The sequence below is a fragment of the Natator depressus genome, chromosome 1 (assembly GCF_965152275.1).
Source record: "Natator depressus isolate rNatDep1 chromosome 1, rNatDep2.hap1, whole genome shotgun sequence".
Taxonomy (NCBI): domain Eukaryota; kingdom Metazoa; phylum Chordata; order Testudines; family Cheloniidae; genus Natator; species Natator depressus.
The window spans coordinates 314,490,417-315,639,561 of record NC_134234.1 but is presented as its reverse complement, the minus strand read 5'-3'; the positions used below and the strand labels follow the sequence as shown (position 1 = coordinate 315,639,561).

Below are 1,149,145 nucleotides of genomic sequence, written 5' to 3'. Positions count from 1 at the left end.
AAGCAAACAGCTGGATCCGAAGGCAGATGGCAGATTGCCAGCAGGGACGAGGCAGCGGGGGCCGTGATAGTCGTAGTAGTGGTGGGGGGGTTGGGGGCACCGGTGGATCTGGGGGTAGCTCCCTGCTACACCTCTGTGCCGCCACAGACGCAGCTGGAACGCAGTCAACTCCCCCCCCCGAGGGTATAATTCAAAGGAAATCCCTCAGTCTTATGGCCTCTCTCCACGATGATTCATAACTGCTCGGGCGAGTTCTCCGGTCTCTGGCATCTGTTGCAGCTGTTGGCTCTGTCCCAAGGCTCTCGGCAGCTAGGAATGTTGTAGTGATAAGAGAAAAGTCCAGGCAAAAAACAAAACGGCTGGGTCTGGGGGCGTTCCACTCCCCCTCTCTGGACAGCGGGTCGGCAGTCCTCCCCCCCTCCTCCGGGGGTTTCAATTAAGCAAAGAGCAAAGTCCAAAAGCAAGCATCTGGGGGGGGGGGGTGCTGGCGACCGGCCAGCACACTGACGCAGCTGAGAAAAGCGGGAGAAAACGAAACCAAAAAAACAAAGCGTCCGGCCCAAACGCGGGGGGGAAACTAAGCGAAAGGAAAAGTGTGAAAAATCTGGGCCAGGGGGCTTCAGGAAGGAAAGGAAAGCAGATAGCTCAGGAGCGAGCGAAGAAACGATTCCGTCTCCTAACAGGGGGCGGTTTTTTTTTTTTTTTTTTTTTTTTTTTTTTTTTTTTTTGAAACAGAAAAGAAATTTATTTGTAACAGTTACAGAGATTACAAAAAGATAAAGAAAAACTTAGCAACAAAACAACGCAATCAGAAGGTATAACACAACAGCTTTCAGGAGGGAGAGGTGTTCAGGCTAGCCCAGGCCCAGAGCGGGGGGGCTTCCTCGACACTCGTGGTCTTCCACCCTCCTGAGTTACCTGGTGGCCTAGAGCGGGGGGGCTTCCTCGACACTCGTGGTCTTCCACCCCCTCGAGTTACCTAGTGCCGCGCCCAGGGTCACCGACCCTCCCTCTCCTGAGAGTGCCCAACAAGATGGGCACGGCTGCGGGGTGGGTGGCTGGGAGGAAGGGGGGCACATCCATGTATTATAAGACCCCTCCTAAATAACAATAATGATGGTATTCACAGCAGCTAACGGCTGTGGCTGGCGTCTCTCGCTCTGTCCCTCAATCAGAGGGTCAGACGGAGGGAACCGGACGGGGTCACCGAGCAGAAGAACCCCGGACAGCGCCCACCGCTCCTCGAAGGTGTCAAGGGGAGTCGGTGGACGCCGCCCAGAGGAACTCCGCCCGGATGCGTGAATGTACTGAGGATCGGAAAACGGCCTACAATCGCAGGACGCCTCATGAGCCAACCTCCGCTCTCTGGTCTTATAAATGGCTGTCTTAGCCAAGGCTAGGAGGAGGCTAACCAGGAGATCCCGCGACTTGGTGGGGCCACGGATGGGGAGTGTATAGATAAAGAGGTGAGGGAAAAATGAAGCCAAAAGCGCAAAAGAATGTTTGTGAGGAGCCGAAAAAGAGGCTGCAATCTGGCACACTCTAAATAGACGTGCGACAGGGTTTCCCTCACATTACAGAAGGGGCAAGTCTCTGGAACGGAGGTAAAACGTGTCAAAAACACGCCCGTGCTCACGGCCCCGTGAAGGAGCCGCCAACTGATGTCCCCGACGGGCCTCGGGACCAAGGTGGAGTACAGGCTGGCCCACCGAGGTTGCTCCCCCTCCAAGGGTGGTAGGAGGTCTCGCCACTTTGTGTCGGGGCGGGACACCAGGGTGCGGGCGTGAGGGTATGGAGCGTGAGTGTATATAAATATTGCCGTGATGCAACTTGAAAACCGACCGGTTGCAAATTCATGCAGCCGGCTTGCAGTGAAAGGATGAGGGGTGTGTTGGGATCGGCAGGGTAGGGGCCCGATGGAAAGGTCCGGTGGGCCTGGGGTAAAGGATGGGCGGGGTGCGCCCTCGCGCAAGGCTCGGCTGACATAAGCCCGAGCAGCGGGGGTCAAAGCGGCCTCCACCTCCTGAAGCACGCGCCGGGGGTGCGAAGGCTGGAGAGCCCCATGCGTCGAGCGAGCGTCAGGGGATCCAGCCAGTCCCCCCGGTCGTAGTCCAGGAGGTCCCCGACCCTCGTAACTCCCGCCAGGACCAACCTCTGGCGCACCGTGCGGGACTCCGCCGCCTGCACACGAAGTTGGGGGTTGTGTAGCAGGGGCTCCGTGAGGAGATCTGCCCCCACGATGGCCGCCACAGACCTGGTGGTTGAAAACAGTTTCCAGGTCCGGAGGAGGTCCTGGTAGAAATCCGGCAGCCCGGAGAGGTCTCGCGGAAAACCTCTCGGACAAAGATAAAAGAGCTGCCGGTCATATCGGAGCCCATGGAAGCGGCGTAGGAAGGCGTGCGCCAACATGCTCCACGTCGAACTACCTGCACCATAAAGGAGCCTCTGCAGGGCCTGGAGGCGGAAAACGCGGACCTGAGTGTACAGACACTTCAGGCCCTGCCCTCCTTCCTTCAGGGGCAAATGAAGAACTCCAACAGGGGCCCAGTGCAATCCTGACCAAAAGAACTCCAGAATCAATCTCCGGAGGTGGGACAGGAAACCCGGGGCCGGGGCTAGGGTGTTGAGCCGGTACCAGAGCGTGGACAGGACTAGTTGGTTAAGCACCAGTGCTCTCCCCCGAAGGGAGAGACATCGGAGTAGCCTCGTCCATTTCCTGATCCGCTCAATCACGCCGCCTTCCAAATTTTGCCAGTTCTCCGGCGGAGAAGGGTGCGTGGCAGAAAGGTAAACGCCGAGATAGAGCAGAGGGCCGGCACTCCACCGGATGGTCTGAAGCGCGGGTGGGAGGGAGCTTACCTGCCGCCAGCCCCCCACCGCCAAGCCAGAGCTCTTGACCCAGTTGACTCGGGCGGAGGAGGCTGCTGAATAAATGGCTTGGCATGCCTCCACTCGCGCCAAGTCGCCCGGGTCCTGGACCACGAGGAGGACGTCATCGGCGTACGCCGACAGGACCAGCCGCAGCTCCGGCTCCCGCAGCACCAACCCCGTCAACCTCCTGCGGAGGAGACAGAGGAAAGGCTCGATCGCCAGAGCGTACAGCTGGCCTGAGAGGGGGCACCCCTGCCGCACCCCTCGCCCGAAGCTGACCGGTTCGGTCAGGGTCCAGTTGAGCCTAACCAAACACTCCGCGGAGGCGTACAGCACCCGGAGAAAACTCACAAACTGAGGTCCGAATCCAAACGCCCGCAGGGTGCTCAGGAGGTACCCATGATCCACTCTATCGAACGCCTTCTCCTGATCGAGAGACAGGAGGGCGAACGACAGACCGTCTCTCCGCCCGAGTTCCAAAAGGTCTCGGACTAGAAAGAGGTTGTCAAAAATGCTGCGACCCGGGACAGTATAGGTCTGGTCTGGGTGGATCACGTCCGCCATCACGGACCCTAGCCGCAGCGAAAGTGCTTTTGCTACGATTTTGTAATCCGTGCTAAGGAGTGAGAGGGGACGCCAGTTTCGTAAGTCGCGGAGGTCCCCCTTCTTCGGCAGCAAGGCAAGCACCGCTCGCCTGCACGACAGAGGGAGGACCCCGCCCTGCAAAGACTCAGCCCAGACAGTGACTAGGTCTGGGCCGAGGATGTCCCAGAACGCGCGGTAAAACTCCACGGTCAGCCCGTCCATGCCCGGAGATTTATTGGTGGGCATGCGGCGGAGGGCTTCCGAGAACTCGGCCAGGGTGAGAGGCAGCTCTAGCCGGTCTCGGTCGCCCACGCTGACCGTGGGGAGTTCCTCCCAGAGCACCCCGCGAGCGCCAGGATCGGTCGGATCCGGGGAGAAAAGGCTTGCGTAGAAGTCACGGGCCCTCCCACACATCTCCTCCGGATCCGTGAGGGGGGTGCCGTCTTCCGCTAGAAGGCAGGTGACGTGTTTTTTGGCCCCCCTCGTTTTCTCCAAGGCATAGAAGAAGCGGGAGCCGCGATCCATCTCCCGAAGGAGGCGGATGCGGGACCGGACAAAGGCACCTCGGGCCCGGTGGTCCTCGAGGGCTCGAAGTTCCTCCCGCTTCTCCCGGCACGCTCCGCAGAGGGACGGGTCCCCGGGGCTGGCGGCCAGACGCCTCTCCAGCTCTAAGACCTCCCGTTCCAACTGCTCTATCGTTGCATTTCTCCGTCGGCTGGCGCCCCGAGTGTAGTTGCGGCAGAAGAGCTTGGCGCGCACCTTCCCTAGATCCCACCAGCGCCGCACCGAGGGAAAGGCACGCCACTGCTCCCGCCAGGCCAGCCAAAACTCCCGGAAGGACATCACAAAGCTCTCGTCCTCCAGCAGGCTGTTATTAAAGTGCCAGTAGGCCGGCCCCGGTCCCTCCGCACGGAGGGAGACCGTGACGGTAACTAAATGATGGTCGGAAAAAGGGGCCGGCCGCACGGTGGAGGAGTGGGCCTGTGAAAGATGGAAACAGGATAGGTAAATACGGTCTAACCGAGAGCGGTGTGACCGATGGGCCTCCACCCGGACAAAGGTAAACGTGGAAGTGTCATCTGGGTGATGGTCACACCAGACGTCCACTAGGGAGTGATAATCAACTATGTCTCGGAGAATGGTCGCGGCGGCCGGGCTCGGCTCGGCCCCCGAGCGGTCCCGCTCCTCGAGGGTAGTGTTAAAGTCCCCTCCCAGGATCAGGCACTCGTGCGAGTCTAGGGTGCCGAGAAAATCGGACACCTGCTGGTAGAATTGTGGCCGCTGTGAACTCACTTGCGGGGCATAGATATTAACAAGATTGACCACGAGCCCCTCCAGACGAACTCGGAGGTGCAACAAGTGGCCCGGTACGACCTCAGTGACCCCTAGCACCTCGGGCCGCAGGGCGGGGGAGAACAGGGTCGCCACTCCAGCTTGCCAGGTCGTGCAATGGCTGAAGTATACCCCGTCCCCCCACTCCAGCCGCCACCTATCCTCGGCGGTTGGGTCCGTGTGGGTCTCCTGCAGGAAAACCACAGAGTACCCCCCCTCCCGAAGGTAGGAGAGCACCTGGGACCTGCGGAGAGCCATCCTACAGCCCCTGGTATTCAGGGTTACAATAATGAGAGGTGTCATGCGGAGGGCCGGGGGGGTGGGGAGTTCTCATTGGTGGGGGTGCTCATGGCCCCCGGCGGGTCGCGTAGCAACCCGTGTCCCATCCCATAAGTAAGTAGCTCCTTCCGGAAGCCGCGGGCCCGCTCGTAGGCCGCAGCACCGCGCCTCCCTTGCCCTCTGCCCTCCTTCATAAGGGCCCTTGCGGCCTGAACAAGTTGATCGAAGTCCCCCCATCGCTGGAGAGCCAGCTGTGCCCTATTGCGGGCACCACGGGTGTGCTCTAAGAACTGCCGTAGTGCATGCCGCAGCTCATGGGGGGATGGGGTTACGGTTTCCGGGGTACTCCCCGATGGGGTTCTTAATACAGCCTCGAGGTCCGCTAAGGCGGGTAGGCAGGGTGCGGACCGCCGACGGGGCGTCTGACAGGCTGGGGTTATTAAATCCATCTCGTGCCTTGGGGTGGACGGGGATGGCAGGGGGAAAAGCGCAACTCCTGATGAGTCGCAACTAGAAAACGTAAAGACTGCTCCCTGGGGGGAATCTGCAAAAGGCGGAAAAGAAATAACCCCAGGGGCGGCAGTAGCCTTGCAGGAGGAGGGAAATTGAACCGGGACAGGGGTGGGGGCAGGGGCAGAGGTAAGGCCCTGGGCTTCAGGAGGCGAGCAGCAAAAAGAAGGTGCCTCCTGAGCAGGGTCGGGGGTTAAGGGGCAAGGGAGGGGGCTCCAAGTAATGCTAGATGCTGGCTCCGGGGTGGTCGTGGCAGCCATGGCATCAGGTGGTAAACCACTTTCCGTGGGGTGCTCACCCGGAAAGGCAGTCAGGGGGAGAGAACATGGGGAAAGGGGGCCTGGGGTGAGATTGCCTAAAACAAGGCTGGCCGGCAGTAAATCATCCCCTCCCTGGGTGACCGGGGTCAAATCTAGGGCCTCAATCTCTGCATACACAGAGGAGAGGCCGACTCCTACTACCCTGGGGGCCTCTCCGCTAGGGCCCGCCTCAACGGTCACGTCGGGGTTCGTAGGGAGTTCAGGTGGTATCCGGTTAGAAGGGGCTTCCTCCGGGGCTTCGGAGGGGAGGGTCCCCCGCGGAGGGGGGATTCCTCCCTCCAATGCCAGTCTATCTTCACCTCCCGACACCAGCGAATGGATCTCACTCGTGGCCGAAGCGGGAGGCTCAAGGTCAGTACCTCCCTTCCTGGTCTTCCGGGGGGCTTCCGCGTCAGATGGATGCAGCGGGGCTCGAGCCCTCCGCTTGCCGCGCTTCCCCTGGACTACAGTCCAGCCCTCCATAGCGTCATCTGGGGGTTGAATAGCAGGGGGCGGAGCGGGGCGCGGAGGCAAAGGTTCAGGGGTTCGGGGGGATAGCGGTGAGGCAGCAGGAGGGGCGGGGGGTTCTCCTTGGGGCGAGCCCTCTCCTGCACCTGGTAATAGCTGTGCCACACTCTCCTCCAGAGGCTCTGCCGAGGTGGTTACAGCAAGAGCGGGACTCCCGTGGTCGCCCGGGCGTTGTTGGAAAGGTACCTCTTGGGCCCGGACGGGGGCAGCGTTGGATCGGGTGGGAGGAGGGGTGGTTTCAGGTGCCGGGTGGCCAGGGGTGTCGGCAACGACAGGGCCGATATCCCGCCGGGTCTCGGGGGTCTCAGGTGCCCCTCTCCCCCGGGCCAAAGGGCAGTCCCTGCGGACATGCCCCGCCGAGCGGCAGAGGTAGCACCGGGCCTCTCCGGTGGAATAAAAGACCCTATAGCGGGCTCCCTGGTAGGGAACTAGGAAGGACCCCTCAAGCGCCTCTCCGTCACGCACCCCCGCCGGCAGTGAAATCTGCACTTGCCGGCGGAACGAAAGGACGTGACGGAGGGCGGGGTCCTTGCAGCCTAACGGGAGAGGGCTGATAGCAGAGACGAGCTTTCCCAGGGCAGAAAGAGCGGGTAACAGGGCAACATTAGGTAAAAAGGGAGGAACGGAGGTGAGGACGAGGCGAACGCCCAGATCTTCTAGCGGTTCTAGGGGGATAAACACCCCTCCTACCACTAGGCCCTTCTCCACCGCCTCCTGGGCGGCAGTCTCCGAAGCCAGAAAGAAAACGACCTTCCCATACATCTTGGAGGCCGCCACAATGGCCATGGGTCCTACCACCTTCGCCAACGCTTGCACGTATGCCTCCACGTGGGGCGAGGCGGGCACCAGGAGGCAACGGACACCGTGCTTCCTGGTCAGGGCAGGAAGAGGGCCCCGGGCGCTAGTGATGGTAGCGGAGGTAGTGGGTGGGCGAGATGAGGAGGCGGCAGGCGAGGGGGAGCCTGCCGCCGCCCGGGCATACGTCCTGGGGGCCGGGGGAGGGACGGTCGCAGAGCTGGTGGAGGGAACAGCTGGGAGGGGTGCCACGATCGATGATGAGGCCACAGTGGTGGGGGCGGCCTCTGCCATGGGGGGCCCAGCGGCATTAGCGGGGCCCTTTCCTTTCGGCCCGCCCCGACCTTTCCGTCGAACTGGGGGGGGGGTTCCTAGAGTCTAATGGGGCAAGCACCAAAGCAGCAGTAGTAATTGCCCCGGTGCCTCCCACTGCCGAGGCCCCAGCGGGGGCGGGGGCAGGGGTACTAACAATGGAGGCGGTGGGGAAATCCTGAGGGGTGGGCAGGGGGGTAGATGGGGAAGGGACAACCAATTTCGTTGGAGGGGCCTTGCGTCTCTCCATCTCTGCCATTGTAAGCAGGGAGAGACAGGGAGACACCGGAAGGAGGGGGGGGGCAAAAATCGGGGTCCGGTAGTAGGGGTAAACTATGGGATAAACAATCTGGGGGGTGGGGGTGGAGGGAGGACGACCCACCACAATTGTCCAAAGAGTCTCGTTTGGTTGGTTGTTATGCCCGGTCCGAAAGGCAAAGTCCAAAGCAAACAGCTGGATCCGAAGGCAGATGGCAGATTGCCAGCAGGGACGAGGCAGCGGGGGCCGTGATAGTCGTAGTAGTGGTGGGGGGGTTGGGGGCACCGGTGGATCTGGGGGTAGCTCCCTGCTACACCTCTGTGCCGCCACAGACGCAGCTGGAACGCAGTCAACTCCCCCCCCCGAGGGTATAATTCAAAGGAAATCCCTCAGTCTTACGGCCTCTCTCCACGATGATTCATAACTGCTCGGGCGAGTTCTCCGGTCTCTGGCATCTGTTGCAGCTGTTGGCTCTGTCCCAAGGCTCTCGGCAGCTAGGAATGTTGTAGTGATAAGAGAAAAGTCCAGGCAAAAAACAAAACGGCTGGGTCTGGGGGCGTCCACTCCCCTCTCTGGACAGCGGGTCGGCAGTCCTCCCCCCCTCCTCCGGGGGTTTCAATTAAGCAAAGAGCAAAGTCCAAAAGCAAGCATCTGGGGGGGGGGGGGTGCTGGCGACCGGCCAGCACACTGACGCAGCTGAGAAAAGCGGGAGAAAACGAAACCAAAAAAACAAAGCGTCCGGCCCAAACGCGGGGGGGGAAACTAAGCGAAAGGAAAAGTGTGAAAAATCTGGGCCAGGGGGCTTCAGGAAGGAAAGGAAAGCAGATAGCTCAGGAGCGAGCGAAGAAACGATTCCGTCTCCTAACAGGGGCGGTTTTTTTTTTTTTTTTTTTTTTTTTTTTTTTTTTTTGAAACAGAAAAGAAATTTATTTGTAACAGTTACAGAGATTACAAAAAGATAAAGAAAAACTTAGCAACAAAACAACGCAATCAGAAGGTATAACACAACAGCTTTCAGGAGGGAGAGGTGTTCAGGCTAGCCCAGGCCCAGAGCGGGGGGGCTTCCTCGACACTCGTGGTCTTCCACCCTCCTGAGTTACCTGGTGGCCTAGAGCGGGGGGGCTTCCTCGACACTCGTGGTCTTCCACCCCCTCGAGTTACCTAGTGCCGCGCCCAGGGTCACCGACCCTCCCTCTCCTGAGAGTGCCCGACAAGATGGGCACGGCTGCGGGGTGGGTGGTTGGGAGGGAGGGGGGCACACCCATGCATTATAAACCCCTACTAAATAACAATAATGATGGTATTCACAGCAGCTAGCGGCTGTGGCTGGCATCTCTCGCTCCGTCCCTCAATCAGAGGGTCAGACGGAGGGAGCCGGACGGGGTCACCGAGCAGAGAACCCCGGACAGCGCCCACCGTTCTTCGAAGGTGTCAAGGGAATCGGTGGACGCCGCCCAGAGGAACTCCGCCCGAATGCGTGAATGTACTGAAGATCGGAAAACGGCCCTACAATCGCAGGACGCCTCATGAGCCAACCTCCGCTCTCTGGTCTTATAAATGGCTGTCTTAGCCAAGGCTAGGAGGAGGCTAACCAGGAGATCCCGCGACTTGGTGGGGCCACGGATGGGGAGTGTATAGATAAAGAGGTGAGGGGAGAAATGAAGCCAAAAGCGCAAGAGAATATTTGTGAGGAGCCGAAAAAGAGGCTGCAATCTGGCACACTCTAAATAGACGTGCGCCAGGGTTTCCCTCACATTACAAAAGGGGCAAGTCTCCGGAACGGAGGTGAAACGTGTCAAAAACACGCCCGTGCTCACGGCCCCGTGAAGGAGCCGCCAACTAATGTCCCCGACGGGCCTCGGGACCAAGGTGGAGTACAGGCTGGCCCACCGAGGTTGCTCCCCCTCCAAGGGTGGCAGGAGATCTCGCCACTTTGTGTCGGGGCGGGACACCAGGGTGCGGGCGTGAAGGGTATGGAGCGTGAGTGTATATAGATATTGCCGCGATGCAACTTGAAAACCGACCGGTTGCAATTCATGCAGCCGGCTTGCAGTGAAAGGATGAGGGGTGTGTTGGGATCGGCAGGGCAGGGGCCCGATGGAAAGGTCCGGCGGGCCTGGGGTATAGGATGGGCGGGGTGCGCCCTCGCGCAAGGCTCGGCTGACATAAGCCCGAGCAGCGGGGGTCAAAGCGGCCTCCACCTCCTGAAGCACGCGCCGGGGGGTGCGAAGGCTGGAGAGCCCCATGCGTCGAGCGAGCGTCAGGGGATCCAGCCAGTCCCCCCGGTCGTAGTCCAGGAGGTCCCCGACCCTCGTAACTCCCGCCAGGACCAACCTCTGGCGCACCGTGCGGGACTCCGCCGCCTGCACACGAAGTTGGGGGTTGTGTAGCAGGGGCTCCGTGAGGAGATCTGCCCCCACGATGGCCGCCACAGACCTGGTGGTTGAAAACAGTTTCCAGGTCCGGAGGAGGTCCTGGTAGAAATCCGGCAGCCCGGAGAGGTCTCGCGGAAAACCTCTCGGACAAAGATAAAAGAGCTGCCGGTCATATCGGAGCCCATGGAAGCGGCGTAGGAAGGCGTGCGCCAATATGCTCCACGTCGAACTACCTGCACTATAAAGGAGCCTCTGCAGGGCCTGGAGGCGGAAAACGCGGACCTGAGTGTACAGACACTTCAGGCCCTGCCCTCCTTCCTTCAGGGGCAAATGAAGAACTCCAACAGGGGCCCAGTGCAATCCTGACCAAAAGAACTCCAGAATCAATCTCCGGAGGTGGGACAGGAAACCCGGGGCCGGGGCTAGGGTGTTGAGCCGGTACCAGAGCGTGGACAGGACTAGTTGGTTAAGCACCAGTGCCCTCCCCCGAAGGGAGAGACAGCGGAGTAGCCTCGTCCATTTCCTGATCCGCTCAATCACGCCGCCTTCCAAATTTTGCCAGTTCTCCGGCGGAGAAGGGTGCGTGGCAGAAAGGTAAACGCCGAGATAGAGCAGAGGGCCGGCACTCCACCGGATGGTCTGAAGCGCGGGTGGGAGGGAGCTTACCTGCCGCCAGCCCCCCACCGCCAAGCCAGAGCTCTTGACCCAGTTGACTCGGGCGGAGGAGGCTGCTGAATAGATGGCTTGGCATGCCTCCACTCGCGCCAAGTCGCCCGGGTCCTGGACCACGAGGAGGACGTCATCGGCGTACGCCGACAGGACCAGCCGCAGCTCCGGCTCCCGCAGCACCAACCCCGTCAACCTCCTGCGGAGGAGACAGAGGAAAGGCTCGATCGCCAGAGCGTACAGCTGGCCTGAGAGGGGGCACCCCTGCCGCACCCCTCGCCCGAAGCTGACCGGTTCGGTCAGGGTCCAGTTGAGCCTAACCAAACACTCCGCGGAGGCGTACAGCACCCGGAGAAAACTCACAAACTGAGGTCCGAATCCAAACGCCCGCAGGGTGCTCAGGAGGTACCCATGATCCACTCTATCGAACGCCTTCTCCTGATCGAGAGACAGGAGGGCGAACGACAGACCGTCTCTCCGCCCGAGTTCCAAAAGGTCTCGGACTAGAAAGAGGTTGTCAAAAATGCTGCGACCCGGGACAGTATAGGTCTGGTCTGGGTGGATCACGTCCGCCATCACGGACCCTAGCCGCAGCGAAATTGCTTTCGCTACGATTTTGTAATCCGTGCTAAGGAGTGAGAGGGGACGCCAATTTCGTAAGTCGCGGAGGTCCCCCTTCTTCGGCAGCAAGGCAAGCACCGCTCGCCTGCACGACAGAGGGAGGACCCCGCCCTGCAAAGACTCAGCCCAGACAGTGACTAGGTCTGGGCCGAGGATGTCCCAGAACGCGCGGTAAAACTCCACGGTCAGCCCGTCCATGCCCGGAGATTTATTGGTGGGCATGCGGCGGAGGGCTTCCGAGAACTCGGCCAGGGTGAGAGGCAGCTCTAGCCGGTCTCGGTCGCCCACGCTGACCGTGGGGAGTTCCTCCCAGAGCACCCCGCGAGCGCCAGGATCGGTCGGATCCGGGGAGAAAAGGCTTGCGTAGAAGTCACGGGCCCTCCCACACATCTCCTCCGGATCCGTGAGGGGGGTGCCGTCTTCCGCTAGAAGGCAGGTGACGTGTTTTTTGGCCCCCCTCGTTTTCTCCAAGGCATAGAAGAAGCGGGAGCCGCGATCCATCTCCCGAAGGAGGCGGATGCGGGACCGGACAAAGGCACCTCGGGCCCGGTGGTCCTCGAGGGCTCGAAGTTCCTCCCGCTTCTCCCGGCACGCTCCGCAGAGGGACGGGTCCCCGGGGCTGGCGGCCAGACGCCTCTCCAGCTCTAAGACCTCCCGTTCCAACTGCTCTATCGCCGCATTTCTCCGTCGGCTGGCGCCCCGAGTGTAGTTGCGGCAGAAGAGCTTGGCGCGCACCTTCCCTAGATCCCACCAGCGCCGCACCGAGGGAAAGGCACGCCACTGCTCCCGCCAGGCCAGCCAAAACTCCCGGAAGGACATCACAAAGCTCTCGTCCTCCAGCAGGCTGTTATTAAAGTGCCAGTAGGCCGGCCCCGGTCCCTCCGCACGGAGGGAGACCGTGACGGTAACTAAATGATGGTCGGAAAAAGGGGCCGGCCGCACGGTGGAGGAGTGGGCCTGTGAAAGATGGAAACAGGATAGGTAAATACGGTCTAACCGAGAGCGGTGTGACCGATGGGCCTCCACCCGGACAAAGGTAAACGTGGAAGTGTCATCTGGGTGATGGTCACGCCAGACGTCCACTAGGGAGTGATAATCAACTATGTCTCGGAGAATGGTCGCGGCGGCCGGGCTCGGCTCGGCCCCCGAGCGGTCCCGCTCCTCGAGGGTAGTGTTAAAGTCCCCTCCCAGGATCAGGCACTCGTGCGAGTCTAGGGTGCCGAGAAAATCGGACACCTGCTGGTAGAATTGTGGCCGCTGTGAACTCACTTGCGGGGCATAGATATTAACAAGATTGACCACGAGCCCCTCCAGACGAACTCGGAGGTGCAACAAGTGGCCCGGTACGACCTCAGTGACCCCTAGCACCTCGGGCCGCAGGGCGGGGGAGAACAGGGTCGCCACTCCAGCTTGCCAGGTCGTGCAATGGCTGAAGTATACCCCGTCCCCCCACTCCAGCCGCCACCTATCCTCGGCGGTTGGGTCCGTGTGGGTCTCCTGCAGGAAAACCACAGAGTACCCCCCCTCCCGAAGGTAGGAGAGCACCTGGGACCTGCGGAGAGCCATCCTACAGCCCCTGGTATTCAGGGTTACAATAATGAGAGGTGTCATGCGGAGGGCCGGGGGGGTGGGGAGTTCTCATTGGTGGGGGTGCTCATGGCCCCCGGCGGGTCGCGTAGCAACCCGTGTCCCATCCCATAAGTAAGTAGCTCCTTCCGGAAGCCGCGGGCCCGCTCGTAGGCCGCAGCACCGCGCCTCCCTTGCCCTCTGCCCTCCTTCATAAGGGCCCTTGCGGCCTGAACAAGTTGATCGAAGTCCCCCCATCGCTGGAGAGCCAGCTGTGCCCTATTGCGGGCACCACGGGTGTGCTCTAAGAACTGCCGTAGTGCATGCCGCAGCTCATGGGGGGATGGGGTTACGGTTTCCGGGGTACTCCCCGATGGGGTTCTTAATACAGCCTCGAGGTCCGCTAAGGCGGGTAGGCAGGGTGCGGACCGCCGACGGGGCGTCTGACAGGCTGGGGTTATTAAATCCATCTCGTGCCTTGGGGTGGACGGGGATGGCAGGGGGAAAAGCGCAACTCCTGATGAGTCGCAACTAGAAAACGTAAAGACTGCTCCCTGGGGGGAATCTGCAAAAGGCGGAAAAGAAATAACCCCAGGGGCGGCAGTAGCCTTGCAGGAGGAGGGAAATTGAACCGGGACAGGGGTGGGGGCAGGGGCAGAGGTAAGGCCCTGGGCTTCAGGAGGCGAGCAGCAAAAAGAAGGTGCCTCCTGAGCAGGGTCGGGGGTTAAGGGGCAAGGGAGGGGGCTCCAAGTAATGCTAGATGCTGGCTCCGGGGTGGTCGTGGTAGCCATGGCATCAGGTGGTAAACCACTTTCCGTGGGGTGCTCACCCGGAAAGGCAGTCAGGGGGAGAGAACATGGGGAAAGGGGGCCTGGGGTGAGATTGCCTAAAACAAGGCTGGCCGGCAGTAAATCATCCCCTCCCTGGGTGACCGGGGTCAAATCTAGGGCCTCAATCTCTGCATACACAGAGGAGAGGCCGACTCCTACTACCCTGGGGGCCTCTCCGCTAGGGCCCGCCTCAACGGTCACGTCGGGGTTCGTAGGGAGTTCAGGTGGTATCCGGTTAGAAGGGGCTTCCTCCGGGGCTTCGGAGGGGAGGGTCCCCCGCGGAGGGGGGATTCCTCCCTCCAATGCCAGTCTATCTTCACCTCCCGACACCAGCGAATGGATCTCACTCGTGGCCGAAGCGGGAGGCTCAAGGTCAGTACCTCCCTTCCTGGTCTTCCGGGGGGCTTCCGCGTCAGATGGATGCAGCGGGGCTCGAGCCCTCCGCTTGCCGCGCTTCCCCTGGACTACAGTCCAGCCCTCCATAGCGTCATCTGGGGGTTGAATAGCAGGGGGCGGAGCGGGGCGCGGAGGCAAAGGTTCAGGGGTTCGGGGGGATAGCGGTGAGGCAGCAGGAGGGGCGGGGGGTTCTCCTTGGGGCGAGCCCTCTCCTGCACCTGGTAATAGCTGTGCCACACTCTCCTCCAGAGGCTCTGCCGAGGTGGTTACAGCAAGAGCGGGACTCCCGTGGTCGCCCGGGCGTTGTTGGAAAGGTACCTCTTGGGCCCGGACGGGGGCAGCGTTGGATCGGGTGGGAGGAGGGGTGGTTTCAGGTGCCGGGTGGCCAGGGGTGTCGGCAACGACAGGGCCGATATCCCGCCGGGTCTCGGGGGTCTCAGGTGCCCCTCTCCCCCGGGCCAAAGGGCAGTCCCTGCGGACATGCCCCGCCGAGCGGCAGAGGTAGCACCGGGCCTCTCCGGTGGAATAAAAGACCCTATAGCGGGCTCCCTGGTAGGGAACTAGGAAGGACCCCTCAAGCGCCTCTCCGTCACGCACCCCCGCCGGCAGTGAAATCTGCACTTGCCGGCGGAACGAAAGGACGTGACGGAGGGCGGGGTCCTTGCAGCCTAACGGGAGAGGGCTGATAGCAGAGACGAGCTTTCCCAGGGCAGAAAGAGCGGGTAACAGGGCAACATTAGGTAAAAAGGGAGGAACGGAGGTGAGGACGAGGCGAACGCCCAGATCTTCTAGCGGTTCTAGGGGGATAAACACCCCTCCTACCACTAGGCCCTTCTCCACCGCCTCCTGGGCGGCAGTCTCCGAAGCCAGAAAGAAAACGACCTTCCCATACATCTTGGAGGCCGCCACAATGGCCATGGGTCCTACCACCTTCGCCAACGCTTGCACGTATGCCTCCACGTGGGGCGAGGCGGGCACCAGGAGGCAACGGACACCGTGCTTCCTGGTCAGGGCAGGAAGAGGGCCCCGGGCGCTAGTGATGGTAGCGGAGGTAGTGGGTGGGCGAGATGAGGAGGCGGCAGGCGAGGGGGAGCCTGCCGCCGCCCGGGCATACGTCCTGGGGGCCGGGGGAGGGACGGTCGCAGAGCTGGTGGAGGGAACAGCTGGGAGGGGTGCCACGATCGATGATGAGGCCACAGTGGTGGGGGCGGCCTCTGCCATGGGGGGCCCAGCGGCATTAGCGGGGCCCTTTCCTTTCGGCCCGCCCCGACCTTTCCGTCGAACTGGGGGGGGGTTCCTAGAGTCTAATGGGGCAAGCACCAAAGCAGCAGTAGTAATTGCCCCGGTGCCTCCCACTGCCGAGGCCCCAGCGGGGGCGGGGGCAGGGGTACTAACAATGGAGGCGGTGGGGAAATCCTGAGGGGTGGGCAGGGGGGTAGATGGGGAAGGGACAACCAATTTCGTTGGAGGGGCCTTGCGTCTCTCCATCTCTGCCATTGTAAGCAGGGAGAGACAGGGAGACACCGGAAGGAGGGGGGGGGCAAAAATCGGGGTCCGGTAGTAGGGGTAAACTATGGGATAAACAATCTGGGGGGTGGGGGTGGAGGGAGGACGACCCACCACAATTGTCCAAAGAGTCTCGTTTGGTTGGTTGTTATGCCCGGTCCGAAAGGCAAAGTCCAAAGCAAACAGCTGGATCCGAAGGCAGATGGCAGATTGCCAGCAGGGACGAGGCAGCGGGGGCCGTGATAGTCGTAGTAGTGGTGGGGGGGTTGGGGGCACCGGTGGATCTGGGGGTAGCTCCCTGCTACACCTCTGTGCCGCCACAGACGCAGCTGGAACGCAGTCAACTCCCCCCCCCGAGGGTATAATTCAAAGGAAATCCCTCAGTCTTACGGCCTCTCTCCACGATGATTCATAACTGCTCGGGCGAGTTCTCCGGTCTCTGGCATCTGTTGCAGCTGTTGGCTCTGTCCCAAGGCTCTCGGCAGCTAGGAATGTTGTAGTGATAAGAGAAAAGTCCAGGCAAAAAACAAAACGGCTGGGTCTGGGGGCGTCCACTCCCCTCTCTGGACAGCGGGTCGGCAGTCCTCCCCCCCTCCTCCGGGGGTTTCAATTAAGCAAAGAGCAAAGTCCAAAAGCAAGCATCTGGGGGGGGGGGGTGCTGGCGACCGGCCAGCACACTGACGCAGCTGAGAAAAGCGGGAGAAAACGAAACCAAAAAAACAAAGCGTCCGGCCCAAACGCGGGGGGGGGGAAACTAAGCGAAAGGAAAAGTGTGAAAAATCTGGGCCAGGGGGCTTCAGGAAGGAAAGGAAAGCAGATAGCTCAGGAGCGAGCGAAGAAACGATTCCGTCTCCTAACAGGGGCGGTTCCAGAACAATCAAGAACTTGCTAGAAGCAATTAAGGTAGACAAGCTAATTAGGACACCTGGAGCCAATTAAGAAGCTGCTAGAATCAATGAAGACAGGCAGGCTAATCAGGGCACCTGGTTTAAAAAGGACCTCACTTCTGCCAGTGGGGGTGCACAAGGAGCTGAGAGTGAGAGGGTGTGCTGCTGGAGGACTGAGGAGTACAAATGCTATCTGGCATCAGGAGGAAGGTCCTGTGGTGAGGATACAGAAGGTGTTAGGAGGAGGCCATGTGGAAGTAGCCCTGGGAGTTGTAGCTATCACACAGGTGTTACACGAAACACTGTGGACAGCTGTGATCCACAGGGCCCTGGGCTGGAACCCGGAGTAGAGGGTGGGCCTGGGTTCCCCCCCATCTCCCTATTGGATTCAGGAGGAGTTGACCTGGACTGTGGGTCCCACGAGAGGGGAAGGTCCCTGGCCTGTTCCCCAACCCACTAGGTGGACCAGCAGAGACTGCGGGGATTGTTCTCCTTCCTTTTCCCCATGCTGGCCAGTGATGAGGTTAGCTGAGTGAATGGCAGGTTTGAGCCACTAGCAAAAGTCGCCAAACTGAGGGCTGCCATGAATCTCTGAGATGAGCAAATTTGCCAATAAGCTCTGGACTCACCAAGGCAGAGGAGGAATTTATCACAATAGTTAAGTACTGGAAATGTTATACCTAGGGTGGTTGTGGAATCCCTGTCACTAGAGGTTTTTAAGAAAAGTTTAGACAAACACCTTTAAGGGATGGTCTGTGTATAGTTTGTCTTACATCAGCATGGGAGGATCAACTAGAACAGGGGTTCTCAAACTTCATTGCACTGCAACCCCCTTCTGACAACAAGCATGACTACACAATCCCAGGAGGGGGGACAAAGCCTGAGCCTGCCCAATCCCCGCCACCCTGGGGTGGGGAGCCAAAGCAAAGCCCTGCTGCCCCAGCAGGGGGGCAAAGCCAAAGCTCAAGGGCTTCAACTCCAGGCAGAGGGCCTGTAATCTCAGCCTCACTGCCCAAGGCTGAAGCCCTCAGGCTTCGGCCCCAGACTGTGGGGCTTAGGCTTCGGCCCCTAGCCCCAGCAAGTCTAAGCCAGCCCTGGCAACCACATTAAAATGGGGTCATGACGCAGTTTGGGGTCTCAAACCACAGTTTGAGAACCACTGAACTAGATGAATCCTTAAGATCCTTTCCAGCCCTACATTTCTATGATAACTATGCAAGGTGTGAGAGGACGAATAAGGAATTTCTAAATTCTAAAGATTAGAGTAATAGATTTTAAAACCAGAAGAGATTATCATGATCTTCTAGTCTGACTTCCTGCATAACACAGACCATAGAATTACACACCAATATTTGCATCTATCCCAATGATTTGTGGTTGAAATAGACACTCTTTGGGAAAGACATCTAATACTGATTTAAACACTTCAAGCACTGGAGAATTATTTGATGAAGTAATGCATGCAGTGTAGTTGTAGCTGCGTTGGACCCAGGATATTAGAGACAAGGTGAGTCAGGTAATTGGACCAATTTCTGTTAGTGAAAGAGACGAGCTTTCAAGCCACACAGAGCTCTCCTTCAGATCTGGGAAAGGCACTCCCAGAGTCACAGGAAAATGCACGGTGGAATAGATTGTTTAGCATCAGGAGTTAGCACATATTCTTAGGGACCATTCAAGGTAGAGTGGCCCGTTAATACCTCTGCAGTCAGAGGACAAGAAAGAGGTGGTTAGAGGGTTACAGCTTGTTGTAATAAACTATAAATCCAATGAAGTAATGACAGGCCAATCCACCATTTCCCCACAGGGTACTAATCTCTCATTTGTTGGTTGTCTTACTACAGAATGTAACTGGATCTTGGTGGATTTGCTTGTGCTGAAACATTGCCATAGGAGGAATTTTTTAATGGAGCTAAATATCCATTTGCTCACAAAAAATCCTAGTCTGCAGATGCAATTTGCATAAGCACTAATGCAGACAAACCTCAGGCATCAGCTTTCTGAATATCATTCTGAAAGTAATCCATAGAACTGCATTTGACCACAGAAAGGATAAGATAAAAGAGCGTATCTTTTGGAGAAAAATACATTGGGAATTTTAATAGGAATTTTTTTAAAGGTAATGACAATACAGAAGATTTGTCATTTTGATCAAACTTCATTTCTAATCAGAGATAATACAAGGTTGGACAAGTTTGGTGTTTTGTATTTTTGTTTTTTTAAGTTCTAATTGAGTGAAGGGAAAAAGGAATGAAATTGAGATTCTAGAGTTTCCATATATGACAGACACTGCAATCACATGCAGTATCTTTGGGGACCATACTGTATTAAATCTATGAATGGTGGATGTAGGATTGTGTTCTACTCCATGGGTGAGGATTACCATAGCTCCTACAGGAACTAACAATAGTGGGAGTTGATAGAGGTCTATAAAATCATGATTGGTGTGGAGAAAGTAAATAAGGAAGTGTTATATACTCATTATCATAACACAAGAACTAGGGGGTCACTAAATGAAATTAATAGGCAGCATGTTTAAAAACAAACAAAAGGAAGTATTTTTTTCCCCACACAATGCACAGTCAAACTGTGGAACTCCTTGCCAGAGGATGCTGTGAAGGCCAAGCCTATAACAGTTCAAAAAAGAACTAGATAAGTTCATGGAGGATAGGCCCATCAATGGCTATTAGCCAGAATGGGTAGGGATGGTGTCTCTAGCTTCTGTTTGCCAGAAGCTGGGAATGGGCAACAGAGGATGGATCACTTGATTACCCGTTCTGTTCATTCCCTCAGGGGCATCTGGCATTGGCCACTGTCAGAAGACAGGATACTGGGCTAGATGGACCTTTGGTCTGAACCAGTATGGCCGTTCTTATTAAGATGGATCACTGAGACTAACAGATCTAGAGAGCAACTATTCTCTGGCATGGTTTGCATATACTGGTTCAAGCTGCATTTTCCAAATAGTAGGAGACAAAGGAAGGACTTTTGATATAAAGGATGAGCTTGATCTGACATAGGGCCTTCTTTCGAATTCAGCAAATGGACAGGACTATTGGACTTCAAATTAAATAAAACAATGTGTTTCTACTGATAGACAAAGTGAGAGGGGCAGTAATCATACCACAGTTGTTGCAAACCTCACAGTCCTTTAAATACCTGTGAAATGTGTGTCACATTCACAGCTGGTACAGTGTCACAGGTGTCAACGTAACTGCAGCTGTATTCCTCCTCCCCTTGTGGAAGAGTTGGAAGGACTTTTTGACCTACTAGAGCAGTGGTGGTCAGCCTGCAGGCCACATGTGGCCCATCAGGGTAAGCTGATTGCAGGCCACAAGACATTTTGCTGATGTTGACCATCCACAGGCACGGCCTCCCCCAGCTCCCAATTGTTGTGGTTTGCCGTTCCCAGCCAATGGGAGCTGCGGTATCTTCTCTATACAATTTATTTTATATACTCCTATGCTGACTTCTCTAAACTCAACAGTCCTAAACTTGAGTCTCTCTTCATAAAGGAGTTTCTCTCCAGCTCTAATTATTTTTGTTCTCCATCTTTGGGTCCTTTCTATTTTTGCTATTTTTTATTTGAGATTCATGGATTCCGAGTCCAGAAGGGACCATTAGTCTGATCTCCTGCATAACACCAGGCTATAGAACTTCCCCAAGGTAATTCCCAGAGCATGTCTTTTAGAAAAACATCCAATCTTGATTCAAAACTTGTCAGTGGTTGAGAACGTACTGCAACCCTCGGTAAATAGTTCCAATGTTTAATTACTCTTATGGTTAAAAATTTGTTTTATTTCCAGTTTCAGTTTGTCTAGCTTCAACTTTCAGCCACTGGATCATGTTAGGTCTCTCTCTGCTAGTTTGAAGAGCCCATTATTAAATATTTGTTCCCCATGTAAATACTTATACACTGTAATCAAGTCATCCCTTAGCCTTCTTTTTGTTAAGCTAAATAGACTGAGTTCCTTGAGTCTATTGCTATAAGGTATGTTTACAAAGCAATCCAGATCTCTCTGAATCAATGAACTGTCTTCTTCATTGTTTACCACACCCCAACTTTTGTATCATATGCAAACTTTATCTGTGATGATTTTGTGTATTCTTCCAGGTCATTGATAAAAATGTTAAATAGTGTAGGGCCAAGAACTGATCCCTGCGGGACCCCATTGGAAACACACCTGATCAATGATGACTCTCCATTCACAGTTGCATTTTGAGACCTATCTTTTAGCCAATTTGTAATCTATTTCATGTATGCCATGTTAATTTTATATTCTAGTTTTTTAAATCAAAATGTCATGTTAAACCAAATGATATAACCATGTAATACTTTGCTTTACAGAAGGCAAAGTATATTACATCAACACTATTAACTTTATCAACCAAACTTGTAATCTCATCAAAAAAAGATAGCAAGTTAGTCTGATTTCCATAAACCTATGTGGATTTGTATTAATTAATTGCCTTTAATTCTTTATTAATCAAGTCCCCTATCAGCTGCTCCATTATCTTGCCTGGGATCTATGTCAGGCTGACAGGCCTATAATTACCTAGGTCATCCCATTTACTCTTTTAAAAATTGGTACAAGAGCAGCAACATGCAGCAACCAGAACTGAATAGAGTATTCCAGACAAGATAATGACATATTTTCATTATTGTTTTCTATTCCATTTTATAATGTTTGAATTTTTGCTCTCTAGTACAGATACCTGCATGTGCAAATCTAAAATAAAGTTCCCAAGAGTAGTCACATTTGTAATTTCACTTTAATATTTTTGCCAGTAAAACCTAATGGTTACAAATGCTGGCAGAAAACAAATTTTAAGATCAGCATGTGCATTGATGAAGGTCTGGTTGTGAACTGCTTACTCACACTAATAAACTGTTACTTCCTTTGACTGCCGTGCAACCTGCTTGTTCCAATGTGAATGAGAGGCTCACAATCTAGCCCTCACCAAACCACTCTTCACAGAAGCAAATTCTCATTGTTCTCTCAGTTCTAATAATTATTGAAATTTGAAAGTTGGCAGGATAAATTAAAATAGCAACGGTATACAGAGCCATGCCATCTGCTACTTCATTCTTTGACGTGTAAAACTATCCGATAAATTAAGGCGAAAAAAGCCTACTAATAGCTCCATAGCCAATGTGAAAATTTGCTGGGAGAGTGGATAATCTTGACTTGTATCCATATAAATTAAAAGGGGGAAATCACATTCCGACTGTCGATGACCATGTCGCATGGAAGTTGCAGTTTATGAATCCATTGGATATAAAAAAAATTGGTTTGAGTTAGGACTGTCGATTAATCGCAGTTAACTTACGTGATTAACTCAAATTAATTGTGATTAAAAAATTGTGATCATAGTTTTAATCTCACTGTTAAATACCATTTGAAATTTATGAAATATTTTGGATGCTTTTCTACATTTTCATATAGATAGTAGTCTGTGTTCTAATTGAAATCAAAATATATATTTTACTTAAATATATTGCACTGTAAAAATATTTAAATAGTATTTTTCAATTCAGCTCATACAAGTATCATATGTAGATTTTTTTGTTACGTAACTGCACTCAAAACCCAAACAATGTAAAACTTCAGAGCCTAGAAGTCCACTCAGTCCTACTTTTTCAGCCAACCCCAAGACAAATAAGTTTGTTTACATTTACAGGAGATAATGCTGCCCTCTTCTTATTTACAATGTCACCAGAAAGTGAGAACAGGCATTTAAATGGCACGTTTATAGCTGGCATTGCAAGGTATTTACTTGCCAGCTATGCTAAGCATTTCTATGCCCCTTCATGCTTCAGCCACCATTCTAGAGGACATGCTTCCATGCTGATGATGCTTGTTAAAAAAAAATGTGTTAATTAAATTTGTGACTGAACTCCTTGGGGGAGAATTGTATGTCCCCGGCTCTGCTTTACCCACATTCTGTCATATGTATCATGTTATAGCAGTCTTGGATGATGACCCAGCACATGCTGTTCATTTTAAGAACACTTTCACTGCCAATTTCATAAAACGCAAAGAAGGTACCAATGTGAGATTTCTAAAAATAAGCTAGAGCACACGACCTATTGTTTAAGAATCTGAAGTGCTTTCCAAAATCTGAAAGGGATGAGGTGTGGAACATGCTTTCAGAAGTCTTAAAAGAGCAACACTTCAATGCAGAAACTACAGAACCCAAACCACCAAAAAAGAAAAATCAGCCTTCTGATGGTGGCATCCGAATAAGATAATGAACATGTTTCAATCCGCACTGCTTTGGACTGCTATCAAGCAGAACCCATCATGAGCATGGGCACATGTCCCCTGGAATGGTGGTTGAAGCATGAAGGGACAAATGAATCTTTAATGCATTTGGCACGTAAAAAAAATCTTGCGACACCAGCAACAGTGCCATGAGAACGCCTGTTCTCACCTTGTTTAGAAGTTTGTTTACATTTGCAGGAGATACTGCTGCCTGCTTTGAAATCTAGAAGCCTCTGTTCATTGGCTGAGACTTAGTCAGGGGGTGGGGCTATCAAGAAGGCTAGGCCTTTATAAAGCAGTGAGCAAGTGACCAGGGAGCTTTGTGAACAGGGAGTTTCGAGAGGGAGTTTAGAAGGGGAGTGGAAAGGGGGCAAGGTACACTTGCCATTCTTTAAAACCTTTAAACTATAATCAAAAACTCCTTGATTTACACAAAAACCCTGTCATTAACCGAGGTAGCTGTAGGAGAGAATGCAGGTAGAAGCCCAGCAGCAGAGTGGGGGACTATCCTGTTTATTGCACTCAGTATAGCATGTATGATTACCTGCCCTCTGGGCGGGTGGTGTATGTGTGCATTCGGTGGAAGGAGCTCCTGGCCCTCAGAGACCATGTACAGGCTTTGGAGGCCATGGTGGCAGAACTGGAGGAGCTAAGGGAGGCAAAGAGGTATGTTGATGAGGCTTTCTGGTTAGACAGCCCTTGCACTGTTAAGGAGGTTGAAAGGCCCAGCGAAGGAGAGCAGTCAACGGGAACAGAGGGAAACCTTCCCATAGTTGGGACCCTCCTTCCAGATGATGTTGGGGTATCCTCTCGCACTGAGGCTTCCTCACTGGGGGAGAAGGAGGACTTGTGGCACCTTAGAGACGAACAAATTTATTTGACCATAAGCTTTCGTGAGCTACAGCTCACTTCATCGGATGCATTCAGTGGAAAATACAGTGGGGAGATTTATATACACACAGAACATGAAACAATAGGTGTTACCATACACACTGTAACGAGTGATCAGGAAAGGTGAGCTATTACCAGCAGGAGAGTGGGGGCGGGGAAGAAACCTTTTGTCGTGATAACCAAGGTGGGCCATTTCCAGCAGTTGACAAGAACGTCTGAGGAACAGCAGGTGGAGTGGGGAGGGTGGAATAAACATGGGGAAAGAGTTTTACTTTGTGTAATGACCCATCCACTCCCAGTCTTTATTCAATCCTAAGTTAATTGTATCTAGTTTGCAAATTAATTCCAATTCAGCAGTCTCTCACTGGAGTCTGTTTTTGAAGTTTTTTTGTTGAAGAATTGCCACTTTTAGGTCTGTAATCGAGTGACCAAAGAGATTGAAGTGTTCTCCAACTGGTTTTTGAATGTAATAATTCTTGATGTCTGATTTGTGTCCATTTATTCTTTTACGTAGAGACTGTCCAGTTTAACCAGTGTACATGGCAGAGGGGCATTGCTGGCACATGATGGCATATCACATTGGTAGATGTGCAGGTGAATGAGCCTCTGATAGGGCCTAATCACATCAGCCAGACTATGATGGTGTCTCCTGAATAGATATGTAGACACAGTTGGCAACAGGCTTTGTTGCAAGGATAGGTTCCTGGGTTAGTGGTTCTGTTGTGTGGTGTGTGGTTGCTGGTGAGTATTTGCTTCAGGTTGGGGGGCTGTCTGTAAGCATGGACTGGCCTGCCTCCCAAGATCTGTGAGAGTGATGGGTTGTCCTTCAGGATAGGTTGTAGATCCTTGATGGTGAGTTGGAGAGGTTTTAGTTGGGGACTGAAGGTGATGGCTAGTGGTGTTCTGTTATTTTCTTTGTTGGGCCTGTCCTGTAGTAAGTGACTTCTGGGTACTCTTCTGGCTCTGTCAATCTGTTTCTTCACTTCAGCAGGTGGATATTGTAGTTGTAAGAATGCTTGAGAGAGATCTTGTCGGTGTTTGTCTCTGTCTGAGGGGTTGGAGCAAATGCAGTTGTATCGTAGAGCTTGGCTGTAGGCAATGGATCGTGTGGTGTGGTCTGGATGAAAGCTGGAGGCATGTAGGTAGGCAAAGTGGTCAGTAGGTTTCCGGTATAGGATGGAGTTTATGTGACCATTGCTTATTAGCACAGTAGTGTCCAGGAAGTGGATCTCTTGTGTGGACTGGTCCAGGCTGAGGTTGATGGTGGGATGGAAATTGTTGAAATCATGGTGGAATTCCTCAAGGGCTTGTTTCCATGGGTCCAGTGATGAAGATGTCATCAATGTTGTGCAAGTAGAGTAGGGGCATTAGGGGACAAGAGCTGAGGACACGTTGTTCTAAGTCAGACATAAAAATGTTGGCATACTGTGGGGCCATGCAGGTACCCATGGTAGTGCCGCTGATTTGAAGGTATACATTGTCCCCAAATGTGAAATAATGATGGGTGAGGACAAAGTCAATATTCAGCCACCAGGTTTTCTGTGACATTATTGGGGATACTGTTCCTGACGGCTTGTAGTCCATCTTTGTGTGGAATGTTGGTGTAGAGGGCTTCTACATCCATAGTGGCTAGGATGGTGTTTTCAGGAAGATCACCGATTGATTGTAGTTTCCTCAGGAAGTCCGTGGTGTCTCGAAGATAGCTGGGAGTGCTAGTAGCATAGGGAGGGAGTCTACATAGCCAGACAGTCCTGCTGACAGGGTGCCAATGCTTGAGATGATGGGGCGTCCAGGATTCCCAGGTTTATGGATCTTGGGTAGCGGATAGAATACCCCTGCTTGGAGTTCCAGGGGTGCATCTGTGCGGATTTGTTCTTGTGCTTTTTCAGGGAGTTTCTTGAGCAAATGCTATAGCTTCTTTTGATAACCCTCAGTGGGATCAGAGAGTAATGGCTTGTAGAAAGTGGTGCTGGAAAGCTGCCTAGCAGCCTCTTGTTCATATTCCGACCTATTCATGATGACGACAGCACCTCCTTTGTCAGCCTTTTTGATTATGATGTCAGAGTTGTTTCCGAGGCTGTGGATGGCATTGTGTTCTGCACGGCTGAGGTTATGGGGCAAATGGCCCACCTTGATTATCACTACAAAAGGTTCCCGCCCCACTCTCCTGCTGGTAATAGCTCACCTTACCTGATCTCTCATTACAGTGTGTATGGTAACACCCATTGTTTCATGTTCTCTGTGTATATAAATCTCCCCACTGTATTATCCATTGAATGCATCCGATGAAGTGAGCTGTAGCTCACGAAAGCTTATGCTCAAATAAATTTGAGAGTCTCTAAGGTGCCACAAGTCCTCCTTTTCTTTTTGCGGATACAGACTAACACGGCTGCTACTCTGAAACCTGTTACCTGGGGAGGGAACTCCAGTCATTAGGAAAAGGCAGGTGTTAATAATGAGAGATTTGATCATTAGAAACATAGATAGCTGGGTTTCTGATGACCAGGAGAACCTTATGGTGACTTGCCTGCCTGGTGTGAAGGTTACCGATCTCTCGAGGCATCTAGATAGACTTACGTGTAGTGCTGGGGAGGAGCAGGTGGTCATGGTACATGTAGGTACCAATGACATAGGATATGGTAGGAAAGACATCCTGGAGGCCAAATTTAGGCTGCTAGGAAAGAGACTGAAATCCAGGACCTCTATGGTGGCATTCTCAGAAATGCTTCCAGTTCCACACACAGGGCCAGGTAGGCAGGCAGAGCTTCAGAGTCTCAATGCATGGATGAGACAATGGTGTAGAAAGGAGGAGTTTAGCTTTATTAGGAATTTTGGGATAGGGGGAGCCTATACAGGAAGGATGGGCTCCACCTAAACCAAAGTGGAGCCAGACTGCTGGCACTAAACATTAAAAAGGTTGCAGAGCAGTTTTTAAACTAAGAGATGGGGGGAAAGCCGATTGCTGCAGAGGTGCACGTGGATCGGACAGAGACTTCTCTTTGAGGAAAGTCTATTGATAGAGATTCTCTAGGTTTTAGTCAGGAGGAGAGGATGGAAGAGGATAAAGTATGGGCCAGATCAGATGAGAAACATTCACATAAAGAATCTGACACATCAGAAAAGGGCAGACAAATAAACAGTGACAAGTTTTTAAAGTGATTGTACACAAATGCTAGAATTCTAAATAATAATATGGGTGAACTAGAGTGCTTCATCTTAAAGGAGGATATTGATATAATAGGCATCACAGAAACCTGGTGGAGTGAGGACAATCAATGGGACACAATCATTTCGGGGTACAAAATATATCGGAAGGACACAACAGGTCGTGGCACTATGTGAAACAAAATGTAGAATCAAATGAAATAATCTTAAATGAATCCACATGTTCCATAGAATCTCTATGGATAGTAATTCCATGCTCTAATAAGAATATAACAATAGGGATCTATTATTGACCACCTGGCCAGGACGGTGATAGTGATGATGAAATGCTAAGGGAGATTAGAGAGGCTATCAAAATAAAGAACTCAATAATAGCGGGGGATTTCAATCATCGCCATATTGACTGGGTACATGTCACCTCAGGACGAAATGCAGAGACAAAATTTCTAGATACTTTAAATGACTGCTTCTTAGAGCAGCTGGTACAGGAACCCACAAGGGGAGAGGCAACTCTCGATCTAGTCCTGAGTGGAGCGCTGGATCTGGTCCAAGAGGTAACTATAACAGGACCGCTTGGAAATAGTGACCATAATATATTAACATTTAACATTCCTGTGGTGGGAAAAACACCTCAACAGCCCAACACTGTGGCACTTAATTTCAGAAAGGGGAACTATGCAAAAATGAGGAGGTTAGTTAAACAGAAATTAAAAGGCACAGTGACTAGAGTGAAATCCCTGCAAGCTGCATGAACACTTTTCAAAGACACCATAATAGAGGCTCAACTTAAACGTATACCCCAAATTAAAAAACACAGTAAAAGAACTAAAAAAGAACCACTGTGGCTTAACAACCATGTAAAAGAAGCAGTGAGAGATAAAAAGGCATCTTTTAAAAAGTGGAAGTAAAATCCTAGTGAGGTAAATAGAAAGGCGCATAAACACTGTCAAATTAAATGTAAAAATGTAGTAAGAAAAGCCAAAAAGGAGTTTTGAAGAACAGTTAGCCAAAAACTCAAAAGGTCATAACAAAATGTTTTTAAAGTACATCAGAAGCAGGAAGCCTGCTAAACAACCAGTGGAGCCCCTGGAAAAGGGAAATACAAAAGGAGCACTTAAAGACGATAGTCATTGCAGAGAAACTAAATGAATTCTTTGCTTCACGGCTGAGGATGTTAGGAAGATTCCCAAACCCGAGCCGTCTTTTGTAGGTGACAAATCTGAGGAATTGTCACAGATCCAAGTGTCACTAAAGGAGGTTTTGGAATTAATTGAGAAACTTAACAGTAACAAGTCACCGGGACCAGATGGCAGTCACCCAAGAGTTCTAAAGAACTCAAATGTGAAATTGCGGAACTATTAACTATAGTTTGTAACCTGTCCTTTAAATCAGCTACTGTACCCAATGACTGGAAGATAGCTAATGTAATGCCAATATTTAAGAAGGGCTCTAGAGGTGATCCTGGCAATTACAGACCGGTAAGTCTCACGTCAGTACCGGGCAAATTAGTTGAGACAATAGTAAAGAATAAAATTGTCAGACACACAGAAGAACATAAATTGTTGTGCAAAAGTCAGCATGGTTTCTGTAAAGGGAGATCATGTTCTACTAATCTATTAGAGTTATTTGAGGGGGTCAACAAACATCTGGATCCCCCTTGTCCACTGGATATAGTGTACTTAAATTTCCAGAAAGCCTTTGACAAAGTCCCTCACCAAAGGCTCTTATGTAAATTAAATTGTAATGGGGTAAGAGGGAAGATCCTTTCATGGATTGAGAACTGGTTAAAAGACAGGGAACAAAGGGTAGGAATAAATGGTACATTTTCAGAATGGAGAGAGGTAACTAGTGTTGTTCCCCAAGGGTCAGTCCTAGGACCAATCCTATTCAACTTATTCATAAATAATCTGGAGAAAGGGGTAAACAGTAAGGTAGCAAAGTTTGCAGATGATACTAAACTGCTCAAGATAGTTAAGACCAAAGCAGACTGTGAAGAACTTCAAAAAGATCTCACAAAACTAAGTGACTGGGCAACAAAATGGCAAATGAAATTTAATGTGGATAAATGTAAAGTAATGCACATTGGAAAAAATAACCCCAACTATACATACAATATGATGGGGGCTAATTTAGCTACAACTAATCAGGAGAAAGATCTTGGAGTCATCGTGGATAGTTCTCTGAAGACGTCCACGCAGTGTGCACCGGAAGTCAAAAAAGCAAACAGGATATGAGGAATCATTAAAAAAGGGACAGAGAATAAGACGGAGAATATTTTATTGCCCTTATAGAAATCCATGGTACGCCCACATCTTGAATACTGCATACAGATGTGGTCCCCTCATCTCAAAAAAATCTACTGGCATTAGAAAAGGTTTAGAAAAGGGCAACTAAAATGATTAGGGGTTTGGAACAGGTCCTATATGAGGAGAGATTAAAGAGGCTAGGACTTTTCAGCTTGGAAAGGAGGAGACTAAGGGGGAAATGACAGAGGTGTGACAAAGTTCCTCCTCTACCTTGGTGAGTCCTGCACTTTTTGGTGGGTTTGCTCACCTCAGAGGTTCATGGCAGCCCTCAGTTTGGCCACTTATGCTAGAGGCTCAAACCTGCCATACACTCAGCTAACCTCATCACTGGCCAGCATGGGGGGAAATGGAGAACAATCTCCACAGTCTCTGTTGTCCCACAGAGTGGGTCAAGGACAGGCCAGATCCCTTTCCAAATAAGACCTTCCCTTCTGGTGTTCATAGAATATCAGGGGTGGAAGGGACCTCAGGAGGTCATCTAGTCCAACCCCCTGCTCAAAGCAGGACCAATCCCCATTTTCCACCGGCTTGGCTCCTGGGGGCCAGGATCCTAACTTTGCCCCTCTCCCTGGCTCTGCACCCAACCCCTGCCTTGCCCTTACTCTGAATCCCCGCCCTGCCCCTGATATCAACCCCGCCCCTTATCCCCCCACCTCCTGTGCTGTCACTGCCGCCCCTAGGGCCGTCATCTCCTCGCTTCTAGAGGATAGCCCCCAGGGAGCGGCTTCTGTATTCCCCAGTCCCGACTCACTAGGGGCTGCTACCTTCCCTCCGCCGCCCCCACTCGAGCCAGGGTTTGAGGGGGGCTGCATGGCGCCAGCCCATCGGGTGCCATGTCGGGGGTCTGCCCCTTGTCTGCCCATTTCGGTGGGCCACGGGGCTGTGTCACTAGTCCCTCCGGAGGACAGCCGGGGGCTAGTGGCCCCGGCCCCCCATTCGCTGCGGGAGGAGCTGCGGGAGTTCCTTGAGGATGTCCGGGGCTCCCGTAATAAGGTGCAGCTCGCCCTGCAGCGATGGGGGGATTTCCATCTCATCCTCCGGGCCATGAGGGCCCTCATGGGGGAGGGTAAAAGGACCGGGAAGCAGGCTGCCACGATTTACCAGCGGGTCTGCCTATTCCGTGACTACCTAATTACCTACGGGGTAGGTCATGAATTGTTGCTTGGCCTGTTGGGAACCGCGAGCGTCCCTGCCGGTAAGGATCCCCCCCCAGCCCTCCTCATGGAACCTCTTACCATCATCACGTTAAACACCCGGGGCTGTAGGATGGGTCTCCGCAGGTGCCAGGTGCTCTCCTTCCTTCGGGGGGGGGGGGGGTACTCTGTGATTTTCCTGCAGGAGACCCATACGGATCCGGCCGCTGAAGCTAGCTGGCGGCTGGAATGGGGGGACAGGGTCTACTTTAGCCATCTCACAGTTTGTACGGCTGGAGTGGTGACCCTGTTCTCCCCTGACCTACGGCCCGAGGTGCTGGGGGTCGCTGAGGCTGTGCCGGGCCGCCTGCTGCACCTCCGGGTCCGTTTGGAGGGGCTCGTGGTCAATCTTGTCAACATCTATGCCCCGACATCGGGCCCGGAGCAGCTACATTTCTTTCAGCAGGCGTCCGCCTTCCTCGGCACTTTGGATCCTCAAGAGTGCCTGGTCCTGGGCGGGGACTTCAATACAACCCTCGAGGAGCGGGACTGCTCGGGGACCGAGCAGTGCCCGGCTGCCGCGGACGTCCTCCAGGAGATAGTCGACCATGACTCCCTGGTGGACGTCTGGCGCGACCACCACCCAGACGACGCCTCGACGTTCACCTTTGTCTGGGTGGAGGCCCGTCGGTCGCGCTACTCCCGGTTGGACCGCATCTATTTATCACGTTTCCATCTTTCACAGGCCCACTCCTCCAGCATCCAGCCGGCCCCATTCTCCGATCATCACCTGGCCACTGTGACAGTCTCTCTCTGTGCAGAGAGGCCGGGGCCGGCCTATTGGCATTTTAATAACAGCTTGTTGGAGGACGTGGGCTTCGTGGCGTCCTTCCAGGAGTTCTGGTTGGCCTGGCGAGGGCAGCGGCGTGCCTTTCCCTCGGCGCAGCGGTGGTGGGACCTAGGGAAGGTGCGCGCCCGGCTCTTCTACCGTGACTACACCCAAGGCGCCAGTCGACGGAGGGATGCGGCGATAGGGCAGTTGGAACGGGAGGTCTTAGAGCTAGAGAGGCGTCTGGCCACCAGTCCTGAGGTTCCATCGCTCTGCGGAGCGTGCCGGGAGAAGCAGGAGGAGCTCCGGGCCCTCGAGGACCATCAGGCCCGGGGTGCTTTTGTTCGATCCCGCATCCGCCTCCTTTGGGAGATGGATCGCGGCTCCCGCTTCTTCTACGCCCTGGAGAAAAAGAGGGGGGCCAAGAAGTACATCACCTGCCTCCTCGCAGAGGACGGCACCCCCCCCCACGGATCCAGTGGAGATGTGCGGGAGGGCCAGGGCCTTCTACGCAGGCCTTTTTTCCCCGGATCCGACCGATCCTAATGTTTGCAGAGTGCTCTGGGACGAACTCCCGACGGTCAGCGTGGGCGACCGAGACCAGCTAGAGCTGCCTCTCACTCTGGCCGAGTTCTCGGAAGCCCTCCTCCGCATGCCCACCGATAAATCTCTGGGCATGGACAAGCTGACCGTGGAGTTCTACCGCGCGTTCTGGGACATCCTCGGCCCAGACTTAGTTACCGTCTGGGCCGAGTCTTTGCAGAGCGGGGTCCTCCCTCTTTCGTGCAGGCGAGCCGTGCTCGCCTTATTGCCAAAGAGGGGGGACCTCCGCAATTAACGAAATTGGCATCCCGTCTCGCTCCTCAGCACGGACTACAAGGTCGTAGCGAAAGCCATCTCACTGCGGCTAGGGTCCGTGCGGGCGGATGTGATCCACCCAGACCAGACCTACACCGTCCCGGGCCACACCATCTTCGACAACCTATATCTGGTCCGGGACCTTTTGGAACTCGGGTGTAGGGACGGTCTGTCGTTCGCCCTCCTGTCCCTGGATCAGGAGAAGGTGTTCGACAGGGTGGATCACGGGTATCTCCTGGGCACTCTGAGAGCGTTTGGCTTGGGTCCCCAGTTTGTGGGTTTTCTCCAGGTGCTGTACGCCTCCGCAGAGTGTCTGGTCAGGCTCAACTGGACCCTGACCGAACCGGTCAGCTTCGGGCGAGGAGTATGGCAGGGGTGCCCCCTCTCGGGCCAGCTGTACGCTCTGGCGATCGAGCCCTTCCTCTCTCTCCTCCGCAGGAGGTTGACAGGGTTGGTGCTGCGGGAGCCGGAGCTGCGGCTGGTCCTGTTGGCATATGCCGACGATGTACTCCTCGTGGTCCAGGACCCGGGCGACTTGGCGCGGGTGGAGGCTTGCCAGGCTCTGTACTCGGCAGCCTCCTCCTCCCGGGTCAACTGGGTCAAGAGCTCTGGCTTGGTGGTAGGGGACTGGCGGCAGGCGAGCTCCCTCCCACCCACGCTTCAAGCCATCCGCTGGAGCGCGGGTCCGCTGCTCTATCTCGGCGTTTACCTTTCTGCCACGCATCCGTCTCCGCCGGAAAACTGGCACGGGTTAGAGGGTAGGATGGTAGAGCTGCTCCGGAGATGGACAGGACTGCTCCGGTGTCTGTCCTTTCGAGGGCGGGCACTGGTGCTCAATCAACTAGTCCTGTCCATGCTCTGGTACCGGCTCAACACCCTGGTTCCGGCCCCGGATTTCCTGGCCAACCTCCGGAAATTGATCCTGGAGTTCTTCTGGTCAGGACTGCACTGGGTCTCTGCAGGGGTTCTCCATCTGCCCCACTGCAGGGCCTGAAGTGTCTCCGCACTCAGGTCCATGTCTTCCGCCTCCAGGCCCTGCAGAGGCTCCTTTATGGTGCAGGTAGTCTGGCGTGGAGCATATTGGCGCACACCTTCCTGCGCCGCCTCCGAGGGCTCCGATATGACCGGCAGCTCCTTTATCTCCATCCGAGGGGTCTTCCGCGAGACCTCTCTGGGCTGCCGGTCTTCTACCAGGACCTCCTTCGGACCTGGAAACTGTTTGCAGCGACCAGGTCCGTGGCGGCCTCCATGGGGGAAGATCTCCTCGCGGACCCCCTGCTACACAACCCCCACCTCCGTGTGCAGGCGGCGGAGTCCCCCTCGGTGCGCCAGAGGTTGGTCCTGGCAGAAGTCACCAAAGTCGGAGACCTCCTGGACTACGACCGGGGAGACTGGCTGGATCCCCTGATGCTCGCTCAGCGTATGGGGCTCTCCAGACCTTGTACTGCCCTGCGCGTACTTCAGGAGGTGAGGGCCGCTTTGCCGCCCGCTGCTCGGGTTTACCTCAACCGGGTCCTGCGAGAGGGCGCGCCCCGCCCACCCTCCACCCCAGGCCTTCCGGACCTTTTCATCGGGCCCCTGCCCCGTGGACCCGACCAACCCCCTCCCCCCTTCACCGTGAGCCAGCTGCGCAAGCTGCAGCCGGTCCGGTTCCAGATCGCGCCAAAACAACATCTCTACACGCTCATGCTCCACACCCTTCATGTCCTCACCCTCGTGTCCCGCCCTGACACAAAGTGGCGGGACCTCTTGCCACCTCCTGAGGGTGAGGAGCCCCGGTGGGCCAGCCTCTATTCCACCTTAGTCCCAAGGCCCGCCAGGGATATCAGTTGGCGGCTCCTTCACGGGGCCGTGAGCATGGGTGTGTACTTGGCGCGGTTCACCCCAATCCTGGACACCTGCCCCTTTTGCGGTGTGAGGGAAACCCTGGCGCACGTCTATCTGGAGTGCACCAGGTTGCAGCCCCTATTCCGGCTCCTCACGAATATTTTGTTGAGGTTTTGGTTGCACTTTTCTCCTCACCTTCTTATCTACGCACTCCCTGTCCGTGGCCCCACTAAGTCGCAGGACCTCCTGGTCAACCTCCTCCTGGCCCTGGCTAAAGTGGCCATCTATAAAACCAGGGTGAGGAGGTTGGCCGATGGAGTCTCCTGTGACTGCGGGGCCTATTTCCAATCCTCCATCCGTTCACGCCTCTGGGCAGAGTTCCTCTGGGTGGCGTCCACTGACTCCCTTGATGCCTTTGAGGAGCGGTGGGCGCTGTCCGGGGTTCTCTGCTCGGTGTCCCCGTCCGGTTCCCTTTGTTTGACCCTTTGACTGCACTCCCGTCCCTGTTGTTCATTAGTTGTCCCCTGTAATTATTTGGCTTCCCAGTTCCTGTGGATCTCCCCCTTAGGCTGGGGGGGATTCTTTACCAGTGGGCGAGCTTTGCCCGCCCACTTCCTGGATCCCAATAAGACCAGACTCCTGTACCCCACTGCTCTGGGTCTCACATCAGTATATAAAATCATGAGTGGTGTGGAAAAAGTGAATAAGAAAAAGTTATTTACTTGTTCCCATAGTATAAGAACTAGGGGCCACCAAATGAAATTAATGGGTAGCAGGTTTAAAACAAATGAAAGGAAGTTCTTCACTCAGCACACATTCAACCTGTGGAACTCCTTGCCTGAAGAGGTTGTGAAGGCTAGGACTATAACAGGGTTTAAAAGAGAACTGGATAAATTTGTGGAGGTTAAGTCCATTAATGGCTATTAGCCAGGATGGGTAAGGAATGGTGTCCGTAGCCTCTGTCTGACAGAGGGTGGGGATGGATGGCAGGAGAGAGATCACTTGATCATTACCTGTTAGGTTCACTCCCTCTGGCGCACCTGGCATTGGCCACTGTCTGTAGACAGGATACTGGGCTGGATGGACCTTTGGTCTGACCCAGTATGGCCATTCTTATGTTCAAACTTGCTTGTCTGAGTGATTGGCTGAACAAGAAGTTGGACTGAGTGGCCTTGCAGGCTCTAAAATTTTACATTGTTTTATTTTTGAATGCAGGTTTTTTTGTACATAATTCTACATTTTTAAGTTCAACTTTCATGATAGAGATTTCACTACAGTAGGTGAATTGAAAAATACTATTTCTTTCATTTATTTGCAAATACTTTTAATCAAAAATAAATATAAAGTGAGCACTATACACTTTGTATTCTGTGTTTTAATTGAAATCAATATATTTGAAAATGTAGAAAAATCCAAAATATTTAAATAAATGGTATTCTGTTATTGTTTAACAGTATGATTAATCACGATTAATTTTTTTTAATCGTGCGATTAATTGCAATTATTTTTTTAATCGCTTGACAGCCCTAGTTTGAATTTATATTGGTGAAAACCAGGAAAATAAATTCTCATGTGTAAACTCAGATACATCATGTACACTGGTCGTGGCATTATCTGAACTACATTTGGCCCAGAAATCAATGAAAGGATAATACCGCTAAGCATGTTTTAAATCTACAAAACACTTTAAAAATACTAACAAACTAATCTCCTAAACATCTTTATGAACTAGTGAGAAGCAAATTTATTTTTATATTTTTGAGCAGGGGTTTGGACTAGATGACCTCCTGAGGTCCCTTCCAACCCTGATAGTCTATGATTCTATGACAGACAAAGTCAGGGACTCTCAAAGAACATATTCCATTTCTGATAGCAATTTGTGCAGGAAAGTATTTTTTCTCTCCTGTTATAAACATATAAGGCATTTCAGAAGATTATTACATTGTCTGGATATGTTTATTCCCTCCAAGTCATTCACATGTGTATTAGCCACTCCTTTTCATTGTTAACAAGTATCTCAAGGCAGGCATTGATCAGCATGTTAATTGGGCAGTTCAGGGTGACAACTTACTCCCAAACATCTACAGTGAAAACCATTGTTCAAATAAATGTAACAGGCAGAATTAAAAGCTGCACAGGCTGGACCTTTGTGGTACAGTGTGGCTGCAGCATGTTGTAATCTGTCATGAATCTGGAAATCCTCTTCTTGTCAGGTTTGTCAGTGTTGCAGTTTCACGTCATGATTCTAGTTGCTCCTGGGAGGGAAGGAGGTACGATAGGGACTTTGAAAAATACAGAAATAAAACACTAGAAAATCCTGTGTACTGTAGGGAATAATTGTGTGCTGGCAGGGGAACAGACAAGATGATACCAGAGGCATTTTCCATTTCTAGTTCTTATTAATGAATATTATCCCTCTTTGACACACAGAGATCAAGGGCTAACTTTGGAAAGTAGACTCCATTTTTTTTTTAACTTCAGTGGGAGCTGTAAATGCTCAGCACCTATGAAAATCAGCTAAAGCTGGGCACTCAGAAACAGAGGTAGCGCAAATTAAGTAAACTAAATTAAGTCATTTTTGATAACTGGGGCCTAAGCGCACAAGGCCACGCATGCAGGCAGCAGCAGAGTTCCTGATTCACAGTCTTGAGGTCCACTGTTTCTGGACTTACCCGATCCAGCTTTGGACCCACCCACTGCCTCATTTTCCCTTCTCACCCCAATCAAAATGCCACACAACAGGGTCCTTCAAAATCAACTCTTCCCTTCCGAGGTCTCCTTTATTAACATTTTAAAAAACCCTCAAAAGCATGTGTCCCAGACCTCTTCTCCAGGCTCCATTCATCTTTATAACTTTTCACATGCTTCAGTATCCCTAGGACCCTTCCCCTCCAGGGCTTCCCAGTCCTTCAGAGCCTTTCCCAGCTAAGGCTTCTCCTCTGGGCCCTGGCTCCCTGCAGGTCTCAGCTGAGGCTCCCCCCTTCCCCAAAAGCAACTGCTCCCTGACGTATAAAGAATCATCTCCACTCTAGTCTTTCTTCCTAACTGAACACAGTCTGCTCTTGTTTTTCCCAAGTGGCCATTTTAGCCACATGGCACCTGATACAGAGCACGACTTAAACCTATTTCCTCACTATGAGAGCCCTAACTAGGATGTTGGAGACTTGGGTTCAAGGCCCTGCTCTTCAACAGGCAGAGAAGTGATTTGAATTTGGGTCTACCTCAGCCTGGGTGAGTGCTCTTACCATGGAGTTACTAGGTATAAGGGGAACTTTCTTGAGAAATGTCAGGCGTGGTTTAGGTGCTTAACTCAAGGACAGGGTTCATGGCTGTGAATCCCAAGTGGAGGAAGTCACCTCCCTCTCCCCTGGATTTAGTCACCTAACTACCTTGGAGGGGCTTAGGCCACACCCCTCTCCTTGGCATGTCCTATGGGCTAGTTTAGGTGGCTCCCTTCTCACCTTTCTGGCTTTTGTGAATCCTTCTTTTTGTGAATCCTTCTTTCTGGCTCTTCCCATGCATTGCTTATGGAACCTCAAGGCTGTGAATTCCACAAGACACCTGAAAGTTAGGTGGTAGAACGCTCAGCCTAAATCCCCCTTGTAAATCTAGCCCATGCTCTCTCAAGTGAAACTACGGTTCCCTCCGACTCACCACATAGGAAGCAACTCCTTTAAAAGGCCTGGCTTAGAATTGGTATACTGTGTATATACCCTGGGACCCATGCCCTGTTAACACCACCAAAGCATGAATACCTCTGCACAAAACTTACAGGCAGGTGGAGTTGCTAGCACAAATATATACATTTTAGGTTAGGACCACTTCTTTCCCAGAAGCACCACCTATTGGAATTTCATTACACAAACTCCATGCTACATTATTTTCTCCAGATTCATTCATCCATCCCTAGTAGTGACCCACAAAACTCCACAGAAACCTTCTTATTTGTCCCCTATGCTACAGGCTCAACCCTGTAATATTTAATGACCTTGTGAACGTTTATAAGAAACTTATTAGCATATTAGGAGGCACATAAAATCTCACTCCTTCTGCAGTGGTCCAATATAGTCTCCCCAAGTTTCTGTGAGATATGAACTCAACCTATGTTACTGTGTGTCTCACAAATGAAAGGTTAATGACTCTCTTAGATAATACGTTCTAATGAACTGTTTTTTCCCTCCATCCAGAAGGCACATAATAAATTCTTTAAGAGGTGAAAAAAACCACCTTGAAATTGAAGAGCAAGGAGAGCACAGAACTTTGAGGCACTGGAGATCTCTATGGGATATGGAAACACTACAGTATGCAAATTTATCTGCCCTGATTTAAATAAGATATTAGCATAGTCGCCTCTCAATGGATCAAAATCAAAGGAAAATTACCCTTTGTTTTATCCTACCATTCTGGAACAATGGAGAAACAAAATCGATGCCCTAGCAATTTTCACTTTCTTCCATCCTTACACACACATACCCTTTTGTAAAAAGATAGGTTTTCATAGAGCAGTTAAATGTGAGAACAGTATTTCAGAGATCAGCTACCTGGGGCTAAGCTCTGCCACATCTGGGAATTAAGCTCATTAAACTGCTTAAAAAAAACCTTTTCCTCTTCTGCTAGCATGATGGTGATGAATGGCTGTGTCTAAGGAGCTGCAGGTGTCTTTGATGGACAGCCTGCTTCAAATGAGCTGGAGTCCCCCACTTTCTCCTCCCTTTTGCTAGAGATATTATAGTACAAAGAAATTGTCCTCGCCTACTGTTTTGTCCCCTTGGTGAAAACTTTTGGAAAGTGCTTTAGGTGGGGTTTTTGTTTTGTTTTGTTGGGGGTTTTTTAAGGCTTTATTCTAAGTGAGACTTTTTGATGCCATTGAGCTGGGCACAACTTTGTAAATAGAAACAAAAAAAAATGGGAAAAAAGACTTTTCTCAGTGTTTTAATAGACATTTTAGAACATCCTATTTGATCCTCTATCTTCAGGGGGAAATTGTCTTGCTAATAAATGTGAATCAGTCAAATCCCTATTCAAAGACAGTAAAACATCCATTGATGTTTTTTAGCAATTTCACTAAATTAGTTTGGATTTGGACAATATTTAATCTGCTATGTTTATACAATATATTTATTTGGCTTGACAAATACTCTGCTTTACTTTTACAGTCATACTGTTGTCTCATTGAAGTGAAACATCCAGGCTATATTCTTGCATCAACATTGCCCCCCTTTACTGAGCAAGATCGTTTCATGAAACTTTCCGAAACAAAAATGTCTGACCACTGAATTCCCAGGCACCCTTCCAGAGTGCCTTACTGCAGTACATTGTAGGATGTCCTGCTGATAATGTATCACAATAAGACATGAAGCAATGACTCTAACACAATGTGATGCTCATCATGAATTTTGAAAGAAAAAATAAACAGGCAGCTTTTTTGGAATCCAGTCTAAAATGATACCAGTGGATGAAGGCATATGGGACAATGAAATATCTGTAGAATCCAAGTACCATCTGGCCATAATTTATTATCCATCTGATTGCAGGTTATTATTGTTTTTCTGCTTTCATTAAACACTTGTTATTTATCTTGTTACACCACTTCTGCTTTTAACATGGAGACCTTCACAGATTTCAGTGCTGTTATTTCCAGTGACCTATAATTTATGTACGTCCTTTGGTGTCCTTAGTTTTGTTCACCAAGCATCTAAAAGTAAGTATTGCTCTCAGCTTAGATTGCTGATTAATTAATTTCTACCTTCCATATCCCTGGGCTGCAGCCTTGGGTTATGAGTTTAAAGTAATAATTCACGATTGGACATCGTTTGTCAAGCTGAACTCTGAAAACATCTGAAAGAGTCCAATTTCCATGCTACATTTAATAGTTGGTCCCTTAGAAATTAATCCCTTTCTATCTGAGATTTATTTTTTCTTCTTCTGCTTGGCAACAAAAATGGATATTTTTTCTTGCTAGGCTGAGATCTGGCTGCCTTTCTGTGCACTGCTCAGTAAAAATGACATGACTCCATCTGCCATTCTTTTCTCCCTTGACTAGTTCTAACCCTGAAGATTATAACGGGAGTTGGAAAGTCACTCCTGTGGGTGGCAGCACCATCTAATGTTCTAAATAGACACTGGCACAAGCCAGTTTGAGTCCAAATCTGAATGTTCCGACAGTTCACGGGTGTTCAGGTATAGGATTCTGATGCACGCTGTTGGGCACATGCTGTTCATGAACCACCTAATAGCTAACCAATGGCACCCTACCCTAGCAGCTGTTCTACATTGGCCAGTTCTATGCCCATCTAACTTTGCCCCTGTACTAGAGCATCCACACTATGTCTCCTATGATGCACCAAAGCCATTCAGCCAGAGGGAAGAGCACAGAACATCAGTGCTCTCTATTGCTCCCAAGTATCTCTTCCTTTCCCTCTGCTCTGAAGACTCAGTGGTCCCACTTCATGCACCACACTTTCACTTATCTCTCTCTCCTCCCAAATCCAGTCCTTCTCCCTCAAGCTTTTCCCACCTTCCCTATAGCTTTCTTTAAGGCCCCAAACCTCTTTGCCCATACTGACCTTCCAGCTCTACCGTCCAACATGCATGATAATTATGCTTCTTCCCAATATCCATCTTTGAACACTATACGTTTCCACACCAAATCCATATTCAGAGGCAAAGAAAACTTCTTACTGAAATGTCCAGCTCAATATTATGATATTTTTTAATGAGGTAGGTATACCAATATTAAGGACCTGCAATATGCAACCTCTCCACAGGTTTGATTTCTTGGGTATATTTTGAACACATAGGGATACATTTTGAAAATTGTGCACTTACATTTCAGAGGCAAAATAAGTAGTTGTCTGCACACACTGGGGAATTGCACATGCATTTAGTAATTAATCAAATAAAAGTTGGAAGGAAGGGGCTTTCAGAAGTCTTAAAAGAGCAACACTCCGATGCAGAAACTATAGAACCCGAACTACCAAAAAAGAAAATCAACCTTCTGCTGGTGGCATCTGACTCAGATGATGAAAGAGGACATGCTTTGATCCATAGTGCTTTGGATTGTTATCGAGCAGAACCCGTCAGCAGCATGGACACATGTCCCCTGGAATGGTGGTTGAAGCATGAAGGGACATATGAATCTTTAGTGCAACTGGCACGTAAATATCTTGCGACGCCGGCAACAACAGTGCCATGAGAATGCCTGTTTTCACTTTCAGGTGACATTGTAAACAGAAACAGACAGCATTATCACCTACAAATGTAAACAAACTTGTTTGTCTGAGCGATTGGCTAAACAAGAAGTAGGACTGAGTGGCCTTGCAGGCTCTAAAATTTTACATTGTTTTATTTTTGAATGCAGGTTTTTTTGTACATAACTCTACATTTGTAAGTTCAACTTTCATGATAGAGATTTTACTACATCCTCTGCACACCATACACCGAGGGCAACACAACCCAGTTGATTACCCGAGCAAAATGTATGACAAAAAATGAAATATGAAATTCATATTTTGGTGATACGCACCATAGAATCGTAGAATCACAGTAGGGTTAGAAGGGACCACAAGGGTCATCTAGTCTAGCCCCCTGCCAAGATGCAGGATTTGTTGTGTCTAAACCATCCAAGACACATGGCCATCCAGCCTCTTTTTGAAAACCTCCAGTGAAGACTTCCCTAGGCAGTTTGTGCATTGCTCTACTGTCTCTACGGTTATGAAGTTTTTCCTGAGATTTAATCAAATGCAGGTTGAACCTATTGCCACTTGTTCTGCCCTCAGTGGCAAGAGAGAACAACTTTTCTCCATCTTTTTTATGGCAGCCTTTCAAGTGTTTGAAGACCAATACCATGTCCCTTCTTAATCTCCTCTTTTTCAAACTAAACCTATCCAGTTCCTTCAGCCTTTGCTCGTAAGACTTGCATTCCATCCTTGTGGTCATCTTTGTCACTCACCTCTGGATCCTTTCCAGTTTCTCTACAACTTTTCTATATAGTGGTGACCAAAACTGGACTCAGAACTCCAGCTGAGGCCTAACGAGTGCCAAGTAGAGCAGTACTATCACTACTCCCATTACTTGCATACCATGGCATTCACCCAAGAGTTCTGAAAGAACTCAAATGTTAAATTGTGGAACTATTAACTATGGTTTGTAACCTGTCCTTTAAATCAGCTACTGTACCCAGTGACTGGAAGATAGCTAATGTAATGCCAATATTTAAGAAGGACTCTAGAGGTGATCCTGGCAATTACAGACCGGTAAGTCTAACGTCAGTACCAGACAAATTAGTTGAGACAATAGTAAAGAATAAAATTGTCAGACACACAGAAGAACATAAATTGTTGCACAAAAGTCAACATGGTTTCTGTAAAGGGAGATCGTCTTACTAATCTATTAGAGTTCTTTGAAGGGGTCAACAAACATGTGGACAAGGAGGATCCAGTGGATATAGTGTACTTAGATTTCCAGAAAGCCTTTGACAAAGTCCCTCACCAAAGGCTCTTACGTAAATTAAATTGTCATGGGGTAAGAGGGAAGATCCTTTCATGGATTGAGAACTGGTTAAAAGAAAGGGAACAAAGGGTAGGAATAAATGGTACATTCTCAGAATGGAGAGGGATAACTAGTGGTGTTCCCTAAGGGTCAGTCCTAGGACCAATCCTATTCAACTTATTCATAAATGATATGGAGAAAGGGATAAACAGTAAGGTGGCAAAGTTTGCAGATGATGCTAAACTGCTCAAGATAGTTAAGACCAAAGCAGACTGTGAAGAACTTCAAAAAGATCTCACAAAACTTTTTGACCTTTTCTGAGAGAGAGAGAGAGAGAAAAAAAAAATTCTAAATGAATCAGAAAAAAAATTTTCATCCTGAAAATGTCAAAACTATTTTGACAATTTAAAAAAAATCAATGTTTTGAATCATAACCAACCCTTTCTCAAAGTTTTTTTTTTCAGTTAATCTGCATTTTCTGACCAAAAAAACCCCACCCCCAAGTCAAAAAATTCCTGACCTTGTCTGATTGCTAGCCCTTTTGTAGACCAATTACTGCAGAAAGACTAGCCATACTTTCCCAGTGGCCTACACAAATACTTGTCAGCAGCAGAATTTTGGTGAGGAGGAATTCTAGATTCTACCCCTGGCTGTGGGAGAGGACGGTGGTTTGCAGTGGGTAGAGATAGGATAACCCAAACTGCTTTAGTTACCTTGACAGGCAGTGTTGTGCACTGTAAATGATAAGTGCTTGGGCAGCATAGAGGCTTGGGTTCTAGGGAGGCATGTTATCTCTACCAACTTATTTTAAAAATGGGCTGAGTTTTCCACAGCTGTTCCCTAAACATCTTCTATGTTGGGGTTCATGGTCTTAGTGAACTACATGGCAATTTAAACAGTGGTCAGAGGTGAAATTTTAAATCCTGGTCTCCTCTTTCCCCTCATAGGAAACTTTTCTCTAGGCTGCAGGCATATTTTGTGGGGGAGTCTCTCTTTCTTGTCCTCCTTTGGCATGCCTGGAAGTGAATGACAGATTTGTTGTTCAAATTAAAATTTGGTGGGTTCAGCTTCGTTACTTACATGCCATTGTGGCTAAAATATTATACAATCCTCTATAGATAAAGGCTACCAACATATATCTGATCTTGTAGGAATCAACACATGAGGAGCAACAATGTGGCCAAAGGACTGGTCCCAATGTGTTTTAGAATTTTTGCAAAAGGAGAACAAAGAAAAGTGAGGCAATCAAACCTGTCAAAATGGGAACTGTTTTTATTATTATTATTCTTTCTGTATCAATTTATTTTTCATCAGACCAGCATGAAAAATTCAAATCACACTCAAAGTTTCCATTCTATGTTTTGCCATTTCAAGGAGATTTTTACAAAATGATAGTTTACAGATCCTTTTACACTGAACTCCAGCAACTCAACCTTTATTTCTGCTGCACCATAATGGGTAATATTTGACTGGTTTAAAATGTACAGAAATGTATTACCATCCTGAATTACTACAGATCATTCTCAACCAAATACTGTAGTGCATTGCATAGTTCTGTAAATTTAATGCTCCAATAAAAAAATTCAGTACTTGCAGAACCCAACTACTGTTCCAGCTGACAATTTAAACTTAAATCCTTTTATCTTTGCTGTATGCCATTATTCAGTTTAGCTCCCTATGTTTCCTTCTTATTTTACAGCTCCACCGTGCAAACGTTATTTAGGTTGGTCAGTACTTACTCACAAGAATAGCCCCATTTGACTGATCCAAGTAGAACCACTGATTTCAATGGGCCCACTCATGTAGTTAAGTGCTCACCAACATACATTCTAGTCCATATGTGAGGTTTCTTTGATTTTAAGATTTCAGCATTTTGTAAAATGGTCTATTTATATTGCTTTAATTGATGTTACTTATTGGTGCATTTCAGCTGTGTATCACTCAGCATCGTATGGGCTCTTTAGTATTAATACCAATTATGCTAATACAGAGTGCTCTGGTGTTTTGAAGGATACATATTCTGCATGCTCTGAACAACAAATGGTGGCCAGGCTGGAGTCTGCTCATGAACAAGATTTGAGCAAATGGTGAAAAATGCTGCATTCTGGAAATAAATTCTAAGCAGGTGGACAAGGCAGCAGGAGGCCATATTGTGGAGAAATGGGTAATTTAGAGCAAGCCAGACTCGGGGAAAGATCTCTCATTACATGTTGGTCACTTCCACCTGCTTAAGTAATGACAAACAGTCAGCATTTAAGTTCTAACAACATGCAAGGAAAAACTTTCCACTGAAACAAAGAGGCTATTTTTATAGGTCAAATTTTATAGGTCAGTTGTAGCAAATAATGAACTGCCATATACCTATAACATGTTCATTTTCATATTAAAAATAATGCATGGATTGCCAGATCTTGTATTTTGCCTCAAATGTAAATATTTACATATTGATACAGTAGCCTGCCATAGCCAGTTGGCAATCCTGGTCCTCGTTGCTCCTGCCCACATCCTGAGTCCCAATTTCTTAGTGGCAGCTTGTCCCCAGCCAGGCATATGCCTCAAAGCTGGGGGAGGGAGGTAATGATAAACCTGACTGCCACTGTTGGTGTGCAAATTGCAATTCAAGCCTTTCCTAATCCTCAAATTCACTGTAGGAGTTGCATGCTGACTGGCACACACCTCTGCAGAGAAGATAAAATGTTAGCCTCCTGAAGGCCAGCATCTTAGATTAGATTTAACTATGAATTATTTATATTTTGAATTATGCTTTATCATTAGTCAATTAAGCAGGCAGAGACAGATTAGTACCTTCTATTTGTGTCAATTGATCAGCACAAGCACAGCCATTTTGTTTGTCAGCTGCTAGATAGTTTATTCCATTGCTCACGTGAGACATCTGCTTTGCCAGTTAGTCAGCCAGTCATTTTGCATTAATTCTTAAGCACCAGTATGTATTTTCAACTTTGGTTAATCCAGGTTGTTTGCTCAAAGATTTTTCTAGGCACAGACCCTAGAGTTCTCTTGGAGATTCATCCTACAGCTAATTAAGGAGCAGCTTTTATGATTCACTTTACCACAGCTGAGACATTATCAGCTCTGCAGCAATGCAAACCTTCTGGGGAGAAGTGATGGCAGTAGGGACCAAATTGCACTGTCTCAGCTAAAGGAATGCTTTAGTTACTAGTGTGGAAGATAAATAAAATGGACTTAATACTCCCAGGGATTGGAATAAAGTGTTTGTTTTTGCTTTAAGGCAGGATATTAATCACCCAAAGTTTTAAAAAGAAAAATATTTCCACTACATTTCTGTATAGTTTGGTTTTAAAATATTTTCTTGCATTTCTGCATCTGTCCTATAGCCTGGACTGAGAGACTTCTAGATGTAATTTGATGTTTTACATTCTTAGCAATACTGTGGCACATTCTAACCCCACATTGTTCCTATCCCATCTCTCCCAAGCGCCCACCATACAGTTCCATCTTTCTGGAAGGTCTTGGCCTTGAAAGAACTACATGACTGAGACAACAAAACTACCCTGTACCATGGATCCACATCCCCTGCATTCTACAGAGCTAAGGGGAGGGCTCTCAGTATGCATCCACAAAAGGAGGCAGAGCCAAAGCCAGGAAAGGGGGCAGGTCCATCAGTCATGGCCTGACAGGAAGGTGGACTCTAGAACAGGCTGGGTTCCTGATGCAACTGCTTACCCTGCAGTAGGTGAGAGGATCCATGCTGTCCCAGACCCCAGCAGAGCTCCTTTGTCAAGGTTATTTATTCAGTGTTTACACAAGGCAGAGAACTGTCACAGTGATAATAGTTTTTGTCTACTGTACCAGTTCTTACCTTTCAGCTAAATTGATCAAATATGCATTTCCTAACAGGCCCAGTTCCTCAATCCTTGCTGACACAGGACTCACTGCAAAGTCAATGGCATTATGCTGAGGAAAATGCGCCACTGGCTGAATCACAAACACCACTTTTCCAGTATCCTGAATTTTTCTTCATAGTCTCCCATCCAAGTGCACAAGTAATGCATCTACTTACATTAGGAAATGTGATATGACCAGAGCCCAGTCATGGTTCACTGAGTATTGCTGAAAGAAGTTATGAGAAGATAGTGTTCAGCAGAAAAATACAGAGATATAGAAGTTGAAGTAAAACTCTTTGGCTACTCAATCCATTAATCAAATAGCATAGAACTCCCATTTCAAGGCAGGTGAAACGATTATAATTGCTGAACAAGATAAACTAATCTGTAGCAAAAGCATTTTATTAAATGTAAAGTTACAATAAATAAAATTAATGCAGATTCATTTTAGAGTAACAGCCGTGTTAGTCTGTATTCGCAAAAAGAAAAGGAGTACTTGTGGCAGCTTAGAGACTAACCAATTTATTTGAGCATAAGCTTTCGTGAGCTACAGCTCACTTCATCGGATGCATACAGATTCATTGGCTCTTATCAATAAACTTGCCAATCTTTTTATAATGAAACCCTTACTCTGTTGCCTTTCATAGATCACTGCCAGGTCTTGACTATGTTGAGGGGGGTGGTGTCTGTAGTGCTTGGCATCAAGTCTCTTACTCCTTTCTAAGTATTTTGCATCCTTTGCTAGCGCTAGGAATTACTTAGTATGTTTGAACTTCCTGTTCCCATACCTATGGTGGATGGGTATATGACTACCAGTTTGATAGACATGAACCATACACACTTAGGGATCAATCCTGAAAATAGGTAATGCTTGCCATTATGCATAGTCCTACTGAATTCCTTAGACTTAGGGGAGCGACCTCAATATTGATGCAAAAATTGTATTGATAAATATTATTATAATTTAGTTTAATAGTCAATCATTGCACATTTTAGGCCTTAATTGAATATTAAGACATAGCCACACATATGTTATATTTTCACACATTCTGGGTATAATAATACATATTATGTTTAGCTAGTTATGTTACAAAATGTTCAAGATAATCAAAGAAATTCCAGGAGGTTCCTGTTTCTGTCTCCCAAGGACAAGCAAATGTCAGGAAAATAACCTCCTTAGCCAATAAACCATGCTTGTTACCCTTAAGAGTGTTATACAAACTCAGAAAAGCATTTTAAACTTTATCCTGCTTTAACTTTTGTATTATTTTCCTTTGTGCTATGTTTAAATGATATATTGGTTATTAAAATTTGTGCTTTGTGCAAAATATTTAAAAGTGTAATTGCTATAACAAACAGGTTGTAGCTTTAAGGACCTTGCCTCAAAATAAAACAAACCATGTAAAATATTAATGTTTTAGGTAAAGACTTGACTGTGAAAAGGAATGTAGAAATGTGTTATCAAAGTAATACATCTAGGTGATAAATGGGGCCTCCACTCACTCCACCATCGTTTTGCACCTCAGTTTGTGTCCTTACAATTCTAGGAAAAACATGTGTAGTTGGAAATGTTTTAAAAACCTTTTGTTTATTTCTTAAAGGCTGAAATGGCAAACACCTTTGTGAAATGTATACTTGCATATATGCTAGCCAAACACAAAGCTCTTAATGTCATTGCTATGTAAATGATAACAATGCTTTCTGAAGGCAGTGAAAAGATGAGAGCAACCAACTTTGAATCTAAACAAGTGTAAGAGAGGTGTGTTTTCATAATTTCCTGGTGTAGAACTTTGGAGTGGGCACTCCTCTCACACACATTCCTTATCAAGAATTCCACACCTCATTCTGTCTTTCTCTACAAGCAAGCGATAAACAGCTAAGAAGAACAAAGAAGACTCAAGAAGAAACCAACATGAGGAAAACCTCCCCAAGACTTCAACATGGATTCATGAGAGAAAGTTATCTAAGACACTGCTAAGGGATTAGATTTAAAACTCTTGTAATTATTTCATTGGGATATGGAAATACTGTTGTAATTTAAGATTAACAGTTTCTCCTGTTAATCACTAAATGGTCAGACTATGTATTTCTGCAGAGGAGACAAGAGCTGCACCTTAATAAAAGAGAAATAGTGGGGCTTAACTGGATTTCAGATATTTAATATTCCTAATTGGCCTGTCTCAAGACAGCTCCTTAAATGGCTTCTTCTGAGTAACTGATTTAAATATTTTCTTTGATTTAATAAGATTTAGTTATGATTGCTTACTTTGTCCTATTTTAACAGTTTAGGTTACGAATGACATACCAAATGGGATCTACCTGCCCTTAATCAAAATTCTTTTGCCCATTTATAAACATTCTGAGGCTATGGCTACACTACAGAGCTTACAGCTGCACCGATGCAGTAGTGCTGCTGTAATGCTGCTCGGGCAGATGCTCTAAGCCAACAGCGCTCTAAGCCCACAGCGAGCAGCGGTAGCCATGTCGGCAGGAGAATGTCTCCCGCCAACAGCACTGTCCACAGCAGCACTTAGGTGGTGTAATTTACGTCACTTGGGGGGTGGCTTATTCAGACCCCAGTGACATAACTTACACCTATGTAAGCTGTAATGTGTACATAGCCTTAATTATCTAAGGATAGACTAAGACTGGCTTCACAATAATTTTGGGAAATAAGACCTTGTTCTCAATTTACCAAGAGAAAAGCGCCCCACTGAAGGCAGGTTCACTATCTATTAAAAGCTCTCTACAGAGTGACATACAGAAGATAGCGTAACAGAAGTAACCAGTGTATTATTTGTGTTGTTGTTTTGTTTAATGTTTTCTTTTCCTTTAATACTAAAATGGCCCTGGCTAATAACTCTGATTATTTTGCTTGGTCTCAATCATGGTGTCCCCTAAGGTGCATTTAACTAAAAGTGGGAATCACACACCTTCGTTAGCAGTAAGAGAACCAATTAGTAAGAGCGGGCCTACCATTTCTGTTTTCTTTAAACTAAATATTTTAGCAGTTTCTAAAATAAAATGACTTGGTGTCCAGCAATTTAAAATTACCACTTTCTAGCCCACAAGGCCCTTAAGCAAGCAGTTGTCACTTCTGGATTTGGCGTGAGAGAGTACATCTTGGATTTAATATTGATGTGTAGGACTGTTAAATATCAATTGTTTACAGCAATCCAAGATGTTGTTAAGTTCACTGCATTCCTGTGCCTTGCAATCTATTAAAATTGCTTGTAAGAAATCAGTCTTTCACATGCAAATATGACATACTTAGACTGATTTACTACTGCTCTGTTCAAAGAATAAACTATTTCATTTCCGGTTTCAGAGTAACAGCCGTGTTAGTCTGTATTCGCAAAAAGAAAAGGAGTACTTGTGGCACCTTAGAGACTAACCAATTTATTTGAGCATAAGCTTTCGTGAGCTACAGCTCACTTCATCGGATGCAACCATGGTTAGTCTCTAAGGTGCCACAAGTACTCCTTTTCTTATTTCATTTCCGTTTCAAGTGGCTTATCTCAGCCTACATTATATCATATCTCATATTTAGACGGTACAAGAGCACTGATGCTTTGTAAAACTTACTTTTCCTCCTAAATCCTACATTAATTCAAGAATTTTTGTTTGGTTTTGTGTTTTACTTTTCATCACTTGAGCAACAGATTTTTTCATTTTATTCTTTATTTCAAAATCATCATCTCTGTGGACATGTTTATCAGTTTCTTGAGAGCATTCTCCAGCTGTGGTTATTCATGTTTTTCCTTAGGATTTTTAAAAGCATTTGATTCTCCTGATTTGTATCTGAAAGACGTATTTTGAACAGAGAGATGCAAAATGTTTGCTATGGAAAGGCAAAAAGCAACTCTGGAAAGATATAATTGTTCCACAGTGCCTATGCCATAATACACATTTAAGTTCTGAACCATTAAGTTCTTGAAGGGTGGCTGGAGGAATCCTGCTTTTCTTTTCTTTTCTTTTTTATTAAACTGTATATAGAAAATTGGGTTTGGGGTCCAAGTCCAGTTTTTTTTTTAACTAAGACCAGCTGTCCAAATATTTTATTATTTTTATTTCTGGCTGCATAAAGGGAAAGCTGACTATAAAGGAGCATTTTGTGAAAGTCCAACAATAACAAGTAAATTCAAAGAGCTTTTGAAACTCTTATTTCTGTTCTAAGAGCATTTTTCAAGCTTGCCTTTTTAATATAAAACTTAGCTTGTGATTTTTTTAAAAGATTTATTATTATAAACACAGGTGAGCCATTTCTGTTCGTCATGCCAGGTATGTTGCGAAGATTTGGGATTTGCACATCATTTTGGGTCAGAACCTCAGCTTCTTTAAGATGGCTTTTGCCACACTCATCACTTTCATGTTCCTCCTAACTCTAAATCTCTGCAATTTCTAATATTGGGATGAGCTATGAGACATAAATTTGCTGCACATTTTTACACTGGTGTTAGCTCTACAAACAAGTTCAATCTCAGCCTTTTCTCTCTTTAGTTCAGAGGAGGAATGGGAGAAGGAGTTTGGGTCCCTTACATTTCTTGATATCATTATGCTTCTCATATGGTCAGTAGCCAATTTGGAGATGAGTAGGAGAGAGAATGATAAAAGTATACAGCATATTAAATAGCATAGGGTACGTAGATCAGGTGCTTCTGTTCTCCTGTTTCATAATGCAAGAACCAGGGGACATTCAATGACACTAAAAGGCAGCAAATTAAAAACTGACCAAAGAAAATACTTTTCCACACAATGGATAATTAGACTGTGGAACTCATTACCACAGAATGTCATTGAGGACAAAGATATGCAACCTCATGGTCCAGGATTTAAGCCAATCTCTCCATGTTAGGGGTTAGGATGTGATTTACCTTTCATAGAATCATAGAATCATAGAATATCAGGGTTGGAAGGGACCCCAGAAGGTCATCTAGTCCAACCCCCTGCTTGAAGCAGGACCAATTCCCAGTTAAATCATCCCAGCCAGGGCTTTGTCAAGCCTGACCTTAAAAACCTCTAAGGAAGGAGATTCTACCACCTCCCTAGGTAACGCATTCCAGTGTTTCACCACCCTCTTAGTGAAAAAGTTTTTCCTAATATCCAATCTAAACCTCCCCCATTGCAACTTGAGACCATTACTCCTCGTTCTGTCATCTGCTACCATTGAGAACAGTCTAGGGCCATCCTCTTTGGAACCCCCTTTCAGGTAGTTGAAAGCAGCTATCAAATCCCCCCTCATTCTTCTCTTCTGCAGACTAAACAATCCCAGCTCCCTCAGCCTCTCTTCATAAGTCATGTGCTCTAGACCCCTAATCATTTTTGTTGCCCTTCGCTGGACTCTCTCCAATTTATCCACATCCTTCTTGTAGTGTGGGGCCCAAAACTGGACACAGTACTCCAGATGAGGCCTCACCAGTGTCGAATAGAGGGGAACGATCACGTCCCTCGATCTGCTCGCTATGCCCCTACTTATACATCCCAAAATGCCATTGGCCTTCTTGGCAACAAGGGCACACTGTTGACTCATATCCAGCTTCTCGTCCACTGTCACCCCTAGGTCCTTTTCCACAGAACTGCTGCCTAGCCATTCGGTCCCTAGTCTGTAGCGGTGCATTGGATTCTTCCATCCTAAGTGCAGGACCCTGCACTTATCCTTATTGAAGCTCATCAGATTTCTTTTGGCCCAATCCTCCAATTTGTCTAGGTCCTTCTGTATCCTATCCCTCCCCTCCAGCGTATCTACCACTCCTCCCAGTTTAGTATCATCTGCAAATTTGCTGAGAGTGCAATCCACACCATCCTCCAGATCATTTATGAAGATATTGAACAAAACCGGCCCCAGGACCGACCCCTGGGGCACTCCACTTGACACCGGCTGCCAACTAGACATGGAGCCATTGATCACTACCCGTTGAGCCCGACAATCTAGCCAGCTTTCTACCCACCTTATAGTGCATTCATCCAGCCCATACTTCCTTAACTTGCTGACAAGAATACTGTGGGAGACCGTGTCAAAAGCTTTGCTAAAGTCAAGAAACAATACATCCACTGCTTTCCCTTCATCCACAGAACCAGTAATCTCATCATAAAAGGCGATTAGATTAGTCAGGCATGACCTTCCCTTGGTGAATCCATGCTGACTGTTCCTGATCACTTTCCTCTCATGTAAGTGAAAGCCTATCCTAAATCTGCCGAATTAAGGGCCCCACATTTCTACTCATCATTCTCTTGCACTTTCCTCTAAGGCATCTACTGCTGGCCACTGCTGGAGACACAATAATAGATGAAGCGTGGTCCTGAGAGTTGATGATTAGTTGCTTGTAGCCAGCTGAAGCTTAAGTCCAGATCTGACCAGGTGGGTCCCATTGCCCTTGCTCACCGTTTACTTGCAGAAATAGCAAATTAGGATAAATAGGTTTGTCTTGTAAAGGTGGAAACATTTCAGCACATCAGACTGCTGACTTTTAGGGACTTTTCCTAACAATTGGAGTGTCCAGCCTCCACATGGTTCAACAGAATAGTCTTTGTATTTGTTAGGGGTTTTTTGTTCAAATGCGTAACTTTGCAACTTTCTATCTCTCCCCTGCTTTGGAAACCTAAAAAGTATGTTCCTTCACTAGCCTATGGCTGGTTCTCCTCTTGTTGATGTATTTAATGGAGTAGAGGAGGAGGAGGAGGAGAGGACATTCTGCCTCAGATGGTTGTTTGTATGACGAGTACTCAGTCTCTCATCTAGTACTGACAACGTGCTGTTGTTTCTTTGATTGTCATCTCAGTGACACTGACCAGATATTATGCTCTTTTAATTCAGCTTTGCTAGGAGAGCTTTTATCTGTCCAGAGATCTAATGTATCTATCACTGGGCACCACTCTGGTGCCTAGTTACTACAGATTATTGACAGTGGTCAATAACTCTATTTTATTTTATTTTTGGCAAGGAGGTGGAGCTTCCTTTTCTCTCCAGATCTACCCACTTTTTTATTGAGCTTCAGTATGAGACTGGTCTTTGTTACATATAGTTCTAGTAGCCTCTGGCAGTGTATTAGAAAGATGAGACTTCACTAGAAAATGTGTGAAAAATTGAAAACTCTAAGGTTGCTGAGGTAGCTTATGGTGCTATAACATATTCAAATTAAATATGGTATGTGTGTAAGAGGCCTGGATAGAGTTTTAATGAATATTTAGGTGCATTCACAGTAAACCATTAGACACCATGCTGGCAGTATATAGGGGTTGCAAAACAGCTGTGACAGATTTCTCCGGAGGAGGAATAGTGTAGGGCTGCTTGCACCAGGACTGTCCCCATTGACAGGCCCCATAGAGGTAGGATGCAGAGCAGGACTGAGGTAAGATTGGATGAGGCTGGAGAAGGGAGGGAGTGTGTGCCCACAGTGCCTAGGGACACAGAGATTCAGGGATGCAATGCAGCCCCATAGGTGAATGTGGCATGGATGCAGTAAATACAAGGAACCCTGAAGGGCTGCTCTAACCTATGCCGGGGCCATTTTGGCCCCTATAGCAGCCCAGAATCTGATAACTTAAAACTACTTTTGCCCTTCCTCCCACTGGACTATGTCTTCTGTGCTGTGGTTCTCCAGAGAAACACAGCATGAAATCACCCCCTTAATACATATTACAGACAAAAACCATATTGAAAGGCCATAAGCATTAAAGAGCCATAAACCACTTGTTCCTGTTAGGAAAAAGTCCTCAAATGGCAGCACAATCTGATGTGCTAGACTTTCTTCATTTTCATGAGACAAATCATGCACACAAACTTTATGACATTAATGTCTGTGTCTCAGTTCCCCATCTTTAAAATGGGAATAATAATAATTCACCTTCCCAAACAGGGTGTTGTGAAGATAAACTTATTAATGTCTGTGAAGCAGCCAGATGCTGCAGTGATGAGTACCATAGAAAAAGCTATGAGGAAATTAATAATTCTGGATTCAGAGCTGTAGATAAGGCAGGGGAGGGGCACATATTGAATGATGAGGATAAATCAAAATATTGCATAGCTGCTCATTAAGCGCGTACAGTCCATCCTGTATACTGAATGAGGCAAGGGGTCCTGTAGAAATAGAAGTATGTGGTCTTGTAATTAACGACTGTGTCACAATGCAGCCGCACAAGAAGGATGAATTAATTTCCACAGACATATTTCTGGCATCTCCTAACTTCTGAGTGCTTGATTTTGAAGCCTTACAGTTCTTTTAATATAGTGTTTTTTTGTGTAAATTACTAGGTTTTCAAAAGAGAAAACTGAAAAAATGGAAATTTCATGTTGTGGATTCATACTGACCGCCATAGGGTTCATCAGCAGGGATAAAACCAGTTAGACGTTTACATCCACAGTGCAGACCTTTGTCACTTGAGCTAACAGAGTAGTTTGATAACAGCAGGAGATTGTGATGTTCTATGAAGCCCAGCCCCTAGAGAGAAATGAACCACACATTTTGCCAGTTGTGTTTTACAGATATTTGCTAGTGCAGAGAAATGTTGAGCCTTGGGAATCCTGGGTTCTAGTTCAGTTACTTTAGGGGACTGTATTTTAGTGGTTAGATACCCTTCTGCTAATGTGTCCCTCCCCCCTGCCTTCCCCCACACCCCACACCCCCAACCTATTTTTCCCATGGCACTCCAGCCTATCATAGTCCCTGTCTCTTTCCCCACCCGCCGCCCAGAGCACTGGTCCCTTATGCCAGTTGCTGCACCCCAACTACTTGTCCCTGTTTCATGAAAGAATCCCATACTTCTAAAACTAAACTGACTCTTTTAACTGACTTTGTTATTATTTATTTATTTATTTAGTTATTTGATATTTATTTACAGAGATGCTGCAACTGCAGTTAGCTTTCCAGCCACAAACGTCAGATTGGGTTCCTGGTGCCTTCCCGAATCTCCCTCCTGCAACCTGTGCTCTTCCTTCTAACTTCCATTCTACAATCCCAGACTCAGATCCTCACCCCTCTGCATTCCAGTCAGGCTGTTTCCTCTTTCTCCTCCTGACTGCTCGGACAATAATAAGGAAAGAACTGAGACAACAGGAGAAAGTCTCTGTGATCTCAGCTCCATCTAAGCACCACAGCAGTATCTGGCCACCAGGAGGAGCAATTTTAGGGAAAGTCATGCTCAACCCCTGTCATAACCATACAGCTAAGGGTAGCCTAGAAGTCCTCCTTACCTGTAAGGGGTTAAGAAGCTCAAATAACCTGGTTGGCACCTGACCAAAAGGACCAATGGGGAAAGAAGATACTTTCAAATCTTGGGCGGGGAAAGGCTTTGTTTTGGTGTGTTCTCTTGGGAAGCAGAGAAGCATCAGGTCAGAAAATTCCTTCTCCTATAAACCATCCTAAAAATATTACAAATTGTAAGTAAAAGCCAGGCAAGGCATGTTAGATTATCTTTTGTTCTGCTTGTAAATTTTTCCTTTGCTGGAGGGAGGTGTATTCCTGTTTTTTGTAATTTTGAAACTAAGGCTAGAGGAAGTTCTGCTGTGTTTTTGAATCTTTTGTTACCCTGTAAAGTTATTTTCCATCCTGATATTTTTACAGAGGTGATTTTTACCTTTTTTTTTAAATAAAATCCTTCTTTTAAGAACCTGACTGATTTCTCTATTGTCCCAAGACCCAGGGGGTTGGGTCTGTGATCACTTTGTAACAAATTGGTTAGGATATTATTCTCAAGCCTCCCCAGGAAAGGGGGTGTAAGGGCTTGGGGGGATATTTTGAGGGAATAGGAACTCCAAGTGGTCCTTTCCCTGATTCTTTGTTAAATCACTTGGTGGTGGCAGTGTACTGTCCAAGGGCAAAGAATTTGTGCCTTGGGGAAGTTTTACCTAAGCTGGTAGAAATAAGCTTAGGGGTTCTTTCATGCAGGTCCCCACATCTGTACCCTAGAGTTCAGAGTGGGGTGGGAACCCTGACAGCCCCTGAATCCCTGGGTTGGAGCATGCTCAGTACAGACAGACTCTTCTGAGAATTTAGCTGCCAATTTCTTAAAAAGTCTCTACTGAATATGCACAAACTAAGATTTTTCAGAGGCTCATAGCTTCACCAAATTTTGGCAGATTTTCACAAGGATGACAAAAGGCACATCACTGAAACCAGGGTGACTATCCTGCTGAATTTGAAGTCCCTGTTCCAAAGCATGGCGGAACTAGTGCTTCTCAACAAAATAGTTTTTTAATAATTTTTTAACATGGTCAAAACAACCAATTTTTCCTTAACTTCACTCTGAACAATGGTCCAACAGTTTTTGACAACATTTTCCAAAATAATTCAGCCTGAGGCAGACAACGAATAGAGAAAAATTCAGTTCAAATAGTTACAGTTTAGTAAAGTTAAAAGCGACTGAACATGGGGTCTTATAATGAAAAGTGTCAGTCAATGTTAATTATAGGCATTGCTACCTGCATCGTCTGTAATATTTAAATCATAGGCACATTTGATCATACTGCTGTATACTGACAAATATGAATTGAAATCAGTGGAATATGAGGACACAATCTACAGCACACGAGGCATGTATCCTATTCACACGTTCAATACATTTGGTAGCAGTGGAGTGGTTATGACTGAAAAGAAATATACCTCTGCAGCCAATGCAGTGCAACATAAACAAATGAGTTGCAGAGTCCAATACTCAGAGTCTACACTCGGTATTATAACACTTATAAACAATAACAGTATTCATGGCAGTCTCTCTCTTTTAAATTCAGAATTAACTTTAAGATTGTTTTATGGCAGTTGAATCAATATAGCAAGTTATGAATGATGAATGAACATTACATGAAAAAGCTTTATCTAACTGACTAGAACCATACAGTCACTACTGTACTGTTATTTAATCCATAGTTTATAGAAATGTGTGCATAGCAAAGTGATAAGCAGCTTAGAAACAACCAGAACAGCATACAAGGCTCAAAATGAGTTTCAGACTGATGTTATTAACATATTTTTGGTGGTTTTCATGCATTTTTTAGAAAGGGTGAATAATTTTATGATCAATAACCAATTGCAATGTCATGAGCTTTTATGTCCTGCTTTGAGTTGATAGCTGCAGGGCTCAGAGTCCATCTCCATTACCAACATGTATTGTATCACACAAAGAACAGATGCATTATGCTGAGTTTTAACTTTCCCGTAACACATCATGCATAGCACACTTTGAGAAGCAAAATGCTAGATGTAATAGACCATTGGTCTAATCAGATATGGCAAATCCTATGGTTCACTCACGTTCTTTGGTCTCTAAGCAGCAAGCTAATTTGTGCTTCGGAACATGGGAATTGGGGTACCAGAATTCACCATGTAGTCTAGTATCCTGTCTCCAGCAGTGACTGGTACCAAATGCTTCAGAGGAAGCTGCAAGAAACCCCATAGTGGGCAGCTTTGGAATAACCTACCCATGGAAGAATTTTATTTTTAACCCCATAAATTTGTGATTGAATTATGACCTGAAGAATGGTGGTTACAGCTTTAAACGCGTGTAAATGGTGGCTTGAAGTCTGTAACTTTAAACCATGATTTGAGGACTTCAGTAACTAAGCCTGATGTTATGGGTCTATTACAGGAGTGGGTGGGTGAGGTTCTGTGGCCTGCAATGTGCAGGAGGTCAGACTAGATGATCACCATGGTCCCTTCTGGCCTTAAAATCTATGAGTCTATGAATAATGCACTTTCTAAAATAATAATTTATATAATAATTTAATTGTGTTATCTATTGTTGTAGTTAATATATATGCAATCAATGTGTGATGAACAGATTTAAACTGTATGTATAAGTATAGGAATAAGTAGGGTAGGGCTATGGGGTAAAAGATTACAAGCATTTATGAGTGATGAGTGTGTATTACACACATAAAGAAAAATAAGGTTGCAATGCAAGGCCTGAAGACTGAGGCCTGTATGCTTTTAGCTTAGTCACATTAAGCCTTAGAACTAAAAAAAGGTTGACATGAGAAGGTGACCTAGGAGTAACCCCATACCAGTAGAATTACTAGATTAGTTTAACATATGTGCTAATAGGTGATGTTCAGGAAAATATACCACAATGTACCCATCAATACTGCAAGATGCCTGATTGTACCATCATGGGAAATTCTGCAGCAATCAGAGATTACCATGAGGACTTGTTGATGTAAATGGTAATGAAAATAAGGGGAACTAAGAGAATAGCCTACAAAAAGCAGTCTCCCTAAATGTTATGGGGAGGTGGAAGTTCAGATAAGGGAAAAGGGGTTGAAACCCTCAGGCATATGCATAAGAATTATGGGCATGAGTATAACACAGGATAAGAAGGATTCTCCAGCATGAATAGGGAGGAAGAATCCATCAGGAGACTCTTCACAGATGACCACTTGTTGAGAGATCCACTGATCTTTATGGTGTCCTTGGGGATGTGAATATGAAAACACTGATGTTGGCCATTTTATGGTATTCCTCCCTCTTTGTTTATGTATCTATAACTGTGACATTGATTATCTGTGTAGTATGGTTTTTAATAAAGGCAAGATTGATAACTTGTGAATGTTGTTATGGTCACTGCTATCATTCCTCAGAGTCTCTAGATGTAATGATATTTCTAATAGATGTCCTCACCATCCTAATTCTGATATTGTAGCTCTTAGGAAGTGCAAACTTCCTTTGGCACAGGTTATTATGCTTTAAGATACCATTGATAATATCAACCCGCCAATATTATAAAGGCTACAGAGGTGTAAATAAAAATGTTTCATTCTCTCTGATTTATGTGTTGCCTTTCCATTTCATTGAATGTCTCACTGCTCTTTCATAAACACGACTTGCCAGTTCACCTTTTCTATTCCACTCATTATTTTGTGTGGCTGTACCTTAGACCTTACTTCCTTCTGTGCCCCCAACACAGTGGACAGTCCAGTTCCTCCATTGATTAAGGTCACTTAAAGTTTTGGTACTTCTTCCAAGGTGTTGCCAGCACATTTAATATTCTGTCACTGTCTTCTGCCATTTCTTCCTTGGCCTTCCTTGCTTTCTATTTCCTGCCTCAGGTATCTAATTCAATGCTTTGCTCAGCACGTCTCGCATCTTCAATACAATGTCCATGGCCCAACTACTTAGGCCTTTCTTTGATGATATTTTCTAATGTCTGGCACTCTCAAGTTCCTTATTCTCACATTTGTTATTTTGTCTTTCCATGAAATGTGCAGTATCTTCCTCAGCCATCTGTGATGGGCCGCCTGAAATCTCTCTTTGTTAGCTATGGTCATCAGCCAAGTTTCTGTTCCATATTGTAACAATTGCATGGTATAATCTGATCTTTAGTTTGATGTGGAGATGTCTGTTTGACTAAATGTTCTTCATCTTTCCAAAAATGGCGTTTGCTTTTCTTAATCTCATCTGAATATCTTTCACCAAAAAACAGAACTCTTCTACCAGTTCAATTTCTTCTGATCCACATACACCTTTGCACTTGTTGTCTAGTTTTCTATCTTCATAATATTGGTTTCTCTCATTTACTTTCAATCCAGTTTTTGCTGCTTCCTGTTCTACCGCTGTAAGAGCAATCGTGTTCCACATCATACATAATAAGGCAATGTCAAGGTTTTGTAACTCATCTCTGCTAACCCATTTTACATTCTTCATGATGCTGTTCATCAGCACCATTTTGGGCAATGCCATGATGAGAACATCTTTCCAGTCTTGTGGACTTATTCTTTCACCCACATTTCATTACAGAGTTTTGTTAACTGCTCAAACTTCCACCTCCTGCCTTTAGTACCTTTGCTTGAATTCTCTCAATCCCAGAAGCTTTTCCTGTTTAAGAGACCAGTGATTAATTTCACTGAATGTTGTTAGTCCCTCTTTTATTTCTAATTTAGCATTGACATTTCACTTGAACTTGTGCATGATTGTCAGCTCTGGATAATTTAATATGGAATGGAAATGTTCTTTCCATCATCTGCATTCCTCTTCATGCTTTTCAACATCTGTTCATTGGAGTTCTTTATGGGCATCTGTCATAAATATAAAGGGAAGGGTAAACCCCTTTAAAATCCCTCCTGGCCAGAGGAAAAATCCTCTCACTGTAAAGGGTTAAGAAGCTAAAGGTAACCTCGCTGGCACCTGACCAAAATGACCAATGAGGAGACAAGATACTTTCAAAAGCTGGGAGGAGGGAGAGAAACAAAGGGTCTGTGTCTGTCTGTATGCTGCTTTTGCCGGGGATAGACCAGGAATGGAGTCTTAGAATTTTAGTAAGTAATCTAGCTAGGTATGTGTTAGATTATGATTTCTTTAAATGGCTGAGAAAAGAACTGTGCTGAATAGAATGACTATTCCTGTCTGTGTGTCTTTTTTGTAACTTAAGGTTTTGCCTAGAGGGATTCTCTGTGTTTTGAATCTAATTACCCTGTAAGATATCTACCATCCTGATTTTACAGAGGTGATTCTTTTACTTCTATTAAAAGTCTTCTTGTAAGAAAACTGAATGTTTTTTCATTGTTCTAAGATCCAAGGGTTTGGGTCTGTGGTCACCTGTGCAAATTGGTGAGGATTTTTACCAAACCTTCCCCGGGAAGTGGGGTGCAAGGGTTGGGAGGATTTTGGGGGGAAAGACGTGTCCAAACTACGTTTCCCAGTAAACCCAGTTAGAGTTTGGTGGTGGCAGTGGATCCAGGGGCAAAGGATAAAATTAATTTGTACCTTGGGGAAGTTTTAACCTAAGCTGGTGAAAGTAAGCTTAGGAGGTTTTCATGCAGGTCCCCACATCTGTACCCTAGAGTTCAGAGTGGGGAAGGAACCTTGACAGCATCATCTGTGACAGTCTGGTGATTCCTGATAGGTCTTCCACTATTCTACTGAACTGCCTGAATTCTCCTTTCTGCAGTCTTCTTCTGAACCCAGGCATTTCTATCTTGCCTGCATCTCTTTTTATTGCTTTGTCCTTTTCTCTGTATCTTGCATCCACCACTAAGAGTTCTGCTGTGTCTCTCATTGTTCCTTTTTTGCCTTCAGAGCTTTCCATTCATCAGTTACTCCCCATGTTCCAGATATAATTCAGGCATCCATAATCCTTTCTGCAACAGAAACAGTTCAATTAAACCAAAAACTGATGATGATAGGTGCAGATGGATCTCAAAACCCAAGTATGACAGATCTCAATGAAAGCCAAAAGGAAACTGAGATCTCAAGACACCAAATCCTGATGACCAAATCTGTGGCAAGAGTAGGCATGTGGAAAGTACATGCTTTGTATAGTACAGGAAAGCTAGCATAGGTTAAATGAGACATGAAAAAATATACCATCTGCACATATTTGGCTTCAGTGAAATGAGATGGACAGGGAATGGTAAAATGATGACCACATGTCTGGTGGTGCTATAATCTTACAGAGAGAAGTAGGAACACACAAAAGAGATGTAGTAATTATGCTGGATAACATAACAGTGAAACCTTACTGACTTGGGAGCCAGAGAACAGCAGAATAACAACAGCAAGGCTGCAAACAAGACATGTCAAGAGAACAATTATCCAAGCAAATGCAGTTCCTAACACAGCAGGTGACAGTGAAAAGGATATAGTCTCTGAGCAGGTGCAAGAAATATTGGATGACATGCCTAACCATGACATCAAGCTGATGATAAGTGACTTCAATGCACAAATTGGCAACAACCATACTGGCTGGGAAGGAGTTATGGGCACAGCAGCAGTAGATATCTGAACTGATAATGGTGAACGGCTCTTGAATTTCTGTGGCAAAAACACCCTCAAGATAGGAGGCAGTCTCTTCCGGCACAAAACAATTCACAAGCTCTCACGTAAATCACCAGACAATGTGACTGTCACCCAGATAAACCACATCTGTATGTGGGCATCTGTCTTGAAGGATGTCAGAGTCTTAAAAACCTCCAGTGCCTTAGATTCCACAACCTTCCTAGGCAATTTGTTCCAGTGCTTAACCCTGACAGTGAGGAAGTTTTTCCTAATGTCCAGCCTAAACCTCCCTTGCTGCAATTTAAGCTCATTGCTTCTTGTCCTATCCTCAGAGGTTAACGAGAAATTTTTTTCACTGATAGTAAGTAATAATTCATTCCTTTCCTCTCTCTCCACCGGGCCCCCAAGAGTGCACTACATGGGCTCTGAGGGACACAAGCTACTTGTGTGAGATGCATGTATATAGCACTTGGCTTCCAGGCAAATTGTTGTCCTATCTGCACCTTGTGCAGTAACCAGGGTAAACCCTCCCTAATTAATTTGCTCCTTGTCTTTTCCCACCATAGTTAAAATAGGGGGTTACTCTGTGCCAGGGTACTCTCTTGAATTAAGTTTTATCTTTACCTATTAGTTAGAAGTGAAGAGTTTTCTTTTTCTTTTGTTTATTTATGTCATTTGTTTAACAGATTGTTCTTTACTTTAGTCCACTAACTAATCTGCCTACTTCCCATCAGTGCCAAATTCCTACTCAGTCCAAATTCCCCAGCAATCATACTGTCAGTGCTTCACTCTGTCTGGGGACTCTCTTGTCTTGAGAATCTATGAGTGCTTTCAAATGAAAGAAATTTTCCCCATAAATAATCATTTCCCTAAGAATATGCATTATTATTCCATAGCATTATTCTTGGAGAGCCAAATCCTCAAGTCTAGCTTGGTGAAAGACAAGAAGTAGCAGCAGGCAAAGGTGGCTTTAAGTTTCTTTTGTGGCCCTGTGGGGCTGAACTGCACCAGCCCAGACCTCCAGTGCAAGTTAGAGCAGTCTGAGTGGCGCTCTAACCTATGCCAGCTGCCTATGGCTTCAAAGGTGCTAGGCATTGCTAAGATATAGGGACACCCTGGTTATGCCCTGTTTTCTCACACATACCTCTTATGCCATGGGCAATGAGGGTAGTTGTGTACGAATAGCTGCACTGACTATATGCCACCACAGGATTCCCCACGGTGTAGGGAAACTTCAAGGTGATGGTACAGCTGGCTCTCAAGCTCATTTGCACCACTAGAACAGCACAAAGCAGCCAGAGTGGGGCAGAAGATCAGATCTGTCAGTTTATGCCTTACTGTATTTTTAGTGAGACTGTACAGGTTTTAGGCTGATGTTTAAATGAATAATAAATGCTATGTCTCTCCACTGCTAACCGAGGTAGCTAATCTGAAGAAGAGATGGTTGGAACATTTTGAACTAAATGAAATGTCATCAAAACCAAAATATTTCCCAGAGACATTTGGGTTTCACTGATATTTTCATCAGGAAGGTTTTGGAGAGTCTCTCTGTCACTCTACAGCCTGGTGGTTAGGGCACTGGCCTGAGATGTCCCTGCTCTACTTGATGCAGAGTGATGATGCAGAGCAGGGACTTGAACCTGGGTCTCCCCGAGCCCAGTACCCTAATCAACAGGCTAACCACACACTTTTCCCAAATCAAAAGCCTCACATTTAGATCCAAAAACAGATATTTCAACACAATTCCACTTTCACAAAAAATGTGTGAAAGATCTTGGTTTTGTTCCAATGCAGAAGGAAAAGAAATTTCAAAGCCTCAAAATTTGCTGCAAAGCAGAATTATTGTTCATGGGAGAGCCTGAATCTGACGTACCTTACTCACTGTATTTGCTGAGGGTGGGTGGCTTTGCAGATATTAATCACAGGGCTCGTATTAACCACCATCTTCATCTGAAGACTTTTCCAAACTGGTTCACACAATAATAAACAATATAAATTCAACCTATTAACAATATACTTGGTCCCACAAGTGACTTTAACTTGAAATCTTCAATCATTTTATAAGCTGTACCACACTCACAATAAAATAGCATTATGACCCTAAGAACCCTTCCATGCCAAGGGAAAAGTTCACTGTTCTATAATAGCAACTCCTATCTGGCTGACCAGCTCATTACATCTCGCACACTACTTTCTTAAACAAGGTCATGTAAGGTGTCTAATAAAAGCTTATATCATAAAGATCTTCATAATCATTGCAAAATGTATGGAGTTGTGTATATGAACTGAAAATATGTTTCAAGACTGTGTCCCAGGCAATACTGACAACCCGGTTTCTTCTATATAGGAGCTGAAGTGTGTCTCTCTCTGTCAGATGTAAATTAAGCATTGTAAGTCAATACACTGGAAGCTCCAACTGCATGCAGAGTAAACAGGAGTACCTAAAGACACCTTGGCGCCTGCACCTAAAGCAAGTAACCACGGGGGATCATCCTGGCTCTGGGACCAAAAACAAAAGACTTTGGGAGTATAACAAGAAGGACTAAGGACACCTTTTAATGCATCACTGAGGGAGCAAAATGGGCAGTGGTTTTTGCTTCCACAAACGGTGGATCCCAGCAAGGTGGGTTGGTGATGCTGGGAGGTTACTTTAGGTGAGAAGTTAATTTATACAAGGATTTTAGCCTGTTAAAGTTAAGTTTACATTCTAAGAAGCCTGTTGTACTTTTTGTTTTACATGCGTGACCACTTCTGTTTCCACTTATTATTCTTACTTGCTATCTCTTGAAACTAAACTTTTGACAATAAACTTTTGATTATTTGACTATGCATATATTTCAGTGCTGTAGTTTTATAAAGGACGTGATCCTGAGTTGTACCTGTCAAGCTGTGTGTACAGTGTCTCTTTGGGGACAACTTACCTGGTAATTTCTGCAAGTGTCCAATGACCAGCGCTGGATATTGCAGGGAGCACTTTGAGGATTCAGGGGTTGGTGTGTGTCTATCACTAGCCTGCACAGAGAGGCTGGAAGTCAGTGCTTGTGTGCGGACAGAGATTGTTGGTTTCAAGAAGCTGACCTAGAGCAGGCCCAACAAGACTGATTCACGCTGAAGGCAGGTAGTGGTTAGGTACCTTATAACCCTGGATACCTCTGGGAAGCATCACAGGTGTGCATACACCTAGGATGGAAAATTCAATTAACTACAAAATATTATTTTTTTGCCCCCTCCATATAAGTAGGTTGCCAAAACTCAAGTTGCTATTCATTTTTAGATTTGGAAACATGCTGCCCTATCTGAATTTGTTGATTGGTGGGTACCATTCATATAGCAGCAGGTTCTACTATGCTACCTGAATCCTATGCCACGTCACATTAAAAAGATTTTGGCTCAGACAGTTCGCAGAGTTTCCATGGATGTAATTTTACAAAATGCTCAGTCCTAGGGACTGAGAAGCAGGACTCCCTCTTCAAGGTTCTTTAGAACCTAGATCCCGTATATAGGCCACCTCTTGGGTTACCCTTTTATTTGCTTCTGGTTTTTGTTTCGGCAAGAGTGCTTCTCATACACCCCCGCCCCTCTGGTTACTCGCTTTTGCTCCAACCCTTCATACCACTTCCCACATACGCCAGCTTCATAGTACTCTTCTTTCTAATTTTGTGGGTGAAACCCTGCCTTGCAACCTAAATATTAATATGACGAACAAGCAAAAGAAGAAAGCTATTAATACCTTTCTTGTATACCATTACCACAAGGCATACCACCTCCACGCATAGTCACTGAATCTCAACACTTAATGTGTCATAACTTAATATACTGAGTTACATTTTCAAAGAGGTTATTACATTTTCTTAACGACTATTAGGTGACTAACTCAAGCAGCCTACCAATGTGACAAATTACAGTTTTAAAAGTGGTCTGTTATGACCTCCCAGTGACAAACATTCTATAGAGTATGAAGTTAATACTTATTCCATGAGCTTTTTTAGTTTAACTTTTCCAAGAAATCTTCCAATTTGTCAACTATTTCCACAATATTTTCCAAAGGATTGTTAACATATTTGTTATTTCTCCTACCATGATCTTGAACATAGTCACAGTCCTCATGTAGTAATAACTCTGAAGCAGGTTGGGATAATACATATTAGTGATGTGAATTATAATGGACAAAATAAACAGACTGAAAAGGGACTCTCAGATCACACTATAGTCAGTATTTACCGACAGGCATACACAGATCTGACACATTCTTTAAAGACTGATGCATCGTGAGACAATGCTATTGACTAACAATCACCTAGGCCAGTAGTTAAAGAATTAATATCATTAGCAACAACTGGAAAAGTAATATTATTGTAACCATACCATCACTTGCATATTACAAGTAAATTATAATATGATAACTTATAATGCACTTGACTAGGGTATTTGCCTCTGTGGAGGTGAAGTAATAACTTGGGAACAAGTGTTGCTGTCACTTTAGCAGACAGGAGGAAGGGCTAGCATATTCACTCTTGATTGGCTCTGTTTCTTTCTTTCTTTCTGAAATATCCCTGACCACAGTATTGAGCTGATTTTCCCTCAGGACTGTCCCACATACAATTCCACAGGGTTCCATTGCAACACCCATGTATATGTGGAGTTATAGGAAGGTTAGTGAGGGGATATGGACTCTAATGTCTTCAATATGCAGCTGACACACAGGTCTGTATCTTTATCCCATCTATATCAGCTGGTGTGACTGACATTTACCCTGTATCTAAAGGAAGTAGTGAAGTTTCTCGCTAATCCCAGGCAGTTAGTGTTTGATCTATACCCTCAGACATGATGTTCTGGATTATGCCCTTTCAACTCTGAGTATGTGTGTTGAATGGTAGCCAGAATGGAAACGGTAAGAGTATCAAGTACCACCTCTTATTGGTCTGTTTTGACTTAAAGAGGCATTTTGCCTTTCAGCAGAGGCACAACTGAGCCCCCAAAGTATGCACTTAGAGTTGGTAATTAAAATAGATTGTTTTAAAGAATAAGTAACAAATTTCCAGGTTCCCAATTCAGATTAAATGAGAGTCTCAGGACTAGAACCCCACACAATGCTTTGAAAATGTAACTTCACATTAAACTTTTCACAGACCAGAAACATGTTAAATATCTGCAGGAAGTAATATTTTTTTACACTATGTTGAAGAAGTTGGGTAATTTATCTCAGCCCAAACCATATTAAATAAACATTATTGCTGAGCTAGATCTTTGCATCTGAATTAGTGTGGTAACTGAGGGGAAGAGACAAACTCTGCATGTCCTGCGCAGAATGAAATACAGCGATTTGTTCCCCCTCCTGGAGACCGAACAGCATGCTATACATAAATGGAAGATACTATTTTCATAAATTCTTTATGCTATTTACTTGGGAAAAGCCTGATTTTATTAAATTGATATTCTTCCAAAAGGTCCTCACATATTTGTCTCTTTAAAATATTTTCTTTTTTCCAACTCAGTATAATTTAAAAATGGGCCTTTAATAACCTTACCAGATTTGCTTGTCTACTTTACATAGCGTTCGTCAAACAGTAACAGCTCCTGAACATGCCAATGGCACAAACACATTCTGATTATCTTAGGAAAGGGAAAGTCATTTGTATCCTTTCTTGTTTTCCTCCCTCTTCAAATCCTCATCACTCTCCCACACAAACAAACAAACAAACTTTTTAAATGTTTAGGTTGGAATTTTCAAAGGGATCTGAGAATTACTGCCCAGTTCCCTTTCAAAGACCATGCAAGTTGGGCCCATAATTCTGCTTTTAAAAATCCAAGCCTAAAATAATTTTATGACCCTCTAAAGGTAACACCATTAGTCTGCTGGCACCACCCCTGGTAGGTAGGTGGATGGAAGAATTCTTCCACCAACCTAGCACTGTCTGCTCTGTGGGTTAAATCCACTTAACAGCATCACTCAAGAGTGTGGATTTTTCACACCTCTGAGAGAGGTAATTGGGTTGACATAATTCTTTAGTGTAGACCAGGCCTAACTCAAGGTAACTGTTGCAGAGAAGACACACCCTTAGTCCTGTTTCTGGTTGTGTTTATTTAGTGCAGCACAGTGACAGGAAAACTAGGCAGGCAAGAAGTAGAAGCAGGAGGGTCAGTGATGAGAGAATTTTATTTTTAAAAATCAGTGGTTGTTGATTCAGAACATAAGAAATTACTGACTTCTCTTCCATCTTCCTTTCTGCACAATACTAATATCAATTAGCTAGTTTATAAGTACCAAGCAGCTAAATTTATGCAGTTAACTCTAAGTGGGTTTATAAATTGTTTCTTGAAGATTAGCAGTGCTGCCCCTTCTACTGGAAACAGGAATGTTACATCAGAATACTTCAAAGTATATTAATGGTCACACATTTCTCTCAGTCCCTGCTCAATTCCCACTCATATCAATGGACTTTCTACTCTATATCAAAAGCAGTCTATGGCCCATATTATTTTGATGCATCTCAAGAAAATCCTGAGGGAACCATGTAGATGTCCTAATTAACCAGCATTTCTTTCTGGCTGAGGAAAGAAAGAAGACATAGGTGCACATGCTCAGCTGGTGTAAATTGTTATCATTCCGTAAAAGTCAATGGAACCATGCCAGTTTATACCAGCTAAGAATCTGATCCCTAATGCTTTCAGAGAGTCAGACCCTGCTTCCCTTACTCACATTGACTAGTACCCTGTTCTGGACAAAATAGTTTATTAATCTACTGTAATTATACAGAAAAGCAGCAGGGAGTAAGGTCCCACATTCTTACGTGGTCATGTTAGCTCATAATGCTGTGAGCAGTGAGTGGGAACCTTACCAGAGATGTTCCACCCATGAATAAGTGTCCTTTGGAGGGGAATAGAAGAAGAGAGCCACAGCTCCACTCTCCTGTGCATCAGTCAGCAGAGCTGGATGGGCAGAAGTATGCTGCAAACTTTTTAATAGCTATAGCATTTTATAGTATTCCACCTCAGCAGAACAGGGGTGTCTCAGGCACAATGTCTCTTTATACTGTCTTTGGTGGCAGTGCACCTATACATTGCTCTTTTCTCAGGGCTGTGCCTAAAGGCAGAATCTTGCCCTGTGGAAGTAGTGCCAATAAGTGAGATACTATAATTTGAGGTCAAGTCTACACTACAAAATTAAGTGAACCTAAGGGTTTGTCTTCACTACCGAGGTAAGTTGACCTAAGTTATGTTACTCCAGCTACGTGAATAATGTAGCTGGAGTCAACATAGCTTAGGTCGACTTACCCCAGTGTCTTCACTGCACTGTGCCGACAAGAGACGCTCTCCAGTCAATTTCCCTTACTCTGCTCAGGAAGCTGGAGTACCGGGGTTGACCAGAGAGTGCTCTGCCATAGATTTAGCAGGTCTTCACTAGACCACTAAATCGATCCCTGCTGTATCGATTGCAGCAGCTTTGATCTCCCCATAGTGAAGACAGCCCTTAGTTATGTCAATGTAAATCCTCCACAGTAATTGGATCATTTTTACACATCCTCACTACACTCCTGGTGTTGACGGGGCACGTCCTCACCAGGAGCTCTTGCCAGTTCCAAATCTATCAAATCTATCTATCTATCATATACATATATTATATCTATATATGTGTGTGTGTATATATATATATAAATAAGCTACTAAATAGGCACTTTTGGAAAACTGCCATTAAAGAAATAAAGGACTTGACATATTTGTACTGTCCAGGAGAGGGCTGGGCATTACAGGACATACATTTCTGGGGGAACATCCAGGACTGGGGTTAACAAACTTAACCCTAACTGGGGTATGTTAGGGTCACCCTGTAGAATATCCAAACTAACAGACTAGGGGTTTAACCCCTGTTTAACCCCTAACAAACTAACAAACTAACCCTGTAGAATATCCAAAGCTGGTAAGAGCCAAGTGGCTGCAGTACACACAGAGACTTACATGCTGGAGGCTGCTTGTGAGCAGTCCAGGCTGAAGTCTACAGCAGCAAGGCATTGTAAAGGGCATCCCAGGTAACAGGGCAGGAGTGACACAGCTACTCATTGGTCCAGATTGTATCCTGGTATGTCACACCCCATAACATTTGCTCTCAGTCACATCAGATAAGAAGTAAACATTACAAAATATATTCTTTCCCTCCAATAAACCTAACTTTAAAAAACACACTAAATGGGGTTTATTTTCTTTAAGATAGAAAGAAATAAAGCACAGAGTTGATTGTCAAAGCGGTGTAGTTGAGTTCGCGATAGAAGTAGCGTTATGAACACCTATTTCCATGTGTATACAATCTGTCATTTCAAGCCAAATTTTCAAATATGGGTAGCTAAGTTTAACTTGTGAAGCATGTTTGTGTGAATGTATGTGTGCACATCCATTCATTCAAAACTCAGATGTGATGGTAACAGACATATTACTACATGGAATGGAGGTATTGCCTTTCCTTAGCAATTAACCCTCTCGTTATCAAAAACACATCTCTTTCTACATTCTGAATTTTCCCTTAAAGTTCTCCAAGACATAGTAAATGCCTCCAGTGTCTATCAGGAGGTCTTTTTAAAAAAGCTGTTTAAATATTAATGTCCCATTCTGCGTATATCCTTAAAGAAAAGGGACCAGACTTTATCTCAGGTAAACCACAGTAAATCCAGACTCCTATAATTCCATTGATTTGATTAACTCCTTTGAATTCTTTGATGTATGCCTGATTCATGACATTTGGGGGGTTTTATGTTCATTTCTTGGCAAAATATGAATTGTGGGGGAGGTAGAGGGTTGTGGGTTTGGTTTTTTTAATTATTCTCTTTTCTAAAGTGTTGATTAGAAGATTAGAAACAAGAATCATTTAATACAGACCCTACATTCCAAATGTAGAGATGGAATGAGTCACTTGGCTCAGCTGTTTGTAGAAGTGGCAGAGAATTGTTGCATTATTTAAGATTTATTTAGATAGCTAGGGTAAAGAGAGAACCACCAGCAACAAAGATACAAATAGGTTAATGTTTTGTCCATATCCAGATCTGCTCTCTCACAAAGCAAACAGGCTGAGGTTGGCTTTTGAAGAAGGAATTATTTTCTAGCGTTATCTCACTGATGGATGAACTCTTTTTCTTGCCCTTAGTAAAAACTAAAATTGACATCAACCCACTTGCCCAAACCCCATGCAAGAGACAAAATTTTGTCTCTGAACGAATATATAGCACAATGTTCCGGTCATAATAATATATATAAAAATAGATGTCAGCCATCCACTGAGCTGGAACAGAAAATACAGTAAAGTCAAATCAAGTTGCAAGTAACAAAAAGTCATCTGGTTTCTTTCCTCCTCGACTCAGAACAAATCATTGTGATAAATTTTTGGTTATTTTTAAAGCAATACTTTCATTATATTATTTGAGGCAGAAAAAGAGATCCAACAGTACATATACAGCCAGAATTTATAGACTGCAAAGGCATTCTAATACAAACATTGAATCAACACTCTTTCAAAGTGCAGACTTTTGTTTTGAATACAGGATCATTCTTCTACATGTCATAATGTTTCAGACTTTGCTCCATCTAGCGAATAAGTCGACATGTATTTTGGAATACTTACACATCTTCTCCTGGTATATTCAAATGGAAGTTTATCTTTAGCTTGCTTGGTAGAATTTCTATCTGTGGACTACAAGAAGCATACTTTAAATTTGTGACAGAAGTGATGTGCCATCCATACACAAAAGTAATCCCACGGCATGAGACACTTTACTGAATGGAACTGACCTTCTATATTCTGAGCCGCCACAACTCACTTTGAACACAAAAGAAGCTGCTGATTCTGAAAAAAAAATCAGTCTAAGTGGGGTCTGACTATCTAGACACCAGTTGGTGGTTAAAACTATTCTAAAAACCCTATTGCGATTTAGATTATAAAAGGGTGTCTTAATCTGCCTGTCTATTACACAATAGGGAGTATTTCAGTATCCGCATATACTGTAGCCCTGTTCTGGCCCACCTCTGACAGACATCCAAATGGCCTGTCTCTTTCCCACACTTTGGCAACACTTATATAGCTTGCCATGCCAATCAAGGCTCTTTGAGTTTCAAATATGAAATTTCTATCTTGAATGCACCCTCTCCTAAAGCACAAAATTATGGCTTCAAGTGCCATGCAGTATATTGAAAGAAAGGAGCACTTTTTAAAACTTATTTTAATGTTTTCCTTTAGTTGCTTCTTGCTTAATAAAATGGGGAAGTTCTTCTGTATTAAATAATCCAAATCACCCTGTATGTGGTGTGTAAGGTGGGCTTGAGTGATATTTTTGAAGTCCATTTAGACGGGACAGTTATGCATTTGAGCCAGTTGTTCAGATAAAAATGTAAAACCTAGAAACTCAACCTATTACACAGAACACAATGACATTTCCATCTCTAATTCTTATTTTTCAAGAAAGATTAATTCAGTTATTACTCATCAGCTTTAATTGCTTGTGTACTTGTTTTTTGTTTTGCTGTTTGATAATTGGGTTTCTGTGGGGTGCATTTAGCTAGTACAGGCAATGTCTCTCTGTAATCAATACATTGTCTGGTTTTGCTTAAGATTCTAGATAGGCCTCAAATTCATTGAGGTTTCTTTTCTTCATTTGCATTCAAGACACTTGTTGCTGAAGACCCTTATCTATGAATTACTCACATCTAAAAATCAATATTTATGGGCTTGGTGAAGTCCTCTGCAATGAAGTTGGATTGGTCTTGCTGGTTGGAGTAGTGTGCTTGTGGTGAGAGGAGCTAGTAGTTAGCTTCTGTGCTGCTGCTGAGGGACTTGACAGGCCATCATTTACCCATTTGTATTCCTCATGCTTCAAATTGCTTTCTATGTTAACCTTTACACAAGTGTATAACCCATTAAAGAAGTGTTATCCAACAGGGTGAAGTTTCTCTATTACCAGTATTGCCTGGACTGGCATTCATAATCATCCAAAGTTTAAAAAAATAACATAGGGGTGCTATTCTTAAATGTATGCAAGACAAAAACTACTGTGCATGCTATGTGCTCTAAAAAGGGGGCGGGGTGAATCAGACATTATCAAGTTCAGTTTCACTTGTTTTCTAGTCAAGATAATAAAATGTTCTGACAGCAAGCTATAGGGAAAAAAGAAAGAATTACTTTTACCAGATAGACCTGGCTCAAAATATCTATTTTTTTCATGGCCTATCATATTTGCCTGAACAAATTTATCAGAAAAGCAGACTGCAGATGACATGTTCTAAAGTACCTTCCATTTTTCCTGCCAGTGGCATTTCATGGCAACGTGGGGAGGGGAAGGAAGGAAAGATGAAAAACAAGACTTTCATTACTTTATTACCCTGAGCCGAACTGCACTAAAATTATTTTTAAACCAGTCAGCTCCATTCCCCAGTGGTGTCATGCAAACTATATCAGCAACAATTTTTGCCTTCATAAGTTTTGTTTCCTACTCTTAAGAGAGCCATTTTCCCACAGCAACAAGAAGAAAGTGGATATGAATACAAAAACCCAAGAAGTGGACCTTGGCACAATTCCTGTTGAGACTGAATAGTTGCTGGGTCTGCAGAGTGAGGACTGCAGAGTCAGGCCTAGTCTACACTTAAAATTTAGATCAGCATAGCTACAGTGCTCGGGGGTATGAAAAATCCACACCACTCAGTGCTGTAGCTATTGCCAACCTAACCCCCGATGTAGGTGCAGCTAGGTTGATGGAAGCATTCTTCCATCAATCAGCTACCTTTGCTGAGAGAAGTGGTGTTCCTCTAGTGATGGAAAACCTTTGCTGTAGACAACATCTATAGGATGTGGTTACGTCAGTTTAGCTATGGCACAGGAGGTATGCTACTATGGTCCCCAAAGTGTACACATGTCCTCAGGGTTGCCAAGAATAAATTTCATTAATGCACAATCATCAGTTTCATTATTAGGTATAATCAGTTGTGTGGCGCTCCGTAACTCAAAGGACCATGGCTAGGGTATTTCAGTACTTTGCATTCCTCTATCTTGCTGGCTCTTTAGCATTGTTTCTCTGGTGACATTCTTTTACTAAATACTGGCTATTTTATACAAGATCTACCTGTTGCCTCTGTCTCGCTGAGTCTTTAAGAGACTTGGTTGAATACTGCTAGCAGAAACTTCCCCAAATAATTGCTCAGATTTTTAAATGCAATCACTCAGCCATGTTTGAGCCTCTTTTGTGTTTGATTTCTGTGAATTTTGAGCAATTTAATTTTACTCTTGTGAATGTTCCCATAATGCCAAATTTAAGGCTGCAATCTCAAACACTTGTGAACAGCAGTTTTAAACTCATAGAAAACAAGTATTTGCCACAATAGTGATATATTTTATATCTAATGCTGCTTGATGTAGCAGTGCAACAGGATTCCCAAAACCCTTCACCAGACCTTGGTACAGAGGCAATTAAACAAGCCAGACCAGGATCTAACCACTCGTATGCCCCTCATTACCACAGTAGCTGAGTCCTACATACAACAAGACTGCACATGCACAGTATAGTTACTTTAGGTGACAAGATAAAATTCATAGAGGAGCCTAGGAATGTTACCTTGGGCAAGACCTTTGTGGCCCAGAAAGGAAATGTTTTAATTTTTTCTAAAATGCCATAATCTGCCTTATCCATTACTTCTCTTCAAATTACTACCTCGCTGTGATCGATTCAAAGCCCCAACAAAATTACAAGGTTACCAGCAAGTTGCCCACCTAATCAATTAAGACATTTCATGCAACCCAACAATAACAATGGATGATAGTGGCATAGACTGTTAGGTGAAACTCTCATAAAGAATCATGTCAATGATGTGAAAAAATAGACACACTCTGGGTTTTCTTTGCTTGTGAATAAAGAGAGTAAAAATTACAATAACAAATAAACTACTACTAAGCAGGAAACTTCAGCATGTTCTCTTCAGTCTACTTGGACTGAGCTCTTTTTTAATGGTACATGAATTTACAGTATGTACAAGAAAGGGGCTTGCTTAATGCATAACCAAGGCTATGGCATTAAGGTACATTTAACCCAGAGCCTTGCTATGTAAACTCTGGATTTCATCATATGACACATTGCAGAATCATTAGTGGGTCAGATTTCCTGGGAAATCTTTTGATTTTTCTTGCACTATATGCATTACTTAAATTTCAAACTGATAGAATGGTGCTACAAGGTTCACTGAAAGAATGAATTATAAATAATATATTTCAGTTACTAGAAATGTAATATAAAAACCAAGGTTTCCAAGTTTACAGATGCTAAACTGGCAGGCAGAGAGAAAATAACAATGAATGATTCAGACTGGCACAGTATAATTTAGATCATAAAAATATGTGGGTAATACATGATGAAAGCAGTTTGAAGTAAATAAGTGTAGGTGAATTAGACTTCAAACAGTGAAGCAAAAGATAAAACAGATACAGATAGAAAGATCCTACAGCAGAATGACCAGAAAAAGAAGGCAAATTACTGCTAAAAGCAGGAAGCCAGAAAAGAGAGGACTGGGGTAAATCTAAACTGAAGAACAGAGACAAAAATAGCTTTAGTGGATAACATTTGTTTCTTTTTTCCATGTTCATTATTAAAAGAAAGTGATTGTGTAATTCTTTACCATTGTCACATGAGAGCCACTGAAATTAAAAAAGGTGAATGAGATTCTAGTTTGAAATGCGAGGATCTTTATTGTAAATCCAAAGGATGTGAAATTGGATGTACCTCTTCTTGAGGAATGGACATTAAGAAAAGAAAGCCCTTGCAGTGTCCAGCCAGAAGCAATCAGAATGACAAAAAACATTCTCCATGACTGAAGATCTCCAGCTGATCTCAGGAGAAGATTTTATATTAAACTTATTACATTTGTAATGAAATGCTGAAAGGAAGTGATAACTTGTGCAAAGTCATCACACAGACAAAGGAGACTAAATGGAGGGTGTATCCATACAGTCTAAAAACTATAATCCATTATGAATCATCCTGTGATACCCTGGTATGAACAAAGCCATACAAAGAATATTTGATTGAATGACAAAAAAAGGAAAGCAGGCTATAACGTATTGCAAAAGTTTTCACGTTAAGGCTACCAGACATGTGGCTGCTGAATATAGTCTTAAAAGGGTCCAACAAGCAGGGAACTATAATGCGCTCAGAGAAAATGAAATGTGTTATCTGTGAACAAAGAAACAAAATGAAAAGGAAGCTGGAAGAAAAAGGACAATAGAGAAAGGGAAAATAGGACCAGTGAGTTATCCAAGAAATGCATAATGTGGTAAATCCTGTCTCCAAACCCCAGCCTGAGTGGAAAGGGCAGCAGCAGAGTGGGGAGGAATCTGTGGCGGGAACAAGTTGTTCAGCCAATCTGTGGAAGCTACTCCATCTTCCCAGGAAAGGATTTGAAGATCTTCTAGCCCCAGCCAACCTCCAGATTTGCACCTCCCACCTCCTTACAACTTCTACTCATTGTTGCACAGAGGACTTATGCAGAATGGAGTTCTATACTGTGCAATGGGAGCACACTGCTTTCATGCCTCCCCTCCATCCTCCCTGGCATCTATCCCCTTCCCCTCCCCATCTTCATACTGGTTCTGCTACCAAAATGCCCTCTACGGTCACAGAGGAAAGGCTTGTGTTTGCTACTCTCAGAACTGTCCAGATTCTATTTATAATCAGAGTATTTTGCAAATAATGTCTTCAATAATTTATGGGGAAAATATTAAAAATACATTATTCAACAATCTATAGAGTTTGCATTTTTTAATACAATAGACCAATGATTGACAGAAACAAATCCATGCATAGTATATTTGGCCACAATTTTCCTACAGTTTACAAATGTTCTGGTGACTCTGGGCTTCATTTGGAATTACCTGAGCCAGGTTGCAAGTGTCAGGAAAAGATGGAATGGAAACTAGGCAAAACTCAGGGAGCCTGATTTTCTGCTCTACTACAATAAAGTCATCGAAACTACACTGGCATAAATCCAAAGTAGCAAAATGGAGAATCTCTACTTGTGACTTTAGCTTGGAAATTTGTTTGATCAAATCCCAAATGCAAAGTGAAATTCAGTGTGGTAGAGAGTGAGTCCATGCAAGTGAAAAAAAAAATTCACATGAAACCCCTAGGAACTTAAACTACTGGGTTTTGTACAGCTTTCTTGCTGAGCTGGAGCTACTCACTTTATTATTGAAAAAAAATTGAAATTTCTTGATTGAATATACGCACACACATGGAAATGTGTAGACTTTGCAAGAAACCATGTGTGCCTGTGACTTTTATCCATTTGGATCGATTGTGGGGCTTTTCATCCTTAATAGTGTCCCTTTCATATTTATTTTAAAAGTAGTTCGTTAAACAAACATGATTTAGATGAGAGCTATATTCAATCTTTCAGTATCAGAATTAGGGAGATTAGAAAGCAGTTACAAATTGCAATACAAGACTTATTTCAAACTGAGTAGATAATATGCCTGCAAAAATCAAAATGTTAAGTTCTGTTCAACTGTAAAATACATAAATGAAGCTCTGGTACAGATTTAAGTGTATACTAATATTCTTTAAAGTTGTATGATTCTTTTATCCATCTCAGAATGGAAAATATAGTAATAAAATAAATGCTCTTTGTTTTTAGGTTAAATGTAAACTAGCATTATCTAACAGACTGGCCTACAGCTATTCTTTTCTAGACCATTGATTTGCAAAATACAGCTCATGAATCCAGAAAACTTGCAGGTAATCATAGGTGCTGGCTCTCCCTTTTGTTTCCAGGAGCTTAATTACATTAAAAATGGTAGAAAAAAAAACATCTGCAGTTTTGCTTTTCTATGTAAGCAATTGCTGTAGTCCTATAGGGATGTTATTTGATCACCAATCTGAAGTGAAGACATTCATGTGACTGAGAGGGGGAAGGGAGTGTTCCATGAGACAATCTCTACTGGATTGGGGTCTTCACTATAAAAAAGTCTGAGTCCCTGTTCTACAACTTTTTTCAACTGGCATATTGAAGGTACTTTTCTATCCACTGTATTGTATTGCCGCATCTTAACACAATATATATTTTAATGACAAGGCACACACAGACAAATTTTTCAACATAATTTGTAGTTTTCAAAAGGTTTCGGTCACTTATTATCCTGAATTTCATATTGAAAATACTTAAGATGCCCGTAGACAATTTCTGCTTTAAGAAAATAATTCACACCTTTGAATACTCTCATAATTTGCAACCAGAATGTTTTAAAACAGCATGGCACTGCGACATTTTTTTGAAAAAGAGAGAAAAGCCAGTAATTTAAAGTTAGCTCTGCATGCAAAGTAGAAATGCTTTGAAACGGTTTGTTTTCTATTTTATGATGAACAGATTTTTGCAGTTGCTACCCTCTGACTTCTGGTCATCGGATCTATTCGCTTCTGTTGTTGACACAAAAGTAAACGATCACACAAATCTCTCCTCTTTTAAATAGATGCATCTGTCAAAACTAGAGCTGTCAACTAACAGCAGTTGAACGCATGCAATTAACGGAAAACAAAATAATGTTTTTTAAAAAATGAGCGTTAATCGTACATCTCTGAAGATAGGACTCGGTGACAGCCAGGTGGGGAGGGAAGCACCGGCTGTGGCACTAATTGATCGTGAGCTTGTCCTGTAGTCTACGGGCAATTTGGGAGAGCTGGTTAAAGACCTTCCAGGCATGAGAGAGGAGCCCATCCCCCCACCACCAGCACCATACCTACTCCACTGGACAGGACCAGCCTTAAGCCTGGGTGAGGGGGGCCACCGCCCACCGCGCTGAGCTCAAGGGGCAGCGCTGCATGCCTCTGGGGCAGGGTGCTCCAGACCAGGAGCTTGCCGTCTGTCTGCCCATGTACCCTATCGCCTAGGAGCTGGAGTCAGGGAACAGGGGGAGCTGCTGCTGCTGGCTCAGGAGTGAGTGCTGCCTACACTCCTCCTGAGTGCTCCCCTTAAAGAGCCCCAGCACCTCTTTCAGTACAAATTAAGCACTGAGGGGAGACAGCAGGGACCGGAGATGGAGGGGAGTTAGGTGACCCAGGGAGCCCATGGGAGCCAATGGGGGGGAAGCCCGTGGGGGGAGCCCATGGTTGCTGGGGCAATGGTATTCTGTTATTGTTTAATAGTGTGATTAAAACTGTGATTAATAGTGACTATTTTTTTTAATCTCATGATTAATCATGATTAATTTTTTAATCATTTGACAGCCCTAGTTGAAACACTAAGAAGTTATGTATTACTGAGGAACTTTTCTAATCAACGTTTTAGAACACTTGCTCCTCTTAGGCTATTATACATTTCCGAACCTATGGGTTTGTGTTTCTTACCTGTCCTCCTCCCCCATCTTTGAATCTTCCAGGTTGGATTGGCTTCATGACCTTCTGAAATATTAATGTTCAAAATATTGCTTGTGACAGTCCTTGTGACAGTCAGTTTCAGTAAGTAACTTCTACATCCTCTGTTGGTGATGTCACTATAAACACTCAGTGGATGAAGCAAAGATTACAGCCTTGAACATCACATTCTAACTTGAAAACAACTACCTGTTATTGCTCAAAAGAGTGGTCCCAAACTATCCCAACTGCTAGTTGTTGGCCCTGCCGTGGAAATCTGAAAAGGGGAAAACCAAAATATCTATCTATAATGATGCCCTGCGCTACCAGTGTCTATAAATATAGAAGGAGAAAAGTCAAAAATAAAAGGAGAATAGGATATTAGTAAAAATGGTTGGAAATTTTCCTTTTTCTTCTTTCGTTTCCTCATCTGGATTGGTTTTTGTTGGCTCAGCTAAAAGGTAAATATTGGTTACAATTTTTTTGTGCAGCAAAAAAGAATTGGGGAAATAGTTATTTCATCCTCCACCTCAAACAGAAGTCACTAAATTTCCAAGATACAAAACAAATCTCTCTCAGATTAGGACCACAACATTTAAAAATGCAAAGCACATCAATATTCTAACAATATTGTTAGTTTATTAAGATAAGAAATCTCTCCCGTTTATATTTGAATATTCCTAAACTCATGACTTTGCATATTTCTATGAACATAGTGCAATCATCATTTCAAAGCTTTTCTTATTATGCTGCCAATATGAACCATTTTGATTGACAGAAAAAGTGCTCCAGGGTTAGCAACCTAACAAAGAAGACAAATAGAAAAATATTTGGAAAATGAAACCTATCCCTATAATAATCAAAATAGCATCTTGAAGATCAAGTTTGTGGAACACACAGCTGCTAATTTTATTATGCATTGAACTTTAAAATGCTTCCTCTTAATCCTTGCTTGCTGACTGAAGATATTTTACTCTTTCTTACTTTCTTTCTCACCTAAGCTGCACGATTGGTGTGCGTCCCAGTCCAGTGCTTAGAGCAGTGGTGGGCAACCTGCGGCCCATCAGGGTAATCTAATTGCGGGCCGCGAGACATTTTCCTGACGTTGACCGTCTGCAGGCCTGGCTTCCTGCAGCTCCCAGTGGCCGCGGTTAACCGTTCCTGACCAAGGAGAGCTGCGGGAAGTGGCGGGCTTCAGGGACGTGCTGGCTGCCACTTCCCACAGCTCCCATTGTCTGGGAACGGTGAACCACGGCCACTGGGAGCTACAGGGGGCTGTGCCTGCAGACAGTTAAAGTCAGCAAAATGTCTCGCAGCCTGCAGTCAGATTACCCTGATGGGCAGCATGCGGCCCCTGGGCCACAGGTTGCCCACCACTGGCTTAGAGCATTACTCATGTAGCACCTGGGAGATCTGGGTTCAAACCCCCGAGCTAAATTAGGCTGAGCAGGGATTTGAAAAGAGGACTCCTACATCCCAGGTAAATACCCTAACTACTGACTAACTGTGTCTATGTGGGTTCTGGCTGCTAGGACATGGGCTATAGAAGTGGCTGACCTGGCTTAGGTGCCTAACTCCAGAACCTCTCCTGGCTGAGCATCCCAAGCAGAGGGAAGTGTTTCCCGCTGGCCTGGAGTTAGACACCTAACTACCTTTGAGGGACAGGGCTTAGGTCCTGCCCTTCTCCTTGTCATTTCCTACTGGCCAGTTTAAGAGACTACCCCTCAGTTTGCTGGCTTCTGTGAATCTCTTTTTTAGGCTCCTAACTCTCCCCGTACAATGTATAGAAGCCTTAGCACCTAACTCCAATCTGCAAATTCCACTCGGTGTCAGGGTGGAATAGAGCTTGGTTGTGAACTATTGATATCTACTTTCTGGGTATGTTTTTCCAACCAGAGCTGGAATATTTCTCTAATTTGTTTATGAAAATTAATGTGAGACAGTATCAAAAGACTTACTGGAGCTAAAATATATCACAACTACTGCTTACCCTTATCCACCAGGCTTGTTATCCTGTCAGAGAAGGATATTAGATTGGTTGGACATGATTTGTTCTTGACAAATCCATGCTGACAGTTATTTATCACCTTATTTTCTTCTAGGTGCTTACAAATTTATTGTTTGATTATTCGCGCTTTTCCAGTGCTGAAGTTATGCTAGCAGGTCTATAATTCCCCTTGTTGTCCTTATTTCCCTTTTTATAGCTAAGTACTATATTTTCTCTTTTCCAGTCCTCTGGGATCTCCCTCATCCTCCATGAGTTCTCAAAAATGATCACAAATGTTTGAGAGATCTCTTCAGCTATTTCCTTAAGTATTCTAGGATATATTTTATCAGTCCCTGCTGACTTGAAGACAGGGTCCATTAGGAGTCTTTTGTTTTAAGTGATCACTAGAGCTGAAATCACTTATTGTGAAACAGCGTTTCTGCCCAGCCTGCTTCTGCAATGAAGTTCCCCCACTAAAAACTGAAAATCACTGAGAACTGGACAGAACCTCAAAATACCGAACAGCAGAGGTCACAGTAGAGAAGCAGGTGGCTGCAGAAGGTGATGGTGTGCAGCAGCAAGCAGTGGCAGGTCAACCAGCAAAACCGTGAGCATGTGGCAGGGTGGCCGGCGGAGCAGAGCAGTGGCTGGCTGGCAAGGCAACGATGCCAGAGCAAGCACTTGGATGGTGGAGCAAGCAAGGTGCCTTATCTCCCCCCTCATCCAGTGTAGGAGATGAACTCACATACAGGCACCTCTGAACTCTGGCACTAACCAAGGACAACCACTGAGAGTGGGTATGTGGTGAGGGAGCAGAGAGGGCCACATTAAAGGAACATTTGGTTGTAGGACTCAAGAACCTGAGACAAAAGACACTGCCCAGACACTGGGGTCATTACACAAAGTAAAACTATTTCCCCATGTCCCCCCCACCCCCCGCCCACTGTTCCTCAGACATTCTTGTCATCTGCTGGAAATGGCCCACCTTGATTATCACTACAAAAGGTTCCCCCCTCCCCCCCCCGCTGTCCTGCTGGTATTAGCTCACCTTATCTGATCACTCTCCTTACAGTGTGTATGGTAACACCCATTGTTTCATGTTCTCTGTGTATATAAACCTCCCCACTGTATTTTCCACTGAATGCATCCGATGAAGTGAGCTGTAGCTCACGAAAGCTTATGCTCAAATAAATTTCTTAGTCTCTAAGTCTCTAAGGTTTACTCCTTTTCTTTTTGTGGATACAGACTAACACGGCTGCTACTCTGAAACCTTCTAACACTGACCTCTACTCCAGCACCCATGATGGATACACCTCTCAAAATTTCAATACATGAAAGTTAAAAACACAGAAAGGATAAAAACATATGACTCAGTGTCCAGATCCTCAGCTAAGTGAAGGAGGTCACATTTTCTTGAACAATTAAAGGAGGAAGAAAGGGTTCCCACCAAAAGCCACATAAAGAGTAATTGGAGAGATTGCTGAACCGTCTCTGGTAACACAACATGAAGTCCACTGATGTACATAGTGAGGAAAGAACTGTCATTTGCTACTTCTCATTGGCACATCTGTCTCCTGTCTCCCTTTTCCCTATCCAACACAAGCCTGGCTAACTGTGATATCTGATAAACAGTACAGAATATGTCAGTTGAATTCAACTGCTGTTCATGGCAGAGGCAGTGAAGTACAATAGACTGAATTACTGGAAATCTTAATATTCTTTTTATTTAATTTCAAGCAGATTCATAAAGAACTTTTCAGATTTGTAAAAGTACTCCATACATCACTTGGCAACATTGATTTAAAAATTGATAATGGACTCTTCCTGGCATCTGCCAATTTTGTTTTTCCAGTCTATGTGTTTTGTATCATAAAGAAGTTTCTGCATGCTGGGTGTTTTAGAAAATAGACTAACATGAAATAAAACTAAAATGATATTAAGGCCCTTATTTTCAATACAAGCCTACATCCAAGACTCAGAATTGTTTCCAAAAAGTATCCAGGAGCTTGCTTCATGTTAAAATATTACCACTGTAAGTTTTGTACTATTTTAATTTCCTGGTGACAAACGAATTTGAAAGAACAGATGTTGCCATGCATAAACAAATGGTGTAAAAATTATTTCATATAGCATAGTTTAAAGTTCCAAAAAGAGTTTGATGCACTCAAACATCATAATCTGCCAATCTGCTGATTGGAATATCTTTCCTATGTGCCAGTGTGCCAATATTCTAATCATTGACATGGTTAGTTACAGATCTTCCTTTTTAATTCTTTCAATTGCAATCACAATCAACAACTTCACCTTTCTTCCAGACACCCTGACTTGCAAATACCTTTTTGGTGTCATCATCTCCTCTCTCTCCTTTTCCCCCACATCAACTCTATTGATAAATGCTCTGGGTTTTCTCTCTATTCAAAAGATCCATTCCTACTTCCAAAAAGTTGGCCCTTGCTATGCCTTTACTTTTGATATTACAACCTCCTCTTTTCAGGCCTGGTACCTCTCATATTGTGCCTCTCAAGTCTATTCAACACAGTGCTGCTAAAACTGACTTCCTCATTGTGTCTCAGCCTCATCTTCTGTATCACTTCCAAGGCATTGCAAAGATCAAGACTTAGCAACATCTCTAGTTGCCCTTTACTGCATGAAATTTAAGCTCTAGCAATGTGGTTTCCTTTTCTCCCTCCCACAAGTGTCGCTGCTCCCTTTCTTGTGCCACCCTCCAACAGTCATCACCAAACTCCCCTTCTCAAACGGCATTTATTTCAGTTAGTCTTCTACTGGTGTCCTCCATTCCAGCCCTCACACATGCCAGTGTCCTCAAATTTTAACAAATTTTAAAATTAAATGCAAAGAGGAATCGTAAGATGTGTACATAAGAATCACATACCATTAACTCACACTGTTGTAACTCACATTCTTCTTACTCCCTACACCCAACCTGTTTGGGCCAGTATCCCTTCCTGTGTTAAGTTAATTCCTGTGTTAAATTAAAATTATGTAGGTATAGTACTGACTCCAGAGTTAAGTTTGCACTGAGAGTTCTGTTATGAGACTTACTTAGGAAGTTAGAGTTCACTTCTTCTAGCTCCCTTACAGCAACTGCAGATATGATTCCAGTTGCAAGACATACATTTGATATATTCCCTCGTCGACAGAAAATAAAATAAAACATCCTTATTTGGGGAGCAATTTGTATTCTATGTTGGAAATGGCATTGGTCAAAGAAGGCAAAGTATACAAAGAATAGCAACTATTCTCACAACTCACATGACAAATAACCAGGTGAAAACAACGACTACTATCAGCTAGTAGCACTAATATATCAAAAGGACTAGGAAGGATAATTTTATGGTAAGACACTGACAAACAGGAGTTCTAGATTTTATTCCTGACTCTGCCCCAAACTTTCTATGTGACATTCATATATTCCAAAGTCAGAGGGATCCTTGTGATCATCAAGTTTGACCTCTTGTATAAAAAAGTTCATAGAACTTCCCCCAAATGACTCCTAGAGTATATCTTTAAGAAAAACATCCAATCTTGATTTTAAAAATTGTCAGTGATGAAGACTCCACCACAATCTTTGGTAAATTGTTCCGGTGGTTACTAATTCTCACTGTTAAAAATTTACATCTTATTTCCAGTCTCAGTTTATCTAGCATCAACTTCTAATAGTTGGATCTCTCATAGACTGAAGAGTCCATTATTAAATATTTGCTCCCCACACAGGTATTTATAGACTGTAATCAAGTCAACCTTTAATCTTCTCTTTGTTAAGCTGAAAAGACTGAGCTCCGTGAGCCTATCACTATAAGGCATGTTTTCTACTCCTTTAATCATTCTCGTTGCTCTTTTCTGAACCCTCTCTGATTTATCAGCAACCTCTGTGAATTGTTGTCACTGGTGTTGGGAAAAGTATTCCAGCAGTGGTTGCATCAGTGCCAAATGCAGAGATTGCCAAATGTCAATGCCAAACAACCTATCTACTCCTACTCAAGATTCCCTTGTTTATACATCCAAGGATTTGCATTAGCCCTTTTGTCCTGCACTCCAAGGTCATGTTCAGCTCATTATCCACCATGATCCCCAAATCTTTTTCAGAATTACTGCTTCCCAGAATAGAGTCCCCTATCCAATAAATATGGCCTATGTTCATTGTTCCTAAATGAATACATTTACATTTAGCCATGTTAAAACACATGTTGTTTGCTTGTGTCCAGCTTACAACTCGATCCAGATTGCTCTGTATCAGTGACTTGTCCTCTTCATTATTTACCTTTACTCCAATTTTTATATCATCTGCAAACTTTATCAGTGATTATTTTAGCATTTTCTTCCACACCATAGATAAAAAATGTTAAATAGTATAGAGCCAAGAACCAGTCCCTGCAGGACCCATCTCAAAATACATCTGTTCAGTGATGGTTCCCGGGTTGCAATTACATTTTCAGATCTGTCATTTAGCCGGTTTAGAATCCTTTTTATGTGTGTAATGTTAATTTTATATCATTCTAGTTTTTTAATCAAAATATCATGCAGTGCCAAGTCAAATGCCTTACAGAAGTCTAAGTGTATTACAACAATACTATTACCTTTATCAAACTAACTTGTAATATCATAAACATAGAGATCAAGTTAGTTTGACAGGATTCATTTTCCATAAACCCATATTGATTGGCATTAATTATATTACCCTTCTTTAAATCTTTATTAAATAAGTCCCATATCAGCCACTCCATTATCATGTCTGGGATTGATGTCAGATTGACAGGCCTATAATTAACGAGGCCATCCCATTTAGCTGGGAGTGTAATGTTGGCACATTAGCTTTCTTCCAGCCTCTGGAACATCACCGGTGTTCCAAGAGAGGTCACTTCCTTAGGGAAATCACTTGTGGTAGGCTGACATTTTCAAACTTGGTTGTATAAACTGAGCACTTACATCCATATTTAGGTCTCTAAATAAAACGTGGCCTGATTTTCAGAGATGCTAAGTACCCACAGCTGCTATTGACTTCAATGGTAGTTGAAGATGCAAAGCACCATTGAAAAAAAATCAGACCACTTTTATACAAGTATCTAAAGAATGGAGATGGATGCACCCAAGTTTGAGAATGTGGGCTTTCACCACTAGGCCTGGGCAAATAATTGATTCTTCAGTTCCCAAAATATTTGGAATTTATCAGCAAATTGGAAGAGTCCATTTCAGGCCAGCAAAGTGAGAGAGAGAGAGTGTGTGCCCTTTAGCCCATTGGTTAGGGCACTTCCCCAAAATATACAATGTCCAGGTTTGAATTCCTGCACTGGAGTAGGGACTTGAACTCAGGTCTCTCCCTTCTAAGTGAGCATTTTAACCATCAGGGTAAAGGCAATTCTGGGAATGGGATGCTCTCAGTCTCTCCTGTTGAAGCTGTTACATTTTTTATAAGCACTTAAAGGTTATTAAGGGATTAATGGACACACAGTTTTCTGAAGCTGACCCTGAAAAGCTTTTCCCCAGCCAAAACTAGTGGGTCAAATTTGGGAATAGTTTTAGGTCAACCAAAACTGCATTTTTCAGCAAATAAACTATTCAGGCGATAAATTTCACCTAGCTCTATTCACCATTCTGCTTCAGTTCCTTGTATGTAAAGTGGGGATAGTAAAAACCGCACTAGTGGGGAAAGTTCAAACAAAGCCAGGCCCCTTTACAAATTATTTGATTGGGCTCCCAGTACAAGAGAAAGATTATTTTTATACCTTCTCTTCACCCTTTGTCCCAGTCTTCTCTTCCCTAAATACTGGATGTTGGAGGGGGACACAATAGGATATATATCCCCAGAAATGGTGCATTTCTGTAAAGAACTAGAACAGTGGATGAAAGTTGCATGCTGAACGTGAGGAGGGGAGAAATCTGCTATATGTTCCTCAGAGAGCCAAAGAGACAGGGGAAAAGTCCCGATTCCTTTGGCGGCAAAATTTATCACCACTTGCCTCTGTCAGTACAAATTCACTTCTACTCAAAAAACCATACCCACAGCTGTACTCGCCACACTTGAATTTCAATTTGTCATTGATTGTGTGGGACCCTCCAGGTCTTGTGTAATTCACCTGAGGAGACTCCAGGTTTGGCAACTCTGGATAGACTCTGTACAAAAGAGTTGCTAGGCTAAATTCATTAATGTGTGTGAGTCACTTGGATACCATGGCAATGAACATCTATCAATACACAAGTAAGAGCAGAGAGGCTGTGGAGGAAGGAGGGGGAGACACTGAAAAACACAAGTCCAACTGGAAGGTGTACATAAACAGGTTGCACAACGTCAGCAGTCATCTAGCAACAATTTTTTAACTAGCAGTTATCCCTGCCAATACGATAATGTATATACAAACTGGCCAAGAAATGGTAGACACCACCACTAAAGAAAAATTACATAGATAACAAAATAATAGTTCCAGTCCCACTACTTCCATGTTAAAAGAATAAATGGCCAAATGCAGATGGTGGGTACCTTTGGCACTACTGCGTGCTTGAAGACTTCCTTTTGTGTTTGACTAAATTATGCTTTCAGCCACCTCTGTGCAATGGGGAATGCATGAAATATAAATATGGTGGCTGCAAATAGCATGAAAGGACTATTTTAAACTCACACTGGAAATAGATAATGTTAGGAATGAAATTCTGATAAAAAAACATTCCTTGGTGTTATCTGAAACTACTTTTTCATAAGAACATAAGAATGGCCATACTGAGTCAGATGAATGGTCCATCTAGCCTAGCATCCCATCTTCCTATAGTGGTCAATGCCAGGTACTTTAAAGGGAATAAGCAGAACAGTTAATCATCAAGTGATCCATCCCCTGTCACCCATTTCAGGCATCTGGCAAACAGAGGCTAGGTACACTTCAGAGTACACTTGGTTTTGCATCCATGCCCATCCTGGCTAATAGCCAATGATGGACCTATCCTCCATGAATTTATCTAGTTCCTTTTTTAACCCTATTATAGTCTTGACCTTCACAACATCCTCTGGCAAAGAGTTCCACAGGTTGACTGTGTGTTGTGTGAAGAAATACTTCCTGCTGCCTATTAATTTCATTTGGTGACCCCTTAATTCTTGTCTTATGAGAAGGAGTAAATTAAACTTCCTTATTTACTTTTTCCACACCAGTCATGATTTTATAGACCTCTACCATATCCCCCCTTAGATGTCTCTTTTCTAAGCTGAAAAGTCCCAGTTTTATTAATCTCTCCTCATATGGAAGCTGTTCCATACCCCTAATCATTTTTGTTGCACTTTTCTGGACCTTTTCCAATTCCAATATATATTTTTGAGATGGGGGAACTACATCTGCACATAGTATTCAAGATGTGAGCATACCATAGATTTATATAGAGGCAATATGATATTTTCTGTCTTATTATCCATCCCTTTCCTAATGATTCCCAACATTCTGGTCGCTTTTTTGACTGCCGCTGCACATAGAGTGGATGTTTTCAGAGAACTATGCACATTGATGCCAAGATCTCTTTCTTGAGTGGTAACAACTAATTTAGGCCCCATCATTTTGTATGTATAGTTGGGATTATGTTGTCATAATTGGGACTATGGGTCGTAGTTGAGGCATGCTGCTGAATTTATTTTCAGTATGATTTCAGCATAACTATCTGATTTGTCTCTGGTGTTTTCAAAGTAGATGTAGGGAGTTAGGCACCCTACTCTTGTGGAATTTGTTAGGTTCCACTGAAAAACCCAGACAAAATGGCTTGTATATTATGTTTTGTGGAAGACCATCCAGTTTCAAAGATGTTCAGACTCCAATTGCAATAGATCATTTTTCTAATTTACACAACATTTTCAGTTATGCTGTGAAATACTCTTTAAGGAAGACTCTTCATTTCAGTTATCTTTTTCTTTATTTTTTACTGCAGTTTTCCATTCTTTTCAATGACCAAAGAGTCCACGGCAAATAAGCATAGCTAATGCATCGCTTATTCACACAGGCATAATATGCCAATTATAAGTATTGATTGACAGATTAACTAGTCTTACATGTAGAATCTGAAATGGAGAAGGATATTTTCTTTTCTTTATGTAAAAGCAAGATCTTGCCAGTGGTGCTGGAACAATTTGTATAGTGGGGGGGAGCTGAGAGCCTTTGAACCAAACTGTATATCCTGTATATGATGCCACTTCAAGCCATGGGGTGTGAGGGCAGAAGCAATGGCATGACCACCTGTTTAGGGAATCTAGCCTTTAAAAATAACCAGAAAGAAAACATTTATTTCAACCTGACATGAACTTTGTTGATTTGCCAAAACATATGGAACGTTTAATTCAGCCTGCACAGTAACTTTTTCCCCCTGATTTTTCAGAACCATCAGCAAACAAGAAAATCAGTTAGCTGCCCAACTCTAACACTCACCCCCTTTTGAAACAAGAGGCTCATTTGGGGCCAAATCCTCCTCCCCTTACTCATGTAAGCAGCCCAGCCAACTTCCTGTGAGTAAAATGTACAAGATTTGACTCTAGTTGTGTATTCTCATTTTATCTGATTAGGTTCTAGGAGAGAGAAGGGTGCCAGCCTTAGAATCAGGACAATTTTGAATTGTCTGTCACTGGATAAACTATTCTCCTTGTGTTCTTAAGCATTCTAGGCTACACCTTGTTTTCCATTTGTTACCACTTGTCTCCAGTACAAGAGCTGAGAGAATTTGTTGACTAGCTTCTTAGTTCATGAAGCAGGAGGAAGGAAGCTAGCAGTTTTATTAATAATCAATGAATATTAGCCAACTATAGCAGACCATGCTATGGTGATGATGGTTGACAATGGCTAACTGGGGAGACTTCTTTGGGTTTGGTAGACTTTCTGCTGTACATGGGGATTATTTACAAAAACACAGAAATAGCATGTTAGCTAGCCTGTCTCTCCTTGGAAGCAACAAAAATATTAATGATATAAGCAAAAGTAAAGAGAATGGTCTAGATTCTGAGCTCACTTACAATGGCATAAATCAGGAATAATTCAATTTAAATTAATTAAATTATATTGATGAAACAAGTCCAATGGGCCAAACTCTGCTCTCAGTAACTCCACCAGCATAATTCAGCATATATCCAATGAAGTCAGTGGAATTATTCTGGATTTACATCACTGTAGCAAAGAGCAGAATTTGGCCTACAGGCTTATTATATAACCTTAGTTTATTATACTATGCTTTTCCTTTTGAATGATCCTGATCCCACTGAAGCTAATGTCAGAATTCCTAATGACTTCACTAGAAGCAGCTAACAAATTAGTAGAGATAACACAATACACCTTTGCACAAAGGAGTATTCCACTTTTCATTTGGGGCATCTTTTTTTCTTTTTACAAAAATAGAAAATTAATTTTCCACCTTTATTTTCATTGTGTCAATGTACACAGCCCACTCTGCTAACTGGTGCAGTTGCAAATATGTAGCAAAATCACCACTAAAGACAGAAAAGAAAATTCAAAAGATAAAAAATGATGGGGATTTAAGATATTTTTATGAACATCAAACAGAAGATGAGAATAGATGAAGCTTTTTTAACTCAGAAATAAAATGTCTTCTCTGAAAATCTTGGTTTAAAATTATTTCAATACGTACTGTAATTAGTATTCCTATCTAGCCGTGAAGTCAAAGTCAAAATCTACATTTAAATGAAGATATTCAAAAAGAGTAACACAGAGCGTTCTGTCAGCGTTAATTTAACTCAGTGAGTAGGTACAGACTTGCATTTCTTGTGTGTACACATTTCAGTTCTCCATATGGATTCAGTTATGTTCATTTTTCATGTTGTTGAGGAAGCTCTTGCAGTGTGACTTAAAAAAAGGGTGTTTAATATTATATTCCTCCAGTATGAGTTTGCAGGTTTCACTAGTGTTTAAGTATGGAGGTACCTTCGTCTACATGATTCTCATACACAATTTACAAATTAATTTCAAATACAGATGGACGAGCACTGCATAGGATTAACAAATTGCCAGCTTCTAGTCTGCAAACATGTCATTACTATAAGATTCAGACATCATAATGTTTGCTTTCTCTTGTTTTGTTTTCCTGCGCATCATAAATGAATTACATCATAGCATTGCTTTTATATTCCCTAGAGTTTATTCCTCTTATGGCAAATATCCATTTTGTCCTACATTTGTCCCTTGGAGTGAACAGCCTACCTGTGAAGAATACAGTCACTGTTTGAAAATGTAAAAATTGATTTAATTCAAAGGTATTGAAAGTTTATATAGAGAAGGGAGCAAAGTTCACCTATAACTGCAAATTTGTATGCTTCTTTGCCATTCTGAACAACTCTGATTAGAGCTGGAAGAAATAGCTGAATTTAGAACAGAGCAATTTCACTGAATCTGGATGACAAAGGAACTGATGTAGCATGTAACTCTGCTTTCAAAAATCTCTCTCCTAATTTTTGGAGTGAACTGTATATGATAAAAACTGTTGGAAGAAAAGAAGGGTGCCTGGTGGGGGAAGGAAAGGTATATTGATACTGATCCTCAACTGATGTAAATCAGCATAATTCCATTGAAGTTAATTCTGTCACATTTTTGCTTCATTGGAGAGAGCCCAGTTGACTTAAAATGGCTCTGCAAATTTACACTGGCTGAAGATTGGTCCCCCAATCTCCAGTATATGCTTATTTTGCATGAAGCTTTCTCAGGCAGATTTAATACCCTCACTTACACTTGAGTAGTACTTTCCTCCTTGAGCAGGTCTATTGATTTCATTAGCTTACTGTGTTTGCCAATTACAATACCTTTCAAAATTATGTCCTCTGAAAAAGAAAAAGAAAACAATTTATTGCACTTTTTCTCTTTTTCTCCCCCTCCAGCAATTTATTGTGTTGGGAGGGAAAGCTTTCTAGCATGTCTCAAATGCACCACATTTATACAGATAACTAGAACGAAAAGAAAATATTTTTTAGAAATAATACTGACAATAAAATAAAAAAGCTTCGAAGTGCAACTACATAGGGTCCAAATATATTTAAACCCATTGATTACTTGAAAACCCCTTAAATAAATAGCTCTCTCAAAACCTGGATGTAAAAGCATATTAAACCCAACTGTAAAAAAAAATCAGGACTTCACTCCTGTCATTCTGGGGGATAAAACCAGACACCTTATTGTTTCTTAAACGAGAAAGAACATTTGGTTTTATAGTTTTGTAGATTTTTCTTTGTTGTTATTCAGCATTGCTGTCTACTATCTGTGTATAATGGCAACATTAGCAACAAACAAGTAGTTTTTCAATCCAAATAGTGCAAGATTGGCAGCACTCCCAAAAACTCAATTCCCCACTGCCCCCTAACCAGGGTGGCAATGGGCTGCTTATGTGTTTACATGAGATGAAAGAGTCAATAAGTGAGTTTTTCAGATCTGTGAGCAGGGCCATTTGTCATTTAAACAGGAAGTTCTGTGCCTGCAGCAGAACTCAGTTTGATCTGCTTAGGAAAAAATCCATTTGGTTAAATATGCTGCTGAGGATGTACATTGCCTCAGCAGAGGGAATAGATTAAGAGCAGATATACTCCTTAGCTCATCTAAAAATATCAGAAAACATTATGACATATTTTCTATCAAAATATAGTTTTTATGACATTTCTAGGGAAAACATTACAGAATTCAGCATTAACATGCACCAAACACATCCCTTAAAATGAAAACAGAATGGGCCTCTTTTTTTTTTTTTTGATGAGCATATTGTCTTGAGCATTATATTTAAGAAGATTCCGTGTTGCTTACAAAGAAGCCAGTACTGAATCCCCAGCTAAGAAAAGCCAGCTGCAGATTTGATTAGCACAATAAATATTGTTGTGATACATTATAAATAAAGTAATGTGTTGGTTTAAACAGTTTAAACAGTGCAATGGAGACTGAGTGGAGAAACTAAAGCAATGCAAATGTATTTTTTTCTGCACAATGTAGCTTTAGTTTTTATATGGATTTTGCTCACACAATAAAGCCCCAGTCCTGCAAGCTAGTCCGCGCAAGCTGGTCCACACAGAGAGCTCATTGCCTTCATGGGGTCCACACATATGGGGGCTCATTATAGGACAGAAACCTACATCTCTGTCTTTTATTTGTGCATTCAGAGTCAGTTGAAGAGAATGTTGGGCTTTACCTGTGGTGGTGTGGCAGTAACTGATCTTGCAGTGAAGCTTTGCTTCTCTAAATCTTCAGGAGATATGGGAGTAAAGCCCAGCAAAAAAAATTAACAAATATTTTTTTTAAAGTGTAGGGAAAAAACAAAACAAATACAGCTGCGAAGAACATCATTTTCATCACTCAGTTTTCAGAGGGTACGGGCAGCACAAGTAGAATGGGAAGGGCCAAATTCTCCCTTCCGCTGAGAATTTAAACTGAAGCGTCTATGTTACACTAACCAGATTTGCAGATCTCTCACAAGGGTTGGCAAATTAAAGACAGCTCTCTTCAGACTGAAATTTGATTTCCACAGTTTAGTGTGAGAGCCTTGTGCAGCTTCCCTGACTTTGGTCATGTAGAGCTCAATACTCAAGAGTAGGAAATAGTTCAGAACTCATGTTGCAGAACCTACTCTGGGTACTGGTAATAACTAGGGAGATCTTAACACTTCACATCCCAACATGAACAAATAAATAAAAGGGCCCAGACTAGTTACAGACTGAGTTAATGATCACAGAATATTACAACTACACAAGGCATAGAGGTCCCAGAATATAGAATGCATTTCTCCATAGATGTTGAACATACTTTATAGGTGCAAGCATCCTAATAGTTTGACTCTGTGGGCCTGAATCTTAGGTCCTGGCAATTTTCTGCTTCCCCAATCCAGGACTGGTCAGGGACTGGTCCAGCCCACAGAATAACTTCTGCTTTTGCCAGGAGCACCAAACTGACCTACGGGACACAATCACTCATGCTATGGTACATTCTGCTCTGTGGTCTGCATATGTGATTGGGGGAGAATGGGAGGGAATGCTATGTTGACTTGATATGCACTGAGGATACTTCCCCCTCATGTCATATACATAGGGAACAGAAAAATAGCTAGAGATGCCACTTGCAGAGAACTGTTCAGCCATCCCTTCTTTCTAGACATATAGCTCTCTACAACATGTGCAATGAGTCTACAGACAGCTTAACTTCCAGTTGTTTAAGTGGATGATGCCAGCTCCCATTATGGCAGAATGTTGGTAGAGCGTGAGCTTCAGTGGAGCATGACAAGGAGGGCTCTCCCTGATGAACTGAAAGATCTTCATGTCACTCTGCAGTGTGGACTGGACTAATATGAAAAAAATAATTGCATCAACTTTCTGAGAAGTTAAACAGCACCTGTGACACTACCTCTAATCAGGCACTGCCCTATACCCATGCCAGGCAGCAGCAGCAGACAGGCGTGACTACGGTGACAGTGCATTCCAACTGTGTACACAGAAAAACCATCTTAACGTCAGTAAACGTCTTATTTGGAAAGTACTCTCTGCTTCCCCCGTTAGATGCTGCTATGTGTCATTTATATAACTAATGAGAAGGGGAAAGAGAGTGACTGGGAGAAGCAGGGATCCCTTTTTGGTTGCACAAATCAAAGTGGTGGGGGTGGTGATACTTTGGCAAGCCTGAACTCTCTTCTTGGTAACACACACCTCATTAATATGGGGATTGTTGATCTCTAGGCTTCTGACAAATATTAACTGGTCTCCTACCGTGGCATGGATGCTCTGCCTTACCAATTGAACAGCCTGGCAGTGTTTCATTTTCCCCCAACCCATGATCAGCCATAATGTTTGACGTCTCTTGAGTGGTTAATCACTCCCTGTTAGTGTAGGGGTAGAGCTAAGCAGGAAGACTTAGTATAGAAGCCAGCTGCCAGGTGAACAGGAAGTGGTAAACTGAAGAGTTTTGGAGAGAATATGTGAGGCTTTCTTTCTAGGTATAGTTCTATGTTCAGCACCATGATCGCCAGCAACGGAACAGTGGTTGACCTGCAGCAGATGTGCCATGAAGCCAGAAGGGACTTTTTCTGCATGAAGTATAAGATGGTGGCTTTGCTGAAATAAAATATTTGTGGTTTGGAAAGACAAGCATTGACAGTGCAGCACATCAGAGAGGTGAAGGAGTACTTGGACAAACAGATTTGGGAAGTATCACAACCCCAGATTCAAGAACAAATGAACTGGTGACCAAGGAATCAAGGAAAGTGGCAACCAGAAAGGAGGATTGGCAGTTCATAATCAGCAGCGGCAAGAGGACTAGGCAGCACTCTACACAGCAGGAGTCAGGGTAGGTGATCGGTATGCCATGACTACCAGAGAGAAGAGGACAAGGAGACATTCCACATCACTAGAAGTATCCAATTGTTATCACATCTTCAGTGTGGAAACTGTAGAAAATCTTTGAAGATCCAGTCGGTCTAATCCAGTCGATCCTAAACAGTGAGCTGTGAAGGATATACCTGAAGATGGCTGCTCTGTCCAAGATGAAGGATTATCAAGCATGCCCATGAAGAGCTCTCCAACCATCCAAAAAAGGCAGATTACCCTTGCTGGGGGTCTAAGTTAAGAAGAATGGAAAGAATGTTTTGCAAGGAAGAGGAAGACAACTGGGCTGTGTGTTATCTTCCCAGAATCAAGATGTGAGATGTGAAACTTCAAGACTAAATAGGCTTCTGAAGTCATTTGGCAAAAATCCATTGGTGATGGCTGCATATCGGCAATAATACTGCTTCAAGGGTTACCTCACAGGTTATAGACAACTTCAGAGAATTCGGAAGAGTGCTGAAGGAGAAGAATGTTCAACTGATCTCGGTGATCCTTCCTGTCCTGCAAATGAAGGAAGACAGAAGGCAGAAGATTCTAGAAGAGAACAACTAGCAAAGTAAGTGGTACAGGGTGGAACATTTGTCCACCTTCTATGGGGAATGGGGGCTGTATCATTTGGATGGCCTCCATCTCAGTAGAATGGGAACCAATCTGCTAGGGGACAGGCTGGCTAGATAAGTCAGCAGGATGTTCAACAAAAACAAAAGGGAGTGACGGACAAATGATCGTTCATTTAACAAAAAATCTAGGTATCAAGAATAAAATTAGTCAAGGCATCAAGGGACATTGAAGAGAATGCATTCTTTAATTGCATATATAGACTCAATGCCAGGAGTCTGTGTAATAAATAAGTGGAACTGGAATTGCTAATTTGTGAGCATAAATTTGATCTAGTTGATATTACTAAGCCTAGTGGGAAGATTCACATGGTTGGAATGTTATGAAGGGTCAAGTGGCCAGAAGTGGAGGTGGAGTGGCACTCCATGTCAAAAATGACATTACCTGTTTCCGAGTCACTTATGACTCAGAAGCAAATGATCCTGAATATTTATGGATCAATGTTATAATAGATAAAGCCCAAGATAGGAGTCTAGTAGGGAACAGGATGAATGGCTCTTTAAGCATCAATATATAAAGTGCAGAGGGAAAAACTGCATTTTTCTAAAGGACTTCAATCTGAGTGACATATGCTGAAGGTGTCATCTTTTGAGCAGGAGCACAGTCACGAGTGGGCCTAGGTGGGCCATGGCCCACCCACTTAGCATCCAGGCCCACTCAAAGCTGAGCAGGGGTGTAGTGCTGCCAAAGTGGCCCAGAGCATCACTCGGGCACCTGAAATCCAGGACAGAGCTATGTGCCTGCCCTTCAGAAAGTTATGCTCCAGCAGCTCTGCCTTGCCATTCTCTGAGCCGCCCCATCCGCGTGCCCAGCTTGGCAGGTGAAGCCCTGTTCTGGGGCATCGGGCTAGGGAGAGGGTGTGGTGTTGAGGGAGAAGCTGAGCTAGTACAGTCTGTCATTGCCCATCCATCCAAAAGACAGGACCCACCCAAATTTCCACTCCTAGCTACGTCACTGCCTTTGAATACTAAAATATACCTGGAATCCCTAAAAATTCTAGATGACAATGTCCTAACACAAAAGGTTATTGCAAATTCTATATTAGACCTCATCTTGACACATAAACCGGAACTGATCACAGAACTAAAAATTAGTGGTTGCTTAGTGCACGTGATCATAATTCGATTGCATTTATAATTTGCAATAAATTCCCAACCAGTAATACACACACCCACACCCCTGCCCACATGCCCAGCCCTTAGGTGCAATGCTGACTCCTTAGACACCCCTGCATTTCAAAACATCCTCTCCCAGAACTCAACTTGAGAATCTTCTTGTTTACAGTTTAACTCTCTCAGTGAACAATGTGGTAATTGTATAGCACATAACACATACAAATTTGTTGCCCAAAGTCTAACATATTATTGCTCATTTACGTAATTATGTAAAACACAAGAGAATACAGCTCAACCAAAGCAATAATCCCTATGTGTTTCCCTGCCTCAGTTTTCTCAGCACTTCAGGGCATGCTTTGGGTTGAGATCAGGGTCCCTTGGATTGTCTAGAGCAGTGGTTCTCAAACTTTTTTGTTGCGGACTACTTGAAAATTGCTGAGTGTCTCGGCGGACCATTTAATGATCTTTCCAAATGTTGTTTGTACCATTAGCTAACTATTGTAAAGCACTTTGGATAAAAGCACTATTAAAAAAAACCTTAATAATAATTAAGTGTTTTATTCGTTCTACAAATAAAAGCACACAACTCATAGTTTAATATCAGTAGTCTTATCTTTCTAATGTGATGGATGTGCCCTCTCTCCTCCACGGTGACGGGGCTACGAAGGTAGCGGGGTCTCTCCCTCTCTTCCCCGCCACAGCAGCCCACGAGCTGGGACTGGGAAGGAGGGGGATCTCTCCCCCGCCACAGCAGCCACTGAGCTGAAGCTGGGAAGGAGGGCTGTCTCTCCCCGGCAGCTGCAGTCCTGGAGCTGGGAAAAGTTGCCTCTTTCTCTGGCCGCCGCAGCCCTGCACATCCCAAATTCTCCCCACCCCCTCTTCTCATCCCACTTACCCCTCCCACCTATCCCCTATTCCCTCCAAGGCCACCATCTCACCTTCCAAGTGCGTCTTCTCCAGGGTCCAGGCACCTAAGTAGTGGAGCTACGCCTGCACAGCTCCATTAATTAGCTGGGTGGCCCTTCATTCTCTCATGTGTGGCCACCCAGGTGTGCATCTTAGAGGGAACTATCCACGGACCACCTGAATGGAGTTCACAAACCACTGGTGGTCCACGGACCACAGTTTGGGAACCTCTGGACGAGAGTCCTTGGAGCTATCTGGGCTCAGGAAAGCTGGAAGGAATTTCTTGCTTCATAAGACTGCTACATGCTGGGTTGCTTCTCCCCTCGGAGGCTCCTTCCCCTGCTTCTGTGACCTCTCTCTCCTGCCCAAAATTTTCTCTTATTGTCTACCCCCTTATTTAAATCCCTACTGGCCACCTGGGTGCTTTTGTTCTGTCTTTTGGATCATTTTCCCATTGCTCTCCCCTTCCCTGTCCCTTCAAAGGATACAGCTATTTTTCAGCATAACTTTTGTGTGGACAAAGCAGCATCATTAACCTTAGCTACCTTCCTTTGTCCTCACCCTGGAGTGTAGCTGGCACATGTTCTGTCAGCAGTGATGGATCCACATACAGAGAGGCATTCATGACACAACAGTTTTTCATAGTAACATTTCATAACAACTCCACAATATCAACCAGAATTTATAAGTTTGTCACAGTCCATTACTAGTTGGAAACAGTAGAATTGCCAATGTGAAAAAAGCAGACGGGTACAATAAATATATCTGTACTGTATTTGGGAAAAAAGGCAGATGATGAATTCATTCTGGATAATGAAACACTTTCCTTTCCAACAGTAATTAAGGAGGATGTTAAACCACTCTATTTAAGTTAAACATTTTTAAAAGCAGCAGGTCCAAATAACTTGCATCCAGGATTTTTAAGAAATGTAGCCAAAGAGCTCTCTGGACCATTAATGTTGAGTTTTCACAGCTATAGACAATGGGGAGTTTGTGTGGCTTTAGCTTTCCCCCCAAAATAGGAATTGCTTTCATAAATAAAAAACACTGAGTTTAACTCGCTTTATTAAAAGTGGACAAATTTAGTAATGGTACAAAACTACTCATTAAAGCATTGCTTATAAAATATGAGTAAAAACAATGACTTTCAAATTTGGAAGAGTTCCCAACAGTGATCTTCACCTACGGTTGCTTGAAATGAAATTTTCTGAAACATCTGTAAGCTGCAAGTTATCTGTTTTGTTATGGTGCATATATAAAGTCATACACCAAGTGAGCTATGATTGTTCCATTGTGGATTGAAGCCATATTTAATACAACTTAAAGTACTGAAACTACACTCGCAGCATTGGTTGCCTGTTCCACCAAAATAGTTTTTATCATCTTCACCACTTTGGAGAATAAGTTGGCATTCGAGTTGCCTGAGCAAAACTGAGACATTTCTGAAATGACTTCAACAATGTTTCTGTAAGCTGACTGTTGGCTTGTGACAGATGATTACTCAATCATCAGGTTTAAGTTGGACATTAGGAAAAACTTCCTAACTGTCAGGGTGAGTAAGCACTGGAATAAATGTCCTAGGGCGGTTGTGGACTCTCCATCATTGGAGATTTTTAAGAGCAAGTTAGACAAACACCTTTCAGGAAAGGTCTACATAATACTTAGTCCTGCCATGAGTGCAGGGGACTGGACTAGGGATCTCTTGAGGTCCCTTCCAGTCCTATGATTCTATGATTCAGTCATGGCTGAAATAAGAACCACACTCCTGAAACACTTCTTCAACTGGCATTTGTTATATTTGCAGTTATGAGATTTTCAAGATTTTGAATAATTTTGTAGCCTCTGTTCAAATCTGGACATTATAAAATGAATTACTTCAAAGTAGCTCTACTTATAAAATTCCTTTGCTGAATTTGGGTAACTGGTTTCCCCTGTCCACATTTGCATTTTCTTGGCAATTTTTCTCTTACTCGGATGCTCAGGCATTCTATCTCTAACTTTAAACTTTCCTGGTGGGTTTACTCCCAGAATAAATTCTAGCTTTCATCTGATCAGATGGATTGAAATGAATTAAAAGTCATTTTCATATGAGATCGGCTTTCTATTGCTCAAACATCCCACCCTTGCAGAGTTTTGAACAGATTATCTGCAACTTTTAGGACTTTTCAAGCTAGTTGAATACCAAAAGAGGAAGTTAAACTTTTCCATTTGAGGTCCTATGCCACCATTTCAAACCCCTCACTCAAATCTATAAACCCCGTGATGGAACTGGGGTACCACTGAGCCCTCTGACCCACCAGCCTGGGCTCCCTCTCACATTGTGCTGCTGTGACAATTCGCAAACCCCTCCAGCCTTCACTTTCACTAGCAATCACAGAGGTAGGGATGCACCCAGCTGCAGTTACATGCAGGCTCTCTAACCACCAGCTTCCCATCCTAGGACCCCAGAGCAGTACAGTCCCGCCCTGGTCAAATCTGGCCAGTATATGGGTTAAATACCTGGTCCACTTCTCCCTCAATATGAACAGAAAAATGCACACTTGTGGTAACCAAGCAGAGATTTTCCCCAACCACTCCAGTCAAAGCTCACTGGTTTAGATTAAAATGTAAAATAAGTTTATTAACACAAAAGACAGATTTTAAGTGATTATAAGTGATAGCGAACAGATCAAAGCAGATTATCTAGTAAATAAACAAAACACAAACTAAGTCTAAGATACCAGAAAGATAGGATAAGAACTAGCAAATTCTCACCCTGGCTGATGACACAGGAGGGCTGCAGTTTCTTATGGCACAAGCTGCACTTGCTTTACAGCTTGGAATCCCCATGTCTTTCATACACAGAAATCCCTTTAGCCTGGGTCCAGCACTTCCCCCAGTTCAGTCTATGTTCCTCTGGTGTTTCCAGGAATCTTCTTGTGTGGGGAGTGAAGAACCACAGATGATGTCACTCCCTGCCTTATATAGCTTTAGCATATGGCAGGAACCCTTTATTTCAAAACTTGATTCCCAGACCAGTTTGTGGAAAAATACTGACATCCCAAGATGGAATCCAGAGTCATGTGGCCTTGTTGAGTCATAGCAGCCCTTACTTACAGGTTGTCTGGAGCGTTCCCAGCAAGGCTCACCAATGGGAGATAAGCTTCTCCTAAGGCCTATTGTTTTTCCTAATGGCACATTACCATGAATAGGCCCTTCCCAGCCAGCTATTTAGGCTGAAAGCATCTTGTCTAGTGGGTGCTACCCAGATGTAACTATATTTGAAATACAGATACATAGTTAATAGTCATAACTTCAGATACAAAAACGATACATGCATGCAATTAGGATAATCATATTTAGCAAATCATAACTTTTCCAATGACACCTCACATGACTTATCTTGTACAAAATGCATCATAATTATGCCATAATCAGATCATAATAAAACTATGAAGAATATGGGGTACAGTGTCACACCCCTGCTCCCAGACACATAGTCATGTATTACTGAAAGCACAATAGAATGTTTTTCACTTCTCCACTGTATACATCTGGACTGACCAAAAAAATGAAAGTTCATTACAGCCTGAGACAACTGCCTTTGGCATGTGCACAAGCCCTCAACAGCACATTGATCTTTCCGGTCTGCCAGACACAATGACCATATATTGGCAGTTGCCAGGCTGCTCACAGCCTGCTTGTCATTTCAGCTATACACTATAAAAGCTAATGTTGTCTAGGTACCATCACGGCGTTGGGTAACTGGTACGGCAGCTATTATAACAGAAAAAAATTAAAGTCCACCTCAAGAAACCTATTGCTAGAAACAGACAGGAGAGGAGGAGCTTTGTCACTACCCTAAATTCCAGAGGTGTAGCGGGAACATGATGATGATGATGATGATGATGATGAAGAAACCTAAACCTAGGCCAAGATTTTCAAAAGTAGCAGCCTGAAGTTAATCTCATAAATCCCTATTTAAGATACCTAAGTAAATTCTGATTTTCAAAAATGCTCAGTATTTGGCAATTCCCACTGAAGTTAGTGGGAGTTGCTAGATGCTTAGCATTTTGGAAATTTAAGCCACTTATTTAGGTGCCATTACCACCTAAATTAATACTGAAGGAAACAAAGAATTGGCAACCAAGTACAGATATAGTCATCCAGCCCTGCTCGAGCTATATTCATCAACCAGTAGATTTGTCTTACATGTCTGACTTTATCTCCTACTATTGCTTATCCTTTTCTCTTCACTCATCTCATCCATCACCAGACCATCTACACCCTCCCACTCACAACTGGAAATGCCCTTCAAAGGCCATGTAAAGTGCTATGGCTCACAAAACATAAAGCAAACCAAAAATAACATCAGCATAGATTTAGCATGAGGCAGTCACCATTTTAGATCTGTCTAAGAAGTGGAAATGTATGGCATAATTGTATCACAAATGAATGAACAGAGTGCCCATCAGTCAAACATTCCCGTCTCCACCACAATCAGTCTTCTGAGAAACGTGCTGAATTCCTTAAACAAAGATTGTTTTCTGCTATGAGGATTTATGCGTGAGAGTTGATAATTTATGACATAATTCACTATATGAAAAAAACTGTAACATAATAATATCTTGCACTCACATGGCACTTTTCATGTTCAAAGGACTATTACAAAAATTAATTAGCCCTCATAACAGTCCTATGAGGTAGGGAAGTATTGTTATCTATCACCACCTTAAAAATGGGGAAACCAATGCAGAAAGTTTAAGTGATTTTATTAGTGCCACACAGGGACTTCCAGTTAGAGAATTTGAACCCCAGTGTTCCTGATTCTCAGTCCTATGCTTAAATCAACTGGCCACACCTCTTTCTCCTGCATAGGAAGAAAGGAAGGAAGAGACACGTGGTTGAAACTCAGGAATATGGATCTGCCAAAGTGGGCTCTGTTATGTGCTTATGGCCTGACCTCAAGCAAGTTACTGAAGGCCATTTTTAGAATGCTCAGCACTCACAACTGGGGCCAGATTTTCAAGGCACCTCAGCTCCCATTTAGACACCTAAATAAGGATGAAATTTTCAAAATTGTACAGCAACCAGCAGTTCCCATGATACTTATGGCTCAGATTCACTGTATGTGTGCTGAGCTCTTTTGAAGTTCTGGCCACTTAATTTGGTACCTAAGGCCTCATCCAAAGACCACTGAATTCAAAGGGGGTGTTGCGGTAAAAATTGAGAACCTGAGTCACAAGTCCACCCATGCTGTTTGCCAGAATGGCTACCCTGTTGTTTTTCTATAACAACATTTTTATGATGATTGGTTGCTGGTCTATTGTCCAACCTCAAGGGCCAGTGAACTGTTTTTTTTCCATCTGGTCCCTACTCCTTGATGAGTCTGGCATGGGTGGACTTCCCAGCGTTTCGCGCTTGGTGGCAATTCGGGGGGGGGACGCGACTCTTCTTCAGTCGCCTGGTGGCTATTCGGCAGCCGCACCATCACTACGCCTCCACGTTCGGTGGCAAGGCTTTTTGTTTGGGTTTTTTTGCCACTTGGGGTGGCAAAAATGCTGGAGCCGGCCCTGCTTCCCAGTGTGGTGATCAGTAATTGCTCACTCACTGTTTAAACTGCTTGCCTGAGATCTGCTTTATTCTGTGTCTGGTTCCAACTTTCTGTGCACAACAAGAGCTTCACAATGCCCTACCCAGACTCTCTGCCTCGAAAACTCAACCCTTACAGACACTCTCCCAACTACCACAACCAGAAGTTTAAACCACCACCAACATAGCTTTTAGGATCATTAGAATACAAGTCTTCATGTTGCAACTAGGTAACCAGGGAAGGCAAGTGGGAGCTGAGCTCTTCTGAAATTGAGCCCTGGTACTCTCTGATAATTCTGGTTTTACAGGCCAAATACTTTTTTGCATTCAAGTAAAGGATGTGAAGATGATCCGGACAGTATGGACAACAGCCTGGAGCAACTCTGAAGCTGCTCCATGGTCAGGACCTAGGGGAGCTGATGGGGGTCAAGGAAATTTGCAAATGAAATACCAACTGCTAGCCTCTTGTGGATCTCACCCTTCTCTCTTCTATGTGGAATCCTCTAGAGCTGCAGTAGAGGCCAGACATGAGGAGGGACATTTGCTGGAAATGAAGCATCTTCCGTCTTCTCCTCTCGCTTCCTACATGATTTCTCTCAGCTACTCCTATGGCTGTGGCTCTAAGCCAAGTGCAGAGCTACTGTAGTCACCTGCAAAACCACAGAAAAGGTTCTTTTCAGTGCAGCTCTGAATAATCTATTTTCTATGGAGGAATCCTACTGAAATGACAAGAAAATATTATTACTCTCTTGGAAGATTCCCCTCACATACCAGGTTGTGAAATGAATAATGTGCCCTGGGCTCTAATTACTGACAAATATTTATTATATCCTGCTAAGCATGTTTATTCAGAATGAATTGCTCACATGAAGGACTGGCATACACACTTTAATTCTGGGAATATAAGACCAGTGATAGTTAGTTTTACCCATGTAGAAATCTCCTATACAACGTAATAAAAATAGATACACTTATTATGGAATTTTTAATCTAAACCACTGGGATAGCAAGAATAAAATTCTAAATTTAATGGTTGATAGCATGATTTACATTTTCCATAGAAAAATTATCACTTTTAATTAAATTCTACAGGTTTCCAGTGTCATTTCTGCAGAAGACTTTCTGATTTCTATGGGACTCTATTGGATTCATCCCAGTTAAATTCTTTGGAGGGGTAAAGATGTAATATTTTCTTCCAGAAAGATGCTGCTGCTACTAATACCGATATAGCTTTTGACACTGACAGTGATGAGTGGTTTGTAATGTCAGTTCAAGATGAGAGGCTACAAAGTCAAAAGAAATCCTCTGAACATGAATCCCATGGCACTACAGAAGCACTTAAAAGCCCTGATTTTCCAGACAGGAAGATGACTAAAAGGTAAAGGTATGCCATTAACGAATTGCTGAGTTGCTAAAAGTAAAAAGAATAAATAACGAGGACCCACAGTTCTTGTCAGGGTTACAGGCAAAAATCCTGTGCTCTTACATCAGCAAAGTTTCTCTGAAGTCACTGGGAGATTTGCCTGAATAAAAACTATATTACTGGGCTCATAGTCTGCTTACTTCATTAAAACTGACTGCGAAAGTCAATCTGACTTCCATGGCAGCTGGTTGGGTGCAGTATTTATCGTTTCTCAAAATTTCCATAAAATGTGATCAGCTTACAAGTTAAGCCCAGATCAGTTTACAAATTAAAAACACCATGTGTCGGTGTTTCTGAAACAAAAAAAAATGTTTTTAGAATATCTAGTTCATGGAAAATTTCAAAAAATTTGGTATTGTTCTGAAATTTGTTCAAAAGTTTCTTGCAAAACAAATCTCAAGTTTCAGCCACCTCTAACTTATAAGCTATTACAGAATGTAGTTCATTCACCTATAGCATTACTGGCTTTGTAATGTCAGCAACACGGAAAACTTGTTTTGGAAAGTAAAAAGATGTCACTCAAAACTAAACAGAGAGCAAATATGTTGAGTAAGATTGTATCATTTCTACACTGTCACTTTTCAGATCATAATCATGCCTTAAAAAATCTGCCACTGACAAGCTATCTCTGATTAGTTTCTTTCGCTCTATGACAGAAGTTATTCTGCAGAGAATAAAGCCCATGTCACAGACCTAGTCAAGCTGCCTCCCACTCTTGGGCAATCAGACTGCTGTGATGGGATCCAGCTGCTGGGTCCTGTGTGTTTTAAACCTCTGGAGCTGGAATGGTGTCCAGGCACTTCCCCTGTCGTGGTACCTCTAAGAACACTCTCGGAACACAGACCCTCTGTTTAGCAACCCTTCCTGAGAGCTGCAACCAGCTCCTGGAACCAGTGCTGACCCCCTCAAACTCTCCCAGTAGCTTAAACACATTCTCTCCCAGAAGTCCAGTGGTTAAGGTTGCCACCTGGCCAGGTTTTCTCAGGATCATCTCTTTTTTGAGGTAAGTATTTTGAGAAATCTGTAAAAGTGTTCAGTACGCTCTCTCAGCTGTCCAGTTTTATGGGCTCAGGATCATCCAAGATATCCCATATTTTTGCACCTCAGGAGGTGGTAACCTTAGCAGTTGTGTGAGTGTTCTGGGTCCACAGGTCCGCTCTTCAGGGGCTTATCATAATGTAACACATAACACACACACGCACACACACTTTGCACAGAATTATAAATTTACCTTTTCTCTTTATCACACAAGAAATACATAGATGTATACAAAAATTATAAACCCTGTATGGTCTGCCTCCATTTCCTCATCACTTCAGAGCATTCTTTGAGCTGGGGTTGGAATCCTCTAATAGCATCCAGGGTCTTTCTGTGGCAGCACATGGCTTGTCTGCTGAAACATGGAGCTTTCTTTCCCAGATAGCCTTCTCTGAACTTGGCTGGTCCATGCCCTTCCTCTCTCCCACCCAAAGCTTCCTGTGTGACTCAGAGTCTTACTAGTTTCATAGATTCCAAGGCCAGAAGGGACCATTGTGAATGTCTAGTCTGACCTTCCATATAACACAGACCATAGAACTTCCCCAAAACGAGTCTTAGAGCATATATTTTAGAAAAAACATCCAATCTTGATATAAAAATAATATATCAAAAATAATATGTCAATAATAGAGAATCCAACACAGCCCTTGGGAAATTGTTCCAATGCTTAATTACTCTCACTATTAAAATTTATGCCTTATATCCAGTCTCAATTTGTCTAGCTTCAATTTCCAGCCCTTGGATTGTGTTATACCTTTCTCTACCAGACAAATTATGGGCACAGGAACTGGACACATTATCCAAGCACCAGTGCCAAATATAAAGCTAAAATAATCTCTCTAACTCCTGCCTGAGATTTTGCATTAGCTCTTTTGGTCACAGCACGACACTGGGAGCTTGTGTTCAGCAGATTATCCACCACAACCCCCAAATCTTTTCCAGTAACTGTTTCCCAGGACAGAGACCCCCATCCTTTAGGGTTGGTTGACATTCTTTATTTCCATTTACTCTTATAATCCCCCTTTACAATTACATTTTGAGACCTATCAGTTAGCCTGTTTTTAATCCATTTAATGTGTGCCATGTTAATTTTGTATTGTTCTCACTTTTAAGAACCACCTGGTTCTTTTTTTTACCTTCTGATAATTTTCCACTCTCTCCACTTAGCCAGACTCCTGAAGGAAATTGAAGAAACTAGCTTCAGTCAATCTCCTTAGCACACTCATTGTTTGGTCAAAGAACAGTCCATGAGGTTAACATCTCTCTATTGTCCTTGAACTGGCAGAGATACAATACAGCCCTTATCAGCATGGGTGGAATCCTCATACACAGAGGTAGTCAATGACACAGTAATTTTCATAGTACCAATATCATATCAACCAGAATTCATAAGTTGCACTGACAGATTCCCTAAATCATCACATTTCTTTCTATGTCTGTGACAAAAGGTTTTCCTGAACAGTATCACTCCATCCTGCAAACAGAGACATACTTGATCATTTTACTACTCACAGCATAAAAGTTTGTGTATATCAGTGATGTTGACTCTTACCAGTTTATCATGATTTTGGCCCCTGCTTCAGGCAATCTCACAATGATACAAAAAAAGCTCCACCCCTCACATGGTTTACTCTCACCTAGCTTCCGCACCTCCACGCAATGGCCTGTACCCTAGTGGAAGGTGTGCTAAACTTAAAGCCCAGAGACCGCTAGTTCCACTCCTGCTCCTCTACTGACTGATGTTAATATTTCTGTGTCCTTCTTATAAGTCTAGGTCTTATACCTTGCCAAGTAACTAATATTTACTGAATTCACACCTAAGGTAAGAGCTTTCACAAATTCACTTCATGCAGAGATGGGAAGAGACTGCAGTTCTCTAATATAACAGAGCTCCGACTCTGCCACACAGCCTTGCAGAAGGAGCATGCCAGATTAAGTTTCTCGTAACACAAACTGTCACAGTATGGCGGTGTCACCCTAGATTGTAGACAACATATATATAGACTTCGGCCTGGTCTACACAATGGGGGGCGGGGAGCGATCTAAGTTACACAACTTCAGCTGTGAATATCGTAGCTGAAGTCGACGTACTTAGATTGACTTACGTGGTGTCTTCACAGAGTCAAATGTGTAGTATTATGTAATAGCATGTGAGTTACATTAAGACCATGGAATAATTGCTGGAGGCACTTTATATTGTAAAACAGCATATATAGAAGTGAAATTGGACATTGTGCAATTATTCAAGTGTTCCATTTTTTATTATTTGTCTGGGGTTAATTGGAGCTGTCCCTTTAAGCGTGGGGTGCAGCAGTCAGAGTTCTTCAATCTGAGAGCCACGTGTGGGAGACTTTGCCTAGAGAGTGTGTCTAGAGAGTGGAAGACCTTGCCTAGCTCTGAAAAGTTCAGAACTTGATCTAATAAACTTATCTTTCCAGGCAGAAGGACTTATTCTGGAAAGGAATAATATTAGCATTTCTGGGGGATTGGATACTTCAGGGTACTATTAGTAAGCTAGTCACCTGTAGCTCACCAGTTTGGATCCTGTTGAGCACAGCAGGGATTAAAAATTGTTGTAATCTAAAGGATGTTTGGTAGGATGAGTCTGGCACATCCGAGTTCCAGCTGCTACTCCCATAGCACAAACTCATCATCCTGCTTTGCACTGGACGAGGCAGACTGTTTCTTAAGATGTGATTGTATGGTGCCTAACACAATGGGGCCCAGTTTTCAGTTAGATCATCTAGTGAGAGCTCCTGAAGAAGGATCAAAAACTGGCCTACTCATCATAACTTTATGAGTTGGCAACACTGCAAACAGTTCAAGTCAGAAGGACAGACTAAGAACTATAATTTAATTTTTTCAAATCTCATTTTGGGGCCAATGTGATGGGTTTTTTAGGCCTAACTCATGATTTTTTAATTTGGGGGCAAGACTGAATGTTTGTAGGATAAGGGTCTACGAGCAGAGGATAATTATGGAATTCTCCTTCCCCCAAAGGACTCATCTTTACTCTTAGCTAAAATTAGTTTTCTGTGGGCACAGGATTGGACCTCTAATACCTCTCAGACCAAGCCAAAAACAGCTTTTGCTTGAAGAGTGCCTCACACTAGAGGAATCAGCTAAGATATGTTATTCAGACAGGGAATCGTTACAGGTCTGCCTAGAATCTAAACCCTCCAAAGAACTGTAGTGGCATTCACTGGCCAATTCACAGTATTTGAACTGCAATATTATTATTACCTGTGGGGTAAAACCTACTCGCCTGATACAGATGAGTAGTTCATTGATCAGTGGGACACCTTACCTGCATAAAGCAAACAGGATTTGGGCCCTGATCTTTAGAAAGATCTTTAGAAAGATCTTCATAACTCCCTGCTGAAGAGTCATTTTCTGTAAATGAGGAGATGCCCTTTCCTTGTTTAGTTAAGAGGTGTTACCCTTTTCTTGGCTACCCTCTTTTTATACAAAGAAACCTTTCAATTGTACATATCGAAGGTACTTTTCCAAAAGCAGCCACAGTCAAAAAAGGGTCTGAGCCAGCTCTGACTCATAAACTGCACACGGAGTACCCGATCCTCCCATCTGAATTCAACTGTAGAAAGGATGAAAGAACAGAAAATCAGGTGAAAATGACGAAGTATCTATCAAGGCATAGAAATAGTAGGGTTGGTGGGCAGCCACTATGTGTGGCACCATGTGTTGGACAATCCAAAATTAAACACCTGTTGTTGCTGACCCTGCCATCCCCCACTAAAGTGACTTTTGGAAGGGATCAAGGTGGGTGAGGTGTTATGTTTTATCTGACCTACTTCTGTCGGTGAGAAGGACAAACTTTTGAGCTTGCAGAAAGCTCTTCTTCAGGAGGGATCAGCTATAGGGGATGAAAGAGATCCTGAATGTCTTTTCCTCTCTGATGTGTGTGCTAACAATGGTATCAATTAAGGTAAGTTAGCATAGTGTTCATGATGAGACCTTCTATTCATTTCACATAAGCTAAACAATTTTCATATGGTAACAACTTTTTACTGCTACCAAATGACATTATCTTTGTTTCAAGCCAACAAGGCTTTTCCTACTATCAATTCCTGAAAGTATTTTTAAACCCAGACCAGAAGACAAGCCTTGCGCCCTTCAAACTACATCACACTGAGCTGCACAAGAGCATTGTCACGGTCCAGAGCTTTTGCTGCTAGTCAGGTAAAAGGTTCTGAGAATCAGGAAGAGTGCACTTTCAGAAGAGAGGATCTTATCTGTATGTGCTGTCCTCTTTTCAGTTGGCTTCTCAGCTTGACATTGCAGAGCTACTATTGATTTTGGTTTGGAAACTCTGCAGCCTTTCTACTGAATATATTAGTCAGGTTAAGAAACTTTTATGGAGTAAAAGCAACTATTGATATTGTTATGTGAATTGACTCCTCTGATGTATAGTGTCTGTAGGCAGTGCTTGCTTTATATGCTGGGGAGCAGACATGAAGGTGGGAGACAAATAAGACAGGGAATTATGTGAGGCATGAATATAAGAACAACAAAAGCTATTTAAAAGTTTTGCTTAACATAATCACAGGCTTGTGTTGTTCTTCTCTATGACCCAGAATTGAATGTATTAAATTTAGGAGGCATCAAAGTAAAGTTAAAGAGAGTGGATAATTATTTGCTCTGAGACAGTTTAAGTAGCAGAAACAGGGGGGAGGTTTTCAAAGAAACTCTATGTTAAGACTACCTACCTTCTTGAAATCAATGCAACAGCTAGTCTCTAATTATTTTGATTATGAACACAGCAAGCACCATTTAAAAAACTCTCAATCTTCTTATAAAAGGTTAAAATATTAAAAGGAAAGAGAACTGTATGGCTGTGCCAATTTTCTTTTGCTAAGGGAACGATATCTCCTCGTATTAAAGGAATCCTATTTCTCTTTGACTAACATGCTTTCCTGTTTTGTAGCAGGTAAAGTCACTCATATGCTATTGCTTTGTGTTCTTCCAAAAGCTTGATTTCTAGATAGCATTGCTACCTGGTTTCAGAGGAGTTGGTTTTGTAGGAACGTTGGTGCTGACAGAATTAGTTGAAGCAGGCTGCAATAACAATATAAGAACAAACCTAAATGTTTGAGCTGTTTAAGAGAGGCATTAACTTAGTTTGATAATTCAGTGAGAAATGTCCTGGTTCAAATGTTAGGAAATAACATGAATTAAAATGAGGAAAATAAACTTGATATTCTGTTTGCTGTCATATACAAAGAAATACAATTACATCAATCTGCTAATTATTAATCAGACCCCATGCTGCTTTAATAAATTAATCTACCAAGGTTGTTCTGTCAATATTTAATTCATGGGTCTTGATATAACTGTTCCTATTAACATCTGCTCATAACAAATGACATTTTGCAACTTAACATTGCTTTCCTTCACAAGAATGCACCATCCAAGAGTGATTTTAATAAATGTTTGCATTTCCATGGCAAATAGCATCTAAGACAGCCAACTGTTTAGAAATAACATCAGTTTTGATGCTACAGCATGTATATAACAGTTTACAAATCATAGCATTTGTTGCTTTAATTTGAATCATTGACTTATACCTTAAGTTTTTGCAAAGGCTGTGTAAGACAGACTAAACAAGATATGTCAGGGAAGAAATGCTGCTAGCTAATAACTTATGGACATTATTCAATTAAAATGAGAATGCAAGTGATTTGGAATTTAGCCTGTGTGGTACTCATCACAGTTTAAATACTCCTAATACAAATAGCAAGGAAAAGTAAACTTTGTATTGCAAAGTTAATTGATGTTGGATTTGCTGGAATTCAGGGAGATAAAATGTTACTTTTAATTAAGTCTTACAGTTTTCTTCATTGTCTGCCTTTTAAAGTGAAAGTATACAATATCTAATACTCCAAAAGTTCGTACGTATATTTGCATATTGACCACATTAGTTCTCCTCCATATTTTAGATCTTTAGGATTTTATTCATTATAATGCAAATTGACTGGAAAGTCATCAGCTAAAAGCATCAAACGTACTTCATTTAAAGCATATAAATGCAATTAATAGCACTTTATTCACTCAAAAGATAAGTGACTGTCGTAAATCTTAAGGAATAATCATGGGTTGGTTCCATTAAAAGTTTAACAATTGAAGAACTTATCGTAGCTTCTGTTCTTCTGTTTGCCAGAAACTGGGAATGGATGACAGAGCATGGATCATTTGATGATTACTGTTCTGTCTATTCCCTCTGGGGCACCTAGCATTGGCCACTGTCAGAAGACAGGATATTAAGCTGGATGGACGTTTGGTCTGACCCAGTGTGGCCATTCTTATGTTCTTAACTAGCAGATTCAGCAGTTATTTCTGTTCAGAGTGGAAAAAGAATGTTTCACAAGGAGTAAAAAAAGTAAATAATTTGTGATGGCTCATTAGACCTAAATGACCAGTTTTTCCATCGAGCAATTTAATTTTAAAAGTTATCAGTTGTACACCACTGTGAAATTAATGAGAAAGTATGGACCCTGAAGCAGAGACTTACCCACTCTGGCTTCTGGCCCATCTATTATCTCAGTTTGCCTTCTTCCTCACTTCCTGCTGTGAGTGTTTTCTCAATAATTCTCCCCTTTTGGGAGTCTCATTTGTTAGCATAAGTTTCAAAACAACACAAATCTTTCACCCAGCCTTCCTAGCTGGCTCACCATAATCGGTGCAGGGTTCTTAACAGTGTTGCCAACGCTCATAATTTAATCATACATTTTTTTAGCCCCTCATAGACTCAGTCTCTTGATAGCATGAAAACCTCCAGTCCTCATGGGATTTTCAGTGCCTAGTGGAAATCTGACTGGTCGCCTTCTTCACTCTCAGGCTCCAGGGGAAGAGCAGCCAATCAAAGCTGCCTGCAGGGATAGGCAGAGCTCTCCCTGCATTCCTCAGGAGCCCAGAGGAGTTTTTAGGTAAGGAAGTGGGGAGTAGGGAGTAGAAAGTGTCCAGCAGGATAGTTGGTCAGAAAATTGAGGCAGGGGTCCAGGGAAAATGTCAATGAAAAAAAATCTTGGTGAAAATTTTGCACAGAAATTTTCAAGATTTTGGTGAAATGTTTCTTTTTTTAAAATGCTGCCAGGATACCTCATGCTCCCATTGTTTTTCATAGGCCGAGTTCCCTGGTTGGATTGCATCTCCCATGATACACCATGGTCTCACTGCTTGGTTGCAGGGGGTGCATCTTACAGCCACAAAGGAACCTTGGTGTAAATGATAATCAGGCCCACAATTTTGAAAAAGAAATGTAATACTATATATTTTAAAAACTTGTTATTTATGTATGAACCTGGTAAAAGGAAGGAGTCAGTCATTCTTCCATGTCATAAAATAAATAATTATGAATTAATATGTGCTGTAGTGACTAAATACAGTTAGATTTTTTATAAAAACCTAGATGAGTTTACATTATTGTGACACAGTGTACATTATGTGCTTTTATCTAGAAATTTGTTTGTGACAGATATTTGTTACAAAAATTTCAGTGCCCACTGAAGTAAATAGGATTACACTAATAAGGCCACAAACCATTTTCTAGAATTGTATGGGCTGTTTCACATATCTCAAACATTTTACTATGATTCTTATTTTGAGATTTCTCAAGTGGTTGTCCATGTTTAAAGGCCAATAGATAGGTAGATAACCGAATGTAAATATTAGAGATGGTCCAAAATCAAAATTTCTGTCCTGTAGGAAATTCTGATATTTTGACATTTACTTTCATCCTAAATTGAGACAAAAAGTTGAAATATCAAAATAATTCTCAGAACAAAGGTTCTGGAAATTTTTTAAACAAAATGTTAACATTCCTGCATTGAAATGTTTCACTTTAATTTGGCAAATCACATTGAAAAAACTTTTTATTTTGGAATATTTCAGTATTGAACGGTGTCAGCCTGAGATGCTGTAGTGCCTTATGGGAGTTGTAGTTTGGGTGTACGATGTCCCCATTCTTCTTTATGAATTGGATGCCCTAACCAAACTAAAAGTGTCCCATGTGTGTTCCTAGATTCATATTCAGTTCAGCACATTCATTCGTCTCCAGAATGTTTTGTATAGACACTCAAGCCTGTCTTAAGAGCTGACAAGTCTATTTTGAGTCATCAGCAGAAACTGGACAATTTCTTGCTTGTCTACAGGAATATACCACATGTTACTATTCAGGAGTCACCTGCAAGTCTTCTATTGAAGCAATCTTTGCATACCTGTTTGGATCTTCTACATACTGGTGTTGCCTCATGGGTAGCCAAATCTCAGTCTTTGCAAATTGTTCCACAATACACTTGTCAGCATTCTATTCAAGTAGCAGAACTTAGTGTGGACTCGCAACTGTGGTTGAGGAGTGAAATGGGTACTTGGAGACCTTGTAAAAGGCACAGGACTTGTTTTGTTCACAGTGAAACTATCCAATGGTACTTTATGTAATCAACATATGGATGAGTTGCAGCCTCAACAAGTACCAGGGTCTGGGGATGTTGGTTGGATTTTCTGTTCCTCTTCCTGTTACAACTCCTAATGTCAATGACTTGTTGGAAGAAACTTTCTTATCAGAACCAGCTGATTCCTTACCACCAACTGCTCCTCTTGTCCACAACAATGCCACGCCACCATCACCATGTCATCCTAAGAGAGTGTGGAGACCAGTGGTGCACCTAAACTTATAAGATGTTTAGGTAGTGAGTTGCCATTAGCAGGGCAGAATGATCCCAGAATGAAAGTCTGTGGTAGTCCATCTGCAAGTTTTAGTTAGATTATATAGTGTAAGCCATGTAAATGATAATGTGTGTATATATTTGGAAAATGCTTTAAAGTAGGATGGAAGACTGTGCTGTCCTGCTCCTTAAAAGATTAGGCACTCTGTACACAGAGCAGAGCCTCATTTCCGTTTGTTCCTGTTTGTTGCCAGAACAATAAAGCCACCACAGCAGAAGGCTGTTTGAATCCAGCTCCTCCTGTGTCTGTCTCCTTCACTGGTGGGTCCAAATGTACTCCTTCCCCTTTGTATTTCATTACTTTTGAGTTCATCAGTCTGCAGCCTTAACATTCCATTTGCAGTAAGCTTTTTTCCTTTAGTTTCTTTTTTTACTTTATTATCAATATCTGAGGGTAGAATTTTTTTAAAAAACTAATGGGAGTTAGGAAATTCAATGGGAGTTGAATGCTGCCATTGACTTCTGTGAAGGATCAGAGCTCCAACTCCCTCAGGCACTTTTGATATTTTCACCCTAAATGCTTTGGACCATAATTTTGGAGTACAAGTTGCACCAGAAAAATTTGTGTCCCCACAAATTTAACTACTTGATACTCTAATTGCACAAATCAGGAAGCTAGAGGTCTAAGTATTGAGATTTACACCAACAATTTATTTGGCAGTCCCAAATTTTTGTTCACAGAAAAGGAGATTGGACCTCAACCCTTCTGAAAATGTACCCATTTATATTATTGTCACTTTTCCCGCAATCCAATCATAAAATATGCCAATCATATTTTTTAAATTATGACTCTTTCCTTATAGCTTTTTATCATGTAGAACAAATTTCAGATCAAAGTTAAATTTCTTCAGCCAAATCAGAGGGATAAATAATGGAAATAATATCATACTGTTAACTTAATCAGTGTTATTGCAATTTTAAATAACTTTTAATGGGTCAGATCTTCAGCTGGTGTAAATCACCAGAGCTCTATATCCTTCAATAGACAGAGGGCTATATATTAGCATTTAACTAAATGTACCCAAATTTTTAGAATTCAAAAGGATATGAAGCTCCTTTAAATGCTGTCTCTATTGATATTTTATTATCAATACCAATATGAATACCAATATGATTTTCAAAGTTAGGGCCTGAGCTGGCCCCCACTGCAGTCAATGACAATACTCTGACTGAATCCTAAAGATACAGGATGAGGCCCCCAATCTGAAATATAAACTCTGCACAAGAATCACTTCATCTATGTCTGAAAAGTAGGCAGCTTTGTGGTGAACAGGAACCCTTAAACAGTGCTGAACAACCTTACACAGTATTTTAGAATCATAAAATCATATAAGATTAGGGTTGGAAGAGACCTCAGGAGGTCATCTAGTCCAACCCCCTGTTCAAAGTAGGACCAACCCCAACTAAATCACCCCAGCCAGGGCTTTGTCAAGCCTCTAAGGATGGAGATTCCACCACCTCCCTAGGTAAACCATTCCAGTGCTTCATCACCCTCCTAGTGAAATAGTTTTTGCTAATATCCAACCTAGACATCCCTACTGCAACTTGAGACCATTGCTCCTGGTTCTGTCATCTGCCACCACTGAGAACACCCTAGTTCCATCCTCTTTAGAACCCCCCCTTCAGGTAGTTGAAGGCTGCTTTCAAATCCCCCCTCACTCTTCTCTTCTGCAGACTAAATAAGCCCAGTTCCTTCAACCTCTCCTCATAAGTCATGTGCCCCAGCCCCCTGATCATTTCCGTTGCCCTCCGCTGGACTCTTTCCAATTTGTCCACATCCTTACTGTAGTGGGGGGCCCAAAACTGGATGCAGTATTCCAGATGTGGCCTCACCAGTGCCAAAGAGAGGGGAATAATCACTTCCTTCGATCTGCTGTCAATGCTCCTACTAATGCAGCCCAATATGCCGTTAGCCTTCTTGGCAACAAGGGCACAGTCTTGAATATCAGCATACTACTGACTTAAACAGAGCATTTACAGAATAGGGCAGGAATAGGAAATATGATCCAAGTAAAGAAAGCCATTTCATTTTTTTCCTCTTCTCTTAAGCTCCAGAAATCTTACCTGCTTCTTTGGACATGCAGAAGACATAGAAAAGTTTCATCCTGCACAGCCACAGCATAAGATATATGAAGAAGAAGCAGTTATGTTGATGAGGCTCAGAATGAAAACTTTCCCTTTTGGCACTCTAGCTATTTTCCTTCCCACTTTATCTGTTGCAGGCCATCTGAACAGTATGGTAACCTATGAGGACAAAAAATGGGAAGAGGTCATTTAGGAAACACTTTTCTATTAGTGAATTAAAAAAAAGATGTGTACAGTGTCCTCCCAGGTCATCAACTGAATCAGCGAATGTGCTGACAAAATTGTAACAAGAGATTCCTTCAGAAGTGTTCCACCTCCATCAGAAATACGTGTAACATACCCTGCCTAAAATACTCTTCCCTCAAAGAAATTGATCAGTCCTATCCTTTTCTTCCCTCACCCTCGCATGCCCCAAAAATCCACCAGTTCCATACTCTTCTCTGTCCCAACTCCACCAGTCCTGGCACCCTAACCCCAACTGTGGTGATCTGTATGTCTAGGTGTAGCATGGAGAACAGAGAGGCTTCATATCACAATGATGAATCTATAGTTTGTGCCCTCAGCCTGCACTGGTGAGGTAAGAGTGTTGGCAATTTCCTCACAATGTGTTCATTTGCCTTCTCTGATTTTTCTTTTATTCAGGATATCAGGGAAGCTCCACAAGACCGTGATAATCAAACCTATCACTTTTCCTGTTGGTGAAGCATATCACAAGGGAAGCCTTGTAGATACACTGATGGTCATGGGCAACCTGAAAAGTTATATTTTCTCACTGTAATTATAACTCCTCAAGGACTGTGTATAGATGAAAAGGACAACTTGTTCCTGTCTGCTCTTCCTGACACCCAATGGGTGTACAAAGACATTTGGCTTTGTGTGAGGTGAAATGACTGCATAACCTCAATACTTTTCTCATTTACATACTGTTACCAGTGAAAAAGCTGTCAGGCACTTTAAAGTGAGTCTTCTGAGATAGTGGCAGTCGATAATGCAAATTGAGGTTCCCATATACTTTTCTTCTGTGACCTGTTCGCCTTTTTTATCTACAAGACTTATCAGGACTGATTTTTCAAAATGTGTTTTCCTATGGCTTTTGACAATAATGAAAGCTCATAACTTAAAGGAGAGAGGGAAAGAAATGCACAGAGGGCAAGATTCTTAGGCAACCTAGTATGTTAATGACAGATTTAAGCAGTCTTTATAACTGGAGATCTTTGAGCTGATATATGACCTTGCAAAAGAGCAATGTATTACAGTTCTTGCCATGGCAGCTTCAAAAAATGTCATCAATAACTACTTGGCAGTTAATACAAAAGAGTTAGCAGAGAAGGCAAAAATCATACTCCTACAGCCAGTGAAACAATGAACAACATTTTCAAGTTTCTGCAGGGAATGGTTTTTCAGTTGTGAACCAATTACCCTAAAAAAGATAATTGAACAATAGATTAAAATCATTGAATTAAACTTCATATTCAACTAAAAGACTAACTGGTTTCTTTGATGTTATTTCTGTATTACATTTGTTATACTGCATACTTTATTTGTAGAATAAAATACAATGATCTCCATTTAAATGGAATGCACTTAATTGAAGAAGCTGCTTAATTGGGACATCTCCCAGGGAAACAATTTAGCCAAATGACAGTGTGTTCTTGTTAATCAGGGATATCATTATTTCCCAGAACCTCCTTTTTCTCCCATAGAAATTAAAGGCAAAACTCACATTGATTTCAGTTATATCAGGAACATACCCATTTGGCCAGCACAACATCAAATGAGTGTTAAAATGTTTCTAAAATTGGTAAAGAGGAGTTGGTAAAGAAAGACTGAAAGAAGAAATACAGATATAACAAATATGAAAAATGGGGAATATTATTTTTCTTCTTGAACTTTATTAACTACAATCTTTTAGCTCATTTTCAGTCTTTTCCATATTTTCTTTATTTTAATTGGCCTCTTTCCTTAGGGACAGATTCTTATCACAGTTACACCAATGTAAATTTGCTTCAATAGAATTACTCAGATATACATTTGCTTCAATAGAATTACTCAGATATACATGGGAGCAATTAAAATAAGAATCTAGACATTAGCACACTTATTTATTTGGAACAATAGGCTGTCAACAGAGGGACCATGAAATACTCAGATATTGAAAACTTCTTCTAGCCTTTGTCCCATCTTTCAGTCCTCCTTCTCCATTGCAGTCTGTTTTGGAAACTGCAACTAATCAAATCCTTTTGGATGACATCTCTCAATCTAGTTTTGTGACTTCCAAACCATCTCTTAACTTCCTCCACTTCTAAGTTTAACACCTTCATACTTCCTCTATTTCATTTGCTCCTAACATGGTCCATCCTTGTAATGCCAAGCATTCATCTTAATACTTTCATTTCCACTGTATTCAAGATCTGCTCCTGTGTCTTCTTCAGTGCCCAGCTTTCAGGGCCATACAAAAGTGCAGGCCTAATTACTGTCTTGTAAATCTTACTTTTCAATTTGTATTATCCTATCGCTTGTCTCTATTTAGTCCATACCTTTTCTGTTCTGCTTATAAGTTCATCATTGAGTTCATTGTTATCCTGTACTATTTGAACCTTGGTATATGAACTTTGTAGCTTTGATAATGGCTGCCCCCACAGACTTACAGTCTCAGGTACTACAGTGAGGAGTCAATATAGAGAAAGAGTCCCAATTAACAGGATTCTACTGTGTACCAATAAACCAGTAATTATACTGTTTCTCTGTACATGTCTCAACTGTTAGGCTTTCAAAGTAGCTGAATATTTCTACTTCATGACTGGTTTATTTCCTTATTGGGAGATAAAATACTTAATAATCACAGGATATTCTATCTGAGCCTATATTTAGATATATTTAGATATTCAGATATGTTCACTTTTGAACAGAGATGTTAGACAGAGCCAAAGCACTGCCTATAACTGACACAGACAGAACTCAAGAAAACATCTCTGAATCTCCAGCCAGGCTCCAACCAGCCAGTTTCTTGGGTATGATTTTCCTTCACTTTATACCAATCTGACTCCAATGAAGTAATGACAATCATTGCAACTGTAGGAGCCAATGATGTAAAACTGGTGTATTTAAGTGGAAGGTCAGACCCAAATATCAAACTGCAGTAGCACTCTTTGGACCAAATTCATTTCTGGTATGTTTTTATTGACTTCAATAGAACAAGAATTTGGCTCTGTGAGTCAGTGTACACTGTAATAAAACATGTGCAGTAGCCATGTCAGCTCACTTGGGCTCAGGATGTGGGGCTATAAAATTGCAGTGTAGACATTCAGACTCAGGCTGCAGTCCAAGCTTTGGAAAAAAAAAAAACCTCTTGCAGGGTCCCAGAACCCAGGCTCCAGCCCAAGTACAGACATTTACAGTGCAATTTCTGGGACATGCTAAGTTGTTTTATCCTGACTCCTTTTACTAAGAGAGTTGTGGTAGATGAAAAGATAGGCTTTTGCAGCTAGATCCACAAAGGGAACTTTAGATTCAGTATTGCAACACATAACTTTAGGCAGCTTGCCACCCAGTGAAATCGACAGCCATGAGAAAGGCACCCAGGTTCCCTATTCAACAACTGGAGAGAGTTAGGTGACTAAGAATGGGATTCACAAAAAAACAGCCTGCTGAGTAAGGAACTGCCTAAGCTAGCCAATAGCAAAATGCCAGGGAGAGGGGTGTGGCCCCACCCCTCAAAGGGAGTTAAGCACTCTAGGCCAGAGGAAGGGACTTCTTTCCACTTGATGTTCTCAGCCATCAACTCTCTTCTGGAGTTGGGTGCTTATCCCATGTCAGGTTTCAGAGTAGCAGCCATGTTAGTCTGTATCCGCAAAAAGAACAGGAGTAATTGTGGCACCCTAGAGACTAACAAATTTATTTGAGCATAAGCTTTCATGGGCTACAGCCCACTTCATCAGATGCATAGAATAGAACATATAATAAGAAGATATAGATATAGATATATATACACACACAGAGAACATGAAAAGGTGAAAGTTGTCATACCAACTCTAAGAGGCTAATTAATTAAGATGAGCCATTATCAGTAGGAGAAAAAAAACTTTTGTAGTGATAATCAAGATGGCCCATTTCAGACAGTTGACAAGAAGGTGTGAGGATACTTAACATGATCTGGAGGATGGCGTGGACTGCACCCTCAGCAAGTTTGCAGATGACACTAAACTGGGAGGAGAATAAATGGACACAAATCTGACATCAGGAATCATAACATTAAAAAACCGGTAGGAGAACAGTTCAACCTCTCTGGCCACTCAGTAAAAGACTTAAGGGTAGCAATGTTGCAACAGAAAAGCTTCAAAAACAGATGCCAACGAGAAACTGCTGAGCTTGAATTAATATGCAAACTAGATACCATTAACTTGGGTTTGAATAGAGACATATTGAATCTATTTCCCTAAGTTAAGTATCCTCACACCTTCTTGTCAACTGTCTAAATGGACCATCTTGATTATCACTACAAAAGTTTTTTTCTCCTGCATATAGCTCTTCTTACTATATGTTCCATTCTATGCATCCGATGAAGTGGGCTGTAGCCCATGAAAGCTTATGCTCTAATACATTTGTTAGTCTTTAAGGTACCACAAATACTCCTGTTCTTTTTGCGGATACAGATTAACACGGCTGCTACTCTGAAATCTCTCTGTATAAGTATATTTAATATGCCCATTGTCATGATAGATATAGCTGAGTGCTAATAAAATTACATAAGCATATTAGCAATAAAAGAACTACATTCTCCATCTCCTCCTCATAAGTGCTGTTGTGATGTATGCTTGTCGTTTCTTCTTCCTATTTGCACACTGTTGGCACTAGGCACCAGCAGAGAATACACAGTCAATCACAACTAAGTTAGGTTTCTGTCCTTTTCTTCAGGGCTCTATTTATTGTCTTCACAAACAAAGATAGTGAAGTGTGCTAAAGGTAACACAAACAGCAGTCTGGTAGGGTTCAGACTGGGGTCCTCTGGCCTCCAGTAGGCACCAGGTAGAGCCCTTTTTGACCTTGTGGGGAGGAGGATCCACAGGGTCTGCCTGCTTGCAGCCTCCTGCTCTGATTACCAGAAGTATCCTCTCTCTTGGCTCACCCCCAAAGGAGCTGAGTTCTCCTTTATATTGTCCAGGCTGAGAGTGTGGGATAATCCATGAAGTGCTGATCAGGTGTGTCAGCTGACTCCCAGCACCTGTCTGCTGGGCCTCTCTCTGGGGCAGGGTTTGTAGCTCCCCTGCCTCCCACTACCCCCCCACCCCCAGCCTATTAAAGGGGCAGGTCACCCGTTACACTACTTTTCGTTCATCTTCTGTCAGTCTATCTACACCCAATTATTCTTGGGATTATTCGTGAGGGAAAGCTATGCAAAAGGATATGCCTGTCCTCTCACTCTGAATGTGATGAGGTCAGTCTGATGTCTTAAACTCACTCAGTGAGGAACAAGAAGATGGTTAACTCCATCCTACTTTAACTTATACTTTCTTCTGGCTCTTTCGCATCTAGTGCCAATCTTGACTGAGAGCTACTTGTAAAACAAATACTAACAACTTTAAAACTCCCTGACAAACAGGTTGAGGGGATGTAAGCAGGCCTAAGAGAGTCTAACAGAGTATAAGGGAATCTAAGTTAGCTTAGGGGGTCCAGTTTATACACCTATATGAATCACCTCTGAGTTTAGCCCCAAGAGATTCCTGATTGTATGAAAAAATTTATTCTGTATACGGATAGTAGGCAGAGTGGCTGTGATCCAATTTGAATTACTCTCCTACAGACATTTCAGCACCCAGTCTCCAGTCTCACTATTTCCCCCCATGAAAATGAACTCTTGTTATTGTTATAGGATTTAACTTTATGTATTACAAAATATATAATGCTCTACTTTTTCTGAGCTATTTCTATGAATTTTATAGCCGTACAGTGTATAATAAAGATATCATGCTAGTTTTTACAATACTTATGTCCCTTTACAGATTTTTTGATTGCCTCTTGACTATGCAAACTCCTGATTATCTGAACAATCCAAAGTGGTTTGTATAAACAGTATCTTATTCTAAATCAAATCACAGTACTAAGCCAGGCTTTTTTTAAAAAATCATGAAAAGGCAAATTCCAACCATTCTGATATATTTGTTAATTTTTGTGCCAACTTTTTTAATAAGCACAGATAAAGAATTTATTACTATAATTGGTATGAAAACCTGAGTAATTGGTATTAGATTTTTTTTGTCCACTAATTCTAGACACCACAAAATAATAATAAACACTAGTAAACATATGATGTGTAATTAGATTATAAATAAAATAATCATTATCTACAATGCGTACTATAACCACCCTTTCAGTTTAATTAGAAAATGCCTATTGAGTCTTCTGTTAGCGAGCTGGTATTTAGATTAGTTTTATACATATTTGCATATCATTGACTGCTTGTATTTGTTGATGTGGTAAAATAATAGATGATGGATTTTCATTTTTAAACTATAATATTCTAGGGCTGTCAAATGATTAAAAAATAATCGTGATTAATCACCGTTTTAATCCCACTGTGAAACAATAATAGAATACCATTTAAACAAACATTTTTGGATGTTTTCTACATTTTCAAATAGATTGATTTAAATTACAACACACAATACAAAGTGTACAGTACTCACTTTATATTAATATTTTTGATTACGAATATTTGCATTTGTGTGTGTTGGGGGAAGTGTGTGTGTGTGTGTGTGTGTGTGTGTGTGTGTGTGTGTGTGTGTGTGTGTTTGTGTTGCGGGAGCACTGTCTCTTTAGGCAGAGCACTCAGGAGCCTGAACGCTTTTTCAGCCAGCAACAACTGCTGTCGGCAGCACTCACTCCTGAGCCAGCAGCAGACAGGCTCCCCCTATTCACCGCTGAGCTGGGGTTGGGGGATACACAGACATCAACCCCCACCATGCTCCTGCTCTCCACAGCAGACAGGAGGCAGGCTCCTGGTTCAGAACAGTTTGGCCAGGGGCAGCTCCATGGCAGAGGAGGAGGCAGGAGAAGCAGTGAACCAGGGCAGTGGGAGAAGGAACACCTTGCCCTGGAGGCACGCAGAGGTGCCCCCCTGAGCACAGTGCCCAGGCAGTGGCCCTCCTCACCCACCCCTAAAGCCATCCGTGTCCAGCAGAAAGGGGATGGTGCAGGCCGTAGGGGATCGGGCTCCTCTCTCCCCCCGGAAGGTGTTTAACCGGCTTTCCCAAATTGCCCACAGTCACTTGTCCCTGGCCACCTCCTACTCACTGCCACAGCTAATACCTACCTCCCCACCCAGTCGCCGCCGAGTTCTGTCTCCAGAGGTGTGCGATTAAGACTTGTTTAAAAAAAAATGCATTACTTTGTTTTGAGTTAATTACATGTGTTAACTGCAATTAATTGACAGTCCTATAATAGTCACATTAATTGTCATAATCAGGAAATCTCTTTCACTTGTCACCTCAAGATCCTGCTCTGCTACCCCAGAAATGGCTATTCAAATAAGATGATTTTCTCCACAAAATATTTTGAAATTTCTCACAGCAGAAGGAACTCAAAGCAGTTGTTGTATGGGGACAGCTTGGATCAGTCATGCTAATATCACTATAAACTAATCTGTTGACCTCTATTCTATAGAACCTGTAGTACGGGCAAAGAAATGTCTCTTTATGATACAACTGGTCACATTCAACCCTAAACTTCTGCCACCAGTGCTTAGTTGTCTTGCTTCTTGCTTCATATGTCACAGGGCAGATGAAAACAAAAGTGACCTGTGAGAATGAAGCTTTGGAAGAGGATGGCTGCGGAAAAAGTGATTGATAATACAAGGCAAAATGTTGTGATACAGTCTTAGTAAACGTCAGTTAACTGGGTTTTCAGAGAGCTATGATGGACCTACAGCTATATTAGACTCCATGAGAGGACCATCAAAACAGGTTCTTCTCCTCAACAGGAGAACTGGTTCTGTTTAAGGGAGACAGAGACTGATAGCTGACATATTATTATGGGTTATTCCATAATCAATAGTGACAATTTGATGGTGAGGCAAGGGCTTTTACACTAGTTGGTCAGTAATTCTCAGAAAGTATCTTGAATGGTGGTCATTATTATTGTATTACTGTATTATTTTAATAAGTGATTTATTGTACATTTTGCTATATATGTGGCATTTATAGAGAACTCATGACCAGTAAATTAATCCATCAGCTTGCTTGCAACATCTCTCTATATTCCATGCCTTCTCTTGTTGCCAGACAGAATTTGTGCAATTTACAGCAATTTACTATTTTCTTCTTCTCTTTACCTGATATTTTCAGTTTCATTTCCGATAATCTTTAGTGAGAAAATGTCAGGGAAGTTAGAGATGAAACTTGGCAGATGCTGGAGATTCACTCTGATGGTTAATAGTAGAACCTTACAAAGGTGAGGACAGCTGTTCAATCTATCAGCCTGTGGCCAAAAGAAAATAATCATATTCCCCAGAAAAAGAAAAACTGGAAGAGGGACATAGAGGTGAGGACAAATAATTCTCATAATCCCCTTTAGTATTAGGATATGTTATATCAGACCTACATTTCAAAAAGAAAAAAATAGACCTGAAAGGAGGAATCCTATTCTGACCTATAAAATGACCATACTAAGACTGCTCAGCCAATTCAGCTGCCTTGATAATAATTATGGTAGGGGCCCGGTCCTCTGAGGTGCTGCATTCAGGATATTCAACATCTCTCAGGAGATATTTCATATCTCACAGGACTGCATTCCTAATGGCGGCTGATTGTGATATGGTCCAATGAATGTAAAATGAATACTTGTTGCATTCATTATCTCATCATGAAGGTAGATTAGGTACCTATGCTCTTCCACATCAGAATAAATAAATGGGAGTACCATTTTAACACAAACTTTAAAATATATTACTGAATATTTGTATTATAGCAACCACCTCAGGGCCCTATAACAATAATGAATAGCCAATTCTTATAAATCTCAAAGCATTTTAGAAAAGGAGGTCAGTATAATTATTGACATTTTACAGACCGTGAAACTAAGGTACTGAGAGAGAAAGTGACTTGTCCAAGGTCACCCAACAAAGTAGTGGCAGAGCTGGGAATAGAACCAGGTGTCCTGAGCCCCAAGCTACTGCCCTACCCACTGGAACACACCACCTCTAGTGCTTGGTACCATACTATCACAGAAGTAGCTGCAGCTCTGTCCCAAAGAGATTTTGGTCTCTGAAGACATACTGCATATGAAAGGTGGGGTGAGGAAGACAATTCATAAATCATAAGGCCAGAAGGGTCCACTAATCTAACCTCCTGCATGGCACAGGCCATAGAACTTGAAAATGCCTACAATCCCATCTTTCCCCACACCACACACAAACACACTTTAAAAACACTTATGCTATTAAGATTGCAATGTCGAGCAATAAAAAGTTAGGAGACATCCCTTTCTGTGTATGAACTATGATACAATCTAATTATATAATCACATACTATTTTTCCAAAGTATCCCTGCCTCTTTCGGGGCACAGAATGGAGGAGCTCCCTTAATAAGCATCTATTCAATACTTCATTTTTTCTTCATTGTTCAATGCCTTGCCCTGCAGGAACACTGTTCAAACCCTGCTCTGAAGAGAGAATTATGAATTTCCTCTGGGGCTTTTCTATGGGGCTCATCACAAGAGCATCCGAGTGCTTCACAAATATTATTCACTTATTTTCACATCATCTCTCTTGAGATGAGTGAGAATTATCCCCATTTTACAGATGGGGAACTGAGGCCCAAAGAGATTAAAGGTCAAAAGTATCCACTAATTTTGGCTACACAATTTGACATACCTAGGACCTGATTTTTCAGAGTACTTAGCATTACATAGCACTTTTTATATTTAAAGCACAGATCCTATTGATTTCAGTTACAGCTGGTAGTGCTGAGGGTCTATTTTGGTAATTGGGCCTACAAAATTAACCTAATTGTGAGTTTAAGTTAATGTTACAATAATCTATAGCAATAATTGTTGATGAGAGAAGGTACAAAAGAGAGACAGACTGAAATAGCCCAAATAAAAAGGACTACTGATATAATTAAAGGACTGTGTTAAGATTATGCTTGGTAAATAAAAAAAATGTGACTCCAGAAATCAGATGGTAAATTAAAAATTAGGCCTAATTAGTGGACAAAATAATGAGGCTATCTTAATCCACCACTTCCTTTTTGAGTCCTTGAAAAAAGACATTGGGAGAAAAATTGGCTACTGGAGCAAACTTCACCATCACGGCTATCACCTCCATGGTCTCCTGGAACCCAATATCTTCATCCTAATTCTGAGAGATGAGAGAGTGACACCACCACCTCCACCAGTTTCAGCTAAATCCCAAACACTACCTGGGATGTGAGATTTTGTTTGAGGTCCTCCAGGGTGTCCTTTTCCTCCCCTATCTTATTTCTTTTCTTTCCTATCTCTCTTCATTTTATTTCTGTTTAATAACAGTCTGGCTTAGTTTGCCAAGTCTATATATTATTGCAACACTGCCATAAAAGACGAGAAAGAGGCAGCTAAGTGCAATGTCTTACATAGCCTAATGCTGGTACAAGTCTGCCAGGTCTCAGAGTGGCTGAGAAGACTGTGTGCTGTGCCTGTGTTTTTTTCTGCAGAGAGGTTCCAAGTGAAAGTCAACACCAGAGTCAGAAACTGCATTTTCTATCTCTGATGTTCTTTTCTCTTCCCTCTTGTGTGTGTTTGTCTTGCTTTTTCTTCTAGGAAATGGGACCATACTTTAGCAACAGCAGCAGCAACAGTTTCAGCCCATTTCAGCTATTTTTTCTCTTTTCCCCCCAAAAGTTATTTTTAATACCATGTAAGAAACTGTTGAACCAGGGTTTTTTTCTTTAAAGACTATCCCCAGCTAAAGTGAAAGGGGTGTTGTTAAAATGAAAGCCTTACTTAATACTGTACACATTTAAAATGCTTTGGCTATTTTCCTTCTTTTCTGTATCTTCAATAAAAGGTTACAGGGATTTTTTAATGGTGTGTTTGCCATGGTATTAAACAGGCTGAGGTCTCTGTGTACCAAACCCTGAACCTTGTTTAAAATTGTTTAATGTTGGACAGTGACTGTGTTATCTTAACACCTTTGACTCTTCAGGCACATCTAAATTAATACAACTGGTCTCAAGTCAGGCACCCAGAAAATAAGAACACAGTTAGAGACCACCTGCGAAAAGTTTGGTTTAAATGACTTGCCTAGCATCACAAAGAAACCCTGTGATACAGGCCAAATTTTAAGTCCCTGCTCCAAAGCATGTGGGAGCACTAGAGCTTTTCAAAGTAAAGGTTAACAGGATTTTTTCACCTGGGCAAAACAATGTATTTTTCCCTACCCTCATTCCTGGAAATTTTGGCTTAAAATTTCCAGAAAAATTCAACCTGAAGCAGACACCCAACTATGAAATTGTCAGCCTGAATTGTTGCAGTTTGGTGAAGTTATAAGCAACTGAAAACAAAGTCATATAATGGGAAGTTCTACCAGCCCTGCCTGTAATTGACTTATATATAGAGAGAGAGAATAATTAAGGTACTTACTGCACATAAATTCTCTTTTATTTTGTTTTATATTACATAAATATGTAAATACGTATCCATTTTTCCAGTTGACAATCAGCCCTGCTAGCTAAAAGGTGGGAAATACCTGGTTTAGCTGAAGTAAGTAAATTTTACTACTGATAATGGAGTTTTTATGCAGGGCCGCTAATAGAAAACAATTGTGGTATTGGTTTCCTGTGTAAGGAATGTTTATTGATTAGAGTTCTATCCAATCCCCATTCACCCTTTCCCTCTGTGACAGGACCCCTGGCGTACAACCCAAAACTGTGGGACCACTGTTCCCCCTAACCCTCCAACCTGGGCTGACTCTCACAGTGCTTTGCCAGTGACAAGCAGTGAAGCCCTGTAGGCGCTGTTATCCCTCAGCCAGCAGCATGCAGAGGCACACCCAGCTAAGTTTCATGAAGGCTCCCTAAACCACTCATGACCATACAGAGGGAAAAACCTACACATCTCCCAAGCCCCCTGCCTTACACCCCAGCTGTCTAACAGAGCTCAAGACCTTCTCTTGAACAGTGCACTTATTAATTATTTCACCACTTTGTCAAAGGAAACTGGACAAATACCAGCCTTTGTAACCTGAGCAGATTTCCGAAGCACTTTAGACAAACTCACTGGTAAGGATAAAACATTAAATAAATGTATTAACTACAGAAAGATAGATTGTAAGTGATTATAAATGGAAGGCATAAAGGTCAGAAATAGTTACCAAAGAAAATAAAAAGTCAGCATGCCATCTAAATCCTAAACCTTATTAGACCAAGCAGTATTTGTATCAAGCAGTTTTTCTCACCCCTCTGGATGTTGCGGTCATGTTACAGGTCTTAATACACAGGCTGACTTTCCTTCTCAGCCCAGGACCAGTCTCCTCAGTTCAAGTCTTTGTCTTCCCAGCATTGTTCAGTGTAGGAGGGAGAGGAGAGAGGTAATTGCATGATACCACTGTCCCTTATTTTATACCCTCAGTCAGAGTGCCAGGAAAATACTAGCCCAGACATGTCATGGTGGGCCTTGCTGAGTCACAGAGTTGAGCAATCTGCCTGGTGTGGGCTTGTGCAGCTGAGTCATAGAGTTGAGCAACCCCCATTGTGTGGTGCTTGCGCAACTCTCTTACAGAATTGTAAATCCCTTGTTTACAACTCTGCTGCTGATTAGTGGTCATTTAATGTCCACCTGGGTGTGGGTCACCTCCTTTGCTGTTACTGGAGAACTAGCAGTGGGCAACTCACAACATATTTCAATAACAACCATACAGCAAAATCTCATAACTTCATACACAATAACAATATACATATTTTGACAGAACAATGGGTTTTAGCAGATCATGACCTTTCCTATGATATTTTACATGGCCTGCTTTGTATGAAATATCACAACCACATATGAATGATGAATATGGGGGTTACAGGGCACTACTTTGAGGTACAATGCTCCTGGCCCTTGGAACCTTCATGGGCTTCTGAGACTATGAATCATTGGGTAATTTTGCCTCCGTAGTTTCATCATAATCCTGTTACCCAAGTCTGTTCCCTTCCCAAGTATGGCATTATAGTTCACATTGCAACCCAGGTGATGTTAGGACATGCAGTTAGTGCATTCAATATCATAACACTAATTGAAGGTGAAGTCCTTCCTTGGATGATTGCTACAAGGGATATCCATCACCTTCTCTACCAGTAATCAAAGGAACAGATCCTTTTACCTTCATCAATGTTCCCTCTCCAGTAATTGGGTTTGGAAATCCTACACACCTCAAACAAGAGGATTTTGTTAGTTTGGTCAGGCCCTGGATCCATCTGTCCCTTCCCTTTGTAGGATTAAGGGACAAATGGATTACATGATGATTACATAAGCACTAGGGCTGAAATAGCTTCAGTGGGCTCTGTGTCTTCATGAGAAAGATATACATTGGCCCAAAACAGGAAGAAGCAGTACATGAGAAGGTCATTTCCCTAGCTTCCCACTGGCTCCCCACACCTTGACCAACTACAGAACATCCAGCTTCAGCTGGAGACTTGGATAGTTTTAGGGGGCAGGCATGGCTGTCCTTTTGGCATTGTATTTCTCCTGAATATGTTGGCCCACTGCATACGTTTTATCTTTGTGAATTTGGACTTTACTCTAATATCTGGTGCTGCTAGTTAGGTCCCCAAAATATTAGGATCAGTGAATTAGTCCTCAAGTACCACTGATATTAATAGTCTATGTTCAGAGAGATTCACTGTGCAATGTGAACTATAACTGTGCACTTAACAATTGACACCACAAACCTCCAGCAACAAGAAGCCTTCTGAATTAAAACAAAAAAAAATCTGGCATGCCATATACATAAAGAAAACAAACAAAAATATAATCTTCAATCACTTTTCATAAAGGCATTCACATGGATTTGGAGACTGATATTTGCATATCATTAAGGCACCACTCAGTGGCATAGGTTATCATCAGTCTACTATTATTAGGCTTCTGTATTGGGAGGATTGTGCATGCTGCTTGAACTGTCAGTGCACAACAAAAATACTTGCTGAGATGGAATTCAATAAGGCATCTCACAGTTCTCTTCATGTCAGGCTTCAGTGACTGTCTTCCTTGGAATTTGGAGTTAATGATAATGTTAAGATCAGTTTTAAACCATAATGAAAAACTGTACATTTTCTACAGCTCTAGTGGTAGGACACCTGTGGGAGACATTAATAATACCATTTGTTAGCTCACTTTTGCAAGTGGTGTCAAATATGCAGCTGAAATTAGCCTCATAAAAATGTGTTTGAAGGAGCAGAGATGAAAAAAGCTGAAAAATTGCAACTAGTTTCCATTTAGAGAGCGCTATGCTATTGGGAAAGTAAAATAGAAAACCAAGTACTTTTCTATTAGAAATAAAATGGATGAGGACATGTAATGAAAGCTAAGGCTTGTATTTATTTACACTAGTGCCAGTTGGTTACATGCAGAATGTCTCTTTAATGGATTACACAGTGCCCTTAGCTAATTTGAATTATATTAAGGCAATCAAGTCTAAAATGTGACATATAAGCAATAAAGTCAATAAGGTCTCCAGAGCTGTATTTATTCCCACTGACCTGAGAAGTCTGCTTCTGAGATATGCAGTTCTTCTAAAGGTTTGGAGATTTTGTGTGTCTATGACTTGGCTGCTATCTTGTCAAATTATTGTATATCTAAAAGCATCAGCCCAGTTTAGAATAGTAGCTCAAAATTTGCATATTGAACTGAGTCTTGACTGTGTAAATTCTATGATTTGTGTGCACTACTATTAATACAAAATAAAAATGTTCCTATCAAATAAATCATTTGACACATAGAGGCCTTCTTTTTAAAATTCTCTCTTACTGCCATAGGTATTCAGAACCCTGCTTTTACACTCCTTCTGAAAGACGATAACTCCAGTATAATGCCACTCAACACCATGCGGGTGTACTGATTCAGCACTGAGTCAGAAAGAAGATGGGCACCTCATGCCTCACCAATGCCACTTTTTCCAGCAAACTGAGTTTTCACAGGAGCACTTGCATCCATCCCTGGGCAATCGGACTAGATCACAGTACAAGAGATGATAGAAGATAAAGGAAACCAACAAAAAGAGTTCCAGAATTAAGCAAGATCTCTAAGCAAGCTCTGTAGTAGATAAACAAATGGTGGATAATTTCAAAATAATAGCATGGCTTTCAGTGAAAAGATAGGTGGCACTAGAGGCAAAATTCTTTGCACAAATGTTTCACTGTTTGAACCCCTGTGATGAGAGATCAAGCCTTCACTACCCCTTTAGTCACTGAAAACTTTAATGTGTACATTTTAGTAAATCTGAAGATTAGTTTGGCAATGACAACAATAAACAGGCTGCTCAAGGCCCTTTCAGTGTTGTTAAATCTGTTCTATTTGCCAAAATGAAGATATATTATATTTTGGAATGAGAAGTTAGAAGAGCATGTTGCATATCTTTTAACAAATGATGAGGTCAGGAACTGTGTGAGCACAAGAGCTATCAATGGAACAAGAAACATGATTCATAGCAGTGGTAAGAAAATGAAAGTTGTTTAGTTATGTGTGAAGAATGGAGATGGAACTTTGCCAAAGGCAGTGCTTCAGTGAACATGAAAGGAAGAAACACAAGCAGCTGACAGCAAAGGAAATGGTGGGATGGTCAGACCCATTAGCAGGTACACTGGCGTGGGATTCTCAGAAGTTAGAGCAGAAGCAAAAAGAAAATGAATTCATGTTATTTATTTTTGAAAGAGTGTTCCATAAAATGTATTCCTAACTGCACTACAGCTTTAATAGCAATGCAATAGTGCCCTAACTACAAAACTGGGAGTCCAGGGCAAAATCCTGAGTTAGTTGAAGTCAATGGGAGTTTCACCGTTGTTTTCAATAGAGGCAGCATTTAACCCCAGGAATTTAGGGGTCTCTTTTTCCAGCTCTGCTACTGGCTACAGTGCTACTTATGGCAAGAGGCAAGCCAACATTGTCATAAGTCATTCCTAATTTTTATTGCCCTAGTCTCTATGGATACCCAATGAGAGACATATTTGGCCTGATTTTCAGAGGCGCTGAGTATTCACAGTCCCTATTGACTTCTGCAGAAACTTTGACTGCTTAGCCCCTCTAAGGTTGGGGCCACTAAGATTCTGAGCACCTGCAACTTCCACTGACTTCAGTTGAAGATGTAGAGGCTCAGCACTTCTGAAAATTAGGCCTCAAGTTGAGCACCCAAAATTACTGAAATTGGCCCATTGTATTTCCAGAACTGGATTATTAGTACACATCCAAGTCATCTTCCATAAAAAACAAAAAGAAAAATGCTGGAACTGAGGAGAGAGTTAAGGAATTCCTGCTTCAAGATAAATGCTACTTCACAGAGTAACAAATATAATTCATTAGAATTCTAGGTAATTTATATGCACTACACCATATTTTGTGTTTGTATTGTTTTATGATTTTGACTGAGGGCAAGAATACGAAAGAGATGATATTTGGTTGGGCTAAATACAGTTCTGACATTTGGTGTCGATTATATCACTTGGAAAGTAGAAATTAATGACTATATATATATCATATCTGTATATTTTATTTCCATATTCTACATTTAGTAAGTTTAAGACTACCCATTATTTAAAAACTACTATTTATATCACTCTTTGTATCCATCGGTCTTGTTCTTTAAGCAGTTTAGATATGTTTTGACTTTGGAACCCACTCCTTGAAATATCTTGATTTGACCATCAGTGCCTCAGTAACATCAAAATAATGATCATCATATATTTTACATTTCATTGAACACCGTATCAAAATAATATTCATATGGGTCTCACCATTAAAAATTATTGAGAGTAAAAGTTGTAATTTTGAATATATTGAACCAGAACAGCTATATACTTCCCCACAAAAGACCATGCAAAGGGAGAATTTCATTTTTATTACATTGCTTTTCTGTCTAGAGGGAGTTCTATTTCTATTTTATATATTTTCAGAATCTCTGCTGTTTACTAAATTTATGTGCTAAAGAGAATAGTACAACCTGTATATCCAGATTTATTGCCATCAGAGTTTTACAGTACACCAGACAAAGAAAGTATGTCGCTTCTGTGCATTAGAAATGCAATATATGTGAGGAAAAAATACTTCACTATAAATTACCAAATGAGGCTTTCTGATTTATAGGCTTTCTTCTTCCAAGCCATTGTGATTAATGTCACCTTCACCCCATGCTTTGGTCACACATCATGCACAAACTTTAATGATATAAGTAAAATAATTTATATTGTTAATTATGTAACTGTAGTAAGAAAGGGAGGTGATATAGAACCTTGGGAAACAGTGTACTTAGAAATCAAAAAGCAAAATAATTTTTAATGAGGCAGGAGTAGGCAAGAAAAAATGTCTGGTTCAAATATATTATTTATTTAAATGTAACAAGACACATATCCCCAGCTCTAGCCTGAGTGCCACCAGTGACCATAGTTGTGGCGGTATCACCTGGGGTAGACATTTCTCAAGCCGTTTAGGGATTAAAACCGTAGGCCAAAACCAATACTCTAAACTTTGCCCAGAAACCAATAAGCAAAGCAACTAGTGCTGATCACAGGGCACTGATGACATGTCCACTTCATAACACACAGGCCTTTGGAACTAGCTTCAGTTTCCAGATAGATTTAAAGTAATGCCATGTTGAGTGTATCGTATTAATGAATCTTGAAATAACAAAGGGTAGGGATAATTGTAATGAGGTCTGCATCTAGTAGAGAAGGTTGCAACCTCATGGGTAGGAACAAATGGAAAATGGTTATCCTAGTCATTGCAACAGCAAGCCTTCTAAGTTGTGAACTTGAATAACAGACAAACAACTCTAACAAAAAGGGAATAATTGGGCCCACTGAATATAAAAACGCAGAGGACAATAGTGGATATGCATGCAGGAAATATGCATGAAGGCACAATGTGGCCACTTGCCTTTTAATTAGTTTGTAAACCACTATACTTTTCCTGACAGAAAATGTTCAAGGGACAAGAAAGGTTTTATATTTCTAAAGATGATGCTAGAATAATAAATTTGGGCTAAATTTGGGCTTTCCCACAAATCCCTCATAAGCTCCAGTGCATGGTTGTCCTGCCCTAGGAGCAGCTCAAAGTCAAAGTCCAAAGGAAAATAACATGTGCCAGCCCTATACCATATGTGTCTTACTTCCCCCTCTGCACTGGCTCAGCTGCATTGACCAGGGAACTGTGGGGTGGACAACTCTATTCACTCCCTACTCCTGTCTGCCCACTCCCTACCCACCTAAGTGGGAGGGAGTGTAGTGGCCCCATGGAGGCTTCTCCATCTCCTGCTCTACAAGCCATGGTGTGGGTAGCTCATGCAGAGGAATACATACATCGCCTTACTCCACTGCATGGATGTGTAAGGTCCATGACAGTCTTTCCCTTTATTTATAAACCATTCTGTTCCCAAACCTTTACTACTAAATAAACAAGTGAAAAACAAAATCAAATTAGAACCATAAAGCAAATATGAAAAACAGATAAGGGGCTGTAGTCTGGTCTCAAGAATACCAGTGGGAATCTGGATTAGCTGCACTGGCTTCACTGGAAATTGAGGATACTCAGCACTATACAGAATCAGGCTCTGTGTGCAGAAATGAGTTCAAAATATTCAAGAAACCAAGTTATGATACATCATTAAAATAAAGAGTAGTATAAGATTTTTTCTTCAGCAAAAAAATATTAAAGGCTATTATCCCAGGGAAGGAATATGCTATGTTATGAGATGTTAGCAAACATTCTAGAAATCACTAATCATAAACTGTAAGACTATTCAAATGATGTAAGACAACAATTGCAATGGACTTTAAAAAAAAAGAGGAGGTAAACTAACTGAACTGCAAAATGCACAGGTGAAAATGAAAGACACTGAGGGAACATGTAATGATGATGGATTCTACTGTATGTGCATTTCAGTAAACACTGTACTGTCAGAAAAAAATAACAATGGACACTAATTACATTAAGCATAGATGAAGATGTGATTCAAAATTTTAGTGAGCGTATTTCCATGTTTAATTGGGAACTATAAGAAAAAAATTATGACAAAAATACTTATGGGAGTCAAAATGAAAATGAGGATAAAATAGTATATTTATGATATAAAAATATATATCACCAAGAGCAATAGGATAAAGGTAACAAATCAGCAGGAAAAATATCAGCCCTCTGAAGAGCAATAGAGGGGAATTATATTTTTGGAAACCATCTGACAAAGTTCCACATGGAGATTAATGTCTAAAGTGAAGTGTCATTGGAGGTGGGAAAAGTTGGGTCACTGATTAAAAACAAAATAATAAAACTGGCTGGAGGGCAGATAAGAAAAAACATTAATAAACACAGACTTTTTAGGCTAGAAACAACAAACTATATCCTTTTATGAGTGGGGGGACAAGTTTGGTTTTCCATTGTTTAATTTGTAATCTGGAACTGGTCCAAACACAGAGAAGTTTGGAGTCTGTTGTTGATCACAAAGCTTGTGGAACTTGAAGAATCTGAATGTGGCCTCCTCCTCCTCCATGATCTGGGAGTTGGGTCCAAAAGCAAATGATTCTTCTAAGGCTTACTTGTGGGATCAGGAGGCCTTCCTACTCTATGTGGATGTGCTCCCAGAGTGCAATTTCTTCCTATTTGGCTATGTGCACGGTCCCCTCTTGCTGCACTCACTGGGATGATGGGGTCTCATAGTGACAAATTCTTCTTGATTTTGGTAATAAGAGTGGCTGGGTTAAGAGGACTTTGATTTCCACTTGAGCCATTCATGCAGCTCTACTATAAATGTTCTGGGTGATGGGATAGGAAGCAAGATTTCCAAGTTTGCTGGGGACAATATATAATTAATATTTCCATCAAGTGCATAGCACAGCTAGTTAGACACCCCCTGCCCCGTGTACTCTGTGCCAAAATGGAACCAAATTACAGAGCTACAACCCCTAAATTCCTGTGTAACAACGTATCATACTACCACAAAGTACCCTTCATTCCTATGCTACCATCACCCCCATAGGCAGGCACAACTATGGCTCATACTTGAAAATACTCTATTGTAGAACTCATTGTTGACTATTTTAGAAGATGGTCTCTTTTTGTGTTGTTTAGGTGGCCTGACTGTACCCCTCTGGGCCTTCACTCTTGTGATATTCTACCTCAAAATCTTCTTCCCTGCATATGTTCCAGGAAAGAGGAGATCTTGAGTTTACTTGAGTGGCTCGTCTCCCCACCTCCTGAAGCCTCAGTTGTTGCACTATTTTCCACAGTCCAGTTTTCCAGCCTATGCTTCTGGCTCCCCTTGGCTGCATGTTGGAATCCAGCTCTGGCTCCATGAAACACTGCAGACACCAAGCAGTGTATTTCAACTGACTCCTCATTGTGGGGAAAGCAGAAGTCAGGGGCAGGCAAGTCTCAGTAGGACAAGGAGACAGAAAACAAAATGTTGGGCACCTGGCTGTAGCCATATTGCAGATTCCATACCAAAACTACTGCATTTTACAGCATGTTGTAAACATGCCAAATTCTGTGGCAATGGAACTGAGAAGTACATGGGCTCTGGCTCAGTTGAATGGGGCAGAAGGGTTAGAAACATAATTTTTAGTAAGTGAAAGAGATTCTGGAGCCCAATTCTGAGGAATGGGATGAATTCTGCAGTAAATTCTGTGGCTGCGGAATCACCCCTTTTTTGATTCCTCAGAAAGAACACGCTAATGCCAGTTCAGAATGGATGAATTGTGACAAAAAGGGAACATATGACACATACCTTTCTTGGGTCTGGTCTTTTTAAAAAAATTATCAGGCACTTGTTATAGAAATGATACATGTAAATTCTTCAAATGGCATTTTCAAGAAGCACAAAAGCAACAGTATATTATGGAAAACTGGAAAACCTAACATATGGAATAATATACCAAGAGAGGCCATTAAAGCAGTGGAGCAAGAAACATCAATATGTTCAGAAGACAAGTAGATGAGTACCAAACAAGAGAAGATGGAACTGCCTGGGGAGTACATAGACAATTGAGGAAAGTCAATAGAGATCAAGTGGATTTTTCTTGTTCCTGTGATTTTATGTTGATTGTTTATATCTCACAAGTCCTCAGCTATGCAGTGGATAATATGCTTTGATGGGTAGCAATTTTGCATTAATTCCACTGGCTTTATACATTATGTTAAATTTAAAGTCATTGACTATCATGCTGACCAATATTGACTCATTGTTTTCTTGTACTCCCCGGTCACTCTGTCTCTATCCGTCTGTTGTCTCTTATCATATACTTAAATTGTAAGCTCTTTGGGGCAGAGGCCACCTTTTTATTTGGTGTTTGTACTGTACCTGGCATAATGGGGTCCCAGTCCATAACTGGGGCTCCTAAGTACCTTGATAATACAAATTATAAATAATAAAAATCAAAACAAAATGCAAATTACCAAATGGTATGTCTACCATGAATTAGGTTTTTTTAAAAAGGAAACATTTCAATTTCATATAATGTTTGTGAACAGATACAGAATGTTTGTTCTGGGAGATGACACTAACAAATAGGAAAGGAGTGTATTCTCCTGATATGTAGATAAATGTACAAAGGTGTATGTGTTATGTTCAATAATAATGGGAATAATTATTCCCAAGTAATGAGAATTTTAAAAAAGAGTCTATGGTAAAATTCTCTATAAGTGTTTCACATTTCAAAGAACAGAAAACAAACACCAGCTCTTAGGTAAACTAATTTATGCAGGAACCGGGGTGGAAAACTATCCCTATTATTCTCTGAGAGATTACACCAAATTATATTAATTTAATTAAGACCTGAAATCAGGTTTATGTAATTAATTTATGCTGTCTGTAATCAGGATGATTGAGTAGCTTCTTTAGCTCATAGACTAAACCTAGTTTGAGGTTAGGCTCTGAATTCAACTAGTGAGCAGGAGTGAACAGGATGGATGTTAATATTTTATTATATAACCTTGTTTCTGGATACAGTTAGAGCTGACAGTGAGCTAGATTTCTTTATCTCTAGGGAAATTTCTTTTTCAAAAGGAAGACAAAAGAGAAAGTACATGTTTCTCAATATTTAATACAGTCTTTACACTATTATTCCATAGGGTATCTTCATTAAATAAAGAGCATGATCGTCACTGAGAATTCTCATTGACAACAATATGATTTCCAAAGCCAGAACAATGGAAGAATTGGTCCCATAGTCTATAGGGTTAAGAATGCTTGTTGGTACTAAAGATGATGTCAGTCATCTTTAAAAGGATCAAAACAGGCTAGAAGAATGGGCACAAGACTGGAATATGGAATCCAATGATAGCAACAGAGAAACACAGAGAAAAGCATTCTATAATTTAGATGGTATTTTGCCCACTAATGACAGCAGAAAAAAAAGACTTTTGGGGTAGCAGTAATAATGAGAAAGTTGGAGCTCTGGTGGCACCCAAAAAGGGAAAATGGAAACATAAATAATATAAACAAAGGAATGTAACTACATGTCAGAGGTAATTATTTTTTTGTATAAGGACTTTGTTAAAGTGTGTTTATAGTATCATGTGCAGAACTGGGCACTGAGTCCAAAAAAAAAAATAATCTGACCCTGGAAAGGGTAAAGAAGATGACAAAAAGGTTTAATTCTGCCGGGAATGAATTTCTTAGGAAACATTTCCCTGAACTGAACAGGTTCACCCTTGAAAAAATGTGTCTGAGAAGGGGGATTATCACACTATATCTAACTAGAAGTTATAATAACTATCATACACTTTGGAGAAGGTGTTTTAGCTTCTCAGCAGGGAGAATGACCAGTGGCTATTATGAAGTTAAGGAGGTGTGATACTCTGTACACACACGTGTCATTTCTCCATGGTCTCAGCTAGGCTGCACCAGTCTATGGTGGGATCAACCCACCTGACACCATAAAAACTATAACGTGTTTGTGGGTAGAACATCTCACAATCACTTCCTGTTTAATAATCCTTGTTTCCATGCGAAATTCAGATTCTCAATCATGAGCTCATGAAAGAGCATCTGAAATTAGGAGTATATAAACCAGGTGCCTCATGTTGGCAACAAACGGGGAGTACACAGTTATGATGAGTCTTTATCCAGGGATTTGCCTTGACATACCCAGACAGGCCTATTTCTCCTGTGACTGCCCTCTTCACAATATTTCACTGAAGAGGGCTGTGTGTGGTCTTTGCCTAAAACTAAGAACTCAGTGGTTGTTACAGTTATAGCAGGATGCATGTATGGAAAATATTTTTTAAATTATGTAACATAGAATATTGTGTTCCAAAGTTGCTGGAGGTGAAACTGGTCACCTGGTGCGGGGTGGATTTCCCACCCATTCCGACTTCAGCCCACCTATTGTTTGCCCCTCCTCACTTGTGCATTCATACAGTCTACATGAAATCTGAGGAAGGGTGGGGGGACACCAGGAAGCCACATATGCCGCTGCATCCCCTTTCCACAGAAGAGGAAGAGATACAGGTGTGAAAGTTTCCCTTTAAGCACAGTTCTGGGGAACACAATCTGACCTTGCACTTTTTTTTAATACAAAACTCTTAATTTCATTTCAATTTTTTTATATTGCATTTTAGAGCCTTTACAGAGAGAAAGTCTCATTTCAATACAATTCAGAATTCCACTCTTTCCCCCTTTTGCTTATCTTTATCTCACAAAGAATAATGGTATTATCTTAATTCAATTGCAATCATTTGAAGCGAAAAACTTCTCATCATTAATCTTATAGTGACAGGCCTTTTTGCAATTAAACTCCAAAGATATGTAATTCCTTATTAAAAGAGATTCATTTAATGCTCAAATCTCAAGTCAAATTTATCTGTTCTCATATACTTTGCCACTTGAGGGTAATAAGTTTGTATCTCACTTTAAATGTGTTGATTGCATTTGTGTATGTCACATGTATATAAGCTGAAGTGGAGAAATTATTTCATTTATCTAGAAGTCAATTTTAATTTATCAAAAAGTTACATATTTGTTATATTTGTAAAAATTCCAACAAGTAATGCCATGTACTCTGAAGTATATGTTTAGAAAATGGATTTTTATTAGTTGGATTTTAAAGATGTGTTCTAATAACTGTCACACCAATTAGATGTAGTCTGTCTTTTTTGCCACTGTATAATATTATTTCAGAAAAGAACAGTATTTCTGGAGCAATGAACTTCTGAAAGAAAAGGTAAGGAACAGATAATTCACAGGGCAACACATCCCATTATTTTAAGCAATTTGCAATACAATTCATGAACAGCAGAACTCCATATTGAAAGGAAAAGGTGATTATTGGAATCTAGAATACAGAGATAAGAAATAACTATAATATTCACACTTTTGAAGTTACCAGCAGCTATAAAAAGTGCATCATTCTAAAACAACTATGCTTGTTTGCTAAAGGAAAGTATCATGTATGTTCTCTTCCCCTTTTTCTCTGATCTAATATAGGAGAGGTTGAAAAAAGGCCTCTCAAAATCACATTTCTTTCATAGATTCCATGGCCAGAAAGGACCATTGTGATTATCTAGACTGACCTCCAGTATAATACAGATTAAAGAACTTCCCCACAGTAATTCTGATAGCATCTCTTTCAGAAAGAAAGACATCCAATCTTGGTGGACAATCCACTACAACCCTTGGTAAACTGGTCCAATGACTAATTACTCACACTCTTAAAAATGTACACCTTCTGTCCAGTCTGAATTTGTCCTTCTTCAAGTTCCCTGGAGATTTGTTATGCCTTTCCCCGCTAGATTGAAGAGCCCATTATCAAACATTTGTTTCCCAGATAGGTACTTATACACTGTAATCAGGTAACCCCTTAACCTTCTTTTAGTTAAGCTAAATAGAGCTCCTTGAGTCTATCACTACGAGACACATTTTCTAATCCTTTAATCATTCTTGTGGCTCTTCTCTGAACCTTCTCCAATTTATCACTTGAATAGTGCACACCAGACCTGGACAAAGTATTTGACCAGTGGTCACACCGGTGCCAAACAGAGAGGTAAAATAACCTCTGTACTTCCATTTGAGGTTCCTCCTTTATAAATCCAAGGCTCCCATTAGCCCTTTTGATTATAGTGGCAGACTGGAAGCTCATGTTCAGCTGATTATCCCCTCCCCCCCAAAAAAAGTCTTTTTCAGAGTCACTTGTTCCCAGGATAGGGTCCTTCATCCTGTTGGTATAGAATACATTGTGTTGCTAGATGTATAATTTCACATTTACCCATACTAAAAATGCATATTGTTTGTTTTTGTCCATCTTCCCAGAAAATCCAGATCCCTCGGTTTCAGTGAATGGGCCTCTTCATTATTTAACATTCCCTCATTTTTTGGGTCATCTCCCAACTTTATCAGTGCTGATTTTATGTTTTCTTCCAGGTCATTGATAAAAATGTAAAATAGCATACAGCCAAGAACCAATCCCTGGTGGACCCCACTAGAATCACACCTGCTTGGTGATTCCCCATTTAGTTAGATTTTGAGACCTATCAGTTAGCACACATTAAATAGATTAAAAGCTAGTTATTTTAATTTCACAACATTCTAATTTTTTAATCAAAATGTTGTGTGGTACTAACTCAAATGACTTGCAGAACTCTAAGTATGTTACATCAACCCTATTACCTTTATCAACCCAACTTGTAATCTCATCAAAAAATCAGGTTAGTTTGACAGGATCTATTTTCAATAAACCCATGTTAACTGGCATTAATAACATTCTCCTCCTTTAATTATTTTTTAATCAAGTCCCATATCAGTCACTCCATTATACTGCCTGGGATCAACATGAGACTGACAGGCCTATAATTACACATAAGTTTACCTGTTTTAAATATTGGCACAATATTAGCTTTATCTCAGTCTTCTGGAACTTCACTGGTGTTCCAAGAATTCTTGAAAATCAACATTAGTGGTCCATTGAGCTCCTCAGACAGCTCTTTTAAAACCCTTGAAGCAAGTTATCCATACCTGCTGATTTTTAAAATATCTAACATTATTATCTGCTGGTAAACATCCTCCTGAGATACAGGTGGAATGGAAAGAATGTTATCATATGATATGACTACTTCTGTTTTTCCCCAAATAGAAAGCAAATATTAATTGAACATTTCTGCATGTTCTGCATTATTGATAATTATACCATTTCCATCTAGTAATAGACCAATAAAATTGTTAGGGTTCTTTTTGTTCTTAATATAATTAAGCTCCTTCTTGTGGTCCTTAACTCTGCCAACCATAGATTTCTCCTTGTGTCCCTTTGCTTCCCTTATCAATTTTCTACAGTTCCTAGCTTTTGATTTATATTCATTACTATTAACTTCCCATTTGTTCTACTTCATAATTTTATATATATATACATACAGAGAGAGAGAGAGAGAGAGAGAGAGAGAGAGAGAGAGAGAGAGAGAGAGAGAGAGAGAGAGAGAGAGAGAGAGAGAGCTACATTCATTTCTTTGGTTTTACTTGATTAGTTCCATCTTTGTGAAAATAATGTAAAAGCAAGGGTCATCAGCCCAAAGGATCAGGAACCATGGTAGCTATACATTCTCTTTGATAAAGGGGAAATGATGCATTACACTGTAATTATGAGTCATCCATCTATGCATGCAATTGCCCATCTCATGAAGGTTCATGTTCCCACCTTTTCCACAAAACTAAAGTCCTCAAAGCAAAGATTTCAATCAACTCACCTACATAAACTGCTGTTCTCAACCTCAGTTATTTCCATGCAATGTAATAAGAGGCTCACACCAATGGAGGAGTAGGAAGAACTATTTATATCCATTAGTTACTTAGCAAAAGACCCAGATAAAGCAACACAGCTGCCTAACACCTAGTTCACAGACTGCTTTCATTCACGCCTTCTCTGGCTCCTTGGCTTGTAAATTATACCTACTTAGAGTCCCTTACATATCAGTAGAGTGGGTTTAGGAGTCAAAGGGAGCAAAAGAGGGTCTAACACCACCTTACACAAAATTTGGCCTTCAGTCTGTAAAGGAAATGGATTAAAGTTTTCTGAAGCTAACCCTGGAACAACATGGGCTGTGTCATGTCTTGGTTTGGCTTCCAGCAAGTCTAAGTTGTTCCTCTCCTAGGCTTATTCTGGAAATATTCAAACTGTATGTGTGTCAGTCAGGGAGTTAGGTGACATCTGGATAAATTCCCTTGTATTCCCAGGTGAAGTATCTTGATCTGGAACACTGTGTCCATCGTTTTTACTTTTGGCTCTTCACCAGTTATGATAGTTCAGGCTTAAGGTACAAACTTACTCATTGAAAACTGTTTTTATTAACAAAGGGTAAATGTGAACCTTCAGCAAATCCTAAACCAGAAATAGGTGTGTAGTCATGATCCCAGGCAAAATAATAGAATGACTGATATGGGACTCAATAAATAATTAAAGGAGGGTAATATAATTAATGCCCATTGTCATGGGTTTATGGAAAACAGATTTTGTAAAACTAACTTTTTTAAAGGAGCTTACAAGTTGGTTGATGAAGGTAACAAGTTGATGTAATAGACTTCTCTAAGGCATTTGACTTGGTACCACATGACATTTTGATTTAAAAAAATAAGAATACCACAAAATTAAAATGATACACATTAAATGGATTAAAAACTGACTGACTGATCTCAAAATGAAATTGTAGATGGGGAATCATCACTGGGTAGGTGTGTTCATAGTAGGGTCCAACAGAGATGAGATCTTGGCCCTGTGCTATTTAACGTTGTTATCAGTGACCTGGAAGAAAATCATCACTGATAAAGTTTGCTGTCAACACAAAAATGGAGGACTGGTAATTAAGGAAGAAGTCTGGTTACTGATACAGAGCAATCTGAATTGCTTAGTAAACTGGACATTAGCAAATTATATGCATTTTAGTACAGCCAAATGTGAAGTTATACATCTAGAATAAAGTATGCAGTCCATACTTACATGATGACAAACTCTATCCTGAGAAGAAGTGACTATGAATGAGATTTGGGAGTCATGGGGGATAGTCAGCTGAACACGAGTCCCCAAATTCAACACTGTGGCCACAAAGGCTTATGTGATCCTTAGATGCATAAACAAGGGAATCAAGTAGGAGTAGAAAGGTTATTTCACCTCTCTATTGAGCACTAGTGTGACCACTGCTGGAATACTGTGTCCAGTTCTGATCTCTACAATTCAAGATAACTGATAAATTAGAGAGGGTTTAAAGGAGATCTATGAGAATGATTAAAATGTTAAAAAATATGCCTTCTAGTGATAGATTCGAGGAGCTCAATCTATTTAGCTTAAAAAGAAAAGGTTAAGGGGTGACTTGAGTTGTCTATTCATTTACATGGGAACAAACACTTGATAATAGGCTCTTCAATCTAGCAGAGAAAGGGTTGCGGTGTATTCTTTATCACAGGCAATTTTTAAATCAAGATTGGATTTTTTAAAAAAGATATGCTCTAGTTCAAAAGGAAATCGTTTGGACAAATTCAATATATTATACAGGAGATCAGACTAGATGTTCACAATGGTTCATTGGGCCTTGGAATCTAAGAATTTGCTGGAGTAAGCACTTGTGCAATTTTTCACGCCAACCTCACCTCTACTATAGGAAACTCCTATCCTCTGTGATCACCATTGGCCATGCCTTATAATTTAAAGGAGAGATTCAACATAACATTATGGCTAGATAGATGGAACCATACAGTGTAGAGTCCCATTATTCCAGTGCAGAGGAAGAAGGCAGACCCAGTCAATTGATGAAACAATTACATACAAGTTCAGCTAATAATTAGCCCTTCACAGTTTGGATTAGGAACTGAAGCCAAAGGAAAGGGTGGTCAAAAGCCTCAAGGCTTATCTACCACTTGAAGACCAGTTTTATAGGCCTTTGACCACTCTTTCCTTTCACTTCAGTTAATTAGCCTTCTCCATCTTTACATGCTTTGTATTTCATATCTTTTAAAAATAACCTCAACCTCATTGTTTGATAATCATTCAGACAACTTTCCCTGTTAGCCTCCTCTGGCCAGCAGGAACCAAAGTTATACCAGCATCACCCATGAAGAGGAGATAGGCAAGAAACCAGAAGAACTATATTGGAATAGCGCAACTTTAAACTTTGTGCCTGCCCATTTGTCGGTGGGGTGGGATGAAATACTACATTTTGGCCACTGTGTGGTGCTGCTCTATGCGGATCAATCAGCAACACTGGATTTTTCCCAAAATAAGTAGATATTGCAGGCTGATCCTTTGTGCCTGACTCCAGAATATTCCCAGAAGATGAGAGGATTAATTTTTAAGAGAATTCTTCCCTAGAACAAGACTATAACCTCATCGTTATTTTAGTTGTGTAGTGAGCAGGAGAATGGAGGAGACTAGCTATGCAGGGTGCATCCTGCAGTAGTTTCTCCCTATATACACCTTTTTCTCAAGGCTTCATATTAGGCTTCAGAAAAGGGTTTAGTACTTTTCTGGATTAACCATTCAGTCGCTGTTCCCTGCTAGATTTTCTCTTTCTTAGTTTAGGATTGCTCTCGAATGCCAATCTTTTGAGGTTTTGATATATTGAATTTTTTAAAAATAATTTTTGCACACAGCATTTACACTTCCAGATTTCAGCTGAAACAAGAACCTGAAATTCTCCAAGAAACCCTATTTGCATAAGATTGCTACCCATAGTTTGCGGACTCAAGAAACCTGAATAATTCAGGTAATCATTTGATTTAAGTCCAAAAGCTAAACCTTTTGATGTTCAGTCATCACTAGGGGTCAAATTCTCAGCTTGTAGACAAAGCCTGACTAAAATGTCTTTTGCTTGCAGGAAGGTCGGTGGCAGTTGAGAGCAAAGGCAGCCTGAGAATTTTGGGATATGCCTGAAAAACAGAGGTGTGGGTCCCCCGCCCATACCTTTAAACAATATCTCACGAAAATTATTCTCTTTGCCCTTCCCTACTCCCAATTTATCTGACTTATTTTATATGGTTATTCTGAAAAATGCAAGAGGCTGCCAGCAGGGGGAGGGTCACTGATCCTCAGACAATCACAGACCAATGAGTAGGCCAAGCACTTTCTTTTAGGCTCAATGGAAGGAGAAATTAAGCCCCTTTATGTAGTCAAAAATCTGCAGACATGTGGAAGCTACCACTCCAGGCACTCAGCTGCATGGCCAGGCCTAAGCAGAGCTAGCCCAGGTAGATAAAGGGGTGTTTCCATGATTGCAAATGCACTGGCTAGGATATCAGATGCCTCCTGTATATGTTGGAAAGAGAGAGCCTGGAGGAGGAGAGGTAAGTGTGACCCTGAGAAGAAGCAGAGAGAGATCACTTCCTGGGGACAAAGCTCACTGGAACAGCAAGCACAGGCATTTCAGAGGAAGGAAACTGCCTGCTGTGTGTCTGTACTGGGCTCAGAAAAACAGGACTTTGTGTATATTTTTATAAGTACACAAGTTTACACCCAAGAATATACCCAACTCATATCACTGATTTTTCCTCCTAATGGAAACAATCCTGCAAGGCTCCAAATATTGGCTACTTGCTTATCCAAAGGAGAAACAATATAAATGAGAGGAAGTCGCTAGGCTACTTCCAGCCTCTTTACTACAGGAGATGCTGAGCCTAGCAGCTTATGCTTAGGTCCATGTACAAAGAGACAACATTTAACAAATCAGACAAAGGGATCAGTATTAAGATGGGATCCTAAACACTGTTAGGGCTGCGTCCTCAAGAGGGGTGTGTCGTTGTTTTCTCGCTCATTTTTCTACAATTATTTAACTCTAGTATCAAGAGTGGCTACTAGTATTAATATAACGTAAGTGATCCAAATAGTGATCCAATGTCTTCCCTCCCCCCTCAAAAAAAAATACCTCTTAATGATGTAGGGTGAGCTCCTGGCCCTATGGAAGTCCATGGGATTCTTGCCATTGACTGTGATAGAGCCAGGATTTCACACATAGGCTGTCTGTCATGGGAAGTATGAAATAAAGGAGTTTAAATTACACTCATTAACCTAAAAATTCTCTTTTTGCTTTCACCTGTTGTCATCATTTCTTTATCCCCTCTTCTCTCTTTCCAGAGCTAATAGAGTCTACTCCATTACATAACACTCTCTCTTTTTTGTCTGTTTTGTTTCTTATGCTTCTTTCTCACCGCTTGATTCTGACATCTTTGTTTTAAATAAGACTTCAAGAGTTCTTACACTGTTTCATAGTGGGAAGCTCTGCTTGACAGAGGCAGTCCCACAGTGGCCACCACCTCCATTTGTTATTGTACAACAATAACAGCAATAGCACAGCTGGAAAAAATATCTGGAAAGTTACATATGTAATTGTTGTGTAGGTGGCTCCTGTTTCATCACTCCATCCTCTCACATAGCAACTGCTACTGTTAGAGTCAGATAGATTCCATCCTCCTTCCAGCTGCTTTTGGGATCATCCAGGCTCTTCTTCACAGTGAAAAGCATGGACACATGCAGAAGGAGCTGGAAAGAAAGAGTGGGGTGCCAGAACCATGTGCTCCACCAGTTCTCTGCCTACCACTTATGGTCTACAGACTATTGTGGACAGCTGGTGCATTAGATGATTCTTCTGTTGGGAGCTTTGGCATATAGTGAGCCTTCTGGTATGAATAACTGGTTATTTGCATGTGTAGATGTGGGTTCAAAATGTGAGTAAGTAACATGAAGAACCCTCTTTTGAACTATTGGCTCATGAAGTTAGCATTTAAAGTTGAGTATTGCAGAACTAGAATATCAAAGCAGGTTTTAATGGTGTGTTTGCTATTTTGTTACACAAGAAAATGAGCATCTTACAATACAACCTCTATTATAAAATCCTATTTAGAAATTAAATGCTGTGTGTCTCTGGGTCATTTCTTTCTCTCTCATTTGTGCATTTTCCAAGACAGCTACTGCGCCTGTCGCTTCTTTGTCAGCATTGACACAAGCTGTGGTATGCCAGTACCCTGCAGCTTCCTATTCAGTTCATTGTATAATAGCAGTGGGCCATTTGCTGCCACCCTTGGTGTCACAAACAAAGTCAAAGGCAAACACTATGTTTCTAACATATGAGACAGTAGTGAATGTCATATTGGAACAGTGAAGACGACTGAAAAGTGAAATCCCTTCAGAGATGGATTTTTGTGACTGCAGAAAATCGAGGCAAACTTTTTAGTATAATCACCAGTTTTCTTTGGCAATGGTGTCACAACCTCACCCAGATGCACTCTGATTGGACAGCTGTTTGTTTTGACGGGTTCCCATCATGACTCCCATGTGCTTCGAAGGTTATGTCTACTCTGCAATTAAAAACCTGTAGCTGGCCCATGTCATCTGACTTGTGCTCATGGGCCTTGGGCTGCAGGGTGGTTTAATTACAGTGTAGACATCTGGGTATAGGCTAGAGGCCGGGTTCTAGGACCTTACATGGTGGGAGGGTTCCCATAGCTTGGGCTGCAGCCTGAGCCAGAATGTCTGCATCACAATTAAAAAGCCCCCAGCCTGAGCCTGATTCAGCCTGATGGGCAAGCTGTGAGTGATTTATTGTATTGTAGACATACCCTAAGACCCCTAGGTCTCGGTCATTACTGGTCAGTGTTCCTAGCTCTGGGAATCTCAGGATACATTTACCCTGCAATAAAAGAGCCAAAGCATGGCCACAGCTGGCCCAGGCTCACACTGCAGGACTATAAAATTGCAATATAGATGTTAGGGTTTGGGCTGGAGCCTGGGCTCTGAGACCTGTCGAGGTGGAGTGTCTCACAGCCCCAGCTCCAGATCGAGCCTGAACATCTACATCTCCCCCACCAGTCAGGGGTGCTTAAACTAGCCTTTTAGGGCTGGGGCGCACACTCACTAAAATCAGTAGAAGTCTTTCTATTGTGTTAAGTGGGAACTAGGTCAGGCCCTTAGTTTGAGCCTGTCACAGGGAATTTCTTCAGCTTCCCAGCAAGCAGCCCATTTTTGTGGTCTCTTGGTCAAACACCCTCAGGCTGTTTCCCTTTTACCCTTTGTCATGGAGTCACCGGGCAATGCTCTGGAACTACTCCATACGAAGCCAGTCAGGACTCTGAGGGAGCATGCCTCCTCTCTGTGAGCGTACTGTCTCCAGGGCAAGAAGCTTACACAGCTTTGACCTTCCTGGGTCTGACCTCGGAGCATTCAGCATCCCCTTCTCACACCGTGCGCTTCCCACAGCAAGTCCACACAGGCAGGGCTCCTGGGGAAGCGGGTGGGCCCTGCACCCCAGTTCCGCAGTCAGACGTGATTCTCAGCCAGCCAGTAAAACAGAAGGTTTTATTAGACAACAGGAACACAGTTTAAAACAGAGCTTGTAAGTACAGAAACAGGACCATAAGTCAGGTCCATCTTGGGGGGCAGGGAGGCCAGACCCTGGGTCTCGGCCTCCCTCTCTTTCCCCTGCCAGCTCCAAACTGAAACTCTCCAGCCCCTCCTCTGGCCTTTGTATCTTTCCTGGGCCAGGAGGCCACCTGATCTCTTTGTTCTCCAATACCTTCAATTGGCACTTGCAAGGGAGGGCACCAGGCCATCAGTTGCCAGGAGACAGGGTGTCAGCCATTCTCTGTGCAGACAGCATCACACTGGCCCTCTAGGGCTCTGCAACAATCACACACCCTTATCCCACCACCTAGATACTTAAGAAATGCATAGGGGAAACTGAGGCACCCGCACAGTATTCAGAGAAAACATTAAGAACCTTCCCACTTCGTCACAACCCCATGTGTATTTAATCTTCCGTTTCAACACATAACAGAGGATATACATATTATACACACATAGACAACAGGAGGAGACTTCCACACACCTTCTCTGCCCTCCCCAACTCGCCATCTGATCTCCTTATACTTCCTGTTCCTCCCAAGTATATCTCCTCCCAGTTATTGAGCCAATTAGCTCATTAGCCCAAGAATTACAACCAAATGTCAGTACTGCCCACTAGAAACAGGCTAACTGGTTCCAGTTAAGTCTGCAGCCTTCTCTGTGCTGCAGCAACTTTACTTCAGTAACCAAAGTGCTCCAGCTAGCACTCTGTCACAGAGCCCATTGCTAATTTTTAAGCCCCAAAGATGATTTCTTTTTCTTGAGATGGGCTAAAAGTCAACTATCATAGAAAGAAAAATAAACACAAAAATTGAATCAGGACACAGAAGGGACCCTGCCAAAATTGACAACTATCCACATTGCTCATGCAATTGCTGTAACTATGTATGAAAATAATAGTGTTCCATGGCACATGCATACAGATTTGCAACACAAGTGCTATTAGCATTTTAAATATCAAGGTGAAAGGTGCCTTATATTAAACAAAGGTAGATACAAGTGAGGTTTGCTATTAAACTTAGCCCTTACATTCAAAATGGGTATTTGTTTTGTTGTATAACTAGGTACACCAAGAAACCATACAAATCAGTACAAATAGAAGGCAGAGATGGTTTAAACTAAAGTGTTTTAACATCATAATCTGGGAGAGATTTCAGTAGCATGTAGTAGATTTTGAGACCTTGTGTTGATTTTTATTTATGACGTGAATAGATTCTTTTGAAATGAGATCTACAGCTAGGGAAAACAAATGATTATGAATGAATTTACAACCTAATAAGCCTAGTAATGGGCTAGATGATGGGCATAGTCATTTTCCTTACCATTAATGCATACCTAGGTCAGTACAATTACTGACCTAAAATTATTCTACAGTGCCTGTTTGAATAACATATACGAAATAACATGCATGAGCCCTGACCAGCCCCAAATAACCTTTTTGCTAAATCAGAGCAAAATGTTTGCATTAAATGTCAAACTTAGCCTTGGGCTCAAGGTTTGATGCCTACATGACACTTGGTTCATGCTCACTGTGATGAGATGTACAGGACTTTGCTTCCCCCTGCTAAGGAGCTCTTGGAATCAAAAAGCATGGGAGCTGCTCCCATTCCATAGGAGAAAGTTCTACTCCCATAGCAGCTACAGAATTTCAGTCTATGCATTCTGTGGATTTCAGAGACCTTGGCTCATCCATCTATTTACCATCTATGCAAACTGGGCTATGCAAGTGATGTCAGGGGACTAACCACAAGTTGCCTCTGTCACAGGCATAGTGAGTGCTTTAAGGGTTGGACTCTCACTGGGCTGCTGTGTTTGGACCCACAAGCTGGGCCCATGTACTTCTGAACATGGTGCTCCTGGGATGCTAAAGATGGCTCATGCATTCGATGAGATTCAAAACTCTACTGTAGAGTATGCATCAGAGAAGTCCCTACTGGTGATGGCTAGCACCTTATTGAGGAACCCTTCAAGGTTATAAGACACGGCCAGCTCAGTTATTTTCAGAGGTCTCATATCAAGCCTGTAACATCTATGCAGTGAGAAGGGAATTCTGGGAAACTGAAGATCTAATTATATTTGGCAACCGTTTGAAATCCCACCATCCTTACTAGACAACATGGGGAAGATATATGAGGAACACCAGGACCTCATAAAATACTAGGAGTGAGCCCAAATGTCAGTGTAGTGGTCCAGCATATGGCAGGATTTAATCTGTAAAATGGAATCACACAAGTCATGAAGAATGACCAGATAAAGACAATTCAAAGAACCTCTCATATCCACAGTATTGCCTATTGTGGTTTGAAAAAAATTATGCTAGACCTGGCAACCATTTTATTTTTCTAGACTTGTAAAATTCTGTGTCTATTACTTGTTGATATGTGCATTTGGTGAGAATATTTTTAAAGGCACTTTTAATCTTCTCTGCAATCTGGAAGAAATTGCCTCTGACAATTGGGTTACCGTTTGCCAGCTCTGAATTCTAGGCAGTTTAGATACAGTATGATTTAAAGCATATTATGATTTCCAGTTCTTTTTAGCCATAAATTGACTGGTAAAAAAGCAATGTTGATTACCATGACAAAAAGACACCCCATCAGCTCTGCTGAATTACAGAGTAACTCCCATATTCATTATCCCAGTAAGTTCAGTTCAGCTGCTTATAGGTTGAGATCAGAACAACACTGGAAACCTTAGAAGTCAATCTGCATCCAAAGTGGCTCTGTTTTAAAGAGGTGAGGCTGAGAGGTAACCAGTCTAAGGAGTCTGGCATTTTCCTTTGACTTTTGGAATACAGCCTGAAAGTTAAACAAACAGACCCAGTCCTGATAAAACTGGACAAAGCCAACTGCTGTCCTTCTTTGCTCCCCTACAGCTGTAGAGAGAAGGAGTGTTGTCGGAGTAGCCAGGCAAGGTACTAACAAACTTCAACAGGACTTTATTTTTTAAAGTGGAAACCTCTTTTCCAAGCTGCTGCTGCACCCTCAGTAGCTCTCCCTCAGCCTCTTCAACTCCTCCCCCTCCTTCCTGTTTCCTGTCCTTTCAGACTCCCAACAGCCAGTGCTCCCAATTCTAATAATTACAAACAACATCTAAAAACCACATTCCCTCCTCCCTTAAGAAACTCTCCCAATTACAATAAACATTGTTGTTCTAACCACAGGAACAAATAGGAAACAAGGCACTATATTGTTGACAGAAATATTACACTAAAAACACTATATACTACATAACATAGTCTCTAGTCCAGACAGGTGGTCGTCTAGGTCTGACAGGCCGTCTCTCCAGCCCCAGTTCCAGTACAATGTCTTGTTGTGTTGATACTACGGTGAAGTCATCCAATGCAGACGGGGTGTTGGCATAATCTCCTCTTGGTGCCTAGGCAGGTGCAAGATAAGAAGCATTCCATACCCGCCCATCAGAAAGTCGATAGGTGTTAGGTCCCTTCTCTATGATTTTAAGAGGAGCTGTGATTTTTGTCCCCTTTGCATAAAATTCCAGGTTTTCGTATTCTAACGAAGGAACCACACTGAAACTTTGGTTTCTTAGCACCCCACCACTTGTCTGTGGTGGCTTTATACTTTATACTTTGCTTGGTTCTGTTCAACTGTTTTTCTCACATCATCCTCAGTTGGGGCCTCAGGTCGTGCCTTTAACAATCCAGCAATGTTCAGTTTAGTATTCATCTGTTTCCCATGTTTCACCCATCTCTGTGGGTGACCTTTGCATTGTGGCATGTCGTGTAGCCCAGTATGCTTGCAAGAAATCAGTAGTGAAGGTTATCCACAATTGCCCTTCCAGTTTAGCCATTTGCAAACTCTCTTTCAAACTTCTGTTAAAGCGTTCCCCATTGGCTTGAGGTTAGTATAGGGATAACCTTCTGTGTAAAATGTTCCTCTGTGCTAGAAAAGTTTCAAAATCCAGGGAAGTAAATTGACTACTGTTAAGGTTCCTTCCCCACTCTGAACTCTAGGGTACAGATGTGGGGACCTGCATGAAAGACCCCCTAAGCTTATTCTTACCAGCTTAGGTTAAACGCTGCCACCACCAAAGTGTTATACAAAGAACAGAGGAAGCGCCCACTTGGAAACGCCCCCCCCAAAAGCCCCCCAAGCACTACACCCCCTTTCCTGGGGAAGGCTTGATAAAAATCCTCACCAATTTCCATAGGTGAACACAGACGCAAACCCTTGGATCTTAACAACAATGAAAAGCAATCAGGTTCTGAAAAGAAGAATTTTAATTAAAGAAAAAGTAAAAGAATCACCTCTGTAAAATCAGGATGGTAAATACCTTACAGGGTAATCAGATTCAAAACATAGAGAATCCCTTTAGGCAAAACCTTAAGTTACAAAAAGATACAAAAACAGGAATATACATTCCATTCAGCACAACTTATTTTATCAGCCATTTAAACAAAACAGAATGTAACGCATATCTAACTAGATAGCTTACTGACTTTTTACAGGAGTTCTGACCTGCATTCCTGCTCTGGTCCCGGCAAAAGCATCACACAGACAGAGAGAACCTTGTTTCTCCCCCCCACCTCCCTGCTCCAGCTTTGAAAGTATCTTGTCTCCTCATTGGTCATTTTGGTCAGGTGCCAGCGAGGTTATCTTAGCTTCTTAACCCTTTACAGGTGAAAGGGTTTTTCCTCTGGCCAGGAGGGATTTAAAGGTGTTTACCCTTCCCTTTATATTTATGACAACTACCATTATCTGAAACCAGTTCTTTGGGGTTACCTTCCCTGCTAAAAACTGAAGAAAGGAACTCAATTACTGTAGCAGAAGAGATTTGCGATGTAAACGCTACCTCAGGCCGTTTACTGAAATAGTCTATTAAGGTGATGGCATAACGACAGTCAATTGGAGCAGTATCAAAGGGTCCTACAGTGTCAATTGCCACTTTTTCCCATGCAGATTCAGGAAGAGGAACAGGCTGTAATGGAGGGGTACATGTCACTGCTGTTTTATCATGCATTTGGCAAGTGACACAGGATTTTATGAGTGCTTCAGTTTGAGAGTCCATTCCTGGCCACCAATACAGATCCCGTAGTCGTTGTTTGGTTCTGACAATTCCTTGATGAGTATCGTGTGCCAGGTGTATGAGTTTTGACTGTAATTCTTCTGGCACAAGTAGCCGGTCTGTACCTAGTAGCACACAGCCATAAAGCAAAGAAAGTTCATCCCGAACTCTAAAATAAGGCAGCAAAACTGGGTCAAGGTTTTTAGGGTTACTGGGTCATCTCTTCGTCAGAAATTCCCATAGTTTTTGTTGAATTGAACACGCTGAACAAGCAGCTTGAAATTGTTCTCTTGTAACTGCAGGAAGAGTGCTTGTAATAAGCGCAACTACTACATCCTCATCCTCTAGTGGACCATCTGGTGAAGGCAAAGGCAGGTGAGAAAGGCAATCAGCTACCATATTTTGGTTTCCAGGCTTATATTACAGTTCATAATTGAAAGAGAGTAGTCTTGCAGACCATCTAGCAATATGATATCCTGCTCTTCCCAGTCCTTTTGTGGTGAGCAACGTTGTCAAAGGGCTGTTGTCTGTGCGCAGCTTGAACGTGCGGCCCCACAGGTAAGCTCTCCATTTTTCAGTATCATAGAATATCAGGGTTGGAAGGGACCTCAGGAGGTCATCTAGTCCAACCCCCAAACACAAGTAAGTAGCCCAGACACAAGCAAGTGCTTCTTTTTCGACTGTAGAATATTTTCTCTCAGCATTACTTAGTGTCCTTGAAGCAAATGCAAAAGTCCTCTATGTGTTGTCCTCATGAAGTTGTGTGAGGACAGCCCCAAGTCCATAATCAGAAGCATCAGTAGTTACAATTGTGGGCAATGCAGGACTGAATAGTGCAAATACTGGACTATGTACGATCAAGTCTTTCACCATTTCGAAACTAGTTTATGCATCCGTTGTCCACACTAAGGTTGAACTTCCCCATAGTAATTCTTGTAACGGCTCAATGACAGAAGCATAATTGGGAATGAATTTTGCATACCAGGAGGTAAGACCCAAGAAGGAATGTAAGGTTTGCAAATCTGTTGGAGGAGGAACATTTGAAATTGCCAGGATATGAGCCAGATCAGGTTTTAGTCCAGCCTGTGAAATTGTATGCCCCAGGAAGGAGAGTTCAGTTTGTCTAAATTTGCATTTGGACCTATTGAGCTTGAGGCCTGCTTTGCTGATGCAGTTTAGTACAGACTACAGGTTATTGTCATGCTCCTCCGAAGTATTTCCAAACACGATAATATCATCCAAATAGCACTGAACTCCATGTTGATTCTTCAAAATCAATTATATCATTTTTTGGAAGGCACCTGGGGCTGATGCGAGACCATATGGAACACGTTTAAAACGGAATAGTCCCTCATGTGTAATAAATGCTGTGAGGTCTCTGCTATCTTCACGCAACATAACCTGGTGGTATGCGCTCTGCAAATCAAGAGTAGAAAACATCTTTGCTCCATGGAGTTCTGCAAATACTTCTCCTATGTGAGGAAGAGGATGGCTGTCAATCACAATAGCCTCCACCCATCTTCTGCATCACTACTATAGGTGAAACCCATTCCAAGTAGTTAATCTGTTCAATAATGTCCTCTTGAACAAGTTTTCTAAGTTCCTCTGAAACAGCTTCCCTGACTGAAAATGGTAAGCGCCATAATTTCTGTTGTACAGGCATCACATTATTCCGCATTTTAACTTTATGCAGAAACCCACAAGCACAGCCTAGTTTCTCCTCAACCTGGTGTTGGGTCCCAGCTGAAACTGGTGTGTGTACTGCAAGAGTGCTTTGCTGAGGAAGATCAATTCATCCATTAATTACCCTGAGATTTAAAGCAGCCAATAAATCTCTTCCAAGGATAGGAGTGCCTTTGTGGACCATGTAGAACTCTGCAGTTAGACAGCAATCACCAAAAGTAACTATTGCTGGCAGGCAGCCACATACTGGAATACGTTTTTTTCAAATAGTATACCAAGTGAAGCTTGGGTTCAGCAAGAGGCACATCTTTAAAGTAATGCAAATAGATGGAATCAGGTAGTATAGATACTGCTGAGACAGTGTCCAACATTAGCTGAATAGAGTGTGATTGGCCTGAGGGTATGACAGAAACGTTTACTATGCACTTTATTTGTTCTGGAATATGTGTAGTAGTGATTTTGTCCACGCTCAGCACAGTAACATCTGGTATTGTAACTGCATGCCTGTTGATTGAACTGGCTGCTGCGCTATACCTTAGCAAAATACCCAATCTTTTTGCAATGATTACACTGAGCTACTTTTGCCAGACATCCTGTGTAGCTTGCAAGGTGTTGTGGGGATCCTCAGCGAAAGCATGCTTTTACTGTATTTTGAATTTGCTGATTTGGTGGTTTTTCATTAGTTTTCCTCTTGTAATTGTTTGTCTGCAGCAATAGTGAACTTTTCTGCAAAGGAGTCACAGCCTGGACTGTGCCTCCTGTATCCATGCTCATTATTTTGGCTTCAGCTGTAGCTGACTCAATCTGGTTATTGGTTATTGCTTTTTCTAGTGTAAGTTGTGGTTCTAGAAGTAAACGTTCTCTTACACGAAGCATGGTTGTTTTCTCAATGAGCTGGTCTCTAATCATCTCATCTGCCATATTCCCAAAGTCACAAGTTACAGACTCCTCAGAGAAGCAATATACTGCATTATAGCCTCCCCTGGTTTCTGCTCACGCTGGCAAAATCTGTAGCGATTAGCTACTACATTCACTTTTGGTACAAAAAAGTTCTTTAATGTAGTGAGTGCAGTCTCATATTTATCATCTGCAAGGGGAAAAGTGTAAAATATACACTGCCCTGCTGCTCCAAGGCAGTGGATTAGCGGAGCAGGCTTTCTTACTTCAGAAATCTCTGTATCACTGATTGCAAGCAGATAAGTCTCAAACATATGGATCCAGGAAGTAAAAGCAATTGGAGGCTCACCTGGGCTTTGTAGAAAGGGTGCAGGTGGGTTCAGAGGCAGAAGATCCATCCTCGTCACCAAAATGTTGTAGTAGCCAGGCAAGTTACTAACAAACTTCAACAGGACTTTATTTTTTAAAGTGGAAACCTCTTTTCCAAGCTGCTGCTGCACCCTCAGTAGCTCTCTCTCAGCCTCTTCAACTCCTCCCCGCTCCTTCCTGTTTCCTCTCCTTTCAGACTCCTAACAGCCAGTGTTCCCAATTCTAATAATTACAAGCAACATCTGAACACCACAAGAGTTAAACTGAGGGCATGGCTACACTTGCAGATGTAGAATGCTGTCAGTTAAACCCGCCTGCGTACAGCGCAGTAGGGAAAGCGCTGCAGTCTGTCCACACTGACAGCTCCAAGCACATTGGTGTGGCCACATTTGCGGCACTTGCAGTGGCATTGGGAGCAGTGCATTGTTGGCAGCTATCCCACAGAGCACCTCTTCCCATTCTGGCACTGTGGCTTGTGGGAAGGGGACGGGGAGTGCGGGGCATTCTGGGTCCTGTCCCAATGCACTGTGGTGCCTCAGTTTGCATCCCAGCATTCCCTTTTCTTCTGTCCACATTTGGTGCCATCTTTCAATGTTTTTTGTACTGCATGCTCTGTCTTTCCTTTCAGTCTGCAGGAATGGAGCCTGAACTGCGAGGAATATGCTGGCGAGTCTCACCAGCGCGTCACGTTTGACAGTCGAGTTATTCCTTAAGATCCGAAGTGAAAGTGAGGACTCCGACGATGATATCGACTCAAGGAACTCAAATGACATGAGTTTGCTTGTGGCATTCATGGACATGCTCACCATCATGGAATGCCACTTTGGGGCTCGGGAAACAAGCACTGAGTGGTGGGATCACATCATCATGCAAGTCTGGGATGACGAGTAATGGCTGCATAACTTTCAGATGAGAAAAGTTCATGGGACTGTGTGAGGAGCTCGCCCCCACCCTGCGGCGCAAGGACACGAGATTGAGAGCTGCCCTGACAGTGGAGAAGCGGGTGGCTATTGCAATCTGGACGCTGTCAACTCCAGACAGCTACCGATTGGTCGCTAATCAGTTTGGAGTGGGGAAATTGACCGTTGGAATCGTGTTGATGCAAGTTTGCAGGACCATTAATCACATACTACTCAGAAGAACCGTGACTCCGGGTAACGTGCATGACATTGTGGTTGGCTTTGCACAAATGGGTTTCCCTAACTATGGAGGGGTGATAGATGGGACGCATATTCCAATTCTGGCACCAGCTCACCTAGCCTCCGAGTATGTTAATCGGAAGGGCTATTTCTCTATGGTTCTCCAGGTGCTTGTGGATCACCGTGGGCATTTCATTGACATTAACGCAGGCTGGCCTGGAAAGGTGCATGATGCACACATGTTTCATAACACTGGACTGTTCAGGAAGCTTGTAGCCGGGACTTTTCCCCCAGACCAGAAGATCACCGTAGGGGAAGTGGAAATGCCCATTGTGATCCTTGGAGACCCTGCTTACCCTTTGACACTGTGGCTCATGAAACTCTATACAGGGAGCCTTGACAGCAGCAAGGAGCGGTTCAACAACAGGCTGAGCCAGTGCAGAATGACTGTGGAGTGTGCTTTTAGCCATTTAAAGGGTCGCTGGTGCTCTCTGTATGGGAAGCTGGACCTGGCCGATAACAGCATCCCCGTGGTTATATCTGCGTGCTGTACCCTCCATAACATTTGTGAATGGAAGGGTGAAAGATTCACTCGGGCATGGGACTTGGAGGTTCAACACCTGGAAGCTGAATTTGAACAACCAGAGAGTAGGGCTATTAGAGGGGCCCAGCGCGGGGCTGCAAGGATTAGGGATGCCTTGAGGGAGCAATCTGAGGCTGAAAGCCAACAGTAATGTCTGGTGTGGTGCCCTGCACGGGAGTAAAGTGCAGTAGGAATCTGTGTTTGCTACATATGATACACTGACTTGCTGTGCCTGTTGCTTTTCTGGGCTAAGGTTTCTTTTACGTTATGCAATAATATAGAATGTTTTCAAAGCCAAAAAATCAATTTATTGAAAAGAAACACAACACAATTTCTTGGGAAACACAAAGGGCTAAGGGGTGGGGTGGGGAATGGTACAATCACAGATTTGTGTATGTCCTGTCTGGAGTGCTGTGCAATGCATGCTGCACTTCAGGATGGCTATACTGCATGGTGATGGGGGTTAAGTGCAGTGGGTAAGGGTCATAGTTTGCAGGGCGGGTGGTGAAGCTACAGGTGTTGGAGGCAGTGGGTGGCGGTAAGAACCCAGAGGTTGTGGAAAGTGGTTTGGAGGTGACATGGTGGCACAAGGGAAAGAGTTTTGGGACAAGGGCTGCAGGGGGCGGAGGGGAGCGGGCACAGTAGTGCTCCGCCTGCATGGCTACAAGCACCTGGATCGAATCCACTTGGCGCTCCATGATGCTTATCAGCCACTCTGTGCTTTGGTGCCGGTGATCTGCATTCCGCCTGTGGACCCTCCTTGCACTCTCCCGCCACTCCTGCACTTTTTTATTTTCATTAGTTGAATGCTGCATGACTTCTGCAGCATGTCCTCTTTGCTTCTACATGGCCTCTTCCTGATTCTTTGCAGTCTCTCGGCCGTTGATAACACGGACGGCTGAGATCTCAAGGTTGCATCTGCAAAGGCAAAATGCAACACTTAACAGAGGCAGCATTGTTCACACCAGACAGAGCAATGATTCTCCCTTACTCAAGGACAAGCACAGTCTACACAATAGCATAATTTGCTTGTCCCAAAGCGAGCGCACATAACCCACGGGAGCCCCAAATTGGTGAGTAAGCACAGGGTCAAGCGTGACTGATTGTTTCATGGCTGTAATGTCCTCTGGGTTTCTGTGCCTTGGGGAGAGCCAACAGCGGCAGGGGGCCCCTGAACACTGAACACTGTCCCCACATTTTCCACAGGGGTTCATCCTGGAGGATATCTCGCTGCTGAGGGTGACCAGGGAAACAAGGGACGGTCTTCTACAGCAATGTGACTTCTGCCCTGGCCCATATGCAGCTTGCCTATGTGCAGCAATGGTCCCCCCGCCCCTCATGACACAGTGGCGTGGACAAGTTAGCTTTACTGGGACGAGAATAACAGTGGCTCTCCCAAAAAACCTGTGCAAGTGCATTGCCCAAGTTCTGGCTGAGACCTTTGAAGAGATCACTGAGGCCGATTACTGCGATGTGAGAGAGCACATCAACGCCCTATTCCACATCTAGGCATGCATGTGGCCCTAACCCTCCTCACCCCAAGAGCCAGCACTGAATAACTTCCTTCCCAAAATAAAAGCCGCTTACCGGGAACCTCCTCTGGTGTTTGTCCTTCCCCAAGCACCAGCCGCCACGACTGGCTACCTTCCTCCTGGCTTGAGAACAGCTCCTGGCTGCATGCATCTAGGGATTCTGGGGTATCTGCCTCTGCCGGAGCACCCTCGCTCCCACTTTGCTGTTCCTCCTCCTCCTGCCTTGTTACACTGGCTTTGAGGTGTCCATGGTGGTACTCGGCATGGAGGTGGGGTCGCCCCCAAGTATTGCATCCAGCTCTTTGTAAAAACGGCAGTCGTGGGGGCAGCACCAGAGTGGCCATTTGCCTCTTGGGCCTTGTGGTAGGTATTCCGCAGCTCCTTCACTTTAACCCTGCACTGCAGTGCGTCCCGGTCATGGCCCCTTTCCAGCATGGCCCTTGATATCTGCCCGAAGATATCATAATTCCTGCTGCTGGAGCGCAGCTGGGTCTGGACAGCTTCCTCCCCCCAAACACTGATGAGGTCCAGCACCTCACCATTGCTCCATAATGGGGATCGCTGGACACGTGGAGGCATGGTCATCTGGAAAGATTCACTGAGAGCACTCCATGCCTGGCTGAGCAAACAGGAAGGGGATTTTCAAAATTCCCACAGAATTTAAAGGGCGGGCCTGATGGTTGGTCACCTGAGGGCAGGGCAGTAGAGTTCAAAGTGATGACCAGAGTGGCTAGAACAGGCATTGTGGGATACTTCTGGAGGCCGATCACAGCGCAATAACAAACAAAGCGTCCACACTGGTGCCGCAGCGCTCCAGCGGTGGCGCAGCAAACATTATTCCACTCGCCGAGGTGGAGTACCAGCAGCGCTGTAGCTGCGGAGTCCAGGCGCTCTACATGCCTTGCCAGTGCGGACGGGTAGTTAGCTAGGGCACCCACAGCTCCTTTATTGTGCTGTAACTCACAAGTGTAGCCAAGCCCTGAGCCTCACTGTTTAAGCTTGCACGTATTTTTAACATTGCATTTTTCCCCTCAGAACCTAACATTTGACAAACTGACTGTGTAACTCACTCTGTTCTAACTGAAGAAGAGTTCTGTTCAATTGAAGATAATATTGTCAATTGCAGGATACAGGCATGATTGAGGCAATCAGGTTCTCTAGGGTAGCAGTGAAGGGAAGTCTCCAAGAGCTGGGCAAGATCAATACAGCCTGCAAGCAGGAATGAGCCAACATGTTTGCTAGTGTGGCCGGCAGGAGACAGAGCCAAGCCTGCTCCCAGGAAAGGAGCAGTTCCAGTGTACTGAGCAGCCAGCTGCAGTTAGAGGGCTGCTACTCTGAAACCTAGGGAATTAACTCCTTAGAGTCAAGTGAATCAGCTGTGGCTGTTCTGGTAGTTTGTGTGTAGGGGTAAACTTGTATAACCGAGCTATATTATCCTCCTACTGACACTGGGGCAACAGCATTGACATTATTGTACATAAGATACAATACTGAATTACTGACTTCTGCAGGCATGTAACAGTGGGAATGTTTCTACAAGTAGGTACAGAATACGTGCATTCACACATACCACAAACACAACACCTAATCCGCACACTGAGTTACACAATTCCATCCAAATAGTATCAATTCATTAGGATTCTAGTGGGGTTATGCAGGTGTAGCTGAGGAGAATTTGACTCACTGTACAAATTAAACTTCCAAAGACTGAAAGGACAAAAACAGGGGAAGTGTGGCAGGGTAACACAAGGAAGCTTTGCACAAAGTAGAATTGATTTCTGTAAGGTAATTCCCATTTTCCGTAACCTCACTTTCCTATTTAAACCTCATTGATAAAGGGAGATAAATTTGGTTTGAGTGGTTTGAGAAATTTGGTTTGAGAAAAATGTGAGTAAAGTGAGGGAAGGTTGAGAGGAGAGAATAATACTGCGGTATTAATTGTTACATGCCTTTGATCTTGTCAGAATTATACTGTTGTGAATATTAATGTATCAAATTATTTTGTTTAATGAAATCTGTCCTAGATATGACTACACTGAAAAATTAGCACTGCTTGGTAGGAAAGTGATTCATTAGACACACAAATCATGGGTTTATGCAAGATCATACCAAATTGCTCATGAAAATTACACATTCAAGCTAGGCAATATCTAATTCACAGGCAAAAGGTAGACACAAAGACCAACTGAAAGACAGTTTCTAGAAACCTATGTTCCTTACTGGCCTCTCTTTTTCAAATATGAGCACATGAACAACTTATCTGACTGAGTCTACTACCATTTTTTGCCAAACCAGGCCCAATATACAAGCATAGAGAACATGGTGTTCAATCTCATCCTCCTGCATATGAATGCAACTTCTAGTGACATGAATAGGAGATGCACCTGAAGGGCAAAATTGGTCCCATGGCATATGAATAAATGCCCCTTCCAAAGTATGGTGTAAGGGACTAAGTAGTCTTGTCTAGCAGTTACAGCTGGGCTGTGCTCTGCATGTCAGGGACAGTAGTTGCAGAGCAGAAGTCAGAGGAATTGCAAGGGCCAGCTTCAGTAAGTAAGAATCTGGGTCAGAGTCAGGCAAGGGTCAAAGGTACAGTAGTACCAGACTGGAATCAGGGTCAGAGTCAGACCAGAGACAAGGCTGGAATCACAGCAGACCAAAGTCTGTGTTGTTGCCCAGACAATTTCCTGGAGCAACCCCTCGACTTAAATAGGAGTGGTTGGCCAGTGGGCCGCAGGGTATTGTCATGCTGCTCCTTTGGATGGTATTTCCTGCAGCACCTACTTTCCACAGTGCTCCCAGAATATTACTTGGCAGGGCTTTTTGGAAAAATCAAGGCAAACTAATAATGTAGCTGCAAAGTTCTATAATGATTCAATAGCTCCATATTTTGGAGCTCCACAGAGTATATCTAGGGGATTCCATCTTCTGTCCTCATTATTGTGCTTTTCACTAACTCTACTTTTCAATATTCAATCTCTTTTTCTACTACTTACAGCTAGCCCTTGTTTTGGAAGAAGTGAGAAAGAGCATTTTATGATGATGGGTTTATCTGTATTCTAGAGGATCGGAGAAGCCTTTGGAAACTCCCAAGTCTTCGTCTGAACTACAATTTCCAGAAAATGTCACTTAAAGACAAATGGTTCACAGTTACAGCAGAAGACTTTTAGGCCCATAGGCCACCACTAGTTCACTGTGATTTACTGTAAGTTAATGGTTTTCAAAGTAGTTTACAGTTAGAAAAAGATGGATTCATAGTTTGTGGACTTACTGGTTGGTTACCACATACTATCTTTTTAATGTTGGATAGCAATACTGATCCCAAGAACCAGTTTCTGCCTAAGTGAAGGGAAACCACCCACCACAAAGGCTGAAAGAGAACTGGGTGAAGTAAAAATGCCTCTTCATGACTGTAAACATGCTTGTATTTAACTGCTCTGAAAAGCAGGGAAGACTTAAAAAAAGGGGACATCAGGTCAGACTGACAATAGGATGGAAATTACCAATGTTCTTTATTTTGCTTGGTATAAATATGCTGGCTTTAAGATGTTAAATGGCTAATGTCTATATATCAAATGCAGCTGATTACTGAGTAATGTGTTAAAATTCAGAGCTAGATACTTAATTGGTTACTTCTTTCAGTTCAATATCTTAAGCAGGCTACTGGAAATTAGACCTAAAATACCAGGAATTTGATGTAGATAATCTTCAAGATAAAAGTTTGCCCTCATTTTGCTAAGTCTTTTATATCCTCATCAGTCCTTATTCATTCAATGATATGAAGACATTTTACTGTATTATAATTTATTTCAGTCTTGTTTGCTGTTTCTTAGTCTGTGAAGACTTAATTGTTTCCTAATCTTAGGAAAAAGCTCACCTTTCTAAATCATCAGTGTATCCGAGCTAGTTATTTTTGTTCTTGCTGTCAAATCTAGTATATTTTATCATACTACCTGAGGTGATGACTCACTTCTGAATGAGTTGGTAATTTGCTAAACTTGAGGCACTTTCATCATAGCATTCCACATACAAAAAAACTTCATTTCCCAAATAGTTAAGATTGCTAAGTGACAAAAACATACTTTCCTACCACATCACTTACAAATTCCATGCACATTAGTACAAAGAAATGCAAAATTATTGCTATTCTAAATTTTGCACTACCACATCATAAAAATGAATATGTTGCTTATATCTGCCACAAAGAGAAGCAAAGTGCATTACAACACCACCTTAACTCTGACCCGTAGAGCAGTTTATTTTTATGAATTACGATTTGTCTTGATTTTTGGCATCTGAATATTTTCTTTTTAAGGATTGCTCTTCAGTGAGGAGTGTCATTTAACACTTATAAACTGACAGTTGAAATTCTTGGTAATGTATTTATAATGACTTTCTTGAGAACAATATTGCATATGCATTTTAACAAGAACAATGTATATCACTGTCAATTTCTAGTAAAACTATGCTTGTATGCGGACTTGTATTTGACACTAATAAGCAGCATTAGTATGTATGCATATAAAACTTTTATTTCTCTTTCAGATGGATTTTTGTATTGTTTTATAAATAGCATTGGGTAAGAGTTATGTTAAGCAGTGTTGTGATGACACATTGATTATGCATACCAATGCGTGTGGGCAGTGTAAGATTTTTTTTCCTTCACGTATCATTTCCTTTCCTTTAAGTGTCTGAATTTTGCAAACAATTGGATAGGTTAGTACATTGCTGTTGGTTAGCAACATCAAGTGTGTAGGTCATTTTTGTTTGTTTTGGAGGAGCTTTTTCCTTTCAAGTAGTCAATTCATTGAAAATCAAGTTTTTGAAACAGGAAAGAGACTATTACTAGATAAGTAAAATAAAGGAATGAGCAACACTCACCAAGTTAATAATGGCTAGAAAAAAAACCCACACTACCCTAGTAATTTTGAAATTGTAATGGAAAGAATGTCAATGAAAATGCACTGCCTGAAAGTAATCCATCATAACTATATATCTGTCATGCCCATGAAAAGCACTCATAAGTGAGAGCACCTACAAGAAGTATAAAGCCATGCCATGCCATGCTTTGTGTTGGTCATTGAAATAATTAACTGTCAACAGCCTCTCTCAGAATTTGTCTGCTTTTGTCTTTTCTCCATCTTAAGTGTTAGAGAATCCTACTAGTTCTTGAACAACTTTACTGTTCCTTGAAAAAATACCTTTTCCATGAACCAGTGTCAAAATCTGTTTCCAGGCAGGTATACTTTTATAAATAAATGCATCTATAAAATACAGGGTAGGAAGTAAAGGCTCAGCATTGGGGTGCTTAATTTTTAGGCACCCTTCCATCCTGCTGGAATCCACGCCTCTGAGTTAGGGACCCAGTTTTTCTAAACAATGTATGGTGAGGGCTGGGCACTTCAAAGTCAACAAGCTGAATGGGGAGTTGCCTAAATTAGCCAATAGGAAATGCTGAGGAGAGGGGTGAGTCCTAAGCCCTGCCCCTCAAAGGGATTTAATCTAATGGAGGCACCTCTCTCTGTTGGGGATTCATATGAGTGAATCCTCTCATGGAGTTAGGACTGAGGTGACATAGGGGGCCTTTGTGGAGAAAAACTGGGGAGGAGCTGCCACTTTTGCCAGCTAGGAGTCCAATGGCAAGAGCACTCACCCATGCTGTATGAGCCCCACATTCAGATTCCTCCTTTGCCAGAAGTGAGGCAGCTATATGAACCCAGGTCTGGCATTTCTTAGGTTAGTGTTCTAGCCAGGTGGGTACTGGGTTTCATTAGATGTCTCTCTCTTAATTAGGAGAGGGATGAAATTTTTCAGTCCTATAGTACATTGGCCAAAAATGCAGTTTTGGGGCACCCAAACCTATTCACAAATTTGGGCTGAATTCAGTGAATGATTTCAACCAAATAGCAAAAGAAGAAGACATTACTGGAAAGTCCACATTTCATTTCAAAACTAACCATTTTGTTTTGAAAAGTAATTTCAAAATGACACTTGAAATGTTTCATTTGCCCCAAATGATTTTATTTATTTATTTATTGGTTTTTCATTTTGGTGAAACCTCTCTTCTGGGAGAACCAAGGCAACTGCAGCCCACCTGCATTTTTCCTGATGTTTATCTGGCACAAAGAAAATAAACCCTGCAGATCATTGAAGAGCCTTGTTAATGCAAAATATTTTAGATGTAAATATTTATATAATATTAACATTACTTAACATTTTAGTATTAAGTTTCACAACTCTTCCCCTTTTGGAATCTGGCTGGTATGACATCAGGAGATGAAGTTACACAGCCTTCATTGCAATTACTTCAGTGGGTATTTTTTAAAGTTGTCTTTTAAGAAAACCAATTTTTATCAGTAATAAAACTGTAACAGTGTCACACCAGCTCAGGTCAGAGCCATAGACCAATTCACTTCTGTCTGAATATCAAAGACACGTTAAGTGTATTAGTGTGTATTCAAGCTAATTCACTTGTATGCTAATAGAGATAAAAAAAGATACTAATGTTATTGTATTCACTTATCTGTAATTGGTTGTTTGATATTCTGTATGTATGTATACCCAGTAATTAGATAACTAGATCAAAGTGTGTGTTAGTTTAAGATGAGAAGATGTTTGTTGTATAAACTTCATGAAAACTAATGAAACATTGTTTGCTGTTGCATTACATTTACATTGCATATACCCCCATACTTACATTTACATTGCGTATATCCCTCTAACTAAATTACCCATCAAAAGCGATTGGAGCCTTGGAAATGTAAAGAAAAAACAGTGCTAACTGCAAAAGTGAGGGCCATTGTATTCAACAATGGGAATTCACAGACTCAGTCTGCATTTCCTACTCATTAAAATCAAAGGAAAAGTCCAAGTGGGTAAAGACTCTGTTCAGATTGTTTTCTGGAGAAGAAGCTATAAATATTGATTCAAGGAATTATCTTGTATCTCTGGACTGTTTGAATTCTAACAGGGTGGAATAACTGAACCAGAAGACGGAGATCCCCCAAGTTATTCTGGGTAACCCTGAGGGAGTATGGGGAAACTGGCAGATTACTACATCTCTGCTGATATTTTGTATTTACAATCTTTGACTTGCCTGTAAATGTATTTTACTGCTTTAACCTCTCAATAAGTCCAATTTATTTTTCTTAGCTAATAAATCTTTAGTTTATTTTCTAGAGGATTGTCTGCCAGCATTGTCTTTAGTGTGAGATTAGGGTGACCATATGTCCCATTTTGGGAGAGTCCCCTTTTTAAGCCCTGTCCTGGCCGTCCTGACTTTTTGGCAAAAGTGGGCATTTGTCCTGTTTGCTCTTGCCCACTTGATCAGTAGGCAAGAGCAAACAGGACAAATGCCCACTTTTGTCAAAAAGTAGGGTGTGGTGCGGAAGAATGTGCGGAAGGGCAAGTGGCGATGCCAGGCCCATTCAGGGTGGGGGTGTGGAGAGAGGCAGAGCTCAAGCGGCGGCAGGCAGGGCTTGAGCATCAACAGCCTCACGTGGGGGCAGGCAGGGCTCAGGTGAACAGTGACCCCAGCCTTGTGCAGGGGGCAGGCAGAGCTTGAGCAAGTGGCTTGGGCTAGCCCCATGGGAGTGAGTGGAGGAGGAGGGGTCCCATTTTTCCTTTGCGAAATATGGTCACCCTATGTAAGATGCAGAGTACCAATTGATCTGGAGTAAGTGACTGATCCATTGGGATTGGAAGTAACCAGATGTGGTGTGATTTTTGGTTTATGTGACCATTATCACTAAGTCCAGTTTGTGTGGATAGCAGGATAGGCTTGAGAGCCTAAGGGGACTGTCTGTGACTCCATGGTAAGATTGGTATAGTGATCCAGGAGTGCACATTTGTTACTGGCATGGTGAACTCTAATTATAGAATATATCACCAGTTTGGAGTATCTGCCTTGTTTTCTGACAATCTGACCTGAGACTGGCATTCTCAGTTGAGAACCACTCCAGAAAGTGTGACAAAAACGTTATTTAATTTGCCTTTGATTGTACCTTAAACAGAACTATGTTAACACATGACATATTCCTGCTTACCCCAATACGCTCCTGTCTCTTTAAAGCCACGATTTAACATTGTAGTACCTAAGAAACCACAGTATTTCAGTTTGCCTAGAATAGAAAAATAACTCTAGTGCCTCCGATATTTCTGGTTGGCAACCAGTGCAACTGCGCTTGTATTTGTGCGGTCTAATTTATGCCTGAGACTTCTCTTGGCAGTCAATGGCAAAAGTTCCAATAAATTCAATAGTAGTGGGAGCTCACATTGTAAGTTTAAAAATAGGATATACATCTTGCACTGCATACATTTATGGCACTATATAAGAAATAAGGTTTAACCTTTGTAGGCTACACCTATAGTAGAGGGCAATGTTGTCATACATACTTAACAGGTCTGAAAGTCTAGTGAAGAGTAGTGGTGTATGTACGTATTGTAGAAGAACTATCTGACACATAGATACAGCATACAATGGGACTGATCCAACGTCTGTGCCTAGCCAGTGGCAATTTTCTCAGTGACTTCAATGGGAGCAGTAGCAGACCTTATATTAATAAACAGTTTAGCTGTTAGTTTAATTTCCTTGTTGACATCTTCACTGCCAGCAGCAGATGTGGAACAAGAGATATGTGTCCTGGATTACTTGTGGCACCTTAGAGACTAACCAATTAATTTGAGCATAAGCTTTCGTGAGCTCTAAGGTTAATCTCTAAGGTGCCACAAGTACTCCTTTTCTTTTTGCGAATACAGACTAACACGGCTGCTACTCTGAAACGTGTCCTGGATTGTATGAGAATAAATCTGGTTACTGACAAGCTTATTTTGTCCCGATATACAGACTTTTGCTTGGTTCCTATTCACAACATATTCTCTTGCAGACACCGAGCAGTGGATTTCATTGTTGTCTCCCCTTTTGGGGAGCTCATGCTACTCAAAGATAGCAAAAGAAACTTATAATTGGAATGGGGGAGGGGACTAGAAAAAACATTTAGGGCCAGATTTTGCCACCCTTACTCACACTGAGCAGGATCTCACTTTGTGAGTAGTCTCACTGAAATCAATAGGACTTTTTGTGGAGTAAGGTCCAGATCCACAAAGAGACTGGCATTGCAATTCCTAATTTTTAGACACCTTGAAAATCCACAAACCCAGATCGAGGCACTTTGGCTTTGTATGCATTGTGAGACAAAGGGGACTGGCAATGGGGTCCATAGGAGGTGTGCGTGGGGGGGTGCATGAGTTAGCCAATAGATGATGACACTCAGAGGGGTATGTCCTAGGCCCCACCCCTCTCAGGAATTTAGGTCATTAAGTCTGGGCTGTAAGGAGGCACCTATCTCTGCTTGTGATCCACAGCTGGGAACCCCTGTCCTGGAGTCAGGTGCCTAAACCATTCTTTCAAGAAAGGTGGATGCCTAAACCAAAATCCACCTAAAACAGTTGAGGTGGTAACATCTCCCTCCCTTCTAACTTTTAGCCTAGATTCAAGGCTGGATTCTTTAAGAGAGATGCTCTGGTTGAACAAAAATTACTAGACAATTTGCAGCAATTGCCAGGTGAAATTCTGTGTCCTGTTATATATTAGGACAGACTGGATGGTATAATGGTTCCTTCTAGCCTTAAATCATATCTGTACATATACCAAACTCTCTGTATCTGTTACAGAGTTGCTAACTTGAGGGTGTTTGTGTCTGCAAATGTGTGCTAATAAATTTCTCAATGCTGTGTTCAATGGGTCCAGGTGTAATGGAGATCAGATTTCATTGCATATTCACAGGGACCTGTTTAATTTACATGTTGGCACTGGAATTACATAAACAGCGTACCATGTGGAGACATTTGTTTCCTAATAGTTATGTAGAGTTGTTCTGTGAATGGAAAACTTGAAAGGCCCAGTATTTTTTTTAAGAAACTGATTATGCAGTAATGCTTTAAAATAGTATATTTCAATGAATGCCAAAGGAACTGTGGAATTTATACTGATTTATAAAGAAGATGTGGAGTCTCAGTGATTAGGAGGGTTCACAAAGATTTAGTCACTAAAATTAAATAATGAGAATTAAATGCTCCTTTTCACAATGAGGGGAAGAAACGCTTAGCCCATTGCTTTAATGGTAGATTTGCTTTATAGTCTATTCTCAGACATAACAGAAAGGACTTTAGCACTGAAAAATGAGGCAAAGGGAAATGGCATCTTGGAAGGAAAGGTTGTAAATAAACCATTATAATATGACAGCTCTAGAGCCAGCTGTGTAGTACAACTGAGCACATAATCTTATTGCCCTAGCAGCTCAGGGTGCTAAATACTGTTAGAAGAGTAGATTTCAAGTCAAGGAATCTGAATCAACCTTATCTTCATGGTGCAAATGTATGCACGTTGTTGCTGCATGAGGCAAATCAAGCCAACAAAGTACTTTAACTATGCGTATTTGTATGAAAATTTCCTCCAAAACCCTTTAGTGAAAATAATATATGTCCCATTTATAATGATCAGTTTTTAGGTATGTTAAGTGACTGAGAAGGAAGGAAAGCAACCTTGAAGTATACTGTGCTGTGTGTTTTCACAATATTTGCATAGCGTGAGCAGAGATCCTCTTGTAGTCCTTTCCAGCCTGCCAATCCTGATTCAACACTTTCCTCAGAGTTGCACAGAGCTTGGTTACTTAATGTAGAATCTAAAAATTTAATCTGAGCATATTGCTAAGGAGACACCAAATGGAAAACTCTGCTGCAAGGAACCTTTTAAAGTGTTTAGTTTGATCAAAAATTCTCCTGGAGCCTGCGTGAATCCTAAACTGGCCTCTGTTAGCATGTTGGAATGTCACCACTTGAAGGCGGACATGTTTCACTACAGTGACAGAAATAGTCTGCTGTACCTTCAAGTAGTCTGGCTATTGACCACACTTTGATACAGAAAGGATGTTTCCATTAACCTGCTTGTAAACTGGCCTACAATGAAGGTCACACCTTGCAGGATATTTACAGTGGGTGGCCAGGCCAAGAGATGCCTAGAGGAGAGGAATCCCCAAGCTACTTTTCTTTAGCTCCTTTAAATAGAGCATAACTTTTATGCACAAAAAATAATGAAAGCCTCTCATAAAAGAGTGAGAACAATTGGGAAAGAGTCCCCCTCACTGACGTTGCTGGTGTGGCTACCTGTCCTACTCACCCGGCTCAGCAGGGCAGCGCATTTTGTTAACAGGGAGAATCTGTGTTAGAAAAAAAGCTCTCAGTTCTAGACAAGCCTCTCAAGGAGAGGGACCAGTTTGCCCCGGAGTTCCCTGGAGCAGGTGCGCTGCTCTGCATCCATCAGCAGGTGGGAAGGTGGCGGGGGGCGGATCCCTCCCGGCTGTAAGCCCAGTGGAGACAACCTGACTTTGCTCGGAGATGGGCAGGCAGGAGCCCGCGCTGCTTCCATAGAGCCAGGCGGCCGGAGGGAGGGAGGGCTCGCCCCCCCTGCTCCTGTCCGCTCACCCCACGCACCTGCTGCCCGAGATGCAGCCCGGCTCAGGCGTCCTCTAGCGGGAAGCGGCCGCCCTGGAGCCTGGATTCCGTGAGACGCTCCCACCCGCAGGGGGTTAAACGCTTCCGACGTGGTTTCGGTGTCAAAACGAGCGCGGAGCGGAGGAGGGAAAGCCGGGAAGCCGGGACCTGCAAGAAGCTGCGGTGCCAGGCAGCCAGAGGCGCACACGGAGCCGCCGTGCGCCCCGGAGCCGGCATGGGCCAGCCGGGGGAAAGCGCCCTGCGCGCCCAACCGCTGTAACGGCCGCCGGGCGTGGCGCGCCCAGGGCTTGGCCGGGGCAGCTCCGGAGCGCCCTTCACCTGTGGGCGTGACCCGCTTCTCCCCCCCCCTGCCCCCCTTTTATTGCCAGGGCCGCCGCCGCAGCTGCAGCAGCAGAGGCGCCAAGGGGCCGAGAGCGGAGCCGGCGCTTGGAGCGGAGCGGCTGAGGGAACTGCTGCTGCGGCGGCGGCCTCAGAGCCGCCTCTGTGTAAAGTGTCCCGTGAGCCGGGGATTCTTGCTGCCCCGCCCCCGCACCGCCCGCCAGCGCGCCCCTTCGCCATCCACGCCCCGAGGATCCGACGGGAGGGGAGACCTGGCTCGGCTAGCACCTCCTGCTGTGGGGCTCCCCGGCCGCCGTGTCTGCCTGGCTCTGTCGCCATCCCCAGCTGTTGGCAGGCGTAGCTCCCGCCGGGCTCCCTCCCAGCCCGCGCCCCGCCGGCATTTGGAGCGGATCTGCCTGGGTTCCCTGCCTCTGTGGAGTTACCGGCTGTCACCTGGCCAGCCGGGGGCGGCGCGTGAATCGGGTCCCGACACCCACCCGCCACCCCCCGGGCGCTGCGCATTGACGGCTGGATTGGACTGTGCAGTGGTTGCAGTTGGCCAGGGGGTTACCCTAAAGCTGCCTTTGGGTCGTGGGGGTGGGGAAGTTCCATCTGAGTCTCCGCACGACTGTAACTGATTTGATTTAAGAAAATTTAGGGGGGGGGGGGTTCCCTCCGCGCGGGGAGGGGGCGGAAACAAGCAAACCAACAACAACAACAACAAAAACTCTCTCAAATAAAAAGCCTCATTTGTGGCTCAGTAGCATCTTAAGCTCAGCAACATCCAAAACGCTAGTGAATTGGTGCCAAGGTACAGGAGGAAACCCATCGAAGCCCCCCCCTGCACAGAGGTTTTTCTATGTTTTAGAATTATTTTGCTTTCTCGCTGAAAGATGCTTCCTGCAGCATGACAGGGTTGCCGATGCTCAACCCTTGGGTCTTGTGAAGATGGGTTTTTTTGGGATTACACGTGGAGAAAGGCGATCCGTCAAGGGGAGAACTGGCTGGTGAAACTAACTGACATTTTTGCTCCGGGAAAGTGGCTTCAATGGCTCCATCTCCCAGGACAAACAGTAGAAAAGATGCCAACGCCTTGCCAAGCATGTCCTCAACTTTCTGGGCAATTATGATCCTGGCTAGTCTTCTAATCGCCTACTGCAGTAAGTACATTTGTTCTGATGCTTCCACTGGACACAAATCCACGCCCTTTCCAGCCGAGGTAATGCATATCTTAAAGGCCAAGGTTTCAAACCAACACAGTAGTCTATGCTCTAGATTCTCTCTCTTCCCCTCCATCCAAATTAAAAAGCATATAAGACCTGAAGCTTTAATATTACTATTACAGAAGAACCCTTGAGATACTCCTAGATTGTAGTTGTGGTGTTTCAAACATCGATAGAGTATTTCTCTTTGATTTTAAGAACAAACTTTAGTTTTACTAAGCATAATCCAAGTGAATATTCCATAGTGATTAGTTCCAATGTTTATTAAATGTAATCAACTTTGAGTAGGAGTGCTTTCCCCCCACAGTCTTTCACTCACATACTTCATGAACAAGAGTTATTTTCTCAGGTTGATTTTTCTTAGGGAGAGCACATGCTTAGTCTATGACAGATGTCTTAATGTTGCCAGGATCATATGTGATTCTGACTGTGAAATTGCATTGGAACAAACCCCAGAATTTCCTTAGCACTACCTCAGCAGTATAGTAAAGCCACATCAGGAGTTTACAGCTGTTTGATAGATAATCACTTGATGATTGTATATTAGTTTCTTGCAGGGTTGACATTCTGGGATTAAAGTACTGAAGGGCAGAAATGTAATTGCACAGATTTGAGGGGTATACGTTGTTGTTAGGAATGGATACCCTAATTATTACAATTTTTTTAAAAAATGTGCTTATTTTTGGCTGAAAAATCAAATATTAACACTGATAATGCCAATCAGTGTTATTGCTCCCAGTAACTTTAGTTCTCAAACAGTTATGTAATGTAAGTATAGTTTGACCATCTTCTTGCAAAAAGACAAAATTGTCCACAGTACTAGACTGAGCATTCAACAGCAAAAGTAAAAAAATTAAAAATAGTTTCTGTGTTTATAATAAACCATATCAATATAGGGACAAGTATATGTACAACTTTAACTGTCAACAATCCATTTTAACCCATGCTGTATTCTCCATATATTGGTCACTCGACTTGGCTGGGATCTGTAATTTATGTGACATGGATATTCCTTTAATAAATGTAAAGTAGACATTCTGGGGAAAGCTTGTCACGATGAGCTGTAGTGGTATGATGTATATGATGGAAAAGAAATGGATTCTCGTTTTAAAGAGTGTGCCTAAGGCATTTCGTTACCCTCCATTCTATTCTCTCAAACCCTTATCAAATTTACCATCCCCCAGCATTCTCTGAAATGAGATTGCAACTAGCCATCAGCACCTTTCCTTCACTGCTTTACACGTTATAGCAGCTCATGACACTGACAATCTTCATTCACTGCTTTGTGTGACAGAGGCTCATGATGCTTTCTAAAAGATAATTCCAGTGTAATGTAGAATTATTTTGTAAGCACTTATTTTAATTTAATATATTCTGAATTAAATAGCTCATTAAAATAATGTAAAATATGCTTCCCTTTTAATCAGTTCTATTTTGTACATGATGTAGTATTCAGTTTGCTCATAAACACTGAGGATATCCTAAACAACTTATTAAGATTTAACAGAATTTAGTGCATTGGGAGATGTGTTCTGCTAATCAATGCATATTAGAGGGTAATTAGCTAAAGTGTAATGAGGATTAAACTGTATTTTATTTTATTTATTTTATTAAATCTGTATTAACTCCTATAAAGATTTTCTCTAGAAAGTGCGTATCTCGAGGGTCACAGGTTTCCCAGATGAAAATGGCAAGGGTTCTCCTCTGAATATACCTTCAGTAGTTACAGTCCAGTAATGGGTTAACTGTAAACACCAACAACTATCAGAAGGAGTCTTTTTAGAATTTTTTTTATAATATATATACTAGTGTTTAAGGATGAGAGAGTTGGTATTGTTCTGTGAAAGGAGAGGATTTTTTGCCTTCAATTCTATTGTTAATTATTGTTCAGTATATTTTTAGCATTGCTTATGGGTGCTGAATAATTAAATGTTAACTGGCATATGCAGACAATGCCTTGGTGTGTTTAAATGAGCAACCACTAATTTATTTTGCCAGTAAATTTTATACTAGATGGTGTTGATCAAACATACCATATTCTTTGTACCATATAGTGCTGAATAAACACCAGGCAGCCTAAAACATGTAGTGTCCTGTCACTTCACCATTTATGAGGAGTTTCACTGAGTTAATGACTGAAGGTGCAATTCCAAATGTTAATGAAGTATTATTTACATACTATCTGAGTGCTATAGTACTTGAAGAATTGTTAATAACATTCCTTCCCTGAAGGAAAGAGTAAAGATGCCTAAAAATCTTAGGAAGAAGAGTATAGATACTAGCTCATAGTTTATAGTATTACACCAATTCTCTTCAGATTCATATAGGTCTAGTCTTCCATTCATCATATGATGTATTGTTCATTAAGGGGGGAGTCTTTTTCCTTTCTTTAACGAGAAATAAGAGTCTTGAATTACTTTTATCAAAATATTTTAAAAATACTCACCAAAACATAACCTATTAGCCAACATTTTCACACACTTATGGCTTCAAGTAATGGAAATTACACTAAGACGTTAGATCTCTCTCTCACACACACACACACACACACACACACACACACACACACACACACACACACACACACACACACACACACACACACACACACACACAGCTTTGCTAAATATAAAGTAGCAAATGTTTATATGTTATACTCATTAAAACAATAAAAAATATCCAGTAAGGATTTATATCCCTAACTGTATCCTTTTTATATAACTGTGTGTGAAACCCTGGAGCTGTGGTTCCAGTGAAGACAGAACTTTTATAGTATTGTAAAAGCAAATGAAAAATGCAAATTAAACTGTTCTGTCTGTATTGCTCATTTGCTTTATCAGTCTGTTCATGCTGACAGCGTATTCACAATGCAGTTGTATGACGGCTGCTTGTTTCCCTTCCCTATTACTTTAGATTTTTATTATTAGGAGTATGTTTCTGTTGTGTAGGACAGCTCTGTTAGTAAGAGCAACTGATGTTATACTTTGAATTGAATTTAGCACATTTGTGGAAATTTAGAGAGAGCTTTCAGGAGATGCATGTACAGTCAACAAGATTTTTATTTATTCTTTATTTTATAAAGCACTAGTATTTTCTTTTTGTAGTGGTAAAGATGGTAACCTGGCCATTTTTCTTCCCTAAATGTTTAGATTATATTTAAGGATAGTGGCTCCATCCTATGGTTGAAGACAGACCTGCACTGTACCAATTAGTTAGTTGCTATAGTGATAAAGTCTTGTCATTCTTTCATCCTGAGGAAAATATTCTGAATTATGATTATAGGCCCTTAATAGGGAGGGAAAAGTGAGACAAATATGGGATGGTTAAAAAGTAGACTGTTTAAGACTGTGTGATTATGATTACCAAGGAGCTTACTTATTTACAAGAAATAAAGTAAATGTAAAGAAATCTTGAATATCTCTATCCTCCCTGCTGCTGAGCACCCGCAGTTGTCATTGAAGGGATCAGAGTTGGGTAGTGCTCTCAAACCCTAATTTTATAAACTTGGTTAATGAATAGTAAGAGACTGGAGAGAACTATTTGTCCCAAGTTTAACATTGTGTTCTGTGAAGGTGTATTGAAAGCAGTCAGTAAAAAAGTACAGATAGGTGTTAGAAGGCTGGATCTTCTTTTTCCTGTGTTTTAGGAAGTTCAGATGGATGATTTTACCTATGACTTTAAAACAGAATGCCACATTAGAAATGCAGGAGGCATATTCTTGAGGACTATAGCATGAATTCTGTATGGATTTACTTCAGTTCACTTCATTGTAAATATTAAGGTATTTGTTTGGTGTGATTCTTATACTTAAATAATAGCTGTTGAAACAAAGTGCACTTCAGCATTAGCTATGATGGTGCAGTTAAGACTCTTTGACTTCCCCTGTTCAGTACTATTATGTAAGCAAAAGGAAAATAGCGGCATGTCCCCTTTTAGGTTTTTTCTTTTTCTTTATTGAAGTAATAATCTGAAGTGCATTAGATATGGATCTTTTAAAAAGCACTACCAAAATTGAGTTCTATTTTGAAAGTTCACCTTTCTAGTTTATATAGCATGGTTTGAAGAGGTATCATAAGCCAGACTTCATATCACTGACTTGGAACACAAAATCCTGTAGTCATGTATGTTTACTGTAAGTGCACAATCCTTTTGTGTTGTAAATATAAGTACAATTTTTTTCAGACTAAGGACAAGTGAAAAGTGGAAACATTTCTTCTGGCTCATTATTTTTCCTTTGCTGAATGCAATATATATATATATATATATATATATATATATATAAATAAAATAGTGATAGAATAGTTAGAAGTTAGGCATACATTAAGGGCCTGATCCTGAAGCCCCTCCATTTAAGTCAATGGAAGGTGTGTGCAGCGGCAGTGAAGGATCAGACCTTTAATTTTTCCTTGTTTTATTTTTAGTTATGTTTTGAATAACATTACATATGTACACGACATAAACAATTTCAATAACCGCACAAAACAACTTTCAGAGCTAAAGTTAAAGCAGGAGAGTTTCAGATATATTTCCAAATGCCAACTATTTTAAAAGGGAAAAAAATTACATTAATGCTCATGAAAGGTGCCAGATTGACCTCACTTGAAACTCAAGTCCTCTGTTTATGCACAGAATAGATGCTGCCACCACCCATCAAATATGAGTTTCTTGCTATCCTGTCAATCCTGCTCTGGAGGTATCATCTTTCTAGGAGGGAGAGGGAAGTATGGCTTTTAGGCCTAGCCATTCCTTGGCATGTCTTCTGAAACTGCCAGCAAAGATACCAATTAGTTCTAACTGAACAACTCCACTAAGCAGTGGACTGAGACTACCAACTCATTTCACACAGGCCACTGAACAATTGTCAGATGAGAAAGGTCACCTCTGACCTACATCAAACGTAAACAAGTGACCTATGAATGTAGGGCTTCCATCTCATATTACCAAACCCTTGTCATCCAGTTCTCTCTCCATCTAATAAAATCAGACTTTTTTCTTTTGTTAATCTATGGAATCAATCTGTAAAATCATTGTTTACTATAAGCATTACTGTGCTTGTGTTTCTTTCCCAAACTCTGAATTTTGAATAAATGCAAAATGTAGATCAACTTGCATTACTCAACCTGCTCTCTGTCATGTTTATGTATAGAAATGAGAAATTATTATGATGATTTTGTGACATTAAAACATGAAAAGCAAAACATTAAAATTTCCATCTCTTTATATGGCATCCCAGCTGCTCCTCATTTTTGAATTAAAAAATGGTACTTTAAAGTTAATGACCTCTACAAAATACCACCTGTCAGCCAGAGCACCAGAATTGACACTGAGAATGTCATATGACCAATTATCTGGAGAAAGTACAAGGTGATCTGTTACATGGATTTTATTGGTGGGTACTAGCATCAGAATCTTCTGCAACCAGGATCTGCAAATGTATATTTTTCTCTTTCCTTTTTTCTGATTTTTGTGTGCTTCTTGTGACCATTTAAATGTCTCCAAATGACTTTAAACAAACATAACTTGAATTCTGTTATTTAGAACTTCTGTGGGATGGCTGACATTGGCTTCATAGGAAAACAATCCATTAAAAGGGGCATAAAGGTCTTCTACTGACCTGCTCCTATTATCCATTGCATGCCTATTGTAAATAGAAGGGAGTGGAAGGGTAGTCGTGATGATTCTTAGGGATTATTGAACTCATAATATTTTTAATCATTAAGTCTTGTCCATATGGGCCAAAGAAACAGGATAAAATGTTTCCAATATGGCTGCGGGAAAGCCAGCTCATGGTACAGTTTGGCAAGCATTTATGGACCAAAGTTAAATGTTCAATGCTAGTATTCAATCTAGTATTCAGCTCTGTTAAATGTGTTTTATGCACTTTGTGGCACAAGGTTGGCTTAAGCAGCCGGTTGAACATTTCTGCTAGCCCAGGGGAAATATTTCAGTGGCATGACCTAGGTGTAGCCAACTCTGTACTGTTCTTCCCAGCATCAGGGCCCGAGGCAAAGCGGTTGTGGCTGGACTATTACTGAGCTCCAGCAACCTCCAGCTGCCACAATGTCCCATTGTAGCCAGTCACAATTTAGAGCAGTGGTTTTCAAGCTGTGGGTTGCGACCCGGTACGGGGTCACGGAATGTAAGGCACTTGGTCACGGTGGCTCTGGTCAGCACTGCTGACCGGGCTGTTAAAAGTCCTGTTGGCGGTGCTGTCTGGCTAAGGCAGGCTAGTCCCTACGCACTGCGCCCCGGAAGCGGTCAACAGCAGGTCTAGCTCCTAGGTGGGGGGGCATGTGTGCAGCCTCCACTGCCCCGGCCAATGGGAGCTGGGGAGGTGGTGCCTGCGGGCGAGAGCCGTACAGAGGTGCTTGTGCGCCTCTGCCTAGGAGCCGGACCTGCTGCTGGCTGCTTCCAGGGCACAGCGCGATCCGTGGTGCCAGGACAGATGGGAAGCCTGCCTCTGCACCCTGGCTGCGCCTCTGACCTGGAGCCGCCGGAGGTAAGTCCCTGCCCCAGCCCTGAGCTCACCCCTCAAACCCGGAGCCCCTTCCTGCACCCCCGAACCCCTCATCCTTGGCCCCACCCCAGAGCCTGCAACCCCAGCCCAGAGCCTTGACCCCCTCCCACACCCCAACCCCCTACCCTAGCCCATAGCCCCCTCCCACACCCTGAACCCCTCATTCCTGGCTCCACCCCACAGCCCTCACCCCCACACCCCAACCATCTGCCCTAGCCCTGAGCCCCTCCCACACCCCAAAAACCTCATCCCCAACTCCGTTGGGTCGTGGGCATCAACGATTTTTTTTAACTGGGTCGCCAGAAAAAAAGTTTTAAAACCACTGATTTAGAGACACCAAAATTAAGCAGGAAATAGAGTTTGCCCCAGGATTGAAGAGGTGGCAACACATAAGGTATTTCACAGCCAGACAAAAGGACTCCCCCCTCTCCTGCCCCCTTGTATTATGCATTCAGGATCAGACCTTTCCCAACTATTTGTCAAATTCAACAGGAATTTTTCTCTTGGATCACTAACTCATTTTGTAAAGGATTACTGTGAAGGTTGGGGGAGACTTAAAAGTCACCAACCTTGACAGCTGTTTAATAATGAAGGATTTTCTGCTCAGTATGAGACTAAAAGTCAGTCATGCCTGCCTGTAGAATTACATATAAGTTAGATAGGTATCGTGTGCATTTGTTTCTCTATCTCATGGTCTCATATAGCCACATTATCATAGAATCTGACACATCGCAGCCTTTATCTTCACAAACATCCCTGTGAAGTAGAGAAGTAGTATCTCCATTTTACATGTGGGGAATTAAGGCACAGTGAGGGTAAGTGACTTGCCCAAGGTCTCACAGGAAGTCTGTGGCACAGCATGAACTTGAACCCAGTCTCCCAAGTCTCAGGCTAGTGCCCTAATCACTGGACCCTCCTTCCTCTCAGTGCTGAAGTAAGTTCTTCAACAATTTGTGCTGTCAGTTTGGTTGATCCACTGTGGTGAAACAGCTTTCAGTTCCTGGACATGGAGTTCCTAAGAGTATCCTGTCTGTAGAAATGCTCCAATAACTGACTGCTACTGCCTGAGTTTCATGAGCTGAAGAGATGGAGTGAGGCTTTTTTTTCCAGTCAGGCATATTACTGATGTCTGTGCTAAGGAGTAGTTTCTCTAAATGACTGAAGGACGGTGATGCTCTGTTTGATCATCTACATGTGTGTGTGAAATTTGTTGTGGGATGACACAGTAACTAGTGCTGTGTGTGTATTAAAAATTGATTAATCAGATTGATTTTAGTTTGGTTTTTTTTCAGGTGGTTCAGGTTCACACTTAAAGCAACTCATTCTGTTTTCAGCATCACTGGGAGCTATATATTTTTCTCTGTGCTGATATTAATATGCTGTGACTGCTTTCATATATGCATTTATTTGAATAGATAAAAATACAATAATGAAGGCAAGAGGACATTTCTATACCTCTTACAAACTTCTTCCTAATTTTCAAACTTAGTGAATAAAGAAGAGCTTGCAGTAGCTTCTTCACTGTTTCTTAGTTTCTCCATCTTTCAGAGCTCAAATTGTATTGCCAACAGTAATAAAATCAGCTGATGGGGAAGTGGGACTAGTTCATGCAAATCTGGTGACTCCTGCAGCGCTGTTCCATTAGATGACCTTTCTTCAAGACCCAAAAATCATTGTGAGAGCTTCTCTATTCCACCAGCTAGTCCATGCACTGATTATAGAAGCTGAAGAGGTTCTGGAGAATGTAATGGGGGACAGAGGGAATATAGCCATCATTTATTCATGTACTTGTATAAGTAGTTAAAGGTGTTGGGGGGATGGAGGGAATGAATGGATGCTATATAGGAGGGGGGGGGGAATCAGTGAAGCACTCCAGCCAGGGTGTGAGAAAGGGGAGGCTCTTGAGCTGCCATCTCTTCTTCTCAACCTGTGGGCTCAATCTAGTATCACCAAAGAGCTGCAAGACTTGTATTACACACCATGCAGCACGAGAGCATGATCAGGAAATACAATGGTAGCACTTAAACCTGTCCAGTGTGAGGTGAGTCCCCTAGTGTCCAGCAACCACATGCACTGAAAATTTGATGGCATAATCTCAATTGGCCTGGGGGAAATCAAACTTTAAAAACAAAAATTTCCCTTAAGTGGACCTCTTCATACCATGGAACCTCTGGCTTGTCTCCTTTTCCAGCAGCCTACTAGAGTCTTTGCTGTTGCCAATCTAATTAACACAAGCATTTGGATACTATGGGTGATGTACAGAAGTAGAAAACCTGTGAACAGATATAGATAATCCAAGAGACTAGGATTCTTGGTCAATCTCTCTCTTTTTTTAATATCTATATCTATATATAGTTATATATTGCTGAATTCAAAAGAGATGGTTAAATCAAATTTTCAGGCTTAGGTTCATATCACCAAATTCTACAATTATTTGTCAAGCTTTTCTGGTTGGCAGGGTTGTTCCAAAGGTTTCATGATATTTCTTTTAATAAATGGACTTGGAAGAAGTAGTGACTATCTATTGTCCAATACACAGCTTTTTATGCACTATTTTGCTTTTTTAAAATGGGAAATTTTATAGTCTATCTAATGAAACGTGGATTTAATGCTATTGTGCATAGAATATAAATAAAATGTTTAGCTAATATAGTGTAGTAGTGCAATGTATTACTCTTGGCTGTTTTTTCTAATTTGCATTGCCTATCTTGACAGGTAGTCCCAATGGGCCTAGTACTGCAATTGGGTATGTGAAAGTGAAGTCTTCTGTCCATGTGGAAATTCATTCACTTTAACAGAGTTCTGCTTGGGCACAAAGCTTCCACTCTGGCTTAAATTACAGAATTGGATCTGTTAGAAAAGACTTGATTTTATTATCCGTGGTTGGAATGGAAACTATACGTAGATAAGGGCACAATATTGGCTTGTGCAGATCCCTAAATTCACCTTAATTAAGAGAAGGTGACTCCTTCACAGCATCATTATCAAATCTTTCTACATGCATTATGTGCTTTCCAGATAGAATTAAACCAAATGCCCAGATCAAAACACCCAAGAAATTTGTGAATTTTTAAATATGTACTTTGTGGTTTGGGTCTACCTGTTATTTTCATGTGTTTGGAATATGGTTACGTTGACTAGATGAACTATGTGAAGGGGGAGGATGGACATCTAGTTTCATAAACTACTAAAGTAATATCCATTTAGAGAAACCAACATTATTTTTTCAAACTTGCAAAAATGCAGAATTGACAGATCTAAAATTAACAATATTTCACTTGATTTGTAAATTCTGTAGCTACTTCATGAAACTAGTGAAGTCATGCTGAGCTGAACTCTGAGTTCAATCTGCAACCACTAACTGGAACATTACCATATTATACAGTAGATAATTTTTGTTAATCACATTTGGTTTTCAAAATGACTTTAACTTTAGCCTCTTTTCTTTAATGCTATCTCTCAATAACTTTAAATGGCAGAGTGTAGGAATTACTGGGCAAGGTAAATGGTCAAATTGCATGATGTTCAGGATTGGTGCTAAGTGACAATCGTCCCTTACTACTATTCAGCATCACCAGGCTAGTGAACATCAGTTACTATTTTTTATAAATACAGATGTGACTGTCTCTTCTTCCTGGCCCTTTTGTTAATCTTCCAGCAGAAATCAGCAAATATATGTTTAACAGATATGAGAGATCACTTGGTGCTGATAGCATTCTCTAGTGCCACTAAAGGTGCTGACAGGTTGCTCTTCTCAAAACAAAATATTCTTTGTATTGTGTTAGAGCTTGAACAGCCAGTTTTCCTTTGCCACTGTTGATAGAAGAGTGACTTTGCTGAATTTCTTTAAGGCATTATATTATCTTTTCATTCATTACTATCTTTTTTGTCTATAATACTAAGTGGCTTTACCCACTGTAGTTGCATACTGCATTGGTTTAATTTCAGTTATAGATTTTTACAGAGTTAATCTTGACAAAGATTATTTTGTTGTAAGGACAGTTTGTAGTGTTCCAGTGCTTTTCCAACCTACACAGATTAATTTAAGGCTGTACTAAAGTAAAAAATGCTGCATTGAAAATTTATTTTGGGAAAGAAATGGCTTTTTTATGTGTGCATTCAGTAAAAGAGTTAAAGGTTCCAGAAACCTCAGTTCTCCCCCTGATTTTTGTTTAGAATGATTTGACCACATCTTCTTGCTTGTCTTGTAAGTTAGTTACAAAGATAACGCCTCTAACATGGTCATAGAATAACAAGAATAAATCTTGTGTAATCGCTTAATTCTGTGCTGATCTGGTAGAATTTTACACCCACTTCTAAATCTAAAACTACTACACAAAGTGCAAGGCCGTGGAGAACTGGACCCAAACTGTTTACAACTACTGCTGTTACTTCGGTTTCATTTTCTTCTTCTTCTTGTGGTCTTTAGCTAATGCCCATCCAGTAAAGCTGAGAATAGTTTTTGTCTAATGTTGGTCTGTTTAATAGAACTGTAGATGACTGTTCAGAAGATTTTCTGACTATGAATTTGGAGTAGTTTCAGTACAATGTTTTGGTAAATACATTTGTTTTGCACTTTCAGTCCTCCACCCATAATAAAAATTATATTCTCAGAATATAATTTCTGACCGAACGAAACCGAACACCATTGTCCCACCCCTTCTCCAAGGCCTCGCCCCATTCACTCCATCCCTCCTTCCTTAGCTCGCTCTCCCCAACCCTCCCTCACTCACTCATTTTCACAGGGCTGGGAAGGATCCCTTTTTGACTGGGTGTTCAGTTGAAAACTGGACACCTGGCAACCCTATGTACCTTTTACATCAATACTTCCCTTTTTCTTACCACTCCTTGTCCACCCCTAGCTCCTCATTCTAAAGGGGAATGACAGTTACAACACACTGAGAATTATCTCAACAAATTTAAAACAGAATTTCTCACCTTGTGCATAAGACTAGATGTCTTGACCATAATTTATTTTTCTTATGAGCTGATTTTCAGCTCAGGCATCCAAAGATGATCAGTAATCCTTATAGTTATTTAGCTGTTTGTCATCAACTCCAGCAGGAGGAACCACCCCCACCCCCACATCCACCCCCTACCTTGAACCCACACCTGGCAGGTAAGAAGAAAAACACACACACCACTCATTCTCTCTCTCTCTCTCTCTCTCTCTCTCTTTCCCCTCCCACACCTGGCAGGTAAGAAGAAATGATTTTCATGTAGTTTTACAAAAACAATCCAGTTTTTCCATGACAGGATCTTAAATAGCTTTGTATTTTATTTTCAAGCCTTTCATTTAGCCTTTCAGTGATCTCATGTAAAATAAAATGATTAACACTCACCTTCTGAACCATTCATCTGATGGTGCTCAGCTATATAAGAACGCTTAAGGTTAAGACTAACAGTGTAAGTCAAGATGCAAAACAGGCACTTTAGTGGCAAGTGTTATTGTTGATCAACAATGCAAGATTCTTGACAAAGTTGTCAAGACATATCAAACCATTACAGCAAATATATATAGACAGGAGGCTGTTTTTGGCATAAATGTTGATCAACTGACAGCAACATTTTGCAATTGACTTTCAGTCTGAAGCTTCTTGTACTACTTTTTGTTTTTTAATGGCAAGTCTCCACTTGCCTCACCACTGTTTTCACCAGGCTTTATCACTACATAGATGTTACTTTTCCCCAAAAAAAGGGTGGGGGGGCCAAGGTGAGTTTTAGAACAGTGGTCCTCATGGTTATCTCTTTCCTTACCTCCATGAGGTCTTTTCTGGAGAAAACAAGAAAATTACATAGTGTCACAGAATCTCACATTTCTGCCACACACTCTGTCATTGTATTCCATCTTCACTGAAGTTAAGTTACTTTGTGTAATCAGTGGGTAACTTGTGGAGAGGCAGGGTGAAAGTGCTCTACTAAATATAGTATTACATGAAGCACTTGTGGAGAAAAAGGGGTTGGAAACATCTACCTTACTTGTTCAGATATTCAGGAGTTGAATTTCTCCCAGGAAATTTGAAGTATTATATAAATGCTGCTGCTCTCACAATCCTTTTTCTTAGAGATACTTCGCTGTCTTCCTACCCCCCATTCCTTTATCGGTATATTCTCCAAAGTTTTGGCTCTACAAAGATGATAGTGATAGACTACATCCAACATATTCTTATGTGATGGCTCTCCTTATTACTGATTGCTTATTCGTGGATGTTTCACTCCCAACAGCTGCCTAGTCAAATTTGGTTGTGCTGCGTATACAGTGAGGCCCCCCATGTGTTAATCTTGTCTGAATGTTGTTCTGTAATTTTATTAGTTTTTAAAAGGTTCTTTTTAGAACATATTACTCAATATGCTTTTTTAAATATGTATAATATTATATGGGCTTCTCTTCCTGTGCTTTTAGGCAAGTATAAAGTGCTCTTGTGAGCTGTAAAATTGCTATCAAGTATTGTGAACTGCAACAGAGCAATTCAGGCATTGCTACTTTTATAATTACAGTAACTACTTTTCAAGTATTGTGGAAAAAAATTATAGGGATTAGCTTGAAAATTCTGAGTCAGTGGCATTTCAGAAGCAACTCTTACGATATGGCTAAATACTTGGCTTTTTTTCATTTTCAATAGATCGTAATTATGTACAAAATTTGATAGGAATACATGTAACCAAATGTAAAGTATAGAGTTTGATGAAACTAAACAAAAGGGGCTAAAACTATATTAATGTATGTAAAATTAAGAATCATCATTTAATGTGTCTTTTTTCATAAAAGGCTGTCTTTACAAAAAAAATACAGGCTTTAGAATCTTTAATTGAACAGAGCCAAAATAATATGTTTTAGTCTTGGTGTTTAATGATAGACTTATCACTCTGTCATTCTCAGACTTTATCAGTGAGATTTTCCATTCTGACAGAAACCATAAGGAACGTTAAAGAAAAATGTTTCATACATCCAGCTTTTTAAAACAGCACTCTGAATAAAAACAGTGAAAGCTACTCAACTACTTATAATAATTTGAAGTCCATTTTGTTACTAAGGGCTGCTTCTAAAAAAATTATGCAACTGGGACAGACTCCCAATAATAATAAAGTGGGTCAAATGTTTTCACTTTTTGTTGGTGTGTGTTTTCTTGCTAAGGTCAAGTGACTTGGACCTGCTCTGTTTCTGCCACTCTTTAAAAGTACTTTGTCTGCTATTCTCTCTGGCAAGCAGAGCTGCATAGAACATGTTTGTTTGCCAGTGATTTCCAGGACAAATGTGGTTGGCATTTATGTGGAGAGAGGGGACTTCTCCCCTATCCCTCACGTCCCAGTCTCAAATTGAGAACTGAGAGTCAGACTGAGTTGTCTTGTCTTCCTTCTTGTGCATCAGTACTAAAGATTTTGCAGACCAAATTCTGCCCTGCTGTGTCTGTGCAAATGTCGCACGAAGGCTTTGCATGGCTGCAACTGACTGAAACGCTGTAAACCATTCAGTTGATAATGCACATAGAAGAGAATTCAGCTTCTTCTCCCATAGCTAGCAGGAGTTAAAATCACTAAAAACATATTAAAGCAGCAGATAGGACTCTGAGCAGACACTTGAAGTAGAGCTATTTGGAGTACACTGGTGCTTTAAATTGCCAGGTTTATCATTGCTCTACTAATGAGGGAATATCTCTGAAATACGCTTTCTGTCCCTTTTTATATTCCTGTCCCGTTTCCTGACTTTTCCTCTGACTTTCTCTTCCTTCTCTGGAGGTTTCTTTTTTAGCTCTACTCTTCTCTCCTGTTCACATTCTCAACTCAGGGTTCCCTTGACTGCCATTCTCTCTTTCCCCTTCCTAACTTCAGGTGCAAGGCAGTGGTAATGCCCATAGTGCTTCCTTCAGGGACAATGCACATTGTTGTTGCATATTTACAGCTTTATTCTCAGAATATAGGATTTTACCCGGCAATAAAATGATTACCAGAATATTGTTTCCTTTTTTAAACTCAGATTTGTTTTGTTCAAGGGCTGAGATGCTGCTCTAGTTTTTGGCTTTGTAGGTGGAAGGGGGAATCATGAAAATACTTGCATTTCAGAAAAGCATCCACATATAACTGGTGTGATCTTTTTGCATGTCAGTTGAAATGGTGTTGGGAATCGGAAAGTGGGTTAAATTTTGGATTTACCAAACTTCACGGTAGCTCTTAACTTTAAGAAGTTGGCAAACACCTCTTTAAATAATGTGTAGCTATCTGTGTGATGAATTACCAGAGGAGAAAATCCCACATATTGACACTAAATCTTCATTCTTAGGGATGTCAGGGAAATCTAAGTCAAACCAACTGGCATTTGGACTTGAGTGTGTCAGTGAATGACCATGTACTGGTCATTAATTTCCTCTATATGGAAATGCTGTTTTTTCCTTTGTATGTAAGCAAATCCTCAATACCCCACTTTGTCATCAGCTCTGCCTGTTCAGATTCACTTTTGCTTCCATGGAAACTGATATACTGGATTTTTAAAATGCTAGTGTGTATGTTTGTGTGCGCGCACGCATGAGGGGGTTTATGAGGTTGATTGACTTTTTTTTTAAAGGTAGCATTTTCTCTTCTGTGATCCTCCTCATTGTTGTATCTGACCACCTGCTTAATCTTTAGAAGTGGGATAATATTAATTTTGTCTCCCCCTTTCCCAGCTGTGGGAGAAATAGCTTAATGGGTTTTTATAAGGTTTTGGAATGTGTCTGGAGAGAATCATAGAATATCAGATTTGGAAGGGACTTCAAGAGGTCATCTAGTCTAACCCCCTGCTCAAAGCATGTCCAATCCCCAACTAAATCAAGAATTATTGTGAGAAAGCTGAGAAAGGAGTTCAGCACTTGTTTTGAAAGCTGTGTGTTCTGTGGCCATTCTTATCTCCTCTGGGGGGGTGTGTGTGTGTGTGTGTGTGTGTGTGTCTTTTTTTTCTCTCTCTCTCTCCCCTGTACCCCTCCCCTCCCCCCCGAAGTGGATAGTCCGGAGGCAATGTGTGGGTGAAACTGAGAACTCCCACTTGTTGCTCTCTGGAGACAGCCTACAGCTGAAAAACCAGTTAAAGATTTTAAAAACTTTTGGCTCCTAGCATCTGTAGTATTTCACATTTGAGGAAGACGGTAGGAAAAAATCATTATGTCTGTCCAAGGATTTCTTGGAAGGCCTAGACTAGCTAGTTTAGTTATAGCATAGACTTGCATAGCTGGAACCTCTGATAAAATAGTTTGCTCTATAAAAATACAACCATGGCAATAACAAAAATCCTGCATTTTCTTCCACAGCAAAAGGAGATTTGCTGCTGCTAGGTATATGAAACAACTTACAAAGCAAATAATAATATCGCTAGATATGTTTAAAATCTTTATATAATTTTATTTGCCTTTGATTGCACAAAAATGGGCATAATGCTAATTTTCTAAGAAAGAACAATACCTTTTGAAAGGCTTTAAATCCCCAAGATGAAGCATGATGAATTCTCTGTAAACAATTGAATAGGCTCCCTTTAACTCAATTACAGATAATGAAAGACACTTAATAGTGAAGAGAGAATACATTCAGTTTTGTTTCTGAACACTGATTTATGATGACTAATGGTGAAGCCACACATTTGAGATTTGTGTGAGTATATTCATCTGCAAAGATAATAAAGGTAAAACAACATCAGAACGTGAATTCTTTGCACACTCTGCCAAAATATCACATGAAGATATTGGAAAGTGTGTGGTGGGTTGTTGTTGTTTTTTTGGACTACTACAAGCTTTAACCAATTTGGGGCAAAATACCTCCCTTAGGCAAGGATTTATACTCTGATGTTCCTAAGAGTTGGTCAGAGGTTCTGATTATTCTGGGATTAATCTTGTCTTCTCTTTCTTTTTTCAGTGAATTTGTATTATTCAATCTTTCCCATCCATTCTGCACCCTGCCTACTTTGCAAAAGTCTCTGTTCAATCCATTTTTATATAATGCTTGACAACTAGATCTGCTGTGCAGCTTAGAATTTTGTTTACAAGTGATAATATTTACGCTGGTAATTCCAGGGTATCACTTTTAAAATGTGCTTCTGTTTGTTTGGCAATTTCAGTGCCATTCATGTAATTTTTTTAACCAGTATTTTATATGGTGACAGTTTGGGCAATCGGTCTGTATAATTTATGAATTCTGGTTGATATTGTGAAGTAGTTCTTATGAAAACTGTGGTATCCTGGAAAGCCTCTGTGTCTATGTGTATCCACCATGGGCTGACAGGGCTTTAAGCATGTTCCTCCCAGAACAGGTATGAGGTAGATCATTCAGAACTCAACAACCATCAATTCAGGGTGAAGTGCCTTGGACAGTGGGTTAGCTGGAACTGAGGGGAAACCCGTTCTTCCCAACTTCCCTCTCAGGGGCTGGGGAAGTGTGAGAGCAGAAAATCACCAGAAGAAGAACAAAGGAACCAGATGTTAAGAACATAAGAACGGCCATACTGGGCCAGACCAAAGGTCCATTTAGCCCAGTGTCCTGTCTTCCGACAGTGGCCAATGCCAGGTGCCCCAGAGGGAATGAACAGAACAGGCAATCATCAAGTGATCCATCCCCTGTCACCCATTCCGAGCTTCTGGCAAACAGAGGCTAGGGACACCATCCCTGTCCATCCCGGCTAATAGCCATTGAGGGACCTATCCTCCATGAACTTATCTAGTTCTTTTTTGAACCCTGGTATAGGCTTGGCCTTCACAACATCCTCTGGCAAAGAGTTCCACAGGTTGACTCTGCGTTGAGTGAATAAATACTTCCTTTTGTTTGTTTTAAACCTGCTGTGTATTAATTTCATTTGGAGACCCCAAATGAAACCTTGTGTTATGAGAAGGAGTAAATAACACTTCCTTACTTGCTTTCTTCACACCAGTCATGATTTTATAGATCTCTATCATACACCCCCCCCTTAGTCGTCTCGTCATGTTGTTGTTGGGACATATAAACAAGAGGGTACATCTACACTGCATACTCCTTAGGGTGGTGTGTAGAGTACAAACACTGCGCACCCCCTAGCATGGGTATAAATAGCAGTGTTGACAGTGAGACACAGCTTAGGTGAGTAGTGTACAGACACATCTTCACTCATAGGATATGTATCTTACACGTCTCTCTACATGCCCAAGTAGTGCCTCCCTCATCTACACTGCTATTTTTAGGAGTTCAGTGTCAAGATGACTCCCCGCTGCCAGAATCTTCCCTCGCCACAAGGAGCTGCCACAGTCTTTTTCTGTTGCCTCCACCTGCCAGAGCCTTTCACTAACCTGTGTAGTGCAATTGTGGTCTGTAGTGTAGACCAAGCCATAGAGTTACATGGGATGCTTTGGACAGGACAGAGGAAGGGCACGGATGAGCCAAGATCAGAGAAGGCTAGTGGCCTAGAGAGACTCCATGGTTGAGAAGACAAACCATGGCTTATAGCAGAAGGACCCTGGATCGCCCCCGTGGATTCTGATCCCAGCTTAAAAAAGGCTCTGGAGTGTTGAGGAAGTTCAGGCAGGGAAATGCATATACATTTTATTAGCTTTGTATTGATCTGTGTATTTCTCATGCTAGCAAATAAAAAGCAGGGATGGTTTAGAATCCTCTGCTATGTCTGTCTGTCTGTTTTATGTTACAGTGACCTCTCCCCTACAGCTGAGGTACTATGGGAGCTGCTAGCAGGGGCTTTGCAGGTGAAGAAGTAATTGCTCATAATTTTTCCCTTTGAGTCGGGTCTGAGAGGAATGACCTGAGCCATTTGAAGTCATTACTGTTCATATCTTGCAACTATCTTTGAGGTGGGAACAGGAGTATTTGGTAATCAAAGCTTCTAAAGGGAGCATTAGAATGAGAATGAACCATTGCTTATAAACAGGAGATCATCCACGAGAGTAATATATGCTGTCTCAGAATTGTGTGCTCACCTGACGGATTGATGCTGGACTTCATTTAGGGCTGGACCTTTTTTTTTTTAAGCTAGCGTCTCAAATAGCTTGCTTAGAAAAAGGAGTTTAGACACCAGGCAGCAGAATATGGGAAGTCTCCAGCACTGGTCACACTAGTGCATATTATAAGGTGGCTGATAGATTCCTGCCAACAAAGGAGGTGTTGACAGCCTCATTAGTAGAGGGGTCTGAGCCATTCTCTACTGTTGCCCTTTATTCAGGAAGGACAAGAATTGGAGTTCCAAGTGTTGGTGCAAACTGTCACCAATACATCTATGCTACATTGAAGGAAATGTTCAGAAGAAGTGAGGTTATCTGTCTTCGTGGGTCTGTGTGTTTTATTTATTTTATTGCTAGGGAGTTATAGTTCTGATACATTGGTCCAGACCAGAATTTTTCATCTCTCCCTAATGTGTGACCAGAGCTTGATGTTTAGTCTCTGTCTTTTCATGAAAATATGAGAATTATAGTACTGGCTTAAGCCAAATGGCATTGGTGTGTGCCCTTCCTCGCTTTGCAGGTCCTTTTTTTGTGCTGAGTTAAAGGTTCAAAGGGGAAAAAAATGAACTGCTTGTATTGGTCAATTCAGGTTTACCAACGTAATGGATTTGATTTTGGCAGATTATAATGTTCTGAAGTCTTAAAATACTGATAGTGTGAAGTACTCTTGTTTTAAAAATATTCTGTGAAGACACTTGTGTTGCAATATTTTGATAGCTAGAAGACCCAACCCACTGATCACTGGGTGACAGGAGGCAAGGAAAGCAGCTGGCAAGAAGAGTGCTGTTACCTGTATTCTATCACCCATAAGAACATAAGAATGGCCATACTGGGTCAGACCAAAGGTCCATCCAGCCCAGCATCCTGTCTACTGACAGTGGACAATGCCAGGTGCTCCAGAGGGAGTGAACCTAACAGGTAATGATCACGTGATCTCTCTCCTGCCATCCATCTCCACCCTCTGATAACAGAGGCTAGGGGCCCCATTCCTTACCCAGTGTGAGTTGTGTCATTTCCTTGACATTTTCAGTGGATGATCTCAGTGCCATTACACTGATGTTTGCAGTGAAACCCCAAGCCAGAAAACACATCCTTACCCATACTACTGACCTGCAACACTCTTGCTGTTTTAGTACAGAGTCTCTTCGTCCATCAGTTCTAAGGGCCTGATGACTTCCATTGAAGTCAAAGATACTGGATGAGGCTTTTAGTGTGCCAAATTGGATGGAAGCTTTTGGTTGTGGACACTAAGTGCTAGTTTTCAAACTGCTCTGTAATGAGCTAAACCAAATATGAATGTGTGTCTCTGTAGATGAATACTCAGTACATTAAAACTCTGCATTAGGTTTTTTTTTAAATGCAATGTTAGCAAAGGATTGTCTGAAAATATTAGGGTCAGATTCTCTAAAGTAATGCCATTTAGAGGTGCCATTTTTAAGTACCATGTTTTTTTTAAAATGGGGGGAACTGTTAATATTTTGTTTTACCTGACTGAGTGGGGAGAAATGCCTCAACTATATTTAGTAAATCTGTTGTTCTTTGGGCATGTTCTGTAGATCTACCTACAAAAGGACAGAAAAAGCTTAGCAGCTATTGAATTCTGAAAGTGTTTCCATGGTTCTGTCAGTAGATCTTGCAAGGAGAGAACTGCCTGGTTTCCACTGTCACTTTGAGGTTCTATTTCTCTAAGCTCTATTTATAAATTTAGCTAGCTGCCCAAGTTTGAGGGGCCAGAGAGCTAGTTCTGACATTATATTATGCATTTCTTGGTGGCAAATATCTGTGAGCAGCCTGATTATTTTTATATTAGAATATTTTCTTCACTTTCAAATTGATAAATTATATTAAACTTTAGAGGATTTTAAATATCTTATTTCAACAGTTGATTAGAAATTTTCCAACAACTTATTAGCAACAGCAATTATTCCCATAGTAGAAACAATAATTCACTAAAAATGGTATGCTTTTTAAAACTGCTACTCTTCGTCTTGCTTTCCAAATAGTAAATCTAGGAGTGCAGCTGTTTCCTACAAATGAAAAGCACTAATAATTTACTTTTAAATATGAAATCAAAATAGGTGCTGCAATTGGTTTGTGTAGGTTGTTTTTGTTTGTTTTTTATCAAAACACATAATTACTGCATTAATTGGTACAACCTGAATCTTGTATAGCATGTCTCAGAATCAGATATACAAGCTGGTGATGAATGTCAAACAGTGGATATTCCATCAAAAGGGATTTGCTTGGGATGTGTTGTAAATATGCCACTTCACTTGTGCCACACTGACTCATATGGTAAAGCAATGGGATGAAGTGTAACGTGGCAAGGTTGCTGTTACAGAACTGGACAAAATGTGCACTGACGTTATCACTAGATACCCATGATCTGGTGGTGTCCAATTATATACAGTAACTTTTCAACAAACCACTTCATTTGTGTGGCTCAATTACAATGCTTGTCTGAGGATGTACTGCACTATTGGAGCTACAGTCATTTCGGCAGAGACTTGAAATTGAGGACTAAGCAAACTCAGTTCATGCATGTGTGTATGCTTGATGACAATCTGAATATTGAATACCACATAGCTGTAATATAACTTTTACAGTGTTCTCTGGCTATATTCAGAAATGTATGCTATTCTGAAATGGACCATACAAAGTTCAAGAAGCTCCTAATGTACTCCTACACACACAAAAATATCTGGTATTTTGGCATCCATACTATTTCTGATATTTGACAGCACTGCTATTCTTCTTCTTCTTGCACTTCATAAGTATCAATAGTAAAAACCAGTACTTTTTAATTAACAGGGCAGGCCTCTGTTTTATTATTTTATGTGGAGTATATGGAAGTTGGATATTCTTGGAAGAGATACAGAAAGTGAGTCTGAATAATTTCTAAACCTTCTGCATTAAAAGGTCCATCTTGGAATGGAAGTTTTGTTTTTTCTTTCAATTCCATTTCCACAACAAACTTTACAGATATTCATTTCCTGCTCAGATCTCAATTAATTTGGTATTTTTCTATCGAGTGATTAAAAAGTCCAATTCCTCAAGACCATGTGGTAGAATTCTGTTTTATTAATATAGTGGCCTTGTTAGGAGTGCTAGTGATGACAATGTAGGATTCGGGCCTATATTTTCTTCTGAGATAGAATTTTGGGTCTTGCTTGCCCATTTGATTCTTGATACACTTATATTCTTAACTAATATGTGTGAACAAAAGGATCCTTACAGTGTCTTTGTCCTTTGTTTACACATATTAGTATGTTGCTTCTGCCTCGCCAGATGGGTTTGTTGGTATAATAGGAACAGATAAGAACAGTTACTGTTCCTGGGCATGGGAGGAGTACAATTATGAGTGCAAACTTTAAGACTGCCTCAACTCCTATCTCAAGGCAGGGTCAAGCATCCAGTCGGGAGGGGCAAGTGGGGATTGGGGGAAGGTATAAAACACTAAAAGGCCAGAGACATGCCTATCCCTGACCAGAGCACAACCTCCTCCTTACCCTTCCTATGGGGTACAAAAGAAGTGGGATGGAGACCCCAGACCTATGACCCCCCAAAATGGAACATGACCATAAGTTGTGAGGGGGCGTGCATTTCATAGAATCATAGAATATCAGGGTTGGAAGGGACCTCAGGAGGTCATCTAGTCCAACCCCCTGCTCAAAGCAGGACCGATCCCCAATTAAATCATCCTAGCCAGGGCTTTGTCAAGCCTGACCTTAAAAACTTCTAAGAAAGGAGATTCCACCACCTCCCTAGGTAACGCATTCCAGTGTTTCACCACCCTCCTAGTGAAAAAGTTTTTCCTGATATCCAACCTAAATTTCCCTCACTGCAACTTGAGACCATTACTCCTTGTCCTGTCATCCGCTACCACTGAAGGTAATCTAGATCCATCCTCTTTGGAACCCCCTTTCAGGTAGTTGAAAGCAGCTATCAAATCCCCCCTCATTCTTCTCTTCTGCAGACTAAACAATCCCAGTTCCCTCAGCCTCTCCTCATAAGTCATGTGTTCCAGTCCTCTAATCATTTTTGTTGCCCTCCGCTGGACTCTCTCCAATTTTTCCACATCCTTCTTGTAGTGTGGGGCCCAAAACTGGACACAGTACTCCAGAGGAGGCCTCACCAATGTCGAATAGAGGGGAACGATCACGTCCCTCCATCTGCTGGCAATGCCCCTACTTATACATCCCAAAATGCCATTGGCCTTCTTGGCAACAAGGGCACACTTATGACTCATATCTAGCTTCTCGCCCACTGTAACCCCTAGGTCCTTTTCTGCAGAACTGCTGCCTAGCCATTCGGTCCCTAGTCTGTGGCGGTGCATGGGATTCTTCCGTCCTAAGTGCAGGACTCTGCACTTGTCCTTGTTGAACCTCCTCAGATTTCTTTTGGCGCAATCCTCTAATTTGTCTAGGGCCCTCTGTATTCTATCCTTACCCTCCAGCGTATCTACCACTCCTCCCAGTTTAGTGTCGTCTGCAAACTTGCTGAGGGTGCAATCCACACCATCCTCCAGATCATTTATGAAGATATTGAACAAAACCGGCCCCAGGACCGACCCTTGGGGCACTCCGCTTGATACTGGCTGCCAACTAGACATGGAGCCATTGATCACTACCCGTTGAGCCCGACAATCTAGCCAACTTTCTACCCACCTTATAGTGCATTCATCCAGCCCATAGTTCTTTAACTTGCTGGCAAGAATACTGTGGGAGACCATGTCAAAAGCTTTGCTAAAGTCAAGGAACAACACGTCCACTGCTTTCCCTTCATCCACAGAACCAGTAATCTCATCATAGAAGGTGATTAGATTAGTCAGGCATGACTTGCCCTTAGTGAATCCATGCTGACTGTTCCTGATCACTTTCCTCTCTTCTAAGTGTTTCAGAATTGATTCCTTGAGGACTTGCTCCATGATTTTTCTGGGAACTGAGGTGAGGCTGACTGGCCTGTATTTCCCAGGATCCTCCTTCTTCCCTTTTTTATAGATGGGCACTACGTTAGCATTTTTCCAGTCATCCGGGACTTCCCCGGATCGCCATGAGTTTTCAAAGATAATGGACAATGGCTCCGCAATCACATCTGCCAACTCCTTTAGCGCTCTCGGATGCAATGCATCTGGCCCCATGGACTTGTGCACGTCCAGGTATAATTATGCCTGCTGAGGATGTAGGGAGGGGACACTGGGAAACAAGGCTCTGTGGCATCAGAAATATGGTATACATGCTTGCTGGAAACTAACCCCAATAAACATTGCATTGCCTGCACTTCGGACTTCTAGTCTTCTGCTTTCTGTTGGTGTGAGAATCAGGGGAGAGGGTGAAGGGAAAGCCCTCTAACAGGCCTCAAAGCTAAAGAACAGTTACAGTAGTTTTAAGCTAGGCTTTTCAAAAGTCAGAGTTATGGAGTTAAGGCCAGAAGAGACCATCAGATCATCCAGTGTAACTTCCTGTATAGCACAGGCTACCACCACCACCCAGAATCCGCTCACTAAACCCAACACTTGAAATTAGACCAAAGTATTACATCCCACAGGAGTTGAGACTATTATGTGCCAAAAACAAAAGGTAGGAAAGTCCGAGGTGCACCAGTGCCCAAGGCCCCTGCAATAGCAGGGAAATGATTAGGTGAAATATATCCAGATAATCCTCGCAAGTGACCACATGCTGCAGAGCAAGGTGAAAACCATCTATGCTCACTGCAAATCTGACCTGGGGAAAAAAAATCTTTCCTAACTCCACACATGATGACCAGTTATGTCTTGAGTATGTGAGCAAGAACTAGTCAGCCATGTGCCTGCAAGAGAGAATGCTTGGTGCCAGCTCAGACCACTGATCCTTCCAGTCCAATATTCCGTCTCTAGCTGTGAACATCCCTGAGGCTTCAAAGGGCGGGGGTCCCTTCCTGATGCATGCAGGTGTCCAGCTGAAACTCTGAAGCATGTGCTTTTAGTAACATACAATATAAACTGGAAGTGAGCTCTGGGGTTGCTGAGCCCTTCCCCCTACCATCACAAGGAAACCCATGTGACAGAGGCCCATTGGTGGCTCACTATTCTGTGTCAGCAATTCTTGTCAGGCCTGACCTACTACACCTAACATGTTGTCATGACATTTGTCCAAAAGGTAGCACATAATATATCACTGGAAAACTAATAGTTGGCTGATCATTAATATTCTTGCATGATGAATGTATGGTAAACCCACAAAGGGGTTTATAAATATATGCTGGAAATATGTGACTAACATGTTTAAACTTGATATGTCAGGAGAGTTAATAAACAGGGTCTCTCCAGACAAAGGAAGAGGCCAACACCTCAAACCAGGTATGGCAACATCCAATGGGCTATTCTTTTGTATTGGAGGTTACAGGAAGAGACCACTTTCATTGTAAAAATCACCAGAAGGAGCGAAAGCAGCAGGGAGCCTGCACCAGACGCCATGGCATCCACAGCCAGCATGGAAGAGAAGCTTTGTCTGGGCTTACTTTTCAAATAATTAATTGTCAAGGTTTGCTGGACAATAAAAAGAAAGGGGAGAGAACCTCATAGTTGTCCATTACTGGGTAGATAAAAGAGGCCAGGGCTCTTGTGCATCTGAGAAAAGTTGATCCTTCAACCAAAGGGGTTGAAGTCTCGGGGAACTGGATATAGGTGAGAAACCTGTTTAGGCTAAGATTGTAACTTGCTGAAGTTAAGATTGTTTGAGAAGCATATATTTTTTTATTCTTGTTTGTAACCATTTTTATCCTTACTACTTGTACTTGGTACCACTTAAGCCTATGCATTTTTGTTTAATAAACTTGTTTTACTTTTACTATAAACCAATTCAGTGCTGTGATTGAAATGAGTGTTTGTCAAACACCAGTTAAATTAGTGAGCTGCAGTCTATTGACTCTTTAAAGGAGCAAATGAACTTAACTTCTGAGTGTTCAGGAGAGGGCTGAATGCTACACAAGCAGATGGTTTTGGGGGAATTTGGGACTGAGAGGATATTGTTGGAGGGAGGGTCACTGTAAAAAGTAACTGGAAACCAGGTTCTGACTTGTATGCTGGCTGTTGGTGTTCAGGCTCAGAGTCACAATAACGTAGCATTGAAGACACCCAGAGTTGCATGGTAGGTGGTGACACACCCCATCACTGGTTAGGGTTGAACCCAAAAAGGTCACATCCTGTAATACAGTCACACTTATAAATTTGTTTAGTTCTGCTGGACAACTCTAATTGAAAGTCAATGGTAATTGAGTGCATGGCTCTCTTACACTTCATTTAGGACTGGGATTTTAGTGACTTCTTGAGAAATACGATGTTTTGAAGAGTCCAGACTAAACCCCTGTATATACTTCAACTGTACAGTGAGTACCTACTCATTGCCACTGGTAATATTTCCACTAGTTGTGTTGATCAAAATTAGTGAAATTCAGGAGTCTCATTGGGCTAAATTCTCCCTTGGTGAATTAAAAAGGCCAAGATATGCTTTGGTTTTCTAACTACATAAAAATGGCTGTGCTGGGTCAGACCATAGGTCCAGGTAGCCCAGTGTCCTGTCTTCTGACAGTGGCCAGTGCTCGATGCCCTTTTCTGTTAATTTCCTCTGAAACAGTTATCAAGTAATCCATCCCCTGTTGTCCCGTCCAGCTTCTGACAGTTGAAGGTTTATGGACACCTGGAAAAGGGGTTGCTTCCTTGACCATCCTGGCTAATAGACCATTGACCTATCCTCCATGAACTTATCTATTCCTTTTTTGAACTCAGTTATACTTTCGGCTTTCACAACATCTTCTTGCAATGAGTTCTACAGGTTGACTATGCATTGTGTGAAGAAGTAGTTCCTTATGTTTATTTAAAATCTGCTGCCTTTTAATTTCATGGGTGAACCCTGATTCTTGTGTTATGTGCGGGGGTAGATAACCCTTTTTCTCTACACCATTCATAATTTTATAGATTTGTCATATCCCCCCTGAACTGCATCTTTTCTAAGATGAACTGCCTCATATGGAAGCTGTTACATACGCCTAATATTTTTTTGTTTCCCTTCTCTGTACTTTCTCCAATTCTAATATCTATTTTGAGATGGAGTGACCAGAACTGCATGCAGTATTCAAGGTGTGGGTGTATGATGGCTTTATTTAGTGACGTTGTGCTATTTTCTGTTGTCTTACCGATCCCTTTCCAAATGGTTTTGAGCACTCTGTTAGCTTTTTTTTTTTTTGACTGCCACTGCACACTGAGGATATGTTTTAAGAGAACTATCTATGATGACTCCAAGATCTTTCTTGAATGATAGCAACTAATTTAGACCCCATCATTTTGTTTGTATAGTTCGGATTATGTTTTCCATTACTTTGCACTTATGACCATTGAATTTCATCTGCCATTTTATTGCACAGTCACCCAGTTTTGTGAGATCCTTGTGTAACTGTTCATAGCTTAGAATTTAACAGTCTAGAGTAATTTAGTATCCCCTGCAATTTTTTCCACATCACTATTTAATTGATTTTTCCAGATCACTTATGAATATATTTTGGGGGTTGGGGGGAAGGATAGCTCAGTGGTTTGAGCATTGGCCTGCTAAACCCAGGGTTGTGAGTTCAATCCTTAAGGGGGCCATTTAGGGATCTGGGGCAAAAATAGGGAAGGTACTTCATCTTGCTGTGAAGGCAGGGGACTGGACTCAATGACCTTTCAAGGTCCCTTCCAGTTCTATGAGCTAGATAGGTATGTTGAATAGCACACATCCGAGTACAGAACCTTAGGGGACCCAGCTATTTACCTCTCTCCATTCTGAAAGCTGACTGTTTATTCCTACCCTTTGTTTCCTGGTTTTTAACCAGTTACTAATCCAGGAGAAGACCTTCCCTCTTATCCCATGATTGCTTACTTTGCTTAAGAGCCTTTGGTGAGGGACTTTGTGAAAGGCTTTCTGAAAGACCAAGTACACTATATCCACTGAATCACCTTTGTCCTCATGTTTGTTGACACCCTCAAAGAATTCTAATAGATTGGTGAGGCATGATTTCCCTTTACAAAGCTATGTTGACTCTACCCCAAAATATCATGTTAATTTTTGTGTCTGATAATTCTTTTCTTTACTATAGTTTCAAGCAATTTGCCTGATACTGAAGTTAAGCTTACTGGTGTATAATTGCCAGGATCACCTCTGGAGCCTTTAACTATCCGATGAAGGGAGCTGTAGCTCGCGAAAGCTTATGCTCAAATAAATTGGTTAGTCTCTAGGGTGCCACAAGTACTCCTTTTCTTTTTGCGAATACAGACTAACACGGCTGCTACTCTGAAACCTAGCATTACATTAGTTATCATACAGTCCTACATTACAGAGCCTGATTTAAGTGATAGGTTACATGCCACCATTAGCAGTTCTTCAATTTCATATTTGAGTTCCGTCAGAACTCTTGGATGAATACCATCTGGTCCCGGTGACATATTACTGTTTAATTTATCAGTTTATTCCAAAACCTTCTCTAGTGACACCTCAATCTGAGACAGTTCCTCAGACTTCTCACCTAAAAAACAATGGCTCTAGTGTTGGAACCTTCCTCACATCTTCAATGAAGAGTGATGCAAAGAATTCATTTAACGTCTCTGCGATGGCCCGTCTTTCTTGAGTGCTCCTTTAGCACCTTGATCATCCAATGGTCCCACTGATTGTTTGGCAGGCTTCCTGCTTCTGATGTAATTAAAAAATGCTGTTAGTTTTTGTGTCTTCTGTTTGTTGCTCTTCAGATTCTTTAATTCTTTACGCAACATGCAAGTTTTTGAATACAATCGATTTTTCTCTTTAAAATACTTTCCTATAAAATTTGGATTTTTTTTTGTCACCAGTTTGTCATCACCTCTATAGATCCAAAATTATTCATAAGGCATTTTAAGATTAAAGTGCTTTATATAGTATTTCTGTAGGTTCACTGCAATGCTGTAATGTAGCATGCTGCTGTATATGAAGGTGCTAAATTCATTTCATGGATAGGCAGAACATTTTATTCAATACCTAGGTGGCAATTCCAAGCTAACATCTGCTAAGTACTACTAGTAATATAACACTTATGCACAAGCTTATTACATTGACCCGACTGTTAGCAGGTTTAAGAGAAACATCCTCAGTGAAAAATCACAATGGAAATGTTCTTACTGATTGACTTAGCGATACTGTTACTATTAACTTTATAGCACACTACCTAGGGAATAATTAAACCAGATGGTGTGTTAAACTCAACTGAAAGAATATAGACATTTTTGCTTTTATTTTTATCAAAATTAGGTAAAACAGCATATGTTCATGCAAATTAAGATTCCTTTAACTACTCATTAACTGCTTTCCTTAATATTCTTCCTGATGATCTGAGAACTATGCTTTCTTTAATTTACCAAAAAAACCCTCCGCAACCCCAACCTCTTTAAATTCTTCCTTTCCACTTCTTTAGTCACTTGTGCCACTCTGTTGCTCTGCTCTTCATGTAATTTAACAAGCGGGATGCTCACTGCAGCTTTCTCAAATTACATGAAATTAAAATGTGGGCCATTTTGGGCCACATTCAAATTAAACAAATTGGGGCAGGTGCATCCAAAAAGGGATTTAGAGATTGCCTCTAAAGGAGTGCAGCTTGCACAAAGGAGTAAATTACATTTTATGCAACAGATGTTGAAAAGGGAATTACAAATATGCTATTTCCTGTTACATTAGTACCTAATTTGTTACCATTTCTCTTTTGCAGTGCCATGCAGGGTTAATAGTACAGAATAACAAAGCACACCACATACATTATAACTTAAGTCTTTCTGCTCTCCATGATCTAGAGCAATGTAGCATCATAGAAGTATAGAGCTGAAAAGAACCTGAAGAGGTCATCTAGTCTATCTCCTCCAGGGAGAGGCAAGATTAAGTATATCTAGAACACCCTGATGGGTATTTTCTAACCTGTTCTTAAAAATTTCCAATTTTAGGAATTCCACAACCTCACTTGGTAAACTATTCCAATGCTAACTATCCTTTATAGGTTTTTTCCCCTAATAGCTAACGTAAATCTTGCTTGCTGCAATGTAAACTGATAACTACTTCTCCTAAATGCAGTGGACATCAAATGGAGAGCAATTGATCACCATCCTCATTATGACAACCTCTGATATATTTGGAGATTTTTTTATCAGGTTCCCCGTCAGTCATTTTAAGATTAAACATGCCAATTCTTTCAACCTTTCCTCATAGCTCAGAAAAATGGCTTCCTGTGTCTTACAAACGACATTCCTATTAAAAGGCTAATATCATTTGGAGGGTACACTATCAAATGCACATTCTTGGTTCATGTTCAATTTGTGATCCACTATAATCCCCAGATCCTTTTCTGCAGTACTGCTGGATAGCTGGTTATTTCCCATTTTGTAACTGCATTTGATTTTTTTTTCCTTCTTAAGTGTGGTCTTGGCACTTGTCTTTACTGAATTTAATCTTACTGTTTTCAGACCAGTTCTCCAATTTGTCAAGATCATTTGGAGGTCTAATCCTGGCCTCCAAAGTGCTTACAATCCATTCCAGCTTGGTGTTGTCTGCAAATTTTATAAGCATACTCTCTATGCCATCATATTCCTTACTAAATATTATCCTGCAGTAGAGGTGATACCATTTACATAGTGCCAACATGAGGCCATGCACCACATAAGTCCCGTTAAACTTTCATGGAGAGATGTAAGTGGTGGATGAGCCTTCTGCACAGGGATGGGTTTCATCTTCCTAGGTGAATTAAATGGTGTATACATTCTGTTCGTTTTGCTTGTATCTGCCACAAGACCTAGAGCATGATAGACTAAAACGAGATGCACAAGGTATTGAGTACAAATTCAAATTTTGGAAGTGCCTATCTCTAGGTTGTGCAGTAAGCAGTATGTTAGTGCAGTGCCCTAAATAAATGACTACAGGTTACTTGAAATTTGGAAATTAACGTTAAATCAAAAGAGACAGAGTAATTTTTCATTCAACTTGGAAGGCTATTTACTTTCTGTCTTGATGCTTAGTATACTGGTGTATAATGCCAAAAGGTAAATGATTTTGAGCTAGATTGAATTTAAATTTCATTACGTATTTGCTGGGAATAGAAGGTTTGATGTTCCCTTTTTTCCTTCACTTTGAGGATCTTTTAATAATTCTGTTGCCTAATGCCCTAATCTATTTATTGTGCTATAACTTTACATGAATAATGCTGCTTCTGTTAAAATAAACAGATTTGGTATGTCTGTGAAATAGACTTAAGCATAGTATGATGCTTTAGCATCTACAAAAGCTCTCTCTGAGGTTTCTGAATGCTTAAGAAATGATAATGCCAATGGATTTAGCATTTGTATATCTTCAGGCTTGTGCTTATTCAGTTGTACTAAGGCAGCTTAAGCTAATATCTAATCTTCTTACAGAGTAGTTCTCCTTTTAACAACAGGATTGCACATAACAGGCTTGAAAAACCAGTTGGCTCCAACTGTAGTGTGGAAGGAAGGATGGGGGGGTTGCATAACTTCCCTTCCCACTTAAAATGTCTAATTACGGTCATCCTCGCATGCACAGGATAATCCGTGAATCGTGGTGTGAGGCAATGTGCTCAACACTCCTAGGACCTAGGAAGACATGAATGAGTTATGAAGTTAAATATTGTCTACCCTGATGCCCCATTGATAATATTTCTTCTTCAAACGGGAGGAGGGGAAAATAGAGTGCTTTGAATACTGCATAGTTTCATAATGGAATAATGATTGTGAAACCTGTTTCACCCTTGGTAACAAGGCAAGCTAGTCAAACACCTAGTCAAATTACTACATTAAACTATTAGCATATTCAAAATCCTAATTATCCTAAGGATGTTTTAATGAGAAATATTACATTAATCATCGCAAGTTTATTGGAGAAAATTATTTTAAATACAATGCAAATGCAAATATATGAATTATGAAACAGATATTTAAATTCTGTTAAACATCTTATTTTAAATTTTCACAAAACTATGGGGTGGCTTGGTCATGTATCACAATGACCCTAAAGCTGAAAACTCATCTCACTCAGGGCCTAACCCTGCTCCGAGTGAAGTCATTGGCAAAATCCCTTTTGGCTTCAGTGGGCGTTCAGGCCCTCTGTGTTATAGTGGAAAATGCGGGACATCAATGAGAAGAGTTGCCAGTTTCTCAAAAATGTAAGAGGTAAGTGGGTTTTGTGTGTGTTTCAATGATGAACCGCAAAGTAGATATAAAATATGCTTCTTATGATAATATAGTAAAAATCAGTGTCTAATTCCCTGTGCATTTCAGTGATGCCAGTTGCCAAACATAACAGCAACAAAATAGTCCATGCCAAATCTACCTTGTGGCTGCCAAACACTTCTCCCACTTGATGAACAATCCAGCCCAGTCCGTACCTTTTTAGTTACCAATCCTAACCAGACCAGCTCGTCCCACTGAATTACTGAAAATGTCACAATCACCTCTAAAATGGCCTAACCTGAATTCCCTTCTCCCACTTGTTCCTCTTCCTTCCTTATCTACAACTTCCAAACCCACAACATTTTGCCGTAAAACATGGAGAGGTAGCAAATAGATGTTTATAACAATGTGATGTTAATCAGACTCTAAAGATGATACAAAAATGGTTGTCTGGGGAAAGAACCTAGGAGTTAGAATCCAGCATGAAGTTTCAAGCCATCTTCCTCAGAACCATGTTGACAGGAAATCCTAGGGTTAAGATTAAGATGTAAATGCTTTATGTTTTTGAAATGATTGGTTATTGCAGAGCAAGGTATAGTGTAATAAATAGAATACATTTTCTGGTGTCATGCCCAGATTTTTAAAAAAATAAAAGTTCAGAGTTTTTATTAAAGACTTAAATAGTTGTATTTGGCATATTCTTGGATGAAAAATTGAGAAATTAGCTTTTCTGTTTGCCCTAGAAATGCAAACTAATGTTTAAATTAAAAACACTTCTTATAGTGGGAGAAAATATTTGTATTTGGCTTGTTGAAAAGCATGATGAGAAAAACTTGAGTTTTTGATTTAATATCTATCTAGGTGAAAGACTGGTTATACAAAAGATCTCTCTCTCTCTCTGTTACTGGTTACAAAATATGTACCTTTGTGCTGGCATCCTTATGAATCCACTCATACTTGCCCTTTAAATTCAGGCTTCTTCTAGTCTCCGTTAGGTCTCTGACCACCTAGAACAATAATAAAGTGAGAAAATCCTAGTCAGTGTACAGGAGGAGCTTCTAACAGGTAGTTGTACAATACACATCTGTTATTGCAAACTAATTGAGCTTAATTTTGCTAATGCAGTCACCTGAAAAAAGATACAGTTTAACCTTAGTACACCAAAGGATGGACATACTTTCTTCATAAGTGGCTGCCTTTCCTGTTGATCCAGATCTCCATATTCTAGATTCCCTAAAACAGTTTGGATAGATGGACTTGTACTTTAATAGGAATAATACAAAAGAGCCAGATCTTTCTTAAATGGCCTTTATATAAACCTCCAATAAATATATCTATACTGATGGTATATTAAGATATATTGTGAAAAACCCTGACTTAAAAAAAAGACTTAGATGTACAAAAATCAAGTTGTCTTTGGTTCTAATAACAAAATAAGTATTAGAGGTTTGGATAACAGGTTTAGGATATTGCAAGTTTATTAATAAACACTATGCCCATAATAAACACTAGTGCTCATCAAATCAGTATGTTTTGGGCTACTGTCTGTTGACAAGCCAACTGCAATTTATCTGGCAATTCTTTTACCTCGCTCTTTTTTTACTTTAGTTTTTATTCATTTATTTCCTGTACCCTTTGATATTTTTTGTTCCCAGTGCCACATTAAAAAGCAGAGGATTATCTGGATCCATTAGACCTCATTAAACTGCTGATTAAAAGCAAAATTTGTAAAAACTACTTACGGGATGAACACACTGTCCAGCATGAATAGGTTCTATTTAAAATGTGGTTTCTTGGATCTGTCATATGCTAATATATCTTCGGAGCTGCAACCAAATAGCAGCCACAAATGGTATCTAATCTATTAAATACGAGGCAAGGATTAAATTGTCTATTAAAATTGTAGTCAGATTTATTGTACGTCATTAAAACAACACATTACTTTGGGTTGTGCATCCTTAATAGTAAACGCTAGTTTCCATTGGATTGTTCTTATTTCTGTGAATTTACATTTTGTACTCAGATATTTGTTGGAATTGTATAGCTATAAGACCAAGCCCAAATTTGATTGCTCACTTCAGAACTTCGTTTTTCTAAGTGACTCTTAAAAATACTTGGTGCTGGTCATGTTGTCCTTTTCAAATAAAGATGGAAAAGAAATAGAACGGGAACAGAGAAGGGCAACACACTGATCAGTCATGGAAAGACCTCCATATGGAGTGGGACTGAGAAGATTGGGACTCAGGTTAGAAACAAGACAAGAGAAAGCATGATAGGGATATAAAGACAATGAATAGTATAGAAAAGGTAAATTGGACCCTTCTACTTACCCATTTCTCATAATGCAAGAACAAGGGGATATTTAATTAAAGTGAAAGAAAACCAACTTAAAATTGATAAAAATGCTTTTTTCTTCTTCAGCGCATAATTAATTCAGGCAATTTATTGCCCCAACATACCATTTGAGGGCAAAAGTTTAGTAGGATTAAAAAAGGGCTGGTCATTTTTATGAACAATGAGAACCCAGTCAATTTAGATGGATTAAAAATAAAACTAGGAACATAAAACCTCATATTTCAGGACAGAAGACAATTAGATGAAGAAACTTCCCCTTCTGTAATTGTCCACTATGGGGTTTCGTACAGGGGATTTCCTCTGACACAGATGGAACTGACCTTTGTCAGAGGTAGGAAACTACTAGATGGACCACTGGTCTCATCTGATGTGCTAATGTTCTTTCTTGTGCTACAGACATCCATGATGTCTGCATTTTTCCTAGGACACTTCAAACATCTTGTGATGGTAGGGTGGGAGGGATTAGGAGGACTTAATTAGGAATCTTTGTGGTCTGTGGGAGTGTCGGGGCTGGGTGCTTCCAAGTCCGGCTGTGTCATCCAGTGGCAAGAGCCTGCAGCTGTGTCACCCAGTGGCAAGAGTCTGTGGGGTTGGCAGTAGTGGATCTTGGGCCCTCTCTGCTCCACCAGGTCCTGACTCAGGGCCCTATGACTGGCAGGTCTGGTATGCAGCCAGGGGGCACATGCCACCAAGCCTTCTCCCTGAGACTTCTCCTACCACAGCCTCCGCTCTTCCAAAGTCACAATAGGTTCTTCTTATGGACTAATGGGTAGTGGAGGGATGAGAATTCTCCTTGGCAGTGATCCAGATGCTCCTCTTCTTCAATGACAGCCTGCCATTCGCAATCTCCACGGGGGCCTTCAGTGGCTCAGCAGAGAGGTCCAGGCATGAGGCGTTCCTGCAGGAACTAACAGCAAAGGACTGCTCCCTTACTCTGTCCACCTTGACCAAGATGGGCATTCCCTTTTGAGCTATGCCTCCATTATGAGCGTGCCCAGAAGGCTGAGTGAGGCCTTCTGGGCCCAGAGCTCCTCATTAACTCTTGGTTCCTCAGTGTGTTCCCTATCACAGGGAGTCACTTGGCTTAAATCCCTTCTCATCATCTTGGTGTTACCCCAAAATATGGGACATGCACATGAGGGTATAACAGTGAGTCCCAGAAGAAATAGGCAGGTATCAAATTATTGCTGAATTTCTACAATAAAGTTCTGTAAAATGTAGGTCTTCTTCAAGTGCTTGTTCATGTCCATTCCAATCAGGTGTGTGCACATGCATGGTGGCCAGAAGATTTTTGCCCTAGCAGCATCCATCGGGCCGGCCTGGGTGCCCCCTGGAGATGCGCCTTCCTGCCGACCTGCTACCTCTTCAGTTCCTTCTTACCGCCCATGACGGTTGGAACATCCCTTAGCCCTTGTTTAGCAAGCGCGTTCTATAATTGTTGTATATAGTTGCTATATCCGTTCTTAGTACTAAAGTTCTTAGTATAGAGTTGTTGGGGGTTCACTCCAATTCTGCCTCCCCAGAGCTGTGGTATGCTGCAGTCACTGCAGTTTAAAAACTGTGTGGCCTGTGCGAAGCACATGCTGAAGAGCAATCCACACTCTTCGTGTTTACGATGCCTAGGGGAGGGCCACCAAAAGGATCGCTGTAAGATCTGCCACGAGTTTTGCCCTAGAACTCTTAAAGGAACAGTGGCTTAAGATGATCCTCGTGGAGGCAGCCCTATGCCCCCATTCTGACTCGGGCTCAGGGGACCCGCTCCTAACACTTCGTCCTCGATGCGGAGCACCCTGGCACCATCGACAAACTCGGTGCTGAGAAAGGACTGGGCCAAAAGAAATCTGATGAGGTTCAACAAGGACAAGTGCAGAGTCCTGCACTTAGGACGGAAGAATCCCATGCACTGCTACAGACTAGGGACTGAATGGCTCGGCAGCAGTTCTGCAGAAAAGGACCTAGGGGTTACAGTGGACGAGAAGCTAGATATGAGTCAACAGTGTGCCCTTGTTGCCAAGAAGGCCAATGGCATTTTGGGATGTATAAGTAGGGGCATTGCCAGCAGATGGAGGGACGTGATCATTCCCCTCTATTCGACATTGGTGAGGCCTCATCTGGAGTACTGTGTCCAGTTTTGGGCCCCACACTACAAGAAGGATGTGGAAAAATTGGAGAGAGTCCAGCGGAGGGCAACAAAACTGATTAGAGGACTGGAACACATGACTTATGAGGAGAGGCTGAGGGAACTGGGGATGTTTAGTCTACAGAAGTGAAGAATGAGGGGGGATTTGATAGCTGCTTTCAACTACCTGAAAGGGGGTTCCAAAGAGGATGGCTCTAGGCTGTTGTCAGTGGTAGCAGATGACAGAACAAGGAGTAATGGTCTCAAGTTGCAGTGGGGGAGATTTAGGTTGGATATTAGGAAAAACTTTTTCACTAGGAGGGTGGTGAAACACTGGAATGCGTTACCTAGGGAGGTGGTGGAATCTCCTTCCTTAGAAGTTTTTAAGGTCAGGCTTGACAAAGCCCTGGCTGGGATGATTTAATTGGGGATTGGTCCTGCTTTGAGCAGGGGACTGGACTAGATGACCTCCTGAGGTCCCTTCCAACCCTGATATTCTATGATTCATCCCAGGACACTTGGCACTGACACTGCACCTCATGAGGCCCAGTTGAGAGTAGGCACTGATCCCACTAGCCAGTGCATCAGAAGAAAAAGAAGCCAGACAGCCATTCACCTTTGGCTAAATCCAGAGAAGTGAGACTCCAGGCAGGCCACAGCTCCAGATCCCCTACTGGGGCCGCGTCGACTCCTGCCCAGACGAGGCAGTTGAGTCCGGGCCCCCCTCTTGGTTGCCAGTCCCTACACAGCAGCTACAACTTCCTTCGGCGCCGGAAGATTACCAAGCCGCTCGGGACCTCCTGTACCTTACGGCGCCATTCTCACCTGCAAGGATGGAAGAACCTCCAACGTGGCAGACCCACCCCACCCCCCCGGTGCAGTCAAGAGGGAAGCCAGCTATGAAGTTCAGGTGCTCCCCCTCTCCATGTCCCTTGGCACGGGCCCTCTCGGACAGAGAGACTATCCACTCCCCGAGCTCTTGATGCTTGAGGAACCAAGGCTCGGCTCCTTGGTGGTCTTCAGTCTCGGAGACCTTGGAGTCAGAATCCGACTCCTATCACTCCAGGACAAGCAGGAGCTGAAGATCGAGGTCCAGGAGAGACAGGAGGGTGCCCCAGGCATGACCTCCACGGTGGCAGAACCCACCACAGTGGCCCTTCTGGACCTCCCTGGGCCTTTCACCAAGGACAGGGAGGGACCGAAGGTCACCACTCTGTGGTGTCTTCTGTGGCCTCAGCCACCTTTATCTCGCCATCAGCCATGCAACTTCCCTCGGCGCCTGCCCACACACCAATGTCTCTGACAGCAGCACCGTCATCGACTCCAGTACCTGATTTGGCACCAACCCCAGCACCGCTCTCGGCAATGTTCTCAGCACCACTGATGTGCCTGACTTACATGCCGGCACCGTTGCCAGCGTTGACTATGGCGCAGGCGCCAACAGCCTGGCGCTGATGCTGGCGATGGGCCCTCTGTCTTTGTTGGCGCAGACAAGCGGATCGGCACCAATTCCATCAACGGTTCTTCCCATTGCACTAATGATGGCGCCAACACTTGGTCTGGCGTCTGCAGCCCTGGCACTGTCGAGCGCTCCACTGGCACCGACATTGCCCCGAGAGTCTAGGGACCCCCTAGGGTCGGATGGCAGGAAGCATCCGCTCCTCATAAGCGCTTCCTCCTCTTTGTTACCTGATGAAGCATTGGCGGGTAAAGCTGTAGCCCCAGCACTCGAGGACAACAGGGTCCTGCAGCAGTTGCTGCACAGGGCTGCTCAGGGTCTGGGCATTAAGGCAGAGGAGGTAGTCGAGGAGTTGATCCCATGGTGGACATCCTAGCCCCCTCAGGGGACCTTCCCGTATTGCCCTTCCACTCATTAAAACCATTGTGGACACCACGAAGACCCTGTGGCAGACCCCAGCTTTCTTGCCGCCCACTGCCAAGCGCAATGAGAGGTGTTATTTTGTGCCCTCCAGAGGGTTCGAACATTTATACTCACAGCAAACCAACTACCTAACTATTGTTTTGCAAGCATCACAACAAAGAAGAATGTTAAGGAGGGCTGTGAATGATAACGAAGTGGCTTTGCAGATGTTAACAGTGAGATCGGCAATGATTTCCAGTTTCTTTCCTGGTGCAATCCAAGCTACTGGTTTTCATTTGAATTCCTAAAATGGTTTGGAGCAAGTCTACCTAGAAAATGCTTCTCTGTTTGTGATAATGTATACCAGGTATCTGTACCCATGTCATTCCCGGGATATTTGACAAGGTGGGTGAGGTATTACCATTTATTGAACCAACTTCTGTTGTTGAGAGAGACAAAAAAAAAGAGCTCTGTGTGGCTTGAAAGCTTGTCTCTCACCAACAGAAGTCGGTTCAATAAAAGATATTACCTCACCTGCTATATGATAATGTGACAGTTGCGAACAGCTGAGGCAATCAAACTAGCATCTATTTGTTTTGTGTGGTGGAGCTAGTGGCAGGATGTTTTCAGTGAGGGATATTGTACACTGGAATCTGCATTCCCTAGCCTTGGTCCAACAAAGTGGAGTCTGTTAGCCTTCAGAAAGAAAAGGAGTACTTGTGGCACTTAGAGACTAACCAATTTATCTGAGCATAAGCTTTCGTGAGCTACAGCTCACTTCATCGGATGCATACTGTGGAAAGTACAGAAGACATTTTTATACACACAAACCATGAAAAAATGGGTGATTATCACTACAAAAGGTTTTCTCTCCCCCCACCCCACTCTCCTGCTGGTAATAGCTTATGTAAAGTGATCACTCTCTTTACAATGTGTATGATAATCAAGGTGGGCCAGGCTTCAGAGCTTCAATGCAATGTGTACTTATGTTTCTTAGTGTTCAGAGCAGAGTTAGTTGAAATGAGTTAAGAAGGGAAGTTATCAGTTGTGATGGGAGCACTGGCTAGATAAGGTTCTGTATGGCATTGATGCAATTCATTTCTGATTCTGGTACATGCATTTATTTATTTATTTTGTATAAAGCTGCTGTGTTTGCACCTAGAGTATAGAACACACACCTTTATAAATCTAAAGAAATAAAATACAGTTTCCAACTGGAGGTACATATGTTGCCAGAGGCCTCGAGAAATGCACTTACCATGAATAAAAGAGGTAGAATTGAACCTCCTGCAGAAGGCAGATAAATGCGTTGGATGCATCGCCAAAGTTTAGAATACATCTTACGCACCAGTCCTGCATGGTGATGACTACTCTCTAGCTTCTAGTGAAGTCAGTGGAGGATTAGGGGGCTCAGCATCTTATAGGATTAGTCCCTAGATGTTATCTCTCTTCTTCTCTCTGTTCATTAATTTCATTGGAAGCTTTGAGAGTATCAGTTTTACGAAACTGATCCATACCAGGTGGTGAATAGGCTTCTCATTGTTACAGCTTTCCTGGTCTTTACAAGATTAGACAATGTCTTGTGAATTCATTTCAATGTTGATTACACTGTCATTGTGTTTGCTCTGGGTTTTATGCAGGAGAAGAATGAGCTGATCAAGTTGGTATACTCTGAATAGACTTAAAAGATTGCAAGGTGGCACTTTTATTGGAGGAGTGGAATTAGTATAAAAATATACTGTCAAAACATGTTGTTCTAAATGCTGAGCTGATGATTCTTTTATTTTGCTTTGTTTCGTGAATGTGTCATTTAGAAAAATTAAGAGAGCCGCCTTTTGCTGGAATTAGTTTCTGACACTGTGAAGTGTTTGAGGAGTTGTAGTGATTTTTTTTTATCTTTCATCACGATTTTGTTTCAATGTTTACGTTGGTACTTTGTATCTTGAATATTTAACTTTCATAAAACATCTATTTTATGAAATTAAAGTTGGCGTTAAGTGGGTATGAGTTCTGTGAAAAGCAATTTGTGCCTGATTATGAATAGATATTCATTAAAAAACCTCAGGATCCAATATCCAATCCAGTTGGATTAAATAGTGGTCAATTTTCTGTAGTTGTCATACAGTGCCAAATCTAAGGACCAGACTGTGACACTTCAGACTGCAGCCACTCTGTTCTAGGGTTGAAAAAAAAAAGCTCTCTGTACAACACCTTTAGTAGTACTTAGTTACAATGCAGATGGAGGAAGAACCTTTTCATAGACCATATGTTTCCCTCAAAATAGGGAAGCTCATCTTTGAGAAGCATAGATAAAGAACACTATTCAGTGTACCTATTTATACAGCAGATTAACAAAATAGATTGGCTGGATGATGTCTGTCATAGCTCCTGAAAAAGTAGAGGCTTTTTTTCATCTCTCCCAAATTATTGCATATATTTTGGAATATATCTAGATCTATAGATTAGATCAGTGGTGGGCCACATGCAGCCCTTCAGGGTAAGTCGCTGGTGGGCCACCAGTTAGTTTACATTTGCATGTCTGCCAGCAGCCACCAGTGGCCACGGTTTGCCATTCCCGTCCAAGGGGAGCTGTGGGAAGCAGTGGCCAGCACATCTCTGCGGCCCGCGCCACTTCCCCTAGCTCCTTTTGGCTGGGAACGGTGAACCGCGGTCACTGGGAGCTGCAGATGGCCGTGCAAATGTAAACAAACTGTCTGGTGGCCCTCCAGCAGATTACCCTGATGGGGCGCAGGTTACCCACCACGAATTAGATGGTTTGGCTTAATTTAGAAGCTATTTCCACCTCTTTTTGACAAGGCTAAAATGATGAAGACAATAACTAAGTCAGCAAGCAAATTTAATCATTATTGGTCAAATTTTTAGAAGATCTTGGAATATCAAGTGCTAATCTCGCTTTAAAATCTGGCCATAAATGCCACAAGGAGAACTATTGTGAAAAGCACTTCTGAAAATCTGTCCATATATGCCATCATTAGACAATACTGGGTAGAGTTTGCATTTACTTTGGAAAATGGTTGAAAATTTGGATATATAACTACAGGAACAAAATCTTTGAGCCTGCTCTCTCTAACTTTATGATAGGTTATGTCTAAAGCAGGGGTTCTCAAACTTCATTGCGCTGTGACCCCCTTCTGACTATAGGACCCCGGGCGGAGACCAAAGGCTGAGCTCGCCCAAGGCCTGCCACCCAAGGCTTGGGCTTTGTCCCTGGGCCCCAGAAAGCTTAAGACAGCCCTGATAAGCCCATTAAAATGGGGTCATGACCCACTTTTGGTTCCCGACCCATAGTTTGAGAACTGCTGGTCTAAAGTATGGTTAGCAATATGTTGACTGTTGCTTTATATAAAGCGCCTTATTGTGTTAATTAGCTCTGTAGCAGGCTAGTAGAAATGACCCACCTCAGTTTATTTCTAACTAGAGTAAGACCCCAAGTGCAGCCTATGAACTCTACAGAAGGACCAGTTACAGTGTTAGCATTCTAGAAGGTCTACTCAGTGCAGTCCTTTCACTTATGTCAGGACGATAAAGTGAAGAGATATTATGTTCTGGAAGTTGCTGATATTGTTGGTTTCACTCTGTTTGAGATGTTGTATATCTCCTAAGCCTCTCCTATGACATGAAAGGTCTGTTCTCTGTTTATCACCTGTTGTCTAAAATCAGCACTTACCCTGTGGAAGAGACTTGATCACCTCTATCTAGCTGGTACTTAATGACAGTTATAATATGTAATTGTCTCTAACCACATACACTCAATGCGAGTGTGTGTGAGAGAGGAGCCATTGCAACAGTTCTGCTTCAGAATGCATGTTTCCTCAAAACATCAAGACCCAAATTGAACCTGTGTACTGAGAAGACAGCCTTCATAGTGGAAACAATGGGGCGTTCACTTGGATGACTGAGAGCAGAGTTTGACACTATGGTTTTGTTTGCAAGGCTATTTATCTTTTTTTGGTTTTTTTGTTTTGTTTTGTATTTGTTTGTATTATGGTAGCAGCTAGAGGCTCCAATCGAGATTCAGCATGCTGTGGCACCAGGTACTATATAAAATAGAAAATCCCTGCCTGAAACAGCTTAAAATGAATATGCAAGTAATATTATCCATGTTTCAGAGAAACGGAGGCAAAGAAGGATTAAATGACTGGCCCAAGGCCACAAAGGAAGTCTGTGGCAGAGGTGGGAAATTGACACCAGATATCCTGATTAACTGTCTATTATCTCAACCATCTTTCTCCTAGGTTAGAAAACTTATAAATTTTATATGGGAGTGTTTCCCCAGACCTCATCTTCTTTTTCCGTCATTTGGATTTCTCTTTACAATTTGGGATATTTCATTTGCATGTTCACTTCTCATTCTATTAGTTTCTTTTATACAATGAACTTTTCAGCCATAACCTTTCATCAGAAAAAGCCTAGTCACTTAGAATATTTTTAGAATTCTAGAAAATGTAACATACCATGGGTATGAATACCAAAGAATAATTAAATAAACTAGGGAAGAGGAACTGAACTACAGAGCAGTGCATATGACAGGGATTTGTGAGTAATCATTGGGTTTATTCTGCAAATGTTTAGGAAATGAAACTCTTTGTACAATGCTGGAAAACACATGCAGTAGAATATCAATGTCGCAGAAATTGAGATGAGATTATATCTTTCACGGAGCAAGTGAAACCATCTGTGTTTAGATCTAAACAAAGCCATTTCAACTCTCCTTTTAAAATGGGGGAAAAGCAGGAAGTATTGATGTTAGTATTACTTCATTTATTAATTCATAAATATTTGGGAAGGTTCATTTGTGGTCAGAGCAACACTTTAATGTCATGAGTTGGTCAGTCAGCTGCTGATCAGCATTCCAGCAGGAGATATGGGCTTTGAGTTTAATTACTGTATCCAGGTTGCCAGAGTGGCAATTGCAAATGGAATATTACAGTTTGAGATTTCTTTGGTTAAGGTGCATTTTTGAATAAGATTATTCTCTTGCTGTTATTCATTGTCCAATCTCCTGTGCTTGTTTAAGCACTGAACAAGGGTCAACAGGCTCAGCTTTTGGAAGATGGAGGAGAAATGATCAGTCTTACAAAATACATTGAACAAAATCTAAACTGTAGTATATTTTGAACATTTAGTTTAGGTGAAAACCAGCCTTACTGAATGTTCTTAACCCATCAGTGTTTACCATGTGAATCAATAATAGAAGAATATTCAGAGATGCTTCTGACATTTGTAGGGGGCATTTTTTTTTCCTTTTACTGATAGTTGGGGAGTGAGTTTGACCTACAGATATAGGAAGCAAAAGGCTTGTCCTGCAAAGCTTGGTATATTTCTTCGATTGGAAAATTTCCCATGAACTAAATCTTTTCCAATTCAAATATCAACTATGAATTAATCTGTATTTGTCTATATTAAGAGAGTTCTATGTATCTGAAGGAAAACAATTTTTCTACATAGAGATATATTGCTGCTTATTTTCCCTCTCCATCAGTTGGTATTTCTTGACCCTCAGAGTTTTTTCCTTAGATATTTTTTCTTATTCTGTTCAGCAACAGAGTCTAACCACTGTTTTGAGTTGTTTAAATAGTTCTTCTAGATCACAGCAGTCATTGCAGATCTGGATAACTTGCATCCAATAATTTTAACAGAACTGGCTGAGGACCTTGTACAACTGTTAATGGTGATTTCCAATAAGTCTAGAACCACATGCAGAAGTTCCAGAAAACTTGAACAAAGCTAATGTTGTGCCAATATTTTAAAAGGGTAAACAGGATGACCTGGGTAACTGTACGCTCTCAGACACTGAATCTGGGCAAGATAATCGAGCAGCTTATACAGGACACGATTAATCAAGATTTAAAGGAGAGTAAAATAATTAATGACAATCAACATGGGTTTATGGAAAATAGAGCCTGTCAGACTAATTAGATCTCTCTCTGTCTTTGTCTCTGTCTCTCTCTCTCTCTCTCTCTTTTTAATGAGATTAGCAGTTTGGTTGATATAATACACTTAGACTTCTGTAAGGCGTTTGACTTGGTACTGCATGACATTTTGATTAAAAAAACTAAAATAATATAAAATTAACATGGCACACTTAAATGGAGTAAAAGCTGGCTACCTGATAGGTCTTAAAATGTGATTGTAAATGTGGAATCATCATTAAGTGAAAAGAAAAGGAGTACTTGTGGCACCTTAGAGACTAACCAATTTATTTGAGCATAAGCTTTCGTGAGCTACAGCTCACTTCATCGGATGCATTTCACATTTCACGTCCGATGAAGTGAGCTGTAGCTCACGAAAGCTTATGCTCAAATAAATTGGTTAGTCTCTAAGGTGCCACAAGTATTCCTTTTCTTTTTGCGAATACAGACTAACACAGCTGTTACTCTGAAACCTATCATTAAGTGAGTGTGTTTCCAGGGGGTTCCTGCAGGGATTGGTTTTTTGGCCTATTTTACTTAACATTTTTATCAGTGACCTGGAAGAAAACATAAAATCATCAATGATAAAGTTTGAAGATGACACAAAAAATTGTGGGAATGGTAAATAATGAAAAGTCCTGGTCACTGATACAGAGCAATCTGGATTGCTTGGTAAGATGGGCTCAAGCAAACAACATGTGTTTTAATACATCTAAATGTAAATGTATACATCTAGGAACAAAAACTGTAAGCCATACTTACAGGATGGGGGACTCTATCCACCCCCACCTAATGCATCTTTTTCAGCACCACTGCTTTCCGCGTTAATCAGCTAAACATGAGATCCCAGTGTGACACTGTGGCCAAAGGCATTAAAGGGATCCTTGGAACATCGAGTTGGAGTAGTGAGGTTATTTTACCTCTATATTTGGCCCTGGTGTGTCAGTGATTGCTGGAACACTGTGTCCAGTTCTGGTGTCCACAATTCAAGAAAGGTAAATTGGAGAGGGTTCAGAGAAGAGCCATGAGAATGATTAAAGGATTAGAAAACATGCCTTATAGTGATTGAGCTCCTGGTCTCTGTCTATTTAGTTTAAGGGGTGACTTGATCACAGCCTATAAATATCTACATATGGATCAAATATTTTTATAATGGGTTCTTCACTCTAGCACACTCATAGACTCATCGATATTAAGGTCAGAAGGGACCATTATGATCATCTAGTCTGACCTCCTGCACAATGCAGGCCACAGAATCTCACCCACCCACTCCTGCAATAAACCTCTCACCTATGTGTGAGCTATTGAAGTCCTCAAATCATGATTTAAAGATTTCAGGGTGCAGAGAATCCTTCAGAGAATGGTATAACATGATCCAATGTCTGGAATTTGAAGCTAGACCAATTCTGACTGGAAATAATGCATACTTTTTTTTAACTGTGAGAGTAATTAACAATTGATCAAGGTTTATGCGGGATTTTCCATCACTGGTAATTTTTAAATCAAAATTGGATGTTTTTTCCTAAGAGAGATGCTCTAGGAATTATTTTGGGGAAGTTCTAAGTTGTATGTAGTAGAGAGAGAGAGAGAGAGAGAGACTGGAGCAGTTGACCTGGTACAAGGTCTGAAGCCTGAACCAGAGGCAGTGAACTGAAGTCGGGCCATGTATTAAATCAGATTCTTACAAATTCTTTGCCCAGTACATGAACTTGGCAACGTTGTTGCTAGTGTACTAGGCACTAGATAGTTATGTAAATATATTTCAGCTAGCATAGATAAGATGGTTTGACAAAATAATTAATAGGGATGTTGTGTCCGAGATATCAGGAACAAGGCAAGGTACCAAACAGATGTCACAAAACATGTAAGGTGGTACATAAGTTGTTTATCCCAGTTGTTTGTCTTAGTCTATAAACATCGGGGTGCTTTGACTTAACCCTTTGTGTGGCCTAGGGGACAGCAGAGACTCCTGCTGCTGACTGAGCCACTCTTTGCCATTGGGCACCCACGTGTTAATGTACCTGTAACCATGGAGCCAGGACACCAGGACTGTGCCTTGAGGGCAATAAACCTGGTTGTGTGCCTTTGTCACCAAACCATGCCTCTGGTCTTTCTTTATGAGTAACATCAAGGTCTGCCAATTTAGGAAGCTGTATTATTTGCTATTAGTACTGATAACTCTGGAGCTCCAAGGACAGAAGCACTGAGCAGCCTGAACAGCATTACTGAGGCAACAACATTACAGCTTTCAACACTTAACATTGTGCACATGGTCCCTTTTAGCCTTGAAATTTATAATGGATTCTGTTCCTCCAAACTGATCTTTGTCTTTCTACACCACAGAAGCCCTTGGCAGCTGTGGATGGTAAAGAAAAATATTGAGTCAGCGTTTCTGGACAGAGCTAGTGTGAAAGTCAGTTTTTAAAAAAACTCCCTAAAACACTCCAAAGTTTCCAACTTTTAATATGTGCCTTTCATCTTGTGGAGTCATTTACACCTGTGCACAGTTGCTATAAAATACTCTATTCAAATTTGATAGCATTTTACAGCCACCTTGCACAGATGTAAATTGCTCTAAGTGCAAAGTAGTGGGCACTCAGGCCTAAAGTGTTCAGTTTATCTTTTAAAATCCTCTAGAGACCCAGTGTTCAATAGCTGTTTAGAAGGGAAATATATAGCTCTTACATAAAAATCTTGGGTACAAAGAAGAAATGCTTGTGCTCCATCTTCAGAAACCACAAAGTAATCCACTGCAGAAAAATTAAAAGATCTAGATGGAGCAGAAGTGGTAATGTGGAATGAAAGGGAATATCAAAGCCCTCTGTAGGTCAGTAATCAGATATAAGAGATTGTAAATGCCCTGTGATTTGAGGCACGTATTGTGTAGCTGGACTAATCAGTTTTTGTGTCCAAGCCATGAACAGCTTTTTGCCAACATGTCAACATAGTTGGCAGCACTTAATATCTCAATAAGGAAGGCTGATCACAAAAGTGTTATTTTATGGAAAAAATATTTGAATTAATTTCCTTTTTGTTCAATTAAAAAAATCAAAAGTCAATATAGTTTTAAACAAAATCTGAAAATTTTTGATTGAAAACAAAAATAATAATTTTTATTTCGTTGCAAAACATTTTTTTGCAAAAATGTAGTTCTATGAATTTTTTTTTCACCAGCTCTGCTCAATAGTTTTTCCAAAGCATAAGAAGCAGAGGCCATTTACAAGAGCTTCGGAGTGAAGGCTGTGGTAATAAGGCACAAGGAGCAATCTAGTCATATTAATATTGTCTCTACTCCTGCAAGTTTAGGTCCATGCAAGTCTTAATATTGAATATCTATCTAGCAACTTATTAATGTCTATAGAACAGTTAAAATGATATTAACAAAATCTGATATAATTTTTTTATATTTTTTAACAGAACACTTTGCTCATTAAATAATGCAGTCTAGTTTCTATTTGTCTCTTAAAATTTTGTAACTTTGTGTACTATATCACTTTATTGGGAGCAGAAAGAAAATACTTAACAGAATTTTACATTTGGACAAGAATAACTGCTGTTCTTCATATGCATTGTTTTGCCTTGTACTTGATTAAATTTCAGTTGATTCTGCACGTATATCAGTGCTTCATTTGGTATTTTAAAGAAGTAATGATACATACATCAGTACCATGTACTGCCTCTGGCTGCATCTTAAAAAAAAAAAAAAAGCACAGTAGAATTCCAGATCTCACAATGTCAACTTAACAGTGCATAGCTTGTCTTCTCTTCAGAATGTAAACTGCATCACCTGGATTTATTCCAATTTGGGAATTGCGACATTTTCCTCAGGGTACCTAAGACTGTGGGTCAATGTGTTACCCCCTGCCTCCAGCAAGGAATCTGCTCTGTGACACTGCCAGCCTTTCAGACACTCAAGCACTCTCCTCTGGTCTTATGCTAGCCCTGAGTTCACCTTGAAGGTTAACACTAGGTACGCCCCAGTTTCCAAGTTCTCTTGAAGTGTCCCCCTGTAGTGTCCAGCCCCAATTTACTGAACACACTCAGAAATTACCAGGTAAGCTGTCCGCAAAAGGACCATACACACACAAGCAACAGGTTACAAATAAAAGATATAACTTGCTTTTTATAACCTAAACTTAACTTTAACCAACTAAGCCCTTGTCTAAAGAAGTCTGTTGTAATGTCTATCCAAATGTCCTTTATAGTGCTCTCAACAAAACCCTGGTTGAGATCCCTTTTTCATGAATGTTTGATTACTCCCTAGGTGCAGGGTAAAACGGGTTCTTTGGCATTCCTCCTATACCCCAAAGTTCGTTGTTGTTGCACTTCAGGGCCAGGACAACCTGCTGTGGTTGAATCTCCAGCGTCTTGCCATGTTGACTTCACATCCTCCAGCATCTTCCCATGCTGACTTGGAATGCACACATAGCTCCCATTATGTTTGACTTACAAAGTGTAATTTACATCAAAGATGGGAATGGACGAATACACAGCTTTGTCTGGCAGAAAACCTGTTTGTCAACTCTTGCTGGTTATATAGTTTAAAATATTATTAGTAGGTACACTTAATGCTGAACACACCATCCATACATGCATCTCTCAATTAAATGAATGACCAGTGTGACACCAGCCTTCATTTTTATTCCATACAAGACCTTATTCATGGTTAATTACCATGAAAGCAGTATGTTAACTGTAGGGAGTTTCTCAGGCCTGTTAGGAGTTGCTGACGTAGAGTACTGAATCCTTTGCCACTTGGCACCAATGGGCCTTTGTGTCACAGGAATATCGGCTCTTCAGATTTGTGCCACACTACCAAAACAGCATATGTAACTAAGAAATAGACAATTGTTTTGCAGGGACCACCTGGGTATATGTCACCTTCACCATGGTACATAAATTAGCCTGAAAGAACAGATCAGATATCAGTCTCTGAAGAAACCTTCAGAGCCCAAACCCTCAATTTGCACATGAATACTTATTGTTTGAAGGCTTCAGATTCGTGCATGGTTCTCCAGTTCCTACATCTTATTCTGTAGGGCTTTATCTTTTATCATAATTGAAACTATAGCCTCCTGACCTGGAGAAGAGGATTTCAGCACAGAAACTCTTAAGTCCTCTTCCTGCCTTCCTAATATTTGTACTTTCATATTTTCTCCCATTGTGAGTAGAGAGTCCTGTTTACTGTCTAAACACTTCTATTTTATTTATTTATTTATTTTTACAATAAATCCATGCTGGCAGACACTGCAGTTTTCAGTTCAGCAGTGCTTGTCTCTATCTGCTTTCCCTGTGAAATAATTGCTGAAGGAGTGTCAGAGGACATGGTGCCATCTTGATCAGTTGAAAGGAGTCTTCATTCAACACAAGATTCACTCCCTTGAGTACTTTATCTTGCCCCAAGCACTGCAAGTTAATTACCTCATCTAGATTTTGAGCAACAAGCTAGATTGGTGCATCAAGACTTAATTTAAGCTAAGCACTGCTGTGCAGTGATGCCGCCCTGAATAGAGTTTTGTAGAAATTATTTTAAAAAATAGAAGGATCAATTATAAAAATGAGAACTGGAAAAAACATGTATAATGAGTCCAGTAGCCTTAACACTTTCCAAAAATCCTTATATTATAGAAGGCAGTATATCTTAGTGAGTAGCGCACTGGACTGAGAGACAGGAGACTTGGGTTCTATTACTGGCATTGGCCTGCTGGGTGATCTTGGGCAAGTCAGTTTGCTGCTCTGTGTCTCAGTTTCCCCATCTGTAACATGTCTGCTGACCACCTTTGTAAAGTGCTTTGAGATCTATTGGTGAAAAGTGCTAAGTATTACTAATTCATTCTCTTTTGTGTGAACTTTTAACCATGGTGATCAACTGAGGCTGATATTTCCAGTCTGGCAGAGGTGGCAAGATGGGGTAACATAAATGCAAATTAGTGGACAAAAGTTCTCTATGGTTGTCAGGAAACATTTTGATGCTCAGAAGTATATGTAAATAGATATATAATGTATGAAAAATCACCATCCAGGTAAGAATTCTGAGGATAAGCTCTCTTTCCAGTTTAGCATTTAACTCTGGAGCATAAGATTGGAATTTGCTTTAAATATTCACTTCATAAGAAACCAACCATCATAGTCAGTATAACTGATACTCTTTATCTTGCCTCTGTTGTTACTTATTGATCTTTTGAGCAGAGATGGGCCGAAATAGTGGGATTTAGACCCTGATTGGGATCCCTTCTACATTATAATTTGGAGTTTGGATTTTTGTCCACCCCTGAAAGAACTTTGGACCAGACCATGCAAACAAATGGTGCAAATCTTACAAGAATAATTGTCTTCATGATGCCTCTATGCCTCCCTCTCACTTGAACTACAGAGCTCCATCATTCCCCTGCCCCAGTCTCTCATTAGAAATCTTCTGTATGTGTGAAGTTTCAAGCTTCTAGGCCTTCCTCTCTTCTTGGCATCTTCATAGGACACTGGCTGCCTTTCCTCCACCCCACTGGCTCAAAGATACTGTCAGGTTAGTCGCTCGTTCTAAGTGTCGTGTGAGGGATCTTCAGAAACTACTGTAGTACAGTTGACAATAGAGACTGCAGTAAGGAACAGATTGTGACTCTCCTCTGTGCTGTATGTGATGGAAAGTGCCAGGCACATTACCAACCCCAGCAAGATACCCTGCTATTGGCAAGGGATGGGGTGGCAGAAATATAAGGCTTGGGCGCAGATTTTTAAAGGCATTTAGGTGTTGCTCCACACAGTTTTGCAATGTTTAACTGATTTAGGAGTCTAAGTCTCACTGACTGACTTATCTCATTGACTTTCAGTGAGACTTAAGCTCTTAAGTCAAGTCAGTTAGGCGTTGCATTGTTGACTGGAGCAATGCCTAACTGTCTTTAAAAATCTTGGGCCTTAGCTCGCTCTTAGGCAAAACTGAGGAGAGTAATAATAGTTATTACACACTTCCTTCATTCATGGCCCCCAAAGTGCTTTACAAAGGTATTATCCCCATTTTGCAAATGTGGAAACTCAGATGCTAAGAAATTTAAGTAACTTTCTCCAAGGTCAAAGTTAATGGCAGACCTAAGAACTGAACATAAAATCAGGTGTTCAGGTTCTGATTCTGGTGCACTGTCCTATGTATGCCAAAGAGTTCAGTGGGAGTTTTCTCTGAATGAGGCTTGAGTGAGTACTTTAGAACTTCTCCCATTTTTTTTTCTCTTAACATATGATATGTACTTCAGTGCAACATGCCCTCTATACTGTCAAGTGTTGGTGATTGTACATGGTCCTTCTTTCTACCTTTTAATACTTTCTTGTTAGTTTAATTATTGCTAACAAAATGGTAATATTTCTAGATTAACTTTTAAAAGTAAAGATATAATACGTCCTTTTAGCATTTTTTTTTAACAACGCTATCAAATGAAACAAGATTGTTTGCATGGACTTTGGGTTTTTTTGTTTTTGTCAGGAATATTCTGCATTTAGTGCTGAAGATTTCTCTGTGGAGATTTGCTAAAGTGCTGTCCCAGAAGTGATCACTTGCTGGTTAAAGTTTTATGTGAGATCAGATAAAAGTAGACTTTAATTGGTTGAGCTAATCTAAATCATTTAGCCTATTTTGCTTACAAAAAGCTTTTAGAGAATACAGTAAAGATGCTGGAAAATTGTTTGTGAAGTCTCTTCTGGATTATGCTGGAGATTGGGACCTGTCATAATTTAAAGATACTGGCACTGACTTTTCTGTGCAGAGTCCTCTCCTTTTTACCCTGTCTCCTTATCATTTTGCCTAGCAAAGAACTAGCTGTGTCCTTTCAGTTATCTTTAGTCATGTTTCACCATTTTAAATTCTCTCTCATTCTTAACAGAGAAGATAAATAAACTAAGATCTATAGATTTATTGAAAATTAAGCTAAGGTGACATGATAGTTCTCCTGCTCACAACCAAGAGAATTAAATGACACAGAAAAGTTTTTGGTGAGCTTATCTCCATTCTCATGGGCTAAGTGCCTTGCAGTTCACTGATGTGGCATCTCCTTTTCTAATGATTCCCATTGCATACATGATCATTCCTCCCTGTCTCACTTTTCTGTAGTTGCCCCTCCAGCTTGTTTTGCCAATATGCAGGAAGCAGAATCTTACACTCACATGTCCCACTTTCATAGTAGCATGCAACCAGCTTTCTAAACAGTTATCGTTGTTTTAGTACAGTAAGCAGAGTTTAAAGAGCCAATATATTTAGTTTATCATCATACCAGCATCAAGGTGTCATAAACAGTATAATCTTCAACAAAGATATATGTTAGAGTGACATTTCTTTTGGACAGCATTATAATTCAGGATACTTTTAAAAAAATATTATCAACTGATTTCGCTTTAGTGGAGTAGTATCACATCTTTATATGTATGTTGATAAACATACATCTCTGCTCTCCCAATATATGATCCCTTTCCTAATTTTATTATGAGAATATTTCATGTTTCTCATACAATGAGTGCTGGATTTCTTAAAATGGACTCTTCCCTCCCGAAAACTTTCATTTTGCAAGCTTCAATAATGTCTGAGGAGACTACTGCTGTGGGCCAAATTTATCGCTGATATAAATGGAAGCAACTTCACTGACATCAGTGAAGTTTTGCTTGCTTTTTCTAGCATTATAAACCTAGCTTTGTGTTTGGATAATTATCATATTTTTAAATGGGCAACACCAAATTACTGTATAATTTTAGTGTTGTGAGGTCTTTTGGGGTGTTTGCCTTACCACAGTGAACGGCTCAGTGTGAGATCTGAGCTCCTAAACAGGACATTGCCAAGTTTGATTGCTGTATATTTTATCTACTATGATTTTTTTTCTGGGCTGCACAATCATCATGAGACGTGCATGTGACGGGTTGGATCACAGAAGTGCCAAGTCTATTTCTGCCCCTGCTTTCCCTGCCAGCTTGGGACTCCAGCACCCTGTCTTGTGGAGCCAGACACGCCAGTCTGCTCCAACACAGTCCGAGGATCTGAACCATGTGCCCCAAAGCTGCAGACTTAACTGAAAGCAACTTAAGAAGTGTTCCTGTCTTTAACACTCAGATGCCCAACTCCCAATGGGGTCCAAACCCCAAATAAATCCGTTTTACCCTGTATAAAACTTATACAGGGTAAGCTCATAAATTGTTTGCACTCTATAACACTGATAGAGAGAGATGCACAGCTGTTTGCCCCCCCCCCCCGCCCCAGGTATTAATACATACTCTGGGTTAATTAATACATAAAACGTGATTTTATTAAATACAGAAAGTAGGATTTAAGTGGTTCCAAGTAATAACAGACAGAGCAAAGTGAATTACCCAGCAAAATAAATAGAACATGCAAGTCTATGTCTAAGAAAACTGAATACAGACAAAATCTCACCCTCAGTGGTGTTCCAGTAAGCTTCCTTTTACAGACTAGTCTCCTTCTAGTCTGGGTCCAGCAATCATTCTCACCCCCTGTAGTTACTGTCCTTTGTTCCAGTTTCTTTCAGGTATCCTTGGGGGTGGAGAGGCTATCTCTTGAGCCAGCTGAAGACCAAATGGTGGGGTGTCCCAGGGGTTTAAATAGACTTTCTCTTGTGAGTGGACACCCCTCTCTCCGCCTATGTAGAATCCAGCTACAAAATGGAGTTTTGGAGTCACATGTCCATGCATGACTCAGTTTTTACAGACAGCAGCCATTGCCCACATGCTATCTTGAATGTCTCCAGGAAGACTTCTTATGTGGATTGAAGCCTTCCAAGATCCATTGTGCGTTAAGTGCTTCTTGATTGCGCACTTAATTTGCACATTCCTTTCTCAAGAAACTGACCAAGCTTTACTAAGGCTACTTAAAAATCAAGCAAGTACAGAGCCAGTATTCATAAATTCGAATACAAAAATGATACATGCATACAAATAGGATGAATAGATTCAGTAGATCATAACCTTTACAGAGATCTGTTACATGGCAAATGTAGCATAAAACATATTCCAGTTATGTCATATATACATTCATAAGCATATTTCCATAAAGCCTTATGGGGGGCACCGTCACAGTGTACTTGTCACTGGCACCACAGTGGTGATTCATACACACTTTTATGTAAGAAGTGGTGGTAGAAGTAGTGTCACATTGATCTTCCAATCTTTCAACATAAGCTCTGTTGGAGGGGGAGGATTAGATAGTTCATGTATTACATATGGACCAAAACTTCAGCTGTTGTAAACCAGAATAGCCCTCTTGACATCAGTGGAGCCCTGCTGATTTAGCACCAACTGAGGATCTGGCCCAATTATTTTTTCTTTTTGGGGAAAACGTATTGCAGTGCTCTTCTTTTAAATAAAGATGAGAAATTCCAGCAGCCTAGTACTTATTAGCAAGCTTTCAATAACAAACTCACATGCACTGCAAAATAGGAAAACTTCACTATTATATGGCTTTCAGTTTTCAGAGTTAATATTCATAGCAGAAAAAAATAGACTTTAAAAATAAAATATGTTGACAGTCATTTTAATTGTATACTAATGTTTAATGTAATTTCATATAGTTGTGGTGACATTTTATTCTTCTGTAAAGACAAGATCTATTTTGGGAACACTACATTTAAATGTGAAATGTCCAGGCTAACACAAAATGATCCTTCCTTCCTAGAGTAAAAGATCTGTTGTAACAACTGAGGAGTCTATTTTCTCCTAATAATAGAACACATGCATTTCTTCTATTGATTGAATTACATGTTCATTTGAAGAAAAAAATAAAATCCTACGGGAGCATGAAGAAATTTGTTCTAAAATAGCTTCCTGATGTGATTTCAGATTAGAACAGGAATTACTCACCAGCCTTTGTCAATAGATTTCAATTGTCCTTAGTTATAAGTATGAGAATACATGGACCTTGAGCTGGAAAGATAAGGATTGTTCTGATGTTGTTTACATTAAGTGCTGAATTCAGAGTAGCAGCCGTGTTAGTCTGTATTCGCAAAAAGAAAAGGAGTACTTGTGGCACCTTAGAGACTAACAAATTTATTTGAGCATAAGCTTTCGTGAGCTACAGCTCACTTCATCGGATGCATTGAGTGGAAAATACAGTGGGGATTGTTTTCTCTTTGTCTGGTCCCAAAAAAGAAAATGATTGGTAGTACCGCCTTTGCTAGAGATTGAGACTGAAAAAGAAATATTACAGTTCAATTACAGTATCACAGTACTGTTCATGAACTTAGCCTGGGGGAAGAGATCGCTATGAGGAATGTTGACTTCTACAGCTAGTGCCTACACACCAAGTTTTACTGTACAGTTGGCAGTCTCCAGACTTCCCAGTTCTAGAATATGCTTGGACTCTGCTTCCCCAATCCTAAAGTCAGTTTCCTTACTCATGCCACTCTTACTCATGTTGATCTCCATGGAACTATTTGCAGAATAAAGTACTACTCTATGTGAATAAGGGTGGTACGCTCTTGGTCTTACTGAAGAAAACTGTCCCTACCCTCCCTGAGTCTGACAGCCTGGACTCTTAAGCCATAAGCCACCATAAGGACCATTATTCAACCAGTGGGTTTAGGGGAGCTTCCTGTGTTTTGTGTCATAACAAACAGAGCTATTCTTCCAGTAATCAGTGTCTCCCACTGTACAAACAACTTTGAGGACTCAGGGACTGAAATAAAACTGGGGGTAACCAGCCAGAATTGAAATAATCTGTTAATGTAAATTCTGGAGCCTTATTCCAGTTTCTGAAAAGCAACAATATTTTAAGTTTGCCTTTTCATATTAGACAAAGCTGCCAAATTTGCAGCTGCAGAAGGCCCCCATCCCTCCTTCTGCTAGATCACTGGGGTTCCATTCCACCAGGGACAGTGATAGTGGGATGACTACCACATATGATCTAGTGCCAGCTCGTATAGAGTTCAATCTACTTCATGCTGACTTCTCTGTGGATATAACGGAGGAAGGTACAAGCACTACCTTCATGTGAAACTACATGTTTCTTCCTGGCCCCTATCTTTGGAATCTAAATAATTCTCTATTTTTGGCATGACAGAGCTGTTCACGGTAGGTGGGTAGGAAGTACTAGATTGAATCTTGTAGACGGGCTGTGTTGAATAGTTTCACAGGAAACCCTAGATTTGTTTGAATTGGCCCTGGAGAACTACGAAAGCAGGTGAAGTAGCTGAACGCAATAGAAGACTATTTGATACAGTGCTGGCTGGCTATTTAGAACTCCCCCTTCATTTTTTTTCTCTTGAAATCTCAAAATACTGGCACATCTTGATGTAGAGGTGCTTGAATGCTGTTTTTTCCCAGTTAGTCAAGGCCTCAAAACATACAATCACTGCTTGTTAGAAAATATTGCAAATAGTGCAAAGTTTCACCGCTAAGGATGTTACATTGAAATATGTTAATAATGGTCATTATTGTACATGCAAACCAAGAGATGAATGTAATTTATGTGTCAGCACTCTGTGGCAAAATGAGCTTCTGCAAGAGGCAAATGAACAAAACACCCTTTTCTAAAATAACAGGATATCCAGAAATGTGAGTCTTGTAAATAATGTTGATTTTTTTTCTGTATGCAGTCCAAAGAACTTGTGTAACTTGTGCATTTCTACTGTAATGCAGTGTAGACGTACAATTTTGTTCAAGTATTGAAGATGATGTGTTGTCAAAATTTCATGCCAGCACTTGTTTTGCCAAACATTTTACTAGGAGGAACAAGGAATCCAACCTGGTTATCAAAATTTGACAGTTTGAGTCCGCATGAGGAATTTGTAGGTTTCCATGTCAACAGTTTCGTCTCCCACCATTTACAGTTATGTCTCCATGATTTCTCTTCTCCCCCCCCCATGCCAAATTATATATCAGATTGGCTTGTGTTTAGCAATTAATAGATATATTTATAATCAAGTGAATTTTCTGCAGTGAAGATGAGACCTTTATTGGTCTGCATAAATTGCATAGCACATAAATTGTCTTGAACTAGTGTCCACTGTATGTAATCTGATGTAATCAGCATGAGTAAATGATAATTGAGCTTCAGTTAACAAATTAATAAAGATTGAATCCTGTGCTGGATTCAAACACAAGCATTGGGAGCAGGAGATCAAGGTTCTGTTCTCTATTGTGCATGTCTTCCTGTGCAGTCCTAACTAAGTAGCTTTTTCTCAGGTTTTCAGAAGTGATCTATATTTCTGGGTGCCTCAGTTTTTTGACAGGTTTCAGAGTAGCAGCTGTGTTAGTCTGTATCCATAAAAAGAAAAAGAGTACTTGTGGCACCTTAGAGACAAATTTATTAGAGCATAAGTTGTATGCATCCGATGAAGTGAGCTGTAGCTCACGAAAGCTTATGCTCTAATAAATTTGTCTCTAAGGTGCCACAAGTACTCTTCTGCTTTTTTCAGTTTTTTGCATGCCCAACTTCAGACACTGAAGCTGTCCGAAAGATCTTTTGGGTGCTGAACACTTTCAAGTGCCTTTCACTTCAGGTGGTATGTGCATGCGCGCACATACGTATGTGTGTACACACACACACTCTCTCGCTAAACAAATCAATCTGTTTCGTCTTCAGCCTGGGAAGGAAGGAAAATAGAGAAAGAATGTGTCATTATTTCTCACTTCAGTCGCAACTGTAGCCTCAGGGCTGCGGTAGATTCTAGGTGTATTGCACTCTTCTCTGAGAGAGGGAATCTGATGGATTTGTATAGCTAGGTATTCAATACCCAGCCCTCAACCACTTATCTCTTGCAGAGTAGTATGTAGAGGATTAATCTGTAGCGCAGCCACCCCATATCAGCTTTGCAGAAACACACCAGAGCACTTCTACTGAGTTCAAAACCTTCCACACGGGGAAACTTGAGGGTGAACATAAGAATGGCCATACTGAGTCAGACCAAAGGTCCATCTAGCCCAGTATCCTATCTTCCAAAAGGGGGCAATGCCTGGTGTTTCAGAGGGAATGAACAGAACAGGCAATCATCAAGTGATCCATCCCCAGTCACCCATTCCCAGCTTCTGACAAACAGAGGCTAGGGACACCATCCCTGCCCATACTGGCTAATAGACATTGAGGGACCTATTCTCCATGAACTTGTCTAGTTCTTTTTTGAACCCTGTTATTGTCTAGGCCTTCACAACATCCTCAGGCAAAGAGTTCCATTGGTTGACTGTGCATTGTGTGAAGAAATACTTCCTTTTGTTTTAAACCTGTTGCCTATTAATTTCATTTGGTGACCCCTAGTTTTTGTGTTATGAGGAGGAGTAAATAACACTTCCTTACTTACTTTCTCCACACGAATCATGATTTTATAGACCTCTATCATATATCCCCCCTTAGCTGTCTCTAATCAAGCTGAAAAGTCCCAGTCTTATTAATCTTTCCTCATATGGAAGCTGTTCCATTCCCCGAATATTTTTGTTGCTCTTTTCTGTACCTTTTCCAATTCCAGTGTATCTTGTTTGAGGTGGATATCAGATCTGCACACAGTATTCAAGATGTGGACATACTATGATGGATTTATATAGAGGCAATATGATATTTTCTGTCTTATTATCTTTCTCTTTCCTAATGATTTCCAACATTTTGTTAGCCTTTTTTGACTGCTGCTGCACATTGACTGGATGTTTTCAGAGAACTATCCACAATGACTCCAAGATCTTTCTTGAAAGATGATGGAAAGAAGTAGTTGTCCTTTGCAGTATGTATGAACTTCATATTTAGATATCTTTACATTTTAAAATACTGGAAAATCTTTTTCTTCATTACTATTTGTCAAGACTGGAGATTAGAAGATTTTTTTTTACTACAACTAATAAAATTACAAAGAGTATGCATTACTATATAATTGTACAGAATGCAGTTCCCTGTGTCTATTTTTTTGTAGTGAAGTTGCCCCTGCAGAATTAACTCAAAATAATGAATTCAGGTCCTGGTAGGTAAAAAGCCATTAGTAGCAATTTCCTTTAGAGGAATCTCTCTGCAATTGGTTTGTGGAAGATTGAGAAAGATTAATAGCCATTGATCAGGCCTGATTCTGCTCTTGCTTACATCAGTCTAAATTAGCAATCGCTCCATTGAAGTCAGTGGAGTTGCAGTATAACTTCAGTATACTGTCAGTATAGCTCCAGTGTATAGTATAAGTCAGCAGAGTCTGTATAAAACTGGTATGAGAATTGGGCTCTCTATTCTGAATGGAGCATTGACCTATGAATGTCTGATTTTACACACAATTTAAACAGAGAATTGTCAGAAGATGTGGCAGGTCTTGTGCTGAAACCCGCCACACACATCCAGTTATATAAAACATATGGGGTGTTAGCAAGAAAGATTTGAACATGTACACTGAGTTGGAAAGACAGAAATGAGCCTGTCTTTTTGTAACCTCAACGTTATACAAATGTGGTTTTTGATTTAAAAAAAAATCAATTACATGGTGTGCCAAAGAGTCTTTATTGAAAATCTCTTAATTAAATACCCAATTTAGTTATTTTTGCAAAAAAACAAACAACCCCCTTCTTTTTCTGAACCTTAATTTATCACTTGCTGTTGCATTTTTTAAATTTAAAGTACAAATGATTAAAAACCCACTAAAATGCCACAACCATAATCTCTGGGTAAAGGCACTTGTTAGCATTCTTTTAACTGTTTCGACCAACCGTAGCATTTATGAATCTGCTATAACTTGCACTGTGACATCCACATTACAGCTGTTAATTTAACTGGATTCTTTCCTGAGAGGGAAATATGTTTCATATGAGACTGATCTTCTGAGCTATCCTTTATGTAATTGGATTGTTTTGTTTTATTTTTAACTCTGATAGGTATAATATCAGACTTCTCTTACGCTGATTAAAGGCCAAGGATCTCTTCAACAAAACAGTTCTTACACAGATCAAATACTTTCTTTCCTTGACTTTGTTCTTCTCTGTAAGGGGAAAACATTCCACATGAGTGACTTGAAAGTGGGTAGGGTGGGAGGTATGTGCGCTAAGAAATAGTCCTTGAATTTACACACAATTCAGATGTGGTCACAAGTCTTTGAATATGTGTAGAAAGGTATGCTGCCTCATTCAAGAACAAATAATCACACCAAATTTATTTGCTAGGCTACTTTATTCTAAAAGATCTAAAGCAACAGATTTGCCCAAGGCACTTCAGAGGGAAGATGGATGTATGCAAGTTTTGACAAGACGTGTCTACCTAAATTATACACATAAAATAGCTCCTCAGAGCAAATTAGTTTTTTTTTCCTTCTTGCGAAAATGTATATTCTTCCTGAGATGGCATCCATCTATTTATTGCTGTTTTTCTTAGATAAAAGGTATGATGATATTTAGAGTCCCATCTGACATTGAAGAATGTAGTGCACACACTGCTGTGCATGATGCATCAAATTTTTTAATATTGAATAAAACTGGAGACAGATGAGGGATAAAGCCATGTACTGGTCTTAGTCCTTGTGTTTGAAAATTTCAGCACTTTGGAGGATTTAGTGAGATGGATGGAATCTGTAAAGTGTACAGACAACAAAAAAATAATAAAATACTAGTGTATAGTTTGGAGAGGATAAAGGTAATCAGAACATTAGGAGCTTGAGTCAACTCACACTAGGGGAAACTGGGAGCATCTCTTTTGAAATATTGAAGTTACCCTAGTGCTTGTCTACACAGGGAAATTAACAAGGATAAGCTATTCCACTCTTGCTATTCCAGAATAGTTCCCTATTTGGACACTGTATTCTGCAATAAAAGTGACTTCATCAGGAATAATTACTCAGCTTTATGAGCTTATTCTGCTATGGTCAGTTTCCCCATACAGACAAGACCTTAGTGAGGTCAGACTTGGTTTCTAAGTGTTAGGAGACTGCATGTCTCAAGAGATTAGTAATGAGATATACAGCTTTTGACCTCTACATCAGTGATTTGATTCTAGTTTACATGCGGTAAGCAGGTGTTTGATGCCCATTCTGAAACAAATTTGTTGGCTCAGTCAAGTTCCTGTGTCCAAATCACAAATACCACCAACACATTTAGGGGTTGCAGATGAACTGTTCATGTAGGCAGCAAACTGGGGTATGAATCTTGGCCACAATTAGCCTGCTGTGCACTGAGTGTTGGTGTGGACACTACTAAAATGCATTAGTGGTTCCTTAGTGCACTTGGATTTACCCCAATTTGAAAAGATTAAAGCTCAGTAAGGAACTGTTAATGCATATCAGCAGTGTCGATACTTAGTGCACAGCAGGCTGGTTGTGGGGTAGATTCATATCTCAGCTCCACTTGGGCTAACTGTCTGAGTAGACACTTCCTTAGCATACTTGTTGGCAGTTTGTTTCAAGAGGGCAATAAAAGACTCAAGTTTCGTCTTCACTGCCAAAGAAGGGATTTTTTTTACTGCAGGATAACTAACACGTATTAGCTAACCTGCTGTAAAATCCTAATGGAGACAAAACACTGTAGTTTTTACCAAAAAGTAAACGGGCAAATTCAACCGTATGGTAAAAATAATACCTTTTATTTGGCAGAGAAGACTTATTCGAAGTGACACCGCATTTACAGCCCAGAGGGAGGAGGAGGCGTAAAGCCACCTTTTGTGCCCTCCCAATCCTGGGCTGCTTTTGCGGCTGAAGGGGACACTGGTGCAACTTAACTTTGGGGCCATCTGAGATACAGCAGCCTCCCTATGCTGCCCTATAGGCTGAAGCACTGTCTGGAATCTCCACATCACTGCAGGATGTTCTGCCTGCAACATGAGCCGCCTACCCCAGCTCTGTCCCTGGTACGTCTGCTATGCCCAGTTTGTGAGGAGGTCCTAAGGAGATAGTGTTAGCTCTGTCTTCTGTTGCACCTGCTGTGGGGGAACTGACTCTGGGTGGATGGGCATCCTTTGCTTTGCTCCAGCACTTTTATGTGGCATAATGGGGCCAGAAAAGGTGTGAGGATCTTGCCCTAAAAGAATGTGAGGAATAATGTGTAATAACTGCCTGAAAATATTCTTTTTATAAACAGAAATGTCTTCTCTGTGTTGTCATGCCCCTTTTACATGAATTTAAAGCTAAGTTCTGCCCTCATGTACATCTGTGCATCTTCCACTGATCCACTGAATTGTGTGCACATATCTGGGTAGGATTTGTTTAGTAGTTTTAATGGAAAAAGGCTTTTTGAGAAGAACCTCTTCTATTTTTGAATTTCATAACAATTTGAGATTGTCAAATAACTGGCTCAAATAGAATTATTTAATCAAAGAGTAATACAGCACTGTATAGAATACAGAAAGAAAAAACATACTTTACCACCCCTTGCAGATGGTGATGGGAAGGTAGGTTGGTCCCTTTCTCTCAACTTGATGGAATGATGACGGTGTTCCCAATCTAACTTCCAAACCCTCTGTCTTTTTATAGGGGATGAGACAAAGACATTCCTTTTTTGGAGGGAATATTGCTTTCCCACAATTAATTTCACTGTATTCTGTTTTAGGCATTCTTCTTCAAGTGCTTGTTCATGTCAATTCCAATCAGGTGTGTGTGCACGCACGTGCACAGTAGCTGGAAGATTATTCCTCTAGCTGCAGCCGTAGGGTCGGCCTGGGCGCCCCCTGGAGTTGTGCCTTCATGGTGTCCAATATAGAGCCCTGCTGACCCGCCACCCCCTCAGTTCCTTCTTACCACCAGTGACAGTAGCTGGAACTTCCCTGGCTCTTGCTTCAGCAAGTGGAATAGCAGCTATTTGTATTCTTCTTGTTTAGTCAGTTAGTATAGTTTGTTACCTAGTTAATTAGTCGTGGGTTCCATTATGGGGTTTTCCACCCTCCGCTTTCCCCTTCCCTTCCTTGCTGTCTCTGGGGCATGCTATGATCCCCAGGTTTCAAGGATTGCGCGAAGTGCATGCCTAAAAGTGACCCCCACTCCTCTTATTTACGGTGTCTGGGCAAAGGTCACCAAAAAGATTGCTGTAAAAACTGTTGAGAATTCTGACCAAGAACCCTGAAAGAGAGAGCAGCGGCTTAAAATCCTCCTCATGGAGGTAGCTCTTCGACCACAGTTGGACCTGTACCGCCAGCACGTTGTCTTCAGTGCAGAGCGGGCCGTCGCCCTCTTCGAGGGATCAGGTGCTGAAGAAAGATGCGCCCAAGGAGCCTCAGCACTGGCATGGAGCATCTCGAGGACACTCCAGCCTTCGGCACCTGTCTCAGTCACTGGTGCAGAAGAAGAAGAGGGTCGAAAGGGGTTGATCCCCAATACCTCGACCCAGAGACCAGCCATCAGTGGCACCACAGTCGGGCCACAGCTTTGAGATGCGAGGGTTAGCCTCGTTGACTCCTGCCCAGGAGAGGCAGTCGAATTCAGGCCAGTTGCATTCGCTGAACCCCTCTGAGAGCCTGCTTTTTCTGTCTACTCCTGAAGCATTTGGGGCAGCACAGGACCTGCTCAGACTCATGGCGCTGTTCTCCCCACCCCCCCAGCAAGAGATGACATCGGCACTGCAGGCTACATCCCATCCTGTGCTGTCTAAAGGAAAGCCGGCTATGATATTGCGCCGCTCCCAGTCGCCTCGGAAACTACAGATGCCAGCGCTTCCATCTAGGAAACAAAGTTGGTCCCAGGACTCACGACACTCCACATCAAGAGGTGCAGCACTGCTTTGGTCCTCGTATTCCAAAGCTTCTGAGTCGGACTCAGACCGCTCCAACTATAGCAGGAGCAGAAGGTCATCCTCCAGGCACTGTAGGAGGTCCTGACTGAGGCAGTGGGCCCCTCAGTGGCAGAACCCAGCTCAGTGGCCCTTCTAGACTCCATAGGCTTTCCACCAAGCCCAGGGTTGGAGCCAAGGCTCTTGTTCAGGTGCCGCTTCAGTCGTGTCTGCTACCTTTGTCCCACCATGTTGAGTGGCCGAGCATTTATCTCTTGTGTCGATGCCGACATCTGCATCAACATTGCTGACGTCGGCACCAACAGTAGCGCCCCCTTCAGCAGTGTCCTTGGTACCAGAGGTGCCAGTGGCTCAGGCCACAACTCCAATAGTGCCCTTGGCACCAATTGCGGCACTGGCTCCTGTGATGGCATCAGCACTGGCACTAATGCCGTCATCAGCACTGCCTGCCCTGACATTGATGATCACCACGGCGCAGACACACCACCTGACAATGTCTCCAGCACCGATGTGGGGGGTGATGTCGATGCCAGGGCCAGCACTCTTCTCAGCACCAAGACCAGCCTAGCCCATCACTGTCCCCACCAGCTCGCGTGATCCCTCTGGCGGGGATGGAAGGGAACAACCACCTCCCTTAGTGGCCTCCTCATCTTTCCCGGATGAGACGCTTGCAGGAGCTAACATTGCCTCAGCCCTGGAAGACTCCAGGGTGTTGCATCAGTTGCTATGCCGGGCCACATAGGGTCTGGGCATTAAGGCAGAAGAAGTTACCGATGATGCAGACCCTATGGTAGACATCCTGTCTCCTTCGGACCCTTCCCATATCACCTTACCACTAATTAAAACCATCACGGACATGACCAAGACCCTGTGGCAGACCCCTGCCTCCCTGCTGCCTACTGCCAAGCACAATGAGCGGCAGTAGTTTGTGCCCTCCAAGTGCTATGAACATTTATACACCCACCCACAACCTGACTCTCTGGTGGTGGATGCTGCAAACCAGAGAGAGAGAGACAGGATTTCCAAGGCCCTTCCCCCAAGAATAGGGAAGCTTGACCTATTCGGGCAGAAGATATACTCCACGGGAGGACTACAACTCCACATTTCCAACCAACAGGCCGTTGTCAGCAGGTACGCCTACAATACCTGCTCGGCAATGGCTAAGTTTACGGAGTTGCTTCCCTCGGACTCCCGGGCTGAGTTCTTGGCTTTGGTCAATGACGGGAGGTTCTTCTCCAGGGTATCCCTGCAAGCAGCACTGGTCTCAGCAGATGCTGCTACTAGACTCATGGCCATGGGTGTAGCTATGAGAAGAAGCTCATGGCTCCAGGTATCGGGTGTCCCCTTTGAGGTCCAACAAAAGATACAGGACCTGCCTTTCAAGGGTGAGAGTATTTTCTGAGAAAACAGACAAAAGGCTAAATAGCCTGAAGCACTCCACAGCCACCCTCAGGTCCCTGGGCCTCTATACACCCTCTAATCAGTGGAGACACTTCCACCCTCAGCCTACCCAGAGGTTTGGTCAGCAGAACCACCAAGATGGCTTCAGAAGACCTAACAGAAGTGGCAGGAGACATCCGCATCAATTTTCTGGCCAGATTTTGGGACAACCAAAGCCGTCTTCGGGCACCAAGACTGCCTTTTGAAGGTACAGTCAAGGACGGTGTACCACACCTGGCAATGGATCCACCCCACCTTACCTTCTCATCCCGACTATCCTCTTTCTACCGTGCATGGTCCTGTATCACCTTGGACCGATGGGTGCTCTGCATGGTAGAGAGGGGATACTCCATCCAATTCTGTGCCCTCCTGCCCTTCCACCCCCCCTTCGCTGTCCCTCTTCAGGGACCCTTCTCACGAGCAGCTCCTTATCCAGGAGGTGCAGTCGCTCCTATCTTTAGGGGCTGTGGAGGAGGTTCCTCAGGAGCACAGGGGCGAGGGCTTTTATTCCTGGTATTTTCTCATACTGAAAGCCAAAGGTGGCCTCAGGCCCATCCTGGACCTGTGGGGACTCAAGAAGTTTATAAAGAAAATCAGGTTCCGCATGGTTTTTCTGGCCTCCATCATTCCCTCATTGGATCCAGCAGACTGGTGTGCTGCCCTCAACTTGAAGGATGTGTACTTTCATATCACGATTACTCAGCCCCAAAGGAAGTACTTCAGTTTCACAGAGAATAACACCCACTACAAATTTACAGTCCTCCCATTTGGTCTTCTGTGCAGGTTCAGGTGTTTCCTTACCTCGATGACTGGCTGATCAAGGGCCACTCCAAGACCCAAGTGGAGGCTCAGGTCAAGTTGATCAGAGCCACCTTTGTCAACTTGGGTCTCCTTTTAAATGAAGCAAAGTCCACTCTGTCCTGTCCAGAGGATAGAATTTATAGGGGCAGTATTGGACTTGACCCAGGCCATGGCATACCTGCCACAAGTGAGGTTTCGAGTCCTCACTGATACCATTCAAGGCCTGAGGCAGTTTTCCAGCACAACAGCAAGAAACTGCCTGAAGCTTCTGGGACACATGGCAGCTTGTACCTATGTGGTGCAGCATGCCAGGCTCAGACTACAACCTCTTCAATTGTGGCTGGCATCAGTGTACTGCCCGGCCAGAGACAGCCTGGACAGAATTGTGACCCTACCTTGCCCAGTCCTCGACTCCCTCCTGTGGTGGCTCAGGGGTCACCTTCACCAGTCTGCAGCCGTCCATGTCTCTAGTGATGGATGCATCAGAAGTGGACTGGAGAGCACATCTAGGAGACCACAGGACTCAAGGTCTTTGGTCTTAGGCGGATCTGGCTCTCCACATCAACATCAGAGAGCTGAGAGCGGTGCACCTGGTGTGCCAGGCCTTCCAGGCATACTTAGTGGGACAATGTGTATCAGTCATGATGGACAACACCACCGCAATGTTCTATATCAACAAACGGGGGGTGCACGCTTCTCTCCCGTGTGCCAGGAAGTCCTCATGCTGCAGGACCTCGGTGTAGAGCATTCAATATACTTGCAAGCATCGTACCTCCCCGGGGAACAGAACCAGCTGGCAGATCACCTCTGCAGATGTTTTCAGGGCCCCAAGTGGTCCCTTCACCTGAACATCTCAATTTCAATCTTCCAGAGGTGGGACTTTCCCCAGATAGACCTAGTCGCCATGCGACACAACACGAAGTGCCAATAGTTCTGCTTTTTCCAGAACCACAGCCCGGGTTCCAGAGCAGACCTGTTCCTCCTCCACTAGGGAGATTGTCTCCTTTCCACCCATACCATTCGTTCACAAGGTGGCTCCTCAAGATTTGGAGGGAATGAGCTCAAGTTATATTGATAGCTCCAGCATGGCCCTGACAGCACTAGTACACATCTCTCATAGACATGTCCATGGAAGCCCCAGTCACTCTGCCGCTCTTCCCGGACCTTCTGACTCAAGATCATGGTCGCCTTCAACATCCGAGCCTCGACTCGCTTCACCTCACGGCATGGAAGCTCCATGGTTGAACCCGATGGAGCTTTCCTGTTCAGAACAGGTTAGACAAGTCCTCCTTGGCAATAGAAAACCCTCCACGAGAGCCACCTACCTTGCCAAGTGGACGAGATTTTCAATCTGGTTGGTGCAGCGCCATTCGTCACTGACTCTGGCCCCAGTGCCGCTTATTCTGGACTACCTCCTCCATCTGAAGCAGCAGGGGCTTTTGTTGTCATCAATAAGGGTGCACTTACCTGCCATCTTGGCTTTCACCTGGGCGAGGAGGGCCGCTTGGTGTTTGCTAACCCTATGGTAAGCCGGTTTTTAAAAGGGCTCGACAGGCCATATCTTCACATCTGACAGCCTGTCCTAGCCTGTGACCTCAACCTGGTCCTTTCTAGACTAATGGGACCATCCTTTGAGCCTTTGGCAATGTGCTCCCTACTCTATCTCTCTTACAAGGTGGCGCTCCTGGTGGCGATAACCTCGGACCAGAGGGTTTCTGAACTCAGGGCCTTATCCTCGGAGCCCCTTTATACTGTGTTCTGTAAGGACAAGGTACAGCTCAGACCTCATCCTGCTTTTCTTCTGAAGGTGGTGTCGCAGTTTCACATCAACCAGGACATCTTTCTCCCAGTATTCTACCCTAAACCGCATTCTAGTGGCAGGGAGTAGAGTAGTGCCCTGTGGACATCCACTCTCTGGATGTCCACAGGGCACTAGCCTTTTATATCGAGAGAACGAAGCCATTCAGAAAATCAGCCCAGTTTTCGAGGCAGTGGCAGACAGAATGAAAAGTCTGCTTGTGTCATCACACTGCATTTCGTCATGGATCACATCCTGCATCCAGGAATGCTACAACCTGGCGGGAGTTCCCGCACGCCCGCTCACTGCGCATTCCACCAGGGAACAGGCTTAGTCAACAGCATTCCTGGTGCAGGTCCCCACTCAGGAAATCTGCAGAGCAGCGACATGGTCCTCTATCCACACTTTCACCATGCACTATGCGATTACTCAGCAGGCCAGAGACGATGTGGCCTTTGAGCGAGCAGTGCTCCAATCAGTGGATAACTCCAACCCCCGCCTCCTGAACTTGAGCTTGTGAGTCACCTCATTGGAATCGACGTGAACAAGCACTCGAAGAAGAAAGAAAGGTTGCTCATATTCTCATAACTGTTGTTCTTTGAGATGTGTTGTTCATGTCCATTCCAATACCCACCCTCCTTTCCCTCTGTCGGAGTAGCTGGCAAGAAGGAACTGAGAGGGTGGCGGGTCCGCAGGGCCCTATATTGGGCACCAGGAAGGCGTGACTCCAGAGGGCGCCTAGGCTGACTATATGGCTGCTGCTGGGGAAAAATGTTCCTGCTACTGTGTGCGTGCACACACCTGACTGGAATGGACATGAACAACACTTCTCGAAGAACAAGTTATGAGAAGGTGAGTAACAGTTCTTTTTCATTTTACCTAATTACTTACAGAATTTTTTTTGTGATGTCTTTAGGTTACATGATTGATAAGCTAAATGGAATTCTAATCTGGTCATTATTACTCAACCGGCAGTTCTTAATGAGTTAAAAATCATCTCTGAATGGATCCTTATTTCTGACATTACAGAAGATCTCTACAATAAAAAGTGTCTCTTATCAATCACAGAACATAATTTGATCATAGGCATCCCTTATCAATCACCCAGTCTTGATTACAACACACTTTCTATTAGTTTGAAGAGTCTTTCCCATAGACATCTAGATTCCCACAGACATGGAGGCACCAGCAATAGTGAGGTACAACCCAATACTCAATCACATGAGATTCCTGAATACAGGTCAGTCACAGGTTAAGAACCAACACTCTGGCCTTAGAATTCAAACACACTCTTTGCTAACATCCTAAAGATTCTAGGAGAAGAGTTAATATGCAAATGAATTTAATATACAAGAAAAAGAGGACTATAAGGGTTAACATTTACTAACAAACCCACACTAGGTGGGTTTGATTCCATGAAACTGATTTTCATTTAAATGGGCATGCATCCCACTTTGATCTCTTAATAGCTTTTATTAAAAGAGAGAATCTCATTCCAAAAATAGGAATATTTTACCTATGATAATCCTAAATCTTGTGTACACCACAAGGAGAATTACAACACTGTGACAAATTATCTTATTGTATTTTTGATGTGTTACAGGAGCTGAATACCTCTGGCCCTATATTTCCTAATTTGTGGAGGGAACTGGAAAGGTGGGGTGAATCTGCTTTATTAAAAAAGAATCTATCAGAGGCAAGATGTAGAGAGGAAACCACACCTTTTTTGGCTATACTAAATGTGCCACCAAGGACAATGAAGACAACCATTAAAGCACAATAGCAGAGCCATCACACAAAGCAATCTGATAGTTCTAGCTTTTCCCTGGGTTTGAGCAAACAAGTTTGAAGGAGGGAGGAAGTGAACCTCCAGGAGATGCTAATAAATCTCATAATATGGGATTGATAAGCCTAAAAGACATGGTTGGGGAAATTCAGATAGGGGCTTGTTCCTCCAGAATTTGGACCTAAGGCACTCCAATACTGGCTTGCCTGTAACCCTAAATTGATCCTCAATTTACTCTGCCCAAATGAGGAGAGAGGTGGTGGCCTGCCCTAGAGGAATTGCCAGGGTATTACCAGAGGTTTATTTCCAGCCTACAGAGGACTGCCCAAAGCAGGCTAATCCTGCTAACCCTTGGTAGACAGATACAGCCCTCTGCTCAAAGGATTGACATTCAAGCGATAATTTCTCCCAAAACAAAATATTATTTATTTAAAAGGAAAGAAGCAGTGACAATACATTCAATAAATTGATGGGTTACAGGACACAATAGTGTCAATACATTCAATCATTACAGTATATAATATATAGTAAGGCACAATAATAATGCACTTGGAGATGATACATTAAAGCAGCTTAGTAACATAAACACAGATCTTATGGCTGTCACAATGTTAACTTGATATTATAAAGCAGTACTATGCTTATTACAATGTAATAAACAAAGCCTTTGTATATACATAGAAAAGAGCCTTACAATGCACTATCACAGAATGGGTGTGGTGGGTCTCACACAAACACAGGCATCCAGCTTTATTGACAGGCACACCCAGTCTCTCCTTAAAATTAGACAGAAATTCAAACTTACACTTCTTCCTCCCTTTGTTTTTGTTTTTTTGTTTTTTTTTGCTCCTATTCTGTTTAAAAAGAGGTTGGTCCTGATTTTTTTAGGTTCACTGCTATTGCTGCTGCTGGGGCTGCTGCGGTGGCTACCTGGGTCCATTGCCTCAGAGGCTTCCATTGTTAGTGTGTTCTAAAGCTGCTGCCTCTGGAAGCTTAGGTACCATGCACACCCACACTTAAGCCTGCTGGCTGTCAGCCTTATATACTGGTTGCTCTCTCAAGTCCAACTCATTAACGTAGGTCTTCCCCGCCCAATTAGACTGGCTTAGCCAATCAGCTTCCAGTTATTAACATAGACCAGGCATGGGCAAACTAAGGGCCGCGGACTGGATCCGGTCCCTCAGGGCTTTGGATCTGGCCCGCGGCATTGCCCCCTGTGGTGCCGCAGGCCCTGCACCACTCTCAGAAGCGGCCAGCACCACGACCCTGGGGCCCCAGGGTAGGGGGGCAGAGGGCTCCGTGCGTTGCCCTTTCCTCCAGGCACCACCCCCTGCAGCTCCCATTGGCCAGGAATGGGGAACTTCGGCCAATGGGAGCTTCGGGGGAGGTACCTGGAGGCGTGGCAAGGGCAGCGCATGGAGCCCTGTGCCTCCACCCTCCCACAGGGTCTGCGCAGGGACATGGTTCCGGCTGCTTCCCGGAGCAGCGCACGTGGGGCCAGGGCGGGCAGGCAGGCAGGCTGGGAGCCTGCCCTCGCCTCGGTGCATGCTGCCGCCACCCTGGAGCTGCTTTAGGTAAGCAGCGCTGGGCCGGAGTCCTAACCCCACCTGCACCTTGCCCCCCAACTCCCTGCCTGCACCTTGCATCTCTCTTGCACCCCAACTCCCTGCCCTGAGCCCCTGCTGCACCCTGCCCCCCTGTGCACCCAACTCCCTGCCCTGAGCTCCCGTCGCACCCTGTACCCCTCCTGCACCCCAACCCCCTGCCCTGAGCTTCCTCCCGCAGTCTGCACCCCTCCTGCATCCCTGCCCTGAGCCCCCTCCTGCACTCCACACCCCTCCTGCAGCCCAACCCCTTCCCTGAGCCCCCTCATACACCCTTCACCCTTCCTCTGCCCCAATCCCTTGTCCTGAGCCTGTTCCTGCACACCGCACCCCCTCCCACACCCCACACTCCCTCTCGTACCCATCCCGCTGTCTCGGCCCTGCATACAATTTCCCCACCCAGATGTGGCCCTCGGCCCAAAAAGTTTGCCCACCCCTGACAGAATTAGCGTAGATCCTCCCTTTGAGGTCTTGGGAGACATGCTCAGTCATTCCCCATTGAACTCCATCTAAACCTGTGTCCTCTCCAGAGAATCATTCCAGCTGCCATTTTGGATTTCTGACTCTAAGCTATCATTAATTCCTACTTATCTAAAGCCTTAATCTTAAAACTAACTATTGTTTTATGCAAGCCAAAGCATTATGGTATTGTCACCACCATTGTTATGCCAATCTGGAGAGGTGCAATTTTACAATGTTTAAACCCCTTTTTCAGGTTTTCTCTGCAAGTCTCTATCCAAGGTGCTGCAAGGTTTTTCAGAGCAGCTAAGAGCAAAATCTTTTGTTACAGGCTGACTTACTTTCCAACATCGGGCTGAATACTAACAGGAAGGTCAGACTCTAAAATCTGCTCTCTTAATAATAAATAACAAATAATAAAAATTTTAAAAGTTATTTTTTTATCTTAGACTAAGAGAGCTTTATCTAGCTTAGTGTTGGGGAAAAATTTAAATATAGGTATGTTAAGACAATTGTGATGGATCTACTAAGCAAGGGATTACAACTCTGCTCCCCACTGCACATCCCCTTCCTCCTGGACGGATAAAGGGAAAGGTCCTGAACAAGGAAGTGACTGGGCTTGGTTGGGAGGCAGCAGCCACATGGCAAGCCAGGAGCTGAAAAGAAGCTAGCAGAATTCCCAGGAACTATATGCAGAGTCACGTGACTGCCATATGTTACAGCTGGGTATAAAGTTTTATTGGGGAGCAGCTATTGCTCACTTTGAACTGTAACAGTTTAAGCCTTTGTATCTAGGGTATTTGCCAACTTTCCCTTTTCTGACTGACCTAGTAAAATATCCCTTCACTTAGCCATGAGTCTTAGCCCCATCAGGACTAGCTCCTACAAGGCCTAGTTGCTGAAGTACCTACAGTGCTTGCCTCCAAGTCACAGGAAACCTGGCATGCTACTGGCACCTAGGGGGTTGGTATGTTTTGGCACTGAGCAGCTTCAATAACTACATCATAATTTTATTTTATTTCAAATCCTTTCGTTCTAAATCCTTTTCTCTCTCATTTAATAAAACTTATTTTATAAAATAATATGGTTGTTTGGGTGGGATGTTCATGCAGTTCCATCTTTGAAGGCAAAAACATCCAGGTTACTTTTAAAAGGGGGTTGTAAGTAAAAGAATTCTGAAACTTGGGGCACCCCATTCTTGTCTTTGTCCAAGGACACAGACAGAAGAGTTGTCTTCCAGTGAATTGTGTGGTAAAAGGTCAAAGGGAGGCAAATCATAAGGACAGACCCAATAGGAGAATGAGGTGGAAGCAAGCTGTAGGTAATGAACATATTTTGAACTTGATAATTTTACTTTTTGAGGGTGGACATTTTTTTAGGTGCATGCTATATTCCTCTGGGGGTATGGAAAAATGGTTTTAATAGTTTATAAAAGTATAGTTTAGGCAAAAAAATACCCTCTAGTTGTAAATATTCCAAGCAATTACAATGTAGGTAGATTGAAAAATATTGTAGAGAATACAAAGAAAAACCATGTATCATCTAGCTAAAGTCGTTCTATACTTCTACATTTGTTAGTGTAATTGGTGAAAGAAAAGGCTAACTCTTGAAGCCAGAAGGAGGAAATGACAGATAAGAGAATGGATTTCTTTTTCCTTTAGTCATTGAACAATTAATATGCGTAGTTCAGAAATTTCCATTGACTGATGCCTCATAATTGGCAACTGATTTTCACCAAAAACAAGGAATTGGTGACTGCTTGTCAAGCTCTGTTCTCCACTACAGCCGAACCTGACAACACATGTTCTTGGTGGTGCTTTGATGGCTATGTGATGGTAATATTTTCTGTCCTAAGGTTGCAAACTATGGTATAACTGATGTATTGTTAACATAGATGAGTCATGGAGCACAACCATGCTTTTCCTTTTCAAATTAGATTTTCCAGAATGAAGAAGCTTGTATGATTGTTCAAAGTTGTTGGCAGACAATTGTATTTAAAGCACACAGATGGGCAGCTCGGTTCCATTTAGCTCTGGTGTGCATTCTGTCATTGGCAGCTGATATGAGGAAGCCATAGGGACACATCTGCATACAAATGTGATTTTAAAAAGGCAATTTTCATTTTTTACAGTAGGCTTTACAGCGTTTTCATGAAATTTAATGTGCAGATGACTTGCTATAGCATATTGAAAGTCAAAGGGCCTTGTTCAACTTTTGTGCACTAAAGACATTGCAAGATCTCGCAAAATTAAGATATTTAAAATTGTTATTTTCTATGGTTATGGTGTATAGTTTGACAGAATGATGTCAGTTTTGCATGCAACATGCTTATCAGTAAGTCCTTGAAAAGTGGTTGGGCCATTAAAAACGGTTTTCAACATTTGCAGTATAATTACTGATTAAATACTTGCTAAAGTTTTACATTTTACATTGTTGTCCAATATTATCATCACAATAGATGAAGTCCATATGTTGTGACAAAATTATGATTTTTTATTTATAATTATGTTTCACATTTTCTTTTTCGTTAGTGCTAAATAATATGCAGAAATGAAGACAGCCTCTACCTAAAATAAATTACAGACTGTCAAGTTTCCTTCCCCACTCTGCACGCTAGGGTACAGATGTGGGGACCTGCATGAAAACATCCTAAGCTTATCTTTACCAGCTTAGGTCAAAAACTTCCCCAAGGTACAAAATATTCCACTCTTTGTCCTTGGATTGGCCGCTACCACCACCAAACAAATACTGGTTACTGGGGAAGAGCTGTTTGGAAACGTCTTTCCACCCAAAATACTTCCCAAAACCTTGTACCCCACTTCCTGGACAAGGTTTGGTAAAAAGCCTCACCAATTTGCCTAGGTGACTACAGACCCAGACCCTTGGATCTTAAGAACAATGAACAATCCTCCCAACACTTGCACCCCCCCCTTTCCTGGGAAATGTTGGATAAAAAGCCTCACCAATTTGCATAGGTGACCACAGACCCAAACCCTTGGATCTGAGAACAATGAAAAAGCATTCAGTTTTCTTACAAGAAGACTTTTAATAGAAATGGAAGTAAACAGAAGTAAAGAAATCCCCTCTGTAAAATCAGGATGGTAGATACCTTACAGGGTAATTAGATTCAAAACATAGAGAATCCCTCTAGGCAAAACCTTAAGTTACAAAAAAGATACACAGACAGAAATAGTCATTCTATTCAGCACAACTCTTTTCTCAGCCATTTAAAGAAATCATAATCTAACGCATACCTAGCTAGATTACTTACTAAAAGTTCTAAGACTCCATTCCTGTTCTATCCCCGACAAAAGCAGCATATAGACAGACAGAGACCCTTTGTTTCTCTCCCTCCTCCCAGCTTTTGAAACTATCTTGTTTCCTCATTGGTCATTTTGGTCAGGTGCCAGCGAGGTTACCTTTAGCTTCTTAACCCTTTACAGGTGAGAGGAGTTTTCCTCTGGCCAGAAGGGATTTTAAAGGGGTTTTTACCCTTCCCTTTATATTTATGAAACAGACCAATAGATGGAAATATCAAGAACTGGTTGCGTGGGGAAAAATCAGTGACTGGAAGGAGACTTTTATTGCTATTTTTAAAAAATATTAATAAATTCACTTTAAGAAATTTTAAAAGTGTTCATAAATATGAATTGCAAAAAGAATTTTAAATGTCCAAGAAGTCATAAAATTAATTGACATGGGAGCTACTGTATTATCTATTAACTTTTAAATATATAAGTGCTGACAGAGTGCTCAGCTCTGGATAAGACCCAAAATAGAGAGTCCCTGGCTCAAAGAGCTTACAGGGGAAGTGCCCTGTCTTGCAATCGCTTTCTACCAGGTCTAATGTTTAATATTGTGGGTAATGGTATTGACGTCAATGATAAAGCTCACAGTAGGAAACACTATGCTTGGTAGTAAGTATCTGAAGAATTGGTTCTGAAGATGGGATGTATTGGGCAACCCAAAGAAGAGAATAATTTTTAAAAAGAGTTCTCAATTCATGTAGGCATGATGGAATATGAGAATCTTTGGGGGGGGTTGAGTGATGACAAGGTGCTGGCTCAACGAACCAGATGCTAAATATTTTCCCATGCAAAAAATTCCCAATAAAATAAAATAATCTTCTGATATTACTGTAAATATATAACTTCTGAATTGCCTCTTTCACATCAACTGTTCCCCAAAATATCAGGCATTGCCTTATTTTTAATATTTCCAGCTTGTGAGATGTGGTTTACATGCAGTTTTTGTACTGATTTACCTTTTGGTTAGACCTGTGATTTTCTACCAAAATAGTTAAATTGGTACAACTTCTAATGTGGATCCAGTTATACCTGTATAAAAGAGCCTTCTTCCTTATTACTGTTCCCTTACAGGAAGAAGCTATACTTTTTATAAACCCCTTTTATATTGTTATAACCATGTCCACACTACTGGGATTTTATAGTTAAAGCAGACAAGACCTTAAAGATACATATTGTGAATGATGATTAAATATATCCGACGCAGGAAATAAATGGTTTCTGTATCTCGGAAATATTCAGCTAGATTTGGTTTTCTTGATGTTCTCTTGAGATGACAAGTATTGCAGACTCCTCGCTCATACAACCTTCATTTTATTTTGTACTTTCAATTTTCTGTATTGCATTAGGGAAGGCATGTTTGAAAGGGTGTCTTTCCGTATCTTTTATTGAAGATCCATCACATTAAGATAAGCACAAGGTTCATTCACTCCCCCAAGGTTTTGTCACTAACTTTGGGATCTTCCAAATAGTGCTTAATTTCATCCCAAATGTGCTATTACCCCATTATGTTTGCCTATGAAAATTGGCTCAACAAGCTTTTGATGATACTTCAAACCTTCCTTGGCTCAGTTGGATGCAGAGGTAAATACACTGGTTCAGATTTATTAGGCAAATGGAACAGTCCAAAAAATTTCTCTGAGCTTCTATATCACGCTGGTCAAATACTGATATAAATCACTATGTAATGGGTTCTCCAAATCTGCCACAGGAGGATGAGGCTGATTATGTGTATTCCTTCTAAACAAATACAGTTTCAGTCCTGGGTTTATAATCCTTATAGCTCAATCTCTGTTTAACTCTCTCTTTTGTAACCTAGTTTTAATGCAGTGCTCAAGGATACTTTAGTTGAACTGATCTCTTTTAACTGGTTCTTCAATTTGTCCAACAATCTTGATGTTCCAAAGGAACACTGGATATCTTATGTTGCTATATTTCTGGTTTTAAGGTTATAGCTTCTGCTATGTTTATGCCTGCCACTTGGTTTTCATTCACAGTTACCCAAGAAGGCAATGCAAGCCAATTTTGCATCACTTTTGAATGGTGGCTGTGTTTTCTCTGATGGAGAGGACGCATCCTGACCAGGCAACTGTGACCAATGTTAGTTAAACAGAGTTATGGTTGGTCACTTTAAAGGAACAGCAACTGTGACAGATATGGAGTACTTGTGGCACCTTAGAGACTAACCAATTTATTTGAGCATAAGCTTTCGTGAGCTACAGCTCACTTCATCGGATACAGACTAACACGGCTGTTACTCTGAAACCTGTGACAGATATGACAATTTTATTATTGTATTAAATTTATGTATCCTTGTGGGCCAGGATATCACCTCTCTAGGAGGAGACGTGGCAGATGTAAGACCTGGGAGTTCGAAAGACTATATTGAAAATGTGCCAGTTAAGAATAGACTCTTTGGGACAATAGGTGTTAAGTTGATTTCCTTGGGGAATCCCTAGGGAGAGGTTAATGTGAATTACCCAATTCCTGTTGTGCAAAAACACAGCCTTTTGAAGCTTTGCCCTGAGCAGGTAGTCACTAGCTGCTGATTACCTGTTATAGAAGGCTACAATCCAAGGCTCAAGTTATATAAGGAAATGGCTGATCTGCCCAGTATCCTTTCTGGTTGTGGATCTAAGATGGATGAACTTGTAACTGTGGGGACAACCCAGTTGTGGGTTTTGAAGGACTGTAGCCTACTAGAGCCCTTGGGGGCGATCTCTGGTAAGCTTTTTAACATGTGTGTAGATTCTTTTATTGTTTTAATATTTTTTCTCTTTAATGCTTTTATCTTAAGAATAAATGAGCTTGTTTAGAAGGATGTGGTAACATATAATGGCGGGCAATACATGGGTCATAGCCCTCAGAGAGAAAGCCAAGCACAAGTGCTGGCCTTTTAGGCAGTCTGACTTGCTGGGAATATCACAGTGGAAGCCAGGATGCTGTGCAGCCTTAAAACCCCTGGTCAGGAGGGAGTGAGACATAAATCTCTGCCCAAGAGGAGTGATGGCTGGGATCCAGAAATCTAAAGTCAGTGCCCTTGCTGGACCATGGAAGGGAATACAGGTGCAGTTGCCCTGAAGCTGTGACAGTGACCGTCCATTCTCTCACACTTCAGTGGTGCTCTTTTCCTAAAGGTCTGATCCAGAGTTCCTTGAAGTCAATAGGAGTCTTTGAATCTGAACCCTTGTACTTCCCAGTGGTCTGGTTTGAAACTATATGTGGCAAGTTAAAATGGGAGATTAAAAAACCATTAATTTTAATATAGTCTTATACCTGCTGATAGGATTAGGGTCTTGTCATACTCTATGAAAATTCATACCAATACTAAAAATATGGCTTCATTATCCCATTGTCCTGGATGCATATTGTTTGACAACTCTTGTGTTGACCTCTACTTTATTTATTGTAAATCCAGCTTTGGCAAATCAGAAGTGACTTGTGGCTTTGGTCCCGTTTGACCTTGTATTCTGTCACTCTAGCTGTTTGGGTTTCAGTTGCTACTGTGCAAGCTCAAATGACCGTCCATATCCTGTATTATACAAAGAAACAAAACAAAACTGGAACAAGGTTTGAGTTGTGTGGTCATCCAAGCACTTCAAGGTATGGTCTATTTGAACTAACCTTTGACATTCACAACACCTTCTTGAAAGGATATTATTTTAATAAAGAAGATGCGAGGAGGGGGGAGCTTTTCAAGCTTGGCCATCCTTAGCCATAGTTTTAAATACTTAAATTAATGCAATCAACTTCCCAGCACCTGCTCAGCTATTTGATCAGGCCTGATTCTCTACTGCTTTGCCTTTTGTGTTGTCATTTACACTCAAGCAAAGCAACTGAAAAATGCTACCAAATCTGGATGGTAGCATGACACCACTTTGCATAGGTGAATGTAACAAGACAAGGTGCAAGGTGGCTGAAAATCAGGCAAATTGACATCGGGGGAATTACTCCACAAGGCTGCCAAGTGTTTCACATCTTGCATGATATTCATGCATTTAGCACAGGGGTGGGCAAACTTTTTGGGCCGAGGGCCACACCCGGGTGGGGAAATTGTATGCATGGCCGGGGCAGGGGGTTGGGTTGCAGGAGGGAGTGTGGGCTGTGGGAGGGGGTGCGGTGTGCAGGAATGGGCTCAGGGCAAGGGACTGGGGCAGAGGAAGGGTGCTGGGTGTATGAGGGGGCTCAGGGAAGAGGGTTGGGCTGCAGGAGGGGTGCGGAGTGCAGGAGGGGGCTCAGGGCAGGGATGCAGGAGGGGTTCAGACTGTGGGAGGGAGCTCAGGGCAGGGGTTGGGTGCAGGAGGAGTGCGGGGTGTGACAGGGGGCTTAGGGCAGGGAGTTGGGGTGCAGGACGGGTGCGAGGTGCAGGCAGGGAGTTGGGAGGGGTGGGGTGCAGGAGGGGTTCGTGCTCCGGCCTGGCGCTGCTTACCTAAAGTGGCTCCGGGGTGGCAGCAACATGCACCGGGGCCAGGGCAGGCTCCCTTCCTGCCTGCCTGCCCTGGCCCCACGCCTTGCTGCTCCGGGAAGCAGCCGGAACCACGATCCTGCACGACCCCTGGGGAATGTGGGGGGCACAGGGCTCCGTGCGTTGCCCTTGCCTCCAGGCATCACCCCCCCACAGCTCCCACTGGCCGGGAATGGCATGGCCAATGGGAGCTTCGGGGGAGGTACCTGGAGGCATGGCAAGGGCACTGTGCGGAGCCCTGTGCCCCCCACATTCCCCAGGGGTCGTGCAGGAATGTGGCCCCAGGGACATGGTGCTGGCCGCTTCTGAGAGTGGCATGGGGACTGCGGCACCATGGGGGGCAATCTTGCGGGCTGGATCCAAAGCCCTGGGGGGCTGGATCTGGCCCATGGGCCGTAGTTTGCCCAGCCCTGATTTAGCAGCACTGTCAAGCTTGCCTGCTGCTGAATGTCACTCCTCCAGAGATGGGCAGAAGCTGCAGTTCCTCCAGCTGATCACTAGATGTCTGCCTTGAACCTGGATTCAGATAGCCTGTACACCTCTCTTCTGCTGACTCCCCCTATTGGCTCTGGATGGGGAAAGAAGTGGCAGGAATGAAAGCAGCAGCAGGTGGGATGGCTGGCAGAGACAAAAGCTGAGGCAGATTGTTACTAGTCTAGCCTCCTTCAGCCACATCCCCAGACAAACCACCCACTCCTAGATACCACAGATCCTCAAAGATATTACAGCCCCCCAGAGAGACTGCAGGCAGATCCCAGCTACCAGTTCCCCGAAGCCAAGTGCTCCCAGACGTCCCAGTCCCCAGCCAACCCAGACAGCATCCAGCATTCATATCCCAGCAACCCCTAGACACCACCCACATCCGTCCGCAACTCTATATACCCGACAGCACTTACTCTAGTACTCTGAGACATCCCACTACACTACCTGCCCCAGTCATAGATGCCAGGTTTCGATCAATTCCCTGTCCCATCCTGTCCCTCCTGTTGCCTGCAGAAGGGTGTGTTGACCAGAAACTGAAGTTTAGGACTATTTGCCAGTATATAAATCATATAATTTAAATGGCATAAAATGGTGTATATGGAACTGGGAAAACCTTGGCAGCTATGGCTAGATTTACACCATTTAAGTCAAAGCAAAATCTGTCCATAAGTAAGGTGTTTTCAACCAAACTGCAATCACAACAGTTCAGCTATCACATGTCAGATGGATTAAACAGGCCTAAAACAGGCCAATTTTTCACTTGAAATCCAATTAATGATGACAAGTATATAAAAATTTGAGTATATAAAAATTAGGGCTGTCAAGTGATTAAAAAAATTAATCGTGCCATTAAAACAAATTAATTGTGCAATTAATCGCACTGTTAAACAGTAATATAATAAAATTTATTTAAATACTTTTGGATGTTTTCTATGTTTTCTACAATGTCAAACGTTAGAGCCTACAAGTCCAATCAGTCCTACTTATTGTTTAGCCAATCGCTCAGACAAGCAAGTTTGTTTACATTTGCAGGAGATAATGCTGCCCACTTCTTATTTACAATGTCACCTGAAAGTGAGAATAGGCATTCGCATGACACTGTTGTAGCTGGCATCGCAAGATATTTACATGCCAGATCCGCTAAAGATTTATATGTCCCTTGATACTTCAACTACCATTCCAGAGGACATGTGTCCATGCTGATGACAGGTGCTGCTTGATAATGATCCAAAGCAGTGTGGATTAACGCATGTTCATTTTCATAATCTGAATCAGATGCCACCTGCAGAAGGTTGATTTTCTTTTTTGGTGGTTAGGGTTCTGTGGTTTCTGCGTCGGAGTGTTGGTCTTTTAAGACTTCTGAAATCATGTTCCACACCTCATCCCTCTCAGATTTTGGAAGGCACTTCAGATTCTAAAACCTTGGGTCAAGTGCTGTAGCTATCTGTAGAAATTTCACATTGGTATCTTCTTTGCATTTTGTCAGATTTGCAGTGAAAGTGTTCTTAAAATGAACAACATGTGCTGGGTCATCATCTGAGACTGCTATAACATGAAATATATGGCAGAATGAGGGTAAAACAGAGCAGGAGACATACTGTTCTCCCCCAAGGAGTTCACTCACAAATTTAATTAACATGGTATTTTTTTAATGAGCGTCATCAGCATGGAAGCATGTCCTCTGGAATGATGGCTGAAGCGTGAAGAGACATATGAATATTTAGCGCATCTGGCATGTAAATATCTTGCAATGCCAGCTACAACAGTGTCATGTGAATGCCTGTTTTCACTTTCAGGTGACGTAAATAAGAAGTGGGCAGCATTATCTCCTGCAAATGTAAACAAACTTGTTTCTCTTAGCGATTAGCTGAACAAGAAGTAGAACTGAGTGGACTTATAGGCGCTGAAGTTTTACATTGTTTTGTTTTTGAGTGCAGTTATGTAACAAAAAAAATTCTACATTTTTAAGTTGCACTATCATGATAAAGAGATTGCATGACATTACTTGTATGAGGTGAATTGAAAAATACTATTTCTTTTTATCATTTTTGCAGTGCAAATATTTGTAATCAAAATAATATCGAGTGAGCACTGTACATTTTGTATTCTGTGACGTAACTGAAATTGATATATTTGAAAATGTAGAAAAACATCCAAAAAATATTTAGTACATTTCAATTGGTATTCTATTGTTTAACAGTGCAATTAATCGCGATTGATTTTTTTGAGTTGATCGCGTGAGTTAACTATGATTAATTGACAGCCCAAATAAAAATCTGTCTTTGTGGCTTAGCTAGTCAAACCTATTGATTACTCTCCTCCCCCAAATCTTTCTTAATATATGTCTCATAGAAACCTGGTAATTCAGTAATTATTGCTGATTTAGCAACTGATGTGTTTTCAAATGTCACCTAGAGTTTGATTTATAGACCTACGTTTTTAGCAAAGTGCTGTGATGTTGGAATGATGTAGACACTTTAATTTGGGCTTTTATTAATTTTACATATTTTATTCTTCAAGGATGGATGAGGACAGGCAGTTTGTGATGCTGCTACTCTTGTTTGTTAGAACACTGATTTTGATATGTGCCAACAAATTCTGTACGATTACAGTTGTCTCTTAGGAAACTTTCCCACAAATACCTTATAACAATGGAAGCTGGAGTTAAGTTTACATAAATTTTGAGATTCATGTTGTTCTTCACTCTACATGGATTACTAAGGCTGTCACTTCTAGAGGTGCTTTCCAGAACAATATTTTATTTCTTAGATTTCTGCTGTTTAATTCCATTTCTAAAATATTATTTTAAGGGAGAAATTGCATTCATGGTATTTTGTGACTTTGGTGCATATGCTTTATTATATTTTAAATTTAGTGTGTATCTGTGTGCATTTTCTTTAAGCAATTATATTTAAATTCAAATACAATTATATAGAACATAGAAATATTATTTTTCTACATTTTCCATAGTTCACATATTGCAATATAAATCAAATTAATAGATAAATTGAGATAATAGTGAGTGCTATGGGCTTTGCCTCTAAAGTTAACATGTTTTTATAAAAAGAAAAAGAGTACTTGTGGCACCTTAGAGACTAACAAATTTATTTGAGCATAAGCTTTTGTGAGCTAAAGCTCACTTCATAGGATGCATTCAGTGGAAAATATAGTGAGGAGATTTATATACACAGAGAACATGAAACAATGGGTGTTACCATACACATTGTAAGGAGAGTGATCAGGTACCGTGAGCTATTACCAGCAGGAGAGCTGGGGTGGGGGTGGGGGGATTTGTAGTGATAATCAAGGTGGGCCATTTCCAGCAGTTGACAAGAAAGTCTGAGGAACAGTGGGGGGAGGGGAGGGGGAATAAACATGGGGAAATAATTTTACTTTGTGTAATGACCCATCCACTCCCAGTTTTTATTCAAGCCTAAGTTAATTGTATCCAGTTTGAAAATTAATTCCAATTCAGCAGTCTCTCCTTGGAGTCTGTTTCTGAAGTTTTTTTGTTGAAGAATTGCCACTTTTAGGTCTGTAATCGAGTGACCAAAGAGATTGAAGTGTTCTCCGACTGGTTTTTGAATGTTATAATTCTTGACGTCTGAATGCATCCGATGAAGTGAGCTGTAGCTCATGGAAGCTTATGCTCAAATAAATTGGTTAGTCTCTAAGGTGCCACAAGTACTCCTTTTCTTTTTGTGGATACAGACTAACACGGCTGCTACTCTGAAACATGTTTTTATAGAGTTTCATCTTCAAATGCTTTTGTTTTGTGTGTAATATCACTTGAAAATTCTGACCTTTTTCATTTCCCCAAAGTGACTTGTTTTGCGAGGCAGCCTCAAGTACTGTGTTTAGGTAAATCTGTTTTATCTAAGAGGCCAGTGCAATTGACTCTCTCTTGTTCTTGTATAGTTATAGGCACTTACTGGCATTTGCAGAACTTCAACACTGTCCAGTCTCCCTGCCGTAGAACGTTTATTTCCACAGGCATGTGTGGGATCAGTAATGCAGTCAGCCCAATCCTTTTCATTTGGTTTAACGTTTTCTGGCAATGCCAGCGGGATTGCAGAGAGAGAACCTGTTAATTGCTGTTTTAGAATGCTTTACAGGGCTAGCAGAGTGAGGAAATTTAAATTTCATTTTTATTATACTTTTGTCTGCATTAGTTTACTTATTATTTGAGCCAGACTGACCCAAATAAAAGAAATGGAATGCATTATTCAATCAGAAAATTGTCTATGCCAGTAGCTTTTCATTAACTTTTACCTTTTGCTATCGAATATATTTTAAATCACTCTTAGGCTAGGTCAGTATTTTTCACACACACACTTAAGCATTATGTCTGCTAGTTTCAGCAGGATATTAAGGTTAAAAACTGTTTCAAAAGCAGCTATGGCTGCAGATCATAATAGAAAGCTTCCTTGGTGTTCAGACCAATAAATAAATTAGAAGAAGGGCTTTAAGCTCTGCATGATAAAAGGAACTGAAAGTAGGGCAGAGAAAGAACAACCTTTGTAATGAGCCTTGCCTGGGGCTAAGGAGAATCAGAAGTTCATTGTGTATTTCTGTGCATGGTGCAACAGCAGTACAAAGAGTTGGTGACTGAGGTTTTCCATTGCCTCAGGATACCAGTGATTCTGCTGTATATAATGATAGTGAATGCCAGGAATGCACTAAATAAATCTTGTCTCTGCAACTCATATTTTCAAGTTGCAACTCTTGGTAGGATGGAGACTTGACATGATGAGTTTGTAGCCAGCAGGATGTGATATGGCCCTGTTCCCTGTACTTATCAGATCACTAGGAACATGGAGTGTATTTTATTACTGTGACTACATAAAAAAGCTGAAATAAAAATGATTGAAATGAGTCACACACTAATAGCGTATAAAATATTTACTTGTGGACTAAGAAAAGCACCATATTTGAAACTGGTAGCATATGTCCTTTTGGAGATAAGGAAAGGAAAAGCTAAACAAATCATTGGCTGCCTAGGTCATAACCACCATTACTCTGGTCATAAATTCTCCAACATTTCAGATGTCATTATCTCTGAAGTGCATACACCAGGAGAGATTGTGTTTTTTATCCCCATCTTCCCACCACATATGTTTGTGTTTTCCTCATGAAAACAACCACGCTTATTTGCATAAGATGATTTGAAAATTATGGAGCCTTGTACTTGAAGCTTGTTTAAATGTTTGTAATCTTCATGGAGTGTGACACTTCTTAACTATCTGATTATAATCCTTCATAATTTTGTAACCTTTTACATCCTTCTGTGTACATCTTCCAGCTGTTTAGATTCTGCTTGGTATAGCTATAATGCTTTCTTGAACGTCTCTAACTTGGCAGGCCCTAAAATGAACATACTTTAATGATTTCCTTTGAATGTGAAGATTGTGCTGGGTGTTGATATCTGAATTTTGAATTGTGAGGACCTGGAAAATTCCATTTGCTTAATATGCCCTTTCTGGGGGGAAAAATCCCAAGAAAGCTGCTGAACTCAAAAGTCTTAGGTGTATAATTCACATTAGTGACTTTTACTTTAAAATATAACCACTTGTATATTAATGCTTCTCAGAGATCCTTTTGCTTCAAGGCTGCATGAAAGCAGCCTCAAAGAGTGAGTAGGTACATCTTAGTGACATATCTAAAAAACATAAACTGCCTCCCTGCCCTAGCAGCAAATCCCCCAATGATTAACACATTCATTTAAAATGAAAATGGCCCCATCTGGTCCTATCATAATGAAGAACTGACTTATTTAAAATGAAATCAATGTTTATTTATCCTCCCACTTCAGTAATCCCAACCCCAATTTCTTTTTTTGCTGCAGTCCATAGCAATATTTCACCCAGCAATATCAAATCTTAATCTTATGAGGCACTTCTTCCAACCTGGCTGCCACACCTTAGCACCAATTTCATCAACTGCTTTAATGCAAGAGACCAGACTGCTCAGGGAGGTTGCTTTAGGCAGGTGTTGTGGTGAATTTAGCCAAAATAAATGAGTTTAGGTATCATGAGGGAGCAAGGTAAGTAGCCATAAATCTAACAGGAGCTCTGCAATGGATTTGCAAATCTTGGAGCTTATCAGCTCAAAGTAAAGTTTTCCAGAGTGTCTAAGTGACTTAGCCCCCTATGTCCCATTTTGGCCCACTTAGCCATTTAGGAGACCATGTCTCATTGACTTACAATGAGACTTGGGGCTTATCTATGTGGAGAGTTACTGTGTGACCAGCTGTGGTGTCAATCTACAGCACTCTTTTGTGTTGCTCACTAACTGACCCTGCTGCTTTACACTGAAAGTTCCATAGTGCACTATGCATACTGCTGTTTCAAACAGCAGTGGAAGAGGTATACTTAAAGAAGGGGATGACATAGTCTACCAGGCATGCTGATCTAACTACTTTTAGCAGCAGCATTTTGAATGGACTCATACAGTGGGGAAGGCATCTGAAGATGCAGGCATCAGTGTCAGTAATGAGCAAGTTTCAGAGTGGTAGCCGTGTTACTCTGTATCAGCAAAAACAACGAGGAGTCCTTGTGGCACCTTAGAGTCTAACAAATATATTTGGGCATAGTGAAAGCTTATGCCCAAATAAATTTGTTAGTTTCTAAGGTGCCATAAGGACTCCTCGTTGTTTTTGGTAATGAGCGAATGATCACGGATTGGACATTAATCCATTGTGGGTAGAAAGGAAAGGTCAAAAGACATGGCAAGACAGAGATACTATCTAGATATATGGCTCAACAGAGAGCCATGTCACAGGAGAAGCCAAGATTATAGGCTTGAGCAACAGTAAGGTTGGTGGTACTGTCCACCATGATAGAGAAATGGGGAGGAAAGATCAAGACCTGGTTTAGGCATGTTATGTTTTAGTTAATGGTTGGACATTCATGAGGATATCCAAGAAAGATCAACTGAGGTTTTTTTAGTTTGTGAATCCTTAGTATAAAGATGGGAGTCAAAGCCAAAACTGGTAAGATCCCTTAGAGATAGGGTTTAGAGGAAGAAGGAAAAAATGGGTCAAAGACTGAACTATAGAGAGGCTTTCCAGAAGATGGAGAGGGGAAGAGGAGGAGGATGCACTGACGGGGTTGATTTGAGAAGTAGGTGGAGAACCAAGAGAAGATGGTTCATAAGAGCCAAGGAATTAAAGTTTTTGAGAATGGTAGATGGTTGAAGGGTAGCTGATTGGATATGGAAGATGAAGATGAAATATAGGCATTGTCATGGTCTCTTGGTGTGATCCTTCGAGAGGCCTCAGCGTCTATTGGCTGACCTTCCTTAACTTGTCTTCAATCAGGTCAATACCTAGACTTTCACCTCTAATTAAGTTGAGTAGTTCTTTAATTTTAGGGCTTGCACTCTGCTTCAGTCTCTTAGTTACCTTCTTGGAGGCAGCCTGGTGCAGGGCTGTCTCCCCTTTACTGTCCCAGGTCCGTCTTCATCCTCTTCCTTCTCTGTACTCCCTCCTTTATAGCTGACCTTATTTCCTCGATTGGTTGCAGCTGTGTGTTCCTGTCTCCATGATTGGCAGCTCTGGCAGCTGAATGGGGGTGTAAGCTGCTTGCTTATAAACAGGAGAGGTTCTCTTTCCCCCTCTGTCTAAGGTCAGTATGGAGTCTGTAGACCCCATTAAGGCCCTGAGGTATGTAGTCATCATTTTCAAAAAAATATGCTGTCGTTAAAATAGCAATTAATTCAGGGAAGTTCTATGGCCTATGTTATACAGAAAGTCAGATTAGTCAGACAGTGGTCCCTTCTGGCCTGATAATCTATGAATCATTAGTGATCTTGGGAAGAACAGTCTTAGAAGAGTGTAGGGGCTGTAAATCAGGTTCTAGAACAAAATTAGAGGAGGGGTCCTTAAAATAGCAGTTGTACACAAGTTCAGTGCATTTGAGATGATGGAGCAATGGTTAGAGATGGAAAGAAGAGTCAAACAATGTGGCTAGTTCAAACAACAAAAAAATAAACCTCCCAGGTGCCCTAACAACTATGCAGAATGTTAGAGAGCTACTTGCTATTACAGAGCCAACTGCAGAGGGGAGGTGAAGGATTTCTATCTTCCATTGCCCTCTGTGTATCATGGGTCAAGCCAATTCCTGAAGTCACCCAAATGTTCATGAGAACCTGGAGGAGGCGGTGTCCCTGCCTACTACACTCCCTCCTAATATGGAATTTCACAAGCCTAGAAGAGGCCACCCAGGAGGCAACAGGAAGATGGCAGAGTCCACTGATAGCACTGTAAGGACTCATAATATATACCTGAAGAATTCTCATTACATCCAGTAGAGAGCAGTGATTAACTTAGTGGTACTGTTTGTGCCAGCCAGTTAATTACAATAGTCCATATAAAATTATCATGGCTAATTATGCGGTCATTAATATCCCCCAAAGCAGGACTCTGTGTTTCAGTACACAAATTGCTGCAGAGAATAATTCCCTTTTCATTACAATTAACACTAAAGCAAGAAAGAAAGTGTTAGTTATATTTAACACCATGTCACTTTCTTTGTATTTATCTTGAAAGGGCATTGAACGCCAAATATTCTGTAAAAACAACAAGGAGTCCGGTGGCTCCTTAAAGACTAACAGATTTATTTGGGCATAAGCTTTCGTGGGTAAAAAAACACTTCCTCAGATGCATGGAGTGAAAATTACAGATGCAGGCATTATATAATGACACATGAAGAGAAGGGAGTTACCTCACAAGTGAAGAACCAGTGTTGACAGGGCCAATTCGATCAGGGTGGATGTAGTCCACTCCCAATTATAGATGAGGAGGTGTCAATTCCAGGAGAGGCAAAGCTGATTTTATAATCAGCCAGGCACTCCCAGTCCTTATTCAAACCCAAATTAATGGTGTTAAATTTGCAAATGAATTTTAGTTCTGCTGTTTCTCTTTGAAGTCTGTTTCTGAAGTTTTTTTGTTCAAGTATAGCTACTTTTAAATCTGTTATAGAATGTCCAGGAAGATTGAAGTGTTCTCCTACTGGCTTTTGTATGTTACCATTCCTGATGTCCGATTTGTGTCCATTTATTCTTTTACGTAGGGACTTTCTGGTTTGGCCAATGCACATGGCAGAGGGGCATTGCTGGCACATATAACATTAGTAGACGTGCAGGTGAATGAGCCTCTGATGGTGTGGCTAATGTGGTTGGGTCCTCTGATGGTGTCACTAGAGTAGATATGGGGACAGAGTAGGCAACGAGATTTGCTAAAGGGATTGGTTCCTGAGTTAGTGTTTCCCTGGTGTGGTGTGTAGTTGCTGGTGAGTATCTGATTCAGGTTGGGGGGCTGTCTGTAAGTGAGGACTGGCCTGCCTCCCAAGGTCTGTGAGAGTGAGGGATTGTTTTCCAGGATAGGTTGTAGATTGTTGATAATGTGCTGCAGAGGTTTTAGCTGGGGGCTGTACGTGATGTCCAGTGGTGTTCTGTTGTTTTCCTTGTTGGGCCTGTCCTGTAGTAGGTGATTTCTGGGTACCCGTCTCGCTCTATCAATCTGTTTCCTCACTTCCTCAGGTGAGTATTGTAGTTCTAAGAATGCTTGATAGAGATCTTGTAGGTGTTTGTCTCTGTCTGAGGTATTGGAGCAAATGCGGTTGTATCTTAGGTCTTGGCTGTAGACAATGGATCGTGTGATGTGTCCTGGATGGAAGCTGGAGGCATGTAGGTAGTACAGCAGTTGGTAGGTTTCCAATAGGGGTGGTGTTTATGTGACCATTGCTTATTTGCACTGTAGTGTCCAGGAAGTGGATCTCTTGTGTGGACTGGTCCAGGCTGAGGTTGATGGTGGGATGGAAATTGTTGAAATCCAGGTGGAATTCTTCAAGGGCCTCCTTCCCATGGGTCCATATGATGAAGATGTCATCAGTGTAGCACAAGTAGAGGGTGGGCGCTAAGGGACGAGAGCTGAGGAAGCGTTGTTCTAAGTCAGCCATAAAAATGTTGGCATACTGTGGGGCCATGCGGGTACACATAGCAGTGCCACTGACTTGAAGGTATAAGTTGTCCCCAAATCTGAAATGATTGTGGGTGAGGACAAAGTCACAAAGCTCAGCCACCAGGTGTGCCATGGCCTCATCAGGGATACTGTTCTTGACAGCTTGTAGTTCATCCTCATGTGGAATGGAGAAGAATTGAACCCTAAACCTAACCCTAACCTTGAAAAATTCCACCTGGATTCCTTTCTCTTCATGTGTCATTATATAATGCCTACATCTGTAATTTTCACTCCATGCATCTGAAGAAGTGGGTTTTTACCCACGAAAAAGTATGCCTTTCTGTTAGTCTTTAAGGTGCCACCAGACCCCTTGTTGTTTTTGTGGATACAGACTAACACGGCTTCCCCCCAATACTTGACACAAATATACTGTATGTTTTATTCATAGAATCATAGATTCATAGGACTGGAAGCGACCCCAAGAGGTCTTCTATTCCAGTTCCCTGCACTCATGGCAGGACTAAGTATTATTTAGACCATCCCTGACAGGGATGCTTAAAAATCTCCAATGATAGAGATTCCACAACCTCATTAGGCAATTTATTCCAGTGCTTAATCACCCTGACAATTAGGAAGTTTTTCCTAATGTCCAACTTGCTGCACTTTAAGCCCATTGCTTCTTGTCCTATCCTCAGAGGTTAACTAGAACAATTTTTCTCCCTCCTCCTTGTAACAACCTTTTATGTACATGAAAACTTATGTCCCCCATCCGTCTTCTCTTCTCCAGACTAAACAAACAAATTTTTTCAATCTTCCCTCATAGGACATGTTTTTTAGACTTTTAATAATTTCTGTTGCTCTTCTCTGGACTTTCTCCAGTTTGTCCACATCTTTCGTGAAATATGGCATCCAGAAATAGACAAAATACTTCAGTTTGGTATCGTTCACAAACTTTACAAGTATATTCTGTATGCCATTATCTAAATTGCTGACGGAGATGTTGAACAGAACTGGACCCAGAACTGATCCATGTGGGAGCCTAGCTGATATGCCCTTCCAGCTTGACTGTGAACCGCTGATAACTACTCTCTGGGCATGGGTTTCCAACTAGTCATGCGCCCACCTTATAGTAGTCCATCTAGGTTGTATTTCCCTAGCTTGTTTATGAGAAGGTCTTGCAAGACAGTATTAAAAGCCTTATTGAAGTCACCACCACTTCCTCCTCAAATCTTCCCCCCCAATCCATAAGGCTTGTTGCCCTGTCAAAGAAAGCTATTAGGTTGGTTGGACATGATTTGTTCTTGACAAATCCATGCTCACTATTACTTATCACCTTATCTTCTAGGTGTCTGCAAAGTGATTTCTTCATTATTTGCTCCATTATCTTTCCAGGTACTGAAGTTAAGCTGACTGGTCAGTAATTCCCTGGGTTGTCCTTATTCTTCTTTTTATAGATAGGCACTATATTTGCCCTTTTCAAATCCTCTGGAATCTCTCCCCCTTCCATGACTTTTCAAAGATAGTCGTTAATGGCTCAGATATCTCCTTAATCAACTCCTTGAGCATTCTAGGATGTATTTCATCAGGCCCCAGTGACTTGAAGACATCTAACTTGGGGGACAGGATAGCTCAGTGCAGGGGAGGGATAGCTCAGTGGTTTGAGCATTTGCCTGCTAAACCCAGGTTTGTGAGCTCAATCCTTGAGGGGGCCATTTAGGGATCTGGGGCAAAAAAATTGGGGATTGGTCCTGCTTTGAGCAGGGGGTTGGACTAGACGACCTCCTGAGGTCCCTTCCAACCCTGATATTCTAGGATTCTAAGTAATTTTTAACTTGTTCTTTCCCAGTTTTAGCCTCTGATCCTACCTCATTTTCACTGGCACTCATTAAGTTAGATGTCCAATTGCTGCCAAACTTTTTGGTGAAAATTGAAACAAAAAAGTCATTTGGCACTTCTGCCATTTCCACATTTTCTGTTAATGTTTCCCTTCCCACTCCCATTGAGTAATGGGCCTACCCTGTCCATGGTCTTCCTCTTGCTTCTAATGTATTTGTAGAATGTTTCTTGCTACCCTTTAAGTCTCTTGCTAGTTTAATCTCATTTTGTGCCTTGGCCTTTCTAATTTTGTCCCTACATACTTGTGTTATTTGATTATATTCATCCTTTGTAATTTGACCTAGATTCCACATTTCTGTGGGACTTTTTTTTTTTTTTGCTTCAGATCATTGATGATCTCCTGGTTAAGCCAGGGCGGTCTCTTGCCGTACTTTCTATCTTTCCTACACAGTGGGAAAGTTTGCTCTTGTGCCCTTAATGTCTCTTTGAAAAACTGCCAACTCTCTTGAACTGTTTTTCCCCTTAGACTGCTTCCCATGGGATCTTACCTACCAATTCCCTGAGTTTGCTAAAGTCTGCCTTCCTGAAATCCATTATCTTCATTTTACCCTCCCTCCCCACACAATTGCTAAGGTTTGTACTGATTTTTAGTGCTACAGACAGAAATATCCTTTCCATATTTGCCAGCAAGTTAAAGAAGTATGGGCTGGATGAATGAACTATAAGGTGGATAGAAAGTTGGCTAGATTGTCGGGCTCAACAGGTAGTGATCAATGGCTCCATGTCTAGTTGGCAGCCGGTATCAAGTGGAGTGCCCCAAGGGTCGGTCCTCGGGCCGGTTTTGTTCAATATCTTCATAAATGATCTGGAGGATGGTGTGGATTGCACCCTCAGCAAGTTTGCAGATGACACTAAACTGGGAGGAGAGGTAGATACGCTGGAGGGTAGGGATAGGATACAGAGGGCCCTAGACAAATTGGAGGATTGGGCCAAAAGAAATCTGATGAGGTTCAACAAGGACAAGTGCAGAATCCTGCACTTAGGACGGAAGAATCCCATGCACCACTACAGACTAGGGAACAAATGGCTTGGCAGCAGTTCTGCAGAAAAGGACCTACGGGTTACAGTGGACGAGAAGCTGGATATGAGTCAACAGTGTGCCCTTGTTGCCAAGAAGGCCAATGGCGTTTTGGGATGTATATGTAGGGGCATTGCCAGCAGATCGAGGGACGTGATCGTTCCCCTCTATTAGACATTGGTGAGGCCTCATCTGGAGTACTGTGTCCAGTTTTGGGCCCCACACTACAAGAACGATGTGGAAAAATTGGAAAGAGTCCAGCAGAGGGCAACAAAAATGATTAGGGGACTGGAACACATGACTTATGAGGAGAGGCTGAGGGAACTGGGATTGTTTAATCTGCGGAAGAGAAGAATGAGGGGGGATTTGATAGCTGCTTTCAACTACTTGAAAGGGGGTTCCAAAGAGGATGGCTCTAGACTGTTCTCAGTGGTAGCTGATGACAGAACAAGGAGTAATGGTCTTAAGTTGCAATGGGGGAGGTTTAGGTTGGATATTAGGAAACACTTTTTCACTAGGAGGGTGGTGAAACACTGGAATGCGTTACCTAGGGAGGTGGTGGAATCTCCTTCCTTAGAAGTTTTTAAGGTCAGGCTTGACAAAGCCCTGGCTGGGATGATTTAGTTGGGGATTGGTCCTGCTTTGAGCAGGGGGTTGGACTAGATGACCTCCTGAGGTCCCTTCCAACCCTGATATTCTATGATTCTATGAATTGCTGGAAATGAGCTTAGTTTCAACTTTTTTTTTAAACGTTATTTTAAAGAAGACCATATTAATTGCTATATTTCTCTTTCTACATTTATTAAAATAAGGAAAATTCAAATTACTATAATGCATCTAAATAAAGTTAATATTCAACAGAAGTATATAAGCAAAGTGGCCTTTCAAAATATTCAGTGGTAGTCAAATCTTTCATAACAATTAGGTTTGGGCTGAGAAGATGATAGTGTAGCCGTTGTGACAAAGTTCCTCCTTTACCTTGGTGGGTCTTGTGCTTATTGGCGGATTTGCTCTCCTTGGAGCTTCACGGTAGCCCTCAGTTTGGCCGTTTTTGTGAACGCACAGTCCAGGTCAACTCCTCCTGTGTCTGATAATGCTTGTACCCAGTTTGGGGGGAACCCGGGCCTGCCCTCTACTCCGGGTTCCAGCCCAGGACCCTGTGGAATGCAGCTGTCTAGAGTGCCTACTGGAACAGCTGTGAGACAGCTACAACTCCCTGGTCTACTTCCCCATGGCCTCCTCCCAACACCTTCTTTATCCTCACCATAGGACCTTCCTCCTGGTGTCTGATAATGCTTGTACTCCTCAGTTCTCCAACAGTATGCACTCTCAGCTCCTAGCGCCTCTTGCTCCCAGCTCCTTACACGTGCACCACAAACTGAAGTGAGCTCCTTTTTAAAACCCAGGTGTCCTGATTAGTCTGCCTTAATTGATTCTAGCAGCTTCTTGATTGGCTGCAGGTGTTCTAATTAGCCTGTCTGTCTTAATTTTCTCCAGAAGGTTCCTGACTGTTCTGGAACCTTCCCGGTTACCTTACCGAGGAAAAAGGGACGTACTTAACCTGGGGCTAATATATCTGCCTTCTATTACTCTCCTATAGCCATCTGGCCCGACCCTGTCACACTGCCTTTAGACCCAAGCAACTAGTAAAATTTCATGGACCTGCTGATGTTCTATTTGGAAGTAGAAATTGATGGAGTCTGGTATATTCCCTGATGCAATCTTGTTTGTTTACAGGGAATGTACAATGTCCTGCTTATTCTGAAGGCAGGAGGAACTAAAAAACAATAGGAGCAGTTTCGTAACGTAGAACCCCAAGCCTCTTTAGCCAACAGACCCAAATGCACTTTCTCTAGCACGCTCTCTCTCTCTCTCTCTCTCATCTGTTTTCAGTTTCTGTGTGTGTTCTCACACACACACACACACACACACACACACACACACCACCAACCCCTAGGCACAATACCTAGTGGACCCTCCCACCCAAATGGTGCTAATTTCTGTGCAAACTATTAGGACTTGTTCTAGGTGTGGCCCCTAAAGTGTTTCTTACAACTATCTTGGATTACAAGTGCTTTCAACCCATAACAATGTTTTACCCACCTCAGAACAATATTTACACTGACATTAGATTTAGGGTTTGACATTCAATCAAATCCAGTGATTGTCTTCAGGTTAGACAATACTGAAATCTTGGTAGATGTTCTCATGAGATTTCTACTGACTGAATGAACAGACATTAGGAAGTTATACTCTTAGGATTTGGGAGTAACATAGAACCAAAATTAAAGGGACTGGTTTGGTTCAAGAGATCTTATTTCTAATATGTCTCTCCCTCACTGTTTAGATTTAAAATTCCCATTCTGAACCTTCTCTAATAAGAATTTTTTACAGAAATTACTTTAAATAAGCTTCTTAGAGTATGATAACTGTTAGTAGGCAATTAAATGAATTAAATAAATATTAATGACATTTTCCAACTACTGGATTAGGTACACTAATGCATAGTGTATTTGAGGAAGTTCAGGATTAAACTAGATCACTGCAATTTCTATTATGATTATGTATTTATTTATTTCCTCATAAAGTGAAATGTCCTTAAGTGTCAAGGTCTGTCTTTGAGGATGACACAGACAGGGGATACCTAAGTGTTGCACGACCAACATGCTTGTGCTATGTGAAGTGTGCCCAAACAGTTCTTAAGCAGAAAATGAGCCTTTGGTACTTTGGGTCATTGGCTACTATGCTGTTTTCCACAGGCCATTAAAACTCAGCCCTGAGTCAAAAAATATTCGAAGAATATATTGAAGCAGTTTTGGGGATCATTAAATCCAGCCAGATAAATCTATTCAGTGGCAGTATAGATGTATTATGTAAAAACAATAATTACTTTATAAGCTTTAGTTTCACTTTTGCCAACATGTTGGTTGATTTATTAACTATAGTCATTACTTTTTCCTCAGTATAACAAAGACTTAGTATGATTACTAAGGATCTGCTGACTCCTAATCCTTTCCTCTAAAAACTTTCCCCTCCTGTGAAAGTTGTTTGGCTTCCTTAGTAAATTCTCTTTCCTGTAATACTCTCTGCCATGCTGGTTTAGACTTCAGTGGAATTACTCCTGACTTCCACTGACTATGAGAGCAGGGAGAATTGGGCTCACCCCCAGAATGTCTGGTGGGCCTTTAACCGTTGATCCTGCAATGTGCTGAGTGCTCCTATGAGGTGCAGAGTACCCTTAACTCTCCAGAAAGTGTGTGGAAGTTGAGGATGCCCCATATCTCTTAAGTGCTCAGAAGCAGGCAGCCTCAAAATATTTTATATTATATAGCTTTGTCTACTGTGCCCATCACTGTAGTATCTGTGTGCCTTCCTGTAGTAGTTCATTAAGCAACATGACGATGCCTCTGACATGTATTCTCGTATCCTCTCTGCTGAGGGAGAAGCATGTGCAGTGGAATCCCTTGTTTTTGGTAGGGATTTTATTTTATTTTTTTACGTTAAAATACTTCTTGCTATGTGTGTGTTAGAGAAGGCAGGGTCAAAGAAACGTGCCTTGCACTTGGGACAGAAAGTGGCAAGGTTTGTGATGATCCTTAGCTCCTCAGGGAGTACATTCCACAGTCCCTGACCGGCCCTGGAGCAAATTCTGTCTCTCACAGATGAGCTTTACTCTTATTGTTGAGGGTTCCATTGTGCCAGAGGATTGTAGCTGTCGACCACTGTCTTTGTCTTTGAGCATTAGACAAGTCTTTTAAATATTCTGGGCCCAGACCGCAGAAGTCTTTGAAGATGAGAACCAAGACCTTGAATTTCATTCAACGTTCAATGGGAACTCAGTGTAGAGAGTGGAGGACAGGTGTGATGTGCTTGCATTAGCCTGTATAGCTGAGGAGCGACTATGTAGCCATTCAGCTGACAAAGGTTACCTGGGTATAAGTGAGCATGCTATTTATCTCAACATTTTAATTTTAAAATATGACATTGTGTAGCATGCACAGGAGGAAACTAATTGTTGTAGACTAGTAAACTCAATAATTTTAGGCTTGAAATTAGACTACGGTTTCTAATCATCAGAGGAGTGAAGTTCTGGAGTGGAGCAGAAAAAATCTAACTGTGTTCAAGACTGATCTTGATAAGGTTATGGAGGGGATGGTATGATGAGACTGCCTACAATGGCATGTAGCTGATCTGTCACTGCTAGCAGCAAATATCTCCAATGGCAGGTGATAGGGCACTAGATGGGGAGGGCTCTGAGTTACTACAGAGAAATCTTTCCCAGGTGTCTGACTGCTGGGTCTTATCGATGTGCTCAGGGGCTAACTGATCACCATATTTGGGGTTGGGAAGGAATTTTCCCCCAATTCAGATTGGCAGAGACCCTGTTTTTTTTGTTTGTTTGTTTTGTTGCCTTCCTCTTCAGCTTGGGGTATGGGTCACTTGCAGGTTTAAACTGTTGTAAATGGTGGATTGTCTGTAACTTGAAGTCTTTATACTATGATTTCAGGATGTCAATAAAAGAGGTTATGGGTCTATTACAGGAGTGGGTGGGTGAAGTTTTGTGGCCTTCAATGTGCAGGAGGTCAGACCAAATTATCATGATGGTCCCTTCTGATTTAAAGTCTGAGTCTGAGTTTTTCTTTGAATGAAAATGTTATTCTACAGTTATTACACTCAATTCACTTTTCTGAGTGGGTGTATATATACTTTGTGGGTATTGTGGACAGATTCCCACCAATTATTTGTGCAAGTTTATTTTTGTCTTTTTCCGAAGACTACTTGCCTGGAAGTCTCTAATCCGGAAGTATTCCCACCTTTGAGCTCGCACTCAGTGTTGGTGATCTCAGAAAATACCTGCTCATATAACAGTTTTGTCCTTAGCGGTTTTAATGATGTAAATTATTTCCCAAAGCAATAAATACTATTAAAAAAATGTAGACTGCAAAGCTGTCAACAAAATGCAATTTAGAGCTGCATATTTATGCATAACAAAACATTTGTTACAGATCCATGATACATTTCCCCCAACTATTCTATAGCATGATAAGTTTTGTGAAGGGTTGAGTCATTGCTAGAGTGCCTCCTCTTGGCCAGGTATGACATAGAAGTTCTGTCCTCATCTGGCACCCTTTGTCAACAGCCACTCTAATCCTCTAGTGGGCCATCTCTTCCTGTAATTTGGCCTTCCAGCCAGGTCACAATTTAAGTCCACCCCTTCAGAGTAACAGAAAGTCCAACAAATCAAAGTCCAAGACCTCGCCTCAAGTCTTTGCGCCCACCTTTGAGCCCGATATGTGCTCTCTCCCTTTACTCAGGACTCTGTCATCTTTGTCCCATTCCCCAACCTCATGCTGCCAAATCAGTGGCTGGTAGGGGAACCCAGAAATTCCTATTACACTGGGTCCCAGCCCAGGGACCTATAAACAGCAGCTAAGGACTACTTCATCCAGCTCCTTGCTGCTGCCTCTCTGGGTTTTCTTCCTATTCAGCCTTTCTGAGGCCTTTTTCCCTGCAGCCTCTCTAGGTTCACCCTTCCCTAGAATCCCCTAACAGACCCAAATTGAAGATACAAACTTAAACCAACTTCTGCCCTCTTCAGGTTGGCTTTTCATGACTCTTAAACAACCCTTGCTGTTCCTCCGCTGAACACCTCTTAGGGTTCTCTATCTGGAAGTCCGGATCGTGCCCTTTTATCAGGGCTTACCACTGGAGCCAGCTCCATTCCCTGTGGCTACTTTGCGTCTCTCTGGTCAGTCTCTGTCCAGGGCTTACGCTCCCCCCTGGGATTCCTCTGCTGTCTTTCCCTAGTTCCAGAAAGTGACTGCAAATTTTCTCTCTTTTTTTCTAAACTTACTTGATTTATAGTCCTTTCCCAATGCCCTCAAACTGGGCTTACTCTTCAATTAAACCAGGCTGTTCCCCCCCTCCTCCCAGATGCAGATGGGTGTTTTAATTGGCTTCTCAGGCCCACACTAACTCTTTTGGAGCATGTGTGGGGTACACACCACATCACAGTATATATTTGAGCAGAGAAATCTTATTTTAAAATTTTATTCTGTATTCAACACATTGCTACTACTGCAATCTTTTGTATAACAAATTAATTTTTAAAAAATGAAGCTCTCCTACCAAATATTAAACATGAGCTTGTGAAACATTGAAAATTAAATGCTCATTTTAATTTATAAACCTCGCTAAATGCATCTGTCAACATAATACATGTTCTAACAATTTAAAAATAATTCAAAATAGAAGTGTATCCCTACTGAGTACAAACAAATGTTATTTGGGAAGGCTGAAACTTCAACTGAAACTTAAACAGGATAGCTCCAAGAGCAGTAGGAGACAGAGATGTAATGGTAGCTCTTTAATGTTAGTTCTCTCTCTCTCCATTTAGTACTAATTCAACAGCAGGGTTATAACTGGATTATGGCCTGAACAGGAATGCAATTCCACTCAGTCTGCTAGCTGGGATTCTATAGCATATGCACTCCCACAGACTAATGTTCCCACCTTATCGGCATAGGGTATTGGGTGGGTTGATGTCTAATCTACAGGATGTTACATAACCTCAATCTCCCAACAACCCTGTGGGTAGAATGCAAACTTTACCCTTCCTTCCACACTGATTTTACCCTTAATCAACAGTGGAGTGGGGCTGATTTGCTCTTGTTGCCAGAGTAACCTTGTTTGGTCCACCACCAAAACTCACAATTATGTTATTCAAAGGAATCAAAAGTGTGACCCAAATAACTGTGTGGTAAAACTTCACCCATGCAGTTAGCCAATGGTGTCTCCTTTGCAGGCCTGGCACCAGCTCTTAAAGGTGGCACTTCTGAGCAACTTCATAAGAATGAACATAATATAAAAATTATGTCAGAACTGAGAAACAGCTGATAGAGTTTCTGGATTTTGTATTTTTATGAATTAGTAGCTGAGTAAAACCCACTTGTTGAGAATTTGAAAGCAGCTAGATTTAAAATGAGAGAATAGCCCTGCCTACAGAATTCTACCTTTTGGGAGGGAAAATGTGGAAATTGACACTGCATGATTAAAGGCTGTCAACAGTTTTTGAGTGAAGGAAATAATTCAGCAATTTTCAGCAGAAGCTATACTAGGAAGCATCTGAAATACATAAATACCAAATTGTACAGCCAATTTTTTTACAAAACCATGAGGTGATTGCCAAGTAGGAAAAAAATAACTGAATTTCAGCAATAACATGTGTGTACTCGAGCCCAGCAAGTCTCCAAGACTTACTGTCCATGGATAGTTGACTGTGCAAATCAGAAAAGGCAGAATTGCAGTAACAGCTCTATGTAGACAGATATCAAAATTTTAACTGTAACATTGATACATTTTGAATAATGTTTTAGTGTATAGGCATATGTTTTAAACATTCTGCATATGGTGTGGCATAAACTTTCAGGGGGAAAAAATGTTTTCTGTGGATTTTCATCCAAAACTCAGAATTAGGTAGTCATGTGATTGTGAATTTTAAATCTTTTTTAAAATCTGGGTCTAGGTTTCCTTGGACATCTTGGTCATGTGTCTGCAGAGTCTTTTGCTCAGAACCGTGGACTTATGTGGAGTGCATCGTGTCCCTGTGTATTGCTGAAGGTGGATGCACATAGCTGGTCTTTATTCTGCTGAGAGGAAGCATATTCTCCAGATTGTGGCTCTGCTTCACCCATACAGTTGCACTGGTTTGTGTGCCATACCTTCCTCATCAAAAAGGCCTTAGAAACTTGGTCCCTGAATCAGATATCTGATCAACCATCTGGCAGTGAAGGGCCTGAGCCAACAGCCTTTGGTTTCAAAGACAGGAACTCTTTCAGGAAGACGGAGGTTGATGCTTGTGATGCCTAGATCTTCTATGGGCCTTGAGGCCTCACTGTCATAAAGAACATCTGCTTTGAGGAGTGAGCCTTCTGGTCCCACAGTTTCAGTAATGTCTAGGGTAATTGCCTCTAAGGAACCATCAGTTCTGGGAACTCCATAGACTTCTAAGAAATCTGCTTCTACATGTGATGGTGTGTCTGCCCCACATTGGCCCATAAGGGGTTAACAGAGCCCTAGGGAGGCTGCGCAGGAGGCAGCCAGTTAGAGAGGGGCTGCAAAGAGCAGCCAATCAGGGCCAGGCTTGCCCATGTAAGAAGGGCTGGGGAACAAAGCAGCTTCAGTCAGTCCCTGGAGCTTGAGGAAGGAGGAGGACTGGCTGCCTTGCAGATGGAGGGCAGCAAGCACCTTGGACATAACAGTGCTGCAGGCTGAGACCCAGGGAGCTGAAGGCAGCTCCTGGTGAGCTACAGGGATCTGCAGGCTGAGGCCCTGAGGCAAGGGCAAAGAGGCTGCTTGGGCCGTGGGGAAGATCTACAGAAGAGTTGAAGGGGACGCAGCAAGTGGTGGCCATCTACAGGGTCCCTGGGCTGGGATCCGGAGTAGTGGGTGGGACCAGGTCCCCCCCGCCCCACTCACCATTGAGGAAGTGGCTGGACTGAGGGACAGATTGTAGCATATCTGTCAACAGACAGTGTTCTGATTTCAGTCAGCCCGCCATTCCATTACTTGGAGGCCCAGTTAACATCTCACCAGTCAGAAAACCAATTCCATCACGAGACCTTAATCTAGTGCTGATCAAGTTAATGGACTCTCTGCTTGAGTCCTTGGAGGGTGCTTCATATTCCCCCTGTTGCTAAGGGTAGCACTTTAAATTACAATTATATCTGCAAGAAGAGTGAAGGAATTGCAAACTTTAATGGCTGATCCTCCTTTTACTGTATTCCATAGGGACAGAATTATCCTGTATCTTCATCCCAACCAAACTAGTGTCTTAGTTCCACCTGAGTCAGACCATTAATCTCCCTGTGTTCTTTCCAAATCTAAATTCTCCTCTGGCAGAAAACTAGATTTTGTACTCTAGATATCAAGAGGACTTTGAGGTTTTTATTTTCGTAATATTAACGTGTTTAGGAGGTTAATAAGACTTTTTGTAGCCTTTGGGGATCAGTGTAAAGGAAATGTCCTTGCCTTTCAGTGTTTCTCTAATTGGATTAGGCTGTGCATTGAGCCATGTTTTATGATATATTAGCTTGGGTGTCGGGGTCTTGGAGCTCACACTAATAGGCCTAGGGCATGTCTTCATGAAGTTTCCATCATAGAAACTGGCAGAACTACTGCCTGGTGTTTATGTACAATCATTTATCCAATGCTACTCTCTATTTGGAATCGAGATCTGATGCTTACCTTGAGAAAGTAGTCTTTGTTTAATGAGCTTATCAGCCCACCTTCTCACAGGTTCTACTGCTTGCTAGACTGCTCCAAGTGCAAATGTGTAAAGGCTACCTAGAAGAAGAAATTGTTACCATAGTAACTGGTTCTTCGAGAGTTGTGCATCTGCATATTTGTCTCATAGGACTCTTGGGTTTAGCAGAAGGAACAGAGGCATTTTGGGTCATAAGTGCCTTTTATAACATCTGCTCCAAACTTTCAGTTCCACAAGGAAGCAACAGACACTGCTTTCCAGAATGCTACTGAAATGCTGGAGCTGGGAAGTGTATCCCACAAGGGTGAATATGCAGAGGCAATACAGTCACTGCTACCGTGAAAAGTATTTATTTATCTTTTTCTCAAGGTCAAAATAACTGCATTAATTACCATACTATTTATACCAGTTAAACTAGTATTCATACCAGGTTAAAAATGATGAATATTTTCATTCTGAAGACGATCCAAAATACAAGCAAAAAGCTATTACCTACCAGATTTCATGAAATTTTGCCTACCCTTATACACTATGATTACTTGGGATGCATAAAGGAATACTTGTAACAGACAACACTAATAAAATCAATCTCTTTATATATTAAAATCTGATGACAGATTGTGCTACAATTTCCCTAGCAGTGAAGGATAGAAAAAAAGCACATTATAGGGTTGAGTGGTCCTATTCACTCACTATATTAAAAAATTGTACAAGCCTTTTTCAAATAAATGACTGTTATATTATTTACTATTAGCATCTGTAATAACAAAATGGACTAACGTCTAACTTACTTCATCTAGGCAGAAACATGAGACAAAGATGCTCCCGGTCCCCCTATTTAAGTGGTCATTAGAACCATTTAGTATTCTTAATAAGCAACGTCCTGTCATAGCAGTCCTAAATATTTACTACATGTAAAGTAAGACCTCTTCTAACTTATGGCAGCATATAGAGTACAGGCACTACATGTGTAGCTACACACTGCAGTGAAAGCAGGCTGTGTCCACACTTATCACTGCCATGTATAGCTACACACCACAGTGAAAGGCTTCAGCAGCAGGAAATGATTCTTGAAGTGGGGAGCTGCCAGAGCCTTTCCCTGCTGCCAGAGCCTTTCCCCGCAGCTGGACCATTTCACTGCAGTGGGCAGGCTGCGAGACCTTACACTGTTAAAATTAGCAGTGTAGACATGAGAGGCACTGCTTGGGCATGTAAAGAACTGTGTAGGGTACATATCTTAGGTCTCGGGCTTGTAAAGCTCTCTACTCACCTCACTGTCTACCCTGCTACCCATGCTAGCTGTGCACGCACTGTCTGTACTATATGCGCCACCATGAGTAGAGACATACCTTAAATGCATAGGCACTTGATGATCAAAATCTCTGCCACATTCATACCTATGCTTCCAAACCTAATCATTAAATATAAAGGGGTTTGTGGCAGCGCAGGGGTAAACCCCTTTAAGGCTCTGCCAAAAATGCTGGCTGCAGCCTGCTCTCTGGCCAGGAGGCCAGGGGTAGAGACACAAGTATTCAGCAGAGAGCCCAGCTGCGAGCCCTAATGAGGGCTGGCTCAGAGGATTATGCTGAGTTAAGTGCTGACAGCTGGGCTGAGGCATGAGAGGGCTATAAAAGCCCTGGGCAAACCTCAGTGGGGAGGCTGGCCTGGGAGGAGACAGGAGGGTTGTATCGCTGTCTCCTTACCAAAGAAGGAAGCCTCAAAAGCCAGGAGACCCTGGGGAGGGTCTGTGGGTCACTAGCTGTTGGGGGTCTGGGAACTGCATGAACACTGTAAATAAAAGAAAAGGAGTACTTGTGGCACCATAGAGACTAACCAATTTATTTGAGCATAAGCTTTCGTGAGCTACAGCTCACTTCATCAGATGCATGCAGTGGAAAATACAGTGAGGAGATTTTATATACACAGAGAACATGAAACAATGGGTGTTATCATACACACTGTAAGAAGAGTGATCAAGTAAGGTGAGCTATTACCAGCAGGAGAGGGAAAAAAACCTTTTGTAGTGATAATCAAGGTGGGCCATTTCCAGCAGTTGAGTGTGAGGAACAAGGGGGGGGAAATAAACATGGGGAAATAGTTTTACTTTGTATAATGACACATCCACTCAGACTAACACAGCTGCTACTCTGAAAACTCTAAATAAAGACACTTGGGTGATCCAGCAAAAGAAGGTGTGGAAGATTCTTTATTATACCAGCCTAAACACAGGCCGCAGGCTCAAAAGGGAGAAAGCCTGCCGGCACCATGTGACAGGGTTCAAAATAAAACATTCACTGGACTGAATCTAATCTCATGGATGTATTCAAAGGACTGTGTCCTGAGACTGTGATTCAGGACAGCACTTAAACACATGCTTAACTTCAGTCCCATGTGACTTATACATGTGATTAATGTTCTGTCCTTTTCTGAATTAAGATCATCCCCTATACATATATCATCATTCTAACATGCACAGCAGTTCCATATTTAGGAGTAAAGGTATATGCCAACCTAACATGGCTTGTCTAGATACAGCAACTACTGATATTCACCATGGTAATTTCAATTCTGTGACCCACATTTATACGTTTAATGGGAATATTATCAATGAAGGTCCCTTCCACTACCTGTGAACACTTAAATAAAAGCACTATGAATGTAGTTCAGGATATCTCTTGCACAGACTCATTTTTCCAACTTGCCTTTAGTATTATCAGCCCTCTGCTTATACTAACTTAAATGGAACAGGAGTACTTGTGGCAACTTAGAGACTAACAAATTTATTTGCGCATAAGCTTCCGTGGGCTAAAACCCACTTCATTGGATGCATGCAGTGGAAAATACAGTAGGAAGATTTTATATACACAGAGAACATGAAACAATGGGTGTTACCATACACACTGTAACGAGAGTGATCAGTTAAGGTGAGCTATTACCAGCAAGAGAGAAAAAAAACCTTTTGTAGTGATAATCAAGATGGGCCATTTCCAGCAGTTAACAAGAACGTGTGAGGAACAGTAGGTGGGAAAAATAAACATGGGGAAATAGTTTTACTTTGTGTAATGACACATCCACTCCCAGTCTTTATTCAAGCCTAATTTAATGGTGTCCAGTTTGCAAATTAATTCCAATTCATCAGTCTCTTGTTGGAGTCTGTTTTTGAAGTTGTTTTGTTGTAATATTCCCACTTTTAGGTCTGTAATTGAGTTACCAGAGAGATTGAAGTGTTCTCTGACTGGTTTTGGAATGTTATAATTCTTGACATCTGATTTGTGTCCATTTCTTCTTTTACATAGAGACTGTCCAGTTTGTCCAATGTACATGGCAGAGGAGCATTGCTGGCACATGATGGCATATATCACATTAGTAGATGTGCAGGTATATGAACAAGAGGCTGCTAGACAGCTCTCCAACACCACATTCTACAAGCCATTACCTTCTGATCCCACTGAGGGTTACCAAAAGAAACTACGCCATCTGCTCAAGAAACTCCCTGAAAAAGCACAAGAGCAAATCCGCACAGACACACCCCTAGAACTCCAAGCGGGGGTATTCTATCTGCTACCCAAGATCCGTAAACCTGGGAATCCTGGACGCCCCATCATCTCAGGCATTGGCACCCTGACAGCAGGATTGTCTGGCTATGTAGACTCCCTCCTCAGGCCCTACGCTACCAGCACCCCTAGCTATCTCCAAGACACCACTGACTTCCTGAGGAAACTACAATCCATCAGTGATCTTCCTGAAAACACCATCCTAGCCACTATGGATGTAGAAGCCCTGTACACCAACATTCCACACAAAGCTAAATGTTCCTGACAGCTTTAGCTAAATACTAAAGCCATCAGGAACAGTATCCCCGATAATGTCACGGCAAACCTGATGGCTGAACTTTGTGACTTTGTACTCACCATAACTATTTAACGTTGGGGACAATGTATACCTTCAAATCAGCTGCAGTGCTATGGGTACCCACATGGCCCCACAGTATGCCAACATTTTTATGGCTGACTTAGAACAACGCTTCCTCAGCTCTCGTCCCCTAATACCCTTACTCTACTTGCGCTACACTGATCACATCTTCAGTGCCTGGCCCCATGGAAAAGAAGCCCTTGAGGAATTTCACCATGATTTCAACAATTTCCACCCCACCATCAACCTCAGCCTGGACCAGTTCACACAAGAGATCCACTTCCTGGACTCTACAGTGCTAATAAGAGACGGTTACATAAACACCACCCTATACCGGAACCCCACTGATCGCTATACTTACCTACATGCCTCCAGCTTTCATCCAGACCACACCACACGATCCATTGTCTATAGCCAAGCTCTAAGATACAACGCATTTGCTCCAACCCCTCAGACAGAGACAAACACCGACAAGAGCTCTATCAAGCATTCTTACACCTGCTGAAGTGAAGAAACAGATTGACAGAGCCAGAAGAGTACCCAGAAGTCACCTACTACAGGACAGGCCCAACAAAGAAAGTAACAGAACGCCACTAGCCATCACCTTCAGCACCCAACTAAAACCTCTCCAACACATCATCAAGGATCTACTACCTATCCTGAAGGACGACCCATCACTCTCACAGATCTTGGGAGACAGGCCAGTCCTTGCTTACAGACAGCCCCCCAACCTGAAGGAAATACTCACCAGCAACCACACGCCACACAACAAAAACATTAACCCAGGAACCTATCCTTGCAACAAAGCCCGTTGCCAGCTGTGTCCACATATCTATTCAGGGGACACCATCATAGGGCCTAATCACATCAGCCACACTATCAGAGGCTCATTCACCTGCACATCTACCAATGTGATATATGCCATCATGTGCCAACAATGCCCCTCTGCCATGTACATTGGACAAACTGGACAGTCTCTATGTAAAAGAAGAAATGGACACAAATCAGACGTCAAGAATTATAACATTCCAAAACCAGTCGGAGAACACTTCAATCTCTCTGGTAACTCAATTACAGACCTAAAAGTGGGAATATTACAACAAAACAACAAAGGTTTTTTTTCTCTCTTGCTGGTAATAGCTTACCTTAACTGATAACTCTTGTTATAGTGTGTATGGTAATACCCATTGTTTTATGTTCTCTGTGTATATAAAATCTTCCTACTGTATTTTCCACTGCATGCATCCAATGAAGTGGGTTTTAGCCCACGGAAGCTTATGCTCAAATCAATTTGTTAGTTTCTAAGGTGCCACAAGTACTTATGTTCTTTTTGCGGATACAGACGAACACGGCTGCTACTCTGTAACTTAAATGGCTTACTTTCATTAAAGGTAATCGATTATGTAGCATCATGGCTATACGGATATATATCAAAAGCATGTGATTGTAGAACATTTAGTTTCTGCCACCAAAGTAGATTTCTTAATCTCTTCCGGAAAAGGTATAATTTTGCCTTTCTCAATTGGCACTTTCTTATTGACACCTACAACTTGAAGTTCAGTGGTATTATAAATATCACACTCATGTTTGTACAGAAACTAGGAGCCTAACTTTGAGTATCCAGTCTGAGAAATATAAAATCTGACTCCACAGCTGGTCAGAATTCAACTCCCATTGAATTCACTTGGACTGGTGGGTCCTCAGCACTTCTGAAAAAACAAGTTAGGCAACCTAATATGAAGCACACAAAGCAAGTAGGAAACTTAGGAAACATTATCAACATCTATCTCTCATTTAGCATTTTTGTTTTCTAAGATAATGTACAAAATATTTGTTATTTCACGTTATTATCATGATGTAATTTTTATGAAGTGTGAAGTCAATGCACACAAATGGAATAAAAATAGTAAGATATATACCTTTCCACTGCCCATGCTAATTGACAAAGAGATACATTGAATTAAAACTCATCTAATCTGGCAAACACATTTCCCACAGGTCAGACTAAAAACAAGGTTATTTAGCCAAGGTGAATGTGTTACTTAAAATATAACATGGGTAATGACCTAAATATTAAGATGTCTTATTTCCATATTGGAGAACAATCATTCGTTCATAACCAAAATGACTACACTCAATTTTGTATTAAAATTATCCTTGTAACAGAGCTTTATGTTTAAAAGATTTTGGCTGTGACATTAGGAACACACTTTAATATTAATACCATTTGGAAATTTTCCACCTCAGAAAAATATGCCTGAATAAGACTGTGGAAGTTTCTTGGCACGGGAAATGTATTATGTTTGTAGAGCATCAAACACCCTGGTGGTGATCAATAAATAATATTTAAGGCAAAGATGCTTAGTATTCTGAGAAATTGATGTTTTCTTCTGGAAGTTTTGAAAGGGGAAGCTGAAGTATAGAAGTGCATTCCTTGAGGTCAGGCTGGAAAAATATGTCTATTAGAATCATTTGCTTCTAAATCTGCTCATGTTGATGGCTCCCCTACATCTCAGAGATGTTCTTGTCAACTAGAGTAGAAGGTTTTCATTTAACTAACTTAAGGCCAGGCAGTCCCTAGCTGCCTCACAGGTGCTCATGACACATGTGGGACGGACACATTTACAGTGCATTGGCAAGTGAGAAGTAGATTCCATTTGTAGTTTGCAGAATATATTGGCTTCATGCACAGCTATATTAAAAAAGAACAAACACTTCAAACAAACAAAAGGATATAAAATTCAACACATGCAGTTGATGGAAATGTACCCAGTTTCATGTATGTTCTCATTGGGAGGGAGGAGTGACAAAACTTTTTTTATGCTTAGGTGCTTAAGAAGCACTTTGACCACTAATTCGTATTGTTTCATTAACTTTTATGGAACTTTTATGGAATTTCTGGAAAGATCTGTTCACTATGCAGGGTGACTTGCAGCAGTTAGAAGAAAGTGGCCTGTAGTGGTGTTCTGATTACCCAAAGCTTCAATACTTTTTGTTGTTGTTGTTTTATACTAAGCTCTGAAGAAAATGGCATGTTTTGTTACAGCCCCAGATTCTGTAGCATATTTTAATTCTTTGGATGCAAGTTTTTCAAAATTTTATTTTAATTTTCAACCCAAAGCCTGCTCTGTCATATGGCTAGGAAGATTAAGCTTACACAAGTCTAATAGGTGCCACCCCTGCAGCTCACATTGGCTGTGATTTCTGGCCAATGGGAGATGTGGAGCTGACACTTGGGGCGGGGGCAGCGCACAGAGCCACCTGGCTGCCCCATGCGTAGGAGACGGAGGGGGGACATGCCACTATTTCTGGGAGCTGCGTGGAGTCACAGCAGGCAGGGAGCCTGCCAGCCCCACTGAGCCACCGACTGGACTTTTGACAGCCCGGTCAGCGGTGGTGGCCGGAGTCACCAGGGTCCCTTTTTGACTGGATATTCTGGTCGAAAACTGGACACTCAGGAACCCTAAGTTTGGGGTTTACAAACCTCTTATATCCTATTAGCCATTCATTCTCATTTCCCTTCTTCCCTGTACATACATCCCATAGACCGTAGGTGTGAAAGAGTGCTCATCTAAACAGAAGGGAAAAAATAGGAATATGGAGAGTACTTGGATACCTCAGTGTTGGGTCTGATATTAATGGCTAGATAGTTAGTTCTGTATGTGGAAATGTAAATCTGTTCTTAACAAAACCTTGTAGGCATCTAAAATGTATCACCTTGATGGTGTTCTGGGCCTTACCATAAGGATAGCAAACATAGGCACTTAAAAAAATCATCCTTTCTATAGGAGGTATTTGATTGAAATATAGCAAATGTTTGACTTCTAGTGCATGTGTTCAACCTGTGCTAAGAAAGTGGGACTGCTCAGAAAGACACAATGGGTTAACTTTGGTAGGAGAAGCTAGTGAAAAATCCCTAGGTGTCTGGGGAGATATTCCAATGCAGACTGTGCGTTGGTGCAATTGAAGTCAACTGGAGAAAAGTTGTGGGTGTCAGCTGGAGGGAGTGAGGAGCTGGCCTGTTGTTTCCTGTTTCACTAGACTCTGAGATGGTACATCTCCACAGATAACCATTTGTATTGTTAACAAAACAAGATTGTTTGCCTGCAGCAAAGGAATAAACAGAAGGAATAAACAGAAGTCTGTACCTAATTGGAAACAATGAGTTTGTATTTGCCATCCATCAGCTATTTTGGTTCTTAAGAAAACTAAAACTGAGAATTGCACTCAATGCTGATGTATAGTGCGTGTGCATGCATGGAGCTCTGTTTAAAGTGAATCACGCAAAAGAGTTGGGAATTTACTGGTTTCATTTCCTTCTGCAACAAATACTGGTTGGTTGGGGAAAATTAGGCCAATGCTTGTTTTGGCATTATACAAAACCACTCAGGAAGAAGCTTCTCCCAAAAATTTTCTCAGCTACTCCCCTTGGCCTGACACTTCTCCAAACTTCCTCTTCTTCCACCAGCTGCCATGCAGCTTCTTCCAGCTTGCTTGTATATGTGCTCTCAAGCTCCTACTCTCCACGACTGGCACACAGTTAGAGCTGCTCCCAGCTGGCCTGTGTTCCTCCAATGCAGGTTCAGCTATTGTATCTTTCCCACAAGATCCTCATCTGTTCTTCCTCTAGCTTCTTCTCTGCTCTCCACTGCCTGGCTATACAGATCTAGCTAATTCCTGTCTACCCACTTCTGCCCCATTAGTCCTGCTCTCTCCCTTTCCTCCATTCTCTAACTCTCCAGCTCCCAACTGTTACTCCTTCCATTGCTGCTTGGTAACTCTGATGCGAAGAATCACTGTCCAGCTGTCTCACATTGTACCTCTTCTTATCTGGCAATTGAGTAAGAGTGTCAAAGAAGATCAGTGTTTAAGCCTAATGACCGTTCTCACAGTGATCTTTTATTAGCTGTAAGAAAATATTTTTCAGTGCACTCCAATTCTGTTACCACTTACATACACTTTTCCATTGCATGGATCATATAGCTTTCCACTTTCCCTTTCCCCAGCCTTGGATCATGTACTAGGATTTATTGAGTATGTGTAATATGTGCTTAATTGGGTCAATCATTTTAAACACTCTATCAGCACTTTTACATTACAGAGTCTGCTTAAAATCGTTGCAGGATGTTCTGGTATATATTAACTGATCTTGGTTTATTGATTTTTGTCAGTGTTCAGTTTATCACAAGAATTGACAGCTAGAATAAAAAAATCTTAAGTAGATTTTTATTGTCAGCTGACTCTTCTTGTGGTAATATAAGAATCAGTTTAAACATGTGGGGTTTAGGTATATTTAAGTATTTACAAATTTATAGAAAGAAACCTCTGGATTACTCACTGCATAAAAAAAAGAATATGAAAAAAAAATCTGGCAAACAGCTTCTACTTGAGAGTACCTCCAAAATAATGGCACTGGATTTATCATATGGCTGATTTTCTGTCATTCCCTTTGGAAATAATATCACAGTATCAGAAATCAGAATATCAGCATTTTGACTTCACCAGAGATAATCTAGGTGCCTTCTACCAAAGAAATAGCGTCACACTGGTAATGAAGTATGTATCTTGGGGGAACACCCTACACCCCCATGCTCATCTTTATTAAACTCCAATGCAAAGTTTGTCATGTTGAGTGTCTTTGGAAGGCTCACGATACACTGAGGATGGTTGTTATAGTGATGTTATAGTAATTGTTACAGTAATGTTATAGGTTATAATTTCATGTATATAGTTATGAGGCTGAAAATGTATCCTCGTGGCTTAAAGCAAACCCAGGAAAAAGCTCTCCAAGAACAGAGAGGCAGTTCAACCTCATCAGCGCATGTATGGGACAAACCCAGCCCAGCCTCACAGGAACAAAGGACAGTGGGGTAGGCAACAACAAAAGGATCTGTTAACTCTCCAGTGAGTCAACCCCCTTCCTTTGGTCAGTTTGGGACTGCGAAGAGGTAATGGTCACCTGACTCTGAGGGGGGGGGCAAAGCCAAGAGGGGAGAAAGGACATGATAAAAGGGAGAGTTGTTTGCCATGCTCTTTCTCTCTCTTCCACCTACATCTACAGACACTACACCAAGCGACTGATCAAAGGGGAGAGCCTGGCTGAAGGGCAACCAGCGAGCCTGTGGTGAGAAGCATCTAAGTTTGTGAGGGCATTGAAAGTATTAAGATGAGCTTGGAATGTGTTTTGCTTTTATTTCATTTGACCAAATCTGACTTGTTGTGCTTTGACTTATAATCACTTAAAATCTATCTTTTGTAGTTAAGAAATCTGTTGTTTATTCTACTTGAAGCAGTGTATTTTGTTTGAAGTGTGTCAGAGACTCCCCTTGGGATAACAAGCTTGGTACATATCAATTTCTTTGTTAAAGTGATGAACTCATATAAGCTTGCAGTGTCGAGTGGGCATAACTGGACACTGCAAGACAGAGGTTCGTAGGGTTGTGTCTGGGACCGGAGATATTGGCTAATGTCATTCGGTTGCACAATCCAAGGAGCAGCTTACATGCCAGAGGCTGTGCGTGAACAGCCTGGGAGTGGGGGTTCTCACAGCAGAGCAGGGTAAGGCTGGCTCCCAGAGTCAAGGAGTGGAGTGACCTAGCAGATCACTGGTCTGGATAACACCAGAGGGGAAAGTCACAAGCAGGCATCAGGGCAGCAGTATTTTTTAAAAAGATTTGGCATAGGTCAGATAGGCTTGGGAATGATTAATGTACATTGAGAGGCCTGGGACAGGAAATGACTGAGAATGTAAGGATGGAGATGGGAGATGTGTGCTCCTTTTTGAAAATATTTTCTTTCCTCTAAAAATGGTTGCAGCGTGTTGCAATAGATTTATTTAGAAAATGTGTCTTTATGCATACTCGTTCTGGATTTTGATACTAGATTTCTAAATGACACAAAGATCTTGTTCAGACTCCAAAAGTGATCACATGGACACGTGACAATGTACTTTTTATTTAAGCTTTTGGAGTTACGTTACACTCGCAGAACAGGGAATGTTTTTAAAACTGGAGCTGTATTAAACTCAGTATCTTAAAACCAAACCAGTGCAGCTTGCACAATTCCTACCACTGCTGAGTATCTCAGCAGCACTCCACATTCTTCTAGGACTGCCCCTGCTCACCAGAGCTGTCTTCCCTTTGATCTCTTGAGGAGAGCTCCAAGCCTTTCACCTTAACAGGACAGGGCGTAATAAAGAACCCTGATATGCCATCCAGTTTTTAAATAAATTCAAGTTCATGTTAAAATACTCTAACATTCATACATATTAACCTAAGAGTGCTGCAGTTTGAGAAAGTTTGCTGAAAAGCTTCCAGGCATCCCTAACAGTAATGAAATCATCACCATCCTATGTTTTATGAGATTTTCCCATTAATTCCTTTTGGCTTACAACAAAATTCTTTATCAAAATGTTATATTATTAATACCACATATATTATACATTTTAATCTGGTACCTCCATGATGTAAAATGTTTTCTTTAATAAGAATAAATATAAAACACACCTTTTTAATGACATGAATTAATTGCTCTTGAAAGAGGCTTTTTCAAGACATGCTAAAATGGTATTATAGATTTGAAAATATGAGACCAAAACTACAGTTTTAATGAGAATGCAAATGAGAATTGCTAAGGTTCAGTGAAGGTCATAGCAGCTTCATCATCAATTTATGTCAGCAACTTCTCACAAGTAAAAAAATGAGTATTAATGAAAACGGTTATCCTAACAGATTAGACCACACCATTGTGACTGCTCTAGAGTTTGCCCACATGTCTAAAACATATCACTTAAGTTTATAAAGGCTAACAAGCATTGCCTTTCACCCCCAATGTACCCCTTGAACACTTTTTAATTGAATTGCTATGCCATGGTACATTTTCTGTCTTTGCCCAGATACTGAGGTATGTTGTGCCATATTCATAGAGTATTTCTATGACCCATGCAAGGGTGCTACTATATATATTTCTGCTATACAAGGTTATTGTATGGTAATGCAGCTTTATGCATTGTGATTCAGTTTAAGCTGACTTTTTTCTTATCTACAGATCCAGTGGTTATCTATGTGGATATTGTTTATATTGTTATCTTCTTTCATTTGAAATTTATGTAAATTCCATTTTAGATTATTTTTGTGTGGGTTATCCATGGTGATTCCAATAATCTGTTGTAGCCTTAAGGTAATTGTAATTTTTTTTGGTAGTTCTTACAAATAAGGTGCAAGTTTATTTAATCTTTCCATTTTCTTTCACCACCTCCTTCCCTCCTTTAAATATTTTGAGCTGCACTTGTCAGTTTCCTTAGTATCTGTCCCCAACCCTCACAACACACACCTACACACACCCCAGTTGGACAGCCTGGATTGCAATCAACAATTCCCAAAGACACTATGACAGATCTGATCAGAATGTCAGCAGTTCTTGAAGCTTCCTCCTACTCACATGTTTGAGCTGGAGAAAGCGAGCCTGTGATCCTCACTGCATTGTGCAGAAATGAACACAGTAACACCAAGTAAAATATTAGATTTATTTAAACAAGCTTTATCACTTATATTCATCATTATCTATATGGTAGGCATTCTCGTGGTCTGTTTTAAAAATAAATTTTTAATAAGTAACATATCTGTGCGCAATACTTGCAGAAAACTCTTTATACATAATTTTCTAATAATAGAGAAATAATATAGTTCTCTGTACTGTAACATGGACATTTTAATATAGCTCTTTAATTAAACTTTACCAGAGGAAAAAAATAAGATTTTCAAATGCCTTGAACAAACATTCAGTCACAGCAAATTTTAGAAGCATTTTACATTTACATCTGACATTGTTACACGTAAGTCACATGGTAATGTGAAAAAATTACATTTTTTTCATATGCACACATTTATACAGGCCAGATCATTGGGGGTAAACTACAAAATGTAGATCTGTCTGTAGCAACAGTAGTAAGTACAGTTTTCCATTTCTCATTTCCCGTTAGAAAAACCTCTGTAATGAATCTAGAGAAACATCCAAAATACCACATAATACAATTATTGACATTGTTTGCTCATCTAGAAATAATTTTCTGTGAAAGAAAATTCTTCACATATATATCTTTACAATACACATTTACTGTAAGTGCAGTATATTGCATCAAACATATCTTTGTTCTGATTTCAGTAAACAACATTTACATCATGTTGAATTCCACCAATACTGAAAGCATACTGTCTGAAGTACTGGAACTGTTATTTTAATGCAGTACATTTGCTTCAGTCACAAACTTAGTTTTGTCCTTATAAAAACCTCAAAGGTATTTTAATATATTGGAAATGGTATACACATTTTAATTTCAGAAGTTGTGTTTTTAAAGGACTACAAACAGTCCTTTTAAAGTCAAGTGTGGTACAAACAGCATGTTGAATTTGAAACACCTTAGATACAGTATCAACGGTCAGCTAACTTTTGACTATTCCAGACTCACATTGCATTGAACAGGAGTACTAAAAACAATGACAGGTTTCAGAGTAGCAGCCGTGTTAGTCTGTATCTGCAAAAAGAAAAGAAATATTTGTGGCACCTTAGAGACTAACAAATTTATTTGAGCATAAGCTTTTGTGGGCTATAGCCCACTTCATCGGATGCATAGAATGGAACACATAGTAAGACGATATATATATATATATATATATATATACACACACATACAGAGTGGACAGAGTTGGCATGGGACTTTGTTGAAAGGAAATGTTCCTGGGTTAGTGTTTTTGGAAAAGAAGCCCTTGAGGAATTCCACCATGATTTCAACGATTTCCATCCCACCATCAACCTCAGCCTAGACCAATCCACACAAGCGGTCCATTTCCTGGACACTACTGTGCTAATAAGTGATGGTCACATAAACGCCACCCTATACCGGAAACCTACTGACCGCTATACTTACCTACATGCCTCCTGCTTCCATCCAGGACACACCACACGATCCATTGTCTACAGCCAAGCTCTAAGATGCAATTGCATTTGTTCCAACCCCTCAGACAGAGACAAACACCTACAAGATCTCTATCAAGCATTCTTAAAACTACAATACTCACCTGCTGAAGTGAAGAAACAGATTGACAGAGCCAGAAGAATACCGAGAAGTCACCTACACATTCTTCTAGGACCACCCCTGCTCACCAGAGCTTTCTTCCCTTTGATCTCTTGAGTGAGGAGAGCACCAAGCCTTTCACCTTCACCCAAAAAAGAAAATAACAGAACGCCACTAGCTGTCACCTTCAGCCCCCAACTAAAACCCCTCCAGTGCATCATCAAAGATCTACAACCTATCCTGAAAAAGATCCCTCACTCTCACAGATCTTGGGAGATAGACCAGTCCTCGCTTACAGATAGCCCCCAAGCTGAAGCAAATACTCTCCAGCAACCACACACCACACAACAAAAACACTAACCCAGTAACTTATCCTTGCAACAAAGCCCGATGCCAACTCTGTCCACATATTTATTCAAGTGACACCATCATAGAACCTAATCACATTAGCCATCACATGCCATCAGGGGCTCGTTCACCTGCACATCTACCAATGTGATATATGCCATCATGTGCCAGCAATGCCTCTCTGCCATGTACATTGGCCAAACTGGACAGTCTCTGTGCAGAAGAATAAATGGACACAAATTTGACATCAGGAATCATAACATTCAAAAACCAGTAGGAGAACACTTCAACCTCTCTGGCCACTCAGTAACAGATTTAAAGGTGGCAATTTTGCAACAGAAAAGCTTCAAAAACAGACTCCAGCAAGAAACTGCTGAGCTTGAATTAACATGCAAACTAGATGCCCTTAACTTGGGTTTGAATAGAGACTGGGAGTGGCTGCGTCTATACACATATTAAATCTATTTCCCCATATTAAGTATCCTCACACCTTCTTGTCAACTGTCTAAATGGGCCATCTTGATTATCACTACAAAAGTTTTTTTTCTCCTGCTGATAATAGCTCATCTTAATTAATTAGCCTCTTACTATATCTTTACTATATCTTTTCGTGTTCTCTGTATGTATGTATGTATGCATATATCTATATCTCTATATATATCTTCTTACTATATGTTCCATTCTATGCATCCGATGAAGTGGGCTGTAGCCCACGAAAACTTATGCTCAAATAAATTTGTAAGTCTCTAAGGTGCCACAAGTACTGTTCTTTTTACTACAAATAAGTTTCTCTTGGTGAGTATATGGTGAGTGAAAACATTTTTCTTTCCTCGGAAAGGTACAATTAAATTCAAGGAAAGCTGAGAAAAAAGAATGTAGGTAATCCGCCTATCTAGTTGCAAAAGTAACATTGTTTAAAGAGCTGATTTTCCACAGAAGAGCCTTCTTTCTGTAGAGATGAAAATAGAGAAGAGACAACAAATCAGAGAAAGGACACCTGCAATATTAAACATTGTAATTTTGCAATGTTTTGTACCTCTAATTATTTGACAACTATTTCTCTAGCTGCTGCAGAACTGTTTTGCAAGCTTTTTTATTCTGAAATACACAACACTCATTTAGAAATGCACATACAGTTACACTACAATCACAGCCACAAGTCCTTTGTATAAATAGAAGTAAATATAATTTACAATGGTGTCTACGTTCCAGTGGTCTGGCACCAGGTTATCATAAGGTCTCTCTTAATCTTTTCCATCTTATTGTCAAAAAAGTGGAAGTGGTAGTGGGGGAAATTGGCTTGGGTGTTGTGGTGTATTGAAAACTGTGTGAAAATTACAAGCTATCACTTTAAATTTCAGGGGGTCTCCTACTCTTGCTTGAAGGTTAGAGGTTCTGTAGGGAAGCATGAGATCTGGGTATAGCAGCAGTGAGTTGTGGTCTCTCTGTTTTAGGGAGCAGCCTGCTTTGTATTTCTCTGTTTTGGGGTTCTTGTAAGTTTATCATTCTGCATTCTAAGAAATAAAGTAGTATTCTATTGCAGCCTTCCAACAAGAGTTCTTCATGTTTGTATGCTGTGAACATAACAAATGGCGGATACCCAGATTCCTTTCTAATGAGGCGTTTACTGCAAAAGACCACAAAACAGATAAACCATTTGATTTAGGAACCACCCAAAGTGAAGAGCCAGCTCCTCCCAAACCATTTCACATTGAGGACAATGTGGTTTAGTTCAGGTTGACACCAGGGCCTCATTTGAGCACCTACAGTAAAAAGGGTTGGGGGGAATACTCATGTAAATCAGTGATTTGCCTCCTGGACATATGTGACTCTGGTTCTCTGGTCTTCATCTGGGAACTCATCAGGTGATAAAGCACACTATTACTATTCATCTTCAGTCATTGCTGATGCCTTCACAACAGATTTTGAAATGGCATGCACGCTATCCTACTGGATGTTCTGAACATTGTGTAGACTGAACCACTGGTGATATAGTGAATACAGTGCCAATTGTACTATACACTGTGTTACAGTGGAATATTTTTGGCCTATCCTAACTTGCATTGAGATTGTATGCCCCTAAAGATGGAGGCCATACAAGAACATAGATGGTTAGGTAGATACTCTATTTAAATTGAGTATACTGCATAGGAACTGCTGAAATGATGTTTTTCATGTGTGTTGTGCCATGCATGTGCATAAGGCAATAGATATTTTTCCAACAAGAAATTTTGTTTTGCATGACTTAATTATACTTCCTGTTTAGTGTCTTAAACTGACAGTAAATTCAGTAGGGTGGAAGGAAATTGTTTGTCTTTATTCATTTGCCATGATTTCTCATTAATGGTCTAAAACATTTGGCAACATCATCCACGATAATAACCCATGGGTGGATGTTGTTGTTTGTATTATCATAGCACCTAGGAGCCCTAATCATGGACCAGGATCCCAGTAGGGTATTCTTTTTTATTTTATTTTATTCCTTGTGATCCATAATTCCACCAAGGTCCTCCACAAACTAAGGGAATGGGAGATGGTGGTGGTCAGAAGTGCCTTCAATATGCTAGCAAAATATTTTCCTGGTTGCTTTTTGCATAACAGCTGGAGGTGTTATCCCAAAAATTGATTTATGGGCATTCCTAAAATGACCTGCCTATTGCTCCCTTAAGTTGTACTTTTTGAGGTATAAGTTTCTGAAGTTGTTAAGGAAGCACTAAATGAAACAGATATGACCTGATAAAATGATTGACACAGACAGTATTTTTTTTCCAAAACAAAATAATTTTTTATTAATGTAACTAATAATCCATAGTACAGTAAAAATGAAAAGTAAAAATCAGACACAAATCCCTTACTGCAAGTTAAAGAGATCCAAACCACAACAGTGTTCAATTTAAATGATTCTAAGCAATGCGCTTTGCTCCAGGTGGCCAACCTGTAAAGCACTGACAGCAATTCTTAACTTGTACTTTAAATTCTGCGTAGGTAAAATATGATTAAAACATACACATTTCAGGCATACACATCTCTACTGTACTATACAATAGTACACGGTAAACTTATAGTTTAAAAACTGACATGCTCATGCTATCCATTGATTCAGGGAGTTTTTACAAATGTTGGGGCTTGCTGCTGCTACTGTAGCTTTTCATTCCCAGTCTGCTCCCTTTCTCTGTTTGTTGTTACAGTTGCAGCTCACTTCTGGCAGTTTCTCTTGCTCTTTCCTTTTGTTTCAATGTTTCAAATGTTGTGGCTGCTGTGGATATTACTTTGTCTGAAGCTGCTATAGCTGCTTTCTTCAGCAGCACTCTCTTCGGAATCTTTCCAGTAGCTTTTCTATCTTCTTAGCCAGCCTTCCGATCTCTCCCCAGCAGTTCTTCCAGCAACTCTTCTTTCTGACTCCTGACTGACTTCTGCCTGCTGGCAGCTGACCTTTATACTGTCCTATTGGGACTTCCTTATATACCTGTAAGCAATTACCTCATTCACACATGCTCAGTACCAACCATTACCTCAGAAGTATGCTTGACAGCTCTGACCTTTAGAACAAGTTGTAACCAGTATGGATGAGCTGTGGCCAACCAGCTAGTCAGCTAGCTGACCTTTCTCTCACCCCGTACTGCACATGCTCAGTAGCTATCTACTGGTATCCATGTACATGCTCACTGCTGTTGTTTACCTCAGAGCCATGATTCCCTTCACTCTCCCTACAGCTCATGCTCCAGATTTGGACCCTTTCATGGCCATACCTTATTTTTATATTATTTTCACTGTTGGGTTTGCTCAGCCCAGAGATTTCTCAGCTCTGGTCATGTGACCTATATCATCCATTGGCAAATGACCTGCAGCTTTCAGTTGGTGAAATGACTCCTGCTTATTCAAGAGAGAAGCCAGAGACACAAAATGGCTGTTAAGAATTTCTTTGGTATCAGAGGTGCTTCTTGCAAACTACACTGAGGGGATTCAGTGAAATATTTGTCAGGTTGTAGTCTCCAGTGTTTGCACCGCTGGGACTAGTAGTCACTAATCCATACCTTGCAGATTAATCAGCATCCACTGGATTGTGCTCCTGTCTATAGGCAATGGCGATACAGGTACATCAGCAACATCCTCAGTGATAATGCACTTCCATTGTTAGGGCAAATATCTGTGAGCTCATTGGAAGCTGACATAACATTTCTTTACACCTCTAGTATCACCTTGACCTATTGGTATAATTGCTTTGGAAAGGCCTCGGATGGAGAACTCTAAATTTTGACTAGGTGCCGCCATGGTAGATATGCTACTCAGCAAACCTTCTGCTATACTTCAGCAAGCTGTGTTCATTGACAGCTGCGATTACATGACATGGAGCCTATATCAGTCTGCAAGTGCAAAGAGTGAACAGTTGCACCTGGCACGTATACCTAACTAACGGTTCTTTCTTGAGTCAAAAGGGTCTTTGATCAGCATTGCCACTGAGATGAACTCAACAGCTGCCACATGCACCAAGCGTTCCTGAGATGAATCAAGCTCCATAAATGGCACTGGCAGATTAACTTCTAGTGATATTTCCAGCTTCAGTTTAGGGGTCATGACTTGATCTTCTTCACTGTGGAAGAAATATCTCCCAGATGGTTTCACCTGCAGAGGTGAAAATAAAATATTAATACAAGAAACTGTACTCTAGGCATATTAGTAGACAGAGCATGTATTTCTCACATTTGTGACAAACTGCTTACTGTCCTGATTACTGAAGGTGAAAGTAATACATACTATCAGAGGTTTTTCTGCTTTTTTCAGAATGGTTCCTTTGTGAGATGCAGCGCTCAGAATAGTTTCCTTCATTTTTAGCCGTGGCTTAGTTGGATGCTGTTCCTGTGCTCTTTCTTAGGAACCTATCTGTGTTGCTCAAACACCATTTTGTCACCTATCAATTAATTAGAAATTTCATGGTGCTAGGTTACTTTTAAAGATCTTTGGGAATGCTCTTAATTATGTGTTACTATTACAAATTTGATGTATGAATTTGATGTGCCTCCCTAGATCTCTATCTTTACCGTTATGGATTATTAGGGGATATGCCTTGTTTGGAATAGCTTCTCCACAGTCAAATAAATCTCTAGCCAATAATTCTCTCCTGACATTGTTCACAAACTCTCTGAAAGATATGAAAGAAACAAGGGCTCTATGGAGGTTATGAATGAGTCTATGTGGGAACATAATCAAATTACGAATGAGCAGTTCAACTTGAAGGCTAGTTTCGAGAGTCATTTCTGGGAAACTTCACTATGCAGAGACTTTTTATTTGTGTTGACGCTAATGAAAATTTTCATTTGATTGGACATTGATGGTTAGTTTATATCAACTATGACCTTCACAAGATGTCTCTTGCATTAGCCATCTAACTCCTACAACGATCAAGATTTCAACCAAGCAGTGCTACTCAGAATAGCAGCCCCAACACCACCAAATCCTCAATATTCTGGAAGGAATTGGTATTTATTTGACTGTCAAGACTGAGATCTCTGCTTGCTTGGGCTCTATTTGACAGACCTGGATATAGAAATTCCCTTAGTTACCACATGAAGGGAAATAACTTCAAGTGCCAATACCTCTGTATATGAGCAGAGTTCCTTCATCATGGGGAATGGCTTCAAATGCCAATGACTCACTAACTAACTTGTTGACTCCCTCTGCTTGTGAGCTGATGTCAAACTTCAGCAAAGTGGAAATGTAAATCCTGTTATGGTATATGGCATACACCAAATCAAGCAGCTCATTTTAATAATTAAAGTACAATTAATTGCCATTGGTACAATTGTTGTTGATTCCTCTCTGCTATATCAGTAGATGGTCAGGAAAATAAAGATTGTCTGTAAAGTTTATCTCATTAATATACTGTTCTAAACAATAGGCTGGGGACAGGGATGTAGGGCAGGGAAGCAATTTCACAGGCACTGACATATAATACTCCACTTTCTCCTGGAGTGTTAGCATGGTATAACACTGTAGAAGGAATTTTGGAGGAAGACTGACATGTTTTGTCCACAGCAGTGGCTACTGGATGTGCCATGGGATGTCAGTACTATTAAAGCTCCTGAGTGATACAGGCTGCTGCTTTTTTACTTATAATTGAGATACGATTTGAAATGTTGGCTATGAACTTGTTACCAATCAGAAGATACTTAGTGGGTACATATATTTTGTGAATCACAGAAGCACAGTATTTTGCTAGTAGCATAGTTTCTCTTGCTGTCTGCTTTTGCAGATAACTTCAACATGGAAGAATTCTGCACCCACACACCACTAGCAACTAGGGAAGTTAGACTGGGTCTATTTTTCTATTTCTGCTGCTGAACATATATGGAGTGTTGCTATCTGTTTTGAACCATGAGCCAAGTTAGGAATAGTTGTCTTGCTTGCTTCATGTCTTTAGAAACCCTGGATGTAACCACCTTTGGGGGATACATTGTTATGCCTCATTATTTTTACTGCAGAGAAAATCATATGCAGCAAATCTTGGCTGGTTTTAGAAGTAGGATGATAGAATGTTGGGGGAAAAATTTTTGGAAAATTATAGAAATTTGTCCCACTTATTTTTTAAAAAATGCAGAGAAGTCAGTAGATAGCTTTTCAGATACAGATTTTCTATTCATTAAATTGAGCATAGTTGACTTTTTTTTGCATTTCCCTTAATTATAATAACTATACATACCACAACTGGCACTATGCTTTCCCAGAAAAATTTCCAATGATTCTCCCCACCCCACTGCCTCTTCTTTCTTTGAAGTAATTTCATTTTTCATGCATTAGATGTCTTAAAGCATTTTCATCTTTAAAATTTTGAGATACAGGAGGGCATGAGGGTGTACTGTCAATGGTTTTCAGGTTTCCAACTAAGCTCAGTATTTTTCTGTCACTCAATGCATTTTAATTCATACTGACACTTTCTCATGCCTGTTATTTTTCAATGATATATATTAAACCAAACCAATAGGTATACACAAAAACCAATGTATTTTATTGAAACAAGTGAAATTATGTTGAAACCTATATAATGTTCTTCAAAACAATTTGTTTAAATTTATATTAACAAATACAGTGTAAGTCCAATTAGTGCTTTTAATTTGTAATGACCAAAGGATATCAGTCACAAGCAAAATATTGTCTCTAAAACAAATAAGCATTTTCTAAAATTATTTTTGACCTATACCTTGTTATCAAAAGCTTTATCAAAGGAGTAATCTGATTCTCAGATTAGGATTCAGATTGCATTCAATCTGACATTGATTCAAGAGCCTGTCCCTCAACTGTATTTGTGTATAATTTAGATCACTAATTTTAGACCAAAATTTACTGCTGTTCTGATTACACAAACCTGGTGTCATCGCATGGTTTATGACTATTAGTTATTGACATCACAAATGCAGATTCATGGAATTTATGTTAAAGAAAGCTTTATGTTAAATTAGATGTCCATATATGTAATGATCAAAAGAGGCATACAGGTGGTTTTGAAATAATACAAAGATTAGAATTTTTATTAACCAGTCTTTTGGTTTCTCTAGTCTGTGTAATGATATACAAATAAGATTCTGGTAGTGAAACAATGATTTAAAAGCTGTCATGCATACACAGGAGTACTTTTTGCCATGATGGATTGATTTAAATCACCTTTTAATCATGATTTAAAAGAGCAAGCAAGGAAACCTTGATTTAAATAATTAATTTTTATTATATTTTGTATTTGTACTTTTTGGTGATTTTCCTTAAGAGAAGGTGATTCTCATTAGCTGGTAACCATGAAAAATATATCTATTTGTAATTAAATATAGGCTTTACACTACATTTGGTAATTCTTTTTGCTAACCAGGATAATACACTGTATCTATACACATTTATTTAAGCAACTGTATATATTAATTTAATTTTATTCAGATTCTTAATTTTTACATTTTTGTTACATAGAAAATAACAAATGATGCATTTCTTATTTACTAGATGATGACTGATTTTTTTTCTTGTGATTTGTGTCAAGTTTTATTTGGATGAAAGTTCAAATTCAGTTAAAATGGGCAAAACAGCACTTAATTCTTTTGTTATTAAATAAACTACCCTTAAGTGCTGGATACGTAAACATTTTGATAAACTTTTTTTTCTATCAAAATATTCTTTCCATTTAAAACTGAATGATTTATTACACAAATGAAGTATTATCTGTGATTAATGAATTGAACTGATAGTTTTTGGTCACCATGTCCTTCAAGATTGTAAAATTAATATATCTTATTCTCTCACACCTAGTTTTTATTCATAGACTAGAAGAGGAAAACAAGCTTTCCTGCTTCTTCAGCTCTCAGTTGGTTTTTTACATGGTGGTGTATCTTCAGTGGAAACACCTGGGGCTCATGGCAATGTGATGCAAGCCCAGTTGTGTAGTAGGTGGACAGTTGAGACAGTAGTTGGATCCACCACATCCTGCAATCATTGTGCTGCTCATAAATGAGAAGAACTCATGGTGACTGTGCCACTGGAGAAATTTTGTCAAAGAACCTGCTTAACAGAGCCTGTCACCATCCTCAAAGCCTCCTGTAACATGGTTTTAAATTAAGGTATCCAATATATGTACACGTGTTTTACATATGCACATATGTCCTTCTGGACTGAAAGCTGAAGAGTCAAGGACTCAGTATTGCTGTCATTGCTACCTATGCACACGAGCATTTTCACTCTTTGTGCATCAGTTTCCTTCCACAATCAACTTATTTTAAATCAAGTAATCTTTGGCAAAACCAGTGGTAAGGAAAAGTTAGCACATGTGACTCCATTTTGGTTTGGGGCCCACCATTGTTTAAATGCCAGCACATCATACACCAGGAGGAGTGATCCTTAGATACTGAATCCCTGTGAAAATCCTCCTCCTTGTCTCCAGCCTGCCTTGACTCCCAGTATCTGGTTTTTGTCAGTCTCTAACTTCCTGTCTTTTGGCCTTGATGTGAGGCCTCCCATCCCGATAATAAAAGTTACTGATGCGTGGCTTTAGGACCATGCTGTGTAATTAACATACTGGTATAGCACGAGGAATGCACCAAGCAGGGATAGGTGGTAGATAAGACAAGGGTTTGTTTATTGGCTAAGGTTTCCGATGCACGAGGGCAACATGCTTTGCTAAAAAGTATATAACCTTTGTATAATCTGTATTCAGGGTCCCCTCCTGGCTAGCAGGGGGGCACCACGTTTGAGCGTAATAAACTTAGTGTCTTTTGGGAACTCTGCAGTTGTGGACTTTGTTTCTGTGCCTCAGCCTAGATTCGAACTGTGCGTGACCTATCAGGTATAATTCGCAGCATTGGTGTGCGTGTCCTATCAGGTGTAATTCGTAGCATTTGTGTGCGTGTCCTATCAGGTATAATTCGCAGCATTTGTGTGCGTGTCCTACCAGGTGTAATTTGTAGCATTTGTGTGCGTGTCCTACAAGGTATAATTTGCAGCAGTTGTGTGCGTGTCCTCTCAGGTGTAATTCGTAACACCAGCTTATTGTGGATTCACAATGGCTTTCTTTTCCTGACTGCTAAAAGATCAGATACTCAGTCTTATTGTCCTCTTCGTGCTGCTCTAGTGGTACCCCGGGACAAAAACCTAGCAAAAGGAGGTAGCTGAGGATTTACCTTGCACAAAGGAAACCTAGGTGACAAAGCTGGGGTGGCTGGCAATTTGCCACTAGCTCCTGGTCCACCAGATAGGCGTGTGGGGGTTGGAGCCTGGCCAGACCACACTGTACTCCAACAATCCGAGGTTAGCAGAATGGCCCCTAGCAGCGTTTACTGCTGTTGGAAACTGGATAGCCCTGAAGCTGCTCTGATTTGTGCTTGGGCTGAAGTGACTTTCAGCCACCAGAATTGGAGGGGAGGTGATGGAAAGCTACCCAACTTCACACCACTGTCCCCCCACAGGTGCACATTATGCTGCTCTGATACCCTTGAGGATTTGTTCCAAAATAAGCAAATATCCTTCAGGCTAGATTGCCATCAAAATTCTACAGTGGATTTGCAACCTTTTCCAAGGTAGCGTTGATGGGCTTTTTTCATCACATATCAGATTTCAGATGTCTGCAGTTTTCCTGAGCACAACCGGGTAAAATCAACCCTTTCTCTCCTATTGTTTCCTATAGAAGGCTAAAATTATCACCACAAGAGGGAGTTCTGATATTTCCAGTATATATATTTCTTTTGTAATATCAAAAGGGGGCAAATATAAGTTCTTTTTAGCTATTATTTTTCAGTTACATGAAATCTTTACATTTCACAAGGGTGCTGGTCAACATAAACATTCAATAAGACAAGTGGACAGTAACTTCTGGACCATTTTTAAAGGTCAGCCTAGAGTCTTACACATATTTAGCCTTGGCACTAAGCCTGGACTTTTCATCTTTCTCTTGTCAAGTGTGGGCCTGGCCAAGCTAAAAAAGCAGAGTAGATTTTGATTTAGTTTTGCTCCCTAGGTATCATTCCTGCATTTGCTTCTATTCCCTAGCACATTTAAGCCGAGGCACTGCAGTGCATCAGGCATTCTGCTGCAGACCTTCCTTTACAGTGCACATAGAGAGGAAATGTTCAAACACAGAGAAATTTAAAGTTTTGAGTGAAAATGCTGAGCAACACGTACTGCCTATTTAAACAGTACCCTCTCTCTATAACATTAGTTTAATTAGCTGACTTGTGCAAAATAAGCTTGTTTTGCACGCACAAACAAATTGTAAGAACTCTTTTAGTTTTTAGTTTAGCAATAGAACTGACAGCCTTTATGACTTACAGTTTCAAAAACTTGAAGCACCTGAATACCAATCTAACAATTGTATTTTTGTAAAAGAAAATCTGTTTTCACTTCCATATAAACAGAAAATTTAATAATACCATCAGTATTTTCATTCCATTGTAAAGTACTACTTTATTACATGTCCATACATGCATAACCTGAATTTGAATAATTTTGCTTTTGCATCCTTAAATCTATTATGAATTTTAGATACTGAAAATGAACTCTCTGAGTTGTTTAATCAACTACTTAACTATTGGTCAAGGATTTAGAAATAGCTCTTTTCCATGGTTATAGCTAGACTTGCATCATTGTGGTGCTGAAAGGACAGCTCACAGCAGAACTAATATCAAACTAGTGTCTCCTAAGAATTTATTATTTTACTATAAAGTGTAATCGCTTAAGTGCTTGAGATATTGAATTTATCATATTTTACCTATTTATCCTTGTATTCAAGTATTAAAAATAAATTAATAAGAAATCTTAAGTGATTACTTGCAATTTTTCTGATTAAATCTTGTGAAACATATTACAACATCTAAGATCTTACAACAGTAGACTTCATGGAGACAGTGAGTTTTTCTGAAAGGGATTCCTGCTTTGGTGTTTTAGTCCAGTGAGCAAATTAAAACACTAGAAAATCTCCTTCTTTCAGCTGTAGCATCAATTAATGGCTTGGCAGGTCACTGTCACTCAGTTTCCCTTCAAATCAGTTATTTAGGGTCATCATATAAAAAGATCTTATCCTGTCATGTCACTCAATGATGAGAAGTCCAAACTAACTAATCTTGAATAGGACAAAATAAGGTTAGCTGAATTACAGTGAGGCAATTAATACTTTGACATACTTTTCTCAAAATCTTTAACTAGTGAGTAAGAATTTCAGCTTGTAGCCCTGGTATTTTAAAAAACCTTGAAAAAAGACTGTTCATATATTCATTTTTCATATCTTATACCCTTTATGTTCCAAAACATTAGTCCCCCAGTGCAGCAAAGAATTTAAACATGAGTTTTTAACTGTAAGCACGTAAGCAGTATTGAGAGCAAGCATTTTCTTCAATGGGACTACTTTGCTTAAAGTTTAACAGATGATTTAAGTGCTTTGCTAGATTGGGGTCCTAATGCTTCAGAACAAAAAGGGTGTGGAAAAGTTTTTCTTTTACTATAATCTTAGATGTTAACCTAACTAATGACAAGGTATGATATCTAGTACCTGGAGCAAGGGAGCTGAGAATTAGGACTCCTGAGTTCTATTCCTAGTGCTCCCACTGACTTACTGTATGACTTTAGGTAACTCACTGAACCTTTTGGTGCCTCAGTTTAACATATTTATTGAAAATGTTTAAAATATTATGTATGTACTGTACTTTTTGTGATGAAATTCAGACCTTAGATACATGGACACAATTCCAATAGGAGCTGGCATAAGTGCATATCTGTGAGCAGAGTTTGACCTTGTAGGTTTATAAAGTGCTTTGAAGTCCCTGAATGAAAGTTGCAATACTATTAACTTCGCTTCTTATTAAGGTTTAATTATTGAAATGTCTATAATAGCTTGTTGTCTCTCATGTACCATAGTTATAACCTTCTAAGTTGAAGAGCTTAATTGCTTTCTCTTTCCAAATTTAAATTATACCGCAAGTTCATGTCTTAACCCTCCCCCCTTTGCCACCCCCCCCACACTATTGGGTTACTTATAGAAATGCACTAATTTTGTGACCATTTTGTAGATTTATATATTTGTACTCTAATTTAAACTCTCAGTGGTGTGACATTAAAAGAACACATCTTGCTGAGCTAAACTTGCACTTATTTACTAATTACGCTTTTTACTGTTTCTTTGAAATCTAAATGATTTCATGTAACTACAAAGTTCTAGTAACTAGATCAGGTTTCTAAAACTCCTGACACTTGAGAAATTTCTGAGGTTTTTTCCCCCGGAAGAAGGATTATTTGTTAAAGATCTCTGTGCTCTGAGGAATTGTTATCATTTCATCACATCTCTAGGTTCATTAAAATGTTGGCTCTGTTAAGGACTGAAAATGTGTCCATTACATATAAGCACTATTCAGGATCGTCTAATGCTTTTCAATTAATATATGTCAGCATGATGATAAATTTCAGTTTGAGCCAAATTCTGCTCTCTGAAATACAAAGATAAACCTATTGATTACAATTGAGTTCTCTCAGTTTAACTGAGAGCTTAGTTTGTCCTTCATTAAATTACACTATTATTCTTAATAAATCATGAAGGACAAACAGCCAGCCTCTTGCTGTAAAGACAAAAATCAGGAGGTACATCACAGTACATGCTAATAGGGCATTTTTCTGTAGAATTTAAAAATGTGCCAGCGGGAGAAAAATATCCTGCTATTGGAAATCATTCAGAGCCCCAATGAGACATAAGCACATGTGTGCATCCTCATCTTCTGTGTATGATGAACAACAAGCTCCTCCATTGCTGCCCCCATATTCAGTACGAGGTGTCCCCCATTTCAGGAGCCATTGTTTCAGTGACCTGTGGCCCTACAATTAGTGTTGCCACATTGTGCTATCACAAAGAGTCTCAGAACTGAATAGGTTAACAAAGATTTTTTCTCAGTCATTAAGTCAGCAGTCTGATCTTCAGCACAGCGGGCATTCACATTACACAAGGAGATGAGAGTGGGGATTCTTCATCTGGAGCCTATTTTATTTTTTTTTGTTAAGAGAAGAAGAATAGAGGTGCGGTTAAGGCAGTGGACTGACACTCAGGGGTTTGGGTCTTGGCTGTGCCACAGACTTGCAGCGTGACTTAGGACAAGTCACTTAATATCTTTGTGTATTAGCTAGTAATACATCTCTACCACCCGGGTGTTGTGAGACTATATTCATTAATGTTTGTGACGCGGTCTTTTTTGTGATGGAGTCCATATAAGCACTTAGAAAGTAATGCAATCCATTTTTGTATTCATGTGCATCTCTCTAAGTAAACCTTTATTTCTGGAAGTTTTTCATAGCTGCTTGTGAATAAATCTCTTTTATAATGATAGAGTGAGGTTAAACTTCCTTTTGGAGTGCAGTTTGGCTTTAGTATTCAGAATACGTGTAAACAGATATGAGTTCAAGTGCAATTTCAAAAGCAAAGGAAAATTAGTTCCACATTTACAGTTTTGAATGGAGAAGACCTCCTGGGCCATCTAATTCAAAACATGGAAGAGGATTTACATCTGTATTTGTCTCCCCAATGTTATATCTACCCTACTTTTAAACACTTCTCATAACATTGCCTCCGCTACCTCCTTAGGCAAATTATTCCGTTGCCTAATTGCCTGCACAACTAAACAGTTTGTTCAAATATCTCGCCTACATTTTTTTCCATTTTTAGTTTTATGCTGTGAGTTCTTGCGCTGCGGTTACAAACCCCTCTATTTTTCTGTCTCTTAACTTTGAATTATTTGTAAACCTTTATCATTGTCATAAGGACACAGCAGCTAGATATGGAAAAGATCTTTAAATTTCAGAGTAACAGCCGTGTTAGTCTCACAAGTACTCCTTATCTTTAAATTTGTCTCCCAGCAAGGGCAGGATACAGTCCCTTGACCAATGATGGGTCATGACACCAGAAAAGTGATAAGCAAACTTCTTACAAAATGATATACTCAAATACTTCTCTACTATATGTTTACATATAATCTATTTCATATTAGTTCTCATTTTGGAGTAAACATTCTATAAAATAAACATAAACATGGTATGTGTCATGGAATATCTTGAGATAAAAAGGGGTAGAGTAGGTGTGTTGGGGTAGGGATTGTGATGAAGAGGCAAACTGGTGGTTCACTAATCTGTGTCAGCAACTCCTTTCAGGCCTCACAAACTCACTACACCTAACACATGGTTTTCATGGTGCTTATCCAAAAACTGTCTTGTAAGGTATCGAATGAAAGCCAGTGACACACTGGTCACTAATATTGTGAAATGAATATGTTAATGGAATTATTAATACTTACTGATATTATGCTTTAAAGGCTGTAACCAAATGTAGGGAGAAACAGGTTTTCTTCCAGACAGGAGGGAAGCTAGTTATCTCTCTGCCTTTAATGTAAATTAAATATTCGGAAACCAACACAAAGGAAGCTGCATTTTCATGTGAGTCAACAGGAAAGGCCAGGACAATCTAAAATCAGCATGGGAAGACACCAGAGACGAAAGCCACGGGAGGTTCTCGTATCTCTGGGGTCAAAACATTGAGTTTTGGGAAAATAGAAGGAGAATGAAAAAGACATTTTGAAATCCATCACTGAGGAACACTCTTGGTGGAGGGGAGTGATTCATGAAAAATCTGGATCCTGATTTGACTGAAAATCAGCAAACTCTGCAAAAGGACTCTGAGGGTGAGAAACTGTGTGTTAGTCAAAGGATTGTAGCTTGCTAAAGTTATGTTTAGTCTCTTAGAAGTGTTATATTTTTGTTTCATTTGTAACCATATTATTACCCGCACTTTCTAGGGCACCTTACATTTACCTTTCCATGGGTTTAAGGCATAGCCCAGTTAATTTAGGCACCTCCACCTGTTCCCAATTCCTAGGGCTCCAGGCATAATCTTCTCTGGATTTGCGGGGCCTTTTACCAGTGAAAGAGCTTTATGCAGTAATATCCTTAACCATTGTTTATTAATGGTTACCAAAACAGAATACACACACAATGCTTGCCACTCCCAATAAGGCAGACAAACTTTTCCTGGTGACCAGTCAGGATCACGTCATCTGGGGCTCAAGCTTCTGCACGATATAGTTGGCAGGGTGTTGAGGTCTGGCAGCTCTGATCTTGGGCTGTGTCCTGGAGTTATGTTCCAAAGAACTTCCTTTTGGACCCCAGTTTATATAGTTAAACTTGAGTCCTGTTTAGCTGTACCTTAACCAATTATTTTAAACTAAAGTATTACAAAACAGTATTTTTCACCAATCCAATTCCATTACAAACCAGTTCTTTAATCAATCATACCCCACCATCTTAGTTGATTTAAATCTTGCAAAATTAGTTATGCGACAGACAGAAACAATCAAAGAATCAGAGAAAAACCATACAGATAAACAATAAAAAAGTAAGGATCATAAAGGCAAACCAATAGATTTCACAATCACAACTGTTGATAAGTGATTCTTTGCTATACAGAATGCTATCAAACAAAGTTTCCTTAAAACATCTTAAGATCTGTTTCTTTATCTGGTGATGGTGGGTACTATTAGGACAGGAGCGTCTCCTTAACATCCCAATATTATGTTGTTTTGATTCAGTTTAGATGGAATGTGAGGGTGTGATTCTCTGCTTCTTAGCTTATGGCTGCTGCTTCTTACTGCAGAAAAAGGCCTCAGACCGTACAATATCTACTTCTACTATCCTTACGCAGTATCACTTGAATCTTTCTTTGTTAATACACGTCTCTTTGTTTTATCATAAATAGACCTTTGCTGTGATGTAATATCCAGCAAAATGTGAATTTTTAGTTTAATCAAACAAGCTGGTGTGTACACTGCCTCTTTGGAGATAGTAAACTCAGTAATTTCTCCAAGTGCCCAGTGAGAGGCCCTGAACACTCCAGGGGAATGCTCTTCCACGGGGCTCAGGATCTGGGATGCACAAAGCCTTACCTGCAAGGTAAAGTGAGGACTGGCAGTGTCCTGAGAAGTTTGTCTGGGTTGACTAACAGAATGGGGTGACTGGGAGCTGCCACTCAGTGTAACACCTCTCTCGCGCGTCAGGGAGGCTGCACAGTGACCTACAGTTTTGGGTTCCCTCAGAAAGCATCAAGGGGTCACAGATATTGGGAGCAGTGTGGTGCTTCTGCTGGGGCAGGGTTGCAAGGAGGTGGTGCTGCTTGGGGAGTTGGGAGGGGAACACTTAGCTGGAAGGAAAGAACTGGAAAAGAAAGAACAGTAATCTTATCCATCCTCTCTGCATTTATACATGGCTGAATGCACCAGCAAGGTCTGGTGCAGTTCAGTATTGAGCTGTGCATATGGAATCAGCACCTGCCAGCCCATCAGCTCCAATCACAAGCAAAAGAGGAAGGTGTATTGTCTCCAAGGCCATTTTAGGGACAATGGGGACTCTGGAGGTTGCTGGTCACAGTCCCTCAGGACTAGCTGCTACAGAGCCCCTTAGAAAGGTCCTTTCCTATGTACCAGCCAATGGCAGCAGCTAAACTTTTGGAAGTAAGGGATTTGGAAGGATGTGGAGGATGGCAGGAATCCCAGATAAAAACGTTGCTTGTGAGAAGGGCTTTGAATCGTTGGAAAGCTGGGGAAATAAGGGAGGCTGAGGTGGCACGTAGAATGAAAGCTGGTAAATTCTGTCGTCCCAGCCAAATAAACAGAAGGCAGTTACTGACCTTACTGTACCCAAACAGCCCATAGTCTTTTTGCTGCTGTCAGCCACCTGCAGAAGGGAGAAGATGGAAGAGGTGATTTGAACAGGGTAGGTATGCTGGCTCAGGCAGTTCCAATGGGTGGTTGTGCTAGCTCAGAGGCTACATCGTTGAATTCACAGGAGTAACACTAGGATAAATTTGGCCCTTTACCATCTGCAACCCAAAATGGTATTTGTGTTTTGTTTGTTTGCGGATGTACGTATTAGAATCATATAATTGTAGGCCAGTAAGGGACCTCAAGAAGTCATCTAGTCCAGTCCCCTGCACTCCTGGCAGGACTAAGTATTATCTAGACCAACCATGACAGGTGTTTGTCTAACCTGCTCTTAAAAATCTCCAATGATGGAGATTTCACAACCTCCCTAGGGAATTTATTCCAGTGCTTAACCACCCTAACAGTTAAGAAGTTTTTCCTAATGTCCAACCTAAACCATCCTTGCTGCGATTTAAGCCTGTTTCTTCTTGTCCTATCCTCAGAGGTTAAGGAGAACAATTTTTCTTTCCCCTCCTTGTAGCCACCTTTTATGTACTTGAAAATTGTAATCATGTCCCTTCTGTCTTCTCTTTTCTAGACTAAACAAACCCAGTTTTTCAATATTCCCTCATAGCACATGTTTTCTAGACCTTTAATCATTTTTGTTGCTCTTCTCTGGATTTTCTCCGATTTGTGCACATCTTTCCTGAAATGTGATACCCAGAACTGGACACTATAGTCCAGTTGAGACCTAATCAGCGTGGAATAGAGCAGAATTATTTCTTGTGTCTTGCTTACAACAATCCTGTGAATACATCCCATAATGACGTTTGATTTTTTTGCAACAGTGTTATTCTGTTGAGTCATATTTAGCTTGTGATGCACTATGACCCCCAAATCCCTTTCTGCAGTACTCCTTCCTAGACAGTCATTGCCCATTTCGTATGTGTACAGGTGATTGTGCCTTCCTAAGCGGAATACTTTGCATTTGTCCTTATTGAATTTCATCCTGTTAACTTCAAACCATTTCTCCAGTTTGTCCAAGTCATTTTGAATTTTAATCCTATCCTCCAAAGCACTCGCAATCCCTCCCATCTTGGTATCATCCACAAACTTTATAAGTTACTCTTTATGCCATTATCTAACTCATTGATGAAGATATTGAACAGAACCAGACCCAGGACTGATCCCTGTGGGACCCCACTTGATATGCCCTTGCAGCTTGACTGTGAGCTACTGATAAGTACTCTCTTGGAACATTTTCCAAACCAGTTATGCACTCACTTTATTTTGAGCTTTCATCCAGTTTGTTATTCAAGTCTATTCCTGCTGCTACTGTTAAAGCAGCATACTCTCACCTTGTACTTTTTTTTTACAGGGTATTTTCCCCCTCTAGCCCACAAGTATGCAATGGTACACTCTTTTCTAAATTAAAACTGATTCTCTTTAAGTGCACCCATCTCACTACATCCTCCAGGTTGTTCTGCAATTGCAGTCATCTGTGGACTTCCTCTGAAATCCCTTGTATTTCGTATTTTGTGCAGATGTGCATTTAAGTGAATCCTAGACATCATTAATAATACTATTTATTTAATAGTATTGGTCCTAACACTGACCCCTGTTGAATTCACTGGATATATCTTCCCAGACTGATGATATACCAGTAATTATCTCTGTGGGCTATATTTTTGGTTTCCTTGGCTGAGCAGTGAAATAAGGGGGAAAAAGTCCCCCATGTCCTTGTTTGACCTACTGGTATCTTTGGGTCCAGCTCTAGTGTGGAACATAACCCCTGCTTTCTAGACATACCCATCTTCAGCAAGTGGGAGGAGAGGAGTGGAGAGTGAATGTATGACCGCCCCTGCCTCCCCCCTCCGCCCCCATGTGCTCTGGATAGAGTAGCTGGTCAAGTGCAAGAAGGAAGGAAGTTACACCTGTTCAAGGCTGCAGTAACTTACTTGGACCGGAGGGGAGGGGAAGAGTAATAAAAGAGCAGAGAAGGAATGCACTTTCTCTGTTTCACAATCCCTTCCTCAGGCTGCTCCTGGGAGAAAATGTAGATGCTACCCTATAGCCGGGGTTGACCCTAAAGGCTCAATCAAGCCATCTTTTTTACATTCTGTCAACCAATTTGGTATCTACATTACAGAAGATGCAATTTCTGTAGTAGTTTTGATGCAGAGCTGTATAGAAAGCCCTATTAAAGTCTAAGATAATTTGAATCTTAAATTAATTGTGTAGGAAACACAATTAACAATAATTATCTATTCACTAATAAACGTTTACTCTAAAACAGTAATTTTAAAAAAATAAAACTCCCAGAATCTGTGCTTCTGCCAACTTTCTAGGTAATCATTTTCTCTTTTTACTATGTAATAATTTAATCCTCCTGTAAAAAAAAAAAAGATTTTTTTTCCCCAAGGAATATATTTCATGGCAAAATAACAGCAAACTACACAAAAACATTCAAACCAACAATAATGTATCTTCCCTGGTTATTTTTATCTTTTTCAAAGATGGTAGATATTTCACATTTTGTGGCAGGGTAATCCTCTTTGATAACATTGTATTCGTTCACAGAAATAGATAATGATATAAACCGAAGATTAATGTAGTTTGAACAAGCAGTTTACCAGAGAGCAACCTGTCTATAAAATTCAGCTCAGATAATCAGCCAGTCAGGAGAGAGAACCACCACAAAGAAATGCAAATATAAACTTCTGTTTCTAAAGTTTTGAGCATAAATTTCATCTGCAAAGGGAAAAAGTTAATCCCACTCAGAATTTTACATATTATTATTTTGATGGCTGCTGTATCAAATTCAGATGACTTCTTGGTGCCATCTTTATGTGAGAAGCAGCAGAGAAAATACATCCGATATTTACCAAAAGGAAGAGAACAATTTCCTTATGGCAAAGTACATTGCAATAACTTTCCATAGTAGGAGGGCCAAGGGCTCAAATACTGATCTCATCCTCTTACTCTGATAGGAAAACATTATCAATAAGCACCTAGTTCCCATGGCTTCAGTTTGATGCCAGTCGTACATTCTTACATCAACAAAACAAAACAACAAAACATTAGCTTCTCCCTTGCTCATCTCCTGACTAACCTTAACTCTCAGGCAATAGTCTTCGATGTCCAATTAATCATAGCCATGCCAATACTATCTAATATTTCAATTTACTACCTGACATACACACCCACTCCAGTAACTTTTCTGTATTCTTGAAAGATAAAATCAGAGCAAAAGAAAAGTGAAATCCCAGATAAACGTCAGATTGAAAGATCTAATAGTAAGGGAAGTGTGTGTGTGGAGGGTGAGAGTGAGAAAGAAAGAGAGAGAAACAACTTTTTTGCATGATGTCTAAGGGAAAAAATAGAACAATCTAAAAGGTGGTTGATATTTAAAATCTTGGTAATTAAATTTTAATATTTAAAATATTCCCTTTCTTCAGCTGGAACAGAAAATTGATCCTGGTTAGATGATTTTTGGCATACCCTCTTCTCTAAATGCTAGGAGTAACTTGCCATTACTGATAGCAGTTTAATTGATGTTTTCTCTTTTTTAAAGAATTCCTTGGTGTTCTATTAATATTTAGTGAAATGATATTTTCCTCTCATTGTTTCCTCATGGTAACAAACCAAAGTTGTTGATGGAGCTCACTTTTCCTGGCACTACAGATTTAGTTTTTACTTTTACAGGTTAAATATTACTAGAAAGGCAATAACTAGACCAGGGGTCGGCAACCTTTCAGAAGTGGTGTGCTGAGTCTTCATTTATTCACTTTAATTTAAGGTTTTGCGTGCCAGTAAAACATTTTAACGTTTTTTAGAAGGTCTCTCTCTATAAGTCTGTATATTATATAACTAAACTATTGTATGTAATGTAAACAAGGTTTTCAAAATGTTTAAGAAGCTTCATTTAAAATTAAATTAAAATGCTGATCTTACGCCGCCAGCCCGTTCAGCCCGCTGCCAGCCTGGGGTTCCATTCACCTAGGCTGGCAGCAGGCTGAGCAGGGCCTGTGGCCAGGACCCTGGATGGCAAGGGGCCGGCAGCCAGAACCCCAGACTGGCAGTGGGCTGAGCGGGGCCAGCGGCCGGGACACCAAACTGGCAGTGGGCTGAGCAGCTCAGCCCGCTGCTGGTCTGGGGTTCCATCCGCGGGCTCCTGCCACCAGAGTCCGGGCTGCCGGCCCCACTCAGCCCGCTGCCGGTCTGGGATCCCGACCCTGCCCACATAGAGTGGGTACCTACCTTCTCCCTGGTTCTAGCCCATTCTCTTCCTCTCTCTCTCTCTGCACTGAGCTGAGGGTGGGAGTGCAGGGGATGAAGGAACAGGCTGGGGGTTGGGGTGTAGGGTCTGGCCAGAAGCTAGAATGAGGGATTGGGGCAGGAGGTTGGGTGTGGAGTGCTTACCTGGGCAGCTCCCATTTGGTGCGAGGGTGCAGGTGGGAATGTTGGGGTGTGTGTGCAGGAGCTCCTGTTTGGTGCTCACGGTGGGGGTGGGAATGTGGGGAGTGCAAGAGTAGAGCATGGGGTGTGAGGGGGCTGGGTATGTGTGGGGGGTGCAGGAGCCAGGGCAGGGGGTGTGGGGGTGTGAGGAGGGTGCAGGAGTCAGGGCAGGGGGCTGGGGTGTGTGTGGGGGGGTGAAGGGGAGAGGGTTGGGGGCATGTGAGGGGGTGTAGGGGTCAGGGCAGAGGGCTGGGGGTGTGGCCTAGGGTCGTGGGGGTGGGACCCAGCCCCCTCCCCAGAGTGGCTCACGGCAGGGGGCTGGAGGGGATATGCCCTGATTCCACCCCCCTTCCCCAAGACCCCATCCCCACCTCTTCTCCGCCTCCTCCCCAGAGCAGCGAGCGCACTCCGGCGCCGCTTCTCCCCCTCCCTCGCAAGGGCCATCAGGTGATCGACGGCAGGGAGGGAGAGGAGGAGGGGCAGGAACCCAGCACGCTGGGGGAAGAGGCAGGGGAGGGCGGGCCTTGCCTGCCCTGCAGCAGCAGCCACCAGGACCAAGCTTCTTCACCCTGCCCCCACGTGGGGGGCGGAGAAGAGCGGGCCAGGGCGGGCAGGATTTGTAATGGCACGCTGCTGCCTGCTGGGGTCCCGGCCGCCAGCCCCAGTCAGCCTGCTGCTGGCCTGGGTTGGGCAGTGGGCTGAGCGGGGCGGGCGGCTGGGACCTGGCAGGCAGCAGCGTGCCATTAAAAATTGGCTCGCGTGCCGTCTTTGGCACGCATGCCATAGGTTGCCGACCCCTGAACTAGACAGTTAATTTGTACTGTCTGTTGACCTTTTGAGACAGATGTGAATAGTTAGCCCTTTCTGAAAAGAAATCGAGAACCTTCTCCTAGTTTCAGTTGTACTAGGTATAAATGTGAGTGTGTATTTTATTAAATTAAAGTGATCACAAAAACACCCTTAAAAATCAGAAAGAGTTTATACACACTATTCCCAGCCTCTTGCAACACACACACACACATGGATTATATAAGGAAAGACTGTTCAAATCTTATTTCTAAATGTTCAGATATGTAGGTTGTTAGATCCCTAATATTATTTGAACATAATTTATTTTGTTTCATTTCCTTTTGCACTTTCAGAAGTGATTTCAATTGAATCATTTATAGATCTTCCATTCAGATTGTAACAGCTATTTTTGAATGGATAAATCTCAATGGGTTGTATATGAGATATTGCCTGAGGTGTTTCCAAGATGCTTTTGAGCTGGGTAAGGAATACATTGAGCCTTGACACATCCTCAAAGCACTGTGGCTTGGATTTAAAATATACAGTTTAAAAATCTACTCGATAACCCCATTATCTATGGATCATTCAGGCTATAACTTGGCGCTCTAAAGGAATCTTAATCAACACATTATTTAGGCTGAAACCCACATGAAATATTTACATAAAAATATGGTATACTTGCAAAAATAAAATTAATAATCTAATCCACATGCTGCAATGGATGCATGGAAACTATGATGTATTATTTGAATACTTTAATATTTATTTCTTTTGTATAAAGCCATTAAAGTATAATATTACTGTTACTGGGAAATATGAAAATCATTTTGCAATGGCTCATAAAACTGCAATGCTAACAGTCTCTGTGGGGCATTCTGTTTCTGTCCCTGCATGGGTATACAAGTGAGGTGAAGAAGACCCAAGAAGCTTCCTCTCCCTTGCTCAGCGGCCAGCCAAAATCTCTGCTGTTGAGTACAAAACTCCAGAGAGTCTAGGTTAGATAGCATGATACTAGACTTCCAAAAAGGGTGGAATAAAAGTGGGGCCATGATTCTGCCTCCTGACTTCTGCCCTGTTTAGAGTTGAGCAATCCCAGCATGTTGCACCTTGTTAAGGGTTTTCTTAGCCTTTATTTTGGGATATGCTTTCTCACCAATAATCTGACTCAGTGAACCAGAATGCCTTGTGGAACTTTCACTGGTGTTGATTCCTTCCTGCTCATCAATGCAGGCTGTGGCTTAATAAACACAATATTGCTTTAACTGTGGTGGGTATTACCATTTCAGTAACTGGTATTTGTTGTTGTTGTTGTTGTTGTTTCTTAAATGTTGGTAACTTGGATGCTTCATTTCTTGTTGTAATTAAAGTTTGCTATTTAAAATAGTGTATGCATGCATAAAAAATGCTCCTGTTAGAACTGTAAAATCCAAAACTAAATGTAAGAGGACGATGGATCTTCATTAACTCTAGTGATTTATCTTTCACTATGCTAGTACTGTGATACATACAAAAACTGACTGTATGGGGAAAAGGGGTGGTTGGGAAAGGGAAAAGTGTGTGTGTGTGTGTGTGTGTGTGTGTGTGTGTGTGTGTGTAGTGATGCTAACCTCCAAATTCTGACATTACCCCCACTACAAATATACATGTATGGGCCTTCATTTAATTAATTCCTCATAGCATCAAGTCCCAAATTGAACCCCAGATTATTTTATGACAGGTTTCAGACAGGTTTCAGCCGTGTTAGTCTGTATCCGCAAAAAGAACAGGAGTACTTGTGGCACCTTAGAGACTAACAAATTTATTAGAGCATAAGCTTTCGTGGGCTACAGCCCACTTCATCGGATGCATAGAATGGAACATATAGTAAGACGATATATATACACATATATACAGAGAAGGTGGAAGTTGCCATACAAACTGTAAGAGGCTAATTAATTAAGATGATTAATTAGCCTCTTACAGTTTGTATGGCAACTTCCACCTTCTCTGTATGTATATAGATATCTTCTTACTATATGTTCCATTCTATGCATCCGATGAAGTGGGCTGTAGCCCACGAAAGCTTATGCTCTAATAAATGCTTATGCTCTAATAAATTTGTTAGTCTCTAAGGTGCCACAAGTACTCCTGTTCTTTTTGCAGATTATTTTATAGTAATCTATTTTATCCTGCTTGACAAAAGAAGTCTCATACTACTTGGTAATATTTATCCAGTGAGACTGGATTAATGCTTTACTTTTTTAATATCCCAAAGATAGATTACATTTTACAAGCCATTCATGTATAATATAATGTTTTACATTACGGAACTACAAATAAATTTGCATTTTAAAATGAGATACTTGAAAACCACTCCCTCCTTTTCTTATTTAAGATTGTGGAATAGAATGAACCCAGGCCCAACAGTAATTTAATATTTTAAAACTTCTGGGCCTCATTTACTGCTGTATTTCTCCATTTTTATGCAGGTGTAGCACTTCTGAGACCAGTAAAATTGCACAGGCATAAACCTGGAGTAATACAGTGGTAAATCAGGTCTTTTTTTTTGTTAAATTTTAATTATTGTAAATTTTTGGGTCTATAGCTATTTTTAACTGTTTATTTGGGATTTTAACCAACTCTTTTTTAAAGCTTTGCACTTAACATTTTAATCAAAGTGTTTCTGAAAACATTTGTATTTTCCCTTTTAGTTTACAAGAATCCAAAGAAATTTTAAACTGCTTTTTGGTGGTGGAAGAGTGCGGGGGAGCATTGTTTGGGATCTATTTTTTGTTTGTTCCTAAGTGATTTGTATAAGAGATTTCCTCACCCAGCATTAATACCATCTAGCATGCTTCACATTTTACCAGGACAGCCACTCCCACATCTGCAGCTGTGCACAGCACACCCTTGTTGCAGTAGGACAGTAGCAGTCCATCTGGGGTTTGTCCTAGGTATGCCATATTTGTGCAACAGCTCCCTTTCCCACACAGCAGAGTATGAAGAGCTGGGAGAAGGAGTCAAATGAATCTATAGGGGTTGGACAGCTGTCCCTCATCATCAACCCTTGTGGTGTTCAGGGGAGTCAGTGGTTTGAACATAGTCACAAGGTTTTAGTCACAGACCCTGCAGTTTCTTCATCACAGTTTTACCATCCTGTGGCATGCCGGGGCATATAAGGAGCATTCTCATGTGGCACCATGCTTTTCCTGCTCTCTCCACTTTACTTTCCCTAGCTACCCTTGGACCTTTCCTATGCTGTGCTGCTTTATTGTGTGTCTATCAGTAGGCACTGTTGGCACCTTAAAACTTTGCCATCTCTTATTTTTTCTCATTGCTTATTCTGCATGGCATTCCTCACTGACCTCTGTCTTCAGACACAAAGGACTCATTTTGTCTGGGATAAATGGCCAATATTTCTGTCCACTTGCTGTCATTACCAAACTGTACTATAAGTAGATGCCAGCATTCAGGCCAGGTGCATCAACAAGAAGTGATGTTGAAAAATGTGTCTGCCCCAAATGTAGGTTCCTTAATTTCTTCTGTTATTAACACAAGTTATAACTTAGTTTCAAATACCATTTTAATCAGTAATACTTTTGGTGTGATGGAATTCTCAGCACATGTTGGACTAATATAAATTAAACCATTATATTTTAATTCTGGAGAAGACTTAAAACTATTTATCTTAACTTACGCAGACAAGTCAGTTGAAATAGTGGAAACTACTCTTTTTTTTTTTTTTGGACTATTGAGACCTAGCATTGGATTTATTTTCTACACCTCTGATTGCTCAGTTGTTGACTATTATTATTATTGGCACCCTAAAGGATTGCTGTGTACCAGTAAAGATATGGGTTGAAATTTTTCAAAGCTAGTTAGATTTACCCACTCAACTTCCTTTAATTTCAAATGGGATTTGTGTGGCTAACTCCCCTTAGTCAGCCCTGAAAATCTCAATCATGGCCTCTTCCCTGAAGAGCTGATTGGTAATTATTGTCTACCCTGAATACAATCATAGAATCATAGAATATCAGGGTTGGAAGGGACCTCAGGAGGTCATCTAGTCCAACCCCCTGCTCAAAGCAGGACCAATCCCCAACTAAATCATCCCAGCCAGGGCTTTGTCAAGCCTGACCTTAAAACTATCTAAGGAAGGAGATTCCACCACCTCCCTAGGTAACGCATTCCAGTGTTTCACCACCCTCCTAGTGAAAAAGCTTTTCCTAATATCCAACCTAAACCTCCCCCACTGCAACTTGAGACCATTACTCCTTGTTCTGTCATCAGCTACCACTAAGAACAGTCTAGATCCATCCTCTTTGGAGCCCCCTTTCAGGTAGTTGAAAGCAGCTATCAAATCCCCCCTCATTCTTCTCTTCCGCAGACTAAACAATCCCAGTTCCCTCAGCCTCTCCTCATAAGTCATGTGTTCCAGTCCCCTAATCATTTTTGTTGCCCTCCGCTGGACGTTTTCCAATTTTTCCACATCCTTCTTGTAGTGTGGGGCCCAAAACTGGACACACAACTCCAGATGAGGCCTCACCAAAGTCGAATAGAGGGGAACGATCACGTCTCTCGATCTGCTGGCAATGCCCCTACATATACATCCCAAAATGCCATTGGCCTTCTTGGCAACAAGGGCACACTGTTGACTCATATCCAGCTTCTCATCCACTCTAACCCCTAGGTCCTTTTCTGCAGAACTGCTGCCGAGCCATTCGGTCCCTAGTCTGTAGCGGTGCATGGGATTCTTCCGTCCTAAGTGCAGGACTCTGCACTTGTCCTTGTTGAACCTCATCGTATTTCTTTTGGCCCAATCCTCCAATTTGACTAGGGCCCTCTGTATCCTATCCCTAACCTCCAGCGTATCTACCTCTCCTCCCAGTTTAGTGTCATCTGCGAACTTGCTGAGGGTGCAATCCACACCATCCTCCAGATCATTTATGAAGATATTGAACAAAACCGGCACGAGGACCAACCCTTGGGGCACTCCACTTGATATCGGCTGCCAACTAGACATGGAGCCATTGATCACTACCCGTTGAGCCCGACAATCCAGCCAACTTTCTATCCACCTTATAGTCCATTCATCTAGCCCATACTTCTTTAACTTGCTGGCAAGAATACTGTGGGAGACCGTGTCAAAAGCTTTGCTAAAGTCAAGGAACAACACATCCACTGCTTTCCCCTCATCCACAGAGCCAGTTATCTCGTCATAGAAGGCAGTTAGATTAGTTAGCCATGACTTGCTCTTGGTGAATCCATGCTGACTGTTCCTGATCACTTTCCTCTCCTCTAAGTGCTTCAGAATTGATTCCTTGATTCTCAAACTAGGCCCAGATCTTGCAACTGGAGCCACCTAGGCAGCCTCTTGCACCCTCCCAGCCCCGCTTTGGCTTCAGTAGGCTCCTCCTGGATGTAAGAGATCACCCATCACATGACATAAGTGACGGTCATAAACAAACCAAGAAAAAAGGGGAGGGGAGAGGAAGGACAAAAGGTCACTGTAATATCACAAATCACTCAGTAAGGGACGCATTTGGATGGTTCTATCAAATTAATATTTTTTTATTTCTTCAAACGTACACAGGTATCTACAGGGAGCCATTTGATGGTTTTCGACCTAGCCCATAAATTAAAACATGTCATATAAAGAACTGCCCATAAATATCCATCAACCACTTTCTCCTCAGTCCTCAGACCACCCCTTCCTCAAAAGCCTGAGTGGAAAATGGGTTTTGTGGCATGCCCCAAAAGTTAACAAATCTGCCATCTGGTGTACAAGGCACAGGGGAATGAGTTCCAAAGTCAAGGAGCAGCTCGCTACCTATAGACTCCCTGGTTACAGGGTTCATCTTTCAGGGATTATGACACCATGCTTTTGGATCTGAACTGGCTGCCTTTTAAGTATTGGCTAAAATGTAAGGTGTTTGTGTTGCTGATGTATAAAGCCCTAAAGGGGTGAGGTGGCTTACCTTAAATATTGCATCTCTTGCTATGTCGTAGTGCCACCTTAAAATCAGAGGGTAGCCTAAGTTGGAGCCCAACTTGTATAAGAGATGGGACAGTTGGTGGGTATGGTTTGTGAGAGCCCCTTAGCTGTGCAATTCATTCCCCATCCCTTCACAGTCTGAAATATTCCTAGTTCATCAACCTTCACTGCCTTCTGTGAGGCCCATTTGTTTCCCCTAGTTGGGAGGGATGTGGAGGACTCCTGTGGGAAACTGTAAATATCTAAGTATGTCTTCAGCTGCTAGGTTATTATATATGTCTATTAGGCATGAGGCCTAGTAATACGTTTTTATAACTGTGTTTTTAAGTGGGTTGCAGAGTACTTAGTGGAAAGGGTAGAATAAGCATAAAATATTACAAAATAATAATAAAAATAAATAGGCAACATGACAGAAATGAGGAATTAAGGATGTAAATGATTGTAAGAGAGGTGGCAGGGTGGAAGGTGTTCTATGCTTACAGCATAGAAGAGGAAGGCATATGGTAGTGTAGTTCTACTGCAACATCATAGTAAGTTTGCCTGGCATCGTGTTCATGTCCCAGTTTTCATTGCTTTGTAATTTAATGCATGTCTCAAGGGCTCATTATGGGCTATAGACCCTTTCACTTATTCTTAGCCAGCTCAAATACAGCCTGCATCAATAGTGGACAAAAATTATTACCAACTGATGGCTGTTATGTGTGAAAAAGTCAAATGAGATCCTAGTGGGCAACTGTCCACCTGACAAAAAACTACTGGCACAGTTATTTCCCTATAAACAAAGAAAAGGAATGAGATTTAACCCAGAATAGAAAGTCAGTTAAATACTGTAGGGACAAGAGAAGAGCAGCAAAACAGCACAATGAGTTCATGCTATCCAAAAGATGTAAGAAGAATAAGAGATTTTACAAATGTATCAGAAAGAATTAACATTAGATAAAAAATTGGCTCATTAATAAAGGAGTAGGGGATTATATTAACTATTCTAGAATATGAACTACAGAATCCCTTTTAAGAATCTGTACTTTGCAAGGACAAATAAATACAAGTGGTCTGGACTGTCAGGAAATAACAAGAGTTTATTAATGTAGCACCCACTTAAGTAAGGGAAGTGAAGGGAGAATGGAGGAATATTTAGGAAGCCACAGAGAAAGAAAATTGTCAGAAAGACATAGAGTGGTGAAACAGATGTGAACTTTTAATCTGACATGGTAGCTGTATGTATATCATGTCACAGAACAGGGAAATCTGACAGAGCTTCTTTAAGGTATTTTTTACTTCACTGAAACTACCTTGATATTCTTCTTCATCTTCTTAGAATAGGCGCAATGTGCCTCAGGTGGCATGTGACTAGGATTCATCACCGAATTTGGTCTGCTGGTTGGATCATTAGCTTCCCTGACTTGGGCCAGGTACTGATGGGGAATGCAATGTGAATGCTGATCCATGCCCCCACACCTTGATATTCACTAGCTGGAGATCTGGCCCAATATTTAGATCACCCTATACAGTTCTGAGTATTTCAGTAGCAGAGGGATGTTTAAAAATTGTACGGGATTCTGAGAACAGAAACAAAAATTACTAAAGGGGTGGAGGAATTAATTTGTGCAGGGTAATTAGAAGAATTTTCACACACACTCTCTCTCTCCATTTTTTATACTATGATATCCAAATTGGCCAGATTACAATAAAAGGTGGGAAAGGATAATCTAATGCTCATACAGATGTATGTGAAGGGTTTACCCATGATGAAAGGATAAATAGGAGTAACAAGATGAAGCTGGGCAAAGTAATCTGTTAAACTGAATATCAGAGACATCCCAACTCAGAGATGACATGTAACTGTTGATGGGGGTTGGGGGTAAAGGGACAGTTTAACAGTTCTGATGGTATGCAGCAGGGTTAAGGGCAGGGCATATAAACTGTGGCAGAAATCTGGGGAGGAGTGGCCCCTCCACATGCCACCTCTGTCCCAACTGGTAGGCCTGCCATCAATTACTTGGGAGATTATTCCATCCTAACCCATCCATCAACTGAGTAACGGAAAAGTAAACTAAATAAAGTTCAGTCAGAAACAATCAGAGACTGGCAAAAGTTTTGTCCTAGATAACCTAAGAAAAGATCTTTTACTAGCTCTAACTGGTATGGTTCCAAGAAAGCAGCGGATTCAAAATGCGTACATGCATATGGGGTAAAGTCATCCCTGCCATAACTGCATTAAAATTTGCAGTTACACCAGGCATGAATTTGGACTATATTGAACAACCAGGAATTAAACCCCCAAATCTATTGTCCCCCAAAAGACAGTCAATGCAACTGAAATTAAGGGTTTGATTACAGGTATGAGTAGGGGGATCTTAAAATGGCTCTGCAGTAATTTCAAAGAACTTAAACACCTTTTAAAATACAAAATATCACAGTTCTTCTTTGAGTGGTGATCCTGATGGGTGTTCCCTGTGCGTGCGCATGCACTCCATGTACCTGAGACCAGAAGATTCTTCAACGTGCACCACAATGTGCTGCGGACCAACTACGCTTCCAGTTCCTTTCAACCACTCTGGTTGAAGATGTATCGCCTCAGTGTTCACAGCTTTGCTAGCATTGATTTTCCTGCTATAAAAATAGTTGATTTTTCCCCTTTTAAACTTAGACACTAAAACTAATTAGTTAGTTGATAGTGTTTTGGGGGCTAAAGAGTCCCCCCCTCACACTTTCCGCTCTTCCCCGGCCAGGCATTTAGTATGCCTAAGATCCTGGACTTCAATTCCTGAGTGGCCTGACCCATGGTCTTTCTGATTAGCCATCTACACTACTTCTGCTTGTATTGTCTCAGGGAGTCTCACTTTCCTTCTAAGTGAGAGATCTGTTGTGCCTACCCTTCTCAAATGCAGCAATCCCATGAGTTGTAGCTCTGAAGACACCTCATGGAACTCTCCACAAGGCCCCAACCCATTCCTGAGCCCTCTGACCCCCTGTACACCAATGTTGAAGTCACCAATCAGGTGATTGGTACGCAGCTCTTGATTTGAAAGATTCCTACTTGCATATAGACATTCACCCAGTGCACAGGAAATTCCTGAGCTTCATGGTGGACCTAAAACATTACCAGCATGGAGTTCTCCCTTTTGATCTCTCAATGGCCACAAGTGTTTTCACAAAGGTGCTCTCCATAGTAGCAAAGTAGTTCTGTTGCCATGGCAGCCCAATGTTTCCTTACCTTGACGACTGCCTGCTGACATTGAGGTCATCTTGGGAAGTTCAATAGAGAATTCTCACCCTCCTCAGCCTACTGTAATCTTTAGGATTCCAGGTAAACCCAGAAAAATCCACTTTAATCCTCCCCTCTCCCCAAATTATAGATTTTATTGGAGCAACTCTAGATTCTCCTTCAGCCAGAGCTTTCTTACCTCAGGGCAGATTCCTCACAGACCTCAACATCCAACTTTTCCTCAGCACTCAGACAACAGCGTGGTCATGCCTGGACATCTTTAGAGTCTTCAGGAATTGATTAAAGACAGTCTACACCCAAAATTGAAATTCTCTAGGCAAAAGCGTCTCAATTCCCTAGACCATCCTGACAGCTCTCACCTGGTGGGAAAACCTGTAAGTATAGGAGTTTCCTTTGTTTCTCCTCATCTACAATAATTACAGATACCTCTCCTGGGGTATGGGAAAGGGACACCTGGACAACCACATGGTTCAGGGCTCTTGGACCCATCAAGAATCCAGACTACGTATCAACCTCCTTCAAATGTGAGGAGAATACAAAGCTTGCAAAAAGCTTTTTCCTTTTGTACACAATCTACATGTTCTGGTCATGTTGGACAACATAAATAAGTAAAGGGGTATGAGGTCCACCCTTCTTAGCATAGAAGTGGTCAAACGCTTGAATTGATGCATCTGATTAGGCTTTAAGCGGTGCACCTTCCAGGGATAACAAACATCTCATCGGACAATCTCAGCAGACACTTCCACAGAGACCACGACTGGGAACTCCACAACTCAGTGGTACTGAGTATCTTCTGACAGTGGGACTTCTTAGTATCACAAATAAACAAGTATCTAGCCTTCTGCTCACGTGCAGCTTAAGAGGACACATTCTTGGTGCAGTGGTTGGAACCACTAATGTTTGCATTCCCACCCATCCCCTTCTTACTTGGGTCCACAATAAGATGAAGAAAGACAAAATGACATTAATTCTAGGGGTGACTTGGTGGCCAAGTTCGCTTTTGTTCACCTCCATCCTCCAGCTGACCCCTCCCTGCCCCCTACAGAATACATTTACAACTGCTGCCAAATCTTCTGACCCAGGATAAGAGAATGACCATCCATCCAACCCAGTGCTCTTTCATCTCAGGTTGGTATTTGGATGGATGACTAATGTAGAGAAGTCATGCTCAGGAGATCCAGTCCATCCACAATAACAACAGGAAATTGTTTGTCAATAAATATTAAATGGCCAAATGGAAATGGTTCTCTATCTGGTGCAAGCACCATCATGTACCTCCAGGGGAGGAAGACTTCCCTGTCATCCTGGAGCATCTGTTAACATTAACGACATCTGGTTTATCTATCGGTTCACTGCGTGTATATCTGGCAGTGATTAATGCCTTTCTTCCTCCAATAGAAAATTGCTCATTTACCCATCCTATGACTATGAGGTTTTTGAAAGATCTTCTCAGAAACTTTCTTCCAGTATCAACTGCATCACTGAATTGTGACCTTAGTCTGCTCCTGTCAAAGCTTATGAATCCACCATTTGAGCTGTTAGCTTCATGCTCTCTTCTACATCTTTCCATAAAGGTAGATTTCCTGACAGCAATTATCTCTACTAGACAGCCTTGGTCACTTATGGCATCCCCTCCATACTGTATGTTCCACAAATATAAGATGACTTTGAATTTACACCCCACGTTCACCTTAGGATATTTCTGATTTTGATTTGAATCAACCCCTTCATCTTCCCATTTTCCATCTTAAACTTCACACTACTAGAGAAGACAAGAAGCTCCATTCTCTGGATACCTGTAGAACACTGGCGTTTTACCTGCAGAAGACAAAGTCCTCCTTTAGGAAAACCCCAAGCATTTCCATCTCTGAGCAGAAGAAAGGAGAGGCAATCTCCTCACAAAAAATTGTTGTAAGGGATTTTGAGCTGCATTCTGCTTTGATGTGAACAAAGAGGAAGTTCCCCTCTTCTTGGAGTTAGGGCCCATTCTACCAGAGCTCAAGCTACCTCTTTCACTTCTCTTAAGGGTGTACCACCTAGACATCTGTAAAGAATCTATATGGAAGTCCTTTCATACATGTATTAACGAGGCGTTACACCGGGGTATAGCTGATAAATGGGAGAGGTTCAAAGAAGAGCCATGAGAATGATTAAAGGATTAGAAAACATGCCTTAGTGTTTGAGCTCATTAAGTGTATCTAATTAACAAAGAGACGGTTAAGGGCTGACATGATCACAGTCTATAAGTACCTACAGGGGGAATAAATATTTACTCTTCAGTCTAGCAGACAAAACTATAACAAGATCCAATGGCTGGAAGTTGAAGACAAATAGAGACTGGAAATAAAGTACACATTTTAAACATTAACCACTGGAACAAGTTACCAAGGGTTGTGGTAGATTCTCCATCACTGGCAATTTCAAAATTAAGACTGGATATTTTTCTAAAAGACATTAGACATTTTTCTAAAAGACATACTGTAGTTCAAATAGAAATTAGTTCAGGGAAATCCTATGGCCTGTGTTTTTGGAGGAGGTCAGACTAGAAAATCACAGTGGTCCCTTCTAGCCTCACAGCTAAGGCAGTGTGTCTGTCACGGAGGTCACAGAATCCGTGATTTTCCGTGACCTCTGTGACTTCTGCAGTGGCGGTACGGCTGGCTCCGGGGCTGCCCAAGCAGCTCAGGCAGCCCCTGGGCCAGTTGCACTGGCCGCTGCCGGGGCAATCTCGGGACGCCGCCCCCCCCCACAGCAGTAGGAGGAGTTAGGGTGGGGGGTTCAGGGCGTGGGGTTGGGGCGTGGGAGGGGGTGAGACCTCTGGGAAGCGCTTATCTTAGGTGAGTTCCCCGGAAGTGGCAACATGTTTCTCCCTCCCTCAGCTCCTAGCTCCACGTGCTGCCTCTGCCCACAAGCACTTCCCCCACAGCTCCCATTGTCGGCTGTTCCCAGGCAATGGGAGCTGCAGAGCTGGCAGTGCACAGAGCTAGGAGCTTAGGCAGGGACATGTCACCACTTCCGAGAAGCTGGGTAGGGAGCCTGCCAGCCCTGCCAATCCCCCCCCTCCCCCAGCATTCACTGTGCCCCCAGGTCACCCCTCTCCCCAGCACTTGCGGCATTCCCATGAGCACTCACAGCACTCCCAAGATTTATTCAGGGGTATAGTACAAGCCATGGACAGGTCATGGGCCGTGAATTTTTGTTTACTGCCCATGACCTGTCCATGACTTTTACTTAAAATACCTGTCTCTAAAACATAGCCTTACTCATAGTCAATGAACCTAGAGAATTAAACAGAAAAATATATATTTGCTCCTGAGTTTCTTACAGCGGTTTTATAATACTATATTGAGACGATCACTACCAAATTGTGTGGGACGTTTCAGTAAGAGAAAAACAATGAGTTGATCTAGATACAATTTTTACAAGGCCTTTGTGTTCCTTAAAAAAGGGAAAAGAAAAATTGGAAATTTTATATGGTTCTCCTATTATCTTCCACGCAGCTGGATAAGCACACACATCAAATACTCAGTGGAATTGCTCCCGGGGGAAACATTTCCACCCCCACCAGCTGTGTGGTTAGAGAGTACTTTCTGCATGGGGATCTCTCACTTCTACAAAAGTGCAGTTGAGATGTTTCTACAACACTATCTCCTTCGCTCATCTTTGTAGGGGAGGGGATTGGGATTCATCATCTCCCCGTAAACTCTGTAGAGTTTAATTGGAAAAGAAAATACAGGCTGAGGTTAGGGTCCCTGGTAGTAGCCACAGCTTGGGCATATCCCCAGAAAACATTGCTCCCTTGCATCTGGGCTACTGGGGAACACCTGGGGCTGAGCTACCACAGAGGCTTCGGACATCTGCACAGATAGCTCTGCATATCCCTCAGGATCTGTGAGGCTTGGAAGTAGGTCTCATGGCCTATTCCATTGGGGTGACATACCAAATCTTGCCCCCCACTTTCTCCCTGCCTTTGATAGACCTCAATAGGGAAATTTCTAAAAGGGGCATTTATTCGTATTCCGCTACACTGGGCATTTGCAATATTGTTATTTGAGTTATCTATACTATGCAGCTGACAAGTTGAAAGGTCAGGGCTATTTTTGAGTAGGACTCACTCTGCTTGAAAGGTCTAAGATATTCAGAAAATATATAAACTTGCTGAACCATATTTAGTACAGCATGCCAGATACCACTTTCCTCCACTTTCCTATGGAAACCCTTGTTGCTATGAAACTGAATAGCTTTCTACAATGTGAGCCCTGTACCAAATTTTGCTCTCACAATGTTGTACACTGAGTTTGAATTCTGATCTCTTAATAATGTAAGGATATACTCCAAAGTTCACTGAAGTACATGGAAGTCTCTTTACAATCTTCAGTGGACTTTGGATTAAACCCTAAATGAGGAGTAGCCCCTAAATAGTCACACCAGTTTAAACCAGTGTAAATGCAAGATTAATTAGGCCCATTGATTTCAGTGGGTTTACACAAGTGCAACTAGGAGGACATTTTGGAGTATGTCCTTGAATAAACTTGCCAATAAGGAAATAAATGTATTGCACAAGATTTTTCAAAACTTTTCTCTCCAAGCCCATTATTTTCAAATATGTGGACCATATTGCTCATTTTTGACCTCATACATTCCAAGCTTCATGCATTTTAAAAAACCATTTCTGAGCTATTTTTAATCTGATGACTAAAAATCACAAGTTATTTCAATTTTTTTCAAACTGTTACAACTCAAATTCATGGATTTTCTTCATACATTTAAAAAAAAACAAACCCACCAACTGTGGACTGAAAGCAGATTTGGTATATTTCAGATCTGTAGGTACAGTTCTGAATGAAAGGTTTTACAAATGGAACATCTCAAACTTAACTATAATGTTGCTACTGTGAAACTACAATATTCAAATATCTTAAATGAAGGCAGCAAATGGATTTATAGGGATAGAGCAGTTGTATTTAGTGAAAACAATGAAAAGATAGACATTTTTAATGTTTCTCCACTCTTTGTCGCTGAAGAACCAAAAAGCTTAGAGAACAGACTATATCCCAAGCAGGGTCAACAAGAGACAGCTGCCCACCAACATTTAATTTAACTCTAAGATGGAGTAAATCTTTCTTTCCAGTGGGGTGTAAATATATGGAAGCACCTACTACAAGCTACATTTTAAGCATTTAACAAAAAGATATCAAAACACCACTGACTAATTTTGAGGATTATTTTCTTAGTTTAATTCTGCTTTAAGAATCATTGGATGAGCTTTATTCTCAATCCTCACTAAATCCCTGTGAAAATATTAATCACTGACATATTAGTATAAAACTGTACAAAAGTAGAGACAAATAGTCTAACTAAAATAACTGTTGCTTATTGAATTGGCATGACATTCTAGTGGTAATTAAAGAGTCAGTTTCATCCACGGAGTTATACCAGAGATGAGGACTCACGTTGCTTATATGTTTGCAGGGTTTAGGTTGTTTTATACAATGCGGATTCCTATTAGTGCAGCCTTTAGCTGGTGCTTTCACAGTACATTACAGGTGTCAAATAATGAGACTGAATCACAGGCTCTCTAACGGGCAAAGGGTGACTAGTGAAAGGGCAATGCGGCCTCTTTTCCCCGACTGCCCAGCACAAACAGGGCGATCTAGAATTAGTACTTGAAATAAGCGGTCCGTCCTTCCTCCCGCCCCCAGAAAAAAGAGTTGAGGATGGGCTTGCCCTCTGCTTCAAAAAAGTAGTGGGTTGGAGGATTATCTCCACCGGCAAGGAAGCGACGTGGGGAGGAGGAAAAGGGAAAGGACAAGTGTGATCATAATAGATCCAACCCTTCTCCTCCATGTTTACTCCTCTGATCCCCTCCCTAGTTTCTGCTCCCTCCTCCCATTCTTGCTCAGCCGTTCCGCTTCTGCACCCACTTTCCCCCCTGGCACCCCGGTGTTTGCTCCTCTGGCCTTTTCCTCTCCCACATTTCGCTTCTCTCCCCCTGCTTTGGCCCCTTTGCCCCCAGGTTTGCTCCTTGCCCGCCCGGTCCTCTCGACACCTCCCTACCCCTTCCTGCTTGACCTTGCCCCTCTTCTGCCCAGCGGGGAGCAGATCCGGACGGCAAGCGGCGGCTGAGCGCTGCGCAGGCTCAGCTCTCGGGCATGCTCACTACCACCCGGGGAGCAAAATCGGGGAAAGTTGCGAGAGGAAGCCGGCAGGGTTTAAATGCGACGGAGCGGGGCTGGGACTGAGCGTGTTGAGGCGTTACCCGCCGCCGATCTCCCCTGGCCGAAGTACCACTGGGGAGCTTGCATGCAGGCAGGCGCCCGGTTCACAGCCCCAGCACAGGCTGGCAGCTTGCAGCTCTACCAGCACCAGCCTGTAGCAACCCAAATACACCCAGAAAGGGGGATCTTCAGCGAGCGGCCGTCCGGCCACGCAGATACAGCCTGGGAGGTTGCACCATCCAGGCACCCAGCCCTCCGCTCCCCGCGCACCCGGAGAGACACCGAGATCCGCTGTGTGCGCCGAGCCAGACTGAGCCGACAAGCCCCGATAGTCCCTGGGAGCTTGTCTCCACGAAGACGCCTAGCCTAGAGGTCTAACGCGACCCCGAAAGGAAGCTCTCTTGCGAGCGAGCGAGCCCCAGGTTGTGCCTACAGCCCAACTCCAGCCGAGACTGAGTGGAAGATCTACAGCGTTCAGCCAATCCAGACACCCAGCCCACAGCTCCAACCTTTCTGAGCGCCGATCGGGCAGAGCCTCACAAATTAGCTCCTCTCTGCTGCCAGCCAGCAGCTACCCAACCCTCCTCCTCCCTTTTTTCCTCCAGAAAGCCTCCCAAAACCGACGGCCCGGGAGCTGCTCCTCGCCAACGACTCGCAGCGATCATTCAGCACCCGCTCGTTTCCTCTCGGCGGCGGCAGCACCCCAAGCTTGGGAATTGTGTTGCTGGAGTGTGTGTATGTGTGCGCGAGAGAGATTGCTACGGAGGCATCAACCTGTAGGCTGAGATTTCTTTTATGGCAGCTACCTGTTTGGAAAGCGCTTTGCGGGTGCAGCAGGAAAAGCGCACAAAGACTTATGCAACCCCTCCTCAATCTGGAGGCGGGCAAGTGAACTAGCTCTCCGGCCCCGGCTCAGTGCAGCCTTTCCGGGAGAGGGCTCCCCATCCCGGCTGCTGTCTGGATCCGGACGAAGAGGGAATAAGGCAGCGGGAGGTGAGAGCCCAAGTGAAGGCAAGCGGCTTTGCAAGGCAAGGCACGCCAGGAGCTGCACTGTGGCCCGCTGGTACCGACACTTCCCCAGGATATCAGGATACATTGAGTTGCTCTGAATGGGAGAAGCTCTCCAAGCTTGGTGGGTGGCTCAGATTGTGATAATCGGTTTAGAGGAGTTGCAATAAAGAGAGATTTCCCCTCCCATTCCCACGCTCCCCCTTCTCCACAGATTGTGGCGGCGGACACCGTACAGGTAACCCAGCAAGCCGGGCGATGGTGCACTGGCTTCCCCGGAGCCCCAGAAAGATAACCCCGGCTCCCGCATTCCTAGCACTGCTGAGCCCGAGCAGTCACTGAACCACCACCAGCAGCAGCAGCAGCAAAAACAACCCCCACCGGAGCAGTGTAGGAGCTATTGCGCAATTCTGCCCAGATTTGCTTCCTTCCCTCCCTCCTCCCCAACCGTCAATGCTGCTCAACTCACGAGGAAACAGAAAGCTGATTCATGGATCCCAGACCCAGCTTCCTCTGTGCTGCTGTCCATAAGAAGATCATGGTGCTGCTGCTGCTTGAGACTTTGTTGTAAATCCCCTCACCCTCCTCCCCAAACCTTGAGCGCTCGCTCTCTCTCGGAAGTGTGGTTACTGCTTGGGGAGCAGCCGAGCCTGGCGCAAAAGGGGAAACGTTGATGCATCGCTGTGGAAATTAATTGTGTGACTTTCTGGGTATTTACTGAGTTTCAGACCGAGATGCAGCTCTTGAAAGCTTTATGGGCATTAGCAGGAGCAGCTATCTGCTGTTTTCTTATATTTGTCATCCACTCACAGTTCCTTAAAGAAGGTAATTATATCTGCATGTCTACATACCCTGTTCTTTCAACGCGAAGGTCTTTTACTAGGTGCCTTAATTTTTTGTATTGTTTCCAGTATGTTCTATCTACAGTATTGGCTCGACTGTATTCTCTCTCTCTCTCCCCCCACACACGCTTTAAAACCGTTCATCTTTATTTAGAAGGTAGCTAGATGTAGGTTGGGTTCCTGATTTTTCTGTATATACACACATAATGTGTGCAGTCTCAGAACGTTAACGTCTCATTACTTTAATGAGATATTTTAGTGCGTGGACAAGATTTTCTGCTATTAGGAAGACCGAGGATCACTAGTCATCGTTTGAGTATTAATAAACCAAAAAAACCCCCAAGTAAATGTCTTATTTGTATATCAAATCAATAGGCGGCTTATTTTTTTTCTTTTTAAATTCAATATATTTTCAATAGATGGCACTAAAGTTCTATGGAAAGGGCAGGGCAGAGCAAATTCTGGGCATTCGGCTCCTTCCTTTTCCTCCTCGCTGCCCTAAAACTGGTAGAGGCCTTTTGCATGGTTTCAGGGTTCCTATTTTTTCCATCGCTGTGTTCAGAAAATCACCATCACAAATCAGCGGAGAAAATGTTTTGTTTCCTTAAGGAAACAAAAAAATGTAAGATGCATTCTGGTTAAGTGGATACAGGATGTTTCTAGGCGAAGGAAATCTTAGGTTCAGTTTCTTTCTTTTCTCCCCCCCCCCCGCGTTCTCCTCCTCAAGGAAACTAACCCATTTTCTCTGCGGAAATAATGATTGAATTGGTTATTCGTGATACAAACGCAGTGTGAAGATGGGAGCTTAATGAGTTAGGGGTGCATACGACGGTTTTTTTGGGGGGGGGGGCAAGGAGAATGAGATCTGCTGCTGCTTTGTAAACCACGCAGCGTTGTCAAAACGCTTGCAATTTACTTGGTTGTGTTTTGGGATCCGAGCTGGGTATTTTTTAGTGCATGTTACTAAATATCTCAGCAGTTGACTGAACAGTGAACACCAGCGTAGGTTAGGGTGTTTGCTGCACCAAATGTGAAGCAAGTTTTGTGTGATTGGGACAAAGTTTCACTCAAGATTGGTCAGAGTGACAATGTTCCAGCTGCTAGAAGATCTCTACTGGTGTGTAATTTACATGAGTCGGTCCAGGAAGTACTGTACATTTGGTAAAGAATTTGTAAACCAAGAAAGCATCAGGGTTGATTTGGTTAGTTGTGGGAGAAGAGCTATTTAGATAGCTAGCTACACTAAGAAGTTAGCCAAAGATTTCTGTTTTAAGAGGTCTGCAGATGCTTTAATTGTGTTGTGTGTAAATGCCTCCCAGATATTCATTAATTTAATAATCATACAAATTAGCATAATAGCAAGGTTCATATATTTTCTGCCTAATTAGGTGACTCTTTTAAAGACGTATTGTGGAAAAAAGAATATATTACCATTCATTTCAAGCTAATTTTGTTAGTATTTGCCTTCATGTTTTGCAATTTTATGCTATCTTTCACTACTACATTTTGACACCTTCGTTACTGTAAATAATCCAGTAAGAAGGAGGGCTTTATAACTGTTTAAAAGAAAGTATTCTTTAGCATTGTTAGCCAAAAAGATTAACAACCAACTGCATTTTCTTTTTCTTTTTTTAATTAAGGGATCAGTGACCACCCAATCAAGCGTTTTAGCACATTTTGCATTATTTTTTCCAACAATATTTATGGTCATTCTGTTGTGAAATGACTATATGAAACCGATGTGCTTCCGAGCCTGTAGGGTAATTTATTAACTGTGCCTGTCTGTGTATTTCTGTGGACAAGAGTATTTTCATCCCATTTTTCAAATAGACACACACAAAGAGCTGTATAAAGAGTGTAAGTCTGGATTGTTTGTATCATATTAGCTCTCGGCCTGAATGCATTTTTTTTTGGTTAATCTTAATATTAGCATTTTGACTTTTTTTATAACATTCACATTCAGCACTCCATGTGTTCTGCACTGCAGTTTGAGTGATAACATTGTACAGTTTAATAGGGTTGGGTAAAACTCCATATAGTTTCTCCATGTCTTGCACAGCTTTCCCCCCCCCCCCCCCCAATCACTAATCGATCTGTTTTTATGTGTAGCTGTATTGAGATGAATTTATTTATTTCGGGAAGAAGAAACGTTAGGTAGCGTTCTGGGTTTCTATTAAAAAAACAAAACAAAACACCTACATGTTTTGTTCATTGTGCCTAAAGGAATTAAAATTCCCTTTTCTTTTTTAATTGGAAAATTAACTTCTTTTCTCCCACCCATTTAAAAAAAAAGACATTTATTAGCATGGAAAAAGTGAGGAAAACAAACAACTCCCCCTTCAGAACATTCATCTTTTTCCTACCATAACAGTATATTTGTTTACTGAACATACATAAATAGCATACATGTGACAGATTACTTCTGCCTGTCTTCAGAATATCTGAGACTTGGTTTTGATAGGGCAGTGTTTTGGGGTTTTTTTTTTTTTTTAAGTCTGTGAGATGTTACACAATAGAATGTCTGAATTCAAATAATAATATTGCAACACTGATTTATTGGCAACAGGTGAATTTAAGTTTATTGCACGTTGGAGCTCTGTGGACAGCTCGGGTCCATTGTTTGTGGTTCAGGTGTGTAGCCAAAATCCTCAGTTAAATGCTAAGGTACCTTCATTTGATGATTTCTTATGGGCTGTCAAATTAATCTCTCCTCAGAACAGCAACCAAGTGGGTTGCCAGTTTGTCTAGCCTGATCAAGCTACTTGATAGCATATCTCTGAAACAGTCTGACAGTACAAATGACACATACTCCAGTTCTCTATATTGTGTGTAAGAAACCTGAATTACAAAAAAGTTATGTAAAATTAAGTAAAGGTCTAATTTTTATTTTCTTATATGGTACATGTATGTTGTGTACAAGTTATATTTAGTTTTTATTGTCATTTCTAGAGACCATTGGTGATGGAACTGATCATAAAATTTATGTATAACAGTCCCTTGAAAATGCTGCATAGGATCATAGAAATAGAGGGCTGGAAAGGACATCAAGAGGTCCTCAGGTCTAGCCTCCAGTGCTGAGGCAGGACCAAGTAAACCTAGATTGTCCCTGATGGGTGCTTGTCCAAAATGTTCTTAAAAACCTTCAATAATGGGAATTCCACAACATCCCTTGGAAGCCTATTCCAGAACTTAAGTACCATTATAGTTAGACATTTTTTCCTAATATCTAACCTAAATCTCCTTTGCTGCAGATGAAGACCGCTTCTTATTGTCTTACTGTCAGTTGACATAGAGAACAATTGATCACCATTCCTTTTATAACAGCCCATCACATATTTGAAAACTGTTATCAGGTTGTCTCTCAGTCTTTTCTTCTCAAGATGAAACATGCCCAGTTTTTACAATCATCACATCTTTTTCTGTATTTATCTTCCTGCTACTCACTTTGGATTAGTGATTTTACTGATTCATGGTAACCATATATTACATATTAGTATCAAATATTTTTATAATTTCAATTTGAAAACATAACATATAGACTTGAGAACTTTGATTAAAATAAACGGATAGTATGCAGCTAAGACTATTTTTAAAAGCAAATAAACATTCAGTCATATTGATAGATAGTTGAAATATAGCACCCTCCTATGTATTGTAGAGTTTGTAAACTAAATTTTCTGTTGTAGTGCTTTGCTGAACTCATGCCACTTAAAATATCTCATTTCAGTTTAAAATACATTTTTTAATCCTTAAATTATTTTTACACAATTAAGGCAACTTAATACATTGTTCTACACTCAACATGATGTAAAAAAACAATGAACATTTTGTTCTGAGATGAGTGGGAAAGAGCTCTTTAAATGGCCATTTTCATGAATATGTTTTTTTCAGGAAGTGAAGAATGGGTAACACAGGGTGCCATTTTTCCACACTTAGGCTTTTGTGTGGAAATGCAGGTCATCCTGTGGCTAATCCGTTCCCCTGTGTCCAATATGTCTTTCAGTGTTTCAAAAAGATGAATAGAGCTGTGAACCAAGAAAAGGGTATTGTGATATATAATTGCAGTCCCATGCCTGTCTGCTCTTCGTACAAATCAGTTTAACATATTCTAGTCAGTTTGAAGAGGAGTTAAAATTTAAAACATTGTACAGTCAGTATAGGGGATTAAAAGTAGGAAATGGTATTGACTACCTGTGTCTAAATTTTAAATGGTTAATCTTCTGTTTATAATCACTTAAGATTTTTTTTTAATAAGAAGCAAAGCTACATAATGTCATAAGTTGAGGAATATTGTATGAATGAATTGGGGAGAATCTGCCCCCTCCAAAAACAAATAACCCTTTTATTTAGTAATGAATTTTAACTATTCCCAATTATGATGGTAATTATGAGAAAAGGTAGAGAATACATTTTCACAATGTGCCTTGGTATAATTTATAAAAAGTAGCCTAATTAGTGGGTAACTACAGTGATCTGCACAAAGCAGTATGTGTTTGCACAGCAATTTCTTTATTTTGATGTTTTTGCTTAACCTAAGAATATCAGATCTAATTAAGTCCTAGATTTATAAAATATTGTTTCCTATATTAAGGATTGAGAATGGTTTGACAGATTAGAATGGCATGACACTGTTTTGGGCGCTTAAACTGCGCAGAAGCAACATTCATATAGTGTCACTTACTTAAACCACAAAAAGCAAAGGAATTCAGAGTCTGAAACTCCAAATCTTAACCTGTTGTGCTCAGATACTATAGGAATCTGTATAGAATGAAGTGATTTTGCATATATGCTGCAGCACCTAAACAGAACAAGGAAAGTTAAGGAAGACATTTTAGTGACCAGTTACTGTTTTTGTGGATATAATACAGAATTGTAGTGTCAGTTGGACATAATTGTTTCATTATGTTTCATAATTGTTTCATTATATACTGTAAATGTACCCCATTTGTACATGTAAAAAAATCTTGTTTTCAGCATTTCTTCTGTGATTATTACCACTTTCTTTTTCCTTATGAAGTGGTAACCATTATTGGTTAAACTGGTGTAGACATTTTTCTGTCAAATACAAACTGAATTTTAATAATAAATGCCGTTGTGTTTAAGGGACTGTTAGCATTTACATTATGTTGCAATTGTCTGTGTTTATAACTGCCATAATAACTTGCTTTGGGCAGAAGTTTGAGATATATGTCCTAATTTGATCCCTTTTTACATACAGTGTTTAACATTTGAAGTTATAGAGCTATGCAAAAATGCTTTATTTATTTTATTTTGTGTTCTTATAACTTAATTTTTTTTGCAAACTTCTCAAAAATTAAGACAATGCCTTGTTGTTTTGAGAGATTTAAAAATATACATTTTAACAGTTAAAATATCTACACACTTTAGATTTTTCATAGCCTTTTTTTTTTAATTGCAGCTCATCTAAACCCATAGTCTTATACAGTAGGTGAGACTGGTAAATATTATAAAAAATATTGTAATAGTTTTAGGGAATTGTTTTAGGGAAAAGATCTATGTATCAATTTCCAAAGAGCTTTGGCTATATTAACCCCAAAAGTTTGTTGGAACAAGTTGAAATGTGTATTATATGACAGATTGTAATTTCAGGTGCTATTATAATGGGATAAGTAACACACATTTAAGATTGTATGTATACATCATATAGCTGCTACAATGACAAGCAATTATATAAATTAAAAATTACCCAATAGACTATATATACTATGAACAAGCCATTGTGGTCCATTGTGTCAACTATCTTGCCCTTTTCTGAGAGTTGTTTTTTCTTTAGTCTTTGAAAATTAACATATACATGTTTGTAAACAACTGAAGAAAAGGGATATGAAAGAAATTTGGATTTGCTGTGGAAACTTTCTTCAGCTTCCCCTTTTGTGCTTGGGAGGTACCTGGGTCTCCAAACAGTAAGGTATCTTCTATACCAGATGTGTTGCCTATGTTACATATGTATAATGAACCTGAGTTAAGGACATGTCTTAACTATACATTTTCTTGCTTTTCTGGGTTTTGTCACATTTAACGTACTGAATTATAATTGCTTGTGGTATAATTGCTCTTGTCATGCTTGTGTGTATACAAATACTGCATTGCATGCAGAGAAGCACAGATGAACCTGAATGTCACCAGATTACAGTGGGACATGTAAAGTAAGAGAGAAGTATTTAGCTTCTTAGGCAGGCAACAGACTTCATCCTTCGAACAAATTGAGCTTGAATGAGTGTTAGAGTAGGAAAGAAATTTTGAAAAGTAATCAAAATAGCTTTTTCCCTTAAGATTTACTATGGTTACATGTATGACAAATTAGCTAAATAAAACTAACAGAAACCCAATCACTTGAATGTTTGATAGTTAGCCCAGAATGACTGAAAATAGAAGAGCCTGCTTAGAAACAAGATACAATTTTCAGTATAGTGTCCAAGTTTCTAAATAACAAAAACAAGGAAGAAAAGGAAAATGTACAGCTGTTAAAAGATGCTACCCAGATAAGGCACTATATAATGTCCTTTGATTTCCTTTCACCATGGATTTTACACTTGATGTAGGTGTGCCAGAATATACCAATAGGGGGAGTCTGTCTTTTCTTTACCCCAAAAATAATTATCTGTTGAAACAGTAATGAAACACAGTCTTGTAATATTGTTAATAGAATATTTAAAATGAAAAGGTATTTGTGTCTAGACACAGAAGAAGCACTATAGATCACGGATCGGCAACCTTTAGATCAGGGAAATCTGCTGGTGGGCCGGGAAAGTTTGTTTACCTGCAGCATCCGCAGGTTCGGCTGATTGCAGCTCCCACTGGCTGCGATTCACCATTCCCGGCCAATGGGGGCTGCGGGAAGCGACGGCCAGCACATCCCTTGGCCCACGCTGCTTCCCACAGCCCCCATTGGCCCTGCTATAGATGGAGCAAAGGGCTACTTCTTTCCTGATGGAGCTAGATCACAAGGGGTTGGTAACAGATTTCTACTATCCCCTACACCTACTGTCTGATTTCCTCCTAATAATATTATGTTGCACAAATCTAGGAAGAAGAATATTATTTGATTCTTGGGGTACACATTTGATCATGACTTTGATTATTAAAAGGATGAAGTTGGAAGACAATTACGGTTTATGCTTATTGATACCTTTAATGTAATATAAAAGGGGACATCAAGAAAATGCCATCCATACACTTTAGACCTATAGCAGCTAAGAAAATATTTGCAAAAATGCTTGGTGGTTTCAGAGCTAAAAACTAAAACCTTTGGGATTCATTCTGCTTTTTTGATGGCTCATATGCTTAATATTAAAATTTCATACCTCTGTGAACAAAAGGGCGGCACAATGTGGGGGTGGTTGTTATTATTAATAATGTAGTACCTATACACCCAGTTAGAGTTAGGACCCCATTGTGCTAGGCACCGTACAAATGCAGAATAAAAAGTCTCACTTGCTTGAAGAGCTTAGTTTAATGAGATAGTTAAAATACATGAAAATGCTGCAAAATGCAAGTCTTGTTAGCTATATTTACAAAAGAAGAGTGCATCTTAATGTCCCTTCTCTCCTTCCCACCCTATTGTCCAGTAAGCCCAGCCCATGTGTTCCACTATGGTTGAGTAAATGTGCTACTATCCTTATGCCACCCTGCCCTCTCCAATCTAAAGGGTGGAGAAAATTACAGACAAACAAGTCCGAGTACACTGGTGTAACTGAAACTTGTTAGGACAGTGCCCTTTATTTACTGTAGAACTGAGGTGGTGGGTCTTGTTGTGGGGCATTGCTTGCAACTCCATGTTTTTGGTTAATGAAGTGCAATGTGGTGAGTATTTTAACTAAGGCTGTCAATTAATCGCTGTTAACTCGTGATTAAAAAAAAATAATCGTGATAAAAAAATCACGATTAATCACAGTATAAATCACACTGTTAAACAATAGAATACCAATTGAAAATTATTAAATATATTGGAAGTTTTTCTACATTTTAATATATATTGTATTCTGTGTTGTAATTGTAATCAAAGTTTATATTATTTTGATTAAAAATATTTGCACTGTAAAAATGATAAAAGAAATAGTATTTTTCAATTCACCTAATACAAGTACTGTAGTGGAATCTCTTTGTTGTGAAAGTACAACTTACAAATATAGATTGTTTCTTTTTGTTTTGTTCCATAACTGCACTCAAACAAACCAATGTAAAACTTCAGAGCCTACAAGTCCACCCAGTCCTACTTCTTGTTCAGCCAATCGCTAAGAAAAACAAGTTTGTTTACATTTGCAGGAGATAATGCTGCCCTCTTCTTATTTACAGTGTCACCAGAAAGTGAGAACAGGCATTTACATGGCACTTTTGTAGCCGGCATTGCAAGGTATTTATGTACCAGATATACTAAACATTCATATGTCCCTTCATGCTTCGGCCACCATTCCAGAGGACATGCTTCCATGCTGAGGAAGCTCATTAAAAAAATAACGTGTTAATTACATTTGGGACTGAACTCCTTGGGGGAGAATTGCATGTCCCTTGCTCTGTTTTACCTGCATTCTGCCATATATTTCATGTTACAGACGCTCCCTGGGTTATGCAAGAACCAATTTACACAAATCCGCACTTACGGAAAAAGTTCTATAAGCTGGAAAAAGTTCCATAAGCTAGAAATAGGAGGTGTGGAGGTTTTTATGGTTTTTTTTTTTTTTTTTTTTGCATAATTGTCGGGTATATGTTTCTGACTTACACAAAATTCGAGTTATGCAAGGCGTTCCGGAATGGAATGATTGTGTAAGTCGGGGAGCGTCTGTATAGCAATCTTTGATGATGGCCCAACGCATTCATTTTTAAGAACACTTTTTCACTGCAGATTTAACAAAACGTAAAGAAGGTACCAATGTGAGGTTTCTAAAGGTAGCTACAGCACTTGACCCAAGGTTTAAAAATCTGAAGTGCCTTTCAGAATTTGAGAGGGACAAGGTATGCAGCATGCTTTCAGAAGTCTTAAAAGAGCAACGCTCCGATGCGGAAACTACAGAACCACTAAAAAAGAAAATCAATCTTTGCTGGTGGCATCTGACTCAGAAATGAAAATAAACATGCGTCGGTTTGCACTGCTTTGGATTGTTATTGAGCAGAACCCGTCATCAGCATGGACACATGTCCCCTGGAATGATGGTTGAAGCATGAAGGGACATATTAATCTTTAGTGCATCTGTCACTTAAATATCTTGCAATGCCAGCAACAACAGTGCTACGAGAACACCTGTTCTCACTTTCTGGTGACATTGTAAATAAGAAAAGGGCAGCATTATCTCCTGCAAATGAAAACAAACTTGTTTGTCTGAATAAGAAGTAGGACTGAGTGGACTCGTAGGCTCTAAAATTTTACATTTCCTTAAAAACCTTTTTTTTTTTTTTTTTTACATTTGTAAGTTCAACTTTCATGATAAAGAGATTGCACTACAGTACTTCTATTGGGTAAATTGAAAAATACTATTTCTTTTACAGTGCAAATACTCGTAATCAAAAATATAAATTGAGCACTGTACACTTTGTATTTTGTGTTGTAATTGAAATCAATATATTTGAAAAAGTAGAAAACATTCGGAAATATTTAAATGGTATTCAATTATTTTTAACAGTGCAATTAATTTTTTTAATCGCTTGACAGCCCTAATCTTAACTGTACATCTACATAGGATTTTCTATACAGGATCAGACCAGTGATCCCTCTAGTCTGGTACGTTGCCTGCCTCTGGCAGGAAGACAAAAATCCATCTTGCTTAAAAAGCAACCTTGTGCTCTGAAGGTTTTGGTGATTCTAAGATACCATTTACAATGCAAAATCATATTATTTGTCTAAATATGGATTTCTGTATAAGCATGTTTGTGTCTATCCTGTGTCTTTTCCTGGAAAGCCAACACAGAATGGTCTGCCTATTCATTTCATATTATCTTTGGCATTGTATAAATATATAACTAATTTCATTACTGGACACAACATAGATCTTCATAGTAATTCTTGTTAACATTCTGAAGAGGGCTGAACAATGCTTGTTTGAAGTGGCAACATCGAACAGCTAATCCCACATATGTATAATGGAAAAAGTAATATGGATGTATTGAAATGTTGTCCTGCTGATATGTGCTCTTGTGTGCGTTTTGAATTTTTTATCATAAAGTGAAAGGTGTATGATCAAGATAGTATTTGTCAGATGAAAACATTGTACTGAGAATGGATCAGTTCTTTCTGTGATTCATTCCATCTGAAGTCCATTCTTAATTAATTTTTATTTTGCCAAAACGGAGTCCAGAGCTGTTTAGGAGAGAGCATATCATATAAGAACATACAAAACATCTTTAATATTTTGTTATAAATAACTTCTCGGCCTAATCATACTACTTTTGGGGTCTCTGGGATAACAGGCAGAGGAAGTGCATATCTGGTGATTTGTGCTTTTTTTTTTAGTATGTCAGAATACAAGATAGGTTTCAGAGTAACAGCCGTGTTAGTCTGTATTCGTAAAAAGAAAAAAGAAAAGGAGTACTTGTGGCACCTTAGAGACTAACCAGTTTATTTGAGCATGAGCTTTCGTGAGCTACAGCTCACTTCATCGGATGCATAGCATATCGTGGAAACTGCAGAAGACATTATATACACACAGAGACCATGAAACAAAACTTCCTCCCACCCCACTCTCCTGCTGGTAACAGCTTATCTAAAGTGATCATCAAGGAGGGCCATTTCCAGCACAAATCCAGGTTTTCTCACCCTTCCCCCCCCCCCCACAGACACACATACAAACACGAGTTTGATGATCACTTTAGATAAGCTGTTACCAGCAGGAGAGTGGGGTGGGAGGAAGTTTTGTTTCATGGTCTCTGTGTGTATATAATGTCTTCTGCAGTTTCCATGATATGCTATGCATCCGATGAAGTGAGCTGTAGCTCACGAAAGCTCATGCTCAGATAAACTGGTTAGTCTCTAAGGTGCCACAAGTACTCCTTTTCTTTTTTCTTTTTAAGAATACAAGATAATGCACCTTGTCTTAAGAACCGTTTATTTTGTTCACTCTTTGGGATAGAGACTTTAGCACATATCCTCAACCTTGCTCCATCCCCTTTTCTTTTCATGTATTGGAATCAGAAAAAGTGTAATTGACTGGGATTTTTTACTGCCAGGGAGGAAGGCTGCATTTTGGCAATCCCTATCTGGCATACCAGCTCTTTGAGGCCATAGCCAGCCTACTTTAGAGTAGCCCTAGCAGCACCAAAGTCCACTGCAAATCCTTGCAACAAGAGAAAAGCTGAAATAATCTAGAACCCTTTCCTCAGTGAAGGCCACGCACCCATTTCTGTTTTTGGTATATTTAAATGTGCTAAAGTCAGGGATTGATATAATTGTACTTCAAGAGGTGGAGGTGGCTGGGTGCTAGTTACTTGCTTCCTTGAGGCAGCAGCAACTTTCTTTTTTTAAATACAGGAAAATTTGTAATGCTTTTAAAAGTGAATGAGTAATATTTTGTTCCTGTTGCCTTCCACTTTATCAAAGACTGTACCCACATTTCAGAGTCCTGTTGCTCTCCTGAAGGTAGTGATAAATCAGGACACTGATGTTGTATGATATAGTCCCTGTGTAGTCCCTTTTTGTTTTGTGCTAGAGTTTTTACAGTTGTAAATTATCACAATCTAATACTCTCTGCACCATGCTTGCTGTGGAAACTTACAGCCCTAAAGGAAGAACGTGTTAACCCTTCAGTTTAACTTAATATACATTTTAAAGATGTCTGTAGTGGATCTGAGAATACAGTATGACCACAAGAATACGGAACAGTTGTTTTGAAATGGCTGCTGCTTGAATATCCTTTTGTTTACACCTATTATCTAGATGATGTTGGACTCAAATAATTGTGGGGGTATTTTCTCTTGCTGTGCATCTTCATCTCCCATTAATTATCCATTCATGCTTAACATTTTATGCCATCTCTAGGAGGAAAAATGGACTGAGCCTTTTGGTTTTTTGTTTTTGTTTTTTTTAAAGTAGATGTTGGTAGATAAAGTGAAGGCTTTTTGGCGTCATGTATTATGTAAAGATCCTGTAATTGTTGTGGTAAACATTTTTGCATGCTTGGCTATATATATATATATATAGTACCAGAGACCACTAACTTATTTTATGAAATGATGATGGATTCTTATGAATATTAAGGCAAGCCAGTTTTTGAAAGATAGCAATTACTTTACTGTGTATTGATTTTCATTTGTTTTCTGTTGTTGTATAGAATAGTATGCCTGCTTTTTCTGCATCTTATTTGCCTTTTTGTGATTTACTGGCAGAGTATAAATTTATCAATTATGATAAAACCCAAATAATGAAAAAATATGCTGTTATTGTTAATAACTGTTAAGCATCTTCATTGGAAGGAGAAAAAGGCACCGTGCAAATCTAGACGAGGTTATTGCTCCAAAGAGTTTACAGTTTAAAAGAAAAGACAGACAAACAGAAATAGATAAACAAGTAAACAAATAGAACAACAGAAATTGTGAATTACAATTTCTGCCCAGTTTCACTTCCACATAAGCTTCACCCCTACCCTCTTCCCTCTGTCCAGCTACCACAATCCAACTCTTTCACAGCCCTTGCCCACTTGAAGTGCTCTCCTTCTTCTGCCCTACATCACCTGCATAGGAGAACATGCAACCTCATAATGCTGGGAAGCGGGGAGACTCAGAGCAAATGAAGTCCCTGACGTTATGCTTACTACTTTTTCTTCCCTGCCCCCCAATCTCTTGCAGAGATGGAGAGAAGTCCCTGCTGAGCCTTGGAGATAGGGAGCAGGCACACCACATACCAGTGTCTATTCTTCCTCTCTTATGCCTCTCTATTCCATTGGAACATTGGGCCTTCACCACTAGCTTCCATCTTTGCTGGTCTTCTGCTGCATTCTTGGCTTCTTCTGGTGTCATTTTGATAGCTTTCAATTCTGCTTCTGTGGTGTGTTTCCATGTTATCCTTGGTCTTCCTTATTGCCTCTTTCTCTGGGGGTTCCAGTCTGCTATGTTGTTCGGGTCTTTTCTCCATATATTTCTTAGCCATCTCAATTTTTTTCTGTAATTTCCTGTCCTATTGGTTTCTCTTTTGTCCTTCAGAGTTCTTCACTGGTGTGTTTTTTTTTTTCCTCCTCCAGCCATCTGATATTGAGGATTTGTTTAAGACAATTGTTCATGAAAGCTTGGAGTTCAGATAGTAAAGTCTTAAATCTCCAAGTTTCAGCACCATGTAGTAAGATTGATTTTTACAATGGTGTTAAATATTCAAAGTTTGGTTTGGAGGGCAAGATTTCTGTTTCACCACTGGGCTTTAGAGTTGCAAAGGTTTGTCTGGCTTTTTCAGTTCCGGTCTTACAGTCTTTTTCTGTTCCACCTGTTGGCAGGCAGCACTGTAAGTATGAGATACGTGAAAGATCAGACCTCTTCAATGACAGCCCCAGAGAGTTTTAGGAAGGTTTTTTGTTGTTGTTGTCTGCTGATATTCATGGTTTTATTTTTCTTGGTGTTGATTTTCAACTCTAATTGTGCATAGGCCTGTAGATTATTTGTTTTGGTTTGCAAGTCTCTGTGGGTGTGGTTGATGTCACCTGCACAGTCAAGCTCCTCTTACTTCTGTGTGAAAGTTCATCATTGTATTCTCCTTGATTGTTCTGTGGCCTCTCTCATTATCCAATCTACTACCAGTAAAATATCATGGCATTTCTATGATGATACGTAGGGTTACTATGTGATCCAAACATGTTTTCTCCTGACTGAACCTTGCCTGTTCTTGTTGTAACTTTGAAACTACCTGTTTCTTGTTCTGTCTAGAAAAATATCTGTAAATACCTTACTTGGTATAGACAGCAACTGAATGCCCCTACAGTTTTTACACTGACTGAGGTCTCCTTTCTTTAGCAGTTTCACTATATAACCCTTTTCTCACTCATGTAGCATTTTTGCTTGTTAAGATTGTCTGGTTCCTGGAGCTTTTCCACCTTTTAACTGATTGACTGCCCTCTCTACTTGTGTGCTGGTTTTAGATCCTAGTTCAACATTTAGATTTTTCTGCTTCCTCTATATCTGGGGAATTTTTTGTTAAGTTACCCTTGTTGTCTTGAACTGGCTGGTTGATATTTGTTTTTTTTTTCCTGACAATTCTCTAATGATGCTGTACAGTGTCTTCATATCATTTTGTACTGCAGGGGTCTGTGTATCTGTTGCCATTCTATCTATAAAGTCTTGTTTGTCTTTCCTAGCACTCTTTTTGGCCTCATCGTTCTTTTATGACATGTTCTTCCTGGAGACTCTGTGTTCTTGTTCTTGCTTACTTGAGTTTCAGTTTAATTGTGTGTCTCTTCTGTTTTCTGCCATGTAGCCACAGATAACCATTTGTTGTGATGTTTCTTTCTGAATGCTAGCCCTTCTTCACCGATCCCTCCAGCTTAGTATAAACCAACTACCATTCTGATTTGGTGGTAGAACATTGGAGGCAGCAGGGTCCAGTGGATAGGGTGCTGAGCTTGGCTTGGTTCTATCCAACTCTTCTGATTACTTGGTGTGTGACTTGGGCAAGTCACTTCCCCTTTCTGTGCCTCAGTTTGTCCATCTGCAAAACAAGGATAATGATAATTACCAGCAGGCTAGGGAGGGTTTAATATTGAAGTTGACTAATGGTCATTAATGCTCTTTTATCTCTACTTTATAAAATTGTTTTGTCCATCATATTAGTACATGACCCACCAGTTCTCTATTTTGACTCAGACTTTTAGTAGTGGCAGGGTACAATCTCAAGTCTACAAGTTTCCAGTGTGAACTCAGCATATGAACAGACAGAATCAAAATATCTGAGAGAAGCTTAGCTTTGAATTTGCTCCCTTTTGTGCAATTAAATTATCATTTCTAACAGGGAATTAAACCTTTAGAATGCTCCTTGCAGTGTTTTTTGTAGCCATGTTGGTAGTGTTTCTTGGATGCAGCCACTAGGGGGTTTCCCTGTGGCCACAACAGCTTCCTGAGTGGTGATGGGGGGGAGGGGGTGTAGGGGAATGGAAGCATTGGCTCCTCCCCCCCCCGGAGACAGGTGGAGCGCAATGCTGCAGGAGCACAGTGAGTTCTCTACCTGGTGTGTGGGGGGTGGGGTGGGGTAGGGGGAATGAGGTTTGGGCTTCAGCCCTGGGGTGTTTGGGAGGCGGGCTTCAGTGGTGGGACTTAGGGAGCCTGGCTGCACAGACCAGGGCTCCAGCCATGGGGCTTCAGGAGCCAACACCCAGCTCCGGCTGCAGGGTTTTGGGTGCTGACTTCCAGTTCTGGCCACAGCCCTGGCCTTTGGCCATGGGGCTTCAGTTCAGGCTCCAACCCCGGCCATGCAGCTGCAGGCTCCAATCCCCATCTCCAGCCACGTGGCCCTGGGCACCAACCCCCGATCCTGGGCGGCAGCCGCTGGCCTTAGGCACCAGTGCCCTTCCTGGGCGGCAGCCGCTGGCCCCAGGCACCAGTCCTGGCTGCTGACCCCAGGCGCTGACCTGTAGTCCCAGCCAGGTGGCAGTGGGTGCTGGCTCCGGGTGCCAATCCCTGGCCCCGGCACGCAGTAGCAGGCGCCGATCCCCAACTCCAGGTGTGTGCCGATCCCCGGGCATGCAGCAGCAGTTGCTGGCTTTGGCCTTGTGGCACAGACGCTGACCCCTGGATCCGGGCACATGGCCCCAGGCTCCAGCACCCAGTTCCGGGCTCTGGCCATGTGGTGGTGGGCACTGGCCTGGGCTCCAACTCCCTGCCCCAGTTGTGTAGCCCCTGTTCCAGGCACAGGCACTGATCCCTCCCTTACCATGCAGCTCCTGCCCCCACCTCCAGTCTCTGGCGGCGGGCACTGACCCCTGGCCATATGGCAGTGGGCGCCAATCCCTGCCTATAGCCATGCAGCTGTGGGGCTCACCACCACTCTCCTCTCTTTTGGCCCCAAATCCATGCCCCCCTCCCCATTGCCCCTGGATTTCACTGCCTTCCTGGCCCTGCATCCACCCCTCCATTGCCTCCCATGGCCTACATACATACTACCATGTCCCCTACTGCCTCCGTTTCCCACCTTCCCCCCCCTATCCAGGGCTTAATTTGCCCTGGGACTTGCTGAGAAAAGTGATATTAACAAACCTACAAATATCACTTTTTACAGTAATATTTTTATTACTGAGTCTGAAAAAAACCCCTACCATAAATAAATTACAATGATGTGGATAGTATATGTGGTATTTATTTGTTTTTCCTAAAGTTAATCAGGTATTTTAGGGAAAACACCAGCAAGAGTTGGTGGCTGATCTCTGAGGCCACCAAAAAATTTGTTGCGAGAACCTCTGTGCTAGGATATTAGAGATACCTGAAGAAGAGCTCTGTGTTAGCTCAAAACCTTGTCTCTTTCACCGACAGAAGTTGGTCCAATAAAAGATATTACCTTACCCACCTTGTCTCTTTAGAATGCTGACATTTTGCAGGTTACCAGACATCTGGCTGCTTAGGAGAATGGTATATATGTGCTGTCTCCCAAGGGCTTGGGCGAAATTAGTACCAGCCACATGAGAATAGTCAGTTTGGAGAGCTCCCAGAAGCATTGTGAAGCAGCCACAGTAACCACTGGGGGAACATGGCTGCTGCCATCTTCTTTAAAAAGATGCTGTGCAGCATGTGTGTTGGGTCATCTTTCTTGGCTGGTGTACGCAGGGTGGTGGGGGTGACATGTCCATGGTCTGCTTTCCTCCACATCTTCATCCCTCCCTTTTTCGGCTTTCTAGCACTACCATTGGAACCCTTGCACTCAGGGCTTGCTCCGGCCCTATTGAAATTGGTGGGAATTTTTGCTATTGATTTAAATAGGAGCAGTGTCTGTCCCAGAAATTGTAAAGCCTGGGATTGTGCCTGTTCCTTGCACAGGCAAGCAAGAAGGGAAAAGCTCCTTGTGCCTTTTTTCCCTTTCCTTATGAATCCAGACAGGGCCAAACACAATCCTGCATTTTATTTTTCATGTAGTCTTACTATGTTGTATTTGTTTTATTGGCTTCTGTCAAGGTTCCTCCCCCACTCTGAACTCTAAGGTACAGATGTGGGGACCTGCATGAAAACCTCCTAAGCTTACTTTTACCAGCTTAGGTTAAAACTTCCCCAAGGTCCAAATTAATTTTATCCTTTGTCCTTGGAATATCCACTGCCACCACCAAACTCTAACTGGGTTGACTGGGAAACTTAGTTTGGACACGTCTTTCCCCCCAAAATCCTCCCAACCCTTGCACCCCACTTCCTGGGAAAGGTTTGGTAAAAATCCTCACCAATTTGCATAGGTGACCACAGACCCAAACCCTTGGATCTGAGAACAATGAAAAAGCATTCAGTTTTCTTACAAGAAGACTGTTAATAGAAATAAAAGTAGATAGAAGTAAAGGAATCACCCCTGTAAAATCAGGATGGTAGATACCTTACAGGGTAATTAGATTCAAAGCATAGAGAATCCCTCTAGGCAAAACCTTAAGTTACAAAAAAGACACACAGACAGAAATAGTCATTCTATTCAGCACAACTCTTTTCTCAGCCATTTAAAGAAATCATAATCTAACACGTACCTAGCTAGATTACTTACTAAAAGTTCTAAGACTCCATTCCTGTTCTATCCCCAGCAAAAGCAGCATACCAACAGACACACAGACCCTTTGTTTTTCTCCCTCCTCCCAGCTTTTGAAAGTGTCTTGTCTCCTCATTGGTCATTTTGGTCAGGTGCCAGCAAGGTTACCTTTAGCTTCTTAACCCTTTACAGGTGAGAGGATTTTTCCTCTGGCCAGGAGGGATTTTAAAGGGGTTTACCCTTCCCTTTATATTTATGACACGCCCCCCAAATCTCAGCTAGGGTGAAACACTGACTGGGATTTCTTCCTGGAGCTCTAGGAAAAACAGAGTTAATAAGACACATGCATCTCTAAATATACTACCAGTTACATAAAGACTAACAATATTTTCCACATCTCAAGGCCGATTTTAACCAGTTGATTCTGGGAAACTTTCACGGGAGAGTGCATCAGCCACTTTGTTAGAAGCTTCTGAGATGTGTTGGATGTCGAAATCAAAATCTTGGAGAGCTAAACTCCACCGAAGAAGGTTTTTGTTAGTTTCTTTGACGGTGTGAAGCCACTTCAGTGCAGCATGGTCGGTTTGCAGGTGGAAACGTCGTCCCCAAACATATGGGCGTAGCTTTTCCAGAGCATAGACAATGGCGTAACATTCTTTTTCACTGACTGACCAGTTGCTTTCCCTCTCAGACAGTTTTTTGCTGAGAAACACTTCAGGGTGGAATTCTTGATCAGGTCCTTTCTGCATTAAAACTGCTCCCACACCACGTTCGGATGCATCTGTGGTTACTAGGAACGGTTTGTCAAAGTCTGGGGCCCTTAGTACAGGGTCAGACATGAGAGAAGGTCTTTAACAAGCTTAAAGCGACAGACACTTTTCGGTCCACTGAACGGCGTTTAGCTGTTTCTTTTTGGTTAGGTCTGTCAGTGGGGCGGCAATTTGGCTGTATTGCTGTACAAATAGTCTGTAATAACTGGCCAAGCCTAAGAAGGATTGAACCTGTTTCTTTGACTTTGGGACAGTCCACTTTTGGATAGCATCCACTTTGGCCTGTAAGGGGCTGATAGTTCCTTGACTTACCTGGTGTCCAAGGTAAGTCACTCTGTTTAGGCCTATTTGACACTTCTTAGCCTTAACAGTTAGCCCTGCCTCCCTTATGCGCTCAAGGACTTTTTGTAGATGTTCCAGGTGGTCTGCCCAGGAATCCGAAAATATGGCCACATCGTCAAGGTAGGCGACTGCATATTCTCCTAATCCCGCTAGGAGACCATCTGCAAGTCTTTGGAAGGTGGCGGGTGCATTTTGCAGCCCGAAAGGGAGTACATTAAATTCATACAGCCCGAGATGTGTGGTGAAGGCTGACCTTTCCTTGGCAGATTCATCTAGCGGTACCCCTTGGTTAAGTCCAAGGTAGAGATGAACTGGGCCCGTCCCAGTTTCTCTAATAGTTCATCTGTGCGTGGCATTGGATAGTTGTCTGGGCGAGTTACAGCATTTAGCTTACGGTAGTCCACGCAAAAACGTATTTCCCCATCTGGTTTGGGAACTAGAACCACTGGAGATGCCCATGCACTTCCAGAGGGGCGGATTACACCCATCTGTAACATATCCTGGATCTCCCGTTCTATAGCAGTTTTAGCTTGAGGACACATGCGAAGGTTAGACTTTAATTGGGTGAGCATTACCTGTGTCAATGGAGTGGTATGCCCGTTCAGTCAGTCCTGGGGTGGCTGAGAACGTTGGCGCGTAGCTAGTGCACAGCTCCTGGATCTGCTGTCGCTGCATACGCCTAAGGGTCATGGAGAGGTTCACCTCTTCCACAGCACCTGCACTTTTCCCTTCGTAGTAGACACCTTCAGGCCACTCAGCGTCGTCTCCTCCCTGGGCTGTAAACTGACAAACCTTTAATTCTCTGGAATAAAAGGGCTTTAGAGAATTAATATGGTACACCTTAGGCTTTCAGTTGGAGGTGGGGAATGCTATGAGATAATTAACAGCTCCCAGGCACTCCTGGACCGTGAATGGCCCTTCCCACGATGCTTCCATTTTGTGGGCCTGGAGCGCCTTTAAGACCATGACCTGGTCCCCTACTTTGAAGGAACGCTGTCTGGCAAGTTTATCATACCAGGTTTTTTGCTCTTTTTGAGCATCCTGTAAGTTTTCTTTAGCAAGGGCTAAAGAGGTTCGGAGGGTGTTTTGTAGGTTGGTTACAAAGTCCAGAATGTTAGTTCCTGGAGAAGGTGTAAATCCCTCCCATTGCTGCTTCACCAACTGTAATGGCCCCTTAACCTCACGGCCATATACAAGTTCAAATGGGGAAAACCCTAAACTGGGGTGTGGTACAGCTCTGTAGGCAGAGAGCAACTGCTGCAACACTAGGTCCCAATCATTGGAGTGCTCATTTACGAATTTACGTATCATGGCCCCCAAAGTTCCATTAAACTTCTCCACCATGCCATTTGTTTGATGGTGGTAAGGAGTGGCAACCAAGTGATTTACCCCATGAGCTTCCTAAAGGTTTTCCATAGTTCCTGCCAGGAAATTAGTCCCTGCATCTGTGAGGATGTCGGAGGGCCAACCTACCCTGGCAAAAATGTCTGCTAGTGCCTGGCACACACTTTTAGCCCTGGTGTTGCTTAGAGCTACTGCTTCCGGCCATCGGGTGGCAAAATCCATGAAAGTCAGTATGTACTGCTTTCCTCTGGGTGTCTTTTTTGGAAGAGGACCCAGAATATCCGCAGCTACTCGCTGAAATGGAACTTCAATGATGGGGAGTGGCTGGAGAGGGGCTTTGACCTGGTCTTGGGGTTTTCCCACTCTTTGGCATACTTCACAAGACCGGTCATAGGTAGAAACATCCTTGCACATTCCCTCCCAGTGGAATGACCCCCCAAAACGGTCTTTGGTCCTGTTCACCCCAGCATGGCCACTAGGATGATCATGGGCTAAGCTCAAGAGCTTGGCCCGGTATTTAGTTGGAACTACCAACTGTCTCTGAGGATGCCAGTCTTCCTGGTGTCCACCAGAAAGAGTTTCCTTGTATAAAAGTCCTTTTTCTACAACAAACCTGGATCGATTAGAAGAGCTGAGAGGCGGTGGGTTGCTCCGTGCCGCCGTCCAAGCTCTCTGGAGGCTTTCATCTGCTTCCTGTTCGGTCTGGAACTGTTCCCTTGATGCTGGAGACATCAGTTCCTCATTGGGTTGTGAACCTAGGCTTGGTCCCTCTGGAAGCGATGTAGGGGATGGGGCTGTTTCCATTGACTGTGAACCGCTTTCCGCTGGGACACTATGTTGGGGTTCAGGCTCCGGCTGAGCCTCTTATGTAGGGTTATGGGCTGCTGCCGGTTCAGGTTCGGTGGGGCCCTCTGGTGTTGAGGTTGCAAATACTGGATTCAGTGCTGGCAAATGGTCTGGTGCTGGTTGTTCCGCTGGTTCCGATTCTGGGTCTCTGGGACTGGATCCTCTACTGCTGTTGCAGACATTGGCCTGGGATCCGGGTCCATCACCTCTGACTGGGTCCTGATAGAAGTTTCCAGAACAGAGCTAGGCCTCACGGCTTGTTTAGCCTGGCTACGGGTGACCAGTCCCACCCTCTTGGCCCGCTTCACATGATTGGCCAAGTCTTCCCCCAACAGCATGGGGATGGGATAATCATCATAGACTGCAAAAGTCCATGTTCCTGACCAGCCCTGGTACTGGACAGGCTACTTGGCTGTAGGCAAATTGAAAGAGTTGGACTTGAAGGGTTGAATCGTCACTGGGATCTCTGGGTTGATTAAATTGGGGTCCACTAAGGAAGCATGGATAGCTGACACTTGTGCTCCGGTGTCCCTCCACGCGGTGACCTTCTTCCCGCCCACACTCACAGTTTCCCTCCGCTTCAAGGGTATCTGGGAGGTATCTGGGCCTGCGGACCTCTGGTGTGATTCCGGTGCAATGAACTGTAATCTGTTGGGGTTCTTGGGGCAGTTGGCCTTTACATGCCCCAGCTCGTTACATTTAAAACATCGTCCAGCTGACGGGTCACTGGGGCGAGGTGGGTTGCTGGAGAACGGGGTGGTGGGATGATAAGGGGTCTGGAGGGTTCTTTGGGAGGTAGGTGGGGCTTTGGGCGGCCCCCGGTAATAGGGTGTGGTCTGGGGTTGTCCCTTCTGGTCTCCGCTCCGACTGCGACCAGCTTTCTTCTTCTCTGCCACCTCCACCCATCTGGCTCCAATCTCTCCTGCCTCGATTACAGTTTTGGGCTTCCCATCTAGGATGTATCTTTCTATTTCCTCAGGAACACCCTCTAAGAATTGTTCCATTTGTATTAGGAAGGGCAAATTTACTGGAGATTCAACACTTGCTCCTGATATCCAGGCATCCCAATGTTTCACAATGTGGTAGGCATGTCAGGTAAATGACACGTCTGGTTTCCACCTTAGGGCTCTGAACCTCCGACGAGACTGCTCGGGTGTTATCCCCATTTTGGCTCTCGCCTTGGATTTAAACAGTTCATACTTGTTCATGTGTTCTTTAGGCATTTCAGCTGCCACCTCAGCTAAGGGTCCACTGAGCTGCGGCCTCAGCTCTACCATGTATTGGTCAGTAGAGATGTTGTACCCAAGGCAGGCCCTTTCGAAGTTTTCTAGGAAGGCCTCAGTATCATCGACTGCCTTGTAGGATGGGGAATGGTACCTGGAGAAGGATTGCTAGGGTTTGTTGGTATATTCTGCTGAGCCTTTACCTTCTCTACCTCCTCCACATGCTTCCTCTCTTTTTCCTTCTCCTCGTTCTCCAGCCGCATGAGTTCTGTCTTTCATGTTCTCTTTGTTTTTCCTCAGCCTGAAATCTGGCTAATTCCAGCTTTTGTCGAGCCGTGCATTTTGTCATCCTAACCTCTCTGTTTTTTAACTAACTTTACACCCGAGGTTTAGAAATAAACAAACAAAACTTGGCTGTAAAATTTTGCTGTGCTGGAATAGAATACCTATTCTCTGATAGTGATTGTCAGCCTACAGAAAAAGACAATTCTCTTTGTCTCTTCTCTGGCCCCAAATCAAAGCAAAAAACCTCCAACTACTTGGAAACCTGCTTACCAGCAGCCCAAAGGAAAAAAAAAATCCTTTTCAAACTTGTGCTCCTTGTTAAAAAAAATCAAAATCCTAAAAAAAAAAAAGCCCCTGCCACTTTTGTCTCCAGGCAAATGGGTAGAACACCCCCCCATTTACTTTTAGGGAAAAAAAAACTTCTGGTTTGGAAGACTGTGAATTTCCCTGCAGGAGTTAAGTACCCTGCCTCCAGGCAAAGAAAACCTGCAATTCACAAAGATAATCCTCTTTTGTCTCTGCTTGGTCCCAAAGCAGAGAAAAAACAAGCTGCTTTCAGTTTCAGCTGCTTTCTGGACCTCCTTTCCAGCAGCCCCAAAGGAAAAAAAAAATCCTTTTTAAAATCTGTATTTCTAGTTCAAAAAATCTCAACTGGATCTCAAAATGATTTCAGGTTAATCCCACCACTCTGCCACCATGTCAAGGTTCCTCCCCCACTCTGAACGTTAGGGTACAGATGTGGGGACCTGCATGAAAACCTCCTAAGCTTACTTTTACCAGCTTAGGTTAAAACTTCCCCAAGGTCCAAATTAATTTTATCCTTTGTCCTTGGAATATCCACTGCCACCACCAAACTCTAACTGGGTTGACTGGGAAACGTAGTTTGGACACGTCTTTCCCCCCAAAATCCTCCCAACCCTTGCACCCCACTTCCTGGGAAAGGTTTGGTAAAAATCCTCACCAATTTGCATAGGTGACCACAGACCCAAACCCTTGGATCTGAGAACAATGAAAAAGCATTCAGTTTTCTTACAAGAAGACTTTTAATGGAAATAAAAGTAGATAGAAGTAAAGGAATCACCCCTGTAAAATCGGGATGGTAGATACCTTACAGGGTAATTATATTCAAAACATAGAGAATCCCTCTAGGCAAAACCTTAAGTTAGAAAAAAGACACACAGACAGAAATAGTCATTCTATTCAGCACAATTCTTTTCTCAGCCATTTAAAGAAATCATAATCTAATGAATACCTAGCTAGATTACTTACTAAAAGGTCTAAGACTCCATTCCTGTTCTATCCCCAGCAAAAGCAGCATACCAACAGACACACAGGCCCTTTGTTTCTCTCCCTCCTCCCAGCTTTTGAAAATGTCTTGTCTCCTCATTGGTCATTTTGGTCAGGTGCCAGCGAGGTTACCTTAGCTTCTTAACCCTTTACAGGTGAGAGGATTTTTCCTCTGGCCAGGAGGGATTTTAAAGGGGTTTACCCTTCCCTTTATATTTATGACAGCTTCTTTATTGGCTTTGCTGAACTCTCACCGGCAATCTCTTCAAGATGAAGATTGATAATTGTTCAGAAAATTAATTGCATCCCCTAAAATTGTGTATATTTTAACAATTATGGTGTAAAAATTAGTGGAAAAAAATCAGCATTTGGTATGGTTATTTTAACAAGTAGTTTGAAAAATGATTTTAGTTTCATGAGAGGATGGGGTTTGTAAGTCTCTCCTCTTCAACGCTCATTAAGATGATGAAAGTCAAATTAGAAAATATATCATGTCTGTAAGATTAGTTCTAATGTTATCACTTACTAATATGTGGCCTAAGGTGTCTGTTCTGCTGTCTGCAGGCACATAATGCCTATTAACTGTAATGGGAGCTGCTGGCGCACATGTATCTGTGGGAAAGTAGACCCCTTAACTAAACGAAAGCGATCCCATAGTAGATTGAGACCTGATAGCATGTATCAAAATACAGAAAATATATTTTTGTTCTCTGAAATTATTTTAGAATAACAGAAAAGAACACTGTAAAATTTTAATAGAATTAACAACAATTTTGTACTATACAACATATTTTTATATTTATTTTGTTAAATAGCTTAGCAATTATCAAGCCAAACTATGAACTCCTACCCAATAGAAGTATTTGCATGATAAATTGCTCATTACTGGGCCTCTTTGTACTAGCACAGAGATGGAGGTTAGGTGGGGGTATGCTAACTAACTATAATATCACTGTGACCTTTTCCTTAGTGTGAATGTGGTTAACACTTTAATCCTATTGCAGACCTTGACTAGCTGAACAGAAAAAAAAGGCATCTAATGGTAGGGAAAAGATTGTGGTGAGCAACACAACCCAACCTCTTTTCTAGTGTGGACAAACCCACCATGAGTAAGAAGTTTACAGCATGGTCCCACAATTCATTTAAATTGGGGTAAACAAAGAATTGCCATATTAACATTTATTTACGCTACAGAGTTAGGTTGACGTAACTCCGTAAGCATCTACACTAAAATGTCGCTTCCGCCAGTGTAAATCACCCACTACACTAACTTAATAATTCCACTTCTGTGAGAGCTGTAGCACTAAAGTCAATCTAGTTAGGCTGAAGCAGTGTCCATGTAGACACTGCATTGCTTACCTTGCCTGTCGCCACCCATGTCTGACAGCTGGAGCCCCACCGCCCGGGGCTGACCTCTGGAGCCCCGCCGCTGCCTCCCGGTGAAGGTTTGGGGGAGGAGGAGAGCCCAGGCGATGGGACTCCGTCTGTCAGCCCCAGGGGGGCAGGGCTCCAGCTGTCAGTGCCCCACACTGTCAGTTAAATCGGTGCAAGCACTCCTGATGAGGACGAACAGTGCTGACAGAAGGAGTGTAATGTGGATGTTAAAAATTGAATTAATTACTGCGGTGGCTGCATGTCAACTTAAGTCGACTTAATTATTAGTTTAGACATGCCCTTAGTTACCATATTGAAAGACCAGTATTAACACATACAAGTTACTGTGAAGACTACAATTTCTGGTCCCAATCCAGCATATGGCTTCGTGTAGACAACCCTCTGTACTCATGTGAAGCATGACTGAAGTCAGTAAGCCTCCATGTATTGAGCAGTTTGCCGGATCAAGGCCTCATTTGATAATGAAACAGTCAACATACTGCATTTAACATGTGCCCCAACTACCAATAAACAGCCTGGCCATCAACACATGGTATTCTTGTTTAAGTGACTGGGAGCAGCATGCATAATTTATTTGTTTCTTTTACATATTTCTTTACTATAAAAGTGTACTATCCAATATTTTATAAATATCATTATATTACAGTCTCTAATTTTGCTGACATCCATGGCCTTCCGAGCCATGATGTGTCTGAGCTCTTAAGGGTCAGCTTGGGCTGCCATAGATGTCTCAAGAGAAAACATTTCCCAACCCTTTAGTAGGTTAGAGTATTTTAGGCTTGAGTGTACACTAGCACTTTTGCCAGTGCATAATTAAAACATAATTAATTAATAGCGCAGCTGCAGTGGTACAGCTGTGCCACTGTAAGGCCTGTAGTGTAGACACAGCCTAACTCTCTTCCATATATGTGTTTAAGAGTGATGGGACTGTTCTTGTTACTAGGTATTTTAACAGTAATAAAATAAATTATACACAGGAGCTTGTCACCTAATTGCCAGAGAACAATTATTAGGCTTTTAGAATCTCCCTCCTCTAGTTGTAGGTGTACTGCAGGGTTTCCTCTCCCAACCCAGTTTTAGTTATTAAATAGTTTTGATGGTAACTCTTCTGTTCTACAGAGTTTCTTATACTCTGCTAACTACCGCAGTATCTGAATACCTAGTAATGTATTAAGTGACATGACTAACATTTGTCCTGTGTTTGTACTCTCATCTTGTCCCGAGAGGGAGAAGTGTGTGCAGTGGAGTGGTTTCATTTGGTATGATTTTTTTTTAAAAAGTCGCTCTCTGTTTGTGCTAGAGAAGATATGGTGAAAGAAACACACTTTGCATTTGGAGTGGAAAGTGGTAGGGTTTGTGATGCTTCTTAGTTTCTGAGGGTGGAGTAGGGTGGATGGAGTTCACTGTACAGATTCTATTCTTGCTTTTTCTGGCCAGCCTTTGCAATGGTTCCAACATTCAGAGAAGAACTCAGTGGCCAAAATTTTCAAAAGGAGGAGCCAAAAGTTAGGTTCCAAGTCCATTTCCAGGCACCTGGCCTATTTTTAAAGCACAGAGCATGCAACAGATTTCATTGTGGTCCGTGCTCAGCACTTTTGAAATTCAGCCAGGTGTCTAATACAGACTTTAGAGCCTAACTTTACGCATTCATTTTTTAAAGGCTTGGCCAGTGTCTTTTGCAGCTCCCTTAAATTTCTTCCCTAGATTACATCACAAGAAGATCTCTGAGTAGGAAGCCTGAATCAAGGAGACATTTTACTGCACTTTGCTGTATGACAGACATGAGTGGTTAAACTGTTAATTAAAATATAAAATATAACTTTTTGTTACGCATTTCGACATAATGGAAATCCAGCTTCTGTGTACATGTGGCTGCCCCTATGCTAGGAAAAACATTTAAAATACAGTACATCAAATAAGTGAGCCATTTTCAAGAAATAGCCTCCCTTGGTATATGCACAATTTTGTATGCACAAGGTTTTGCATATGTAAAGTTTTTCAACTGCCGGTATGGAAAAGTGCACATGAACATTTGCGTACCAGGTTATGGATTATTTGAAAACGTGACTCAAGATTATTCACATTGCTAGGCATATTGTACAAGCTAAGTGCAGTTGGGCTGCCTCAGTATTTGTACGCAAGACTTTTAAGGAGCACATGGATACTTCAGAAAGTGGTGTTGGCTTACTTCATACCATGGCTTAGTTGATGGCAATGGGAACTGCTGGAGATGCCATCTTTCAGCCAAGCTGAAAAACAGATACTAGCTAGTAGGAGTATGGGTGCTAGCTAAATTGCAACATAGACAGTTACATTCATTCTATTTAAATCATCTCTGCTGTTTCAATTAATAATCCTGGGGGAATTCTGCACCAAAAAAATAAAAATTCTGCTCACAATATTTTAAAATTCTGCAGATTTTATTTCTCAAAATAACGCTACATAATCATGCCAGTTTCAATTATTTTGGTAATTTTATTTCAAAATAACTATCAGCAACTATTCCTGTAACAATACAGACAGACACACACATTTTTCCTCAGGAGTAGAGAGTTAAAGAAACACCTATGACAACCCAGTTCCTGTTTCTCTGCTGCCTCCTGCCAAGAGCCCAGCTGCACACCCTCCCCCAGCCAATACACCCAAACACCCTATCCCCGAGAGCCCAGCCGCAGGACCCCCCTGCCCCTCTTTGCTCGCCAGAGCACAGCCCTGCCCCTCAGAGCCCAGGGATCCAGAGGGATAAACAGCCTGATGCTTGGTCCCAGCCTTGTGTGGAGTTTCCTGTGCACTGCCATCTCCTTCCCCCAGGGCATGCTGAGAACTGCAGCTGCTGGGAACCCTCTGGTACATCTCCGTCCCCCGGGCAGTTTCTTGGTCTCTGTCAGGTCCAGTGGCCCCAGTGGTCCTTTCTGTGGGGGAAAGGAAATTCTGCAAAATTCTGCATTGCGCAGTGGCACAGAATTTCTCCAGGAGTAAATTAGATATGTTAGCCCTCATCATTTCCTGTCCTAAACTGTTATGGAAAAAAGTTGTTCATTTTTGAATTCCAGTGATGGCAGGACATTTTCAAAGTGGGTGAAGTGCTCCCTCAGTCCAGTTTGTATATCATTTTCATGAATTTGCAAAGCACTTTAGGATCCTTCTGGGTGAAAGAGCTATTATATGAATGTAAAATACTTCTAAACAAGTGTGTTTTTTGTCTCCTTTCCAATCTTGTTTCTCCTACTTGACCCTGCAGTGAAGCCATAATTCTGAATTTGATGGCAGTAAACTGTGATACCAAAGACATGGAATTCTAATTTCACTGCCACACACAATAGAAGAAGAATCTGAATAGTGAGTGAGCTCTCTTGTTCAAACAAAATTTAATATAAGCAGTGAAAAGGTAGCAGAATTTTTTTATCTAAACACTTCTCCCCTCTCCCCAATTTATACTGTGTACAAGTCCCTCTTCCAAGTGTTGTTCAAACATTACTTGTTTTTCCACATGAATGAAAATACATGTGAATGTGATAAGGTAGTGTATTTAAAATGTTTGCATGAGATCACTCATCAATTCAGATATAAACTAATACAAAAGTGGGCCCTTTCATACATTGTAACATACATACATAGATAATCCAAACAGAAAAGATAAGCTGAGAAACACACATGACCTTTCCACAAGGGTAGTTTCCCTAGTTTACAATTATGCTTTGACTTTTACGTTAACAGTCAATAGCATGGTTGGTGTGCTCACTGATATATACCAGTACCTAGAATTCTTTTCCAGCTAGCACAGCTGTGTTAGGCTGTACTAGTTTTTACATTTTGTCAGTAACTTAAAGCCTATGCGCACAGATATGCGGGAGAAACAGTGGTTGTCTTTCCGTCGCTCTTCAGTTACTAGACTTTATTTTGTATTTCAATTGGATCACAATCCCCGCTGTACTAAAGCTTTGCTAAGCTTATATATAATTTTGCGCCCTGACAGACTTAAATACGTATCCAGGTAGCCTGCCTGAATTTTGTTCTAGCTTGAAAAATTACTACTACTAGAAATGAAGTGGTATTGCATGTGCGTGTGTTTGCATCTCAATATCCAGAATGCCATTTTGGTTTGTGTAGATGTATGATGGGGGTATGTATTTGATTTCTGGGTGAAAATAGAAAAGCTTGTAACCATATAAATGGTATGTTTGTTGTAACTTCAGTTTGCTGCTGAAATGATGGAAGGCACTTGCATTTTAGCTAAACATTTTACCATGGTTATTTTTTTCCTGTCAATAGTCTAAAATATTCTTAACTTTATTGTCCTCTAGTTTCATGAATTTGATATGAATTTACACATTTGAAATGTGAATTTACAAAATGCAAAACACATGTTTGGGCAACATTAAGATTGAATTCTTAACCCTACATCTTCTCTCATGTGTATAGGTATTTCAGTACAAGCCCAAATTCACCACTGCTGCAAGTCATAACTATAGTTCAGTTATTTAAATCAATGAAATGTAAAATACCATAATAGAAATGTGTACTCGGATCTTAAATACATGTGCATCTACTGTGACTATGAATGTAAAACGTGTCTCATAATGCCTAAGTGCAAGGCAGAAAAGCTAAAGTTGCATATTCAACTTTTACTTTGACTGCTTAGCTGAGCAGCCCATGTCATGCATTTAATTTCTTTATTTTCTAAAGAAGGCTTCAAACAGGTGGTGGGAGGATGAAAAGTAATCTTTTAACTGTCAAGTATCAGTCAGCCAAAGACAACTGTTGCCTGTCAGTCTCAACAGTAAGCCGTGCACTTGTAGACTTAGACCCCTCTTGGCAATTGAACACTGAATGTGTATGTACAAACGTGAGACATTAGACATTCTTATGGCAGCATATGTACTAACTAACTCTTGGTCAGCCCTTCAACCATTTTGTTGTCTCCTGTCAACCTCTCCTCCTCTTCTGTTTGTTTTTCAAGTTTAAACTAATAAAAAGTCACACATTTATATTTTAAAAGGGCTCTTCTTCACAGTATATTGTAAAACCTATACAGGCCCTTATTGCACAGTGTGTGTTCATTTTCTTTCACTGTAACTATTTATGTATGTGCACAATAAGAGGAAGGCAGCTAGTACAAATTTTAAGATGGCTCTTATAAGAACACCGTTATTAACAAAATTAGCAGCAACATCGTATTTTCCATATAAATAGTAAACTTTGGGCTACAGAGGCAGTGTTCAGTCCTGGTTTAGCCTTAGGCTAGGATTTGGATTCAAGGACCAGTCAGGCCTTGGGGTTAGAAATTGTGACAGTGTCTATGAAGCATTTGGTCCGAAATGATGTGAAATTCACTGTACTTGAAAGTTGTCTTGTCTTCTACCTTGTGAGTACACCCATTCAAGAAAATGTAACTTACAGTAATTCAGGGGAACAGAACCTTGCCCTTCTTCTTCCTCAGTATTCTCACTCAGAAAATCTGGTCTGACTTTTTGGTTTTTTAGCTAGTTTACTAAGTAAATAGATTAAATTTGATTCCCAAATACATGGTACTTCCAGGTGTGTGTGGCTCCGAAAGACTCTGCTCTTTCGTCAATGAAAGAGCCTTCCCAGCTTGGCTATCTCTAGGGCTCTATCAAATTAATGGCCATGAAAAATGTGTCACAGACTGTGAAATCTGGTCTCTCCCGTGAAATATGGGCTATTGTAGGGGAGGTTATGGTATTGCCACCCTTATTTCTGCGCAGGGGTCAGAGCTGGGTGGCCAGAGAGCAGTGGCTGCTGGCTGGGCATGCAGCTCTGAAGGCAGCAGCAGTGTGGCATAGTACGGGGGGGTCATAACTTTTGGGGGCGGTAGGGCTGGTTTATATGTGGCCCTATGGTTGGGGGCGGGCACTGTGATCACCCCAACCACAGCCAGCCCAAGGCCCCTTTAACGCACGAGTGCTCAGGGCTGGGGGCGCCGTGACTGGGGGCTCCTTCTGTGCCCTGAGCTTTAGCAGCTAGTTCCTGTGGAGGGACAGAACTTCATCTTTTCCTGGCTACTCCTGGGACTGGGTCAGACCCATCTTGCTGTCAGTGCAGAAGAAAGGGTGGTAATACCATACCATGAGATCCTCACTTCTGCACTTCTGCTGGCAGAGGCCCTGCCTTCAGAGGTGGGTCCTCAGCCAGCAGCTGCCCTTCTCCATCCACCCATCTCTGAAGGCAATGCCACCACCAGCAGCAGCACAGAAGTAAGGGAAGCAATGACATGACACTCCCCCCGCCCCCCCCCCACACACAATAGCCTTGCGGACAACCCCCCCACATAACCCCTTTTTGGGTCGGGACCCCCACAATTACAACACTGTGAATTTCAGATTTAAATATCTGAAACCATGAAATTTAAGATTTGTTTTTTTTTTAAATCCTATGAAATTGAAATTTACTAAAATGGACTGTGAATTTGGTAGGGCCTAGCTATCTCACAATGGCTTGAGTGGCTGGGAAAATAACTTACAAGTTTAAAAATGGAAGGCTTGTACAGTTATGTCATGTGAAACTTATGAACCACAAACCTGACCCAGATTCACTGAAAGGTTAACAGAAGTTCGTGAACTTTTAAAGCAAACCACATCTCAGCTTTGAAGCATGCCGTGCACTGGGGAAGTATTTTTGATTTCATCCAAAACCAAGATAAATGTGGTAGTTTGAGATCTTGGAATACCTAATCCTAAACTCACTGCAGAATTTAGGGCTGTGAACTGAAAGAAAGAAAAATTGTGTTCCTATGTTGTAAGCTATTTTTCAGCTTTATTTTTAATCTCTTGTGTGGCATGTCCTTCATGCCATGGGCTGCTCTCAAAATTCTGTCCTGGTCTCTTGTGTCAGAGAGAGTGATTAAATATGGTATCTCCTGCTTGCCCTTTATTGGTAGTATTTGCCCTCAAGGGGATCTCATAGGTGTGCTCTATCTAAATGACATCTATCTTCTTTCAAAAATTGTTAATATGCTTTCAAAAGGAACAGTCTTAACACATTTACAGTGCAGTGCAAAGCATAAACTAGATAAATATGGAAGTACATATTTTCCTGCAGCAGACTGTGCACCCCAGCTGCTTATAATCTGACTATAAATTCACAGGAGTTTTTAATAGTACAAACAAACCTAGAATTTGGAGATTCTGAAAATGAAGGCTTTTGTCTGAGCCATATGACCTCTTTTCAGCTGAAATACATCAGTGTTTACATCGCTTCACAATAATTGATGGTTAAATATTCTATTTTAGATTATGATTTTGACCATGTGTGTTTTGCAAACAGTGAAGCAAGACAGATGTTACCAGTTTACTTTGATGTTTCTCAATAGCAAGTCTTTTCTACTCTTTCTAGCCCTTTCCAGAAAAAAGTAAAATTATGGAACTAAAAACCTGAATGTATGAATGTTATGTAACATGGTTTGTACTTTTTTTTGCTAACTTGAGTTGCTATAATTCTTATCCTTTAAACTAAAATTATTTTGTTCCATCAGTGCAGCAGCAGCGCTTAGACAGCTAGTAGTAAATTCAGCTAACATTTTGGCTCGTGTTTCTGTGATACAAAAACAGCTCCTGGAAAATGGATAGATTTCATAGATAGGTTAACACTGGATGCAGTATTGAGATCTTTACAGCTTAAAGGTACAGTCAGTCTGATCTGGCCAGCAAAGACAGAACTTTACAAGGGTTGGAGAGCTGTACAGCCGATCTGAATGCTGCACATTTGATTTGCAATGCAGGCTGGGTTAAATATCCTTGAATGTAAATATGATTTATCAGTTTCAGCAACGAAACCTGGACAATTTGATAAATCTATGTACAAAAGACATTTAGAAGGATAGCTAGAAAGCTTTCTTAACCTGAAATTCAACCAGCTTTGAACTTATCTCTATACTGTTTAATTAATGTCTTTGTGGTGCAACATTAAAATAATACTATCCTCTAATCCTTTAAGAAGTAAGAATGTCTCAAACTACAGTTGAATTACATGCTGCATAAATTAAAACTTGTGGTACATGGTATCTTTCTCAGAGCCTTATTAAGTGGCACAATTATGCAAGAATAGTTAAGTATGAAAATAGGAATGTCTGTATAATTTGTTACTGTGCGGTTCTCTTCTATTTTTCTTTATTTAAGTCCCAGTTCCACTTAGAATTAGTGGTATTACTGTTAAAATCTCTTGCCTATTCTTTGTTAAGAAAAGCATGTTCCACAGCTTGTGTAATACATCTTGAAAGCATTTTTTGAATTTAGCAAGCTTAACAAGGGGAAAAACCTGAAATTTCAATGTGTAATTAATCTTCAGAATTCACTCTAGTCATAGGTTAGTAGAATTATTCTTTACCCATCAAAGGTATTGGCTGAAAATAATTCCAGTGTAGGATAGGACAATATTAGCTCATGTGGTATATGATGAAATAATTACATTATTATTATTATTATTATTATTTAAAATTTAAATACCTCTTTATACACTCATCGTTTATACATCTACCTTTTATATACAGAAACTGCATATGCATAGTTATTACAACTTCTCCACGCTGTTCTTTTGTTAATTATTAGCTACCACTGTCTACGTGGTGCAAGACCATAAGAAAACATTGTCGTGCTGCCCCTGGAGCAGACCAGCAGGGATATTGTGACACACAGTCACATAGCAGTTCTGGGGAAGAAGTAAACCATACCTGATGCAGTGTATGCTGCCTGACACACCTCAGTGCTTCTCACCATCTGGCTCATTGAAAGGCTGGAGCTAAGGCGCGACCCATTTCCCCACTCTGCTCTGCCCCCCTCCAGCTCATCTATGGTGGGGCAGAAGATTTTCAGAGGTTGCTTCCATTCCTGCACTGCCACACCTCTCTTCCTCCTCCCCCAGAGTCTCTACAAATTACGGGTTGTATAGTAGGAGCCCTGTAGCCCCCACACTGGAACCAGTTAAATGCCTGGTGTAGGAGAGTATGGGTGATGGGTGGGTAGTGCCCCCTCCTCTGTGTTTAATTTTAATAAAAGTTGTGGCCACCCACTTAAAATCCATTCATGCATCTGTCCTCATTTCACAGCTGTGTCTGCATCAATAGTCCATGGCCATTCGATTCCAGTTGGCAGGTCTCCTGCTCTGTGCCTGCCTGGCTGGCTGTGGTAGCTTTCAGGGACCTGGGCGAGACTGTGGACGTGAAAAGTGGATCCATGAAAAAGTCGGAGGGTGGGGGACAGTATTACAGAGTCACTCAAGCGCCCCTTCACTCCATGGAGGAGGGAGATATGTGGAGGGTCTCCCCACATGTGGGGCTCAAGGGGAATGATCTAGGCCTGCTGTCTACATTTTCTTCAAGGAAAGGAGTTCAGAGAGGCCCAGCCCAGAAGAACTTTTTGGTGAGGACTGTGTATTGTTGTTGTGATAACGTCTGCTTGGATATCTGTGATCACAACAGTAGAATGTCACCAGCACTAACAGCTGTTTTCAGGCTACAGCTATGCATGCCCAGACCTTTAATCCATGATGATTGCACTGAACTTTAATTAGTATTATAGTGCCACACGTGCACAAAGTATGGTGATCAGTGCAAGTGTGTTGCAGGACTGTCAGGAAGATAGACATTAACTTTATTTTAGTTCCCCTTCCCTTGTCAGTTATTGTAAACAAGGATATTCAATGTCAGAAAGTATATAGAAGATATTAATATTATCTGTCAGCAAGATGTAATTGGTTACTATTGTTTCTGAATACTAATAGGTATAATTCTGTCCTAATTTAAACCCTGTGTGATTCAATGGAGAAAGCATGGGCAGAATTCATCCTCATTTCTTCCAAATGAGGTGTAAGAGTCACCTTCTCTTCGTGTACCCATGATATGATGGGATTTAAACTTGTGGTGGAATTGAAGCAAGAACAAGTGTTTGTTTATAGTGGTCTCATATTTGTTAGGATTTAATTTAAAAACAAACCAACCAATCCTTACTTTTAAACGGTTAAAAATCTTGAAGATTCTGAAGCTTTAAAGATTTGCTTCACATGTGCACAACTTTGAGCATATGAGTAAATGTAAATATGCTTTCAAGTCTTTGTAGGATTGGTGCCTGAAGGATAAGTTATATTTACAAGGCCCTTTGGGGAAAACAGATTATTTTATGGAAAATTTGTTGGGCTGGAAGAAGTAAGATGGGCTTTACTGAGTATTAAAAACATATCTGAAATATTATTATTACTACTGAGACGCATTCTTGAGGCTAGAATAATAGAGAAGATAACAGCCCGCAATGTGAGCTACATCTCCTGAGTGGCACATCTCAGGAGATAGCCCAGTAGGGCTGTGGGTGTAATTTGAGTAATTAAGGGCTGCAAACACTTAATGTGACCAACTTTATGAATTTCAGTCATTGTTTTGAAATCAATAGGACTACTCACAGTGGTAAAGTTATATGCATAAATATCTGCAGGGTTGCTCCCTGACTTACAAGACAAGGGAAGACAGTGAAACTAACCATACACAAAATGCTGTCAAATGCAAAAAGTAAAGAAACTGGGGGGAAAAAGAGGGACGATATGCTTTTCTCTGTTTTAGGAATCAAATGTGTTTCAAAGATACTAAGGTCAGAAGGGACCATTATGATCATCCAGTCCGACCTCCTGCACAATGCAGGCCACAGAATCTCACCCACCCACTCCTGCGATAAACCTCTCACCTATGTCTGAGCTATTGAAGTCCTCAAATCGTGGTTTAAAGACTTCAAGGAGCAGAGAATCCTCCAGCAAGTGACCCGGGCCCCATGCTGCAGAGGAAGGTGAAAAACCTCCAGGGCCTCTTCCAATCTGCCCTGGAGAAAAATTCCTTCCCGACCCCAAATATGGTGATCAGATAAACCCTGAGCATATGGGCAAGATTCACACAGAAGTCTGATTTTAATTGATGATGCCTTTAAGGGTTGAGTAAATTCCCCAGACTTTGGTCATAAATAATATGATGTCCACTAAAGAAAGAGAAACTATTAGGTGGCAGGTTCTTTGGGATAAGGACAATCTTTTTGCTATATGTTTATATAAAAAGAAAAGGAGGACTTGTGGCACCTTAGAGACTAACCAATTTATTTGAGCATGAGCTTTCGTGAGCTACAGCTCACTTCATCGGATGCATACTGTGGAAATTGCAGAAGACATTATATACACAGATACCATGAAACAATACCTCCTCCCACCCCACTCTCCTGCTGGTAATAGCTTATCTAAAGTGATCATCAAGTTGGGCCATTTCCAGCACAAATCCAGGTTTTCTCACCCTCCGCCCCCCCACAGACAAACTCACTCTCTTGCTGGTAATAGCCCATCCAAAGTGACCACTCTCTTCACAATGTGTATGATAATCAAGGTGGGCCATTTCCTGCACAAATCCAGGTTCTCTCATCCCCTCACCCCCCTCCAAAAACCACACACACAAACTCAGTCTCCTGCTGGTAATAGCTCATCCAAAGTGACCACTCTCCCTACAATGTGCATGATAATCAAGGTGGGCCATTTCCAGCACAAATCCAAGTTTAACCAGAACGTCTGGGGGCGGGGGGAAGGAAAAAACAAGGGGAAATAGGCTACCTTGCATAATGACTTAGCCACTCCCAGTCTCTATTTAAGCCTAAATTAATAGTATCCAATTTGCAAATGAATTCCAATTCAGCAGTTTCTCGCTGGACTCTGGATTTGAAGTTTTTTTGTTGTAAGATAGCGACCTTCATGTCTCTGATTGCGTGACCAGAGAGATTGAAGTGTTCTCCGACTGGTTTATGAATGTTATTATTCTTGACATCTGATTTGTGTCCATTTATTCTTTTACGTAGAGACTGTCCAGTTTGACCAATGTACATGGCAGAGGGGCATTGCTGGCACATGATGGCATATATCACATTGGTGGATGTGCAGGTGAACGAGCCTCTGATAGTGTGGCTGATGTTATTAGGCCCTGTGATGGTGTTCCCTGAATAGATATGTGGCACAGTTGGCAACGGGCTTTGTTGCAAGGATAGGTTCCTGGGTTAGTGGTTCTGTTGTGTGGTATGTGGTTGTTGGTGAGTATTTGCTTCAGGTTGGGGGGCTGTCTGTAGGCAAGGACTGGCCTGTCTCCCAAGATTTGTGAGAGTGTTGGGTCATCCTTCAGGATGGGTTGTAGATCCTTAATAATGCGTTGGAGGGGTTTTAGTTGGGGGCTGAAGGTGACGGCTAGTGGCGTTCTGTTATTTTCTTTGTTAGGCCTGTCCTGTAGTAGGTGACTTCTGGGAACTCTTCTGGCTCTATCAATCTGTTTCTTCACTTCCGCAGGTGGGTATTGTAGTTGTAAGAATGCTTGATAGAGATCTTGTAGGTGTTTGTCTCTGTCTGAGGGGTTGGAGCAAATGCGGTTGTATCGCAGAGCTTGGCTGTAGACGATGGATCGTGTGGTGTGGTCAGGGTGAAAGCTGGAGGCATGTAGGTAGGAATAGAGGTCAGTAGGTTTCCGGTATAGGGTGGTGTTTATGTGACCATTGTTTATTAGCACTGTAGTGTCCAGGAAGTGGATCTCTTGTGTGGACTGGACCAGGCTGAGGTTGATGGTGGGATGGAAATTGTTGAAATCATGGTGGAATTCCTCAAGGGCTTCTTTTCCATGGGTCCAGATGATGAAGATGTCATCAATATAGCGCAAGTAGAGTAGGGGCGTTAGGGGACGAGAGCTGAGGAAGCGTTGTTCTAAATCAGCCATAAAAATGTTGGCATACTGTGGGGCCATGCGGGTACCCATAGCAGTGCCGCTGATCTGAAGGTATACATTGTCCCCAAATGTAAAACAGTTATGGGTAAGGACAAAGAAACCTATGTTTATATAGTACCTAGTGCAGTGGGGTTGGGGCAGGGACACTAGGTGCTACTGAAATAAGAAATAATATATACACTTCCACATGTTTTTCAGCGTCTCAGTGGTCCAATGTGCTGTTTCAGGGCATTTAAGAGAATAAATCAAACAGACTGGCAATGTCATAACAATATTGCTATTACCAGACCAGCAGGACATGTATATTAATAATTTGCTCTGATGGGTGCATGTATAATCATAGTAACTTGCAATCACTGCTATTTATTTCAAATGTCTTAAGAAATATTGGAGTCTGAGCAATGGGCTGGCTATCTACAATTGAGACGTGTATATTTGTTTTACAATTCCTGTTATTTATAGCCCAACAAGTACGTAAGGAACCCCACAGTATTGTTGCACAAGGTCCCTCCCTTGAGGAGCTTACAAATTAATTTTACTCAGGACCCCATGAAAGGACAACAGAACAGAGAGGGGAGTGGAAAGATAGTGGTTTCAGCAATGCGGTACACTTTTAATTACTAATAATTTTGCCTCATATGTCTAGGAAGAAAACCAGGGAAAATAATACTTTTAGTTAGGAAGAACACTTAATTTTAAACTGTTGGGTAAAATTTTGCCCTTAATTACATCAGTGAAGTTTCTGTGCCTCTTACCTGAATGGGAATTGACTCCTCTTGAGATAATACTTTTGCCATTCTTCACAAGGATGAAAAACTGACTCTGATAATTCAGTCTAAAACTTACTGTGCTAAATCTTCAACTATGCAGGAACTCTGAGCGACCTTTTTGCCACACCTTCCAACCTTTGGTCCATGCTGCCCTCCTGCATGTTAGTGGCTGGGTGGCTGCCCTGACTTGCACCAGCTTGTAAAGGCCCCCAAAGGATGCATTAGGTTTGTGAAAGTCATCAGGGCACAGGACATGCAGGTCCTACCTCCTTCTGCCTGAATGTATTTGCATGCCACTATGCTGGAGGAAAGATGGGAGTTGGGTGGCCTAGAGCAGGCTAGAGCTAGGGAGTCCCCTATGTAAGTAGGAAGAACAATAAAACAGGTTTAGATAGCTCAGTTCATTAATGGCTCTAAGGTATTCAGACACCGTAGCCACAAGGTCCATAGAAATATCTATAGATGAAAAAAATTCTTTAGTAGGAGGTTACAATCCTGTGTTTGCATAGTCAATATTTGTCCTTGTCAAGGTTCCTTCCCCACTCTGAACTCTAGGGTACAGATGTGGGGACCTGCATGAAAACCTCCTAAGCTTACTTTTACCAGCTTAGGTTAAAACTCCCCCAAGGTACAAAATTATTTTACTCTTGGATTTCCACTGCCACCACCAAACTTTATCTGGGTTTACTGGGAAACGTGGTTTGAATACATCTTTCCCCCCAAAATCCTCCCAACCCTTGCACCCCACTTCCTGGGGAAGGTTTGGTAAAAATCCTCACCAATTTGCATAGGTGACCACAGACCCAAACCCTTGGATCTTAGAACAATGAAAAAGCATTCAGTTTTCTTACAAGAAGACTTTTAATAGAAGTAAAGGAATCACCTCTGTAAACTCAGGATGGTAGATACCTTACAGGGTAATTATATTCAAAACATAGAGAATCCCTCTAGGCAAAACCTTAAGTTACAAAAAAGACACACAGACAGGAATAGTCATTCTATTCAGCACAGCTCTTTTCTCAGCCTTTTAAAGAAATCATAATCTATCACATACCTAGCTAGATTACTTACTAAAAGTTCTAAGACTCCATTCCTGTTCTGTCCCTGGCAAAAGCAGCATACAGACAGACACAGACCCTTTGTTTTTCTCCCTCCTCCCAGCTTTTGAAAGTATCTTGTCTCCTCATTGGTCATTTTGGTCAGGTGCCAGCGAGGTTACCTTTAGCTTCTTAACCCTTTGCAGGTGAGAGGATTTTTCCTCTGGCCAGGAGGGATTTTAAAGGGGTTTACCCTTCCCTTTATATTTATGACAGTCCTATTATGATTTCAGATCAATGTAGCACATTTCCATAGTACCTCACATTTGGAGAACTCAAAATTCTTTCCATACATTGATTAACCAATCCTCCAAACACTCCTGTGAGGTCGGTGCATATTATTATCCTCATTTTACAAGCCGAGAGACCAAAGCTCTGCATATGTAAATTAGTTTCCTCTAGGAGGTTTGTGGGCGGAGCTATGAATAGAACTAAGGCCTCCTAACTCCCAGCCCAGTGCTTTAACTACAAGACAGTCATTCCTTGCTCAACAGACTTCTGTTAAGATGCAGTAGCAGACTCCTAATGTACAAAGAGTCTGTTAAGAGCGGACCATCACATGGAGAAGAAGGATTAGAGAAGGAACCATGAACAAGAGGGGTCTAAACCTGGGATGTTCAGTGAGGAAAGAAGTGAAGTAGGGGTTAATACGATAGGGAAAAAGTTAAGGGATAGAATTAGGGAGATGATGTTTGTGCTTGGTATTCAAGGCTTTGTCAATCATGTTTATTTCTGTGGCACTTGAGAGTAAAAAGCACCATCATTAATGTAAAGAGTGTTTTATAACAGACTGTCCTTCACATTTTTCATGCGGCATCATGTGCTTTTAAATAGTGGCATATTGGTAACATTTTAATGTGATTATAGAGGAGGGCATAAACTGCTTTATTAAATATGTAAATACACATCTGCAGGTATCTGATGCCTTGCTCTTGTTGGTTTGTGCATATGTAACCTTTGGGTGGGCTAGGGTTCACTCCGTTGCCCTTTTCCAATGCCTAAAAATAACCCAACTCCAACAGAAAAGCACTTGGAGACCCAGGATTTAGTCTCTAAGGATTTTCAGCAAGGATTACACAGGGTCAACCTCCCCACATTCAAGTCCCAAAGAGAACAAAAGGAATGAATTTAATTAACAACTTTATAAAATCTTCACAGTTATATATAAACATAAATAAAGAAAATAAATTAAACAGTTCAGTCCCCACAGAAACCAGTCAGAAGGAACTCAGAGTTCCCAAAAGCTTAGGTTGTGTTCACCTGAGTCTCAGTGAGAGTCTTTTGATCAACAAATCTATACAGTTTGCTGAGTCAAAAGCAACATCTTCTGCCACTTGCTTGTAGGAATCTTCAGTTGGAATCCATGCAGACTCTTCCTCTTCCTCTGCTGAACTCACTGCCAGTCAGTCAGCTAAGTGATTAACCAGCCATTCAGTTAAGTATATTGATTAAAAAAAAATTGTTAGACAAATACAAAAACTGTAAATAGCATAATGACTCTTTCCCCATCATCACATTTAAATAAAAGAAAAGTTGGTAAATCATATTAGTTGAGACAATTTAATTGGCTAAAATCAACCAACATTCAAAGTATACAATTTAAAATAAAATAAATTATTTTCCCCTTTCTATAATTAACATTGCCAGGGCTTCCCTGTTGGAGGGTTAACAATATCACTAACCTGCTGCAAAATGCTTCAGAGTTAGGGAAAACAGCTTGCTTTCTCCTCCTGGGCTCAGCTTCTCCCAGCCCACACAATGCACATGGCCTTTTGTAGAGCAGCTGCCCTGATTGCTTTGCCCTCATGGAGGCTGACCCCAGCAACGGGGAACGTCCTGGAGCATACCCAAAACTACCATACCCAATTTCAAAAACTTCTGGAAGTGGAGTGCTAAATATGCCTTGCAGCAATGACCCAGACACAACTTATTCCTACCCACCACTCATTAGATCTCGTAAAGAGAGAACTCCCTATTAGATAGATAGGTTAGCCCCTAGCACAGAGCCTATGTGTAACTTGGTCTGTAGTGTTGGTGTAATGATGTAAACCTGATCAGTGCACTGTGTAGTGTGTATCTGCATCCATTCAGGATCTATGATTTTTTTTCTCTGTATTCAGTGAAGTCTAAACGGGAAAAGACATGAAAGCTCTCTGAAGAACATGAAAATGATATACTCTATATTGGCTCTTCAGTTTTCAAATACAGAATTTGAAAGTAACTAACTTTTTAGGAACTGGATTAAAATGAACTCAAGTAAATGACTTGTTCTACTCTTAAAAAGAAAAGGAGTACTTGTGGCACGTTAGAGACTAACCAATTTATTTGAGCATAAGCTTTCGTGAGCTACAGCTTACTTATGCATCCGATGATTAGTCTCTAAGGTGCCACAAGTACTCCTTTTCTTTTTGCGAATACAGACTAACATGGCTGTTACTCTGAAACCTGTTCTACTCTTGTGGTTGCTTGGGCTACTATTTTCATGTAAGTATAGTCTCTTTATCTCCCATTTAAATTAACACTCATTTTGTGGAGGATGTTTGCTGTTGTTTGGATTTGGGGAATAACAAGTAATGCAGGTATCATTTTGGCTTCAGGAAAATAACCTTTTTTTTTTCACAGTCACGTTTTACTTGAAACACTCACAATGTACTAATGAGTCATAATAAATAGTTGTGGGTCACCAGGCTAGCTTCTAAATGTAGGACTTAGTACCTTTCTTCAGAAGGATATATCTAACTCTCTGTGTGAACAGGCAATGATATAATTTTTAAAGCAAAATATGAGATTATGTGGGGAAGCAAATTACGTTTGTTTGCATTTAATTAGAAAATTTAATTTTGAAGTATAACTAATACATTGCCAATATCCTTCAGACCTTTCATTAATCTGTAAAGAGTTTTTGATCTATCTGGATGCTGTTTCCTAGATACAGCGTTGGCAAACTTCCACTGCATGCTAGTTTATGATGCTATTCATTAGTTGGCTTATCAAAACAGTATAATCAATGCCTGTCACAACATAAATAGATGACCCTGGTGAGCAGCCGAAGTGGCTACGTTTGCATCTCTGTGAAAGAAGTACAATATCCATAAAGGAAACAGAAGGTCAAATTAACATTGGCAACCTTTGCTTCCATCATTTTGTCTATATATTTTAAAAACATTGAACTTTTTTGTAGAAACTCATTTTTCATAATTTTTCTTGTAAGGCATCCAGGGACGTATGTATTCTTCTGCTGATAATGCATTACTGAAAAGTTATTAGGTTCTACTGAGACAAAAATACAGTATGGTTTATGAATACATAACAATCAATAGATATTATTGAGTGAGGTCCACAACTTAATGTTATAGAAATTTGAAATTATCAACTTAAACTCCATATGTGTCTGAACAGTAAATGGAAGGAAGCTGAACTTCCAGGAAGAAACATTAAACAATTGGTAGAAGGTTATGTTGTTAAGGAGACTACACAGTTACTTTTAAAACAAAAGATCTAATTGCTGTTTTGTTTAGTTGCAATCCTCAAGTGATGGGGAGAAGGACTAGATGCCTCATATCTGCAATTGCTGTAATTCTTTGATTAGACAGGCTTCTTTGCCATCTAACAATGCCATCTATTTGTTTCTCACCCCCACCCCCATTTTTCAAAGTGCTTTCTATAACTTGCCTGCATTGCTTCAGTATGTGGGAATCAAGTTTCAAGATCTCATAAGCTGTCCAGTAAAACATTACAGACTTTGTATCCTGTTTTTTATAACTGTATTTGATTTTCACTATAACTCTGTTTCAATGTCAGTGTATTTTAGGACAGATTCAGCAGGAGATATAATGGATTGTATACACGTGCATGTTTTTAAATAACAAGCATATCAACTATTGTAACAGTAGAAATATAGTGACAGTTATTGAATTTTGGAGACCATGTATGAAAAATGTTCTCCTCATTACATGTGATATATTATAGAGTTGATGTTTCTTCTTCGTTGCCAAAACACAGTGTTGAATTCTTCAGTTTCAAAGCCTTTTTCATGAGATACTTAACAGTACTTGCCTGATGGAAATCTTGGAAACATGTGTACTGGTAAAGTCTTAAAGATTTTGGGTTTTGAATATTGGGGTTAAACCATTTGAAGTGGAATTCCAGAATGTTGTTCTTCCCAAATTAACTAAATCGAATTATTCTTTATTATATATTAACTTTTCTTAGTTGACAGTAATAACCAGAAGGTTAGGATTGTGTGTGTGTGGGGGTGGGAGGGAAGCTTCTGTACTGAGAAATTTCATTGCTAATTTTATTTATCACGGCTAGTAAATGCTCAAACTTGAACCACTATTGTGAGAGTTAAATAATGCTGTTTCTAACAGTAATAATGTTTTTTTACTAATCTCAGAACTTCCACATGATTTTTTTAAAATATTTGTTACAAAAAAAAAAGCCCCCGACTCATAACTTTATGAAACAAACTGGTTTTTTTTCATATTTTTAAAAGCTACTATTAAGATTTTGGAATGATACATAATTAAAGTAGCTGAGATATAATGAACTATATGCAGTGGTATTGAAAAAGCAAAGCATGAGTCACTGGCGTGTAAGCCCTTTCAGAATCCCAGCAGTGAGAAAAAAGTGGGTTCCAAAGAAAGATACACATTCTCTCCAGGGAGCTAAGTAAAAAAAGTGAGAGATCTCTGTGGAGAAAACTAACATTTATCCTGTGACTCTCTTTACATAACTAATATTTCAGAGCTGTATTTTTTTTAAACTACTGGAGAAAATGCTGTCCTGTTTGACACCCTTGTCTTTCTCATTGGCATAATCATAACAAAAAGACTTTCCTTGAATAGTTCCGGATAATCCTCATTCTAACTTACTGCCTTTCATTCTCAGACCAAGATCTGTGTGTAAACTGGGCAAGGCAGCTAGCAGAAATCAGTTCTTGCTGTTTTTACTTGCCTTCTATCTTTCTTTTTTGTTAGGCACAATGGCATAGAGCAGCAGATTAAAGTTTTAGTGTGGTATGATGTGAGCACTTGATTCTCATTTGTTGCAGTTGCATAGACATTACATTGCTAAAATGAAATATGTATTTATAAAGTCAGAATCCATTTGGGAGGGCTTGTCAGATATTCAGCAACTTATCATATCTGTGCTTTGCTAACAAGTGTATGTGTATGGAATAAGTGAACCTCTTTTTCTCTTACTGCTATGAGCGCTGTTTGTGTTGTAAGAGGAAATCACACTAACATATAGGACTGTCACAGTATGACTGGTCCCTTTAAGGAAAGATGGGGTCAGCTACACCCATATCATAATTAATTAGCTGCTTCCTACTCTTAGGGGGCAAGGTTAAGGGTTCAAAGTTACAGCTTAATGGACCTTAATTGCCTTGTAAAAGGTCTAAGAGAGATAGGTGTGGACCAGTAGGGAGTGGGTAGACTCCTGTGGAAGGCTGTGATCCAAGGTCTGCAGGAGGCCCGGTATTTCTGGGGAACTAGCCTGGGGGATGAGTGCTCTATCCCAGAGCCAGAAAGATTCTCAAAGGTAGCCCAGAAGGGGGCTGCACATAGGGCCCGCAGAGTGTGCTGAAGGGAAGCCCCTGCAGAGCAGAAGAACCTATGTTTTTGTTTGGGCTTTTTAGATGAACTTTTGCTACCCCAGAAGGGGTGCAGTTCTGCTTCTGACTTGACTGAGTGGGGAAGCTAAGCCATCTCTCCAACACAGATCAGTGTGTGGAGAGCTGAGAAGACTCATCTTGGGGAAGGAAACAATGCCAGTTAATGCTAGCAGTTCCACACTTGGCCAGCGGGGCATGTTACAGGGCAGGGCTGCCCTATGACATGGATAACTGCACTGAAACTTACGAATACTTTTGCAAAAGATCTCCCTGGATATCATTCATTTGAACTGTAATTGACTTAGGTGGAGCTTTATAATCCACACACATCTAATATTGACAAAATGTACTATAGAGGGAAGGGAATATCATTAGGAGTCTGAGCTCGGATTTTGAGACTTACCATGTTGTTATTATATCATAATACTTTGTCAAAAGAAAGAAAATCAGGAAATCAAAGAAGACACATTATGTTATGGAGAATCATAGGCCAGTTAAACTAATACCTTTACTAAAATCAGCAAAGAAATTAATTAACTAGGCCATCATGAAGAGTTTCCTTCTCAACCTGTTTGTTCTTTAAAAACAAAAACATCATAATAGTGGATCATAATAGTATCTTTGTGTAAGGCAAAGCTCTGTCTTGTTTCTAAATAACTTTTTTTTAAAAATGGATAGTTCATTGTACAAAAGAAAAAAAATATATAATGGCTGTTTTGTTGTTCCACACTGTGAAATGTGTGAGCTTTCCATCTTGCTCAACAGCAACAGATAGATAACAGACTCTTGGCTGGGTCCTGGGAATGACTGAGCACATGAAATTGCTTTTCAGGATTAGGCCCTCTGTTCCCAGAACTTTGCTCTCTGGTTATGGTGATGATGGATAGATAGGGAAATATACAGACGGATTATGAGATGTATTTGCTCATGTAACTTTAAAGACTGTAAAATATGTCTGACGAATAAAGGACAAAAGAGGTAGGGGATTTATTCTTAGAAATTTGACAGCTTCTTATACAGAATAAAAGGTAAAATTATCTGTAAAATAAAATTTTGTTTATTGGTGTGAATAAAGACTTGAAAAATCCATTCACTTCATCTGGTTTGACGTTTGTCCTGCTGAGTGTCTGGGACCAAAAGTTTCTGAAGATTGACTCATAGACTTTAAGGTCAGAATGGACCATCGAGATCATCTAGTCCAGGGATATCAAACTCAAAACACTATGAGGGCCACATTAGGACTAGTACGTTGGCCCGAGGGCTGCCTCACTGAAACTTTCCATGAGGCCCCACCCCTGCCCTGCCTCTTCCCACCCCTTTCCCGCCCCCATTCCAACTCCTTCCCCAAAGTCCCTGCCTCAACTCCACCCCCTCCCTGCTCCTATTCAAACCTCTTCCCCAAAACCCGGCCCAGACCCTGCCTCTTCTCTGCCTCCTCCTCTGAGCGCACCACGTTCCCGCTCCTCCCCTTCCCCCACCCCAGAGTGTGCAAACAGCTGTTTGGTGGCGGGTGGGTGGGAAGCGCTGGGAGGCAGGCGGAGGACAGGGGATGTGGCGCGCTCGGGGGGCAGGAGGAGGAGGTGGGGCAGGTGGAGGAGGGGAGCTTGGCTGCTGGTGGGTGCAGAGCACCCACTAATTTTTCCCCATGGGTGCTCCAGCCCTGGAGTCTGCTAGTGTAAGGCAGAATGCAGGCAATATTTTTGAAGAGTATGCTTGCAACTTTTTTTTTTTTTGCGGGTGGGAAGGGCTCTACCACTTAGCTAGCACTAATGAAAAAAGTCACTTGAGATCAATTTACTTTTCCAAAAACAACAAGCTTTAAAGTCAGCTGATTGCAACTGGGTCAAGATTCATAAAAATAATATAGTGAGATATTTTTAATTGACACATGTGCATCATTTTCTTATGTTGTCTTTCCAACACACAGATCTGGTGACAATTACCACAATGTTATATGTGTAAGACTATGACATATGTACAGTTGATATAATTACACAATTTCATATTAATAAGTGATGGTTTTCCTAGTAGTACAGAAATTTGGTAACTTATAATTAGAACTATTAGTTTACTTTCAAAAAGTATAGAAACATTGAATCAGGTTACCATCTATTTGTTGAACAAAATTAATAGCCTATAATTATGATCAGTGGAGTCTGATAGTACCATGCCTGGGTTACTTCACAGAAAAATGTGTTAATCCATTGAGTTACCAACTGATAGTTAAAATTATTATTCCCCTAATACTATCAGTTTACTTTGAGCTATAGATTCTCCCTATCTAAAATAAGTATAAACTTGACCAAGTTATCCATCTTCTGACTCTTGGTAAATTATGCATTATGCTGAACATTATTCATATGCTGCATGTGCAGTTTTCACTGCCTCAATTACAGAGATATAAAAAAATTTAATAAGCTTCAGATATCAGGTGTCTGTCAACAAAACCAGTTGAGTGACCCCATCATTTGTTCCTAGTTAAATCCTTAACAGACACACAAGTCAGTAAATCATAGACGCAGATTTATCCATCACTTTCATTTATACTCTCTAATTGGGAATTGGTTGTACAAGCCAAATCTGTACCGATGCAAGAGCTGTCTCAATGCGGCTCTGCAAATCCCACTATAATAAGGCGCTGAAGTGCAGATGTGACAGCATAAACTATTTCCTTATGCCTGCAAGAACAGAGCAACTTTGGGGAAAAAAGTTTTTGTTTAGAACCAACTCATACCATTAAAATCCAAAACTGCCCGTCTCCCTTTCTGTCAGATACATAGCATTATTGCCAGTTAGCTAGCTAATTGAAAAGTTAGCATGCCTTGTTGGCATGTTAGTTAGTTAGTTATGCTTTGTTGGCATAAAGTACTTAGTTTTGATTGTCTAAGCTCTCAACAATCTTTACATCATACAATTTGTACCTTTTTGAATTTTACTGTCACTGTGTGTGCTAGTAAATTGAAATTCCATGTTCAGATTTTTTTAAAATTGATTCCCAGAAACCTTGTTAATCTGGACAGGCTTTTTGAATTCTCACTTCTTGTGAAGAATGGTTTGACCTAGTGAAGTTAGTTTTAAAGTTAATTTCTTGATTTATTTTATTTCATTATGAATTTTTACTGTGTGCACAAAATTATGACCAAAGTTCTCACAAGTGAATACTTAAAGAGACAGGGGTCTCTGTCAAAGAGGTGGAATAACAGAAACTCACTCCCTGCATCTTGATTGAAGTTTTTAAAAAAAAAAGTCTAGGAGAGGGGCAGAGAATTGGAGACTCCTTTTTAGTAGCTAAGAGGCCCTGGAGTAGGGGGAAGAAGATTCAGAAAGCTCCCTTTCCCTTCCACAGAGAGAGACTGGGTATTCAAATAGTCGTAAAGAGACACAAATCTCACAAATGATGGCCAAAGTTCTCACAAGTGGGTTCTTAAAAAGACCACTAAATCCATAAATAGATGCCTAATCTAAGGGCCTTATTTTTATAGGTACTGAAGACATGCAACTCTCATTGATTTCAAAGACTTCATTGGAGGATGTGGGTATTCAGACCCTCTGAAAATCATGCCACTACATTTAGGCATCTAAACTTAAAAATGTTGGTAAATTTCACAAGAAACAAGTATTGTGCCTTTTTATGAGTAGTTAATTTGGCATCTTGTCTCTTGGTTGTGCGTTTTATCTTGAAATTGCACTCTGACTTTTCTCCTCTTCCCAATTTCCCACCTCTAGCCTGTTGTGCTGTCTCCCCTAGGTAGTTAGCTCTTACGATCTGAGTCTGGTAGACAGGAGAGTGGTGTGAAGAGTGAGGACAGGAGGTGAGGTTCAGGGGAAGCTGTTTCAAGCACAAAAAAAAGTCTAATGATGGGGTTAATGGGATCTATATCTGAAACCTTTGTGTGTGGGAGTTTCTTAGAGGTAACTTCTACTGAAAGTTGTCAGATTGGTAACCTATGGGTTTTCCTCTCTAACTTTGGAGAGAAGCAACCCACCTAGGTCATGACCTGCACCCGCATAATCATCAAATGTATGAAAGGTATATTACACAATGGTGTGTGGCCAGGTATCGGGGCACATACCAGGGTGGATTTGATTTAAATCAAAATGATTTAAATCACTAGTCAGGAAGACTCTATTTAATCATGGATTTCTACATAAAAGTGCATTCTTGTTGGTTGTTATAACCTTAATACATATTCTTCACAACTCAGAGATAGATGTAGGTTTCATTTTAGAAGATACACACTATACATTTTAAAAGTGATTTATTTTGAAAACTTTTCAGATTAGTTTTACAGCTATATCAGAAAATGAATGATTGTTTGCTTCACTTACCTTTGGTAAGTGAAATAACCAGATATTTATGAAGCCACTGGGAGGTGAAGTATCTCCAATTCAATAGGTTGATCATTAATATTTGGAGGATTTTCTTGCCATGCTATATTAGGAGGAGGAGATCACCAGACAGACACTTCAGTTGTTTTATTTAACTAAAACAGTGTTATATATTCTGGATTTTTTTCTTCAACAGCAAACATAAAATATTTTAACAAAACACGCATATGAATTTTTTAATTTAGTTAAATATTTACGTTTTTTAAAATCAGGTTTATTTTTGTTAAAATTGTTTTAACTAAAATAGTTAAATGAAATATATTAAAAAAACCAAAAAACAAAAATTAAATCGAATATGTCAGCTAGGTCAACATGAGAAACTCAAAATATTGGCTTCTGCAGCTAACTCAGTCATCTTCACCTTCATTTTCATAAATGGTTGGTTCATAATCTGGAAAAGAAAAAACAAGCTTTCCTCCTTCTTCAGGTCCCAAACGATTTCTCAGTTTGGAATGAATTAGTCCAAAGGAAGAAAATTCTTTCTACAACGGCAGAAGAAGCTACTGCTGTTAAAAGTGAGATGATCACTTCAACAGTCTCTGAATCCAAGTGCTTAAGTGACTTCCACCAGTTCACTGGTATGACTTTCTTTAAAACATCATCAGCAAACATATATTTCTTGAATGGTTCTTATTCCCAAACTGGGTCGCTTTTACGGCCTGCTGCCATTATAGGTTTTCCCTTCTAGTGAGAGAATGGTATGGTAGATCTCAAATCAATAAAGGCTACACTCAGAAAGACCTCAAGACTTCTGGAATATGTAGCTCAAACAAGTTTCACTTTTGTTTCTAGTGCCTGTCCCTCCCTTCTCACATTTATCTCCAGGCTTCTTCTCCTTGTCCAGATCTATTCCTCCCCCAACAATCTTCTATTCATTGAACTTTTTGAAACTTTGCACTTTTAGAGTGAGGTAAGGGATTGACTCTGTACACAAATTTGCAGAGGGACAATAGGGTTGAAGTCTGTTATTTCTCACCTCTATATATTATTTATTTATTTATTTAAAAACATTTTTGCTGTTAACAAGCATGTTATCTCTGGAGACACAAATCCACAGTTTGAGAACTGCAAAACTAAGCGTCTCTGACAGTATCCTCTAGACTGAGCACTGAGTCCCATTGGTTAGATAGAAAGATTAACCTAAATAATCTATCGAGAAGCCCCTGGAACCCCATAAGATTGGGTCCCTAATCCATGAACTATTGGAACTCATTTACAAAACTTTTGTTAAAAACATTACATGAATATATTGTTTCCTGCTATAGAATTAGAATTTATAATCCCTATTCCATGATGAGATATCTTTGAGCGATAATGTATCTTAATTAAAATTATGTTTAGATAAGTTTTTTTCTCAAAAAGCATTTTATCAAAAAAATCCAATTTAAATAAAAAAAAAAATCCAATTTTTATTTATTTATTTATTTATTTAAATCATTGATTTTTATCCACCCTGGCACATACACGTAACTGGTCACACTCTACTTCTGTTGTGTAGAACAAGGTGCATTGTCCGTTTTGTGGCTCTAATTAATGCTTCCGCTGAGGCAGAGAACCACAGGCTGGTAGTATTTTCAGAGAGAGATTACTAAGGCTAAGATTTTGTCACAGTTATTTTTAGTAAAAGTCAGGGACAGGTCATGGGCAATAAACAAAAATTAATGGAAGCCCCTGACCTGTCCCTGACTTTTACTAAAAATAACTGACAGAATGTGGGGTCCAGCATGCACCACTCTGGGTCTCCAGGGTCCCCATCACCACACGCTGCGGGGTGGCTCATCTGCGGCAGCTGGGAGGTCCAGCCCCACCTGCTGCAGCTGAAGAGGAAAATGTCATGGAGGTCTCTGGAAGTCACGGATTCCATTACTTCCATGACCTTTGTGACATAATCTTAGCCTTAGATATTACCCATTGGATGATAAATTATTATTTGTTCAGCATCCAAAAGTGTGGTAGGTGTCTCCCAGGTTATAGTGAAGACATGGGTGAAATCTCTGCCCTGTTGAAGTCAGTGGGAGTTTTTCCATTGATTACAAAGGGGTCAGAATCCCACCCATGATTGTTGCCTTAGAGAATTTACAATCTAGAAGGAGCTGCCAGACAATAGGGGATGGGAAGACAAAGGTGACACAAATTAGAGTGTGTGCTTACTCTGGTAGTGTGTGCAAGCTTATTTGCAGTTGGTTTCCATTTATTCATTGTATTTATCTTGGGGGTGGGGAGTTTGATGAATGGGATATGAGATGTAGAAAGCAAACTGTGGAAAGGCAGAGGGGTTGAAGTCCCAGGAACAAGGTTGGGGAGTGAGAGGAAGCAGAAGAAAGAGGGTTAAGGATGGATGCAAGGAGGAAGAGGAAGAGGGTAACATTGGCAACAGGGAGCAAGGAAGGGCCTGTTTTTAACATCATATTGCAGCAAATTATTACAGGTCTGTCTGTGTTCAGAATATTTGCACAGTTTGTTTGCATGAGCACAGTAGTAAACTCTTCAAGCTGTGTTTATAAAGTGTGCTCCAGCAGAACAACTAAAACCAGGTGTGCTTCTACGTGTGATTTATTTTAAGGATTCTCTTGGTAATAATTGTTTAGTGCACATGTTGTGTCAGATAATAAGACAGCTTATTGGAAATCATGATTTTTTAAGTTTCTGGTGTTTTTAATATGACAGTTTCCTAACCTAAATTTATGCTGCACCAAGTGAACTGAAAAGTACGGCAGCTGTATATAATATTCTGTAACTGTTTCATTCTATCCTCTTCTTCTTTTATTGAATAAACTAATTTGTTTAACTTTCTCCCTCCCTTTCCTCCTTTCCATCTGTGTTCTACAGACACATAATCTGGGTTATTAATCAGGAGAAGATTTATAAACAAGAGATAGGCAAGAGTAAGTAATTGATTGTGACCAATTAATTTAAATAGATGTAAGTCTTCCTTTGCTAACTAATACAAAGTATCAGAAGATTTAGTCGGGGATCGGTCCTGCTTTGAGCAGGGGGTTGGACTAGATGACCTCCTGAGGTCACCTCCAACCCTGATATTCTATGATTCTATGATTCTAAGCAATGATGAATTATGGTATGGGATGTTTGCATTTATTGTTCCTGTGCTATCTTTGTATGTTGTTTGAATGATAGTGTCACCTAGAGGCCCAGCCAGTAATGGGACCCCATTGTGCTCAGTTCTGTATTAGGGATCGGCAGCCTTTGGCACACGGCCCATCAGGGAAATCCGCTGGCGGGCCGGGCCAGTTTGTTTACCTGCAGCGTCCGCAGGTTCAGCCGATCGCAGCTCCCACTGGCTGCGGTCCGCCGTTCCAGGCCAATGGGGGCTGCGGGAAGTGGCGCGGGGCCGAGGGATGTGCTGGCCGCCGTTTCCCGCAGCCCCCATTGGCCTGGAACAGCGAACTGTGGCCAGTGGGAGCTGCGATCGGCCGAACATGCAGACGCTGCAGGTAAACAAACCATCCCATCCCGCCAGCAGGTTTCCCTGACGGGCCGCGTGCCAAAGGTTGCTGATCCCTGTTCCATACAAATACAGAATAAGATGAAGTCTTTGCACTAAAAACTCAAAATACAAGTAGATGAGAGAGTCAAAGGATGGTAGATTGAAAGTATTCCCATTTTACAGATGGAAAATTAAAATGCAACAATTTTTTTCATAAGAACATTGTCCAGGTTAGATTTTTTTTTTAATTCTTTGTCAATTTCGGGGTATTATTTTAAATAACAAAAAGAAACCTGTCCTTACTACTTTTTTTAAAAAAAATCAGTTTCAGTGTTACACTCCAGCACATTCACTTGTGATTATATGATTGCTCATGAGTGCAAGGTTGCTGTTTTTTTTTCCCCTGAAGAAAAATATTGACTCATTTGTTTTGAACTCCTACTCCACCCACACACACGCGTATAGAATTATGTAAACTTTGTAAATGGGGAAAATAAGACCAGTTCTGCTAACCTTAACAATGCTCATTTAAATTGAGGTTACTCTTTAAATTAAACTTGACTACTGTTATGAAAAAGGTGATTAAATTACATGCTTGCAAATTATAGGTGTTGATCCGTAATAATACTGCCCATTTAAGATACTATCCTGTAGGTTTATTTTACCTAGTTGGGAACCTGTAATTCAAGAGAGTGTAACCAGTAAGTCTTCTGCCAGTTGTGATTATGCATGTCTAGTCTTATTTCCACTTATTAGTGTTCAGACTGCTAGTGATTGTGTATGTTTCTGTGGCTGTTGCACTTTTCCACCTTCTCAGTTCAAATTTAAGAATAGTTATTCCTGAGTCGTAAAAAGAAATCACATTCTCTTTGTTCCCACCAGAGAAAGAAAATGGAGTGAGTGAATAGACCAAAGACAGTATTAGCCATCATTTGTTCCTTTGATAAAGAAATTCCTGCTCAAGAAAGCTGTTGGAGCTAAGTGTCTTCACAGTAATAAATCTACAGGACAAATTATGCCAGGTGATCACCAGATGAGTATTTTTTTTGAAAAACTAAAGTCACTTCTGACTCCTTCAGTTCTTGAGCTTTCAGTGGTATGTCTAGTAGGAAAACACAACTTGATATCAAGATGCACACAAATCTGTTGAAAAGTTTGTTTCTATTTGTGTTGCAGGAGGTGTTGAAACCTTTTCCAAGTAAATTGTAAACTTTCTCCAAAGCTTTGTTTTGTTGTTTTTGTTTTCAAACTAAGTGTGTAATTGTGAAGCTTTTCCCAAGCTTGTAGAGATAAAGAGGTGTTGTGAAAGTTCTCCTTTAGCTCTTACATAGTTAAAAAGTTTTTTCTTTTATCCCAGGAAATGTCAACCTGATATATGGTTATAAAGCCTGAAGGGAATCAGCAGGTATGAATCACCACAGGTGACAGTGGTGTGATGGAGAAGATTGAAACAGTGATTAGAGTTCTTAATTAGCAAGAATCTACAGGCTATAAATTAGTGCCAACAGAACTGATTAAAGTTTCTTCTTTTTGAATGTGGTGACAAGCAAAGGGCATAATACTAAGAGATTGTTTTAGTGCAAAGAGTAAAATAATAATAAGATGAAATACAGTTTTATGATTAGTTTATGAAATGAAAAACAAATGAGCTTACAGATATAGTGAGTCTGTCAGGCTCATATTAAATTCATTATGGGGTGAACTTTTGTGTTAGAACTCTTCACTTTATAAAATGCTAATTTTATGTTTGATAGAGATACTTTCCACCAGATTCCCTTTGATCTTTACTGTGTGTTATTTATTTTTGATTGACAGTAAAAAAAAGTACTGGTAAGTTAGTGACGGTAGTTGTGATTGCATTGCTTTATATATGTACTGTGTTTGCTTTATTCCTAAGCTTAAAGGCAGCTGTACCTGCGAGGGAGTCACCCTCGGGGTAGAGTCACTGGAAATAACACCTCCACTACAGGGAAGTAGCTTTAAACTCTGGACAGAGATTCAGAGGTGCCCCAAAAGCAGGATGTCCCTGGGAAATATTTTGTATCAAAGGAACCTGTGGTTAGAATCATAGAATCATAGAATATCAGGGTTGGAAGGGACCTCAGGAGGTCATCTAGTCCAACCCCCTGCTCAAAGCAGGACCAATCCCCAATTAAATCATCCCAGCCAGGGCTTTGTCAAGCCTGACCTTAAAAACTTCTAAGGAAGGAGATTCTACCACCTCCCTAGGTAACGCATTCCAGTGTTTCACCACCCTCCTAGTGAAAAAGTTTTTCCTAATATCCAACCTAAACCTCCCCCACCGCAACTTGAGACCATTACTCCTTGTCCTGTCATCTTCTACCACTGAGAATAGTCTAGAACCATCTTCTTTGGAACCACCTCTCAGGTAGTTGAAAGCAGCTATCAAATCCCCCTCATTCTTCTCTTCTGCAGACTAAACAATCCCAGTTCCCTCAGCCTCTCCTCATAAGTCATGTGTTCCCGTTCCCTAATCATTTTTGTTGCCCTTCGCTGGACTCTCTCCAATTTATCCACATCCTTCTTGTAGTGTGGGGCCCAAAACTGGACACAGTACCCCAGATCAGGCCTCACCAATGTCGAATAGAGGGGAATGATCACGTCCCTCAATATGCTGGCTATGCCCCTACTTATACATCCCAAAATGCCATTGGCCTTCTTGGCAACAAGGGCACACTGTTGACTCATATCCAGCTTCTTGTCCACTGTCACCCCTAGGTCCTTTTCCGCAGAACTGCTGCCTAGCCATTCTGTCCCTAGTCTGTAGCGGTGCATGGGATTCTTCCGTCCTAAGTGCAGGACTCTGCACTTATCCTTGTTGAACCTCCTCAGATTTCTTTTGGCCCAATCCTCCAATTTGTCTAGGTCCCTCTGTATCCTATCCCTACCTGCCACCATATCTACCACTCCTCCTAGTTTAGTATCATCCGCAAATTTCCTGAGAGTGCAATCCACACCATCCTCCAGATCATTTATGAAGATATTGAACAAAACCGGCCCGAGGACCGACCCTTGGGGCACTCCACTTGATACCGGCTGCCAACTAGACATGGAGCCATTGATCACTACCCGTTGAGCCCGACAATCTAGCCAACTTTCTACCCACCTTATAGTGCATTCATCCAGCCCATACTTCTTTAACTTGCTGACAAGAATACTGTGGGAGACCATGTCAAAAGCTTTGCTAAAGTCAAGAAACAATACATCCACTGCTTTCCCTTCATCCACAGAACCAGTAATCTCATCATAGAAGGCGATTAGATTAGTCAGGCATGACCTTCCCTTGGTGAATCCATGCTGACTGTTCCTGATCACTTTCCTCTCGTGTAAGTACTTCAGGATTGATTCCTTGAGGACCTGCTCCATGATTTTTCCGGGGACTGAGGTGAGGCTGACTGGCTTGTAGTTCCCAGGATCCTCCTTCTTCCCTTTTTTAAAGATGGGCACTACATTAGCCTTTTTCCAGTCGTCCGGGACTTCCCCCGATCGCCATGAGTTTTCAAAGATAATGGCCACAGCCGCCAATTCCTTTAGCACTCTTGGATACAACGCATCGGGCCCCATGGACTTGTGCACGTCCAGCTTTTCTAAATAGTCCCTAACCACTTCTTTCTCCACAGAGGGCTGACCACTTACTCCCCATGCTGTGTTGCCCAGCGCAGCAGTCTGGGAGCTGACCTTGTTCGTGAAGACAGAGGGAAAAAAAGCATTGAGTACATTAGCTTTTTCCACATCCTCTGTCACTAGGTTGCCTCCCTCATTCAGTAAGGGGCCCACACTTCCCTTGGCTTTCTTCTTGTTGCCAACATACCTGAAGAAACCCTTCTTGTTACTCTTAACATCTCTTGCTAGCTGCAGCTCCAGGTGTGATTTGCCCTCCTGATTTCATTTCATGGTTGTCCTAGCCCAGTCCCTTTCCTAACCTGATTCATTAGTTTGCTTTAGCTGACTGTGGGGCTTCTGAGCAGAGCGCAGGTTGCCCCACTGTGTCCCAGCTTCTGCCAGGCTACTGGCAGTTAGGGGCCTCAAACCACTTTCAGGTCTTTTTGATTAGTATTGAGATCTGATCTCCTTCCCTTCATAGCACAATGTTAGCCAGCAGAGTCCCGCTGCTGTAGAATGTGGCTGCCAGCTCACACTAGAATCATTCCTGGATATTGCCAGGTACGACATTTCTTCACAATACTAAGTTGCTGGTAGAGAGAATGGAAGACTTCTTTTTTCCTGTCTGTTAAACTTTCCTCCCCTGATGGACCACAAACCACAATTTTCAACAACATCCCCTCTTTTCTTTGCAGTCGTTCACAGAATGTACCTGCTGACTGAGCTGCCATATTTACCCTGCATCTCCAGACACATCAAAGTGACAGATGTAGGTGTGGCTTTTCTTAGCAGCCCAGTGCTTTTAAGAGTCCTGGGTCCAACCCCCTCATTCAGATTTGTGCTTTTTTCCTTTAAAGACTCCTCGGGCAGCATCTTCTATTCACATCCCTTGAGTACAGGCTGCTTTCAGGAGAATATCAGGAGTTTGTCGATTGTAACACAGGATGAGTCAGTTTCACTGTCCCCTCCTCCTCTTGACATTTCTGCCTTAGAAGCAGTAATGTTCTCTGACTCATTTTTTTAGACATCAAAGGGAAATCAGTCTGAAGAACACGTATCAAACAGGAAGCTTTGAGACTATTACTACAACCTGTGAAAACTTTTGTGGGCCCTTATGTCTTGGCTTCCGAAGTCTTCCTAGGAACCTTTTTATTTTTTCTCTCTTTTGATTCAGTAATTGGTATATCTGATAAATAGATGCTAAGGAGACAGGACTTTGAAAAATAAGTAAATATATCTGCTGTAGTTTCAAAGATGGAACAACTTGTAACTGTTGGCAGGCTTACCTAAAGCAGAGCTACCCACCTGGAAGGGGGCATAGCATAATGGGAGTGGTGGATAAGAAGAAACAAGACACTCTTAACAAATACTGAAAGGCTTTTGATGTTACTGTAAACAGCCAGCTATGCTAATTACTTTCCTTTTGGACACGGTCCAGCGACTGCAGCAACTGAACAAGTCATTTGCAGTTTCAGATGATTTTGAAGCTGGACAATTTTTTTTTTTTGGCTGCTTCAATTTCTCCTTTCTGGTACACTTTGCGTATGACTTCATATGTCCAATGCCAGGAGTATGGCATCATTGTTCTCAGTACTCTCTGGCAGAGGCAATTGTTTCTGGAATGTGCCATAAAGAGTGACTCCCTTAAGTTACCATCTTGAGGTCAACTCTTATGTTGCCAAAGGAGACTTGAGCATATTCCCCAATACACTCAGGGAAACTACCTGATCAGACTTCCCGCAAGATCAAAGTTGTAGAGGGAGGTTCTCCGCCTGTTTGTATTCCATTTGCACTGCTCTTGTGCAGTGAGAATGGAAAACCACCCACAAATTCCTGACAGGATATTCTCGTAGTCTGGGGATGTCTCCAGTAGTTGTAGAGCTGGCAGAATCAGTACCTGTATTTCTGTCTCCAGAGGGCATGTTGGAGCAGAAGAGTAGCTGGTGCGCAATGGACTCTGGCTATCCCAGCTGGCGTATGAGAGAGGAGTGGGGCTCATAGTCAGATAATGCGAGTTAGAGCACTTCCGATGCTGCTCTAATCTGCACCAAAGGTGGATCAGAGAAAACTCCATGACTTCACCTTCATCCCAGCTGTGCTGCATCCAGCAGACATTGGGCTCAGCAGAGAACCTGGCCTTCTGTATACAGTTTCACATATTCCATATTAACTCGTAAGGTCTAAAATCTAGCATGTGTGAAAGAAGCTATACACTGAAGCAAACCATTTGCCCACCGGTTACTTGCTCTAGTGCTTCCTATCATTAGAGACAAAGAGAAATTGAAAGTTCCCAAAGCACCTTGAAAGCACGCTGTTTACCCATTGAAATCAGGGAAGGGTGCATCTTAGCGATTTTTCTAGGAAAGCTAAACAGCTTTCGTTCAGCAAATAGTTTCTCAAAGATACTCAACTAAATTCTGGGAGGCACTTCACAGAAAAGAGTCAACACTAGTACAGTAGAACCTCAGAGTTACAAACACCAGAGTTATGAACTGAACAATCAACCACACGCCTCATTTGGAACCAGAAGTACACAATTAGGTAGGAGAGAGATTGGGGGGAAAAATACAGCACAGTACTATCTTCAATGCAAACTATGAAAAAAATAAAGGGAAAACAGCATTTTTCTTCTGCATAGTAAAGTTTCAAAGTGGTATTAAGTCAATGTTCAGTTGTAGACTTTTGAAAGAACAACCATAACTAAGGCTGTAAGTCTGTCACAGGGATCACGGATTCTGTTACTTTCCAGGACCTCTGGGACTTCTGCAGTAGCTGGTGCAGCTGGCCCAGGGGCCGCCTGAGCAACTTAGGCCGCCCCTGAGCCAGCTGCACTGACCACTGCTGGGGCAGTCTGGGGCAACCGCGCCTCCTCCCACAGCAGCAGCAGGAGTTTGGGTGTAGGAGGGGGCTCAGGCTGAGGCAGGGTGTGGAGGTGCAGTAGGTGGTGAGGACTCTGGGCAGTGCTTACCTTGGGGGAGGCTCCTTGGAAGTGGTGACATGACTCTCCCTCAGCTTCCAGGCAGAGGCACAGCCAGGCGGCTCTGCACGCTGCCTCCACCTGCAGACACCGCCCCCGCAGCTCCCATTGGCCATGGCTCTTGGCTAATGAGAGCTGCAGAGTGGGCATTCAGGGTGGGGGCAGTGCGTGGAGGCCCCTGGCTGCGCCTCCGCCTGGGGGCTGCAGGGACATGGTGTCTGCTTCTAGGAGCTGTGCGAAGCTGGGTAGCGAGCGTGCCATCCACCCTTCCCCCTCCCCCCGGCACCAGCGGGGGTTCTGGGCTGCCCCCCCCCCCAGCACCTGCAGCACCCGTGGGCCATCCCCTACCCCAGAGCACCAAGTTTTAGTCAGGGGTATATAGTACAAGTCATGTACAGGTCACAGGTTGAGAATTTTTGTTTACTGCCCATAACCTGTCCATGATTTTTACTAAAAATACGCGTGACTAAAACATAGCCTTAACCATAACGTTTTGTTCAGAGTTACGACCATTTCAGAGTTCTGAATGACCTCCATTCCTGAGGTGTTCGTAACTCTGAGGTTCTACTGTAAATCTTGATACAGGATTATGGTCTACATTTGTAAAATTCATCTTATGCTGGATGTAGCAGGGATCTCATGTACTTATTTAAGTGTACATTAAAATACAAATAAAGTACATTCCATAGCTTTTTTCCTTTCTTGTTTATTGGCTTTTTATAAGTTAGATCAACTTTTTTGTTTTTAGTATCTGTATGCTGTACTAGTTTGTTGCCTGGCACAAGGAGAAACAGGACTATAATAGAGTTCTTGGTGGGCCAGTTGACCTAGTGGTTAGCACACCTGATTTTCAGTCTTTCACCTCCCAGCAGAAATGGCCTTCAGTCCAGTTCCTAACCCTTGTATATGGCTTATCCTTGCCTCATGACTTTCAATGTTCTTACCCTCTCCTTACTGGAGGAGAACATGGTGATGGAAATGAGGATTATGGCCCTTCTGCAACAAGGGCAGTTGGTAGGGGAACCTGAACCATTCCACTCCACAGGGCTTTGACCCATGGCCCAATGAGAGACAATAATGTCAGGCACTCTGGAGTGCCCCATAGCTGCCTTCTGGATCACTTCCTACCATCTGTCTCCCCAAAGTTTCCAAATGCAATATGATAGCAAAAGAAAAGACAACTAAACCTTAACCCCCAACTGGGCTCAGCTGGTAGTCCTCCTGTTCCTCACGGGGGGCTTCTTTGGCGCCCTTGTTAAGGTGTCCTCAGAGTACGTCGTCTTCCTTCCTCCTTTTGAGTTGAATGGCTCCCTTTTAAGCTTTCTCTCCAGTGGGAGCATACTCTGCAGACACGGAGTAGGGTTCCCTGGGCCCAGTACTGTATTTCCTTTAACCCCTTCAGACCCACTGTGGGGTTTGTACACTCCATCACACTGACATAAATAAAATGGCTCACTTCCTGCTAGTAGAAGATTCCACTGAGGAATTCTGCTTGCAAGTTGCTAGCAGGATTTGGCCCAATATAAATATAGATAACTTAGGAAAATAAGGGGACCAGTCTAGCTTTTTTGAATTTGACTCTTCATGACATTAAAAGTTAAAAGAATGAGGAGTTCTAAGAAAGGGAGGCCTGGTCTTGGAATAGACCTACATTTCTTATGGCCTTGAAAAAAACTTTTTGATAATATAAAGGACAATCTCATAAGTGTTATCTTAGTCACCCCAAGAATTTTGTGGGTTTTTTTTTCTTTTTTTGAGTTTTACATATTGTACAAACCTTCCTGCAAAATTACCCCTTGAGACACCATTGTTTTTGCTTGATGTGTACAGGGCTGTATCTTGTTGGAAAATAGGAATTCTTTTGGCTCTTACTATTCTTGCATGAGTAAACTGTTACTGTGTATGTGGAAGATCACTAACAAAATAATGTGTTGCACTGTCCAACTTACAAACTGCATTAGGGGAGAAGTGATGTGCTCTAGTTCAGGACTTTAAGCTTAAGACCCATTGGGATAATTTTCTGAATCTGGGTTTTTCATACCAAAAAATCCTTTTCATAGAATATCAGAGTTGGAAGGGACCTCAGGAGGTCATCTAGTCCAACCCCCTGCTCAAAGCAGGACCAATCCCCAACTAAATCATCCCAGCCAGGGCTTTGTCAAGCCTGACCTTAAAAACTTCCAAGGAAGGAGATTCCACTACCTCCCTAGGTAACGCATTCCAGTGTTTCACCACCCTCCTAGTGAAAAAGTTTTTCCTAATATCCAACCTAAACCTCCCGCACTGCAACTTGAGACCATTACTCCGCATTCTGTCCTCTGCTACCACTAAGAACAGTCTAGATCCATCCTCTTTGGAACCCCTTTCAGGTAGTTGAAAGCAGCTATCAAATCCCCCCTCATTCTTCTCTTCCGCAGACTAAACAATCCCAGTTCCCTCAGCCTCTCCTCATAAGTCATGTGTTCCAGTCCCCTAATCATTTTTGTTGCCCTCCGCTGGACGCTTTCCAATTTTTTCACATCCTTCTTGTAGTGTGGGGCCCCAAACTGGACACAGTACTCCAGATGAGGCCTCACCAATGTCGAATAGAGGGGAACGATCATGTCCCTCGATCTGCTGGCAATGCCCCTACTTATACATCCCAAAATGCCATTGGCCTTCTTGGCAACAAGGGCACACTGTTGACTCATATCCAGCTTCTCATCTACTCTAACCCCTAGGTCCTTTTCTGCAGAACTGCTGCCTAGCCATTCGGTCCCTAGTCTGTAGCGGTGCATGGGATTCTTCCGTCCTAAGTGCAGGACTCTGCACTTGTCCTTGTTGAACCTCCTCAGATTTCTTTTGGCCCAATCCTCTAATTTGTCTAGGTCCCTCTGTATTCTATCCCTACCCTCCAGCGTATCTACCTCTCCTCCCAGTTTAGTGTCATCTGCAAACTTGCTGAGGGTGTGATCCACGTCATCCTCCAGATCATTAATGAAGATATTAAACAAAACCGGCCCGAGGACTGACCCTTGGGGCACTCCGCTTGATACCAGCTGCCAACTAGACATGGAGCCATTGATCACTACCCATTGAGCCCGACAATCTAGCCAGCTTTCTATCCGCTTTATAGTCCATTCATCCAGCCCATACATCTTTAATTTGCTGGCAAATTAATTTTGATCCTTTTGTCACTGGGATTAGTCCACTTAAGGTATGTCTGCACTACATTCTACTTTTGGCAGCAGGAAGGGTATGTGTAGCTGCATGCTGCAGTGAAAGGCAAGCTGTGTCCATGTGTCAGTGTGTAATTATCTGTCAGTGAAAGATCCTGGCAGGGGAGAGATTCTGCCAGTGGGGAAAGGCTCTGCCAGCTCCCCACTGCTGAAGGCCTTCCCCGCTGCAGCGAAAGACTCCAGTAGCTCCCCAGCTGGAGCCCCAGGGAAAAAGACTAATGCAGCCAGGAAAGGCTCTGGCAGTGAAGCCTTTCCCCAGTCACGGAGCCTTTCCTTGCTACCGGAGCCTTTCCCTGCTGCTTGCCCCCTGCCAGAGCCTTTTCTTGCAGTGGGGAGAGACTACAGCAGCAGCAGGGAGGCAGTGGTATGCTGTGTGGCTAAAAATAGCCGTGTAGATGGGAAGGCATGGCTTGGGCAAATTGAGAGCCGTATAGGGTGTGTGCCTGTGTACACACCGCACCCTTCTGACATGTCTGTTCTCTACTTGTGTATGTCATGCGTCACTGTCTACACTGTTGCTTAAACTTGTGCTGGGGGTGTGTGTGGGGGAAGGTGGGGGCTATCCAAGTACATACTGTACATACCCTCAAAAGAAGCGTGCAGTGTAGGCATAGCCTTGACCTCAAACACAGCTAGAGACTTCTTTTGTGATGCCTGAGTTCTTCAGTAGTGCTAGAATTCTTGATTGCAGACTGACAATTACATCTTTGCTGCCGTCTGGAATGTGTCATAGATACTTTGTTTCACTGGCAGCAAAGATTGCTCTGCTGATGACAGAGCAGTGCTTTGTCCTCTAGGTGATAGTGAAGGTGTGGGTTCTCAGAGGACACAGTCTCTGGCAGCAAGCTCAGAATGAAGATCCAATTTCCAAACTTTCAGAAAAGTACTGTGTCCTTGTGGAGATTTGGTTTCTTAGCTGGTGTAGCATTACTGTGCCCTCTAGCTGATAGCAAAGAGTAAAGATCTGGTTTCCTAACTGGCAGAACATTACTGTGTCTTACAGCTGATAGTCAAGGTCTGGTTTTGTAACTAGCCATATAGCATTGTGTCATTTTAACTAAAAACATTTGGTTTAGGAACTGGCAAGGAATACTGTGTCCTCAAACTGATAGCGACAATGTGGTTTTAACTGCGTTGGGGGCAAAATTTAGTGTTTAGGCTTGCACTGAAGCACTTAATTTGTAGGTAGGCAGGTGATAGTTCCTGTTGTGGAAAAAGTGATGAATAACACAGATAAAATAAATTATTAATTTCAGTTGAATGAGTTATGGCTGAGCTTTTCTGTAATACTGAAAGGAAAATTAAAACCTGTCTAATATACCTTTCCCCAAAAGACACATTTTGTTCCTTATCTGCTGTAAACAGCTGTTTTGATGTGATTTCTTTTTAACATAATTTAGTTTCCCAATATATCTTGTGTCCTGTTATTCATGGGATGTCTGAAGCCTCATTGAATAGTAAACTTAAAGTTGCTGAAAAGAACAAAAAAAACCCTGTCTGGAAAATTATCAATCATTTAGAACAGTTACATACTTTCCTTCATGACCAATGATAGCTATGACTTGCATTGACATAGTATCTCATATGGAGTTAAAATGTCACTTCAATTTACTTTGCACAAGGTGCTGAAACATTTTCATAACTGTGAGTTACCTTGGCATAATTCTAATAATTAGAAAATAATACTATACTCCATTTTTTGTTCTGCCTCAAAATAAATGGATAGAAAATGACTGTCAATAAACAGAACCTGCTATTGTTAGAGAATTGTTTAAAAACTGACATATTGTGCCTTCAACGTTAGGAGAATTTGAAATAGAAAAAAGTTAATTGGGTTTGCATTTCATAAGTAACTATAAAGATAATGTAATATTTCTGAATTTAGTACTCACATGTTTCCTTTCTGTAGATCCTTTTGGGTGGATTTGCTAGTCACCTTGAATTATGATTGTCATGTTCTCAGTAACACTTTATTTTGATGTACATGTTTGTGGCTTAGACAGAGTATACACTTCTTGATGTTTAAAATATTCTGTTAAAAAAACCACCAAGTTTAATATGTGTTTCCTATTAAATGGGTGTGGTACATGGATGTCATACTTGTCATGAGGTATTGAGACTGGCTTTCTCTGCCAGAAGACACATCATTTTTGGATAAAATGGTCTCTGGTAGGGTAAAGTATCAATAGTCTTAATTATCAAAGAAGACGGAAAGAGAGGCTAATCTTTGTTCCACTGTAAATTAATTGTTTGTGTTAATCTAAGACCCAGCAGTCTAGATATGAGGGGTCATCTGTCATGTATCTTTTTGATAGTCCAGTAAACACCAGTGAAAATATATAACCTTTTAATTTTCAGACTCTGTTGGATCTGTTTACTGTCAGACCACATCAATATCTGTTTAGAATCTTGACAAGGTAGATGAAGAAATATATTTTATTGGACCAAATTCTGTTGGTGAAAGAGATGAGCTTTCAAGCTTGTACAGAGCTCTTCAGGTCTGGGAAAGGTACACAGAGTGTCACAGCTAAATACAAGGTGGAACATGTTGTTTGGCATAAGTAGTTAACACATTGTAAGAAACTACTGAAGTTGAAGTGAGCTAGTTAACAACACCTTTGCAGTCATAGGACAAAAAATGGAGGGAGGGAGGGTTAATAAATTACAGATTGTTATAATAAGCCATAAATCCAGTGATTTTTACAAAGTCCATGATATCTGTGTCTAGAAAAATTATGAATTTAAGCATCCAACCTCGTCTTTTGAAGGTATTGGGCTGGTTTTCTCTCAGGATGAGAACTTGAAATATGGAGCGGCCAGAGGGGGGGAAAACAAATCTCTCTGACTGCATACTCCTATTGTCACTTACTTCCCCACACTGGAACTGATATGGAGTATAATTAAACAATTATAGCCCATGCTCAATGGGGACCACATCCTGAAAGAAATCTTTCCTGAACCCCCTCTCCTGGCCTTCAAACAACCACCCAACCTCTCCAAGCTCATCAGCAGAACCAAGCTCCCCACAGATCAGAACACACCAACTCAAAGTGGCACCAGGCCTTGCCAGAAAGACAGATGCAAAACCTGTAGATGTATCTTCACTGCTGTAGTGATCAATAACCACCCCGCAACACACCTTTCAAGATCCGTGGGTCCTACATGTGCCTATCACAATCTGTAGTTTACCTCAACCAGTGTACAAAATGTCTGAGTAACAACTCTGTGGGTGAAATGAGACAGTCACTATGCTCTCAAATGAACTCATACGGAAATATGATAAATGACGAGAAGAACTTCTTGTATTTAGCTGTGACACTCTGAGTACCTTTCCCAGACTTGAAGAAGTGCTCTGTGAAGGCTTGTCTCTTTCACCTACAGAAGTTGGTCCAATAAAAGATATTGCCTCACTGACCTTGTCTCTCTAATATTCTGGGACCAACATAGCAACAACACTGCAAACAATGGAATCTTGACAGTCAGTCACACATCAAAGGGACACGGTCACCTTGATTCAGACCCCAAATGTAATTCTTTTTATACAACTGAGGTTTTAGAAATGTTGCCATAATTCTTTAATTCAAACATGTACAGTTTTTTACTTTGGATTTAAAAATTTACCTGCCAATATTCAGTATATTGGGATAGTGTCTGACAGTAACGATGTAAAACTGACTAGAAACAAAAGTAAAATTTACTAGCCTAATTTCATTATTTAAACTGAGTGAAATGAAAAAAGGTAATCACAATTTAATTTTCACCATTAATTCCTATATCTTTTAAACACTTTTTTCATAGTCTGATATTTTAATGACAAAAATTTTGAAAATGAATGATCTTTAACTTATTGTTCAAAATATCTATTTCCACAACCCCAATTCTTGGCAAAAGACCTAAGGCCCCAAACCTTGGTGTCTACCTCATTCTTCTTACAAGACTATGTATGGAACAAAACTGAACTACTCTTATTTTTACCTTACGTGAAATAGGTGGTGTGATTTCCCACCTCAAAGTAAGGTGACCAGATAGCAAGTGTGAAACATTGGAACACTTTTCTTTCGGGGGTGGGATACAGTTACCGTATAAGACAAAGCCCCTAATATTGGGAATTCTGGTCACCCTACCTCACCCTACCATACACCATTTGAAATGTGCACTAACCCCTGACTCTTGAATCTGGAGTTGAGGCTGATCTTAATCCATCTTCTATTTAACTGTTTTTTAATTTATTTCCCCTTCTCTGTTCAAGTATAAGTTGTGCCAGTAAAATTCTTTTCCCCATCCCAGGAAGTTGAACTTTGCCACTAACTTTTAATTTCCTCTTTTTCCTACCCATGAGAAACCCTCCAAAGCTTTGCACAAAAGCTGCTAACTCCTTACTGCTTGCCTCTTGGGTTTAAACTGGAGATGAAATGCAGTTATTTCCAAATGCCACTCAGTAGCATCCTATGCTGTCCTCTCATGTGGTGCTCTCTCTTTGCCAGCAAATTCCTTAGTGAAACTTGTTGTGAATAGTCACCAGGAATAAACATACTTATTTTTAACCACCCTCTTTTCCAATATGAGGATGAGGAACTGTTCTACCAGCTTGAAGTCTGGTTTGAATGCATTTATTATTTCCTATCAGGAGATCAATTTTCTGTGACTCATATACACCATAGGAGAATCTCTTTGGTTATATGGAAGAAAGAAATCAAGTTTAATAGGAAGAACCAAAAGTTCTGCAATGCTATTGGTACTTCTTATGACCCTGCTCTAGGAAAGCACTTAAGCACATGCTTAAGTCAGTCCCTATTCAGAACAGACCATGCTTCAAGTTAAGAATGTACTTAAATGTTGTCCTGAAGGAGGATTATTTTTGAACTGGGGCCTATGTGAGGCATAGAAGATCTGTCACATCTCAGTTGCTGGATTTGTGTGTCACTCCATCCTTTGTTTCACCGGGGGGGGGGGGGGGGGCGGGGGATGTTTTGTGAAAAGAGAGTACTTTCTCTGCCCTCCAGAAAAGATGATGAGAGAGAGCATGAATCTCACTTGACAGATGGTAGTCCTGTCACTTACTGCACTGCTTGAAGGTGCTCAGATACTACAGTGATGAGGGTGGGATGAGAACCTATATAGAAAAAGGTATTCTCTGGGATCCCCAGTTTTTTCTCCTTTGCAGTCACCATCTTCAAAAGCCCTCTGATATGACAACCTGCTTTGCTGCTCTGAAATGACTGAACACAGCTGACCTCAGGCTTTTTACAAGGTCAGGAACAACTCTCTTGGGAGCTTGTCAATTCTACTGAGAGCTGGCCAGTCTTTCTTGGTTGTGGCACAAGGTAACCTTTTCTCCACTCCGACTTCTGGGAATGAGCATGCTATTTCCATAAAGCTCTCTGTCCCTTGAAGATATGATCTCTGAAAAATCTGTAACAAATATAATACATTTTACAATGATTAGGTTATTTAAATTCAAAACAAACTGTGGTAGATAGATATTTTAAAGAATGATCAACAGCTTGATGTCTAGTTGGCAGCGGGTATCAAGGAGAGTGTCACAGGGGTTGGTCCTGGGGCCGGTTTTGTTCATCATCTTTATTAATGATCTGGATGATGGGATAGATAGTGTCATCCGCAAACTTGCTGAGGGTGCAAAGATGGGGGGAGAGGTAGATACGCTGGAGGGCAGGGACAGGGTGCAGAGTGACTTAGAGAAATTGGAGGATTGGAGAGAGTCCAGCCAAGGGCAACAAAAATGATTAGGGGGCTGGGGCATGACTTATGAGGAGAGGCTGAGGGAACTGGGATTGTTTAGTCTGCAGAAAAGAAGAATGAGGGGGGATTTGATAGCTGCTTTCAACTACCTGAGAGGTGGTTCCAAAGAAGATGGTTCTAGTGGTAGAAGATGACAGGTAGAAGATGACAGGACAAGGAGTAATGGTCTCAAGTTGCGGTGGGGGAGGTTTAGGTTGGGTATTAGGAAACACTGTTTCACTAGGAGGGTGGTGAAGCACTGGAATGGGTGCTTCACCACCCTCCACCACACTTGGCTCCAAGTGTGCCCTTGGAGCCAAGAAGGCTACCGGTATATTGGGCTGCATTAGCAGGAGCATTGCCAGCAGATCGAGGGAAATGATTATTCCCCTCTCTTCAGCACTGGTGAGGCCTCATCTGGAATATTGTGTCCAGTTTTGGGCCCCCCACTACAGAAAGGATGTGGACAAATTGGAGAGAGTCCAGCCAAGGGCAACAAAAATGATTAAGGGGCTGGGGCATGACTTATGAGGAGAGGCTGAGGGAACTGGGATTGTTTAGTCTGCAGAAAAGAAGAATGAGGGGGGATTTGATAGCTGCTTTCAACTACCTGAGAGGTGGTTCCAAAGAAGATGGTTCTAGTGGTAGAAGATGACAGGTAGAAGATGACAGGACAAGGAGTAATGGTCTCAAGTTGCGGTGGGGGAGGTTTAGGTTGGGTATTAGGAAACACTGTTTCACTAGGAGGGTGGTGAAGCACTGGAATGGGTTACCTAGGGAGGTGGTGGAATCTCCATCCTTAGAGGTTTTTAAGGCCTGGCTTGACAAATCACTATCTGGGATGATTTAGTTGGTGTTGGTCCTACTTTGAGCAGGGGATTGAACTAGATGACTTCCTGAGGTCTCTTCCAACCCTAATCTTCTATGATTCTATGAATGTATTAATATGTTTGTTCCTGGTCCTGTACTGATATCAAAAGGAATTTAATTGATGCTTTATCTATGAGGCACAGCAGCTTGACTCTCAAGGAATGAGAGATTCCAATTGGTAAGGTAAAAAATAGTGTCAAGTTAAAAAATGACCACTCTGTGGCATTTTGACCTTTTCAGTATTTTTGGATAGATTTTAGAGGGCCAGGTTAAGACTGAGTGAGCACGGTAAGGCTACGTCTACACTAGGAGCTAGGAGTGGCAAGTCCCAGCTTGCATAGCCATCCTCACATTAGCTCTCATCTGAGCTAGCACACTGAAAATAGTTTTGTAGCTGTAGTAGCATGGGCAGCAGTGGCACAGGCTTGCTACCTTGCCTACAAACCCATCTGAACCCTGGGGGTATGTTTTCGGGGAGGCTAGCCCATTCCACCACTACATGTCTACACTACTATTTTTAGCATGCTGGCTCAGATGATTGCTAGGATGGGTATATCTATACCACAAGCTGGGACTCACACCCTTAGTGTAGACATAGGCTGTATTGTGTGATGGATTGTATTGTATTGTATTGGAGAACAGGCTGGATCCTTTCCCAGACACTTTACTGTTTGGGGTAGAGATTTGCAGTGCAGCTTAATAGAGTAGGGGCCCCATTCTCATTAATTTTATTGAGAATTATATATCCATAGTCCTTAGATGGCTGTGGAAGATTTCAGCCTGGGTGTGTGGTGGTTTTTTGTTTTTTGTTTAAACAGGGAGTGTAGTGCTCTTGCAAAGAAAATCGTAATATTGTTTACAGGTGGTAGTGCTTGTCAATGAATTCCAACTTTCAACCTCAACTTTTTTTGTTGCTGAATTTTTATTAAAGATAAACAACTGTTGACAGTATAAGTAATTTTCTTACACAAGTATAAGCATGGCAGATATAAAACATAAGGCAACAGAGTACAGTTGAGGCAGTGCAAGTTATATTTATGATATAAGATGAAATTATCTATATAACTTCAAAGTTCCTCCCATTTGACACATTCTTCTCAAATTATTCAAATAATACAGACAGTAAGTCATTCAGTTTCTCTATATTATTTTATCCTGGTCATGTACATTTCTATAGATAGTATATTTTTTGTAACCATAGAGATGAAATACGTCTATCAGTTGTATTCACTGGAATTTTAAAAAGGCATCTGACTTTAATAGAAAAAATATATGACCTACATTTGAAAACATATACAGTAACTCAGAATATTATATATGTCATTGCATGAGAACATAACCAAAAATGGATCCTCACAAGAGTAGTGGAAGAGTGTGAGGCAGAAAGACAGGAGCTAGTTAGCCTGGGACCTTGGGCCACAATAGGAAATGCTGCCACATCTTTGCTTTCTTCAATGGTTCTTTCTTCCCTGTCACCGCTCTCTCTAAGGAAGGCATCTGCCAAGGGACTAGTGGCCTGAAAATGATGGCTCACAGAAATATAAGATGACCCTCTATGCAAGTATGCTGGAGCAGCGTAGACGTACAGAACAATCCACAACTTTCAACTCTCAGATAGAGAGATGAGCAAGACTCCACCCAGTTAGCTCAGACGTCTATCATGAAGATTGGTCACCCCAACATCTCCAACAACCTGTTAGGACAGGGTGGTTGCGTAATCACTTATCTGTAAGCAATTATATGGATTTACCTTTGTCAAAGGTAACCAATTTTTTAAAAGCAAAAATCCTACTTATGAGCAAGGGGGCCAACTTATGGTTCTCATTTGAATTTACAGACTTTTCATTCTCACTCCTGACACTTCATTCAGCATGTTGCATTCTTTTTTTATACCAAATCATTATTTGAATTAATTACAATGTTATATTTAAAACCTCTGCATACTCCTAGTTATAGCAGAAGCCTTTTGCAGTTAGGTAGTACTGAGGTTAAACCAGATCCCTTTCTAAGAAAATCCCATTTAAAAAAAATGATATGGGAAAGAGGGGTTATTGCTTCAGTAAGAGGTACCGAGCACTGCTCAGTCATAAGGACCAAGGTCCAGGCAGCATTTGCTCTCCACTCCCTTGTGCCTAGAATAATGTTGAACTTATGGCATCCCATTTTGCTCCTTGCTGAAGCAGCAAGGAAGGTAATGTAGAGTGCATTGGTAGTACATACTTTTTAAATGTCTGTGGCTTTATGTCCAAAACCCTTGATTCAGAACGCATTGCATGCTAAGCTTCAAGTTTTAAAATAAAACCTTCTTTATAGTCTGATTTTTAGTAAATTCAAATAAGTAATCTCTAAAGACCTGTTCTATCCTCTGGAAGCCTATGCTATGAATTGAAATTGCATAAAATAATCAAATGACACTGTCTATAGAATCCTGGAAGATTAGGGTTGGGAGAGACCTCAGGAGGTCATCTAGTCCAACCCTGTGCTCAAAGCAGGACTAACCACAACTAAATCATCCCAGCTAGAACTTTGTCAAGCCAGGCCTTAAAAACCTCTAAGGATGGAGATTCCACCACCTCCTTAGGTAACCCATTCCAGTGCTTCATCACCCTCCTAGTGAAATAGTTTTTCCTAATACCTAACCTAGACCTCTCCCACTGCCACTTGAGACCATTACTCCTTGTTCTGTCATCTGCCACCATTAAGAACAGCTGAGCTCCATCCTCTTTGGAACCCCCTTTCAGGTAGTTGAAGGCTGCTATCAAATCCCCCCCTCACTCTTCTCTTCTGTCGACTAAATAACCCCAGTTCCCTCAGCCTCTCCTCATAAGTCATGCCCCAGCCCCCTAATCATTTTTGTTGTCCTTGGCTGGACTCTCTCCAATTTGTCCACATCCTTTCTGTAGTGGGGGGCCCAAAACTGGACACAATATTCCAGATGAGGCCTCACCAGTGCTGAAGAGAGGGGAATAATCATTTCCCTCGATCTGCTGGCAATGCTCCTGCTAATGCAGCCCAATATACCGGTAGCCTTCTTGGCTCCAAGGGCACACTTGGCTCATATCCAGCTTCTCGTTCACTGTAATCCCCAGGTCCTTTTTTGCAGAACTGCCACTTAAGCTGTTGATCCCCAGCCTGTAGCAGTGCATTGGATTCTTCCGTCCTAAGTGCAGGACCCTGCACTTATCCTTGTTGAACCTCATCAGATTTCTTTTGGCCCAATCCTCCAATTTGTCTAAGTCACTCTGGACCCTGTCCCTACCCTCCAGCATATCTATCTTTCCCCCCATCATAGTGTCATCCACAAACTTGCTGAAGGTGCAATCCATCCCATCATCCAGATCATTAATGAAGATGTTGAACAAAACCTCTGGGGCACTGTGCTTGATACTGGCTGCCAGCTAGGTATCAAGCCGTTGATCACTACCCATTGAGCCCGACAATCTAGCCAGCTTTCTATGCACCTTATAGTCCATTCATCCAATCCATACTTCTTTAACTTGCTGGCAAGAATACTGTGGGAGTCCGTATCAAAAGCTTTCCTAAAGTCAAGGTAAATCACGTCCACCGCTTTCCCCATATGCACAGAGCCAGTTACGCGTCATAGAAGGTAATTCCATTGGTGAGGCACGACTTCCCTTGGTGAATACGTGTTGACTGTTCCGATCACCTTCCTCTTCTCCAAGTGCTTCAAAATGGATCCTTGAGGACCTCCTCCATGCTTTTCCCAGGACTGAGGTGAGGCTGACGGTCTGTAGTTCCCCAGATTCTCCTTCCCTTTTTTAAGCCTTTTTTAAGCCTCCCCTCTTCTCAGTAACCTGAGCAAAGAGATGGGTAAGGCAACTAGTGGGAGGGACAGAAAGGGGGAACCAGCTAAAGGGGATCATGTGACCCCCCCCACGTGACTCATCCCAGCCTGGCAGCCCTGTGGTCTCCCTGTCCCCTCCCCATGCCACGTTACCTGGTGGGGGGAACTCTGCTCCAGTCCCCTGGCATGTGTGGCACCACTAATGCACTCTCCCAAGCAGCCTTTGACCATGCTGCCTGACTGGGACACTACTTGGTGCGGTACACAGCGGCTGCCTGAGAGAGCGCAGCCGCTGCGAGCCGTACCAGGCAACGTGGCCATAAGAGGAGGCCGGAAGAGGAGAAGCTCTGGTCCTGCCTCTTCCCTTCCTTCTCTGGCCCTGCCCATTCATCGTCCTGGCTGCCAGCCTTGCCCCCCGCTGCCCCTTTGGCGTTTTGGGGAGAGTCATGTGACCCTTGGTCATTCCCCCCCACCACGGGTCGCCATTGGCATTTTGGATCTTTTTGCTTCACCTGACCTTCATTCAGAAGGTTAACACATTTTGACCTACCCACAAGCAAAAGATTCTGAAGCTTTCCTCCATTTGCCATGCTGAGGAAACTCAAAAATGCCCAAATGGATTATTTTTTTGGAAAATATTTTTTTAAAAAAGAATCTGGATCGGGTCCAACCATGAGATTTCAGTCCAAAGGAGAGAACTTGAAAGTTATTATTCAAATTTGGGTTTAGAATGGAAGTGCAACCGCAGTCTTAATTTACCACACTGTTTCTTTGACATTCCATTTCTAGTTGTGTCCCATGGTCACAAATGTTTGATAATGTATTTAAATTCTAAAAAAAATCCTGTGATATGTTATAATAGAATGGAAAACTACTTTGTACTGCTCAGAAATCTGACCCTGTGTTGATCTTACTACTGAAAAAAAAATCCACTGTTGAATAATGAGCATACTTTTTTACAAATACTAGGAAAGCAGAACAATTTCTAAAATTAAGTAACCATGGAAACATTACTAGGGAAGACCATTCAGGAGAACATTTACAGTTAATGATTTAATCAAAAATATGTCTTGTAATCAGTTTCTTTAAAAAAAAAATCTCAAATCAATTATACTGTGCAAGCTGATCTCCTTTTTATAAAAGAAATACATAAGACCTTTCAAAGAAAGCATAAAGCTGAAATAAATAAATCTCTTCTTTTTGCTACAACTTTTTCTTAGAGGGGTGGGAATTGTTTTGGTTTTACTAAATTCTGTCCTTCCTAGAATATTGTTCTTGAACCTTGGTCTAGTGTAACTTTTGGCTTGGGAGAGGAAAGGAGTTAGGGTGGGAGAATTTTTTTCTCTATTTATTTTTTTAAAGGCATGTTTTGCTAGCTGCTTGCCATTCTGAAATAGTAGAAGTAGAAGAGATGGATTAGTGGTTAGAGTTCTGGAGAAATGGCCAAAACCGCAAGGTGAAGGTAATTTTTATCATTAATATACACACACCATATATAAATTGTGATAAATTGCAAACCATGTGCTCTACACATTTTGTGTGTACCATGCCTTCATTTTTGCTTGTATGACACCTGGCACATACCAGAAATACATATTTCTTTCCCTCTTTACATTTCACCCCAATTTGGATTGGAAAAAATAGATACATTTCCAGCAAAACACAGACAGTGGGCCTATAAGCTATAGCATTCATGAAATGACCTGCAGACTCTCATTTTTACTTTCTTTCTTTGGGTCATGGTCTGCCTCATTTTTTTTTGTTGTCGCTTAATATCCTCACATAGATTTAAAAATGTTGAGCATGGTAAGTGTTTCATGTGCATTGTTGGGGTTGACATTCTTAGGAGTTAGCCGTACTGATTTTTAACATAGTCTTGCTCTATGCTCTTCACTAGAAGCCATAATAATATCAAGTAAATTAAGTAGTAAGAGCAGAAAAGCAGAAGATTTCTGCCTTTTCCCCCTTTATGCTTTTCGCGGGTTGAGTCTATGGATTTCTTTTCCTTTTCTGGTTCAGCACTGGGGACAAAAAGAGCCTGTTTGAATCTTTTTTTTTTTTCCCCAGTGTTTCTGCTACTTAGCTCCTGTGTCACAGAAGAAATGAAAGAGAAAACTCAGGACCAAAAATGTTTTCTGGATTGGTGCAACCACTAAAATGCATCAACTGTCAGGCTATGCCCACTGTGAGAAATTCATGAAGAAACTGCCTCAACATTTTGATCACAGTCAGTTTATTATAAAAGTAGCTGGCATAGAAAGGCACCCTGACAAGTGGGAAAACAAGCAAAACAATAAAATAAGTGATAAAATTGAGCATAGCATTTGCACAGTTTAACATCTGGCCCTGACAGTAGCTGCTGTCTTCAGTCATACTAGGATTGACTGGAAAATCCTATCCCCTTTATTTCTCATTGTCTAGCTTTCATTTTAATATCAGATATCATCTCTGACCAAAATTCCAAATGTAAGCCCTCCTGAACTTCAGAATTTTTTAATTCCTATTGAAGACTCCTCCTTACTAAGGCCATCTATATTTAAGACTTAATTTCTCAGGATACTCCTTCCCTTACCTGGCTCACATTTCTCTAAGGGTGAAGGAATCTCTACAAACAGGCACCTTCCAAAACAGATACATATTCTCAGATCTACAAATAAGAGAGGAATAAAATGGAATCGCTAGTAATCCACACTGGAGGAATTAGCATCACTCCTTGCTTTGTTTGGATAGGGAGACCTTTCTCTCTAATTTTATAGAGTACACCTCTACGCCGATATAACACGGTCCGCGGGAGCCAAAAAATCTTACCTCGTTATATGTGAAACCACGTTATATTGAACTTGCTTTGCCCCCCCGCTCCTTGTCCCCTGACCGTCCCCTCCAGAGACCCCCCGTCCCTAATCACCCCCAAGACCCCACCCCCTACCCGACCTCCCTGCTCCCTGTCCCCTGACTACCCCGACCCCTATCCACAACCCCGCCCCCTGACAGGCACTCACTGGCCGCAGCGGGAAGTGGAGTGCTGCAGCCCCAGCCCGCTCCACTCCACCAGCTCCCAGCCGCGGTGCTCCACTTCCTGCTGCCAATGAGTGTGGGGAGGTTGGGGAAAGGACGTCCCCCGCACTCACCGGTGGCAGGAAGCGGAGGGCCGCGGCTGGGAGTTGTTGGAGTGGAGCAGGCTGGGGCCAGACCGCTCCGCTTCCACCGCTACCGGTGAGTGCAGGGGGGTGGGGATCCCTTTCCCCAAGCTCCCTCACCTGAGCGACCCGACTGGAGCCGGGGCAAGGAAAGCAGAGCGGGCTGCTCCCGGCCCCCCGCTAATCACTCGGGCCACTCTGGGCCTGCGGGGCCCCCAAAAGTGCCCCCCCAGCTCCTGCCTCCCAGACCCTGGGCGGGGGGAGGCCTACTTTACGTCATTGTATGTGAACCCATGTTATATCAGGTCGTGTTATATCGGGGTAGAGGTGTATTTGCAATTTGGCTATACAGAAGCAGAAAAACTGACTCAGTACCTGTAAAATTTTCTCAGGAAGGGGTTTATATCCTCACACCTACACAGAACCTTCCTCCAGCTAAAGAATGGGCTTAAGTCAAACAGAAGTCTTATTTTTTTCTGTAGTTTTCCAAAGCTCTCTCACGTACCTACAGAGGCAATAACTCTTTAAGTATCAACTTTGAAACCAGGCCCATGTGTTTGTAGAGTATGAAGAAAATGGTAGCCAGACTGACATATTATGGATATAAAAGTAGATACCTCCTTTAAACCTGAGTGTTGTTCAAAACTGGAAGTTACGGTGGGCCAGATTCTCCACTGCCTGGCACCTTGTGTAGTCATTTATACCTGTGCACAAAAGGTGTAAAACACCACTGTGGTTTGACAGTATTTTATACCCAACATGCACAAGTGTCAAAATCGCTATGTACACCAGATACAAGACAGGGGAGACTCAGGCAATAGATGTTTGCAATAACAAATCTTCCTTGCTCTAGAGAACCCTGGAGGTAGCTGAAAATGGGAATCTATTGAAAGAACCAATTAGAACCTCTCTTCCAATTATCTTAGGGCTTGTTTATATTACCTGCTGGATCGACGGGTAGCGAGCGATCCAGCGGGGGTTGATTTATCTGGTCTAGTGTAGCGCTCTCCCATCGACTCTGGTACTCCACCAGGGCAGAGTCAACGGGAGAACATCAGCCATTGACTTACTGCAGTGAAGACACCGCGGTAAGTAGATCTCAGTACGTCGACTTCAGCTATGTTATTCACGTAGCTGAAGTTGCATAATGTAGATCGACCCCTTCTCTCCCCCGCAGTGTAGACCATGCCTTAGAGTTTTCTTTTAATGGGTTGGCAGACTCTGAGTGTGGGGTGCTTTTGGGGTCTATCTTTTAATTAGAAGTTTAATCCAAAATATCAGGACACTTCATAGTGGTGTCATTAGAACGTCCAAGAGTTAGGACACCTTCATTACAAGGAGTTTGAACTTAGACCTATGTTAATGAAGACACTAACTTTAGCTATAATATCAGCATTGTTTTTTTATTTGACCTTGGTATTATGTTTCTCATGGCTCTTTGTTCTACCGAAAGGTCCAGCAAGTCTAATGATTTTGAATGTGTCTCTCCTTTTACGGAAGATTTTTTTAAATCCAGACTGCACCCAGTTTTTCACCAAAAGTAATATGAAATTTCCTGTAAGAACAGAAATTCTTTATTCTGTGTACTTTAACCTTTCCAATTATCTAGAAGTCTATTTCTTAAGTTTTATAGATATTTATGATATGCTTTATAGCCCAGATTTCAAGAATTCTGAAATATTTTGAATTAGAAAAGGAATCCCATTAGAAATGCTCTTAATATGGGTCAGATCTTTTTTTATTGTTAATGAATTACACAGTATAGGAGATGTTATCTTCACTAATTTTGATTGGAGCACATTCTGCCAAGTAGTAATCAGGATTTGCAAGTTACCTGTTTGCCAAGCTGAAACATAGCTATGTCTTGAGCCAAGCCACCTTCTGCCCAGTCTTCTCCTGGTTAGGTAGCCCCCACTTCTTGTATTTAAAGACCCTAGAAATCTGGCTGAAATCTGAAGACTCACCACACACATCACAGATTAATTAATATTGAGCCCAAGTAATTCCTCCCCATTATCCTCCCCCCCAAAAACAAAAAAAAGTTTACGATGGCCCCACAAACAGGACCCTGTGTTGTGGTAGCAGCGGCCTGAGAGACTAGACTAGTTGCTGGCTCAGCCAAGAAAAGTGCACAGGACTGAGGAGCAGGAAGGCCTCACCAGCCTGAAGACCAGAGGTTTCAAGAGCCTGGCATGTCACCCAGGCTGTGGTTGTATAGGGGGCCACACTCGACATCACCTCACAAAGCAGTGAGCTCTGTGGAGTGGCTCCTCCTGCCGTCTCAGCAGAAAGGTATGCAGGGAGGTCAGGGAGGGTGCTGCAGAGCCATCTGCTGGGGTGGAAAGGTAGTGATGATTGGCGCCTCTGAACACTTGCTGAGCCCTCTGCTGGGTGGTTCTCCCCTGCCACCCCAGCAGAGCCAGATAAAGGCACTCCAGGGATTTAATTGCACCCGAGCTGGAGTTAGGGTCAGTGTTCCCTCTAAGCTGTGCACCGTGGACGGTCACACAACAGTCCATCAAGTGCCACATACTTGATTATTATAGCCGCGCATATCCTCAGTGACAACAACTTGTGTTCAGGTGCTCCTCCCCCCCTGCTCTGCTGCCACACTGCTCCTGGTCTCTGCCTTGGAGTCCCAGGCCAGCTGCTCCCGGGACCCTCCTGTTTTCTGTGCAGAATGAGGGGAAGGGGGCACTGATGTCAGGATGTTCCACTTCCCCCACCCATGTACCCCATCTCAGCAGAGCAGTGGGAGGAGGGGGGACAGGGCTCTAAAGTGCTGCTGTGTCTGAACACAGTGTTTGGTCTCTCACACATACACATAATCTCTCTCTTTCTGTTTGTCTCTTTCACACTTACCTCCCAACACATACTTGTATTGTTTTTGTTACTTCTTGGTACTTCATGCAATGCACATATATTCTCTGTAATTTTATTATTTCAAAGTGTTGTTATTTTAGTTTTTTTGAACGCATTTCATGATTTTATTTCTCTCTTATGCTTAAATTTAATTCTTCGAGTAGTGAGTTCTAAAATGTCTAACCTGTCCTGGCGGGAGTAATTATGTCTATGGTAACCCTTTAAAAATATATATTATATCTTGTTTTTTTGTTTCTACTGGTGGCACGCATCTGCACATTACCTCACTATTGGTGCACATAACAAAATTCATTCCACATATAGATGGAAATAGAGGGAACATTGGTTAGGATTATCACCTTTGAAATGCAAAAAATCTGGCACCCCCTTCTCAAGGCAAGTCCGCCGCAACCCCAACCTCTAAGCACAAGGCAACTCTGCAACCCCCTCCTCACTCTGGGAACTCTGTAGCATCTTTAGCTGGACACAGAAACTTTTAACATTAGATATCCCAGTGTATTATGATAATAATGCAAATCTTTAGATCCATGTAAAAAAATGGCATATTAAATTATTTTTCTGCCAACTGGCAAATCCATAAAAAAAGCAAACGGCCAGGTCAGTCAAATACCAGGCAAGAGGTAATCCTCACTGGGGTTCAACATGGTCCTAGCTGGTAATTGGGTGACAGGGGCCACCCAACCAAGCCAGACCTGTCTGGACCACCTCTCCCTGTCCTCAGACCAGGGTTGGTGTTGCCTGAGGGAAAGAAGATCTGTCAGAAGTGGGGAAGTTCTGTTGATACCAACCTAGGAGTACTATATTAGAAAGCAGCAGTAAGCTTCTCCCTCCTGTTTCCTCCACAAGTGTTCTGTGCAGGGATGATCCTGCTGTTCCCCCTCCCTGAAAAATGGTTTTAGGATTAAGAGGAATAAGTCTCATTTCTTGGAACAGCTGCTTCAGGCTGTGTGCAGTCTTAGGCTGACAGTGCTTCATCCATTACATTAAGTTAACATTTTCCTTTGCAACCGTGAAGACTAGAATACACTTTTTAAAATGAAAACTGAGACTGTTCCCATCATGTGACTCTGGGCGCTGGAGCCTAGCCGTGGGAGTGTCTTGTCTTAATCCTGTCCTGCCTGCAGGATATGGAAGTGGCAGTCTCCCTCTAGGGAACTCTAATGCTTTATCTACACTGACAAAAGAACACAAAACTTTTGTCCTTCAGAGGTGTTAAAAAAACACACATACCCCCGAAAGACTAAAGTTTTGTAGATGACAGGCACTGGTGTGAACAGCACTTTGTCACCAGGAGTGCTCTCCTTCTGACAACGCTAAGCCGCTTGTTGGGGGTGGAAGGTTTTTGTCGGCAGAAGAGCTCTCTCCTGTAACAAACAGTGGCTACACTGCATGCCTTTTAGCGGCACGGCTGTAGCGGCACAGCTGTGTCCTGTAGACATAGCCTAACAGTAGTGGCAACCGGACTCCCGACCGCTGCTGACCCATGGCCTTTGTACAGTGGCAGTGGTGGCACTGGGACAGCATTACACTACACAGGAATAAATGACTACTGTCACTAGATTCCTTCACCAGGACGCCCCCAAGGCCATTGGTTTCTTCTCTGCAATGTCTGGATGTTCCAAAGCACCAGTCTGGTCATAAGAGGCTCAGAACTCTGGCTGAGCCCCAGACAGTCCACACCTTACAGGGTTGTCAAATGCAAAAAGAGACACAAATGAATTGTCCCACAGGTGTGGTAAAGCTCTCTTCCCAATAGGCTCACTAGCTAATGTGGCAAAATAGTCCCCTCAGAAGGTGAATATGGATCTGGAACTGGACCAAGTCCATCTGTCCTCCATCCTCCCTTCATGGTGGTTCACTTGGTATCAGCCATCCAAGAAGCAGTTGCCTTCAGTCATCCCTCTGTCCAAAAGCTGAGTGCAGATTAACGGTCTGCTCTGCTACAACTGTACTGGTTTCCCCATTGTGAGTGCCTCCCTGCAGGTCTGTCATGTCTCCCAGGTGTGGCAAGGTAGGACCAGCTGAGCCCACATTAGCTATTAACCTTGTGTTGCTCTGTGTGGGGTTTGAATCACAACTACACATGGTGCAAGGCAATGGAGAATCAAACCCCTTCTCAGTAGCAAAAGTCAGGAGCGGAACCAGTGTGTCTAATTCCCAGACCTAAGGCTAATCCCCTAGACTTTATGAGTGAGTGCTGTGCTATGAACAGGCATTCAGAATAGGCAGTCCATCAAACAAAGGATCTCCATTTCACAGAAAATTCTCTTTGGCTCTGCAACTGATATATTTCTCTGTATTGAAGCTTTACAATATTCAGCTGTTTTAGAGTCACCTAATGTACAATGAAGTTCATGGCTTTCTTTATTTTGAAAATCAAATACAAAAACATGAACCAGCTTCTATTCTGTAGTTGTTAATACACAGATGAATTGCATTTAAATACTTCTTTTACAAGTGTTCATTCGATGATTACGGAAAGCATGATTTACCATCAACTTTGAAGTGCTGAGTTTATGAACCCAGGACTTTCTGTACTTCAGGTTAGCAAGGAAATCAACTTGGAGCTAGCTGGAGAAAGTGTTTGAAGATGACTGCCACGGATCAGGGTAGATCAAGTGTTTCTCAATCTGGGGGTAGGAATTTCGGAATGGATTTAAGGGGGTCGCAAGCAGGGCTGGCGTTAGGGGGCAAGAAGCAGGACAGTTGCCTGGGGCCCCACGCCACAAGAGGCCCCGCAAAACTAATTTACATGTTTCAGCGCTGGGCGGCTGGGCTTAGGTTTTGGCTTGAGCCCCACCACTTGGGCTGAAGCCTGAGTCCCGTGGCCTGGAGCCCAAGTCCAAGCCCAAGCCCCGCCGCCTGGGACTGAAGCCAAAGGTAGGGGGAGGGTCACATTTTTTTCAAGTCAGGGGGTCACGGGTTTTTTTTAAGTCCAAAGGGAATCACCAGCATTAAAAGGTTGAGAAACAGTGGCATAGATGATCTGCTTTTAAACAATTCATTCTGCTGCTGAATGAGTGAAATGGTGCATTGCTGTGAATGTAAGCTCTAGTTTGGTAATCTCTGAATGCCTTTTCTCAGCATGGCTTTTATCTGAAAAGAGATGGTTTGCATCATTCTGTTTGCATTTCTAATTACACAGTTAAAATTTTCATTGTGATATATGTTGTGAGAAATTGTAGGAAATATTTTTCCTGCAATATGTGCAGGGCTGTTAGTAGTGCTGCACATTAGGGAACATTTGATGAAGAAGTAGGGAGGGAGGGTGATATTGCAGATGCGATACAGGACTGGGAATCTCACTAGTTTCTTCATTCCTAGCTCCTCCACACACATCCTGTGGGAGTGTGAACAAGCCACACTCCTACTGTGCCTCTGTTAACCCATCTGTAAAATGGTGAAAATAATACCTACCTTACAGAGGTTTAGTGTAGTCAAATGAATTCATCTTTGTAAAGTGTTTGGAGAGATTTGGATAGAAGGTGGCTATGCTTTATTTTAAACTAGGATTTTCTGGAGGATTTAGTTATAATACACTGTAAATATCACACCTCCCCCAGGAACAAAGCATTTGTGATTGTATCTGTGTCTTCTTTTATTGCCCCATCTATACATCTGCTCTCCCTCCTGCTTCCTCACCTCTTCCAAAGCCTCTTACACTACATCTCCTTTCCCACTCTATTTTCTTTGTATCCTGCCCACATGCATGGAACAGTATCCTTTTTCTCATCTGTGCTGTACTCTCTCTCCCTCCTGTTTCAGATCCCTTTCTCATACCGATCCTGCCTCAGGGTTAGGAAAATTGTTTTTTGTTTGTTTGACTTTCCAGGAGAGGAAAAAAATCCTACCTAGCTCAGTGGCTATTTTTTAAGGGTTTTTTTCTGGCTTAGCCAGTTGTCTTCAAGGATGGGTGTTTGTGATTCTTTTATTTATTTATTTATTTTTAACATCTGTCACTTTTGTGTACTCACATGAACTAGCTTGGAAGTGTTTTGTGTCAAGAAACTTTGAACTTTAATTTCTTTTAAATCCTGCATTTTGGCAGGGGTTAGACTAGATAACCCTTGTGGTCCCCTCCTAACCCTATGGTTCTATGAATCTGTCTCTAAGATATGTCTACACTACAAAATTAGGTTGAGTTTACAGAAGTCGATTTTTTTAGGAAGTGATTTTATACAGTCAATTGTGTGTGCCCCACTAAGCGCATTAAGTCAGCAGAGTGCGTCCACAGTACCAAGGCTAGCGTCGATTTTTGGAGCATTCCACTGTGGGTAGCTATCCCACAGTTCCCGCGGTCTCCGCCACCCACTGGAATTCTGGGTTCAGCTCCAAATGTCTGATGGGGCAAAAACATTGTCACGGGTGGTTTTGGGTACATGTCATCAGTCGCCCCTCCCTCCATGAGAGCAACGGCAGACAATAGTTTCGCACCTTTTTTTCCGTGCAGATGCCATACCACGGCAAGTGTGCAGCCCGCTCAGCTCAGTCACCGCTGTTGTGTCCTGGGTGCTGCTGGCAGCAGATGGTGCAGTAGGGCTGCAAACCATAGTCACCGAACGACTGCTTTCGCTGCCACTCTGCTCTCCTGCAAATGCCATACCACGGCAAGCATGGAGCCCACTTAGATCACCGTGGCAGCTATGAGCACTGTAAACACCTTGCACATTATCCTGCAGTATATGCAGCACTAGAACCTGCAAAAGCAGATGAGAAAGTGACGGCAGCACGGTGACGAGAGTGACGAGGACATGAACACAGACTTCTCTCAAAGCAGGGGCCCTGGCAATTTGGACATCATGGTAGTAATGCAGCAGGTTCATGCCGTTGAACGCCGATTCTGGGCCTGGGAAACAAGCACAGACTGGTGGGACCGCGTAGTGTTGCAGGTCTGGGACGATTCTTAGTGGCTGCGAAACTTTTGCATGCGTAAGGGCACTTTCATGGAACTTTGTGACTTGATTTCCCCTGCCCTGAAGCACAAGAATACCAAGATCAGAACAGCCCTCACAGTTCACAAGCGAGTGGGTATAGCCCTCTGGATGCTTGCAACGCCAGACAGCTACCGGTCAGTTGGGAATCAATTTGGAGTGGGCAAATCTACTGTGTGGGCTGCTGTGATGCAAGTAGCCAACACTATCACTGAGCTGCTGATATCAAGTGTAGTGACTCTGGGAAATGTGCAGGTCCTAGTGGATGGCTTTGCTGCAATGGGATTCCCTAACTGTGGTGGGGCCATAGACGGAACCCATATCCCTATCTTGGCACCGGAGCACCAAGCTGGAGAGTACATAAACCGAAAGGGGTACTTTTCAATGGTGCTGCAAGCACTGGTGGATCACAAGGGATGTTTCATCACCATCAACGTGGGATGGCCGGGAAGGGTACATGACACTCGCATCTTCAGGAACTCCGGTCTGTTTGAACAGCTGCAGCAAGGGACTTACTTTCCAGACCAGAAAATAACCGTTGGGGATGTTGAAATGCCTATAGTTATCCTTGGGGACCCAGCCTACCCCTTAATGCCATGGCTCATGAAGCCATACAGAGGCACCCTGGACAGTAGTCAGGAACTGTTCAACGATAGGCTGAGCAAGTGCAGAATGGTGGTAGAATGTGCATTTGGACGTTGAAAAGCGCGCCGGCACAGTTTACTGACTCGGTTAGACTTCAGCGAAACCATATTCCCAAACAGACTCCAAGGAGAGACTGCTGAATTGGAATTAATTTGCAAACTGGATGCAATTAACTTAGGCTTGAATAGAGACTGGGTGTGGATGGGTCATTATACAAAGTAAAACTATTTCCCCATGTTTATTCCCCCCCTCCACCCTCACCGTTCCTCAGATGTTCTTGTCAACTGCTGGAAATGGCCCACCTTGATTATCACTACAAAAGGTGTCGTCCCCCCCAGCTCTCCTGGTGGTAATAGCTCACCTTAAGTGATCTCTCTCGTTACAGTGTGTATGGTAACACCCATTGTTTCATGTTCTCTATGTATATAAATCTCCCCACTGTATTTTCCACTGAATGCATCCGATGAAGTGAGTTGTAGCTCACAAAAGCTTATGCTCAAATAAATTTGTTAGTCTCTAAGGTGCCACAAGTACTCCTTTTCTTTTTGCGAATACAGACTAACATGGCTGCTACTCTGAAAAATATTCCCGTTGCTATTACTGCTTGCTGTGTGCTCCACAATATCTGTGAGAGTAAGAGAGAGACATTTATGGCGGGGTGGGAGGTTGAGGCAAATCGCTTGGCCGGTGATTATGCACAGCCCGACACCAGAGTGGTTAGAAGAGCACAGCTAGGCGTGCTGCACATCAGAGAAGCTTTGAAAACCAGTTTCATGACTGGCCAGGCTACGGTGTGAGAGTTCTGTTTGTTTCTCCTTGATGAAAGACCGACCCCTTGGTTCACTCTACTTCCCTGTTAGCCAACCGCCCTCCCCTCCCCTCCCCCCTTCGATCGCCGCTTGCAGAGGCAATAAAGTCATTTGTTTTTTGAAATTCATGCATTCTTTATTAATTTGTCTCACAAATAGGGGGATAACTGCCAAGGTAGCCCCAGAGGGGTGGGGAGGAGGGAACGACAAGGCCACGCTGCACTTCAAAACTTACTGAATGCCAGCCTTCTGTTGCTTGGGCAGTCCTCTGGGGTGGAGTGGTTCAGTGTCCGGAGGGCTCCCTCCTGCCCCCCACGTTTTTGGTCGTCTGGGTGAGGAGGCTATGGAACTTGGGGAGGAGGGCGGTTAGTTACACAGGGGCTTCAGCGGCAGTCTGTGCTCCTGCTGCCTTTCCTGCACCTCAACCATATGCCGGAGCATATCAGTTTGATCCTCCAGTAGCCTCAGCATTGCTTCCTGCCTCCTCTCATCACGCTGTCACCACCGCTCCTCTTGCGTGTCCCTCTATCTATCCTCTCGCGCATCCCTCCTGTCCTTGCGTTTATTTTGTGCTTTCCTGGACTCTGACATTGTCTGCCTCCACGCATTCTGCTGGGCTCTTTCAGTGCGGGAGGACTGCATGAGTTCAGAGAACATTTCATTGCGAGTGCGTTTTTTTTTTTTTTCACCTTCTTGTCTGCGCTAGCTTCTGGGATGGAGATGATAGGGGGAGTGTTGAAACATTTGCAGGTGCGGGAGGAAAAAAGGGATAGTAGTATTTAAAAAGACACATTTTAGAAAAAAATGGGTAGACTCTTTCACGGTGAACCAAGCTGTTAACATTACATAGCATGTGCTTTCTTTACAAGGTTGCATTTTGCCTCTTATATTGAGGGCCTGCCGGTTTGGCGTGAGAGATCACATATGCAGGGGCGGGCAACAGACTTTGGCTTGCAGGCAGCCATGGTAAGCCACAGTCTTTTGGCTTCTTTAACCTTCATAACATGTGGGAATGGTTTCAAACAGCAGCACACTCACTTCCCATACCAAGCACCCCTTGGGTGGGCCATTTAAAATGGGTTGGCCATTTAAAAGGAGGGCCTGCAGTTTTCGGGTTAACGTGCAGCACAAACCCAACTAACCCCCCCCCCACACCCAATTCTCTGGGATGATCGCTTCACCCCTCCCCCCACCGCATGGCTAACAGTGGGGATGATTTCTTTTCAGCCACAGGCACACAGCCCAGCAGGAACGGCCACCTCTGAATGTCCACTTAGTAAAATTCCCCTATTTCAACCTGGTGACCATGAATGATATCACTCTCCTGAGGATAACACAGAGAGATAAAGAACAGATGTTGCTTGATTGCCAGCAAACACCGGGACCACATGCTGCCATGCTTTCTTATGCAATGATTCCAGACTACGTGCTACTGGCCTGGCGTGGTAAAGTGTCCTACCATGGAGGAGGCACGTACAGGGGTGAGGTAGTTGTAGGGGCACCCCCTAGAATTGCATGCAGCTCATCATAGAAGTGGCATGTCTGGCTGTCTGACCTGGAGCGACTGTTTGCCTCTTTGTTTTTTTGGTAGGCTTGCCTGAGCTCCTTAAGTTTCACGCGGCACTGCTGCGGGTCCCTGTTATAGCCTCTGTCCTTCATGCCCTTGGAGATTTTTTCAAATATTTGGCATTTCGTCTTTTGGAACAGAGTTCTGATAGCACGGATTCGCCTCCCCATACAGCGATCAGATCCAGTACCTCCCGTTTGGTACATGCTGAAGCTCTTTTGCGATTCTGGGACTCCATGGTCACCTGTGCTGATGAGCTCTGCTTGGTCACCTCTGCTGATCAGCTTGCCATGCTGGCCAAACAGGAAATGAAATTCAAAAGCCTGCAGGGCTTTTCCTGTCTACCTGGCCAGTGCATCTGAGTTGAGAGCGCTGTCCAGAGCGGTCACAATGGAGCACTCTGGATAGCTCCTGGAGGCCAATACCGTCGAATTACATCCACACTACCCCAAATTTGACCCAGCAATGTCGATTTGAACACTAATCCCCTCGTCGGGGAGGAGTACAGAAATAGATTTTAAGAGTCCTTTAAGTCGACAAAAATGGCTTCGTCATGTGGACGGGTGCAGGGTTAAATCGATCTAACGCTGCTAAATTCAACCTAAACTCGTAGTGTAGACCACAGCTAAATGAAAATGTTACTGTTTTAAAAAGTCATTTTGGGTATCAGGATCCTTGTTATATCCACTGGGAAGTTGTTTTTCATTCAGTAGATGATTGTTTCTCATTCCAATGGTAGTAAATGTGAAATCTGCTGATCAATACTGTGCATGGTGACTAGTGTTTGATGATCATCAATGATTTTGTCTGAGTCAACATACTTCTCCCTCCTGTCCTCCCACAGTGAAAGTGAATATTATTGTTTCGGGGATGGAGAGAGAAAGAGGAGAGAATGGAAGCTACAAGGTAGAGGAGACTGAGTGATGGAGAGGCAATGATAATGAATAAGGGGTATAGAATGAATGAGGAATTGTAGAGGATGGAGGGAGAGGAAATGAATGAATGAAGGGGTTGACTGAATGAGTGGGGTGGATGAGACTACACTTACAGTTCTTAAACTTGAGCACTGGCAGTCACCTTTTTTGCTCACACTAATACAAAATGGAACATTGAATTCAATCCTAAAACTGAGTTCAATTTTTTTCTCTAACAACTATTAGCTTAGTAGTTGATAACTTGAAATTATCAACTCCTCCAGGACACTCAGTGGAATTAAATTAGAGATGGACCCTTTACACTTGCATCTGACTACCATAAGCATACTGAAATTCACACTGAGTACAAGGAGACTTTGATTGGAACATATTCCAAATGGGACTCTTGTGAGAGGCACCAACCTTGGAAAAACAATTGAAGGAGGTTTCAGAGAATTTGACAGATTAGAGGCTGATTTTACTACTGTCACGATCTGATGGGACAATCAGTCTTGCTCTAATAAAGAACTGGATTTGCACAAGGAAAACATTGAAAGAAAAATAATTCAGAGATGATGTGGAACCTTTTCACTACTTAACCAACATGGCTAATCTCCTATGGAAAAGTTGTATTATTGAGCCCAGAACTGTAAGTAGGGGATGAAATGTGGGTGATGGAATGTAATCCTGGAAATTACTTTGTTCTAGCATTTAAAAGATCCAGCTGTCTATTCCCCACCTATGTTTGTGCAGGGGGCTATGTCACAGTTTGTTGCCTCTGAATGGTGGAAAAGAGGAAATAAAATCATGGATGACAGGAAGCAGAATTAAGGGTTTTTTTTTTTTCTGTTTTGAAAAGACCCATTGTAGCAGGGTGCTGCTGCAAAAGCACCTAATTAGCCCCTGCTCAGCCAGCTGCAATCAAGAGAAATAGATTGGGGCTGGTGTAACAGGCATGATGCCTGGCCTGGGGATTGGCTCCACCTGTGAGCCTGACAAGTCAGCAGTTATAAGGGCTGGGACCCAGCATAAAGGGGGGCTGCCAGGAGAACGGGCAGTCTCCTGGCTGTGGGCTGACTGCTTGGGAAGGAGGGAACTAACCCTGTAAGCCTTGTACATAGCTCAACATTGGTGGTGGGACAACTGTGTGTGTAAATAAAGCCATGGGTGCTGCATAACAGGAAGCCTCTCTGAGCTTTATTGGGGCAGTCAGCGGGCCCCAGGAAGAGGGGCGGGCAGAGGACCCTGTTACACCGGTACTTATGTCAACCAGCTCGGCATTTAACACATTGAGATTGGTCTGGCCAAAATTTTGCAATCGATTAGATGCTGTAAATGCAAATGAGTTGATAATAGTGTAATTGTACCTAAAGGCAGCTATAGAAGAGTGGTAGGGGATGCTAGTTTTAGAACCTGATTATTATGGCTTGCTTATAAAGTTGGATGCTGTTTCTTTTGGACAATGTGCGCCTTTTAATGTTTGAAGATCTAAATATATTCACAAAGTAAACAGAATATGTGTTTTTTGTCTTATTTTACAAAATCTTTAATGGTTATTTTTGTAGGAGCGGGGTTCAGGTTGAGAAAATGGCACCCATCCTGCACTTAGTCATTGATATACGTCATTGCCATGCATCTCCTGGAGTATTGCTCTCTGTTTTGCTTTCTAGTTGTTTGTCTTGTCTGTGATGCAGTGACATGTCTTTATTTGTAAAGCATTTTACTTTTGTGTACTTTTACAGTGCTGTGTAAACATTTTCAGTTATGTGCTACACGTCCAGTGTGTCAGTCTGTGTAGCTGTACTCAAAGCTAAATATATCCTATGAACTTTGTATTGTGATGCATAAATTCAATAATTTTTGATAACTACATATTCTAGACTTGACCTACTAGTTTAAGCACATGCCACTAATGAACATTGAGCTGGGTGCATCTTCTGTCACTCCTTACTCCCTTAATTAAATGGCTAGTGTTTAGGGGATGAAACGTCTGCAGTAAAGATGAGTTGTGTTGTTTTTTTTTTGTTTGTTTTTTAGTGACTTAAGAACATAAGATCCATTGACTTTCAACTTCCCCTTTGAAATTCTCATCCTTAAGCCACAGACAGGAAATCTTTAAATCAATATTAGTGGTTATTAGAAGACATCTGTAGTAATTATCACCGTGATTTAAGTAAATAAATCTGTTTAATCCTTTTCATCTTCTAAAATAATATGCCAGTTTTAACAGTTGTATGAATGAACAAATGATGATTTTTCCAAAATGGCAAATATAAAACTGATCCTAGATTTACAGGTTTGAACAAACTGCAACAGCCTGTTGTGTTCCTCTTCTATTCATAGTGTAAGAGTTTAATCTGGGGAATGGCCAACGAGTGTCATGGGGCTGTCACTTTCCTGGTCCTCTCATTACTAACTGGGAGGGAGGTGCTGGCTAGATGGGAGGAACATGATGGTTTTAAACCACTAAAAACCACTTCACCTTTTTTATGAGAAGTTCTGCTAAGTGAGTTGTATCACACAGAAGTGCTCTGTTTTTGTGATGAATGTGTGGATGCTCGGAAATTCATCTGTTCCCAAAAATGAGGGTTTTTTGTTGCCTTGCTCCCAAGTGCCATTATTCCAGTCCTAATACCTCCTTGCATACTACTCAGAACCTCACTCCTTGTGTTCTCCTAGATATTGAGAAATATTTTAGCTGTTATTAATAGGAGCATAAAATGCACATAGAAAATGGACAGGAGATTGCCTAGTGCCTATTTAGCACATTTGGTAATTAAATAGAGATATCCGTTTCAGATCTTCAGAGGATCACATTTTCATGTCTTCATAATTAAAAAAAAAAAGTCATAAAAGAAATAAATCATGGAACATTATCACTGCTGTACTGCAAAGGCTTTGCATGCAGTCTATTAGTATTTGCCTTGCCAAACCAACTGGTTTGTGATAATTAGCAAAATAGCTGTTCCTATATAATTTATTAGATAAGCAATGCATTCCAAAAAACGTATTTACATAAATAAGACACGGGGTTCTCTAGATAAGTGGGTACACAAACTCTGGGGGTACTCAGAGGTCTTCCAGGGGGCACAGCAACTCATGTAGATATTTGCCTAGTTTTACAACAGGCAAAGCACTAGCAAAGTCAGTATAAACTAAAATTTCATACATACAATGAATGATTTGTTTATACTGCTCTATATACTATACACTGAAATGTAAGTACAATATTTATATTCCATTTGATTTATTTTATAATAAAAATGAGAGTCACCAATTTTTCAATGGTGGTATGTTGTGACACCTTTGTGTTTTTATGTCTGATTTTGTAAGCAAGTAGTTTTTAAGTAAGGCAAATTTTGGTGGTGCACAAGACAAATCAAACTCCTGAAAGGGGTACGGTATTCTGGAAAGGTTGAGAGCCACTGGTCTAGATATTAAGAGGAAAGAGAACACAAGGAAAGAGTTTGTGTATTTGTGGGTTGTGAGGGGGACAGCCGTCACTGAACATAAACATGTGTAATATGTACGTGACTAGATAAAATAGGTGTTTCTAATGAAAACATGGATTTTTGAGGGATTGGTGACTCTTTTGAAATTACACTCCACTGTTCCTCATCGGCTGGATGCTGTGGCAGTTGATTCCCAAAATAGGTGGTGGGGCAGCAGTTATTAATCTGTTCGTAGAATCTCAGGTGGGTCATATTTTTAAACTGAAACAATGTGGTCAGGGATGTCCCAGGGAAGTATTTTCATGAGGCAAAGAGATATTGGTGGAAAAATCACGTTTATAGTAACCGGGGCAGCATCATAATTCCTCTCCATATTTTGGAATATACACCTCAATAAACACCTTCAATTACATCCACAATTACATACACAACAGTTTATTGCCTTTTGGCAGCAGACAGTGCAGTATGACTGGTAGCCGTCGTCGATGTAGTCCAGAGTGCTCTTTTAACCAACCTCGATGAGGTCAGGGGCGCCTGGACAAACATGGGAGTGATTCAGCCAAGTCATTTCCCTTTTAAGTTTCGTTTCATGGCGATTGAGTCCTACCGGCAGTGCACTGTCTTTTAATCTGTAACCAGTAGAAGACAATGGCCAGCAGTCATACTGCACCGTTTTCTGCCGAGCACCCAGGAGATGACGATGGCTAGTGGTCGTACTGCACAGTCTGCTGCCAGCAAGATGTATAAAGATAGATGAAGTGGATCAAAACAAGAAATAGACCAGATTTGTTTTGTATTCATTTTCTTCTTCCTCCCTCTGTGAAATCAATGGCCTGCTAAACCCAGTTTTGAGTTCTGTCCTTGAGGGGGCCATTCTGTTTCTCACAAAGCCATCCCCTTTATTGATTTTAATTACCTGTAAGCCATGTCGTCAGTCACCCTTCCCTCCGTCAGAGCAACAGCAGACAATCGTTCCGTGCCTTTTTTCTGTGCAGACGCCATACCATGGCAAGCATGTAGCCTGCTCAGATCACTTTTGCAATTAGGAGCACATTAAACACCACACGCATTATCCAGCAGTATATGCAGCACCAAAACCTGGCAAAGCGAAACCGAGCAAGTAGGTGACATCAGTGCGGTGATGAGAGTGATGGGGACATGGACACAGACTTCTCTCAAAGCACGGGCCCTGGCAATGTGGGCATCATGGTGCTAATGGGCAGGTTCATGCAGTGGAACACCGATTCTGGGCTTGGGAAACAAGCACAGACTGGTGGGACCGCATAGTGTTGCAGGTCTGGGACGATTCCCAGTGGCTGCGAAACTTTCGCATGCGTAAGGGCACTTCCTTGGAACTTTGTGACTTACTTTCCCCTGCCCTGAAGCGCAATAATACCAAGGTGAGACCAGCCCTCACAATTGAGAAGCGAGTGGCAATAGCCCTGTGGAAGCTTACAACACCAGACTGCTACCGGTCAGTCGGGAATCAATTTGGAGTGGGCAAATCTACTGTGAGGGCTGCTGTGATGCAAGTAGCCAACACTATCACTGAGCTGCTGATATCAAGGGTAGTGACTTTGGGAAATGTGCAGGTCCTAGTGGATGGCTTTGCTGCAATGGGATTCCCTAACTGTGGTGGGGCCATAGATGGAACCCATATCCCTATCTTGGCACCGGAGCACCAAGCCGCCGAGTACATGAACTGCAAGGGGTACTTTTCAATGGTGCTGCAAGCACTGGTGGATCACAAGGGACATTTCACCACCATCCAACGTGGGATGGCCGGGAAAGGTACATGACACTCACATCTTCAGGAACTCTGGTCTGTTTCAACAGCTGCAGCAAGGGACTTTATTACCAGACCAGAAAATAACCGTTGGGGATGTTGAAATGCCTACAGTTATCCTTGGGTACCCAGCCTACCCCTTAATGCCATGGCTCATGAAGCCATACAGAGGCACCCTGGACAGTAGTCAGGAGCTGTTCAACGATAGGCTGAGCAAGTGCAGAATGGTGGTAGAATGTGCATTTGGACGTTTAAAAGCGCGCTGGCGCAGTTTACTGACTCGCTTAGACCTCAGCGAAACCAATATTCCCACTGTTATTACTGCTTGCTGTGTGCTCCGCAATATCTGTAAGAGTAAGGGGGAGACGTTTATGGCGGGGTGGGAGGTTGAGGCAAATCGCCTGGCCGCTGGTTACACACAGCCAGACACCAGGGCGGTTAGAAGAGCACAGGAGGGCGCACTGCGCATCGGAGAAGCTTTGAAAACCAGTTTCATGACTGGCCAGGTGTAAAAGTTCTGTTTGTTTCTCCTTGATGAAACCCCCCACCCCTTGCTTTACTCTACTTCCCTGTAAGCTAACCACCCTCCCCTCCTGCCTTCGATCACTGCTTGCAGAGGCAATAAAGTCATTGTTGCTTCACATTCATGCATTCTTTATTCATTCATCTCACAAATAGGGGAATAACTACCAAGGTAGCCCAGGAGGGGTGGTGGAGGAGAGAAGTACCAGGAGGGGTGGTGGAGGAGGGAAGGACAAGGCCACACAGCACTTTAAAAGTTTAAAACTTATTAAATGCCAGCCTTCTGTTGCTTGGGCAATCCTCTGGGGTGGAGTGGCTGGGTGGCCTGAGGCCCCCCACCGCGTTTTTGGGTGTCTGGGTGAAGAGGCTATGGAACTTGGGGAGGAGGGTGGTTGGTTACACAGGGGCTGTAGCGGCGGTCTGTGCTCCAGCTGCCTTTCCTGCAGCTCAACCATATGCTGGAGAATATTAGTTTGATCCTCCAGCAGCCTCAGCATTGAATCCTGCCTCCTCTCATCAAGCTGCCGCCACACTTGAGCTTCAGCCCTGTCTTCAGCCCGCCACTTACTCTCTTCAGCCGGCCACCTCTCCTCCCGGTCATTTTGTGCTTTCCTGCACTCTGATATTGTCTGCCTCCACGCATTCGTCTGTGCTCTGTCAGTGTGGGAGGACAGCATAAGCTCAGAGAACATTTTATCACAAGTGCGTTTTTTTCACCTTCTAATCTTCGCTAGCCTCTGGGAAGGAGAAGATCCTGTGATCCTTGAAACACATGCAGCTGGTGGAGAAAAAAAAAAAGGGACAGTGGTATTTAAAAAGACACATTTTACAGAACAATGGGTACAGTCTTTCACGGTAAACCTTGCTGTTAACATTACATACATAGCACATGTGCTTTCGTTCCAAGGTCGCATTTTGCCTCCCCCCACTGCGTGGGTAGCCCCTCATCCCTCCCCCCTCCCCGTGGCTAATAGCGGGGAACATTTCTGTTCAACAACAGTCAAAGAGCCCAGCAGGAACAGGCACCTCTGAATGTCCCCTTAAGAAAAGCACCCTAATTTAACCAGGTGACCATGAATGATATCACTCTCCTGAGGATAACACAGTGAGATAAAGAACGGATGTTGTTTGAATGCCAGCAAACATACACTGCAATTCTTTGTTCTACAGTGATTCCCGAGTATGTGCTACTGGCCTGGAGTGGTAGTGTGTCCTACCATGGTGGATGGAATAAGGCTGCCCTCCCAAGAAACCTTTTGCAAAGGCTTTGGGAGTGCATACAGGAGAGCCGCGAATGCCAGGGCAAATTAATCATTAAACATGCTTGCTTTTAAACCATGTATAGTATTTTAAAAGGTTCACTCACCAGAGGTCCCTTCTCCGTCTGGCGGGTCCAGGAGGCAGCCTTGGGTGGGTTCGGGGGGTACTGGCTCCAGGTCCAGGGTAAGAAACAGTTCCTGGCTGTTGGGAAAACTGGTTTCTCCACTTGCTTGCTGTGAGCTATCTTCCTCGACCCCAAAACCTGCTTCCATGTTGCCTCCATCTCCATTGAAGGAGTCAAACAACACGGCTGGGGTAGTGGTGGCTGAACCCCCTAAAATGGCATGCAGCTCATCATAGATGCGGCATGTTTTGGGCTCTGACCTGGAGCGGCCGTTTGCCTCTCTGGTTTTCTGGTAGGCTTGACTCAGCTCCTTAAGTTTCACGCGGCACTGCTTCGGGTCCCTGTTATGGCCTCTGTCCTTCATGCCCTGGGAGATTTTGACAAATGTTTTGGCATTTCGAAAACTGGAACGTAGTTCTGATAGGACAGATTCCTCTCCCCATACAGCGAGCAGATCCCGTACCTCCCGTTCGGTTGATGCTGGAGCTCTTTTGCGATTCTGGGACTCCATCATGGTCACCTCTGCTGATGAGCTCTGCATGGTCACCTGCAGCTTGCCATGCTGGCCAAACAGGAAATTGAAATTCAAAAGTTCGTGGGCCTTTTCCTGTCTACCTGGCCAGTGCATCTGAGTTGAGAGTGTTGTCCAGAGCGGTCACAATGGAGTACTCTGGGATAGCTCCCGGATGCCAATACCGTCTAATTGTGGCCACAGCACCCCAAATTCGACCCAGCAAGGCCGATTTCAGTGCTAATCCCCTTATCGGGGGTGGAGTAAGGAAATCGATTTTAAGAGCCCTTCAAGTCAAAAAAAGGGCTTCGTCGTGTGGACGGGTGCAGGATTAAATCGATTTAATGCTGCTAAATTCGACCACAACTCCTAGTGTAGACCAAGGTTGTAGGTTACAAATACGTCAATGGCAGAGCCAAGAACCGAACCCAGGTCTGCTGAGTCCTAGTCCAGTGTCTTCCCTACTCGGGCACATCACATCTTCTAGCTATTTAATGCTTCTGAGCTTTTTACAAAAATCAATCCCTTTAATTTTTTCATTATTTTAGTTGCTATTCTCCAAATTGCTCCCAATTTCTCACCATCTTTTTTTTTTTGAGGTGTTCTGATTGAGTGCAGTGTTCTTGATAGGATTACACCTATACTTAGACCACAGATGGACTATCACTTAGGTGTCTGATTTGCTGCCTTTAGTAATGGTACTAATAATCATCTTGGTTTTGTCATCATGTTACATAGAATATTCATATTGAATGCATGTTCTGCTGTTACCCCGTGACTTTTTTCCCCAATATTGCTGTTGAGTGTAAGGGAGTCACTTGTAAATCTGTGTTCCAGATTATTTTATCTTTAGATGTATGAACTTGAATTTTTCCAGTTGTGTATCTCATTACATCACTTGCTGCACAAGAATGATCTAAATTGTCCAGATCAGGGGTTCTCAAACTTCATTGCATCGCGACCCCCTTCTGACAACAAAAATTACTACAGGACCCCAGGAGTGGGGACCAAAGCCTGAGCCTGTCCGAGCCCCACCATGCTGGTGGGCCAAAGCCGAAGCCCAAGGGCTTCAGCCGCAGGCAGGGAGTCCTGGGTGGTGGGGCTCAGGCTTTGGCTTCAGCCCCAGGCCCCAGCAAGTCTAATACCAGCCCTGGCAACCCCATTAAAATGGAGTCACGACCCACATTGGGGTCCTGACCCACAGTTTGAGGACTGCTTGTCTAGATCATTCTTGTATTAATTTTGCTTTTAGAGATGTTTACAATACTCGTCATGTATGAATGTATTGGCCTTTTTCTTTCATTTTGATTCATATTGAGTAGTACCGCAGTCCCTGTAGAGAACACAATTAGAGACAACAGGGTGCTGGCCTTAGGACATCCAGATGTAAGTTATATTGCTGCTTAAGTTTACCAAAATATTATCTGTTTAATAATCTGCATTGAAAAACTGCTTTAGACAGTCACCAGTTTTATATTCAATGCAAAGTATTCTATTTGTGTGGAAGAGGAAGCGTAAACGTGTACGACAAATGATATGATAAAGATGATTATTTTACTTTAGAAATTTTGCCTTCCCCATGATGAGATTCTTGCTACTAATAAAGGACTAATGTAAACAATTATAGTAAGTGGCCTGATACTTTTAAAAGTGGATGGAATTAATACTTAATACAGCTTTGAAACTTTACTATGCTGAAGAAAAATGCTGCTTTTAACCATCTTAGTTTAAATGAAAAAAGCACAGAAACCGTTTCCTTACCTTGTCAACTCTTTTTTTTTTTAAACTTTGCCTTTTATTTGTTTGGGTTTTTAGTAGTACTGTACTGTTTTTTAATTATTATTAATAATAAATAATAATAATAATTTTGGTCTCTGCTTCTGCCTGACTGCCTACTTCCGGTTCCAAATGAGGAGTGTGGTTCGTAACTCTGGTGTTCCTAACTCAAGACGTTCTACCGTATGTACAAATGTTAATAGGGTTCACTTACATATTAGGGAAGAATAATTCACCCCACTGCAGGAATTGCTGGGTGAAATTTTCTATTCTGTGTTATGCAGGAAGTTAGAGCTGGCAGGAAAATGTAAATCCCTTCTGGTGAAAATCTTTGCCTTTTTTTGTTTGTTTGATTGATTGTCCTGAATTGTGAGGGAAAAATAATAATTTTCTTGGGAAGAGATTTCCTGAAAAAATTCAGTTTTGGAAGAACTGAAATGGAATCTTTTCTGGCTTCCTGGGTTACCTTGGAGCCTGGGGAGACACTGAGCCTGGGAAGCCCAGTAGCTGGCTGTCCGGGAAGCTGGCTAGGTAGGCTACTGGGGAGTTGACCATCTAAGGAGCTGGGTGCCCAGCTCCCTGAGTAGCCTGGGGATCCAGCTAGCAGGTGGCCCACCTTTCCATGTAGCAATCAGAGCTGGGAAGCTGTCTGCCCGCCCACGCAGTTGGCCATCCAAGGAGTCTGGAAGCCCTAGTTGCCTGGGTCTGTGGCAACCCACCTGGCGAGCTGCTGGAGGAGCTTGGAGACCTGGGGAACTGCAGAGCCTGGCTGCTTTGGAAGCCACGCAAGCTGGCAGGAAACCACCCTCTTTTCTATCAAAAGTTTGACAGAATCCACACATTCCCATAGAACACTTCAATTCTGTTGATTCAGCATTTTCCAGTGGAAAACTGTTCTGTCAGAAAATTTCCAATCACCTGACTTTTGTGCACCATGGGAATTCAAGCAAATATGCCAGAGAGGAAGTGCTTTTCTTTTTTCCAAACTGTATTGTGATTTATATGAGGATTGGAGAAATCTTAGGAGAACCTATAACGTTCATTTGTAATGAAAGATCTGCAGTCAGTGATGTGGAAGCAAATACATATAAATACAGGAGGAATCTGTTAGGTGGAAATGTATATAAATGGAATTAGTAAAACAATCTTTCAACAGAAATGGGAATGATTGAATTAGATTGAAATACATTTCATGATCAGCTGATTAAATTGAATTTAATGACAGTATCCAAAGTATACCACCTTTGAATCGTGTGTGTGTATTAGGGCTGTCAAACAATTTTTTAAAAAATCACAATTGTGAGATTAAAAAAATAGTTGCGATTAATCACAGTTTTAATCGCACTGTTAAACAATAATTGAATACTAATGTAAATGTATTATAAATAATTTTGGATGTTTTTCTACATTTTGAAATATTGATTTCAGTTACAACACAGAATACAAAGTGCTCAATTTATATTTTTGATTACAAATACTGCAGTGTAATATCTGTATTGTGAAAGTGCAACTTACAAATGTAGGGTTATTTTTTAACATAACTGTATTCAAAAACAAAACAAAATAAAACTTTAGAGCCTATAAGTCTAAGCATGAAGGGGCATACAAATGTTTAACATATCTGGCGCGTAAATACCTTGCAATGCCGGCTACACCAGTGCCTTGGGAATGCCTGTTCTCGCTTTCAGGTGACATTGTAAATGGGAAGAGGGCAGCATTATCTCCCGAAAATGTAAACAAACTTCTTTCTCTTACTGAGTAACTGAAGAAGAAGTAGGACTGAGTGGACTTGTATGAGGTGAATTGAAAAATACTATTAGTTTTGTTTATCTTTTTTATAGTGCAAATATTTGTAATGAAAAATAATATGAAATGAGCACTGTACACTTTGTGGTTGAAATATATTTGAAAATGTAGAAAAAACATCCAAAATATTTATAATAAATTGGTATTCTGTTATTAGCAGCATGATTAAAACTGTGATTAATCATGGCTATTTTTAATATAGTTAATTTGTTTTATGTTAATCACATGTATTAACACTGATTAATTGACAGCCTGTGTGTGTGTGTATTTTTAAAGAGCTTTCCACAGTTCTCTGAATCCATTCACATATTTGAATTCTGGGTGTGAGTATTCACATAGTATAGCTCAATACATAGTGCTATATGTTCCATTAATAGAATTAATTTTGAAAGTAGTATGGGCATAGATTTGAAAAACAGGAGACCTAGCTGTCAGTGAGGGGGAAAATGTATGCTGGCAAAAGTGATAAAGTCACACGTTTTGTTTTGTTGTTTCTTGACTTTTTGTGAGCAAGAGAAACTCTGAAGCATATTGCACTGATTAAATGTAGTACATGGGAGCACAAAATGTCACAAAACATATGGAATACCAGGAACATTCATAACTGTTGCAAGAGGCTGTCTAAATCCTTGATAGGCTGGTCTAACAATTGTGCCAATAAAATAGCAAGTGAGTGAAATGAAGATCTAGAAGCTTGAAAAAGATGGGAAACAAAAATGGAAAAACAACAAACAACCAAAAAAAACCCCTTGGGGTTGCTATGGAGATAGTTGTTGTTTTTTCCCTCTGAAGGAAGAAAGAAGATTGCCCTGAGGAAAAGCCATGCAGAGACCATTAGTTGTGTTCTGCTTATATGCAAGCCTTGACCAAAGTGAACTGGTTTGCATGTATGGTTGGGATTTTAAAAAGTAACTTTTTTTAAAACAGTGGGTGCTGCTACAAATTTTATTTCAACAAGTGCAAGCCTATAGTTGTGGATTTCATTATTAAGTCAAATTCCTTTTGTTCAAATGAAGCTAAGGACCTAAGTGATCCATACTGTTGTTTCTTTGGGAAATAAGTTACTTTAAATTTTATTTTAAAAACCTCTAAGACTGTGCTCAGAGGGGAAAATAGTCTGCATAATAATGGATGGTTCACTTACTTACCAAATAGCATTTTGAATACATCATAGGCACAAAGGAAACAGTGTTTAACGTTCTTATCAAATACTTGAGGGCTTTGCAAAAATATTTTTAGGTAGTTTGTGAAAAATCTCCCGACTCCCTTACTTGCCATTATCACACATCTCAGCTTTTTCATACAGGTTGCATTTTTGTTCTATACTAGCGGAGGTAGAGCTTTTGTTATGCTATCTTGTTCTATAAAAATAGACTTTTTAAGCATGGCATTATGTAGACTGACTTTTTAAATCAATATCTATTTGGGTAACTAAAAGGCTCTTATCACAGATTCTGTATTGATATATAATATAGTATTTATAGAGCATGAATTATTTGATATTTTACAATGTTTTATTTTTCACCAATATAGTGATAGTATTTCATTAGGGCTGTTGATTAATCGCAGTTAATACATGTGATTAACTAAAAAAATCACAGTTAAAAAAATTAATCGTGATTAATTGCAGTTTTAGTCACACTGTTAAACAGTAGAATACCAATTGAAATGTATTAAATATTTTTGATGTTTTTCTACATTTTCAGATATATTGATTTCTATTACAACACAGAATACAAAGTGTACACTGATCGCTTTATTTTGATTACAAATATTTGCACTGTAAAAATGATAAAAATTGGCATTTGTCAATTCACCTCATGCAAGTATTGCAGTGCAATCTCTTTATCGTGAAAGTGCAAATGTCAATTTTTTTTGTTACATAACTGCTCTCAAAAACAAAACAATGTTAAACTTACAAGTCCACTCAGTCCAACTTCTTGTTCAGCCAATTGCTCAGACAAACACATTTGTTTACATTTAGGGGAGATAATGCTGCCCACTTAGTTACAATATCACCAGAAAGTGAGAACAGGCGTTCGCTCGGGACTTTTGTAGCCGGCATTGCAAGGTATTTATGTGCCAGATATGCTAAACATTCATAAGGCCCTTCATGCTTCAGCCACCATTCCAGAGGACATGCTTCCATGCTGATGACACTTGTTAAAAAATAATGTGTTAATTACATTTGTGACTGAACTCCTTGGGGAGAATTGTATGTCTCCAGCTCTGTGTTACCCTCTTTCTGCCATATATTTCATGTTATAAGCAGTCTCTGATGATGACTCAGCACATGTTGTTGGTTTTGTCAAGCTTCCACTACAGATTTGACAAAATGCAAAGAAGGTACCAATGTGAGATTTCTAAAGATAGCTGCAGCACTCAACCCAAGATTTAAAAATCTGAAGTGCCCTCCAAAATTTGAGAGGGATGAGGTGTGGAGCATGCTTTCAGAAGTCTTAAAAGAGCAACACTGCAACGTGGAAACTACAGAACCTGAACCACCAAAAAAGAAAATCAACCTTCTGATGGTGGCATCTGACTTAGAGGATGAAAATGAACATGCATCGGTCCACACTGTTTTGGATCATTATCGAGGAGACCCTGTCATCAGCATGGATGCATTTCCTCTGGAATACTGGTTGAAGTATCAAGGGACGTATGAATCTTTAGTGCGTCTGGCATGTAAATATCTTGTGACACTGGCTACAACAGTGCCATGTGAATGCTTGTTTTCACTTTCAGATGACATTGTGAACAAGAAGCGAGCAGCATTATCTCCTGCAAATGTAAACAAACTTTCTTGTCTGAGCGATTGGCTGAACAAAAAATAGGACTGAGTGGACTTGTAGGCTCTAAAGTTTTACGCTGTTTTATTTTTGAATGCAGTTATTTTTGTACATAATTCTACATTTGTAAGTTCAACTTTCATGATAAAGAGATTGCACTACAGTACTTGAAAAATACTATTTTGCTTTTACAGTGCAAATATTTGTAATCAGAAATAAATATAAAGTGATCACTGTACACTTTGTATTCTGTGTTGTAAATAAAATCAATATATTTGAAAATGTAGAAAACATCCAAAAATATTTAAATAAAATGGTATTCTATTATTGTTTAACAGTGCAATTACACATGATTAATTTTTTTAATCACTTGAGAGCCCTACATTTCATATCTTTTCTAGTATTGTAAAGAGGGAAAAAGTACAAAGATTTGTTTCTTACGTTCACATCAAATGCATCTTTTTCTTAAACATAATGCATCATTTCAAAAGGGGATAACAAATCATTGTTCCACATTAGGAGAGAGCAAGTAGTACTTTCCAGTTACTTACATATGATTTTCTCCTCCTACCCCTCCATGGAATTGTAACGTTCAGATGGCTGTTTTTTCACTACAAAAATCCATTAAATCAACCCCTTCCATATCCTACCATAAACAATAAAAGCCCCAAAACTGAGCTTCAGACTTAAACTTTTGGAGAGCCCAAACTGTAAAGTGAACACATGAGTATAAACACAACAACATACGTTTGGCTAGCTATGTAGAGAACAAAATTCTCTACTGTCCTGGCATTGCTTGTGCTTTAGAAGAGGGAACAGAGAAGATTGAGATCACACACACTTTTTATATTATCTAAACTCTGACCACTTTGTGCCTTGAGAAGGTGATTTTGTAACTGCAATGGACATTGCTTTTTCAGAAGGTTCCCAAAGTTCAGCAGCACTGCGGGTACACATCCCATATACAAAGGCAATTTTCAGAGGCAAAGCAATTTTATGTCATTAACTGATTTCTCAATATCTAAAAATTTTTATGTACTACATCTAGATTGCAAAGCAGTTGACACTGTTGTTTTCATAAGCTTATAACTTTCCAAGCCATTCACATTTAGCACTGAAATTGCCAATGCTTGATTTCTGTGCCTAGGAGATTTGAAGTTGGAGCAAACCCTTTAAGCTATTTTAGAGTTCTGATTCTGTAGTTAAAGAACTACAGCAAAATGGCTGAAAGTTTGAAACTCAGCAGGACAGTCTCCATTGAAGAGCGTGTGATTTGCTGGACTTCGAAAATTGTTTTAACCAATTCAAAAATCACTCCTGAGGGTTCTCAGTGGACCTCTGCCAAGATTTTTACCAGGGTTTGAGGCTATGTCTTAACTCCCCAAAAGGTGAGTCAAGTTAGCTCTCTTGATGTGAAATCCTAGTGGAGACAAGGCACAAATAGTTTTTACCTCAGTGCAACTAGTTGAAGTCAACCTAATATCACCCCGAGGTTTACCTTTACTGTTCCTGCCAGGGTGCCACCTGGAACTGGGGTACCACTGAGCTCTGTGAGTCACCAGCTTGGACTCCCTCTCACACTATTCTGCTGTGACAAGCTGTAGATTGCTCCTGGTCCTACATTCTCACCAACATTCACACACTCAGGAACACACCCAGTGGCATGCAAGCTTTGGCATGCACAATAGAGATGCTGCAGCCAAAATAAGCCCCAGCTCCCCAGCCTAAGACTCCAGTGCTATATGGTCCTGCCCTGGTCAAAACCCCGACCAGCATGAATTTATTACTCAGTTCACCTCTCCCTCAGTGCGGAGAGGAATATGCAACAAACTTGTGTTAACCAAGCTGAGATTTTTCCCCCAGACACTTCACTCAAAGATACACTGATTTAGATAAAGCAAAAACAAGTTTATTAACTACAAAAAGATTATGTGATTATAAGTAATAGCAAACAGATTAAAGCAGATTACCAAGTCAATAAACAAAACCGCAAACTAAACCTAAGATACTAGAAAGACTGGATATGAATTAGCAATTTCTCACCTTGACTGATGATACAATCAGGCTTTCAGATTGTCAAGACACAAGCTGTACTTCTTTGCAGCTTGGGCTCCCCACCCCCGTTCCAAGTCCTTTTCTTTTGGAGCTTCTCTCAGGTGTTGAGTTGTGGGGGAGAGAACAACAACAGATGATGCCACTCCCTCCCTTATATAGCTTTTCCATAGGGTGAGAACCCTTTGTTTCTAACTTGGTTCCCAGACCAGTTTGTGGAAAAATATAGCTACCCAAAAAGGAGGTCAGTCATGTGGTCTGGTCACATGCCCTTGCAGAGTCATAGCAGCTATTACTTACAGGCTGGCCCAAAGGTTTAGAGGAAGGCTAAGCTCTTTCACAACCCATTGTCTTTGTTGATGAGCCATTAGCACTGTCTGGCTTCTTCATTGTTGTATTTGAAAGGCTGGCTCTGGGTGTTTTCCGGAGTAAGCTCATTTGAAATACATATCCAAAATAAAGTTTATAACTTTAGATACAAAAATAATACATGCATACAAATAGGATAATCATGTTCAACAAATCATAACTTTTCCAATGACACCTTACTGACCTATCTTGTAGAAGATTCATCATAATTATGCCATAATCATATATATCATCATAATATCACTGTGATGAAAATGGGGTGTAGTGTCACAATGAAATCCTAGTGGAGCAAGGCACAAATAGTTTTTACCTCAGTGCAACTAATTGAGGTCAACCTTCTATCACCCCAAGGTTTATCTTTACTACCTCCATTGAGAGAAGAATTAAAGGGCTTTGTTACAACTAGAATTTCACAATGAGATAGTTAATTAAAGATACCTATTTCAATGTAAAAAGACACCTATTCTTTGCAGTGAAGACAGCCTAAGAAGCCCCACCTGCCTCATAACCTCCTTTCTGTCCATTCTGCCAACCTGGTCTAGAAGAGAGCCATTGTTCTATGGCTGACGCTGGGACAATTTAATATTAAGAATATTGTCTAGTTGACGAACACTGCAAAATTCTCCACTAAGCTACCTTAATAGCAAAACCATAGCAAACAAACAAAAAGCCATGAAGCCTGTAGTTTTAGTGTTTGCAATTTTGGTTGTATTCTACAGTACTGGCCAAATTCTGAGCTTTCATGTATTTAAAAAAAAAAAAAGTTTCTCTATTTCTCGGTTGTGAGGACACAGTGATAAAGTGAAGTGTTATTCTGCTTGTCCTGTTAAGCCAACCTTGAAGAAAACTCTTTCCAACCAAAACAGTGGCAAAGGTGGGAAGTCCCCTTCCTCTAGTCTCATTCATATTAGCGAGGTGCGAAATTCAAAGGTGAGTTGGAACCCTTTAAATACTAACTTCATTAAATAATAGCAGTTTTAATGTAAAGGGAGAAAAACTATAATTGAGAATTAATGATATGTGAATAAAATGATAGACATCAGGGGGTCCAAAAGATTACGATCAATAAGCAGTGCTAATTTGGATCCATTGTGCATATGTAACATATATATATATTTGTATATACTGTTTTTTAAAATGAATACTATATGTTGTTAGTGCTGGAGCTTCTGTGTATTCTGCACCAGGAGAGTGTGCAGCTTGTTGATTCAGCAGACCTCGATTTGATTCATAAAGAAAGACCACATTCTTGGTTCAGTGACAAAAGCTCAGCCAGATTTGTTGTCAAAGCATGGTAGCAGTGTCCTGACTGTCCAGTTATAGGTACGCTAACACATATATGCCCATAACCAGGTAGTGGTGTTACCCCAAGAACAGACCTGGGGTCCCATAGTAGCCTGTTGCTTACTTCCAGGTTCCCCAAACGTTAACCTAATAATCTGTTCCTGTAAGGCAGAGGTGGGCAAACTTTTTGGTCCAAGGGCCACATCTGGGAATAGAAATTGTATGGCGGGCCATGAATGCTCACAAAATTGGGGTTGGGGTGCGGGAGGGGGTGAGGGTCCTGGTTGAGGGTGTGAGTTCCAGGGTGGGGCCAGAAATGAGGAGTTCAGGGTACAGGACGGGGGCCGGACCAGGGGAGTGGGGTGCGGGGGGTGGGGGGAGAGGGCTCCGGCTGGGGGTGTGGGCTCTGGGGTGAGGCTGGGGATGAGGAGTTTGGGATGCAGGAGGGTGCTCCAGGCTGGGATTGAGGGGTTCAGAGGGTAGGAGGGGGATCGGGGTTGGGGTGCGAGGAGAGGCTCAGGGGTGCAGGCTCCAGGCAGCACTTACCGCAAGTGGCTCTTGGAAGCAGCAGCATATCCCTTCTCTTGCTCCTACGCGGAGGCACGACCAGGTGGCTCTGCACGCTGCCCTGTCCACAGGCACTGCCCATGCAGCTCCCATTTGGCTGCAATTCTGGGCCAATGGGAACTGCGGGGACGGCACTTGGGGTGTGGGAAGTGTGCAGAGTAGGGCCCCCTAGCTGCCCCTACATATAGGAGCCAGAGCGGGGCCATGCCGCTGCTTCCGTGAGCGACGTGGAGCGCCCCCATACCCCTGCCACTGCTTCCAGGAGCTGCATGGCACAGCCACCGACCCTGCTCCCCGGCTGGAGCACCGGAGGGGGGCAAGCCCCCGACTCTGCTCCCCTGCGGGAGCTCCATGGCCGGATTAAAACGGCTGGCGAGCTGCATCCTGCCCACAGGCCGTAGTTTGCCCACCCCTGCTGTAAGGTGAAAGAAGGTGCCTATCCTAGTAGAATTGCCAGGGTTTACCCAGGATTTCCCTTTGCCCTTCAGGAAATTTCCCCAGAACAGACTAAATCTGTTCACCCTCGGAGGATACGGATACAGCTTTAGCCCAAAGGATTGACACCCAGACAGCACTTTTCCAAAACAAAGTATTTTTCTTTAATGAAACTAACCTTTCCTAATACAATTAATCTAAACCTGGATTAAAAACATGAACATAAATCCCTTAGAACAGGCATACACCCTAAAGTACCCAATACTGTAATGCCATACAGTTAGAATGGATTAAGTGATTGATCACCATGTGCATAACAATCATATGGAGGACACTGACAACAATCAAACTCTAAACTTTATATATAGTAATATAGACACACACACACACAAACACACACCACAGATATCCAACTATATTATCCCAAGCATACACATTCATTAACCCTACTTCTATTCTATATCCTGTACTATAGCTAGCATGCTTACTCTCTCTAGTCTTCCTTCCCTCTGCTCTGTTCCAGCAGTCCACTGCTATTGCTGCTATTCTGCAGTTGCTTCTTCTGCTGCTTCCTTCTACTCCTGCTCCTAACTTGACTGACTTTTGCCTGCTTGCTGTCTTTCATACAATTTTTGGCCTGTTCTGATTGGCTTGTTTCCCAATCCTAGCATTAGCATACCAAATCTCCAATCACCTTTACCCCCTCTCTGATTGGTCCATACTTATAGACCAATCACAACTGCTAAATCTGACTGTCAATCAAAGCTGTTACCCAACAAGTTTTACCACGATGGGGTGTTTACTATTATGGTTTGGGGACCCTCACCTGGTTTTGGACTGAGTATAACTGACTGATGCCTCCCTTCAGTTTTGGAGTGACCTTTACCTGACCTCACTCCACATCTACCTACCAACACACTAGCCATAGACCAAACCGCTTGAAACTGCCATGTCACTGTCCTTGTGCCAACATTGTACACAGACTTAAATTACCAAACTTTTAAACTATAAACCAAGGGTTCTCAAACTGGGGGTCCTGACCCCTCAGGGGGTCAGAAGGTTACTATGTGGGGGTCATGAGCTGTCAGCCTCCACCCCAAACTCATTTCACCTCACTAGCATTTATAACGGTGTTAAATATCAAAAAATGTGTTTTTAATTTTTAAGGGGGGAGGTCGCACTGAGAGACTTGCTGCGTGAAAGGGGTCACGAATACAAAAGTTTGAGAATCCCTGCAAAACAATTACTTGATTTCTTTCATATATACTTATTTGTTAACTTATGCATCTTAATGTTAAGGTCTACTGTTGCCACCCCATTTCTTATCAATTTGTTAATTGTATTTCGGTTCAGTTCAGTTGGTGGCAAAGCAATGTTTTCAGTGCTGTGCTTAAGAAACAAAACGGAGCAGCTAAAATTTTTTTCATATCAGTGGCTCACTTGACCTAGTGTTGTTCCCTAGGCCATTACAAAGAGGCTCCTCCTTCCACTGTCATTTTATAGATTGATAACAAACAAATTACGTATTACATTCCATATGTCTGTTTCCACCCTTGTAACTTTTACTTCAGAAGAAAACATCCCAATCCATTATCCTGTCATCCCATCCTTATCTTGACAAGTGATCTGTGTGTTACTGTATCACCCTCTTAGGAATATACTTATGTCGTTACTTGAGAACTTTGTTTGTTCCTGTACCAACCTGTCAGGGCAGGAATGTGTGACTTGGTTAGCTGATACCTAGTGTTACTATTCTGCCAAGGGCAACTTTGGTTTAGAGCCTTACTTTGGTTGATACTTTCAGCTATGCCTAGGGCTCCAGCACTGTAAAATATAGAAAAATAAGCAACACGATCAAATTGTTGGAGAGTTTTAAATTTTCTGCTTTTTGTGAATTTAACAGTGCAATTCTAATGATGTATTTACATTATTTTTCCCATTGAATTAATATATGTTTTAGCTGTCTCATTAATTAAACAATGTTTGGTTTTTTTTTTAACCTGAGTGACCTTAAAACTTGGAATAGGTATGCAGGGATGTGTGCAAGTTTTGCTGCCACTCTGTTCTGTTCTTCAGAGAAGGCAATGCAGAATATATAAGCATCTGGTTTTCTGTGTGCTCCAGAGCTCAGGATTCTTATGTATGTTTATATCCTGTCTACTTAGAGCAATTTAACAGACAAACAGAGTAGAGCAATTTGTATATGTGCATCCAGGATTGTAAAGAACCCACACCAAGCTTTTGTTCTTTTCCGGTCATTCAGCAGAGAAGTTTAAATTTCATCTGTGTTGCAAGCTTCATTTTGGAAGAATATATATAAAAAACATTTTTTTCTGGTTTGAGCAGATAGTTAAAAAAATGGGTAACCTGGCAACCTTGACAGTATCTCTTTAGTATACTAAAATTAGAATAATTTTTCTGAAGGTGAAGATCATTTCCTGTGTAAAATGAAGTCTGTTGTAGTTATGATAGAAATATGGTTATGAAGAAACTGGGGGAAAAATAGTACATAATTTTCATGATAATATGCCCAATTGTATAATTGCATAATCTGAACTAAACAAAAATAGTAGGTTTCTGTTGCTAAATCAAAATGTTGTACTACCATCTGCTCAGAACTTATAGCTTCTGCCCAGACCTCAGCAAGTTTTGAACTCCATGGGACTGATTCACACCAGTTCAAGTCAAAAGAATCAGAAGCAACTCCAATGGTATTTGACTGGTCTAAAACCAGTTCAAGTGAAAGGCAACTGAAGCATTTTGAGCATAGCAGAATGTTTCCTCAGGATGGAACAGGCAGCTATGCTCAACAGCCTGGTCTCCACCTTATCCCTGGCGTCATGGCTGCTCAAGTCCCTGTGCTGCTGTTGGTTAATTTTCTCTGACCTGTGACCTGGAGGTAGGACTTATCAATGGGGCCTTACTGCTGAACAGAGTAGAGTGGAGCATGTGGTGCTAAAATCTGTTCCCTGGTTCTGTCCCCTCTTATAGCTCCATATATGGTCCAAAGTCACGGAGCTTTGACTGCATGTCTTCCATGCATAGTGGTCCTTGGAGCCATGGAGGGGACTGCTGCAGGGGCATCATTTTCCAGGCCCTTTGTGTTTGCGGGCTGTCTTTCCACATCATTTCCTCTCCAGAACATAGTATTTTGTATGTGTATATGCAGCAGCGTGCAGGAGTGTTTCTGTTGGAGGCAGCATGTTTGTGACAACTGCTTGAATATCACTATTAACAAACTGGATACTTTTCTTACTATTGGTCATTAACATTTTTAACGTTTTTAGTTTACACATTTTTTTACCTCAAAAAAATATCACCCTTGTGAATGCTCATCTCCAGAATAGAATTGTTGTTTAGCTTGGGTAACATAAGATGTTGCAAGTTGCTTTTATTGAACTCTGTTTGAATAGTAATCAACTGCAACATAATTACAAAGTGTTTATTATATTATGCTAACAAAGTACCAATCATAAGCTAAAGACTGACACTGGAGCGGGTAGTTTGTGATTACTACTGTATGTCAGGATCTTCATTAATATGCACATTAACTGAACTTAATTGACTGTAAGCCAGCTGGACAGTGGTAAAATACTTAATAATGAACCTCTTCAGTGCAGCATTTGCTGCCTCGAGGAGAACAATAAAAGTGTCCATATTTCCTTTAATATCCTTCAATAAAATACTGGCATATTAGCAAGCAAAATTATACTATCATGTGAGGCCTTTACAGATTCTGCTTCTCCAAATCATTGAGGAAATAAATTCTAAGGCTGTGAGAGCTTATGAGGTAAGAGAGCAAACTGTCAAGGCTGTTGTCTCTTGACTCTACCCACCTTTTTTCCTGTAACCCAAACTGAAAAAAAAAAACATAGCAAAACTAACTTCCCTCCTTCAGAAATTTGGGCTCAAACAACAGTTTCCAGTTAACTGAGTAATGATGTATATTTTTAAGATATAAGTGCTTGTAAATAAATAAATTAGTCATGTCAGCATAATTGGAAAACCATGATACAGAATCACAGGGACTATATCTTATAATATTTTTATTTCGTTTTATTTAAATATTACAAACACAGTTGGATGGCATACTAACATTTTAGCCATTTTCTGATGGTATTCTGTCTTAGTTTCCCCTCTTTAATACAACTAGGATACTGTTTTCCTTAACTGTGACTTTATGTAAGCTGCTCACCACATCATATTTCATAGATCATAGCTGTGGAATGTATTAAATTAGGCAGAGGTAACAAATCTATACTTAGTGGCATTTGGATTATATAAGAATTAAACCTCTTTGCAACAAAGCATTGAAGAGCTCAGTTTTCTCTGAAAATCATAATTACATAATTGCACATAAAAAGTCTGTTGTAACAAATGGGAAACAGCATAATAGTGTTGTGTTTATTATGGCCAATTTCCACCATAATCTCCCTTATGTACTTTTATTATACAGTTTTATCTACATAATATAGTAAAGTATCAGAGCAGTCATATTCTCTTAAAGTATTTGATGTTATTGCCTTTTAAGTTCTCATTATACAGAACTATTGAGGCCTTTGTTTCACACAGGTCTGTAACATTTCTGTGTTACATACAGAACAAATTAATTTCATTGTAGTGTTTTAGAAGCAAATACTTCAATACTGTGCACTCGATGGAATCTGTGCTTTAAAACTTGGTCAGCAAATTTATTCTTGGAGATACAGCAAACTGTCAACATTAATGTATTTTTTATTCTTTGAGCTATGTTGTAAAGCTACAGAAAAGAGTTGTTGCTTCTTTTAAGTTTAGATTTCTCAGAGTTTGTACTGGGAATAATCTCCTGAAAATGATCTGCCCTGAGGGTGCATGCAATCTGATGTAAATAGTCCACATCAGGAAAAAAATAATAGGAACAACAAATATACAAAAAAAAGTTCCATGTAGAACTGCCTGGTTCATTCACCCAGCTAGCTTTGGCTCAGATGCAGCATCTGGTTTTCTGTGGGATTCTCTGTTTTACTCAATTTTACAGCTGGGTTTAGGTGTAAAAGGTCAGGTGATTTGCCCCAGGTCACACAGTGAGTCAGTGGCATTAAACCCACAATCCTCTGGGTTCCTTTGTGTTGATACTTAGACTGCACAGACTCCTGTCTCTTTGACATTAACATATTTAAAGAACATCTTCATACTTTACTGTATGTATTTTTCCCATGATTGTTTTGTATTGTAGGACTGCTCCATTATTATTTGTATTATGCCATGAACAAAAACAATGCTTTTTACAGAGGGTAACAAGATCTTTGTCCCAACACGTATACTCTCTAAATGGATAATGTAATGGATATTGACAAAAGACCATGATGGGTAGAGAGGGAAGGAAGAGGAGGAAAAATAATAAACATAAAATGTACAATATTAAATATTACTTATTATTATATAAATACAACACATGGACTATTTAAAATCAATGGTTTCTTAGCAAGCCTTTTACTAAGGAATGGGTATTTTTGTCACTGTTCTGGCGAGGTGATTGGCTATTGTGTGTGGTTGGCTTTTTCTCCTTGGTCCTCCGTTTTTAAGTGCTCTGCAGAGGGGCTTCCCTTTTGACATCAAGTCATGCAAGGGTTTAGCTGTCTGAGAGAACTTCTATGTGTAACTACCACAGTGTTACATAAACCCCATGAACCCAAGGCCTTACTAATTGAAAGACAGATGTATAATTGAAAGAAAAGGAGTACTTGAGGCACCTTAGAGACTAACAAATTTACTTGAGCATAAGCTTTCGTGAGCTTCATGCATCCGATGAAGTGAGCTGTAGTCACGAAAGCTCATGCTCAAATAAATTGGTTAGTCTCTAAGGTGCCACAAGTACTCCTTTTCTTTTTGCGAATACAGACTAACACGGCTGCTACTCTGAAAGATGTATAATTGAGCACTGGCGAAACAACACCACTGGTAGTAACTGTGGAAGCTTGATGGTTTAGTGTAGACATGGTGGAGGCATTTTATCATCAGCTGCCTAACCCAGTAGGGTTGACCACTGTTGCTATCTTCAGTGTATGTTTATCAGTGGAGAATTACAATCCAACAGAAAATTCCCAAGCTTGCTAGTGTAGATTCAGCCCTAGAGCTCCCATGCTGTTAGGGGTTTCCTTTGTTTCAGTGCTTGTACTAGTGCAACTTGTGCAACTATGGCTTATCTGTCATGAATCAACTCTTTGCTCAAGAATCATACTTTTCTTTTGAGCAGGTTACACTGTGGTGTGCTTAATTTTACCCCTATTCTGGGTATCAACAGTCAATCTATGGCAGAAATACCCAAGGGAAAAGAGAAACAAATCTTTAGGTTTTTTTTTTTTTACGGTTCCCCCCTGCCACTTACCTCCTCCCACCCCCAACTCAACTATCTAAAATCTAATGTTGAAAAAGATTGCTCTTTCTCTCCTCAGCAAAAAAATCACCCTGTCCCCCCACAAAGAAAACCAAATAAATGACGGCCATCCTCCAAAACTCCCCAAAGAAAACTGGTGTGATGTGGCTATGCAGTAATGTTTAGGAGCTGTTCATAGGGTGTTAAGGTTCCTTCCCCACTCTGAACTCTAGGGTACAGATGTGGGGACCTGCATGAAAGACCCCCTAAACTTATTCTTACCAGTTTAGGTTAAAAACTTCCTCAAGGTACAAACTTTGCCTTGTCCTTGAACCCTATGCTGCCACCACCAAGCGTGTTAAACAAAGAACAGGGAAAGAGCCCACTTGGAGACGTCTTCTCCACAGAATATTCCCCCAAGCCCTAAATCCCCTTTCCTGGGGAAGGCTTGATAAAAATCCTCACCAATTTGCATAGGTGAACACAGACCCAAACACTTGGATCTTAAGAACAATGAAAAAGCAATCAGGATCTTAAAAGAAGAATTTTAAGTAAAGAAAAAGTAAAAGAATCACCTCTGTAAAATCAGGATGGTAAATACCTTACAGGATAATCAGATTCAAAACATAGAGAATCCCTCTAGGCAAAACCTTAAGTTACAAAAAGACACAAAAACAGGAATATACATTCCATTCAGCACAGCTTATTTACCAGCCATTTAAACAAAAAAAAATCTAATGTATTTCTAGCTAGATTGTTTACTAACTTTTTACAGGAGTTATGAAGAGCATTCCTGATCTGTTCCCAGCAAAAGCATCACACAGACAGACAGACCCTTTGTTTCCCCCCCACTCCAGCTTTGAAAGTATCTTGTCTCCTCATTGATCATTTTGGTCAGGTGCCAGGGAGGTTATCTTAGCTTCTTAACCCTTTACAGGTGAAAGGGTTTTGCCTCTGGCCAGGAGAGATTTTATAGTTCTGTATACAGAAAGGTGGTTATCCTTCCCTTTATATTTATGACATAGGGTTAGTACACTATTAAGGCATTGCACATAATTTCAAATGTTTGCATAGCACCTGTGTTGTAATAACAGTCCTCTAAGGCTACATCTACACTTGTAGCTAGGGGTGTGATTCCCAGTTCACACAGACATACTCATGGTAGCTCTCACTGAGCTACAACACTGAAATTAGTAGCATGGGTACACGCTCTGGGGGGCTAGCCCAGGCCACCACTCACCACCCTACTGCTACTCGGTTCACTACTATTTTTAGCATGTCAGCTCAGATGGGTGCGAGCTGGGAATCACACTCCTAGCTACAAGTGTAGATATACCCTAAATGCTTGAATCTGAATGACTTGATTTTCAAAAGTACTGAGCATTTAGTCACTCACAGTGAAGAAAATCAGACCAGAAATCTTTTTGCCATGTTATTTTGTTAGGTTTGTCTGTCTGTCTACCACACACTTCTGCCTGCCCCCTCAGCCCCGCACCCTCCCTCATACACACTTATTTGCTGTTAGTGGGTTTCAGGGCTACTCCTGAGCCTTGCATTGATGGTTTTTGTTCCTTTTTATAATTATTTATTATTACTGTTTATTTATTCATTCATTCATTCATTATTTTATGTATTAATAAAGAACACTGAAAGATTTGTTTTGGAAAAAATAAAACAGCCTATGGACAAATATTCAGTCTATCAACCTAGAAAATCTGTTTAAAGACTGCTGTTGCTCGTACAAAATTCTTGTTGATTTAAAGGTGTCCAGGATCACTCCCAACATGGTATAAAATGCACACACAAAAATAAGAGCTTGGGACATTCCAGGCTAATAAAAGGAACCTAAAAATGAATCTTGTTTCATATCACTAAAACCTTCTTCGTAGAAGAACCCTCCTAAACAGAACTTATGAAAGAAGAAATATATGTATGCGTTATACTTGTGTGTAGGTATATATTATATAGACATATTTTAATAATGTGATTTTTATTTTGTATTTTAATAGTGTAGTTTCAAGTTAAATAGCAATTTTCTGAAATGTAGGCTATTCAACAATCTCTGCGTCTGTTAATAGTAAATTTGATAAGACCTCCTTTATAAGAAGAGAGGACTTCATATTGCTGGGATTCACAGGAGAAGTCTATTACAAATGGTCTTACAAGTTCTGTTTAAATGAGTATATAGACAGATATTGGGAAAATGCTATTTGTTAGTTGTGGTGTAGTTTTCTGAGAAGCTGTGAAACTCCTCAATCAAGTTGATTCATTGCTTGAGAATTCTTCTGATGTGAATTATTTATCAGGTACAGAGCTGCTGCCTCTAGGATATAACCACACAAGCAAGCAAATAAATAACATATCATGACAAAACATTACACAGTTATACATAGAATCCCTTTATGAAGTGTGTGGTTTCTTTGTGCATGTTTTTCTGCTATTGCCATCATTACCAATGAATTTATATGATACAACACACATCACTGAGTGTACCAATGCAGTGGCACTCTTTTAACCACCTTCTAGCTACACCGACAGTCCACACGACCAGTTAAACCAACAAATAAAAAAACATTCCTACTTGCCTAAAATTGTAGACACTTTTGTCTAACAAAGAAAACCTTTTTGTCATTGGAAAATTAATTTCACCTGAGTTCCTTATACCTGTTCTTTGCACTCTCTGTGGTTCTGTAAGCCAGAGTTTATAGAGGAAGCAGCCTTTTTTCTTGTCATAGGTAGTATGTGTCAAAGACCTCCATGAATAATCAAAGTAATTATGACTGGATCCAACTTTAACTGGCAGAGTGGTAAATAGTGAAGAGGAGAGGTCACTTATTCAGGGTATCTGGGCCAAGCAAATAATGTGCATTTTAATACAGCAAATTGTAAATGCCTACATTCTTTTTTTCTAAATGTATGCCATACTTAGAGGATGGGGGATGCTCTTCTTGGAAGCAGTGACTCTGAAAAAAAAATTGGGGGTCATGGTGGATAATCAGCTGAATATGAGCTTTCAGTACAATTATGTGGCTAAAAAAGCTAATGTGATCCTTGGATGCATAAACAGGAATCTCAAGTAGGAACAGAGAGGTTAATTTATTGCTATATTTGGCACTGGTGTGACAACTGCTGGAATACTTTGTCCAGTTCTGGTGTCCACAATTCAAGAAGCATGCTGGAGAGGATTTAGAGAAGAGCCATGAGAATGATTAAAGAATTAGAAAACATGCCTTATAATAGCCTCAGAGAGCTCAATCTATTTAGCTTAACAAAAAGAAGGCTGAGTGACTCAATTACAGTCTTATAAGTACCTATATGGAGGGGGGGAGTATTTAATCATGGGCCCTTCAGTTTAAGAGAGAAAGGTATAACACAATCCAACAGCTGACGGCTGAAGCTAGACAAACTCAGACTGTAAAGGAGGCATATATTTTTAACAGTGAGAGTAATTAGCCATAGCACCCAGCTTTAATTTATTGGATCGTGTTGAGAATTTTTAAATAAAGATTAGATATTTTTCTAAATTCTACGCTCTAGGAATTATTTTGGGGAAGTTCTATGGCCTGTGTTGTATAGGAGATCAGATTAGATTATCATAGTGGTTCTTTCTGTACTTGGAATCTATGATCTGTGAATTAATTATTGTATAATTTCTTTTCTACTCTCTTTCCCTATAAAATGAGCACAACTGCTCTGTACAATGTAACAAATCTAGATGAAGCAATCAGATTAATGTGTGGCTGACATTATAATCATGAACACTAAAATAAGTTTAACATTCTATTTCTTTTTCTTTTCTTTGTTTAAAATTATATATTTTACTGTACGACAACAAATGCATTTTATAGACTAATTAAGTCTTCCAAAAATACTATCCTCCTGAAAATTTTTGTGATCATAAAAATTACCAGGGACTATGTGGAACTCCTCCTTCAGTTTGCAAACAGAAGTGTTTAGTTTATCCAGATGCTGTCTTTGTGTGAAAATATTTGTTCATATTTTTAATTGAGTTCTTCCAAACCATTAGGTTACAAAGAAAATAAACTAATCGTTGATTGCAGACAATCCTAGAAAATATAACATCAGAAATAATAAACAAATCACCACATTTGTTTTTCCCCTTTGGCTGTTTACTCTTATTCTTTTCAACATCAAATTTTAATTCAATAGAAACACTCATAGGTAGTACGTATTTTTACAGTATAGGTGCAAAAATTCCACTTTTTCAATATAAACAAGGTTTCAATATGGAATACTGCAAGGTGCATGCACAGATTTAAATAGACAACAATTTCACTGGCATGAAGCCTTAAAATTAAATAAAAAGGATCATATATCGATCTGGCATAAGCAGCTGCAATTCTATTGAAGTCATTGGTATTGCACCTGCTTATACCAAACATTTGACTGAATGTCTAGCTAAATGGAAGAGAAAAAGCCTAATACCTGTTGTTCAAGTGTGTTCTTTCCCTTGGTCTTCAATCTTATTACTCTGTGTTTGTATGGATGAATATCGTACACCCTTTGCCCCCATATGGGGTCTCAGAGCTCTGATGTTGCATACTCATAGATTCCAAAGCCAAAAGGCACCATTGCGATTGTCTAGTCCAGCAGTTCTCAACCAGGGCTTCATGGCCCACTGGTGGAGGCACAAGCCGGTTTCAGAGGGAGTGGGGTGCAAATCCCAGCGCCCTGTGGGACAGAAACCTGGAGCCCATGAATGGAGTTGGAGGGAGGCACAGGGGATGTTGTCCCCCCTAAAAAACCCTGCAGTGCCTTAACTAGAGTGGGGCAGTCCTATGGGCAGCTCCACTTCCCACCCCCTCGCCAGGTTGTAGTCCAGAAGCCAGAGTCGGGCAGTGTGGGGCGGTTGCCACTCTGGTTGGTGTCATGGAGCGGTTGGCCATTGTACTCTCCTGTGTGCTGCTGGTGCTCGGGGGCCCCAGGGCAGTAGGTGCTTCTGAGCTCCCTTTGACTGCTTGCACAGCCAGTAAGAGCCCTTGGGGAGCAGTGACCACAGGGGGGGTCCTCCCTCAGCACATAGCCCCTAGCTACCCCTCTCCCTGCATCTTGAGCTATTCCCCTCTGCCTGCACACAGTTCCTAGCTATCTTTGTCCCTGCACCCTGAGTGGTTTTCAAACTTTTTGAGCTGAGCCTTCCACCCCTCCCCACCCTTTGAGTTATAATTTTTGGTTGCACACACCCCTCCTTCCCCCAAACCTAGATAGGCTGGGTGGCCTGCTGATGTGGGTCAGGGGGTGGAGGTTTTGCTCCCTCCCTGGGCCCCCAAAAATAGAAGTCAAACTATACCTATGGAGGGCCCCCCCTGCTCGGTGCCCTGCAGGGATAAAGCCCTGATCACCTCCTTCCCCGACCTGGCAGCTGAAGTCCAGAGGCTTGAGGCGCCCCCAACCTCTGACTGGGCCCTGGAATTTTTCTAGTGTGTTGGGGGGCGGGGGGTCAGAAAGAAAAAAGCTGAGAACCCCTGATCCAATCCAATCTCTTGTATAACACAGGCCATAGAACTTCCCCAGCATAATTCCGAGATCATAGATTTTAGAATAACATCCATTCGTGATTTAAAAGTTGTCAGTGATGGAGACTCCGCCATGACCCATAGTAAATTGTTCCAATAGTTAATTACTCTCACCATTAAAAATGTACGGCTTATTTCCAGTCTGAATTTGTCTAGCTTCACCTTCAAGCCGTTGCATCATGTTACACCTTCTTCTGCTAGACTTGAGAGCACATTTTTCATTTAAAAAAAATTACCTGTTAGTTTTATTTCATATTCTGCCCTAGGTTGGTTTGAACTCACAGGTCCTCCTCAGATCTTTGTGTCTCAGCTAGCTGAGAGAGAGTTTAAATTACAAAATTTGGTTTCAAATATAGTGGGGTAGAGTATATATGATGAAATGCATACACATACCACTCCTAGCCTAAGGAAGCATATCTGTTTAATAACTTTGCAAACAGCTTATTCAGGCAGAGCTAACATGTATGACTTTACCTTCATACAGAACCGGCACTAGGCATAAGCAGACTAAGCAATTGCTTAGCACCCCAAGCAGCTCCAGTCCCCACTATTATTAGTATGTATTGTGTGGGGGAAACCCCCAGAATATTACCACTTAGGGCCCCCAATGGGCTAGCACTGGCACTGCTTCAGACATGCAACTATTGTGGTCACATAGCTTTTCAGAGACCCCGATGAATCATAGAATATGCAAAATGCCATACCAGATCAGACCAGTGGTCCATCCCGTCCAGTATCCTTTCTGACAGTGTTGTTTAATCCTCTCCTTGTATCTGGCTAAGTTTTGAGCCTCAATATCTTGAGGCAATGAATTCCATGTGTCAGATATGCAATGTGTATTTTAAAAAAAAGAGATTTATTTTTATCAGTTTTAAATTGATTGCCTTTCAATTTAATTATAGTCCTAGAATAATTTCATCCCTACTTAAGGCTAATGGATCTGGAGTCCTATGTGAAGTGGGAAATTTTGCTTCACTTCTGCTCAGCCTTTCTACCAATTGCTGGCTTGATGCAGCATTGGGAGAAGAAATAGCTTCAATACTCCACATGTACTGGGACCCAAGACCTGTGTGGGCTGTGTAATGGAATGGCCCTTATTCAGTTATGCTCCTTCGGGTGGGTGGGTGATTCAAGTATGAGTAGCCTAGAGTGAATCTGCAATGTTTCTCACCCCCTATAAATTTGTTGTTTTAAACTCTGTGTGGTAAAGAAGCATGGTTAAGGACTGGTTGCCTTAAAGGCATATGCACCCACATGTTGTTTTTCATTGCTTATTTATAAAATATGTTTTTTTTTAAAAACACATGCTGATTTCAAATCCTAAAGTCCAACAGAATGGAAGTTTCAACAATACTGGGTCTGATCCAGGTGCTCAGCACTGTTTTTGGGTCAGATACACAGTGAGAACACTTGTTCAACTGCATCAGTAATGATAACATAAGCAGGGTCTAAATGAGCTCTTCTCTGACATCTAGTGACACACTGGGGAAAAATTTCAGAAGCAGACTGTGTTTGCATAGACGTGCCTACTCTGCCTTGATGTGCAGCATGAGGAGCTGTTTTGTCAAAATGATTAATTTTGGCTGGTTTTAGGTTACAAATCACTCAGTATTTGAATGGAGGGGTAATGAAATATTGTTATCTTTATTGTACAAGTAAAGGGAAACACAGCTGTGCCTAACATACCCTGATTGAGAGGGTCACCCTAAACTGAACCTCACTTGCTAAGCAGGGAGTGAGGATGCCAAATCTCAATGAAAATGAGAGTGGGTGGGGACAGGCATTTCTACCTGTTGGTGCAGACTGCCTGAAGAGTCCTAGACAACATCTGACCTGCCCTTCTCCAGTGTTTAAAGACAGAGTTGATTAGACTCAAGTGAGAGTCTTTGATTCCTGGAGCTGACATCACTGCTGAGCAGGTCTAGGGGCTCAGCCTTAGACTTTGTTTGGGGACAGTGTACAGTGAAAGGCAACATAGAAAGTGCACTGGCAGTGAGGTTCCCCACTACTTGTTGACATCAATAAGAGCTAGATTAAGTGGTGGAACCTCAGAACATAACATGCAGAGAAACAGTGGCAACAGTGAGCCAGTTATGGAGGCGGTAGCAGCGGAGGCTTTGCTCAGTGCACCTCTCTCAAGGGTGGGAGGTGAATCCCATGACACACCTCTGAACTCTCGGTCTTTGCTAACCAAGGACTGGCAAGTATGAGTGGGGTGCAGCAGAGCGAATGGGGAGTGATGTGCTAAAGGGACATTCAGTCATCGGACTTTCCCACCGTCAGATGGGAAACTGAGGCAACAGACACTGCTCAAAGCAATGTGAGGATGGCTTTGCTTATGGTCACATGGTTTTGAATGTGGTTGTGGTGTTTTCCCAAATTAATGCTGGGTTCCCTTTCCTGTTTACTGAAAGTTCTCTTTTGTTATACACAGACTCAGTGTTTGCGAGTGGGGAAGTATTGTCTCTTACAGATGCCCAGGTGTGGTGTTAAGTTTTCCCAGGTTACTGGGTGTGGGATCTGCTTTGTATTTTTAAGAGGAACCCTTGGGTATTGAACCCAGCCCTTGTTGCTGCCAGTTCCACCTGGCTTAGAAGGTTTACAGTAAGAAAAAATAGTTTGGAAGGATAGCTATGATGTTATTAGTATGGGAGTGACTGTACTAATGAGATGTACTAATTAGCATGGCAGCCCCAGATTTAGGATCCTAACTATCTTTGAAAATCTGGCCTGAAGTGACTATGCTGTTGACTGGTTTTAAGCCATTGTGCATGCCCACTGTGAACGAGGGGCCTGAATCTGAAATCACATATCCAGGTTTTACACCAACGTAATTCCATTGGCTGAACTGGGGCTGTTCTTGATTAGCATCCATGTAAGTGACTGCAGAATCAGGCCTTGGAAAAGCCCATCTTGGTTCAATGGTGAAGTAATAATAATAAGTTTTTAAAGTATATTAGAAACGAAGGAAATTTCTAATAATAGTGTAGGCCCATTACTAGATGGTGCTGGTTTATAATCATTGAATGCTGTCTGGTTGAACCGATGCTACCGACGGCCTTTGGAACATTAATTACTGGTGATGATGGGTGAGATGCCTTTCATTTTGTTGCCCAAGCTGAATTGGCAGGGCAGGGAAATAGGAAAACATCTTTTACTGGCAAACTAAGCACACTCTGGGCACTACTTCTAGTACAAAAATGCTTGATACAGAAGTCATTGTGAGACAATGAGCATGAAAACCTTATAATGCCATTTGTATAGTCCTTTTTCAGAGTATAACTGCACTTAAGGGATGATCATTGTATAAAAATATGTGGAAAAAATTAAATGACTATGTATCTTAGGTATCTAAAACTAATGATGAACTCACTGAGGCAGAATGCCTAAAATTCATGAGAAAATCTGAGTTAATGGGAGGTGATATTGCATTGATACTGACATGGGGAGATTCAGAATTGAGTAGGTTTGTTTCTGGTCATAAAAGCGAGATTGAGGGCTTGTCTACACTTACTAAGCCACAGTAGCACTAGTGAAAACACTATCTATGTTGACAGGAGCTTTTCCTGTTGCTATAGGTACTCCACCTCCCCAAGATGTGGTAGTTATGTTGACAGGAGAAGCCCTCCCATCGACCTAGCCTGGTCTACTCTGCAAGTTAGGTCGGTATAACTATGTTGCTCAGGGGTGTGGATTTTCCACACCCCTGAGTGATGTCATTATACTGATAGAAGTTGGTAGTGTCAACCAAGCCTTAGTAAATGCCTTATGCTTGCACCCCTGTTGACTTTAGCAGGAGTGCCATGCATGGAGCAGCTACAGCATCAGGTTCTTAAAGATGCTCAGTTGACAATGTAAAACTGGAAAACCCTGAATTGATTTGAAGTTTCATAGCAAGGGCTTTTTATAGCAATGGCTTCAATTCACATTAGGGGTTATTTCAGGAGTTCAGCCACCTAAAACTCATGCAGCATTTCAAATACAATTTTTACATGTTTTGGGGATGAAGTATTACCACATCGTGTTGAAGAGAAACATAAAAGTCATGCAAAGTGAATTGCATTCTAGTCTGCTGGCTTTTAGGCGTTAGCAGTTACACATCTGTGCTTTCCAAGCTGTTCAAAACTATTAATAATCTCACTCCTTGAATTAATGGATGTGTTTGCAGGACACCATCAGACATAAATTTTGAAGCTGAATGATATTTATATTGCTATTTGTACTGTAAAATTAACAAAGGTTATTAATTCTATCTGGTCTTGGTCTTAAAGCTTTACACCATAATTACATGCACACACACACAACCTCTTGAAAGAAGTGATGAAATTAAGGCACTTAGTGGTACGCCAAGGGCTGAAGCAAGTGTGCAGAAGCTATCCTATCTGTCAGTTTTAGTGATTTTACCCTTGCCTTTTGGTGATACTGCTCATCTCAGTGATGAGAGATGGAATCTCAACATTTGCCATGATTATACACTCGAAGAGTAAGAACTATCCTTTAGGTTGTTTTAAGGATATAATACTTCATTGATGGGGCCTGTTGGGGTCACTCTCACTATCTGTAGTATCACAGAGAGACAGATCACCACTACAGAGAGTTTCTAGACTTTTTGCTCCTTTATTCAAAGATGTTTCAAATATTGCTGTGGTCTTAGCTTTATAAAGTGGTACTTCCCAATGATGGTAATAATTCTGGACAGAAATGCCTGCTGTAGTCATGACTACCAACTCCTCCAATTTATTTGTTAGAAATTATCAGTTATACAGAAATGGGGAAAAAAGGGAACAGAATTTCAAATTAAAAACTTCTGTTAGCTTTTTGTAAATACAGTAAGTCCTCGCTTAATGTTGTAGTTATGTTCCTGAAAAATGCGACTTTAAATGAAACAATGTTAAGCAAATCCAATTTCCCTGTAAGAATTAATGTAAATGTGGGCATTAGGTTCCAGGGAATTTTTTTTTGCCAGACAAGATTTTATATATATATATATATATATAGACACATACAGACAGTATAAGTTGTAAACAAACACTTTAATACTGTACACAGCAATTATGATTGTGAAGCTTGGTTGAGGTGGTGAAGTTAGAGGGTGGGATATTTCCCGGGGAAATGATGAATTAGCACTTGGCTGAGCCCTCAAGGGTTAACATGTTGTTAATGTAGCCTCACACTCTACAAGGCAGCAGGAATGGAGGGAGGGGAGACAGCATGGCAGAGAGAGAAAAGACACACACCGTGTGTGTGTGTGAGAGAGAGACGTGCATTGCCCCTTTAAGTATGCTGACCCTACTAAGTGCACTACCTTTTTAAGTAAATCAGCATGTTGAGACAGCAGCTGCTGCCAGCAAGCTCCCTCTGTTCTGAGCCCTGTTGTATCCCTCCCCCCACTCTGTGGAGATAAGGTACAGTACAGCAGCAGGGGGAGGGGGACACCCTGACATTAGACACCCTCTTCTACCCCCACACAGCAAGCAGGAGGCTCCCTGGAGCAGCTCCAAGGCAGAGGGCAGGAGCAGAACACGGCAGTGGGGAGAGGGCATCTGAACTGCCGGCAATTGAGAGCCTGCTGGGCAGCTGCCGCACAGGGAACTTAGGAGAGCAGGGAGCTGATAGGGGTGCTGCTGGTCCACCCTGGTTCCAAGCCCCCACCAGCTTGCTCCAATGGGCTGCTCTTTCTGCAAGAAGTGGACAAAGCAGGCAGCTGCCAAACAATGTTATAAGGGAGCATTGCACAACTTTAAATGAGCATGTTCTCTATTTGATCAGCAACGTAACAACAAAACAATGTTAACAGGGAAGACTTTAAGTGAGGAGTTATTGTACACTGGTTAATATAATACAGTTCAGTTATGGAAGTGACTTTTCTGAACTATTCACCACCTGATGCATGTTGTTGGTGTGTTTGGTAGTTTTTTCCTCTATATGTAGGGCAGATGTCCTATAATGTGCAGGTTTAGTTATCAGAACCCCTTCCTGGCCCTTCTATGGAATGAGAGCAAAATCTGCTGCCTCCTACTCCCCTCCAGAAGATTTCCAGGAAAGCTCTGGCATTTTAAATTTGTGGAGTTTCAACCCCTTGTTAGAAAATGACCTGCCAAAAGATATTAGTTGTTCAAGAGAGAACCTATTCATAGCTAACTGACCAATGGGAGAGAGCAGGGAACTATATGTAGCTTTTTTTAAACTTCATAGCTAAAATAGTGACTTAATTGCATCAGTGTTGCCATAAGTTTATGAAAGATTATTAATTTTAGTATTATCATGGACCCATATTCTGCTCTGTTACACTGGTGTAAATATGAAAGAACTCCTCACATCTTGGGGGTATCTGCTCTCTGCAAAGAGGCAAGAGACAGTAAAAATGCCTACGATGCTATTTACAAAAGATGGTAATAATACTTTTTATTAGTTGGGATGGGTGCTATTTATTTAGCATCATAAGTGGTCTGTATTACATTAACCAGTGTACGTAAGATCTAACTGAAGATTTGAATTTGCAATTCTGCGTCCTCCTTTTGGGATTTACACTGGTGTAACTGAGCCCAGATTTTCCCCTATAGAAATTAGAGATGGAAAAGTGCACTTCCTACAACATATTTTCTAGTTTTAAATCTCCTCAGAGTTGGTTTCATTAATTCTCTCATCAAACTAAAACACAGTCTTTATCAGAGGTTCACTGATGTTTGAAAATGGGTTGTATATTCATTGCATTTTCCCCAAACCTTTATCCTGTTATTATTTATTTGTTTTCCAGTAGGACCCATTGTCTGTTGCGTTAGGCAGTGTACATACAAATATATGTAAAAATTAAAAGATGATCCCTGCCCTCCAAAACTTTGACAAGAGACCAATAGATATGAGAAATAGATATGTTTTTTCAAGTCACGTTATTGACAAAAAGAATATCACTCTTCATGTGAACCTCAGCAGTCAAAGGAAAACCAGTAGTTACCTTACGTTTCCCTTAGAGCATTTATTTTTCATCATTATTAACAGCAAAAAATGACTTACAGGTTAATGACAGGTTTTGGTATAAAGGGTCTCTCAACTCTTTAAAGTGGTCATTAACTACCAGAAAATGCCCTGCATTCTCAACCAGTCATGATTGCTTAAATATAGTACAAAATAAATGCTAAAATGACCTTCATGACAGATTTCAAACAGAACATATTATTCAAAATGTATATTAGAAAACCAGTTTCAATGCCATTTTTAGGATTATTCCAGTGACATGCAGTCACAATCAATGATGATGAGAGTGGGGCAGAAACTCAGAATCCTAAAGGTGTTTAATATGGGAACTATTACACTGACATCTATAGTTGAAAAGCATAGAGCAGTTTACAAAGTGGGGCAATTTATTCACATATTTTGAATGGAGATGAAGCACAATGATTCTGAAAAGATGATTATTTATCGTGCCAATGAATTCCGAGTGTCCTTATCCAGTGGCTCCCCAATACTTTTTATTAGTTAGTTATTATTATTATTTTATTAGTTATTTTATTAGTTAAATAAATGGCTACTATTTATTTAGCATCATAAGTGTGACTGTTGCATTATAGACCATTTTAAAAGAGTCATTTTCTCAAATGTACAGTTAAAGGATCTGTCTAGAGTAGATTTTGGTAGTGTTGTAATTTGAGTTAATTGATTACCCATTAGCGTGAATAAGCTAACATGACTGTAAATACTAAGGTAGACATTACACTTATGTTTATATCAGTACACTGTTTGTTCCTGCATGTGGTTCATCCTAGGCTGAAGGGGGATACAGAGGAAGGAAGGGGAGAAGCAGAAGGAGAGGGAGAATAAGAGCAAGATGCTTGGTAAAAGTGAGGCTGAGAAACAGTGAGATTAGGGTGGCTGAAGACTGGTGGCAGGATGTTAGAACCAATATCCAGTGAACTAGCAAACTAGCAGAATTGAAAGTTCATTCTAATTATGCCAAGCTGAGTCAGTGAAGAATCTTGCCACTTAGTCTTGTTGCTCTTGCCTGGCTGCTGCTGTGATGTGGCTGGCTCAAGGTCCCAGGGTTGTTCAAGTAGAGATTACCTCTGTGTGCATCTCTGAGAAGAGATGTCCTTGATTGGCTGCTGGATGCACCTAGGTAGGTGCAGGGGTGATGTCAAGTCTGATTCTCACCCTTTCACCCCAATTCTGCTTTCCTCTGCTCCAGTAATAGAGACAGAAAAGAGACATGGATAGCCATCCAATAGCCCATCGTAGAAGGAGTCCTGTGGCTATTGTAGACTGTATGTTGTCATCAGCATAAAGGGTATGCTGGAGCTCAGGTGAGAGTGGAGGACACAGGAGGGGGCTGGGCCACCATGCACAGTGTTCCAACTATTAGTTGCTCTCATAATGACCCACAGAGGACTGTTATGAGGCAGTACAGTTTAAAGCATCCCTGGTGTTGCTGTAAATTACTCTGTAGGCTCGGTAGGCCCCTGACAGCCCAGAATTGGGCTTTAAACCACTTTTTGCTGCTCTGCTCCTGCTTGTGGTCCAGGCATGGTGCAATGCAGAATTGAGGCTTCTGTCTTTGCTGGAGGGTGCTGCTGTATTTTGTTAAAGACCCTGAATCAGCTTGTCATTGAGACAATTTCTGGGCCATTATATTTGCTTGAATCAATGCAAATGCAGGGTCCTGCATACACAGATTAATGACACTAATAATCCATGATGATATGGTGTGTCTAAAGCAATAGATTCCTTTCAGAATAGATTATTCAAATGCAAGAGAAGGGACAAGATTATTTCCCTTCTCATTACTCTCCTCCGTCCCTGCCACACAAATTTAGAAAAGCCTCAGTTGGGAAGGTAAAGTGCATGGAGCTCTATGTAGGAAATATAAAATAGAATGGGTTTGATCTCCAGTTTACTGTAAATTGCAGTAACTTCTCATGTTGCAGGAATGTTCATACAGCATTCAAAACCTCCACACTTTTGTTTTATCAATATAAATGAAACCATTTAAAATCCATTTTGGGAGGGAAAAAAAGAAATTTTGCTTTTTAAGTGAAAACCTTCCACATAGACTTTCAGTCTGTAGATATTTTCTCATGGATACATTGCACGCTGTTGATCATTAAACATTTATAATGGGAATGCTGACAAATTCTCAACTCTGACTCTAGATAAATAATAATAATTGTGGAACAGTCATATTCTTACAGTTTTATGCTCGGCTGATGGGATTATTGTATTAGGAGTATGGAGTTGACAACATTTCATATGGAGAAGACTGATTCACTTTTTAGTGTTGCCTTTTTAGCTTGAATGACTTAGTGACAGAGTTCCCAGGTGAGTTCAGAGAGCTCTTACAGGCTTAAATAGACTCATGTTTCCTGCTGATTTAGATTTGGTGTACAGCAACAAACCAATGCTGAAAACTCTTTGAATGCAGAAATGTATTGCTTGTTATGGAGAATTAAGAAGTTATGCATTTTATTTTTTGTTATAAATATCGTATGTGCCTAAGTTTACCTGTATGATGTTATCCTGCCTGACTGCATAGAGTTTAAATCAAAGGAGGCTGTTCTGGGGGAAGCTGAAATGAAATGAACTAATGGCAAAGATGAGGAGTATATCAAGAGTCCTTAAGGAACTAAAGGGGAAACAGTTAGTTGACGGAATGCACCCTATGTGGTTTGACCTAGTCTGGTGAGGGGTAGTCTTCCCAGACCAAAACCTAGGATTAAAGCCTTAAAGATGCTAGCATAGGCAGGAAGAGGGAGAATGGATTGTCAGCAAGCTGACAGAGAGAACAGGAACTGCAGCAAACCGTTCTCCCTACCCAGAAATGGGAATAAGCTGGACCTACCTGTGCTATGGATAAAGAAGGTATGCTTAGGTAAGGAAATGGGACTCTGTGGTTTTCACCCATTTCCCTAGATTCTTTCCCGTTTGGCAAATAAATACAGCTTTCTTTTGAAGAAACCGTTTTTGAGTTACTTTATTCAGCTACTGTATCAGTTCCCCTAAGATAAAGGGTTCAGAGGTGACAAACCCAACTGAGACTGTTGGGTTAACATACTTGGTATGTACCTCAGAGGTCCAGTCTCAGAGCGGTAGGACTGTGTGGGAAGGTAGTGAACCCTGTTCCCAAAGGGGTGCGCACTTGAGAGAGACAAAAGGGATGTAAGGCGCAGCTAACCTAGTAATCATGACACTTGCATTAATCAGTATTTGATTATGTCCATGAATTCTTTAACTTAACATTGACTCACTAGTTGGCACTAAAATCCTACCTTGGGAATTATTCAGTCAGGCAGAAAAAAATGTAAATCGTCTTAATTCTCAAAGCAAGACTGAATGTAGAACAGCGCAGCTACTAGGAGACATTTATTCATCATGACAGGTTTCAGAGTAACAGCCGTGTTAGTCTGTATTCGCAAAAAGAAAAGGAGGACTTGTGGCACCTTAGAGACTAACCAATTTATTTGAGCATGAGCTTTCGTGAGCTACAGCTCACTTCATCGGATGCATACTGTGGAAATTGCAGAAGACATTATATACACAGACACCATGGAACAATACCTCCTCCCACCCCACTCTCCTGCTGGTAATAGCTTATCTAAAGTGATCATCAAGTTGGGCCATTTCCAGCACAAATACAGGTTTTCTCACTCCACCACCCCCATACACACACAAACTCACTCTCCTGCTGGTAATAGCTCATCCAAAGTGACCACTCTCCCTACAATGTGCATGATAATCAAGGTGGGCCATTTCCAGCACAAATCCAGGTTTTCTCACCCCCCCGCCCCAACACACACACACAAACTCACTCTCCTGCTGGCAATAGCTCATCCAAACTGACCACTCTCCCCACAATGTGCATGACAATCAAGGTGGGCCACTTCCAGCATAAATCCAAGTTTAACCAGAACGTCTGGGGGCGGGGGAAGGAAAAAACAAGGGGAAATAGGCTACCTTGCATAATGACTTAGCCACTCCCAGTCTCTATTTAAGCCTAAATTAATAGTATCCAATTTGCAAATGAATTCCAATTCAGCAGTTTCTCGCTGGACTCTGGATTTGAAGTTTTTTTGTTGTAAGATAGCGACCTTCATGTCTCTGATTGCGTGACCAGAGAGATTGAAGTGTTCTCCGACTGGTTTATGAATGTTATAATTCTTGACATCTGATTTGTGTCCATTTATTCTTTTACGTAGAGACTGTCCAGTTTGACCAATGTACATGGCAGAGGGGCATTGCTGGCACATGATGGCATATATCACATTGGTGGATGTGCAGGTGAACGAGCCTCTGATAGTGTGGCTGATCTTAATAAGCCCTGTGATGGTGTCCCCTGAATAGATATGTGGGCACAGTTGGCAACGGGCTTTGTTGCAAGGATAGGTTCCTGGGTTAGTGGTTCTGTTGTGTGGTATGTGGTTGTTGGTGAGTATTTGCTTCAGGTTGGGGGGCCGTCTGTAGGCAAGGACTGGCCTGTCTCCCAAGATTTGTGAGAGTGTTGGGTCATCCTTCAGGATAGGTTGTAGATCCTTAATAATGCGTTGGAGGGGTTTTAGTTGGGGGCTGAAGGTGACGGCTAGTGGCGTTCTGTTATTTTCTTTGTTAGGCCTGTCCTGTAGTAGGTGACTTCTGGAAACTCTTCTGGCTCTATCAGTCTGTTTCTTCACTTCCGCAGGTGGGTATTGTAGTTGTAAGAATGCTTGATAGAGATCTTGTAGGTGTTTGTCTCTGTCTGAGGGGTTGGAGCAAATGCGGTTGTATCGCAGAGCTTGGCTGTAGACCTTTTCTCACCCCCTCCCCCCCCCAGACGTTCTGGTTAAACTTGGATTTATGCTGGAAGTGGCCCACCTTGATTGTCATGCACATTGTGGGGAGAGTGGTCAGTTTGGATGAGCTATTACCAGCAGGAGAGTGAGTTTGTGTGTGTATGGGTGTGGGGGAGTGAGAAAACCTGTATTTGTGCTGGAAATGGCCCACCTTGATTTTCATGCAGGTTGTAAGGAGAGCGGTCACTTTGGATAGGCTATTACCAGCAGGAGAGTGAGTTTGTGTGTGTGGTTTTTGGAGGGGGGTGAGGGGGTGAGAGAACCTGGATTTGTGCAGGAAATGGCCCACCTTGATTATCATACACATTGTGAAGAGAGTGATCACTTTGGATGGGCTATTACCAGCAAGAGAGTGAGTTTGTCTGTGGGGGGGCGGAGGGTGAGAAAACCTGGATTTGTGCTGGAAATGGCCCAACTTGATGATCACTTTAGATAAGCTATTACCAGCAGGAGAGTGGGGTGGGAGGAGGTATTGTTCCATGGTGTCTGTGTATATAATGTCTTCTGCAATTTCCACAGTATGCATCCGATGAAGTGAGCTGTAGCTCACGAAAGCTCATGCTCAAATAAATTGGTTAGTCTCCAAGGTGCCACAAGTCCTCCTTTTCTTTATTCATCATGGTTACCATATCAGTAGTAAATTGGTAGTCAGAATGTTTCCTTTCCACTTTCTTTTTTTGGCCTGGTCAACACAGAAGAACAATGAAAGCCCAGAGGAATTTTTAAAATTTAATGAAGTGATACAAATCACACTCTTTAAGGAGATATGAGCCTCTGTTCCTTCATTTGCAAATGTTCAAATAAGTGAATGAGAGGGACTAAAAAGTAAAAAAGTAAGCAGCATCCCAGCATCCTAGGGGATGCATTAAAGTGATGTAAAATAACAAAAAGCAAACATGGTCAAGGCAAATTAGAGAACCAAATCTCATAATAAATGCTCTAGAGTCTTCAAAGAAAACATCAGCAGAAACAAGAATACTGGGCACAACAGAGAAAAGTAAGCAAAGGAATAGAAGAAAAAAAGAAAATAAGATGCTAGTTTGAATTATTTCTTTCAAAGAATTAAATTTATTATTAGAACATTATGACAGTATAACACAATAGCCATTATCCAGGGGGAGTTGGGGAGACATTCTTATTTTCAGTGGAATTAATTGATGTGTTGAAGTTTGGTTATTGCTAGTCAAAAAGTAATTGACACTGTAAATGTGTTGAATTGGGGAAGAAGGTGCCCCAGCATATATAGAGAAAACCTGTGGGATTGATGCTTTAGAACATTCTGTTTTTTGTCAGAGGATTGCAAGATACTACAATCAAAGTGCCTGTGATGTTCCCTTGGTGTTATCTGGACTAGTGATGTTATAGGTTACCCCAATCCTTGACTCTGGGAGCCAGCCCTACCCTGCTCTGCTGTGAGAACCCGCACTTCCGGGCTGTTCACACACAGCCTCTGGCATGTAAGCTGCTCCTTGGATTGTGCAACCAAATGACACTACCCAATATCTCCAGTCCCAGACACAACCCTAGGAACCTTCATCTTGTAGTGTCCAGTTATTCCCGCTGGATGCTGTAAGCTTATATGAGTTCATCAATTTAACAAAGAAATTGATATGTACTAGGCTTGCTCTCCCAAGTGGTGTCTCTGACACGCTTCAAACCAAACACACTGCTTCAGATAGAATAAACAAACAAATTTATTAACTACAAAAGATAGATTTTAAGTGATTATAAATCAAAGCACAAGAAGTCAGATTTAGTCAAATGAAATAAAAGCAAAACACATTCTAAGCTGATCTTAACACTTTCAGTGCCCTTACAAATTTAGATGCTTCTCACTACAGGCTGGCTGGTTGCCCTTCAGCCAGGCTCTCCCCTTTGATCAGCGCTTCAGTTGCTTGTTCGTGGTGTCTGTAAATGTAGGTGGAAGAGAGACCGAGCATGGCAAACGTCTCTCCCTTTTATCATGTCCTTTCTTCCCTCTTGGCTTTGCCCCCCCACCGCCCTTCAGAGTCAGGGGTGAGTATTATCTCATCATAGTCCCAAACTGACCAAGGGAAGGGGGTCACTCAAGAGTCCAACAGATCCTTTGTTGTTGCCTAGGCCGGTGTCCTTTGTTCCTGTGAGGCTGGGCTGGGTTTGTCCCATACGTGCCCTGATGAGGTATGAACTGCCCTTCTGCTCCTGGAAAGTTTTTGCCTGGGCTTGTTTTAAGCCGTGAGGACACATTTTCAGCCTCATAACTATATACATGAAATTACAACCTATAACATTACTATAACAATGTTCAGAGCATCGTGAGCCTTCTGAAGACACCCAACATGACAAACGTTGCATTGGATACCACACAGTCATATTATAAGGATGAACATGGAGGTGCAGAGTGTTCCCCCGAGGTACAGAGTGTCACAGGGCCATCTTCTCAGGTGTTGTAAATCACTGTAGCTCCTTTGACTTCAGTGAAACTATGCTGATTTACACTACATGAGTGTCTGCCCCAGAGTGTTGGAAGTATCTTCAGATCCCATTGCAAAACCCACGTATTCACATAAACCTTCTCACAATAACAAAGCTGTGGAAAAGCAAGGAGAGGCATATTGTTTTTAAAAAATCCTTGTGTAAGTTGCAGCTCCAGGGAAGAAAGATCAGTTAGTAAAGTACATGATACAATACGTTTCTGTATCCACACATTACATATTTTGATACTCTGGGGACAAGTACCTTTATAAATGCCTTATACAGAGGGATTAGATGAACATAGCACATTTTCATTTGAATTGTTTTATTAAAAAAGTGCTTTAGATTTTGTTTAATAAAGTAATAAGGGAGAGATCTAGGTTCCTTCTGAGACCTGTGAATTAATGCTTAATGCTGGGGTGCGATAAAAAGAGACCAGAGTTGGGATTAGATTAATTTAGTTTAGATTATGTCTCAAATATAACTTGAATAGAGCCCTCAGAGGACTAGGTAGTCTAGTGGGCAGTTCACCCAGTATCCCCTCTCAGCAGGAATGCCTTTCTGTCCAATTCCTCACCGAAGGACAGGCTTAGCTTCCCTTGGGTTGCAATGTCCTGGCTCTCTTCTTATCAGAGGAGGAGTGAGAGGGGAATGTGGGTTATGCCTTACCTGCAGAAGAGGCAGCTGGTAGAGGAGTCCGGGCCCTCCCAATCCACTGTGTTCTGACTCAGGACCCTATGAGATTCAACAGTCTCTGGCACCCTGAGGTGCCCTCTGAGTTACTCTCCCTGTGCCACTTCCTACCATCTGTCTCTCTCCATGTCTCCAAGTCCAATGTAAGGTAACAAAAGAAAGAGAAAAGATAACTAAACCTTAAGCCCCTACGGGGCTCAGCATGAAGTCCTACTCCCCACAGGGAAGCTTCTTCAGTATCCATGTCCAAGAACCCTCAGGGTAGGTTTGTCTTCCTCCCCCTTACTGAGCTGAGTGGCTCCATTTTAAGCTTCCTCTCCAGTTGAAGTATGCTCTCCATGTGTGGAGGGACAGGGCTACTGGGGCCCGGTATTGTCATTTAACCCCTTCAGGCCCAGTGTGGGATTTTTACACCCAATCACAGTGACCTGAATGCCAACATCTGTTTTTCTGTGAGCTTGGCTAAGACTCAAAAGAATAAAACCTACTTACATTTGACATATTTCTGTTTTCTGTATTTGAACTATACAGCAGCAACAGACAGAGACCTGTACCCTAAGGGCCATTGAAAAATGTCTCTAAGATGCTGTTGGGAAGAAAAAGTGGCTAAGCCAAAAAGGTCACAGTTCTCAGCGTGTTATAAGAACAGCAAATTTTCTACTAGACTGTTCACTTTCTTATCCTTTGTATCTGGCTTTGCAAGAGCTTTACTGAGCTGCACTTCAGGAACACATGGTCAGCATTAAGCAAATAGCTGAGCTTTTACCTGTGGCTTTGTTTATGCATTTCTCTAAAATTGAAGGTTTTTTTTCCTGGTCTCAAAGCATACTGGGGCTCTGACATGGGGTATGCCTGTCCCCTAGCACCCCCTGATGGCTGAGTGTGGTGTATCAGGCACTCCCCACTTCAGTAAGCCCCACCCCTAGGTTTTCTGTCTCTCAGGGGTTCACAGGGTTTCTGGCTGAGTCACTCCAATTTCAATCCCCTTTCAGGATAATGAGTCCAACCAAAAGTCCAAAACCAATAAAAAGTACTTTCTCCCCTCTTATAGTTCTCTTCAGTCTGCCTTGACCCAGTTCTCAGTTCCTTCTGGGTTATCTATCAGTCTCTGGCTTTGGGATATCCTTAACCCCAGGCTCCTTCCCTTCTCATAGGGTATGTCTACACTGCAAAGAAAAACCTATCGTACTGAGTCTCAGAGCCCAAATCAGTCAGTTCAGGCTGCAGGGCTAAAAACAGCAATGTAACTTTTCCCGCTCGGGCTGAAGCCCAAGCTCCGAGACCCTCCCTGGTCACCAGGTTTCAGAGCTCGGGCTCCAACCCAAGTGGGAACATCTATTTTTAGCCCCAAAGCCTGAGCCAGTTGACCCAGGCCTGAGACTCAGTGCCACCATTTTTTCTTTTCAGTATAGATATACCCTCAGTCTCCAGCAGCAACTTCCACAGAAACCAGTCTGCTCTCTGTGTTTCCTCTCAAACTGAGTTTTCTCAGCCATTTTATAAGAAATCACCCAGCTGATCAGTGCCAGTTTGGGAGGGAGGGTATCTAATCTGGCACTACCTTGAAAGGGCCAGCCGACCTATGGTGCTTAGTAATTTTCTTGGGTAGCGGTACTGCATATTGATGATATTTAGTGTAAGAAAGATGATCATTCTGTAGCACATATGTGTTTGTGCTAGAAAGCGAGTCTCACTGTATTATTTGAACAATAGTTCAATGATTCTTGACAGTATTTAGTAGGAACAAAATCTATCACAAATATGGGCCAACGATGTATAATAGCAAGGCTGCCTATGGCAGCATGTTATTAGAGGCATTACATGTTTTACGTATGTCATGGTTACCAGGGGAATTGTGCCTTAGACCCTTTTTAGTCCTTCTCTAATGTGCTCCTTAGGTGACAGGTCTGATTCCTTTTACCTCACTTTGTGTGGAACCAGGTAGTCCAACTAATATCAGACTGGATCTCTGGGCTGCAGGCCCTGGTTCCCAGCTGTGTTAACAGGACAGGCCCAAGTGGATTTGGCACCTGTAAGCCCTTTAAATCCCAGAACCTGTGACAGGGGCTGATTAAAACGACTGAGAAATAGCTTCTTCCACACAGAACAGTATTTATTCATTCCTCAAATATACAAAGAACATAGAGCAAAGGGGGCAAAGAACATAGAGCAAAAGAGCATGCATGGATATTACCTAAACCTTTGTAAATTTCTCTCAGCCCAGCTAACTCTATCTCTGAGTTGGGTGAGGCTGACTGCACCTGCTCTCACAGCATCAGTCTTTCTGTCCCTCTGAGTAACCTCTTCCCAGCCCATCAGCTTATCACTGACACACACTGGGCAACCTTTCCTACTTCACCTAACCTGCTCCCCACCCCCATTCCTTTTCTAGGGTCTCTGAGGAATTAGATATCCTTTGGTCCCAGGCTTAGTCCAAGCTCTGAGACTAATTGTGTTTGTTTTGCTTTTTGTTTTATTGCTGTGGAGAAATACCCACAGAGGCCTACACCATATTCCCTAAAATTAATACAGATTTTTCCCTGTTCATCACATCATACTTATGGCTTTAAGAAGCTTGTACTAATGCTGTCGTGTTATCAGTCCATTGTCTCATCAATTTTTTCAACATCAGATAATTTGTATTCCTATGAACACCAAAAATGACAACTTAGCAATACAATATACTTGATTGTTAATGTGCTGAAGCAGTATGCAGTAGGCGTGGCATAACATTGTGTGGCCTGTGGCGTGAATGACATTAAAATAAGAGGCATGTTTCATATATCCTTATGGTTGTGATAAATCACATAAGCTATGCCACAGAACTGGTAGGACACGCAGGTGTGCTGTGTTCTAAGAAATCAGCTGTAAAAACCAGGTATATGTGTTGTTTTCCATTTCATTGTCACACATGCCGTGTACCACAGAATACTGGAACATTGTCTCATATTTTGGGTAAAACGTTTCCATAGTTTGGTGTTCATGCATACATGATGCCATAAAATAATGAAGGCCACAGCACCTATTTTCAGTTATGAAGTTCTGAAAAGTAGTCCCACTTTGCCACATGGCTCAGTTTATTGATGCCTACCAGCCATTCTTTCCTTTGGACATTTCAGAGTGCTGATTTGAGGCCAGTGGATAGAGTTTGGCTTTACATGACTTAAACAAGAGTAGAGCAATCTAGACAGATACCTGAGACATAAATATAGTAAAATTCCAGTCATCTGAAGGGTTTTAAAAGAAGAGATTTTTCAGATAAACAGGATATTCGTGGTATGCATTGATGTTAGGTGACTTGACTTATCTTCAGTTAATGAGAGTCAGTTAAACAAGTTTATACTATACTATATTTATGATTCCATGAAACGTAGCCATTGATTTTCAGACCTGAAGTCTTCCAAGGGGTGTCACAAATCCACTCCGTACTCTTGGATCTCTGATTTAGCTGACAGATGTTGAAAAGTGTATGCTGCCAGAGAACTCTCAAGAGACCAGCTGTGAATGCTAAAGAACACAAATTACTCTAGCTAAGTTTGGTATTAACTTATGTTCAAGAGTTCCTCTCCTGGAATAGCTTTTTAATGTGTACTTGCAGAATAGATTAGTGTAGTAATTTTATTTTTTTGTTCCATACACTTTTTGATCAGGCTATGAATCATTTTGGGTACTATTCAAACAATTGTAGAACTGGATTCTGCATTTTTTTTTTTTGGCAATTGTATCATACCAGTTGGGCACAAATCTGTTGCTGTCATATCCTTAAATGCGTACATTAATGCAATGTGAAGATATGGTACAGGATGAAGTTAACATCTGATGTAAGCAGGCATATCTTAACTGACTTTAGTAGAAGTCACAGAATTTGAACTCATATACAATAATGATGAAATTGGGCCATTCAGGGTCCCATCCAGATTCACTGAAGTCAGTGGAAAAACTCCCATTGGCTTTAACAGATGCTGGATCAAGCCCACAATGCATATCTCAATGGCATTGCCTATGCTAAAAATTCTGTTATTCCTCTGATGCTCAGGAGAATTGCTCACAAACTCTGATTAATACATATGACACTTCCATCAGTAATTTTGGCATACACTCTCTTAAAAGTCCAGTTCAGTCCTCTGAAATACAGGCAGGCATGTTGCTGAATATCTTGTAAAATTACTTAGCTGCACAGGTAAACGTAGCAAGTGAATTTGCAACATACATGGCAACATATATCTTCTTCCCTGACATCTAGATTGAGCTCTAAGGAATAGACATTTTTGTGGATGTGTATGCATATAGATAGATAGATATAGATATAAAGAATTAAATTCCAAGAAGCTGATTCCCCACAGTATCTTGTATCTTCTGTAGTCATTTACACCTGTGCAAAGTGCAGATTGGTAGCACTCCTCACCCATGTTGCACGGGTGTAAATGGCACAAGGTGCAAGGCAGTGGAGAATAGGGCCCTGTGTCTGATTTTAGAAAAGTTACAAGAACACACTGCAGACATTTTTAGTTTTATTTGTAAAGGCCTTTGAAGTCACATTGGAATACAGTGAGAAGCCACTAGTAAATAAAATACAGCAGAGCCCACCGAATACATTTTTTAAAAAAATCATATTTAGTTGGATTTGTCAGTGGAGCGTTAGGAAACCTTTCCAACCAAAACCGGAATAAATGCCTCAGACAAGTGTGAACACAGAGTGCCACTGAAGGTTGATAACTTAGAACTTAAGTTTAAACACATTTATTTTGGCTTATTATTTTGTTATCTTGACATATTACTTTTAGAGACAAGAAAACCACTGGGATGAAATACTGCAGATGAAAGGAATAACAAGCCATTCAAGCAATTATTTTCATTAACTCTTCTGATGTATCAGACTGGAAGTGGCTGGCACAAAATGCTGCACGTAATTTGTTCCATGCTGCCTTTAAAAGCACAACACAAAATTTCGAGGCAATTACATTTTTATTCAATATACACCTCCAGGGCCATTTCTTCAAATCCCCATTAAACTTATTCCAAAGTGGATTTCTTTTTAAGCAAGGTCAGTATAGTTGTCTTGCATATTTGAGGACACCATGAGTGGGAATTCATAAATCCTGGCATTAGCACCAAGGTTACTCTTGATGAGTTCCAGAGTATCCCAGTACATTTAATGAGGACTTAAAAAACAAACCAAAAAAAGAGCGCTGCTAGAGATGTTGGGATCAAAGAAAGAAGACTAATTTTTTAAAGCAGGTCACGAAGCACTGGTGCTATCCCCTATAATATTTGTTATATATGCAGTCAGTTGGTTCTGTTACGTACAGTCACTTGTCAGCCTCCCTTTCCTATAGTTTGTTAGTTTTAGATGCCCACCAGTTGAAATACGTTTTAAATTATTTCCAACAATAAATAAATAAATTAAATGATATAAATGTGTAATTGAACAGAGTATTGTAGGACATGGATGCTTTATAGACAGAGCATCACAACTCTCACAGTTAAGTATATCTGGTCATCTGGTGTATTGTACTGCTGCAGCTGTTTTGCCAGTGCATTTAGAAGCTAAATGAGAAACTCCCATCTTAAAGGCTTACCTTGAATTAAGCCACATAGAAATCTCTGGAATCTAGGAGTATGAGTGTGCTGGAGTGGGCTGTGGAACCTACAGTGTTTTTGTGGTGTTGTCATGGGTATGTGCAATGAACAAAAAAAAAAATGGTTGGGATGTTGTGGCCACAAAATTCAATGCTGGTGACCAGCTACCACTAGTAAACTGTCTTAAGGTGGTTCCAAAGAACACAGAACTGATTATAGGCTGGGGAATTCATGTAGAAGAATAACAGTGCCTACATCTTTAGCTGATAGTCTAGTGCATTTGCATTACGGTACAGAAGATGCAGAGAGTAATCATGGCCTGTCACTCTTTTTCCCTCTGCCACTGACCAGGAGATTTTGATTTCCTTTCTCAGATGCAGACCTCATAGAACTTTTTTTGGTCCAGATCACCTTGCGAGTAATATGGCTCCTTAGTAGCCCATATTATGTGATGGTGATTGGAAGTGGGAGGTGCTAGAGGATTTGCTGCTATCCCAGGCCACAAAACCTCAAAAGAAATCATTTTCTCGTCTTCCCACTTTTCAGTTTTTGACTTTTGTAACAGACAGATCAGAGAATGTTTCAGGTGCTCAGGGAGTTCAATGGAGGTTACTATAATCTACATGTGTGTCAAATGAGGAGAATAGATCGTGTAGGATTCATTTTGTTCTCTGAAGACAATTTATTTAATTCCCTTTTGTTGAGGTGGTACTATAGTTGGTTCAGTTGAGTAGTTTTTCCTAACCATTTTCTTCCATCCATCCATCTTCTCTGATCTTTTAGAGAGACGGTCTGACCATTATTTCCACTTCTTTACGTCTCCCACCCTCTGTGCTCCATGTTGCGACCATCAGAGGTCTGTTCAGTCTACCATGATGCTCCTTACTTGTCTGAAGGAGACAATGTTGAATGCTATTTGAGTAGGGCAGTGTTTTTGTTGCTGTGGCTTTCAGTAAAATCAGAGATGAGTCATGACCACTTAGTAAAAAATCATGGAAGAGTGGTGGCATCTTAATGCCACTAGGAAGTCTGGCTCCTTTAAAAACCAACCAGTTGCCTAGGTGGCTGTTACTTATCACTGAACTTCAGATGGAGCCGGTGTGGGCTCCTGTGCTAAGTCAGCCAGTTTTCCTATAAACATGGGCAACTATCAGGGCTGGGAATATTATGCGCAGTTCTGTGCATTGCACGAGTAAGTTTTAGATTGGCTGCTGTCATTGATTCATAGATGAGAAACCCAGAACGGCTATTGTGATCATCTTGTCTGAATTTCCCACCTTGCACAGTGCATAGACTTCCCTGAATTAATATCTGTTTGAACTAGAGCATATCTTTTAGGAAAACATCCAATCTTGATTTAAACATTTCGAGAAATGGAGAATTCACCACTGCCCTTTGTAAGGTGTTCCAAAAATAATCTTTACTGCATTTCAGGGATGCATTGGGCAAGCAGCATTGTCTTCACTGCACTCTGTGGGTGGGAAGCTGAGACACAGTTCATTGCAGTGGGCTGATGGCCTCTGAGATTGGATGGCTGGCACTGTGTCCATGCACTCTGGGGTTGGGAACCTGGAGAGTTATCCCCTGGGAGCAGCCAGCCGGGACTGACAAAAAGTATTTTTGTTAAGACAAGGGAGTGAGAGGATGGAATAGAACTTTATGTTTTTTGGCACAAAAGTCACCGCTGTGACACAAGCAGTACTCTCATCATTACACTAACACTTGCGAAGGCTGCTTCTTATCGATTTTGTAACTCTGTTGACTTGTATGGAATTACTCTCGTTTTGCATTAGAGTGTTTAAGCAGTCAATCAGGCCCAGTACTTTGCTGTATCCTTAGCCCCTGCCAGCCTGAAAAGTGACAACACACAGGGGAGTGAATCTGGGTCTGCCAAACGGAAGTGCACAGTGGTTCTGCTAGGCCAACAAGCTAACGTGGTTTTCATTTAAAATAAATAAAATTGAATACCCAGTGTTGAAACACTGAATAAATGACTTATAAGTGATAGGGTCTGCTTTTTTTTTTTTTTAAAGAATACATCCTTGCTATACAATTGCAGAATAGTTAGGGTTTATGTATAATAAACATATACATTTGCTGACTATGACTGCACCATATATTTGGAGTATTGCACACATGGGAATATAAAACAAAGCATAGTGTTAGCTTTAAATTTATCTTCTCTGTTTTAAGGCATATGCAAAGGCAAAATGAAAGTTGCTTGGTTTTTACTTTATTCATATAAAGATGCCTTTGAATTATTATTAATAAAATTGTCATGTTATCTTTGTCTAAATCATTTTGCACTGTTTTTATAAATTTCTTCCCCTCCCCTCCCCCATGTGCCCCCTGTCACCACTGCCACCCTTAAATACGTAACAAACACATGAACACAATCATGGGATTCCAGGGGAGGGTGGGCAAGAAAGAATGTCAGTGTTTATCATACAGCTGTGCCAAAAGTAAAGGCTGAATGAATGAGATGGAGATTAAAGCCAGTTGTCTGAGCCTGTATTCAATCACTGCAGTCACTCTGTTTGCCTCCTGCATGCTGATGAAGTATCATGAATGGTCCCATGTACTTTCATTCCAATATATTTCAGGCAGTAGTGATTATTGCTTGTACTCGGCTAAAGCTTGAAATAAATAGCAAAGTCTTGCTTAGCAACAGAAGGCCTAGTCTTATCTCTCTTGGGACTGCTAACTCAAAATGGGTTACTTCTTATAGAAGTTAACCGTAGGAAGGAGATATAGTTTATATTCATTGCTTTCCTTGATAATTTAAAATAATGAACAATAAACTAAAACCCACAAACAATGCTGTTTCATAAATAATTATCTTGTTTGTAAAGTCCAAACCTCATGGTTTTTATCATACAGTAAACTGTCCTTCAGCTGACTAGGGACCAGAGGTTGCCTTTCTCTGTACTGAGAGACTACAAGTAGCATTCCACCTCCTAGAAAAGTTCTTATAGCATATTTTGGTTTATATAAAATGTTAGAAATATATTTATGGAATATTAAGTCATTTTACATTCATGTATATTTTAAATGCTTAGATATTAGTTTGTGCTTTTCATTGGGCCCAATCTTAAAAATAAATAAATTTTACATTTTAAAAATAAATGACAAAACACAAGTATGATTCAGGTTGTAGATCTTCAGTATATGCACAGAGGAATTCATTAAAAAATGCAACAGCATAATTCTACTGTGAATTATAAGCTGCTATGTAGCTTTCTATTTTTGGTCACCACAAGGTGGCAAAAGCAATGAGCACACAAACACAAGGCAGAATGGGTCCCATAATAATGCACTCTGCATTCACACTTTATGCACATCAAGATAGAATCCAAGCACAGCAGGGGTGACAATCACTCCAACAGTCTTTTGAAATCAAAGTACTTCCTTGAGAATGTTTTTCCAGTGCTAATTACACTCTTTTATTGTGGTTCATGTATTGTGCAAAGTAAAATGTTTACACTGTCACTGAATACAACTCCATCTTTGGGGAAAAAATATAACTAAATCTGTTCAATAACCTGATTTTTCGGGTGGGGGGGTTGTTTACCTATTTGTTTTGGAGTCTAAACCAAAGTGTGGGTTCTTCTTCAGCAAACTGACTTTGAGAAGGGTGCTAATGTCCACAAATGCCCAGGGCTACTCTCAGCTCAAGACAGTGAATATACTGTAGAAGTGACTGGTTGCTTGGAGATCCCAGTTCTCTTCTTAATCTGAGCCATGGTGTCCTCTGTTTAATAATCTCATAGTAGCTACCGTCACTAATTCCCTCACTGAGTGGGAAGGCAAGTACGCACCAAAGAAGCTGTAGTTCTACTGATTAGTGTGTCTGTGTATGTAAAATCACAATAAACAGTCACCCTCTGGGGCAAGGTGCAGAGTGATATTTCCATAGTCCCATGTAAAACAAGAGGAGAAAGGATGCTAATTCTAAATATCTAGCTCTCAGCTAACAGTGCAAAGGTTTACCCAGCTGGCTGATGAGCTAGCCCATTCTTGACCTTTTCTTTTAGTTTTTATATTAAACTGATTCAAAGGATAATTGATAGAGTGGCTAGTCAGATTTATTTCAGAGTAACAGCCGTGTTAGTCTGTATTCGCAAAAAGAAAAGGAGTACTTGTGGCACCTTAGAGACTAACCAATTTATTTGAGCATGAGCTTTCATGAGCTACAGCTCACTTCATTGGATGCATACTGTGGAGTATACAGTATGCATCCGATGAAGTGAGCTGTAGCTCACGAAAGCTCATGCTCAAATAAATTGGTTAGTCTCTAAGGTGCCACAAGTACTCCTTTTCTTTTTAGTCAGATTTAAACGCAACTAGGAAGCTATTTAACATACACTACTGAAGACAGGGGACCAAATGTCTTGAAGCATATGGGTGTGAGTCTCCATTGCATTGTGTTTGTGTAGTCATTTACATCTGTGCCAAGTGGATGTAAAATATTACCACTGATATGAGTAGAAAATTTCTGATTTGGTAGCATTTTATACCTATTTTATACCATTTAGAGGACTATGTAAGGTGTGAGATTATAGAGGATCAGACCAATGGTATTCATTTTATACACATCAAAGCAGATCTCTCTTGTGAATATTTTATATTTAATATAATGTATAAGTTGCTTTGTTTCTGGATTTGACCTTTTATTTATTTTTTTCTTATTTTGTCATCTGTTTGCCATGCATGTTCTAATTAGGTACCACTGGAGACCTCACTTATGATATCAGACAATTTTAGGCTATCTCTGCAATTTTTGAGAGTGTTAAAAACCCTTAACACAATTGTTTGTGTGTAAAATACACACACCTATTTTACATTCAGTTAAAGGATTTTACAGACTCAAAAATAACACACACATACACTTTACTGTTAATGAATTCTTGGGAACTTATATGTCTGCTTTTGCTTTCCTAGTGTAGTTCTGAAAGCGATCAGTCCTGTTTGATTAAAGATGTCAGAATTCAAGTATTAAATGGAATGGAGATGGAATAAGCTTATCTCACATCAGCAGAATAGTTCTGTTATGTCAAACTTATATTAATATAAGAACTCCGGAGTAGTAATAAACAGGAACTGCCTACCTGAAATTGCAAAGGAAGAGAGGGAGAACGAAGCTCCAATGCTTAAAAAATCCAACATCAGCAATAATGAAGAGGTATGTCTATATATGAAGGCTAAATTCCAATTTGAAAAGTGAATGTTTATGAAATTTGGAGCTTGATCCGGTAACGTTTACATATGATACTACTATTTACACTTGCAAATCTTACTGTAGTAATGGTTGTGGAATTGGATCCTTAATATGGTGTTTGTAAAGGGAAAAAATACACAAGCCCCAATCCTTGGATGCAGTCAGAAAGCAGATAGCACAGTGCAGCTCAGAGGGATGTGCCCAAAGGTGGCTTTGTGCTCCCCAATCCTTGGCCACCTTTGCTCTGGACTAATCCTGTGGCATACAGCAGTCTGATTGGTGTTCTAACTTACTCTAGCTGTCAGTGGTCCCAAAGGGCTAATACCACACCTGGGGATTGCTTAGGCATAGAGTTGAGGTTCCACCACTTTTTCTAGCCATACCCCATACACCAGCAGAAATTAAGTGAGTTTTGATTTAAGAGCTTCAGTGGTGGCATTTTGTGTTAGGATGGATCTGTCATGGCTGGTTAAGCTGGCGCCATTTTGCTCCAGTGGCACAGCATAAAGTGACTGTACCACAGCTGAAGATCTGGGTGAGTCTTACTGTTTGATAAGTGATACTGTATAGTTGTACATAGTGCCCTCCACCTGAAGATCTTAGAGTTCTTTGCTAATAATGATGAGTAAAGCTTCACAGCACCATGAGGAGGCAGATGACTATTATTGTCCCCCATTTAACAGAGAAATCAGGAAGTTAAGTGACTTGTCAAAGGTCACTCAGGAAACCTGTAGCAGTACTGGGAATAGAACTAGAGTTGCCTGACTCCCAATCCCGGGCCTTAACAACAGTGCCATTCTTTCTTAATTCTCTATATTATGTAACAAATAAAGATATTATTAAATATGCATATTATGTCTACATGCCTACATTAGTGTCTACATGCCTCAATCAACCCGATGTATTGGGTGTTGTATAAATCTAAAAGAGAGACAGTCCCTGCACTGAATAGCTTAAAATCTAAGTAAACAATGTAAACATATAGAAAGTATCAAACATTTCCACAATTCTCACAGAATACTGTACATTCTGTAGGCTCTCTTCAGCCTTTTATTCACTTTTATGAGCTTTCAGTTCATTGTAACACTGTATGAGCACAGTCTTGGAAACTGATGCAGTGGAATATAAACATTTAAACAAATCTCTAAATTTTAGAAGTGATGGCCCAGTCGCTTCAGATAAAATGAATGGCTCTTGGACTAGAGCTCCCACTTTGATAAGACTTTATTTGACAAATGTCCTTGGTTAGAATTACAGCTATTGAAGATACAATACAAATTTACTAAAGGGATAATTCTGGAGATTTTCTCATTATAGTGTCAAATATTCTCCCTGGGAAATCCGTGCCAAAACTTCTTTTAATGGGAGCAGCATTGGACACTATATATTATACAACAGATAGTACAACTGATCTTCAAAAGAGCTGGAGCCATCTTCACTAAAGACGAGTGAAGGGCTAGATTTGTTTAATCCATTTGTTTCAGCAGAATGGAAGACCAGACTACATTTGATAAGTATTTTTAAAGACTCAGAATCTTATTTGCTGCTGAGTCATTCCAGTTTTACGCTGGTATAATTCTGTTAAAATCAGTGACAAATCAAACTCTGAAAGTTAACTACTGGGCCACCAGTTATTTTCTGTTGTTATTGATATTATATATTAGATTAGGGCTGACCTGCAACCTTTACTCATCAGCAGTCCATTAATTTCAGTAGGACAATTCACATGAGTAATAGCTTCTCAGGTTAGCAAGGTTGCCAGCAATATTTAAAACTGGATATCAAAAAAGTTAAACATTCATGCAAGATTTTGAGAAAGTAGAAAGAACCGAAAAAATTGAAACTGAAACTATTTTTTCTTTTAGAGTAGCTGCCGTGTTAGTCTGTATCCGCAAAAAGAAAAGGAGTACTTGTGGCAGTTTAGAGACTAACAAATTTATTTGAGCATAAGTTTTCGTGAGCTACAGCTCACTTTCATCGGATGCATGCAGTGGAAAATACAGTGGGGAGATTTTATATACACAGAGAACATGAAACAATGGAGTTTCAGGAGTGATCAGGTAAGGTGAGCTGATCTCTACCAGCAGGAGAGAAAAAAAAAACCTTTTGTAGTGATAATCAAGGTGGGCCATTTCCAGCAGTTGACAAGAATGTGTGAGGAACTGTGTGTGTGTGGAGGGGGAGAATAAACATGGGGAAATAGTTTTACTTAGTCTGGCTATGTAGACTCCCTCCCCAAGCCCTATGCTACCAGCACTCCCAGCTATCTTCGAGACCCCACTGACTTCCTGAGGAAACTACAATCAATCGGTGATATTCCTGAAAACACCATCCTAGCCACTATGGATGTAGAAGCCCTCTACGCCAACATTCCACACAAAGATGGACTACAAGCCATCAGGAACAGTATCCCCGATAATGTCATGGCTAACCTGGTGGTTGAACTTTGTGACTTTGTCCTCACCCACAACTATTTCACATTTGGGGACAATGTATACCTTCAAATCAGCTGCAGTGCTATGGGTACCCGCATGGCCCCACAGTATGCCAACATTTTTATGGCTGACTTAGAACAACGCTTCCTCAGCTCTCGTCCCCTAATGCCCCTACTCTACTTGCGCTACATTGATGACATCTTCATCATCTGGACCCATGGAAAAGAAGCCCTTGAGGTATTCTACCATGATTTCAACAGTTTCCATCCCACCATCAACCTCAGCTTGGACAAGTCCACACAAAAGATCCACTTCCTGGACACTACAGTGCTAATAAGTGATGGTCACATAAACACCACCCTATACCGGAAACTTAGTGACCGCTATACTTACCTACATGCCTCCAGCTTTCATCCAGACCACACCACATAATCCATTGTTTACAGCCAAGCTCTACGATACAATCGCATTTGCTCCAACCCCTCAGACAGAGACAAACACCTACAAGATCTCTAACAAGCATTCTTACAACTACAATACCCACCTGCTGAAGTGAAGAAACGGATTGACAGAGCCAGAAGAGTACCCAGAAGTTACATACTACAGGACAGGCTCAACAAAGAAAATAACAGAACGCCACTAGCCGTCACCTTCATCCCCCAACTAAAACCTCTCCAGCGCATCATCAAGGATCTACAACCTATCCTGAAGGACGACCCATCACTCTTACAGATCTTGGGGGACAAGCCAGTCCTTGCTTACAGACAGCCCCCAACCTGAAGCAAATACTCACCAGCAACCACACAAGAGAACCACTAACCCAGGAACCTATGCTTGCAACAAAGCCCGTTGCAAATTCTGTCCACATATCTATTCAGGGGACACCATCGTAGGGCCTAATCACATCAGCCACACCATCAGAGGCTCATTCACCTGTACATCGATCAATCTAATATATGCCATCATGTGCCAGTAATGCCCCTCTGCCATGTACATTGGTCAAACTGGACAGTCTCTACGTAAAAGAATAAATGGACACAAATCAGACATCAAGAATTATTACATTCAAAAACTAGTTGGAGAACACTTCAATCTCTCTGGTCACTCGATTACAGACCTAAAAGTGGCAATTCTTCAACAAAAAAACTTCAAAACAGACTCCAACGAGAGACTTCTGAATGGGAATTAATTTGCAAACTGGACACCATTAACTTAGCCTTAAATAAAGACTGGGAGTGGATGTGTCATTATACAAAGTAAAACTATTTCCCCATGTTTATTTTCCCCCCACACTGTTCCTCAGACATTCTTGTCAACTGCTGGAAATGGCCCACCTTGGTTATCACTACAAAAGGGTTTTTTTCCCTCTCCTGCTGGTAATAGCTCACCTTACCTGATCGCTCTTCTTACAGTGTGTATGGTAACACCCATTGTTCTCTGTGTATATAAAATCTCCCCACTGTATTTTCCACTGCATGCATCCGATGAAGTGAGCTGTAGCTCACAAAAGTTTATGCTCAAATATATTTGTTAGTCTCTATAGTGCCACAAGTCCTCCTTTTATTTTTTTCTTAGAAATATTATTTATAATAGTCATATAGAACAGCATCAGAATGTGTAGGGGGAGAAACTTATCTTTCTGACTCATTTTTAGCAGATCACTAGACTGGATCCTGACAGAGTGTTACAATGTTTATTTAATATCTGCTAACACTTAAACCGAGAAGTAGTCCAGTTTAGGCCTATCCTTAAAGTTACTAATGTGCTTAAGTGTTTCCTGTATCTGGACTATATTGTGCCAAATCCTGCTCCCTTCACTCATGAAAGTAGTCCTGCTAATTACTGCAGCAACTGCGTAGCAGAGTCGGGAATAAAATGCAAACCTTTTCACTTTCAGTCCTGTATATTTACAATAGATTATGATTCTCATGTAATAAATTTCTGCCTGTTTAATAATTATCTTCCTTTCTTATTTCTATAAAATAAACTGGTTTCCTTGAATAGTATTTTTCCAACTTTAAGATTAAATGAGATTCAGTTTTTTATTTCAAAATCTGTTTCCTTCCCTTCTTCCCAACCCTCCCAAATTAAAGACAAAACTATACACATACACATAAAATGGAGAAATGGCATGATGCATGAGAACAATTTGCAGTGGTGATTAATCATTTAGTTCACATCTCTTCGCTGTCTTTTAGGTAATATATACTTGCGTCTGGCCATTTTGTCCAGAGGTACTTAACCCAAGCTCTTGAATGATTGGATTTATCCCAGTGTCATAATAAATACAGATTAAATTTAAAACCTCATTAAAATCTTCTTGTTAAAAACTTATACGTTTTGGATTCAGAGCAGTTAGATTAAAGATTGTATGGCCTTTTGGAGAAAAGCCTTTTTAATGCAACATTTATTTCCAGCTTTTCACCTCTGATATCAGCTTATCCTCAATTTTCATTCAACCTATTTTATGGCTACAGATAGAATTAAGTTATTTTAATAAGAAAGGCAGGTCGGCTTTTGGTAAATGTGGCGATGTACATCTGATACACATATGTAGAGTCTGTGATATCCATGTGTACCTGACCTTAAGTTTGATGGGTTATGCATCTACCAACTCAGACATCTTTCTTGCTGTCTTTGTTGCCTTCCCATCTGCCTCTGTGCACTCCAACTCCCGGTCTGTGTATTTTGTACTGTCTTGTGCACATGTCTCGTATTCATACTTTTGAAAGCTAGGTTGAGAACCACTGAAACCAGATTGATCTGTTCTTCTGCACTCAAGCAGAGATTTATCCCAAAGAATAGCAGGTAGTAATAGAGCCATCCTCCTCCTAGGATTTCCAGTGGGGTAATAACTTTCAGTTAAAAACTTTATAACCAGGCTGCTGATAGAAAATGATGAATTGGCACATCATAGCTTCCCTGGCCTTCCACCACTTACTTTTGGGGCTGTACTTGCTCCTAATGAGCCCTTGTCCAAAGTGTCCATTGCCACAACCTCCAGCCTGGGCAGACATTCCTCCTTGGTGACTATCCACCAGGGTCTATGCTGACAGAGCTGTCCTATATACATGCGTTTAGCTTGGGTCAGAGTGTGACTGGGGAGGCTTTGTAGCAAAGTACCACTAATCAGAAACACTTACCCCGCATACTGAAATTTTGATCACAGCCAATATTCTGTCATTAAATCTGAAAGATCTATAAATTAGGTGAAAAAAGGAGACACAAAATGTTGCCAACTCAGGACACAATCCTGTGGATCTTCTGGTTGTAGGGGTCCCATTGAAGTCAATGGGAGTTCTTCATACAGGGTAGATTAGGTCCTTATATAGTGCTATTTTTCATAGGGTTTGATTAAGGGATTCGTAGTATCAGGCTTAAATTGACTTCATCCAGTTTATATGGGGTTTGCAAAGAATATGGTGACTGATTCATTCTTTGTTACTAGTATAACGGTAACTAGAAGGGGACTTCACAAGTTGCTTATTTCTAAACATTCTATAGGAGAAGTTTGCTTTGAAGTATCTTCGGTTTTAGTGTCATACAGTACAACCGATAATTTTTTATCTTTTAAAATATATAGTCTCTTTACAAGAAGTGATACTACTTCATGCCCTGGGTAGCATCTTTCTCACTGGTAATTCATGAGTACTGGTAAGCATATTTCTTCAAATAGCTGAGCAAAAGAATAAGTCTTCATTTTAGTTCCTTTGTTACTAAGGAGCTTGGTCTGAACAGTATTATGTATTAGGTGAGGAAATTGATAGCACAGTTTAAGTTTTAATTGGGTACCAAAATTGATTAGTACATTTAAAGATGGCCCTCATTAGAGAGGAAATAGTTAAAAATAAAAATGTTAATTTAAACTTTTAAACACAATGTCATTAATTTAATGACTTAACATTATTTTCACTAACGTAAATGGATAACTTGAAGTCTTGCTTCTTTCATACCTATGGGTGAGACTTTTTTTTGTTTGCTTCTATCTTACAGATGTAAGGTTGAGTGGATTTGTGCCATGTATCTCTCCTACTGTAGACTGAAAAGGCTTTTAGTTTTTCAGTAACTTGAGACTAATTTTAATTCTGGGTGAGTGTATGTAGTCTTTCTCTTGATGTAGAAACATATTCTTATTTAATGAATGTTACACAGAGTCAATGGGAGTTGTGAGTATGCAAAGATTGGGCTCTTTGAACAGAAAAGAGATGCTTTGGTGTGCAGACTGAAAAATGAGACAGACTGACACCGAGTACAGATTTTTACCGCAAATCCTTGTGCACCAAGCTGTATTATCCTACCTCCTGAGTGCTCAAAAAGGGGGTTGGATTTCTGGGACTAGATACTGGCCCTCCACTGGAGCCCCTTTTTTTTGCTAAGAGGCTAGACCACTGCGCTGACTGCCCTCCATGGCTGGCATAGAGTCAGATATGTATGCCATTGCTTCTAACACCTCAGGTATAGGGGCTGTGCCAGTGTGGAAGGAGGCATGACTGGAGTGCAGTACATTCCATCAAACTCTGTTTAGGATCTTACAAGCCAGTGCAACTTAGAGCAATCTAGAGGCCTCTAAGTTTCTTTAATGACTAAACTGTGCCCTGGTGGCCTTGAGCATAGGAGGAGAACAAAGGTAGATTTTGGATAGGCGTCACTGGGATGAATCTGACTCATGGCAACATACCACCAACCAGAAACGCTTATCCTGTGTACTCTGGAGGCTTTATCACATGGACATTATGCCTCTGTCCTCTGCCATGGTGGTGCACAAGTTTCTTCCTCAATACAGTACTCCAAACTGTTACTTTTCCCTTCACGGAGAATATAATGTACTGCCAAATGTGTTAATTTGGACATGTGACTGTGCAGGCGTCTGAGAATGAACACTGCTATGTCCTGTATTTGTTCACCATTGTGAATCACTTTTGGAAATAAAGTACTGAACAGGAAGCAAATTGAAAATGGTAAATATCATAAGGTATGCAATGTTTCTACATTCCTTTTTTATGCATTAATGTCTTGATTTTTGAGCCTCTCCTGGCTGTGAGCTCATTTTCGGCATCAGCAAAAGTTCAGGCTTTGGAATGACTACAGAATCAGGTCTTTTGACCTGAAGTTTTTGGTGGAGACACTATCTGCATTTATTTTCCTTTTAATTGTATTTTTGAAGGCAGTGAACAGAAGACAATACAATATATATTTATACAAAAATAAATAGAGTTGAGTTTCAAAGCTGTGACACTAAGCAAATAATGTAAACTGGCAACACCATGTTCAGTGTTAGCATAATTTTACATTTACTTTAAAAATAATTCCGCAAGAGGATAAACTAATGTATTGAATGAACCTTGAAGGCCTATTACACTATAGACTTTTTTTTTTGCCTATACCTTTTTTTACCTAGCTGTGGAGGCTTATTCCTTTCATTAAAATTGATTGCTTATTTCAGAATGAAAAGGATGACTGTTTTTTTCCTATCCACCTAGCATCCATACTGCTTTTATGTGTGAAGTGGTTAAGAAGTAGTAGTCTGAAAATGACAACAAGATTAGTGGTTACTTTAGGGACATACTGTACTGTTTCATGGCTGCATTACTCTGAAAATATTTCAACCAGACTCTTAAAAAGAGCAGACCTTCATCAGATTTTTCACTTTTTAATTCATAACATTTACTTATGAATCATAGAAGGCTTTTAGCTGAAAAGCTTCTTAATGTAGGTTTCAGAGTAACAGCCGTGTTAGTCTGTATTCGCAAAAAGAAAAGGAGTACTTGTGGCACCTTAGAGACTAACCAATTTATTTGAGCATAAGCTTTCATGTAAGGAGAGTGATCACTTTAGATAAGCTATTACCAGGAGGAGAGTGGGGTGGGGGAGAGAAAACCTTTTGTAGTGATAAACACCCATTTTTTCATGGTTTGTGTGTATAAAAACATCTTCTGTATTTTCCACAGTATGCATCCGATGAAGTGAGCTGTAGCTCACAAAAGCTTATGCTCAAATAAATTGGTTAGTCTCTAAGATGCCACAAGTACTCCTTTTCTTCTTAATGTAGATACTGCAAAATATGGGCCAAATTATGCTCTTTTACACTAGTGTAAATCCAGAATAATTTTGTTGAAGTTGGAGTTACTCCAGTTTTACACTGATGTAAATGAGAGCACAGTTTGGCCCTGTAAATGTAACTCAACAAAGATCCTACAGAAGACCCTGCAAGAGTCCACAAATTTCCCAAAACTGAGTCACAGGCATCCCGTGCTTTTTAGCTTTTGGTACCTCTGCAGGATAAATTTGTAATGAAGGAATTATCCAAAGTAATTCCTTTTTCTTTCAGTAACAGTGACAGATTAATTCTTAGGTTCTTTGATCATCAGCACAGTCATCCCCAGTTGGAACCAGTTAAGGACATTTAAAGAGAGTTGCTGTCCTAGAGTAGTACGTCTGAAGAATCCCAGTTTGCACTGCTTTACCTAAACAACCACAGCATTTATATGTTTTAATAAAAGATTTGGATTCTAGATGATCCTCAATAACAGATTGAATGTCTTTGAGACAAATGCTTTCAGAATTAGATATTTTAGTGATGGAAAAGGGATTTAGTTCATTTTAGTGTATATGTTTCTTGAGAAATTGGAATGCATTTGTTGCATAAATTAGGTTTGAAATAGTACTCTCAGTTGAGAGCTATCTTGAAATCATGATGTTTCAGTGAATGTCCTTTTCCTATATTCAGTTATAGAGTATGAACCAAATTCTGCTCTGTGACAGTAATTATAAAGTTGTTTCACTGACTTCTCAATTGCACCAATGTAAATTTGGAGTTACACTGAATTTACACTGTTGTAATGCTGAGAATATAATTTGTTACTCTAGGTTAAATTAATTTCCTCCAGTTGCCTAGTGCTATTGTTTTCAACTATATTTTAAAATAAAAGCTTAAAGGGCTGTGTCCAAAAGTAGACATTTTAAATGTAATCATAATATTCAGGTCATTGTCAAGGAAAGACCTATTGTTCTGGAATATTTCATTGCAAGAAAGAAATATGGAATTAATATTTTCAAGCTTTGCCTAAAACAGTCATTTTTCTTCTAAGCAAAATATGTGTAAACTTATTGGACACTTACGGGTTAATAGCTGTTGCAAATCCTGAGAAATGCTAAGCCACTTAGAACTCCCACTTATTTCAGTGGGTGCTCAGCGTCACTCAGGATTTGGCCTGTCAAGAATACTTCAGTATTTGAGTAACAAAATGCAGAATTTATTATGATGACCTAATATGAAACAACTGCTGGCATTGTGTTCAATCACAAACAGAGCCTGAATCTAGCCAAGATTTTTAATAACATCTACCTTTATGCATTTTGAACTAAAAAGAGCTTGTGTTGCTAGGCATCAAATTCGTGGTGCATGGAAAATTATTCAGTGAAACTACAATATAAGCCTGCATGTGCAATTCAGAATTAAAGTTCCTGGATGAATATGGAAGCTAAAACCCTTAGCAAAACCATCCCTTTAGATCAGATTCTGTTTGTATTGTATTAGAAGATGGAGAACATGTTGTCTCCATCTGAATTTCTGTGTTAAGGAAAAATGAAGTCTTCTGCTTTTCAGTATGTGTAAGAGAGAAATTCATAACTGTATCACATTTGTTATAATCACAGCAGACTTTCTTTTAAATAGATTATTTTATTCTGTGGCAGAGAACAGAAATGTTATTTCCTACAGAGAACTAACATTAAATAGATCATCATGCAGACCCTCCTTCATGAGTAATTACTATACTGCATGTTGGGGATGTGGTATGAAGGGCATCACACATCTTACAAAAAGTGGTCTCTTTCTCATATGACATGCAGTTTAAATTTCAAGGTTCTTTGGAATACATTTCTGTCTTGATGAGATTGCAAACCAGTATGCCTAAAAATAACCTGGGAAAAATCTTTGTTTCATTAGCAAACTGGCCTTTAATTTTATTTTTTCAAGAATATAGACTCTATTGTAAGATGCATTTTAGGATTTGATCATTTCACCTGGAGCCTCATTTTTCCTCCCTGCTATACAGCATGTATTCACGAAACTGTCATTGACCTTGATAGGATTCTCACACACGGAACAGTTACAGAACTGAACGATAAATATTATTTTTCTCCTTTTAAAAAAAAGGTGTTGAGTGCCCACAATTCCCATTGCCTAAAGAAAGTTGTGGGTATTTATGATTTCTGTGGCCCCAAATTTAAAATAATAATTACAGAAGTACTGCCATTTTTTAGAGTTTTATCAGTTTTGGATTTTGATATCTGTGCATTTCTAGCTCAGAAATAGGTCCAAAGGGAGAATTGATTCAATTAATGAGCTGGCTTTTTGAAGGCAAGTACCCCTATTTATCATACTCTGTGCTTAGTCTAGAAAAACAGGTAGCCATCTGCACCTTGGTAGCAAACTTGTCCCTTTCCTTCCATATGAGGTTTTGGCCACAGTGATTCATACTGTCATCCCCCAGGCTGGATTACTGTTACTTACTGCATTTTGGACTGATGGTGGCAAGCATGGAAAAACTCCAGCTTGTCTAGAATACAGCAGCCCACCTCCTGAGTGGGAAAGGCCACTGTGAGCTCATCATCTCTGTGCTTCTATCCCTTCACTGGTTTCCATTCTATTTCTGTTACCACTCTAAGGTCTCGGTCATGATATTTAAATTCATCAAGTGTCAAGAACTAGCCACATCAATGACTGCATCTCCACACATGACTCATTAATGTATTTACATTTTTTTGGGAAAATGCAGCTCCCAAAGCGCAGGACAAGATGTATGGCAGATGTGGATAAACCTTCTTTCTTTCTTTCTTTCTTTCTTTCTTTCTTTCTCCTTCAATTTAAGGGGTGTCAACTTTGGAATAATTTTCTAAGGGAGATCAGGCAAATACAGAGGCTGGGCAAGCTGCAAAGCCCTCCTCTTTGAAAAGCTTCCCCACCATAACCAGATTAATGGGAGAGAGAAAGAAGAGAGATGAAGCAAACAAATAAAATAATTAAAAATAAATAGTCCCTGCTTAAGATAAACACATCTTAAACAGGGAATGCAGAAGAGAAGAAGGTTCATGAAGTTCTATAAAAATCTCACTGTGCAAATCTAATTTAACTATGAGGCACTAGATAACATGGTGATGGGTGCTTTGGAAAACCTTTAAATAGATTAATGTAGATATGTAAATATGTGTAGTAGTCTGTAGAATGCTATGCTCCTGATTCATCATTGTGTTATTCCAGTTTTACCCTGGTATAATTCACTGATATCATGGAATTTCACCAACATATAATTAGAGCAACTCATTGGTGAATCAATCCCAGTGGCTGGATGAGACCCATCAATATTTTGCTCCTCTGACAATTCCAGAAATCTTATTCACATTTCCCAGGGCAACATGAAACATAAGCCGAGAAAAGGGCAATAATCTTCAAGGTAAAAATTGTATTACATCTAGAAAACAATGGCAATATTATTTTAATCATTTAGACTTCACTTCATTTGAATTTATCTTTGATTTTAGGTAGCTTTTTGTGAAATAAGAGGGTTTATTTTTATGGAACTGTGGTAGTAAAAGATCAGATATCAAAGTCTTTAACTGCTTGTTCAAATGTGCACCTTACATCATAAGACCCACCTGACAAGAAACATTAAGGTTTTCAATAGACCTGAAACCATTTACTAGAAATATTGTTGAAATTGCACAGCCCGGTTTGTCATCTCCAGATTGGCATTTATTCCATCTCAAGTATTCTGAGAACTAGATGTATTTAGCTTATGAATTTCAGGCACATTTTTGCACATGTTCACATAAATAGTTGTAATTGATTGCATGCAAGTACAAGACCAAATAAAAGTGCTATCTTGCACTGTAACATGAAATCTAGAAGAGATAAATAACAGATCTACCCAGTGAAAAGTGATAGTCTGTTTTTCAACCTTATTAACCACTGTATTATCTATAATGTATCTGTCTTGCTTGCAAAAGTTAACATTTGCCTTTACTAGTGTTATGTTATCAACATCTTCAAAAGGAACGTGACATTTCAAACTTTCAGGATGCACAACTTCCACCAAAAAACATTTTCTATTACTTTCTGTATCTATCATAGAGCAGGTATGAAAACCAGAATCAAACTGGATGGATTTTCTTAATATTTCTGGAGAAAACAACATAGGTCAGGGGAACTTAATACATATATAAGCTTGGCCATTAAATAATGTCATCTTGATATGGTTTGCAAATTGATGGCATGATTAGTATATAAAATGATCACAGGCTAGTATCTAATAGGAAATATGTATGTAAGTGCTTTTGTATTTTATTGTGATGGGATGGAAGCTAAATTAAGGGATTGAAAAAAATCTGCTCAAACTTTTAAATGCTTTGTTATAAAACTAGATTTTCAAAGAAAAATCCTGTAATTAAGATTTATATTCATGGAAAGGGCACTGTTTGCAGATATTTTCTGAAATTTGCCTTTGGTATTTTCAAACATTTTCAAACATTTGTTTTCAACACATGTATAGACAGTGCCACATTTAATTTCATTGCTGCAAAAATGGATTGTTCCTTTACGCCAACTAACATAAAAGTAATCTGTTTGACCCTAGCTTTCCTGCTTTTATAGAAAAATAACCATTTTCTGACCAAACCAGTTTGCGAGGTTTTCACATGTCCACCACAAAGAAAAATTGTATGGCATCTCCGTTTTATTATATTCATCCGCAGGCTTCCCATTTGTTGTGGAATGTCTGTCATGACATTGGGCCATGACTCTATTCAGCTGTAATAGATTGCCTGTAGTGCATTCAGTGACTCTGGTACCTGTTGCTGGTTCTTTTTCCAGGTCAACTGGCTGCAGGTACATGTGAGATTGTTACTTTGGACAGAGATAGCAGTCAGCCCCGAAGGACTATAGCCCGACAAACAGCTCGCTGTGCATGTAAAAAAGGACAGATTGCCGGTACAACAAGAGCAAGGCCAGCCTGCGTGGATGGTAAGAGGCAAAGATCCATTCAATCAGTATCTACCAGCACAAAAGTCATCACGTTTAATTGTTTATTCAAACAAAAAAGGTTATGTGTATCTGACATTATTATATCTGTGAGCTAACCTACTAATCGGTTAGTTTTGTGGTGATATGATTGAAATCCTCAAAACCAAGAATTACTCATTAATAGCATATTTTCCCCAAAGGACAATGAATCAGTGGTATTTTTCTTCTTTAGCATCTTCATTTCTGATTTAGTTTGGTAATGCAGGTGAGATGTTAATAGCATTGGACTAATATAGTCTGTATTTTAATTTGAATGATGCTGAAACCCATGAGCTCTCTAGAGTGGGATTTTTGTTTGTTTGTTTGTTTAAGTTCTGTGTGAAACCAAAAATGCATTTACTATAATCTAGAGTCAAAGGTTTAATACCACTGAGGCTAAAGTGACCACTCCTGCATGAAAGTTAGTGTTCTTGAAAAAAGCGTTAGTGATGTTATTGGAAAAGAAAATATGTATGTACCTTACATGCATAGTATTTCTTCTTTCATTAAAATGATCATTATATATGATTCACTGCGGATGCAGTGGCTGAGTAGAGCCTGCAGCCTGCAAAAATGCTGATGTAGAGGGAGGTATGAAAATATTTCACTTTGAAATCATTTTGTGAAGGAAATGAACTGCTATGTTACAGCTAAGTAAAACATTAGCAGTGGTGCAGTCTTCATTGTAAGTTTGCTGAGGTAACCTTATTAGAAAGCATTCATATTGCAATTAGAAGAAATAAAATATGATGTTAAGTATATGTTAAAAATAGTTGACATAAAATGGCATATTTTGATCTAGACTCTAACAACAACAAAAGAAGATGCTTCTATATGGATACAATAAAGATTGCCTTTGAAAAATGACTCACATACCAGCTTGAGTCCTTAAATAAAATTATTGCATGCCATTACATAAGAATTTGATCTCACCCATTGACTGTCAAAGAAGACAGCTCAAATGGGGATTTCAGTACCTACCCACAGAGCTAAGCATAGAACATCATATACATTCTATTTCCATGTTTCAGAGTAGCAGCTGTGTTAGTCTGTATTCGCAAAAAGAAAAGGAGTACTTGTGGCACCTTAGAGACTAACAAATTTATTTGAGCATAAGCTTTCATGAGCTACAGCTCACTTCATCCATAGTTTGCTTTCACTACTGTTGGTACTCGGTAGATCAGTTCATTTTCTCTGCTATCTCCATCATGGATTGTGGGACTCCATCTCCAATAATTTTCTTCCTCCCTGTTTGCAGTAACATAATATTGTTTCATTGGGTACCTAAGGGATGAATTTTTAGTGGGCCACCTTATCTATTCGTGCAAATTTTGCAAGCCCGTTTGTTAGCAAATTGGGTAATTCAACATTATGTGCAAATACCCAGTGTGATAGTAAGAAGGTAGCTTTTGTGAGGGCAAATATGGATTTTGCATGTACAAACCAGATGCACTCACAAATTTCGCTAAGCAGTTAAGGAGGTCATATGTTAACTGGGCTCCACGTTCAGTCTGGGGGAGGTCCCATCTCATTTTTATATGATGAAAAGAAAAATGTCTCCAGTTATCTGTGGAATGGGTGGGAGGGGTTAGTATGACTCCTGGTTTTGCTGCCAACATCCTTGGTAATCATCTTTATACAACTAAAGAGAGTAGATTATTGTAAATAAATCTATTTCGGGGGAGGGATAGCTCAGTGGTTTGAGCATTGGCCTGCTAAACCCAGGGTTGTGAGTTCAATCCTTGAGGGGGCCATTTAGGGATCTGGGGCAAAAATTGGGGATTGGTCCTGCTTTGAGCAGGGGTTTGGACTAGATGACCTCCTGAAGTCCCTTCCAACCCTGATATTCTATGATTCTATGTCTGCATAGCAATTATATCAGCAGAATGTTCAGAAGCCTTCATGATCCATCGCTGTCTTCAAGCACTCAGCATCTGACCTTCCAGTGACTTGCTGCACCATCCATTTCTCTCCTCACTGATCAGTCCCTACTATGATGACCCTCCACCATTCTTTCCATAATAACTTTCTGAAGGTTATTTCCTATGCCTAAAGTGACCAAAGACATAAGTTTGCTTCTATTGATTTTTGACATCAGGGTCTGCTTCTCTCCAATATTTTTTTTCTAACATAGGCATTCATCTTTTTTTTCTGTCCATGAGATATGCAAGAGTCTTTGCCAGAAGCACATTACAAAAGCTTCAACTTTCTTCTTGTTAGCAGCATTAACTTTATTCACATCCATAAATCTGTATGGAAAAAAAATTAGGCTTTTCACTAGCTGCCCCTTTTGAGACAGAATGTTTTTTCCACACTTTCTTAAGGGAGGCAATACCTGAGCAAGCCATCCCTTGTCTTTTCTAATTTTTTGACACAACTTCATTGATTGGCTATATGTGATCCCAGATAATTAAATTAATCTGCTGCCTCTCTAGCTTGTCTGTTAATTATGATTTCTGCTTGCATGCTGTTTTTGTTATCTGAGTCAACGTATGTGCATTTTGTTCTCATCACATTCAGGAATAGTCCATATTCCTCACTAACTGTTTTTTACAGACTCCAAAATTTGCATTATAGTTGTTACAAAGCATGTCATATTATCAGCATTTGTGACGTCGGTTAGGTGTCCACCAATGGAAATCCAAGCTTGTTCTACTTTGTCAAAACCTTCCAAGCCTTTTTTCATCATAAATTCTGTGTATGTGTTAGAGGCTTGCAACAAAATACACTCTTGTCTCATAGACTGCCCGGTGGAAAACCACTGACTGTCAGCTGCTACTGTTTGCACCATGGCTGATGTTGGTGGAAGAGACTTGCAATGAGTTCATGCTTTGGACACCCCATATCTGCCAATATCCTCCAAAGATGGCCATGTCAGACAGTATCAAATGCTTTTGAGTAGTCAGTGAAGCATGTGATCAGTGGATGATTGTACTCTCTGCATTTTTCCAGTGACTAATATTTGCCATTTGGTCACATGTGCATTGAAAACAGATTGTTGTGGTGGTAGCTCTGCTTCTATCCTTTGTTTCATGCTATTCTGAATTATGCAGAGAAGAACTTTCCTCGCATGCAATACCAGGGTGATGGTATGATAGTTACTACAACTGTCATGTCTGCCTTCTTTGAGAAAGGCAGAAAAATTTCCTTCGTCCAGTCCTCCAGCCATTTTTTAGTCATATATACAGTTTTTCCACATAATTTCAGTATTGTGATTGCCAATCCCTTTTAACAATTCTGCAGGCATGTTATCTACTCCCGGTGATTTCCCAGTCTTCATTTTCATAATAGCATACACCACTTCCTTTCACAGGATTGATGGCTCTGGTTCCGTACTCTCTCTTCTGTCATCCTATATTATGAGTGTCTCTGGTGAGACATACAGAGTAGCACAATAATCTGTCCACCTGATTACTGTATGAAGTTGCAGGTTTCAGAGTAACAGCCATGTTAGTCTGTGTTCGCAAAAAGAAAAGGAGTACTTGTGGCACCTTAGAGACTAACCAATTTATTTGAGCATAAGCTTTCGTGAGCTACAGCTCACTTCATCGGATGCATACTGTGGAAAGTGTAGAAGATCTTTTTATACACATAAAGCATGAAAAAATACCTCCTCCCACCCCACTCTCCTGCTGGTAATAGCTTATCTAAAGTGATCACTCTCCTTACAATGTGTATGATAATCAAGTTGGGCCATTTCCAGCACAAATCCAGGTTTTCTCACCCCCCCTGCCCCCCCCAACACACAAACCCACTCTCCTGCTGGTAATAGCTTATCTAAAGTGACCACTCTCCTTACAATAAGAAAAGGAGTACTTGTGGCACCTTAGAGACTAACCAATTTATTTGAGCATAAGCTTTCGTGAGCTACAAGTACTCCTTTTCTTTTTGCGAATACAGACTAACACGGCTGTTACTCTGAAACCTCTCCTTACAATGTGTATGATAATCAAGGTGGGCCATTTCCAGCACAAATCCAGGGTTTAACAAGAACGTCTGGGGGGGGGTAGGAAAAAACAAGGGGAAAGAGGTTACCTTGCATAATGACTTAGCCACTCCCAGTCTCTATTCAAGCCTAAGTTAATTGTATCCAATTTGTAAATGAATTCCAATTCAACAGTTTCTCGCTGGAGTCTGGATTTGAAGTTTTTTTGTTGTAATATAGCAACTTTCATGTCTGTAATCGAGTGACCAGAGAGATTGAAGTGTTCTCCGACTGGTGGGGTGGGAGAAGGTATTTTTCATGCTTTATGTGTATAAAAAGATCTTCTACACTTTCCACAGTATGCATCTGATGAAGTGAGCTGTAGCTCATGAAAGCTTATGCTCAAATAAATTGGTTAGTCTCTAAGGTGCCACAAGTACTCCTTTTCTTTGTATGAAGTTGGAAATTTTCAGATAACCAAAGATGGTGCATACATTCTGTAATCCCTCACATTTGAAATAAGTGGTGAAATCATCAGCTAAAAGCAAAAGCTACAAGCAGACTACTGTGACTATGGATTACTCTGCAGTTTGTGCTTTGTCTTACAATTCCTGTTATTTCATAGACTTTAAGGCAAGAAGAGACCATCTTGATCACCTACTCTGACCTCCTGCATGTTACATGCCACAAAACCTCACCCACCTACTCCTGTAATAAACCCATAACCTCTGGCTGAGTTACTGAAGTCCTCAAATAATGATTTTAAGACTTCACGTTACAGAAAATCTACCATTTACACTAGTGTTAACCCATATCCCATACAGCAGCGGCAGGTGAAAACCCCCAGGGTCTGTGCCAGTCTGACCAGTGGGAAAATTCCTTCCCGACCCCAAATATGGCAATCAATCAGACCCAGACATCGTGGGAAAGGCGCACCAGCCAGACATCTGGGAAAGAGTTCTCTGTAGTAACTCGGAGCCCTCCCCATCTGGTGTCCCATCACTGGCCATTGGTGATATTTGCTGCTAGTAATCACATATCGGCTACATGCCATTGTAGGCAGTCTCATCATACGATCCCCTCCATAAACTTATCAAGCTCAGCCTTGAAGCCAGTTAGGTTTTTTGCCTCCACAGCTCCTCTTGGAATGCTGTTCCTATGTAGCACTAATGGATTCAATTAGCACAGATTATCCTAAAAGGTATAAACTGGAAACTTTATGCCCTTTATTAAGTGCTGCACTTGCAAACACTTTTAAGATACATTTATTTTGTTTCCAGCATGTAGTTAGGGACATTGAACTTCCACAGGTGCTTTGGAATCAGGGTTCAAGTAGATTCATAACCTGCTAGTACCAGGTAACAAATTCTAAATAATTTATCATAAAAGAAAGAGAATACGGTTTCTACAATGCTCATTCAGACATGGTCTCATGAAAACAGAGAGAAGACTTCCCCAGCACTATGACAGACAGTGTCCATCTGGTTTCAACATAAGTATAATTTCCCCTTAAAGTAGAAAAATATGAAGGTAATCCAAGCATTGTCTCCTGTCCATAATCTCCTGCATATGAATATATTTAATGCTGACAACTAATACCAAAAATAAATGGTTCTGTGAGTTGGTGAGATGGCTCAATCTCAAGAACACAAACAATTCTTGCTGCCTGGGCAGGCAGAGGTAGAATTTTCTAAAGGTGCTAGCAAATTTAGTTTCTAGGAAAAGTGTTGGGGAAGTTGCTATTGAATGCTTTCTGCTGGCCAGTTCAGAGAAGTAATCTTCACAGAGAGCTGTACATCCTTCTGGTTTTTAGCAAAGTACCATTGTTTTAGGAATGTGACAACCAAACACAGGGTAGGATATTTTTTTCTTATACTGAGAGAGAACATCTGCAGTTATTGATTTTTGTGTGTGTGTTTTTTTGTCTATTAGAGACTTCTGTTCACTCTTAGTCACGTCGTCCTCAATGCCAAAATTAAAAACAAACCCAGCTTTCTCACTAAGGACACACAAAACATCTTTTTGACACTTGTGTTACTGGAATATTCGGCCTTCATAGCTGATCTTGAGTCATCTGCTTGACTCTTTGCCTGTGAAGTGTAATGTATTCACCACCCATTGCACCTCTTTATGTCAGGGTGCGATGCTACAAGATGTCCTTGTCTTCGGTACCTCCTGCAGGCCATCTGCCTCTCACCGGGTCTTCCATGGCTTGGGTTTGCTGCCAAGTCATATCTGGTTCGGTCCCCTTCTGGGGTAACAAGGAGGTTGAAGAGAAAGTTCATAAACATCCCATCACCAAAAAAGCCTCCCCTCCCAACCCCCACCCTTTGGGCTATTCCTCAGCTTGTCCTTTCAGATCAGTCTTCATCCCCACCTTAGGCTCAAGATTCCTTCCTTTGGGCTTGGATGCCTCTTCCTCAGAGGCTGGTGGGGGAACCCATACCTTCCCTCAACTCTGTATTCTGACCCAGGGACCCTCCATTAAGCAGCTCGGTCTGCTTCTTCACACATGCTGCTATTTCCCTAGGTCCCTTCCTACCTCTAAGTCCCTTTGTGGTGCTGCACTGCAGCTATGGTTTACATAGCCTCCCTTTGGTTCTCAGGCCTCTGGGTTCTCCCTAGGTCCTCCCAACTTTTGCTTCCTCTGCTGAACCATAGACTCTGACTTCTATTTTTCCCCGGGAGTGCTCCACCACCCCTCCACCACTTCCCCTGAGGCCCCGCCCTTGCTCTGCCTCTTTCCTCCCCCAGACCCCACCCACCTGCCAAACAGCTGATTGGTGGCCCCACCAATCAATTGTTTGGGCGGGGCCCTGCTGAACAGCTGAGACTGGTGGGTGCTTAGCACCCACTATTTTTTTTCCATGGGCGCTCCAGCCCAGAGTACCCACGGAGTTGGTGCCTATGTGCTGAACTAAACACTCTCCTCCCCTCTTGGGCTCCACTGAAGTGCTTTCAGTAATCCTATTTCAGGGCTCCCTCCCTACAGGAGCCTGGCTTGTTCTCTGTGAGTTTCTGTCCGCACCTTCTCTTCAGTCTCTCTCCTACTGAGTTCACTCAGGTTCCTGTAAGGCCCGGGTGCCTAATGATCCTTATCTAGCTCCACTCCCTCTGATCAGGATTCAATCAATCACAGCTGCACTAATTTGGCTCTTAACCCCTTGTTTAACAGGTGATGGGAGTAAGCCCCATCACAGTCTCCTACTCCAGAATGAAGATACCCTAATGGAAAGATTTTTTGAATCAAGAATATCATTTAGTAGATAATCTGCTGTGAACTAATGTCCTGATTCTCCCATTTTATACTCTGTGCATAGTCCCATTGGTTTTCACTGGGACTGCTTGTGGAGTAAAGGTTCCCTCTATGCTTTGTGAGTCTGAATGGCAGAATTGTATCCCAGATCTTTAATAATTAGAACAAAAGCACTGAAGATGAAGACTAAGCAAAAGCAGTAGTTAAGAAAACACTAGTTAGTACTATGTGAACCTGTGATAGAGGAGCACTCTTTGGCTTTGTGATGGTGTCTACAAACACAGCAGGAAGGAGTTAAGAACCCTTTATGCCTGCAAACAGCAAAACCAGCCTCCCCAACTGTGAGAAGTGTCAGTTATGGACAGACACACCCCTCCCCAGCTGCTGCAGGGAATGAAAGCAGGCACAAGTGTAAAGAGAGACAGGAAGAGATGGGTTGAAAGAACTTGGAACGTCAGTGCCAGCAACTCCCTGCCAGTCTGCCTCTAAAAGACTTAGAACCTTCTGAAATACAAGGGAGGGAGCTGTAGATGGAAACCCTGTGGGCCAAGGGCTTTTTGATTTGTGTAAGTTTCTGAACACTGATTTTTCTTGATTTGATTTAAGCAACCGCTGCCTGAGCCAAGGACCAACCCAGAATGCTCAAATTAGGACTTTGCATGAGGCAGTGTCCAGAAGTCTGCTGACAGACTTCTGTATCAAATTTAGAAAAATACATTCAGAACACATTCTGGTAGTGGTATTAGACTACCATTTACTCATTGTTTTGTGTTGAATGTTATTCTAGCGTGTATTCTGTTATGCTGTATATTTTCTAAAGGACTGAATTCTGATGTCAGTTATATGGCAAGGAGAATAGGAAATTTAAGGGCTCTTATACTTCAAAAGCACTTGTACCAAGAGCAATCTCTACAAGTTCTGAGTTGATTACCAAAGTCAGTTCTGATTTCTACTAGTATATTAACTAGTGTCGTTTCCTAAGAAATGAAAGTGTGTGCTTCAGATCCTAGAAAACTGGAAGCAGTCTTAAATATAAACAGGCACAACTCTGCACTATGTCTCAGTAAAGTATAAAGAACAAAGCTTTACTTTTAGATATTTGGCTAGCATGAGGAGCTCTGATGTACTCATTTCCAATCATTCTTCTCTAAATATGGTAGAGTACTAATGTAGCTTGAAAGGGGCCTCAGTGTTCTCTCTGTAGCTTGAGTTGATGTGTATTACTTCTCTGCTGAAAGAGACAATGATGTAACTGTATGTAATGGCTATGGCTTAATTTCATACCTATAATGTAGGAGTAGTGGTGGTATAACTTAATATCTGCCTCATAATTTTCTGTTTTTACCATTCTGGAGATCTATAGACCCTCCTTTTAGATCAAATTCTGTAATGAGATGTTTATTAGCATTGCTTTAATATATGGCAATTCAGTATAGCCATTTGGATTGTCCACAGAGTAACTTGTCCGTGTATGACCCATTCTTCAGCACCATTTTAAGTTGGAGGATATAGGAGATTGATTAGAGGAAAGAGGTTGACTGGATATATATGTACAATATTGTAATGAATTTAGTTCTTGTTCTAAAAGCAATCTTGACTAGTACAGTCTTACTCAAATAATGCTGTGTGTGTTTGCAGGTGCTCACTTGAGAGAGCGAAACCTACTCACATACACACACATGATTGTATTAGAATTCTTCCACAAGTGCAGTATCAATCTGGATAAATTTGCAGAGCCATGATGCTTAACAGATTAGTACTGAGTCATGTGAGATGCTACGATGGCTCTCTCATTGATTTACATTAATGTTTTCCTCTCTTCTCTTGGTGCTCCACTCAGTGATGTGTGGTAAGGACAGGTATATTAATCAGACACAGGGCTATTCATCATTTAAATGCAGATGTTCTGCCCAGTTGACATTCATACTGTGCAGCAATGAACTCTGCTCTAAGTGGGCAAAATAGCAGAAATACTTGGGGTATATTTTTGCTGCTCACAATCGTGTCCTAGAATACCAGTTGCAAAAAGAGACATAGGGATTCTGTGATATGAACCTGGGAGTTACCATAAAGGGTCAGACCTGTGGTCCACCTAGTCCACTATTCTGTCTCCAGCATTGGCCAGTACCACGTCTCAGAAGAAGGTACAAGAATTTCCACTGTGAGAAGATGTGGGACGTCACCTTCTAGCCTCAATAGCAGGAGACTGGTTTAAGCTCTGAAGGATGAGGTTTTAGATCTTCTTCAAAAAACAGTGTCATAGTAGTCTCTTGCTGAGCTCACCAGAGTGTCAGGAGGCATTCTTCTTGGCTCAGCACTCCACAGACAGCAACTCCTAGCACTGAAATTCTGTGCCCTGTCCCACTACAATCTAATCCTGTGACTCTAAAGGCTTGTGTACACAAAAGGTTGCACAAGCTGTGTTGTGAATCTACTCCGCACTAACCTGACACAAACTAACTGTCCATGTGCACCCTGCCGCGGGGCATTAAGATTGATGATGATCTAATCCCGTTTCAAAGAGGACAGTTGCAGTAAGAGTTGGATTGCCCTCTTGCTGTTGAATGCAGCTAAGAACAAATCAAAATATCCTTGGTTTTAATTTCCATTTAGAAGATGGATGGATATCTGTGGGCATTGTTAAGTCAATAATTGAAGTTAAGATTATGTATGTGTTTACATCTACAATATGATCTATATTGCCATATGTTACACTGCAGTACTGAAATATGATTCCAATCTTGAAATTTTGTTTAAAGGCATGATCTTCTGCATTATAATACTGCAGGGGTTCCCAAACTTTGTTCATGGCTTGTTCAGGGTAAGCCCCTGGCAGGCCGTGAGACACTTTGTTTATCTGAGTGTCTGCAGGTACAGCCACTCGCAGCTCCCACTGGCCGTGGTTCGCTGTTCCCGGCCAATGGGAGCCGTGGGAAGCATCACGGGGCGGGCCATCGCTACCCGCAGCTCCCATTGGCCAGGAATGGCAAACCGCGGCCACTGGGAGCTGTGAGTGGCTGTACCTGCAGACGCTCAGGTAAACAAAGCGTCTCTCGGCCCACCGGGGCTCACCCTGAACAAGCTGTGAACCAAGTTTGGGAACCCCTATACTACTGTGTATTATTATTTTGACTACTTTAAAAACACTGAAAATAAAACACTAATATTTGGTATTTCGATACTTGATTTCCTCTCTTTTTTCCTCCATTCCTATTAGATTTTTTCCTCCTACTTTTTAAAGAGCTCCTTGACATAATCTCCAGGTATAGACATACTTTAGGATAATTAAATTCTAGTACCTTTTTTGCAATAATTATTCCTAATTGTATTATTCTCTACTGCATCTTTATGTGACACAAAGTTCATATATGATATTTAACATGCTTTTCAGTTGGAAGTGATTGATTTTGTTTAACACAGAAAATCAGGATCTCTGAGGAGGCTGTATTAGACTCATTTAATAATTTCCTGCTCTTCTCTCCTCATTAACTTTGAGAGCCGATAGGGAGATTTGGGGTCAAAATTGATTACTAATTGTCTCCGAACTTACCCACCTGAAACAGAACTCTATTCAATATCTAAGGGGCTTCAGGCTTCTTAAGATATCCCAATTTACACAACCAAAAATATTGCAAATATTACAATCTCCAGAAATGTAATATGAGTCTTTCATGTTTAAGTTGCATATACTCTTATTGTTGTAGTGCCATTTAAGGTATAAGGTTTCTTATCATTGTAAATGCAGCACATGGAGTAAGTTTAGTTGCATTTATGATAAGTAAATCTGATGCAAGCGAAACAAAACTGCAGCATTGGATAGATTTGACGCTAATAGGAGATTGAATAAAATTGGGTAGACAGGTGTTGGGTTGCTGGAACACAAACAGTGGTCTGTTTAGTCATGCAGGAGATCTAGGTTTAGGAGGTGACCAGGGCTATTTGGTTCTAGACAGGTGGAACTAATTATATAGCAGTGGTAACAGTGGTAGAAGGGCAGCTGCCTATCCTGGAGGCTAGTTAGAGAATTAAATAGGTGGGAGCATGTTCTTAAAGCTGCTTGCCTTTTTTATCCTTTTGGGTAGGTTGGCAAGGAGTTCTGAAAACGATGATATGAAACTGAAGAAAATGATGGCTGAGCTGGAAATACTAGCTCTGCTCTAATGCTCTGCATGCTCTCTGAGGGAAGAAGTACAATAGGAGTATCTTTTTCTTCCTTTCATCAAAATACAGGTGGATCACATTGGCCAGATTGGCGCCTCCCAGAATTCAGTAGACATTAAGATCCTTCACTCCTCATACTGGAAAAGTATATTCAAATAACAGGTCTGCTATATGGATGCTAATGCAGTTTGGCAACCTGTGATTAGTGGGGATTTATCCTAGCTGAGCAGAAAATTTTACTTGGATGCCATGATACTTTTTTATTTTCAGTATGATGAGAGCCCAGATATCATGAAATATGTTCAAGACCAACATTTCAGTTGTGGAGCTGAGAGAGATTCATTAGTTTGATCAAGGCTTCAATATTTCTACTTCTTTCAAAGATGCAGTTTCACAAAATGTTTAAAGCCTGATTCTAGGGGGTGATGAGCACCCTCAGCTCCCAGTGAAGTAAATGAGAGTTGAAGGTTTTCAGCACCTCTTAGACTGTGCTCAGCACCTTGCAGGATCAGACCGTTAACTTTTAAATTACCTGATACTAAGACTGTGTTATAAGCCATGTGGGAAAATAAAAGGAATGTATATATATAAGATGGGTTGAATAATGAGTGGTTTGAATATTTGCAGGTGTGTAGGCTGTCATAGATCATACCATTTTAATTTCCCAAGAGTAGTTTTCCACTTCATCATCAGGCCTTTTAAACACTACAAGAACTCGCCAACTGCACGCACAATGTGAATGATCACTTCTTGTGCCCTGATGCCTATGCTAGGAGAGGGAAAGCATACTGTGTGCAGGGGAGGGGATGTCTTTTGAAGAATGAAAGGAAGTATTAATGTTTTGGCCATTGCATATGCAAACTTTTTAAATTGCTAGCTTGGCTGTTAGCTTGTCTAGCTTTTGGTGAGGCGAATGTATCTGACATTTACTACTACTTTGGATGTTCATGATGTTAATGCCCTTCCCTACCCCACACTGCAACTTAGAACATTAGCTGCTTCTATTCAGTTTTACGTGCAAACAAGTTATGATTTTTTTAAAAAGTTTTCTTACAATAAACCTGCTTTCACGCCTGTGTGAAAAAATTTATCCAAGGCCCAGCACCTCCTACCCCAAACCTCTCTCTCAACTCTACCCCACCTAAAACACAATTTCTTTGGAAGATCTTTTGCCTTCAGAGTAAACTTTACATCAGAGTCACATGCATAGCACTTAATTTTCTTGCACATGCCAGTATAATCTGAATTGTAGATATCCCTGATAACTGAAATCTGAGGTGGGTAGGTTACTGTGACTCACCAAGACCCCATTACTATGCACAAATGTCTGATCCTGGCACATTATGACAGTTTCCAACTGGAGAATCACAGTTCATTTAGAAGTACATCAAAAGCAGATTTTTTACTATGCTTCTGTTTTGCTGCCTGAAATGGACTATTAGGGAAATTATTTGGAATTTTAACTGTATTTTAGCAATAATATCTTAGCCAAACAGCTTGACCAAACTAAAGGTTGGTAAATTCTTGTAAAATGTAGCCTCAAGTAGAATCACGGGAAACAATAATGTATTTATTCTGTTTGGTTATGAAATGAAAAGGTGGGTTAGAGCTGGAATGTAAGCATGCAAGAAGTCGGCATAATTGGCCAAAATCTAGTGAAGAAAGTAAACAGCGCAAAGTCAGTAGCTGTAGCACCCACAGCAACATCAATTTATATGCAGTCTAGTGAAGCAAGAATACCACTCTTGATTTTAAATACACACAGGAATAAATGCAGAAATGAAAGAAAGTGAAAATGTGCAAAGAGGAGAACAAACAGTTCTGTAAACAGAACTGTAATTGCCCCTGGGAAATTCTTTCTCAGGGGCAAGAAGTAAGGGCTATAGTTTTTCTGGAAGTGTGTGAATGTATAAACACAAAGAACAAAGAGGAATTGTTTATGATGGAGTTACCTAAATTCACATAATGGAACCATGCATAAAGAGGCAGGCCAAAATTTTCCAAAGCAACTAGTGATTTAAGTGGCTGGAATTTGGGATAGTCAACTTGACACCTTAAATGGAGCCAGAGTGTCAGACTGTGAGTCCTCAGCATTTTCTGAAAACCAGAACTTGTTAAAGTGTATCAGGTTGAGCACCCAAAAAAAGAGACACTGAAAATCACTAATCACTTTGGCAAACTATCCGGAAAAAATAAGGACAGTGATATTTATTGAATGCTAGAAAGCTTTCTTTTACAGAATACTTTCATCCTGAAGGATCCTAAGAGGCTCTACAGATGTATTCCTATAACTGGGAATTACTTAATCTCTCACTGTTTGCACTGTTGTTGGAGCTGTGTCAGTCTTTTATTGGACCAACTTCTGTTGGTGAAAGAGATAAGCTTTCTAGCTTACAGGAGAGCTCTTCTTCTGTCTGGGAAGACAGGTACTGAGGTCTGGGAAAGGTACTCAGAGTGTCACAGCTATGTACGAGATGGAACAGATTGTTTAGCATAAGTAGTTAACACAAATTCTAAGGTAAAAAAGAATTAGGAGTACTTGTGGCACCTTAGAGACTAACAAATTTATTTGGGCATAAGCTTTCGTGGGCTAAAACCCACTTCATCGGATGCATGCAGAGGAAAATACAGTAGGAAGATATATATAGAACATGAAAAAATGGGTGTTGCCATACACACTATAATGAGAGTGATCAATTAAGGTGAGCTATTATCAGCAGGAGAAAAAAACCTTTTTGTAGTGGGACTATTCAAGATGAAGTGGCCTGTTAATACCCCTGTGGTCATAGTCATTTCTCACTGGCATGCAGCCTCCTTTGGCCTCAAACCTGGAAAAAGCTCATCCTTGTATGATAGGAAAGTTTTCAAATTGACAGTGCAGGGAAATATTTAGGAAAGCAGAATTTGGTTATCTGATTTGGTGGTTGGCCAGGAACCAGGGGTTAACACTGTTACCGATGTGGAAGAGTATAGGAACTTTAATTACCTCAAATGTTAGTACCTTGCTTTTACATCTCATTTGAAAGATGACACCTTGAGAAGCTCAGTGCCTCAATGTTCACTATCAGTGAACTCATTAGTATACTATTTACATAGTGCCACCAGCTTTGCTTCCTTTATTTGCTGGATAGTCCTTAGTAGTCACCTATGGAATCTAATCCTATCTTGGCTATGAGTTCTGATAGGAATTTCAGCACAAGGTGCTATGAGCAGAGGCTATGTGGTATTGGACTGTGGACTAGTTTTCCAAGGAAATGGCTAGAAACCTCATCACTGAGGACATTTAAAAGTGAAATGGACAAAGGCTAGACAATCTATTCTGGGAAACAAAATCCTGCATTAGCAGAGGGATGTACTACATGACCTTGCAGTTTTTCTACCTTTGATTTCTATGACTTTCTAATGCTAGTTGGGTTACAGTATTAGCAATCACCACAAAGTTGTCTGGTGACTCTTTGGGGGTGATGAAATTAGTTAGAAAGACCCAGTTTACATTAAATATTTTTCATCCTTACCAAGTAGACTGACTAAGTATGAAAAGAAAATTGCTTCAGTATGTGGAAGTGAATGGGGGGGGGGGGAGAACTATGGTTAGAAATAGCATCACTAGAGATACAGTATTAGAGCTTCATTTTTAACTTCTTTTATGTCTAGTGTGTGATGATGGATGATGTGTCAGAATAAACCTAAATAAACTCTAAAATTGAGTGCTAAACAAATTACTGACAGCATTAGTAATGTCACTACATTCAGCATCCACAGTGGCAGCACAGTTATTGCTGTACATCTTCGCTTTCCCCTGTCATGGTTCTCTGCACAGGGCTGACTCAGAAAAGATGTCCTCTTTGAAGGAGAACCCTCAAAAAGCTGCATTCTTAGGGCTGACTCAGAGGAGATAAGAAGTCCTCTGTCCCTAGAGATTGGGATGGCATCACAGTGGGACGAAGATGCTGTTGCATTAACATAGTTGTTTTCATCCATAAATAAACATCATGGTAAGGGCTCTTATTAATTTTCTGGCTCATTCAGTTTGAGTTGCATGTTTAGCAGAGGACTTAGTTGCCTGTGCTGTTGTCACATTTTGGGGTGCAATCCAGACCAGTGAGGGGTTGTGTCACCACTTGCCCTGCTACCTTGGGTGCTTTATAATACTTTGTTGTTGTAGCTCCTGACCTGGGCTGCTCACAAACAGCCAGACAGCGTACAGATCACACCCTGAGCCCTCTCCTGGGCAGTTCAGATATTAGCGGTCCATTGCCCCTGTAAGAGATCAATATGCAACAGTTTGCTAATTTAAGTTACCCAAACACTTTAAACACAGCACTGGATTTGTTTATGTTAAAAATAAAACGTTTATTTAACTACCGAGAGAGACTTTTAATACAAATATAAGGTATTAAAATTAGAAATGGTTACAAGAAAAATAAGATAACTAAAACTTAACTTAACAAACTAGACTTGGTTTGACATAAAATCTTACCACATGTTTGCAGCAACATTGCTGACTAAATTTTCCAGTCAGGATTCCTCCCAAATTCAAAAGGCTGGTTCCTTTGTCTTCTTAGGTGAAAGAGAGAGAACCTGGGGTGTTGTTGCCCCTCACTTGTATAGTCTAGTCACCCTTTGAAATGCATGTTCCTGAGAGTTACCCCTAGATAAAGTTCCTTCCCGCTGTGATGATGGAGACATGGAGTTTCGTGGTGAAAGAGGTTCCATGTTATTGTTTGCTAAAATGCCGCTCGATCTGTTCCTCCCGCCTTGGTTGTCAAAGAATAGCAACTTGACCAGCATTAACTTTGATGATACCTGGGTAATCTTTTGTCCTTGAGAAACTGGTTTACCCCACCTTGCTGTCCCAAGGACCCTGTTTACTACTTATATGTAAATTGAGGTGAAGATACATTTCTTGGTTTAGGATAGACCAGTTTAACAACTTCTGCCTAGTCAGGCTATGTGGAATTGAACATGTGCTAACAACATCACACCCGGGGAATTCATAACTTTGCATGTTGCTATATACATTTCACCATGATATTACTGATCAGTGAGTTATTTGTTTTTGAATGATACTTCACAAGGCACACCAGTAAGACACAATCCCCATCCCAAAGGCAAGCCCCAGTCTAAGGGCAAGATTATAGGATGGTTTGTGCAGTGGTGCAAGGGAGTAAGGGTGTCTAAGATGCTTCTTTGCATAGGTCATTATGACAGCACAGGGAAGAGAGCAGTTTCGATGGAGCAAGTCCATACCCTCTCTGGTGAAAGTGGACAGAGTGATGCAGGGAGTGGATGGACTCTGAACCCTCCCCCAGCCCCTGATGCACTGTTTAACATTGCTACGCAGGAGGAAGTATTCTGTGCCAGGTATAGACCAAATGCAGTCACATTCTACCTTCCGGTCTGCTCTAAAGAAGGGCAGCGGTCTTCTGCCCTTTGTTCGAGTCTGGTGGTAAGGTCAAGACTGAGCCCTAAATGAGATGTGACAGGAGATGTGATAGTGGACAGGGTAGGTGGGACTCTAAGGGGAGTGATGGGAAACAGGAGCTAATGTGTAGACGGATCAGATTGGTGCAGGGCCTTGAAGGGGAACTGAGTAGTTTAAATTTAATACAGAAGGAGATGTGGTGTCATAGAATGGACTTGGAATTGTGGGGATGGTGATGTGGGGGAGAGAGATTTAACAACAACATTTTGGATAGAGATTAGACGTGCAAGACAGGAGTTAGGTAATCTAGAAAGTAGCAGTGCTTTTAATTATTATTGTTTCCATTTATTATTCCATTTACACAAAAGTGTGTAATTATATTTGGTTCTTGTTCTGTGCCCATCACTCTAAACTCCTTTAATACAAAACTCCCCATCGCCACGCAAACCTCAGATGGGAGTCTTGATTGCTTACCAGGATGTGAAGAAAGGTTTTCTCAGTAGGAATAGAGAAGAAGGGATGGATTTTGGAGATGTTGTAGTGGAAGAAAGTACCAATGTTTTGTTAAATTTTCAACAGATGGCAAAGAGGAGAAACAATAGTCCTGGAAATGTATTGTTTTGGAAGAGTTGGGATTAGAGCCAGGCAAAGTTTTTTTCATATTAATTATTTATTTGACAAAAAATTCAGTTTCAGTTGATCCAAAACTCTTCGCAAATTTGATACAAATCGCTTTGGCCATTCACAAAACAGCCAGAGGACAAGGAGCTGGAGGTGAGAGTGGTGGTGCTGCAACCTTTAGTCCAGTGGTTAGGATACTCCCCTGGGATGTTCAAATGCCTGCTCTGGGTTAGACCCACAATTGACTTTTTTTATTCACTGAAAATTCAAAAACAATTCAGATTTGATTCAACCTGAGCTGAACTGTGTTTTGATTTTCCCCAACTCTTATTTTCCTTGCTTATCCTTTTCCTTCCTCTTGAGTTTTGCTGTTGTTTACACTTTCCTTCATAAACAGTCCCACGTAATTCCCCATACACGCCTACTAACCATGACAAAATAATCTTTTTCCCCCTTTTTAAAAAACATTAGTTTTTAATTTCACTACTCAGGGATACGCAATGCAAAGTGCAAGATTTTAAAAACAGATGGTCTGTACTGAAAACCACATAGTGTCTTTCAAGTGAAAACCACATTCTGCAGCAAGCACAATTGAAACTTTGTCCTTCGCAGAATTTTTAGTTTTGCAAAGTATAAAGCAGTGATTGCTGGCTGGATATCATGATCGACCCTTATATCCCACAAATCTTGTTTTATATAAACAGATTCAGTTACCTCAGTATTTGTACTATTCCTTAAACATCCCTATAGGTGTCGTAGGGAATGCTTACAATATTGCAACTACTGAGCTACAATCACTGAGTTACCTGAGTTAAATGGCTTTTTTTTTTAAGACTGACCAGTGTCTTATTATGATGCTGTCCAGGAGGAGACGTTTAACAATTCTACCACCACAGTGAAGGGAAGATTGTGGTATTTTCCTGTAGCTGGAGCATACTTTCCTCCTGTGTACTAGTAAATCACCCCTATAAGAGAGGACATACACCCATGGTTCTTACAAATGGTTTTCATGAGCACGTATTTTGCCTTTGGATTGCACCAGGATTGAAACCGAGTAACAGGTTCTAACAAGGTGAGTATTTTCTGTAATATTTTTATGAATGCTATGCATGGGAATTTCTTTCTTGACTAGGGATTGATGCCCAGTTAGTGGAAAAGGGTTAAAAAGTTGCTCTTGGGGCAGAGCAGGAGACTAAAGGTGTTTGTGTCTGGGGTGATATGAATAAGTCATCAAAGGTCTTGCTGAATCTGACCCATATCAATGGAGGATCTGGAAAAACAATGGGATCCCCAATGACTGAACAGCTGACACCTGTCCAGGAAAAACCCCAACAGGTAGAACGTGTGAACTCAGCATGGTCAGTAGGAGGAGGACGATGAATCAAGAGGTAACAGGAGGCTAGGTTAAGAGTTGGCCTTTGGAAAGACAAAGGGGCTCACCTGGGACTGGGAGACACAGGCACAGAGAGGAAACCAAGATGATTCCACAACACTGTTGCTCCAGGTAGCCATGGGTTGGTCAGTTTGAAAGATGTCTTAACCTTTGCTTCTCTGTGCTAATATAAGTACTTCCTAATACAACATTCCAGTTGACTAATAAACCCTAGTCTGTTTTGGAAAGGCTGCCTGGTGTCACCGCAAATAGTTGCGGAGGTGCATGGATGACTGAAGAGGTCAAAAAGGAGTCTCTTCAACTAGAAATGGTGGGTGTATCTCACAGTGTGAAACAGGAGTTCTGGAGCTCAGAGGCTCAGTCTCAGAGGCATTGTGACCACATGGCCTATCCTTAAGGAAGAGTGGGACCCCATGAGGGTCTGGCACACTGAAGGGGTTGCTCCAAGACACTGTTTAAGAGCTGGGGTATAGCAGAGATTCTGTGGGTCCATAAATAAATATGTCCTGGGGAAAGTGGGGCAGTGCCTAGACTTCCATACAATATCTTTATCCCTGCTCCCTATTTTAAAATATGTCAGTTGAACACCATGGTATCCTAATCTCTTTGTCAGGAGCAAACTATAACATCAATTCCACTTTAAATTTAGTTTGCAGCTCCTCCCTCACCTTATGAGTAAATGTTTCAATGGGAATGAAAATAAATACTCCTCTCCAATCAGCACATTCATTCCTCATATTTTATGCAGCGTTTATCCCACCCATGCGAGATGGATTTTTATTTTGTTTTTATGGGAGTCCTTCATTGCAGTGTCAGCAGCACATCACTTCAATCTATTTACAATAAGGGCAAAAAAAAAGATTTCACTGGAATCATTTGTGTGTGAAATATTTTGTAGAGCTCTACATAGATCCTTATATCCATTATGATTTTCCACTGCACTGTAGTGACACAATGCAAAATCTAATAAGAAATGCCAGTAACTAGAGGCCAGTAAGTCTCAGCCTCAGGCTTTCACAGTTCTAAATGGAGTCAAGATGAAACAGAAATCATAACATTTCCTTAGTTTATCTTGCTCAAAGATAATGCAAAAGTAATACCTTGTTTCACCCCATCTAAATCGGTGGAAATCTGAATTTGGTGATAATTTTGCTTGCTATAACAGTAATAGTAATAATAATGTTTTGTATGCGCTTTTTGTAGAATCCTAGAAATAGAGAGATGAAAGGGACCTTAAAGGTCATCTAATTTAGCCCTCTGTGGTGAGGCAGGACCACGTAAACCATGATTTAGTTGCGGATTGGTCCTGCTTTGAGCAGGGGGTTGGACTAGATGACCTCCTGAGGTCCCTTCCAACCCTGATATTCTATGATTCTATGACCATCCCTAACAGGTGTTTTGTCTAACATGTTCATAAAAGCCTCCAATGATGGGGGTTCCACAACCTCCACAAATGGAAGTTTATTCTAGAGTTTTACTTATAGTTAGAAAGTTTTTCCTAGTATCTAACCTTAATCTCCCTTAGAATCATAGAATCATAGAATATCAGAGTTGGAAGGGACCTCAGGAGGTCATCTAGTCCAACCCCCTGCTCAAAGCAGGACCAATCCCCACTTAAATCATCCCAGCCAGGGCTCTGTCAAACCTGACCTTAAAAACTTCTAAGGAAGGAGATTCCATCACCTCCCTAGGTAATGCATTCCAGTGTTTCACCACCCTCCTAGTGAAAAAGTTTTTTTTAATATCCAACCCAAACCTCCCCCACTGCAACTTGAGACCATTACACCTTGTCCTGTCATCTTCTACCACTGAGAATAGTCTAGAACCATCCTCTTTGGAACCACCTCTCAGGTAGTTGAAAGCAGCTATCAAATCCCCCCTCATTCTTCTCTTCTGCAGACTAAACAATCCCAGTTCCCTCAGCCTCTCCTCAAAAGTCATGTGTTCCCGTTCCCTAATCATTTTTGTTGCCCTCCGCTGGATGCTTTCCAATTTATCCACATCCTTCTTGTAGTGTGGGACCCAAAACTGGACACAGGACTCCAGATGAGGCCTCACTAATGTCGAATAGAGGGGAACAATCACATCCCTCGATTTGCTGGCAGTGCCCCTACTTATATGTCCCAAAATGCCATTGGCCTTCTTGGCAACAAGGGCACAATGTTGACTCATATCCAGCTTCTCGTCCACTGTCACCCCAGGTCCTTTTCCGCAGAACTGCTGCCTAGCCATTCGGTCCCTAGTCTGTAGTGGTGCATTGGGTTCTTCCGTCCTAAGTGCAGGACCCTGCACTTATCCTTGTTGAACCTCATCAGATTTCTTTTGGCCAATCCTCCAATTTGTCTAGGTCCCTCTGTATCCTATCCCTACCCTCCACCGTATCTACCACTCCTCCTAGTTTAGTATCATCCGCAAATTTGCTGAGAGTGCAATCCACACCATCCTCCAGATGATTTATGAAGATATTGAACAAAACCGGCCCGAGGACCGACCCTTGGGGCACTCCACTTGATACCGGCTGCCATCTAGACATGGAGCCATTGATCACTACCCGTTGAGCCCGACATTCTAGCCAACTTTCTTCCCACCTTATAGTGCATTCATCCAGCCCATACTTCTTTAACTTGCTGACAAGAATACTGTAGGAAACCATGTCAAAAGCTTTGCTAAAGTCAAGAAACAATACATCCACTGCTTTCCCTTCATCCACAGAACCAGTAATCTCATCATAGAAGGCGATTAGATTAGTCAGGCATGACCTTCCCTTGGTGACTCCATGCTGACTGTTCCTGATCACTTTCCTCTCGTGTAAGTGCTTCAGGATAGATTCCTTGAGGACCTGCTCCATGATTTTTCTGGGGACTGAGGTGAGGCTGATTGGCCTGTAGTTCCCAGGATCCTCCTTCTTCCCTTTTTTAAAGATTGGCACTACATTAGCCTTTTTCCAGTCATCCAGGACTTCCCCCGTTCGCCATGAGTTTTCAAAGATAATGGCCAATGGCTCTGCAATCACAGCCACCAATTCCTTTAGCACTCTCGGGTGCAATGCATCCGGCCCCATGGACTTGTGCACATCCAGCTTTTCTAAATAGTCCCTAACCACCTCTTTCTCCACAGAGGGCTGGCCACCTACTCCCCATGCTGTTTTGCCCAGCGCAGCAGTCTGGGAGCTGACCTTGTTCGTGAAGACAGAGGCAAAGAAAGCATTGAGTACATTAGCTTTTTCCACATCCTCTGTCACTAGGTTGCCTCCCTCAGTAAGGGGCCCACACTTTCCTTGGCTTTCTTCTTGTTGCCAACATACCTGAAGAAACCCTTCTTGTTACTCTTAACATCTCTTGCTAGCTGCAGCTCCAGGTGTGATTTGACCCTCCTGATTTCATTCCTACATGCCCGAGCAATATTTTTATACTCTTCCCTGGTCATTTGTCCAATATTCCACTTCTTGTAAGCTTCTTTTTTATGTTTAAGATCCACAAGGATTTCACCGTTAAGCCAAGCTGGTCGCCTGCCATATTTACTATTCTTTCGACACGTCGGGATGGTTTGTCCCTGTAACCTCAATAGGGATTCCTTGAAATACAGCCAGCTCTCCTGGACTCCTTTCCCCCTCATGTTATTCCCCCAGGGGATCCTACCCATCAGTTCCCTGAGGGAGTCAAAGTCTGCTTTCCTGAAGTCCAGGGTCCGTATTCTGCTGCTTACCTTTCTTCCCTGTGTCAGGATCCTGAACTCGACCAACTCATGGTCACTGCCTTCCAGATTCCTATCCACTTTTGCTTCCCCTACTAATTCTTCCCGGTTTGTGAGCAGCAGGTCAAGAAAAGCTCCCCCCCAGTTGGCTCCTCCAGCACTTGCACCAGGAAATTGTCCCCTACATTTTCCAAAAACTTCCTGGATTGTCTATGCACCGCTGTAGTGCTCTCCCAGCAGATATCAGGATGATTAAAGTCGCCCATGAGAACCAGGGCATGCGATCTAGTAGCTTCTGCGAGTTGCCGGAAGAAAGCCTCATCCACCTCATCCCCCTGGTCCGGTGGTCTATAGCAGACTCCCACCACTACAAATTGTTGCTCACACTTCTAAACTTAATCCAGAGACACTCAGGTTTTTCTGCAGTTTCATACCGGAGCTCTGAGCAGTCATACTGCTCCCTTACATACAGTGCTACTCCCCCACCTTTTCTGCCCTGCCTGTCCTTCCTGAACAGTTTATAACCATCCATGACAGTACTCCAGTCATGTGAGTTATCCCACCAAGTCTCTGTTATTCCAATCCCTTGCTGCAGTTTAAGAAGATTACTTCTTTTCCTACCTTCCGTGGACATAAGGAGAATTGATCACTGTCCCCTTTATAACAGCATTAACATATCTGAAGATGTTATGACGTCCCCCGCTCTCAGTCTTTATTTCTCAAAACTAAACATGCCCTGCTTATTTTTTAACATTTCCTCATAAATCAGGTTTTCTAATCCTTTCAAGTGTGTAGATGGAAGATTTGGGGGGTAGAATAATGGGACTGACATTATTATTAGGAAAAGTGTTATTGTGCTTTTAATGCCAGTTTTTTCTAAAAGTTCCCCTAGATTCTGTATGCAAAACTGCATATGCAACTGTGCACTTGTATGGGTTGGTGGACACCTCAGCCCATATGAATGTTGTGGATAAGTATCTGAACTTTTGTCTTTTTACTCAAAACAAACTCCAAGCCTCTTAAGGTTTCAGCATCACGTAGCATAATATTTTTACTATGTTGGTGCTCATTTCCTGTGCAGATGCCAAAGACTGATACTCTGTGTTTGCAGGATCAGGCCCTTTGCTGGACAGAAAGAGCACAGTAGACAGTGTAAATATTTTTGTTCCCCAGTGCACAAAGTGATGCAATCAATGAAGTATCATTGACTGGCTTCATGGAAGAAGTGCATTTTGAGGAGGGATCTGAACACATTCCTAATATACATAGTTTTAAATACAGCACAGTGCAGTTATTTTTGTAGTGTTCAAGTTTTGCAGTCAATAACTTTTCATGATAGTTGATGTTTTCCACTTAATAGAAATAATCAATTGTAGCTATTTATTTGAAACTGGAATTGGGAAGCTTCTTTAAATGTTAAATATTTTCATACCCGTTAAACATTGGCATCAGTTTTACATCTGTTATTTGTTCATAATAGCCAGCTCATTTACCCCATTCTCCAACGAATTTTAGGATTTAATAGCTAATTTAAAAACTACACAGTTGAAAGTGCAAGAGCCCAAGAGTTAGCTTCAGACTCTTTCTTGCACGGCCAGGTTCACATAGAAGATTTTCTAGTAGTTATAAATATTAAATGCAACCCTCCGCAAAAACATACATTAACATGATGTTAAAGGGATGTTATTAATATGAAATCTAATCAGCTAAAAAAATCAGTCAAAATAGTTTAAGGAACTATTTCCTGTCCAACTTCCCAGGCCAATTCTATTGTTTTTTACTATCATATTTTCATTTCAAATGAAGTCAGAGCACTTCCTTCTTGCTCTGTAAAACCAGACAAATAACAGGCTTAACTAACTACGGTTCCAGTTGTGCAAGCTGCACATGGGTGGACCCTAACTGGAATCAGTAGGTATGTCTACAAAGAAACTAGACACCCATGGCTGGCCTGTGCCAACCAACTTGGGCTTGTGGGGCTTAGGCTGCAGGGCTGTTTCATTGTTGTGTAGACTTCCAGGTTCAGACTGAAGCCTGGGCTCTAGGACCCTGCAGTCTGAGAGCTTGCATTTTTCTTTGCTATGTAGACATACCCAGTGAGGCCCCATATGACACTGGGATTGATCTATATTTTGTAGTTAGGTATAAAAAAGAAACCTAGATAAGTGTTAACTATTTCTCTTTAAAACTATGCAGTTAAAATCACTGCTAAAAGTCAAGAAATGCTAAAGCTAATGTTTCAAGAGCAATAATTACTCTGCTTTGTTCCACATCTTGTATGTTTACGTTCATATTAAACTCAGCATTGTACTAAGTATTTAACCACAAAAATGCTACAAGATCCAGTTCTGCAAAGACTTATACACATGCTTAACTACAAATTCCTGAGTAGTTTCACTGAGGTCAATGAAGACTGTTCACGGTGCATGAAGTAAGCATGTAGTTTTGTAGGATCAGGGCCATAGCATGTGCGATACACTTGAGGTTTAGTTGCTGTTGTAATCTTAACTTTTGCATATGTGATTTTTACTGTGAAACCTTAATATTATATTAATGTTCTTTTTATATTTTTAAACAATAAAATTAAAATGCAAGAGTGAAAAATACATTGCCTGATATTTTTATGACCTAACTGGCCTTTGATGTTCGCATTGTATCATGATCAATAATATGGGAATGAAGTGATAGTTTATCTTTGGTGCTGCTTTTTCATTTTCAATCACTACAACCTTTATTTATTTTCCCATATCTAAGAAATGCCCTAGCCCTTGTTGAGGACTGAGTCCATGTAATGTTTCGAGTTTTCAAATTTCCATGATTCAGAAAAGTGTGTTTAGAATTTAGTTTTACCATGGAAAAAGTTATTTTTTTAATTTGTCCATATTGTAAAGAAACCTAAAGTGATTTTACTCACTTTAAAAAGAAATCACCTTTTGAAAACACAGAAGACATAATATTTCAGCCCAAAAGATAAATGTGCTAAAAAGTTAAAATCAAACTTAATTATAATAATGTTGGTAAATACCTACTATAAATGATTATATAAGTGTATCTATATAGATACACAATAGTGTAGTGTAATGATTTTAATAGGCATGAATATGGGGTGGCCATATTGTTTATGAATATACAACGGTTGTATGAGAAAATTAATATTCATGTGTGTGTGTGTGTGTATATATATATATATATATATATATATAATATAGGTTAATATAATATAAATAAAACCTATGTTGCTATGGCACACATTTTCAGCAGTAAAGTCATTTCTTTGTTCATACTCTCCTCATAGGAAATCACCATAAAATGTTTTACAAAAGAATCTTAAATTACTTTTTGAAATTACAGTTATTTCACAAATCATTTTCTTAACTGGCTGTGAAGCAAAAGTAGTATCTAATTGGCAACAGAAACTGAGATGCTTTTTTTCCCTGTAGACTCTTTGTTCTGTACAGAGACTTCTGTGGAATGCTAGATCAGACGTTCCAAATCTTTTTTTTTTGTATGTCCCAGATTTGTTGAGTCTAAATAATGTATAACAGTTGGAAAATGGGCCCTAATATTCAGCAACCTATAGTTTGATAACTGTCTGTGGCCACAATACCTCCATTAGTAGGACTTTCAACAGTCGTGCAAGAATTTCATTATACTACATAGACAGACTGACTGACTAAGTACAGATAACTAGTAGCTTATAAGAATTCCATTAACAGTAGCTTTACACATGTCAAGGAAAATAAGCTATAACTATCTTCGAAGACCTTTCCTATTTCCTATGAGATATTCAGTAGCTATTGAATCCAATTCTTTGTTTTATGTTTGATAAGGGTTGTTGTTTTTTTAATCTACCAGAGCCTTTTATCATTGGCTTCAGTCTTGCAGTGCAATATCGATTTCTATTTCAGGTGTAGAATACATAGTTGCCGTTATATGGTAGCCTTGATTGGTGCAAGTGCAAGTCTAATTGCGAATACAAGACTGATTGGAAATTGGAGCTTTTGCATCCTGTTAATGCAACAAACTAATTATACTTTCAGACCTTAAAATATACTCCTGTGTCTTTAATCAGAAAAACATGGAGCTTTGGACTAGAACACTGATTGCTTTTAACACTGCAATAAAAGTATTGGTCAGCTGCAGGCTTCCAGTCCCATTAAAACAAATTGTTTACCTGTATTCTAATAGCATGTCGCACTAGTAGTTTGGTTTATTTTATTTTTTTTAATTTCACAACATCCAGTGTGTGCTAGGTGCTTTACAAACAAATGAGACCTAGACTCTGTCTTGAAGGGTTTAGAGTCTTAGTTTAGATGGGTAAAATGAGTGAGACAAGTAAGAAAACAGAGGGTATGGATAAGAAATGGAAGACAAAGGATACAAGGGTAAGATTGTGTTAGTTTTGAATTATGATTATATGCTGCTAGATGCTCCCACTGTGCTTTCTTTCCTTCTTCCTTTGCTTCTGGTCTTCTGTTCTTTTTGCTAACTTTTTTGAGAGGTGTCTGGGTATTGAGGAGGTGGGAGAAAAGGAGAGAAAGGGGGATTGTGGAGACTGGGGAAAGGGTGGAGACTAGGAACAAAAAAGATGAGCACAGGTGTCCCGGTTAAATAGAATCAGTGGGTGGTTAATAAGGTGAATCTAAACGGAATACAGAGGAACTGAATAATTGCAATATTAATAGTATAAAGTTCCAGGAGAGTAAAAGCAGTTCAGCAATAAGCCTTGTATCTTTCCAGTTAAAGTAAAAAGAACCAACATTGGTTCACCTGTAGGTAGAAATTACCATTCATTTCAGTTCATTCAGATTCTGAGTTTGTGGTTGGTATGAGGCTGTTAACCAACAAGGTGAAACAGTGGAAATCTAGCACTGCCTATTGTATTGTACCTTTCTCTGAGTATATCCTTTATTTTTCCTTATGACAATATATTTTTTTCATATTGAATTAACCATGTCTGGTACCTATCATGTAGGTCTCTGGTCATTAGTTGGACTAACTACTTCTCCTAAGCTAATTTATAAGCTTCCTGGTCTTATGCTAGCTTAGTTTGACTCCAGACCTTCAGTGATTGACTGGTACTACTGCTACAGGACTAGAATTTTTATGACCGTTTTCTAGACCAATTACGAAGTGCTTTCATGACTTTCTTTTTACATATGTTTACATGGTATCATATTTTACGAAGATGGCCAAGGGTAATTCTGAATTTCCTATAGCTATTTGACTAGTGATTCAGAGCTTACATTTGAAAAACATATTTAATGCACAACAAATACATGTTTATATATAGAGAGAGAGATGATTTCCACTGTGCGACTACATACAGTATTTGATGAGACACTAATCTCTTTTTTACCCGCTTTTCCTATTTAATCTTTTCATTAGGATGGAACTGCTGTAGATGGGTTCCTTTCACATTCTCCCTTTATTTTATATGACTGGAATTTATTTAACTGGTACACTTCTCAGGGCAAAGGACTTTTCCCCCTTCCTTTATAGTAAAGCACTCAGCATGCTATATAAATAATAATAGTGCTGATAAGGGAGGTTCTGTGAATGAATCTCCTCCTTCCCATTCCATGGTTATTCATTTCAGTAGGATGGGGATGTTGCAAATGATCCAAAATGGCTTCCTGCAGTCCCTTCACCCTTTCCCATCCGCAAAAGATTTTACTTGGGCAGTGGGGGTGAGAAGGGAAGGTTGTAGGTAGAGCTGGTAAAAAAAATCAAGGGGATTCCTGCCCTCCTCCCAAAGAAATAGTGTGGCTTTATCCCTGTTTGTTTGGGGCGGGGGGTCGAAATAATAAGTATTTTAAAAAATACACTTTCAACTAGTATTACGTGTGGACACTCTGAAAAAATGCCCCCCTTTTGTTTTAGCACAGGCATGTTTGCATATGAACAGACTACTCTCTTAATCTGAGCTTTTTTCGGATTGATGGTAGTGGGTGCTACTAGTTGTGCGTGCCCCAGGTAAGTCGGACTGAGGCTTGGCATGCTGTAGTTACTCGTTCTCTCTTTGTTCCCCTTTGTTTCCCAGTCCCTTTGAAGTATTTTTTAGTGAGACTGGAAGCCTGCAATTGGCTAATAACCAAGAACAGCTCTTTTCCACTCTTAGATCCTTCAACATTAAACTGTATTTTCCTGTGGTGGTGCATTGTTTTGTGGGAGTTGAAGTTCAGATTCCTGATGGCCCCATTCTCTCCTAGGGGTTTGTCTCCCTGACCAGACTATCTTGTCCATGAACAGTGTGGATCAACTTGGGAGTCATATGGCTGCATGTGCATCATGGGAGTTGTAGGGAGCTCAAACCATAGACGAAAATGGGGTCAAGAGATCCTCAAACTACAGCTGCCATAAAGCACTGCAGTACCATAGGTCAGTGTAATTTAATGTTGAACTGACTTGAAATAAAGCATTTTGGGTCAGTTCAGCAATCCATAATGAAGTATTTTGATTTGGGAACATGAAATGTCTCATTTCAATCGAAAATGCCAAAACAAAAAGTTTTACCATTTCCAGATGTGTTTATTATTATTTGGAACTTTCCATGTTATGGAAAAAACCCCATATATTTCCATTTTTTTGGCTTGATTTAGGATGAAACTAAAGGGCAGAAATTCCAGTTTCTGTTTCATTGTACTTCTTAACCTTCTCTTTGGTAAGAAAAATCAAACTCTATAAACCTCTCATTGTAGGGCACTCTTGCCAGACCTCAATTCATTTTTGTAATTCTTTTCTCAAACCTTTATAACCTTTATAACTTTGTTTTTGATGTTTGAACCCCCAAGCTGGACAAAGTATTCTAGTTATGGTCTTGCCAGTGCTATATCCAGAGGTAATATCAGCGCCCTTTGATTGAATGGGGATAGATTTGCTCGTATTTTTGTCAGGATCTCATCCTTAACTCTAGCATCGGGCCTCATGCTCTCTCTCTTTTTCCCAATTCTGGCATCCTGTTTCTATTTGGGGGAACAGAAGAGTAGCCAGTAATTATAAGACAATACCAAGATATAGAATTAACAGTTGCACATTCTGATTTTTGTTTTATCTGTTTGCTTTTCGCAGTAGGATCTCTTCAGTAAGGCTTTAAATGGTTGTAAGCCTTAAGAGGTTTGCAGGTGGTCTGGAAAAATATATCAGACTGTCTGTGAGGCATCACAATAGTACACGTGATAGCAAGTTAACATGAGATTGTGACCAGTTTGGCTATCAGGATCCAGACCCGTTATCCAAGAATTTGGTATCTGATATTTCCTCAAAAAGTGGAATCATCGTAGCTCTGGTATTTTCAAGCAGGGAGTATTTCTTATGTTTTAAATCATACTAGAATAGGCTAATAATATAGGATTTTCAGCCAGCGGCAGAGGTGTATAGCACCTCTCAGTCTTGGAAGCCTGTGTAAATTATAGACTCTGTACATCTGTGCTCCGAGCCTGAATGATTTCAGATCTAAGCTCTCTAATGTGGCACGCTGTCATATCTCAGGCAAGCTGATGGGAATAAAAAGGAATTAATGTGGGTTTTTTTTTTATGGAGGGGTTTAAAACGACACTCCAGAGACTGTGTGGGACTAAAGAAATGAGGCTTTTGGAAACATATTCTGCAACAAAAGATGGCTAGTTGTTGGAGTTCTTTACAAAACCTTCATTTCCTTAGATCCTATGGCATTTTCATTTTTTTTACCATTAATTATCTTGCTTCACTAACTTTATTTTAAAGACACAGTATTGTGATTCTAAGAGCAAGAGAAAGAAATGCCTTTGTGTAGGCATTATGTTTTTCCTTGACTTTAGCAAAGCTTTTGACACTGTCTCCCACAGTATTCTTGCCAGCAAGTTAAAGAAGTATGGGCGGGATGAATCGACTATAAGGTGGATAGAAAGCTGGCGAGATTGTCGGGCTCAACGGGTAGTGATCAATGGCTCCATGTCTAGTTGGCAGCCGGTATCAAATGGAGTGCCCCAAGGGTCGGTCCTGGGGCTGGTTTTGTTCAATATCTTCATAAATGATCTGAAGGATGGTGTGGATTGCACCCTCAGCAAGTTTGCAGATGACACTAAACTGGGAGGAGAGGTAGATACGCTGGAGGGTAGGGATCGGATACAGAGGGACCTAGAGAAATTGGAGGATTGGGCCAAAAGAAATCTGATGAGGTTCAACAAGGACAAGTGCAGAGTCCTGCACTTAGGATGGAAGAATCCCATGCACCACTACAGACTAGGGACCGAATGGCTCGGCAGCAGTTCTGCAGAAAAGGACCTAGGTGTTAGAGTGGATGACAAGCTGGATATAGTCAACAGTGTGGCCTTGAAGGCTAATGGCATTTTGGGCTGTATAAGTAGGGGCATTGCCAGCAGATCGAGGGACGTGATCGTCCCCCTCTATTTGACACTGGTGAGGCCTCATCTGGAGTACTGTGTCCAGTTTTGGGCCTCACACTACAAGAAGGCTGTGGAAAAATTGGAGTCCAGCGGAGGGCAACAAAAATGATTAGGGGACTGGAACACATGAGTTATGAGGAGAGGCTGAGGGAACTGGGGATGTTTAGTCTACAGAAGTGAAGAATGAGGGGGGATTTGATAGCTGCTTTCAACTACCTGAAAGGGGGTTCCAAAGAGGATAGCTCTAGACTGTTCTCAGTGGTAGCAGATGACAGAACAAGGAGTAATGGTCTCAAGTTGCAGTGGGGGAGATTTAGGTTGGCTATTAGGAAAAACATTTTCACTCGGAGGGTGGTGAAACACTGGAATGCGTTACCTAGAGAGGTGGTGGAATCTCCTTCCTTAGAAGTTTTTAAGGTCAGGCTTGACAAAGCCCTGGCTGGGATGATTTAATTGGGGATCAGTCCTGCTTTGAGCCCCGGGGGTTGGACTAGATGACCTCCTGAGGTCCCTTCCAACCCTGATATTCTCTGATTCTATGATTATAGATGTCGCCATATCCCATTACTGCTGGAACTGTTATGGCACTCATATTTTTCATTTTATTTTTATGCCTAAGGGCTTGTTTTACTGAATTAGTGGTACAATAAGGTGGTTTGGTACAAATTCTTTGAAACTTTGAAAGGTGATATCAGAACTGTTAATTTGCTATGAACATCAGTTGCGGCTGCTGATTAGCAGAGAACAAGATGAGAGACTCAAATAAAATGATATGTGGAAAATATGGGGTTAAATATTATGTAAAGTATACATTTAATCAAATTAAATTCCAAATTGTTCTCATTATGTTGTAGTCTTGCCACCTTTACAGTAACTATCAGCAACAATTCTTGAAATAGTTGGATTTGCAACATATATAATGTCTCTGTCTTTAGGCATAGCCTAGGGGTGTGGGCATTTTTAGCAAGTGGAGCTCCGATAGAATTCATTTTCATAAATAAAAACAGAATTAAAATTACCCTTGCTGGGAATTAGCTCTCTGGGACTATTCAGCAGTCTATTTATATTAGTATTAATTTCCTTAGCATGCTAATTTGATTTATTTCACATTTGTATGCCCAAGTACAAACTCCTTCAGGAGAAGAATCATTGGTATGTCAATCATCATATGTCGTTACTTTGCTTCAATGATGTTCAAGTTGCTCTTAGGAAGAGTTCAGAGAGATAGGTATGTAAAATATATCTAAGGGATTTCATTTGCCAGTAGATAACTTTAGATTGTCTACACATATTAACAAAGCAAAGTAATTGTGAATTTGGATAAGTTGATCTTAATTTTACATGTGATATTAGAGCATATGGGTGTCAAATCATTACCAAATTTACTTTGTGAAGCTGAAGATGGGCCCCCTGAGGCAGCTTCAAGTACAGTGTGCTGTTTGTGAGATGGTGATTAGTTGGCTGAATGTGTGTGAGTGTGGAAGAAAGAAAGGTTGAGACTGGAGAGAACTTTTGAGAGATGCCTGGTTTTGAGAGATGCAGATTTTGGAGGATAACTGGGAGAAGAAAGGAGAGAGGAAGCGTAGGGGAGGTGGCAGAGAAGACAATGTAGGGAAAGATGTAGAGAGAACATAGGACAAGGAGCAGAGGAAACATACACTGTAAACAGTGCAGGAAAAGAGGTGCCGTGATCTATTTTAGGAAAGAAAAGAATGAGTCACTGAAGGCAGGAAAGGAAGTGTTATCATAAAAGCAAGAGAAATGTAGTAAACATTTTGGAAAAAAATTTATAGAAAGCTGAAACCTAATGTTCAGAGGCTCTGAGCACCTGCTGCACCCAATAACTTCAATTGGGCATGTGGGTACTCAGCATATCTAAAAATAAGACATTGACAATGTCAATCAATACTCAGGATATGTTGCATATGTTCTGTTGCTTTAATTGTACAGTGTGTGTTTTGGAGGTGTGGCCACAGGGGATTGATAGATCCATTATTTGCACCTTTGACTGGTTTTTTAGTTCTCTGATGATTAGATAGTGGATAAATATTTCAAGCCCTGTCTCTATTACACAACAATCTCTTGTTTCCTAAGAAAACCTCCCTGTAAGAATCTGTGCCATCCTGTTTGTGCTTCAGGCCTGCGTTCCTAAATTGACGCTATTACATCATTCAGTCCCCTTCTGACTGTATAGCTGGATAACTAATTGGATTTCAGTCTATTTGACCGAGGCCTGTACTCCCAGATTTATGTCACTACCTTAGTGCTTCTGTCTTTTAAGAAAACATGCTGAAAGACAATCAGGAGTACTTTGCAATTTTCAGGATTGGTGACAACAGTTCTGTGATCTCTCCCAGATCCCCAAGTCTTTGCCTTCCACACTTCAGACCTGGGACAAAGATATGCATCAGATGTCTGGTCTATGTCAAAATGTAACCATCAGGACAACATTCTGGTGCAACAGCTGCTCCTTCCATTTCTTTATTGCTCATCCCACCTAGCACCTGGAAGGTTGTCTCTATCAATATTATTGTTGTATTTTTTTTTATTTAGGAAGGGAAAAAGAGATAAAGAACCAAACTCCATTTCATCTATTAAAATTCAAAAAAAGAAGAAGAGATTTTTAAAGACATTTCCAATTTAAAAATAAAAATCCAGTAAGCTTCCCCAAGACCAGAAAATTATCTCACAATGGGATGGACTTGTGTCTGCCACTGAATAGAGAGAGCTTGCATTAACCAGGTTGTTCACTACTGAAACAAAAATCCATGTTTGAGATTTGTTTGGGTGCTTGTGTCAGAGGAAAAAAACCCAAAACATTTTTTTTGCCTCCCACACACAACCATGTCTTGAGATTTGAAAAAACAGAGTCAGCTGTAGACTTCTGCTACCATTGCTCCATCTCTTTCTTTCCACTTCTGTTCTCGCAGTTAATCTGTAAACCATGATGAACTCTGAGGACAAAGCTGGGAAAGAGGATTTTTAATGGTCACTTCATTTGTACTCTACCTAGCACCAGGGCTATAACCAGGGCTAATATGCACCGCAATAATATAAATAAATAAATATGATAATGAATAGCTGAGGAGAAACAATCATGTTGAAGTACTACCAACCAATTGATGGAGTGGTCTGTCAGAACATTATTGTTTCTCAGTTCCGTATGGAAGTGATAGTCTTCCATTAACATTTGAGGGAAAAAAAACATGTCCCTTGCCCCAACAGGATAAGCGGAACTTCACTTCAGTCTTGTATCTCTAGAGGTAATGACTAGTTTGTGGAATGATACAAAATTTTCACTTATGCTACTTCCAGTTCTAACCCAAACATTAGATAAAGCATGTGACCAACCTTATGGCTAGTCCCATGGTTGATCATGGTGAACTTGGAATCTTGGGCTGCCTCCATAAAACAGTCATCAATGTTAATGTTGATGAAGTTACTGAACAGTAACTCTAAATATGTGATAGGCTGTGATTACAGGCCAGATATTACTCCCACTGAACTCAATGGGAGTTTGCCATTGACTTTGAAAACAGGAGTAGGCCCTTTATATGATTAGATCTACACTGAGGGGACCTGTTGTGCACACATCTTTCCTTTCCAGGCAGAGCGGTGGGAGGAGAAGGCATGGATGTTGTCCTTTCAGGTCCCCAGATCCTCTGTGGGATACTAAATCCATGTGTGGGAAGAAGAAGGGTCTCGCTACCTAATTCCTTTTCATGCTCTTTGCTGCAGGATGGAGTGATTTGGCCCATGACTGTGTTGATAGACTTTGCTGGTTGTTGAGAGGGCTACCTCTCTTCCTCTTATGAGTGTTAAAAAAAATAAGCAAAACACCACAGCAAAGGGAAATTATTCAAACATATGTGAAAATGTCACCCATAAAATAAACATTTGAAGTCTCTCAGCATTTTTTTTCAGTTTGTAGAGCTTTCCTGATGGAAGCGGTCATTATAGTGTTGTTAATGATGGATAAATGGCGTGTCCTTTGAAAAAAATGGAATGATCTGCATAGCTATTAGTTGCTAGAATATTATCATATTGCCATAAATCTAGGCATAGAATGATTATTTGAAGTTGTGATTTGCTGATAATATTGATTATTACTGCAATCATATTACTGCAGTTCACTACTTGGGAGATTATAGCCATTTATCAATGAGTTATCAGTGTTCGGCAGTCAAAACGAGCAGGAGTTTTTGATGGATGAGGTTATACCGTTACCTGTGTTATTTTATTTGAAAGTGAAAAAAACAGACCACTTAGTAGTATTTTCTTATTTCTTTTGTTTTCCACTGTTTTTAAAGCCTTTTTACTTTCTTGATTATTTGTGTGAAGAATTAATTATACGTTTAATATAGAGCACAACTATTACTCATACATTTTATTTCCCCCCTGGATATGTGTGCTCAGCGCCTATTCATGCTAATTAGAATAGAACATATGCATCAGTTGCATCATATTCTTAAAATGTTTTATTATAGGTTTTTTTAGTGTTTGGCAATGTAGTGTAGGACATGAGAAAGTAAGAAAATTAATATTATTTAATTGTGATATAGATGTGCAGAGCAGGAGGTTGCACTTCTACCAAAACATGGGAATAAAAACTGTGCAACCACATGCTGATGTATTAACAGAAGTATTGTATGTAAGACACAGGAGGTAATTGTTCCACTCTATGTGGCACTGGTGAGGCCCCAGCTGAAGCACTGTGTCCAGTTCTGGGCACCACAATTTAGGAAGGATGTGGACAAATTGGAAAAATTCTAGAGGAGAGCAACAAAAGTGATAAAAGGTTTAGAAAACGTGACCTATGAGGAAAGGTTAAAAAAACTGGGCATGTTTAGTCTTGAGAGGAGACAAAAGGGTGACCTGATAGCACTCTTCCAATATTTGAAGGGCTGTTATCAAGAGGCTGATGATCAATTGTTCTCCATGTTCACTGAAGGTAGGACAAAAAGCACTGGGCTCAATCTGCAACAGGGGAGATTTAGGTTAGATATTAGGGAAAACTTTCTAACTATAAGGGAGTTAAGTTCTGAAATAGGCTTCCAAAGGAGGTAATGGAGTCCCCATCGTTGAAAAGAAGTTAGACAAACACCTGTCAGGGATGGTCTAGGTTTACTTTGTCCTTCCACAGCACAAGGGGCTGGACTTAATGACTTTTGGGGGTCTTGTCCAGCCCTACATTTCTATGATTTAATAATATATTGTATTTAAGGACAGAAATCCATAAAGCAACATATAACCATTAGAACTGATCACCATTTACTGCAATATGCTACTGTAGATGATTGCCATTATAGTTCCTGTCTATCTTTAGTTGATTACAACTGTATCTTTATCAGGATTCTATTGGGATGCAGCTGGGTTTCCTGTCCCATTCACATTCTTGTAGCATTACTGGTATTGATAACATGATACTGGTGCACAGTCAAGAACTCAACAAAACCAGACATTTTGCTTCTGAAGCATGAGAAGGAAGGAACAGTAAAATAAAACACTTGATAAATGTCATACATTTCATTTTAAATCCTCTAAGGTGTTATAACAAACCAAGAAGGGTGAGGAAATAAAAATTATGAATAGAATTATGAATAGAATTGTCAGTGCCATTGTAAAACAAAGACATGTAGACCTGACTAATTTTGAAAATGCAGTGGCAGTATATACAGCACCTGTTCTCAATAGCGCTCTAGCACACTTTCTGCCTGCACTACTCATTTTTAAACCCCATGGAAAACATCTCTGTTTCATGTCCAGCCATGCTGTATTTAGTTTTCTAAAGTCCATTTAAAGCATCTACACTCACTATGCTTGTGAAAGCAGGTGGCTGCAAGCACAGTGAACTTTAAATTGTCACAGCCAGTCAGTCAGGAGTGAATAAAAATGGCTTCTTAAGGTTTAATACATTTGATAACAGGGCTGGATTTTATTAATGATTTGGGAAGAATTTACTTAGTCAAATGAATCATCGGTCAGAGTGAAGTGTCACTCTGAAACTGCAATGATTTTCAGAAATGTCACTCGGGTTATTTAAGAAAGGACTCTGGGGAGTTCAGAAAGGGAGGAAGGAATTTGCTATAAATCCAGCATAAGGAAGTCCCTCTCCACAACATAGTATTGCCCCCTTAGCATTGTCCAGATTAACACACATGTAACCTCTTATTTATGCTTGAATGTGATATGGAATGCACCCTGCTTCTTTTATTGTCAAGGGCTGTAACACAAACAAAGTCAGCAAAGCAGCTGGAGCCATTTAATCAAATCTACGTCTCATCTAACCTTTGCCAGAGGTGCCACATAAATGGAGTTGAATTGTGAGGAAAAAAGAGAGAGTACAAAATCCTATTTAACCAATTTCTTTTTGAAGTCTGCAGAAATGCTATTATTTTTACCACAACACTGATGACACTTGCTACAAGGCATGAATGTTAACATTTCTGAGCTTCTCATTGAGGACGAGATTATTATGCATTGTGTCAGAAAGCAGCAATTTCACTGGACTTGATACAATACCATCTTTACTCATTCTGATACTGAGTCTATTTAATTTAATGCAGATGCCTAAAATCTGAACCATCTGATTGAAAACAAAACCGTCTGAACTGTTTTCTTGTGTAATACAAATTCCATAATATGGCTATTCAAACTCTTTTAATCAGATACACCATACACCTAAAGTTAGAATTTCTGTTATTAGAATCTGAACTATGTGCTGTAATGTCCCACAAAGTGGAAGTGGCACAGATAATTTTCATTCAGTATTTTTGTGTGGAAAACAGATCAGATTATTACAATTTTCATTCCCTCCACGTTTGTGAAGCTGGCTACAGTAAAATCAAAGTGAGCTGTGGCTTGGTGTATGGTGTGGCGCCACTGCATTCACTTTGAGGAGAACAGACACGCTCATGAGCCAGAGAAGTGACAAAAGAGGAAAGAAATGGCACAACAGTCGAGCCAACAACTATGTCTCCTCCAAGATTATACCTGTCACTTCTGTGGGAAAATCTGTAGGGCATGAATTGGGCTCCTCAGCCACTTAAAAACCCACCAATGATCCCCCTTGGCAGATACCATACTTGCATCGAGGGATAACTGAAGAAGAGACAATGAAATATTTATATTAATGCTCTCTTTACATATTCTCCATTGAATCAGCTGCCCTTATCATAATGCCAATGTTTTTTTCTTAACCAGATAATTACAGAAAAGTTGCACAGAGCTCAGCTTTTATTTTAAGTGATTCATCTTGAATCTCTTAACTCCCTAACAATTTGAAAATCACCTCTTAGCAAAGTTGCATTAATAGGTTTCTCAACTGAGTAGAATTTCATGGTTTGAGCAGGTATTCAATAGTGGATTAAATCTAGTTACATTACCCACTTCTGTGGGCGGGAAGCCTGATTAAGGTTCATTGTGAAAATGTGTATTTGAATCATTGCTAGGTCGGCCTGACTTGCTGGAGCTGAAGTATGACACTGAGTATTTGGAAGCAGGAGTCCCTGAAAAGCTCAAAAATTTATGATAAGGCTGAGTATTCTTTGAAAGATGTAAGGCTAGAAATGAGAGGAAGAGGTAGTGAATTAAGCTTCTGTTGACGCTGTTAAAGTTGTCCAATCAGGATCATTCCTACAACACCACAGGTGAAACATTTTATCATGGAGATTGACTGGACACTATCTCACCTATTGGCATTTATTAAAATGATGCAGAGTTCAACTGATGTGTCCAATATTTGTAGGATATTCTATGAGCATCCTTTGGCTGTTTCTAAACTGTCCCTCTGGCAGTGTTTTGAAAGTGGAGAGGGCAGGATGAGGAGAGGAGAAAAGGGAGTAGTGAAGAAGTGAGGGATGACAAATGTAGGTAAGGGAAGGGGAAATTGGAAAGAAAAGTAGAAAAAGGAAGCAGCAGAGACAGGAGGGAAAGGGTGAGAAAACCTGTGGAACAAGAACAGCGAATGGGAGTAACTGTAAAAGTGGATGTGAACAGAAGAAAAAATGAGATAACTGAGAAGAGTGTAACTGTGAAGAGTGTAAAGAGATGATCAGCGAGAAAAGAAAGAGGAAAATATAGTAGCAATATATTTTGCAGTAATATAGCACTGGCAATAAGGAAATTCATCAGGGTTTTTTGTGTCTTAAAATCAAAATTTCTGGCACAGTTGTTCACCGTGAAACGGAGGGAAAAAAGGCTTATTCACTTGGATCTTGTAACTCAGCAAAAGGCTCAGCCAGTCTCATATTAGGGGCAGGATAGTCCCAAAATCTCTTAAACTGCAATCACAGGATAACAATAAACGTTTATGTAGTCAACAAGCTTTGCCCAAGAAAATCTGATATTAATTGAATGTATTGTGCTCCTACCAAAAAAAGGAGCTCTTTGATAATTGCCACTTGTGAACCACTAATGTTGACAGTGCTCCTGATAGAGCTATCAGAATGGTTGTGGAAAAGCTCACTCTTCCCCAGAAGGCGCGTGGTTGATCCCAGACAGTGTAGTATATCACCCATGATTAAAGTGTTTGTCGTTATTTTTTCTTTAATATTGCACCACATTATGGTAGATGACATTAACTCTGACAGGTGTAAAGTCAAACAGTGATAAAAAGTGTGCTGTCAAACACCAGTTTATTATAGAGCCAAAGAAAACAAAAATAGATTGAACACTCAGTACAGTGATCTAAAGTATGCTCTTCTTAATATCTTTTTATGTCGCATAAAAATATTCTTGAGGAGGAAATGTGGAGACAGATGTTTAATCCTTGATTGCTGTATATCTAATTAACTAATCATATCTTGTTTTTTAATCAGTTAAAACTTTGGATCTGAGAACACAAAAGAAATATATAGAATGGATTTTTGAACATGGAAGCCTTTTAAATAGTACATGGTATTTCTATTATTTATTATAATTTTCTTTTGCATTTTAAAAAGGAAAAAGTTGTAAGGACAGAGTTACAAAACTGGGCACAGAGGTTGTCCTGCAAGAACTCTGCATGCTTCTGTTTCACCAGCAAAATCCTGTATTTGGGTCTGATCCAATGACCACTGAAGTCAATGGAAGAAGTTAGGAGCCTAAATACTTTTGTGGATCTGGACCAAACATGGCTTGTCCAAAGTCATACAAGAAGTCTGTGGCAGAGTATGGAATGTGTCTCCAAAGTCACAGCCTACCACCTTAAACACTGAGTTATTCAGTCCTGTCTACACTGATATTCCTGGTGACATTACACTACTCCACCTTACCACATACACTCATTGCCAAATGTAACCATGTACAAAAGACTCCAGTTGTCTGGGACACCAAAAGTTGTAATACAACAAAAAAGAAGATTGCATAAGCATATAGAGCAATAATTCACTAAGAATCAGATCTAATTGTCAGCCAAGATAGGTCATTGCCCCAGTCTTTTGGCCTGTAACTAATCTTCATATTCATTTCAGTCCTATGAAAGGGTTTGACAAGTTTAGTAAAGTTTAATGCAACCACACTAGACAAATACCATAATGTGAGTTAAAGTAGGATTTGTTCATTCCAAGTGGGTTACAAAATTCCTTGATCCTCCTCCTCTCACCTTTAACTTTACTTCCTCTTCCTGAAAAGATTGAAATAAAAAAACCCTCCTCAATTTCACATTCATTGACTCTCACCAGTTCCATCTGAGCTGTCTTACCTTCAGACTCAGCTCCACATGAATACCAACATCTTTTGTTACCAGCTGGGTTTGATGCTCATTTGGATTGTGGAGTAAAATCATTTATTTTTCTTCTGTTGGCTCACATTTTGAGTCTAATTTCTGGATGTAAGAAAAATGAGTCTGCTTGTCTCTTGTGGACAATAGCCCACATCATAAAGCATCATGAATTATTCAGCTAAACTGGCAGACTTTTGGCAGGAGAGGCTAGGTCCCAGCCAGCAGACAGGCTGATTTATTTTACAGGTGCATTCAGGACACCTATAGGGTAATGATATTAAGTGTACTGAGAGAGCTCACCCTTTCCCATATACAGAGGTAGAATACAGATAAACAGGGAGTTGCAGTTTCCAGTATTCTGAGTTCTTTAACCTTCATAAAATGTAAAGCTAAATAGTTCATTGGGTGTCTTCTCCTCTGCATGGTAAATGATCACTTCTCATTTATAGCACTAATACTACAAAGATGTGCAACTCCTGTAGGGGTGAAGTCTATTTTAAAACACTCAGGCGGAGTCAAAGATATAGTTCATCCAGTAGCTGTGACAAAATATATCATTAAAAACAGGTATGGTTTAAAAATAAACAGTTGTATTCCTAGATCTCTTTAAAAAATTGATCTTTTATTAATACCTTCTGCTATTCTTAGCCTTTTTTCTTTCTTTATCCTTTGCTCTTAAACTGTGAACTATCGAGAATAGATTATAGCCTATAATAGGTCTTGATCAACTCACTGCCATAAAGTCCACAGTTTAGAAGAGATGCAAAGGAGTAAAGAAAATACCATAAGACTTATCATAAGACTTCCAGATAAATAATTGTATGTATAATAACATTTGTCAAGAAATCCATAGGCTCAGGGAAATTTCAATCTTTTTAAGCAATCACTTATTTTTCATAGTCTAAAAATAATATTTATTATAAACCAGGTTCCCCAAGGCCTAACCCCAATCCCATAAGCATTGTGAAATGAGAATCTGAAGAGTAATAAATATGTAATATAGGGTCCAAACCTGCAAACCTTTACTCATAAGGACAGGCTTTGGGACTCCTTGCTACTCCTGAGAGTAAGGATTTGCAGGATCAGGTTTCCATTAAGCATGCTGGAGTGGTGTTTCTTAAGTGTCTGGTAGAATCATTTCCATTGTTTCCATCAGATTGTGTTAGATAAAAGTATTGGGGATATTTAACAAACTTCTGGAACTAGACAAATACAACAGAGATCAAATAAATTAGATTAAAAATGGTGACATTCCTTGATTTATGTATTTGTTGAATACTATTCAGCCAACACTACTAACTCAATTAAACTAGCCTAGCACATTTTCCATTCTCACTTAATGTCCCCCTATGATGGCCAACCCCATGCATGTATTATTTTCACCTGCTTAGCAGAACTGTGCTTGGGAAGCACTGTCTCTTTTCCGTAGCTCAGCAGTGTCAGCAGAGGAACCAGGCATCCCTATTTTAGAATTCTGTATGAGGGTTAAAAACCTATAGAAATGATATTCCCTGCTAAATGCCATAGGGTTTTTTAATGATTTCTATAGAACCATATTAAATTCCTATTGAGCCCTGTTGGTTTCATCCTTATTTCTATGAATAGAATTTTTCTGGAACAGCTTACACTCGAGCTAATGGAGAATTTCCAATTGTTGTAGCACTCTGCGGGTCGCGAGCCTCTTTGTGTCTCAAACACTAGAAAGCAACACTGGAGCAGGTTTGATATTCCATCTAGTAGCATGCAGTCATACACATGTAATACTAATGTAGTCCGGCCTGGAGGATCTCAGTTTTACTCCTAATACTAACTGATACTGAAGATTTGATTTTTCCAACAAGAGACACATGGTCTAGTGGACAGAATATGTTGGGAGCTGATTATAAAACATCTTTGTCTCTGATTTCGGGTTTTTCTCATCATTAAGAGGTTTTCTTTTCTTTCTCCCATTCTCCCTCCCCAACCTTGCAATCCCATCTGCATAGGGAGACACTTGGACCAAAACCATTAAGACTTAAACAGGACGCTGTACTGGGATCCAGTCACACGGATCTGAATTCGGGATCAGGACTTTTTGTTTTTCTGTTTTACAATTACACGGTGTGAGCCAAACATAATAGGAGCTACATGTGCATTCCAGATTAACCTGGGAAGACACCTGGAAACTAAACCTGTCCTGTCTGTGGGGTGCAAAGACAATAAACTTTGGAGTATAAAAGGGAGGCAAAAGGACCTCTGTTTTATCCTGCACTTGAGGAAGTCAACAATTATATTAATGAAAGTAGGATCCTAAACTGCCCTGATTAGAAATACTGCAATGAAGTGAGAAACTGCTTTAGACAAGAATTTTAGCCTATTACAGTGTGAACTCTAAGGAGCATGTTATACCTTTTGTTTCACATGTAACCATTTCTGTTTCCATTATTCTTTCTCAGTATCTCTTAAATCTTTATCTTTGATAATAAATGCATGATTGTTTCACTATCAATACATCTCTGTGCTGTGGTGTTTTAAAGAACCTGAGTTGTACCATCAAGCTGTGTATATGCTGTTTCCTTGGGAATAGCGAACATGGTAATTACTGTGAGTGTTCAGTGACAGGGGCTGGACACTACAGGTGATGCTGTGGAGAAGCTTGGGAACTGGGGTGCTAAGGTTCACTGCAAGGAAAAGTAGGGGTTGGCTACAATGAGGATATTGTTTGGATGGCTAATGGGCTTGGGGTGACTAGGGAGCAGACAGCCAGTGTAGCACCAGCAAGTCTGTCTCTTGCTGAGGCAAAGTGGGTCACATAGTGAATCATAGTACATGCCTGTGTTAGTAAAATGTGGATCTTAGGTTGTTTCTTACTGTAGGTAAAGTGCCTAGGGGTAGATTGTGCAGGGGCACAGCTGAAAGTAAGGACTTGTCCCTTCATACCTCCACCTCTTCTGTGACCTACTTTAGGGTACCACGAATGATGTCTCCAGGGCTGAAACCAAGATGCTTCCTCCCACACACACACACAGGATGAAGTAGGCAGAGAGGTGTAATGGCTCAGGCCCCACATGCATTGGACTGGGGTGGGGGGGAAATGGAGGGCAATATAAAGGTGTTTAACAAAATGACCCCTTCAGTATAATCCAGGAACTTTTTGAGACACATAGTACTTTTTGGGACTCCCCCAGAGGCAGGGGAGAAATGTCAGCCCACCAGCCCTAACTCCGAGCTATACTGTAAAGGCCTAATGTAGCCCCAAAATATTCAGAGATCTTAGTTAATTTAATTAAAGTAATTATTCACTGGACTCTATCTGCTGAGAAGAGACTTCATCCTGCCATTCGTGGAAGCATAAATTCTCTTAAATTGTACATCATAAAAATGGACTATATCCAGTGATCAGTAATAAAATCTTTTCAGTATTTTGCTGGAATAGCTGTTGATATCAATATATCTAAATGTTTTCTAGTGTTCTTATCTATTGACTCTTTTATAGTGACTCATGTGCATATTAATAACAACACATTTAATGCTTGTTTAGCATGTGTGATCTTTTTTTTTTTTAGCTGTTTGTTTGCTCCCAGAACACGCAGATGAATAATCATGAGTTTTAATCCTGGTTTTGCTACTAGTTTAGGGGCTGTCAACATCAATGAAAAGACACAACTGACTTCAGTGGAAGTTGGATCAGGCTCTCAGTATGTGGCCTTGGGCAGCCTCTCTATGATTGAGCTTTCTTGTCTTTAAAGCAATAGTAATTAAAAAAAATTACATATGCAGATATTTTATATAGGGACAGTATTTACTCACCTACCACACAGAGGTTTAATTATGTAGATATAGCCAAATTCTTACACCCTTGTTCACAATGAGCTGTATCTTACTTTTTGAATAGATGTGTCAACGAGTGAGGTATTACTCACTATGAGTAAGGATAGCAGAAGCTAGCCCTCAGTGTGTATTGTGGTTACCCTTTACACTAGTGTACCATCTGAGAAGGAAATAGGGAACCTTTTCTCCTCCTGAACGGCCAGCATAAGGGCTGCCCATAGGTGTAGCCCCTGCAGAGAGTTCTACCAAGATGCTCACCATGGGTAGCATTTCACTCCGGATGGGCCAGGATGAAGTGATCCCCGCCCACCTCACCCACACATACATGATGCAGCAGTTCAGGGGGAGTATGTGTAAAGGGGAATAGCAGTTTATGCAAATTATTTGCACACGGCCCCAACACAGTACTATGCCTAAATCTATACACAGTGGTTTGAATATGTTAAGTACAACCCCATATGAGAGTCTGTTATTATTTAAATTGTGTGTGTTTTTTGTTTTTTATTATCACTACAGACCATAATTTATTTTCTCTTTCAGTCATTTATCTACTAAATCCAGTGACTTGCCTTTAGTTAATTGCCACCAATGTTGAGTTATTTTGTGGGAAACTATACTTTCCTCTTCCTCTGCAATCACAGAACGCAGAATTGAGGATGGTTTTTGGCGGCTTTTTTTCCCTTCCTGCAAGCTAAAATCTGATTCTGGGGGAAAAAAGCCAGAGTCTTTTTCAATTTTTTTTTTGTTCTTTTATGGCATTGCTGTAAAGTAATCAGGTATTATGATGAGGGTGGCCATACAAGAAGATGAAAGTATTTTGATTCTTGATACGTCTTCTGGGCTAACAATCACTAACTTAAAAAACAAAAAAGAATTAAATTGGGGAGAGGAAGTACTTTTCTTTGCAGATTGAAAGAGATCAGTATTAAAGCCAAGACCTCTAAACTTCATTGTTGCCTATCCTTCAGCTTGAGTAAAGACCCACTTAAGTTACCTGTTCACTCTTAACTTCTTAGGTAAACAAAAAGAAAATGCCAAGTAAGGATGTGGTGAGTGGAAAGCTTAGTCTTCACTCAAGGTCCTTATATGGATATGAAGAACCAAAATTAAAGGGAATTCTGAGATAAATGCTGGCACTGTGTGGAGGATCATGGTGAGCTTACCTTCATCACAGATCAACGCTTTAAAGGGAAATGTTGCATTTAGGGAAAATGTGTACATCACTAGAGCTCAGGGATACTAGTAATCAGTTGTATGGTATGTGCTAGTGGTATAGCACAAGTGAGCTTTAAATGCTTCCTTGTCATAAAAGAATGTGGTACTCTCTATAGGGACTTTATTAAAACCAACAAACCTTCACATACATCAACATTGTTCATACATATTTCTGTGCCTTCCAGGCTTTTCAGGAAAAATATGTTTATAAATAAATATTCAACTTTCTAAGTTTGGTAAGTATCTTATTAAAATGCTATTTTAGATATTTTCCCATAACTTGGTTTATTCTTTCTTTCATTGACCCTTTTTGCTGTGAAAGAGTGTAAACTCATAGGGGCAAGGACTGCCTGAGGTGCCTGTCACACTTTTGGATGCTTGATAAATAGTTAGGTTATAACTGCTATTACAGATCAGGTCTCACTCTGCTGAGCTTTGTGAGATCTGACAGGAGACTAGAGACTATTACTAGAGACTATTACTGTTCTATCACTTAGGGAGAGCTGGACATGTAATTTTTTTATTTGCCAAATGAATATCTGTAATTGCAAATCTGATATATTTACATAATCCCAAAATATCAGACCACTTTAAGAGCTCTTCTAGATTAAGCAGATCTTAAAAGAGACAAGGTGATTTACAATTAAAAGAATCTACTTTTGTCAACAGAAAAGGAAACAAAAGGAGGTGGTATGATACGTGTTCACTGGATGACAAACCACTACTGCCACCATTCCCTTTAGAGGTAGCCTTAAAAGAATGGGGAGATGGGAGAGTCCAAAAAGCAGATGGCTGGTGGTTATGAACAAAGACTCTAGAGAGGTTGACCATACTGTGGATGACTTGCAACACCTGCTAAACAACCCGAGATCTATCTGACAGGTACATGCTGTGTGTGTTCCCAGAGAAAGGACAGAGTGTGAAGTGCAGTTATTCATAAAAATATTGAGCTATAGATACACTGTATAAACTCAGTTATATACATTTTCCTGATATATAAGATATGGCAGATTGAGCATGGTCAGATTATTCCTGTGCAGGGCGGCGGGGAGGAGGAAGAATGGGAGTAGCTCTCTCCTCCTTTTGTGCTCCTTCAATATGTGGGCACTATCCTTGACTTTGCCCCTTTGAACCACACATTGCAAAGAGGGTGGGAAGGGGCAAGGACATAGTTTCTGATCTACATATAGCCAGCTGAGCAGTATGTCACACTCACCGAATAAGTGTTACAATGTGGCCATGCTCACTCAGCTCTTTATTACCTCCAGCACAATAATTTGGCCCATAAAAGATTGCCCAGCATTTTCCAAAGTTACCTGCAACTTCAGGTATCCAACCAGAAGCGTTGGTCACCCAAGCCTGATTTTCAGAAATTGCTGAATGCCCACACTCTGAAAATTGGGACCCTTTATGGTGACTCATATTGGGTACCCAGAATCACTAGTTGAAAATGTTGGCCATTATTTTTAGCAAGATTCAAGTCCTAAATATTATTTTGTTTTATTTATTATCTGTTTTGTGGTAGCTTCTAGGAGCCCAAGTCATGGATGAGGGCCCCATTGTGCAAGACACTGTACAATCAGAGAACAAAACAATGGTCCCTTCAATAGCTTTAATTCATTGTGAACTTTTTTTTTCTATATGATGGGCACAAACCAGAAAACATTCCTTTGGTGAGTCCTGTTACGTAAATCTCTCTGCGAAGAGAACAACAAAGGCTCAGTTCTACTGGCATACAATAGATCTAATAAGAGGAAGCAGAAAATGTATCGCATGAAGTACACTATTTCACTTCTAAATGAGCTGTGTTGCATTGCAGGCTATTGTTTTTTCTTCACAATTTTTCACATCAGTTACTTATTGCTTATATATGCCACAATAGGTATGCATGACTGTTACAAAACAGGTAATGGCAAAGGACCTGATTTTCAGTGATACTGTGCACAGTAGCTCTAGAATGTCCCTTGTGTTGCAAGACGTCACTCATTTTGGTCCCATTGCCACCTAGAAATTTGCTGTCCCTTCACTTTTATTCCTGAAAATTGTGTTAATCACAAATAGAGAATCATTAAACCGAGAAAGAGCTGTTTACACTAAAGGAATGGGCCCCTCTCATTTTAAGTTTCCTCCATGATTAACTTTTTGATGTCCTTATTTTGGGTGTTTGTCAGATATGTCCCCTAACTGGTGCCTTGTATGTTGAGCCTCTTCAGCCCTCATTGACTTCAGTTGTAGTCAGGGTGCTCAGCACCTCTGAAAATCAGAACCAAAATCCTTGCCTGTATGGCAGCTTATACATGTTTTTGGGTCATAAATTAAAGGCAATTAATAAATAAACCATTTCATGTGGCTGCAGGACTGTGTTCCTAGCCTAGCAGGATCAGGGCCTTAGACCCCAAATCTGCAAAGTCATGTGCAACTTTACTCATGCTAACAGGATTGGGTCCTAAAATAAGACAAGAAAGGCAAGAGGAGATAACAGAAAAAGGATGGGACGAGAAGGATGACAGACAGATATTTTGTGGGTCACAAAAGCTGATGTTTGATCCATTAAGCAATATGTACTACTGGCTACAAATGTGTACTACAATCCATATGTATTGGCACAGCCCAGCATGGAAATCGGTATAGCAGATAAGAAAATTTTAACCTGAAATGTTTATAAAATGACTCTTAATTCCAGAGCACCAATTGAATATTTACCAGCGAAAACATAATTTGTTCCAACTTATACAGGTAAAATGCTTTTGCCATTCAGGGTCCCTAGTTTAAGTCCTTTATTTTCTTTCTGATCTTCGAGACAAATAAGCTTTCAAAACAGAGATATCCACAGCAGTGTTAAAAAAAAAAGTTTCAATTTAAGGAGACACTGACATGCACCTGATTTGATCCATCTTGTTTTCTTTCCTTAATTCCTTTTGTATTACTATTTCAAAACAAATGTGTCCTTGTTCTCTCATGTTAAATAGATAAAGGACAACTTTAACATAATAAATCTGTGCATATGATGGAAAGGGCAGGAGGGGAGAAATGATTTAGGTTTTAAGCTTTGAAGAGCACATTTGAAAGAAAGAAAATGTATTTAAGATTAAACTCGATAAGTTTATGGAAGAGATGGTATGATGGGATAATATGATTTTGGCAATTAATTAATCTTTAAATATTCATGGTAAATAGGCCCAATGGCCTGTGATGGATGTTAGATGGGGTGGGATCTGAGTTACTACAGAGAATTCTTTCCTGGGTATCTGGCTGGTGAATCTTGCCCATATGCTCAGGGTACAGCTGATCGCCATATTTGGGGTCGGGAAGGAATTTTCCTCCAGGGAAGATTGGAAGAGGCCCTGGAGGTTTTTCGCCTTCCTCTGTAGCCTGGGGCATGGGTCACTTGCTGGAGGATTCTCTGCTCCTTGAAGTCTTTAAACCATGATTTGAGGACTTCAATAGCTCAGACATAGGTGAGAGGTTTATCGCAGGAGTGGGTGGGTGAGATTCTGTGGCCTGCATTGTGCAGGAGGTCAGACTAGATGATCATAATGGTCCCTTCTGACCTTAATATCTATGAATCTATTTCCAGAATCATTGAGAATACCCTGGCTTTAGCTATTTCCCTTTAAAAGATAAGCTATTTGAAAGTTAGAATTTTATTTTTTTAAATGTTCTCCATAAAAGAAAAATATAAACTGTCTTTGTTGATCATGCAACTGCAGTAAATAAACATAAAATACCAATGAGGCACACAGAGATGAGTTTACTACTACTCTTTTGTATCAAACCACTTCAGATATGTGAACAAGTACTTGCGAAGTTTTTCAGTCATTGTTATTCTCAGTCAGTCCTGTAGCCACGTGAAAAGGTTTATTTATTAATTGTCTTCAGGTTATGATCCAAAAGCATGCATAGGTTCCTAGAAATGTTATTTATAAAACTTTGGTATATTTCTGACTGAAAATTCAGAAGAGCCAGTGCTTTGCAAGGGAAGTAATAGAATATTTTCCAAATAACTTGGGCTGTGTGACAGTTTCTTTTTGCATTGGGTTTCTTCAATATAGCCTATATCTTGTTTCTCTCCTCTCCTCAAAATCCTTTTCTTTACCTCTTTGATTTCTCAACTATATTCCTAAGATTTTGCTGGAGCTCGGCTGGTGATTTTTCATTTAATGGTCTTTAAGTTGGTTCTTTAGCTGACCTTTCCAGTACATGTTTTGTAACCACGTGTTCGTTTGGCTTGCCAACTACAGAATGCAGATAATAACAGCAATTTAGTATGAAATTCACTACATGTCCCTACGTGAAATGAAACTTCTGTGGCACCCTATATCTTTATACATTATAGATATTGTGCTAGTGGCTATGAACCCCAGTCTTGAACCTTGTGCTAGGCACTATGCAAGCACATAGGAAAAAGACCGTCCATGCCCCAAAGAGCTTTGAAATGCAAACACTTTTTGGTGATAGAAGGCAACAGCCATTACATGCCAGCTAGAGTGCACAATAGTTATGTTAACTTTGTTTACATGGCTTGAGTGGAGTGGGGTGGGTGGGCTGGGGCAGGAGTTAACAACACTTTTTCCTCACTCCACCCATTTGAGATGCAAGGAGATGCCAACGCTGTGTACTGATGTTCAAAATAAATGATAATGTGGGTTCCTCGGGCATAGGTCCTCCTCAGTAGGATTTTATTACACTGATAGTTTCTGTGCTTTACTCTTCCTTGATGGGGGAAAAAATAAGTGGTGCTACCACTTGTGGTGGTACTTGGTGGTAGGGATAAAAGTTTCCATTTTTATAAACTTTTTCAGACTTTATAAAATTTCATCTGTGATATTTTACTCCAAGCTCCTATGGTATTCAGTTTTACAGTTTGCCTTCACACTGTGTGATGAAGAATGCCTTTTCACTTGTTCTGAATGTATACTTGTGACAGGTTCCTCCCCGCCCCCGGATGCAACCTGGAACTGGGGTACCACTGAGCCCTCTGACTCACCAGCCTTGGCTCCCTCTCACTCTGTTGCTGTGACAAGCTGCAGACCACTCCCAATCCTGCACTCCAACCAGCATTCACACAGGCAGGGACACACCCAACTGCAGCTACATGAAAGCTTCTTCTCTGCCACTCATGAACTAACAATAGAGAGGCTCCAGCCAAAATACCCCCAGCTCCCCAGCCTAGGACACTGGAGCTATACCATCCTGCCCTTGTCAAAAGCCTGACCAGTAAAGGAGTTATTACTCAGCCCACCATTTCTACAAAGGAAAGTGGATGTGCACCAAGTCTTGCTCCTGAGCTGAGATTTTTCCCCAAGCACTTCACTCAAACAACACAGTTTCAGGTAAAATATATAACAGATTGATTAACTACAGAAAGATGATTTTAAGTGACTATAAGTGATAGCAAACAGATCAAAGTAGATTACCTAGCAAATAAACAAAAATACAATCTAAGCGTAATATATTAGATAGGATTTGAATTAAGCAGTGTTTCACCCTGTTAGATAGTATAAACAGTCCACCAAGGTTTCATACACAGGCAGGCTTCCTTCTTTCCTGCCTGGGACCAGCACTTCCCCCCTTTCAGTCTTTTTTCCTCAGATGTTTCCAGGTGTTCTCTTGTGTGGGAAGTTAGGCCAATTGGTGATGTCACATTCCCCTTTTATAGCTTCTTCCATATGACCCGAATCCCTTTGTTTCAAGCCAAGTTCTGTGCCCAGTTTGTGGAAAAATACAGGTACCAAAATGGAGTTCCATATCATGTGGTCTAGTCACATGCCTTTCCCTGCTTCCATGAGTCATGACAGCCATTATCCATAGGCTGATGACGCGTTCCCAGGACAGTTCATCATGCGAAGATAAGCTTTCCCCATGGCCCATTGTCATTATTGATGGGCCATTCAATTTGAATAGGCCATTCACAGTGTGCCAGCAGACTCTATGTAAGGGTGGGTGTTACCTCGGCTATGTCTACACTACGCACCTTTTAGTGACACAGCTGTGCCGCTAAAAGGTACGCAGTGTAGCCACTGTTTGTTGGCAAGAGTGCCTGAGTTAATGCCTAAGGGCTTGTCTATACTTGAAATGCTACAGCTGTGCCACTGGAGCATTTCAATGTAGACACTCAATATAACAATGAGAGGGATTCTCCCATCAGTGTAGTTAATCCACTTCTCTGAGAGTTGGTAGCTAGGTCGACAGAATAATTTTTCAGTTGACCTAGCATGGTCTACACCAGGGGTTATGACGGCTTAACTGTGTTGCTCAGGGGTGTGGATTTTTCGCATGCCAGAACGACATAGCTGGATTGACTAACTTTTGAGTGTAGACCTGGCCTAAGTGAGATGAATGGGGGAGTTCACAAGTGTCAGAGCTATTGTTTCATGTTCTCTGCAGACTCAGGGCTTGTCTTTGTGCGGACATGCAGAAAAATTAATCTGAATTAACTAAAGATGTGAATTTGAAGTGAATTAGTTAAACAACATTAAATTCCTTTGTGGACATTGTTATTCAGAATTATAGTGGCCTTACTGCAGTTTAGTTTTTTTTCACTCTTGAAATGAATTAAACTAAACTGAACCAAGGGCAGGTCTACACTTAAAATGCTGTATCGGCACAGCTGCCACCACTGCGGCAATTAGGTGAAGATGCTTCTACGCTGACGGGAGAGCTTCTTTTCCACATGCAGACAGTGTTATGTGGACAGGAGAACTTCTCCTGTCGTCATAATAAATCCACCTCTCCAAGAGGCGGTGGCTATGTCGACAAGAGAAGCTCTCTCGTCGTCATAGTGCTGTCTACATGGGGGGCTAGGTTGGTATAACAGTGTCACTCAGGGGTGCGCTGAGCCACGGAGTTATACCAGTACAGGTCTGTAGTATAGACTTGGCCTAAGACCATCCACTTTAACTCTGGATGAAGGTGTTCATACAGGGGTTTAATGAGGTTTAACTACTCTACTTTAAATTCATACATTTAGTTAATTTGGATTAATTTTCCTGGCTGTCTCAGTGTAGTCAAGCCCTCAGACAGACGTTTCATCAATTACACTTGGTTCACACCATAAGGATTAGAGACTTGATTTTTTTTAACGAAAGCAGAAATTCTGGAGCACAAGAAGGCACCTTGGAATAGATGAGGAAAGCTATATCCCAGAACAAATGCCCATTCCGCCACATCTCACCTCCCAATTTGAGTCTTGTGTAGTTTTTGATTGAACTGCCAGATCTTCAAAGAGGGGTGTATTTTGACATAAAATAGTTGGAATTGCCCAAATATTGACATTTGTCCTATATTAATGCATTTCTCAAACATATTTAGTGCAATTTCCTGCCTCTAAGTCTACTAGTATTTTTACCTTAAATTTTGTTTATCAAAAGTATGTGATAATGTAATGCTGTCCTTTTTATGGGGCAATCCTGGTTTATTCATGGGACTGCAGATTGTAACGCAGACAATGAAAGCTGAACACATAGTCCATATTGCAAGATATGTCTCACGGCCATACAGTGAAAAATAAGATACATTTTTTTGAAATATGTAATGGAGTTATAATATAATTTCAGCAATATTTATAGAATCCATTTTCTTTATAGAGCTAGTGGATAATAGACTCAGCATTTTCTCTCACTTGTTTAATGCAGTTGTGTTCACCTGTGCTACAATGAAATTCTTTTAGCTGGTTTAGGGATCCAGATGTTGAATATAGCATTTGGAATGATCAGTGTAGATTTATCACATTTAACTTCATGGTCCTCTAAGTGAATTGCACTGTTCCATTAATTTGGCGGTTTTATCTGTGAAATATTTAATCTTGACATTCAATTCTCCATTTTCTGTAAAAAATTTTGAGTACAGGAACATAGTATTTGTCCTATCTGATCAAACCATTGCTCCTCTAGTCCACTTTCTTGCCTCTGGTAGTGCCAGAATACCTGGTGCTCAAAAGGGTGGCAAATAATGCACTAACTCAATTATTCATTATTATATATGTGAGCAGTGGTATGAATTCTTTCCTTACCTCTACAGTGATCATCCTATGGTCTCTAGCTTGAAATTCAGTTAAAATTTATCTTAACATATGTAGGTATAAAAGTTTCCATTTTTCATAAACTTTTCCAGACTTTATAAAATTTCATCTGTGATATTTTACTCCAAGCTCCTATGGTATTCAGTTTTACAGTTTGCCTTCACACTGTGTGATGAAGAATGCCTTTTTGCTTGTTCTGAATGTATATGCTATTAATTGTACTTGTACCATATTAGTAGATACTGTAAAAATAAATAAGCTAAAAGGTAAGGATTGATCAGTTTTAACTAGTTTTCATGATCTTAAACACTTCAATCACGTCTCCTCTCTCTCTTCTCCTTTCTATGATAATATGTCTTAGTTCATATGTAAATCCTGCTACACCACTAACCATTTTTGCTTTTGCTTTTAGTAATACGGTTGCTAAAACAGTATGTTGGATAGGGTACAAAGGCACCTCAACACATAAGGGATTATCTCTGTGCAAAGTGTCTGGAACAAATAACTGGGGTTGGTGGGGATACTGAGATTGAATGAGGAGCCTGAGAGATTGGGACTGGGGGGCCAGTGGAAATGGGGAATGTGGGTGGATGGGGGAACTGGAGGCCAGGATGGTGGAGAGATATCAAATAAGGAGACAGAAGGGGAACAACTGGGTCTGGGTCTGGTTGGGTAAGGAGACTAGGAGGGGGAGTCCAGAGGACTGAGTTCAGGATTTATGGGAAAGGAGACCAGGACTAGGAAGAGAAGACAGAGGTGTAGACACTGGTACTGGCTCGGTGAGGATCTAGGGACTGGGACAAGGAGCCAGGGATGAGGAAAAGATGGGACGAGGATAAAGACAATCTGGAGGGAATGGAAGAGAAAGGAGTCATACATGTGGGGCGGGGAATGCACAGAAGAGTTGGTGCCTAATAGAACATATTCACATCCACAGCCTGGAATGAAACCCAAGATTCCTGACTCTCACCCTTGCTCTGCTGTCAGCAATCAGCAAATAGCTGTGAAATCTACTGTTAGTGCTGTCACTTATTCCATTAGCTCAAGTGGCAGAGGTCTGTGTGGTGGAAATAAAGATTCTAACCCTGTTGATGAACCAGGTGGGTGTCAGTCGATATGATGCCATATGATGGAATTTCGGGGGGGGGGGGTTCAGTTTGCTTTTTTAAAAACTTAGGAAGTTACACATACAAAAACTGAACTGAAAGAACATAATTAAGGTTACAAAGTCAGGCACCGAGAATTAGAAAATGCTGATATTAATGCTAATTTGTCAGAGCCTTTAATTTCATGATCACTGTTTTTTTCCACAGGACCCCTACCTCATTCAGTGCACAGGGTCGACCATGCTCTGTGGCTGAATCAAGGTTGTGTAGTAAAGGAGGCTGTTAGATTGTCTTCCTAGCTCCTTCTGCTTCATTTGTTGCAAAGGTTAGAAGGCAGGTAGTGAAGGAAGCAGGGGATTACAGAAAGAGAAAGGATGTCTCATGGTTAAGCAATTGAATGCTGCTCTGAGTAACTGGATTATCTGCCTGCCTCTGCCACAAAGTTCCTATGTGATTCTAGGCAAGTCACTTAATAAACCAGTCTTCTGTGGAGGTGGTTACTTATTGTATTCATTCTTTTGAGTGAGCCTAAGGTGTGTGTGCAAGTGGTTGTTCACAATAAGTCTATCAAGGTACATAGAGGATACTGTAGCCCCAAAAGTACCAAGCCTAATGGGGGCTTAGGAATAGCCCCAGATAAGCCTCATAAACCATAAGGAAGATAAGCTAAACAGTTGTGGGGAGGCGGATCCAACTGAGCCTCCTAAGGCTTTCTAGTTGAGAAATTCCGAAGAGTCTTTGGGGGGTTCTTCCCTCCTACAGACCTCAGTAGGTCTAGAGGAAGGGGACTTTCTCCCTTAGTCTTCTCATCTGCCTCTCCCCATCTGCTTTAAGGGGCTGTTTTCATTGCAGATTTAACTCGGGCTCTTACTTCAGTGTTGTCCTTAACCCAGGTCCTGTCCCCATACACAAGCCTCTTGCCTGGGTGTGATGGTACTTTACACCCAAGCTAATTGACCTGTGCAGGGTTATGGGCTAAAGTCTGAGTGCGGCTTACACTTGGGCTGATAACCTGCCACTTTGCAGTGGCTAACCCATTCCATTTTTGATAGTCCTCCAGTGCCTTCCCATGATTCCCCTACCCAGAAGAACAGACAGGTTCTCCCACAATTCACTGGGAAAGAATTATAGGGTGGATCAGTTTACTGCAGCACAAAGAACTGTAGGGTATGACCCCAGAAAAACTAGCTCCTCACATGACTGAGTGCAGCACCAGTGTGGTACAGTTCACTGTACACATTCAAATAGGGCTTTGCAGTTTGGCCACTCACAACTGAGGTAGGCTAACCTGGGAGCTCAGACCCTACTGTTGATCACCTGAATTAACTCTTTAGTGAAGACATACCCTGAGTGACAGCAGAGAGCTTGCAGGGGAGGAAATGTACCCTGAGGCCTGCAGGAGGGGAGAATCTTTTGATGGCAAAAGATCTCTTGTTCTCATTGATAATTCGCCGTAGCAGTTGAGCTACTACCTGAGCTCTAGCACTTCTGGGAAGAGGTCTAGACACTTAATTTTTTATTTATTTTTCCCCCCAAAAAAGAAAGCTTAAGTCTCTGTCATTCTGTCTGGAGCAGCTCATGATGGTGAGCGCCTGCCTCAGGGCAGACTGTCAAAAACAGGGCAGATATCTCAAACTGGTGGTATAGTCTATAATAAGATTTCACCAAGCCAGTGGCAAATGTAAACTCCTGGATCACTATAAGAGTCTTAAATTGCAGTCACAGACAGTCTATCTTTCCATCCAGGGTAATTGGAATTTGTGATAAATGGTCACTTACACCAAAAATAACAAAATATTCAGGTTGCTTCCAATCCCAAGAGACCAATCACTTACCCCAGATCAGTTGTACCCTAGATCTTACACCAATCTTGTACTAAACTATCTAAAGGTTTACTAACTGAGAGAATAAGAGAGTTATTTACAGGTTAAGCAAGCAAGTATATACATCCAGATGAGTTGTAATCTAAGTCTAAGAGAGGCAGAGTTGTAGAGATCTGTCAATTCAAAAAGTCTTTTAGGACAGACCCAAGGGTAACCCCTGGGGATTTCTGGCTTCAGTTTAGTGTCCCTGGCCCTGTGAGAGTTCAAACAAGAAAGAGATGACAAATTTTCCTCTGTTTTATTTCCTTCATTCAGCCTCCAAGTGCATAGGACAAGCTTCCTTATACATACCATTTCCAAGGTGTGATAGGGCCATTCACCAATCTTTTGTATTTATGAAGTTCCTTGATGGCCTATCTGATTTTGATAGTTCTTCTGGACAGGTGGGGAGAAACATCTTCCCATCTAAGTTCACAAGTTGAGAGCAAACATTTTTAAAGTGATAAAGCAAAATATACATATTTCCTTACAGCATGAAATTTAGACATTACAAATAAGATTAATGCATGCAGCAATTTACAAACATTCTGTAGAGTCTGAACACTAAATGCATTCTTATAAGACTAATACCTAACACTAACACATAAGTGAACTGGTCTGGTCTCCAACTATGACTTTCGGTTCTTAGCTAATGCCTATAGCCTTGGCAAAAGCTGGCCCTTGGTTTACCAGCATCACAGTATCCACCAGTCCTTTGATGTGCTGCACTAAGGTCACAGGAGTCTACATTGCCTGGAGACATGGCTAAATTAGATGCCATTAGCACTGCAATCAGTCTCTAATCAACTTAATTTTGGTCCTGGTCTCAGCCAGGAGATGCTGATGAGCTGGCTTTATTTCTCTCCCGCTTTCTTTTATTTTTGCTACAAAGTGGCAAAAAAAAAGTTTTAAAAGTTTTTGAAACTGTTTCCCAGCTGTGTTTGTTTTTATGGTGTCATACTCAAAAATTCCATATTTAATTCACTTCAAATTTTGTACCAAAATTAACCACAGCCCCAGAACTAACCTATCAATTTTGAGTCCAATATGACTTTTGATTTTGGTTGAATGGTTTCATTTCTTTCTTTCCTTCTTTTTTTTTTGGGGGGGGGAAGAGGGAGCTAAAAAAAAGACTAATAACATGTCCTTAACTCTGGAACTAGTACCGAATTAAGAAGTCTCACCTATTATCCCATACCATCACAGGAAACAATCCTGCTCCAGTGAAGTAAATGGGAGTTTCAGAGTAGCAGCCGTGTTAGTCTGTATCCACAAAAAGAAAAGGAGTGTTTTTGGCACCTTAGAGACTAACTTTCGTGAGCTACAGCATCCGATGAAGTGAGCTGTAGCTCACAAAAGCTTATGCTCAAATAAATTTGTTAGTCTCTAAGGTGCCACAAGTACTCCTTTTTTTTTTTTGTAAATGGGAGTGTTTCCCTCAGCTTAAATGGGAGCAGGATCAATCCCTAACTTTTCAGAGGTTAGCTGTGAAATCCTAGATACGTTGAAGTCAATGGGAGTCTTGCTGTTGACTTCAGTGGGAACAGGATTTTACCCTAAATGTTTTTAATGTTAAAAATTGTTAAATTCCTTCACCTTCTGAATGTTGCCTAGATGCAATAACTTGTTCCCTTTGTTAGTACTTCAGTCTGTCAGTTCATATTTGCATACGGATACAATGTAAATTCATATTTTCTCCTTTATTCAGAGATAAAGATACAGCGTTCTAATAAAAAACACAGATACGTTATGTACATTTGGGTGTCTCTGTAATGAGAGCTTCTTGAGATTTCTTCAAGTGTTATGTGTCAACAATGGGTAAAGAAAACATTGTATACGCTTTCTAAAGTAATCCGTTTGTGAGAATTTGAAGAATCTGCCTTTTCCGTGTTGTACCTTTGAGATTAGCATTTGTTAGCAAGTTACATGTTTGTACATATTTATTCAAACCACTGTTTTCTCCTGGAAAGGCTGGGTGAGGAAATAAAAATTGCCTGTCAGGGAATAGAAAGACCTAAAAGGAGGTCTGCATAAGCTTGAAAGTTTGTCTCTCTCACCAACAAAAGCTGGTCCAATAAAAGATATTATCTCACCCACCTTGTCTCTCGGGGAGTAGTAAACAACTGTGTGCATCGCTGGTTTTGTAAGGGTGGGAATGGGCAGTGTTTCCCAGGAACTTGAAATATTCGCTTGAAATAGCTACTTATAAAAGTGTGGGGCCTGTTTTCAGTTGAGGGCTCTCTAGAGGCTAAATGCAATGTGCTTCTTGGTTCACTAAATTAAAAAAGCTATTTGTTCAAGAAAGAGGATGCACCAGCCTTTGTCAGATATGTACAGATGGTTTCTGTGTTGCGACAGCCCCCCAGATAACAAACAAATTGACTACATTTTAACTAATGATTACACCTTCTATATTTAATTACAATCGCCTAATTACTTAATTATCTGCCATTTTATCTTTCATTCAATAGAAGAAACCATAGTGAGGTACTAAATAGCTGTTTACATGAGTAGCAGAGGCGTGTGCAGAAAGAGAGGGGAAGGAACATTTCCAGGAGTAACCAAAACTGTGGTCCTGATGTATTTGCAGTCTTATTTGTTTTGATGTGGGTATTGCATATTAGTAAAAGTCTTCAACATTAATACTCCTCTCTGTCTGTGTACTTGCCATATCCCATTGATATATATTTATCTTACAGTGTTTACTTGAATATTGATGGTCTTCAGCAGTCTCTGCACTGCATTAAAATTTGTCACTCATTTAATTCAATTTCTTTTATATTCTGACTTTGCTGACAAAAGTAATCTATTTCTGGCAGTTGGTAATGCAAAGTTTAAATTGTAAATTCAGATCTTTAGTTTTAAAAATAATTCCCTAACATATTAGATCCACTCATCAAGTTATCAGAATGGAGATTTCCTACACTGTGATGTGGCATCACCTTGTTTTCATGATTAACTTACCTTTCCAGGTTTTCAAGGAGATTCTGCTGCAAATGAGGTCTGAAGCATTAACTTTAATGGATTAATCAAGATGAAAGAGAGAGACTGATCTGTCCAAATGTGCATTGATTCATCTCCAAAACACTTAAAAATGAGAATGCTACCAAAAGCCCAGCAGATGTAGACTTTTCAGTATATAAAACCTGAGACCAATTCATTCTAAAAATACATTTATAGATTAGTGGATCAGAAGCCATTTTCAAACCCAATTAGATGTATTCCTCAAACAAGTGGAAAGTCATTTCTCTAAGGACAGATTTTATCAAGTTCATCTCAGTAGTTTCTAGGATTAGTGCTAAGCATTAAGTAAATTTATCACATTATTAACATACCAATACTGTATCAAACGAGTGTCACTTTCCCCTGCCCAAAGTCTGATGCCATGGTTGGTTTTGTTAAATAAATTAATTAAAGCACCACATGTAACAGAAGAGAGATTGTTGTGGGTTTTAAACATTTCTTAACCCTAGGATAAATTTCTTGGTTTTTTTAATCTATATTTTCCTTAATATTCTAGAAGGATGTTCTCATCTCTGATTGCCATGATTTTTAAACATACATCGTTTGTGTGGACAGGTGGTTATCCTTCACTGGTTATCAATCCCATGCTTCAGAGCATAAACGGATGATCCTTCAGGGTCAGGAAGAAAGGTCTTTCCTTGATAAAATGTACATTTGCCCAAGTGCATTATAAGTGGTATAGGGAAATAGGATTTTGTTTCCTTTGTAGCACTGGTGGATGGGCGGGGGGAGGGGAGGAGGGCAGTGTCAGAGCCAGGCTGTGGACACTGCATGTCTTAATCAGCAGCCCCTGCTTGGGAAGTATATAGGCTATGGATCTTTTAAACTGTTTGTAACCCAGCCTAACAGCTTTCACAGAGTGTCTCAGGTTTGTATTTATATGAATTGCTTTTTATAGGAAGATGAAGAGCCAAACTGTGTAACAAGGGATGCCAAATAGGATATTTAAGTATAGCATTAAATTCGTTAATAAATCATTGGTAGCACAGTGGAGACTTTGTAAATGAATATTGTGGGTGTAGTGTAAATGTGTATCCCTTTGCCTGACTTAGTCCTGATTTCTGTATCCATCTAAGAGTTTTTCCCGTTTTGTTGTTATAGCCTCCGTAGCCATTAGCTTGACCAATATTAGGTCCTGATCTGTTAGACATTTAGTATTTAAAATAAACCAGTCTTTTAATTTACTAACATCCATTGCTTGTTGACAAAATTAGGGTATCTAAACATGCTTATAGAATGAACCAAGGATTTAGGAGTGGTCATGTCAATTACTAGAGCATGAAGCTGAACCGAAGATTATTCTATTAGTAAAGGAGGGGGAAACAGAACATTTGAAGTGTCAAACTCAAGTTTGGCACTCTTCTGCGACAGTGAGAAAGGGTTAGAATCTTATATTTAGTGACTGAGCAGTTTTGCCAGCTCATCAGGAAATAGAAAAATGCTGGGTCTACATTTTAAGTATAGGAGGCCTACTAAAGACCTCCTCTGCTGGATAAGGGTAATTTTACATGGTGGAAAGGAACATTAACAATAACCTGTTTTGTATGCTGTCCATACTGCAGTAAGACAGACCTGATAAACTGGAGAAAATAGCTATTTAGTTGCCAACCTTTTTAAGTCAGTGTCCTTTCTGCAATTATCTGTTCAGTTGTCTAATTAGACATTTAAAGGCCAGATTTTAACTCCCTTCCTTGTGCTGAGTAGTGTAACAATCTTGGGGTTCATTAAATAACAAACCAGTGAATGAGAAAGGAATACAACTTTAATAAAACAAACTGGGGAGCATTTCTGGTGACCTGCTGTACACAGCCATGCGGCCCCATATCCAGGGCACATCTCCAAATTCCTATGCTCATAATATTGTCCCTTATGAGGGAGCATCTCTAAATTATAATCTTCTACAAACATATCCCTACTTCTTCCCTCTTGAAGAAAAACAAATGAACTCTTATGTACCTTAACAGCTATCTAATAAGACATGCATTAAATTCTCAAGCCTTGTAGTACATTTCCATAAACCCATTGTGTCACCTACCTAGAGAGGCGGGGTTATCAGAACATCACTCTCGAGTGCTTCTTTATCACTCACTTTCCTAAAGTACCCCTTCGCCAAGCAGGTTAGCAAGTCTCTATGAGTCTTTCAGGACGTTTAATCTCCTGCTCTGATCTTCTCAGTATCAGCCTTTCATTAGAGTATGAGTTGTTCTCTTGTTCCTTGACACTTTCTCCTTTGTGCGTTGATGATAAGGGATCAGTCAGATGGGAAATGCCAGAATCCACATCTACTGTCAATGTGTTGAAACTTTCTGGAATTACTCATAGATCCTTTCAGTTACATCTAAATGTGTTTCCCTGGTCTGTCTGGACTACATAAGATGGATGCAGCTGTTCTTTAATGGCACCCCATTTCCCCCAAGTATTAGGGTTCCACAGGCACACTCTATCACCTGGGTTAAGAAATGGGAGATCCTGGGCCCTTTTTTCAAAATAATATTTCTGCTTCCACTTCTGATTTTCTTTCATCTTCCGTATGGTTGCATTGTGATGAGATTTCAGCAAGTTATCAGTAATTGGTAAATTAGATCTGATCCTTCTTCCTATTAACAGCTGAGCTGGAGAAAAGCCATTCTCTAAGGATGTACCAGTAACGCCTTCTACAAATCACCCCCACTGTCAAAAGTCTTTTTCATAAGGTTATTTATGGTCTGTGTAGACCTTTCACAAATTCATTTGATTGGGGGTAATTTGGGCTTGATGTTTTGTGATGAAAATCGCAATCAATGGCAAATTGCCAGAATCTGCATTGGAAAATTGTGGTCCATTGTCGCTGAAAAATTCATGTGGAATTCCATGTCTAGAGAAGATTCCCTTCATACTGGCTATCACTAACTTACTATTAGTACTGTGCAGTGTACACATTTCTGGATACAGAGAATCATAATCTGTGACTATTAAATAATTCTTTGGTTGCCAGGTAAATAAGTCAGTGCCAACCTTCTCCTAAGGCCTTTGTGGAACTGGATGAAGTCTCAATGGCTCTGCCTGTTGGCATGACTTGTATTTCAAGCATGAAAAGAAGTTTCTTACCATGTAATGTCGTGATTGATCCACAGCCAATGCAGCACCTCTCATGTTTGCACTTCTCAATTCCCAAATTACCCTCATGGACTTCTGTAGCATTTCTTTTCAGAGGCTCATTGGAATTACCACCTTACTGCCCTTGAAAATCACCCCCTCTATCACTGTAAGTTTGTATCTGCAGTTCCAATAGGCTCTTATACTTGGACAACAACTGCTTATTTTTTCAGGCCACCCTTTAAATTATCACTTCTTTAAGGATTCCCAATTATTCATCTGTCTCTGTTTCCTCTTTTATTTGTTGCAGTTTCCTGTTAGCTCTGGGAATTGACATTACAATCAAATCTACTTAGCCTTGCATCTCTGTCTCTAAAGTCTTTTCTGGTTTTGTGGAGCCACTGCTCTGGAAAGTGCATCTTCAGTGCACATGAATTAACTGGGCATGTAGGTCACAACCAAGTCATACTTTTGTAGCTTTATCATCATTCTTTGAATCCTTAAAGTACAGTAATCTAGCAGTTTGCTAAATAACGCTATCAAGGGACTTGTGGTCTGCTTCAAGTTCCACTGTCTGTCTGTCCATAAATATACTGATTGAATCTCTCACAGACAAACACTAGTTCTAAAAGCTCCTTTTCAATCTGTGTGTACCTGGTTTCTGCTTCAGTCAGTGATTTGGATGTATATGCCACTAGTTGCCAACAACAATGCTTCTGTAAAATCACTGCACCTAACCCAGACTGTGAAGCATCTGCTGAAATTTTAATAATCCTTTCTGGTGCATAGAGCTTCAACACGTATTAGTTGTTCTTTTAAACCTTCCCATGATTCCTCCTGTTCTGCACCCCAATACCATTCATTTTTATTCTATAGGAGTTTTCTTAAACCCACTGCTTTGGTAAATAGGTTAAGTATGAATTTTCCAAGATAAGTAACCATTCCTAGGAACCGTTGGACATCTTTCTTTGACTGGGTACATGACATCATTTCAATTGCTGAACATAAGAACGGCCATACTGGGTCAGACCAAAGGTCCATCCAGCCCAGTATCCTGTCTACCGACAGTGGCCAATGGCAGGTGCCCCAGAGGGAGTGAACCTAACAGGTAATGATCAAGTTATCTCTCTACTGCCATCCATCTCCACCCTCTGACAAACAGAGGCTAGGGACACCATTCCTTACCCATCCTGGCTAATAGCCATTAATTGATTTAACCACCATGAATTTATCCAGTTCTCTTTTAAACCCTGTTATAGTCCTAGCCTTCACAACCTCCTCAGGCAAGGAGTTCCACAGGTTGACTGTACACTGTGTGAAGAAGAACTTCCTTGTATTTGTTTTAAACCTTCTGCCCATTAGGTTTAAATCTTCCTCTTATCGAGTTTTACATCTTCATTGGAAATAATGTCCCCAACAAAAGTCAGTTCTGTAATCCCTAAAACACATTTCTCCCTATTTAGTTTGAGCTTTGCAGCTCTAGTTGCATCCAGGACTCCCCAAAGTCTACAATCATGCTCCTCTTTCATTGAGCCCCAGATGATGATGTCACCCATTGAGGTGTCAGCACCTTCAATATGTTCATAGATCATATGTATGGTTCTGTGGTACACTTCTGGTGCTGAAGCTATGTCCAAGGGTTAGTGTAAGAATCTGTATCTTCCAAATGGGGTATTAAATGTGCATAGCTTTGAGCTTTCTTCGGTTAATTTTAGCTGCCAAAAACCTGAGGATGCATCCAATTTACTGAAATATTGAGTGTTTGCAAATTGAGCCATAATCTCTTCTCTGGTTGGTAGTTTGAAATGTTCTCTATTTATAGTCTTATTGAGATCTCTGTGATCTAAGCATATGTGTAGATGTCCATTACTTTTCTCCACGATGACAAGCGAGCTCACCCATTCTGTTGGCTCCTGGAATTTTTGTATTACTTGCATTGCTTCCATCCTTGCACGCTCAGCCTTGAGTTTATCACACAGAGCAAATGGCACCTTCTACATGGATGGATAACTGTAGGGACCTGCTTTTTTATCCAGATTGTATGTTCATCCTGCAAGCAACTCAACCCTTGAAACGGGTCATGATATTCCCAGAAGAGTGCCTCATAGCCAGGTTCAGTATGATCTTATATTGAGAGCACCCATTTTACCAGATTGAGTTTCTCACATGCAACCAGGCCTAAAATTAGTGTCCCCTCCTTTGTCACTACAATGAATGGGAGCCTGTATGTGGTGTTTTTAGGGTTGATCCTAGCAATGCACCTCTCCTTCACTGGTATATTTGTTCCAGAATAACCAGTTACTTTTGTTGGTCCCAGTTTGGTCTTATCAGTCTCTCATTTTCTTGTTCAGACAGAATATTAATCTGAGCTCCTGCATCCAGTTTCAGAGAAATAATTGTTCCATCCACTGTCATAGGCAGTATCCGGTCACTCTCATCAGGCTTGCTAGATCCAGTATGTCTATTAAAAACTCCTCAACCAGGTTGTCTTTAACTGAATGCACTTGACTATTCTGCATTTGGGATCTGTAGCATTTTGCAAAATGATTATTTCCCCCACATTTATGGCAGTTTCTTAAAGGCAACACACTGTTAGGGGCCATGTTGTGATCCATACCTTCCACATGACTGTCTGTACCCAGTCTTCCCTCTTGTTTTCATAGCGAATGGTTCCACTCTTTGATTTGACCTATTCTGGCTATATTGTTTTGTACTTAGTGCATGGATAACCCCTTTTAGTGAATTTAGCTCTTTGGTTTATGCTTTCACAGTTCTGCTGCCCTGCATATTTGGCGAGCTTTTTCTAAAGTTAAGTCTTCTTCACAGAGCAATCTCTCTCTTAACATATTGTCTTTAATGACACAAATGATTCTCAAAAAGAAAAGGAGTACTTGTGGCACCTTAGAGACTAACCAATTTATTTGAGCATAAGCTTTCGTGAGCTACAGCTCACTTCATCGGATGCATTCTGTGGAAAGTGTAGATGATCTTTTTATACACACAAAGCATGAAAAAATACCTCCCCCCATCCCACTCTCCTGCTGGTAATAGCTTATCTAAAGTGATCACTCTCCTTACAATGTGTATGATAATCAAGTTGGGCCATTTCCAGCACAAATCCAGGACCTGGATTTGTGCTGGAAATGGCCCAACTTGATTATCATACACATTGTAAGGAGAGTGATCACTTTAGATAAGCTATTACCAGCAGGAGAGTGGGATGGGGGGAGGTATTTAAAAAAATGTATTTTATAAAATACAAAGTATTATAAAAGTATTTTATAAAAATGTTGGCATACTGTGGGGCCATGCGGGTACCCATAGCAGTGCTGATTTGAAGGTATACATTGTCCCCAAATGTAAAATAGTTATGGGTAAGGACAAAGTCACAAAGTTCAGCATGGCCCCACAGTATGCCAACATTTTTATGTCTGACTTAGAACAACGCTTCCTCAGCTCTCGTCCCCTAACCCCCCTACTCTACTTGCTCTATATTGATGACATCTTCATCATCTGGACCCATGGAAAAGAAGCCCTTGAGGAACTCCACCATGATTTCAACAATTTCCATCCCACCATCAACCTCAGCCTGGTCCAGTCCACACAAGAGATCCACTTCCTGGACACTACAGTGCTAATAAACAATGGTCACATAAACACCATCCTATACCGGAAACCTACTGACCGCTCTTCCTACCTACATGCCTCCAGCTTTCACCCTGACCACACCACATGAATCATTGTCTACAACCAAGCTCTGCGATACAACCGCATTTGCTCCAACCCCTCAGACAGAGACAAACACCTACAAGATCTCTATCAAGCATTCTTACAACTACAATACCCACCTGCGGAAGTGAAGAAACAGATTGATAGAGCCAGAAGAGTTCCCAGAAGTCACCTACTACAGGACAGGCCTAACAAAGAAAATAACAGAATGCCACTAGCCGTCACCTTCAGCCCCCAACTAAAACCTCTCCAACGCATTATCAAGGATCTACAACCTATCCTGAAGGACGACCCAACACTCTCACAAATCTTGGGAGACAGGCCAGTCCTTGCCTACAGACAGCCCCCCAACCTGAAGCGAATACTCACCAGCAACCACATACCACACAACAGAACCACTAACCCAGGAACCTATCCTTGCAACAAAGCCCGTTGCCAACTGTGCCCACATATCTATTCAGGGGACACCATCACAGGGCCTAATAACAACAGCCACACTATCAGAGGCTCGTTCACCTGCACATCTACCAATGTGATATATGCCATCATGTGCCAGCAATGCCCCTCTGCCATGGACATTGGGCAAACTGGACAGTCTCTACGTAAAAGAATAAATGGACACAAATCAGATGTCAAGAATTATAACATTCATAAACCAGTCGGAGAATACTTCAATCTCTCTGGTCACTCGATTTCTGATCTCAAAGTGACTATCCTTCAACAAAAAAACTTCGAAAACAGACTCCAACGAGAGACTGCTGAATTGGAATTAATTTGCAAATTGGATACAATTAACTTAGGCTTGAATAGAGACTGGGAATGGTTGATTCATTATAAAAAGTAATCTATTTCCCCTTGTTTATTCCTCCCTTCCCCCCCCCACCGTACCTCAGACGTTCTTGTTAAAAGCTGGATTTGTGCTGGAAATGGCCCACCTTGATTATCATACACATTGTAAGGAGAGTGATCACTTTAGATAAGCTATTACCAACAGGAGAGTGGGGTAGTGGGGGTGGGGAGAAAACCTGGATTTGTGCTGGAAATGGCCCAACTTGATTATCATACACATTGTAAGGAGAGTGATCACTTTAGATAAGCTATTACCAGCAAGAGAGTGGGTTTGTGGGGAGAGAAAACCTTTTTTAGTGATAAACATCCATTTTTTCATGGTAGGTGTGTATAAAAACATCTTCTGTATTTTCTACAGAATGCATCCTATGAAGTGAGCTGTAGCTCACGAAAGCTTATGCTCAAATAATTTGGTTAGTCTCTAAGGTGCCACAAGTACTCCTTTTCTTTTTACTTTATCTGAGACTTTTTAATACATGAAGGCTGTACATTATTGGCCTGATTTTCAAAATTTCTGAGCAGCTAAGAGCTCTTTGGAAATTCAGGTCCTATGGAGCCTCATAATTAAGAACATAATTCTTATATGAAGAATGTGTTACTCTCCAACTCTTTTGTTAAACATCTCTGTACAGCATTGTAAGCCATTTTGTTCTGTTGTGGAGTGATGCTGTAAATTTTTATGCCTTTGTAGTTTTGAGCCATTTTTATTTGAATTAATTTTGGTTTTAATCTACAAAATCTTAGTGTTTGATGCTGGAAATGCATGATTTTGTTTAGTCTCCCGCAGTCTGAGAGTTTATTCTGTTTATTAATAGAAACTGTTGCCTTCAATTTTTCTGTGTGAGGTGAAAAAGCTTCATTCTTTGACTCCAGTATGGGTTACCAGACATTGTGGTATTATCGGGACTGTCCCAATATTAGGGGCTTTGTCTTATATAGGGAACTATTTCCCCCCCCCCCCCAAAAAAAAAGTGTCCTGATTTTTCACACTTGCTATCTGGTCACCCTACTCCAACAGCACTAATCTGCAAACATGATTGAGCCAAAGAAAGATAATTGTCATTCCTTTCTACAAACTCAGACTGAGAAAATATAGATATTAATATTTGAAGATAAAAATACTTAAGATGAGTCTATATCTTGTTTTCTGAGGGAAGTAAAAGCATCTTATATTATGCAGCATTTATGGTTTTGCATTTTTATTTATTGCCATGCCATTAACTGTAATAATAAACTAAAGGTCAATAAATCAAAAGCTCTTACCTTTTCTTGCTTAGTTTATGGCAATGCTGCCATCTCAAATGCTGTGAAAATATGGAGAGAATGAAGAGTATTTGTATGCAGTTTTTATTTCCGGCACCATATTCTGTTAGCCTTACTATGAAAGAACACACAGAGAACTGTGCATACATGGGGAACTTTTCATTCATTTTCCAAAAGGGAAAATTATGGAGTCATTGATTTCTATTTTAAAGAAAGAAATTGCTCCATATCATAGACTATGAGCCAAATGCAGAAGTCCTTATGTAACCCAGTAGTAAGTGTGTGTTACTCAGTGGTAACTCAGGCAAACCCCCATGAGTAAGACATTGGGTGTGGGAGGGGGCACAAAGAGTAAAGGTCACAGTATTGGGGGCTAAATTAATATTTTGGTATTGAAAGGTACATGACCAAGTCCTTTATGAAAACCACACTAATTTTAGACACATAATTTCTCACCAAGTAGACAATCAGGGTTTCTTTTATCTTTCCCTCAAATCTCATTTTCTTCCAGACTATCGATGTGACAGCTTCTTTGCTGACTCTGTGGTCTATTGCTATGGACTGCTAGTCCATTTTTGAATTACCTTATTTTAGCTAATTCATATTGTATAGTGCTCCTTTTCACCTTTGCCTTTATGTAAGGTGTCATCTCCGGAAATCAGTGCCCATATACGGAAGAATGCAATGTCAGAAAAGTAACAAAATATAGCTCACCATATGTTAGTATAGTGAGGAATTATCACAAGGGGGCAGCCCCATCTATAGATGTGCCTTCTTACAAAAATAACCTCTGTTACCCCATTATGCATGGCAATTAAATGGCAATATTGAAGAGGCCCCTTCTGGTAGTTGAACTGTCCTGTTACCAGGACACTGTATTTATTTTATTGACTTACTTACACATTTTGCAAGTCTGCATTTGCTTGAGCATTGATATTTGTGCTAATCCATTTTAATGAAATTGTATACTGCAACGTGTAACTTAATTACATGGTAGGCAGGAATGATGCATTACAAAGTCATCTTAATGTACTTGCAGGTGCTCAGAGAGTATTGGCATCATCTATTAATGTACCTTCCATTATATTAGTAGTGATTGGCACTTACTGTAGAGCCGTAACTTGGAAGCAGTTGTAATTCAGTACTGTGGTTTACTTTACACCTGGAAAAAAGGTATTAGATGGAAGTCCACAGTATGTATGTAGTTCAGTGCTGAACTTTGAGGCAAAGTTGTAACCAAATTTTTGTGTATTGTAAGGACATAATCCTCTTTTTTTTTGACATGACTATTGGAAAGTCAATAATTCAGAGTAAAAGAAATCAGGTTTAATTAATACACTTCATAGTACTTCAAAAATAGCAGAATAATTGGGAACTTCTTGTTCTTGTTACAGCTTTTACAATGCTTTTTTTTTTATATCTAGAAATGGAAATGTGGGGTTCATAGACCATAAGCATTTGCAATAATGCCAGGCATTTACCATTTTGGATGCTGTTATTAACAGAATCTCTACTCTGGCTTTGCCTCTCTTCTGTGTACTTAGTGTTAACTACATGAGTCAGATCATGGACCAGCTGGGCCATGTCTAAGGACCAGATTTAATCACCAAACTTGGTTCAGAGATTTATTAAATCAGATTTGAACCTAAATTAAGCCTACAGTGAAAGACCAGTGCAGTGATGTTACTTTATATGCAGTTGCAACACTTGACTACATTAAAAAAAAAAGAGCAAAAACAATTTTAAATAAAACATATGATTGAGCTGAATATTCTTGATACTGTACTGTCTACGAAAACAATATGGGTAAAGGGCATTCTGTACAGGCTAATACTCCTGTCCTCCATGTTTGGCACATTTCTACTCAGTTACTTTATTTGGACACATGGGGTGGGATGTTTAAAACTACCTACGTGATTTAGGAGCGTAAGTCCCATTGAAAATTAATGGTACTTGTTCTCTCAAATCATTTATGTGCTTTTGAAAAGCCTGTCCATAGTGACCAACCCTGCACCCTTTACAATAGTTCTTCCCAGTGTGACTACTCCCATATGACTTGTCTAGATTAGATTCCCCTCTCCCTCCCCAGATTTCCCACCATAGTTACCACTGGTTCTGCGTCGCTAGTGACAGCAGCAGTAGCTATGCTGATGTAGGCAAGATGCCTTTCAGCTGGTGGCATTTTAGGCACCCTGTTGTGCAGGCTCTCTCTGAGCAAGATTTGATTGTATGATGCTTTAAAATCCTGGTGGCTGCCTGGAGCTTTGTGTACACAAGTTCTCCCAGCATTGCTACAACCAGTGGAAGAAAAGTGGTGATAGCAACAATGGGAAAGTTTAAGCAAAAAATCCTAATATAAACATTCCCAGAGGCGTGGCAGGATCAGACATCTAGTTTCCATTCCTCTTCCTCGGAGGCTCATAAGCTAGTGTTTTATTTGTCTGCATTCTCAAGAGAAAGAGAGAAGGTAAGAATGTTTTTAATCTCACTGGGCATGCATGACCCACTTTTAGATAGCATGTCATAGAGTGAGGCAAACATACACCCTTTCCCCCAAGAATGCTTAACATACTCACTTAACTAACTCTGTCAACTTCTATACATGTCAGCAACATGGAGTTCTGTAGCACTACATCCATTCAGTCTATTACTGAGTGCTCTGGTAACAAACAGCTCCTTTCACTCATTTTAATGTATTCAGCTTCTCTTTAATGACTAGCAAACATAATTAAATTAAGGGGAAAATTCATGAATAATAGAGTAATATAATAATAAGTTTGAATCTGTATGGGTGGCCATGGGTGAAGCCGCTGGGTGCCTTGATTTAAAAACCAGTACAATAAAAATCTATAAATATAATAAGCCCTAAACAGTCAACAATACTAGCTTTGTGCATATGGATAAGTGCAGGATGTTGATAACTAGTTATTTGTTTAAAAAAAAAACAACCAAAAAATGAGGACCCTGCTACCAGCTAAATGATCTCTCTGTCAGCTCAAGCAGCAAAAGCCTTTACTCTCAGAGCTGGCGGGCCATTTTAGTCTGAGACATTTGAAGTCCTCACACCAGAGCAAGAGTTAAAGCTTATAAACCTTAATGTGCTATCCAAATGTGAAGAGTCTTCTAATCTCAGATTTCGTCACATAGGATGCTGTGATCCAGTATGGTAGTTCATCATCATACCAATGAACATACCAACTCAGTCTCATGTATGGAAAAGTCAGGGCAGGTAAAACTTTGTTCATGAAAACCCTGGGTTCAAACCTGTCTTGATTGGACGAGGGAGAGGAAAAACAGAAGGAAAATCTGCATGCTCCTGCCAGAGCTACAGTCATTTTAGCTGAATATTCATTCTCAGAATTATTTTTGGGGGGGGGGGGGAACGGGCTGGGGGGGAAGAAGGGGTAAAAGGGTGGCAGTATAAAGGAGGGGAAAGGTTTACATTTCCATTTTAGGTAAGGAATTATAGAAATAGTTTTAAAGTCCTAGTTTATTATCCATCTTCCTGAAATATTAAAAATAATACATGCACACATTTTTATCTTGTCAAAGCAACCAGAAAATTAAAGTTTAGCTTTTCCATTTCAGGCAGAGGTTTTTGTTTATGGAACTTTGTAGTAGTTCTCAACCTATTTACCATTGTGGGCCACATATGCAGCTCTGTAGGTGTTATGTAGGCTGCATCCACACAATGTGTATACTACCTGTATGACCCTGAGGATGTCACATGGGCTTCAACTAGGTGCTGACTGGGCCGCAAGCGGCCTGCAGGTTTGAGAATCACTGTGTTCAGTGTACACAGTGTCTAATGTTTGTAAATGTATTTCTTGACCTGCTCCTTTTGTGCTTTTAATCCTTGTAAAGGACTGCTATAAATTGTAGTCTTCAGAGTGAGTCTGAGAGTGAATCAAAATGAATGAGATGAAGAGGATGCTTCTGATGGGTGTTCAACTTGTGTTGAAGTGAGTGTGCATACAAGTTTACAGGCTTGTCTACATTGGCAATGTTAAAGCGCTGTCTAGAATGGCTGCTAGAGCTTCCCCTGCTCGGGGTGGCTGCATATCAGCTTCTACTCAGGGTTGGAATAATCTGGCCCTTAATATTAAATGAAGCACATTGTTCAAATAACAGAATTATTGAACTTGGAACAAAATCCACTTTGATCTTCCCATGGGAACCAATTTCTACCCCGATTTATATCCCCTAGGCAATCCCATTCAAGTAGATTATGTTTCAGGAGATGTAAAACTTTTCCCCAGATGTCCATATTCTGCTTTCATTGCATGTGTCTAAATCCCAGTCATAACAATGGAAGTTCTATGCTTGGAAGAGGGTTGAAAAGAGATCAACGGTGCTGACAACAAGAGATCCTCTGTGTGGGTCAGAGAGGAAGAGTAACCGTCCCTACCTCTCCATTCTAGGACCTTGCCAGAGCAGGCTGAGAAAGTGGCTAAACTGTGAGAGGTGGTGGGTTGTTTGCTTGTTTGTTTTTTATGATATTGTTGTTGTTATTTATTTGTTTTTGCCTAATAGGAACCAGGCTGACATCACAAATTTAACTGCTAAGTGAAGGGGGATTATTTTAATCCAGATGTGAAGATGAAGTAGGTTTCCAGTGAGTCAAGTTGGCAAAATAGTTGAACAGATGATTCTTCAATGTCAAAATTAAACAGTAATAATAAGGAGGCCTCCTAATGAGAGAGGCAAGTGCTGTAGTTCGATGTGGCATTTTGTATTTAGTCACAAACTTAAATCTACACATTTAAAATAAAATATATTTTACTGTAAAACTTTACCCAACTCTTCAATCTTCAGTATTTGCTTTTTAATGTTTATTACTCTCCCAGAAAAAATTATATGTTACAGTTTGGCATCTTTCTATTATTTTTTCTTATGTGGATACTTAATACAGAAGAGATAATTTTGTTCTTGGAGCTGAAACGCCAGTTCTACCCCATGATGAATTTGGCACTAATAGGAATTCAGTTCCTAACTGATAATATGTGCTGTGATATCTGGTATGGATTCAACACCTCAACATAATAGGGTAGATTAAACGAGGAATATCGACCATGCTTTTTGTTCACTTGTAGGTTTCTCTCTTTTCATCTATTCTTTGGTGCTTTCATGTGTACAATTTGACTTATTTTCAAAGGATCAGAGCACAGATTTAAATGGAGACCCCCTAAAAACTTTAATAATAATAAGTCCTTAACTCCATTACAGTGTATCATACTAGCACTTAGTATGGAACTATTAACATGCAGAGTATTTTTTGCAGGGGGAGGGGGTGTTACATAATACATAATTACATGAGTCATTAAACTATGTAGTATTCAAAAAGTAGTGAAAAGTCTGACGTAGCTATGCATATAGAGCTTGATCCAAAGCCTTTGATGGTCCATTGGCTCCAATGACCTTTAGATTCAGCTTTTAAAATTCAGTGGATAATAGGAACATTCAGATAGTCATAACTTGACTGTTTCATATTGTATATATTTAAGCTAACAAAGGGCTGTAAAATGTAAGAGAGATCTAAGGATCTACAAAACTTAGTTTCTGTTTTGTTAGCAGAGGATTTAATTTTTTAACAATTCTGAAGCAATAGCAAACTATATTTCTTTCAAAATCCCAAACTAATTTATATTAAATGTGATTCCAAAGACAGGGTCTTTTTTGCCCCTCTGAATTATAACATCCATGAGCTTGAAACTTGTAAGTCATATGAATATTGATACACCCAATGAATCTTTTTCATTTGTTAGATGAAACACAGCTCTTTTATCTTCTCTGTCTCTTGGATGTTCCAGTGCTTAAGTCACTAATTTAGCACCTGAGAGCCATGGGTTCAAGTCTCTGCTCCACCCAGACTTCCTTTATGACATTGAGCATGCTGTACCTCAGTTCCCCATTTTACAGATAGGGACAATAACACTTCCCTGCCTCAGTGGTGTTGGGAACATAAATACATTAAAGATTGTGAGGCATGCAGATATTACAATATTGGGTTCCATAGGAGTACCTTAGATAGATAAAATAAATAATAGCAATAGTGACTAAACCTAGATAATCTATCATCCTCAAGGATTGATGTATGCCTCCTTGTGAACTTGGTCTATATTTGATTAGCTTACTATAGATTAATACAGTTCATATATATTTTAATGTGATAAGGGCCTATTTCTCTCTTATATTTTTACCTCAAAATACTAAATAAAGGAAAGGCCAGAACTGCTAAGACCCTCAGTGGGTTTAGAACGTCAACAAAGGATGAAGATGCCTAGAAAGAGCATCAACACTGGATCAGGACAGAAGGGAAGGAGTGGAAAATGAGAAAAAGAATCGCTGAATCTACATCATGAGATCTGTCAAGGTTCCTTCCCCACTCTGAACTCTAGGGTACAGATGTGGGGACCTGCATGAAAACCCCCTGAGCTTATTTTTACCAGCTTAGCTTAAAACTTCCCCAAGGTACAAACTATTTTATCTTTTGCCCTTGGACTTTATTGCTGCCATCACCAAGCGTCTAACAAATATATAACAGGGAAAGAGCCCGCTTGGAAACGTCTTTCCACCCAAAATCCTCCCCCCAAAGCCTATACCCCCTTCCTGGGGAAGGCTTGATAAAAATCCTCACCAATTTGCATAAGTGAACACAGACCCAAAACCCTTGGATCTTAAGAACAATGAAAAAGCAATCAGGTTCTTAAAAGAAGAATTTTAATTGAAGTAAAAAAAATCACCTCTGTAAAATCAGGATGGTAAATACCTTACAGGGTAATCAGATTCAAAACATAGAGAATCCCTCTAGGCAAAACCTTAAGTTACAAAAAGACACAAAAACAGGAATATACATTCCATTCAGCACAGCTTATTTTATCAGCCATTTAAAGAAAACGGAATCTAACGTATATCTAGCTAGATTACTTACTAAGTTCTAAGATTCCATTCCTTTTCTGTTCCTGGCAAAAACAACACACAGACAGAGAGAACCTTTGTTTCTTCCCCACCCCCCTCCAGCTTTGAAAGTATCTTGTCTCCTCATTGGTCATTTTGGTCAGGTGCCAGCGAGGTTATCCTAGCTTCCTTTACAGGTGAAAGGGTTTTTCCTCTGGCCAGGAGGGATTTTAAAGGTGTTTACCTTTCCCTTTATATTTATGACAGGATCAATCTAAAGATCTGATGCATTTGGCAATAGCATAGCAGGATGGGGGAGCTGGGAAAATGAGGAGGCCCCATACTAATGGAGAAAGATTATGTTGGATTAAAAGGAGGGATGGCATGTATGTGAAGAAGTGTCATCAAAAGAGTAAAATAAGCATTCATGATTTGGAGGGTTTATCCAAACAGATTTTATCATCTGAATCTAATAAGCCTGGTCTGATACTAAAACAGAGGGAATTAGATAGGTTGGGCTCATTTTTACTTCCCCCTCCCCAATTTCATGTCAAAGAAAGAATTAATCTCTCAGATAATGGTACTGTAATTCTCAATACATATACGAATCACAGCATTCAACAGGCACTGTAAGATCCAGTGTCCATCAATGATGATTGTTCCTGACTGCTTGACATTGATTATATTCTCAATTTGAAGGCATTCTCTTATAAAACTGCTTTACCTGCTACATTCATTCTCATTACAGGCACCCTCTGTATAGCATTCAACCAAATATGTCATTTAAAAGATTAGCTTCTGAAGATAATTCTTTGTGTGACGAGTTAGAAGGTATTATTCTTGTGAACAGCACATGGTTGCAAGGTATTGTTTTCTTACATGTTTTTAAATGATGAAATAGAGCAACCAGAAAATAAAGTGATAGGGTTAAATTGTCAGAGGGCCTGATGAAAGGCAGCCCAAAGTCTGCATTTTAACACCATTGTTTCTATATCTATAATTATATATCTAGATCAATTTTATCTATAACAAATTGATCAATATAAACACTGAACATAGTTTAAAGAACTGAACTGTGTTACTGCATTTGAATATGTTATCAAGAGCTGGTATATTATCCAGACTTTCTCATCATATATCTGTATTGGCACAAAACTGGAATACATTATGTCACTTAGTGTCCTCAGTTTTAAATTCCATTGTCACTCATGAGAGTTCTCCTATGCATGAAAGCAGGGGGACTACTGAGAGGCCTTGTGAGAAGGGAAGAAGAGCAGAGTCGCAACGTGACGTGTGTGTGTATGTTTTTGGTGCTAGCCATACACCAGCTCAGCTGGTGAGCAGTTGACCGATTTTCAGGGGTTTCTAAAACCACAGAGAGAACAGTAGTTTTTGTCAAAACCTAGAGGGATTCAGGCTCTGAAAAAAGGACATTCTGGGCTTTCAGGGACACATGGTAAACCTAGTCTCTAGAATACGGTTTCTCAACTGGTGGGTTGCGACCACCAGGGAGGTCACAAAAGGTAATGGGGAGGGGCCCATGAGGCACTGAAAATTATAGTACAATCTAAAGCTCAGAAAATCTCACTTCCTGAATCTCTTTACCCTTCAAGGTCAAATATTCTCTGTCAACTTCTTGAAACACACACACAAATAAACTATATAGGGTTATGATTGGTATCATTGAATCATTTACTCTTTTATGAGAAATGGAAGGGCAGTGTGTGAAAATTTTTGACATTCAGTAATGGGTTGCCAACCTGAAATGTTTGTGAGAAATTGCTATTGAAGCGCAAGACAAAAGCTAACGTCCAAGAATGTACCGAGAAGAATGCAAGGACTATTTTTCTTTTCCTCTTCAAAAACTCATGTAACTCCTCTAATCAATGGCTGATTATGCTTTCTCTGACATTGATTGACTGACTCTGTCCTAGTTGGTTGGTTGTGTTTCAAGACTAATACTGAAACTAGAATAGTGATCGTATGAATTAGATCTATACTCAATGAGCTGAGGTTTAAAATATAATAGGTGTGAAGATGCTTCTGTGGATTAATCTCTATATGCATTTGTGCATTTAAACGAAATGATTTATTTTGATTCACAAATTAATAAATAGATTATCAGATTAACACTTTTTTCTCCTTCAAGACTATACAAGGGGAAAATTAATAAGGGACAGTCAAGTGAAAGGGCTATTGAGATTATGAGTAAAATCCAACAGTTAGTTTTTAAAGTGCTGGTAAAAGGTGCCAGATTAACAGAGTTGGAAATTTAATAACTACTTTTATCCAAAATGCCCAAAGTGAAATCCTGACCCCACTGAAGCCAATCAGAGTTTTCCCAATGATTTCAACGGGGCCAACATTTCACTCTTGAGAAAGCATGGATGTTGGTAGTTCAGTACTCCACAGGTTTGCTTTCCCTACCAGTGAGTTTCTACCTTGACCTGATGCTCATACAATCTTGGATTTATTTTCTCTGTCTGCCAACAGGCTGACAACTGTCATGGTGGGTTTGTTGCATGTCCATAGACAGAGCAGGATTCATATTGGTGGGATTGTTGCTAGTTCTGGTTTCATCTAGAGTTAAACTTATTTATGTATTTCAGTGGTTTAAAACTGTTTATTCCAAGCTGTAAGCACTTTTTCTAAAACTTGGAACACAGCATACTAATGCAAATCAGCATTGTTATTTCTTGGTAGCATGTAGCCAGTGTATTGGTAGCAAAATATCACCTCTGCTTGCAAACACATTTGGCGATTTAATGTTGTCAGACACCTGATTTTTTCCATATTGTTGCAGCTTATTTTTGATGAAAAGAGAGTAAATTCTGTGTATTTATGCAAAGCTAAAGGCATTTTAGGATAATTTTATACATATATACAATACCTGCAGTAAATGTGATTATCCACCCCTCATAGTGCTCACCACTCACTTAAGCAAATAGCCTCTAGCCATCATTCTGAAACTAGATGTGGAGAAGATTACACTTCCGTAATTAAAAAAAAGTAAATCCCTTATCTGTCTTCATTTTTAAATGGCCACTGTCATATTGTACAAATGTTCCAAAGAAAATGATCAAAGGTTTGGGGTCCCCCACCCCATTTATAACAGGTAGCAAATTACAAAGTGTTGTTTCTTCATTCTAATGTGATTACACAAATCTTTAGTGTTTTACATGGTTATGTTATGCTGTAGCAATTCTAAATTCTGTACATTCCTACACTTAAGCACATGCAGGCTTAGTGGTAAGCAACACGTGAATCAATCTAATGACACAACTGAATCTTGAAAATTAATACATTTTCACTGTAGTTGCTTAACAGAAAAGTAATTATTTGAATTGTTCTCATTAAATGAAGCTGTCTTGTCTTGTTAAGATGGAATCTGACTGTGTGCAGCGATATTTCTCTTTCCTGTATCCTTGTTGGACTGAAGAGATTTTTCTGTGTATGTTTAATTTTTACTTACAGTATTTCCGTTGACTTCCAATTAACATTTTTTGAATGCACCAGAGCTTTCTGATGTTTGCTTAATAACAATTGTAAATTTAATAGGACATGGGGTTTACAAATGAAAACAATTTTATACACAGAGCAGTGATTTCAAACAATGTAGCATCAATATTGTCCTTAAGTGATTAAAAAAAAGGGTGTATCCTTTCTTTATTTTGGGCACTTTGTGATATGATGATAAGATATTACGGATTTCTTTTTTCACTGCATACTGCATTTCAGGGTATGCAGAAAGAAATCTTGGATAATATCCATTCTTAAAGAAATAAAGGGCAGATCCTCAGCAGGTGTAAATCGTCATATCTCCATTGGAGTCAGTGGAGCTACGCTGATTTGTACCAGCTGAGACTCTGGCTCAATGTGCCTTGCATGAAACTGCATTCTCTTTCTTTATAGCTTGCTGGGCTTAATTGTTTAGTGCTACATAAAACATAAAGCATTTGGATTTAATGTTGAATACTGTAACAGTCCAGCAGTGATATAATGATTGACGGATATGGTTACTGCCACCCCCACAAATGCTGTTCCAAGCTCAGATAAGCATTCATCTGTAAGCATGTGCAAAATGGAAAAAACCTAAGTTTGAAATAAACATACATGTAGCATTAAAATAAAACCCTTCCCATTAGAAGTTTGAAAGTGATTTACTTAATTCTATTCTATTTACAGTAAAATCCTTTGAATTTGGGGTTTTAAGTAAGAGATTTACTGTGAAAACTATAAAAAAATCTTCAAGAATTGCATCCTGCCATCCATGTTTGTGCCATTTGTTTAACTTTATTTCCATTAAATTCTTTGTTCAGTGTACTATAAATATCCATGGAAAGACTGTGATAGATAGGCAGAGATGGAAGCAAGGTACAGAGATCTCACAGGCATCTAAAATAGAGATAAAAATTATGGTTTTGGGAAGCGTGCCCTGGAGGTGTCCACTAGGGCATCCAGCTGTGACAGTTTCACCCCTTGAATGGCCACTGTCACCTGCAGATATGAAAACCCTGGGAAAATTTGTTGCTGCAGGTTGAGTCATTTGATTCCTTTTATAGTGGGCAGAATAACAGTAAGGGCTTGTCTACATGGGGAAATTTACTGGCATTATTTGGAATAACAGTGGCCTTTTTTGGTTTAAGTGACATATGCTAAACTGAAAAAATTGGACTGTCATTCCAAATAAGGATGTCTATGCAAGGAGTTATGGCAGTATTACCATAGGGGTATAATTATACTGGTATAGTAATGCCAATAAATCTCACCATGTAGCAAGTCTTAAGTACAAAGGGACCATTTTTGACGTGTAAACCTTATGTTCAGAACTTATTATCTGGAAACAGAATCTCACTGTGAAGATGTCCTGATTTTAAATGACACATCCTTCCATCAAGCATGTTCCAGTGCAAGAAACTGAAATGGTTGTGGGTCCATTCAGACTCCTCCTGTCCATTCTGCCTATGTTAGCAAGTAACCCATGACATTAAGAAACATCAAAGATGTCTAAATAAATCTCCAATCCATCAGGCAAAATATATTTTAGGGTCTCCTGCTTCAGTTTCCTCTAGAATGCTACAGCATGAAGATCATACATAGCCTCTCCCTGAGGAATATATTCCCCCTGTATAAGAAGAACATTTATAGAATGGGAGAGGAGGAATGCCAGAGAGAGTCACCCCCCCCTTCTCTGCCCCACTGTTCTATATATTACATATATACATTGTACATTGTGTGGGTGGCTTGCGGCCTAGTTGGGGACAGGAGTTCCTTTCATATGTATTTCGTCTCTTGTTCCCATTTTCTTCTCTGAGGTATATCCTCACACGACAAGATGATGCAATATTGTTTATGACTAAGACCTCTCACAAGCCCTTCTCCCTTTCTTATCTTGATTGGTTTCAATGCTTGACCCCAGAACTCCCCCTTCTTTACCTTTCCCTTAACTCCCACTCCTCCTTCGCCTAGCCTTATCTCCAACCTCCTCAGAACTTAGGACAGTCCCTGCAGGGAATTGTCAGTAATTATGGAGTAAGTGACAAAATTCTTAAAGATATGGAGTTATATTAAGGATATTATTCATTCCTGGAGTGTAGGCCAGCCCTAAAGACATCTCCAGTGGACACTGGAGAAAATTCTGCATTTACACTGAGGCAGAAGTTTTCTAATATCTTTGTATAACTCAGTGCATAATGGATCCTGAACCTGTTGGGACCTGTGGATGCTACTGTAATATTGCTATTAAATAATGAAAGTAAACCTCCAGTGGTGGAGAGCCAATATAGTGGCTCCAGCACCACTGCCTATCCCTTCTTGGGCTGCAGGAGCATGACTAGGAAAAGGAGGCATTTTGAATGCATACCTATTCCTAGGCAATCCCTAGTAGTTGGAATAGCCCCTGTGGCAAAGTACCTTGTTCTTCTCAGCAGACTCAGTCCTTTTTAGCCTTGGAGACAACAGCCTCGGCAAGGCAAATCCTTACAGGCAGCACAGGGTCCGGTTATTCCTTTCCCTGATCAGACCCTTGTGTTTGTTTTCATTCCCTTCTGGGGTGGAGGAGTGTAGCCTCCCTGTCTTGCTTCAGTGTCTTGCTACCCTTAGCCTACTAGCAGCTTTCCTTTTTCTTTTTCTTTTTCTTTTTCTTTTTCTTTCTCTCTCTCTCTCTCTCTCTCTCTCTTTCCAAGCTGGGGAGGGTTTAAAAAGGTTTCCACCAGTAGTAGCCAGCTGAACCTTATTAGCTCCCCAGAAACCCCTTTTCCAGCTGAACCTTATTTCCCCTGGTTATCCTCAGTGGACAGGGAGAGATCTTTTAATCCCCTGGGACTAATTACTACCCCTCCCTTTTTTGTAGCTGTTTGTACTGGGTTTACCACACTGTTTGTCCTGGGTTTACCACACCTCCTAAGGCCACTGGCAACCAGCTTAGATGAGAGTCACCTTGAGTCTGTTCTGATATATATTAGGGATCAACCTGGAGATGGACACTCCGAGAATGGGTGGGATGTGCAAAGGTGACTTCTTTTTTTGCATCTGCACACACACCAAACTGCTCTGAGCACAACTTGGCCACTTTCCAGGTTCTGGGCCAGTACATCAGTTCCAGGCAATGTTTGCTGAACATTATCCAGTTGTGTTTTAGGAATGTCATCATCACACCACATGTGTCAGGTCTTTAATGTCCTCTGAGATAGAAAAGCTGTGATAAACCCAGAGCTTTGGCCAGTAAAAGTTCTTTAGCACCTGCCACTTCCCCTTTTTTCTCTAGGCATGTTGTTGCAGTCTCTGTGTTAGGCACAACAGCAGCAAAACAGAATTAAACAGCTAGTGTTATCATCATTTAACAGTAATATTACACTAGCATTCAGAGGTGCCGATAGTGTTCAAGTCCCACCATATAGCATTTTATGTGCTAGATTCTGTACAAAAATGTTTTATGGAGTTTGCAATCTGAGAAAGTAAGTAACATGAAAAGGGGAGAGGAAGAGAGACAATCGGAGATACACAGTTTTTCTACAGAAAGATATATTTGTATGTTTTTTCCTGATTGTCTACGTTTGTAACGATCCCTAACTGCCCATCAAACCATTATTAATTAATTTCTTATAGGCACTAGGGCAGATGTGGGTCCTGAAGAGAGGGTAGTTGCCTTACAGTAGAGCACTGCATGAGACTATTCTTTAATCCTGCTCCCATTATTATGTCAGCCTGCGGGATCCCAGTCCTGCTGCTGGGCGCTACGCTCGTCCTGCGCAGGGCTCTACCTTACTTACTAATACAGTGTGGGTATTCCATACATACAACAGGACGGAGTCAGGCACAAATAAGTTTGTGGGAACACTCACAGATGTGCAGTCAAGGATGGCATCTTTGGCAGAGAGGGGAAGGCTGGAGAGTGACCCAATAAATATATATTTATTTGATTGTAGAGTCCTAGATGTGGGGGAGAGGGACTATAGAAATAGCTAAGATAGAGATCAGTCCTAACCTTTACTGTGTTAACCCAAACCTATTACATTGCCCCTAACCATTGCTATTGTGAGTTATGCCATGGAGAGGGGAGAGCAGTGGCTCTTTGCCTGATACCCTCCTTTCTTACACCCCTTTGAACAATGAGACAATAAATGTGATATTTAGATATGCCTCCCTATTCACCAGCCAGGTAAAGTTTTCAGGCATAGGAAGGGAAGCAAGTAATTTGCTCCCATCCCTAACTCAGAGGCACAGTTCCTTCCAGTATCTCCCTCTGAATCGTACGGTGTCTTACTTTGGGCTGATACTAATGGTTAAACCCCATCACTCACTTTCTATGAGAGGAGGCGGGGAAGCAGAACAGCATTGTTAGGATATAGATATTCAGGCCTGTCTGTAAAGGCCTATACTCTAATTTAGGTGTATTCTTATCACTTAGCTAGTTATAGAGGTATAAAAGAAAGAATCAAATCACTGTCTGCTGGTGTATGGGCCTTCTCTTACTGTGACAGTCTGAGGCCCTGTTCTTATGCTAAGGCCTTTGGCTAAGCAGAAAAGGCAGCCCTAAGATGGGAAGCAAATGGTCACATTCTCACATTCCAAACTAGTCACATTGAAATAAGGTGCTCTTGGGCTGTTAGGAATACAATCCTGTCCTGATAGCGCCTATCACTTCCAGAGAAAGGGAAGTGTCTGTCTTCATCTTGGTTTTCTTTTACTTATTACCAGCACGCTGCATTTCCGATATTTCTTTTCTTATTGTAGCAGAATTCCCATGAGGTAATCCTGAGCCTCTTTCACAGTTGTTTAAATATTTTTCATAACCTTCTACAATTCAGATCAGTTCATCTCTCTGGGTGCAGTTATTTAAAACCTAAACTTTAAAAGTTTTGGATGTCTGCTGAAAAATTTCAAATAAAGTGCTGTAACCCACATCAAAATCCCAGCACTAAAGCTGTATACTTCTAACTGACAAGCTGGTAATGACAGGTTTCAGAGTAACAGCCGTGTTAGTGTGTATTCGCAAAAAGAAAAGGAGTACTTGTGGCACCTTAGAGACTAACCAATTTATTTGAGCATGAGCTTTGTAATGATTTCTCAGAGGTACATCTTGGCCCTTCCCTGTCTCCTTTCACATATTTTTTTTTTCTGATAGTCACACTGGAATAGGTATTAAAATGAGCCAAACTAGCCAAAACAATACTTTATTGCAATGCCAGAATGCTGCTGAGCCACAGTATCTTCAGTACACAGTGTCAGATGATAGCCTCAGCATAATAGGTAGTCTTTATGTTGTACTTGCAGGTTTTCAATGATCTTGTCATACCAATTAATTTTACTTAGACAAAAGGGTCTAATTTCAGAGGGAAATAATGGACAGTTTAATAATACTTTGCATTTCTATAGCTCCATTCCACCCAATAATCTCTCCATACTTTACACACATTAATGAATTAAACTTGCTATAACCCTGTGAGAAAGTATTATACCTTTATTTCTCAGACAGGGAAACAGAGGCACAGAGAAATTAAATGATTTGTCAAGGTCAGACAAGATATTATGGGCAGGAAAGGGAATAGACCCCATCATACCTTATTCCTAGTCCAGTGCTTTAACCATTAGACTAGTACTCCTTGGCCATTGGTGTGCAATCTAAAAATAAGTCATAGTGAGCAACTACTGGATTAGACTCAGGAATTAAAGTGAGGGGGAGTCAATGGTGCTGGAACAATTTTTATACTGGGGGTGTTGAGACCCATTGAACCAAACAATAAAAGCTGCATATGATGGAAACCACTTCAAGAAGGGGTACAGCAGCACCCCCACCACCCCTGGTTCCAGCACCTTTGTGGGGAGAGGAGGAGCACAGCACCCCATCTTCTTCAAAAGCATTGGGAGAGCCACCCACAGCTCCTGCGTTTCAGTGGCTGGACTTCCCCTTGTATATCAATCTGCTGTAATCACTGGGTCAGATAAGAAAAACCCTAAACAATTAAAACCAGAAAGCCCACTGGTACTAAGCCAGCAAGAGCAAGGCCAGGAAAAGAGCAACTCACTCTTTCCTCTAAAATCCACTTGCTGGGAGGGGGGAGCAGAAGCCAGGGAGCAGAAGCCATGATAAGTGATCCTTAGACAATGCATGCAATTTAGAAAGTGTTAGGGAAACTTCAGGAAGAAAGAGGTCATATAAATGCAAATCATCATCATCTGTTGTCATTGTCTACCAATTCATTGTGTGAGTAACATTTCCTTTATGTGGTTTGTTTTGTTTTTCAATGTTTTCTTGGGAGGTTGGGGCCGGGGGTGAGTGACTACGGGGATTGGGAATGGGGAATAAAGCCTTTCAAGTTTAGTGGGTGAGTTGTGTTGAGAGTTTTGTGAAGTTCATAGAATCATAGAATATCAGGGTTGGAAGGGACCTCAGGAGGTCATCTAGTCCAACCCCCTGCTCAAAGCAGGACCAATCCCCAACTAAATCATCCCAGCCAGGCCTTTGTCAAGCCTGACCTTAAAAATATCTAAGGAAGGAGATTCCACCACCTCCCTAGGTAACGCATTCCAGTGTTTCACCACCCTCCTAGTGCAAAAGTTTTTCCTAGTATCCAACTTAAATCTCCCCCACTGCAACTTGAGACCATTACTCCTTGTTCTGTCATCAGCTACCACTGAGAACGGTCTAGATCCATCTTCTTTGGAACCCCCTTTCAGGTAGTTGAAAGCAGCTATGAAATCCCCCCTCATTCTTCTCTTCCACAGACTAAACAGTCCCAGTTCCCTCAGCCTCTCCTCATAAGTCACGCGTTCCAGGCCCCTAATCATTTTTGTTGCCCTCCGCTGGACTCTTTCCAATTTTTCCACATCCTTCTTGTAGCGTGAGGCCCAAAACTGGACACAGGACTCCAGATGAGGCCTCACCAATGTCGAATAGAGGGAAACGAACACGTCCCTCGATCTGCTGGCAATGCCCCTACATATACATCCCAAAATGCCATTGGCCTTCTTGGCAACAAGGGCACACTGTTGACTCATATCCAGCTTCTCGTCCACTGTAGCCCCTAGGTCCTTTTCTGCAGAACTGCTGCCGAGCCATTCAGTCCCTAGTCTGTGGCGGTGCATGGGATTCTTCCGTCCTAAGTGCAGGACTCTGCACTTGTCCTTGTTGAACCTCATCAGATTTCTTTTGGCCCAATCCTCCAATTTGTCTAGGTCCCTCTGTATCCTATCCCTACCCTCCAGCATATCTACCTCTCTTCCCAGTTTAGTGTCATCTGCAGACTTGCTCAGGGTGCAGTCCACACCATCCTCCAGATCATTAATGAAGATATTGAACAAAACCGGCCCGAGGACCGACCCTTGGGGCACTCCACTTGATACCGGCTGCCAACTAGACATGGAGCCATTGATTACTACCCGTTGAGCCCGACAATCTAGCCAACTTTCTATCCACCTTATAGTCCATTCATCCACCCCATACTTCTTTAACTTGCTGGCAAGAATACTGTGGGAGACCGTGTCAAAAGCTTTGCTAAAGTCAAGGACAACATGTCCACCGCTTTCCCCTCATCCACAGAGCCAGTTATCTCGTCATAGAAGGCAATTAGATTAGTCAGGCATGACTTGCCCTTGGTGAATCCATGCTGACTGTTCCTGATCACTTTCCTCTCCTCTAAGTGCTTCAGAATTGATTACTTGAGGACCTGCTCCACGATTTTTCCAGGGACTGAGGTGAGGCTGACTGGCCTGTAGTTCCCAGGATCCTCCTTCTTCCCCTTTTTAAAGATGGGCACTACCTTAGCCTTTTTCCAGTCATCCGGGACTTCCCCCGATCGCCATGAGTTTTTAAAGATAATGGCCAATGGCTCTGCAATCACATCCACCAACTCCTTTAGCATTCTCGGATGCAGCGCATCCGGCCCCATGGACTTGTGCTCGTCCAGCTTTTCTAAGTAGTCCCGAACCACTTCTTTCTCCACAGAGGGCTGGTCACCTCCTCCCCATGCTGTGCTGCCCCAGTGCAGTAGTCTGGGAGCTGACCTTGTTCCTGAAGGCAGAGGCAAAAAAAACATTGAGTACATTAGCTTTTTCCACATCCTCTGTCACTAGGTTGCCTCCTTCATTCAGTAAGGGGCCCACACTTTCCTTGACTTTCTTCTTGTTGCTAACATACCTGAAGAAACCCTTCTTGTTACTCAGTTCCTGCAGTTCCCAATAGACAGGTGTCCATTTCACACAAACACAGCGCCCGTTAACCTATCAGCGAGGTTGCCAGTTAGTGCTAAGTGTTAAATGGGTGTTCAGACTAAACTTCCCATTCACCACTTGAGGTGATCTCTCTGGATCAGAGATGAAGAAACCTGTTGTGTCTAGACAGGAGAGTAGGAACACCCGGACATGGAACTCTTCTTTTCATAAACAGAAGACCCATGATGTATTAAAGGAGGGGAAAAAACCATGACAGCAGGCTCTGTGACTCTGCAGATCCACACTCTACTTTGCTCTGAAAACACAAATGTGACCCAACTAATGTCACCATCTCTCCCTCTGTACCTGCTTCTTACCTTCTTGTGATCAGACTACTATTTGAATTAGCTAGGACTGCTACTTTTCACTTCACAACTTGTCCACAGGGTGGAGAAGACAAGTGAACTGGGAAAGAGCATGTGAGTAAGCCAGCAAGTAAGGGACATCATCAAGTTGCTCTAAATATGCTGAGACACAGTAATTAGATATATAGATTACATTAGTGATACAGTGAAAATACTGTAATACTGAAGTGTGTTTGCTCAGAAAAGTGACCCTAACCCCACATTATCAGTTTTGCAGTCACTTTTCAGAGTACAAATACTTTATAATATCAGTGTTTTTCTATATACCACTTCAATATAACCTTTAAACTCAATTGCAATTGCTTATCTCTTAATATTTTTGTAATCAAATGTACTCATTTTACAAGTAAAACAGATATTTTTTCTAGTTGCCAGCCTTGCAAACTCAGCCTGGGCTCTGAGAGTCAAGCTGGGTTCTTTACATCTCACTCATCATCACTAGCAATAAATGTTCTGTAGCCTTCAGTGACACATGTGCAATTCCATTGCCTTCAATTTATTATGCCAGTGTCACCTGTGCAACTCCTGCTGCCTTCAATGGATTTTCACAGGTGTCAATGATTGGTACTTAGTAAATATTCCTGTCAGTGGTACACCAGATGGAAAAGAATGTATCTCACTCAGTCATAGCAGCAGGAGCTTTCCAGTGCTGGAAGGAGTAAAGGTCACTGCAAACTGATTTTAGTTACCAGAGTAGATGTATAAGATTGAACACATACAGGGTAAGGAGGTGCTATTTTTACATAGCCAGAGCACTTTAAAATAAATTTTAAAAAAGAGAGTCTTTGCCTAGAGTTCCCAGTTAAAGTGGGTTAGAAATTCTATGAAACTAAAATCTTTCGCTTTTTGAATTCTATTACTTTTCTGCGATAACAAATTTAACTTTTTTAAATTGCATAGACACAATTGCTCTATAAATACATATAATTACATCTTTTTAATTATTTGATTTATGATTTTGAGACCCAAGTAGAATTGGAATTAGAAGTATATCTGAGATAGAGTCTACTTTTAAAAATTGCTTTGTTTCTTTTAATGGAAATTATGATCATTAAGTATAACATAGAAGATGACGATGGAAATGGATTTTCTACCATTCTAATCTTCAGCCTCAAAAGACTAGTGTCCTGTATGTGTTTATGAAGATAATGTGGAATCTGAACATCCCTTCACGGAAGAAAAATCATCAGATCATATAAACTTCTAACAGACCTTATAAACTGTAATCAAGCCACCTCTTAGCCTTCTCTTTGTTAAGCAAAATAACCTGAGCTCCTTGAATCTATCACTTGAGGCATGTCATTCTTGTGGCTCTTCTCTGAACCCTCTCCAATTTATCAACATCTTTGTTGAATTATGGGAAGCAGAACTAGACAAAGTGTTCCAGAAGCAGTGACTCCGGTATCAAATATAAAGGTAAAATAACCTCTCATAAAATAACCTTTAATCCATTTAATGTGTGCCCCGTTAATTTTATATCATTCTAATTTTTTAACCAAAATGCTGTGTGGTACCAAGTGAAACACCTTACAGACATCTAAGTACATTATGTCAACACTGTTATCTTTATCAACCAAACTTGCAATCTCCTCAAAAAAAAATCTAGTTAGTTTGACAGGATCTATTTTCCATAAACCCATGTTCATTTGCATTAATTACATTACTCCCCATATAATTCTTTAATAATCAAGTCCCGTATTAGCCACTCGATTATCTTGCCCAAAATTGATATCAGGCCTATAACTACCCCGATCATCCCATTTAGGCTTTTTAAATATTGGCACAACATTAACTGTCTTATAGTCTGCTGGAACTTCCCCGTGCTCCACAACTTATTGAAAATCAACATTAATGGTCCAGCAAGCTCCTCAGCCAACTCTTTTAAATCTCCTGGATGCTGATTATCTGGACCTGCTGATTTTAAAATATTTAACTGTAGTTACTTCTGTTTCCGTTCTCCAGAAATAGAAGTGGAACGGAAAGAGTGTTACCCCAAATGATGAGACCCCAAATACAGAACAGAAATATTTATTGAACACTTCTGCCTTTTCTTCTTATTGTTATTAGTTCTACTATTCCTGTCTATTAAAGGACCGATACCATTGTCAGGAATTAATTCATAATTTCTGGTTTACATTCATTACTATCAACTTCCTTTTTTCTTCTTGTGTGTGTATATATACACACAATTATGAGCCAAACCAACAGGGAAGAAGAATTTAATCAAAAAATGGGAATGATAATTGGGAATTGTTTAAGAACACTTTACTAGATACCTAAAAAGCCACAATCAAGGAAGGAGGACATATTGGTAAAAAAAAAAAATTAACCTGGTTTAAAGGAGAAGTGAAGACTACTGTAAATATTGATATGCTAGCTTTTGGGGCCTATAGTAAATTGTTCTTGAACAATTTCTGATTATCATTCACATTTTTCCTGATTAAATTCTTCCTTCTAGCTGATTTGGCTCATAATTGTTTACAGTTTTGTGAAAACAACTAGGAGTCTGGTGGCACCTTAAAGACTAACAGATTTATTTGGGCATAAGCTTTCGTGGGTAAAAACACACTTCTTTAGATGCATGGAGTGAAAACTACAGATACAGGCATAAATATACTGGCACTTGAAGAGAAGGGAGTTACCTTACAAGTGGAGAACCGGTGTTGACAAGGCCCATTCAGTCAGCGTGGATGGGGTTCACTCCCAATAATTGATGAGGAGGCGTCAATACCAAGAGAGGGAAAATTGCTTTTGTAGTGAGCCAGCCACTCCCGGTCCCAATCCCAGTAACAAACCACGTTGCCTACTCTGTCCCCATATCTACTCTAGTGATGCCATTAGAGGACCCAACCACATCAGCCACACCATCAGGAGCTCATTCACCTGCACATCTACTAATGTGATATATGCCATCATGTGCCAGCAATGCCCCTTCTCAATGTACATTGGCCAAACCGGACAGTCTCTACATAAAAGAATAAATGGACACAAATCAGACATCAGGAATGGTAACATACAGAAGCCAGTAGGAGAACACTTCAATCTCCCTGGACATTCAATAACAGATTTAAAAGTAGCCATCCTTCAATAACAAAACTTCAAAAACAGACTTCAAAGAGAAATGGCAGAGCTACAATTCATCTGCAAACTTAACACCATTAATTTGGGCTTGAATAGGGACTGGGAGTGGCTGGCTCACTACAAAAGCAATTTTTCCTCTCTTGGTATTGACGCCTCCTCATCAATTATTGGGAGTGGACCCCATCCACGCTGATTGAATGGGCCTTGTCAACACTGGTTCTCTACTTGTAAGGTAACTCCCTTCTTTTCAAGTGCCAGTATAGTTATGCCTGTATCTGTAGTTTTCACTCCATGCATCTGAAGAAGTGGGTTTTTTACCCACAAAAGTTTATGCCCAAATAAATCTGTTAGTCTTTAAAGTGCCAGCGGACTCCTCATTGTTTCTGTGGATACAGACTAACACGGCTACCCCTCTGATACTTGGCAGTTTTGTGAAATTGATCCGATTAAAGCACCAAGTATCCACATTACTGACCTGGATTTTATTGTGTTTGTTCATTATAAATGTGATCAAGATATGATCACTTGTACCTAAGCTACCATTATTTTTTTAGTTCTGTGATCAGTTCCTCTTTATCTGTTAGGCCAAGGTCTAATATAGAATTCCTCTGTACTGGCAGTAATACTTTTTGAATTAGGAAATTGTAATCCATAATATTTAGAAATTACAAGGATGTTTTATGACACCAACTATTTCCCCATCTTTTGCTTTATCTGTAAGGACATTAACGAATAAGCATTCAAGATCATTATGGTCTGATTTATCCATGATTCAAAAATAGGTAATGCCATTTTTGACATAGAGTGCCACTCCCTCTCCCCTTTTGCCTACTCGATTGTTTCTAAACAAGTTATAGCCATTGGTTTTAACATTCCAGTAGTGTGAATCATGCCATCAAGTTTCCATAATAACAACTAGATTGAATTTATGTTTGTAAATGAGCAATGACAATTCCTCTTATTTACTACCCAGGCCTCTACAATAGGTGTATAGACAGTTAAATAATTTCTTCTCTTTGTGCCCTTTGATTCCTTGATTATTTTTATTTTCCACATCTCGATTTTGTGCTGAGTGATCATATCTTCCCTCTATTTACCTTTTGCTTTTAGTTTAATCCCTTCCTGACTACTCTAGCTCATCTGTCCCCAAGGAGATTACTTCCCCCCCTGCTACTGAGATGGAGGCATCCAAACTATACAGCCTCCTTTCCCCATGGGCCAATGTTCCACAAAACCAAAACCCTACAACACTTACCTAGCCAGTGATTCACTCCCAGAATCTTCTGCCTTCTGTCTTTGCTCATGGGACAGAAAGGATCTCAGAAAAGATGCATTGGACATGCTTCTTAGCACACTTTGAGTTCCCTGAAGTCATTTACTATCTCTGATATATCCCACAATGCACTGCATTAGTGATAATGTGAACCATCACCAATGAATCCTTTGACGTCCACTTCAGAAGCCTAGCCAATCTGAAAGTGACATCTCACGTCTTGGCTCTAGGAAGGCAGCATACCATCCTGTAATCTACCTGTCCCTTGCAAAATGTTCTTTTGATTCATCTGAATATTGACTCTCCAACAAAGATTGTCTGTCTTCCTTGGACAGTTGGAGAACTCTTTATGGGCAAGCATGGGCTGAGCTGCCATCTACATGTGTGTCCCACATATCTCTCCTTTCCCTTGTAGCAGCTGGATTGTTAGAGGTATCATCCATAGTTTTCACGTTATGGGCTGGGTATTGGCTTGAAACTTCTAGCTGTGGAATTCCTTGTGGTCATCTTCTTTCTGGTGTCCACAGCCTGCCTATCCCCATGTGTCTCCAGCCACACAGAATGCCTCTGTGACCTCCTGTCTCTTATCACTGTGAGCCATCAAGCCTTGTTTTAGACTTCTCTCTCTGATTCCTTGGTGGCAAGCTCCATTCTTCTTGAGCCTGGATTATTGGTGTTTCCTAAACTGCATGTCTCGGAACTCTTCAACATTTCTGATTCTGAGTAGCATCTCTGCTTGCCTCTCCAATCCAAGAATTATCTCCTGAAGCAAAACCACCAACTTGCACTTCATGCACATGAAATCCCTTTGTCTTCAGTCAGGAAAGAAAACATGTCACATTCATTGCCGATCACCATCACATGTGCTGGCCGCCGCTTCCCGCAGCCCCCATTGGCCTGGAGCGGCAAACCATGGCCAGTAGGAGCTGTGATCGGCCAAACCTGCGGACACGGCAGGTAAACAAACCGATCCCTGCCATACACAGAGGTCAAACACACAGTCAACCAAACAATCCACACATGGACCAAATGCAGCACTCGCCAAGTCCCACTTCCTCCAGGCACGAAGTATGCAGCTGCTCCCTCCAAAACTCCCATGTTAGTAGCCTTTGTTCACAACTCTATGTGAACTGGATACTAGAATAGCTTCTGGACTATACAATTCTAATAAATGAGTAGCTTTCATAGTTTCAACTGATACACTGCCTAGTTTATTTGTAATCACACTTTTTTTTTCTTTTCCTTTTGTAGTTTCTCTGTGCATTGTATTTTTGGTGAGTTCTCTAAAAAAAAGTCTGTGAAATGCCTCACTTTTACTTCTTTATTTTTAAAAACAAAGAGATTACTGCATTTCCCCGCCTTTAATTTGAGTGAGAGGTGTGGCGGGTGCAGTTCTCAGTTCTCTGTCTGTTAAATCTTCCCCCCAGACCTCCCCCCTGCTCCCTCCAGAGAAGCAGTTACACCCCCGGAATCCCCCAGAACACCCAGGATTTAGTCAGGTGTATATAGTACACATCATGGACGGGTCATGGGACTGTGAATTTTTACTTATTGCCTGTGACTTGTCCATGACTTTTACTAAAATTACCCATGACTAAATCTTAGTCTTAGCTATAGATTCTTCTGACCCAATCCTCCCTGCCAAGCCTGTTTCTGTTCCTATATTCCCTTCCCCATGTCCTCGAGCCTGTTCCTATTCCCTGGGTATCAGCTAGGGTTGCCAACTTTCTAATCGCACAAAACCGAAGACCCCTGTCCCGCCCCTTCCCCAAGGCCTCATCCATGCCCCACCCCTTCTCTGAGGCCCTGCCCTTGCTTGCTCCATACCCTATCCTTCCGTTGCTTGCTCTCCCCCACCCTCACTCACTTTCACCAGGCAGGGGCAGGGGGTTGGGGTGTGAGAGGAGGGTGAGGGCTCTCACTGGAGGGGCGGGCTCTGGGGTGGGGCAAGGAATGAGGGGTTTGGTGTGCAGGAAGGGGCTCCAGGCAGGGACCGAGGGGTTTGGAGTGCAGGAGGAGGTGTGGGCTTGGTCTTGGGGTGTGGGCTCTGGGGTGGGGCCGGGGATGAGGGGTTTGGAGTGAAGGAGGGTGTTTCAGGCTGGGGCAAGGGGTTGGGTTGCATGGAGGGGGTGAGGTCTCTGGCTGGGGGTGTGGGTTCTGGGGTGGAGTCAGGGACAAAGGGTTTGGGGTGCAGGAGGGGGCTGGGGATGGGGGGTTGGGGTGCGGGATCCCAGCAGCGCTTTCCGCGGCTCCCAGGAAGCTGCCTCCAGGTCCTTTCAGCCCAATGGTGCATAGGCAGCCAGGGAGGCTCCGCGTGTTGCCTTCGGGCTCACAGGCACTGCCCCCACAGCTCCCACTGGTTGTGATTCCCACTGGTTGTGTGCACCATAGGGCTGCAGGGACCTGGTGGCCGCTTCCAGGAGCTGTGTGCAGCTAGGGCAGGCAGGGAGCTTGCCTTAGCCTCGGGCCCCCGCTGCGCTGCTGACCGGACTTTTGACAGCCCGGTTGGTTGTGCTGACCAGAGCTGCCAAGGTCCCTTTTTGACTGGGCATTCAGGTCAAAAACCGGACACCTGGCAATCCTAGCATCAGCAGAGGGAGCATTGAGCGCACACAAGAGAGTGTCTACCTGATCTCAGTTACTAAAGTTACTAAATCGGTGTTCACAGTGGCTCGCAGAGGCTTGGAGGAGCAGTTGCAGAATTCCCACTCAGTCCCAACAGGGCTGGGTTGGGGCATACTCAATGCAGATTTAATCTTTGGAGAATTTTGTAGCCCAACTCTAACAAAACTTTACTGCACATGTGAAAATTGTTATTTTTGGTCATTTATAACTTGGCCAAAACTGGACAGTTTTTCATAGAGATAGAAAAAGGCACACACCTTCCTCCAGGGACATTCCACTCCAAATTTTAAGACCCTGTGTCAAAGCATGGGGATGCTAGAGCTTCTCAGCTAAACACTTGTAGGAATCTTTTAACATGGGGGAACCCCAGGCCTACCCCACTCAAAAAAATATTTTCTTCTAATCTCATACTCTGAAACAGCTGAACTGTTCTAGCTGAAACTTTCCAAAAGAAATCAGTGTGAGGCTGATATCTGGCATGGAAAATTTCTGCCCAAACAGTTTGACAAAGTTATAAGAAACTGAAAAGAGTGTCTTATAATGAAAAGAATTGGGCAACCTTAACTAGAGGTTGTGCAATATGGAACATACACTGTAATCTATTAATCTTGTGCATTAATTATATCAATTTCTTATAGCCAGTAAAATGCTAAAATAACCCTATGATCCCAGAACAAAATAGTAGTCTTGTGCAGAACACGTATGCCAGTGATGTCAGCTGATTTTCTTTTCTTTTTTTCAATTTTTTTTTCAAAATAGGCTCTGGACATTTTTTTACTCTCTCACCTGATTGGTTGTTTGCTCCTGCCTGCCTGCTTCCTGGCTCCATCTATCCCTCTTCTTCCTATCAGAGTCCCTTTTCCCCTTCCTTTTAGTTTCGTAATCCCTTGATCAGATTAAAATTCCACTCTTCTCCTCTTCCCCCCACTCTTCAAGGAAACAATTTTGAGGTACTTGAAGTAGTGAGAAAGAGATCTCCAGCACAGAGACTAGGCTGAATGAGGAGAGGATGGAGGCAGGAAGCAGGGAGAGTAGGAAATGAAGAACAATTTTGATGGATGGCCTCAACTGTCTGTCTTAAAAATTCAGTGAGATACTAGGCAGAGATGGAAAGGGAGTTTAAAAGCAGAGAACAGTTGTTCAGAGTTCCACTCTCCTACAAATCTATAAGTAACATTTATTATCTTGAATTTTAGTGGTGCATGCGCACACATGCTCAATCAGTTATACTGTTTTTAATATCTTGGCACCACATTTCTTCCCCCAGTCATGTCAAGTAGACAAAACATTCAATGCAGAGTGTGGAAAGTGAATGCTCATTACTTAGCTTTTTTCCCCCTCCTCCCAATTTCTTTCCAAGTGAGTTGCTTTTGATCAAAGAGATATAATTAAAGAATTAAGTGAGTTTACCTCTAATAGACTGCCTGCAGTTTTCCACTGCATTTTTTACCAAGCAACAGTCTACTTTACATGATTGTCTATTACGCTCATTAGGAAACTAAGCAAGCTAATTGTGTTTCTCTGGGAGAAAAATAAATGAAAGGTAGAAAAGGTGTGTAATGCTTTGATGAGATGAATGTGGGTGCATGCTCATAAGCTGCTTGTTTTCATTTAGTACATGCATCAGCTTGTAAAGTATCTTTAGCTTTCATGTGGTATGTATGATGAACTTTTGTCATTTTGATTGTGCCTTACCCAGTGGCTGGTAGATCAGGGAGGTGGCTGGCGTTCTGGAAGAGGCTTCATTCTCTTTGACAAGAAAAATAATAGTGATTAGTTCAGCTTTTTAGTTGCGGCTCTACACTGCAACCTAGATTGATTTCATAAAGGCAACAGTTTGGGGGTTATTCCTTTTTGTCTGTTCCTCCCTACCCCCCTTTCCAGAATGCTTTCTGAGTAAATTCTTTGCTTGCAGAGCAAAGACACATTCCCTTGCTCTGGATGATAAATATTTATGCCCAGGAAGAGCAGAAAGCTCACTTTTGGATGCTTTCCCATTTTACAGTGTGCTGGCTTTTGGCCTGATCTCTGTATTTAGAAAACATTGTGTATACCTGCATGCTTTCTTGACTCAATTTTCTATTGCTAATGGGTCCACAGTCACTGCTGCATGAGAGCCGTAGTACACACTGCAATATTTTCAATGAGCAGTCACAATACTTAATGAAAGCAAGCTGAAAATGTGTAGCTATTTTTCTGTGTGTAATCTTATTTTATGGAGAAATTCATAGCTGACCTCAGGAAAGCGTGCGGCACTCAAACTGTAAACATGACTTGCAAAGCACTTTGCAAATATAGTGTTAAGACTGTACAGTTTAAAAACATGCAAAAATTACAATTACTACAGCAATATTCAATTGCTTGATTTCACAAATATAGCCTTTTATAGTCCTGTTTTTCTTATTAACTGAGTAATTATCACATTTCTGGGTTTAGATTTCCCCCCACTTTTATATATTATTATTTTTAAAAATCCAGAATACATCCAATGGTAATTTTTTAATTAAGGAAGTTGTTTAGGTTAGGAAGGAATATGTTTTCCACCTTAGCTGCTAGTGCTGTTATTTTGCTAGAATTTAACTAGGCTGACCCAATTGCCTAAGCTCAGTGGCTTTTGGAAGGTTAGGTTAACAGGGCAACAGCTTATTATTTTACATTGTCATAGCTGTATCTTTGCAACAGAAAGAAAGAGGAACTAAATTCAAAAAGGCGAGGGGAAGCTTAGAATTTGGAAAAAAAAAATTCTGAATGCAACAAAAATTGGGAAATACCTTAATATCATTAGGTCTAATTGACTTTTTTTCACCATTGCAATTTCTGTTTCTCTGATGCTGAGGCAGAGCTGGTTGGTTTGTTTTTTGGAGGCTATTGCTTTGTGTTTCAATGAGTCAATTAAAATTTCCCTCATGCAGATTGTTCCAGGAACAGATGTGCCTGCCAAGCTGGGCCAAGAAAATGTGCAGTGAGGTTACAAAGAAGGTGGGCCTTCATTATGCCCAGCTAAAATCTTAGCAGATGCTGACTGAGCATACCTAGAAGTGATATTTCAGTCACTTGTTACTTTACTTATTTATTTTTTATTATTAATTTTCTCCATTCCCAACATTATGAAAGGGTGAAAGCAGCACTCCTCCTTAAGGATAACAGTGCAGAGTGTCAAGTTTCCAACTACTGTTGTTTTTGCTGAGGTCTTGTCTGAAAAGGGGTGTGTGTGTGTGTGTGTTAAATGGGAAAAGGGTGTTTTATCAACAATGTCAAATTAAAAAGGGTCAGAAAACCATTTCTGATTTTTTTTTTTCAAGTGCTGTTTGGCTGAAAATGAACAGGGACAGTTTCATCACAAAATTATCTTTTCAGTCATGAACAGCTGAAAACACATGGAAACCCTTTAGCAATTTTCAAAAGTCATCTGTGACTTAAAATCATTCTCTTTGAAAAATATTTTAGCTGCTGTTCTTATAAGTAATGCCTAAGACTACTCTAACTGCAAGAGATCAGAGTAAAAGGTCTGTTTCTTCGGTGTGTTTACTTTGGATATCTGACAACATTTTGTGTAATACCACTTTCTTTCCCCTTTTGTTTTTGTGGGACCAACCTTCCCACAGCAACAAGGGAGAGAAAAACATATACGCATATAGGAGTGTGTGCTTGTAAAACCACATGGCATGGGAACTCAGGAGCAGATACTTTATCTGCAATTCCTGTTAATACAGTTTTTAAAATTCACTAGTTTTCAAGTTTTAACTATAGCTTTCACTATCACCAACAGCTACTGTAAGTAAAAAAAACTATACGGGGGAAATATTATTCATATGTCATTTCCCTTCATCTCATCAAATGGTTCTGGAGGCTTACAACCTAAAGCCAAAGAAATAACACACACACAGCCATAGAGGCTCCCACCAAAGAATTGGTGTGTTTTAATGTGGCTGGAAAGAGAAAACAAATTTAAGTTGTTACATTGGAGAGTCTACCCACTTGTGTTAAGAAGGATGAAAATAACACTAAGCATTTGTCATCTTCAAATGTTAGACAGATACAATGAGCTGATTTAAGAATTTAATATCTCTCCTTTTAAACTCAAATTAGTGTAGATGTGAGAGAGCAATAGTTGGAATGATTTCATATAGACTTTTAGAGAAATGAAGGAGACTGGGCCAAAACCTATACTTATTTACACTGGTATACACCAGGAGTAACTAATTTGAAGTTGATAGGGTAAAACAGATTTAAATGAGTAGAGAATCAGGTCTGTAGTTTCCCAACTTTTGTTCTGTTGATTGTTCAGATTGTTTAAGATTTGATACCTTTTTTAGCTTCAGAATTGGCTGGGATGCTTTTTATCTTGATCAAATGAATTCCTAGTGAAAACAGCAGTGCCGCTGGCAGGATCTCTTTTGGTAGCTACAGTTTCAGCAGATTAAGAAAAATGGTTCTTGTGTCTGTTAGATAAGGAAGCAGACTTAGTGCTCCTTTGTGTTTCTAATATAGCTGTATCCTGGCCGATTACTTCTTCATTAACTTGTTCAAACAGAAAAGCATCTATGAGGTGATTTTTCCTTCCTTAAACATCTATGGGTGACCAGATCCCAAGAGTCAAATATCAGGACACATTGGGCGATTGGGGGGTGAGAGAGAGGAATGCAGAGAGCCACAGGTGCACAGCCCTGACTGGAGCCATGAGAGGGGGCGCATAGCCCTAGGAAGCTGCAAGAGGGGTGTACAGCCCCTGCTTCAGCCCACACCACAAGCTATGGGGCAAGGACTCAAGGACTTATGGCCCCAGCTCTAGCCCCCAGCAGAAGCCACGGGGCCAGGGGCACAAGGCTCCAGCCCCAGCCCCCAGCTGAAGCCGCAAGACATGGACGCATGATCCTGATTGCAAAGTCAGACCCAGTTGCAGAGCAGGGGAGCGAAGGGTCCCAGTTCTAGCCCTGGCTCCAGCCCCAGTCACAGAGGGAAGGCCCACAGTCCTTCCTTCAGCCCCAGCTTCAGCGTTACACCTGAAAACAACCTGAAAAACCAAAATTGCCAGTAGAAAACAGATCACAATCAGGATTAATGGGACATTCCCAATCGACTAATTTTCTATTTCACTACCAAATTTAAAATTTTACCAGAATATCGGGACAAATGGCGTCCCGATTGTACATCAAGCAGATGTACGCTGCCAGGTGCAATCCCTGCTTGCCATTGTGGGTAAGTGAACTGGGCATCAGCTTAGCAGTGAGCAGCCCCGGCCTGCCCTGGGTGGAAACAGCATGTGCAGAGGCAGGTGCCTCCTTTCCTTGGCTCTGCCATGAGCTAGGTGCACCAGTCTGCACGCACTTTGCTGGGGGGAGCCCGGGCCACACTGCTGGCTCAGCCCAGCTGACACTCACCTCGGGGACCTGCTGGCCACTTCCCAGGAGCCGCCCCAGGTAAGCACTGCCAGGACCCACCCCTGCACCACCTACTCCCGCCTTCAGTTGAGGAGGTGAGCAGCGGGAAGGGCGGAGCTGGCCAGGGGCAATGTGGTACTCTGGTCCACCTGGCCCTGTGCTACCAGCGTGCCCCTTCCTGTTGGGGGTGGGCCCATGCTGCACCACACAGCTCCCCTGCCCAGCACCCCCTGAACCCACTATGCCCAGAGCCCCCCCAAAACCCTACCACATTTCCACCACAAATGCACACTGCTGTGCACATCACCACCCCTGCCCACCATCCCCCCGCCCACAGCCCCACCACAGCTGCCCAGCACCCCACACAGAACCCACCACTCGCTAGTTTCCCAATACACACAGATTTCTCCATCCCTCCTCCCAGTGCCCTTCCCCACAGCCCCACCACCACAACTAAACAATGCCACACACAGACCCCCGGTGCCCTGACACCCACAGATCTCCCCCACTGCCCAGCACCCCAAAACACACAAACCTCCCCCACTGCCCCACGCCCTCCACACCCTCACAGTCCAGCACCTCACACACACCTCCCAGACACTCACTCCATCACACCCTACCCCCTTCCCTGGCCGCATTCTCCAGCCCTGCTGGGAGGTCTCTGGCTCCTAGGTCAGTGCGACAAGGGGGGTCTCCAGACTCTCTACGTGCTGTGCCCGCTACAAGTGTGAGTTCCATGGCTCCCATTGGCCAGAAAAAGCGCCAGTGGGAGCTGCCAGAGGCACGGAGCGGGGCTTGCAGGCGGGAGCAGCCAGCAGAGCTCCCTACCCTAAGATCCAGAGGGACCTGCCAGGGGGCGAGGTGGGGAGTCCCGGCGGTGCTTACCTGGGGTGGCTCCCAGGAAGCATCCAGCAGGTCCCTCTGGCTCCTAGGGTCGGGTCGATGGGGGCGCGGAGGGCTCTCTGCCGGCTGCCGGTGCCTGCAAGCCCCACCCCCGCAGCTCTAATTCGGCAGGAGGGAGCCAGTGCAGCGTACGGAGACCCCCTCCACCTCTGTGCCTAGGGGCCGCCTGCACTGTAGATTCCTGCCAGCGGGCGGGCGCCAGGAGTTGCCCCAGGAAGCGCTGCCAGCTCTGGGACTTTGGTGCTTGCGGTAACTCATGGTGAGTGGTCCCTGATATCGGGACAAAGGGCATCCCGACCGATGTGTGGTCGGGACGCAGGACAAATGTTTTAAAATCGGGACTGTCCCGATAATATCGGGACGTCTGGTCACCCTAGCACAAAGTGAGTGTGAGCCAAAACCAGGTGAAAGTACCAATTTGCGGGGGAGGGGAACAACACACTAAACACTTAGGATAAATTGTGAAATCTGGCTATAGAATATCAATATTTTTGTATTTCCTCTTTGCCATCAGAATCCAGATTGACTTTGTCAGATCTGAGATGAACTGGCACCTAAGCAAGGTTCATTTAAGGAAAAAACAGGCAATTAACAAAACGCACTAGAAGTTACTGTGGAATCGCTCCTCAGGGTTTCCTGATGAAATGAAGCAAGATAATCTTATATTATATAAAGAATATTAGATCAAGGCTTTTGGGTCAGATATGTTAAGAGACTTATTAAATTTTTTTCCCTATATGATTGTGGGATGTATGACAGATCACCTTTTTTAACATATAGTGGGCTGGAAGCTCAGATGATTTTAAGAAAGGCTCTAAGAGCTATTGAGCTGTTTCTGTTTTTGACAGTCATGGGCTAGATTCCCTCATTTATATTTAACTGTAATCATCAGCTTTGAGAACAGTTTCTAATTTTAAACACATGCTGCTTTTTTTTTCGCTTCAGAAAAACTTTAATTTGCTTGGGTGCATCTCTAATTTAACTGCCAACACACTTCAGCCCTGGAGTGGGCTTTGTACATGAAAACTGTGCGGCCAAAAACTGCTGCCTTTTTCTTTGGAGAGTAAAGATGGACTTCTGGTTGAAACCCAGGCCTTGGGTGTCAGATGAACTGTGTGTTATTCCCAGCTCTATGGCTATCTTGCTGTGCAATCCTGAATAAATATCACGTCTCTGTGCTTCATATAATAACTATCTCACAGGGATGTCATAAAGCTAAGTTAATCAGTACCTGGAAAGAGCAAATAGAAGTTTAAAGTAGTAGTATTGTTTCTTGTCACACTACCCAAATTCAGTGTCTCTTTTCTGAAATATGTGGAGATGTTTATAAATCCTGCCTTTCCTGCCATCACTTCCAGTAGTGTTTCTTTGCAAGTTGATGTCAGAGGCCTACATTTCAGTTAATACACCATTTCAGTAAAAGATTGTGTTTAGACAGTGCACTTTACAGCAAAATTGTGACACTTGCCTAGATTTCCGTATTTAATCATCACAACGCTTCATGAACTGCTTGCCTTTACTGTAGGGCAATGCTAAACCCAGGGGAAGAAATTGTGTTGGCCACCAGGGTATGTCATTGTTTTTACAGAATGTTGTCCATTTAACAAAGATGAATATGAAACATAAAAATCTATATGCTTGAATTTGTTGATGTGTTATTAATTATGCAAAGATCATAACATAACACAATGAGAAATAATTTAAGATGATACAGAAAAATATAAATCTCAGGATTTAGAGTGTAATTCTTTGGTGAGAAACACCAGAATCCTAATCTCTACTCCTGCGAGAAACAGTCAGTGTGAAATACCACTCATGAGTCTGTGGCTTAGTGTTAGATTCATCACAGAGTTTAAAAATATATGGCAGAATAACAGGGATGGGATCCAGAAGACTTTGACTCTCTTCCTGGCTTTGCAAACAGAGTTAATGTGTGTGATCTTGGGCAAACACTTAGGCCAAGCATGTAAATTCATGATTAGACATCTGAATAAGATACACACAGTTTTTGTTGATATCAGATCCTTTGAAAATTAGGTTACTTATTGAACTGTCTAAATGTTGATATATGTGTCTAGCTTTAATGAACTCATTGACAGCTATAGGTACTCAGTACCTCTGCAAAATCAGGCTACTTACTTAAGTGCCCAAATGTGAAATGAGCTGACTAACTTCAAGTACCCAAGTACCCACAATCTTCTTTAGTTTCCCCTTTATGTGAATGGAGTTTGTTTCCCAGTCCTTCAAGGATGTGAGATTTACTTAACTGAGCATTTGGAGGGGCCAAATAGTAGTAGTATATTACAGTGAAAGATGTCTATAATTACCCATTTGAAACAATAACAAAATATCTGTATACAAAGATAACAGAAACTTCAGATGGCTGTAGCAAGTGTCCTTGAGGTTTTTTCAGTAATCAGAGTGTTGCTTGCATATGTTAGTGGAGAGAACTCACAACATACATCATTAACCCTCATCATCTATCTAACCACAGAGATCACTTGAGCATACAGAAAGTGTTCAGCTTCCTAGCTGTTACCATGGGCAATTTTTATTGGAACCATAATAGGGTGCCCACATGGATGAGAAATTCATTTTGCTGTCAAACAGCATGTGTAAGTGAAGTAGCATTCTCTTGAAAAGATTATTGCAAATTGTTATAAATTAAGGTCTGCTTTCTGTGAAGGAGGAAGTTAATTGAAGTAGGATTCAAGCTATAGGTTGCTTTCATTCTGTAGAGGTGCTTCACTAATTTGTTAAATAATGGATTATTTGATGTACTGTACTGGGACTGATGTAGGTCATTTTCATCTTGGACTGCTCCAGATTTAAGGAAAAAGAGGAAAACATTGATGCATTGTAATTTGCCAAATTCCAGGTTAGAATCAATATAATGAGCAAATAAATCCTTCTAACGCTTGGTTCTTTTACCGTATGTTAGGATGTAAACTTCTTTTGGATCCTTATTTTATTTCCCAGCCCCTCAAACCAATTAAATAAATATTTCAGTGACATGTCTTTTAATTACTATCCTACAGAAATAAATACTAATGCCTCTTTTTAATAAAAGATTTGTCTTCAGCAAATGCCAGGATCTAATAGTTCTCAAGAAATTGAATCGGATTTCTTTTGACATTGTAAGGAGCGGTTAAAGGGATGCTTGACCTTACTTGTTTTTTACCCTTCTCTGTTTTAAAATTACATGTAATTCTGTATAATTTTCCAGTCTCCAAACAGGTGCTTTTGGTACTTGTAAAAGAAAAAAATGCCATCAAGGACTGGATGACTTAGATATTCTGTTCCTAAAAGATAATTAACATTAATAGAGCCTTGCAGAAGTCACTAGGTTCAATTCAAATATAGTTCATTATGGATATAACTCAAAAGCCATTACATTATAAAAGCTGTTCAGTATCTTACATATTATGATTGGGGGCTGGGGGTTCAGTCCAGCTCTTAATAAAAGCCAACATCACAAAAATCCACCACTGTTGACACACACTGGCACACTTGCTGCAAAGTCCTGAATGGGCAATTGGAGACCAAACTTCGCTTTCATCTGTATAAGTGGTCACTCTGAGATCAAGGTGGAGATACATTGGTCTGACATATGGGGAATCACAGAAGATTAGAGTTGGAAGAGACCTCAGGAGGTCATCTAGTTCAACCCCCTGCTCAAAGCAGGACCAACCCCAACTAAATCATCCCAGACAGGGATTTGTCAAGCCAGGCCTTAAAAACCTCTAAGGATGGAGATTCCACCACCGCCCTAGGTAACCCATTCCAGTGCTTCACCACCCTTCTAGTGAAATAGCGTTTCCTAATATCCAACTTTGATCTCCCCCACTGCAACTTGAGACCATGACTCCTTGTTCTGTCATTTGCCACCACTGAGAACAGCCGAGCTCCATCCTCTTTGGACCCAACCCTTCAGGTAGTTGAAGACCGCTATCAAATCCCCCCTCACTCTTCTCTTCTGAAGACTAAATAAGCCCAGTTCCCTCAGCCTCTCCTTGTAAATCATGTGCCTCAGCCCCCTGATCATTTTCATTGCCCTCCGCTGGACTCTCTCCAATTTGTCCACATCCTTTCTGTAGTGGAGGGCCCAAAACTGGATGCAATACTCCAGATATGACCTCATCAGTGCCGAATAGAGGGGAATAATCACTTCCCTCAATCTGCGCGCAATGCTCCTACTAATGCAGCCCAATATGCCATCCCAGGCCAATGGGGGCTGCGGGAAGCGGCGCGGGCCGAGGGATGTGCTGGCTGCCTTCCCACAGCCCCTATTGGCCTGGGACGGCAAACTGCGTCCAGTGGGAGCTGCGATCAGCCGAACCTGCGGATGCTACAGGTAAAGAAAGCTTCCCGATCTGTCAGTGGCTTTTCCTGGTGGACCGCAAGCCAAAGGTTGCCGATCACTGAGGTAGGGGATTGCAGGAAGAGAAAATACAGTGTAGTAGGTAAGGCATGTCACTGGAGTTCTTATGTAATGATGGGCAAGTCACTTAAACAACTTTTTTCACAGGTGCTTGAGCTAATGGAGTAGGGTGTCATCCTGTGTGTGGACTAGCCAGTAGTGGTGGTTGAGACACACATTTTCATAACCTCTGATGAACTGTGGTGCATAGTATTTTGCTAACTGCAGAGGAATAGGAAGGTTCTGGGGTTCCATTCCAGGTTCTGGAGGGGAGTGTACTTTAGTGGTCACAGACCTTCCGACCCCTTTGGACCCTGTCCCCCTATCCTGTTCTGTGCCACTTCTGTCTCTTGTGGCCTGCAGTCTCCAGTAGCTGCAATGGCAGGGAAAATTCTGCTCAACCCCTGCAGCCTCATGATGGAACATGTTCAGTCTGTTTGTGAGCGATACATGTGCAGTCCACTTGGCATGTAGGAGTTGTGAGGGGACGGAGTATGGTCAGTCCATATGGACTTTTAGGAGAATTTAGCTGCCAAACTTCTGCTGAGCACGAAGTAATATATTTTATTGGACCAGCTTCTGTTGGTGAAAGAGACAAGCTTTAGAGTCACACAGAGCTCATCTTCAGGTCTGGTAAAGGTACTCCCAGCATCACTGCTAAATGCAAGGTGGCACGGATTGCTTAGCATACGTAGTGAGGATATATTCTAAGGTAGAATACCTTAGGCCTAGGTAGAGTGGCCCTTTAACACCTGTGCGTCATAGGACAAAAACAGGGTGTTAGTGAGTAACAAATTGTTGTAATAAGCCATAAATCCAGGATCTCTGTTCAGTCCATGATTTTTAGTGTCTAGCAGAGTTATGAATTTAAGCTGCCATGCTCGTCTTTTGAAAGTATTATTCAGGTTTCCTTTAAGGATCAGGACTGATAAGTCAGATATGGTGTTACCGCGTTGTGAAAGTGTTCACTCACAGATGTTAGGTGTTTTTGATTTTAATCATTTTCCTGTGTGAGTTCATTTGAGAGTGTAGTGATTGTCTCATTTCACCCACATAGTTGTTATTGTGGCACTTAGTGGACTGGAGGAGGTACACCACATGTTGAGATAGGCATGCGTAGGACTCATGAATCTTGAAAGGTGCTTTGTGAGGGGCGTTGATCATTTTAGCAGTGGAGATACATCTGCAGGTTTTGGATTTGTTGTTCTGGCAGGGTCTGGTGTCTCTTTGAGTTGGTGTGTCCTGGTCTGTGGGGAGTTTGCTTCTGATGATAAGTTTGGAGAGGTCGGGGCATTGTTCAAAGGCCTGAAGAGAGGATTCAGGAAAGATGTATTTCAGGACGAGATCCCCATCGAATATGGATTGTAGTTTGATGATGTAGGGCTACAACTACACTGAATACATCTCCTGAGCATGGGCAGTCCCAGATTTTTCAAAGCTTGTAACTTGGCCACGTTTGGGCATTTTCCCTCTCCAAATTTCAAGTTCCTGCCCCAAAGCACAAAGATATAAAAGGTGGTGGGAGCTTCCTCTGAAGCAGGTGTCAGGTCTGGGATAGAATGGGTCCTCCAGGGAAAACCGCAAGAAGAGGCATACTTGTGGGGGAAAGCTTAGGCTGATGTTTGTTTTATATATTTTTTTCAATTTAACTATAAAGGTAAATCTCAGGAATGGGGTAAATTTTAAGAGTATCCAATGTTTCTATCGTCTGTCCAGAGTAAGGCAGAAATCAGGGCTGTGAGAACAGGCATTTGCATGGCACTGTTGTAGCCCGCGTCACAAGATCATTACATGCCAGATGCGCTACAGATTCATATGTTCCTTCATCTTCAACCACCATTTCAGAGGACATGTGTCCATGCTGATGACAGGTTCCGCTTGATAACTATCCAAAGCAGTGAAGACTGAGACATGTTCATTTTCATCATCTGAGTCAGATGCCACCAGCAGAAGATTTTCTTTTTTGGTGGTTCAGGTTCTGCAGTTTCCACATCAGAGTGTTGCTCTTTTAAGATTTCTGAAAGCATGCTCCAAACCTCGTCCCTCTCAGATTTTGGAAGGCACTTCCGGTTCTTAACCCTGGGGTTGAGTGCTGTATCTATCTTTAGAAATCCCACATTGATACCTTCTTTGCGTTTTGTCAAATCTGCAGTGAAAGTGTTCTTAAAAAGAACAACATCGTTGTTGTTGGGTCATCATCCAAGAGTGCTATAATATGACATACAAGGCAGAATGCGAGTAAAATAGAGCAGGAGACATACTATTCTCCCCCAAGGAGTTCAGTCAAAATATAATTAACGCATTATTTTTTAACGAGTGTCATCAGCATGAAAGCATGTCCTCTGGAATGGTGGCCCAAGCATGAAGGGGCATATGAATGTTTAGCATATCTGGCACATAAATACATTGCAATGCTGGCTACAAAAGTCCCCATGCAAACACCTGTTCTCAACTTCAGGTGACACTGTAAATAGGAAGCCGGCAGCATATAAATGTAAACAGTAAACAGTTTTATAAATGTAAACAAACTTGTTTGTCTAAGTGACTGGCTGAACAAGAAGTAGGACTGAGTAGACTTGTAGACTCTAAAGTTTTAAATTGTTTTGGTTTTGAGTGCAGTTATTTTTTATACATAATTCTACATTCGTAAGTTCAACTTTCAAGATAAAGAGATTGCATTACAGTACTTGTATGAGGTGAATTGAAAAATACAAATGCAAATATTTGTAATAAAATGACAATATAAAGTTAGTACTGTACACTTTGTATTCTATGTTGTAATTGAAATCAATATATTTGAAAATATAGAAAAATATCCAAAAATATTTAATACATTTCAATTGTTATTCTATTGTTTAACAGTGCGATTAAAACTGTGATTAATCACGATTAATTTTTTTAATCACCATTAATTTTTTGAGTTAATTGCTTGAATTAACTGTGATTAATCGACAGCCCTAGTAGAAATACCATCTGCTTACACAGGAATTTTATTTCACTATTTGTAGAACTCCTCTTCTGCCTTATATTTTCCTCAGTTCTTTAATCATATATAGGGCCTGATACATGCAGTGGGGATGGAAAGTCTAAATTATCGATGGGACTAATGTTGTTCCTACCACAGGCAACTCTTGCTGCCACTTCTTTACATTCTATCGTATCTTTTCTTGATCTATTAATAGTTTCTTCTATATTTATAGGTATGTGTAGGTTGATACTAGAGTTGTTGAGTAGTATCACTGGATTTTGTACAGTTAACATTGATTTTCCCCCTCCTTCTTTACCAAATTCAGGAGTATGTAGTCTTAATGTTTGCACAAGGCTTTGAAGTTCTTAGGAGTCTTATTATTATTGGTGTTTTTTACCAACATATGTATGTCTGTAAAAACCCTAGTGTAGACACTTTTTACATCATACGCATTTTTTTATTGCTATAATTGCACGCACGCTGGAGGATTTTGTTTGTCTAACTATATGAGCAAAACTCACTTAGTGTGTACCAGGTTTATGTCAATGGGACAACTTGTATAAAGCCAAGCAAATGCTTACAGGATGGGAGCTTAAGTGGTGATTATTGTTATTGCTTTTCTGGATATTTAAACACACTTAATTACTGCTGTCTATCTGATATTACAGACAGATACCATATATCCCCTACCAGTAATATTAAAGAGATGTGGAACATGGCAGAAAAGGTGGGGGAGTAGCACTGTATGTAAGGGAGCAGTATGACTGCTCAGAGCTCCGGTACGAAACTGCAGAAAAACCTGAGTGTCTCTGGATTAAGTTTAGAAGTGTGAGTAACAAGAGTGATGTAGTGGTGGGAGTCTGCTATAGACCACCGGACCAGGGGAATGAGGTGGATGAGGCTTTCTTCCGGCAACTCGCAGAAGCTACTAGATCGCACGCCCTGGTTCTCATGGGTGACTTTAATTTTCCTGATATTTGCTGGGAGAGCAATACAGCGGTGCATAGACAATCCAGGAAGTTTTTGGAAAGCGTAGGGGACAATTTCCTGGTGCAAGTGCTAGACGAGCCAACTAGGGGGGGAGCTTTTCTTGACCTGCTGCTCACAAACAGGGAAGAATTAGTGGGGGAAGCAAAAGTGGATGGGAATCTGGGAGGCAGTGACCATGAGTTGGTTGAGTTCAGGATCCTGACACAGGGAAGAAAGGTAAGCAGCAGGATACGGACCCTGGACTTCAGGAAAGCAGACTTCGACTCCCTCAGGGAGCGGATGGGTAGGATCCCCTGGGGGACTAACATGAAGGGGAAAGGAGTCCAGGAGAGCTGGCTGTATTTCAAGGAATCCCTGTTGAGGTTACAGGAACAAACCATCCCGATGAGTTGAAAGAATAGTAAATATGGCAGGCGACCAGCTTGGCTTAATGGTGAAATCCTAGCGGATCTTAAACATAAAAAAGAAGCTTACAAGAAGTGGAAGGTTGGACATATGACCAGGGAAGAGTATAAAAATATTGCTCGGGCATGTAGGAATGAAATCAGGAGGGCCAAATCGCACCTGGAGCTGCAGGTAGCAAGAGATGTCAAGAGTAACAAGAAGGGTTTCTTCAGGTATGTTGGCAACAAGAAGAAAGCCAAGGAAAGTGTGGGCCCCTTACTGAATGAGGGAGGCAACCTAGTGACAGAGGATGTGGAAAAAGCTAATGTGCTCAATGCTTTTTTTGCCTCTGTCTTCACTAACAAGGACAGCTCCCAGACTGCTGCGCTGGGCATCGCAACATGGGGAGTAGATGGCCAGCCCTCTGTGGAGAAAGAGGTGGTTAGGGACTATTTAGAAAAGCTGGACGTGCACAAGTCCATGGGGCCGGACGAGTTGCATCCGAGAGTGCTAAAGGAATTGGCGGATGTGATTGCAGAGCCCTTGGCCATTATCTTTGAAAACTCGTGGCGAATGGGGGAAGTCCCGGATGACTGGAAAAAGGCTAACGTAGTGCCAATCTTTAAAAAAGGGAAGAAGGAGGATCCTGGGAACTACATGCCAGTCAGCCTCACCTCAGTCCCCGGAAAAATCATGGAGCAGGTCCTCAAGGAATCAATCCTGAAGCACTTACACGAGAGGAAAGTGATCAGGAACAGTCAGCATGGATTCACCAAGGGAAGGTCATGCCTGACTAATCTAATCGCCTTCTATGATGAGATTACTGATTCTGTGGATGAAGGGAAAGCAGTGGATGTATTGTTTCTTGACTTTAGCAAAGCTTTTGACACGGTCTCCCACAGTATTCTTGTCAGCAAGTTAAAGAAGTATGGGCTGGATGAATGTACTATAAGGTGGGTAGAAAGTTGGCTAGATTGTCGGGCTCAACGGGTAGTGATCAATGGCTCCATGTCTAGTTGGCAGCCGGTGTCAAGTGGAGTGCCCCAGGGGTCGGTCCTGGGGCCGGTTTTGTTCAATATCTTCATAAATGATCTGGAGGATGGTGTGGATTGCACTCTCAGCAAATTTGCGGATGATACTAAACTGGGAGGAGTGGTAGATACGCTGGAGGGCAGAGATAGGATACAGAGGGACCTAGACAAATTGGAGGATTGGGCCAAAAGAAACCTGATGAGGTTCAATAAGGATAAGTGCAGGGTCCTGCACTTTGGACGGAAGAACCCAATGCACAGCTACAGACTAGGGACCGAATGGCTAGGCAGCAGTTCTGCGGAAAAGGACCTAGGGGTTACAGTGGACGAGAAGCTGGATATGAGTCAGCAGTGTGCCCTTGTTGCCAAGAAGGCCAATGGCATTTTGGGATGTATAAGTAGGGGCATAGCGAGCAGATCAAGGGACGTGATCTTTCCCCTCTATTCGACATTGGTGAGGCCTCATCTGGAGTACTGTGTCCAGTTTTGGGCCCCACACTACAAGAAGGCTGTGGAAAAATTGGAGAGAGTCCAGCGAAGGGCAACAAAAATGATTAGGGGACTGGAACACATGACTTCTGAGGAGAGGCTGAGGGAACTGGGATTGTTTAGTCTGCAGAAGAGAAGAATGAGGGGGGATTTGATAGCTGCTTTCAACTACCTGAGAGGTGGTTCCAGAGAGGATGGTTCTAGACTATTCTCAGTGGTAGAAGAGGACAGGACAAGGAGTAATGGTCTCAAGTTGCAGTGGGGGAGGTTTAGGTTGGATATTAGGAAAAACTTTTTCACTAGAAGGGTGGTGAAACACTGGAATGCGTTACCTAGGGAGGTGGTAGAATCTCCTTCCTTGGAAGTTTTTAAGGTCAGGCTTGACAAAGCCTTGGCTGGCATGATTTGATTGGGGATTGGTCCTGCTTTGAGCAGGGGGTTGGACTAGATGACCTCCTGAGGTCCCTTCCAACCCTGATATTCTATGATTCTATGTACAAAAGAAAATCAGTAGGGTTTTCTCTGGGTCTTTTTAATCATATATATTTTTTAAAACCATACACACTGAAGACCTAATGCACAAGGAAATGGGCCAAAGTAATTCCTAATGTAATGCCATTATACTAGGAGTGAATCTGGACTCATTCTGTTTCAGCATGGTTGAATTCCTTCTCCTTTAATGTGCCCTGTTTGGGAAACCTGAATTATTATTTTTTTAAAGAGTATGTGGGTCTAAATGCACTGGGTGCTAACTTGAATCAATTTTAATTTTCTTTTGTCCAATAACTTAGTGCTGTATTTTCATATCACAGTTCTGGTAAGGAGATAATAGTTCAGCTGGTGTGTCCGATATTATATTCTTTACTTTCTGGGTAAAATCCTACCCCCACTGAAGTCAATAGGAATTTTGCCCTTGTCTTCAGTGAGGCTAGGCTTATCATCTGTATTTCTTCAAAAGCAATTGCAGGCGGGGTGGTTAAAGTGAACAAGATCTCATATAATGCCTGTGTTCTCTAACTTGGGAAGCATTCTTACATTTCAGACAATATCATAGATTAAAATATATTTGTGACTTGAATGTAATAGAATTGAATAATAAAATTTAACATCTCATTGGGATTTTATTATAATTTCATTATCAGTTATTTTGGTAATAAACTAGAATTTTTTTTTGTTATAAATAACCATGAACAAATAATAAAGGGGGATGGTAAATGTCTTTGTAGACTTGTGTGTTGACTACAAAGGATTTAGAATGAATTGCTTCATAGATGAAAGTATGCATGGTTTTCCAAGCAGATTATAAATTATCCAATTACCTTAGCCATGTGTAAGAGCATCCTTCATACTTTAAAGGGAAGTTATCTTTTGAAAAATACTGAGGATTTGTCATCTTCCATTTAGCTTTCATAAAATGTAATCATAGTTATTTCCTTTAGTTCTTATCTATAGAACCCAAATACAAATGAACATGTGATGAGGAACATTTATATGTGCGTTTGGAAACTTTGGTCACTTTGGATCAAATATTAAAATATAAACAACAAAATCTGTCAAAGTAAACCTTTCTTTCATAATCAAACAGTTCAAATAACTCATTGCCTTCATCTAAATAACCTCTTTTCACCAAAGAGAGCACCTTCCCTTTCCTTATGTCATTTGTTCCTGTGTGGGTGTTGGACTGAAAATGTTATCTAATTAGTTTCAGGTATGTTTTGGAGTTTTGCTATCTTGTTGCAGTTCTAGCAATTGGACGGTCAAGAGTAATGGTAACAACACCTTGCTCCTACATAGCACCTTTTAACAGTAGTTTTCAAAGTGCTTTACAAAAGTGCTTTACACTATCCCTATTTTACAGATGGGAAAATTGAGGCAAAAGGAGGGAAGTGACTTGTCTGAGGTTACCCAGCAGGCCAGTGGTGGAGCCTGGAATAGAACCCAGGTCTCTTGATTCCTAGTCTAGTGTTTCTGACTGAACATTTTTTTCTCAAAAAGCGCTCATTTGCCAAAAATATAAATGTTTTGTGGGAATGTATCAGTTGCATTATAATCTTGACAGGAAATTGAAATGTTTTGTTACAGTAAGGTCAAACTGTTTCATTTTGACTTATAAATAATAGAATGTAAAATATAAATATCCAAATATTGACTCTCATATTATAAATAATAATTAATGAAAGTTAAAAGAAAATGTGTCTTCTGGAGTTACTCCAACGATAGGCAGAAGGACACCAGGCAATAGATGGAGGGGATAGCTTTTACTCCATCGCCACTTAGATTAGGATGATTTGGTTACATAAGAAGTGCAAACCAGGACCAATTTATTCTCAGCCATTTGCTAGGACAAGCAGATGTTTCAAATGAGCTGAGCTTTTCTCATTCCTTTACATCTCGTATATGAAAGCCTACATTCCCAAAATCCTAGGGAAATTTTTGATTGTGAACAAGGTTGGTCTCTAGCTAATGAGCCAGCTTTTCAAAAGTGACAAACCCAGACTCTTGGTAAATTAAATATGTACCAAATACTCACTATGCAATAGAAATATGGCACTGCTTGCTCAGCCTTCAGAAAAGGCTGCCTTTTGTAGGGCTCTTTCATCAGCCAAAATGAGAGCTAATACTTGGTGAACAAAATTATTGTATCTGGCATTTTCAGAACATTGACTTCAGATATATTTAAAAAGGCTTTGAGAGAAAATTGGACGGTGATAAAGGTTGTGTCTTTCAACAAAAAGTAGGGAAAACCCTGACCCTAAATTCTTGAGATATGTAGACCATCTCTTAGCTGAAAAAGGTAATAAATATTTGTAAGAAATAAAGTCCTTAACTTTGGCAACAAATCTAGCAAAATGTTGGCCACTTCACATAAAGCCCAGCACTAGCTCTTATGTATAATTCAAGGATGACATATTAAGCTAAACTACTTATCATGTTATTATTAAAAGATTCCTGAATTTCTATAACAGCTGTATAATCTTGAGGAGCAACAGACTCCAGCTGACATCAAAATGCTCCTGCAGAAGTTAAAATTTTCCTAATTAACAGGAAATACATTGCACAATAGAGGATGACATTACTTTAACTAAACCCAATAAATTATTAAATTTCAGAAAGTAAAGTTACAGGCCCTGATAGATACTCCATTAATTGGTATAAAAAATTCTCTAATACCATCCCTCTTTGTTTGCACAAATGTGTAGTCATTTCAACTAATAAAAACCCTACCGTTGGCTCTTACTGAAGCTACATATAATCATAGGGTTAGAAGGAAGGCTGTGTCCACTTTTGAGGAGTGGCATGTGAGGTCTCTGCAAGAGAATCATAGAATCGTAGGATTGGAAGAGGTCATCTAGTCCAGTCCCCTGCACTTATGGCAGGACTAAGTATTATCTAGACCAGTGGTTCCCAAACTTGTTCCGCCGCTTGTGCAGGGAAAGCCCCTGGCGGGCTGGGCCGGTTTGTTTAGCTGCCGCATCCGCAGGTTCGGCAGCCGCAATCGGCTGAACCTGCGGATGCAGCCGGTAGGCAAACTGGCCTGGCCCTCCAGGGGCTTTCGCTGCACAAGCGGCGGAGCAAGTTTGGGAACCATTGATCTATACCATCCCTGACAGGTGTTTGTCTAACTTGCTCTTAAAAATTTCCAATGATGGAGATTCCACAACCTCCCTGCGTAATTTATTCCAGTGCTTAATCACCCTGAAAGTTAGGAATTTTTTCTAATGTCCAACCTAAACCACCCCTGCTGCAATTTAAGCCCATTGCTTCTTGTCCTATCCCCAGAGGTTAGGCAGAATAATTTTTCTCCCTCCTCCTTGAAAAATGTTATTGTGTCCACACTCTAACAAACAATTTTTTGTCAATCTTCCCTCACAGGTCATGTTTTCCAGACCTTTAATCATTTTTATTGATCTTCTCTGGATTTTCTCCAATGTCTGCACATCTTTCCTGAAATGTGGTGCCCAGAACTGGACACAATACTCCAGTTGAGGCCTAATCAGCATGGAATAGAGCAGAAGAATTACTTGTCAGGTCTTGCTTACAACACTCCTGCTAATTCATTCTAGAATGATGTTTGCTTTTTTTTTTTTTTTTTTTTTTTTTTTTTTGCAACAGTTTTACACTGTTGACTCATATTTAGCTTGTGACCCACTATGACCCCCAAATCTTTCTGCAGTACTCCTTCCTAGGCAGTCATTTTCCACTTTGTATGTATGCAACTGACTGTTCCTTCCTAAGTGGATTACTTTGCATTGTTCCTATTGAATTTCATCTTGTTTACTTAAAACCATTTGTCCAGTTTGTCCAGATCATTTTGAATTGTAATGCTATAATCCAAAGCACTTGCAACCTCTCCCAGATTGGTATCATTTGCAAACTTTATAAGTTTACTCTATGCCATTATCTAAACCATTGATGAAGATTTTGAATAGAACTGGACCCAAAAGTGATCCAGGTGGGATCTCACTTGATATGCCCTTCCAGCTTGACTGTGAACCATTGGCAATTACTGTCTAGAAACAGTTTTCCAACCAGTTATGCACACACCTTAGAGTAGCTCCATCTAGGTGGATTGCCCTTATTTGTTTATGAGAAGGTCTTGTGAGATCATATCAAAAGCCTCACTAAAGTCAAGATATACCACATCTACCACTTCCTCCCCCACCCACAAGGCTTGTTAACCTGTCAAAGAAAGCTATTCTGTTGGTTTGATACGATATGTTCTTGACAAATCTGTGCTGACTGTTACTTAGCACCTTATTATCTTCTAGGTGTTTGCAAATTGATTGCTTTTTTTGAATTTCAGATCATTGAAGATCTCCTGGTTAAGCTAGGGTGGTCTCTTGCCCTACTTCCGCTCTTTCCTACGTAGGTGGGATAGTTTGCTCTTGTGCCCTTAATAATGCCTTTTCGAAAAATTGCCAACTCTCTTTAACTGTTTTTCCCCTTAGACTTGCTTCCAGTGGGATCTTACCTACAAACTCCCTGAGTTCGCTAAAGTTTGCTTTCTTGAAATCCATTATTTTTATTGTGCTGTTTTCTCTCCTACTATGCCTTAGAATCATGAACTCTACCATTTCATGATCACTTACACTTAAGCTGCCTTCCACTTTCAAATTCTCAACCAGTTCCTCTCTGTTTATCAAAATCAAACCTAGAACAACCTCTCCCCTAGTAAAAAGAAAAGGCGTACTTGTGGCACCTTAGAGACTAACAAATTTATTTGAGCATAAGCTTTCATGAGCTACAGCTCACTTCATCAGATGCATTCAGTGGAAAATACAGTGGGGAGATTTATATACACAGAGAATATGAAACAATGGGTGTTACCAGACACACTGTAACGAGAGTGATCAGGTAAGGTGAGCTATTACCAGCAGGAGAGCGGGGGGAAAAACCTTTTGTAGTGATAATCAAGGTGGGCCATTTCCACCAGTTGACAAGAACGTCTGAGAAACAGTGAGGTGGGGGAGAGGGGATAAACATGGGGAAATAGTTTTACTTTGTGTAATGACCCATCCACTCCCAGTCTTTATTCAAGCCTAAGTTAATTGTATCCAGCTTGCAAATTAATTCCAATTCAGAAGTCTCTCGGAGTCTGTTTTTGAAGTTTTTTTGTTGAAGAATTGCCACTTTTAGGTCTGTAATCGAGTGACCAAAGAGATTGAAGTGTTCTCCGACTGGGTTTTTGAATGTTATAATTCTTGACATCTGATTTGTGTCCATTTATTCTTTTACGTAGAGACTGTCCGGTTTGGCCAATGTGCACGGCAGAGGGGCATTGCTGGCACATGATGGCATATATCACATTGGTAGATGTGCAGGTGAACGAGCCTCTGATAGTGTGGCTGATGTGATTAGGGCCTATGGTGATGTCCCCTGAATAGATACGTGGACACAGTTGGCAACGGGCTTTGTTGCAAGGATAGGTTCCTGGGTTAGTGGTTCTGTTGTGTGATGTGTGGTTGCTGGTGAGTATTTGCTTCAGGTTGGGGGGCTGTCTGTAAGCAAGGACTGGCCTGTCTCCCAAGATCTGTGACAGTGATGGGTCGTCCTTCAGGATAGGTTGAAGATCCTTGATGATGCGTTGGAGAGGTTTTAGTTGAGGGCTGAAGGTGATGCCTAGTGGCATTCTGTTATTTTCTTTGTTGGGTCTGTCCTGTAGTAGGTGACTTTTGGGTACTCTTCTGACTCCGTCAATCTGTTTCTTCACTTCAGCAGATGGGTATTGTAGTTGTAAGAACGCTTGATAGATATCTTGTAGGTGTTTGTCTCTGTCTGAGGGGTTGGAGCAAATGCGGTTGTATCGTAGAGCTTGGCTGTAGACAATAGATCGTGTGGTATGGTCTGGATGAAAGCTGGAGACAGGTAGGTAGGCATAGCGGTCAGTTGGTTTCTGGTATAGGGTGGTGTTTATGAGACCATCGCTTATTAGCACCGTAGTGTCCAGGAAGTGGATCTCTTGTGTGGACTGGTCCAGATGTAAATATGTAATTGGGAATCTTGTAGGAAATGTGTTACCCACTTAATAACTATTAACCTTTTATTCCTGGTTCTTACACATTTCACATATATTCATGTATTTTACATACCCTTCATATTCATAAGAAGTAGTAGTGGTAATTATATACGTATGCACCTATGCATACTCTGAGAAAGAGATGTTTTGACTGTATGTCAGATCTGTGTAAATGCAAATTAGATCTGTGTACATGTCTGCCTTTATTGTGTTATGGAATTTTTTAGTGGAAATGAGCCAGATGTGGAAAAGGAGCTATGATATTCTCTGTCTGCAATGTTATTAGATAAAATGATTGCAGGTTACGCTGTTAGTGGTATCTCAGCCCATTGAGGCTCAAGAAATTTGGCAAAAGGAGCAGTGATTTATGCTGTAGACTGCATGAAGGTTATTCTAATGTGCCTGGTGGTTCTGCCCTGTGAGTCAAGAATTTTGTCCCCATTTAAAAATTCCCTTGTCTAGTAAAAATGATTAGATAAGAGCACTGCTGTTGGGACTCACTGGGAACAGCTGCCAGTTTTCAACTTACAGAATCCTTATTTAATATTTACTTGTATCTGGGAATTGACTGTTGGCTTTCTATTGGAAGGAGAGAGGGTTCCTCACCACAACTGTGGTCTTCTGGTGTAGTAAAGTCAGGGAAGTGGTGTAAATGGTGAACCAATAAAAAAACATACAAATATCTTGAGGTCTAACTTCCATTTGTTAAATAAAAAGCCTTCCCATGCAGTCAAACCAAAACATTTGTGGTCTTTTATATAGTAATTTAAGAGGCTGGAGTTCAGCTTTGATGTGATATAATATACTGATGGATTACAGGGGACAAAAAGTCAGTTAACGGGAGTCTGAGAGACAAGTTAGGAAGTGCTATTGTTTAGCAAGGTGCTTATAAGCCAAGACACATTCTTTTGCTCTCGTCCTTGTGTTTTTGCTTGACATGACTACTGCCAGATGAGATCCATAGGCTGTCCCAGGATATAACCACCCCTTCCTTGGAAAGGAACCATGTTATAGTACATACTTCATGCTGTATTATATAATTCAGCTTGCTCATATTATCTGTTGAATGTATTTGCTCAAAATATCTAGGTTTTTTGTGTGTTGCTTTATTCTATAAACCTATAAAAAGCAGTTACAACAAAAAGTGTCTTTGTTGTTAGGCTTCAGAACTGACTATCTTATTGTAGCTCTTAAGTCCCGTATTTGCCCTGATATGCTTCTTTAGAACTGATCCTTGCAGTGGTGAGACACAAGAAGGCCTTAACTCTCATTTACACTAAGGCCCCTTTATACTACTTGGCAGTGTAAAGTTATTTTAAAGTGCGCATAAACTGCACCCACTCTGAGGAATCTATGGACTGCTTGAGTGGTATAGAGAGGCCTTAGTGTAAATGAGAAGCAGGCCAAAAGCGTGAGAATATAATAAATGCTAAGTGGTCTGTGGATGACATCTCACGGAGCCTGATCAGGTCTTGAACAGTGGAGAGCTAGCTGCCTGTGTGGTAAACAGCAGTAGAGTGAAATCTAACCTGAATGATCAGGAACACACTGAATAGAGCTGGTTTGAAAAATTCAGCGAAATTGGAATGTTTGACGGATATGGACTGATTTGGCCTAAGTAATCATAAAGCTCACCAGTTCACCTGCCCTGCTCCTCAGCCGTCCTCCCGGTGAACTTCTGGGGAGCCTGTGTTTCCAGGATCTATAATCCTGGACCAGCCAGCTATGTGGATTATTTTCCAGGGTGTGTGGCTCCAAGGCAGCCCTGCACACCGGTATCCCTGGGTTCCTTCCGTTTTGGAGAGTTGTTACTAATCAGAAAAAAAAAAGAATTTCTAAATAGCAAAATCCTCAGCAAATCAGAATTACCTTTCTCTGCACGGATCTAACACAGAATGCTCCTGTGAAACTAGGGAGCACTCTTACTTGCAGGAGTTGTTATACTTTTAAAAGGAGTAGCTTGCATACCCTTCTTGCACTAGCTGATGTGTACAGTTGGCAATGGGGCATACCTGGACATTGGCTACTTAGTGGTAATGCTGGCTACTACCCACTCTGTCCCCAGTTCATTACATTCTGGGAATGTAAACAGCCTAACTATGGCTTCTGCTTGTGGGGTAATGTAAGAAGCCTTCCCCAATAGAGCTGATTGGAAATGTTACAACAAAACTATGTTTAGCTGGAAAGTGCTGATTTCACTCAAGCGAACTGTTAGGCAGAATCTGTTACAGATTCAATGAAACTTATGTCAAAACACAGGCAGGTTTTCATTGGAAACCTGCTGGTGTTCCAGGGTTGTCAGCTCCACCAGGGAGCCCTGGCACCCCAGCTCGAAAGAATAAGAAGGAAAACAAATAGCAAAATACTGAAATTTCTTGTGAACCATAACTCTGAAGTTTGGGGAAGCTCTATTGCTGAACCCTCTCTCCTGTCAAACAAACATTTGTTTATAGACCCAGGTACAATGTGATGCCCTGAATCAAATGAATTTTCAGAGTTTCAGCAGTCTGCTTCTTGATCGAACATCTCGTTGACTGGACTACCTGTGTGTAAGCCTGGATTTGTTTCAAGACACTACAGAGATCACTTTAGAGAAAGAAAAAGCTTGGAAGACTGAAATTTCAGTTAAATAGAAGCCATTGGTCACTACTAGTTGTAACCAGGCTATGTAAAGAAAGAAAGAGCTGAAATGTCTGGCAACTTTGGAGCAACAATCCCAGAAATCACAGATCATATTGCACTTATTACACCATCTCAGTTTTATTTTTTGTTTGTCTAACATCCTGGGGAGAGTAATCAGGTTATGCTGTGTACTCTTATCCTGTGGATTGTGGATGGTTTGAAGTATGGATAATGAATGCTCCACACTTACACATTATCCTTTTCTAAGAAAAAAAAATCAAATGTTAAAAAAGAAAAATATTTGCATATATCTGAACTACACACAGAACAAAATAGTGTAGGACAGGGAGAACCTGTTTTCTGTGCATTATGCTTCCTGTTTTTTAGACAATAAATAATTGTAATGTTGTGTGATCTCCTGCAGTTCATGGATTTGATGAAATTATGATTGTGTGATAATACGGGCAGGGCTTTAACATGGAAACCCATGGATCTTGTTCTAGATGATTCATCTTTTCCAGCTGTTGTTTAAAGTAAGCCGATCCATGTGTTCATGGAAATTAAGAGACAGCAAACTCCAAGGGAGACTATTGCATTTGTAAACATCAGTGAAGTATGGCATTAGGTTGAAAGGTATAAGTCTTCAAAATTCAGGAGGATTTTATCTTTCCATCTCTCCAGACTCTAATCATTTTATTGTAAACAACTGTTTTCTTTTGGTTCAAAATGTCTGCCATGTTCTGATGCTTTTAAGGCATGCATTTGGTTAGCTGTGTTGGATATACAGTGCGTAAAAAGATTTTCAAAAGAGTATAAACCCTTCAGCACTGGAGTTTTAAAAATTGGAATGGTGGTAGAGTTAGTGGCAATTGGATGGGAAGGGTTGATAAAAGGATGTTGTGTTGTAACTGTGGTGGGAGAAGTGGAGTCTAAGCGAGAGGGGTGGAGCAGGAATAGGAAAGGCAGGCAGGCGCCACAAAGTTGCAGGTGATCTGGTAATCTGTGGGAGAGGAGCTTCCTCTGTACAGTGGAGCAGTGTCATGCTACCTAGCGGAATAGGGTGAGGGTGAAGAAGAAGGCTGTGATGAGAAGCTGCAGCATCACATACTTTGGCTGAGCTGCTTCTCCCTGGAATAAATATGTGACATACGGAAGTGCTCGTAAGAGACTGACTGGTCTTTAGTTCTTGGTCCCACGCACATGACATTCTGCTTCCTTTCCTGGTTGTCGATTTCACACCTGAGTAGTGCCTCTTCAATGGTAGCAGTTGTGCCTGGACAGTATAGGTAATTTTGGGGTCTGACCTTTCACTTCTCAAGACCCAAATAGGCACTGTTAATTATTTCTACTCTATGTCACTGTGATAAAAACTCACTGTATGATAATAAAAGATCATAGTGCAAATTATGAGACAAAGAATGTAAGATTTAGTGGATTTTTCTTGAAGAAGACAAGATCTTTAAGAACAGTCTGGAAAAAAAAATGGTTTTGAGTCCCTGATAATTATGCTAGTCCCTTAAAATTAATCTAAAACTTGGGAGCTCCCAGACTGCCTGAATAGTTCAATTATTGCCCCTTGTGAGAAACATAAACTGTTGCTAGCGATATCATGAAAGACATTTACCCCCATCCTACAAAAAGACAGGTGGATCTGTCTAAATATACTGATTGGATAAATAAAGGAAGTTGGAAAGGGGCACTGCATCATCGAAGGAGAGAGGACTACTGAAATCTGATCCTGGTTCACTCATGGGTGTTCAGCATGTCACTTAACATCGCTGCCTTTCAGTAAAATGGTGTAAAATATTTTTGTTCTCACAGGAGTGCTATGCATATTAACTAAAGAGATGCTGTTAAAACAATGTTTTAATGGATTGTCATAATACTGCAGTGTTTGAAATGCAAACACTTAAAGGGAATGTTTATATTAAGAAAGAGAACTTTTCACTGAAATTAAAACAACAACAACAGACTACTTCTGATTATGTTATAAATTTTGGCCGTAAACCAACCTAATGTGGGGTTACTTTAATGTTTGCAAGATGTGTGGAAATAGAAAAGCACGCCATGTTGGTATTTACAGGATATTATTATAATAAAAAATGAGAGAACAAATATTCAAGAGACCTGCACACTACTGAAATTGTATTGCTTATTTTAGTAGTGAATTAAGTGTAGCATTCCCTAATGAATCCAGTGTATTTCAAGGGAGAGTTTTCTGCTAAATTGAATTAATCAGAAAAGCTGGCTTTTCACAAAGGAGAGTAGACATCTACTTCCCCCATTTAAGGAAGCAGGGACTACTTCAACTGATAAAAGCATTGAAATGCTATACATGTTTTTTCTCAATGGCAATATAACTTTTAATCTATTAGGCTTATAATAAAGATTTTGAAAGAAACATTCTAAATTCCACCAAACTCTGAAGCCCAGTACAAATATGGGTTTCCATTGAAAGGAATGGCTGTGCCATGTACATTTAGGATGAATTTGAATTTGGATGAAAAGCTGTAAATCGATTCAGCAACAGACCTTTTTTTAATATTTGGTGGGAGTAGGAAATGGGCACCCCATTTTAAAGCTTTATCATCAGTTTTATTACTTGGATAGCTGTCCTCCTTGGGTTGCAGAAGTAATTAATTGAAATCATATTATGGTTTCAGCAATTTTTTGGTGTGTGAGCATGCAGAGAGAAAGATCAGATGTTTTCACTCACAGGTCAGGTGTACGCTGCAAAATGTATCCACTAGAGACCCAGTAGTTTCAGAAGGGCTGGGAAACTGACAATTTGTGTTTGCAAACCATTAAGTAAATTAACAGTGCTTCATAGATTTATTTTAAGCATAACAATGGCAACGTTCTAAGTAAACAAAAGAGCAATGTCCTACTACAATGCACAGACAATTGTGCCTACTCCATTCCCCATGGGATCTATGTTGCAATTTAGATCAGGGAAGCTACAAAAGAAAAACATGAATAGCCTCAATTTCATAAAGCGAGGCACCACAATCTCTATTTATTATTTGGATTTCTGCAGTAGTAATAAAAAGAAGCACCTGTCAAAGACTCCAGACAAGAACAATAAAACTAAAATTGCAGCTTAACCCCTGACAGACAGCAGAACTCAACACCCTACAAAACGCAATGCTCCCCTCCCTCATGAAGATCAAACCCTGCCTTCTAGAGCAGTCTGCACAAATAAATACATCTTGCATCATAGCATAAAGGTCAACAAACCTCAGCTATTTCAAACCAGGAAGGGGGAGCCTGTTCTAGAGATGAGGGCTTCCACAGAAAACCCTTTACTGCCAGACCCTTATCTCTTATATGGAGAGGGCTCCCCTCAAGCACCTCTCTTGATCAGAACTGTGACAGTGAAGTATGAGGAGAGAGGTGGAAGGTCCCAGGCCATTCAGAGATTTATAGATTAAAAATGGCCCTTAAATTAAAACCAGAAGCCATTGCAGATCCAGGGACACAATGATCATAAATTGTCACCACACAGCATCAGCGTACTGCATCCTGTGCTGGTTTCATTTTCAGATTGTCCGAAGGTTGAGTGCACTGAAGTAATTCAATCTTGAGGTGACAAAGGCTATATTTTCACTGCAAATTAGTGTGGTTTTACATCTAGGTAGCTAACTCAAGATATGTCTTGATGTAAAATCCAGCTGGAGCCAAGACACACGTAGCTTTTAACCGGAAGGTAGCTAGCCAAGGCCAACACTATACTCTGCACCAGAGGTTTGCCTCCACTAGTTACAGTGTCTCCACTAGGCTTTTATATTGAGATAGCCATCTCTTTTTTGCCGTGAAGATGTAGCCTAAGTCATAGATCACAGAAGCAACGTCCGCATCTGGAAGAAATAGATTCACTCACCCAGTGAGGTGTACGTATTAAGATGTGTTCCTGAGCACTGCCTTTGTTTCTGATCATCTAATAACAACTGGGCATCCAACACACGTCCAGGTTGCAAATGGTGGGCAAACATATTCAATCAAAGGGGGAGGGATCCTGGCTATATCTTTCATTCTCTTCTTCACATTTATGAGCATCTCCTGAGCCTTACCCAGATTGAGCACCCGTCAGCTCACTCTTGTCCACATCCTTGTCTCATTCAGACATTGAGGCAACAAACAAATCAGTGGTACCATTGGATAATCCTGACCATCCAGTAATGCTATTTGTAAATCTTTTAAAAAACAAAACAAAAACCTTTCAACTGTGATAAAACAGTTTTAGTGGTAATGAGAAAGTGCATTCATTTCTCTACATTCACTGGTTTTTATATACGATGCCACCCCTCCCCCTTTTTTGTATCAGTAGGGACTTCACTCTTTATTGCATTCTTTTCAACACTTGATCTTTTGTTCCCTTGTTAATATAATCCTCTGTTCCCCAATCTGCTATGAGCCTGCTATACTAAAGATTATCAATCTTTTTAAGCAACTCCCCCCCCAGAGCTTTGTTCTGTTGCTGTCAAGGAATGAGATAAATTATTACTTCACTAGTTTGAAAAAGTACTTTGTTGATTAATTTGAAAGTAAAATTATATTGAACAATAATCAAGTAAAATCCTTCTGGTAATCTCAGAGTTTTACAAAGGTTTATCTCGGAGACTGAGATAGAAGATTTGCATGCACTGAACTGCTTGATTCCATATAAAAGAAAAAAAAATTGTTTACAGAACCTTCTTCAAAGGCACATATTAGCTGGGTTATGAGACTTTTTTGTCTTTCATTTTTGCTCCATGTGTTGATTAGTACTATAAAATTTGCACATACAGCAGCAAAGAATGACAGATAAATAAGTTGCTTTGTGGTCATATACAAATGGTATTTGGGCACTTATCACTGTTCTTGGTCAAGTTGTCTTCACTTTGAGTTTATCTTAAGTCTTCACAAATTAGACTTGTAAATTATAACAGCTATGTCAATAGCAATATGCATTTTCAGAGTATTTGTTGTGATTTTAGCAGCTATTTCTGCTTCATAAAATTTATTTTCTTTCAACAAATATTTCTGTTCTGTGTTTGGGAAAAATACAGATGATATATTCATATCAGAAAATGAAATACTTTCTATTCCAGCAGTAACTAAGAAGAATGTTAAACAATAAGTACGAAAGTTGGACATTTTTAAATCTGCAGGTCTGGATCCCAGGTTGCAGCCGTGTATTTAAAAAGAGTTAGCTGAGGAGCATTCTGGGCTATTAATGTTGATTTTTAATAAATCTTAGAACACGGTGAAAGCTCCAGAGGAGTGGAAGAAAGCTAATATTGTGCCAATATTTAAAAAGGGTAAATGGGATGGCCCAGGTAATTATACGGCTGTCAGCCTGATATCTATCCTGGGCAAAATAATAGAACGGCTAATACAAGACTCAAATAATAAACAATTAAAGGAGAGTAATATAATTAATGCCGGTTGACATAGGTTTATAGAAAATAGATCATATTAAAATAACTTGATATGTTTTTGTATGAAATTAAAGTTTGGTTGATAAAGGAAATAGAGTTTATACAATAAACTTGGACTTCTGGAAGGCATTTGACTTGGTATCGTCTGATATTTTGACTGACAAATTATAACAATAGAATATCAATGTGTCACATATTAAAAGGATTAAAAACTGGCTAACTGATAGGTCTCAAAGTATAACTGTAAACTGGGAATAATCATTGAGTGTGTGTGTGTTTCTAGTGGGGTCCCTGTGGTAATATAGTATCTGGTTTGGGTATCCACCATTCAAGAAGGAGGTTGATAAATGAAAAGGTTCATGAGAATGATTAAAGAATTGGAAAACATATCTTTAGGTGATCAATTCAAAGAACTCCATGGATTTAGCTTATCACAGAGAAGATTATAGGGTGACTTGATCACAATCTGTAAGTACCAGCATGGAGAACAGAAATTCGATAACATGGAGCCCTTCAATTTAAGAGACAAAAATATAATAAGATCCAATGTCTTGAATTTGAAGCTGGACATATTCTGATTAGAAATAAGGTGCAGTTTTTTTAACAGTGAAGGTAATTCATCACTGGAACATTTTACAAAGGATTGTTGTGGATTCTCCATAACTGAACGAAAGCACATAAGAATGGCCAATGGTCCAGTCTAGCCCAATATCCTGTCTTCTGACAGTGGCCAATGCTAGGTGCACCAGAGGGAATGAACAGAACAGGTAATTATCAAGTGATCCATCCACTATCGCCCATTCCCAGCTTCTGACAAAAAACTGGAAATGTTGTTGTCCAGACTGGTTGTTTTTTTCTAAAAGATGTGCTCTAAGTCAGCCACAGCTATTGGACTTGGAGCAGGGAAGTCTTATTGCCTGTGTTATGCAGGACATCAGACTAGATGATCAATTTATCATGTCCCTTTTGGCCTGAAAATCTGAGTGTCTTCTCTGCTCTTTGTGCTGTAGTATATTGTACACATGCTCTCCTTCGATTTTCCATTAGCTTCATCTCTTTTGTTTTTGGATAGTTAGAGACCTATTGAGTGCACAAATTTAATAACTGCGTTTTTATTTACATAGATTTGGGGGCAATTTACTTCTCTTTGTATTTGCTGGATTTGTATTGACTGTGGCAGTTAAAAATGTGATCTTCAGGTATTGCATTTCCCCTCAAGTCACGCACACATATTTTGACTATTTTGTCATTTCTGAGAATTATTTGCAATTTTGTTAATTTTAAGGGGGTGTGTTTGTGTGTTTAAAACATATAAAATCTTACTGAATGAAAAAAATCACATCATAATTAAACATAAAAAGCTCTAGGCCAGCACCAGATTCATAGGTGATGTAAACTGGTGTCATTGCATTGGTCTTAGTGGAGATATGCCTGTTTACACCAGCTCAGGACATGACCCTTAATCCTTATATGTGTAATGTTATATGTTAAAGTTGCATCGTGTTTTTCTGATGACTTGTTAGAAGAAATCATAGGGAGAGTACAAAATCTGAGACCTTAAAAATGTTTTGGAAAGTCTAGAATTACACTTTTATGATCACTACCATGGGATAGTCCTAAAATTATGTTTGGGTTACACATTTGATATTAAATAAGACGAAGTAAGAACATGAACAGATTGTTGCTAATCTGGTTAATTTTTATATGGTGTGATATTCAGGTGCTTCACCTTAAATTGTACTATAGTTCCTCTTTCAAGGTCTTCCCTCCACTTTACCTCTGAATCACTACTTTTAACAGCAATTTTTGTAATCTAGACCTCCTAATTCTACTTGATCTAGGCCCACATCTTAGTCGTGTGGCTACAGTGCTATCTCTTTCGACTGAAGCTCCCCACTCACATCTGGTCAATTTATTCTGTAATTTAAGAGTGCTCCTGGATTATTCGCTGAATCTAAATTCTCACATAGGAGCATCCACGAATAACGCATTCTACAATCTCCAGTTGGCTAGGCCACTCCATCCTATCCTGAAAAACAATGACTTGGCGTCAGTTATCCACACCTTTTTTCAGCTGGACTATAGCATGAACACATCAGCAATTAGGAAGCTCCAACTGGTACAGAGTGCTGCAGCATGTCTCCTCACCTCAGCAACATGGGCTGTCATGATGTCATCACACCCGTCCTCTGCTCTCTACACTGACATCCTGTAGAATATCAAATCAAGTTCAGCGTCTCAGTCCTTATCTTCATGGCACTCAGTGACCTGGGGTCAGTGTAGCTAAAGGATTACCTAAAGTTCCATGATGAAGGCTGTCAACAACTTCACTCCTTTGTCTCAGTGGAACTTTCTACCACAGCTTGTCTCTGTAGGAAACAGAACTTTCTTGGGGGCTGGCCCAAGACTGTGGAATGAACTCCCCAAAGAACTAAAGGTGATTACAATCCTCATCACCTTCTGCCCTAAGTACAAGGTGCATTTCATTGATCTTGCCTTCTCTAGCAAACATTTAGCTCTGTGTGTGTGTGTGTATCTAATATGTTTATATCCCAAACCAAATACTCCACTGCACACACACGTCTTTCCCTGGAGAGATGATGAGAGAACAGACACGTGAATGATGTTAGTCATGTTGCTTAATGACCCACAGAAAGGTGCTCAGAAACTATGGTGATGGCCATGATAGAAGAATCTGAACAGAATAAGAAAGAATGTTAGGAATTCGCGATTAAAGATTATTATTGATTTTGTATTTCATGGAAAAAGATGTGATTCATGTGTTTCTTAAGCATGCAGACTTACTTGCAACTAATTCGCTTTCAAATGACAGATATTTTTACTTTTTAAAAATTAGTACAGTACCCTTCTTTCAGAGTTTGCATGCATAAAAGGAAAACTAAGGCCTGGTCTATACTGCAGGGGGCGGGGTGGTGATGGTGGTGGTGGTGGTTGAGAGAACTCAGGAATCAGTCGATACTAACAAGAGAAGGAAACAGGATCAGAGGGCTGAGCTCCAGCCAGAAAGAGCAGGGGATGGTGGCTTCAGGTGGAGCAGACTGACAAAGACAGACTTCTGGATGTGACTGAAGAACCAGAGCTAAGTATGAACTGATGAATTATGAATTTGGTCTTTATGGTGAGGATTCATTGAGAATTGCTTGCATTTATTTTGTGGATAAGAACTCTAGGGTCTGGGTTAACTTTATTTGATATTGAACCGGAAAAGATTTCTGTTCACCACAACAGAAACTGACTGGGGTGTTTAACAGGCCCACAGATGGGTGCCTACAAAGTGACCTCTGACCACAAGGGAGTGCACAATAAGTGGCAACATCCCTACAGGTACCTTTAAATAAGGAACAGTCGATAGTATGCATGTTTTTCATATAATATACTGAGGGGACTAGGAAAAACTAAATGCTATATTTTTTTTCTTATAACCTTCTTTAGGTAAGGGATGTCTTTACATATTTAAATGAAGTGCTAGTCACATACAGATATATTTTACTTTTAATGATGTGAACAGTATTGGTTTTGAATTATAACTGGGACAAAGAAAAATATAATTTATAATTTTCATTTATATATGAATTCCTCCTCCCCATGTTCCATGTATAATTCAGTGCCAATACTTTCCACATTATTTAAAGAAAAAATATATCCATTGTCCTCAAATCAGTATTACAAAGTACCAGAAGAAAAGAAGCACCACTAATTTCAAATACATGTTCATTTTTTAAATTATTCATTTATATTCATTCTGACATTCACACTGGGCTAATCTGTGGCTTTGCCACAAACCCTGTGTATTGGGACACTGGGTAGCTGTACCGTCCCAAGAGCAACTCAAGGAAGGAATAACTCAGAGAGGCACAATTTCTTCTCTGCTTGTCCCCCATCAGCATAATAATTGGCCACATGGCACAATGGGACAAAATTTAGAGAAACAAATTCTTGACACTTTTTAAGTGATTGCTTCTTAGAACAGCTAGTTCTAGAGCACACAAGAAGAGAGGCTATTCTTGATTTATTCTGAAATAACATGCAGGCGCTAATTCAAGAAGTGACAGTAGCTGAGCCAATAAGTAATAGTGACCACAACAGAATTTTGTTCAACAACATCTAAGTCTCAAGCAGGGTACCTAAAAGTGACACTTAACTTTAGAAAGCAAGATTTCAGTAAAATGAGAAGACTGGCCAAAAAACCCTAAAGCTAAAAGTAAAGGAAGTAAAATCTTAAGAGGTGGCACGGACGTTACTTAAAAAATAAACACACAACCAATAATAGAGTCTCAGAAGACATTCATGCTGCTGAACCAAGACAAGGAGTAAATCAATATAGCTAAATGGAAAAGTTCTGGAGGCTATTTGAGTCAAACAGAAATCCTTCAAAGTTTGGAAATCTTTCCCTAGTGAAGCCAACAATAAGAACATAAATTAAAGCAGGTGTTAACTAAGAGAACTTAGAAAGGCCAAAATAGATTTTGACCAACAAATAGATAAGGATATAAAAACAAACAAAAAGAGATTACTTAAGTATATCAGAATCAGATAGCATGTGAAAGAATCAGTTGGCCTGCTGGGTCATCAAGGGTTGAGAAGCTAAATGATTTCTTTGCATCACCACCAAGGCTACTGGGGGGATATCTACCCCCAAAGTGTTCTTCTCTGGAAACAAAGGCAAGGTGCTATCAGAGATGGAGAACTCAGAATAAGAATTGCTAGAGGAAACTGATAATTTAAGATGCAGTAAATTACTGGGTCCAGATGGCACAGCCAAGAGATGTGGAGGAGTTTAAGTATGAACTGGCTGAGCTGCTACTAAAAATTTGTAGTTTCCCATTAAAAGCAGACCCTGTTCCAGAGGATTGGAGGGTGGCAAATGTTGTACTAATATTTTAAAAATTCTCAAGGGGTGATCTGGGGAATTATTAATCTGGAATTACCATAATTAATGAAAACTAAAATTTTGTGGAAGGGGTATTAATCCTCATGCATAAGAGTTTAAGCAAATTTCTAACCATGAGAGATTGGTATGAGACCTGTATGGCAGACAGATTATCCTACATCTGCCTCTTGTGAGGTTCTTATACCTTCCTCTGAAGCCAGTGATGCTGGCCACTGTCAGAGATGGGATCCTGGATTAGATTGGCCTCAGTCTGATGCAGTATAGCAATTCCTATCACCCTTACACCAGTTGCAAATTACAATGGATCTCCAGGACAGCTGGCCAGCATTTTGGAGCCAAGGCTCCCTCCACTCCTCACCCACCTGCTGGGAAGGATGTAGCAGTGGGTTGCCCTGGGCCCAAAGTCCAGGGAGGCCACAGAGGAACATAAGGAAGAAGGAGGTCTTACTTCCATTTCATGTTACTAGCACACATAACACATTCTAGACAATGCTGTAGCTTGTAGTGAATAATCTTACAATGCATAGAAGACATGTACAGTAAAAGTGGTGTTACCTGGCACTTTACCAGCCGGAAAGCTCTGTAACCTGGCATTTCTGATCTTCAATTGGGTCCAGTTGGCACGGGGCTGGCAGGCTCCTTACCTGCGGACATGTCCCTGCTGCTCCCAGGCGAAGGAATGGCCACAGGGGCTGTGTATGGTGCCCCACCCCACCCAACCCTGAGTGCTGGCTCTGCAGCTCCCATTGGCTGGGAACCGCGGCCAATAAGAGCTGCGGGGGAGCTCCTGGGGGCAGAGGCAGCATGCAGAGCCGCCTGGCTGGGCCTCCGCCTAGGAGCAGCAGAGACATGTCACCGCTTCCAGGGAGCCGCCCGAGGTCAGCTCTGCCTGGATCCAGCACCCCAAAACCCCTCCCATGCCACAACCCCCTGCCCTGAACCCCCTTCCTGCACCCAAACTCCCTCCCAGAGCCCCTGTCCTGCACCCCCTCCCATACCCCAACCCCCAGCCCTGAGCCCCCCCCCCTCACCCCAAATCCCTCCCTCTTAGTTAACCGGAATTTTTGACTTACCTGTACCCCCTGTTCTCCCAGTGTGTTGGATACAAAGCTTTTACTGTATATTATCATACTAAAAGGTTGTAAAATTCAAGCATTTGGAAACATTTTAATTATCTGACACTGAAGATATTGATGAGGCACTAGGATGCTTTTGGGACAGGATCTGGCCAACTCTTTTATGGCAGCCCAGATGCACAGTGTTTTGATGCTGCTAATATTATACTGCCGTAAGCAACCTTCCTAAATTTTGCCCATATTTGTGCTAAGTTATATTTTGGCTAAATATTGTCCAGCAGAGTGCATTGCAAAACCACCTTTCAAATTATCCACTGGTAGAAGTGTACACTGGATGTGCTTAAAAACATACCTAGCTTTGCCTTAGATAACTGGATAATATTACCTTAGTAACTGCAGTATTCCTCATAGTTCCCTGTACTTAACAGATGCTGAGGCGATGTTATTTAGTTATTGACCGTTGTAACCACTGTGCTTTTATTTTAAGAGCATTACTGGAAGACTTATTTTATGAACTAAGACTGTGACAAGACCAAATAATTTCTACCCTTTAGAGTAAACAGAAAAATTCACCAAAATTTTCAGTTCAGGCACTCATTGCAATGTAAAGGCCAGTATCTGGCCCCTAATATGAAGTTCCTCATATTGTAAACTCCCATAGATGTCAGAACTGTAAAAGACTGCTCGGGTCACCTAGTCTAACCCTCAGTTGTACATACAATTGATTCTCTTTTCAGAGTAGCAGCCATGTTAGTCTGTATCCACAAAAAGAAAAGGAGTACTTGTGGCACCTTAGAGACTCTGTCATTCATGCACAGCACAATCATGTAACATCTGCACAGAAAGAGGGAATTCTTTTCACAAAGCATGAGTGCTTCACTGATATTGGGAATGAGAGAAAAGATCTTTTCCTGGAAAGAGACTGTGTGAAATGAAGTTGTAACACGTTTGCTTAAAAGGCTCTTTTGTTAATTGCCATTGTGCTAATGGTGCTTTGAATATGAATTGTTTGCAAGCAGGAAGCAGGCAATAGTTCAGCTAAGCAGAACATTATGAAAACTTAAACCTGGATGAGAGCAAAAAAAAAAAAAAAAACCATTGGGTTCCTGTTCAGTAATCCATGCTAGGATGGTCTGTGCAGATTCAATAGTCAAAATATTACGTATAATAAACACAATGCTTAAGCTATAGTGTCCATTAGAAAGTTGGCATCATTTCATCTGCACCACAGAAGAATTGTTGAAGAATTTGCTGGCAGAAAGTTTGTTCTGTCTATTTATTCATGGCCCTCCTTCCCAGTGTGTGTGCCTTTTATGTGAAAAAAGGAGACATGTTTTCTCAGCAGGCTGACACACTTTGAATCATGTTTTCCATGACATGGGGTAAAGACTCCCTGCTAGTCTGCCTGGTAGAGAATAAGTATTCATGAAATCTCCAAGAGGGTACAGAGATATCAAACTATTATCTATGTTTCCTTAATTAGGATTCTTCAGTGAATCTTGTTTATATTATGGTCAGTGAACTTAAAAATCTCAAAAATGTTACATATTTCTAAAACGTATCTAATACTAACTTTCTGCATGAGACTCTCCAGTTGAAAAAAATCTTTCACTAGTCATAGATAATACAGTGGTCAAGCCAATTGCTATTTCTTTAATTAAGTATAGCTACTGTACTGTTTTTACATGCTTATAACTTCCAACAGACTCATAACTTGGACTGAAATTTCCCATTTGTCCTTGCCCAGAGGAGGCTGGCTTTTTAAATTTTCAAGTGAAATAGCTTCATCCACTTTATGGAGTGATGAGAGTCTTGTTTGTTTGTTTGTTTGTTTGTTTGTTTTTCTTTTTGTTTGAGAATGTGAGAGGGTAAACAAAGTTTTTTTTCCTCCTCACTGCAAAAAAGAAAGAAAGAAAGAAAGAAAAAGAAAAATTCTCTCTCTTCACCTGCCCTCCTCTCTGGTTGGCTGAGGAGTGCTCTTGCCTCCTTTCCCCCTCTAAAATGTGTCACTATCACTGCTTCCATCTTCCACTTTCTTACTTGCCTGCTTTCTATGAATTCAGGGTTCTCTTTGCTGGTTAGCTGCAACAGCGAGTGCTTGTTTTCAGGGATAGAACATGGTTCAGGTCCTTTTGTGCAGCTCCCAGGTCTCCCTTTAAAGCTGTGCTGTGGCTTTCTCCTGCTTCTCACCTGGAAGGCGCCTGCAGCTTTAGAGGCTAAGCAGAGAAGAGAGAACATGGACATTATCCCTCCCCTGTGGATGCAAGGAAGCATTCACCTTTGAGGTTTAGTAGCAGTACAAATCCTCTCTGACACTTCTTGTGTCTTCTTTCAAATGCTCTGCCAGCCAGCAGGCAGGACACTGGGGAGTGTGTTGTGCGTGTCCCAGCTTTACAGGTAGACGATATTTGCTGTAGCTCATAGCCACAGCTGAGTATATTTGGCCTGGTCTATACACACAGTTGTACCAGTTTAACCAGTGCTGTGATTTTATATGAATTGAGTTAAACTGGTGCAACTTTGCACATGGATTCTCTCTCCATTTAAGCTTGGCTTATATGAGTTAGGCTTGCACCCGTAAATCTACTGACACAAGCTGAACTGATTTAAGCCAGTTTTAAACTGATAGTCCACACACAAATTGGCATTGTTATACAAGTGCAACTTTAAGTTAAACTAGTGCAATTTCTGTGTGTAGACAAGCCCTTATTGACTAGCAATTGACCATTTTCACATGAGGTAATATACAAGCTGACATACAAGAATTACTTTAAATTGTAGAAAATGTTTTTATTATTGGCTGAGAAGAATTGTTCAGGCTAACTTTAATTTGCTGTGTCAGGTTTCAATACAGTTTGCATACATAGAAATTTCAGCATTATTGCAAAGAGAAATAGAGTAGCACTTTTAGGCTTCTTCATCAGCACAAGGGCCACTTCCGGTCTGTGAGCTCAATCCTTAGTCAAGTAGAAGTCCCACTGAAGTCACTGGAAATTTTATCTGAGTCAGCACAGCAAGCTTAAGTACTGTCTGCTTTGCTGGACAACATAAATCCTTAGTGTGGCTTCTCCTGTGCTTATGTGGAGCAGGAGTTTGTTGAAAACGCTCTTTTTGGGTATTCCCTCATTATATATATTAAAAGAAAATGATGCATTTTGGGCAGCTGGAGTATTCCAATTTTTTTAAATCTCTACTTGCGCCAATCAGCATTTTTGAGAAGCAAAGTAGGGGATTGATTCAAAGTTACAGTTAATTTAAAATAGATTAAGTTGGGGGGAGGGGTTTAAGGACTGTTGTAACCTAAGAGGTTGCAGGGTTTTTTAATACTGCATTGTTTGAAATTTGTCTGAAAGAGGGAGCTAAAGAAAGAGATTTAAATGTTACAGGTGAGCAGTTTTGAGGAGGAACCAGTGCTTTTTTGGCTACTAATAGAAAGTCACATAACCTTATCTCATCCAATAGCAGACCTGTCTCCTGCAGCTCTTTGCAGCACAAGATATTAAAACACTGTGTGATTTTAATTATTAAACAATCTAAGTTATTAACCAATCAGGATGCTTTTACTATGTTATTAACCAATTGCAGTTGATAAAATAATGATACTTGGTCAGTCCTTTTGCTGTGAGAATCATGTATATATGTGTAGTAAATGAAACAATGAACTCACACGACTGCGGCTCTTTTGTTCGCTAATTTGGCTCCTGAACCACTGAGGTCTGAGTATCACTGAGCTAGAGGAAAAGCCACTGTGCTATGTGTGCTCCCTTGAAAATGCACAAGGTGTGAATAAGCTAAGACTTCCAGATGTAGCTTTAAACAGTTAAAGGATGTCTGATATCTGTACATCAGGTGCTCAAAGCCCCAGGGTTCCAATCGCCACTCCTGCTTCACTTAGTGGATGTGGTGTCGTCATGTCAAAATGTGCCCTTTTTGCTAGCGAGCCTACGCATTCTTCTCTTCACATACCTAATGAGCACATGCAGGATGTGGGCATGTGCACTGCAAGACTGATATTTCAGTGAGGATCCTGCCTTTTCCCTCAGTTTCATTATGTGTTTTGCTCTCCCAAGTACACTGAATCAGTGCAGGGATTCTGCAATGATTTGTGACATTTGAGTTCTTCTGGGTGGAATAGTGAAACCTCCAGGAAGCTCCTCTCAGGCAGATCCCATTGTGTCCATACCATGAAACAAAGACTGTATCTGGGCACTTGCTATGAAAGGGTGATTATACAAAATGGGAGGTACATAGGAAGACACATTTTGACTGGTATGGGGAGCTCATCAAAATGTAACCCACCCACCCCCAACTTTTCACCCATATCCCTGAGGATGGTGCATTTTGATGGTCTCCTCCCCACCCATTATATACTACACTGCAGAAGTTAACATGGAAGACGGGTACATTTTGATGCATATTTCAACATGACACAGTGCTTTGTTGCATTGATAATTCTTATGCTTTTCCTCTTATCCAAAAATATCTCATATCCTCCTTCCCTGACCTTTCCCTATGGCACTGATCATGCCATAGGTACTGACTTTTATTTTTCCCTGGGGGTGCTCCACTCCCACTCTGCCCTTTCCTCAAAGGTCGCACCCTTGCTCCACCTCTTCCCGCTGCCGCTCTTCCCGCAAGGCCCTGCCCTCACCCTGCCCCCTCCCTCAAGGGCCACCCTTGCACCACCTCTTCCAGCTAGACTCTGCCCCCTCCCCTGAGCCCCCACCACTGTTCCACCCCATCCCCCAAGGCCCCGCCCACCCACCGCTCACTGTTCTCTGCCCTCCCCCAACCTGTTCCCCTAGACAGCAAATAGCTGTGGCTTGTGGGTGCTGAGCACCCACAAATTTTTTCCCCTGGGTGCTCCAGCCCCCGAGCACCCATGGAGTCAGCACCTATGTATCATGCCCTAGAATGGTAACTAGAATATGCTGTTTTCTTCACTGTGATTGTCTCCTTCAACCATATGGCTTGCTACCTTTGCAACGGTTAGCTCAATACACCTATATACTTATGGGCATGATGGGCCTGGTGGTTGGCCTTCCCCCAGGTTTGCCTAAACACTAGTCTACTGGCATGCTTTCCAAGAGGGATTGGCATGAGTATTTGCACCTCCCCTTCCCTGCACATTGTAACTAAGCTAGCTATTCTGCTCACATCAGGAGTAGAACTGGTTGGGAATTTTCTGGGGAACTTTTATGTGGGGAAAATACTTGTTTGTTGAAACAGAGACATACCTCTTTGGACAAAACTTTCAGAAATGTTGAGGAGAGGCAAGAGATCCCAGAATAGCCAATAGCTGTAGCCTGGTGGTCGCCAATCCAACAGCCTTCCAACAGCCCCACAATTAACAACCCCATTTGACCCCTCCTCAGTCCTTTGTTCTCCAGCTGATCACACCTGAATGGCTTCCTGCAGAGAGGTGGGCTGTCTGTGGTTATTAGTTGCTAGGGACGAAATGCCCAGACAATTGGAATGACCCTTGTCTTCTCAGGCTCTCCATGGGCATGGGCCCCCAGACTCCCAGCAGCTGGGCATCCGTCACTCCTGTATCTCTGGGTCTCTGCAAAAAGTAAACAATCCTTTTCATGCCACCTACTTAACCACACACCACAAAGGGGTAATTCAGGCACAATAGTCATCTGAAATATTATGAAAAATTCCAACTTTGTTACATCTCTTCCACACTCTAGACTGAATCAAGCGGGATTACTTAAGCCGATTACCAGGGGAAGTTCAAACTCACCAATGTTATCCATAGATGCCACTGCATCTTTTCCATTTTCTTGGCAGTTGTTCTAACAGGCACTTTCGCGATTCTTTTAGCACCGTTGCTAATCCATCACAATTACAATTTTTACAATATACCATTCAAAGCAGTTTCACATCCTCCCTTAGGTTTGATCTGTTTGATGACAGTCACAGGACGCAGATGAGAAGCTTTCATGTGACCCCCAGCCCTTTTAGCCACCCCAAAACCTTTGGCTTTGAAACTGGGATAGGGTCCTGCTGCTACCTCCTTCCCCTCACCTGCCAGGGAGTGAGGAGGGCCACAACCTGGGGTGTTGTTACCACTAGATTGGAACAGGGAGTGATCCCTTCTGCATTGGTTTTTAACCCAACCACATCTCTGGGGCTCTGGTGTCCCAGCCCAGGGGCTGGTGAGGCGGGCATGCAATGTGCTTCTGCACATTGGCAGGCCCTTTCTGGAGTTGTGTCCCATCGCCAGGGCTGTGCATATGCAAGGAGCCCATCTCCCCTCTTGGGGACCACCTATTGACCTCAACCCCAGGACTGAGTCCTCTCCCAGCCCCCTTTCTGGAGGGCTGTTATTTGGTCTCTCTTGGTTAAGAAACTCTACAATGGCCATGGCCACCCTCTGACCAGGTGTCTCTGTTACCAGCAGCATTCTTCCAGCTGCTTTCCCCTTCCCTGGGAACTCTTTCACCCCTGGACAAGGCAAACATGTTTGGCAGTTGTCCTTCCTTGTCTGTCTCTCCCCACGCTCAGCTGGGGTCTCAGCTACCAACACGCTCAGCATTTCCTTTGCCTTCCCAGTTAAGGTAGACAGTGAGCTCGCTGCCTTGGTCCCAGCATTAGAGCCAGTGAGAGTCACATATCCTGTGTGGAGATGGGCAGGGACCATCCCGCTGTCCCACTCCGATCCACAGGTCCGATTACAGACTGGAAGGTATCAAGCTTATCAGCTCTTCCTTTGTGCTACCAGCCAGGGGGAAAATCCCCTCCTCCTTCCAGGCTATTTGCATGTTCACTGACACCTGCATTCTCAGCCTTTTGGCTCCCTGGATTCAAATCCTTGGTTGTTACAGAAGCAGGGCCTGCATCCTGCCTTAAAGAGAGAATCACTTCCCAAAAGGACCTCAAAGCTGATATCTTGGAGAACCCCAACTACCAGCCACCTCTATCCTTCCTGTGTCTGCACAGGGATCTGAGCCATGGGCAGGTCGAATGTCTACATGTTTGGGACCTTCACCCAAGTTACACGGCCCTTTAGCATTTGATGGGGTTGCATCACCCAGGGTTTGACAAGAATTCTCTCTGTCAAAGAATTTCTCCACCTCATGAATGTCTTCCCATTAACCACCACCTTCTGTTTCCACTGGGGATCATATGTGCCTGAGCCCAGGAGAGTATGAGAGGACATGTACACTGGGACCTGGAGTGGGAACCCACCTGCCATCACTCCCTGTGCTCCCCAAAGAGCTGGCAGTGTGATTGCTTTCCTCCAAAAGTTCAGTCACATAGTGCACTCTCTGAGTCTGAATTACAGGCTGCCTTCCTGTGCAGACAGAGGCTGAATTTGCCCTTCTGTCCTGGACATTTGCAGGTTAACCCTTTGAGCATTCTGTTTGGCCACCATTTCATTGATTTTTGAGCATTGTGCACTTATGCCCTTTTTGTCCTCAGTAATTAAATCAGGTATTTGAGGTCCCTTGGAGGAGGTTTGCCCCCACCCTCTGGCCATGCCCCCAACTCTGGGTTTGCCTGAGTCCCACTTCTGGGATGCCTCCGTGGGTTCCCTTTCCTCAGACCTATACTTAGGCCAGTAGGTTCTCTTTTCATACCTGGACCTACTGTCCATAAACTCATCGGCCAACCTGCCTGTACTCCGCAGGTCCTGTCCACTAACCACATTTTAAAGTCTTGAGGACAGACCTTGTACAGCTGCTCCAACCCAGCTAGGTTATACAATCCTCCAGGGTAGTAACCCCTGCACCCTTACCCCATTTGCAGAGATATTCTCCCGTCAGGGTGGTGACTTCCATTTGGTCACACCAAAGGTCTTGTTTACACCCCAAAACCTTTTGCTCTATGCCTTAGGGGTCCATTCAAATTTAAGCAGCAAAACTTTTTCAAACAGTTCATAGTCCCCAGTATCCACTCCGTCCATCTGGCTCTATGCATTGGGACTGAGTAAGCAGGTGAGATAGCTGAGCCAATCCACAGAGTCTTGCTGTAAGTGATTTTTGGAGCAGAGACTTGAAGCTTGGTCTCCCAGATTCCAGGGGAGTGTCCCAACCACCAACCAACTGGTTATTCTGGGGTAGGTCTCTCTATTTGTGTTTTTTCACGACAAATTTTGAAAGATCGGTTTTCTTACACACTGGAATGAAAACAAATCCCAAAACCTCAGGTTTTTTTTCCACAAAATGAAAGTGTTGTTTTCCAGCTAGCCATTACTCATTCACATTGTCCTTTTGACTCAGGTGAGAAAGTACTGCAGAACTGGGTTCCGTCTAATTACCTCAGTCACTGTCCTACACCTATAGCCCTGGTACTTGAGCAACTTTCTTTCCTTCCTCTTTCCCTCCCACTCTTAAATTACTCTTCACTACTCTGTTTTCTTGTTATTTCCTTCTTCTCTTCACTCTTCCCATGTTTCTGCATCTCTGCTCTCGGTATTGTCTTCACATCCTCTCTCCTGTGGTCTAGTGTTGCTCTCCATCTCCAGTTAAATCTGCTGTGCTCGGCTTATTGGCAGCAAAGTGAAATGTGCTCAAAACCTGATCTCTGAAGTGTTTTGTGCTGGCACGTCAGAGATCAGGGTTTTTTTAAAATAAATTTTACTTTGCTTCCAGCACACTAATTGAATACAACAGAGCAGAAAGCAGCAGGGGACAGAAACAGAAGACAGTGAGTCCTGACAAAGACTTTCTCTAGGGGAAAGTGTTCAATTAACATCTCTTGTTATACAGCAAAAAGTAACTATCCCCAGACAATAGGACTCTGGATCATTCACACACTGAAAACTGTTGGATATCCATAACTTTGGGTATTCGGTTTAGGGTCAAACTCCTCTCCTGGATGAGCTATTGTGCGTTAGGTTGTTCATATTAAGCAATTAGCTGTTTTGGCATATAGATAGGAACTCCAGGTTCCTCAGCTGTCGCTTCTTTTGGGTTGAGGTCTGTGATTCTCTCCCTCCTGACTGGGCTTTTCCCAGGCTGCACAGCTCCTTGCCTACATTGCGAATTTCCCAGCAAGTCAGACTGCCTAAGCAGTTTGTTTCTTTATGTTTGGGATTTAATAAGGAAGCTGTAATATAGTTTGGAGACAAAATGGAAAAGAAGAACAAAACAAAGTTAATAGATCTATAGATTCCAAGGCCAGAAGAGACCATTGTGGTCCTCTAGACTGAACATAGTGCAGGACAGAGAAATTCCCAGAATTAATTCCTAGAGCATATCTTTTTAGAAACACATCTAGTTTTGAGATAAAAAGTGCCAGTGATGGAGAATCCACCATGACCCTTGGTAAATTGTTCCAATGGTTAATTGCCCTTGCTGTTATACCTTTCTCTGCTAGTCTGAAGAATCCATTATGAAACATTTGTTTCCCATGTAGGTACTTATAGACTGTGATTAATCAAGTCACCCTTTAACCTCCTCTTTTTACAATAAAAGGATTAAGTTCCTTGACTTCATTACTGTAAGATATGTTGTCCAATCCTTTAATCATTCTCATGATTCTTCCCTGAACCCTCTCCAATATATCAACATCCTTTATGAATTTTGGACACCATAGCTGGACACAATATTCCTGCAGAGGTTGCACCAGAACAAAATAGAGAGATAATAGAACCTCCCTACACTTGCTGGATACTCCTCTGGTTATGCATCCAAAGATCGCATTAACTCTTTTGGCCACAGTGTCACACTGGGAGCTCATGTTCAGCTAATTATGCACCATGACTCCCAAATCTTTTTAGTACCAATGCTTCTGAAGATAGAGACCCCCATTCTGTAAGTATGGCCTGCATTCATAGATGTACCCAGTTACATTCAGTCATATTAAACACATATTGTTTGTTTGCACCTAGCTTACCACGTGATCTAGAAGATTGTTCCTTATCAGTAACCCTTCCTCTTCTTTCTTCATGATTGCCCCAATTTTAGTGTCATGTGTAAACTTTATAAAGATATAGAGTTTAAGGCATGAAAGAACTACCAGATCATCTAGTGTGTATCCACCAATGCCACCCTGCACCCGCACACTAAAGGCAACAGCCAAAATTAGACTATAGTATTACAGCCCACAGGAGACTAGACTATTCACGGGCAGAGAATAGAAGGAACTAAGATCACTAGTGATGATTTTGTTTTCTTTCAGGACATTTATAAAAATAAGAAATAGTGTAGGGCCAAGGTCTGATACCTATGGGTCACCAATAAAAACACACCTGCTAGATGACCATTCCCCAACGACAATTACATTTAAAGACCTGTCAGCCAGTTTTTAATCAACTGAATGTGTGCCTTGTTAATTTTATATCTTTCTAGTTTTTTTTTAATCAGAATGTCATATGGTACCAAATCCTATATCAGCTGCTCCATTATCTTTCCTAAGATCAATGTCAGACTTACAGGCCTATAATTATCCAAACATTTCAATTTACCCTTTTTAAATATTGGCCATAAATTAGCTTTCTTCCAGCTTCTGGAAATTCTCCAGTCTTCCAAGAGTTATTTAATATCAACATTAATGGTCCAGAGAGCTCCTCAGCCAGCTCTTTTAAAACTCTTGGGTACAAGGTATCTAGACCTGCTCATTTATAAATGTCTAACTTTAGTAGCTGCTGCTTAGCATCATTGCTAGTTCTACTGGAGTATAAGGTATTTCATTGTCATCATTATCATCATCTTTTGCTATCACTATATCTGTTTTTTCCCCAAAACAGAACAAAAATATTAATTGGACTCACCTGCCTTTTTTACATCAATAGTAATAATTCTCCTATTTCCATCTAGTGATGCAATACCATTGTGATTATTTTTGTTCCTGTTATACTTTAAAAACTCTGTATTCTCCTTAGAAATACATTGCTGATCATAGATTTCGCCTTATGTGTTTTTGTTTCTCTTATCAATTTTCTACAATTCCTAGCTTCTGATTTATTTTCAGTAATATCAGCTTCTCCTTTTTTCCTTGTTAGTTTGTATATCTGCCTTCATTTCCCCTCTAAACTAGGCCATTTTTTCAACCAGTAAGGCCTTTTTTCTTGATTGTGGGATTGTGGCTTATGGGGTGTCTAGGAAAGTGTTCTTACATAATTACCAATTATCATTTACATTTTTTAGCTAAATTCTTCCTCCCAGGTGCTTTGGCTCATGTTTGGTTTCAGCTTTGTGAAATTGACTCTAATATATATATATATATATATAAAACTGGTTTTGACTTTATTCTGTTTGCATAGTATAAATGCTTCTCCAAGCTTCAACAGAGATTTCTGGACTACATGTTGTCAGAAACTTTCTGGAAGGGTATTGAAAGTTTTCATCATCCCAACTTGCTCTGTGACTCTTCATCAAACCTTGAGTTCCAGTCATGCTGCATAGCTATTTCATTCAGTCAGGCTTTCACATGAATATTATTTTTCCTTAGTTTTCTGTTGCTAGGTTTTTCTGTATTATTATCATCTGTCATTGTGGTTTGCAGAGTGTCTCTGGTTTTGCTCCTCTCTAAACTGTCAGTACATCTTTATTTAAAGAGCTCTATGAAGATGGATGTAAAGTTAAGTGTGTGCTTATGGGCTTTGCTGAATAGTGTCTCATCTCTATAGCGATGACCTTGCAAACACTTAAGTACGTGAGTTGACTTCTAAGGAACTACTCATGAATCAAGTTACTCACGTGCTCAAGTGTTTGCAGGAGCAAGTCTTTAGCTGCTAAAAGGTAAATCCTGTCCATTCCTCTGTGGCTGAGGAGATTCTCCTGGCATGGGGACTGGTATGATTCTGCTATCTGGATGGGGAGGTTAGGGTTTGGGTTCCCACACAAGGTGTACGTGTGTGTGTGGGACAGAGGAGGGGGAGTTGGATTAAGGGCAGTGCCTCTGCATAGATCATGCAGCCCTCCACCCTGCATCAGGGCTGCCCAAGGAGCATCTCAGCCAATATGCAGCCACTCCACAGCCTACTGGAGAGGATTCTTTCCCCCAACTCTTCTGTATATCTGCCCACCTCAACTCCAGGATCAGGTCCAACCTCGCGATGACAACAAGAGCAAAATGCTAAAACAGGGATGCTAGACATTGCTATAGTAAATATAGCAATGTTCCTTGGATTAATTTAAATAGTCTCTGGCTAACTCTTCATGAATTAGCCATTTCTAATTTTCTGCCTGGAACAGAATGACCGTCCGCTGGAAAGGTAGCCAAGGCTTCTGCTGTTTCCTTGTTTCATAGTAAAGTGGATTAATGCTTGGGGCTTATGAGCTAGCACAACCAAATTACTGCTCTGAAGACACTCATGACTGCAGTGGCTTATTAAACCACTGTGATCCATTTTGTGTTCTTTTATCAGCCTCTTTACTGCTACTGCAGTTTAACCAATATATATTTTAAAAGTCTATTACTTTGCACACATTTTTTTTGGTTTAATTTCTCGTTTTTTTTAGAAGCACATAGGAGCTTATTATGTATAGACATATTTCCATAAGGGAAAAATGGGAAGAGGAGATATCTTATGGGTAAGGTACAAGACTGGAAATCAGGCGACCTGGAGGTTTTATTCCCAGCTCTGCTACAAACTTCCTGTGTGACCTTGGGCATGTCAATTAACCTCTATACAAAATGGGGACCATAAAAGTTGCCTACCACTCATGGGTGTTGTAAGGCTAGCTAAATGCTTTGAAGTTTGCACAGTGTTCTGAGATTCTTGGTAAGCAGATATTATATAAATGCGAAGTGGTCTGGGTATCTTGTCAGTGAATTGTAACCTTTTCGTTAGTTCAAGGTTTATAATTTTTTTGTATTTTTTTTTATTTATACTATAAAACATTTGGTTATTTATATTATCCAAAAGGACTGAGGAGGAATTGGTGGGAACAGGCTGTGAAAATAGAAAAAGGGAAGTGGTTAAAAGGAGAATGAAATGGAGGGAGATAGAAGAAGAAAGAGGAAAGAAGTGAGACAAACACAAAGGATGAGGAAAGAGAGACCGGGTAAGAGGGGTTGAGAAGATGATGGAATTTATCATTAGGAATTTATCAAGTCACAAAATTATCAAGTCACAAAATTTATCAAGCATGTCTGATGAGCTGAGCCAGACTCTCCAGGACCAATGGGGAAGACAGGGTCCTCAGAGGCACTGATGTAATCCTCCTCCCTGCACTTTTAGCTACTTTGAGAAAGGAAACAGTAGGATAGCCTTAGCGTGCCCTTTGCAAACTTTTTGTGGCTGTTGATCCTGCTTCTGCCATGTTGGTAGGGGGAGGGGAAGAATCCTAGCCTCAATAAAAAATGCAGATACTTAGCAATACTTGGCTCATGATTGTTAATCATTATTTATCACTCTTACTATTAACCTATTTACACTTTTTCCAAAGGTCAAGGACAATGACACCAAGAAGTAGCAATTGGAAAACTGATCAAAGGAAATACTTTTTACACAATTTATAATTAACCTAATTAATTGCCACAAATTATCATTGAAACCATGAGGATCAGACATGTAAGGGGATAATGGCAACCTCCACAGTAACTTTACATTGGATAAGAAGTATGAGTGATATAAACACTGATACTTCAGGGCATAAGCCAACCACTTACTACCTGGAGTTATCAAGAAGCTTTTCCTGTGGGTGGGTTTTTCCGTTATTGTCCATTGCAGGGATTTTTGCAGCCTCCTCTAAAGCACGTAGTATTGGTGACTCTGAGATAGGATACTGGACAGCCTTATCTTCTACTAACTATGTTGGGTTCTGACACCATGCCTCTCATTGTGGAGTCTGAATACTCATTGCACATACCACTTACTTCTTGTCTAGGGCCACTGCTGTGATCTGGAATGGCAATCTCTATATCCCAGTGTTATTTTCATTATTTGTTACTGATATTCTTATTTGAGGAAAAAGTAAAAGTGTTTTTTCTTCTCTTTATTTCTAAGTTCCTTCTTCACACATTGTAAATAAAATTTCAGCAGACGTGTGTATTTCAATCCTACATCTTCTAAGACGGATATAACTTTTTGTATTTATTGCTGTTGGACAAGGTTTATCTCACTTTTTTTTGCTGTCACAAAAAGATGATGCTTTCTGTTTGGGAGATTTACCAGAGATGCAGCAGTGGGTAACTGTCTGAATGAATAACGAACCCATGTGAAAAGGAAATACAGAAAACAACACTGCTGTTCTACTGAGAAATACAGATATCCTGTTAAGGTAGTTTATAAGGTTAATTATGAGTAAAAAGTCATTACATGCACTTAGTTTCAATATTTAGAAGGAAATCAACCATAAAAAATTTAAAAACACTTTTGTTCAAGCTACCTTATCCAAGCTACAGTTGATCAATATTAACCTTTCTCATTAATAACTGGAAGACCCACTGAAAACTACTGAATGTTGCAGATCAGTTAAGAATATTTTACTAGAGAGCTTGGCATCCTGTTGGTTGTAACCACTGCCTGCCTGGAACAGTTCTGAATTATCTTCTTGAACGCTGTTGGTTGGACACACTCATGTTCTCTAATTGAAATGCTCATTATCTAAAAACACAATTCTACTAGGTGCTGTGTGTGCACCATCCCCATTGACTTCAATGCAGTTGAAGGGGCTCGTCACTTGTTAGAACGTGCAAAGCAGTTCACAGGATCAGGCCCTTAGGATGAAATTTGCAGAGAGCTATCCAAAAGTCTATGCACCATATAAGTCCTCAAAACTGGGCCTGAGAGATTTCAGAGGGTCATAGGCTTTCTGCTGGCTCTCTGCATGGGGCTGAATTTCACCCTCAGTGAATAAACACAATAAAATGCAAAGATATTGTATCAGGAAATACACTTTATTTGTTCTGACAACTGTAATTCAATTTTAATTATTGATAGTACTTGATATTATGCGGGTAAACATACTGTGAAAGTAATGAAGTCTTAGTAATATGAGACCTCCCCGCAGCACTCTGCTGTAACGGGGAATGGCAAAGTAAAAGAGGATACTAAGTTCATACCATAGATATGTGCTAAGGCCCTGATCCTGCAAACTCTAACACATATGCTCCATGGGACAATTTGTATGCCTAAAGTTAAATATGTTTGTAATCATTTTCAGCATCAGGGCCTAAATGATCCTGCTAACTATGTGTGTTTAGCACAATAATCTGTTTTAACAAACCATTTGTTTTTCTTTCCATTCTGTGAAATATTTCTGGTATGTTTCAATTTGCTGCCACTGTCATAGAATATGACATCACTAATACCTAGGCTGCCAATCCATAGTATTGGTAATATTACAGATTGATGCATTCTGAGATCCCACCAACAAACACAAAGAGAAATTAGCAGATGGGGTAAACAAATTTAAAAAAATAAACTACAAACATATTTGTTTCCTGACACCCCTTGACAGCCCCATGAATGGAGACAATGTAGCATATATTTCTAGTTGTAACTCAGTGTTACATGGAACTCTTCTTCAGAGATTGGCATACATTCAAAAGCTTGTCTCTTTCGCCCATGGAAGTTGGACCAATAAAAGATATTATCTCACCCACGTTGATTCTCTAATATCCTAATATCCTGGGATGCCACTAGCCATCACCTTCAGCCCCCAACTAAAACCTCTCCAGCGCATCATCAAGGATCTACAACCTATCCTGAAGGACGATCCCTCACTCTCACAGATCTTGGGAGACAGGCCAGACCATGCTTACAGAAAGCCCCCAAGCCTGAAGAAAATACTCACCAGCAACCACATACCACACAACAAAAACACTAACCCAGGAACCTACCCTTGCAACAAAGCCCGATGCCAACTCTGTCCACATATCTATTCAGGGGACACCATCATAGGACCTAATCACATCAGCCACACTGTCAGAGGCTCATTCACCTGCACATCTACCAATGTGATATATGCCATCATGTGCCAGCAATGCCCCTCTGCCATGTACATTGGCCAAACCGGACAGTCTCTAGATAAAAGAATAAATGGACACAAATCAGACGTAAAGAATTATAACATTCAAAAACCAGTCGGAGAACACTTCAATCTCCCTGGTCACTCAGTTACAGACCTAAAAGTGGCAATTCTTCAACAAAAAAACTTCAAAAACAGACTCCAAAAAGAAACTGCTGAATTGGAATTAAATTGCAAACCGGACACCATTAAATTAGGCTTCAATAAAGACTGGGAGTGGATGGGTCATTACACAAAGTAAAACTATTTCCCCATGCTTATTTTTCCCCCTACTGTTACTCACACCTTCTTGTCAACTGTTGGAAATGGGCCATCCTGATTATCACTACAAAAGATTTTTTTTTCTCCTGCTGATAATAGCTCACCTTAACTGATTATAGCGGGTATGGCAACACCCATTTTTTCATGTTCTCTGTGTGTCTGTGTATATATATATATAGATATATATATAGATATATATATATATATCTTCCTACTGTATTTTCCACTGCATGCATCCGATGAAGTGGGTTTTAGCCCACAAAAGCTTATGCTCAAATAAATTTGTTAGTCTCTAAGGTGCCACAAGTACTCCTCGTTCTTTTTGCTGATACAGACTAACACGGCTACCACTCTGGAAACTGCAAACAACGTTACTATGAATTTTAACCATTGCTCCTCCCATTATATTTCATATACTCCTGGAATTCATGTCATTGAAAACTTACCTCTGCCTATTCTTTTTTTTTCTTTTGTTAAACCAGTACTCTGTCTTGTTTTATTGTTATTTAAATTTTGTTTTTATTATATAATTGGTTGGCACAGCAGGTGATGTAAATAATTTTGTAAATTGCTCGGGCTATCTATGGCGTAGCCTGTGGTTGCATTATCAGATCATGAACATTGGTACCTCTAATAGTGAGAGTTCAGAGGGAAGTGAAACACAAACCCACCTGCCAACTGTTTTTGTTTTTTTCTCTTCCACAGCACGAATTATCAAAACAAAACAGTGGTGTGAAATGCTTCCATGTTTAGAAGGAGAAGGCTGTGATTTGCTAATCAATAAGTCAGGCTGGACCTGTACACAACCGGGTGGGCGAATAAAGACAACCACGGTAAGCTAATTCCCTTTTGTTCCTCCTCATCTGTAACTTCCAAAGAGCAAAGGGTAAGACTTCAAATTTAAATGCAGCATAGGTTTTTAAAATTAGATGCCAGTTAGTAGCCCATGCTCACAAAGACCCATACTGAGACACACACATGTACTTTCACACCTGTGATCACAGACAAGGAAAGTGTGGCAGATTACTAAAAGGATGTAAAATGTCAAACTTTGACTTAAAAGGGTCTATAAATTCAGCCAGTAAAGTAAAGCCAGTCTTCACCTTTATTTCACCCTGGTGTGTATTCTGAACTGTTGGTAGAGCAAGGATATAAAACTTCATACTACTGATCTAATAGGGGGGAAATTAGTTTGTATTTTTTTTAATAAAAGTAGTTTTGACTTTTTCACTATAATAAAAAGTCAGTTTTCAAAGACAAATCTCCATCGTCCCAGAGGAAAATTTATGAGGCCTAAAGAAAACAAAACAATAAAACCCTTTTTGGGGGTAATCAGAACTTTGGCTCTAACTTGTCCATACTGTACTTTTCAACTCCTTGGTGTCGTCTCCTGTAGTGTTTTGGATTTGTTTGAAGATTTTATATTGAGGTTGAATATGCCTACAACAGTGATGGCTCCTGGGACTTGTAGCATCAAGTATCAGTCTGTGGGACATTCTTCAAACCAACTGAAGATTCTTGTGCTTCAAAAATTTAAAACGTCCCAAGAGATGTGGTAGAATAATACCCTGATAGGTTGCTATACCAGCAGGGATATTTTTTTTCTATAGGTTTACAGGACTCTCAAGCTACATTTAAATAACTGACATTTCAAGAATGTTTCATCATAAAGATTTACTTCAAAACCTGCCTTATACGTTAACCCCAGTGAGCTTCAAATTAGTGATGTTTAGCAGGGTTTGGGCACAGACCTATCAAGCAGGATCCCCTGCATAGATTCTCTCGAGAGAGAGAGGTGAGGAGACACTATTGCATATTTTTTAGTATTTTTACAGTGTCAGTATTTTGACACCAAATCATCATGACCTTCACTTTTTAATTATTTTTTTTACCAATCTTTGAGAATAACATTTATTGTCAACTGACATTTACAAGCACAACCTATGAATTTGTTATTGTTCTAATGTAAGATCCCATGCTGTCCTGACAACCCTGTAGTTGATAGACATAGCAAGGTACATTATGGACAGTGTTGCAAATTTACCTCTCAGTCTCCAAATCAGAGCTTTAATTTTCATTTCCTTAGGTCATATGAGTGTAATTTATGTAATGGTGATATAAAAATATAATAGAGGGAAACAATATCATCAGCTCCCAAGGGCAGGCAGACCTGGCAGGGTATGTTTGGAACGCTCACAATATTATTCAAAATCTCATTAGTTCAGTGATATTTTCTGTACCTCAGGTAAAGCAAATTACCTGTGTACCCTGAGACATTTGCATCTATCATTATTATTGTTTGTTTTATCAGGATGCACCAGTAATAAGCTTGGTGCTATGAAAGATAAAAAGTAAGCACAGTGCCTACCCTGAGGAATTCATGTTAGCTATCTATCAGATTGGTTCAGTGGATCTTTTAGATTTGACACCCTGGCCTGATTCTGATCTCACAACCTCTTTACAACTGTTTAACTCTACTGACCTAAACAGAACTACTCTTGTTTTCAACCACCATAAATGAGATCAGAATCAGGCCACATCCTGGGGAAATTATGGCAATGCTGAGCAAAGTCTTATTAAGAAGATTCTCTTCTGCAACAAGATACACTCAACAGAGGAGAGAAAAGGATTTCTGTCCAACCCTGTCACAGCCCAGGCCTTTACCTAATTTAGAACAGTCTACAACAGCTGGCTCAGATCCCTAAGAGACCATACAACAATGGAGAATTGTCAGAGGAGAGTGTAATTTCACTCTAGCCCTTCTGCACACCTCTCACTACATCTCCTCCCAGCACCTTTGTGACCTCTAAGCTGAAGTGTAATGGACAGGTGGGTGGGTGTGCACACATACATTAATAGTTCAGGATGTTCCAAGAAACACTGGGTCCAGCATAAATGACCAACAGAAAAAAATAGTACTAAAAAAAAGTCTATTTGCTCGTAGGGCTCTTGATTTGGTGTGCGGGGGAGGGGTCAGAAAATAGCAAAAGAGCTGGGAACTTGGTTCATATGGGGTTCATAATGACTAATATAAACCCCTAAGAAAAGAGGATTTATAATGGAAGCATGAACACTCTTCTTTGTAGCAATACTGCTTGAAGGTGTAAAGTCAGTAATATTTCTGTTTTACTTGCTAGACCCATACTGCTCCTTGTTGAAAAATATAAGTACAGCAAAGTGCAGCCCGAGATGGGGTGATCAGGAACATTGTGGAATTAGCCTCGAAATACACAGTGAATGTACAGCCCATTGTGGAAATAAGTGAATATTCTGCCATATATTCTAATGGGAACAGGATTGGGGCCTAAACTAGTTAACTTATAATAATTTATGCAGGCGTTTGCAGGTAATATTAGGTTGTATCTGAAAGTGAAAGAGGTACTAGTACTGTACCTTTCACTACTATAGCAGGGATACATTTCTGTAACGCGGGATATCATATTCCTGATATCATATCAGTAATTATGTGCTGCACCATATGTACTAAAACTGGTAAGCAGGAATAGTATTGAACACGGGAGAACTTAGATTAGCACTTACGTTTGTAGTGACTCTTGCACTGATGCCTGTTGTTAGTGTTTGTGTATATGGCATTATAGGCACTTGTGTAAATAATATGATGTCAGGGCTTGGGCATAGAAGAAGTGTGTGAAACGTGAAGCTAAGTGGAGGTAGGTGATAACTTTCCTCCCACTTTTTTCCCATGAAAATGAGGCAGAAATAGAACTCTTGCCTGAATGAGTTTTACTCATGTGAACAGCATCACATTATGTAACAATACTTAATATTTTATGTGCCAAATATCCAGGAAACTGCAAGCTTATCTAGTAAATACACTTTGCACCCACATGTTTCAGTGAATTGTGTTTCTAGGAAGGGCTTTGGCTGGTGTCAAAATAGTGGTTTGTGTCAAAATGGTTTAAGCTAGATAGTCAAGGCCTGATTTTTTCATTGCCTGCCTGCACTTTGTGTAAGCATTTATGTCTGTGCAAAGTAATGCAACCAAATCGTAATTTTCTACTCACACTGGTGGCAGCCTTTTATTCCCCTTTTTGCACTCACTTTGCACAGCTGTAAATGACTACACAAGGTGCCAGGGAAGGGAGAATCAGACCCAACATATATTCTAAATGGATCTGGATGTCACTTATGCCCTGTCATCATTTCTACAAGGTGTGAATGAACCAAGGATTTTTCATCTGGTAAGAGGCTTTTAGCGTTGAAGATTGACTGGGCCAACTGCCAATCTATGTACTAAGCATTGTCAATACAAGGAAACAATATGGCAGCTTGCTGGAGGAGATGCTGTAGGAACAGAATACTTTGTAGTTAGTTGTTAACACTTTTAACAAAGTGATTCATGCTAAGTAGTTTTATTTTAAAAATGCCTCTATTTAAAAATGCCTCAGTGGTTATCTTCAAATCACCTACCATGCAAAATGTTGTGCTTTTAATATTTTTATTAATCTCCCAAATCTGATTTTTACAAGGAATTTACCTGACTCTCTCATGTGAGAAAGACTGTATAATCTCATCAATGCCCGAAGATATGTCATGATTTCACAAGATACTGCTTAGAACCATGACCCTTTTATATTTCAAGCTTGAAACTTGCCAGTGTATAAATGAGGAGATACACAATTCTATTGGCTTTACAGGGGAGATTAATTTTAGCACCAAAGTGTATATATGTTGTCAATGATCCATCACTACTTAATTGTTACTTAATTAATTCCTTCTTTTACATGATGTGATTTCAATGCATGGAGCTTAACAGAACATTCATGCGCCAGTAGCTAACCTTTTAAAACCTCTGTGATTTTACTGCTAAATTAGCTGAAGTGGGAAATTAAGGAGTCTGAAGAAGCTAAAAGAGAGCTCGCAGTGGATAAAAGGTGTAATTACTTTGACATGGAGCTCACTGCTTAGCTAGTAAAATTTACTAAGGATCTAGCTTCGCCAAGGGACGTGACTTTCTTAATAGAGTTTTCTTACGCACAGAGCAACTTAGCATTACTCACCGTTAATATAAATGACATGCTGGCTGGCTTGGAAAGGTAATTTGTTCCTTACCCTGAGAAATACTAAAGTTGTTTGTATTGACTGGAATTTAAATGAAAATTTTTCTACAAATCTTTATCATACACAAATGTATGATTAAGGTAAATTGGACAAAATGTACTGGCTTGTTTTCATCAACGATTTACCAGCAATGTGGTGTTACTCATACCATTACATTCTATCTTCAAAGTAAAAATATAAATACATATTGCATATTGGATTTGAGAATTTACTTTTTTTTAGACTGAAGACCAGCTGGAAATGTCCTGAGGCCATGGTCTAGTGGTCTGAGCATGGGACTGGGAGCCAGAAACTCCTGAGCTCTAATCCCGGCTCTGACAGTCACTGCCTCTGTGGCCTTGGGTAAGTCACTGAACCTCTCTGCCTCAATTTCCCTAGCTATGCAGTAGGAGTAATAATACTTACCTACCTACATCACAAAGGTGGGTTGTGAGGTTTCATTAGATAATGCCTGTAATTGATTAGGAAATTCAGGGTGCTATACAAGTATTATTAATATAGGCTCTGGAATTATACTAATTTCTCTGGCATTCATATAGCAAGGATAGATCAGGTTCCAGTTCTGAGTATTGCTAAACACAGCTTTCACATTTCCACAAGGCAGCTGATATATATTTTTGTCACCCTCCCAGCTCCATCTCTGCATGTGTTTCACATGTGATTTTAGGATGTAATGCAAGGCCCCATGAAGGTAATTACTGGCTGTACACCACAGTTTGGGAGTTCCCTGCAATGCTGTCTGAACACACTAGCCCTGGCCACCTCTCCCTTTTCGTAGTGGTGATGTTAAGTGGACCTCCCACAGAGACGGGGCACGGCATGAGGCTCTCATCTTCCCATAGGAGTTGCAGCAGGGTCCTCCTCCTTAGGAGCTTAAGGTGGCAGTAGGAAGCCCTGTCACAAACCCTGGAGAGGCAGAAGGGGTACCAGAGGGGCCTCCAATACTTATTCCAACAGCCAAGGATGTACCTGCTTGTATGTATAGGCTGGGATCACTGTAATCCCCTTCTCTGTGCTGCTACATACACAGTCATCTGTTATTGGCAGGGTCCCCCAGAGCTGTGGGTCTGGTTGGTAATGCCCTCTTGAGATGTGTGATGCAGTCTAAGCCTGTCACAGATATTATTTCAGGCAGCCTACAGACTCATGCAGATATTTGCACAACCATTAGGGCTCGAAGCTTACTTAAGTTTTTAATGAAAGCTGAGATTCTGGTGTAACTGCACTATGCCAAGAACTGGGCCAATGGCTTAAACATGCCCTTACAGCAAGAAAAGTAAGGCAGAGATAGAAATCCTGATTGTTTCTGCCATTCTTTCTATATGCACTAAAATTAGAAAGAAAGGTATCACTTGACACTGATTTTCTGAATTGGTGGGTGTTTGTTTATTAGGGGGAAAAGCTTTTCTCTTGATGGGTAGCATGTGTTTCAGTTTTGTATACTCTGTAGATTCATGCTGTTGGTGCTTGTGAATTCGAGCTGTTATTCCTTTCCAAGGTCTCATAAGATTCACCTCTCTCAGCAGAGTTCCCATTGTTCACATTGAGTGTTTCACGTAATGAATTTGTTGTATCTTGATTTCTCTGTCCTGGGGCTTGCTTCTTTTCTGTATGTGATTGGTGGCTGCCACTATGCATAGTTGGGTCAGACATCATGGGTCAAATTACAGAGCTCAGAAGGTGATTGAAGAGATGGCCTTTGCTCTCTCCATATACTGAATCAGGTGTACATTGGTCTGGTTCCCCAGGTGTAACTTAAAGCAGCTCTAAAGCTCACTCTAATTTATACTGGATGCTAATAGTCCTGAGGATCCAAACCAGTATGCAGATATCTGAGGGGCATACAGAATCTGCAGACTTGTCTATTTTCTCCTGAACACTCTTCTGCACTGACACAGGCTAGGATCTACCATGCTAGCTCTGTGCCACTGAAGGATTCTCTACACTGAGGTGATCCAGCTAGGGCTGGATGCATAGTTTTAGGGCTTCTTTATACCACCAGTGCAGTGCTAACCAGCCACACTGCATTTGAAAGAGGACCTGGGTCTCAACACAGGGCAATAAAAATAAAAATCAGATCTCCCTATCTGTGTTACAGATAACACCTCTGATTATTAAACATGAAGTGATACGCTTCACCATTTAGTATGATGTTTCCTTTTTGCATTACCTTCAGGCTAGGTTGAGTCCATTTTACCTTTAGGATTTAATGCACTAATAGCAACACTTGAGGGTTCAGACTCTGCAGAACATTTGCTTTTGATAACTTGGCCAAATCCTGGATTTCTTAATTGGACAAAACTCACTGGAATCTCAGTTATTGAAGCTAATAAGACTTTTGCTTAAGTAAAGGTTGAATGATTTACTCCATGTTTCCATAAGAAATAATATAATATATTTTTTAAAGCTTATTTTCTAAAACCTAAATTTTCAACTAAATTTGACTCAATTGTCCTGTAAAATATTATTGGAACTCAGTATTTGCAGAAAATGAAGATCTCTAATCCCCAAATCCAGAATGCTAGCAAAGATTGGGAGTTTTTCCCAGACCCCAAGGGCTCCAAGTTGAAGAGGGATGACAGTGAGGAGTTTTCTGTTGAGAAAATTTAAATTGCTTAGGGAGTATTTTAAGAGGATTAGCTCTTCTCTTTGAGTGCCAAATCCAGGTTCCATTTCAACTGATGACAAAACTCCCATTGTTTTAAATGAGCACACGTTTTGCCCCTATGAGTGTGCATCACTTGGAGTGAAGTGTCTGATTTTAAAATGTGGACTGTCAGCATTTCAAACACTTCCTTGCAAGAATATAGGGAACAATTAGCATCATTGTTCCCTTTCAGAGGAAGTATTCTCAGATATTAATGGAGAACCATGCTAGTCACATATTCATGTCTCATAGCCAACCTCAAAGAAAATGTAAAAGGGGTGCTCATTTCTGCATGTAATATTGTAAAGATCATTACAATTTCTATTCAAATGAAATCAGTTTTCAGGATATAAGATTTTAAAAGATGTCTATTCTCTCTGAATTCTTACTTGTAACTGCCATTTATGATAGAGGCTACATTCTTTAAATAGTAGGTCCTGAATCTGATCTCACTACACTGCTGTAAGTGAGAAAAGAATTAGGCTTAGGCTACTAAAATCTACATAACAATTGGTTTTTGTAATTTGCTCATCTACTGGTTCTTAGGAATTAGTGATTTACTACTGTTGTGTTGATTTACTCATGAAACCAGCTAGTTTAATGTAAAATAAGCTACACGTATCTGATTCATTTCAGGTCTGCACTGTCCTTTTAAATAAAGTAAATAAAAAAAAACAGATTTTATCCTAGGCACCAGTGGCTGGATTCCCAGCTAGTCATCTATTTCATGTTTGTGTAGAATAGACTTTGCTTCTGCTAAAAGGAAATAACCCAAATAGTTATTTTGTTTTTTCTTTTTTTGTACTTTGAAAGCAGAATTCTGAAACGTACATAAAACACATCTGTAACTTTGGCTAGTCACTGACACTAATGTAATGTGGCATACTATCAACCCAACCAATAAGTTGTGATGTCTGAAATTGTTCACTTGCATGAACAACCTTAATAGCTGGTCTTGTGGGAGTGCGTACATTGTTAAATTGGCCCTAATGAAAATTACTTCAGTTTGATGTTCTTTCCAGGGTTCATGCTTCTGTAAGAATAAAACAACTTAAAAATATATATAATCATGTGGAGGTGAGGTTCACATCCATCCCCAAAACCAAAGGAAAACATTTTTTAAGAATCGAGTGCCGAGGATACAGATGCTTCAGATCAGTAATGGGTGATTCTGTCTCATGAATTTTTAGGAAAATATAGGCCCAGCAGGAAGATGAGATTAAGTTGTATCATTATTATTAATTATTTATGTATGTTATGTGTGTATGTAGTAGGATCACTACAAACACTCAGATACAGTTTCTACTCCAAAGAATTTATAATTAAAAGACAGATACATAAGTAGGTAGGGATTAGTAGAAGAAAAACAACAAGAGACAATTTAGGTTCGTAATAATCTATGTTACTCTAGCACCTACAGGCTTCACCTGTCAGGGACCACAGGTCTCAAACCCTGGGCCATGGGGCTATTAGGGGCTTGTAAATGCTAACCAACCACCCAGTAACCTGCTAACAGTTGCCAGGACTGGAAGCTGAATTCCAGAATTGCCAGAACTCTGGGAGGCCTGATTGGTTCCCTGCTTGTTTTTAAACTGAACACAGGAACAGGAAGTTGTCCATGCAACTGAGTTTCCCTTGCTGAGGGCTGCTTCCCCATGTTCTTCCTGCGCCTACTGTCGGACTGTGATCTCCCAGACACCTGACCTTGCCTGCCTCCTGCCACCTGACTCTCCAGCTGCCCTCTGGCATAGCTCAGACCCTGATCTCCTGCTATTTGAGCCAGCCTGGCTCCCATGTCAACCCCTGGGTGAGACCGTCCATATCCTGGTTGTGACACCAGCTGATATCGGGGTCATGTTGTGTTTGTACAGTGACGAACACATAATGAGAGACAGTCCCAAAGTGTTTACAATCTAAGTAGACAAGACAGATACAGGATAGGAGAAGAAACAGTCACAGAGCAGTAAAGACACTTGCCCAAGGTCTTTTTTCACTGTAAGTAGCGCTGTAACACTAGGTCTTTAAGAGGGGCTGGAATAGAGAAGGGCTACTAGGATGATCCAACGAATTGAAAACCGGTCTTACGAAAGGAGACTCAAGGAACTTGGCTTGTTTAACCTAACCAAAAGAAAGCTGAGGGGAGATATGATTGCTCTCTGTAAATATATCAGAGGGATAAATACCAGGGAGGGAGAGGAATTATTTAAGTTCAGTACCAATGTGGACACAAGAACAAATGGATATAAACTGGCCATCAGGAAGTTTAGACTTGAAATTAAACAAAGATTTCTAACCATCAGAGGAGTTTCAGAGTAGCAGCCGTGTTAGTCTGTATTCGCAAAAAGAAAAGGAGTACTTGTGGCACCTTAGAGACTAACAAATTTATTTGAGCATAAGCTTTCGTGAGCTACAGCTCACTTCATCAGACATCCGATGAAGTGAGCTGTAGCTCACGAAAGGTTATGCTCAAATAAATTTGTTAGTCCCTAAGGTGCCACAGGTACTTCTTTTCATCAGAGGAGTGAAGTTCTGGAACAGCCTTCCAAGGGAAGCAGTGGGGGCAAAAGACCTATCTGTCTTCAAGATTAAACTCAATAAGTTTATGGAGGGGATGGTATGATGGGATAACATGATTTTGGCAATTAATTGATCTTTAACTATTCATGGTAAATAGGCCCAATGGCCTGTGATGGGATGTTAGCTGGGGTGGGATCTGAGTTACTACAGAGAATTCTTTCCTGGGTATCTGGCTGGTGAATCTTGTCCACATGCTCAGGGTTCAGCTGATCGCCATATTTGGGGTCAGGAAGGAATTTTCCTCCAGGGCAGATTGGTATAGGCCCTGGGGTTTTTCGCCTTCCTCTGGAGCATGGGGCACGGGTCACTTGCTGGAGGATTCTCTGCACCTTGATGTCTTTAAACGATGATTTGAGGACTTCAATAGCTCAGACATAGGTGAGAAGTTTATTGTAGGAATGGGTGGGTGAGATTCTGTGGCCTGCATTGTGCAGGAGGTCAGATGAGATGATCATAATGGTCCCTTCTGACCTTAATGTCTATGAGTCTACATGGACAGGATACAGTTATTATAGATGAGAACTGTATCCTGTCCATATGTTTACATCGTGTACTAGCTAGTGCATGTGGAATAAAGCGTGGAGGTGATTGTGCAAGAAATTGACAAATGGATGAACAAAGATGGGGAAATGTAGTGGAACAGAGGAGACCGAGCCAACACAAAGCTTGACAAAAAAGGAAGATTTGCGTCTTGATTTTGTTTTCTAGCATTGTGGGCAATTGATATGGCCAAGTTCTTGATCCACCATTGAACATCTTACAGACTCTTATGGGGGAGCAGCTGACTACAGCTGAAGTTCAAGATCAAACACAAACACTTTGTGGGATTCGTATCTGTGACCCTAGGACAAATGGATTGCAGATTTTCTTTCTTTCCTTTATAGAATTAAAGTTTTCATGTCTGATCTTGACCTTTAGAGTAGGAAAAAAGCAAGTGAAACCCTAAGAAAAGAAATAACCCTGTGGTATGTTGTTTTTGACACTGTATAAATCAAAGTGGGGCACATATTTTTGTTTTTGTTTTATTTTGGGGGGGGGGTGTGGAATACAAAAGTACAAAGCGTGTGCTAAAATATTACACTCTCATTTCACAGAGAGGAGGTCTTCATGGTAAAAATGTTATGACATGAAGCCATTACACATGCATATCTGGTTTGAATCATTTTTTTTTCTATTTTCTGAATCCAAAACAAATCAAAAGTTTATTAAATCATGTGAGGTAACCTAGACCACTTCTTGAACTCAGTGACAAAATTACTACATATAAAGAGGAAATGCAGTAGGTGTCATAGTACAGTGATTTTAGTAATGTATTAGACAAAGCGTCTGTCAAAACATTACTTGAAAAATTAATCCTAATTGGCTCATCATGTGGAGCACTGTCATTTCAACTGGAAGCCTGAGAAACCATAAACAATAATTAATGGAATACATTGAACTAGGGTAAGATAGACTAGGGGGTGACAGATGTGTGAAAGGCCCAGTTATACTTTATTAGTGATATTTTCAAAGTCACAGGAGGCTGTAAGCTCCTAACTTCCATATTCATAGATTCCAAGGCCAGAAGGGACTACTGTAATCATCCAGTCTGACGTGTAAACCACAGATCATAGAACTTTCCAAAATTAATTCCTAGAGCATATCTTTTAGAAAAACATCCAATCTTGATTTAAAATTTGTCAGTGATGCGACTCCACCATGACTCTTGGTAACTTGTTCCAAAAGTTAAATATTCTCACCGTTAAAAGTGTACACCTTATTTCCAATCTGAATTTATCTAGCTTCACCTTGCAATCATTAGATCATGTTATATCTGTCTCCACCGGATTGAGCCTGTAAGTATGGCCTGCATTCTTTGTTCCTAGATATATGCCTTGACATTTAGCTATTTTAAAATTCATATTGTTTGCTTACACCCAGCTTACCAAGAGATCCAGATCACTGTGTGTCAGTGACGTCTCCTTTTCATTATTTATCACTCCCCCAATTTTTGTGTCATCAGGAAATCTGAGTGATGATTTTTTTTCCAGGTCATTAATAAAAATGTTTAGTAGTATAGGGCCAGGAACCAACCCCTGTGGAGCCCCACAAGAAAAACACCTGTGGTGATTCCCAGCTTACAATTACATTTTAAGACCTTTCAGTTAGCCAGCAGTTAGTCCATGTAATGTGTGCCATTTTAATTTTATATCTTTTTAGTTTTTAAATCAAAATATCATGTGATACTAAGTCAAATGCCTATAGCAGTCTAGGTATGATACATCACTACTTATCTTTATCAACCAAACATTGAATTGCCTCAAAAAAAAAAGATAGCAATTTAATTTTCCATATACTTATGTTGACTGGCATTAATTTGTATTACTTTCTTTTAGTTCTTTATTAATTGAGTACCATATCAGCCATTCCATTATTGATCCTAGGCAAGATATCAGGCTGAAAGGCCTATAACTACCCAGATCATTCTGTTCCCCCTTTTAACTGTTGGCACAACCTTAGCTTTCTTCCAGTTTTCTGGAAAATCCCCATTGCCCCAAGACTTATTGAAATTCAAAATTAAGTTCCAATGAGCTCCTCAGCAAGCTCTTTTATATTTCTCACAACCTATCTGGACATGCTGATTTAAAATCGTAGTTGCTGTTGAACATCCTCATAGGCTTTATGACCAGAAGGGACTGTCGTTATTATCTAGTCTGACTTCCTACATGTCACAGGCCACAACCTCACCCACCCACTCCTGTAATAGATCCATAACCACTGAAGACTACTGAAGACCTAAAATCATGATTTAAAGACTTCAAGTTACAGAAAATCCACCATTTACTTCAGTTTAAACAACAAGTGACCTGTGCCCCATGCTGCAGAGCAGGTGAAAACCCCACCAGGGTCTCTGCCAACCTGATCAAGGGGGCAATTCCTTCCCAATCCAAAATATGGTAGTCAGTTAGACCCTGAGCATGTCATCAAGACCCACAAGCCAGACACCTGGGAAAGAATTCACTTTACTAACTCAGAGACCTCTCCATCTAGTATCCCATCTCTGGCTGTTGGGGATATTTGCTATCATCAGTCACAGATGAGCCACATGCCATTATAGTCAATCTCATTGTATTATCCCCTCCATAAATTTATCTCAGTCTTGAAGCCAGTTAGGTGTTTTGCCTCAACTACGCCCCTTGGGAGGCTGTTGCACAACTTCACTCCTGTGCTGGTTAGAATCTTTCATCTAATTTCAAGTCTAAACTTGTTGATGGCCTGCTTATATTCATTTGTTCTTATGTAAACACTGGTGCTTAACTTAAATAACTCCTCTCCCGCCCTGGTATTTACCCATCTCCCCTCAGCCTTCATTTTCTGAGGCTAAACAAGCCAAACTCCTTAAATCTTCTCCCATAAGGTAGATTCTCAGTTCTTCTGATTATTCTAGTAGCCATTCTCTGCACCTGTTGCAGTTTGAGTTTATCTTTCTTAAACATTGTAGATCAGAATTGCACACACTATTCCAAATGAGGTCTCACCAGTGCTTTTTATAATGGTAACACTTCCCTCTCTCTACTGGTAATACCTTGCTGGACGCATCCTAGGGTTGCATTAGACTTTTTCATGGCTGCATCACTTTGGCAGCTCAGTCATCCTGTGATCAACCAATACTTCCACTTCTTTCTCCACCTCTGTCACTTCCAATTGCTACATTCCCAGCTTATTGCAAAAATTCTTGTTGTTAGTTCCAAAGTGCATAACCTTGAGCTTTGCATTTTAAATTGTCCCATTTCTATTGCTCCATTTTTGGGTATGATATTATAGTCCTTCTATATTGACAATTCCTCCCAAATTTGTGTCATCCACAAATTTTATTAGTACACTCCCACTTTTTGTGCCAAGGTCATGAAAGAAAATGTTAAATAAGATTCGTCCCAAGACTGGTCCCTGAGAAACTCTGGTAGAAACTTTCCTCCAGTTTGACAGTTCACCTTTCAGTATGACCTGTTGTAGTCTCCCCTTAAACCAATTCCTTATTCACCTTTCAATTCTTGTATTAATCCGCATCTTGTCCTGTTCAACTAATAATTTTCCATGGGGAACTGTATCAAATGCCTTACTGAAATCCACATAGATTAGATGTATTGCATTTTCTTTGTCTAGAAAATCAGTTATATTCTTAAAGAACCCTTTACTATTGATTTTAATTTCCTGCATAGGACCCCACTCTGCTTCGCCTTTGGCAGTTATCAATTTTTCCCTACACTTTCTAACCGCCAAAAGGTAGCTTTCCTTGCTGATTCATCCCATCTTCCATTCTTTGTAGGCTTTTTTCTTTCTCTTAATAATCTATTTGGGATGCTTATCCAGTTTGCTCTGCAACCCTTTTCCTATGATTTTTTTCCCTCTTGCTTGGGATGCAGGCTTTAGATAACTTCTGCAACTTTGACTTAAAGTATTTCCAAGTCTCCTCCGCGTTCAGATCTTTGAGTTCAGTTCCTAACTAATTCCCTTATTTTTTTTAAGTTTTCACTTTTGAATCAATGACCCTAGTTACAGACCTACTTTTGTTTATCCTTCCATTTAGTTTACACTAAATTAGCTCATGACCACTGGAACTTCTATGAGGTCCTCGCTACTTACCAATACTAAATCTAAAATGGCATCACCTCTTTGTTTGTTTGGTGACTATTTGTTGAAGAAATCTGTTGGTTCTCTCATTCAGGAATATCTGGGTCTTACCATGATTATTATACAGTACAGACTCATTTACGCGCGGATGTCGGGAGTCAAGCCTTCATGACCGCGTGTTAATGGACCACAGGTTAAGAGGGCCATGCTGAAAAAAGCGTTTATGATTCACTTAGAAAAAAACTCCGTTATTTTCTGCTCTTTCTGGCTCACATTTTTTTCTTTCTTATGAAGTCTGTCATTTGCCGCAGATGAATGATTTCAATATTTTCTGCATTGTGCTCCTCCATAAATCTTACAACAGTTTCTACAGCACTAAGGGCTGCTGTGGCCAAAATTTTGACCTTTTCAGCAATATCCTGGCCATCACTTTTGCGGTCCGATGTAGCCTCACAGCCCATTAATATTTCTTCCTTGGACAGAAATTCTGAAGTCGGGCAATCTTCATCCATCTCCAGCCACACAGTAATGATTTCTGGCGACGTATCCAAACTAAAATCTTTTATCATTTGAAAGAGAAGTTTACCTTTATCCTCTTTTGTCTGTGTGCATGTTTGTTGGACGTTTTCTTCCGAAAATCCTTCAAATTCTGACTCTGAATCAGTGCCACTGCTGGAGTTTTCCGAGTCTGAGCCGTCTTTGACAGAAAAGGCATCACCGAGAGCCTTCATCCAGCAGTTTTCAATGGACTTTTGTTTTACTCCGTCCCAAGCTTTTTTAACTAAATAACTAATTTCCTTCATGTTGAACTGTTTCAGGAATTCAGAAATGCCTGAAGATGTGCATGACATGATTGCCGAAATCAGCTCCCATCGATAATTGGTTTTAAAATTCTGAATAATGCCCTGGTCTAAAGGTTGCATTTTTGATGTTGTGTTGAATGGTAGGTATAGCACTTGAATTTTTCCATTGCTTGATACCAGTGATTCAGCTGGATGATGGGCTGGACAATTGTCAAGTAGCAAAAGTGCTTTGGCTTCGAGTTTCTTCGACCGCAGATGCTTACAAACAGATGGAACAAAGCTGTTGTGGAACCAGTTGTTGAAAATGTGTCTTGTCATCCAAGCATTTTTGCTGTTACCATATATTACTGGCAGTTTGGCTCTACTGAGGTGATTAAAGCAGCGAGGGTTATGAAAGCAGCCAACGAGAAGAGAGGCAAGCTTATGGCTGCCCGTCTTATTACTACAAAAAAAGAAGAGTTACACGATGTTTTATCTTTTTAAATCCAGCTGTTTTCTGTGTCTCATAATTAAAGGCTAAAGGCTTCTCAGGTAGCAGTTTTGCAAATAAAGCTGTTTCATCACAATTATAAAGTTGTTCTTCGTGGTAGTCTTCATTTTGTAAAATAGATTTTAACTCGGTGGGAAACGTGTTTGCAGCTGATTCATCGGCTGATCGGCTTTCTCCAGAAATCGACACCTGCGCTATGCCATGACGCTTTTTAAAATGACTTATAAACCCCTTGCTGGCTTGGAATGATTCATCCCCCATTAAATTTCCAATTTTTGTCGCTTGGGTTTGAAGAATTAGCCCACTTAGCAGCATTCCTTTCAGCCTTTCCTGAGCAAACCATGTGCGCATGGCTTTGTCTGTTGTGTGTTTTGCTGAATACTGCACACGTTTTTACTTAAGCCCCACAGCAGAATCAATATTTTGTACAAAGCCATTCAGTTTACATTAGTTTTTTAGCCATCCTCAGAGAGTAGATTCGGCAATCCCAATATCTTTTGAAACTTTGGCCTGGGTTTCTCCACTATTTACTCGATCTATTGCAGCTAGCTTTTCTTCTACAGTGTAGGAACACTGACGCTTGCCCTCTGCCATTATACAGTATTAGGCCTATGGTTAAAGTTTTCTAATGTAGTATATATATTACTATATAACTACTATATATTATATATCTCTCTAGCGTGACAATGACTAAGCATGAGTGATACGTCTTTACCAATATCAGTAAAGACGTACAACACATTTCCGCTCTTCACTTCCTGTCAATTTCTATGTCAGTGAGTTAGTGAGCAAATCTGTAGCGCTACATAGCAAGTTCCTGTTAACGAGTCTTGCTTGTTAAATAGGTAGCACTGGGAGGCATGGCACTACCACGCGTTAAGCGGATTCACGCGTAAACGGGTCTGTACTGTACTTGTCCACGAATCTATATGTAGGAAATTAAAGTCTCCCATAATCACAGAATTCCCAGTAATATTTATTTCATTAAAAATATTAGAGGTCTCTGTCTGTATCCTGACTGAATCCTCGGGGTCTGTAGCATACCCGAAGCACTACCTCAGTGGTAGTGGTAACTATCTGTTACCTTCTTTCCCAAAGTGATTTTTGACCGAAAAAAATTGAAGTGATGGAATGGATAAAACCTTTTTTTTTTTTTTTTTTTTACAGTCTTCCTCATCATTAATATACAATGCTACTCCACCACCTTTACCTTTATTTCTGGCTTTTCTTGAACAGCACATACCCTTCAATACCTGTACTCCAGTCATGACTACCATTCCACCATGTTTCTATTATTCCTATAATATCTGATTTCACTTCCTGCACCAGGTCTAGTTCCTCCATTTTGTTATCCAGGCTCCTTGCACTGGTGTACAGGCATCTTACATGTTTCTGCTTGGATTCACCCAGATTCCTTGCCCAATTAGGTTCACTCATTCTGCTGCCAGTATCACCTACCTGACTGTTAATGTCATTGCATTGGCACTCTTTCTTCTTGTGGTCCATTCTCCTTCCCTCTATTGTTCTTTTCTCCATTGCTGTTTCCTCTCTTACTTGATTTTCAATATTGAAATCAGGCATGGAGATTACATGAGCATCTCACAGCTGTCTCCTCCAAATCATCCTCTTGAGATACTTGTGGAATAGAAAAATGTTATCATATCATATTAGTTTTATCACATGATATGACTACATCATCTATTTTTCCAAATCCAGAACAGAAATATTTATTGAACACTTCTTCTTTTTCTGCATTATTATTGCTAGTTCTACCATTTCCATCTAGTAACGGACCAATAGCGTTGTTGTTGTTTTTCTTCCTGTTCTTAAAAAACTCTTAATTGTCCTCTGACTCTGCTGGCAGTAGATTTTGCCTCGTCTTTCTTTGCTTCCCTTATCAGTTTTCTAAAATGTTTAACTTCTGATTTATATTCATTACTATCAACTTCCTCTTTCTTCCACTTGTTATATATTATTTTTATAGCTACCTTCACTCACCCTCTAAACTAGGTCATTTTTTTAACCTGTATTGCCTCCTTCATCAGCTGTGGGATTGTGGCTTTTTAGGCATCTAGTAAAGTGTTCTTAAACAATTCCTAATTATCATTCACATTTTTCTGATTAATTTTTTTACTCCCAGCTGATCAGGTTCATAATTGTATTCAACTTTGTGAAATTGGCTCTTTCATAGCACCAAGTGTGTGTGTGTGTGTATATATATATATATATATATATATATATAGCACTGATCTGGCCTTTATTCTGTTTGCACATTATAAATGTTATCAAATCACGATTACCTGTATGTAAGTTACCATTAATTTTTAGTTGTATGATCAGTTCCTCTTTATTTGACGAAATGAGGTCTACTTGTTGGTTGGAGCACTTTTTGAGTTAGGAAATTGTCATATATAACATTTACAAATTCCAAGGATGTTTTAGTACTGGCAGCTTGAGACTCTCAGCATGTTACTTAAATGAAATCCCCCATAATCACACACTTCTCCCCCCGCCCCTACATATTATACATAGGTATGTAAGGAAACAGTCATCCTGTTCCCTACTGTGATTTGTTTATCTGTAGCAGACCCCAAGTAATGCCCCATCAGATGCTTTATCTGTTAAGGCATTGTTCCATAAACATTCAAGTTCATTTTCTTGCAAGTTGTCAGTGAGTCAGAAAGAGGCATTGCCATTTTTGACAACATACGACTCCCCCTCCCCTTTTGCCTACTCAATCTTTCCTGAATAGGTTATAACTATTGATTTTAATGTTCCAGTCACAGGAACCATCCCACCATTAATAACAGCTAGATCAAATTTATGCTAATAAATAACAGCTAGATCAAATTTATGCTAATAAATGAGCAATTACAATTCCTTTTGTTTGTTACACCAGTGCTAGGAGCCTGGGTATAGGCATTTAAATTATTTATTCTCTTCATGTCGTTGGTTCCTTGATTAATTCTGTTCTTGTGCTGAATGCTCATATCTTCCCTCTTTTAACCCATCCCTTTTGTTATTAGTTTAATGCCCTCCTGACTATTCTAGTCAGTTTGTTCCCAAGAAGACTGGTCCCCCTTCTACTGAGATGAAGGCTATTCAAATCATACAACCCTCTCTCCCCATAGAAGGTGGATCAATGGTCTACAAAACCAAAACCCTCCACCACCTACCTAACCAGCAGTTCACTTTCAGAATTTTCTGCCTTCTCTCTCTCTCTCTCTCTCTCTCTCTCTCTCTCTCTTTTTGGCTCATGGGACAAGAAGGATCTCCATGAAGATTGCTTGGACATTCTTCTTCAGCACATTTCCGAGTTCTCCAAAGTCATCGGCTATCTGTGAGATATCCTGTGATACAGTGTTATTAGTGCCAGTATGAACTATCACCAGTGGATCCATTGCATCCACTTCAAATGTCTATCTAATTTTAGTCTGATGTCTTGTGTCTTGACTCCAGAAACACAGCACACCATCCTGTTGTCTGCCTGAATCTTTCAGAATGTTCTTTCAGTTCTTCTGTGTATTGAATCCCAGCAAAGATCATATATCTTTCTTGGATTACTGGAGAACTCTTTGTGGACAAGCTTGATTTTTTTGCTGGCTGGGCCAAGCTGCCATCCACAAGTATGTCCTGTATCCCTCTCTGTTCCTGTGGACCAGCTGTATCTATATTCCACACTTTTCATATTGAGGACCTGGGTATCAGTTGGAAACTTCTAGCTGTGTGCAATTCCTCCCCTGCCTCTTTTCTCTGGTGGCCATAGCCTGCCCGTCCTTGTCTATCTCCAGCTGACTAGAATGCCACTGTGACCTCCTGCCTCTGGTGGTTACAAACTTCCAGGCCTCCTCTCTGACTGCCTCTCTCTCCGACTCCTTGATGACCAGCTTCTTCCTTCCTGGAATGTGGAGTACTGATGTTTCCTGAATCTGACTTTTAGGAACTCATCAGTTCCTCTAATTCTCAGTGTCAGCTTTACTTGCCCCTCCAGTGAAAGTATCTTCTGCTCCAGCACAGCAACCAACTTGCATTTCATGCACATGAAATCCCTTCAGTCTTCAGGCAGGAAAGAGAACTTGGCACACCAATTGCAGGTCACCACCACTGTTCCATCCCTGGCCATCTTGAAATTCCATGTGAAGCTGAACCTGGAAGGAAAGCCTCTCATACTGCCTCTCTGAACTCCCTCTCAAACCTTACTGTTAGTTGCCTCTGTTGTGGCTCTCTTGTCGCCTTGCAAGTCAGTGGAAGTTAGGTACCTAACTGCCATTTGTACCTTTGAAAATCTCCCTCAATATATTAATTAATTATCTGGAATAGGGTTGGGATAGTTAGCAACTTTATTTCTGCCCTTATGTTTTCTCTTCTCCGAGAGGACCAAAAATGGTAATATCAGGTGATACTGATCTGCCCCAGGTGGTCTCTGTTGTGGGGAATTATACAGTTCTTTTCTTCTGCCCCACCTGTTCAATGTGCCTAGGAAGCCACTTGGGTGGATGGCAAGACAGGTTGGCTTGCAACATAACAAATTTGTTGGTTGAATCTCAGGTCTGTACCTCTTTCATGAAATTCAGCTGGCCAGTCCCATTATCTGGCTGAGACTGGAGCTTGGAAGAGAGGCAGCTGGTTTACGGCTCATTCTAAATAACACTAAGGTGATGGTGGTGGGACAGAGTAATCAGCTTAAGAGAATAACAGAAATAGAATCTATCCCTTCAACTGTGGGGCCATTTCCCCCTTTGTTTATGGAGCACTCCTAGATTGTGGAATTATTAGGCCTTGGACTTGGACTGCTGCTGTATGTCCATATAACTGTTGCAGCCAAGAGTTCTTTTTCCTTCATGTGCACTTATCACATAGGTTGCAAATTTTCCTGTTGGATACAGACTTTACAATAATTATCCATGACTTTCCCACTCTCATATTGAAATACTTCAATGTACTCTACCTGGGGGATTGAAAAGCCCATGTCTTAGGCTATGGCTGAGGAACATACAGTGCAGTTCTGGAGCAGGGGGCCTCTTGCTCCCTAATTTTGGTCCAGTTGTGTGCTGGGCTCCCTTAGCTAAGTTACATTAGCCTAAGTGTTGCTTATGAATACCTAGTTTATTAAGTATACAATTTATAATTTCATATTACACTTCTGAACCTTTCTGTAATTTCTGGGAAAGAACTTTTACTCTTGGGATTGTCAACAAACTGATCCCAAAGATGGCCTAGCTAAATTTGTACAGACTTGTATTCCCACTGCTGGATATTGACATCATTAGAGAGAACAGGGATACTTGGGTATCACATAAAGCATAAAGAAACTCCCTTGGAAAGAAGGACATGATACAAAATCTCCCAAAGAGCGAGAGGTTGGTATGTTGAAAGACAGACAGCATGCTGCTATGGTGAGAGACTTCCTTGGAAAAACATCCTTGAGACCTGGCTGGGATTGTAGCCTTGAGTTGAACAGCTGAGAGATAATTTGGCTAAGGACGCCTAGAATGAAGAGAGACAGCTTTTGAGCAATGAGTCACACACAAAAATGTAACCTTAAAGGGAAATGGAAGCAGGAATAATGAATCAGTCAGAAAACCCTGTCACCTATGGATTGTAGTTTCCTCAGGAAGTCAGTGGTGTCTCAAAGATAGCTAGGAGTGCTGGTAGCATAGGACCTGAGGAGGGAGTCGACATAGCCAGACAATCCTGCTGTCAGGGTGCCAATGCCTGTGATGATGTTGTTTCAGCTGACTGGACTTCTACATTGAGTGCTTCCGCTGATGTGCACGGGCTGAAATTGTGGAAAAGCAGCATCACTTGCCCCATGACCTCAGCCGTGCAGAACACAATGCCATCCGCTGCCTCAGAAACAACTCTGACATCATAATCAAAAAGGTTGACAAAGGAGGTGTTGTCATCATCATGAATAGGTCGGACTATGAACAAGAGGCTGCTAGGCAGCTCTCCAACACCACATCTACAAGCCATTATCCTCTGGTCCCACTGAGGGTTACCAAAAGAAACTACACCATCTGCTCAAGAAACTCCCTGAAAAAACACAAGAGCAAATCCACACAGACACACCCCTAGAACCCCAAGCAGGGGTATTCTATCTGCTACCCAAGATCCATAAACCTGGGAATCCTGGATGCCCCATCATCTCAGGCATTGGCACCCTGACAGCAGGACTGTCTGGCTATGTAGACTCCCTCCTCAGGCCCTACGCTACCAGCACTCCTAGCTATCTTCAAGACACCACTGACTTTCTGAGGAAACTACAATCCATCAGTGATCTTCCTGAAAACACCATCCTAGCCACTATGGATGTAGAAGCCCTCTACACCAACATTTCACACAAAGATGGACTACAAGTCATCAGGAACAGTATCCCCGATAATGTCACGGCAAACCTGATGGCTGAACTTTGTGACTTTGTCCTCACCCATAACTATTTCACATTTGGGGACAATGTATACCTTTAAAACGGCGGCACTGCTATGGGTACCTGCATGGCCCCACAGTATGCCAACATTTTTATGGCTGACTTAGAACAATGCTTTCTCAGCTCTTGTCCCCTAATGCCCTTACTCTACTTGTGCTACACTGATGACATCTTCATCATCTGGACCCATGGAAAAGAAGCCCTTGAGGAATTCCACCATGATTTCAACAGTTTCCATCCCACCATCAACCTCAGCTTGGACCAGTCCACGCAAGAGATCCACTTCCTGGACACTACAGTGCTAATAAGCGATGGTCACATAAACACCACCCTATACCGGAAACCTACTGACTGCTGTACTTACCTACATGCCTCCAGCTTTCATCCAGACCACACCACACGATCCATTGTCTACAGCCAATCTCTACGATACAACCACATTTGCTCCAACCCCTCAGACAGAGACAAACACCTACAAGATCTCTATCAAGCATTCTTACAACTACAATATCCACCTGCGGAAGTGAAGAAACAGATTGACAAAGACAGAAGAGTTCCCAGAAGTTACCTACTACAGGACAGGCCCAACAAAGAAAATAACAGAACGCCACTAGCCATCACCTTCAGCCCCCAACTAAAACCTCTCCAACACATCATCAAGGATCTACAACCTATCCTGAAGGACAACCCATCACTCTCACAGATCTTGGGAGACAGGCCAGTCCTTGCTTACAGATAGCCCCCCAACCTGAAGCAAATACTCACCAGCAACCACACACCACACAACAAAAACACTAACCCAGGAACCTATCTTTGCAACAAAGCCTAATGCCAACTCTGTCCACATATCTACTCAGGGGACACTATCATAGGGCCTAATCACATCAGTCACACTATCAGAGGCTTGTTCACCTGCACATCTACCAATGTGATATATGCCATCATGTGCCAGCAATGCCCCTCTGCCATGTACATTGGCCAAACCGGACAGTCTCTACATAAAAGAATAAATGGACACAAATCAGATGTCAAAAATTATAACATTCAAAAATCAGTCGGAGAACACTTCAGTCTCTCTGGTCACTCAATTACAGACCTAAAAGTGGCAATTCTTTAACAAAAAAACTTCAAAAACAGACTCCAACGAGAGACTTCTGAATTGGAATTAATTTGCAAACTGGACACAATTACATTAGGCTTGAATAAAGATTGGGAGTGAATGTGTCATTACACAAAGTAAAACTATTTCCCCATGTTTATTCCCTCCCCCCCCACTGTTCCTCAAACATTCTTGTCAACTGCTGGTAATGGCCCACCTTGATTATCACTACAAAAGGACACTCCCACTAAAATTGCCCCAGCCTTGCTATATTCCCAAAATACAGAAGTTGCAATTACTTTACCTAAAGAGAAAGAGAGAGAAATCATCCCGTGTTAGAAAACAGACTCTGACTCAAGTTGAATAAGATTGAAATGAGTTGTTTATTATGCTGATTGGTTGCTGAATTTCTATTGTGAATGTTTTTGAAGGGGTGGGTTGAGGAGGACTAAATTATGTGATCTGTTTACAAATGTCAAAGATTATTTCACGGAGCCATTAATGTGGCTGATATTGTGTTGCTTGTCCAGCACTGAAGGACTCTTTCTTTGCTTAGGCCTTTGGACTATCTTTATAATAGTTTTCCTGTCCCACTGTATGGTTTGTGGGTTGCCTAGAAGGGCTGGAATCCATTAGTGAGAATGGACACTCACTTCCCACATGGTACTCTCTCAAATACACCTTCTTGGACCTCCACTGACCCTTTGTTTACCATTTCTTTTTTTTTTTAAGTCACTGTCATCCCCAGGTGCTCACATCCCAGGGAGCAATTTGGCCTTGGGGAGAACAGCCTCAGTTCTGCCTTAATTCATTTGATTGATTGGTTAGTCCTAGTAGCGCTTGTGTACCTTCACTTTTAAGGTGTGGGAGTCTTATTTTTCATTAGTTTGTGTTACATTAAGCATAATTGCCTTCAGTTCTGTTCTGTTCCTTCCTGAAGTGCTCTGCTTCTCCTCCTAGATTAACTCCCATGCTTCCTACGCATATCAGATCTTCTCCAGGTTTGTATGTCTATAACACTGCATCCCATTCCTCCTCCTTATCTTGCCTCTCTTCTCAGGAGATGGCAAGTACATTAAAGACAAGATTAGTGCTATCCACTTTTCCTTTCACGGCTCCTTCCCCTGCCTTCAGCTCTGTCCTCCTTTTCCAGAGATTTCAAAACCCCACAGCCTGCACCCTTGACCCTTTCCATTCCAGTCTCCATGTCCTCCCTTTTCTTCAACTGTTCTCTCTCTCTTTTCTGCCTGTTTCCCCACTGCCTTCAGGCACATTCTTCTTTTCCTATGCTAAAGAAATTGTCCCTCAAAGCCACCTGTTTCTCCAACTACACCCCCTCTTCCTTCTCCCACTTACCCTCAGGCATCCTCAAGCATGCTTTAGACTCCCTCTACATCTGATTTTTCTTTTCCTGCTATCTGTTTTTCTGCTTTAATTCAGCTTTACTGACAGTGCCCTCACCACAGTCACTGGCAACCCTCTCCACATCCAGCTCTTTAGCTGTGTTCCAGAAAAATGGTTTTGGCCCTCTCAGTAGGGTTGGCAACTTTCTATTTCCAGAAAACCGAAGACCCTTGCCGTACCCCACCGTGCCCCTGCCCCTGCCCCGATACCTGCCACGCTCTTGCCCCAGAGGCTACGTGCCTGACCCGCTCTTTCTCCAAGGCCCCATCCTTGCTCACTCCATTCCCCCTCCCTCCGTCGCTCGCTCTTCCCCACCCTCACTCACTTTCCCTGGGCTGGGGCAGGGTGTTGGGGTACAATAAGGAATGAGGGTACTGACTGGGGATGCGGGCTCTGGGGTGGGGCCAGAGATGAGGGGTTTGGGTGAAAGAGGGGGCTCAGGGATGGGGCAAGGGATTGGGGTGTGGGGGATGTGTGAAGTGCGGGCTCCAGAAAGCAGTTTGGGTGCAGGAGGGGGTACAGGACTGGGGCAGGGGGTTGGGATGTGGGAGAGGGTTCGGGGTACGAGCTGTGGGTGGCACCTCCCTCAGACAGCTTCCAGGAAGTGGCCAGCATTTCTCTCTGACTCCTAGGCAGAGGCGCGGCCAGGCAGCTCTGCACACTGCCCCTGCCTGCAGGCGCCGCCACCGCAGCTCCCATTGGCTGTGGTTCCTGGCCAATGGGAGCTGCAGAGCCAGCACTCGGGGCGGGGGCAGTGCACAGAGCCCCCGTGGCCGCCCCTGCACCTAGGAGCCAGCGGGAGATACTGGCAGCTTCCCAGGAGCTGCACAGAGCTGGACAGGCAACCTGCCTGCCCCGCTGCTGGCGGAAACCAGACTTTTAACAGCCCAGTCAGTGGTGCTTACCAGAGCTACCAGGGTCTCTTTTCAAGTTGGCAGTCTGGTCAAAAACTGGATGCCTGGCAACCCTACCTGTCAGATGGCACTTTGCCACTATATTGTGGTTTTGTGACTTATTTTTAGCTGTAGTGTGCATGGGCTCCAACAGTCCAGTCATACATCTGCAAAAGTCTCTCCAGCATCTCCTTCTGGGTGTCCCAACTCTATCCCAAACTCATTGTGTCACAATCCACATTTGTTTTCTCCTAATCTTTCTTTTCTCCTCTTTTCCCTATCATTACCAATAATGGCCCTGTCCTCCCATCACCCTCACTCACAACCTCACGGTTCTCTTCAGCTTCTCTGTCGTTCACTTACTACAGCCCATCACTGTTCTTTCTCCTTCTATAATAGCTCTAAAATCCATCCTTTCCTTGCTGTCCAGACTACAGTAGCCTCCTTTCCACACACACCCCAACACTTATTTTCCCATCTAATCAAACCATCATAGCAAAAATCACCTTAATTGCTGTTTCCCAATACATGTCACCCCCATGATTTGAATTCCCTCCCTGGAATCCTGTTGTCCTCTTCATCAGATGTACAACTGTCTGCTCCTAGTCACATACTTCTTATTTTGTATTGTATTAATTCAAAATGGACTGGATTTTTACTAATTGTTTGTAGCTCACCGTACACAGTTTATATACCGTACTTAATATGAGTTTGTAACACTAATGTCAATATAATAAATTTACCTTGTTAATTAATCTTAATTCTGGCATTTCCTAACTCTTGTTTAACTTTGCAACCTTAGTGTTTGTAATGTAGTTACACACAGACACACATGTATATACACAGACATATAGACTTCTCTCTCTGTAGGTGTACACATTTTATATCTAAAATAATTATGGCCAACTACATCCCTGGTATAACTTATGTTTAAAATGTTTAAAATTAGTGCTAGTGAGGCAAGCTAAGAGAATGTTGGTTGCACACTGTCCAGCTGTTATATTCTAAGGGGTGTGAAAATATCCTTACCTCCCACGTTCAGAGTGTCATGCTGTTCTAATACATTGCTATCTTGATGCAGTGAGATTGGTACCGTGGCTAAGTAATGCAGAAAACCATTGCTTGGTTTCCTGTATCCAGGTAATATTTTAATTTTATTTTAGGGGGATCAGAAGAAGTCTGGAGCAAAATTTCCTCCCTTTTTATTCCTTGTGCCTTACAAGTTCTGACTGGGTAGTTGACAAACAAAATTAATATATAACTTTAAGAAATGAGCAGTTGTGTTATCTCCTCCTTTTTAATTGCAGCAAGAAGTGGAAAGAGAAATGAAGAGTAAAATTGCATTCCCTTTATTTTAGCACTTTTAAAGGCACAGAAGTCTTTGAAGTCTACGAATATATCATAGGGTTTGGGGCGGGGGTTGGTCAAATAAATGAGCTTTAAAATCAAGACATGTCCCTTTTAATTCAGAGTTTTCTATAAAATTGTGGTAATCACTGAAATGTCAATGTGCATTTGAGAGTAATCACTATCTGAAGATATAGCACTGAGCACACAGTTAGTCCTTAGCAGATAATAATAATAAACCATAAAGTATTGAATTTGTGTAATAAAAACACGATTTACTGAAAAAACAAAACAGACCTATCCATAGATTGCTATAGACAGGACCGTATTCATAACACTGAAGAATTTCATGATGATACCAAGTACTGTATACAACATGGCACAATCTCTTGAGAGAATTACACCTACGGGTTCTGAAAAGTGAAGTACCTGCAAATTAGGGTTTATAGGATTCTGCAAGATTTTATGAGGAATTAAGGAAATCTGCATTATGATGCTGTATAATTTTAACCTTCATAGTGAGATCTTCTCAGAATCCAACAGAAAAACTGCACTTCTTTGCAGTCGCCACCTGGAAAATAATTTTGTCATGCAGAATTGGTTTAACAACCTGATAATGTAAATTGGTTTAGTTTGTGTCATCATAAACGTTTGTCAGAAGATGTAATTGATTAAACTGATTTACAGATACAGTAATACACATTTTTGAAATCCCAAGTTGTCATTGCTAGGTCAAGAAAAGGGTCTAGTAATTTCTATTAGGATGTATAATCAGTGCTTAATTTGTGCCAGGGCTAAGCCAGGGCTGAGCCTTGGCACTTCTAGGCTTGGCCATTCATAGTTCTGGCACCTCCAGGCTTGCCTCATCAGTTATGAAAGTAAAAAAAAAAATTGCTTGAGCCCCGGCGGCTAAGTGCTTAAGCCCCAGCATCTCTTACAAATAAAGCACTGTATATCATGGGACTCAAAGGATCATTATAAAATATTCCTACATTGGAGGCTTTTTATACTCAGACTACTCACAGATCACACATAGGTTGTGAGATTTTTTTGCCAGCATCAACAGGACTTGAACTGTATTGAGTACAATACCAAATACGGGTGCTCAGGGCAGATTTCTAAATTGTTGGCAACCTGCATTAATAGAATTGCAGTGAGTTCTGTATGCATTAGTCTAGGACTAGCCTTAAATACGTGTCCAGAACAAGATTATTCCTTCCTAACCTCTCCCATAAGACATAGTTTCCTTTCTAACCTTTATTTAGTGCTTATTCAACAAAGATATAGGGACATCCCATTGTTTTACCAGGCGCGAAGGACTGTAACTAGTTTATGACTTCATAATGTATCCAGTTATGAAGGAAAAATCTAGGAATTTCACTGGCCAGTGGTATTACTGCACCACTAACCAATCACCAGTGACTATTTCTGACACTGTCTCATGTTCTCTTCTTTCATGCTCCTGTTGTGACTTCCAGGTTTGTTTTTTCTTGGTGCATATGTACCAAACGTACACTGTTAATGGTTCATTAAACACAACATAAGAACTTTAAGAACATAAGAACAGCCAAAGGTCCATCTAGCCCAGTATCTTGTCTTCTGACAGTTGCCAATGCCAGGTGTTTCAGAGGGAATGAACAGAACAGGCAATCATCAAGTGATCCATCCCCTGTTGCCCATTCCCAACTTCTGGCAAACAGAAGCTAGGGGCACCATCTCTGCCCATCCTGGCTAATAGCCATTGATGGCCCTATCCTCCATGAATTTATATAGTTCTTTTTTGAACCCTGTTATACTCTTGGCCTTCACAACATCCTCTGGCAAAGAGTTCCACAGGTTGACTGTGCATTGTGTGAAAAAATACTGCATTTTGTTTGTTTTAAACCTGCTGCCTAGTGCTTGTATTATGAGAACACTTCATTATTTACTTTCTCCACATCAGTCATGATTTTATAGAGTTCTATCATATCCCCCCTTAGTAGTCTCTTTTCCAACATGAAAAGTCCCAGTCTTATTAATCTCTCCACATATGGAAGCTGTTTCCTACCTGTAATCACTTTTGTTGCTCTTTTCTGAACCTTTTCCAATTCCAATATATCTTTTTTGAGATGGGACAACCACATCTGCACGCAGTATTCAAGATGTGGGCATACTGTGGATTTATATACAGGCAATATGATATTTTTGTCTTATTATCTATTCCTTTCCTCATGATTCCCAACATTCTGTTCGCTTTTGTTGATTGCCGTTGCACACTGAGTGAGTATTTTCAGAGAACTATCCACAGTGACTCCAAGATCTCTCTCTCTTGAGTGGAAACAGCTAATATAGACGCCATCATTTTATATATATATATATATAGTTGGGATTATGTTTTCAATGTGCATTACTTTGCATTTATCAATACTGAATTTCATCTCCCATTTTGTTGCCCAGTCACCCAATTTTGTGAGATCCCTTTGTAACGTTTTGCAGTCAGCTTTGGACTTAACTATCTTGAGTAGTTTTGTATCATCTGCAAATTTTGGCAACTTTAACCTTTTCAGTAAACGAACAATGTCCATAAAAATAAAATGAAGTGCTGTAAGAGATATACTATGAGAAAGAGTCAACCCAGCTCACAAGTTCTTTCAAAGTATGTTATTTGGAAGTGGTTTAATACCGGCGCAACATGATAACTAGTAACTTATATTTCTGCATTCTCTATTACACCATCTCTGAGTGGCTGTGATCTTTATAGCAATCCCTTATAAAAAATAGTATACAGAGGGGGAGGGGGAAATGAGAAAGAATGAAAAAGATGAGTTGTAGATCATAAGAGCAGAAAGTACCAACAAAACCAGTAGTACAGGACTAGTAAAGTCTAGGTTTGCAGAGCCATTTGAGTCTAGTTGTCTCAGATCCTCAGGGGGATCTGTACATGGATTTTATCACACCATTGGCTTGGCAGATGGGTATCCATAGCATTGTATCCCCAATCCTGATCCTTGAAGAGAGCCCTCCATGCAGTTTGACAACAGGTAGTTGGACAAGGGAGTAAATGGTAAGAGGAGGTTCAAAATGTATTCCTGCTACACTGACCCTGAAGTTCCATTGAGAATCTGTTGAAAAAAATCTCACATTACAATTACATTTCTGTGCCCTCTGCCATGTACATACTTCATGTAGAGTTCCAGGCGTAGTTTGTGGTGGAGTGAACTCCAGTGGAGCTTCAGTTCTGGCCCTGCACCAGTTCCTGGCAGTGGTGTGGAGGTTAGGGAGCATCTGTGGTGATGGCCATAGTTTCACATGGAACACCAGAGATCTGTGGCTCCTGGGGGGCAAGAACCCTTTTTTCATTTTGTGAGATACCAAACTCCACCTCACAAAGGAATTAATTGGAGAAAACTGCACACACAGAACTTTTCAGAGATTTCCTCCTAGAACCACACTCCATTGTTTGTTTGTTTTTTCCACATAAAGGCAACGAGGCCCATTATTTCATTTTTATTTCTTATTAATTGCTGTCTTTATAGCACCAACAGTGTGCTAGACATAGCCAAAGTACCTGCCCGAAGAGCTTTGTCTACATAGAAACTTTAGTCTGTAGTCTTTTGAAAAAGCATGTAGGGAAAACCAAATAGCTGTCCTACACTCAAAGGCTTCTTCAGCCCAGGACGTCACCACAACTCTTCTGTGTGTTTTGATTCCTAGAGGTGATGGGAAGTTCAGTTGTCTAGTATGCCTTAAGAGTGTATGTTTAAATTCTCTTGGACAAGTAGTGTATTTTGCTGGACCCTTTATATAGAAAGCACATTGGTTCTAACTGCCAAAATTCTGTGTAGGTAGAAGGTTAGAAGCCAATAGACATCAAGCTGGTGTCATTTTCTTTCCAAATCAGATTGGGGAAAGGGACAGAAAGTAGAAACCCAGAAACATTAATTCATCCCCTTTAGAAACTAGGCTGACAGCACTAGGGCCTTGGAGCCTGGGTAAAGGCAATGTCCCTGGAGAAAGAGGCTCTTGCTCTGTGGTAGAGGTGAACTGGTCTTTTCACTGACTTAATGCTCAATGTGTCCATGCAGAGACATGATTTAGATTTTATAAGAAGATGCTAAGAAAGGAGCAGTTATCTTGATGAGCTCCCCAGGCTGAGATCCTGGCATCATGTGTTAGCATTCTTGCTTTGGCTCTCCTAGATCTTCTCCCCTGTGCCTGTTGACACCCTGGACCAACTATTGTAGGGAGTTGTTCACCTTTCTGGGAGACTGATTTATCTTTGTAAGTTCTCTAGAAACTGAGCCCCTGTTACAGTAAAAGGGGCTTGAAGAATGCAGGAGATGCAAGGAATAGATTCCAGACAAGAAACCAAAAGGCCAAAGAGACTCAAATCTTTCTTAAGGGAAGAAATCTCTTCTATTTATGTTTGCTGTCTGCAAACATGCATACTTTCCCCTGGCTGTATTGAAGTTTTATTGAAGCCATCATTACCTTGCCTTGTGATAAGAGAACTGTCTAAGTTGTTGATCACATCTCAATTGCTGAAATATGCTGTGGACAGCTTGTATGGCTACTAATGCCGCTGGACAGGAAAAGCCCAAATTAATCAGACATATGAGGGTTCTATCGCCTCCATCATCTTGATAAAAGTCCTTGGTGAGGTAGGAACCCAAGAGCATTGTTGGTGACATTCAGTGATTAGAATAATTAAACAGTCGTCCCTGGACATGCATCAATGTAGGGAACTCACATGGATTTATCTATGTGAAGAATGACAATCCATTTTGAAATACCACATACACATTTCCTCTGTGTCCCTAAAAAAAATGGATGAGACACTTGAGACATTATTTGAAACTTTGTCTTCTAGAGAAGGAAGTTCTTGATTATCAAGGATTAGCAGTCTTTTTGGCTTTTTCTTGAAGATAATTGTTCAGACTGTCCCAGAATAAGAAGAGTTGAGTAATGAGCTATGCTTTCAGAGAGACCTGGGGACCAGACTGTTAGCCTGTGGGTCACTGTGATTTATAGCCCTCATCCATTTCCTTTTTTTTAGGGTCCTAAAACAGTAAGGGGATTGAAAATCCTCACACTTTCAGGACCAACGAAATCTTTGCTAGATGGCAACATGTTACTGAAATGTCCCCAGTAAAAGAAAGCTGAATACATTTATAATGGTAAATGGAATGGAAATGTACAAATGCTGCACTTGGAGGTTCTGTCAGAGTGAGAACTTCTGACTCCATAGTGACCAGCTTTAGAGCAACTGCAATGACAGTGCTACAGTAATGGAGGGCACATTAGCTATGGCCTGAAGAAGAGCTATCACATAAAAGCCTTGTGCAAAGCTACAGGCAGTTAAGGCAGCACTACAGAGACAAAGGCCTAAACAGAACTCTGGGCCACTGAAAGACTGTCTGCCAGACTGGCTATTAGCACTTGCTTGGGTGGGTGTGATGTGGAATGTCTACTTGATTTTCTTGTTTTGTCAAAACTGGCTTACTAAGCAAGATGGTAACTGAAGTTCCTAGCTACTCTGCTGCTGACCCCCTCAAGCGGACAAATCGCTTTTGGCACAGTTGAAGCATATGGGCCCCACTATTATTGGAAGCCTTCAAATGGATAAGTATTTGCCCTTATTTCTTATTTAGCTTGGTATGGAATGGTGTGTGAGGGGTATCTTTTCTTGTCCTAAATGCCAACAGGAATGGCTGTAACTATCTTTATTGAAAAGCAGAAAAACATCTGGGGCAAAGGACATCATTAAGAGAGGAGACTATATGAAGAGGCAAAACAATTCTTAATTGATGATAGGTTACTGCTGCAGCAAGTCTATGAAGAGAGAGTGAACAACAACTTTGACTTGACTTAGAGAGGGTGTCAAGAATTATGTGCCTCTTAAACTACTCAAAGTAATAAGGCTTATATAGTTTGGCATTTTGTTGGCTTCAACTTCTGCTAACCTAAAATGGGTCTTAGTTGTCTCCTGTAAAGGCCTTCCAATGGATACCTCTTGTTCTCTAGTTCAAATGATATCTAAGAACTCAAATCTGTTATTGTTAACTTCTGTGTGCTCTACACTCTCAGTAGGCTAAATCCTTAGGTCCTCATTCAGCCTGAGGAAGGACCTCAGTTTCTGGCGTATTCACTTTAACGGGAATTGAAACCACTCAACACCTCGTACATGTAGAGTGAAATCCTGGCTCCATTGAAGTCAACGGCAAAAATCCCAGTGTCTTCAGTGGAGCCAGGATTTCACTCTTAGCTCTAATGACCTAAAATGGATGATTCATACATTTTATTAGTTGCACCTTCGTGGTGCAGGCAAAGTTGTAAATATAATTATAATATAATTATATTTTACCTTCGTAGTTAGCATCTTTAAAATTCACAACTGCTGTAGATTGATTTTAGATCTTCTTAATACTTCTGGAAGTTTACAATTTTGTCATATAATTTCCAAAATAATTTCTTGCATCAATCAATCAATCAAATAAACAAAAACCCTAATGTGTCATAGTAGATTTGGATTTAACATGAAAAACTGATCCACAGCAGTGATAGCTAGTTTTCTTGTAACCTTCTGAATTCCATTTTTCATAGCTTTGTTTTCTTCCAGCTTTACTATATTGTTTCTTATTTGAATTTCCACAGTATGGGTTTGGGTGATGGAAATCAGGAGACATGAAAAACCCCAAGGGAGATGATTCTATATCCCTAGTTATTTATCTTGGAGCCTCCCAGACCACAGAATTACTGTCTGATAGAGGTAATATGTTCTTCTGGGCATTGTGTTAGAGAAGACTTTAACTTTTTAATTTCATATTCCCCAGCTTTTCTCCTTTGAATGTTTTGTATTAGGAAATTGTAATGACATTCGGTGAATTGTTATTGAATGGGAAATAAAAGAAAACCCACTGTTTTGTTTATTGTACCAAGGAAAAAACCAAGCAGGGTGTTTTTCATTTTAACAGTGTGAAAAATGCTTTTTAATCACTGCAGATGTTAGCAGATTTATGCTATGTAAATTGTGTATGTTAATGATATTCCAAAATGTTGTAATAAGTGTTTATTCTGTTACATTTTATTTATGTCTGTGGTTCGAGATGTATGGAATATACAGAAAACTACGAAATCATAAACCAGCCAGATTTAAATATAGTTTTCAAACTATTGAGATGCATTTTAATTAAAACAGTTGATAAATATATATTATAACTACTCTAAGGGGTTCTGGATATTTGTTTACTGATATAATTGTCTAGTAAAATGTTTCCATGTAGACAAAGTCTAAGAGAAATATTTCAGAACAAATGAGTGCATTCTTAGGACTGTGGGATTTATGCCTAATTTTAGTGGTATAAGTAGAGTACTTTTTGATCCACTGTCTCACCTTTCCCTCAACACTGATAAGGCCCCTCTAAGTAAACAGAAATAACATTAATTGAAGAACGATTTTCTGAAAAATTATGATTTTCTGCACATTATTGCATGATGGATCATCCCTTTGATTCTCTTCCACAAACCTCATCATGATATCACAGTTAGGATACCATGTGTGAAACCCTGGTCCCAGTGAAGTCAATGGGAATTTTGCCATTGTCTTCACTGGAGCCATGATTTCACCTCATTTTAGAAAGCATCACAATCCACGTGATGTGAAAGAGCGCTAGATTTGGCATTTGTCTCTATGAGTTACCTGAAAGTGTGGTACTAATATGAAAAGTGCTTGTGAAGAAATGACTCTATGTATACAGAGTCATCTGAGCAGGCTTGTGGTTCCTGTTTATTCCATTGTATGTATGGAATAACTTATGTTCAAGATATTTATCCCCTGTATGCCTGTCTGAGACAATAAGACAACTCAGACAGGGCTAAGTCCTCCCACTTTTACTCAAACCATGCACTATTTTAGAGGTGGTTCAATCCAGTTGTAGAAATCATATAGAGCTTGCTTAGTGTAAAATTCTTACTGACAAAAACTAACACATGGTCTGGTGTGAGCCCCTGTCACAGGGTGCTCAACTTGTCGCTGGAGTGCCTCCTTCTGGCCACATCTGGGAGTTAGCTCTGCCAGGCCAACGCACCTTCCTGTGGTTACACTCCATCACTCATTCTGGTCTCACTCTCTCACAACTCAACTGCTCCCCTCTTCATGGCTTGGCCCTCTGGTCAGGTCACTGTAGTCCTCCCTTTCCAGGGTATCAAAGTCTCTCAGGAACCACTGTCCCAGGCAGTCTTCCCATTCACTGCTCCGGAACAGTGGCTGGTAGGGGAGCCCAGGCCCACCCTCTACAATAGGATGCAGCCCAGGAATCCTACAACAAGCAGTCAAAGTCTGCACAGTCCCGAACCTTACTGCTGTGTCCCTGTGCTACTTCCTACCTGAGAGCAACTGCAGTTGTACTCTTTGCAGCCTCTAGCTGCTGTCAGCTACTGGGCTTTATACAGGCCCTTCCTGTTCCTGTCTAGCTGAGCCTCATCTCTAATTAGTCCTCGTACCCTGGCTCCTCCTCCAGGTGAAGCCTAGGCAGTTAATTGACCCTCCTGGCCACTTTATTTGAGGCTTTGTGTGGGGTGAACACCTCACACAGCCCCTCAAATGTTCCCTGCCTTTGGGTGATATGCATATGTTTATCTGTATATTGTGTTCCAGAGTAACAGCCGTGTTAGTCTGTATTCGCAAAAAGAAAAGGAGTACTTGTGGCACCTTAGAGACTAACCAATTTATTTGAGCATAAGCTTTCGTGAGCTACAGCTCACTTCATCGGATGCATACTGTGGAAAGTGTAGAAGATCTTTTTATATACACACAAAGCATGAAAAAATACCTCCTCCCACCCCACTCTCCTGCTGGTAATAGCTTATCTAAAGTGATCACTCTCCTTACAATGTGTATGATAATCAAGTTGGGCCATTTCCAGCACAAATCCAATTTGTGTGTATATAAAAAGATCTTCTACACTTTCCACAGTATGCATCCGATGAAGTGAGCTGTAGCTCACGAAAGCTTATGCTCAAATAAATTGGTTAGTCTCTAAGGTGCCACAAGTACTCCTTTTCTTTTTGTATATTGTGTGTGAATTTCCTTTCTGCCTTTTTCTTTTTTCGTAATTCATTTTTATCACATTAATAGATCCATTCTGAATCTACATTCCCCACTCCATGTAGGTTATATGGGAAAACAGGCTTGTCACAAAAATAAGTATATCTCACCTTGGTCATTTGATGAATATGGTCATGGGCTGTGCACATCCTTTTTCTGAAAGGCTTTAGAGAAAATAAGGCAAGGGGGAGCCAGCAGAACAAACGAGTTAGTTACCGTACATTGACTGGTGCAGGCAAAGCTTATATCCCTTCTTTTAAAAAGTTTGATGCCAAAGTTAAAGCTGCCTTTGGATACTTACTGTACGAACGCTACAGGCACTTGCTCAGCAGACAACCCATGCAGATAGTGACCTTGACAGCATTTCAGGGATAATATTTGCACAAGGATGTACTGTTCTTGAACAATTTCTTCAATGGATTAGGCACAAACAAGCTTTCTGTCAGCATCAGGCATGAATGTCTTCTCGTTTCTACTCTTTTGTCTGGAACAAAGGTGTTCTTGTGCTCAACTAAAGAAAAATCCCATGCTCCACTTACATAAGTGCTCTCTGTCCTTCTCCACTCCTCATGTATATCAGTTCCCCAAGTCCTGCTTTCACTGTTGAAGGAAGAAGTATGGGGTTTTTACTTATTTCTTTGGCATTTTTCGCAATAGCATAAAATTATTAATCAATCAAAAACACAAAAACTACAGCCTTTCTTCTTACACTGGAGGATGGTGCATAATACTTTATGATATGTGGGAATTGCTTTAAAGCATGTCATTTTGAGGGGGGATATAGATATGAAAACTATTAGGCTGGTGGTGTAAAGGCTACTTACCTTCCCTGTTCCGTCTCCTATATTCTAAGACATTGGAATATAATCACATCATTTTTGTAGGATTCCTCTGTCAATATTCCAGATCCTAAGAGAAAGACTAGTAGTATCATAGAAATGTAGGGCTTGAAGGGACCTTGAGAAGTCATCAAGGCCAGCCCCCGGCACTGTGGCAGGACAAGTAAACCTAGACCATCCGTGACAGGTGTTTGTCTAACTTCTTTTTAAGTGCTTCCAATAATGAAGACTCCATGACAACCCTTGCAAGCCTATTCCAGAGCTTAACTACCCTTATAGTCAGAAAGTATCTAGAGATCTGCCTTATTATTTTTTAACTTTGTGGAATAAGATTGATTTTCCTCACCTGGCATCTCACTCTGCAGGGAGAAGCCATTTGCCACTGTATCCAAACCTGGTTACTCACCCGATCTGGTTTTAGAGAGATTCACAATTTTTAGAGCATGTACAATTATGTACACGTCTCTAATTATTATTTATTCTTTTGCATTTTTGAGTGCTACTGGAATACAATCGGGATCAGGGCTTCATAGGCATTGTTACAACATCCATCTGAATAAAAAAAACAGGCACTGTCCAATGGAGTTTACAATGTAAAGAGTCAAAAAAGACAAAAGAGGGATGGAATGCAACAAAGAACCAGAAATCAAAGTTATTCTACATTATGGTCCTGATGTTATGCCTGTGCTTAACTTTACTGTCATATGTAGTTGAACTGATTTCATGGTAGTAAAGTTAAGTATGTGTTTGCAGGATCAGAGCCCAAGTTATGAAACCAGCCTTTGCATTCTGCTATGCTATGCTCTGTATAGGAATATATTGTCCTGTAAAGTGCAATATATAGATATTTTTAATAATTACATTTCTAGCCAATAGCAGAAGAATCTTCTCCCCCATGTTTACTTGGCAACTTGGTCAGTTTACCTTCTTCCTGGACCTGTAGCCAGTACTGCAACTGGGTAAGATTTCATAAATATTTGCAGCAGGAATAGTGAGCCGACCAGTAGAGTAGGGTGTATGTATATTAATACTCAGATGGCCCGCTCATTTCCCCTGCTGCAAAGAGAAATCAAATAAGCAAGGAACTGAAGCCCCCATAAGTAAATTATGGCTCTATAGTTGAGAACAGTAACCTGAGCATTTGTATTTAACAACCCTAACTTTCAGCAAATCATCACAAACTTATTTTTTCACTGCAATGTTGCAGAATTTGTACATTAAGTATAAAGAAATTTCATTTTCTAAAATATTTAGCGTTCCAGTTTATCTTTCTTTCTATGTATCAAGCTGGAGTTGTACCACTGACTCAGAGTTGAGTTTCTGCTTCACTAGGGTAGCACAATGGGAAAGACAATATCAGTGTTTTAGTGTATTGTAATTGTCTTACTGCAGAGCACAATATTGGGGCAATTGATCATTTTTCATCTCTTCCCTTTGTGAGTTAGCTGTTGACAGGTCACCTTGCTTCATACAGAGACTGATTGATCTCTCACCACATGGAAGTGGCAAGTGCTTGTTAAACCCCCAGTGGGGGCTTACTTCAATCTGCAGTGCTTTTGCCATTTAAGCATCTTGCCCTATAGTATTTTTAAAGACTGTCTCTTGGTCTTGATGTTTAACCAGCAAAAGAAATGAAATCTATGAAATATACCCAGCGTTCAATGTTTTAATTTATGCTACTTTACTATACTGTTGCGTGACCTCACGGTCTCATTCTTCCCTTTCTTTTGGGTTAGCACAGCAGGCAAAGTCGCTGGCATGAAGACACTGGCACTTGCTCAATAATAACAGAATGTGTATTTATTATTAGAAGAGGGTTCAGAGGCAGCTCCCCTCCTGCTCTGGTGGTACTTCTGACTCTACCTCCCCAGGCAGGCAGCAACTCCTTCATTTGATCTTCCTCCCAGGGTTACTCCCTGGATCACAAGTGTCCTTCTCCTTGGGTGCCGCTTGACCCTGTAGGTGTGCCAGACACTGAGACCCAGCCAGTACAGTAACCCTGTTACAATAATATTACAAACATAGTGTTGAAAAGTGAACTAAGTGCTTGCCTGGGGATAATTTTTTTGTTGTTGTCTATATTAGACTGTCTGTAAACCTGCATTACATTACATAGTATTCAAAATAAAACCTAAAAAGACAGCAGTGCAACTTAAAATCTTACAAAACCTCTTAGATGAAAGCTCAAAAATATTGCTTTCCCAGAGGATGAAATTAAAGTTTGTGCCATTTTCTTTAACCAATTATGCATTCGTGGGTATAAAGAATATATTTTCTGCTGAAAAAAATCTTCAGTCTTGGCTGTTGGGTTGGGTTTTTTTCTTTTTTTTCCAAAATATGGTTTTAAATCATAGATCTGTATATTAGCCAAAATGTTTTGTGCTTCAGGCTGCTAGCACAGGATATTTTATGAACATTAGGTTACTGCAGCTCCTGTCTTTTACTTCATTTTCTCTAGATCTATACAAGAATTACTCATTCTTCTATAACAGCAAAAATGCTAATTAACTGACAGTTTATTTCTCAAGTAAGCACAGCTTGGAAGCTAATACTAGTCTGTGTCCAATTTAGAATATGCAGCGTTATTATAGCCGTGTTAGTCCCAAGATGTTAGAGAGACACCTTGTTATACCTTGTCTCTCTAGTTTTGCATGGCTTTCTTATACATCAGAGACATTGCCTTTTATTTTCATAGAGAAAATCCAAATACTATGTGTTAAAGCATATACTGTGGATTTTTCTGTTGTGATGCTCTGGTTTAAGATATGGCCTGATAGAGGCACAATGCAAAAAAGCCTAACTCTTTATGCTACATTGCAAATCTTTTGCCTTCTGCTTTTTCAGAGGCCATAGAAGGAAGGTTTTTTTTTCCTTTATAAAAGTAAAAAATACTATAATTCCAGGTGTCTAAGAACTTTGAGAGAATGAGATTTAAATACCAGCTGCTGCTAATTAGATTTTTCTCTTTTTCTCTCTCACTTTATCATCTGAAATATATACAGTGCAGTCCCATTTATCTGAAGGGCCTGGAGAACATCTGAAAGTTTTGGAGAACTGGCCGTTGGGATAAATGGAAGTGCTATTAAATAAGAAAGGGCTATGTGGGGGACACATTGTGGCTTCATATAACTAGAATTTTTGGATAAAGGCAATTCAGATAACTGGAATTATACTCTGTGTGTCTATATACATATATTCAGATTGTTTCTGAAAATAGATTATTCTAAAAAAAAACCCTCATTTTTACTTTGCTAAATTATTGAGGCTATTTATTTATTTATTTTAAATTTACAAACTGATTTATAGACCTCCGTTGTAAACTCTGCTGAATCACTTAAGATTTACTTTTACTGTTAAAGTATGTCATGGCTGAGGGATAATATTCCAATTTAGCAGACTATTTATGTGGATGAGAGTAGAACAGTACATAAAGAGACTATTCCCATGAAAGTTGTGCAGGAGGTCACACGAGATGATCATCATAGTCCCTTCTGACCTTAAAGTCAATGAGTCGAGTCATCTACTTGCTTAAGTCTTTGCAGGACTGGGTCCAAGGGCAGCATAGACCAGACTCTGGGATAAACCCCTGTGTGCCAAGTATCTCCATGAGGCAGATGGGAAGGAATCCTCCCCCCAGCAGTGAAACTGCCCCAGGAAGGGCTACTTCAGCACAATAGAGAAATGTTTGGAGAAAATTAATCAATTTTTATGTTTTTAACCATCTGTGAAAACACTTAATTTTTTTGAATAGTTTTTCATTTTATTATGAAAATGTTCACAACCTTTAGCCACCACCTGATGCGTATGGGGAAGACAATAACAATGACAACATAATCCATCTAATCACACACCAGATCCTATGTACTCAGTGTACAGTTAAATTAATGGGAATTGAGGGTGCTCAGCATCTCCAGCCTCCCTGGTGTAATGATCTAGAAACACAGAGGATTCTTTCCTGATCCTGTTGACTATTTACAGCTCAAAGTATGACATTTGCTTTATGTGTTTATCTATCTAGATTCTGATATTTTTCTGATCAGCAGAGCTTTGAAGCACCTCTCAAGTACCATTACAGTGGCTACCAGTCATATTCATCTGGCCCACTTCTAAATAAAGCTACAGTATTTGATTCTTGTCTCCTGCGATCATGAAAGTGGCGGGAATTCACCACTCTGTTCCTGAACTGTAACACAAAAACCCACCACCATCGCTAGCCACTGTTTATGTAGGACATACGTTGGGTTTGCTCTGGTTACTGCAAAAGGATTCCAACCCTGTTCTCACTGCTGTGCTGACATTATTGATCCTCATATGCAAGCCAGGAAGTAAGTGAAAGAGGGAGGCTGGACAGAACTTCAGTTTAACATGTGCAGGGACGGAGAAGGAATCTATCTTTTTTCAAGTAAAAAAGATTAAAGTCATTGGTGGATAACATTAATCTATACATTCTAAACATATATGAAAAAATAATAATTTAAAAAACTGTACAAAGTATGTGGCAGTTTTCTTTTTTAAAAAAGTTGCCAAATGAAGCAAGCACCGTGAGCAACAGAATTAGCATTCTACTTAGTCATTGTAGAGTATCCCACTACAAAGAGACTAAGATGTTCAGATAGACAGACAGAAAGAAATTCCTCCTACAAATGGACTTCTCTGACAAAAAGCTGATTTCTATTATAAATTATTCTAAGTCAAATCCAAATGTGTTTTACTTAATTTAACTCATGCTTTGAAATCCATGAGAACTGTCCTACATAAGGTCTAAGTAAAAACAGTAAACTCCTCAGGATTTGTTCCTCACTAAATGAATTAAATTAGATGAATGAACTTATACCATCTTCATTATAGTTTGAAGTAATTTTGTCCAGATTCTTATGCATGGTCCTTGCTCCTAATGTGATTTCCCTTCCCCTTTCCCCGCCGCCCTCCCACCTCCTGACTTCCCAGTGTTCCTGCCCCCAGTGAACAGACGTAAGGTAATGTAGAAACATAATAGTGGGGTTATAGCACCACTACATTTAAGGTTGAGTCAAACGTACTCTTTAACAACCAATTTTTCTAAGTGCTATAAAATCTTTTATCTTTGCTCAGTGAGTCTTCCTTAACTGACCTTAACTGTATTTGGAATGTAAACATGATATCTACTGTTTACAGGCAATTTATTATATCGATGATAATATGATATTATAATGGAGCATTTAAAACAAAAACACAGTATTCTTGTCATGCCAAAAAGTGCTGCTAAAACATGTCCAGAAGTCCTGGTTTAAAAAAAGCTGGGATATCCATATCATCTACAAGTAATAGCCATATATGAGGATGTGATATAATATCATTGTTCTCACATTTGACAATTGGAAATACTGTATAATTATTTTTGTCTTTCTTCCTGAAGCTCATATTTCTATGTCTGTGTGTTCTTTTGATGTTGTCATTCTTTACTGTATAAGCAGCATGAATGTGTTAATTTCTTCTGTAGTAAATAAATTATTATATATCTATATTACAGTATCAGAGCATTGAGGACTTTAAAAACATGGATTTACCTTTTAGGCTGAAATAAAATATAAAAATTGTATTGACCAAATTCACATTTGTTCTGGCAGTAATCTGGAATCATGCAGTCGTAGAAAACATTGCCATTACATTCCCAAGGGTTATTTACAGTAATTGTAGAATATTAGTCTCAATTTTCCTTAAGGCAGTATTTCATAGAATCATTTTAAATACATAAATGGCAAATAATTGAAATAAATGAAGACTTACATAACTGTTCATTCACCAACTGACTTTTTAAATACAAGCCATTTTATTTTATGCTAGACAAAGCAATGCCCATGAAGTGCTTAACTCAGTAAATAAAGAGGGATGATCTTCTACAAGAAAGTAAATCTTGCTTGAAGGTATAATCAGTACTATACTATTAGTGCAAATCCAGCTTATGTACAACAATATAGAAATCAATGCATCTCGTTGATGCCTTCAGATGCAAGACTGTTTTCAGTGGTGAAAAGGCACTGGATTTAATAATTTTAACTGTCTAACTCTTAACTCTGCCCCAGAAATGATAGATACATCCCTGTTTTAACAAAATATGCTGGCTGTCAGACAGTAAGCATACTTAACATACTGCACAATATGAAGTGTCATTAGGACACATCTGTTGCTGGAGAACACACATGTTATTTATTGTATACTATATAATGAGAGAATATTCTGAGCTCACTTGAGGCTGCACCCTGGATGCAAAATTTCAGTCTAAAGCCACATATATTGTATCCCTTTGGTGCCATGTTCCACCAGGGCACATCAGTGGTGTTATTCATTTTAAAAGTGAAAAACAATACTAAGTGCTGCTATTGTCAAATATCTAATGCTGGGAGTGCTTCAGTAGTTAGATTCTCGGGACCTGATTCTAATCTCACGTGTGGCAGTGTAAAACCAGAGTTGCACCACTGAAATTAATAGAGCTACACGATTTTAAATATTATGTGAAGGAATGTTTTCAGGATCAGGCCCTTTGATGCTTAATGTTTAACTCCTGATTAAATACTTCTCACCTATTTTAACACTATTAGCATTACTGTATATATAAAGAGACTACGGATAGAGTCCTAAAATGTATGTTTCTTACTGTCCAGAGTAGTTACCATTAAAAGGTCAACATTTGCCAACATTTTGAAACATGATCGTGCACCATAGTTCTTTCATATGGAGGGTACAGAATTGGGCTATAACTATTGGCAAATGAAGACTCTTTAATGGTGACCACTTTTAAGTACCAGCTTTTCAATTATTTGCAGTAGGCCAAAGCTGCTAATACCCTATTCCTACAATCCAGGTATAAAAGAGCATTTTAAAGTGTCACATGAAAGTGTGATGAATAATAAGCTAGAAAATATGCTTAAGGAATCACTTTACTATCTCTACAATGTACAAATTGTACAGGAAGAGTTGAGGGATGACATCTGTATTTTAGCTCACTTCTGTGCACTACAAGCTTAGTATTGTTGTTCGCCTACAGCAATTTTTGCACTTATTAAGAATAAGTCAATCATGCAGCTCCTAAACAAAAGGAAATTATTTGGCTGCTGAACATACTTAGATAAGGCTTTAAAGGTCCAAATTATGGTTTTTATATACAAGATGGATAAAATGAAACTGTCCATATTTCTAGTAATTACGCGGATTGAAGTACCCAACCTGACTGCATGCCAATAATACCCACATTTAACTTGATAAACTGACTCATGAAAAGAGCAGGTCAGCTGTTGGGAAACCAGAGACATTTCTTAGAAGGAACTACCTGATGATATACCAAGTGTTGTTTCAACAGTATTCCTGCAAGGTTATTTTCTCTGGGCTAGTATTCACACAAGACATGTCTTCATAGAGTTTGTTTTAGTTTTCTGAGAATTTTTGTTCTTGCATGATTTTTTTCCCCCTTCCTAGAATAGACTCAAAAGCATTAAAAGGTGCTGTCATTGTTCAGCTGTTTTGGTTGGGATATCATTCATCTGGCAGTGCTAGTATGTGCTTATTGGGCAGAGAACTACAGGCTAGTTGCCCTGCTTGAGAAGAACAATGAGCCATAAGAACTTCACGGGGAGAAATTTCCACATGTGCAGTAAAGCTACATGCTGCGTGGGGAATTCAGTTACATCAGCGCGAGTTTCTTGTGAGAGTTGAGAGTAGAACACAGTGCATAGTGTGTGACGTTTCTTATTCCCCCAAATTGCACTAATTACTGTATTGATACAGACACTTCTAAAAGGCATTAAAGTTGGACCCAAATAATAAATCCAGGTCCAAAACATCTGAGCTTCATAATTTGCACTGTAATTAGTATGTCTATAATGTGTTTGCCACCATTTTGATCTTTCTGTTCAAGAAATCCTAAAAATAGTTCCCACAATACATCTTCAAAACAGGAGCTCTCTACATTTTTTTATTGGGTCAAAGCACAGGGGTGAGAAAGTTTAACTACTTGTTCCGGAGATCATGGATATTAATGATTCTAAGCCTTTAAGGGTACGTCGACGCAGCATTTTGGAGAGAGCCTCCCACCCTGGGGTGACAGACTCAGGCTAGTGGGGCTCATGCTAGAGTTGTAAATACATCTGTATAGCCAGTGCTTTGAAATTGCAGCTCAAACTGAAGCTTGGGCTCTAAAGCCAATTCCCCTTCCTCCTTAAGCTTCAGAACCTGAGCTCCAGCTGGAGCCACAGCTTCAAAGTGCTGTGTATACAGCTATTTTTGGAGCTGTAGCATGAGCCCTGTTAGCCTGAATATGGGAGTCTTGCTCCAAAATGTGTAGACATACTGTGACGCTCTGGGGTTCAACCCTGACCAGTAAGGGGTTGGGTCACCCCCTGCCCTGAAACTCTGGGTGTCTTTAATGCTGCATTGCTGTGGCTCAAGGCCCTGATACCAACAAGCATGCAGGTCACATCGGGGCTTCCCCCACCCAGTTACTTTTTGCAGAGTGACCCCAATTCCCTCCCAGTCCTGAATTTTCCCCAGATCATCTGCCAATGTGACAATCTGCTGAGGTTCCCAGAATTGTCAGTTACTGTGTTACCACTTTTAGCATCAGCCTGTGAGAGTTTTGCTACTGCTAAGCTGCATGAAAACTCCCTGATATACCTGCTTGTCTGCCATGCCAGCAAACTCTTCAGGACTCTGCCAGTCCAAACCCTGCCTTGCAGATAATAAATAGTGAACCCCAACTCCTGAGTTCTACAGAGACAGCTCTTTGCAGTGTCCAGCCTTTCCTGGAACACTCGCAGAAATTGTTAAATTTGTTGCTCCTTTAAAGAGACATACTACCACTCATTAATTTAACTGGAATTTGTTCTTATTTCAACCACAGCACTGGACTGGTTTATAGTAAAGATAAAACAAGTTTATTAAACAAAAATCAGAGGTTTAAGTGATACCAAGTATAAGGAATAAAGATAGAAAGGGTAACAAACAAAGTACAAATACTCATCTAAGACTAAAACTTAAACTTTAGCAAGTTACAACCTTTGCTGAAGCAGGTTTCTCACATACATTCAGTTCCCAGACACTTCAGCCCCCTAGGTTGAAGGATCCAACAGCCTGATTTCAAGAGCTCTGGCCCCTTGAATCCCCCAAGTGATAGATAATTCAAATGTCTTTTTGCTCCTCTTATATCACCCCAAAGTTCATTGTCTCTGTTTCAGAATCCAAGAAGGGTTCTTTCTGTTCTTCCATTTCTTTGGAGTTCCCATCCCCCTGCTGATTTGCGTGTAAATGGAGCTTCCATTGCTTTGATTCCATACTGCTTAATTTGCATTGGAAATAGGTAGATAGCTGACTTCTCTCATGCCTGGGAGAAATGCCTGTCACAGACTTCTCTCATGCCTCTCATGCCTGTCACAGACTTTAAAGCTGTTATAATATCAGTCAGTATCCATAATTCCTCATATGGTGTTAATGAATACATTTCCCAATATTAATTACCAGTGTGTCATAGGTTTTCATAAAAGACCTTATTCAATACACTTTTATAATACAATAATATTGTATACAATAAGTTGATTCAATTGCTTGTCATTTGAGGTTCAGAGCCCCGTCTTTATAGCCCAATAAACCTTTGAAATCTATTCTTCTAAGTTTCAGAGTAGCAGCCGTGTTAGTCTGTATTCGCAAAAAGAAAAGGAGTACTAGTGGCACCTTAGAGACTAACCAATTTATTTGAGCATAAGCTTTCATGAGCTATAGCTCACTTAAAGTTTCTCTCTCCCACTAGGGTCTTCTCTCTCATGCGTTAGCTTTGTTTACCTTATATGTAAATGTACCTTCATTGTTTCTGCCTGGTGATAAGGCTCGTCAGACAAACAAATACACAGTCCTTTCTATAAGGTGGAATGTGCTTATGCATTGCTTGCTAAATACATTTTAAGAACATGATTCTAGCACATATTTATAACTCTTTTACACACCCCATACATGCATCAGACAAGAATATTAACGATCAGTGAGTTATTAGTTTTTCAGAGATACGTTATATGCCACCTTTTGGGTATATATCATTATCAACAGTATGTTAGGCAGTGTGAGTGTCAGGCCTGACAATTTGCTGATACAGAGTAGTGAACCACCAGTGGGCCTCTGACCTACTGACCGCTATGCTTATCTACATGCCTCCAGCTTTCATCCAGACCATGCCACATGATCCATTGTCTACAGCCAAGCTCTACGATACAACCGCATTTGCTCCAGCCCCTCAGACAGAGACAAACACCTACAAGATCTCTATCAAGCGTTCTTACAACTACAATACCCACCTGCTGAAGTGAAGAAACAGATTGATAGAGCCAGATGAGTACCCAGAAGTTACCTACTACAGGACAGGTCCAACAAAGAAAATAACAGAAGGCCACTAGCCATCACCTTCAGCCCCCAACTAAAACCTCTCCAACGCATCATCAAGGATCTACAACTTATCCTGAAGGACGACCCATCACTCTCACGGATCTTGGGAGACAGGCCAGTCCTTGCTTACAGATAGCCCCCCCCACCTGAAGCAAATACTCACCAGCAACCACACACCACACAACAAAAACACTAACCCAGGAACCTATCCTTGCAACAAAGCCTGTTGCCAACTCTGTCCACATATCTATGCAGGGGACACCATCATAGGGCCGAATCACATCAGCCACACTATCAGAGGCTCGTTCACCTGCACATCTACCAATGTGATATAGCCATCATGTGCCAGCAATGCCCCTCTGCCATGTACATTAGCCAAACCGGACAGTCTCTACGTAAAAGAATAAATGGACACAAATCAGAAGTCAAGAATTATAGCATTCAAAAACCAGTCGGAGAACACTTCAATCTCTTTGGTCACTCGATTACAGACCTAAAAGTGGCAATTTTTCAACAAAAAAACTTCAAAAACAGACTCCAATGAGAGACTGCTGAATCGGAATTAATTTGCAAACTGGACACAATTAACTTAGGCTTGAATAAAGACTGGGAGTGGATGTGTCATTACACAAAGTAAAACTATTTCCCCATGTTTATTTCCCCCCTACTGTTCCTCACACGTTCTTGTCAACTGCTGGAAATGGCCCACCTTGATTATCAATACAAAAGGTTTTTTTTGTTTGTTTGTTTTTTTCCCCACCCGCTCCTGCTGGTAATAGCTCACCTCACCTGATCACTCTCATTACAGTGTGTATGGTAACACCCATTGTTTCATGTTCTCTGTGTATATAAAATCTCCCCACTGTATTTTCCACTGCATGCATCTGATGAAGTGAGCTGTAGCTCACGAAAGCTTATGCTGAAATAAATTTGTTAATGTCTAAGGTGCCACAAGTACTCCTTTTCTTTTTGCGGATACAGACTAACACGGCTGCTACTCTGAAACCTGTCAGTGGGCCTCTGTGTCACACATACCTTAGGGGACTTTGATCTTAATAAACTCAAGGATCTACCAGATTCTACCATGTAGAGAATCAGTGTTAAATAGCCAGATAGTGTAAAAATACCTACATTCCTCCGATGTCACAAAGAACTTGCAACATCTGCTACATTGTGTGTTTAAAAGAAACTGGACCCTATTCTTTTTCTTCTTCAACGTTAAGATGAACAGTCAGCCGTAGCGATTTGGTCCGTTCTTGAGTGGCTGCAAGGGCTCGATGGGCCGAGAGTTTGATGTTGGAACATACTTGATGCACCCACATAATAAGGGTCTGTCTCTGGGCTTCTCCCACACCCCAGTTGGTGGATTTTTATCCCAGATGTTACAGTCCACCCGGAGAACAGCATTTGCTGGAACGTCTTCTGGCATTCTCGTGACATCTCCAAAAAGCATAAGATGCCGTCTGCGGACAATGGCCCCAGTGTTCTGTCGACCGGAATGACCATAAACATCTGCATTACAAATGAAATCGTTCCACTTTATGCCCAATATACAACGTTGGCATTTTCTGTAGAAAGCCTCCATCTTTGCCCAATCTGAGAGCAGCATAGTGTCCATGTTTCACAACTTTACAGCAACTCCTCGCAAAGTCGTCCCAGTTAATGTTGTTTCATTGTTACGTTGCTGATCAGTTTGGGAACATGCTCATTTAAAGTTGTGCAATGCTCCCTTATAACATCGTTTGGCAGCCGCCTGCTTTGTCCACTGCCTGCAGGAAGAGCAGCCCATTGCAGCTAGCTGGTGGGGGCTTGGAACCAGGGTGGACTGGCAGCCCCCCTATCAGATCCCCATTCCCCTAAGTTCCCTTTGCGGCAGCTGCCCAGCAGGCTATCAATTGCCAGCAGTTCAGCTGTCCCTCCCTCCACTGCCATGTGCTGCTCTTGCCCTCTGCCTTGGAGCTGCTCCTCGGAGACTCCTGTTTGCTGTGCGGGGGAGGGAGAAGAGGGGGGCTAATGTCAGGGTGTCCCCCTCCTTCTTGCTCCTGCACACCACTTACCCCATCTTCCACAGAGCAGGGTGGGGGACACATGACAGGGGTCAGGACAGAGGGAGCTTCCTGGCAGCAGCTGCCGTCTCAGCCTGCTGATTAACTTTAAAAGGCAGTGTACTTAGAGTGGGGTCAGTGTACTTAAAGGAGCAATACGCATCTCTCTCTCTCTCACAGACACGGTATGTGTGTCTTTTCTCTCTCTGCCATGCTGTCTCCCCTTCCTCCATTCCTGCTGCCTTGTAGAGTGTGAGGCTACATTAACAACAGTGTGTTAACTCTTGAGGGCTCAGCTGAGTGCTAAGTCATCATTTAGCAGTAACGCATTCCCTGGGAATATCCCACCCTCTGATGTCACCACCTCAACCAAGCTTCACAGTCATCATCACTGTGTACCAGTATTAAGTTGTTTGTTTAAAACTTATACTCTGTGTGTGTGTGTGTGTGTGTATATATATATGTATATATATATATATACAGTAACTCCACACTTAACGTTGCAGTTATGTTCCTGAAAAATACGACTTTAACTGAAATGATTTTAGGCGAATCCAATTTCCCCATAAGAATGAATGTAAATGGGCAGGGGTTAGGTTCCAGGGAATTTTTTTTTGCCATACAGTACAATACGGTACTATAGTTGGGAGGTGCCCCCACCTTATCCCACACAGGCACAGCCCACTGGCACTGGAGACAATGAGGCAGGCAAGGAGGCTGAAGGTGCTGTAGGCTAGGAGAAGCACATTGTGCAGCAGCAGCTTCCCCTGCTCTGCAAGCACCAGCGGCGGGGGACTCAACCCTTGGCCCACCCACTCTCCCCTTTTCCCCCAAACCCCCACCCTTAACCCGCCTCTTCTTCCCCCCTCCTCCCCCTTTACATGCCGCATCCTCACTCCTCTCCCCTCCCTCCCCTGCCTCCTGCCCGCGGCAATCAGCTGGCTTGTGGCATTCAGGAGGGAGGGGAGAGGAGCGAGGACACAGCGCACAGGCTCCCCCTCCCTCCCCTGCCTCCTGCAAGCTAACACCACAAGCGAGCTGATTGCTGCGGGCAGGAGGCAGGGGAGGGAGGGAGGAGGCTGTGTGCTGCATCCTCGTTCCTCCCCCCTCCCTCTTGCCCACAGCAATCAGCTGGCTTGCAACATTCAGGGGGCAGAGGGGAGTGGGGAAGAGCGAGGACACAGTGCGCAGCCTCCCCCCTCCCTCCCCTGCCTTCTGCCCATGGCAATCAGCTTGCGGCATTCAAGAGGCAGGGAAGGGAGGGGGAGCCTGCACTCCACGTCCTCGCTTCTCCCCCCTCCCTCCTGAATGCCTCAAGACAGCTGATTGCCACAGGCAGGAGGCGGGGGAGGAGTGGGAGGGCGCTGATCCGCGAGGTCTGCCGGTGGGCAGGAGGCTCTGGGGGAGGGGTGTAGGGGGGCTGCCAGCTGTGGACAAAGCAGGCAGCCAAACGACGTTATAGCAAAGCATTGCACAACGTTAAATGGAGCATGTTCTGTAATTGAGCAGGGACGTAAGATTGAAACAACATTAAGCAAGAGGATGTTAAGTGGGGAGTTACTGTATATATATATATATATATATATATATATATATATATATATATATATATATATATATATATAGTCTTTTGTCTGGTGAAAAAAAATTCCCTGGAACCTAACCCCCACTATTTAAATTAATTATTATGGGGAAATTGGATTCACGTAACATCGTTTCACTTAAAGTTGCATTTTTCAGTAACATAACTACAGCGTGAAGAGAGGAGTTATTGTACAGCAGTACAGAGAGGATACAGACTGAATAGGTCCTGAACTTGGTTGCCATGCCAAAACAAGGATTCCATATTCGTTGTAAATGACCTATGGCAGATGCTGTGATGCCAATCCGGTGGAGAACCTCCATGTGAGAGTTGGAGGAACTGGTGAGTATAGAACCCAAATAGCAAAAGCTGGAGTCTGCTTTGATAGTTTCATTATTCAAAGAGATTGGGGTCATGGGTGGACCTGATCCTAGATTTTGCAGCTTTGTCTTTGACCATGAAACATGGAGGTCAGCCTAAGCTGACTCTTCCCCCATTTGCTGGAGTGCCTTGTAAAACCTGTCACTACTCTGTATTAGAAGAACAATGTCATCTGCATAGTCAAGGTCTGAGAGTGAGAGATCACCAATCTTAATGCCTATGGATCTGACGGAATGCTACATTATGAAATGCGCTGCCTGACAAAAGAATGCTGGGGCCAAGACACAGCCCTCCCTGACACCAGATACTGATGTAAAAGGTGCCAACATCTGTTTCCCAAGATGTACAAGGGCAATGGTTCCATTATGCAGTTCGCTAACGAAGTCCAGCAGAGTGGTTGGGACACTTGTGCCCTTTAAGGCCTTCCATACTATGACTCCGACAACTGAATCAAATGCAGCCTTAAGACTGACATACACCATGTGCAGGGGCTTCTTGAACTTGTGATGTACCTCCAGCCACAAGCAGGGGGCCAAAATGGCATCTAACATGGTGTAGCAAGGCATGCACTCACTGCTGTGGCGCCTCCTGCTGGTCATCCAGGAATTAGCTTATCCCAGCCTCAAAGCACCTCCTGCTGGCCGATGTCTCCCTAACAGGTACCTGTTTCCTGGTCAATCTCCACCACTTATCATACTTCTGACCCCGTGTCCCTCACCAGCCTGTGGTGGCCCTTCTCCTGGGGAGTGCCCGTGGCAGTACCCCCACACTCCGGGGTCCTCCCCTCCCTAGGGAACCCCTAATCCCCTAATCCCACCTCACCTGCTGCCAGTCTTCATCTAGCCCCTTCCCCCAGAGGTGAATTGCAGTCTGAAATAGCCACTCATCATTGGCCAGGGGGTTGGACCTGCTGCCTCTTTCTTCCCTGGCTGCCTCCCCACAGCCCTAGTACTTCCTCTGGCCCTGACAGCAAGGCCTCTGCCTGGGGGTTTGCCAGGCTGGAGCTCCCCCAGTTCCTCCTGCCCTTCCCCTGCCCTTCCCCTGCCCTTCCCCTGCACTGCACTGCACTGCACTGCACTGTCCAAGGTACCCTTTTCACTTTCAGGTAGTCAGGTCTATCTCTCTCCAAGGTTGGAGAGAGACTGACTACCCCTTCTGATCTGCTCTCTTTTATACCAGCTAGGCAAGCCCTGATTGGCTGCCTCCTGCCTCTTCCTAATTGGCTGTCAGCCTCAGCCCCCTCCAAGGGCTGGCTTTGAACCCTTTCTGAACCGGAGTGGGGGGACCGCCCCGCCACACGTGGACCTGTTCCTCATAAATCCTGACTGTTGGAGGCAACACTTCCGATGTAGCAGGGGCTCCAAACACACCAGCAGAACATGCGCAAACACCTATCCTGGCATGGACAGCAAGGCGATCGGCCTGTAGTTCTTTCATTCCAATTCTCACTCAGCATACACTACCATTGAAACCAAGGGGAGATTTTCCTGAATGAGAATTTAACCCCAGATCATACTATGTAAAAAGACATCTAGTAAAGTCCAAAAAGCAATTAAAAGTAGTGTACAGTATGACACTTCTACTTGAAGTCTCCTGCCAGTTTTTCAGGTTTACGAACATAGTTTCTCCTTTTCATAATGTTTCCCATTCCATTCTTGTCATATAAAAGACCCACACAAACAAAACTAGGAAGTGACTGACTGATTATACAATGACACTGACTGTAGAGAAAGCACTGTCAAATATCAAAAATAAACTCTGAAAATCTAGAATAAAATATGTCTTCAAATCTTTTTCGGTTTAATAATCTTAAGTGTTCCTTGTAACAATAGGTAAAAAGTGTTCAGGCAGAAGTGTGATTTTTTTAAAAAAGAATTGTCCCTTTAAATGATTATTTGTTAACAGACCAGCTGATAGAAAACTACAGTATAGTGATTTCCAGCAGGAGGCTAGAAATGGAAGCTAATATGACTTCTTTCATGCAGAATCTTTTTACAGCTTTTGGTGCATTTTTCAGTGGCAGCTTTGATTTAGTGAGGGAAATCTCACTGCCAATAAATGGTTCTGACAGACTGCTGTAGAAACGCTATGTTAGGCAGAGAACGAACAACCTTAAAAAAACCTGTAGGATTGCAGCTACAAGGGGAGGCATCTGAAAAACGTCTTGTTGATGAGCCTGTAACATATATTGCAAGGAAAGAAAGTGTGATGTAGGGAGAGAGTTGCTATTTTCAAGCAGGGATTTACAGTGCTAGCATTTCTGACTATGTCATTTTATCTGTGTCTGCTGGTTTGTATGGGTGCTGGATGGCCTGCCTCAGCATGCAACATGGCAGTCATGCCCCAGGATATTGATCAGTAGTAAAAGTGTGAACATAAATCTGATGTTTTCTCTAAAGGGGGTCATAACACTCAATTTTGATCTCAGTAGAAATATGTACTGTACCATGCTCTCTCATCAAAGGATTGTTGCAATAGTAAATGTCAGGAACCTTTCTCTTGTGTGGGAAATACAATTTTTATTATGTGCAAGAATACAGAAAAGGAGTGGACTACTTAATGCACATACTGTTGGTGCTCAATAGATGTAAATATGGCATACAATTGCACTAGTGTATTGCTTATTGTCAAGCTTATAAGAAGAGTGTTATTGGGATTCTGACCCGGAAAAGAATGTGAGAAGCTGCTTCTACGAAAAAGTTGTTTAGTATAAAGATTATGGGTGCTTCAGTGACTTGAAATCAATTGGAGCCTAGGTGCATCTTTAGGTGCCTAAATACCTATACAAATCTGGCCCTAAATATCTAAGTCACTTTTGAAAATGGGACTTTAGTCCCATGTCACTTAGGATCTTCTGAGATTTTTACCCAAGGAGCTGTTGTGAATATGGGAGTATGGGCATATGCTCATAGCAGAAATATTGTTGTGTGTATGGTAACCTCTTCATATACAGTAAATCCAAATATTATATTTTGTCCAGTTAATTTAATCTATTTAATTTTTCCATTATAGATGGAATCATTTTTAATTGTGAATTTATAACCATTTATTTTCTCAACTTGATTCCAAAAAAGCAGATTAAAGGCCTCATACAAGTTCAGTGATACAACGTGGCATTTGTCATCTGGTCTACTTTGTCCTTTTGTAATACAGGTGGAGTTTGTTTCAGTAACTGGGTATAAAAGATATTTCTGTACTAGTTAAAGGCACACCTGGGAAAACTGGAAAAGAATTATATAGAAAAACTAGAGTTTGGAACTAGCCTGCTCTTGAATCCATTACTCATTCAAGTCCCATATTACTCATGTCAATACAGGGTTTTTAGGATTGAGTCCTATAAGTTTTGGTCTGATTACAGAGTCCTTACTCATGCGAGAGGTCATTACACGGTAGTTCCATTGGGCTGAATAGTGAGGTTCTCACTCATTTTTACATGGATACTCATCATATAAGCATCCATTGACTTTAATGGGAACTGTCTGAGAGATGACAAAAAATCAGAGTGAGTCCCTCAGTAGCCACATGTAGGGAGATCATGTGCTCCTGAAAACCAGGAATGTCACTGGGCAAGTCTACACGACAGTGCTACATCAGCGCAGCTGCATCCATGCACTGTAACGTGTCTGGTGAAGACGTGCTATTCCGAGGGGAGAACGCTCTCCCATCAGCATAATTACTCCACCTTGGCGAGAAGTGGAAGTGTGCACAGCGTAAAACCTGCGTCACTCAGTGGGGATGGGGGGCTTTTTCACACCCCTGAGCGACGTAAGTTATATCGACTTAGGCTGTAGTGTAGACCTTCTGACTGTTTCAGAGCTGTGTCTGTGTCCTTCTCATGGTTCAAAGCCCTGCTTACCTCAGCTGGGGTGGAGACAGTGCAACAGGTTTAGTTAAGGAGTTTGTTCCAAAGTATCTCCAAGTATACAGAGTTCAGTTCTGCTCTGCCATTGTTAAAAGGCCCTGTTGGAAGGGGAAATTTTGGAATTGGGCCATAATTCCCCTTTGTGCCATTGCAAATCTTCCCTCTGTCAAGGTCTGAGTTTGTCCACCCTCTGAGTAGTCATTTGTAACCTTTTTATTGTAGTTATTGTATAAGAAAAATAATATTTCCCCCTGCAAAGATATGTCAGGCTATAAATAATTCTTTTTTAAAAGTTCATTGCTTGACATTTGAAAGTAATAAAAACATTTTCATTAATATTAGATTTTGTAAAACCTTTTCTTTTACACAACCTAAATAACCACCTTTTGGAAAAGATTAGTCATATTTCTGGTAGTACCAAAGAAAAATATTCTATTTCTCTGTCTAAACTTTTCAATTCTATTGTCTGAAACAACTTACCTCCATCACTGATCATTTCTAAATCAAGTTTGGGTGTTTTTCTAAAATATATGTACTAGGAATTATTCTGGGGAAGTTTTATGGTCTGTGTTATATGGAGGTCTGACTAAATTACACAGTGGTCCTTTCTGGCCTTGGAATCTATGAACCTCTGAGTCTGCTGCCCAGCATATCAGGTACTGTATATTTAGTAGACTGTACGGCCCAGTGTATGTCCTGTACAGATGTGCCCCAAGTAATTTTTAATAAAAAAGTAAACTGCAATAGAACAACAGCTGGAGTGAGGCACTAGCAATGAAGCAGTTACAAAACATTGTCAATCTGTTGATCCAGAATTACTCTTGTGAAGTTTGCATAAAGTCATGGTGAGGCATGTTCTCTTAGTTTAATCAGGCATAAAGGGACAACATTTTCTGTTGTAAGCAACAACAGGCCATCAGAAATGAAGGTGCCTCTTTTGCACACATGCACATTTCTGTGCACAAACAGGATTTGCATGTACACCTATGGAATTGCAAGTACACAGTTACTCTGTTTTACCTATGTTGTAATGTTACCCGCACAATTTAGGACTCCACCCCTACACTACCTCATGGGTACTCAGGTCATAATGTCGGGCTGCCACCCCTACCTGTCCTCATGGGAACTCAGAGCATAAGGGACTCAACTTTAGCTCTCTGTGGGCTCATGGCTCTATCCCTTTGTGGGCTCAGGACTAACATCCACTCCCATTAGACTCAGGGCTCAATGGGTCTGTGAGGTCTTTCTCCAGTGAAAGAGCCTTCACACAGTGAATATCTTTAAACATGTACAAATATTTATTAACAATTAGCAGCCAATCAAGAGAATACACATGCCAAGCATCTTCTGCTCACCACTCCTGATTAAGACAGATGTCTCCCAAAGGCCAGTCAGGGTCATGTCGTCTGGTCTCTGGCTTCTGCACAGTCTAGTCATGCAGGGGTTAAAAATCCTAGTAGCTTTGTCTTGAGCTATATCCCGGGATAAAGTTCCAGAGCTTGTTTTCTGATCCTCATTATATAGTTAAAATGAGGCTCTCTCTTATCTATGCCTGAGCCAGTTATTTTACTTAAAACATGGCTATGCAAAAAATACTAACCAATTATTTTCACTATACAGGGGTTCACATGCCTAAGACCCCCTCGTCATTAGCTTTTGTATTTTTCAAAGGTAGTAAAAAGTTCTCAAGGTCTACTTATCTTTATGGTTCATTAGTGGGATACACTGGCAACAGCAAAACCTCATATTTTTTATTATGAGAACGAAGCTGCAGAAACTCAAGGTTAGCTTGTCCATTCTCTCTCATTCTCATGACTTTGTGAATATATATCTATCCCTATTAGTAATGCTGCAGCTGCTACTTTTCTATCTGTCTGCCTACATCAAGGCCAAATTTTTATGACTCTGTAGTTTTTGTTTCCAACTTATGGTTGCTGAGCATACAAGATGGCTGCAGGTTATGCTAAGTCTGTACACAAGGCTGTGGTCATGTCAAGTCAAGGCCTCTCATTACAGGAAGGACACAAAGAAGGGCTATGCAGCAGTGGAATTCTCCAGAGAATTCTGTCTGATATATCCATCGCATGCTGAACCCTTTTAAAGGGTGTCTGAACTTGTGAAGAGCACATTCTGGAGAAGGCGCTCGGCCACACCTTGAAAGGGCTTGGTGTGGATTCATCCCTGTACCAGGCCAGCTCTACTGACGTTGCTAACCAGGAGCTTCGACTGCCCTCTTCATTGTGATTGTGGCTGTCCCTGCATTAGGATTTTGAGAGGAGGTGTGACTTATGCCTTTTCAGCCATTTTGCACACTCATGCATAGCCAGCCATGATTTGGCCCTATGTTTGAAATGTTGTTTATATTGGACATACTGGAACAAATTAATCCCTGGTGTAATACCATTGACTTCAGTAGAGGCATCAGTTTGGCCCACTCTCTCTTGTCAACATCAGTAGGGAGTAACATTTAAAAACAATTAAATAGGTACTGTTTCCGGAGGGCTTAGACATAATCTCTGTTTTATGCTCTGCTGGTGCACACCAAGCAGAGGAAACCCATTTTAACCAAACCCAGTTCCAGTGCTGCACTGACTTAAAGAGCAGTATGCAAAGGAGTAAATAGAAAAGTGACATTAATGTCAAGCATCATTAGAAATGAAAGCCAACAAAAAAAAATACATGTTTGCCAACTGGAAAATAAAATGTATTTTAAAACATCTAAGAGGTTATTGCAGGCAATGGAGAGTAGAAAAAAATTAAAACTATTAAAATGCAATTCACAGTGTAATTTAAATGTAGTGTTGCAATCTACAAGTATCAAATTGAGCAATTTAACTAAAGAAGCACGTAAATGTTACATTATTGTGATTTTTTTTGGTGTGATTTGCTAAAACTAATACAGCCTAATACTGCTGTCAATTATCCTGGTGTAAATCTGGAGTAACTGAATTCAGTAAAATTAGAGTGGTGTAAAACCCAGATAAAAGACAGCAGAATCAGACCTATAATGGGGACATCATTCTCAGATAATATATGTTTTGATTTGCATTTTATTTTTCTCTGAAGTCCAATTTCTTTGAATTCACCCTCACTGGAAAAGGTTGACAATGGCTTATGCTTGTGTCATCATCATACATGTCTTTCCAATGTTTCATGTATGTTTATAGTGACAAAGGTAGATGAATAAAGAAAATAATACATTTTCTGTATGCATCATAATCACATGCCTTAAATGCACCCTATGTCACCTGGAATCCTGGGTTTCATTTCTGCAACACAGTAAACGGATATGTCTACAAGATTTCCCATTACCATTTAAAAAACATTTGTTCATTATGAGCCTGAGTAGGAAAAAAAGAAAGTATTACTTCCCCTCCCCCTTAGGCAAGAACTATCTTTGAACTGTTCTTATTCAAAGAACAAGTTTGTACTTTTGGCGCCGTTCCCAGAGCATTGCATACTTGGTGATGTGTCAGGCACTGCCCCTTGGGGAAGAGGGGGACTGAATCACAGCATTTAATTCTTAATGATTGTTCTGCATGGTCAAGAGGACACAGAGGCAGCCAATGCTCTTTATTTATTGCTTACTGTTATAGCTATTGGCAACCAGCCTTTTTAATTTAGTCATCAATACTCAATGCCTTTAATCTATTACTTTAAATCCAGTACAAAATTAAGTACTAGCAAATGAGCATCTGCTAAACAGAAACAGTGAAAGGTAGATGTGGTTTGAAGCAATATAGTTGAATGAATATAGTTACTTGCAGAATGGACTTCTGAGTAAGGATTGCAGGGTGAATGCTCTCTTTACCAGGTTTGCTACTTTATTGGGAGGGCATTTCTCAGAGCCTCTGACAAAATGTCTAGCCTAATGTTTGTATAGACCCACAGGAGTTTGAGATAGATGAGTCCTTTTAGATAATCCCATCCTTTTCCCTGTCAATGCAAGATAGTTCTCTAAAGTACATATTCTAGTGCTTTGTCCATTATGGATGTAAGAGTCACATGCAATGGGGTTTCCACGACTCCTCGGGAGGCTGTTTCAGGCCTGGTGCATCTCACTCTTCCTCCTGATTATTTCCGTTTTACTTTTCACTCAGTGGCTGCCAATTATACCCTAATGCACAAAATAATTCTTCTCCATTCTTGGTGGTGTTCAAATATTTGTAGCTGGTTATCACTTTACCCCCTTAGTCATCGCTTAGCCACACTGTATCTATTCAGCTCTTTCAATCATGTCTCAGCGTCAGTCATTCCAGATCCTTGATCAGTTTTGCTCTTTGCTGAACTCCTTCCAGTTTGTCAATGGAATGCAATATTCCAAGTGTAGTGTCACCAGAGCTGTAATGACTGGGACCATTAGCTCCCTGCTCCATAAGGTGGTATCTAGCAGACTCTAAACTACTTTCTTTAGAAGGTCACTATGTTGGCAGGAAGATAATTTTTCATTTTAGAATTACAGTCACTAGGGTCAAGACTGTGTCCAGCCACTTCATAGATATGCAAAGGAGAAAGAGGGCACCTGCGGGGAAGAGTACAGTGGCAGTCCTTGCACTCACAGTACTGTTATCAACCCTATCTTCTCCAGTGGAGGCAGGAAGGGGCAGGCCCATAGCCACAATCCTCCTACCCTTCTGCAGCACTCAGAAGAGCTGACTGTTCAGCATAGAGGGAGCATATTTTGTATGCTGTTCAAGGGAGACACAACAGCTGCACTCCACATTTGATATTCACAGATCCTGATGGGGCTGGGCCCCTCACCACTGTTCTTCACTTGAAGCTGGAGTTATAAGAACAGGTCGATCCTCTCTAGTCCAGCACCCTCGGGACCTGACCAGGGCCAAACCAGAGAATTTGCCAAACCACAGGAGGCACTATTGTAGGGAGTGGGTTTCTTTTTATTTTATCTCGCCAAGGCGAATAAACTGAACAATGCTTGCTGCTTAGCCAAGGCTTACCAGCTCTCTTCATAACAAAGTGTTAATGTTGTTACACAATTTTACAGTATTGGCACAAGGAAATAAGTAGATACAGCATAAAAAACATAAAATAAAGTCATGCCAGACCATGGATGTTGCTGGACCAGAGAGTGCTGGACTAGAGAGGTTCACCCTGTGCCACTCCAGAGCTAGATTTTATACTATTACTACTAGTAGTAGTAGTAACTCCTAGCTCTTACATAGTGCTTTTCATCCATAGATCTCAAAGTTACAGATGAGTACCACTGTCCTCATTTTACAGATGGGGATATGTATTCCAAGTAATTGCATAAATATATTTTTGCTGGGATTTCATCTAACAGTATTGGCTTGTTAAAAATAGTGCCCATCTACACATTGTTTAAAGTAAGGTTGTTACAACTCAGTATGGTCATCTCCATGTGGATGGGATCAAAGTGTGTTACAACTAGGTTAAAAACAACATGTTTGATGCTAATTATTTACTACAAAGGTCAGTCCCTGGCTTTTAAGTCAGTAGGTGGAGTGCATAAAAACAGATAACATATTTCCCCACCTGTGTTAGAATATCTTGTAGACACAGACTGAAGCAAGCTTCTTCTAGTTCTGTATCTGTTCAACTAAATGAGTATGCAATTTGTATTGTGTCACTATTCCTTTGCCACAACACACATTAAAATGTGACCACCTCTGCCTGACATTTAGTACATCTACTAGGGTTTTACATATTATATTATAAAAGTGAAGTGGGATCAAATACAACAGCTGTGCATGTGTAAAAGTGTTATCTCTTGGAATCTGGATCACAATTGCTATCACCTTGTCTTCTCTTTGCTCTTGTCAAAATCTTGTCCTGACATTGAAAGAGCTTCTCTATTAAATGAGAGCTGCACTTTTTGCAGCACTTCAAATAACATTATTGCAAATCCTTTTTCTCTAGTTTTCATCAGTATATTTATTTTGAATGGGTCCTCTTTTGTATGCAAATATGGTATTATAAAGTCTTTCACATGATTGCAATGAAGCCATTGTTTTCCCAATATCCCTTCTTGCTGTAGTGAATTCAGATATCTCAGTTTGGAGCCCTTAAGAAAAGTATAGCAGCTTAATTCAAAATACATTATGATCAGTAAAAGCAGTATTGACTACAATACGGGAGATTTAGTGTTTCTCATAAAAATCAAAACTGAAAAGATTTAACAAAATATATGTGCTTTTTAAAAGTTCCAAAACATACCTTCAATTCCTCCTGGAGCTTTTTGCCTGCAGATTAAGAAGAGATCCCTGCATCAGTTTGCATATGGTTAACATCTGGAAAGTTATCTCCAAAACACAGAGATTAAAAATGAATTGGGTTTTTTAATGAAAGTTAAGGTTCTACAGAAGCTGATAGCTGTCACTTGGGAAGGTTTCCCAGTCTCCTTGGTTGAGCAGAATTTTCAGTTCATGTTGTGTACATTTCTCTTTTCTTAGATTTCGTAGAAATATCCAGTCCATTGAAGGTTTGCAAGATACTGTCTGTATTTCTCTCTTTTAAAATAGTTTCCTTTGCCATGAATCAGAGGAAGAGCATCAGAATGTGGTGAGGCCAGCTGTCCAATCCAGTTGCAGACCTTGAGTTCTGTTTACTCACTCCATGTCAGTGTTCACACCTTCCAGTGGTCTAGCATTTCTGGAAGCACTTCAGCCATGAATTTTACCTTATTGCCCAATTTCACATACTTGGGCATCTCCACAATGCAGATATTCTGTGTGCCCAGCTTACTAAATTGCTGATCAAGGCCCTGATTCAGGAAAATATTTGCTTAAGTTCATCCCTAGTTAACACAGCCCTTAAGCACATGCTTAAAGCTTAAAGTGTTTAAACTTCCTTAACACATGTCCTGCAATGTCACTTGCTTAAGTGGACCTTAACTGCATTCCTACGTGCTGTCCTGAATAGGGGTGCTTCCCTGAATCAGGTTCCAACACATGTAAGTCTTTCATTTTACATTCTAGGACTGTTACTTTATGTTGGTGAGAGATGGAGGGGTTTGAAGTAATTTACTCTTGCTGGAAGCATACCCACTTTTCCATTTCACTCACCCCCTTTGTCCTATCTTCTACACTTCTCTTCTTACAGACCTAAATTCTTTTTATACAACATCAGATATGACCTCCAGGAAAACTTCTGTCAGGGAGTATCATGTGCTGTTACTTCCCATCAGCAGGAGACTAGCTAACTGAGTCCATGCATGTCACAGAATGACCCTTTGTCCATCTTCTTCAGGAAGCCTGCAGTACTTCCTTTTGTTCTTAATGTGTTTCTCAGATAGTTTGCTCTTTCCATTACTTCTCTGACTTGGAATGTTCATGGATGGTTTATTTAACAGCTCTTCCTGGGCTGTTAAACATTCCAGAAGCTGCAACACTGTTAAGCTGAGGCGATACACAGAGTTTTATTTATTTAGCAGTTTTATACTCTTTTTGTTACCTTTATATCAAAGATGGAAATGTAAAATTAGGCTACAACTATGTCACAGTTTATTCATCTATCCTATTAGTAGTTTCTTTATTATTTATGTCTCTGTACATTTGCCTGGCACGCTATAAAGGGTAAAAAAAGGATAGCAATGCTAAAGGAAAGTTGAGTGTTTGTTAATAGGTAAGTGAAACTGAAGGTATTCCTTAGGAAAATTAAATAATTTCAGACTTCTTAAAAAAGTCAATTGAATGAATAGAATGCTGGTCACTATAAAATGTAGTAAGGTTGTGAGCTGTCAGTCTGAATCTCTGTGTCCTTGATTGCCCTGAATGAAATAACTTAATGTACACACTGCTGCAACCAGCGATGCCTTGGGAATCTCAGGGCTACCACAGAGAGTGCTTGTAAATAACAGCTCCAAAGGCTGACATTTATAACAAACAAGAATTGGTAGGCACTCTGCAGCCAGGCAAATAGTTCAGTATGGTCTGATCACAACATTTAGGGTCAGCTTTCTTCCCAGATGAGGAAAGGGGCAGCTATTCATCTTGCCACATGAACTCTGCTAAATATAGCCTCACAAAAACATGATCAGGCTGCTAACAAACCATCATAACTTTTCCCCCAATCCACTGCCTTCCTCTCTTTGACAGGTTCCCCTCTCACAATTTCTGATCCAAAATTGCCTACATTTTAAATTCAGCAGTCTTTCAATGTAATTTTTAAATGCATCTTGACTTTGCAAATCAGACTGTAAAGATATTTAGTTTCAACAAAAATAATCCTCTTTAAAATTTGGGCTGTATTTGAATCCATTTTTGCCCTATATTTATCTTTGTAACAAAATCACTCCAGGGTTAAGGATATGGTATTTGGTATGCCACTTTTATTTTGTTCTTTCCTCCTATTCCCTTTTAAAAAATGAAGTAAACCTTCCTTGGCATTTCGCTGTCTAACACTACAACTGTAGCCAATTAAATTAAGTTCCCTGAGTACCTACAAGGTCCCAGGTAGATGCTGTTTCACAAAATACATTGGTTTAAATGAGACTGAGTCAGATAGATTTCAAGAACTTACCAAATTTGCAAGAAAAACAAGTGTCTTGATAAATGTTATATTGGCTCATATGCAAGGTTTAGTTTGCCTGCAATATTTTCCCTATTGCATTCATAAAGCTGGGATGAAATGCACAGAGTAAATACATCGTTCCATATGTCTGCCATAAAATCCCAATAGAAGGAAAATGCTTACATGAGTTCTGCTAAAGGTTTTAGAAGTCCTGAATTATTAAGAGCTTGAGTGGTAATTAAAACATACAGTACATAGTCTGCTATAAACATGTGAAAAATATTACAGAAGCTACTTGAATCCATCTACGCATGCATAAGAAACAAATTTCTCCAAATATCCTCAATATTATTAGATGTGAACACCTATGTTTTTGTAATTGGGTCTGAGCTTCTCATGCACGTAATAGTTATGTAGCACAGGGATGGGCATATTGTAAGTATCAAGAAGTGCTAAACTAAACAGAAATTATAATGAAATCAGAGATGTCAATGACAATTAGCTGTGTCATGAATATTCATTTCATATTCACTCTGTACAATGAATATTAGTATATGATTGAATAGTGTTGCAAGAAATGGAGAGATAACTAACAGTCAAGTGGTAATTAATGCGATCTTTCCTGAGTAATACAGCACTTGTCAAGTGGCATGTGGGCAAGAGCAGTGACTGGAAAGTTAACATTCAAAGACAACTAGTCATACTGTGTTTGGCAGCAGGCCTCTATTACAAAAGTCTGCAGGAATGCTATTTTTAAAAAAGGAGAAACAAATCAAAGCTTCATACAAGTGTTTTTTACCATGTGCAGTAATAATTCTAGAAAAGCTCACTTGACAGGTTCAGGCTACATTACAGCCACCATGATGTACCACATGTAATTCAAGCAAGCCAAGGTCTGCTGTTACCCCAAGAACAGTCTCAGGGATTCCAGAGTAGCCCTCCTATTGCTTACTTCCCAAGATGTTGACCTATTAAAGTGTTCCTGCAAGGTGAAAGGAGGGGGCTCGCCCTAATAGAATTGTCAGGGTTTACCAAGGATCTCCCTATGCCCTTCAGGAAAGTCCCCAGAACAGAATAGATCTGTTCACCCTGGGAGGAAACGGATACAGCCTTCTGCTCAAAGGACTGACACCCAGGCAGTACTTTCCCAAAACAAAATGTTTTCTTTATTTAGTGTAACCAATCTTTCCTAATACAATTAATCTAAACCTAAATTAAAACATAAATCCCTTATCACAGGTATACAAGTTAAAGTGATTATGTTCTGCACATGGTGATCAGTCATATGCAGAACACTGACAGCAATCTTAATAAACTCTAAACTTTATGCATAGTAACATAAACCTACACACCACTGCTGCTGCTGTTACCCTGTGGTTGTTTCTGGTACTTCTTCTGATTCCTTTGCTCTGTTAGGTGTCTTCTGATCTTCTTCTAGTTCTCCTTCTTCTTCTCCTGCTCCTGACTTTTGCTTGCTTGCTCTCTGTCTTTTATACAATTTTTGGCCTGTTCTGATTGGCTTGGTTAGTATACCTATCCTCCAATCACCGTCACACCCTCTCCTTTTGGTCCATACTTATAGATTTATCATGTATGATTAGTCTAACTGTCAATCAAAACTGTTACACAACAAGTCTTAGTATTATGAAATGCTTACTATGACGATCTGGGGACCCTCAGCTACTATTGGACTCAGTATGCCTGACTGACCCTTCCTTTCAGTTTTGGAGTGACCTTTACCTAACCTCAGTCCATACTCTGCCTACCAACACACTAGCCATAGCCTAACCTTCTTAAACTACTAATTCACTGCACTGAGCTGTGTGCCAACATTGTATGCATACTTAAATTACCAAACTTTTAAACTATAAACAATTGCCTTATTTCTTTAGTATATTCTTAATTGTTAATGTATGCACCTTAATGTTATGGTCTATCGTGGACACCCCATTTCTTAACAATTTAGTTAATTTTATTTCAGTTCTTTCTCTATTTTCAGCAGTGTTTTCAGTGTTGTGCTTAAAAATCAAAATAGAGCAGCTCAAAATCCTTTTGTATCACTACCATGAACCCAAACAGTGGGGGAGAAAGAAATGTGTTCACATGAAATAACTCCCCCAACACACAGATGTTTCTATGTGTCTATGATTTCCAACAAACTTTGGACAAATGTACTGTTTCAGGAAAAGCATGCATATTCAGGATAGCACTTACGCACATGCTTATGTCCCATTGAAGTCAATGGAACTGAAGGAAATGGCAGCTGGTTTAAAACAAACAAAAGAAGTACTTCTTCACACAGTGCACAAACTGTGGAACTCATTGCTAGGTGATGTTGTGAAGGCCAAAAGTATAACTGGGTTCAAAAAAGAATTAGATAAGTTCAGGGAGAATAGGTCCATCAATGGCTATTAGCCAAGATGATCAGGGATGCAATTCCATGCTCTGGTTGTTTCTAAGCCTAATTGCCAGATGTTGGGATGGGACAATAGGGAACGGATTACTTGATAATTTTGATGAACTTGATGATTGCCCTGTACTATTCATTCCCTGTGAAGCATCTGGCATTGGCCATTCTCAGATGACACAATACTGGGCTAGATGGAGCATTGGTCTGACCCATCATGGCCATTCTTATGTTCTTATGTTTCCTGATTCAGGCCATACACTGGAGAGGCATCCATGACCATGAAGGTACACAGCACTCCTTGCAAGTTGTATGCTTTATTTAAGTGACTTTATTCTATTTTGGAGGCCCCCTATGATTGATAGTATTCCCCAGCAACTTTATAAGTGCCCTCCCAAAAGTTTAACACTCAGTCATTGTTAACATCTTGACAAACATGCATCAGTAGACATTAATATTAATAAGCATGTGCTAAGTATATAATTCACTGCTGAAACCCACAGAACCCTACCACAGTACAATAACATGGTCTTTCCTGGGTGTGAGTGCGTATTTACCATGATTTTAAAAGAAGCACCACAGAGTTAACCTTGAAGTCTTCTGCAGAAGGAGCTTCATATGGAATCTTCTATTCAGATCACAGAACAAAACAGAAAAATATGGAGAAATCTGGAAGTTATTTCTAGAGGCAGTACATTTTTAATAAATAATATATGAAAACAGATGAGGCAAATGTATTCCGACTAGCTCTCCCATCCCTCACTAATACATGTCTAATACCCCTCTTCACAGGTACTGATTCAACCAGTATGTGAAGGAATTAAAATAACATTAACTTTAATATATGTGGTTTAATGGAAAGAGAATACTATAATGTAATTATGTTTTGATTGTAATAAAACAATTCTTTCTACTAAAGAAACTTCTGTAATTATGAGTCAAATCTTCATTAAGTCTATATTAATTAAAACCAAGTTTATTCTTTATAATTTGCTCATACTCTGTTCTGGAAATATATGTTTAAAATTATAATCAATCAAGGAAAAAAAAAGTCCTGGTGCATCGTGAGTCTGTGTGTTAGGTCGGAGCTCACCAGACAATGGTCTCACAGTACAGTGTTAATATGTACCTGGTTTGGGGCCAATCAGAAAAGTTTTAGAATTTGGCCCTTTATTTTGTCACCTTCTCTTTGTACAACATTACAAGATTAATATTGTATGAGAACACAGGAGGAGTGCTAGGAGAGAATGCAAAGGGATAGGGATAAGAAATATTAAAGCACATCTCTCATGGACTCTTGAAGGGAGCCCCTACACTTCTTCCTTTCCCCCTGTCTATGTTGTTTCCTCTTATTGTACTTATCTCACAGTCAGTACAGATAAAGGTGTGGGCTTTTAAAAACTTTTTTTTGCCAGTAAGTGTACTATTAATTTCATTCTTGCTGAGGGAAAAGGTGAAAGGAAAGTAATTGCACCCACTCGGATTTAGACTGAACACTTTTGGACAGGGAGTCTATCTTCATTTGTTAGGAAACATGCCATGACTGTATCATGATATAAGAAGCTATAAGAGAGAAACCAGCTTGAGTTCATTTTAGAAGGCATTTAGAAAATTAATTATCACACAGGAAACCAGGGCTAAGGAAATTTGATCAATTTGTCATTGATCTGATGATTTATTTGGGCAGAGGGCCTCTATTCTGGTTTTCACAGCCAGAGTCTGTATTTGGGGGGCTTGTGGACAACAGCACCAGCAGACATTATGACTGACCTAGAATGTATCTGGGAGCACTGAAATAACACAGGCCTGAGCAGCAGCTGCCACCCTCTTTGAAAGGGTGAAATTTCCAGTCCCCAGGGCCAGCCTATCTCTGCTGACTAATATAGAAGGTCATGGTATAGCTCCTTTTTGGTGCTGAGTGTTGCTGTAAATACTAAACATTCAAATCCATGCACACTCAGAGTTTAAGTGAACCAAGATTGCATCTGCTTCTTGCTCAGATGCTCAAGGAGAGGGGGAAAGGGCATTTTGAACCCTTTTCTTCAACCTCTTGCAAGCCCATGCAAGGATAGCCTGAATCTAGCTCTTGATTTATCATCTGTCCTTCAAGTATGAAGGACCAACACTAAGTACGTATATCAAATGTAGCCATGTGTACAGCAGAAATTGAGAAATAACTGGAAAACAGACATGTTTTAAGCTTAACCTTAAAATTCTGAGAGAATCACTTGAGTAGCTATCAGTTGGGAGGACATTCAACCCTTGGAGATAAGTGGAAAAAAATGTTCTGTACATGGAGATTGCATGTGATACAGATGGTACAAGAAGCAAACAGTCTGACCCGGAGTGCAAAGCCTGAATAGGAACATAATCCTGCTTCAAAATGCTTACAATACAACCCTACGAAGCCATGTAATGTACAAAGAATGTGTGGAGATGAGTAGTTTGCATTAGAGCCCAGAAGTGCTGCATGTAAAAAATGAGCACAAAGAAATGTTTGATTGCCAGATACCTGTCTTTCTCTGCCCACCCATAAATGATAGGCAAACCACTGCTTTTAGATAATATTGAAATAATAGATATAGGTGTGACTTGGAACCTTCAATGGGTTCACAGTTGTAGGAGAGGACTTAAAGAGTCTTTTCTGAACTTGTGTGGCCCCATCAACAGCAAATTGCAGTCCCTATACTCTTTGGAGCTCAGGGACATCTCCGTTCTTATTCCACTGTAGTACCTGACACCCCAAAGGGGATGGGCATGAGTTGTGGCCAGGACTCTGCTCCCCATACACTGGTCAGAATCACTAGCATCACAGCAGCTATCAGAAAGGCAGTCCACCCAGTCTGCATGATGAAAAACAACCAGTAAAACAGCAAGGGCTGATGTAGTGAAACAGCATCTCAGTTATTGCATGTCCAACCATGGCCACTGCTAAAGTTCACCATCTGACAATAGGTAACAAAGAACATGCCAATGGATAGACCTGTTAGGTGCCTCATCTGCAGGGGCACAGAGATAGTTGGCCAAAGAAAGAAGCATTAGGGTACCGTGTGCAACAATGCACGGCCACAAACTCAGTAGGTTGCCATGGAACAGTGTAATAAGAAAAAGACAGTTGCATGATCAAAATCTCAGTGCAGTGTTGTCAGGGTTTCCTCCCCACTCTGAACCCTGGGGTACAGATGTGGGGACCTGCATGAAAGACCCCTTAAGCTTATTTCTACCAGCTTAGGTTAAAACTTCCCCAAGGCACAAATCCTTTCCTTGTTCTTGGATGGTATTGCTGCCACCACCAAGTGATTTAGACAAAAAATCAGGAAAAAGGGCCATGTGGAGTCTCTGTTTCCCCAAAATATTACCCCAAGCTCCTTCACCACCTTTCCTGGGGAGGCTTGAGAATAATTTAATAACCAATTGGTTACAATGTGAGCACACACCAAACTCCTTGGTTTTTAGGACACTGGAAATCAATCAGGTTCTTAAAAGAAGAATTTTATTTTAAAAAAAAGTAAAAGAATCACACCTGCCAAATCAGGATGGAAGGTAACTTTAGAGGGTAAATAAAAAGATTTAAAACACAGAGGATTCCTCTCCGATTCTGCTTCCTAGTTACAAAACAGAAATTAAATTACCTCTTAGCATAGGGAAAATTCACAAGCTAAAACAAAAGATAATCTAACCCATTTCCTTGCCTTACTTACAATTTTTGTAATCTTAGATGCTCATTTCAGGTAAGTTTTCAGGAGATGTTTTTCCAGAGAGGGAACAAACAAAGAGAGCACAAACAAAACCTCTCCCCTCCCCCCACAGATTTGAAAGTATCTTCTTTCCCCATTGGTCCTTCTGGTCAGGTGCCAACTAGGTTAATTGAATGGATTAACCCCTTACAGGTAAGGCAATTCAGTACAGCTGCCCTGTGTATATTTATGACAACTGTACATACACCTCTGTCCCCAACAGCCAGCATTAGCAAATTGGCAAGCCAAAAGTTGGCAAGAAAATCATAAATGGTCATTGTGGAAATGTAATAATCACACGCCCTGCATCAGGGACAGCTCCAATATTGCCTATTGCTTTGTGCCACCATCATTGCCAAAGCATGACGTAAGATTTCAGAAATGTCTACACTCTTTTCTTAACTGCCACATTTACAGGCATTCCCTACCTTTCCTTTGAAGAACTGCAATTCCAGTCATCTTTGTCAGCCTGTCTTGGATTGACTGCCCTTTTCATAAATCTTGCTAGCTAGTCACAGCCACTATTTTGAATTACAGCTACTACCCAGTGCTGTTTACATTTGCAACAATGCAAGTACCCTCTTCCACTTTACTTGCTTCGTGATGCCAGTTCAGCACTCTGCTTTTTTTGCACTTTTATATGGGATTATTCATTTTTCCTTGCTACTTTGGGAGTACAAGACTACGTCAGAATGATGATAGTCCAGTAAGTCATGCGTGTGTGGGAGGGGATTGCTCTGCAAAGTTCCAAAAGAAACTCAGAATCTGATGTAAAGAAAATGTATGGTTAGAAACTTCCAGTTCATTTAACTCCCTTTTCTGTGTATGATTTGCTAGGATTTTATGCAAACTTTGGGGAAACTATTAACAAATAAGGATGTGTTAAACAACTTGTATTCTTCTAGTTGGAAAGATATCCTGAAATTCCCAAGGGAAAAGAGCAGTGCAGAATGAGGGCTATCATCAGCAATGGAAGCGATTAGAAAGTAAAGGTTTGTTTCAGAGAATGGTGATGGTTAACATATACTGTGTCATGCTCTCTTACAAGCAGAAAAAAATAACTCCAATGTAGTATGAGAGTCAGGCATATTTTTGATTATAAGTTTTTACAGTTTTTCCCAAACCTTACACAGTTCGCTGAAATAATGGTCAAAGAAAATAAAATATCAAAAATTAAGGCTTGCTAAGAAAAGATGTAGGGTTTGTGGCATTTTAACCATGGATAAGTCTGTTTCAGTTCTGAGCAGAACACTCTTAGCACAGCTGGAGATAATTCTGAAAGTGCAAGTGAGTCTTTGTCAGTTGTCCTTTTTCAATATAGTGTCACATCCCCAAAGGGCTTCAGGAAACTGCAACACCTCAGCTTTCTAACAAAAGGTCTTGAGCATGAAAGTAAAGGAGCCCATGCTCTCCTCTGCTTCCATGGTCAAGAAAGAGGGAGGTGCAGAAAGAGGAGAGCCAGCTCTGTATTATGCTACTGAGTTGTAGCTGTAAGTTCTAGCTTTGTAGCTGGGTAGAGAGTGAAGCTAGAGATACTACCCACCCTCCACTGAGCACAGTGGCATAATTTATTCAAGAGATAGTAGTTTTCCTTTCATATTATGGAATACCCCTGTATGAGACTATGGGATTCAAAAGAGAGGTAGCCCTTAGAATTATAGAATATCATAGAATCATAGAATATCAGGGTTGGGAGGGACCTCAGGAGGCCATCTAGTCCAACCCCCTGCTCAAAAGCAGGATCTCCAACTAAATCATCCCAGCCAGGGCTTTATCAAGCCTGACCTTAAAAACCTCTAAGGAAGGAGATTCTACCACCTCCCTAGGTAACCCAATCCAGTGCTTCACCACCCTCCTAGTGAAAAAGTTTTTCCTAATATCCAACCTAAACCTCTCCCACTGCAACTTGAGACCATTACTCCTTGTTCTGCCATGTGGTACCACTGAGAACAGTCTAGATCCATCCTTTTTGGAACCCCCTTTCAGGTAGTTGAAAGCAGCTATCAAATCCCCCCTCAGTCTTCTCTTCCGCAGACTAAAATAATCCCAGTTCCCTCAGCTTCTCCTCATAAGTCATGTTCTCCAGCCCCCAATCATTTTTGTTGCCCTCCACTGGACTCTTTCCAATTTTTCCACATCCTTCTTGTAGTGTGGGGCCCAAAACTGGACACAGGATTCCAGATGAGGCCTCACCAATGCCGAATAGAGGGAAATGATCACATCCCTCAATCTGCTGGCAATGCTCCTACTTATATAGCCCAAAATGCCCTTAGCCTTCTTGGCAACAAGGGCACACTGTTGACTCATATCCAGCTTCTCATTCACTGTAACCCCTAGGTCCTTTTCTGCAGAACTGCTGCCTAGCCACTCAGTCCCTAGTCTGTAGCAGTACATGGGATTCTGCCATCCTAAGTACAGGACTCTGCCCTTGTCCTTGTTGAACCTCATCAGATTTCTTTTGGCCCAATCCTCTAATTTGTCTAGGTCCCTCTGTATCGGATCCCTACCCTCCAGCATATCTACCACTCCTCCCAGTTTAGTGTCATCCCTTGTTCATAGAAGGGATGACATCACATGCTGAAGGAATCACAGTATAAAGGAAAAGAATGATTCCAGCTTGGGGAGTCCCATCTTCCTATTCCTCCTGTAGCATTTGTGATTACATCTAAAATAAAAAAAAATAATTAAATTTAAAAAAAATAACAAAAGATTAGTACAGAGATCCAGATAGGGCCATTCCATAATAATGTTTTAAAAAGCTACAAGAAGCACTGGAAGAAGTTTCACAGATAACTGCAATGGACACTTTGCCCAGCACCTGCCCAGGAGGCAGCAGCTCCTGAGGCAGAATAAGCTCACAGAGGAAATGGAAATTGCTTCTCTTGACAGAAATGGGGATCTTTGAAACAAGACACTACCCCGCCTTGATGCTTGGAACAAATAGACCTAGTACCCTAGATTATTGAAAAGAAGCAAGTATTTTTCTGTTTGAATGACTTTGTTCTGTTAGGTTCTTGCATTTGAGACCCTCCAACAGCGTGGGGACGGTTGTTCTACATCAAATAGGGGAAACTAGGGACTATAACAGGGTTCAAAAAAGAACTAGATAAGTTAATGGAAGATAGGTCCTTCAATGGCTATTAGCCGGGATGGGCAGGGATGGTATCCCTAGCCTCTGTTTGCCAGAAGCTGGGAGTGGACAACAGGGAGTGGATCACTTGATGATTACCTGTTCTGTTCATTCCCTCTGGGGCACCTGGCATTGGCCATTGTCGGAAGACAGGATACTGGGCTAGAGGGACCTTTGGTCTGACCCAGTATGGCCGTTCTTATGTTCTGATGGTATTCTTAACTGTCTTAAAAGTGATATATAATTATACAATTTATTAGATACAGATCTATGTGGCCTAAGGGAGGGTATCCCTTAATCAACGAGTCTGCCAGTGGTGGCACAAAAAGTGTAGAATGTATGTACAGATATTAAGTAAATTTGAAATGATAAAAACTGGATACATAACATAAACTCTGTAATTGTATGCTTTTGACATTGCCATATTGTAACCTGAGATCCTCAAATAGGGGTTAAATGTAGAATGTATGATGTGGAGGAGGAATGCAACAGTGTGATCCTTTAAGGCTACTATATTATTGTAAATTGAGAATGCCTGCTTTTTGATTTAGTGAAATTCAGCAAAATAATAGTTTAATGCATGAAATAATGTATGGAATTAGTGTGTAGAGAAGAATTAACATGTAGTGTGTTTTAGACTCCCTGCTAATAAAACAATATTAAATCTTCTTCTGTGAATATGCTTGGGAATGCCTTAACAAAAAGTAATACAAAGCACATTAAAATATTTATTAGGTATAGCAAACTACAAGTACCCATGTACCATGTTAAACATATCATTGAATTAAAATGCCATAAGTGTCCACTGTAAACTCCAGCACCCAAAGGCGCTTACTGCTGCATCTCTCATGACCACGTTGCATGTGTCTTTCAGTCTTTTTGGCAGCTCCTTCTGTTCAAGGGGTGATTTGGAAAGAGATTGTTTTGGGAAGAGGACAATAACAAATTGTTCCAGTGATGATTTAGAAAGGAAAACAACAATAACTCTGAAGAAATATGACAACAAATATGATGATTGGTTTTGTGTCAGTCAATTTAAAACCATATGAAGTGTGTTCTGAACTTCTAGCTGCTGAAAGCACAGAGACTTCAAAGTTGCCACACTCTGAAGCTAGACATCTGGCATGGAAAGGAAAACTCCAGGATTTTGAAGCCTTGATAGATCAACAAGATTTGAATGATCAAACTGAAACTGTAGCATCCACATGACCGCCTTTAAGGTATTTTGTTGAAGACTTTACAAATCACACAAGTGGAAGGTGTGTACCACTGCAGAAATTCATATCCTTCCCTGCGCTAGAGAGGCTTTCAAAAGTTATAATGTCTGAGGCAACTCTCCAACTGAAATCATTGTCAGATAACACTGTTTTGTGTCATATTGGTAGAATATAGCTGAGAATGGCTGAGAGTAATTGCTTCCAAAATTTAGAAAACCTGACTAATTAGCAATTCAACTCAATGAATCAACTGGGTGTGCTGTGAAGGTGTGTTTCCGCTGCCTCTGTTGAAGAAGACTTGTTCTTCAGTAAGGCTGTGCCAGAATGCAGAATAGGACGATGGTTACTTAAGATGCAGCAGGAAGCAGTCAAAGATTATCACACTGCATCAATGTGTTGTATTGTGATCCACACAGACAATACCAATGTGATGAGAGATGAAAACAATAGTTTGGTTACATATATTCAAACCATCATACTTAGTGCCTTATGGCATTTATGTTTAACACTCCCAATCTCTTGCTGCTAAGAAAATCCAGGGAGACCTGAACCAAGTCCTTCATAATGCAGATAAACTAATAATAATGCTAATATTTGGCTCTTTAGTAGAAAACTTCACTGAAGGCTGTATTCACAACCTTTTGCATTGCTTTGTGGTGACACAAGTTCTCTTCCACAGTAATTCCTCTTTCACAGTGACTGGTAAAGTGATAACTAGACTCTTTGAATTTTCTTCAATAATCAGCAGTCTCCCCTTGCTAATGCAATCAGTCTTGGGTGGCATGCTTAGCCTGCCTTTCTGACAACTTTGGGTGCCTGACCAAGCTGAATTCTTTTGTCCCAAGTGGAATATATATGTTCTGTTCGTGCCTCTGAAAAAGATTTGGGGGTCGTGGTAGATAATAAGCTGAATATGACCTCCAAGTGTGATGCTGCAGCCAAAAGAGCTCCAATGATCCTGGAATGCATAAACAGAAGAATCTCGTATTGAAGAAGAGAGGTTGTTTTACATCTGTATTTGGTGCTGGTGTGACTACTGCTGGAATATTGTGTCCATTGCTGGCACTCACAATTCAAAAAAGTTGTTGATAAAATGGAGAGGGGTGAGAGAAGAGCCACAAGAATGATTAAAGGATTAGAAAACATGCTTTGTAGTGATAGACTCAAATAGCTCAATCATTTAGATTAACAAAGAGAAGGTTAAATGGTGACTTAATTACAGTCTATAAGTATATATGTGGAAGAAAGACTTAACAATCAGTTCTTCAATCTAGCAGAGAAACATATAATACAATCCAATGGCTGGACATTGAAGAGGGACAAATTCAGACTGGAAATAAGGCATATATTTTTAATGGTGAGAATAATTAACCATGGAAAAATTTACCACCATCATTGACAAATGTTAAATCAAGATTGGCTGTTTTTCTAAAATACATGCTCTATTTTGGGGAAGTTTTATGGCCTGTGTTATACATGAGGTCTGACTAGAAGATGACTGTTGTTTTTTTTCCACATCTTGCACGCTGACCTGGCCAAGATGGCAGACTACTGTAGTAGTTGGCGCCTCAAACCAAGTGTGACCAAGATGGTTTTCAACATCTTTCACCTCCACAATGCAAGTGCTAAGTGGGAGTTAGACATCTTCCTCAGTGGCAAACAACTGAAACGTGAAGCAAAACCATCATGCCACACTGGACTGCTCTTTGACTTACTGTGACCATCTAAAACACACGGCTACCAAACTCAGGACCAGGAATAAGTAATCAGCATATTAGCTGGTTCGATATGGGGCGCAGGTGCACAGACACATCACACATCGGCTCTGGCATTGCGCTATTCCTCAGCAGAATATCTGCCCATGTGTGGTGTCGTTCGCCTCACACTAAATTGCTCAACATCAGATTGAACGACCATCTGCATCATCACAGACACCTAGCGCCACACGCTTATTCCATGACCACCAGTTCTTAGCAACATAGCTCCTCCACACGTTAGTTGCAGAGAATTTACAGACAGGTGAAAAAACGACATGCCAATTCAGGTCTCCCATGGTACATAGACATCTTCAGTCACCCCAGAGTGTGACTTATGTTGAAGCGTCCAATCTGTCAGCAGCAACCCTATGGCATGATGAGTTGTCGACTAGACATTTAGAATAGTTTCCTTGTCACTGATCCAACCATTTGACCTCCTGGATTTGACTTGCCACCTCACCTTTGGGCTCTGCTGAATAGGTTAAGAACTGGTCAAGGAATATGTGCCCAGCCAACCTCTACACATGGGGTCTGCGCAATGACCCACTTTTTCAGTGTGATCTCCATCAGTCAGTGGAACATGTTGTCGATGAGTGTCAACTAACCAGAGTTCATAATGGCCCTAGGTCCCTTCATTCTGTTGATGAAGCTGCTGTCAGGTGGCTTGGCAAGCACTGCAAATGCTAGAAGAACTGGAAGATCTTGGCCTTGGAATTTATGAACAGCAGGGTAGAAACATCCATCAGAAAACCTGGAAATTCCTGAGTGTAGAGGAAATTTGGAGTCATTTCCTCTTGCTTCAGACTTCTTCAAGGGAACAGAGGAGTAACTCAAGAGCCATCAGGAACTCATAAATCAGAATTTGAGAGAACTTCAGACCCATCTGAGGGTCTGTTTTGCTAATGATCCACATGTGACTTACTAATTGTTTCATCCAAGATGGTATTGACTCTGCAGCACTGGTTGAGCTACTACAAGAAGAACTGAAAGGCCTGTCTTCTGATAAGACCATACATCTTTTTTTCCCTCTGTTTTCACTAACAAGGTCAGCTCCCAGACTGCTGCGCTGGGCATCACAAAATGGGGAAGAGATGGCCAGCCCTCTGTGGAGATAGAGGTGGTTAGGGACTATTTAGAAAAGCTGGACGTGCACAAGTCCATGGGGCCGGACGAGTTGCATCCGAGAGTGCTGAAGGAATTGGCGGCTGTGATTACAGAGCCCTTGGCCATTATCTTTGAAAACTCGTGGCGAACGGGGGAAGTCCCGGATGACTGGAAAAAGGCTAATGTAGTGCCAATCTTTAAAAAAGGGAAGAAGGAGGATCCTGGGAACTACAGGCCAGTCAGCCTCACCTCAGTCCCTGGAAAAATCATGGAGCAGGTCCTCAAAGAATCAATCCTGAAGCACTTACATGAGAGGAAAGTGATCAGGAACAGTCAGCATGGATTCACCAAGGGAAGGTCATGCCTGACTAATCTAATCGCCTTTTATGATGAGATTACTGGTTCTGTGGATGAAGGGAAAGCAGTGGATGTATTGTTTCTTGACTTTAGCAAAGCTTTTGACATGGTCTCCCACAGTATTCTTGTCAGCAAGTTAAGGAAGTATGGGCTGGATGAATGCACTATAAGGTGGGTAGAAAGCTGGCTAGATTGTCGGGCTCAACGGGTAGTGATCAATGGCTCCATGTCTAGTTGGCAGCCGGTGTCAAGTGGAGTGCCCCAGGGGTCAGTCCTGGGGCCGGTTTTGTTCAATATCTTCATAAATGATCTGGAGGATGGTGTGGATTGCACTCTCAGCAAATTTGCGGATGATACTAAACTGGGAGGAGTGGTAGATACGCTGGAGGGGAGGGATAGGATACAGAAGGACCTAGACAAATTGGAGGATTGGGCCAAAAGAAATCTGATGAGGTTCAATAAGGATAAGTGCAGGGTCCTACACTTAGGATGGAAGAATCCAATGCACCGCTACAGACTAGGGACCGAATGGCTAGGCAGCAGTTCTGCGGAAAAGGACCTAGGGGTGACAGTGGACGAGAAGTTGGATATGAGTCAGCAGTGTGCCCTTGTTGCCAAGAAGGCCAATGGCATTTTGGGATGTATAAGTAGGGGCATAGCGAGCAGATCGAGGGACGTGATCGTTCCCCTCTATTCGACACTGGTGAGGCCTCATCTAGAGTACTGTGTCCAGTTTTGGGCCCCACACTACAAGAAGGATGTGGATAAATTGGAGAGAGTCCAGCGAAGGGCAACAAAAATGATTAGGGGTCTAGAGCACATGACTTAAGAGGAGAGGCTGAGGGAGCTGGGATTGTTTAGTCTGCAGAAGAGAAGAATGAGGGGGGATTTGATAGCTGCTTTCAACTACCTGAAAGGGGGTTCCAAAGAGGATGGCTCTAGACTGTTCTCAATGGTAGCAGATGACAGAACGAGGAGTAATGGTCTCAAGTTGCAATGGGGGAGGTTTAGATTGGATATTAGGAAAAACTTTTTCACTAAGAGGGTGGTGAAACACTGGAATGCGTTACCTAGGGAGGTGGTAGAATCTCCTTCCTTAGAGGTTTTTAAGGTCAGGCTTGACAAAGCCCTGGCTGGGATGATTTAACTGGGAATTGGTCCTGCTTCGAGCAGGGGGTTGGACTAGATGACCTTCTGGGGTCCCTTCCAACCCTGATATTCTATGATTCTATGATCCAACTTTGTCTAACCAGACTAACGCGGCTGCTACTCTGAAACCTGTCAATAGACTTTGTTTCTGAAAGAGGGCTGCCAAACTAGAGCTTTAAAAGCCTTTAAATGTCTCTTCCTATTTTCATCCTCGTATCTCTGTGAATCAAGTTGCTTTCAGTGGCACCATTATACGGCTTTTGGAATGAAAAGGACTTGAGACTCTGTTCCCCCGAATTCAACCTTATCTGGGACATCATTCATCAGCAAATCAAGCCTCATCCCATCAACCAGAAATGTGGGAGTATGTTGTACCTCTTTTAGAATTAAATTTTCATTTTTGAAACTTCATAATTAGATTTTACTTATTGTGTTGAATTGGGCTATATCTGTACAATTTACAAATTCTGATTGACATTGTGAAGTTATATTATGAAAATGCTGTATTGTTAATGCCTATATGTACGTGAGTCCACTATTGCCGACTAGGCCAATAGCATGTACTCCTTAGACAAATACAAAAGGAAGTACTGAAGGTTAATGATGGTACTTAAATCTCATAAAAATATTTTAAAAAGAAGTTACACCCATAAGGGGGAAAAATAAGTTTTGCTGATACCTCTGAAGCGAGGAGGAAGGTTGGAGCAGTAGAAAGTTACCAGAAGGAGAACAAAAAAAGGCCAGGTGACTAGGAGGGGCTTACAAAAAGAAGAAACACCCAGGGACAGGGGCCAGACAGGAAAAGAAAGTGTGGGGCAAGAGAGAGAAAAGTCACAGAAAACTGGGTAAGAGACTCCATGAGGAAGAAGTCACCCAACATGTAGTAGCTTCATGGGACAGGAAGACCCTGCCTGCTTTTCTGAGTCCATATACTGCAAGGACTCTGGACTACCGTAGGGAATCAGAACCCATCCCAAAGAATACCTCACAGTGGTGAGGAAACAGAGACAGAGACGTGCATTTGGTGTTTATCATTTTGTATGATCTGAACTCTCCTGCGCCTTACGTTATTAAGTATAAAAGAGCGTAAATGCACTAGATTCTGAGCCAAGTATGTTCCTATATATTAATTGCTTCACAATTGCTGTGTGCCCCTGAGATTGTTAAGCTATAACCAGAAGCTTCACGTGTTTAGGATGGAGTTGTGGGAGCGGGATGTGTTTAAGTGCCAGTGAATCTGCCAGGTCAGTGCTGGACCAAGATGGACTAGGGAGCTGGTCAGTGGGTCCCAAAACTTGGAGGGGGGTGCTAGATAGATAGATCTGTGCCCTGAGAGTGTGTCTAGGAATGCTGAGATTGGGGCAGTGGCTGGGATTCTTGTCAGGCTCCAGAAGCTTGAAACACTGAGGGGATCCAGAGCAGCAGAGGCTTGGATTCCCCTCACAGCACTCCCAGTGGGTGCTAGCTAGGATTTTTATTTATTTATTTGTGTTGTGATGGCATCTAGGGACTGTAGCCCAAGAGCAACAACAACAACAATATGCTGAGACAGTAGCGCTGAATGCCCCTGGCCACATTGTATGGCTTTATTCCAGGCGTCTGAGAGTTCTGCAGGGTTATTACTGATCTGGTGCAGCCAGGTTAATTGCAGATGATCACATGGTCACTGCTAGTCCATGGCCAGGCAATGTCCCCTCCTCACCTCAAGTCCGATATGCTGGGACTTTATCTCAGAGGTCAGTTTTCCATAATACGCCCCTATTACTGATAAAATCAAACCATCTTATGCATAATAGTCACTGCTGGCAATGCATATGAAATGCCTCCAGTCTTCTGATGTCTTGTTTAGGCAATGTCCATGTTTCAGATCTATATAAAAGGATTGGGAGTACACAGGTTTGATAAATCCATATTTTTGTATTTAATTTCACCTTCTTTAGGCTCCAGATTCTGTGCATATTCTTCGTGGCTGAGGTTGCTAAATTGATTCTCCTTAGGATGTCGGGCTGGCTACATCCATTTGATGACAGTGTTGCTGCCCAGATAGCTGAAATCGTCCACCAGTTCCACACTTTGTCCAGCAGCACAGATGTCTTGTATCACAACATTTGCACCAACACTCTGGATTTTTGTCTTTGCCCAAGAGCAGCTGCCACATGCTGGAAGCTCTCTAGTGTGTCTTTTGTGTCTAGGTCATTTGGGTCCTGGCTTAAGAGGACATCATCATCCCCATAATCCAGGTTGGTAAAAGGAGTTAAACTGACAGTTATACTGGTATTTGCAGAGATATGTTCATGGACCCAATCCACTGCACAGCAGAACAAGGCAGGGGCCAAGGCACATCCCTGCTTCACCCAGATTTAGTGTAAAACCTGTAAGATCTATGGGTCCCCCATCCTACCTGTGCTCTGGAGTCATTATGTAGATATTGAATTAACCTCAAGAGGATGTTGGGAATGCCAGTGCTTCATAGAGCCTTCCCCAGGGCAGCTCTGTCAACAGAATTGAAGGCTGCCTTTAGGTCTACATATGCCACTGTCAAAAGATGGTTGAATTTGCATCAGATAAAAGATGAAGAGCAAGTTTAGTGTCCATTGTAGATTGCCCAGTAGTGAAACCCAGTTCCTCTGGATGATGGCGTTTGACAAGGAGAGGCCGGGGCCCAGTGAATAGGATGTGCGTAGAAACTTTTTGGGGAACAGAAAGCAGAGTTATTGGCCTGCAGCTTCTGCACTCAGTCTATGGGCCTTCCCCTTATAAAGCAGGATGTTGATCCCTTGCTTCTACTCCACTTTTATCTTCCCAGTAGTCCAAGCTCAGAGAAAAAATTGGTGTAATTCTGCACTTATGGGCTCTATGGTACGTCTGAGAAGTTTGGGTGCTATGCCGTTAGGTCCAGCAGCATGCCTGCATCACAGTTTCTTTATATCAGAGTGAACCTCTTCCAAAGTAGGTACATCTACACAGGTTTTGGGGTCAGGAATTGCATCTACCTCTAACACACTCAAATCTGGGCATGGAATTGCTTCAGGATGGTTAAATACTGTCTCATAATATTCTTTCTACCTTTACAGGACTTTTTGCATTAAGCATGTTTTACCATCGGCCATATTTATGGACATAAACTCCTCATGAAGTCCAGTTTTGGATCAAAGTGACTGAACAGCTTTGAATGAGGGTCATAATTTATTAGATCTTATTCCCTCTTCTGCCTCTTTTGCCAAATTCTAAAAATAAACTTCACGATCCACTTTTGCTCTCACCCAAAACATACTTATAAAAGTTTATGTTCAACAGTATCATGGCACTGTCTGGCCTTAGATTTCCCTTGCAGAATTTGAAGCATCTCATCAAATAGCCAAGGATGTCACTTGTAGCATTTCAGTTTTGGATGACTGTGCTTATGGCCATCCAAGCTGTTTCTACATCATCAGGGAGAGCGTCAAATGCATTGATTTTGTGATGCATTGTGACAGAGGACTTGTTAGCAAGTACTGAATTTTCGTAGATGCGTTGTGCTTTATGTGTTATAACAAGCACACTCTTGTGTTGAAATCAGGGGGTAATTGCCGTTTTAGTAACAAAGAGAAATGATCAATATTTGCTGGGGATTCTGCACCTCTGTAGGCCTAATGTGACCTTACTAAACTACAATTCCAGACCAATATATGATCCAGCTCCTTGCTTGGCTGGCCATCACTGGATATCCAGGTTTCCTGATGGATATCTAAGTGCTTGAACCGACTGCCAGGGTGATACTATTATGAGAAGTGCAAAAGGAGAGCAAAATGGCCTGAGAATAGTCTCAAAGCCATTTCTGGGACACCTTGGTGTGGCATTCATATGTCCAAGTATAATAAAATTTGTCATGCAGCAGAACAGATTGTGTCACTGCTGCTAGAATTGATCTTTATTAACATCTATAGCTCCCTCAGTGGGAGCATAGGCTACAATGATGGACAGCTGCCCATGACAATTAATCAGCCTGGCATATAGCAGTTGATCAGAAACAGGGTGCCACATTGTGAGTGATTTATTAAAGGGTGAATGGAGGACAAGTTCCACCCTGTTTACATGGCTGGTTCCTCCAGAATGCAGTAAACTTGCATCTTCCACCGAAGGTTGAACATTTTTCACGAGGGTCGCCTCAGTTATCCCAGCAACTGTACTAGGTTTTATTACACTGAGAGTTGAAAAGATACAACAGTATCTGTTGTATCTTTTCAACTCTCAGTGTAATAAAACCTAGTGCCTGATCTCATTTAGGGTTAGTGCATTCCAGGTGGAAATCTGGATTTTCTCTAGTTAATCATGGACACCATAGGCCTTATGGAGTTCAGCCTAAAGTATGGACCATGTATCCCAACATTAGGGCCCTATTATTCTAGCCACTTCCCATATACATAACAAGATGACCCGTGTTCTGGAGAGCTTACAATCAAAATGTATGACAAGTAGGACCAGGTGGATAAAAAAAAAAGAGCCAGAAAGAGCCCAAGGTAGCAATGAGACAATAATGAACTGCTTCTGGTATGATTATAGTTACAAAATTTCAGCTGTATATCATTAGGTTTAGAGCTCTCCAGGGATGGTGTGTTCTTTGTCTGGAAGTGGCTCATTAGCTCCAAAAACTTAGAAAACCTAAGGAAGACGGTATCTCTTATCATTCTTAGCAGAGGGGATGACCAGTGATAAAGACTTTGTATTTTTATCTTGATAAAAATTTTAAATCTTTTAAACTTCTGATTAAGTTTATGGTTTAAAGAAAAGCCAATTCTCAAATGTGATACCTTTGGTTATAGAGAAGTGCTCTAAGTCCCAATCCTGCAGCCTATTTGTTTAATTTCTGTTCAAAGCAGCGGAAAGTTTTCTTGTGTAAAGACTGTGGGACTAAGCCCACAATTATTAGGCCAATGTAAGCAGGTATTTTGAGCACTCATTTTTGCTAGCACCTTGTTAGCTGATCTTTCCCTTTTATTTCTCCATTTCATATCTGGTGTATTTGATGGAAGCGGTTCAGGCTTATGCTGGCTTTGCTATTTAACCCAAACATCCTGATCTTTTTGACACACTCTTTCCTTTTCCTAAAGAAGAGATGGCAAACTAATATCTCTCGGACCTACAGAACCATGATCACAATATCACTCTATTTAGTATATATGCTTATGTGTGACATCAAGCTGGTTAAAAGAACAGGAGTACTTGTGGTACCTTAGAGTCTGACAGATTTATTAGAGCATAAGCTTTCGTGTGCTACAGCCCACTTCATCGGATGCATAGAATGGAACATATAGTAAGAAGATAATACTGGAGAGCCTGTTCAGTCCAGTATGATGGAGCATTCCATATTTGTATCTGTACATGAAATTCCAAGCACATCCGGATAAGGGCACCTTACAGGGTACATATTATGTCGGAGGCTCGCACACAAATCATATTATTTGTGCACCACTGTTAACATTTGGCCTGTGTAACAAAGAGCAGTGTTTCCCCCATGCTGCTACCAGTTTGTCTCATAAATGTGCTGCAGATTTCATTCTGTCCATATCACTATACACAAGTGGCCCTGAGTTTGTTCTCTAAATCAGAAATAAAATTTGCTGGCTTTCTGCCAGGCAAGAAAAAGACACCTCATTTAAACTCACATAAACCACTTTATGGTGAATCAGGCTCATGATGAGTTTGATTATCTGAAAACCATGGGTTCCAACCTGGAAACGCCAGTCAGCTGTTCATGAGGAGACAAAAATATACCCTGTTTTCTTCCACATTCTTTAAAAGGCTTAGTGGTTAGGAATCACTAAAATTTTACAGTTGTCATTGCATTGGTAATAGTATTAAAACAAGCTGCTATGATATACTACTGAATCAGGGAACTGACTTCGTAATAATCTGGGCAGTCACTGGTATCAGAGTTTCCTATATATTTGTGCATGAAACTATTTAGGTTTGATAGATCACTAAAGACTGGATGTTCAGTGGAAGTGTACTGAGCCTTTTACCTTTAGGTCAATAGTTTAAAACAGCTCAGTAGTGTCCGTATTGCTGTTATTGTTCAACTGCATTTTGGTGGCTTCTGTGAAAATGGTTGTGATCTGACTTCCGTTTGCTGGAGAGTAATATCCACATCACAAAATGATTGTTATCATTTACACAAATGACGGACTTTTTTTAGCAGTCTCTGCAGAGGGGTCAGGGAGTGAGTAGATAGGGAGACTGAACTTGTTGCTCTGGTTCCTCCAGAAGAGTCACATTAGGAAAGCAATGTGGGGAAGTTTGTACTCACACTGCTCATTTGACCATGTTATGAGTCAGAGCTAAATCCCGTCCTAAATTATACCTGTGTCAGAAAAGTTGATGTCACCTGCGTATTTGAGAGGGAAATTTGCCTATAATTTCCAGTGCTGTTGTAACACCAACAGACCGTGGTTGTCATTGGGCTCGAACCTGGGACCTCTAGAGCTAAATGCCAAGGCTGTAGAAGACTCATCAATCTCTAGCTGGGCTAGGTGACACTAGAGGGGGACAGAGCGCCACACCAAGTAGGCATGGGTTATACTATCAATCAGGCAACTTTCAAAAGTATTAAGTAGACTTTTAATGGATTTTAAATACCTTATTATACATAGTGTTCAATTAGAAGAAGAGGACCAGTTAGCTACCCCAATTTTATGTCTCTGCAGCCTTATCCAAGGGCCATATTACATTTTATACTAGGTAGTGGCTACCCAATTTTACTGATCCTGGTGCAATTATATCTCTTTTGTTTTATTCAAAGTTTAGGGGTTTGGGTATGAATTGTGTCTGAAGAGTCAAGCCTTAATTTTGAATTGTTTAGCAATTTTATCACAAGTTTAACATTCTTCCAAGAGACTTTTGCGTGTGTGTGTGTGTTTGTTTTTGCAACAGACAACACCGAGGCAGATTACTGATTTAATCATCTTTTGTTCTAAAAATGGTGGCAACATTTGGGAATATATTAAAGGAGGAAAAAGGTTAGGAACAGCAAATATTGAAAAATCTATTAAATGTATTCCCTTGAGGAGATATAATATTAATTTATCTGATTAATTTCCAAGCATCTCAGGAATTCACCAAAACCCATCTTGAACTTCTTTATTTGATTTATTTCATTTTGTTGCAGTGTGATTTATGCAATAAAGCAAATAAATGAGTGGTTGATTTATCTCACTGTTCCACTTGTGCAACAAAGCATACAACTGAAGGGAGTGAGACAGATGGAGTCAACTGATGTAAAGTGATTAACTGATTGTATGCTAATGACATTTAGATCTACAAAGATACTCATTTTCAATTTTTGATCATTTTCAAACATTTTATGAACATGAGATGCAAGGAGTCCAATTAAGGGCTTTCATTCCAAACTTAAACTTATATAAGTAATATACAGTTCAATTGTATTACGGAATTTTTTTTAAAGTGACTTACTTATTTGTGAAAGGTGTCAGACTGCCTTGGAGCCTGACATCCTCTGTTTAGCTACAGAATAAGTACATCATAGGCAGCTGCACTGCAGACTTCCCCAATATTGTCCCTCCAAAGTGCTTCAAAGTTCTGGTAACACTGTTGCTAGGAGCAAGAGGGTCTTTGTATCTATTAAGTCTTTGTATCTATTCTGTCCTTACCCTCTCTGCTGAGCAAGAGTGAGAATTAGTGCCAGTGGCAATGATGCTTGTCTGAGACAAGGGAAAATATGAGATTGAAGCTCAATCCAGGCAAAAGGTGTTTCTGGGGTGGGAGGTAATATCTTTTGGACCAGCTTCTATTGGTGAAAGAGACAAGCTTTCAGGATACATACATCTCTTCCTCAGGTCTGGTAAAGGTACTCAGAGTGTCACAGCTAAATACAAGATCTAACAGATAGTTTAGCATAAGTAGTTAGCACGTATTCTAAGGGACCATTCAAGGTGAAGTGGCCATTTAGAATATGTACTTACTAATCTGTTTGATCTTGTATTTAGCTGTGACACTTGGAGTACTTTTCCCAGGCATGAAGAATTCTCTGTAACTTGAAAGCTTGTCTTTCTTACCAAGGGAAGCTGGTTTAATAAAAGATATGACCTCACCCAACTTGTCTCTCTACTATCCTGGGACCGACACTGCTACAACAACACTGCATACCTAGAAGATGTGGCAGTTTTAGTCTCTGCTTGTCTTTTATCAATGAGTTTCACAATTTGAGGGGAGGGACACTTCTCAATCCCCTCCCCCCCTCCTGAATTTTCAGTTAGCTTCCTGCCCAGAAGCACCTTTATCTGGTATGCTTGGTTGACAGCTATAGCTGTGTTTTCCTGAAGCAGACATCAGCCCAGCCCACTGCAGAGTCCAGACTATTCTTTTGTGAACTCCAAATTGCATGTCAGTGGAAATTACTGAAGATCACTTAGGCCCCAATCCTACAATGTGTAGCATGTAGGTGGACTGTTCTGCTGGCACAGAGCCCCTTTGAAGTCAGTGGCGGCCCTACATAGGCACAGCGATCTACCCACACACTACGCGTTGCAGGATCAGGGCCTTAGAAGCTACAGCAAGTATAAAATTGCAATTGTCACTGTATTGTGAACCAGTGTCCTCCGGATATTTTCCTGGCTTCTCATTTGCTTCTGCTGGTGTAGTATTGTTTTGTAAACTATGTGGTTTGGGTCCCAGCTATCAGAAATATTGCTCCTCTCCCTTTGTGCTGTCACAATCATTGCGATCATCTGGGATGCTTTTCCTATTAGCCCAAAGATATGAACAGTTGGGCACTGCAGTCATACCAGAAATAGGGCTGGTTTAGGCAGAGTATAGATTCATATTAAGCTATTGTGGCTGTTGTGATTAGGAGAGGGGAGTTATGTCATTTTCCCTGCATTAGCCTGCATTATTACCTAATAATCAGCATTAAACAATGTTACTATTACTTGTAATAATCGTTAATGATGCAGTTTTAAAATACAACTAATATTCAACAGGATACAGTATGTGTCCTAAAGTTTCTAGTGGGGGTTTTATCCCCTCACTGAAAGACCTTTATATCTTTTATGAAACACTAAAAAATCTGCCATTGTTTCCCCCCTGATTTATTCCACTTCCCTTTGAGACAGCATGTGGCAATCACCATCCATCTGTCTGAGGAGGACCAGGGGTTCCCTTGAGAACCAATCAGCATGCTCCTTAATAGGCTTCAAGGGTTTGTACTGGCCAATGCCAAACATCTCCTTACCCCTGGGAAATCCTGTCAAGTCCTGCCTTACTTGTGAATGAGAGGTTTAGAGCAGAAAATTAACCTGCCTCCCACATGGCAGCGCAGAGCATTTACCACTAAACCACTGGACTCTGTCTAGTTGGTTTTAAAAATAACAATAATTAATTAATAATTTCTGGGTCTTCCCTATCGTCTCTGCCATCAGCATAACCACAGCTCTCACCAAAAATTGAAACCTGCAGCTCGGATGCTTTTAACTTTCTTCTTTAATTAAATAAGATACATGAGGAAAATGAAATGCCACCAGATTTGGGATTTTTTTTAATACAGCAAGAAAGTTAAAAAACAGCGGTGCTGTGGATGAAGTGCTTTTGAAAGCCACAGTGAAATTGGTGGTCATGCTGCTACACTTGATAGCTCCTTGCCCATGTCTGAATTGTTTGAAATTCCACTTTTTCCAAAAGGAAACAAAACTGAAAGATCTGAGTCATCTGACATCTCCTGCATTAGGGAAGAGGGGAAGAGTGTTTTTAAGATCTGAGCTTTCTCTTCTTGCCACTTTAAAGACCTCAGCCCAAGGAAGAATATACAAGCATTGGCTGGAGTCTTGCACTGCTCCTCCCTGAGTTAGGCAACTCTTTGTGTCCTCAGAGGTGGACTGTAGAGTATCATCAGTTGCCCTTTTCTCCCTAAGGCTCTGATTCAAGATATCACCTGATCTTCCCATTCACCATCCCCATTCAGGACAGTACTGTAGCATATGCATAACTTTAAGCAGGTACTTAGTTCCCATTGATTTCACCAGGATTAAAGAATGAGGCTGAGTTGGACATTTCTGCACAGCCCTCCCATCCACTGCCAGCCTAGTGTGTGAAAGCCTTACATTCTCTGTCACTAGATTGCCAGGCTGGTTGGACTCCCAAATTAGCTTTCAATAAAAAGTGGTAATCTGGGGCTGGAATGTGCCCTAGATGAGACGTAGCCCTCAATGTTAGCTGCAGAACTCCAGCAGGAGCCCTAGGAGGCATTGTGCCACAAACAACACTCCAATGCCCCTCTGGTGCAATAGGCGGAGGGAGTAATGTGCTACAGCTTTTTACAGGGCAAAGCACGCTTGCCTCCTTGTGCACAGTGAACTGACTTCTTGGTTAATGCGGGGAGAGAGGAGCAAGCAGAACCATGGCTCCATCTCTCCCCATTTATTTTTTGTGGGAGTGAAACTGTATGCAGAGCTGCTCCCCATACCTGGAGCTGCGATATGAGAAACTCTTCCAGGGCCACATACATGTGAGAGGGCCTTATTCCGGGGCACATACAACCTGGACTCAATATAGCCATTTTGAAGCAGCACTACTGTGAAAACCATGTTGAAAGCCACACATGCCAAGTAAATGGTCCAGTCCTACGCAGAAAAAGGAAAATAAATGTTAGTTGGTGGTGATTTCAAAATTAAATTAGTTTAAAAGTCAGAACAAAATTTCTGTAAAAAGGGTTACTAGCTCCTTTCTTACCAATTCTTTCTCATGTATTCATAACTTAATTATTTTTCATAAATGCAGGGAATATTCACTAAAGCCCACAAAAATATAGTGTTCTTAAATCAGAAAAAAATCTATATTATACCAGCAATAAAACTGCTCAGGGATGTGCATTAGTGGGTCATGTGTGCATTCATAAAATCATAGAATATCAGGGTTGGAAGGGACCTCAGGAGGTCATCTAGTCCAACCCCCTGCTCAAAGCAGGACCAATCCCCAATTTTTGCCCCAGATCCCTAAATGGCCCCCTCAAGGATTGAACTCGTAACCCTGGGTTTAGCAGGCCAATGCTCAAACCACTGATCTCTCTCTCTTCCCCGCTGCAGTCCTCCGGGTATGGAGGTAACCTACTGTGCCTTTTACCTTCTGCTGTCCTGTATGTTCCACTGAAACTTAAAGCATGTGTCATATCTGATTATTCAGTTGGACTATATTGTGGAATTAATTATTGTACTTGTGAAATATCACTCTTGGTATCAGTCATTTTTTGAGTTCAATATATGCCATAAACACTTCAAGCGGTAAGTTAAAAAAATTAGAAAACACAAAGTAAGAGGGCAGAACCCCTGAAAATATTATACAGTATATTTTTCAAAAAATAAAGCCCAGGTTATCAACCTACAAGATACTCTGTATTGGCAGAATTCATTAATTCTTTCATCAAGTTACTTACATAGATGCTTCAAATATGGTTTTTGATTTTTTTAATGATCTTTCTTTGTTTCTATGAAACTGAACCTGAACTCCTGGAATAAGGCAAGAATTTCTTATAACCCCTTGTGTTTATTGTGTCTTGCTAATTCCATATCAGATTAGGTCAGGTCACAAATAAAAGGATGATTTTCCAACTTCCAGTTCTGGAAAATGCAGCCTTTTATATGGAGCTCTTTGAGACAAAACACGGGTGATTTCATCCTTACCATCACTTTCAGAGTAGACCTGCCCTGTAATGCACCTGAGTAATATTTACACAGTAATTACTCCATTATGGGAACAATTTTCAAAAGGCCCTATGTGCCTCAAGTGCTTCAGTTCCATTTTCAAAAGTGACATAGACACCTAACTGCCACTTTAGGTGCCTGTGTCCACAATTTAGATGATCAGAACCCATGTCCAGCTGCTGCCTAACCTGATAGGAGCCTAAAATCCTCAGGCACCTTTGTTTCTGCCAGTGAAGTCCCCTGAGTTTCTGCTGGTGGACATGTGCAAAGCTGTCTGAGTCCTGACACCACTGAGCTGCTTCGCACCTGACTCATGCCTAAGTCCCAGTGGGAGTTCACAAAGGAGGCATTCCCCTGCCTCTCTTGCCTGTGAGGTCCAACCCAGTAAATGTGCTTTGAGAACACCCAAAACCACATCTACCAGTACAGGACCCACACAATATAATGGTTGTGATGGTTCCCTTATTTCTTAGAGCCAGGTGGTTGGAGCATTCACCCAGACTATGGAGACCCAGGTTCAAATCCTTAAAGCAAGGACTTGAACCCAGGTCTACCATCTTAGTGCCCTAACTATTGGGTTGTGGGGTAGTCTGGGTTGGGGCTTTCTCAATTTTTCCTTTTGAAGCTCTCCTACTTTGTATGACATACTTAAATATTTTTGGGAGCTGAGATTTGAATCTGCCTCTCCCACAACCTAGCAGAGCACTTTAACCACTGGGCTATAGAGTTGTTCTCTCATTCACTCTCGCTAGCTTAGGTGGGTTCCCACTCAGCTTGCTGGCTTCTGTGAATCCCATTCTCACATGTCTAACTTTCCCCAGGATTATATAGGGAGCCTGGGTACCTAACTCTCCCCATGCACTGTATAGGGACCCTAGACTCCAAATATGGAGCTGAGGGATTTCACTGGACCAAAAGAAAGGTGCTGCAGTACTGAGCCTAAGATCCCTTTGTGGATGTTGCCTTTAGCAGCTTAAATCTCGCTGAAAGTCAGCGAGACTTAGGGCAAGTCTACACTATGGAGCTAGGTCGACCTAAGTTACGCAACTCCAGCTCCGTTAATTATGTAGCTGGAGTCGACGTATCTTAAGTCTATTTATTGTGGTGTCTAAATCGCGCAGGGTCGATGGGAGAAACTGTCCCATCAAGTTACCTTATGCTTCTCGTTCCAGTGGAGTACTGGAGTCGACAGGAGAGTGATCAGCGGTCGATTGAGCTCGTCTTCACTAGACCCACTAAATCAACCCTGTGGATCGAGCGCCACACATCGATCCCCTGGCAAGTGGAGAAAAGCCCTTAGGCTACCTTTTCTGGATGCCAGGAAACTTCAGACACTTTGGCACCTGTTCGTTCTGAGGTTGTTGAATTCTGAGTGGCAGTTCAAACACACATTCTTTCAAAAGACCATTTATTATGTTTGGTGTGGGGTTAGAACATAATAGAGCAAACGGGAACAGAATCTTGGAAGGAGCACACAGGGAAATAGGTAGGCCTGAGACCTTAGATGCAGAGCTATGTTTTGCTGAAGTCCTGTTGATGGCTCCTTTTGTGTACACATTGCTACTGTTTTATTCCACTTTGTTCAATGTAATAAAAGGAACTATGTGCATAATCTAGATAAAAATAAACTTGAATCTGTGTTCATTTATTTCTCACCCACCAAGGATTTAATCTGCTCCAGAAATTCAAACCTTTTTGACCCCCAAGCGCAGGACACCAGCAATAAATTTACTTTTGGTCAACTTTGAGAAACTATTTCTTTTAAGACTCAGTCTTTATTTTAAGACTCAATGGGCCTGATTTGGCCTTTTGCCTATACTTTGGACACCCTTCACTAGACCAGTTAGCCAACGTCCAGTACATAGTTAATTGTGAGAGCGAGAGCTGTACTTTACACAGATGAATAATCGTGGGTTATGACACAGAAAAATACATTAAATAGTGGAAACTTCAATCAACAAATGGATAACTTCATTTCAAAATGACAAAAGACTCAAAGGACATTTAATCGCAGTTATCTCTGTAATATTGTTCTTAAGAGCTTAGTTGGGAATATAATTTGAGATAGCAGTACATTTTCCCCAAACTCATAAACATGGGAGGCCCTGGCCCTTTTTCTACCTTTACATTTTATGATACTCTTGTGTCTCTGTGTGTATATTGTGATAGACCCAGGCCAGTTGGGTACAGCAGAGTAGTCCTTTTGGTATCCAGGAGGTGAGCGGGCTTCTGTCCCCGCACTACTAAAGGACCTCCCCCCAGCATAAGGGGAGGATCCACAAGTCCAGGATTCCAAATAAGTTTGGGGACAACTAATGAGATAACAGGAACAGGAGTGAGGTCATAGGGCTAAACGAAGGGAACCTGATGGGGACACTGAGCAGAGAACCCCGGACGGCGCCCACTGCTCCTCAAAGACATCCAGGGAGCCAGCGGACGCCGCCCAGAGGAACTCTGCCTGGATGCGTGAATGGACCGAGGAGCGGAAATAGGCCCCATAGTCGCAGGAAATCCCGTCAGCCAACCTCCTCTCCCTGGTTTTGTAGATGGCCATTTTGGCCAGGGCTAGGAGGAGGTTGACAAGGAGGTCCCACAACTTTGTGGGGCCACGGATAGGGAGTGCACAGATGAACAGGTGAGGGCAAAAGTGCAACCAAAACCATAATAAAATATCTAGGAGGAGCCAGAATAGGGTCTGCAACCTGGCGCACTCTAGGTACACGTGCGCCAAGGTCTCCCTCATGCCGCAAAAGGGGCAGGTGTCCGGGAGGGGAGTGAACCGCGCCAAGTACACGCCCGTGCTCATGCTTCCCTGAAGGAGCCGCCAGCTGATGTCCCTGGTGGGCCTCGGGACCAGGATGGAATATAGGCTGGCCCATCGGGGCTCCTCACCCTCCAGAGGCGGCAAGAGGTCCTGCTACTTCATGTCGGGGCGGGACATGTGGGTGATGAAGTGAAGGGTATGGAGCACGAGCGTGTATAGATGTTTCCTTGGCACAGTCTGGAAACAAACTGGCTGCAAGTCGTGCAGCCAGCTCACAGTGAAGGGGTGGGGGGGGTGGTTGGGTCCACGAGGCAGGGACCCCTGCAGAGACCCGTGCACTCCTGGCCAAAAGAACTCCAGAATTGCCATCCAGAGGTTGGCCAAGAAGCCCGGGGCCAGGACTGGGGTGTTGAGCCAGTACCAGAGCATGGACAGGACTAATTGATTGAGCACCAGTGCCCTCCCTCGAAGGGAGAGGCACCGGAGTAGTCCTGTCCATTTCCAGAGCCGCTCTGTCACCCTGCCCTCTAAACCGTGCCAGTTTTCCGGCAGAGATGGATGCGTGGCAGAAAGGTGAATGCCCAGATAGAGCAGCGGACCCGGGCTCTATCGGATGGCCTGAAGCGCGGGGGGGAGGGAGCTCACCTGCCACCCGTCCCAGACCACCAGGCCAGAGCTCTTGACCCAGCTGACCCGGGTGGAGGAGGCTGCCGAGTAGACTGCCTGGCAAACCTTCACCCACACCAAGTCGCCCGGATCCTGGACCACGAGGAGCACGTTGGCGGCATACACCGATAGGACCAGCCGCAGTTCCGGCTTTCGCAGCCTCCACGTGGGCACCAATGATACTGCCAAGAATGACCTTGAGCGGATCACTGCGGACTATGTGGCTCTGGGAAGAAGGATAAAGGAGTTTGAGGCGCAAGTGGTGTTCTCGTCCATCCTCCCCGTGGAAGGAAAAGGCCAGGGCAGGGACCGTTGAATCGTGGAAGTCAACGAATGGCTATGCAGGTGGTGTCGGAGAGAAGGCTTTGGATTCTTTGACCATGGGATGGTGTTCCATGAAGGAGGAGTGCTGGGCAGAGACGGGCTCCATCTTACGAAGAGAGGGAAGAGCATCTTTGCGAGCAGGCTGGCTAACCGAGTAAGGAGGGCTTTAAACTAGGTTCACCGGGGGAAGGAGACCAAAGCCCTGAGGTAAGTGGGAAAACGGGATACCGGGAGGAAGCACAGGCAGGAACGTCTGTGATGGGAGGGCTCCTGCCTCGTACTGACAATGAGGGGCAATCAGCAGGTTCTCTCAAGTGCTTATATACGAATGCACAAAGCCTTGGAAACAAGCAGGGAGAACTGGCGGTCCTGGTGATGTCAGGGAATTATGACGTGATTGGAATAACAGAGACTTGGTGGGATAACTCACATGACTGGAGTACTGTCATGGATGGTTATAAACTGTTCAGGAAGGACAGGCAGGGCAGAAAAGGTGGGGGAGTAGCACTGTATGTAAGGGAGCAGTATGACTGCTCAGAGCTCCGGTACGAAACTGCAGAAAAATCTGAGTGTCTCTGGATTAAGTTTAGAAGTGTGAGTAATAAGAGTGATGTAGTGGTGGGAGTCTGCTATAGACCACCGGACCAGGGGGATGAGGTGGATGAGGCTTTCTTCCGGCAACTCGCAGAAGCTACTAGATCGCACGCCCTGGTTCTCATGGGTGACTTTAATTTTCCTGATATTTGCTGGGAGAGCAATACAGCGGTGCATAGACAATCCAGGAAGTTTTTGGAAAGTGTAGGGGACAATTTCCTGGTGCAAGTGCTAGATGAGCCAACTAGGGGGAGGAGCTTTTCTTGACCTGCTGCTCACAAACAGGGAAGAATTAGTGGGGGAAGCAAAAGTGGATGGGAATCTGGGAGGCAGTGACCATGAGATGGTCGAGTTCAGGATCCTGACACAGGGAAGAAAGGTAAGCAGCAGGATACGGACCCTGGACTTCAGGAAAGCAGACTTCGACTCCCTCAGGGAGCAGATGGGTAGGATCCCCTGGGGGACTAACATGAAGGGGAAAGGAGTCCAGGAGAGCTGGCTGTATTTCAAGGAATCCCTGTTGAGGTTACAGGGACAAACCATCCCGATGAGTCGAAAGAATAGTAAATATGGCAGGCGACCAGCTTGGCTTAATGGTGAAATCCTAGCAGATCTTAAACATAAAAAAGAAGCTCACAAGAAGTGGAAGGTTGGACATATGACCAGGGAAGAGTATAAAAATATTGCTCGGGCATGTAGGAATGAAATCAGGAGGGCCAAATCGCACCTGGAGCTGCAGCTAGCAAGAGATGTCAAGAGTAACAAGAAGGGTTTCTTCAGATATGTTGGCAACAAGAAGAAAGCCAAGGAAAGTGTGGGCCCCTTACTGAATGAGGGAGGCAACCTAGTGACAGAGGATGTGGAAAAAGCTAATGTGCTCAATGCTTTTTTTGCCTCTGTCTTCACTAACAGGGACAGCTCCCAGACTGCTGCGCTGGGCATCGCAACATGGGGAGCAGATGGCCAGCCCTCTGTGGAGAAAGAGGTGGTTAGGGACTATTTAGAAAAGCTGGACGTGCACAAGTCCATGGGGCCGGACGAGTTGCATCCAAGGGTGCTAAAGGAATTGGCGGATGTAATTGCAGAGCCATTGGCCATTATCTTTGAAAACTCGTGGCGAACGGGGGAAGTCCCAGATGACTGGAAAAAGGCTAATGTAGTGCCAATCTTTTAAAAAGGGAAGAAGGAGGATCCTGGGAACTACAGGCCAGTCAGCCTCACCTCACTCCCCGGAAAAATCATGGAGCAGGTCCTCAAGGAATCAATCCTGAAACACTTACACGAGAGTAAAGTGATCAGGAACAGTCAGCATGGATTCACCAAGGGAAGGTCATGCCTGACTAATCTAATCGCCTTCTATGATGAGATTACTGATTCTGTGGATGAAGGGAAAGCAGTGGATGTATTGTTTCTTGACTTTAGCAAAGCTTTTGACACGGTCTCCCACAGTATTCTTGTCAGCAAGTTAAAGAAGTATGGGCTGGATGAATGTACTATAAGGTGGGTAGAAAGTTGGCTAGATTGTCGGGCTCAACGGGTAGTGATCAATGGCTCCATGTCTGGTTGGCAGCCGGTGTCAAGTGGAGTGCCCCAGGGGTCGGTCCTGGGGCCGGTTTTGTTCAATATCTTCATAAATGATCTGGAGGATGGTGTGGATTGCACTCTCAGCAAATTTGCGGATGATACTAAACTGGGAGGAGTGGTAGATACGTTGGAGGGCAGAGATAGGATACAGAGGGACCTAGACAAATTGGAGGATTGGGCCAAAAGAAACCTGATGAGGTTCAATAAGGATAAGTGCAGGGTCCTGCACTTAGGACGGAAGAACCCAATGCACAGCTACAGACTAGGGACCGAATGGCTAGGCAGCAGTTCTGCGGAAAAGGACCTAGGGGTGACAGTGGACGAGAAGCTGGATATGAGTCAGCAGTGTGCCTTGTTGCCAAGAAGGCCAATGGCATTTTGGGATGTATAAGTAGGGGCATAGCGAGCAGATCGAGAGACGTGATCGTTCCCCTCTATTCGACATTGGTGAGGCCTCATCTGGAGTACTGTGTCCAGTTTTGGGCCCCACACTACAAGAAGGATGTGAATAAATTGGAGAGAGTCCAGCGGAGGGCAACAAAAATGATTAGGGGTCTGGAACACATGACTTATGAGGAGAGGCTGAGGGAACTGGGATTGTTTAGTCTGCAGAAGAGAAGAATGAGGGGTGATTTGATAGCTGCTTTCAACTACCTGAGAGGTGGTTCCAAAGAGGATGGTTCTAGACTATTCTCAGTGGTAGAAGATGACAGGACAAGGAGTAATGGTCTCAAGTTGCAGTGGGGGAGGTTTAGGTTGGATATTAGGAAAAACTTTTTCACTAGGAGGGTGGTGAAACACTGGAATGCGTTACCTAGGGAGGTGGTAGAATCTCCTTCCTTAGAAGTTTTTAAGGTCAGGCTTGACAAAGCCCTGGCTGGGATGATTTAATTGGGGATTGGTCCTGCTTTGAGCAGGGGGTTGGACTAGATGACCTCCTGAGGTCCCTTCCAACCCTGATATTCTATGATTCTATGATAACCCCGTCAACCTCCGACGGAGGGGACAGAGGAAGGGCTCAATCGCCAGAGCGTACAGCTGGCCCAAGAGGGGGCACCCCTGCCGTACTCCCTACCCGAAGCTGACTGGCTCAGTCAAGGTCCTGTTGAGCCTGACCAGACACTCTGCGGAGGCGTACAGCACCTTGAGAAAGTCCACAAACTGGGGTCGGAAGCCTAAGGCTCGCAGAGTGCCCAGGAGATACCGGTGGTCCACCTTGTCGAATGCCTTCTCCTGATCCAGGGACAGGAGGGCGAACGACAGATCATCCCTACACCCAAGCTCCAAGAGATCCTGGACCAGGATCCATGTAGTCCATGCTGAGGTACAGCAGAGTAGTCCTATTGGGATCCAGGAAGTGGGCGGGCAAGCTCGCCCACTGCTAAAGGATCCCCCCCAGCCTAAGGGGGAGATCCACAGGACCTGGAAGCCAAGTAATTACGGGGGACAACTAATTAAGAACAGGGACAGGAGTGCAGTCAAAGGGTCAAAAGAAGGGAACCGGACGGGGACACCGAGCAGAGGACCCCGGACAGCGCCCACCGCTCCTCAAAGGCGTCAAGGGAGTCGGTGGACACCGCCCAGAGGAACTCTGCCCAAAGGCGTGAACGGACGGAGGATCGGAAATAGGCCCCGCAGTTGCAGGAGACTCCATCGGCCAACCTCCTCACCCTGGTTTTATAGATGGCCACTTTAGCCAGGGCCAAGAGGAGGTTGACCAGGAGGTCCCGCGACTTAGTGGGGCCATGGACAGGGAGTGCGTAAATAAGAAGGTGAGGAGAAAAGTGCAGCCAAAACTTTAACAAAATATTGTCGAGGAGCCGGAATAGGCGCTGCAATCTGGCGCACTCCAGGTAGACGTGCGCCAGGGTTTCCCTCACGCCGCAAAAGGGGCAGGTGTCCGGGATTGGGGTAAACCGCGCCAAGTACACGCCCGTGCTCACGGCCCCGTGAAGGAGCCGCCAACTGATATCCCCGGCGGGCCTCGGGACTAAGGTGGAATAGAGGCTGGCCCACCGGGGCTCCTCACCCTCTAGAGGTGGCAGGAGATCCTGCCACTTTGTGTCAGGGCGGGACGCGAGGGTGACGACATGAAGGGTGTGGAGCACGAGCATGTAGAGATGTTGTTTTGGCGCGGTCTGGAACCGGATCGGCTGCAGCTCGTGCAGCCGGCTCACGGTGAAGGGGCGGGGGGTCGGTCGGGTCCACGGGGCAGGGGCCCGATGAAAAGGTCCGGAGGGCCTGGGGTGGAGGGTGGGCGGGGCACGCCCTCTCGCAGGACCCGGTCGAGGTAAACCCGAACAGCGGGCGGCAAAGCGGCCCTCACCTCCTGGAGTACGCGCAGGGCGGTACTAGGTCTGGAGAACCCCATGCGCTGAGTGAGCATCAGGGGATCCAGCCAGTCTCCCCGGTCGTAGTCCAGGAGGTCTCCGACTTTGGTGACTTCTGCCAGGACCAACCTCTGGCGCACCAAGGGGGACTCCGCCGCTTGCACACGGAGGTAGGGGTTGTGTAGCAGGGGCTCCGCGAGGAGATCTTCCCCCACGGAGGCCGCCACGGACCTGGTCGCTGCAAAGAGTTTCCAGGTCCGGAGGAGGTCCTGGTAGAAGACCGGCAGCCCGGAGAGGTCTCGCGGAAGACCCCTCGGATGGAGATAAAGGAGCTGCCGGTCATATCAGAGCCCTCGGAGGCAGCGCAGGAAGGCGTGCGCCAATATGCTCCACGCCGGACTACCTGCACCATAAAGGAGCCTCTGCAGGGCCTGGAGGCGAAAGACATGGACCTGAGTGCGGAGACACTTCAGGCCCTGCCCTCCCTCCTCCAGGGGCAGATGGAGAACCCCTGCAGAGACCCAGTGCAGTCCTGACCAGAAGAACTCCAGAATCAATTTCCAGAGGTTGGCCAGGAAATCTGGGGCCGGGACCAGGGTGTTGAGCCGGTACCAGAGCATGGACAGGACTAGCTGATTGAGCACCAGTGCCCGCCCTCGAAAGGACAGACACCGGAGCAGTCCTGTCCATCTCCGGAGCCACTCTACCACCCTGCCCTCTAAACCTTGCCAGTTCTCTGGCGGAGATGGATGCGTGGCAGAAAGGTAAACGCCGAGATAGAGCAGCGGACCCGCACTCCACCGGATGGCTTGAAGCGCGGGTGGGAGGGAGCTCGCCTGCCGCCAGTCCCCTACCACCAAGCCAGAGCTCTTGACCCAGTTGACCTGGGCGGAGGAGGCTGCTGAGTACACAGCCTGGCAAGCCTCCACCCGTGCCAAGTCACCCGGGTCCTGGACCACGAGGAGTACATCGTCAGCGTATGCTGACAGGACCAGCCGCAGCTCCGGCTCCCGTAGCGCCAACCCTGTCAACCTCCTGCGGAGGAGAGAGAGGAAGGGCTCGATCGCCAGAGCGTACAGTTGGCCCGAGAGGGGGCACCCCTGCCATACTCCTCGCCTGAAGCTGACCGGTTCGGTCAGGGTCCAGTTGAGCCTGACCAGACACTCTGCGGAGGCGTACAGCACCTGGAGAAAACCCACAAACTGGGGACCCAAGCCAAACGCTCGCAGAGTGCCCAGGAGATACCCGTGATCCACCCTGTCGAACGCCTTCTCCTGGTCCAGGGACAGGAGGACGAACGACAGACCATCCCTACACCCAAGCTCCAAGAGATCCTGGACCAGGATCCATGTAGTCCATGCTGAGGTACAGCAGAGTAGTAGAAGGCAGGTATACTGGCCACTGGATAAGCAGTTTTCTGTTCCCTGACTGACCAGAGCAGGAGCTGCTCCAGGCTAGGGTGAACACATGACTCCAGTTAGCCTGCAAAGAGTCAGTTGAAGCTGTTAGGCTAATGAGAACACCTGACTCCAATCAACCTGCAAAGCGTCAGTTGAGGCTGTTAAGCTAACGTGAACACCTGACTCTAATTAAGGCCCCCCTGATACTATAAAAGGGCTCACTCCAGTCAGGCCAAAGAGAGCCAGGGAGCCAGAGGAGAGGAAGTGTGGCTGAAGGGCGGGGTAATGAAGACACCCTTAAGCCACTGGAAAGATAGCCCTAAGGTAAGGGTGAAGAAGGCAATAAGAGAGAGAAGCGGGAGAGCTATGGGGAAGTAGCCCAGGGAAATGTAGCAACTCTGGCGGTGAAAGGTCGGCTGCCAACAGCTGCTGCCATTGGAGTCCCTGGGCCGGAACCCAGAGTAGATGGCGGGCCCGGGTTCCTCCCAACTTGCCACTACAGAAACACCTCCTGGGAGGGGAAGACAGGCCCCTGTCAGGACAGGAGGCTGAACTGTTCTAGAATAACCCCACAGGAAAAACAGAGACTGTGGGGGTTCTCTCACCAACCTTCTTGCTGGCTTATGATGAAAAGGGTTCAGTAGACTGTAACCCTGGCTCTAGAGAGAAAAGGGCTATGTGGAGGGTTGCAGTGAGCCTCTGAGGCTCGCATAAACTGCCTGGAAGCATGAGACAAGGTTGGAGCTCTGCCACTATATATATATATATATAAAAATTCCGGATGAGGATTTGCTAACAAGGAGATGTCTGGGAAATAAGCCAGCTTCAGTGGTTTCAGGAGAATTTTCAGAATTACAGAGTGGCATAGGAATATACTTATATTTAAATACACAAATGTCTCAAATTATCACAGCAAATGGCAATTGACAGCTTATGATGCATCTTGGCACTGATTTCAGATCAAACCACATATCAGGCTTTAAATCAAAATATATTTATCTTCTTGTTGACATGAATATCAATCTCAAGCTTCAGCTTCTGGATTATGTTTACTTATGATCCATAAAGGAGCCATCTTAATTTTTTCACATTTAAATGTTGTTTGTGCTGCTTTTGGCCTGCTAGACAACAGTATATCCCATATGTGAATATGACATTGCCATCGCTAGGAATGTTACGATCATTTTCAGGATACTGTCTTTCTGAATTTGGATAGCAAACTGCTTGGCTGCAGTCTGTGTTTTTGGCCATAGACACCTGGCCCATCCTAGAGAAAGATGACCTCTGGCAAAATATTGGGATTATTGTTTCCCATCTGGAGGAAGCCCAGGAAGTTCCAGGTGTCAGAGTTCTGGCTTATCAAAGTGCCAGTTTTTGAACAAAGGTTCCCAGGATCAGAGTGGGTTTTATTGGTGGAATATCTACCTCACGTTGCCATTTAGGAGAGGGACAGTTTAATATTATTTTGGCAAAAGCTCACCTTAAAATGGAGATATCATTTTGGAAATATTTGGCATTAACCACTGATGTGACTGTTCTGCTTTTTGGCATTTGTGTATGAACGATGGATGAAGAATGCAGTCACTTTGTAGGGTGTTATATATTGTCTCCCTATGGCTCAGTTTCACCAGCCATAAAATGGCACTAATGATGCTTAACTCCCTTTGTAAAGCTTCTTGAGCTATTCTGATGAAAAGCACTATATAAGAGCTATGTAATATTGTTATACTTGCATAGTAGTTAGATAAGTGGACATACTGTAATAATATGAAAAACACTTTGGGTCAGATCGTGTCTGGCCCTGGCAGTTGCACAAGGTAGGAGAGAAGGTACAAGGAGCCTTCCAAACTACCTATGTAGAAGCCAGAATAAGCAGTATGTGTAATGACTGCTTGAGGGCAGCACCAACATCAGCCCTATCATCTCCACAAGGTGAGCAGAGCGGGCCCCGCATGAGGAGGGGAGAATTCATGCTGGATGCTGTAAATAAGTAAGTTTAACATGGACCTCAAGCGCAAATGCCTTGAGGAGCTTCTACTCAGTCTGCAGCAGTCTTTCCCTCAGCTTCACAGTAGGGCTGTGCCTTAAGGTACAATCTAGCCTCTCGAATCATTTACTGTACACAGAGTGGTGCTTGTAAGAATCCTGAAATCGCACCCAAGTTGTCTTCCACTCTCAAGACTCTTGCATCATTTCTCCCTTTTTTCACATCTCTCCTCTACTTGAATGAGGCTCCTTTCTGTACCTTTCACACTAATCAGCTAGACGCGTCAGTGGTAAGCAACACCAGACACTCCCTCCCCATGAGCCCTGATATCATCCACAGTAATCCCAGCCTGTGCCAGTTTTTTGGACTGAGAGCCTGGGAATGAGAATCAAATACAGATCTGAGGCCCCAGGCATCTGAGCATGTGTTTTCTCACAAGGCAAAAATGTAGCACTGAAGGGTGATTGTAATGGTGAGATGTTGAGTTTTCACCAATCATGTCATCTGGGCTATTATAAAATCTTCAGGACCTATCTCTTTATTTGGCTGCATTCTCTTGTAATTGCTAAGACACAGTGCTAGCTATCTCTCCCTTCTACTTTAAGATCCTCCTACAATTTTTCTTATAGTCCCAAGAAGTCCAAGGAATCAATATATTTGAAATTGCCACTAAAGTCTTTCAAATCCCTTGTATTTTTCCTTTAATTTGATAAGAACAGTGGCGGAGGGGTTCAGTACTAAAGCTCCCATTAAAAAGAAAATTTTAAATTCTAAAGAAGAGAACAAGTTTCATGTTAAATGGGTTCTTGGGGTTGAGTGTTTGCATTTGATTAGGAACTCAGAAATAGCACTGTGATAAATAGCAGAGAGTGTACCACACCAGATTTGACTAATGAGATTGTCACTACAATATCCTGGTTCCTGTCTTCACCTGAAGCTCATTTGCTTCTGAGGTTCATTACATTTCATCTGTGTAGCTGTGTCATAAGCTGTGTCATAAGGTCAGTTCCATACCTACCATTAGGACAAGTAAAGTGCAGCGTATAGTACTCTGATTTAACACCAATATATTTTTGAATACCTCAGTAATTTTTACTTTATTCTCTACTTTTTACTGGTTTTTTCAGTTTCTTAATATGAAAACCAGTTGTTTCTAAAAATCAAACTGGCAGTACCTACTATAACACAAATGTAATGAAACTGTTTGTTGTGTGATGCCTACTTGTGATCAGGGCTTATTGACTCCTGGGATTTTATTGTCACAGAAATAGCAGTGGAATTTCCTCCTTGATGAGGGACCCACAGAAACTGTTACCTGTTCTGTTAGGTAGTCACACCTGGCTGAACCGTGGTAGTGTGCTGTATTGGTCAGAAGAACAGGAGGGCACCAGTCACAAAAACTGTTTCTCATTCCTTTCTCCCTGTGGCTTATTCCTGAGATAATGTTCAGCCAGAGGATGATGCTTTTCACAATGATGCATATGGAGTGACAGTGGGAATTAGTATGCAACTGATGGTAGCATGGGACTTGCTGTGTCCCACTGAGAAGAGGTGCACCTACTTGGACTTCTCCTCCGAAAAAAAGCCTGAGGAAAAAAAAGCCTGAGAAAGGTTATCAAAGAAACTGTTCTATGAGGAGCCAGAGGAGTCCCTTGGAAGATATGCTGGGGAGAGGGAGGGAGTGTGGATTCCCACACTTTGCAGAGAGAGAATTACCTTGAGAGGGGGAAGGCAAGACTCTCATCCCATTTCAACTATGATACAGATGGAACTAAACAAAAGAGATGTGACTCTTCAAACACCAAATAGTTCTGTGTGTAGGGGGATGGAGGTCACTTCTCTTCCCCCCTGCCCTCCAAAGTTGTACTGTGTTTGCTTTCTTACAGTCTTCTCCCTCATATGTGTAGTGTTCGTGTAAAATTTGTTATGAATTATAGAGTTAACATTTCCTTGCAGTTTGCCAGTTTGTTTTATTTATTTATTTTTTACTGTTTTTCTATTTGTTTCCATTCTGCTGCAGAAATCTGATCACCACAGAACTCCTTGCCAAAATTCCACAGAAACCAGGGGGTATTGGGGATCTTGCCAAAGAATTTAGATCCAATATGCTGCACAATACACAGGGCTCTGCCTCTGATAGACAGCGACACACTGGTTGGTTTTTGAACTACTGTACTGTATGCGTCCCAAATTTGTGTTTAGGTTTAAATGTAATTAAAATGTTAAACAGAAGTTTCCATGGACTGTAATCCTTCCATGTGTCTGCTTTGCTGTTGGGAGACTAAAAATGTTTTCACTGGCTAATTTTGGGGATGAATGTATAATTTCTCCTCCTATGCTCAGCCCTGCATGTCTTGTCCCCATCCCCTTCCATTCTTTTCATTCAGACCCAAGTCAGAACTCTATGACATGACTATATATAGATATTGCAAAAGAGGAATCATCTATGTGATTATAGGAATATAACACAAAGAATGCATAAGGGCCAAATACTCCCTGTAGATACAGATGTGTATGCCATTGTATTGAACAGGAGCTGAACATACATGTCTCAGGGCAGAATTTGGCCCTCTGTGTTTACGTATTCTTTAGTTTAGAGAAACCTAATATTTCTATTAATATCCTAATATTGGTTTCTTTGCTATGTCCCTCACTATCCCATATAATATGATGATTCTTTGTAGATGACAGTTATTATTCCAATGCAAATTAGGGGAGGTGAACTTTTTTTCAAAAAAGCATGGGATTAGATGTCACTGTATTCAAATAATTCCATTATTGAGGGGATGGGGTCTCAATGTGCACACAACTGGTGTACTTGCCCAAAGTTCCAAAGCCTCTGGAACCAGGATCTAAACATTATTAAAATGTTAACTGGAAGATCCCTTTGTTAGACTGGAGAGTTTTGTGATTGGGCTGCTATCCAGAAAAATGGATAGCAGCCCTAAATGGAACCAAGGGTTAGCTGCTGAACTAATTTGTGCTGACACTGAGCTGTTCTGGAAATCTGCGCTGGAGACTGGCCCATCAAACAAAGGACACTGCTGCTTTAGCAGACTTTCCTGCCAGTCTCTGCATTAAGTGTGAGGATTATGATCAGCAGCAAGCAATCTTCTAGAATGGTAAGAGAGTGTTTCCTCTCATGTGCACATTTGTATCTGTTCACATCTTCATGAACTTCATTCAAGGCCACTATCTGGCTTTTCTGTGTATGCTTTGGGTGGCTGTATATTCCCACTTCATGTCAGTGCAGAGCATGCTCTTTCTCTTGCCTTCAATCAGAGCTATAAAAATTAATTAATAGAAGAAATATTTTGCATTCCTCTTTATCTAATATATATGCATTCTTCTTCCCCTGTCCCCATAACCTCTCAGACTCCATCCTCAAAGCATAGGCAAAAATTCTGCACATTGAATTATGAATGCCAGTGATTCTTTCCTATATCTGGCATGCTAGTAGATTGCTGATTTCAAGTCACCTACTGTACCACACTGTATCTTTGGAATGAGGCCAAACAAGACTTTTTTTTCTTAAAGGAATTGCCACATGGAATACATAAAGCAGACATAATATCTCACTGGCAAGCACTGATCATTCAATTTCTTCCCTGGCAGGAAAGCATCCTATCTAAAGCTCACGTATTATGAGGCTGAATTCTCTCTTTTAATGTGTGAAATCGCCTAAATATCCCACCTAATAGAACACTACTGTTTTTCTGATGTATTATTCATTAAAGTTTAACTGTTTTCACAATCAATCTCAGGACATTGCTTTTCCCATTTTTTTTTTACTGCAAGTGTGAGCCCAACCTTGCTCCAGACCAGCTGCTTGTCAATCAGATGTCAGTCTGTGAATGCCCCTGCACAATTCTCCTCTAATTAGAGAAGGAAAAGTAGCTGTTTAAGACTGTCTGTTGAGTTCAGTTGATGCCAGATCTGTGTATGTGTTTTCTTGAGCAGCTCAGTTTACTTTATAATACCTGAGATTGTTTTTAAACCTTACAATTAAATCTCATCTCACCCTCCATGCAATGCTTTCTTTGATAATGATGCAGTGTTGCAGCAATGGAAGCTTTACTTTATCTCCATAAAAGACTGTTATCTTTAATAAATACTTCACTGTTAACACACTATTCCTCCAAGATGTTTTTTTTTGGGGGAGAAGATGTGATATAGTTACAGGTTAAATCTGAGGTAGATCTTGTCAGAGATAAGCAACAGTCCTTACAATATATAGATCTGGATATTTAGATGTCTGTGTATAGATAGATAGATAATAAACTATACTAAAAGTAACTCTTAGACACATTGTTAACTTGATCTTGCCTCCTCAAAAAAAAAGTAATCACAATAATTATAATCACTGATAATTTTTTTACTACCCGGGGAAAGCTTCTGGCTACTCTTATGTTTTCAGTCACATTAATATCAGAATTGCTTGTATCTGAGCAGTAAGAAAAGCAGAGAAGTGGTCGTTTTTCATACTTCAAATCACATACCAGTGACATATCTTCCTTATTTTCACTTTCCATAAAGCTTCATGCCTAATACAGTTGTGAAGACCAAGAGGAAATAGATACAATCCAGTTACTTACTCTAGGCCTTTAGGGAGAGGTTACTTTTAATGTATTTGATTCTTACCCAGATCATTAGAGTGGCCTCTAGGAGAAACGTAGCTACACCATTTCCCATTGCTGCTCCATTTTAGATTACAAGTGATTTTTATTTATCCCAGCTATTTGATGCTGATGTCTCAATGTGGCACATTGATAAGTGCCAATTTACCCGCTTTGGTACCTAAATTTCACCCTTCCATCTGTTGATGCTCCTAATCTTAGTGATCTTCTCTAGGCTTCAGATAAGACAAAAATAATTTGTATCCCACAGGTCATCAGAGCCTTTCTAAAACAGAGTTGTTTTGACCCCAAGAGGCTGATTTGGACTCTAAACCTTTAGGTCCTTTCTGAGATGTCTGTGTCTTTTCAGCCTGATTTTCTAATGAAAGACACTCATTACCAAGGTGCTTTTTTTAAGCAAACCAGTAAAATGCAGAATGTGTTTTATCAGGTACCTGCTAAAAAGCCCTTTGCTTTTTAGGATAGCTTGATAAATTCCTTACAAAGTAGAGCTGTGGGTGAGAATATAGTTTACAATAATACAAGAACTTGTGCCGATTTTCCTGGCAAGGAGCTCAACATGCTTTACAATGCAACATCCCTATTAGGTAGGTAAGTAGTAGTGTCTCTGTTTTACATATGGAGAATCAGAGGCACAGAGAGATTAAGTGACTTGATCAGTGACTTGCAGGAAATCAGTGGCAAAGCCAGGGGTCCAAAACAAAGGTCTCTCAGTTCCATTTCTGTGTCTTAATCACAAGACCATTTTCCCACTCAAAACAACTTCCACTTGGTTAGCCACTCTATGGAGCAAATATTATAGGGAATTACATTGTGACTGTTTCAGGCAGAACCACCAAGGAAGCAGTATTTGTATTGCAAAAACTACAATACTCACCTGCTGAAGTGAAAAAACAGATTCACAGAGCCAGAAGAGTACCCAGAAGTCACCTACTACAGGACAGGCCCAACAAAGAAAATAACAGAACACCACTAGCTGTCACCTTCAGCCCCCAACTAAAACCTCTCCAGCGCATCATCAAAGATCTACAACCTACCCTGAAAAATGATCCCTCACTCTCACAGATCTTGGGAGACAGACCCCCAACCTGAAGCAAATACTCTCCAGCAACCCCACACCACACAACAAAAACACTAACCCAGGAACCTATCCTTGCAACAAAGCCCAGTGCCAACTCTGTCCACATATTTATTCAAGTGACACCTTCATAGGACATAATCACATTAGCCACACCATCAGGGGCTCGTTCACCTGCACATCTACCAATGTGATATAGAATCATAGAATATCAGGGTTGGAAGGGACCTCAGGAGGTCATCTAGTCCAACCCCCTGCTCAAAGCAGGACCGATCCCCAATTAAATCATCCCAGCCAGGGCTTTGTCAAGCCTGACCTTAAAAACTTCTAAGGAAGGAGATTCCACCACCTCCCTAGGTAACGCATTCCAGTGTTTCACCACCCTCCTAGTGAAAAAGTTTTTCCTAATATCCAACCTAAATCTCCCCCCACTGCAACTTGAGACCATTACTCCTTGTTCTGTCATCAGCTACCACTGAGAACAGTCTAGATCCATCCTCTTTGGAACCCCCTTTCAGGTAGTTGAAAGCAGCTATCAAATCCCCCCTCATTCTTCTCTTCCGCAGACTAAACAATCCCAGTTCCCTCAGCCTCTCCTCGTAAGTCATGTGTTCCAGTCCCCTAATCATTTTTGTTGCCCTCCGCTGGACTCTTTCCAATTTTTCCACATCCTTCTTGTAGTGTGGGGCCCAAAACTGGACACAGTACTCCAGATGAGGTCTCGCCAGTGTCAAATAGAGGGGAACAATCACGTCCCTCTATCTGCTGGCAATGCCCCTACTTATACAGCCCAAAATGCCATTGGCCTTCTTGGCAACAAGGGCACACTGTTGACTCATATCCAGCTTCTCGTCCACTGTAACCCCTAGGTCCTTTTCTGCAGAACTGCTGCCGAGCCATTCGGTCCCTTGTCTGTAGCAGTGCATTGGATTCTTCCGTCCTAAGTGCAGGACTCTGCACTTGTCCTTGTTGAACCTCATCAGATTTCTTTTGGCCCAATCCTCCAATTTGTCTAGGTCCCTCTGTATCCTGTCCCTACCCTCCAGCATATCTACCTCTCCTCCCAGTTTAGTGTCATCTGAAAACTTGCTGAGGGTGCAATCCACACCATCCTCCAGATCATTTATGAAGATATTGAACAAAACTGGCCCCAGGACCGACCCTTGGGGCACTCCACTTGATACCGGCTGCCAACTAGACATATATGCCATCATGTGCCAGCAATGCCCCTGTGCCATGTACATTGGCCAAACCGGACAGTGTCTACGCAAAAGAATAAATGGACACAAATCTGACATCAGGAATCATAACATTCAAAACCTGTAGGAGAACACTTCAGCCTCTCTGGCCACTCAGTAAAAGACTTAAGGGTGGCAATTTTGCAACAGAAAAGCTTCCAAAACAGATGCCAACGAGAAACTGCTGAGCTTGAATTAATATGCAAACTAGATACCATTAACTTGGGTTTAAATAGATACTGGGAGTGGCTGGGTCATTATACGTATTGAATCTATTTTTGCATGTTAAGTATCCTCAGACCTTCTTGTCAACTGTCTAAATGGGCCATCTTGATTATCACTACAAAAGTTTTTTTTCTCCTACTGATAATAGCTCATCTTAATTAATTAGCTTCTTACAGTTTGTATGGCAACTTCCACCTTCTCTGTATGTATATATAGATATATATAAAATCTTCTTATTATATGTTCCATTCTATACATCCGATGAAGTGGGCTATAGCCCATGAAAGCTCATGCTCTAATAAATTTGTTAGTCTCTAAAATGCCACAAGTCCTCCTGTTTTTTAATCCAGATTGTGTTCAGGCAAAGGTATAGGGTTTGGATTTGATGTTTAATCGGGGCTATGATTCAAGTTCAGCTACATCTTATGAGAAATTCTCATGAGATTTCAGCCACATTTTAGGTAACATTAATGTTATTAGCTATTTAGCACTCCAGAGTGAACTAGTGCTTTACAGGATAGAATAGATCGCTGACCTAAAGAACTTCCAATCTAAGCAGACCACACAGTGAGAGCTGGATGGTGGGTTTTAATTCAAACACTACCTCCTTTGAGTTGAAAAGGGTTCAGATTCAAGTTTCCAGTTTGGGTTTCTCTCCACTGCTGAGTATCATTATGTGATTAAACAAGAGGCTCTTTATGTACAAAATCAGTGAAATATTATTCTACTATTGTAGATAATTTTTCCATTTAAAGGGACATGATCAACTTGCAAATCACATAGTGCCTGAAAATTCTATACCCAATATAGTTACAAGTGAAAATAAGATTACTGTAACTGAAGGAAGAAAGTAGGAGAATATTCCTAATTTTCCCCCCAGTCTACTCTCTGCATTTGACAGCACTACTTAGAAAGTTCCACTGAAATTGAAGAATGTACCAGTTCTCTATCCTTAAAATAGGGAAATTTATTCTAATCTTTCAGATGAGTGGAATTCTTTGGGTGCCTGCTGAATGTTCCCTATAGCTTAGTAAAAGACACTTTTACACATCAGCAGAGAAGCAGGAAACCTCTTATTAAAATGCCCTTTAGGGATTTTAAAAATAAATTCAGGTTGCACTGCTTAAAGGGTGTTGTCTTAGAACAGTGGTTCTTAACCTTTACTGCAGCCTGCACCCCTTTAGTTCTCAAAATATGTTCACGCACCCCTTTTCAAAAATCATTGAAGTAGGTCAGTTCTTTAAACCTAGATATATTTTTGTTTGTATATTACAGTAATCATTAAAAAATGTATAATGTTAATAAATACATAGGTTTGATGAAACAAAGTAGTTGTACTTACGTGTCTGTGCTTAATTTGTGTTTTCGATGATTTACCTTCTAAAAAAATCTGGCATGTCTCACACCCCCAGAAAGGGCATCTCACACCCGCAGGGGGTACATGCCCCCCCAGGTTAAGAACCACTGTCTTAGAAGCTAGAGTCATTATTTTAAATTAGTCAGTTTAAAAGAACTTCTCATGTTGATAATGTCTGTTTAAGTTGTTTTTTCTGAGGCAGGGTTTTTTTGTCATTGACCAGGAGGGCCAAAGAGTATGTTAGAGGGAAGCTGTTTGGGAATCTTTTTTATCAGAACCCTCATGACTCTGTACTGAGCCAGCCCTGTACCTCATGTACAGCCCCACAAATCCTTCCCCTGTTTTTTCCCCAATTAGACCTCACTTCTTCTCCTGAAATATTATTACAGCTTTTCACATCCACACCCATGAAGAACATTCAGTGAATAGATATTCACATTCAGTAGTCTTAATAACACCATCTATTAATGCTGCTTCATTATCTGGCTATCCTATGGAGTCATGTAGTGTGAAATATCACCTGCCTCTTTCCCCTTTTATCTATAGGAAATATGATATAGCATCACCATGACATGGCTAAGTCAGGAATATCAAAGTGTGTTCTAAATCTAGGGTTCCTGCACTAGCACTTGGTTGTGTCAGCTACGCCACCAATCAACTATGGGGCAGGTTCTAATAACCTTACACATGCTGCGGAGTTGGTTCTAGTGCCCTTGTTCACCTTATTCTGTGAGTAGTCCCACTGATTTCAAAGAGTAAGGTCCAATACAGCCTGAGTAAAGGCATCAGACTCTGACTCCCAAAACATTTAAAGTTTTCATAAGAACAAATCCCCAAAAGGTGAAGAGAAATATAACCATAACTTTTATACAAAAGGAAGAAAAAAATATGACAGGGGAAGCAGGAGTGATGTTTAGGAAAAATATTGGGCACATCTATTATTTGAATTCTGGTAAAATTATTGATATGAGGACAATGGTTGTGGGGGGAAATATATGTCCTAAGAGCGATAGGAGCCACAGCCAATTGTTATTAACACATTAGTTTCCTATTCCCACAGGCAAATCATTTTTCCTTTCTGTCGCTGATTTGAATGGGGGATGTAGAATAAGCAAACAATCCATGCTAAAGAAAAGTCGTCTTGGAAGAATACTAACAGATATAGATATCTCCAGATTTCTAACTTATTGAAAAGCAATATATATGTATGGAAAGCATGGCTGGGTATGGACTACATAATGTGTGAGGCTGATCTTTATAAACATTCATCCACAAACACATTCAATAGGTATGACCTACCCTATTACACTTTGAATACAGTGGGAGCGAAAAGCTGTTGAACTTTTTAAAATGGCCTGCCTGGTGGCTAGTTCAGTGACATATAATAAATATACATCTTTTCCAAATAAACCACTTCATGCTGGGTTGCTTTTTGTTGTTGTTGGTTTTATTTGTTCTAATAGCTATAGTCACTTTAAAGTTAGATTAACTTGTCCTTTTGTGAACGTTGAAAAATCAATTTGCATAAATGAATAGCATGGGAGAAAGTGGAGGGAAGGAGCAATACTGAATAAATTGTCACACAGGGACTGTGGCAGTTCAGGTAAATGCAACAGGCTGGTATTGCTGCTAAGATCATCACAAGAAATTTACATTTTTATTCCTGTGAAGAGTGAGGTGCCTTACAGAGCAGTGTCAGGTTTTTCTTGGGAGTTTTAATGGTTTCCATCTCTGTTGTGGTATTATTCATGCATGGTTATTCAGAGTCCTAGAACAGACAGCTGCAGCAGCAGAGGGCAAAGACATGCTATTTATCTGTCTTGCAGTCAATTGCTGCAAAGCACTGGGACTGTTTCCGTTATGAATACATTTTCTGAGGCAGATACTGGCCAGATACCTGTATTCATCTTTGTAAATTATCTTTTTATTAGGGTTTTTTTTTCAGACTGTAGTCCAGGCAAGAAACAAAAGGAGCCAGTGCTTAGATACTACGGTGATGAGCGCTGTATAAAATCCTAAAATAGGTAGATGGAGCAAGACTGTTTTAAAAGGCAATTGAAAGTGTAAAACATGTGGGCAGGACAAGCCTTTTAGCTGTTACCTAACACAAACCCCTCAATGGCCACTTATAACTGTTTGGACTGTGGAGAAGGTCCAAAAAGTAGTGTTGGACAAATAGTAGACAGTTTAGATGTGGCATTGTGGAATGCAAAGACAACAGGGGAGGTGGATCAGTCCTTACTTCCGCTAGCCATCTGTTGGTCTCATGTAAATTAGGCTCTTGGCTGTCACAGTAGAAAACTACAGCTTTGGTTCACGTTCCCTGACTTTCACTTTCTTTCTGAAAACTGAGAGTGCAACCCATGTGAAATTGCCAAACCTTTGCCAAGATTTGGGTGGAATTTTTGGCATGTTTATGGATTCCAAGTGAAATAAAAGCTCAGTCCACACATGCTCGAAAACTCAGCCCTGGCTCGTAGATCTCTTGCGAACCTCGTTTGCTGGTTTGTAATCAGAGTCCCAGATATGTTGTCATTAGTTCAGAGCCTAGTTACTATTGTGGGAGATAGATACTTTGTCATCTTGTTACTTTAGGTAAGGAATGCACCACACATTTCCAACCTCTGTTGATAACTCATTTTCCTTTAATATCTGTCTTTGCTATCAAGAATGAACCATTAACTTTTCTTAGTTTTATACTTTATTTAGTCATGCATTTCCCCCCACTCTTCCCTCCTCCCCATGGAAGTATGTCAGAAGAATCAAGTTCATATGTTAGAATTGCTTTAATAAACAAAAATGGTTAAACCATCTAAGAACTATAATAACACTTCTGTCGCTATGTGAAAGATTTGGTTTGGTTTTTCTTATATTGTAAATAATGTTTTAATAGACATTCAGGAAAAAGGCTGCTAAGTTATTCACTACTTTCTCTCTGACATGTCATGGGACATACTGTAGATGAGGGTTGTCACAGTTCATGGCAACTACAAGCTGTATTTCCCCTGAGTGGCACAAAAGGGCACCCACTCTCAGCTTACAGCTCCCCAAATGTTGCCTCTTTTGGGTGGAGACATGTCTCTTTCTCTCTTGACTGGGGTATTTCCAGGCTGGACAGTTGCCTTTCCTTCGCTGCATCATTCCCAGCACAGACAGGTTGCCCTAGGACACCTGCTTGCTTTCTCTTCAGAGACGGATAACAGTGTAATGTAATTGCTACAGATATAAATTACTACACAACTCTTTCTAAGCAAGCTTACAAGCATCACAGAGAAAACATATTAATAACAATAAAAGCACTTGGACACATGCTAATAAGCTTACCAGAGTTCATCCCAATACTTACATGGGCTCTGGCAAATGCACTCTTTTAATACCCACCCTAGGGACATCATCATGGTTGCAAGTTCATCAGAGCTTCAGCTCAGAACAAGCACACAGTCTTATGAGGCCCCAGCTGGTCAATTTCTTCCAATACTCCCCTAACAATTGGGGCCCTCTGTGGATCAGGGGTCCTGTCTGTTTGCTGGAACAGGAAGAAGCCCCTGGGGCAGGTTAACCCCCGTCTTTTATCCAAAAGTATTTTCTTTGTCTGATGGTCTCTGAAGAATCCAGTTTGAACTCTGCATTTCTCCCAGAGGGGGGTGACTTCAGAGGGTTGATAACGGAGGAAGTTTGTTAGCATCCCTCCTCCTCACTAGAGAAGGTACATACAGTGCCACAACAACACATACACACATGTGTTTTTAATGCTATGTACCTCAAAGATATTAATGTTAATTCAGTAAAGTTTAACTTAACTCACTAAACTTATCTTAATTGCATAAGGTTTGCTTATGGGATATTGTCAAGTCTGCTACCAGGGTGATTTGGATCTAGCTACATGTAAACACACAGAGCTTAAATACACTACTGTGGTGGTTAGATTTGATTAAAAAATGATAGACATTTGTCAGTTCAATGTATCTGACTGACAAGTGCAAGATTCCCCAAATTATGATCCTCTTACTATAAGTAGTATAGAGACAGATGTGCTGGGCCATTTTTTTTAAATAGCCTCTAATTTTGTGCCCACTGTAGTGTCAGTTACTTGCAAGTGCAGATGGTGCCTGATCCAAAGCCCATTAAATCTATCTAAAAACTTACTTTAATTTCAGTGGAAAAACTCCCATTAACGTCAGTGGATTTGGGATCAGGCTGTAGGTATCTAAATATTATTAGATAATTGCCCCCTCAGTTGACTGCAGAAACAAAATGTGGTCCCTTTATGTGTTCTGGAGTTTACATACATGCACACGCACATAAATACATAGTTATGTAAGACAATAAAAAACCCATTGGGAAGAACACTGCTTCAATAATCTGTGGAGGGGTATCTGTTGGGGCAACCTGCTAGTATCAGTTAATCGGCTAAAACCCAAATGTAAGGTAGGGTGGAGTAAAGACTCATAGTAGAGGACACGTGAGAAGTAATATTGCAGGAACTGGACAGTTATGTGGAAGTAACTACTGTAGCTTACATTGCATTGAGAGTTTCATAATTTTGCACTGATTTTGTAAGTCACAGTGCTAACAATGGGATAAGATTGTCTTTTGTGTAGCATAGGAAAAGGTGTAAAATTTAGGGATTCCCTGGTGGTGGGGAAGAGGTGAGACAACTCTTGACAAATCCATTCAACTACTTGCATTTTACAATTTAAATCAAGGATGGTGAGTGCTCTGGCGGAGAAGTATTTACAAAGCACAGGAACTCAGGCTCAGCCCTTGTGAGGAGTGTAAGTACTGCGGTAGCTCTGCCTCAACTGGGGAGGGAGCTTGGAAACTCTGCAGGAGGCTGAGATGTAAGGGAGGAGGAAGACAGGAGGAAGACTTGGCAGAGGAGGGGGAGAAAACCTTCCCATATTCCTTTCACTTTATATTCTACATATTGGTTGGGAGTGGGATCCTTCTGTCTAGTGGGCTGCTGGGTGATGGTTTATCAAGAGTTGGTTGGGAAGTATGCTGCTAATGCAGATTATAATCATTTTATCAATACCCTAAGCAGTGGGTGCAAATATTTCCAGTATGCCATTCAGAAAATGTGATCTCTGCAGCAACACAGAAAAACTATATTAGGGAAAGCAAACAACAGAAATGTAGGATTCTCCTTGCCAGCATGCACTGGCTGAAGTGTATCAAGCAAAACAGAACAGTTCTTTTTAGAAGGACTTAAAACCTACTTTGTGAAAACTTGGGGTGAATTCTTGTTCCATTGAAGTCACTGCAAAATTCCCACTGACTTCACCAGGGTCAGGATTTCATCCTGTATTCCTAACTTGGACCTGTGAACACATAAACAGATCCAGGGTTGAAGCTTGAGCCAGGGAATTGGAGCCCAGGATTTTATTACCTCAGCTGCAAGGTTTCAGATTAGAAAACCAAAAGCATTCTCTAATGCTAAAAGCTTTTACATTCTTATTTACTTATTTTATAACTTGTATTGCAATCTGTGTCAAACTAATTAGTAGCTGTATGAGGAATTGAAGATTAGTCAGGGTGGGTATTCTGAATAGCTTTAAAGTGTCTCTTTTTTCCTTTAAATTCATTTTCCAACACCAGGGGTCTGGTTGCAGGGTTCAGCTACCAGGGTATATGGTATAAGAATTCCGTTTATTCCAGTCATTCTGGGGCCTACTTTTTTCTCTTTATTAATTTGTATGGGGTGTGGTGATTATTTGTAGATCATGAAGAATGAAGAGAAGGGAGGATAGCACGGAGATGAGAAGCAAGTTTGCAATCTCTCTTCTCCTCCTCATGCTCTCTCCATCCTTTTAATTTACTGTCTCCACTGTTCCCTAGCGTTTTACAATGTAGAATCCTTCCCACTCCTCTCATTTTATCTCTTAAAGCATTGATACCATATTCACACAGAAAATCTGAATGTTCAAAGTGGAGGCAGGGATAGCAAGGCAGGAGACTTTTAGATCCGTGAAATGACAAAGCAATAGATTTCTGCAAATGAGTGTGGTTGGATCTGAATGTATCTCCATACTGGGACCCACAGTGCAGTTTATGCTGTTGCTTTTAATTTTGGGCTATTCCAGCATGATTCAGAAATCATGAGCTAGGTCAGCCTAATCCTTCACAGAATAGTAGCTTACTTTCACCCTAATAAGTCAGAGAACTCCAGCTTCATGTGCTATCCTGCATAAAAATTATTCCTAGACTTCAGAATTTTGTACTGATGCTAAACCTTTGCAATGGGAGAATATGGGAAGACCAGAAGGAAGGAATGTAAATGGGAAACAAAACATTTAACTGAAGCAGAACTTTAACATAATTTCTTCTTGCTGAATGTATATATAAAACAAGAGAATATACCTCAATAATCATCCAGGTTTTTTGCCTTCAGCCTGTCTGAGGCCATGTGGTTTGGAGATCTGATCACTAGTCCGAAAAGAAAAGGCTGTTTTCAAGATTTCTGGGGTGTTTTTTCCTGGAAAAGGTGAGAGGATAAAAGCAGAAATCTGTGAAATACACTTTATGCCTTATAGGGCAAATATATACAGAGAGAGAGAGAGAAATGTTTCAAGCTGTTGCTAAACTGATTTGGAGGCAGGTATTTCTTTCATTTACCTCTCCAAGGGGTAGGTTAAAAAATAAATCTAAATTTCATACACGACTTGAACCAAGGAAATTGGATTTTCTTATTTATTTTGCTCTTTCGCATACACTTTTAGTATTTTCTGGAGTTATGCTTGGTATTTCTATCAACAATGAGAATTTTAACTACTGAGAAATGTCCGAAAACAAAGAAGGCAGCGTTTGAACATTCAAACAGCATTTTGTAGTAATCATGTTTCCTCAATACACCTCAAAACATTTTTCTCTGAACAATGCCTGTGTACTTTAGAAACAATTTATAAACTGGTATTTTTGGTGAGTTTGTCCAACAGGCTTCTTGTCATATAAACACTCCATTTCTTTATCTTTATGTTTATTCTGTCTTTCATTGTTCTCATTTTATCTTTAGTGGGCACTTTTTTGTTCTGTTTTTTCTCTTTCAAACTACTATCTCTTTTCTTTCCTTTCATTTTATAAGGTTTTCTATTCCATTTTTCTTTCCTGAGGTTCCTGAGGCAATGATTTTTGCAATTTCATTTTTTTTGTTTTTAAATCTCTATAATTAAAACAAGTTTCTAACTACATTGATCATAAATATACTTTTGTATTAATTTGTACTTGTAATGGCATCACTAGAGGGCAGTATTGAATAAATTAGTGTGCTGAACAATGCTATGAGAAATTAGAAGCAGAAAAGCCCCTAGTAGAAACATACTTGCATTTTTTATTAAATATAAATACTTTTGGATTTCAGTTTTTATCAAATCCCATTTGTACAGGATAGAAAGAATCATAAACTTCATAATAAAGCATTTATTGGATCATTTTATATGTAACTTAATACAAAAGAAAGAGAATTCTGTAAAGTTATGTAAAGTCTGTAAAAATGGATGGGCAGGGGGCGTAGTAGACAGTAACAGTTAAGCTGTTGTAAACTATTAATTCATAACATTGTCATAGAACTTTAATTTTTAACTAGACGTCATGGTTAAAATTTCATACAACAAATAACGTATATAGATTATATCAGTGTTGTTTCCCAGAGAAAATGTTTGAGGTAACAAATAAATATTTTCCAAATCATTAACTTCTTCCTTGGAATCTCTGTACAGTATATTTTGAAATAATGGACAGCAAAGATAACCAAAAGTGGAGAGTAAGATGTTGACTCATTTGTTCTTATTGATTTACAGGTCTCCTGACAAATGCAGCAGCAAAGAATCCTCGTATGAGTGGTCTAGGTTCTGTGTGAGCTACTTACCTTAGTCAAGTTTCACTGCTGTGGATCATCATCCATTATATGTCATCAATTCAACTGTCTGTTTCTCTATATCTCATAAAAGACAGCATAATTCCTCTACATTATGAGCTAAAAGTCTGTTCTACCATACTAAGGAGCATTGGACTAAGGAATATAGATATAAGAGATACGCTTGGGCATTAGCAATACAAAAAGTTCATGGTTAATGTTTCATCTGCGTTATACACCACTGCTGGACTCGATGTTACCTACATGTTTTGATCTGAAGAGTCTACTGCACTGAAGAGTATTCATCCCAATCAGCCTTAGAGAAGACTGTTTTGTCTATGGGAGGACACTGAGGTGCAAAAGAGAATCTCTTCTTGTGCCCTGGACTGTCTGAATTGCTTTTATTTTCTTATACTTTCAGTATATACAATAGACCAAAGAGCAAAATCTATTTTAAAGTGGACACAATCTTACTCTTAACAGAGCTATTTGGGTTAAATTGTAGGGTGGTCTCCACAAAGACATGATTTCAACTCTCACAAAGCTGAGATGTTCCTGTACAGCAGAAGTCTTTATGGAACACTGCAGTAAAAACTAAACTAGAAAATTACTCTTGAAAAACCACATTATAAACAACGAAATGGAGCATGGAGAGAAAATGGCGTATGTTTGAAAAACTTTGATGAAACAGCTACAAACTGTCTACATGGCACCTTTATTCCTCTGTACTTAGATTGACTTTCTCGTACTAAAATCATTTTCAGTTTTAACCAGTTAAACATGCCTCTTCTACAGTTCCATTTTTGATAGTTAAAATTGGATAATACATTTATTTGCAAAGAGCATGTTTGGTCATCCGTGGCCTATGTCTCATCTGATACACCATTTAGCACCAGAAAGCAAATTAAAGAAAAAAAAAAGTAACACTTGTTTGAAAGAGATCATTAAATGTATTTTGAAAAGCCTAAAGTTATATATTTAACAGTTTTTATATGTTGTATATTTGTAGAAAATCCTATTTAACAATTAACGTGGTAACTCTGACGGTCATGACAAATAGTTCAGAGTTAAGTTGTGTTTTATTACTTCAGTTGTCTCTGAAGTGACAGGTGTCATTTGCTTTCTTCCATTAGGGCATTCTGGATGTAAAGCATGACCAGAGAGGATTCTGTAGAAAAAGCAAAGAATAATGTTGTTTATATTACATAAATGCATTCAGCCATTGCACTGTTGGAAGGCATTTTTTTGGTCTTTATGTACTGGTAAAAATAGAGTGTAAAATATTTTAATCATGGCTTTCCATACCAAGTCATTTCTCTCTCTCTCTCTCTCTCTCTCTCTCTCTCTCTCCTTCTCCCCACCCTTCTCTAGATAATACAGTATAAAAGTCAATTTGCAGCCTGTTCCTTGACCCAGATTCAATGTTTTACCTCATCGTTAGAAAGCCCACTTTTTCGGCATTATCAGGTAGTGAAAAGTTAATGCAAAGACAGCATAGAAAAGAAGGGAAATGAAGATAAAAAGATCCCTCACTCCCTATTACTGTACCTTTCTATATATGTTTGGTACATACTGATATGATGAAATCAACAAATGAGCTTAACTTCTTCCTGGCAAATGTATTCCAGTTTTAACGATTCTCCAAGTTTCCACTATATTAGTATACTACCTAATACTCCAATTAACTTTTAGTACTATGCTAGTTCTATGCTACTAAAGAAAAATATATAGAGACTGTTCAAGCAGCCATAGATAAAAAATACAAAAACAAAAAGTTATTTTTTTTGTAAGGCCTGTTCCACTATTCAGGCTTATTTAATACACAGGTTGCAGAAACCATGAATTATAGGTGACTGTGTCTTTTGAGTAAAATAAATATATAAGAATTTCTTATTTAATCTTAAGTTTTTTGACCAGTATCAAAGTAGCAATTCCAGGCCGGCCACTTGAAAAGTGTTATGGACTGACTGCACTATAAATGACCAATGTCTGGTTTGAAATGTCATGCAATAAACGATGGTAAATACATTTACTGTACTACTAGAACTCAAGAGCCAGATCCCTCACTCCACCAATTTTCTGTTTTGTTTCAGTTTATTTTTAAGGGAGTGTAGTAGCCTTATTTAGTAAACACAGAAAAACTAAAGATGTTACATTTTTGTTGCTTTACAGTATTCAGTTTTGTGTTGGTTCAGCTAAATTATGGAAATAAAGAAAATCCTTTTATAAGTGAGACTTTTGTTCCCTGATCGTGATGTCACACAGAGAATTTCAGTAGAGGGTGCTTGCGGATAGGGGAACAGAGAAGTAGATTCTCACAATGAAATAGGTGAAAATGTTCAGTACTGGAAATTGAAATAATACCCTACATTTGCAAAATTCCTAACAGTTTTGGGCACTGACATTTTTGGGTGCCCAGTCTGAGACAAGCACCGAGTACCCATTCTCTGGAAATTAGGCCCCTTTAACATGTCCTCAGATTGGACACCCAAAATCACTGGTCACTTTTGAAAATTTATTCTAATATCTCTTTTTCATTACTTTGAATGCTCAGCAAAAAGAGAAAGATGTCCTGGTTTTTAAGGTCTGCTCAGGAGAAGTAACAAAGCAAGAAAAGTTTAGATTACTGGTCAGAGACATGTGTACATTCTAGCTAGAAATGGGCCTAGTTTGTGTGACAGCAGTCTCAAGCCACTTCAAAAGAGAACTTTTCAGAATGTACATTTTCAAATGAACAAAATATACTGACTGGTTTTGTAAATGTAAATTAGTGTCCTCAGTGCTATACTGAAACCTTTATCTTTCAGTGACATTACACTTTTACAGTATTGTGGGCTTCAAACCTTACGGAACTTGATTTCACAAAGAATTTTGATTTGTTTATGTGGGTATTTTATGTGCCTCTTCCACAAAGAAATTCAAAGCATAGGAGAGGCATGTCGGATTTGAATGCTGTTAAATATCCTCCTTTTCTCAGTTTTCAAATGGGTAACTTTCCAAAACACATGGAAAGGACGATAAAATATGAAAAGGGTAGAGTTAGAGAAAAAGGTCACCCCACAGTCTAACAAAATCAGAAATACAGAAAAATATAGAAAACCTTTCATATAATTTTCAAAAAAGCTTTTATTGTGAACAAAACTTTTTCTTTTTATTACTGTACAGGTTTTATGCACACAATGTTCTTTGGTCCGCTGCTTGTTTACTGAAAGTGTACCCACATGTTTTTGTGTAAATCTTTAACCCTCACATTTTTTATGTAATATGGCCTAGTAATCATCGTCTTGAGTATTAATTAGAGTTCCATAAGAAAATAAAGAATGCAGTACCATGGCTGAAGAATTGTACAAGCAGAATTAGCTATGTCTGAACCAAAAGGGAATACATGAGTTGGCTTAAAGCAGTGGTTCCCAAACTTGTTCTGCCGCTTGTGCAGGGAAAGCCCCTGGCTGGCCGGGCCGGTTTGTTAACCTGCCGCGTCCGCAGGTTCGGCTGATCGCGGCTCCCAGGGGCCACGGTTCACTGCTCCAGGCCAATGGGGGCCGCTGGAAGCAATGGCCAGTATGTCCCTTGGCCCGCGCCTCTTCCAGCAGCTCCCATTGGCCTGGAGCAGCGAACCGCGGCCACTGGGAGCCGCGATCAGGCGAACCTGCGGACGCGTCAGGTAAACAAACCGGCCCGGCCCGCCAGGGGCTTTCCCTGCACAAGCGGCGGAACAAGTTTGGGAACCACTGGCTTAAAGGATAAACACAGCTCTGATAGTCTAAACTAATGAACAGGTGGACAGAACAAGACAAGGCAAAATTGGATACCGGTACCTAGGAAGGGAAGACAGAAGCATTTTCAACTAAAATTCAAGGAGAAAAATAGCACTGTATTTCACAGTGAATGTCTAGCATGGTAACGCTTGAGGTCAAGAACCTCCTCCCTCCACATATCAGAAAAAAAATATCAGAAAGAGAGTATTTGGGGCTAGCTGAAAGGGTATTCTTAAATGTCTGTATGTCACAAATGCAAAGAAAGTTCCATTAAAAAGTGGACTTGAAAGTGTGAGCATAAATATCCATTTAAGGGATGAACTGAAATTTGGCAGAGAAATAGAAGTCATTGGCGTTTGTGATTAAGCACTGTGTCAAGGGAAATGTTGAATCAGTAAGATGTACAATAGCTTTCTCCTTTAGAAAGGTTTGGAATGGACCTTTGGAAAATTAGGTAGAATTGCCTGGAAATTGCAAGAAGGAGCCCCAATTCCTGCTCTGTAATGCAGTCCAAAACACAACAGGTGCAGCCAGGGGAAGATTCCTGCATGCAGGGGAATCCTCAGGAAGTGCAGAGTTCCTGTACCATCATCCTCGCTCCTAAACACTGATATTGGGAGCATGGGAAGTAGCTTATACCTGCTAGCATTTAAAGGGCCTTTGGTAACCAATGAAAATTAGAGCAGTCTTCAGGCTGCTCTGATTTATGCAGTGGACCAGTTTGGCACCCAGGTGGCCTCAGGATTGAGTCAGTGCAAAGGTGATTTATAGCCACCTTTTCACCCTCCCCTGCAGACTGATGCTGAAATGTACTTGACTATACCAAGGAATAGTAGTAAATAATGGCAGTAAGCTGATAGTAGGAATTTAGAAAAGATTGCTTATAGGAAAGAATAATTACAGATGAAGATGACAGCAAAAATCATAGAGGTTAATGAAAAGTGATGAGTTAGTAGTATGTAGTATGTGCATATGATGATGGATATAACTCGGGCACTAATTTTGTTGGCATGTTACATGAATGCTTCTTTACACAAGGCCATTTTTAGAGGACTGACACCAGTGGAATGCAGGCATCGCCATATCAGATCAGATGAGTGGTCCATCTAGTCCACTATCCTGCAGATAATTCCTGCTAGAATCTCCTAATGACCGCGTATGGAATAACCCATCCAAGTTGCTTCTGAACTTCAATCAGTTAGAGCTTGACTTATGCCCTAAAGCATCAGGGGGTTATTCCTTATATATTTTTTTCTGCCTGATGTAACTGTTGGTGTTATGATTATCCATACAATTGTATTATCCATTTTTGTTTTGTTTTTGTTTTTAATTCTACTAAGGTCTCAGCCTCGATGATATATTGTGGCAATGAATTCCACAGGTTAAATTTGCTTTGTGTAAAAAAGGAGGTATGCCTCCTAAAGATACATGGCACAATCCAGGCCAAGTCATGGACACAAAAAGGGGGACAATTCTGACTGTTTAGGGAGAAACATTACAGGATTTGAGATGGGAATGTGAGTGTAAATCTAAACTGAAGAGACTTTAGGGATTGTCTTCACTGCATTGTTAGCTTGAGCCATAATTCAAGTGTTAGCCCTAACTAGACTTCTGTGCACACACACATATCTCTGGATCGAGTTAAGTGATCCTAGCTTTAAGCTTGAACTAGCTGGCCTGCCAAAGGGGGCCGGTTGAAGCAGTAATGCTCCAAATGCTCAGGCTAGTAATGCAGTGAGGATGCAGCAGCCTGAGTTACAACTGCTAATCCAATCTCTCTGTGTTGCTCCACTGTTGTTTTGCAATGTTGTCACACTCACTAAAGCTAGGCTAGCTCGAAAACAGTAAGTCCAGTATACTAACTCGAGCACTGAGCAATAAAGACAAGCCTTTAGGCCAATTAGATTTCCCACTGGAATTATTAAAAGAAGAACAAAAGAGTCAGGAAAACTATAGCAGGGATTCTCCATTTCAGCTAGCTAATTGTTGATGTCTAAGTGCTAGGGGAGCCAAAAGAGTAAAAACAGAAAAGGGAAATAGAAAGTGAAAAGGATGCCATTTCATCTGCCTTCTGTACTGCTGCTAATAAGGTATATTCGTCTCTTGATTCATGTGTATAAGCCCCATGAAACTCGACAGCCATCAGGTGAGCGATAAAGTCCCATCATGGACTAAAACCTGGTTAACGATAGAAAATAAGTAGAAATAAATGGCCAATATTCACCATAGACAGAGATTAATGAGGGGCTGCTTCGGGGGTGGATCAACACAAGGGCCATTGCTGTTCAGTATATGTATTAACATCCTGGATGAGAGGGTGACCACTGTGATTATGTGGTTTGCTGGCACTACTAAATTATATAGGTTAGTAAAAACTAGGGATGAGTGTGAGGAACAGCAGAGGAGAAACTGTGTAACACAATGGCAAATGAAATTGATTATAAACAAGTGCAAGGTGGTGGAATGCAAGGAACAATTCAAACTACCTGTTTATTCAACTGGGTTCTCAGTTACTTGTGACCTCAAGGCATCATTATGGACTGCTCAGTGAATGTGTTTGCCCACTTTGTGGGTCAACCAGGTCAATAAGATGTTAAGCTGTTTTAAGAAGAGAATAGTGACTGCTCTTCGAAATGTGGTGCACATTGATATCTGTGTTGTCAAGCTGACTGTTGCACAGGTATGATCACTGCACCTGCAGTGAAGCATCTGTACTAGGGTTTGTATGCACGCATAAGGAGTCTCCAGCTGGCCTCAGGCAGGCCAGGGGGAGAAGCAATGAGATCCATATTTATGTGAATCCAATGGCATCAACTTGTGCAACTGGCATGGAGGGATTGCAGCTATTAGTACATAGACTTGGAACAGCAGGTGAAGCATGGAGGGAAGATTACAGAGGACTATGCAGCAACCCTATGTCCTGGCCCTGGTTGAGGGCTGGATGTCATTTCCCCAGTCCCTCAGCATTTTGCCCACATAGAGCCTGATTACTTTGGCTCTATGCAGCTGGATCAGATTTCACCCATAGTGAAACACATCCACATGTCAGAAGGCAGCACTGTGCCAAAAGGAGCAATACAGATGAACAAGGAAATGTAAAGTGTAATCAGACAGAAGAAAATGCATATAAGAAATATTGAAAGGCCAGGTTCAAAGAAATACGAATGCAAACGAGGTAAGAAAAACAAAAGTAGAAAGTAAAATGGAGTAAAAGAAATAAAGGCAAATGATAAGAAATGTATTAATTGTAAAAGATGGAAGGCATCTTCTAAGCCACTATGACAGAGGTGGGCAAACAACAGCCCACGGGCCACATCCGGCCTGCGGGACCCTCCTGCCCAGCCCCTGAGCACCTGGCACAGGAGGCTAGCCCCTGACCCCTGCCCCACAGCCTCAGCTCACTGCGCCACCAGTGCAATGCTCTGGGTGGCGAGGCTGCGAGCTCCTGGGGCAGCGCAGCTGCAGAGCTCAGCCTGACTCAGTGCTCTGTGCTGCACGGTGGTGTGGCTGTCTGTCCTGGTGTCGTGGGCAGCGCGGCTGGATAGAGGGCAGGGGAGTTCAAGGTGGTGGTCAGGGGCCGGGGGTGTGGATAGGGAGTGAGGCGGTCAGAGGGTGGGGAACAGTGGGGTTGAATGGGGGCAGGAGTACCAGGGGGGCAGTCAGGAAGGAGGGAGGGTTGGATGGGGCGGTGGGGGTTAGTCAGGGGCAGGGGTTCCGGAGGTGGTCAGGGGACAGGGAGAAGGGGTAGTTGGATGGGGCAGGGGTCCCGGGGGGGCCGTCAGGAATAAGCGGAGGGGTTGGATGGGGCTGCGGGGGGCAGTCAGAGCGGAAGTTCCAGGGGCAGTCAGGGGACAGGAGCCGGGGGGGGGAGGGGATGGGGCTGATAGTAGCAGTTTAAGGCCATGATTTGAGAATGGATTTAAGCTATGCCAAAAAGAAGGTATAGTGATAGTGTACACAAATTCATAGATTTCAAAGCTGGAAGGGACCATTATGATCATCTAATCTGATCTTCTGTATAACACAGGCTATAGAACATCCCCAAAATAAGTCCTAGAGGATGTCTTTTAGAAAAAAAAAACTTATTTAAAAATTGCCAGTGATTGAAAATTCATCATGACAATTGATAAATTGGTCTAACAGTTAATTACCCTCATTGTTAAGAACTGATGTCTTATCTCCAGTGTGAATTTGACTAGCTTCAACTTCTAGCCAGTGGATTCTGTTACGCCTTTGTCCGCTAGATTGAAGAGCCCATTATCAAATATTTGTTCCCCAAGTAGGTGCTTACAGACTAGTATCAAGTCACACCTTAACCCTCTCTTTGTTAACCTAATAGATTGAGCTTCTTGAGTCTATCACTGTAAGGCACATTTGCTAATCCGTTAATCATTCTCATGGCTCTTCTCTGAACCCTCTCCAATTTAACAACATCCTTCTTGAATTGCAAGCACGAGAACTCGACCCAGTATAACTCATAACTTCTAACACATGCAAAACAAGGCACGTGAGGATGACCTGTGCCAGAGCAGTTGTCCCTGGAGGAATTTTAGCTGAGTTAACAATGAGTAAATAGTGGTAACCTCACTTTACAGACTGGTAAACTGAAGCATAAAGAACCAGCAATGGGCCACATATTTTCTTATTCCCTTTTTCCTGCTCTAACCACTCAAATCTTTGGAACCTGTACTATAATATAATATCATAGGCTAACAACATCCATAACTCAGTGGTTCCAAAACATTTGATCATGTGTTTGTTTATAGTATTTTAAATACCCTATCAAATCCTAATGGTTTGGGCTCCCTCTATATTTGCCTCTCCCTCAAACTCCCAGAAAAATTCACCATTGGTTCACCACATATTATTTTTATATCACTGCACTGATGGATTTGTTTTTCCTCCTTTCTTATATAGACTATCACCAGCAACCCCACTTCTACCATGAGTTCAATTTTAAAGTGTAAACCATCCCCCTAACTCAGAAGATCAGGCACTTCCCTGTATGAAGGCATAAATCCTCTGAAGTCTATGCCTCACCAAGGGCTTGTTCACTCTCACTGCTGCTGTTCAGAAGCAAGATTGGGTCCCAGCAGCTTTCAGGTGTAAGATAGCAGAAAATCCATTGATCTGTTATGAAGTGTACACTCATGGCCTGGAAGTCCAGAGCCAGGGATGTGTCACTAGGGCATGCCTCTTATGTAACCCACTACTCAGTAACTTACCCCCATCCTGGAGTCACTCTCCCAATGAATTCCTGGAGATTTCATCACATGACATAATCTTTAATTCCTGGAGACTCCAGGACAATCCTGGAGGGTTGGCAAGCCTGTCAACCTCACAGAATAGCTCACAGGATCTGCTGACATCACCAGAGCATCTGAGCCTGTAAAAATACAGTTCCCAGTGCTCCTGGGAGGACAACAGAGAGGGGAGACCACTGCAGCCATATTTCTCTGAAGTCAACATTCTGTAGAGGTCAGAGGGGACTTGGCTATCTTCTTGCGCTGACCCCTGCAGTGGTTGCCGCTACCACTATGTCTTTCCTGCCTGGAGAATTGTGGGTCTTCTTTAAAGGGCCTCACCCCTTAAAAATGACATTCCTCAAATCTTTATTGTACTATAGTGTTCCCCTATGCCGAGGGTTAACATGAGTCTGGGGCCTTGCAGATGGAGAAGAATCAGTGGTGTGGAGTCTGGGTATGGTCTATGTGAAAGTTGTTTAATCTACACATGTATGTGTCAGTCCTGGAATACAGGTAGTCACCATAGGTTGCAGGACTATCTCTTCTTTCAGGAAGCTTCGCCCAACACCACAGTCTGCTTCACAGAGAGCAAGTCTGCCTCAAGAACTGAGGCTAAGCAGAGCCCATGGCAGAGGACAAAATTCTCCTTCCCTCACCCCTGAACCTTGTACACTAACGAAAGCACACAGTTCTCCCAGGACTGACGGTTTGCTCAGATGCTCAGAATAGAACCTGGAAGGCTGTGTGATACAACAGCACTTGATGACATCTGCAATACCAGTATATAGTTTAAGATGTTAATTTTACAATCAGACTTTTAAAATGATATCACAATAAATTGCAATCACTGTTTCATTAGGTGTTTCTTTCCCTAGCAAGAAATTACTGGGGGCCCATTTAAGGAAACCAGTATTGGTGTATTACAGTCTGATAAGATTCTGTGCATGTGTAGGTCTCCTACTGTTAATAGGAAAAATATTTACACCTTAAAGGCTCACACTGCATTACTCATACCCTCCAAACTGCCTTAGTTCCAAGGGGAGTTTTAGGTGTGTCAGGAATAGATCAGTTCCTTAGTAGGTGAATAGAGAATATATTGCACACTAAGCCATCTCTCATCTTTAGAATATATCAGATTTCGAGACAATATCAAGTTAGTCGCACTGAATATTTTCCAGATTTTACAATCCAACATTTCAGCCACCTGGATGATTTCAAACCGTGCTTTTGGCTGGAGTAATTAAAACAAAGTTTGTGAGTTGAGAGGCTAAAAACCAGAACACCAGTGTGCCTACATTTAATTACTAGCGACTCCAAAAGAATACACACTCACAGTGACAAATGACATTTACCCTCTCTGACTTTGTAACCTACATGATGATAAAATGGGGTTACATTTTTTGAATTAAATTGATAACACGACCAAATCGATTTCATTAGTGTATCTGTCATATTTGCTGTTAATGATGGCTAACAGTGGAATAGAACCTGACAACAATCCCTGAAAAACTGTGCAGAACAAAATTATATTATGCTGGCATTCATGAATTTTAATACCCTTTTTATCATGAGTTTTTTTAACTCCCTTTTTAAATTCTAAGCTCACAAGAAGAGAATTAAACTTTCTGCACCTGTCTCAGCTGCTATTATTTCTATTGTTACAAGTTAATAGGCTTGAGAATGGAAGACATTTCCACTAACTAAAACAAAAAAAGGCCTTGTTGAGAGTCTCTTGTGAGTGCTTTGGGGGGAACCGATGAATCTGTGCTGCTCAATTGTTGACATCAGAGTAATTTCTCCTGAATGACTTGAGAGCTTCAGGACACTCAAATTGCTGTTTAGAAGACTGTTTGTGGAAGACGCCATTTGTATTAATAGACTGTGGGGTATATTTTCCTCTTGTCACTTGCGCATAACTCCCTTTAATGCTAATGGGGTGCTGCAAGATGCAAAAGGAGAATATACCTATTTGCCTGTCATGAGTCATCATAGAGCTATAATCCCATTATAAGAGCTTAAATGTATGTGAATTAGAATTGTATAAGTAAGGAACTACTCAGCTTATAGCTACAACTGAGAACACCAAACTACCCCTAGGTAATGAGATAACTTGACCTGCCTGGTACTTAAAAATGTGGTAAGATTTTATTAACATATCATACTGAGCTGAAAGACCATTATCCTCTCCTACTTCAAATCCCTCATTAAGACCCACTTCTTTGGTAACACCTACAGGAAGCTGGCTGATTAATAATGGATAGGTGGAAGGGCAATCTGGCACTGTTAATGTATATTTATATATATTTCAGACTAGAAGACTAGAAGAAACTAACGTTGTATCAGTGTTTAAAAAGTGTAAATGTGATGACCTGGGTAATATAGGCCTGTCAGCTTGCCATCAATCCCAGGAAAAATAATGGAATTAAAGAAGGGAAATACAATTAATGCCAATCAAGGTGAGTTTATGGAAAATAGATCCTGTGAAACTAATTTGGTGCCTTTTTTAATGACATTACAAGTTTGGTTGATAAAGGTAACAGTGTTGATGTCATAGACTTAAACTCCTGAAAGGCATTTGACTTTGTGCCACACAACTTTCTGATTAAGTATCTAGAATGATACTATATCAACATGGCACACATTAAATGGATTAAATTAGCTAACTGACGGGTCACAAAATGTCATTGTAAATAGGTATTCATTAAGGATATGATTCTGTCATGGGGGTCACAGATTCCATTACTTTCTGGGACCTTCATGATGTTTTCTGGGGCAGGGCGGAGCAGCTGTCAGCCTTGGGGCTGCTGAACAGCTGACTGGCGGCCAGCCATGGGGCTGAAAAGCAGTACCCACCAGAACAGTGACCCCAGTCAGTCCTGGGGCAGCCAGAGCAGTAGCCAGCTTTGGAGCAGCAGTCCCTGGAACAGCTGGCCTGCAGCTGCCCTGGGACCACTGGAACAGCAGCCAACTCTGGAGCAGCAGCAATCAGAACAGCTGACCAGCGGTCAGTCCCAGGGCCATCGAACAGCTGACCGGCAGCCAGCCCTGGGTCAGCCAGAGCTGTGCTCCCTGGCCTACCAGAGAAGTGGCCGGGGCTGGGTCAGCCTCACCTGGGGCTGGTGCGCTGCAACCCCCGGCAGCTCTCTGTTTGTCCCCCTCCCCCAGGATAGTTTTAGTAAAAGTCAGGGCTAGATCATGGGCATCCATGAATTTTTGTTTATTGCCCATGATCTGTCCCTGACTTTAACTAAAAATACTAGTGACAGAATCATAACCTTAGTAATCACCATAGAGCAGACGTGTTTCTAGTGGGATCCTGCAGGGTACAGTTCTTGGTCATATGCTGTTTAACATTTTTATCAATGGCCTGTAAGAAAATATAAAATCAAAGTCTGCAGATGACATAAAGTTCGGGGCAATGGCAAAGAAAAAGGATAGGTCACTGATACAAAGTGATCTGGATCATTTAGTAAACTGGATGCAAGCAAACAATATGCTTTTCCATATGGCCAAATTTAAGGGCAGACATCCAGGAACAAAGAATACAGGCCATTTTTACACAATGAGGGGACTTTATCCTGGGAAGCAGTGACTCTGAAAAGGACTTGGGGGTTTATGGCAGATAATTTGATGAACATGGGCTCCAGTACAGTGCTGTGGCAAAATGGAAAACTCAAGTAGGAGTAGGGAGGTTATGTTACCTCTGAATATGGTTCAGAGAAGAGCCATGAGAATGATTTAAAATTAGCTTACTCAAGTGAATGTTAATGGCTCACTTCATCAGTTTATAAGTACCTACATGGGGGACAAAACTTTGAAAATGATATCTTCAATCTAATAGGCAAAGATATAACAAGATCCAACAGGTAGAAGTTCACACTGCAAATAGGGCGCAAATTTTTACCAGTGATGGTTATTAATCATTGGAAAAACTTACCAGGGTTGTGGTGGATTCTCCATCGCTAGCAATTTTAAATCTAGAGTGGATGTTTTTCTAAAAGTTGTGCTTTAGTTCAAACAGAAATTAATTCAGGAAAGTTCTGTGGCCTGTGATATTCTGGAGCTCAGGCTAGATGATTACAATGGCCCTTCCAGCCTTATAACCTATTAATTTTAAAATGGCATATATACAGATATAATGTATATAATGTGGTTTCTGTTCTGCTTGTATCCTTTTTCCTTCTCTTCCCTACATTTCTTGTCTTAAACTTCAAATTGTTCAGCCAAGGACCATGTCTTCCTATATGTCTGGCTAATGCCTAGTACATTGTGGATGGCAATGATATACAAATAATAATACTCACATTTTAAAGGGCTTACCCTAAGCATTGTTCCATTGGGATTCAGCACCACAGTGACAGCATGAAGTAGGGAAAAGAAAAGAAACATAAGGGAAGGAGATAAAAGGACAACAGTAGGAAGAAAATAAGGTTTCAGAGAGCAGCAGTGATGCAAACATCCAGCTGTGCACGTTTAACAGGGAAGTTATTTGATTTTGTAATTTTCAGACAATGTAGATTTCTTCCCCGAGTGGGCATGGTGGACAATATCACCCATGAAGGCAGAAACTATTCCACCCACTGGGAGTAACAGAGAACAATTTTGCCTATTAACTCCTATAGAAATAATGAAATGGTATTAGGTTTCAAATATTTGCAATTCTTCCTGCTCCTGCTTTTGCACTGTTCCATTTTTTCATTGTAAAACTTAGTCTCAGATCCACTCCCAAAGTAGGCAATTGCATTGAATGAAATTGATGAAATGAAGCAGTCTAAAAAATATAGAGAGAAAATGTTAGTGACATGCATAGTCATTTGTTTGGTACCAACCTGGTAGATGTTGTGGTAGGAAAGATAAACTGGTGGCCATGGAATAACAAAAGAGTAACTCATGGAATATAACTGTGCATTATTAGTTCATGGACACAGACAACATTGATCTGCAGCATAGACATTAAATTTTATCATTATTCTCCAATGCATTCTCCCTGCCTTCCTTTCTTAGAAGATATGCTAGTAGATTTCCATCCTCTTTAATTCTGTAGGGGTTTTAAGCAAAAGAAGTGATACACTGGGCCACTTTAAAGAACTTTACAGCATGATTACATATATATATATGACACACAAACACCAACAATTCTGTTCAACTAACATTTAGAAATATACACAGATATTGTGGTAAGATACAGAAGCATTGTTTACTGTCTAAATCTAATTAAAGAGTATTCAGGAATGAAAAGGAAATCAATGTCTAATATTTATCCAGTTGTTTTCCTCATCACTGTTAATACATCAGAGAAAATGCCAATACACTGAACTCATATATGTCCTTTTTTGCATTTACAAAGATAGTGACAAGGTCAGTTGTGACAGAATATGCTGCAAATCACCAACAAGTTCTTCAACGAATAACTGGGTTACCAAACAGCTTAGTCAAAGTCTGCAGACAAATATCAGTGAATAACAAAAGCTAACTGCAGGATCTCTTTGATCATAAATATGGCTTTGATTTTAACCATAGAGCCATCATTTGATTATCTTGACAGTTCACAGGTTAAATAATTGTTGGATGTTTTTTGTGGTGAAAGAGCTATCTAAATACAGTACTATTTTATAAATAATTTTGTTGATGTGATTTTGCAATAAATCAAGGGAGTTTCTAGTAGCAAGCATCTCTCCATAAACCAGGCAATTGACTGAAAATATAAGGATGCAATTTTCGTTGTAACAAAGCTGGGAGAGAAGAATCTCGAAAAAGCTGGTAAACCTTTTCCTGGCATGCCTTTCCATTGTGCTCACACTAGATCCAATTTTTTCCTCCATCCCACACCAATCTGATATTATTACAGTAGATTATTAACACTAAGAAACACTGACTCATGAAGTGAAGATTACAGAAAGTGATATTTTACATTACATTCTCACATTGGGTCTCTAGCTCAAATTGTGTTCTACCTTTGGACTTTGTCAAGTGGAAAGATATATTTTTTACTTTTAGGCTATTAATTTTGAATTATTATTAAGTCAATTTTTTTAGTATCCATAGAATTAGAAAAAGGATTATCCAGAACTAGTGGTTTCAATGAATCCTTGGCAAGCAGCACATTATTAAAAGAAATACTACCCTGTTTGCTTTTTTAGCCTGGACTATAATTATTTAAATGCGTATTAAGTGTTGTTAGATGTCTATAGATGATTATAGCATAATGTTAAAGAGGAAAACTGATGGGTCTCATTTACTCATTTTGAAGGTATTTCTGCACCAAAAGCTGCAGATATGTGCCTAGTGAGATTTTTCAAAAGTGCTCTGATTTTTAAAGGTATTTAGGCACTTAAATTCCATGGTACTTAGGTGCCTAAATACCTTTAAAAATCTGGCCTCAAGTGCCTAGATGCTTTTGAAAATACTTCTAGACATCTATCTGCATCTTTAGGTGCAGAAATACTTTTCAAAATCTGGCCCATACTTCTTATTTACACTCAGGTAAGTTAATGAACTGTATAGTAGAAGGAGGTGTATTAAACTGAATACCTCCACAGTGTTAGAAAAGGTGGAAAGGACTTTGGGTGAAATCTTGGTTTCTCTGAAGTCAGTGGGAGCTTTGCTGTTGACTTCAATGAAGCCAAAATTTCAACCCTTATATCGAACCATCTTGCAAAGACATCAGACAGTGACTAAAGACCACAGGGACTGGACTTTGCTATGTCTGTGCTGCCCAGCATTCACAATCTGACCCCACTGGTAACTTTCCTTGTGGGAAACAGTCCATGAAAGGCAAAAGTGCTAAAATAAGGTAACGATCAATCAAAAGGATATAAAATGTTGGGAGCGTGTGGAAAATTAATCAGTCTATTTCCATAGGAAGGATACCATTTTCTCATTGTAACTCATGTGAAATAATAAAATGGCTCATTTGACTTTATTTTCTTGTAATTTTGGACTTCAATAAAAATCTTTTAGCAACTTATTTGGAAACTTAGGTGATCATCAGAAAGTATTCTAATGAATTATTAGTTGACTTTTCACTATTTTCTCTCTATCAAATATTGTCACATACTGTGATGTCCAAGTCAAGCATATTATCTGGGAGACGAAAAAGGGATAAACTGCTTCTGCTTTTTCAGTAACTTCTCTATTCCCATCTGCTCTAAAGTAGGTGAGTACTTCTGTCTCTGAAATAAGTGTATACACATATCCCAACCTGAGGAATGCTAAACTTCTTAGCAGCATTTTATAATTCAAAATAAGTCATGTTATGTTTTAATTTATTGAGCCAGATCCTCAAGGGTGTGATTGGATTCAGCTCCATGCACTATAATGAGCGGAAAAGTAATTTTTACCATTTTACTGAAGTCTGTGAAGTTGTATCTTTTTACACCAGCCCAGTGTCTTGCTTTTTAACCAACTTTGACGCATAAAATATGTTGCAGGGTAAAAGCCTGCATGCTGTGCCATGATGTCATACTTAGAGGACCACAGTTTGCTATACCATATTTTTTTTTTCCACTGAATGCATCCGATGAAGTGAGCTGTAGCTCACGAAAGCTTATGCTCAAATAAATGTGTTAGTCTCTAAGGCACCACAAGTACTCCTTTTCTTTATACCATATACTATATGTTTAGTAACCTGACACATTGTACAAAGAAGATACTCTGGGGTTGATTCACCACTGGGGTTGATTCACCACCCGAACTTTAGTCCGGTTTTATGTCAGTATAATTTTACTGATTTCTGTGGAGTTATACTGGCATGAAACTAAAGAAACACAATAGTTGCTATCACTCATAACTCACAAAAGGTGCAGTTATGTGGGAGAACGTATTCAAAATTATTGGCAGAGGAAGGGCTAACCAAAATGAGCAATAAACAGTATGTCTTGACAAACTATTATAATTACATAGACTATCAGTATGAATGTAATTGAGATAATTTGAACAACTGACATTTTAAAAGTCATAAAAGCGAAACAGGCCAAGACTGAGCAGGTTCTTGGGATTCCCACCGAGACCTTTTCCACTCAGCTTCTCCATCACACCATGTCCAGTTCTGGGACAATACTTCATCCAGTTCACTGGGATCCAAAAACTCAGTTTGACTCCAGCTCATCATTTAGGTTACTTTATTCGGCATGTAACAGCTCTATGCCCACACTGGCCAGGCCCAGAGACAAGGGGTTTAGGCACCGGGTGATACCACAATTCCAAATCATGTTACACATACATGGTTTATATACATTTTTCCTTGCTATTAACATCTATACTTCTTGAATCTAATTGGTTTGGACATCATACAGCTCACGTAAGGACCAATCACTTATGTCCTTCATTTATCTACATTTCAAGGTTATCAGTTCATGGTGCTCCCACTTGTCTCACTAGCCTGAAAACACCATCTCCAGCACACAGCCTTTCACACCCTTGTTTCACACCCTGGTACTCAAATCAATCTATATGCAAGTTTATTCATGCCCAGTGAGATCTATGCCTACACCGATGAGATCAATTTCTGGACTACTGGGTATGGTATGACAGTAGGGTTAAGGGAAAAAAGAATAAATGAAGTCTCAGTGGTAGAAGAGGACAGGACAAGGAGTAATGGTCTCAAGTTGCAGTGGGGGAGGTTTAGGTTGGATATTAGGAAAAACTTTTTCACTAGGAGGGTGGTGAAACACTGGAATGCGTTACCTAGGGAGGTGGTAGAATCTCCTTTCTTAGAAGTTTTTAAGGTCAGGCTTGACAAAGCCCTGGCTGGGATGATTTAATTGGGGATTGGTCCTGCTTTGAGCAGGGGATTGGACTAGATGACCTCCTGAGGTCCCTTCCAACCCTGATATTCTATGATTCTATGATTCTATGAACTCAGCCATCTACAGCTGCAAAGCTATGTCTGGATGTAAAGGAAGGGTTTATTGTATTTAGTATTTATTTGTCATCCTTGGTTTTTAGTAATTTCCAACTCTCATTTTTCTGTTCATTACAGACAGAAATTCTTTCTGCTTTCAGTTATTTTATCCATCATGATTATTTATATTTGAGTGTTTCAAGGTGCATGTGCACATAAAAGTAAGACAATTCTCTTTTGCTTTAATTTGTAGTATCTCAATGCCTGTAGGTTTATTCTTTGCTTCACAAACTAAATCACTGTGATTTTATATTTGATTTTCTTGATGGCCCTCCCCTGCATTGGCATATGGATAATATATTTCCTGTAAAATATGGAAAGCAACCTGGGATTGTTAATTTCTACATTTAAGAAAAGGCTGTGAGATAAAATATACTTTTCCATTCATCAAATTCATGAGGCATCTGAAGAGATGGGTTTCCTAACTACTCATTTTATCTATCAAGCAAATAAGCTGATGGAGAAAGAAAGTTAATTTTCTATCTGGAGTGGATGCTTCAAGTGAATCTTCTCCTACTGTTCCTCCTAGTGTCTTTCTATTTCATTAGCATTTAAGTACATCAGAAGGACTCCGCTGTTTATTCAGTTATTGTGGGCCATCCATTTGGGCCAGATTCTCAGATGGTATAATTTGACATAGCTGCATTGAAGTCATTGTCTGAGCAGAGAAACTGACCAAACTCCAGAGCACTTCCATTATTTTTTTTATTAAATAGGATGTCACTATTCTCAGGATCCTTCATGCTTACCTACTCATTCACATTTCCCAGTACAAAACACCATTATCTAGGGTGGCTGTTCATTGGTGCATCGAAATATGAATCAGTTATTACTACTGAGACCACAACCTAGGGTTAATTTGTTTGAAAACTTTCAGTTATACTTAGCCATTAGCAGGTGTGTTTATTTAATGTTCATGTACGTCACCAAACTTGCTTGAGCAAATGTGACATAGCATAATATACCGTGATCCTCTTAAGAAGACCTTTCAGAATAGTATGCAAGCATTTTACCCTACCGCATGCTGTATTTGTCATCCTCTCTTTTTGATAACTTTTCTCAGTGTATTTTATAAAATCTTTCTAGTGGTCTTGCTTTTGCTTCTTCAGCTACTCTTCTGTATTGATACATTTGCACTATTGTGACCCAGGGACCTCTTTGGTGCCAACTGGCAGAGGGCAAGAGGTGCATAGGGTGAGAGGTAACTTCTGGGTCTGGTCTCTACATAATAGCTCATGAAAAGGGAGGTCTATATTGAAAGCCTGTGTCACACTGATTATCATAATTTTTATGAAATGTATGGAGGATAATATGAAAGGCATTATGTATATAAACTGAAAATTATGTTCTTAAGATCTGTGAAGTTTGGCTGGTTACCAAAAGGTGATGAACAAGTTTGTTTCAGTTATGCAATGTTTATCTGTCTGTCTATATATGTAAATTGAGTATTGTATGGGTCACACTGGATGCCCATTTACAGTCTGAACCAAATGCTAATGAAGGGATAGTAGAATCTTCCAGAGAGGAAATGGACAGGAAGAAATAGACTAGCAAGTGGGAGTCCTGTTTACAATTGAAGACAATGTTTTTTTGGACTATAACTGTAAGTACAGGAACTCGCTCTGCATCCTTCACCTAGTAAGAAAGCTGACAGTGTGTTTGATTGAAAAATAGATCACAGCCAGGCTTGGCTGAAAAACATTGCAATGACTTTGGGGTCAGATAAACTTTGTTAGGCCAGTGGGTGTATAGTTAAGTAAGTCTAGGTTCTAGAATATGTGTTATGATGTTATTTTACATGTAACTGTGACAGGGCATACATGCCCCGCACTGGGGACTGCAGGGGTTAGTTCCTCTCTTTGGGACAAGGAGGCCACACCCTCTTTACCCTGCTGGACATGATCTGGCTGGAGCCCAGCTCATTCAGGGCTCAATCTGTCAGAGGGAAAGGAGGTGTGCTGCAGGATCCTGATGAAGGTCAGCCAGATGGCAGTGACCCATGCTCCCCAGGCTCTGGATACCACAGAGGAAGGAGAGCCTGGGGGAACCCCAACACCACAAGCTGTGGACAAGCAGGTAGGAAGCAACCCAGGGAGTCTTTGCTGGACGGTGGTTGGAGAATCAGAGACTAGCGCAACGTGTTTTGGCTGGATCCCACCAAGCTGGTGGCCATGGGTTGGGACCCAGTGGAGAGGCAGGGCCCAGGTCCTCTTATCCTGGCTGCTGCCCATCCTGAGGTGGCGGCCCACCTCACTAACCCTGTTGACGCTGGCCTCTAGGCCGCCCAGCCCTGATCATGAGGGCATTCCTACTGGCTGGCCGCTAGGCCGCACGGCCCTGATGGAGAGGGCAACTTTCAATGTTCCCTCTATTTTTTTCCATCCATGTGCAGAATGAATTTTGTTATGGGCACCAATATCAAGATAATGTGTGGATGTGCACCCCGAGTAGAAAGAAAAAACCTAAATATAATATATATTTTAAAGGGTTACCATATGGATAATTACTCCAGCCAGGACAGGTTAGGCATTTTAGAACTCGCTACTCAAAGAATTAAATTTAAGCATTAGAGAGAAATAAAATTGTGAAATGCATAGACCAGTCAAAAAATAAAATAACAGCACTTTGAAAGAATAAAATGACAGAGAATATATGTGCACTGCAGGAAGTATCAAGGAGTAACAGTAGCAACACAAGTATGTGTTGGGAGGAGAGTGTGAAAGAGACAGAGTGTGCGTGAGAGAGAGAGAGAGAGACAGTGTGTATGTATGTGTGTGTGAGCAGCTCCGCCGACAGGAATTCTGGGCCCCAGGGCCAGGGCCATCCTTAGGGGGGGCAGGGCCCGGGCCCAGGGAAGAAGTGACAAATCCGTCACTTCCGGGACTGACCCCGTGCCAGCCCGCGGAGACGCCCAAAGTGTGATGCCCAGCCCCGGAGGGGCCACGCATACCTAGGAGCCCTGCGGCCTGCCCTGGCAATATAAAAGGGTCAAGGGCTCTCAGTTGCCGTTACTGCAGCAGTAGCAGCGGCCAGGGGCCCCTGGGCCCTTTTAAATCACCTGGGCCCCTGGGCAATTGCCCCTTTTGCCCCCCATTGTTGGTGGGCCTGTGTGTGAGACAGAGACAGTGTGTGTGTGACAGAGAGACAGAGACAGTGTGTGTGTGAGAAAGACAGAGTGTGTGCGTGTGTGTGTGTGCATGAGAGAGACAGAGAAGTGTATGTGTGTGTGTGTGAGACAGAGATAAAGTGTGTGTGTGTGAGAGAGACAGAAACAGTGTGTGTGTGTATGTGTGTGTGAGGCTGAGACTGTGTGTGAGAGAGAGACAGGAACAGAGTGTGTGTTTGCTGGCTGCGGGGGAAGTGCATGAAAGATTGTACTCTTTCTCTTTAAGCAGAGAGGCACTCACCAGTCTGAAGGCTCGTTCAGACAGCAGCAACCACCAGCAGCTCCCTCTAACTCCCAAGCCCTGTCCCCACTCCCGTGCTCTGCGGAGATGGGGTTTCAAGGGAGGGAGGGAGGAGGGGGACACCCTGACATCACTGCCCTCCCTCCCCACCGTTCTGCACAGCAAGTAGGAGGATCCTGGGAGCAGCTGTCCAGGGGCTCCAAGGCAGAGGGCAGGACCAGCAGGGCAGCAGAGCAGGGGGAGAGGGGCACCTGAACACAAGTCACCGGATGTGTGTGGCTCTACTAAGCAAGGGCACGGCACTTGACTGACTCTTGTGTGGCCACACAGGTGTGCAGCTTAGAGGGAACACTGGCAACTATATGGACTCTGACTAATAGGCCACCCCGCCCTTATAGAGAGGGCGAATATATTGACTTTGGCTGTTAGGCCACACTACTCCGGGACCCAGAGGAGTCGTGCAGACTTGGCCTGGGGTCTATAATAACCCTTGCCCCATCCCAAACTGGGACGGAGCATGCATGACCTGCGACAGTAACCCTTTGTTTTCAATATTTCAACTTGCTATCATTTGAATCTTTATTCTTTGTTAAATAAACTTCTTGTGTTTACTATAAACATATCTAAATGCTGTGTGTTGAGCATGTAGGTATAACTGCTAAGCTGGCATGTTCTGTTCCTTTGGGAGCACAGGATCTGGGAATTCTGCGATTGTCCAGTGGATTAAGGGTTGGGCACTCTAGGGTGATACTCGGAGGACTTGGGAGTTGGAGTGTGCTTATCATCAACCTGCAAAGAGAGCACGGGACCTGTGGAAGGCAGTGGAAAGCAGTACTTCTGTTTTCACAGGGTGGTGGAGTTGGGGAACTGACACTTGGCAGGTGGTAGTGAGGTTCCTTGCAATTCTGGGTATACCCAGGAAGGGTCTGCTTTCTCAGAGAGCAATACTGAGGTGCTCAATAGATCTCATAGAACCAAATTCTCTGTAAATGATTAAAGAAAGTGAGGAAATCCAGTCATACAAACCTTTCTTCTAGAAAGTCACAAATAAATTAACAAGGAGTAGGGCTATTTGGAAAAATATGGTCCATGGTGTATATTGGACCTCCATCTGCTCATTCACCACAGGTTAAAGTTTGCATATGGCCACTGCATACTAATTTACATATATTATTATGAGCTCTTTGAGGGACCTTGCCATGCTTTCATGAAAGCATTGCTGCGCAGCCACCAAGTTACTTTTACTCAAGAAATCCTGAGAAGACAGCAAATTATCTCATTACTATAATGGGGATTGCATTTAAATCAATTGCATTTATGGCCCTTCTCTGCCTTGCCCTGTCTCTTTGTTACCCTCCACATTTCTGATAAGAGAATGGGAGCTCACAGATTAATACCTCACAGAGGGGAGGATAACACCTGGGAGCCTTATTTACATGTGGAAGGCCTGGGCTCCCTATTCTGTGGCAGCCTGCCAGGTGAGCTGTGAAGGCTCAGAAGAGTCTGGGAGCTTAGGAGTTTGGGAGATGGGGCTTCCAGGCTTTTAGCTCCCCACCAGCCTGCAGGTGGGATGCTGACGTGTTGGACAGGTGAACTAGGAGGTTTCCAAGGAAGGCTGCCTGTGCATAGCAACTGTGTCAAAATCGAGCCAGCTCCATGAAGCAACTCAATTTTAACAAATCAGCATTCCCCAATAGAAAAAATATTCCACCAGAGAATGTCCAGCAATTCCAAATAGCAACAAGACTTTGGAGAGTTAAGGCAAATTGTTTGGATGCCCAGGATCATTATGAACAATGATTTATATGCATTTCTTTTGGGGTAACATTATTTCTCTACATCTCATCAATCGGTGGGAAAAGGAAAGATCCAAAGCTGCTGCTAAATGAATCATTCTGATCCACTGGAAATGCAAGCCAACCATCCCTGTGTGGAAGCATGAATTAATGTTTTACCAGACATTGCTAAATGTGGAAGGTTTCTTTTATGCCAGGATAAGATGGATTGCTACAATCTCAACTCAACTGAAGTTGATTTCTGTAAGTAATTAACTTCTTGATGGCCCACATAACTACACATAATAGGCCTAATTCTGCTCTCAGTTACACTAGAATAATTCAATTGAAGACAATTATTCAACAGAGTAATGTGATGGAGTAAGGTCAGGTTTTGGAGACAACTAAAATGGCCATTAATTGTATACTTATGATGGGAATGGAGCTTCTATCCTCCCTTTGCCTCTTTTCTTATTTGTTTTATCATTTGGTATTTGTGGGTTTATCTATTATAATTTTGAAGCACCAGTTTTATAATTCACTACTGGTGACTTCACATTTTGCTCTTTTTCATAGAGGTTTTGTTTAGGAGAACTGTTGGAAAATTTGAATCTTCCTTTCAATGGATATTTTCATTAGTAAAATATTTCTCAAATGTTTGACACATACCAACTCTAGTGGTTACAATGTATAAGCAATGTTATTATGGTTACAATGTATAAGCATTTTCCATGCTAGTTCACCTGTCATAACAGGACAATTCCCAGATTGCTAATTCCATGTACTTTAATGAATCTATAAAAGCTGTTGAGTTGCTTGGCACTCAGTGCACATGGGGAAAGATTTTTGTAATTGTTTGGAAGTTAGGAGAGCACACCATGCTAGATCATGTGAAAGGACTATAAGCAAAATAACAGCCACCAGGCAAATGTGTTGGGGAGAGATGTGTCTCCAGCTCACAACCAGGAGCAAGGCCCCTGTGACACTCACAGCCAGAACCAGGTGAAAGGGCCAATTAATCCTTTCAGTAACGGGAAAGAGATTAGACTTGAAATAGTTGGTGAAGTACTTCGCTGGATCAGAGCCTCAGTTCTACAGCTGGTTGTAAAATTTTAAGAGGAAAAAAAGAGAAAAAAAATTTAAAACAAAAATTTCACGAACTTCTCCCCTTTTCCAACAGCCTCTGTTTAGCCCATAACATATGCAGCTGATCGCCAACCAGCCAGGAACTTTTACTATTGAATTTTAACGGGCATTTACTCTAATCAAGTCAACTTGTAGTCTTTGGACCTCATCCTGAAAGCCTTCCATGGATAAAATCCTGGCCCCATTGAACTCAATGACAAAGCTTCTATTAACTTCAATAGGATCAGTATTTTACTCCGTATGCTGAACTCTCATTGGCTTCATTCAGATATCTGTGTGCAGAGGTATGGTAGGATTGGGTCCATAAACTGTGATCTAAACAAACTGTATCTAATGCAGTCACCCCTCCCTCCATTCAATAACAATATAAATCACAGGCTTTTCAGTCCAATCGTTCATACACCTTCTCTACACATTCAGATAGATGCAGATGAAGTCTAAAGATGCACTGAGGTCTTGCAGTTAAACATAATTTATTTCATAGGAGGATGTCCAGTCAAACCATGTTAGTTATAACCCTCCCAATGCTTAAATCAAAATAATTTAGAAGTGATGTGAAAGATATTAAACACCTCTTAGAAGGAAAAATGCTGCAGGCAGTTTTCTTAATAAGTCTAGTTTGGTTAATTATTGCCCAAAGCATTTCTGAACTAATTATTTACCCCCAAAGGGGACTCCACATTTTTGGCAGAAAAGTGCCAGATATTGATTTTCTTTAATTGACAGGCTGTGGTACTACACAGACCACACAGAGCTGAAGGTTAAGCCATTTAGAGAAAGCAACAGCCAGGCCCTACAGAGTCTCACACAATGTGCCAATGTGAAAGGGAGATCCAGGGCCTGAAACTCTTCACTTTCAGGGAAGAGCATTATTTGTCTCTGTCATCTGGCCTTTATGGTTCATTTAACATCTTAAATAGCCTGTATAAATTAACTGTGTTTAATAGTTGCACATCTCTGCAGTAAAGGGCCGCTTTCCTATTCGGCAGAGGAATGGGAGTATATTTTAAGTACCATTTTTTTAACAAGACCTATATCATACAGTGAGTAATAAAAATTGTACAATTTTGTCATTGTATTTGAAATGTTGATATTCTTACAACCTGTTATAAATAGCCTCTTAAATTTTGTACTCAACTTGCTGTTGTGTTTTTTAAAGTAATTTTTAATACATACAGTTCACAAAATTCATGTATGCTGTGTATGTGTGTGTGTGTCACCATTTCTGGTATGTGCATATCTATGTAAATAAATGAATTTGTACACACACCCACACAGGGTGCCTGTCTAGGTGCATGATACACACACACACAAACCAAACAATCAAACCATGTACACGTATATACAAAGGGTGAAATTCTGATCCCAGTGAAATCAATGGCAGGATTTCACCCTGATGAGCTTAAAGAAAATTTTTAATTGCATGGACTGTTATGAAGGTTTTTAATGGCATGAGTTTGTGATGGCTGTATTACTTATGAATGACAAATCCCCAAAAGATATGCATCCTGAACTTTATATTAGGCCATAAGACATATAGCTGTATATACAGACGCTTGTCAGGTTAAGCCTTTGGTGCTAGTACAATAGAAATGATAAACATTATCAACAATAATGCATGCCCCTTTAGTGTATTAATCTGTACTGTTAAAACTAGCTCCGCTCATTTAAATTTTTAAAATCTTCCTTGTTCTGAGTCCTACATTATTTCCTGCTCTTTACTTCTGTCCTGTTCTCCCACCTGTTGGATTGCCTGTCCTATGGAGTGTATGGCAGAACAGGGGTCGGTTGTTTCTATAATCTTATTAATTGTAATCACTTTAAACTCTGCTTGTTCCCCTTTTATTTCTCTCCACACTCTATTCCTCTTTTTTCCATCCCCACTCTCCTTTTGTACCTCCTTCACATCTATCATTTATTTATTCTGTCTCATACTAATTCATCCTATCTCTCTCGCATCCCCACACCATCCCACATTCCCACTCACTTGTTAAATGTTTGCACTCTCTCCCTTGCCTGGACACTGTCTCTTGTCATCTTACTTATTCATTCATTGTCTCTTTCACCCACACTCTATCAACCCCACCAAACTAACCTCACACACACGGCCACAGGCAGCCTAACCACCAGCTACCCACACACTCAATCACCAAGTCAAACAAATTGGCCAGCTTAGGATGTATTCAAATGAAAAACCCAGAGGAAAGAAAATGTATGTCATTCTCCATCATCTGAGTTATTTAGTGCCCCTGTTTCTTAAGAGAAAACAAATAACGTATGTTAAATATAGCACTCAGATATAGAATGAGAAGCATGATCAAAATGTCTACAAATAGACAAAGCGAAGTAAATACATAATCGATAATGTATTTTAATTACTAAGTATATTGAATTTAAAGTGGCATATTATGACAAATTTCAGAGAATATATTTTTAAAAGAATGATTAAGCCATTAATCATCATTGTCTTTTTTTCTGCTTTATGAAGTTGTTCAATTATTTGTTTTTCCCTTCATGTAAGAGTGAAGTCTATTGAAGAGAGCATATCTCAAGTTATTCACTACACCAATGGCATATTTTCCCCCAGAAATTTCTGACTTTCATTGTAATGTCTACAGTAATTGAATCACAGGCATTCTTTGATCTGGAAAGGAATGTTGAACTGTATATAGAAGATGTACCTTAAACAGAAAGATGGTCCTGAATCAGAATATCAATTCTGAGGTTCTTCCTACCCTTCAAAACTAGGGACACTCAGACAGAGTTCCAAATTTTAAGTTTTGGACCTATCTCCCTTTCATGACTATTTTGGGCCTAGTCTCCCTTTCATGATTATTTTGCAACCCGGGTCCATCTTTACCTAACGTACATACATTCCTGTACACAGAGACTACAGCATCTTCGAAAATGTTGCAACATCAAAAGTTGAGCCTCTTTAATGATACACACTTGTGTCTTTGAAATGTGCTTCACTGCTTTTTGAAGACTAAATTAAAAACAATAAAATAGCTATTAAGCATCTCTTACACGTTTACCGGCTTGTGGAGAATCTACAGTGTTTTAGAGGACCATTGGTGCCATAACAAAATAAACCTTCAAGTCTCTGATTTGCTCTCTAAATAGTATGAATTTCCTTTTAAGCTGCTTGAATTCAATGAAAGTTCATGTTTTTTTAAAGCTATTCAAGCCTGTTGATTGCCATTCTTTTTCAATGAGGTGCCCACTGTATTCACTTACAATACCAGGATTAAGGATTCGACACACTCTATTAGTAAGTGGCCATATAATTGCAAAGAGATTACTCTCATACAAAGGATTATTCACATAGCACTGGAGTAAAGGTGTTTTATATGGTTCTCAATTAATAAAAACACTTCAAGTAGCCTTGTGATCCTTAGTAAGAAATTGACCCATCAAGATCCCACGTTGAGTTGTATCTGTTTTCTAAATACTTCTTTTTAAAGTTACCCATTACAGTATTTGCTGCATAACCCAGTTGTCAACAGCTTTGGTAAAGGATTCAAGTTCTCAAATGTTGGTATATTCTACTACAGTGAATTCAAAGTTGAATATTTGTATGTTTAACAATGGTTCCAGAATCTTTTACTACAAATATATCTATAGTAAAAGTTAGTTTGTCCATTTTATGTGGTATAAAATGAGGGATTCAGGTGATGCTTCCTGAGCTTTGGCTGCTCATTTTGGGAAATCCATTGTAAGAAACAAACAATTCTTTATTAGGCCGTCAGCAGTACAGGGAGAGAGGTTGGAAAAGAGCTAATCTGTGTGTGTAGCTAGGCAATTTACGAACAAAGTCTGCCATCATAGTTTGTCTCTGTTGAATTGCAATAAACAGTGATGTTTGGAATTGTAGAAGGAAGTTAAAAGAGAAAAAGTTGGCAGATGTGTGGTAGAAATTGCCATTGAGAGGATGTATGTTGGAGCACTGCGTAATATGCAAAGCCATCTGGGTTCTATTCTTTGTTCTGACATTGACTTGCTGAGTGGTCAAGTAAAACAGCTTTTATTTAGTAAACTCAACAGTGACAAAATTTTCATGAACAACCACAGGACCAAGCATTAGTAGCAGCCATTATTCAGCAAATAATTTTGGAATAATAAATTAAATTGAGGAAATTATGAGCTGCCCATGCACAATTTGCAAGCAGAAAAAGAGAAAAAGTTTGTTTAAAAAATTATCTATCACAATTAATCTCACAGCTCTGCTTGAGTGTGTGAGGGCATAACTTTTTCCTAAAGATTCTGTTTTTCTGAAATATGAAGGACCATATTCACAGCTCATATTACTAAAATCAGCATTGCTCCACTGAAGTCAATGGAGCTATGCTGGTTTACACCAGCCAAAGATCTGTCTTGAAAAATCTCCTTTTCTGAGATATGTCTGTGCTGTCTTCCAAATTTTCTAAAGCTTGTCATTTTATATCAGCCTTTCAAATGGACTCATCTCATGCTTTTTTTCACAACAGTCTTTCTTTTCCTTTCTTGCTATCTCTAGCGGCCTCCAAACAACCTATCCTCTAATATGGGTGTTTTCTTCTTGTTTACAATTTAAATAATATGAAAGGCTCCTAAGAGACCTTTTTCCCCCTAGTTGGTTAAAAAGTTTCTTCTCCTCCTGTCAATTCTCTTCTTGATGGAACCTTTTCATGTAAATGGTTAAATTCCTTAAAAAAGCATGAAATGTTTGGAAATTTCATGTGTTCTAGAAGTTGCATTTCTTTGGGATCATCAACATGCTGGAGCATCACTATAAGACATTAAGTCAAAGCCAAATAAAAGCCATGTTTATTCAAATCAATAATCTATAGGACTCATGGCTGAGTTTCTTCACTATTTCTGGTTCAGACTTGTCCTTAGAACAATAATGTCCTTTTAAGGAGACACTTGGTTTATCCTTTGATTAGGTGATACTTTGAAGAATGACTTTAAAGTAAACTTCTGACTCTCATAAGACTTACTTATTTTTAAGTCTGGAATTTGTTTTCTTTAAGATCCAATAAAAACAAAACTAAGATACTAATGATTTTTTCTTTCAATAAAGGGTGCGGGATGCGGTGGTATATCAACTCTATAAAGTCTTAAGTCATGTATTTTCTAGTCTCTTTCTCAATCTTATCTTGGGGTTAGGAGTTTCCAAGGATGTACTAAGCCAAGAAGCAGAGTTTCTCTCTCTTGGTATGCCCGCATGATGTAAGATGGAAGGTGCTCACTATGGGCCTGATCTGTCACTCTTATTCACATTCATCAGTCCTCTACTCAGTCCCATTTAAACAATTGGGGCTACTTGCAGAGGAAGATATTATTAAGTCAATGAGTATATAGTCATGTTTCCTCCCACAGCTTTGCCCTTTAAACCTGTTTCCTAAAAATCTGCATGATACAGCAGAATCCTTTCATGCAGCTCTAATTTTAGTATAATTCAGTTCCAAAACGATAACCTTTATAACTAAAATCAACCAGTACCTATCAGAAGGATAAGAGTAAAAGAGCTGAATCAAAAGCCCAGAGTGAGCATTGCTTTGTATTGATTTAGGACTTGGCATTCAAGTACTATGCCTCTGCTTATGTAAGGTTAGACCCTCTCCTGAGCCCCTACAATGATATTTGAGGCAGGCTCTCTTTACTGGGAGGATCACAGCGAACTCTGGGTTTTTATTCAAGTTCTCATGTTTTTAAGCCTTTATTTGATTATTATTTCTTTATTCAAATATCATCCTGAACCAGAAACCTATATCTGACCACCCCAACAATATGACCACCCACACCCTTATCCTTATATGGGGCTTAGTGAACAACCCAGTGTTAACTGTTGCCAAACTTTGGGGAAATTCAGATCCTATTGTATTCTGTGTAGGTTTTTATACTGCCCTCATCACTGTAGTATGTGAGTGCCTTACAAGACTACTTTGGGTGAGGTGACTAATATTTCTCATGTGTTTCTTGCTCTTTCACCCGCTCCCCACGGGGAGAATTATGTGCACGGGAGTGTTTTGTTTTGGTGGGATATATATATTTTTCAATATATATATTTATACACATGTTGCTATGTGCTTGTCTTAGTGCTTATATTCCTCCTCAGGGACCGTCACCTTGTTGTGGTGAAGCGGCTTGTGTGTTCCAATGATCCTCAGAGCTTTATGTTCCTGGTAGGGTATCCCAAGGTGAACAGGTCTGAGGGGAGGTCCCAGACAAAGCACGGTCCAATCCCCTAAGTCCTCAACGGTGGATCAGGAGGAAGAGGGTCCTTAGATCTCAGTGGCTGTGAAAGCGGATGAGGGCTGCAGCAAGTGGGGATCTTCAGTCATCTCAGACTTTCCCTGCCACTGGGCCCCAGACAGCTTGTCATGATTGTGTGGTCACTGTAGGAGCACCAGCTTCCTCACGTTAAAAGAAATCATGCGGTGGCTTCTACTATGGGAAATAACATCTTTCCAACCTTCCAAGTCCTGCAGTGACAGACTAGTGGTGACAGGGACAAGATTAGTGAATCTGGCAGTCCCTAGCCATGAATCTGCATGTAGGTGGCGGTAGTTAGGTGGTCATCTGGCACCTGGCCTGAGACGGGGTGCAATTTGGCAGCTACTATAGTGACTGAGCAGTCCTCTTTCGGATACCTGCTGCTCACCCTGTATGGGGAGAGGGATAGAAAAGGTGCCCTAAATCTAGGCTGTCTCATACACTCCTGGCTGGATTAAAGAAAACTGATGTGGACATCACAAGCTAGGAGAAGCAAGCCACCAACCGATCCCAATGTTGCCATATCCTCCATCAGGCAGTGGCCCGCTTCAAGGAGAAGCGCCTTGCCCTCAAAGCTGAAAAGAGAGAGAGAAGGAAGGAAAAAGAAAGAACATTCTCCCAGCAAGAAATGCGCCTTGCATTGGAATGGAGGGCGGTGAAGTTTCTGATGATCCTTCGTTCCTGGGAGAGTCCATTCCACAAACTGTTTGTGGAATGGACTCTCCCAGGAACGAAGGATCATCAGAAACTTCACCACCAGCTACCCCCCTCAAAAGCTAGACCCTGAACTTGATTCAATATTTTATGGGAAGCTGTTGTAGGGAGCGGAGGACAACTTTGGTGTGCTCAACGTAGCCCATGTTGCTGAGGAGACATGCTGCAGTGTTCTAGATGAGAAGGAGTTCCTGAGATCTCTCTTATAACCTTTAGCCCAGTGGTTTGGGTAATCACATGCAATGTGGGAAACCCCCAGTTCAAGTTCCCCCTCTACCTGATGAGAAGGGATTTGAACAGGGATCTGCCATCTCTCACATGATGGGCTATAGGATATGCTGATGTAGGGCTCCCTCACTCTTCCCTGTTGAAGCTGTTGCACTTTGGATAATAATTAGAGTGTGTCTGGAACAGGGGCACTGGACCCTGGCTCTCCTACCTCCTATGTGAGTGCAGTAACCATTAGGCTATTGAGTCATTCTCATTCTTGAGTACTTTCTCACTCTCTTTCTGGGCCAAATGACTCTTTAATTATTTACCCACAATGGAACAGCTCCAACAGGAGAGATGAGTTCACCTCCCCCATCAGAATAGCTCATAGCCCAGTGGTTAGGGCACTCACCTGAGCAGAACTTTTTTCTGTAAAAACTTAGGCACTGAGTGATTTTAATGAGTTTTGTGTATCACAGTGGAGTCTAAAACTGGGATTCAGGTGACTAAACCCAGATATAGGTTCCTAAATCTGGGGCTCTGGCACCTAAGTACTTTCGTGAATCTAGGCCTTATTTTCTCTGTACCTCAGTTCTGCATCTTTAAAATGGGTATTAGAGTTCTTCCCTGACTCACAGGACTGAGACTGTGAGATGCTGAGATACTCCAGTAACGGTGGCCAGATAAGTCCCATAGACAGACAGACTCCTTGAATACTTGCCAAAAGCAAATTTCAGAGAGTATATTTGATTACAATGTTCTAATTCATGCTGTGCTGGCATGAAGTTTTGCAAAAAGAATGGTGTGGGTGGATGACTTATGCAGAGCCCCACTGACTTCAATAGGCTCCAAGTATAGGGCAGCAGGGGATGGGTGCACAATTCTCTTTGCAGGAGCAGGGCCTTAGTTAGTTATATAACTCACGTTTTGTTCCTTCTAATCCCTGGCTGGACATCTTATTTAATTAACTAGCAAAACAAATGATTTATATTATAATGCAATATGGAATTCAACATTTGTGATGTAATAATTGAAGGAATTAGTAAAACTAAAGTATAATTTATCATTTCTACATCAATTATAATATTTTAATTAGTAAATGGAATGATCTGCAGACCAAGAAATATTGACTGACGAAATTTGTAAATAATTTTGAACAACAAATAAATTGGAAGCTTTTTTCATTGCTTATGGATAATTGCAGGTCAGAAAGAGAGGGGGAAATACTTGAAAATATTCTTTATTGTAAATTATTTTATACAGTACATGCTTAACAATATTGTATTCCAGCAATGTGCTCATTAATTCAGTACTCTTATTTCTTCTTTCCAAACTTTCTTATCCACTATACTTTTATTACTTTTTAAATGTGTCACAGATACAGTTATCACGCCTGATTCTCCTTTCACTTACACCTGTAGTACACTCAGCTACTCCCATTGACTTCACTGGAGTAACTCTTGAGTTAGTCTAAAGTAAGTGAGGCAAGAATCAAGCAGGGAAAAATAACTTCGTAATTCTTCTGTTGGAGTCAGTAAAGTACTGTTAAAAAAACTTTCTCTGGACTTTATACAATAAAATGTATGTTGCTAAATGTGTATAGCTGATTCAGATGCCATCATGTGGGATTTTGGGTGAGTCCTAAGACTGAATCAACACTTCCTAAGTATTATGCAGTTAAATTTATTCTGGATTTAGATGACTTTCCAAATGCAACACTGCTTTTTCAATCAGATAACTAATTTTGAATAAAATAACTGTTCAGTTGTAACTGCATTACAATGTATTCACTTATTTTTAAGAAGATCAGTATCTTTGCTACTTATCTGATCATGTCAACCATGTTTGTCATTGTGGCATCTCTCACTGAAGTAAGTTACAAACCCCTTCCCCTGCAGAACAAGCAAACAAAAAAGAACAACCAAGAAGCCTTACCAAGATTTGTTTTTCTCTCCCAGCTTCCAGGAACATGACTGATCTTTATAATCTGGTTTATTTTTTCATCTTTCTCCTTCCCTTTCCCTTATCCTTCTCTTCATCAGGTGAGTACTGTGCTTATGAAGTACTAGAATGCAAGTACCGGAAGTGCTATAAGACACTGTTCCAGCTCTCCTAAAAAGTGCCAGAATGGCATCCTGGAGGTTTACTGCAGGATTTAAGAACCACTTCTTTTCCTGCTTTCCCATCCTGCCCTTTCATGCTCACTGACTGAGACTTATTCTGCTCTCTGGGGGATGGGTGCTCTTGTAGGGAAATGAAAGGTATTGTGAAGTGATGAATGTTATGATATGTACTTAGACATGTGCCTTATTTTAAAGAAGATGGATAGTGCCATTGACCAACCAACTTGTTGAACTGAGACCTTAGTCTTGAATTCTGTGAAATTCATGGTTGAGCTAGTCTCTCCTGGGAGACAGGTCCATAGCTTTTGGCCACCCAGTTCCTGAGGATGTTCTGACCCAACTCCAATGAGTCGCAGACCATTTTTAGATAATTCCAGGGATCCCAAGGAGCTCACCTGTTCTATGTCATGGTTGCAGCAGAGTTGGCCCTTGAGCATAGCCTGGGTGTCTCTCAGAGAAATTCTTGAAAATCAGTACCAGGATCTCAGATTTGATCCAATGTTGGATAGGAGTCCATACAGGGAGTGAATCACCAACGTTTGTTTGTGTTGAGTTGCTTGGCAATTCTGCTGTAGCATACTGAATCAGCTGGTGCTTCTTTGAGGATGAGTTCATTCTTGGGTGCAATGTGTTGCAGCACACACCTGATATTAGCACAGATGCAATTATCTTTATTTGTGTGAATTACTAAAATAAATACTACAAGAGAACAATAGAAAGCTTAATGTGCACCCAGAAATTGAAGACAACTGTGGCTGAGATAACAACAGATATTCACTCAAATGACAATAAGTTAATGATATCAAACATTTAGACAACATGCAGAGAATACACAAACTTCTCTGGTGACTTGGGGAGACAGTGTGGCCTAGTGGATGGGAGACAGGAGACAAGGGTTCACTTCCTGGCACTACTACTCACCTGCTGTATGACCTTTAGCAAGCCACTTCATCTTTCTGTAACTCAGTTTTCCTTCCTGCCCTTTGTCTGTCCTGTCTCTAGAATGTAAGTTCTTCGAGACACAATCATTTGTAGAATGCCAGGCTGTGACAATTTGGGGAATCTGTCTGTATAACTTATGAATTCTGATTGATATTGTGAAGTTGTTCTTATGAAAATTACTGGAATGTCTCTATGTCTATGTGTAGCTACCATTGCTGGTGAGGCTGTAGCATGTATAAATCAGACTAGGGACAATGGAGAGTAATTAACCTTAACAACTGTCCTTTTACCAGTCAACAGGTATGCTAAGGAGGTTGCCTGAAGCTGGGTGAAGCCACTTCCTTCAGCTTATCTGTAGAGGGCTGGGGTTTGAAAAGTGGAAAATCATCAGCAGGAGAACAAAGGAACGAAGTGTTGTTGGTGGGACATATAAACTAGAAAGACTCACTGAGACAGAAACATGAAATTGTGGGTAGGAGAAAGGAAGAGTATAGGCCAGTCAAGATCGGAGAAGGTTAGCTGGGGATGAGAAGCTCCATTTTTCCGAAGACAAATCATGAACAACGGCAGAAGGCTCCTGGATATCCCCTGTCATGTTGCACCCCATAATGCTTTATAGAAATATGCTTATGAGTGTAAATATGACATAACCTTTTCAAATATATGTTACATGGCATATCTAGCATAAAACATATTCCAGTTATGTTCTGCTGAATGTATTCATCCTATTTGTATGCATGTATCATTTTAATATCTGAAGTTATGAGCGTTGGCTCTATGCTTGTATTTAAAGTGTTTGTTGTAGAATGCACCTAAGGCAGATTTAGTCAACATTGTGGGAAGGGGTTATTCAAGTAAATGGAAGTACTTGGCTAACAATGGACCTTGATAGACGCTAATCCACATCTGAGCTGTCCTGGGAACGTTCAGGCCAATATGTGGGCAATGGCTTGACCTATAGGGAACTGAGTCATACATGGACATGTGACTTGTCCATGTGACTCCAAAACTCCATCTTGTAGCTGTGATTCTACACAAGGGGAAAGAGGGGTTTCCACCCACAAGAGAGAGACTATATAAGCCCCTCCATTTTGTCTTCAGCTGGCACAAAAGATAGCCTCTCCACCCCAAAGAGATGCCTGACAGAAACTGGAACAAAGGACAGTAACTACAGGGGTGTAAGTGATTGCGGGACCCAGACTAGAAGGAAGTCTAGTCTGTAAAAGAGGGTTATTGGACCATCTCTGAGGGTGAGATTTACCTGCATTCAGTATCATACTGTATTAGGCTTAGACTTGCGTGTTTTATTTTATTTTGCTTGATAACTTATTTCATTCTGTCTGTTATTACCTGGAACCACTTAAATCCTACTTTTTATATTTAATAAAATCACTTTTTACTTATTGATTAACCCAGAGTAAGTAATTAATTCCTGGGTGAGCAAACAGCTGTGCTATCTCTCTATCAGTGTTATAGAGGGCAAACAATTTATGAGTTTACCCTGTATAAGCTTTATACAGAGTAAAATGGATTTATTTGGGGTTTGGATTCCATTGGGAACTGGGTATCTGGGTGTTGGAGACAGGAGCACTTCTTAAGCTGTTTTCAGTTAAGCCTGCAGCTTTTGGGGGACATGGTTCAGTGGGTTCAGTGGGACATGGGTCTATGTTTGTAGCAGGCTAGCATAGCTGGCACAACCAGGCAGGATCCTGAAGTCCCAAACTGCCAGGGTAAATGGGCTCATTGGTAGCCCCAGCACATCAGGTGGCAGTTTCCAAGGGGGTTTCTGTGACCCAACCCATTATCCCTTCCCCCTTCCCCCTACCCCAGCCAGGCAACTCTGGCCCTGGGGGAAACAAAGCTCTTGAATGGTGAGGAAATGGAGGCAGGGAAATGAATATAGGGTTTCTAATTTTGTATACATCTGGGTATTTGTCATGTGATTAAGTAAAGAGCAGGGTTGTTTAGAATCCTGTGAAAAGTGTCTGTGCTTTTATGTGTTTCACCTACCATATGCCCTTGAAGAGTTAACCTGTGGACCCAGAACTTCCACATGGCTGGAGTTCTGGAAAAGGGTGTATTTAAGCTATGAGGAAGTTTGAGGGTTCACCACTGGTTCCAGGGTCTAGGCAGTGAGCTGTGTGGACACAGAACTCAGGAGGAGGTTCTACACAAAAGGTCTGCACCCCAGGAGTGTACCTAGAGGTCCCAAGACAGCTGCAATACCTGGGCATTGTTGAGGCCGCAGAAGGTTAAAACTCATGTTTTCTAGTGGTTGTATCCCCTCACAGCAGTCTGGTGAGTGGCCAATGGAAAGGCTTCCCTAGACAGACAAAGGCATAAGAAATGTCTGCATTTTCTATAATATTAGAAAAGTTACTTGTTAGTAGCACTCTTGTGCACACAACAGGAGGGACTGGAGATCTATGAGTCTCATGTCTTCATTCTATAAAGTTTTTGGCTTGTAACTGAAAAATCAACAATAGAGCTGGACTCCAACCAACCACAGAAAAGGCAGACTTTTAATCAGGCATCCCCACAATGGAACACGTCCATTTGATAAATGAACTAATTAAGCAGATGAACAACTATAGCCTACCACTGTGAATGACATTTATCAACTATGAAAAACCTTATTAAGAGTTCTATGAAGCTAGAGAATATGGGGGAAAATACAAGTTCAGTTCATGAGACACATTTATGTAAATGAAATTTAACAACGGATGTGTGGTCCAGCATAATGTATGCTAAGCATGTGTAAAGATGATAAGGGAGGAGGGGTAAAGTGAAAAGACTTCTACTTAAGAATTTCTCATAGCATCAGCCATTTCAGAGACTCTAGAAAATGGCAGTGGCTCCTGCACTCTGCCAATACAAGCTTCTGCTAAATGTGGTGTGATACCATAAAACTTGTATTCTCTGTCTTTCCTTTACTCACACAAATACGGGTTTGCTCTCTCCGGCTCCACAGGCTGTGTGCTGCAGAATGGATCTGAAATTAAAAGGACTCAACATCAAGAGAAAGGGACTATGCATCCATGGCTATGCATTTGTAGTTTCCTTTAGTCAGTGTCTAGGCGCATGACCTGATTCCTTTGGAAGTCAATGGAAGTCTTCTCTTTGCTTTCAGGGGGAGTTGGACTAGACTTTAATGCTGTGATGCTGCAGTGGTCTCTGGGTGGGTGCGTGGGTGTGAAACTCACGGCAGGACTGGTGTCTTAATTACCAGATTCAATTATTTTCCCACAAAGTACAACCTCAATGCTACAGAAACCTTGACAATGTGGGTTTTTTTAAATTATGCTCCAAACTAATCAATGGTGCAACGTGCGGGTGATAGCCACAATAGAGAGAAAAAATGTTTTAAGAAAAATGAAGATTATGTTCATGAGTCACAGCAAGCAAAAGAAAAATCATCATAGCAGGGGACATTCATAGATATACAGAAAAATGTGGTGTACCTGAGACATGATAGTCAAGAAGAAACAATCAATCAGGTAACTGCACTCATACAGGGAGATAAGGGTTTGTTACTGGAATTGAAAAATGGAATTAATTTGTATTGCTGTAAACCCGTTCTGTATATTAATCATGGTTGCATAATCCTCTAGGTGCTAAAAGAACCCCAGGCCTTTCTTTTCCTTTAACTGTAGCACTGTTGCTCTTTCTAACTTAATCAGCATAGCTCAACAAATTGCTGTAAAAATGAGTCCTCTGGCTTTAGGAAAAACACGGAGGCCTGTGGCTTTGTGTTCCCAGCAGTACTTCTCTCTTTTGCTGACTGGGTTGTGACCTGCTAGCAAGTTATCAGTCAACCTCATTAGCATATGGAGTGAGAGCTTCCATGTGCAGACAGCTCTGTGCAGGGCTAGTTGGAAAATTTCCATCAAAATGGAATTTTGACCCAAAAAGAGAGTAAAAAAATCATGAATATGTTCACAATATTTACCCCTGTTTTCCAGCCAGTTGTGAAGATTTCTGCAAAGAACAGATCCAGCCACTATTAAGTTCTATATGTCCTATGCTCATCTTCGACTCCCTCAGGGAACGGATGGGTAGGATCCCCTGGGGGACTATCATGAAGGGGAAGGGAGTCCAGGAGAGCTGGCTGTATTTCAAGGAATCCCTGTTGAGGTTACAGGGACAAACCATCCCGATGAGTCGAAAGAATAGTAAACATGGCAAGCGACCAGCTTGGCTTAATGGTGAAATCCTAGCGGATCTTAAACATAAAAAAGAAGCTTACAAGAAGTGGAAGGTTGGACATATGACCAGGGAAGAGTATAAAAATATTGCTCGGGCATGTAGGAAAGATATAAGGAGGGCCAAATCGCACCTGGAGCTGCAGCTAGCAAGAGATGTCAAGAGTAACAAGAAGGGTTTCTTCAGGTATGTTGGCAACAAGAAGAAAGCCAAGGAAAGTGTGGGCCCCTTACTGAATGAGGGAGGCAACCTAGTGACAGAGGATGTGGAAAAAGCTAATGTACTCAATGCTTTTTTTGCCTCTGTTTTCACTAACAAGGTCAGCTCCCAGACTGCTGCGCTGGGCATCACAGAATGGGGAAGAGATGGCCAGCCCTCTGTGGAGATAGAGGTGGTTAGGGACTATTTAGAAAAGCTGGACGTGCACAAGTCCATGGGGCCGGACGAGTTACATCCGAGAGTGCTGAAGGAATTGGCGGCTGTGATTGCAGAGCCCTTGGCCATTATCTTTGAAAACTCGTGGCGAACGGGGGAAGTCCCGGATGACTGGAAAAAGGCTAATGTAGTGCCAATCTTTAAAAAAGGGAAGAAGGAGGATCCTGGGAACTACAGGCCAGTCAGCCTCACCTCAGTCCCTGGAAAAATCATGGAGCAGGTCCTCAAAGAATCAATCCTGAAGCACTTACATGAGAGGAAAGTGATCAGGAACAGTCAGCATGGATTCACCAAGGGAAGGTCATGCCTGACTAATCTAATCGCCTTTTATGATGAGATTACTGGTTCTGTGGATGAAGGGAAAGCAGTGGATGTATTGTTTCTTGACTTTAGCAAAGCTTTTGACACGGTCTCCCACAGTATTCTTGTCAGCAAGTTAAGGAAGTATGGGCTAGATGAATGCACTATAAGGTGGGTAGAAAGCTGGCTAGATTGTCGGGCTCAACGGGTAGTGATAAATGGCTCCATGTCTAGTTGGCAGCCGGTGTCAAGTGGAGTGCCCCAGGGGTCGGTCCTGGGGCCGGTTTTGTTCAATATCTTCATAAATGATCTGGAGGATGGTGTGGATTGCACTCTCAGCAAATTTGCAGATGATACTAAACTGGGAGGAGTGGTAGATACGCTGGAGGGGAGGGATAGGATACAGAAGGACCTAGACAAATTGGAGGATTGGGCCAAAAGAAATCTGATGAGGTTCAATAAGGATAAGTGCAGGGTCCTGCACTTAGGATGGAAGAATCCAATGCACCGCTACAGACTAGGGACCGAATGGCTAGGCAGCAGTTCTGCGGAAAAGGACCTACGGGTGACAGTGGACGAGAAGCTGGATATGAGTCAACAGTGTGCCCTTGTTGCCAAGAAGGCCAATGGCATTTTGGGATGTATAAATAGGGGCATAGCGAGCAGATCGAGGGATGTGATCGTTCCCCTCTATTCGACACTGGTGAGGCCTCATCTGGAGTACTGTGTCCAGTTTTGGGCCCCACACTATAAGAAGGATGTGGATAAATTGGAGAGAGTCCAGCGAAGGGCAACAAAAATGATTAGGGGTCTAGAGCACATGACTTATGAAGAGAGGCTGAGGGAGCTGGGATTGTTTAGTCTGCAGAAGAGAAGAATGAGGGGGGATTTGATAGCTGCTTTCAACTACCTGAAAGGGGGTTCCAAAGAGGATGGCTCTAGACTGTTCTCAATGGTAGCAGATGACAGAACGAGGAGTAATGGTCTCAAGTTGCAATGGGGGAGGTTTAGATTGGATATTAGGAAAAACTTTTTCACTAAGAGGGTGGTGAAACACTGGAATGCGTTACCTAGGGAGGTGGTAGAATCTCCTTCCTTAGAGGTTTTTAAGGTCAGGCTTGACAAAGCCCTGGCTGGGATGATTTAACTGGGAATTGGTCCTGCTTCGAGCAGGGGGTTGGACTAGATGACCTTCTGGGGTCCCTTCCAACCCTGATATTCTATGATTCTATGATCTGAGGCAAGCAAATAGTCTTAGGCTTGGGGAAATATGCAAAAAAGAGGGTGTAGGGAATACTGCAAATACCCTTATCTGTTTTTCTAAGGCAAGAAGTCTAAAGTGTCATGTCCCTAAGGGTGACCATTGAAGTGTGTGGATTTGGGTGGGAACTGTAATAAAGAAAGATTTAAAAAAGAACCCCCAAATGTCCCTTTCTTTGTATACCACATTCAAGCAACAGATTCTTTGTAACTCAGTCTGATTATTATAAATGGTATTTATTTTCAAACTGGCTTGAGGAAAAACGGATGCCTATAGTTATTAATAATCTGTGGCATTATGAATACACAAATTCAAAATAATCAGAGACGATTGTGTATTGAATTCTTCTTGACATTTGTGGTAGCACACAGTGCATCAGTTTATATAATAATTTTGTCAGTTCTATATCTATATAATCTAATCTATCTATATATGATGACAATTCTCAATTTGTCATGATAGTACCTGTGGGATGTAAAACTTGGAGGAGTTTCCTTGCTCTTTTGCCATCCCCTGTCCATCTTGTACATTTCACCACAGGACAGGATGCTCAAACTTTGTTATATAGTAGTGGTTGTCAATAAAGTGTGAAGATTCCTTCACTCTCATCACATGTCAAATCTTTTTCCCCACTAACTAACATCTATTGACAATGTTCAATACAGAGTTCAATACAGAGTTACCTGTTGAAACAATTGCTGACAGTGGAGCTTGTTGTAAGATTGGCAAATTTTAAACAAGTTATAGGGACTGTTAAAATGCTTTATGGATTATAAACTACACTGAGTGTAGCGTGGGAAATGAAAAACTGTCCTGGTTAAAGTCACTTGCTAAGAATGGAATTATAATGATTTTCTGTACTTATCTTGCAGAACACTGTATAAAGTAATAATAATAATTTATAAAGTCATGTACTAAACTAATTTTAATTATGATAATTTGTAACGATATAGACAGGATCCCTGGAACAGTTACAAGTTTTCAGAGAAACTAAGGATTAGAATATTGAAATATTTTACAATACATTTTAAAGAATGTTTACCAGTTTCATAATATGAGTATTGTGTTGAAACATAAATAATGCATAGAGGAAATGCAGGAAATGGTTTTATCATCTCATGAAACTTTTTAGGATCGTAACATTTTTCACATTTTACATTGGGATGAAACTGAGACTTTTCAAAGATTGCAATGAAAAATGAGAGAAAGCAACACCCTAGAATAGCATGCTCACTCTCTCTCTCTCTCTCTCTCTCTCTCTCGGTCTCTGGTTTTGATGAAAATTCTATCCTGGACCTGAGGAACATTTCCTGTTGAAAGTTGTGTTGAAACTAGCACTTTCCCACAGAAAGTTTTGATGATGACAAATCTCTTTTTTCCAAAAGACAAAGCAAAACAAACAAACAACAACAAAATGTTTTGTCAAAAATGTCCTGACCAGGTTTACCTAAGTGCTCTCATCTCTAGTAAATGAATGTGCTATAGTTAGAATTTGTCACCATTCACTCTGATATAAACCTGATGCTCAAACTGGAACCTGCTTCAGATTTACATTCCATTCTTAGTAAGCACCTTCTTTTTGCGGATACAGACTAACACTGCTGCTACTCTGAAACCTTTCTTAGAAGGTGTCTCTTGAGATTAAAAGAGGAAACATGGTAGGTGACATCTACATGAATTTCTGGGTGACTTAGTCCTCAAACTCTTTGGGACTATTTTTCCCCCCAAAAACTCTTGTAGTTATTGATAACAGACCTGGACAGTGTTTACAGAGCTATTTTGGGGCCAAATTCTTCCTTATTCAAGTAGTTCTATTAACTTCAATGGACTATTCACATAAGTAAAACAAGCAGGATTCAGCTCTTTAAGAATGAACTTTCCCCCTCCCCAGGGGAGCATTTTGACCTTTTTCTTTTGTACCAGCTGTATTGTAGTCACTGAAGTCAGTGCAGTTCTGACCTCTTCATGTGGCAGTGGATTAGCCTTTTGCAATCCTGACCCATATCAGGTGACTGAGGTCGAGGAAGTGTTAGTACCTGTTAATAACTATTAACCCTACTAGTCCTTCACTTTCTGTACACTTGATTTATATATCAACTTTTCTTTAGAATCTTAACAAAATTCATGTTGAATTCTAAGGCACAGAACTCTGGCCCTTGACTGATAAGTAACCCTATTCAGGAATTCTATGTGTTACTGTATTTATTGATCTTGGGCACCTCTATGTCCATAGAATGCCAGATAGTCTGGGAAACCATGCCTTTTTTATATATAGCATACATAAGCATATGTAAACCTGGGAAATTGAGAAGGGATAATTGTTACAGCAGATGGGAAAGAATAATTATGTGCGAAGAAAGACCCAGTGAAATATATTACCTTGTTTCTCCTCTCAGCCGTAAATAACTGTGCTTTTGCACATAAATCAGGTAAACTGTGAATGTATAGAAATGACAGCAAAACATGTTTCTTTTGGCAAAAGAGGTTTTCTTTGTTTGAAACCCCTATATAATGAAACTGGTATGGGAACTTAGTTGAGAATGAAATCTGCCATGTCCCTCCAGATACAGTGAAGGAGAGAGCCAGAGCCAGCTCTTGTTCTGACAACAAAGGGCTTTAATGCATCTATTCTTCCTGCACTCTGTATCATGATGCACTAATATCTGACTGATATTTTGATAAAATAATTCCAATTGAGTCATAATTAACTCAGACACACAACAGAAGTAAAGGTCAGTCCTTTACCTGGACTTTTGTGTGTCACATCTTTATTACAAGATGATAGAAGAACATGAAATCTGTGGCAGAAATGGAGCAAATGAAGCCACCTGAATCCCTCACATTCCTGGAAGGGAGCTTCACAGGGGGTTAGAGTAAGTGGGAGTAAATGGTATTGAGGAGAAACCAGAGAGGCTGAAATCCTCCACAATGTTATATGTGACAGATCCAGAGCCATTGGAGGACTACTATACTCTCCAGTGGGAACATAAAGGGGACTGAAAACTGCCATACAAAGTCACTTGAAAATTTTGAAGAAAACCATGAAGGAATGACAATGGGGAAGGCACAATTTCCTTAAAAGAAACAAGCTGCCAGGTGAGACTATTAGCCATTCTGTTACAGACCTAAGCTAAATAATATAAATCTGAACAGTTAACAGATGGATTAACAAGAGACACATTCTGTATGATATAACTGATATGATACACAGCTGAAAGCAAGTTTGTTTGAGAAATTGACTTGACTTTAAAAGACCAGTAGATATGTGCAACATTAGTTTAAAGTCCACTTCCCAAATGGAAGTTTTAGCTAGCAGACAAAGAACTGAAATACATCTCATTATGAACGCACACTGAGTCGAAAAGACAAAATGCAAGGGTAAATGAATGACAGAGAACAGATTCGTTTGTAATAAATTTGGAGGCAAACTCAAACAATGCAATTGTCCAGTGCAAGGGGCGTAGTGTCATGATTACAATAAAAGTAACCACTTTTCAGAAATCTTGTCATTTTCAAGGTTAATGAATATACATACAGCTGGAGAATGAAGCGCTGATGATGGGTCTCTTAGTAAAAGTAATAAGCAAGTTGCTTCACTGAAAATAAATGAACTAGAAGTGAATAGTGGAGCAGAGTATTCACAGCAAGGGTATAAAGAAAATGACCGTCCAATGTTAAAATCGAAAACCATGTTTATTTATTTCATATAGTGAGTACAATTAATAGTCTGTAGTTGTAGCTTCTATTTGATATATATTATATATGCATTTGTTTTGGGAAGATGTAACACTAGCTGCTAGCATACTGACTTCTGTAATGTGACAGGGGTATTAGCTGTTTGTAACCCTGATCTAGGCGAAGAAAGAAAGTTTAGTCTCATTATAGCTCTCTTGTGTGTCACACTTTTATTACAGCAATATTTTCTAAAGGATGAAATTTTTGGGAAAGAGCCAAAAGGGAGACTTACGGTTTTTTCACTGTAAGAGCAGATTGTTCTGAAGTCTGCCAATTTTCTTTCTTTCTTTCTTCTTCCCACCCCCTGTTTTTTATTGAGCCAACTCTTATTCTAGAGTGATTTTTTACTCAGAGTATCCCAAAAACCTCACTCAAACCAATAATCATGTGTTGATAGGTGAAATTAGTTTCAGAATTCTAATGAAGCTCAGCAGCTGGGAGATAGACAGCTCATCTAAAGATTAAATGAGAAAAATTGCCACTTTTGCTGGTTCCTTTAGAAACTCATTTACATTCTGTCAGCTTCCATTAGGAATAGGAACTGCGAATATTGAGGAAAATATGCATGAATTCTGCAGTGAGCTGGCCAATCAGAATCAGTTCCTTCTTGCTCACAAAGCTGCCAGAAGACTTTATGTAAGTTATACCTTCTGGAAATGGTAGCTGATAATCTGCTTGCCTTGAATTGTCACCTAACATTCTGAATTTAATACAATCCAAAGAACTTCTACACAATACAAGGCAAACAGAGGATAATATTTAATCTCCAAGGTACAGGGATGATGTTGTTGAGGCCCTGGACAGAATTCTCTGTCCCATGTCAGGAAAATAGGCGTATATGTGTGCACACAAACACACAGACATACACACAATTAAAACCTCTGCCAAAAACTGTGTTCATGCAATAAATTAAGGTTTCAGTTTAAAATTTAAAATAACACAAAGTCATGAAAGGAAAAAATTCCAGTTCCAGCAACAGCTTTAATTCAACTGTGTTGCACATCCTCCATGCATTATGGTATATTTTTTAGGCCCTGATCCTGCAAATCGCTGTCTCTGAGGTCTGCCCGCCTGCTGTTATTTGTAGGATTGCAGTTTAAATAGTTCAGAGGCTAATTCAATTCCCATTGACTTCTTTGGAATCCTTTCTGTTGACTTCAGGCAGAGTTGAATCAAGCAGATGAGAGCAATTTGTTAAGTAGAACCAGGTGAATTTTTTTAACAAATTTTTTTTTGCCCCCAAAAAGTGCATTTTGGGGGATCTGTAACTATTTGCTGGATTTCAATTTGGCAGATTGCTTCAGGTAGAAAAAAGGTTTAAAAAGAGTCAAAATATTTTATTTTTACTTTTCTATTCAAAATGGCATGTTGATTTTAAATTTGGCCCATTTAATGCCCTCCTCCCCACCCAACTCGGTCAAAAGGGTGAAAACACCTGAAACAGCCTAACTGAAATTAAAAACTTTTTATTCTAACATAGAAAGACATAATAAGATCCAATGGCTGGAAGCTGAAGCTAGATGAATTCAGGTTAGAGAGAAGATGCATATTTTAAAAAGTGAAGTTAATTAAACATTGAAACAATATACCAAAGGTAGTAGTGGATTCTTCATCATCTGAAGTCTTTAAATCAAGACTGGATGAATCTTTGTAAAAAAATACACTCTATTTCAATCACCAGATATGGGCTTGACTCAAGAATTACTGTTTGAAATTTTATGGCCTGTGTTATACAGGATGTCAGTTCAGATGAACCTCACGATCTTTTCTGGCCTTAAGGTTTATAAATTTGTTTAAAGAAAATAAATGCCAATAAATGTTTGAACACACACTAAAATATTTCTATTTTGTGGGGGGAGGGGGTGTAAATATGTGGCATTAATACATAGGATGGCACCGTGTGATTTGAAAATTGTATTGGTATTGGTTTGGGATGAACTGAATGAGTCATTCATGACTCGCAAGTCAAGAGCAGTGTGATGCTCCCAAATTCACGCTGATAAAAAGTCACATATTCTATATCCATACATATGTGTTTATGCATAACGTAACTTTAAATAATTTGATAAAATAATCAATCTATAGTTCAAAAAGTTAGATTGCTTATATCGAATTTGGTCTTTCCATTTGTTTTTAACTTGTTACTGTTTTTCTCTCTGTTTAGATGTAGTAAGGAAAGACATAATTAAGTTGGTCACCAGAGTTAAGAGCTGACACTGGTGCTAATTATTCTTTAAAATTAGCATAGAAATGTTCTTTTAGAAGATTAAAGTCATTGGTAGGTCTTCAGTTTTTGAATGTCACCCCAAGCGATGGGTAATAAATAACACCAATAGGCTTTTTTTGTTTGTTTGCTTTCTTGTTTGACACATGTAATGGGGTGCTTGAGACGCAAAAGTTGTAAATTCATTGATTTTTGCTTGTCTTTGATTTATAAAGAAGGCATTTACATAGATAAACATGATCTATTTGCATTGTTGGCACGTCTCACTTTTCGCTGGCACTCCTATGCTATAAAGCTTTCTTCATAAATTTCCATATAGGTCAGTGACCTATATAACAGCTCTGTACTGTAAGCACTTTTACAGTCTATAAAATGCATTACATATTAGAAATATTATCTCTACACAGCAAACTATCTGTTAATGAATAGTTGAGTAAGTAAAATGCATGCTGAAAAATGAATGAAGATTTCATAAAGCAATTAAACTCAACATTATGTTTGTATTTCTCCATGATATTTGCATTACAAAAGAGTGTCGTGTGGTCAGAAAAGTGATATGAAGACAGATGTGTGATTATTTCAATGCATTGTTAAGAATAAACATTTATAAATGTATTATCCATCTACAAAAGAGGCCAATAAGAATGTGAAAGTTAAAAGATCATTTGCACAATATAACCATTATACAGGAGAAAAATTCAGTCTGTCATAGCACAGACAGATACATTATGCTCTCTCAAATGACAACTCAGACCTGAGCTGACATAACTGCATTTCATATGGAATTATTGTTATTTAACATTTATATCAAGGTAGCGCCTGGGCCTCATTTTGCCAGGTGCTGCATTGAGATATAGAAAATTCCAAGTATTCACTTCTGTGAAAAGAGTGAAAGAGAGGAACAGAGAGATGGAGGAAAGAAAGGCTGTAAGAAGACTGTGCAACAGAAAATGATTATAGCCCTAGGGCAACTGGCATGATTCGTATGGGTCAGGTGTAGAACTATTTGGAAAAATCCCAGTGAATCATCGTTTTGTCAGAATTTGCCAATTTGGCAAAAATCAGAATGTTTTGTGGAGATGGCCTGATTCCACCGAAGTTCTGATGGAACACCTGTTGGCCTGGCCCTGATCCTTGGCCTCCAGGGTTCATGGCTCTGGGGCAGATCTGCTACATGGACTGCCCTGCGGCCAGGGACAAGAGGGATTCCAGGGTCCAGGGCATGAGCAAGGCAGACTGCCCCAGAGTTGGGCCTGCATTCCATTTCATGGACAATTTTGAAACTTTTACTTTACATTCCTAATAGGAATTAACCAAATTCTGAAATATAAAAATCCTCTGTGAAGCTGAATTACCTTTCTCTGCACAGCTATAGGTAGGTGTGAAGGATGAAGTGGCAGGAGCAGCAATGATGTATGCTCACTATCTCAAGGGCCTTCTACAATTGTTGTGATAGTTCTGGTCTCAGTTCAAACAATGAGGAATAGAATGAGAATCTTGGCAATTGGAAAAGAAGCTATAAAGGTAGTATAAATGATAGTTTCCCTAGAACAGTGGTTCTCAACTTTTTCAGGATGGTGATCCCTTATTCACAGGACCCTGTATAAAGCTCAATTTTTTATTTTATTTTTTTTAAGAAAATTCAGAACAGTGTAAACAGTACTGAATTTCTCAGAGTTTGCCTGGAATGAATTTTACAACTAACTTTAGTCAGTCTCAAGGACAGAATGAATTTCACAAGTAATGTTATTCGTTTTAAAGGATGGAATTAACTTTACTACTAAGCATAATCAATTTTGACTAATACTTGTAAAACTCATTCCACCCTTGAAATGGATTAAATTTCCTTGTAAAATTCATTCTGTCCTGGAAATTGACAAGCTAAGGTAATATTTGTATTAAAGACTTTGTTGTAGACATTTTCCTTTAAAATAAAAATATTTTTAAAATGACAGTTTGGGAGCATTTTCATGATTTTTGCACTCTCCATGAAGTCATGATTTACACAGGGTCAAAACTTTTGTGAGTTCAATCTATTTGCTATAAAAGAAAGCGTTAAAAATTGATAAAAATGATCATATCACATAATTTATTTGTCTGTGTGTGTTTTGAAAAGTTGATAGAGAATATTTGAGCTTGAATGGTAAGCGTGTGCAGGAAAAGGGGGAACAAGATTTTCTTTAATTTAGATTGTAGTAAAATTTGCAATGCCATGAAACTCCTCTGATAGCCTTTTGTGACCCCCCCATAAAGGTTGTGACCCATCAGTTGAGAAACACCACCCTATAGAGAAGGGGTGAGTACCTCTCTGCAATAGCATTTCTTAGAAGGTATAGAGAGAATCCTCATTTGGATGGCTGAGGTGATAAAAAATATAAAATGGTATTAGCATGGGCAGTATAGGAACACCATTCCTCTTCCCACTGTTTTCTAAGACTTGTAATAGGATTGAGAGGTTTGTGTTTGCAGAAGCCATACTGATTAAACCCTACTGAGCTATAGTTATACAAGGGTTGTACTGCTCAGTCCTTAATTAGATTCTCAACTAGTTTCCCTGGAGCAGCAGTGAAGCTCACTGGTCTGTAATTCCCAGGATCATCTATGGCTTTTTTTTTTTAGACCAAAGATAGCAACTTTCCAATCTTTGGGAACGGTGTCTGGTTGATTGCATATCTTCATCGTTATCTCTGCTATTTCACACTTCATTTCCTTCAGAACTCTCGCATCAGCACCATCTGGTCCTAGTGATTTACTGCCCTTGAGTTTCTCAAGTTGCTCAATAACATCATTCTTAGAGACTTCAGCCTTTCTTAAGGCCACATGTTAATTTCTCATGAAAGTTATCTTTGGATCAAGAATTTTCCCATCGTCCTTCATGGTAAAAATGGATGCACAAAGTTGTATTTATTTTTTTGACTCCCTAAATTATCCTCTCTAATTGCTCTCTTCATTACTTGGTGTCAGGATTCCTTCCCCACTCTGAACTCTAGGGTACAGATGTGGGGACCCGCATGAAAGACCTCTTAAGCTTATTCTTACCAGATTAGGTTAAAAACTTCCCCAAGATACAAACTTTGCCTTGTCCTTGAACAGTATGCTGCCACCACCAAGCATTTTAAATACAGAACAGACCACTTGGAGACGTCTTCCCCCAAAAATATCCCTGCAAGCCCTACACACCCCCTTTCCTGGGGAGGCTTGAGAATTATATCCTAACCAATTGGTTACAAAATCATCAAAGACCCAAACCCCTGGATCTTGGAACAATGCAAAAATCAGTCAGGTTCTTAAAAGAAGGGTTTTATTAAAAAAAAGAAAGGTTAAAAATCATCTCTGTAAAATCAGGATGGAAAATACTTTACAGGGTATTCAGATTCAAAACACAGAGGATCCCCCTCTGGGCAAAACCTTAAAGTTACAGAAAACAGGAATAAACCTCCCTCTTAACACACGGAAAATTCACATAAAATAAAAGATAAATTAATCCGCCTTGCCTGGCTTACCTATACTGGTTGCAATATTGGAGACTTGGATTAGGATGGGTTGGAGAAGATGTATTTCTGTCTGGCCTCTCTCAGTCCCAAGACAGAACAGCCACGTAAACAAAGAGCACAAACAAAAGCCTTCCCCTTGCTCCCCCACAAGATTTGACAGTATCTTGTCCCCTTATTAGTCCTTTGGGTCAGGTGCCAGCCAGGTTAGCTGAGCTTCTTAACCCTTTACAGGTAACAGGATGTTGTCTCTGGCCAGGAGGGATTTTTATAGCACTGTATACAGAAAGGTGGTTACCCTTCCCTTTATATTTATGACGCTTGGTGATCTAAAGTGTCTACAACTTGAACTGTTGCATATTCTCTCTCCTAAAAAAATGCCTTACGTGTTTCCCAGACCTCAAAGATGTTTTGATGATTTGACTCAGAGCTATCCCCCTGTTTATTATCTTTCCCAGCATCACTTACTGCTCATCACAGAGTTTGTTTTATTCATTGTGAAATTTAAGGGGAAGTTTGTAAAGTTAAGTTTATAGTAATGTTTGGTTGTGTTACATTGGTCAGCAGCCAAAGAGCCTCAGTGAGGGGAGTGACACTCCAGAAATATAATTAAGAAAAATAATATTCATAGGCCCTGTTTTCCCCTTGAGATCCATGCTCTTAGCATGCCTCTATGTATGTATGTCACACTTCCCTCTCAGGGGTCAGCTACCACTGGCCCCGGATCTTACACACGGTGCCAGCATGGGGCATGAAGTGCGCATTGTTGTGCCCTCCCATACTACAAACTCCTGTGGTAAATCCTCCAAAAAAACCACAATCCCAAACTGTATTAACTTTGTGCTGAACACCTCTCTTCTGCAGAACCCAATTAGGTTCTAGGACAATGCCTCTATGACACTTTATGGCAATGTGGTTCCATTGGAAGGGATGGCAGGGGCATCAGAATGGATCTCCGATAGACCCCCAAAATCTGTGAGAAACTTGGTGGAGCCCTAGGATTTTAGCGGGATAGAAACCTAGATTCTTTCTTCATGTGTACGTGGGGAAAACCACGTCCCCTCAATAAAAGAATCACAGACTTGTCTCTGTGAAGGGTAATCCACTCCCATGTATTTAACAGCATACTGTCTATTTGACAATGACTTGGAAACTAGCTACTTCAGAGCTTTGCATTAAGCTTTTCAAAATATTTATTCTGACATCTGATCACACATGGAAAAAATACAGTTGGCTTGATTTAGTCTTGGTGAAGGTAAGGGAGATAGTCATCATGTGCACAAAAACAATTTACCATGGAAAGCTAGCTTCCGTGTTAAACATGGACAGGCTAGCATTTCTCCATATGTTCCTATTATCTGATTGATTTTTTTACTCTTTTATTCACTGTTGTGTTACTGTCTTTAATAAGTAACTGTGGACTAGGTAAGGGGTGGGCAAACTTTTTGGCCCGAGGGCCACATTGGGGTTGCAAAACTGTATGGAGGGCTGGGTAGGGAAGGCTGTGACCCCCTCAAACAACCTGGCCCCCTCCCACTATCCATCCCCTCCCACTTCCTGCCCTCTGACTGCCCCCCTCAGAACCACTGACTCATCCAAACCTCCTGCTCCTTGTCCCCTGACCGTCCCCTCCTGGGGCCCCCTGCCCCTAACTGCCCCCCAGGACCCCACCTTCTATCCAACCCCCCCGCTCCCTGTCCCCTGACTGCCCTCCTGAGACCCCCTGCTCCTTATCCAATCCCCCGCTCCCCGCTCCCTTACCATGCTGCCCAGAGCGACAGGAGTTCACAGCCCCGCCTCCCGGCCGGAGCCACACACGCTGCTGTGCTGCCCGGCAAGAGCGGCAGGCCAGAGCACTGGTGACACGGCATGGCGTGGCAAGCTGAGGCTGCGGGGGAGGGGCTGGGGGCAAGCCTCCCTGGCTGGGAGCTCAAGGGCCGGACAGGATGGTCCCGCGGGCCGGATGTGGCCCGCGGGCCGTAGTTTGCCCACCTCTGGACTAGATCCTGCAAATACTTACATACACAAGTGACTTTATACACATGCAGAGTCCTATTCAAATTAAAAGGACTACTGAAATGTGTGTAAGGTTATTCATTTAGACATGTATTAGAATAAAGCCTAAGATGCCTACTCATGCACTAGGACCCCATTGAGCCAGGGACTATACAAATACAGAGCAAAACCATGGTCCCTGTGCCAAGAAATTACAATCTAAGTGCAGGACAAGAGAACAGATGAAGACAGACAGACAGATGTGTGAGTACAAGGAAACAATGAGACAATATTTGTGAGCATATAAGGCAGCTGCCTTATGTTTGGGGGACTGAGGGTCTATGTATGCATTGATCAGCTGAGTTTGAATTTTAATAGAGGAATGGCATGCAAAAATGAATCAATTTCTTAAATGGAATTGGAGTCAGTATTGAGTATTTCCATATTTTTGAAAATGTAATTTTACGTGGTAATACAAGGTAACCAATGAAGAATTGTAAATATATTCTTGCTTTTTATAACTTGAAGAATCATATTTTTACAATAAAATTATTTAAAAAGTCAGTTAATATTACTGACTTATTGTTATTTATTAAAATGTACCTACATTGGTTTTTAAGTATACACTGAGATAATCTTCACTGTACAGACAGGTGTGAACTAAAAGGTCCTAGTTCACCTTAATGTAGTTCTCTTTAAACAGGACCACACTAATGTGAATTAGGTACCTGTTACTTTGTGCTTGCAGTGTCCACACACAGGGGAGTTACAACGCAGGACTTTGGACCACACTGCTATTCGTACTCCCATAGTCTGCACTGTGAGGCAGTGTAGACATAGCCATAGATTCATAGGGCCTGATCCTAATTCTACTGATGTCAATAGGAGTAAAGCTGTAGACTTAAATGGGAGCAGGTACAAGCCTGTAGAAAGTGTAGATGGAAAATACCTTTTAGGTTAGTTCATCCTTCTGCCTGTATGGAATTGTTCCCTGCAGACTTGAATGATTTCAATAATTGGAACATGTAAAGTGCAGTTCCAGTTAGTGAATCATTGCTTATTCTATTCTGTATAGGTTCTTCCACTGCCCTCATTACTGTAGCATCTGAATGCCTTCTGGTAGTACATTAAGCAACTTGACTAATATCTGTCATATGTGATTCATTCTCTCTCTCTCTCCCCAGGGTGAAAATTTTGTGTGCAGTGGACTGTTTTATTTTTGTAAGGTGTTTTAAATGTATTTACTGCTGTATGTTTATATTGGAGAAGGTAGGTCAAAGACGTATGCCTTGCACTTGGAATGGAAGGTGATAAGGTTTGGGATGGTCCTTACATCCTGAGGGAGTTAATTTCATACTCTCAAAGCAGCTCTCAAAAAGCTGTGTCTCCTGAACAGACATGCTTTATCTTTGAGGTAGAAAGTCCTGCAGAATAAAGTTGTTGACCATAGTCTTCATGCTGGAGCTTTAGGTGATCTTTTAGATACGCTGGGTACTGACCATTGAACACCTTGAACTTGACTCTCTAGTCTGTGGAAAGACAGCATAGAGTGTGGAGGACAGCTTAAATGTGCTCACAGTATCCCATGTTTCCAAGTAGACACACTGTATTGTTTGGAGTTAGTTGGAGTTTCCTAAGGGCTGATGATATAGTGCCCCGATATATTGCACTGCTCTAGTTCAGACAGAAGGTGATGAAGGTGTATAAAACCAAGGCCAGGTCATGTGTACCTTCAGCCAAAGGCAAGAGCATTGTGGCTGGTAACCCCTCAAAGTATTTTCCTCTGCCCATCAGCATCACCTCTATCTTACCTTGAAATTGTTCTATAAAAAAAAAGGTATGTCTATAAAAGACATCCCCTATATTTATAATATCTGGTGGGGATTATATGTTTTTAAATCTTGCCCCTGCTTCCATGGCCAGATGGAATACCTAGGCAGTGGAGCCAGGGTGGTGCTGTCATGCAGGGAATTGTAGTATATCTCACTGCTCAGTGTATGTTATGTGCTTCTCTCTTTGCCCGATCAACAAAGGATGTGAATATGTTACAGGAATCAGCTCCCAATCCTGGTTCTTCAGCTGAAGCTGTGGAGACAGATTCTTTTATTTCTAGAGGTCCCCAGTTGAATCCATGATGTATCAGTTAAGATAGCCACCATGACAGAAGCAAGGATTTTGCCAGGACTCATGGTGAGGGCGGACTCTGGACACCATACAGAGCGCTTCTCCTTGAGTGTTTCCTACGTGAAACTGCACAGGGGAGCAGAGAGGGCTGGGCAAGGACTGGAGTTGGATGGAGATGGAAGATTTTCTAGATCACCTGTTTCTCTCCCTGTGGGGAGACACATGCGGGGCTGAAAGGCTACTACTCTGTCGTGCCACTGTGACAGAAAGCACCTTGTCCACACCCTACACACTATTGTAATAATCTTTGTATAAGATAAGGTTGTAAGGTATCATTTGAAAACTCATAATCTGCTCATCCTTACTATCCTGATAAAATGTGTGTGGCAACAATGTATGTGAAATGATAAGATTCCACTGTATGGTGTTAGTAATATATGTTCCAAACTGAGGTTGGCAAACAGGTGACTATCTCAAACAAAGGAATGTATGCTCTGCTTAATTTGCATCAAAGCAATAAAGAGAGTAATCAAGTAGGAAGGGTAGACAAAGAAACCTCAAACAGGTAAGGAAAAGCATCAGGGAACATCCTTTCCTACAGACTCTCTGTCTTCTGAATCTCAGCTGGAAATGTTTTTCAAGACACTAAAAAATGAGGGACAACACCCCAAGGCACTCCTCCTCTCTCTCTCTCTTTCTCTCTCTGCCCATCAGTACACTGCACCAGAAGGAACAAATGAAGCAGCCAGTGAACTGAGGAAGAAGTCCTCACATAAGATGTTTGGTCAGTAAGACTGCTGAGAGCATGAGTTGAGAAAACCTTTGCTTGAATCTGATAGTTTGTTAAGCTAGGCTCCAGTAGCGTTTTAACTTTATTTTCTTGCGGCCATTTCTGACTTTTATGCCTCATTACTTGTACTCGCTTAAAATATGTCTTTATAGTTAATACATTAATTTTATTGTTTTATCTAATCCAGTGTGTTTAAACTGATGAGTCTGTGAAACTCCATTTGGGGTAACCAGGTATATGTATATTATTTCTGTTAAGGAAATACAGAAATTATATGAATTTGTATTGTCTCGGAGAGAGCTGGGCAATACAAGACATACATTTCTGGGGGGAAATCTAAGGTTGGGAGTGTGTTGGAGTCACCCTGCAGTATAACCTAAGAGCCAAGGTGTGGCTGGGTGGCTGTAGCAAACACACAGACGTAGCTGGGAGTGTCTTGCCTATTGGAGGCTGTTTGTGACCAGTCCAGGCTGGTGGCTACATCAGCGAGGCATTGTAAAGGGGAGGGGTGACACAATTATTAACTAGTCTGGATTGTACCCTGGGTATATCACAGCCACCAAAGGTCACCAGACAGACAGTGCTGCAGCCATGAGAGCTGCTGATCACAGAGCAGGTGAAAGCCAGTGCTGTCACATCGAAGCAGAGACGTGGATTGTAGACTAAGATTCATGATGGGAAGACAGCAGCTGCTGGTAACCAACAGGGGTGGTCCAGAGCTAGGCAAGGCTGAAGAAATTATAGGAATATAGAACATAGAAAATTTAGTGACATCTGTTCCTTCTTCCTGCAGTTGTCCTGAGCCTGCCTTGTCAGGAGCTGCTCCGTCTCACCGAACTTAGAAGAGAACTGCAGGAAGTTCAGGACTGCTTCCTTCCAGTACATCACTGGTTTGGCTAGGTGAATAACAGATTCTTGTTGGTTCAATGGCTATTTTGAAAAGTAAAACAGGCTATTTTGAAAAGTAAAAAAGAATTACAGTGAATTGAAAACTAAAAAGAAATAAACTATAAAAATAATTAATTTTTCTTTTGTCAATATGAAATAAAATATTTCATATTGACAAAATTGAAATGTTTTGTTTTCGACCATTTAAAAATATTTATGATTTTTAAAAGTAAAATTCAAAATATCAACGTTTCATTTCAAAATGTTGAAATGAAACATTTAGATTTTTTTTCTGATTTTTTACTTGAAATGAACAATTCAGTGAAGTTGACTCAAATTCACAAAGTGTTTAAAAGTCCCTAAACCTGCATTACTTATTGAAAAAAGTTTCAGACAAAAAATTTTGCCGAGCTCTAGCTAGCGTTAAGAGCTAAATAAGAAAGTGCCACATTCACCATAATTATAGCATTAATAGTATGAGATTATGTACTGTTCAATAAACTACCTACTTCTGTTGATTTCCTTCTTTAAGGAAAAAAAGCCACCCAAAAACTTTAAAGAAATAATTTTAGTAATTCTGATCAACAAGGAATATAGCAAAGTGTCAGTGCAAACTGTAACAGTCTTTTGTTTTTTTATTATATTACCTTAATGTTTATTTCCATGTTGTTACAATACACACTTATTTTATTTACAATGTATTATTAGTTATTATATTCTTTCAGCCATTTGGATTTGGTGTCTAGTAAATTTTTTACTCTGTGTGTCACCAACATCGTTGTTAGTGTTAATCACAGAACCCTTCATCATTTTAGTAATCCCATGAGGCCATATTGTGCCATCAGTTTTATACAGGAGGCACCTTTGATTTCAGTGAGTTCAGTCAAAAAAATAATGGCACGACGGATTACAGATTTGCAAGATCACACCCTTCTTCTGCAAAGATTTTAATGGAGGCAAGATTGAGAGGCAGACTAAAACGCTGATATTTTATGATACCTCATCATAACCCTGATTAAGACAAGGGCATCACAAACGTTGACCAACATGTTTGCATTGTTTGTGTTTGTTCAAGTCTCAGCATGAGTGTCAGGAACTCCACAGAACAACACTGAAAATATTGTTCAGCCAAGCATTGTACACAGTCTGAATTAATTGACTCGCTGAACCTGGTAAAATCTGCTGAGGGGTACAAATTAATTCTTTAAAAGAAGTTGTTTCCAGTGTACAGTAACTCCTATGCCCCACAAAAGGAAAGGGGTTAGGGTTTGATGGTACTATGACTGGGCCACTAGAATGGAGAATCCTGATCTCTAGCTTCCACATTTTGAACTGAATTTGCATTTACAAATTTGTGAATGATGTTCAAGGGAACTTGGATTGTTTTCTAAACCTTTAATCCTGCTCTAATCATGACCCAGTAAAAATGTGTCTGCATCCCCTGTGCATATAAATGAAGTGTTTTGTGTTTTTTGTTAGTTGAGAAGATTTGCTAGTTCACCAGCATAACTGTAACTATTATTTTTGAACTGTATAAATCTTTTCTATTCCTTTTAATCAGAAACACCCCTTTCATTTTCTAGCATTATTTGTAAGTGGAAAGTGAATCATAGCATCATAGAAATTAAAGATTAAATTATTTTATCGTCTCCATACTGCACCTTTGCCAGTGAATGATTTTCTCTCTTGTATATTCTCAAGTGAATCATTCAGTCCAGTTTTCTATGATTTAATTGGTGTCAGTCTATTATTTCAAATGGGAGACTGAACTCTAGTTCAGTCTCAAAATTCATGAATTTTCTTCTTATTCATCCTCTTATCTTTGTATGATTTCATGTCATAATTAGTGATAGCCTCTTAGACTATCCTAAACAGTTCCATTCTCTCCTCAGAATTTATATCTTTCAGCTATTTGTAGATAGTTGTCCTTTCTCTGTTTAGTTGTTATTTACTCAACTGCTATATGTTTGGTTTTTTGCCCTTTCCTCATACCCTTTAGCTCCTGAAGAATTTTTGATGCTTTGAGAATTTTTGATGCTTTGAGAATTTGAGAATTCTGGTTGGTGTTGCAAAGTCATTATGAAGAGTTAATACAAAAACTGCTGTAATATGGATGCTTCTATATGTGTATCTTTACCACACTGAAAAGCATTTTTTTCCCTTAGACTGAAGACAATGAGAAGGTACTCAACATTCACCATGGTGTTCTGAATGGACAATAGTGGGTTTTCTTAATCTGGGAAGAGATTCTTCCTCCTCTGGTCTGAAGAGAGGATGGAAATTTGGAGCAATGGCATGTTACCAAAAACAGGACAAAGACAGCCAGATGACCAGTCAGGTGTTTAAATAAGAAGCCACATAGGGAAACTGGGGGAGATCCACTCAGGAATAGGAAGCATTGGGCAGCAGACAGGAAAGTCTCAGGAGATGGGGAAGAAGCCTCCATGAGGGAAAAACTACCCAGCATATAGCGGGCTCCGGAGGCAGGCAATTCTGCTCACCTTCCTGGAAACAGATGGTCCCCCAAGGACACATAGAAGGGCGAATTAATGAGGGGCATTGCATTCAGGATGTTTTTTATGTTTTGTATGATCTGTACTCTCTTGTGCTGTACTTGGTTAAATGGAAGAGCCATTGTATTAGACTCTGAGCAAAGAGGTTCTCTGTATGTGTTGTGTATGTCATAAATATGTCTATTGGGACTTAGTGCCACTTGAGGTACCATTATCTCCCTTGGGCCATTTGCCATCGATCATCTGCAGGGGATTTAAAAAAAGGAAGTACTGCCTCTGTAGAGAGTCATGCTGCTAAGGAAGAGGGGGGATAGAAGAGGCAAGAGTCATTTGTGTGGATGGTTCCTGCCTCTGTGGGTTACTGGATTCCCTTCCCTGTGGATCCCAAGGATCTGTAGGTGTGCAAATCTCTGTTGGGCCACAGACTCCTCCCTTTTGATGAGGCAATTTGTAGGTAGCTCTCCAAGGGAAATATAGCAGAAATTTTCCTGACCCTCTAGCCCGATCTCCACGTTTATTCATGAGACAGGCAACCTAGCCCTAGGTGTGTGTAATCACTATTATACCGTGCAGTGTACTATAATCTTAAACTAGTATTGTTAATTGTATTGAGTTAATGCCCAGAGACCACAATGAAAACTGGGACCCTCTTGTGCTAGGCACTGTACAAACACCTTGGAAGACATAGTCCATGATCCACAAAGGTAACCGAAGAATTTAAGATATAGCCTGCCATTCAATGGTATGCCATACAGAGTAATTAATACCATTCATACTGTAAATACCAAGGTCATGCTATTTAGGCAAAAGGCCAGACTGTAACCATTTTCAATTGTGACTAGCCAGTAAGGCTCCAATTATAAGTTTTTCATAAGAAACAAAACATTACACATTCCTAAAGGAATTAACATATTTCATTAACTTTATCATCCACTCAGCTTTCCTCCGCAGTTGCTAATGCAGCATTTCTTTAACACTACCGTACTTTAATACAAAAGGCAGCCTGAATTTCAATCAGATCCAGGCTATCTCCCCAAATATTGCAAATCCTCCAGAATTTGCATCAGTAATTCTTTAATAAAATAGATATTTTATGAAACCTGACAACATTACTGGAGGTTTTTTACAATTGTAGATTAAGCCTTTCACAGGGAATCACTGATGACAGTCAGGTTCAATAGAACAAAGATTTCATCTAATATTAGTTTCTGGCAAGTCAATTTGCAAGGTTATTTTTGCAGATTAAATCAGCTATATTGGGAGGTCACCCTCTTGCTTCTAAATCAAGAAAGAAAGAGAGATACATAATAGCATAACACTATAGATGTATTATTAACCAATCTTTCACAATAAGGAAATTAGCCATTCATCCAAGAGGGTGAATGAAATAAAAAGATATTTTGTAACACAATAAATACCTTTAAGAGGAAGTGGGTCAAAGGCCATCTGAATATCACCAACTGTACAAGTTGCCTATATGTTACTATTCAGGCACTGGGAAAAAAATCTCAATTATTGTTAAAACGGGGATTGAGGGAAACAAAATACTATGTTTTAAAGAGGGGAGAGAGAAGCTCAGTGTCTATATATGCTGTGCCACTTGATGCAATCATTCTGTTTTCATAGCAATGTGCCGTGAAGTTCTACGATGCTGCTGTAGTTAAATATTAGTTTATGCTGTGAACCCCTCAGTTCCATTCAGTATTTTACACACATTCTATTACTTACAATTTCTAGTAAAAAAATACATATGCATTTGCGGGCTGCTAAATGTCACAAAATTCAGCCATGCTGAAGCATTCAGACAGAAATCTAACCTCTTCCTTCTGCCCATATTTTGGGTATGAGATTTCAAATGTTCCCAGACCTGCCATGGTCATGAACAAGCTACATCTCATAAGATTTACACCAGAGTTGCAACAAAGTATCTTAGAAAAAATCTGAAACTTCAGTCCAAATATTGAACCAAGCAACCCTCCACCTCTCCCCCCAAAAAACTTTTTGCTGGATCAGAAAAAGTTCTCTGAACTACAAGGACTTAAAGTCTGCTTAAAAACAATGAGGAATCTGGTGGCACCTTAAAGACTAACAGATTTATTTGGGAATAAGCTTTTTTGGGTAAAAACCCCACTTCTTCAGATGCATGGAGACTTAGGCTGCTTAGACACCCAAGACATTGAAATAGCACTGAGTCTGTACCTTGGGGAAATGAGAAACCAAAGACCAGATCCTCAGATGGCATAAATCCATGTAGCTTCACTGGCTTCAGTGGAGCTACACTGAAGTACAACAGCTGAGGTTCCGACCCTGTTTTCTTCCATGTTAAATACCACTCTAATCTGTGGAATGAATAAGGCCCAGTGAAGGGTAACTTCCAATGTCAATGATCATTCAGTGCAGCAAAATTGACTCAAAGGCAAATGTAAGTGCTTTTCTGGGCTTGTCACAAAAGTGAGAGTGTTATTGTTACATGCAGCTTTTTGTGATGCTAATTATCTATGCCTTTTGTCCATAAAGGGGATGAAAAACACTTGAAGTGTAATAATCTGCTCCAGAAGATTTTTAGTTCATTTTGAGATCAGGATTAACCATCTCAGTGGTGACGGTCTATTAGACATCTAATGAACCCTCCCACCATCTAGAACTAGGTACTATATGTCTTCTGAAAATTAAGGATAATCAGATTACATTTGTGAGTCCTGTACACATTCAGCAAGTAGCTAAATATACCTAATCTAACATTTTATAGACTCTCAGATAAAGTATATTTAGCTTTCTGGCAAAAATGAATAGAATGCACAGCTGCTATTACTATTTTATTTGTTTGTATTATAGTAGCAAGTTGAAGCCTCAACTGAGTTCAGGGCACAGACATTTTACAGACTAAGTAAACAAAGAGAAATTAAGCAAGCATTATCCCCACTTTACTGGTGCGTACCTGAAGCACAAAGAGATTGTGATTTGCCAAAGGTCAGAATGTACCTACATCTCCTGACTCCCAGGCCAGTGTTTTAACCACAAAACCCTCTTTCCTTCCAAGATGTAATTTGATTCTCCTATTGATGCTCCCTAATTTCGGTTGAGGCATGCAGTATTTTATCCTATGTAACAGGCTGGGGAGCTGGGGGCAGATGATTATGAAATATTAGGCTTGGCCTGGAAGGACACACACTCCATTTATGTTTACCAATAAGTTAAATTCACATTTCAGATCTTTATCAACAATCTGTAGTATTTTTCTTGTAACTGTTTATTTAGATTTAACAATAAAAAGCACTCATATTTCCTCACAGTATGCAATGCTTTTTTCCTCTCCCTAAAATGAGCATTGAAAGCATAATGCATACACATTATAGAAAGTTATTCCCTTTTATAATAATGAGTAGTTGGTGATATTTTACTTTTCTCCCTCTCTATGCAATGTCCTGCTGTGGGTACCTCTCTTCTCCTTTCACCTGGCTTATTTGGAAGACATTACCTCTGGGATATTTGCAAACTTTGCCAGCTGATTAATTGACCCATGGCATATTAAGTTGCTTGTTACACCTAGCATCTAGATAGCTCATCTGAGACTATCTTAAGACTATAGGGTGATGATGGCTGCAGGAAAGCATCAATTTGTTGGAAAGCAGCAGAAAAATAAATATTAGGAAAAAGCTGTAGTAATGGTAATGAAGAAGCAGGAGGTCTTTAAAAAGCATTTAGCCTTTAGACTCTTCGTCCTTCCCAGTTTTCTTTCAGTTTTTGTATTTCTGTTTAAAAAGCAATTTTCTCTTTACTGCTTCCAGCTAATTTTCATATTGTTCCCTTTATTGGCTATGAGTCTCACATTCTTCAGCTCTTCTTTCCTTTCATTATCTCCTTGTTCATTAAGCTATCATCCTTATTAAATTAATTATCTGATTTCTCTTTCCTTCCATTCAGTTTTTATCTTTGTACTTTTCTTTATACTGGTTTGTCATGTCACATTCATGCTATTTAATTATTTCTCTTCTGTTGAAGGCAATGGAGCTGTTTTCACTCAGTTCAATGGGTTTTGAATCAGGCCCTTAGCCTTTATTAATGATCTTTTGATGGCTGAATGTTTCCATTTTATATTAGTAAACGTACAAATTGAATGCTTTAAGAACTACTCCATTTCTGTGAATGTTAGTGCTGAAGTGGGCAGAGCACCTTCCCCTCGAATCTATGGAAATGCCTTAGCAACTCTGTAGGGATCTAAATTTGTGGGTGGAGGGTGATGGGGAGGGTTGCCAGGCAGCCTCTGCCAAGACACCCCCCCAAAAAACCCAGGGGGCCAACTGGAGCCAGCTACTACATACTCTACAAGACCTCCCCCTGCATCACTGAACATTCCTGCAGGAACATACTATTCAGGGACTGACAAGTCCCTGGTGGCTATCAGTGGAAGCACGTGTATGGCTTCTGCTACAATCAAATCTTCTGAAACCTGTGGGAATTAGTTGAAGGAGCTGGACCTCTAACCTCTTCCTTGACTATGACAAACTCTGCCCTTCCAACAGAAGAATCAGGAGGAAATGCCATGAGTGCAAACTCACAGAGACCCACTCTCCTCTGGGTTATATATATATATACACATACAGCAGAATGGGCCCTATATATTATTCTCCAAGCAGATTAACATATTTATGTCATTGTCATTTCTTCCTCTGTAATATTATTTAGTTTTCTTTGGCAAGTAAATACAGATGAAGTTGCTGCTTCAGGAAGTCTCAAAAATTATTATTAATAATAAAAATACCAAGCTATCAGCACTTTCAGTCAGTAGGTCTCAAAAGCTCTTTACACAGGAGGTTAGTATCATTATCCCTATTTTAAAGATGAGGAAATAGAAGCACAGAGAGGGGATGTGATTTGCCCAAGGTCACTCAGAAGGCCAGTGGCAGAGCTGGGAATAGAAAGTTCATGGAGGAGAGGAGAGGTCCATCAATGGCTACTGGCCAATATGATCAGGGATGCAAACCCATGCTCCAGGTGTCCCTAAATCTCCAACTGCCAGAATATGAGACTGGATGCCAGGGGAGATCACTCAGAATTGCCCTGTTTTGTTCATTCCCTCTGAAGTCAATAATATCATGATGAAAAGTATGTAGCAACATTGTATGCAAATTTATGAACATAAGGTGAAATCATGACTGAAGTTTGTTTACCAGACAAGTCTGGGAAGTGGGTAAACCTGTTTCTCAAAGGCAAAGGACAAGCTGACACTGCTAGCTAGGTGTCATCAAAGCTGATGGGCAATCACGTATCAAGTGGCAAGGAAGTGGGGCAGGAACAGACAGATCTGCATCTTAGTAAACAACAGCATGGACACCAGGCTCTTGGACTCCAACCTCACAGTAGGAATGAACTTTATCTAGGGGCAACCCTTGGGAAAATGCATTTCAAAAAGTGACTGATCTATAATAGTGAGGGGCAAAAACTCCCCAAGTTCTCTCTCCCTATCCATCTCTCTCCTTTTCACCGAAGAATACAAAAGAAACAGCTATTGGCCTTTGGGAGCAGATCTTGGCCTCAGTGTTTGGTCAGCAATATTACTGGAAACATGTGGTAAGGGACTATATCTTGAACCAAGTCTAGTTTGTTAAGTTTAGTACTATGAAGCGTTTTATCTTTATTTCTCTTGTAACCATTTGTGACTTTAATGCTTTATACTTGTGCTCACTTAAAACCTCCCTCATTATAGTTAAGTTTTATTCTTTAATTAAAACTAATCCAGTGTTGTGAATTGTTTTAGTAACTTCATTTACGGTAGCAGACGGTTGTATATTGATTGTCTTAGAGAGGCAACGGACCTAATATATCTGGACTGTCCAGGAGAGGGCTGGACAGTGCAGAACACAAGTTTTGGGGGAAAATTCTGGACAGGGAGTGTGTTGGGGTCACCCTGCAAGTGGTAATCCAGGCTGGTGGAATCTTAACTTATGCTTGGACAAATATCAAAGGCTAATCATTATTTTACTACTGTAACAGATTCTTCAAAGCAGTACAAAAAGTGGCCCAAAGATTAATGGAATTTAAATTTTGATTAACTAATAACATGCTTTAGATTCACAGCAACCTTCACTGTTTACAGATAAAACAACAAATTGTGTGATACCTCTGGTTAAATAATGGAATCTTGAATAAATACTGCAATGATAGGCCCTGATCTTAAGGACACTTATGCACATATTTCAATTTAAACATATGAGCACTCCCACTGAAGTCAACGGGACCACTCGTGCGTAAAGCTAACAACGTACATAAGTATTTGCAGGATCAGCACCAAAAATCTGAACGTGTTGCAGTGGTTTTTTAGCTCTTTAAAATATTTAGCTAGTCAAATAATATTATCAAACAATTTGTTTTACAAATTCCATTATATTATTAGACTAAATTACTCTATGACTTTGTTTACATAATCCATCTATGATCAGGAGCTTGGAGGGCTGGGCAACCTAGTGGTTAGTCCACAAGAATTCCAGTCAATTGACTCTCTATCAGGACAGTATGGGTACTTTTTCCTGACCTTAAGTGGGGATCATTTGGGTGTAGCCATTTAGGGGGTGTTGTAGGGGAACTCAGACCCACCCTCTCCTCCATGTCCTAGCCCAGGGTACTGTGGGAAGCATCACCAGCAGGGTCCTCCCTGCAGTAAGTCTAAGTTGCTTCTCTGAGCTACTTTTTACCTATAGATCCCTTCAGTTTGGGGCATACCCCTATAGTCCAAACAGTCAATCACCTCACAACAAAAGAACCTAAAGGAGCAGGGTCCTGCCAGACCTGTGAGTTCTCAAAGGGGATGGTGGCTAGCAAAGGCTTTGACTGAGAGCCTTATCTGCTCTGTGGTCCCCTCACAGGCTCCCTTGTTGAACAAATCACTTGTGAATATATACAAAGTTAAATTTTTGAATCAAAGAGCCACAAGCCATTGTTTAATTTATTCTCTCAGTGGTGGTGTTTAGCAACATGTGTTTAAGTTTATTGGTTCAAGTGCCTGTGGTACGGGGAGATTGGTTCAAGTGCCTGAAACCACTATTGCTTATTGTTAAAAGCAGCCAAGTCAGCAGGCTGTAAATTGGCCATGCAGCAGCCTCAGCTTAACCAAGGCAGGAGGGGAGGGGGTTTTGGGTGCCACGGAAAGGGCAGCTTGATCCTGCATCCTTCCTGATAAGAATTGTGTTGAAGTTGCTGATACACACATTTTAAAAGAGTAGGATGTGCCCTCAGGAATGTCTATTAGGACCTCAAGGCTGCAAACTCTGGGAAAAACCCTCACCTGGTTAATCAATAATCAGAAGGAAACCTCTTGCTTGACCATTGAAACTGCTTGCTTAACAAGGTTTCTTTCAGGGACATGTCATTCTATTACTTATGTATAAATAAGGGGGGGAAGTTTGAGGTAGTGGGCCTCTTCAGGACTGGACTCTCCCTCTGGATACATCTTGCGGTCCCCACAGCAGACGGAAGATTTGGCCACTGGAAGGCTGCCGCTGTGCCACTCAAGAGCCACACTCAGCTTCGGTAATTATCGAGGGTTGGGGGTGTTTTACTAACCTGTTGTAGACGTGTGTAAGTGCTTGAGATTAAGTAAAGTTTAGCTTTAAGTGAAAGCACTCTTGTGTTGTCCTGTTTGTGCAGCCATCTATCGGTCAGACGGCTGTGTCTCCCCTGATTTCTTTTCTGACACCATCTCACACCGAGTAAAAGTTACGAAGAACTTTGGGTTAAAGAAACCCCCGGTAACACCTGTTTATTTTACTAGTGTGGATGAAATGCCTGTAGAATAGATTGGCTTTAATTTATCTACAGATGTGATAAGAATGAGAAAAGGTTGAGAGAATTATAAGGGGAAATTATTATTATTATTATTAGTGGTAGTAGTAGCATCATAGTACTAAGAAGCCCTGGTCATAGACCATGACCCTATTGTGCTAGTTGCTGCTGTATAAACCCAGAAAAAATGACAGTCCCTGCTCCAAAGAGCTTACAATCCAAGTATAAGACAAGAGATAAAAGATGGATGAGTAGAAGGAGACAATGAGACAATATTGATCAACATGATAGGAATGTCTATTTAGTTACTATTTTTTAAAGATAAACAGAATTGTTGACTATCATTTGCATATCTTCTGGGATTTCTTGAACTGAAGAACTTCTGTTCTCATAGAACATTATCTCTTTAAAGACAAAACAAACTGGATTCAGTATGATACCTCCAGCCAAAGTCATTAATGTGCAAAAGCATGGAGTCATCCTTGGAGTGAGGGACTTTGCCAGGAGTATACTATTTGGTAGTGGTCACATAGTAATATAATGGTAACATTACCATGAATTCCTGGTATAGTTCTAAACACCATGAATGCATTCTCACATCTGTTTAAACATGCAGAAAGGACTTGGATACAATGAATCTCTGGTTTCAGAGTAGCAGCCATGCTAGTCTGTATTCACAAAAAGAAAAGGAGTACTTGTGGCACCTTAGAGACTAACCAATTTATTTGAGCATAAGCTTTCATGAGCTACAGCTCACTTCATCGGATGCATAAAGTGGAAAATGCAGTGAGGATGTTTTATACACACAGACCATGAAAAAATGGGTGTTTATCACTTCAAAGGGTTTTCTCTCCCCCGACCCCACTCTCCTGCTGGTAATAGCTTAGCTAAAGTGATCACTGTCCTTACAATGTGTATGATAATCAAGGTGGGCCATTTCCAGCACAAATCCAGGGTTTAACCAGAACGTCTGAGGAACAGTGGTGGGGGGGGTAGGAAAAAACAAGGGGAAATAGGTTACCTTGCATAATGACTTAGCCACTCCCAGTCTCTATTCAAGCCTAAGTTAATTGTATCCAATTTGCAAATGAATTCCAATTCAGCAGTCTCTCACTGGAGTCTGGTTTTGAAGTTTTTCTGTTGTAATATCGCAACTTTCATGTCTGTAATCACGTGACCAGAGAGATTGAAGTGTTTTCCGACTGGTTTATGAATGTTATAATTCTTGGCATCTGAGTTGTAAGAATGCTTGATAGAGTTCTTGTAGGTGTTTGTCTCTGTCTGAGGGGTTGGAGCAAATGCGGTTGTATCAAAGAGCTTGGCTGTAGACAATGGACCGTGTGGTGTGGTCTGGGTGAAAGCTGGAGGCATGTAGGTAGGAATAGCAGTCAGTAGGTTTCCGGTATAGGGTGGTGTTTATGTGACCATCGCATATTAGCACCGTAGTGTCCAGGAAGTGGATCTCTTGCGTGGACTGGTCCAGGCTGAGGTTGATGGTGGGATGGAAATTGTTGAAATCATGGTGGAATTCCTCAAGGGCTTCTTTTCCATGGGTCCAGATGATGAAGATGTCATCAATATAGCGCAAGTAGAGTAGGGGCATTAGGGGACGAGAGCTGAGGAAGCGTTGTTCTAAGTCAGCCATAAAAACGTTGGCATACTGTGGGGCCATGCGGGTACCCATAGCAGTGCCACTGATTTGAAGATATACATTGTCCCCAAATGTGAAATAGTTATGGGTGAGGACAAAGTCACAAAGTTCAGCCACCAGGTTTGCCGTGACATTATCGGGGATAGTGTTCCTGACGGCTTGTAGTCCATCTTTGTGTGGAATGTTGGTGTAGAGGGCTTCTTCATCCATAGTGGCCAGGATGGTATTTTCATGAAGATCACCGATGGATTGTAGTTTCCTTAGGAAGTCAGTTGTGTCTCGAAGATAGCTGGGAGTGCTGGTGGCATAGGGCCTGAGGAGGGAGTCTACATAGCCAGACAATCCTGCTGTCAGGGTGCCAATGCCTGAGATGATGGGGCGCCCAGGATTTCCATGTTTATGGATCTTGGGTAGTAGATAGAATATCCCAGGTCGGGGTTCCAGGGGTGTGTCTGCGCGGATTTGATCTTGTGCTTTTTCAGGGAGTTTCTTGAGCAAATTCTGTAGTTTCTTTTGGTAACCCTCAGTGGGATCAGAGGGTACTGGCTTGTAGAAAGTGGTGTTGGAGAGCTGCCGAGTAGCCTCTTGTTCATATTCCGACCTATTCATGATGACAACAGCACCTCCTTTGTCAGCCTTTTTGATTATGATGTCAGATTTGTTTCTGAAGCTGTGGATGGCATTGTGTTCTGCACGGCTGAGGTTGTGGGGCAAGTGATGCTGCTTTTCTGCAATTTCAGCCCATGCACGTCGGTGGAAGCACTCTATGTAGACGTTCTGGTTAAACCCTGGATTTGTGCTGGAAATGGCCCCCACCTTGATTATCATACACATTGTAAGGAGAGTGATCACTTTAGATAAGCTATTACCAGCAGGAGAGTGGGGTGGGGGGAGAGAAGTGATAAACGCCTATTTTTTCATCGTCTGTGTGTATAAAACATCCTCACTGCATTTTCCCCTTTATGCATCCGATGAAGTGAGCTGTAGCTCACGAAAGCTTATGCTCAAATAAATTGGTTAGTCTCTAAGGTGCCACAAGTACTCCTTTTCTTTTAATGAATCTCTGGGGACAAAGTTGAACTGGGGACAAAGTTGGCTTTGTGGCAGCATCATCCCCCATGGGACCCTGCTGAAGCTGATCTATGGAATGGGGAGTCTGTGGTAAGGCCAGAGACAGCAGAACCCCCATTCCACAGAAAAGAGTTAACCAGGGGACCCACAGTGTCATCATCTGCTGACAAAGTAGATTCCAAGGAAGAAATCTGAACTGGAGTTAATTCTGCATTTGTATCCACATAAGGGCTGGTCTCACACTTACTGCAAAGCTAAGACTGTTGCATTTTAATTGCATTGACACTTTTAATGGTAATACAGTGTGTGCTATATTTTAAAGTCATGTCAGTGAAAGAACTAGCATTTCCTCAAGCCACATTTCTATTCAGTAGGAAAATGTGCAGGGATCTAACTTTCTTGAAAGGTAGAACTGTGGCTGCATATAGCAAGGCGCATGTTAGGATGGACTACACAAGTTACAGGTGCAGAGATGAACTCCTGCATAAGCTGATATCTACAGTAAATGAAATTTTAAAAAGTATGGGAATAGACCTTCATTTCATTCCAAAGTGCACTGATATTAGCCCACTCTAAGGCAGGGTGTGCATTCTATTATACATGGACACATTAACTGCAACAGTAATATTTAGCCCTTTCATCACACTTTTCAGGCTCAAATCACTGTATACACATTATCTAGTTAATCATTGTAGCATCTTATTGAGACAAGCAGAGAATAATTTTTATCAAAGCGTTACTGAGGGGGAAACTGAGGCAGAACTGTAGCGCTGGGTAGAGAAAGGTAACTCCATTTCAATGAGGATTTTGATATTTCAAAATTTGGTTTCATTCCAATTCAAATTGAAAAGCAAGAATTTAGAAATTCTACTTGAAAGGGAATGGATCCCCAACTCTGAGGCAATCTGAGGCAGTCTATCCCAGACTTGCAGGCTCTGGGAGCCCTGGGGTCCCCGATTCTGAAGCAGTCTGCCTGGAGGCCTGTCCCAGAAGCCCTCCAGGAAGGCTGCAGACGAGCTGGGTGAGCAAGTTGACAGGAAACCAGACAACATTCCTGCCTGGGTTCCATTGCAATTTCATTGAAACTAAACCACCTTCAAGGAACACTTCAATGAATCAGCAATTTTTGATAAAAATATGTTTATGTCAAGGTTCCTCCCCCACTCTGAACTCTAGGGTACAGATGTGGGGACCTGCATGAAAAACCTCCTAAGCTTATCTTTACCAGCTTAGGTCAAAACTTCCCCAAGGTACAAAATATTCCACCCTTTTGTCCTTGGATTGGCCGCTACCACCACCAAACAAATACTGGTTACTGGGGAAGAGCTGTTTGGACACGTCTTTCCCCCCAAAATACTTCCCAAAACCTTGCACCCCACTTCCTGGACAAGGTTTGGTAAAAAGCCTCACCAATTTGCCTAGGTGACTACAGACCCAGACCCTTGGATCTTAAGAACAATGAACAATCCTCCCAACACTTGCACCCCCCCTTTCCTGGGAAATGTTGGATAAAAAGCCTCACCAATTTGCATAGGTGACCACAGACCCAAACCCTTGGATCTGAGAACAATGAAAAAGCATTCAGTTTTCTTACAAAAAGACTTTTAATAGAAATAGAAGTAAATAGAAATAATAAAAAAAAATCCCCCCTGTAAAGTCAGGATGGTAGATACCTTACAGGGTAATTAGATTCAAAACATAGAGAACCCCTCTAGGCAAAAACCTTAAGTTACAAAAAAGATACACAGACAGAAATAGTTATTCTATTCAGCACAATTCTTTTCTCAGCCATTTAAAGAAATCATAATCTAACACGTACCTAGCTAGATTACTTACTAAAAGTTCTAAGGCTTCATTCCTGGTCTATCCCCGGCAAAGACAAAATATAGACAGACACACATACCCTTTGTTTCTCTCCCTCGTCCCAGCTTTTGAAAGTATCTTGTCTCTTCATTGGTCATTTTGGTCAGGTGCCAGCGAGGTTACCTTTAGATTCTTAACCCTTTACAGGTGAGAGGAGATTTCCTCTGGCCAGGAGGGATTTTAAAGGGGTTTACCCTTCCCTTTATATTTATGACAGTTTAGTTGGCATTTTTCCTACCAGCCCTACAGAACACTTAAGTGACTTCCCCAGAGCCAGAGTTAGATTTTGGGGTCCATTCAAAAGTGTCTGGAGGTCTGGATTTGTCCCACGATCTGCCTATTGACTACCCCTGTACTAGAACATACCCAATCACTACTGAACTATGGAAACCCCTGACAGCAGAAAGTGGAACCAATATAGTTCTGCAGTAAGGGGATAGATAGGAGTGGGACAGCCTCATAGAGGGTTTCTGCACTCATTGGGTGCTATAAAAAGCAGCTCAGGAAAGATCCATAGAGGAAATCTCAATCTGGGGGAATGGAGCCATGGCTAGGGGATAAACAACTATGCAGAACCACTGGCCAAACTCCTCATGTTGATTAAGGAACACCGCAGCTGCTGAGGCCACTTCAACTTATAGGCTGAAGTAGTGGCCACAGAAAAGTTGGAATTGGGCAGATAATTCTGTCTCTTCCCCCCATGCCACTCAGGAGCGCTCCTGTGCAAACCACAGGGATTTTCCATAGGGGATAAGATTGGGCCTAACACAATATTTCCATCAGGAAAGGACACAAACTGCAAAACTACCTGTACCTGCTCATGCAAATAAAGTAATATCATACTTCCCTCCTTGAAATGTATCAATCCTGATTTGACCTTCTGTTTCCATTTCTCACTTTGAACTGTATCAACTTTTCAGTTAATTCTACCCCAGGTTGTCACTTTCAGTCTTCCCTTTAAATCACATCAGCTTTTCAGCCACACCTATTTTAGCTCTCCTCTTCCAGTTCTTATTTTAAATCACTTCAAGTTTTACATCGATCTCATTTGAGCTCACCATTTCCATTGTTCACTTAGAACTGCATTGGTTTTTTGAATTGCTTTTATTTTTCCTTTCTGCTTCAATTTCTGGGCTTAAATCACATCAGTTTTACATCAACTTTTCAATCACTCTTATCTCAGACACCTATTTTTATTTCTCACTTGAAATCACATCAACTTTCATGCTGATGTAATTTATGTAAGCATCTTCCAGACCCCAGTCTTCGCATGTTGACTTAAAAAGGATTTCCAATTTGTGTGAATCTATGTGTATTAGCTGTATTCGCAATACCCCTATAGGATATACTGAATTCAAAATAACTTGAACATTATTATTTTCTACATGGCAACAGTTTAACTGGGGCAATAGAATTCTGACGTAAAACAAATATTCCTTACCAAGGGGCTTGATCCAAAGCCAACTGAAGTCAATGGAAAGAGTAGTTCCCCTACCCTGGCTCTAATTAGCAACATTTAGGGAAAGACAGCTTTTTAAAGAACTTTCGCCTCCCACCCCGCCTCAAATTAAATGAAGAGACACCTCTTCACAGAAAGATCAAATAGAAGATAACTTAAGGGGGAAGGATAAACTTTATAATGGGCATAAATTATATGCTGGGGCTATTTTAGTAACACACCTTTCTAAGTGACAAGACAAGTAAATGAAACAAATGCAGCTTACCTGTTACATGGAGTTGAACTGAACTAAGGCAGGATGGTGCTTGGCCTTGCATAAGTTTACATGGGAAGAAAGAGTGTGCAAAGGGCCTTTCCACTTTGACTCCCTCTACCAGAAACAGGCACAGTTGCAGCCTTTGTATTCCCCTGAATGCAAGGATTCCAGGTGCAAAATCCTATCCCCACTGAGATTAGTGGCAAAACTTCCATTGATTTCAGAGGGAGGCCAGGATTTCACTCACTGCACCAGTTTAAATTCACTCTTTTTGTTATTTCAGTGTACATCTCTCTGTGGGCACTTTTATTTCAGAATAAGAGCATCTAGGCCAAGGCATGCTCCAAATTAATAAAAGATGTGAATTAAACTTGATGAAGTTATTCATGTGCAAGTTGGCATGGAGCTAAAATCTTGGTTTCTTAAAATTAAGCAGACATTGTTTTCATAGAATCATAGAAGCATAGAAGATTAGGGTTGGAAGAGACCTCAGGAGGTCATCTAGTCCAACCCCCTGCTGAAAGCAGGACCAACCCCAACCAAACCATCCAAGCCAGGGCTTTGTCAAGCGGGCCATAAAAACCTCTAAGGATGGAGATTTCACTACCTCCCTAGGTAACCCATTCCAGTGTTTCACCACCCTTCTAGTGAAATAGGTTTTCCTAATATCCAACCTAGACTTCCCACACTGCAACTTGAGACCATTGCTCCTTGTTCTGTCATCTGCCACCACTGAGAAGAGCTGAGCTCAATCCTCCCTGGAACTGCCCTTCAGGTAGTTGAAGACTGCTATCAAATCCCCCCCTCACTCTTTTCTTCTGCAGACTAAATAACCCCTGTTCCCTCAGCCTCTCCTTGAAAGTCATGTGCCCCGTAATCATTTTCGTTGCCCTCTGCTGGACTCTCTCCAATTTGTCCACATCCTTTCTGTAAACTGTTGCCCAGAGTATATATATTTTCAGTGTACTGCAGTATTGCTAACTCCTGCAATTTCTTTGGGAATCACATGAGGTTAGCTAGAGCTGGGGCCAGAACCAGAGCACAAGCCCAGCGTGTGATGAGATGACAGAAACTCCAGCCCTCTCACAAATCTCAGTCCTGTCTGGGGGAAAACCCCTCTGATTGGCTATGTTCCTCACTGCCCTTTCTACTAGAGATGAGCAGCCAATCGGAGCTACTGCAGGAATCAGGCATAGCTCTCTCATGGCCCCCACCCCCACCAGGAGCTCACACCGTTCTCACAGGAGACTGCGGGGCGGGGCGGACGGGGAGAGAGAGGGATCAATTCAGTTTAGGATCACTCCTCCCCACTCTGTAATTCCCTCTTCTCCTTTTCCTTCCTGCAACACCTGGCCTGGGAAGAGAGATGAGGGGGGTGGAGGGAGTATGAAGAACCCCTGGAGCTGCCCCTACAGCCTGGATGGGAGAGAGGGGAGGCTCCCACTGAGCCTTGGTGAGGGGGGTGAAGAAGCCCTAGGAACTGCAGGAGGAGCAGAGTTGAGACAGAGTGTGCATGTACAGATCATATAGGCAGTGCTAGGGAGGCTGGGCAGATATGGGTGCAAAATTGATGGGGTGCAGGACTGATACAGAGGCTGGCAGGGGACAGAATTAATTGCTGGGCAGGAGGATGAGCAGATGTGTGGGTGAGAGCACCTGCAACAGAGAAAAAAACTCCTTAATACATTTGGAAGATCAGGCAACATTCATTGTCTCTCTCACTCACACTGGGGCAGGGCAGGGAGAGTTAAAAAATTAAAATACAGACCAAAGCACAATCTAATGTATTAGAATGACCTCCACAGGGATTTTACTGTTTCTCCCGTACGGGGGTGGAAGGCCTCCAGCTGTGGGATTTACATGAGACTGCTGTTTTGATGGACGTCTTCCCTCAGCCAATCAGATCACTTTGAGGCGGAGCTAGAGATGGGAGTCATCTTGTAAGGCTGGTGGGGGAAAGCAGCACCTTTGTGATTATGGGAGGATCAGGGAAACCACCAACAATTTGGCACAGTCAAGAAAAGGAGTGAGGTAGGTGCTTCTGACATGGGAGATAGGGAGCTCTGACTGGATGTAAGAATCCGTGGTTGAGAAGGATTTGTCTCAGGGTGTATTTGCTCCTGAGTCACATGGGAGTCAGGGACATTTGCACTAGCCCAGAACACAAGGTCTCATTGTTATTGACTATTATTATGTTCTGTTCATTTTGTTTATGTCTGACTTATTTAATTCTGTTTATTGTTACTTTGTTGAACTAACTTCCAGCCTTATTGGAAGTAAAGTTCCTTGTTTATTTTTTTGACCTCTGCATGTGATTGTCAGTCCTCGGTGAACCTGCGAAGGGTTACGTACCCATGAGGCTCTAATACTTGGATTTCCTACAAAACTCACCTTCAGGGTGTATGACATAGTTGTCATGGCTACAGTGTTACTGAGCCTAACCAATTTCTCCAAACAGCTGTTCAGACCTCGCTGTGATGTACAGATTTCAGGGACCAGATTCTGATATCCTTACTTTGAATAGCACCTACCACCGCAAATAGTCCCATGGATTTCAGTGGGACTATTCATAGAATAAGGAACTACTTGATATAAGCAATGGTGGCAGAATCTGGCCCAGAGTAACTTTCCTGATTAAACTGAGCCAGGTTGAAGCATCAATTCTTGTTAAGTTTTTTTATATTCCTTTAAAAAAAAAGTGCAATGACAACATTTTCAGTGGACCCTAGGAAATGAACAATTCAAACCTGATAGGTGAACAGCTTTTTGACATTAATGTTCTGCATGAAGCAACACCTGTTTGGAGACATTTGAAACTAAACTGCAGAAAATGCTAGAAAAAAAGCACTGTATTGAACAATATTATATTTGCAGAGATGGAACAAATGACAAAATATATTGATCCCACCTTTAACTTTTGTGATTCATTTGTATAGAAATGTTTTAGTCATGATGTATGGGAGAGCTAATTTTACATAGCTCCTTTTGCAATCTGGAGATAGCTTTTACCTCTTGTTATTTTTAATCACATATCAGCATCTCTTGTTAGGTTACACTTTAGAATCCATCATCCAGAAATCCCTGAAGCTTATTATGTTTCTTAGTCTTCTGGAAATACTTCTGACTTTGGCTGCCCTTAGTGTCAAAGCTAGAGGAGCACAGATGAGTATGCCAGGGACTTGAACAGTGATAAAGACAGGTCTTCTGGGTTTATCTTTGGAACTCCCCCGCCCCCCAAAGGTAGGCTGAGGATCATTAGATTTTGTAGGAAATTCAGCCATTTTATGTTTAAGTGCCATGCTCTGTCTCTGAGAATTATATACCTGATTGTTCTATTAATAATTAACAGGCTTATTTTTTTCTTCTTTTTCTTAAAAACATAAGTTGTGATAGCTCTATTGTTTAGGAAATCCTGGTAGTATTTTTATTTCTGTAGGAACGCCCGTAGCATGGTAGGTTTCCTCAACAAGCCTTAAATACCATCCTGAATCTCTCCATCACTTTTTCTTCTTGATTCGGAACTCAGCAGCAAAACATCTCTTAATTACAGTCAAGTCTTAAGGTTCATAACAGAAATCCCATAAAATATTTTTCTCCACATCAAGATGATGAGGAATAATTATATGTATTATATATATATATGTGTGTAGTGCATCCACGTATTATTGGTTATTTATCTAGTTCTATAAGGTATGCTAGTTGGTTTACAGAACAAATGTGTTGTCTTCCTGAAGAACTTTGGGCCAAATCCACAAAGGGCCTTAGATGCCTAAGCTGCAGTTTTAGGCATAACTGGGATCCACAAAATTCCCACTTGGTTGCTATCTAACCCTGTAGGTGCCTAAATTCACTTAGTACCTAAATTTCTGCTTTAAAATTTCCCTAGGTTATAAGAGAGTGCCTCTTCCTCCGTGCCCCACCCCCCATTTTGTGTGGAGTTAGGCAGCTGCCTAACTCATGCTCGCAACAAACAACTTAGATGTCTAAGCCCACTAACTCCATGAGAGAGTGTCCTGAATGTACATTGAACGAAGACATAGACACCAAACTCCATGAAAGGGGTTGGGCTTAGAAGAAACCCCTTTTGGTGGTATCTTCTGTACTAGCTTATGTAGCTCCCTGCCTAAAGTGCTGGCTTTTTGTCTATCCCATTCGTAAGCCCCTATCCCGCCCCATGCATTGTATAGAGAGCCTAGGCATCTAACTCAGGCTTTGTGGATCCCACTGTTGTTCCAGTGATTTTCTAGGCACCTAAAAAATAGGCATTGAAACACTTTTGTGGATCCAGGCCTTACTATCTAACCTTAGATGTGACACAATGCATAGGAGAATAGCAAACCCTAATGAGGGGATGATGAAGAACGAGGGAAACTCAATTCATGCCTGTTCACATCTTGGTACCAGTGATGGCTAAGTATAATGATTTAAATAGACAAATAATAATGGACAACATTCTGAAGTCCTTACTCTCGGAAAAACTCCTGTGAACATAAAAATTGAGCAATATTATGGGGCTATTCCTGTCAGCTTTAAGGAGCTGTTAAGATGTCAAACTTGGTACTTCAAATTAGGCACCTAATTCTATATTTAGAATGTTAAAGAAGAGAGGCTGGATTTTCAGAGTTGCTAGGCCTCCACAGCTCCCACTGAACAGAGTGTCTTTCTGCTTGCTGAGGAGCCTCAAAACTAAGATTTTTCTGAGGTGCTGAGTACCCACTCCTCCCACCAAGTTAAATGAGGCCATTGTCCTTTTGGGTCCTAAATATGGATTTAAGTGTCTAACATTAAGCACAGAGGTTTGTGAATTTTGGCCATATCCATTAAGGTTTGTGCTAAATGCTCCACCTGTGTAATGGCATGAAATTGGCAGCTATCAGCATGATTAGTGCAAGTTCTGAGCACAAACTGGGAAGTGCTGAGTCCTCTCAACTCCCACTGAAGTTATTTGGCACGAATGCTACTGAGTAGGATATAGCCAAGTTATCCACAAATGGAAGAGGGAGAATGACAATAAACTCAGCAATAGCAAACTGCTCGTATGAACAAAGAATACTGAATAGAAAGGGCAGCCACTCACAATCACTATTTGTTCAGAGATCCCTGCAATACTAAAGATGAAATGGAGGGATGAAGAGGGATACTTTATTAGGCTGAGGACTTCAGTGTGATGTAAGTGAGGCAGAGATTGTATGCTGGCCCTCTACAGATAGATGAATGTCACCTGTAAAGGAAAAGAGATTGGTTAAATCAGCATTTCAGCACTAACAATGAATTTCCTGGTCTTAACTATTTCAAATTAGACTTTTGGGGATACATTTCTGTATTGGTATGTGTGCTGCACTTTCAAAATTTGTTCGTGTGCCCCTGATATCTACCCACCTGTGTTTGCATGTACCAACATATTATTATAGGTACAATTAAGACAGCCGCCCATTAATATTGGCCCCTTACTGAGTGTAGCTTGAATTGTATGAATATACTGTTAAATAAGCATGCATTTGCAATAGGACAGGGAACTCGATTTCTAAAATTAAAGTCTTAGGACAGAAGAGATGCCATATTTTTTAAAGAATGAGAATTGAACGCCAGAAAAAAATCATTTGTACTTCATGTGAATTAGGTAATGACAGACTAATATTTATTTTAAATGATCTAGAATATGATCTATATATTTAAATCGCATGGTTTGTTGAGCTAGAAGTAATAAGCTCAATGAATCACTGTCTTTATTTCATTTGCAGCCTTGAGATGAATTAATCATCATCCAAAATAAATTTGAATAGATGGGTCAGAGTCAATTGCTGAACTCTGAGTACCCTGAACATATAAATGTTTAAAGGTTTGGGGAAAAGTTAGTAATCTTGATTACCTTTAATGATGTCATTCTTGAATGTGTCTTATCTCAAACTGTTCCTTTCTGGGTACCATGATCAGTCTTGGGAATGAATGAAACTTAAAGGCAAGTTAGTATGGAGCATATTGCTGAAAGTTGCATAAGCTGGCTGGGTTAACCTATAGAATATTGTAATTTTCCATATTTCATGCTTATAAGCATCTGTTTTACTATCTATCTATATTCAGACATCTATTTAAGCATCAATTTCCATCAGCCACTGACAATATGAATCAAGTGACTTATTTTGTATTTAGACAACACATTAATATTTATTTGTGTGTATTTTAAATGATTCTGGATGGGAACATTTGTAGTTTGCCAGTATTATCACTAGACCTTCCTTGATCACTCTAACAAAAACCATCAATACTTCTAACATTTTGGTTTCTGTGACTCTGGGGATTTGGAACCTTTGTGGACACTTTCAGTGAAGTAGAACACAAAAATCATAATGCTATAACAAAATAATTAAAATAAAGGACTAGCAGCACATAAAACAATAATGAATATCACACTGATTGATGAAATCCATATTGCAGGCTTGTTTCTCAATGTAAAAATGCACTGTACTGTCACATTTCCTTATACAATGTGTGAAACAATTTTCTCCTATTGTGAAGAGTCCTGATTGGCTTTCTTACTCATTTCAGTGGAGCTCTGCAATATCCTTAGGTGTATGACCAATGAAAATTCACAAATACATTTTTCCTTATTTACTCTTCTGATTATTCTCTTTACACAAACATAAAAGACAACCAAATCAGCTGTATTTAAGTCTCCCTTCAGTTTACTGAATTGTTAAGTGTATTATGTGCTTGGACTAGAAATGCTGGTAATTAGAGTTACTGAATCTGACTGGAAACAATTATATTCACTTCCTCTGGTTTTACACAATGATGGATTCATCCTTGGGTAACTCCTTTGAAGTCAGGGGAAATATACCATGAATGGGTTTGCCCCAGAGGGTTTAAGAGTCATTTATTTTAAATGAGGTCCATACATATTTTAAAATGAGAGTTGCCCTTCAGAATGCAGAAGTAGTGAGTATGAAAGGGAAGGCATCCTGAAAAATAAAAGAAGATGTGTCTTATAAGGAAGTATTTGAGGCTAGAAAGTCAAACAGTTTAACTGTTTTCCCCATCTCATTCATCTGGTTTGCTAGGCTGCTTGAGTAATAGTCGTGAATTAAACACCGAGGTTTTAAAATAGGATAGACCAAGACATGTAACCTTGATCATAACACACTTTATTAACTGGCTTGGATCCCTTCCTAGGAGACTGTAAGACTCGTGTCAGGTGGATTGCCATGATTGGTCAGGAGGAAGAAAACAGATTCACTAAAGAGGACTGGTGTGGTTCAGAGAAGAGGTTAAAATCCTCAGTGCAATTATGATCATATAGTCTTCTCTCAAGAGGTAAGAGCCCCTTTGGCCACATGAGGGGAACACAAAGATCCTGATGTAGTATTTTACCCCATTCCAGATGAGGCCCTAATCAGCGCTATCTCTAACATGTCTTGTTCCTACAGCTCTCCTGGTAGCCACCCCCAATCTGGCTGCTCCTCCCTCCCTGCCTCCCTGCTGCCTGTGTTCATGAGGTTCAGCACACTCTGTACTCTAACATGGACCAGGAGGTGGAGCAAGGAGCAAACCTTCCCAGACAGGAAGCAAAGAAAGGCAGTGAGGGAGGCAACTGGCGAATCCAGGGTCTGACTAGCAATTCAGGGGGCAGGTGTCTGTGTGTGAGGAAAGGAGGGGACATGCTGGTCTTTTGCACAAGTGGGAAGGAAAAGTACGTAGGGACTCACCTTCCTTCCACCCAGTGAGCAGGGAAGGTTCTTTCCATAGCACATCTGAGTGCTCTATGAGCTGATCAGACCAATGCAGCAGCTCATATGCTGCACTCAACAGGAAGTATGCTCTGTTAGTTAGGCAGCATAAGCAGCCTTCCAAGCCAATCAGTACATATGCTGCCAGCAGAGGGGTGGAAGAGCATGTTGCCATTGCTTAGAGAATGCAGCAAAATGAACTCTATGTCTGGAATATCCTGAGTGGCATAATCTCAGTGACAGAAGACAAATCTCTGGTCCCCATTGCTGGGCTGAACAGGGTTGGATTTTGCTTTATATGTAAAGGACCATCATTTATAAATAATGCACCTTTTACAAATAAATACATTAAAATAATTTAAAAATAAAAAAATAAAAAAATATTATGAGAAGTGCAGTTCCCAGCTCTGATCGATCAGCTAGTAATCAACAGTGACAGGAGAAATACAGAACTTTAACTGGTACTGGCAGACTCAAAGTCTGTCAGTTCACCTTCAACGCAGACCATGAATCCTTACCTTGCCTCACTGTGCCTATTTGAGGCAGCATAAGTGGCACAAGGAGTTACACACTGATCCAAGAAATGTATGAGATCTGATGAGATAGACCAACAGAACTTTTTTAGAGGCAATTGAGAGGAATTAATTAAACATAATGGCTAGATATTTTCATTTGTGGAATTATAATGAATATACACCATTCCTCATCCATCATGTCTTTAACTAATAGTTTGTTTATAGAGAATATATTTAATAAAATAACAGAAAAAATAAAAGAATACAATAACCAAAAAGTAGAAATCATCAGTTTTATAAATCATTGAAGTGTGTCCAGAACAGGTAATCATGTGACTAGTTTGAGATTTCTAATCCTCTAATTCTGAAGACATTCGGATCCTGTGGGTAACAATGGACTGTTCCATTATGCGGTAGATACTGTGCAGGATCTTGATATCAGTGATAAAAGCTCTAGAAATATGTGTAGTAGTGCCCGAGGCTGCAGGCAGGCACACCCTAAGGAGCACCCCCTTCCTCGCTGCTGCAGAATCAGAGAGGGCCCTAGCTGGTAGCTACCAGAGGACCGTAGTCTGAACCCCTAAACAGACTGTTGTTTTTGTTACTTTTTGCACACTTTTCTTTTTTGTGAAGACAATGAATAGAGCCTTGAAAAAAGGGACAGAAAACTAACCTGGACATGTTTGATTGTCTATTTCCAGCTGGTGACTAGGGCCACTAACATTTTGACCCAAAATGATTTTTTTTTCCAGATTTTTCCTTCATGGAGAATTTCAGAAACTTCAGTTTTTGGTTCAGTTTGGAATGAAGCTATATTTAGAAATTTCAAAATTCTTCATGACATGGAATTTGCACCCTATGTATAGCTCTAATAATGTTAATACTTACCTCCTGTGTAAAGTACTTTCAGGTCTGCAGATGAAAAGTGCTATGTAAGAGCTAACTATTATTATTGCTAATATGAATAAGTTCTACTCCACATGAGTAAGGACTGCAGAATCTGGCCTTCTTAGTTTAGTATTCAGAGGATATTAATAGCATCCGTGACTTTGCCCTCTTTCACCTGCAGTTGAAATCTTGAAATGCAGCTTCTGTTTATTTTCAGTTGTACTAAAACCAGAGCTGTTTATAAATATCAGCTAGATTGTGCCACCCTTACTTAGGCTGAATCCTAGATTATCCTATTGAAACCAATGGAACTACTCAGAGAGTAAGATAAATCTGAGTCCAAACTTTCCCAGGTTATGTGGTGTTTTGATTCTGCATTTGGATTTGGTTCATCATAGAAATAAGGTCAAACTGTGAACTCAGATCCAAACCCAGATCTGGTTACTGTCTCTATCCAAGGTTTTGCTTTGGGCTTGGCTGTAGTTTAGATCTTTTGGAAACTAAGAATCTCTTGGAATTGTCATCAAATTTTGAGTTTTCCTTTTCCCAAGTATATGGACTGTCACAATAAGTTCAGCTCTTATTTTCTTTTTAACCTAAAAATGTGTCTCTCTAAAGCTGATCGAAATCCTATAGCCATGCTTCATGAGTAGTAGACTTGATTATAACAATGCCCTGCATTCTGACCTTTCTGATGATGCCCCATATGTCCTTTTCACTGAACCTAGGATACGGTAATCAGACTCCTGACACAAGCTGCAATTTATTGATCACATTATCCCTGAAATGCTTTTGTTGCACTGGCTCAGCTCTTTGGTCATCATGCTGATTTTAAAATGTTATTCCATACCAAGTACAGCATTTCATGAGTTGGCATCATTTTATGTGTTTATACCCAAATTGAAAAGTTCTCAGGGGCTCCAATTCTTATGACAGAGCCCCTTTGCACTTCTCTGATAGTGTAAAGTGGCTGCAGAGGAGGCATAAATGGCAGAATACCCTTTACTGGGTGGTGTAAAGCTGTGGTAAAAGTGTTATACTGCCCCCTCCTTTCTCCTGCTGTAGAGGGTATGGTGTGGCCAAGCCAAGAGTTGGAGGGAAAATGAGAGAAGGTCAGAGAACACTACACTGTCTTGGCTCTGGGACTGGGGCTAGAATTCAGGAGGCTCAAATGAGACTTAGAACCACTTCTTTGCCCTTTCCTCCATTTCATTTCTGGGCTGGGAGCAGAGAAAAACTGGCTCATTCTCTCTTAGAATTTTGTTGAATCACAAATACCAGACTTTTTGTTATATTGGTGATTTGGCATCTTATACATTATGTTCCTACCTCCTTTGCTATATCTTGGGAACTCCCTCTCACAGGCTTAAGCTACATGGCTCTTGTTGACTTCGGCTACAGCCATGTGCATCTCTGTTAAAATTTGCAGACTGGTGTTTCTGAGTATTTTTTCTTCCTTTCTTTTCATGTATTATTTTCTCATCTCCTGTTATTGTTCAGTCTTATCTGTTAGGTTCTGAGTACCTGAAATGTATATTGAACTTTATGTGTGTTAGATACTGTATTTTGAAGAATTATGTTTTATCTATTTATTTTAAAATGTAATACAATTATGTATACTAGAAAATAAGAACAAAATTAAATAATAATAATTATTATTTATGCATATGACAGAATTGCATTAGATTGTTCTTTGCATAAGACATAGAGTAGAGGTTTGTGGTTCAGATGTCATTGAAATGCCCTCCCCTCCCCCCCGCCCATATCAACATATGGAAAGGCCAGCCCTCTGTCCCCAGCCTGGTTGCCCAGTTGGGCTTTTTTTAGCTATAAGTTGCCGGGGTCTTTCAGCAGTAGCGGGTTGTGGTATTTTGGGCTATTTTGCTGCCCTGAGGTCCGCCTGGGGTGCCGGGCATGGAGGGTGCCAGGCTTGGGGTGTTTTTGGTGTTAGCGACAATAGTTTCAAGTAACATGTTACAGGTATTCCATATATGGATTCATTTTTCATTAACCTCTTAGAATGTTCTGGACCTTTCTAGAACCTTGTGGAACCTTCCAGACTTTTTGAGAACTACATTTTCCTTGCACCTCCTAGAATGTTGTCATGAATAAATACAAATTTACAGATCCTAGAGTGAGAATTTATCATCTTATATGACAGATATAAATCATGCATGCAAATCATGCATCAAAGTTATGAAATGGGCTACAAAATAAAATAAAAAATAAGGTATTCAAAAGTTTAACAAATGGGGGAAAAAGGGGAAGGGCGCTATTTGGTCTGGGGCCGGCCCTGGCTGTAGAAAGGTTCTTCACCTGTAGACAACAGTGAGAGTTTGGAACTAACTACCACAGGGAGAAGCTCAGTCCATATATGTTACTTCGATCTCAATCCTGCAAACACTTATATGTTTGACCTTTCACACATGAGGTTTTGCAGGATCGGGGCTTGGGTTAATAATTCTAGACAGTTTAGCTAAAATATACCCACTATTCTGAATTTTTAGGCAAGATAAATTCCTTGCAGTGCCATCATATATTGCAGCAGTCTGCATTACTGAGATCTTATGTAAAGTAGAGGTGGTCCAAAACCAGAACCCGGAGTTAGAATATCTTTGAAGTTTCAAGGACATGGGGAAGGTTCAGGTCCAAATCTCTGGATTTTAATCTATGATTATAGGTTAGATCCATAACCTGGAAGGAAGCTTTTTTTACATCTATGATGATCTGTTCATGGAAAGTTCCTGCTGACTTCAATAAGTGTAAGATTGGCCCCTTGATAAAAGCCAGTTGCTCTTAATAACAATAATTTTTGGAAGATTTTGTCATAAGATAGTGGAAGTCACACAAAGAGAATGTATCTTGTGGATTTCCATCATATGGGGCTGAAGTTTGACAAGAACAACTCACAAGATTGTGGTACCACTAATACCAAACTCAAACTCCGTTACTGACTTGATCTTGAAATCAGAATATGAACCTTACACTTGGGTTGTGTCTACTTTAAATTCATAGAAATTATTTTTCTATTTATTTTAAACACACACAATGGAAGCATTCTTATTTTAAGAAGAAATTGTTACTTTGATTTACTGGTAATTTTGAAGAAAAGTCACGACACTGGTTTTGTTTCTCAGTCTGTGAATCCTACAGTTATTTTGTTTGTCTCCTCTCATGTTATTACAGCTATTAAAGTCATGACTAGAATTGTTAATGATTTGCCACTTGCAAAGAGGGGTTTACCACTTTATATTTTAGTGAAGAATCAGTATGTTACCACTGGGGAAAGTCACATCATTGTGATGCATATCATAACACAATACAGTGAACTGGCACACACACATCTATAATGTTCTGTGCATAATAACTATTGTTTGAGAACGAATAAAAGCAAGAGAGGAGGATATAATGCCAGTTTTAACTTAATACATGAGCTTAATTCTCTCCCATCTTTTAGTAGGTTTCTATTTAATAGAAACTAAATGGTGAGTATTTCAGCATCCTTGACATTTATAGATTCTGTTAATAAAACTTCTATTGAATTGTAGACATTCAAGCATAAAGAAAAGCATATGAGTGCAGTCTGGTAGACTGTGCAAGCACTTGTTATTCAAACATAGAAAGGAAATTCTGTATTACAAAGTGCACATTACATACAACTAGATGATACTCTTCATTGGAAGGTAAGTACAACCTGACAAGAGAATGAAAGTAAAAAAATGTAAAAGATGCAAATCAGGAAGATAGGGCAGGGGGAAACAAAAAGAGGAAGTGGTATTGATAGAGATATCTATTTATGAAACTCATTTGAGTTAGCCTGCCCATATCTAGGGCAGAATACTGTGTAACTGGAGGAGCATCATAATTGGAGAAGAAGAAGCTAGTAAGGTTTTCAGGCAGTTTGTTTGATAAATCCTCCAAATGCTGTGACAAATGAGAGGTGGGGTAGCTTCCTTTTATGGTCACCCAGCCAGCCAGTTAGCTATAAAATCCCTCTTGGTGCTGTTCTCTACTTGCTTTACCTGTAAAGGGTTAACAAGCCCACAGGTAAAAGGAAAGGGAGTGGGCACCTGACCAAAAGAGCCAATGGGAAGGCTAGAACTTTTTAAAATTGGGAAAAAAGCTTTCCCTTTGTGTGATGTTGTTGTTCTCCGGAGAGAGGGGACCGAGCAGGACAGGACTAAAGCTATGCTGTAAAAAGCTTTAAAACCAGGTATGAAAAAGCATCAAATCATACCTCAACCCTACTTATCTGAACCCCAAATATTTAAGTAATCAGGGAATGTCTAGGAAGATGCGATTAGGGTTATTTCTTTTATTTCTTATTGGCTTGTGTACTCCTCTGTGCTAACCCCAGATGCTTTTGTTTTGCTTGTAACCTTTAAGGTGTACCTCAAGAGAGCTATCCTGATGCTTAATTTTGTAATTGTCTCTTTTAAGATCTAGTAGAAAGTCTAAGTTCCAAATGTATTTCCTTTCTTTTTGGGTTGAATAAAATTTACCTTTTTTAAGAACAGGATTGGATTTTTGTGTCCCTAAGAGGTTTGTGCATATGTTGTTTAATTGGCAGGTGGCAACAGCTGATTTCCTTTGTTTTTTTCTCAGCTCTTCCCAGGAAGGGGGCATGAAAGGGCTTGAGGATAACCCACAGGAATAAATTCCCAAGTGTTCCTTTCTGGGTCCTTTCTCAAAGGGCGGGGGTTGTAGTTGGGTGGTGGAAGCATCTACCCATCCAAGGTCAGAGAGAAGCTGTGACCTTGGGAGTTTAAAACCAGCCTGGAGTGGCCAGTATTAATTTTTAAAATCCTTGCAGGCCCCCACCTTCTGCACCCGAAGTGCCAGAGTGGGGTATCAGCTTTGACAAATGCCATCGTTCTTTCTCATGCGTGCAAACTGTTGAATAGTCCTCTTGAAGCCTAGCCAAACTTTACAGCCATTATTGGACAAAGACCCCAGTAAACCCATATCATATGTAGGCTAAAACTGTGCTCTCAATTATATCTAAAATCACTGAAATTTGGAGACAGGGCAGTCTAGGCACTGTCTCAAGAGCAGATTTTGATTTTAGTTATACCAGTGTTAAACACATGTAAGCTCAGTTTTGGGCAAAGCCCCTAGAAATAATTAATTTAACTGAAAATCCTGAAATAGCTCCTTGCACCTTTGCTTGCATTTTGGGTAATACCTCAGCTCTCTAAGCTTTCTAAGAGTTTATTTTCAAAGCTACTTCTTTGGTCAGTAAAAAACCCCAACAACCTGTTTTTTCAGCTCAGAAAAAGGATTCAACTCCTTCCTGGAGTTATGAACACTTGAAAAACATTGTCTTGGCAAAAGTTATCAGAAAAATTTCATGACCAAATCAGTTGCATTTCTTAGGTCTGTATATCAACTAAAGCTTACCAAGGACGTGATGGGGTCACATAACTTAAAAAATCCGTCATCATTCAGATTAGTGCCTACTCTAAATGTACTGGCACACAAGATGGGCTCCCTGTGCCCCAAATCAGCGAAGTGGAATTGCCATTTTTTCTTCTCCTTTCCCCAGATTGTCCCCTCAACCCATCCCTTTCTCTCTGTCCCTTGTTTAACTTCTCTATCATTTTTTCCTAACCTCATTTCCCTTCTTCTCACCCCTAAGTCTGGGACTGAGGCTTCATCTTCTCACTGCCTGTTTCAACAGCTTGAACTTTTGAACCAGAGACTCCTCTGTCCACATAGCTTTTTTCTATGTGAAACTACTCCTGGAACCACAATGCATGTCTTCAGGAAGTACCCGTGGTGGCTGACTATCCTGCCTATGAATAAAGTTGTTCCTGCTTCACTTTTCTATCATAGTGACAGCAACAGTGATGAGAGATAGCATGCATAGTTTACCCCTCCTTCATGGGTGTAAGGGAACATTTACAAAATGTCTGAACAGTTCATTTTCTGAATTTGGTTTCAGGCCAGACAGAAAAGGAGATTTGCAAAATGAGTCTAACTTTAAGTACTATGACATCCTAGGAACAGTTTTCAGCATTGAGTGTCAAACTATACTGTAGGTACATAGATTGATAATTAGGCAGATATGTACTGTCTAAATAGGTAATTTGATGCATTAAACCAGTACTTAGCAGGGAGATTATCAAAGGCACTAAGGGAAGTTAGATGCCCATCCCGCATTGAAAGATGATGGAGTTGAAGGCCTAAGTCCCATTTGTGCCTTTGGCTTAGATGCCAGTAATGGATATTTACATGGCTAACTTTAGGCACTCAAGTTTGAAAATTGATGTTTGTCTTCAAAGAAAGATGGATTTGTAAAGATTACAAATGTGCAAAAATAAATGAGATTACATTTTAGATTGCAAACTTTAAAGCGAAGTGCAAAAGAAAAAATAGCCCAGAGAAATTAAACTATTCTGGTTTTATATTTTATATTTCAATAGGAGCATAAGGGTCTTATTTCCAACTTGGTATTGAGTATTTACATGCATAACTCACTGTACATCAAGATAAGAACACAATATTTATTTTTAAAGAACTTTAACACTCAGCAAAATATATTTTCATGTGGATAATTTTTAGAATGATTCAGATTTTGAAATACTGATATTTTTGTAAAGGAATTTAATATGCTAATTAGCCATTAACACCGAGAGATTGTGGATTAAGTATCAGAGAAATTAAATCTTGTAAAACACCACAGTAATAGCCCTTTTAGCAAATTTCTATCCCGAAGCATCATGTTGCTTTAGGTCCTATGAGGTTACATTAGTCACATTGCATAACATCATGTCATATCTGAAGTGCCAAGGAAATAAAATAAGAAAGTCACCAAAAGTGACACATTACAATATGGCACAGTGTAAAGCAATACATCAGAATGTTGCATGGTTAGAAACAATGTAGCCTTTTCTTCTGTAATCCTTCAGAAGAACAATTTATTTAAGTGATTGTTTTTTCCTTCTGAAAAATGTTTTAAAGGATTTTTTAAAAGGATCACACCAGAGACATGGATTGTATACTAAATTTATACTACTCAAAAGTGTTTGGCCCAAATTCAGGTTCACTTTTGGGGAAGTGGTTCCAATCTTACTAGTAAGGTGCAAACATGTGTTGTGAAGAGAACATTAAGCCAGAAACAGATTGCGACTGACCACATCCTGAAGATTGCCAAGTGGGTAATGTCTAGAAAATCTGCTCTTCAGATCCACGGTGGACCTTATATTTCAGTGTTTATTGAAACTGTGCCAAGAGTGAAGATTCCTGAAGGATTTCTGCTGATCTACATCTATATACACCATAGGGCCAGTAAGTTACCATACAGCACCCATGAGACCTGCAGATGCAGGTACCCTGGGCCCAATAGTGTATCTTAATTCTCCTCTGAAATGAAATAAGTTACATGGGGCTAGATTCACAAAGGGTCTTTGATGCTGATGTCCCAGATTTAGGTGCCAATGGCATTCACAACCCCTCCCCCCGCACTGCTGCCTAACATTGTAGACGCCTAAATTCCTTCAGTCCTGATATTTTTGCAGTAAAAGTTCCCTAGGCACCTAAGTTTCTGCCTTTGGGCTTGTGTGCTGCTGCCACACTGTGGAAGGAGTCCAAAGACCTAAGCCCCTGTGCAAGAGGGGCTCTCCTCCACCCAACTCATCTATGGGATCCTATCTGGTAGGTGTGCTCAGCAGCTCCACATGAAAGAATGGGGAGGGGAGGACCTCCCTTGTAACTTTTAGCCTAGTGGTTAGGATATTCACCTGGAGTGTAGGACAGCTCCCATTCAAATCTCCCATCTGCCTGTGTAGGACAAGGGATTTGAACAGGGATCTGCCAGCTCTTAGGTGAATGCCCTATCTAGTGGACTATGAGATAGTCTCTTAAGGGGGCGTTCTCTCAATCCTTCCTTTTCAAGAAGTTCTACTTTGGATAAATAATTAAAGAGTCATTGGGCCAGAGAGCAAGACAGAGAATGACTCTATAGCCTGCTGGTCAGGGCACACCCCGTAGACAGTGAGAGATCCACGATCCAATCCCTCTACTCCAACAAGCAGCAGTAGTACTAGCAAACATCTTAGCTGTGTGATTACAGGAGAGGGTTCCTGGCTGTAAATCCTAAGCAGAGATAAGGGCCTCCTTGGAGCCTGGATGGATGGGCCCACCTCCAGCAGAGAGGAAGAGCTTAGGACACACCCCAATCTTGGCATCTCCCTTTGGCTAGCTTAGGTGGCCCCTTGCTCAGTGTGTTGGCTTTTGTGAATCTCATTGTTAGGTGTTTGTCTTTCCCCATTAATTGTGTAGCGATCCTGAGCACTTCATTCAGGATTTATGAATCCCAATAATTTTCTATGCACCTAAGTTCCTTTGTGAACCTAGCTCTCAATGACTCTATGGCTATTCAAAAAGAATAATTAATAAGGTAGTGGAAAAGGTGTTCTAAAATGAGAACCCAAGTGCATTTTATTGTTATGCCAAAATAGTAAATATATAAATATAATTTGAAATAGGTTATAGTTCTGTTGTCCCTCTACCTAGGAAAAGGGTTAAAAGGCTCTGCTAACCTCCAAATACATTAATAAGTAATTTGCATAGGGTAACTTAAGTAAGAGACTTTAGACAATATTTGCTAAGTGTCTTAGCCAATAAGGAGTTTACAACACTAGTGGAGAAGGGATGCCTCAGCAAGATGATGGCACAAGAGCAAGTGTAATTTACACATGTGGAAGATTGGGCATAGCAGAGTTCTGCTTTATAATATCCCTTTCCCACTAATCCTGCCCATACTCTGCCCTGACAGCTCCCAACACTCCTTTCCTTATGGTAGAGGTGAGAGGCAGTTGGCAGAAGAGATGGTAGAGCTACTTCCATTAGTTTTGTGTCAGCAGACTGCTGCCCTGGAGGGGCAATTCTCCACCACCTATCTTTGGACTATTTAAGGCCACTTTGCACTGTTTATATTGGGAAAATTGACCTTACTAGACTGGCGACTCTGGCCTTTATGTCTTAAGAGCTGAATTTCGAAGCTGAAACTTGACACATAGTCTTCATGGAGGACTAGGTCCTTGGCTTGATTTGAAAACATTTGTTAGTTTTTACCAAAGTTATGACTCCATGTAGAAAATTCCTTTATCCAGGACCGCACTTCGCATAAGATCTGGTCAAAATTTTTCTTTCTAATTTTTTTTCTAATGAAATATTGGGTTACTTGAAAATCATTGTTTTCTTGAAATTAATTTTTCAAAATTTTTTGATTTTTTTCTGAAAAAACGAAAACTGAAAGCATGAAAATTTTTCATTTTTTGAAATTAGCATGTTTTCAGTTTTTTCCCCCCATTTGTCTCCTTTTTTCTCTTCCCCCAAAGAAAATGTTAATTTTTGCAGCCAAACATATTTACCATCTTTCAGCAAGCTCTACTTATCACATATATTTTGCTGACATTAAATGATTGCAACTTTCATATTTACTGAACTAATTTTCTTCTAACTTGAATTGTTTTCTAGTTATTGTTCTGATGTAAAAATGCAGCTAAATTTGAAGGAAATCAGTTTTAAACTGATGATCATATCAAACTGAGAAAGGCTAGAATCAGGCTAACTGATACACTAGTATAAAGTTGTATTGCACACAAAAAACTATGTTAAAATAATATTAAGGTTGCAAAGTCAGGCACTCAAAAGTTAGGAAATGCCAGAATTAAGGTGGTCTTTGCAACTATAATTCAGCCCCTAGTCTCCTTACCCCAGCAATTCCATCTTCAATGCTCACCCAGCTTCTAGTTCCAGTTTCTCTCCCCTCCTCCAGTCCCAGTCTCATCAAAACCCTTTTCCCTCCCTCTGGTCTAGCTTTTGTCTCTTCTTTCTCAAATTCAATGACTTCTTCCTTGCTGCCTGGATGGCTGCAGGGATCATTGAGAGTATAGAACAGAGATTGGCAACAATTGGCATGCACCCATCAGGGTAATCTTCTGGCAGGCCGTGAGACATTTTGCTGATGTTGACTGTCCTCAGGCACTGTCCCCTGCAGCTTCCAGTGGCCGCGGTTTGCCGTTCCCAGCTAATGGGAGCTGTGGGAAGCGGTGGCCAGCTCGTCCCTGCGGCCTGCTGCTTCCACAGCTCCCATTGGCCGGGAACGGCGAACCGCGGCCACTGGGAGCTGCAGGGGGCTGTGCCTGCGGATGGTCAATGTAAACAAAATGTCTTGCGGCCTGCCAGCAGGTTACTGATATAGATATACTGATACAGATATACTGATATAGAAGAACACAGGTTCCCTACTATAGAATAAAAAGGTTCTCTACTCGTAGTTCTGATGCCTCGTCCAAAGCAGCTGAAAGCAGCTCTTACAAAGAAAGTCCTTCTGAACCTCAATAGCTGTGTCTGGAGCATGTTCAGTTTCTCTGCGGAGATGGCAGAGGTACAGAACAAAGACACATAGTAGCTATGAAGGATCATACTTAGTCATTCTGTGTGAATGGTGCATGTACAGTCTGATCAGCACTGGGAGCAATGAGAGATTTAATGTGCTCTGTGAGGACAGAATCTTCAGAGATTTTAGTGTTAAAAATCAAAGACGTGTCCACTGAACATGTGTGAACTGTGATTTTTTAAGGCTTATAATTCAGCCAAATTTGGGTGAATTAGCAGGGGGGTGGTAAAAAACCACATTCCTTACATAAATGCCAAGTCACCCCTTTGCGAAGTTGAAACCCCTGATTCAAAGAGCCTACTACTTTTCCAAGAAAAAAATCTTTGCTCTTCTTTTAATCTGGGCAAAAGAGTTCCGTTTGCCCTAGCCTTGATCTTGGAAATGGCTGAGTTATATTGGCTGACATTTTCCAAATAAATGGTAGACACCTGGGATCGACACCTAGCATAGAAAATTTCAAAGTTTAAAGTTTCACAGAGTTACAAGCAATTGAAAACAGGGTATTATAGTGAGATTTGTTGAACAACCTTAATAATAGGCAGTACTACCATCTTTATCTGTAATATTTTACCATTACATTTAAAGGCATGAAAATGCAAGTTAACATGTTACTAACAGACACTTTTGTCTGACTGGAATCTGGTAAGTGTAAAAGTAGATAACTAATTAATCATAATTAATATATGGTCCTTCTCTTTGCTGACTCATGTCTGTTAATTGTAGAACTGGGACCTTCTTTTTTCGTTATTTTTTAGAAAGAAACCACAACTAATAAAAGATAATCAAAGGCTTAACAGTTTTTTAAAGTGGTATCTTTCTACAAGACAATACCTATTTGTAATATATAAAATCCTGGCAAAAGAGATAGAAATAATCTCCAGTGAAATAGCTTGGGGAAAGTTTGCAACTGTGATTTTGTTGGAGGGTTTGGAAATTGGGTCACAAAGGAAAACTTTTCTCCAGAGATCCAAAACAAGAGACCTAAAACAAAATGTGAGGGTACAATGAGAAAAAGTAGGGTTTGACCTGAAAGGGCATTGTAAATTATACACAACACCAAAAGAAAAAGCACAACAGAGCAAGCATGAGAGAAGACTGAGGAAAATATCAAGCCAAGGAACCAAAGAGGTAGTTTTGCAGAAAATAAGAGATGAAATGCAAATCAAGATATCTGACAGGTTTTTTGACATTGTAAATTCCAAAGGTAGGGAAACATTTCCTATAGAGATTCAGTATGCAGGATTATTATTTAGATTCTGATTCATTAACAAACATTTAAATACAATCTATTTTTAATGGAACTATCCACATGTTTCTTCTTGAGTACCTTTCCTCAGACCAAAAATAAGAAAATGTCAATAAATATCCTAAGATAGAAAGGGCATGAAAACTTTTCAAGCCTCTTAAATGATATTTTTACAGGAAAACAATTCCTATATTTTAAAATGCTTTGTATTAACTGAATCATATAGACAAATAATGGGATTTTCATATGCAGTGGGCTGTTTGTGAACTGTTCATTGTGACTATTTGCTCTTTATCATTCATGATTTGTAACTGATCATCTAAATCATATAATATTTTTCTGCCCCCGATAGGATAACAAACATTTTAATGAGGAGAATAACCACTGAAACAACTTACTAATGGATGCGGTAGATACTCCATCACCTGAAGACTTTAACCCAAGATTGGATATCTCCCTAAAAGATAGGGGTTGAAATCCAGTATCCATTTAAGTTAATGGGAGTTTTGCCATTGATTTCAATGGCACCAGGATTCCATAGGCTTGAAGCAGGAATTACTAGATGAAATTCTCTGGTCTCTGTTATGCAGGAGGTCAGACTAGATGCTTATGAAGGTTTTACAATCTAGTAATCTGTTGCCCCAATTCTACAGTGGGATATGCCTTTGTGGGCATTAAATATCCACTGCTGAATTTCTTTTGAGTATAAGGACCTATGAGTTTTGTGCTGCATGAGATCAGCATAAAAATAACATTTTGCATGACACCCATAACAGGGAAACAGTTGAAGAAAAATACCATTTCTGAGGTTCTATATTTAGCACCTATAAACATGTTTTCCAGTATTTCATGTGACCAGTCAGGAAATGTGAATCCAGTTTCTGCTACAGACTTTTCTTCTTTCTTTTCCCCATCCAAAGTGAAAATTAAAACACTCAACAGGAAATGATCATTTTTTTCTAATAATTTTGTAGGATGACAAATGCCATGTATTGCAGGATATAAGCGATCACACCCACTATGACAGCTAAAACTGTTATTGAAATCACACCAGCAGATTCTGTAGTCATTTTGCATTCTTTCCCACTTAAACACCATATCAGAGCTTTGGGATCTGACCAACTAATCCACTTAATACTTATTTAATTATCTCAGCACTCTGTTTTATAATTCTCCATGAGCTACTTAGATGTGAACTGTATACCTTCTCATCACAGAGCTTATCATAGCACTTGCACAAAATTTAATCAAGGGGAAAATTAAGTAAAACATTGTAAGTCAAATTATGTTGGCTATACATTAGCAATTTTCTTCATTTACAGTTATTCATGTAATGTATATGAACAACATTTTTATATCATGAGCTCATATTTGCATTATAATTATCAGTGGAATAAAGGCTTTTAAATAATTAAAACCCTCAGGCATAACTGCACTTGAATGATAAGTGCAATCATGCTCTCAGTCACTCGCATATTGTTAATGTACTTGACAGCATGGATACATTTACTTACAAATATATTATATCATCAGGATTTTGTCCTAATACAATGGTGACCATTGAAAGATCAACATTGAGCAAGTGTAGCCAGACCACTTCATAGGAGGTACTAAAGTTATTAACTATTCCATGTATAGGGGTACAATGGGGGTAACTTGGATACCACAATGTGGTAATCTTTGGTCATTTAATTTAATTTAATGGCAATTTCTGTAACATGTATAAAAATTGCATTGAAATAAACATAACATCTATAAAAAACCCAGCTGAGCATGTAATAAGAAACAGTGATTTCCAATATGAAGGACGTGAAAATCTACCACAACAATTACAATACTTAAATGTAAAAACACTATGGCCCTGGTCTTTACAGCATGTCCTGTCAGTGTGCTTCTAGTTATTACTTGACTGTAAGTACAAATAAGCTATTTCATATATACAATGAAATACACAAAGATGAAGACCTCATGCAGAATCAACATTTATGGAATCTTTTTTTTCCTTCTGTATCATCTCAGTGCATCAGTGGTTAGGCCAGCAGTGAGCATGAACTTCCAAATATTTAGCCATATTTTGGGGGGCTTTTGTTTTATGTTTTTTCCTTGACTCATTGCAATCCAGCTTAATCCTTGTATAATATTGGATGCCAAACAGAGGGCTTCTAACTTGTACTTATAAATGATGCTAATATGACAATTGTTCTTAAAAAGTAAAAGGTACTATGTAACGCTAGCCACAAGTACCACAAACTTCACGGGCATGATTCTGATCTCACATCAATTTACCCTTATTTACCAAGCAGATTTCTGCCAGGGTTTATAAGCCGTGCCGTGCTATATACCACCAGAACTTGTACATTGCTCCCTCTCTCAACAGTTACACATAATCTCTGTTACCAAGAGTTATGTGAGTGTTAAATTAGTGTAAATAATTTAAGAATCAGTCCCTACAGCTTCATCTCCACCACTCTTATGGTGACTGTTAAAGCTACAAGAGGATGGGGGTTAATAGGCTATTGGTACACTCCTTAGGTACTTTGGTGCATGCCTCAAACCACTTAAGAAGTGCACTACTTAAATGTATTGAACTTTTACCCCTCCCTAACTATTTTCCCTAACCAATATTTGTTTATTTCCAAACCAACATCCCACCCATGATGGGTCAAATTCAGTGCATACACACATGAATGGAAATCTTACTGACTTCAGTCCTTCTCATGCTACAACTAAATTTGGTTCTATGAGATTAGGAATGTTTGTTTCTTTTTTTCTGGTGTTGGGTCCCAACTGTGCACCACTGGGGGTTCACACCCAGCTCTGCCATCATCAAAATGATCCAATCAGAATATGCCTTTGAATAATTAGCATACAAAGCCATACTCTAATTTGGAATACAAATGTGAACAGGTATGAGAGGCTTATGACACTAATGGGTCACTGCTGTCATACAGTAGGGGCTTCTTTTGGAAGAGATGACACTTGCCACATTCTGCAGGCTTCTCATCTACAACCATTCTTGACTGGCTCCTAACCCTAATGAAATTATCACCCCTTGAATGGGCACAGGTGTAGTGTAACAGATGAGGATTAATTTAGATGGCCAAAATACCAATTATGAGCATCTGAAGTATTTGTTATGGGAATAATTCCCAGCCAGAAATGCCAAAGTGAAAGTCCATTATATTTCCCTGCAGGCTTAGTTACAGAGTTGCCATTATTTTAACTCAGATCTAGCTCAACTTCAGAAGAAACATTTCCTTAATAAAATCTTTACAGAATAGTGTTCTGCTACTGATCATCTAAAGAGAAATTCACCCCACCATCTTACTTTGCCATCTGTCCTTATTTCCCTTTAGATTAGTCACCATGTACCTGGTAACATCCATCACATGTTTTATCTTTCTTCACCATACAGAAGCTGTTGTCCTTTATTTCTATGCCCAATCTCTTTTCTCATCTTGCTACATGAATTGCTAATTCTCCCTTGTGTCATTTACACATCTGTATAGATGAGACTAAACTTTACAGCACTTTAGGTGAGTGTTCATGACACTGTTTCATAGGTTCTACATTTTAGATAACAGCTTTGATTGATCATTACCAGAATGTCCCATATAGGCGAAGGAGTCCACTTTTCATAGACTAAAGTCTTCTTAGCATTTAACTGTTTTGCCTTTGTGGTGGTACTCAACATCTTGTCACTGTGAACTTCACCAAATATTACCAAACCCTCCCTTGGTCTCAGTGGTTTTTTAATAGGAATATGTCATAAATCCCAAAATTCCAAGCCTGGTGTTAGCTTGTTTTCCATTTGAGCCCAATATTAATGTCCTCTTGAGGGCTTAGGAGACATGTCAGTGACAGACAGAATGAATAAAAGAACAAAACTTAGTCTAACTATCTTAGTAATTTTAAATCTTTCTGTGCACTCACGCTCTCTATTATTACACAGCATTTGGTATCTTTATAAAGAGTCTTTGATAATATTCATAGTGTTCAATAAAATGCCATTTATTTTATAGGACATTCCAGTGAGAAGCTGTGTGAATGCTGTCCATAGGGAATTCCAGTGAGAGATCTTATGAATGCTCTTGAAAGCTTTTGAACGTCTACAAAATTCAGAATCAATATCTTCCAAAATTCAAGAGAGTGTACCTCTTAATTATCTACAGGGTGAAGAGCTCATTAAAGGAAAGTATTCAGGGGTCAAATCTGCACTGTTCTTCGCACAGAGTGAGTCTCTGATGAAAGAAACACTTTCACACATCTATTAAATTCTTGATTCTTCTTAATAAAAAGCATGCAACACATCCCATGAAACTGATAGAAAGCTCATACCATTCTGCTTGAAACAATTAGCAACAACATGCTGCATATTATCCCCCTTCTGCGAGGAGTGGTACTGGAACAATTTATATAGTGGGGGTGCTGAGAGACATTGAACTAAACTGTAAACCCTTTATATAATGGAAACCACTTCAAGCCAAGGGGTGTGGCAGCACCCCTAGTTCCAGCACCAATGTGTGTGGGTGTGAGTGAGTAAGTGAATGAGAGTTTATGTCAAAATTTCTGCAATGTAAAGTCTGTTGCCCTGATATCTATTAATATAATTGATATAGAGCTTAATATGTCCCTATGGTTTGAATAGCTTCTTACTTGTGAGTAAGCCAGCTAAATGATTTTTTTAGTATAATAAAATATCCTAATTATAACTTTTAATACCTGTTAACATCAGTGTGAACCAAATAATTTAGGATGAAATAGAATGAGTTTGCATTCAGTAGAGCAATCTGATTGGGAAAAAGTGTATATTCTATACATCTCCCAAGTGGTATACAACACCAATAAGCACAATCAATTATTTTCTCTCATTGTGAGAAGGAATAATGGCCAAAGTATGAGGGCAAATGCTGTTCTTTAAAATCATCATGGTGAAAGCCTCACAACTTCACAGTCATTATTAGTTTAATCTGCCCCATTGTCATGACTATTTGGCATTGCCCTAAGTTTGATTTTCAGCTTTCAGAATATTCTAGGAACTCAGAAGCCTCTGTATAAATCCATAGCACACCCACATCTTGAATACTGCATAGAGATGTGGTCTGGACTGGGAGATGTGACTCCCAGATGTGGACTGGGACTTTTCAGCTGGAAAAGAGACATCTAAGGGTGGATATGATAGAGGTCTATAAAATCATGACTGATGTGGAGAAAATAAATAAGGAAGTGTTATTTACTCCTTCTCATAACACAAGAACTAGGAGCCACCAAATTGAATTAATAGGCAGTAGGTTTAAAACAAACAAAAGGAAGTATTTTTTCACACTATGCAAAGTCAACCTGTGGAACTCCTTGCCAGAGGATATTGTGAAGGCCAAGATTATAACAGGGTTCAAAAAAGAACTAGATAAATTCATGGAGGATAGGTCCATCAATGGTGATTAGCCAGGCAGGGATGGTGTCCCTAGCCTCTGTTTGCCAGAATCTGGGAATGGGTGACAGGGGATGGATCACTTGATGATTACCTGTTCTGTTCATTCCCTCTGGGGCACCTGGCATTGGCCACTGTCGGAAGAAAGGATACTGGGCTAGATGGACCTTTGGTCTGACCTAGTATGGCCATTCTTATGTTAAGCACATGCTGGTTTTATCATGCCTTTGAGATTTTTGGAGTGTTATGACCACAGATACACTGGGGAGGCAATAGTTCCTTTATATCTTTTGTTTTTCCAAAAGCTGGTTGGTTGGGTTTTGGTTTTACAAAACCAAAAGCAGAGGTTATTTAGATTCGTGTCCCACTATATCCAAATCACTAGAATGAAAGTGGGGTGAGCATAAAAGGTTTCAATTATGAACCATTGATCAGGACAATTTTAGGATATTCAGTAGTACGTTAGGTGCCATCTCCGTGGATATATCGGGCATATTTTGCAATAACAGGCAGTTAAAGTGTGTCATGAAAGAGAAAATAGCATATCCATAGATCAAATTACCCCAAAACTGTGATATCAAAGCATTTTTTAAAAAAGAGTAAGTATGCATTTATTTTGTGTTGCAACAAATTGATGTAAGGGGAAAACATTTTTCTTGATATCCACCTAGATATTATTTAATATCTAGTCTAGCTTTAAACCTGGAACTATTGTATTTTGGTACCATGCTTAATTTTTTTAAATGTCAGAATTGATAATTTATCATGAAATAGCATTTTCAGTTCAGACATGCAGATGCCTTAGATTAATCATCTGCTTTTGCACACAGGCCTTCCTGCTGGAAGCACTTGCACACGGCAGAGCAGAGTGTCCAGTGCTGTTGAACTGCAGTAGAAATGTGAGTAGAAGCTATGCATGGGCCCTGATAAGTTAAATCACCAAGCTTTGTCTTTTGACCTATCAGTAGTAAGTCTGAAGCCCTGTGTATCCAGATATGTACTGTAAAAGTGGAGTGTGCCATGGTGGAGAATGACCACTGAATTAAATTCAATCTTCATCATGATAATGAGAATGCTACACATTCCCTGATCTCCTTCTTCACTACTAGACAGGAATAAGTTAGTGACCTCAGCAGCACTCTCCAGAATGCAATATTCAGTTTTCCTTCACCACCTTTCAGGTTCTCTATTGTTCTTATAAATGCAGTATTCCATACTATGATGGGCAGGATCAGGCCAAAGATGGTGTATGATGTGGACACGCTGTAGGAATGAAATACTATCCATTGTGCTTATGGCATACTAGGATTTAACACCAAGGGGACAGCAAGCACACAGTTCAGAGGGATCACAGTTTTATACGCCTCATGATTTTAATTAGCCTGGTTGGAATTCTTTATACTTTTGTACAAAACCTACATAACGTGCATTATTTGCCCCGACTCTCCTCCCCCCCTCCGCATATACTATTTTACAGTATGTGATTTTTTGTTGGTGTTAAAGATAATTTTTCCAAATCATGAGAGGGCAATGATATCTAAGTGAGCCATGAGGCTTGTTGTCAGGCCAAGAGAATAGGAGAACATGATCCATTAAGAAATCCTCTAGATAATTGGCTGAGATTCAAGGCAGTGCAGCAGAACAACAGGGCCATCCTAGATGTTTTTCCATTATGTTTAATTAGAGAAAGGCCCAAATCAGAAATCTGGATTTTAAATGCCTGAGCACTGGGAGTGTCTAAACAGGGATGCTGAAGCAACATCCATCTTTGATCTCAGACTTGGTAAAAATCTTATTGAGAACAGCTAGGTGCTGAGCACTTATGAACATATGGCGTACTGCATATAACTAATCAAATATTATCCTTTGAACACCCTTGCTTTTCGTGAAAACCTACGGTAACTGGTGTAGGCAGCTAAATGCAGTAGCCTTTTATTTCTAGAGACCTGAATTCTAATCCTGATGATTAGGGTCACTAATATAAATGAATATAAGTGTGCTATCCTGCAAGGTTCAGCCCCAGAGTAGTGGAGGTGTTGCAGGATCTGACCTCATTAGCAGAATTGTGGGGTAAATCTGCACAGAATATGCAATTTTTTATGGTATTATTTCTTGACTTTCATGAGAACTGTGCTTGGAAGCCCTTCAGTGTCAAATGGAAAAGGACTTACTGTTTCATAAATACAATTGTTACCAGTCCTGATAAATTCACTAACATACTGTTGTCATAGTATTTATCCAAAAAGTATCTTGTAAGATATCAAATAAAAATTGGTGCCCATCTTGTCATTAATATTATTGCATGACATGTGTTTGGTTAGTGTGTAAAAAATTATGTATGTGTGCTGGAAATATGTTCCTAAAATATATTCAGACAAAACAATCTGAATAGAGAGGATACACAGGCTGGTCCTCGACAAAGAAATGTGGATTTACCAGTCTGCCTGGGTCAAACTCTGTAAATCAGGGACAATGAAAGTACATTTGCATCTAGGGTGAACAAATTAATTAAACCAATAGGAGGAGCTAATTAAGAAGAGGGTGAAAAAGAGACATGGCACATATGCCCTAAGGAACAAGTAACAGGGGAGAAGAACTTTAGGGTTACTTTAAAAAATACATGTAAAAGGTTTCTGAACTATGGGGGAAAAGAGACATTGTGGTTCTCCATCACTTAAAAGACAAAGAGACTAGCACTCTTGGAATCTCTGAAAGGTGAAACCCTAGCCATGTGCATTGAGGATGCTCAGAACTGACTGTAAGTAAGAAATTCATTCCTGGTTTCAGGCAATCTGTTAAACATTATACAATAAAAGCATTTTACTTTGTTTTATTTGTAACCATTTTCTGTGTACATTATCCTTGCTTACTATCTCTTAAATCTGTTTGTTATTAATACACTTATTTTTGGTTTTACAATTAAATCATCACAGTGCTGTGTAGTAAAGTGTGGGTTTTCAGCTAAACTAACAGGCTGGTGTGTGCATTGACTCTTTGCAAGCAGTGAACTTGGTCATTTCTGTGACTGTTAAGTGATACGGGCTGGATAGTGCAGAGGAACACTTTTCCAGGTGGTTCGGGAACTGGACTTCACAGAATATTATTTTCAAGGCAAGGTTAAGAGTGGCAGAGTCTTGAGAAGTTGGTGAGGTAGACAGACTGGCGTGGCAGGGAGCTGACACACAGTTTAAACTCCAACAACTCTCTCTCTTGCGCGCACTGAGGTAGAGGGTAAAACAGTGGTTTATGGTTCCAACTACTCTGAGAAAGTGTCACAAGAACTAAAGTTAAAAAAAAAAACACAGACAAAGCCCATGTTCCAGAGAGTTCAGGGACTAGTCCTGCAAACATCCATATGAGTAACTTTATGGTCATGACTAGTCACATTGGCCCAAGTTAAGATGCAACACCATGACTGTAACTAACTGTAGGGACTGAATAGCGTAAAGAAGGAAATGGGCACAGCAAGGCAAACATGTGAGACTCTGTTAAGGTTAGAGCACTTGTTGGTTCATAGATTGTGCTATTGTTTCATATGTATATAAAGTTATGACTGTTGACTCACTTAGTGTGGGTTTTGTGAAGAAGTGAGTAAAGGAAGGTCTTGAATCATGACAAACTGTTAGCTTGGTGGACCAGGAAGTCATTCCTTATGTAGCGGGCAGATGCCAGATATGTTTGTTAATGAAATATGTGACTGGTATATTGAGGGTAATATCAGAACATAGAGGGTAAGGTTTGGGGCAGAAACCAGAAGCCTCATTCATAAACTGCTTCTGTAGGCTATGGGTTGTCAGGGTTCCCTCCCTACTCTGAACTCTAGGGTACAGACGTGGGGACCTGCATGAGAGACCCCCTAAGCATATTTCTACCAGCTTAGGTTGAAAACTCCCCAAGGCACAAATTCTCCCTTGCACCTTGGATTAGGTAATGCTGCCACAAACAAGTGATTTAGACAAACTCAGGGAAAGGATCACTTGGAGTTCCTACTTCCCCCTAATATCCCCCCAAGCCCCAACTTCCCCTTTCCTGGGGAAGGTTGAGAATGAACAAGATGAGCACAGACCAACCTTGGGTTTTTTTAGGACATTAAAAAAACCCCAATCAGATTCTAAAAAAAACATAACTTTATTAGAAAGAAAAAAGGTAAAAGAAGCACCTCTGTAAAATTAGAATGCAAGGTAATCTTACAGGGCAATCAGATTAAAAAACACAGAGGATTTCCCTCTGGGCCAAACTTTAAAGTTACAAAAAGAAAACCAGGAATACACCTTCCTCTCAGCACAGAGAAAATCACAAGCCAAAACAAAAATAAGCTAACACATTCCCTTGCTAGTACTTACTGATTCTAATGGAGTTGGATTGCTTGCTGCCTTGATCTGTGTCTGGCAAGCACACAGAACAGACATACCAAAACCTTTTCCCGTCCCTTCCCCCCCGCCCAGATTTGAAAGTATATTGTCCCCTTATTAGTCCTTTTGGTCAGGTGCCAGCCAGGTTACCTGAGCTTCTTAACCCTTTACAGATAAAAGGATTTTGTGCCTCCGGCCAGGAGGGATTTTATAGTACTGTATACAGGAAGGTTGTTACCCTTCCCTTTATATTTATGACATGGGTCAAGCACTATGGGGGAGATTTTTTAAAAGGTATTTAGGGCACAGATTCACAAAGGTATTTAGGTGTCTAACTCCCATTGATTTAAATGGGAAAAAGGTGCCTAAATACCTTTGTGAATCTGAACTTGCAGTGCCTAAAGATGCAGATGGTGCTAATTCAAATGGGAGTTAGGTGCCTATGTGCTTTTGAAAATCCCACTAGGCACTTATTTCCATCTTTAGCAAGCTAAATGCTTTTAAAAGTCTGGCCCTAAGTTGGTAAGTAGGTGTACCTGTAGAGCGGGCTGAAAACTAGAATTCCTGGTCTGTGGGAAATTCCAAATTTCCAAAGAAGAAAAGTTGTTCTGAAATGAAATGAAAAATGGAATTTTGAAGTTTCCCATGGACCAGGAATTCAAAAAGTTCATTAGAAATGTTTCCAAGGCTCCCTAAGATCCCAGAGCCCCATGGAATACAGGGGGCAACATGAAGCCTAGAAATCCTGGATCCGCTTTAGAGCCAGGGACCCTGGAAACTCCAGGAGCCTCAATTCCATGGTAGCCTACCCTGGAACTGGGGACCTGGTAGCTAAGGTCAGAGGCTGGGAAACTCCAGGACCCCACACTTCTGAGAAACTGCAAGCTTGGGTGTTTGGGAGCTGGAACTGAAATCAACACATTCCCAGGGAACAGTTGGATTTTGATGAATTGGTATTTTCCAACAGAAAAATGTTATGTTGACAAATTTCCAAAGAGGTTGACTTAACTTATTTTTAATCACTGGGCCAGAGTCTTCTAATTCTCTGGGGTCTATAGAGAGGAGTGTCAGGGGCTGCTCTGTACATCCTACCTTGCAACTTTGTTTCATTTAGAGATTCCATTCATCCCTGGTGTAATGGTTTTGAAATCAATGGAGTTGTATCCTGGGCCAATTTGGCCCATTCTATTTAAGTGGCTCCTAAAAGTAGTTATGAAAACACAATGAAATACAGAAATGAGGCCACAAACTGCAGATGCAATCCTGCATCTCACTTCTTTGAAGAATAATTATTCTTGCAGCCATGATATGTTACCTATCTTATCATAGTATTCTAGGAATTCCCAAGCAAATCTTCTGTCCCCTTTGACAATGAAATCAATAAATAAAATAATTCTTCCATAAAATAAGCAGGATGAATTTTAAAAATAAATGTTTCCAATATAATATAACAAAATTAGCTTTAGGGGTGAGTTAATTATATTTTACAGATGCAATTACATATTTTGTGAGAAATATTAAGATGCAAATCTTAGAAAAAACAAAGAAATAAATTGCCAAATAAGACAATAAAGTAAAATCAATACTGATAAATAGCAGCAAAAGGCCATAATTGAGGCAGCAAATTTTTTAAGATGTAAGCAAAAATACTCAGGTACAACTATAATAAATTACATTGGTTTAATCACTTGGTAAATAACTGGAAGATTTGTATGAAATTTATCCAGTCACTTGAGCAGCATTTCTCTAAAAACACCACATTAGAGAACTAACTGTGGCAGTTTACTATAGAGATGGTACCTCCATCATGTCCCTTGGGCAGTATATTTTTAAAAGTAATAGCTCATTATTCTGTTTATAGTTCAGTTTAAAAAAAATACTTTCCTACTATTGGTCACAAAGATTCTTCTTCACTTAGGGTGTGCCATTGACATACACACAAGGAAGAGAACTCTAAAGGCATGGTTGTGGCTTTAGACATAGGTCTAAGCAAGGAGTGATGCTGAAGCTGCACCCAGCCAGGAAGCACAGCTATAGAAAGCACCAGGACTCAAACTCAGTGAGGTATGTACTTATATGTTCCAGATCACCATAGCACCTGAGCAACTCACAATCAATCAGTAATTAATTTTAGCCTCACAATACTATTGGGGTATGGGTGGAGTTATTTCACTGTGCAAATATGTAGCCTGAATCACAATTTGACCCAAAATTAATAATCAATAATTTATTCTATAAAGAAGTTAATCAAAAACATTGTGTTTCTTAGTCACACTCAGCATCTGTGGTTTATCTCTTGTGGAGAGCTTCTGATAAAGACTGTGTCCCCATTTCCTGTAGAGGACACACTTCTCTAGGCAAACAAGCAGAAATTAGTTACAGCCTAAAACTCATAGGTGGGTCCTGTCTAATTATCCTGAAGAAGTTTGGTTGAAGGTAGTTTAGTCCTGCATTATATGCTGTATAACGTTAATGCTGATGAAAGATGCCCTATTGTCTTAAAATTCCTCTGAAGTTAACCGTTTTACAGGTAAACAGTTATAGCATGAGTACAAGCTTCCAACAAGACCTCCCCAGCTGTGAGCTACTCCAGGCCATTTTTTACAATGAAGGAACCAGTCATCCTCAAAACCATTTAATTAAAGGCTTTTCTACTGAGAAAGTCCATCAACAGGCAGAATTGTTGGCTAAGACCATCAATTCATTTTACATGGACCAGTGAACAACCGCCGTATGGTAATATGTTTCTCACTGCTGACCCTGGCCACATTCAGACCAGTGACTTTAAGTGAAGAGGAAAGGCACCACTAATACTTTGAGGTATCCAGTTCCCCAACATTTTGTAGTAATGCTGCCCATTCCTTGATATTTAGGTTCAACATGAAAACACTTTTCCCAATTTCATTTACAAATATATTAAGAAAAAAGTCAACTAATTTCAGTAACCTTGGCCAGTTTCCAAAGTAACAAAATAAAACAACATGGAGATTTTACCATTACATGACCAATATTAAGACAGTTTTCCAGCTAACCACCTTAACTACCTTAGTTATTATCCTATCACAGGAGAAAGTTAAGATCCAAAACAAAATTTCAAACTAAATTAAAATGAGTTCACTCCAGGCTAACTTTAACAGTGTTTCCAGAATTATAATTCAGCATCTGACTGTCCAAAACCCATACTAAGCATTCTTGCTTGGGGATATCAAGTTAAAGATGCCCATAAAGGCCACCTACACTCATTTGCAACTGCGGTTGCCTGAAGAACCAGGTACTTTTTTCCTTCAGCCTCCCAACCCTTGAGCAATTTGGCGTTAATTGGGTTTAGTGACAGAAGAACAGATGATTTCAACTGTGGCTGTATGGAAACAACTTGAAATACTGGGCTTGTGCTGTATCATAAGTTACAGCTTTCAAACGGATAGGATGCTTTTTATTGCTAGCTAGGAGTTCCAGCACGGAACGATGGTATGCTCAATTTCAAAGGAAACTGTCAGTTCACCTTGAACATGCAACTTTGTATAAACTGATTAGAGCTGAACTAGAGCTTGTAGTAAAGGTCCATGACTGTGCACAATTCAAGGAGTATTTTCACATCTGGACTGGTGCACTTCAGTTTGTGTCTTTTATTTAATGCTAGTCTCGTCTGTATCAGTTTTATCCAGCAACTTGCTAAGATTGTGCAAAGTGCTAGCAGGACAGCTGATTCACTGCCTCCTTCCTATTCTGAGTGTCAATAAGAAAACCCAACTCTTTCACAAGTGACAGGCATAGGGCACAATTTTCTGCTCATTTAAGACTCAGACAGGCTGTTTTGGCAAATTGCGTCTAAAATGCCTCCAACATTTTTCTGGTAAGAGATTCTAGAGATCCTCTTTTAAATTGTCTTATGGTTTTACAGTTTCCATTGATATTCCTTGCTGATAATGTTGTCTCCATTTGTGATGTTACTAATCTCTGTTGACATTCCCATAAAGTGCTAAATGTGGACACAGTCTGTCTATATCTGACAGTGAGTAGCTCCCCAAAGACAGATATAAACAGTGCCCAAACTTGGATTTCTCTTCCACTGCATAATACTTACTGCTTTGACAAGTAAGTATTATGCAGTGGAATAATACTGCATCATCAGTCATGCCTACCTTTAACAATTGTTCCCTCCCCTTCTTTCACAAGGCATGTTGGGTAACAGTGATCAAATACATAGAATAATGGGTTTTAGGCTTATAAAATGCGTGAAGGGAACAATACACCATTTAAAACAGTTGTGTGGCTTAGGGCTTGTCTTCACTATGGGGAGATCAACGCTGCTGCGATTGATGCAGCGGGTGTTGATTTAGCGGGTCTAGTGAAGACCCACTAAATCATCGGCAGAGCACTCTCCGGTTGACTCTGGTACTCCAGCTCCGCAGGAAGAGTAAGGTAAGTCGACTGAAGAGCTTCTCCCATTGACGCAGCGCAGTGAAGACACTGGGGTAAGTCGACCTTAGCTATGTCGACTGAATAGTGTAGCTGGATTAGTTTAACTTAGGTCGACTTACCCGGTAGTGAAGATAAGCCCTTAGTGTCCTGTCTATGGCCAGACTGAAAACTCCTTCAGATATTCACTTATCACATGAATGTCATAAGTTTTGTCTGGAAAATTTTAGAGTTTGACACTTTACCTTTACAAATGGCTTCATTTATTCAGACACCATGATTTTGGAGGGATCAAACTAGCGATCTTCAGCAACAATACAATGCACCACTGTCTCATGAGGTAAAGAAGTAAGGTCTCAATGCACCAAAGGTGTTAAGTGCCAAGAACAACACTGCTATTCACAAAGCCTGAGTTAGTCATAAGCTTCCATACAATGAATGGGGAGAGACAGGCACCTTAAAGTACAATTCAAAAAAGCCAACATACTAGGCAGGGAGCCACCTAAGCTAGTCAATGTGAGATGGCAACAAGCGAGTACTAACCCCGATCCCTGTCTCAGAGATCAATGTCTATGTCTGGGTTGGAGGGAAGTGCCTATTTCTGTTTGCAATTAAACCCCCTCTTGCAGGTAGGTGCCTATGATGTTACAGTAACTAAAACTGGGGGGAAGGAGAAGGTAGACTTCCCTCATAACTTTTAGCCCCCTAGTTACAATACTTTCCTAGGATGTAGGAGATTCCCCCTTTCAAGATCCCGCTGCATATGATGGGGGGCGGGGGAAGGATTTGAACAGGTTTGTATCATCTTTCAGATGTGTGCACTACCCAGCAGGCTGTAGCGTCATTCTCATGGTTGTGCACCCTCTCTCTGGCCAAAATAACATTTTAAGAGAGAAAGCACATGTGTGTGAAAGAGAGCACAAGCATGAGGGACTCTAACGTGATAGTCTGAGCACTCACCTGGGAGGTGCGAGACCCTGTCTCCCTGCTCCAATAATGCTTTACTTATTTATCCATGTGCAAAGCATCAACAGGAGAGAATGAGAGAGTCCCACATCAGACTATCCTGTAGCCCAATGGTTAGAGCACTCAGTGAAAGGTGGCAGAACCCTGTTCAAATCCCTTCTCACCCTCTGGTGGAGGGGTCAGAACTTGAACCAGGGGGTCTCCCACATCCCACGTGAGTATCATAACTACTGGGGAAAAAGTTGAGGGAGCGTCTTCTTCTGGCTGTTTTGTGTTCATGGACCTGTGGGGCTCCATCTGGTAGGTGCCCCCGAGCACACCTACCGGATTGGGCCCCACATGCAATTTAGGCAGCTGAATGCCTGTCTTCTCCCAGTTTGTGAGCTCTGGGGCTTAGGTGCTTGGGTGCCTACAGTGAGACACGTGCTCAGAGGAAGAAAAATAGGTACCTAGAGAACTTTTATGGCAAAAACGTAGGTGTTGAGTAAGTTTAGGCCCCTACAGGTTCAACAGAAGTTTTGTGCATCACAGGGGTCCCAGAACTGGGACTTAGGCACCTAACTCCTTTTGTGCATTTAGCTCTGAGTAAGTAGCAGGCTATTATAATTACTGGGATCAGCCATTACACAGGATCATGTACAAGAATCCAGCTATTACATGAGTGCGTCGTTTATTTTATACTTTATTACCATGGTAGTGGATGTCCTAGAAATACCTCAGACATGCAATTTACCTACAGGGATTTTACTGCTTCTTGTCAGTTAATAGCAAAGATCAGGCATTTTCAGCTTGTTACAGAGTGTTCTTAGTGAACTCTTAACACTGGCATTGTATTTTTGGAAAGCTCTGTTGTATGCAGAGCTACACTTTTCAGGAGAGAAGTGCTCAGATGTATTTCAAAGATGGGTTTCTAATATGTTTCTAATACACATTTTCTCAAAATAAAATTCTGTGAGTCATTCTCTTTCAAGGATGTTTATTCCCAACTCAGAAGACCACAACCTATTTGTACATGTGTCTGATTTTGTCTCATATTATTTGCAATGTGGTAGTATTGGTGATAAGATGCCAAGGTAGAGATGTTACCAACCTCAGTCTTCAAAATGCTTTTAAACTTTTTTTTTTGAAAGATTGAGTCAATTGGAATGTCAAGTTTGCCATTCTTTTCAAAAGAGAAGAAGCAGCTGAACACTTCAGTGCTGAAATAAACAACTCTTCAAGTACTCTTTTGTCTGCTTCTCAGAAGAGTACTGACTTAATTAGCATGATATAATTATGTCTTTTCTTGATGACATCACTTTTAAGGCCCTGTCTAGCATGGTATTGAATTCAATAGGAACAGAGATGTTCAGCACCAACCAAGAACAAACCCTAAGGGCCTAATCACTCACTCCTGACTCTCACAAACCGCCTTGTAGGAAAGATGGGAGCAATCAAACAATCCTACATTATACTGCAGACTAACAGTTTAATAGTCTAAACAAAACCCCAGTGGACTAACAAAATAGACTACTGCATAATCAATAGGATCAAATGGAAGCATTTCAATGCATGAATTCTTGAAACATACATTTAAAAGAGAAGCTTATGTTTGATAATCCTGAGAAGAAATCTGATGAATTCTAGAAATTACAACAAAGATCTGGGGGCAGGTTCTAATCCTCCCAAAATTGCTAACTCACTGCAGGTTGAATTGTACCCAAGCAATCTAGACCATGAAAGGGGCAGACCATATCTACACTCCGCAGGAGCAGAACAGGAACCAGATTGTGATTTTAAGAGTCATGATCTGGTTCCTGCTTCACCCTTGCTCCAGGGAAGGAATCTGTACCATCCCTTTTGCTGTTGCAGATTTTCCTCTTTCTGTCATCCTTGATTCACAAGGAAAATGGGAGAGATTTGGGTGTCGTAGCTAAGATTCCACTCCGTCTCCACCCACCTGTGTGAGAAGAGGAATAGCAGCTGGAGGATGACAGCTGCCTCTCCATTGTGCAAGCTTTTGTGATGTGGGTGGCTCACACGGGGCAAAAGAGATTTTCTACAGTCCCTTATATCTCTAGCTGGCACACAGGAAGGCTCACATCTGAACAATTTTGTGACTTAGGGTGAGTTGCCTCAGATGGAGAACTGAGTTACAAGCAAACCTCTGTGTCAGTGGTGAGGGTCCCCCCGGCTTCCCCACTGTGAGGGCCTGCAGGTTCCCTGGTAGTGCTCAGAAACATGACTGTCTTCATAGATCTTGTTATCTGTAGAGGTGTCACAACTGTGAGTGGGCAATGCCCTCTGGAGCAGGCCTTTATTGACTCAGGTGCATCAGACACTTTTTTGGATTCAGAGGATGCCTGGGCACTACCAATTCTCCTGCAGCCCAAACCCATTCCAAACCTTGTAGAGACAATTGATGGGTCCTTCTCATCCTTTGGCCCAGTGGCTATGGAAACTTAATCTTGAAGATACTATCCAAGGCCACTGAGACACTCTACAGTTCAGTACAATCTGTTCCCCACACTTCCTTCTGATCCTATCTCATGGCTGGCCCTCCACAACCCCTTTATCAGCTGGCATGAATTAAAAGTTGAATTTCTTTTAGAATTCTGGCAGCAGCACTACTTCACCCAAAGAAATCCACACAGTAATTCCACAGAAGTCACATGCTGGGGTATCTGGCCCAGCAGTTCCTTCCAATTACAGCGACTACAAAGATATCTCTGAAAAAAAAATGCAGATACCTTTCCCCCATGCAGGAACTAAGATTGCCCAATTGAGCTACAACCAAGGGCAAACATTCCATTTTGGCATATATATACGTGGTCGGAGCCCAAACTAGCTGTGCTATGCATCTACCTGCAGAAGTACCTAGCCAAGGGCTTTATTAATAAATCCACTTTGCTTACCGGGGCAACAGTCATCTTTGTTAAAAAAAAATAAAAAGGATGGAAGCTCTGACTATGTTTGGATTATCAGGCCCTAAATCAGGTCACCATTGGAAACTGATACCCTTTACCACTAATCCACAAACTAATGGATGATGTGAGCACTGCTCGGGTATACACTTTCGGGTTCCATACAACCGAGTATGTGTTAGAGCTGGGCATGAATACAAGATCAAGACTGCCTTTTGAACACGTTAGAATCACTTCGAATATTTTGTGATGCCATTTGGTTTGACAAGTGAGCCTGGGATATTCCAGCATTTTATTAATAATGTACTTTGGGACATTCTGGACCAGTATTTGGTAGTATACCTGGATGACACTTATTTTTTCAGACAACACTGAACAACACACCATGCACTTCAGTTCTGTCCTGAAGAGACTACGCCAACATGGCCTCTATGCTAAGATAGAAAAAAATGTGCCTTTGATCAGTCCTTCATAGAATTCCTAGGGTTCATTTTGTCTCCTGGTGGTATAGAAATGGACCCATGTAAGGTAAATGCAGTCCTTGAGTGAGCTGCAGCATGGAACGTTCATGAACAACACGGTTTCCTGAAGTTTGCAAACTTCTATTGGTGGTTTATCCTGAAGTTCTTGGTGCAGATCACCTCCTCACTGCCCTGCTCTGCAAAAACACCAGGTTCCTGTGATCTCCCAAGGCCCATCAGGCCTTGAAGCAATTAAACCTCACATTTACCACAGCTCTGATATTGGTCCACGCTAACATCTCACATGCCTTTATCATCAAAGTGAATGCTTCTAAGTTGGTGATCAGAGTGGTGCTATCCCAAAGGCATGATCCTCAACAACTGCTACATCCATGTGCATTCTACACCAGGAAACTCACACCCACAAAGCAAAATTACAAAATTTTGGACAAGGAATTCCTGGCAATTAATACTGCCTTTGAAGACTGGTGCCACTATCTAGAAGGGTATCCCATCCAGTTGTATACTAACCATAAGAATCTTGAATATCTGCCCAGGGCTAAGGTCCTCAACCAATGAAAACTTCAGTGGGCCTTATTCTTTTCACACTTTGATTTCATAATCTCCTATCATCCAGGAACAAAAAGTAGCAAGGGTGATGCTTTGACCCAGAAGGACAAATATTATGCTAACCTAAATGACTTGAATCCAAAAACCTCCTGCATCCTCAAGCCTCATAACTTTCTGGGCACCACTCTGCATCAAGAGCTCCTCACCCTCATACGATCAGTGTTGCCCATGGAATCCCTTCAGTTGGGCAGGAAGCCATAAATAATGAATACCATGATATCTGAAATGGGGTAATCTACATAAAAGGGTATATGGACATTACTGGAGTGCCTAGAGACCCCCAGCTGAGATTAGGGCCCTTTTGTGCTAGGCAGTGAACAAATATACAGTAAGAGACAGTCCCTGCTTCCAAGTGTTTACTCTCCTGGTGGTATTGGACAGGTTTTCCATGATGGCTTTTGTAGAAGGCATTTACCAGGTTAGGACAATGGGCATTCTCTGATAGTTCCCAGGAGCACTCTTCAGGGCCATAACCTTCCTAGTCCACTTGATACCAGAATATACCACCAGGAGACAAAAAGGAATTATGATGTAATTGGAATAACAGAGACTTGGTGGGATAACTCACATGGCTGGAGTACTGTCATGGATGGATATAAACTGTTCAGGAAGGACAGGCAGGGCAGAAAAGGTGGGGGAGTTGCATTGCATGTAAGAGAGCAATATGACTGCTCAGAGCTCCGGTATGAAACTGCAGAAAAACCTGAGAGTCTCTGGATTAAGTTTAGAAGTGTGAGCAACAAGGGTGATGTCATGGTGGGAGTCTGCTATAGACCACTGGACCAGGGGGATGAGGTGGATGAGGCTTTCTTCCAGCAACTAACGGAAGTTACTAGATCGCAGGCCCTGGTTTTCATGGGAACTTCAATCACCCTGATAGCTGCTGGGAGAGCAATACAGAGGTGCACAGACAATCCAAGAAGTTCTAAGAAAGTGTAGGGGACAATTTCCTGGTGCAAGTGCTGGAGGAACTAACTAGGGGCAGAGCTCTTCTTGACTTGGTGCTCACAAACTGGGAAGAATTAGTAGGAGAAGCAAAAGTGGATGGGAACCTGGGAGGCAGTGACCATGAGATGGTCGAGTTCAGGATCCTGACACAAGGAAGAAAGGAGAGCAGCAGCGTATGGACCCTGGACTTCAGAAAAGTAGACTTTGACTCCCACAGGGAACTGATGGGCAGGATCCCCTGGGAGAATAACATGAGGCTGAAGAGTCCAGGAGAGCTGGCTGTATTTTAAAGAGACCTTATTGAAGTTACAGGGACACACCATCCCTTTGTAGAAAGAATAGTAAATATGGCAGGTGACCAGCTTGGCTTAACAGTGAAATCCTTGCTGATCTTAAACACAAAAAAGAAGCTTACAAGAAGTGGAAGATTGGACAAATGACCAGGGAGGAGTATAAAAATATTGCTCAGGCATGCAGGAGTGAAATCAGGAAGGCCAAATCACCCTTGGAGTTGCAGCTAGCAAGAGATGTAAAGAGTAACAAGAAGGGTTTCTTCAGGTATGTTAGCAACCAGAAGAAAGTCAAGGAAAGTGTGGGCCCCTTACTGAATGAGGGAGGCAACCTAGTGACAGAGGATGTGGAAAATCTAATGTACTCATTGCTTTTTTTGCCTCTGTCTTCATGAACAAGGTCAGCTCCCAGACTGCTGCACTGGGCAGCACACTATGGGGAGGAGGTGACCAGCCCTCTGTGGAGAAAGAAGTGGTTCGGGACTATTTGGAAAAGCTGGATGAGTAGAAGTCCATACGGTCGGATGCACTGCATCCAAGAGTGCCAAAGGAGTTGGCGGATGTGATTGCAGAGCCATTGGCCAATATCTTTGAAAACTCATGGTGATCTGGGCAGGTCCCGGATGACTGGAAAAAAGGCTAATGTAGTGCCCATCTTTAAAAAAGGGAAGGAGGAGGATCCGGGGAACTACAGGCCAGTCAGCCTCACCTCAGTCCCTGGAAAAATCATGGAACAGGTCCTCAAGGAATCAATTCTGAAGCACTTAGAGGAGAGGAAAGTGATCAGGAACGGTCAGCATGGATTCACCAAGGGAAAGTCATGCCTGACTAATCTAATTGCCTTCTATGACGAGATAACTGGCTCTGTGGATGAAGGGAAAGCAATGGATGTGTTATTCCTTGGCTTTAGCAAAGCTTTTGACATGGTCTCCCACAGTATTCTTGCTGGCAAGTTAAAGAAGTCTGGGCTGGATGAATGGACTATAAGGTGGATAGAAAGCTGGCTAGATTGTCGGGCTCAACGGGTAGTGATCAATAGCTCCATGTCTAGTTGGCAGCTGGTATCAAGTGGAGTGCCCAAGGGTCAGTCCTGGGGCCGGTTTTGTTCAATATCTGCATAAATGATCTGGAGGATGGCATGGATTGCACCGTCAGCAAGTTTGCAGATGACACTAAACTGGGAAGAGAGGTAGATACGCTGGAGGGTAGGGACAGGATACAGAGGGCCGTAGACAAATTAGAGGATTGGGCCAAAAGAAATTTGATGAGGTTCAACAAGGACAAATGCAGAGTCCTGCACTTAGGATGGAAGAATCCCATGCACCGCTACAGACTAGGGACCGAGTGGCTAGGCAGAAGTTCTGCAGAAAAGAACCTAGGGGTTAGAGTGGACGAGAAGCTGGATATGAGTCAACAGTTTGCCCTTGTTGTCAAGAAGGCCAGTGGCATTTTGGGCTGTATAAGTAGGGGCATTGCCAGGAGATGGAGGGACGTGATCGTTCCCCTCTATTCAACATTGGTGAGTCCTCATTTGGAGTACTGTGTCCAATTTTGGGCCCCACACTACAAGAAGGATGTGGAAAAATTGGAAAGTGTCGAGCGGAGGGCAACAAAAATGATTAGGGAACTGGAACACATGACTTATGAGGAGAGGCTGAGGGAACTGGGATTGTTTAGTCTATGGAAGAGAAGAATGAGGGGGGAATTGATAGCTACTTTCAACTACCTGAAAGGGGGTTCCAAAGAGGATGGATCTAGACTGTTCTCAGTGGTAGCAGATGACAGAACGAGGAGTAATGGTCTCAAGTTGCAGTGTGGGAGGTTTAGGTTGGATATTAGGAAAAACTTTTTCACTAGGAGGGTGGTGAAGCATTGGAATGCATTACCTAGGGAGGTGGTGGAATCTCCTTCCTTTGAAGTTTTTAAGGTCAGGCTTGACAAAGCCCTGGCTGAGATGATTTAGTTGGGGATTGGTCCTGCTTTGAGCAGGAGGTAGGACTAGATGACCTCCTGAGGTCCCTTCCAACTCCGATATTCTATGATTCTGTGATATACATTCCCTCTGGGCTCCCAATGACTATTGTCCTACATGTATGTCATGACTTCCCCTAGCAGGACATTTTGGGCACTTTAAAACTCAGCACCTCATCTCTTGTGCCTTCTGGTGGCCTTGTATGGAGACCTATGCGACCTCTTACAAGGTATGCACCCTCTCAAAAGGTAAACCCCTTGGACTCCTGCAACTCCTTATGACTCCACTTAGCCCCTGGACAAGTATTGCCTTATCCCCTGCACTGTCCTATCCTTCTCCCAGGAAACTTCCCAGCTCTGGGGTGGACCAATTTGTCTGCTTCCATGGCTTCCCAGAGTGAATCCTCTCTGACTGCAGTGTGCAATTTATCTCCCACCTCAGCCAAGAAGTTCTCCAGATTTTGGGCATCTGTTTCTGCCTCTCCTCTGTCTACCATCTTCAGACAAATGGTCAACTGGAGAGAACCAACCAGATCCTGGAGCAGCATCTTCAATACTACATAAACTTCCACCAGAATGACTGGTCCTTCCTGCTATGTCAGGCAGAGTTTGCGCACAATAATGCAGAACATGTGCTTATGGGACAAAGCCATTTTCCCCCCAAACTATGGATTTCACCCTTAGTTCTCCCCACAACTACTTCCCACAGCTCAGCAGTCCTGGACTGGATACAGCAGATACATAAAACTCAAGATGACATGAAAGTTCACCTGGAGGATGCCAAGAAGAGCTACAAACAATATGTGGACCATCAACAATAGGAAGGGCCCACCCTTTTGGTAGACCAGAAGGTATGGTTCTTGATGGGAAAAACAAACAAACAAACAAACAAAAAAAACTTACACATGAACAGGCCATCTTGTAAATTGGACTACCAGTTCATTGGCCTCTACTGAGTTTGCCAGCAAGTTAACCCAGTCACATTTTAAATTTAATTTGCCCTGTTCTTTCCAAATACACCCAGTTTTCCATATGTCACTCCTGAAGCACCATATTCAAGACTCATTCCCTTACCACTCCCAATCACTCTCCCACACCAGTACAAGTTCAAGACCATGATAAGTATATAGTCGATGAGATACTTCATGCCAGGATCAGATGGGGTAGATTCTGGTATCAAGTGGACTAGGAAGGTTATGGCCCTGAAGAGTGCTCTGGGAACTATCAGAGAATGTCCATGGTCCTAACCTGGTAAATGCCTTCTACAAAAGCCATCATGGAAAACCTGTCCAATACCACCAGGAGAGTAAACACTTGCGGGCAAGGACTATCTCTTACTGTATATTTGTTCACTGCCTAGCACAAAAGGGCCCTAATCTCAGCTGGGGGTCTCTAGGCACTCCAGTAATGTCCATATCAACATTTCTACCACCTTCAGTCCAAACCACTGAGTGAATTTCCCTGGAGGTGGGATTTAGTTCTGGTTGAGTACATTTTATTTCCTTTTTCTTAAAAATATTGGTTAATATATTGCAGACTAGCATGATTTCTTGAAACTACAGTAGGGAGATACAGGCTTTGAAATGGGAATGATGTATGGGGTCTAGAGGTTTAGTTTGGATACAATAATTCTGAATCAAAAATAGTAAGAAAACAACGTTCTAAAATATAGAGAAGCTTAATCTAATCACAATGTCATGCTCTTAATTCCTCCTGACTCTTAGCAGTTTCCTTAATGAGGTTAAATGCTCTCTCTGCCACCTGGAGTTCCATTAAAGAAAGTTGTGGATCATGTAACAGCACCTTAACCCATCTAATCAGATCATTTTGGATTTTTTTCTATAAACAATTTGTAAATAATTTGTAATTTGTAAAAGTTTTATGTTGTTGCCCTTGTAACTTTGCAAGGTCATGCATCTGGAACAAAAAGAATATGTTTGTTTAAAATGCTTGGTGGTGGCAGCATACTGTTCAAGGCCAAGGCAAAGTTTGTACCTTGGGGAAGTTTTTAACCTAAGCTGGTAAGAATAAGTTTAGGGGGTCTTTCATGCGGGTCCCCACATCTGTACCCTAGAGTTCAGAGTGGGGAAGGAACCCTGACAGGAAGACAAAGATACTGTGGTTAGAAAGCTTAAGCTGGGAACTAAAAAAAACATACATTTTAACCATTTAATTAATCATTGGAACAGCTGACCTAGGGATTTAGTGGATTCTCCAACATTTGGAGCCTTTAAATCAAAACCATATGACTTCCTAAAATCAAGAGTTATGAGCTTGAAGAAGGAATCACTTGGTGAAATTCTGTGGCCTGGGTTATGAAGAAAGGTCCTTTCTGGTCTTACAATCTGTGATTCCCCTTTATGCTAAGGCCCAGATATGTTACAATGGATGCTTCAGTCTGCTTTAGCTTAGGGGCAGAGCCAGGCCTATCAGTCACTGGCAGCAAGGAAATGCTCTACATCCTGGAGACTGCAGTTTGCCTTGCAGCCCAGTCGGGACAGCATCACCTCAGCCCCCTGTTTCAAGAAGAGGAAAGAGTATCTTCACACACCAACCTGCCAACTAGTGAGGAGAACTTTAAACTAGTTTCAAGGGGAGCAGGAGACAAAAGCCCACAGCTAAGCATAAAAACACTGACATTTACAGAGGGCCAGGTGTTGAGAGGAGAAGGTCACATGGAAAATTACAATAGGATCTGTCAGGGTTTTCTTCCCTACTCTGAACTCTGGGGTACAGATGTGGGGACCTGCATGAAAGACCCCCTAAGCTTATTTCTACCAGCTTAGGTTAAAACTTCCCCAAGACACAAAATTCCTTTTATCTGGGATTCAGTATGCTGCCACCACCAAGCGATTTAACAAATAATTAGGGAAGAGACCACTTGGAGACGTCTTCCTCCAAAATATCCCCGCAAGCCTTACACCCCCTTTCCTGGGGAGGCTTGAGAATAAACAAGATAAGCATAGACCAGCCTTGGATTTTTAGGACCCTAAACACCCAGTCAGATTCTAAAAAAACAGAACTTTATTAGAAGAACAAAAAAAAAAAGATAAAAGAAACATTCTCTAAGATTAGAATGGAAGATAATCTCACAGGCAGTCAGATTCAAAACAGAGAATCCCTCTCTAGGCAAAACTTTAAGTTACAAAAAGACACAAAAACAGGAATACACATTCCCTCCAGCATAGTGAATTTCACAAGCCAAAAACAAAAGAAAATCTAATGATTTTCTAGCTAGATTGCTTACTAACTCTATAGGAGTTGGATTGTTTGCTTTCTTGATCTGTCCCCAGCAGAGGCATCACCCAGGCAGACCGAGCCTTTCCCCTACACCAAGATTTGAAAGTATCTTATTGCCTTATTGGTCATTTTGGTCAGGTGCCGGCCAGGTTACTTGAGCTTCTTAACCCTTTACAGGTAAGAGGATTTTATAGTACTGTATCAGAGCTTCTTAACCCCTTCTCTTTATATTTATGACAGGATCATAGAAGCAACAAGAGGGAAATCAATGCAGGAATCTGATCAACATTTTAGAAGTGTATAGACAAATGAAAGGACTATGAGGAACAAACAGGAAGAACTGGAAATTAGTACTTATGCTAGATTATGACTTAATTGGCATCACAGAGACTTGGTGGGATAAATCTCATGATGGGAATATTGGTGCAGAGGATAAAAGTGGGGGAGGTGTTTCATTATACATCAAGAATATATATACACTTGTTCTGAGGTCCAGAAGGAGGTAGAAGGCAGACCAGTAGAAAGTCTCTGAGTAAAGATAAAAAGGGTAATAAATAGGCGTGATGTCATAGTAGGATCTACTAAAGACCACCAAATCTGGAAGAAGAGGTGGATGAGGCATTTCTAGAATAAAAATATCCGAAGACACATGATCTGGTAGTAATGGGGGACTTCAACTATCTGCTGGAAAAGTAATATGGAAAAACACAAAATGACCAATAAGTTTTTGGAATGTATTGGGGGATAACATTTTGTTTCAGAAAGTGGAAGAAGTAACCAGGGGGAAAGCCATTTCAGATTTGATTCTGACTTGGGAGCATGTCTGCAGGTGGAAGGAATATGAGTGAAAGTGATCATGAAATGATGATTTCATGATTGTAAGGAAAGGAGGAAGTGAGAGTAGCAGAATAAGTACAATGGACTTAAAAAAAAAAGCAGATTAACAGAGAACTGGTACGTAAGGTTCTATGGGAAAAAAATCTAAGGGAAAAGGAGTTCAGGAGAGCTGGCAGTTTCTCAAGAAGACAACATTAAAGGTACAACTACAAGCTAACCCAGTGCAAAAGAAAGAAAGAAAGAGGAGTAAGAGGACAATATAGCTCCATCAGGAATTCTTTAATAAACTGAAAATCAAAAAGGAATCCTACAAAAAGTGGAATCATGGGCCAATTGCTAAGGAGGTGCACAAAAGAATAACACAAGCATGTAGGGACAAAATTAGAAAGGCGAAGCCATAAAATGAGTTGTTACACCAAGAAAGAAACATAGGAACAAGAGAAAGATGAAGGAAAATATAGGTCCTCTATTTATTGGTGAAGGAGAGCTAATAACTGATTATATCAAGAAGGCTGAGGTATTTTGCTTAATTCTTCAAAATAAAAAGATCTTTGGTGAGCAGATACTTAACACAATTGATATTAACAAGAAGGAGGAAAGCACACAAGCCAAAATAGGGTAAGAACAAGAATATTTAGCGAAATTAGATATGTTCAAGTTGGCAGGATGAAATTTATCCTTCAGGAGCTAGCTGAAGCAATCTCAGAACCATTAGCAATTATCTTGGAAAACTCATGGAGGATGGGTGAGGTCTCAGAGGAAGGGAAAAAAAGGGTAAACTTAGTACCAATCTTTAAAAAGGGGAGCAAAGACAACCTGGCAAATTATAGACCAATCAGCCTAACTTAGATACCTGGAAAAATACTGGAACAAATTATGAAACAATTCATTTGTCAGCACCTAAATGATAATAAGGTTATAAGGACTACCCATTATGGATTTGTCAAGAATAAATCATGCCAAACCATCGTAGTTTCCTTCTGTGACAGGATTAGTGGCCTAGTGCATGGGAAGAGGCAATAGATGGGATATCTTGAATTTAGTCAGGCTTCTGACACAGTCCCACATGGCATTCTCATAAGCAAACTAGGGAAATGTGGTCTAGATTAAATTACTATGGGGGGTGTGTCTGCACAGCTGGTTGAAAGACCATACTCAAAGAGTAGTTATCAATGGTTTGCTGTCAAACTGGGAGCAGGTATCTAGTGAGGTTCCCCAGCTAACAGTACTGGATCCAGTACCATTCAATATTTTCATTCATGACTTGGCTAATGGAGTGGAAAGTATGTCTATAATATTTGCAAACAAACTGGGAGGGATTTCAAGCACTTTGGAGGACAGGATTAGAATTCAAAATGGCCTTGATAAATTGGAGAATTGGTCTGAAATCAAGTAGATGACATTCAATAAAGACAAGTGCAAAGTACTACAATTACGAAGGAAAAATCAAGTGCACAAGTATAAAATGGGGAATAACTGAGTTGGTGGTAGTACTGCTGAAAAAGATCTGGGGGCTATGGTAGATCACAAATTGAATGACTCAACAATGTGATGAAGTTGCAAAAAAGACTTATTCTGGGGTGAGGCTTCAGTTGGAATACTGTGTACAATTCTGGGCGCCACACTTTAGGACAGATGTGGATAAACTGGAGAGAGTCCAGAGGACAGCAACAAAATGATAAGAGACTTAGAAAATGTGAGCTATGAGGAAGAGTAAAAATACTGGAGCATGATTAGTCTTGAGAAAAGACTAAGGGGAAACCTGATAAATCTTCAAATATGTTAAGGGCTATTATAAAGAGGACACTGATCAATTGTTCTCCCATGTCCACTGAAGGTAGGACCAAAAGTAATAGGATCAATCTGTAGCAAGGGAGATTTAAGTTAGATATAAGAAAAGCTCTCTCACTATAAGGGTGATTAAGCTCTGGAATAGGCTTCTAAGGGAGGTTGTGAAATCCCAATCACTGGAGATTTGTTAAGAGTAAGCTGGACAAACAGCTGTCAGGGATGGTCTAGGTTTAGTTGGTCCTTCCTCTGCCAAGGAGACTGGACTTGACTTCAAGGTCCCTCCTAGTCCTAGAGTTCTATGTTTCCATGATTCCCTGGTCAGGAGAAGTAGACAGGACTGGAAAAGAAATGGCTCCAGGGAAAATACCCCGCCTCCAATCTCCATGAGAAGAGAGTGTTCAGAACCTCACAAGAATATTCAGTACCTTAATAATGCTGAGCACCTTGCAGAATTGAGCTGTCTTTATTGAATGTCATCTAGTTGATTTCAGACCAATTTTCCAATTTATCAAGGCCATTTTGAATTCTAATCCTGTCCTCCAAAGTGCTTGCAATCCCTCCCAGTTTGTATGCAAAAATTATAGACATACTTTCCACTCCATTAGCCAAGTCGTGAATGAAAATATTGAATGGTACTGGACCCAGAAGGGCAGCATACCAGATGGAAGATTGCCCCTATGTCCTTATAGCCTGCACTAGTAGCCATGCCTCTGACTGAGGAACTCAGCCACCTCCTCCTCTGCTTTCCTGCAGGCTGCAGATGAAGGGCATCGGACACAGCACAGATGTGGCCAACACTGAAGAGTTTGGTAAGGGGCCTTTAGGCCTAGCTACCTCCCACTGCTGCCACCTCTATAACAGTCTCCCCACCACAATCGAGGGGATCCGTACTCATGTCCCAATCTGAGATGTCCAGGGGAAACATCTATCTGACCCCAGTGGATCCTATGCAACAGAGAGAATTTCTGGGGACCTGATGCTTGAGCCCAGGGCAGTATCTGCTATGAGAGATACAGAAGGAACCCATGTGGGGAAGGGAAGACCAATAAACTCAGACTCCGTGGGGACAGGGATGGAGTCAGTCACTTGAAATATTCTTGGAACAGTCTGAGCCCAGTCTTGCTTCCTCCTCTGAAGAGAGATCATGGGGACAGACTCCTGAAAGAGAAATAAATAAAAAATTAAACCCCACAAGAATATTAATGATCAGTGAGATATTAGTGTTCCAATGACACATCACATGACAACTTTTAGATATAGATTATAATAGTGAGTTGTGCTACACTGAGCTGGTCAGGCAAGTTGAAACTCACTCCTAGATACCAAGGAGCCCCTTTCCTTCTGGCATAGGGATGCTCTTAGGGTCACAATTTGATTCCTGGAGTATGTTGGACTAAGACGAATACAGACACATGATTGACTTCTCTGGAATCATACACCTGGGCTGAGTATGAATACTATCCGGTACAGTGTCTCATATCAGAAAAATAACCAAAGATAGCCAAAATGATAAACAGGTATTGACTTCAATAGGCACAGTATCATGCCCTCAATAAAGCAGTACACAGGGGTGAAAGGCTACACAAGCTGGAGCTAGACTGTGGAAAAAGAGGCCAGCTGAACAGAGCAGCTGAGACAGATGTCAAATTAGAAAAAAATTCAGAAGAATTCTTTCAGTTTATTAAAAATAGGTGCCACTGTCTGCTAGCCTCTGACACTACACATTCATTTAAGTTTATGCAGGCCATAGTTTATGTTACCTAATGAGCAATATTGCCTATGTTAGATACTGGTACATGCTGACAAGATAATACAGTAATCAATACCAGAGAATTTTGCTTCACAGAGGTTCACCTCCAAAGAGCATGTTAAATTATGGACATTTTCTACATTTGCTCATAGCCAAGAATTTATATTTCTGTAGTGTTAGATGTAGCTTTCTAAACATTCCATGTTGCCTTTTGTAAAGAGAGAGAGTAGGGTGGGCAACATCATTTGTACATTTTCAGCTCATCTCTTGTAGAAAAGGAGCTGCCCTACTCATGTCCCTACACAGCAGATGCATGGAATAAACAGATATAACAGCTAGTGGCACAGATTTACCATGTTACTAATTAATTAACCATGTGATAGGAACAGAAGTCTGAACAGCTCACACGGGAGAGTGGGAGATGAATATAAGATACATGCACTTCCTGCTTCAGATGTAATACATTTGTAATACAGGGCAGATCTTGCCCCTCTGCCATGTACATTGGTCAAACTGGACAGTCTCTATGTAACAGAATAAATGGACACAAATCAGCCGTCAAGAATTATAACATTCAAAAACCAGTTGGAGAACACTTCAACCTCCCTGGACACTCAATTACAGACCTAAAAGTGGCATTCTTCAACAAAAAAACTTCAAAAACAGACTCCAACGAGAGACTGCTGAATTGGAATTAATTTGCAAACTGGATACAATTAACTTAGGCTTGAATAGAGACTGGGAGTGGATGGGTCATTACACAAAGTAAAACTATTTCCCCATGTTTATCCCCCCCACCCCCACTGTTCCTCAGACATTCTTGTCAACTGCTGGAAATGGCCCACCTTGATTATCACTACAAAAGGTTTTCCCCTCCCCCCCCGCTCTCCTGCTGGTAATAGCTCACCTTAAGTGATCACTCTCGTTACAGTGTGTATGGTAACACCCATTGTTTCATGTTCTCTATGTATATAAATCTCCCCACTATATTTTCCAATGAATGCATCCGGTGAAGTGAGCTGTAGCTCACGAAAGCTTATGCTCAAATAAATTTGTTAGTCTCTAAGGTGCCACAAGTACTCCTTTTCTTTTTGCGAATACAGACTAACACGGCTGCTACTCTGAAACCTGTCTTTGGCACCTTATAGACTAGCAGATGTATTGGAGCATAGGCTTTTGTGGGTGAATACCCACTTCGTCAGATGCATGTAGTGGAAATTTCCAGAGGCAGGTATACAAGTCTCTTCATGAGGCTGATGGATTTCCACTCCATACTGCTAAATGCAGTGCCTTGCATGGTGTCAAGTATCAGAGGGGTAGCCGTGTTAGTCTGGATCTGCGGCAAAGAGTCCTGTGGCACCTGAGACTAACCATCAACCTCATCAACCTCCTGAAGAAACTCGTATAGCTGCCTCTGGAAATTTCCACTACATGCATCTGACGAAGGGGTATTAACCCACAAAAGTTTATGCTCCAATTCGTCTGTTAGTCTATAAGGTGCCACAGGACTCTTTGCCACTTTTACTAGTATCCTTGGTCAAGTGTCTCCTGCAGGGCCTCTGCCCTTCACCAGCTCTTCTGTGGCTCAGCCCTCCTTCCAGGTCACATACCATCCACCTCCCTTCCAGGATACTAAGATCCCCAGTTGATGTAAGTGAAAAGATCCTTTGACCCTCCTGGGCTCCACTCACAGTTCTTTGATAAGTGTGACAGAATGCTGACTCCCCAGGCTTTTTCCCCACTGGGTGTCCAAATGCAACATAAACTGGTGCTCTGCCCCTGCTGGACTTTTTCTTCTATTCGGTGGTTCATGTAGGCCATACTTCCGGGCTCCCCCACAGGAGCTTACCCTGCTCCCTTTCGAACACCAACCCCTGGACTGCCTCCCTGAAAGCCCCTTGCTCCAGCAGCCCACCAGAAGAATTGTCTGTATTCTTGTGGCTCAGCTCTCCAGCAACAGTCAGCTCCAAACTGCTGTGCCTCTCCAAAGGTACCCACCAGCTCTAGTCTCCAAGCTAACAACCCGAGGTCCCCTTCTGTTTCCGTTACCCAGTGTTCCTTCAGAGTTCTCCCAGTTTACAGTTTACTCCAAGCCCCTAACTCGGGGTTCCTCCTCTACAGGAGCCTGCACTACTTCCTGTGGGGTTTTCCCCTGGCCTCTAGTCCCAGAACATGCCCGGGGAGAAAAGTCTCAGTTGGGATCTTCCTTCCCAGCTGAGCAGCTTCCTACTTATATTGTTCAGGCAATTTTCTCATAGAACTCAGCTGCTCCCTTGCTAATTGGCTAATGCGCCACCACCTGGAGCACCTACCTGCTCACAAGTGTAGTTTACAGGGTGACCATGGGCCAGTTAGGCCATGATTCTCCCTGAAGGGCCAGTTGTTGCATGACACTGCCCCAAAAACTGACAGTCTAAGACAAGAGACAACAGATGAATACAGACAGATGGGGGAGTACAAGAAAATAACAACCAGGAATCTGTACGCGGATTAAGGTCTAGTTTTGGTGGACACTGTACAGAAATGTAAGAAAACTGTCTGTGCCCCAGAGGAGCTTACTGGTCGACGTCAGACAGGATTGAACAAGTGGACAAAGCACAAGTGAAGGCAGTGGATAGGAAGCAAGGTAACAAAAAGTAAAGATATTAGCAAAAAAATAGAAGTCTCACCTTCTGTCAGACATCAATATGCTTCATTTTTAATAAACATTCATCATTTTATTATAACCATCGCATACTTTCTTAGGACTAGATTCTGCCTGATACCTATTTGATTGTGCCGTGTCAGGGAGGGCGTAAAGAACCCTCACCCACCGCCTATTAAAACAGAAATCTTGAAAAAGAGCAAATTTATGTTCTTCCTTAATTGCAGCAATAACAAGCACATAGAAACATAGATTTGTAAGTTTACAATCACTACAAACATTGGTTTTTAAGGCATGTGGCCCCAATCTTTCAAATAGGTGTTCATGTGAATACTTTTTTTTTAATATGAGCAGCCCCATTCAGTTCAGTGTGGCTACTCATATAGATTCATAGATTCCAAGGAAAGAAGGGACCTCTTGGTACATCTACACTGTGATCAAAGACTGCGGCACAGCCGCGGCTGGCCTGGGTCAGCTGACTTGGGCTCACGGGGGTCAGGCCACAGGGCTATAAAACTCCAGTGTAGGTGCTCAGCCTAGAGCCCAGGCTCTGGGACCCTGCCTCCTTGGAGGGTCTGAGAGCCCAGGCATCAGCCTGAGTGTGAACATCTACACTGCAATTTTATAGCCCCATGGCCCAACCCCAGTGAGCCTGAGTCAGCAGACCCGGGCCAGCCATGGGTCTTTCATTACAATGTAGACATACCTATTGTGATAATCCAGTCTGACCTCCTGTATAACATAGTCCATAGAACTTCCCCCAAATACTTTATTTTTGAGCTAGAACATACCTTTAAAAAATCCAATCTTGATTTAAAAATACCAGTGACAGACAGTCCACCATGACCCTTGGCAAGATTCCCATGTTTATAAATTCAAGGATCGCAGTAGCCCTTTTGAACACAGTATTAATACTGGGAGCCCATGTTCAACTGATTGTCTATCATGACCCCTAATTTTTTTTACAGTCATGGTTTCCCAGGGTAGAATTCCCATTTTGTAATTATGGCCTACATTCTGTGTTCATAGATGTATACATTTACATTTAGCTGTATTTAAACACTTATCGTTTGCTTGCACACAGCATATCAAGTGATCCAGATTACTCTGTATCAGTGACTTTTCCTCATCATCTTTTACTACTCCCCCAATTGTTGTGTTATCTGCAAATTTTATCAGTGATGATATTGTTTTTTTCCAGGTCTTTGATAAAAATGTTAAATAGCATAGGGAGGAGAACCGATCCCTGCGTCACTTCACTAGAAACATACCTGCTTGATTGTGATTCCCTGGGTACAACTGCATTTTGAGACCTGTCAGTTAGCCAGTTTTAATCCTTTTAATGCGTGTCATATTAATTTTGTATCATTCTATTTTTTTTATCAAAATGTCATGCGGTGCTAAGTCAAAAGCCTTGCAGAAGTCTAAGTATATTACATCAATGCTATTAATTTATTAATCAAACTTGCATTTGCCTCAGAAAAAGATATGAAGTTAGTCTGACAGGATATATTTTCCATAAACCCATGTTGATTGACATTAATCATATTACCTTCCTTTAATTCTTTATTAATAAAGTCCTGTACTAGTTGCTCCATTATCTTGTGCAGGTCTGATTTCATATGACAGGCCTATAATTACCTGGGTCATCCCATTTACCCTTTTTAAATATTGGCACAACATTAGTCTTCTTGCAGTCTTCTGGAATTTCCCCAGAGTTATTGAAAATCAAAATTCATGTGCCAGCATGCTTCTCAGCCCGCTCTTTTAAAACTCTTAGAAGCAATTTCTCTAGATCAGCAGCTGTTATCATCCTCCTTAGTTACCATTGGAATGGAAAGTGTTTTATCGTTATCATATGATATGACTATATCATCTGTTTTTTCCCAAATACAAACCAGAAATATTTATTGAATATTTCTGCCTTTTCTGCATTATTATTGACAAATCTACCTAGTCCATCTAGTGACTGACCAATAACATTTTTAGGATTATTTTTGTCCCTAACATACTTAAAAACTCCTTTTTATTGTCCTCAACTCTGCTAGCCATAGATTTCTTGTTGTGTCCCTTTGCTTCCCTTATCAATTTTCACATATATTAGTGTTTGTAGGATCAAGACCTAAGTGAAGTGGCTATTTCCAGCTGAAAAATAGCCTCTGTACCTTCTGTTTCACAAAAGCTCTGTGAACTTCTCAGGCTAATGCCCCTTCCTAGTCACCATATACTAGAGCAAAATCTTTTCATTTACACCAAATTGTTCCATATGTACACTATTGTAACTCAGAGCAAAATTTAACCACATGGACCACCAAATTCAATAGCCATATAAGGACAATAATGGGAAACCCACAGACAGTACTCAGATGTCTTCTAACATCTGAATGCAGGACAGGATGGTTTTATTTATTGTTTTCTATGCACTGATGTTGGTATGCTCAGATCTGTATAATACATTTTTGTCAATTTCATGACCAGAGGATTTTTAAATTAGTCAATTTCACATTTTCAGATGTTTACATCTGAAATTTCACTGTGTTGTAAATGTGGGGGTCCTGACCCAAAGGGAGGTCAAGGGGGGCGGGTTGCAAGGCTGTTGTAAGCGGATCACTTACTTTTGCCTGCTGCTTGAAGGGGAACTGCCTTCAGAGCTGGGCAGCCAGAGAGGAAGGCTGCTGGCCAGATGCCCAGCTCTAAAGCCAGTGCCATGACCAGCAGCAGTGCAGAAATGATGGTCGCAGGGAATGGGGGTGGGTTACCATGTCCGGTTTTCCCAGGAGTCTCCTACCTGAGTGAGGGGCTGATAGCTGGAGCTGTGGCCTCTCTGTGTGGGAGGGAGGTGATGTCTGGAGCCGCAGCCTCTCCCCACAGGGAGGAGACAGCTGGAGCCGCAGTCTCCCCACCACGGTTGATCTGGAGGCGGGTATGACCCGCCCCAGGAGCAGCCACTGCAAGGGAAGAGGATGTCTCATCCCCCCCCCCCATCCCCATCCGGGACGAGCAGCTGCAGCCCTGCACAGGGTAGGAGCCTGTGGCTGGGTGCCAGATTTCAAAGGGGAGATCAGACTTTACAATCCGTGATGCCTTTTCATGGCCATGAATTTGGTAGAGCCCTATGTATAAGAAATAGATAAAGACACATGTCCTAATATTTAAAAGTGCACCTTCTAAATTGCATGCAATCTTTTGTACATACTTGACTGCCACAGACTATCATGATTTGGGTGTGAAAATAGGAATATGTGTATGCTAATCAGGTTTTCAAGTATACACAGGTGGTTGTGTCTGCTCAGGTTAGGAACATGGAAAAATATGTACCGAATTTAGTACATGCAAGTGTCCCCACCGTAAGGGTTTACAACCCAAAAGACAAAAGGAGACAAAGGGAATGAAAAATATCTCAGAAGGTGGGTTCTTCCAAAACATCTGATTATCAAGGAGAGAACACAAATGTTTTAAAAATAGATGCACTGATTAGAAAGGAATGTAAATTGTGTTTAAATAAATGTCTTTGTTCTGGTCTAATTTTGAAAATACATTGTTTGATTACTCATGCATAACTGAGATCACTAAAAGTACCTATGGGAGTAACTTTTTCCAGGCTTGGGCCTGAAACTACTGTACTGTTATCAGAGAGGGAAAGGGATTAAACACTAAGTGAATTAAAGCACCTAGCAAACTTTGGGTGCTTTATAAATAATAACTACAATGCAACTGCATCAGAAACTTGTGATTAAAGGAGAATGTTTTTGGTAACTACAAAATTGAACAATAAGCAACAACATAAGAACGGCTATACTGGATCAGGCCAATGATCCACCTAGCCCAGTATCCTGTCTTCTGACAGTGGCCAGTGCCAGACGTGTACAGAGAGATGTCAGCAAACCAGTAAAGTGCCTGAAACCACTATGGCTTATTGCTAAAAGCAGCCAAGTCAACAGGCTGTAAATTGGCCATGTCGCAGTCTCAGCTGGACCAGGGAAGGAGGGGAGGGAGTTTTGGGTGCCACAGAAAGGGCAGCTTGACCCCGCATCCTTCCTGATAAGAATTGTGTTGAAGTTGCTGATACATTTTAGAAGAGCAGGATGTGCCCCAGGAATGTCTATTGGGGGCCTCAAGGCTGCAAACTCTGCAAAAACCCCTGGTTAATCAATAATCAGAAGGAACCTCTTGTTTGACCATTGAAACTGCTTGCTTAACAAGTTTGCTTTAAGGGACATGCCATTGTATTACTTTGTATAAATAAAGGGGGAAAAGTTTGAGGTGGTGGGACTCTTCAGGACTGGACTCTCCCTCTGGATGCATCCTGTGTTCCCCACCGGCAGACGGGCTGTTGCTATGCCACTCGAGAGCCACACTCAGCTTCGGTAATTATCGAGGGTTGGGGGTGTTTTACTAACCTGTTGCAGATGTGTGTAAGGGCTTGAGAGTAAGTAAAGTTTAGCTTTAAGTAAAAGCACTCATGTGTTGTCCTGTTTGTGCAGCCATCTATCGGTCGGATGGCTGTGTCTCCCCTGATTTATTTCCTGACACCACCTAGCACAGAGTAAAAGTTACCAAGAGCTTTGGGTTGAAAGAACCCCAGGTAACAGATGCACATGACAGTGAACAGCAGAGAGGCTAACAGAGGGAGTTTGCCTGGGAGTTCGTCTGGGGAGAGCCCACTGAGGCTTACATCTTGCCGGCTTCTCTGAGTAGTTTCTACAACTCCTGAGGAAGCTCGTAGAAAGAAGGTAATATGGATGGGGAGTGTTCAGCTGTTGTGACCTGCACTGGATGTGCCATGTTTGTCTTTCTTCCACAGGACAGAAGCGATGTTGTCTGTACAAAGTGCAAGCTGGTCTCCATATTGGAAGAGAAGGTTCAAGGTCTGGAGAAACAAGTATCGACCCTGCATTGCATAAGAAAAAGTGAAGATTTCCTGGACAGACGTCAGGATATGCTTCTACGGGCACAATATTCTGAAGATTCAGAGCAGACTGTGCAGCGGGGACAGGAGGACGGTGAAGAAATTTGGCAGCATGTGACCTCCAGAAGAAGAAAGGGGAGCGTCCATGTATCAGCAGCACAGATACAGGTAAGCAACTGTTTTCATGTTCTCTCCACAGGTACTAATGCGGAGAGTGGACTAGATGTTACATCTGAGGGAAGGGAACAGAAGGAGAATCCGCCGATTGGAAGGCATGAGATGCACTGTCCTAGGGATGGGGGTTCCACGACCACCGGTCCCAAGAGGAGGAGGTGGGTGGTGGTGGTCGGGGACTCTCTCCTCAGGGGGACTGAGTCATCTATCTGCTGCCCCGACCGGAAAAACCGAGAAGTCTGCTGCTTGCCAGGAGCTAGGATTCACGATGTGATGGAGAGACTGCCGAGACTCATCAAGCCCTTGGATTGCTACCCCTTCCTGCTTCTCCACGTGGGCACCAATAATACTGCCAAGAGTTACCTTGAGCGGATCACTGCGGACTACGTGGCTCTGGGAAGAAGGATAAAGGAGTTTGAGGTACAAGTGGTATTTTCGTCCATCCTCCCCGTAGAAGGAAAAGGCCTGGGGAGAGACCGTCGAATCGTGGAAGTCAACGAATGGCTATGCAGGTGGTGTTGGAGAGAAGGCTTTGGATTCTTTGACCATGGGATGGTGTTCCAAGAAGGAGGAGTGCTAGGCAGAGACGGGCTCCACCTAATGAAGAGAGGGAAGAGCATCTTCGGAAGCAGGCTGGCTAACCTAGTGAGGAGGACTTTGAACTAGGTTCACCGTGGGAAGGAGACCAAAGCCCTGAGGTAAGTGGGGACATGGGATACCGGCAGGAAGCACAAGCAGGAGAACGCGAAAGGGGAGGGCTCCTGCCTCATACTAAGAAAGCAGGACAAACAGCAAGTTATCTCAAGTGCCTATACACAAATGAAAGAAGCCTGGGAAACAAGCAAAGAGAACTGGAAGTCCTGGCACAATCAAAGAATTATGATGTGATTGGAATAACAGAGACTTGGTGGGATAACTCACATGAATGGAGTACTGTCGTGGATGGATATAAACTATTCAGAAGGACAGGCAGGGCAGAAAAGGTGGGGGAGTAAGAGAGCAGTGTGATTGCTCAGAGCTCCGGTATGAAACTGCAGAAAAATCTGAGTGTCAATGGAATAAGTTTAGAAGCGTGAGCAACAAGGGTTATGTCGTGGTGGGAGTCTGCTATAGACCACTGGATCAGGGGTATGAGGTGGACAAGGCTTTCTTCCGGCAACTAACGGAAGTTACTAGATCACAGGCTCTGGTTCTTATGGGAGACTTGAATCACCCTGATACCTGCTGGGAGTGTAATACAGAGGTGCACAGACAATCCAAGAAGTTTTTGGAAAGTGTAGGGGACAATTTCCTGGTGCAAGTGGAGGACCCAAGTAGGGGCAGAGCTCTTCTTGACCTGCTGCTCACAAACTGGGAAGAATTAGTAGGAGAAGCAAAAGTGGATGGGAACCTGGGAGGCAGTGACCATGAGATGGTCGAGTTCAGGATCCTGAAACAGGGAAGAAAGGAGAGCAGCAGAATACGGACCCTGGACTTCAGAAAAGCAGACTTTGATTCCCTCAGGGAACTGATGGGCAGGATCCCCTGGGAGAATAACATGAGGGGGAAAGGAGTCCAGGAGAGCTGGCTGTATTTTAAAGAGTCCTTATTGAGGTTACAGGGACGACCCATCCCAATGTGTACAAAGAATAGTAAATATGGCAGGTGACCAGCTTGGCTTAACAGTGAAATCCTTGCTGATTTTAAACACAAAAAAGAAGCTTACAAGAAGTGGAAGATTGGAGAAATAAAAATATTGCTCGGGAATGCAGGAGTGAAATCAGGAAGGCCAAATCACACCTGGAGGTGCAGCTAGCAAGAGATGTAAAGAGTAACAAGAAGGGTTTCTTCAAGTATGTTAGCAACCAGAAGAAAGTCAAGGAAATTGTGGGCCCCTTACTGAATGAGGGAGGCAACCTAGTGACAGAGGATGTGGAAAAAGCTAATGTACTCATTGCTTTTTTTGCCTCTGTCTTCCGAACAAGGTCAGCTCCCAGACTGCTGCACTGGGAAGTACAGCATGGGGAGGAGGTGACCAGCCCTCTGTGGAGAAAGAAGTGGTTCGGGACTATTTAGAAAATCTGGATAAGCACAAGTCCATGGGGCCAGATGCGCTACATCCGAGCGTGCTAAAGGAGTTGGTGGATGTGATTGCAGAGCCATTGGCCATTATCTTTGAAAACTCATGGCGATCAGGGGAGGTCCTGGATGACTGGAAAGGGCTAAAGTAGTGCCCATCTTTAAAAAAGGGAAGAAGGAGGATCCGGGAAACTACAGGCCAGTCAGCCTCACCTCAGTCCCTGGAAAAATCACGGAGCAGGACCTTAAGGAATCAATTCGGAAGCACTTAGAGGAGAGGAAAGTGATCAGGAACAGTCAGCATGGATTCACCAAGGGAAAGTCATGCCTGACTAATCTAATTGTCTTCTATGACAAGATAACTGGCTCTGTGGATGAGGGCAAAGCAGTGGACGTGTTGTTCCTTGACTTTAGCAAGGCTTTTGACACGGTCTCCCACTGTATTCTTGCCAGCAAGTTAAAGAAGTCTGGGCTGGATGAATGGACTATAAGGTGGATAGAAAGTTGGCTAGATTGTCGGGCTCAACGGGTAGTGATCAATGGCTCCATGTCTAGTTGGCAGCTGGTATCAAGTGGAGTGCCCCAAGGGTCGGTCCTGGGGCCGGTTTTGTTCAATATCTTCATAAATGATCTGGAGGATGGTGCGGATTGCACCGTCAGAAAGTTTGCAGATGACACTAAACTGGGAGGAGAGGTAGATACACTGGAGGGTAGGGATAGGATACAGAGGGCCGTAGACAAATTAGAGGATTGGGCCAAAAGAAATCTGATGAGGTTCAACAAGAACAAATGCAGAGTCCTGCACTTAGGATGGAAGAATCCCATGCACCGCTACAGACTAGGGACCGAATGGCTAGGCAGCAGTTCTGCAGAAAAGGACCTAGGGATTGCAGTGGATGAGGAGCTGGATATGAGTCAACAGTGTACCCTTGTTGCCAACAAGGCTAACAGCATTTTGGGCTGTATCAGTAGGAGCATTGCCAGCAGATCAAGGGACGTGATCATTCCCCTCTATTTGGCATTGGTGAGACCTCATCTGGAGTCCTGAGTCCAGTTTTGGGCCCCACACTACAAGAAGGATGTGGAAAAATAGAAAAGAGTCCAGTGGAGGACAACAAAAATTATTAGGGGGCTGGAGCACATGATTTATGAGGAGAGGGTGAGGGAACTGGGATTGTTTAGTCTGCAGAAGAGAAGAATGAGGGGGGAATTGATAGCTGCTTTCAACTACCTGAAAGGGGGTTCCAAAGAGGATGGATCTAGACTGTTCTCGGTGGTAGCTGATGACAGAACAAGGAGTAATGGTCTCAAGTTGCAGTGTGGGAGGTTTAGGTTGGATATTAGGAAAAACTTTTTCACTAGGAAGTTGGTGACGCACTGGAATGCGTTACCTAGGGAGGTGGTGGAATCTCCTTCCTTAGAAGTTTTTAAGGTCAGACTTGACAAAGCCCTGGCTGGGATGATTTAGTTGGGGATTGGTCCTGCTTTGAGCAGGGGGTTGGACTAGATGACCTCCTGAGATCTCTTCCAACCCTGATATTCTATGATTCTATGAACAGGTCATGTACATTTTCTAAGCACTCTTTTTCCCTCTCTGTCCTGCACTAACACACACAGACATACATTAAACTGCAGTTTCTCTGGAGTGAAATTGCAGAAGTTTTTAATTTGGGTAGTCCCAGACCTGCATTAAATTCATGGTGTAGGGGACATTTCTATTGTATTTTATACAAGTGCTCTCCTTGCTTGTGTGTGCAATAAAGAAATGTTAGTTTTCTTTTTATTGGTTTTCCAATAGAAATTCTATGGGCCACATTTTGGACTAAATTTTGCATTCAGGATTTGGGAATAGAGGACGTTAATGTTACTTGCACTTCAAAAAATGAAATTTACTACTAATGTGTGACAGTGTTTATTATTTGTATATTGTATATGAAAGATCAATTTACTACTGAGGCTGTGCTTCATTACTAAAATAAAAGCTTCTTACTGGATGACAAGTATAAGTCAGTATAGAATAGAACTTGTTCCTTAGTCAGGGAGAATTTCTTTTTTTAACTGAAGCTTGAAAAGCCAAGAATTTCTTCTGTACTGAATTCTTCTATAACATTATTTGTGTTTGTGTGTGTGTGTGTGTGTGTGTGCGCGCGTGTATTTGGTAGTTATTAGGGCTGTAAATTAATCACAGTTAAGTCACACAATTAACTCAAAAAATTAATTCATAACTGCAGTCAAAAACAAAACAATGTAAAACTTCAGAGCCTACAAGTCCACTCAGTCCTACTTCTTGTTCAGCCAATCGCTAAGACAAACAAGTTTGTTTACAACATTTACAGGAGATAATGCTGGCCCTCTTCTTATTTACAGTGTCAACAGAAAGTGAGAACAGGCATTTGCATGGCACTTTTGTAGCTGGCATTGCAAGGTATTTACGTGCCAGGTATGCTAAACATTCATATGCTCCCCGTGCTTCGGCCACCATTCTAGAGGACGTGCTTCCATGCTGATGACGCTCGTTAAAATAATAATGTGTTAATTAAATTTGTGACTGAACTCCTTGGGGGAGAATTTGATGTCTGTTTTGATGCTCTGTTTTATCCATATTCTGCCATATATTTCAAGTTATAGCTGTCTCGGATGACGACCCAGAACATGTTGTTCATTTGACAAAATGCAAAGAAGGTACCAATGTGAGACTTCAAAACATAGCTAAGGCATTCGACCCAAGAATCTGAAGTGCCCTCCAAAATCTGAGAAGGACAAGGTATGCAGCATGCTTTCAAAAGTCTTAAAAGAGCAGCACTCTGATGTGGAAACTGCAGAACCTGAACCACCAAAAAAGAAAATCAACCTTCTGCTGGTGACATCTGACTCAGATAATGAAAGTGAACATGATGGTGATGTGGGCATGAAGAGGGAAGCCCTTAACCACATTTGGAATGAAATGCAAAACTCATGTCTTACTGTCCTCACAGTAAGTTTTCCATACCCACAAAAAGATACCTACCACATCCAAATGAAAAATACATCTATTTATTCAGGTTTGCCCCTCAGACAAGATAGGAAGTATGTGAGAGACTGTTCTGTTATTACCTTCAAGCTTTTGGGAGGTACATGGATAATATGGGGATAAGAATCCTGTATTAAAGTAAAAGGACCCATATATACAGACAGACAGACAAATGACTGTTTTACAGTGGTAAATGGATCCACAGCCAAAGTAAGTGAAGTTGTTATAGTGGCAGAGCAACATTAGGGAGCTGAGGGAGGGTCAGATTGAGTTGCTTGTTACTGGGGTGCAAGAGGTTTTGCCCATTGAAAGGGAAGTTATTGGTATGGACATGGAGACATAGGGTTTTGAAAACTAGGAGACAATTTGGGTTTTAAATGACTAGCCAAGGTCACATAGTGAGTCAAATAATACAGCTGGAAATAAAGTCCAGATACCATGAGTTCCATTAACATGTTTTAACCACCAGACCTTGATTCCACAAATAGCCTTTTTCTAATTTTCTATAACTCCTATACTCAGGACATCCAGCCACTCACTCTGAGCCATTCTCAGTAGGGAGAATGATTGATACATCTGCATAGTTGTGGATCCAAACAGCCAACACGTGTCTCCAGCTTCCCTGCACTTCATCCTCAAACCCACCCTATGTACTGTTTCTTGAAATCCTGTCCTGCGGTGCTTTGCCTAGGGCCCTCCATGCCCCTCGAGTGTGAAGGGGAACAAGATTGCTCCTTAATATTTAAAATGTTATTAGTTCAAGATAATTTGCTCAAATCTTCCCTATTAGCTGTCATTTCTCATGTTCCCAATATCATCTCCTCCTCATAGAAGAATAGTATTGTCTTTCCTCTGGTTCATTAACCATTCTGTGGGCCTAGAACTAAAAATTCAAAAATCTCCCCATGGTACATAGTTAATTACATTAATCTCTTACCAAAAGTCTGTGTACTAGTAAGGATACCTTCACTATATTTACCCTACATATATAAAAGGGTTTTGTTCATTTGAATTGGACTCCAGCTGGTATGTAAAACAGTTTCTTGTGACTGTCCTTTTGAACATATTTCTGTAATTTTCTTGTTATAGTCTACTTAAAGAGTGAGAAAGATGATCAAAAGTTTCCCGATTCTGTAGTCCTTTGTACAAAGGGATCTTATTATCTGAATATCAAAAGTTTCTTTCAAAAAGTTTTTATTGCAGGCTACTAAGCAATGTTGAAGGTAGAATATTATAGAATATGTAAGATAAATGAAACAATGCTTCTTAATGGTGTCACTGAAAAGGAAAGAAATACATTCACCTGTGTTCCATATCAATGTAATAAATCACTTACTTTTAATAGTAGAGTCTTCCCCCATTTCATATGTAAGCATATAAGAAGTATATCCTATCCAGATTAAAAAAAAATTAGTTGCTCTCTCTCATATTCCCTAGCTCCCTGATCCAATAGTCCTACTCACTGAAATAGATGCTCCTGTTAGGAAGAATAATGGGGCATGCATAGGATATTTAATAATAATCTCTGCTTCACAAACAATACCTGACCTTGCCATCTTACTCATGGACTCTTTCCAGAAGTTATAGAATGAGGAAGCTTATAAAATAAGGAATCCATTGGCAAAGCCATCACATTTTAAATGTTATCAAGCAAGGAGAAAAGGCCTTCATATATCTATGTAAGGAGGGGACGAAACAATGCCATTCACTAGAAATTCCATCAGTGGGAATACTTTTAGCAAGGCTTTTTCTTCCATTCTCTCTTTTCCATCTCTAATGTCAGGCAGTTTTCTCAAGTCTGCTGTTTATGAACTGACTTGAGCAACTGTTTCTGTTGTCTAAATCTAAAACCAGAAGGGAGTTACAGAGATGCATCCCCATGTGAGTCTAGTCACTGTGGTGATTACTCAGTGTGCATACAATTGCCATAATCTAGAAAGAACTGAAAAACGAAGCAGGAAGGGATCTTTAAAATTGTATTTATTTGGCATATGCAATCTGGTTAAGCCAAGCCACCACAACCAATAATGTTCCAGGCATGAAAACCTCCAGGAAGTTGAGTCATTTTGCAGTCTTCGACAATGTGTCATGGTTTGTGGCTGCCCATATTGACATAGTGGACTGTCTCTAAAACGCCACCGAAATTCTGCTGCAGCACAAATTCCATGTCCGGTACAAAACTTTCAAATAGAGCACAACTATAACTTCAGCTAGAGATAGGGGCACAGTTCCTCAACTTGTGTAAACTGTCAGAGCTCCATTGGCTTCCATGGAACTGTAACAATGGACATCCGCGGAGGAGCTGCCCCAGGGTGAATTTTTTTAAAGTCTTGCAGGCAACAGGAGGGTTGGATGAAAAAGAGACAGAGATATGAGAGATGGGAAGAAAAAACATTTTGTTTTCTAACTGTGATATTAGTACACAGAAAAGAGAGAAACAAAATTTGTGACTAGATGTAAAAAGCCATAGCTTGTATGCCACAGTTGTCTTAGAATCATAGAATCATAGAATCATAGAATATCAGGGCTGGAAGGGACCTCAGGAGGTCATCTAGTCCAACCCCCTGCTCAAAGCAGGACCAATCCCCAATTAAATCTTCTCTTCTACTTTTAGCAGCCACCTGTTTCACACTGGAGATGGCTTTTAGACAAAAGCACTAGTTATTTCGACATATAGTACATGTCACCCAGAGATATTTTTCCACATACTTTCAGTTGTGAATATGTTTCACATTGACTTCCTGTATAGTGGCTTTTATCCACCAGTCCTGCATACAGGGCATCCCATGCACCACCCCAGGAGAAGCGCAGAGATGGACTTGTATGTAAGGGTCTTTGGACTAGAAGGCGGGTCTGCAGAGCCCGGCACTGCTGATGGCCCCACAGTACTACCAGGAGGCCATGCAGACATGCAGCCAGAGAGCACTGTGGAGAGTAGGTGCCACAGAAATTGCCACCCAAGGGAGCCCGAGTGACAGTACCCTGCGGCCCCCTGACTGGCCAAACACTGGGGGTTGCCCCAAGAAATTATGTAGGCAACCACACAGAATTTGGTCCGCTGCAACTCCAGACTTCGTCTTGTCTCCTGATCTCCAGTCTCAGATCCCAGAATGATTCTGATCCTGACTCTTGCCTTCTGACTCCAGCCTTGTTCTATCTCTGATCTCTGACTCCAGCCTGACTCTCATCCTGATTTCTGCCTCCTGATTCTAGCCTGGTTATGCCTCTGAGACTCTGCCCTGACTCCGACCCCAACTCTTGCTTACTGAACCTGGCTCTTGTGATTCTTTCGACTCCCACTCTTGGAATAACATCCATGGCATGCAGAATCCAGCTCAGCTGTGAGCCCCTGGGCCAGACCACCTACGCCCCGCTCCCTTACATTGTATCTCAGAAAGGCACAATTCCTTCCTTCCTGCCCCCTTGTTCCAGGGACAAGTCATTTGATGCTGTCTATGAAGGGGAGAATTCAGGGGTGGGTGGGGAGAGCAGGGTCTGAGTGGTTGGTTAATGGAAGCTATGCACCCAGATGAAAGGTCTGGGAAAGCTTTGCTGGGGCATATCAGGGGAGGGTGCTCTAATTCCTCTTATGGCCCTGCAATCTAGCCTTATGTGTGGCTGCACATCGTACAGTGACACTAAAATCTCCAGTCAGCTGCGTATTCATGGATGATTTGACCTTAAAATGTAGCTCTGCTCTGAAAAGTGATTCTGTAAAAATGAAATTGCAGAGGTTCTGTGTGTATTGTGTCTCCAGGGCAAATTTTCTCAGTGTGCATGTAAAAGGATTTCTTCTTCTTTTTTTGTTTACTAACGCTCCTGGAAACTGACCCTGGAACGTGGAGGTCAGGCTTTGTTCTCACTGTCTCACACATGAGCACCTTTACATTTCTGGAAGTTCTACTGCTGCAGAAGGTAGTTGCCATTTTGTGTTCAGAAGCCAACTGTTATGGATGAGACACAGATCATGTGGTTACTCTGGCTTTCTTCTGTTTTGTGGTCCCTCCGTAATCCAAAATAAATGGTATTGATGAGGGCTGTTGATTAATCGCTGTTAACTCATGCGATTAACTTAAAAAATAATCATGATTAATTGCACTGTTAAACAATAGAATACAAATTGAAACATATTACATATTTTTGGATGTTTCTCTACATTTTTAAATATATTGATTTCAATTACAACACATGATACAAAGTTGACAGTGCTCACTTTATATTGTTATTTTCATTACAAATATTTGCACTGTAAAAATGGCAAACAAAAGAAATAGTATTTTTCAGTTCACCTCATATAAGTACTGTAGTGCAATCTCTTTATCATGTAAGTGCAATTTACAAATGTAGATTTTTGTTTGTTACTTAACTGCAGACAAAAACAAAACAATGTAAAACTTTAGAGCCTACAAGTCCACTCAGTCCTACTTCTTGTTCAGACAATCGCTCAGACAAACAAGTTTGTTTACATTTATGGGAGATAATGCTGCCTACTTCTTATTTACAATGTCACCTGAAAGTAAGAACAGGCATTCACATAGCATGTTTGTAGCCGGCATTACCAGTTATTTATGTGCCAGTTATGCTAAACTTTTGTATGCCCCTTCATGCTTTGGCCACCATTCCAAAGGACATGTTTCTGTGCTGAAGATGCTCATTAAAAAAATAATGCATTAATTAAATTTGTGACTGAACTCCTTGGGTGAGAATTGTATGTCTCTTACTCTGTTTTACCCACATTCTGCCATATATTTCATGTTATAGCAGTCTCGGATGATGACCCAGCACATGTTGTTCGTTTTAAGAACACTTTCATTGCAGATTTGACAAAATGCAAAGAAGATACCTATGTGAGATTTCTGAAGATAGCTACAGCACTCGACCCAAGGTTTTAGAATCTGAAGTGCCTTCCAAAATCTGAGAGGGATGAGGTGTAGAGCATGCTTTCAAAAGTCTTAAAAGAGCAACACTCTGATGTGGAAACTACGGAACCGGAACCACCAAAAAAGAAAATTAACCTTTCTGCTGGTGGCATCTGACTCAGATGATGAAAATGAACATGCATTGGTCCACACTGCTTTGAATGGTTATTGAGCAGAACTCGTTATCAGCATGGATGCATGTCCTCTGGAATGGTAGTTGAAGCATGAGGGGACATATGAATCTTTAGTGCATCTGGCACATAAATATCTTTTAATGCCAGCTACAACAGTGCCATGTGAATGCCTGGTCTCACTTTCAGGGGATAATGTAAACAAGAAATGGGCAGCATTATCTCCTGCAAATGTAAACAAACTTGTTTTTCTGAGCGATTGGATGAACAAAAAGTAGGACTGAGTGGACTTGTAGACTCTAAAGTTTTACATTGTTTTATTTTTGAATGCAGTTATTTTTTGTACATAATTCTACATTTGTAAGTTCAGCTTTCATGTTAAAGAGATTGCACTACACTACTTTTATTAGGTGAATTGAAAAATACTATTTTATTTGTTTTTTACAGTGCAAGTACTTGTAATAAAAAATAAATATAAAGTGAGCACTCTACACTTTGTGTTTTGTGTTGTAATTGAAATAAATATATTTGAAAATGTAGAACTGTCCAAAACTATTTAAATAAATGGTATTCTATTATTGTTTAACAGTGCAATTGATCACACAATTAATCACGATTAATTTTTTTACTTGCTTGCCAGCTCTAGTATTGATACTAAAAGTACATGGTTGCTTCTTCCATTTGGAAAACATAACAACTGCCTCTTGGTATTGAATCCCAGAAAATCATTCCTAATTCTTAAGATGTTTTAGTGCACAGTGATCTGAGAGCATTTGAATATTTCCTATGATAAAGTATGGTGCATTTACATACATATAGCTTTGATTGTATACACTCTGGAATTACTTGAGGTGAGTTATTGTTTGCCAGTGGCTCCTACTGCACCATCTGTGAATTACTGGAAGAATTCGGAAATGTAAGCAGCAGACCTGAACATTCCAACAGTAAGGGTAAATGATGTTAAGGGTATACCTACGGGCCAGTGAAAACTGTATAGTAGCCCACACTTTTTGGACAATATCTTCTCTTAAAACACAGTGATATCCCCAAACATACCAAGTGCAGTTCTGCTCCACTTCTATTAAAAGATCATCTTTATCAAGCTGCCAATTCTTTCCCATTCCTTGTGTGGTGCTTAAGACAGGTTTCTCTGTATTTGTATTTGTGTCCCAATTGGCTTGGTTTTCTTTTTACTTTTGTTAGTGGTTTATTTAAAAAATGCTTTCCAGGGCCTTTTCATTGCTGGAGGAGAGGTAAAGCAGACCTGATGTGTGCTGTAACCAAATGCAATAAAAGCAATGTAACATATTTTTGTCATGCCTTGCCATGCACATTTTTCCTTCAAAAGAATATAAATTAAAGACATACTTTCAGAATGACAATTTCGATGTGATAATAGCAGATTAGACAGTCTTTGAAGAACAGAAATCAGTGGCTGCTGCTGCCAGACCTGCTAATAACCTGCATTTAGGGCCTGGTCTTGCAGGGTGGAAATGCACAAGACTGGTTCCACTGACTTCAGTCAGAAGCTTGATGTTGTCTGAAAATGGTAAGCCCAGATATATTTATAATTTGTTCATGGTTGGCTGATCTTGATTACAACAACTTCCTCTTCTAATTTTAGCTTAGGGCCAAATGGGCATACATTTATGATATAATCTGTAATACAATCATAATTAGACTGAATACTCGTGGGTATGCAGGACAAATACTTCAAGGTATTTTTTTGTGGGGGAAGGGATGGGCATGTACATCTCTTGCATTGTCAATAAATGACAAGGGATGAGTATTTACATTGGATCTAGTGGCTCATGGAACAAGCATTGAACTATGGTGATAATTTTTAGGCTGCACAAATTCAAATATTTGTCTTTACCTTCCCCCATTAAACTATTCAGTTCAACCAGTGTCCACAAATATTAACATATGGAAGTCCTGCTGCTTCCAGCACCATTCCTTTGTAATGCTCAGAACGGTTTATGAGTGTTGCAATGTCTGGACAGAGAATGAATGTTTCTCACACTGAGCACATTTTTGAGTGAAAATCTGATCTTCTAGATCACTGGTCTCTAAACTGGGGTGTGTACACCCCAGGGGGTGCACGAGATGATCCCAGGGGTTGCGTGGCAGTAGGAGCGCCGCTGGATGGCATTCCGCCATTTTTTTCCTTCAGTGGCAGCTCTGCACATCCACAGCTGGTGTTCCCCTCCGGCGGCCCGCCTGCGGTAAGTCTTCCGGTCTTCTTCCGTCGGCGGCGCATCTGCGGCAGGTCTTCTGGTCTTCACCGTGGGGGTGCGCGAGCCAAAAAGTTTGGAGACCACTGTTCTAGATTTAGTCATAGAATTTAAGGCCAGAAGGGACCTGCAGATCATCTAGTCTGACCTTCTGCAGACCACAGCCCACAAATAGATCCCAGCACCAGCACATTCAACCCAACAACTAAAATTAGACCAAGGCAGTACAGCCCTCATGAGACTAAACTACTATGTGCTACAGGAGAGACCAGGAGATACTGAAGTGCACCAATGCTTGAGGCACATGCAATGATGGGAAATTGATTGAGATATACCTAGATGATCCTGGCAAGCCACCCACACCCCAGGCTGCAGAGCAAAGTGAAAACCTCCAAGGACACTGCCAATCTGACCTGGAAGAAAATTCTTTTCTGATCCCACACGTGGTGATCAGTTAGACCCTGAGTATGTGAGCAAGAACCAACTAGCGAAGCAATGGAGAGAGAGAATGCTCAGTGCCACCTCAGAGCACTGGCCCATCCTGTCAATCTCTGGCTATCTCTGATGCTCCAGAGGAAGGTGACATAAACAAACAAACCAGAATACATTGTGGGAGGGGAGAAAGCAATCTTTTTCTGACCCCTGTAGATCACTCACTGAAGCCCTGAAGCATGAGATTTTAGGAAGATCTGACATGAACCAAAGGGGACTCACAGGATTTCTGAGCCCTGTTCCACACCATCATAAGCAGTCCTGTTATACAATCCCACTCATAAATTGATCCAGCTCTCTCTTAACAATAATTAAGTTGTTTGCCCCCACAACTCCTTTGGGGAGACTGTTCTAGAACCTCACTCCTGTGGTTAGAAACCTTCTTCTGATTTCCAACCTGAATTTATTCATGGCCAATTTACAACCATTTGTTCTTATGCCAACATTGTCCTTTAGCTTAAATAGCTCCTCACTCTTCTTAGTGTTTAACCTTCCCCCCTCATATATTTTTTGAGAGAAATCATATCTCCTCTCAGCCTTGTTTTGCTAGGCTAAACAAACAATGCTCTTTAAGTCTTCTCTCATAAAACAGGACCTCCAGTCTCAAATACTGTACTGAAGTCCAAGTATATTGGATTTACTGCTTTTTCCTTATCTACAAAAATCAGTTTTTTTTCCCCTCAGATAAGGATACCAGGTTATTTTGGCATGATCTACCTCTGATAAGCCCATATTGTTTTTTATCCCCTTTTCCAATTAACCTTCATTCACTTAATTATTCTTTCCTTCAAAATGTATTCTAAAGCCTTGAATGCTGATGAGATCACACTAACAGGTCTATAATTCACCAGATCTCCCCCACCCCCTTCTTAAATAAAGGTATGACACTAGCTATTCTCCAGTCATACAGCACCACTCCTGGATAGATAGATTTGTTAAAAATCCTTGGTACTGGACTGGCCAATTCATGTTCCAGTTCTTTCAGTATTCTGTGATGGAAATTCTCTGTTACCTCTGATTTGAGCACATTAGACTCTTTTACGTTTTTCTCCCACTTCAGATGTGGTAATTTCCAATTCTGTACACTCATTTCCATCAGCCATTTTACCTTCATGCTCTTATTCTAGAATATCATCCTTATTGAATACAAAGGCAGAATATTCCTTTACTTTTTGAGCCATATCTAGATTATCTTTTATCTCATCCCCAACCACACTGAATAGCACCCAAATATCATCTTTCCTTATTCTCTTTTTATGTATATAAATAAATATTTATATACATAAAAACATTCTTATTATTTATTTTAATCTCCTGGGAAAATTGTAATTCAGCTTGACTTTTAGCAATTCTCACTTTATTCTTACATTTTCTGACCTCCAAGATGTAGTTTTTTTGGATCCTTTTTTCCATTCCCTGGAGGCTCTCTGCTTACTCCTAATAACATTTGTGGGGTGGCTATTCATCCACGTGGGTCTGGAGCCTTTCCCTACAAGTTTTGCTTGGAGTGCAAATTGCAGCTAATTTTTGTATTCTTGATTTAAAGAAATTCCAACTCTCCTCCACATTTAAGTACTTGAGCTCTTCAGCCTACCTTAGTTCTTGAGCTAATTCCTGTAATTTCCCAAAGTCTGCTCTTTAGAAATCAAAAAGTCATAGTTGACTACCTGGTTTTGATTATCCTTCCATTTAATTTAAACAGAATCAACTCATGATCACTTGATCCAAGGTTATTTTCTAGAACCACCTCTTGTATGATGTCCTCACTATTTACCAGAACCAAGTATAAAATTACATCACCTCTTTTTGGTTCAGTGATTGTTTGATAAAGAAAACTGTCATCTATCATATCCAGGAATAGCTGGACCTTACTAGTATTAGCAGTATTTAATCTCCAATATATATCTAAGCAGTTAAAGTCTCCCATTATGACACAATTCCGCACAGTATTTCTCTCTCTAATAATATTAAAGAGATTTCTATCCATATCCAAGTCTACCCCGGGGGTCAATGGCAGACCCCCAAACTATCCCATTAGAATCTCTTTTACAATCCTTCCCCAGAGTCATTTTGATCCAAGCAGATTCTGTTTTATACAGACTACGGTGACCCAATAATCTCTTGATGCAAACTGTAAGAGGGCACAGGATACAGGGATCACCTGGGTTCACCAAAAGAATGTCATGTAAGGTCTCAAATGAAAGCCTGTGTCATTCTGGTAATCATAACAACTGCAACATGTATATATATATGAAAAATATGTGAGGAATTCTGTTTATTTTCTGAAAATTATGTTCTCTAGGCATTATAGTTAAAGGAGGTCACTCATGGTGGTGTGTGCCTTGGGACAAACTCTTCCAAACAGGAGGACAGAGACACTTATCTCCCTGGTGGACCATTGTGGACCATTGTGTGTCTTACAATAGAATGTTGACATACTGGGTCAAATGCTAATGAAGCGCTTACAGAGACTTCAGAAGGAAATTAATAGGAATAAGTAAACAATGCAGTGGTGGAGGGAGAAACTGTTTGCAAAGGAAGATCAAAGGTCTCTGGTATATCTAGGGAGTCCAGATAGAAGTGCTTGTATCCTCCAGCCTGTGAAGACAAGCTGCCTGAAGCCTTGCTTTTATGAAAGGGGAATCTCAGCCATCCTGGCTGCAAACGCTGGGAGAAGGACTTGAGGTAAACTATCTTATATGAGATAGGTGAATGTTTTATGACTTAAATGTAGGCTCTAGAAAGCATGTTATAATTTTATATGTAATCATTTGTTTCCAGTCTTCTTACTATCATTTGAATCTCTGTTCTTTGATAATAAACTTGTTCTTGCTTTCACTTTAAATATATCTAAGTGCTGTGTGTTAAGCTGGTGTGTACTATTCCTTTGTGAGTACATAATCTGAGAGTTCTGTGAGTGTCCAATGGTTCTGGGGCTGGGCACTCCTGAGGGCCACTCAGAGGACTCAGGGGTTGGTGTGTGCCTATCGCTGACTTGTCCAGAAAAATCGATGTCTGTGGAAGCCTGAAAGGCAGTGTTTGTGTTGCCAGAAGCTGGTGGAGTCAGGAAGCTAATCCATAGCAGGCACAGACAAGAATTCCTCATGCTAGGGGCAAGTGTTAACAAGGTGCCTCACAACCCTGGGTACCCATGGGAAGCGTCTCAACAATCACTTATTTCTTTACATCTTAACGCATCATTGATATACAATGCTAACCCACCACCTTTTCTCTCCTTTATCTTTATATCTCCTAAACCACTATGTTTCTGTAATTTCTATAATATCTGGTTGACCTCCTGCACCAGTGATTCCAGTTCCTCCATTTTATTTCCCAGACTTCTTGTATTCATGTATAAACATCTCAGTTGCTCTCCTCAGACCTCACCCAATTTTTTAGCTTGATTAGTTATAGACCTTTCACCAACTGTATCACTGTATTGCCTACTTTACTTCTCCAATTAATATTTTTACTTTTTTTCTTCTTGCTGTCCATATCCCTTACCTCTGGTGTTTCTTCATCCCTTACTATATCTTCATTTAGTAGATTTTTCTCTTGTTTATTGAAGACAGTTGTAGAGATTTTTTGAGTTTCTCCCAGCCTTCTCCCCTCATCTCCTCGTTTAAATACCTTCTTATCAATTGTGCCAGCCTTGATCTCAGAAAGTTAATACTCAGGTATTCAAGTGGAGTTCATCATTTGAGAAGACTTTTTTCTGTGAATGCCTCCCAATTGGTCGATCATCCCCAAACCTTCCTTTTAGCACAAGTCCTTGTTGAGCCATCTGTTGATCTGTGGTGCATCTTTCATTTCTTCTAGTTCTGCATCTTGTCAGAAATGACCATGAATATTCTACCCCTCTTTATTTACTTTGTGCATTATGATGAATCTGGTATTTTGTTATATTTGTTGTATTTGGAAAAAAAATATATATAAAAATAAATGACCATGACATTAACTGTACAGCATGAAGCTTTTGCTGTGCAGCATTTCAGTGTTGGTTTGATATTGCTTTCATCTTAATAACATACAGTTTTCTAAGTTCCCCTCAGGTGCCGGTAGCAAGTCAGGGCTTAAAGCCTATTTATTTGGACATATTACATTGAGTGGTAGTATGAATGCTGGCAGATCGAAGGCTACATAAAGAATATGATTGCTGAAATCCCTGTCATTGTTGGCGTTCCAAAAGATGGGCTATACAGCCACTAGTGCAGATGTATTTTTATTGCGTTAAAATGATTTGAATTCTACCACTACATTCAATTTAGTGAGGTTTATGTTGTGCAGTTTTGTAGCGTGCTGCCTATTATTGACCATCGCTGCCAGGGCCAAACCTGTCATGGGTAACAATTAATGCATCTGTCAATACTCTTGTATTTTGCTGCAAATGATTCAAGTGTTTACTCCCTTTAAATGGGAAAGAAACCAATGCTAATCACAGAGCATTGAGTTCTGGAACCTTGAAGACTAAGTGCACTAGCTCTGTTAGGAAGGTGAACTGGAATATTCGGCTGAGAGGATTTCATGTAATTGAGAATTGAGGCAGGTGCAATTATCACTTGATAAATGCCAGAAAGAGGCACCATTTTATTTTTTATCACTGTACCTTCACATGCATTGCAGCAGCAGTGACATCATTTGATTTTTAATTTACAGTAAAATAAAAATCACAATAACCAGAATGCATTTTCTGTTTGGGATTTTACAGATACTAAATGGATTGGATAAATTCCTGTTTGCAAGTGACCTCAACTTGCTGTGAATTATTTAAAGAATTCAGACAGCTTGCAATAGATCACAGTGTTCTTGTAAATGAAGATAAACCCTCCCAACCCAATGATTGGTCTTTCATAAGATAGTAGGTGGTCTTCATGCCAATGGATTTTGGGGAACTACAGGTGAACTGCTAAAATGTGGATCATTGACATCCGCTGCAGGGATCTCTTAATTTTTCTTTTCAACCTCAATGCAATTTTTTTCTAGAGGTCAGTTGTCACTACATATAAGTGATGTAAATGAATGATATCAGGGCTACCTGGCAAATGGAAAATTCATCTTATATATGAGAAATTATTCTGAAGCATGTGATACGCAACAAAACAAAACAGAATATTTCATTTATTTAGACTCCCATCACAGGCACTAACAGTAACAGGCACTATACAACAAATACATAGACCAGGGGTCGGCAACCTTTCAGAAGTGGTGTACCGACTCTTCATTTATTCACTCTAATTTAAGGTTTCGTGTGCCAGTAATACATTTTAACATTTTTAGAAGGTCTCTTTCTATAAGTCTATAATATATAACTAAACTATTGTTGTATGTAAAATAAGGTTTTTAAAATGTTTAAGACACTTCATTTAAAATTAAATTAAAATGCAGACTTTATCAGTTTAGTGTGATCCTTGTCCTTGCTTTTCCTTGCTGAGTTTCCAGTGTCTGGCACGTATTTAGATACTTTAAGCTCCACATAGGCTTCTGAGTGATCAGTTGTTAACTGGCTCCGAGAGGGACAGAGGACAGATTTAATGTGTGAAAATACCTGTTCACACAGGTATGTGGATCCAAATGCTGAAAGCATTGCAAAACACAATTTTCTTCGAACAGTTAAATTTCACTGGCAGGCACATCCAGCAGGTCAGAATAGAGTTCCCATGATCTCCCTCAGTAGCTTCAAGTGTACTCCGCAGATCTCCAAACTTCGATGCCCACAATTCTGAGTTTTTTAACTGAATGAGCTGCATTTCAAAATCTTCAACACCCATCCACTGAAATACAGACAAATCCAAGTCACTTTAGTTGAACTTTTCAGGTTTAATTAGGAAAGAAACCATTGGGCCAAATCGCTGGAAATCTTGAAATCTGTCAGAAAATTCTGATTCCAGTTCTTGCATGTACATTCTAATCTCAATGTCAAATGCAGTGCACTGTTCCACGTGATGTGATAGTGAAGTAAGCAGCAAATCAGGACTTAAAAATATCCCAGTACAGTGGTGTTGGAACAATTTTTAAGGTGGGGGTGCTGAGCTGTGCCTCCTCTTGCCCCTGTCTGCACCCCTCACTGCCCCAGGTTGGGGCCAGCTGCAGAGCCCCGGGCCGGTGGCTGGGACCTGGGGTGGGCAGCGGGCTGAGCAGGGCCGGTGGCTGGAACCCCAGCTGGCAGGGGGCCGGCGGCTGGTACCCCAGGCCAGCAGCAGAGCCCCCGGGACTGGTGGCCAGGACCTGGGCAGTGTGAGTGCCACTGAAAATCAGGTCGCATGCCACCTTTGGCATGCATGCCATAGGTTGCCTACCCCTGACATAGACAATATTTTGTGCAAAAGTCAGACAAAAAGTATTGTACACTTAATAGACTTATGAATACCAGAGCTAATAAACAACCCCTTCATAACAATAACCCATCCATGTACCAATCATATTCCAAACTATCAACCCTTCTTCTCCTCAAGGACCTCAAGCAATGTCTAGTGAAGTCAATGTAAAGACTCCCAGACTCTCCACAACAGGTGCTGAATGCCCAAGAAAATATGATGTTGCGTGCTCAGAACCTTAACAAAAACCAGGCTATGGTGGCTAATAAGGTGAATAAGTTTCAATACTGTGTGGAAGATGTCACACTAACAGCCTCCTCTTTCCTCTATCAAGCTGGTGCCAGCTCAAGTGCCTCTGTGGCAGCAATATTGCACAATATTGCACAGAGAGAAGTACCATGCCCATCTTTTGTAGCTATATGCAGGTGTGTTGAAAAAGCTACAACACACAGTTTAGAGTGTATTTTAATGGAGCATAGCACATTGACTAAAAGTGTGGATGATCTAAGGTCATAAAACAGATATAAAAATTTCTGAAATTCTCTCATTGCTAAACATGGTCCCAGTTTGCTGGACTACATCATTATAAGCACAGCCATACTTCATTCAGTTGAACTCTAGTGATGCTCCAGCTATGTGGTTTCGTTTTGTGCTGTCTGTTACTAACCAACTCTTCCAGGGCTTATCCTGTCACTAGCAAAATTAATGCAATTGTCAATACACTGTGCATTTCAGTTTACGAGATTCAGGTCCCTGGTTCCTTTTATGGACAAGGAAACAATGCTTATCACAGGAGGATCGAGCGCTGCAAATTTGCCGACTGGGAAGACTGTCACTTTAAGAATGGTGAGCTGGAATAGCTGACAGGTTTGTGTCATTAAGAAGCAGGGAGGGCTTAATTATCATCTGGCTAATCCCATAAGGAGACATAGTCTGATTTCATTCGTAGAGTGTAATTTTGTACACTTCACAGTAGCTGCACAGCTTGCCTTAGTTATCCAGTGACTCTACAAAGTAGTTTGCACAAACCTCCTCTTCCCCCACAACAAAAAGGCAAAGCCAACAGAAAGAGAATGAAAAATAGGCTCAGGTGAAGAGGCCTAATCAGGAATGATCTGTCAATTTCCTTCAGTTACTCTCTTTCAAAGGAATTTAGGTGTTTCAAGTTAGCTCTCTCTCTAGTAGTCATTGCTCTTTTCAGAGCAGGTGGAAGAATGGATTGACAGCTATATCATGTTACATACTGTATATTTGGAGGACAATTTACAGATGATGCTGTGAACTGCAAAAGAAAGAACAAAAGATCGAAATTATATATATGTATATATACACTGTTCCCTTTGATATCAATCAGTTTTGCCAGTGGTTTCAGTAGGAACTGGATTTTTTACATACTCTTCTGTCATACTAGTAACTTGAATCAAATTAAAAAATAATTCTACAGGTAATATCTACAGATTCAGATTCATGGAGAATCTGAGTGCTATAACACAGGTAAAGTGAAATATTTTTCCAAGGGCCTTTCTCTGTAAGGAAAATGCCTTCCAAGACCACTATAGTTCTTCATGGGGCATTTCCCTAATAGGACATTCTGTTCTGGTCTGTTTCATTGGATGCTAAATGGCTCTTAGTTGCTCTGAGAAGCCAATGTGAGCTACTCTCTGTGAGGGGCTGACTGATCTGTTCTTTCTGATTGACTAATATACTCACAAGCTTTGAATAGATTTCAGTACTAATATGAATATTCATCTGATAGGATGGCTGTGACAAATTATAAATGAAGCCAATGCTGATAGGCACCTGCTAAACCCAGTCACCTTCTTAAGAGCAAAGCAAAATCCTGTATCCCACAAAATACTCTCCATATTAATCACATTTTGATAAGTGACAACTTTTTATAATGTCCAAAAGTAAACAAGACCCTTTGGTGTCTATTAATAATAAGATTTGTATACTATAGCACTTGACTGTTTTAAAAGTGAGCTATTTATAATTTATTTGGGGTAACTGAGCTGGCTAATCCAGAAAGGATTAGCACCTTCTATGACAAAAGAACCAAAAAGCATGCCCGGGGCAGTATTTTTATCCAGATGGTCTTCTCAAAACACTGTTCAGCTGCTGAAGGCTTAGCAAGTTTAGGCCCCTGCTTGCTTAGATATTTAGTGTCAAAAGCCTTTTTAAAAAGTAAAGATAAAAGCAAACACCATGTGAATATATTTCAAAAAGTGTTTTGAAACAGCATCTCCCTTCCCCTTTCCCTTCTTTCCCACTTCTGCTTGTCCTTGTTTCTTTGTCTGCTGCCTGGTTTCTCTGTTTATTTGTTTGCTTGCTTAAGGAGAGCATTGAAACTGACTGTAAGAGATAAAGAAAATGGAATAGTTTAAAAGCAATAACATGATATAAAAAGGAATTGAAATGAAAAAAATAAATGTTTGTAATGTAGTGTTACTCCGGGGATAATTCAGTCAGAATTAATCAGCCACAGTACAACAGGAGCTTACTTTATCACAGACTTGGAAGGAGATTTTGAGGCCTCGAGAATACAGTCAATGGGGCCAATCTTCCTTCCATTGAAAATGTGTACATTCACTTCAGTGGGAACAGGACTGGACCTAATAACTATGTATTGTACAAGGTAACTCTTTGCAGTTCTTTTAATTTTGAATTTGTGTAAATGACCCTAATGGAAATCAATAGAACTATACACATTCAGCAATTTAAGCACGAACATAAATCTTTACAAGTTTGGGGACTCATTTGAAATCCACACCCAGATCCAGGTCTGTGACCTTTCACATCCAAAAGTTCTGCAGCCACTGGAAAGTTAATACAATAGAATTATGTAGTATCTAAAGGCTGGACAAAGCAATTCACGTCCTTCTGTCAAGCTTAATCATGTTGTCCTCTTAGGGCCAAACAGACACAGCGAGATATTTTTGCAGGAAAAAAAATGTACTTTAAAGGCAAAGTCTTTGGAAAAATATTGTATTACATACCAAATATCAGTCAAATCTATCACATTCCTGGGGAAATGTATCCCTCCAAATAGTAAACTTCTCATTGTTGTATTTTTATTGAAGAAACAAAACACAATAGATAAAGTCTGCAAATCTGTCCCACAGTGCTGCAATGAACTCTGAGTGCACAGACTTTGTTCCTGGGCACAGACTTGAGTTGTTGATTTCAGTGCAGCTTCATGTTGGTGCAGCATCTGTCTGTGAAGAGCCTTAGTGGGCTAAATTCTGCCCTCCATTACACCCATAAAAACATAGTAAAGTTACTGGGATTGCACAGATGCCACAGAGGGCAGAAATGGTCTCGTGGTAAGCATAGCTCACATCTAGTGAAAAAAAAATATAGTAATACCCAGTCATCGTTCTCCCCCCGTTCCAGAATGGCCCAATACTGCATTATTTACTTAGTGAAGTGTATGGGAGTACTCACATGAGCATGAGTTGCAGGACTGGCTGTAAATGCACACAGCTTATCAAGCTGATTTATGCTCATCATGTTAGACAACTGTAGGCACTTTAACAAATATACTTCTCTGGTGTCCTTTCACACATTTATTCTGGGTTAAAGTAGTAGGTCCATTTCTACCTATTCTTACTCAGATGAGAGCTAAACACAAAGTTGCACTGGTTTAGCTAAACAGTTTCAGACTGACTTAAACTGGTGCAACTCTGAGTGTGGATGCTTATATTCATGTGAACCTGTTATCTGGTAAATTTACAAATACAAACTAAACTGACATAATCAATTATTTTAATAAATGGGAATGTTGCTGTAGTTTAACTAAATCACTTTTTAAAACCAATTTAAATTAAACTAGTGCAGTTTCTGTGTGTAAGGATGCCCTTATTTAACTATTTCTTCTCATGAGTAAAGCCTTGCAGGATTGGGTACTTAAACTATTCTGAAAGAATCATTAATATGAAATCAAGATAGAATATGTTAATAGACAAATCTATAACCATAACAAATTAATAAGAGCACAAAACAGCTTATAGAACAGCAGCTGAAACCAAAACTAGCTTTCAACATGCAGTTTTTCTAATTTGTATGTGGATGATTGGATTCATTCTCCTTGGATGTAACATTTGAAAATATGTGTCTGTAAAAATAAGAGCATGGGGGAGATTTTTTTGAAAACCTTTCAGATACGATCTAAAAATTGTATTTATATTACATATGGTGATGGACTGGTATTTTATGTTTCATTCCATATAAGGCAGTAAGATCTAGATCTAGCTTTACTGTGTGTGTAACTTTAAGCCCATGAGTAGTGTCAATTGACTGCCAGGGAACTATTCGTGTGCTTAAAGTTACACCTGTGCTTAAATGCTAGATCAGGAAAGTGCTCACCTTATGTGCTCTCCTAAATTAGGAAAATTAGTAAGGATACTTTTCTCCACATGTCATTGTGTTTTTAAAATTAAAAAAAAATAACTCAGAACTGTAAAAAGAAAAGGGTCAATTTAAGCAAAACATAATGAAGGTTAATTTGGTCTGTGTTCTAGAGTACATAATACTGCACATATAACAAGAACTTTAAACTGGGAGGTGAGATAAAGCCTTAATGGGGTTTTGAAATTGATTGCTCAAATGCACAGACATTCTTTTATCATACCTGTTGGTACATCTAACATGGAAGAAATTTTCAGAAGCACAAAGTGCAGTCAGGCACCCAGCTCCCACTTTCAATAGGTATAGGGGACCGATTCCTTTCAGGGTGAGATTCTGTGCTGCAGCTCTTAGACGTGCAGCACAGAATTCATAGCATAGGGGGAGTAGGAACAAAGGTGGCTTTAAGTCATTTATGTCCTCTCAGTCCTGGGCTGCTTTCGGGACTGGAGAGGCCCCCAGCATAATTTAGACAGCCCTAGAGGCCCAAGTTATGGCAGACTCCTAAGGCTGCCCTATGGGCTGTAGCACTGTCCAGAATCTCCATATTGCTGCAGCCCTATCTCACACTCCCCTTTCACCCTATCCATGCTCTAGACATTCCCCTTAAACCAGAGTTGTGATAGGATGCCTGTCTTCCATGGTGTCTGCAGCAGGGGAATCTTCCTCCATTTAGAAACAGGGTTCCTTTATGCCAGTCAGGCCCTTCTATGTGGAATAATGGGGTTGGGGCAGGGGTGAGGATCTCATCCCCACATATGGCTAACCTGTTGTTTTTCTAAGAGACCTTATTTTAAACAAATGATTTCATCTGGATCATATTTAAGTTGCCTTAAATATACCCACTGATGAATTAACTTATTAGAGAGACAAGGTGGGTGAGATAGTATTTTTTTATTGGAACAAACTTCTGTTGATGAAAGAGACAAGCTTTCAAGCTTTCACAGAGCTCTTCCAAGAATATCCTATTGCTATTCTTAATAGAATGCATTTTTAAAAAAATTCTGGTTCACTCTGTAAGCATTGGGGTAACCTCTTGATGTGCACAGTTATGCTTCATTTTCATTAGTGTTCCAGGGTTATTTGTCTTAATGAGAAACTTATCAATGTCTCTGCTGTGAAGACCCGAAGGGTTATGTCTTACATTCTTTCCACAAGAGACTTGCAAAACTTCGAACTTCACAGTTACAGACATTCAAATGATCTATTGAGTTCAGCATTAAATCTATAAACCATGTTAGTAGAGACTTCTGGTCAATAAGCTCGTGTGAACTTGTTTCCATTACTAACTGTTCATAGTGGTACACACAAAGCATCCAAATTCAGGGGGAAAAAGTTTTATTTCTCCCAATTCAATGTCCTTCAACAGTAGCCTGTTATAGACACAAGAGCAAAGTTTTAGCCTAGCTGTCACATTTAATATAATTTGCACGACAGATGCCAGCAAAGATGTCCCAATAAGGTGGTATTGTGAGTCAGTTCTACTATTATGAGGAGATGAGATAGCATTACTAAGAGTAATCATGGGGAATTCCAATAGCATTATTTTGCAGTTACTGTAACTTCAGTGGGAGCTGCTAGATGCTCAACGCTTCTGAAAATCAGGGCACCTATTTAGACACCTTAATAAAGATAAAGGAGCCTAATTTTAGGTGCACATTTAAAAATTTTGATCTGTGGTATTATCTTTGAACATTACCAAAGATTACCAAAGGATTTTTCTTTCACAATAATAATGTATTAGCTAACGCCTATAAATATAGACCAAAATGACTCAAATCAATATTCTAGCTTACAGAAAATGATCAAAATAATTCACCAGTAGCTCTTAAACAATAGATGTATTTGGTCCTATTGTATCAGAGTATATCAGGGATGGAAGAGAAATCTGCTTTCTACTACTATCCTAATAGGGACAGAGACTTATCTCACACTTTTTTCCACTCACAATTCATTACATTATATTATGGTCTGTTTTTTATCCTTTCCGTACCTTGTGAACGTACAAAATATATCTGACATTTCAGTCATATAGCTCTGAGTGCATGGGATGTGCCATGCATTAAAATGGTGAGGATACATGTAGATAGCTTTGACAAAAGTGCCTAGGATAATATTCTATTATCTGAACAGGTAGAAAAACACTATGGTATTACTTTAGGCTGTATTTATATTTTAAGAAATACATAAACACATGAAAATTCCTTCTAACAATATGTGACAGTGTAACCCACACACCTCTAGGGTGTGGTGTTCTGACCCATCTAGTGGCAACAAGTCCACTTAAAGAGAGAGAGTTAAATGAGTCTGCTCTACAGCCTTAGCTAAGAGCCAGTTGGCTTTTAGCTCAAGCGATAGAGGCTCATGCACTAAGCTCCAGAAATTCCCCCATTCGATCCTGCCCGCTGACTACTGGGATCTGCCTGTGTTACAAGTGGGGGCTCGTCTGGATTTCAACTAGGAAGTCTCTGAAGCTCAGGATGCGCTTCCTCAGCTAGGGGATGTATGTAACCCACACATCTCCGGGGTGTGATGCTGTGTCCCATCTTATGGCACCAAGACCACTTACAGAGAGAGATAAAATGAGTCTGTTCTACAAACCTAGCTAACAGTTAGTTGGCTTTTAGCTCATGCTGTAGAGGCTCAGGTACTGAGGTCCCAGGTTTGATCCCGCCCTCTGACGACCGGGATCTGTTGGTATTACAACAGCACATCTGTCAGTGAATTCCTAACAGGAATAAATAGGTTCATATGAGTTTTCATCAATGACACAAAGACCAAAAAATCCTTTAACTTAATTTGGGGGTTTGTAAATCCAAAAGACTTTCCCTGTTGCTAAGATTACTGCTCAATTGCTTTTTGATAGCACAGTATGTATTAAATTGATGGCATATCTAAGCTTTCTCTTGCTACAACTCAAACAATAAATGGTAGTTAAGAAATAATTAATCCCAGGGGTCACACAAGATTCTCCTTCAAATGCCCATTACCTCGCACTAAAGACTTTCAATTTCCTTTTGAGTTATTATATTCATAGATCTAAAGATGCACGTAGGTTAGAACAATTTTTTTAGTATCTTCCCTGCCATGAAAGGCAGGAGGTTAAAATCCATCATGTCTTTTTGCTATTTCTGTAAGCGTTTACATACCTAAAAGCTATGGTACATGACTGCTTTTTCAACAGATTTAAATGCAGGCAATCGCACTGGTTCATGACTGAGCAGGTAACTCTGTAAATATGTATGTCCTCTCTCCACAAGCTAACATACTAGGCACAACAGGGATCCTGGTTGCAAAACAGCAAGGACCAAATGATGTTTGAAAATGCTCTCACCTAATTCTACCACTTTCATCCACTTAAACATGTAGCATCAGTGCTTGAACTCAGCAGTCCAGCGTCTTACAATCCTTCAGGGAAAAATTCTGATGAAGTTAACAGTGGCTGGCTGGTAAATTATTTGAAATCACCAAGGTCCTAGTCATCTAAAATGGTTTCAAAAGAAGAATGATGGAGTCCTAGACTTGGACATTCCTTTTTTCTCCCATGGAGGTAACTGTCTAATAAAGGTAAATGGCTCTTGTGAAGTATTAAAGTAAAAGAAGTTGTCAAGTACCCTTGTCCAATTTTGTTTATAAGACTGTTTTCAGATTTTAGTCATCACTCTGTAGCCAAAAAGGCCGGCTGTGACGATTATCATTTAAAATATCTGAGGGGATGCCTGTTGGTCTCCTCATGCCAGAAGTATTTTTCATTTGCCAAGGACATATTGAGGACTCAATTTATAAGGGGAAAAATGGAATAGGATGTGTTCTTGCTGTTACTAAATAGCAGGCCCATTAATATCTCTTTGCTGGTTTTCAGCTCAGAGGTTGTTTGCCCCATGATGTATTACAGAGTATTTTTAAACTGAAATTACCCATGGAAAACTGAAAGAGCTCAAAACAGAAACACATCTGACTTTCTACACTATGCCCATGTCATTTCAGAATGTACATTACAGGTGCACTTAACTCCCTAGAGAAATTGCTTCTTTCTCAGAAAAAAACCGAGGCACTTCCTGTCAGAGATGGGTTGAAGGAAATTGGTTCCATTAAATTAATTTATACAAACCTCAAGTCAAATTCAGAAGAAGTCTGGTGAGCAACACTACCATAGTGCAAAAAGACACATTACTATTGTTTTATAATTTTTGCAGCTGTACTAACCAAGGACCTGATTCTCCATTATCTTATATCTTGGGCCGTCATTTTACACTTATGAAAATTGAGTGCAAAACACTACCAAACAAGAATTCTCCACTGAAACCAATGGTAACATTTTATGTCCACTTTGGACAGGTGTAAATGACTACACAAAGGGAAACCAGTTGACATCTGGGCCTGAGTCCTTAACTGTTTTTCCCCCCTGGAGTATCATCTGCACTGGTAGTGAAAATCTTTCACTTTAAATCAGTGCAAAAGAAGAATCTTCTACTTGTTACTCTTAGCAAGCTAAAATAATCCCTCATCCTCAAATTAATGTATAAAAAGCTATTAAGCATCAGCCATTAAATTCTTTTTGCTACATTGAGGTGGAATTTTCACAATAGAATGAAATTCATATGGAATGAACTGCATTTTAGTTCCAGTTCATATTTTTCAGTTTCTTTTAACTATTTTTCCTTTTATCACAAATGTCCATCTTTCCATTTTATTTCTAGAAAGGTGAAAGAGACAGAGAAACAGGAGAGGCATATTCATTGGCTGTTCACAAAAACTGTTCATAAAGCATGTGCTAAATCCCACTGAAGTCAGATGTTTAAGGGCATGTCTATACATTCAGTGCTGAAGCGGTAGTCTGGTAAGGACTCTATGCTGATGGGAGAGAGCTCTCCTGTTGGCATAATAAAACCTCCTCCAGGAGAACGACGTAAGTTATGCCGACATAAGCTGTAGTGTAGTGATAACCTAAGAACATGATCCAAAGCCCGATAAATTCAATGGAAAGTCTCCCAATGGGCTACAGCTTGGGCTCTGAAAGCCAATCCTGTTCCCACTGAAATCAGTGGTAAAGTGGCACAGTATGAATGCCTAAATGCTTTGCTGAAAAATGATGTAAGCACGTTTGAAGGTAAACATCTACTTATGTGCTTTGCTGATTTGGGGCCTAAGTTGTAATTACCCTCTCCCTGCATTTCTAGGTTTTTTTTCTAGAGTTTGTAAGCAATGCTCTAAAGATTAAAAGATAGGGAGCAACCCTCCTGCCAATTGCACTATGGTATTGTACACATTCATGGAAATACAAATGCCCATTTCAAGTTGAAATCTATATAAAAATATTCTATCCACCTAGAGGATATGTTTTTATTGCTCCACCCAGGAATCTGCTCTAGGACAAAGTAAGAAGCAACCTGAACGTTCAGCTGAATTTTAGACCAAGCCAGAACTAGAATTTTGGATTTCAGAAGGATATAGGTTCTCCCCACTACCACACCCTTTTATACACCTCTCCAGGTTTCATCCTTGACAGGAGATAAAACTACAAAAAGATATTTTCATATTCAGGATAGGAACTGCCAGAAATCTTACCTATTTCCGTTAGAGTTCTGGGCCAATTTCTAGGATATCTTTGGATAAATGTTATTTTAATCAAGTTGCAGGCTTTTATGGTTTGCTTAACACAATGTAGATGTTAACATTTGATGCCCCAAACAAATCTTCATATCATAACTACCCACTACCAGCTGAGGAGAGCTGGACTCAACTTCCTTACTTCATCCAGAACCTCTCAATGAACTCCCTAAATTTGTCAGAGGGATTGTTCCTGGGTGCTCTCTCTCCCCAGGGATTGCACAGATTGCCTTATTAGCACACCCCTGACTCCCGTGAGCCACAGTGAGTATTAGGATGGGGCTAATTGGCATATTTTGTGAGAGTAGTAGTGCCTTTTAATATATGTTTGCATCTGCGGGGGAGCATCAATAAATCCTCAGATTGTATGTCAACATTTTGATGTGATAAGAGTGGCAGATTTGTTGTTTGGTTTTCTGAGGTGGGTGGCAGTGTTGTTTAAATGTGAGGTTTTTCAGTAAATGATCTGAGAGGGAAAGAAAAGACATGCATTCTGAATAAGCACATTGTATGCTCCTCATTCCTTATTACAGACTCAGTCCCATCAGAACACATGTGCTGTTTCACTTGTTTCATATCACCTCCATCACCTCACTCTCATAGCACACAGTTTTGTGTAACTCCTGGCTTTCCAGGGGAAAAAAAAAAAGATCTACAATTGTGAGATCCAGTGGACTAAGAATGAGAGATAGATTGGAATAAAAGCATCTCCATTTTCAATCCTCATTGGAACCAGTAGCTAGATTGGACATCTGCCAGCCTATTGGTTCTGCAGGCTAGATTGTCCTGGCACTACTGTTCTCTTGCTTGTATTCCTTATGCTTTGTTCATTACAGTTTTCTGGTATGTACACATCATAATATGAACTCTGTGGTGTTACACATATGCTATATATAGAGGCCTACACATTTCCAGTCTAAGTGCTGCCTACTAGAGTGCATTTCTGCTATTTCTGCTTGTTATTTCACAGTTGTTCTCTTACATAGCTGAAGGGTAATCGTGCCATTCAATATATTTCAACTGTCAGTGTGGACTGAATCCATCACTGGAAGGATGTGCAGTCAGACTGGCAGGGAATGAATGACTGATAGCCTTTGGAATACAGTCTACGGTAGCAATGATTTGGCATGTCAGTAATTGGAAATCTATACTAATGAAGGTCATTTACCTTCTCAAATGTGCCACTGTTGAATATGCAAAAGAAAAGGCTTAATGTTCTGTATCCATTCCAATAATTGGTAGAAACATGGGAGTTTCTCAGTGACTAAATAGTTTCTGTTCAGAAAAAAAAGTCCTTTTGTTGGTTTTAACCCTGATGCCTTTGGCTGATTCCTTTTCACATTCCTTCTTTGAATTCCTAATGTTCATAGTATGTTTTACCTGGCATGTAGCTCATGTTCTTTTGTACTGGCCTCGCTAGGGCTGTATTTTCATTTTTTGAAGAGGTCCTTTTTTGGCTCAATAACTTCTTGTGATTTGCTATTTAATCATCCTGAGCCTTTTCTGCTTGCCTTTCTTTTTTCTTCAGCATCATGTTCTGTGACTTCATTGTGGTGTGCTGTTTATGTAGCCTTTATATTGAGTCTATGTATTTTTAACTTCCACAATTTTGACATTAGGGTCTTTTATTCATATATTTATTTTTCAATGACCTCCCAATTTTTTTTAAAATCCCATTTTCTAAGGTTAATATCCCATTGCTAGTTTTTGGTATGATCATTCTCCAAGGACATTACATTGTGGCCACTCTTACTTAGTGTCTCAACTATTGTCACTTCTTGAAATGACTCCTGTGTATTACTTAGGACTTTCCTGCTGCATGTTCTCTCAGACCAGGTATTCCATAAAGGTGTCGTATAAGGTGGCAAGAATTTGCTTCTTTAAGCAAATATCCTAATGTGATCTATGACCATTTTAAATGTGAGTAGTTTAAGTGGCTCATTATTATTGCTTTATTAGAGTTCATTGCCTCTTTAAGCCCCCTGAAGATTGCACACACAATATCTTTTTACTAATCTGGAATCTAATAGTATAACCCAGGTATAGTTCAGCATCAGAATTATGCAAAATTCATGGTGTTTCCTGGTTTGATGGCAAACCTGGTGGTTTCAATGGAGTTTCCTTTTGAAAATTTGACTTTGTTCAAAGCCAACCATGAAAGTGCAACTCTGAGATTTGCAAGCCCACAAGGATTGAAACTGAAGAAAAAACTGACATGAGAATTAAAACTTTTCTTGCTTTGAGTTTTGCACAACCTTAGCAAAACATCTATACTGGTAAAAATGCAGAATGTCATAAAAAGCCATTGACTGTATCTTCATAGCTCTGTTAATATGAATGGTATAATAGCAATGGTGCAACTTGAAAATGATCAAGTATGAGTTTATGCTCACGATGAAGATTGCAATAAGAATGTAAACTGCTACTAAAAGAGCTTATTGGGGCTGCATACTAAAAGGATTCTCCTTGGAAGAAATCTACACATTGTGCTATCCTTCACCCTGACAGTGATCTCTACCTTGATTAACTTCAGTTGCTCATTACGGCTAAATCTTCTTATATGCAGCCTCTTGAACACATAACTTTTGAGTGGGCCGGTACTGATGCACTGAGGGGTGACGACAGTAAACTGGGGCCCAGCAAGGGCCACTCTCCCCCACCCCTTGACCCAGAACAGAGCAGAGGAGACATTTCAACTGAAATCAGTGGAAGCTGTGCTTTGAACACAAAGTGCTTGTCACAGGGTACTCACTCACTGCAGGTGGGTGCCTCCTCCTAGTTACTCTGGGGATTAGCTCTTTATAGGTCTGGCACCTCCCTTTGTAATCTCTCAACCTGTTGTCCTCTCCCTCACTCCAGGAGCTGCAGCTTTTTCTTCATGACTCAGCCCTCTGGCTAGGTTACTATGTGGTTTCCCCTTCTGGGGGTATCAAGTCACACTGGACCCACTGTCCAGGCAATGCAACTCTATCAGTGGCTGGAGGGGAACCTGGGTACACCCAGTACTCTGGGGTCCAGCCCAGGGACTCTGCAACACACAGCCAAGATCGGCATAGTCCCCAACCTTGCAGCTTACTCCCTGGGTCACTTCTTACTCCACCTCCCACAGGGTTTCTTCTCCATCCTTCTCTCTTCAGGGGACACCCTTCCCTCAGGGCCAGGCTCTCCGGGTCCTACTCTTTCCCAGAATTCCTGTCTTCCCTCTCTAAAGCACAGAGGATGGCTGCAGGCTTTGTCTCTGTAGTTTCTGTTGCCAGCTTCCTGGCTTTATATTAGCTCAGCCCACACCTGCTCAGCTGAGCTCCATCTTCCAATCATGTGTTGCTTCTCCAGCTTAAGCCTCTCATGTGTGGCACATCACAGTCTGAGTTTGAGTTTGAGGCGCAAGTCATGTTCTCATCCATCCTCCCTGTTGAAGGAAAAGGCCCAGGTAGGGATCATTGAATTGTGGAAGTAAATGCATGGTTACACAGGTGGTGTCGGAGAGAGGGCTTTGGATTCTTCGACCATGGGATGTTGTTCCAGGAAGAAGGATTGCTGGGAAGATGAGATCCACCTAATGAAGAGAGGGAAGAGCATCTTCACAGGCAGGCTTGCTAACCTAGTGAGGAGGGCTTTAAATTAGGTTTGCCGTGTAATGGTGACCTCCCATGAGGTAAGTGGGGATATGGGATACCGGGAGGAAACATAAGGAGGAGGATGCAGCAGAGGAGGCTTCCTGATTCATAGTGAGAAAGCAGGGCAATCGGCTAGTTATTTTAGATGTCTGTACATGAATGCAAGAAGCCTGGGAAATAAACAGGAAGAATTGGAAGTCCTCGCACAGTCAAGGAACTATGATGTGATTGGAATAACAGAGACTTGGCTGGAGCACTATCATGGATGGATATAAACTGTTCAGGAAGGACAGGCAGGGAAGAAAAGGTAAAGGAGTTACACTGTATGAAAGAGAGCAGCATGATTGCTCAAAGCTCCAGTATGAAACTGGAGAAAAGCCTGTTGAGAGTCTTTGGGTTAAGTTTAGAGGCGAGAGCAACAAGGGTGATGTTGTGGTGGGCGTCTGCTATAGATCACCGAACCAGGAGGGTGAGGTAGATGAGGCTTTCTTCGGACAACTAACAGAAGTTTCCAGATCACAGGCCCTGGTTCTCATGGGGGACTTCAATCACCCTAACATCTGTGGGAGGGCAATACAGAACTCCACAGACAACAAGTTTTTGGAGAGCATTGGGGACAACTTCCTGGTGCAAGTGCTGGAGGAACCAACTATGGGCCATGTTCCTCTTGACCTGCTGCTCACAAAGAGAGAAGAATTGTTAGGGGAAGTGGAAGTGGGTGGCAACCTGGGCAGCAGTGACCACGAGATGGTCGAGTTCAGGATCTTGACAAAAGGAAGAAAGGAGAGCAGCAGAATATGGCCCTGGACTTCAGAAAAGCAGACTTTGATTCCCTCAGGGAACTGATGAGCAGGATTCCCTGGGAGGCTAATATGAGGGGAAAAGAGTCCAGGAGATCTTGCTGTATTTTAAAGAAGCCTTATTGAGGGCACAGGAACAAACCATCCCAATGTGCAGAAAGAATAGCAAATATGGCAGGTGACCAGCTTGCCTTAACAGAGAAATCTTAGGCAAGCTTAAACACAAAAAGGAAGCTTACAAGAAGAACTTGGACAGATGACTAGGGAGGGGTATAAAAATATTATTCGAGCATGCAGGGGTGTAATCAGGAAGGCCAAAGCACAATTGGAGTTGCAGCTAGCAAGTGATGTGAAGGGTAACAAGAAGGGTTTCTACAGATATTTTAGCAACAAGAAGAAGGTCAGGGAAAGTGTGGGACCCTTACTGAATGAGGGAGGCAATCTAGTGACAGATGATGTGGAAAAAGCTGAAGAACTCAATGCTTTTTTTGCCTCACCCTTCCCAGACAAGGTCAGCTCCCAGACTGCTGCACTGGATAGCACAGTATGGGGAGGAGGTAAGCAGCCCTCAGTGGTGAAAAAACAGGTTAAGGACTATTTAGGAAAGCTGGACACACACAAGTCCATGGGGCCAAGTCTAATGTATCCGAGGGTGCTTGAGGGAACTGGCTGATGTGATTGCAGAGCCATTAGCTATTATCTTTGAAAACTCGTGGTGATTGGGGGAGGTCCCAGATGACTGGAAAAAGGAAAATATAGTGCCCATCTTTAAAAAGGGAAGACTGGTCAGCCTCACTTCAGTCCCTGGAAAAATCATGGAGCAGGTCCTCAAGGAATCCATTTTGAAGCACTTGAAGGAAAGGAAGGTGATCATGGATCATTCAACATGGATTCACCATTTGCAAGTCATGCCGGACCAACCTGATTGCCTTCTATGATAAGATAACTGGCTCTATGGATATGGAGAAAGCGTGGACGTGATATATCTTGACTTTAGCAAAGCTTTTGATACTGTTTCCCACAGTATACTTGCCAGTAAGTTAAAAAAAAGAATGGATTGGATTAGTGGACTATAAAGTGGATAGGAAGCTGGCTAGATCACTGGGCTCAATGGGTTGTGATCAACAGCTCGATGTCTAGTTGGCAGCCGGTATGAAGCAGAGTGCCCAAGGGGTCTGTCCTGGGGGTAGTTTTGTTCAACATCTTCATGAATGATCTGGATGATGGGATGGATTGGGCCCTCAGCAAGTTTGAGGATGACACTAAGCTGGGGGGAGAAGTAGATATGCTGGAGGGTAGGGATAGGGTCTAGAGGGACCTAGACAAATTGGAGGATTGGGCCAAAAGTAATCTGATGAAGTTCAACAAGGACAAGTGCAAAGTCCTTGTCATAAATATAAAGGGAAGGGTAAACCCCTTTAAAATCCCTCCTGGCCAGAGGAAAACTCCTCTCACCTGTAAAGGGTTAAGAAGCTAAAGGTAACCTCGCTGGCACCTGACCAAAATGACCAATGAGGAGACAAGATACTTTCAAAAGCTGGGAGGAGGGAGAGAAAAAAAGGGTCTCTGTCTGTCTATATGCTGCTTCTGCCAGGGACAGACCAGGAATGGAGTCTTAGAACTTTTAGTAAGTAATCTAGCTAGGTATGTGTTAGATTATGATTTCTTTAAATGGCTGAGAAAAGAATTGTGCTGAATAGAATAACTATTTCTGTCTGTGTATCTTTTTTGTAACTTAAGGTTTTGCCTAGAGGGATTCTCTGTGTTTTGAATCTAATTACCCTGTAAGGTATCTACCATCCTGATTTTACAGAGGGGATTTCTTTACTTCTATTTACTCCTATTTCTATTAAAAGTCTTCTTGTAAGAAAACTGAATGCTTTTTCATTGTTCTCAGATCCAAGGGTTTGGGTCTGTGGTCACCTATGCAAATTGGTGAGGCTTTTTATCCAACATTTCCCAGGAAAGGGGCGGGGGGTGCAAGTGTTGGGAGGATTGTTCATTGTTCTTAAGATCCAAGGGTCTGGGTCTGTAGTCACCTAGGCAAATTGGTGAGGCTTTTTACCAAACCTTGTCCAGGAAGTGGGGTGCAAGGTTTTGGGAAGTATTTTGGGGGGAAAGACGTTTCCAAACAGCTCTTCCCCAGTAACCAGTATTTGTTTGGTGGTGGTAGCGGCCAATCCAAGGACAAAGGGTGGAATATTTTGTACCTTGGGGAAGTTTTTGACCTAAGCTGGTAAAGATAAGCTTAGGAGGTTTTCGTGCAGGTCCCCACATCTGTACCCTAGCGTTCAGAGTGGGGGAGGAACCTTGACAGTCCTGCACTTAGGACGGAAGAATCCCATGCACTGCTACAGGCTGGGAACCGACTGGCCAAGCGGTTAAGGTTGCCTTCAGAAAAGGACCTGGGGATTACAGTGGACGAGAAGCTGGATATGAGTCAACAGTGTGCCCTTGTTGCCAAGAAAGTGGACCACATTAGTAGGACCACATTAGTAGGAGCATTGCCAGCAGATCAAGGGAAGTGATTATTCCCCTCTATCAGCACTGGTGAGGCCACATCTGGAGTATTGAGTCCGGTTTTGGGCCCCCCACTACAGAAAGGATGTGGACAAATGGGTGAGAGTCCAGTGGAGGGCAATGAAAATAATTAGGGGACTGGGGCATATGACTTATGAGGAGAGGCTGAGGGAACTGGGGTTATTTAGTCTGCAGAAGAGAAGAGTGAGGGGGGATTTGATAGCAGCCTTCAACTACCTGAAGGGTGGTTCCAAAGAGGATGGAGCTAGGCTGTTCTCAGTGGTGGCAGATGACAGAGCAAGAAGCAATAGCTTCAAGTTGCAGTTGGGAGGTCTAGGTTGGATATTAGGAAAAACTATTTCATTAGGAGGGTGGTGAAGCATTGGAATGGGTTACCTAGGGAGGTGGCGGAATCCTTAGAGGGTTTTAAGGACCGGTTTGAGAAAACCCTGTCTGGGATGATTCAGTTGGGGTTGGTCCTGCTTTGAGCAGGGGATTGAACTAGATGACCTCCTGAGGTCTCTTCCTACCCTAATCTTCTATGATTCTATGATAACACAAAGAGGTCCTTTCTCAGCTTCCTTAATCCTTTCATGGCTGGTAAGGGGTCAGCACCCCATGATAGTGCTACTTTGAAAAATCTGGTCCTAGTCATCTCAATTTCAGCATCCAAAATTAGTGGGTACTTTTGACCTTAATCTCTTTGCCTTAGTTCCCCATCTGTAAAGTGGGGATAAAACCACCCCACAGTGTTTTTTGTGAAAATAAATTCATTAATATTTGTGAAACATGCAGATGCTATATTGATGAGCACCATAGAAAAGCTCGTGTGGAAATTAACAATTCTGGTTGCAGAGCAGGGTTTGAATAGTGTGCCCTAAGTAATGCATGGTGAGACACATCGTACAATGAGGGGAAAACATATTGCATAGCTGCTCAGTTAGTGAACACTACTCAGTCTCTGCACTGTATGAAGCAGGGTCCTGTGGAAAAAATACTATGGGACATGTAATTAAAGACTGTATCATAATTCATATGCACAAGAGGGGCCGAATTAAGTTTGTACAGGCAACCTTAATACTGGCATTTCCTAACTTTTGAGTTTGCAACCTTAATAATTTTTCATTTATTTTAATATACATTTTGTGTGTGTGTGTGTAGATAGATAGATAATTGCTGGATTTATTGACAGGCTATCAGACTCATAACAGAAAAGGGTCATTAACAGAAGGGAATCATTACTCCCAGGCTGTGGAACAATTAGGTTCCTGGTGGTTCATGACCTATACAGAACTGAAGCATAACCTTTCTCCGCACATTCCACTAATGAACTGACCTGAACATTAGTTTTTCTCCCCTTAAGATGAGTTAGTCATCACTTAATACCTGGCTTTTAATTAGATCAATAGTTTTATAATCATCTACCTGAATTTCACTACACTAATACCACAATTAAGCAGTTTACATTCATTTCAGTTAAATTAAGCAGTACTCACTGCCTTTCAGATTTGTGCTGTGTACAGGAATTTCCTCCGGGGAAACAGTTCCCAAAGAAGGGCTTTAGAGAGGATCCACCTACTCATAAGCATAAGAGGGTATCTGCCAGCAATGAGAGAGTGAGAATAGGTAAATTAACTATGTCTGTTCATATCTCATATACACACATCCCATTTAATCCAAAAGAATGTAACATTAAGGTCCCAAGGTTTTATTTGAAGTGGTGTTCGTTGGGGATACGTGAAGGCTCCTAAAGTTAGAGCTGGGTGAAATTTTCAACCAAAAAATGAAGATAGGTGTTAACTAAAATATTTCACAAATTTGTATTGAATTTGCCCATTTTTGGGTCAAAAACAAAGCAAACCAAATTCCAAAATACCTAAATGTTTGTGGTGTTCAATTTGGAATGACTTTTTATTTCAAAATTTTCTTTAATTTCCTTTAACAATTAAAAGCATAAAAATGCATGAAATCACAGGTCCCCAAAATATGTTTTTTGCCTTTTTGGTTTTCTGATTTTTTAAAAAATTTGTTTCAGATCAGACTGAAAGAAAATCCCCCCTAGTTTCTCAGTACAGCCAGCAAACTGAAAAATCAGTTATTGGCACAGCTGTAATTACAATGCTTCTGCAAACCCAAAAAGAAAAGGAGTACTTGTGGCACCTTAGAGACTAACCAATTTATTTGAGCACGAGCTTTCGTGAGCTACAGCTCACTTCATCGGATGCAACTGTAGCTCACGAAAGCTCATGCTCAAATAAATTGGTTAGTCTCTAAGGTGCCACAAGTACTCCTTTTCTCTTTGCGAATACAGACTAACGCGGCTGTTACTCTGAAATCTGCAAACCCAGTTTCTTCACACACTATGGGCAGGATTCATGCTAGGGTATAGGCCCTTTTAAGTCCCCAATGCATCAGTTAAACTCAACATCAGACCCATAAGAACATAAGGATACAAGAATAGCCATACTGGCTCAGACCAATGACCCATTTAACCAAAGTATCCTGTCTTCTAACAGTGAACAGTGCCAGATGCGTCAGAGGGAATGAACAGAATGGGGCAATTTACCAAGTGATCCATCCTCTGTCTTCCAGTCCTAGCTTCTAGCAGTCAAAAGTTTAGGGACACCCAGAGTATAGGGTTGCATCTGTGACAATCTTGGCTAATAGCCATTGGTGGATCTATCCTCCATGAACTAACCTAAATCTTTTTTGAACTAAGTTATATTTTGGCTTTCACAACATCCCCTGGCAATGTGTTTCACAGGTTGACTGTGCATTGTGCGAAGAAATACTTCCTTATGGTTGTTTTAAACCAGGGGAATATTAATTTCATTTGGTGACCTCTGGTACTTGTGTTATGTGAAGGGGTAAATAACACTTCCTTATTAACTTTCTCTACATTATTCATGATTTTTTTAGACCTCTAGCATATTCCCCCTTAGTTGTTTCTTTTCTAAGATGACCAGTCCCAGTCTTTTTAATCTCTCCATATTTGGAAGCTGTTCTATAATACTAACCATTTTTGTTGCCCTTCTCTACACTTTTTCCAATTCTACTGTATCTTTTTTGAGATGTGGTGACCAGAACTGCACACAGGCGTGGGTGTGCCATGGATTTATACAGTGGCATTATGATATATTCCGTCGTATTATCTATCCCCATCCAAATGGTTCCTAACATTCTAATAGTTTTTTTGACTGCCACTGCACACTGAGCAGATGTTTTCAGAGGACGATCCATGATAACTCCAAGATCTCTTTCTTGAGTGGTAACAGCTAATTTAGACTCCATCATTTTGTATGTATAATTAAGATGATGTTTTCCACTGTGCAAATGTTTTGCATTTATCAACACCGAATTTCATCTGCCATTTTGTTGGTCAGTCACCCAGTTTTGTGAGATCCCTTTGTAACTCATTTTGAATATAGCTATCTTGAGTAATTTTGTATAATCTGCAAACTTTTTAGCTCTTTTTCCAGACCATTTATGACCGTATATTGAAAAACACTGCTCCTAATACTGATCCTTGGGAGAGCCTGCTATTTACCTCTATACACTGTGCAAACTGACCATTTATTCCTGCCCTTTTAACCAGTTACTGATCCAAGAGAGGATCTTCCTTCTTGTCCCATGACTGCTTACTTTGCTTAAGAACCTTTGCTGAGGGCCCTTGTCAAAGGCTTTCTGAAAGTTCAAGTACACTGTATCCACTGGATCATCTCTGTCCACATGAATCATCTAGTTTAGCACGTTGTCCACAGTGTAATAAACAATCTACCTGTTCTGACATAACTGTAATGTTCTGAAACTTTGACACTTTGTGGCAGTTCAGAAATATAACCTACTTCTTATAGGCAGACCTGACCCCAAGCTTTTACACACTGAAACTTTGAATCACAGTCCATTCACTGGAAAGAAGAAACTAAAATGGCTAAAGCAGAAGAAAACTGTGGAAAAAAAACATCTGCTTGTCTGTTCTTTTGAAAACCCACACAAAATATGAATGTGATGTACATCTTTTATTTCTCTGGTTGAGCATATGTCCTTTATTTTTTTAATCAACACTTTGTACCTCATACGCTAGCCCAAGCCTCTTAAAAACAGGTCCATTGGATTTAATATAGCAGCAATGGAATGGCAGGACATCCTCATAAAGCCATGTGATTGCCCTTATAAAAATGTGGCATACATTCTAAGGCAGTGAAGAAGCCCATTATTATTGTTACTAATGCTGAGAAAATGGTATTTCAAAGTAAAAAGAAAGGAACTTTATTAATGCATAATGTCTGGTTTCCCAGTGACAGTTATTAGTGTTCTTTTCCTATTGCCTATAGTTTGTCTTTATTCATTTTCACCACTGACATGTTATCACCCGTTCATCCTACCCTAATTTTCCATCCTGCAAATCTTCTTAATGCTCAGCCTCAGAAGACAATAGGCAGCCTGCACTATGTTTTCAAACCAGTATGAGAAAAAATTAACCTACAAGCAGGGAGAGGAAGAGTATTCTGAAAAGAAAGCTTTTTAGAAAATCAAAAAGGAATGTTTTGCCATCATTTTCTTTTCAGTTAAAAAGTATGTGGTAATATCTCATTTTAGGGCTTGATCCTTTAAAGTGCTGAGCATTCAGCAGCTGATCACACAAAACACTTAAGAACAGGCTTAACTTTAAGCTGGTGCGTAATCCCATTGAAGTCAATGGGAGCACATACATGTTTAAAATAAAGCACATGCTTAACTGCTTTACTGGATTGGGCCAGAGAGCTCAGGATCTTGCTGGCTCAAGCCTTTACTTCTGTTTTGTAATACTGACAAGACAGAACTGCTTTCTGCATGTCATAACATGCAGTTGCTCTTAGTGACATGGACTATTTTATTAACTTTGACGCAACTTGGTAGAAGCAGAAATCAATGGCATATAATCTAAAAAATTGTAAATCATTTTTTTAAAGTCAGGTGAGAAAAGTCCTGAGAATTGTCATTATCCCTCTTTACAGTCTCTGGCATCATTATCAGTCATTGGTTGTAAAGTCACCTATCGCATTACCCATCTCATCAAGAAGTGTTCCTGAGTCCCTGAGTCCCTGTATTATGCTGATTTTAGCTGATTGATATGTAGAGCCTGGCACATAATTGGTTTCAGTGTATTCCTAAGGAATAACAGGGAAAACAGTGTCTGTGACATTTTACGTTGTACATAGCCCCAGATGTTTCTTTATTTTGGAAGACATATAAGAAGTTGATTAAGCCCATTATGCATAGGATAAGTTTGCTTGGCAGTACACAGCAGGAGATATTTGCAAAGGATTTACAGAAATAACTGCGAAAGTAAATGGCTCAAATTTGAATTTTAATAATGAAAATGGAAATAAAATCATTGATTTTTTTCCAGTGCTTACTCATTTACCCTTTTCCAGTGTATAGCCTTTCATATTTTTTAAATATTCTGCAAGACACACTTTTATTAATCATGCATCTAGACATTCACCTGCAAACCCCAACAAAAACAGTGTGCTCTCTCTTGATATCCCTCATGTTTCTTTACTCTTACATTTTTCTTCAAACAACTAGCTTTACACAAACACATTAATCAATGATACATAACTCAAACAGCAGATAAGTAATTTTAACAGCAATTTTGTATTTATATATATGTAACCCATCTGGGTCAAAGAGGCAGATTTCCATTTTGTTAACAAGGCTCTTGAAGAAAGACACATTTGGATCTGCAGCAATTTCATCACACAATGACGCTGTTAGCAGAATCTCAGCTATCGTTGCACATTCTCAAAAGCAACCTGAGAGATCATAGCCTTTTTCCTGGTAAGGTACATACAGCATTGGCTCAACTCTGCTCCTACTGATGTCTCATCGATTTCAGTGGGAGGAGGGCAAGGCTAATGCTGAGTGCTTTTGAGAATCCCATCCAAACTTTCCAGCCCCATAGGGCAGATATGTGGGCTAGCTAGCCAGGTCACTCAGACTTACAGAGTATGATGCCACTTACCTAAACTCTGCTGACACTGTAGGTGGGACTATAGTTTGTGTTCCACACCACAAGCCTATGCAACACAATGAAAACTGCACCCTTATTTACCAATCTATTAACGATTCATTCTAGGGTCTGGCATGTTGTGAAGTTTAACTAATTTATATTTCTAAAAACCTCTTTGAGCTCCTGTGAAAGGTGTGATAGAAGTATAAAATATTTGTATTTTTATTCTACTTAATCCATCCCCTACCTTTTCTCTCAGAACCATTCAATCCACATGGGGCCCTTTTCTCAAAGACATCATAATACAAAAAATGGACAACTGGAGCCTATAACAACAACAACAACAACAACAACAACAACAACAATAATAATAATAATTAATAACTATTGATCCTTTCCCTCCAATTTTAACAACTGGATAACTCTCTCCTGGTTCTTCTGAAATCGTGTTGTGACACTGGGCACTTTTTAATCACATGTGTGAGACTCATATTCAACAATTCATAATATTCCAAGCTGAATTTAAAAGTTGACCTTCCTCTCTTTGACTGTGTGGCAGAGGACATTTTTGCTACTTTTATTTTATTTTTTAAAAAGCTCTTTTTTGTCGGGGATAAAAGATTTTAACACTGTGAAATTCACAAAGTAGCTTGGCAAAAGTGACACTTTCCTTTATCTCGCCTCAGGTATGGAAGCTTTCTTACAGTGCTAATCTTGGACATAGTCTCCTTAAACCATTTTTTGTTGTTATTAATGAGATACAAATCACATGTATTTCATCTAATTTATGCATGCACCATTTAAAAGATTTATAAGGCATTTTGTTCATGCTGTTGCCTATTAAGATAATAAAAGACAGAAAAAGTCCAAATACTGTAAATAGAAACTTTTTTCTTCTGACTTCACTTCATGTTTAAGCTATGTTTAAACCAGAAGAAAGTTGTCATTGCATACTAGTGATATTTCTAGAGGAGATCTATTATCATTAAATATGAATGCTATGCATTCAGATAAAAGCAGAGATAAGTCTATGTAGTAAAGCAGACTTTTAGATTCAGGTTATAAACACTACTATCAGTCAAGTGTAATACATAGAAAATGGTTTCAACCTAAAAAGAAGCCTTAGTTGCCTTTTTATATATTTTAAAATAAAGATCAATGCCCTTTAACAAAGTTATGAACTTCAAACAGTACTGAAACTTTGTGGAGGAGGAGGTTAGTTAGCAGACCCCAATTGATTTACTCAGTAAAGTTCCTGGAAGGAACAGCTTACCATATCTGTACATCTGGACAGTAATTCTAGAAAATTTAGCACTAGAATAGATAAGGATGTGAGGTATTGTGTTCAGACTGTTTTTTACGGTGGCACCCTTTGTTAAAGTATAAAACAAAGCTTCCACTGTGTTTGCTGTAACAATAAATATTTGGTGCCAAATGGTTCCTTCTGCATATGCAACTGAGAAGAGCATAAAGCAGCCAACATGCCTGGAAAAAGGGGACATGAAGGTCATTGAAAGAGTTCTTCTACCCTCTTTACCTCTACCCCCGGAAGCACTTCCGTGGGCATTCCATGAGAATTGGGCTCTGAATCCAGGAAAGAATGGGCATGGGCTCAGGTTAGGTAATAGCCATTCTCTGTTGCATCATTTCACCACCATGTGCACACAGCCTTAAATCCCCAGGACATGCTGATCCAAATTAACTAGGACTCAAGCAACCAGTCCCTCCATCACACACACACAATTATTATTTCTTTATTATCTGTATTACTGTGTCATGTAAGAGACCTAGTCATGGATCAGGACCCCACTGGGTTAGGCTAGATTTGGCAGACAAGGAAGGCAGGCTACGTAACTCCTGCATGTGGTGTCATGGGATCAACTAGGCACCAGGAAGTGAGTGGACTGGCTTCTTTTGGTTCTCTTTTAGTCTGTTGGTCTCTCTCTGGGAGTGGGAAACACTTCTTCCCTGACAGCTGGATCAGATGGAAACTCCACAAGTGGGGAATACCAGATAGTGCCCTGATGTTGGGGAGTTGACTGTGTGCTCCAGGCTGGCACTACTGCCAAGTGGTGGTATTCTGAAGCATGACACCTAATGGAGAGAGTCCAAGGATTGATTTATCTGGCTGTTACAGCCCAAGGTAGTGTTACTCACTGATGAGAGTCCAAAGGCTGCTCTGCCTAGTGGCTACAGTTCTGGGGTAGTGCTGCCTCTGGCAAGAATTGGTGGGGTAGGGGAACCTAGGTCTACCCTACTCTACTGGGTTCCAACCCAGGGCCTTATGAAACAGGGTCATTTGCTACTGTTTCTCCAAACCCATCATTGGTCAGATGTGGGATCTCTCCTATGCCCCTCCAACCCACCTCTACATTCTCTCCTGCTGGCCCCCATGAGTAGTCACCCTTGGCTCTTACTGTTAGTGGGCTCCCAGCGGCTGCACTATGAGGCTCAGTCCTAGCAGTGTGGAGCTCTGGCAGCTTCCCCGTAGGGTTGCCAACTCTTCTGGTTTTGCTGGGAATCTCCCAGCACCGGGCTCTATCTCCTAGAGGCTACTGAAGCCAAACCGGGAGATTTTAGGCCACTAAAAGTCCGGGGGCGCAGCAGGGCTAAGGCAGGCTCCCTGTCTGCCCTGTCTCTGCCCCACTCCTGGAAGCTGACGGCATGTCCCTGCAGCCCCTGGCGGCGGGGCAAGGGGTCTCCACGTTCTTCCAGTGCCCCGGGTACTGACTCCACGGCTCTCATTGGCCAGGAACTGCAGCCAATGGGAGCTGTGGGGGTGGTGCATACAGGCAGGGGCAGTGTTCAGAGTTGCCTGCCCCCCGCTTCAAGGGCTTCAGGGATGTGCTGGCCGTTTCTGGGAGCAGCGTGGGATCAGGGCAGGCAGGGAGCCTGCTTTAGCCGCACTGCTGCTCAGAAGGCACCCAAGGTAAGTGCTCCCTGGCTGGAGCCTGTACCCCTTACCTCGTCCTGCACCCCAACCCCCTGCCCCAGCCCTGAGCCCTCTCCTCCCGCACTTAAACTTCTTCCCAGAGCCTGCACCTCCTCCTGCACCCCAATCCCCTGCCCCAGCCCTGAGCCCCCTCCCGCACCCAAACTCCCTCCCAGAGCCTGCACCCCATACTCCCTTGTGCACCCCAACCCCCTTCCCCAGGCCTGAGCAAACTGCACCCAAACTCCCTCCCAGAGCCCACGCCCCCTCCTGCACTCCAACTTTCTGCCCCAGCCGGAGCCCTCTTCTGCATCCAAACTCCCTCCCAGAGCTTGCACACCTTACCCCTCCTTCACCCCAATCCCCTGCCACAGCCCTGAGCCCGCTCCCAGAGCTCGTAGCCCTCTTCTCCTCCCCCAGCCCTGAGCCCCCTCCAGCAACCAGACTTCCTCCCAGAGCTTGCACCTTGCACTCCTCCTGCACCCAAACCCACTGCCCCAGGCTCAGCCTGAAGCCCTTTCCCACACTCTGAACCCCTCGGCTCCAGCCCAGTGAAAGTTAGTGAGGGTGGAGGAGAGTGAGCAACGGAGGGAGTGGGGATGGAGTGAGTGGGGTGGGGTCTCAGAGAAGGGGTAGGGCCTCAGGGAAAGGGCGGAGTAGGGGGCTGGGAAAGGGTGTTTGGGTTTGTGTAATTAGACAGTTGGCAACCCTACTTCCCAGCAGGAGTCTGCCGTACCCAACTGCTCTCCTCCATGGTCCACCCAGACTGAGCTGAGTCTTTCCCTTTTAAATGCTCTTTCCAATGTAAGCATACTCAGCAGAGGTGAGGGGGTGTGGCCTTTTGGGCCCAGAGCAGCTCCTTAACCCTCATCTCACCAGTGCGGGATGGGTACACCCATCGCACCTGGGTTCTTAAAGGACAATTTAGCCTTTTTTATGTGTATTCTGTTTCCCTACATTATTTATACATTATCTCTATTATAACTAAAACCATTAATGCATTTGTTTTTGTGTTTGGATCATGTGTGGATTTCTTTAACAGTGCTGTGTATACAGCTTTATGCACTGTAGCTATGCTATCTTTTGATGTGATCAGCTTAAATATTGCAAGCTAAGCAGAGTTTGGCGAGCAGTAATTTTGTTGGAAGGCCTCCAGGAAACAGATAAATGATTCAAGAAGTGGTTTTAGGGGTTTAGTAGGTGGCACTTTTTCCTCTAGGGCATTTTTGCATCAATGTGCCAGCATGGTATTAAGGGCAGTGTGCTGCAGGAGGTGTTGTTTTAAGACATAAAATGAATATAATTGTCACCTGTGATCATTACATATTTCATGAGATTTTTCATAATAATTGGTGAGTTAGCCTGAGTGTTCTGGCTAACTTACAGCTAAATTGTGTTATGCTTTCTGAAATTTCCACTTTGCTTTCAAATGGACACAGTATTTTTCTTCATTTCCTGTCCTGAATTATTATGCAGTGTTGCTCTGCACTGTAAATACACTGAAACTTCAGTTCCCATATATACCTGAACTACTTCAACTGAGATTTTTTGAGACTTAATTCATGTATTTCAAGCACTTTGAGGGCCATTGATAAATGACACTATATACTTACCTGCAAAAATTAATTTCAGATTTAGCTACTTTCCTTTTCACACAGGTTTTTAAACATAATAAAACACATACCTTAATTTACAATATAAACAAACTAAACCAAGAAAATACAGACAATGAAGATAAATAATTAGCACCTATGGCTTCTGTTATCCAAGCGATGATCTCTCATTTCTCTTGTCTTGATATCCTTTTATTTCAACAGCCAAGAGAAAGAAAGGAAATCCAAACTTTGGTTTTCTAAGGGCCAAAATATGATCTCAGTTTCGTTGGTGTAAGAAAAAATAATTGCACTGAAATCAGTGGAGTTATTTAAAAATTACACCGGTATAAATGAGATTAGAATCTAGACCTAAAAACAAAACTAGCAAAATATTCAAATACCTGGTTTAGTCCCAGGTGCTGTTCTCCTCATCCTTAAATACCTGCCTAATTCATCTGTGTTAGATACTGGTTATGTTTGATTTGACTCATGGGAAGATCAGTTCTGAAATCATGCTACTTTCGGTTGTGACATCACAGTAGTCAGTGCATGGGAATGATGAAAGCACTAATTCTCAACATTCATGTCTTCCCACTTGGGCAGTGTGGAAGTTATTTAATATACTAATAAATATACCTTGCTAGTACCTTGTATCTAAGACTCTCAAAGTACATTACAATTTTCATTCATTACTCCTCAAAATAACCCGTGACAAGTGAGATAATTGACCCAGTTCACAAAGCCAATAGCCGTGACTACTAAAAGCAGCAGAATACATTACAAGTCAACTAGTATCATAACAAATACAATTTGCATACAGAAGTTAGTCAGAGAAGAGACATAAAGAAATGAAGAAAGTAAAATTAATGTTAGATTTCCACATAGACAAATTTGTATTTCTCTTCCAGTACCATACGCTATGCACTACTCACTCAAAAGTAGGTGAAACTAGATGAAGTGAGGATGAATACTTTGCACCAACTTTTAGAGGCTGTGATAAGAGACTCAAGAGATCTGAAAAAAAAATGATGCAAGGGATAATGCTGGCAAATAATGTAGGGTCTTAAAAAATGAGTTGAAAATAATTTTGCCTAAAGGTAAAAAGAAAAGAAACTTCAGATAAGGAACAAAATAGCACAACTGTGAGTCTATAACTTTAAAGAGAAATGTGATCTATTTCACCAATGGAGATTCAGCTGAGTTACAAAGCTGACAGAAATACATCAATTGCCAGGATATGGAATATAGAAAGAGGTGAACCTTTACACAAGAAGTGGGAGTACACTAATATCAGTGAGGAAGGACACTGAGTCTGAAAAAAAGAAATCATATATGCATCATGGTTACTACAGCAAAGGCAGTTTGGCCTGAGGTGAAAGTTAAATTTATAAAAAAATGTCCATAGACAACTTAATATAGACCTTGAGGGAAGAATAAGAAGGCAGATCTGGAAATGTTGTTAGCTAAATGAGGCCTGTAAAATGTTTATAACTCTGACACGGAGGGATTTAAAGTTTTCTGACATTTATTGGAATACAAATTTTAAACAGTTAAGGGTACATTGTGGCAGGTATTTCCAAACACTTGACTTAGTGAGCCCCAATATCACAGGCTATTTTCAATTGTGTTTTAAGAAATAAATCATGTAAAACGTATGCTGAATGTAGGAAGACAGAAGTATTGACTTTTGATCCTTTAATAAAGAATGCCCTGCACTCGGTTCTGTTTCCCTTCTACACCTCCATTTATGTTTTTAGAGTTTGAATTGGGGTCAGTTATTCAATACACCCTCACTCCAACAGAAGAATGGAAACAGGAACCGGGAGAAAGCATGCAAAATGTGAAAAGAATATTGAAAATTCTGAACAAAGCTGCTTATTCTGCCTTGCAAAAAATGTAGGCAAGATTAATGTGAAGATGACAGTTTCTTTCTCAGGTTAAGGTATGAATAAATGCATTTCTGGATCAACATCTCTTCATTCGGGTAAAACCTTGTGTTCCTTCTATCTCTATGTTGTATCCACCTTTTGTCTTATACATAGACAGTAAGCTCTTTGGGGCAGGGACCATTATTTCATTATGGGTTTGTACAGCACCTAGAACAATCGGGATGGGGCCTCTAGCTGCTACCACAATATCAATAATGAAATAAATAACAATGACTAAAATGTATCTCTCTCTAGTGAACCAGCTAAAGTGTCTAATGCAGCAATACTCAGACCTCACTGGTTAGGAGCCAAATTAGCGATTAACATTACCTAAAAAAGCCAAAGTAGTGTGAATTCATTGTTTCATTTGCTATAGTACTATATATTCATATTTAAAGAGTATGATGGGAAATATTTTCTGTGTGCGTGTGTGTTTGTGTGTGTGTATGTATATATAATACTTGGTCAGTCATTTTGCCGTGAGAATTATATATATGTAATATATATGCAAATGACTGACCAAGTATTATTATTTTATCAACTACAATTGGTTAATAACATAGTAAAAGCATCCTGATTGGCTAATAACTTAGATTGGTTAAAGTTAAATCACAGACTGTTTTAATATTATGGCTGCAAAGAGCCACAGGAGACACATTAAAGGGCTACTTGTGGCTCACAAGCCTCACTCTGAATATCACTGGTGTAATGCATCAATTAACACCTACATATTGTAGCACCTTGTCTTTCCTATAATTTTATAAGTGTTTGTACACACATTTTATAAGTGCTTATAAACAAATGCAAGAAGACTAAATACTAAAATGGAGTAACATGAGTGCCTGATACTAAATGAGAATATTGAAATAATGAGCATCAGAGAAACTTAGTGGAACAATGATAACTAATGGGACATGGCAGTACCAGAGTACAAAGTATATAGGGATGACGGAGTAGGTCACATTGATGGGGATGGTGTGGCACTATGCGTGGAAGAAAGAATAATTCAAATATACTAAAAATCTTAAATGAATCAGACAGTATCACAGAATCTCTATGGATAGAAATTTCTTGCTTGAATAATGAGTATAGCAGTAGGAATATACTAATGACCACCCAACCAGAATGGTGACAGTGATTGTGAAATACTCATGGAGATTAGAGAGGTTACAAAAACAGAAAACCCAGAAATAATGGGACATTTCAATTATCCCCATATTGACAGGGATCATGTTACCTCAGGATGGGATGCAGAGATAAAATTTCTAGACTACACTAATGACTACTTCGTGGAGCATCTATTTGTGGAAGTCCCAAGGGAAGAGGCAATTCTTGATTTAGTCCTAAGTGGTGCACAGGATCTTGTCTAAGAGGGCAATATAGCTGAGCCACTCAGTAATAGCACCAAAGTTTAATTACATTAAACATTATTGTAGGGGGGAAATACCAAAGAAACTCACAACTTCAAAAAGAGGAACTACACAAACATGATGAGGCGAGTTAAGCAAAAATTAAAAGGAACAGTCACAAGAGTGAAATGCCTGCAAACTGCATGGAAACTTAAAAACACCATAATAGAGGTTCAAACAATATGTATACCCCAAATAAGAATAATAAAGAAAACAGCAAGAGGATCAAAAATGACAGCATGACAGCATGGCTAAACAACAGAGTAAAAGAGGTGGTTACAGACAAAAAGACATATTTTAAAAAAGGGAAGTCAAATCCTACGGAGGAAAAATAGAAAGGAACATAAACTCTGACATGTCAAGGGTAAAAGTATAATTAGGCAGGCCAAAAAAAGAATTTTAAGAGCAACTAGGAAAAGACACAAAATTAAAGGAATATTTTAAGTACATCAGAAACAGGATGTCTGCCAAACAGTCAGTGAGGGCCCTGAATGAACGAGATGCTAAAGGAGCACTCAAGGAAGATAAGGCCAATGCAGAGAAACTAATGAGTTCTTTGTATTGCTCTTCACTTCAGAGGATGTGAGTGAGAGTCCCAAATCTGAACCATTCTTTTTAGGTGACAAATCTGAGAAACTGCCCCGGTTTCAATGTCAGTAGATGAGGTTTTGGAACAAATTGATAAATTAAATGAAAATAAGTCACCAGAACCAGAGTTCTGAAAGCAAATATGGAATTGCAGAACTACTAATAGTGGTGTGTAATCTGTTTCTTAAATCAGACTCTGTACCAGATGAATGGTGGATAGCTAATGTAATGTTGATTTTTAAAAAGGGCACCAAAGGCAATCCTGGCAATTACAGGTCAGTAAGCCTAACTTCAGTACCAGACAAATTAGTTGAAACTGTAATAAAGAACAGAATTATCAGACACATAAATGAACACACTATGGTGTGGAAGAGTCAAAAGACTTTTGTAAAGGGAAATCATGCCTCATCAATCTATTAGCATTCTTTGAGGGTGTCAACATGTGGACAAAAATGATCCAGTGGATATAGCATACTAGGACTTTCAGAAAGCCTTTGACAAGGACCTCACCAAAGGCTCTTATGCAAAGGAAGACATCATGAAATAAGAGGGAAGGTCTTCTCATGATTGCTAACTGGTTAAAAGATAGGAAACAAAGCGCAGGAGTAAATGGACAGCTTTCACAGTGGAGAGAGGTAAACAGCAGGGTCCCCCAAGAATCTGTACTGGGACCAGTCCTGTTGAACATACTCATAAATTATCTGAAAAAGTCTTCAATAGTGAGGTAGCAAAGTTTGCAGATGATACAAAATTACTCAAGATACGCAAGTCCAAAGCAGAGTTACAAAGTGAAGAGTGAAGAGTTACAAAGGGATCGCACAAAACTGGGTGACTGACCAACAAAATGGCAGATGAAATTCAATGTTGATAAATGCAAAGTAATGCACATTGGAAAACATAATGCTAACTACACATACAAAATGATGGAGTCTAAATTACGTGTTATTACTCAAGAAAGAGTTCTTGGTGTCATCATAGTTCTCTGAAAACATCTGCTCCGTGTGCAGCTGCAGTCAAAAAAGCTATCAGAAGTTAGAAATAATAGGAAAGGGATAGACAATAAGACAAAAAAATCACAATACCACTATATAAATCCATGGTACATGCACATTTTGAATTGTGTGTGCAGTTCTGGTCATCACATCTGAAAAAAGATATATTCGAATTGGAAAAAGTACAGAGAAGGGCAAGGAAAATGATCTGTGATATGGAACAGCTTCCAAATGAGGAGAGAGTAAGAAGACTGGTACTGATAATCTTAGAAAAGATACACCTAAGCGGGGATATGACAGAGGTCTAAAAATCATAAATGGCGTAGAGAAAGTGAATAAGGAAGTATTATTTACCTCTTCACATAATACAAGAACCAGGGGTCACCCAATGAAATTAATAGACAGCCAGTTCAAAAAAAAATATAAGGAAATATTTCTTCACACAACACATAGTCAACCTGTGGAACTCATTGCAAGGGGATCTTGTGAAAGCCAAAAGTATAACTGGGTTCAAAAAAGAATTAGATAAGTTCATGGAAGATAGGTCTATCTATGGCTATTAGCCAAGATGCTCGTGGATGCAACTTCTAACTGCCAGAAGCTGGGACTGGATTACTGGATGGATCAGTCGATAATTGCCCTGTTCTGATAATGCCCTTTGAAGCATCTGTCACTGGCCACCGTTGCAAGAGAGGATACTGGGCTGGATGGACCATTGGTCTGACCCAGTATGACCAATCTTATACTTCTATACTTATACTTTTATGTTCTTATCTCACTTCAGCTAGATTTTATTTTTCGGGACAGCCATGCATCAGCAAAGATGCCATGGTCTTGTGCTTGAACCACAGATATAAAAATATGAAAGGTATTGGCTAACAAACTACAGTATTGTTGTGCAATGTCAGAGTTTTAAAGAGAGCCCAGGTAGCTACTTAAATGCTTAGATATGAAGGACCAGAGGATATGCCACATCTTGAGAATTTTTCAGATGTACCAACACAAATAGCTGTGGAGGCTTTACAGGTGCAGCAGTACCAATTTTCTACAGTTTCAATTACATCAGCAGAACCAACTCTCTGATGAGGTTCAGTACCTCAATATACCTCAGCTTGGATGATACTAGCTACCTTGTGCAAGTTCCAAACACTTGAGTCTAAACCCGAGTATTAAATTGCTTTAGTCTCTGAGTAGAAGTGAATGAATAAGGATTCAAAATTTGATATATGATGATGAAATGATCATTGACTGCCTCATCTTTGATATGGTGACTATTATGGTTTTTCTTACAACTAGCTATCTGGAAGTGGTATATCTATATCCCAGTCTTTTGAAGTTGACTTGTTGACTTGGTGGATTGAGTCATTCTGAAATCCATTTGTGTATTCCACTTTACTAATATCACTCTCATGACTATAGGAATAATGGGGTTTCTCTTAAATGCATTAGTGTGTCATTGATCATAGTCTGAGAGACTGATTCCTGTGCAGAAATCCAGTGTAAGGCCTTTGTACCACTTAAATCAAGGGCTTGTACCCCATCAAGGACTTAAATGGGACAAAGTGGTACATATCACTTCTACTAGCCTTCTGCATATGGGATGAATTTCACCAGCAACGAATTATAAATACATTCCCATCACAGCACTATGTTGATATAAGTGGACTCCAGGTTACTCCTTTCATGAATGTGAGGCTTGTTGGGCTAAAAGGACCTTGACCTCAAATGCTGAACAGAGTCCCCTCTGAGCCTAATACTAACTCTCTGTAACAAGCAATAATCTCCCTGCTCTAGTGGAAAAGTTCCCAAGCTTATCCCTGGCTTGCATCCCAAATATCTTTTTAAGATTACATAGCCATCTAAAGAGTGCTTCTCAAAATAACGAGCAATATCAATAAATAAATAAATAAAATCACAAGACTGCAGAACTTCAGAAAATGCTAATGTGTTTACAGAGTCTTTCTTTTCTGGCTATGGTTCCTGAACACCGTGACAGATATTTTGCTGATGCTTCCTATTCTCAGGAGTCTGTCAAACCCAATTAAAAATTGCATTTGGTACTCCCTGTACATTGCAGTGGTAGATTGCTGTGGAGATAGTATGCTACCTTCTATACGCTATCAGTAATCCTGCTGTGTTTACCCTCTGCCTCCTCCACAAACAAACATACAAACAAAAAAGAAGGGAATAAAAATTCTTCCTGCTTGCATTCTGTATGTGCCAACATCTTGTTAAACAGCTTGGGTTTTGAAATGTAGAACAGTTAGACTGACCTCACAAAATAGCCACTAAATTTTGCCCTGACTCTTCCTCTCTCCATATATTAGACTTGTTTTTAGTGCTCTCTACATAGGTCAGTACTCTACAGATGTGAAGTGTCCCAGTCCTGCTGAAATCAACAGGAATTGGGGTGCTCAGCACTAGAGCTGTGTGAATAATGGATACTGTGGTTTACTGGCAATTCTGAAAAAATGAGGAAAAAATAATTTCAGGTGCAACTGAAAACATTTCAAGTGAAATTAAAAACAAATTTTTTAAAAAAATTCAGCAATTCAAAGAGAAAAAAATCATTTTAGGTTAAATGAAATGTTTTAATTGACCCACAATTAAATGACAGGTTTCAGAGTAACAGCCGTGTTAGTCTGTATTCGCAAAAAGAAAAGGAGTACTTGTGGCACCTTAGAGACTAACCAATTTATTTGAGCATAAGCTTTCATGAGCTATCCAATGAAGTGAGCTGTAGCTCACGAAAGCTTATGCTCAAATAAATTGGTTAGTCTCTAAGGTGCCACAAGTACTCCTTTTCTCTTTCCACAATTAGATGTTTCCGTTTAATTTTTAAACATTTTTGATTCGTATTAAAACAAAATTTAAGGAATTTTGAAAAAAGAGTCATTTTGTATCAAAAATTTGAAACATTTTATTTAGAAAAAGTTGAAATGAAATGATTACTTTTTTTGAAATAAATTCGCAAAATATTTTGGTGTTCTGAATCTTCATTTCATGCTGGAAATAAAAGTTTTTTGTGAAGTTTTGCCCTGTTCTACTCAGCACTTCTCAGGAAGCCCTAGCCTATTTCTTGGCTACTATTTCTGCTTGTGTTGCAGTTGTAATTATATCGCTGTGTTGAGCGCCATAACTTAGCTGTAAAAATTCTCCTTGTGTTGAAATAAAGCACACTCAGGGTCAGATCGACCCCACCCTTCCCACCCATTGAAGTTAATAGAAAGACTGGTCCATGAATCAAGCCCTCTGTTGGAATTCTCTTGGAGGATAATGAAAGTTTCATGCCCAGAGAGGATGCGGAGTCTGGATAAAGGTCTCCAGTCCCAGTGCTGATCATTCTAACCAATTTTAGGTTAGTTCTCCATTTTATTTCAATTTTTAAAACATAAAAAGTGTCTTTCAAGAAGGTCTTTCCATTTAATAGTCTTTAATGGTTCAAAACCTATAAGGGTGGGAGACTGAAAGTAGCCTAGGGAATTTAGGAGCACAACCCCTACTCCCACTGACTTTTAATGGGAGTCAGGGACTCAACTCCTGTAAGCCCCTTTAAAAATCCCAACCCTAAACCACAAAAACAAGTGCAGTGATTTTTTAAAAAAAGATTCAAAATCCCTCAGTGTAACCACTAATCCCAGTCACACAATACAATGCCTAGCACTCAGCTAATTCCTCCCTCCACGAAAGCCTGGGAAAAGGAATCGGCTTTGAAACATGGCTTGAAGAGCAACAGAATCAGACTATTTCAGACCAACAAAGGGAGTGGCTTCCAAGTCCTGAGCCCTCAAAGAGTGTTCTGTCACCATTCCATTCCTTCCCTATAAAACTGACACTGTTCTGGCTTGACAGCGTCTGCTCTCTGTGACAGCTGGGCTTGGGGAGAGACGCAGGGAGGTCCCAAGACATTTATATGCCAAAACCAACATATAGTTAGCCATTTTAATAAATAAAACAAAACACAAAAACCATGGGCCATATCCTCACGTGGTAAGTTAGCAAAGATCTGTGGACTTCAGTGCAGCTCTACTGATTGACAAAAATGATAGGTTTTTTTAAATCCATATTGGTGCGTCTAAAATTCCAAGTGGGCTTTGTTGTAACATAAGTGTTATTCACTCTATTACAGGATACTGGAGGGTATGCTCCGTTGGAACTTATGAAACAGAATTGGCAATGGCTGTGGATTTGGATATGTACCCAAGTAGAATTATTACTGACTGATAATAATACATAATAATGTGGAAGTATTTTCCTACTTTATATTTAATTTGTTCACTGTGTTTATATTAGCACTTGGAGATTTTTTAAACTGAAATTTGTTCCCTTTCTGAATAGTCTTCTCCCCATTCTGTTACTGTAAACTTGTTCCTGAGTGCTGAAGTCCTTCTTTTTTAGGAAAAACAGCAGTGATACATACAAGAACATGCAGAATGGGCCCGGCTGACCACTGTGTTACTCTGCTCTGACACCATTGAATTTCAGTGACTGATTCCAATATAAGCACAAAACTGGACAAATGTAATATTAGATTGGTGAAGCAAATTTGTGCCCTTAAGTATAACCATTCTAGAACCTCAAGTAGAACCATTCTAGAACCATCATTTGGGGTTAATATATAACAACCTCAATATTTCAGAATGCACCTCAAAGTCCAATATTACATTATGTTTCTGTGGAGTGAGTGGTCACAGTATGTTTCTGAAATGGAATTTTAAAAATCATTATTATTTGTATTATTTATATAGTGCCTATAATGTGCTAGGCACTTTACAGACCAGTTAAAAAAAACAAGATCTCTACTCTGAAAAAATGTCAATGTCCTTTAAGATGTTGTGCTTATATAATATCTCACTTGGGAATGTCTCAGCAAAGATATGCTTGATATATCCAAATTCTGTACCAGGAGAGAGAAAGAGAGATTGAGGAGTAGAATTTACAAACAATGTGGAAATAGAGTCAACCCTTTAATATGGTATTCCTCTAATTCTGTACGTATAATGAATAGTGCTTAATCAGGATTTCTAATTACTTTGTAGAGTGTGCCCCTTAAAAATATTAGACAATGCAATGGCAGAATCCAAAGGCAAAGTGCCTAAATGTAGTTGTGACATAGCCTTAGTTTGTTTTCCATCTGGCACCATATGATGCTTGATTCATTCTTTACCCACCTGTTGAAATTAATCACGGAAGTAAAAAATTGATAGATCCACATAAGAAAGAATGAGTCATTGTCCCCCCACACTTCAATTTCCTTTGTGCCCATAAAATTGACAGCTACAATCTGGACTTTTTATTCCAGACAAACTTCCTGAACATTTGATTTTACTCTTTAATGACTAGCAGCTGGGACAGTACAGAAATTGTCTTGGAAAAGATACAAAGCCTTTGGCAAGAATTTATCTTGAAAAGGGTATTCTGCCAGGTATAAGAAAACAAAAATGAGAAATTATTATTTAGTTGTGCCTGATTTAATACCACTAATTATTTTAGGAAAGTTAGGCCAGTACAAGACAGGAAAGTTTTGTGAAACATCAATTCCTAAATATCTCATTCTTAGAAAACCACTGAATCCATAATTCTGAAAAATCTTGGATCCAACCCTGGGATTAGAGAAAAGTGTCTAATCTTGTCCATTTGAAGGGTGAAAGCCATACATGTCTTGTTTTCCAAAAGTAATCCTTTATTAGCCCAACATTTTCTCATGTCCCTACCCGTCACTGGTTGATTACAACTGAATGGAAGGAGAATCTTGTTGACTAACTGAGAGAGATCTTCCATGTCCAGTCACCAATCAAAATCCTATATACATGTTTTAAAATTGTTTGCTAATAGTTCTCTTTTTGCTTCAAAAAAGTTGAAAGACAGGAGATGTGTCTATTTCTACTGAATACGCTGAATTTCTGGGAAAGATAGCTCTTAATGCTAACTGAGGGTAAACATGTGACCTAATTATAGTGAAAAGAAAAAAGAAAAGGAGTACTTGTGGCACCTTAGAGACTAACCAGTTTATTTGAGCATGAGCTTTCGTGAGCTACAGCTCACTTCATCGGATGCATAGTGAGCTGTAGCTCACGAAAGCTCATGCTCAAATAAACTGGTTAGTCTCTAAGGTGCCACAAGTACTCCTTTTCTTTTTTCTTTTTACGAATACAGACTAACACGGCTGTTACTCTGAAACTAATTATAGTGATCATCTCTGAAAATTTCTTGAGAAACCAAGTCTCAGGAAATTCCCATGAGACTTCTGGAAACCACTGAAAATCATTTCCGCTTTTACTTCCTTCTCAGAACATGATTTCTGAATTCCATGCTTGTTTTGCTAGAGCTGACTACATTACAACACCCTCTGCTATGTTGTAAGAGGTTGGGGATTGTCATCAATTTTCACAGAGAAAATAGAAAACACTGAACTCGGGGCTTAGCAAGTAAGTAAAATAAGCTTCATTGATATCATTTTCTCCTTTAAAATGTTATATTTTAATATTTACAATATTATTTTACACATGCATTCAGTTAATTATTTTGAGTATAAAACCATTTAAAATGATTTTCACTAACAATTTTCCATTCCTGAACTTCTTTTTAATTAATTAATTTCTCAGTGGTTGTGCTTTCATAAAAGTGAACTGGGAGCAAGACATTTTGGAGAACAGGGTTAAAATGTGTTTTCTTTTTTCCCTATTGATTTTTCTGCCCTGCAAGCCACAGATACTGCTATTTGGTTGTTTTTGACAGACAGATCATACAGATAGTATTCTGACATAGGTCAGAGTTAAAATAAATACCTGCCAGAGAAGACCAGTAATCTTTGTGTTCATATTGGTTGTTGTTCACTTTGTACTCATGAGCCTTTGATCCTTTGCATGTTGAGAGAGTGCTTGGGGCTGTTGCTGTTAGTTCAAGATTTTCAGCTAAACCTAATCAACACAATTTACACCCAGCTGACTTCTACTGATTAAATCTGGATGGGAAGAAGTGTGCTAGCTACAACAATGCATAGCTAGAAAATAAGTTGACTCCCAACATCTATTTCCCTAACCACACAATCATGCTTCTATTTTTATTTCTCTGGATTCTGCCAGCTTGTGTAGTGTACTTAACAGCTCTTTTGTTTGCTATCCTGTTGTTGAGACACTGTTTACCCTTATGCGGCCATGCTATATTTCTTTGTTATTCTCGATGTTATCAACCTCCAATTCAGAGATTATTATATATTTTATTATAGCATAATATGAGGTTTAGTATAGAGAGTGGGCCTGATCCTCCTTTCATTGTCACGTGAATAAAGCAAATAGGATTTGACCTCTAGATGGGATTGAGGTGAAGCACTCGACAGCACTTGGGGCATGATCCTACATTCCTTCCAAAACTTCTGTTGACTTCAGCGGGTGCATAAGAAATACAATTCAAGGTTCAACAGGAGTGCAACTTAACTATTTATTTTTAAATGAATTCAAGAGCAGGCATCCTACCAGCCGCATAGCACTAATGGTGATGGTTTTATGAAGTGGAAAGCAATGCTCTTGCTGGCAAGAACTTCCTAAAAGGGAATTATTAGGCTTACTAGAGAAAGTTTAGTTTTTTGCCTGTTTCAGATATTGACTAAACAGTACAGGGCTGCTTTAGTCTTTATCCAGATAATGCTCCCATTGATTTAAATGCAGGATCAGGCTGGTAATTTTGTTTTGGCTTAGCTTTTCTATGACTAGATGCTTTAGGACCCAGTCCTAGAAGCTCTGTGTATGTGGAATTCCCAGTGAAGTCAATGGAAATTTTATACAAGAGAATCCTTCATATGATTAATTGTGCCTGATTTGCGAGAGCCAAATCCTGTATTTGTTTTACACCTGAATATCGATTTACTCAGAATCTGCCCTAGAAGACTCTCCTCACTAATTCATTGCTGTCACTGTCCCTGTCCAATAAAATTGAGAGATCTTTTCTAAAAATATCAGCCTTTTCCTGGAGCTTTTCTAGCATCTTTGGTTGAGGTTAGCAGTCTGTTGACGGCCAATTTGCTTTTTTCTTTTAACAGAGAGGCTCCTTTAATCTCCCATTACTGAAGCTTGCAGCACATCCCATTACACAGAGGAAACCCAACCTCCTGACATCAAGGGGTTAAAGAGCTCTGTGGATAATTAACTTGAAAAGATAGAGTAGTTGTCAATTAGTCGCAGAGAACTATCACCCTGTAATGGTATCAGTTGATTCTTCAAGAGAGTCTGATTGAGATACCCATATTCTGTAAGGGGTAGCAATAATATTGTATATGGGAAAGGGAATGATTTTTAGTCACATTTTTTATTCTTATAGACATACGTTTCAGAATTTCCTAATAGCAACTAGTTTCTTGTGCTTTTAAATTATAGAGTTGCCTCATGGAATTAAGAGTTTTAGTGATCTTGGTTAAATAGATAGAATCCACATAGGTTCCAAAATAGAATCTCCCTCCCTTGTTTGGTTTGTATGCCTATGCATGGAAACACCCCAGTTACTAGGCCACTTAAACTTGTAATATCCATGTGATATCACATACTGTAGCACTGCCTCAGACAAGCAAATCAGTCAATCTAGAACATCAGCCAAGGAAAGCTACTTTGCATTTTTGTTCTAATGATTTTGTTTCACATTCATAACAAACAAACTTGAATTAAGCATTTAAATCCATTCTTAATACATTCTTTGTTATGAAATGTCTCACTTCCTTTTTGATTATCCCAGATTTTCATTTGATCTGCTTGAGCATTAGAAGATAAGAATCCATTTTAATAAAATAAAATCATATTTTAACTTCATTACACCATGCTGCCTGCTGCTTTGAAATAATTTATCTAACATTAATGATATATTTTCTTCCATGTATTATGTTTCCCTTGTGTATCAACTCTGGATAATCTTGTTGTCTCAAGCATCCTAAACACTTATTACAGGGAAGTTCAGTGTTGTTTCATATAAATGACACATATAAATTTTGCACAATTTGTGTCAGCTCAGTTTCATTATGCAGTCAGAAGAAATAAGTAATCACACATACGGAGAGGGGATTTCATTTGTCCACATTGTTTTTCAGTTTAATTAAGTTTCCACCTCTTTAACACTAAATTATAAGCAAAACTGGATGTTACACTTTCAGAAAAAATGCATACATTGCACTTATGCAAGACTTATTACTTATTACTGCAATGGAGAAACGGTTCATTGTAGAGATGAAATGACATTGATAGGCAAATGTTAAGCACCTCTAAAGCCCAGGGTGTTGAGAAGTGGTGGAGAGCCAGTATGCTTCATTATGCCCAGATTTTTCTAACTGACTTGGGGCCTGAGTTTTCCTTCAGTGGAACTACTCATGCACCTAAAATTGACTTCAGTGGAACTACTCATGCAGCTAAAATTAAACATGTGCTCAAGTACTTTTCTGACCTATGGTCATAACATATATTAACATTTCAGAAGCACACTTCTTGGAAACAGTGCATGTCACAATGAAAGAAAAATAAATATCATTACATAACTGTTTTGTGTTTCATATACTGTCCACTGTCTTGTAACTTTACTATTATGACGAATTTTTGGGAAACCATCTGTGTGAAGGACAATATTTCCAATTAACTGGCATTGGATTGACTGCACAAAGCAATAGAAACCATGAGTAGGCTGCAATGCTACGTGTAGCAGAACACTATAGAGTACCCACAAGTGTGGAGTACCTGTATTTTTGACTGATTACTTCCATCAGTGATTGCAAGCACCCAAGTTTAGGCAAACAACCAATTTTTTTATTTTTGATTTCTCTCCTAAAGGCTCACTCCTCTCAGTTTGCCTTCTGTCTCTCATCTCTTCTTTTGCCTAGTCTGCTCCCAATTTCACACCTGAACTATTTTTCATTTCCCAAGTACCAAGTCTCCTCTTCACTCCCCTCTTTTAAACCTCTTCTATTCAGCCTTAATTCCCACATTTTCCTTCCCCTGAAACATTGCCCTGTGTATTTGTTTCATATTTATATTTAGAGTTGAAGTTGTAGATTAGTGGTCCCCAAGGTGTTCCATACTGGCAATGGCTCCCATCTAGCTAGGATCCAGCTGAGATACTGCCCCTGTCACAGTTCTTGAAACAACTGCACCTCTTTGTGGATTCCTTGAGGCACCCCACTCAGGCCTCTGGCCTCTAGCATCACTTTATTTTCTTGGCAGGATCCTGCAATCCATCCCTCTGGAACAAGGGTTTAGGCTGCAGACTGCTGCAGATCGCTGTGATGATCTCAGCAGGTCTGACTTTAGTTAAGTACCTGCAGTGTTGTTCTTTAAGGGGCAATAACTAGGTCAACCAGTGATGAGCCAATCTTCATAAAGCAAAGTTCTATTTGATTAGAACAAAAGTTACAGAAAAAAACTTACAGCAAAAAGAACAGTAAACAGCATGCCTAGCTTGCCAGGTGTCACCCATGTTCCACATGGAAATCCTAGTAGATTCCAAAGAACTTTGGTTCTTCTGCAGAACCCATCCCTTTTGGTCACAGTCTCATGTCTGTTCGTGAACCTATGGTGAATGACCTCTCTCAGATCTGGGCAGTTTCTTTATCTGATTTACAATTCTTTGTTTGCCTCTTGAACCAGGTCAAGCCAGCATATGCTATTTTCTCCAGGGGGTGAAATGCCCCCAGACTTGTTACCTGCACTAAGGATGTGCATTAGTTATGCCTCCTCCCTGCAATGGTTTTAGTTCCTGCAGAAAATCTTTTATTTCCCAGTGGAGCCAAGAATTCAATCACTAACTAGCATATATAGATACGTTTAATATTTATAAAATTGATACAAAGGTCTTCGTATATTCCATGTGTCCAAAACATCTGTTACCTCTCAGTATAATAGTCTTTGAATATTCCATGCTTCAAAGCACCCCATCCCATCATACAGTAATGTGGGAATACAGCCATCACCCTCTGACACCTGTTTGAGACCCCAACTAGTGAGTTTTGATCCCCAGGTTGAGAATCTATGCTCTAGATGATTAGAACCAGGTTTTTCTGATGTGTATAAAGACTGTAACTTTAACCCATCACCTGCATTGAGAGGTGGTGTGTGTGAAGAAAGGCTCTATATGGGGAGCAACTCCTAGAGACATCAAGCCTGAGCCAGGCACAATGGGATCACTGGGATCACTGAGGTAGTATGTAAGGTGCAGGGTAGGCTCCCCCTGTGCTTGCTAAGCTCCACTTCACTATGTATGGTTTCTAGTCCCGATGTCTGCATTAGCCGCTCCTGATCCTTGCACGGTGTGGGTGAAATTTACTGCTAGTGCAGAGGAATAGCACAAGGTGATCCGCTTAAATTGTCTGATTTTGGAGGCTTAAGTGATTCACAAGCCTTGTGCTGGTTGGGTAAATTTCACACTGTGAGTGCAAGAACATAGATTGTGAAGAAGGAGATAAATTGGGAGAGAGGCAGAGGGCAGGCTTGTATCATACCACCCATGGCTACCTATTACTCTTAAGATCCTTAAAATCATGGTTAGAGTGCTAGCCTGAGATTTGGGTCACCTATTCTCTTTGTGCCTCAGTGCCTCCTCTGTAAAAGGAGCTAATAACTTCCTTACCTCACAGGAGTGTTATGAGGATGAATAAAGATTGTGAGGTGATAAGATCTGACTATGGTGCAGGCCTTATAAATACCTAGCACAGACATGTTTGAGAAGTGCCATTTAATCTCTGGCTAGAGCTGGTTGGAACATTTTTGACAAAGCACTTTTTCATCTAAATATGCTGTTTCATGGAAGCTGAAATCTTTCACAGAAATGTATAATTTTAATAGAGTTTTCAACAGGAATGTTTCTGAGGTTCAGGGTAGACTCTCTGGTCACTTCTGGGGGGAGTGGTGGATGAGAGAGCGAGAGAGAGAGAAAGAGTGAAAACCTAACCATCTATCAAAAAATGGATGTTTCAACAGAACATTCCCATTTGTGAAAACGAAATTCCACCCAAAAAATGTTCTTTTTGTTTCTTGCTGGAATGAAAACAAATATTAAATGGACACCTCAAAAGTTGCCATGAAAGGGAATTGTCATTCCCTGGCCATCTCTATCTATGTTACTATATAAGGGCTGATTTTGTCACCTTTATGTTGAGCAGTTTCCATGTGTAGTCCATTGATCTCCATGAGTCTACTTGCACAGTCAGATGCTATTCAATCTGAGTAGGGGCAGCAGAACCACTATGCTGGTGGAATGGACATAATTAGGTTAGTAGCTGTACCTTTGATTGCTGAAGTTGATGTTCCTTTTGCCAGTGGCTATAGTTTCTAAAAATGGGAGACTGGAGGAAAGTACATGTTTTCTTACAAGTGTTCTCTTTCTGTGGCCTTGGTGACAATGATGGAAAGAGTAGAGTCTGGTTCCCAGCCTCATTATCTTCATCATCTCTTGGATCACAGAGAAATTGCTTTTGTAATGGAACATTCTCCTGTGTCTCCTTTAGAAATGTCAGCTTCACTGTTTTTCTTCTTTGCATTTTGTTAGAACATATGTGAAAATTATTTTTATTATAGTAAATTTTTAATAGATTAAATCAAATGTTTGAGGGAAAAATTTGCATCATTATTAAATCCTCAAAGGTTTGCAAGTCACTTTTTGTGTTTGCATAATAGGATAAATCTTTGTTTTAAAAATTTGTCACGAACATTAAGCAATTTAAGATAATGCATTTTAATATGCTTAAATATTGTGTGATTTCCCTGAAGTGACTTCCATTTGGAATTTCCACAGTTTCAATTTTAATTTTACATTTGTGTCTGAACTATGCCAAAAAGTGTTTTGTGCATATTAGATGCCATGCAAAAACACATGGCTGGGGATTGGGCAGCTATCTTCAGATTAAACAATTCTCTTGATATTGCTCCTCTTACATTGCTTTAAAGCAGGGGTAACTCAACTGGAGTAAATTGACTTACATTGATGTAAAATGACTGTAAGTGAGAGGGGATATTTTAAGCATTGACCTTAATGGTGCTACACTGATTTACACCAGCTGAGATCTGTCCCTTAGCTTTGTCAATGTCAAAGTAATCTTAGGCAATACATTCTTTCTTTTTACTGTTCAAATGCCTGATTTCTCTCCCACTGAAACTGATGACAAAATGTTCATTGGCCTTCTTGGGAGCTAGACTGGGCCTCTGGGGCTATGCTGCAGCTCCAGTAACTCCCTGTCATTGGGATGGTGAATTGATTCCATTAGCCCACAGCACCATCAGTGAACCCCTGTTACAATGCCTGATTACTTGGGTTTTCTGAGGGGAGAGTAAATTTCACTTTTTATGATTAACTGCACAGTCCTCGTTCAGTCTCTCTACCATTATGACAAATTTATGGAGATAATGAACTATTAGGGCATGCATGATGTCAGTTTTGGAAGAACTTCCACCAAAGGTAGCACTTTTAGGAATGCTTTAGCATTTGACAGTTTCTGATATTGCAATGCCATACCTGCATGTTTAACCTCTGGAAGTGGTGTAAGTGTTGGCAGAGCTCATGTTACTCAGGAGAGCCACTGATGGACAAAATACCTCCCCTAACCAAGCACCTCAGATAACCGTTTTAGGAGAAAGCTAGTTTTTCCAAAACTGCTTGGCTGATTGTTAATAATTTCCACTCTAAAAGACATGCAAGTCTGTTACCTGGCCATGAAACAAACAATCCTTCCATTCATCTGATTTCAGAGTACAATGGCTGTCAACTTCAGTTCCAACTTTCTGCAAATAATTCTTTTTCTCCCTTTTGACTGATGAAGTCAAATTTGATTTTCAGAAAGTAAGTGGAACCTGGGTAACTACTAGATAGGTGGAAAATATTTGTAACAAGGTGCAGAATTATTGAGAAATTTTTGGATTTTTGTAATTTCTTACAAATTTGAAACCAGGCCATTCATATGGAAAATCTAGCTAATGTATGGGGATATTACAAGTAAAAACAAGAGCATTATCTATTTTGATATAAAAGAAAAATGCCTTCCTTGAGCAAGGATGGTTTTCAGATGAAAAAATGATGAAAATTGTGTTTACATTTTTTCAGTTATAATTGTGCTGACGGATGTGCCCTCAAGTTACAAAAATATCAGATTTCTTAGATGAACAATTGTCACAGTAAAGATGATCCAGAGTGTAACTGCAATCTTCAAGTTGAAGATGTCAAATAAACAATTAAAAATGTTTTCTTTCTTTAAAAAGGAAAAAAATGCTTATTTTAAAACAAATGCTGAAGCATATTGTTATTGGCCTTCAGTCATTGTCAGGGATGAAATACTGATAAAGATTGATAAACTGTTCCTGGGCACAACTAATAAATGAACTTTTTGTGTGCACAACTCTTAACATTTTAAGAGGATACATAATTGGCTTTAATTTGGTGATTTCATCAATGAAAAAAGAACCATTTAATCAAAGTTGCAAATAAGTTTGTACAAAAACAAACCACATTTATTTGTGTGCAGCATTCACCAAATACACATCGCAATCACCTACAGTCAATATACAAAACTTGACTGATTAATTTATGAAGAATTATACACACACACACAACTGGTCACACCTAAAAAATTACCATTCATTTGTGAAATATACTCCCAACTCTACTGACATTCCCTATTTTAAGTATGTGGATTATTTAAGTATGTGGATTATTTCTCAATCTATAGTACAGGACATCATTTTAAATTGGAAGAAACTTTAAGTGTGATCAGTGCATTTATTAGATAGATAAACAGATGCTTGTTACAGGTCAGTCAACGATTGACTTACATGCTTAGGCTCAGAGTTTGCAATCTGATCTGTGCATATGGAGCCCTTGAAGTCTGGCTCTGCAAGGTACAGGGACTTTGCAGGTGTGGATTCGATCCCAGGATTGGAATATTAATATGTACGTTCTCTCTGAGCTAGATTCTTAAAATTGGATATATTCATTCCTTATGAGTTTTTGTGAACAGAAAAAAAAAATCCCAAATTTAAAAGGTCATTAGACATTTTAATCAGATTTCAAGCATCCAAGTGCCCTTATGTGCATATTAGCAGAAACAATTTACAAAAAAGATTGTATTTATTTCTTCAGTGAAAAGGTCCAGTTGGGTTGGGGGCTTTAATATAAAGAAATGAAGGTCATGTAAGGTAATCTATTTTATTTATTAGTTTGTAGCCAAAACAATTTCTTTACATAGCCTTATTGTGTAGGTAACCACAAAATTAATATCAATGTCAATTTTACATGCCACTTACTACAAAGTGATATGTTTACATATGGAAAATTGTATCTATGGTGAATTCCATCATCTCCTGATATGAGAGCCTAGTTAGAAAATATGGCTATAAGAAAAGAGACCTGACCTACATTACCAATATAGAACTCCTATAAATTCTAGGGAAGTGCATATTCTTATGATATTAGTATAACTTCTCTAAGAACTCATGTTTTTAGTTCCTTTTTACTATACATGGAACTATTGTAAGCTGTGTTATTAGAAGGCTGAAAACTTGCATTCTAATTAATAAAGGTTCAATTATTAAAATGATCCCTTTATTCATCACAGGATGTTCTTTTAAATTGAAATAATAAAAGCAAATAATGTCACATTAAAATGTTTGATCTTGGCAAAGGTGACAGAGTATGCTGATGATTTTAGAGTTGACGGATATATCTAGTATATATATATATGGCCCTGATTCTGCGAAATGATTAACTGTAATATAACCCATCAGGATTTAAGAATATGTTTAAGTGCTTTGCTAAATCAGTGCCTAAGCGAGTACAAAACACTAAATAGGTTTGTTAAAGGATATGTTCCAATTGTGATGCTGTTTCATTTTTAAGCTCTAAGGAGCCTGCATTAGGGAAAAGTGCAGGATGGAGTGGGGCTGCTCCCATGTACAGGAACCATATTACCAGTCTTTCTCATTGTTACATTTCTGGAACCAGTGGAGAAGAAGATAAACACACAGATGCAGAGGGAGCTAATGGAAACACAGCTTGTCTGCTGTGGTGGCTTTATTGTTTTGACTGCAAGACTGAAACCAACATGAAAGTGAGGCTTTGCACTGTGGAGTGGGGAGAGTACAGAACCCCCATAACATTTAAAGGAACAGAACATCACACTCATCAGCATCTGTTTCCCTTTCTGTCTTGTTGAACTAGCAAACTAGGGAAGTATCGTGGGAACACTGGGAAAGTTTTTGCGATGCAGAACCAATGTCAAGATGATGTACTCCACACGTACTCACCTAGAGTTTGACTTTTGTGAATCTCTTTGACCACATTATAAGTCAATGAAGGATCAGTCCCTTTTGTGGAATTTTCAACTTTTAGCAATGCATTAGTAATACACTGACTAAAAAGAAAATTTGAGTCAGCATTTGTCATAACAGGAGATATAGTCTGTCAGAAAGATAAATATCAAAACATCATACTACACACATCAATTAAACATTGGCTCTTGCCATTCTCTTAGAAAATTTAACGATGGTGGGGGAAAAAAAACAATCCTAGCAAGCTAGGGATACATTTCGTTACTAAAGAACATGCCAAGTGTTACAGCCATGCTGAACCTTCAATCCTGAAATTTTAGACAAGATAAAGGTACAAAACCAGCAGCTTTATTAGAATTCTCTTGTGGATAGAACCATGTTCTGTTCATCAATCTGCTGTGCCCATTTTCTTAGCCCTCACTGGGAAATTAAATAATCCTGACTGACAACTGACACATTAATTGCCTTTGAGGGAGCACACCTTTAAAAAGCAGTAATTTAAAGTCTTCTGCTTTGGTGGAAGAACCAATTTGCAGCATCATCAGTCAGGGTTTTGACATGTAACTTTGCACTTGCCATTTTGTTAATAAAGAATCACACTCAAATCCTGAGAGAGTGTTTCCCTAAAGAGAAACTTAGATGTCTTTGTGAAATTAAGATGACTTTGATAGGGACATGTAATGAATGTTTAAATGAGTTATTAACCTTTCATGACTTCAGTGAGTGTTACTGCAATACAATTCATCATTATATTGTCATAAACTGAAAAAAGGTGAATATCACAGTAAGATTCATTTCTTTAAGTTTATCTCCTGCTAGTCTTCAACACATGACAAAACCACATTTTATATACCTAATATTTAGTATATTGCATGAGTGGAGAATGGGTTATTATTTACCTTAAATACAGATAAGTAAAACAATGAAAAGTGGGGGAAAGCCCAGTTAATTCAATTTTCACACCATCTGTATGAATTTCATTTTTAATAGTTATCAAATTTTCAGACAATTATTTCTCTGTGGAATAGCATGTCCACTACTAAGTCAAGGTGAACAATTATCAGTATGTTCTTCTTTTCTCAAAGATAGCCTATACATATGTAGAAATTAGAGGTGATTGGAAAAATAGTGGGTTGTTTAATGGAAAATTTCAATGTAAATTGAAAGAAATCCATATTTTCACTTTTCAGTACAAAAATAAAGAATGAACTATTTAGATTTTGATATGCCACTGGGTTGTGTCGTAGCAATTGTGTTCGGGGTACCTCATATTTCCATTCTCTTCTATGGGCTGTGTTGCCTGGTTTGGACTACATTTCCTATGATACATCCAATTCTCTTCACTTGGTGAGGGGAGTTAGTGCACCAGAGTAGATGTAAATCCACTGGGAGCCTGTAAAATCACTCTGGAGAGACAATGGAGACATCAGGTAATGGAACTACAACTCCCATGAGGTACCATGGCAGTATATACAAATACAAATATTTTGGTTATTTGGCATTTATGTTTTTGATGAAAAATCAAAATTTTCCACATAGAGCAGACACCTTTTGCTAACAATCTTGCTTTGTCAGAAACCCAATTTTCTGTCAAAAAGTAGGTTTTGATGGAAATGTTTTGAACATTCCTAACAGAAATTACATGAATCTTAATGCAAACTAATATATCATGCTGTAAATGCTTCTGAAGTAACACAGCAATCATCATTAAAAAGTCAACAGTTACCAGTGGATCAACCACAATGACATATGAGATCACTGCAGGTTTTCATTCTACATAGAACAGGAGGTGTTTGAGGTAATATTAGGCAAATGACTGTTTAATGGCTTCTATTGTATTTCTTGTCTGAATACTTTCATCACATACCTGTAGTTCTAAAATGAATTAGGTTATGTGCAGTTAATCAGATGCATTCTCCTTTATTTATATAGGGAGGTTTATACCTTGCTACAGAAAGAATGATAGTTTCTAGGGCAATCTACATAGTTCCATAATTCACGTGACTTACCAAGATGATGCACTGTGAGTCAATAAGATCTATATTTTAAAGATCAGCTGATGGTCTCTTTCACATGTTTTGTCTACCTGATCTTTGTTCTGCTCCGCAAATTAAATGACATGAGTCCTTCTATTTTGAGGAAGTTGCAATTGTATTGTAGTACAATCTGAAAATATTAGCTTCCATAAAATGCCTTATTAACTCATTTTCAAAAGAGCATTTTAATATGCAAAAGAAATTTGAAAGTGATTTGAGGTTAGCAAAGGTTGCATCATTTCTAGATATGCTGCAACTCTATAAGGGAGGGCATAATAGAAAAAGTAACTGATGTGAAAAAAACAAATCCTTGGGAATGAAACCTTTAAGCAATAACATGAGGGAATAAATAGGATTGGAAATGCACCATTTTACAGGGGTGAAACACATTTTCAAAGAGCTGTAAATTATTATACAGAGTGTGAAACGAGGATTGAACAAAGGTATAAGACAATTATCCACAACAGGAGTTACATGTCCATTTGACAAAATTCTGTGACTGTTACAAAAAAGAATGTTGCCCTTTGCTGAAATGTGCTTGCTCTTGTTATTTGTCTTTTTTGCCATCACATCAGCAATTTCAAATTTGAAAGTTAAATCATGGCAAATTGTCACAGTGGTAGTTCAGGCAGTGTTAGAACTACATTTATGTGATTGTTGTAGTAAATGGCTCATTGGAAAAATATTTTCTGCTCAGTTGAAAGTTTTGCTGCAGGGACTACAGCATATGAATCTGAAATACAAATTCAAGTTATTCATGTATAAAGATTGACCTTTGCCTGATATATACTTAAAAATATTCTCTAAGTTGCTTCCACTAAGGAAGTTTTGAGTGTATTTTCTTTTTACTTTTATTGCTGACAATAAAATTAATGCACCTTTATTCCTTTTAAGATTTTTAAATGCACATGAAATTGTAAACAACCATTTATATAACTTTAGCTAACATGTCTAATTAACATAAGTAGGAAGTCTTCTTCTTTAGTTTTTATAAAAATTACTTGCTTAGAAACAGTTTGTTCAGACATTTCATTCTGACATGCAATGGTCATATCTCACAGTTTCAATGTTTTTTTCTTGCTACAGAGCACCTTTCTTTTAGCTAGGAAAATGCATGCTGAAATATTTCTGTGGCTTCCATTTGTGTTGTATCCAGTTTATGCTATAGTGACACACAGTAATGATTAAAGCAATGACTGTATATGACTTTATAAAGTTGTTTAGTTGATATATTATCACAAATAGTTGAAAAGTTGCCACAAAACAGGAAATATCCGAGGGACCAGAAGTTGAGACTATATTAGTCCTGCAGCTGTTGTGGGTGGGTGAGTGGGTGGAGGCACTAACAATGATAGTAAAACTCTCAGGAGACATGTTTTCCTTGCTCTTTCCACCTATGGCAGAAGATAACAAAGAAAAAGCATATGACAAGGCATGCTCATGTGTATTAATTACAGACCTCTGATATACATGAAGCTGAGCCTATCCAGCACTCAAGTTGTGTGAGTATATCAGAACATCCACATTGCCTGCCTTATGCTATTCTAATTATAAAATGGAGATTTAAATGACTTTTTCTTTAAAAATTGCTCCAAATTTTAATTAAAAGATAATTGTGCATGACACAAACAAACAAAATAGCAAACAATTCAATCCATCAACATACTTTGTACCAAACACACACACAAAGTCTACTAAGGATCATTGCACCAGCCAGAGTGACCATGGGAGACGGCATTACTTCAGGCATTGCATAGCAAAGTTCTCAGATCTGGCTCAATGCTATGAATCCATGAATCTCGGGGGTGGTCCCACAGGTGGTGCCAAGTAGGGTCAGGGTGTTCATCCTGCATATGTTGGTGGAAAGTTTAGGAGCATGGTGTGCTGGGATGTTTTTGGCCATTGTACCAACATGGCAAAAAAGCAACGCAATTTTGGATATGTTAAATGACTGAAAAGTGGCCAGATCTTTGCAAGATTGTGACAAAACAATAGACAAAGGTCCCTGAATTAGTCAAAAGAGAAAGACACAGAGAAAATATAGAATAAGGCAAAAACCAGCCAATCAAACACTTTACTCACTGAAGTCAAGTATGGCAATGCACACCCAATAATGCCATGCTTACATTTCCATAATAAGCGAGGCAAAGATTTTGGAAAAACATGGTGCTTTATGTGAGGTTTCTGAAATCCACACTTAGTCCCTTCAGTAACCTGATTTTTCCAAAAAGAAAAGGAGTACTTGGGGCACCTTAGAGACTAACCAATTTATTTGAGCATAAGCTTTCGTGAGCTACAGCTCACTTCATCGGATGCATACTGTGGAAAGTGTAGAAGATTTTTTTATACACACAAAGCATGAAAAAATACCTCCCCCGACCCCACTCTCCTGCTAGTAATAGCTTATAATAGTAATGGTAATAGTGCCACAAGTACTCCTTTTCTTTTTGCGAATACAGACTAACACGGCTGTTACTCTGAAACCCGATTTTTCCAAAGTGCTGAACATCTAGCATCTCCAGTTGATGTTATTCAGAGTTGTTGGGTAATCAGAATGTCTGAAGAGCAGTCCACCGGTTGTTTAGGTTCCTAAATATGGATAGAATTCAGGAACATGTACATTGCTTTGGTTTTCTGCATATGTGTCTATGATATATAAAGCTGGTCCCCAAATGGAAAAGAGTTGGCCCTGAAAATATTAGCCCTATCAGTAACTATAGAAAGAGATTAAAAAAACTTTATATTGTGACAAGTTACCAAGAGGTAAATCATGATGCTTTCTTACAGAGTCATGCAATGGGAAGTGAGATATTAGACCTGTGGGGATTGTGGCTCCAGGTGCAATGGGAAAAAAAAGCTGGGTTTTTGTGCCTGATAATACTCACTGTGTGCAAGTGGGGGCAAGAGGCAGGGAGTGCTGAAGCCATAGTAATAGCTCTCATCCCCTAATGCCCCTACCCTACTTGCAGTACATTGATGATATCTTCATCATCTGAACCCATGGAAAGGAAGTCCTGGAGGAATTCCACCATGATTTCAACAATTTCCATCCCACCATCAACCTCAGCCAGGACCGGTCCACACAAGAGATCCACTTCCTGGACACTACAGTGCTAATAAGCGATGGTCACATAAACACCACCCTATACCGGAAACCTACTGACTGCTATACTTACCTACATGCCTCCAGCTTTCATCCAGACCACACCACATGATCCATTGTCTACAGCCAAGCTCTACGATACAACCTCATTTGCTCCAACCCCTCAGACAGAGACAAACACCTACAAGATCTCTATCAAGCGTTCTTACAACTACAATACCCACCTGCTGAAGTGAAGAAACGATTGATAGAGCCAGAAGAGTTCCAATAAGTCACCTACTACAGGACAGGCCCAACAAAGAACGTAACAGAACGCCACTAGCCATCACCTTCAGCCCCCAACTAAACCCCCTCCAGCACATCATCAAGGATCTACAACCTATCTTGAAGGACGATCACTCACGCGCACAGATCTTGGGAGACAGACCAGTCCTTGCTTACAGACAGCCCCCCAACCTGAAGCAAATACTCACCAGCAACCACATACCACACAACAAAAACATTAACCCAGGAACCTATCCTTGCAACAAAGCTCGTTGCCAACTCTGTCCACATATCTATTCGGGGACACCATCATAGGACCTAATCACATCAGCCACACTATCAGAGGCTTGTTCATCTGCACATCTACCAATGTGATATATGCCATCATGTGCCAGCAATGCCCCTCTGCCAAGTACATTGGCCAAACCAGACAGTCTTTATGCAAAAGAATAAATGGACACAAATCAGACGTCAAGAATTATAACATTCAAAAACCAGTCAGAGAACACTTCAACCTCCCTGGACACTCAATTACAGACCTAAAAGTGGCATTCTTCAACAAAAAAACTTCAAAAACAGACTCTAATGAGAAACTGCAGAACTGAAATTAATTTGCAAACTGGACACCATTAAATTAGGCTTGAATAAAGACTGGGGGTGGATGAGTCATTACACAAACGAAAAACTATTTCCCCATGTTAATTTTCCCCCTACTGTTACACCTTCTTGTCAACTGTTTGAAATGGGCCATCCTGATTATCACGACAAAAGTTTTTTTTCTCCTGCTGATAATAGCCCACCTTAATTGATTACTCTTGTTGGAGTTGATATGGCAACCCCCATTTTTTCATGTTCTCTGTATATATATATATATCTTCCAACTGTATTTTCCACTGCATCCATCTGATGAAGTGGGCTTCAACCCACGAAAGCTTATGCTCAGATAGATTTGTTAGTCTCTAAGGTGCCACAAATACTCCTTGTTCTTTTTGCTGATGCAGACTAACACGGCTACCTCTCTGAAACCAGCCATAGCTGTGTGTCCCTACACACAGGCCAGAAGAGCTGGCTGGATGTGTATCTGTGTGTGTTTGGAGGCAAGAGAATGCATAAGCCTTTCAGCTCCAGGGCATATGGGGAGTCCTGAAATATGTGTCCCAGGGGGGTGTCCCTGAGGCATAGTGTCACTTGCTAAGGGTTGTGTCTAGCTTAAACAAATGGTCTCAGTAAAGGCAACTGATAGACTCTTTACTTGAAGACTTAAGCACAAATGAATGCAAGACTCTTCCACCTTTAATAGGAATTGTATATTTCCTTAACTATGTGATCATTATTGCTGCCATCATCCTTACTATCCAGAATAAGACTAGATACTCTCCCAGAAGAAGAAAGTTCCTTATATCACATAGAAACTCTAAGTCACAAAGCTGGTCAGTGCCATTCGAGTTTTGTTTCATTTTACAGTTGAATTTGGCAGTAGCAAGAACGCAGCAGTTTAAAAAGCTACCTCAATGTTTGTAATGTCATTTTGAAAAGCCAGGAATCTTCTTTGCTGTGCTGTGTTAGTGACTGTTAAACCCAAGCAACCCTTTCTGATTCTGAAACAATACTGTTCCTTTGATAAGCAAGTTGCAAAATCCAGGCTCTACCTGAAAAAAAGGCTGAAGTAGAATTTGTTTTTACCTAGGAGATAACATATACAAAATTATATTACAGAAAAATTGTTTAGGTTGCAAAGTCAAGCACACTAAAGTTCGAAAATACCAGATGTACATTTGCCCATGCAATGTTAGTTTTGCATCCTTGTATGAATGAATTATGATACAGTCTCTGATTACATCATGGCATACTGTTTTATTCCACGGGACCCCTACCTCATTCAGTGCACACAATGGAAGCACAAGGGTGATGATTTAAGGTTGAATGGGCAACTGTAAATTTGGCATTTCCTAACATTCAAGCGTTTGACTCTGGAACTTAAATTAAATGCTTCTAACTCAGTTGTTTGTGGTGCATATTTAAGTAGATTATTTAAGTAGCCCCCAATCCACATGTCAGCAGCCATGCTGTAAATGCCAGCTTTGCTCCTGAAGCCCTCACTGGGTTTCAGAACCTGGGCTCCAGCATGAGTGGGAACATCTACACTGCTATTTTTAGCCCATAGAGTGAGCCTCACAAGCCTGAGTAAGTTGAGTCAGTTGAGACTCACTGTTGTGAATTTTTTTTGGAGTGGAGATGTACCATTTGTCTCCCTCAAAGCCCTGACAGAAAGATGTTAGGAAATCCAACCCCCTACCACCTGCTGCCTGCTCTCTTTTCACTGGATATGGGGAATGCACTAGAGAGGGGACTGCCAGGGCTGCAGGAGAGGTCACATAGGTCTGCAGGGAAAAGTCTGCCTAAAGTCTGACACAGGCGTCTGAGACAAGCTCGGGGCTCAGCCTGAGTTCATGGTGGCCACTATAAAACTGCACTGCAGGCAAGAAACATCCAGAGCCCAAATTGAAGAAGGTTCCTCAATCTGTGACAAGGGAAGGATGTTGGAGGGGCATTTTGACTGTTTGTTGATAAAGATGTTTGAGTGATTGCCAAGACCAGGGCTGGTAGTTTGGAACAAGTATTGCTAAGAGGAGTGTTGCCCCACAGCACAAATTCTTCTGTGGTGTCAGTCTGAAGTATCTCCGCAGTGTACATGACCCCTGTAAAATTGACCTGGGGAGAAGGCTTTTTTTTTTCATTTGAAATAAAGCAGTAAAATAATGGGCAAAAATCTTCTCTCATTTACATTTATGCAACTTCAGTGGAATTCCTTGGGCAGAATTTGGTCCAAATATTGTGAGCAAATTTCACTAGATCAAGTTTATACTGAAGCACAGTTGCCAGCTGTTCAGATATCCGCTGGGTAAAGTTAATCAATTTTACAGTAAGAACCTAGTTTTGAAGAGTACCTGAGGTCCTATCTTCCCGATGGGCTTTCATGAGGTAGCTTTTGGTATCTCCCTGAGTGGAAATGTAGTTTGTTAAACATTTAGCCACAAGAACACTTCCAGGAATCATAGAAATTCTGAGTACACTAAGAAAAATATTTCCATTTACACAGAATGGTAGGCATATATTTCTACACAGGAACACAGGAAAATAGGACATAGGACTGGAAGGTACTTCCCAAGTCATCAGTTCTCAATTTCCTGCTGTTTCAGGTAACTCTATCATATAATCCCTTTCATAAATTTATCAAGCTCCATCTTAATACCAGATCGGTATCTGGGAGGCTGCTTCAGAACCTCATTCCTCTGATGGTTAGAAAGCTTCTTCTAATTTCCGGCTTACATTTATAGATGCCAGTTTATACCCATTTGTTCTTGTGTCAATATTGTCCTTTATTTTAAATAGCTCTTACCCCTTTCTGGTGTTTATCCCCCTTATATATTTATAGAGAGCAATCATATCCCCTCTCAGCCTTCATTTTGCTAGGCTAAACAAGCCAGGCTCTTTTAGTTTCTTGTAATAAGCTAAGTTTTTCATTCCCCTCATCGTCCTAGTAGCCCTCTTCTGAACCTTCTCTTTCCTATTGCTTTCTGTCTCCAAGGTCCCCCAGATAACTCTGCACCCATCCCATTATCTTTTAACATAGAAACATTTTGAAGGAAGCTTTGATTTGGCCCTTAAGAACTCCAGCTGAGTCCAGGAAGATGTACATGGCTTTGTTTTTCTGCATATGTGTCTATGCAAAACTGGTCTCTGAATGAAAAAAATAAAACACACAAACCAAAAAAAAATCACACTAACACAAATTACCATGTCCATTTTAAAAGGAAATTTCAGAGTCAGAGAAATTTTCCATCCAGCTCTGTTGTTGGGTAGGAAAAGGAAAAATGAGATTTTTCATCAGAATTTTCTGACAAAATTCCTCCCACTTTGTACCCTTGATGTGTAAGCTACCTGATTTCTGGTCCAGCCCTTAAGTGACTGTGAAGCAGTAGCCATCTCGCTATGCAAAATCCAATAGTAAGAAAACACTGACTTATTAGAATTTCTATATTAGGAATTAGGCATTGTCTTGAATGTGATGGCTTCAGGTAAAAAGATACAGAAGTTTATCTTTCTCTGGTGAATATGTAAGGTCTTAAGGAAGGCAAGAATAGTTTGTTTCAGAGTAATGTGCTCTGGCTTGTATACTACAGTTACTTGGCTATTGGGTGAGATAGTCCATATTCTGTAGATCACGTCTCACTTTTTCAAATGATTGATGATCACATATGTTGTTTGAGTGAAAGGCTGTTCTTGTTTTTTTTCGTGTTCTATGAATAGAAATATTACGACTTCATAAAGGTTATCTGGGTGACTTTAACAGCTGCTTTTTGGAAGTGCTCTTGATCAGTAAGTTTTCTGGGGCCACAGGCTTCATGATTTTCTCTTTTGTTGATGGCTTCGTTACTACTGATTACTATTAAGACATAAGGAATTTATCCATGAACTCAAAGATAGAAGCTCAGTTGGTAAATCATGAACTGGATTTTGTAGGCCCAACATGGAGTTTGATGAAGGTAGAGCATCAGCCAGGATGTGGGGAGTGGCAGAGAGCTATGGGTGGGGAAGAGGCCAGGAGGAAAGTTTATTGGGATAGAAGAAACATGCAGTACAGCTCGAGTGGTTCCTGGACTAAGCAGGAGCTGGAGAGACTGCTGGGAGGCTACAAAGCATTGCAACCCAAGCTAAAGAATAACAACCCTTTGATCAAAATGCTGAGTTTATAAAATCAGCATGACCCTGATTCAGAGATCCATGGTGAACTGCAGGCAGGGAATCATGGTGAAAGCCATGTGGTTTGGGGATAAAAAGGAGCAACTAAGAAACTATTCCTCCATTAAATGCACTTCAGATAGCCCTCTTCATATATCTCTCCTTGAGAAGCAGGAGTGCAAAACAGGAAACCACATGGGAGAAAATATGTTATGGCCATTTTGACATTTGGGTGGGGAAAAGCCACTTGGCGAAGTTGGAGAAGGATCCATTCCAGTGCAGGGTGTGCATTCATCCATGTCCCTGCAGAGCTCGAAATCTACAAATGAACTCACAGGCAAAAAAGCTGAAAATGGCATTTTCACAGAGCTGGCATCTGGGAGCAGCAATACATCAGCTGTTTTTTTAACAGCAACAAGACTAAAAAGGATTATGTGAAGACTAGAGACAGTAGACTGGATACTATTCTCAGTTACACTTGTGTCAATCCAGAGTAACTAGAGTCAAAGGAGGAAGCTGTCTCTTTGTGTGGTAAGTAGGTTAATGATGGTTTTTCTGAATCCTGAAATTTCTTCAGTAAGAGTGCCATGGCCAGATATGATGGGTCTCCTTGGGGTCCTTGTTTGCGTATATCTTGGGAAGTATGTAGAAGATCCTTGGGGTTGATTCATAGGGGATGAGGTCATAGAGGTCTTGGAGTTGTTTGCGGAAGTATTTGATGATATCTTTAAATTCCTGTGCAAATTGTGTTGTAGGGTCTTCTTTGAGTTCTTCATAGTAGATGATGTCAGAGAGTTGTCTGTTGGCCTCATTGGCTAAGTCATCACAATGAAGAGCTACAATAGTGCCCCCTTTGCTTAACATACTAGTCCTTTTTAATCGCTGCATTTAATAACTTGCAATCTTTTAAATAATTTAAATCTTTTTATATAAACAAAAAATCAACTTCAAGATCTTGGGCCCCAGGATACTAAACAACTCCAGTGAGATCTTGGGCCCCAATCATGTGAGCTATTTGGGGTGGATAGACACCCTGTGCTGCCAGGAGTCTCCATTTAAGGATCTTGGTCTATGTGCTCGGGTAGGAATCCTCCCTGTGACACATCTTGCAGGATTGGGGCTTTCAGTTCCAGTTGTGGGGTTTATGGTCTTTGTTGTGTAGTCTGAAGCTGGAGCCACTTTCAGCAAAACAAACAGGGTATTTTTTAAAATAACCTTTTAAAGCTACTTTCAGCGAGGTGGCTATATTTAAAAAAGAAATTGCCAGTTTCTGTTTGCTGAAAGCTTTTGCAGTGGACACTTCAAAGACTTGAAAGGCAGGAGAATGTTGCAGACTTTCGCTAATGATTCATCCTTCTGAACTGTCGGTGGAAGCTTTTTTAAGAATTTAACAACTATAAAGTAGTTTATAAATGTACATGCAGCCAGGCTTTTATAAAGGGTGCATTTTGTCTAGGTTGAACATGACTCCAGGATTGTTTGTCAGTACAAAAGATACAGAGATCTGAGACCCAGGCTGAAACTTATGGGGGCAGTCAGCTTGCACTGAGAGTTTCAGGATTTTCAGTATCCCACAGCCTTTTAATGCTTTTTAAAATTAAGCTAATTAACAATAAGCTATTGCGATTGCCAGTAAAAATCAGTATTTACCAAGAGTTCCCACAGTTACCTGAGACGGAGTGTAAAATGGAGGTTAATGCTCTTCCTTACTTTTCCTTTTATTGAATTAATTATTCTAGTTTCTAAGGCAGAATGTTGTTTAGAGAGGCTGCTCCCAGCTATCTCCCACCATCCCCAAACTGCACTTACCTCTCCAAGGATTCAGAAATTACATATGCATTTTTGCTGCAGTTAGGCTATCAACTTTCCTTATCTTTCATCCCCATGTTAGTTTCTTTTTTGTTACATCCTCTTCTGAAGTGCAAATTGCACTCATTTTGTATGCCCACTTCTGGACCAGATTGTAGCTGGTCTCCACTGGCTGTGTAAGTCAGGGTGAGTGCAAGGAGTGGGGCTATGGGTCTTTTATCCTTCACATTGTCCAGCAGAGCTGCATGCCAGCTCCACACTTAACACAGCCTAGCAATTTTCTAATTAATTTAAATCTGGCATGTAACCTACAGCATCATTTACATCACTGCAGAATGTGGCTCAGAGATTTCCGTAGGAGTTGCATCTGTGTATATGAGGTCTGTATTTGGCCAGTGTACTCCAAGAGCAGGAGGAGCTCTGAGATAAAAATTTCCACTGCCAATTTCAGCTCAGCCCAGCAGCCAGTATTTCTTATTTTGAATAAATAGAGAAGAATCTGAACAATCTCTCTCCATTTCTAATGGACTCATCATTCTAGCGTCTATAATCCTGTAATTTCTAATATAACTATACCATCTACTTTTAAATAATAATGTTACCCATTTTGACCCGAGCAGGTAGCCAGAATTCAGTGGTTTGTTTCCATTAGGAGGAGAAATGGATAATAGCCCTAGATGCAATCCTTATCATTTACAAAACATGTACAAAGACCAGTTTCCTTGAATCAAACAACAGGCCATAAGCTTTCTTTGCTCATGGCCATAAGCCTCTTTCAGCTAGGACTTAACTCAAAAGTGCTCTCTCTGAGGCCAGGTCTACACGGCCACTTACTTCGGTATAACTTAGTCACTGAATAAGCCACCCCCCTGAGCGATGTAAGTTACACTGACCTAAGCAGTGGTGTGGACAGTGCTATGTTGGTGGGAGATGGATTTATTATGTCGATGGGAGAGTTTCAATGAGATTTAACCCAACCCATAGCAATATAATTCTCAGCTGTTTCACAACAATGGCAGTTGCATCCGATGAAGTGAGCTGTAGCTCACGAAAGCTTATGCTCAAATAAATTGGTTAGTCTCTAAGGTGCCACTAGTACTCCTTTTCTTTTTAATGTATGACAATGTCTAAATAAGGTTTAATGTTCAAGATAACAAAATATCACTTTGTAGCATATAAAGGCACTCTGTATTACATTTGACTTTATCAGATTAGTGACACTGGATTGTCACTTAGCAATTTGCAAATATGACATGTTTTAAAAATGTTGCTTTGATGTAGATGTTTGTTGATATCATCACAATATTTTGTTCCTCAGATTACTCTATGTATTAAAAATATTGAGTCAAATTCTGCAACGCTATTACAGTCATAAGGATGTACCAGGGCAGACAATGACCTACTGCAGTCTTACTATGTTAAACTCACTGATTTTTTCAGAGTCTGGGGTCTCTACCTTGTGCTCTGGATTACACTGTCATATTTCGGGTTGGGAAGGAACTTTCCCTCTTTGGAAGACTATCTCCAGATGGAGGATGTTTATGCTTTTGCTGGTGCAACATTGTTAGCCTCTTTTTTGGAGGCTATCTTTTGGTTACTTAGGAGTTGGGATCCACCAGTAAAGAACTGGCATTCTATGTGAGCTTATTTGCCACATGGCTGGCAAAGTCATTGGATTGGTTGGAGTAGTGGATGACCAATTATCCATGAACTGTACTCACAAGTGGAAGTTATATCAGGCAACAGCTGGTGGTAGGAGCATGGCGGTGTTGCTTGTTTGAATTTATTATTATTGTTATTATTATAATTATTAATTCAAGATTGTCAAAATAACAGGCAAAAATGGAATTATGTAATCAAAGATTATCAGTCAAACCTTCATACAGCTCTATACAGAACACTTACTATGCCACTCCTTGGGAATAGTGACGAGGTGGCACTGTGGTTTCCTTCCTCTGTAACCGGTGGAATGCTGGCAGTATTCAGTCCCAATTTAATTCCTTAAAACGTCTTCATTTTATACAGTGTGAAGCAAAGAAATTCCTTCTAGAGGGAAAACTTACTTTACCACAATTGATCCCACCATGTGTACTGTCTTCAATATCTTAATTTACCTTTATTATTTATAGCATGACTTTTATGATACCTTAGTTTATGTGACTGATAAGCTAAAAGGATTTCTAATTCAATTATTATTAAGAACATCTCTTGTAATAAACACTTCCTAATGAGTTAAAAACATAATTCAATGGGCCATTATTTCATAATTTCATAAATCACAGAATACATGTGCAATAACCAATATCCCTTTCCAATTACAGAACATAATTGAATTATAAACACCCCATTACCAATTACTGAGTCTTGTTTATTATACTATTCTTCTGTAAGGTCCCTTCTTTAATTTATGAGGCGTCCCTTGGATAGCTGGGCTATATTAATGAGGTCAGGACAAAAAGCAGGGAAAAAGATTACACACATTCCATTATTGAGTTCATTTCCCCTTCACCCACTAGGTTCAACTGAAGGACAAAGTTTCAATAGGTATAGTGCACTAAATATATACATACACAACTTAAAAAGGATATTGGTTTGCCTATAAAAGAATTATGAGTTTAAGATACAAAAATCATAAAGAGTTAATATTTACTAACAGTGGAGAGGGGAAAAAGCCTTAGTACACACAGATGTAAGTCCCCCTTCAGAGGGCCTTATTCCTTTTACAGGGACAGGTTGCATGGTTTTGGAGACCGTGCCCCTCCAGCTTAATAAGGACACAAGGTGAGTAACAGCCTTCCAAATTCATGATCAAGAATAGTAGACTGCAGGGATACCCAATTAACCTTTATTTTAGCTTACAGGTTGAACAGACAAGGAAAATTGTGAGGAGAAACCATTAACCATATGCAATGCATCTGGAATTTTATTTTGGGAACACAGAGCTGGGAGTGGGGCTAAGTCCACACTGGAACTGCTACACAGGTGATGTGGATGCCTAGTACAGTGATGAAGCAGTTCTTACATCATTGTAGTAAATCCAAGTCTCTGAGAGTTCGTACCTAGATTGACAGAAAAATTCTTCTATTGGTTAGCAATGTCTACATTGGGGCTTAAGTCAGCTTAACTATGTCTCTCAGAAGTGAATTTTTCACACTCCTGAGTGATGTAGTTAAGCCAACCTAACTTTTTAGTGTAGACCAGCCCTGGAATTCAGCAATAAACCTCTCTGGTCTCTGAAAGAGATTACGGTGATTGTGTTACTTGCATATTATGTAGGATCCGTTGTATAGAGAGCTGTATGGACATTTCATTCTGTGTTTATAGTTATATGCATAGACATAAATCTTAGGTGCTGCAGAATATTTTCCACCGTGTTCTTTTTAGGGCAAGCCTCCCAGGTACACTAAATTCTTGAACTGAAGCACTGCTTTATATTCCAAAAAAACCCTTGTCCCTTCAGGAGATTTCCCCAGGCAGCAGGTGGATACCAAGGGACAAGTTCTGGCCTCCAAAATTGAGCAAGATGAATATTTTTTAACTTAACCTTTCAAAATGTAGAATATATTGTTTCTGTTTGCTGTAGTCCATTAATATGTAAGAAACTGCATTCATAAATGTATGCATATAGAGTAAAATTGTTTAAAATAGGTATAGTTTGGATATTAATATATCACACTGTATGAAAGCCACTGCAGTTTACTGCCCACATGGTTCTATAATCTGTTGATGTGAGAATATTTGTAACAATGCAAACATTGATATAGAACATTCAGTAGGATGTTGACCTTTATGTTTGAAAACTGCTTAAAAAAACTGTGAAATTCCCATCACATAAGTATACAATAATTTTATTTCATTTTTTTTTAAATCCTGAATTCCAAGATAGTTTCCTGCAGGAATTAAAGAATTTAAATTTTCCCTCCCTTTTGAATCTCAGGACTGCAATTAAATTGTATGATTAGACTTGACTTCCTGTTGAATTTTATGAGGATGAGTTTTGATTCCTGGTGAACTCCTGATGTTCCGTCATAGGTTCCATTAGCAGCACGAGTATTTTGGTGGCCTAACAGAATTATGTTAAACTATCTAAAATATATCATTTATATTTGTTGTAAGTAAACTATTCAAATCATGCTCATGCTCCATTTCAACACCAGAGAACAAAAATGCCACATACATTGGGAGGTGTATGTGGAGGTAGGAAACCTGCTCTGTAGTCATTGCTTGAGGCGGCAGCATAAGAACATAAGAACGATCATACTGGGTCAGACCAAAGGTCCATCTAGCCCAGTGTCCTGTCTTCTGACAGTGGCCAATGCCAGGTGCCCCAGAGGAAATGAACAGAACAGGCAATCATCAAGTGATCCATCAACCTCCATTGAGTGCCATCACTACATGGGTTGAGAGAATAACTCAATTCAAAGCATGTACCGGTTGGTGATAATATCTTCTCCCAGATCTTCAATCACAAGTGCCTTGATTCCCTGCCAAACCTTCTCCCACCACAGTGGGTTACTGAAATCTTCTTTGCGCCCTGCCCATTTGGTTTCATATAGGACTTCATAAAGCCTGGTGTGACCTCTGTTTTCATGCTAGATTTACTCACTTTACCAGGCACAACATTTCCTTGCTTCTCTCTGCAGGACATAGTCTGGGAAATAAAAATATTTATTTTTCATTTATTTTTTAAAAAGTCATGTTTTATTTAGCAACAAGAAGGATAACCCAGGATAAAGCTGCACATGCTTTAATTTTCTTAGCTATTTATTACTGTTATTCTAACAGAGATAAATATTGTGAATTTATTCTGGAGAGCTTTGCAACAAGACTACTATTTGAGCAAGTACAGTATTTGAAGGCAGCCAAAATAAGGGTGTCACCAGAAGAGGAAGCAGTAAAACAAGGAGGAGGCTGTAGGTTTTAGTCTTATTTCCAGAAAAGAAATAGGAACTCAGATAGTCTCTCTTTATCGAGAGAATGAAAGGCTCTTCTTGTACATTTCTTCTTGCAGGGGACTGAACTAGATGACCTCTCAAGGTCCCTGCCAGTCCTGCGATTCTATGATTCAATGAATTCTCTGTAAAGCTGAGTCTCAAGAGAGGTGATTTCCCGTGGAGGCATCAACCCTACATGAGAGACTCCCAGAATCCTACAAGTAGCAAAACCAGCCTCACAGCCAGCACTTAAGTCACCCAAGTTATCCACCGTATGTTTGGGCAAGGAACATATTTTAGAGTTATGTATGTGAATTTTGGGGCTGCCAAGGATGCTTTGTGTATGGTGAAGCTCTTAATGATGTTGCTAGAAGAGATTGAAGAGGTGAAAAAGATAAAGAACAATGCTGAAACTGATATGACCCTGAACATGTGAGCAAGGCCCTATCCTCCGAGTAACTTTTAGGAAACAGAAGCAATCTCTGGTTATATAACCCAAGAGACCCCATAGAGCTTTTGTGAGCAATAAGTGCTGTTTGTCCACTGGATAGAGACTGAACAAATCGAAAATTAGAACAAGGTGTAATCAGAGCAAGCTGTAAATAGGTTTTTTTCTTGGTGATAACCTCTCTCGAAAGGAAGTGTCAATTTTAATTATTATTGGGTTTCGATCTCCATGATATAACATTAGGCATGATAGAATCCAGGGATCCATGTGTAGCTGTAGGGTACTGGATGAGGTAACTATTTTTATTGTTCAATATTCTGTGGAAATGTTTAATAAATTATATACCTGACTTTATTTAAAGGGCCTGAAATCAGCCTTCAATTTTGTTGGCCAAATTTGCACCAATAAATAATCATATTCATTATTGCACCAACAGTGCATGTAAAGAAAACATTGACACATATAACTGCCTGTTTGGGCCTGCAAATCAGGTAAATAGGTCTGTCAATGTGCTATAATTTTCACCAGAAACTTGAATTGAGCAGTTTGTGGCACAAAACTGTTCTCACTAAATTGAAGGTGAGTTCTGAAAATCAGGCTATAAGGAAGAATAATTAATTAAAAAGTTAATCAAAAACCTTAAAATGGTCCAATTTGTTTTCTTTGCTTCCTTTTTTAATTTGATCACTTACACTACTGACTCGGCTATAGATCAATTGCCTTTACCTATGTTACAACAAGACTAAAACAATGCCTGCCACAGGACAAAAACTACATTCCTTATTGACTCACTGCAGCTACTCTGGGGCTTTTAAAAGTTCCAGGATTGTTCTACTTTATGGGCTACTTTCTGATGCCAACTGCACCAGGACAGACCCACTACAGCTGATGGGGGTGTGCTGGTGTAAATGAAAGCTGAATGAAACCATAAGGGTCTGATCTTGAATTGTAGCTGAAGAGTGCTCACAACAGTTGAGGCTGGGGATGAAAAGGTGGCCTTAAACCATGTTTTGGCTCTCCCCAATACTGGGCTGACCTGCGTGTGCTTATACTCCCTTCCTCGTACAGCTTAGGCGTCCCGGAGGCTGCTGTAAGTTGCACTGGGTGTCTATGACTCCAAGAGGTTGTTATGGCTTCCAGGGATAAAAGGGGTCTAAGGGATGCCAGACATATTCCCAGACATGTCCCATGTCTCCTGACCACCCAACCTGCATTGGCTGAAAGGAAGAAGATGGTACAGGAGGAACTGAGGTGGCTCTACACTACTGAGAGATCTCTTTATGTGAGTAAGTAAGTCAAGTAAGTCAACTGATGATCAGGCCCTATATGAGCATTTTTCTCCATTCTTGATATTAATTATGTTTCTGTTGACAGTGCATATTCATTCATGGCAGATTTTTGATTGTTTAGAACACTATATTCTATTACTGTTTACTACAGCTGGTCTAGACCAGCATTTCGAGCAAGTAACTGGCTTTTTTCAGTTGGCCAAATAAATATATTTTCTCCGGTTCCAGGGATCTTCTCTTGCTTCCTGCAAGACAATGGGAATTTTGTCACAGAATTTAAGGGAGTGGGAACAAGTCCTTAATATTAAAAAGGAAAGTTTATCTTCTTACAAGTGACAAATATTTTTTACTTGATAAACCTTACTGTGTCACCTTCTTCTTTGTCATTTGACTGGGCAATTGCAAGGTTGAATTTGAACGACCATATGGCCAGTCATGAAATAGAACCTGTGCAGGAGGTCCCCTGCATGGATTCAACATGAAGCCCTCAAGCGCCACTTGGATTTGATTGCAGGATCAGGAGCTGTATGGTAAGAGTCTGCTCATTTCCCTCCTTACACATAGACCTACATTTTGAGAATGTCTTGATCAGACTGATCAAGTACAGAAACAATAACAGTTAGTGAATTTCACACTTTAAATGTATTTAGTTCAGCTTGTTCTTGTTCTTTTGGGACATGAGAGAGAATTCTAAATGCTTGAGAAGGAGATTAAAAAAGAACTTTGTTAGGTAAGTTGAATAGGCTGGTAAACAGAGAAACAAAAGCATCCTAATGTCCCCATCCTTCTGGGCCTACGGAGAGAGCTAAAAGAGGTTATGGATTCTTCAACTATCCTCCAGAATCTTAATTTTATGTTGAAAAACACCACTGGATTTTTTTATATATATACTATTGCACTTAACTTGTTCTCAAGTGTACTCACAGTACTTGATTTGGCATTCTTGTTGAATGAAAAGGTTTTTGTGTCTAAGCTCCTCATCCAGAATCCTACATTATTAATCATACTCACAAATCACACAGTTATTTTTCCTATGGAAGATGGGGAAACCTTCCTTTATTTTTCATGCTGTATCTCCTCCATATCAAAGTGTTCCCCAGACAGTTTGGTTCAAAGTCCCCATCTAAGAGAAAGAATATATGTTTCACTAGAACATAGGCAGAAAACAAAAAAACTCAGCAACAGTGTTTTTGCTTCCTTCACCATTCACTTTTATATAATAGTCAAGGAAAGGCCTTCTGCTTTTTTCATATTTCATATCACAGTAAAAGAAAAGACTTGAGTCGTTTGGTTCCATATTCTCTTTGATGCAGAACATGATTCAGCAAGGTACGTAAGCATGAACCTAACTTTAAGCACAAATGTAGTCCCAATGGTTATTCAATAAACTACTAAGTCATGGCCAAAATCATGAAGGCTTAAATATTTGTTAAAAATATGTTATTTTAACCTTACTTACAACCAAAAATTCTAATACAGCAGAGCCAATTGAAAAGGGAAATCCCTATAGAGAGGGATTTGTGGGATTCTACCAGAAATTGAGATGATTCACAGTGCAAAAGACATTTTCAAAGGAGAAAGAATGAAAGGGGGACATCAGAGAGAAAATGAAAATTTTAGTAGACTTCATTTCCTATGTTTCAGAGTAACAGCCGTGTTAGTCTGTATTCGCAAAAAGAAAAGGAGTACTTGTGGCACCTTAGAGACTAACCAATTTATTTGAGCATAAGCTTTCGTGAGCTATAGCTCACTTCATCGAATCCTGGCCCCATTAAAGTCAATGGCAAAACTCCCATTGACTTCAATAGGGTCAGGATTTCATCCACTGAATTTATTTTTTTAATGCTGTTAATGAAAATTAGCTAAAAATCCCCATGACCTTTATAAAGGGCTGGATCTAGCAGCATTCATTTCAATCAGTGTTTTGACTCAGTAAGATTTGCAGGTTTAGGCCCAAAAATCTTGAATTTACTGCAAGCTAAGCTCTTGAAAAAAGATCATAGTTAATATTTACTGTGGCTTCCGTTTATTTTATGACAACATATTGTATGACCTTTTCAACCAGTTACAATGACATTTTACAGGCAATTTAGTACAAGCATTTTTATGCATCTTTGCAAAACCTAATAAAGACATGCACACACACCCTTAGAGTAAACAAAATGGAAAATAGTATTTATGGTCAAAGTTAAGCCTCAAAGAGAAACACAATATAAAACTGCATATTTTAGCTATCAATAGCTTTTTGTAATTCACTGTAGGCGTGAGAAAAAAATAATGAATTTTAATGTATTCAACTAATGAATAGGCTGTAATTCATGAACAGCACAGGTTGTTAATTTTCATCATCAATGGAAAGAGATGTCTCTTCCTGCAAATAAGTGTTATTTATTTTATTTCTAGAGTCCGATCTCTCTTTTCTTATTTTTTGCATTTTAACCTTTACATTCTCCTTATGTGCTAAAAGGTCACATTTTGGCACCACAGATCTCGTTATGGAGATAGAAAAGAGTCAGTGGCCCTTGTACCTGCCATTCCCATGATTTTAGCAGGTATCCCAAACACTCAAGGAAGCATTTGCTAGGATTTAGCTTCAGATCTACATTTATAACAGTACAGTGTTTGTTACAGTAAGTAGTTTAGAAAACTATTTCGAAAGAAGATTAAAGAACATTTCTTCCAATGACTTGGCTGTAACAAGTAACACTTAGCAAGACAACACCACTTTTATTATACACCAAATTCAGTAGCTTCTTTGGAGGTTTTTCCTTGCCTGTAGAAATTAAACCTGCCATGATATGCAGCCAACATGTCATGTGATTAAACCATTTATGAGCCTCACGTCCAATCCTATTGACTTGACTGAAATGAAAGAAGGTTTAATCTATTGCTACATGGACCACTAAAAGTAGGTTGTTTCATCTAGCTATGTACTGTATGTAAGAGCCAGTGATACGCTGTCATTTTATTGGTTCCCTTAGTTTTCTCTCCCTGACTACAGATCACTGAAAAATTTAGTCCAATCATTCTTCAAGTTTGCCCAAATAAAAATCATGGGCCAAATTCTTAATACTGAGTAACTTGGGTACAAACTTATTGCGTGTTACATCCTTTGTTAAAGTGCTTTGAGATATACAGATGAAAAGTGCCATATAAGAACTAGATATTGTTATTACATGTGTGTACACTGCAGTTTTATAGCCCAGCAGCCCAGGCCAGGCCGGCCACGGCCATGCCATGTGTCTTTTATTGCAGTGTAGATATACCCTAAGGAGGTAGTCTCATTGAAGCCAATTCCTGGGAGTAAGAGCTGGAGGCCAGACAATGAATGCAGAATTTGATCCCATCATTTTTTATTAACTCCATCACCTCCACAAACTTTCTCTATCTGAATTATAATAGATTATTATATTAAAGATAAACATAAACCCTAAATTACTTTCCACTATTTATCTGGGTTTTAATTATTTTTCCCATTTTATTCAGCTGGCACAGTGACTGACTTTGGGTGAGCCCACTGAACTCAAAGGAGTTTACCCATTGACCTCAGTGGGATGAGCTATGTATTCATCATAAAATGTCTTACCTTCCAGAGGTTCCCTCGTCCCATCCCCCAAATTTAGAATTTTCTCCAAAAATTTGCAGCAGTCCTAGGTCCAGAAAGAGCAATATTCCTTCCTGCAATAGAGACAGTTTTAAGGTTGCACCCATCCTTGCAATGGGATCGAGAACTTGCTTATTTCCCTGGGAGGTCACATCATTATTATTTATATTATCCTGTCTGCTCCTGACTTCTCTCCCTCATTCAACTGGCATGTTGGCCTCTTTTTGACATCATGTGTATGTCCTTCCATCAGCCTAAACTTAATATTGACAAAGTTGAATTTCCCATCTCTGCCCAAGCACTTACTTTTCTCCTACTTCTCTGTCCTTGTGGACAAGCCCACCTAATCACTCAAACCTGTAATGTGGGAATCGTCTTTCAGCTCTTTCTCTAGATGCACACATCGAGGCCGTGTCTACATTTAGTGCCATTAATGCCAGCCTTCACTGTCCATTTATCCCCTTCTCTCATAAGTCTCTTTGGGCTTTTTAATGTCTTGCCCTTATACATGGAACAACGCCACTGAACTCATCCACACAACCACTACCTGTTTTCCTTCAAATCCCTACTCAAGACACATGTCCCCTATGGATGCTGCTGATAGTGATTGGGCAAGTGGTAAGCTGGAACTTATCCTGCTGATATGTTTATTTCAGAAGGAGAGAGTTTTGAAAATGTTTAAACATACTTATTTTTGAGTTACTTTTGCTATGGAAATTGAGTCAGTTTATCTGGTCTGAAATGTCTAATCTCAGCAGAATGTAGGGAAATTACTGACCATCTACTTTCAGTTGTGTCATTAAACTCAAGATGGCCTGTAGATATACATACTCTGGAGATACCTGTCATGGCATCAAACATTCTGCAAACTGTATGATCATGCTGCATAACTACTACAATATATGAGTTTCCTAAAATGCCCTGGAGAGTAAGCACCAAAATACACAGTTATAAGCAGACTATATATCCATGTTGTTGAATATTTAATATTTGTTGGAAATTTATGGTAGGCACAGAATCAAATAAGAGAAAAGATGGATAGAAGGAAAGAAAAAACTGTCAGTCCTTCAAATCAGATGAACAGAGGTATGGTCTAGCGGTTAGAGGAGGAGACTTGGAATATGCACTTCTAAATTCTGATCCTGATTCCCTCTGTAACCTACAAAATATCTTGCCTTCCCTGTCACAGTTTCCTCTCTACTATGTGGAACAATAATTATTTTCCTCCCCTGCGAGGACTGACTAGTTCATATTTGTAAAGCACATTGACGATTAAAAGTACTACATAGTACAGTGGTAACTTAGTAATGAGACTCAAAGAACAGGCTCCTGACACGAGCTAAGTCATTTCTAGTCTAGTCTAGTGAAACACACACATTCCTTATGGGATATTATATTTGCAATAAGTATAGTAATGAAATTTTGAACAATTTAGTGGGTCTTACCAAAATTTTAGCAGAGGAATCTCATTAGCAAAATTCATATTGGTGATACTATAATACATTTTAGTTAATATACTTAAATTTGTCTTGGTTTGACATTAATGTGTGTCCCTCTGAGCTGCTGTGGTATGTCATAAGTGTTGTAATTAGGATGAATCATACCCTCATTCTTCCCTGATGGACTACATCTACTGTGATACATCATGGTCATGTGACTCCCAGTTCAACTAGAGGGGAGACTATTATGTATCATGGTAGATATAATCCAGCCAGGAAGACTAGCCCATAAAAGACAACGTGAGCAAGAGGCACCTGAAATACATATCCTATAAGGTACCATGTCAGCTCAGGCAAACACAGATGTTTCAATTCAACAAAGTAAAATGTTTTGATTTGGGTCAATTTTATTTGATCCCCAATGCAAAAGCGAAAAATGTGGCAAAATTGAAATTTTCCTATGGAATTTCAATTTTGCATATACAGCATTTTCAGTCAAAAATATTTTGATGGAAAATTCCCAATGAGTCCTATTTACTGTACCATTCATTAATTTATGTACCTTTATCATGTCCTATTTTATTAATCTCACATAAACAGTCATAATCTTTTCAATGTCTCCTTAATCAGAAGTATTCTCATGCTTCAAATCATTCTCTTCATGCAGTTCTGAACCCCCTACATTCCTGCTAAATCATTTTTGTGATAGAACACAGAATTCCAGGTGAAGATATACCACTGATTTATGTAATGGCATGCTAATACCGTATTATTCCCCATCTCATTCCTCATTCATCCTAACATTTTGTTTATTGTTTTGACTGCTGCTGCACATTATCTGGAGATCTTGACTGAGCTGTCCACATGGATGCTCAGGTCTTTTTCCAGAGTAATTTGCTGGGATCCTTTTTAGGGCGGTCAATACACAAGATCTGGCACTGAGGTAAGCCAGGATGGTAAATTCTGTGTACTAAAAGAGCTAGTTAAGGAAGTGGCAGCTAAACAAAGCAAGCTCTTGGAAATGTTCTGGAATAGGCCTTATCTGAGGGATAACTGGGTGTTCTACTCTCAGGCCTCTAATCATAACAAAACTATTGGTTTCTTTCGAAAAGTACTTCAGCGTCAGCAAGTGGCATGAATTCTTCAGGGACAGGATGGCATTGGAATGCAAATCCATGTGGGCATAATGCTGTCAAACATACCAAATAAAATAAATTCTGTCACTGTATAATCCCTAAATCATAAAGATTTATTCATATTTTGCACGGAGTGATCTCTAATTAGAACTATTTGTGTGTTAATTGATGCATAGAAGTAAAGAAAACAGCTTTCCTAAGACTCCATGATAATCATGCACTTCTCAAGTAAAGAAAAAGTCCCTAAAATTAAGGACTTAATGTTGCAATGAGTAAAGTACTTTAGTGTTACACAAACTGAATGGAATAAACAAAGGGCCCCTGGTTAATGTATAGAACATGAAACTATTTGTTTTGGATAGTGGGATCATTCTGCTTTGTTGCTTTTAGGGCCAAGTCCTAGTCCCACCAAAGTCAAGGGGAGCTTTGCAAATATTTGTAGAAAGGTGAATGAGAGGGAACAAAGGTGACTGGAACAACTCATAAATCAGATTTCACAAACATGTTTTTGCATAATTTTTCTGTCCATCAGCCTTGCTCAGTGGGCTCTTGGGCAGTTCTCATATGGCAGGTCTTACATTCCTAAGTACAATGAGGAAAGCAATTTTATGAGAGTGACATCCTAATGCAGGAAACTATATTATATCCCTGCTTTCCAGTGACATATGCTGATAATGAGGATTGCTACAGATTGTTATTTACTCCAGCACTGCTCTTTCCTGAAAGTCTCACAAAATACATATTTTATAATAAATACTCTTTTTGCTAGGGCAGATTGTGAATAGCAAATTATCCTGCTACTCACCAAACAGCTGGCAGCCATATTTTTCTCCTACTCGGAATGATATTGGCGAACTTTGCACATCTATGCATTTCAGGCCCGGTTCTAATTGGAGTGGCTTTACACCTATGAAAAATCCATAGACTTCAGTGAAATTCCTCCTGTCTCACATCTGAGTCAAAGACAGTAGAATCAGGAACTTCACATAATTGTTTACAGTTCTGACTCAGGTATATGGGGAACAAATATTTAATATTGGGGTCTTCAGTCTAGCAGAGAAAGGTATAACATGATGCAACGGATGGAAGTTGAAGCTACACAAATTCAGGCTGGAAATAAAGTGTAAATATTTTTACAGTGAGGTTAATTAACCATTGAAACAATTTACTGGGGATTGTTCATTGTCCATCAATGGCACTTTTTATATCATGATTGGATGTTTTTTTCTAAAAGATATGTTCTAGGAATTGTTTTGGAGAAGTTCTATGGCCTTTGTTGTACATGAGGTCAGAGTAGATGATGACAAGGATCCCTCCTGGCCTTTGAATCTATGAATCCATATTGGAAAGGAAGAGTGCTTCAGGGGTTATGGTTAGCTGTAGATTCAGGTTCAATTCCCTGCTCTACCACATGGTTCTTATATGATCGTGGGCAAATCACTTAGTTTTAATCCGTGTCTCAGATCCCCATCTGTACAATGAAGAAAATAGCACTTCCCTACCTCACAGGTGTGTTGTGAGGATAAAAAACATTAGCAGTTGGTACTACAGTAATGGGGGCCACCTAAGATTTACAGGGCTAGACTGTGCCTTTAGGAACAGCCTTTGGAGGCACTGTGCCAGAGGTACAGTTCCCTACCCCTTTTCCTGTCATTAGTAATTCATAGTCATCTGGTAGTAACGTATAAACGCAGCAAATTATGACACTCTCTGTGGCTTAGTTGTGATGGCTGCATGGTGGGTGGGATGGAACCAGGGCTTTGTTATGTGTGGAAAGAAGGTAACAAACTCAAAGTCTGTCTGGTTCACACAAAGGTATAAGGTGGTTCTTACTCCCTGCATAGTTGCATAGTCTAAATTACAGTCTAGCCCATAAGTATGACATAGCAGTGCAAATGTTTATGTCCCACTCAATGACAAAATACACCATGTTTTCAAACTGTGATTTCATGAGTTCATCAATAACAAGAAGGGATATAACAGCAATAAAATTCTCACTTCCTTATGAAAAGATGGAGACTTTTAACTCACCAGAATGCTTCAGGAATGGTCTGCTTTTTACAACAATAAATCAAAGTGTGCTTCTAAAGGCATCATATTAAATAACAATTACCTGCATTGATTATTATCATTTGTACAGCACCATGCTGTAGGTATACAGGGTCTTTTACAGACACAAAAAGGACTGATCCCTGCTCCAAGGTGCTTTTAATCCACATGATAATTCATTTTATATTTGTCTTATGCAGCCTGCAAAACTCTATGAATAAACTACTTCTGCATATTTAATAACCCTGGAAAAATAGGAGAATCCAACATGCTGAAAATATATTTAGAATCTACGGGAAGAGAAAATTGTTAGCTATGTGCTTTGCATCATGTGTGAATCCAGTAAACACATGGTGCAAAGCATTGGCTCTCCAGTGTGCTGCATATAAAATTCAAAAATCTTGTCCTAGTTTTCAGGCCCCTCTATCCTATACTTATAACTCTGATTAGGCAAGTCCCCCACCCCTCCCAACTCTTTCCTTGCAAATATGGCACCAGCTTTGATACCCATTTATAGTTCTCTCATAACCAAACTGTGGCTTCTTCCACACTGATAAGGCCTCAGCTGGAGTATGGTGTCAAGTTCTGGACACCACACTATAGGAAAGATGTGGACAAATTGGAGAAAGTCCAGAGAAGAGCAACATAAATGATTAAAGGTCTAGAAAACATGACCTATGAGGAAAGATTGAAAGAATTGGGTTTGTTTACTCTGGAAAGGAGAAGACTGAGGGGGGACATGATAACAGTTTTCAAACACAAACAAGTTTGTTACAGGGAGAAGAGTGAAAAATTGTTTTCTTTAACCTCTGAAGATAGGATAAGAAGCAATGGGCTTAAATTACAGCAAGGGCAGTTTAGGTTGGATATTAGGAAAAATTTCCTAACTGTCAGCATAGTTAAGCACTGGAACGAATTGCCGCGGAGGTTGTGGAATCTGTGTCATTGGAGGTTTTTAAGAACAGGTTAGACAAACACCTGTCAGGAACTTTTAAGATTTTTAATTTTTTTCCAAACCCAAATCGAGGTGAAAAGTAAAATCTCAAACATTTTTGCAAACTGACAAACTGAAACACATTTCAGTTCAGGTCTATCAAAATGTTTAATTTTAACCTTTCCTCTTTTTTTCGGTGTAAATTAAGTTACATTTTGAAACAAAAAATCTTTTTGATGCAATGTAAAACTGAAACTTATTTAGAAAATGTTGAAATGAGATGTTTCAACAATTTCAAAACATTTTCTCAGCATTTTTTCAAGTTAGGAAATTCATCAAAACTGATCTCTTCCCAACACATGAACAATTTCAGTTTGATAAATTGGATTTTTTTGGAGAAAGAATGTTTCACAAAAAATTCCCGACTAGCTCTACTTTGAACACCCTTCCAAAATCCACCTGCCATGCCTTCACCTTCATATCTTTGTAATCACTATTACAAGTTTACTTCTGCTGCACTGTCTACAAACAAGGACTGTGTCAATACTTCCCAATTAACAACAAACAAAATTGGTGAATCACTTAGATATTCATGTGACTAAACTGTTAGACTGTGCAATCATATCTCCATCTCCCTCTGTGTCTTCTTTCCTCCCTCTATTTCCAGTCCTGATTTCTTCACTTGTCTGCCAACTTCCTCAGTTAGACTGTGAACTCTTTGGATAAGGGGCTTGTCTTTGTATGTAGTTCCCCTATCTACCCAGTTACATCCTTTAGCACCAATGTCCTTGCAGGTTTTGATGGACAGGCCTTGGTTCTTCTGAATCCCACTTCCAGCTCAGCAGGGCACAACTTCCTTATTTTCTTCCCATATGAATTTATTTGGTGGTGCCTCCACTACCTTGCTCATTCCTGGCTGGGTCACCAGGGCAGCTTGGAAGGAAAATTCTAACCACAGGGCACCACCCAATTACTTGCCAGGTAGTTGGAGACTTCCAAGAAATAACATAATCACACACTATATATTCAACACCGTAATTATATGAAACAGAAAGTAAATATAATAGGGTAAAACACTACTTTCAGGGTCACTGGTGCCCACATTGATAATGCCCATGAATTTCCAAGTCATGTGACCTGCTAGAGCAAAAATAAAAAGCAGCGTCCCATTGATACACGTATTTCGTAGGGGCCCTTGATGACCTGTGACAACAATGTTTTCTGCAGCAGCAAAACAACTTGTCTGATTGGGTTCAGTACAGCCCAACAGCCTCACATGTAGGATAAGATGGTAAATCCCTTCACAGGTTTACCGCAGCAGGTATATAATCCCCAAGACCTTACCCTCTGACATGAGGACACAGTTCAGGGAATGGCAGGGGGATCTCCCAAACAATTTACCTATTTAAGTAGAAGACGGTTGTGATGCTCTGTACCATGGGGAAACACCCAGCACCCCCATATTCATCCTTTTAAAATGACTGTGTGGTATCCAATGCAAAGTTTGTCATGTCGGGTGTCTTCGGAAGGCTCATGATCCACTGAGCATTGTTGTTATAGCGATGTTATAGTAATTGTTGTTACAGTAATGTTATAGCTTATAATTTCATGTATATAGTTATGAGGCTGAAAATATGTCTTCATGGCTTAAAATAAGCCCAGGCAAAAACTCTCCAAGAGCAGAGAGGAAGTCCACACGTCATCAGGGCATGTATGGGACAAACCCAGCCCAGCCTCACAGGAACAAAGGATGCTGGCCTAGGCAGCAACAAAAGGATCTGTTGGCCTCTCAAGTGAGTTACCCCCCTCCCTTTGGTCAGTTTGGGACTGCAATGAGGTAATGCTCACCTGACTTTGAAGGTGGGGGGGGGCAAAGCCAAGAGGGAAGAAAGGACATGATAAAAGGGAGAGACGTTTGCCATGCTCTTTCTCTTTCTTCCACTTCAATCTACAGACATCACCACCAAGTGACTGAAGCTCTGATTAAAAGGGAGAGCCTCGCTTAAGGGCAATCAGCCAGCCTGTGGTGAGAAGCATCTAAATGTGTAAGGGCATTGAAAGTGTTAAGATCAGCTTAGAATGCGTTTTGCTTTTATTTCATTTGACCAAATCCAGCTTTTTATGCTTTGACTTATAATAACTTAAAATCTATTTTTCATAGTTAATAAATGTGTTTGTTTATTCTACCTGAAGCAGTGCATTTGGTTTGAAGCATGTCAGAGACTCCCCTTGGGATAACAAGCCTGGTACATATCAATTTCTTTGTTAAATTGACAAACTCATAACTGGAGGTCATAACTGGACACAGCAAGATGGAGGTTCCTAGGGTTGTGTCTGGGACCGGAGATATCGGCTAGTGTCATTAGGTGGCACAATCCAAGGAGCAGCTTACATGCCAGAGGCTGTGTGTGAACAGCCCAGGAGTGGGGGTTCTCACAGCAAAGCAGGGTGAGGCTGGCTCGCAGAGTCAGGGATTGGAGTGACCTAGCAGATCACTGGTCCAGATAACACCAGGGAAATGTCACAACTGTATACTCACAACTCCGTGAATGGTCCTCAGAGTTCAGAGATGGATGTGGACTCCTAAGCAGCGGCAGTTGGCAGGGATCCTTTTCATGCAGGAATCAGGCTGCTTCTGTTTCCCACATGGTAACTGATTTACCTAGAGAGCTGGAGGGCTAGGTCAGCCTGGCTAGGTCAGCCTGGTTGGGTGGGGAGTTTTCACAACAAAAGTCCATACACTGGGGAGTCCCCTTGAAGAAAGAAAGGACCAAGCTGGGGAGTCCTGCTTCCAGGTACCCAGAGGCCAATTCTCAGGGGGGAACCCTGCACACAGGCCTGGTACTCACCAGCTCACCACACAGCTAGTCCTGCCCTTTTTGTGGCTGGCTCCAGACTACTCCAAAATGGCTTCTCTCCTCTCGCAGTGCTCTTGGAGGTGGGCATCTCCTTCCTATTAGTCAGGCTAGCTCTCATTCCCGGGCTTTCACTGGTTAATCTTTTGAGTCTTCCTCGCTCGTTTCTCTCAGACACTGCTCCTCCTCTAAGCAGATGTGCTAGTGGCCATCCAGGCCCATCTGCTATCATCTCCTGAACCAACAGGGGTCCCTACTGCTCAAAAGTATCTCTCCTTCTTGGTTGCCTAGCAGGCTTTGAGTCTGCACATGGCCTCCCGTCCTTCCAGGGACAGTGTGCTTCCTCCCTAAGTTATAAGCACAGAGACCTAGGAACTAAGGTAAGCTCCTTGGGGTTTATAAGTGTGTTTTCTCCCAAGCACCTATATACTTGTGGGCGTAGTAAAATAATCAAAAATGATGAATTCATTATTTTGCATTGAATGCACATCTGCTCAGTTGGATTCCATATGTGTTGTAATTGCTTCCTTAGAAGTGTTTGGGAACAGTAAAATGTGATCTATTGTCACAACTAAAGTCCAAAGAAAATAAATTTTGGAAAATTTGGCAGAACCAGCCACAAGTGATAATTCCTCCAATTTGGATACACTTTAAGGTCTGTATTCAGATGAACATATTTTTTGCCAACATTAGATAATAAAAAGTAAAATGAGGCCAAATCTAAGTTGACAAGCATGTTTTAACATTATTTGCCAATCTTTGCAAATTGAGGCCCTGGTAGAGCATGATGGGGTTGCAACTGAGGACATAATTTGTCCTGCAGAATCCTTATTACTCTTAATGATGCATGAGAAGGAAAGAACTCCACTTAATTCACAGGACATAGATGGAATTTGTGAGGCTGGTAGTTAGGAAATAAATCACATTTTATTTGTAAGCCAATCAAATTTGTTATGGGATTATAAACACGGAACCCCGCAGTGCCATTTTGTAGTCACTTCTCTGCATAACCACAATTTAATTTCTCTCTCCCTCTGCTACTGTACCTCAATAAAGTGTTCTGAGATACAGTTTTGATGAAATGCACTACACAAAATTAAATTCTATTGCATTGCAGCTGTGGGAGTTGAACATGTGTATCAAGGAGAGAATATGCCTCTTGCAGGTACACTTTTAATATTTGCTATGTAGTGTAGTGATAATCTCATAGTACTTAGCCTTACAGATATTTTTGTATATTTCTTTGTGGCTCTTGATTGCCATATGAACTCCTGAGGTCTTAGTTTTATGGGCTGTACAGATTTTGAACTCATTAATCAACATCTAAAATTGTACATATGGCTAGAAATAAATAAGCGGCACAAGCACCCTGTAGACTTGTTTATCGTGAGAAGTTGTAGAAGTCAGATTAGATAAACTCAAGCAACAGGATATATAGAGATATAACATATAAGGTATAACTCTATGGAGGTCTCCACTAGTCATATTTCTACAATGAAATGATCCAATTTGACTGTTTGTGAAATTACATTAGCCACTGTACAGAGAACTTTACTGAGTTCAGTGGGACAGCTCTATGTTTTAAACTTAGGGCTACCTTTCTCTTTCCTGTGGGGAAAAACCCATGGGGGAGGAAATGGGCATCTGGAATGTCAAGTGCATAGTTGCAGAGTTTCTGTTGAATTCTCCTCTCATATGGTAGCTTGGAAGGAAATGCCCCCCCCCAAATAAATAAATAGATAAATAAATCAAGGTATTTTCCATTCTTCATTAGGATGAAACTGAGACCTTTCTAGTTTTAGTGCAATATGAGAAAGAAAGAAATCTCCCATCTGGGATGTGGGAGATTCATGTTCAAATCCATACTCTGACTACTTTGGAGCAGGAACTTGAACCTGAGTCTCTCACATCCCAGGAGTGTCCTAACCACTGGCTGCCCAATCTCTCTGACCCATCAGTAATTATGCCTGGACTTGACAAATCTTCTTGACTAAAGTTTTGTCTAAATAAATCCTTTCAAATTAAAAGTTTTGGTTTCTACAGCTTGGCATATTCTGACTTAGTAAAGGTAAATAAAAATCCTGACCATCTCTAGTCTTACAGACCCTGTCTAGACTAAGAAATTAGGTCAACCATGAACAGATAGCATGTTTTAAAAGTCTTAAATCCTGTTTACACTAGTTCTTAAAAATGTTTGCTAACATGTTTTTAAACACAACCTATTTTCCTAGTTCAGATATAGCTTCAGATAAAGCAGAAGATGTAGCCTTCGTGTGGAGACCAAGCATCCAGGGTAAAATTACATCCATCCCCACAGATCTCAGGACCACTGAGTGGAAAGCTAAGATTTAGGTGATGCTTCTTGTGATCCGCACCCCACCCCCATTGTTATTAGCTTTCACTGCCATATCTCCTATGGCAAGAGGTGAAGATATAGAATGGATGTTTAGGTGCAAGAAGTAGTTTAAGTTCTCACTTGTCTACCAGCCAGGTTGCTAAAGTAGCACTGAATGCATCCGATGAAGTGAGCGGTAGGTTACGAAAGCTTATGCTCAAATAAATTGGTTAGTCTCTAAGGTGCCACAAGGACTCCTTTTCTTTTTTTAAAGTAGCAGTGTTACTTGTTGATGGTAGAAGCTAGATGCTTTCCAGATATTCAAGGAAGGATCGTCTATGACCTGAGAAACTCACAGTGCAAGAACAGAGAGACAAGTGCATTGAAGAAGTGCAACAGCAAATAGAAATTTTTATATACACTATGTTTAGGGTATTCCATGAAACTCCACACTGACAGAGGACCCAAAACTTTATGAAGCCTTTGCTTCTAAAGGTTGCAGAGAGGCAGCAGTAGCATGCCACTAAATCTCCGTTCTAGCCCTCATCTCTCCATGTTAGGTCTGCTTTGCAGCTCTTAAGCTATGTATGCACCATGCAGTAGAGAGGCCTTTAGGGCCCCTAATATTTGTTGGGAACAATCCTGAGAATGCACATGAGCCTGGATATAAAATGAACTCATTGTTTGCAACACATGCAGAACTACACTGTTATAATAGATTGATGTTTGGAATTTCATCAGCACATGAGAAATATCAAGGTTTAATTAACAAGTCATGCAATGGTGTGTAGAACCTCTGAATATTTATGAGAATATTATAATTTTTGTAAGAGACCAAGACAAGCATGACAAAAACCTGGGAAACGTTTCAAAATATTTTCAGGATAGACAATTAATGCTGAATACAAAACAGTATGAGAGACACTGATTTTAAAATCTTAGGTGAATAAAATGGCCAAAGAATGTTTAAGAAATTTTATTGCATTCTGAAAAGGAGTACTTGTGGCACCTTAGAGACTAACCAATTTATTTGAGCATAAGCTTTCGTGAGCTACAGCTCACTTCATCGGATGCATACTGTGGAAAGTGTAGAAGATCTTTTTATACACACAAAGCATGAAAAAATACCTCTCCCCACCCCACTCTCCTGGTAGTAATAGCTTATGTAAAGTGATCACTCTCCTTACAATATGTATGATAATCAAGTTGGGCCATTTTCAGTACAAATCCAGGTTTTCTCTCTCCCCCCCCACACAAACCCACTCTCCTGTTGGTAATAGCTTATCTAAAGTGATCACTCTTCTTACAATGTGTATGATAATCAAGGTGGGCCCTTTCCAGCACAAATCCAGGGTTCAACAAGAACGTCGGGGGGGGGGGTAGGAAAAAACAAGGGGAAATAGGTTACCTTGCATAATGACTTAGACACTCCCAGTCTCTATTCAAGCCTAAGTTAATTGTATCCAATTTGCAAATGAATTCCAATTCAGCAGTCTCTCGCTGGAGTCTGGATTTGAAGTTTTTTTGTTGTAATATCACAACTTTCATGTCTGTAATCGCGTGACCAGAGAGATTAAAGTGTTCTCCGACTGGTTTATGAATTTTATAATTCTTGACATCTGATTTGTGTCCATTTATTCTTTTACGTAGAGACTGTCCAGTTTGACCAATGTACATGGCAGAGGGGCATTGCTGGCACATGATGGCATATATCACATTGGTGGATGTGCAGGTGAACGAGCCTCTGATAGTGTGGCTGATGTTATTAGGCCCTGTGATGGTGTCCCCTGAATAGATATGTGGGCACAGTTGGCAACGGGCTTTGTTGCAAGGATAGGTTCCTGGGTTAGTGGTTCTGTTGTGTGGTATGTGGTTGCTGGTGAGTATTTGCTTCAGGTTGGGGGGCTGTCTGTAGGCAAGGGCTGGCCTGTCTCCCAAGATTTGTGAGAGTGTTGGGTCATCCTTCAGGATAGGTTGTAGATCCTTAATAATGCGTTGGAGGGGTTTTAGTTGGGGGCTGAAGGTGACGGTTAGTGGCATTCTGTTATTTTCTTTGTTAGGCCTGTCCTGTAGTAGGTGACTTCTGGGAACTCTTCTGGCTCTATCAATCTGTTTCTTCACTTCCGCAGGTGGGTATTGTAGTTGTAAGAATGCTTGATAGAGATCTTGTAGGTGTTTGTCTCTGTCTGAGGGGTTGGAGCAAATGTGGTTGTATCGCAGAGCTTGGCTGTAGACGATGGATCGTGTGGTGTGGTCAGGGTGAAAGCTGGAGGCATGTAGGTAGGAATAGCGGTCAGTAGGTTTCCGGTATAGGGTGGTGTTTATGTGACCATCGTTTATTAGCACTGTAGTGTCCAGGAAGTGGATCTCTTGTGTGGACTGGACCAGGCTGAGGTTGATGGTGGGATGGAAATTGTTGAAATCATGGTGGAATTCCTCAAGGGCTTCTTTTCCATGGGTCCAGATGATGAAGATGTCATCAATATAGCGCAAGTAGAGTAGGGGCGTCAGGGGACGACAGCTGAGGAAGCGTTGTTCTAAGTCAGGCATAAAAATGTTGGCATACTGCGGGGCCATGCGGGTACCCATAGCAGTGCCGCTGATTTGAAGGTATACATTGTCCCCAAATGTAAAATAGTTATGGGTAAGGACAAAGTCACAAAGTTCAGCCACCAGGTTAGCCGTGACATTATTGGGGATAGTGTTCTTGACGGCTTGTAGTCCATCTTTCTGTGGAATTTTGTTGTAGAGGGCTTCTACATCCATAGTGGCCAGGATGGTGTTATCAGGAAGATCACCGATAGATTGTAGTTTCCTCAGGAAGTCAGTGGTGTCTCGAATGGCCCACCTTGATTATCATACACATTGTAAGGCGAGTGGTCACTTTAGATAAGCTATTACCAACAGGAGAATGGGTTTGTGTGTGTGGGGGGGGAGGGAAGAGAAAACCTGGATTTGTACTGGAAATGGCCCAACTTGATTATCATACACATTGTAAGGAGAGTGATCACTTTACATAAGCTATTACCAGCAGGAGAGTGGGGTGGCGGGAGGTATTTTTTCATGCTTTGTGTGTATAAAAAGATCTTCTACACTTTCCACAGTATGCATCCGATGAAGTGAGCTGTAGCTCACAAAAGCTTATGCTCAAATAAATTGGTTAGTCTCTAAGGTGCCACAAGTACTCCTTTTCTTTTTGCGAATACAGACTAACACGGCTGTTACTCTGAAACCTATTGCATTCTGGTAGATTATTTTCTGGGATTTATCTGGTGAAATATTCTGATATATAGAATATATAGATCATATATGAAAAACTATATTGTTAATAAAACATAACATTATAGTTACAAACACCCAAAGGTCAAGAAATGCCACCATTACGATTGAAGGCGCATCTTTAAACTCTGCCGCATAGGATGTATTGTATGGGCAGAGTATCTCAAGATAATCTGTGGCTCTCCCTAATGCGCTTTTCAGGATCAAACACAGCCCCTAACTAAAATTCTTTCCTTCTGGAGCACAAACTCAGTCTTACGTAATCATGCTCCAGTCTTGCTCTGAGCTTTTGGATCGCCATTCACTTTTCTTATGATCAGAGCTCTGGCTTGCTTTCCTCTGGATCCTAGATTCCTCTTCCTGCTTCCTGCATGAAGCAGATAGGACTGGTTGTAAGACAATGTCCACCTGCCTTGACCTCACACTTTTAACCTTTTCCTGCCTGGAAAAGGAGGAAATAGCATCTGTGGGGAAAGGCAGGAAGGGAGAGGTGGATAAGAAGGGAAAAAGTTGGTTCCAGGTATTCTACCTTTCCAACTAAACCTTTATATTTGAATCATTTGGAAACCAAAGTAAATGGGAGACATTTAAGAAAACATTTTCCCCCTATTATTCTTTGCCCTCACCTACTAACCATAGGAATGCAGGATCTATTTTATGGCTGAAAGGTGGGTTAGGGTGCACCACTTTGAGTTGGAGTCATCATCACGGCACAGCTAGCCAAATGGAATGCAGCTTTGGAAGATCTGTGTCCCAGTCATATTCTAAAATACATGTTTGTGTGCTATTTCTCAACTTATAAAATACAATATTGTGACCCTAGGACTCCATGGTGCCAACTGGCAGAGGGCATGAGAGAGCATAGGATTTAACAGGGATCTTTTGCATTGATATTTGCATAATTATTCACCGAACGGTGGCATGTGAGATCTTTACTGAGAGGCAGTAGCCCACTGGTCATCATAGTCATTGTGAAATGTATATAGGGATAATACTTAAGGAGTTATGGATCTGTACTGAAAATTATACTCTTACAGTCTTTGAGTTAAGGAAGGTCAACATACCTGAGAGATCATCCTTTCAGGCTGGAGGTAACTGACACCTATGTTCCTGTCTGGCCATTTATGTGGTGCATACCTCATGCTGTATGCTTATTTTCATGCTGAGCAAGGTGCGAATTGAGAGATTGTGAAATCTACAAGAGAGGAAATCTACAATTTGAAACAAACAGCAGGGGATGTCATGTTTTTGAATAAAGATGAAGGATTGATCTGGGATATCTTGGAATGCAAAAAGCACACTGGATCCTTCACCTAGGATGTAAGTTGAAGCATCCATGTCTCACGAAAGAAGGGTCATAACCTGTCCGGCTCTAAACCGTCGTAGGGAGGTTGGATGAGTAATAGTTGGTTAGACATGTTGGTATCAGGTTAAATTAAGTCTATGCTCTAGAATGTATGTTATGTTTTTATCTGATATCTAACCATTTGTTTCCAATATTTCTATTTGCTACTACTTGAATCTCTATGATTTGTTAAATAAACTTATATTTGATTTCACTAAAAACAAATCTAACTGCTGTGTGTTAAACAGAGCAGAGATCTGAGGTGGAACTAGTGAGCTGGGGTGTACTGCTTCCTTGGAAGCTGCAAATTGATGAATACTGTGAGTGTCCAGTGGACTAGGGTTGGGCACTCCAAGGAGATGCACAGAGGGTTTCAGAGATGGAGTGTGCTAATTACTAACCTGTAGAGTGACAGTGGAGCATGCGAGACCTAGAGGAGAGTGCTTGTGTTGCCCATGGCCAGTGGAGTTGGGAAGCTCATCCCCCCAGCAAGTACAGACAAGATTTCCTTATGATAAGAGTAAGGTAGCGAGGTGCCTCACAACCCTGGGAACCCCTGGAAACATCACAAATATAATACGATTTCTTTAACAATGTTAGATTTGTAGTAGATTGCATTGCTGCATGCTATTCTCTGTGTGGTAGACACACGAGGTTCACAGAAGTGATTTATGTGAGAAGTACAGAGCGAACCATAATTACACAGCATATGACGTATGAAGTATAAGACAGACAGTGAAAATTCGCTTGCTTTTGCAACCTTTCTGCCAGGTGGAGTCGGTAGCAACAAGGGCCAGGTTCAATACCTAGCGGGTCCCTTGGACAATACAGAACAGAACTGGCTTGAGCCCCCACTGAATAATTTTGGGGAAAATTAAACACCATTCCTGGGCACCTCTAAGAGGAAATACTTCCCCTCTCACAAGTACTGAGTCTGTGTATAGCAAAGAAAACTTTTAATAAAAAGAGGAAAGGAACCTGGCTTTAATTTGGGAAAACACCACAACAATGATTTGAGTGCTGAAGGAATTGGCGGCTGTGATTGCAGAGCCCTTGGCCATTATCTTTGAAAACTCGTGGCGAACGGGGGAAGTCCCGGATGACTGGAAAAAGGCTAATGTAGTGCCAATCTTTAAAAAAGGGAAGAAGGAGGATCCTGGGAACTACAGGCCGGTCAGCCTCACCTCAGTCCCTGGAAAAATCATGGAGCAGGTCCTCAAAGAATCAATCCTGAAGCACTTACATGAGAGGAAAGTGATCAGGAACAGTCAGCATGGATTCACCAAGGGAAGGTCATGCCTGACTAATCTAATCGCCTTTTATGATGAGATTACTGGTTCTGTGGATGAAGGGAAAGCAGTGGATGTATTGTTTCTTGACTTTAGCAAAGCTTTTGACACGGTCTCCCACAGTATTCTTGTCAGCAAGTTAAAGAAGTATGGGCTGGATGAATGCACTATAAGGTGGGTAGAAAGCTGGCTAGATTGTCGGGCTCAACGGGTAGTGATAAATGGCTCCATGTCTAGTTGGCAGCCGGTGTCAAGTGGAGTGCCCCAGGGGTCGGTCCTGGGGCCGGTTTTGTTCAATATCTTCATAAATGATCTGGAGGATGGTGTGGATTGCACTCTCAGCAAATTTGCAGATGATACTAAACTGGGAGGAGTGGTAGATACGCTGGAGGGGAGGGATAGGATACAGAAGGACCTAGACAAATTGGAGGATTGGGCCAAAAGAAATCTGATGAGCTTCAATAAGGATAAGTGCAGGGTCCTGCACTTAGGATGGAAGAATCCAATGCACCGCTACAGACTAGGGACCGAATGGCTAGGCAGCAGTTCTGCGGAAAAGGACCTAGGGGTGACAGTGGACGAGAAGCTGGATATGAGTCAACAGTGTGCCCTTGTTGCCAAGAAGGCCAATGGCATTTTGGGATGTATAAGTAGGGGCATAGCCAGCAGATCGAGGGATGTGATCGTTCCCCTCTATTCGACACTGGTGAGGCCTCATCTGGAGTACTGTGTCCAGTTTTGGGCCCCACACTACAAGAAGGATGTGGATAAATTGGAGAGAGTCCAGCGAAGGGCAACAAAAATGATTAGGGGTCTAGAGCACATGACTTATGAGGAGAGGCTGAGGGAGCTGGGATTGTTTAGTCTGCGGAAGAGAAGAATGAGGGGGGATTTGATAGCTGCTTTCAACTACCTGAAAGGGGGTTCCAAAGAGGATGGCTCTAGACTGTTCTCAATGGTAGCAGATGACAGAACGAGGAGTAATGGTCTCAAGTTGCAATGGGGGAGGTTTAGATTGGATATTAGGAAAAACTTTTTCACTAAGAGGGTGGTGAAACACTGGAATGCGTTACCTAGGGAGGTGGTAGAATCTCCTTCCTTAGAGGTTTTTAAGGTCAGGCTTGACAAAGCCCTGGCTGGGATGATTTAACTGGGAATTGGTCCTGCTTCGAGCAGGGGGTTGGACTAGATGACCTTCTGGGGTCCCTTCCAACCCTGATATTCTATGATTCTATGATTCTATGAAAGCATATGACCAGGAGCAAAATACTCATCACAGAGTACATTGGGCAGGGTCCTTTGCTTCAGCTTCTCACCTTGAGGTGTGAAAGTCCAACAAATAAATGTTCCTTTAACATGCCATTCCCCTCTTCCTCTTCTGCACCTCAATCACTGTTACTGTCCTTGGTCAGTGAAGACTCAGCATTCAGAGTTGCATTCACATGGGTTCACCTCCTACCCCACAGTGGAACGGGCAGAGAGCAATGCCTCAGCTGCTGCTGCTGCCACCACAACTCTCTCACAGTTACTGCTGTTCACTCTGCATTGCTGCCTGCTGCTGCGTCTTTCACTCTGCCCGCATTAGCCACTGCACCATCACTTTCTCTGCTCCCACTTGCCCCTCTACTGCAATCTCTGCAATGCCATGTCTTGGGCCTGTCCTGTAGTAGGTGACTTCTGGGTACTCTTCTGGCTCTGTCAATCTGTTTCTTCACTTCCGCAGGTGGGTACTGTAGTTGTAAGAACGCTTGATAGAGATCTTGTAGGTGTTTGTCTCTGTCTGAGGGGTTGGAGCAAATGCGGTTGTATCGTAGAGCTTGGCTGTAGACAATGGATCATGTGGTGTGTCCTGGATGAAAGCTGGAGGCATGTAGGTAAGGATAGCGGTCAGTAGGTTTCTGGGATGGGGTGATGTTTATGTGACCATCGCTTATTAGCACAGTAGTGTCCAGGAAATGGACCGCTTATGTGTATTGGTCTAGGCTGAGGTTGATGGTGGGATGGTGGGCCTACTACAGGACAGGCCCAACAAAGAAAATAACAGAACGCCACTAGCCATCACCTTCAGCCCCCAACTAAAACCTCTCCAGCGCATCATCAAAGATTTATAAGCTCTCCTGAAAAATGATCCCTCACTCTCACAGATCTTGGGAAACAGACCTGTCCTCGCTTACAGACAGCCCCCCAACCTGAAGCAAATACTCACCAGCAACCAGACACCACACAACAAAAACACTAACCAGAAACCTATCCTTGCAACAGAGCCCAATGCCACATATTTATTCAAGTGACACCATCATAGGACCTAATCACATTAGCCACGTCATCAGGGGCTCGTTCACCTGCACATCTACCAATGTGATATATGCCATCATGTGCCAGCAATGCCCCTCTGCCATGTACATTGGCCAAACAGAATAAATGGACACAAATCTGACATCTGGAATCATAACACTCAAAAACCGGTAGGAGAACACTTCAACCTCTCTGGCTACTCAGTAAAAGATTTAAGGGTGGCAATTTTGCAATGGAAAGGCTTCAAGGACAGACTCCAGCAAGAAACTGCTGAGCTTGAATTAATATGCAAACTAGGTACCATTAACTTGGGTTTGAATAGAGACTGGGAGTGGCTGGGTCATTACACATATTGAATCTATTTCCCTAAGTTAAGTATCCTCATACCTTCTTGTCAACTGTCTAAATGGGCCATCTTGATTATCACTACAGAAGTTTTTTTCTCCTGCTGATAATAGCTCATCTTAACTAATTTGCCTCTCACAGTTTGTATGGCAACTTCCAACTTATCTGTATATATATATCTGTATATATATATCTATCTTCTTACTATATGTTCCATTCTCTGCATCCAATAAAGTGGGCTGTAGCCCACGAAAGCTTATGCTCTAACAAAACAAAAGAGTCTCAATTGAATCTGATCAGCTCTGTTTTTAAACAGTGGAGAGGGGGAGAATAAAATGGTGTCTAGGACTCTTTAGGCAGAGTCCACACCCCCAGGTACAAACCCCTTTCCTCTACTCCTCTCTTTTCACTGGGATTTAGCATCCCTACCCCCTGCTTAGCGAGTGCAATTCACCTGAGGGTAGCACCTGCAATGAGGGCATGCTAAGCATAGTTCTGCTGCCCTTTACTCATACAATAAGGATAACAGTATTGCATTACCTCTGCATTCAGTACTAAAGTGATTTGTAACCCAACACCAGCCAAAATTGATCACTTTGGCAAGGCAGCTCTGTCCGCTGAAACCTAGGCAGACTAGGCATGTTCATGCAAATATGGTCTGGTGCTCATCACTAGATGTCAGGGGAGAAGTCATTCAAACCCTCCTTATACTTTTATAGTTCATTAATGGCCCCAGCTCTTTCATTGCTCCTAATAAAGTCTGTGCTGTGCATACATGTGCAGCTAAATCAGCTTTGCAGGTAATTGCCTTTCCCCACAAACTGCCCCAAAGGCTAGAAATGCTACGTATGCACACATAGCTGTTAGCTTATCCCCTAACTAGGACTGAAGGAAGGCTCTACCAGATATGTAAACAGAAGTAAATTAACTGTCTCATGGCCTTTATTGCATCGAGATAGACTGTGCTGCTGGTTGAAATGAATATATATAGTATATGTGTCCTGGAAAAATTATTAAAATACCTTACAGAAGAGTCTTACATGAAAATCCTGTCACTAACAGTTTACTTGACACTTATGCTAATAAAATTAGTGTACATATAAAAGAATGGCAACTACAGTAAAAGATGTTTAACTATGTAACCACAACTAAGGCTACGATTATGTCACAGAGGTCATGGAAGTCACAGAATCCTTGACTTCCAGAGACAGATGGAGCTGTCAGCTGACAGGTCGTGCAGTTCTCATTCACTGCTGGTGGCGGGCCTCAGCAGTTCCTAGCCCAAGAACAGCAAGAGTCCAAGGAGCTCCCAGGCCCTGAGGGCATTTGCTGAGGGTGGTGGGGGAACTTCCCCACAGCTCCAGCCACCGCAGACAGTGGGGGGACCCCGGAGCTCCCACTCCCTGCAGGCAGCTGGGACCCTCCCCCCGCAGCTCCAAAGCCACTGGAGGGGGGGGGCGAGGGGACCCCAGAGCCCCCAGTTGCTGTGGGTGCTGGACCCTCCTTCCTCCCCTTTTTGTCAGGGATATTTTTAGTAAAAATCACAGACAGAGCATGAGTTTCCATAAATTTTTGTTTGTTGCCCATGATTTTTACTAAAAATATCCATAGCAAAATCTGAGCCTTAACCGTAACATTCTCTTAACACAGGTTTTTGTATGGAATAAGGAAGTATTCAGAGGAAGCAGTTTTCAACCATGTAGATGTATTTGCAATGGAAATCAACTTGCTGTCATGGCCAGGTTGTAGGCTGCCAGCGCCAAAGTTTATGGTCATGAAATGGGAGTGGCTAGGTCAGGATACGAGGAAGTCAGGAGGAGGAGACAAACTGGAGATCAGAACCATGAGTTGGAAACCACAGTCAGTCTGGTTCAAGATACCAGGGGTGAGAGGCAGGAGACAAACTGGAGGGGAGGAACCACAAGTCAGGTGCCAGGAGTCACGCCGGATCAGAATGCCAGGAAATTAAGCTGAAGGAGCAGGTAGCGGGAGAAGGAGTGGGTAGCAGGGAGCACAAGACACTCAGTCTGGAGCAGGATGGAGCCCAGTTGTTCAGACACCTTCCTCTTCTTGCTGCTGGCTTCAGTAGGCCAGTCAGCCACTCTGGGACTCCACCAAACTCAGGAGTGGAGCCTCATGGTGGAGCTGGGCTTTATGGGTCTCAGGTAAGTTAGTGCCAGCAGGTTGCCAGGTGGAGCATGGCTATGCCTATGAATGTGGTGAGCCCAGGTTTGAGACTGGTAGGTCATGATATCACCCTCTCCTAGGTGCACCCTCTGGGCACCATGGATCCAGATTTCTTGGGATGGCTCCCAAACCAGAGTGGGAATGTGAACATTTTCAACTGGCTCCCAAATGTGTTACTCTGGGTTGTAACCTTCCCAGTCAATCAGGTGCCATGATTTGCCCTGCTTGATCTTAGAGTTGAGGACTTTGTCTACAATGCATTATGCATGATGGGGGGTGGGAAAGCTCAGTGCTTTGAGCATTGGCCTGCTAAACCCAGGGTTGTGAGTTCAATCCTTGAGGGGGCCATTTAGGGATCTGGGGTAAAAATTGGGGATTGGTCCTGCTTTGAGCAGGGGGTTGGACTAGATGATCTCCTAAGGTCCCTTCCAACCCTGATATTCTATTCTATGATCCTGTACTTGCACTGGTGGGGAAAGTGACTGGAGAAATGTGTTCTCAGTGTATGGTTTAGAAATGAGACATGGAATATGGGGTGAACACTGAGGGAGATGGACCTCAAAGGTGACTGGGTTGACTTGTTGCTGAATCTGGTATGGGCCAAGAAAGAGAGGGTCTATCTGTGTGGACATGTTCTGTTGAAAGCCAAAACTTTTGTCCTATGGAGTAAGAGGGGCTATGTGTCTATGTTTGTCTACCTGCCTTTTGTAGTTCTCCTTTGCCTAATCAAGCTGTCTCTTCAATTCTTGGGTGTGATGGATGTACTGTTCTAGGTCTGAGGCTCTTTGGACTGTGGATGTGTAATACGCATTATTGTACAACAACTCTGCATAGGATAATAGTAATAAAACAAAAGCTAGGTGTTCCAAAGAAAAATCATCCATAGGAGCAACATTTTCAGTTTTCTCTCCTGACCACACATCATGCCAAGATATTGCTTTCTTTCCTCCATTGTAGCAACCACAAGCAAAAACCTTTACAACCTTTTTTTAAACACACAGGAATAGAAGGAAACACAGTTAAAGTATTTAAAACCAAAAGAATTAAATAAGCATATTATTGTAACAATTTCTCTTTTCTCTTTTACTTTAGATGACATAAACTGCCCTTAAGGGAAGGAGAAATTTGGTTTAGATGGCTGTTGAAGTCTGAGGGTGCTTCCTTTAAGAAAAAACAAGACAAAACACACACAAAAAAGAATGAGAAATGTCTTATCTGATAATTTTCTGTTAGCAGCTTCTCTCTGAATTCATTACTAATGGCTTTCATGCTCCCCAGCTGTCGAATTTCAAGGTCGTCTAGTGTTGTGGTTGGGGGTTCCAAGACCAAACTCTGTCCTTCAGCTCAGGACATCAGAAGAGTTCTTCCACAAATGTGGAAACTCTCTGGTAACCAATTATTAGCATTAAGCAAAAATTGATATAATGTATTAAATGCACCTTAAGACAATATATGTCTCCCTTTCGAGAAAAAATCAATATATATTCTGGTCATTTACTGAACTACCAGGGTGGATTGAATTTGGGAGAAGCTGAAAACCTAAAGGAAATTATCAGGAAAGAAATTTCTCATTCTGTTACACAGCTTCTCTCCTCACTCATTAGTAAGGGGAAGTAGTGAACAGTGAATCCCTGAAGTAGGGAGGTAAAGGCTAAGCAGAGTTTAATTGTTATAGCAGAATAATAGGAAGGAATGGAAGTCCCCCCTATATAAAGCAAGAGCTTTATAAACTAAGGAGTTATGTGGGAACCAACCCAATAGGACCTTCCTATCAAAGGATACCTCTACAGAGGAATGGAAATGTACTTTGCAAAACATCCTCAGATAAAGCTCATACATTTTTGCCCCAGTGCAACTAAGGTCTCTCCAGTCCAATGATGTTTTCTTTGTCTTTCAAGTGTTGTTGATGCTGTGAGTAGAGATGAAGGGAGAGAGATGATTTGTGTCCTCTGTTCTTCTTTCTTCTTCCAGCTGAGGTTCAGACAGACGGTCCATTTTCATGAGAATTTCCTACTGTTCCATTGCCAAGATGTAAATTTCTCACTCAGACCCTTCTTCCTGCCAAAGAATGGCCGTTTAACCAGGTGATAGTCCACTTGATTTTGTTGACACCTAGCTGAGGTGTCAGTTTGCCTTTTGTCTCTACAGAACTGGTTTGTACCCACTTTTCTAAACTTGGAGCACGTCTCAGTAATTCATACAGGAGAATCTTATAACTGTACACAGTGTTGCCACACATATTTTACCAGGGCAATAATGATCAGCACACTATAAGTTTTCAAATGATACCTCACAAGGCATAATGTGCACAAAATGTATCATAGTCTTGTAAAAAGGATGAACATAAGGGTACAAACTGTTCTCACAAGGAATTTCTTCAGGAGCATTTAAAAAAAACCCACTCAGGGAATGAGGCTGATAGATGGCACCAGCAATCCTAACCATCGGAGATAGTTGGCTACTGATGACCCCCTCGCTCCAAGAAATGATTGATGTTAGAGAGCTTATTCCTTCACTCTCCCACTTCCCTGGTCCTTCTCACATGAACAGAGAGCAACAATACTCCAAGTCTGAAGGTGCAAACAATTCGATGTTTATTGGGGTGAACTTCCAGCAAGCTGAAATCCAAGTTCCTTTTTCCTTATTTTCGAATCCCAACTTACTTCCTGTTTGCCCCTAATTTATATAGTAATATTCTTAGCTGTACCTTAACCAATCATTCTACTGAAATTTACCTAACCCATCCTAACATATTGTAACATGATTAGCTAACCAATTATATCCCACCACCTTAATTAGTTTACACCCAGCAAAATTAATTATACAGCAGACAGAAACAATCACAGAACCAGACAGAGACCATGCAAATAAACAATAGCAAAGTGGGAACTATAATGACAAAACAAAACAGAAGTGAGGATTTCACAACTACATCTATAAAGACATCAGGGTTTCGCAGCTGTGTCTATTGATAAGTGAGTTCTTACCAGACAGAAAACTATAAACCTAAATTTCCTTTTACATCTTCTAGGCTCTTCCCTTTCTCTGGAGGTGCTAGATTGGATCACCTTGCTATTTACTAGTTTGGAATGTGAGGATGTGACCGGTCGCTTCCCAGCTCATGGCTGCCTCTGCTGCTTAGCCAAAGGCATTGGCCTAAGAACAGGGCCTCAGACTGTCACAGTGAGAGAAGGCCCTAACACAGATTCTTTCTTGTATACCTCTATTATTAGCTAAATGATAAACATATACCTAAATTCTTAAAGTATAGGCCTTTACAGGCCGGCCTGAATATCTATATCCTAACAATTGATGTCATGAAGTTTTGGATCATTGCAAACTTTTAAAATTATGGTAAAATTTCAGCCAAAGCCAAGTCTCTTTTTACCTCTGGGTGAGCAATTGTATGCATTGGGATCAAAAGCTTTTCTTGATTTTGAAGAACTGGGGGCTGTGAATCTTTTCCAAAAGCTGTCCAGTTATGAATGGGTCTGTTTCTCTATACAGGATAGTGACTGGTATGATGTCTGTGCATGGCTAATGTGAGATCAGGCCTTTCGGTGACTCCTAGCATTCTAGGTGCAGAGTGTGAATCTGAAGGAAGAGTCTACAGAAATTATGAGCTCTCATACCCAAATGCTCTTTTTGTCTTTGTCATGCCCAAGATTCTTCCCTCTGCCAGGCTAATAGTCTGTTCTTGCATACCCTTGATGTTGGCAACAACCAACGGAATGCTAAGCTGGCTTTGACAGTGAAGGTTGAGGCCTCTGCAATCTCAGCTACTAATTTATCAAATGTTTCCCCAACAGCTCATGAAGTGTAGGTTTGTATGCACAAGAAATCTGTTTAGAATGTGTGATGGCTATTTATGTGTGTAACATGGTTTCCTTACAGCCATCAAGTCAGACTCTATTGTTAGTCACAAATGACATCAAGGCCTTGACCAAAACATAATGAGAGATGTCTTGCTATAAGCAGGGACGATGAGCCACTTCTCTGCCAGGAAATAGGTTCTCTTGTTAACTATATGAAAAACCTTTGATCTGAATGTCTATATTATGAGAAGTAAGAAATTGCTGTGCAATGCATCTCACTCTTATGATCTCTGGTGTCCTTTGGAAGAAAATCCCCATCTAGAATCATAGAATCATAGAATATCAAGGTTGGAAGGGACCTCAGGAGGTCATCTAGTCCAACCCCCTGCTCAAAGCAGGACCAATCCCCAACTAAATCATCCCAGCCAGGGCTTTGTCAAGCTTGACCTTGAAAACCTTTAAGGAGGGAGATTCCACCACCTCCCTGGGTAACCGATTCCAGTGCTTCACCACCCTCCTAGTGAAAAAGTTTTTCCTAACATCCAACCTAAACCTCCCCCACTGCAACTTGAGACCATTACTCCTTGTTCTAGAGTAACAGCCGTGTTAGTCTGTATTAGTAAAAAGAAAAAAGAAAAGGAGTACTTGTGGCACCTTAGAGACTAACCAGTTTATTTGAGCATGAGCTTTCGTGAGCTACAGCTCACTTCATCGGATGCATGTTCTTGTTCTGTCATCTGCTGCCACTGAGATCAGTCTAGATCCATCCTCTTTGGAACCCCCCTTCAGGTAGTTGAAAGCAGCTATCAAATCCCCCCTCATTCTTCCCTTCTGCAGACTAAGCAATCCCAGTCCCCTCAGCCTCTCCTCATAAGTCATGTGCTCCAGCCCCCTAATATTTTTTGTTGCCCTCCGCTGTACTCTTTCCAATTTTTCCACATCCTTCTTGTAGTGTGGGGCCCAAAACTGGACACAGGACTCCAGATGAGGCCTAACCAATGTCGAATAGAGGGGAATGATATAGAATAGAGGGGAATGAACCATATCTTTCACTGCTGGAGCTACTGCTGCACCAACCTTAGGCTTCCAAAATTTTAAATATAAATATTTCAGTTTAATATTTGATTTAATCAGATGTGCTTATTTGGATCTTACAATGCCCTCAAAGGAGGCATTATTGAGAAACCATGTATCTCACAATGCTTGAAAGGAAAGATATTGTATTAATGTTAATCAGTTTCTTGCAAGCCACTGACATCCTCTCTTGGAAAAATCTGCTAGGTATTTACTGTCTGCTGAACTTCCCCAATTAAGGAATGTCCAGAGAAGGGTTGAAGCCTCATTCGATTTGAAATTAACCAATCAAAACACATTTTTGATTATTTGAACTCTAAACACTTCCTCCCACTTATAGAATTTCTTAACTTGTTGCTAAACTAATCTATTCTTACCAGGAGTCGTGAAAGAACCCTTATAATCATTCAATTCAGTTATAAAAATTGATACAATATGCAACTTTTGCTTACTTTTTTGAACAGTTTTATACAGTAGGATGAATTGGTTTTTTGCTCCTTTTACTCAATTTGGACAATTTAGGCTACAGGATACCAGATAACATACCTATTGCAGGCAGTGGGAACAGAGCCGCTTTGCTCTGCTCAGGATTGGTCAGCCTTTTGCAGGACTAAGTCTATCAGAAGATGTTGAAATAATCCTGTGAACTGTCAAGAAGTACTGTTCACCTTGCAAGAATGGGCCCATCGTCAATTTTAGTAATGAGAGTTTACATGCTCTAGATCACAACCGTGTAATTATATTTGCATAAAATGCAGTTCAAACCCGTAAATATTAAAACATTTAAATAAACTAACTCATTGACCTAAATCATAAGATTCATAACCATCTCTTTACAGCTGTCTTGTGTGTAGCGTGAAGGAGAGTTTTTGCTGAAGCTGGTTCAGAAGTGGAAGTAGATGCTTTTAGAGTGGAGATCATAATCTCCTTTGGGCAGCAGTCTGATGGGTTGGGCAGTGTTTTATGTGAGACTTGATCCTACAGACAAACTCTGAGCATGCCTTGCAGCAGGCAAGGTAGGTGGAGGAATGCCCAATTTGAGGATCCTGCTGGGGTTTAGGTGTGAGTTAGGTACTGAGCGTCAGGACTGAGGCAGCTGTGCACATGCCCGCCAGCTGAAACGGTGCTATTGTGGATAGAATTAAACTTTTTTGTTACGGGTTGGGCACAACTACCACCTTTCCTTCAGGACTGAAATGAAAGCAGCCTCCAAACCCAAAACACAGGGTTCACGTCTCCACTCAAATCAAAGACAAATACAAGGCTGCACAGAAATTTGAACAACCGGGGTGCCTGGTTTTGCAGGGCATTGTCTGACCAAACAGTGTGTGTGTGTGTGTGTGTATGCACTGTGTAAGAAAGAAGCAGGAGACAGCATACAGAGAGAGACACAACGTGGACAATCCCGAGAGAAGCCTAAGGAGGGGGCTAGGCTGGTTAAAGAGTTTTGGGGCTGCAAGCAAAGACACTATTTTCTGTTTGGTTCCCCCTGCGTTCAGGGAAACAAGACTTTGTGTGTTCTCTATAAATAATAAATAAACAAGATTGCAGGAAAGAAATATCTGATTCCAAATTTTTCCTTCTAACTGAAACAACCTGTAACACTCTGAATTTGGATAAGTGTGCCCGTCAAAAAGGGTAACAGGTGGCTAGGGGACTTTACCAATGGAAACATAGGCACCTGGAGACTTTAGGTGTTTACAGGGTTAGGCGGCAGTTGAGCAGGGGTTTTAAGAATCTAAATTTTGGATGTTGGGATCTAAATCCCTTTGTGTACTTAGCCACAAGCCTCTTTCTGCATACATCTGTGATTACTGTTTTGTTGGTGCAGTTTTGCATAATGACATGAGTGAGATGTATGGTGGGTTTGTAGGATGTTGGACTATCTCTTGGGGGATGGAAATGATGTCCCTGTTGGGGAGCATAGCATGTGACTAACAGCATTCTATGTGATTCTCAAGTGGTGTGGAATGTTGGATATTTGTGTTATGATTTTGACATGTCTTTAACTTTAAAGATTTGGGTGAGTGGTCTAGGCCATAAAACAACCCGAATTGTCTATAAATAAAGATTTTGTCTGCTGGAACATGTACACAGATGAAGTCACAAAGTGATAGATTTACTTCTTTGTATCTAGTAAGAAAGTGTTACTTTTCATTATTCAATTGAAAGCTTCTTATTAAATTAAATTAATTGGCTAATTAATTCATTTCATTTCATGGAATAGACTTGCAGGGAGTATAATATGCAAAATGCCTTCCTTGTATCCAATTCTACACATGAAAACTGTGATGAAAGTTTTGTTTTTAAAGCTGAGGCAGACTAGGCTTATTTTTATGTAAGATAATTATCACCAGAGCAACAAAAATAAATTACAGTCAAAAGGGCATAACTCATCAACTTCCTCATGCTTACCTATAAAAGCAATAGTCACCACTACCCACATCTAATTCTCATTGCTCTTTGTACAGTATATTGGATTTCCTAGGATTTTCTTTTAGCCTTTAAGTACAGATTTGCTACAAAGATTTGATGTGATTTGAAGTCAGAACAGTTGGCTTTATATTTTAGACATTACAATTCCTTACATGGAAAAGACAGGTGACTGGTGGAACATGTTTGATGTCTTAGAAATACTGTAACTGACAGACAGTAATAAAGTTTCAGTTCATTTCACCTTTTATTTGATTTTGATGATGGTGGTATGAACAAAAGTAATCCAATATTCGATATCTCATAAGATTAGGAAAAACACATTCACTTCTGTTGGTATTTTTAGGGTACAGCTTAAGTACTAGTAGTACTAGGTACTGAGTAAAATATCTATAAGTCATCCTCTAATGAATTGTTATGGAGCAAGCAGTCACTAAACAAAATTAGCCCTCTCAAATAAAGAAGTTAGCTTTCCCCCACCTTTGTCTGAAATCATTATCCTGGTTCCAGAGATTAGTAATGTTTTACAGAATCATTTTTAACAGCTAATTTCTCTTTGCACTTATACATAAAAATGCACAATAGGCTCATAAAAGACAATTCTCCCAGCTGTAGAGGTATCTAATTTAATGAGAGATTTATCAGTTGAAGGATTTCAAGCAGCAGCATCAACTGACCTACCTCAGCAAAGGAATTTTGACTTTCCTTTAGTGTGAAATCTTCAAGGTACAGACCACCGACAGAACAAGGGCCTGCTTTACTTCTTAAATCCAGAGACACTGCTTATTCCCAAAGAATAATAAACTGGGAGGTGTGTCAAACACCAATTGGGGCAGAGAAATGAAGGAGCTAGAGAGATTAAAATATGTGCCAAACCCAATATAATGAGATGAGATTTTGGTAAGCGGCTGGCTAGCTGGCATTGGTGGAGTCAGGAACAGGAGAGACACCCTCTGGGGGTGGAGTTCAGGAGGTGGTGTTGGGTCCAGGTGATTGCTTACAGTCCAATGGTCATGGTAAGTGGCAGGGAGGTAATATAGTTTGCTTCTTAAGTGGGGCAGCTATTGTTCGCTCATGTTTCAGCCACACCCTTTCTCCCTTTAACCTTGTTGCTAGATGTCTGCTGATGCTGAGGTCTAGTTGATCGCCAGTTTTGGGGTCTGGAAGGGATTTTCTCCACGTGACAAAATTGGCAAACAGCCGTATGCTTTTTTTTTTTAATCCTCCACTCAGCATCCAGGTTTGATTTGATGAGATTAAATTACAGTTGTCACTTTGGCAGGCAGGCCCCAGTGCAGAGGCTCTAAAACCTAGTGCACTGCTTAGGTATTGGTCCAGGCCCTCACATAGCATGGTGAGGAGATATGCCTCTGTGTTTGGAGCAACTTGTGGCTCCTGTCTGTGGTAGGAGAAGGGGGGGCAGGTTGGGGCTCTGGCTTCTCATCAAGGTTCCTCGGCAGGCTGGAGGATGTAGAAGGGATGTGCCTTTCACACTCATCCTCAGGTTTATAGTACATCTGGGGTCACTGGTACCAGATGAGATCTGCACTAGAACAATCCCGCTGTATAGTTCTGGGTTCCCCTGGTTGGCGTTCGTTGTCAATAAAGTGTGATCTCCAGATTTAACCACATTGTGATATCTATGTCTCATTCTTTCTGTGTCTATGTCAATACAAACTATTCAGAGGGGGAAATAATCCAACACAAAGATAATCACTTGGAAATAATGGGCCAGATTTTGCACTCACACCTGTGTAAATCAGGAGTAACTCCAATGGAGTCAGTAGAATTACACTGGTGTAAAACGGATACAAATGAGGGGAGGCTCAGGCCTAACACAGCTGAAAGATATCTAGGGAGGATAGTGAAAACCGAATTACATAGGAGTTTTGTAATGTGATACAGCAACAAGAAAAAGCCAACATGATTAAATGTCAATATGCAGAAATAGATGGCTGAACATGCTGGGTAATTGTCACTTTTTATATGGTTCAGATGCAACAGAACTGATCTATTGCATTCATTTCTGGGCACCTCATTGTTAGAAAGATACAGATTGGGGCTGATCTGGAAATGATGTGTTTTCTTATGAAAAAAAAAAAACAGTGAAAACTTTGTTTTTTGTCAAAATAGTTCAGGTTTTTTAATTATTTTTTTTGTGAAAACCTGAAATTTTCCAATATTTTTTTATAAAAATTTAAATGTAGTTGAAAAGCCATTTTTATTAAAAATTTAGATGAAAAATTGTTGATTATTTCTAGTACTGACAAACGGGAGGAAGTTCAGACATCAGAAACAAGAAAATGATTATAAGGTGGGGGGAATTTATTTCTGAAGAAAGATTAAAAGCACTAAACACTATGCCTTGGCTAAGCAATGACCAGAAAAGGAGAGTCTCCAACTATTTGCATGGTGTGGCGTAAACACTAAGAAAGGAGAGAATTATTTATTGTGATTCAAGGGGGATAAACCAACAGTAAAGGGATGAAATTAAGAAAATGAAAATGTAGCTTGAATACAGGGGGAAAAAATCTTGACAGCATTCTAATAAGATTTGGACAAGTCTTCCAGTGGAATTGGTGGACACCCCATTGCTTGGGTCACTTATAGTTAGACTGGATAGTGCACTAGAAAATGTACCATAGGGGACAGTTGTTCATGGACAGATATTGTTAGGCCTGGATAAAATCCATGCATCTAGTTTGACACTGCTTGCATGTTCAGTTGACCAGCTCTACCTCAAAATAGCTATTGAACATCTCTATGCCTTATATGCCCATGTAGTTAGGGTTATGCATTTTTGCATGAGGGCCGGTGCTTCAGAAACCGTGAAAATTAGACCCAATAGTTTTCTCCAATCTTTTATTTCTGATTCTATGATAACAGTGAAGAGTTTTAGCTCTATACATTTCACTGCTTTTCTCTTTATAACATTGCTATAGTGTATCTGATTGCATTACCCAATGAGATTCCAACATAAAATTGCCTGTTTTCTACATGTAACCACATTCCCCTAAATTAATAATAGGGGAATGTGTTTACATGAATAATCAGTAATAATTTCTGACTGATGCAAACTTTTTCCCTGACAAAATAAAATTATTGTCTTCCTACAATATGATTTCTGAAATAATTCACAAAGGGAGATAAAACTGTCAGTCTTATCTCCTTGGGGTATAAGAAACAAAGTTTTATATTGGGATATGCTGTTATCCCAAGATTTGCATTTTGCTTTGTAAATTATAGTTGAACTAAATTGAATTTATTCTTTATCAAGTATTCAACAGATGCTTTTAATACCCATCAACTTCACTATGTTCAGACTCATATTATTTTAATGTAAAAGCGTATAAAATATTTATAAGGAGATGATGCAACAGTACTTTTAATTATTTTTATGTCTTTCTGCTCCATTTAAAAAATTTATTGCACATGAGGAGATATGTAAATTTGGTGAGACTGAGAAAAAATAGGGAAACTTTGTAATGCTTGTGTATACTATGCCAGCATCAATATCTTACATTATTTTATCTAATTAAAGCATATTGTTGAGAGTTAATTGGAAAATTCTTATGATTTTGTCTTATGAGTAGTAAGTCCTTTACAAGATTTCATGAAGGAAGGGATCTGGCATTACTGGAACAGGAATCCAATTATTTTTTCTTGAAATGTCTGTGTACTAGAATGCCGTGTATTTAATCAATGATTTTTCTTATCTGTTTTAAAATAGAAGGCAAATCACATGCTCTTGAGTATGTATCGAAGCTCTCTGCCGTGCCCTCTAAATTCTAGCCATGGGGATCACTTTGGCACCCACAATATCCATGTATCTTGGTACAGTGCAGGATGACCTGGCTATTCCTCAATAGCAAGAAGCAGCACAGCAGAGTTTAGCTCTCAGAGATGATGTATTATGCAGTGGTGCCAGTTAAATATCAGTACATTGGTGTAAATTGACGTGAATGTAAATTGGTGTGATTTACAGACACAGGGGTGTAATTGTAGCAAGAAATACAGCCAAAGGGAGGGTCTAAGATTCACATAGGCCCCCTCCTCCTCTAAACAGACAGGAGCAGAGCTAAACACTTCTGGGGGTTCTCTGTTCCCCGTAAGCTCTCAAACACCAATAGACAAGGTATAGCTTGTGTTTCCAAACTCTTTGCTCTTGCCATGGTCAAGGTCCCCTTCGTCCCCCTGCTCAGTTAACCCCCATTGTGTGTCTTATGCTGCCTGTCATACTTATAGAAGCCTCCGCTTCACTCTCAGGGTGCAATGGCTGAAATGTTTGGATTGATGCATGGAAGTAATTGGCAGGGGAAGGAGATTCCTTTGCTCCCTCCTCCCTATTCTGTGTTCCTGAAGCCATAATATAGCCTAGCTCTAACAGACCTTCAGATACAACGCATTCAATGAGTTCTGAACAGTCAAGGTTGTTTGGGAGTGGATACAGACACAGGATGTTTTATCTTAAACTCTGCTCATTCCCCACATTTACTCATACTAGTATTAGCATTTTTCTTTGTACAAAATGCACCTTTTGCAGCCAGTGGTATTGACTGTGTAGATTCCACTTCCAGACCTGCCAGTGTTCCTCATCTGGGACAATCTTCTGTAAGTGTTTAAATCTACCTGTCTTTATAGTGGAATGCTTTCCATAGCCGATTATCATTTGTTTCAACACATTTCTTAGCTTCAGATTTATACCACTTTCCCCACAATACTAGAGGGCAAACATGTTCTTCCTGAAAAATCATCACTCAAGTTATCATGCTTGGGAGCTTAATGAAGGCTGATTGAAAGAATGGTGATTTTTCTAATTAGGGAAATAATTAGGCCAACAGGAAAAAATAAATTAGTTATATAGTCTGTCTAGAAGAAGCCAGAAGGGCTTGATGCTAGCCAACAATGATGTGAGAATGGGATATCTCAGGGAGTGAGAATACATGTGGGAACTGTTGGAAAGATAAAGTACTTATACCCTGCCCTCAAATCATTACTTGCACATTACTGACATTTTTAATAAGTTAAGTGTATGGGGATCTAACTGCAGTCTTTGAGTTAGAATCAGGAGTGGGGGTGACTCACATAAATATTTCCTTTGAATTCAGTGGGACTACTCATATGAGTTCACCAATGTGAGTATGGGGTGAACAATCTAGCCTGCTGAGTTTAAATGCCTTATACATCTTGGTGCTGTATTTCAAGCCTCACAGCAGGAAAGAATAGTTCCCAAGAAAGTCCTTGAGGTTCACCTTACCTCACAAATGCTCCCTTAAAAGAAGAGGCTTGGAGAGCAGGGAAATGGAGGAAACAAGAAAAGAAGCCTCTAAACCTCATGGATCTACAGGAAAAGGAAGGGCCAATACATGGCCTGCAAGCTGCTCTGAAGCATCTGCCAGCCTTCATCTCCTTTCTGGTAGTTTTGTTCCTTATGATAAGGAGTCATATTGCTATTGGTTACCTGCCTAGTACCTGTGTTCTGCCATGTTCCTCAAGGCTTTATAAGCTCAGAGTGGTACAAAATGAACCAGTCCTTCTATGAATGGTTAGTCAGATGGACATCAGCCTCTAAGAGCCCCACATTCTAACCAATCTTCCTGCTCCGTCTTCATCACTTTTGCTCCTTTCCTCCAGTGCAGGCAAAGGGGAGCTTTGGGACCATAGATCTCTCATTAATGTAGCATAAGACCACACATTTTGAGGTAGCAGAACTCTGCCCAAAAAGCACTGCTCTTCAGACTTGCTTATCCTTGAAGTTGTGATGGCTGATCACAAAAGGGAGCAGGTTTTAGGGGGGAAAAGCAGTGTTTTAGCAAAATGTTTAAGTTAGTCATATGCCATCATCTCATACAGAGTGATCTTAAGCCAGTTTAATGAGTGCAAGTTATATTCGACTTTGAAAGGATTAATTTATGCTCTTGAGCCTCCTCAAAGGTGTAGCTAATAGAAGCTGTCTGAGTACATGAGTTTTCACACATCTTTCAGCTAAATCAGAGACTCATATGCTAAATCAAACACTCTGGGACATCATGTGAGAATTCCTGGAGGACTTGGGGTCCATAAGCCAGTGAATGGATTACTCTGATCTACAGTTGTTTATTCACTTCTGTACCAATATTGATAATACTCATTTTAATATGTGATAATATTCTTCTTTTAATAACTAATCAAAATATAATGTGAAAAGTTATTGAGACAGTTTAAAAGAAGTGAAAAAGACTACCATTCTGAGGTATATTGACAGTAGTGTCATATGTAAGACACAGGATGTAGCTGTCCCGCTCCACCTAGCAGTGGTGAGGCCTCAGCTGGAGTACTATGTCCAGTTCTGAGCACCTTACTTTAGGAAAGAAGTGGATACATTGGATAGAATCCAGAGGAGAGCAACAACAATGATAAAAGGTTTAGAGGAAAGGTTAAAAAGATGGACATGTTTAGTCTTGAGAAAAGAAAACTGATAGTCTTCAAATATATTAAAGGCTGGCATAAATAGGATGGTGATCATTAGTCTCTCTGTCTGCTGAAGGCAGGAAAAGAAGAAGGTTAGCTATTTGGAAAAAAATTCTAGCTATAAGGGTAATAAAGTTTCAAGAGAGGTTGTGCACATGATTGGAAGTTTTTAAGAACAGGTTGAACAAACACCTGTCAGAGATGGTCTAAGTTTACTTGGTCCTGTCTCAGTGCAGGAAGCTGGACTTGGTGATCTCTCAAACTCCCTTTCAGACCTACATTTCTATGATTCTATGATTATTAACTTTACTTGACTGTTTCAGAATGCAGCAGCATTCTCTTGCTGCTCCACCCTCTTAGCCAGTATTGGAACCCCACAGGAAGCTGCCAGCTATCAAAGGTACTGGTATAGCTCCCATTACTGTACTATCTGAGTTCCTCACAATCTTTAACATATTTATCCTCACAACAGCCCTGGGAGGTAGGAAAATGCTATTATCCCCATTTTAAAGATTGGGGAACTGAGGCACAGAGAGGTAAAGTGAGTTGTCCGAATTCACACAGGAAGTCCGTAGCAGAGGAAGGACCTGAACCCATGTCTCTGGCTATTATCCTAACCATTGGACCATCCTGCCTCTCTAATTACTGCAAATTGTTGCTGACTCATTGGGGAAGGTATGGCATGTTAGAATCTCTCATGAACATAACAAAAAAGCAGGTTGGACAAACACCTGTCAGGGATGGTCTAGATAATACTTAGTTCTGCCTTGAGTGCAGGGGACTGGACTAGATGACCTCTCGAGGTCCCTTCCAGTTCTATGATTCTATGAAAAGAGTTAGGAGCCACTTGGGAGAGAGGAAGTAAGATACAGGCTAGATCAGTTTTCAGAGAAAGGAACCCTGGAGAGTGAAGCCTGGTTTGTATGCAGTAATATTCTTTAAGGATCCTTTTTGTATAAAACCACAGAAGGGCATGTCAGTTTGAATCTTTACAAGTGTGTAGTTTGTTGGAGCTGGGTGGGAACTCCACCAGCGTACACAGAACATTGTAGGTGAGAGAACATAAAGAGAATTGCAATTACTTGTCTCCAAATATTGCAATCTATGGTGTATCTTGCTCAGTTACAATATATGACTTTTGTGATTGTAAGGTCCTAATTAAAATGAAAGAATCAGGAATGTGTTTATATAATACTACGTGTCTAGGTTTTATAAGTTCTGTATGATTTATTTGGATCCTGTGTTTTCGTGCTTCAATGTATTTTAATCATAGGTTCTAAGATGGCACTAAAATGTCTAGGAACCCCTGGCATAGCTGTGGGTGGAGGTAAAGGTGGCTCTAAGCTACTTTTATACCTCTCTTGATCTTGGAATTGTCAGACAGGCCAAACTGCCCTCCAGCATCACTTACAGAAGCTACAGGGCTGTGCTAACATACACTGGCCAGAAAGGTCCTCTAGGGAACACTCTGCTGGTAGAGATTTAGCAAAGTGATTGAATACACTCTGACCCCAATACACCTTATACTCTTAGCAGGGCTTGGGAAATGGGGGGAAGGGCTAAAGCCATTGCAAAAATCCACCTTTGCTGAAAGTGCAACCAGAAAATCACTTTGTGATGCTCCAGCAGTGCAGAGTTACTTTACGGGAGGCCAGGGATCTACCCAACTAGTTTGCTCTAGTTAGAATTACTAGTTCACAACAAAAAATGCTGAAACAGCCAGATAGCAGGTATGTGGTCTAAATACTGAGTACTGCTGGCCTGGTTAGCCCAAAGTGCAGAAATTCAGGACAAAACCCTTTCCTAGCCAGACATATGCTTTTTTGGAAGATATGCTTTTTGGATACCCCGTATTCTGCCCAACACTTGTGTAATTGGGGGAAATTCTGTGGCGTGTGTTATAAAGGTGGTTAGATTTGATGACCTAATAGTCTTTTCTGACCATAAAATCAGATCTAGATCTAGGGGAATAGCCCCATTCTGTCCCGATGACAAACAGAGATCTATTTTAAAAGTATTTATTTCACCGCTCTTACCTACTAAAAGAATTTGGCTCCTGTTGCAGTGTTTGAGAATGGTCTGTTTTATTGTTTCTGAAACACTTACCAACTCCCCACCCTCTTCAAAATTGTTTCAGTGTAACAGTCTTTACTCCTCAATCATTCCAGTCAATCGTGATTATTATTCTTTACAAATGTATTCAGATTTCCCAAATGAAATAAAAAGCATACCCATTGATTTTTGATGCTGACACTAGTAGCAGTTGGAATCTGAAGAGAAATTGCTAAGCAACTTTAGCGTCTGAACCTGCTGTATGTTCTTTGAACCAACATAAAGGGGAACAGAGGTAGTGCAGCAGCCACAGTGGAGGAGGTAGTAGGATCTGCCTCACTAATGAGCAAAGCCTCAATGATTCTGGCTTGATTAATGTTAAAGACTATTGATCAAAAACATCTCTCATGTTCTCTCCCTGGCTGATCTCTGAGAAAAAATGGAAACAAATCTCCTAAGGAAAACATTAATAAAAGGGGGAAAATCACCCCTATCCAGAGGGCCGGCACAGAGCCTGTGAGTCATTTTAACCTTCAAAATGGGGTGAAGTGCTGTTACAGTGGGTCAGCGATATTGGACTGGATCTCTGACCCAAAACATGCATCGTTTGTTCACTGTCTTGCCTCTCATCCTGTTCGCTCAGTCCATAATTCTCCTTTAGAATCATTATTAGTAACAGATAAACCTTGCAAAGATGGGGGTGGATAAGTCTTTGGAAACTTGCTTGCTTATTGCTTATTCAAAGCTCATAAAATTATCTGGTATTTCGCAGTCACGCATCTCCCAATGGCACCCACAGACTCTGCTCTCCTTTTCTTATTAAAATGAATTTAGGGCTGCGGTGAAGGAGAAACAAGGTAGGCAAGAGGACGCTAGTCCTATTCCCACAAGTGCTGCTGTGTGCTGCATGCCTGGAGCACATGGGATCAGAGAGGGCACCTGTCAGCCTCCTTCCAAATTTTTTTTTGGGGGGAGGAGGGGAGAGAGGAATGTACTGCAGCTCCTCAGCTGGGGAGCCTAGACACAAAGAGAGAAGGAAAGAGAACATGGAGGGGAGGTGTGCAGTGTGCTGTGCGGTACAAAGGGAACACAATAAACTGGGTGGGGAGATAAAGCACAGGGCATGGGGAAACAGGCACTGGGGAGAGACATGGGGACTCAGAACAGTCAGGGACTGACAGAGCAATGTCAGGGATACAATGCTATACATGCACACACATTTCTAGCATTGTGTAGCATCAAAGCTTATCCATGGAGTCAACTCCTTGTCCTCTCCAACTTGTGGATAAAAATGATTCCACTGTTTCTTATTGCCTATTGTATCCAGTTCAGATCAGTCACTCTCACCTTCAGGCCCCTTCTCTGCCTGTATCTCATCTCTACTCCTTCCCTTTCCAGTTTGATTATGTTCCCATGTCTGCTATATTCCTTTCTGAAGTTTCTGCTCTTTTATTCACTTTGCCTTTCTTCTAAAGAGCCTTTTGATTTTTGACTTTGCAAACCATGCCTGTAATATGTAGCTATTGTAACTGTCATGACACCAACGAGACAGTATACTGGATCCTGGGAAAGTGGGTTATTTCAATTAGGAGAGAACATGAATAAACAGCAAATAAGGATTAATATGTTATAGTTTAATTCACTTTCACTTACAAGCATATGGTTTTTGCAGTTGGAATCTGAACAGAAATTTGTTCAGCTAATGCAAAAGAGCTAAGAGCCAAAGCTTTTCTTACCAGTGTCTTCTGGGGCAATTCTTAGTTCCTCTTTCCAATACAACCAGATGCTTTTTATGCTCAACTCTCCTAGTTGAAATCTCTAACTCACAGTTCAAAAACTCGAGCCAAATTCATCCTTAGTGCAACTTCATTGATCTATATCTGCCCACAATAGGGATAGGTTTGAAACCTTTTGTGTTTGAAACCCCTTTCTGCTCACATTCAAACTCCCCTTCTTTCTAGTCTTGCTAGCATTCTTCAAGAGCCATTCCACATGGGGATGGTCCCTGTTACTAGGCTGCACTTTGCAACATTAAAGGACCACTTAAAATTATTAGGAGCCCACTTTTATCTATTTACTTTCAGAATTATTTTGCAAAGTGAACCATTATGTTCAAGAAAATGGGCCTAATTCTGCCCTTGGTTACAGCAATGGGTCAATGTTGAAGATTTCTGCTGATAGTAAATATAATGTTAAGAACTAAGAACTGTATTATGAAAGGTGTAAGTTACCTTTTTCAGCCATGTGATCATTTTGTTTAATTTTATTCATGGAATACAATGGTAGCTAATTTCTTCCCCCAGAGACATCTGCATAATTCTCATTGCATATGAACCTTCAAGAGCAGACTTTTGTTGTTTATGTTTAGAGAGCTAATCTGCTGTCATTGCATGGAATGGTTATGTAAATATCCAGCAAAGTAAGAGGGAAATGAATTTGCCTCATTTTTAACTATTACTTCTGAGATCATTTATAATATGTATATGTATTTGGTACCTATTGTCAGCTCCAAAGAGAAACATTTGGGGGTTGCACTCAGAATGAATATTGTTATGTCTTTTGCAATAGATACATAAATAGGCATTAACTCTTGAAGTGCCATAATGAAGCAGTAGACATAGTTTTATTATCATATTTGGGCAGGGGGGAAATGCAAGTTCTATTTGTCTTCCTTAAGCTCTTCATTCTTCAACTCCACAAATAAGACATATAAAATTAATTAAAATACATTACCATGACATTTCCAAAGGATGTGTATTATTTGGTTCACCAGGTTGCCAAGGGCATCAGAGCCTTCCCAAAAGTGTGTGTGTTTGTGTGTGTGGGGGGGAGGGGGGCAGAGGCCAGATGCCCCTCCCCCAAAAGCCTGCCCCCGAGGCCCCTCCTCTTCTTAGACCCCACCCCTTCCACCCAAGACCACACCCTCATCCCTCCTCTTCCCTTGTAGACCTTGCCCCCAGCCAAGATGGAAGCCAAAGCAGGGTGGGGGAGCTTGCTTCCCCTGCCCAGGATGGTGAAGGGCCAAAAGCAGCCCCCTGCTTGTGTCCTCGGCCCCCGGGCCCACCACCCAGGGCAGGTGCAGGGACCCAGGCTCCCCTCAGCTGGCCACGTGGCTCTCCTCGAACTGGCTCTGGGGCCTTGGAGCTGCAGCCAAGCCATGATAAGAGCCATGTGGGCAGATGTGGGGAGCCACAGTGGACCTGCCACCTGCGCACAGTATGGGGGGCCTGCTGAGAGCAGCCCCCAACCCATGTGTCCACCCACTGAGTCCCCTGCCCAGGACAGGTGGAGGGACCCAGGCTCCCCACAGCTGCCTGCACGACTCTTATCATAGACAGGTTGCGGCTTCGAGGCATGCCCACCCCATCCCCCAGCTGTAGCCGGGTCAGGGAGAGCCACACGGGCAGCTGTGGGGAGCCGGCATGGAGTCGTGGACCCTCAACCTCCACCTTCCCTGGACTGGGTGGGGAGCCTGGGGGCAGGGACACAGACTGGGGGCTGTTCTCAGCCCTCCCACAGTGTGGGCAGATGGAGGGTCCATGTGGCTCCCACAACTACCCAGGCTCCCCAGCTGGGCTCCACCAGCTGCTGGCATGGCCAGGGGGTGGGGCCTGAGGGAGATGAGGAGGGGAAGGAGGCGGGCTCCACCATGGGGCAAAGTGGATGGGTCAGGCCTATCCACTTTCAAAAAGTGGGAGAGTTATTCCCCCCTCCCCGTTCCAGTGCCACTGGGGTAAGCATGTTTGATCTTCCAAGTATTCTTATCAGCATAATGTCTTCAGAGGCCACGAACTCTCATAATGCCTGTAGCCCAGCTATGGCTGCCTGTATGGTGTAGACCTCCATCCTCCCCAGAGCATCTCATCATCTAATGACCATTGTAAGCAACTCATTCCTCACACACATTGCAGCTGCTGAACACAAGGGTGGAGCTAGTCTGTACAGGAGATAGAGCTTCCTTGGGGGCTGGTCCAAGATTATGAAATGACCTCCCACAAGGATTAGAACCCATATAAACCTCCTGTTCCTAAAGCAAGCCACCCTTCTCCAACCTTGCCTTAGTTCATATGAAAGTTTAGCAGAATGTACATATGATATATATATCATGCCCCCTCCCCCCCAACTGCTCACACCATTGGAACAGGATAGGAGAAAGTCACATCACTTCTGAAAGTCGCTCAGATACCTTGGTGATAAATCTGAATAGACTAGTCAAATCCTGAAGTTCCTACTGAGCCAAAACTCCTATTCAAACCAATGAAAGTTTTTCTTGTCAGGCTGAGTTTGAACTCTAAGACTTGTTCCATGGAAAACATATTTTTTTCTAAAATATTTAGTTCACTGCATTATGAATACAGTAAGGCACAGTTCACTAGAATTCTAGAAAATGACATACCTTTGTAAGGATCCAGACTTACAGGCCTAATGCCAGGAAAGCTATTGACTTCAGGAGGAGTTTCGTTGGCATTAAAATTGCAGAGCTGAGCCTTAAGTTAGCTTGCTTGCCAGGGAACAGATTCAGTGTAATGCAGTTGAAATAGCAATATGTTATACCTGGTGTTTGCTGTAAACCTACCCAGATTACTTAATCAGGTATGAAATGGTGTCTGCTTGCATAAGTTTCCTACTGTGCAACTCTGTTCACTTCATGCTGCTTTCCCATTGCTGCTGGCCAAGTCAAATCTGCATCGAAGAACTTGATCCTGAAAAGAATTGAGCACCAGCAATCTGATGGGAGTCACTCATGGTCAGCACTTCGCAGCAACAAGCGCAAAATGTCCCATCTTGAAAGATCTTATTTTAAAGTTATTTGTGAAATAAAAGCAACTATCACTGTCAGATTTTGGGGATGCAATCCAGACCAGTGAGTGGCTGTGTCACTGTCTTCCCTGAAACTTTGGGTGCCTCACACTGCTTTGCTGTTGTAGCTCCCAACCAGGGCTGCTCACAAACAGGCAGAGAGCATACAGGTCACACCCTGAGTGTCTGTGAATCGCTGCAGCCATGATTCAGCAACTCTGACCTAGCAGCCTGTCACTGACACTCCAGGCATGTTCTGGCTTCCATCAGCCTTAGTTACAACCTGCAGGGGGATCCCAACATACTCCCCATTCCAGATTTTCCCCAAAACATGTGTTCTGCACTGTCCAGTCCTTTCCTGGATAGTTCAGATATTAAAGGTCTGTTGCCTCTCTAATGGGTCAATATTCAACAGTTTGCTACTTTAACTTGAGTTACGAAACAGTTCAGTTTAAACACAACATGGAATTAGTTTAGATTAAAAATAAAACAAGTTTATTTAATTACAAAGAGATAGATTTTAAGTGAGTACAATAATAAGGTATTAAAGTCAGAAATGGTTAAAAGAAAAAGAAGATAAAATGCTTCCTAGTAGCTAAACGTTAGCAAGCTAGACTTGGTTAAAGCTAAAATCCTAACCGCAGGTTCCCAGCAATAGGGCTGACCAAATTCTCAGGTCAGGATCTCCACCCAATGTCAAAGGGCTGGTTCCTTTGTCTTCTTAGGTGAAGAGTAGGAGATATAGCTTGGGGTGTTTTTGCCCCTCACTTTTATAGTCCAGTCACCTTTTGAAATGCATTTTCCTGAGGATTACCCTAGATAGAGTTCATTCCAACTGTGAGGACAGAGACATGGAGTCCCGTGGTGAAAGAGGTTCCATGTTGCTGTTTGCTAAAATGCAGATCGATCTGTTCCTGCCGGACTTCATTGCCAAAGAATGGCCACTTGGCAGTGATTAGCCAAAGTTGATTGGCAGAGGCATCAGCTTGTCCTTTGTCTTTGAGAAACCGGCTTACCCACTCCTCAAACTTGTCTGCTAAGCAAATTATAGTCATAATTTCAGTATATGCTCATAACTCTTAATACACATTTCATATATACATTACACAGGAATATTGATGATCAGTGTGTTGTTAGTTTTTAAATGATAACTCACAAGGCATATTTTGTACAAAGATTATTACTGTGTAGGATGTCAATACTGGGGTGCTTTCAGTCACAATCACCCAGCACAATGTGTTAGCTTTGGATAAATGAGGTAATTGTGTCACATAAGTAGATTGTTACATGTCTTCTTAGTAGCAGATGCATCAATCCCTGGTCAAAGCTTGGTTCAGTGTTAATGTAAATCTCTCCCTCCCCCTGCTTTTTAAAAACAATCTTACTTTTCTAGCGTAAGGTAGATGTAATTGATTCGTTTCCACCCATTTGTTACCTCTTCTTGACCCCTTCCACAAGTAGAAATTTCCCCAAGCTAATCTGCAAATACAAATGAAATCATTTGTAGGTTGCAGGAATTTAGGCATCTTCAGTGGACATACTCAAGTGCACAGTCAGGCTCATAACTAGCTTAGGCTCTGATTCTTCCCTTTAGCTGATGCCCACTGCTTGTAAAGTGTGTTGACCAGCACTCTGCTCACTGTGTTTGAGCCCAGATAGAGGAAACAGAGTCCTGACCAAAAACATGCCCCCTGCTCAGCCTGGCAGAAGAGGAAGTGTTGGTCAAGTGCACTGAGACCATGGTTCCAAATAGGACAGGTTATAGTCTGATTTAGAGTACACTGGAAACTAAAGAATTATAGAACACAAGGAACGGATGACTTTTATTATAAATAGTTCAGTGCTGAACACTTAGATAACATTTTATATTTTCAGCATGCTTTGTATATTTAACAAATTAATCCCCCCGACATCTGTGTGAGGTATCTGATACTGGCCTTATTTTACAGACTGGGAAATTGATGCAAGGAGTTCATATGACTTGTCCAGGACCTGAGAAGGAGTATTAGGGGCAGGATTAGAATGTAGGATTCCCTGGCAAAGACAAATAGACCAGTTCTCTCTCTTCCTCATCTCTCTTCTGCTAAACTCCAAAGAAATTCTCAATGTTTTTAAAAATAAGAATATTTCATACCACAGTAAACAAGATTCAGTTATTCTTGAAGTAATTGGAGATCATTGACTTGTGTTCTTTGAAAAGCTTTTGATGTTATTTACTTTGAGCTGCTTGTTCTCCTCTGTTCTGTGGTGAAGGACAAAGTAATGGGAATTCTGCCCAAATTGGGAACTGTGAAAAATGGGAATGTATATATTATATTTCAGCCAGAATGGTACCCTCATTTCCCAGATGAGGCTAGAAAATATATGCTCTTTGCTATATTAAAATAATTCTGGTAACCTTTTATTTGAGAAGCTCTATTATGTCTTCAGGCTTTGGAGCAGGGACTTGAAATATAGCAAGGGGTGGCCTTTATGGACCTGCTTTGGAGTTAATGTAGGTTAATCAGGTTAATGTAGTGAAGGCAGCTGTTGTTTGTAGGACCCTGCCTCATTTGTTGGGGAAGTTGGAAGATGAGTAGTGAATGAGGCAGGGGATTTCAGAAGAGTAAGGATGGTAACATGGTTATGATGTTGGGTGCTACTCTTGGTTACTGGATTCTAACCTTGCCTCTGCCAGAGTTCTTATGTGGAGCTAGACGAGCCAATCAAACCAAACTTTTCACAGGTAGCCACTAATTGTGTGTTCCTCATTTTCTGGCTGCCGGACTTGACACCTTGGGGTCTGATCTGCAGAAGTGCCAAGCTCTCAAAACTGCAACTGAAGTCAATGGGAGCTGTGTTTTGAGCATTTATATTGCTAAGTATCATGGGGAAAAAAATCAGGCTGGAGACATCTCAAATTGGGCATGCAACATTCGTGTCGGCACTGTGCCCCCACCCATAAAATGGGGATAATATTGTCACCTCGCTGGGGTGTGGTGAAGATAAATGTATTAATGTTCGTGAAGCACTCAGATACTCTGGTGGTGAATGCCATTGAAAAGCTCTTCAGTGCAGGCTCTGAATAGTGTGCAGTACATAAGGCCTGGGGCCACATATTAAACAATGAGGAGAAAACAAAATATTGAATAGCTGCACAGTAAGCCAGCACTACCTATCCCATGCAATGAATTAGGCAGGATCCGGTAGAAAAAAATACTATGTAATCATGTAAGTAAAGACTGCATCATATGACTTTACAACCTTAGTTTTTAATGTAGTTTTTGTGACACAGGTATAAATAAAATCAATGGATAGAACTGTGAACCAGGTGGTATATACTGGAAAGTTGCCAGTCAGTCTTCTGGGCCATAGTCATTGTAAATATCTATTGTGTATTTGATGTGTGATCTGAATTACAATGCCAGGGGCATAAGTGGCCTGGATGGAACTTCAGTGGCAGAAAAATGTATTTAAGTATCAAAAGAATAAAAATGACAAAACATCTGAAAACTAAAGGTGTTGTTCACAGTAATTTTAAAATAAAAGCAACATAGAACATATCAATGGAGGAGTTAACATTAGAGCTGCTTGGAACATTTTCAACTAAATATACTTCAGTTGCAATATGGTGTTTCATCAAAGCTGAAAATTTTGCAGAGATGTATCGATTTTGACCAAGGTTTGTCTCAAAGATTTCTGAAATCCAGGGTTCTTTGGTCACTTCACATCAAAGAAAAAAAAAGGGGGGGGGGCAGAATCAAAAGCCTGGTCTTTTGAGCAGCAAACAAACATTTCAACACAATTTCACAAAAAAATGCTTAAAATGTTGCTCCGTGGAATGCAAACAAATTCAAGAACTCAAAGATTTCAGTAAAAGGATTGACATCCACCACTCAGGTCTACTACACATATCATATTCTGATTTCAGTTACATCAGTGCTACCCTACAGACTTCAGTATAACTTAGCAGGATTTGGCCTTATTGGTTATTTAGAAAAAAACCCCACATTTTGTGTGTTTTGTGATACAATCTATTATGTAGAAAGTTTGATTCTGAATGTTTCAATCAGGTCAGTGAAAACTTGTTTATATCTTTTAGATGCTGTTATTTTGTGGAAGGACATAACATTTTAATCAGTCATAATTTATATTCAAAAGCTTCCAAACTGCAAGTATCAAAATAGATGAGATATGAAAATCTTGGATCAGACTCACCGCTACATCATTCCAGTTTTACACTGGAATAAATCCACTGATTTCAACAGTTACACCAGCATAAAATTGGAACAACACAATAGTGAGCCTGGGCCCTTGTGTTTACTTATCTCTTAGACAATCTCTTTTGAATCTTCCTTTTTAATAGGAATTGCTATCCCAACATACAATAGTGAGCAATAAAAGGATGATCAAAACTCCAAGAAGTGCTATAATGAGCAGCAGGGATAGAAATAAACTGATTTTTAAGAAGGTATCACGCTGAATTACAATGTGGAATTTGTTTTTCCAGTTCTGTGAAAACTACTGAGAAGTAAACCCACTAGTCTTTCCATGAAAGAAATTAACATTAATAAGATTTTAAAAAGTATTGGGGATAACTGACAGTTTGATATATATGCCAAAAGAATTGAGTGTGACACCGCTGATGGATAATATTTTAGCTTGCCTGAGGCTAAATTTAATTGTACATTTTTATTTTTAAGCATTAGTTAAGTGGAAAACGAAAACCTTTTATGACTTGAAGGATAGTTTTGCATAGGCAGATACAAACGATAAGTTGTATTTTCTAGCTGAGTGGAAGCACAGAGGTATTGATTAAAAAGCTCTTAGGGTTGTAATTTGTGTATCTCTGTGAGGGGGGAAAAATACAGGATAGCCCAGGCAACCGAGAACCATAGAGATAAACACTTCCTGGTAACATCCAGATAACCAACAGAGGAAGCTGCATTGCTTTGTGATGTTATGATCCAGAATGTTATTCAAAATTTTCCTTTATCATGTTTTGTATGTCAATAAGAGTTACCACAGGATATTACCAAGTAAAATTTGATAGAAGTCATAAAAAATATGGTTCTATTCTCCTCCAAGTACAAACGCCAGTCTGGCAACTATCATTCTCAGTCTTATTGATTCCAATTAAATTGATTATTCCATATCCTTTGCAAGGCCCCTGCCCGTGTTGTAGCAGGAGCCCTTTTTGGAGCATGTGCCACCAGATTAGGACTAAGGCTTCTTGTCTTGATAGAAAGCCCAGAAAGGGATGGGGTATTAATAAAACTCGTGTTCATTGTTACAACAGTATGTGGTCTGGGGTTTTGTGTCAAGTTACCCCGGCTAATTCCTATTGTAACAACTGCCCTTAAAAATCTTTTAAACTTTGGTTAAAGAGACAGGGAACGAAGGGAAAAACACAGATAAAGAATTTGAAACATAATAGTAGTAAGTATAGCTTTCATTTTTACGGTGTCCCCTATTCCTTTTCACTGTATATTGTTATTTAATAGGGAAAACTCTCGTTGGACCATCTTTTAAATGGAATTAGAGATCGTATTAACTCTTCTTTTTTGGTGTGTGTGGGGGAGTTAGTTAAGATGGTTTGAAGCTGCTGAAGTCAATCCTGCTTCCTTTAGGACAAAGGACTATACTTTGTGTTTGTATTCCTTGTTGAATGTTGACTCTAAGATTATCTCATGTAAATTGGGGGTGGAAGGATTCCAACCAAAGATTAAAAAAGTTGGGAGGCAGGTGAAAAGCAATGCAATTTTTTTTAAAAAAATATCATTTTAAGCAAATTTTATCATTGTTGGGGGTGGGAAAGGTGTCTGACTCCTGATTTGTAAGTGTTTGGGGGTAACAATATGTAATATTTTGTATACATTCTCTGGCACTCCTGCTCCCACTGATGGCAAAAAGTGAAGAATGTTGTTAAACAAAGTCATATTTTGTCTTGTGCAATATACGATCTCAGATGGCAATATAGCTATGGGAGTATTCTTCCCTTGCACGCATAGCAACACTATTTCTTCTCTACATACTGCACACAGCGATTTCTTTTTCTGTGACTCTATGTTTTTGATTTACCTTTTCTGAGGGGGTGAGAAATATATTGCATTGAAAACACTACAAAAATACTCCTTCATATATTATAGCATTTAGACGATTTTTCTTAGTAAGCACAAAATCATGTTGAATTGAAGACAGTTTAATGTTTGCATTTTTAAAACACTGATTTGTGCTTTATAGTTATATTTGGAGGCATGTAATATACAACGATGGATATACAAATGTTTGTGCTGTGTAGATCAATGCTGCACTAAGATCCTGGGAAATTTTACTTACTACCATTTTATATAGCATAATTTCACAGAATCTTAGTGCAATATTGATCTACATAAGTAGTTGGTGCATTTTTCCTGACAGTTCTAAGTAGTTGATAGAGAGTTTCTAATCACAGATTGAAATATGGGTATTTGGTGACAATTTGTTATACTCAGGAGCACTAGGCATGCAAATGATATTTATTCACATATCAGTAAGAGAAACTCTATCTAGAAAGATGGCAATTTTCTGTATTTGTTAACATATGGTCACTACAAGCCACGCTTGTGTCCATCTATGATTACATATTAACAGTCACAGAAAATCTTCCTCTATTTTCAGTGACCAAGCCAACCTCCTAACTGTCTAGAAGGAATGACATGGCTTGGTTGGGACTGGTAGATATGAATAGAACACTGCTTTGTCCTTCAGTGGAAGACAGAGCTCCTTCTGATCTTCATGCACATTTATTTTCTTCTGAAAAGTATGTCAAAATGGCTACTGAAACATTTAGGGATTAAAACTAAAGAGGAAACAAGACATGACAAGTAACATGGAAGAAATCAGAAGGTCTAAATAAAAGTTATTTATTAGAGAGACAAGGGCTGGGGGTTAGGTAATATCATTTGTTGGACCATCTTCTGTTGGTGAGAGAGACAAGCTTTTGAGCTACAGTGAGCTCTTCTTCAGGTACATTGTACATTGGTAAATTCTGGCTCCTTCTCAGGCTCATGTTGGTCACCCCTGGCCTAGATGAACCTACAATAAATAACCCGAGTGCAAAACAGATTGGAAAAGTGTACTCAGAAAGTAGTTATCAATGGTCAATATCAAGCTGGAAGGACATATAGAGTGGGGTCCTGCAGGGTTCTATCCTGGGTCCAGTTCGACATCTCACCAACAGATATTGGTCCAATAAATGATTATTTCACCCACCTTGTCTCTGTAATGTCTTCGGCTCAATATGGCTACAAATATTTCATACAAAACTGTTATTTATGTTCTTTATGATTAAACATTGCAGCTCTTCCACACATCTCAGATAACTTGAACTGGAACTATTAGCCATTAATAGACTCAGGCCTCAGATAATATGATACAATTTTTAAAAGCTGATTGTTCTACTTGCCAAACTATGGTCCCTTGAAAAACAAACAAGCAACAAAATCCAAAACAAACAAACCCCAAAACAGGCAAACAAAAATGTCAAGTGAACCTTGAGCAGCAGTTCCACAGGAACTAGAATCCTTCCCTCAGGGAATGGAGCTCTTCAGCTGCTAATGCTCTGTATATAGTCAATGAGCTGCTGCTCTTTGATCCGCTGCTTGTGGATTTGTGCCAGTGCATCTGTGTGGTTCAGGGATCCCCAAACCCTCTGCTGTCTTCCCCTGTACTGCTGAGATTGCAGATCACTGCTCTGTGGAACAGTGAGAGGGTGAAATTCACCCCACTCACATTAAGTCACATATTTGGACTGTATACAGGTGGAATATGGAGAGTTTAAATTCACTCTCACAACCCCAAGGATGGAGTGTGTGCAACTGTTAATTCAGCCTATGGGCTGGAATAGCAGCCACAGCCTATGTATTTGAGAAACTGGCTTGGCAAATAAATGCTGGAACCAGGTGTGTGTCTGTGTGTAATATACTTACAGAGGTATGAACTTGTCCAAAAAACAAAGAAACAAAGAAACAAAAAAAACAACTTACTGGATTTGTGAAAAGTTTGTTGTTTTTATGCTAGAAGAAAAATCTTTAGAAGAACAAGTAATATATTCATGGGCTTCAAAATTAAAAGATGGTGCTGAAATTCCTGAGTGTGTTCAGAGATCACATTCTGAATTCAGATCTTCTGCAGAAGAAACAATGTGTTAAAACTTTTGTATGTAAATTCTCTACATGATGAGTAGTCAGGCAAGTGAGGCAAGTCAGTCCATTGCAACATGACGTGAAACTCAAAACAGTCATACAAAAAAGTGGAAACTAGGTCAAATTATGAAGGATGAATATAAAACACCACCACAAAATTAGAAAGGCTAAGGCAGAAAATGAGATTAAACAAGATAGGGACATAGGGGGTAACAAGAAAACATTTTACAGATGCAAGAGAAAGGCCAAGGACAGGGTGGGCCCATTACTCAATAAAGAGAGAAAGACAATAACAGAAAATGCACCAATGACTAAAGTGTTAAATGCCTTTTTTTGTTTTAGTCTTCAACAAAAAAGTTAGCAGTGATTGGACAAATAACAGTGAACATCAGTGTAAATGGGGAAGGATCTGAGGCTAAAATAGGAAAAGAACAGTTTAAGAATTACTTAGACAGGTTAGATGTCTTCAAGTCAGCAGGACCTGATAAAATGCATTCCAGAATACTTAAGGAACTGTCTGAAAAGATCTGAGTCATGAGCAATTATCTTTGAGAACTCATGGACTACGGGAGATACCAGAGGATGGGAAAAGTACCTATCTATAAAAAGTGGAATGAGAACAATGCACGGAATTATAGACTAGTCGGCTTAACTTTGATACCCAGAAAGATAGGAGCAAATAATGAATCAATTTGTAAGCACCTCGAAGAAAATAAGGTGATAAGTAACACCCAACATGGATTTGTCAAGAAGAAATCATGTCAAACCAACCTAATATCCTTCTTTGGCAGGGTAAGAAGCCTTGTGGATGGGGTAAGTAGATATATCTCGACTATAGTAAGGCTTTCCCATATGACCTTCTCATAAACAAACTAGAGAAATATAGCCTAGATTGGAGTAGCCAACCTGCAGCTCCAGAGCTGCATGCGAATCTTCACAAGTTAATATGTGGCTCCTTTAATAGGTGCTGACTCAGGGCTGGAGCTACGGGTGCCAACTTTCCACTGCTCAACCCCAGGCCCTGCCCCCACTCCACCCCTTACCCCAAGGCCTCCACCCCTTCCTGCCCCCTCCCCCGCTGCCCCCTTGCTCCTTCCCCCTCCATCCCAGAGCCTCCTGTACACTGTGAAACAGCTGATTGCAGCGGGCAGGAGGCCTGGGGAGGTGCTGATTGGCAGGGCTGCTGGTGGGCAGGAGGTGCTGGAAGGAGGTGCTGTTGATGTATTACCATGGCTCTTTGGCAATGTACACTGGTAAATTCTGGCTCCTTCTCAGGCTCATGTTGGTTACCCCTGGCCTAGATGAACCTACAATAAATAACCTGAGTGCACAACAGACTGGAAAAGTGTACTCAGAAAGTAGTTATCAATGGTCAATATCAAGCTGGAAGGGCACAATAGAGTGGGGTCCTGCAGGTTTCTATCCTGGGTCCAGTTCTATTCAACATCTTCATAAATGATTTGGATAATGGCATAGATAGAACACTTATTAAGTTTGCAGATGATACTAAAATAGAAGGAATTGCAAGCACATGTAATCCCAACTAGATGTAAGCAGAGTCTGAATGAGCTCTCCGCTATCATCTAGTGATGAGCTCTGGAAGAGAACTTCAGGAGCTAGTCTTGTTTGAATGGACACACCTGCCCTTCCTAGGTGCTCAGAATGATGGGATTGCTTGCCCAAATGATCACTTTTGACTGATGTTGGATCCCCAGTCTCCTTGTTATTCAGGCAGGGGTAACATAAGGTTGCTATCCTTGTGTGAATTGAGGGCAGCCGAACTGTACTTGGCATATCTCTATGCAGCGACTCACCCTCAAATAAACAGCACTCACTAGGCAGGGAACATGCGTTCCAAAGCCCAGTGAGTTAAGAAAGGGTGTGGGTAGGTACTTGTACCTGGTGGTATGGGCCCTGCTTGAAGGACATAGACAGCATTTGACCCTTCCTCTCTCCACTGTGAAATAAAAGAGCTAATTTAGACTCCTGAGAGTCTTGTTACATGCTGCAGAGCTCAAATCAGTGATACCTAGGTGTAAGTATTAGACCTTCTTTGGGATAGTGTCTTTGATGCAAGAGACTGCCAGGTGTTCACCAGCACTGAGGCTCCCCCACTAACAGCTGAAATCACTGAGAGCTGTCTTAAGTGGTCGGCGCTGCAGACATCTCCATGAGTGGGTAGCTAGCGGATAGACTCAGTGGGTGGCCAGCAGGACGGCTGGCAGAGAGGCACAGCAAGTGGCTGGAAGGGCAGCTAGCAGAGGGGCGTGATGAGTGGCTGGCAGGGCAGCAGGTGGAGAGGCATGGAGAGCAGCTGGCAGGGCAGCTGGCAGAGAGGGCCAGAGCAGAGCCACCCAGAGAGGCACGTGATTGGCTGGCAGGGCGGCTGGCAGAGAGGGGCAGCGAGTGAGTACCCTAGCAGGGGAGTATGTAAGGTGCCTCCTTATCCCCCCTCCACCAAGGGTGGGAGGTGAACTCTTCAGATGCACCTCTAAACTCTGGGTCTGGACTGACCAAGGATAGCAACTGAGAGTGGGGTGCAGAGAAGGGATGGGCACAATAAATGGACTTTTGGGTTGCTGGACTTAAGAACCTGAAGGGAAAAGGACACTGACCAACTTACTTGGGGCTGGGTCTTTTGCTTATGTTTTATGTTTATGAACCCTGATGGGAGTGTTTTCCCAAATTAATGCTGAGTTGCTTCCCTCCTTTTATTAAAAGATTTTTTCTACACTCAGAATCTGTGCTTGTGAGAGGGAAAGTATTGCCTATTATAGGTGCCCAGGGGGTGGTGTGTAATTGTCCCAGGTCACTGGGTGGGGGCTCGAGCCAGTTTTGTATTGTCTGGTTACATGCTGCAGAGCTCAAATCACTGATACCTTCTCATAACACAAGAACTAGCGATCACCAAATTAAATTAATAGGCAGCAGGTTTAAAACAAACAAAAGGAAGTATCTTTTCACATAACAGAGTCAACCTGTGGAGCTCCTTGCCAGAGGATGTTGTGAAGGCCAAGACTATAACAAGATTCCAAAAAGAGCTAGATAAGTTCATGGAGGATAGGTCCATCAATGGCTATTAGCCAGGATGGGCAGGGATGGTGTCTCTAACCTCTATTTGCCAGAAGCTGGGAATAGGTGACAGGGGATGTATCAGTTGATGGTTGCCTGTTCTGTTAATTCCCTCTAGGGCACCTTGCATTGGCCACTGTCAGAAGACAGGATACTGGGCTAGGTGGACCTTTGGTCTGATCCAGTATGGCTGTTCTTATGTAAGCACTTTGGAGAACAATATTAGAATTAAAAATGATGTTGAAAAACTGGAAAAAAACAGTCTGAAATAAATAGGATGAAACTCAATAAGGACAAATGCAAAGCACTACACTTAGGAAGGAATAATCAATTGCAGAAATATAAAATGGGAAATGATTGCCTAGGAAGGAGTACTGCAGAAAAGGATCTGGGAATTATAGTGGATCACAAATTAAATATGAGTTAACAATGTAATACTCTTGCAAAAAAAAGCAAACATCATTCTAGGATATATTTGTGGGAGTGTTGTAAGCAATAGATGAGAATTAATTCTTGTACTCAGCACTGATAAGGCCTTAGTTTGAGTGTTGTGTTCAGTTCTGGGCACCACACTTTGGGAAAGATGTGGACAAATTGGAGACAGCAGAGGAGAGCAATACAAATGATGAAAGGTCTAGAAAACATGACTTATAAGTTTGGATAAAAAATGGATTTGTTTAGTCTGGAGAAAAGAAGACTGAGGGGAAATATAACACTTATATAAGTAAAAGGTTGTGATAAATTGGGTGATAATTTGTTCTTCTTAATGCCTGAGGACAGGACAATAAATAATGGGCTTAAATTGCAGCAGAGGATGTGACGATGTGACGCAGCAGGGAGGGGGGAGTGTTGACCTGGGAATGTGCCCTGGGGACGGGAGACCTGAGAGCCTGTCACCTGAGCCAGGAGGGGGAGGGGGAGGTGACACCTCTGCCCAGGAATGTGGAGGGAGGCTGCAGCAGGGAACCTGCTCGGTGGGTTTAGTTTCAGTTTGGGGCTGGGTGGAGGAACACAGGGAACCCCAGGGCTGGGGTCTAAGCTCCCTGCTCCCCCAGAAGGACTTCACTGAGGGGTCCTGGGTGTCCCCACAAGCTCTGTTTTGGACTGTGTTCCTGTTGTCCAATAAACCTTCGGTTTTACTGGCTGGCTGAGAGTCTCAGTGAATCCCAGGAAGAGGGGTGCAGGGCCTGGACTCCCCCACACTCCGTGACAACTGGTGGCAGCGGTGGGATCTACTGCACCCCGTGAACGGCGCTTCCTGCAGTAAGTGACTGGGGAACAGTAAAACGAAGGGGGATTGACGGGGACCAGGCGTGCTGAAGATTCAGAGAGAGACGGTTTCAGGGGGCGGTTAACCCCTGGGAGTGTGTCACCAGAGAGAAGGACTTTTGCAGTAACAGGGTCCCCCGGGGGATTGCAGCGAGCGGTCCCAGGGGCGGAGGAGTCTGCAGCTCGACCCTGGCAAAGAGGTGGTGACCTCAAGAAGGACTGGCACACTAGGGGCTTTTCCTGGAAACCGTGGACAGCTGCCCGGCCTGCGAGTGGCCAGCCGGGAGATGTACGCTAAACGCCTTAAGAGCGACCTGGTGGAGCTGTGCAGGCAGAGGGGGCTGCGCGTCGGGAGGTCCACCAAGGAACAGCTGATTGCCCAGCTGGAGGAGAGGGATCGCTTGGATGACCCGATCCCTGTCCCTGAGGGAAGCCGCCCGGCGGACGCAGCGTGGGCCCTGGGGCCTGACCAGGCTGGGAGGGGTCAGACTGCTGCCCAGGACACCCCGAGACCCTTCCTACCTATGCCTGGGGGAGGGGTTGTGGGAAGCCCAACGAATACCGAGGGCCCCCTGACCCCAGCAGCCAGCAGGGGATCCTCCCAGCGGAGCTCCCCATCCCTGGAGCGGATGCGGCTGGAATGGGAGAGGGAGAGGAAAATGAGGGAGCTGGAGGATCATGAAAAACAACGTCAACATGAGGAGAAACAACGTCAACATGAGCAGGAGGAGAAGGAGAGGGAGCGTCAGGAGAAGGAGAGGGAGCGTCAGCATGAGCAGGAGGAGAAGGAGAGGGAGCGTCAGGAGAAGGAGAGGGAACGTCAACATGAGCAGCAGGAGAAGGAGAAACAAAGACAGCATGAACTGGAGCTGGCCAGGCTGAGGAGCAGTGGGGCCCCGGCTGCGGTGAGTGAGGGGGGACCCAAGACTGCAAGGAGCTTTGATAAGTGCTTCCTGGCCCAGCGGAAGGAGGGGGAGGACATGGATAGCTTCCTGACGGCCTTTGAGAATGCCTGCGAGCTGCACAGGGTTGACCCTGCAGACAGGCTCCAGTTCCTCACCCCCTTACTGGACCCCAAAGCCGTGGAGGTCTACAGCCGGATGACAGGGGCAGAGGCAGGGGACTATGAACTGTTCAAACAGGCCCTGCTCCGTGAGTTTGGGCTGACCCCCGAGATGTACCGGAGAAGGTTCCGGAGTCAGCGTAAAACGCCTGAGGTCACCTACCTACAACTGGTCAACAGGATGCAGGGATATGCCCGCAAGTGGACAGCGGGGGCCCAAACTAAAGAGGACCTGCTTGACCTGTTTGTACTGGAGCACCTGTATGAACAGTGCCCTTCCGACCTGAGGCTGTGGCTGGTGGACAAAAAGCTCGCGAACCCCCAGCATGCAGGGCAGCTGGCCGACGAGTTTGTGAACAGTCGGTCAGGGGGTAGCCGGGAGGAGTCCCAAAAGAACAGGCCCCCCCCGATGCAGAGAGAGAGTCACCATGGGGCCTCCCAGCGGGGAAATAGGGAGAACCCCCTCCAAAGGGGAACGCCTGGTGTCGGGCCCCTCCGACCCGTTCGAGGGGACCAACGTGACCTGAGCTGCTATCACTGTGGCCAGAGAGGCCACGTACGGGCCCAGTGCCCCGGGCTCAGGGACAAACTGAGCAGACCCAACCTACCCAGGGTTAACTGGGTAGGGACTCAGCTGGACGAGGGGCAGGCGACCCAGGAAAGGGGGGCTACCAGTTTGCCACCTGCTCAGGAGGGAAGAGTACCCCCAGCCAGCCCCGCCAGAGGGCTGGAGGCTCTGGACTCAGGGTGCTCGGTTTACAGGGTGGGTGCGGGGCTGTCCCTCCGGAGAGAGTGCCTTGTTCCCCTGGAGGTGGATGGGAGGAAGGTCAATGGATACTGGGATACGGGCGCGGAGGTGACGCTGGCCCGGCCCGAGGTGGTGGCCCCAGATCGGGTGGTGCCCAACACCTACCTGACCCTGACGGGGGTGGGCGGGACCCCATTTAAGGTGCCCGTGGCAAGGGTACACCTGAAATGGGGGACCAAGGAGGGCCCCAAGGATGTGGGGGTACACCACCATTTGCCCACTGAAGTTTTGATGGGGGGAGACCTAGAGGACTGGCCAAGCGACCCCCAGACCGCCCTGGTTGTGACCCGTAGCCAGAGCCGGCGAGGGGCACTGCGACCTGACCCTGGGGAGGGTACCACACTGGAGGCGCGAGACCCTACTCGGGTGGGGAGGGAGCGCCGAGGGGCACGGCTCAGAGAGGCTGCGGCCTCAAACCTGGCCACGGAGGGGGAACCGGGCCCCATCCCTTCCCCAGCCGCTGAGTTCCAGGCCGAGTTGAGGAAAGATCCCTCCTTGCAGAAGCTCAGGGACCTGGCCGACCTCAGTGAGGGACGGACCATGAGGAGAGGCTGCCAGGAGAGGTTCCTGTGGGAGAAGGGGTTCCTGTACCGAGAATGGGCTCCCCCAGGGGAAGGGGAGTCCTGTGGGATCAGGAGGCAGCTGGTGGTCCCCCAGAAGTACCGCCGCAAGCTCCTGTCCCTGGCCCATGACATCCCCCTCGCAGGGCACCAGGGAATCCGGCGCACCCGGCAGAGGTTGCTACAGAACTTTTACTGGCCCGGGGTCTTTACCACCGTCCGGCAGTATTGCCGATCCTGTGACCCCTGTCAGAGGGTGGGGAAGGCCCGGGACAAGGGGAAAGCGGCGTTGAGACCTTTGCCCATCATAGAGGAGCCTTTCCAGAAGGTGGCCATGGACATCGTGGGGCCTCTCAGCAAGACGACCCGGTCGGGGAAGAAATACATTCTGGTGGTGGTAGATTTCGCCACCCGCTACCCCGAGGCAGTGCCCTTAGCTTCCATTGAAGCAGACACCGTGGCAGATGCGCTCCTGACCATTTTCAGCCGAGTGGGGTTCCCCAGGGAAGTCTTGACAGACCAAGGCTCCAACTTCATGTCGGCCCTGCTCCGGTGCTTGTGGGAGAAATGTGGGGTCCGGCATGACTGGGCCTCAGCGTATCACCCCCAGTCCAATGGGCTGGTGGAGAGGTTTAACGGGACGCTAAAGATGATGCTGAAAACCTTTATGAACCAGCACCCGCAGGATTGGGACAAGTACTTACCTCACCTGCTGTTCGCGTACAGGGAGGTGCCCCAGGAGTCTACCGGATTTTCGCCTTTCGAACTGTTATATGGAAGGAGGGTGAGGGGCCCCCTGGACCTGATGAGAGACGAGTGGGAGGGGAAGGCCACTCCCGATGGAGAGTCAGTGGTGGAGTATGTCCTGACCTTCCGAGAGAGACTGGCTGAACTCATGGGCCTGGCCAGGGAGAATCTGGCCAGAGCCCAGAGGAAGCAGAAGGTCTGGTATGACCGCACGGCGCGGGCCCATGCCTACGCCACCGGGGATCAGGTGATGGTTCTCATCCCCGTGAGAAAGAACAAACTACAGGCCGCCTGGGAGGGCCCGTTCAAGGTCGTCAAGCAGCTCAATGAGGTAAACTATGTGGTGGAGCTGTCGAACCGGGCCCACCACCGCCGGGTGTACCATGTGAATATGATGAAGCCATATTATGCCAGGGGGAATGTGGTGTTAGCTGTGTGTGGTCAGTGGGAGGAGCAGGGAGATGACCCTTTAGTAGATCTATTCCCTGGGACCAGAGCTGGTTCCCCCCTGGAAACAATCCCCCTCTCGGATCAGCTCACCCCTGCCCAGCAAGCCGAGGTCAGGGGGGTGCTGCATCCGTACCGACAGCTGTTTTCCAACCAGCCTGGACGCACTAATCTGACTGTCCACCGGGTGCAGACAGGGTCGCACCCGCCGATAAGATGCTCCCCCTTCCGAGTCACAGGGAAAACTGCTCAGGACCTGGAAAGAGAGGTCCGGGACATGCTGGCTTTGGGGGTGATCCAGCCATCGGCCAGCCCTTGGGCCTCGCCGGTGGTGCTGGTCCCCAAAAAGGATGGGTCAGTCCGGTTCTGTGTGGACTATCGGAAGCTCAATGCCATCACTGTATCGGATGCCTACCCCATGCCCAGGCCGGACGAGCTCCTAGACAAGCTGGGAGGAGCTCGGTACCTTACCACCATGGACCTTACAAAGGGCTACTGGCAAGTGCCGCTGGATGCAGATGCCCGGCTGAAATCGGCCTTTATCACCCCTCTGGGGCTCTATGAGTTTCTGACCCTGCCTTTCGGCCTCAAGGGAGCGCCGGCCACCTTCCAGCGCCTGGTGGACCAGCTCCTGAGGGGGATGGAGAGTTTTGCCGTGGCGTATATTGACGACATCTGTGTCTTTAGCCAGACCTGGGAGGACCACGTGTCCCAGGTTAGACAAGTGCTGGACCGACTCCAGGGGGCTGGGCTGACTGTCAAAGCGGAGAAGTGCAAGGTGGGGATGGCTGAAGTATCTTACCTGGGCCATCGGGTGGGGAGCGGCCGCCTAAAGCCGGAACCGGCCAAGGTGGAGGTGATCAGAGACTGGCCCGCTCCCCACACCAAAAAGCAGGTCCAAGCCTTTATTGGGATGGCAGGATACTACCGAAGATTTGTGCCCCACTTTAGCGCCATAGCCACCCCCATCATTGAGCTATGCAAGAAGGGGAAGCCAGACAAGGTGGTCTGGACCGAGCAGTGCCAGGAGGCTTTCCGGGCGCTGAAGGAGGCTCTGGTCAGTGGCCCAGTTCTAGCAAACCCAGACTTTGACAAGCCCTTTGTGGTGTTCACCGACGCCTCCGACACGGGACTGGGGGCGGTGTTAATGCAGGAGGATGAAAAGGGGGAGAGACACCCCATCGTGTACCTGAGCAAGAAGTTGCTACCCCGGGAGCAACACTACGCGGCCATCGAGAAGGAGTGCCTGGCCATGGTGTGGGCCCTCAAGAAACTAGAGCCCTATCTCTTCGGGCGACACTTCACCGTCTACACCGACCACTCTCCCCTGACCTGGCTGCACCAGATGAAAGGAGCCAACGCCAAGCTCCTGAGGTGGAGCCTGCTCCTGCAGGATTACGACATGGACGTGGTCCATGTGAAGGGAAGTGCCAACCTGATAGCGGATGCGCTGTCCCGGAGAGGGGGCCCCGAACTTCCCCAGGTCACTGGTCACAGTGACCCCGCTCAGTTCAGTCTCGAAGGGGGGAGAGATGTGACGATGTGACGCAGCAGGGAGGGGGGAGTGTTGACCTGGGAATGTGCCCTGGGGACGGGAGACCTGAGAGCCTGTCACCTGAGCCAGGAGGGGGAGGGGGAGGTGACACCTCTGCCCAGGAATGTGGAGGGAGGCTGCAGCAGGGAACCTGCTCGGTGGGTTTAGTTTCAGTTTGGGGCTGGGTGGAGGAACACAGGGAACCCCAGGGCTGGGGTCTAAGCTCCCTGCTCCCCCAGAAGGACTTCACTGAGGGGTCCTGGGTGTCCCCACAAGCTCTGTTTTGGACTGTGTTCCTGTTGTCCAATAAACCTTCGGTTTTACTGGCTGGCTGAGAGTCTCAGTGAATCCCAGGAAGAGGGGTGCAGGGCCTGGACTCCCCCACACTCCGTGACAGAGGACATTTAAGTTAGACATTAGGAAAAAAATTCTTAACTGTAGGGTTCGTTAAACACTAGAATAAATTGCCTAGGGAAGTTGTGGAATCTCCATGATTGGAGATTTTTAAGAGCAGATTAGACAAACACCTGTCAGGGATGGTCTAGATAATACTTAGTCCTGCCTTAGTGCAAGAGAGTGGACTAGGTGACCTACTGAAGTCCCTTTCAGTCCTACATTTCTATGGGAAACTTCATATCACTGCTTTCTATGACCAAGCAAAGGGAACCAAAAGCTGTATGACATGCTGTGAGGGAACGATGGGAGTAGCAACCGAGAAACATGGAACTTCTAAATAGATATTGAAGTACTTTTTCACTTACTATGCAATCATGAAATTAAAGATTATATTGCATTGCATGAGTACAAGGGGGCAGAGTTAATGTTGCATGCCTCTGGCATTTCCTGCCTTCTGAGCACTTACCCATGCACATTCATTGTTCTCATAGCATAGTTTCATAGCATTCTATGTAACCTTTAGTGGCATTGACATAAAATAGCATAGAACAGATTTGCATGTTTAACAGGGTAATTCAGCTAAATAGCCCTGGTAATCATGAATTTATCATTAGATCCAAGGAGTTAGTCCTGTACCAGGTGTGGCAAATTGCCAGCACTACTTTGATGGGTCTCACACTTTCTCTTCTTGGGGAGGGTTCAGGGCACCATTTCTCACCCCTGAACTGGGATATTAACTGCCCCACTAGTGTCCTAGAGGAGGGGAGTGGAGGGGGAGGGACCGGGGCCCATCCTCTATTCCAGGTCCCAGCCCAGGGGCCCTAGGGGTAGTGGTAAACTGCTTGAACTAGCAGTTCCTTCCCCTGGGCTACTTTCCTCTCCTGCCCTTCAGCTTGTGGGGCTTCCTGCCCTCACTCTACACAAACCAGGTGTCCCTTTACCTAGGGTCTTGGTCTTCTTAGCCCACCACAGCACTTCTCCAAATTCTCCCCTGCTTCCCTCCAAACTGCTCTCTGCTCCAACACCAATCCACTCTACTTCAACTCCTCCAAACTGCTCTCTGCTCCAACATTAATCCACTCTGCTTCAACTCCTTCCCTTGTCTGATTGGAGCATGGGGGTTTTATCAGGTGACTGGCTTCAGGTGCTCTAATTGGCTTCAGGTGCTCTAATTAATCTATAGCAAACTTTCTTCCCTCTACAGGGAATAAGGCTCCCTTCTGGCACTGTCCTGCTGCCCTCTGGCCTGGGATTTCCTTGCTTTTGCCCCTGCTTTCGGCTTCCCGCCTGGCCAGGTCGGGCGCTCTCCCCTCTTTTTTTTTTTGTTTTTCTGCTGTTGCTTGGATGCTGGTCGGCTGCCAGCTGGCTGTCAGGCCCCCCCGCCCCCGGACACTGCTGCCGCTCCGGCTGGGGCCCCCTGGGAGAGGGGGGGCCTGCTGGCCTGCTCCCCGGAGGGGGGGAGTGGAGGGACCCAGCTCCCAGGCCCAGCCACTTGCTGTTTGTTTGTGGACCCATATCCAGTCGAGAGAGACTCTTATCATCTGTTCCAGCATCCCTGGAATGCTACAGTTGCAAAGAAAGCCTGGAAAAGAAAGGGAAAAAGCCGTCTACCGGAGGAACACCACCCGGGGAATCTACAAATTGCCGTGGAGGGGGCCTTAAGACTGAGTAACTTTCGAACTGCGCTCTCGTGTGCGGGGAGGCCTTGACTGTGTCTTGATTGTGTTTGTAGGGACACAGGGGGTGTGGCATAGAGCTGCCACCCAATCCATCTGTGTGTAAGGTGGTTCATGTGCCCCGCCCCTGAATTGTCCACCCCACAGCTTGTCCCTTTTTACCTGACCCCAACTCCTCTTAACCACCTGCCACCACCCCCGCTGGGGCATCGGCAATGGAGGGCACCGGGGTGACCTCCACCGCTGCCATGCCCATCGCCTCCCCAGACTCCAGGGGAGCACCCCCAGCTGGCAGGAAAGGCCAGGGCAAGAAAAAGGGGAAGGGCCCCGCTAAAACCACCAGGCCCTCCATGGCAGGGGTCACCCCCACTGCTGCGGCCCCGCCACCGACCACGGCATCCTTCCCTGCTGCCTCCTCCACCAGCTCTGCGGGTGTCCCTCCCTCAGCCCCCAGGACGTATGCCCAGGTGGCGGCAGCCTCCCCGCCTGCAGCCTCGTCATCTCTCCCATCCACCGCCTCCGCCACCATCAATAGCAGCTGGGGCCCCTTTCCCACCATGACAAGGAAGCAGGGAGTCCAATACCTCCTGGTGCCCGCCTCGCCCCACGTGGAGACCTACGTGCGGGTGTTGGCGAGGGTGGTGGGGCCCTCGGCCATTGTGGCGGCCTCCAAAATGTACGGGAAGGTCATCTTCTTAGCATCGGAGGCTGCTGCCCAGGAAGCGGTGGAGAGGGGCCTGGCGGTGGGGGGATGTTTGTCCCCCTTGAGCCGCTAGAGGACCTGGGCATCCGCCTGGTCCTGACCTGTGTCCCTCCTTTTCTCCCCAATGCTGCCCTGTTACCCGCCCTTTCCACCCTGGGGAAACCTGTTTCTGTTATCAGCCCTCTCCCGTTGGGCTGCAAGGACCCCAACCACCGTCACATCTTTTCCGTCTGCCAGCAAGTGCAGCTTCTACTGCTGTCAGCGGCGCGTGATGGAGAGGCGCACGAGGGGTCCTTCCTAGTCCCCCACCAGGGGGCCGGTTACTGGGTGTACTTCTCCACGGGGGAAGCCCGGTGCTACCTCTGCCGGGCGTCGGGGCATATCCGGAGGGACTGCCTCTTAGCCTGGCAAGGAGGGGCACCTGGGATCCCCGAGACCCGGCAGGACATCGGCCCCATCATTGCCGACGCCTCTGGATGCCCGGTACCCGAACCTGCCCCCCCTCCTCTTCGGACCACCACTACTCCCGCTCAGGCCCAAGGGGCACCTCCCCTACAACGCCCAGACAAGCAGGAGAGCCCCGCCCTTGCTGCTGACAATCTGGCGGGGCCTATGGAGGAGGGTGTGGCAGAGATACCACTAGGCATGGGAGAGAGCCTGCCCCAGGGAGAATCCTCCCTCCCTTATGCTGCCCCATCATTCCCCCCCCCCAAGTCCCTGAGCCATCGCCTCTACCCCCTGACACGACCCCTGCTAACCGGCCCCCAGATGATGCCATGGAGGGCCGGGCCCTAGTCCAGGGGAAGCGAGGCAAGCGGAAGGCTCGAGCTCCGCCTCATCCACCTGAAGCGGAGGCCCCCCGGAAGACCAGGAAGGGGGACACTGATGCCGAGCCTTCCGCTTTGCCCACAAGTGCTTCCCATCCACCGGTGTCAGCTGGGAAAGATGTGGCAGCACCGGAAAGTACTGTCTCCCCTCCATGGGAGACCCTCCCCTCCAAGACCCTCGAGGAAGCCCCTTCTGTCCTGACACCACCTGAAGCCCCCGTGAACCCCAAGGCAACCGTCATGGTGGGTGCCAGCGGGGAGAACCCTGGGGTAGCAGAAAGTGTCCTTTCCTCCATGTTCGAGGAGATCGAGGCCCTAGATCTGACCCCGGTCGCCCAGGGGGAGGACGACCTCTTGCCAGCAAACCTCGATCTGGGCGACCTCACTCCACCCCTCTTTTCCCCATGCTCTCTCCCCCTAACTGCTGCTTCTGCTCCCACCTCCGAGGAGCCCCTGGACTCCTCCATCGACCCGGCCGCTGATGGCACCCCGCTGATGACCACCGAGCCTGCTCAGCTGACAGCCGGTGCCACGCGGCCGGGGCACGAGTCACCAGGGGCATCCCCTGTTGGTGCAGAGCAATCGACTTCCTTCCCAGGAGGGGGCCCTACAGAAGATAATCCACCTCCTGATGCTGTGGCCGCTAAATCCACCACAGAGCGCATCCCCAGTGTCACTGAGAGCTCCCTCTCCACCCCCTTAACCCTTGAGCCTGATCAGGAGGGGCCACCATCCAGCTGCTTGCCTCCTGAAACCCAGAACCTCGCCCCTGCCCCTGCCCCTGACCCTGCCCCGACCCTATCCAGTTTACCTCCTGCAATGTTATCGCCGCCCCCGGGGCTGTCTCCTTCCCTTTTCCTACTGATGACCCCCAGGGAGCAGCCTTTGTGTTCTCCTGCCCTGACCCGTTAGGGGCTGCTATTTTCCCTCCACCGCCCCCTATTGCTCCAGGGTTTGAGGCGGGCCTAGAAGCTCCAGCCCATCGGGGGTCCGCACCCTGCTTGCCCATTTTAGTGGGCCACGGGGCTGCACCAAGGGCCCCGCCGGGGAACAATCGGGAAACCGTAATCCCACCCCCCCATGAGCTGCGAGGAGCGCTGCGGAAGTTTTTAGAAGATGCCCATGGCTCCCGCAACAAGGTACAGCTTGCTCTTCAGCGATGGGGGGTCTTTTCTCAAATCCTCTGGGCCACAAGGGCCCTCATGGGGGAAGGTAAAGGGATGGGGAAGCGGGGTTGCTGCGGCCTACTGGCGGGTGGGCGTCTTCCGTGAACAATTACTCACCTACGGGATGGGTCAAGGACTGTTGCGCGGCCCACTGGGGGATGCGAGCATCCCTGCCAGTGAGGATCCCCCCTGACCCTCCCCATGACACCTCTCACCATCGCCATGTTGAACACCCGGGGTTGTAGGATGGCTTTCCGCAGGTCCCAGGTGCTCTCCTTCCTTCGGGAGGGAGGGTACTCTGTGGTTTTCCTGCAGGAGACCCATACGGATCCGACCGCCAAAGGCAGTTGGCGGCTGGAGTGGGGGGACAGGGTCTACTTTAGCCATTCCATGGTTCGACAGGCTGGAGTGGCGACCCTGTTCTCCCCCGACCTATGGCCCAAGGTGCTAGGGGTTGCCGAGGCCGTGCCGGGTCACCTGCTGCATCTCCAGGTCCGTATGGAGGGGCTCATGGTTAACCTCGTTAACTTCTATGCCCCGACATCGGGCCTGGAGCAGCTGCAATTCTATCAGCTGGCGTCCGCCTTCCTCGGCACCTTAGATTCTCACGAGTGCCTGGTCCTGGGAGGGGATTTTAATACCACCCTCGAAGAGCAGGACCACTCGGGGACCGAGCAGAGCCCAGCAGCCGCAAACACCCTCCGGGAGATAGTCGAACATCACTCCCTAGTGGACATCTGGCATGACCACCACCCGGATGACACTTCCACGTTCACTTTTGTCTGGGTGGAGGCCCATCGGTTGCGCCACTCCCAGTTGGACCGCATTTATTTATCATGCTTCCATCTCTCACGAGCCCACTCCTCCAGCATTCGGCTGGCCCCATTTTCGAACCATTACCTAGCCACCGTGACAGCCTCCCTCTGTGCGGAGAGGTCAGCCTATTGGCATTTTAACAACAGCCTGTTGGAGGATGAGGGCTTCGTGATGTCCTTCCAGGAATTCTGGCTGGTCTGGCGAGGGCAGCGGCATGCCTTTTCCTCGGCGCAGCGATGGTGGGACCTGGGGAAGGTGCGTGCCCGGCTTTTCTGCCGCGACTACACCCGGGGCACCAGCCGACGGAGAAATGTGGCGATAGAGCAGTTGGAACAGGAGGTGTTAGAGCTGGAGAGGCGTCTGGCTGCCAGCCCCGAGGACCCGCTCCTCTGCGGAGCGTGACAGGAGAAGCGGGAGGAGCTCCAGGCCCTCGAGGACCATCGGGCCCGGGGTGCCTTTGTTCGATCCTGCATCTGCCTCCTTCAGGAGATGGATCGCGGCTCCCGCTTCTTCTGTGCCCTGGAGAAAATGAGGGGGGCCAAGAAACACGTCACCTGCCTCCTGGCAGAAGACGGCACTCCCCTCACGGATCCGGTGGAGATGTGCGGGAGGGCTTGAGCCTTCTACGCATGTCTTTTCTCCCAGGATCTGACCGACCCTAGCGCTTGCAGCGTGCTCTGGGAGGAGCTCCCTACGGTCAGCGCGAGCGACCGAGACCGGCAAGAGTTGCCTCTCACTCTGGCTGAGTTCTCGGAAGCCCTCCGTCGTATGCCCACTAATAAGTCTCCAGGCATGGACGGGCTGTGGAGTTCTACCGCGTGTTTTGGGATGTCCGCGGCCCAGACCTAGTCACTGTCTGGGCCGAGTCTCTGCAGAGCGGGGTCCTCCCTCTTTCGTGCAGGTGAGCTGTGCTTGCCTTATTGCCGAAGAAGGGGGACCTCTGCGATTTACGAAATTGGCGTCCTGTCTCGCTCCCCAGCAGGGACTACAAAATCGTAGAGAAAGCAATCTCGCTGCGGCTAGGGTCTGTGCTGGCAGACATGATCCACCCAGACCAGACCTACACCGTTCCAGACTGCAGTATCTTTGATAACCTATTTCTGGTTCAGGACCTTTTGGAACTCGGATGTAGAGACGGTCTGTCGTTCGTCCTTCTGTCCCTAGATCAGGAGAAGGCATTCGATAGGGTGGACCACGGGTACCTCCTGAACACTTTGCAGGCATTTGGCTTCAGACCCCAGTTTGTGGGTTTTCTCCGGGTGCTGTACACTTCCGCAGAGTGTCTGGTTAAGCTCAACTGGACCCTGACCGAACCGGTCAGCTTCAGGCGAGGAATACGGCAGGGATGCCCCCTCTCGGGCCACCTGTATGCTCTGGCAATTGAGCCCTTCCTCTGTCTCCTCCACAGGAGGTTGACAGCGTTGGTGCTGCGGGAGCCAGAGCTGCGGCTGGTCCTGTCGGCGTATGCCGATGACGTGCTCCTTGTGGTCCAGGACTGGGGCGACTTGGCACGGGTGGAGGCTTGCCAGGCCATCTATTCGGCAGCCTCCTCCGCCCGAGTCAACTGGGTCAAGAGCTCTGGCTTGGTGGTAGGAGACTGGCGGCAGGCAAGCTCCCTCCCACCCGCGCTTCAGACCATCCAGTGGAGCGCGGGTCCACTGCTCTACCTCGGCGTTTACCTTTCTGCCGCGCGTCCCTCTCCGCCGGAGAACTGGGAAATTTAGAGGGCGGGGTGATAGAGCGGCTCCGGAAATGGACGGGATTACTCCGATGTCTCTCCCTCTGAGGGAGAGCGCTGGTTCTTAATCAACTAGTCCTGTCCATGCTCTGGTACCGGCTCAACACCCTGGTCCCAGCCCCGGGTTTCCTGACCAACCTCCGGACATTGATTCTGGGGTTCTTTTGGTCAGGAATGCACTGGGCCCCTGTCAGGGTTCTTCATCTACCCCTGAAGGAAGGCGGACAGGGCCTGAAGTGTCTGCACACTCAGGTCCGCGTCTTCCGCCTCTGGGCCCTACAGAGGCTCCTCTATGGTGCAGGCAGTTCGGCATGGAGCATACTGGCGCACGCCATCCTGCGCCGCATCCAAGGGCTCCAATATGACCGGCAGCTCTTTTATCTCCGTCCAGGAGGTCTTCCACAAGACCTCTCTGGGCTGCCGGTCTTCTACCAGGCCCTCCTCTGGACTTGGAAACTGTTTTTAATGACCAGGTCCGTGGCGGCCACCGAGGGGGCAGATCTCCTCGCGGAACCCCTGCTACACAACCCCCAGCTCTGTGTGCAGGTGGCGGAGTCCTGCTCGGTGCACCAGAGCTTGATCCTGGCAGAAGTTACGAGAGTCGGAGACCTCCTGGACTACGACCGGGGAGACTGGCTGGATCTCTTGACGCTCACTCGGCGCATGGGGCTCTCCAGACCTCGTACCCCCCGGCGCGTACTTCAGGAGGTGAAGGCCGCTTTGCCACCTGCTGCTCGAGCTTACCTCGACTGGGTCCTGATCGAGGGCACGCCCTGCCCACCCTCTACCCCAGGCCCGCCAGACCTTTTAATTGGACCCCTGCCCCGTAGACCCAATCGACCCCCTCACCCCTTTACTGTGAGCCGGCTGCATGAACTGCAGCCGGTATGCTTCCAAACCGCGCCAAGGAAACATCTATACATGATCGTGCTCCACACCCTTCACGCCCTCACACTAGTGTCCCGCCCCGACAAAAAGTGGCGAGACCTTCTGCCACCTTTGGAGTGTCAGCAGCCCCGGTGGGCCAGCCTATATTCCACCTTGGTTCCGAGGCCCGTCGGGGATATCAGTTGGTGGCTCCTTCACGGAGCTGTGAGCACGGGCACGTACTTGGCACAGTTCACCCCCGTCCCAGATACTTGTCCCTTTTGCGGTGTGAGGGAAACCCTGGCGCACGTATATTTGGAGTGCGCCAGGCTGCAGACCCTGTTCCGGCTCCTCACAAATCTTCTATTACGTTTTTGGTTGCATTTTTCCCCTCACCTTTTTATTTATGCACTCCCCATCCGTGGCCTCACAAAGTCACGGGATCTCCTAGTTAACCTCCTCCTGGCCCTGGCTAAAATGGCCATCTATAAAACCAGAGAGAGGAGGTTGGCTGATGGAGTTTCCTGTGACTGTGGGGCCATTTTCCGATCCTCAGTCCATTCACGTATCCAGGCGGAATTCCTCTGGGCGGCGTCCACCGACTCCCTTTATGCTTTTGAGGAGCGGTGGGCGCTGTCCGAGGTTCTCTGCTCGGTGTCCCCGTCCAGTTCCCTTTGTTTGACTCTTTGACTGGGGGAGAGAGTAAGGGACCCCAGCCCCAGCCATTGCTGCTGTGGACACCACCACCTTAGAGGGGTCCTTTCACACGTGGGTGCACGTGCTCCCCCCCCCCGGATTGTCCACCCCACAGCCTGCCTTTTTGGGTGCTTTCAAAGGAGGGAATTGTTGGTGACACTGGGCGTGGCGCCACGTAAGTCGAGGGGGTGGCAGACCTTGAGAGTCGATGAAGCCCCCTTGCTCTGGGCCACCAGGTAGCTCGGAAGGGTGGAAGACCACGTGAGTCGAGGAAGCCCCCCTCCCTGGGCCCAGGCAAGCTTGAACACTTCCCTCCCCTAAAGCTAATGAGAAAACAATTGTGATTGGTTGCTGTGTTACACATTGCATATGCTGTTGTTTTTGTTTTGTAAGTGTGTTATGCAAATAAAAACACCTTTTTTGCTTCAAAAAAACCACTCTCCGGCTGCTCTCTGGCCATGCTGTATCACACAGGATTTATCCCTTTTTCAGTTATTTCATTTCAGATGATTTCAAACTAAATAGATACTCTTCAAAGACAGCAGCCAAGTAATTATTTTCCTTTCACAAGCTTATTATTTTATTGATTTATGTTGAAGTAGGCTTCACTGTCATTATATTTCATCTGCAGTATGTTCTTGTTTGAAGAATGAAAGATGATTATGAAGGACCACCACTGTCTTATTAGAGTGTCACCATTTAGAATTCTATAGCTAAGTATCTTCCAGTTTTTTACATTTCAAATCCCTTTGCTTCAGTGTGTCTTATAATTTGGCTATTAAAAATTATTCTGCCTTTAGGGCCCATGCGTTTTTTTCACCAATCTAACAAAGTTACTTCAGTCAGTTTGAATTTGAGCATTTCATATATACATATATAAAGGGTAAGATATGAATTAAGATATGAATAGTAAGGGTAAGATATGAATTACAACCATTTAGTGGTCTGCAAGCTACTGTACATAATAAGGGCCATTCTCATTCTACCCATGACTCCTTTTGACAGAATGAACAACATAAGGTTTGTGGCATTTTAAAAAAATTGCTGAAATCCTCATGATAAAGGCTGCGTTCTTAGAGGGCCTCCCAGGAATGGAGCTTAGTCAGCAGATCTCAGGATATGGTATTGCCGAAGGATCTAGTTCTACAAGTAGTTGAGTACCTCCTCCAAGCCACTAACTAAACTTCACTCCAATGCAGTCAATGGCAACAGCTTAGAAACTTCTGGGAATGTGCATTAATTAAGTAGGAGCTTGAAACAACACTTGCAGTAGATTCAGGCTTCCTATAGCCCAAGCCTACAGATTTTGCAGTTAAACTTTTAGGTTCCAGAAAAGACACAAGAGCTACCCAGAATGCCAGTGACTACAGTGAATTTATTCACCCATAGCTCAGGAGTAACAAACAGCTCCAGCTCCAGGTTTTATATTGCCAATGTAGTGGACTCACAGTTATTCCGGAAAATGCATTTTAGTACAAGACTGTGTGGATCAAACATTATTTTTACCATCTCAAGCAAATATTTCCACAACAGCCTACCCATTCTGAGCTTTTGCTTGCACCTCTAATTAACATTAACACTTTGACTAAGTTCTAGAGATGACCCCAAACCAGAGCTGTGGTTCTAAATATTCCTTACCTTTGGGGAAAATTTGATTCTGCATCTACATTACTTCCAGGTTTTTTTTTTTAAAAGACCTTAGCATTCAACATAATTGAAAAGCAATAAGTACACTGTAATAGTCTTTTGGAATTCAGACACTTTCATGATCCATACAGCACAGGCATCCATTCATTTTGTAAGCAAAACCCGATTCCACCATAAATGTTTGTCTATCAGTATATGCATAGTTTGGATGTTTTATGACAGAAGGCATAGCCCAGTGGCTCCACACACCTAAGTTGTGCATATTACCCTAGTGGTGGTGGTTTTTCTTATGCTGCAGGCAACTGGGTATCATATTTCAGCAGAACTGGTTCAGTTCGCTTGTGCAGTGTGGACAGTCCATCAACTGCTCATGAGTAGATGTTTGTATGCCCTGAGTTCTACTTGTTGGTGCTTCTCTTTGGCAGAATAGGAAGAGGAAGGTTGGACAAAGCTGGGGAGCTGAAGGATGGGCAGGGCTCTATGGTTCTATGTCTATGCAGCTCCACTAGCCAAACCTCCCGCAGCAGAGGGCTGCGTCTACAATAGAGAACACTGCCACTGCCTATGAGCTGTAGTGTAGCCACACAGCAGCTCCACTAATGCTCTAGAGTTTGAAAAAGAGGAGTCCATCCTCTCAGTCACTGCAACCCCCATGCTCCCCTTTGTAAAGCTCATTTACTCTTCCCTGAGCAAGGGAAAGGATTTGGACCATGATGATTGATGCATAAACACTGTGATAGTTCAGGGCAAGTTGTACCCGTAGGCACTCACTCCAAGTGGCAGGACTCTACTTGCACTTCTACCAGAGTAGAACTCCTCAGTCTGCCCCACTTTAGTCTAGATCACCAGGCTAAAACACCTCCTATTCCTGCCATACTCTCATGGATACAAGGTGAGCTGTGGCTTAGCCCCCCTTTGCAGTCCTTCTTGAGTGCACTTCTCAGAGGACAGATTTTGCTACCTTCACCTCTCTCTGGGTAGAGTTCTGTAGTTCTTCCACTCTCAGACTCGATCCCCCATTTCCAATCGGTTCAACATGATAGCTCTCCCTGCATTTGGCACCTGTAAGAAACTTCCACCAGGAGCTTGTGACCAGTGGCTGATTAAAATGACTCAGAACAGCTCCTTCCAAACAAACACAGTATCTATTCACCCAGAGGTACGCAGCAAGCAGAGAAAGGGGCAAAACCACAAAAGATCTGCATGCCTGAGTCTTACCTAAAGTGTACCATGTCTCTCAAAGCTTAGGCAAGACCAGCTGTCTCAGACCCATCCCGCTGGACCTTAGTCCCAGTCTGACTGCTCTCCGGGAACACCTTCTGACAACTGAGACTTGCCCTTCCCTTTCTAAAGGAAAAGTTTGTAACTGTTTAGTGCCCTTTGATCTTAGGACCTCAGGCAAGGCAGACCAGTTGTATAATATTGCTGGGTGCCTTGGAGAAGCATCTTCTCAATAATGGCCCACCCACTGTTCCCTTAACTCCCTTGAAGTTGTTTACCCAGAGATGTCTCATCTCTCAACATCATTTCATTTCCTTTTACTTTTCCTAACAGCACCGTTGGTTTAGCTCTCTATAATCAGACCAACCAATAAACTGAGATACACAATATTCATAAAAATAATACAGATCTCCCATGTTCTCCCCACACACCATGACGTATTATTGCTTACAGAAAGATTGGTTTTTATCACACCTTCTATGGACTGTTAAATATGTGAAAGTCTGGAATCCAAAAAGAGATTGCAGTGCATCCATTAACTTCAAAATGTGCACTTTGAATGGCCAATACTGCAAGTACCAAACTGAAGCTGGATGAGCATAACTGTCATTACTAATACAAACATTGTTCTGGGCCTGCCCAAGTGCTGTAAATCCCTCCCTGGCATTAACAATGCAGATCTGAAAGAGACCATGTAGAGATACCACAGAGCTTCTGTCATAAATATAAAGAGAAGGGTAACCACCTTTCTGTGTACAGAACTATAAAATCCCTCCTGGCCAGAAGCAAAACCTTTTCACCTGTAAAGGGTTAAGAAGCTAAGATAACCTTGCTGGCACCTGACCAAAATGACCAATGAGGAGACAAGATACTTTCAAAGCTGGAGCGGGGGGGAGAGGGGGAGGGGAACAAAGGGTCTGTCTGTCTGTATGACGCTTTTGCTGGGAACAGATCAGGAATGTTCTTCATAACTCCTCAGAACTTCTGTTAAGTTAGTAAGTAATCTAGCTAGAAATGTGTTAGATTTTCTTTTGTTTAATGGCTGGTAAAATAGCTGTGCTGAATGGAATGTATATTCCTGTTTTTTTGTGGCTTTTTGTAACTTAAGGTTTTGCCTAGAGGGATGCTCTATGTTTTGAATCTGATTACCCTGTAAGATATTTACCATCCTGATTTTACAGAGGTGATTCTTTTACTTTTTCTTTAATTAAAATTCTTCTTTTAAGAACCTGATTGATTTTTCATTGTTCTTAAGACCCAAGGGTTTGGGTCTGTGTTCACCTATGCAAATTGGTGAGGATTTTTATCAAGCCTTCCCCAGGAAAGGGGGTGTAGGGCTTGGGGGGATATTTTTGCGGGGAAGACGTCTCCAAGTGGGCTCTTTCCCTGTTCTTTGTTTAACACGCTTGGTGGTGGCAGCATAGGTTTCAAGGACAAGGCAAAGTTTGTACCTTGAGGAAGTTTTTAACCTAAGCTGGTAAGAATAAGCTTAGGGCGTCTTTCATGCAGGTCTCCACCTCTGTACCCTAGAGTTCACAGTGGGGAAGGAACCTTGACAGCTTCTATTTGTCAGTCTTGTATATTCTAGTTAGGTTCACTCAGTATCTATAAAAGGTTAATTAATATTTGCACTATTGGTCATATTACAAGTGAAAATCAGGTGTCTGCTTTCAGGCTTTGGAGAAACACTTAACAGGTGCTGCTACAGATATTGCACAGGCATTGTGCAGACATTAGACAATGCCATTTTTTGAGAAGGGTAGTTCTTTGGATACAGTTATAATTGGCATACTATTCTACTAATTCATCCTTTTAAGATCTTGTTTATGCCCTATGCCCGCAACGGAATGCCAGAAAGTTATAAAACGTGTTTCATAGTTGGTTGCTATTTCATGGTTTCAGTTCAGTATGTTAAGATTTATCACCTAGAAATGTATCTTCCCAGCAAGTCGTTTCAGAACAATTACATTTGGAAGCTAACTTTGAAATCCAGCTTTTAACATTCTTGTTTCAGAATGGAAAAGAAATAGCAACGATCATATCAACTGTGGGCTTCCCAGAAGACTTTGGAACCCAGACAACTACAGATTAGTTTATTAATGTGATAATGCACTTGGAAAATAACACAACCCTAAAGAATTTTAATGAAAAATGTTATTTTGAATAAATATTTTGAATCTGGAAATAGGCAGGGGTCAATTCTGGCCTTGTTTTCTATGCTGTGTTGAGGCCAGCTGTTCTCAACTCCAGTTCCTGAAATGGTTTCCAGCCAGCAAACTTTGTCCCTTGTCCCAGGGCAGTGACAGGAGCTGCCCTCAGCCTATGTGCATGATGTCAGTATGGTTGTGTAAATGCACAATACCTCCCTAGTGCTACAAAGGGATGACAGGTCTCCATGGCATGCTGACAGCCAACCACAGAGTAGTGGTGCACAGAGCAACACTGAGAAGGGCGGGACTGCAGAGAGCACACTTACATGGACTTTTTTTTCTCCCAAAGTGACTCTGAATCTATGCAGCTGCTCTGCACCATGCCCCACCTACTTTGGTCAGCCATGCATTGAGTGGCCTACTCAGTAGTGAATGATGTATGAACACCGCTGTCCTGTGGAACCACGAGCCATGATTTGCACCATCATGAGTACTTGCCTCTGCCATCAGGAGTAGCAATGCCTCAGTTTTTCCTGTGATCTGCATTCGCCCCCTTGCACTAGGGTAATTTCTTATGTTTGTTAGTGCCTTAGCCTTCCAGCCAAAGCAAGTCCACTCTTTCCACAGTAAGGAAGAGTTCAAGCACAAACCAACATGTCCTTGGCCTTTCCTGTGCCAAAATCCCTCTCCCCACCCACCAGGCGCTGCAGGGACAGTGCTGGCTGCTTCTGGGAGTGGTGCAGAATGAGGGCAGCCAGAAGCCTGCCTTAGCCCTGCTGTGCTGCTGGACTGTTTGTGCCCCAAATCTTCCAGTTTGGCTGCAGTAGCCTCCAGGAGATAGGGCCTGATTCTGGGAGACTCCCTGCAAAACTGGGAGGGTTGGCAACAGGACCGGCTCCAGCGTTTTTGCCGCCCCAAACGACAAAAAAAAACAAAACAAAAAACCTTGCCGCCGAACACGGAGGCAGAGTGATGGCGCGGCTGCCGAATTGCTGCTGGCGACAGAAGAGTCCCCGCCGCCGAATTGCGCCAAGCACGAAACACACTGTGACGGAGTGGCCATCGAATTCCTGCTGCTGCTGATTGTGGATTGCTGCCCCAGAGCCCGACCTCCTGCTGCCCCTTTACATTTGCCACCCCAAGCAGCTGCTTGGTTCGCTGGTGCCTGGAGCCAGCCTTGGTTGGCAACCCTAAATTACACACACATGACCAGATCTGGCAGTCTTTTCTAAATCTATATTCTGAGTCTTAATGTGAGATTATGATTCAGCAAGTCTTGTGAAAACTATGTATGGACCAGTATTGGGCATATCAATCACACCTACTTCACACCAGGCCTGAACATGCTACACTGATAGGTTCTTGTAATTTCATCATCATTCTTTTTCTCTTTCTATCACCCTCTTCCATTCTGCATTTGAGTCATTTAATTTCTTACCTAACAATTTCATACAATTTCTGTTATGGCCACTCACCAAAGAAATCAGTCAAAGTTATATCTTCCTAACAATGAAGTGTTCTGCAAGTGTCGTGCTCCTGCTGTTGCTGTGTATTGACATGGAGTGTGGCTGCAGAGACCAAAGGTCATCCTTTATTTTGGAAAGCATGGTTCCGGACTGCAGGTTGCTGCAGGCTGCAGTCATCACCAGTATTTGGTTTCTGTCGTGTTAGAGTTATGTCATGTTTTAATAAAAATAATGTGTTTTAAATACAAGCTCTCTGTGCCTCAATAAGGAGAACATACAGATTAAAGAAATTGCCACACATAATTAAACCAGTGGTCCATCTAGTCCGATATCTTGTCTCTGATGTTAACCCAGATCACATACTCTGTTATGTACAATTATGCTTTTACCTGTCCTTAAAGGAAATTTCTTTTTAACCTGGCAGTTAACAGTTCATTATGAACAAGGAAGATTTATATCCATAATAACTTTTTATATCATCTTGTGTTATTGCAGATGTCCCTGTCCATAGAAATGTTTTATCTATTATTCATCCTGCTAAGCTCTTGGATTCATCATATGTTGCAGCGGTGAGTTCCAGAGGGTAATTATATATTGCTACAAAGGGTATTTTCTTTCATCAGTTTTAAAAGTCCTACCTTTCAGTTTCATTGAATGTCAACTTGTTCTTGTATTATGAGGAAGAATAGGAGCATCTGATTTACTTTCTCTTTCCCATTAATAACTTTATTTACCTTTATCATACCCCCTCTTATATATCTTTGCTATGAACTGATACTGAGATGTGTAATTACATTTATACTTTATACGCCACTTATATTGGTGGTTGTTAAGGTTGTGATTATTTAAAATGCAGTAATTTTTATTTTAAAGAATATTACATATGAAAAAAACCAGACCAGTAAGGTGCTCATGTATCAAGGAAGTCATGACTACCTATGATATACCTTGTTCCAGCAGTGTCTGGTTGATAGACAAAGAAGAAAAAACCACACACAATATTATAAGAGATTTGCTTATCCGTAATGTAAACTATGAACTAACTAAAAGAGTATAAAACTGCTCTTATGTTCTTGTTCTTGTCAAATTTTATGGAAGAATAGACTGACTACATAATTCTGCAATATTTGATGCCCAGTGTTCTAAGCAAACTTTTAGTTTTAGATTATTAGCAAAAATGAGCTGTGCTTTGCTCCTGTTTTTAAAAATATCTTTTTTTCTCTTTTTGTTAGGTGGAGATTTAAGAGTGTGCCCCATAGAGGATTGAAAATACTCCTTTTTGAAGAGAATAGAGATACTAAAATAATCCCGCCAGCACTACAGAATCACTATTGAATCCAGTTTGCAATTTTCATATAGCATATCATATAAAATAATATATGATCTCACGGGCCTTGGTTAGCAGGAATGACAAAACAACACGCGGAAGCAAACATAATACCTCATGAATACTTTTGCCTAAGTTACATGGAGAATTGAGCTCCTTTTGCATTATGAACTAATAACCATACCAAAACCTGTTTGGTTCAATTTTAAGGTCTTTTATATCGGATTATTGTATATTGTATATTCTAAAGCTGGTTGAGGCTGTACAGAGCCGTTAGGGTGGGCACTCTTCCTTTTTTTTTTTTTTTGTAGTTTGGAATAAATTGACATAAATATTGGTCTCAATTTTGTAATTTGACTCTGAATTTTGTTCATTTACTCTGGGGCACCTGGCCTTAGCCACTGTCAGAAGACAAGATACTGGGCTAGATGAAACAGTCTAGCCTGACCCAGTCTGGCCATTCTTATGTTCTTCCTTATTTGCATTCAGTGGGATTGCAGCATAAAACTGGGGGCAGACTATGGGCTACTATATTTATAACTTGATTGTACTTACTGGGCAAAGGCCCATGATGCGGGGTGCAGAACTTCACTAGCCCCAGAAGGAGCTCCTGGAATCATTATGCCCTGGAGACGCGCAATGCCTTTCGGAACTCTTTGGCAAGCAGAAAGATAGCCACCAAGAAAATAGAGCCGGTTAAGAGCAAAGTGAAAGTAATCAACCCTGGCCTACACTAGGAAAAGCAAGGCTATTCAGCATCAAATACTTAGTTTAGGCTCAGAGTATAATTTCAGAAGACTGAGAAAATAGGTGATACTGTACATAAGCACAACGGGGCCAGCTAATGATGGAGTGCCAGCCATAAGTTTCCATGCTATTTATGGTTGAAGGTGGACATTTTAATTGCTCAGAAATGCATGAGTTGATTAATAAGTATACTTAGGAGAAATTACAGTAAGAACTTGGTGCAAATTACTTGAAATGTCTTTTTTTAACAAAGCCCTCTGGAGATCATGTTGTTGTCTGTAGACCCATGATTAATATTGGTCACATTTCTATGGTTCAAGGAAAAACAAAGCAAATTTCAAAAAGCCTGTGATGGGGTGTCAGCTGAAAAATGTATTGTTACAGATTCTGTAGTTGATACAGGCAGAATCCAAAGGGAAATTTACTGACTACATATGACTGAGATTTTCAAAAGTGATTTTCAGAAAATGCAACTATCACAAATATAAAGGGAAGGGTAACCACCTTCCTCTTTACAGTGCTATAAAATCCCTCCTGGCCAGAGGCAACGTCCTGTTACCTGTGAAGGGTTAAGAAGCTCAGCTAACTTGGCTGGCACCCAACCCAAAGGACCAATTAGGGGACAAGATACTTTCAAATCTTGGTGTGGGGGGGAAAGGCTTTCGTTCATGCTCTTTGTTTACGTGGTTGTTCTCTCTTGGGACTGAGAGAGGCCAGACAGAAATCCATCTTCTCCAACCCATCCTAATCCAAGTCTCCAATATTGCAACCAGTATAGGTAAGCCAGGCAAGGCGGATTAGTTTGTTTGTTTTAAACCTGCTGCTGGTCACCTGTTTTATGTGAATTTTCCCTGTCTTAAGAGGGAGGTTTATTCCTGTAACTTTAAGGTTTTGCCCAGAGGAGGATCCTCTGTGTTTTGAATCTGAATAGCCTGTAAAGTATTTTCCATCCTGATTTTACAGAGGTGATTCTTTTACCTTTTCTTTAATTAAAAAGGAGTACTTGTGGCACCTTAGAGACTAACACATTTATTAGAGCATAAGCTTTCATGAGCTACTGCCCACTTCATCGGATGCATAGAATGGAACATATAGTAAGATATATATATATATATACAGATAAGTTAGAAGTTACCATACAAACTGTGAGGGGCTAATTAGTTAAGATGAGCTATTATCAGCAGAAGAAAAACAACTTGTGTAGTGATAATCAAGATGGCCAATTTAGACAGTTGACAAGAAGGTGTGAGGATACTTAACTTAAGGGAATAGATTCAATATGTATAATGACCCAGCCACTCCCAGTCTCTATTCAAACCCAAGTTAATGGTATCTAGTTTGCATATTAATTCAAGCTCAGCAGTTTCTCCTTGGAGTCTGTTTTTGAAGCTTTTCTGTTTCAAAATTGCCACCCTTAGATCTTTTATTGAGTGGCCAGAGAAGTTGAAGTGTTCTCCTACCGGTTTTTGAATGTTACGATTCCTGATGTCAGATTTGTGTTCATTTATTCTTTTGCGTAGAGACTGTCTGGTTTGGCCAATGTACATGGCAGAGGGGCATTGCTGGCACATGATGGCATGTATCACATTGATAGATGTGCTAATAAATTTGTTAGTCTCTAAGGTGCCACAAGTACTCCTGTTCTTTTTGTGGATACAGACTAACACAGCTGCTACTCTGAAATTTTTCTTTAATTAAAATTCTTCTTTTAAAAACCTGATTGATTTTTCATTTTTCTTAAGATCCAAGGGTTTGGGTCTGTGTTCACCTGTACAAATTGGTGAGGATTATTATCAAGCCTTCCCCAGGAAAGGGGGTGTAGGGCTTGGGGGGATATTTTGGGGAAAGACGTCTCCAAGTGGGCTCTTTCCCTGTTCTTTGTTTAAAACGCTTGGTGGTGGCAGCATACTGTTCAAACCCAAGGCAAAGTTTGTACCTTGAGGAAGTTTTTAACCTAAGCTGGTAAGAATAAGCTGAGGGGGTCTTCCATGCGGGTCCCCACATCTGTACCCTAGAGTTCAGAGTGGGGAAGGAACTCTGACAGCAACGCATGCACCCTCTGAAAACCAGGCTCCTTTAAGGTGACTCTGGTTGGGCAATCTCCAAAATTAAGATGCAAAATCAGTAGTTGCTTTTGAAAAACTTGGCTGTAATATATCTTTTAATAACATAAGAGCAGCCACACTGGGTCTGACCAATGGTCCGTCTAGCCCAGTAACGTATCTTCTGATAATGGTGCCAGATGCTTCCCAGGAAATGAACAGAATAGGGCAATTATCAAGTGATCCTTCTCCTGTCATCCAGTCCTAGCTTCTGGCAGTCAGAGGTTTAGGGACTCCCAGAGCATGCGGTTGTGTCCCTGACCATCTTCACTAACAGCCATTGATGTATCTATCCTCCATGAACTTAACTAACTCTTTTTCAAACCCAGTTATAAATTTGGCCTTCACAATAGCTCCCTGAAACAAGATCCTCAGGTTGACTATGTGTTGTGTGAAGAAGTAGTTACTTTTATTTATTTTAAACCTGATGCCTATTAATTCCATTGGATGACCCCGGGTTCTTATGTAATGTGAAGTGGTAAAAACATTTCCTTATTCACTTTCTCCACACCTTTCATGATTTTTTAGACCTCTATCATATTCCCCCTTAGTCATCTCTTTTCTAAGATGACCAGTCCCAGTCTTTTTAATCTCTCCTCATGTAGAAGCTGTTTCATACTACTAATATTTTTTTTGCCTTTTTCTGTAATTCTTCCAATTCTAATATATCTTTTTTTTTGAGATGTGGTGACCTGCTGCCTATTAATTTCATTAGTCTCTCCTCATATGGAAACTATTAATCATTTTTGTTGCTGTTCTCTACTTTTTCCAATTCTAATATATATATTTTGAGATGCGGCAACCAGAAGTGCATGCAGTATTCAAGTTGTGGGCATATCATGGATTTATACAGTGGCAGAAATTTATTATGGTGTTTAAGCAGTCCTAAGAAAAAATGTAACTGTGACACATTCTCTGCCAGTGGCGCTTGAAGAACCATCTTCTCTTTTTCTGGTGATTTCCTTAAGCCTGTGGTATCAATTACATGTCAAGGTATTCATCTAAATGTTTGTCTCAACATACTCTCAGTTCATGGTCTTCCAAATGTTCCAAGACAGTGTCCAAATTTTGAAGACTATCCTCTTCATCCTTGCCTGTCATCCTAATATCATTGAACTCCATTCACTCCTTCAGAATTTCATCCATTGGAACAGGGTAGGTGCTAATATGATGTCGAAAGGCAACTTGTTGTAACAAAATAAGCCTTTTTTATGTGCTGATTGTGAGATATTTGTTGTGAGAGGCCAAATCAGGAGCTAGCAAACAGAGCTGTAAACAGGGGAGTTTGAGTGGGAGTTTGAAAGGGGAGTTTGTCTTGTGGTGCTTGTTAGGTTTTTTGTTTTGCTGTGGGTGGTGGTGTTTTGGGTGTAGTTTGTTTTTCCCAGATTAACAGGATCTAGGTGGGAAGGCTATGACAGATACAGAGGCAGCAGTGGGAGTGACCCATGTAGAGGAAGACACAATGAGGATGACTAGATGTGGAAGCTGTGGTATGTACATGATCCTGGAGGGGGCACCTGGTAAGAGTTTTGTCTGTATGAAATGCCATCTGATAGAGCTGATGGAGGAAAAGATCCGAGGTTTGGAGATGCAGGTGGAAAGTCTGGTTGAGTTTAGGAAGGGGTTTGAGCAGATTATGGAGCAAAGACATGAGGTATCTGAAGGGAAAAGCTCAGACTTGCAGGTGGAATCAGGGCTGGGGAATTCTGAGGGGAGACTGGGTGAGGAAAGTGGTCAATGGAAGCATGTGACTAAAAGAACCAGGTAGAGGAAAAGACGGGCTAGTGAAGGAGAAATAGAGCTCAAGAATAGGTTTGCAGAGTTGGAAAATGAAGAAGGGGCTCAGCAGGTAGTCACGGAAGATGGAAGGGCAAGGAAGAAGAGAAGAGTGGCTAGTCCTATAGGAAAAGGAGAAGAGTTAATGGAGATTACACCAAATATGAGCCCCAGGAGGATACAGGATGGGTTAAAGGGGATTACAAGGGAGAATAGGAATGGAAAAAACTTGCAGCCAGAGGGAACAGGGGATAGACTGGAGAATAGCACCGTCACTAGGAAAAGGCAGGTCTATATGGTTGGGGACTCTTTACTGAGAAGAATAGATAGGCCTGTAACCAGAGTTGATCCAGAGAATAGGAGGGTGTGCTGTCTTCCAGGTGCTAAGATACGGGATGTAGAGCTGAGGTTGAAAAGGATTGTAAAGGAAGCAGGAAAGAATCCCCTAATTATCCTTCATGTGGGAACAAATGATACGGCTAGATTCTCGCTGGAAAGTATTAAGGGAGACTATGCTAGGCTGGGGAGGATGCTTAAGGAAATCGAGGCTCAGGTGATCTTTAGTGGCATTCTGCCTGTTGCTAGAGAAGGGCAACAAAGGTGTGACAAGATTATGACTATTAACTGATGGCTTAGGCAGTGGTGCTATAAGGAGGGCTTTGGGATGTATGGCCACTGGGAGGCATTCATGGACAGAGGACAGTTCTCTCGGGATGGACTTCATCTGAGTAGGGAAGGAAATAGACCTCTAGGATGGAGGCTGGCACAACTGATTAAGAGAGCTTTAAACTAGGAATCTGGGGGAGATGGTTGGGAGATGTCCAGGTAATCTCCACGCCGGATTTTAGCATTGAGAGGAAAGAAAACAAAGTAAGAAAGGATACAGCCGTGGGTAGGAGGAAGGGCAGTGTAGATACCAGTCTAATAGGTTATACTGGCTGTAGAATGGCCGTGCCTAATAGGGTACAGCATGTGAGTGAGGCCAAACAGCAAAAATTAAGATGTTTGTACACTAATGCGAGGAGCCTAGGTAACAAAATGGAGGAACTAGAGCTACTGGTGCAGGAAGTGAAACCAGATATTAAAGGGATAACAGAAACATGGTGGAATAGTAGTCATGACTGGACTACACGTATTGAGGGGTATATGCTGTTTAGGAAAGACCGAAATAAAGATAAAGGTGGTGGAGTAGCATTGTATATCAACGATGAGATAGAATGTAAAGAAATAAGAAGCAATGTAATGGATATGACTGAGTCCGTCTGGGCAAAAATTACATTGGGGAAGAAAACTATTAGAGCCTCCCCTGGGATAGTGCTTGGGGTGTGCTATAGACCGCCGGGATCTAATTTGGATATGGATAGAGCCTTTTTTAATGTTTTTAATAAAGTAAATACTAATGGAAACTGTGTGATCATGGGAGACTTTAACTTCCCAGATATAGACTGGAGGATGAGTGCTAGTAATAATAATAGGGCTCAGATTTTCCTAGATGCAATAGCTGATGGATTCCTTCAGCAAGTAGTTGCTGAACCGACTAGAGGGGATGCCATTTTAGATTTGGTTTTGGTGAGTAGTGAGGACCTCATAGAAGAAATGGTTGTAGGGGACAGTCTTGGTTCAAGTGATCATGAGCTAATTCAGTTCAAACTGAACAGAAGGATTAACAAAAATAAATCTGCAACTAGGGTTTTTGATTTCAAAAGGGCTGACTTTCAAAAATTAAGGAAATTAGTTAGGGAAGTGGATTGGACTGAAGAATTTATAGATCTAAAGGTAGAGGAGGCCTGGGATTATTTTAAATCAAAGCTGCATAAGCTATCGGAAGCCTGCATCCCAAGAACGGGGAAAACATTCATAGGCAGGAGTTGTAGACCAAGCTGGATGAGCAAGCATCTCAGAGAGGTGATTAAGAAAAAGCAGAAAGCATACAGGGAGTGGAAGAAGGGAGGGATCAGCAAGGAAAGCTACCTTATTGAGGTCAGAACATGTAGGGATAAAGTGAGACAGGCTAAAAGTCAAGTGGAGTTGGACCTTGCAAAGGGAATTAAAACCAATCGTAAAAGGTTCTATAATCATATAAATAAGAAGAAAACAAAGAAAGAAGAAGTGGGACCGCTAAACACTGAGGATGGAGTGGAGGTCAAGGATAATCTAGGCATGGCTCAATATCTAAACAAATACTTTGCCTCAGTCTTTAATAAGACTAAAGAGGATCTTAGGGATAATGGTAGCATGACAAATGGGAATGAGGATATGGAGGAAGACATTATCATATTTGAGGTAGAAGCGAAACTCAAACAGCTTAATGGGACTAACTCGGGGGGCCCAGATAATCTTCATCCAAGAATATTAAAGGAATTGGCACATGAAATTGCAAGCCCATTAGCAAGAATTTTTAATGAATCTGTAAACTCGGGTTGTACTGTATGATTGGAGAATTGCTAACATAGTTCCTATTTTTAAGAAAGGAAAAAAACATGATCCGGGTAATTATAGGCCTGTTAGTTTGACATCTGTAGTATGCAAGGTCTTGGAAAAAATTTTGAAGGAGAAGGTAGTTAAGGACATTGAAGTCAATGGTAAATGGGACAAAATACAACATGGTTTTACAAAAGGTAGATCTTGCCAAACCAACCTGATCTCCTTCTTTGAGAAAGTAACAGATTTTTTAGACAAAAGAAACGCAGTGGATCTAATTTACCTAGATTTTAGTAAGGCATTTGATACCGTGCCACATGGGGAATTATTAGTTAAATTGGATAAGATGGGGATCAATATGAAAATTGAAAGGTGGATAAGGAATTGGTTAAAGGGGAGACTACAATGGGTCCTACTGAAAGGGGAACTATCAGGCTGGAGGGAGGTTACCAGTGGAGTTCCTCAAGGATCGGTTTTGGGACCAATCTTATTTAATCTTTTTATTACTGACCTTGGCACAAAAAGTGGGAGTGTGCTAATAAAGTTTGCGGATGATACAAAGCTGGGAGGTATTGCCAATTTAGAGAAGGACAGGGATATCCTACAGGAGGATCTGGATGACCTTGTAAACTGGAGTAATAGTAATAGGATGAAATTTAATAGTGAGAAGTGTAAGGTCATGCATTTAGGGATTAATAACAAGAATTTTAGTTATAAGCTAGGGACGCATCAATTAGAAGTAATGGAGGAGGAAAAGGACCTTGGAGTATTGGTTGATCATAGGATGACTATGAGCTGCCAATGTGATATGGCCGTGAAAAAAGCTAATGCGGTCTTGGGATGCATCAGGAGAGGTATTTCCAGTAGGGATAAAGAGGTTTTAGTACCGTTATACAAGGCACTAGTGAGACCTCACCTGGAATTCTGTGTGCAGTTCTGGTCTCCCACGTTTAAGAATGATGAATTCAAACTGGAACAGGTACAAAGAAGGGCTACTAGGATGATCCGAGGAATGGAAAACTTGTCTTATGAAAAGAGACTCAAGGAGCTTGGCTTGTTTAGCCTAACTAAAAGAAGGTTGAGGGGAGATATGATTGCTCTCTATAAATATATCAGAGGGATAAATACCGGAGAGGGAGAGGAATTATTTAAGCTCAGTACCAATGTGGACACAAGAACAAATGGATATAAACTGGCCACCAGGAAATTTAGACTAGAAATTAGACGAAGGTTTCTAACCATCAGAGGAGTGAAGTTTTGGAATAGCCTTCCAAGGGAAGCAGTGGGGGCAAAAGATCTATCTGGTTTTAAGATTAAACTCGATAAGTTTATGGAGGAGATGGTATGATGGGATAACATGGTTTTGGTAATTAAATATTCATGGTAAATAGGCCCAATGGCCTGTGATGGGCTATTAGATGGGGTGGGATCCGAGTTACCCAGGAAAGAATTTTCTGTAGTATCTGGCTGATGACTCTTGCCCATATGCTCAGGGTTTAGCTGATCGCCATATTTGGGGTCGGGAAGGAATTTTCCTCCAGGGCAGATTGGAAGAGGCCCTGGAGGTTTTTCACCTTCCTCTGTAGCATGGGGCACGGGTCACTTGTTGGAGGATTCTCTGCTCCTTGAAGTCTTTAAACTACGATTTGAGGACTTCAATAGCACAGATATAGGAGTGAGGTTTTTTGCAGGAGTGGTGGGTGAAATTCTGTGGCCTGCGTTGTGCAGGAGGTCAGACTAGATGATCATAATGGTCCCTTCTGACCTAAATATCTATGAATCTATGAATCAGTTTCCATTTATCATATGCTTTGAGCAAATCCAATTTACTGAAACTCTGTCCACCAATAAGAGTAGAAAACAAATCTTCAGTATGAGGTAGTGGATATTAGCCTGCACATAAAACTGGATTCGGTGTCACTTTGAAATATCTGCAAATTTGGACTGAGTAATCTTTTTTGATTGGTGGTACAATGGGTGTAGCCCACTCACTGTCAGAAACCAGTGACAAGACTCTGATGTTCACTAAACAGGCCAAATCATCTTCCATCTGAGCCTTCATAGCATAAGGCACAACTCTGGGCACCTAAGTTTCCACCAGTCAGTATTCACAAAGTCATACCTAATAAGCAGCTCCAAACCTGAGCTCAGTCTGAAGTGGCCCTTAAGCAGATTCTCAAACTAGTGGGATTCTCATCAGCAGGGCCTGATCCTGTAGGTGCATTCTGAGTACACCTGACCTGATAATTATCAGATCCAGCAGCAGGAGGGCTGGATCAGGCTACCAATAGGTGCAAGGACAGCACAGCATCCACACAAAAGACAGCGCGGGCAGAGAGAAATGAAGGGCAAGCATGAGAGAGGTATCAAAGTCGGAAAGTGAGATGGTTTTCACAGAATCATAGAATCATAGGACTGGAAGGGACCTTGAGAGGTCATCTAGTCCAGTCCCCTGCACTCATGGCAGGACTAGGTATTATCTAGACCATCCCTGACAGGTGTTTGTCTAACTTGCTCTTAAAAATCTCCAATGATGGAGATTCCACAACATCCCTAGGCAATTTATTTCAGTGCTTTACCACGCTGACAGTTAGGAAGTTTTTCCTAATGTCCTACCTAAACCTCCCTTGCTGCAATTTAAGCCCATTGCTTCTTGTCCTATTCTCAGAGGTTGAGAAGAACAATTTTTCTCTCTTCTCCTTGTAACAATCTTTTATGCACTTGAAAACTGTTATTATGTCCCTCCTCAGTCTTCTCTTTTCCAAACTAAACAAACCCATTTTTTTCAATCTTCCCCCATATGTCATGTTTTCTAGACCTTTAATCATTTTTGTTGCTCTTCTCTGGATTCTCTCCAATTTGTCCACATCCTTCCTGAAATGTGGCACCCAGAACTGGCCACAATACTCCAGTTGAGGCCCAATCAGCTCGGAGTAGAGCGGAAGAAGTACTTCTCATGTCTTGCTTAGAACACTCCTGCTAACACATCCCAGAATTATGTTTGCTTCTTTTGCAACAACATTACACTCTTGACTCATATTTAGCTTGTGGTCCACTATGACCCCCAGATCCCTTTCTGCAGTACTCCTTCCTAGGCAGTCATTGCCCATTTTGTAAGTGTGCAATGGATTGTTCCTTCCTAAGTGGAGCATTTTGCATTTGTTCTTATTGAATTTCATCCTATTTACTTCAGACCATTCCTCCAGTTTGTCCAGATCATTTTGAATTTTAATCCTATCCTCCAAAACACTTGCAACCCCTCCCAGCTTGGTATCATCTGCAAACTTTATAAGCGTACTCTCTATGCCATTATCTAAATAAGTGGTGGGCCACCGGGGGCCACAAATGGCCCATCAGGGTAATCTGATTGTGGACTGAGAGACATTCTGCTGACGTTGACCGTCCGCAGGCACAGCCCCCCGACAGCTCCCAGTGGCTGCAGTTCCTAGCCAATGGATGCTGAGGGAAGCAATGGGCCACAGGGACGTGCTGGCTACTGCTTCCCGCATCTCCCATTGGCCGGGAACGGTGAACCGTGGCCACTTGGAGCTATGGGGGGCTATGCCTGAGGATGGTTAATGTCAGCAAAATGTCTTGTGGCCAACAATCAGATTATTCTGATGGGCCACATGTGGCCCACGGTCCGCAGGTTGCCCATCACTGATCTAAACCATTGATGAAAATATTGAACAGAACTGGATCTAGAACTGATCCCTGCGGAACCCCATTAGTTATGTCCTTCCAGCATGACTGTGAACCACTGATCACTACTCTCTGGGAACTGTTTGGCGAAGTGTTTTGCACTCACCTTATAGTAGCTCCATCTAGGCTGTATTTTCCTACTTTCTTTATGAGAAGGTCATGTGAGACTGTATCAAAAGCTTTAGTAACATCAGGATATACCACGTCTACCGCTTCCCCCTATCCGCAAGGCTTGTTACCCTGTCAAAGAAAGCTATCAGGTTGGTTTGACACAATTTGTTTTTTTCAAATCCTTGCTGACTGTCAGTTATCACCTTATTATTATTTTGGCTGATAGGATAAGGGTTACCTAGGTGGGTGACCTGATTTATGTACCCGCTTCAGGGGAGGGTTTGTGGCTGAACATCCCAAGTAGAAAGAGATGTCTGTCATTGGCCCTTGAGTCAGGCACACCAAGTCAGCCATGTAAGCATCTAAACCCCCCTCCTCAGTATTTCAGTCTTGGCTAGTTTAGGCAGCTCTCCACTCAGCTTGCTGGCTTCTGATTATCCCTTTTTTAGTTGCCTGACTCTTCCCTTTTTTAGGCACCCAACTCCCTGTATGGGGAGCCTGAGTGTCTAATTTGGGGGCAAGGTTTCCACTATGTGGCAGGGCTTCTAGGGACTAGGCATTGCAACACTCAGTGATTTAATTGGGGATTGGTCCTGCTTTGAGCAGGGGGTTGGACTAGATGACCTCCTGAGGTCCCTTCCAACCCTGATATTCTATGATTCTATGATTCTATGAATCAATCTCTTAGTACATTTGAGAATCTGGGCCACAGTGCTTTCCTTTCCTTCTGACCCAATGCCCCTTCATATTGGCTTCTATTTACAAGAAACCGAATCAGCACCACACATGGGGAGGGAGATGGAAACCAAACTGATTCCCGCATCCTGCAGTGCCCCATGCACTTGGGGGAGACATTCTCTCCTAACTCCCCAAATGAGGGAGATTAATCATTAAAAAACAATACTAAAAAGGTGTAGAGAGTATTAAGAGGTGGGGTCAAACTCTGCACCTGCTAACATAACTACCTGGATAATTGCATAACCAACACCATTAAGGGGCTTGGTGGCAAAAGCTAATAGAGAGAAAATAGGAGAGGAAATCATCTTGCATGTCTTTCCATTGGTCTCATCAGGTTTCGGATCTAGACCCCTGTTAACAATTCTCACTGCTCAAGGAGCAGGTGCAGTAAGACAGCAATGCTAGAGATGAGAGTTACCGTCACAATTCTAACATGATTCTTGTTGTGTAAAGGCAGGATGGGTTAATGAATCTCTTCTGAGGGCAGGATAATTGTAAAGGAAATCATCAAGTTTTTCCTATTCCCAAGGAACAGAACTCCTTTGAAAAAAAATAACTTGGTCTTTGAGACAGAAACTGATCTGGCAAACTCAGACAGAACAATCTTTTCTTTCTTCTCAGCTATCAGTAATTAGTTTTTCATCTCTTTTTGGCAGCAGTGTTGATTTCCAAGTACGAAAAATATTTTTAGGAAACATCAACAGGCTTCAGAGCTCAAACATTCCAGATTTCTATTCCTCAGTAGGCAAAACAAACAATTGCTTCATCATTTCAAGAATTCTCACTGATCTTTGCTCTTGTGTTTTAACACAGTACTCCTAATTAAATTTTTCTCATCTTCATTTTAGTTTCTCATAGAAGAGTCTTTAAGAGCAACTAAAAATAACACTGGAAAAATCTCCTATCTTGAGCTGAGGGAGGTTGCAGCCAGAATGAATTAGCACTGGTAAATTTGGATTGAATGGTAGTTTGGCACCAGGATGGTATTGGAATCTTAATTGGCACAAGGACCAATCTGGCCCTGAATAGGGTTCTATAGCACTTGATTGTAAAAGCCTACGAAGTTTAAAGATTGTTGAACTGCCTTATACAATAATATAGCAGGAACCTAATTTTCTATTACATTTTAATCCTCGTTGAGGGATGAATATTATCTTTAGATTAGTCTGAAATACAGTACCCAGTGGTCCTGATTCATCAGTCATTCATATTCATATAAATCAGGAATAAATCCACTGCAGTCAATGGAATTTCACTTGTGTAAAACTAATAAGTGATACGAGAATCAAACCCAGTATTTCAGAACTCCCGTGGAACATCACCATCACCGGAGACAGTACACACTAGAGAAAAAGGCAACTCAATCTGTGAGCAAACACGGGGCGGGGGGGAGAGGAGAGGAAGCATTTCCAGCATTCTCTTTTGTCAAGGTCTGAACTTCAGTAAAAACAACAGCCATAATTGTTTCTTTATCTTCACACAGGGGCTGTAGCTTAAATAAGACACTGCTCAGACATGACTAAACAGATACCAGGCATGAGGAAGGAATAGCAGCTGCATGCTACCTCTGCACCAGGAGTGGGATCCATGAAAGGACTTGGGCATTGCAACACTGAGTGTCACAGCATCTAACTTTTAGATCCTTAGAAAATCACTGGAACAACTACACATAGCCTTGTTAGACACCTAGGCTCCTTATAAAATTAATGGGAAGATACATACTCTTAGAATGAGATCCAAAACACCCAACGTGGTAGGCGGGAGCCTAAACTAGCCAATGGGAGATACCAACAAGAAGCATGTGTAGTAAACCCCACCCCTCTCTCAGAGATAGGGACCCAAGTCTGGGCTGCAAGGAGGCACCTCTCTCTACTTAATGATCCACAAATGGGACCCAACACTGGGAGTCAGGCAGCTTAGGTGGCAAGTTTCTTATGAGTTAAGTGCCTGCCTCACTCCACACAAAATAGCAGGGGGAGGAAGGTGGTGGTGCCCACCTTATGGCTTTTAGCTCAGAAGTTAGAGCACTCAGCTGGGATGTGGGAGGTTCAATTTCCCCCTTTCTGCCAGAGGGGAAAAAAGGATTTGAACATGGGGTCTCCCATCTCACAGGTGAGTGCTCTAACCACTGTGCTAAAAGTTTGTCCTAATCACTGGACTACAGAGCGTCTCTCTCTCACCTTCTCACCCCACTCACTGTTAGGAAGTTCTCTTGGCTGAAGGCTACTCCCAACCGGGTCTCAAGGGATCTATTTTTCTTCTCTGTTCTGATTATAAGATTTTATCCAGGGCATTAGATACCTGGCTGAAGGACTGTCTGGGCTTTTTGGTACACCCTGATCCAACATATTGTATTCCTAAAGCACTGTATTTTCAATAATTTGTTTTTAATTTATGATGTTTTTACTGTTAGCGACCTCTGTAATCTGGATATGGGGCTTATTTCAATGGACAAGGAGAAGGCCTTTGATAGAGTAAACAATCATTATATTTTAAAAATAGTAAAAGCTTTTGGGATTGGCCAGTGTTCTCTTCATATATTTCTTTATTGTACCATAACGTTTTTAGTTAAGATTAATGGGGATCTTGGTTTTGTTTCCTAATTCACAGAGCCATTTGTCGGGGTGTTCTCTGTCTGGGATGCTGAATGCTCTTAGTTTGGAGTCATTTCTGCTCCTCCTCAGAAGCAGCCTGACTGGCTTTTCTGTGGGGTGCCAGATGCTGTCCCGGTTCGTCTGTCGGCCTACGCTGATGATATCTCAGTTTTTATCATGTCTGACAGTGACGCACAGGCACTTTGCGTTTCTGCATAAATGGGTGAACCAGCATCCTCTGCCCATATTAACTGGGCTAAGAGCAATCCAATCTTACTGGGTTCTTGGCAGCGTAGTGATCCCCCTTTGTTGCCCGAAAATTATAATGGGTTTAAGATGTTGGGGGTCTTTTTTGGATATGAACAATATATGTTAAGGAACTGGGAGGGGGTGAGGAGAAGGTGCAAGGCTGCTGATAGAAATGGCACTGCCTCCTTCCTGGACAACAACCTAGTGGCCTCAAAATTGTGGCACATGCTAATATGTCTGGACACTCCCTTAGGCCTCTTGGACCAAATTCAGAGGCATGTTAACCATTTTTTGAACTAGTTATCACTGGTTGCTCCCTCTTTTGCTGTTCCTGTCATTAGATGAAGAGGGCCAGGGACTCATTGATTTAGTCAGCAATGTGTTGGCCTTTTGCCTCCGGTCTTTCAGTAGTTGCTATATTCTGACTTCCCACTGTCCTGGAAGTCCCTTGCCTTGCTTTCTCTCTCCTTCATAGTGCTGGAAGGATGGGCTTTGACTCTCACTTGTTTCCACTGGCTTCTGGTCCATTACAGACTCTAGATTTGCCTTTATTTTATAATGGCCTTTTTAATGCCTGGCAACTTCTGCAACATACGTGGCTGAATGAGGCATTTTTCAGTTTATGGCTCTTGGAAGAGGTGCTGTTTCTTAATCCATTTTTTCCCACTGCAACTTTCTCCTCCAGGAGCCTATTTTCCACCTTTTCTCAGGTTGGGTTGAACAAGCTGTTCCACCTGATTGTTCCTAGTTGGTCAAGATGGAAGTCAGGGACAACTCTTGCTGTTAAGAGCAGAATCCAGCCATTGCGTTTTTTTAATAAGGTCGTCTCTTAATTCCAGGTAGCGCTCCCTCAGTGAGCTGCTCCAAATTTGCAGAAAGTTTTTGCAGGGAAAGTTCTTTTGGGGGATGAGGGGGAATCCTGTTTTCCCCTCACTAGTTGCTTCCCTTATGTAGATGAGATCCTTGTGCAATGAGGGAGATTGTTATCCTAGAAGGGTTTGGTGAATGTTCCTTTTGCAAACTTGAATAAGAAGCATGTGTCAAGGTGTGACATTATGTCACCCACTCTGATCTCTCTGATATAGCCTAGAGGATGCCCCTGTCCCTGGATGGCTCTATGTCCCTGGCTTGGAGGAAGTTGTGCAAACCTCCTCTTTCTAAGCACTCCAATGACTTGCAGTGGAGGGTCCTGCAGAGCATCCTAGCAAACAATTGTTCAGGAGTTTGGGACTGGTTTTCTCCAAGCCCTTCTTTGTTCTTGGAGTGATACAGTGTTCACATTTGGCTGGTATCCTGCCTGGCTAACTTTTTGCTGCTAGGTCAGGCAAAACTAGCTGTTTTGAAATCTCACCAGAACAGAATGGCTGGGGCAGTGTGGCATGACGTGCTAGTGCTGTTCCATGCACTGATTGTGACCTGGCTGCAGATTGATTAGAGCTTTTATAAATTGACTTGTAACCCGGACACTTTTCGGTTGACTTGGTGTGTTAACAATATTTTGAGTGAACTGGTGGTGATGATGATGGCTTAGTGATCCCATGTTTAATATTCGCTTAAGATGTGTGCTGCTTTATTTCATTCAGATCTTTTTGCGTATATATTATAATTTTATTACTTGTTTTTAATGTGATTTTTATGTGAATAGTGGTGTTTTTTCACCTCTCTCTCCCCCTCCTCCCCATTAGGAGCAGAGCCTGTAACTGAATTAATTTGATTTTGTGCCCTTGTGTTATGGAGTTTTGACCCAGCTGCAAATTATATGACATAATTTTTTTTTTAAATTTTGTTGTGAACATATTTTGCTGATGATAAATTTGGAGGCCTGCAGATACAGTGATTGATTGTAATTATTGAAACTGTAAAAGCACTTTATCTTTGATTAATGGCTTTTGACACACTCAGCACTTTAAGCCATCACCTAGTTTCTTTCTTTCTGTCTTTCAATAGCTGTTTATAGCAATTACTATCATACTTTAACCTTTTGGAATTAATCATCAGGAGGATGACTCTATGGACAATTATAATTAAATCTTTCTTTTAGGAAGAGGTGGAAAAATGTTATCTAGCCAATGAATTATTTTACTAGTTAAATTAAACAATGGATTTATATGCTTCCACAGATTTGAAACATGTAGACAGTGACTCCTTTTGTTTATAGTCAGCCTAAAAATAACAATCCCAGTTCATCTTCATATTGTCAGTTTTGGGGCTCTAAGCTGGCTGGCTTTTTGATACATGTTTTTATTATTTCTTTAAAATGAATTCTGGTAGTACCTGAAACTCCTTTGTTTATACTCTGTACCTTTGCTCTTTTCTGTTAATGAGCAATCCAAGCTCACCAGCGAGATATAAAAGGGAGCTCGTGAGGTACTTTGACTAAATTCTCTGTTGAAAATCAATTTGGAAATCAATGGATCTGCATCAAATTTCACCAGCCCAATAATCTGTAGGTAATAAAACAGGGAGACAGAAGAGGATATATGCAATACCTGGCTCCTGGCTATTATTGGCATTAAGTGGCAATTCCTGCCATAGACTTCCTATATGACCCAGGGCAACTCATTTCACTCCTCTATGCATTAGTTTCCTTATGCTAAAGGAGGGAATGGGAATACTTACCTATTTCAAAAGACATTGAGAATTTTAATTCAATAAAGTGCCTTAAGATCTTTAGATGGAGGCACTATATAAGGGCAAAGTAGTATTAGTTTAAAAATTGTTTTTACTCCAGGTCTCAAAATTGCTAACCTGAACCTAAGAGTAACATGATTTTTAAATCCCTGTTTTTACCTAATCTGTATTTAGGGGGAAATAATTAAATATTTTTGTAGGTCCTAAGAGGTAACGGTTTTAAAACTACTCAGAAATTTGGAAGGGTCAATTAGGCGCCATGAAGTGGAATTTCATTCTTCCTGTCTCACAAATATATGCATATTTTTGTATGTATATTTGATATATTAAAATTTGGGAATACACATTTAAAGGGAGAATTTCAGCTTGAAATCTAATTATTTTTTTAAAGGAGTTAAAAGATGGTTTCAGGTATAACACTTGCTCCTGAGACCCCCTGCCTATTACTGTGATTATTATTACTATGATTTTTCCGTCATACTTTCCTATTTAAAACAAATGTTTTTATTTCCCCTGCTACAGTGTAAAAGGCACAAGGGAAAATGTCTAAGGACCCGGTTCTGCAATCCTCTCCAATAGCAGGGACCCGTACATGTGCAAAGTCCCACTGAAGTGATAGGTCATCTGCAGCAATCTGCACTAGAAGATCAGATTGTAGAATCACAGCCTAATTGACTGACTATATAGGGAATTTAAGAACATGTCTATTTGTTTGAAACAGCTCATGCACAAACTGCTATCAAATATACAAGATAAATAAAATGAAAAAAATTGAGAATTATCTAATGTTTTTCACTGATAGTACTCTTAAGTGTTTTTTATAATGACAGTACTGTGACAATTATTTATTTAATACTATTTAAATTATAGGAACACACAGAGGTGCTAGCTGACCAGGCCCCCACTGTACTACTAACAGACAAACCCTGACCTGAAGAGAATACAATATAAATAAACAGCACAGGGGAGGTGCCTTCACTGGGGAGGTACTTTGGCTGGACAGCAGGGGATGAGAGAAATCCAAAATTACCTCCCTACTTCGGTTCTCTGCTTAGCCATTGACTGGGCAAAGGGGGATGGGCCCAACTGATTGACTGTGGTGCCCCTCTGCCACCTATTTAAGTTAAACCTCTTGGAGTATGTCTACACTGCAATTAGCACCAGTGGGTGGCCCATGCCAGCTACTTGGGCTTGTGGGGCTTGGGCTAAAGTGCTGTTTGATTGTAGTGTAGACATTTGGGCTTGGGCAGGAGTCTGAACTCGAGGGTCCCAGAGCTCAGGTTCCAGACTGAGCCCGAACATCTACACTGCAATTAAACAGCCCCTTAGCCTGAGCCCCATGAGCCTAAATCAGATGGTATGGGCCAGCCACAGGCTTTTAATTATATTGTAGACATACCATTGCTGTCTGAAGCTGTGGGTCTGAATGATCACTTCTTTTAGGGGTCAGGAAGGATTTTTTTCACATTGGGCCAAATTTGCATTCAGTGGTTTTTTTCATCTTCCTTGCAGCCTCCCAGAGGCACAACTGGGTTACAAACAATATGATTAAGGGTTCATAAAATGCTGTTATGACTACTGATTCACCGCAACTTGCAGCTGGTATCCAGTGCAGGTAAAGGCAGAAAGGGCCAGCTCCCAGAGGTAAAATGAGACCTGGCATTGTGCCGTTGGACCTTGAAATCTCTGTGGACAGAGGTTCCCACCCAACCAGTCTTGCAACCACTGTCATGCCACCCTCTCATGCTGAGGGCTGTGGGAGAGCAGGAGGAGAAGTTTCACAATTGAGCTGAGACCATGGAACAGACCCTATCCCAATTAATTGTTTGGTTCATGGTCAGAGTTCTGTAACCTGCTGTGACGGGACACCTGCCCTGCACTGGTCCTGAAAGGGTTAAAACCAGCTTAGGGAGGCTAAGCGGCAGGCAGCCAAAGGAGTGACTGCAGGGGAAACAGCTAATTAGGGCCGCAGCTGCAGACTATTAGGGCGGCAGCTGGACCAGTCAATCAGGGCCCAGATAGCCCATATAAAAGGAAGCTGCAGACCAGAGTGCGTTAGTCTGCTGCAGGGAGCCCTAGGGGGAAGACTGGCTTCCTGGAGGGCTACAGCGAGACCAGCACCTGGGGAAGGGCAGGTGCTAGGAGGGGCTGGAGGAGCTAGGGTGAGCTCCTAACTGTCTGCCAGGACTTACAGGCTTGAGACCCTGGGAAGAGGGCAAGAGAGCTGGAGCGAGAGGCAGGAGCAGATGGAACTGAGGAATAGAGACAGTGAGATGGAAGGAAGAGGAACCAGGAAGCTGCTGTTTGCAGGGTCCCTGGGCCGGGGCCTGGAGTAGTGGGTGGGTCTGGGCCGCCCCCCCCCATCAGCCACTGAAGGAACGACCCAGATGTGGACTGCCAAGCTACTGTGAGGAATGGCTGGATTCTTGTTGGAGGAGTCCCCCGGAAGGGGGGAAAACTGGATGGTGACACGGCCAGAGGGCTGTGCCTTGAAGCAGATGCGGAGAGAAAGGAGCCATAACAGTCTGCAGGGGGAGGTGAGGACAGGAGAGCCATCAGCACCTGAGTGTGCACCTGCTGGGACTGAGCTAATCCCTGAATCTCCCAGCAGGAGGTGCCAGTGTGGTGAGTGACCCTATGACACCTGCACTGGAACCAATTATACTCCTAGTATGTTAGAGCTGGGGGCAGCCAATGTAGTGCCCCTCCCCAAGGCATAATTAATAAAGCTGCAGCCTGTCCTTTACTTCCATCTCATGTGTCTGTCAATCATTTGCTTGCTTGTCCAAGTCAAAGGGGGTGAGGGGAAAGAGGCACAGTGGTGCAGTGATTCAGCAAAGGTCACACAGCAGGTCTGTGGCAGGTAAAACATTTCAGACAGATGCATGATCTTTAAGTTGATGGAATGGCTTTTTGGTTAAAGGGGCAGTCCCAGCAGAGACAGATTAGAAGTCGGAATGCGGGTAAATTGGCCAAAGGTGCAAAAATGTTGATTTTTTTATATTATCTATTATCTATATCAATATCTATTATATGCCTCTGTAACCTTTCTGCCAGGTATTAATGTTCAATTTTCAGGAGCTTCCTTCTGATGAGTTAAGTAACACTGGCTTGAGCCTCTGTTAGAGAAACCCGGCAAACTGTTTATACCACCCTTGGGGCTCTTGATGAGCAACACTTTCCCACTCGCAAGCATTGAGTCCAGGAGTTTAAAACAAAGACAATTTCATTAAAGGGATAAATGATGGATACCAGAATGAACTCAGGAAAGACAGCTGATAATAAATTAACAATATCTATTCTGTAAGACTCCCATCCTCTCCTTCCCCAGGTTAGAGACAAAAGTCCCAACCTCAGTCCCCATCCTGCAGTTGTGAGTGGCTGATGCATTCTAACCACTTCCCTCATCCCCAGTGACCCGCTCACAGTTTGTTGTCCGGGGCTGGTGGAGTACAAGGATTCTAGTAGGTAAGTTCTGCTTGGACTTCTCCGGAGGCTCTACCCCATGACCTAGTTAAAGTGATTTCAGGTTTGATTGCTGGGAAGGGGGCCCACACCAGAGTTCTTCTGGTTGACTGCTCCTCTCTGCTGCTTCAGCCCAAGTTATCTTGACACAATCACCTGCATAAATGCTACTTCTATGCCATCCACTGCCTTGAAGCCACCTCAGGTATCAGTGATTTACAGGACCATTTACAGAGTCTTTTCCACCAAAGAAGCATTCCTAGAAGGAGTGCACTGTCCCCTGGCTTCTCTTGGCATTGATAGAAACTGTTATAATGAAGAATCCTAATAACTTTATTATTTATAAACCACCCATGTCTGAAAATTTGTCTTCAACTATGTGGACCTCACTTTACAACAAAGCCATCTATTAACTCGAAGGATCTGAAGGATTTATTATACGTTGGCAACTATTAGTTTCAAAAAGGAGCCATTTTTAACTCCCTGCGTCTACAAAACTCTCTAGCATTTACTTGTACCTTGAAATTAACCCTCCTAGCTAACAAAGTGTTGCAAGTGTGGTGATAATTCACAGGACCTTTGTAAAATCAGATACAGAGGCTACACCCTTCTGTCTGTGCTCTTTCATCCAGTGACCTTCCATTCTGCCCCAATGTATTCAGCACAGAGCTTATCTTTTGGATGTACAGGCAGCGGCGAAGCCAACCTATGCAGGTCCTATGCAGGGCAGATCTCCCACAGCAGGCACCAATAGGTGAGTTTCACCCTCTGTGAATAAGGTTCAAAGCATATTACTCATTAGTTTAGATTAAATTAGCTGGCTGTCTGGATTGCCCAAGATTTTCCTCTAGACATATTCCTCCTTTTCAGATATACCCAAATAGAATGAGCTACTGTAGCAGTTCTTATCCCTTGCAAAAGGACAATTTTGCAATGGTGCAGATTAGCAGTTCAACTTTGTATTCAGCCCCACAACAAAGGGAACAAAGGATCTGAAAGTTCTTCTTACTTCAAACGCACAAAAACAAGCTTCTTTTTTTTCCCCCCAGAAACACAGCTGCTTCTCTTGGGGGTTCAGTTTCAAAATCAATAGGAGCAATATAACAACCTCTCCGCACACAGAGGTTGTTAGAAATGCAATTAAAGTAGTGTTGCTGCCAAAAGAAGAAGAGTTTGGACACCAACAGGAAGGTCACTGGATGAAAAGGAAGCCCCCTTTGTGGCACTGTGATTTAATTAAACCATGGCCACCACAATTGATTAAATTGAATAAAAAATAAAACAGCTACCAAACTAACATATATACTGATGTAGTATAAGATCTTTTTCATACTTGGCTCTATTTTCTGTGCATATCCTAGAAAAGAACTAAAAAGTTATATAATGTAAAGATAAATCTTAAGTTTGTCATGATGTAATAAAAAAAGGAAAACTTCTAAGATATAGTAGAAAGAAAAGGAATACTTGTGGCACCTTAGAGACTAACCAATTTATTCATCAATGTAGCTGTAGCTCACGAAAGCTTATGCTCAAATAAATTGGTTAGTCTCTAAGGTGCCACAAGTACTCCTTTTCTTTTTGCGAATACAGACTAACACGGCTGTTACTCTGAAAGATATAGTAGAGAGACAGAGATAAGATAGCTACTAAAGAACCATGTCACTCATTGGCAAAATATTACAACATAATTTAAAAAAATGACAGGATCTTCTTCCGTCTGTCTCTCGCAGTTAATAATTTAATTCACATTTCAAAGGGCTACCTAGGGGAAAATAACACAAGTTATTACCACATTATATGCCAACATATTTCAATCCACCCACCACAATGAGCTGTATTCTTTTTCATTGTCCCCACTACTTTCTGTGATGAATTTAATTGTTAGGAAGAGAGTCTACGTAGTATTAGAATTTGGGATTCTGAGAATGAAGTTCAGATACAGAAAGGAAGTGACAGAAGGAATGTGTCTTGCTGACATGTTGGTTGATAGTGTTGGCTTTAGTAAGAGCCAAGTTATTTGGCATTCTTTACTGGACTTTTCCATCATCATCATCATCTGAGTTAGTTCTATAACTGAAGCAGGGGCAAAGACAACACATAACTATTGCTAGCAGGGGAGCACAATTTAAAGGTTTTGGTGACATGCAACTGGGTTCAGGGCAGAGCAAATAAAGCCTGGCAGAAATTGGGGGGGATGAGCAGGGGATGGCTGCTAGTGCGGTGTACCCCTATTACCTTTAACAGTTGGTGTTTCTGCTGCCCTTAGAACGTTTCTGTGGATGAATGAGATATAGGTCAGGCTGTCTTCAGCCTGCTCTGCCCACAGGAGCCATTAGAATTCTGATTTATGGATATGTAAATGCAGCTTCAAACCTGAACTTTTAGAACACCACTTAACCTATCTGACTTTTTGTTTCTAGTTTCTTCAAAACCTTTGTGTATTATTCAACACTTACTTAATGTGACTTTGCTTTGCTAATTTGTTAAACTGGGCTGTTGCAATGTCACCCTCATCAACCTGTGTTGCAGGGTATTAGATGTGCTTGCAGTGGTTTTATTTAATGATAGCTATGCTAGATTTGTTTTTGGTTCTTCCAAAGGGTTCCTGGCTATATTTCAGCAATTGGGTCAATAGCCCCCAATTGTCATTTTCCACTGGCACAGTAAATATTGATTGTCATATGATGTTTTAAATAGAGCTCTGCTGACACATACCCTAGATTTTCTGCTCTGGTTGCTGACTGGCATGTAGTCATTTATTCACTTGTTCCAGTCTTGGGATCTATTTTGTTCTCTGCGTAAAATTCCTCAGTCATCTTTGACAGTCTCTTGCCTCTCTGACTGCTGCCTCCCTTCTCTCCTCTGCCTGCAAACCCTTGACACAGCAGTCTGTTCTTACTATCACAGCCTCTTTGCTTCAAACTCTGTCACAGATATTCTGCAGCCTGGCTCCACACCCTACTTTCCACTGAAACTGCTCTTAACAAGTTTACTAACGAAAACCTTCTGGCCTTGTCTCCTTCCTCAGCCTCTGCCTTTGACACAATCAATCATTCCTTTCCTCTCTAGGTTTTGGTACTACTTACCAATCACTCCAAGGGTATCTCCTTCTCTTCCTTTCTCCCACTATCCATCCTCTCTACTTCTAACTCTACATTTTACTACCTCTTCCCATGGCTATGGTTACCATCTTTCTGCTAACAGAACCCCAAACTACCTCTCTACTCACATGTTCAGTCTTATATCTGTGACTTTCTTTTTGATATATCTTCTTGAATATCTTAAAAGCAACTCAAACTCAATAGGGCCAAGACTGAATTCCTTATTTTCCCCTTAAATTAACCCCTGCCCCACAATTTTTAATTCCACTACTCTCTCCATCACCCAAGACTCTTACCTTGGTCCTGTTTGACTCCTCTCTTTATCTTATACATTCAGGGTGTCAGCAAATACTGTCTGACAAATACTGACAATACTGTCAGGAAAATGTCTGTTTCTTATTATGTATGACTCTGTTACCTGTTCAGTTTGGTATTGTTACCTATCTGAATGCTTACAGTCAAATCAGAGGATGCTGTAAAAGGGGAGGTTGTTAAGGGATCCAAGAAAGGTAAAACTGACACTAAGATAGGATCAAGGGAGTTCAGGCAACTTCCTCCTTGGTGCCATCCAGATTATGATGTTTTATCTTTTCCCAAGGCTATGGCTGAGATCAAAAGACCTTGAGGGGTTAAAAAGGTGATCCTGGGAGATAGGGAGGGGAGTGGTCAGCTGAGATGGAAGCTCACAGAGAGACACAGAGCCAACATGTTGGAGGCAGCCACAGAGATGACCTGCTTACACTTCGAGCTGAAGGTATAATTTCCAACTTGGGTTGACATACATGCATGAGCTTTGATCGAGCTAGTACACTAAAAATAGAGAGATAGCCATGGGGGCACAGGTAGTGAGTCAGGCTAGCCACCCAAGTACAATCTCGACTGGGACCGCTGCCACTTCTTCAGAGCAGCTGGCCTCTACTGCTGCCCATGTCACTATGGCTACACTGATATTTTAGCGTGCAAGCTAGCAAGCATACATCTATCCAAGCTGGTAGTTACATCTACATGTTGAGCTGGAAATGTAATCTCAGAGACCAAGGATAAGTCATGTCTACCTAGGAACTTGAGGGGTATGACCAGCATAGGTAAGACAACATGTAGAGGTCTCTTTCTTATTTTAAAGACTACTTCTCTAAGTTCTGTCTACCATTTTGGCAAAATAAATAATACAATGTTCTGGAGAAATTGCTTATGTGTCACTGCATACTATTACTGGCCAAGGGCTCCCAAAGGAAAATTTTGGCAGGGTTCAAGCCCAGCTGGACCTGTTAGAAAACCCAGAAATACAGTCAGAATGTGTTTGGATTATAGCAGGCATGGCCAACCTGTGGCTCTGGAGCCACATGTGGCTCTTCAGAAGTTAATATTTGTCTCCTTGTATAGGCACCCACTCTGGGGCCGGAGCTACAGGTGCCAACTTTGCAGTGTGCCAGCGGGTGCTCATTGCTCAACCCCTGGCTCTGCCACAGGCTCTGCCCCCACTCCACCCCTTCCCAGACCCTTCCCTGAGCCTGCCATGCCCTCACTCTTTCCCCTTCCCCCCCACAGAGCCTCCTACATGCCATGAAACAGCTGACGTATAGGACGTACAGAGAGGGAGGGGAAGGCACTGATTGGTGGGGCTGCGGGTGGGTGGGAGGCTCTAGGAGTGGGGTTGAGGGGAGAGCTGATGGGGGACTGACGACGTATTACTGTGGCTCTTTGGCAATGTACATTGGTAAATTCTGGCTCCTTCTCAGGCTGAGGTTGGCCACCCCTGGATTATAGAATCCCACTTTAAAGAGAAGTGGAGTCATGGGCCTGCAACTTGAAAGGGATGTGCTCTGGGGACTGGGTCTCAGAAGGGGCAGCCTGCCCAGGGACTATAACAGTGACAATTTCTCCTGTTCAATTCCTTAAAGAGAATCAGTCCCTTCGTTCTCTTCCCCTGTGATCTATCTACACAGTACTATTCCACATTTTGGCTGTTGCAAATCTCCTCTCTCTAGCTCACAAACTGCTCCCTTCCAGCCTGTTCAAAACACTCTTAGGCTGCTAGGACTATGACACTCCCCTCCTACATCACATTCAAACCTGTCCCTCACCTATCATGCTCTCTGTGCTTCTCCCTGTGCCTCCATCTCATGTTTCCTACCATCCTGCCCTTTGCCAGGTCTGTTTGTCTTCCTGTGCCCTTTTTCTTCTCCCATTCACAAGCCCATGTCATTTTTCAGGCTGACCCTTTGTCATAAATATAAAGTGAAGGCTAACCACCTTTAAATCCCTCCTGGCCAGAGGAAAAACCCTTTCACCTGTAAAGGGTTAAGAAGCTAAGATAACCTCGCTGGCACCTGACCAAAATGACCAATGAGGAGAAAAGAAACTTTCAAAGCTGAAGGGGGGAGGAAACAAAGGGTCCTGTCTCTGTGTGTGATGCTTTTGCAGGGACCAGAGCAGGAATACAGGTCAGAACTCCTGTAAAGGGTTAGTAAGCAATCTAGTTAGATATGTGTTAGTTTTGTTTAAATGGCTGATAAAATAAGCTGTGCTGGATGGAATGTATATTCCTGTTTTTGTGTCTTTTTTTTAACTTAAGGTTTTGCCTAGAGGGATGCTCTATGTTTTGAATCTGATTACCCTGTAAGGTATTTACCATCCTGATTTTACAGAGGTGATTCTTTTACTTTTTCTTTAACTAAAATTCTTCTTTTAAGAACCTGGTTGCTTTTTCATTGTTCTAAGATCCAAGGGTTTGGGTCTGTGCTCACCTATGCAAATTGGTGAGGATTTTTATCAAGCCTTCCCCAGGAAAGGGGGTGTAGGGCTTGGAGGGATTTTTTTGGGGGGCAGGGAAGACATTTCCAAGTGGGCTCTTTCCCTGTTCTTTGTGTAACACTTTGGTGGTGACAGCTTTTAACCTAAACTAGTAAGAATAAGCTTAGGGGAGTCTTTCATGCAGGTCCCCACATCTGTACCCTAGAGTTCAGAGTGGGGAAGGAACCTTGACACCCTTAGACTGGGTTTGGTCACTATGCTCCTGAACATCTGTCAGCCTCACTCTCTGCCTAATTTTTCAGCAACTAATCCCCAATTGAGAATTGCCTACTGCCACTCTTCAGTCAGGCCACAGGGTGTGAATTATGCTGAGATAATCTCATGCCTCCAGTGGGCTGAAGTCTAATACCACTCATCACCATTGAGAAGTGTCAATACCCCAGTATAATTGTCAATAGCCCAGCATGAATTCAAGTCAGCAGGGCCTGATGATATCCACCCCAGGGTGCTAAAGGAATTAGCTGATGCAATATTGGAGGCACCGGCAATAATATTTGAAATGGGAAGTGGCTATACCTTCTTTTGGAAAGGAAAGTCCTCTGAAGAGACGTGCGTGCATGGGGTTGCTTTTGCCATCAAGAACAAGATTGTTAACCGGCTTTTAGAACTCCCTATCAGTATTATCAAATGTCTCATGACTCTTCGTCTTAAGCTTAGTAACAACCTGTATGCCACAGTCATTAGTGCATCTGCTCCCACACTTGACGATGATGAAGACAACAGCATTTCTACTGTGCTCTTGATGTAGTTCTCACTCCCACAGTCAAGGTAAATAAGTTTATCTTCATGTGTGATTTCAATGCAAGAATTTGGTGACATACCGAACTCTGGAGGGGCATAATACATGAACCATGAGAGGTACAGATGACTGATGGACAGACCATTATTTAGTGAGATCAATCATGAACATGTGGTTTGCACCACAACACTGTAATGAACCAAAAGGAATGTGGAAAAGATTTAACACCAAGGCACTTCAAAAACAGGCTAGTTGCAATACTCTTCAGCAATGCCTCATTGAGAGGCTCTGACCTTCCTGACAACATCAGTGACATCCAAACACATTGGCAGGAGTTCAAGACCATTATTCACAAGGCATGTGCTGAATCAATTCACCATCAGAATTGGTTTCATGGAAAACAATGAGGAAATCCTAGCACTTATTCATCAGAAGAGAAACACATTTTGCACTTGGAAAAATGGACCCTCTAATCAGCAAAAACAAGTGACTTATCGACTTAAAGCTGTAGTTCCAAAGAGGCAGCCTGCCCCAGCACAAGTTGCCCCCATTCTCCCATAAGTTGCCATCGATGGTGAACCCCTGGAAAACTTTGAGCATTTCCCTTACCTTGGTAGTCACCTCTCCCACACAGCCAGTCTTGATGTGGAGATTGAAAATAGGATCTGTTGTGCCAGAGCATCCTTTGGAAAGTTGCTCCGTTGTGTGTTTATTCACAGAGATCTGCGGATGGAAACTAATATTGTCTACAATACAGTAGTCATTTCCACTCTTCTTTATGGGTGTGAGACATTAAGGACATACCGAAGCCTTCTTAAGCATCAGGAGTGGTACCAACAGTGCAGCCTAAGGAAGATTCTCTGTATCAGATGGGAAGACCATCACACCAATGCTAGCATTCTCTGAGGCGAAGATTATGAAACATCAACTTTCCTGGGCTGGTCATTGTGTGCAGATGGCTGAGACTCATCTTCTGAAGCAAGTCCTCTTTTCTCAACTTAGTCATGGTAAGAGGTCCCCTCGTGGACAGAAGAAATACTACAAGGACATCCTGAAATTATATCTTAAGAAGGGAGGCATTGACCCTATGAATTGAGAAGAGCTGGCTGGTAATAGACTGCAATGGCATCGCATCATACATCAAGTCTCAGCACATTTTGAAGACAATCATCTTGCTCATGAGGCTGAGAAATTACAGAGGAGGAAGGAAAGGGTACATCATCCTGGCCAGCAGTTGTGCTCTTTTCAAGCAACTACATGTCACATATGTTGAAAAATCTGTAAAGGATGAATTGGACTCCTCAGTCATCTTAAGTCTCATAACTTTTTCCCCTGGCAGATACCATCTTCATATAGAAGGATAGCCACCGCTGGTGGCAATAATAGTTGCTAACACATGGATGATAGGAGAAGTCCCAGAAGACAGGATAAGGGCTAATGTAATGCCCATCTTTAAAAAGGGAAAAAAGGAGGAGCCAGGGAACTTGAAACCAGTCAGCCTGACCTTGATACCTGGAAAGCTACTAGAGCAATGTATAATACAATCAATTTGCAAGTAGCTGGAGGATATGGGGTGATCATTAGTAGCTAGCATGGATTTACTAAGAACATGCCAAAATAGCTTGATTTCCTTCTTTGACAAGGTTCCTGGCTTGGTGGATGGGGGAATGCAGTGGACATAATATACCTGGACTTAGGCAAAGCTTTTGTCACAATTCTACAAAACAGTCTCATTAATAAGCTGGAAAAATGTGGGCTTGGTAGAGCTACCATTAAGTGGATACATAACTAGTTAACCACAAACACAAACTGTTAATGGAATGGTTTCAGTTTGGAGAGAGGTCTCAAGTTGCATTCCACAGGGATTTGGATGTGTCCTCTGTCTGGTGTTATTTACCATCTTTATTATGACCTAGATGCAGAAATAGAGGACAAATTTTCAGATGACACAAAGCTGGTGTAGGGCAGGGTGTGAGGGGAGGTTGCAAACACTGGAGGATAGAACTAAAATTCTATAATTTTATAATTGGCTAACTGGCTTGGCAGCAGCACTGCTGAGAAGTATCTGGGTGTTGTGGTGGATTACAATCTCAACATGAGACTACAATGTAATGCTGTTACAAAAAGAGCAAATGCAATCTTAGGGTGCATTAACAAAGGCAAAGCATGCAAGTCAAGGGAGGTGCTAGTTGGTTAAGAGGTGCTGGTTGGACCTCAACTGGAATACTGTGTTCAGTTTTGGTCACCGCTATATAGAAAGGATGTAAAGAAACTGGAAAGGATGCAGAGGCAAGTGACAAACATGATCAAAGGGATGAAATGCAAGCCATATGAGCAAAGTTTGAAGGAACTGGGTATGTTCAGTTTGGAAAAGAGGAGATTAAGGGGGAACATGATAGCAGTCTTCAAATACTTGAAATGCTGCCATAAAAAAGACAGAATTTTTTTTCTCTGACACAGAGGGCAGGACTAGAGGCAATGGTTTCAAACTACAGCAGAGCAGATTTAGATTAAATCTCAGGAAAAACTTCGTAACTGTAAGAACGATAGGACAACTAAACAAATTGCCTAGGGGAGTCATGGAAGCGCCTTCACTGGAGGATTTCAAAAGGAGGCTGGATAGCCATCTGTTTTGGATGGTTTAGAGAACAGATCATGCATCTTGGAAGGGGGTTAGCCTAGATGACCCTTGCGATCCCTTTTAACCTTATGGTTCTAGGACTCTACAACACATACCTTGTTGTACCTTAATATACCTTATATAGTTAACATAATTAATTTTTTTATAATCTCTCAATCACCTTCTTCCTAAACAAAATAATTCCAGCCTTGTCTGTCTCTGCCAATAGCCTTTTCTTTCCATTTATCTTTCCTGCCATATGCCAAACATTCTCAACTTACCTACAGGATATAACCCACATAGAATACAGTTGTTTTCAAACAGTTCCATACACAAAGATACAAGTCTGCTTTTGTGTAGATCTGTAATAATTCCACTGAAATTAAATGCAGTTATTCCAAATATAAACCCATGTAACTGATAGCAGAATATGGCCCTTGGTGACAGTAGACTGCTTCTGGCCTTATTCTCTAATCTGTTACTGTTAAAGCTGCAGATTCTATAAGAGTAGATCCCATAGGAATAAAGTGGAACTTTACATTTTAAGAGTAGATCATTGGGACCAAATTTCTTTTCCATATTTTCTTTTCGAGTCTTGAGTCTCTACATTTGTTCCAGACCCAATACAAATAGTTTCCTTTTTATTCTGCCCTTCAGGGGAGAGGATGCGACTGCAGCAAACAATCCAGTAACATCATAGGGGTGTTTTAACTTATAAAGGGGTCGTTCATAGCCTCATCCTCCTAGTTTCCTTACAATGAAGGTTGCAGATGAATATACACAAATGGGCAGAGTCAAACACTGCAGTTTTCTTGCAGTTCTATTAAAATGGCAACCCATTAAAGTGGTTTCTGGGAAGGAATAATAACAATACTGCAAACAACCATCGTTTCTCCTGATAACATATATTCTCTCCTTTTGGAAACAAAAGGATCAAATCACAGTCATCATCAACTTCAAAAATAATAGCAGCATGAATTTTTGCAGACCTGGAAATTGTGACAGGAAGCATATTATGCAAACAGCAAAGCAGCTTAGAAAGCATTTCATTCATATATATATATAAAGAATTTCAGAAACAGTGGTTTGCAGTAACTGTGTTTTTAATAGGATCAACAAGGCATCATATGACTTTCCAGCCGGTTTTTCAGATAGTACAGAAGTGGTGTGATTACACAGGACATATGATAACACATATCAGCAAGAATCCTGACACCAGCACCAGGCTCAGTAACATATGTGTTAATAATCAACTGTACTTTAGAATAGATTTTATTGTATTTCATGAGCCTGGCTTCTTACTAACTGTTATATTGCCTTGCTGAGAAACAAATAAGTAGAGTTTTCATTTAAGTCATGCATGGATCTGCATGTTCATTCAAAAGAAATTTTGCTTCAGCTCCTTATGTTTTTATCTGTATGTATCAAATTATCTGCAACAAGGAACAGGTTTGGTGCATCAGATGTGTATATATATATATATATATATATATATATATATATCTGGCTCAAAAGAAAAACTGTAGGGTATATTACTCTAGTGGGTCTTTTTAATTAACAGCTGGTATAAGCCAATATTTGGGTGCCTGAAGTTATGCATCTAAATTCATATTGGTTAGCCTAAATAGGTTATTTTAATTTCAAAGGTCAGAACTTGGTAGCTGTGGCTGCTCTGCACTTCTGAACATATTTATCAAAAAAAAATCTGAATTTTGAAATTTTGAACAACTCTTATTATTTAAGGAATGAACTTTCTGTAATGGCATATTTATATTCAAATGATAGTAAGTCCTTTTATGCAACCAGTCCCACTCTTAGGCTTTAGAGCCAGATTTTAAAGGTATTTAGTAATGTGCCTAAATACCTTTAAAAATCTGACCCTTCGTGCCTACCATGATAGCGGAATATTCTGAATTTCTTCCTGAGAGACTTCCTTCCACAGCAGTCCAGACCCTCAGCTTGGGCAAAACACCCTATCTTTTTCTTGATTCATGTATACCTATTTTCAGTATTTCTCTATTAATTATCAGTAATAAGAAAATTATAAACTGAATCAAGTGAGATCTGTATTATTTACACACGAGGAATAGAAAATGTGCTCTGTTGTGCTGAAAAGGGTGTATTTCAGGCCCAACAAGGGATAAGATGTTAATGAAACTCTTGTTCACTGTAACAACATTACACAGTTAAGTGTGAGCCAAGATTTTGCGTCAAAGTTATTTCTGGCTTACTGCCATTTTACCATTAATTTTTGAAACCTTTTATTAAAGATACAGAAAAAGAGGGAAAACATTTTGAAGCATTTGAAATACAAAAAATAAAGTAAAGTTCCTGGGAGGACTACAACTCTTGTAAGGCACTGATTATCATAGGCCCAAGAGGAATGGTGGATCATGGGAATCAGATGACTCTGGGTGAATTCTGGGAGATGGAGTCCAGCCACATAGCCTGTCCCACAAAGTAGGATGGGGGTATCAGGCTCCTGAACTACAGTTCCTATGAGGCAATATAACACTCTGAGAAAACACACATTAGTGTTGAAATTACTCAGAATGAAGTGTTGTGGATCATTTCAACAAACCAAACCAAACCCCTTCCATTTCAGGAATGTCAAAATGTTTTATTTCAACATTTCCAAATAGAAATGTTTCCAAATGACCAGCACATGGAAAACTTCAAAATGTAAACTTTTTATCCATTTTAAGATGAAACAAAGATGGAATTGTCAGAATTTCCTGTAGGGCAGAAATTTTGAATTTTGTTCAATTCCATTTGCAAGCTCCCCGATGGAAAAACAGAGGCCCAGCACTGGGACTTATTAGCAGGCTCACGGTAGAGTCACAAAGAGTGGAGTTGTTTTATCTGGCTTAGCCAGACGTGTTGTGTTTTGTTTTTTGACCGAAAACATACAGGAAAAAGATAGGAAAGAGAAGAAAGAAGGCAAGGAGGCAAAATGACACACAAGGGAGGGGGTAACTTCAGGAACCTTGGGCTCCCATCCCTGATGTTGTTCAGGATTTAGCCAGACACCTCCAATCTCATACACGATTGTCTCTCAGTTCCCATTCATCCAGTGGGGAGGCAGAAATGGAAACTGGCTGGCATGAGCTGGGAGCCTGTGTGGATTGGGACATGGAGCTGACTGGAGTGGTATAGGGTTCCCAACTTTCTAGTTGCAGAAAACCAAACACCCTTGCCCTGCCCCTGCCCCTCCCCTTCCCTGAGGCCCCTCCCTTGCTCTCCCCTTCTCTGAGGCCATGCCCCTACTCCCTCCAGCCCCCCTCCCTCCATTGCTCACTCTCCCCTACACTTGCTTACTCGCTCATTTTCACTTGGCTGGGGCAGGGCTTTGGAGGTGTGGGCTCCAGCTGGGGGTGCAGGATCTGGGGCGGGCCCTGAGATGAGGAGTTTGGGGTGCAGAAGGGGGCTCCAGACTGGGGGTGGGGCCGAGGGCTTTGGAGTGTGGGAGGGGGCTCCAGACTGGGGCAGGGGGTTGGGGGGCAGGAGGGGGTGAGGGTTCCGGCTGGGGGTGCGGACTCTGGGGTGGGTTTGGGGATGAGGTGTTTGGGATGCAGGAGGAGTATCCGAGCTAGGGCCAAGGGATTTGGAATGTGGGAGGGGACTCTGGGCTGGATGCAGGAGGGGTGTGGGGTGAGAGCTCCGGGAGGGAGTTTGGGCATGGGAGGGAGCTCAGGGCTGGGCGTTAGGGTGCGGGAGGGGATTTGGGGCGTGGGCTCTGGGTAGCGCTCACCTCAGGTGGCTCCCAGAAGCGGCAGCATGTCCCTCTGGCTCCTAGGTGGAGGTGCGGCCAGGCAGCTCTGTGTGCTGCCCTCGGCCACAGGCACTACCCCTGCAGCTCCCACTGGCCAGGAATGTGGCCAATGGGAGCTGTGGAGCCAGTTCTCAGAGCGGGGCATAGGGAAGCACTCAGATTCTCCAGGGACACCCTGGCCACCTCTGGGCCTAGGAGTTGGAAGAGCATGCCACCGGTTCCAGGAGCCATGCAGAGACGGGTAGGGAGCCTGCCTGCGCTGCAACTGGATTTTTAACAGCCCGGTCTGACTACAGCCACCAGGGTCCCTTTTCAACTGGGTGTTCTGGTCAAAAAACAGACATCGGGCAACACTGGAGTGGTATAAGGAAGCATCAGTTTTACTAAAAGCCTGCTCCTCTTAGTGATGTGGCTAAGTTACCTGCATTTATGTGACATCATGTTAGCATTCAGAAAAAAAACTCTCATTATAACTTTGCCCTTTTGAGATCTCTGATTTAGCCAAAGTCAGTGGAAGTTTCAGTGGCACTTGGTTCCCCCTCTCTGGCCTGGTCTGGTCATGAAACCTTTCAGAAACAGGACAATGAAGGCTCCCATGCTGGCTTGGTGGACCCTAGTGTCCCAGGAGAGGGTGGGGGTGGCAGCCAGGTAGTAAAGTTCGCTCCTTCCAGTCCACACCCTCCCTTGCTCCTATTTAGTGACCCACAGATAAACAGTGTCCAAGAAGGGGTGGTAACATCATCCCATTAACATTAACTGATCAAAAGATATTTCAGTGATTTAAACTACAAACATTTACTCCTGTTTCTAAGATCTTTAAGCTCATTGTCACATTAACTATGTGAGGTCTACATATGATCTTAGTTTGTATCTACCTCTCCAAAAACCAGGCAGGATTGGTTAGAATTTCAGATCATTCTTCTTTTCCTTTTATTTTTCTTCTTGCTCTCTCCCCAGTTTTGAAAGCAAACAGATCAGTAGGTTTTTTGTTGGTTTGTTTGCATGTGTGTTCATGTGAATGTGAGTGAATGACTGTAGTAATCCCAAGAGAAGAAATAGTAATCTATCAGGCTAGTACTTCAGCCCTATCTCCCTCATTGTGAGTTCAATCCTGCAAAGTGCTGAGTACTTTGGCCCGGATCCAGCAAAACTCTTAAATATGTGCCCAACATTAAGAATGTGAATAGTTAGATTGGTGGCTCTTTTCTGGGTACCTCTTCCTTATCCTCACTACCAGTGGCCTTGGGTGAATCTCTATACTATCTTCTCTGATTCCTTTTGGTTTTACTTTCCTTCTTTCTCCCACCTTGCTCTTTTTCCCTACCAATATGTTGCCTGACAACTCTGGATAAGGTTTCTCTTTATGTCAATATATTGGCCTACAGGATATGCATTCCATACACATGACAGAAAGAGTCAGATTCACAAATAGAATCCATGCTGTCAGTATTCAAGATTGCACAATACATCTAAATAATAGAAGTAACCTGGAAGCTTTGGTCCAGGTCAGTCTATATGTGGAAAAAAATTTATAGATAGCCATAATCATACACCATGCGCTTCGCTGTGTTTGGGAAGCAGATTTTTTTTAAAAAAATCTTGCTTTACAAGAAAAAATATTTAACCTTTTTTGTTTTGCATTAATTTCAAATTACAATGTATGGCAAAGCAAGATCATCCTGTGCCAACTAGAATGTGACCTGGTTGGGGCATATGGCATTAGACACATTTATATAGTATTAAATGATCCTCTTGTTTACTGGCATTCAGTATTACATTATATATTCATAAACTCCACTGTTAAATCAGAATTTCAACAATTATTATTGCAGGTCTTAAGATATTCTCTGTCTGTTGTTTAATTACTTGATTTTGTTTGATTTTATTCACCGAATAATTAGCCTACTAAGCATCTAATTATTGCTTGGGCATGCATTATACAGATCATCCCCATTATGTAAACATTATATTAGTGAACATTGTAGCATTAGAAATGTTCAGAGCCAAACTATTAAATGTAATATATTCTGGAGGTTAGTCATTCTTTTTAAAGAACTACATGTTTAATTTGCCTTGATCCATAATATTTTCACGTTATTTTGACTGGCCTATAATGCTCGCTGAAAGACCTCCAAATTGAAAGATGGATGTAAAAGTTGAACTTCCAGATAATCTTTGAAAGCTTGCAATCGAAACTACCTTTTAACTCCAAATAAATATGACCAACTGTTAACCCATTTTCCCCAGAGATTTAAATCAGTACATTTCTCCAGAAGTTCCTGGAAATTAGAACAATATAAAAGAGACACAGTGTCACATAATGGAGTATATTAGTAAGAGTAGTAATTAATTTATTGGTTATAAGGCTCATTTATTTATCAACTCAAAGTAACAGTTTTATACTTATTTAAGTATTGTTTCCTTGCTAAAATTGTTTCTCTTTACAAAAAGAAAAGGAGTACTTGTGGCACCTTAGAGACTAACCAATTTATTTGAGCATGAGCTTTCGTGAGCTACAGCTCACTTCATCGGATGCATACGAAAGCTCATGCTCAAATAAATTGGTTAGTCTCTAAGGTGCCACAAGTCCTCCTTTTCTTTTTGCGAATACAGACTAACACGGCTGTTACTCTGAAACCTTTCTCTTTACAATTATCATATAGAAGTTGGATTATCTGGTATTAGTCTATTGTATATCTGTCTTCTCATTTCATAATAAGATCATAAATCCACTCACATACAAATATTTTTTTCTTATTTTATTCATTTCTGAACACTACACATCCTCACATCTTTTGCAAAATCTAGGATAGATAGAAAAATGCTGCAGAGACTTCATTTAGGGACTGCTGAGAAAAAGTATCATATTATATATTGTACCAAATGGAATTCCTGTTAGCAAATCAGCTTGCTGGATCCTTGACCGTTATTCCCTGATAAAAATCCCCAAATGTAAAAATATAAATCAATGTTCAATCCACTCTCTAGGCCAACTTGAACAAGAATTGCTGCAGAAAGGAAAGAATGCTCAGTTCCACAGAGAAGATGTGCCTTCTATCACTCAACAGTGACCCCTCTGGCAGATGAAAGTGAGGCATTGTTAGACTCCAAAGGGAGTCCCATCCATTCCCTCTTAGCTGGAAGGATGGTGATGATGACAGGTGACATGTGATCAGGGAAATGTGTGTGTGTGACAGAGACAGAAAGTCCTCAGAGGTAAATAAGCAATAAAGTTAAAATTCCACATATAAGAAACCTTACACAGGCAAGTGTCTGCTATAGGTGCATACTGTAAAATAATCATTTGATTCTTCCCACTTGCTCCTTTTCTCAGAATGGAAAAGTCACACCATAACCAGTTAATATTGGACTTCAATTTCAATTTATTCAGGAGAGAGTGCATGTAGTATTTGGCAAAAATCTGCTTCAAATGTGTTTAATATCACTCTATTGAACTAAATAAGAAAGTGAAGCATGATTGTTTAGTGGAAGACTGAGTCTGTTTTGTGTGTCCATTACTGTCATCGGTCAGTGGCATGAGACACAGTGTACTTTCTGATGAACAGTATTCCTATTAAAAAAGATCAATACCCTACATCTATGCAAGAGTAGAAACGTTTAAAAGTCCATATAAAATAATAAAGTTTTAAAATAAGAGGATTTTCTTATTCAAGCTAAAATGATATTTAGTAATGTAGAGAATAATATTTGCTTTTGCTTTTGGATATCTGTGCCATAAAGTCGCATCCAAAATGGGCATGCTATAGATTGCGGAATTTTAATGATCTTTTAGATGGCTTTGCCAGATATTGATTGCTGAGCATAGTTCACACACATAATAGTGATTTAACAGGATAATTCTGATTAGGTCTGTGAAATATTTATCTTCACTCTTATTACCCTGCTTCGTATAATTAAATGACATGATGTTAGATTTGCATACAAAAGCACATCAATAGAAAGCGTAAAATGGGTATTTATAGAATGCCACGGCACATTCACTGCTCTGAAATGGAACTGGCGGAAATATTTGAGGGGCCTGATGCACTATTCTTAGTGCAGCCAATGCAGTCTTGGGATTTTTGCGTGTTCAAAGGGAGTAGGATTGGGCTCTAAATGTTGTGGAAGCTTAATTCAAAATGCCAAATTATGTCTGTTCATGAAACACAGAGCCAGATGAGGGAGAGAGCTTTTCTCCCCTCCCACAACTGGTGAACTCAGCCAGGGACAATCAGTTTTGTTGCAGGCAATGTAGATTTTAGTTCTGCTGAGAGGGTGACCCCATAGTGATGAACACAGTTGGGGGCAGAGGGAGCCATCACCTTGTTTTCTGAAAGCCAGATTGGCTGTGCTGGGGAAGTACAATTAGGGTGACCATATTTCCCTATGCTGAATATGGGAAATCTGGTAAAATTACTCATATTCAAGTGCCTTTAACAGCAATCAATTGTACAAACATTCAATTTAACATCAAGTTGACAAGAACCCCTGTTAAAAAGAAATACTGCATAGTTGGATTCTTTTTATTTACCTTCTTAACTTTAAGGCTTTAGGGTTCACACAGGGAGGGGTGAAACCACCCCACACCCTTTTCACACATGAGGAGGAGTGACAGACACATACTCCCACACACTTCTCTCACACAGCAGGGGTGACCAACTGACCTGACCCTCCCTGCCTGGTGCTCTCCACCCTCCATGCATGGCTGGGCTCACCTCTCGTGGTACCTGGCACCGAATCTTCCCAATGCAACATGTGTGGGGGGAGGCATGCAGGGTCACATGTCCCCCCTCCCCAGAGTTCTGCCAGGGTTCACACCAGAATGTGGCCAGCAGCAGCCTTTCCGCACTGTGAAGGAGGGAAGGGACAGGAGCTGCTTCCAGCTGCAGGGGAGGAAGAGGGGGAAGAGATACCCTGGCCTGTGCCTTTGCAGAGCTCATCTCTCCCCCACCACCACTGTTCCCCTGTGGCTGGAAGCAGCTTGTCCCTTCCTGCCCGCGCAGTCAAAAGGCAGCTAACACCTCCAGACTGCTGCTGGCCACCGACATAACCCAGCCACTATAGGCGCTGACACTGTGGGTGCTCCGGGAATGGAGCACCCACGGGGAAAAAATGGTGGGTGCTGAGCACCCACTGGCAGCCCCCCTATCATTTCCCCTCCCCCAATCCCAGTGCCTTCTTCCTATGGGCTGGGCCCGCCGATCAGCGCCTCCCCCTCCCTCCCCACCCTGCTGTTTTGCAGCATGCAGGAGGCTGCGAGGGGGGTGGGGTGGGGAGGAGAGGAGTGAGGATGCGGAGCACTTGGGGGAGGGGTAGCGGGGGTGGGAAGAGGCAGGGTGTGGGCAGGGTGGGGTGTGGCATTGAGGGAAGGAGTGGAGTGGGGCCCCGGCCTGGGGCAGAGTCAGGGGTCGAGCACCCCCCGACACAATTAAAAGTCGGTGCCTGTGCCAGCCACCTCCTGTCCCCCGGCTACAGCACAGGCAGGAAGGGATTAAGCCCTAAGGATGCATTGTGCAAACCCGGCCAGGGGGTGGCTCAGCAGAGGAGTGTGTCTAGGGGACAAAGCAGCCTAGTGCTCCTTGGGGACAGAACCAGGGGTGGCGGGGGAGGGAGCAAAGAGGGTGCTAAGTCCCTGCCCCGGGGGCTGCTGTGGATCCTGCAGGTTTGGGGAATTAACAGACTGGAAATTGCTTCTCCTGCACCACTGCAGAGCTTAACTGTGGGGCGGAGAGGCTTCCCTGTGCCAGTGCTGTGTCGGACTTTGGCATATGCAGGGCTCGGCTCCTCCTGGCCAGCGCCTTGGGCCAAAGGGTCTTGGGCTTTTCTGGGGTGCCGGCCCAGCTAGAGGCTGTGGAGGAAGGAAGGAGGCTGCCGGTCAGGCTGTTGGTGTGCTGAGCTCTCCAACCAGGGGCTGGTTCTCCACACAATGCTGGGAGTGTGACGTGCCCTGCTGGGGGTTTATGGAGGAGCAGTGGGGTTGGTGGGGGGGGTGTGAAGGGGCAAAGCAGGGAGAGGATAGCGAGAGGGGAAGCACATAAAGGGCGAGTGGGTGGGCAGCAGAGGCAAGACGTAACCAGCCACTGCCTGGTGCCTGCCCATACTCACCAGCCACCCCAGCACACAGCACGCAGCCAGTACCAGACGGAAATGGGATGGGGCCCTGCTGGCTGAGAGCTGGCACACAGAAGCGGCTGCGCTGAAGGACCAGCCTGGGGAGTGGCTGGCCCTGCGTGCTGCATCTTTGCCCCACCACCAGCCTTTCACACCCACCCCCATCATCGGCCACTGGACCCCTCCACTCACCGCTGGTAGGCAAGTGGGTGGCAAGCAGGGATGCGGCCAGCAGCAGGACCTGCCAGCACTGATGGGGGGCAGACAGAAAATACAGGATAAGTTGCCTGCTATTAATAAAAAGTTGGGATACCTGCAGGAGGGCTTAAATACGGGACTGTCCCTTTAAAAATGGGACGTCTGGTCATCCTAAGTACTGTCAGGAAAGAGTTAAAATTTAGCTAACAGCTAGGACAAAAACCACAGAACAAGCAGCAATGTTTCAATAAGCATTCAGTAACAAGGACACGGACAACTGTAAACAACTGATAAGCTTATATGGTCAATGCCCGCCCAGTAACTCAGCTCTTAGAACAATGCTAAGCCTCCCTTCACAGTCCACCAGATATCTGTAAGCACTCATCCCTGTTAGGGGGCTTATTCCTTCACCCACTTACTTCCCTGGTCCTTCTCACATGAACAGAGAGCAACAATACCTGAAGTCCAAAGGTGCAAACAATTCGATGTTTATTGGGGTGAACTTCCAGCAAGCATGATTCCAATTTCCTTCCTTAGTATCCTCCTTCCCAGCTCTGACACCACAGAGCCTTACACCTGTGTCCCTGTTCCCATTTCTCCCTTTAGCCAAACAGGATTCCAGTTTCCCCACTCCCATTCCCTGTTCCCATCTCCCCCTTTAGCAAAACATGATTCCAATTTCCTTACCCCCATTCCCTGTTCCCATCTCCCCCACACACATTCCCACCCCCACACCCCCTCACTTCCTCATTGACTACAGATTATATAGTAAAACTTGAGTTCTGCTTAGCTATACCTTTAAAGGTCTAGATTCTCGCATTTAGCACTGACTTAATACAGACTGTTCTACTGTAAATGTGGTAGCACTCTTTGTTTTCACTCCAATATCACATATTTTTAGATGCTAAAAGGGTTAGATTGGTCACATACTTTATACTTTAAGTGCAGTAAATATAATCAGCCTTTCTAATTTCTTCTTTCAGTGTAATTACACCCTCTTTTTTTCATTTTCTAACTTTAGAGATGTCTTTGGTAAAGCAGACTAATAGGTTCTGAAAGAGAACACCTAGGTTTATGTTGCTTGCCAGAAGAATTCATGAGTGGTTACTTCATTACCTCTGAATGACCATTCAGCTGCACTGTTGTTCAAGGTCATTAATCGATGTCTTAATGAGAGCAACAGAGAAGTTACTTAATATTTCACTCTCACTGATTGCATCTCAAGGATAAACAGGCTTCTCTGGATCTATTCAGGGAGTAGAGCCCAAGCTTTCAGATCATGTGGAAGGTGGGAATGCTGCCTTCCACTGTGGCTCCTTCATGGAGATTAGGCAAAGTTCTAGCTCTGTGGATTTGAAGATGCAGGCTGGATATGGGTCTGCTGGTTTCTCTTACCACCCTGCCCAATCTGTAAACCAAAGCACTACAAGTGGCTGCAGAGTCAGCAGTAACTCACGTTGCTGTTCCCTGTGCAGTACGGAATCCTTGCCCCCCTTTGCCGAGGTTTGGGGACAGCTGGGGGTTGGGAGAACTGACAACAGCTGGGCTTCTACAGGAGAGATGCTGTCCAGATGCTGCTTGGGCAGGTGGTAGAGAAAAAAGGAAGTGGATTCCACGTTGAATCCCTGGCCTCCAGGAGACCATCTGAGATCTCTGTGGCTTTTGGGAGTCGGGGAGGACAGGATGGAACCCCTGGAACCAAGACACTGGACCCTATGTGGCTGCAAATTGTCTACACATTTTAAAAGGTAAAAATACAAGACCCTTGTAGTTACAGAAGCCTTGGGGCACAGTGAGGATCCAATCATTCTCAGTGCAGTTGTTTTAGAAATATCCAGTTTATCTTTTTTAACTTCTCTAATTTTTTCTAATTTCAACTCTGGTTTCATTCTGGAACTCTTTGTCGCCTTATCTTTGTTTCCCTTCTAACTACCTTGTCTGTGGCACTTACTCTATACATCAAACACTTCCATGAAAACCAGCAATAAAAACCATATCCTCCTCTCCCCTCAACAATTCCCAAGTCAGGAAATGTCACTTTCAAAAATACCCTCTTTCGAACTACTTTGGAAACAGAATCCCCAAAGTTAGGTATATTTAGGCATCTAAATAAAAGTGGCCTGATTTTCAGAGATACTGAGTACCTGTAGCTCCCACTGAAGAAGGGAAAATATAGACATGTCAAACAACAGTGTTTGGCAATCTACCTTCATAGTTTTCACACACGTTGTGCCAGTGGAAGATATGAAAGCTGCAAAGGAAAGATGTTCTATGCCAAAACTTCCATAGAGATGAGCCTACAGGAGTCACCTGCTATCCGTTAAACATAATACCTACTGTGAGCAATAATATTAAACAAAGAGACTGAAAAACACAGTGACTTAATAAAACAGGCATTACAACAAAAAACAAACAGCCTAGGCCATCAGCAATATGGAATTCAGTAAATGATTGAGATCTACTGAACTATCTATTAGTGTCAAAAGTTTTTCATTAGAGCAGAGTGAATAATTTTAAGCAATATATGTGGTCTCCCTCTATTGGCCAATTGTTTTAAATCACAATATTATTGAAGGAATTAATTGTTGGAATTATTCACTGAAAACTTGTGAATAATCTTGATCTGTACTTTATTCTCAAGCAATTCATTCAAAGTGTTTGATATTCAAAATTTCAGTGTTTTGGTGTGACAGATGCAGTAAATGACATGGTGCATTTGAGCTCCTTGGATAAGCATAATGCAGTTGCCCTAGTTCAGGAAAGCACTTAAGCACATGCTAGAATCCATTCTTATACAGCAAGAGACACAATAATTTCCGTAATTATAAACTTATAAGCGCTCCCCTTACAGTTATCTGGGGAGGGGAAAAGTCTTCAGGACCAGACTGTATTTACATGAACACACCAACTTTGCCTACATATCCAGCAGACAGAGCTGTGTTGCCAAAGCGATCAACTTTGGCTGGTGTTGGGTTACAAATCACTTTAGTACTGAATGCAGGGGAATATTATTATCCTTCTTGTGTGAGTAAAGGGCAGCAGAACTGTACATCGACCGTCCTGACTGAGGGGTTCACCCTCAACTGAACTTGCTAAGCAGGGGGCTCAGATTCCAGGTCCGTATGAAGTGTAAGAGGGGGTGGGGACAGGTGTTCCTTCCTGTAGTTGTGGGCTCCACCTAAGAGTCCTAGGCATCCTTTAACTTGCCCCTCCCCACTGTTCAAAGATAGAGCTAATTAAGGATCCATTAGGAGTCTTTTTGTTTTGTTAAGTGATCATTAGAGCTGAAATCATTTGTTGTGGGATAGTGTTTATGCCCAGCCTCCTTCAGCAGTGAGGTTCCTGCACTAAAAGCTGAAAAATCACTGATAGCTGGGGTGGAACCTCAAGAGATCACCCTACAGAGGTCACAGTGGAGAAGTAGGTGGCAGCAGAAGATGACAGTGCACATTAGTGATGGCGGGCAGGGAAGCTGGTGGAGCGACGAGCGGCCGGCAGGGTGGTGCAGTGAGTGGCTGGTGGAGTGGCTGATGCTAGAGCAAGAGCCAGGACAGCTGAGTGTGCTAGGTGCCTTTTCCCTCCACAAGGATGGGCGGTGAACTCATGCAGATGCACCTCTGAACTCTACATCAGGGGTTCCCAAACTTGGTTCATGGTTTGTTCAGAGTAAGCCTCAGATTCTTGAGTCCAACAGTTTGCCATTCCCAGCCAATGGGAGCTGCGGGAAGCGGTGACCTGGCTTGCACCACTTCCCGCAGCTCCCATTGGCCGGGAATGGTGAACCACAGCCACTGGGAGCCACGAGCGGCCGTACCTGCGGACGCTCAGCTAAACAAAGTGTCTTGCAGCTCGCCAGGTGCTTACCCTGAACAAGCCACGAACCAAGTTTGGGAACCCCTGCTCTAGGTGTTTACTGACCAAAGACAACTGTGAGTGGGGTGTGGTGGAAAGAGAAGGGAGGAGCACGTTAAAAGAACTTTTGATTGTTGGACTCAAGAACCTGAGGCAAAAGACACTGCCCAAAATACTCTGGAGGTGGGTGTTTTGCTCATGGTTTTATGTTTATGAATTCTACTTGCAGTGTTTTCCTAAATTAATGCCGGGTTATTTCCCTCTTTCTATTGAAAATTTCTTTTCTATACACAGACTCTGCTTGCAAGAGGAGAAGTATTGCCTCTTAGATATGCCCAAGGAGTGGTGTGTAATTTTCCCAGATTAGTGGGTGGGGACTTGAGCCGGTTCTCTATTATATTGTTAAGATAGACCCCTGGATGTTGAACCTGGCCCTTGTTGCTGCCGACTGTACAGGGCAGAAGGGTTACAGTCACATTTGAAGATTTAAGTGTTAATCCTACGCTAATTTTGTGGATGACAAAGACATCTTCAAATTGTAAGAAATGCAAGTGTGAAGAAGAAAACCAAAGTTTTAGGTCAGAATGGGACGAACATTTTGTATTCACTGTTAAAAGTGGCAAACCCCTGTGCCTTATTTGCAATTCATCGCTCACTCGCTACAAAGCAAGCAACTTGAATGTCACTACAAAGCGAATCAGAATAACTTTTCACCTAAATCCCCTCCTGAACCAGAATTAAGGAAAAACATGCTAACCGCATTAAAATTATGCCTAAACAATCAACAGACACTACTTTCAGTGTTCAGTAAGGAAGCTGACAAAAAGACTGAAGTTAGTTTTGTTATGTCATGGAATAGTGCTCGTGCTAAATGTCCATATTGTGATGGCGAATCTGCTAAGGAGAATATTGCGGAAGTGGTTGCAATTTTAGATCCAAGTAACACAAAACTTCAATAACTAATAAAGCAAATTACAATTTTGCACCACACTACGGAGAGGCATATCTCCCAGATGAAAGCTGTTGCAAGCAAGATGGAAAATGGTCTAAAGAATTCTCTAGCATTCAGTCTAACTGCCAATGAATCCACAGATATACAAGATAAACCATAACTAGCTATATTTGTTTGCTATGTTTCTGCAGATGTAATTGTGAAAAAAGAAATCTTGGACTTAGTGGCACTAAAAGAAACAACCCAGGGTGTTGATGTAAAGAACTCACTTAACGAAGCATTGAAAAATGCTGATGTACTGCAGGATAAACTTGTCATTTTTGCAACAGATGGAACACCTGCAATGGTGGGGGGAAAAAGTAGGCCTAACTGGACTTTTGAAAAGTGATCCCAAATTTCCGGAGTTTCTCCCTGTTCATTTCATGCTTCATCGCCACCATCTCATGGGCAGATACCTCAAGTACAAAAATGTTATGAAAATGGTCTTAGAAATTGTCAATTTTATCCGCTCTAATGGGAAGACTCATTCACAGTTCAAAAATGTCATTGAAGATCAGGATCTTGAAGACAAACGTAATGACATCTCTTTGTATAGTAATGTCAGGTGGTTATCAATCAGCAATGTCTTAAATTGGTTGTTGGAGCCTATCAATACTTTCCTTGAAGAAAAGGAAAAGTCCTATTCACATCTGGAAGGCAAGCGATGGATGCAGGATTTCATGTTTTTTTAATGATATTATGCAGCATCTGCAAACTCTCAAGTTGGCATTCCAAGGGAAGGATAAAATGGTCTTCAGTTTCCAGTACAAGTTAAAGCTTCTGAAAAGAGACAGAGTCAAGAGAAGGGTAAACACATTCCCTGAAATTGAAGTAGAAAATCACAAACTTGAGGAATACAGAGACATATTACAAGGACTGCTTGATGATTTTCAGACCAGGTTTGAAGACTTGCAGAAGTTGAGATCCTGCTTTGCCTTTCTTGTAAACCCATTCGTGGTTGATGTGATCGACGGCTGTCTGATTCCCAAAACAGTGGTTATGGAAACATCTACAGTAGAAATGGAACTACTGGAACTCCAGGAGGACCAGGCTGTAAAGATGATGCATAAATCATAGTCTACAATCAAGTTCTGGAAGCAAGTGCCAAGAATGAAGTATCCTCAACTCAAGAAGTCTAGTATGCGACTCACTTCAAATTTCAGCACAATGTACTTCTGTGAATTGGTGTACTCTCTGATGAAGTTTGTAAAATCGAAACATTTTGCAGTCCTTACAAATCTGACCAAACTCCTCCATACCACTTTGACAACATATCAGCCAGATTTCCAAAGAACTTAACGATCATGATGGAGACTCACAAGGCCTCTAGCTCTAGAAGTAATTAGCCGTGATAAAGCAAGAAGGATGTTAATATTTTAAAAATGCATGTGGATTGGTTGTGTATGTCTCGCGTTTCTTGAACTTCTGAAGATTATCAGATGTATGCGGCATGGAAGGTCAGTAAGTTTGGCCACCCCTGCTATATACCAACTACCAAAGTTGGTAAAGTTTAAAATAAAAGGTTCCAGTTTTCAGCTGTCTTTAGTCCTGAGCTAGGCAGAGGCACATTTACCCTCTCAGACGCCTAAGCATTTATCAGAAACAAGTGGAGAAAAGCTGATATAGGCCTAGTCCACACCTCAAAATTAGAACCACCTCGATACATTATTTAGGGCTGTGAAAAATTTCACACTCTGTGTGATGTAGTTAGGTCAAGGTCACTCCCACTGTAGACGCAGCTAGGTTGATGGAAGAATTCTTCTGTCGACCTAACTACCACCTCTTGGAGAGCTGTATTAACTACATAGATGTAAAAGCCCCTTTCTGTCAATGTAGAAGCATCTGTGCTACAGTGGCACAGGTGCAGCACCTTTGCTGTGCCGTTGTAATGTAGACGTGACCATAGCGGTGAAATTAAGGTCCTTGCCAGCCCCTGACAGAGGATGAAATGCAACCTAATAGTCATCCTTCAGACATCCTGTAAGTGTCTGACTCTCTGTGAGACCACTTGTTCAAACTGCTTAAGTAAAAGAAAACCTGATTGTTGTCCACAGGAATTACTCTAAGAGCTTCCGCCTTGTCAAATATATATATATATATATTTGCTAGGGAGTACTCAGCTGAGCTGTTTGTGTTTGTCTGTTGAAACACACTACACACTTTTTCATGGAAAAAAAATATAAGCCCCTTGGATAGGTTTCTTTTTCCCTTCCACTATTGTTTAGGAAGTGAAGGTTAAATAAAATTGTTAGCAATTAATCGAATACCATCACCTTCATTTTTTTCTTCTCTTGCCTCTGACTTCCTAGGGCCATATTCTTACCCTAGAAATGGACAGGTGGATCTTCCATTGAAGTCAAATGGAGTTACTTCTGGCCTGCAGTGGGAGATAGAGCCCCTGGAGTGATTAAAACTAAAAGTAAGAAATGAAAACCAAATGAAGCCTTTTCTTGTTTCACTTGAACTTGTGCTTGCCAAGTAATGTGCTTGGGGAATTCATTCTCTTCTTCACTCTTATGCTGTGAAAGAGAGAAAGAAATACAGACAAAGATATTTAACATACTAATTTATTTATTAACACCTTTCTCATAGCCTTTTAATGATGGAATTGTACTGCTCAGAACTATATATCTCAAGGGAGATCTACTCAAAAGAAAAAAGAAAGAGTGACTTAAATCTTTGATATGAGACACTATCTTACTTTTATAGAACAAAACTGACATTACAGATTATAGTTCCAGAAGTAATAACTTCAGTCTTATTTTAGAAAAGTTGTAGTTAGTTAAAGTATGTATGCATTTTTTTTTCACCAGGACTCCCAAAGAACTCAGTTGTATGAGATACTTGCCACAGATATAACTGACAATGGTAGCAGTTAAAATAGAATACTAATACTAATAATAATAAAAATTCTATGAAGGTTAAATGAATTTTCAGGTTATAGTTCTTCCACTTATAGTGCGACTGCATTTAACTTTTAAAATAATTTACATTTGAGGCGATGTAAGTGGTATGTCTGGCTGAATTAATTGTAAATAGGATTTATGTCATAAATCAGGGACTTCCAAGCTGCCTATCTAATTCCTGATTAATTTCCCTAATCAATACATTTTCACAGAAATCGATGCACATTCAGCACAAAATAATAGTTCCACTGAATAAAATAGCTCTAGGATAAAATTAACACTGTTGAGACTAAAGCCTACAGCCAAGTTATCAAACTTGGGTTCCTAAAGTTAGACATGTAAGCCCATATTTAGGCATTTAATTACAAATGGGCTGACTTTCAATGGTCCTGCTTTCAATCTCCCAGGTTGCATCAATTTTAACAGAAGCTGGGTGTGTTTAAAACTCAGGATAATCAGGCAAAAGTGATTAAGTGCACCTTCCAGCATTCAAGAAATATTGTATCATATACAGGGAAAGGACTAGAGTAAATATTTTCATTCCTCTGCTAAGGTTTGTATTTGTATGTTGAAAAACTGGAGTTAGATGCTGAGATTTAGGCATCCAAGTTAGAAAAATTTGGTATAACATGGATATACTAGTGGTCATCCCCACAGTGGTTGCATATGCCTGGGGAACATAAGTATTCACATAAAACATAAGTGCTTAGATAGACAGATAGAACAAATAAAGATACCACAGTAGCAAATTACTTTGGCTTGGGTCCTGATCCTACAGACAGGCATCCACATGCTTAACTCTATTCAAATGACTGACTTCAGTGGAACTACTCGTGTGTAAAGTTAAATATGTTGGTAAATGTTTCCAGAGCCTCGATTTGTATCCAGTTTTGCACAAGATAAAGAAAGTCACCTTCCATTATCATTATCATTAATCATTTGTAGTACACTCAGAGGTGTGCTATTCTCAATTGGCCAAATCCTCCAACTAACATATGAAACAGTAAGATGGGCCATAAGCCCACATGGCTATATAAACCAGCTGTGCCAAGGGCCAACAGAGCTTGACGGTGGTTGAATCTTATATGGAAGGCATAGAGATGATCTACAGTAGCTGTAAGCCACAGAGCTTCATGCCATATGGAAACAGACACCTGATATGCTCACAACAAGCATTCCTGTATGGATCTCCAAGAGTATATCTTCCCTGGCTGGGACACAGAGGATGTGGGAGTTACTGCAGTCTTGTATTGCTCTCACCAGGGAGAACTAAGAGGAAGTATATGTAGGGATAGGGTTTGCCAGGGTCTGTGATTATACAATGCCCAGTACAATGAGACCCTAAAGTGGATTGGGACCTACAGGTGCTGCTGTAATACAAGTAACAAATAGTAATAATCTCCTGTTCAGGACATATGGCTGCCTATCTTCCTATCATCTGGAAGGAACTTTCAGACCACTAGAACATCAGGAAGGTGCTATGCATGATTATTACCTCCTCATATTTTATTACACAGCTCCTAATGTACATCACACAGTTTGGATTACCAGAGTCATGGGGAAGAATTGGCTGTACATTTTAGTATTGCATAGTCCTCTTGGGGTTTAGTGCTTCCTCTTCAGGTTTGACCCAAAGTTCTTAAAGGTTGTAATACAGCTATAGCAACGTGTGATGTAACAAAACCTCTCTCTCTCTTTTAACAATCTGAAACAACTGTCATGTCTACATGAGTGTACTTTTTTTTTTACTATTCAGTTAAGACCTTCTGATGCTAAAGTTATGCCCCAACAGTAGATTGTTGCAAATTCACTTTTAAATTACGAAGACAAATTCTGCCAACCAACGTTCATATGCATTTTAATGCAATGTATATTAAAAAATGGAAACATTCTTAAACCTGACCTTAACAAATACAGTTATTTGAACTGGTTGTATTTAATCAAGATTTGGGGGTTTTGTAAGGGAAAGAAGACCCGATCTTTTGTTGGTGTAAAAATGCACTAAAAGCAGCAAGAATTTAATGTTTGTGTGTTTTTATGATAAGGTTTAATTTCAGAATGATTCTTTCTAACTTATTTTGGCTTCAGTGATCAGAAGTGCAAACTTGTATAGCTATTATTTTTATCATGTATTTGATACTAATATATGCATGATTTTGAGATCTGAGTCTAAGAAACATACATTTTATTTAACCTACTACATATCTCCATATATCTTTCCCTTACAACAGTATTTGCCTGCTAAGATATTTAAAAACAGTCATTTAAGTATTCACATATATATCATGTTACCAAAATATTTCTTTATATTCACTGTGTTTGGAAGAGTAATAATTATAAAAGAAACAGTCAAGGTCACAGAAGTCTTCTCTTCATTTATACGCCTCAATTCTGTCCTTAGTAATCCTGTATATAAATTCATCATAGCTTTATTGACTTCAGTGCAGGTACTTTGGGTTTACATACAGGTAACTGACATAAGAATTTAGTATAGATCCTAACAGCCAGATTCTACCCTCCTTCTTTACATTGCTCTATGAGTAGTCTCTCCGAAATCAGCTTGCGTAATAGTGGCAGAATCTGGCTCTGAAGGAGTATGAGTGACATTTGGTGCTTGATCTGGCTACCATTATGCCATGTAGTATCCTACTACCTGAGTAGGCCTACTGACTCCAAAGGGGGTACTCACAGCCAGATTTTGCCGGTTTTACTCATGCTGAGTAATAGTATACTCCACAGGCAGAAACAGTGAAGTCAACATGAGCACAACTGGCAGAATCTGGCTCAGAGTAAAATACTACCAATACTCAATGTGGCACAATTAAGCCTTTGACTAAAAGTGAAATTATTATTTGAAACTAGAAAAATCCTGTTAAAGTTGAAGAATGAATAACCTGGACCAGCCCTGACCTGCAGAGACTGTGGATATTTGTTTTGCTTCAGTACTTTTGGCAGAATATAAGTGCCCATTAAAATGGAATATTTTCAAAGTGGCAACCCATTGCGCTTCATTCTGCATACTAAGTGCTGCTCTCTGAAGGAGCAGGGCCTCACACAGGCTAAATTAGTGCATGCAATGTATTGTGTATAGCCCTCACTTCATCTCCAATGCAAATACCTTTTTAAAGGAATAGTGGGAAAGCAGATAAACTGTCCACCCACTTGCAGATAGTATTTTCCTGCCACCTGAAGGTAGATTTGCTCCATCGCATTATGGGGAAAAGTCTTATTTAAAATGTATCAGTAAGTAGCAATGCATGATGATCATATCTACTGCAAGGAATCATGCCTTGCACAAAAAAATAAAACGCCCTATAAACTTACTTCACAGAGCCCATTTGTGACACTGACATTGCAGTCAAAAGAATAGCGGGAGAATAAGAGAGAGAACAGATTAAGAAAATTATATTGTATTTAATCATTCATACCACTCTGTGAGTGTCAACTCATGGAGTTTAAATAGATTCATCCCATTTTCGGGAGGGATTCACTCCTTCTCCTCATATGAAACAGGCACGGTACAATAGCTCTCTTGTCCTCTGAATCCTCCAAGATACTCAAGGAACTTTCTCAGATCTTGGGGGAGCTGCAAATGGATGATATATTAACATGGAGGCCAGTGCAGCCATTCTACTGACCAGGCTTCTCAACAACTATGGCATCATAACTCCTTAATGAGCTGTGAATCCATGGCTCAACACCCACAGCTGGGTCAAAACCTTTGGGGAGATCTAGAGTCTCTATGAGATAATGCTGTCACGTTTGGAGAGGATGATGTTGCTTACAAGTAGGGGCATTGCCAGCAGATCGAGGGACGTGATCGTTCCCCTCTATTTGACACTGGTGAGGCCTCATCTGGAGTACTGTGTCCAGTTTTGGGCCCCACACTACAAGAAGGATGTGGAAAAATTGGAAAGAGTCCAGCGGAGGGCAACAAAAATGATTAGGGGACTGGAACACATGAGTTATGAGGAGAGGCTGAGGGAACTGGGGATGTTTAGTCTACAGAAGTGAAGAATGAGGTGGGATTTGATAGCTGCTTTCAACAACCTGAAAGGGGGTTCCAAAGAGGATGGCTCTAGGCTGTTCTCAGTGGTAGCAGATGACAGAACAAGGAGTAATGGTCTCAAGTTGCAGTGGGGGAGATTTAGGTTGGATATTAGGAAAAACTTTTTCACTAGGAGGGTGGTGAAACACTGGAATGCATTACCTAGGGAGGTGGTGGAATCTCCTCCCTTAGAAGTTTAAGGTCAGGCTTGACAAAGCCCTGGCTGGGATGATTTAATTGGGGATCGGTCCTGCTTTGAGAAGGGGGTTGGAGTACATGACCTCCTGAGGTCCCTTCCAACCCTGATATTCTATGATTCTACGATTCTATGACAGCTGCTGTCTCTTGACCCTGTCAATGTCCCTTCCTCCTTCTGCCCCCCCCCCCCAAAAGTCACACATAAGAGGCTTGTCTGAATAAGAGGAAGAGGAACTAATCTGCGTCTGGTTTGATCCCACTACCCTGTGACAAAACTTGCCTTTTTTATTTAGGAGCCTATAGTAAGTATATAAAGATAGGTTTCAGAGTAGCAGCCGTGTTAGTCTGTATTGGCAAAAAGAAAAGGAGTACTTGTGGCACCTTAGAGACTAACAAATTTATTTGACCATAAGCTTTCGTGAGCTACAGCTCACTTCATTGGATGCATTCAGTGGAAAATACAGTGGGGAGATTTATATACATAGAGAACATGAAACAATGGGTGTTACCATACACACAGTAATGAGAGTGATCACTTAAGGTGAGCTATTACCAACAGGAGAGCGGGGGGGAAAAACCTTTTGTAGTGATAATCAAGGTGGGCCATTTCCAGCATTTGACAAGAACGTCTGAGGAACAGTGGTGGGTGGTGGTGGGGGGAATAAACATGGGGAAAAGGTTTTACTTTGTGTAATGACCCATCCACTCCCAGTCTTTATTCAAGTTAATCATATCCAGTTTGCAAATTAATTCCAATTCAGCAGTCTCTCCTTGGAGTCTGTTTTTGAAGTTTTTTTGTTGAAGAATTGCAACTTTTAGGTCTGTAATCGAGTGACCAAAGAGATTGAAGTGTTCTCCGACTGGTTTTTGAATGTTATAATTCTTGATGTCTGATTTGTGTCCATTTATTCTTTAACGTAGAAACTGTCCAGTTTGACCAATGTACATGGCAGACAGGCATTGCTGGCACACGATGGCATAGATCACATTGGTAGATGCACAAGTGAACGAGCCTCTGATAGTGTGGCTGATGTAATTAGGCCCTATGATGGTGTCCCCTGAATAGATATGTGGACACAGTTGGCAACGGGCTTTGTTGCAAGGATAGGTTCCTGGGTTAGTGGTTCTGTTGTGTGGTGTGTGGTTGCTGGTGAGTATTTGCTTCAGATTTGGGGGCTGTCTGTAAGCAAGGACTGGCCTGTCTCCCAAGATCTGTGAGAGTGATGGGTCGTCCTTCAGGATATGTTGTAGATCCTTGATGATGTGTTGGAGAGGTTTTAGTTGGGGACTGAAGGTGATGGCTAGTGGCGTTCTGTTATTTTCTTTGTTGGACCTGTCCTGTAATAGGTGACTTCTGGGTACCCTTCTGGCTCTGTCAATCTGTTTCTTCACGTCAGCAGGTGGGTAGTGTAGTTGTAAGAACGCTTGATAGAGATCTTGTAGGTGTTTGTCTCTGTCTGAGGGGTTGGAGCAAATGCGGTTGTATCGTAGAGCTTGTCTGTAGACAATGGATCGTGTGGTGTGGTCTGGATGAAAGCTGGAGGCAAGTAGGTAGGCAAAGTGGTCAGTAGGTTTCCGGTATAGAGTGGTGTTTATGTGACCATCGCTTATTAGTACCGTAGTGTACAGGAAGTAGATCTCTTGTGTGGAGTGGTCCAGGCTGAGGTTGATGGTGGGATGGAGATTGTTGAAATCATGGTGGAATTCCTCAAGGGCTTCTTTTCCATGGGTCCAGATGATGAAGATGTCATCAATGTAGCGCAAGTAGAGTAGGCGCATTAGGGGACGAGAGCTGAGGAAGTGTTGTTCTAAGTCAGCCATAAAAATGTTGGCATACTGTGGGGCCATGTGGGTACCCATAGCAGTGCCACTGATTTGAAGGTATACATTGTCCCCAAATGTGAAATAGTTATGGGTGAGAACAAAGTCACAAATTTCAGCCACCAGGTTTGCCGTGACATTATCGGGGATACTGTTCCTGACAGCTTGTAGTCCATCTTTGTGTGGAATGTTGGTGTAGAGGGCTTCTACATCCATAGTCACCATGATTTCAACAATTTCCATCCCACCATCAACCTCAGCCTGGACCAGTCATAATAATGGCTTGATCATCACTACAAAAGGTTTTTCCCCCTCGCTCTCCTGCTGGTAATAGCTCACCTTAAGTGATCACTCTCATTACAGTGTATATGGTAATACCCATTGTTTCATGTTCTCTATGTATATAAATCTCCCCACTGTATTTTCCACTGAATGCTTTTGATGAAGTGAGCTGTAGCTCACGAAAGCTTATGCTCAAATAAATTTGTTAGTCTCTAAGGTGCCACAAGTACTCCTTTTCTTTTTATATAATGTTAGACTCCCAAGTTAAAAATGTTGGTGAATAGTAGTACTCATGGGATTAGTGTTGGGTTGAAATCAGCTAAGACTAGACATAAGAGAATGATAGTACTGTAGATAAAAAGGCAGCAAAAGCAGACAATTATTTTTTGGAAGGCGAAATCCTGATTGCTCTTCTCATGACAATAGTTCCAGACACTTCAGTGACACTACTTGAGTAAGGATAGCAAGATTTGGCTTCTGATTTAGAAAGGCAAAGATGCTGCTAACAATACTTAGTTCTTATTTAATATAAATCTCAAAATGCTTTACAACGTAGATCAACATTTTTATCATTGGGCGTTGGGTGAAATCTCATAGAAGCTGGCAGGCATAGCAGCTGTCTTCATTCAGGATAAATGTAAGAAACAATTAAGTTCCTTTCTGGAACCAGACAGCTGAACACTAGGTTCCCAAATACAGTTACATGCAACGTGGGTCAGAAAGTGAGGTATTTGGATGGAGGGTTTTCGCAGGGTATTGTTTGGTTTGTGTATGTCTGTGGGCAGAAGCAGCCAGAGATCAAGCAGACAGAAGCATCAAGAAGCCAAGGAGACAGCCAGAACAAGTATTGGGAGCGTGGCCCTGAGAAAATCCCTAGAGAGATATATTTTTGGGCAGAGAGCTGGCTGAAAGAGGCTTGGAACTGTGAGCAAAGAAACTGTCTCCTGTTGTTTGATTCGTACTGTGTTCAGGGAAATAGTACATTCTTTGTAAATAAACAGAATTACATCAAAGAAATATCTGACTCCATCATTGATTTCTCCCCCAAAATAAAACAACCCTGAAGACACTGCAAAATGGCTAATCACTTGGGTCAAAAAGGGATAACAGTATCATCCCCATTTTATAGGCGGGGAAACAACTTGCCCAAGGTCACCCAGAAGATTAATAGCAGAGCAGGAATAGAACCTAATTCTCTAGTGCAGTGCTACAGCCACAGCGCACCACTCTCTCTCTGTTGAAAAATTATAAGTGCTGTGTCTTTATTTTAGCTTCTCATATGGTTAATAGTTTACCAAAGTAAAGCAGCAGCAGTATTTATTCCTTCCTAAACATTCTTTAAATTTCAAAGTATCATTTCTTTCTTTGTCAATTGTGCACAGACTTCCCTTTGAAAACACAAAGGAAAACTTTGTTTTTGCATTGAAATTTTAAGAAGTCAATGTTTATTTAGTTTGGAAACATCATTTCCAGTTTCCAGGCAAGCTATTAGCATAAAAGGAATAAGTGGCATATGTGACATTTTTACTGAAAGCTCAGCTGGTGTACCTAGATAAACACAAACAGAACATCTAAAGGAAATTTACATTTTCTTATTGTTTCTTTTGTATTTAGAAGCTCAAAATAAGAGTGAATCACAATGTGTTTGTCCCTATACAACAATCACTGATTATAATAAAATTAATATCCTCACATTAATTTCTAGAAACATATTTCCTTTTTCTAGAGATGAACTAAAGAGAGCTGTCACTTAAGAAATGAAATAGTTCCCACTACCAGCTTCTAGCAGTTAAACAGGCTAGTCAATGTGTCCATTGGAATTACCAAAGGTAATACAGACTTGGAGCTGTTGTCTGTCTAGGTTAATTAAGACTCAAGATTGTCAAATAACAGGCTCAACTGGAATGATTTAATCATAGATTATCAATCAGAGATTAGTATAGCATGATATAGAACACAGAAAGAATAGATACATTGACACCCTTTGTTGTCAGAACAAGAGCTGGCTCTGGCTCTTCTCCACTTTATCTGGAAGGACATGGCCAATTTAATTCCCCAACGAAGTTCCCATACCAGTGTCATTATATAGGGTTTTCAAACAAAGAAAACCTCTGTTGCCAAAAGAAATGTGCTCTGTTGTCATTTCTATACATTGGCAGTTTACCTACTTTATGTGTGAAGGCATAGTTATGTGCAGCTGAGGACTAACAAGATAATAATATATTTTAGTGGGTCTTTCTTCCCCCATAATTATTCTTTCCTATCTATCATAATGATTATCCCTTATCAGTTCCGCAGGTTTACATATGCTTATGGAAGCAATATATATATTAAGGAAATGGTTTCCCAGACTATCTGGAGTTCTATGGTCATAGAGGGACCAAAGATTGTTAAATACAATCCAATATATAGAATTCCTGAATAGGGTTACTATTCAGTGTTCTGGGCCTTAGAATTCAGTATACTCTTTGTTAATATCCTAAAGAGTCTAAAGAATAATTATATATATATATATATATATATAGTGACAAAGCTCTGTCCTTGCCTCCGGGGGTCCTGCGTTTCCTGGAGGATTTCGCTAGCCTCAGAGGCTCACCGTGACCCTGCACGTAACCCTTCACTCTCTAGAGACAAGGGTCACAGTCTACTGAGCCATTTTCATCATAAGCCAGCAAGGGAGGTGAGGAGAAGTTATCCTTCCTTGCACAGTCTCTGTTGTCTCCCAGTCTCAGTGATTAATCAGGGGGCAAAGGTGTGGGGGGGGAGCCCAGGCCCACCCTCTACTCCAGGCTCCAGCCCAGGGACCCTAATAGTATCAGCTATGGTAGCTGACCTTTTAGGAACATGACATGTACAATTCCCTGGGCTACTTCCCCCACAGCAGCCCTCACTTCCTCAAGCTCCACTTCACCCTTACCTCAGGGCCTCCTTCCTTGTGCCTGATATGGTGTGTACTACTCAGCCTCTCCACCAGCACAACTTCCTCCCACAGCTCCTGACATGCACACCCACCTGACTAACTGGGAGGCTTTAACTAGTTTCAGCCAGCCCCTGGTTGGCTTCAGGTGTCCCAATCAACCCAGCCTTCTCCCTGCCTTCTGGAAAGTTCTTAATTGGCCCCAGGTGTCTTAATTGACCTGGAGCAGCTGCCATTTCACTTATGCTGGTACCAGGGATTTGTTTAGCCTGGAGCTAATATATCTATCTCCCACTACTTTTCTATAGACATCTGGCCTTGCCCCGTCACAATATATATACAGAAAGTAAAAGACTAAAAGGGTGAATATTGCCAAACAGATATTAACAGACTCATGTCTCTTGAAAATGATGTTACAATGATTTGGGCCCATTATAAATATTTGGGCATAAATTGAGACCTAGAGTGGGCACCTCTATTTACTTCAATGCAGTTGCACCCATTTACACCAAGTCCGAATTTGGGCCTTGACATTTGAAAATTAATATTTTGATATAAAATAAGTTTTTGATTTAAAATGAGGCCAAATAGTGTTTGAAATTGAGGAACTCAGAATATTAAATATTAGTTACTGATTAATTCATCTTTCCTTTCCTCACAATATAAATTCAGTGGAAAATATCAGACATTTCTAATATCAACAATGCGGTATCCATCATGTTAATAATTTGATACAGTGGCATTTGTAAAACTACCACACTGTCTCTCAATGACAAGATTCAAAATTCAGTAATGCATCTTATCAGCAAATTGAACTACCATGAGGTCATCCAACCCATCCCCTGTTCTGTACTTTGGTTTCCCATGCAATATTGAAACAAATTCAGTTTTTCCTTTTCATCTTCACAGTGCTCAAAGGCCAGGGCCCAAGATATATCGATTATCACTTAGTCATCTGAATAGAAGACCCTGGCTGACAACTCCACTTCTCTACTTCTACCAGAAGGATAAAGCTTGTCTGTGCAGTCCTTAATTCTGGAGGGAGTTCATTCCACAGTCTGGGATCATCATAAAGCTCCCCACCCTCCACTCCAAGTGCAAGGCACACTTCAACTGTGCCTTCTCTGATACAAACACATAGTGACATGTATATATTTATGTAAAACAATCAAACAAAAACCTACAAGAATACTACACTACCCACATAATTTCTCCAGGGAGAGAGGATGAGAGTGAAAATGAACCTTACATGGCTCCTAGAAGGTGCTCAGATACTATGGTGGTGAGGGTGGTTAAGACTCTCTATGGAACAGCATAGAATAAAATAGTGAAATCAGCTCATGCTACTACTGTAGTGTGTCCTTTCCTACCACTCCAAAGACAAGACTCTAGAGGCTAAAAGTTCAGACAGCTGAGACAAATCAAAAGTAATTCATTGCCATTAAGACCTGATTGTCACTGTACAATGGCCCCCAGGGAATATTCATCGGTGCTACATCGTACCCACTGATTTAGTTTTGCAAGACTTTCCATAAATGTAACTGGTGGGTTGAGATCACACAGCTTCATTTGAGTTTCAAGTTAATCTGATATGCCCTTTCCTTACTCCACATATATCCTATAAATCCCATGCGTGAGCAGCTTGCCAACCCTCTCCCTTCTGCAGCAGCAGCTTCTGCTCTCACTCTAGCCACTGTCCATTGATCTGAGGGGCTGTCTTTAGCTCACAGCACTATGTGGCTCCTCGCAGAGTTCCTGATTTAAAGGCCAGAGCACAAGGGCAGTAGCATGGACAAAATGTTGTCGTTCCACTACTGTGGAATGGCAGAGCATGCAGGACACTTGTCCACAGAAGTAGGTGCTCAAATAAATTTATTAGTCTTTAAGGTGCCACAAGTACTCCTTTTCTTTTTGCAGATACAGACTAACACGACTGCTACTCTGAAACCTGTCTCAGAGAGTGGGAACTATGGGCCTGAAATTGCTCACTCACTCTGTATAGCAGACTCTAAGAAAAGCAAAGTAGCTTGTGACGATCGCCAATTCATACTGAGTTTGCCAAACTTCAGAATGTTTATTCCACAGATCCCACAAAATAGCTATTTTGTTCTTTGCATTAATATTAATATCCCTCTCACACTATGACATGAGGACAATTAGAGTTTGCAGCCTCTCTGCATCTCTGTGAGACCAGCAATAGAAAGCTGTTTTCATTCACTTCAATTTTCTGTTTGAACTCTACTTTAGCAAGTAACGTGAAATATTAAAATGAAAAAGTAACAGAAAAGCATTCTACTGCTTGCTATCCTATTTTAAGCTCTGGTACAAACTTCATTAAACTACATAGCGCCCAGAATTCATGACAATGTGATTCCAACACAAAGTAAAGAAAAAGAGCAGGATGCTGGTCAAGTTGAGGTTCTGAATTTACTCTCATTTTTCAGCTTTGATTCAAATTAACGTGAAAGAGCCCCTATAATTCCACATTAGCTCAACTCCTAAGAAGCTGACAGGGAACTCTCTAGAGATAAGAGGTTGTGGTAGACAAAATGCCCATGCTATTGAGCTGAGAGATGTTGCACTGCTTACTTGGGACCAGACTGTAGTCTGCATCCATGAGTTTGTGCAATGGGAGGAAGTGTGTCATAAGAAACTTTCCCAATCGTACGCCTCTGGGCAGGGACCACTCACAACTGCAACCACTACTCACTTGACTGCAAAGTTGATAAGGGCTAGTATTCTTCTGGATGTTAGCTTCTCCAGGTGGGCAGAGAAGGGTGGGAAAGAGGTGTCTGCCTTCAGTCCCAATAGTCAGTGGCTCTGATTGTGAAGGGAGTGAATACTGCACCTTGTTTGTATATGTCAACAGTTCACAGTAAGCCTGGGCTCTAACTCATGTTTGAGCAAAAGCACCATTCCATCCACACACAAATCAGTCTAACTTGGGTTACCAAGCACTCAGGACCCAGGTCCTTGGAGCCCGCTAGGGGTTGGGTCAGAACCTAAATCCCACTGTGACTTGAGTCCAAGCTCTGTCATTGTGGTGGGCACAGGTCAAGCTGCAGACCCAAGTCAGAAGATCGGCTATGAAATCTGGGCTCAGCAATTGTAAGTCCAGGTTTACAATGCAGTGTAGACACAAACACAGACTTGGAAACACTGGTATGAGTACACTGCAGTAAAAGACCAGCAGCATGGCTGCATCTGGCCCAGGTTAGCTGACTCTGGCTCATGGGGCTATAACATTGCAGTGTAGATGTTTGGGCTCAGGCTGGAGCCTGGGCTCTGATACCCTGTGATATTGGAGGGGCTAAGAGCCCAGGCTCAAGTCCAAGCCAAATGTGTACACTGCAATTTCACAGTCCCATGGCCTGAGCCCTGTATCCCGAGTCAGCTAACCTGGGCTCTGAGACTCAGTACTATGTTTTTTTTATTGCAGTGTAGACATACCAACTGAGTCCATAAACTGGGTCCCACAGGTCTGGGGTTAATGTGCAGTACAGACATACCCCTAAGAGGTGGCATAGTGGCTGCATTCCCTAGGAGATCTCTCAGCTTGTCTTAGGGCAGTGTGGCTTTTCACAGTGTTCTACTGGGGCTGAGCCCTAGTGGAACCACCTGGCCTTTGCTGAACACCAAGGCTAGTTACTCAGAGATGTAAGGTTTCTGAGTAGCAGCTGTGTTAGTCTTTATCCGCAAAAAGAAAAGGAGTACTTGTGGCACCTTAAAGACTAACAAATTTATTTGAGCATAAGCTTTCGTGAGCTACAGCTCACTTCATCAGATGCATGCAGTGGAAAATACAGGTCCCGCCCCCACCCCCACCGCCCTCCTGCTGGTAATAGCTCACCTTACCTGATCACTCTTGTTACAGTGTGTATGGTAACACCCATTGTTTCATGTTCTCTGTGCATATAAATCTCCCCACTGTATTTTCCACTCCATGCATCCGATGAAGTGAGCTGTAGCTCATGAAAGCTTATGCTCAAATAAATTTGTGAGTCTCTAAGGTGCCACAAGTCCTCCTTTTCTTTTTTCAGAGATGTAAATTAACAGCTAGACAGAAAGAGGTGTAATCTTGTGCAGGAGCAGAAAAAGAGTGATAGTAAGGAATTCCTGAGTTCTGGATTTAGCACAGCTTCACTTAGTGGAATTGGGCCAATAACTTAATCTCTCTGACTATGTTTCTGTTAGAGAAATAGGTCAGGTTTTTTTTAAAAAAAAAATAGCTAACACATTTTAACAAGAGCTGGGTGAAATTTTCTCACATTTTCTAAATGAACCCTCCCTCCCTTTTCTTTTTGGGTTTTAAATCACATTTTTGTTAGACATTTCCTTCCCATTTATTAAAATTAATTAATTTTTTATAAGTCAGAATGAACTGTTTCATTTTGGTTCAGACTAAATATTTTGTTCGACCCAAATTTATTTTTTTAAACATTTCGATTCAATGAAAATTTTGAAAAAATGAGATTAAGATTTGATCCAAAACACTTTTTCAGAATTGCCAGAGAACAGAAAAATCCATTATTCACAGAGCTCTAGTTGTAACTACCATGTTTTAAAATATTAGCGTAGAGAAGGATTACCACTTTTTAGAACAGGTTATTTGATCATAGTTTGCCATTACGGGTAGCATAGACTTGACCAGGACCAGCTAACACATTTTTAAAAGTGTTAAAATCTATCTATGCTAGTGTTTAAAAATGCACTAACATATTTTAAACATTTATTTCCTAGTCTAAACAGGGTGTCTGTCTCAATCATCCCATCTGTAGAGTCCACCCATTTCAAGGCATTGTTGTGAAGATAGATTAGGCAATGGCTGTGCAATATTTTGAAGAGGAAAACTGCTATATCATAAATATGATGTTTTATAAAAGGTAAAGTTTTCAGCCTCCCAGGTCAGATTCTGCCATTTTACAGCAAGTTGTGTTTTTCCATTAATCTAAATTGACTGAGGGTTAGACATTTCAAAAGTTGGCATATGAAAGCCAAAAAGTGCACTTTTTGGCCAGTTCCAGCTCAGTGTTCAGCACAGGTCGAGAGCCAAAATGTAGCTCAAATATGAATTTCTATGGTATTTGGAGTCTATACCTGAATATTACTAGGGTGGTTCATTTTGCTAAGCAGCCTGTATTACGTCTCCCATTGGGAATTTGGCTTGTGTAAGGACTACATGATTAGTTATTTTGTGTCCAAATCATGGTCAGCTGGTCCACAGAGGTTGCACAAGCATCAAATAAACTTTCCAAATGAGAGAAAAGAAAGAAAGAAAGAAAGAAAGAAAGAAAGAAAGAAAGAAAGAAAGAAAAGGATGGAGAGACCCAAATGCTGCCATTTTTGCTGCCTACCTGAAGCATTTCTTTTCTCTTCTCCTACTTTTGTAAATTTCATGTAGTATTAGGGAGTGTCCATTACTGCTGCTGCATTAGCCATTGTAGGCATTCTAGCTGATATCAATCTGACACTGTCACAATGGCCTTTCAGGAACAAGTGTATTCATGATGCCATGCAGGGGGCAGATTGCTTATTTCATGGAGAGTCAGTCTGCAGTCCGCTAAAAGCAAAATAGTATTCTGCTGCTGACACGCTGACGTCATTCAGAGTGAATCCAGCTATACTGTGACTACTCTGTTAATTAAAAACAAATGCCATCCCTTCTCCCTCCCTTAAAGCCCAATTGTCTTGCTCATTATTTTTGGCTAAAAAGAGGAAGCCAGGAATTTTCACAACTTGCAGCTGGTGTCCAGTGCAGGTAAAGGCTAAAAGGGCCAGCTCCCAGAGGTAAATGAGACCCAGCTTGTGCAGTTGGGCATTGCACTCATGGGTTGGGGAGCTTTAAGTCTTTATGGACTGAGGGTCCCTCAGCTCAGCCTTGTGATCTCTATCACTCCACACTTCCCATGCACAACTGAAATGAATCTGGGGAGGGTCTACCCGAGTTGTTGTTTGGTTCATGGCTGAAGCTCTGTAACTCATACTGGAACCAATTAAGACCCTGGTGCATGAGAGCTGAAGAATGGCAATGTAGTACCCTCCCCAAGGTATAATTAACAAAGCTGTGGCCTGCCATTTAAACCTATCCCATATGTCTGTCAATCATTCTACGATTTGTTCTGGTCAAAAGAGAGCAAGGCAGGACTATGACAACTTCTAAACCCTAACTGAGCATCCGGACTCATAGTGCAGTTTGGTGGATCTTTTCAATGGAAGGTAAAAAAAAAGTTTTCTGCACCAAATCACCAGGTCTGTCATGTTAAATTCTATTCCCCACATCTTGTACTTAAAATACTTTAAGTACTTTAAAGCAATTTCCAAAGAGGTGCAGAAGGGGAGACAGATCTAAAGATCAAATTGGTTTATAGAGTCTAAACAAGGAGTCCTTGTGGTACCTTAGAGACTAACAAATTTATTTGAGCATAAGATTTGTGGGCTAAAACCCACTTCATCAGATGCATGGAGTGGAAAATACAGTAGCAGGTACATGAAAAGATGGGAGTCACCTTACCAAGTGGGGGTTACCAGTTACCAGTGCTAACGAGACAATTCAATTAAAGTAGAAGTAGGCTATTCTCAACAGTAGAGTACCAACGGAGGAAAAATCACTTTTGTAGTAGTAATGAGGGTGGCCCATTTCAGACAGTTGACAAGAAGGTGTGAGTAACAGTAGGGGGAAATTAGAATGAGGAAATTAGTTTTTATAGTGACCCAACCACTGCCATTCTTTATTAAGGCCTAATTTGATGGTGTCTAGTTTGCAAATTAATTCCAGTTCTGCAGTTTCTCGCTGGAGTCTGTTTTTGAAGTTTTTTTGTTGAAGAATTGCCACTTTTAAGTCTGTTATTGAGTGACCAGGGAGATTGACGTGCTCTCCTACTGTTTTTTGAATGTTAAAATTCCTGATGTCAGATTTGTGTCATTTATTCTTTTGCATAGAGACTGTCTGGTTTGGCCAATGTACATGGCAGAGGGGTATTGCTAGCACATGATAGCATAGATCACATTGGTAGATGCACAAGTGAACGAGCCTTGATGGTGTGTCTGATGTGGTTAGGTCCCATGATGGTGTCCCTTGAATAGATATGCGGACAGAGTTAGCACCAGGGTTTGTTGCAGAGTTTGGTTCCTGGGTTAGCGTTTTTGTTGTGTGGAGTGTAGTTGCTGGTGAATATTTGCTTCAGGTTGGGGGGCTGTCTGTAAGCGAGGACTGGCCTGTCTCCCAAGGTCTGTGAGAGTGTGGGATCGTCCTTCTGGACAGGTTGTAGATCCTTGACTATGTGCTGGAGAGGTTTTAGCTGGGGGCTGTAGGTGACGGCTAGTGGCATTCTGTCACTTTCTTTGTTGGGCCTGTCATGTAGCAGGTGACTTCTGGGTACCCTTCTGGCTCTGTCAATCTGTTTCTTCACTTCAGAAGGTGGGTATTGTAGTTTTAAGAATGCTTGATAGAGATCTTGTAGGTGTTTGTATCTGTCTGAGGGATTGGAGCAAATGCAGTTGTATCGTAGAGCTTGTCTGTAGACAATGGATCGTGTGGTGTGGTCTGGATGAAAGCTGGAGGCATGTCGGTAGGAATAGCGGTCAGTAGGTTTCCGGTTTAGGGTGGTGTTTATGTGACCATCGCTTATTAGCAATGTTGTGTTCTAGGAAGTGGATCTCTTGTGTGGAGTGGTCCAGGCTGAGGTTGATGGTGGGGTGGAAATTGTTGAAATCCTGGTGGAATTCCACAAGGGCCTCCTTCCCATGGGTCCAGATGAGGAATATGTCATCAATGTACCACACGTAGAGTATGGTGTTAGGAGACGAGAGCTGAGGAAGCATTGTTCTAAGTCAGCCATAAGTTCATCAGTTCATAAGTCAGCACAGGAACAAATTTACACTGATACACCCCTAGAGCCCCAACCAGGGGTAGTCTATCTGCTACCCAACATCCATAAACCTGGGAATCCTGGACTCCCCATCATCTCAGTCATTGGCACCCTGACAGCAGGATTGTCTGGCTATGTAGACTCTCTCCTCAGGCCCTATGCTACCAGCACTCCCAGCTGTCTTCGAGACACCACTGACTTCCTGAGGAAACTACAATCTGTTGGTGATCTTTAAGAAAACACCATCCTAGCCACTATGGATGTAGAAGCTCTCTACACCAACATTCCACGCAAAGATGGACTACAAGCAGTCAGAAACAGTATCCCCAATAATGTCACGGCAAACCTGATGGCTGAAATTTGTGACTTTGTCCTCACCCACAACTATTTCAGATTTGGGGACAATTTATACTTTCAAGTCAGCAAGACTGCTATGGGTACCCGCATGGCCCCATAGTATGCCAACATTTTTATGGCTGACTTAGAACAACGCTTCCTCCGCCTGTTGCTTTTCAATGCCATACAGAAGAAGAATATATGAATTAAATTTCTCTTACTACAATCTCTGTCTTGAAAATTGGAGATGTTGTCTTTTTAAAAACCTAGCACTCAAAACTATAGCATGAGCCCCAGGAGCTGAAAATTACACCCTGTAGTTTACTCATGAATCTTCTACTTGGCTTCTACTTCAAGCAAAGCCTTCACCCAGAATATATGAACATGTGTCTCCTGTGAGAACAACTGGTATATGGCTCATAATGGGCATTTTTGGTCCATTTCCATTGTGGGCCAAATTATTCCTGGATCTTGCATTGATGCACAGACAGCATGGAAGATGTAAGGAGTGTTTCCCCAGCCTTGTGCACTCTTGGAGGGATCATGGACATTTGCTATCCCTGTACTTGGAATAATACCTAAACTCTTTCTTCTATGCGCCTTGTGGGAGTTCACTGCTCTAAAGGGGTCAGGAAAGAGACAGCACCATAGCCCACACCCCATTTTGCACCAGCTTGCACAGTAGATGGTGTAACCCAAACAATCAGCTGGCACACCTATGATTTCAGAAATCGTCAGTGAGCCAACTCTCCTTATGTTGACCTCCCCTGGAGCAGTGCAGCTCAGCACAGGGTTCTCACAGCAATATGAGTAAGCAATATGCCCAGCTGTAAGTATTTTGTAGGTCCACAGTTATGTAGAAGCATGTTTTCATTTCCAACTACTCAGTCTGCCTTCCAAGTCACTAATTCTGCCCAGAGATAAATGACTAGACCAAATTCACTTCAGGTGTAAGAGGGCATAATTCAAGTTAAATCAATAGACTAGCACCATTTATACCAGTAATGAATTTATCCTATTCTCTCTATTAAGGGGTGGCTCAGGATAGCTTAGTGTAAACAGCTTGACAACATTGACTCAAATGAGAGTAGCACGTTATTCTGTGACAAAGATAGCTGAGAAAACTTGGAAAATTCCCTCTGGGTGTCAGAAAGCTCATTAAAAAAAAGCAAGCAGTTTGCTACAAGCACTAGTTTCCCAGTCTTCAGATAAGCTTAATTAAAGCTGAAGAAAAAAGAAAATATTGAATCTCTCTAAACTTATTTTCTCTGAGATCAAACAACATGGATAAATCATAACAAGAGATCATGAATTATGTGCATGTGTAGGTTTATTCTAAGGACATTTTCATTCTCATTTTATTTCCCTTCCCTCGTCCATTCTCTCTGATACAGTGTAAATGTGTCAGTGTCATTCATTAGCCCTGCCCAATGAACTCATCTAATCTGAGCACCTGGATTAAAATATATATAAATGTTTTTAATGAAGAGGTGTCTTCAAAGAGGGAAGCTTGAGAGGGACTTTGTAGGAGGGAGAAAGAATAAAACCAGTATGGGTTGGAAAGGCTGCATTGCCAATGCCAGCACTGCTCCTCGCTCCACCACCTGCCCCTATGTCTAGTCAGAGAACTCAACCATGAATGCCTCTGCCCACATCGGATTTGCAGAGACTGTGGCCTGCATTTGCTGACATAGAAAATCAGGCTGGGGAGACAATCCAGTGTGAGAGGTGTCAACTGGTAAAATCTCTCAGGAAGTAGGAGGGAGAGTTACAGGAGGAGGTGGCTAGGCTGAAGAACACCTTGGTGCATGAGGAATTCATTGAAAACATGCATATGAAGACCTCTAAGGTTGATGATTCAATCCAGCTGCAGTAGCACCATGAGGAGAGGAAGAAATGGCTCCTTCACAGGGAGGAATTTGGCTGCTGGTTACTTGTGGCAGCAGGAAGTGCTCCACCCCTGCTCCCAACCCACCATCCATAGAGATAAAAAAAATGGTATGCTACTCTGGCAACGAGGGATGAGGAATCTCCCCCAAAAGTGGAGGAGGAGAAGCCATGTATACTCCCAAGTCTGGGAGCATCACGGCCACCATTCCCAACAGGAAACAAAGGATGCTGGTGGTCATTGAAACCCTTCGAAGTGAGACAGATGCATCCATCGGCTGGCCTGACCTGGCATTTTGGGAGGTATGCTACCTGCTGGGGTTCCTATCAAGAGATTGTGGAAGATTGCTGAGGATCATCCAGCCTCCTCACTACTACCCCATGATACGCATCCATGTGGGCACTAATGATACTGCAAAGTATGACCCTGAGCAGATTAGAAGTGACTACAGAGCTTTGGGAGTGAGAGTGAGAAGTTGGGGAGGGGGCAGGTAATGTTCTCACTGATCCTTCCAGTCAAGCATAGGGGCCCAGGCACAGACAGACACATCCTGGAGGTAAATGCATGGCTTTCTGAAAGGTGTCAACAGGAGAGCTTCAGCTTCTTTGACCATGGGATCTTGTTCCGAGAAGGACTGCTGTTCAAAGAAGGGGAAGTGTATCTTCACGTACAGGCTGTCTAACCTAGGGAGGCAGTCTTTAAACTAGATTCAATGGCAGCAGGAGACAAATGCCCACAGGTTAATTCCAAAACATGGAGACCTGGATGAAGGCTCGGAATCTGGGGGGAACATGAGAAATCACAGCAGGGACAAAATAGAGACAAGAGAGAATATAGAGGGGAAATCTAATGAACATTTTAGATGTCTGTATACTTATGCAAGAAGTATGGGGAATAAACAGGAAAAACTAGACGTATTAGTGAATAATCACAATTAAAACCTAATTGGGATCACAGAAACTTGGTGGGATAATTGACATGACTGCAACATTGCTATAAAAGGGAATGGTTTGTTCAGGAATGACAAACAGGGGAAAAAGGGAGGAAATGTTGCCTTGTATATCAAAGAGATACAGACATGCACTTAGGTTGAGATAAAAGTGGGAGGCAGACCTGTTGAAAATCTCTGGATAAAGGAAAAAGGGGTTAAAAAATGGGTGGCATCATGGTAGGTGTCTATTATAGATGACCTAACCAGAAAGATAAGGTAAATGAAGCTTTTTTAAAACAACTAGCAAAATTATCCAAAACAGTGGCTCTCAACCTTTGCACACTACTGTACCCCTTTCAGGAGTCCGATTTGACTTGCATATCCCCAAGTTAAACCTTACTTGAAAACTACCTGCTTACAAAATCAGGCATTAAAATACAAAAGTGTCACTATTTCTAAGCACACTATTTCTGAAAAATTGCTTACTTTCTCATTTTTACAATATAATTATAAAATAAATCAATTGGAATATAAATATTGTACTTACATTTCAGTGTATATAGAGTATAAATAAGTCATTGTCTGTATGAAATGTTAGTGTGTACTGCCTTCCCTAGTGCTTTTTATGTAGCCTGTTGTAAAAATAGGCAAATTTCTAGATGAGTTGATGTACCCCCTGGACGACCTCTGTGTACCCCCCCCCCCCGTGGTATGTGTACGCCTGGTTGAGAAAGACTGATCCAAAACACAGGACATGGTAGTGATGGGGGCCTTCAATTACCCATAAATTTGTTGGGAAAATAATACAACAGGGCACGTATTACCCAACAAGTTCTTGGAATGCGTTGGAGACATTTATTACAGAAAGTGGAGAAAGTGACCAGGGAGAGGCTATTTTACATTTGATTATGACAAACAGGGAGGAACTATTTGAGAACTTGAAGCTAGAAGGCAACTTAGATGAAAGTGACCATGATATTCTAAAGAATGGTAGGAGGGGAAACAGCAGAATAAAGACAGTGGACTTCAAGAAGGCAGACTTTAGCAAACTCAGAGAACGGGTAGGAAAGATTCTGGTAGGTAAGATCCCCCTTGGGAAGCAAGTCTAAGGGAAAAAATGGATTAAGGAGAGTTGGCATTTTTTTTAAGAAACATAATTAAGGGCACAGGTGCGAACTATCCTAATGCTTAGGAAAGATAGGAGGTATGGTAAGACACCACTCTGGGTTAACCAGATCTTCAGTGACCTGATACTCATACAAAAAGTGAAAACTAGGTCAGATTATGAAGAATAAATATAAAAAACAACAACACAAGAATGTAGGTACAAAATTAGAAAGGCCAAGGCAAAAAAAAGTAGATTTTACTAGCTAGGGACAAAAAGGGTAACAAGAAAATGAGGAAGGAAAGACAATAACAGAAAATGCAGCAGTGGGTGAAGTGTTAAATACCTTTTTGGTTTCAGTTTTCAACTAAAACGTTAGTGTTTGGATAACTAACATAGTGAACATCAGTTTTAATGGGGTAGGATCTGAGGCTAAAATAGGAAAAGAATCAATTAAGAATTACTTAGACAAGTTGGCAGGGACTGAAGAAATATATATTAGCATAGTTAAGGAACTGGCTGAAGAGATCTCTGAGTCATTAGTGATTGTCTCTGAGAACTTGTGGAGGACGGGAGAAGTACCTGAGGACTGGAAAAGGGAAAATCTAGTACCTGGAATAAGGACAACACAGGGAATTATAGACTAGGCAGCTTAATTTTGGTACCTGGAAAGATAATAGAGGAAATAATGAAACAATCAATTTGTTAGCACCTAAAAGAAAATAAGGTGATAAATAACACTCAACATGGATTTGTCTAGAAGAAATCACATCAAACCAAACTCATGTCTTTCTTTGACAGGATAAGAAGACTTGTGCATAGGAGGAAACAGTAAGGTGTGATATATACTACTATAGTAAGGCTTTTGTTACTGTCTCATATGACCTTCTCATAAACAAACTAGAGAAATATAGCCTAGACGAACCTACTATAAGGTGAATGCACAACCGGTTGGAAAAGCATATTAAGACAGTCACAATCAAGCTGGAAGGGCATATCAAGTGGCTTTCCACAGGGATCTGTCCCAGTTCTGGGTGAATCTAATGGGCACAACTCCAACCCAGTCTCCACTGTCTTATTACTTTCCAGATATACTAATTCCCCCCACATTACATATTAGAGGAGTTTTCCATTACTGGCAGAGGAAACACAGCAGTTCAATAATATGTGTGTGCTATTTGCAAGGAAGAGACATTCTTCATAATTTTTGTAAATAAAGGATTGGAAAATCATGTTTGAACAAGTCTTGATACATAAGGCCCTAGGCATGTATGATGTATAAAGATAACAGTATTGTTTTACATAACATATACATTAATTCAGTGACAGATGTTAACTACTCAGTGTTAGGATATAGATATTCAGGCCTGTCTGTAAAGGCCTGTACTTTAAGAATTTAGGGGTATTCTTATCACTTGGCTAGTTCTAGAGGTATAAAAGAAAGAATCAAAATCACTGTCTGCTGGTGTAAGGGCCTTCTCTTACTGTGACAGTCTGAGGCCCTGTGCTTAGGCTAAGGCCTTTGGCTAAGCAGCAGAGGCAGCCATAAGCTAGGAAGCGAATGGTCACATCCTCACATTCCAAACTAGTCACATTGAAAGAAGGTGCTATTGGGCTGTTAGGAATACAATCCTGTCCTGATAATGCCTATCACCTCCAGAGAAAGGGAAGTGCCTAGAAAATGTAAAAAGGAAACAGCATCCTGTCTGGCAAGAACTCACTTATCAATACTGGGATGTGAAATCCTCACTTCTGTATTGTTTTGTCATTATAGTTCCCACTTTGCTATTTCAGAGTAACAGCCGTGTTAGTCTGTATTCGTAAAAAGAAAAAAGAAAAGGAGTACTTGTGGCACCTTAGAGACTAACCAGTTTATTTGAGCATGAGCTTTCGTGAGCTACAGCTCACTTCATCGGATGCATAGCATATCGTGGAAACTGCAGAAGACATTATATACACACAGAGACCATGAAACAAAACTTCCTCCCATCCCACTGTCCTGCTGCTAACAGCTTATCTAAAGTGATCATCAAGTGATCATCAAGGAAGGCCATTTCCAGCACAAATCAAGGTTTTCTCACTCTTCCCCCCCCCCCCACACACACAGACACACATACAAACTCACTCTCCTGCTGGTAATAGCCCATCCCTCTTTGAAACCTCTCTTTATAATGCGCATGATAATCAAGGTGGGTCATTTCCAGCACTATTCCAGGTTTTCTCACCATCCCCCCCCCCCCACACACACACCCCTCCAAAAACCACACACACAAACTCACTCTCCTGCTGGCAATAGCTCATCTTACAATGTGCACAGCAATAATCCAAGTTTAACCAGAACGTCTTGGGGGGGGGGGGGTGGTTTGTAGGAAAAAAACAAGGGGAGGTAGGCTACCTTGCATAATGACTTAGCCACTCCCAGTCTCTATTCAAGCCCAAATTAATAGTATCCAATTTGCAAATGAATTCCAATTCAGCAGTTTCTCGCTGGAGTCTGGATTTGAAGTTTTTTTGCTTTAAGATAGCGACCCTCATGTCTGTGATTGCGTGACCAGAGAGATTGAAGTGTTCTCCGACTGGTTTATGAATGTTATAATTCTTAACATCTGATTTGTGTCCATTTATTCTTTTACGTAGAGACTGTCCAGTTTGACCAATGTACATGGCAGAGGGGCATTGCTGGCACATGATGGCATATATCACATTGGTGGATGTGCAGGTGAACGAGCCTCTGATAGTGTGGCTGATGTTGTTAGGCCCTGTGATGGTGTTCCCTGAATAGATATGTAGGCACAGTTGGCAACGGGCTTTGTTGCAAGGATAGGTTCCTGGGTTAGTGGTTCTGTTGTGTGGTATGTGGTTGTTGGTGAGTATTCGCTTCAGGTTGGGGGGCTGTCTGTAGGCAAGGACTGGCCTTTCTCCCAAGATTTGTGAGAGTGTTGGGTCATCCTTCAGGATAGGTTGTAGTGGAAATCTATCAACTGCATGAAAAAACTTGTACAGATACAGACAGACATCATCTTCCTTTCCAAATGCAAACAGATGGACATCGTACCAAAAGGACTGAAGGTAAAAAATCCATTACAATCTACATACCACACAGACTATGCTGACAGCTTGTGCCACACGCTCTCAAAGAAACTGCGGAATCACCTGATCAACATCCTCTACAGCAAACAGGGAAAGATTAAGAATGAGCTCTCAAAAATGGATACTCTCATAAAAAACCAACCTTCCACACAAACTTCCTCGTGGCTGGATTTTACTAAAACTAGACAAGCCATTTACAACGCACACTTTACTTCTCTACAAAAGAAAAAGGACACTAAACTTTCTAAACTACTACAGGCTACAAGGGGCCACAGCAATGGTCCCCTCAACCCACCCAGCAATATTGTTAACCTATCCAACTATACTCTCAGCCCAGCAGAAGCAGCTGTCCTATCTCGGGGTCTCTCCTTCTGCCCCTCCACCCCCTCGAACATGATACAGTTCTGTGGTGACCTAGAATCCTATTTTCGACGTCTCCGACTCAAGGAATATTTCCAAGATACCTCTGAACAACATAATGATCCACAGAGGCCTGCCTACCAACATTACAAAAAGAAGGATTCTAGGTGGACTCCTCCTGAAGGTCGAAACAGCAGACTGGACTTCTACATAGAGTGCTTCCGCCGACGTGCACGGGCTGAAATTGTGGAAAAGCAGCATCACTTGCCCCATAACCTCAGCCGTGCAGAACACAATGCCATCCACAGCCTCAGAAACAACTCTGACATCATAATCAAAAAGGCTGACAAAGGAGGTGCTGTTGTCATCATGAATAGGTCGGAATATGAACAAGAGGCTGCTCGGCAGCTCTCCAACACCACTTTCTACAAGCCATTACCCTCTGATCCCACTGAGAGTTACCAAAAGCATCTACAGCATTTGCTCAAGAAACTTCCTGAAAAAGCGCAAGATCAAATCCGCACAGACACACCCCTGGAACCCCGACCTGGGATATTCTATCTACTACCCAAGATCCATAAACCTGGAAATCCTGGACGCCCCATCATCTCAGGCATTGGCACCCTGACAGCAGGATTGTCCGGCTATGTAGACTCACTCCTCAGGCCCTACGCTACCAGCACTCCCAGCTACCTTCGAGACACCACTGACTTCCTGAGGAAACTACAATCCATTGGTGATCTTCCTGATAACACCATCCTGGCCACTATGGATGTAGAAGCCCTCTACACCAACATTTCACACAAAGATGGACTACAAGCCATCAAGAACACTATCCCCGATAATGTCACGGCTAACCTGGTGGCTGAACTTTGTGACTTTGTCCTTACCCATAACTATTTTACATTTGGGGACAATGTATACCTTCAGATCAGCGGCACTGCTATGGGTACCCGCATGGCCCCACAGTATGCCAACATTTTTATGGCTGATTTAGAACAACGCTTCCTCAGCTCTCGTCCCCTAACGCCCCTACTTTACTTGCGCTATATTGATGACATCTTCATCATCTGGACCCATGGAAAAGAAGCCCTTGAGGAATTCCACCATGATTTCAACAATTTCCATCCCACCATCAACCTCAGCCTGGTCCAGTCCACACATGAGATCCACTTCCTGGACACCACAGTGCTAATAAACGATGGTCACATCAACACCACCCTATACCGGAAACCTACTGACCGCTATTCCTACCTACATGCCTCCAGCTTTCACCCTGACCACACCACACGATCCATCGTCTACAGCCAAGCTCTGCGATACAACCGCATTTGCTCCAACCCCTCAGACAGAGACAAACACCTACAAGATCTCTATCAAGCATTCTTACAACTACAATACCCACCTGCGGAAGTGAAGAAACAGATTGATAGAGCCAGAAGAGTTCCCAGAAGTCACCTACTACAGGACAGGCCTAACAAAGAAAATAACAGAACGCCACTAGCCGTCACCTTCAGCCCCCAACTAAAACCCCTCCAACGCATTATTAAGGATCTACAACCTATCCTGAAGGATGACCCAACACTCTCACAAATCTTGGGAGAAAGGCCAGTCCTTGCCTACAGACAGCCCCCCAACCTGAAGCGAATACTCACCAACAACCACATACCACACAACAGAACCACTAACCCAGGAACCTATCCTTGCAACAAAGCCCGTTGCCAACTGTGCCCACATATCTATTCAGGGAACACCATCACAGGGCCTAACAACATCAGCCACACTATCAGAGGCTCGTTCACCTGCACATCCACCAATGTGATATATGCCATCATGTGCCAGCAATGCCCCTCTGCCATGTACATTGGTCAAACTGGACAGTCTCTACGTAAAAGAATAAATGGACACAAATCAGATGTTAAGAATTATAACATTCATAAACCAGTCGGAGAACACTTCAATCTCTCTGGTCACGCAATCACAGACATGAGGGTCGCTATCTTAAAGCAAAAAAACTTCAAATCCAGACTCCAGCGAGAAACTGCTGAATTGGAATTCATTTGCAAATTGGATACTATTAATTTGGGCTTGAATAGAGACTGGGAGTGGCTAAGTCATTATGCAAGGTAGCCTACCTCCCCTTGTTTTTTTCCTACAAACCCCCCCCCCCCCCAAGACGTTCTGGTTAAACTTGGATTATTGCTGTGCACATTGTAAGATGAGCTATTGCCAGCAGGAGAGTGAGTTTGTGTGTGTGGTTTTTGGAGGGGTGTGTGTGTGTGTGTGGGGGGGGGTGGTGGTGAGAAAACCTGGATTAGTGCTGGAAATGACCCACCTTGATTATCATGCACATTATAAAGAGAGGTTTCAAAGAGGGATGGGCTATTACCAGCAGGAGAGTGAGTTTGTATGTGTGTCTGTGTGTGTGTGTGGGGGGGGGAAGAGTGAGAAAACCTTGATTTGTGCTGGAAATGGCCTTCCTTGATGATCACTTGATGATCACTTTAGATAAGCTGTTAGCAGCAGGACAGTGGGGTGGGAGGAAGTTTTGTTTCATGGTCTCTGTGTGTATATAATGTCTTCTGCAGTTTCCACGATATGCTATGCATCCGATGAAGTGAGCTGTAGCTCACGAAAGCTCATGCTCAAATAAACTGGTTAGTCTCTAAGGTGCCACAAGTACTCCTTTTCTTTTTTCACTTTGCTATTGTTTGTCTGTATAATCTCTGTCTGGTTCTGTGATTGTTCCTGTCTGCTGTATAATTAATTTTGCTGGGTGTAAACTAATTAAGGTGGTGGGATATAATTGGTTACATAATCATGTTACAATATGTTAGGATTGGTTAGTTAAATTTCAGGAAAATGATTGGTTAAGGTATAGCTAAGCCGAACTCAAGTTTTACTATATAATGTGTAGTCAATGAGGAAGTGGGGGGGCCTTGGTTGGAGGGGGTGGGTGTGTGTAAAGGGGGAAATGGGAACAGGGAATGAGGGTAAGGAAATTGGAACCATGTTTTGCTAAAGGGGGAAATGGGAACAGGGAATGGGAGTAAGGAAACTGGAATCCTGTTTGGTTAAAGGGAGAAATGGGAACAGGGACACAGGTGTAAGGCTCTGTGGTGTCAGAGCTGGGAAGGAGGATACTAAGGAAGGAAACTGGAATCATGCTTGCTGGAAGTTCACCCCAATAAACATCGAATTGTTTGCACCTTTGGACTTCGGGTATTGTTGCTCTCTGTTCATGCGAGAAGAACCAGGGAAGTAAGTGGGTGAAGGAATAAGCCCCCTAACACTCAGTAACAGAGAGACACTCTATTTATTATGATAGGGGTGAACAGCCTATTATAACTGTACTGCATAGGTCCCACACTGAGACGGGGACAAAAGATATAACTGCATTGGATGTATTGAAAGGAAACTTTTCCCCATTAATCAAGGACTCTAACTTTTCATTTAGTGCGTGCCATTCACTGGACCAGAAAGTTGCTAAATTCCTGATAAAATGGTGCAGCCTGCTCCAAAGCCAGAACACTGATTTACTGCTCCTCAGCACAGAAGTGTCTACACAGCCTTGGTCATGAGTGGCACCAAGAAAGAGGGCGTTACCTCGGCCAGCAGCACTGCTCCATATATTTCCCATAAGCACATATGCAGAGCAAGTATGAAAGAGGAGCATATATTAAAGCAGACAGAGGCTGGTACAGAGTTAACAGTACCAACAGAAGATGTTAAATCCCTTTTCAGGAGGAATGGGTTACCCTAGACACGGAGTTGTTTAGATGGGAAGTGAAGCACAAGCCTACAAGAAGCCCTGACCAAGGTGCCTGGTCCATAGGAGCAGATCTGGGCAATCAGACACATAGCAATTTCAAATGTCTGATTAATGCCAGGGGATCCTGGGCATTGCGACTTTGCTATAACTTGCATTCCTATCTGTGTTGTTTTCTCACCTAACCTTTAATTGGAGAGAGTGTGTGACCAGAAGACCCCCAAAAGAGGTGACAGGCAAAACTGGTTGCCAGCTACTTTTTTGCCTACAGTATCAGTTCAAGGGACAGATATCTGTGTCTTACTGTGCCCCGTGTGTTATATGTAGGATGATACAATCATCCTGCATCACAGCAATATTCTGACATTGCCTTATATCCATCTCTGTTGTCCTTGCATTACAGCCCAGTGAGTGCCTTTGTGTGTGAAAATGCCTGTGTCTATGTCAGTTTGATGAGGAAGTGTGACTATGATCCTTGCGTTCTCCTTGGCTTTTATATTGGGGTCAGGACCTCTGAGGCCTGTTTAGCACCGACAAGATTAATAATGACTATTTCTTTTGATTTAATTCTCACGCTCATCCATTACACTGGGCCTTTTTACAGAACCCCAGTAACGCATTGTAAACATTCAAAATATCATATAGACAAAGGGCATTTCACCCTCTTCCCAAATCCTCATCCTCTTCTACCCACTTCTTAGGCAGATGCTCAGGATACAAGTTTGGTGTCCGGAAGGTTAATAAATGTGGGCTCTGGTAGAGGCAGCAGGGAATTAAAGGAAAAAGACAAAGACCTTTCAAGGAAAAAATTATCCTGCCATTGGTGACCTCTTATTTAAAACCAAAGAGTCATATCTCAAGTATATGAGCTAATTGCAACTGGAGTCAGTATCATGTGGGGAGAGGAGCACAGGAATTACCATACTGGATCAGTCCCCTGGTCTATGTAGTTCAGCATCCTGTTTCCGATAGTGGTCAGCACCAGATTCTACAAAGGAAGGAGTAAGAACCCCACATATGGCAGATGTGGAGTAATCTGCCATCCACATTAAGCCTCATCCTGATGTTTAGTAGTTAGAGATTGCCTTAAACCCTGAAGTATGATGTTTAATATCACTTGCAGATATTTTTGTGGTAATTCTGGATATTTGATATCCATATAAATATCCAATCCCTTTTCTGAATCTTTCTAAATTCTTGGCCTAATAACTTAATGTGGCAATGAGTTCCACACTTTAATTCCCATTTTGTGAAAAATTATTTATGTTTATCAGTTTTGAATGTCCCCCATTGTAATTTCATTGAATGCCCTCTTGTTCTTGTGTTATGTGACAGAGAGAACAAAAGCTCCCAATCTACCAATTCTAGATACTTCATTATTTTATAAACTTTTACCATGACTTCTCTTGTCCATTTCCTTTCTAAAGTAAACAATCCCAGTCTGTTCAATCATTCTTCTCATCAGAGTTTTCCAAGCTCTTGGTCATTCTTCTTGAGCTTCTCAGAGCTCCCTCAAGTTCTGCAGTATTCTTTATGAGATGGTGTGATGAGTACTACACAGAATATCCTAAGTGAGGTAGCAATATTTATTTATAAAGGCATTATAATACTCTGTGTATTATTCTTCAACCCATTCCTCATGCAACCTATCCTCATGTTTGCTTTTTTTCCTGCAGTTGCGATTTAACAAAGATCTCCACTGAACTCTCTACAAAGACTCACAGACATTAAGCACAGAGGGACCATACCTAGTCTGACCTCCTGCACAATGCAGGAAACAGAACCTCACCCACCTACTCCTGCAGTAGGCCCATAACCTCTGGCTGAGTTACTGAAGTTCTCAAATCTTAATTTAAAGATTTCAAGTTATGGAGAATCCACCATTTACTCTAGTTTAAACCAGCAAGTTACCTGTTCCCCATGTAGCTGAGGAAGATTAACATTCCCCACCCCCACCAACAAGGATCTCTGCCAATCTGACCTGGGGGAAAATTCCTTCCTGGCCATAAATATGTTGGAGGTTTAGGTTGGATATTAGGAAAAACTTTTTCACTTGGAGGGTTGTGAAACAATGGAATGTGTTACCTAGGGAGGTGGTGGAATCTCCTTCCTTAGAAGTTTTTAAGGTCAGACTTGACAAAGCTCTGGCTGGGATGATTTAGTTGGGAATTGGTCCTGCTTTGAGCAGGGGGTTGGACTAGATGATCTCCTGAGGTCCCTTCCATCCCTGATATTTTATGATTCGATGAAATATGGCAATCAGTTAGGCCCTTGGCATGTGGATGAGACCCACCAGACACCTGGGAAAGAAGTAACTCAGAGCCCTCCTCCTCCAGTGTCCCATATCTGGCCACTGGATATATTTGCTAATAGCAGCCATGTTCCATGTGCCAGAGTAGACAATCACATCATACCCTCCCCTCCATAAATTCATCAAGCTCAGTCTTAAAACAAATTAAGTTTTTTTGCCCCCATTAGTCTCCTTGGAAGGCTGTTCCAGTCCTCCTATGATGGTTAGAAACCTTTGTCTTATTTCAAGACTAAACTTATTGATGTCCAGTATATATACATTAGTTCTTGTGCCAACATTGGCCCTTAACATAAATAACTCTTCTCCTTCCCTGGTGTTTATCCCTTGGATGTATTTGTAGAGAGCAATTATATCTCCCCTTAACCTTTCTTTTGTTAGGCTAAACAAGCCAAGCTCCTTAAGTCTCCTCTCATAAGGTAGGATCTCCATTCCTCTGATCATCCTAGTAGACCTTCTCTGCACCTGTTTCAGTTTGAATTAATCTTTCTTAAACATGGGAGACAAGAGTTGCGCATAGTATTCCAGATGAGGTCTCACCAATGCCTTGTGTAATGGCAATAACACTTTCCTATCTCTATTGGAAATACCTTGCCTGATTCATCCTATGATTGCATTAGATTTTTTCACAGCCATATCACGCTGGCAGCTCATCATCATCCTGTGATTGACCAATATGACCAGGTCTTTCTCCTCCTCTGTTGCGTCTGATTGATATGTCCCCAGCTGATAGCAAAAATTTTGATGTTAGTCCCTAAATGCATGACTTTGTGCTATTAAATTTCATCCCATTTTTATTACTTCAGGTTGTTCATATCTTCTTGTATAATATTCCAGTCCTCTGTATTGGCAATATCTCCCAATTTTGTGTCATCCACAAATTTTATTAGCACTCTGCCAATTTTTTTGCCCAGGTTATTAATGAAAATGTTAAACAAGATTGGTCCCAAGACCAATCCTTGAGGAAATCCACTAGTAACTTTCCTCCAGCCTGACAGTTCACCTTTCAATATGACCCATTGTAGTCTCCCCTTTAAACAGTTCCTCACCCACATTTTAATTCTTGTATTAATCCTCATCTCCAATTTAATAATTTCCTATATGAAACTGTATCAAATGCTTTACTGAAATCGAGGTAGATTAGATCTATTGCATTTCCTTTGTCTATAAAATTGGGTATCATCTCAAAGAAAGAAATAACGTTGGTCTGGCACAATCTACCTTTTGTAAAACCATGTTGTATTTTATTCTAATTACCATTTACCTCTATGTTTTAACTATCCTCTCTTTCAAAATTTGACCTAAGACATTGCATACAATTGAGGTCAAACTAGTGGATTTATAGTTTCCTGGATCACTTTCTTTCCTTTCTTAAATATATGTACTCTATTTGCAGTTCTCCATTATAGGATGCAACACCCTGAGTTTATGGATTCATTAAAAATCTTTGCTATTGGGCTTTTGATTTCATGTGCCAGTTCCTTTAATATTCTTGGATGAAGATTATCTGCATCTCCTGATTTGGTCCCATTAAACTGTTTGAGTTTGGCCTCCACCTTGGCTGTGGTAATTTCTACTTCCATGTTCTTGTTTCCATTAGCCACATTGTTACTGCCACCAAGCTCCTCAATATTCATATTAAAAATTGAGGCAAAACATTCATTGAGGTTTATCTAGATTATCTTTAATCTCTACCCAGTTCTCAGTGTTTAGCAGTCCCACTTCTCCTTTCCTTGTTTTCTTTTTATGTATATGGTTAAAGAGCCTTTTACTATTTATTTTGATTTCCTTTGCAAGGTCCAACTCTGCTTGGCTTTTGGCAGTTCTCACTTTTTCTGTACACTTTCTGACTTTCAAGAAATAGCTTTCCTTGCTGATCTATCCCTTCTTCCATTCCTTGTAGGCTTTCAATTTTCTCTTAATAAACAGTTTGAGATGCTTGTTCATCGAGTTGTTGTACACTTTTCTACATTTTTTTCTCCTTGTTTAGGATGTAGGTTTCAGATACTTTCAGTCAAAGTTGCAGAAGCTAATTCCAAGTCTCCAAATTCAGATCTTGGAGCTTTTCACTCCAGTCCAATTCCCTAACTAATCCTCTTAATTTTTTTAAGTTTGCTCTTTTGAAATCAAAGACCCTACTTGCAGATCTATTTTTGTTTATTCTTTCATTTAGTTTAAACTGAATTAACTCATGATCACTCAAACCAAGGCTGTCCTCAACAATCATTTCTTCTATGAAGTCCTCGCTACTTATCAATCAATACTAAATCTAAAATGGCATCACTTCTTGTTGGTTCAGTGACTATTTGATGAAAAAATCTGTCAGCTTTCACATCCAGGAATATATGGGCCCTACCATTATTAGTAGCACTTGTCCTCCAATCTATAGTTCATAGAAGCATAGAAGCATAGAATATCAGGGTTGGAAGGGACCTCAGGAGGTCATCTAGTCCAACCCCCTGCTCAAAGCAGGACCATTCCCCAATTAAATCATCCCAGCCAGGGCTTTGTCAAGCCTGACCTTAAAAACTTCTAAGGAAGGAGATTCTACCACCTCCCTAGGTAACGCATTCCAGTGTTTCACCACCCTCCTAGTGAAATTTTTTTTCCTAATATCCAACCTAAACTTCCCCCACTGCAACTTGAGACCATTACTCCTTGTCCTGTCCTCTTCTACCACTGAGAATAGTCTAGAACCATCCTCTCTGGAACCACCTCTCAGGTAGTTGAAAGCAGCTATCAAATCCCCCCTCATTCTTCTCTTCTGCAGACTAAACAATCCCAGTTCCCTCAGCCCCTCCTCATAAGTCATGTGTTCCAGACCCCTAATCATTTTTGTTGCCCTCCGCTGGACGTTTTCCAATTTTTCCACATCCTTCTTGTAGTGTGGGGCCCAAAACTGGACACAGTACTCCAGATGAGGCCTCACCAATGTCGAATAGAGGGGGACGATCACGTCCCTCGATCTACTGGCAATGCCCCTACTTATACATTCCAAAATGCCATTGGCCTTCTTGGCAACAAGGGCACACTGCTGACTCATATCCAGCTTCTCGTCCACTGTCACCCCTAGGTCCTTTTCCGCAGAACTGCTGCCTAGCCATTCGGTCCCTAGTCTGTAGCAGTGCATTGGGTTCTTCCGTCCTAAGTGCAGGACCCTGCACTTATCCTTATTGAACCTCATCAGATTTCTTTTGGCCCAATCCTCCAATTTGTCTAGGTCCCTCTGTATCCTATCCCTGCCTCCCAGCGTATCTACCACTCCTCCTAGTTTAGTATCATCCGCAAATTTGCTGAGAGTGCAATCCACACCATCCTCCAGATCATTTATGAAGATATTGAACAGTTGGGAAATTAAAATCTCCCATAATCTCACAATTCCCAGTAGTACTTATTTCATTATAAATATTAAAGGGATATCAATCTATATCCAAATTCCACCCCAAAGTGGAATCTCTGTTACCTTTCTCTTCCAAAGATTCCATTTTATGCATTCCAGTGCTTCTAATTTCGTTACAGTCATTAATATACAATGATATTCCACCACCTATACCTTTAATTCTGTCTTTCCTGAACAGTGCATACTCTTCAATACCAGTATGCCAGTCATAGGTATTATTCTACTGCTAGTGATAATGTAGGATTCAGGCCTGTATTTTCACCTGAGATCGAATTTTGGGTCTTGTTTGCCCGTTTGATTCTTGATACAGTTATATTCTTACTAATATGTGTGAACAAAGGACAAAGACACAGTGTATGTAGCTTCTGCCTAGCCAGATGGGTTTGTTAGTATAATGGGAACAGTAAAGAACAGTTAAAGTGTTACTGGGCATGGTGGGAGTATAATATACAAGCGCATACTTTCAGACTGCCTCAACTCCTATCTCAAGGCAAGATCAAGCAACCATTTGGGAGGGGCAAGGAAGGATTGGGGGAAAGTATAAAACACTAAAAGGCCAAAGAAATGCCTGTCCCTGACCATAGCACAAGCTCACTCATTACCCCTCCCATGGGGTATAAAAGAGGTGGGACAAAGAACCCAGACTCACAACCCCCCAAAATGGAACATGACCATAAATTGCAAGGAGTGGGACTGAGGGTGTGCATTTCAGGTATAATTATGCCTGCTAAGGACGGGGGAGAATGGGACACTGGGAAACAAGGGTCTGCAGCATCAGAGTTATGGACATGCTTGTTGAAAACTAACCCCAATAAACGTCGCATTGCCTGCACCTCAGACTTCTGGTCTTCTGTTTTCTGCCTGCATGGCAAGAACCAGGGGAGAAGGTGAAGGGAAAGCCCTCTAACATCCACCATGTTTCTGTTATCTCTATAATATCTGGTTTCACTTTTTGCACCAGTAGTTCTAGTTCCTCCATTTTGTTACCCAGGTTCCTTGCATTGGTGTACAAACAGCTTAGGTGTTTCTCTTTGGCTTCACCTAGATTCCTCACCCCTTTAGGTTCAGTTATTTTACTGCCTGTTACTGTCATTAATATTGGCATTATATTTCCTCTTATCATCCCTTCTCCAATCCCAGTGGTTCTCAAAATAGGGCCGCCGCCTGTCCACTGAGTGGACTGAGCGATGTGCTGGCCACCCTTCCTGCAGCCCCCATTGGCCTGGAGCGGCGAACCGCGGCCAGTGGGAGCTGCGATCGGCCGAACCTGCAGACGCAGCAGATAAACAAACCGGCCTGGCCCGCCAGGGGCTTTCCCTGAACAAGCGGCAGCTCTAGTTTGAGAACCACTGTACTATCCTCTGTGGTTTCTTTCTCCATTGCTGTATTCTCTTTTAATTGATTTTCCTTCTACTCAATATTAGAATCAGGTGAGGAGATTACATGAGCTTCTCCCAACTATCTGCCCTGAATTCCTAATTTAAAGCTTTTGTAATCAGTTGTGCCAACTTCTATCCCAGAAGTCGATTTCCCCCCCTACTCAGGTGAAGTCTATTCCATGAGGACAGTCCATTTTCTGAATGCATCTCAGTGGTCAAAGCTCCCCAAACCCTCCTTATAGCACCATTGCCTTAGCCATCTGTTGATCATCATAATCTTGTTTTGCTTTCACTCTCCTTCTCTAGGGATAGGTGGAATACACTGAAGATCACCCAAGACTCTGTTTCTTTAAGCATCTTCCTCTGTCTGGCATAATCTTCCTTGATGCACCCAGTGAGTCTAGCAGTATCATTTGTTCCCACGTGAAGGACAATCAGTGGATTGTTTCCTAATGCTATTAGGATCTTCTTCAGCCCCAGGTCTACATCCTATATATTAGCTCCCAGCAACAGCACACCCTTTTGTTCTCTGGATCAGCTCTGGTGACGCGCCTGTCTATTCTTCTTAGTAGGGAGTCCCCAGTCACATAGACCTGTCTCTCCCTGGTATTGGTGCAATTATTTGGCCTTACTTCTTTTATTTTTACTATCTGCAAGTCTTCCTCTCTTCTATTCTCACTTGCAATCTTCTGCAAGTCATCCTTTATCTTTTTTGGGCTGCAAACTCTGGCTATGTCCATTGTATCTTCCCCTTTTCTTGTAGGACTAGCTGCTTTTCTCTTCCTCCTTGCTCTTACTGCTTCCATCTCCCCTTCATTTTCCAACTCAGCAACCTGTTCCTCAGCTCTATGTCTCCTTCACTAGCTGGTTGTTTCCTCTGCCTTGTTCTCAAGTGGCTTGTTCCACTGGCCACTTTCTTTGTCTAGCAGTCTACCCTCAGAGTTTCCTAGTCTGGCATGCATCTTCAAGTTTTGAGGTTTCCCTCCTCTTGCCTTCCCTCTGTCATCCACTCAACCGCAGTTTCTATCTCTATCTCCAAACCTCAGATTTTTTCTTCCATTAGCTCTATCATGCAGCATTAATTTTTTTTTTAAATTAGCTTTTAGCTAATTCTTTTAGCTATTCTCTCCAGAATAACATACATCCTACAACTTCCACATCCAGTCATGTTCATTGTTATTTCCATTCCTTGGGTCACTACCACTGCTGCCTCTGTATCTGTCATGCTAAGCTCCTGTCCAGCAGGGGGGGAAATGAAAACCAAACCAACTCAAAACACCCTCCCCCAAAGTCCCCTGACAAATTACTACTCAAATGCTTCTGTTTTCAGCTCTGGTTGCTGGTCCTTTGTGTTGCTGCTCCGGTGCTGCTGGTTGGCCAATTGGCTGCTTTTATAGGCTTGAAGCTTTGTGCTGTGACAGTCAGAGAAATAATGTAAAGTTACTAGCAGATGAACTTTGTACTGCATATGGAACACAATTCTTTAAGAGGTGAATCATAGCACCTGTACAGGATGTATTGACCACAAGAGAAAAATGAATGTTATACAGCTAACCACTAAATGTAGAAAGAAGTAAGCAAGTTGGGTATAAAAACCCACAGAATTGTAATCAACTCCGAAAAGATTTGAGCTGCAGGGTGATTTGCCAGGGATTGGTATGTACTTCTCTGTTTTTGCTGATCTATCGTTGACTAATAAACAGTGATGAGCTAAGTTATCTGACATCAAACTGACCAATAATTGAAACCAAAACCCTAACAAAGCCCAAGGTTTTTTTTCTTGAGTTGAGAGAGGTGGTTTCTTTCAGGTCCCAAATCACTTCTTATTTTATAGCTTAATACAAACACAATGAACTCTAAACAGAAACCAATAGATAGTCCCTGTCCCCGCCCCCCAGGACAGCTGTTAACTGAGGCTCGATTCAAGGTTGCTTTTGCCACACAGGCATCATCCACCTGCTTGACTAATTATATATATTGTGAATGCCTTGTGACTCCACCCCTTTTACCTGGGCACTGCTGGTTTTCAGTGTTCCAGTGGGTGTGGTAATTATGCAAACAACATTCCCATTATGCAAGTTTTTCAGTTGTTTTTTTCCTTGCCTGTACACTTTTATGTGTTCAGTGGGAGGATAAGGTTCTCAGTATTTTATACACAATTACATTAAACTAGACCATTCTGGCAGACATGCTTGTTAGCAGTCATTGAGCTTGCTGGGAAAGAGCTACTTGGATTCAGCTGACTGTCTAAGGCAGGTCACTCCCACTTCTAGATAAGGGAGGTGGGAGTGGGTCTCTAGGGAGGGAAGATCTAGGTTGTAGACTGAGCAATACTAACAGAAGAATCCCAGGATCAGCCAAACCTGGAGGGAAGATTTGAGCTGGACTTCATATTGTCTGTTGGTTTCTTTGTTGATAAAGCCCAACCACAGGAAGACGCTTAGACACTGTATTTGTGGATTGCATTGGGAAATGCACCTTCCTACAGAGATGTATTCCAGCTGCAATATAATTTGTTTTGTTCAGTTCATTATCACACTGATTTAATGCCACATTTCATGAGACGAAAGCAAGACAAATAGATAGCTTTCACTTAGAGCACTTACTCATTATTTGCATTGTGGTAGCGCCCAGAGGCCAGGGCCTCATTTTAGGCAACACTGTACAAACATAATAAAGAGGCAGTCCTTGCCCCCATGAGTTAAGAGTGTAATTGATTGTTTACAATGTACTCTAGCTGGTGGTAAATGCTATATTTGCCCATTGTCAAAGTTAATCAAATACTTCTTTGCTGCCACTTTCCTCCCCTACACCATATGTGGACTACAGTGCAAGTGGCATGGAAATATGGAGAGTGTTGGTCCAATAATTTGTTGCTCTTCAGGTCGCAATACAAATCTGAATGATCTGAACAGGCTTTTGCTCGAGGGGCTGGAATTAAATCCATTTGAGTGAAATTTTACTATCTTGTGTAATTGCATTTTGGGTTGAATCCCTTACCTGGCATTGGTTCAATTTTTGAATTACTTTATTACTTAATATATATGTTTTATTTCTGTACATGTACATAGAGATGGTTGATAAATGCATTTTATAAATCTAAATAAATAAAAATGAAGCCCAGCAGTACAATCTGTAAAGGAGGAAAAACACTAATATCAATATCAATAAATCTACAGTTTCATGTTCAGAAGTGCTAGGAATTTAGAGTTATATAACTGTTTCATCTTAGTCTATGTTTCATCTTCCTCTGTTGAATTACAAACTATGTACATACTTATATTAGTTTGGTAATACAAGTAATTTTTTGCTAGACAGTGAATTTTGTGCAGATTCTTTTACTTGTCAGCTTGCACCATATCATCTCTAGGATGACTGGTACACAAATTGGCAGTTGTGCTTATGTTCAATGTGAAAATGGTTTTAAGTTGTTGCAGAACTGAATCACTTCACCAGTTGTATATAAACCAGGCTGCAAATGGAGCACTGGGTATTAGAACATATTTGACTGAGAAAGGGAATGTGGTCAAGAGCATTGATGTTGTTCTCTGTTCATTAAAAAAAATGTGATTTTTTTTTCACAGCCACATTTCCACTTGGCAAAGATGGGCAGTAACAACCTTTGTTTAGTATCTCACTTGGGGGATGATACCATTAACATCACAGCAGCTGTACCTTTTTATTACCCTGCAATGTCAGCACTAGACTGGAGTACACGTCTTGGTTTGGAACAAGAAACTAATACTTTAGGACAAAAATGGGTGGGTGCCATCAGCCTCCATATATACGGTAAATGATTATATGAATCACAGTGCTTACCACTGGCACTAGTACCGATGGTAGAAGTTGTAGATTTAGTCATGAATTTTACATTTTTTTCTTAGATTCAGCAAGGAGTTTACATGAATGAGGTGAGAGAAGAATGAGCCCCTGTATTGCAGAATAGCACTTGGCTTTGTCAGTACAATGATTCCTTTCCTAAATGCTTTGTTGTAAGTACATTACGGTTCAGACATCCTTACTTTTTACCAATAGGGTAACTGGTTCTATATAAATCCTGCACTTGATGGATAATCCGTCTTTAACAAGATTGTCTTTCCACATTATGTTCCTGTCTTTACGACCTTTAATACTTGCTTAGTATATTCATTATTATTATACTAAAGTTAATTACAAAACATATGGGCCTATGTTTTAAAAAATACTTAGTGGTTTTGGGTATTCAACTGGAGGCTCCAGTTAAAGAGGTCTGATTTTCAGAAAGTGCTGAGCAGCCATCCTCTGAAAATCAGCCCCTTTCAGTTGTTTCAAGTTGGGCACCCAAAAACGGAGGCAACAAAAATCACCATTCATAATAACTGACTCTTATATAACACTTTTCATCAAGCCATCTCAAAGCAGGTAAGTGTCATTAACCCCATTTTACAGATGGGGAAACTGAGGCACAGGAAAGGGAAGTGACTCATCTAAGATCACCCTGTAGGCCAAAAAAGGAGCAGGGAAGAGACCCCAAGTCCTCTAAGTGCCTGGCCAGTGTTCTATCCACTAGGTCATACTAATCACTTTTGAAGATGTAGGCGATGGTAAATATATTTGTGTTCAAGTATGTATCTACAGTAAAGGTAATACATGACATGTGAATAGTACCTTCCATACAGTGATTTAGAAGAGTACTACAAACATTAATTAACTTAGCATCACAGAACTCTATGACAAAGGAGGATCTTATTATGCCCACTTTACAGATTGGGAAACTGAGGCAAAGTCCTTGACTAAGCTCAAATAGCAAATCTATAACAAAACTATAAATAGAATTCTGATCTCCTAACTTTGTTTTCTACTTCAATCTCCATGCTTAACCACATGCTATTTATTTCTACTTGAGAACTAATAGAAATGAATTCACTTGGATCTTTTAAATTTGCATTTTGGTAACTGTGGACTTAATGGCAACATCTTTCCTATTATAGCATTCCTATGCTAAAATGTTAAATGAAGCTTTATTTTAAAATATTTTGATCAAAGTGAACTTCAAAAGTGATTTGGCTTAATCAAAACAAACTCTGCTTGCTGTGACTTCTGTATAAATCTGGAGTAACTCTGTTTACTTCGTCGCGTTAATCCAGATTTTACAATAGGGTCACTGAGAGCAGAATTTTGCCCATATACTAGAGGCTCAACATCAAGCTATTTCAATGCAGAGGAAAGATAAGAAGGAGAGCAATGTGGTTGTATATGGAGATTTTTAGCTATCTAAAACCCAGAAGGGATACATGCAGGAATAGAAGGAGGGGCATGTCACTGAGGGGCATGCGTGGGAATAGTATGAGCCTGTAGGGAAGAAATCAGGAAAGCCAAAGCAAGGAGTAAGTTACAACTGGTAAGAAATGTTAGAGACAACAAGAAGGGTTTCTACAAATATGTCAAGCAAAAAAGAAACATCAGGAATGGTATGGATCTGCTACTTAATGGGGAAGGTGAACTGGTAATGGGTGATGATAAGCTGCTCAAGGCCTACTTTGCTTCAGTCTTCACACAAAAATAACATGTGACCGGATGACTAGCAAAGTAAGCATAGACAATACAGAAGAAGGGATGCAGATCAGGATAAGTAAAGAACACTTCAGAGATCTTCTGACTAATTTCAATGAATTCAAGTCATCAGGGCCTGATGCTATTCACCCAAAGGTGCTGAAGGAATTAGCTGAAGAAATCTTGGAGCTATTGGCAATAATATTTGCAAATTCATGGATAATAGGAGAGGTCCCAGAAGACTAGAGAAGGGCTAAAATAGTACCCATTTTTAAAAAGGGAAAAAGGAGGAGCCAGAGAACTATGGACCAGTCAACCTGACCCCAATACCTGGGAAGTTACTAAAGCAATGTATAAAACGTTCAATTTGCAAATACCTGGAAGATGAAGGAGGTAATCACTAGCAGCCAGCACAGATGATGTGTAAAAATATAATTAGAAAGGCCAAAAAAGTATTTGAAGAACAGCTAGCCAAAGACTCAAAAAGTAATGGCAATTTTTTTTTAAAGTTATGGCAATTTTTTTTAAAGTACATCAGAAGCAGGAAGCCTGCTAAACAACCAGTGGGGCCACTGGGTGATTGAGATGTTAAAGGAGCACTCAAGGATGATAAGGCCATTGCGGAGAAACAAAATTAATTCTTTGCATCGGTCTTCACTGCTGAGGATGTGAGATTTCCAAATCTGAGCCATTCTTTTTAGGTGACAAATCTGAAGAACTGTCCCAGATTGAGGAGTCATTAGAAGAGGTTTTGGAACAAATTGATAAACTAAACAGTAATAAGTCACCTGGACCAGATGGTATTCACCAAAGAGTTCTGAAGGAACTCAAATGTGAAATTGCAGAACTACTAACTGTAGACTGTAACCTATTATTTAAATCATCTTCTGTACCAAATGACTGGATAGTTAATGTGATGCCAATTTTTAAAAATGTCTCGAGAGGTGATCCTGGAAATTGCAGGCTTGTAAACCTTACTTCAGTATTGGGAAAAGTGGTTGAAACTATAGTAAAGAAAAAAATTGCCAGACACATAGATGAACAAAATTTGTTGGGGAAGAATCAACATGATTTTTGTAAAGGGAAATCATGCCTCGCCAATCTCCTAGAATTCTTTGAGGGGTCAACAGGCATGTGGACAAGGGGGATCCAGTGGATATAGTGTACTTAGATTTTCAGAAAGCCTTTGACAAGTTCCCTCGTCAAAGCTCTTAAGCAAAGTAAGCTGTCATGGGCTAAGAGGGAAGGTCCTCTCATGGATTGGTAACTGGTTAAAAGATAGGAAATAAAGGGTAGGAATAAATGGTCAGTTGTCAGAATGGAAAGAGGTAAATAGTGGTGTCCCCCAGAGGTCTGTAACGGGATCGCTCCTATTCAACATATTCATAAATGATCTGGAAAAAGGGGTAAACAGTTAGGCGGTAAAATTTGCAGATGATACAAAATTATTCCCAGGCAGACTGCGAAGAGCTATAAAAGGATCTCTCAAAACTGGGCAACAAAATGGCAGATGAAATTTAATATTGATAAATGCAAAGTAATGCACATTGGAAAACATAATCCCAACTATACATATAAAATGATAGGATCTAAGTTAACTATTACCACTCTAGAAAGAGATCTTGGAGTCATTGTGGATAGTTCTCTGAAAACATCCACTCAATGTTCGGCAGCAGTCAAAAAAGCAAACAGAATGATGGGAATCATTAAAAAAGGGATAGATAATAAGACAGAAAATATCATATTGCCTCTATATAAATCCATGGTACGCCCACACCTTTAATACTACATGCAGATGTGGTCGCCCCATCTCAAAAAAGATATATTGGAGTTGGAAAAGGTTTAGAAAAGGGCAACACACATGATTAGGGGTATGGAACAGCTTCCGTATGAGGAGAGATTAATAAGACTGGGACTTTTTAGCTTGGAAAAGAGATGTCTAAGGGTGGATATGATAGAGGTGTATAAAATAATAACTGGTGTGAAGAAAGTAAATAAGGAGTGTTATTTACTCCTTCTCATAACACAAGAACTAGCGGTCACCAAATGAAATTAATAGGCAGCAGATTTTAAACAAAAAAAAGGAAGTATTTTTTTCACACAATGCACAGTCAGTCCATGGAACTCCTTGCTGGAGGATGTTTGAAGGCTAAGACTATAACAGGGTTCAAAAAAGAACTAGATAAGTTCCTGGAATATAGGTCCATCAATGGCTATTAGCCAGGATGGACAGGGATGCTGTCCCTTGACTCTGTTTGTCAGAAGCTGGGAATGGGCGACAGGGGATGTATCACTTGATGATTACCTGTTCTGTTCATTCCCTCTGGGGCGTCTGGCATTGGCCACTGTTAGAAGACAGGATTCTGGGCTAGATGGACCTTTGGTCTGACCCAGTATGGCCGTTCTTATGTTCTTTTGATTTACTAAGAACAAATCATGCCAAACCAGCTTGATTTCCTTTTTTGACAGGGTAACTGGTTTGGTGGCTAGGAGGAATGCAGTAGACATAATATACTTGGGTTTTAGCAAGGCTTTTGACACACTCCCACATGATATTCTCATAAGTAAGCTGGAGAAATGCAGGCTCGGTAGAACTACAATTAAGTGTATACATAATTGATTAAACAACGTCAAACAAAGAATAATTATTCATGGAATCATGTCAGATTGGAAGGAGGTCTCAAGTGTGGATCCACATGGACCTGTTCTGGGTCTGGTGTTATTTAACATCTTTATAAATGACCTGGATGATAGAGGGCATGCTGATCAAATCTGCAGATGACACAAAGCTAGTAGGAGTTACAAACACTTTTTTGGAGGACGAAGCTAAAATTCAAAGGGATCTTGATAAATTGGAGAACTGGGCTATAAAGACAACAAAATGAAATTCAACAAAGATAAATGTAATGTGCTGCACTAAGGGAAGCAAAACCAAATGCACAAATACAAAATGGGGGACAATTGGCTTGGCAGCAGCTCTGCTGAGAAGGATCTCAGAATTGTGGTGGATCAAAATCTCAACACGAGTCAACAATGTGATGCTGTTGCAAAATCAGCAAATACAGTTTTGGGTTGCATTAACAGAGGCATAGAATGCAAGTCATGGGAAGTGTTAGTTCCGCTCTACTTGGTGTTGGTTGGCCCTCAGCTGAAGTACTGTGTTCAATTTTGGTCACCACCATATACAAAGAATGTAGAGAAACTAGAAAGGATCCTGAAGTCCGTGACATAGATGATCAAATGCCAGCCATATGAGCAAAGGTTGAAGGAACTGGTTATGTTTAGTTTAGAAAAGAGGAGATTAAGGGGGAACATGATAGCAGTCTTCAAATACTTGAAAGTCTTCCATAAAAAAGATAGAGAAAAGTTATTCTCTCTTGTCACAGAGGGCAGGACAAGAGGCAATGGGTTCAAACTACAGCACAGCAGATTTAGATTAAATCTTAGAAAAAACTGAGAACAGTAGGACAATGGAACAAACTGCCTCGGGAAGTTGTGGAAGCTCCTTCACTGGAGGTTTTCAGAAAGAGGCTGGATAGTCATCTGTCTTGGATACAGACACAACAAATTCTGTATCTTGACAGGTGGTCAGACTAGATTATCCTTGCAGTCCCTTCTAACCCTATGCTTCAGAGTGGTAGTCTGTATCAGCAAAAAAAAAAATGAGGAGGACTTGTGGCACCTTAGAGACTAACAAATTTATTTTATAAACAAATTTAATAAATGTGTTAGTCTCTAAGGTGCCACAGGAATGCCTTGTTTTTTTTTTCTAACCCTATGGTTAGCAGATTTGATGACCCTATATAGTGTGAGGGCTTGATTCTCCATTGTCCTGTACTCTGTGTAGTCATTTGCACTTGTTCTAAAAACTCTTATGGTATTGTTCAGGGGCTGCGTTTAACTGCATCAGATTTTAGTGTGATGTAACAATTACCTGCTCTCTCCGAAAGCTCAAGCAAATAAAAAAAAAGTGTTTTAATAAATCCTCATCTAACCGAAATGAAATGGAGGCTTTTTCCAGAAAAAAAACCCATATATTAAATATTACGTTAACATGACCGTACATAACAACCATTGCTTATTTCATTACACACTCAGGACAGGTTTATACTGTTTTTAATCTTAGTGGATTCTACATTTTTCAGGGTAATTTCTTTTCCAGTGAAGAGTCTCATTTTTTATCGTGGAATCAGAGGTGACTTGTTTCTTCCATTCTCTTGGCAGGCAAGAATTGTTTGGATTATGAATATCGGCTGATGCTGACAAGTGAAAGACACTGCCAGCCTTCAGTGACTGACTAAAATAAAACAGGATTGACCTTGGAAGAATAGGGTACAGAAATAGAAAGTTCAATATATCTTTTTACATGACAGTTAAAAATTCAATAAATCTTCCTCCTGACAGACACCTGCACATAATCTAACTAAATAAATGCTGGAAGAGTCCTTTTAAACACAGATATATGTCATGGGATCATGGTTTGATGTGACAAAGCTCATTGTTACCAAACACTGCTCTGAAGAAGGGGCTTGTTTTAGGAAATTTGGAAAGCAGTATTTTAAACATACTTAGGATGTTTCATCTTATAAATCCTTCTTCATATAATCTCCCCTGACTAGTGAGGTAGAGTGACTGATGACACTGTGATCTATAACACATTTATAGATTATACTGACGTTTGCTATGAGTCAATGAATAGTTTCATCCATATTTGGCAGGATTGTTTTAATGGAATGTTTTTGAAACAGTAGGAAATTCAATCCGAATGCTTTGAAAAAGAGGGATGCAAAATTGATTGTACATGTCATGGTCTGGCACGATAAAGAGGGGGGTTGGTAAGAGCCAGGGATAAGTGAGGGGAAGAAATCTTTGATGTACAGATAATTTTTATTTTCTTAGTCATGACTTAGTCATGGTCCTTTTTTCAGCTCCACTGGGTTTTTATAGGGAAGCAAGCTGAAGCATCAGTCTAAAGCTGTCAAAGCTAAAGATGACTAACCAAAGACAGAACTACCTACAGTGGTTACCATTAAAAGTCAGTGGACCAGAATCTTCATTGCTGTGCACCTTCTGTATGCATTTTCACCAAAGGAAAGTTAATGGAAAATGCCTGTAAGACGTTGTCACATCAGAATGGCTGAACTTTACAACCACTTGGCACTGATATAAATGACTACACTGTTGCAGGGCAACGGTCTAGAATTTGCCAGCCAATAACAGATACTTCCTATTTCAACTAATTATTACTGTATTGTGACTGTTGTAAAGCTTCCCACTTCCACCACCTTGAACTGGACATCCTGTAACAAGGCTAGTTAATTTATTTCCCTGTTATTAATAATGTCAGGCTTATGCTGTGCATTGACTTTTGAGATTTATTTTTTATTTTATTTTTGGGTGACTGAGGGAAAAGCTACTTTTTTATTGTGGCTTTTCTCCTGATAATGCAGTACCTTGACACTTTTTAAATGGGAGCCAATATATTTTGAAAGAGTGATTCTGCCAAAAGGCATCTAAACAAAATAGTTGAGAATGCAACATATGAATTCAGATTAAAATTTGTGCACCAATTGTAGATTGTGAACACTTTGTGGTAGCCTGCTGAGTAGCTAAATAACATTGTGCCAGAGATCTATAATGATTTTTTTATATATACTGTTGACACATTTGTCAGGCTTGACAAAGCCTTGGCTGGGATGATTTGATTGGGGATTGGTCCTGCTTTGAGCAAGGGGTTGGACTAGATGACCTCCTGAGGTCCCTTCCAACCCTGATATTCTGTGATTCTGTGATTCTATGAGGGAGACACTAGAATAAAAATGTTGTTCTATATATTCAGTTCCTGTCTAGTGAATGGTAAAATAAGGTACCAAAGTTGCCTTTTTTCAGTTTAATAGGATCACATGCTTAAGGATTATTTTATGTGGTAATCCTCAGTGAAATAAGGTGATGTAAATAGACTCAATAGATGTAAATACAATAGCACATCCAAGCATTTTTTGCTTGGAATGTGCCGCAAGATGTGCTTCGAGCAAATAATCTTCCAGCCCCACCTCCCCCATGCAAAAGTGGGTGACCTGTCCCATGGCTGGTTAATACATTTCCCTGCTATTAGTAATGTCAGGCTTATTTCTGTATGAGCATCTGCAGATATTTTATGACAGTGCTAAAAGTCACATTTGCATTACAATTTCTCCCTCATGATGCCGTGCTTTGCCATTGTTGCTATTTTATTTTTGACATGTAACATTTGAATATGAGTAAAATTTGGACCTACTCAATAAACCCCGACAAAGAACTGCAACCTTGCCCAGGAGACCACCTCTTGGTGGGAGAGGGAAGTGCAGTCTACATACCCATCTAATACTTGACGCTTCTGCTGAAACTGACATCTGTCAATTGTAGTGGTTGTTTCGGTCATGTAGACATCTTTCTACTGTAATCTGAGACCAATGACTTATTTTACATAAGCTATCAAACCATCATCAAATGACAGACTTTAAATGACCATGAGTCAAGGCTGAATATGGCCAGGCAACAATTTAATTTAAAAAAATTAATTCTTCAGAAAGGTACTGAAGCTTGATATTGCTTTCATTTAAACCAATAGCAACACTCCCAATGATTTTCAGGGTGCAGGATTGTGTTGCTTTGTTGTAAGTAGTAAACAGGGTTATTGCATTTACATTTGTGTTATGATGCTCTGTATAGTTGATTTCAATTGAAAATGAAATGCTGCTTCATATAATTTGGTGAAAACTATTTCAGATCAGTGCAGTGAAAGCAAGCTATCTTCTCAGAATATTTACCACAATTTCCTCTGCAGAAGGGCTGCATTCTAAACTTATTTACACTGGTTTATTATTAATTAATTATTAGTTATATTTGGTTCCACCTAGAATGGGCTAGAGATTTTCTAAATACATAGGAAGACACAGTCTCTTCCTCAGAGAGCTTACAAAATATTAAAGGAAGGGGAAGGGGAGACAACATACAAGCAAAGGCCCTGATCCAATAACCTTTGAAATCAGTACACTATGTGAGCGACCCAGGCTAAATAGTTCTGCTAATAACATCTCCTCAAAGTTCCATTTACTTTTTGTTTTGTTGTTTATTATGGGGCAGAATTGGGGCAAAGAAAACCATTGATTTCATCAGAGTTATTGCTGACTTACGCCAGTAAGAGTGAGGTCAGAATCAGGTGTGGTGTGGGGGGGGGGGGGAAGAAAGCAGGAGGAAAGCAGTCTTTTGATCCAAGCAGCATCTTAATGATTACAAAATAGTATCTCTCATGAATTGTATTGTATTTTTTCTTGTGCTAAGGTTTAT

At 41.5% G+C, this 1,149,145-nt stretch overlaps 1 protein-coding gene across 9 annotated transcripts; it reads left to right on the top strand.

The window, feature by feature from the left end:
- Positions 1-174,393: 174,393 nt before the first annotated feature.
- On the top strand, positions 174,394-886,430 carry TAFA5 (TAFA chemokine like family member 5). 9 transcript variants are annotated; one of them, XM_074942400.1, is made up of 6 exons: positions 174,394-174,855; positions 488,784-488,933; positions 637,454-637,581; positions 854,959-855,027; positions 860,399-860,544; positions 886,135-886,430. In XM_074942400.1, the coding sequence occupies exons 1-5, from the start codon at positions 174,744-174,746 to the stop codon at positions 860,435-860,437; spliced, it is 498 nt and encodes a 165-aa protein (XP_074798501.1). In that variant the 5' UTR covers positions 174,394-174,743; the 3' UTR covers positions 860,438-860,544; positions 886,135-886,430. The 9 variants fall into 9 exon arrangements, with proteins under 9 accessions (XP_074798501.1, XP_074798506.1, XP_074798502.1 ...); XM_074942405.1 differs by lacking the exons at positions 854,959-855,027; positions 860,399-860,544; positions 886,135-886,430 and adding exons at positions 753,937-754,029; positions 755,342-758,000; XM_074942401.1 differs by lacking the exons at positions 854,959-855,027; positions 860,399-860,544; positions 886,135-886,430 and adding exons at positions 642,053-642,172; positions 755,342-758,000.
- Positions 886,431-1,149,145: the final 262,715 nt, after the last annotated feature.

Excerpts from the sequence above, each read along its gene's own strand:
- TAFA5 (XM_074942399.1), top strand. The coding sequence starts at position 174,744 with ATGGCTCCATCTCCCAGGACAAACAGTAGAAAAGATGCCAACGCCTTG. Across the intron at positions 174,856-488,783 it reads TCTTCTAATCGCCTACTGCA|GTCAACTGGCTGCAGGTACA; the intron begins GTAAGTACATTT and ends TTCTTTTTCCAG. Across the intron at positions 488,934-637,453 it reads AAGGCCAGCCTGCGTGGATG|CACGAATTATCAAAACAAAA; the intron begins GTAAGAGGCAAA and ends TCTCTTCCACAG.